This window comes from Dama dama, chromosome 18, assembly GCF_033118175.1.
Source record: "Dama dama isolate Ldn47 chromosome 18, ASM3311817v1, whole genome shotgun sequence".
Classification (NCBI taxonomy): Eukaryota; Metazoa; Chordata; class Mammalia; order Artiodactyla; family Cervidae; genus Dama; species Dama dama.
The window spans coordinates 54,173,680-55,327,112 of NC_083698.1; the positions used below are offsets into that span (position 1 = coordinate 54,173,680).

The 1,153,433-nt window shown below is 37.6% G+C and overlaps 3 protein-coding genes and 1 non-coding gene across 5 annotated transcripts; 2 read left to right on the forward strand and 2 right to left on the reverse strand.

Annotated features, from left to right (window-relative positions):
* Nucleotides 1–13,947: 13,947 nt before the first annotated feature.
* On the reverse strand, nucleotides 13,948–14,052 carry LOC133073172 (U6 spliceosomal RNA). The gene has a single exon (XR_009696881.1). It is a non-coding gene; the product is annotated as a U6 spliceosomal RNA (small nuclear RNA).
* A 32,389-nt stretch (nucleotides 14,053–46,441) lies between these two features.
* Nucleotides 46,442–960,961, forward strand: IMMP2L (inner mitochondrial membrane peptidase subunit 2). The gene is made up of 7 exons (XM_061165351.1): nucleotides 46,442–46,504; nucleotides 47,008–47,080; nucleotides 88,831–88,967; nucleotides 123,469–123,572; nucleotides 663,871–663,936; nucleotides 744,750–744,852; nucleotides 960,313–960,961. Exons 3-7 carry the CDS (start codon nucleotides 88,833–88,835, stop codon nucleotides 960,448–960,450), a joined length of 546 nt encoding a protein of 181 aa, XP_061021334.1. The 5' UTR covers nucleotides 46,442–46,504; nucleotides 47,008–47,080; nucleotides 88,831–88,832; the 3' UTR covers nucleotides 960,451–960,961.
* Nucleotides 268,207–300,359, forward strand: LOC133072271 (protein ILRUN-like). 2 transcript variants are annotated; one of them, XM_061165350.1, is made up of 3 exons: nucleotides 268,207–268,397; nucleotides 293,885–293,997; nucleotides 294,970–300,359. In XM_061165350.1, exon 3 carries the CDS (start codon nucleotides 299,764–299,766, stop codon nucleotides 300,262–300,264), a length of 501 nt encoding a protein of 166 aa, XP_061021333.1. In that variant the 5' UTR covers nucleotides 268,207–268,397; nucleotides 293,885–293,997; nucleotides 294,970–299,763; the 3' UTR covers nucleotides 300,265–300,359. The 2 variants fall into 2 exon arrangements, with proteins under 2 accessions (XP_061021333.1, XP_061021332.1); XM_061165349.1 differs by lacking the exon at nucleotides 268,207–268,397 and having other exon boundaries at nucleotides 293,570–293,997.
* Nucleotides 480,757–519,846, reverse strand: LRRN3 (leucine rich repeat neuronal 3). The gene is made up of 2 exons (XM_061165348.1): nucleotides 519,432–519,846; nucleotides 480,757–483,712 (listed from the first exon to the last, which is right to left on the reverse strand). The coding sequence occupies exon 2, from the start codon at nucleotides 483,351–483,353 to the stop codon at nucleotides 481,227–481,229; it is 2,127 nt and encodes a 708-aa protein (XP_061021331.1). The 5' UTR covers nucleotides 483,354–483,712; nucleotides 519,432–519,846; the 3' UTR covers nucleotides 480,757–481,226.
* Nucleotides 960,962–1,153,433: the final 192,472 nt, after the last annotated feature.

The following is a 1,153,433-nucleotide window of genomic DNA, read 5'->3' on the forward strand; positions in this document are numbered from 1 at the left end:
TGTATCTCTCTAAATAAATCCCCTTCCTATCATTTTGCCTCTAGCTGAATACCTTCTGTAGTGAGACATAACCTGAGCTTCATTAAGTTCTGAGATCAAGTGTGTGATTTTAACTAAAAGACAAGTGGGTTCGAGCCCCAGTCTGGGTTTTGGCTGGGTTCAGATTCCATCTGCATTAGGCTGTTTCCATAGGTTATTTTTTTCATTGTCAAACCAAGAAGAGCACTTGCCTGAATATATGATATTAAACCTCACACCAACACTTGCTAAACTATAATTTTCAAAAAGTCAGAATTGTAAGTCTTATCTAAATACACAATGAATACATGTCAAATATTTTAACTCATTGTTTGGTAAAGGAACTAGTAAGATGTTAAAACCAGCTCAAACATTTTTTTGAAGTACAGACATACATAGAGGCTACCAGAAATTCTGAAATGAACTTGTCAACAAATGCAAATTGGTTAATATTCTATGTGTGGGTGTGCTCAGTCACTGGGTTGTATGTAACTCTTTTGCAACCCCATGGACTCTATAGCCCACCAGCCTCCTCTGTCCATGGGAATTCCTAGGCAGGAATACTGGGGTGGGTTGCCATTCCTTTCTCTGGGGGATCTTCCCAACCCAGGGACTGAATCTGCATTTCCTGCCTGTCTTACATTGGCAGGCGGATTTTTTTTACCACTGAGCCACCTGGGAAACACAATACTTTATAGGGCAATAAAATGTAATATTTTGGGTGGAAATCAACTGTAACTCTACCAGACAAAATTTATTTGGATTTTTATGAAAAAAAAAAATCACTTGCAATATTATGGACAAGAAACATTTGTGTTGTTATCCTTTTTCATTTTCTACAATTTAACTGCTTTCTCTATAAGCTGTAAAACGGTGTAATCAATCAAAGACAAGGACATGATATTTTATATCAAGAGTTATTTCACTCTGGCAGAATAAGTGTTCAGTGATTAGGGCATACTTACTTGTTCATTTTATTCTTCCCAAACTATTTAATACTCCAAACTTCAAATCAACTCTTTATTGTCTTCCTTTCCTCTTCATCAAACTTTCCATTTTGAACTTAAACAGCCTTCCAGACCACCTAGGCTAGCTCAAATTCTCTCTGTCAGATGCTCTCAAAATACTCTGTAGTTTTCATTCTTCTCAATTTCCATAATTTCGTTTGATTTGGAAAACTATTTGTTTAATACAGGTCTCTCCATGTAAGTTTCATGAGGACAAAAATCTCACCTGTTTTATCCATAATTACATTCTTAATTCCTAGCAAAATCCCTAGTACATAGTAGATGCTCAATAAAAAGCCATTGATGGAATGTATGAATTCTCTCAGTGCATTTCCTCTCAAGTAGGAAGTTTGTAGAGGCAGTATAATACATGTTTTTAAAAAAGGACTTTAACGCCACACTATCTGGGCTTGACCTCTAATTCTACTATATACTAGCTATTATAAGGACAAATAAAAATGAAAAATAAGAGACTTAATAAAAATAATAAATTTCTCTCATCTCTTCTTTTTAAGGCATTTACTTTAGAAAACTTTTAATCACAAGTACTTTCTCCTCTATTTGAAATATATAATAATCTTTTTGAAAACTAGATATGCTTTTTGTCAGCTTTGCAACCTAGTAATCCTTTCTGAAGGACCAGGAGTCATCCATGTGAAATGTAAATATTAAGTGATAGCACACCAAGGGGGGATGGGGAGGGGGTGGGATGGATTAGGAAATTGGGGCTCACGTATATATTTATACTCTGTATAAAACAGATAGCTAATGAGAACCTATTGGGCAGCACAAGGAACTCTACCAGTGCTCTGGTGACCTGAACAGGAAGGAAATCCAAAAAAGAGGGGATATATGCATATGTATAGCTGATTCACTTTGCTGCGCAGCAGAAACGAATACAATATTGTAAGGCAACTATACTCCAACAAAAATTTAAGGAAAGAAATATATAAGATAACATCATGAGCAAAGTTTTGGCAATAAATGAAAAATAATATGAAATTTAAAAAAAAGAGAGAGCACCACTATCTCCTTATTTCTGTGAAAGGTGCAAGCATCCCTTATTTAGGCGCCTTGCTCCAAGTTGCAAAACTCTCTCCTGTCATAAAAATATAAGAGGTTTGTGTTTCCTCTGAATAAAATCAATTAGTTAATATGGATGGTCATCCCCATGTACATCTAAGTATCCCTAGGTACATCTAAGATGAATTATGTGTCACAAAAGGAGCTATCTAGGCCTCTTACTTGAGGACTAGCTATCATTTATCTTGAGAACATGTATGTCATGGTTGTATCTGTTTGACTACAAAAAAGGAGAAAAAAAGATGAGACTTCCCCTGTCTTTGTTAGCGGATTGCCTGTGATGTGCATCACACTCTGGTTTGATGTTTGTTTGATAATAAAACTGTTTTCTTTCTCTTCTAACCTCTATGGGAAGATTTTCTTGGTTGGCAGATTTCATTTTAATTATATTTCCCCAACACTCTGTAACCTTAGGCAAGTTACTTTTAACTGTAAAACTGTGCCCCAGTTCCTGCATCTATAAAACAAGCATCCTGAGGTACTTTCCATGGGGTCCCTGGGGAGATTCAGTGAATTAATACCATAAAGAACTTAATGCAGAGCCTGTGGGAAGTCACGGTGGGTCTTCTGGCAGAGCGCCACTACACATAGCTCCATGATCCATACTCTGGAAATGGACCTGGAGAAGGAAGGGTGGGGGCAGGCCAGGTGTGCCAAGGAGCAGCTCCAGGGAGGGTGAGGGGACCCAGGGGCCTGGCCAAACATGGATTCAGTCAGGGACAGTGTTCAGTTCAGTTCAGTTCAGTCCCTCAGTTGTGTCCAACTCCCGGCAGCCCCATGGACTGCAGCACGCCAGGCTTCCCTGTCCATCACCAACTCCCAGAGCTTGTTCAAACTCATGTGCATTGAGTCGGTGATGCCATCCAACCATCTCATCCTCTGTCATCCGTTTCTTGAGGAGAAGGGGACAGTGTACATTGAGTGCTTATGAGAGCCTGTGCTGTGCTGGGCACCATTCAAGGTGAGTCCTTGTCTTAAGGGACAAAGAATACACAAGCAAATAAGATAATTAGAGGTATTAGTGAGGGCTGTAAAGAAGACAAAATATTAATAGATAATGTAGTAGAAGAGCAGCCCGGTTGTTTTAGGTAGCTGGGCAGGGGACCTTCTCCTGCTGGGGGCCAGTAAGACACTCTTTAATGCTGTGCTGCTGTCAGCTTGAAATGAGGCCAGTTAACAATATGAGTATTAACTCATATTGGATTTCAAAGATTTAGCTGGAAAAAATGTAAAATACCTTATTAATAATTTTATATTAGCCTATGTTAAACCAATGATATCTTTAATATATTTGGTCAAATAAAATGTTTTATAATTTTAAAAAAAGACAGATAAAAAACCACAAATGATTGCTATAAATCAAGAACTCAAAAAACATTGGCTGTTAATATCATACAGAAGTGATGATCACCATAGCTGCTTCTGGAGTTGATCCCCCCAAGACATATCCGCATCTAGAAACAGATTTTGAAAGTTACAATGTTCTAGATGGAAATATTGATGTAGCTTTGACAAGTAAAAAAGAGAATGTTACCACTTAACTAGCATCTGTGCTTTGTTGCATGTTGGTTAACTGTCTATCCAAGGCTTACGGGTATTTTGGACATATGTTTTCACATATTCTATAACTTAATTTCTTGTTATATTTTTTTAAAGGCCAGGACACAGTTTTTATTCTTATTTATTTTTCAAACTTATCTAATAACTCAATATTCTCTCTGATCCCAAATTACCCTTTTGGTTACCTTCGGACTCTACACTTAGCTATTTCTGTTTTAGCTGCGTTTTCAATCTTCCAGCCTTGTATTTTTTAGCAGTTCTCATTCCATTATGTTTCTATTTTAATTTCTTCTCAAGCTGATTTTTAAAAATCTATTATTGAATAGAAGGCAAGGCAATTTGAAGGGAAAAGCAAACTATTTTAGTGATAATTCAATAATAATACTTTTGTAACAAAGTGTCCCTATGGATCATGTGATAAATTCTAAAACAATAAAGTGTGTTAGCTGCAAACATTTGCAACAAAGCCAGTGCCAAAAGCATAAGGGTTATTCCAGAAGTTGTAGGTCGATGTTAGGGCTGAATTCACTTAACTGGAGGCAATCCCTTAACATTGTAGCTGATAGGGCCACATTAGGAGTGCTGTGTGTGATCACATTTTAGTGCCTATTATGTCTTGATTAAGACTCCCCTGGATATTCCTTTTTAATGGAATTTGAGGAATTAAAAATGGCTTCACAAATCACTTTTTAATCTGGTGAAGTAAGCAGGGAATGAAAAACACCACGCTGTCATCTTCAAGTGCAAGGAAAGTTGTAAATAAAGAAAACAAATTAGTGACTGGTTCACACCTCATCAGCTACCTAACAACCTGTTACCAGTTAATTACACACCTTTAAAATGCATGTACAAGAGAAATTATTCAGAAATCAGTTTCTCTAAGGGGAAGGGTGGTGGACAAGTATCATGGCAGAAGAGGCTATATTTAACTATTTAGACAACCAACCGTGAAGGGGAAAAAAAGAAACCTTTTTTTTTTCCCTCAGAAATTATTGTCCTAAAAGTGCCACCTATTATTGGTGTAGCCTCTGTGGCCTCCACACCAACAGATAAATATTTGCTGAGCACCTCCTGGGAAATAGTCTTCAATATCCCTTTGTGACCCACTGTAATCTCCATCTGTCAGTAGCGTCCACTGGTTACTATGTTCAGAGCCCAGTCCTGAGCAATTTGAGAATTAACCACAGATGACAAAGTTAAACACCATCATTGCCAAAAATTTAAACAGTCTGATCGCATGCTTTTTCTTTCACAATATTCCTATTGCCTCTTGTTGTAGCTTTAGTGTAAATAGAAAACAGTTGGAAACTATACATACTGAACAAAAAAATAAATTTGGAATGGAACCTGGTTAAGTCTATTATGTTATTTCTTTTACATATACAGCCTTGTTGAGGGACTTATACATGTCTGTGTTTGATTTATTTCACTAAAATTGTTTTCAATAAATAGAAGACTCCAAAATATGGCTTTGTAAAATCAATACACATGGAGCTGTCCTCCAGAAGATTGATCTGCATACTGGTTATCTGGAATCAATCATTTTCTCATCCTGTGCCCCTAGTTACCTCCTGTTAAACCAGGATAAACATAACCTACGTCACTGGGTTGCTCAGATGTGTAACTGACAGAAGTAATTTCAATGCACTGAGGCTGTGGTAAATGTTAATTACTATTATTTGCCACAGTATTTATGGTTACTGAACCATGACATTGGTTTGGTTGCCTGACTAAATCTATTTCCTATAGCACTTCAGTGTAACTTATGATCTAAATTCTTAAAGTGATATTATGTTATGCATCTACTGAAGGGTCAGCTTCAAATTAGCCTGTTTTGCAATTGGGAGTATATGCAGTTTGAAATCAATCAACTCCACAAATAACTTTTTAAGATATATTGATTCTACCTGCATTATACTCACTTGGAAGTGATTATTTACATGATGCATATTCAGATTTTTTGGCGTTAATTCATCTTCCAGCAACTTAGTTCTTCACTGGGTACTACAGTCAAAAGAAAACTAGTCATTTTTAATTTAAAAAATATGCATATATATATATATATATATATATATATATATATATATATATATATATATATACACACACACACATATGTGGAGTAGGAAATGACGACCCACTCCAGTATTCTTGCCTAGAGAATTCCATGGACAGAGGAGCCTGGTGGGCTACAGTTCATGGGGTTGCAAAGAGTTGGACATGACTAAGTGAGCACAGCATATATACACATGTATATACACATACACATATATACATTCCATAGTCCATAAGTTGTTCAAAATCATTTACGTAAACTTCTCATGGTTATTGGCCCAAAGACAAGGAGTTGGTTAGTAAAACGTAAAGGGTATGACGGGTTTGGGCAGGGTGTACAGATCTTTATTAAAGCCTAGTCTGAATATTGTGCACAGGCACAGAAAAATCCTCTGAGAGTAATGACCTCTCTTCATTCTGTGTAGGTCAATTTCAGAAAGCTGTTGTACAACCCTCCCCATTCCTGCTGATAAGCTCCCAATGAAGCATTGAAAAGATGAGCTAATTTGTATGATATGGTCCATTACATAATAGCGGAAAAGATACTGCCTCAAGTTTAAAAGCTTGGATTCTCCTACAGTTAAATTTTCACTACATTATTTTTGGATGTTATAAAAGTAATACAAACACATAAACAGAAAATGTGTAATGGTGGACTTCCATAGTTGCAGCTGTCTAAGATAACTACTTTATATATATATATATATATATATATATATAATTTTTACAAACTACATTATTGTATGTACTCTGTTCTGAAGTAACCCCTATTGATGGAAATGTAGAGTGTTCCCGAAATTTTCTATTAGAACATTACTAGAAATAAATGTCCTTGAATATATATCATTATATACTTTTGCCAGTCTTTAACTGGTTAAATATCTAAAAGTAGAGTTGCTGGGTTAAAAGGTGCATGTGTGCATGCTGAGTCTCTAAGTCATGTCTGGCTCTTTGCAACCCCATGGACTGTAGCCTGCCAGGCTCCTCTGTCCATGGAATTTTCCAGGCAAGTTTTTAATAAATATTACTAAACAGCCACATAAATAGTTTATAACTTACTTACAAAGCAGAAGTGTACCTATTCCTGCTAGGCTTCCCAGGTGGCTCAATGTAAAGAATCTACCTGCCAATGTAGGAGACCCGGGGTTTGATCCCTGGGCTGGGAAGATTCCCTTGGAGAAGGGAATGGCAACCCACTCTAGCATTCTTGCCTGGAGAATTCCATGGATAGAGAAGCCTGGTTGGCTACAGTCCATAGGGTCGCAAAAGAGTCGGACATGACAGAGTAACTAAACAACAACAACAAATCTATTCCTGCTACCCCTTACTTGCTCTGGACAGTATCACTTTTAAATTTTGGCCATTCTCTTAGATCAGAAAAGGTAGTTCTTGCTTTTTTTTTTTTTGTTTAGAGGTTTGAGACTACTATGGGATTGAACATTCATTCATCTGTTTTTGGTCATTGTAATATCTTTACCAGAGGTCTCAACCTGGCGGTCCAGTGGTTAAGACTCCAGACTTCCAATGCAGGGGGCATGGGTTTGAATCCTGGTTGGGGAACTAAGATCCCACATACGTGCACCACAGTAAAAAAACAAAACAAACCCCTTTTCTTTACTTATTGTTTGTGCTGTGCTGCGCTTAGTCACTTGTGTCCGACTCTTGGCGACGCTATGGACTGTAGCCCGCCAGGCTCCTCTGTCCATGGGGTTATCCAGGCAAGAATACTGGAGTGGGTTGCCATGCCCTCCTCCAGGGATCTTCCCAACCCAGGGATCTAACTCAGGTATCTTGCATTACAGGCAGATTCTTTACCGTCTGAGGCACCAGGGAAGCCCAAGAAAACGGGAGTGGGTAACCTATCCCTTCTCCAGGGGATCTTCCCAACCCAGGAATCGAACCAGGGTCTCCTGCTTTGCAGGTGGATTCTTTACCAGCTGGGCTACCAGTGAAGCTCTAATTAATGCTTATCCTTTATCTTTATGTCACCCTCATTTTCTGGTTTTATCACTTTGATAAGAGTCAACCTCCCTGAGGCTTTGCTTACTATCTATACACTGTTCAAATAAGACACATTCAAAACCTATGCATTTTGATTGTCCTTTTCTCTCTTACTTTATTTTATCTCCATCCCATTCTGAAATATATTATTAGAAGATAATTTTTTAAAAAAGTAAAAATCATGACCCTTATGCAGATATACAAATGAACATGTGTTAAAGATTTTACTTTACTCATCTGATGAGGAATCCTGGCAAATGTTATACCAGTTCCAAGGAAAGTCAAAAGGCACCAATCTATGTAGAGTAAATGAATGGAATAGCAAATGAAGGAAAAAGTGTTTTTTTCCCCTGAGGGAAGAAGGAAGTCAATTGAAACTCTATCAAACAAGACAGAACATAACTATGAATTTTTTAAAAGTTGTAAAATAGCTCAAAGACTATGAAAGGCTAGCATGTGTTAATACAAAAAACTAAGCTATATGCATATAATATATAGTTTTACACTGAAACACAATTTTTTTCTACAGTGTTTTCCCTTTTGATCAAAAATGATCTCAAAAGATTATTCTTGATTATAAAATAAGATTGGTCTTAGTAGATTTGCCCTGGTAGTTTATACAGAGGCAATAAGACTACTACTTCACCCTGAAGACCTTTTGAAATCTGCTTTGTTGTAAGTTTCCATAAGTAATTTCAGAATGGACTTTTAAAAGCTTCTTGACATGTGTTATTCTGAGATTAGGAGACCAAAGTAAGAGCTCACCACTAGATTTCACCTGCATTACCTAGAAATGTGGACAAATTCCTCTCTTTTCCAGTTTTCCCAAGTATTCTAAGATTCTTAAGCCTACCAGGAAGTAAATTATCACACTTACCTGGAAGGCTGGGGATCCTGTGAAAGTGCCAGTCCAGTGTACCCAGGAGGGTTTGTAAGCATTTGCTTGTAAAGCCTAAAATGTTACTTGCTTAAAAGTACATGTCATGCTTGACTAAATTATCATCATTCTCAAATATAACAACGGAATAACCACACACAAAACAATAAGGTTGGATGCTTTTCTTATATTGTACACAAAATTAATTAAAAATAGAACACAGACCTAAATATAAGAACTAAAACAATAAAACTCTTGGAACAAAATATAGGAGGTAAACCTTTGCAACCTTGGGTTAGGCAAAGGCTTCCTAGATAAAACATCAAAAATACAAGTGACAAAAAAATTAGGTGAGTTGGACCTCATCACAATTGTGCTTCAAAGGACACCATTAAGAAAACGAAAAGACAACCCACAGAATGGGAGAAAATGTTAGCAAAACAAATATCTGATAAAGAACTTGTATCTAGACTACACAAAGAAGTGTTACAACTTAATAATAAAAAGATAAGTATCTCAAATTTTCAAATGGGTAAGGGATTTGTAAAAAGATTTCTCAAGGACTTCCCTGGTGGTCCAGTGGTTACAAGTCTGCCTGCTAATACACAGGATACGGTGAGTTCGATCCCTGATCCAGGAAGATTTCACCTGCTGTGGAGCAACTAAGCTGTACACCAAAAGCCCTGAGCCAGTGTGGAGCAATTACTGAGCCTGCGTGTCTAGAGCTCATGCTCCAGAGCAAAAGAAGCCACTGCCGTGAGAAGCCCAAGCACTGCACCTAGAGAACAGCACCACTCACTGCAACCAGAGAAAGCCCACGTGCAGCAACAAAGACACAGAGCAGCCAAAAAAAAAAAAAAAAAAAGATTTAGCTATAAGAATGGCCAATAAGCAGATGAAAAGATGCACAACATCATTACCCATCAGGGAAATGTAAGTCAAAATCACAGAGTGATACTTCCTTGGTGGCTCAGCGGTAAAGAATCTGCCTGCAATGCAGGAGACCCAGGTTCAATCCCTGGGTTGGGAAGATCCTCTGGAAGAGACCATGGCAACCCACTCTAGTAGTCCTGCTGACAGAATCCCATGGACGGAGGAGACTGACAGGCTGTAGTCCATAGGGTCGCACAAAGTTGCACACGACTGAAGTGACTAGCAGCAGCAGCAGTGGCTAAAATAAAAAAGACAGAAACTAGCAAGTATTGGCAAAGATGTAGAGAAATTGGACTCCTCATACGCAGCTGTATGTAATGTAAAATGGTACAGCCACCATTCTGGAAAACAGTCTGTCAGGTAAACATACAGTTATCATAAAAACAGTTAAACACAGAGTTACCATACAACCTAGCAATTCTACTTTAAGGTATATATTCAAGAGAAGTGAAAACATATATCCATACATAAACTTGGATCTATAATATTTATCTATAGATATATATAAATATCTATAAATATTTATGAAAAACTGAAAGTGAAGTAGCCCAGTCATGTCTGACTCTTTGTAACCCCATGGACTATAGTCTACCATGCTCTTCCGTCCATGGGATTTTCCAGGGAAGAGTACTGTAGTGGGTTGCCATTTCCTTCTCCACAGGATCTTCCCGACCCAGGGGTCAAACCCGGGCCTCCTACATTGTAGGCAGACGGTTTACCATCTGAGCCACCAGGGAAGCCTATAAATATTTGTAGCGGCATTCAAAAAATGAAAAAACCGCACCAAATGCCCACAAACTGATGAATGGATAAGTAAAGTGTGTTATATTCATACAGTGTAACAATTGACAATAACAAGGAACGAAATGTTGGTACATATTACAATATGGATGACTCTTGAAATGTTATGCTAAGGGGAAGAAATCAATTGCAAAAGATCACATATTATAAGATTCTATTTATATGAAATGTCCAGAATAGGCAAATCCGGGTTGGTGAGTTTGTAGGCAAATGGGGAATTATTGCTAATGGGCTTTCAAATTGTGGTGCTGGAGAAGACTCTTGAGACCTAATTGGACAGCAAGGGGATGAAACCAGTCAATCCTAAAGGAAATCAACCCTGGATATTCATTGGAAGAACTGATGCTGAAGCTGAAGCTCCAATACTTTGATTACCTGATTCAAAGAACTGACTCATTGGAAAAGACCCTGATGATGGGAAAGATTGAGGGCAAAAGTAGGGGGTGGCAGAGGATCAGATGGTTAGATAACAGCACCAATTCAATGGACATGAATATGAGCAAACTCCAGGAGATAGTGAAGGACAGGGAAGCCTGGTGTGCTGTAGTCCGTGGGGTCGCAAAGAGTTGGACATGACTTAGTGACTGAACAACAACAACACAATGTTTAAAGGTGATAAAATTATTCTAAAATGGACTGTGGTGATGGCTGTATAATATACCAAGAACCACTGAATTATACACTTTAAATGGTTGAATTGTATGGAATTATATCTCAGTAAAACTGGTATATAAAAAATAATAACTAAAATTATAACCCTACATTGTTGTAGAGTTATATAATGTTATATATAACTTATATAATGATAACTCTACATTGTTGTTGTCTGATAGTAAGCAGAGTCACACCAGGACTCTGATAAATGGAAATATGTCATTGACAGTGAGGGAATAAGCAAATCTCCAGAAATGCCACATTTATATTTCAATTTCTGAAGTGTTTGTATTAACAAGCTTATATACAAATTTAACCTAGATTAGGCTAACCATCTTTTCTGATTTGAGAACTCTTTTCACATAACTCATCAACAATAACATATCAAATAAACCTAATATTTTTTCTAGCATGTCTCTTTTTATAAGGTGAAGGAACAAATCTTAGTGATTTTCAAGGAGCCCTCTGGAAAATCTCAAAGACAGTTTTAATTATTTGTGGTTCTAAAGAAGCTTGAGGACCCCAGAGAGGGTTGGAGACCACATAGGCCCAGCTCCTTTGGGAAAGAATTACTCTTTTTCTCTCCAAATGGAAGTATGTACATAGCTGTATTTCTTTGAAGCTATGACTCCTAAGTATAGTGTAAACCGTATAGCAGTTATAACTTTTACTCAAAGCAGCTAATTTCTGTTTCACAGAAAAAAAATTGGGGAGTGAATAATTGTCTGTCACTCACCAGCATTCTATAGGACATTTGCAGAGGCCATGAACACACCTAACGGAGCTTTCTAGAACCACACACATCATTTATGTTTGCTTCTCAAAGTGGCAGAAATGAGCACATTCATTACCAATGCAAAGAAAGATTCATAAAAATAAGAAGGAAATGGATATTAACTTGAAATTATGATTAATAATTAGTGTTTCAATATTTTATCTTACTGTCTTAAGATACTTACTGCTATAGTAATTATCTAATGAAAGTCCAGTAATTAACTCAAGTTACTGTCGGTCCAAGGTTTTAAGTTACCTACAGTTCTTAGAAATTATCTTTAAGCTGACATATGACAAAACATAATTATCATTGACATAAATTTATTGGAATAATAATTTAATCTGGGTAAAATCAAATTTATGTTTTCATAATGTTAAACATTAAGTAGAAGTAAGTTTATTTAATCAGTGAATCTATTTAAGATTAGGTAGTACATATTCAAGTAAACATCTATACTTATGTATTTTACTTAATATTGACAAATCATAGATGATATAACTTTCAAAAAATAAAACCAGTAATATTAAACTTGTCTCATTAAATTATTTGAAAGTGAAATCTTAAAACACTTCTGAGCTGAATACTTTTTAAATCTGCCACACTGAAAGTAAGAGAACTTCAATTTCCCTATTTTCTGAGAATTTTGCATCCTAAATCACTTCAGTGGTGTGTGACTCTTTGCATCCCTATGGACCATAACCCGTCAGGCTCGTCACATAAGAGGTAAAAGTCTTTCTAAATTATAGCAACATACAGATATACAAAGAGAAAGGGAGAAAGCTTATAGCATCCTTTCTAAAATTTTAGCCATGGGTCAAGAGTAAACACAGAAGTATAAAATTCATGAATGGACACAAAATTCTTAATTGATTAGGTCTCAAAACAGGCAAACAAGAAAAGACTCACATGCCAGATTTTCTGCTTTCTCTCAGCCAGCTGTGTTCTCTATTAACTATTACTTCATTTACAGAGATCATCAATGATCAGGTCATAAAATCAAATTGCTAACAACTACTGGGAAGGAACGTATTGACCCCCAAAAATCCAAACACAAACGTAAAACTGGTAGAGAGGCAACTTAAAATTAGAAAAGCAGAGAGGAAGCAAAGTTTTATTGCCATTTTGGGTTTACCTTTGGAAGCCAAGAGAAGACTACCCTGGGCGTAAGCTGCCCATGGAGTGCACTTCTCTCCTTAAGAAGTTTTCCTGGCTCTGGTGCCTGAATCCATCGAGCATCTCAGTGGAACCTCCAAAACTGTTAAAAGATAATTTTTTCTGGAAAAGGTAAAATCATGACTCTCATATGGATTTTAAAGCAAGCATGTGTTGAAGATTTTATTTTACTCGTTCAATGAGAGAATCAGATAGTTGGTGTAACAGGCTTAAAGGAGAAGTCAAAAGGCAATGATTTCTATGAAGTAGAAAGGAATGAGAAGAGGGCATGGCAGCCCACTGCAGTATTCTTGCCTAGAGAACCCCATGGACAGAGGAGCCTGGTGGGCTACCAACCACAGGAGTCATAAAGAGCTGGACACGACTGAAGCACAGCACAAAAAGGAATGGAGGGAAGTCAACTGAGACTCTTCCAGACCAGACAGAATGTGCACGTGCTTCAACTTATAAAAGTTGTAAAACGGTGCAAAGATTATGAAAGGCTCAAGTCTAATGCATAGTTTCCCACTGAAACACAAATTTATTTTTTCTATAGTCTGTTCTCCTAGATGTCTTTATATAGCATCTGTTCATGTTTCCTGTAGATCCCATAAATGTTTAACTGCTCTTCATATAAAACCTGGCTCTCCTATGATGAGCAGTTGAGAAAAGATTCCTACTTCTGTGGTAAATGCAAAGCAGTTTTTAAAAATTTATTTTATATTGAGGTATAGTTGATTTACAATGTTTGTATTAGTTTCAGGTGTACAACAAAGTGGTTTAGTTGTACATATACAAATATGTGGGGCTTTCCCGGTGGCTCAGATGGTAAAGAATCTTGCAATGCAAGAGACCCAGGTTTGATCCCTGGGTCAGGAAGATCCCCTGGACAAGGGAATGGCTACCCACACCAGTAGTCTTGCCTGGAGAATTCCATGGATAGAGAAGTCTAGCAGGCTACAGTCCATGAGGCCGCAAAGAGTTGGACATGACTAAACAACTAACACTTCATACTTCATACACATATATATATATTCTTTTTCAGATTCTTTTCCCATGTAGGTTATCCTTTCACAGAGACCATGCTAATCTCTGTATCATTCCGATTTTAGCATATGTGCTGCTGAAACAAGCATGCAAACTGACTTTGTTAACACTTCCCCCTGCTTATAGGATATAAATGATTTCTTTAACTATAATTTTTCCACTTCTCTATTAGTTGTTTGTGTATCGTTTATAGATGGTATGCTAAAGAAAAGAGATTGTTCATTGTTAGGAACAATTGTATTTATAGGCTGAAGTGGAGGGACCCACAAAGTTCATTTAATTAACTGATTGATTGATTGAATAATTACTTATGGATTGTTCTCCATTGCTAGGCTTCATGCTTTTAAAAAATGCAGTTTCAACTTTCAAGAATTTAATATTTATCAGGGTCAATAGACAAGGAAATAGTCACCTCTTGGTAGCACAGCCTGGGAGTAAGTCACCTGAGACATCTGAGTTCAGTCCTCAAAGTTAGCAAGGTCAGGGTTGTTAACAGGTTTCAAGCACAGTGAATAACAAGTGCATGTGTTGGAAGGCCAGAATGCACATAGCACTATGGAAATTATGATTCTGTCTGTGTACCTGGAGCATAGAATGTGAGAAGAAGACATAGCAAGAGATGAGATTGGGAGGAAAGCAGGGTCAGCCATGGGATGAGCCGATTGTGACAAGCTAAAGAGCCGGCTGTCTGCTGCAGGTAAAACATTTTAAGCTAGAGAGTTCCAAGATCAAATTTGCATTTTAGAAAGATCTCTCAAGCAGCAGGGTGAGGAAAGGACTGTTAACTCTAATGTTTTTCAGTGTATATTCTATTACTAATTTAGTACAGGTTTTTTAAACAAATTTTCACGTCCCCCCCACCCACCCCCTGCAATCTTTGTTTACAATGTTTGGTCTGTAGCCACAGCTTTGCTGCATTTTCAGTATGAGGCTGTGACATCGTGATAGAGAATAAATGAAAAGAAATGAAGGGGATAAAAGGATATAAAGCATGAGTCAGCAAACTGTGGCTTGCAGGCCAAAGTTCGTTGCCTGTTATTGTAAATAACACTGTATTGGAACACAGCCAAGCCCATTTGCTTCTGGAGAGTCCTCTGGCTGCTTTTGTGTCCCTACAGAACAAAGCTGAGTACTTGTGAGAGGCTGTCTGGAATGCAAAGGTGAACACATTTACTATCAGGTCCTTCAGAGAAAAAGTTCGACAACCTTTGATGTGAAGAGTTAAAAGTCTGTATGTTAACTTGTTTAGTTGATTTGATCATATTTCCTGGACTCAAAGGATTTATGCAAATGTGTATGGCCAGTCTCATGAAAAAATTTAAACCTTGAAAACTTTGCTGGTAATAATATGTATGAAGATGACTAAATTAATTTCATGTAGAAGATCATCTACATGATTTTAATTCTTCTCAACATCTTCCAAGAAGGAGTAGAAAGATCTGGTTTATGTGCTGTGGAGCCTGACTTATTTTTGTTAAAGGAAAGATACTCGATTACAGATACATTTTTAAATATTCTGCATACTTTTAGGATTTTGAATTTGAAAATCTCCAGGACAATAAGTACAAGTTTGAGAATGGAGAATAAATAGTTACAACGTTTCCTGGATTTCTGGTGTCCTGTCTCTGGTTTTAGCGCAATGCCTTATTTGCTGAATTTGAAAATCTCCAGGACATTAAGTACAAATTTGAGAATGGAGAATAAATAGTTACAATGTTTCCTGGATTTCTACTGTCCTGTCTCTGGCTTTAGCACAATGTAGGAGAAATACACACAAGTATTTTGTCATTAACAAATTGTAGCCACTCCTTAGAGTCCCTATTCTAAACAAGAACCACTTGACTTGTACTACACCAAATAGGTATCTTACAGAGAGTACGGAACTCAAAAAGGTCAGATACAAACACTTCACAGCTAGTGTCCCACAAGCTGCCTGCTCAGCCATCCTTAGAACACCTTAGAACATCCTTAAAACACCTTGAATATTTGAAAATTTGGAAAAGAAGCAAAAATCCATTTTATGGTGAAATGTTCTAGTGTCTCAGTACCCACCTCAGGAATCTGACTGTGACACATGCATCAGTAGCAGTTATTTAATAAGAAATTGCATTGACGGGTTTAAGGCCAGAGAACAGTGATGTTTAAAAAAAAAAAAGTGTATTTCAGTCCTTGATTGAAATTATCCAACATTTTGAGAAAAGTCAATTTGCATAACAGTTGGTGTTTCACCTCCTGGTGTTAAACCCATCTTCCCTACGCTGTCTTTTTGGATCTGTTAATCAAGTTTCCTGTCTTCACTAGACAGCAGCCTAATTGCTTCTGTCCTGCAGAAACCCCTTACTGAGAAAGAGATTTAATTTGTAGCTTAATCCAATATTTTTATGCAGTATGGTAAAAACACTCACTTGTTACAGTATTTTGTCAGCTTCATCATTAGTCTCCTAATAGAATCCCCTCCTTTGACCTTAATCTGACTTCTTTGTTTCCTACTACCTCTGTCTCAACTTTTGGTTTTATTCTTTGACCCAGAATATCCTTTCCTGCCAGAGAAAAATCATCATCATCACTGTAAGAAATATAGATTGCTGGCCCATGGGGTACATTTCATTGTACTTGGTGCTGTGGGATTTTACCAGGTTTCATTAGCTTCCTTCCCAGATGTGGAAGAAAAAAATATGAAACAAGAACAACAAAAAACAAAAATACACACACAGACACAAAACCTTTACTTTGTGTTATTCCTTGTATTTGTAGAAAATGAAAAACAGTATTCCAAAGTGTGAAGTAGGCACTAATACGGATCTCAAAACTATGTGACTTAATTAGAAATGTATTCAAGCCTGTAAGCATATTAGGACTGAACTTTCACCCTGTTTGGTTTTCTGTTTCTGGCCAGCATGACTTTTTCTTCCATCTACCCTTTTCCTTTTTGCCCCCATCTGGCCTTCTGACAGACGCAGAATGAGTGTTAGCTATGTACTATTATTTGACATCCTTCTTTTTATAAAATTGAATTTCTCTTGATAAATGTCAGAAGGGCACACACATTCTTCAGTAAAATGAGCTAAGCCTAGAACAGATTTGTCATTGCCATCTCCCTAGTCATCTCTTTTGCTTCTGACAAATACAGTATGTCCTGAGCTTGTCTGTCCTTGGTGACCTTAAAGAAATGGAAAAGTGATCCCATCCTTTCTGATTTCAGCACCATGAATTGTCGCAGATGGCAAGTTAGAAATGATTAAAATGTTTACATATTCCTCCTTTGTTTGCTGTCCTCTCCAGGCAAATGTATAGAAGGATGGCAGAACAAAGCAATGGGACAGGCTTTACAGTAAATAAGACTAGCTTGCATTTTGATTTGAAAATTTTTAATATTGTAAAGATTCTATTAGTTTTTATTTTCCAAATCCTTTTAGCATCCCAACAGAGGGATCAATTTTAAAAATAGCTGACTCTTAAAAAAAAAAAAAAAAATAGCTGACTCTTCATCATTGAATTCCCCTCTCTATGAATCATATTTTAAAAAAAAACAGGAAATTCGCATAAACTTTATTCCAGTGGAGAGGGGGAAGAATATCTTTTTCCTTTACCTTTCTAAGTTCTCTGTTGGGATCCCTGTAACACAAGGAAGATTAGCAAGAGAAAAACATGGCAATCTATTAAATGTAAGTTTTATGTGACACAAGAGACTTCATAAAGTAACTCAAAGAATGGTTAAACCTGTTTTTATGCTAGATTTGATGAAGAGTGGAAAGTTCTGGAAAGACACTATGGCATAGAGTATGAATGAACTGTATAGTCAGAGGGACCATGGGGGTGGGATAGGGACTGTGCACTTGGATTCTTCCCTGTGGCCCTCTGTCTTTAGAGATTAGGATATTCCTTTCCTCCAGGTATAGGGAGGGCACTTCTCATTGAATGTTTTATGACCTGCTTCAGGGGAAGTGCTTCCCTGGTAGCTCAGACAGTAAAGCGTTTGCCTACAATGTAGGAGACCTGGGTTCGACCCCTGGGTCAGGAAGATCCCCTGGAGAAGGAAATGGCAACCAACTCCAGTATTCATGCCTGGAAAATCCCATGGACCGAGGAGACTGCTGGGCTACAGCCCGTGGGGTCGCAAAGAGTCGGACACGACTGAGCCACTTCACTTCACTTCAGGGGAAGTAAAAAAGTCCTTCCTTTACACGGCTTTTTAAAAATTTCAACAGCTAAAAATATCTAATATGCTAAGTTGCAATATTTGGGAGGTACCCTGCGTAGTGTCAACTATAGAAAAATGTACAACGTATGAGTTGTGAGTCAAGTTTTATTCGGGATCTTACTGAGGACTGTAGTCTGCACACTTAGTTCCCACTATAGTTTTCTATGGTAACAGCTCCCTTCCAGCAACAAGTCTTCTATCTATATTCTTTTAGGCATCCAGAAGAAGGCCAGTTTCTTTCTGAGTCTCCTGGGCATTGTTTCCGGCTGGAAATAATCTGCATGCCAACAAGACATTTTGGGGTGGCAATTTTTGCTCCCCTGAACCTGTCTTGAATCTTCTCATAAGAGAATGATCATTCTTTCTCTAAGAACATGATATTATTGTTAGTTATTCCACTGTCAAAACTGCCCTGAAGAGCAGAAATAGGAGATAAAATCAGTATATGCCTGTAATGATATATTATCCTATTTTCAGGTAGTTGGTCTTAGAAATAATAAGTCCTTCTTTTTCAGATCTGGCTGAAGGCCTATTGTTGTCACATTACTTTTCTTTGAATTTCAAGTTAGAAGGAATTTCAGTGTGTGAACTATCAGGAAACAAGGGGTATTGCTACCATCAAGCCAGCACATTACAGTCACCCTGATCATGTACCCTGAGGGAACTCGGGATGGAGACTGGACTTGTACCTCTATCTATCAGTCAGTCACTGTAGCCACCTCTGATGATATACCCTAAAGAGACTCAGGATGAAGTCTGTCTTCAACCTGAGCATAGGGTACTGACCCCAGATAGCTGAGGTACATTTCAAAGGGTTGATTTCACCAAGGTCAGACTTTTGCATCTTCCCAAACACAGTAAAGGACTCAATTCCTTAACTCAAGATATCTGGTATTCTTTAATTAACAGCAATCTTTTGATGTTTCCTGCAATGCGGGAGACCTGAATTCAATCCCTAGGTGGGGAAGATCCCCTGGAGAAGGAAATGGCAACCCACTCTAGTATTCTTGCCTGGAAAACCCCATGGACAGAGAAGCCTGGTTCATGAAGTCACAAAGAGTCAGACACGACTGAGCGACTTCACTTTCTTTCTTTCCTTCTTTTGATGTTTCAACTACCTGGTCTTTGTTGCAAAACCTTCTGTATGTCCTGGTTTCTTCCCCTTCAGAACAGTCCCTTAGAGTTATCTGAGACACTGTGTCCTAGGCTTAAGTCCTCAGTTTTGTCCATGGAATAAAACATACCTCTCAACGTTAAGGTTGTAAACTTTTTTTCAGTTGACAAATGTTAGCTATGTGAGAATGATTTCAACTAGACATTATAGACGAGTCATCAATGATCATTCAAAGATCATTGAGTGAAATGAAACATTCATCAATTTTATTTCTTCTGTGGATGAGGTGTTAAGCATGGAATGGGTGGGAAACTAAACAGACCAGGTTCTTGCCTTCATGGGACTTGTTAGCAGACAAGTAAGTTAAACTACAGATTATAATATTGTCATGAAGGAAATAGGAAGATATGAAAACCTAAAATAAAATAAGGAAGGCCTACTTTGGGTTGCAGTATGGAATGTGAGAAGGTTTTATTTTACATAATAATTTAATACCATATTTGTGGATATTGATCATGTACTGAGTGCCTACTAATCATCACAACAATTTTAATGCAGAGGGTCTTATTGTTATTCCAGATTACAATGAGGAAACTGAGGCACAGAGAGGTTTAGTAATCTGCCCAAGGTCACAAAGATAATATGTAAGAGCCAAAATTTATCCTAGGTGATCTAGCTCCAGAGCCTGGCCCTTAACTTCTGTTGTTATTGCAATAGATGTTACAATTATTACACAAATTACTTAAGTGCTGAATTCTGTGTTAGGTAATTGAGATACAAATATGGATCATTGCTCTCAAGAAACTCACAATTTAGAGGGGGAGACAGAATGATAATTACAATGCATTGGGATAAATACAATACTAGAAATATAAATGAATTACATTATGAACACTGAGGATGCAACAACACTATGGTGTTGTTTTCTTATTAAAAAAAAATAACTAATAGAGATAGCAATCCAAGGTGAAGTTTAGAAAGGGACGCTAAATTTGCTACTAAGGCAAATAGGAAATTAAAGCTCTGCTAATGACTGCTTCCAAACTCGTGGAAATTTGTTGGTTCTTATAAGCCAAATTCATTAACCCTCAACGATGCTAGCTTTCTCCCCACCCCACCACACAGAAATAGAACTTGGAAATGGGAGGGAAACAACTGTGTTGAAGTGGGCAATTAAGCTCTACAATTATGGCCTAAGTTGTACACTATTGTTTGATGAAATTTACTTTTCTTTCCCCAGAAGTCTCATTATCATTCACTCTTCAAGCCTAAGTCCATAATCCCAAACCCTGCCATATTCTCATCCCCTTGTTAATATTTCCCAGATGTCTTGTAGGCAACATGTCAATCCACGGTAGTGATGTCTTCCTAGACTCCTATGGTTCAAAGTGCCTCCCTCTCCTTCACATGGATATTAGTTTCCCGAGCTGCTGGGAAAATTTGCCACAAAGTCGCTTAGAAAGCAGAAACTGATTTTCTCAGAGTTTAAGAGGTCAGAAATTAAAAATCAAAATAGCAAACCCATGCTCCTTCCAAATGTTCTAGGGGAGGATTTTATTTTGCCTCTTGTCTCTTCTGATGGCCCCTGGTGTTCTTTGATTTTGGGGAGCATAACTCCAGTCTCTTCCTTCATCTTCACATGGCCTTTTCCACTTTCTGTCTACATCTTATGACCACCATTCTCTCCTTTTACCAAACTCTACTCAGGCTCCTCTAAGCCCTCTTTTTGATGAGGCCTTAGCCTTTGTCTATTAAAACTGCAGAGTCAGCAAATGATTTTGTACATCTTCCCTTCACATCTGGGCTTCCCTGATGGCTCAGCTGGTAAAGAATCCATCTGAAATGCAGGAGACCCTGGTGCGATTCCTGGGTTGGGAAGATCTGCTGGAAAAGGGATAGGCTACCCACTCCAGTACTCTTGGGTTTCGCTTGTGGCTCAGCTGATAAAGAATCTGCCTGCAATGTGGGAGACCTGGGTTCGGTCCCTGGGTTGGGAAGATCCCATGGAGAAGGGAAAGGCTAAGCACTCCAGTGTTCTGGCCTGGAGAATTCCATGGACTGTATAGTCCATGGGGGCACAAAGAATTGGACACGACTGAGTGACTTTCACTTTCACTTTTCCATCTACACACAGACTTGAACAAACATTAGTGTGGTTTCTAACAGTTCAATGTCGAATTCCTAGGATGACCTTCTTAAACTCAAGGCTATCCAAAGAATTTCTTGTTTGCATTAGCTCAGTTCAGTTCAGTTCAGTCGCTCAGTCGTGTAGGACTCTTTGCGACCCCATGAACCTCAGCGCACCCGGCCTCCCTGTCCATCACCAACTCCCAGAGTTTACCCAAACTCATGTCCATTGAGTTAGTGATGCCATCCAACCATCTCATCCTCTGTTGTCCCCTTCTCTTCCTGCCCTCAATCTTTCCCAGCATCAGGGTCTTTTCAAATGAGTCAGTTCTTCACATCACATGGCCAGAGTATTGGAGTTTCAGCCTTAGCATCAGTCCTTCCAATGAACACCCAGGACTGATCTCCTTTAGGATGGACTGGTTGGATCTCCTTGCAGTCCAAGGGACTCTCAAAAGTCTTTTCCAAACCACAGTTCAAAAGCATCAATTCTTCTGTGCTCAGCCTTCCTTATAGTCCAAATCTCACAACCAAACATGACTACTGAAAAAACCATAGCCTTGACTAGACAGACCTTTGTTGACAAAGTAATGTCTCTGCTTTTTAATGTGCTGTCTAGGTTGGTCATAACTTTCCTTCCAAGGAGTAAGCATCTTTTAATTTCAGGGCTGCAATCACCATCTGCAGTGAGTTTGGAGCCCCCAAAATAAAGTCTGCCACTGTTTCCACTGTTTCCCTAACTATTTGCCATGAAGTGATGGGACCAGATGTCATGATCATACTTTTTTGAATGTTGAGCTTTAAACCAACTTTTTCACTCTCCTCTTTCACTTTCATCAAGAGGCTCTTTAGTTCCTCTTCACTCTCTGCCATAAGGGTGGTGTCATCTGCACATCTGAGTTTATTGATATTTCTCCTGGCAATCTTGATTCCAGCTTGTGCTTCTTCCAGCCCAGCGTTTCTCATGATGTACTCTGCATATAAGTTAAATAAGCAGGGTGACAATATACAGCCTTGACGTACTCCTCTTCCTATTTGGAACCAGTCTGTTCTTCCATGTCCAGTTATAACTGTTGCTCTCTGACCTGCATACAGGTTTCTCAAGAGGCAGGTCAGGTGGTCTGGTATTCCCATCTCTTTCAGAATTTTCCACAGTTTATTGTGATCCACACAGTCAAAGGCTTGGGCATAGTCAATAAAGCAGAAGTAGTTGTTTTTCTGGTATTCTCTTGCTTTTTCAATGATCCAGTGGATATTGGCAATTTGATCTCTGGCTCCTCTGCCTTTTCTAAAACCAGCTTGAACATCTACAAGTTCTCGGTTCACATATTGCTGAAGCCTGGCTTGGAGAATTTTGAGCATTACTTAACTAGCATGTGAGATGCGTGCAATTGTGCCATAGTTTGAGCATTCTTTGGGATTGCCTTTCTTTGGGATTGGAATGAAAACTCACCTTTTCCAATCCTGTGGCCACTGCTGAGTTTTCCAACTTTGCTGGCATATTGAGTTCTGCATTTTCACAGCATCATCTTTTAGGATTTAAAATAGCTCAACTGGAATTCCATCACCTCCACTAGCTTTGTTCATAGTGATGCTTCCTAAGGCCCACTTAACTTCACATTCCAGGATGTCTGGCTCTAGGTGACATCCTGTTTGCTTCAGCTAACACCTACTGATAGGCTTATCTCCCAGTCTGTGTGTGAGGGTAGCAGACTAACTCTAATAAGTGACAGTTAACAAACCCAGAGAAAGATAGAGGAAAACAATAGAATGGGAAAGACTAGAGATCTCTTCAAGAAAAATAGAGATACTAAGTGAATATTTCATGCAAAGATGGACACAATAAATGACAGAAATGGTATGGACCTAACAGAAGCAGAAGATATTAGGAAGAGGTGGCAAGGATACACAGAAGAACTATACAAAAAAGATCTTAATGGCCCAGATAACCTCAATGTTGTGATGACTCATCTAGAGCCAGATATCCTGGAATGTGAAGTTAAGTGGGCCTTAAGAAACATCACTGCAAACAAAGCTAGTGGTGGTGATAGAATTCCAGCTGAGCTATTTCAAATCCTAAAAGGTGATGCTGTGAAAGTGCTGCATTCATTATGCTAGCAAATTTGGAAAACTCAGCAGTGGCCACAGGACTGGAAAAGGTCAGTTTTCATTCCAGTTCCAAAGAAAGGCAATGCCAAAGAATGTTCAAACTACTGCACAATTGCACTCATCTCACACACTAGCAAAGTAATGCTCAAAATTCTCTAAGCTAGGGTTCAACAGTATGTGAACTGAGAACTTCCAGATGTTCAAGCTGGATTTAGAAGAGGCAGGGGAACCAGAGATCAAATTGCCAACATCTGTTGCATCAAAGAAAAGGCAAGAGAGTTCCAGAAAAACAACTACTTCTGCTTCATTGACTACGCTAAAGCCTTTGACTGTTAGGATCACAATGAACTGGAAAATTCTTCAAGAGTTGGGAATACCAGACCACCTGATCTGCCTCCTGAGAAATCTGTATGTAGGTCAAGAAGCAACTGTTAGAACTGGGCATGGGAACTGGGAACAATGGACTCATTCAAAGTTGGAAGAGGAGTATGTCAAGGCTGTATACTGTCACCCTGCTTATTTAACGTTTGTGCAGAGTATATATCATGCGAAATGCCACACTGAATGAATCACAAACTGGAATCAAGCTTGCAGGGAGACATACCAATAGCATCAGATATGCAGATGACACCATCCTTATGACAGAAAGTGAAGAGGAAGTAAAGAGCCTTTTGATGAAAGTGAGAAGAGAGTGAAAAAGCTGGCTTAAAACTCAAGATTCATAAAATGAGGATCATGGCATCTGGTCCTGTAGTTAGTTAAATCTCTCAGTCGTGTCCAGCTCTTTGCGACCCTGTGGACTGTAGCCCACCAGGATCCTCCATCCATGGGATTCTCCAGGCAAGAATTCTGGAGTGGTTTGCCATTTCCTTCTCCAGGGGATCTTTCCGATCCAGGGATCCAATCCAGGTCTCCCGCATTGCAGACAGATGCTTTAACCTTGGAGCCACCAGGGAAGCCCAAAACTTCATGGCAAATGATGGGGAAACAATGTAAACAGTCAAATACTTTTTTTTTGGGGGGGGGGCTCCAAAATCACTGCAGATGGTGACTGCAGCCATGACATTAAAAGATGCTTGCTCCTTGTAAGAAAAGCTATGAACAACCTAGACAGCATATTAAAAAGCAGAGACATCACTTTGCCAACAAAGGTCTATCTAGTCAAAGCTATGGTTTTTCCAGTACTCATGTATGGATGTGAGAGTTGAACTATAAAGAAAGCTGAGCACCGAAGAATTGATGCTTTTGAACATCAATTGGAGAAGACTCTTGAGAATCCCTTGGACTGCAAGGAGATTCAGCCAGTCAATCCTGAAGAATATCAATCCTGAATATTCATTGGAAGGACTGTTGCTGAAGCTGAAGCTCCAATACTTTGGTCTCCTTATTTGAAGAGCTGACTCATTAGGAAAGACACTAATGCTGGCAAAGACTGAAGGCAGGAGAAGGGGGTGACAGAGGCTGAGATGGTTGATGGCATCACTCACTCAATGGGTATGAGTTTCAGTAAGCTCCAGAAGATGGTGAAGGACAGGGAAGCCTGGCATGCTGCAGTCCATGGGGTCACAAAGAGTCAGACACAACTCAGTGACTGAAAAACAACAAATGCAGATGGATTTCACATGGACAAACCTCCCTCCCCCTGCTTCCCACTTTTCATAAACTTCCACTTCTTGGCTGCTGCTCAATGCCCCACCTTTCTCCTTTCTCTTTCCCTACTCTTTTATTCTTTAATACAGTCACCCCTGCACAAATTGAAGTTTAATTCAGATTATAAAGGAGCCTCTTCCTTATTGTGATGGTTTGTTACTGATTAAAGTCTGTCCTTATCACTTTAACTAGTGTCTGGCTTTATCTCTGACATTTACAATGACACTCTCATTGTACACAGGGCTCATCCTAATCTAGTATGTTCTCATTACAATCCTTACTTTATTTATATTATCAAAGGATCTATTTCTAAATAAAGCCATATTCTCAGGTTCTGGTGAAAAGAAATTTTAGGGGAACACAATTCAATCCTCAAAACCCCCATATCCAATTAGTCACTGCGGCAAAATTGTCCACCTAATATCCAATGCCTATTTATTCCATGCTAATTTTTTCTTTTTCCAAAAAGACATTGTGATCAGCTCCTAGCTATGGACCATGGTCACTCCTAGGTAACCAAGACCCTCCAGTCCTCAACCTCCCCAGCCTCCACTGCAGTTTGAGGCTGACAAGTGAGAAAGCCTCTGGCCCATGACAGCTAAAGTTGGCTGTGAAAGAGAGGGTTGTTCAGCAGCATGGGGCAAAAACCAAGGGAAGTGAGAATTTCCCTGATATTGGCAAGCTTCTGCACAAACACCTGCAGCCACCTGCATTTTCTTGAATAAAATAAGTGCCTATGTGTTAAGCCCTATACAGCAGAAATTCTGTTTATTGCATACAAATTCATTTCTAATTGATTTGCTCACCAAGTTCAGTTAATTTTCTTTTTGAAATCTTTCTCCTATTCATTGCTTCCTTTCCATTCAATCAAGTCTTCATCATTTCTTGGTAGACAATTATAACATCCTTATTAGCCTCCCAGCCCCCCTGCCTCATTCCAGTCTCATCTGTTCCCTGTGGGTCCGCCAGGTAATTGTTCTGCAACACAGATCGTGCCCTCTGCTCAGAAACGTTCCTCAGCTCCCAATTATTTAGAGAATAAAGTCTAAAATTGTCAGCATTAATGATCTGGCCTTAATCTATTGTTTTCTAGTCTCATTTACTTGCATATCTCTCATTTGCTCTACCCTTGGCACCACCAGATGACTTTCTTAGTGCGTGCGTGCCTGTGTGATAAGTCGCTTCAGTCTTGTCTGACTCTGCAACTCTATGGACTGTAGCCCTCTGTAGCTATGCTCCTCTGTCCATGGGATTCTCCAGAAAAGAATACAGGAGTGGGTTGCCATGCCCTCCTCCAGGGGATCTTCCAGACCCAGGAATCGAACCTGTGTCTCTTAGGTCTCCTCCATTGGCAGGTGGGCTCTTTACCACTAGAGTCACCTGTGTATTTTCATATCTCAGCCTCTTTCTTCCATCTGGAATAATTGGGGGAACTCCTGTTGATCCCTCAGAATCCAGCCCAAATGTGTCCTCCTCCATGAAGGCCTCTGTAGTCATCCAGTAGGATTTTAATCCTTGAACCCACATAGGATGTTATGTGCTATTTCAGGAAGCCTCTAGCTTTAAAATGTGTGACTTTCAGATAACTTGCACTTCCATCTACTGTGCATTTACACAGCTAACTCCTCTTTCCCATGCTGAGTGTAGACTTTCATCCTTCAATGATAAACATTTCACACCATCACAAGGGCCTTCTACCTGACAGCCAAATATTTGATCTTGACAGCTTCATCATCTCGATCCCTTTGCAATCCCCATGCAATTATTTGAATATCCTATCGCATTCACTCAATATTTTATAAACATGAAAGTGATACTACTAATGAAAATATAATTGGCACCAACATTAAAGTCATGAAATGGGCTCAGATTTGCTGTATCTTTGGCTTTAATCAGATACTCATTGCACTTAAATTGGTCCACCATGTTTAATTGTGAAGAAATGGTACAAAAATAGAGAATATGTAGAAAATGAGAGAGTATATTGTTGCAGGTTATAACATGAAGTCCAGGTCTAGTAATGGGAAAAGGAGACATATTTTAAATGATATTTTAAACTGCAAAATATAGTGCAATTATCCAAAGGCATAGATAATATCACAGGTCCTACAGCTGTTTATTGGAATACAGCTTAGTAGAAATACTATTATTAAGAAAAAAAAGGAGAATTGGTGCTTTATTTTTTTAAAAGTAAAAATGTTTAAAAGTTACAGACCACAAAGCCAGCATCACATTTTCTGCAAAATCTCCATTAGCAAGTCCTTCTCCCCAAAATGGAAATAACTTTTTAAAAGGAATTCTAAAAGTCATCTAAAGGAGATAGAGAACTCTCAATTGAAGAAATAAATTACTTTGGAAAGTTACTTTTATTGTCTCTATTTAACATTTAATCTATGTTTTTAATTTTAAAAAAATGTTAAAAATCATCATGTACACATGCTAGAACACTTAGGGATAAAATAAACTGCACATTTGTATCATAATTACAGCTTGCATCACATATTGAGCCCCGCATAAACAGAATCCCCCACATGGCTGGTACATCTGTAGCTCAACTTCTGTAGACACAGTACAAGGGAGATGTTAATTAACTGGACTTCAAGAGAACAGAGAATCCTGATCAAATAAGTTTAGGAAGGCCATTTACTAAGTCCCCATCTAGGAGATTCAAAAATGCACATTAGCATATTAAAGAAGTCCCATGTTTAAAATAAATCCATTTAACTTTGTTTAATTATTTATTTGTAAAAGAAAGATTTTTTTTACCCCCTGAACACACCTATTAACAAGCCTTTCCCAACAAAGAACACAAAACTGTATAAAAAATTGAACAGCTTTCCCCTAATCTCAATTTAAGAAAACTCAGTGATGGAGTTCATGGAAAGAAAGATGTCTTATTTTGAATTTTCTGCTGTGCCTAGCACAGTGTTTAGCACAAAAGCTCTCAACAAATGCTTAACAATTATTTAACTTAATGAGAAGAAAAAAAGGAAGACAATTTGGAGTGTCTAGAGCTTTGAGAGAGCTTTGAAACCTACTTGACTTCCAACCAGTGATCTTTGGTGTGCGTGCACTAATATATATATTGAAAATTTACCATTCTAACCTTTTAAACATGTACAATTCAGGCGAATTAAGTACATTCATATCATTGTGTGTGTTTCTCTCTAAAACCTTTTCATCATGCCCAAGAGAAACTCTGTGCCTATTGCAGGGGAGGAAAAAAGTTTTCCTCTACCCTCTTAGGGTCCCTGGATGGGTCTGAAAATTAAACTGACAAAGACAGATTAATAGGAGAAGAACATACAAATTGAGTTTATGCAAGTTTTATGTGACTTGGGAGCCTTCATAAGGAAATGAAGACCCAAAGAAATGGTTAATTCTGAGAGTTCTCACACCAAATTTGGGGAAGAGGGAAAAGCTGTGGGAAGATGTCAGAGGACAAAGGTGAGCCAAGTATGGTAAACTGGGGGAATCTAGCAAGGCCAGTTAGTTCAGATTCTTCTCAGTGCCCTCCTCCTTAGAGATAAGGAGACTCTCTCCAGATATAGGAATGGTACCTCTCATATAGGGCTCTTAAAACTTGCTTCAGGGGAAGGTCAGAAAGTCCTTCTTGCACATGTCATCCTCAGATTCCTTCAGCTTGAAAGGAATATTCATATTCAATATGGCAAGTTGCCATATTTTGGAGTAGTGAGTCCTGAACCCCATCATTATTAGGCAATAACCCAATTCTGCACACTCTTCAGTTTCTGGAAACCTCTATTCTTTCTCTTTCTAGACATTTGCCAATTCTAGATACTTCATGTAAATGGAATCTTACAATACTTCACTTATTCTACTTAGCATAATGCTTCAAAGGTTCATCCACATTACATCATGTATCAGAATTTTATTACTTTTTAAGGCTGAATGATATTTCATTGTACTGAAAGGGTTCAAGATGAGCCTTCCCAAAATGGATCACTTTGGTATGTGGGTTATTTTGAGCTGAAGATAATTAAAGCCCAAAAAACCTAGGAAGCAATTTTTTTAACCTTCCTATTAAATATCTGTAAGAAATTAGATAGGGGCCCTGGCTCAGAGAGAGCACTATCACCAAAGATAACTTTTATTTGAATGACCTATCTGTATGGCAGGGCAAACATCCGATCACCGAACATCCACTCTTCTTACTATCCTGTGAATCACTTTCCTCCGCTTTGAAGACTCAGGACCCTATCCCATTCCTTAGCTCAGGATGGCATATAAGCCTCTATTGCCTGACTACCTTTTGGGGTCTTATATTTTTTAAGTACTCCTGCATGTACAAAATTAAACTGGTTTTCTCCTGTGATGCCGTCTATGTCAGTTTGCTCATTAGACTAGCTAAAAACCCTAGAAGGGTAGAAGGAAAAGTGTTCCTCCTCTGTAATATCTATATAATGAAAGGGTACAGAACATGCCACAATATATGCCGTTGTGGCATATTAATTATTTTGAGCTGAAAGCACTTGAGAAAAGCAATAGATGCAGGAAGGACACTCTCTTTTGTTTCGCTTTTTTTTTTTTTTTGGCTATGTCACTGGTCATGCAGGATCTTAGTTCTCTGACCTTGGATGGAACCTGCGTCTCCTGCAGTGAAAGTGTGAAGTCTTAACCACTGGACCACCAGGGAAGTCCCAGGAAGAGATCTCTGATCTCCCTTTTTCTACTTAAAATCGGATCATAAAATTTCCCATTAGAGGGGTGCCATCTCTATACTAGGAAGAGAAGAATGCTTTTATCACAAGACCGGGAGCCTATACTGAAATGATCTGTACAAATTCTGCTAAAATAAAACAAACCAATTAAAAGAACTTCCATTAGTTTTCCTCATATATTTCAATCTGCTGTCCCATAATTTTTTGCCCCTGACCCAAAGCCTTATGTCTTGTCACACCTGCACAATTTCTCATTCTTTGTTTAAAATGGTATGCAAGTTTTGGAACCTAATGTCTTCATTTTCCTTTTGACTATTTCCCGAGTACATGGAAAAATATTAGATAACATTTGTATGTTTTCCTCCTGTTGAACTGTTCTGTCAGTTTAACTCATAGGCCCAGCCATATAGACTACAAAGGTAAAAAGGAAAATTTCCCTCCCCTATAAACCACATTTTGTTAATTAATTCATCTGTTGATGGGCACTTGGATTATTTCTACTTTTTGACTATTGTAAATAATGTAGTGTAAAACAAATAATATGGCTCACTATCCAGTTCTATGAGGACAGGAATTTCAAGTCATTAGTCACTGTAGTAGCTGACTGACGGTAAACCCTAAAAGAAATTCAGGATGAAAAACAGGTAAGGCACTCCATGCTTTGGAAAAATAGACCCCTTAGATAGTTACAGATATCTCTGGAAAAAATTTTAATAAACCCAGATTCTTAACTCTTCGCATACACAGAATGGCACTAAAATCATTAACTGAGATACCTGATCCTCATGACTAGCAGTACGCTTTTACTGAGATTTATGCTTGACTGCAAGCATTCTATAACCAAAGTGATATAACCAGATATATACATATATCTGTGTAATATATATGCGTGCATAAGAAGTCGCTTTAGTCGTGTCCAGCTCTTTGTGACACTATGGTAGGGTCTGTAGCCCACAAAGGTCCTCTGTCCATGGGATTCTTCAGGCAAGAACAGTGGAGTGGTTTGCCATTCCCTTCTCCAGGGAATCTTCCCAACTTAGGAATCGAACCTGCATTTCTTTTTTTTTTTCTTTTTTTCATTTGTTTTTATTAGTTGGAGGCTAATTACTTTACAATATGGTAGTGGTTTTTGCCATACATTGACATGGATCAACCATGGATTTACATGTGTTCCCCATCTCAATCCCCCCTCCCGCCTCCCTCCCCATCCCATCCCTCTGGGTCTTCCCAGTGCACCAGCCCTGAGCACTTGTCTCATGCATCCAACCTGGGCTGGTGATCTGTTTCACCCTTGATAGTATACTTGTTTCAATGCTATTCTCTCAGAACATCCCACCCTTGCCTTCTTCCACAGAGTCCAAAAATCTGTTCTGTACATCTGTGTCTCTTTTTCTGTTTTGCATATAGGGTTATCGTTACCATCTTTTAAAATTCCATATATGTGCATTAGTATACTGTATTGGTCTTTATATTTCCGGCTTACTTCACTCTGTATAATGGGCTCCAGTTTCATCCATCTCATTAGAACTACCTGCATTTCTTATGTCTCTTGCATTGGCAGGCAGGCTCTTTACCACTAGCACCACTTGGGAAGCCTGTATATATATATATATATATATATATACACACACACACATATAATCTTAAGATCATTACCTCAGTGCTTAGAGATTATTTCCCAGGCTATAGTATAGTCCTCAGTAAGGTCCTTGAATAAAACTGAAACCCACAACTCTTGCACTGTGCTTTTTTCTTTTAGTTGACAGTTCCTATGAACATTGATATGCAAGTATTTGTTTGAGCTCCCGCTTTCCAGTCTTTTGGGTATACTCCTGGAAGTAGAATGGCTGGATCATATGTTTAATTTTGAGGAATCACTATATTGTTTTCTATGGTGTATCACTATTTCCTTCAGCAAAGCATAAAAGGTCCAATTTGTCAGCCTCCATAATCATGTACAGATGTGACAGTTTGACCATAAAGAAGGCTGAACACTGAAGAACTGATGCTTTCAAACTGTGGTGATAGAGAAGACTCTTCAAAGTCCCTTGAAAGACTCTTGAAAGTGCCTTGGACAGCAAAGAGATCCAACCAGTCAATCCTCAAGGAAATCAACCCTGAATTCTTTGGAAGGACTGATGCTGAAGCTCAAATACTTTGGCCACCTGATGTGAAGAACTGACTCATTAGAAAAGAACCTGATGCTGGGAAAGAGTTAGGGCAGGAGGAGAAGTGGGCAACAGAGGATGAGATGTTTGGATGGCATCACTGACTCAAGGGACATGAGTGTGAGCAAACTCTGGGAGACAGTGAAGGCCAGGGCAGCCTCGTGTGCTGCAGGACGTGGGGTTGCAAAGGGTTGGACACGACTGAGCAAATGAACAACAACCTCATCAACACCAACATCTGCTATTTTCTGCTTTTTGATAACAGTCATTCTAACAGGTATGAAACAGTATCTCATTGTGGTTTTGAATTGTAGTTCCCTAATAACTAGGGGTGTTAAACATCTTTTTATGGGCCTATTGGTCATTTTAATACTTTCTTTGTCCATTTTTGAATTCCAACCAGTCATCTTTTAACATGACAAGATCAGGGAATGCTTCAGCTTGCCAGTGATCATCTAGACATATAAAATGTTATAAATTATTATTTTTAAATATAATTTGTGGCAGAAGAATGAGAAGGTACATGAATAGAATTTATTTGTTTTCTTATCTTTCTCTTTTTTCCAGTTCCCATCTGACCTTAGTGAGTAACTAGGTTTATTTGAAGAATGTGACAAAGAAGAATCTAAAAAGTAATTTTATGATTTTTCTGTATTATTCCATTTCTTATAAATTTTCATATGTCTTTTTAAAAAATATAAAATATTTCAAGCATTATAAATTTTCATTTGCGGATTCCTGGTTGGTACAGTAGTAAAGAATCTGCTGCCAATGCAGGAGACATGAATTGGGAAGATCCCCTGGAGTAGGAAATGGCAACCCACTCCAGTATTCTTGCCTAGAAAATCCATGGACAGAGGAGCTATGTAGGCTACAATCCATGGGATTGCAAACAGTCAGATATGACTAAACAACTAAGCAAGCATGCATGCAAATTTTCACTTAACCCAAGATTTTCCCTATTTTTCTCCTTCATGTCCTGTTAGGAAAATCCATTAGGAAAAATTGTTAAAGATTTTGAAATGGGCATGATTACTTGGTGTCCTTTCAATGGAACGTTTGACATCGCCTGGTTCTCCCTTTAGGTTACCTGATCTTCTTGGGGCCTGTGCTTTGAACTGTCTTTGATTTAGCTATTTTATAAGTCAGGATATTATAGAAAACTGACTGATAGTAAAATGTTAATTATTTTTGTTCATGATTTGTCATAGAGACACAACTGCTTTCCTCTCTATAGAAAAGATGATTCCAGCATTATAGTTTAGTGCCTATAGAATCTCTATTTTTTGTATCCATTAGCAAATGTACTTTAGGATTCCTGATTGCCTTCCATATGTCTGTTTTGATTCTTTTTTGAACAGGCTGCAATAGCTTACTGGTTCCTTTGAGGAAGGAGATAGATGGGCTCCAGACTGAGCCGCTGGAATTTGTTCCCTGTGGATAGATCCTCCAAGAGGAAGATAATAGCAGGAACTAGAGCAGAGCTGAGCCCCGCCCAGATAAAAGAGACCACATATTACTCATTCTGGAGGTCGAGGAGGTCTTTCCAACTATACATTCCCAGAGAGGCTCCTTGGAGATCAAAAGGGAGTGACGTCAACCTACCCATAGGCCTCTTCACTAGAATCCATCTTGGCTAAGACATGTCCATGCAAATATGGGAGGACCCAGAGATAAACCAAATGCAGACTCAGAACCAGCAAAATGAGATGACTAACCAAAGGAAACCTGGAAGAAATGCCCATATAAGTAATTCAAACTACCAGAAGGGCATGGTTCTCTCTGGGCCTGCTTGTGTGTCTATCCACTTATACTCTTTTTCCTCATAATAAACACTTATTTCACTACTGTTCATCTCTGTGGGAATTTGTTACTATAAAGCTGATGGGCCAGGGCCTCATCTCTGGTCACTGGTCTAGTAGCTAGGATTCAGCACTCTAGCTGCTGCAGCCTGACTTCAATCTCTGGCTGGAAACCGAAATCCTGCTTCAAGCCCTTTGCAAGCTGAGGCCACCCAAGATCGACCTTGTTAATTAATGAGTTCAATAAAATCTTAAACATATGTTCACTTTGTATTTGTTTTTTACCATTTTTGAAAATCATCCTTGAACAAACTCCTTATTTTCAATCCTGATTATGTACTTAGTCCCCTTGTGGCTTTAAGTAAATTTTTAATGTAAGCTATGTTTTACCTTTGAACAAATTCCATTTTTTCCACTAATAAAGTCAACATTTATAAAGAGAGTCAATACTGTGTATTTACCTATTTATAAGATAAACATTTACTAATTTTAAGAAGCATTATTTAATGTCATTTCACCTTCTTTCCCTCTCCGCTCTGCCAAAGCATTCTAATTGTCTGTTGCTTATTAAATCTAGGAGTCATTTCTCTTTTGGACAAGGTCACTCAGCTAGTAGATTAAGGCAAATTGTAGAAACAGTTTGTCTGTTTATCTGAGTTAAATATCTAAATATCTGGAGTTTATTATTATCTTATAGCTTTCTGAATAAACTGAACAAGTGCAAACTGTGTGAGATTACAATTAGTGCTGGCCCTGTCTCAATGAGTATTTTACCAATGAGTGTTATATCCATTGTGGGGATGATTTAAATTAATTTTTATTGAACACATGCTGTTTTTCAGGCACTTCTACTGTATTATTTAAATTAGATGATACAGTAAAAGTGCCTGAAAAACAGCATGAGTCAGTGTTCAAGGGCCAAATTAAGATCTATAACTTAAAGTTACAGGGAAAATAATTTCACTGAATATAAAAGAGCAACTTTTTAGTTGTCAGGGCTCTCTGAAAATGGAGCAATATATTTCATGAGGCAGAAGAAAGCAGAGTGGTTAAGAACAAGAAGTTTGATGTCAGGCAGACCTATATGTGTTTTCCAAGTCCATCATACACTAATTTCATGACCTTAAAAAAGCTTCTTTGTAGTTCCCTTAACTGTAAAAAAAACAAAAAGCATCTACTTCATAGTGGCTTATTTTTTCTTTCTGAGCAATTAACAACCTTCTCACACTTTTCCTCCTACATAGTATGCCTTCACCAAGTCTGTGTCCACTCTGTTGAGGTGAATATTCTGGTAGAATAGAAGGCAATTTGCTACTAGGGTTGAGAGTCAACTTACTAAGTTTCTTTAACAGAGACAGGTTGAGAGGCAGCTAGAACATTCTGGGAGTTTTCATTGATGGAGACTCCAGGGTCAAGGCTAGGTTAAGCTTTGATGAGTCTACTGGGAGTCTAGTTACAGCTTGAAGCTCCTCACAGATCTTTGGGTTTCAGTGGAGGGTGATGCTTTAGGCCCTAAAATTGCTACAAAGTAGTCTGGAAGAACTGGAGAGCCAAAAAAGAGTGAGAAAAATCCAACCTTCTTCACAATGTTTTTATGAAGAGTAAAAGAGGTAACACTTTTAAGTGTTTCTAGCACAAAATCTGGCGCACAGTAAGACTTCAAGAGGCACTTTTTAAAAAACACTATTATTATTATTTTGCCTGTGATCCAAGGAGAATGAGAAACATGGAATGGAATTAGCTCAGTTGAGCCCAGACTAGATCAGTCAATCCCTAGCTAATCCACAGCTATTAACAAACACGTGTTTGTTGTTTTGAGCCAGCAAGTTTTAAGATGGCTTGTTATTCAGCATTGGCTAACTAATACATGAAGATCACTTTCAGTTCCAACATAATATAATTCCATAGGAGTGTAGTACACCTCTTTGTCTCTCTTTTTTGGAAGCTAATTACAGACACTTCCCAACCATGAAGTGAAGAGTAAAGTCTATCAATTCTCAACACTGAAGTTTATACAATTGCTGTCTCAAGAATCTACACTTGATTACTGATTATACTTGCTGTTTCTTTCACAATTCTCTCATAGCTTGTCTCTCAGACAGATATGATGCAGCTTATCACCACAAAAAAGCCAGTCTGTATTGCAAGTACACAATGACTTGTCAGTTAATTTAGAAAGGACCGTTTTGTGTTTCCAAAAATATTGAAACCCACATTCTTAAGCATTTAAACATTAACTCTTATGATCTGTTCCTGCCATTCCTAATGAAAGAAGAGGAGAAATCTTTACAGATTTCTAATAGTCTCCACATCCTCGGGAGTCTAGGAGTTCTCAGTTTAAGACTCTAATTAATTTTAATTATTTATGCTCAATGATAATCTTTGTGTTTCATACTTTGAATTTTTAATCTAATCTTAGTTATGTATAAGTAAAATACAAAAAATAAATCTTACTTATTTGGAACTGATTATTCAAATAATTATTTCCCTTTCTTTTTAATTTTGCTCAATTTAAAAAATTATCTCCCTCACAAAAATCAAATAGGTCACTAAAAATAGATAGACCACACAGTTTTATTTTATATTACATGATGGAAAGTATTAGAATACTTTAAACACAATTTTCAATTAAACTATTTGTTTAATCAGTAATTCATTTTTTTATTCCCATGTTAGCATAGAAGAGTTTAGGCTATGCTTACACAATTTAAAGAAACAATAAAGTTTAAGTGGGGCTTCCCAGGTGGCGCTGGTGGTAAAGAAGCTGCTGCCAATGCAGGAGACCTAAGAGATACTGAATTGATCCCTGGGTCGGGAAGATCCCCTGGAAGAGGGCATGGCAACATACTCCAATATTCTTGCCTGGAGAATCCCTAGAACAGAGGAGCCTGGTGGGCTACAGTCCATAGGGTCGCAAAGTCTGACATGACTGAAATGACTTAGCAAGGATGCACACAAAGATTAATTAAGTGACAAGTTTGAAAGAATTAAGTTGTCGAATTGAATTCAGCCTATTCTTCTTCTAAATTGTTTTCTAAGTTCGATGGAAGAGTAAACTGTTGAGACTCTAAAATTGCTTGTGTTGGTCTTTCTATTCAAAAACCCTAGTTTTCCCTACTAATTATTAATTTACAAGTCAAGGGTAACAGGGATAAAAGAATGAACTAAACGGTGATTGCTAAGACTTTTTTTTTAGGTTACTGATATTAATCTCCTCTATCGTCTTGAACAACTCACTGAATATTTATGCCAAAAGATGCTTATTTGGGGGTATTTGGTCATCCTTTCTTTCCTGGGGATTGGTCTTGTCATTAATGGGGTGGATCTCTGACAATTAGGTCTCCTCTACAAGAGTTTGACCAGTTGGTATAGCTGATTGTAAGACAGGCAAGTTCTTAGTTGTAAACCACACAAAACGACTCTGGGATATTTGAAAATAAAAAATAATTATTGTGAGAATTTAGGAATGCTCACAGAATCCCTGAGAAGACCTGAAAAGCTGGGCTTGGGAAAAAATGAGCAACATCTAAAGGAGACCATAGTAGGACAGTCAAAGTCATGCTGCAGAAAGAATCTGGGTAACATGTAACTGATGTCATTGCCCTGCAGTCATCACTGTAACACCAGATATTGGAAGCTGCTACTGGTACTACTGCCACAGAGAACTAGATGCTAGGGTCATTGGTGCCACAGTTACAGAAAAAAAAAACTTCAAAATGTTTGTATGACTTGTTGCAAATTCAAAGTTTCAGACAAGAGGATCTGCTTTTTACCAAGTGAGTTCAATTGAAAGGAAAGCTGTAGAAAACTCCATCTGTGCCCCAAGTTCAAGTCATATTATCCAATCCAGTTTTACTGTGGTTATTTATCAATTGGCACAGGAATCAGAAGGGAGAACAATGTGATGAATTGATACCATAAAGTTCAAAATAATTGAGGCAGTCAGTCATTCTGGGCTGTTCTGTTGAATGACAGAGATGTAAACTAGGGAGCCGTGGAATTTCTACCTATCATGTGGCTGGGAAGCACAGAAAATATATCTGTAGAAAAAGAGAACAAAGCAATTTATAGAGAGACTCAGAGTTGAGACATAGAGAAAGTTCTGTTGACTTCAGTCCCTAGCTGCATTATACTACCCTTGTTGTTTAGTTGCCAAGTTGTGTTTGACTCTTTGTGACCCCATGTATTACAGCACGCCAGGCTTCCCTGTTCTTCATCACTCCCAGAGCTTGCTCAAACTCATGTCCATTGAGTTGGTGATGCCATCCAATCATTTTGTTCTCTGTCACCCCCTTCTCCTCCTGTCCTCAATCTTTCCCAGCATTAGGGTCTTTTCCAATGAGTCGGCTATTTGCATCAGGTAACCCTGTAGCTTCAGCTTCAGCATCAGTGCTTCCAATGAATATTCAGGTTGATTTCCTTTAGGATTGACTGGTTTGATTTCCTTGCTGTGCAAGGGACTCTCAAGAGTCTTCTTTGGCATCACAGTTCAAAAGCATCAATTCTTCAGTGCTCTGCCTTCTTTACGGTGCAACACTCACATCTGTACGTGACTACTGGAAAAACCATAGCTTTGATTATATGGATCTTTGTCAGTAAGGTGATGTCTCTGTTTTTTAACATGCTGTCTAGATTTGTCATAGCTTTTCTTCCAAGGAGCAAAAATCTTTTAATTTCATGGCTGCAGTCACTGTCTCCAGTAATTTTCAAGTCCAAGAAAATAAAGGCTTTCACTGTTCCCATTTTTTCCCCATTTATTTGCCATGAAGTGATGGGACCAGATGCCATCATCTTAGTTTTTTGAATGTTGAGTTTTAAGCCAGCTTTTTCATTCTCCTCTTTCACCCTAATCAAGAGGCTTTTTAGTTCCTCTTTCTACCATTATTGTGGTATCATCTGCATATCTGAGGTCATTGGTATTTCTTGCAGCAATCTTGATTCCAGCTTGTGATTTATCCAGCCCAGCATTTCGCATGAAGTTAAACAGGCAGGGTGACAATATTCAGCCTTGGGTTCTAAGAAATAGCACTCTGTCTTATACAGTCCTTCAGTTTTGCTTAGGCTAGGTCAAGTTGCTTTTATAATTTACCAAGTATCCTAACCAACATAACTCTCTGAATTTCATTATTCTTAACCATAAGTGGCAATTTTAACACTTATGTATCTCATGAAGTGAATAAAATAACAGAGTCAGAAAGAATCATAAACTTTTAAGAGTCCCTTTAATAATATCCCCAATAAATGGTTGTCCAGCCTTTTTCCTTGACAGGAAACCACTATTTCTTGAGGCAATCTGTTCTCTTTTCAGAGCTCTCTGGTTGTTAGAAACTTATATATATATATACAAAAGCAAAATTTTCTTCCCTGTAACTCCATCTCATTTATCTTAATTCTATCCTCTTGAGTCTTACAGAATAAATGCAGTTTCTCTTGTTCAGGACAGCCTTGAAGTTTATGAAGATAGCTACCAAATTTTCATCAAAGCTATTTTCTTCTAAAGGCTGAACATTCTCAGGTTGTTTAAATATATGTCAAGATTTCCCTCCATCAGAGTGCCTACAATGACCAACTCGTTTGGATCCACGAGTTGGAGAGAGAAAAAAATTTTGATTAAGGTCTACATCATTGGAAAAAAAAAAAGACTTTGTTAATAAGGCCATCAGGCTGTGTATTAACATTTTTACAGTGATTTCAAAGTCCCAACAGATAATTTTATGATTAAGAAAAAAACAGGAATTCCACGAATCATAAATTATTGTGAATTTTTTATTGTATTTATGTGTTTTTATATAATGATAAGTGACCATAATAATAAGCAGTGCATCATTTTTTTACTAACAGGATTATTTTGAAAGTTTCAGAGGTTTTCTGTAAAAATAAAGAGAAAAAATGTGGGGCTTCCCTGATGGCCCAGTGGTTAACAATCCACCTTTCAATACAGGGGAAATGGGTTTGGTCCCTGGTGTGGGAAGATAACACATGCCAAGGAGCAACCAAGCCCATGCAGCACAACTACTGAGCCAGGCACCCGAGCCCACAAGTCGCAACAAGAGGAGCCACTACAGTGAGAAGCCCGCACCTCAAAGAGTAGCAGCCCTGCTTGCTAAAACCAGAGAGACCATGAGTGCAGCAACCAAGACCCAGTGCAGATAAAAATTAAATAAGCAAACTAATTAATTAATTAAAAGCCAAAAAAACGCCAAAGAGTATATATTTGAATAACATATAACAATGATCTTTACCTCATAATAGAAAAAAATTAAGAAGAGAAAATTAACACTAAATAAACACCCAGTGAAGCTGACCAAAAAATGAAAATTTCAGTTATCATTCTCAAAACAAAGGAACAAAAATACAGAAAACATAAATTGCCCTGATGATCTTGATTTTTGTTTTGTAACAAATATTCTACATGTAGAAAATTTTATTTCCCATTGACACCCATTGAATTGTTGAGTGTGCCTAAAAGCATCTTGAAATTGAGTATTACAGCACATTAACATCATATAAGCACCTATATTAATTTTTATTTTGTCTGCTTGTTTTGATTTTGGAAATTGATATTGTTTTAAATAATTAAGATATGAGATTTATTTCTTATATGTTGGACTATCCATTGATGATTGTTGCCTGAATCATTTGTGTCAGGAAGGATTGTTCAGTTCAGTCACTCAGTCACGTCCGACTCTTTATGACCCCATGGACTGAAGCATGCCAGGCTTCCCTGTCCAACACCAACTCCTGGAGCTTACTCAAACTCATGTCCATCAAGTCGGTGATGCCATCCAACCATCTCATCCTCTGTCATCCCCTTCTCCTCCCGCCTTCAGTCTTTCCCAGCATCAGCATCTTTTCCAATGAGTCAGCTCTTTGCATCTGGTGGCCAAAGTATTGGAGTTTCAGCTTCAGCATCAGTCCTTTCAATGAATATTCAAGACTGATTTCCTTTAGGATGGACTGGTTGGATCTCCCTGGAGTCCAAGGGACTCTCAAGAGTCTTCTCCAACACCACAGTTCAAAAGCATCAATTCTTTGGCGCTCAGCTTTCTTTATAGTCCAATTCTCACATCCATACATGACTACTGGAAAAACAATAGCTTTGACTAGATGGACCTTTGTTGGCAAAATGATATCTCTGCTTTTTAATATGCTGTCTAGGTTTGTCATAGCTTTTCTTCCAAGGAGCAAGGGTCTTTTAATTTCATGGCTGCAGTCACCATCTGCAGTCATTTTTGAGCCCCCTCAAAATAAAGTCTCTCACCATTTCCATTGTTTCCTCATCTATTTGCCATGAAGTGATGGGACAGGATGCCATGATCTTAGTTTTCTGAATGCTGAGTTTTAAGCCAATTTTTTCACTCTCCTCTTTCACTTTCAAGAGGCTCTTTACTTTTTGCTTTCTGCCATAAGGGTGGTGTTATCTGCATATCTGAAGTTATTACTTCTCCCGTCAATTTTGATTCCAGCTTGTGCTTCACTCAGCCTGGCATTTTGCATGATGTACTCTGCATATAAGTTAAATAAACAGGATGACAATATACAGCAGTGACGTACTCCATTCCCAATTTGGAACCAGTCTGTTGCTCCATGTCCAGTTCTAACTGTTGCTTCTTGACCTGCATACAGATTTCTCAGGAGGCAGGTAAGGTGGTCTGGTATTCCCATCTCCTGAAGAATTTTCCACAGTTTGTTGTGATCCACACAGTCAGAGGCTTTGGCATAATCAATAAAGCAGAAGTAGATGTTTTTCTGGAACGCTCTTGCTTTTTCTGTGATCCAACGGATGTTAGCAATTTGCTCTCTGCTTCCTCTGCCTCTTCTAAATCCATCTTGAACATCTGGAAGTTTACGATTTTGCTGAAGCCTGGTTGGAGAATTTTGAGCATTACTTTGTTAGCATGTGAGATGAGTGCAATTGTGTGGTAGTTTGAAAATTCTCTGGCATTGCCTTTCTTTGGGATTGGAATGAAAACTGACCATTTCCAGTCCTGCGGCCACTGCTGAGTTTTCCAAATTTGCTGGCATACTAGTGCAGCACTTTCACAGTATCATCTTTTAGGATTTGAAATAGCTCAACTGGAATTCCATTACTTCCACTAGCTTTGTTTGTAGTGATGCTTCCTAAGGCCCACTTGACTTTGCATTCCAGATTGTCTGGCTCTAGGTGAGTGATCACACCATCTTGTTATCTGGGTCAGATATACAAAAGATCTTTTTTGTATAGTTCTTCTGTGTATTCTTGCCACCTCTTCTTAATATCTTATGCTTCTGTTAGGTCCCTACTATTTCTGTCCTTTATTGAGCCCATCTTTGCCTGAAATGTTCCCTTGGTATCTCTAATTTTCTTGAAGAGATCTCTAGTCTTTCCCATTCTATTGTTTTCCTCTATTTCTTTGCATTGATTTCTGAGGAAGGCTTTCTTATCTGTCCTTGCTATTCTTTGGAACTCTGCATTCAGATGGGTATATCTTTCCTTTTCTCCTTTGCCTTTAGCTTCTCTTCTTTTCTTAGCTATTTGTGAGGCCTCCACAGACAACCATGTTGTTTGGTCCTTCCAATTCTGGAAATTTCTTTCATGTATTGTAAAAAAACAACTTACCCTCAACAACCATTTGGTTTTCTGAAATACAATTAAATCAAGAAAGACAGTGAAAGTTCTAATTCTTTTAATTGACAATTTTAGAATAAGGGGTGTGTGCCCTAGTTACTTGAAATAGTGTCTAGTGAATTTTTTGTTTATTTTTGTCTCTCTCCTTTGAAGTATGATTAAGAATTCATAGATTTTCATATACTGAATGTGTTTCAAACAACAGTATTTATTACTTTTTTTGATTGTCCCATCTTTAGCCAGAGAGATCCTGTGATTTTGGTTTCAGTCACCTTTTGACACACTTATTTATTGTGAATGGATTCCTTTGTTTGTGTCACAAGATATCACATTTGTCTTTTGTATGTATTCTCCCCAGAGGTGAAATCAGACACTCCTCTGAGTGGCCCAGGTGCCTTTTAGTTGGAAATTGTATTAAAAATCCACAATGGATGACTTAAGTTACTTCATTTGTAGTAAAAATAAAAGCTTATACATATAACGTTTTATTCCAAGGCAATAACTTTAGAATCTAGTATTTATTTAGGTAATAAATACTGTAATTGCCTGTTTTATTTTTATTTTAAGTTCACTTTTACATTACTTATGTAAAAGAAGATGTGCGTTGTTCATTATAAGTATGCCTAAATTGGTTAATAACTATATATCAATGTTTCATTTTTCCAGATGGCACAATTTATATTAAAAATTTCCCAAAAGTGTTTGCAGTGAAGGATATAAATGAAATCTCAAATGTTTTTATATGTACACAAAAAGAATATAAATTTCATCAGAGTTGCTATAGTAAAAGCTTTGAAAAAACTTTCAGAAATGGGATGGGTTTGAAGTTAGCTGTCAAGTCAGAGTTTTAACTTGGAATAAGTGAAGGACTATAATTTCAGGTGTTAGTAAACTCTGGTGTGGGAATGCATGGTATTCAAGTCAATGAAATGCAAAATGCTATCTGGCAGCAATTTTCAAAGTGAGGTCTGAGGACCCTTGGGGTTTTTTGAGACCCTTTTATGGGATTTTCAAGGTCTTTCCTTTTTCAACCAGGAATTTGATTGAGAGCCAGTTTTCTCCATAATATCTTAGCTATTACAACATATCACAACAGACTGAATGTAGAATCAAAATGTGAGCTTCCAGCTCTCTCATGACAGAGAGTAGACCAACTTGAAAAAGACGTGAAGAAACCCATTTTTCTCACTAATTTTTTTTTAATGTGGTCACCATTAAAAAAATATTTTTTGGAGTAAACAAAATGGGTTTATTATCTTAAAAATGAGTTAATAAACATACATCTACATTTTCTATGTTAATTTTTAATATAGTAAATAGGGACATACGTAACCAGCACAAACAAAAGCTCTTTAAAGCCCTCATTTTTAAGAATGTAAAGAGATCTTGAAACCAAGAATTTCAAGAACATTTATTCTATGATATTTTGCACTATTTGCTTACTATTTGTAAGTATGTATGAATAGGAATGGGCTGCCTAGGTGGTGCTAGCAGTAAAGAACTTGCCAGCCAACGCAGAAGACATAAGAGATGCCAGTCATAAGAAGATCCCCTGGAGGAGGGCATGGCAACCCACTCCAGTATTCTTGCCTGGAGAATCCCAGGGATGGGGGAGCCTGGTGGGCTGTCGTCTATGGGGTCGCGCAGAGTCGGACACGACTGAAGTGACTTAGCAGCAGCAGCAGCAGCAGCAGGAATACATGATTCATTTTCTTCCTGATGTTATTAATGCTGAATGGAAGGCAACTCCACACAGGAAGCCAAATATCCTGTTTGGAATTTAACTGATGAATTTGAAGAATATGGGATGTTCTGAGGCTTTACCCCATCTTCTTTTTCTTTAAAAGTCTATTTCTTCCTTAAAGACCAGTTTTATGTTCACAGCAAAATTGAGCAGAAACTACAGACACCCCACACCTGCACAGCCTCCTCAACTATCAACATCTCAGGACCCAAATGGTACATTTGTTACAACCGAGGAACCCACATTGACACATCACTATGACCCAGTCTGCAGTTTACAACAGGTTCACTCTTGGTGTTATCCATTCCATGGGGTTTGACTAATGCTCTGCCTATTTGTACCTTCTTCCATCATAACCCTTGTCAACCACAGATCATTTGACTGTCTCCATTGTTTTGCCCTTTCCAGAGTGTCAGATAGTTGGAGTCAAACAGTATACCATAGCCTTTTCAGATTACCTCAGCTTCTTTTTTAGAATTTCTTATTCATACTTTATTTTTAAATACATTTTTAATTGGAGGATATTTGCTTTACAATGTTGTGTTGATTTCTGCTGTATGACAATGCAAATCAGCCAAGTATATATGTATATCCCTAATCTCTTGAGCCTCCCTCCCACCCCACCTCCACCCTAACCCCCACACCGCCCCTCTAGGTCATCACAGAGCACCCAGTTGAGCTCCCTGTGCTATACAAAGAGTCCCACTAGCTATCTAATTTACATATGGTAGTGTACATGAATCAGTGCTACATTCTCAGTTCATCCACCCTCACCTTCCTCCTTGTCTACAAGTCTGTTCTCTATGTCTGTGTCTCTGTTCCTGCCCTGCAAATAGGTTCATGGGTACCATTGCTTCAGTTTCTTAAGTGAAGTCATTCAGTCGTGTCCGAATCTTTGCAACCCCATGGACTGAAGCCTACCAGGCTCCTCCATCCACGGAATTTTCCAGGCAAGAGTACTGGAGTGGGTTGCCATTTCCTTCTCCAGGGGATCTTCCCAACCCAGGGATCGAACCCAGGTTTCCCGCATTGTAGGCAGACGCTTTACCATCTGAGCCACCAGGGAAGTACATTTGATGAATCTTTGTAACAGGTCAGACTTAGCAACTCTTTTTGTATGTTTAATTCCATTCCATTATAATAAAAATCACACACCTGTCTTGTTTGTCCGCATACATTCCTTTCCAGACTGTCAGCTCCTGGTTGCCAGGAACTCCGTCTACTTAACTTGTGGTTGTTGCTTAGTTGCTAAGTGGTGTCCAACTCTTTGTGGCCCTATGGACTGTTAGCCCACCAAGCTCCTCTGTCCACGGGACTTTTCAGGCAGGAATACTTGAGTGGGTTGCCCCTTTCCTTCTCCAGGGGCTCTTCCCCACCCAGAGACTGAACACGAGTCTCTTGCACTGGCCGTTGGAATCTTAATCTCTGAGCCACCTGGGAAGATTCAGGAGATTCTCGAAGTTCTAGCTATCAGGTTCATCTAAGTCTCTGAGTAGGTTTTTAAACCTTTATAATTAGTTTTGAACCCTAAGTACTAGAGTGTCTTGTCCTTTGATTTATATTGAATGATTTGCACAGATCAGTTCGTCAGTATCCAGAAAGAGAATAAAGGGAAAACGTAATTGCAAGTTCCACTTTCTTTGAAAGTTAAAAAAACCCAGTTAAGAGTCTGTCGTTTGACGTCAAAAGCTTAGGTATGAAATTCCAGTTTCTCCAAAGTAAATCACTTGTTCTGGATTAATCCTTTTCCTGTGCCCATTTTAGCAGAAACAAGGCCATAATGAGGCTTCCAGAGGGGAGTGTCCCCATAAGATAGTTTGTCCCCATAGCTGTGCACTCAAAGCAACGGCTGGGGTCTCGGTTTCCTCACCTGTGAACGAGGGGAGAGGATGGAGCCACAGTTTCATACAGTTTCAACTCTTCGTCGCCCTCTCAGCGGATAGTACAATGCAGAGGGCAGAGCTAGCGCTGCTGCTGCTGCTGCTAAGTCGCTTCAGCCGTGTCCGACTCTCTGCGACCCCACAGACGGCAGCCCACCAGGCTCCCCGGTCCCTGGCATTCTCCAGGCAAGAACACTGGAGTGGGTTGCCATTGCCTTCTCCTCAGAGCTGGCGCTGAGCAAGGGTTATTTTTGATCCGCTGCAGATCCAGGCCGGGTTTTGGATCTAACCCGCGCAGGCATTCGGAAGCGCAGCTTTACCGCCGGGGCGGAGCTTCGCGTGGCTCCCGCTCGCAGGGGGCGGGGGCGGAGCTTGCCGCCGGCGGAGGGCGGGGCCCGCGCGGGGAAGGCCCTTGGGCTGAGCGGCGCAGCGAGTGCGGAGGGCGGGCGCCGGGAGGCGAGTCGGGGGCTGTGAGGTTGGCGGGGGTGGGCAGGCGCGCTGCTGCCGCCGCCACTTGATGGTCCCCAGGGCTTGGGACCCTTCCCGGGGACTAGCCCCAGAGGGGAAGGGCTTTGCTGGGAGGCAGATGGCTGCTTGGCCGCGAGTCCTTGGCTGTGATCGCGGACATGTGTGCGTGCGCGTGTTTATCTGAGGCTCCGCGGGGAGCGGACCCGGCCCCCTCGGCCCCTTCCTCCTCGCGTGAATTCCAGTAGGAAACCCGAGCCGGGAAAGAGCTACGCCAGGCCTAGAACCGGCCAGCCGTTCCCCGCCGGGCGGGCGCCCCGTATCGCGCCCTCTCTTGCACCGGCTCGCAGAGGGGACAACTCGGGCCCAGAGTCTGGCCGCGAGGGAGCGCTGTGGAGACGCTGGACGTGTCTGGACGTGTTGGGCAGGTGGTGGGAGTTCTGAGGCTTGAACGTCAGGGTTTTAAAACACGTGTTTGTCGTTTTTACTTTTAGGGTTTTGGCCAAATTGGGAGAGGGCACAAAATAACCACTTACCCCTTCTCACCGAGGAAGAACGGGAGAAAGGGTAAGTAAGGAATGACTGAAGGTGGAAGCAGCTAGGACTTTATGCTGAGAGGGAGCGAGCCAGGAAGAGAAGGACTAGATCCAGAACTGCCCTTGCGGAATCTTGGGGCCAAATTCTACCTTTTAAGCAGGAACCTGAGAGCCACGTTCAAGGGTCACAGGCTCCAAGCTCAAAGAACTTATTTCAGATTTTTCGGAATCTGTAGAGTTAGCTGGGAGTTTGACAGCTGGCATGCGTCCCCTTTAGCCACTTGACCTGGCAGAAAACTGCGATTACCCTTAACCTCTCTGTAGTCGTCTGTCTTGTGGTTGTTTTGTAGTTGTCTGTCTCAGTCCCCTTAGCTCACTTGGACTAATCTCTGAGACTGTAAAATTAAAGCATCATGGCTTTCCGTGATAATTAACACGAAACTCCAAGGATAAAGTTAATAGCAGTATCACAAGTGTTGACGTTCCTTTGGGATCTTCTCTCGAGCTCATAGGGAACGGTATTTTGGGAGGGAGAAGTGGCCAGACTGGGCCTTTTTCTCTTGACTTTCACTTTGATACCCATCCCCCACCCCCCAGCATTCTCTTCACTACTGAAAAGTTGCCAAACAGCACACTGACATTTCTGAAAGTTTGCTGTGATTTTCAGTGTGGGCTCTTTAAAAGATTCTTCTCTGGGACTTTTCCATTACTTCCCGAATCCACCACTCTCTCCTCTCCTCAAATTTGTGAAATCAAACACAACTGCTCTCAGAAGTTTGGAAATACCTTAGGCATCCCTGAAGTCCTATATAAAGAAATGTTTTGAATTAGTTAAAATTCATGTTAGCCACAAGTAAGGAGTTTGTGAGTCACATTCTTGGATGCTTACACAGGAAAACTAAAATGGTCCTCTGTGACATCTTGACATTGGTTTCCTGTGTCCTGAACCTGCCTTCTTATTTGTTTGTGCTCAAGTGGCGGATGGCCCCTTAATTTACTTTATGAAAAAACAGAAAATAGTTGTCTATTTGTGATAGGTTCATTTATTTATTCAATAGATATTTATCTTTTTTATCAAAGTGCTGAGCACTTTGAGTAGGATGGGGAAAATGAGGAAGGTATGTAGAAGACGGCCATTTGGGGTCAGACCTTTTACCAGTTTTCTGTGACTTTTCTAAATGTGCTGTGCTGTGCTTAGTCACTTAGTCATGTCTGACTTGCATGCCCATGGACTGTAGCCTGCTAGGCTCCTCTGTATATGGAATTCTCCAGGCAGAAATACTGGAATAGGTAGTGATTTCCTTCTCCAGGAGATCTTCTAAACCGTGGGATCAAACCTGGGTCTCCTGTATGCAGGTAGATTCTTTACCATCTGAGCCACAAGGGAAGCCCATAAAGTAGTGTGTATATGTCAATCTTTTTTTTTTTTTTTTTTTTTTTGAGCCTGTGTGCAACTTGCAGGATCTTAATTCCCCAACCAGGGATTGAAACCAGGCCTGTGGCAATGGCAGCACTGAGTCCTAACCACTGGACCACCAAGGAATTTCTGTAACCTCATTTTTTACATCGACATGAAAGAAAGTGTCTTTTTTCGGGTTACAAAGATTATATAAGGTTAAAACAAAGTTGCTTAAATCTTGCAAGAATAGAAAAGGAATGGGTTGGCCAGAAAGTTCCTTTGGATTGTTCTGTGCCATCTTAGGGATGTTGCAATAGAAAGTTAATCTCAGTCAGTGTCAGAGGACCACTGCTTGATAAAATTCAGAGTTTCTGCCTTTTACTTTTGTATTCTTGGCTGTTTACCACTGCTCTTTGTTCCATTCCAAATCCTATGTAAAAGTTGCATGCTTTTGATATAGTCTGTTAGACATGGATGTGAATCTTGATTCTTACTGCTGAATGTATTAGCTCTGCTGCTGCTGTTGTTGTTCACTTGCCAAGTTGTGTCCAATTCTTTGCGACCCCATGGAATTCAGCATGCCAGGCTTCTCTGTCCTTCACTATCTCCCAGAGTTTGCTCAAACTCATGTCCGTTGTGTCAGTGATGTTATCTAACCATCTGATCCTCTGCCACCCCCTTCTCTTGCCCTTAATCTTTCCCAGCATCAAGATCCCGCAAGGGCAGTTCTGCCACCCCCTTCTCTTGCCCTCAGTCTTTTCCCAGCAATCTTTCCCAGCTGACTTTTCCAATAAGTCAGCTATTCGTGTCAGGTGGCCAAAGTACTGGAGCTTCAGCTTTAGCATCAGTCCTTTCAATGGATATTCAGGGTTGATTTCCTGGTTTGATCTCCTTGCTGTCCCAGAGACTCTCAAGAGTCTTCTCCAGCACCACAGTTTGAAAGCACCAGTTCTTCGACACTCAGCCTTCTTTATGGTCTAACCCTCACATCCATACATGACTACTGGAAAAATCCATAGCTTTGATTATATGGACCTTTGTGGGCAAAATCATGTCTTTGCTTTTTAATATGCTGTCTAGGTTTGTCATAGCTTTTCTTCCAAGGACCAAGTGTTATTTAATTTTCTTCCAAGGACCAAGTGTTATTTAATTTTCTTCCAAGGACCAAGTGTTATTTAATTTTGTGGCTGGCTGCAGTTACCATCTGCAGTGATTTTGGAGCCCAAGAAAATAAAATCTGTTTCTACTTTTTCCACATCTATTTACCATAAAGTGATGGGACCAGATGCCATGATCTTAGTTTTTTGAATATTGAGTTTTAAGCCAACTTTTTCAATCTCCTTTTTTACTCTTATCAAGAGGCTCTTTACTTCCTCTTCGCTTTCTGCCATTAGAGTGGTATCATCTGCATATCTGAAATTGTTGATATTCCTTCAAGCAGTCTTGATTCCAGCTTGTGCTTCATCCAGTCTGGCATTTTGCATAATGTACTCTGCATATGTTAAATAAGTGGCGTGACAATATACAACCTGGTGTACTCCTTTCCAAATTTTGAACCAGTCTCGTGTTCCATTTCCGATTCTAACTGTGTCTTCCTGAACTGCATACTGGTTTCTCAGGAGATAGATAAACTTCTTTGCCCCTTAACTCTTTGTGTATCAAAACACAACAGTGAGTATATTAAAAAGAAAGTGTAAGAACAGTGCCTGGCATGCAGATACTGTTGACTTCCCTCCCTGTTTCTCTGTCTGGTCACAAAACTTTCTTTTGATCTTACTTGTGACTGTAGAAAGCAGTCTGGTCCTTACTTTCTTAAAGGTCCTAAGCTCCCCAGGTATTTACATTTTCACAGGTAGTACCTGTTCTGACTGGTTCTCAAATTTCTGGGACAAGGGCCAACACCTGATTCTCCCTATCAGATCATTCCACAGCCCTGGGGAAAGAATGTCAGCTTGAAAAGTGAAGGGGAAAGGTGTCCACCAAGTGTTTAAAAAGCTCTGACACTGTTTCCAAAGGGAGAAAGACATACTACCACATTTAGCTTAAAGTTAGGATTTCTATTTCAGAAATGTCTTTGGTTTATAAGAATTACAATAAAAATGCTGATGCTTCACATCCAAACTGTCATGATTTTGCCAAGTTGTGGGTTTTAACATACAGCTAAGCTGGGTATTTAGTGTAGCTAATGTTGCTCTGGAAGCCAAGAGAGAGACAAGTCCCCAGACATCTGATTTCAGACCAGACATCTGCTTTCACTTTGCTAAGGACTACGTTTTGTCAGTAGATTACAGGCATATCAGCTGTACTGCTATAGTCTGTGGTATTTCTATCATAAGCTCTAGTCTGTAGGGTTTAGTATGATGTTTTATTCAAATGACAGCACATTGTCAATGAGCACCTGGTCAGATAAGCACATTTCCCACAGGTGTCTTCTGGTGTCATTGTTCTTACAAGTTAACAGGGCAAAATGGTTTCTATCCTAACTGATTTTTTTTTTTTTTGGGGTGGAAGAAAATATTCTTAAGGAAAAACCTCACTGAAGAACCCCTGGTATTCCCCAAATAAAATTTCAAGACCACTTTTGTCATTTTGAACAGTGTCCTTACAGGGATAAAATAACAGAGTATGTAGATTTCCAAGCCAGGGTCCCAAAACTTTGTTAACTCATTGTGTGCCATTATGTATTAGTGGTACTGTAGACTCTAAACCTGGGGGCTTCCATGGCAGCTCACTGATAAAGAATCTGCTTGCCAAGCAGTATCCGTGGAATCTCTGGGTTGAGAAAATCCCCTGGAGAAGGAAATGGCACTCCACTCCAGTATTCTTGCCTGGAAAATCCTTTGGATGGAGGAGCCTGGTGGGCTACAGTCCATGGATCACAAAGAGTCAAATATGACTGAGCTACTAAACAACAGCAAGATTCTAACATGTGCTTATGATAGTGTTTTGGAGAATAATGTATTCTGAGTTCCAACCTAGAATGTCTGGAACACATCCCACTCCATTTTAAGGTGGTCAGGGGTGTAGAAATACCCTGGAGGTTGTCATTGCTAGGTTCTTGGACCAGCTCTGTCATTGCTTAGCTGTGTGACCTTGAACACACATTCCTCATCTGTAAAATGGGGTCATTACTTATCATTACTGTTGAGATTTAGTGAGTGTTCTTAAATTAACACAATAACTGGTACAGAATAGCTTCCTCAGCAAATAGCAGTTCCTTTTCATTCCTCTAGGTCCTGGCCATGAGAACAAAGACTCCCCCTCTCATATCTAGGCTTATGGCTCCATCTGAAGGGAATTTCCCTTGGAAGCTGGGCCTTAATGGGATGGGGAAAGGGGTACAGAGAGTCCTGACAAAGGGGAAGAGTGGGATCTGAGAGAGGAAGATGCCAGTCTTTTGCTCAGTCTCTGGACTCAGGTTGATGAATTGCTTGACTCAGAGAAAGAACCACCTTTATCTCTGACCTGTTAATCTTTTGTCAGCTGCTCCACTGGAGATGATTAGCTCCTTATTGCCTGCTTAGTCCAATGACAAATTTTTTTCTTTGTCACCTTCATAATTCATGAATAACTATATATTTCTATTTTTAAAAAATGCATGGGACTTAATAATGTCTGTACTTCCTTAAGATCAGGATTTCTTTTTTTTTTTTTTAATGCTTAAAGTCCTGTTGGGGCTTCCCTTGTTGCTCAGCTGGTAAAGAATCCATCTGCAATGTGGAAGACCTGGGTTCGTTCCCTGGGTTGGGAAGATCCCCTGGAGAAGGGAAAGGCTACACACTCCAGTATTCTGGCCTGGAGAATTCCATGAACTGTATAGTCCCTGGGGTTGCAAAGAGTCGGACATGACTGAGCGACTTTCACTACACTTGACTTCAAAGTCCAGTTGATCTTGTCCTGTCATTGGTCTGTAGTTCATTAATTTCTTTTCTTCTTTCTTTTTTCCTTTTTCTTATGTTCTGTATGCTGTGTGCCTTGAACTAGTGCTGAGGATATAAAGTTGAAAAGTCACTTTCCTTGACCAAGAAGCTTATAGTCTCATAGGACAGTAGACATCTTGACCAACATATGAAACATTGTGTGAAATGTGCTCTAGTGGAGATAGGTACACATGCAAAGCATGCCTAGCAGAAGCGCTTGCTGTCTGATGGCAGTGCCAGAGAAGGGCTCTAGCTGTGGTTGTATTTGAGCTAGGTCTTGAAATCTGAGTAGAGTTGGGCAGGGTGACAAGCAGCTCAGAGCATTTCCAGGTGGAGCTAATAGCATGAATAGTCATGTGGATTATGAGAGCATTGTGTGTTCTGGAACTGTACGTGGGTCATTCTATTAGAGTGTGAAGGGCAAAGTCAGGAGTGAAAGGAGATGCAAGTGGAACGCTAACTCTGGGTGCGTTTGCTATCCCATGCCTTATAATGAGCTCTGAAGAACTCTGAGTGGAAGATCACCATGAGCGCAGAGTGATGGGTAGATTGGGGTGTTGTTTGATGGGGATATGGTGAGATTGGGGGCCAGAGTGGACAGTGTAATTAGTGTGGATAATATGAAGTTGTGAGCACAGACAAAGGCAGAAGTCATGGTGATGCTCAAAAGTGAGAATGTTTAGGAAAATATTTTGGAGGAAGGAGAATTGGCTGGTCTTTGGGATTGTTTGAATGTCAAGGGAATGGGAAAGTGAGCTGCTAGAAGGACTGCCAGGTTTCTGGGTCGTGGAGGGATCAAGCAGAGGAAGCAGTTCTGAGGGGAAGTTCAGGTTTGAAGACATTGTGTTTACTGTGTTGTGGGGCATATCATTGGTGCATTGGAGGCATCTTGAAGGCAACTGGATATAGGGTCCTGGAGCATCATGAGAGCTGGGGAGAGGCTGGAGACACAGGTTTCTGAGTGCTTGCCTTATGGAGAGTAGTTGGAAGCATGGTAAGGATGAAAATGCTCAGAGGAACTGCATGGAAAGAGAAGAAGAAAGGGCTGAACGTAAGTTTTAGAGGATAAACCAAGTTAGTACAAGCCAAGAGAAAGAAAGATATAAGGATGCTGGAGGAGAGTGACCGGATAGGCCGGGAGAGAAGAAAAAGCAAAACTTCAAGATTCAGGGCAGAGTTTCACAAAGTAGAATGCAGTTAAAATTTAAATCTACAAATCATCAAGTACAACGAAGATTGTAAAGTGCCTGTTAGAAGCCATTGGTTGGAGTGATGGGCTGGACACTGAACTGCCCTGGGTGAAGGGGTGAGCAGGAGAAGGGGAGTGAGGAGAGAGTCGATAGGCCTGGGTTCCTCCTCAGTGCTTCTGGCTTCGCTGGTCTTTAGTCCAGAATTTTAAAAGCTCTGTTGAAAATACAGTTGCCAGCAATCACTGTTCTTTGTCACACTTTCTTGGGAATGAAAAATCAGGTTGTCCCTTTGTTTGCTTAATCCTCCCTTAAAAAAAAATCATAACTGATCTTACTTTGAGTATCTCATTTTATCCCATTCATCCTATTCTTTCTTGGGCTAGAGTTCCACCATTGTCTTGTTCTTACCATATTTGGCCTTACTGCATACATTGTTCTCTAACCCAATCCAGTTGTATGGGGGGCATGTCCCCTTTCTTTTATTTAAGTTGAAAAATTTCAGAAGAGTGTCTACTAGGAGGCCAAGGGGAAAATAACCATACTAAACATTAAAAAAAATCATACCATTCAGCTTTTTAATGTCTTCTTTCTTCAAGGCTCTGGATAAACAAAATGTATTAGATGGAAAAGCTGAATAAGATAGGGACCCTACCCTTAAGGAACTCCTTAAGAGAATAAAAGAATCCAGTAAGTGAAATGTATGTGTAAATAAATGCCTTGTGCACTATATGCTGTTTAGAGGTAGAGTTCAGGGTAAGATGGATGCAAAACAATAGGTTTCTTTATTTGGTGTGATCCAAAAAGGTTCTTGGAAGAGGTGGTAACTTGAGTTAAAACTTGCAGTGGAGTTAAGGTATAGAATGGTGAGGTTCAGGGAGTGGGATAAGGGGAATAAAATATTCCTTGACTCCATGAAAGCTGTAGAATGGTTTTGACTTTCCCATCTCCTCTTCCTTCTTGTTCTGCTTCGTTTGTTGCTGGATTTCTTTGTCTTAGGGGATAAGGATATTTTAGCTTACATGGAACTGTTCAGTCGTTAAGTTGTGTCTGACTCTGCGACCCCATGGCCTGCAGCACACCAGGCTTCCCTGCCCTTCACTATCTCCTGGACTTTGCTCAAACTCATATCCATTGAGTCGGTGATGCCAAACAACCGTATCATCCTCTGTTCTCCCCTTCTCCTCCTGCCTTCATCCTTTCCCAGCATCAATGTCTTTTCCAGAGATTTGGCTCTTTGCATCAAAGTGCCAAAGTATTGGAGCTTCAGCTTCAGCATCAGTCCTTCCAATGAATAGTCAGAGTTGATTTCCTTGAGGACTGACTAGTTTGATCTCCTTACTGTCCAAGGGACTCTCAAAAATCTTCTCCAGCACCACAGTTCGAAAGCATCAATTCTTCAGTGCTCAGCCTTCTTTATGGTCCAGCTCTCACATCCATTCATGACTACTGGACTTGTTCTGCTTTACTTGTTGGAAAGTTTTTTTGTCTTAGGGGATAAGGATATTTTAGCTTACATGGAGAGATACCCACAGTTTCTCCCTTTGTGGCATAAACTTTCTGTGAATTGATCACCACTGGTTTATTATATGTGTGTGTGTGCGCGTGCGCGCTGAGCTGCTTCAGTCATGTCAGACTCTTTGTGACCCTGTAGACCATAGCCTGCCATGCTCTTCTGTCCCTGAGATTCTCCAGGAAAAAATTCTGGAATGGGTTGCTATGCCCTCCTCCAGGGAATCTTCCCAACCCAGGGATCAAATCCGAGTCTGTTACATCTACCTGCATTGGCAGGTGAGTTCTTTACTGCTAGCACCACCTGGGAAGCCAGTTTTTTAATATATTAGATGGCTAAAACAGACCAAGGCAATCGAATCAGAATTTCTGGGGGATGATGTCCAGGTACTGGTAATTTTCAGAGTGTCCTAGGCTCTCAAGGCAGAGAACCACTGGCTAAAACATGGGGCAGAAGAAAAGTCTGGGATATGGAGCTAAAAAATTGTAGGTTGAATTCTTGCAATTCCTTTTAATAACTATGTGTCCTTATTTGAGTTACTTAGACTTTCCTAAGCCCCATCATCTTTTGGAAAATGGGGGTGGTGGTATACCTGTCCTGTCTGTCTTGTAAGATCATGTGAGTCAAAAGGGGCAATTGTGCAAAGGAACATTGCTTGCAGATGTGGTTGTAACAGTGAAATGTTCTGTTCACCTTCTCCAGCGGTAGACAGGCTAAGAGCCAGCCACTATGTCTTGCAAGATAGTAGCCATTTGGTGGATTGGGACTTACAGTTTCACCATCATGAGCATTTTGGTAATACATTTTACAATGTTTGTGTAATGTTAAAAGTTGGAGACTGAAAGCACAAAATCAAATCCTTAAAACAATGAGCAGTTGAGCTTTTCTTAGTGTGATATATGAATTCTGTTTAAAATTACACAAATATATATTGTGATTAAGATTGTAAAGTGTATAAATATTCTCAATATCAATAATGTAATTGTTTAGTGTAAAATTCTATAAATATGTTAGATTTTTATTCAAAAAATCTGTACATTGGAAAAAAAAAAAAACCAGTTCTTTTAGAAGATAGTAAAAACCCCCGAAATAGCACGTGCGTGCATAGTTGCTTCAATGGTGTCCGACTCTTTGCAACCCAATTGACTCTATCCCTCCAGGCTCCCCTGTCCATGGGATTCTTGGAGAGTCACAAATTCAATTATATCGCAGGTCCTGTCATGTCTGTTGGGTTTGCGGAGACATGGCGCTGTGTCTCTGTGCTGTGGAAAGCCTGGTGTGTTAGTGCCAGTCATGTGATTGTATGGGTATGATTGTTCTTGTGGCATTATAAATTATTTTACTTGAGAGGTGGTGTCACTTAACAATAAGGAAATTGAATCTGAAGCCTAGAGACTGGCTTCCAGATGTGACTTAGTGCTCGCTCCTATGACAGGAGGTGAGCTAGCCTCTCTGAGCCTTGTATGTAAAATCTGGATGCGTTTATTCTCTGTTACTTTGTAGCGTGACAAAAATTTAGTGGCTGCAGACTGCAGTAATCGTTTATTATCTCATGGTTTCTGTGGGTCTGCCATTCAGTTGGTCCTTGCTCAGGGTCTCGTGAGGTTGTCATCAGATGTCAGGTAAACGTATAGGTAGTGGAGGACCTGCCTGAGTCTAAAAGATTCTTCCACAGTGACCTGCTTAGGGGATTGACAAGTCAGTGTTGGTGAGTTGGTTTCTCTTCACGACGAAGTTGGCTTTCCATGGGACTGTCCCTTCTCAGGCTTCCCCAGACTGCAATACAGGAGACCAAGGTCTCTTTGGTGTCTCCCTGCATCTTTACCCTAGTACTTTGTTGATGCTTAATTGGTATTTCCTAAACTGAGATGGGTTGCTGGTCAAGCTCCAGACTGTGCCTCCCTTGAAACTTGAGATACAGAAGGTTGATTTTTGCTCGGGTGGTGGTGGTGATGATGGTCATGGCTCCTGCCAGAACCCTTTTAAGCCTGTCTTATGGGTCCCTGTTTTTGCCCCTGGAGTCCTGAGCCTCTTCCAAATGACTCAGGTGTTTGGGGCTTCCAGTGCTCGGCCTGACCTCCTCATAGGTAAACGGAGCAAGCCAGTGAACAGGCAAACAAGCACCCGCACTGTTTTTTCTGTGTGACTGCTTCAAGATCTCATTGAACTCCTGCTCTACTTGGTAGCTCATATTTTTCTGACATCTGAGATTAAGGATACCCAGAAGATACAAGTGTACATCTTTCTTCCACATAATAAATCATCAAAATTTAATCTTTGCCATTTTATCCAAAAGTTTATTCTGAGAGCTAGGTCTTTGGCACTTTGACACACACACTTTTAGATGTATCTTTCTGTTGAAAAGTGTAGTATTTATGGTTTACTGTTGAAAAACCATCTTGCTGTGACTGAAGGACACATTGTCAACACATTATCAGGGTTGAGTTTAGGAATCATGTTCAGCAAAGACATTTTTTAAAGAAAAGAAATGCTTGTAAGATCATGTTTTATATTTTAACGACAATTTAATTTCATGTGATTTTTGCATCATGTAGACCAGTAAGTTCAGAGCATCTTAGAATTGTTTCCTCCTCTCTACTCTCTCTTGGGAACTTTTCTGCAGGGATTATTTATCTTCTTAGTCACTACCTGCCTTCTCCACCTGTTGTTTGTATTAAGTCTTTGGACTTAGTTGACCAATGTCATATACGAGGGTGAGCTGCTTGCGAGGGGTGGAGCAGTATTGGAAGGAGCAGAGGGTATGTAAGGCAGAATATCTCTGAAGGTTAGGGTTGATGGTCAAGGGTACTTTTTCACTAAATAGGTAAAAGTGGACCACTAAAGCACTGGTGGAAAAGGTTAGAGTTGCCACAGATATTTTAACCTTAATTTTTAAACTACACTTTATTTTTTTTGGAGTAGTTTTAGGTTTATGGCAAAATTGAGAGGAAGGTACAGAGGTTTCCCATATACTTCCCATCCCTACACATGCAGAACTTCATTATCAACCTTACTTTCCAGAATGGTATATTTATTACAGTTGATAAACCTGTGTTGACATGTCATTATGCCTAATGCTCATAGCTTGTATTAGGGTTCCCTCTTGTTGTTATACATTCTGTGGGTGTGGGCAATGTATAATGTCTTGGATTCACTATGGATTCATCACGCAGAGTAGTTTCACTGCTCTAATAATCCACTATATTCCACGCATTCATCCCTCTTCCTAACCCCTGGCAACCACAGATTTTGTTACTATCTCCATAGTTTTGCCTTTACTAGAATATCATATACTTGGAATCAGTGTATTCAGTATGTTGCCAATTTGCCTGAATTTTTAGTTTGCCTGGTATAGCTGATTGTTTACAAAGCATTTTGGTAATTTTCCAAAAGCTTATTTGTTTAATAGTTACTTTAATAAGAGTTGTATTAGTGTCAGATGAGGATACTAAATAACTATTACTTGATTTGTTAAATAATAACTATTTAGTGTTGCTATTATCAAACAGTAGTTTGAGGCACTTTATAAACTAATTAGCTTGTATTTTTTATGAGCCTCCCTATTTCTTCTGGCTAAGAAAAGTACTATAATCTGAACAAATAGGTTGTGAAAATACATTAGAATATTAATAGTCTGAGGCATGTTTGTTGTATATGGCTGCATGGCATTAATACTATAAACAATTTATTCAAAGTCTTATTTTGAAATTAAAAAATAGGCATTAAATGTAAATTTCCAGACATTAAAGTGGTGATCTAGAATATGAAATGAGGTTATGAAGACTTTTATTCAAATGCTAGCTCTACTGTTATCTATGTGAACATGAACTTTTGGTCTCTGAATTTCATTTTCCTTTTGGGAAAATGGAGATAAAATATACTTCATTGGTTAATTTTGAGGACTGTGTATGTAAGCTGTTAGTAAGAATCCTAAGTAAATTTAAACTTATTACAAAGAAATGTGAAGAGTTATTTGGTTAATAAGTCATACTTGGTTACTATTTCCAACTTAATTTCTTTTTTCCCAAGTAATCAAGGGAAATAATGATTTGGATTTAAGAAGGCAATACTGCTGAAAAGATGCTTATTTAACTGTGCCTGAGGGGAAAAAACCCCTGCATTTTTTATCTGAATTTGTCTTTCTGATAGGCCTGCTTGTTTCTTCTTGTGAAAGGTATACACTTTGGGGTATTCTGCTTGTGTGCTTGGCTCCTGGTTGTATTTATTACCTAACTGTCAGCTTGAAATGTTAGTCCTTCTTGCAAAAGCATGAGTTATACTGCCACGTTCTGTACAGAGTCAGAGACACATTATTTCTTATTTATTGTGAGAAAAGTCTGGATTCTTAAGCTCTTATGACTAGTCTCTGTGTGGTTGAAGCCACTGGGGCAGCAGAGACTTTGGTAGAAAGATTCTGGTGTGAGAATAAAAATAGTCCCATGAAGTTGAAATCCTGATGCAGCTGGAAAATTTAATATAATCTTAATTTACAATCAAAATGTCCTTCTTGTTTAATATACTTAGAGGTATGGTCAGTGATATTGTGATATTATACAAAACTGTACACTTCTGAGTTTGAGAATGCTTGACAGATCTTAATTAGTACAAGACAAAAGTGTAATGGTCACTTCTTGGCAGGACAGTTGGCATCTTTAATATATTGCAATCTAAACTTTTTGTGGCCCTACTAATTTACAGTATTTTAAGAAGGTTAATCTGACAAGTGTATGGAATCAGTTGGAGGTGGAAGGAGTAATGAGAAGTAGACCATTTGGGAAGCTGTAATTTGCTTACAAGGTAGTGAGGATTTTCATTGTCATAATTGTGTGAATGGAAAATAAGAGATGCTCAGAAACCATTAAGAAAAGAATAGTAAAACCTGAGTATATTAAAATTATGCATTGCCAAAAATAGATTAAAAAACTATAAAAAGTAAAAACTGTAACAAAAAGCAAAGACAAACTCGGAAGATTAGCAATCCATACCATAGAAAAAGGACTAATTTCCTACATATATTAAAAATACCAACAACTCAATGGGGAAAAACCAACAATCAGAGGAAAAATGGGCAAAGATATGAAAGATTAGGAATAGGCAATTCATAAAAGAGAAATGCAAAATAAAACTTCAGTGAGAAACTCTTTTTTAACCTATCAAATTGGCTAACAAAAAATTTTGAAAATGTGAGGAGTTACTGAGGATATGAGGAAATAGACAATACCATTATTGCTAATGGATGTAGGTATTTTTGTAGTTTTTGTTGAGAACAATTTAGAAATAGTTACCAGAACTTAAAATGCACATATTATTTTATCCTCCTAGAATTTAACCCATAAATCTTGTACTTGTGTGAAATAGTATATATTTAAGGATATTCCTGGCAGCAATTTGAAATAAATGCTCATCCTTTGGGGACTGGATAAATTATGGGACATATAGTAGAATATTTAGTAGCTGTTAAAAAGAATAAAGCTGCATATATACACTGAAATGCAATCATTATTAAGTCAAAAAGGCAAGGTGCAGAACAGTGGGTATTAATAGGTTATTATTTTGGAGGAGACTAAATTAAGATACATATTTTCTCCTAAATGCATAGAAAGTCTCTGGAGGGAATTACAGCAAAATGGAAAATGCCCCTGGGGATTGAAACTCGGATATTGGACAACTGGGATGGGAGGGGGTTTCATTTTCCACTGTGTATTCATTTTTGGATATCCTGAATTTTGTATTATACAAAAGAAAAAAAAATCCTAAAAAGAAGAAACGTGTTCAACTCAAAATATATTTCTGTAATACTTATAGCCAACTCTGAGAAATTAGAGAATTAGAAAACTAAATTCAAAAAGAAGTTGTTATTCATATATTTGATAAGGGATTATCAAATTATCTAGAGTATATGAAAAAATTCTTATAACACAACAAAAGCAAACAGTACAATTAAAAATTGAGCAAAGGACTTGAACCATTTCTTGAATAAGATAGATAAGTGATAAGATAAGTGACTGATAAGCACGTGAAAAGCTCAAAATCACTAATCACTAGGGACATGCACATTTATTAGGATGGCTGTTATTAAAAATAGAAAGTAACAGGTGTTGGTGAGGATGTGGAGAAATTGGAAACCTTGTGTACTGTTAATGAGAATGTGAAATGCTGCAGCTGCTTTGGAAAACAGTTCCTTGAAAAAATGAAAATAGTGTTTCCGTTGTTGTTCAGTTGCACAGTCGTGTCCGACTCTTTGCAACCCCACGGATTGCAGCACACCAGGCTTCCTTGTCCTTTGCTATCTCCTGGAATTTGCTCAAACTTATGTCTGTTGAGTTGATGATGGCATCCAACCATCTCAACCTCTGTCTTCCCCTTCTCCTCATACCCTCAGTCCTTCCCAGCATCAGGGTCTTTTCCAGTGAGTCAGCTTTTTACATCAGGTGGCCAAAGTATTAGAGCTTCAGCTTTAGCATCAGTCCTCCCGTTGAATATTCAAGGTTGATTTCCTTGAGGACTGACTGGTTTGATCTCCTTGCAGTCCAAAGAACTCTCAAGAATCTTCTCCAGTACCACAGTTTAAAAGCATCAATTCTTTGGTGCTCAGTCTTCTTTATAGTCCAACTCTCATATCCATATATGACTACTGGAAAAACCATAGCTTTGACTATATGGACCTTTGTCAGCAAAGTGACGTCTCTGCTTTTTAACATACTGTCTAGGTTTGTCATAGCTGTTCTTCCAAGGAGCAAGGGTGTTTTAATTTCATGGCTGCAGTCACCATCCACAGTGATTTTGGACCCCACGAAAATAAAGTCTTTCACTGTTTTCTATCTTATCTTCATCTATTTGCCGTGAAGTGATGATACTGGATGCCATGATCTTAGTTCTTTGAATGTTGAGTTTGAGACAAGCTTTTCCAACTCTCCTCTTTCATCTTCATCAAGAGGTTCTTTAGTTTCTCTTCTCTTTCTGCTATTAGGATGGTGTCATCTGCATATCTGAGGTTATTGATATTTTTCCTGGCATGTTTCCATATGATCCAGCAATTCCACTTTTGGGTGTATGTCCTAAAGAACTGGAAGCAAGATCTTGAAGACCCGTGTTCATAGTGGCAGTATTCATAATAACAAAAAGATAAGAGCAACACAAGTTCCATTGGGGGATGAATGAATAAACAAAATGTGGTGTATGCATGCAGTAGAGTTTTATTAAGTCTTAAAGAGGAAGGAAATTCTGACACATGTGACAAGATGGATATTATGCTAACTAAAATAAACCAGTCATGAGAAGACAAATACTGTATGATTCAATTTACATAAGGTACCTAGAATAGTCAAATTCATAGAGGCAGAAAGTAGGAAGATGAGCGCCAGGGGCTGGGGGTAGGAGGGAATTGGAGGAGATGTTGTTTAGTGGGTAAAGAGTTTCAGTTTTACAACATGGTGGAACAATGTAAATATACTTATCACTACTGAGCTGTATACTTAAAAAATGGTGAAGACAGTAAGGTTTATGCCATGTATACCACACTTTGAAAAAAGATAATGTAACTCCCCGCTGCCGCCACCAAGAACCCTGTGGTGTAGAGGTAGGGAAGATGAATATGTAAATAAATGGCTGTAATTCAGAATGTAATCTGTGTCCAAAATGGGTATAATTGAAGCTTTGGGGTGGCATAGGGTGGGATGTAGATAAGGGAGATTGCTTATGATTTCACATAATAGGGGGTGGTACTTTGAGCTGATATTAGGGTACAGTATTGATAGGGTAGAGAAAATAGAAAAAAATTCGGGACAGGAGTAGCACAAGTAAAAGTGAAATGAGGGAAAGTGAATGGTATCGTCATAGAGCAGAACAAGATGATGCTGGAAAAGAATCAGGATAGATTCTAGGGCCAACTCTGGGAAATGAAGATGTGGTCAAAAGAAGTTTGATGGGGTTTGTAGGATGCCTCTGGGGTGGGAGATGACCAACCAAGCAAAGCTGTTTTCTTCTTGGTTTTCTCTTAATGTAAAATATGTCATCCCTTTGCTCTCAGAGTATGAGAGAGAGGGAAGTAAAGAGAGATAGAAGGGGTGAGGAAGGGAAGAAGGAAGGGAGAAAGAGAGAACCAGAGCACCTGAATTCTGGGTTGCGATTTTGTTCCTGTCTCTCAGAGTATACAAGGAGGTGGGGTTTTTTCTTTTTCCTACTTGAGTTAACCTCACTCTTGTCTTGTTTGGGGCTGTAAACCACCCTCAGGGCTACTTAATCCCCTTGCTGTTTTGTTTCTTGCCAAGTTGATTCTGCCTGTTTCATTCTTAGAGTTGCCAGTTATATTCCTTTCCCTGTAAAAAAAACCAATATATTTGATTTTTACATAAATCGAATGTAAACCTTCCCTCCCCAGCTGCTTTTCTCCCATCTTGTTTTGCTTTTCTGTTAAAATATAGCTTGAGTCCTATTTGCCCTCCACCCAGAGGCCATGGAGACGTTATATTTCACAGTTTTTCCCTAAGTCCATGTACAATATAAATTCATTGAGTCTTATTGATTTTTCTCTGTGACAGGTGAAGGTATCTAATTTAGTTCCTTTGTTGATGTTTCACTGTTTTATCTCTTCATGCTGTAACCTTTTTCATTCACTCTTTGCATTAAAGAAATATGAACTGAATTCCTAGAGTTGATAGAAACTATATTCAATTCTAAAGAGAGCATCTGTCCTTTAGCCAAATATTAGATTGCTCAGCTTGTTTTCTTGAAGTCTTTTTCTTCCTAATTCTCAAGTGTTAAAGGCAGTGGGATATACACATCTGCACCGTTTAGTAAATGGGAATGGGGTGGATTCTGATTTCATTTTTCTAGCTAATTTCTCTCTCCTACTTGGAGAGGTGCAGAAAAAAAAAGAGTCTGAGAAAATGTATTTTCTGATCAGCTTCTATTGAAAATACTTAATCAAAGTAGTCAAAAGGGAAAGAGATTCTCAAGGATTGCTACTTGATTATGAAATAAAAAAATTATGAGTGTCGATTTATCTCAAGTGTGATTCTCTCTTGGGGAAAGTTTGCCATCCTATTAGCATCGATTTGCATATCTTTACTTTTAACAAATGTATGATTGGATCTGAAGTGAGAAGACTACATTTGCTCTCATTCAAAATTTAATTTTATGATAATATCGACTACCTAATTATTGTCTTTGCTTAAAGTATCTTTGAGTGAGGAAACTGGTTGGTTAGAAAATGTGCTGTTGAGACCAGTGCCTTGGGATTAATCAAGTGTGGTCTTGTTGGCTGTCAGAGAGGGCCCAGTTGGCTTTTTGCCTGATAGATATTTTTGCTCTCAAGCAGATGAATATGGGTAAATTGGGGAAAAATTAGTCATACTAGTAGTCCCTACCACTTGCAGGAGGTGACTGGGGTTTCATCAGCTTTGTATTTGAGAAGCTGAGTACCCTAGTAGGGTTATGGATGTTTAAAAGGTAATGTAACTACTACAGAAGAAGTCGTAGTTTAAAATTAATTGCAGCTTTTGTTTAAAAAACGTGGTTGATTTTTAAGTACTTTGTTCTGTATTTGCTTTTATATTTGCTGCAGATATTACACATGAAGATTATGCTTTAAACACTGTAAAATGTTTTTCTAGTATTAACTAAATGATTATGGGAAATGTTACACTTTAAAGGTCATGTTGATTTTGTGACATTTCCAGTTAGTTATACATTTTACACATACATTTGAATTGGTTTAGCTTCTGATAGAGTGTTTAAAGATCCAGGGTAGTAAATGTGGAAGGGAAATTGCAAAAGGGCACACTGCTTTGGAATGCACTTGTCTTCCACCTTTCCTTTGTTTCAGCAGTGGAATTTCAAATTCTAAGAGGCAGTTCAGAGAGCTGAAAGGACAGTGTGATAGTACGGGTTTCGGGTTTTCAGTACTTGTTAAGTTCAAAGACAACTCTAATTATATCTTTCTATTAATTGATTCTCTGTACACGTTTGTACTATACTTCCTTTTGTATCCTTTCCTGATTTGAACATTTATTAGAAATGAAAGAGACTTAAGAATATGTCTTTTATATTTGTTGTTGTTCAGTTGCTAAGTTGGGTCCGACTATTATGGTGGATTGAACTAATTGTGTATTCAGACACTTTTCCTATAATTTGCACCTCAATGCTATAATAGCAGCTATAAGATCAATAACCCATCCTGATCTGTGTTTACTGGCAGTGGTGAATATTTACTGGGAGCCAGTGGAGCATAGTGCATAAGTGTACAGGCCACAGGGTCAGATTATCTGGATTCAACTCTGCTGCTTAATATCTGTGTGACCTTAGGAAGATTACTAAATGCTCTGAGCATCAGTTTACATCTATGTTTAGGGATAAAAATAGAGTTAATGTAGGGATTAGTTGATATAATTAGAATAACAAAAATTTTTGTTGTAGTGTCTGTCATTGACACAGTGATATACTGTTTTAGACAATACAAAATGAACTTTCTTCACTAGACTAAAATTTTTATTTCATTAGTTTCACAAAGTTTTTTTTTTTTTTAAATGATTTTTCCTTCTTTTTCCAATTAAGGCTTCTTTCAGGGTTTATGGATTTGATAATTTGTGGAAGAGTACTTTTCTCTGATTTTGTATGATTGGCCAATAGCTCTATGTTTGTTAGAAATGAAGCAAAACTCATGTTCTGTTAGTCAAAAATTTTTATGCAACTGTTTAATATTGAGGTTATTGGGTGTTTGAGGTTAATACCTCAAATGTCACAAACGTAATATGCTTAATCTTGTCTGACTCTCTGTGACCTCACAGATTGCAAACGGCCAGGCTCCTCTGTCCATGGGATTCTCCAGGCAAGAATACTGGAGTGGATTGCCATTTCCTCTTCCAGGGGATCTTCTGGATCGAGGGATCAAACTCAACGTTTCCTGCATTGGCAGGCAGATTCTTTACTACTGAGCAAGAATGTCACAAAGTGTTGGTATAATTTTCACCAAGGAAAAATAACATTTAAATATTTCCTGGAGGATTCAGATACCTATATCTCACTTGTAAAGCTGGACCTTTTGTCTGGGTTTTATCATGGCTCTTTTTTTCTAGCTAAGAAGAACTGAAATTGCCACCCTACTTTTTAATTAACTGGTTAACAAGTTACTTGGCTAGGGAAAGGTCTTTGAGTGATATGCCTAGTCTTTTTGTAGTACAGAGATACATTAGGTTCTGCAAAATTTATTCATTATTTGAAATATTAATTTAAATTAATTTGAATTTCTATATGACTCATGTATTCTTTTTTAATCTAGCTTATATATTCATCCAAACCTATCAGAAATTTTACTGGATTTTCTTTCTAAGTCATTTACTGTAACATTGTGACATTCCCTAATATCATTTAATGTTGATTAGACAGTAAGTTTCTTACAAAATTGAAAGGATCAGAGTATTGTTTTCAGGGCCACTGAGCTGTTGATTAGTTTGAAAAGAACTTATTTGGTGACCAACATGAAGATAATTTAATTTTATTTATTATTACTGGTGCTTCTTTGTAAATAGGGGTATACTTATCTTTGCTGCTGAAAGCAGGGACATGTTAAGAGGTTTCCCCAAGTGTGTGTTTTGTCCTATACTATCCAATTAGTTACTTGATGTGTGTTAGTTACATAAACACAGATATGAAATAAAGATCAGAAGAGAAATTTCACAGTGTCATCATTATAAATGAACGTACTTTCATGAGTATGTTAACTTACAGAAGTCCAAAAGGTGTTGGAGCACAGGTGCAATGATGATAATGATGAGAGGTATCATGAAAGACAGGTAATTTTAGTATGGGAGGAAGGGACCATTCCATGAATTTCTGATGTGGAAGGTAAAGGTTTGAAATTAGTCTCACAGAATTATAGATAGAGCAGAGAACCTTAGAGTTAGTCTACTTATGTAGATGAAATGTATTGCCTGGTCCTTGGCGCAGTTGGGTCTTGAATCCAAGTTTTCTGATTTCCGATTTGGTGCTGAGCAGGGAAAGAAAGAGGAGAAGAGGTTTGGCTCTAGGAGAGGCTGGGTACTTGGTTCTTTGGGGGTGATACAGGCATGGAGGTATTATCAGATTGTTTGGGTGAATCTCAACACAGGCTGACCGATTGCTCCCTTATGCTCCCAGGCATTTAAAAGAATGGACTGTCAGACACTACCATGCCAAATTGTCTTTCCATCAACACTGTAAGTGGGTATTAATACAAACCATATGTAAAATTAAACAAGCAGTCAAGAAATATTTATTTAGCACCTGCAAATGCTTAATAAAATTCTCAGACTTTTAGGATATATAGGAAGGAGTGAAACATGGTGCTTGCCCTTTGGTGGCACACAGTCCAGCTGGGGAGAAGAGACATTCTATGAAAATATAACAATACTGGCTGGCATATGTGGGTGTGGCTAGTACATGCCAGAGGAGTTGAGGGGTGGAAGATGGCTCTGTGAGTCAGAATACTCACGTAAGTTTCCCCAGAAGAGGTAAAAATGAGGTTGGTTGCTTCTGTTAAACAAGGAGGCCATTTGATCGAGGTAGCTCTAATGCCGTGAGAGTGACCTATTTAAGCCAAAATCTAAGCCTGTAGATGCTTCAAATTTACAAAATTGAAACCTAAGGACAACAAATCACCAGCCACTAACTCAACTTCATCTGTAGCCAATCAAATATTTCCATTCTTTGGTTCCTTCTTTTTGGTTTAAAAATGTCTCCTTGAACTCCTCTTAGTGTAGCACTTCTCACCACTTCTGGTTTGGCACCGACCTGTTTGAATTGATTTTTGCTCAAATAAACTGTTAGCATTTTAATATGCCTCAGTTTATCTTTGAACCTTTCTCAGCTTACTAGATCTTGTCAATAATTATATGTGTTCAGCTCTAAAGATTTTGGATTCCCCTAATTTATTGCGATTCATGGGGCCGCAAAGAGTTGGACACGACTGAGTGACTGAACTGAATTGAACTGAACTTACTGCTTGGCTTCCCTGGTGGCTCAGATGGTAAAGAATCTGCCTGCAATGCAGGAGACCTGGGTTTGATCCCTGGTTTGGGAAGTTCCCCTGAAGGAGGCCGTAGCAACCCACTCTAGTATTCTTGCCTGGAGAATCCCCATGGACAGAGGAGCCTGGTGGGCTACAGTCCATGGGGTCACAAAGAGTCAGACACAACTGAGCGACTAACACTTTCAACTTACAGCAGGTGTTCTCTAGGGTGTGCCATTCCACAGTCTCCATGCCATTGTGCATAGATAGCAGAAGAAGCCTTCTATGTGAGAGAATCCCACTTCTGCTTCTCATCTATGAGTGTGTTCAACAGCAGATCACACTCTCCCCACTGGTCTTCTGAATGTTGCGTGTTAGAGGGCCTGGTTTCAGTTATCTTGTTCCTCTTCTGTTTCTTGGCAAAAATAGCTAAAATTGCTTGTTAAATGTGAGTTTGGTGGGTTTTTCCACTTACAAAAATCTTTTTCCTAAGAGTATTAAAGTCAGATGGGATATTTGTCAATAGTACATGAAAACAGCAGCAGCTGGCATTTACATTGGGGTTTTCTGTTGTTCAATTAGAATATTTTGGTATTCTGTGTTATGAATCGTTAACTTGAAGATTGGTACATAAATAATGCCATTAAACATTATAAGATAAATAAATTTAGAAACAGCTGTATCAGAGATTAAGTACACTTCTCAGAACTCATGCTATATTCTCTCTACCTAGATATTTCTGTATTCAAATGGTGTTTCTCATTTTAGCACAAATAAGGGCCTATAAACCTGACAGAGATGAATGTACTCTAAACAAGAAATATGAAAGACATTAAGGGCTTGAATTATAGAGTGTGAGCCTCAATCTACCACTGATTCTTTAAGGTGGTGATTTTTTTAAACCTTTTTTCTTTTCTTCTTATTTTAATATGGTGCACTCTTCTTCAAGGAAAATTTTTTTTGGAATTCAATTATTATTAAAAGAAAAAAAAAAGATAAAAGCAGAGTGGCTCTGATTGAAGCCAGGAGTCGGGGCTCAGAGCTCTGCTCACTTAGTGCCTGCTTCTTTTGGCCTTAGGGAATCCTCAGGACACCATGGAGCATGGCTTGAAAAACACTGCTTTTAAGAAAAACAAGCTAAATACTTTGTAAAAGTAAGCCTTTAAAGAAAGTTCTTACTGTCTGATAATTGAGTGGCTTGTGAAAGCTACTTGATCTTGTTACCCATCCTTACTGCCTTGAGACATGAATGCTGTGCTATGGTTTATTGAAGAAAAAAAGAAAAAAGCACCAAAAAAACCCAAAAAGCGAAAAACCTCTGGAAGTTACACACACACACACACACACACACACATACACATGAGATGAGAGATAATCAGATAAACGTACACACATGCTCACCTGTGTGTGCACACACATACAACTAACAGTTTGTTTCATGTGATTGGGTAATTGCCTTTTCTCAACCCATGCATCTCCAACAGTCATCTCATTCTGAATCTAATATAGATAGTTGACCTGGACAGGAAATTTTGAGGCTAGCGTACCAAAAATCATTAAATGAAGAATTATTTTTAGTAATGTTATTGGAAATGATTTATTTATTAATAAAGCTGTATTGAATATTGAACACTTCATTGCAGGACAATGAGGTATGGCAGTGAACAAGTGTCCCTGCCATCATACAACTCACAGCTAATTGGAGGTGAGGATGAGAAAAGCAACTGTGATAAATGCTGTGTGCTGGGTTTGGCTAGAACATGATGTGCTATAGGAAGTGGAAACATATTAAAGGACTTCAAGCCAGGAAAGTTACCGTTTGTATTTTTTCAGGAGAGATCCCTTTGGTTAACTACCATGTTGACATTGGGGAAGCTGTTTGGGTGATAAAGTCATTCTCTGAGAGTAGAAAGGCTGAAGATTATAGAATACAGTGTAGTTTGTCTTTCCATAACATCCCCAGTCACCCCTGACCTTTATGAAATCTGTCTTTCTTCATCTTATTTTTATGGCCCTTTTAACCTTATCACAAGGCTAGTGTAATTCAAAAGAACAGTGTTTAATGTTAAGTATCTATACAGATACATAGGTATATCTTCATTCTTTCAGTAAAGACACTGGTATGATGCCTGGCACATAACAGGTAATCAATAAATGTTTATTGACATGAAAGGAGTAAATGCTGAAGAAAGAGATGCCAACTCAGTTCTCTTTTTTTGGTAATCATCACTCAGTTCCCCCCAGCCCCACCACCCTCGTCCCATATTCTTTAGATTTAGGTAATGTTAATATCAGCTGTTTCTTAAACCTGCAAAGTTCTAATCATTTTATACTACTGGTGTAACTACTAAAACTGTACATTTGAAATAGTTTAGATTCACACACTTTTCCATTTTACTTTCCATTCTGTACCTTCCCTGCCCAGCCCTGGAATCAATCCTTTCTTGAAGAGCCATGGTTTTTTATTGTAACAAATCATATTAGAACCTAGTATTCAAGTTCTAGATATACACTTTGCTACAAGGGTGTCTTTGCTTTTAGGTGTGTGAAAGGTTATTCCTTGGTTCTCCTCTGTGTATTTGTATCTCCTCTTTTCCATAGTGAGCACCCTGGCTCCCAGCTAACACCCTTTCTCCTTTGCTCAGTTCTACAATGTATCTAAAATAGTTTCATAACTGCTGCCCTCATTGTTTGGATTTCTCCTCCACCTACCTCAATTATTGTTGTTGTTCAGGCTCTCAGTCCTGTCCAACTCTTTGTGACCCCATGGACTGCAGCACTCCCAGTCTTCCCTGTCCTTCACCATCTCCCAGAGCTTGCTCAAACTCATGTCCATTGGGTTGATGATGCCATTCAACTGTCTCATTCTCTGTAGTCCCCTTCTCCACCTTTCTTCAATCTTTCCTAGCATCAGGGTTTTTTCTAATGAGTCGGCTCTTTGCATCAGGTGGCCAAAGAATTGGAGCTTCAGCATCAGTTCTTCCAATGAATGTTCAGGGTTGATTTCCTTTAGGATTGACTGATTTGATCTCTTTGCAGTCGAAGGGACTCTCAAGAGTCTTACTGAACACCACAGTTCAAAAGCCATCAATTTTTCGCTGCTTAACCTTCTTTATGGTCCAACACTCACATTCATACATGACTACTGGAAAAACCATAGCTTTGACTAGACAGACCTTTGTTGGTAGAGTAATGTCTGCTTTTTAATATGCTGTCTAGGTTTGTCATAGCTTTTCTTCCAAGGAGCAAGGGTGTTTTAATTTTGTGGCTGCAGTCACCATCTGCAGTGATTTTGGAGCCCAAGAAAATAAAGTCTGTTACTGTTTGCATTGTTTGCTCCTCTATTGGCCATGAAGTGATGGGACCAGAGGCCATGATCTTAGTTTTTTAAATGCTGAGTTTTAAGCCAACTTTTTCATTCCTCTTTCACCTTCATCAAGAGGCTCTTTAGTTCCTCTTCGCTTTCTGCCATATGGTGTTATCTGCATATCTGAGGTTACTGATATTTCTTCTGGAAGTCTTGACTCCAGCTTGTGCTTCATCCAGTCCAGCATGATGTACGCTGCGTATTAGTTAAATAAGCAGGGTGACAATATACAGCCTTGACATACTCCTTTCCCAGTTTTGAACCAGTCTGTTGTTCCGTGTCCAGTTCTAACTGTTGCTTCTTGACCTGCCTATAGTTTTCTCAGGAGGCGGGTAAGGTGGTCTGGTATTCCCATCTCTAAGAATTTTCCATGGTTTTTTGTTGTGATCCACACAACCAAAGGTTTTAGCATAGTCAATGAAGTAGAAGTAGATGTTTTTCTGGAATTCGCTTGCTTTTGCTGTGATCTAATGGATGTTGGTTATTTGATCTCTGGTTTCTCTGCTTTTTCTAAATCCAGCTTGAATATGTAATTAAATATGATATTCAAAAATTAATGGGGTTAAAAGAGGGTGGGAGAAAACTTTTGGAGGGGTCTGCTATGTTTATGATATGTGTTGTAGTGATGGTTTCATGAGTGTATACTTGTCTCTAAACTTACCAAGTTTTGGATGCATTAAATATGTATAGCTTTTGGTATATCAATCATAAGATAAGCTTAATAAGATAGCTTAAAAAAAAGATGACAGGTGAACTGCCATGGTGGGCAGTATAGGGTTAGTTTAAACTGCCCACTTCAAGAAATGTTTTATATCAGGAAAAAAAACTCTCCCCTGTTTGTGCCACTTAAAAGTGTTAATCGAATTAATGCCCCTTCATCCACTGTAATTGATGCCTGTTCAATTTTCTGTCTTGCTTAGACTTTTCTGACTTGCATAGCTATATGTATATAAATGTGTCGTCAAAACCAAGAATATCGAGATTGTTTTGTCCTGTATTTCACATCTTTTCTTAGAAACTCTTGCTGAAGCAAAATAAAGTTTAATGTTTCTTTTCATTTTTCTTTTTTACTTATGGAATGTTTCTCTACCTCTGTGTTTTACTCAGAATTGCAGAGGCAGTTCTCTCTTCCTGCCGTGTTTGCATTCCTGGAAAATCTTTAATTCTGCAAAATCTTGTGCTAAACGTGATAGAACTTCTAGGGAAAATAGGGTTGGGAACAGATGGTTTGAAACCAGTGGAATTTTGTAAACAGAACTGGCACCAAGAAATGACAATTGCAATAAAAATAACAGCATGATTAAATCTCAATTGGCATTTATACCGAGCATCACCATCAGTCCTTGGCCTTACACTGTGATTTTCCTCCTTTGAGTTTTTGGTCCTTAAAGTTACTCACTTTTATCAGAGACTATTTTCATCAAAGTTAAAAATCTGGTCCAGAATGTTGACTTATCAGTTTTATTTTAAACACAGGGGGAAATACTTTTCATTTCTTCATCTGTACTCTCAGCTTCCTTGGATAGTTTACTATAGTGGAGAGTCTTGAAGGCAGGAAATGAGACTTTCCTGCATGTGAACTAATTTACATTAAAGAAATACCTGTTGTAGCAGAAGAGGCTAATGTTAATTTGCTTTAGTATGTAAACATAATATATACCCATTATAGAGAATTTAAATAATGTGGGAAAGAATAAAGAAGAAAGGAAAATCCCTTGACTGCCAGTAAATACTGCTATCATCATCTGTGTGCCTACTGTTCTTCATCTGACCTCTTTTGATGATGTGTGTATATAAAATTTCACATAAATGAATTCATATCACACTTAGTGTCTTCCAACTCTCTTTTAGGACAATGTCAAACAGTATAGCTATACAATGTCCTTCTTAATGATTGCAAATGATTTTACTATATGCATGTCGAAGTTTATTTCTTTATTTTTTTGTGGATGTTTAGACTGTTTTCAGTTTTTCACTATTATAAAGAGTGGTGTACTGAAAATTCTAGATTGTATCTTTGTACCCAGGGAGTGGTACCCAGGGAGTGGTGTCTCTGCATCAGGGGTATGTGTTTGCATAACACTTTGGTCCTTATTGCAATGTTGCTTTCAAGAAAGATTGTACCTATTTATGCTCCCAGGAGAGCATGAGAAAGTCTGTGTTCCTACACAGGATGGTTTTAGTTTTCTGAATCTTTGCCAGTCTGCTAGGTTAAAGAGGCAATATTTTGTTTTTATTTGTATCGATTTTATTATTAGTGTGATTGAACATTTTTTCATACCTCTGTATAACACCCATATTTTGCTTTCAGTGAAGTACCTTTCATGTATTTCATGTTACTCACTTTTCTCTCAGAACATTTACCTTTTTAAAAAATAAGAATTGTGTGATTTTAGGGATATTACACCTTTGAGATTAATATATATTGAAATTTTTAATATCATGCTGATTATTTCATAACCTTATTTATGGGATGTTTTGATTTTTATGAAGTCAAATCCATCAGTCTTTTTTATGTTTCTTGGATTTGTAAAGTGTTCAAAAATGCCTATTTCCACTCCTAAAAGACTGTCTGCCTTTATTTTCTTTTATTGCATTTGTGTTTATTTCTTATATTTAATCTTTGAATTATCTGGAATTTATCCTTCTATAATGAGTAAAATGAATATCCACCTTATGTTTTTTCTTCCTCCAAACTCTGATTATTTAACATCATTTGTTAATTTAAGCTCCTCTCCATCAGTGTGAAAGTCTCTATAATATACCCAATTTCTTTGTATCTTTGTATTTATTTCTGGGTTTACTATTGTGTTAGTTATTTCTGCAAAATAAATTACCTCCAAACTCAGTGGCTTTAAACATTTATTCTCTTTCAGAGTTTCCATGGGTGAGAAATTTGGGAGAAGCTCAGCTCTACAATTCTAGCTCATGATTTCTTTTAAAGTTGAGGTTAAGATTTCAACGGGAACCATTGTCATCTGAGGGCTTAACTGAGGTGGGAGGGTCTGCCTTACAGGTGGCCCACTCCCATGTCTGGCCAGAGAGTGCTGGCTCTTGGACGGAGGGGGGCCTCATCTGTTCTCTGACTGGACTTTTGCCAGGCCTGGCTGTCCTTAGGACCTGGTGCCAGCTTGCCTAGAGGTAGTCATCCAGCAGAGAGAGGCAAGAGAAAGCTACCTTTTTTTTTTTGACTAGCTTCAGAAGTCACACAGCATCAGTTCTACAACATTCTCTTTGCTAGAAACAAGTCTCTTTCTAAGATCAGCCCACCCTTGAAAAGATGGAAATTGGACTACTCATTTTGAAGGGAGACCTGACAAGGAATTTGCGGGAATATATCTAGACCTCCATAGGTCCCTTGACTGTTCCATTCATGTATTCGGCTTGTGGTTTAGTTGCTAAGTTGTGTCTGACTCTTGTGACCCTAGGCTTCTCTGACCATGGGGTTTTCCAGGCAAAAATACTGGAGTGGGTTGCCATTTCCTTCTCCAGGGAAGGGATCGAACCCATACCTCCCTCTTGGCAGGCCGATTCTTTACCACTGAGCCACCTGGGAAGCCCTATATTTGACTACTTCTCTCATATCACATTAGTTTATTTAAAGAGTCTTATATTGAACTGATGAAATGTTCCATAATACTCTGCTAAGCTATATTTGACAGCCATCAACTCTTACTGATCAAGTATTTGAAAACAGATCCACAGAATGATAATGATAATAATGGAGGGCTTTTTAAATTGCTTTATTCCTTCAACTTCTGATAATTCTTTGAAATTATGTAGTAGGGGTCATTATAGTTCATTGCAGATCCCTGCTTACCTTATTAAACCATTTTTTTTTTTCACACCCTTCCATATTTCTATGAGTAATTTTAAATACTTTGGCAGATACATTGTAACTTCAGGGCATTGCATGTTAATGAAATTTCACAGATATCTGAAACAGAATCTTCTAATATACCAGCAAGGAAGCAGAATCAAAAGAAGGCATTTCTGTGTGGGGAGCAATCTAAATAAGCATCTCAGCTCCATATGCTGTGACGTTCACCAGGGGCTCGTCACGATCCCTGGATTTTCTGTGCAGCAGACACACGAGTCCATGGAGTGCTGGGCTCCATCTGCCTCAGTCCCCAGGCTGTACCGGAGGAGCCTCTTTGTGTTCTGACCTCTAGGCTGCTGCCTTTTTTTTTTTTTTTTTTTAAAACATGTTGCCAGCCTGGCCTTTGTTGCCGTTTCAACAAGTGTGTATGCCTGAGGGTGCACTTACACTTAAAAATTTAAAAGACCACAGCCACTCACTCTCAAGACCTTGGTTACTGTTGCTCTCCCTTTAAATCGCACGAATCTTCTCACCCGGCTGCGTCTTTATCTGGTTCTGAGCTGGCACTGCCAGTGTGTTGGCTCCCCGTGGACACGCGGCTGCCGTGGACCAGCTGTGGCAGCCTTCCAAAAATTGCAACCGTGGTTTGGACAGGCTTTATTTTTGACAGACTAATCAGAGTCTTAATATGCTTCCCCTGCTGGGGGAGCCTGTGTTTCTAATTTTTAGATTTCTGATTCTCTGAAGAGTAGAATAAGTCCCTGGGCTGGCTGGCTGTCTGCTGGTTACCTTGTATTTCCTGATCTCACTTTTTTTTTGTGACCTTCTCTTCCCATCTTTGCCTCTTTGAGGTCTGGTGGGCTTGGCTACCTTGAGAAACCTGCCTACGTCCTCTTTCCAATCCTGATCAAAGGAAAAGTCATTAAAAAAATTGGAATATAATTGCTTTACAGTGTTATGTCTCTGCTGTACAATGAAGTGAAATCAGCTATAAGTATACATACATCCCTTCCCTCTTGGGCCTGCCTCCCACCTCTAGCCCCTATCCCACCCTTCTAGGTCATCACAGAGAACCAACCTGAGCTACGTGCACTATACAGCAGGTTCTCACTAGTTATCTGTTTTGCACATGATAGAGTATTAGAGAAGGAAATGGTAAGCCTCCCCAATATTCTTGCCCGGAGAATCCCATGGACAGAGGAGTCTGGTGGGCTACAGTCCATGTGGTCGCAAAGAGTTGGACACAACAACAACTAAACAACAACAACAAAGTGTATACATGTCAATCCCAATCTCCCAATTTGTCCCACCCCCAAAGCCATGTTTTTATTTTTCTTTCTTTCTTTTTTTTTTTTTTAATTAGTTGGAGGCTAATTACTTCACAACATTTCAGTGGGTTTTGTCATACATTGATATGAATCAGCCATAGATTTACACGTATTCCCCATCCCAATCCCCCCTCCCACCTCCCTCTCCACCCGATTCCTCTGGGTCTTCCCAGTGCACCAGGCCCGAGCACTTGTCTCATGCATCCCACCTGGGCTGGTGATCTGTTTCACCATAGATAGTATACATGCTGTTCTTTTGAAATATCCCACCCTCACATTCTCCCACAGAGTTCAAAAGTCTGTTCTGTATTTCTGTGCCTCTTTTTCTGTTTGCATATGGGGTTATCGTTACCATCTTTCTAAATTCCATATATATGTGTTAGTATGCTGTAATGATCTTTATCTTTCTGGCTTACTTCACTCTGTATAAGGGGCTCCAGTTTCATCCATCTCATTAGGACTGGTTCAAATGAATTCTTTTTAACGGCTGAGTAATATTCCATGGTGTATATGTACCACAGCTTCCTTATCCATTCATCTGCTGATGGGCATCTAGGTTGCTTCCATGTCCTGGCTATTATAAACAGTGCTGCAATGAACATTGGGGTGCACGTGTCTCTTTCAGATCTGGTTTCCTCAGTGTGTATGCCCAGAAGTGGGATTGCTGGGTCATATGGCAGTTCTATTTCCAGTTTTTTAAGAAATCTCCACACTGTTTTCCATAGCGGCTGTACTAGTTTGCATTCCCACCAACAGTGTAAGAGGGTTCCCTTTTCTCCACACCCTCTCCAGCATTTATTGCTTGTAGACTTTTGGATAGCAGCCATCCTGACTGGCGTGTAATGGTACCTCATTGTGGTTTTGATTTGCATTTCTCTAATAATGAGTGATGTTGAGCATCTTTTCATGTGTTTGTTAGCCATCTGTATGTCTTCTTTGGAGAAATGTCTGTTTAGTTCTTTGGCCCATTTCTTGATTGGGTCATTTATTTTTCTGGAATTGAGCTGCAGGAGTTGCTTGTATATTTTTGAGATTAATCCTTTGTCTGTTTCTTCGTTTGCTGTTATTTTCTCCCAATCTGAGGGCTGTCTTTTCACCTTACTTATAGTTTCCTTTGTAGTGCAAAAGCTTTTAAGTTTCATTAGGTCCCATTTGTTTAGTTTTGCTTTTATTTCCAATATTCTGGGAGGTGGGTCATAGAGGATCTTGCTGTGATTTATGTCAGAGAGTATTTTGCCTATGTTCTCCTCTAGGAGTTTTATAGTTTCTGGTCTTACATTTAGATCTTTAATCCATTTTGAGTTTATTTTTGTGTATGGTGTTAGAAAGTGTTCTAGTTTCATTCTTTTACAAGTGGTTGACCAGTTTTCCCAGCACCACTTGTTAAAGAGGTTGTCTTTTTTCCATTGTATATCCTTGCCTCCTTTGTCAAAGATAAGGTGTCCATAGGTTCGTGGACTTATCTCTGGGCTTTCTATTCTGTTCCATTGATCTATATTTCTGTCTTTGTGCCAGTACCAAACTGTCTTGATGACTGTGGCTTTGTAGTAGAGTCTGAAGTCAGGCAGGTTGATTCCTCCAGTTCCATTCTTCTTTCTCAAAATTACTTTGGCTATTCGAGGTTTTTTGTATTTCCATACAAATTGTGAAATTCTTTGGTCTAGTTCTGTGAAAAATACCTTTGGTAGCTTGATAGGGATTGCATTGAATCTATAGATTGCTTCCCCCAAAGCCATGTTTTTGCTCCTTATCTCTTGGTGTGAATTTGAGTTGGTGTCTAGTTAAAGAAAGCAACATATTTGAGGCATGGTGGAGAGAGGGGGTCAGGATAGGATTTTCATGAGACCCTAACAGCATATTTGTTTTGAAAAGTTGCCTTTTCTGTCCAACCCATTGAGACCCTTGTGCCACATAAAAATAGGGCAGAAACAGAGGTATTGTAAAAAGTAACTAGCATAAATGAGTATGAAGTAGTAGTGGACAGTAGGACAGCTGTACTCTAGGAAATAGGTGTCACATGGTGTTTCTGGGGCCATTTCCCCATCACCCATGTTATTGCCTGACACTTACTTTCTAATATTCTTCTTGTTTATCTTGTGTCCTTCTTCTTATACATTCTCAGTGTCATTATTTTTTCCTTATTTCCCTTCTCTCACTTTTATTTCTTAGTTTTGATTTTTGAAGGGTTTTGAGATTTTGCTTTTGATAGGCATGCTTTTTTCTTTTTATAGGCTTGCTTAACTTTTTAAAAGCCAGTTGCACTCATAGCTTAAATGCTAAATAATGTGGTATTTTCTTTTTAGCTGTTCAGCAAGTATTCTGATGCAGGAAATAAGTTCTTTAGCTAATTCAAAATTTTATTGCTTTAGGAATAAATAGGCTTATGGTGAAATAGTCCAAAGTCCTCTAATTACTTTGTTTGGGTTGTGGATAAGTACCTGGTCTGTTTCATTTACACATATATTTAAGTTGCCACATTGTTAGCTTAACATCCACATTGCCTTTAGCTTCTTCTTAATGACAGCAGTTATGCTTTCCTATTAAATTGGAAAAAAATATATAGAGTGCAGTGTTGAAATCTCAGTTTTGTGGTTATTAGACTTTAAATCTTACCTAGCTTCTCCTTGCTAATGGTTATCATTTAATAGGATTTTTCTCATTCCATAAAGAACTATTTGCAGTCCTATTAATTTTTAGGGTAAACTGTTTTTTGCAGAATTTATGGCATCTTAATAACTGAAATTTGTGATTGGGCTTTAGTTGTAAATGCAGTCAAATGGTGTCTATGTGGAGTTAAAGGATAAGGATAATCCATAGGATTAGGATGGCCTGCCTGAGCCAGCTCTTAGAGAGGGCAACTGTTGTGATTTTGTTTTATGTGGTTTCCAAAAATATTGGAGTGATGAAGATTTCCATATTGCTAAGAAACAAAGCAAAACAAAATAAAAAATAAGTATTAAATCCAGTCTTATCCCTCACTGCTCTTTATATATCTCTTGTTCCCTGGTTTAGCCAGCATTCACACTATCTCAGTAGGCCCATTTGTACCTTTACTCTCATAATCACATTTTCCTCTTGCCTGAGACATTTACTAAGTGTAATTTATACTTCTTTTATTTTTCAACGTTTCAATGAAAATTTTTAAGCATAGGGAAAGTTTTGAGAATTTTATAGTGAACATTCCTAAACCTGCCACCTACATTCTAATTAATATTTTTCTTTAAAGATTCTTTCATGAATTTTTTTCTTCCAATTCCATCTCTTATCTTTCTTTTCTTTTTTTCCAATATCTAATGTATAATTTATTCCTGTGGTCCAATTTTGTTGCTAAGTCATATATTTTTTATATTCTGCTTAAAAATAATCCTCAAGACACCTAAGGCATTGCTGGTGTTGGCACTCATAATTCTTATTAATTGGCTGGTATCAGGAACAATGATCATCCTTAACCCATCAAATCTTAGAAAAAGATCAGGTTCAAAGCAGAAGAAAACTATCATCTGGATATTAGGTGTCCCATTATTTAGAAAATAGGCTTTATTGGTTTAATTATAAGGAATGGATGTTCTTAAGTTTCTTGCCCTTTTTAAATTTGTCATTGTTAGTCCTCTTCTTTGGACATGGCTAATGCTTTTATCTGAAGAAATACCTTTAATTTCATTATCTCACCGTTGTTCTCTAATACATTGGACATAATATGCTAGTTTTATGGGTGTTTTCCTTTCTTCATGCAAATGTTTACTGAAACACACACACACACACAATATGAACATTTTGAATATCTGAAACACCCTACAAGATTTCTTATTTGAAAAAATTGTGGCTTGGAAAGATGAAGTAGTTTGCCCAAATTCACATGATTGGATCATGATTTGACCTGAGATCTGTTTCCCAGGTTGCACTAGTGGTAAAGAACCTGCCTGCCAATGAAGGAGACGTGAGAGACACAGGTTAAATCCCTGGGTCAGGAAGATCCCCTGGAGTAGGAAATGGCAAGTCACTCCAGTATTCTTGCCTGGAAATCCTAAGCACAGAGGAGCTTGGTGGGCTACAGTCCATGGGGCCACAAAGAGTCGGACATGACTGAGTGGCTGGGCACGGTTGGAGTCACTCACCTTCCTGCTGAGTCCCCTGTTTGGTGACGCTGCCTCTGCAGAGCGCTGCCAGCCTCGGCTCCGACAAAGGCGGAAGGAGAGGTGGGGATAAATGCGAGGTTTGCAAGTGGAAGGAGTCCTTCCCCAAACTCAGGAAGCTTATATGAAATTGCATTTCTTATTGATTTCTGGTGGTGTTTTCTCTCTACATCATTGTAGTACAACATACCCTTGGCGTTCATTTGCATTTTAACATTTCTGACTTAAAATTTCACCTCTCTTCTCTTAGCATCCAGGTGTTCATCACTCTCCAATAGACAATTATAATTATCTCTGTCAGAGAAGTGGTTTTATAGAGGACCTTTATCTTCATCAGTCTACCAGTTGTAGACTTTTAAAGTTGGTTTCTTTGCCAGAACATGATTCACTTTTTGTCTAACCCCATTGTATTTCTCCCCTTTATTACTTTTGACAGTTTTTCATTCTTTAATTTTGCTTGCCATTTCGTTCCTTCTGAGAATTTTTGACTTAAACTGTACATATAGGTCACACAGTTCAAAGATAAATAATTTGATGCTGGAGTTCACATTTCTAAAGATTACTAATTATCTTTTTGTTTTGATCTTCAAAAGATATCTTTTAGAAAATTAAAAAGCAAGACACAGAGAGGGAGAAAATATGTGCAAAACATGTATCTGATAAAAGACTTGTACCTATATATATGTACACACATGGTTTTCCCTGGTGGCTGAGATGGTAAAGAATCTGCCTGCAACATGTAAGACCTGAGTTCGATCCCTGGGTTGGGAAGAAGCCCTGGAGGAGGGCATGGCAACCCACTCCAGTATTCTTGCCTGGAGAATCCCCACGGACAGAGAAGCCTGGCAGACTATAGTACATGGGTTCACAAAGAGTCAGACATGACTAAGCAACTAAGCACATATGTATATATATATTTATACAAACACACATATATATATATATACACACACATCCTTACAGCTCAATAAGAAGACAAACCAATCACAAAATTGGCAAAAGATTTGAGCAGACACTTTATTAAAGGCAAGACTTCCTACTTAGCTCATGAAAAGATGTTCGACATTATCACTTATTAGGGAAATGCCAATCAAAACCACAATTAAATACCACACTGCATGCCCATTTGAATGGTCATAATCTAAAGGACTAAGAATGCCCAGTGTTGGCTAGGATCTGGAGAAGCCAAAAAACCTTCATATATTGCTAGTGAAAATGTAAAATGATAAAATCACCTTGGAAAACAGTTTGGCAGTCCTCAACATACTAAAAACACACTTTTCATATAGCCAAGCAATTCCACTCCTAAGTAACTACTCAAGAGAAAGGAAGGCATAAATTCACACAAGGACTTGTATGCGGAGACTTAGCAGTCTTATTCACAATGGCTCAAAACTGGAAATAATCCAAATGTCCCATCAGCTGATGAACAGGTAAATTATGACATATCAATACAATGAAATGTTTAGCAATAAAAAAATGAACTACTTATAAATGCAACAACATGGATGAACCTTAAAAATATCGTTAAATGAAACAAGCCAGACCAAAAAAAGACTACTAAAATTTCTTTAAAATGCACATCTCTTAGAGAAGAGAGCAGTATATTCCTGGGTCTTGGATGGGAATGGGAACTGGCCTTCAGATAGGCATGGGTGAACTTATGGGCGTGACAGAATGCTCCAAAAATGTATTGTGATGATTCCACAACAGCATAAATTTGCTAAAAATCTTTGAACTGTATACACTTACAGTGGGTAAATTTTATGGTATATAAATGATACCTCAATGAAGCTACTAAAAAAGTATTTCCCTTAAAAGACTTCCTTTTTTGGGTTAGTGGTTCTCCGATGAGGGTGAATGGGGGTTGTGAACAGAGAGGAAGACCAGAGACAGCATATTAGAATTAACTAAGAGTTTTTTTTAACACACAAGTATTTGTTCTTCCCTATAATCCCTAGAGATCACAGAATATCACCATATATTATGAGGGGTGGGTAAAGAATCCTCCTGCAATGCAAGAGATACAGGAAACTCAGGTTCGGTCCCTGGGTTGGGAAGATCCCCTGGAGAAGGAAATGAATACCCACTTCAGTATTCTAGCCTGAAAAAATCCCATGCACAGAGGAGCCTGGCAGACTATAATTCATACAGTCGCAAAGAGTTGGACACAGCTGAGTGATTAAGCACACATTTATCATTTGCAGATGCTCCCCTAGATGATTCTGATATACACGATCCACACATCTACCCTTGAGAATCTCCTCTTAATCAGGTTGAGTCCCAGGAGTCTATGTTTTCCATAAGCAAGACAGGTGACTATTGTGATCACTTAAGTTTAAGAAACTCTGCCCATGTTCTACAATGCTAAGAACTTTCAGCATTGTGGCAGAGCACAGTGGGATAAATGTTACTCTGGGAAAACCTATTTTCTGACCCTTTTAAAATCACATCTACCCAGATACTGGGGGCAGCCAATACCTAGCAGTTTTAATGAATTAAACCAATAATTAAGACTCTCAGTTACTCCACTTTTGGTGGGGATTCTGGTTCATTGAAAAGAATCTGTCTGAACTCAATACCAAAAAGGCCAACCATTTTGTTATGATTATGACTTATTCATGTAATGTGTTAGCTGTGAGATGTGTGCTTGCATGCTCACTTATGTCCAACAGTTTGTGATTCCAGGCTCCTCTCTTCGTGGGATTTTCCAGGCAGGAACACTGGAGTGGGTTGCCATTTCCTAGCTATGAGATAATCTGCTATATTTGTGCCTAGTTGTGGTCCCTTGGGTTGAAAACTCTTGGGTCTCTACTTTCCCTTTTAAGAAGTAATATCTTTTCCTTTGAAGCATTTTGTCATTCCTGAGTTGACAGAAGTCTCCCATTCTTGGAAGAACACAGGAAACAGAAAACAGAGCATTTGCAGTCACCTTCAATGGCTTTATTTTCCTGATTGTCAAGTTTGCCAAAAAAATTAGATTGCTAGAGATGATGGCTAAATGTTCCTATTGTTTTTAGAAAAACACAGTTTTGTAGGAGAGAAAACATTTCAAAAAACTTCAAAAAAATTAAAGTGCTATTGCTATCCATCGAGGGGTCACTGCCAGTTCTGTGCATGTCAACAAGATTCCTATCTAGCAAACTGCCTGAAATCCCTACCATTGTTCAGCATTGTGTAGAAAACCTTAAGCATTAATTATCTATTTTTATAATACATTATTTATTTATAACCTGAAAGGAGGAAGTTAGCCCCCCAATTTTTTTCTAGGTTAGTATCCATTGATTACTTTCCCAGATCTGCTTCTAGTGGAATCAAAATTGTTCTCATTCATCGGTTATTATTTTTTCCCTGATTTAGTTCAGATGCCTCCTGCCTCGTAACATGCATGCTTAAGCTCTGTTTGCAGAGTAAGGTTATTGGTATCAGGAGCTTCTGGAGAGATACATGGAGGAGGTGGCCTGATCTTGTGTGGTCATCTATAATTTCTTGTGATCTTGTCGCAGGCCCTTTGGGAAGGAACTGTGGCTCTGTGTGCCTTTTTACTCTTGGTATCTTAGTGAGACATAGGGAGGCCTTGCATGCTGCAGTCCATGGGGGTCACAAAGAATTCGACACAACTTAGCAACTGAACAACAACAAAACCTTAGCATAGTGAGCAGCACAAAGTAGGCGCTTATTGAAGAAAGAATGAAAATGTAAGCTCCACGTGGCCAGGGACCACGCCTTCCTTGTTGTGCATTGTATGTGCCGCTTAGCACAGTTACATAGTAGGTGATCAATAAAGTATATAATGACTGAATCAGGAATTTAGTGTCAGGTTTGTTTGGATGCCTGCTTTTGTATTTTCTGACATTTGTAGTTTGATATACAGTTTGAATTTACAAATAAAATTTTGATTTGGTTATCCAAATGTGTGGGCTGATTTCTATGATCGAAAGGTTACATTTTGTATAAGATACTGCTTTGTCATTTATTGTTTTTCTTTTACCTCCAAACCTGCCACACAGTTTTAAAATAGTTATATAATTAGGATGACTTGAGGTATATTTATTCACTTGGTTGCTCTGGGTGAGTGATTAGTGACTTTGTATAAGATGAAATGTATGGGAATTTAAGAATTATTTTAGATGAATTCATGCGTGATCAAACCATAACATGTTGTGAGAGGAAAGACAGGTATTTAGAGTGGAGGTCATTAGACAGTTGAGGTCAGTAATGCCAAAAATACTTTTACTTGCAGGTACTATATACTAAGTGGCAAATATGATTTCAATGGAATCTGAAAGCTTATTTAAAAATATTCTGTTTAGGTACTTCAGCAGTCAATCAGGTGTGCCTACTATTTAAACAGTAATTTTCTCAGGAGCAATGTTTTGAACCTAAATGCCTTTCATGGTTACTGGAAGAATGAGGTTACTGATAAAAATTATTCCTTTTTTGCTTGGGATATCACATTATTATTGCTTTAAGGGAAATTTTCTCAGAGAAAGCAGATGCTCGGTGCTTATTAGTATGGTAGTTTTAAATATTTAAGATGTGAACAAAAGACCAGATCATCCCAATGATTCTTTATAAAAAAGGAAATGTATTAACTTTACCAAAATGTGAATGCCATAGCACTTTAAACATTTTATTTAATATAACTTGACATAGAAGTGTAATGTTCATTTCTTCCTTTGTGCATAGCTTTAGTATTTTAATGATAGAAATCCCAAAGAGGGTTTTATTATTATGAGTTAAAGATATCATTCACAATTCAGGTAGGACAGGACGGTACTGAGACTTTTGCTTTGAGCCTCTGAAAATAGTGGCCCCTCATCTGCAAGGGAGCTTTTATTTTTACCCTGGGCTTGGGCAGAGTCTGCATACCCTCAATTGACACACCTCGCACATAATTTTCATGGCAAATAGAAGGGGAAAAAAATGGAAGCAGTGACATTTTGTTTTCTTAGGCTCCAAAATCATTGCAGATGGTGACTGCAGCCATGGAATTAAAAGATAATTGCTCCTTGGAAGGAAAGCTATGGCAAACTTAGACAACTATTAAAAAGCAAAGACATCTCTTTACCGACAGAAGTCCATATAGTCAAAGCTGTGGTTTTACCAGAAGTCATGTACAGTTGTGAGTTGGGCCATAAAGCAAGCTGAGTGTTGAAGGATGGATGCTTTTGAACTGTGGTGCTGGAGAAGACTCTTGAGAGTCCCTTGGACAGCAAAGAGATCAAACCAGTCAATCCTAAAGGAAGTCAACCCTGAGTATTCATTGGAAGGACTGATGCTAAAGCTGAAGCTCCAATACTTTGGCCACCTGTTATGAAGGGTCAACTCATTGGAAAAGACCCTGATGCTGGGAAAGATTGAAGGCAGCAGGAGAAGGGGGCAGCAGAGGATGAAATGGTTGGATGGCATCACTGATTCAATGGAATCAGTTTGAGCAAGCTCTGGGAGATGGTGAAGGACAGTGAAACCTGGCATGTTGCAGTCCATCGGGTCACAGAGTCAGACATGACTTAGTGGCTTATCAGTGACAACAACAGTAGAAAAATATTCATTCTGAGTTGTGCAGGAGATGGCAGCAGTGCTTGGGTCAGTGGTGGAGTTGTGACCCTGAGAAGGCAAAGGGCAGTGACTTTCATGTCTTACTTGTATTTAATATGTGCCTTCACATAATTTGCACTAGTTCCAACTTTATCTCTGCTTGCCTTTTGTGACTAGTTGTATAAGAAAAGTCTTCTTTCCTTTCAACATTAAAAACAACAACAACAACAAAAACAACAATTCTCAAACCTAAAAGGCAACATAATCTCTCTTCTTGGGCAATAATAATCTAAGTGTATTTTTTTATTTTAGTATCTTCTCAAAGACTTGGAGAAATAATAAAAATATATAGTGACAGCCCTGGAAAGAATGTTAGAAATTGAATCCGACCCCTTACTATTTTTTTTTTTGGCTACACTGGATCTTAGTTGCCATATGTGGGAGTTTAGTTGCAGCATGTGGGATCTAGTTCTCAGATCATGGAACAATGTGAAGTATTGTTTCATGAGAGTTTTAAATGATTTTATACTGTATATCTATCTGTCTTTATATCCCCTGAACTTAGCATTGGTGTTTAGCAGGAAATAAATGTTTACTGAATTAAACATTAGCATATTAAAGTTTGTATATATACAAAACTGAATTTCTTATAGTTTCTTAAATAACTATGTTTTATTTCTCTCTGAGGTCTTCATGCACACTGCTGCTTTTGCCCGAAGTGCCCAGGTCTTACCTCAAATGCCTTTTCCTTTGGGAGACATTTCTTAATCATTTTCTAATGCATGCACGTCCTTGCCCCAGGCACATTGGCCCTTTTCAATGTCTTTTTCCCTTGGAAATATTTGTCTAAAGGCAATCTTCCGTGGCACTTTGTAACTCCTTGAGAGCGAGGACTATGTCTGCTTTTCATTTGTGTATCTCTAGCATCCAGTCTTGTACTTATTAGAGTTTTGAGAAATTGAATTATGAACATGTTTTTAGTACTTTGGAATGTAATCCAAGGAAGTGATAAAATAACAGTGCTTGAATAGGTCACAACTACCTCAACACTTTTCTCATCTCCTCTCCCCAATCCTTGCCCATCTATTTTCATTTCTGTCTGTTTAACCTCCAAAATGCATATGTGAAGTTTGCCCATTTTGATCCATTTCTATCACCACCACCACCACCACCACTATAATCCATCCTACCATCATCTCTTGTCCTAGCCCACTAGAATAATCCGGTCTTCCTATATTTAACTAGTCCTAGTCAAGAAATAGAATGGACTGAAATTATAGCTTATCACATAGTATGAATCAGTATTATTTTGAGAAACTTGTGAACAAACTGGTCATTTATCTTCCCCAGCCAGGAGGGTTCTTCATCTGTTAGACTGTGTTTAGCTCCATTTTGGTCTTGTAGGGTAGAATCTCTTGATCTCTCACTATTTTGTTTTTCATTGGATAAGACCATTAAAGGATTGCATTAGCCCTAGAAAATCTGAAAATTAACCAAGTGGTTACAGGGTAAGTGAGGGTTGATAATTATCTGTATTGAATTCACACAGTGATATTTTTTCTTGATTTCTCATATATTTCATGGTTATATTAGGATAAATTTGGCTGCCATAACATAGGCCCCATAACATTGGTTTAAACATGGAAAGTGATTTATCTCTTAATTAACAACTTGAACATAAGCAACACAGGACAGTTACAGTGCTTCCATGGTGTTGGAGATGTAGGACCCTTCTATTTTATTGCTTTGCCATCTTTAACTTGAAATGGCTACTCCTGTTCCTACAAACACCATCACAAGTGTCACCAAATGGGAACGAAGGGGAGGACATAATTCTTCTAAGGCAGTGTTTCTGCTTATATGCCATTCATCAGTCCTACTCACATGGTCATACTTAGCTGCAAGGGAGGCTGGGCAGCCATGTGTTTCCCTGAAACTTCTATTACTGCAGAGGAGGACAGGTATCAGGGCCTAAGGAGCATTTGCACCATAGTCAGCAACAGGAAAGGATTTACTTTTGGAATGCTTTTTTTTTTTTTTTCTAACACTGCTTTGTGAGGAGAAATTTTCTATTGAAATTATTAAGCTACTTGACCTGTGGGAAAGAATTCACCTGAGTTATTGTATTTGACTTTGGGATTTTAAGTCAGGTATATTTCAGTGGTTATAGGGATGAGTATTGGAGAAGGAAATGGCAACCCACTCCAGGACTCTTGCCTGGAAAATCCCATGGACGGAGGAGACTGGTAGGCTACAGTCCATGGGGTCGCGAAGAGTCGGACACAGCTGAGTAACTTCACTTTCACTTTTCACTTTCATGCATTGGAGAAGGAAATGGCAACCCACTCCAGTGTTCTTGCCTGGAGAATCCCAGGGACGGGGGAGCCTGGTGGGCTGCCGCCTATGGGGTCGCACAGAGTTGGACACGACTGAAATGACAGCAGCAGCAGCAGCAGCAGCAGAATGAGTATGAAACATATTGAGATGAGGTTGCTTTTTCTTAACTCTTGTTTTTCTTGGACTGTTTTTATGTTTTCTTTTTTACCTTTCTTGGGGCTAATCTAATATTATTTTTGTTGTGCTTTTAGGCATGGCACAGTCCCAAGGCTGGGTGAGAAGGTACTTCAAGGCCTTTTGTAAAGGCTTCTTTGTGGCAGTACCTGTGGCAGTGACTTTCTTGGATCGAGTTGCCTGCGTGGCAAGAGTGGAAGGAGCATCAATGCAGGTAAAACTGATATGACTCCTTTCTTTGAAATACACGTTTGGTTGTTTCTCAAGCACTAGAGATGAGATTTCTGTATATTGTCTCCATGCTAGAAACTGAAAGGTTTTTGAAAGGCCTTGAACTAAATTTTAACATTACTAAATGTCTTTATAAGGTCTTCTAATGCAGTCATATTATAAGCAATGGTGAATAAAAATAATTCTCTGATCGTTCTCTATATCTATAGTTCCCCCCACCTTAGAAATGATAAATTGAGATTCTAAAGAAATTTTACAAAATAATATCACTTTCTGTTTTTGTGGCCTGAGATTTTAAGGTTTTTTTTTCTTTAATTATCCATATATGACTGAGATCAGATTTATGAGTTCAATTGCAGGATGAATTTGTCTCCAATTCAGTTACCTGATTGTTTTACACTCTCACACATGCACTCACACACTCATTTATGCACACATAGAATTCTGATAGGCAGAAAAGTCTACGGCACTGATTTCAGATATTCTAGTGTGTTCTTTAAGCATGTTGCTGATTAAGAAGATTAAATGCCATTTGCATTGGAAAAATTTTGGAGTGGAGATTTCCAAAAGTTATAACACAAGTAGTCTCCAGTAACTCAGAGAAAACTTTATTATTCTAATGCTGATGTCTGGAACCTAGCTGTTTCAGTAAGTCTATCAACTAAGAAGAATTTGCATTTTGTAATATAATTTGTTTTCTTCCATTATTTTGTGTATTAAGTTTATGCATTATGCTAAATATTTCTATAAAACAAATAAAATGAATGTATAAACTTCTAAGAGTTTAAAATGATGCAGAGAGTAACCAGCTTACTTCCCACCCGCCGCCCCCCTTTATCAGTCTTTAAACTAGGTGAGGGCATAGACATCAGCTTTGAAGAGTTAGAATGAAATTGCTTTGTTAAAGTTGTAACCATTGCACTGAGAATCAGGTCTCTTCCTGAGTTCAGGTGCTTAGTGAGATCCTGAGTGAGTGCTTTTGGGGTGAAACTAGGGTTCTAAAGCATGGCTGCCTGAATATTTACTTATTGACTTGTGCTTCCATCATTTGAGAATGATGGGGGCCTTCTCTTGGGTTGGGGCTTCTGAGTTAAACCCTGTCTCTCACGTTCACTCTAGAGTGGGTCACCAGCTCCAAGCAAACCGGTCACTTACTTTGAATGCAAAAATATTGTAGTGCCTGGGTACAGCAAACAAAGGAAGAGGGGTTTATAAGTGTATGGCTTTATTCCTAAATGCAGTTTAATACCTTTAACAGAGGTGGGTTTTACATTTCCTTCCTCTTTAATTTTAAATTCCTAGCAGCCTCATCTTAGACCCAGTTCTTTGGGGAAATTAAACTTTCTTTGTTGAGCTTTTGAATCAGATTCCTCATTTGAGATTAAAACTGCCTTCTCCATAGCCATCCAAATTCCTTTTTGGTCCCTTTCATCCCTCTGAACCCATTTATAGGTATTATTTTTTGATAACAAATGATCACATGAGTAATGACTTTTTTTCCGGTTTTGTTAGTGCTATCTTGTTACACAACCCACACTATCCTGAGATGGAATTTTTCCAGAACACAGAACCTCATAATTTTGGATCTCATGATATTCCAGAGAATCATATGGCAATCATAGTATTGCAGTCTCCATGCCTTTAGCCCAGTATAGCCCAGTATGTTTATGACTTGTGCTCAGAGGGAAAAAACACAAGGAACTAGCCGTTTTATGAAAACATAAAGCTTATCCCCAGTGAAGAAGACAATGAAGAAAGTCTTGAATATGCCAGATCTTGTCTTTTAAAGCCTTTAGATGACAAGATCTGTCATTTAAATGCCAGATCTGTTGATTAAATAGTAAGTTTATTCCAGATACATTAGAATTTCTTACAGTATTCCTGGACCACTACCCCAAGAATCAAATTTATTACCTTGTGGTTTGTTTGGTAGGATTTCCTTAGCTGTTGGTTAGAGAAGAGCAGTTTGAATTGACTTTGATCTACAGGGAAATTGATTGGAAGGCTTGTGAGTACGTTGGTGGAAGGCAGGAATGTGGCAGTCGTCAGGGACAGCTGGAACCAGGGACTTGAATGCTGCCAGGGTGCTCAGTCTTTTCTGTTTGAACATCTGCTTCTGTCAGCATCTTGGCTTAGTTCTCTCAGACCAGCTTTCGTCTCGACTCAGGGCACATGGCTGCTGGCAGCTCTCATGCCTTTAGATGCCCAATTTCTTTACCGTCTGAGCAAGATTTCTCCTTATGCCTTAATTTCACTTTGAAAAATCTTGAAGAAGGACTGTGATTGACTTAACTTGGACCATATGCCCTGATCCATGCAAATACAGATCAACTTTGACCAGAAGGTTAGGGTGCCATGATTTGCCTACCTTTGGACAGGTACACACCCCTAGCCTGTGGCTAGGAGGAATGAGAAAGCAGCAACATATATTTGAATCATATTTTTCTGTGGGCTTTCAAGGTGAGGTAGTAGTGATACTTCCCAGAAGATGAGGAGGTGTTATTTTTGGAATAAAAGGGAAAAGGATATTCTGGGAAGAAAGGAAAAAAAAATATATGGTTTTTTCTATATTATAAGAATTTTAGATTACTTTTGAGGATAATAGATAATTTATTTACACTTTCATTAGATATAACTGAATCACACAAAATTATTTTGGACTAGAAAGTGTAGTCATGAGATATTGTTATTAATTAATTCAGCATATTTGAAGAGATCTTTCCTATGCTACAGCTTTGATGAACTGAACATGTTTAGGCCATGGGGTTCAGCAGAATTTTTGACAAAAAATTCAAAAAAATTCTTGTCTTCAAATTTCTCTAATGATGCAAGTACTAAATAGTTGGCAGGGTGTGTGGTACTCTCTGGAAATCCCTGAGCTTCCTGCAAGGAACACACCTGCTTTTATTGACTCTTTTTATTCAACCAGGCCTGAAAATTATTCCTGGTTTATTGCAGTTGGTTGATTTGTTGTGAACAGAAGGAGTATTCTGGATGCGTGGTGATGTCTTGTTATATCAAGGCTTAAAAGTGTGAAAGGAAGAGAGATAAAACAATAGCAAGAAAGAAAAATATGTGGAGAAGAAGAGGAAGTAAAATAACATAGATCAGTTGGGTGACGGAGAAAATTAAACATCTGAGTAGGAGATGAGAGCGGCACAAAGGATCAGTGACAAACAGGGAGAAAACCGCTCCAGTGAAGGCGCTCATGGCTCCTTTTGTGGAACCTTCCTTGGAATTGTACCCTTGAATGCTGACCCATCTCTGCTGCATATTTGTGTATAACACCATGAGATTTGTCACCCAGCCATCCATTCTAAATCTCAGTATTTATCGAAGGAATCTGTGTGCCATTTTGAGGGAACTGCTATTGAAATAGGTTATCAGTCTTCATTGGAAGGATTGATGCTGACACTGAAGCTCCAACACTTTGGCCACCTGATGTGAAGAGCTGACTCACTAGAAAAGACCCTGATGCTGGGAAAGATTGAGAGCAGGAGGAGAAGCGGGCAACAGAGGATGAGAGGTTGGATGGCATCACCGACTCAATGGATATGAGTCTGAGCAAACTCCAGGTGACAGTGAAGGTCAGGAGAGCCTGGCATGCTGTAGTCCATGGGGTCTGCAAAGTGTCAGACCTGACTTAGTGACTGAACAACAACAACAGCAACAACCAGTCTTGAGCGTCATTCATTGCGTAGTACCTGAGTGCTCTGTGTATTCAGGTAGAAAGACCATATATAGTCATTTCTTTCATTTCAACTATAGGAATAATTTTGTGACTCAGGGGGCATTTGCATATTTGCAACTACAGACAATAATAAAGGCACTGGTAACTATGAGTTGGAATAGGGAATCATTTATCAAATGGCTGGTATGTGCAAAACTGCTCTTGAGGTATGGGAGTCAGATACAGATTCTGTATTCAAGGTCGTCTTGCTATAGCAGAGGTTTAAGAATTATTAATCCTAGATAATTGCTATATCTTCAGATGAGATTTGATATAGAAGATATCGAGCTGTCAGATATTTGGCCAGTGCCTAGCACATCCAGAAATGGAAAAAGAAAAAAAAAAACTTGTTTGGTTTAGTGTACTGTTTTAGAGAATGAACCTGGAAGTTTTAATTTGAGACAGAATGGTACCAGAAAAATAATACCTTGAGCTCTTTTATAGTTCAACACTATTATTTTTACTGTGGCAACAAACAACCCTAAAATTTTAGAGTTTATATAACATTTTTATTTTTTGCTCATTGGTCTGTAGATTGATTATAGTCACTCTAGACTAAGGGTTTGGATCAGTCTGCTTCCTGTATCTCTCATTGTGGGCCCTCTGCTGAAGGAACAGTGACAGTCTGGGGTGTGCCCTTCTTGTGGGTGATAGCAGGACACAGGGTGAATGAAAATGCTCAGAACATCTTAGAGCCTCAGTTCAGAACTTCTACTCTTCTGTCTACATTCCTTTGGTCAAAGCAAGTCACACGAAAACACAAAGCAATTAGATGGAAGTATATTCCGCTCATAGGGAAGTCATGGCAAGGTGACGAGGGAAGGGTGAATTGTGAATAGGGTAGGTATATCTACCACAGCCACTAGGATGCCAAAGATACATGCTAGATTTCAGAGGTAATATAAAAAGTTGTATTAACCTTTGAGTCTACCTAGAATAACCCTAATCTTTGTAGTCCAAGTCTGACAAAATTGTAATAGGTTGAAATTCTAAGTCACTGAATTCTGGAATGGATTGAAATAGCCCAGGGCCAATTGGATCTTTAGAGTGACTTCTTAAAAAGGTCACTCTGCAACTTGTATACATGTTATTTAAGAAAATCCAAGAATTGAGAGAGTTTGAATTTCATTAAAAGTACACATAATGCCAATCTTTTGCAGTTTATTGAATAAATACTGTTATAGCAACCCTGGAAATTTGCTTTGAGTGACAAATTTTGCACCAGAGCTCTTTTTATGTCTTGAAAAAAATTCTGTTGGCTTGAGGTTTAATAGGAGAAACTCATTTTCAGGATTCTCTCTTATAAGAAATAATTCTTTACTTTTAAAATACTACTCAGTAGTTCTTTTTTGAGGTTAGGTTTTCCAGTATTAATTTACAGTATGACTAGAAGGATAGGGGAGGTCCATCATGAGGAGTCACAGCTAGTTAAAGGTGAGTCATCAATGCAAACAAGGTACATGATGTAATTCAATGGAAAATAGGATTCAGTTTATGAAATAGTTGACCTTTTTTGTTTTATCAAGTTATATAGGCATGTCTCTTTTCTTGGGTGAGATGTACCTTTAGCCATGCTCTGCCCACACAGAGCGCTAGCAGACATTATTGGTTAATGATTATTCATACTGACCTGAATCACTTCTACCACTGGCTGCTGAAAGGTTACCATGAAAGTAGATGCACCGTTTTTTTTTTTTTTTTCCAAGAAGCACCACATTACTCAACATTAATTTAACTCAGGAAGCGAAGGCTGATATTGCATACAGTTGAAACTACAGAGGGAATTTATGTCGGTGAGACGCAATTATTCAAATTAGAAGTTCAATCGCTTACAAAGGCTTTTAGAATAAAAAGGTGCCCTAGGAATAGTTTAATGACCTCACGCCAAAGTTTTAGAATTTATTTGAGTAAGAATGCCTAAAGCAGGGTCACTGGTTCTTATAAAAGGTGTATGTGTTCTACATGCACAATTAAGATGTAAGACTTAAAAGAACAACGGAAAGAAATCATTTTGTGTCACTGTTCTTTTTTTGTTGCAGTTGCCACATAATTTTACATAGTATGCTGTTTGCCTTCTTCCAGAACCAGAGGGGAAAATGTTTGAAAACAGTGCACAATACTATCTCTTTAGCTCAGACTTCAGAGAAAGATTTATGCAGAATAGATTAGAAAATTAGAAAATTTGAGGGAAAATAGAGTCTAATCAACATTGAGGTCTTTATTTATCAATACCACACATTCATTTGTCCAAAATTGTCGATTTTCAGCTACCTGAGAATAATGATCCTGAAGAAACTGGCTTGTAATAAACCTTTTAGACTTCTGCCTGGCTCTTTGCACTCATTGTCTGTTGCCTTCTGAGTTTAAAATTAAAAGTTCCATTAAAAAAAAATAAGCAAAGAGGCTGATGCTCTTTCTCTCTTTTTGTCACATTATTTATTTTATTTTATTAGAAAAAATTTAAACCTATAGTGAGCTTAATATACAGTGGTTGTGGTAGTTAATTATTCTTTGCTACTCTGAGACACTAGATATAAACAGACTCTCAAGGAAAGAGATGTATCATGATTTACCTGCCACAGTTTAAGGTAGAGTTAGGGAGTTTTATGTTACTTGCTGAATTTGCACTTCCAAGGTGCTGGGAATTGCCTGGCACACGTTTCCTGTGAAGCTGACTGCTCTGTGCTCTTCCTACTTGCTCTTGGTGGCCTAGGGCTGACTTTGGGAAGCCAGGAGTTAATGTTGGAAGCCTTTATTGGCTTACGTGTGTGCATTCTTCTCAAATTACTTTTGGCTCAAAAAATCTCACCTGAGGTTTTTACACCTTAGGATGTTATGCATTTTTATATAGTTCTGCAACCTGTCATTAATAGAGAATTCAAATAGATCAGTTTGCATTTATAGCAAGAAACATATGTGATACTAAAACCATGAATGAGTGATGACTTTAAAATGTTCCTTTGGAGGTTTTCTTCATGTCCCATGATAAAATAACAGGGTGCTTCTGTTCAATATAGCCAGGGTTAGATCTGTTATTTAAACACTGACTTCATAGCACTCTCTCTTTTTTTAATGTTGGAGTATTTTTAGACTTATAGAAATGTTGTAAGAGTAGAGCAGATAACTCCCATGTGTTCTCTGCTCAGATTCCCCAGCTTTCAATATTTTGCCACATTTATTTTATTCTCTTCCTCTTTCTCTTTCCTTCCCTCTCCTCCCCCAATTTATAACATATGATAGATAATATATAACATATAATATATGCAGCTGTGTTTCTATGTGTATATACTCACATGTATATGTGTTAAGTCGCTTTAGTCATCTCCAACTCTTTGCGACCCTTTGGATTGTAGCCTGCCAGGCTCCTCTGTCCATGGGATTCTCGAGACAACAATACTGGAGTAGGTTGCCATGCGCTCCTCCAGGGATCTTTTGGACCCAGGAATTGAACCCATGTCTCTGATGTGTCCTACATTGGCAGGCGGGTTCTTTACCACTCACATGTATGAGTAAGTTCAGTTCAGTTGCTCAGTCATGTCTGACTCTCTGCGACCCCATGGACTGCAGCACATCAGGCTTCCCTGTCCATCACCAACTCTTGGAGCTTTCTCAAACTCATGTCCATCAAGTCCATGATGCCGTCCAACTATCTCATCCTCTGTCGCCCCCTCTTCCCCCTGCTTTCAATCTTTTCCAGCTTCAGGGTCTTTTGCAATGAGTCAGTTGGAATGTATGAATAAATATACCCACAAACATTGCTATTGAGCCAGTGTAGAGTAGGTTGTATACAGTACTTCTGTATTCTCTGCTGAGTATATTCATGATGTTTGCTAATTGGCATATTACTGCTTTTCTTTTATATGTTTTTTAAATTTAAAAAATGATTAAAATGTTTGATTTAATATTTTATTCAGATTTATATGCATAGAACATTTGATACATTGAGATGTTGATTCAAGTTCTAAATTTTACATTTGAAAAATGGAGGCCAGACATTGGAGATGATTTACATAAAGTGGCAGAGCCATTAAGTTTGAGAAATGATTTGAACCAACTCTGTTAATCCTTTGCATTTTACTAAATAATAACCCACAAAAGTTGTGCTTTATCGCTGTGCTACAAGTGCCTCCTGATAGTATTCCTGCTCATGGAGATATGTTCCATTTTGATTTTTATTTATTGAATGATATAATTAGCAAGTTATTTAATTTGGGAATGGTTTTATAGTATATTTGGCATTTAAAAAAGATAGAAATTACATTTATAAGTGGGAGACGAAAGATTTAAAAATTTTGAAACTCAGGTTGATAAAAGATACCCTATTTTAAACTGAAGACTATAGACTCTCTAAGAAGGAATTAGACAAAATTAGGCAGAGTAGACATATTGAAAGTATTTCCCATGCAGAACTCATTAAAAAGTATAAATAAAACATTATAATGCATAGTGACCTTGCTGGAAGGTAAGGGAAATGATCAGAGACCACAGATAAGAGGAAATGCATTTCCAGAGTAGTAAGTATGCATTAAAATAAGCAGCTTTCCTATGGACATTTGTCAGTACCTGGTAACTTAGAGTTTTGGTTTTAATGGCCACAGGAGAACAGAAGACAAGGTCCTGGGTCCATACAAGGTGGTTGGCACAGGAATTCTGAATAAATTCAGGATCATGAAAAAGACACATCGTTAGGGAATGAATAAACTAACACCAGAATCTGTTCTGAGGGAAAAATTGTCTAGGTTCTGAGTTCAGAGGAAAAGCCCTAATGTGGGATTGAGATTTAAATTCACCTTCACTGTAACTGAAAAACCCTAAACAAAGATATTTATAGTGGCGAGGGGTTTAGGGTAGTCTCAGTCACCTGGCGGGAGTTATCTCCAGTCCTCCTGGGCACACGCAAAGTTTGATGAGCGTGATTTCACAGTGAAAACTGTCATACAGTGAAGTGAGTGCTCCTAGAGTTTAGTAACCTTTAGTAGAATCAGGTCTTAAAGACTTTAGATATTAGAGCTGCTGCTGCTGAGTCGCTTCAGTCGTGCCCGACTCTGTGCGACCCCATAGCCGGCAGCCCACCAGGCTCCCCCGCCCCTGGGATTCTCCGGGCAAGAACACTGGAGTGGGCTGCCATTTCCTTCTCCAATGCATGAAAGTGAAAAGTGAAAGTGAAGTCGCTCAGTCGTGTCCGACTCTTTGCGACCCCATGGACTGCAGCTCACCAGGCTCCTCCATCCATGGGATTTTCCAGGCAAGAGTACTGGAGTGGGGTACCATTGCCTTCTCTGATATTAGAACTATCATCTGTTCAACGTAGCATGTTTGAAGAAATAAAAAGGAAAGTGAAAATAATGTGAAAGCAACAAAAGCTTATTTAAAATGGTCAAGCAAAGTACCATTTTTTAATCTCTTGTGCTTTAATATATTTTTTAAGATATAGAAATGGAATTGTGATTAGGTTAAAAATCCTTATCTTCTATACTATGAATCTTGTAAAATTTGCAATGAAATATATATATATATATAATAACATGTAGATGTTATATATAATATATAATAATATAACATATATAATAAATATATAATATATATTATATATATATAAAACAGAGATTTACTTTAATATGGAGGAGGAAAAGTGCAATGGGGTTACAGATGAAACAACATTGGCCATGAGTTCATAATGTTGAATCTAGATGGTGCATAACATGGTAGCTCATTATTCTATTCTGTTTCCTTTTTTAAAAAAAGGGTTTATACCCATTTTGAGTGATTTTTAATAAGTTTATAGAGGTATACAGTCATCACTTTTTAGAACATTTCCAAGATCCCTCATACCTGTTTGAAGTTAATTCTTGGTTCCATCTTGCGTTTGTCAGCCACTGATCTGCTTTATAGATTTTCCTTTTCTGGATATTTCTTGTAAATAGAAGCAAACAGTATGTAATCTTTTTGTCTGGCTTCTTTTACTTACCATAATGTGTTTTGAGGTTTATATCTGTTGTGAATACATGCTAAGTCACTTCAGTCATTTCCCACTCTTTGTGACCCACCAGGCTTCTCTGTCCATGGGATTCTCCAGGAAAGAATACTGGAGTGGGTCGCCATGCCCTCCTCCAGGGTATCTTCCCTATGCAGGGATTGAACCTGTGTCTCTTACATCTCTTGCATTGGCAGCAGATTCTTTATCACTGAGCCAGCCACCTGGGAAGCCCTATCTCTGTTGTACCATATATCAATAGTTTGTAAAGTTTTCTTGCTGAATAGTATTGAATTGTATGGATATACCACATTTTGTTTATCTGTTCACCAGTCAGTGAACATTTAGATTATTTCTGCATTTTCATTATTGTGAATAATGCTTCTGTAGACATTTGTGTGCAGGTGTTATAAATAGGTTCCCCAGGTGGCATTAATGGTAAAGAACCCACTTGACAATGCAGGAGACATAAGAGATGCAAGTTCCACCCTTGGGTGCAGAAGATCCCCTGGAGGAGGGCATGGCAATACACTCCAGTATTCCCAGGAGAATCCCGTGGACAGAGGAGCCTGGCAGCCTGGCAGGCTAGTCCATAGAGTCGCCCAGAGTTATACATGACTGAAGCGACTTAGCAGACGGGCACACTCTGTGAACATGTTTTCATTTCTGGTGTTGGGCCAGGTTTCCCTTTGGTGTTTGGCTGGATTAGGACAGGTATTATAAAAATATTTTTTGTTCCCCTTGGCCATCCTTTTCCAGTCTTTTGGCTATAAAGTGGGCTCTTCTTCAGCTTTTTTGTCCTGCCTGTTGGTATTTCCTGGTTGCAGGTTTCTCTGGCACTTCATCTAGGATGCACGGAAAGCAGAAGGGACACCCAGGGAACTCACCCACCATGTCATTCCTTATGTCCTCAGGTCCCTAGGCTCCAGTATATCTTTACACCTTTCAGAATCTTCTTGTATTTGTTAATTACGTCTGGAATGTTTTAGTTGTGAGAGAGGACCAGTGATGAATGGAGGTACACCATTTTGGTCCGAGACTGTGTTTTTTATTTTTACTAGTAGTCAAATGTGAATGAGTTCTGCCCTGTGAAAAAAGACCAGAAAAGTGAGGTGCCATTTCCAGGCCTGATGCTCTATCTTCTGTCTGCTGGCCAGACAGAGGACCCAGTTGAGGACTCAGACAACAGGCGAGATGGTGAATCTACCATATAGAAAGAACCTGGGTTTCTCAATGACCAGGCGTAGTAAATCCACTTACCGTTGTGTCATATACTTGAGCTTTGGAGATTCTTTTCACAGTTAGCCTAGTTTGGTTATACAGTAAGACTTAATACTATACCTTTTCCTCTCTGCTTTTTCTTGTTTTACACGTCCTTTAAAGCTAAACTCAAATTCGGTTGTTTTCATACAACTTTCCCTAATCCTATCATTCACTTATTTGAAATCCTACAGCCCTGTAAATTTAACTTATGATTATACTTTTTTTTTATATTGTTCTCTAGTCATCTTAACCACATGTTAATACTATAAGCTTCTAAAAGATAGGGACCATATTCCTCTCACCTACCTGTTCATGGGGATGCTTAATAACTGCATATTAAATTTGTTCTTTGAAGCATTGAAGTGCCTGAATAATTAAACCCTACAGCAATAATGATAAAATGAAATTATCATCATTAAATTTTTTTTCCTTTGAATTTGAGGGTGTTTCTGCACTTTTCACCTGAAAAACTTTTAGCTCCTTGATGACTCCATCATATTCTTTATAGCAGAAATTTTCAAACCTTTTTACCTATGACTCATATCATAGATTTTCATTGTACACACAGACACATGACTGAAACAAAAGTTTCATGTAACAGTACTTAAACTGTAATTGCCATCATTATGTGCAATGCCCTCTGATATTTTCTATTTTGGTCGCAACCCATTAAATTGATTCTATGACTCATTCATTGGTCATGACCTGTAATATGAAAAATGCTGCTTTACTGCAAGAGGGAGGATTGAAAGGCGAAGCTGCTCAAACTGAGCTATTAGCTAAGGACATGGAGCATGTTAGCCCTTGAGTCTGACATTTTAAAGGTGGGCTTGTTGTAAGAACTTCAAGCAGTAGATGTAACACACAAAGGATAAGGAGGCCCGTGGTCTGAGAAAGCCCCTGTAGTAGTTAGTGTTGTCTTTGGGTCTTTTAAATTAACACTACTTGGGTACCTGAGCCCCATTTCATATCTTTGGAATTAGAATCACTGCTGGGACCTTGGAATCTGCATTGTGACAAGCTCTGTAAATACTTAAGTTTGAGAATTGTTGTTGTTTTCTCCATAGAGTCCCAGCTCTTGGGTATGACAGATTGTTGGGCAATTTGCCAAAATGAGAACTACTTTTGTTTAAAAAATCCTGATTGCCTTGGTTTGTCAAGCCTTTGAATTCTAACTCTTAGTAATTTTTTAATATTTTTGTTTGTTTGTTGAGTTATTCACCATATACTTGGGCTAGTTTTAGCTTATTTTTGTTCCTAACCTCATACCAATTGTTATATAAATTTATAATATTTTCATTTTTGATTTTTAGAATTTCTAAACTTTGTATTTATTTCTTCTTCCTAATTTTACTTTTATGTTATCTTCCTACTTTATTAAATCTTTAAAAATGTGTGACCTACATTTTCTAGTTATCTGTTAATGATAGTTAACTACTATTAATGATAGTTATCTATTAATTTTTAAAATTTAGTTTATTTGTTTTACCAGCTGTATTGTTCAGTTGTGTCTGAAAACATGTGTCACTAAGTCCTGTCTGACTGTCTGTGACCATATGGACTGCAGCACGCCAGGCTTCCCTGTCCTTCACTATCTCCTGGAGTTTTCTCAAACTCATGTTCATTGATTCGGTGATGACATCCAACCATTTCAATCTCTGTTGCTCCTTCTCTTCTTGTCCTTAATCTTTCCGAGCATCAGGGTCTTTTCCAATGAGTCAGCTCTTCGCATCAGGTGGCCAAAGTACTGGAGTTTCAGCTTCAGCACCAGTCCTTCCAATGAATAGTCAGGGTTGATTTCCTTTAGGATTGACTGATTTGAGCTCCTTGTCGTCCAAAGGACTCTCAAGAGTCTTCTCCAGCACCACAGTTTGAAAGTGTCAATTTTTGGATGGGAGATTTGTAGATTTTTACAGTAATTGCCCCTCGATGAATCATACCTCCCTCGTTGCTTTATATAGTTGTCCCCACCCCCCACACCTGCACATTGACTCTGGCCTTGTGCCTTGCTAGCATCAGCGGATGTTATCCAAGTGGAAACTTGGTAAGCACTTGTGAACTGGGAACATGCAAGACACTCAGGCTATGCTGCTGGAGGGGACATTGACATTCTGGCCAACAAGCCCCAGGTAGGTGCCTGACATGTGACTAGGGCCATGTTGGGCTTTTCAGTTCCATTTGAGCCCCAGATGGTTATGGCCACCTCAGTGACCACAGGAGAGAGCAGCAGAGAATCTGCCCCACTGACTAGAGCCCAAATTGCAGCATCACAATCAAATAAATGGTTGTTCTTTTAAGACATAGTTTTGGAATGATTTGTTAGGAAACAATAGGTAACTGAAACAAAAACTGGTGTTATTAGTGAGGTGCTGACATAACAAGATCCCAAAATGTGTCTCATTGGTTTTGGGACTGGGTGGCAGTTGGGGGCTAGAAAAATGGTGATGGGATTGTTGGCAGAGGCTGGGAAAATGACAAACAACTGTCAATGGAAGCTTGAAAGGTGGTGAGGAAACTATTTTTGGAGATTGGAGTGGTGGTGACCCATTTTTATGGTACTGAAACAATTTTAAAAGCTATTACCTGTAGGAACTTAGAATGCAGAAGATCTATGTACTGAGTTTGTGGATCTGGCTGCAGATCCAGGCAGAACATTGAAACTGTCAGCTGGCTTCTGATAGCTCTGTGTAAGGTATGGGGAGAGAGAACTGAACTTAAAGCAGAAATTAGAGGAAATAAAGGGTGCCCAGAAATTCCTGTGTTGGAAAATAAAACTGTCTTTAGTTGTCTCTGGCAGGCAAAAGATTCTTGTAGGGAGAAGCGGTCTGGAGTAAATATCAAGTATTCTTTATTAAGACCTTAGAAAAATTTAAGGTAGATCCTTTTAGCTAGATGAAAAGGATGATACGATCATAAGAATGTTAAGGGTTTTGTGCCCTAGCAACCCAACACTTCAAAATTAGAGAAAGGTCTAGTTTGAAAAAGAGTTATGGTTATAGTTTAAGGGGGAATAGAGTGAACCTCAGTTAACTGAATAGAAAGTCAATAAAGTTTTAAAGGGTTGGAATTGGCTTATACTAAAAGGGAAGGTCAGTTTAAAAAAAGGCCTCTGGGCCTCAATTTCCTAAGAATAGAAGCATTTCTGTTTAAAAAGAACCCCAAAGCCTCGATGGTGCTAGTGGTAAAGAACCTGCCTGGCAGTGCAGGAGATGGGAGAATGTAGGTTCAATCCCTGGGTTGGGAAGATTCCCCTGGAGAAGGGCATGGCAACCCACTCCAGTATTCTTGTCTGGAGATTCCCAAGGATAGAGGAACCTGGCAGGCTACAGTCCATAGAGTTGCGCAGAGTTGGACATGACTGAAGTGACTGAACATGCACGCAAAGCCCAGAGGGAAAGCTAAGAGCCCTGGAGAATAGACTAGTAAACCATTCCAGAGAACAGAAGTGGGCCCTAACAAAAGGAACATTCCTGTCCCTGAGGTATGAGGCTCTCAAAACACCTGCTGCTGGATTTTAGACCTGCTGTGGAGAAATGACTTCCGTGTTTCTCCTCTTCCCTTTTAAAATTTATTGCAAGTTATACTGTCCCTGTCTTTCCATTGTATGTTGCCTATTTGGGGGACAGACAGTTTCTCTTTTTGCTTTATAAACCTCTGATTCAACATGAGCTGCATTCAAGTTATACCCTAGGATTCTCATCCATATTTAGAACTGGTGCATATTATGAGGTAATAGACTTTGATCCTTTTGCAGAAGTCAGAGGAGACATTGGGAATCCTGGAAAGGGTCGCACGTGTCTGCATGTGGGAGGGATGTGATTCACTGGGGCCAGAGGGCAAGACTTCAATAGAGTGTTACATTAACATCACCTCCCCTGTCCCCAACCCCCATAAGTCATGCCTTTTGGTTCTCAAGCTCTTTTGTAGACCACTTCCCTGACTCTTGACTTGGTCATAGGACTCCCTTTGGCCAGAGGAATGATAGCAGACATTACTCAACAGAGGCTTGTTAGAAGCTTGCACAGTGGGGCTTGTTCTCTGACATCACTGCTGTCTCTATGACTGCAGTTGCCTGAATAATCTCAGGTCAAACTAGCTGACTAACCTCTCAGTTAGTCATTTGGTGGTGGTGGTTTGGTTGCTCAGTTGTGTCCGACTCTTGTGACCCCATGGACTCTAGCCCACCAGGTCCTCTCTTCATGGGACTTCCCAGGCAAGGATACTGGAGTGGGTTGCCGTTTCGTTGCCTGGGTCAGGGATTGAACTTGAGCCTCCTACGTTGGCAGTTGGATTCTTTACGGTTGAGCCACCAGGGCAGCCAGATTAGTCATTCAGCATAGCCTAAATGCAGAACGAAGAATAAATAACTGATTGTTGTTTTAAGTTTTGGAGTAGTTTGTTTTATAGCAGCAGGTGAGTAATTTAAGGATTATTTGCTTTTGTCCCTTTCCTTTGCCACAATGGTTTTTGATTCCTTTCAGTAGGTTCTTTGTTTTCTAATCCCTTCCATTTTGTTTTTGATCCCTTCCATTCTAATAGCTTTGATTTATGTAATTCAGAAGTTCCATGGACCAAAATTTCTACTGATACCCAATCATGCTGCTAGAATGAAGTCTACCCCCCACCCCCAATATGATGCAGTATCAGGTTCAGCAATGAAGAGCTAAAGGATCTAAAATCCATGGTTTTATCTTCACAGATTTGTTCACAGATATAGTAAAGTGAAGTGACTAGATCGCTGTGCCCTGTACCTGTTTGGGAGGTTGGACTTTTCAGTTATGTACGCCTGAGGAAATAATTCCAGCACCCTTCTAAAATCCTTTTTTATTTGTTGAGCCAACTTCTTGATGTTGCTTCATACCTTACTATGAACTTCTTTTTAGGTCAGGAGGATGCATCAGAGGGAAACGTGATTTCTTCTGGGCAATGGGGAAGGACATAGTAGTGAATAAGAAAGACTTATTCAGTTTTATGAGGATGTTGAAGATTCATTGGTATATAGATGTATCTTGGTGTCAGTACATAGACATATCTATGTAGCTGACTTGGATTACATATAATAATCTGTCTTCTTGTTAATATGTGCACATGTTTATTATCTCAATTTAATATTTCATTAATTGTATATCATCTATTTCATAATTAAAACTATTAATTTGAATAGCTGTCTCAATATCTGTTTTATTAGCAGGGAACACCATACACATATTTAATAGTAGTGTTTTGTAGTAACTGAATTATTGCATTGAACCAGAAAGTTTGCAGAATGTACCTTTGCAGTCTAGTTACAGTGATCTGAATAAAGGGGATGCTTAAACACTAAAGAATTTATTAAGAAGACAGAAAACTTAAAAAGTATTTGTAATAAAAGGGTATAAGAATCAAATGCTCTTTTTTCATTTTAAAAAGTTAATTGCTTCATTTTTCCTTTAAAAGCATTACATTTTGATTGAAGAAAACTTGGAAAATATAAAAAAATACACAAAATAAAAATAATCTATACCACCTTCCAAAATTAGTTACTCTAAGATATTATTGTACGAAACTCACAGTTAAAAAATACTGAATGATCTATGTGTTACAGGCATTATAGTATTGTATTCACTTTAAATAAAGTAGTTTAAATGCCTGCAAATCCTATGATGAAGGAACTATTACTAATCCATTTTACAGATGAAGAAAGAGTAGAGAGATTAATCTGTTGAAGATTACAAAGATTTAAACCCAGACTTTTGACTTAAAAGTTTGCATTTCTAAACCATTATAAGTTTCTCCTACCCTTTCTGCAATTTTCCTTCCTCCCTCCCTGCCTCCCTCCTTTTCTTTTCTCCCTTCCCTTTCTAAACTTGATCCCACCAATTTATTTTTTTTCCATTTATCACATTTTCACCTAATTTATTTTACCAAACATACCCAAATATCCTTAAATATTTCTCTGCAATGTGATTTTTAATAACATCTAGTATCTAGTGTAGACTGGTAGTCTACAGTCCATGAGGTCGCAAAGCATTGGACACGACTGAGCGACTTCACTTTCACTTTTGGTATCCATATACCACATGGTTTAACCACTACTATTTTAATCAGTTTTCTGTTACTTGTATTTAGGTTGGCTTAAGTATTAAGCTATTATAAATAATGCAAGATGAGTATCCTTATACATGTTTTTTGATTATTTCCTGAGGATAACTTTCTAAATATGACATTTTTAGGCCTAAGGATAAGACCACTTTAAAGACTTTAGATATATTTTGACAAATCACCTTTTGAATAGTTAGTAAAGATTTTTATTTGTGCAAGCAATATATGGGAGTGTCTGTAAAACTTTGATGTATCACTCTCTGTATATAAAGAATACAAGTTAAGTCTAGGAGAATGAAAAATTAGCAACTCACTCTACTTCTAAGTTAAAATGGTATGTATCCATTAAAAAATTTATTAATATAGCTTTAGAGGCTTGCTTTTTGAAGAAAAGTTGAGAAATTTAGTATCTACAGAAATACAAGTTATTTTTATGTGAATAAAATTTCATGCAGAAATATCAAAAGGGTGAGGAAAATAGTCACCTCAATTTAAAGTGAATATTTTTTTAAAAGCTCTTAAATCTCTGAATAAAATGTGTTTAGATTCATATCTGGGCTTTCAAGGATATGGAATCCCATTGTCTAACACAATGTTTGGCAGAATTGGAATTCAGGAGTTTTTCAGTGATGAAGGAATGAAAGAGTAAAAGAAAGCACAAATGAATTTTTATAGCTTCACTTCCTTAATGGAGGCATCCTTTGTTGCCTTTTAATTTGGACATATAAAAATATATCTCTGTTCCAGCTCATGTGAAACCTGTACGCAGTCTACACATGTGAGCAGAGAGAGGCTACCAGGATTGTCTGGCCAAGGTGCGGTAACTGGTCTAAGCCAGAGCTCTGAAATAACTCTATGAAAGGGACTTTCTCTCTGGGACTTACTGTTTATTGCCAAATGCTCCTGTGGGCAGCCTCTGGACATTGGAGCAGGTGTGAGGAGCCCATTATTCTATACTTACTAATAAAGTGTCAAATGTAACTAGGACTTAATAAGTATAAATTTCCTGCAATGCTTTATGATTTGAATTTCTTCTTTGTAGCACTCAAGTGTAACTGAGTATGTATATGTGACTCTAGGTTTTAATCACCTTGTCCGGTTAAGGGCTCTGAGGTCAAAAGTTTGATTAATTTTTAAATTAGATGGATGGTCATTGTAGGGGGTCAAGTATTAAAGGCTATGGGTAATAAGTACCTTTTACCTGGAAAAAGTGCTCCTCTTCTAACTTAAAGCTTCATGCAGACTTGGGTACAGCATAGTCCATTTTATTATGCACACCTAGTAAGACAAATCTGGTAACTCTAGAAACCGTGCAAACAGTTCAATTCAGTTGCTCAGTTTTGTCTGACTGTTTGTGACCCCATGGACCACAGCGCATCAGGCCTCCCTGTCTGTCACCAACTCCCGGAGTTTACCCAAACTCATGTCCATTGAGTCGGTGATGCCATCCAACCATCTCATCCTATGTTGTCCGCTTCTCCTTCTGCCTTCAGTTTTACCCAGCATCAGGGTCTTTTCAAATGATTCAGCTCTTCGCATCAGGTGGCAAAAGTATTGGAGTTTCCGCTTCAGCATCAGTCCTTCCAGTGAATATTCAGGACTGATCTCCTTTAGGATGGACTGGTTGGATCTCCCTGCAGTCCAAGGGACTCTCAAGAGTCTCCTCCAACACCACAGTTCAAAAGCATCAATTCTTCAGTGCTCAGCTTTCTTTATAGTCCAAATCTCACATCCATACATGACGACTGGAAAAACCATAGCCTTGACTAAACGGACCTTTGTTGGCAAAGAAATGTCTCTGCTTTTTAATATGCTGTCTAGGTTGGTCATAACTTTCCTTACAAGGAGTAAGCTTCTTTTAATTTCATGGCCACAGTCACCATCTGCAGTGATTTTGGAGCCCCCCAAAATAAAGTCAGCCACTGTTTCCAGTTTCCCCATCTATTTACCATGAAGTGATGGGACCAGATGCCATGATCTTAGTTTTCTGAATGTTGAGCTATAAGCAAACTTTTTCACTCTCCTCTTTCACTTTCATCAAGAGGCTCTTTAGTTCTTTTTCACTTTCTGCCATAAGGGTGGTGTCATCTGCGTATCTGAGGTTATTGATATTTTTCCCGGCAATCTTGCCTCCAGCTTGTGCTTCATCCAGCCCAGCGTTTCTCATGATGTACTCTGCATATAAGTTAAATAAGCAGGGTGACAATAGACAGCCTTGACATACTCCTTTTCTTATTTGGAACCAGTCTATTGTTCCATGTCCAGTTCTAATTATTGCTTCTTGACCTGCATACAGATTTCTCAAGAGGCAGGTCAGGTGGTCTGGTATTCCCATCTCTTTCAGACTTTTCCACAGTTCATTGTGATCCACACAGTCAAAGGCTTTGACATAATCTATAAAGCAGAAATAAATGTTTTTCTGGAACTCTCTTGCTTTTTCAATGATCCAGCGGATGTTGGCAATTTGATCTCTGGTTCCTCTGCCTTTTCTAAAACCAGCTGGAACATATGGAAGTTCATGGTTCACGTATTGTTGAAGCCTGGCTTGCAGAATTTTAGGCATTACTTTACTAGCGTGTAAGATGAGTGTAATTGTACGGTAGTTTGAGCATTCTTTGGCATTGCCTTTCTTAGGGATTGGAATGAAAACTGACCTTTCCCAGTCCTGTGGCCACTGCTGAGTTTTCCAAGTTTGCTGGTGTATTGAGTACAGCACTTTCACAGGATCATCTTTTAGGATTTGAAATAGCTCAACTGGAATTCCATCACCTCCACTAGCTTTGTTTGTAGTGAAGCTTCCTAAGGCCCACTTGACTTCACACTCCAGGATGTCTGGCTCTATGTGAGTGATCACACCATCGTGATTATCTGGGTCATGAAGATCTTTTTTGTACAGTTCTGTGTATTTTTGCCACCTCTTTTCTTAATATCTTCTGCTTCTGTTAGGTCCCTACCATTTCTGTCCTTTATTGAGCCCATCTTTGGATGAAATGTTCCTTTGGTATCTCTAATTATCTTGAAGAGATCTCTAGTGTTTCCCATTCTATTGCTTTCCTCTGTTTCTTTGCATTGATCACTGAGGAAGGCTTTCTTATCTCTCCTGGCTATTCTTTGGAACTGTGCATTCAAATGGGTATATCTTTCCTTTTCTCCTTTGCTTTTTGCTTCTCTTCTTTTCACAGCTATTTGTAAGGCCTCCTCAGAGAGCCATTTTGCTTTTTTGCATTTCTTTTTCTTGGGGATTGTTTTGATCCCTGTCTCCTGTACAATTTCATGAACCTCCATCCATAGTTCATCAGACACTGTCTATCAGATCTAGTCCCTTAAATCTATTTCTCACTTCCACTGTATAATGCAAACTGTAAGACACCTGAATAGTAACAGAAGGAAGATGGCATTTTAGACCATCTTATGCATGTTCTTTCAAAAGTATGCCATCTAATAATAATAATAATAATAATTTTATGACCAGAATATACATTTATTGTAACTATACTTCATTGCTTCCTGGCTAGTGCTACAATGTTAAAAGTTTACAGCAGAGTGCTATATCAGTTTCTTCTCTTACTTTAATAGTCCTCCACCCCCACCCCAATAATTTCCCTAAAATAATGGTTCTTCAAAGGAAATCTGAGGGCCACTGTTGGTTCCTCATGGCTGCAACTGGGGACTATGTCACTGAAAAGCACAAGTGAAAATTGCTCAGTCATGTCCGACTCTTTGCAGCCCCATCACTATACAGTCCATGGAATTCTCTAGGCCAGAATACTGGAGTGGGTAGCCATTCCCTTCTCCAGGGAATCCTCCCAACCCTAAACTGGGATCTCCTGAATTGCAGGCAGATTTTTTTTACCAACTGAACTATCAGGGAAGCCAGAAAAGCACAAACTTCTGTTTAAACATTTTAGATTGTATATATAGGCAGGGTGGGTGGTGCTCTTTATAGAGGTCTGAAATGGTTGACAGTACAGCTCCCAAAGAAGTGAGGTTAAAACTGGGCTTTGTTGGTAGATCATTGTTAGTGAATTGTGGCTGTGGACTTTTTGTTTTTAATTAAAAAGTGAAAGAGAAAATAAATGAATGAGAGATTTATAGAAAAAATTGAAACTGTAATAATATCATGTACTGATGGATGGCTGTGGCTAAATCTTACAAGGTGAGAAATTTATCATGTCTCTGTTTAATTCTTTAGGGGAGTTTTATTTTCCTAAATCAAGACATAAATTTTCCCCCAACTGCATATGATTTGAACTTAGGCACAAGCTGAGAATTTAGGATACCTTGACAATAATATTTGTTTGTAGGAGGAATAAAAATCCGTCCACATCCACATCGTCTTCGATCATAGAGAACATTAAAGCTCAACTTCTCTGTTATATTTGTTTCTAAAGCAGGTTTGATACCTGCTGTTTCAAGCTTTAGGATAATTTACTAACATCTGTTGAAATCTGCTGACTTATATGGTCTTTCTTAGAGTGAATGATATAGTACTTAGGTCAGAGCAAAGCATTTAACCTTTTTTTCATGTAACTTAAAATTTTTCCAAAAGAAAAAGAAAGGAAAAGAAAATTATATTTCATCAACCAGAGCTAAGAACTTAGATTTTTTTTAATGTGTACCTTTATTTGTATATGTATGTATGTTTTAAAAATGAAACTTGAAAACATAATGAGCATAATGTGTCTGAAGAAGCTATTTTTAAGTAGTTATGCACATTGAAGTTTTTTCTGGGTTAATTCCTAGAGGCAGAACAATTGAAATCTAAAAATAGACTTACTTTATTTGCTTAGATGAAATGAAACACTGCACAAAGAATTTAGTAGTGGGGGTGTGTGAAAGAAAGTTGCACAGTCATGTCCGACTGGGATTCTTGGAGTGCAGTCTGTCCCACTCCTCTGCCCATAGAATTCTCCAGGCAAGAGTACTGGACTGGGTTGCCATTTCCTTCTCCAGGGTATCTTCCTGACTTGGGCATCAAACTCAGGTCTCCTGCATTGCAGGCAGATTCTTTGCCAGCTGAGCCACAAGGGAAGCCTGGTGGGTGTGCGGTGGTAGTAAAAATTTCAGCCTGAAGACTTCCAGATTAGTTTAGGCATACCTCAGAGATATTGAAAGTTTGGTTTCAGACCACCTCAGTAAAGTGAATAGTGTAAAGCAACTCACATGATGTTTTTGTTTGTTTCCCATTGCATATAACAGACGTTTACATTGTATTGTAGTCTATTAAGTGCAAGAGCATTATATCTAAAAATAAAGTATTTGTTGTTGTTGTTGTTCAGTTGCTAAGTGTCTGACTCTTTGCGACACCATGGACTGTAGCCTGCCAGGCTCCTCTGTCATGGGATTTCCCAGGGAGGAATACTGGAGGGGGTTGCCATTTCCTTCTCCAGAGCATCTGCTCGACTGAGGGATCAAACCCACGTCTCTTTCATTGGCAAACAGATCCTTTATCTTTATCACTGAGCGTTACTTAATTAAAAAACGTTTTATTAGCTTCTAAGCCTTTAGCTCTTCATAATCTTTCTGCTGGTGTCAGGTTGCGTCTCATTGTTGCTGACTGCTGACTCATCGGGGTGGTGGTTGCTGTAAGTTGGGATAGCTGTAGGAATTTCTCAAAATGAGACAAAAATGAAGTTTGCTGCATCGATTGAATCTTCCTTTCATGAAGAGTATCTCTATAGCTTGTGCTGTTATTAGATAGCAGTAGAACTTCTGCAGAATTGGAATCAGTCCTCTCAAAACCTGCCAAAGCTTTATTAACAGAGGTTGTGTAATATTCTGAGTCCTTGTTATCATTTCAGCAGTCTTCTCATCATCTTCACCAGAAGTAGATTCCATCTCAAGAAACCACTTTCTTTGCTCAGTAAGGAGCAACTCCTCATCCTTTAGTGTTTCATGAGATTGTAGCAATTCAGTCACATCTCTAGGCTCTACTTCTAATTCTAGTTCCTTTCTTTTTCTACCACGTCTGTAATGACTTATTTCCCTGAAGTCTTGAACGCCTCAAAGTCATCCATGAGGGCTGGAATCACCTTCTTCCAAACTTCTGCTAATGTTGGTATTTTGACCTCTTCCCATGAATTACAAAGGTTTTTTAATGGCATCTAGAATGGTGCACTCTATAAAGTAGGTTTTCAATTGACTTTGCCCTGATCCATCCAAGAAATCACTGACTGTGGTGGCTAAGGTTGACAGCTAAGGCTATAGAGTTACAAAAATGTGTGTGTGTGTTTGTGTGTGTGTGTGTGTGTTTAAAGTACCAAGGATCTTTATTCTTAGGTCTGAAAATGTATTTCTTAAATAATGAGACTTGAAAGTTGAAGTTACTCTGATCTATGGACTGCAGAATGGATGTTGTGTTAACAGGCATGAAAACATTAGTCTTATTGTATAATATATCCATCAGAGGGCTTCCTTGGTGGCTCAGTAGTAAAGAATCTGCCTGCTAATGCAGGAGACTCGGGTTTGATCTCTGGGCTACAGAAGATCCATTTGAGAAGGATATGGTAACCCACTCCAGTATTCTTGCCTGGAAAATTCCATGGACAGAGGAGCCTGGTGGGCTACAGTCAATGGGGTTGCAAAAGAGTTAGACATGACTGAGTGACTAAACAGCAACATAGCCATCAGAGCTTTTTGAGAACCAGGTGCATTGTCAATGAGCAGTACTGTTTTGAAAGGAATTTTTTTTTTTCCTGAGCAATATGTCTCCACAGACCTTAAAATATTCAGGAAACCATGTTGTAAACAGATGTGCTGTAATTCAGACCTCTTTGTTCCATTTACAGAGCACAAGCAGAGTAGGTTTAGCATAATTCTTAAAGGCCCTATGATTTTCAGAATGGCAAGTGAGTTCTGCTTCAACTTAGCCTCCAGCTGCATTAGCCCCTGATCAGCCTGTCCTTTGAGATTTTGAAACCAGACATTAACTTCTCTCTAGCTATGAAAGTTCTGGATGGTATCTTCTTGTATAAGGGTATTTCATCTACATTGAAAATAAGTTGTTTAGTGTAGCCACCATCATGAATTATCTTAGCTAGATCTTCTAGATAAATTGCTGCAGCTTCTACATCAACACTTGATATGTCCCCTTGTACTCTGATGTTAGGGAGATGGCTTCTTTCCTTTAACCTCATGAAACATCTCTGCCAGCTTCAAACTTCCCTTCTGCAGTTTCTTCACCTCTCTTGGTCTTCATAAAACTGAAGAAATTTAGGGCCTTTGCTGTGCATTAGGCTTTGGCTAAAGAGAATGCTGTGACTAGTTTGATCTTCTAGACTTAAAACTTTCTCGATATCAGCAATAAGGGTATTTCACTTTCTTAGCATTTGTGTGTTCACCGGTGTAGCACATTTAATTTTTGCTGATAACGTTTCCTTTGCATTCACAATTGGCTGATTTAGGGTAACTGGCTTAAGAGGCCTAGCTTTCAGCTTTTCTTGGCTTTCCACATGTTTTCGTCATGAAGCTCAATCATTTCTAGCTTTTGTGTGCAACTCTTTCTTTCACTTGAACACAGAGGTGATTGTAAGGTTATTCATGGGCCTAATTTCAATATTGTTGTGTCTCAGGGAATAGGGAGGCCAGAGCAGGGCAGTGGCTCGTTGGTAAAGCAGTCAAACCACAAACGACATTTATCAGTTAAATTTGCTGTCTTATATGGGTGCAGTCTGTGGTGCCCCCAAACAAGTATAATAACATGAAAGATTACTGACCTCAGATCACCACAGTAAGTATCATATAATAAGACAGTTCAAAATGTTGCCAGGATTACCAAAATGTGGCACAGAGACACGAAGTGAACATATATTGTTGGAAAAATAGCACTGGTAGACTTGATCCAGGACTGACACAAACCTTCAATTTGTGAAAACACAGTATCTGTGAAGCATAATAAAGTGAAGAGCAATAAGAAGAGATATGCCAGTATTTAAAAGGAAAAACATTCTAGGCAATAAGCAAAGGATTGATCTTGTCTTGAATGTTATGGAAAGGATATTGTACTTGATTTTGTTTCCCTTTGTCCTATAATTGCTGTAGTTATCATTATCATCGTATTTGTTGACTGATATTATGCACTGTTAAAAAATTTCCTATACCTCTCTTTTAATTCTTATAACAATCCTATGAGCTGGGTGGCACTGCAACCCCCACTTTATAGATGTGGAAATGAGGTTTGAAAAAGGTTAACTAATCTGTGCCAGATAATCTGGCTAGTGGGTTTCCCAAGTGGGTAAAGAATCCACCTGCCAGTGCAAGGGATGAAGGAAATGTGGGTTTGATCCCTGGGTTGGGAAGATCTCCTGGAGGAGGAAATGGCATCACACTCCAGTATTCTAGCCTGGAAAATTCCATGGACAAAGGAGCCTGGCTTGCTACAGTCCAAAGAACTGAACATGACTGAGTAAGCACACACGTGTGCGCGCACGCGCGCGCGCGCGCACACACACACACACACTCACACACACACACACACACACACACACACAGTGGCTAGTAAGGAAGTAGAGACCAGATTTGAACATAGTTTTCTCTCTTTAGAGTAAGGGCTATCCAAAAGATTTATCTAAGGTGTTTGATTTTTTCTTTTTTTTCCAGTTATAGATATACATGTATCTATTCTTTTTCAAATTCTTTTCCCATTTAGGTTATTACAGAATATAGAGCAGCATTCCCTGTGCTGTATAGTAGGTCCTCGTTGGTTATCTGTTTTAAATTTAGCAGTGTGTTCATGTCCAAAAGACTTATCTAAGTTGTTTGTTTTTTAATCCTAGTGCTCCACAGCAAAAGCTAAGGAATTGTGTGAGAATGCAAGAAAAGAAAATTCTTTTCTTCATTTAAGAAAAGAAAGGCAGGACTGCCTTTGGGTTTGTTTTGTCAGGAATCCCAATGACTAGTGATGTCTTCCCTCTTACTACTGGAAATCTCCACTGCTGGTAGGAACATCTGATACAATCACACATTTTGAGATACAGGTAGAAACTTCTACATAGGAAAGGGCATGGTGAAATGTAATTGTTCCACATTGTTGGTAGGAATATAAATGGATGCTGGCCTTATGGAAACCATTATTGAGGTCCCTTAAAAAATGAAAAATACGGTTACTATATGATCTAGCACCCCTACTCCTGGGCAGCTATTTGGAGAAAACTCTAATTTGAAAAGATACATGCACCCCAGTGTTTACAGGTGCACTATTTATGATAGCCAAGACATGGAAGCAACTTAAGTGCCCATCAAAAGATGAATGGATAAAGAATGACATAATAACATTTGGAGCAACATGGATGGACCTAGAGGTTATCATATTAAATGAAGTAAGTTCAGAAGGAGAATATGATGTCACTTATATGTGGACTCTAAAATAGGATACAAACGATCTTATGTACAAAACAGAAAGAGGTCCACAGATGTAGAAAGCAAACTTATGATTACCAAAGGGGAGAGTGGGAAGGGGTAAATTAGGAGTTTGGAATTAGCAGATATGCACTACTGTATATAAAATGGGTAAATAACAAGGTCCTATTGTATAGCACAGTGTTCTAGTAATACAAAAAACCAGAATGAATATATTCCGTTACATATATATGGAAAATAATATTTAAAAAATATACAACTGGATCATTTGCTGTATACCAGAAACTAACACAACATTGTAAATCAACTACAATTAAAAAAAAAACCTCCTAAATTAAATATTCTCTGCTATTTCTTACTTCAAAAAACTTTGTTATTTTCCATTGGTTGTAATTTTGATGTAGTCTCTGGAAATCTAGGATTTAAAGTATTAAAAACATGACAAGAAAATATAGACTCTCTGGTTACATCAAGTTCCCAAAGTTTATGACTTTTAATTTAGATTTCATACATATAACTTCTTTGGTTTGAAAGGACTACTTGTTCTGTCTGAAGCAAACTGCCATTCCCACAGGGGGGAAAAACAAGATGTAAAATTTCTAAGAAATAACATGGTTTTACTAATTTTTCTAAAATTGCAGCATCCAAATGAAGTTTATTTCATTTCTTATATAGTATTTTCATTTTGAAGTTAGAGCATTATTTTTCTTCTGAAAAGTTGCTTTAGAAAACTTAAGAAGTAAATTTTTTTTTTGTTTTATAAAGAAATTTAATTGAAGTACAAACAACTATGGGTTTTTATAGTGGTGCAGGAACAGTTTCCCAATTAAAGAAATTTTTTCTTTATGAATAATGTTATTCATATTCATAAGTATTGTTTATTATAAATAAACTGTAAAGAAAAAATTCATGTTCTGATTAGCATTATTTCATTATGGATACTAGTGAAGTACTGTCCAACTTTATTCTTAAGGCTTAAATTACCTAGTTGGCCCAACACAAGAAATTTCTTACTAAGCTTACTTATCCAGAGTGTGTTTTCTTTGAAAGAGATGTATACATTGTTAATGTAATGTACATTCAGTGGGAAATATCTTAGTTAAATATGTTTTCAAATACTTTTGAAGCTTAAAAGTATAGACATACTATTTTCCAGCCACTGTTCTGGGGTTGGGTATATACAAACATGAAATATGGTTCCTGTAACTGAGAAACTTACAGTTAAGTGAATGAAAGAGTCATATGTATAGGCGGATACCTATAATCAGGTTTTAAGGGCTATCCCTGAAGTTTACCTGAATTGCTACAGGAGCACAGATTGGGAGATGATTAATTTAGCCTTGTGCAGAAGAGGAAAGTTAAAAAACTATTGTTTCTTTTATAAAATCAAACAAGGTCTTCCAGGTGTTGACTGATGATTCTAATATTTTACTGCTTGAAATTTGGCATGCTTGCTTTGGGGATTTTCCTTTCCCCTGCATGAATCTGTAGTTTACAAGGCATTATCTTTAGGTTCTAACAATTAACATTAGAAAAATTGGTGGGTGATTGATTCTGTAAGGGAAAGATGAATGCAGGTGTCAAGATTTGAGTCTCTAGAGATTATTCTGTCCCTAACCGTGGAGCACCAGCATGTAATTTGCTAATTTCCTCAAGGAAACTTCAGCTTCTGTTTTAAGGCTTCACAGAGAAGTCATCATCGACTGAGCTGGGCTTGGAAAGATAAATAGAACTTTTCCATGTAGGGAAGAGGCAGTCTGGGAAGGGGGAAAGTCTGAGGATAGCTGACCCAGAGGGAGTGAGAAGTTCAGAATGAGAAGATGTTCTGGAATAGGGGATCGGGTGAATTGTGGCACTGTTTCCTAAGGAAGGTAATGTAGAGTAGACTCTGGGTCTAAGGTGGAAAGGGCTCTGTATTGGGTGTATTAATTTGTAAAGTCTTTGGAAATTTCATTAGTTTATTTTAAAAAATTCTTTTCACTAAAATGTATTAATATCCGTACTTGCCTAGGTATCAAAAACACAGACTTAGAACTAATCTCTTCTTAAAATGCTTTTATACTCCTGGAAAGAGAGCCAATCAGATAATTATAAAAATGCTTAAAACTGCTATAATTGGGCATCCTTGGTGGTCCAGTGGTGAAGACTCTGAGCTCCCAATGTAGGATCTCAGGTTTGATCTCTGGTCAGGGAACTAGATCCATCTACTGGGGAACTAGATCCATATAACTCTTGGGAACCAAGAGTTCCCAAGCCATAGCTAAAGATCTTGCATGCTTCAACTAAAAGGATCCCACATGCCATAAGTAAGACCTGATGCAGCTAAATAAATTAATATTAAAAAACCCTCTATGATAGTAAGAGTCACAGGTCTTGATGAGGAACTTGGGGACATTTGTTTATCTAATGGAGACTGAAGATGGGAATGAGGAGGAGAGGTGAGGAGTGATGTGAAAGAATTCCTCGGAGATTGCCTCACAGAATTCAAGTGTTTTTTTGAAGAATGAGTTAAATGGTGGGAAGGGGAAAGAGGGAAACATTTCAGTTAGAAATTTTGCTTATATAATGCCTTGGGAACTATGGATGAAGACCTATGGATAGAGGTTCATAACACTGCAAAGGAGGCAGTGACCAAAACCACCCCAAAGAAAAAGAAATGCAAGAAGGCAAAGTGGTTGTCTGAGGAGGCCTTAAAAATAGCTGAGAAATGAAGAGAAGCCAGAGACAAAGGAGACAAGAAAAGATACACTCAGCTGAATGCAGAGTTCCAGAGAATAGCAAGGAGATATAAGAAAACCTTAAGTGAACAATGCAGAGAAATTGAGGAAAACAATAGAATGACAAAGACTGGAGGTCTCTTCAACAAAATTGGAGATACCAAGGGAACAAAGATGGGCACAATAAAGGACAGAAGTCGTAAGAACTCTAATAAGCAGAAGATACTAAGAAGAGGTAGGAAGAAAACACAGAAGAAATATATGAAAAAGGTCTTAATGACCTGGATAACCATGATGGTGTAGTCACTGTAACACTCGTCTAGAGCCAGAATGCAAAGTCAAGTGGGCCTTAGGAAGCATCACTACGAACAAAGCTAGTGGAGGTGATGGAATTCCAGTGAATTATTTCAAATCCTAAAAGATGATACTATTAAAGCACTGTACTCAGTATGTCAGCAAATTTGGAAAACTCAGCAGTGGTCACAGGACTGGAAAAAGTCAGTTTTCATTCCAATTCCAAAGAAAGACAATGCCAAAGAATGTTCAAACTACCACACAATTGTACTCATTTACATGCTAGCAAGGTAATGCTCAAAATCCTTCAAGCTAGGCTTCAGCAGTATGTGAACCAAGAACTTCCAGATGTACAAACTGGATTTAGAAATGGCAGAGAAACCAGAGACCAAATTGCCAACATCTGTTGGATCATAGTAAAAGGAAAGGAATTAAAAAAAAAAATCTACTTCTGTTTCATTGACTACATGAAAGCCTTTGACTATGTGGATCACAACAGACTGGGAAATTCATAAAAAGATGGGAATACCAGACCACCTTACCTGTCTCCTCAGAAACCTCTATGCAGGTCAAGAGGCAACAGTTAGAACCTTACATGGAACAGAGGACTGGTTAAAAATTGAGAAAATCAGGGCCGTATATTGTCACTCTGCTTATTTAACCTATATTCAGAGTACATGATGCAAAATGCCAGGCTGGGTGAATCACAAACTGGAATCAAGATTGTCAGGAGAAATATCAACAGCCTCAGATATGCAGATGATACAACTCTAATGGTAGAAAGTGAAGAGGAACTAAAGAGCCTCTTGATGAAGGTGAAAAAGGAGAGTGAAAAAGCTGGCCTACAATGGAACATTCAAAAAACTAAGATCGTGGCATCTGCTCCCATCATTTCATGGCAAATAGATGGGGGAAAAGTAGAAACAGTGGTGAACTTTATTTTCTTGGACTCCAAAATCACTGAAGATGGTGACTGCAGCCTTGAGATTAAGACACTTGCTCCTTGAAAGGAAAGCTATGACAAACCTAGGCAGCATATTAAAAAGTAGTGACGTCACTTTGCCGACGAAGGTCCATATAGTCAAAGCTGTGGCTTTTCCATGAGTCAAGTATGGATGTGAGAGTTGGACCACAAAGAAGGCTGAGCATTGACGATTTGATGCTTTCCAAGTGTTGTGTTAGAGAAGACTCTTGAGAGTCCCTTGGGCAGCAAGGAGATCAAACCAGTCAATCCTAAGGAAAATCAATTCTGAATGTTCATTAAAAGGACTCATGCTGAAGCTGAAGCTCCAATACGTTGGCCACCTGATGCAAAGAGCTGACTCATTGTAGAAGACCTTGATCTGAGAAAGATTGAAGGCAGGAAGAGAAGGTGGTGACAGAGGATAAGATGGTTGGATGGCATCACTGACTCTATGGACATGAGTTTGAGCAAACTCTGGGAGATAGTGAAGGACAGGGAAGCCTGGTGTGTTGCAGTCCATGGGGTCACAAAGAGTTGGACGTGACTTAGCAACTGAACAAGAACAACATGATGTCTTGGGAGTGTGAGAAAGTAACTTGTGCATAGAGTCTGCTTGTGATTGAGTGTCACTTGTAGGAACAATATAAGTAGGGATTGGTAGGGTCCTACATGTCATGTGTGTGTTGATTTTTATGTTGAAGACAGTCTTGTTGGTAGTCAGGGAAGCTTATTATAAAGGATTTTAAGTAGAATGACTTGATCAGATTTGATGCTGAACAACCAGTTAGAATCATGTTCTAGAATCTCAGAAATACAGTTGAGGGTAGAGTATAAATTTAACTAAGGGACACAATAATGGGTAAAACATACGTCTTACTTGGTTGTGAGGCAGGAAAATAAATATGACATTACTGCATTCTGAGTGTTGTAGTATGAAGTGGTATAGATTGCATGTAGAAGAGGAGCAAGTCATTTGGGACTGCACATTTAAGAGTCATAGGTCTATGGGTGGTGTTTGCACCTAGAATATTCATGAGATTTTCTAAGAAAATAATTTAAAACAGAGATGAAAGACCTGAAGGTAGACTTCTAGACAAAAGCAACCTTCATAGGATAACAGTTAAAGAAGAATCATCTAAATCTATGATGTTAGCACTGTGGGTTATAATCGATTATTAGGTTGCAAAATCAATAATGACTTAGCGACTAAACCACCACTACCAAAATCAATAATAGTGAATGGGAAATTAATATGATTGATTATAGACAGGATTTTAAAAACATGGATTAGGAGAGAATAGAAATTACGATATCAGGGTATGTGTGGTAAAGGTGATTATTGTTTTGTGATGTTTTGTTCAGATATGTGCATTTGTACTTTGGGTACAGTATAAAATGTCTTTATTATGAGTTGTAATCACAAACTTTTGAAAAAAAAAAAAAAAACAAAAGAGACTAAGGAAGAACAGTTGGAAATAATTAAATCACTTTTGTTCTTCACTTCTCTGATGGCAAGGAAAAGAAATGGACCCAGTGAAAGTGCCGTGGGAAGTAGATTTTCCTTTTCATTGTACAGTTGCTTTCCCCCAGGCCACCTTTACCACATCAGTAATGTAAGGAGGGAAAATACAAAGAAATAAGGGGAAAGGGCTTGCAAGATAATGAACTGAAGGGTAGAGATGGAGAGGAAGAAAGAGAAAGTATGAATAAGAAATATGGATGAGAGAGAATAAACCCCATATGGAAGCCTGGCTTTTAGCCTAACCTGACTGAGTGGCTCCAGAAGCTCCATTTCCTAGCACCATGGCCCAAAAATGCCCCTTGGATTTGTCCTGCCACGGCAGCTCTGTTTCCTATTAGAGATAAAGCTGGATGAAGAACCTGGGGTAAGGGTACAAAACTACCTCTAATTAAAATTGTGATTTAGTTATATCACTAATAAAAGTTATTGAGAGCTTAACTAGGCGTCAAGAACTATTCTAAGCACTTTAAATGCATGATCTCACCAAGTAAGTAAATATTTGTTAAGCCCTTAGAACAATGTCTGGCTCATGGTAAGCACTTGGTGAGTATTGGATATTATTATTATTTAATTACTAATTAGGGAAAAGTTACTAAATATCACCATTTTACTAGTAAGGAAATTGAAGTATAACAAAGTTATACTTTAACAAAGTATAGCAAAGTAAGTTTCTCAGAATCTTAGAGCTGGAAAGAAATAGAATCATTCACTTTTGAGTTGGAGGTGAGAGACTGATTAGTATAGGTACACAGCTACCCACTCCAGTATTCTTGCCTGCCAAATCCCACGGACAGAGGAGTCTGGTGGACTACAGTCCATGGGGTTACAAAAGAGTTGGACATGACTTGGCAACTAAACAACAGTGAAGGGTTATATGGTGATTGGTGCTTGAAATATGATGATAGAAGAGAGAATAGACAAAATAGGTCTTAAGTGAAAGACATTATGAAAAAAAAAATCCCTTTAGCTTGGTGACTGGTTGGATATGAAGTAAAAGGGTAAGTAAGATTTTAAGTTGGTTGTCTGGGGAAATAGTGAGTAGGATATAAGAAAAGGGAAAAAACTTTTATGCTGGGAAATGATGATAAATTCCATTTAATAGTATTGAATTTTATGTCAGATAGTCAAGTGAGGGTTAGCAGGGAATTCAAAACTAAAGTTAGAGATGTTTAGGCATTATCACATAAAGGAGTTGCAGACGTTTTAAGAGTGTTTGAGATCTCCAAGGATAACCAATAAGTTTTTGGTCACAAAAAATCTGGGGAGTCAAAAATAAAGCCATAATAATAGCCCCCACACAACATTTCTACGCCTTTGTCCACACCTGCTTTTTAGAAAATCTACGAGCAATTCCAGGAATCTTTAAAAAAAGAGTATGTCACTACCAGGACTTCCCTGGTGGCTCAGTCTGCAAAGAAGCCTCCTGTAATGCAGGAGTTTGATGCCTGTGTCGAGAAGATCCCCTGGAGAAGGAAATGGCAACCCACTCCAGAATTCTTGCCTGGGAAATCTCATAGACAGAGACTGGCAGGCTATAGTCCGTGGGTCACAAGAGTCAGACACGACTGAGAGATTAAACCATCACCATGTCACTACTGCTCCAGGGACAGTGTGTTGTTGGGCGTGTACTGTTTTGCTCGCTGCTGCCCTGGTTTCTGTGGCTCTGTCTCCTCTTGCTGCCACCCCACCGTCTGTGAATGGGGGGAGCTTCCGTTGTGGTTTAGCACCTTCCCCACCACCACAGTAATTGCTCTTTTAGACCAATGACGTTCTCAGAGACCCTGGAGAGTCAGTGATGAAAAAGCTCTTCTACTTTTTCTTATTCTTCCATCAAGTTTCAGACTTGATATCCATTGACTTTTTCAGCAGTTCTGTCCAGGTGACAGATGTATTGACTTTATGGTTCCTTAATCAGTTTCTTATGCCTAGATGATTCCTGACCATCAGATAAACTCTAACAGAAAATATTTCTCAGTGTCTGCCCCATTGGTCTTTAGGCGTATCTAGACTTGTCTAAATCCTAGGGTGAAGGCTGCTTACTAGGCTTAAGCTGAAGCCTTCCTGGAAGCTCTCTGGAGAAAAGAGAGATCAAAGTGGGAAATTCCCATATTTTCCAAGATTATTTCATCACTTGCTACTTCTGGTCTCTTTACTGCTTCCTGTGGTATTTTCCTGGTTGATTTGAGGTTGTTTCTTCTCTCCAAATGGAGCAATCACATGTACTTACTATGGAATTAGGTCCTATCTGAATATTCTATGGGGAGGCTTGATTCACTTTTTTCTTTTATTTCTTCTTACGATTTTCCATGCCTCTTTATGGGAGTTTAGTAAAGAGTTGACCATCTAGCACATTTTCCTTTGAAATGAGTATTGGTAATTTTTTTTTTTTCTGGTTACCTGTGAAGAATCCCGATGAACCTTTTTGAAAACTCATCATTTGCAGTTATTTTAGAACAGCAATTTATTGAAAGCTACTGTATTAGAAATGTTTTATTGCACTGCACTACAGCTATGAAGTGCAAGGAACCATGAAGATTGAAAATTACAAATGACAGATGTGTCTCTTTCTTCTTACTTTTTAGCCTTCTTTGAATCCTGGAGGCAGCCAGTCATCTGATGTGGTGCTTTTGAACCACTGGAAAGTGAGGAATTTTGAAGTACAACGTGGTGACGTTGTGTCGTTAGTGTGAGTAAATCAGAAACATACTATATTCCTATAGGAGATGATTTATAATGATCTGATTTAGCTAGTAATTCCCTGTTTTTTATATAATATTTAATGTAATGACCATACAGTCAGTTACTAAATAGGTTCACTTAAAATGTAATACATTTTTCAAAATCTATTTTGAAATGTAACAATACTATGAAAGAAGATTTTTTTCCTATTATACTTAAAATTTATCCGTTGATTGACATACTTGGTTTTGGCAAAATGTGTTTAGTGAAATATTGATTGGAAATTATTATATTGATGATCTAAGGTACATGTATCTGGTATTTGAGTTATTTTGAAATATTGCATTTTGGAAGCAACTTGTATGTTACTCTCATGCTTTATTAGCTGTGTAGCTACAAAATATTTCTAGACCATTGTAAATGTGACATGGAATTCAGTGGCATATATATACATATATATATGTATATATATATCAGTAATTTAACTGAAAAAAGGAAGTTTGGAAGATGGTAGACTGGAGGCTTTTGTTTGGGACCAAAAGGTGGCACTGTTTCTCTGTTAAAGCATTATGACTGGTCAGGAAGAAGAATTTCATTCCAATCTTAGTGTAGAGAAGGAATGTCAAAATGTACATGACTGACACAATGATATTCCTAATGTTTGAATGATTTAGACTTGAGATTTGTTTGTTTATTTTAAAAGTAAATTTACACTGAGAAGACTGCTACAGAACTTGCCTAATTTCTACTGTTTTCAGCTACTTACACAAATGTTTTAATATGATTCCCTGTTACGCCAGTTAGTGCATTGGGGAAGCAATTAATGTAGTAGTTACTGTTATTTGTTTTAATGATAGTAAAATCCTACTGTTTGGTGAAGACTGCCAACTTCTAAGTATGATTCTTGAATTAGAATAATTGTTTATTTTTGGGTGATAATTTATAATTGGTAAAAGTAAAACGTTATCTACTTGTTCTTACTTACCTTTGGTTACTGCTTTGTGGAAAGAGATGTTTTCTAAATGTGTCTCAGTCAAGCCTGTTCTACTAAGATTTATTTGAAAACATATTAACTAAACCTGGTCAGTAACTAATGAAATAAATTTGAGTGGAGTTTTGTATGGCAGACATCCAAGGATGGGGATTAATGCTTCTCATATTCTTGAGTGCTTTCTTTAATATTACTACTCTTCAGAGTATCCTTTTACTTTGTCATTCAGGGAACTGTTTCTGCAACCTCCTAACAACCTTCCCATGCTGGGTTAGCCTGTCGTGTGCTCATTATTCTTTCGCTTTTGGTTTGACAAGGTTACATCCTCACTTAGTCTGTGATGGAGAGGATACCCACCCAAGTGAAAGAGGTCACCTTATAAGCAGACTATTGTGCGGTATATTTTTTCTGTGAGAAACATGCTGACTATCTTTAACCAAATGAATTTGAATAGGTAATTGGGGAGGAAAAAAGGCTCCTTAAAATCCAGGTTTGCATGGATCCAAAATGGTACCCTAGCATATCCTAGATTATATTAAAAAAAGAGAGTGTTACCCTTTTATGTAAATATTAAAGTGATTGATATTTATTATATAAATTAATTTCAAAAATAGTATATTCAAATTGAGGTTGCCATACTAAATGATAGCTACTTCAGTTGAACTGTATTTTAAATGAGTTAACTATGTGATGTATCTCTGTCAGGTATAAATAACACAAATTTTCTTTCATAATGCTTGTTGTTAGTAGGAGCTATTTACATATAAAAATGCTTAGTGATTGGTATCATATTATTTAACAACAAATAATCATCAAGCAGTAACTGTTGCTTTCTTTTGATGAACAACCAGGCTTATACTTCTTTAGTATGATGCAATACTAATAAAAGACACTGTTTAAAGTATCTTTTTAGTTTTATGAGCAAAAATGCTTTCTGGACACATGTCCTTACATTAGAATATCCTGTCAATATAAGAAATGTGTGACTAATACAGAAACACATGACTAAATTTTGAATTTATGGCTAAATATAAAATACAAAGATAACAAATTGATGTTAATTATGCATTTTATTGATACATAAGTAATCTTTGGTAACAAAGTAGTGTGACAGCTTATATTTTAAATCATTCCTGGACAGCATTTTATGTATTCAGAGTATGTGGAAATGCAGCATTTCTACTATAATATTATATATGCCTTTCTGGCAAACTTTGTGGTTTGCAAATTCATTCTTAAATTACTAGGGCTTATGCATCTTCATAACCAGAACACCAGTGAAAATAACAATAATTCCAATAGCACTATTTAAAAGACATCTGAAGTTTCTAATAAATAAACACTGCAGTAGATGTTGGATTTACTTAAAACAATAAAGGTGAAGATAGCTTGATGGAAGAAGATATAAGGAAGGTTTGAGGCTATCTATGTTTTCAAGGGCCAGAGTTATTATTATCAGAATTTGCAAGTAGAGAAAAGATTGCGGGCTTTGTACAAAATGTACTGATCCCAGAGATGGATGTTCAGCTCATTGTTTTGTGTTATTTTATTTGTTGTAAATTTTTATTTTTTAAACAAAGATCCCGGTTAAACTTGCAGTAAGCTTTCTAGGAAAAAGTTGAATGTATAATACTGATTCCTTCTTAGCTTGCTGCCTTTAGTATACTCAGCCTTCAACTGCTATTAATGAGACAACATTAATGATTTTGGGAGAAAATCAGATGTGAACCAGTGAAGCTTCTGCTTTATATCGACTTCTTTCTCCATTCTTTCTCACCAGCTGCCTATGAACTAATTCATGTTACAGTGAGACAGTATGTAGCAGAGCAGACTGTCCCTTCTGTTTCGTTCAGAGTTTATTGACCAACGCTATTATTCCCTAATGCAAGGAAGGTCTGGGTGAGGGAAGGGTACGTACTGAAATATGCTTCTTTGCAATCTCTTCCTTCTCTTTTCCTGTCACTTTCTTTCTGTAAAAGACTGTAGCAGTGCAGCAACTGTTTAAGCACGTTATTCAGTAATGTTAAATTGAAAAGTGTCTTTGTTTAATAACATCACACAAAACATTATTTGCTGTCATTGAGTCCTCAGTGTTACTGAGTGTATGGAGGAGACATCATACTCTCTTGGTGGATTTGCAGACTAATAGTGGTGATTAAGGTGGATTTTCTATACCTTGGAATTGACTTTTCATTAACCTGTGTGATGGCGTTACTGACTTAACATAAGTAGCACTATTTTATAATGATATATCAATTAACAGAACCATTGGGACAGAGTTTCCTTCATAATAAAGTTTCAAATAATCATGTTTAAGAGTGGTTTAACTTTTCACTTTGAGATATTATTGACCTAAAGTTTGTAAAAATAGTACAGGGAGTTCCCGCATATCCCCTTATTTATTTTTTTAAATTTTATTAAGATAAAATTGACAAAATTGTAAGATATTTAAAGTTAATACTGGGATGAATTGATATATGTACACATTGTGAAAGAATTTCCCTCATCAAGTTAATTAACTCACCCATCATCTATTTACATTTTGTATGTGGGGGGCGTGGGGAGGGGGTTGGGCATAAGCTAGAGAGAGAGAGAGAACATTTAAGTTCTACTGTTGGTGAATTTCAGTTATATAACACAATTTATTAACTGTCATCACCATGTTATACATTAGCTTCTCAAACCTTATTCTTCTTATCCCTCCAAATATTAACATCATACACAACCATAGTCTAATTATGGAGACTGGGAAATTGACATTGATACAATACTGTTAACTAGTCTACAGACCTTATTTAAATTTCACTAGTGTTTCCACTAATGTCCTCTTTCTAGGCCAAACTCCTACCCAGGATCCTGTATTTTGTTTTTATTTTTCTTGTCTCTCTAGTCTCTTCTAATCTGCAACAGTTCCTTGGTCACTCTTTGTCTTTTTTAAGCTTGACACTTTTGAAGGGTCCTGGCCAGATGTTTTGGGGAATGATCCCTTTGAATGTGTGAGGGTCAGTCTGTCTCCAGGGAGGAGGTGGTGCTGTTGATGGCAGTTGCTGGGGAGGCTGCCACAGTGGTAACAGTGGGAAGGTGGGTAAGACAGGGCGGGAGGAGATGGAAATGGTCAGGCACAGAGCTTTTCAGGTTCTTGGAAACACATATTTGTGTCCTGACTAATAGATCCCATGGCTTCTATAAGTCCACACAGATGATTCTTTAGGAAGTAAGGAGGGAGGCCTGTGCAGGTGGGGAAGGCTACAGTTTGTAGTAGGGGTAGAAGGGAAGAAACTAAGGCTAGGTGACAGATGGCAGCATTCACTTCTACAGTAGAAGGTGAGGGTGAGCGAATTCTCCTTTAATGAACACTGCTGTATGTCAGGCATTACACTAAGTGCTTTGGGTTGCCATTTAAATTCTCACAACAGTATCAGGAAATAGTTATTATTATTTTTGTGGGTAGTAGACATTATTGGAGAAGGCAGTGGCACCCCACTCCAGTACTCTTGCCTGGAAAATCCCATGGGCAGAGGAGCCTGGTAGGCTGCGGTCCATGGGGTCGCGAAGAGTCGGACACGACTGAGTGACTTCACTTTGACTTTTCACTTTCATGCACTGGAGAAGGAAAGGGCAACCCACTCCAGTGTTCTTGCCTGGAAAATCCCAGGAACGGCGGAGCCTGGTGGGCTGCCGTCTATAGGGTTGCACAGAGTTGGACACGACTGAAGCGACTTAGCAGCAGCAGCAGCAGTAGACATTATTAATTTATTTTTTAATGTACTTTTTATTTAGGTAACTTTGGTTTATAATATTATATGTTTCATATGTAATCATTATATTTCTACTTCTGTATACACTAAATCTATCAGACATAAAGTGGTAAAACTAAGATTTAGCAAGTAAATGGCAGAGCCAGAATTTGAATTCAGGTCCATTTAAACCTGTATTGCTTCATATAGTATGCATATGTAGCTACTGAGCTGTTAAATGTGGCTTTTGTTGTTATTCAGTTGCCCAGGAATGTCCCACTCTGCGACCCCATGGACTGCGATGCACCAGGCCTCTCTCTCCCTCACCATCTCCCAAAGCTTGCCCAAGTTCATGTCTGTTGCGTTGGTGATGCCATCCAGCCATCTCATCCTCTGACACCCTCTTCTCCTTCTGTCCTCAATCTTTCCCAGCATCAGGGACTTTTCTAATGAGTCAGCATTAGATGACCAAAATACTGGAGTTTCAGTTTCAGCATCAGTCCTTCCAATGAATATTCAGGGTCGATTTCCCTTAAGATTGACTGGTTGGATCTCCTTGCAGTCCCAGGGACTCTCGGGCGTCTTCTCCAGCACCACAGGTCAAAGGCACCAATTCTTCGGTGCTCTGCCTTCCTTACTGCTGCCACTGTGCGCTTGTTACATAACGTGGCTGCTGCTTGTTAACATGACAGTGTTTGTGTGCCAACTGCTTGTGTGCTCAGTCATGTCCACGTCTTTGCGACCCCATGGGCTGCAACCCGCCAGGCTCCTCTGTCCATGGGATTTTCCAGGCAAGAATATTGGAATGGGTTGTCATTTCCTTCTCCAGGGGATCGTCCCAACTCAGAGTTTGAACCTGAGTCTCTTGCATCACCTGCATTGGCAGGTGGGTTCTTTAGCACTGAACCACTGGGAAAGACATATTTTGGATATATTCAGTCAAATAAAATATATTATTAAAATTAACTTCACCTGTTTCTTTTTCCTTTTTTTAATGTAGCTAGTAGAAAATTTGAAATTACCTATGTGACACACATTACGGTTTTTTTTTTCCATTTATTTTTATTAGTTGGAGGCTAATTACTTTACAATATTGTAGTGGTTTTTGCCATACATTGACATGAATCAGCCATGGATTTACATGTGTTCCCCATCCCGATCCCCTCTCCTGCCTCCCTCCCCATCCCATCCCTCTGGGTCATCCCAGTGCACCAGCCCTGAGCACTTGTCTCATGCATCCAACCTGGGCTGGTGATCAAGGGTTTCACCCTTGATAATATATATGTTTCGATGCCGTACTCTCAGATCATCCCACCCTTGCCTTCTCCCATATAGTCAAAAAGCCTGTTCTATACATCTGTGTCTCTTTTTCTGTCTTGCGTATAGGGTTATTGTTACCATCTTTCTAAATTCCATATATATGCATTAGTATACTGTATTGGTGTTTTTCTTTCTGGCTTACTTCACTCTGTATAATGGGCTCCAGTTTTATCCATCTCATTAGAACTGATTCAAATGAATTCTTTTTAATGGCTGAGTAATATTCCATGGTGTATATGTACCACAGCTTTCTTATCCATTCGTCTGCTGGTGGGCATCTAGGTTGCTTCCATGTCCTGGCTATTATAAACAGTGCTGCTATGACACATTACATTTTAAATGGACAAATGCTCTGTCTAAATCTTTTTCTATTGTACCTGTTGCTTTCCTGGAGTGTGTCTATGGTGTCTCATGTAAGGGTGAACTAAGATGAGATCCTAAAGTCTGAAGTGGAAAAATACTAATGTAGTTGCTATGAAGTACAGTAGACTCCAAAAGAGAGGTAAATACTGTGTTGGTGAGTGTTGGGATGATGAGGTTCAGAGACAAAGGAAAAAAGACATGTAATTTACAAAGAGAGAAAAGTATCCAATATAGTTTATTATTTTTTTTTCTTGTAGGACTGAAGTCTCTTTGCTTTTTTTAAAAAATATTTACTTATTGAAGTATAGTTGATTTACAACATTAGGTTCCAGTGTACAGCACAATGATCAGTTTTATATGTAAATATATATTTTCAGATTATTTTCCACTATAGGCTATTATAAGATATTGAATATAGTTCCTTGTGCTATACAGTACATTTTTTTTTGCTTATCTATTTTATATGTAGCAGTTTGTATCTGTCGATCCAAAGTTCCAGATTTATTCTTTTTTACCTCTTTCCCCACTTTGGTAACCATAAGTTTGTTTTCTGTGTCTATAAGTCTGCTTCTGTTTCGTCTGTGGATTCATTTGTATTATTTTTAGATTCCACATGAAAGTGGTATCATATATTTGTCTTTCTCTGACTTACCTCACTTCATATGATATTTTCTAGGTCCATTTGTGTTGCTGCAAATGGCAATATTTCATGCTTTTTTATGGTTAAGTAATATTCCATTGTGTGTATAGACCTCACATCTTATATTTATATATATCTCACCAATCATCTCTTGATGGGCGTTTGGATTGCTTCCATGTCTTGGTTATTGTAAATAGTACTGCTGTGAACTTTGGGGTGCATGTATCTTTTTGAATTAGAATTTTTATCTTTTCTGGATATATGTCCAGGAGTGGGATTGCTGTATCATATGGTAGCTCTATTTTTAGTTTCTTAAGTAACCTCTATATTGTTTTCCATAGTGGGTTCACCAGTTTAAATTCCCACCAACAGTATAGTAGGGTTCCCTTTTCTCCACACCGTCCCCAGCATTTATTGTTTGTAGAATTTTTGTTGGTAACCATTCTGATCAGTGTGACGTGATATCCCATTGTAGGTTTGATTTATATTTTACTAATAATTATAATTGAGCATCTCTTTTATGTGCTTCACAACAGTTTTAGTATTTATTGACTGTTTATCACTTTCCAGTCCCCAGACTGAATTCTATGTTCATTTTTATTTAATCCTCATTAAAATAAACCCCAGTAAAGTAGGTATGTGGTTATTCCCATTTATAGGTGAGAACACTGAGGTACAAAGAGGTTAAGTAACTTGTTTAAGATCATATAGCTGAGTGGTAAATAGAAGAATGAAGGTTTGAAGGGCTTCCCATCAAATCAGTGTTCTTGACTATCCACCTATAAAGCTTCTGTATATAGAGGTGATGGTTTGGTTGAGGATCCTTACTCATTCTTAGCAAAGAAGTCACACAAGCTCATGCATCTCTACATCATTTGGATTATCCCATGAAGTTTCTGATACACTGGTTCCTGAAATGTAGTCTCTTTATTAATAGCAATAATACTTTATTATAAACATAGAATCTGCATACAATTTTGACAGCTGATTTGCAATATGCTAAGCTAATTGCCACTTTCTGTGATGGCTACTTCTGTAGCAGTAAGTATGCAAAGATGTGAGCCAGGGAAATAGATGAAATAGAATAGAGCCTTTGGGAAAAAAAAGAAAGGTGCTAGTTCCTTTGTGTCTTGATTGCTTGTAAATCTTTAAAGGTCCCTTGACCCACCATGGGAAATTAACTGCAGTCTGCTAAAACACGAAATTCATGTTTTGTAACAAATGCCCAGGGCAATGATAATACCAAATAATGACTTATAATTGTATTAAAAGCCATTTAATCTGTTGAGCTGGGAGAATATAATCGTGAATACTTAGCTGGTGTATCCATTGTACTTATTGCTAATGTTTTTGGTTGAGAGCCATTTTTTTGTTTTGAGTTTGTAGTTAATATTGTACATTTCAGGAACCAAATCTAGAAAGAACATGACTTTAAGAGAAAGGTTCTATAGGTAGGAGGAAGTGCCTAGGCTTTTGTTCGTTGTTTTTAATTAATTGGTATTCAAAATGATGCAGAGTGAAGTCCTAGGCTGTAATTTACTTTAATGAGAGATTTAGGTTTTGGCACTTCCATTTACCCATAATAATTTGTATTCATTACTGAGTATATTTACAAATGATACTTAAAAAATGAGATAGTATAAGTTTTGTTTGCTACTATTTGATCTCGATTAAATTGATTTTATAAATACTGTTTAGAGGCATATGGATAGAAAGTTGGTAACCTTAAGGTGGTCCTTAAAAGCAATTTCCTTTCTTGAGTAGGATAAACTGCCTTCACAATTTTTATACATTTAATTATGCAATAAAACATTTTCTTAGTTCAGAGACAAATTATAGCTTAGAGATGTTTCAGTGATCATAAATTTCAAGTTTGAATTATTGAGATTTTATGGTAATGTAACTATAGGAGCTATCCATAGCCTCTGCTCAACCCTTTTCACAAATCTTATATCCTCTGAGAGATGACTAGAAGTTGTCAAAGAACGAAGTTATATAGGCAGCAGTCCATGAAATAGTGGTACTTATGTTTGTAACTTTTTATTTTTATTGTGGGAAAAAAACCAATCTCAGAGGACACTGTTACCCTACTTAAAAAAAAAGTGCAGGACAGCGTTTACAAAAAAGACACTCCTAAATGCTTGTTGTTTGTTATATGTAAGGTGTCAGAATGAACTGTGAAGGAGAAGCATTTTGAATATAAGCTTTAAATAATAATTCTAACAGAGGAATAACTTAAAAATTTAAGAAGTAAATTGTTGAGCTTTCAAGCAGAAGATATAATACACAAAAAATCAACTATCCCATATGTATGTCATCCCATCTTTAATAATTTTGGAATCAATAAGATATGTATGCTCACATAAACAGAGACCACTGAGATCAATCAGTGTCTGATTTCTTCAAGTATGATAGGCGAGTTTATTTCAAACTAAGGCACATATTGACAAAATGAAAAAACATTGTTATAAAGAATATCTAAAGGCATTATAGTACTACCAAGCAGGAAAGATCCCAGAATGAAGAGAAACACTCTGAGGTGAGCCCTATATTTAGCGCCACTTCTCACCTTGGGCTTTCTGTCACTTTATAAACGGCTCATGCCATGAGGCTGAGACGTGAAACAGTGGAGGCTAGGATGGGAGATGCTGGGCATAGTTTTTGGCAGTGTCACAGGGCTAAGAAGTCGCAAAGTAGAATTCAGGCATATGCAGGACCCTGGTGAAGCGCTTTCAATGTTTAATTGAAATCCTTGAAAGGCTATGTCCTAGGAGTTAGGGAGAACTAGAAATAGACTATAAGTTACAAAAATTACAATGCAGCCTCTGATAAACTCAATCTTGATTTTAAGGTAATCTGCCTTCACTTTAACTAACTCTCATTGCCAGAAGCAAGAGATATCATGCAGAGTCTCTATACGTTTTATACACAGCACCTCGCATTCTATATAAAATTACCATGCATATCACAGACCAGGTCCAAGATTTTAAAAATATAAAATAGCAAACAGTAGAAATACTCTTATGGTGTTCTAGTTTTTGGAGTTATTGGACATGATGTATAAAATAATTATAATCAATATATTAAAAATTGATGAAAAGATAGAGTTTATTAGAGAATCAGAATGTAGAAGAAGAGTTGAAAGGGATTCTAGAGATGAAAACTAGTATAACTGAAGAGCTAGATCAGTTTAATGCAAATTAGAGACAACTAGGGGCAGGATTATGAACTGGGTGATAGGTCAGTTAGGAAATTCGTAGGCCATGGGTGATTGGTTCATTGGTAGGCACTGCATCTAAACAGGGCCAATCTGAGTCATTCCTGGAAATGGATGTCTAAATATTAAGGGTGAAAATTTACATTTTTATTAGAGTTGTTAAGTTTGAACAATATGATCTGTTTAAAAAAAAGTCACATTTTTTTAAGGTTACATCAATAAAATAGGTGCTAGGTATAGTAGGCAGAATTTTGGCCCTCAAGTTTCCATACCTAATTTCTAGGACAGTGAATATGTTGAGATATTGTGCTCATGGATACGTTACCTTGTATTGGCAAAGGGATTTTGTGGTTGTAATTAAGGTTGACCTTCAGTTGACCTTAAAGTGAGGAGGCTGGCCTAGGTTATCCTGGTGAGCCCAATCAATGTCTCAGGAATCCTTAGGAGCAGAAGCTAGCCTTGATTATCCAGGTGGGCCCAGTGTAGTCACATGAGTCTTTAAAAGCAGGCAGAGGCAGAAGTGAGGAAAAGTGCAGTGGAACAAGTCAGAGAGAGCCAGAGAATGGGAAGTATTCCATGCACTTTTGCTGGCTTTGAAGATTCAAGGACCATGAGAAGAAGAAAACAGGTTACCTCTAGAAACTAAGAACGAACTCTTGCCAAAGGCCAGTCACACACAGAATTGAATTTTGCCAACAAGCTAGTGAGCCTGGAAATGGACTCTCCCCCAGTCTCTACAGAAGGACCCAGAGTGGCCTACAGCTTGATTTGGGCCTTTGGAGACTCCAAGCAGAGTACCCAGCTGAACTTGCCAGACTGCAGTCCTGAAGGACGGTGAGCTTTTTAAATTTTAAATGGCTGTTATTTTGACTTTAAGCCCCTTCATTTGTTTTAATTTGTTAGAATGGCAATATAAAATTGTGTTTAGCAGTGGAAAGATGCAAATGGTTCTAATACTACCCTTAGAATGTATAAAGGGATGAACTTTTATGGAAGACTCATACTAAGTATTTGAAAAATTTTATTAAGCACTTGCCTAAGTAATTAAAAATTATTTTCTTTTGTGTAAAACAAACCTGTAAGCCTCTACTTGCAAGTTGCTTTGTATAAGAATATAAGAGTGGTGGTGGTTTAGTTGCTAAGTCATGTCTGACTCTTGCGACCCCAGGGACTGTAGCCCACCGGCATCTCTGTCCTCTGTCCACGGGATTTTCCAGGCAAGAGTACTGAAGTGGGTTACCATCTCCTTCTCTAGGGGATCTTCCTGACCCAGGGATCGAACCATGGTCTCCTGCATTGCAGGCAAATTCTTTACCAACTGAGCCACTAGGGAAGCCCCAGATAGAAGAATAAGCCTCAGAAAATATTGCTCCTTTTAGCTGTTTTCAGTCACTAAGTAGCTGAGTGACCTGGGAGAGGTTTTCTTGACTACTCTTAGGGTCAAGTTTTAGCACCTGCAAAGTAAGACGTATAGACTAGTTGATCTTTAAGGTGTCTTCCGTTCAAAATAAATTGCATGAAATAGTTTTAGGAATCCAGATGAAATTGTTAAAAGAGCTAGACATAAGACTCAATCCCTCAGAACATTGGAAAAATATGTTGCAAACTTTTGAAGCTGGAGTCAAATTAATATGACATTTTTAAAATATGAGAAGCTCTGTAGATACATTAAACAGGCACTTCATAACAGATAAGGGGACTTTGAACACCAGGGCTTTTTTGGTCTAAGAAGTCAGATGAATGTATGCTTATTAAGATCATCTTCAGTTGAAATGATTGAAAATCAAAAAATCTAAAGTTGGCAGACAGGTAATTATTCAGATATGTATTCAGATTTCATATTATTAATACAAAAGCTATAGACATCTATTTCTTTATCTCTTGTCATTTATCCTGGGTGTTGAGTTTTTGGCTCCACTGGTTAATCTAGTTCTGATGGCTTCCATCTCTTTTGTCAACTTCATATGCACTTTCCACCAGTCAATACTCTGTGTACCTGTTCTTAGGAAAAAAAAAATAATAATTCTAGGTCCCATATTCCATTTCATAGCTTAAGTCCTGGAGAAGTGGAAGAAATCTCAAAACTTCAATATCACCTTATTTGATTTAAGGTCAATAGCTGCCTTCCTGTTTTTTTTTTTTCCCTTTTACAAAAAAACAAAAGCACTGTTTTTGATGAGAGGGGGTGGCATTGCTGGGAAGTGTGTCTGTGGCTGATAAGAAAGGGAGAGGGCTTAAAGTGACAGCCAAACTTTATCAGTGTTTTGGAGTTCAGGAGAACATTTCTTTCCAAGAACAGAAATACCTTTTTTTTTGGCAATTGTTTATTTCCATTAAAGAGAAGCCTCAGTGACCCATTATTATGAAAGGTTACTTATTGCATAATCTAGTGACCGGTTTACTCACATTCAGAGGTCACATTAATATTTACTGAAGGCACAACAAGTATCCGTTTCATTTTATTAAAAACTGTATGGAAACTGCTGACAGGCTGACTCAGTTTGATTTGGCTATGAATATGATAATTGTAATATGGCTCTCTGTGCTTTTAGAGGTCATAAGTTACATTGCAAAGATTTGTGTATTTGGATTGCTGCAAAATTACTGTAGAGTATTAAGACAACACAATAGGAAACATTTAAGTGTTAGTTGTATGTCTCACATAAATTGTACTGTACAATTAAGTATGAATCATCAAAATGTTTCAGGTTATTAAGAATTCATTATTCTACTAGAGGATCTTTAAAGAGCAGTAAGAACCTGAAGAAATAATAGGAAAGCTTGGTAACAGTGACAGTGTGTTAATCGAGTTGAAAGAAGGTAAAGAATGTATTAACAGAATGCATACAAATTTGGCAAAAAAAGAAAAAGATATGTAATAAATCAACGGGAGAAATCAGTTAATAAAGAGGCCAATTATCAGTGAAGGAGGGGGGTGTATTTAATGATTCTAAATGAAAGGTTAAACTGCTTCTGTAAATTTCTGTCTAACAAAAAGGAAGAAAAGCAATATGGATAATTAGACAGTAATAAGATCATACCAAAAAAAATCAGAAAACTGCCTTAGGTGTTAGGGGAATATTGGCTTATGAACTTCACCTGCTGCAGTTATCCTCGAATATTCACTTTTGGTCTAGGAATGGAGATGGTGGGGATTTTGGTTATTTTCAAGAAGGAAATAGCACATTTAGCACTTTTATTGTGGATTTTTAAAATGGTAGCAAATAATGAAATGGATAAAGGATTTCTCATGAGAAACATATGTAACATCTGTCACTTGTTAAAATACTGTAATTTTTCACTACACATATTACTGGTTATTTATACTTGGATTCTGCTTTACTCATCTGTTTCATAGTATAAACAACTTTAGAGACTATCAACCTACTTGACTCATTCACAGAAATTCAGTATAGAATATTACAATTCTTAGAAAAAAATCTTTATGCAATATTTGGAATTGTTACTTAGGTGTTTTTAATAAGACCTTAACTGAGATACACTTCTAATTAACCCAATAACATATATAACATGTATAATTATATATACACATATATAAATAAACTTTTAAAGATGGTAGATTCTTGGCCATTTTTTTCCCCCACAGTGGATGTAATTTTTATTATTTTTATTTATTTATTTTTCATTTATTTTTATTAGTTGGCCATTTTTAAAGTATCTTATGCTTCTGAATTAAGGGAAGATCTTGGTGGTAATTTTTGGAATCAACATAAGGACTAATTTTATATGACCTCTGTACTAATGATCAGTTGGGGGGAATAGTAACCAAGATAATTAAGTTCATAGATGATTCCAAATTTAAAGATGGTATGAATATAGAAATTGGGCTAATCTCAGCTCTTATGATGCTATGTTGAGGGAAATGTCATTTAATTTATACAGAACTATATAATTATAATCTTTGTCACTGATAGTCATACAATTAGTTTGGCTTTTCTTTTATTAGATATTATATCAAATGCTTTTCCGTGTTGGTTTTCAACATCAATATACAGTGAAAAAGTCTGCTTTTCAAAATGTTAGCAGTTTCCCAATAGGTTAATAGCTCAAATAGGTAATAACCCAAGGGGCAGTTAATGATTACCTAGTCAAAAAAGATTTGGACCAGATACCAAGAGACCTGAGTTATAGGCTTCCTCTGGCACTGTGGGACTGCATGTCAATTAACTTGTCAATTAACTACTGTGAAAAGGTTTTCCTTTTTAATAAAATTATCAGGATCACACCCGATAATTTCTAAGGTATCTTTTAACTTGATAGTTCTTTTCTACATGATTGTTTTATTTTCACATGTAGGTTAAATTTATTTTATGATGGGAGGCAAATAGCAACTCCTACTGGGTTTTACATAGTGTTTTCCTATATTTAAATTATTGACAATTAATTCATTTGGCAATTAATTTTTCAAGTGTTTACTTTGGGCCCAGAACTAGCCATTTGTACAGCTGTAAAGAAAATAGACAGGAAAAACCTCTTCCCTTGTGTAACTTATGATTCCACTAGATAGTTGTGTTTTGAATGAGCCCAAATTGAAAATAGACATTTTTGAAACTTGTCAAAAATGTAGCAGGTTGGGCCTATCAGAAGGGGAAACTTAATATTCAGTAAATTGTGCTCAGCACAACTCAGGAGTTATGGCGAACATGGTACAATGCTTTGTTCTGGTTCCAGAGTCAGTGTGTCCATATCTTCCTATCCCAAGAGTCAGTGACTCTGTGTTGGTTGCTTGAAATTAGCCATGATGGGAGTATTTATATCATCAAAATTGGTAAACACTTCACATGAGGGCTTACAGGTTTTAAAATTATCTGGTTAATAGCATATCATTTGTGGAAAATGTTGTCAGGTGGTGCAACAGAAATGGCAGACATAGTTCCTATCTATATGTATCTTATGATTAAAATAGCCACAGCAGAGACACCAGGTGTATGTGAGTTTATAGAACCATAGGAACTGCTATTGACAGGATATTGCAAGTAATGAGTTAGTAAAAAGAGAGGCACTGGAAGAAAAGTAGGTGTGAATTTGAAACCTGATTTTAAAGATGGGGTGGTTAATGCTTGACCAGAGAAGCAGGAGAGTTTCAGAGATGGTATGTGTAACAGTTTTGAGGCATGGGGAGGAGGTGGCATGTGTAAGAATTTTGAGGAAAGAGTGAATAGCCATGTGGGAGAAGTTGTTAAGTAGGTTTGTTGAAGAGGTGTCAAAGCTTCACCTCATAGGAATATAACAATGTCTAAATCATGTGTTAAGCTGTATCAGTGTCTAAATTATGTGTTAAGCTGTATCAGAAGTCCTAAACATGGCCAGGTTTTCACTAGCACTGTAGTTAAAAATGGAAGACCATTCTTGAATTTTTTGACTTTATCTTAGTGATGCTTTGAGAGTTAAGGAAATAAAAATCCTTTACAGTAGATTATAGACTCTATACAAAACTGAAGGCCTGTAACATGTTGCCTGCAGTAAAAATTTTACTGAATATTGATACTGAGTGTATCACAGATACTTATGCAATTTCCTCACCATGAATTGCAAGTTTCTCTTACTGTGCAGCGGGTTGGCATGCATATAACACAGTGACTGGCTCTGCAAGCACTGAGGGAGCAGGGCCCCTCTGTGGCACCATGCCGGGTTACGGTTTGCAGGAGTAGATGGCAGTGGGACACCTAGCGTCTCCTCTGTGTAGTAAGCTGGAAGAGGCCAGTACAAGCAGGGGAAACTGGACAGATCTTTAAAAATGTGCTGAAGCTCTGCTTTAAATGTGATATCTGGAGCCGGTGGACAGGCTGCCATACAGGAATCTGGAATCTTTGAAATAGATGAGCACACCAACTCCAGTTATGTGAAGAGGGGTCACAAACAGCAAGCAAAGAAATGCAAACATGTGGATCAAAATGGGAAATGCCCCTTTGGAAAACACAACTGGTATGTGCATGCCTGACTACATTAGCTAGATTTGTATCAGCCTTTTATCAGCCTGGTGCAATGAGAGAGCAGCACGTAGACAAGAGGTGGAAGCTGGCATTCTTTATTTCTCTCAATCATGTCATTCTGGAATACCAATAGTAGTTTTCTTTGTTAAAATAAATACAGGGTGTGTATATATAAAATGAAATAAACATGCTGCCTAATCAAATAATCTTCATTTTTCAGCACTGCATTTGGAGCAATAACTCTACAATGAAAATAGCTATCACCATTTTGGCAGTTAATAGCTTATTAAACTGTTCCACAAAATTTAGTAGTATGTACTGTTGAAAGCAGTAAGTTTATTTTTTCAGTTTCTTATGGAAAATTAGCTTGAAAAGAACAGGTCATTAACAATACAATTGCACCCATTTTTACATGGGAAATATGAACAGATTTATAGCAGCTTGGAATATTGAAGAAATTATAACCAGAGATTGTTGGTTGTTTATAATTATTGGTGATCCTGAAACTGTGGCTAACCTCTAACATAGAGATTGAATGAACTTTTAAGGTTTCATTGGACAAAGTTGGACTTCTGTAAGAATTTGAAATATAGTATATTATATACTATAATATGTAGCTATGCTTTGAACATAGTAATTTTTAACTTCTCATGAGTATTGCACTAAAAACCCCTGATGTTTTACTGAGTTAGCACTCATGAATGGCAGACAATAATACAGGAATTGAGAAGTAAATTATTTGAGATTTTTCAAATTTTTTCTTAAACCTATTTTTTAAGAGACATATACTTGAATAGATGATACTGTCTTTAATGTGGAATTGTGTTGAAATAAATTCAGAGTGCATATATGCCCCAAATAAAAGCAGAACCTAGCATGGGTACCTTAAAAGATTAGTTCCAGTATGGATTGAGCAGTGAACATAGGATGCTGTTTTTACTGAGGTCATGATTTTAATGTTTCGAGGTTGTGTTTTTTGCTGTAAGTGATTTTATTAGATGTGGCATAGAATGGGATATATATTACAGCCAAGCTGTTATTAGCTTTTGTAAGATTCAAGCTTTTAAAGTTTTCACTGACATTTCAAGAGGTGGAATAATAGTAATACTCATGGGTGAGTTCTAGTTTGAGTTTTGCTTCTGACTAGGCAGACAACCTGAGTAAACCACCTCATCAGCTAGGACTAAAGTTTCTTAAGTTATATTGTCATGACATTGTCCTGGGTGACCGTATCATAAACTTTTACCCTAAAGTGAAATAGAAGGGCTGGTTTCAACAGAACCTTTTTGACCCCTACTCTTATTCCAATTCCAGTATTCATTCTTTAGATCAGAGATATCTAAAAAAATACAATGTGAGCTATATATGTAATTTTAAATTGTCTACTTGGCACATTGCCAAACTAAAAAGAGGTGAAATTAATTTTAATAATTATTTAGCTCAGTGTAGTATCCCAAATATTATTTCCACATGTAATTCATATTGAACTATTAATGAGATATTTTACCATGTTTGAGATGCCAAGTCATAAATCTGGTGTGGCTTTCCAAGAGCGCATCTCAACTTGGGACTAACTCCTTTTCCAGTGTTTGGTAGCTTCATGGAGGCTCATGGCTACTGTACTGGACTGTGCAGCTGAGATGATTGGATCTTTACATCACTACCCATCAGTCAAATTTAGGAACTTTAGAATCACCTTTAATTCCTCTTGTTTTCTCCCCTTTTTTTATTCAGTAGTGACAGAGCTTAGAGCTGAATTGGCACATTTTCTCTGTATTTTCAAACATCCAGAAAGAGTAGTCTGAGTTCTTTTCAGTTCCTTAACTTACTTCCTTAGTTTAGTGAAATCAGACTTCTGTGTTCAATACTGGACAGAAACTCCTTGAAAAAGCTCCCATACCTTCTTGGTGCTAAATACAGTGGCCACAGTGTGAATGCTTCCTTATACCATAGCTAACTCAGGCACTGTACATACTTCCTCCTTGAAACTGCCTTGTCCCTTGTCATATACTGCATTCCTCTTTCTTGCTTATTCCCTGCGTCCTGTGTTTTGCTGGTTCTTCTCTTGGATCTATTTTCTGTTTCCTTTGCCCACTGTCCTTGACTTCTTTCCTAAGAATCAAGCCTACACTTTTAGCTATTTATTGGATATATCTGTACGATGATACTCTGTGAATTATTCCAACCCAACCTAGCCTTTGCTCCATACCAAACTTTTCTTCCCCTGGTTATTATTTTGGTTTTTGACCTCCCATATTTGGTCACAAGTCAAAGTTAGAGAGTTTACTATAATCTTCGGCTTCTTCCTTTTAAAATTTTTTTTTTTTTTAACCAGCTACATACAATTAGAGACTCAATATTTTGGGGTTTACCTGTGAAATACATACTGAATATTTTTATTTTCTCTTTTTTTGCAGTGTTTTCCTTCATGTCCCTCCCACCCGTGCTAAAATCCCACATGGTCTCCCTTACTTTGTTTCCTCTAATATATTTTTGACATCGCTGCCAAAGTTCTGAGCATAGTCGGATAATGCTATTTTCCTGTCAAAACTTCGACCAGTTCCATTTGTTCTCTTGTGTGGCATGTATGTCCTAGACTGCTATTCTATCTTTAACCCTAGACATACTATTCAGTATTTTCCTTTCCTCTGAAACTCTTTTAAGACCTAAATTTATTTTAAAGATGAAATTTTAGGCTTCTTGGTATTAATGGAAGAAACTAGGCATCAAGTGTGGACAGTATGGCTTGACAGCACTTGGGCACTCATAATAAATGGCAAGATACATGGTACGGTTATGTGATATTCAAAGCTAGGTTAATAAGCAGATTTCTTTGTTTCCCTGTAAAAGAAGTCCTGTATAGCTATTTCAGTTTCTGAGCAGCAAGAATTAATAACATCCTGGCAGCAATGAATGATGTATATTTTATTTACAGATATATTTTCTGTACTTGGAAACTAATATAGAGAAATATCTTAGTTAAGCTATTCAGCTTGGCTGACTTTTATAGGAAAAACAATAGATCCCCTGAGGTAATACTAATGTAAGTAGAAAGTAACTATGGCAGTTAGTACATCTGGTTACATTGAGAAAGAATGACTTGTTACCTGTTTCTTAATATTACTATAATCAGTTGTCTCCTAGCCTCTTTATTCTCCTAGCGTATTTCATTTGGATGAGATGTTCATCCTTTATAATGCAGCGTATTATTTCATCCAGCCCAATCTTATTACTAACCTCATGTGCCTTAGCTGGCATGGGGCTTCCCCTTAGGCAGCATAGTCATTGATGCTGGGAGGAAGAAGATAAATATTAATTGGAGGGTGTTAGATCTGGGAAACCTTAAAAAAATACTAAATATGCTGAGGAAGTAATTTTTGCTGCTATTTTATGGAAGTTTGTGTAAAATCTAATTGCTTGATTTGAAAGAAAACTGCAGGTCATAAACAGCAATGAATAAATTGTCAACAGGAATGCTTTTGCATATAGTAAAAATGTTTTGCCCTTGTCTTAAAATGAAAGCAAGATAATAGCCAATAATCATATTTAAAATGGTAATGATACCTTCTCACCTCTATAATTCCAAGCAAGTCCAAATGTGAACTCAGGATTCAGCATATATTGTTTTACTGTAAACATGGGTCATCATGTGAAAACTTATTTTCTAAAATCACCAATATAATGGTAAAGTGAATATGAGCAGTGAGAGTTGTAAGTAGGAGGATAAAAAAGTGCCAAACTGTAAGTGTCACAGAATACTTCCTTTAAAGTAAATTAATCTTTTTTTTTTTTAGACAACAGTTACTACCATTTATTTGGCACATATGATCTTCTAGATACTCTGCTAAATACCTTTTAAACCTTATCCCTCTTTTTTCTCAAACAGTATCATGAAGCAGATATTGTTATTTTTCCGTTTACAGATAATTAAGTTGAGGCTTAGAGAAATAATTTCCTTGATTCCATCCATTTGCCTAGTATGTGACAGAACCAGATTTGACTCAAATTTACTTAACTCTAAAGTTTAAGCTCTTCATGCCATTTTTCTGTTAATTTTTAAGGAGAAAAAATGCTTCCCCACACCCCAGACTGTATTCCAGGTTCCCTGTGGCGGATTACTAAGCATGTTTTTGTTCTTTAGTTGCTGAGTTGTGTTCGACTCTTCAGCGACCCTGTGGACTATTTCCCCCCGGCTCATCTGTCCATGGGATTCTCCAGGCAAGAATAATGGAGTGGGTAGCCATTCTCTTCTCCAGTGGATTTTCCCGACCCAGGGATTGAACCCTTGTCTCCTGTTGTGGAAATTTAGACCCCACATTATTTCCTTACCACCACCATATGTTCTTCCTAGTCCAGAGTCTGGGGTATATCAATGAGAATGGCCCCTTGTACTCATTTTGGGCTTTATATATTCACTGTTTCATTTGAACATCACAAGGAGCCCTTGAAACTATATTATGCTTGTTTTACTCATGAGGACGCCAAGGCTAAGGGAAGTCAAAGAACTGGCCCACATTCCCAGTTAATAATTAACAGAGTTATTCAGAATATTATAAAAATGATCTTTTATAGAACTGTAGGTAGTTCTGTACTGATTATATACAATTGGAAGTTTTAGGACTGAAAGTGTTTGAGAGTTTACTGTGTGTCAGGAATTGTCCTATTAGTGATTTGTCCTAAATACTTTGTACATATCATCTCATTTAATCTTTCCAATATCATGGGAGGTAAGAACTATCATTTCACCGTGAGAAGCTTCTGGCAGGTGGTGACTTTAACATGCCCAAGGTCATTAAGTAAGTGTGGGAGTGAGGACTCTGACCAGGGCTTTCTCACCTCAGATCTGTGCTCTTGGCCACTGGGCCTTTCTACCAGCTAGTCACAAGGTCAGCCAGTCAGTCTGGCTTTATAATAATGAACTCTATAGCTACCAGTCAACTCAAAGCTAGTACTCTGATTTCTAAGTTGAACCTCTCTTGGGATGTTGATAAAATATTTTGATGTGTTAATAAATAAGTGCTCATATAAACACACAAATTGTTGCTGTTGTTCAGTCGCTCAGTTGTGTCTCTTTGCAACCCCATGGACTGCAGCAGGCCAGGCTTCCCTGTCCTTCATCATCTCCCAGAGCTTGCTCAAACTCATGCCCATTGAGTTGATGATGCCATCCAACCATCTCGTTCTCTGTCACCCCTTTCTCCTTCTGCCCTCAATCTTTCCCAGCATCAGGGTCTCTTCAAATCATCAAGTGGCAAAAGTATTGGAACTTTTGCTTCAGCATCGGTCCTTCCAATGAATATTCAGGGTTGATTTCCTTTAGGATTAACTGGTTTGATCTCCTTACTGTCCGAGGGACTTTCGAGAGTCTTCCCCAACACCGCAGGTGGAAAGCATCAGTTCTTCAGCACTCAGCCTTCTTTATGGTCCAACACTCACATCTGTACATGACTACTGGAAAAACTATAGTTTTGACTATACATTATGTCTTTTTTGAGTAACATTTTCTCCACAATTATAAAACCAAGTGTAAACATCTTGAGATGAAAATCTCTGTTAAAGGCTGTCTCTCTGGCTGAAGGAGGATTTTGATAACTGTTGTTTAAAAGGCTGAATAGAGCTTGGGGTAGTGGGTGGAGCATGGTGTCTCGCATGTAGCCTGGAGTAGCCCAGGTTGGGGATTGATGAACATCATGGTCTTGTCTGACAGCATGTGAAGTCATCAAAAATGAATTGTAAGGAAATAAAACTGACAATTGAAGGTATGCAGTAATGGTCAGAGAGCCAGGTGTGGCAGGAGTAACAGGTCTATTGACCTTCTGAGTTCAGTAGGTAGTTTGGATGGTAAAAGTTAAAGGATTGGCTGTGCTTTTATGTACTTCTAGCATACCTTTGAATGGGCAATTGGGGTCCACATGAAATGATGAGGCTAGATGGACTTAAAAGCATAGATCAAGTGAAAAACATCAAATTAATGTAAGTAATTTGATGTCTATCTCATATAGCAACCCTATGACTTGTATACTATTACTTTAATGTCCATTTTATTAATATACAGCAAGGTTAAGTAACTTGCTCAGTTTACACCGTCTGGTAAGTTGTGGAGGCAAGAGTCGAAGGGAAGCAGTCTGCCTCCACAATCCCTGTTATTAAGCTCTCTCATATATTCTCCAGATGGAGATGGAAGAGAGAGGGCAAAGAGTAACAAATGCATATATGATATAGAGTGATACCTTTACTACCACTTATTTCAAATATTGACTGGAGGCATCCATGCCTGAGGTTACACTCTTGTTTAGAGTTTTGATAAACCGTGTAGATCATCTGAAGTAAAGAAGTGGCTTATCCCTATGTACCACACAGGGTCTTGGTAAGAAACAGATGGTACATGAATGAGGGTGATGGAGAGAGGTTAATGAATGGGGCTGTTCACAAAGGGGTAGGCAATAGTACAGGATTCAGCCAGAAATAGTGAAGCACCCAGGGACTAGGAGCAGTGGGAAGTCATGACAGCCTTGTGCTGGAGGGTGAGGAGGAGGGAATGGACTTTACTGATGCGAGTGTGAGGAGAGGGGCCAGTGGACAGGATTCAGAGCCCTGAGTGACTGAATGTAGTGACTACCAAAACAGCAGCCTGCTGGGAGATTACCGGTGGCAGCAGATTTCCCACCTTCTCTCTTCCATTAGCTTGTGATCTCCTCCAGGTATCTCCTATTTGCTGAACCCAACTGGAAGCTAGAAGGCAAGGAAGCTTGGGTGATGTAGTTCACAGACTTGGGGTAGAGGTCTCTGGAGTGGAGGTCAGAAAAGATCAGGGAATGGATCTAGAGGGCAACAGGGATTAACCAGTTTGCCATTTATTGTGGGTCAAATTGTGTGTACTCGCCCCCCTCCCCCGCTCCAAAACCTCATATATATTGAATCTTTAAACCTCAGTTTCTCAGAATGTGGATCTTTTGGGAAATAGGTAATCATATAAACTGAGCTCATAAGGGTGATCCCTAATCCAATATGAGTGGTGTCTTTGTAAAACGGGGAAATTTGAACGAACATACATAGAAGAAGATGATGTTGACACAGGGAGAAGATGGCTGTTTACAAGCCAAGTATTAATTGCATCTACTAAAAACTAGGCAAGATGCCTGCAGCAGATCTCTTCCTAGCCACTGTAGAGAGAATATGGCTGTGCACACCGCTTCATTCACACTTCTGACCTCCATATCTGTGACACAATACATTGCCATTGCTCTCAGCCGTTTAGTTCTTGGTACTTTGTGATAGCAGATCCAGGAAACTGATATACCATATATGGTGATGAAGTTTCTCATTGACCAACTTTTTAAAATTTTACTTTAAGCTTATATAGAATCATAGAGCCATAAAGAGTTTAGAAATGAGAACTAGTGTAAAACACTGATTTTTGGAGATGAGAGCCTTTCCCAGGGTCACAGAACTTTAATGGCAGAGTCAGAGCTAGAGCCATACAGGTAAAACATGTATATAGACACTGCATTGCTCAACTTTTAGGTAAGAAAAGCCTTATCACTATAAGTTTTCAGATTTTCATATGTTAATAATTTGGGGGCATTAATTGTTGGTATGTTCCTAGTTTGTACTTGAACCAGCATTTTCTTGTTGTATGAGGTAGCTTAAAAACCATATGATAAATATTCCTATAGATAAATAACTTAATTTTATTCTGCTTAAGATCATGTTTGCATGATAAACAACAGAGCATCAAAAAAGCAATTGCCAGTTTCCAGAGTAAAGTGAAAACTCAGCATCATATCTCAGTAGAAAAAAATTTCAGTAGGTTGGAGAGATGTGCCAAAGTCAATGTATAAACAAAGATTTCAAAGTTAAAGAATACTTCACAATAAACCTTAAGCTATATGTTGGAAGTAAAAGTGATTACAGTCTTTGAGGGAAGCAATTTCACAATGTGCAGAAAGAGTCTTAACTTTCATCTTTGCTAGTATTATATAATGTTTGTGTATATATATATAAATATATATATATATATATTTTTCTCCCTCAGGACATTACCTGCTTTTTATTTTTGTTTGAACATACTGTTCTGGAAAATTTTAAATATATACAATCTTATTTCATCTGTAACTCCCATCCATTTTGCTCCTCTGTATAATTTTGTTACAAATCCCAGACATCACATTGCCCTTTAATTTTGATTATTATTTTTGATAAATAGTTCAATTTTGAGGATTATATTCCAAGGAAAGAATTTGAAATAACTGAAAACCTTTTTACCCAATATGTTCCTTACAGAATTATTTATAATGGTAAAAGAAATTGAAAGCAACTATCGAGCACTAAGGCAAAAGATAATTTGTAAAATGTCCATTTGATGGAATGCTGTATTAAACTGAAGCCTGTAAACAGTTGTAGGCAACATGAGTAAAAGCTTATGTTTAAATAATGAGAACTTAAAAGATGTATAGAATAAAATAAGCAAACAAAAGCTTGGCTTGGAGAAATCATGAGAAGGCAATCAACGAAAATATGAAATAATGATTTACTTGAATCACAGTATTGTGAGTTATTTTTCCTTTTGTCTGCTGTTCAATATGTTTCATATCATATATAGTTTTATGATGGGAAAAATGCAATAAACTTGAATTGTGATTAAAAACAAGGAACATGGTATTTGACTTTTGATAATCATACTACCTGGCTCTAGTCATTTATGGTAATTGTGGGACCTACTTAGAAGAATAACATCAAAGAAATAATAGGGTTTTCCTGGATTGCAATTGTACAACTGAGTGCTCTCTTTCCGTCCTTTTCTTAGTTACCTTTTCTACCTTTACCACTTCAAAAAAAAAAAAAAAAAAAAAGAAGGCGGCAAACATTTACTTAAAAATCTCCCACAAATATCTTTACCTATGAAATACAAAGAAAAGCAATTATAAGTACCCCATTCTTCTCTCTAACTTTTGAAATGTTGATTGGCATTAAACTTGGTTCTCATTTCTGATTGGGCTTCCTTTAAAGTTCTTACTGGTCTTGAAATTTCCACTAAAACTCGTAATCCCAATGTTTAGCTGTATTTGTAGAAGTATTCCTTAAGAATCTGCCTGCAATGCAGGAGACATAGGAGAGATGGGTTCGATTCCTGGGTTGGGAAGATCCCCTGAAGGAGGAAATGGCCACCCACTCCAGTATTCTTGCCTGGAAAATCCCATGGACAGAGGAACCTGGTGGGCTACTGTTTATGGGGCTGCAGAGAGTCAGACATGACTGAGTATTGTGGCAAGCAACTAAAGTATCTTTAAACAGAAATATAGATCAATGGAACAGAATAGAAATCCCAGAGATAAATCCATGAACCTATGGACACCTTATCTTCGACAAAGGAGGCAAGGATATACAAATGGAAAAAAGACAACCTCTTTAACAAGTGGTGCTGGGAAAACTGGTCAACCACATGTAAAAGAATGAAACTAGAATACTTTCTAACACCATACACAAAAATAAACTCAAAATGGATTAAAGATCTAAATGTAAGACCAGAAACTATAAAACTCCTAGAGGAGAACATAGGCAAAACACTCTCTGACATAAATCACAGCAGGATCCTCTATGACCCACCTCCCAGAATATTGGAAATAAAAGCAAAACTAAACAAATGGGACCTAATGAAACTTAAAAGCTTTTGCACTACAAAGGAAACTATAAGTAAGGTGAAAAGACAGCCCTCAGATTGGGAGAAAATAATAGCAAATGAAGAAACAGACAAAGGATTAATCTCAAAAATATACAAGCAACTCCTGCAGCTCAATTCCAGAAAAATAAATGACCCAATCAAGAAATGGGCCACACCCTCTCCAGCATTTATTGCTTGTAGACTTTTGGATAGCAGCCATCCTGACTGGCGTGTAATGGTACCTCATTGTGGTTTTGATTTGCATTTCTCTAATAATGAGTGATGTTGAGCATCTTTTCATGTGTTTGTTAGCCATCTGTATGTCTTCTTTGGAGAAATGTCTGTTTAGTTCTTTGGCCCATTTTTTGATTGGGTCATTTATTTTTCTGGAATTGAGCTGCAGGAGTTGCTTGTATATTTTTGAGATTAATCCTTTGTCTGTTTCTTCATTTGCTATTATTTTCTCCCAATCTGAGGGCTGTCTTTTCACCTTACTTATAGTTTCCTTTGTAGTGCAAAAGCTTTTAAGTTTCATTAGGTCCCATTTGTTTAGTTTTGCTTTTATTTCCAATATTCTGGGAGGTGGGTCATAGAGGATCTTGCTGTGATTTATGTCGGAGAGTGTTTTGCCTATGTTCTCCTCTAGGAGTTTTATAGTTTCTGGTCTTACATTTAGATCTTTAATCCATTTTGAGTTTATTTTTGTGTATGGTGTTAGAAAGTGTTCTAGTTTCATTCTTTTACAAGTGGTTGACCAGTTTTCCCAGCACCACTTGTTAAAGAGGTTGTCTTTTTTCCATTGTATATCCTTGCCTCCTTTGTCAAAGATAAGGTGTCCATAGGTTCGTGGATTTATCTCTGGGCTTTCTATTCTGTTCCATTGATCTATATTTCTGTCTTTGTGCCAGTACCATACTGTCTTGATGACTGTGGCTTTGTAGTAGAGTCTGAAGTCAGGCAGGTTGATTCCTCCAGTTCCATTCTTCTTTCTCAAGATTACTTTGGCTATTCGAGGTTTTTTGTATTTCCATACAAATTGTGAAATTCTTTGGTCTAGTTCTGTGAAAAATACCGTTGGTAGCTTGATAGGGATTGCATTGAATCTATAGACTGCTTTGGGTAGAATAGCCATTTTGACAATATTAATTCTTCCAATCCATGAACACGGTATGTGTGGAGAAAAGGGAACCCTCTTACACTGTTGGTGGGAATGCAAACTAGTACAGCCGCTATGGAAAACAGTGTGGAGATTTCTTAAAAAACTGGACATAGAACTGCCATATGACCCAGCAATCCCACTTCTGGGCATACACACTGAGGAAACCAGATCTGAAAGAGACACGTGCACCCCAATGTTCATCGCAGCACTGTTTATAATAGCCAGGACATGGAAGCAACCTAGATGCCCATCAGCAGATGAATGGATAAGGAAGCTGTGGTGCATATACACCATGGAATATTACTCAGCCGTTAAAAAGAATTCATTTGAACCAGTCCTAATGAGATGGATGAAGCTGGAGCCCATTATACAGAGTGAAGTAAGCCAGAAAGATAAAGAACATTATAGCATACTGACACATGTATATGGAATTTAGAAAGGTGATAACGATAACCCTATATGCAGAACAGAAAAAGAGACACAGAAATACAGAACAGACTTTTGAACTTTGTGGGAGAATGTGAGGGTGGGATATTTCAAAAGAACAGCATGTATACTATCTATGGTGAAACAGATCACCAGCCCAGGTGGGATGCACGAGACAAGTGCTCCGGCCTGGTGCACTGGGAAGACCCAGAGGAATCGGGTGGAGAGGGAGGTGGGAGGGGGGATCGGGATTGGGAATACATGTAAATCCATGGCTGATTCATAGCAATGTATGACAAAACCCACTGGAAAAAAAAAATAATAATAAAAAAAAAAATAAATAAAAAAAAAAAAAAAAAAAAAAAAAAAGAAATGGGCCAAAGAACTAAACAGACATTTCTCCAAAGAAGACATATAGATGGCTAACAAACACATGAAAAGATGCTCAACATCACTCATTATCAGAGAAATGCAAATCAAAACCACAATGAGGTACCATTACACGCCAGTCAGGATGGCTGCTATCCAAAAGTCTACAAGCAGTAAATGCTGGAGAGGGTGTGGGGAAAAGGGAACCCTCTTACACTGTTGGTGGGAATGCAAACTAGTACAGCCGCTATGGAGAACAGTGTGGAGATTTCTTAAAAAACTGGAAATAGAACTGCCATATGACCCAGCAATCCCACTTCTGGGCATACACACTGAGGAAACCAGATCTGAAAGAGACACATGCACCCCAATGTTCATCGCAGCACTGTTTATAATAGCCAGGACATGGAAGCAACCTAGATGCCCATCAGCAGATGAATGGATAAGGAAGCTGTGGTACATATACACCATGGAATATTACTCAGCCGTTAAAAAGAATTCATTTGAATCAGTTCTAATGAGATGGATGAAACGAGCCACAGAGTGAAGTAAGCCAGAAAGACAAAGAACATTACAGCATGCTAACACATATATATGGAATTTAGAAAGATGGTAATGATAACCCTATATGCAAAACAGAAAAAGAGACACAGATGTAGAGAACAGACTTTTGGATTCTGTGGGAGAAGGCGAGGGTGGGATGTTTCGAGAGAACAGCATGTATATTATCAAATGTGAAACAGATCACCAGCCCAAGTGGGATGCATGAGACAAGTGCTCGGGCCTGGTGCACTGGGAAGACCCAGAGGAATTGGGTGGAGAGGGAGGTGGGAGGGGGGATCGGGATGGGGAATACATGTCACTCCATGGCTGATTCATGTCAATGTATGACAAAACCCACTGCAATGTTGTGAAGTAATTAGCCTCCAACTAATAAAAATAAATGAAAAAATGTCTTTAAAAACTAAATTTCTGTATGCACATCTTTATATGTGCATTTGCTTTATTCTTTGCAATTCAGACAAGTTGAGTTTGAGTTGCATTTTGTATCTGAGGCTCTGCCCGCTTTCTCTCCTTTATCACCCTGTCCTTATCCTAGGCTAGCATTTCAGCCCATACAGCTGAATGAAGCATTTTTCCTTGTTTCTAGATGCCTTTTTGGAGCCAGTAGAGCTGCAGTAAAACTATCTTAGAGCTGTGCTAAGAAGCATTTTTTTCCCCCTGAAATCTATCAAAATTTGATCTGAATTCTCTGAATTCAAATATTCTCTAATTTTTGAAGTCAGCTTGATTTCAATGATGCTTCTAGTTTTTAGCAATTTCCTTTGTTGCTCCACATTTTATCTTAGAAGAGGGGACTACACACCTGCAATCTTCCTGTCAAACGGCCTCCTTGCATTGAGCTTCTTGTTGGAAGTGCCTTGTGACTCTCTGCTCAACAAAGAGGGTATGCTTTAAGGAAGAAAACTGCATTTTACCATATGAAAAGAAAAATGATTCATTATAATAAAGTAATAGAAACTTTCTCCTGTCATTTTCAGTGCCCTAACAGAGGGAAAAACCTGACAAATGGTTCTTGAAACTTTTGTCTAGAAGTATCCCAGGTAGCTTTTGCTCATATTTTGTTAGTCAAAACAAATGACATGGTCACTGTTAAAGGCAAATGGAAAAGTATAGTGAGTATATAAAATAATGTTAAGTATTTGAGAGTATTTTCATAGATATGATTGGTTGATTAATTTAACTAAACCTGATTCCTTTTTATTGTACATTGTTGTGTTATCATGCCTGCCATATATACAAAACAGTATATAGCTCTCCTGGAGCCAATATTCTTGTGATAACACTATTTAGGAAATCAGCTTGTCAATATTAATTAAGAATTTTCATTATGAATATATCTTCTGGCCCCCATAATTCCACTTCTGAATTGCAACAGTAAAGCAATATTCTTAAATACAAAACTATGGGAAATGATAAACTTATAATTTATTTTGTAATGCTGAAAAATTAGCAACAACTATCCAGTAGGGAAATAGCTATAATAAATTTGCTCATGGAATATTATGAACTTATGAGTTTCTACTGAAAGCAGTTGCTTCATTTGTAGTGGTGACTTAGTGACCATTATAGCATCTCTGATGAAATAAAGCAGGTAACATAGTTGTATCTGAGCTTGGGGGCTAGCAAGATTGTGAGGATTTAGGATTACATAGACAAGTTAGATTGTGAGTTTTTAGGATTACATAGACAAGTTAGATGTCTCCAAGTATGATTTAAAAGAGTCAGACACGACTGAGAGACTTCACTCAAGTATGATTAAATGGATAGGAAGGTAAGGAGGATGGAAAGGAGGTTTTGAGTTTTGATAGGATGTCAAGTCATTCAAGTAGACAGATTCTGTAGACAACTAGAAATATGGGATCAGAGATTGGTTGGAGATGAGGGTTAAAAATGTTCTTTGGGGATTCATCAATCTAGAAATGTTAGTTGAACTTGGAAGTAGATGAACTTCAAAGAAGTGAATTAAGAGGAAGAATAATGCAAGCAGAAAATCAAAGAGGAGTGGTTGTGGGAGAAAGGATGAAAAGGATCCTGGAAAAAGTGATGAAAAGTTGAGAGGGACAGGAGAGCTAGGAAATTTGCAGTTTGGGGAAATTTTTGAGGACAGAATTTTTTGATTCAAATAGAACTGAGAGGCAAAGGAGAAAGAGATTGGGGGAGTAATTTTATTGGTTATTTAAAGTAGTTTTTTTTTTTTTTTTTTTTGAACAGGCTAGTACAATGCTAGGTAGCTTATTAAAATTGAAGCATATGATAGATATTGATGGTAATAATACCATTCCATAAAAACTGACAAGTTTTTTGGTCCATTTTAAAACCATTTTTAGTAAAAGGCTTAAGTGATAAGTAGAAATAATTTAAGTCTTAATAGAAATTTGCTCATACAAAGAGCATGTACTCATACAAGGAAAATTCATATAAAGTTACATGCTAACCAAGTAGTCAAAAATACCAACCTTATTCACTTACTGTAAAGAAATTTATATCTCTGAGACTGAAGCAGATTAAGTGGTCTGAAGATGCAAAAGAGAAAGAGAAAAGATGGGAAATTTAAAAAATCATTTAGAAAAAAATATCTGGGTAGAATGGTTCTTTTCAACTCAATGATTTATATACTATATCTTGAAGCAACTAGAGAACATGGTGACCAATTTTCATGTCACAGAATATTTTCTTTGTTTGATTTAAGGGACAAATTGGTGATGTTTGAAGACTTTACAATAACTTTGTGGGAAGAACTAGGACATTTGCACTGAGAAAAGTATAGTTTTGCCATGTACAAAAAAATACTGTAAGCTAGTAAAATGTAACAGCTACTATATATCCAGAAGGACTGCCGAGGCAGTTGAATCTATATAGATCTCTTTGATCCTCCAAATTTTCTAGTTTTAAATGAGTATCGCGTCCTTAGTCAGGTGGTATGTTTGGAATATATTTAAGTTTTTGCCGATGGATTCCATGTTCTCCCACAGTAGAGCATAACAATCAGGCTTTTATAGTTTCCCCCTTTCCTTTCAACACTACTGTTGTTGTTCAGTTGCTAAGTCATGTCTGACTCTGTGATTCCATGGACTGCAGCATGTCACGCTTCCCTATCCTTCCCCATCTCCGAGTTGGCTCAGATTCGTGTCCTCCGAGTCAGTGATGCTGTCTAATCGTTCCATCTTTTGCCACCCTCTTCTTTTGCCTTCAGTCTTTCCCAGCATGAGTATTGGAGTTTCAGAATCAGTTCTTCCAATGAATATTCAGAATCAGTTTTCTTTAGGATTGACTGGTTTGATTTCCTTGCTGTCCAAGGAACTCTCAAGAGTCTTCTGCAACACCACAATTCGATAGCATTAGTTCTTCGGTGCTCGGCCTTCTTTATGGTCCAACTGTCATATCAGTACATAACTACTGGAAAAACCACAGCTTTGACTGTATGGACCTTTGTCGGCAAAGTGATGTCTTTACTTTTTAATATGCTGTCATATTAAAGGTTTGTCATAGCTTTCCTTCCAAGGAGCAAGTGTCTTTTTAAATTTCATGGCTACAGGCACCATCCATAATGATTTTGGAGCCCAAGAAAGTAAAATCTGTCACTGCTTCCACTTTTCTTCTATCTGTTTGCCATGAAATGATGGGACTGGGTGCCATGATCTTAGTTTTTTGAATGTTGAGTTTTAAGCCAGCTTTTACACTTTCCTCTTTCACCTTGATCAAGAGTTCCTTTTCACTTTCTGCCATTAGAGTGGTATCACATTATGGAAGACTAAACATTAAGATGTAAAAATTAGCAGGATCTGATTAGTATCATCGAAAATACTTAGAATATTAGGTTTTTTTAATTAGGGTAAGACTTAGATCATTTACATTTTACCTCACTTTAGCAAATGAAGAATTTGAGGCACAGGAAAATTAAGTGATCTAGTCCTACTAGAACCTGGCTTTACCTATCAGGCTATTAGGTATTTCCTATAGTTTCTGCTGTACCTATTATAATATTAGTGCTAAAATACCCCTGTAACCAGGTAGAGAATTTCTTCATGAATAATGATAAAATCATTGATGTGGTTTCATTCAGTAACTGAGCAAGTCAGATCCAGACAGCAAGTACCATTTGTTAAGTGAGAAAAGAGAGAGGGAGGGACAGCTCCTAGGCATGGGACATTGAGTCCTGTGATAGTAACGTCAAGATAGTAAAAAACATTCAGGGCTTGGTGTCAGAGGGACTGGGGTTCAATTTTGATGGTGCCACTTACATTAATTGTGTGACTTTAGGCAAAGTCCTAAACTCTCAAGTTTCTTCATGTATGAGATAGGAGTCATGATTAATCTACTTCATAGATTAATTGTGAGAATCAATTAATCAAGCTATGGAGAGGAAGATTCAAAGTCGTTTCCAATATTTATGACAACTACTACCTTCTAGACATTACTGCAGATCCCAGTAATAAAGAGACAATTAGCTTCTTTTTGTACAACACTATGAAAGGCCAGAAATTAAGTAAAATTTACCAGGAAATCTGATATAATTGATAAGTATTTAGAATAATAGGTTTGTAACTTGGAAGAAGTACCTGACTCTTCAGAATAGGACTTTGTCTTCTTTTATCCTCAAGGAGATTACAACTAGTTGGAGAGATGATCCTTTTAAGCAAAAAACCCATGTTTATGGAGGTCATTGTTATAATAAATCACTTTTGCAAACTGTTAATTCTAGATCGAAGATGGAAAAGGAATGTCAGCAGTATATCAAAAAGGAGGAGGAAGATTATTTGCTTAGAAAGCATGGGGTAATATTTTTTTTCATTGTTTCACTTTAAACCACCCCTTTTATTCTGTAACATCTTTCTTGTCCTCCTACTAGAGATCAAAGCACTATAATTACTCTTTGAGTCAGCAAGAGACTGAATATCTGTGTTTCAGTCAAAGACCCCATCTTTTATTTTTACCTCTAAAGGATAATTTGAATTCACTGAGATTTTTGGCCTCAATTTTAAGATTCGTACATGGCTGGCAATCTCTATGGAGTATTCTAGCTTTTAATATTTAAGCAAATTATGACCATCTAGTGATTGGGTTTCTGACTGTAAGCTATTTGTCATTTATGATTGTGCTATGTATGTATACATTTATAAGTATTTTGTGATTTCTAAAATGTACATTTTTGTTCATATTTCAGTACATCTTTAAATCAATACCTTCTTCAATTCCTTGTTGGCCAGGTGGTGATTTTGATGGAATTATCATTGTCTGTGCATGTATGAATGTAGTCATAGTGTCAATGTTTTAATTGAGTTATGTGTATTTTAGGTAACACTATATTTCCCAGTAGAGTAGGAAATGGTGATCCACTCCAGTTTTCTTGCCTGGAAAATCCCATGGACAGAGTTGCCTGGTGGGGTACAGTCCATGGGGTTGCAAAGAGTCAGACACAACTGAGCACATGCACACACACACACACACACACACACTTCCCAAATCCTAAGATTTGGCCTTGCAAAGAGAAATCGTATGTATACAAAGGCATAGAAGCAGAGCAGTGAAACATATGACAGAGACACAACTAACAAATCTTCAGTGATAACCATTGTGTCATCATGGATTGCTTTTTTTCTTTCTTGGTGGTATGTGAATAATAAAGATACATCATATAATCCAGTGTTTTGGGTTCACTGAAGCATTGGGTTCACTATATTATTTTAGCTTGAATAATTTAAATGAGATGACTTACATTCTAGAGGATATGTTAAGGTGTGTTTATGGAAAGTGAATGTCATTTCAAAAGTCATACTTTTACTTACAGACGCTCTTAAAGGTTACTTTTTAAAAAAATCATGAGTATTATTCAAATGTAAAATGAATGTGTCAAAGATTTTATTTAGTTCATTAATTAATGAGTGAACCAGTAAGATAATACAACTTGTTCACAGGAGAGTTAAAAGAGCACATGTACAACCTCTACCTTCCATCCTGTGGATCATGATCTTTAGTGATTCCCCCCACTCCACACTGGGCACAATTTGCACTTCTATGGAAAAAAGTCATTCGTATTAATATGTATTTTATAGCTTAGAGTTGTGAAGCAGCTGATAGATATTAAAGGACTTAAAAAAAGTGAAAGTCGCTCAGTCACGTCTGACTCCTTGTGACTGTATGAACTGTAGCCTCCTAGACTCCTAGGCCAGAATACTGGAGTGGGTAACCGTTCCCTTCTCCTGGGGATCTTCCCAATGAGTTGAACCCAGGTCTCCCACATTGCAGGCTGTTTCTTTACCATCTGACCCACCAGGGAAGCCCAAAGGGCTTAAAAGCCCTGATGTAATTGGATAATCTAGATGGGTACACTGACAGGATACCCATTAATACTTTTTTGCATTTTTTAAAAGTCTTTCACATTTTCTGAGAAATCCTAGTGTTTGGAAGATTTCCCAACTGGCCTTTTACTGAATTTCATAGAAAGGATTGCATTTAGGCCATGCTAGAAAGATCAGTACCTTATCTTATGGCCTCTTCCTCCATCACTCATTATTCCATGTTACTCTTTTCTTTTTTCTTCTTTTTGGCCACCCTATGTAGCTTGCCAGATCTCAGTTCCCTAACTAGAGTGTGAACCCAGGCTCTGGCAATGAGAGTGCAGATACTTAACCACTGGGCCACCAGAAAACTCCAGAATGTTACTAATTTTGAATTTCTCATATCTTGGGTCAGTAGATTGAATTTAGCCCAGATTATATTTTGGGGTAGAGAAAAAAATGTGAAAAAAAAAAAAAAAAAGAACTTACAAATTAAGAATTGGAATTCCCTGTTGGGTCCAATGGTTAAACTCTGTACTTCCAATGCAGGGGAAAAGAGTTTGATCCCTGATGGGGGACCTAGGATCCCACATGCTGCACAGTGTGGCCGGAAAAAAACAAAAAACAAAAAAGAATACTTACTGATTGCATACCTTGTTAAAGCCCAGCAAATTAAGACAATTATATTTGTCCCAAGAATAATTATTAATAATGAAATTATCCAAAGTAAGAATTTCTAGCAATACTTTCTAGAAATGTTTCTTTGAAACCATATAAACAACAGATTCTTAATGAACTTAGCAATATCTGAAAATGAGTCTTTGTATTTAATACCTTGTATACATTAGTGAACTGAGAATAAAATGTTTCCCTATTTTGTGTGATCTTCTTAAACATGGAAAAATAGGAAATTAAGTGTGCTTTGTAGAGAGCAGAATGAAAATTATTATAACAAAATATGTATTACTTCAAAATTGAGAATAAATTAGCAGTTTCTTACTGTTTTTGACTCATTACTTTTGAAAACAGGTATTTCATTTTCTAGTAACTGTATGACTGAGCATAAATTGTCACTTGAGAATTACTTCAAATCAAAAGTGTCTCAATTTATTGTTACAAAACTGCCTGTGTTGAATATATGAATGCCTAAAGATCTTATTGAGTATCCAGACACATTTTTTTCATCTGCTAATATGTTGGTAATACACATTTTTTTAGACATAACCCTTTACATTAAAAAATTTGGCATTCAATTTGGGCTGAACCCATTACTTTAGCAAACATTTGAGTGCCTTCTGTGTACTAATCATTTGTAACTTGCATGTTATTTTAAGGAGTTTTTTCCTTTCCACAACTGAAAGAACAGGAATGATTGGGCTTACCTTTGTGGAAGTGATTTAGGGTTAGTTTGAGACTTTGGTAAGAGGTAACTGGTAGCCAGTCAGTTAACACCTGCACTGCTCAAAATCACCCTGTGCGCTAGCGGCAGCTCCCTTCCAGTCTTTTTTTCTTGTCCCTCACTGATTCAAGGACAGATTGTAGAGTCCATATTAATAGTAATGGTCATCTCTTTGTTTCATCCTGTCCTGTAGGTGACATTAACCTCTATATGTACTTAATTTAAGGCTAAAGTTGACATCAAATAAAACTATGACTTAATTTGAATACTTTTACAGTAATACATGTTACAACATCCATTTGTAAGTTAAATAGATTCACAAATGTGTCTATGAATCTATTACTAAGGAACATTTTTTTTCTTCATCTTAAACAACAGACATTATCTTCTTACAGTTCAAGAGGCTAGAAGTCTGAGATCCAAGTGTTAGCAAATGTTGGTTTCTTTTGAGGGCTCTCTGCTTGCCTTGTAGATGGTTGACCTCTTGTGTCTTCACATGGTCACTCTGTGCACAAGACTCTTCAGATTTCCTCTTCTTATAAGGATACTGGTCATATTAGATTTGGGTCCACCATAGTTATTTAATTTAATCATTACTATCTTTTTTTATGTTAATGAGTTTTCATGGAGGTTGTTGAGGGACTTTGTTGATCAAGGAAAACTCAGAGGAGTAAACCTATTGTAAAGGTGGGGGGAGGCATAAAGTAAACAAGCTAAAGGATTAGATGCTTCCATTTCTTAAGGCCATGAAATGAAATCAGCAGAGAAGCATCCTTAAAGCTTTAATAAAAGCTGATCTGTACAGAGAACACTTCCAATTGTTTTAGACTATTACCCATGATAATGACAATAGAGTGAGAAAAGTCAAATGCAAATTAAGTAACCAGAATGTATTTAGTTAGTGCAATCTCAGATGGGGAATTTGGTATAGATAGAGCCTCAGGCAAAGTGATAGTCTCTTCCTTCATTTTTTTTAAATTTTTTTTTTGAGTACCTATTATATGGATCTATTGTGGCTCAGAGGGTAAAGCGAGACCAGGGTTCGATCCCTGGTTTGGGAAGATCCCCTGGAGAAGGAAATGGCAACCCACTCCAGTATTCTTGCCTGGAGAATCCCATGGACCGAGGAGCCTGGTGGGCTACAGTCCACAGGGTCGCAAAGAGTTGGACACGACTGAGTGACTTCACTTTTCACTTTTCATTATGTTTCTGGCACTGCTCTAGGTACTTGGGATAGGTGAGTGAACAAAAGGGTAGAGATCCTCCCTGTGAATAACATGAGTCTAGTATTGCCTAGAAGTATCTCTCTAACTCAGTTCCACTGCCTATTATTCTATTAGTGACGAAAATTGTTTTAAGTCTGTATGGAAAGACATTATTAGTTTTATATTTCCGATGACCTATATATTTTATCTTATGTTCTGCTTAAGCCTGCCTTTTAAAAAAAGGATTTATTGATTTCTTATGCTATGAGTGCTATGTCCAGAAGAAATGAAGGATTTATTTCTTGACTAAGTAGCATTTGGGCATTTTGTTCTGCTAATAAGGTGTTGCAATCATTGATTAAGCTCTATTAATTTCTGGCCTTTGTGCAGTTGGTCTGTTTGATAAGATTTCATCCTTTAATACTACATTGTGTGCCTTTCATCCTTTTTTCTTTCCTACTTTGTTTTTTTGTCCCTCCCTTTTCTTTAGTTAATCCTATTTTCCAACCTTTACCCTTTCAGCATCCCACAAAAAGGATCTTCTAATTTGAGCTTTAAAAAGTATTTGAAAATGCTCATATCTTGAGTGCACTCGAACTCCTATTCTCTATTTGTACTTTAAATTATTCTCAGTCTTTAAATTGTGCTTCTTTTTATTCACCATAACCTTGTATGGTGGTGTTCCTCTGAAGCCTACAACAGTTTAAACTGATGTGTGTTTGAGAGTGTGTGTGTGTGTGTGTATGTATGTGTATGTGTGTGCATACACACACGTTTGCCAGTGCATTAGCTGAGCTATAATACAAATGTGTGTGTGTTTATTAACAGATATATAAACATGCAGATTGTGTTAAAACATAAGAGAAAGTGATAGCTTACAGTGAACTATATCAGATTCATGATCTCCGAGGATCTAGCTTCGGGACCAGGGACCAGGCTTGATCACTCAAAGGTTTCTGTGTAGCAGCATTTTATTAAAGTGTAAAAAGCGACAAGAGGGCTAGAGGGCTGCAGTCCATGCAGTCCCAAACAGTTCGACGAAGCACAAAAAGGGACAGAGAAAGCTTCTGACAGAGACATCAGAAGGGGTGTCCTACTCTCTAGTCTTATCAAGGCCTTATATACTTTTACCACATCCACTCCCACTACATACATCTTAAATTAACAAGATTAGAACTAACAATAGAAAGGTCTTACCAGACCTGCTCCTGTATAAGATAATCAGATTAATCAGAAGATTCCTGTTAAGATGGAGAAACTTTTCCTTGAGCAAGATACTTATTGTTATATAATTGTTAGTATAGAGCTTAAAGAAGAATATACCCTTGAGCAGGATGAGTTGTTTTGTTGTGTAATCATTAGCTCTGGGCTTAAAGAAAGTTAGTCTTAAAGATTGTTGTCATAACGACTCAGAGTTTAAGAAAAAATGTCTTATGTGACTAAGACAAAGCAATGTAGAAAAACAAATTCATGAGTCTGATAACAGGGAAACAGAGAAGTAAATAACAAGCTTAGTTCTTCCAAAGGATAAGGGAACTGCTTTTTTTTTTTTTAAATAAAAATACTGCATTTAAAAATTTCATGGTAACTAAGGCTATACATTTAATGTATGATTTATAGAGAAGTAATTTGAAATTCTGTTTAAACATTTTTGTTTTTCAAAATTGGATACTGTCAAGATATATACACAATATTCTTTACACTTAAATTTTCACACATATAATGTATTTAAATTATATGTGTGATATAATGGATAGAAAATAAAAGTACTCCCCTTCTACCACATCTCCATTTCTTTTCACTGTGCCTCTGTAGAAAGAGTTGAAAATACAGTAAGTTTTAGAATGTTTACAGTGATCCACGTATTTAAAAATAGAGGGAAAATGGGTAGTAGCTGAACACATTTGAATTCAACAGAATAGCTTTTGAGATTTTGTAATTTCAGCCTCTTCAATGTTTTGTCAGAGCATTTGAAAAAGTAGACTGTGAAGGCCCACTTAGATATTTCGAGGAGAATTCTCTTGTGTGAAGCTTGGACTTGGAATGTAAAGCAGCACTCTAAGATGTCCGCATACTGAGAACTGTTCAGAGGCGCCTTGATACACATTTGAGTTCTATGTGCTTAGGTGAGCCAAGACACTTCCGGTTTCCTGGGGATTAAGTTCTCACCGTTAAGCGCGTCATGCTTGTGTTCTTTACCAGTCCTCTCAGGTTTCCTCCTCTGGTGACTGTAGTCATAATACTGTTTTGAAGGTAGCCTAGTGCTTGGATAGACTCACAAAATAACTCACTGTTGTATTTGAAGAAAGGGCTGTGTCATGGGGCACAGGAATTTTTTGTTTAATATATTGTGTGGTATTATGTGATTTACCTTTTCTAGGCTTCATTTTCTCACTTTTAAAAGGAAGAGGATTCATGAGATAATCTTGAAGTCTCCATCTTAAAAAAAAAAAACAACTATGTTATTATATGTGTGTATTTTCACTGACTGATTTAAAAGTTTTGTTGGATATTCTGGGGGGAAAAAAGAAAAGTAGAGTGAATAACCCTCAGTATTTCTAAAGCAGTTGTGTAATTGAGACATTCTAGATTTTGTGTTGTGTCCCCCTTTGATATTCTTGTCAACATAGAGGCTTTTGTTCTGTTGTATTTAAATGGTAATTATAACTAGGACCAAGCCAGCTCAGTTTGGTTTTTGGATTCAAAGGACTTGCTTGGGTAGCAGCAGTTAATTATACGGGAAAATTTAAGGTTAAAAACAGTTTTCTTCCTATGATTTACAAGGAACCATCTCTCATGTAACTTTAGAAAATTTTGTTAGTATTTACATTCAGCATTGCAGTGATTTTTGCCTCATTAATTGCATCCAGTCCTACTTTATTTGTACCAGATTTTTTTGGTTGGTAGCTGGGAATCTTTTGAGGTAGCTCCGCATACATTTCAATGAACACCTGGGCCTTCTCATTAGCACAGGTCATTACTGAAAGCTAGAGACATCCTTGTGTCCATCTTTAATCTGACACCTGGTTTCAGGGTTATTTTGTCCAATATCCTGGCTTTGATGAAAGTTTGTATTGGGAGCAAAGGGTCATTAAAGGGGTAAAATCCAGCATTTGGAAAGTCTAGAAAATCAGTCAACTGCAAATGATGAAGTTTTTAAATGTATGTCTCTAAAGCTACTTCCAGTGATTGAAACCAATTTTGAAAATGTGAAAACTTGAAATAGTTTCTGATAAAACTTCCTGTAGAAAAAATGCAGTCAGACTATCTTGGGACTGATTTGTGGAACATGGTAGGTGGCTCCAAAGGGAATCTCCACTCTCCAGTGGACACTTATCTGTCCAGTGAACAGACATCTGTTTGGATGTTCCTATGATGACCAGCTCAGATCACAGTACCTGCAGAGCTCTCATGCATTTTCACCCTGCCTTGTGTTCTAGGTAGCTCTGTACTTGACTTTCTCTGACATAATGTGCAGACACAAGTTTGCTCTCTCCAGGTCATCAAGTCTGCGAGTGCAGTTCTGAGGAGGTGTGAGAATAATTGAGGCAGACAGAGTGCCCGAGATGGGGACCCTGGGTGGTAGAGTGGAGATTGGAAGGGTGATTGGGAAGAACCATTTCTGAAAAACAGAGATGAGAGCATTAGCTGTGGACTATCTGGGTGGAATAGGTAGGCAAGGAAATAAGCTCCAGAGGGAAGCAATTCTAGAAGAGGAGTAGATACTGGGGTGCATGGTTTGAGATGAGTCTGTCCTGGGTCTGTCCGTAGCCTGTCTGCTTCTAATAGCTGGACCCCACCTTCTAATAGCTGGATTTGATACTATGTCCATTGCTTCTTTGTTGCCAAATCATACCTTCATATGAATGTGAAGCTTCTCTGGGGGCAGATAGTGTTTTCTGGTCATATGTTATCCTATTGTTGCCTAGCACATAGTAGACACATTAAAAAATATATGTATATTGAATTTAGTTTATATTTTCCAAGTGGGTTGTAAGGGTTGTAATTTATATTTTATGTGTGGGGAGATGAGAAAGTTATTATTTAGTAGCTGAAAGTCTTACTGATCAGCACACGTCTTCTAGGAAGGTGAATGACCAAGCCTGCACATTCTTCTCACATTGGCCTCTGTGTGATTTCTTTTGGCTATCAGCTTCATCCAGGTTGTAAACAGGAGCCCAGAAGACAGCGGTTTTATACTCCATTATCATTTCTTCTAGCCAAACAGTTGTGTGAATAGAACAGTCTAGTAAAGGAGAGGTTGTTTACCTTTAATTAGGCTTCCCAGGAAATAGTTCTAGCCTTTACCTTTTATTAAAATTGGAGTTTTTGTTTTCCAGAGTCTTTCCAGACATTATTATAAAAAGAACCATGTTTGGAAGCAGTATGGGGCTCCCAAATAAAATAATAATTTAAGACTACTTAGTCTTAGTAGTTCTGTAAGTAGTTCTATACTTTTTAATGTTAAAAATCTCTTACGTATTTACAGTTCAAGTGGATTAGATTGTGGTGTATGTGTGTGTGTGTGTGTGTGTGTGTGTATGTATATATGTATGCATGTATAAGCAGTATTCTTTAAAACTACCTGGAGGTCATTTTAAAAATGAGATATAGCCAGTAGTAAGAAACTGAGTATTTTTGATTGAGAGATACTTTAAAAAATGTAGTGCTATCATAACTCATTATGGATGAACCTTTAATGGTGAAAGCATTGGTTCACCAATCTTGTGGATTGGTTTCTGCCTCAGGAATATTTTGCTTTTATAAATTTCATGGCCTAACAAGAAACGAATTCATACATGCTAATGTGAAAAAATATTAAAGAAAATTTAGGAGTTAAACTTTGAGGAACAGCTTTTTCTGGTATGCATGCTGAGAGTGTTGCATCATGAGAGACAATGACATTGCTAAGATTGTGGTGCTCTATGACATGTATATAATTAATCATTTATAAGCAAGTCATATTCAGTTTTACAAGTTGTGCATTGCATAACTGTCGAGGTGTATGTAGAGCTTACAAGCCTGTATGATGCAACTCTGGGGGTGAATAAGATGGAAAATACTCTTTTATTCTCGAGGTCTGTATTTCTGTATGCCAGGAGATCCAACCAGTCCATCCTAAAGGAGATCAGTCCTGGGTGTTCATTGGAAGGACTGATGTTGAAGCTGAAACTCCAATACTTTGGCCACCTCATGCGAAGAGCTGACTCGTTTGAAAAGACCCTGATGCTGAGACAGATTGAGGGCAGGAGGAGAAGGGGACGACAGAGGATGAGATGGTTGGATGGCATCACCAACTCAATGGACATGAGTTTGGGTGAACTCCAGGAGTTGGTGATGGACAGGGAGGCCTGGCATGCTGCAGTCCATGGGGTCGCAAAGAGTTGGACACTACTGAGCGACTGAACTGAACTGAACTGAGATAGTAAACTAGTAGATATTTCTGTTAAGTATATCAGATAAAAATAAGTGCTATACAAAAAAGTGTGATGTGATAGTGTCCCAATAGCTACTTTAGATTAGGTGGTCAGAAAGAAATAATATAATGAAAAAACAATGCAAAAACCTTTAAGTGGCACAATTAAAAGTATTTTATATACATCTTTTAAGTTTGTCATTTTTATACTTTTGTTGCTAAGGATACTGAGTCTGACACAGTTCTTTGTTTCACTCTGGATTTTTTCAAACTGTTTTAGCAGTGGATGTATTTTTTAAAAGATTTATTTTCGCTGGTTTTCATAAATAAAGAATAACTATATAATGTCAAATTCTTTGTGTTTAACTCAGTGACAAGATTCCAAGTATAAAACCGAGGTTTAAAAAATTTGAGTAACTTTGGTTTTATACAATGAGAAAAAAATTTTTTAAGTTTTCAGTGATATGTATATCTAAGCTTGAAAAGAAAAGACTCAGAAGATAAGTTAGTCTTCAGTTAAAAATGAGTCTTTATTTAACTTTTCTAATGTCTATGAAATGTTATGAGCAGTTTAGCTTTTGTGTTCTTACATTGTTTGCTTAAAAATGTTCAGTTTTTAGGAAATACTGTATTTTTTTCCAGCCTACTTTCTATCTCTCTTTTGTTTTTCACAAAGTGTTTCCATGTTGCTACTTGGATTTTATGTCAGTTATTTTAAATAGCTTCAAAACAGAAGATAAAGTAGGCATGTAGTTATTTATATACTCATTCTTTTTTTTTATAATTTTAAAAATTATTACTGGAATTTCACTGTTATAAGTACTTCTGTGATAGACATTCTGTGGCTTACAGGTTTTTTTTTATGCATGTTGGATATCTTAAGGGAGATTATCCAAATGTGAATTTCTAAGTATTAATTCCTTTGTTGCCAAAAGAGTGTAATTCATGTCAATGTATGGCAAAACCCACTACAATATTGTAAGTGATCAGCCTCCAATTAAAATAAATAAATTTTAAAAAAATTTAAAAAAAGTGTAAACATATTTTTACATAGAATTTAAGGAAGTTTTCATTTTATGGTTTAAAAAAATTATGATTAGCCATTCTAAGAAGATTTTAACTAGAAAAAACAAAGCAAAAAAATCTGAAAGAGAAGCTATACTTTGTAGAACTAAGTTTAAAACTAGAATATTTGGTATAGTTTTGGTAAAGTCTGATGGAGGCAACGATTTACTCAAGTGGGTATTCAAAGCTTGCCACCAGTTATATTTTTCAAAAAGCAATGTTAAAGTTTAACTGATATAATTTATCTTCTCATGTCTTAATTTCTGTCTTTGGGATCCTCTGAAAACTTTCTAGTTAACAAAAAAAGATAAAGGCAGATAATTCTTCAGCTAATCCTCAACTGTGCAGGTCATTTCTTTCTCTTACACTCTTCAGTTCAGTTCTACCATGCTTTTATGGATCTCCTGTCCTCTTATTTGTTTGATGACATTTTATGGACTTCCCACCCAGTGATCAGACTTAAAAAATCTTTGAAGATTAAGTAGACTAGAGAGAACCTTGGTTGTTTGCAGCCTGAGCATTGTTTCTCTGGCCACTTCTGGGTGGATGGTTGTTAGGATTCTGTGGTCTTTGCCAACAATCGGTTAACGGATTAATAAAACTAATAAGTAAAATGCTCTATGAGAACTGGAGATCCAGTAGCTAAACAGCTTGCTTGTGAGTGTACTCTCCTTTCTCATTGACCAGTGAATTCTTAAAGGTCTTAAGTGCATTACTGATGGATGTTACCTTGTCATGAATTGCATCTCTTCTTTTACTTATCTGGGTTTTATTATCTAACAGAAGCGCTATAAATTCTGGCCTTATACCATAGGAGTGCTGCACTTGTAGCAACTATTACTGAGATCGAGCATTTTTTGTCCTCAATGTAAAATAGGGCACAGTAATAATTAAATTTAATAGTGTGTATTGTTTGTTCACTTCCTGGAGTAAAAAAGAAAATAAAAATATTCATGAGCTGGTAAATATTCTTAGTTTTTGCATACAGCATCCAGGAAAATACTTTGTTACCCTACTTAGATTCTTTAAAACAAAGTCCAGGGGTTAAGATTCCAACCTTCCAGTGCAGGGGGCACAGGTTTGAAGTGTGGTCCAGAAACTAAGATCCCACATGCTATGCAACACAGTGTGGCCAAAAAAAAGTTCATTGTATTTGGTTTGCTTAAGTAAGGCTTTTGGTTTGAGGATGCAGTATCTGCTAAATTAAGAAAATTGGGTGAAAAGTACAAAAATTTTATCTTCAGTTACTCATCTGTTCTATAAGCTAGTAGCAAAGATACTCTCCAGAATTATAGATCTGTTATAAACCCAGATTAAGAAAAAATTAGACAAGGTAAAAGGCAAGCTTGATATCTAACTTTCCCTAAAAATTTATATTTACATGCTTTAAAAACTTCTGCCTGTGGTTTAGTTGCTAAGTTGTGTCTGACTCTTGTGATCCCATGGACTGTAACCCACTGGGCTCTTCTGTCCTTGGGATTTCCTAGGCAAGATTGCTGGTGTGGGTTGCCATTTCCTTCTCCAGGGGATCTTCCTGACCCAGGGATCGAACCCAGGTTGCCTACGTTGCAGGCAGGTTCTTTACCAACTGAACCATCAGGGAAGCCTAAAAACTTTTTCCTACCTGGAATGAAAGAAGGAACAATATTTTAGTGTGTGTTATTTTTACATAAAATAGCAGTAGTTTTCAGACATGTCATTTATGTTATTCAGGAGGCATATTGCAGATATTGTGAAAATATTAAATATGTTTTTTCATTGTATTAATTTTCAGTATCCTGACCTTATTATATATTCTCAAAATTCACTTTTTTTTTTTCTCCCAATTAGAATGTTCTAACTGGGACCTCAAACAGGGCTTTTTATATATGAGATAAAGCCAGCCAGACAGGAAGTAGAGTGACTTAAGTGTATAGTGTGTTACCTTGTGTTTGCTTTGTATACATGTGGCAGTAGCTACTTAAAGCCAGATGTATTATGACCATTCATGTCTAGGAATTCTCGTCCATCTAGTTTTAAAGCTAAAACCCTAAGCCTTCTGACGTAATTCTGGTCCCGCATGCTTTCCTCTCCTGCTGTGAATTTGATCCTTCAGTCTGCATTTCTCAAATTGTGAGCTGACATGTCCAGTAAAGAAACTTACGAAATTATTTGCCACCATGATAAATGTTTGTGAAAAGCTGGCAAAGATCCCTGAGAAGGTATCATTTCTCTAAAGTTCTGTTGCTATTGAAAGGCAAAATTTAGTGGAGGAAGTTTCAATTTAAGAAACACTGTTTCATCTGGGTTGGAGTTAAATTAGATGAGACTTTAAATTCTAAATTCTTCTTGGCTATTGTGAAAGGCTTGATAAATACGAAGGCAGGAATTTAAAAAAAAAATTTTATTTTTGTTTTTGGCTGACTTTCAGTGGCTTTGTTATCTATTGGGGAGACAGTATCCTGCTGCTGTCAATTCAGGACCCGTGCCTGCACCATCTGTGAGCACCAGACCTGCCTAGTCTGTGCAGGGAAATGCACTTGTAAAGGCCGCCTTGCCAGCCTCTTCACTCAGGTCTTGCTGCTTTTGGTGACAGATGAAAGACTCTGGTGAACTGGACTTTTAAGAAAGAGTGGGTTAATATGTTTCTGGAGACAGAAGAAGGGGCCTTTGGTGTATACTCTAATAATTAGAGAGATGGTCCCGTGTGTCTGCGTGTTCAGGCGCACTGTGGGAACTCAGGCCACACTGTGGAGAATTTTCCCTGCATAGAGTACTCAGTGCTGACACCTGAGAGCTTTTGTGTCCTAACGTCAGTCTCATTAAAAGTAAGTTCCAAGAACATTAAAAGTGAGTTTTTGCCCATTTAGGCTTTTAATTTCATTTTTTAAAAAGTGCTTTTTATGTTAAACAATACTATTTCCCACCTCTTAGGGTAGCCAACAACTCTGGTTAATGAGAGCCCTGCGTTTGAGGCTTTGTTTGCTTGAAATTCTTAGTATGGCTCCCCAGCTTAAAGGAGACTACCTAGTATTGCCCTACCATTTAATTAAACAAGCAAAACAATCTGCAGTTGTGGCCCTTCGTCTTCTTCTAGGTCACTATACCTTTTAGAAGCTCTTAATCTAATTCAGAAATACATGCATGAGTGGATGTCTACATACATTCACCTCTCCACCCCAGTTCATGTGTATACTCTTATCAACATGCATCCCCATCCTTCCTAGTTCCTGGAGGTTCATAAATCCCCTCTTGAAGTACGTTGACAACCTCCAGTTTAAGAACTTACACAAGTTTTAAGTGAAAGGAAGAAAGCAAGATGTTCCCTCCCACCCCCACCCCACCCCGCCCCACTCTACACCTGGGTAAAAGGCAGCTTATTTATGTAATCACCTGTCATTCTTTAGCATCTGTTCATCTACCCACCCACCTATCCATGTTTTATCAGATGCTTTTTTTGTTGTTGAAACACTTTATTTTCTGCTTTTCCTTTCTTTTCTTTCTTCTTAAATCAGGAACTAGACTGCTTTCTAAATACAGAAAATGGAAGAATGATTCATGGCAACTATGAAGCTGTTCAAGTAGAGAATATACACATATTTGTTTTTGTATAATACTACAATTTTAAGCATTTATAACTTTGGGAAGGTTGTACAGATAGTCATTTTAGCTTGGCTTGGTTTACCGTCATCTCTTTTTTTTTCCTTTGGCAAGTATTCCTTTGAACCTTTTGTTCTGCTCTAGTTTTAAAATAAAGTACATTGTCAGTAAAGCAGAATAGATTTTCTTGGGTAAAAATAAAATCACTAGGCATCTGATCATTTCTTCAGAAAAATACTCAATCAGAGTATTTTTTTAAACGTTTTAAATGAAGATTTTACTCCTTTTACCAAAAGTTTCTTTTTTCTTTTTGAAGTTATTTGTTTATTTCACATATGAATCATTTTGTGAAGATACTTTCAGGACTGTAGGGATTCACCTAAGTAATTTTAGACGTGAAAAATTTTTGTATTACATTGTTTTCCTCCTAGTCCTTATTACCTTAAAAAATTACTGTTGAAACCTTATTTCTTTTTGACGTTTATTTTCGGTATTCATTTTTCTACTGCCCATGTCTTTCTCACTTAGATAAGAAATCAAGCATCTATTTTTTTATGTAGACAAGGAAGGCAAACTGACTTATTTGCTAAATAAGGTCCTCATTGCCCTATCATTTTCATTAAGACTGAAATATAAGATCAGGGAAGAAAGAGTCACTCTCAGCATACTGCACATGAGAAAAAGCAATGTGTTCACGTGTGTACAACCTGCTGCAGAGTCTTAGCCAATGAGGAGTGCAGCCTGAGTGGATCCTCATAGCCAACAGTTGTATCAAGAGCATATCATGAAAAATGAAAAAATACAAATCAGCTTTGATAGCATTCAGGTTTTAAACAAATATAATATTCTAACAAAAAAGATTCATTCCTATATCTTAAATTCAACATATTTCATGAGAAGAAAATGTCAATGTTATGGACTTGCCTAATACAACTAAGCTTTAGGTTCTGTCTTTGCTCTTAGGGTATTAAGGAAAATTTAACTCTTTTGAAATATTTGATATATTGTGGTAGATTTGTAATTTAATGGTAAATATGAAGAATATTTTTTCCTAGTGGAAATAAAGCATGGAGATTAGTAAGCTCATCAATAGAAAGGTCTTTTTCTGTCTCCAAGTGATAATATAGTTTTATATTAAATAGTGTAAGTCATTGTTGTATGTACTAGAGGATGAAATCAGGCTTTTTGTTTCATTTTTTCCATCCTGGATATCTCTTTTCTTTAGACTTTCTGAATATTCTGCCTCTCCTTTAATAATGCAGTGTTCAGTCTTAAGAACTCTCCACATACTACTTTTCCTACCTGACTTTTTCCCTAAGAACAAAAATATCTCATTCAGCCCAGGGATCATTTGAAGGTACCTACAGAAAATGGTTTGAAGCAAATTATAAAGCATCTTGAGTCTGAACCTCTGGCCCAACTCAGTCACTCAGTATTTTTTTAGAGGATTATTTGAGGTGAAGGTCCAGTGATATTTCTATTCTTGGCCACTAACAGATAAATAATAAAAGAATTTTAAGGTCTTTGCTAGTGAACTCTGTAAAGAGTGCCAGTCTTGGGTGAGCAGTGAAGTAAGGAGTTTGGATCTGAAAAGGAGCAAATGAAAAACTATTATGACTCTGAAGTGGTCAGTAATGCAGTAAGACTGAGAATTTGGACTTTGTAACTAAACAGAAAAGATATAATGAATTCTGGTTTACGTTTAATCTAGTTCATGACCCAGATTAAAAAGTGTCTGTGGAATTGCATGAATATGTATGGGTAAACACTTTTTATTATTAATTGCTATTTACTCAGCAGTAAGCACTAACTGCATTTATTTCTAAACAAAACATCATTTAATTCTCATTAAACATGTGAGTATTTTAGTGATACCTACATTTTGTAGATATGATACATTGAAGTAAACCCGCATATGCTAGAATTTTGTTAGAGTTGGTTAGAGAGGTAGACTGCTCTTTAAAGTTAATGTGACTATCCATATGCCTTAAAAAAGGTTTAAAATATTTAAAATACCTAAGTAGATTATATACAATATAGACAGTACTTTGATGTTGATATTTGTCCTTTGTGCATTTTATAGTGGGCCAAGTTGCTGTGTGAGACAGTCACATTTTTATTTGCTGCCTGGTCTAGAAACCTTTCTAATTCCAGAATATATACTCTTGGAATTTTAAGACTTTAGAGCAAGTGTTTCATGTAGAATGGAAAAAAAATCCCTACAAAGTAATAAAATCAGATATGATATACTTTCAGTTAGGTTTCCCAAGTGGCTCAGTGAAAGAATCTGCCTGCCAAGCAGGAAATGTAGGTTTGATCCCTGGGTCAGGAAAATCCCCTGGGAAAGGAAATGGCTACCCACTCCAGTATTCTTGTCTGAGAAATCCCGTGGACACAGGAGCCTGGCAGGCTATGGTCCATGAGGTCATAAAAAAGAGTGAGACCTGACTTAGTGACATACAAACAACAGCATACTTTCAATTATTTAAAATTCATTATTTGCAGCTTGGGTTGAATGGTAAACAAGAGATGCCAGGATTATATTGGAGACTGAAAAGATTGAAGAGTTTTTCAATAGCAGTATATTAGATAGTAAAAGAAGAGTCTAATATATATATATATATACATTTATTTTATTCTTTTTATTTTAAATATCTTGACATATTTAAGAAGCAACTACCATAAATGTGTTGCTTTTTGCTATAAAATAAAGTTTTTGTATTATATGCTTATGTACACATTTTTCTACAGTTTAGAATCAGCTTCCTCTATCTGGAAAAATTTCACTTATCCTTCATGGTCCAGAAAATGTCCTTCCAGCCATATTCCTGAAACAGTAAAAATTATGATGTATTACAGTTAAGTTGTCCTTCTTCTTTAGGACTTGGAGACATCTGGTACATAGAAGGTGATTGACAAGTATTTGCAGAATGAATGAAAGAATAGGTGAATAGGTTATACTTTTAATTAATTTAACAAAATTTTTAGCCAGTTTTAGCTATTCAGATCAATTTATATAAACATTTGAAACATTCAAGTAAACAAGCAACTACCATCATAGTTCATTGTCTTTGGGAACACTTGCTGATTCCTCTTTCTTTACCCGGTGAGTTTTAAAGTAAAAAGCGTTATGAATAATGACAGTCTAAATTTTAAAACATTTTATTATGGAAGTTTTCATACATAGGGAAGTTGAAAGAAATTTAGTGAATACCAGTTTATCCACCACTCATTTTAGCAATTGTTGTTTTTGTTTAGTTGCTTAGTTGTGTCTGACTCCAGGGACTGCAGCCCACCAGGATTCTCTGTCCGTGGGATTTCCCAGGCAAGCATACAGGGGTGGGTTGCCATTTCCTTCCAGGGGATGTTCCTGACCCTGGGATCAAACCTGTGTCTCCTGCATTGCAGGTGGGTTCTTTACTGTGATCCACTGGGGGAGCAAACATTAGTCAATTATCTGGTCCATTTGTTCGTCCCTCTATTCCATCCATCTTATGATACATTTAAAGGTAAATGCTTTAGCATGCACATCATCAACTAGACTTCAGTAATAGTTTCCATTTTTTTTCTTCTTGAGGTAAATTGAAGTACAATGGACATGCATAGTCTTAAGTGAACGTTTGCTAATTTTGGCAGATGCTTATATCTGTTAACCCAAACTTCTATCAAGATAACATTACCATCACCTCAGAAAGTTCCTGCATGTCCATCCCCAGTCAGCCTTTACCCTCACACCTCATGGGAAACAATTTTTCTGATTTTTTTCTGTTCCTTGGTAAGTTTTGCCAAAACATGACATCTTTAAGAAGTCAAAGTATGTAAATGTTTAGCTGGAAAACATAGGAAGGTGACAGATTGTCGTGTGAAATGATCTTAAGAATGACATCTGTAAAACCCGAGAGGGCAGTTGATGAAGGAAAGCTAAAAGACTTCATGAGATGACTTATGACATGAATTCAGGGCAATGCCAGAAGTACACACAGGTAGCGGCCATTAAGTTTTGTAATTGCTTCTAATGGTATTGGACCATATAAACCTGAAAGTCACTTGACAGATTTTTGTCTGGTGGTCAGCGAGAGTGACATAATTCTATGACCCAAATAAACGCATATCTTTACAAAGGTTGTAAAGTTGAAATATGGCATTTGTGTCAAGTGTTTTGCTTTTGTGATTGAGTTAGCTAATACTTGGCTTTTAAAATAATTATAAAACGTTAATGCAAATACCAAGTCTTAATTGTACAACGGAGAAAAATATTTTGGAATGTATAAAATCACTTAATATCAAGAGTCTTTGTATTTGAAAATACAGTTTTAATAGTGTAGTTATACATCATATAGGGTTGTGCAGGTATAATGAATTAATCATGTCCTTTATATCCATCACTAATATGTTTAAATTCTGAGCTTTAGCCAATAGAAAAAGAAATCACCATTAAAATCGATGAAATAGTAGAACATAGTTTGGGAACCGATCTTCAATTTATCACTATTTCTAGTCTCTAACCTCTCTTTTTGCATAAAGGCTGAATATTAGTGGATGGTTTGTTAGAATGTACACCACCCCACCCCCACCCACCTTTCTTCTCTTCCTTAATTCTCTCCTTCCCTTTCTCCTTCCTTTCCTGCTACTTAAAAATGTATTTATTGTGCACTGGCTATATAACATTGTATAAGATTCTGGAGATACTGTGAGTAGAAAGTATCTTAATGTAAATCAGATTCTAAAACTAGTACTTAGATTTGTAAACATTAAATTCTAATGAGTCAGAGCTCACTTTAAAAGCATCATGCATCTTAAAGTTTGTCAATAGCTTTTGTAGAAAACGAAATATGGTGGTATACATGATCTAAGTTGATTGAATATTTGTGATGTGGACATAATTCTTTTCTTTTCACAACTGAAACACTGGACCTGGTTTATCATTGACACCTGCACTACCCATCAACTCTTCATGCTCAGTGTAGTCATCTGTATATTTAACACTCTTTTACTTTAATAAAGATTCACTTGTGCCTCTGCTTCTACAGGTAGTTTTTTTTATTTGTTTTAAGAGAAAGAGACACAGATGTACAGAACAGACTTTTGGACTCTGTGGGAGAAGGCGAGGGTGGGATGATCTGAGAGAATAGCATTGAAACAAGTATACTATCAAGGGTGAAACAGATCACCAGCCCAGGTTGGATGCATGAGACAAGTGCTCAGGGCTGGTGCACTGGGAAGACCCAGAGGGATGGGATGGGGAGGGAGGCGGGAGAGGGGATCGGGATGGGGAACACATGTAAATCCATGGCTGATTCATGTCAATGTATGGCAAAAACCACTACAATATTGTAATTAGCCTCCAACTAATAAAAATAAATGAAAAAAAAAAAATAAAAGAACTATTCTTAGTCAGAGAAGTCTGGAATTTCTTGTGATCTCTCAATTTGCATAGTATTAGAGAACAAAGTTCACGAAGCTAGAAGTCAGGAAACTGATTTTCTCCATTTTATTAGCTATGACCTGGGACAACTTACGTGCTTAGTTGCTGTTACTTACAATGAAGTACTTTTCAATTTAGGCTGCATCTCAGAAAAGAAAAAATATATGTATACAAAAATTGAAGTGTAATTACTTTAGAACTATTTTTTTTAGTAGGAAAATATCATAACATAGAATGTATTATTTTAAGGATTTTCAGTACGTTAAACATATTCTCCTTGTTGTACCACCATCACCCCCATCCATCTCCAGAATTTTTCATCTTTTCCACACTGAAACTCTGTACCTGTTAAATAGTAACTCAGTGACTCAGTAACTCAGTGACTCCTCATACCTCCCTCCCTGCCGCCTCTCAGTTCAGTTCTGTTCAGTTCAGTCACTCAGTTGTGTCCAATGTTTTGCGACCCCATGGACTACAGCACGCCAGGCCTCCCTGTCCATCATCAACTCCCAGAGTTTACTCAAACTCATGTCCATTGAGTTGGTGATGCCATCCAACCACCTCATTCTCTGTCGTCCCCTTCTCCTCCTGCCTTCAATCTTACCCAGCATCAGGGTCTTTTCAAATGAGTCAGTTCTTCGCATCAGGTGGCCAAACTATTGGAGTTTCAGCTTCAACATCAGTCCTTCCAGTGAACACCCAGGACTGATCTCCTTTAGGATGGACTGGTTAGATCTCCTTGCAGTCCAAGGGACTCTCAAGAGTCTTATCCAACACCACAGTTCAAAAGCATCAATTCTTCGGTGCTCAGCTTTCTTTATAGTCCAACTCTCACATCCATACATGACTACTGGAAAAACTATAGCCTTGACTAGATGGACTTTTGTTGGCAAAGGAATGTCTGTGCTTTTTAATATGCAGTCTAGGTTGGTCATAACTTCACTTCCAAGGAGTAAGTGTCTTTTGATTTCATGGCTGCAAACACCATCTGCAGTGATTTTGGAGCCTCCCAAAATAAAGTCAGCCACTGTTTCCCCATCTATTTGCTATGAAGTGATGGGCCCAGATGCCATGATCTCAGTTTTCTGAATGTTGAGCTTTAAGCCAACTTTTTCACTCTCCTCTTTCACTTTCATCAAGAGGCTCTTTAGTTCTTCACTTTCTGCCATAAGGGTGGGGTCATCCGCATATCTGAGGTTATTGATATTTCTCCCTGCAATCTTGATTCCAGCTTGTGCTTCTTCCAGCCCAACGTTTCTCATGATGTACCCTGCATTTAAGTTAAATAACCAGGGTGACAGTATACAGCCTTGACGTACTCCTTTCCCTATTTAGAACCAGGCTGTTCCATGTCCAGTTCTAACTGTTGCTTCCTGAGCTGCATACAGGTTTCTCAAGAGGTAGGTCAGGTGGTCCGGTATTCCCATCTCTTTCAGAATTTTCCACAGTTTATTGTGATCCACACAGTCAAAGGCTTTGGCATAGACAATAAAGCAGAAATAGATGTTTTTCTGGAACTCTTTTGCTTTTTTGATGATCCAGTGGATGTTGGCAATTTGATCTCTGGTTCCTCTGACTTTTCTAAAACCAGCTTGAACATCCGAAAGTTCATGGTTCACATACTGTTGAAGCCTGGCTTGGAGAATTTTGAGCATCATTTACTAACGTGTGAGATGAGTGCAATTGTGTGGTAGTTTGAGCATTCTTTAGCGTTGCCTGTCTTAGGGATTGGAATGAAAACTGACCTTTTCCAGTCCTGTGGCCACTGCTGAGTTTTCCAAATTTTCCACCTCTGGATACCACCATATCTTTTGTCTTTAGGATTATAGACGGTTTTTTTTGGGGGGGGGGGGGAGAGGGTTAAGAGGGCTAAGTTTTCTCTTTCCTTCCATTCCTCTTAGTTTTAAGAAGTGTTTTTCTTTTTAGTAACACTATTATTGAGGGTTAACTACTAGAATATGTATATTCCAAGCCTAAATTCAGTTCTTTAATTTTTTAACATATTCTCTAATTTTTATTCTATAGCCATGGAGGCAGCAAGAAAAACACTTTGAAAGAAATGTGCCTAGGCAATTGTATAAATGTAATAATTTAAACTAGCCATTTATATAATATTAGGCATTTCATTTGATTTCCACCTATGGCTATGGCTTTGAGAGGTTTGATTTACAATTTATTTGATGTGATTTCAGGTTGTGTATCTTTGCAATGCAATAATTAGAACTTAGGTTATTTGAAGTATGGCTTAATGAAGTGTAAAGGGTATGAAATGAAAGATAACTAATATGTAACCTAGGAATATTTGCATAAATGGCATTTAGCTGTTGGGCATTTTAAAATTTATACCGCAAGTGCTTTTTTATAATACATAAAAGTGGTTTTACTAATGTTGGTTTCATTTAGAACATTTTATAAAGGTAATTAGATGTTTGAAATTTTTGTTTTTTATTTTCAACGATTTGGTATTTTCAGGCCTGCATTTGGTTCAATATATTGTGTACTAAAAGAAAAGTCCTAGTCATTTGAATAGCCACAACTCTAATTATATGAGGAATTTCACTGGTATAAGCAGTACAAAGCTTAAAGGTACTCAATGTAACCTAGTTACCAGAAATGATGTTTGTTGAGTGCCAGTGAGATAGAATGATGTTTCTGTCTTTGCTTTTTTTTTGGTACTGAAGGTTGAAGAGATACCAGAAAAGGTCCAGAGTGGGTGGGACACAAGCTTTTCAAATTAACCTTTTTAAATCCTGGGATTCAATGACAGTGATGTAACTGAGTTATTAAATGACTCCTGGAATGAAAAAACAAAAATGTAGATATTGCTAATTGGTAAATACTTTGATCAAGACAAAATTTCCTAGTTTCAGGGGCATGAAAGCTTTGTTGGGGACCTGAAATTTAGACATTTTTTGAGAAAAAAGCACAAAATTGCAACTACAGATTAATGTATACAAGTTTAATACTTACAATGAGAAAAGAAAATGGATGACATGTTTTTAAAAACATGGCCAATGACAGAATCATCAGAATATTGAAAAATCGACATTTTTGAATTCCTGATCACACTTTAAACTACTAAAATTTAAAAATTGACACCTATAGGATGTGTAGTCTTTGAATGCCTCTTCCTATGGCATGATTATGCTACATGTTTGTGCTCTACAAAAAAAGAGTTTGAGAAATTCTATTTCAAGAGTTCTACAAAATGAAAAGGGAAATGTGTGCTGCATTTATAATTATATAAGACTTATCAAATATATTCCTAATAAAAGAAAATGCCTGATTTACTAGGCATTGGCTAAAGACTGAATTATCTGCTTATACTATTTCATATATCATGATTGGAAGAACTTACCACAGACTGTCTTTTAGCTGTGTATGTTTCAGACTTCCTCCCCGACTTACCACATACCTGTAGTTCTAGTTTCCATGGGACACATCATATGTCTCCTTAGACCTCTGTCTCTGAACTTGCATTTCAGAAAGTTTTCATGACTCTGGGTAGTTGGTGCAATGGGTAAAAAAGGCATATTCTTAGAAGCTAGTCTTACAGTGGAATAGATAGCATTAATTAATTACACATGGAAATGAGTGAGATCCACATACATAGATCCAGCTAAACCCAAATTGACAGTGTCACCAATTCCCTCTCCTCTTTGTTGGAACCTCAAAGTGCCTGCTATGCCTCACACCATTTGACATGAGAAAATAACCCCAAAGCCTAAGCTTCATGAAGCAAATTTATGGTAAATTCACCTCTGTGGATTCTGTGGTGCTGTTTCTATGGTGAGGGAAATCTGCTATCCAGTATGGTTGCCACTAGTCACTTGTGTTGAATACTTGAAATGTGATTAGTGCCACTAAAGAAATGAATCTTTAATTTTATACTTTAAAATTAAGGAGATATTTGTGACTAATGTACTGTGTTGGACAGTATAGGTCTAGCATTTTTAATACTATTTTACATAAAATTAGTGCTCATGTAATTAGTGTTCGTGTTAAAGATATTATGTATTGATGTATCATATTAGGCTTTACTTACTTTATTTAGATATAAACTCTCCATTGTAACCTGCCTCCTTGATTACATGATACTGCCTATTGAGCAAAGTAGGGAATTCTCGTAAACTAAAGAAGCCAAGATATATATATTTGAAGATCTATTTAAATTTAGCTGAAAGAAGTGTTTCTTCTTGTGGGGATATTGTCTTGCTGGAAAGTTATCTTGAATCAGAAGTATTAAAATATTATGGGCTGAAATGTGTTTTCAAAGTAGAAGTTAAAGCCTTTTTGTATGAAGCATTTTATTTTTTTCTTTAGAAACCTAATGGAACATTTCCAGAGACAAGGGGCAAGTGTAATATTTGGTTGATGTGTTTAATATTATTTTTGGCTGATTAGTTTGCTAATTCAAGTGCTCCAAACAAGATTCCAAGATTTGGGCTAGATCTTGTTTTGCTATGACTTGGCATTTGACAGTAATTCATGAATATTTAAATTGGTCAAAGAAAAGGGGAAACATGAATATTGCTTAGTAGAGTTCTGGGAACCACTTCTATGGCTTATCATTACATACAATTTTCTGAAACTTTACAAATTTTATTCATTATATGCCTCATGTAGAATGAAGCATTTTCATAATTATTAATGCAGTGTACAGGTGACCTTTCAAGATTTGTGTATAAAATTTCAGTGTGTATTTAAATGGGGTAATTAATAATTTTCTGTTCATGTGCTGGTGATTTTTATTTGAACAGCTGAGTGTTGATAGAAATTGGGAATAGATGTTTTCTGTACATCTGCATGTAATAATTGTGATTAATATTTAGATTTACTGGATTGACTTTTTTAATTGAGGTAAAATTTGAATAATATAAAATTAACTGTTTTGAAGTATATAATAATTGACATTCACAATGTTGTTTTACCTCTGTTTAGTTCCAAAACATTTTCAACATCACTGAAGAAATCTCCCATATTCAAAATGGATATAGCTATTGCAAATATTTCATAGAAATGAAATAATACAGCACATGGACTTTGTTTCTTGGCTTCTTTCACATTTTAATATAATTTTTTCAAGACTTATCTTTGTATTAGTACTTTATTTCATTTTAAGTTTGAATATTATATTTTAAGGCTTCACTTGTGGCTCAGTGGTAGAGAATCTGCCTGCCAGCGAAGGAAATGCATGTTCAATCCCGGGATTGGGAAGATCCCCTTGAGAAGGAAATGGCAACCCACTCTAGATTTCTTGCCTGGAGAATCTCTTGGACACAAGAGCCTGGTGGGCTACAGTCCATAGGTTTGCAAAAGATTTAGGCATGACTTAGTGACTAAACAACAAACAATAGCAATATTCTCTTATATAAATATACCACATTTTGTTTTTCTATTCATCAATTAGACTAAGTTTTAAGAAATTAAAAAAAAAATTTAAAATTGAAATAGAGTTGATTCATAATGCTATGTAGAATAGCTTTTAAATAAAATTAAAACTAGTAATTTTTTGGTCCTCCAGTAATTTTTCTTAATCACTTCTAAGCCTTAATTGACCATGAACATTCTTGTTTATAGTTATTCAATATTCTTCAGGTTTAGCTTATTGAAATATGACCAGTGTTTCATTTTTTACCCTCAATCACATTCCCATTTGCTCATATTTTAATGCTGTTTGTGCTAAACATTTTATATAAACCTCTCTTAAAATTCTTTTTAAATGTTAGTAAGATAGTCTGATATAGTCTAAATTTATTCTAAATCATAGAATGATAAAGCTGAAATAAAAATAAAATTTGATCTATGAGACTAATATTTTAAACTATAATTTGATAAGAAAATAAACAGTAAAATCAAATATCCTTTTTATCCATTGAGGAAAGTCATTTGTAGGGCAGGAATAGAGATGCAGATGGAGAGAACAGATGTGTAGACATGGAGTAGGGGTTAGGGAGGTGGGATGAATTGAGAGATTGGGATTGACATGTATACACTACCATGTCTAAAACAGATAGCTAGTGGGAACCTGCTGTATATCACAGGAAGCTCAGCTTGGTTCTCTGTGGTCCCTAGATTGTGTGTGGTGACATTTGAGAGGGAGATCCAGGAGGGAGAGGATATATGTACACGTATAACTGATTCACTTCGTTGTATAGCAGAAACTAACACAGTAACACAATATTGTAAAGTGGCTATACTCCAGGGTTTTTTAAAAGGAAAGTCATAAGAAATCTCGAGAAATTAGTGTGTTCTGTATTTCTGTGTCTCTTTTTCTGTTTTGCATATAGGGTTATCGTTACAGAAATTAGATTTTTAATATTCCCTTTCCTATCAGTGAATGTAGACTACTTTAAAAAATGGTGAGCTTCACCATTTTAAATCTGTGATATAAGATGTATTGCATCATGTTGTAAGGGCTCTTTGTTTTTAATCTCTTGTTCCACTGGGCTGGGCCTCACTTTTCTAGAGACTGACACATAGAGAGATATGAACATTGCTCATAGTAAATCTCTCTTCAGAAACTCAGGACTCATGATATGTGTTATTTGCAGATTTTTAAAATTTTGTTTTCTCCTGGTATTTTTTGGAGGAGCAGAACCTGTCTATGTTTTTAAAAAATTATCACTTGGTAACCATTTGCAAAATTCTCAGTAGCATCTTAAAAAGTTGCTTCCTGATGGATTTATTCTTGCATTCTTTCTTGGTTGTGCACTTTTTTTTTTTAAAAAAAACAGGCTGTGGTTGTGTCATATATGCTCGTTGTAATTTGGCTTTTCAAAATGTCAAATGCCAGCCATATGTAAAATAAGGTAATTTACATTTTTATGACTGTGAAATTTAGCTCATTTTTCAGAATAAACAGAAACCTCAAATGACTTCTTTTAGTCTAATTTGTTGACTTTGGTGATTTGTCAGTGTGTGAGTAACAGACTGTATTAGTTTTCCATCCCTGAGTAACAAGTTACCACAAACACAGTGGCTTAAAACAACTTAAGTAGCTGATCTTACAGTTTCTGTGGGTCAAGAGTACAGGATCAAAATAGTTGGATTCTGTGCTCAGGATCTCACAGGCTGAGTTCAGCTCAAGGGGTCTTCTTGCATATTTGTCTTGTTGTTAGAATAATTCGTTTTCTTGGGGTTGTCTGATTGAGGCCCTAATTTTCTTTTTATTTATTTCTTTTGGCTAACTGTTGACTGGAGACAGCTCTTAGTCTCTAGAGGCCCTTTTAGGGCCTTGCTACATGCCCCTCTTATGAGGCCCTTTTCCTAAAGGCAGCAGGAGAATCCCTCCTAGGCTCTTAGGCTCCTCCTTCAGGAAAGGCCAAGTCTCTTCTGAGAGCTCCCCTGGTTAGCCCAGAATAATCTTCCTTTGACAGACTTAAAGTCAGCTAGTTTTTAACCTTACTTACAGCTGTAAAATCCTCTTACCTCTGTCATAGAATATCATCTAATACAGAGAATGAACCCTATCATATTTATAGTCCTCCGGTACTCGAGAGGAAGAGATTACAGAGACTCTACCCCAGGGAGCAGGCATCCTCTAAGATGGAGGCCATCTTGGAATACTGTCAACTACACAGAAGTTAGGTGGTAATTTTAAATTGTATCTGTATATATTTTTAAAAATAACAGGCAATATATTCAAGAGCAACTTTAGGTTCACAGAAAAACAGAGTGTGAAGTACAGAGCTCCCTGTACTCTTTCCCTCTGCACAGTTTGCTGGGTTTTTTTTGTTGTTATTACATTAATGCAGTATACTTGTTAAAATTGAGCCAATACTGATACTATATTATTAACTCAAGTCCATAGTTTATGTTAGGGTTTATGCTTCATATTGTTCTATGGGTTTTGACAGATGCATAATATCATGTATGTACCATTACAGTATCGAACAAAATGATATCACTTTCCTAAAGAATCCCCTGTGCTCCATCTAGTCATCCTTCCCTCCTCCCTCCCCTGAGCCTTTGGCAACTTCTGGTCTTTTTACTATCTCTAGTAGTACTGCTTTGCCAGAATATCATATAGGTGCGATCATAAAATATATAGCCTTTCCAGACTGGTTTCTTTCAGTTAATAATAGGCATTTAATGTTCTTTCATGTGTTTCTGTGACTTGATAGCTTATTCCTTTTTATTGCTGAAAAATACTACATTGTACGGTTGTACCACAGTTTGCTTAATCTGGTAGGCTGCTCTCTAGATCTTACTGAGCATTGCTGGGAAATGGTCTGTAGAGGTGAAACTCACTAGGAAGGCTTCTTTGGGATAGAAGGAAGGGGTTTCTCTTTCTGGTTCCAATGTACTTTACTCTCTTGCTTCCCCTGTGTGTGTGGTGGAAGGGTTGTCTATTATTTTCTTTTTCTGTAATACCATTTGGTTTTGGAGGGTTTGGTGGCTTCGTAAAATAAGTTGGGAAGTATTCCTTCTTCCTCTCTTTTTGTGAACAAGTTTATATAGGATTTGTCTCAATTCTTCCTTAAATTTTTGATAGAATTTACCAGTGAAGCCTTTGGTCCTGGAAAGTTCTTTGTGAGAATACATTTAGTTACAAATTCAATTTTTGAGATTGATGATGAGCTTCGTTTTGAATCACTCATACTTTGCATCTGTCAAGCAATTTATCCATTTAAATTTCAAGGGTATTGATATAAAATTATTCTTAATGTTCCCTAATTGTTTTAGTGTTAGAAGCATCTGTAGAGTGTCTTTGTTTTTATTTCTTGTACTTGTCGATTTTACCTTCCCTATTTTATTCCCTTAGTCATTCTAGGTAGAGGTTTATCACTTAAGTTCTTTTTTTCTTTAAAACATCTTTAGTTAGTAAACTATATTCAAGTGAAAACGAAGTACTCAAGGTTTGATATTAGCTATGGTGCTGTGTATTATTGTGTGTGTGTGTTATGAATAATGAATGAAAAGAATTTTGGAAAAAGTGATAAAATATAATTGAATGTTAAATACTATTTTTCAAAATTCAAGTTTGTACTGGGGTGTAGCTGATTAACAGTGTTGTGATAGTTTCAGGTGAATCAATTCACTTTATAGTAAAAGTGAGGTTTTCATTAAACTCTGACATTTTATCAGGAACTATAATACTTCTTTTTTTCTATCTCATATACTTCTAATTCATCTTTCTATACCTGAGAGATTCACTGAATCACAGTATGAAAGCATTTGCATTAAAAAAAAATGCACCTTTGGCTTGTCTCTTTTCAATGTCTTTGCTTATTTGCTCTTAAAAACAATTTTCTCTCTTCTATTTACTTCTTTTTTTAAGTTGCTTTCCTTTCTCTAATTTTTTATGGTAGAAATTTGACTTTTAAAGCTACAAATTTTCCTCTAAACCAGTGATCTCAAAGTTCTGTTGCAAATGAAAATGATCTAAGAATTTTTAATACACTAGTGACTGTTTCCCAACACAAGACATTGTGATTTAATTGTGGAAGTAGACATGGGCTACAATGGGATATTTAGAAATTCTTGATTCTGATGTGTAGCACATTCTGTGAAGCATTGTTCTGAGCTTCACAATTTAGCTTCTCCCACAAAATTTGATAGTGTTTTCATTTTAATTCATTTCAAGATATTTAAAAATTTCCCTTGTGATTTCTCTCTTTTTTCCATTGGTAATTTAGAAGCACATTGTTTGATTCTCAAATATTTCAGTTTCTCTTCTTTTTCTTTCTTTTTTCTTGATTTCCTGTGATCACAGTAAATATTCTGAGTGATTTTAACATTATAAAATTTATTGGACTTTTAAAATTCAGGCCTGCCGTGTGATGAATCCTGGTTGATGTTTCATGTGCACTGGGAAATTAATGTGTATTTTGCCATTGTTGGCTGGAGTATTCTGTAAATGTTATTAGATCAGGTGTATTGATGGTGTTAGTCAAGTATCCTATGTACCTATGTATGTTTTGGTCTTTTTGTTCTATGAATTACTGTGAGAAGTGTGCTAATCTCCACACTTTATTGATGTTTATTTCATCATTTAGTTCTGTTAATTGTTGCTTCATGTGTCCTGATAACTCTCTGTTATTAGGCACGTGTACATTAAGGATTGTTAAGTATTCTTGATGAATTGACTCTTATCATAATAAAATGCCCATATTTATCTTTGTTAGTATTACTTATTCTGAGATCTACGTTGCTATTAATGTAACTACTCAAGCTTTCTTATAATTAGTGTGTGCATGATAAATCTTAAAAAAAATTACTTTTAAAACGTTTTTATAATTAATCTGGATTTAACTTAGCATATATTTGGCCTTGTTTTACTTATAATCCAAACAATCTGTGCCTTTCAAATTGAATATATACTAGCCTCACTCAGCTAGACTTCTGCAAGGGAAATAAGTCTGCAGAAAATGATTTGAATAGGTATTTTCCCAATTTTCCTGAGTGTGGGACTAAACATATCTCAATCTAGGTGCTCAGGGGAGAAGTTAATTTACTGCATATAGTAAATGCCTTAGACACTAGAACTTGATTCTTTTGGGGAGCCCTGCTAGAGAGGCTGGGTTGAATTTCCATGTAGTATAATTACTTAAATCTGTCATCTTTTTGTTCCTTTGTTTTTTCTTTCTTTCTTTGTTTTGGTGGCTGATGTAATTTCTTCTTTTTCTGTGGCCTTTTTGGGTAACTGAGTGTATTTCATGTGCTACTTTATTTCTACTGTTGTTATATGTGGGTACTTGGCTTTGTACCAACCAACCAGTGGTTGCTTTGGAGTTTATTGGCTGTGTTTATATACATTAGGGCTTCACAGGTGACACTAGTGGTAAAGAATTCTCCTGCAGTGCTGGAGATGCAGGTTCAATCCCTGGGTTGCAAAGATTCCCTGAAGGAGGAAATGTCAGTCCACTTCAGTTTTCTTCCCTAGGAAATCCCATGGACTGTGGAGCTTGGTGGACTACAGTCCATGGGGTTGCAAAAGAATTGGACGTGACTTAGTTACTAAACAACAGCAATTTATATATATTAGTACACAAATACCTTATGTATAATATGTATTAGTAACACTTTATAGTATACCTTCAAATCATTTTATGCCTTTACACTTATAATTATCTTACAGTTATGTACTTCCAGTAGCCCCTTCCATCTTTTGTGCTATTGTGGTGATACATTTTACATCTACATGTGTTTGAACTCCACAATACATTATTTTTGCTGTACACAAGTATTTCTTAAAGATATTAAAAAATTTGTAATAAAGATAACTTATTCCTCATATTCTTCACACTATTTTCTATTCATTTATGTAGATGCAAGTTTCTATCTTGGTATTATTTTTCTTTTAACTTGAGGAACTTCATTGTTTCCTCTTAATGTAAGTATGCTGACGACAATGTCTCTGCCTTTATTTTGTGTTTATTTTTGAGAGACACTTGGGCTGGACATAGAATTTTAGTTTCTTTCTTTTTTTTTTTGAGCTTCTTAAAAACGGTATTCCATTTCCTCTGGCTTGCATAATCCTGATGAGACATCTGCTAGATTTTTATCTTTGTTCCTACATATATATGTATGTATAATGTACTTTAATATTTTCCTTGCTGCTTTTAAGATTTTCTATTACTGGCTTAGAGCAATTTGGTTATAACATGTCTTGTATGTGTGTTTTCTTTAGACTGTTCTGCCTGGACTTTGTTGAATGTCTTACGTTTGTAGGTAGATTTTTTTTTTTTAATTAAATTTAGAACATTTTTGGACATTGTTTTCTTTTCCTTCCCCTATTAGGACTCTAATTACACAAATATTAGATAATTGATATTGTCTCACATTTTATTGATGCTGTATTCACTTCTTTGCCTTTTTTCCCCTCTATGCTTTGGTTAAGACAATTTATACTGCTATGTTTTCAGTCCCCTGATTTTTTTTTTTTTCTGCTGTGCTTAATCTGCTGATAATCTCACCCAGTGAAAGGTTTATGTCAAATACTATATATATGTATATATATATTTATCTTTAGACATTTAATCTGGTGTTTTTTGATATCTTCACTTTCTTTTCTCATTATATTCATATTTTCCTTCAAGTCTTAATTTCATCAAACCTATTTTTAAAGTCCTTTTATGTTAACTTAATCTGTCTTACTTCTGGACCTATTTTTATTGATCAGTATTTCTCTGGGTTATAGGTAACATTTTTCCTGCCTCTTTTTTGTCAGTTTCTGTCTTTTTTTTTTTTTTTTTCAATTAGGCATTGAGCATTAGGATTTATTGGACTCTAGGATTTATTTGCCAAAAGTTTCATTTAGGAAAGGAAAAATCCAAATGAATCTTTTGGCCAACCCAGTACATTTTTTAGCTGAATTTTATTATTTCCTTTAAATAGGATTTAACCTTTATTTATATATATCAATAACCTTTATTAAGGACTTCCCTGGTGGCTCAGATGGTAAAGCGTCTGCCTACAATGAGGGAGACCCAGGTTCGATCCCTGGGTCAGGAAGGTCCCCTGGAGAAGGAAATGGCAACCCACTCCAGTACTCTGGCCTGGAGAATCCCATGGATGGAGGAGGCTGGTGGGCTATAGTCCACAGGGTCGCAAAGAGTAGGACACAACTGAGCAACTTCACTTTCACTTTCAACCTTTATTTATCCTATTCAGAACACATGGATATTCAGAGCCTGTCTGGATTCCTATGCCAGTTACTTCAGCTTTTTTTCTGCATAGCTCTCCCCACCTATTTTTTTTCCCCCATCCCAACCAGTACTCTGCCCCAGACAGTGACTTTTGTTTCTTACATGGTCTGTGAAGTTTCGTTTTTTGGATTCCCCTTCCCTATACCTGGAGAAGGAAATGGCAATCCACTCCAATATTCCTGCCTGGTAAATCCCATGGACAGAGGAGCCTCGTGGGTTACAGTCAGTCCATGGGGTAGCAAAGTGTCGTACACAATTTAGTGACTAAACAACAATCTCTATACCACAGATTGAACTTTGCCTTTAGAATGAAATATGGGAAGTCTTAGACCTGATTTGTTTCCCTTCTCTTAATTCATAGGGCTTATTGCCTTTTATTCAGTATCTGAAATAGCTTTATATATTTTACTCATTTTGTAGTTATATAGAGAATTGGGAGAGCACCCTTATTAGCAATCGAGCAAAGTTACTTTTTCCACTGAAATGCATTGTGTTAAATGTAGTTGCTCTATACCTGAATATAGAATCTAGTTACTTTCAGAAGCAAGCTTTATGTTGTAGTACCTTATTTTCAGAGATTTCAAAGTTGTTTTATAAAGACCAAAAGAGCATTTAATGAAAGTTGGACCAATATCTTAGAATAATATCCACAGAGATTTTTTTCGTAGAAGATAATACCCTTTAGGTCATCCATTCCCTCTTTTTGTTGCACATCAGTTATTTAACTCATTACATTGACAGTATCTACAGGTTCTTTTAAAATTGAATTGGGACTCAGAATGAATACAGGCTGTTGTAATGGTTCTTACGATAGTGTGTATTGAGTTATGAGAGTCACTCATGGTTATTTGTTACCTAGGAGGACTACTAAATGTGCATGGTTATATAGATCTGCAAATTTTTAGGTCTAGGCTGATATCCATATTGAATCATAAATTTATTATTGATTCATTGCTTTCTAGGCAGACATGTTATACTTTAAGAGAATTAAGGATTAGAATTATATTTCTGTTATGGAATGGTTTCTTCAACTTTAAATGAATGGTTTAAATATCCACATTACTGATTTGTATAGTCAGGACATAAACATAGTTGATTAATTATTAGTTTGGAACACAAATTAATTGGAAAGTTTTTTAATAAAAATAGTAGATGAAACATTTAGGGAAAAATATTTCCACATAAAGACAATTTAACTGACAGAAGCATATCAGTGCTTAGAAACATTTATCCTCAGTTATAAATGGCATTTTTTTAAAGCATCATTTTTATTCTAGCCTTCATTGATACATCATTTAGGCAGAAAGCGCTGATGTCGATTTTTGTCTTAAGTTGGAAAGGTATTGAAGGTGAATTTAGTTTTATTTACACATTCTGTTTCTTCCACAGTCTGGGTATTGTGTTTTATTAGACTGTTTAAATTGTTTTGAAATATATGGGCGTGGTGGTCATTTATACACGGTGCTTTAGTTTAAAAAAAAATATCAACTACTTACCAGATAGTTCATTTGTCAGCTTTCTTATCTAAATCTATACCTAAATTTAAGAGTATTTTTCTGGAACATGCACAAAAAGTTATTGTCCCCAAATTTTCCATTCAAATTGGTTTACTGCTGTGTGAAATTTATAACTAACTTTTTTTTCATATGAAAAAGACAAAACACATTGTCATCTCATCTTGTCTCATCATACATTTCAGTTATAGGTATGCTTTCTTGTGACATGTGCTAGAAAAATTTATATTATAGAGTGTATGTGACTCATTGTGTGTTTGTGTATGTTTATGCTTGACTCTAAGAGAATAAAGTTGTATTTACATAAACTGTAGTGATATTTCTGTATCTGTATGAACATATTGATACAGTAGACAAGATCATAGATGTTTTTTGTATTTGTTTACAGTAATTCTGTCACTGAATATGCACCAGTTACTGACCAAAGTGTCCTGTAATAACATAGTTATTGCTGGTTTCAATGGCTAATGGAGATAGTTAGATATGTTGCAAGGTGGTCACTTGGACCATCTTAAGTGTGCTTTTTATGGTAAACTTGCCATGTTTATACACACATGGTACCTATTTTGATATTTTCTGGTTTTGCTGGTAATCTAGCCAAAGGCTATTAGAATTTCAGGGTAAAATGATTTATTTTTATGAGTAGGAGTCAATTAATATATTCTTAATATATTTTTTACTACTATATGAGCATGTTACTTAAATTTCCCTGAGCCTCAGTTATCTCACCTCTGAAATGAAGATGGGATTATGGTAAAAATTAAATGAGTTAATAAATACATGAGTTAATGCATGTGAAACCCAGACTAATTCTTGACCCCTAGCAAACTCAGTGAGTATCAGCTATCACTGTCATTATATTACTTTAGTTAATTCAAGAATCAGTCAACAATCTTTTTTGTCTTTTTCCTTTACATCTCATAAAATTCACCCATGCTAAGATTGAAAGGCAATGATATTTTGAGAATTGTGTAGTCATCACCTCAATCCAGTTTTAGAACATTTCTGTGAACTCCCAAATACTTCTTGTGCATGTTTGCAGACACTCCACCTTTCTACCCCCAGCTCCAGGTAATCAACAACCTGCTTCCTCCCTTTAATGGACATTTCATTTAAATGGGATCATAAATTGTCTTTTGTGTCTGGCTCCTTCTACTGAACATAATGTTTGTGAGGCTCATCCATATTCTAGCAGATACCAGTATTTCATTTACTTTGATTGCTGAAGAGTATGCCTCGTATGGATGTAGTCCATGTTTAAAATTTATTCACCATTTGATGGACCTTTGGTTTATTTGCATTTTGTATGTATTATAGAGTGCTGCTATAAATATTCTTTACCAGTCTTTTCATATACGTATATTTCTGTTTCCTTTGGTAGATTCCTAGGTGTGTGATTGCTGGATTGTTTGATAAATTTGTGTTGAACCTTTAAAGAAACTTTTAGCTGTTTTCCAAAGCAGCTGTAGTACATTTCCACCAGCAATGTATGAGTTTGTAGTTTCTCCACATCCTTGTCAACACTTGTTATTCTTTGCCTTTTAAATTATGGTATACTGTCACTGTGTAGAGCAGTATTACATTTCCATAGTTTCCCTAAAGCATGCTTTTATGTGTCTTATCCAAAATCATGCCCCCTCTCTGGGAGAACTCTGAGCCCACATATTGGTGCATTATAACATGCAAAGAACTCAGGTTCTTGGCTCAGTTGGGAAATTCTGAAGTGCCATTCCCACTCAAGGTTGCAGTGGCATTGACTGAAGTCTCTGTTATAACTTCACTGCAGTTCAGCTTCTCTGCCTGTCCTGCTTCCTTCACTCCCTTCCAGATGTTGTTCCTGAAAGTGCTCCCCTAAATGCATGCACATCTGAGTCTTGGGCTGTTTCCCAGGGAATCTGACTATAGCTGGGTTGTAGAGTTGACAGGAGTCAATAACTCAGAGTGATTGAGGAAGGTGGCCTCTAGCCTAACGTAATATTTGAACAGAGACTTGAATAAAATGAAGACGCATGGCAACTTGGTATCTGGAGGGAAGAATTTTCAAGAGAGAACAGTAAGCGCAAAGAAACTGGGCAGGACGATACTTGAGAATAAGGAGGTCTGTATGGAGAAACCAAAGGAGCCAGATCCTGAAGGGCTGTGATGGTCATACCCTGTGTGGCCTGTGAAGTATTTTCAGCAGTGGGATTCCGTGATCACTCCAGATACTTTGTGATAATATAAAGTAAGGGGCTGAGAGCAGCAACAGGGAGCCTGTCGGGAGTTATTGCAGTGGTCCAGGTGGAAAATGCTTGTGACTTGAGTTGGAGTGATAGCATTACAGTGGGCAGGAAGTGGCCAGATTTTGAATATATTTTGATGATATAATTTTTTGGTGGTTGGGATAAGGATATGAGAGAAATGTAAGAGAAAGAAAAGAATTAAAGATGTATCTGAAGACTTTGGCCTGAACAATTATATGAATTCTGATGGATGTATTGAGACATGAAAAGCTTAAGAGCAGGTCGGGGTGGGTAGAAATCAAGTTACCAGTTTTAGACATATCAAACTTGCAGGCCTCCTAGAAATATGAGAGTAGACGGGCCCGAAAAGTTGGATGGCAATTCTGGGTGCAGACTGAAGATAGAATTTGGGGAGCTCTCAGAGTATAGACAAAAAGCTGTGGATCTGAGTGAGTTTCTCTAGACAGGGGTTGGCAAACCTTTTCTGAAAAGTCAGAAGCACCAAGTTGTCTTTGTCGCAACCATTAAACTTTGCCCTTCTATTGGCATTTTCTGTGATGATAATTAAGTGGGTGTGGATATGTTCTAATAAATTTTTATTTATAAAAATTAGTGTTGGTTGCAGTTGGCCTGCAGGTAGGTAATAGTTTGCTGATCTCTGAGTTGGATAGTGAATAGAGAATGAGAAGAGATCTTAGCTCTTCCCTTAGCTGGGCCCTGGGCTAGTATAACACACAGAACCAGGGAGATTGGAAGGAAGACAGTGATGTAGAAGGAAAGCTCAAAGAATGTGTTTAGGTTGCAATTTATGTTTATCTTAACTTACATTTGTAATTGGGCAAATAATGTAAACACATAAATATGAGATATTCTAATATTTTTTGGTATTAGACATACTCTTTCCTTAATCTACTTTATTAATCATGCTCTAGAACGTATGGGGTGGTATCATGTAAAATGCTCAGAATTCTTTAGATATTTGGGTGTGAGGTTCTAGTCACATTAGAATTAATGTACGTTAGTGCATTATTCCAAATACATTTTTTTAGTATACTCTAACGTGTGGCATTATTAAGATGATATAGTTGAAACTTTCTGTTCCTGAATTTTCAGCCATTCTTTTTGTTTGGGAGAGCTGTGTATTCAGAAATAGTGAAATTAGAGGAAGAGACTTTGAAAATAATAAATAAATCCTTTAAATTTGAGTGTTTTTAATTTTTTAAGACCTTTGGAGTCTTGAAGAATGTTGTTGCATATTTCCTAATAAGTAACTAAAGAATGAATTGTGTAAGCAGCTGAGAAATCACCAAACTATAGTTGGTAAAAGGCATTTCACAGATGTGTGGTGGCTTAGCTTAGAAATATGACTGAGACATTATAAGAAATCTTGGTTAAACTTGCATTTAATTTGTAGGATTTGAGTTCTCACAAGCTATTCCTGGTGCAATTTTAATTTTTCTGACACTGTTATAAGCAGCAGCTGCAGCTGCAAGGTGAAGTAGGAATTAAGGAACTGCTTAGACATATCTTTTTGGAGCTTTGACATCAGAAGTGATCTTGAAATTTTTGCATTTCCTACTGATAGACATTATGTGTAGAGAACTCACATTATTATAGGTCACTGAATTAATTTTAGAAATACCAATTGGCATGATTCCTTCAGGGAATTGTGGTCTGCTTTTTGATGTTATTGTCTTTGTAAAATATGAAAGTGTGGAATGAATTTGTTTTTAGTGTGTAGGGACTTTAAGGAAGAGGTGAGTTTTCTCTCCAAATTGAATTTTTTTTTTTTCAAATGGACCAGAAGTGAAGTTTATATAGATTTTCTTTCTACCTATCTTCACTGAGATAGTTAAGTGCTTGAGTTTTCTATGAACTGTTTTATGTAGTTGATTATTTCTAAATGGGAAAAAAAAAAAGTTCCCAAAAGCATTAAAATCAGAGTAGTGCTCAAAAGTCATTTTTCAATTGGGGGTGAATATGGTCATAATTGGTATTCCTTATGTGCCTATTATATTTGATAGCACTTATGTGCTGTCAAATGTAATGTGTTACAGATGAGATCATTAAGAAAAATTTTCATTATCATTACAATAGTGGTTGGGCAAGCCTTCTTTTGCTAAAAGGCTCTCAGTAAATCCTAATACTCCTAAGACTCTCTATAATTTCTAACACTCCTAATATTTCAGCTCTTGGTATTTCAAACTGTGGTAACCAGTTTTACTTGTGTCACAATGAACCTGACTTTTTTGTATACTAGTCATCTTTAGATAAATTTGTGTCCTTTATTCAAAAATATTTTAGAAAAAACAGTTGACTAGTGTGAATTTATGTGGTATTTTATGATAAAGTACTGTGAGCTAGGGCAAAAATAGGATGGGTAGGTCATGCTTCCATGGTAAAAAAAACTCCTTGTGTGTTACACTGTCATTTGGTATTAATTAGTGTATGTGTTTGGAGTTGCCATAATAAGTTGGTTAAAAAAACACACACCCTTCAAGCGGCTTCAAAATAACTAATTTTTCCCAAATATTACTTTAAATTTTATTACGATAGTCATTTCACATTCTGAATTCAAACTACTTTTAAATCAGAGGATCCCAGCTTTAACAATATTATATGAAGAGGAAGGGATCTCATACCCTCTCAGGACACACTACAGGATTCTTGGCAACCTGAAGAATACAGAACGTTAGCTTTTGGACTTGATTCTTAAACTGTGGTTTGGAACAGTTATTTAATGTTTTGTGGGGTTTTTTTTTTAAATTTTTTTTTTTATTTTTATTTTTTCAGTGGGTTTTGTCATACATTGATATGAATCAGCCATTGGGTTTTTTTTTTTTTATGTGTGAAGAAATTTGTTAGACTAGATTTATTTATTTTTTATCCTTTTAAAATACCACATACATTTTGAATGTTTACTATCCAACAAGTGGTATACTAAATATCCTAGGAGTTCAGTTCAGTTCAGTTCAGTTCAGTCACTCAGTCGTGTCTGACTCTTTGTGATCCCATGGACTGCAGCACTCCAGGCTTCCCTGTCCATCACCAACTCCTGGAGCTCATTCAAACTCATGTCCATCAAGTCAATGATGCTATCCACCCATCTCATCCTCTGGCACCCCCTTCTCCTCCCGCCTTCAATCTTTCCCAGCATCAGGGTCTTTTCCAATGAGTCAATTCTCCACATCAGGTGACCAAAGTATTGGAGCTTCAGCTTCAGCATCAGTCCTTCCAATGAACACCCAGGACTGATCTCCTTTAGGATGGACTGGTTGGATCTCCTTGCAGTCCAAGGGACTCTCAAGAGTCTTCTCCACCACAGTTCAAATCCTAAGTACAAAATAAATAAATGACAAACCACCTGACTTTAAAAATGTTAACCTAGTTGGTATGAAACAGCAAATAGTAATTTAAAATTAATAAGATTTGTTACCAAAATGAATGATACATGATAAGGAAGAAAGTAGTAGGGATTTGGATGATCCAAGAGGACTTTCTGGAAGAAACACTGCTTGAGTTGAGCTGGAAAGTTTGGATAGGAGGGAGAGGATTTGCTGTGTTAAGATGGCCATGGAAACACAGATGTCAGTAGACATAAATGAAGATGATGTGCTTGTGGAACCAAGAGGGCATTGAGGCTGGAACAGAAATTTCCTGTTGGGAAGGTAATAGGAAATGGATATTCAGAGAGATGGATGGTTTTTAATGTCTCCTTGTGAAATTTCAATTTGATTTGTAGTAAATGGAAGTTTAAGATTTGACTAAATAATGTGAACAAAGCAGCATATTAAAGAAAAGGGTGACTTCATTTCATTATGTGAATAATCTATGTGTGTGTGTTAGTCGCTGTCGTGCCAAATTGTTTGCGACCCTATGGACTGTAGCCCACCAGGCTTCTCTGTCCGTGGAATTCTCCAGACAAGAATACTGGAGTGGATCGCCTATCCCGTCTCCAGGTGATCTTCCTGACCCGGGAATCGAACCAGGGTCTCTTGCATTGCTCTTATCTATATATCCTTTAAATGCTAAAACTCTTTTATGCAGCTACAGGATTCACTTTTCTTTAAAGAACCATTTTATTCTGCCTTATGTTATTGTTAGTTGAGCATGCATCTCTCTATTTTACCAGAGTATACACTTGGGACAGGAAACTGGTTTTAATTGCTTTTGGTCCCCCATAACTCTCAGCACAGGTAAGCAATCAGAAAATATTTAACATACTCTACTATTCTTAATAATTATGCATATTCACTATTGTATAATAGTGTAAGTTGGAATTTTATTTTATTGACTTAATTTTAACTCATGCTATACCTTGGTGGGTTATATTTGGAACATAGGCTAAATTTTATTGCATCTCAAGATAATCTCACCACATGTTATCAAATCCTTAGAAAATAAAAGCAAATTTGTCCAGTCCAAAATGAAATTATTGCATAAATTTATGTAAATATTTAAGAAAAACTAGACTAGAACAAGAAAAGCAGAAAATACAAAAAATCAAGACAGTTGTTTTTTGCTATTTGGGACAATGTGGATGGACCTTGAGGACATTTGTTATTTGAAGTAAATTGGACAGAGAAATAGTGTATGATCTCACTTATATGTGAAATCTCAAAAGAAAAGACACAAAAAATACTGAACAAGTATAGATACATAGAACAGATAGGTGGTTGCCAGAGGCTGGGAGTAGGGGGTAGGTGAAGCTCGTGAAGGTAATCAAAAGGTACAAACTTAGACTTAAGAGTAAGTCCTGGAGATGTAATGTCTGCCATGGTGACTAAATGCTATATACTATTTTGAAAGTTGCTTGGAGAGATCTTAAAAGGTCTTATAACTTGAAAAAATATTTTAACCATGGGTGACTTATGGTAATTATTTCACAATAGATACAAATATTGAATTATTATGTTGTACAGATGAAACTAATATAATATTAGGTGTCAATTACATCTCAATAAAAACATAACCAACTTCCCCCACAAACAAAATTTTTCTCAGAATACATTTGAAAACTTATCAGTATAATCTTTTTTTTTTTTGGTGCAACTCTGAAAAAATCCAAGTGTTACTTTTATTGGTGATTATTATAGAAATGAGATTTGTAAAATTATGTTATTGTTCAATCGCTCAGTTGTGTCCGACTTTTTGCAACCCCACGAACTGCAGCACACCAGGCTTCCCTGCCTTCACTATCTCCTAGAGTTTGCTCAAACTCATGTCCATTGAGTCAGTGATGCCATCCAACCATCTCATCCTCTTTTGTCCTCTTCTCCTCCTGCCTTCAATCTTTTCCAGCATCAGTGTCTTTTCTAATGAGTCAGCGCTTTGCATCAGGTGACCAAAGTTTTGGAGCTTCAGCTTCAACATCAGTCCTTCCAATGAATATTCAGGATTGATTTCCTTTAGGATTGACTGGTTAGAAGGATACTAATAATCTTCACTTTGAAGACATTATATTTCAGTAGACATGCAGTCATGCCTTATGCAGTATACTTTTCAAAGATGTAAGCAGATAGGCTGAGAGCGCCTCCCCACCCTCCATGTCTGAATATTCCATGCCACTAATATCTTCCCACTGAGCCAGGCAGTGTACTTGAATATAAACTGAGCATGAGGAAGGTACATTAAATTGTATTGTCATTCAGACCACATATATAGATAGCTGATCACATAGAAAAGCCTTAAAGAGAACAGGGTAGGAACATTTTAAATGGACAGTGGGATGAAGTAGAGAAGGTCAAGGGTGGAAAGTGGGCACAAGAGAATATCACCAGGTTGGAAGTGCAGCAGCAGGGAGTATAAAACTAGATTTTGGAAAGAGAAGTTATGTCATCATGGAATCTTGAAATTGAACAGACTTAATAGGTAATCTTGTTAAGAAATGACCCATTTCTGAATTGGATACCATGGCCTATAAAGGTTAAATGACTTGTTTGCCATTGTAATTAGTTGACTCTTGAACAGCACAGGTTTGAAGTGGTGAGTGCACTTACATGGGGATTTGTTTTTCCAATAATTCTGTAGTACTGTGCATTCCTATGTTTTTAAATACTCTTGAGGGAAAATTGTCCAGTTTTTAAAAAAAAACAAAAAAACAAACTATGTAATGTTGCCATAATTCCAATAATTGAAAAATAAAGTATGTAATGTGTAGACCAGACTGGAAGAATATATAATATATAGATATTGTGGATATATGTATTAAATGTAATTTATAATTTGAAAATATTTTTTTTCTGTAGCCTTAAACATTATAATAAGAAAATTAACAATTGTAGACTTGTAACATATGTTGAGTAATAGTGTTTTTATACTAGTAATCTGCCAGCCAGTATTTCTCTATATGATAGTCTGTGAGTCTGTGAAAATTGCTCAGTTGTGTCCAACTCTTCGCGATACTCCTAAACCCATATTCCTAGTTTATCCCTTCTTGCCTCCTTTTCCCCTATGGTAACAAGATGTTTGTTTTCTATATCTGTGACCCTGTTTCTGTTTAGTATATAGATTACTCTGTATTACTTTTTAGATTCCATATATAAGTGTATCTTGTAATATTTGTCTTTTCTGTTTGACTTACTTCATTTAGTATGTTATTTTCTAGATCCATACATGTTTCTGCAAATGACAATATTTCATTTTTTATGGCTGAGAAATATTCCATTGTATATGGTATATATATATATATCTACATATATGGTATATATACATACACCATATCTTTTGAAGCCAGTCATCTATTGATGGACATTTGGGATGTGCCTACATCTCGGCTATTGCAAATATTGTTACTGTGAACATTTACTGTGTGTTACTGTTCACATTACTGTGAACATTGTTACATGGGTGCATGTAACTTTATGAACTAGTTTTCATCTTTTCGAAGTATATGCCCAGGAGTGGGATTGCTGGGTCATATGGTAGCTCTATTTTTAAGGTAAGGAACTTCCATACTGTTTTCTATAGGGGCTTCACCAATTTACATTCCCACCAACAGTGTAGGAAGGCATTCTTTTTTTCATACTCTATCTATGTGCATCTTAAGTCGCTTCAGTCATGTCCAACTCTTTGCGACCCCATGGACTGTAGCCCACCAGGCTCCTCTGTCCATGAACTTTCCCAGGCAAAATACTGGAGTGGGTTGCCGTTTCCTTCTCCAACCCGCTCTCTAGTATTTATTATTGGTGGACTTTTTGATGATAACCATTCTGACTGGCGTAAAGTGATACCTCATTGTGGTTTTTATTTGCATTATTCTAATAATTACTGATGCTGAGCTTATTTTAAAATGTGGCTATTTCTTACACTAGCACATCCTTTAACAAGAAGTAAAATGATTTTCCTGAAGTTACTATATGATACAGTATACAGTAGAAACGAGTAGAAGTAATAATAATATATGATTAGGAAAACAAAATTGGGCTACAATTTGAAAATTTAACTGACTGCTGTCTAACTGAATTAAAAATACATTTCAGCTGACTGTGTATGGAGACAGAAAAAAATGACAAAGTGTAGCAGAGTGATGTGGAAGGAAAATAACATATCATTTAAAATTATAACGTGGTACTTTTAGTTTCCCTGGTGGCTCTGACAGTAAAGAATCCGCCTGTAATGCAGGAGACCTGGGCTCTGTCCTTCGGTTGGGTAGATCTCCTGGAGAAGGGAATGGCTACCCACTCCAGTATTCTGGCCTGGAAAATTCACAAAAGAATCACAAAGAGTCGGACACAACTGAGTGACTTTCACTTTCACTTTTAGTTAAAAAAATAAAAATAAAAAAGATTAGATCCATTTTCAAAGACTCTTAACTGCGGAATTGTCTTCTAGTCTGTTATCCAGTGAGATTTTTTTATAGTCCACTATACAAATAGTCTTTTGATTTGGTAGCTAGTGAAAGGATCTTATTGGATCTCAAAGGATATTAAAAACCTTTGAAATGAAAAGATGCTAATCTATTGGGTTTGGATACTCTGAGCCAGGTCATTTAGCATAACCTTTTGAAATTGCATCATATTTTTTACTGGAGTCACATGTACATGGGGACAAATGAGAAATATATAAAATTAGGACAGAAACAAACAAAATGCATTCAGAGAAAAAGTTGAGTAAGGAGAATGCATCAGATCTCTAACTTAATCTGTGTTATTTTTGAATTTTCTGTTCTTTTATGTTTAGAAACATGATGAACACAGCAAATAAAATTCGAGTACTTTTCCTGTATTCCATATCCAATTCTAAGTGTTTTACATTGGCTATCTGTGGTGGCCAACCAGAGGCTGCTGGGAGAGGAACTTAAATTTTATCAAATCTGAGATACATCCTTGTTTTTATATACCACCAAGAAAGAAAAAGGTACTTAAACTACGCTGTCATTGACTGTAAAATAAATGCTGATTCCAGAGATGACAGAATATTTTAAAAATTGTATCCTAATAACCACAATACATTGGTCGGCAGATGGGAGAGTGAACTAGCAGACTGATCAATTACTGTTCCCTCTCTCAAAGATCAATTTTTAACAAGGTTATCATCACTGAGAAAAAATTTTGAAAATGTGACAAGATGGCAATGAAAAGAAAAATTGTGTTCCTGTTCAGAATGAAGTTTAGTTGTCTATCCTGTATCTCTTGGCTGTCTTTAGGCCTGTTCTTTTTGGGAAAAAGATACGTGTATAGAACCCATTTATGTAAGCATAGAATCAGAAAAAAGGTTTCTAAAGGGACTGCTTATCTTCAAGTAGGGATACATTTTTATGTAGGCAGAGACTAAGCTTTAATTTTGACTCATATTAGACATTAGACTGCAAAGTTGTACTGTTGGCAGTTGGGAATGGCTGTGGGAGGATTTTAAAAGTAAAACAGTCAATGAACATTAAGCAATAGATATGTTCTTCCCAGAGGAATGGTATTTCTAGAGACATTGAACCTGTAAGCAATTATTTCCTGCATAAAATGTCAGAAGTGAAATTAAACAGCTCCTCCTAGCATGCAGAGTATACACACAGCAGATAGTCTGAGCAGAGCAGATGACAGATTAAGTCTAATCAAAAATGCATAATCTAAATCTTGGCTGTTACCTGGTACAGACTTGGGCAAGGAAGAGGGAAGGAAAGGATAAATGGGAGAAGTTTCTCTTAGGAAGCAGTGTGAGTGAGTAAGTGAGTAAGTGAATGTCGTTCAGTTGTGTTTGATTCTTTGCGACCCCATGGACTATACAGTCCATGGAATTCTCCAGGCCAGAATACTGGAATAGGAAGCCTTTTCCTTCTCCAGGGGATCTTCCCAACCCAGGGATAGAACCCAGGTCTCCCACATTGCAGGCAGATTCTTTACCAGCTGAGCCACAAAAGAAGCCCAAGAGGTAGTGTGAGAGGAGCAGTTAAAGAGGCTAGGTCACAGAGAGCTATTATTTGTTGTCTATGGAAAAAGGAAGAAAGAGTTAACTTATTATGGTCCTTGAGAGAGAGATTTGATCTCTGTTTCCACCTTCTGGCACAGAGCTCCTAAAACACTTTACATTTTCTGAGTGGTATGAACAGTTTTTGTTCTAGTAGCAAGTCTTGATGGATCCCTAGATAGCTTTGGGTAGGGCTGGTCACCAAAACAGCACCTGCCTTGACTGGAAACTTATAACTTTGAGCCCCACCCAACAACCTCTGGCTAGTGGAGAGAGACTGGAGATTGAGTAGATCACCAATGATCAGTGATTTAATGAGTCTTGTCTATGTAATGAAACCTCCATAAAATGCCCTAGATGACAGGGTTCAGGGAGCTTCAGAGTTGTTGAATGCATCCATGTGCTAGGAGGGGAGCAGATCCCAACTCCCAGGGGATGTATATTCTCATGTTTGGGATCTTTTGGGATCTCATCCTGTGTACCTCTTCATTTGGTTCTTCGTTTGTGTCCATTGTAACAAGCTGGTAATAGTATATAAGTGTCTTCTAGAGTTGAATGAGCCATTCTGGTGAATTGTTGACTCCTGCAGTGAAAGTCAGTTGTGGGAACCCCTTGCCAAGTTGGACAGAAATGTGGATAACCTGGGGACTTGATACTTGTGACTGGCATTTATAGTGAAAGCATGTTGTAGGGAGTCTGAAGCTAACCCCGGGAACTCAGTGTCACAATCGACTGGATTATAGGACACCCAGAGGTATTAGAATTAGTTGGTATCAGGAGGAGAAACACTTGTCTGATGTCAGAAGTTGTGTAGAGTAAAAACAGCTCAAGCATAATAGGAGAAGCACTGAGTTCAAGGCCAAGACATTCAAGAAGGGAGGTAAGGATGTAATAGATTGACGGGAAATGAGGTGAGTGGTAGCTCAGGAAGATGAGACAGTGGGCTGGAACAGAGTAAAAAGTAGTCAGACTAGGTGCTTTGGGATCTCAAGCTACAAATGCTGGGACCATGGCAGAAAACTGTTTATGATAGCTCTTGAGCATTTCCAGTGGGCAGGAAGCATTGACCACTAAATTGTGGCTAGAAGAATAAAAAGAGCCTTCAGTGGTTCAGGTACCCTTTTTCCTAGTTAGCCAATATAAGCAAGAGTGTTGGATATGTGTCTCATTAAGTAATGTGCCTGTGGATCCAAGAATAAATTCTTGTCTGAATTCCATCTTGTGTAGCAGGTGTCCGAAGAGAAAATACAATTTTCAGATGTGATACACTGGACACAAATGAAGTCTAGTTGGTAATGAAGGATCTGTATATGCAAAACAAGGCCAGGACTGTGAAGCAAGCAGGGAAGAAACACTTGCTGAGCCTTCGCTGGAAACCAGGAAACATTAGCCTGAGATGCAGGCAATGCCTATCGCAGATCAGGGATGAGATGATGCTCAGTGTCATCCTTAAGAACAGATGGCAGTAATCCCATCTAATGAGTGGGGTCAAATGAAAGAGAGGTGTGGTTGTATTGATAAATATTAAAGAATCTTCTCCAGGCTTCCTTGAATTCATACTCTTATCTCTATTTGCCAGTTTCTGTTGTAAGGCTGAAACTCTTTCCTGTAAAAACTGTGGAATTTTGCATAATCATTCTTGTGCAAGGCACAGACATGATGTGTTACCTGCAATAAATTAGTTTGGTTTATTAAAAAAGAAAATTTAAGACACAGAGCATTCTAAGTGTAGAATCCTTTTAGATTTGAATAATTTTTTCTAATTACCTAGTCTAGGCTTCTTCATACCCATTATGTTTATATTAATATCTTTTTGTGTGTGTGTATGTGCGCTAAGTCACTTCAGTCATGTCCAATCTTTTGCTACCGTATGGACTGTAGCCCACAAGGTTCCTCTGTCCATGGAATTCTCTAGGCGAGAATACTGGTTTAGGTTGACATGCCTGTCTCCAGGGGATTTTCCTGACCTGGGGATCGAACCTGTGTCTCTTATGTCTCCTGCATTGGAAGGCAAATTCTTTACCACTAGCACCACCTGGGAAACCCCAATATTTTTAGTGATTCATCTTTATTACATTTTAGTGACACAAAGTACTTGTTTTTCTTAGTTGCAATAATTCTTGCCTTTTTGCACTTTGATTTCATCAGCTTATGAGCAGTTTGCACAGCAACAAGAACAATTGATAATAAGTGTGGGAACAAAACAATCACCTTTGAGTGTACAACTCAGAGGGTTGGGAGGGAGAAAAGTGGTATGTGGTAAAGATTGCTGCCCAAGGACTCCAGCCTGCATGTTTCACAGGGATGAATGGAGAGGGCTGGCTAACTGAGTCTGGCAAGAGATCTGCTACTGTATTTGTGACGCTCAGAAACGCTACAGTTCCTCTATTCCTGTGCTTTACAGAAGATTCTGAAGGTGTTTGAGAATCTTTCATTTACATATTATCCACAACCATACTTGTAATTATTAGTAAAAATGAACATAATGGGATATATTAGTAATTGGAACTGAAATTATAGTAGATAATAGAGTCTCAAATAACAAGTATCAAATTTCTAAGTAAAATTTTTTGTTATAGTTGAATGTATCCTGGTAGTAATGGTAGGGAGTGATAATATACATTGATGATCGAGATGTATTTTTTTAAACTTACCCTTTAATTAGGGTTTCACTCTTCCTAGTTCTGTGTGTATGAATCTGTCTGTTTTCTTTGTTTCAAATGTGATACTGGAAATACACACACAGAAATTGAAATTTAGTCCCATCACAGTCCCATAATCTTCCCTTATTTTGTTCTGTATCTAAGTCAGAATTCACATTTACTAGATTATTATCTATTGCCATGGAAATCATTTTGTTATATTTCAATTTCACTACAGGGCCGCAGGAGCTAATGGACCATAAGAGGGAAATTTGTTGTTTAAACAATGATTATCTTTTATATTTGGCTAACGTGAAAAGGGGAAAGTACAATTCTTCTGTCACACAGCATGAGAAGGTAAATGGATGGGAGTTACGGGCAGAATTCACCTTAAGAAAATCACAGTTGTCTTATGAATCAGAAATAATGTTGCCCGCTCAGAAGACAAAATTATAAAATGTGCCCATATCAAGCTATGTTTTTACAAACAGTATAGGAGGGTCTTGTTGTAGATTAGATTCCCCAGAAGTAATCATTTTGAGATGGAATGGGGGTGAGATGGGATGGGGGTGCATGGTGTATGTCAGGGATCAACTATTGTGAAAGGAAGGGGAAGAAGATACAGGACTGGGCTGAAAAAGAGACGAAACTTGTATGCAAGAGGGACAGAGCCCCAGCCAGGCCAGCGGCGGGGCTCTGGAGGTAGTATTGACCTTGGCATTATTTTGGGTCACCCCTGCTCTGTGGAAGGATATGGAATGCTCAAGGAAGGGCTGCCCACTCTCTTGTCTTCAGCTGAGGATGTCATTGCATCTGCTGACCTGAAGACCCTCTACTGATCATCCTCCTTAAAAGTTCATCCTTGAAGCAGAATCTGGGTGACACATTTCTTTGTCTACATAGGTCATCTTATTTCATGAATATCAGGGATTTTCTGCAGTTTTATCCTTAAAATGTTTGTAATGCCCAGAAAATATATCACCTTTAATTAGCAAAGTCTTGCATAAGAACTACTGTTCACATTTTTTTAGACTTTAGAGTTGACAAAGGCCATTTTAGTGTCCTTATTGTGTTTGAGGGCTTTTAGTATTATGTAAGCTCTCTTCTATCTATAGCCACAGCATACCATTTTTTTTTTAAATTCACAGCAGATTGTGACCCTTCATAGAAAGGTAAGGATTTTCTTAATAGTATATGAACATTTATGACCAAACGTTTCTTTTTTGAACTTTTAGTTTTACAATGATTTCAAACTTACAGAAACATTCCAAGAATAGGACAAAGAACTCTTATATGTTCTTCACTTCTGTTCCCCTAGTATTAACATTTATTACAATTGTGTTATCATATTCCCTCTCTTTTCTCTATCCCTTTACTCTCACACATTATTTTGAAGATTTTTTTTTTTTTGACTTGAGAGTAAAAGCTGCAGACATGATGCTCTAGTAAAATTCCTTAGGGATTCAAAAAGTGTTTCCTAAAAGCAAGGACATTCTCCCACATAACCTTAATGTAACCATCAAAATAGGAAATTCATATTGATACAATATTACCATCTAACCATGGATCCCATTCATAATTCATCAGTCACCCCAGTGATGTTCTTTATAGGTTCAGCACCCAGTACCGTGCCTTATATCTATCATCCTGTGCTTTGGTCTCCTTCAACTGGAACTCTTCCTAAGTCTTTCCTTGTCTTTTATCTTTGAAGAATACCACCAGATTATGCTTCTCTATTTGAGTTTATCATGAAGAGTTTCAGGTGATGTGTTTTGGGCAGAAATATCACAGAACTGGTGCTATGTTCTCAATTCATCATGTTAAAACGTAGTCCAGGCTTATCTTACACTTTTTCTTCCCAAGCCTCAGAATTATTAGGACTCATATGGTTCCTTTGGGTGGAAATGACATTTATAAACCAAGGTGTTTCTAGAAGGTTCTAGAGGTGCTCATTGCTATTAAGATATCTTTTTTCTAGATCTTAGTAAACATACTTAGGAAATAGAGGTTTGTTTGTATGTGTGTATATGTATATATGTATGTATGCCTGTATATATCACATACCATACACAGTATATGTGTATATATCTATATATCTATAAGTTGAGCTGTCTAAAAATATGTTCACACTGATATCTCCAATTCCAACCCCAAACAGCAGAGTTTATTCTTTCTTCCACATTTTTATACTTATGGTTTCCTTTTGCAGTATTGAAAACCTTGGCTCCCATCATCCTCAATATGTTTACTTATTTCTCAATTCCCCCTGTAATGTAACCAGTCTTATATCAATTGGTCACCTCCTTGGCTTGGCCCTACTATCTTCAACCAGCCCTGTTGAACATTTGGTCTTGGCCTTGCTGGCCATGCCAGCTGGTTCTTCTGCCTCAAACAAGAGGAAGAGGCCCTGATGCCTTTTATGTTTCCTCACCCTATTATTATTGTTGGTATTTTCCTTTTGGTATAAGTTACTGTAGGATCTCTAAATGTGAGTCTGCCTAGCAGATAGCATTTGTTTTGGGTTATATCAAAAAAAGAAATTGCTAAGTTAAAAATGGAATTTCCTAGAATTTTAGTTTTTTTAATTGAAGTATAATTTATAATGTTAGTTTCAAGTGTAGACCAAAGTGAAGCAGTTATATGTGTATACCTGTATATACATATGTACTTATATGTTATATGTATATACCTATACATATATATATATATACCTATATATACATATGTATATACCTACATATACATATGTATGTACACATACCTATATGTACTTTTTCCAGATTCTTTTACATTACAGGTTATTATAGGATATGTAGTCTAGTTCCCTGTGCTATAAAGTAAGTCCTTGTTGTTTTTCTAAAAATTATTATTCTAAAGTATGAATGACAGGGTTTTCGTGCTTAGCTTGCAATTCTATTGTGGATGGTAATGATAGCAGTGGGATTTGCACTAGTGGTTTCTGATATAAAAGATAGTTTCTGAATAAGAAACCATCTATATTGCAGAGGCAGATCTTTCTTTGGTTTCTTTTGGGTTTATTTCTTGTCAGCTCAATAAGAAGCAGCTATTAGGAAAAATGTTTGAGCCTTGTTTATTGGTTTGCAATAATGAGAACAGTTACTGAGTCCTAATAATTTTGTGCTTTTATTTTCAAGTAAGAAAGCATTCTTGTATTGTGATGATACCAAGAGAAGGTAGTTTAAAAGCTAGTTTTAAAGGATCTGGAGCTTTGAGAGGTTATAATTTAGAATGGAGGCATGGTGGTCAGAGGAAATGAGCCAAAGTTGAAAGCCTTTTCTGTGCCATTGCATCTGTAACCATCCTCAAAGTACTGTGCACTTTATGTCACAAAAAAGCCTCAGATCCTGTGGGTAAATGTTATCTGTAGGAACCTCATCACTTCTAAAAACAGTTCTTTTATTCTTACAGTGTTTGAACAAAAATACAAATAATAGTGTTTTCTTTTTTCAGGGCAATATATGGATATAGGGTTTCTTCTAGTTTTGAATAAGTGTTTTGTGATATAAAAAGAAAAATCAAATTTAAAATTAATAGATGGTAAGACAGAATCTCCTTGCAGTCCAAGGGACTCTCATTGCAAGGACTGATGCTGAAGCTGAAACTCCAATACTTTGGCCACCTCATGCGAAGAGTTGACTCATTGGAAAAGACCCTGATGCTGGGAGGGGTTGGGGGCAGGAGGAGAAGGGGATGACAGAGGATGAGATGGCTGGATGGCATCACCGACTCGATGGGCATGAGTTTGAGTAAACTCCGGGAGTTGGTGATGGTCAGGGAGGCCTGGCGTGCTGCAATTCATGGGGTCGCAAAGAGTTGGACACGACTGAGCGACTGAACTGAACTGAAGACAGAATCTGAAGGTGTTCTCATGGTTAAAATCTTTCTCTTTTTGTCTCTTTTGTGAAGCAAGAATACTAGTTTTTATTTTTCATGAGATTGTTTTTATGCCTGATTTTCTTTTGGAGGATAAAATATAATTATTCATCAGCTAAAAGTTGATGGGATAGATGTTTTTGCAAGTGGCTTTAGAGATAGATCTTGGTTGTGTTTAACCTGTAAGGAACATAGGGAGCACGTAGGATGCGGGCAAAGCAGTTGATACACAGTCAGTATGATTGCTGAGGGAAGATAAATGATTGAAGGCTCAGTTCATTCTTTTACTTTAAACACATTTGCATTTTCTTATGAGTCTAGATTCTCCTGACCTCATCTAGTATAATTTTACTTGCTTCTTATCCCAGTCTCTTCTTTTTGTTTCTGCCTCTCTCTCTGACACAGAGTCATTCACACACATATAACATACCTTCAGGCTTGAATCTAAATAATTGACATGCATAAAAATATTCCCAAACGAAGGTCACACAGGACCTATGTATATAATTGGTGTGTTTTTGTGTAGATGTGTGTACACACACACATAATATTTTTAAGTAGTTAATCACTCTGAGTACTTGGTTTATTGTAAATATCCAGCTCAGTTTATTAAGTGAATAAATATGAGCCTAAAACCAGAAGTTATTTTTGAGAACTGGCACAAATTGGACAAAGGAAAGGACAGTCTCGTGGAGATGTCATTCACGCCACAAAGATTTATTTGTTGTAGAGGTGATTACTTCCAGTCATTTAGTAATTGTGTGCAAAAATTGCTAGGTTATCTTCTCCTTTACGTCATCTTTCTGAATGATATTTTACTTGTGATTGGTAGGGAGTGATTAACTGGACTGGACAAATAGTTCCCTGAGAAAGGTAAACCATGTCTTGGGTGGAGACATGATACGGGACCAGATATTTGTACCTTTTCCTGGTAGTTCAGATGGTAAAAAGTCTGCCTGCAGTGCAGGACACCCAGGTTTGATACCTGGGTTGGGAAGATCCCCTGGAGAAGGGAATGGAAACCCGCTCAAGTATTCTTGTCTAGAGAAATCATGGATAGACCATGGGGTTGCCAAGAGTTGGACCTGACTGAGCAACTGACACACTCTGAATAAACTCTTCTGTTGCAGCCCATTTCCTGTCTTGTGACAGCCGAGTAGAGTCAAATGATTTCTGCATAATAGGCACCATAACAAAGCACTTAGGACATCAGCCTTTAAAAACAGCCATGAAAGATCAAACATTCTCTAGTTACAGTTTTAACATTTTACAGTTTGAGTGGTTTGCTACTCCTGTCAATGAAAACGACTACATGGCATCTTTTTGGAGCCTCTGACTCTGTGGTTGAGAACCCTGGTGGGCAGGGGATAGTGCTCTGTCTTGTTGGGAGTTTGGGAACTGCTTTCCCAATGTGCCCTAAATGTCAAGAATAGGGCTCTTTCTCCTGCTATTTTCCTGAACATCAACATCTTCCTCTCCTAGAGGCAATTGCTTTAGTTTAAAGAGCATAAGCAGTGGAAATCCAAGATTTGGATTACAGTTTACACTGGGACATAACCCACTTAGTTCTCTTCCTCCCCTTTCAGGTCTCTGCTCAAAGGTCATTTTGTCACTGAGGACTTCCTCGGCCACCAGAAACCCAACCTTCCGCCTGTCCTGCCTGATTTTTCCAGTAGCACCTCATTCACATTGAGTCATGACTGGTTTCTACTCTCTGTGGATCTTCCTTTGAGCCTGATGATTTTAAGAATTTCCATAGCCCTGGGCCAAATGGAGTTATGATCCGCTGAGGCCAAACATTGCTCCTTTAGCTCTTCCTGGCCGGGCAGTCAGATTAGTTCAGATTGCTTATCCATGATACAAAATCCTTCCAATCTCTCCATTTCTTCCAAAAAAAAAGAAAAGGAGTTGGGGGGATAATGTTGATTGAGTGCTACTGGGCCGAGTAGGAGCCCCTCAAAGTGCTGTGGGAGTTCACAGGCGATGAGGTGTGCCTTATAGCATGGACCAACCTTGACAATGTGCTCAAGGCCAGAGATGCACAGCTGATTTAGTAGGGGAGCTATATTTAAATAACTAATTAAAATAAAGTGCTTAATAGAGATATAAATAAGGTACATGAGCGGATAGATGAGGCGGTGATGCTTAAATCTAACTGGGCAGGCCGGGAGGATTTCCTTGAGGAGATGACATATTGAAAATTCATGGATTTGAACATGTGCTAGTAGAAGAGGGGAGGACTTCAGGAGGGTCAGACTGAGGTCAAGACACATGAAAAAAGAAAGAAAAACTTAGTGCAAATTTTCCTTTGCCTGTTGCTGCGGGCTTTTGGATAAAGGGATTTCAAGGTGGGATTTTAACTTTTGATTTTGTCTTTTGATTTTTTGATTTTGATTTCGTCTTTCACTTTTACCCCTTCTGTGGGGTTCTGGACTGAAGAATGACTTGTTTCCCCGCCAGCAGAGAAATGAAGTGCTGCTTCATAGCTGGATGAATGCTTGGTAACCCTCCATGTCTGGCTTTTCCAGTGAGGGATTTGAAGGCTAAACTGTGTTTTCTGTTCCAGGGAGCCTCAGTCGCACTTACCTCCCCAGTTGTAGGTGGAGAATTGGAGCAGAGGGGAGATGAAGGCCAGATCAGATTTTTTAAAAAATTACACGAAGTGATCAGGCTGAGTGGTCATGGAGGTCCAGATTCAGCCCAGGCATGCATGTGCACCTCTTCAACACCTGAAATGGGACGAGGAGAGGAAGCAGGAAGCTGGGTTCCTGTCTTGAAGGAACAGTAACTCCACCCAGAGGCTTAAAGTGTGACTCCCTGTGGCAGCTGTGACTTTTCCCCAGGAAGGAGCTGCTGAAGTGTTAGGCATAGAGAATGGAACTTGTTCTTACTCTCCACTCCACATGTACAAAGCGGGGAACCCTAGAGGGACAGAAGGGTTCCCTGTCCCTCCAATCCTCTTGGATCTTAAGGACAATCATTTCCCAGAGGTTTCTTGTACTAGACCCTATTAAGTTAATGGCTGTGGAGTAGACTGAAGTTGAGTTGACTTGTGATAACTCTGTGCCCTTGACTTTAGAACATATTCTTTACAGAAGCATCCTCAGATACTTGAGTCTGTGGAGCTACATCTGTAGTTACCATTAACCAGAGGAGCCCAGTGAGTCCTTTATAACATGAAAGAAAGTGAAAGTGAAAGTCGCTCAGTCACGTTTGACTCTTTGCAACCCCATGGAACATCGCCTGCCAGGATCCTCTGTCCTTGGAATTCTCCAGGCAAGAATGCAGGAGAGGGCAGCTGTTCCCTTCTCCAGGTGATATTCCCAACCCAGGGATTGAAACCAGGTCTCCTGCACTGCAGGCGAGAGAGAGAGAGAGAGAGAGAGAGAGAGAGAGAGAGAGAGAGAGAGCAGGCTCAGAAGAATTGTTCACATGTGTTCAAAGACAGTATTAAACCACCCAAATCCACTAGCTATATCAGCTTTAGAGTGTTGTTCCAGCGCTGGCTGACTGCCTCACAAGCACCTGGGTGAAAATATGCTTCTCTTATTGGCTTGTATCTGAACCAGGAGCTCAGATTTCTTCTCTGTTTCTGGCACTATGGAAAGTGGTTGGCAGTGAGAGCAGTTGATGACTTTCTCTTAGAATCACTCCCAGATACTTAAAAGAAACAGTTTCTTGTACTTTTTTGTAAAGAGATCTGAACTTAAGTTTGTTCTGAGGTTAGCAATTTACGCATGGTATTTTAAAAGATAGAATGATACAATCCCAGAGTATATCAGAGATAAGCCAGATGGCTTGTTTCTAGACTAGTGTTACTGGTGATTAAAGAGCTGATTTTTCTCTCACATACTCAAGTGCGTGGACGTATTTATTGTCAACATATTCAATAGCTAGACAAGTTAAATTGGTCCAGGAAAACCTAATTGGGTATTTTCCACCTTGCATAACTCTAGTGTTCCTATTTAAGAGAGCCTGGGGAATAGCTGTTAGTGAAGGTATTGATTATAAGTCTGCTGCTTTTTAATAGCTGTGCATTAGCTCCACTTACATTTCAAGGGGCTAAAATTTTAAACAAAAGTAAAAATCTAAGCAGTTTGAGCTAGTTCTGTCACTTGCACTTAGGCGAATAGTTTTGCTTTGATTACTTTCTGAGAGTTGCTGTCAGCCTGGGTGAAGAGGACCACATTACTGGATCGCTCTTATTTTGACAAATGATCATTATCTGGCTGGAACATGTCCTAGAAGCCAATAAATATATAATAGGCTATTTCAGATTATTTGAAGATATTAAGCATAATCTCATTTTAACTATAGACTGTGTTTCTTAATAAATGTTTAAAAACTCTCCTGGCAGAGCCTTGATATGACAACTAATAAATATACCATTGGATAAATGATAACAAAAAAAACCACGAATTACAGTTGATGTGTCTTCAAATTATTTAGGTGCAGTAATAAAATACCATTTTTTTCTTGACAAATATATTAGCCATGACTGAATTCTTTCATGTTACTTCATGTTGAGAAATATACACAGAAGTTTTTGCTGGGGAATTACTTTTACTGACTGCTGGTAATTCACTTTTGATTTTTATTCAGGTAGTTTGTAATGATAAATTATTTATAGAAAACAGTTACTCCTTGAAATATATGTGAATTTTATTTTTTGCTTAAACTTACTGTGTATTTATGAATCTTGTTGTTAATGTTAGGAAAAATCTAATCAAGATCCTGGCTTAGAAAGTTGCTCACGATTACTCTTTCATCTAAAAATTCGACCTGAACTAACTTGCTACTTGTCTTAATCTTAAAATGATTTCCTGTTTATTTGATGAGCAGAGAGTTTGCAATTACCTGTTAAATAATTTTGTTATTTAGAGTTTGATATGTGCCATTTTGATGTGTCTGGAGTTTTCTGTTCTTGAAGCTGAAAAGTGTTGAAATATATATTCATTAGTATCACCATTATTCAAGGAAGTGACTGTACTTTATTTGCTGTTCAGCATGGTGTCTTACCACTATATGCATATGATTAGGGAACTGCTTTGTGGCTCATGAAGTATCAATAGGGTACTTCTGAGGTGCAATAATCTAACATGACGTTGTCTTAAAGTGCAGCATATGCAATTTTATTTCACCATGTGAGCATTATGGACTATCTTGCAATTAAAAAAAAAAGACTTGTATTTAAATACTTGTAACAATGGTATTCCTGAAAAAATGGATATATAGTTTACATAGTCTCATCGTATATAATTTATATACTTTCCTTACATAAGTTCTTTGATTAGAATATAAATTTGCCTTTACCTATCAGTTTACAAGGGAAACTGACATTGTACATGGTCTTTCTTATCTCTGATATGACTTCTTCACTGTAAGGTTTATGAGATACTTTATTTTTAATTTCAGTTTTCTCTGACTGTGTACAGATGTCACATATCTTGTTCTTCAGTTAATAAACAGCTTGTATTCTAGTATCTCATTAGCCTTTTAGTAAATGGGATTCAAAATGGTGTCATTAGCCTTTTGATAAATATAATTTTAATTAAATATGCATAAATATAGAAAGATTTACTGTGTAACAAATGCAGTAATTATGATGTGTTCTATACTCTTTTGTATTTTTATTGAACTGTGTACCTATTTCTCATGGACAATAATTACACCATTAAGAGTCTGTACTAACCTGTTTTCTGTGTAAAGATCACAAGTGTATTGAGTAAGTAGCTTGAATTACTTTGATTTTGCCTTTATCATAATACTGAAGAAAACGATATTGTAACTTCTCATGTGCCAAGAAGTAAAGAATTCAGGTTTAGTAATTTTTTTGACTGATTCAGAAAGGTAATTTGTTGCTTGCAGGATTTTTGTAAATAGAGATGTTTTAATGTAATTTAATATTATAAAAACTCTTCAGCTCAATTTTTCAGCTCGTCATTAAAATCATTACTATACTACAGAAGTATTGTTAAGAAAGGAACTCTTGTGATAGAAAGATTTGACTTTGAGTCTCAGATTTGCCAGTTAAAGTGATCATAATGCCCTTGGGTGATTATAATAACAATACCTGCCTCCTAGGATTGATTGAAGACATAAATGAGATAATAAGAGTTAGTAAGTACTAAAAAATGTAGATGATTTTTATAATCATAATTATCAGGATGTTTTTGTCCTAAACATATTTAATTTTGATGGAAATTTTATCAATCTTTGTGTATGTGACAGTTAGAAAATATTGACTAATGGATGAGTATACCAAACTGTGAGCTATTTTTCTGGACACCCTGAAGGATAATATAATCAGCACATTGAAAAACATTACATAGTTGATATTTAGTAGAATTGAATTGAATTTGAGTAACTTCAACTGGTACAAGATGACTGTTGTGCAGTTTTGCTTATTTCCTGATACATAATTGTTTTGTAATTGTTATATAGTCTCTGTCAAACTAGATTGTAAACAAAAATTGATTAGAAATTATTTTTCACTTTCATCTAAAAGTATGAAAAAAATTTTTTTCCCCCAAGCACCAAATATATTCAGTGAATGTTTATTGGATTTTAACCAGATGTATTTTTGATGGATGTTCCCTACTCCCCTTGATGCTAAAAGAAAAATGGATGAATAAGATAATAAACTGTTTGTAAAAGAGTGACAAAATCAATTATCATGTAATCATGCTATACATACTATTGCACTGTTAAGACATATTTATATAGGTGGACAAGTAATGGTATAGCCATAGAAAATGTTAGGATTTATAGTCAGTTGTTTATGAAATTCTAGAGAAGGGATTGGAAGAGTGTAGGTGCTAATGCTGGTGCTAATTCGCTTCAGTCATATCCAACTCTTTGTGACCTATGGACTATAGCCTGCCAGGCTCCTCTGTCATGGGATTTTCCAAGCAAGAATACTGGGGTGGGGGGGGCCATGCCCCCCTTCAAGGGATCTTCCCAACCCAGGGATCGAACCCTAGTCTCTTATGTCTCCTGCATTGGCAGGTAGGTTCTGTACCACTAGCACCACTGGAAGAATGTATAGTATATACCAAATAGTGTGTTGTGATTACAAGCAACCTAAAATGAGAGATTATTTAAGCCTAGAAACCTGAGGGGTTTATTGGATAAAGTGTGAGTACATCACAGAATTGGAAACAGAGTTGAATAAGTAAGCCTCAGAAAGTATGGAAATAGAAACAACTCCAGAGTTAAGTGACAGAAATTTGTGAGCAGCTTCTGTGGCTAGAGTGGCATTTGGGGACTTCCTGCAGTTGACAGCCCACTAGAATGACAGGGAATGGGGGTGGTGGCAGTTCTCTAAAGGAAATGGTGCTGGGCATGGAGGTCATCATCGTGGGGTGTTTTTCTTATTATTTTAGATAAATCTTTTTAAACAGTAGCTTGAGATTTGATCTGTAAATCATATGATTCACCCACTTGAAATTTATAAGTCAGTGAATTTGTGCATTCATCTGCATAATCAATATTGTATTACCCATGAAAGAAACCCTACTCCCTCAGCCATAATCAATACGCCACCCCCACCTCTGCCCCTAGAAACCAGTGATATACAGTCTATAGATTTTCCTATTCTGAACATTTTCAGTTCAGTTTAGTTGCTCAGTTGTGTTCGACTCTTTGCGACCCCATGGACTGCAGCATGCCAGGCCTCCCTTCCAACACCAACTCCAACACCAACACACAAACTCATGTCCATTGAGTCAATGATGCCATCCAACCATCTGTCATCCCCTTATTCTCCTGCCTTCAATCTTTCCAAGCACTGGTCTCTTCAAATGAGTCAGTTCTTCGCATCAGGTAGCCAAAGTATTGGAGTTTCAGCTTCAGCATCAGTCCTTCCAATGAACACCCAGGACTGATCTCCTTTAGGATGGACTGGTTGGATCTCCTTGCAGTCCAAGGGACTCTCAAGAGTCTTCTCCAACACCACAGTTCAAAAGCATCAATTCTTTGGCACTCAGCTTTCTTTATAGTCCAACTCTCACATCTGTACATGACTACTGGAAAAACCATAGCCTTGACCAGACAGGCCTTTTTTGGCAAAGTAATGTCTCTGCTTTTTAATATACTGTCTAGGTTAGTCATAACTTTTCTTCCAAGGAGTAAGCATCTTTTAATTTCATGGCTGCAGTCACCATCTGCAGTGAATTTGGAGCCCCCCCAAATAAAGTCTGCCACTGTTTCCACTGTTTCCCCATCCATTTGCCATGAAGTGATGGGCCCAGATGCCATGATCTTAGTTTTCTGAATGTTGAGCTTTAAGCCAACTTTTTCACTCTCCTCTTTCACTTTCATCAAGAGGCTCTTTAGTTCTTCTTCACTTTCTGCCATAAGGGTGGTGTCATCTGCATATCTGAGGTTATTGATATTTCTCCTGGCAATCTTGATTCCAGCTTGTGCTTCATCCAACCCAGCATTTCTCATGATGTACTCTGCATATAAGTTAAATAAGCAGGGTGACAATTTACAGCTTTGACATACTCTTCCCAATTTGGACCAGTCTGTTGTTCCATGTGCTGTTCTAACTGTTGCTTGCTGACCTGCATACATATTTCTCAAGAGGCAGGTCAGGTGATCTGGTATTCCCATCTCTTTCAGAATTTTCTGCAGTTTGTTGTGATTCACATAGTCTGAACATTTTATATCAATGGAATTAAGCAGCATATTGTCCTTTGTGATTTACTTCTTTTGCTTATCATAATATTTTCAAGGTTCATTAGGTTGTAGCTTGTGTCAATACTTCTATTTACAGCTGAATAATATTCCATCATATGGATAATTCCACATCCTATTTATCTACTCATCAGTTGATAGACATTTGAACTGTTTCCACCCTGTGATTCTTATGAAAAACATTGCTGTAAACATTTGTGTAGAAGTTTTTGTTTGAATACTTGTTTTCAGTTGACTTGTGTCTATAGCTTGGAGTGAAATTACTAGATCATATGATAATTCTTACATTTTAGCTTTTGAGGAACTGCCAAACTGCTTTTCAAATTGCACCCTTATTACCATGAAGTAGGGAGACTCAAATTTCTCCAAATTGTAACATGTTAAATGTCTTGCTGTAGAACTATCCTAGAGGGTGTGATGTGGCATTTCATTGTTATTTTGATTTGCATTTCCTTGATGACTAATGATGTTTGTATTTCTATATTTGCTTATTGGCTGTGTGTGTGGGGGGGGGGGGGGTTGTGTGGGTGTGTGTGTGTGCATGTGCATGCACACATGCCCAGTCATGTCTGACTCTGCGACCCCATAGACTATACCCCTCCAGGCTCCTCTATGCATGGGGTTTTCCAGGCAAGAATATTGGAGTGGGTTGCCATTTCCTTCTCCAGGAGATCTTCCTGACTGAGGAATGGAACCTGCATCTCTTGCATCTCCAGGTGGCTCAGTGCTTTTACTTGTCTTCCTAATCTTGTAGAAACAAAGATTAAATATCAAAAGAACCTTATGGTCCATCAGCTGTTGCTTTTGACCAAATTATAAATATGTCCACAGGTTTGCTAAGGTCTGGTTGTTTAGTTTGGATTGTATGTTGTTTTCTACCTACATCAGAATCAGCTGTTTGTTAGAAATGCACATTTCCAGGCTTCACCCCCAGTTTCATGAATGAGTCAGTTGAATAACAGGCCCAAGAGAGAGAATTTTAAGCAAGTAGATGGAGAACTACTTTTTTGGTGGTAGACATCTCACTATCTCACAAGGCCATTATTTTGTTGGATGTTCTGTCATTTGTTTCCTGGTAACTTTTATCATTTGGTCTGTTTTGACTCTTTGCCGCAACACTCAATAATCCAGTTCCCTTGTGATGGTTGGCAAATATGGTCCTGTAGTGCATGAAGATAGGACATGTAGTCTTGCAGTTTGACCCTGCAAGTTCTGCTGATTTAATCATTGAGTTAAGAATGTCTTCCTCAGCATCGTCTGAGTAGATGGGAGACAGCAGCTCCTATATGTGACCTTTGTTATAAAGGAGGCAAAACTCTGATAGGAATTTTAAGTGTTAACCAAAAATACTGACGTCTTTGTACCATATCTGGTATCATGGTACCATATTTGAATGTATCTGATGTAAAAGTTTCATAATTTCTTAGATAACAAAAGTCTGGTCTTGGTGATAATGGTAATTTTTTGTTGTTCAGTTGCTTAGTCACGTCTGACTATTTATTGCGAATCTGGGAACTGTAGCCCCCCAGGCTCTTTTGTCCATGGGATTGCCCCGGCTAGAATTCTGGAGTGGGTTGCCATTTCCCTCTCCAGGGGATCTTCCTGACCCAGAGATCGAATCTGTGCCTCCTTCACTGGCAGGCGGATTCTTTACCACTGAGCCATCAGGGAAGTCTGGTGACAGTTTTACCTGGTTCCATGTAAAAAGTTTTCTGAATAGTGTGATAGCTTCAGCTAATATCAAGGGCAGCATCCAGTGTCTTGGCACAAGCAATAACCCCTACACCTTTTCTCACTTGAGTTGTCAAGCTGGGAGAGAATGTTGTTAAAGGGTCAGACTCATGTGTTCAGGCCCTATTAGCTTTTGATTTATGACCAAAGCCATCTCACTCATGTCCTTACTTTGTTTGACTCTCAGGATTGGACTGTCCTTTGGTTTTAATTTGATAAGAGCTGTATGAATGACATTCTTGCCTTTAATATTGTGAAAAAATGCAAGGAGCCTGATGATAAGTTGTGTATCAGATGAGTTATGATTGTTAGATATAAGGGCAATAATAATGTGGTGTTAGCATGGACTTGGTAAAGCTCATCTTGTGGAGTTGTTTAGTCCCGCCACTTTTTTCTAGTGTTGGATTTTTTTTTTTCTTCCTGGGAACTGGCTCCTTATCACCAAGTTTTAACGCTTTTATTTAGTCATTCCCATAGAATGCATTTGTTTCCTTTCCAGTTTTTAACAAGTATCATTAGCCTCATTTAGGACCTTATCCACCAAAGAATGATCAATACTGGGAAAGGTTAAGAAGGTCAGATGTGAATTTATTACATGAATGTTCATTTGGTTTACACAGATGCATTGTCAACTAGTTACCAATTTGCATTATTCAATATTCATTTATAGGCACTTACAACGCTGTCAAATTCTAGCATGTGAGCAATTTTTAAAGATCTGCTTTGTGCTTAGAAAGCTTTAAATAGTTTGACGTAACTATGGTAAGGGTTTAGTTTTGTTCAGGAACTAGGTCTTTACTGAGACTTAAGTAGGAATAGTCAGAGCAAGCCAAGAATTAGAAAGAGGTATTAACGTTTTTTTTTTTCTTCATGATTAAAAAAGCAGGGGACCAAAAGAAAAAAAGCATTTTGTAACTTCGATTTGATTTGAAGCAATGTTTTTCAAAGTTTAAGCCATTCTTGTGATATGTGAGTGCCTTTTACTTTAAAAATGGGATCATTTGAATCTGATGTATTTCCCCAAGATCTCCATTCATGCTTAGGAAGTAGGTGATTGATGAGCTACTACTCAGCAGAGGAGAAATTAATTTGGCACAGAATAAGTGGAATCAGCTCTTAGCTTTCTTGGGGGCAGGGTAAGGATTTATTCTACCCTCATCACCTCGTCCTTGAAGGCATTTTCCTTTAGTATATAATCTTCCCTAACCAGTTTGTCTCCTGGAGGAACATATAAGCATCTTGCTCCTGCTGCTGCTAAGCCGCTTCAGTCGTGTCCGACTCTGTGCAACCCCATAGATGGCAGCCCACCAGGCTCCCCTTCCCTGGGATTCTCCAGGGAAGAACACTGGAGTGGGTGGCCATTTCCTTCTCTAATGCATGAAAGTGAAAAGTAAAAGTGAAGTTGCTCATTCGTATCTGACTCTTAGCGACTCCATGGACTGCGGCCCACCAGGCTCCTCTGTCCATGGGATTTTCCAGGCAAAAGAGTGGGTGCCATTGCCTTCTTCTATAAGCATCTTAGCAATGCTTATAACCAAAGTTGTCAAGAAAAACGGACAAATATCAGTGCAGTTTTTCATGTGGCCACACGTGGAACACCAAGGGACCAGTGAAGGGATCCTAACCACATTGCTCGTTGTTGGCCTTGCCTTATTTGACAGCGCGGAAAGCCAGTTTTCTCTCCTTTAGTATTTTCCTCAGTTTTAACAGTTTTACTACCTGGCATTTTCCAAGTATATTTACAAATATCTCACCTAGTTCTCATAACACTGATGCTGGGCAGGTGGTACAAGCCTTTGCTGCAGCATGCCATACCCCCTGTCCTCTATCCAAATAACTTTTCTGACCATCTTTGATTTGTTTTTCCTTTTCATAGAAAATCTGATATATAATTTCAGTTAATATTAAGAAATGCTTATTTAACAACTATTCTGTCAGAAGCTTTTGATCTCTTTTCCTCTGTAGTTAGTTTTTTTTTTTCCATTCTTACCACTTTTAAGTGTTTTAGGGTAAGTCACTTAATTCTCTAAAATGAGAAAACTGTATAGTTTTGTAGGCCCCTTCCCTCATTAAGTAACAAAATAGATGGAATCAGCTCTTGATTTTTCACTTTTGTCCTGACTAGATGTTCACCTTAAGTGTGTAGATATATGACCTTTTTGTGAAAATGTTTTTATGATCTCAAAACATTTGAATAGGAAAATGAAAATGATTAGGAATTCTGACTGCTCATAATTATTGTTGATTTGTTTATAGTCTTGTAAAACTCATGTTTCTTGCCATTCTCACTCATACATTACGTTCATGAGCTCTTGGATAGACTTGTAGCGAAGAAGAGATATGTTATATATAGCTTCAGCTTCCTTATCTGTCTGCTACTCTGCCCCCACCCTCACCATTTTCTTTATGAAACAGAATTAGCTTGTACTAAAAAATAAAAATAAAAAAACAAAAAATACCTCATCAGAAGACATAATGATGTCAGTGATCACTTGAAAGCTGGTAGACAGTCTGTTTATGCCTTTATTCAATTTTAAAATAATAAACTTTATTTTTTAGAGCAGTTTTAGGTTTACAGAAAATTGATCAGGAAGAACAGAATTCCCATATACCTCCCTCCAGTGTGCACTTTGCACAGTTTCTTCTGTTACTAACAACCTGAATTAGTGTGGAACATTTGTTGTAATTGTGAGCAAATATTGATGCATTGTTATCAACTGTATTTGCAAGTAATCATGGAAAGATTAAAGCAGATATGAAAGGATGAGGAGTCCCTGGTGACTTTGGGGTTGCCTCACTACACTTGGAGCCTTTTGGGAATAGAGATGACCTGAGAATCAGAGACATCTTTGGGAGCTGATGAAAAGAGGGAATAAAGGACATAATAAGATTAGTTTTGATGATCTCAGAGATGATAAATTTGCCAAAAATGTGAATGTTGCTTGGGAGGAGGAAGGTTCTCAGTTTTCATTCCTGTCAGTGGCTGTGTACACCCTGGAAGGACTGCTCCTGTCTGGAATTGCTGGGCCTCCCATTGATTTGTGCTGTGGAGGCCCAGGAGAAGGGAAGTGATGTCTTATCCCAAGTATGAAAGTCCCAAGGATCTTTAACAGATAAGTGAGAAGACTAGGCCTGGGACAGGTGTATGTGAGTCATGATCAGTGCCTTGACCACGTCGGCAAACTCCCATTCCCGTAGCTCTTCGATGCCTTCTTTGGTATCTTCTTCCCTGTGGCCAAGAATGTCACCTTACAGATGTGTTTTTTCTTGTCTGCCATTAGAAAGAGAAAAGAGATGGGTGTCCTTTTCTTTTATATTCCTCCATTAGTTTATTAAAATAATCACTATAAAGCAAATGATAGTAATAGTTGTTCCCATTGTTTAGTTTTATAGTGGCTTGCAATTTTTGTATTTGAGGCCAGGACAGAGCCCTCTGGCTAGGAGTTGTGCAGTGCTGGCTGCCCCTCACTGGTAAAAGTGGAGCGCTGAAGCGGGGGAACAGCTAGGCTGATTGCTCTCACCCAGTGTGGTGGCCGTTTGTTAATGTACTCTGAGCTGCACAATTTGGAGAATGTCAGTTATGGCTCAGTAGCTGAAATCTAAGACATGCCACTTTGCAGTGCATATTTGATGCTGACAGGCTCATCTTTAAAAATAGTGATTTTACAGTTTGTTTTCTATGTTTGTATGTTATGTTTTTGTTTTTCTTTAAAGAATAGTTTCCTAGGCTGAGTTTGTTTTTTCAAAAACACATATCCACTTAGTCACGCTTTTCTTTGAATTTTAAATTTCAAGTATATATACTTGTTTCCTGTGCCTGTAAAGAAATGGCCTTACTTTGTGAACATGACTTGTTCAGTCTATGAACATACAGTCTCTGTGGTGAGACTGTATCTTTACGTAGTGAATAGTCCGTTGTAGGTGCCTAGCAGTCACGCTGTGTCTTTCTTAGAAACTTCAAGGTACCCACTGTGCCATAATCTTCTGAAGGGTACCTTATGTATATAATACCAAGTTGTCTGCCTCACCATTGTTGTTGTTCAGTTGCTAAGTCATGTCTGACTCTTTGTGACCTCATGAAGCACAACACAGCAGGCTTCCCTGTCCTTCTGTATCTCCCAGGGTATGCCCAAACTCATGGCCATTGAGTCAGTGATGCCATCCAACCATCTCATCCTCTGTCTCCCCCTTCTGTTCCTGCCCTCAATCTTTTCCAACATCTGGGTCTTTTCCAGTGAGTCTGCTCTTCACATCAGGTGGCCAAAGAATCAGATCTTCAGCTTCAGCATCAGTCCTTTAAGTGGTTATTCAGGGTTGATTTCCTTTAGGATTGACTGGTTTGATATTGCTGTCGCAGGGACTCTCTAGTCTTCTCCAGCACCACAGTTCAAAAGCATCAATTCTTTGGCACTCAGCCTTCTTTATGGTCCAGTTCTTACATCTGTACATGCATGACTATTGGAAAAACCGTATCTTTGACTATACAGACCTTTGTCAGCAAAGTGATGTCTGCTTTTTTAATGCACTGTCTAGATTTGTCATAGCTTTTCTTCCAAGAAGCAAGTGTCTTTCAATTTCATGGCTGCATTCACTGTCTGCAGTGATTTTGGAGCCCAAGAAAATAAAATCTGTTGCTGTTTCCTCTTTTTCCCCATCTATTTGCCATGAGGTGTTGTGTCTTACCATGTGACCCCATTATCCTGACCACTGACTACAGGAAGGCAGGCAGAGGCTCACATCATGGAAGGGGCGGGCATGAGAACTCTGTTCCAGGGCGTACTGTCTGCAGGAAGGTGACCACACCCCCTGTAGGATCGTTTCTCCTTAGAAGAGGGATGCAGTTAGAATGATGTAGAAGTACTCAGATTTTCTAAGAGAAAGTAGGCTGCAGAATCCAGGAGGCTAGAGCAGCCATAAAGACAACATTGCCATGAGATCACGAGAAGAGGCATTCTAAAGAACTAGTAGTTTGCTAAAGGCAAGAAGCAGACCCAGAAGAGGAGTCCAAACTGAGTTGCCCTGTGACTCCTCAAGACACTGTGTGTTCTGAGGGCAGGTCAATTCAGCTCTTATCTCATCTTGTATCCTTTCAGCAATCCACACCCTCTGCCTACCTCACCATCCAAATTCCCTGTCTTCTGACAAAATCTTGAATTTCTGGAACTGCCTGATAATTCCTGAATTTTAAAATTACTTACTTACCTAAGAATAAGTCAATTTTTGAAAAGTGATAATATGATTCTTAAATAAAGACCTTGTATAATAACATAGATGGTCTAAAAGTCAGAAATACCAGATATAGATTGAAATATCTGAAAAAGTGATATTGTAGATTTTTGTGTTTTCTTGCCATGTGCAGATTTTATTTATCTTTAAATAAAACTTACCTGGTTATATCATAGTTCTTAAGAAACTACGTAATAGTTTAAATCAGGAAGAAAAGATGGCTGTATACTAAATTGGTTAGAGAGCTAATTAACATACTGTCTTTTTTTGTCAGGTTGCTAAGACTCACTGATTAAATGTGAATTTAGAGAAACTATCATCTTGATGGCAGTGTTACTAACTATACTTCATCTTCATTTAAATTTCTCTTTTTGTGTTAATGTTTGTGTTTTTTGTTTTGTTTACCAGTGTTAACTGTTTTAAATACACATGTCATACTTACAGGGAAATGATTATGAACAAGGAGACAACAAAGCAAATAAATTATATAGATATAACTCAATATCTATTGAATTATAAATTATTCAATAGATATTTTCTATATCTATCTATATTTTCTTGTGATTTTGGACTATTATATTCACTGGCATCCTCCGTGTGCTAGAACACTGCCTGACATATTGTGGGTACTTAGTTGTGCCCACATATTGTGGGTAAATAGTTGCTAAATGAACACATCCAACAGAGGATAGGAATTTCTCTAATTTATAATATAGACTCATGTTAGAATCAGAGGGGAAGTTGAAGATCTTAAAGCATGACTTCATGACTTATTTCATAGATTAGGAAATTGATGCCTAGAGAGGTGAAGGGAATTGCCTAAGATCACAGTATGTGGCAGAATGAGGCCTACTTTCTATATTTCTAAACAACTTGATCAATTTTACATGGCCAACAGGAGGGTAGAACTGGGGTGGAAACTCAGATGTAAAAGGCTGCAAAGTCCATTATCTACATAGGAGTTTATTATTCATATTTTGAGGTCATTTTCATATTTTTGTGTTTTTTATAAAGGCTTAATCTGTCACCTCTTCTCTGTAGCTCTTTCTGTGCCCCTACACAGAATTAATTGCATCCTTGAGAGATAGCACTGAATACCATCTCTTTTCTATTATGTATGACATTATCTTGAGTTGGAGTTCCTTGTTTGTTGAATTGTGTTGAGAGCTAGGAACAATTAGTATACCTAAGATTAGGTTTAAGGAGATAAAACCTTCATGAGAGGAACAGAATCTCATAGCCTTTCAGATACAGTTACCCCTTGATAAGTGTCAATATTGAATAATCATGTTTCTTGTAGACATGACTTAATGATTGCTAGTCTCCTTGGTTGGAATGGCTTTTGAGGAAGACTTTACTTTGTAATTTTTATAAGATTCATAATAGTACTTTGCTATGTATGTAATGGTTTCAATACTAACACAATTTAAAACATTTTGGCTGACTAGTATTTTTAGATCTCTTTTAGAAGATTTTTTAGAAAAGTTGAACTGATGGTACTGTTATGAATATATTCCTTAGTAAGTGCACCAGTCAATCTTATACACATTTAGCAGAACATGTCTATCAAATCATCAACAAATTTTAAAAGAAATTATTTATTATTTATTCTCTTGAACTTGAAACTTCTAGGTTACATTGGTATTTATACAACATTTGAAAACATGAAGGAAAGCACACTTTAGGAGAATATTGTGAAATGTAAAAATTGGTAGAAGCTGTGTTGTTTTGCCTGTGGATATTAAAAATATAATAGTATTTACTGTGTAATAGTATTTCAAACCTATTTATTTTTTTATAGGTAGATCTTCTTAGATGTGATGTCATTCCCTTAGGGAAATAGTCTGAAATTATTTTATTCCTATTCTTTGTCAGAACTGCTGTAAATCTTACTTATATGAAAATATTTAAAAATGAATAGAAAATACTAATGTCAACAATTATAACCACGTGCTAATTTCTATAAAGAAAGTCTGTATTATTGGTGTTGTCAGTAAGACTCTGATCTTTTCTACAAAACATTAACATTTTATGAATGCAGGAAAACTTACAGTTCAAACCATCTTCATTCACAGATGAGAAAAAAAATCGAGAATGAATGAATTCACACTGGAAATGTTAAAGCCTGCTAATGAGTCTGGACTAGAATCTAGATCTTCGTATTCTTTGGCTAGCATACATACCAAACTAATGGAAAAGAGTAAAAGTGATCCAAAGAAATGCTAAATAAGATTATATAATTTCATCCCCTTATGGCTTTATATTCTGTATGTTTATTATCTTTTTTGTCATCTTTGCCAGCAAAAGACACAGACTGATTTAAAATCAAAAGAGGAATTTACCTGAAGTTTTTAGACTGAGGGAGGCTCTCAGGATTGAAGGGAGACTCCTCTCCTTGAAACAGGGAGGAATCAGCCAGATCCAAAGGTCGTGGTAACAGGAACAGTCAACAAAATTGCCCAGGCTCTGTTGCTGACTTGGATCAATTCTGACCTAGGCTTTGGTATGTGCATAAGTTAGTAACTCAGTTGTATCCAACTCTTTGTAACCCTGTGGATTGTAGCCTGCCAGGCTCCTCTGTCTATGGGATTCTCCAGGCAGGAATACTGGAGTGGGTTGCCATTCACTTCTCCATGGTATGTACATAGTCTGTTTAATAAACCAAGTCCCAAGAGATTGTGTTTTATTGACTAATCTTGTGTTTTGTGCTGACCAACCGATATAGGAATTGTATAGAAATGATCCCAGAGCAGCCTCTGAGGGACACCTTTGGTTTCTGTAATTGGAGGGCATGCATCTAGATTTATGTTTCCATCAGGATGGTATAGTGAAGGAGAAGATTCCCTAAAAGAGAGTTGAAGTAACATCAGGAAAGGGGCTGGATGCCAGGCTGCCACTAAATGACATATGTTCACTTCACCTGTCAAGTGATAATGTTATGCTGGAAAGCTTGTTCTGCTGCTGCTGCTAAGTCGCTTCAGTCGTGTCCGACTCGGTGCGACCCCAGAGACGGCAGCCCACCAGGCTCTCCCGTGGGATTCTCCAGGCAAGAACACTGGAGTGGGTTGCCGTTTCCTTCTCCAATGCATGAAAATGAAAAGTGAAAGTGCAGTCACTCAGTCGTGTCCGACTCCTAGTGACCCCATGGACTGCAGCCCACCAGGCTGCTCCGTCCATGGTATTTTCCAGGCAAGAGTACTGGAGTGGGGTGCCATTGCCCTCTCCGAAGCTTGTTCTATGTCTAGTAAAATCCGCCTTTTCTAAATAACATACTAAGTATTTTTAAAATGTGAGTTACCTAGTGTATGTAGAATGAGACTATTTTAAAACTTTTTCTGTATTACTTTGTCTCTGGTAGTATTTTAATTACTCAACAATTTTTTTTTTCCACCATGAGGGGTCAGAGAAAAGAAGACACAGGGGAATTCAAATCTAAAATAGCATTGGGTTTTGAATTTTATATACAGCATTTGCTGCCCACAGTGAATAGAAATAATAGCTATAATTTATTTTCTACCTACTGGTTTAAAGTACTGGATTTAAAGTACTAGATGGTCATTTTACCAATATATTCAGCGCAAGAAAAATTTGAGGTCAGAAACTTAGGTTCAGGAAGGTAGCAAAAACACAGTGGAGCCTGGTGTCTAAAAGTATGGGGTCTAGAATGAGATTTCCTGGGTTCAGATTTTGACTCTGACTCTTGATCACTGTATGACCTTGCATGAGTTACCTAATCTTTCTGTTGCCGGTTTTTCTTTCTGAAGAGTGGTGAAAAAAATAGGATCTGCGTCATAAGAGTGATTATGATTGTTAAAAGATACAATATATATTCAGCGCTTACTAGCATGGTAGCATTAGTAGCCTGGCACTTAGTAAGCAATAAATGTTAGCAACTAATATAATGATTCACATTAAACCTTGTTAACTGTACTATTTGTTACACTACACGCACACACACACACACACACACACACACATTTTTTGTTGAGTGGAAAAGACTTACCAAATTGAAGAAGCAGAAGAATTAAACAACTGGACCTAAAATTAATACTATGCTTTTAACTCAGTGGAATAAAAACAAATTGATCATTACTTCAAAAATATTTATTAGTTTGTGGTGTGCTTCATTGTGAGGGCTTTTCATATTCTTTAAGTTTTCTAAAAATTGAGGTATAATTGACATATTACAGTAGTCTTGGGTGTACAACATAATGATTCAGTATTTGTCTGTAGTGTAAAATGATCACCACAATAAATCTAGTTAGCATCCATCACCATTGAAAATTATGTTATTTTCCCTCTGATTAGAACTTTAACCCATTTTTAGTTAATTTTTATGAATTGTTTAAGATGTGATTGAGTTTTGTTCTTCTGCATGTGGCTGTTTAGTTTCCCCAACACCAGTTATTGAAGAGATTGTCTTTCCACATTGTATATTCTTGCTTCCTTTGATATAAATTAATTGACGGTATATGCTTAGGCTTATTTCTGGGCAACCTGTTCCATTGATCTGTGTGTCTGTTTTTATGCTATGGCATACTGTTTTGTTTTCATAGCATGTAGTGTAGTTTGAAATCAGGGTGTGTGATGCATCCAATGTTTTCTTTATCCAGCTTGCTTTGGCTCTTTGGGTTCTGTTGTGATTTCATACAAATTTTAGGATTGTTTTTTCTATTCCTGTGAAGTATGCCATTGGCACTTTGACAGGGATTGCCTTGAATCTCTGGATTGCTTTTCATAGTATGGTCGTTTTAGCAATGTTAGTTGTTACAGTCCTTGAACACAAAGTATCTTTTCATTTATTTGTGTCTTCTTCAGTTTCTTTCATTAATGTCTATAGTTTTCACTGTACAGGTCTTTAAACTCCTGAGTTAAATTTATTCCTAGATATTTTATTCTTTTTCATATAATTGTAAATGGGGTTATTCTCTGAATCTGTTTCTGATAGCTTGCTATTGGTGTATAGGCATATAACAGATTTTATTCTTAATTAATTAATTTTATTATTGAAGGATACTTGCTTTACAGAATTTTGCTGTTTTCTGTCAAACCTCAACATGAATCAGCCATAGGTATATATATATCCCCTCTGTTTTGAATCTCCCTCCCATCTCCCTCCCCATCCCACCCCTCTGGGTTGATACAGAGCCCCTGTTTGAATTTCCTGTGCCATACAGTAAATTCCCATTGGCTCTCTATTTTACATATGGTGATGTAAGTTTCCATGTTACTCTTTGCATACATCTCACCCTCTCCTCCCTTCTCCCCATGTCCATAAGTCTATTCTTTTTTTTTTTTTCATAAGTCTATTCTTTATGACTATTTCTCCACTGCTGCCCTGTAAATAAATTCTTCAGTACCATTTTTCTAGACTTCATATATATGCATTAGAACATGTTAGTTATATTTCTCTTTCTGTCTTACTTCGCTCTGTATAATAGGTTGTAGGTTCATTCACCTCGTTAGAACTGACTCAAATGCATTCCTTTTTATGGCTGAATAATATTCAGCCATAAATGGATAACTTCTTTATCTATTCATCTGTCCATGGACGTCTAGGTTGCTTCCATGTTCTAACTATTATAAATAGTGCTGCAATGAACAATGAGATACACATGTCTTTTTCAATTTTGGTTTCTTCAGGGTATATACCTAGGAGTGGGATTTCTGGGTCATCTGGTGGTTTTGGAGAAGGAAATGGCAACCCACTCCAGTACTCTTGCCTGGAAAATACCATTGATGGAGGATCCTGGTAACCTACAATTCATGGGGTCATGAAGAGTCGGACACAACTGAGCGACTTCACTTTCATTTTTCACATTCATGCATTGGAGAAGGAACTGGCAACCCATTCCAGTATTCTTGCCTGGAGAATCTCAGGGACAGAGGAGCCTGGTAGGTTGCCATCAATGGGGTCGCACAGAGTCAGACACAACTGAAGCAACTTAGCAGCAGCAGCAGCATGCTGGTTTTATTCCTAGTGTTTTGAGGATTCTTCATACCATCTCGGAGAGGACAATAGCAACCCACTCCAGTGTTCTTGCCTAGAGAGTCCCAGGGACAGAGGAGCCTGGTGGGCTGCTATCTATGGAGTTGCACAGAGTTGGACATGACTGAGGCGACTTAGCAGCAGCAGCAGCAGCAGCATACCATCTACCATAGTGGCTATATCAATTTGCATTCCCACCAACAGTGCAAGAGCATTCCCTTTTCTCCATACCCTCTCCAGCATTTATTGTTTGTAGACATTTTGATGATGGCCATTCTGACCAGTGTGAGGTGATATCTCATTGTGGTTTTGATTTGCATTGCTCTAATAATGAGCGATGTTGAGCATCTTTTCATGTGTTTGTTAGCCATCTGTATGTCTTCTTTGGAGAAATGTCTGTTATAGGTCTTTCCCCCACTTTTTGATTGTGTTGTTTGCTTTTCTGGTTTTGAGTTGTATGAGATGCTTGTATATTTTGGAAATTAATCCTTTGTCAGTTGTTTCATTTACTGTTATTTTGTCCCGTTCTGAGGGTTGTCTTTTCACCTTGCTTATAGTTTCCTTTGCTGTGAAAAAGCGTTTAAGTTCAATCAGGTCCCACTTGTTTACTTTTGTTTTGATTTCTGTTACACTAGGAGGTGGGTCATAGAGGATTTTGCTTTGATTTATGTCATCAAGTGTTCTGCCTATATTTTCCTCTAAGAGTTTTATAGTTTCTGGTCTTACATTTAGTTCTGGAATCCATTTTGAGTTTATCTTTGTGTATGGTGTTAGGAAGTGTTCTAATTTCATTCTTTCACATGTAGCTGTCCAATTTTCCCAGCACCATTTATTGAAGAGACTGTCTTTGCCCCATTGTATATTCTTGCCTCCTTTGTCAAAAATAAGGTACCCATAAGTGCATGGGTTTATTTCTGGGCTTTCCATCTTGTTCCATTGGTCTATATTTCTGTTTTTGTGCCAGTACCATACTGTCTTGATGACTATGGCTTTGTAGTATAATCTGAAATCAGGTAGCTTGATTCCTCCAGCTCCATTCTTCTTTCTCAAGACTGCCTTGGCTATTTGGGGTCTTTTGTGTTTCCATATTCATTGTGAAATTTTTTGTTCTAGTTCTGTGAAAACTGTCATTGGTAATTTGATAGGGATCACATTAAATTTGTAGATTGCATTTGGTACTATTGTCATTTTTACAATATTGATTCTTCCTACCCAGGAATATGTAATATCTCTCCATCTGTTTGTGTCATCTTTGATTTCTTTCATCAGTATGTTATAATTTTCTGTGTACAGTTCTTTGGTGTCCTTAGGTAAGTTTATTCCTAGATATTTAATTCTTTTTGTTGCAGTGGTGAATGGGATTGATTCCTTAATTTCCCTTTCTGATTTTTCATTGTTAGTATATAGAAATGCAAGCGATTTCTGTGTATTGATTTCATATCCTGCAACTTTGCTAAATTCACTGATTAGTTCTAGTAATTTTCTGATACTATCTTTAGGGTTTTCTATGTTTAGTATCATGTCATCTGCAAATGGAGAGAGCTTTTCTTCTTCTTCTTTTCTGATCTGGATTCCTTTTATTTCTTTTTCTTCTCTGATTGCTGTAACTAGGATTTCCAGAACTTTGTTGAATAATAGTGGTGAAAGGGAACACCCTTGTCTTGTTCCTTATCTTAGGGGGAATGCTTTCATTTTTCACCACTGAGAATAATGTTTGCAGTAGGCTTATCATACATCACCTTTACTGTGTTGATATAGGTTCCTTCTCTGCCCATGTTTTGAAGAGTTTTAATCATAAATGGGTGTTGAATTTTGTCAAAGGCTTTTTCTGTATCTACTGAGGTTATCATATGATTTTTATCTTTCAATTTGTTAATATAATGTATCACAATGATTGATTTGCATATATTGAAGAACCCTTGCATCCCTGGAATAAACCCAACTTGATCATGGTGTATGAGCTTTTTGATGTGTTGCTGAATTCTGTTTGCTAAAATTTTGTTGTGGATTTTTGCATCTATCTTCATCAGTGATATTGGTTTTGTAGTTTTCTTTTTTTGTGTGTTGTCTTTGTCTGGTTTTGGTATCAGGGTGATTTTGGCCTTGTAGAATGAGTTTGGAAGTGTTCCTCCCTCTACAAATTTTTGACAGCGTTTTAGAAGGATAAGCATTAACTCTTCTCTAAATGTTTGATAGAATTCTTCTGTGAAGCCATCTGGTCCTGGGCTTTTGTTTTTTGGGAGATATTTGATCACAGCTTCAATTTCAGTGCTTGCAATTGGGTTGTACATAATTTCTATTTCTTCCTGGTTCAGTCTTAGAAGATTGAACTTTTCTAGGTATCTGTCCATTTCTGCCAGGTTTTTCATTTTATTGCCATATAAATTGTTCATAATAGTCTCATAATCCTTTGTATTTCCACATTGTCTGTTTTACCCTCTCCTTTTCCATTTCTAATTTTAATGATTTGATCCTTCTCTCTTTTCTTCTTGATGAGTCTGGCTAAAGGTTTGTCAATTTTGTTTATCTTCTCAAAGAACCAGCTTTTAGTTTTATTAATCTTTACTATTATTTCTTTCTTTTCTTTTTCATTTATTTCTGCTCAGATCTTTATGATTTCTTTCCTTCTACTATTTTTTTTCTTCTTTTTCCAGTTGTTTTAGGTGTAAAGCTAGGTTTTCTATTCAGTGTTTTTCTTGTTTTGTTTCTTGAGGTAGGATTGTATTGCTATAACCTTCCCTCTTAGAACTGCTTTTGCTGCATTCCATAGATTTTGAGTTGTCATGTTTTCATTGTCATTTTTTTTCATTGTCATTTGTTTCTAGAAATATTTTGATTTCCCTTATGATTTCTTGAGTGACCTGTTGGTTATTTAGAAATGTGTTGTTTAATCTCCAAGTGTTTGTGTTTCTTATAGTTTTTTCTTATAATTGATATCTAGTCTCATAGCATTGTGGTCAAAGAAGATGCTTGATATGATTTCAATTTTCTTAAATTTACTGAGGTTTTATTTGTGACCCAAGATGTGGTCTATCCTGGAGAATGTTCCATGTGCACTTGAGAAGAAGGTGTATTCTTCTGCATTTGGATGGAATGTCCTGAATATATCAATGAGATCAAGTTAATCTGATGTATCATTTAAGACTTGTGTTTCCTTATTAATTTTTTGCTTTGGCGATCTGTCCATTGGTGTGGGTGGTGTATTAAAGTCTCCTACTATAGTTGTGTTACTGTCAATTTCTCCTTTTTTTGTCGGTTAGTGTTTGCCTTATGCATTGAGGTGCTCCTATGTTGGGTGCATAGATATTTACAATTGTTATTTCTTCCTCTTGGATTGATCCCTTGATCATTACATAGTATCCTTCCTTATCTCTTGTAATATTCTTTATTTTAAGGTCTATTTTGTGTGATATGAGGATTGTTACTCCAAGCTCAGATTCTAATCTGCTCCTACTCCTGTGTGTTCTTGCCTCCAATGTCCACAGCTATCAGAACTAGTGCATTTTCTTTTGTGGGAGCTCTCAGTGTCCTTTTATATTCCATAGCCACAGAATCTGCCTAGTCGATCGTGTGGATTTAATCTGCAGCTTGTACTGCTGTTGGGAAGGTTTTGGATCTTCTTCCTTAGCCACACTGCCCCTGGGTTACAATTGTGGTTTTATTTCCACCTCTGCCTGCTGGTCGTCCACTGGTGTTTGCTCCTGAGGCTGCCCTGGAGGACTTGGGTCCGCCCCAGTGAGGGCCAGGTGTGGAGGTCATGCAGCTGCTTGTGTTGCAGGGGTTCTGGCAGCACCAGGTACTCAGGGGGGTTGTTGGCTAGGGTAGCAAAAAATATAGTGCTGTAGAAGAGTATGGTAACTAGTATGGCCCAATTCACTGCAGTATGCTTGCCTGGAGAACCCCCCTGACAGAGAAGCCTGTCAGGCAACAGTCTACAGGGTCGCAAAGAACTGAACATGACCGAAGCGACCCTGTGTGCCTAGATGCAAGACTTTTTTTGCCTGTAGCTGCTCTGCCCCAGTGAGAGCTGAGCATGAAGGTGGCACAGCTGCTTGGTTTGCAGGGACTCTGGTGGTGCCAGGTGAACAGGGACCTGGACTGCCTCCACCATGGGAGCTTTGGCCCTATCAGTCTTTTTTCAAGCTTCTTGTAGCTGGTGATCAAAAGGCCTCTTTGGCCAGTCTTTCTCTGCATCTCCGCCTGTTCAGGTACTTAGAGGGCTCCCTTGTCTGGCGTTCTTCTCTGTTGTTTGGTGCATCAGGCACAGGACCCCTGGCTGGGGTCCTACTCTGTTGATTGGCATGTCAGGCACTTAAAATGGCATGCTTACTGGGGTCCTACTCTGTAGTTCAGTATGTCGGGAATTTGATGGGCCAGCCTCTCTATTGTTCAGCTGCCAGTGCTGGCATGTGGGGAGAGAGAGGCTATGCTGATGGCTCCACCCCCTACATGTGACTCAGCAGCATCGTCTTGCTTCCATGGCTGCCAGGCTTTCCTCCATAGACGTTTCCCACCACAATCTCCTCTCTCAGATCCCCAACATCTATCTCTCCATAGTCAACAGCAGCCCTCTCCCTGGGATTGTTCCACAATCCCTAAACTCCAGCTCCCAGCTGCTGTACCTTCCAGGGCATCTGTGGCCTGTCCGGAGTATGTATGGCTGCTGCAAGGACTATCTGATTCTCATTCTGTTTAGGCTGCCACAAATCAGCTGTTTTAGTCTCAACCTTAAATGTTTCTCCTCTGACTCAAACAATTGCCCTGATGTAGTGATTGGACCCCTGCTTTAGTTCCCCCATCTGACTAGGGCAAGTCCAGTCCTACTAACACTCCTATTTTCCCCCCTAGTTCCTTCATCCTACCGAGTTTTGCATGGATCCATATATTCTTTTCCGCTGGTCAGGTACTCTTGTCCACTCTCAGCTGGTTTTCTGCATTTACTTCTGTGTCTTGACGGTGTATTTCTGATGTATCCATGGAGAGAGATGTACTCCATGTCCACCTACTCCTCCACCATCTTGTTCCCTTCCAACAGATTTTTAAAATTGATTTCATACCCTGAAACTTTAATGAATTTGTTAATTCTCAGTTGTTATTTGTGTGTGTATAGTCTTCAGGATTTTGCATATTTGGAATAGTGTCATCTGCAAGTAGTGAGAGTTTCATGTCTTTCTTTCCAGTTTGGATGCCTTTGTTTGTTTTTCTGGCCTAATTGCTCTGACTAGGACTTCCAATACTATGTGGAATAAGTGGTGAGAGTGGACATCCTTTTCTTTTTCTTGATCTTAGAGGAAAAGCTTTCATTTTTTCACTGTTGAGTTTGATGTTATCTGTAGGCTTGTCGTATATAGCTTTTAGAATGTTGAGATACGTTCCCATGTGGTGCTATTGGTAAAGACCCAGCCTGCCAATGCAACAGACATAAGAGACATGGGTTCGATCCCTGGGTTGGGAAGATCCCCTAGAGGAAGGCATGGCAACCCACATCCATTATCCTTGCCTGGAGAATCCCAAGACAGAGGAACCTGGTAGACTACAGTCCATAGGGTTGCACAGAGTCAGACACGACTGAAGTGACTTAGCGTGTGTGTGCACACACACACACACACAAACACACACACACACATCTTGACCATTTTGTTGAGAGCTTTTTTAAAATCATAAATGTTTGTTGAATTTTGTGAAATGCTTTTTCTGAATATATTGAGATGACCATATGATTTTTACCCTTCATTTTGTTAATGTGGTTTATCAGATTGAATGATGTGCTTATGTTGAACCATCCTTGCATTCCTGAAAGAAATCTCAATCATAATATATGACTCTTTGAATGTTGTTGAATTCAGTTTGCTAATATTTTGTTGAGGATTTTTATATCTATGCTCATCTGTGTTATTTTTTAGTGGTGTCCTTGTGTTAGGTTTTCTTTTTTGGCGGTGTCCTTGTCTAGTTTTGGTATTAGTGTAATGCTGGTCTCCTAAAATGAGTTTGGAAGTGTTCTCTTAAATTTTTGTGAAGAGTTTGAGAAGGACAGGTATTAAATCTTCTTTGAATATTTGGTGGAATTCAAAGACATGATTTTAAACTCATGATACTATCTGGTCCTGTGATTTTTGTTGTTGTTGTTATTTTTTGTTTTTAGCAGTGAGAAGGGGGAAGAGGTTTTTGATTACTATTTCAATCTCTTTACTAGTAATTGATCTATTCAGATTTGCTATTTCTTCATATTCATTCTGGGAAGATTGTACATTTCTAGTAATTTGTCTACTTTTTCTAGGTTCAACTTTTTGGCATACAATTTATAAAGTTTCTTAAGTGCCTATGTATTTCTGTGATATCAGTTGTAACTTCTCTTTCGTTTCTAATTCTGTTTATTTAAGCCCCTTCTCTTTTTTTCTTGGTGAGGCTAGATAAAGGTTTGCTAATTTTATTTATCTTCTCAAAGACCTATCAGTTTCATTTATATTTTCTGTTGTCTTTGTAGTCTCCATTTCCTTTACTTCCTTCTACCAAGTTTGGAGAAGGAAATGGCAAACCACTCCAGTATTCTTGCCTGGAGAATCCCCATTGACAGAGGAGCCTGGTGGCCTACAGTCGATAGGGTGGCAAAGAGTCGGACAATACTGAAGCAACTTAGCACCAAACTTTGACTTTGTTTGTTCCTCATATTCTTATAGTAGTTTTGAACAAATTATTAAGATAACTTAAAGAGCTTTATTGTACCTTTATTCTGCTTTGTAATATGCTACTTTATGTATGTGAGAATAAGTAACATATATGTAGTTACAAAACATAGTAATAAGAGAACAGTCATGCATCTGTCATGGAAGATATTATAGTTAACATCCACCTATCTGATTTCCCTGTCTGATTCTTCCGCCTCTCATGTTGTTTGGACTTTGTGTTTATCATTCTTCTGCTTTTGTTTTTTTAAAAAACTTTTTATTTGGGAATCATTTTAAATTACACAAAGTTGCAAGGGTAGTACAGAGAACATCTGAATACATCTGTGTTTAATGATACTTATGTAAACACTGTACACACACATTCAGAGTGGGCATTTACGTTCATATTCTTCTTCAGAATCTTTTGAGAGTAAGGTGATACCATTGTCTTCCTTTACTGTTAATTATTTCAATGTCATTTCCTAAGAATGAGGTGTATTTTAACATGACAAAAATAACATAATATTAATTTTTATCTAACTTACTATATTTGAATTTTGTTAGTGCACCTGATAATGTACTTTGTAAATATTTGTTTTTTTCTCTTGTAGACGATCCAGTATAGGGACACATACTGCATTTGGTTGTCATGTCTCTTTATAGTCTGAAACAATTCTTGGTGCTTTTTTCTCTTTTCTGTCTTTTTATATCATTGACATATTTGAAAAATACATAGTTCTGTTTTTTTTTTTTAAATGGAATGATTCCCATTTAAGTCTGATGTTTCCTCACAGTTTAGTTTCAGATTTCACAGTCAAAGACAGAATATTACTAAAGTGATATTTCCTTTCCAGATATTACATCTGGAAGCACTCAGTGTTCACCTGGTCAGGGTATTGTCCAATTTCTCCCTCTGTTGCTGGTGAGTAGGTTTTGGGGACACATTCTGAGACCATACATATATCCTGTTCCTAATAAAAAACTTCTCCTCTTGACTTAGCATCTGTTGATAATTCTTGCTTGAACCCAGTGTTGCTGTTGAGCTTGTCAAATGATAATATTCCAATGCCAGCAGCAATCCACTTCTGTCAGTCAGCTCTCAGCATTCTATCAACCTTTTGAAAGGTTCTATCAACATTTCTTTCCCATTTCTATCTTTATGTTTTCCCTGTTTCTCCCCCAGTGATCTATAATCTTGAGTCCCTGTGACACACCTTCTCATTCTTTAAGTATTTCTTTACTTTCTGGTGTAACAAGATGCTCCCGGCTCTTCCTCGTGTACCTTCTCTGCTCATCCCTGGAATCAGCTCTTTCTCCAAGGAGCTATGGTTCTTGAGTGAGAAACGGAATGTGGCATCTGGTTTATTGTCTTTGTAAGTTGATTAGTTGTGGTTGTGGTTTTTAAATCAGTTGGCAATTCTTCTTTTGTCTTTAAGCCAAGTGGTTATTTATTGAATTTCTCTGACTTAAGATACATCCTTCAAAATCTGTGGCATTTTCATTCTCTTTGTGTTTTTTTATAGTCCTTCATGTATTTGTGACACTTTTCCTCACGAGTGTCAGGACTGGCTGCCGTGTTGTAGGACATCCAGTGGCTGCCCTAGTGTGTGATGAGTTGAACTGGATTAGTATTGATGCCTGTCTCAGGCAGGTGTTGAAAAGGATGAACGTGAAGTGTTTTCAACAAATGAAATACTCATTATAGCAGATTGTGTTTTAGAAGCTGAATAGTTTCACATTATCACTTAATTCTCTACATCCTTCTTGAAATACAAGGAACTAAAGAAGTAAAGAATTGTGTAAATGTCACTCCAGGATATTAATATTATACTAAATTACATATTTAAAGTTCAGCAGTACAAAGGTTAGGTAAGACCTTCTCATTTAAAGTTTATCTGTTTCTTGAGCAATTTCCTGTTGATTTAGCACTGTAACCAGTAGGATTTGGTATATTGGATATGATTTTTAATAGAAATAAATGCTATGTATATAATGCTTATAGTTTATACATTTTTTAAAGTTTATCTAAATACATACATGCTTCTGCTGCTGCTCACTCGCTTCAGTCATGTCTGACTCTGTGCAACCCCATGGACTATAGCCCTCCAGGCTCCTCTGTAGATACATGTATATGTACACATTTCATCCTAATTCGATACTTCCTATTTAATATGATCTTGCAATTATTGTTTAATCAATACAAAAAGTTGGGAATTCCCTGGCATTGATGTGGTAAGAATAACTCAGTGCTTTCATTGCCGGGGCTGGGTTCAATGTGTGGTTGAGGAGGTAGGAAACCATGCGGTATTGAAACTGTAACTAAGACAAATTATGTGATTTTGTTGAAGACACATAGCCGAGTTCTGTATATGTATTCAAACCCTGCCAAGTTGATAAAAAGGAATTGAGGTAGATTATTTTTAAAAAATTGTTATGTACTGGTTTTTATTCTATCAGATGCCGTAAAAATGCTGAAGCATAAGAGTGGAGAAAAACAAATATGCTAATTGCAGCAGCTATTACAGTGCTATGATTAAGAATTAAATTTCATTTTATTCATTTTGACTCTATCTTCACCACCTGTTTCATGCCGTTAATTTTATTAGTCCTTGGAGGAAGTTATTGTCTATTTAGGGAGACAGATTATTTGACTATGAAAAGTGATGTGAGAGTACAAAGCAAATAAACTTTACCCCTTGTGTGTGTGTTTGTGTGTGTGTGTGTTGGCACACAGGCAGGCTTCCTGGAGGAGTAGGTGCCTGAGTTGGGCCTTGAAGGACAGTGAAGAATTAGCCAGAGAATAAATAGGGCAAGGGTATTCTAGCCAGGGATAGCACCGTGGACAGTTACCACATGGTGTGTGCAGGGAGCTCAAATAATATGGTGGCGATGGATGGTGGTTGCATGATGAGGCTAGAAAGGGAAATAGGGGCCAAATAATCGTGTCCACATTTTTTTTTTTTGAGTTGGAGACAATTGAAGGGTTTTTAAGCAAGAAAGTGCCCTGTCAGATTTGTTATATAGCTTCTACTCTCTCTGCTGTGGAGAGGATAGATTGGAGGAGGTAAGGACACTCTTGCAGTCGAGGATAATAAGGAAGAAATGTGTTGCCAACATTTAGTTCGAGGCTTATGGTCTTAGAAAATAAACTGATGGTGCTAGTAAGGTGACAAAAATAGAAACATGAGGATTACCTAATTCTTAAGATCAGAAAGAAGTGGAGATTATTTCTTCAAAAGAAAAATAGTGTCTATATATTAAAAATTTCGAAGAAGCATTTCTCCCCTTCTTATGTCAGTGTTTATATGCTTATCTGTATGTAAATCAGGGTGGATTTTGTTAAATCAAATTCTGATTTAGTGGGCTTCTGATGGGGCCCCCCAATTTGCATTTCTAACCGGATCACAGATGATACTTCAGCTGCTTTTCTGAGGACCATCCTTGAAGTAGCAAAGATTTAGATCTTATGTAGTGTTGTGATGATTGTGCCACCGACAGTACTTTTATAATAAATACAGAGGTGATCTTCTTGTGATTATGAATTGGCTTTGGGTTGCCTTGAAGAGAGGCAAGAAAGAAGGGGAGGGATTGGGGAGAATGGGGAAAAGGGGGTTAGTTTAAGATACTAAGATGAATGAAAGAATAATGTGTCCCTTTGACTTGAGGTCTTCAAATTTGGTACATGTTCATTTTGCAAGGGACACATAGTTGATTTTGAAGAAATCCATTTCTAAATCCTAGATCTCCATAGTCTTGCCTAAAACTGGTTCACCCGGGACAGTGTTTCTCCAGCATGTTCTCTTTTATTAACTGCCTTCTCACAACTGCTCTTTCATGTAGCAGGAAGCAATGTGGATAGGCCTCACACATGCCTTTCTTACTTTGCTGCATTTTTTCAAAGTGAAAAGTATCCCTTGCATCAAGCAGAGGATCAGTCAGAAGTATTGGTATGGAGAAAATTAATGACTTAAAAACCCTAGGTAACAGATTCTTTTGCAGCTCAGATGGTTTCCATTTTATTTTGTTGTTGTTGTTGTTTTTAAGAAACTTGTAGGAAGATGTAATTGAGTTATCAGCTAGTAACTTAAATATTCTTAAAAATATTTGTATGATTATGTGTTTTTGAAGAATTAATATTGCTATAATAAAAATGCTGCCTTTTCTAGCTATTTAAGTCAACAAGGTTTTTTCCATCCTTTCATAAAGAGAAAATGGAAAGAAAAATGATACATAAGCTTGTTTCATACTAGCAATATTTAATATCCAGAGGCCTATAAATAATTTTAGGAAAAAAAAACAGTCCCATATATTTCATTAGGAAATGCATTTCCAATATATATCTGCAGTTTTAATTCAACAGTTTTAGGAAATAACGTTAATAGATATCCTGTGCCTGATTCATGTTGATACATGGCAGAAACCAACACAATACTGTAAAGCCACTATTCTCCAATTAAAAATAAATTTAAATAAAATTAATAGGCATAAGATTTTAAGATATTTTTATTATAGATAATAATATATTTTAACATAAGTATGATAGGGTGATCAATATTAAACATTCAGAAATAAAATGTATTACTTAAGGGTAAAATTTAGTGAGGAAGTGAGTATAAATGAAAGTGAAAGTCACTCAGTCGTGTCCGACTCTGTGACCCCATGGACTATTCAGTCCATGAAATTCTCTAAGCCAGAATACTGGAGTGGGTAGCCATTTCCTTCTCCAGGGGATCTTTCCAACCCAGAGATCAAACCCAGGTCTCCCACATTGCAGGTGGATTCTTTACCAGCTGAATCACCAGGGAAGCCCAAGAATACCAAAGTGGGTAGCCTATCCCTTCTCCAGGGGATGTTCTTGACCCAGGAATTGAACCAGGGTCTCCTGCATTGCAGGCGGATTCCTTACCAGCTGAGCTACTAGGGAGTATAAATGAGTTCAAACAAATATGTTAAACAGGTAAAATTTCATATTATTAAATATTGTATTTTACAAATGGATGATGGTATATATCAAATAGCTGTAGAATTTAGATTTCTTTGGTACTCTTAAGAGTGATGTGATGGTTTTGTTTAAAAATGAGAATACTTTTAACATATTTGTAATTACATTCTTAGCCACTGTTCAGACTTGTAGTGAGACATTTTGAATGTCAACTGGAAAAGTGTACTTACTGCAAAATTTTAGAGAATTCTTTTGGGAACATATGAGGGCAAAAATGAGGACTACCGCTTTGGAGCACGTTTCTCATACTAACTTTCCTTAATAAGACTTTGTAAAATTTAGATAGCAAAGTAACTGATCATATTCACTGAGAGCACATTAGATTGTTAGTAATGGAGAGTAGATTTCTAGGCTTTGGATGCCTGGTGAACAGATGGTGAGAAAGTTGATCTTCTATTGGCAAAGATGAGTGTCCTAGATGGCTCTCCTAGATGAACACTTGTCCACTGAAAGGTAGGAGTATGCCTAGACTACACAAACATTTTCCTGAGAAAGAAATCTTTGGATCACAGCATACATTTGAACACATAAATGTTTTGTAGAGACTCTATAAAATGGACACTTTAGGAGAAATTTTGTGATGACTTCAGCGCTACTTAATTATGCTGCAACTGCTACTGCAGAATGTGTAACTCTGAACAGCGAGTTAGCTATGAAATACACTCTCAGATAATTGAATTAATGTATATAATTATATAGAAATCACTGTGTAATCCTGGGGGTAATTTAACATTCAAGAATGCTTGCAAAAATGCAGTGATTTTAGTTTTGATATGCTTACTGTTGAGTTTGTCATGATGATATAAGTGAGAATGATAGGGACCAGATGTCCACACAGCTAATAAGTTGTGAAACTGGTATTTAAGCTCATGTATTCAATACCATGTTTTTTTCTACTACAGGAATTAGAAAGGCTGCCTGGTATTTTATACATGCAGAAGGCTGGTTAAATTTAATACAGTGTATCATTTCTATAAAAATTTCTGGCAGTGTTATAGGATTTTACTAATTGGTTTACAGTTTAAAAAAAGAATCTTTAATTGAGGGCCCCAAAGAGCTTTTGTTTACATGGGTTAGATTTATCAATATTTAGCATATTAGAAATTAAAATTGGGAAAATTAAAAATAAAAACATCAAAAATATTAAGCCTATCATGTTAATACAAATATTTCTATGAAACATAATTTTTTCCTAAAAGAAAAACACTTAGAAGAGTGGAACTTTTTTACATTTTTGTAAATCTCTTTAATGCATAGCTTAATACACACAGCTGGGTTCCCACATCTGCTCTTGCCTTCAGTCTGACATAATGTGTTGTTTTGTTTGAAGTGTATTTAGAAAACCTACCCTTGCACAGATACATACTTGGAAAACAGAGACCTTGTGGAACCTGTGACAGGTTCTTAAGGACCACCAGAGATCTTTGAACCACACTATTAGAAGGCAGCTTTAAAACATTGTCATAAGCATTATATTACATCTTCATAATTTGTATGCACATAATAAAATAAGAGTACAGTTTTTGCATATGCATTATTTTGATGTTGTCTGCATTTAATTTTAGCTTCATGTACTATGAAAGTCTTTTCCCTTGTAGATATGTAGTTAAATTTATGACAAAATTATAATCTTAACCTAAAAACATTTAACTAAAATTATGGGGTATATTACAATATAAGTTTCTATAGGTAGGAATTTTGAACAAGTGTTTATCTCAATCAGAAAAATCAATAGAAAAGAAATTCAAATATATTATTTAATTAATGTGGTTGTAATAATACTAAAGATTTCTAAACCTAAGGAAAATGTGTATCCTATAAATCCTTTAAAATAATCTAGATCTCCATCCATCTGTTCTTTTTCCATTCTTTCCAGCTTTCCCTCCCTGTTTTCTCTTCATTTCCAACTTCCTCTTCAAAATTCATTCAATAAATATTTGTTGGGCTTTTTATATTTTAGGGTAAGTATTAGTTTATGTATCAAAGAGGTGAAAATGTGCAGTGTTTCAGAAATTTATTTGTTGCTACATCCATGGAGTGTGTTTCTGTTTGCGTTAGGGGTTGCTTATTGCAAGAGCTGGCTGGTCAGCTGGGCAACTGCAATTTGTGCCCTATTTAGCAACTGTCTCACAACTGCTGGCTCTAGGGCCACATGGTCTCAGCCATGATTCACACTGGTTAAATGTATGACTGACCTAGCTCTTGACACTCCTGAAAATAGGAACTAGACATTAGGGTTTATCCTGCAGAAAAATCAAACTTCTCTCTGACTGATTCTGCAAGTAAAAACAGCAGAAGCCACAGTAGTCAGCTTGGGCTCTGCCTTGCTGTGTTCTGACTCTGACTTCAAGTCCTGTTAGTGCATCTGCTTGGCAAGAGCTGGATTATGTGCCAAAGTCTAGCTGTCAGGGAGTATAGGAAGTGAGCTCTAGCTTTCTAGCTTAGCTTTCTTGTTTGGCATTCATTAAAGAATGCAGCTACATTTGGAGTTGAGGGACCCAGTGGAGTGGGTTGCCATTTCCTTCTCCAGGGATCTTCCCAATCCTGGGATTGAACCTGGGTCTCTTGCATCTGCTGCATTAGAGGATTCTTCACTGCTAGTGCCACCTGGGAAGCCTGCAAGAAGAAAAGGCTAAAAGAAATAGAAGAAAAAGACATAGAAGAAAAAACTAAAATGAAATGTTATAAAACATTGACAACAAACATCTCTGGGTTATTAAAATCACAGCACCTTCTCCTTCCTTTACTGTCTTGATTTCTGTCCTTATGCATGTTAATCTTCCACATTTTAAAAGAATTTTGCCCTTTTCCCCTGGTTTTACTGTATCTACCCTTCTTGCTAGAAGACCATAAGACTAACTGTTAGAATTGGTCATTTCCAGTGGCTACAAGAAGAATACTCCTAGTCTGAGAACTTCTCATTGATCTTGTGGGGATAGGAGCACATAGTGAACGGACTGACTGACCCTTTCAGTGCAACTGCCGTGTGAGTTGAAATGAGTCCGTCTAGATCATTCTCACTTTGCTACCTGGTTTGGATGCTTTGGGTTTCTCACTCCTAACTGAGCTTGGGCATTAATGGTAACCAAAGTGTATCATGTCATGGAGGAAACCAAGATGATTTTATGCTTTGTGGTTTTTCCTTGAGTGGGTCAGAATTTCTTTTATCTCTTTTGCTCTGCCACATGTTGAAGACTCTATATGGCAGATAATGGGAAAAGATACTTTGATTAATGCTTGAGAGTTACCTAAATAACTGGTGGAGTTAAAAATCTCTCCTCAACTGTGAGTGGTATCTTGGTCTTTGAGGGACAAGAGAATAGAGGGTAATAAGGTAATGCCTTATGGTGTAGTTTTTGCTGTATGTGCTCAGACGCTCAGTTATGTCCGACTCTGCGACCCTATGGACTGTAGCCCACCAGGCTCCTCTGTCCATGGGATTCTCCAGGCAAAAATGCTGGAGTGGATTGCTATGCCCTCCTCCAGGGGATCTTCCTGATCCAGGGACTAAACCCACATCTCTTGCATCTCCTGCTTTGGTAAGCTGGTTCTTTACCACTAGCGCCACCTGGGAAGCCCATGATGTCGGTTAGGGAAGATGAAATGGTAGTAGATGAAATGGCAGAAAGGAAACCACATTCAAGCTAGCTGGGTCTTCAAATCAAATGATTCTTTCTACAGTTTGAGACCCCTAGAGGGTGTAACAACAAGAAGCCAAATGGTTCTGTGTGTGCTCATCATTCAGTCAGACTCTTTGTGACCCCGTGGACTGTAGCCCTCCATGTTCCTCTGTCCATGACATTTCCCAGGCAAGAATACTGGAATGGGTTGCCATTTCCCTCTCTAAAATGGTCTGTACTCTGAATCAAATAGTAACTGGTTGATAGGCCAGGGAAAAAGGGTATACAGAGCTGAGGTAGGGTGTCTAAAGGGTCTGGGCTGCCTGGGGTGAAAAGCTTAGGGTTTTTATGGCTTGTGGGGACTAGTGAGTATGGGGGCGGGAAGTGTGTGGTGTGGAATGGTAAAGCAGTAATCCCAACACTGGCTAGTGCCTTTGCTTATCTTCAGTTTCCTAGTTCCTAAGATGAGTATGTCCAACATGGTTAAAGATTGTTGTTCAGTCACTAAGTTGTCTGAGTCTTTGCAACCCCATGGACTGCAGCACACCGGACTCCTCTGCCCTTCACTATCTCCTGGAGTTTGCTCAGATTTATGTGCTTTGAGTCAGTGATACTATCTCACCATCTTATCTTCTGCTGCCTGCTTCTCCTTTTGCCTTCAGTCTTTCCCAGCATCAGGGTCTTTTCCATCAGATAGAACTGGACAAGAGCATTTATGTATATCTTTTCTATAAATTCTTCATGATGACTCATGTTGTAGAAGGTTGAGTCTTTTTTTTTTTTTTTAACACATTGTTCACTTAATTAGGAGAATCAATTTGATGGATTTAATTACATTAATTTGTTTAATAAAAATATTTAGACACAATAGCTAGAACTTGTGAATGTTCCCAGTAATATAAGATAAAAAACCAAATGCAACATTTAGACAAAGCAAGTTAATTTAGTTGACACAATTCTGAGTTGTAAAAGCACAGACCAGCATCCGAAGGGAATGCATTTCGGATTTTTAATGTGGCAATTAAACATAGTTAGGGGGGCTATGTAAATTAGCATGTTTTAAACTGCATTTATGGTCATCTTAATCTGATATGGCTGACTTAATTTCATAGTCATTTGAGGATAGTTAATTCTACTTTATAGTTGCTTACCAGAAAATTATACTTCATGCTGTGTGGTGAGGTTTTGTAAATGAATCTAAAGAAAATGGTTACTGTTGAAAAAAAAGAAAAAAGAATTCTTTGTTTAAGTACCATCTAACATTGCTGCCTCAAAGGGATTGTTTCTTCATAGTATTTAAAAAAGATTTTAAGTGTGTTTTATATCTAGTCAGTTTTTGAGTAGAAAAACATAGATGTGTGCTTAGCAAAAAACTTAAGTACCACTTCGGGGCCAGTCTGTGTCCACATCTTCCTGAGGTATTAGTGATAAATCTCATGGCATAGATGAGCTTACAGAGATGAGTTGATAGTTTATGAAGTACTGTACCAGTTGAGAGTAATCTTCTGGTTTGTACATACATGCTTTCTAAGTCTTTCAAATAAGTTATCTGTTAAAATTTCAAATCTTTCTTTTTTTTTAAAGTAAAGATTTTTAACCCCAGCTAATAAAGATAACTAATTTACTCATAAATAGTATTACATGAGAGAGACCTGTAAATTTTCAATTCTGTGTTTAAAAAGTGAGCATTCTGGGTTTGATATCAAATATCAACATAAAGATGTTGAATTAATTATCATAAAAAGGAATCTGGGTCTATTTAGTTTATAGCTGATTATACTTTGTTTAATACATGGCTTTGTATATTTGTGTAGTGTGTCCAAGTTTCTAAATTCTGTGTTCAACCCCATGTGGCTTAATTATTGTCTTTGTGAGTTTGTTTTTCAGATAATCACTGTATATTCATGGAAACAAATAAGAAATTGTAAGGTTTTCTGACAGAATTCAGTATTTTCAGATGATCTAAAGACCTATTCACAGAAATATAACATAAAATACTATTAATTAAGCTTAAATACAAATCTTTGAAATATAAAGGAACATTAAAACAGATTACACTATGTGAAGGTGTTAGTCACTCAGGCCTGTCTGACTTTGCGACCCCATGGACTGTAGCCCACTAGGCTCCTCTGTCCATGCTCCAGGTAAAGATACTGGAGTGGGTAGCCATTCGCTTTTCCAGGGGATCTTCCTGACCCAGTAATATACTTTGGAAACTGGGATTCTCAAAATGTATTTGAGGGAATGCTGATGGATCCCTGAAATCCTCTTGGGGGGAGGGGTCTATGAGGTCAAAACAATTAGCATAATAATACTAAGAATTTGCTTTTTTAAAAAAACTCATTCTCACATCAATGTACAGGGCAATTTTGCTGAAACTATGAGAGACATCAGAACATTAAGAGATATGAGAATCCAGTTGTCTCCTGAGGTTCACAAAAATGTAAAGCAATGTCACTCTTTAAACTATTTTTGGGAAAATATTGTTAATTTTAAACAAAACATGTTATTTGTGTTAACATGTAATAAGTGGTATTATTTTCAAATGAATTAACAAAAGTTCTAGGTTGTCAAATTTAGTTTCTAATATGTTATAACTTCATGGATACAATCCATATAAAGAAATGACTTTGGGAGAACTTCTTAAAATGTTGTTGTTTACTGTTTAATTACTAAGTCATGTCTGACTCTTTTGAGACTCCATGGACTATAACTGCCAGGCTTCTCTGCCCATGGGATTTTTAAAATGTTAAGGGTTCCTAAATACAAAATGTTTGAGAACTATTGACGTAGACTGATTAAAACTAGCACCTGATTTGGAGGCTAGAAAGTAAATGTAGAGATTGGAACTTGTCTGATACCTGAATAACATTGAGTATGTTTATCAAATTTTGAGTCTCACTTTCCTTAGCTATAAAATCAGAATAATGTTTAATGTGTAAGATTAGAGACAATACATATGTACATTGTTCACTCTAATACTCTGTCCATATTAAATGCCTAACACTTTTTGAATAGGTGGCTGATTCAAGGGATAGTTATATTACAGATATCATTGGGGATATTTATATGTAAACAGCCTATAGTTTTCTTTTCTCTTATTCTATCTTGAAACTCATTCAAGAATAAGACTAAGAAAAAGATTGAGAAGATTATTAATTTTCTTTCCCAAGGTAAAGTAAACACATTTATAGATACAGATATGAGTCTATCTTACCCCAGCATTTTTGAGTTATTCATTCATCAAGTGTTAAGTTTCCCTATGCCATGTATTTTTATTTCTTTATTCTACATTTTCTTCTCTAACTGCATGTCCAGATTTTTGTCACCTCTACACTGTGCATATGCTTTTTTTGGTCTTGTTTTTAAATACTTCTCCCACAGCCTGCCAACCATTACAATTCACATAGGCATCGTCATGACTAAGGTGTTGGTGCTTGTGATTGCAAACAACTAGCTGATTGATTGCATTTATACCTTTTGCTCTTGGTGATATGGACACATTTGTTGTCTTAATGACAGACAGCCTGATAAAAAATGCTTCTTTAAAAAAATGACACAGGAAAAGAAATATTCCCAGTCAAGTGCCATGTTTAAATAAGTGAATGTCATTTCACTGAAAAGCTGCAGCCTAATCAGATTCAGGTTTATATTAATAAATCATATGAAATATTTTGAGGTACTCTGTAGCAGCTGTCTTGAAATACACAAGTCAGAACCTACCTAAAGGGAGGTTCATTGAATGTGTGGTACAATATGGATGAAACAGATGGACAGCATGTCTGCATTTACTCATTTCAAAAGGACAGGTTACAGCTTAATATCATTATGGAATAACTAGATAAAATGCTAAAATATAGTGAGCAAATGACTTTATTTTTGCAGTCTCATGTTACTCTAGCCACTCATTTAGCAATTTTTATCTGTGGTACCTGTTTAAAATCTATATGTGTCAAAAGTAACAGGTTTTTTTTTTTTTTTTGGTTAGAAATAGAAGCAGAATTTGTTGACAAAATGATCTTGGTGACTGATGAATTGCTCCCATTGTTAGTTATCTTCTTGTATTGGGGGTTATCTACAATGCAGTAGAAGAAAAGTAGATGCCACCCTTATTCATTTTAACTTAATGGGTTGGTATAGAACACAAGATAGCATTTTCCCCCAGCATACATGCAATAGTGAATTGAGTAAAAAATGTATTAAGTAAGCTTTTTAGTTTTATATCAAAATCAATACCAGACTGTTGTTGAAAATTTTAAGATTATGATTTCCTCATCAATTTATGTTATACTTTAATCTCTTACAGTGTAATAGTTGGCCATCTAATCTAATAATATTTAATGTAATGATTTGAAAATGCAGTCAATTTTTCACCTATCTCATCATCCTGAACAATTACAGTGTTCATCATTTTGTTGTAAGTCACTGTTACCTATGTGAGGAAATTAGTCTAGTGTGGAGACTCAAAATTAAAAACAGATCAAAGGTGTAAAAGGTGAAAATCTTCATATTGACTGTGAATAAACTGTTACATGTTTTGGATTATTTTTGGAGAAGTGTTAAATTCGTTTCCATTTACTATAAAATATTCTGCAGAGAGAAGGTAAAAGAGTAGTGTTCATGGTAAAGTGAAGCTGAAATCTCTCCTAATCAACTAGCCACTTCATATAGAATCTTCTGTTGTATGATTACTTATGGAGAATAATAGTAAAATTCAGATAATTAGTAGTCTTGACCCTCCTAATTGTGTGAGGAATATTGTCTTTTAGTAATGTATTGATAATCTGCTATGTACTTCTAGACACTGGGAATGCTAGTGACCTTGCCCTCAAGAGTTCATTGCCTAATAATTTATAATATTAACAGTTCATGACTTCCCAGATGGTGCTAGTGGTAAGGAACCTGACTGCCAATGCAGGAGATATAAGAGAAACAGGTTCGATTTCTGGGTTGGGAAAATCCCTTGGAGGAGGGTATGGCAACCAACTCCAGCCTGGAAAAGCCCACAGACAGAGGAGCCTGGTGGGCTATAGTACACAGGGTCACAAAGAGTCAAACATGCCTCAGGCGACTTAGCATGCACAGTAAGTACAAAATAGTAGTAAGTCCAACAATATATCTATATATGCAAATTTACTGATATGGAATATATTTTATTACTTTAACAATTGATATCAGGATTTCCTGTTATGAAGGAAATATCTTTGAGTAAATAACATCATCAGTTCGCATGGAGTAGATGAGAACTATGACACTGGAGGGCAATTAGGTGCAGAAACTTTTCTGCATTAGGGAAGAAGGAGCATTCATTTTGATTTGGACAGGGAGCACGTTCTGTGTGACAGGCGGAGAGGAGGGAGAGGCCCAGGACTGGATTTGGGAGTGTGTAAGAGTCTGGCCTTGCCTGGGGAAAGACCCACATGTTTCCCTGGTCTGCCTCTCCCTCTGTTTCCCTGAGAGGCGGTTTGGCGCTTCTCTCTCCTTAAGTCAAGGTCCCCCCCTCTGCTCCCCTCACCGGCACCACGTGGCCACCCTTCTAGATACGTTGTTAGTTAAAGCTTGTTGTAGAGGGTTATTGGTTAATGTTTTGTCACCTGTGTAAGACATATGGCGCTATGGAAGCCAAGACAAATTTATTTGCTTTACTAAAGTTAAGTGAGAAAAGCTGATCTTTAACTTTAGAAATTTAAAAAGGAAGACACCTTGTTGTGAATGAACTGGCTGCATTTGTTGACTTCCTGCTCAAAACTCTTTTTAAACTATTTTGTTCTCTTATGTACTTTCTATCCCACTTGCCTGTACAACTCCTGGAGGGTGGGAATAACATTTCCTGAGGCTTGGTTACCATCCCAGTACCTCGCATAGCTGCTGCCCAACATAGGTGCTCATTCATATTTTTAACCTAACATTGTTCTCAATATTAGCAGTTAATCTTTTTTTCCCCTTAAATATTAGAGAAAACTAGAATGGAGATAGTCATTCTCTGTCTGATTCTGGTAATTAGGGCTCTAGGAGGCTCTTCTGTTTTGATAATGTGGTTGTAGCTCAAAAATCATTCTTTTCCTTATGGTTTACTGCTAAACTTGCAGGAAAACTGAATCTGGGGGTGAGGGGGGAAAGCCTCTGGTGTGTTCAGCATGGAAGACCAAGGTTATAAACTATTAACTAGTACACACCGAAATCAGTCTACTTTGGAAGAAAATAAATGAAAGGATTTTTGATGAAGAAAAGATTTCTTTGCTAGTTTAGATTAATTCTAGGCAGGTCTTTAGGAATTTATTCAAAAAGTTGGCTTAAAGCTTAACATTCAGAAAACTAAGATCATGGCATCTGGTCCCATCACTTCATGGGAAATAGACAGGGAAACAGTGGAAACAGTGTCAGACTTTATTTTTTGGGGCTCCAAAATCACTGCAGATGGTGATTGCAGCCATGAAATTAAAAGACGCTTACTCCTTGGAAGGAAAGTTATGACCAACCTAGACAGCATATTAAAAAGCAGAGACACTACTTTGCCAACAAAGGTCTGTTTAGTCAAGGCTCTGGTTTTTCCAGTGGTCATGTATGGATGTGAGAGTTGGACTGTGAAGAAAGCTGAGCACCGAAAAATTGATGCTTTTGAATTGTGGTGTTGGAGAAGACTCTTGAGAGAGTCCCTTGGACTGCAAGGAGATCCAACCAGTTCATCCTAAAGGAGATCAGTCCTGGGTGTTCACTGGAAGGACTGATGCTGAAGCTGAAACTCCAGTACTTTGGCCACCTCATGCGAAGAATTGACTCATTGGAAAAGAACCTGATGCTGGGAGGGATTAGGGGCAGGAGGAGAAGGGGACAACAGAGGATGAGATGGCTGGATGACATCATCGACTCGATGGACATGAGTTTGAGTAAACTCCGGGAGTTTGTGATGGACAGGGAGGCCTGGCGTGCTGCGATTCATGGGGTTGCAAAGAGTTGGACACAACTGAGCAACTGAACTGAACTGAACTGATACATAAAAAGGACAGAAAAATAAATATTCCTTTCTTTCAGATATCACAACCATTAGAAGGTAAGTCAGCCAGTAAGTAGATGGCAGAAACTCAGTTTCTACAAGGAGGACAACTAGGGCCAATGATGCATAGTTTAATGCTAATTTCATAGTTTCTAAAGACTATCCCAGAATTCTAGTTCTGTTAATGATACTAATGATGTCATTCGGGCATATGGAAAAAAAATGTATGGACATAATGGCCTTTTTGTAAGGCAGATTCACATGAACTATTTGCTATTATTAGAAAAAGATTTTATAAACATTCTGTATTTTACTTATGAAAAAAATCTACTTTGACTTCTAACATGGAGAAGTGTGGGACTGCAGTATAATTAGATGAATCAATAACTTGCTCCTTTTTTTACATAAAAAGAGCATCTGCTATGTTTTAGAGAATGACTAGGAATTTAGCACTGAAGGAAACATGATCTAGTTTGAAAATAAACATGCAACTATTTTATCATAATAAATGCTTTAATAGGATTTTTAGATCAAATGTTGTATAAGAGAAAAAGTTCTATTTATGAGAAGAAAGTAGTGGGGGGATATCACAGGCAACAAATGAATTGGCCTCAGAAAGTTAAGTTTATCATAGGAATGCCTTCCCTTGTCATTCTCACTCCATTACCTTCAAATATTATTCTAAAGCTTTGCTGGCATTCTCAAGTTCAGCTTCCTACTCTCCCCACCACCCTCTGCTCCCATGGAATTGATCTAATTATTATAAAATATGAAACTGGAAAAAAGCTTCCTCAGTCTCTTACTATAAACATATCTACCTCTGTTTCTATACATTAAAAATATTTGAAGTACAATTGATTTACAATATTAGTTTCAGATGTACAGCATAATGATTCAATATTTTTATAGGTTAGGTTCCATTTATAATTTTTTAATAAAATGTTGGCTATATTCCCTGTGCTATATAATACATTCTTGTAGCAGTTTTATTTTAAGGGTAGAGGATTAAGAGATACAAACTACTACCTTGCCACTTCTGCCTTACCTCTTGCTACCACGGGTTTGTTCTCTGTATTCGTGAGTCTATTTCTGTTTTGTTATTCATTCACTTGTTTTATTTTTTAGATTCCACATACAAGTGATAGCATAGAGTATTTGTCTTTCTCTGCCTTATTTCACTAAGGATAATACCCTTCAGGCTCATCAATGGTGTTGGAAATGGCAGAATATCTTTTTTTTAAATGGCTGAGTGATATTCTGTGGTATATATATATATCATGTCTTCTTTATCCATTCATCTGTTGATGGACACTTAAGTTGCTTCTGTACCTTGGCTATTATAAAAAATGCTGCTATGAACATTGTAGTGCATGTATATTTTTAAACTAATGTTTTCATTTTCTTCAGATACATGCCCAGGACTGGAATTGCTGGTTAATACAGTATTCCTATTTTTAGATTTTTTGAGGAACCTCCATAATGCTGTCCATCATGCTTCACCAGTTTACATTCCCACCAACAGTATAAGCGGAATCCCTTTTTTGTGGCCTCACAAACATTTATTTGTGTCCTTTTTCATGATGACCATTCTGACAGCTTCCCTGGTGGCCCAGATGGTAAAGAATCTGCCTGCAATTGGGAATTTCGATCCCTGGATTGGGAAGATCCCTTTGAGAAGGGAGTGGCTACCCACTCCAGTATTTTTGCCTGGAGAATCCATGCAAACAGGAGTCTGATAGACTATATAGTACATGGGGTCGCAAAGAGTTGGACGTGACTGAGTGACCAACACTTTTCACTTTCATTCTGACGGATGTGAGATTATATTTCATTATGATTTTGATTTGCATTTCTCTGATTAGTGATGTTAAGCATTTTTTTCATGGACCTATTGGCTATCTCCATTTTTTCTTAGGAAAAATGTCTATTCAGTTCTTCTGCCCTTTCTCTAAGCAAATTTTTTTTTATGTTGAATTGTATGAGCTATTTATTTTGAATATTAATATGTTACTGGTTTTATCTTTTGAAACATTTTCTCCTATCCTATAGGTCGTCTTCATGTTTTGAACTCATATATCTTGTTCCAACTCCTTGTGACGTTATCTAGTTTAGACTTTGGCGCAGAGTTCATTTGGACCGTTGGGAGAGTTACTTTACTGCTCTCAGTCTCCAGTATGGCTTTCTTTCTATCCATCCACACATATCAATCATTAGAGTTAAATGTAAAGTTACTTTAGTAAATGTATAATTCTATCACTTAAAATATCCAGTGGTCTTGTAACTATGGTAAGTTCAGACTTCTTCCTGAGATATTGGACAACTCCATCCTCAACTTTGCATGGCTTAGCCCGTTTTTTTTTTTTTTTTCCCAATTACTTGGAGAAGAGTTGTTACACTGAACACATAGGTGGCTCAAGTCAGTTTATATAAAAAATAACATAATTAGGATTTAACAGTTGCTCAGAAACTTCTCTTACCCCTTCTCTTACCTCCTCTGCTCAGATCTTGCCAGAAGCTTGTAAGTAATCTGGACAGGGGTCAGGCTTTGCAGTCAGCCATGTATTCAATTCCTGTGCTTGTCTCTAACTATACAGCCTCTAGCAGGAATTTCTATTTCTGTAGTCCTCAATATCTTCATTCTAAGATGGTGCTTATAATTCTTCCCTTATTAGGATTTGATGGCATAAGACATGCCAAACACTTAGTATATATGTTGGCTTTTAATGTTAGGTTAGTGCACTTGGCTTTGATTGTTGAGATATAGTGATAGCAATATACTGAGAAGATAGTGGTTAGATCATTAAAGTGACTCAACACCATGCCCTACAATCAAGGTTACAGTTGAATAAGCGACTGCAGTTTAATCTGAAGATAAGGAAAATGAGCATATGCACTGAGCAAATGAACAAAAAGTTCATTCAGGTTTTTCCGTAAGATGTTGCAGATGGACTTTTGGCCCACCCAATAATAGCTTTCTCCAAATGTTTGTAGGAATGTAGAAGACAATTTTGATTTATTCTGTTGGCTCTAGGGATTATAGATTATTTATACTGAATGGGTATAAATAGTTGAGGTAGATTTTCAGTTAATATAAAGAATTCTATAACAGAGCTGCCTTAAAAAAAAATCTACCCAATGTAGCAGGTGTTCCAATGGAGGCCAGGGTTGTCAAATGGGACATTAGTGCTTTGACTAGACATTCAGACCTGTTAACTATTACCCAGAACTGCCACCAGGTAATCCTCCTGGTGCCTCTCATCTCTGTTGTTCAGTGAGTCAATTCAGTTTTTTGCACAGCATACAATTTTTCAGCATTTCCCATCAGGGCCATTTACAGATCATAGTTTCTGTGGTAACCAATGCCTATAATAAGTTGCAGTTGTCAAATAATCAAACACCATGTATTACTTCTCCTTCTGTAGTTGCTTGCTGGCTTTTATATTCCCCTGAAGTGTTAAATCTGGCCTTTAGGAATCAACATTCTGTAAACCCCAGGAGATGGTCTAACATCGTCTGTGACATGGGTCTTATTGCAAACAGCTGCTTATTGCCGAGTGGTGGGAGAAAATTATACCTCAGGTGACCAATGTAAAATGAACCTGAGTGCATCCAGCTCTCATGAAGCACAGTGGAAACATTTTCCTCTGAGTAGATCTACTTGGCATTTTTATCCGACCTCACATTAGTAATATTACACATTCAGCAATATTAGACTGGCCTAGGAGTTATAAAAGAATTGGTTGACTCATAAAATTTGGATTGCATTCTAGGTCATCCTGTATGAAATTTCCAATTTTCATGCTGAATATTTCTGTACAGGGAAAATGCTAGGGAAAAAACCTTATGTGAAATGTGAAATAATCAGGGTTTATCTTTGCTCCTCTGTCTATCCCCATTAGTATTATTCCTGTTTATAGTCGTGTGTTTCTGGGACGCAAATGTTGTTGTTTTGCCTCATTTTTGTTTTTTCTCCAAAGCCTTATCACAAGATGGCTTCCTAATGCCACCACCCTTAAGTGGCACTTCACTTTCAGAACTTTCTGGATTTGTTTCTCTTACCAAAACTGTCAAGCATTTTATTTTCCATTTCCCCATGATCATATGTCATCCTTTCTGAGGTAATAGCTATCTACTTATATTGACTGAATCATATCAACCCTTGCCTTATCTCAGGTAACTTATGCAATAACAGTAGTAGTCAGAACAGAAGGCATTTATCTAGCTTAACTGATGGATGTCAGACTGAAGGTGAATTTTAGAGAAAACAGGGAACCTGTGCTCACATAAAAGTAGACTGCATATGTTCTGCCCATGTATAGCTTCCCTTCTTTTCTTTTTACCTTAAAACACCTGAAGAAAATAGTCAGTTGCTGTGTACCAAGGCATGCCTCTGTACATGAGAATGTGCTGAATACAAAAAAGGAAAGCATGATAATAGAGGATAGCAGGAATGCAAGCTGAGGGGACAATTTAGATGCCATGTTCAGGGAAAATGTCTCTGAAGAGAAGTAACATTGAAGCTGAAGGAAGTAAAGGAACCAGCTTTACAACACATGAAGGGAACAGTGTGTTAGGCAGAGAGAACAGCATATGCAAAGGCTCTGAGGCAGGACAAAGCTTGATATAATGCAAGATGTGGAAGGTGGCCAGTATGTCTGGAATTTTGTTTGGGCATAGTTGGATGAAATGAATTTGGAGATATTGTTAAGGGCTCGTTATTTAATAGGGCAGTGGGGGCGTTATTGAGGGAGATTAAGTAGAGAAACAGTTAAATTTATAGTTTGATAAAGGTTTTCTGACTGCTCGGTGACAAATAACTTGGATGGTGGCAAAAATGGGAAAATATACCTGAAAGCCCAATAGAAAAGCTGGATTATCTGTGAGGAAAGAAGAAAAGAAATAGGGAACAGTGGATAGATTGCAATATCTCTTTTTAGGTAGGTGCAGACTTTTGGATTGGATTAGGTATGATGGCGGGTTTTCTGGTTTTATCAGTGAGTGGATAGTTACACCACAGGATGAAATGGTGAATGTTCCCCAGTTTACAGTAGCAGGAGTTAAAGTTTGAAGAGGAAAAGTAATTTGGTCATGGTCACCTACTCTTCTACTCTACTTTTTCAAATTTAAGCAAATGCCCAAACTAGGAAGTTATTTGGGTGGGAAATATATTCTTATTCTGGGTAGTGTTCCAAGAACCCAGTACCGATATTATATCAATAGCTGGCATTTATATCATTCACTCATACAACAGATAATGAATTTTCTAGTTGTCATTGGGCACAGTGCAGTGGCAGAGAAATGGTCCCTGTCTTGCTGATGGTGAGGAAGGTAGGCGACCAAGTGCTATAACCCACCATGAGACGGCTGGAGAGGTGAAGCACTGGTATGTGGGGAGCCAAGAAGGTCTTCTCCTTGAAGATCTTTCCTTCTTGCAAGTGAATATTGAAGACTGAGCAGAAGTTAGGATGAAAGATCAGGAAATAGTGTTCTAGGCAGAAGTGACAGCTCATGTTTAGAGATGAGAATCCAAAAAGTTCAGAAAACCTGAAATTAGAGCCATGTGGTTGCAAAACTAAGTCCAGATGGAGTAAGGCTGCACAAGTAACCAGGGTGTGTAACCCAAAGAGTCCTTTGCAGGAACTAATATGTGATCCTCTGGTAGAAGGGAAAGCATTTATGACTTTTTGAAGGGGCGTGACTTGATAAAATTATCATTTTAGGAAGACCATTGTAACTGTAGTGTGGAGAATGGATTAGAACAGGCTACAGCTACACAATAAATATTTGTTGGTAATATTCTATAAATGTCTAGTGTGTATAATAGGCAGTTGCAAGGATTTTCAGCTTGGTTGGGTTTAACTGATGGAAGATAATTTGCAGCCACAAGGGAGTGGCAGAAACAGAGCAGCCTTGATGAGTTTCATTGCTGTTTTATTCTGTTATTTGAATTTTTAGGTGATTTGATTTTAGTGTACCCATACATAAGTTTTTTTTTTTTTTTTTAGTTTGCTTGTGTTTTGCACTTTTGTTCTAGAAGGTTATTGAAATAGATTTTAAGAAATAATGTTCCTTTTTAAGAAATTTATATATATATATATATTTCTATTTAAGAATGGTATATTTACTGATACAAACATTCTTATTAACCTAGCTAGAATTATAGTAAAAGTTGACATATTAAAAATACTTAGATACAATGCTCAGTAAAAAAGGAATATAAAATTTAATTTTTGTTATACCATATATGTATAATTATAATAGCATTTTAAGATCTATGATAGAGTACTTTAAATATCAATTTATTATGAATGTAATTTTGTGTATGCCTTTTATTATTTACATGCAATAAACAAAAATATGTCATATTTTAATATATTTTCAAAATTATCCTAACTGATAATTTCTATTCTTTGAATTAAATCATAGAGAAGTCTTGTAGGTCATGTCCCTCCCAAATACAAATTCTTGCTTCTTTACAATCCAGCATCAAGTTTCTCTTTTAATACTGCTTTTTAAAATATTTTGGTTGTTTAAAGTTCCTTCTTAATTATTGACCTAATCTCTTTGTTTGAAAAATCTGCCTCTTTGGTTCCAGTTCTGTCCTCTGTGATTTTAAGGAAATGCTTAAATATTTCATATGTTATCAAGACTTACTCATGAGGATTTATACTGGAGTGTTAACCCGGGAGAAGATTTACTTTACAGTACAACGAAATAGTTACTGAAAGCAAGGTTCCCTTCTGTGTTTGCGTGTTCAGATGTGTTTATACTGGAATGAAAATTTCATTTGGTGTGTGTTTATCTATACTTTTCCAATTCAGGGGAGCCTGGCGGACTACAGTCCGTGGGTTCACAAAGAGTAGGATGTGAAGGAGGATTAAGAACTCATACTTTGCAGTTACTAATTGCAGTTTATGTCTTCCTTCTACCCTTCTCATGTTTTCTGCATATTTTCTAATTTCTTTCCACTAGAGTAAAAGTGACAAGTTTCTCCAACAGTGTCTTATATATATTGGGTGAGCCAAAAAGTTTGTTTGGGTTTTCCCATACATCTCTATAAAAACCTGAACAACCATTTTGGTCAACCCAACAGTAAGCTCACATAAATATTTGTTAAATAAATTAAAATGATTTAATATTTTTCAAAAAAAAAATCTCCAGAAGATCTGAGATTTGTTTGACTATTAGAATTACCACTGAGGGGTTAAATTGTATTAAAAGTCACATGCTTAGTTAGTAGAAAGTCATGATAGAAGCTGATGACTCTGATAACTATTGCTAGGGTGAATTCATTAACACCAGGATGCAATCTTAGGAAAATTCTACTGTATGATTAATGTTTGAAGTGATGATCTTAAGTCAAAGCATTAATATAACAGGCAAGCAGAAATGAGTATGCATTGTAAGAGTACTGCTTGGTGAACTTTTGCAAGGTGGTTGCCAGGTAACCACCACACAGATGAATGCAGAGAATGTCATCTTCCTCAGGCTCCCTTCTGGTCACTAATACCCAAATGATTATTAGCTCCATAGATTAGTTTTGCCTGTTTTTAAAGGTGTATGTAAATTGAACTATGTAATACATACTCTTTTGTGTCTGACTTCTTTCACTCAACAGTATGTCAATGACTTCATCCCCACTATGTGTAGAGAAAGTTCATTCTTACTGCTATAAAGTGTTTCTCTGTAAGATTACTGGACAGTTTATATTTCAGCTCTACTGTTAATAGACATTTGGGTTGTTACCGATTTTTTGGAAACTACAGATATAGCTTAAATTTTCTTATATATATATATATATATGAATGTCTCTTGGCTTTTGATCTAAGAATAGAATTGCTTGGGACATAGGGTATATGTATGTCTAGCTCTCAAAGATATAGCTAAGGATTATTCTAAAGCGATTGTATTACATTTTATGTATTAGAATATGGTGAACATTAGGGATATGTTTTGATAAAATAGGAATCATAATGGCAGAAAATACTCAGTTTTAAAATTTAAGAAATGTAGATAGTATGTAATTTAAAAAAACAATTAAAATAATGTTTTTTATACTCTTTTGTTCCAGCTTTTTAATTTGATACAGAGAGAACTTGATAAATATATTATTTTGCAATAATAACCTTAATGTACAAAGAGGTCTTTAACAGGATTTAAAAAATTTAATGTCTAGGGCACATATTAAATTAACAGAGATGTACTTGATCCCTAGTACTAATAATTTTTCCTGTGTATTTTATAAAAAGTGAGTCTTGGAATTGAAATCAGAAAAAGACAAATTTGCAGATTTCAGTTCATGTGATGTCCAATAAATTTTTCTTTCTGTTTCTTTCCCTCTACTAGAGTTTCTTGGTTATGTTTAACATGAACTGTCTACAGTATTCTGTATACAGAGTGGTAGGATCAGTGATCAATGTATGCTCTTTGGCAATTATAATTGCTTTTTAATCCCAAATTAGCACTTTGGAGTGTATACACAGGTCTTATCAATCATTTTAAAACAGGCATCCTTATCTTAATACGATTATTGAATGCTATTTCAGGTTCACTTAGATTAAGTGTAGAGTTAGGAAAGTATTTTGATGTATTGCAAACACTGATGACTCAATTTTCACCAAATTCCTTTACTCTGCAAGTGTAGGATCCAGAAGAAAAAGCTGAAGTTTTTAAATGACATGGATGAAAATATCACTAACTTTCATATCTTTGTTTCATGTTTTGTTAGACTGAAGGGCTTTTATCTAGCAGAGAGCAGTAGTATAATATTGTTACCCCTCTTTACTTGTGGTTCTTTCAATCATCATTTGACTGGATAAACCCTTTACTGAGTCTTAGTTTCATTATTAAATCAGGGTTTGGGAGTTAGCCGGCTCCTCCTTAAGCTGATTTCTGGGTACAGGCTCTATATATTTATGTAGGGTATTAGATTTATATTTAATAAAGTGTTGCTTAGAGAGGCCTCTCTGGTTTTCTCTCTTCTTTACAAGTGAAAGGAAATGTTTCAGGGAGAGAATAACTGTCCTCCCCCTTGCAGATCTTCATAACCGGTGCTAAATAAATCAGGGAAGAGAGAGATCTGCTGAATCATGGCATTGAACTTGATGTTTCAAGCATTGTAATTTCTGATGAATGGTGTCTCAGGAGGCTTCTGTAAAATGATGCATCCTGACATCCAGTGACCTTTTAAACTAATATTTCTATTATGTAATTCAGTTGCTTCTGTTTCCTGGAGGTAATAGCATTAGTTTGTACTGAGGTAGATAATGATTTTGTTAGCAATTTCCTTTGTGGTAAGTGTTTTTGCTGTAATGTAGTTTGAAGGAAGAATTGTTTGTACAAATAAAATCTAGAGGAACTCACCTACTAGTAGTGCGCTGTGATGCAGAAAAAGGTGGGCCATGACTTCTGGGACAGTATTCTCGACACTCCGGGTAAATACAGTTACATTGGCTCAATTTTGGGGAAAGATTGTTGCCAACTACTAATTTTTAAAAATCATATAACACACACAATGCTAATGACAAAGTAATGGGGCTCTGAAATCAAACCTATTGCTAATTCTCTCATTGATGAGTAAGCAGTGTTACAAACTTGAATTTCTTTATTTATAGAACAAGAGTAATAATACTTCACAAGAGTGCACAGTAAGTGTTAAGTGAAGTGTTAACCAGAAGCATACCTTATAGTACCTGACATGCATTGGCATTTAATATATATTATTGATAACAGTTTTTCTTTCCTTCATGGGTGCTGTAAGGTCCTAAATGAGTCTAATTTATCAAAGATGATTAAGATGTGCTTACTCACTTTTTACTGTTTTGTTTTTAATATATTTTGATTCATGTTATATCTATTAACTTTTTACCAGCAATTGACTATTTGGAATACCTGCTCCCCTTTGTTATGCCTGATAACAATTTACTGTAGGTAGAATGAGGAGGATGGGTTAGACAGTTGAATTCTTACTCTCATATTTTTATTTAAAATGTTTACAGTCATAGCAGAACAAGGATGTGGTTAAACGGAAGAACAGGTGTTTTCTTGCACAGTTCGCTTCTGTTCTTAGTCATGCATAACTGCCACACATCTCTCCTATTCTAAGCTGATGTCATTGTGGCCCACAGGTCCTCATCTCTGCCACTGTGCGTTTGATTGTAAAACCTTCTCCTCTACCTTAGTTGAGGCTTACCTCCTCCATGAGGTGCTTTTACTGTGCTTCCGCTCTTGACTTCTTCCATTTTCTCACCTCGTTCTATGTCTCCTACTTGCCACTTGGCTTTGCCATTTCTCTGATCATAACTTGGTCACACTAGGTTTGACTAATTTGAGATCAGATTGGTTCTTTCTGCTGAATAGTTGATTCATTTCTATTCATCTGTTTATCTGTCCATCTATCTATCCATCTATCTGAAGAGTTTATTTAAGATCTTCATTTAGATAGTGCAGAATATGTGCTAGGAGGTATGGAAAACAGGAATAAATTAATAATAGAGGATGATTATACTAGTTACTTTTATTGTTCATGCATTCATGCTCAGTGGCTGAGTCCTTTCCAACTCTTTGCGACCCCATAACCCGCCAGGCTCTTCTGTCTGTGGGATTTTCCAGGCAAGAATACTGGAGTGGGTATTAGCTATTCCTAAATAGTTGTTTTGTATCTTTAAATAACATCGAAAGATTGACAAATCAATGTTTATTTATATTTCTAAGTTAAAATGAACTATTTAATATCTTGTATTTCTCTTTATGATCCCTTGCTTAAAAAGAACCCGTTTCACTTGACTGACAGCTGCTGATCCTTGTTGCATTATTTATCACTTTAATCCTAATATAAAAATCTTAACTGAATAAAGAAAGTACTGCAGAATTTCTGAAGCCTGAATATCCAAACTTAAATAATACTGGAGCGGGTAACCCTTTCTCTTCTCCAGGGGATCTTCCCAACCTAGGGATCGAGCCCAGGTCTCTAGCATTGCAGGTGGATTCTTTACCAGCTGAGCCACAAGAGAAGCAATAAGCATGTAGGCTTACTTTTAAATAACTTCACGAAAATTTAAAGATGGAGTTGAAGCAAGATTGGAACAATGAAAATTAAACATCTGTGATACTTGCTGATCTGTTTTTGGCACCATTCTCAGTTATTTGGTCTGACTCATCAGATATAGTATCTGCAGGGCCACTTTACCATATCCACTATAAATGACATAAAAACATGAAGAAATCTACTTTTGAGAAAGACAGCTTTATCAATTGCACAAACATGAATTTGCTTTATACATTAATAAAATTAGTTTAATGTATGGATCTGTTAAAAACTTTTAAATAAATATCATTTTTCCCCCCATAGGGTAAGTGATAAAATAGCTTTCATTGGACGAGAGTGAGAAATTATGTAGTCAGACAGGTGGAACCAAATAAGAATGTGTAGATATTAAAAAAAAACACTAATTAGAAATTGTGGACATGAAAAATGTTGTCACTAAAAGTAAAATACCATTATAGATAGGATAAACTTTTTAGACAATTTACTGTTAGAATTTTTGAACTGGAAGATATTATTGTGGAATCCATACCAAAATCAAAGATAGATTACACAAATAGGCAAGTACAAAGGAAAGTATAAAAACACTGAGACTAAAGAATGTGTTGAAAAGTGTCATTATAACTAAATGTATCTGAAATGTTCTAATCACACAGTATCTCCATTTTGTAATTTACTGTGGTCTTTTAAAAAAAAACTTAGGAAGTTATAAAAGTATGCATGAAACCATTCTTGACATAAAAATTCAAACATTGGGTAAGAATATATTGAATTAAAAACTACAAGTACCTCTTTCCTCTTTTTACTTGCGTACAGTTCCTTTCCCATAGGAAACCATTATCCATTTGCTGTGTATTATTCCAGACCTTTATTCCTTTATTTATATGAAAATTTACAAGTGTGATTGTTTAGAATAAAAGCAAGTTAGATATGGAAATTAAATGGTAGGTAGATCTTTAATTTTGGTGGGCATTGGCTGTGTTGCCCTCTAGTAAAGTTGTTTAATTTTACATTCTCACCAACATCTTAAGAGAATGATTCTCCATATTCTCACTAATAACAGATATTACACAATTCTTCAATTTGTAATCTCTTGGCAAGAGTATCTTGATTTTATTTATATTTCTTAAATTATTTGTGATGTTGGACATTTTTTAAATTTGTTTTTGTGTTAGTTGATATTGATAAATCTCTACCTGTTTTTACTTGAGTTGTTCTATATAATAAATGTTAATCTTTATCTGCTACATCTGCTCTAAATGTTTTCTTCCTGTCCATTTGCCATTTAGTTTGGTGTTTTTCTACTCTGTAGACATTTTGCCTTTCTTGCTGTCCATTGGGTTTTTAGAACTCCCCAGGGTTATATCACAATTTAGATACTTATTTATCCTTAAAATTGTTCTTATATAAGAATGTGTATCATTTTATCAAATGTTTTAAATATTTAAGATATCCATTAAAAAGAGAAGGTAAGGGAAGCTAAAATACTGCTCTAGTTTTCTCCTTTTTTTTGTTAAGAAGGCCATTCTTGTCTCCCTTACTTCTTGTACAAGTGTTAAAAGCTTAAATACCAGAAAAGCATTAGTAACTGTGAATCTCTGCTGAGCTCATAGGAGCTGGCTGTTAACCTGTTCCTGCCACAGGGTGAAAGGCCAAGGAAAGCTGCTTGTCAGAGGTCTGTATGGGATGATTAAAAATACAAGAGAGATGTGACTGGAGACAGAATAGGTGTGTCTCAAAATTTGGTTTCCGTAGGAACCTGACCCATTTTGCCTGAAACTGACCTACATTTTCTTCTGTTTTTCTGTATATTAAGAGATGATGAAAAAGAGGGAATGGAATAAATAAAAATGAAGCAAAATGGAGTAAGTAAATGAAGTATGAAAAATCAGACCTGTCTAGTAGTCTGGTGTCTCTGACACTAGGCCATATATTAGTACCTCCAGGGAGTTCAATTCCCAGGAACTCTTTTGCCTTATTGGGACCAAATAGAACAATGAGAACCTGCAACATAGCTGGGCAATGTCTTTCTTTAGATGCACATGTATGAATCACCATGTTATATAAAATTTTATTTCAAACACCTTTATGAGCTGATATTTTAATACATATATATCACATGAGTCTTTAAAAGTGCAAAACCTTTTCTGACTGAGTCAGAGCTGGAACAGAAAAAGAGAGAGATGGAGAGTGTTAGAGACTTGGGCTGCCATTTCTGTCCCTGAAGATAATTCATTTGTTTTTGTACTTTGAGTTTCATTGAAAGGGATGTTTAAGGCTATGAGTTTTCCTTTGACCAGTCCTGTAAAAATATCTGATATGTAGGGTTTTCATGATCATTTTTAAAAGACAGTTTTTTGTTTGTATTTGCCTGTTTATCCAAAAATGGCTTAAAATTTTTTTTAAATGTCCAGTTAGGAGAGGCCTTCCACAAATCTGCTTAGATGATTTCTAGTTTTGTTTCACTGAAACAAGAGTGGTATTTGTATCTATTTTATAGAACTTACTGATACTTTCCTTGTGACATAATACATGATTCATTTTGTGATGTTTCATATAGAGAAAGGTTTATTTTCCATTTTCCAGATGTAAAATTTAATATACATAGAATCTTTATTACTAATTATATTTTCAGGATTAAATTTTTTTTTAATTTTTAGTCTACCTCATCTATCAGCAATATGTTAAAGTCTCCTACTGGTTTTGCCCCAGCTATGCCTTTGGCCTCTCTGAGTTCTTTATTTTTGTTTAAGTAGTCACATTTGTAATTTTGCCTTTATTCTCAACTTAAAATTTTAACTTTTTCATGTCTGGTTTGTCAACTTTTAGTAGTATACCTGCCTGTTTCCTATGCAACAAGCTTATTCTACTTTATTCTTTCCCTTTCTTTCTTATCCCATTGTTTTATCAGCATTCTTTCTACTTTGTGAGAGCATTCATTATATAGTATATTGTGTATATCATGTAGCATATTATTTCCTGTGTTTAACCTGTCTTTGTGTCTTATGTCTACAAATAAATATGTAAATGCACACTTAACTTTTGACTTAACTTCCCCAGTATTTGCTTAGTTGGGTGAAGTTCATCTTCTCATAGATTTCTCAAGGCCTTATGGACATGGAATTCCTTGAACTATTACATGTTTAAAACAGTTTTTTCTGTAGGTTTGATACTCAAAGGTAGATTAGCTGGATGTAAATCTTTAGGGTCAACTTTATTTCCTGGAATTTTGTGAAAATGACATCAGTATTTTGCTTTGAGTTTTGTATTTAATAAGCTTTGCTAGTTTCTCTTTTTTTTTCTTTGTACATTATTATTAGTAATTTTTTTTTGGCCTGGAAGCCCTGAGAATTTTTTCCTTTTAATATTTACTAGTTTTACTAGGGCTTGATCATTGAAAGTCTTTTTTGCTTGATGCCAAGTGGTGCTTTTCAGTGTATAGATTTAGGTCTTCCATAATGAATACCTTATTTAAGTAGTATTTCAAATATTATTTCTATTCCATTAAAATATTCCTTAGAAATTTGATTTCTATGTAAATTGAATTTCCTTTTGCCTGTCTTCTATTTCAACCACTTTGTCTGTGACCCTTTGTATTTTTGTGTCAGTTTCATTTTATTCACTTGGTTGTTTCTCTGTTATTTTTGTACTATCTCTCGTTATATTTTCATTGAAATCTTTTTGCTTAGTATTTTGTAATTTAGTGTCCACTGTGGTATGATTAGCTATTGTTCTATTTTTTCTGAGTTCAATCAATTTTTATTTCTTTTTCTGATCATGCATTTGCTCTTATTTTTAAATTTATTTTTCATCTACCTAATGTCAGTTTGAGGGTATTTAACCTTTGAGTGTTACATTACAGTTTCCCTTTGTTTTGAAAAATTTTGGGAGTGGGGTAGAATTTTCATTGGATGAATTGTTTGGGTTATCATTCTCAATTTTATTTTTATAGGAGTTTTTTGTTGTCTGTTTGTTTTTTCAGTGTGTTGGGTGGTTATAATGTTCCTAGTTGAAGTGCACTCTATTCTATCACTGCAGGCGAAGTATTGGTTCTTTACTGGATGGCATGGCTTAGGAATAGTCATGTTTCCTTTGATTTTAAATTTTCTTTTGTCTTATGGGATGCTATATTTCCTTTTGTTTTTTTACTTCTCTGTGTATAATTTCCAAAGAAACTCTCTTCTCTCTCCAACATGAAAGCTTGCTGAGACTGCCTTGTCATCTCCAATGTATCTTTTCCAGTCCCTTCTCTATTTCAGTGCTCATATCAAACTGTTGATTTTTCACTATTTTTACATATCGGATTGACTTTCTAGAAGTGGTTGTAAATCACGTTCAGATCTGCCATCAGTCCCCTCTTCTTTCTCTATAAATTCTCTTGAACTACTCTTGGTCTCTGTGAAAGCTAGTGGCAAGAGCTCCAGTGAAGCATGCTCTAATTTAATGTTTACATTTTTACTTGCAAGTAATTTAAAGTTGAAAAATTTCTGTTTTCCAGCTATGCTGAGTCATCAGTTTCTATCATTTAATTTGTTGCTCCTGATTGTTTGTTTTTGTTTGCTTTTTCTAGGGTATGTTGAGACTTTGAGATTTACACCACTCCCTTTGTTTTGGCTACCCAGAATCTTCTGTATCCATTGATTTCAGACAACATCCTGTAGCAACTTAGAGTTTTAAAATTTTGCTTAGTATGAAATTCAAATGTTGAATATATAACAGTTTTCCAAAAGAAGAGAAGATATTTTAAATAATTAAATTTATATATGGTAAGTTTTATCAGGCATGTAGTCTGAGCAGGTTAGAAAAAAGTGGATTCTGAGGTCTTATCAAGGTCTTACTAATATAAAAATCAATGGCTTTTTCTCTCTCTCTTATTAATGTTTAGAGTCTCTAAAGTGTTTTGTGAGACTAAATAATAAAACAATGATTTTCTTTTGAAGTGTGATGCATCATTCACTGCTGATTCTTATTGCTAAAATTATCTGAGACAACTATGTATGTTTAGCAAGTCCAAGGACATGTTGAGATTTCATGTGGAATAGTTACGTGGGAATATGCTGAAGCAATTACTCTGCTGTTTAATGACAAGTAATTATCCACATCACTTCCCAAGCTATACATCTCTCTCTCTTGCCCTTCAGCATTATGAACATCTCACCCATTGGTGTGCACATTTATTGTGCACGGTATCCATCTGTTACCTACTCTAAGACGTAACACACCTCTAATTAACGTAGCTAAATCTTGCTTCACCGGGGCTTGTAAATCTGAAGCATTACTTATTCTGATGACCAATATTTTTGTATTATTTAGACTTTGTAATGCTTTAAGAATCTGTGGGCTCTGAAATAAGTTTTCTACCAATAATGAAGCAAGAAAGGACAATACTTTTTCTACTGGGGAAAACTGAATTATCTTGTAAATGCATTTCTAATTATCATTTGTGAGCTTCTTTTCTTTTTAAGCTCTCATGGTTTTGATTGTACCATGTCATAATTGGTGTAATATAGTTTAAAATTTTCAGATATTACATCAGTTTTTGAAGTATCTTTAGTATTCTTTGTAACCTGCAGCTGAATTGAAAAGAACTCCAGTTGTATTGACAATTTTCAAAATAACTTTTAAGAGCTTATAGGAGAATATTCTGAGAGAGCTTTCATTGGTGCTCTTTTTAAAACTAATACACATTTTCTGAGTAAGATTGGATCATTGTACTTTCATTAGTTCTAATATGACTGAGAGGTCATGAAGTGGCTACCACAGTTATCTTTTATATTCTCCAGCTCAGCAATGAAAAGATGGAAAAATATGAGCAGTTATTGTGCTTCATAGTGCTTTGTTCCTTTATTTATTTCCATATAGTATATATTTACTATATTTACCTCTCCTCTCCAAACAGGTGATCATATATGCAGTTAAATCCCTCTTCACACTGAGATCAGGAGGTTTTTCATATATAGACACCTGGAGAGTTCAGAATTTTTCATATTACACACTCTTTGTGTTTCTGCTTCCATTTCAGACATCAAGGCAATTTGTGGTTCTCTCCTTCTACCTCTGCATTTATCTTGTGTAAACCAGAGGATTTTATGATAGCATTTAAGTTATCAAGATACTGTCGGACTGCTTTCTAGCTTCTAACTTACCTCTGAAAATAGTTTAAGATTTTATTTTTTTATTCAGAAACAGTGCATTGATGAACTAAGTTTTCCCATATGTGTTTCAGTTCAGTTCAGTTGCTCAGTCGTGTCCGACTCTTTGCAAACCCATGAACTGCAGCACGCCAGGCCTCCCTGTCCATCACCAACTCCCAGAGTTTACCCAAACTCATGTCCATCGAGTCGGTAATGCCATCCAACCATCTCGTCCTCTGTCGTCCCCTTCTCCTCCTGCTCTCAATCTTTCCCAGCATCAGGGTCTTTTCCAATGAGTCAATTCTTCGCATGAGGTAGCCAAAGTATTGGAGTTTCAGCTTCAGCATCAGTCCTTCCAATGAACACCCAGGACTGATCTCCTTTAGGATGGACTGGTTGGATCTCCTTGCAGTCCAAGGGACTCTCAAGAGTCTTCTCCAACACCACAGTTCAAAAATATCAATTCTTCGGCGCTCAGCTTTCTTTATAGTCCAACTCTCACATCCATACATGACCACTGGAAAAACCTTAGCTTTGACTAGACGGACCTTTGTGGCAAAGTAATGTCTCTGCTTTTTAATATGCTGTCTAGGTTGGTCATAACTTTCCTTCCAAGGAGTAAACATCTTTTAATTTCATGGCTGCAGTCACCATCTGCAGTGATTTTGGAGCCCAGAAAAATAAAGTCTGCCACTGTGTCCACTGTTTCCCCATCTATTTGCCATGAAATGATGGACCCAGATGCCATGACCTCAGTTTTCTGAATGTTGAGCTTTAAGCCAACTTTTTCACTCTTCTCTTTTACTTTCATCAAGAGGCTCTTTAGTTCTTCTTCACTTTCTGCCATAAGGGTGGTGTCATCTGCATATCTGAGGTTATTGATATTCCTCCTGGCAATCTTGATTCCAGCTTGTGCTTCCTCAAGCTCAGTGTTTCTCATGATGTATTCTGCATATAAGTTAAATAAGCAGGGTGACAGCATACAGCCTTGATGTACTCCTTTTCCTATTTGGAACCAGTCTGTTGTTCCATGTCCAGTTCTAACTGTTGCTTGCTGACCTGCATACAGGTTTCTCAAGAGGCAGGTCAGGTGGTCTGGTATTCCCATCTCTTTCAGAATTTTCCACAGTTTATTGTGATCCACACAGTCAAAGGCTTTGGCATAGTCAGTGTGTTTAGCTTTTGTTTGTTCACCTGTTGGAATATGAGGTTTAGAATAGATAATTTTAGATCATATCCATAATAAGTTTTATATGGGATAGGAAATACATTGCAGAAAGGTAAATTTTAAGCTGTAATGTTGTAGTGAACCCAGAATGCTTACCTGACTAGTCAGATGATTAATGAGGATTAAAGAATTGCAAATTAACAATAAAAGTATGGAGATCACCTTTTAAAATTTTCCTAAGTCGTTTTCCTTGATAAAGAATTATTTGTAGATGTCTATTTATAATTTAATATTATTTTGACTTTGGTATTTAGAGTTTTTTGTTGTTCAGTTGCCAAGTCATGTCCGACTCTTTGGGACACCATGGACCTCAGCATGCCGGGCTTCCATGTCCTCTCCAATTTCCCAGAGCTTGCTCAAACTCATGTCCATTGGATCGGTGATGCCATCCAACCATCTTGTCCTCTGTCGTTCCCTTCTCCTTCTGCCTTCAATCTTTCCCAGAATCAGGACCTTTTCTAATGAGTCAGTTAGTTGCATCAGGTGGCCAAAGTATTGGAGCTTCAGCTTCAGTATCAGTCCTTTCAGTGAATATTCAGGATTGATTTCCTTTAGGATTGACTGGTTTGATCTCCTTGCAGTCCAAGGGACTCCTAAGAGTCTTCTCCAGCACCACAGTTCAAAGCATCAGTTCTTCAGCAGTCAGCCTTCCTTATGGTCCAACTCTCACATCCATACATGACTACTGGAAAAACCATAGCTTTGACTAGATGGACCTTTGTTGGCAAAGTAGTGTCTCTGCTTTTTAATATACTATCTAGGTTCATCATAGCTTTTCTTCCAAGGGGCAAGTGTCTTTTAATTTCATGGCTTTATTCACCATCTGCAGTGAATTTGGAGCCCAAGAAAAAAGTCTGTCACTGTTTCCATTGTTTCCCCATCTATTTGCTGTGAAGTGATGGGACTGGATGCTGTGATCATGTTATTTAGAGTTAATATTAACTAATTTAAACATTTATACTAGTCCTCTCCCCACATACACAAGGTAATGTTTTTTCTCATTTTCACCACTCTAATTATTATTAATATTACTCTTCCTGACTAATCTTGGTTTTTAGTAGAGCAATTTCAGATTAGACATTTGAAGACCAATACTTAACATATTCATACTTACAGAAAAGAGTAAAGCCATTCTCCTATATAAAACTATGACTACCTCTTCACTTTTAAGAAAATTAACAGTAATTTGTGATGTCATTTTGATATCCAGTACACAATTTCCCCCCTAAATTTCTTTGATAGTCCCCCCACCCCACCCCAGTACTGAGACCAGTGAAAGTTTACCAGGTTGTTATGTCTTATACATCTTCGTACATGTAGTTTTTTCTGTTTGATATCTGTGACTATGATAAAGAAAATGACTCTCTTGTAGTGAATATTACTCTTAAAAATAAGCTGGGACTGTTTGTCACAATATCATAGTGACATATAGTGCTGAAGCCCTTGATTAGCCTCCTGTATTTATGGAAGTGGAATCAAGCTTGGAGAGATGGTGTCATGTAGCTTCTTTATTTCTGTTTCCCTTTACACTTGGCCCTTTGACTTCTGCTATTTCATATTCATGAAACAGAGATATTATTGAAGACTAAATATGGCTATGAGAATTTCTTTATTTGGCAATGGAGAAGACAATGGAAAACTGAACCATCTCGGAACGTTTCTGGAGGGAGATTACATATTACAGTTTTGGAACTGTTGTAACTTTGTCTAAAATGAGCTATTTTATTACTTACCTTTGGTCTTCGTTAAAATATTTTCTGTGGTTTTGAAAAATTTTAAAAACCTTCATTCAATTTAACAGTTGTTGGATAAGCACTCTTTTTTATAGTGTCACTATTAAATATTAATTCGTATTCTTAATTGAGGGGTGATGATGGACCATGAAAGCTGCTTAGTCATGTCTGACTCTTTATGACCCCATGGACTGTACAGTCCATGGAATTATCTTGACCATAATACTGGAGTGGGTAGCCAGTACATTTTCCAGGGGATCTTCACAACCCAGGGATCGAACCCAGGTCTCCCGTATTTCAGGCAGATTCTTTACCAGTTGAGCCACAAGGGAAGCCCAGTGATGGACTTATTACTTTTAAAATACCTAATACATGAAAAACTCTTTAGGTATAATTTTCTTATATCTGTATAAACATGATGAAATAAGTGAGGAGAGAAGACATTTACTCTGATTTGCTTTGGGAGATTTTTTGAAATATAATTTTAAAAAACAGTACTGTACATAATTTAAGCACAGCACGTCACACTGTGACTTCAAGCAATAATAAATTATAAATAGCAGTTGTTGCTCACAATTCAGTTATCGGCAAAACTACATTATAGCTTAAATTCAAATTCCAGTAGATACTTACTACAGTAAAATTTTACAAGGAGTTCAACCTTTATAATAAAGAAATGCAAATGAATCAACTGTGATACGCTATTTTGACCTACCACATTGACAGTGCTGAACAGTAATATCTAGTATGAGCAGGGGTTTGAGGGAATAGAAATTATATCCTTGTATGGGGATGTAAGATTCTTCAGTCTTTTTAGAAGGGATTAGAGAATATGCATTAAGATTAACAGCCTTTGATCCAGTAATTCCACCTCAAAGAATTTTTTCTAAGGAAGTAATCAGAGAGCTAGATAAATAATTACATGAAGTGTTTTATTACAGAAGGATTCCTAATACAAAAATATTAAAACAAAAACATAAACACCAAAAAAATCATAGAATGGTTAAAAATATTTTGGTAGGTACAAATGCTTAACAGTGTGTATTTATTTAAAATGATGTTGGAATTTATTCACTGGTAAAATAAATTATGGTAAATTACTGATAATAATATTAAATGAAAAAGTAGAATAAGAATTATTTTTATTTTGCTTTCTTTGATATTTGTATTTTTTTTAATTGTATCTATTTCAATACAAGACTACAGAAGTGAAGTATACCAAAATGTTAGGAATTACTATTTATAATTTAAAGCTAATAGCTTTTTAGTGGTCCTATTTTACATTCCTGAATCCTAAGTAACTGGTGTTCCATTAAAAGTAAATAAATATTTATTTAAAATAACTGTTACAATTAGCTCAAGTAATATATATCTATAAATATGCATTTAAATTATTTTATGACTAAAATCTCAGATTACTATTTTTCCTTTTGACTAAGCTATTTTTGAATTTTATGCTAATAAAATAATATTCACCAAATATTGCATTCTTTATGGATAGCATTTGCAAAACTCATATTTAGAGAACACAATTATGTCAGTGAATTGAAATTAATGAAATGACGTCCCACGCAGGCACCATAATTTGCATATTAATTTCAATTAATACTTTCATTTATATGACAGGATTATTCTAGACACATTTGATTTAAAAAGAAAAAAGATGGTGAAGCAACCAAATGCTGAGCAGTTGTTCCAGTAGATTCATAGTATTCCAAAAATATCTTTAATATGTTATTTTTTGGTAATTTGACTTTGGCTTATTTACCTTTTATTGCTTTTCTAAAAGTATAAGTACATTTTGTTAATGAACAGGTCATTGTTGATGCTGAGTATTCTTTTTAATGATCAACATACACCTGACCCCCTCTCCCCCGTGCCTCTCCAAATGCACATAGCACTCTGTCAACCCCTGATCTATTCTCTGTATCTTTGAGGTTGTTTTCATTCTCTGTTTAGTTTTATAGATTATACATATAAGTAATAACATACAGTATTTGTGTTACTCTAATTTATTTCACTTATCATAATCCCATAAAGGTCCATCTATGTTTGTCATAAATGCAGGATTTCATTCTTTTTTATGGCTGAATGGTATTCTGCGTGTTTATGTATTAATACCACATATTTATCCATGTATCCATTGACGGACAATCAGATTGTTTATCTTTGTAAATGTTTTGTAAATGATGTGGCAGTAAACATGGGGTACATATATCTTTTTGAATTAGTGCTTTCATTTTATTTGGATAAATCCCCAGAAGTAGAAATGCTGGGTCATCTAGAAGTTCTATTATTAATATATTGAGGAATTTTCACACTGTTTTTCATACTGGCTGCAGTAAGTTACATTACACCAACAGCACACAAGGGTTCCCTTTAATTCACATCTTCAACACATTATTTCTTGCCCCTTTGATAGTGGCCATTTTATGATGGTGTGAGGTGATATGTTAAAGGTGGTTTTGATTTGCATTCCCCTGATGACTAGTGACGTTGAGCACCTTTTCATGAACCTGTTGGCCAGCTGTGTGACTTTTTGGGGGAAAAAAAAAAGTTTATTCACGCCCTCTGCCATTTTTTTTCCTATTGTGTAGTATGACTTTCCTATGTATTTCAGGTATTAACTCCTTATCAGATATATGAGTGGCAGATATTTTCTCCAAATTCAGTAGGTTGCTTTCATTTTGTTGATGGAAATTTCCTTTGCTACACAGAATCCTTTTAGTGTGATATCCCAGTTGTCTATTTATGCTTTTGTTGATTTTGGTTTTGGAGTCAGATTAAAAAAATCATCAAGACTGATGTCATGAAGCTTACCACCTATGCTTTCTTCTAGAAGTTTTATGGTTTCAGGTCCTACATTCAACTCATTAAGCCATGTTGAGTTGATTTTTTTATATGGTATAAGATGGTAGTCTAGTTTCATTCTTTTGCAAGTTGCTATCCAGTTTACCCAATACCATTTATTATGACTTTCCTTTTCCCATTGAATATTCTTGCATCTTGTCATAAATTACTTGATCTTACATGTGTGGGCTCTTTATTTTTTGTTTTCTTTCTTTCTTTTTTAATCCATGTGTCTGTTAACAAGAATCAGCTGCTTGATAAGTTTTAATAGTTTCTCTATTTTTTTAAATTAATTTATTTTTTGTTGAAGGATAATTGCTTTACTGAATTTTGTTGTTTTCTGTCATTCTTCAACATAAATCAGTGATAGGTATACATATATCCCTTCCCTTTTGAACCTCCCTTCCACCTCCCTCCCCATCCCACCTCTCTAGGCTGATACAGAGCCACTGTTTGAGTTTCTTGAGCCAGACAGCAAATTCCCGTTGGCTCTCTATTTTACAAATGGTAATGTAAGTTTCCATGTTACTCTTTCCATACATCTCACCCTTTCGTCCCCTCTCCCCATGTCCATAAGTCTATTCTCTATGTCTGTTTCTCCATTGCTGCTCTGTAAATAAATTCTTCGGTACCATTTTTCTAGATTCCGTACATATGCATTAGAATATGATATTTATCTTTCTCTTTCTGACTTACTTCACTCTGTAAAATAGGTTCTAGGCTCATCCATCTCATGAGAACTCACTCAAATGTGTTCATTTTTATGGCCGAGTAATATTTCATTGTGTATATGTACCACAGCTTCTTTATTCATTCATCTTTCCATGGACATCTAGGGTGCTTCTATGTTCTAGCTATTGTAAATAGTCCTGCAGTGGACAATGGGATACATGTTTCTTCTTCAATTTTGGTTTCCTCATGGTATATGCCTAGGAGTGGGATTGCTGGGTCATATGGTGGTTTTATTCCTAGTTTTTAAAGAACTCTCCATAGCGTCTTCCATAGTGGCTGTATCAATTTGCATTTCCACCAACAGTGCAAGAGTGTTCCCTTTTCCCCATACCCTCTCCAGAATTTTTGTTTGTAGACTTTTTGATGAGGGCCAGTCTAACTGGTGTGAGGTGATATCTCATTGTAGTTTTGATTTGCATTTCTCTAATAATGAGACATGTTGAGCATCTTTTCATGTGTTTGCTAGCCATCTGTATGTCTTCTTTGGAGAAATGTCTGTTATAGGTCTTTTCCTCACTTTTTGATTGGGTTGTTTGTTTTTCTGGTATTGAGTTGTATGAGCTGCTTATATATTTGAAAATTAATCCTTTGTCAGTTGTTTCATTTACTATTATTTTATCCCATTCTGAAGCTTGTGCTTTCACCTTGCTTATAGTTTCCTTTGCTGTGCAAAAGCTTTTAAGTTTAATCAGGTCCCACTCGTTAACTTTTGTTTTGATTTCTGTTACTCTAGGAGGTGGATCATAGAGGATCTTGCTTTGATTTATGTCATCAAGTGTTCTGCCTATGTTTTCCTCTAAGAGTTTTATAGTTTCTGGTCTTACGTTTAGTTCTTTAATCCATTTTGAGTTTATCTTTGTGTATGGGTTAGGAAGTTTTCTAATTTCATTCTTTTAGATGTAGATGTCCAGTTTTCCCAGCAACATTTATTGAAGAGGCTATCTTTGCTCCATTGTATATTCTTGCCTCCTTTGTCAAATTAAAGTACCCATAGGTGCATGGGTTTATTTCTGGGCTTTCCATCTTGTTCCGTTGGTCTGTGTTTCTGTTTTTGTGCCAGTACCGTACTGTCTTTATGACTATCGCTTTATAGTATAATCTGAAGTCAGGAAGGTTGATTCCTCCAGCTCCATTCTTCTTTCCCAAGACTGCTTTTGCTATTTGAGGTCTTTTGTGTTTCCATATGCATTGTGAAATTTTTTGTTCTAGTTCTGTGAAAAATGTCATTGCTAATTTGATTGGGATCACATTGAGTCTGTAGATTGTGTTTGGTGGTTTAGTCATTTTCACAGTATTGATTCTTCCTACTCAGGAACATGGAATATCTCTCCATCTGTTTATGTCATCTTTGATTTTTTCATTAGTGTCTTATAATTTTCTGTGTACAGTTCTTTTATCTCCTTAGGTAAGTTTATTCCTAGATATTTAATTCTTTTTGTTGCAATCGTATAGTCAGAGAAGATGCTTGGTATGATTTCAATTTTCTTAAATTTACTGAGGTTTGTCTTGTGACTAAGATGTGGTCTATCCTGGAGAATATTCCATGTGCACTTGAGAAGACAGTGTATTCTTTCTTTGGATGGAATGTCCTGAAGATATCAATCAATTCATCTCATCTAGTGTATCATTTAAGACTTGTGTTTCCATATTAATTTTATGTTTTGATGATCTGTCCATTGGTGTGAGTGGGGTGTTAAAGTCTCCTACTATAATTGTGTTACTGTCAATTTCTCCTTTTTTGTCTGTTAGTATTTGTCTTATGTATTGAGATTTTCCTATGTTGGGAGCATAGATATTTACAATTGTTATGTCTTCCTCTTGGGTTGATCCTTTGATCATTATGTAGTGCCCGTCCTTACCTCTTGTAATATTCTTTCAGTTCTATTTTGTGTGATATGAGGATTGTTACTCCAGCTTTCTTTTGTTTCCATTTGCATGGAATTTATTTTTCCATCCCTGCACTTTCAGTCTATACGTGTCTTTAGGTCTGAAATGGGTTTCTTGTAGTCTTCATATATATGGGTCTTGTTTTTGTATCCATTCAGCCAGTCTGTGTCTTTTGGTTGAAGCATTTAACCCATACATTTAAAGTAGTTATTGATATATATGTTCCCATTGCCATTATCTTAATTGTTTGAAGTTGATTTTGTAGATCTTTTTTCTTCTCTTGTATTTCTTGACTATATAAGTCCCTTTAACATTTGTTGTAAAGCTGCTTTGGTGGTACTGAATTTCTTAACTTTTGCTTGTCTGAAAAGCTTTTTATTTCTCCATCAATTTTGAATGAGATCTTAGCCAGGTACAGTAATCTTGGTTGTAGATTTTCCCCTTTCAGTACTTAAATATATTGTGCCATTCCCTTCTGGCCTGTAGAGTCTCTGCTGAAAGATCAGCTGTTAAGCGTATGGGGTTTCCCTTCTGTGTTACTTGTTGCTTCTCTCTTGCTGCTTTTAATATTCTTTCTCTGTGTTTAGTCCTTGTTAGTTTGATTAATATGTGCCTTGGCATGTTTCTCCTTGGGTTGATCCTGTATGGGACTCTTTGCACCTCTTGAACTTGATTGACTATTTCCTTTTCCATGTTAGGGAAATTTCCAAGTATAATCTCTTCAAAAATTTTCTTATGCCCTTTTTTATTATCTTCTTCTTCTGGGACCTGTATAATTCAAATGTTGGTGGGTTTGATATTGTCCCAGAGGTCTCTGAGACTATCCTCAGTTCTTTTCATTGTTTTTACTTTTTTCTGCTCTTCAGAAGGTATTTCCACCATTTTATCTTCCAGCTCACTGATTCTTTCTTCTGCTTCAGATATTCTGCTATTGATATCTTCTAGAGTATTTTTAATTTCAGTAATTGTGCTGTTTGTCTCTGTATATTTATTCTTTAAGTCTTCTAAGTCTTTGTTAATTGATTCTTGCATTTTCTCCATTTTGTTTTCAAGGTTTTTGGTCGTCTTTACTATCATTATTCTGAATTCTCTTTCAGGTAGTTTGCCTATTTCCGCTTTGTTTATTTGGACTTCTGTGCTTCTGGTTTGTTCCTTCATTTGTGTAGTATTTCTCAGCATTTTCATTACTTTCTTCTAAATGTATTGTGTTTGATGTCTCCTTTTCCCAGGCTTCAAGGTTGAATTCTTTCTTCCTTTTGGTTTCTGCTCTCCTATGGTTGGTCCCGTGGTTTGCGTAAGCTTCCTATATGGTGAGATTTGTGCTGAGTTTTTTTGTATGGTTGTTTTTCTTTTGATGGGCAAGGCTGAGTGAAGGGGTAATCCTGTCTGCTGATGATTGGGTTTGTATTTTTGTTTTGTTGTTTAGATGAGGGTTGGGTGATGCCTGGTCTTGTATTCAAGTGGTTTCCTTTGTGTGAGTTCTCACTGTTTGATACTCCCTAGGGTTAGTTCTCTGGTAGTCTAGCATCTTGGAGTCAGTGCTTCCACTACAAAGGCTCAGGATTTGATCTATGTTCAGGAATGACGATTCCACAAGTGGTTTGTTATGGCATTGAGTGAGATTAAAACAAATACCCAAAAATGAGAAACCAAAGGTGAATCCCAGACAAATGGCAGATACAAAATCAGGCAAATAATAATTAAAATAATGGAATATACACATATACATATACACCCATCAGCAAAATCGAAATAGTCCAACAAAAGTAAAGTAAAGTAGATTGACCTGGAGAACAAAGGAGATAAAAAATTATATTTATCATTTAAGAACAAAACTAACTAAAGCACAAACTGGAAAACAATACTAAAGTAAGGTGCCAAGTGGAGAATAAAGCAATGAAAACAAAACTAACAAATATGTTGAGAGGAAATGAAAGAAAGAAAAGATAAGAAAGAATAGATATGCAAAGTTAAATAGAGGTAGATGAAGATTTATGTACATTAAAGATTAACTGCAAGGGGAAAGGAACAGTAGGAAAAGCAAACAAAGGAATAAGTGTAGAAAAAATAATAATAGGTTTAAAAAATTAAAAATTAAAATTAAAAAAAAGAGAAAAGGAAAAAAAAGGAAAACTCCACAGAACTGCAAAAGTACAACACAGAGGCAGAGGTTTATGACAACAATAAAAAATGTAACTGAGGGGAAAAAGAAGAGCTCAAAAGCTTCATTAGATTTCATAGTGCCAATAAAATTGACAGGTACAACAGAGGAGGAAAAAGAAGGGGGAAAAAAAAAAAAGAATCTACAGAACAAGTCAAAACATAAGAATAATAAATGTTTTTCTTGAGTCACTGCTGTCAGAGTCCTTTTCCTCGCTGGGAGTCACAGTCCACCTCCCCTCCCTAGGATGCCCTCCAAGACTGTGCTGATCTCTGGACCTGCTGTGGGGGCAGCTCAGATTCTAATCTGGCCCTACTCCTGGGTGTTCTTGCCTCCGATGTCCACAGCTGTCAGAACTAGTGCGTTTTCTTTTGTGGGCATGCTCAGCGTCCTTCTATATATTCGATAGCCACAGAGTCTGCCTAGTTGATCATGTGGATTTAATCTGCAGCTTGTACAGATGGTGGGAAGGTTTTGGGTCTTCATCCTTACCCACACTGCCCCTGGGTTTCAACTGTGGTTTTATTTCCACCTCTGCATATGTGTCTTCTACTCGGATTTGCTCCTGAAGTTGCCTTGAAGGACTTGGGTTTGCCCCTGTGAGGGCCAGGTGTGGAGGTGGTGCAGCTGTTTGGGTCACAGGGGTTCTGGCAGCACCAGGCACTCAGGGGAGCTGGTGGAGAGGGCAGCAGGAAATATAGTGCTCTAGAAGGGTATGGGAACCAGTATTAGCCAATATGCTCTAATATTCTTGCCTGGAGAACCCCCCTGCCGACAGAGAAGCCTGGCAGGCCACAGTTCACAGGGTTGCAAAGAGTTGGACCCAACTCAAGCAACCCTGTGTGCCTAGATGCAAGACTTTTTGCCTGTGGCAGCTCTGCCCCAGTGATGGTTGTGTGTGAAGGTGCTGCGGCTGCTTGGTTTGCGGGGACCCTGGTTGCGCCAAATGTGCAGGGACAGTGACTACCGCCACCACAGGAGTGATGACCCTATCAGAGTCATTTTTTGAGCATCTTGTAGCTGGCAATCAGAAGGCCTCTTTGGCCAGTCTTTCTTCGTAGCTCCTCCCATTCAGACCCTTAGAGGGCTCCCTTGCCTGGGGTCCTACTCTGTAGTTCAGTACCTCAGGTGTTTGATGGACCTGCCTTTCTATTGTTCAGCTGCTGATGCTGCTATGTAGGGGGAGAGAGGCTATGGTGATGGCTCCACCCGCTACGCATGACTTACCAGTATCATCTTGCTTCCATATCTGCCCAGCTTTTCAACACAGGCTTTTCCCACTACAGTCTCCTCCCTCACTTCTCCTCAGTTTGTCCCTGCACTCAACAGCAGCCCTCACCCTGGGCTTGCTCCACAATCCCTAAACTCCAGCTTGCAGCCGCTGTGCCTTCTAGGGGACTTGTATCCCTAACCAGGATGTGTATGGCTGCAGCAAGGACTGATTCTCATTCCATTTAGGCTGCCACAGATCAGCTGTTTCACTCTCAGCCTTAAATGTTTCTCCTCTGACTCAGACCTCGATGTGGGAATGGACCCCTGCTTCAGTTTCCCCACCTGCGGAGGGCAGGTCCAGTCCTACTAACACTCCTGTTTTCCCCCCTAGTTTCTTCATCCTACCACGTTTTGTGTGATTCTATATATTCTTTTCCTCTGGTCAGGTACTCCTGTCAACTGTCAGCTGGTGTTCTGCATGCACTTTTGTGTTTGAAGATGTATTCCTGATGCATCCATGGAGGGAGATGTACTCCATATCCACCTACCCCTCTGCCTTCTTGTTCTCCTTTTCTATTTTCATTTTCCTTAGTTTCTTTCTCATGCTATTGTTTTGCTCTAATCTATTTCTAGATTTTGTGTGGCATTTTAAATCACTTTCTTTTCTTTTTTTCCCCCAAAACTTATGTATTTAAACGTTTAATGCTATGGATTTTCTTCAGAAAAGTGCTTTTGCTGTGATCTATAGTATTAGTTGCTTAATAGCTTTTTGTTAATTTCTAGGTGAAAAGGTTTTATATTATTACTAATTAGGGTTGTTTTTTGGTTAGTATATGATGATAAGAAAACAGTATTTTGTATTACCATTAATACACTAAAATACAGTGTTAGGATTAATTCACTAATATCATTATTAGTCACTCAGTTGAGTTGCGACTCTTTCACCCCATGAACTGTAGCCTACCAGGCTCCTTTGTCCATGGAATTCTCCAGGCAACTATACTGGAGTGGTCAGCCATTCCTTTCTCCAGGGGATTTTCCCAACCCAGGGATCAAACCCAGGTTTCCTGCATTGCAGGCAGATTCTTTAACACCTGAGCCATTTGGTACTTAGAGATATTGTGGATAAGTTTCAGACTACCAAAATAAAGTGACTAATGCAATAATCAAAGTCACAGAAACTTTTTCATTTCCCAGTGCATAGAAAGATTATATTATACTGTTAGTCTGTTAAGTGTCCAATAGCCTTATGACTAAAGCTAATATACATACCTTAATTAAAAATGTAATTCTATTGGAAAAAGTGGCAACAATAGACTTACTTGAAAAGAGTTTCCACAAACCTTCAGTTTGTTGAAAACATAGTATCTAGGAAGCCTAATAAAGCAAAAGGATTATGTACTTAGTCACTCAGTTGTGTCCAACTCTTTGTGGCCCCATGGACTATAGTCCTCCAGGTTCCTCTGTCCATGGGGATTCTCCAGGCAAGAATTCTGGAGAGGGTTGCCATGTTCTTCTCCATGGTATCTTCCTAATCCAGGGATCGAACCCAGGTCTCCAGCATTGCAGGCAGATTCTTTACCATCTGAGCAACCAATGAAGCCCATGATAAAACGAAGTGTAATAAAATAAGGTTTATACAGTTAAAATAGCCTCTATTGGGGTCAGTTCAGTTCAGTCACTCAGTCATGTCCAACTCTTTGCGACCCCGTGGACTGAAGCATACCATGCTTTCCTGTCCATCACCAACTCCTGGAGCTTGCTCAAACTCGTGTCCATCGAGTTGGTGATGCCATCCAACCATCTCATCCTCTGTTAGTCCTTTCTCTTCCTGCCTTCAATCTTTCCCAGCATCAGGGTCTTTTCCAGTGAGTCAGTTCTTCGCATCAGGTGGCCAAAGTACTGGAGTTTCAGCTTCAGCATCAGTCCTTCCAATGAATATTCAGGACTGATTTCCTTTAGGATAGACTGGTTGGATCTCCTTGCAGTCCAAGGGACTCTCAAGAGTCTTCTCCAATACCACAGTTCAAAAGCATCAATTCTTCGGCGCTCAGCTTTCTTTATAGTTCAACTCTCACATTCATACATGACCACTGTAAAAACCATAGCTTTAATTTTTGGATTCAGTTCCTGTTACCAACTAGAGTTTGAGTTCCTTCTTCGTTTTTGGCACCTGGAGATTTCTCTCCTTTGGTTTCAAATCTGACTATATCCCAGAATTATTTTGTTATCTCCTTCTGCCTTAGCATTTCATTCATTTGGGGGAAAAAGTGACTGATTTCTGTCTGCATAATCCATTATAAAATTATGCTAAAGTTATGCTTGTATTTTCTTCAGTTTTGAATATCCTTACAGTGTAAACTAAAACTCTGCATCTGTTGGGTCTAGGGGTTAATTTGAGTTCAATGAATATTTATTTTGAATCTTTTATCTTGTCACGGACTATCCTAGTGGGTCAGGCATAAAGGAATTTCTGTGACACCTTTTTATTTATTAGTAACTGCTTGATAGATATCAAGTCCTAGAGTCATAGTGTCCATGTTCAGGTATAATTATGCAGGCAGAACTACAAATTGGAAGCCTTTATCTTACATTCCTACAAGGATATTTCTGGGCATTGTTTTCTGTTGCAGAAATTATAAGGTTCAAAAATGGAGGCAAGTACTATAAGTACAGTGAATGAAGAATGTGGCATATTATGCTTTCAGTTTAACACAGGCATTTTAGGATTAGGGATTTATATCATCATAACTGAAGGTATTTTAAGGTAATTTACTTAGTCACAAAGGCAAAGATGAAAGTAGTCTTAGAAATGTTTTACGGAACCTTTGAAAAGGCATGATGAATTTTTCTGTACTAATTACTGTATATTTCTACACCTCTTAATTAAATAAACAGTTATTGTTTTCCTATTATTCTTGTAGTCTGAAGAGTGAGTCTAAGAGGATACTTAAATTAAAACCACATTCAGATGTTTATATTGAAGGATTTCTGAAATTAAAGATTTAGGGCAGAGTTGCATAGTAACCCCGAGCTTTAGGTTGAGGACTACAGTTTTCATTTGCAGAATTTTTAAGGATATCACCCACAGGATATGTTACAAACACCTGAGAATTTCAATCTGAAAGACAAATCATTTAGGAAAAAAAATTTTTTTGTAAGTTTTTTCCCCCCAGTCGAGAATATTTGCATTGAAGACATTGACTACATTATCTCAAATCAGAGATCTGAGCAGTTGTGAGCTTCCAAGGAGCACTCAGGATGGATGGAAAGCATTTTTTATAATTACTGTCATTTTTTAAATCAGTGCACAGTGATTAAATCATGTAATGAAGCAGGATTTTGGTTAAAATCCCTTTCTTTCAGTAGAGGTTTTGCTCTGTTGACCCTGAGCCAGTTGTGTGCTGACTGAGACTCTGAGTTTGAACAGGTGCTCATTTGGTGTCAGGGGAGACAAACAAGGATAAGGCAGACCTAAGGCCAGCATCCTTCTATAGCTTCTCCATCAGAAAACTTTAGTGGAATCAGTGGGAATGTCATGGAATTTCTGACAAACTCTTAGTTGTTATTTTCTTCTTTAGGTGGAGTAGTTAGCCTAGTTCATGTACATTGGTAGCCATTCTTTTTTTTTTCTTGAAGGAAGCACAGATTTGCCTATCCTCCCACCCCTATGTTTATTTATGTATTCTTTTATTCAGTAAATATTGAGAGTATCATATGTTCCAAACATATATGAATAAGGTTGTTTCTCCTTTTTAGTCAGGGTAGAGAAAGAGGAAAAAATATAAACAGTACAATATAGTGTGATAATTGTAAGTTCAGGGTCCTTACATAGATGGGTCAAATGTGAGAGGTCTAAGAACGTTTCTTGGAGGGCTACAAACTGGATGAAACTAGGGACTGAGCAATGTGGGACTTGCTGCTGAGAGAGTATGGATTGTTCTCAATATGTTATCAGTTGAAGTACTTCAAATATTGTAGTACTGTGCCCTATGAAAAGCAGCAGTGGTAAGGGAGGAGGCTTGAGAGTAAAGAGATCATAAATGACCTTGTAAGCTGTGCTAATGAGTTTGAACTTGATCTGAAGGTGATGGGGAACTGCTTAAAAGTTTTAGGAAGATTACTCTGACTGTGTGTTAGGACATGAATTTTTGGGTCATAAAACCAGAGGTAGAGAAACCAGTTAGGAAACTGATTAAGGATCACCTGAGTTAGAAATGCTTAAGCAAACACTAAGACAGTCAGTTGGAGGCAAGTGAAGAGACGAAAGAGCTAACAAAAATTCTGACTGTGGGTTGAAGGAGAGGCAGAGATGACTCCTAAGTTTCTGATTTGGTTGAGAAGGTGGATGTGTAAAGGTGATGACATTGTCCTAGGTGAATGAATGACAAGGCAGTTTGGGGGCCTGGACTTGTTTGGATTCATAGTGTAGAATTAGCATCTGTCCTGGAATGACAGCCTGAGCAGGTGTTCTCCACTCTGCAGCAGTGCGCAGGCCAGGTGTGATTTGCACTGTTGGTGAATCCTCAGGAGTGTGATGCCTAAGGATCAACAGCGTGTCCTCTCTTTCTGAGTAGATGCCTTTCCAGGCTGGAGGATGCTGTGGTGACGGGGGTACTTTTTAAAAGAGGCCTTATACTAAATAAGCAGTAATGAATAGCTAATGAAAGAGCTTAATTAAGTTAAAAATATAAATGAAAGAGAAAGATAGTATTTTCTTAGAGAGTCATTGTTATTGCCTATAAAATGCTGCACCTGAAGTATTAACCATTAGTTACTTGGTCATTGTACTACAACCATTAGTAGGCCTTGGTCATTGCCTGAAAGTGGGCCCTGAAGGTGTATTTTCAGCCAGCATTCTGACCTTTCTTTACTCTGTGTCCTTTTTTATGCTATATGCTGTTTAAGCTTTTTAGGCAACCTTAGGTTTTAAATGATCAGCACTGGAACTGAAACTCTTGCTTAAAATAGTACCTACCCCTGTAGAATATAGTCACCCTTGAAACAGATTATGGGACCATTCTTGAGGGCTGATCATTGGGACAATAAAATACATAACTTTGAAAGATGATGAGAATTTTAATGGTTCACTGATAACTCTCCTCTGACTCTGCTTCCTAAACTCCTACGCCAATCCATCGCCAATCCATTCCATCTCACAAGGCAAAATGAGTCCTATTTGGATCTGCTTTTCTGTAAATCTTTTACTCTTTGGGAAATAACATTGTATTACATTTGGAACATGTTGTTGCTTAGTCACTAAGTTGTGTCCAGCTCTTTTGCAACCCCTTGGACTGTAGCTGGCCAGGCTCCTTTCTCCATGGGATTTCCCTGGCAAGAATACTGGAGTGGGTTGCCATTTCCTTCTGCAGGGGATCTTCCCAACCCAGGGATGGAACCTGCATCTCCTGCTTGGCAGGTGGATTCTTTACCACTGAGCCACTAGGAAAGTCCTTTGAACATGCTGGAGAAGTCTATAATATGTAGCACATTAGTATAGAAGGATATTCTACTTCTTGTGTAGAGATGGTGTTTAGCACTTATGAGGACTTAAACTATGGTCTTTATGCCATAAAACATCAGGGTCATGGCTTGATATTGCTGAACAGTTCTCTTGATGCTGTGAGGGTGAAAAAAGAATGCTCTCAGCACCCTGTTGAGTGTGACATGATTACAAATGATTCCTCACAAAGTCCTGAAAGTGTCAGGATACCCTCTGCTTTACTTTCCCACAGACAGATTTGGTAGCTTCTACTCAGACTCTCAAAGTCAAATGGAGTCTTTTACCTTAAGGCACATGGTGATGTTTTGATTACTGTGATGGCATGGGAGAGGGATAATTTCTTCTTTAGTTACCACAATGTGTGGACAAAATTTAAGATAGTGATACAAAGAAATAGTTGCTATAGATGGCTAACTTCTGGCTGACTAGCCAACTAATCTTAGAGTTATTCAGTAGTCTGCATAACACTGAATCTGTGAAAAACAGACAATATATTTGCTCTGTAATAGGTTTGAAAGAATTATTTCCACACTTGAAATGTAAATAATAGCAGTTATTTCCTAGTTCTACTTTAGTAACTAAAATATTTTTTAAAAGAATCTATTTAATTAATGGCAACCCACTCCAGTATTCTTGCCTGGGAAATCCCATGAACAGAGGAGCCTGGCAGGCTACATTCAGGCCATGGGGTCACAAAGAGTTGGACATGACTTAGCAGCTAAACAACAATGACACTGTTAACTAAGAGAAATCTTTCCTAATTGTGTTATAGGTATAGTGAGTCCTCCTATCCATGGGTCCATTTGTGAATACAGAGAACTAATTGTGCTGCATCATGTTATCTACGGGAGTTCCTAGAACCAGTATCTGTGGATCATTGTCTCTAAGTGCTATCTTCAAGTTTGCCACATATCAGAACTAGAAAACTGATTTGTGGTTTGATCTGAGCCATACCAGTGTCCTACAATGAATATTTTGGTTGAGGTTTAGTCCTGTTGAAGGCTGCTGTTGTTTCATGTCTGATCTGAGGCTTCTTGTGATGACTTTTGTAATGAAATCTTTTCACAGATCTCCCTTTCTCTGCTTCCTTTAGAGATCTGCCTATAGCTGCTATCTGTTACTACCAGATTTCAACCCCTATTTCCCTTGTACTCAATTTGAAATTTTATTTGTGTACTCAAACTCTCTGTTGGTTTTGTAAGGAACCCAAGTACCCTCTCAGCTTTCACATCTGTATTAACCAGGCAGCCTGGGGCAAGGCTGCCATCTGCTTTGTGGGCAGAATCCATCTGCTTTTCAATTCCACTGATACTCAGGCCCCTTAAAGGTCCTCTCCTGGCACCTGTGGCCCTCTTTCACATTTTAACTTTTTAGCTTCTGGTCAATATTGGAAAGCACAACTGCAGAATCACATGCTAACATGGTTTCTATTTCTCCATTCTTCCGTAGCTTGGATAAGTATAGCATTATAAGGATTGCATTAAAAATACCGTTTATATTCTGTAAATAGTTAACATGGTGTTCATCAAAGGGCAGGTTGGAAAAAATGAATATTTTTATAGTGTAACTGTCTACTTGATAAGCTTTTTTTAAAAAAGAAACAGAATGTATGGAACTGATAACGAACTGTATTCAGCCTTTCTTGACATTTGTAGTTTGATTTAACTCTGAGTAGTTTAGGAAGTAATGAAATGTTAAATTCACAAACATAAAAAATCTTATTTTTAATATGTTTAAAGAATTGTAAGAGACTGAAATTTTCCTTAGTTTGACAAAAAAAAAAAAAAAAAATAGTCTCTACTAACCTTGTGAAATCAGTGATTGACAGGTTGTTCCCAGCAGCCTTATAATGGTCTTTTTAGGCCATGGTAATTAGACTTGAGAGAGTGAAGATGAATTGTTGATTTCTGTGATTTTTTTTTTTTAATTTCCAAATTAAAGAGTTACATAAAATCTCATACACTCTTTACTAAGAATGTTTGCTTTTAATTTTGAGACCTTTGAATATTTTATTACTAGTTTATTCCTTTGCTTTATTACTTTTAGGTCTTCAAAATGCTAAATATTTAGCGTCTCTCTGAGTGATAAACCCCAATTTCAAGGGAGTTGTGTAACATTCTTTGCATATTTAATGTTGGATCTTAACATGTAAATCTTATGTTCAGCCAAATCACATTAAACTTGGCTGAATCTTTCTTTGTACAATAGGTCTAAATATCAATAATGATGCACTGATAATTAGTCATCATGTAGATCAGAGTGGCTTTAGATATTGTTAAATTTTATATCATATGTATCTTTTAGATAACATTCAGGAGTGGCTAAAGAATTTAGGGTCTGAGGCCTGAATAAGAATTTGGGTTTTCCATGTCCAGTTAACCCCTTGAGTTAGTTTTCATGCCTGGATGAGGAGGCAATAATTCTGTTACCAAGTTGGGAGAATTGATAGAGATCATATAGGTGAGGTCCTTTACGAATGTGCCTTTATAATTGCTTATAAATATGAAGATAAAGTTTTTCTTACTTGAGCATATAAATATATGAGATAATACTATCAGATATACTCATTCATTTCTTAATTTTCCCTTTCTTCAATCATCTATTGAAAACAATTGCTTATTTTTTCTTCTCTTTTATAAAGAATTTTGTTAAGTTGAAGTCCCTAGTAGCTGGAGTATTCTAAGCTGTACCCCTTCAGAATGGAGTCTTAAAGAATCATAAGAACTACTATAGTGGTTTTATTCTTTGCTAAAATTTTTGAATAATTTTTTCTTTTATCTCTAAGTTGTATTTGTCCCTGTATGGTACATTTAGATCACAACAAAGAATTTTGCTTTGTTGGCTCTTAACACAATGAAATGTGTACACTGTCTTTTATTTATTTATTTTTTTTACACTGTTTTTTAGATTCTTGCTCCTACTGACTTTTTGCCATGTCCTCTTCATCTATCAGTCTTTCAGTTAGGGTGTCTGGCTTGTGCTTTGAGTACATTCAACACTTACCTGGCTTTGTCGCCATGGCTTTGCTTTCCTGGTGGCTCAGACGGTAAAATTGTCTGCTTGCAATCCTGGAGACCCGGGTTCAATCTCTGGGTTGGGAAGATCTGCAGGAGAAGGAAACGGCAACCCACTCCAGTACTCTTGCCTGGAGTACTCTTGGATGCAGGAACCTCAAGGGCTACAGTCCATGGGGTCCCAAAGAGTTGGACACAACTGAGCAACTTCACTTTCACTTTAGCTTTTGCTTTCTTTCCACCTGCGTACAATTCCTTTCCACTCTTGAGGTACTTTCCTATCAATAAGGCAAGGGGCATGGCGTGATCTTACCTCCTCCACGACGTCTTTGCAGACTACTCCATCCAGAGTGGTTATTCTGTTTCTTACATTCCTACGGAAGGAGTGATTAGCTCTAGCACTCATGTTCTCATTAGTTGACTAGTAAGGAAGGCTTTTCCCCACCCCCCACCCCCCTTTTTCTCAAAGAGTCTAAGAAACCTTTTCTTGTGTGTCATTTGCTTAAATTAACCTGGTGTCATTCATTACTGAAGCCCTGGTTGGTGGTAAGGAGGTATTGCCCTGACCGTTTAAATTGCGTGCCTGGTGTGCATGTGTGCTCAGTCGTGTCCACCCCTTTGCAGGAAAGACCTGGTGAACTGGAGCTCACCCAGCTCACAGGCTGCTCTGTCCGTGGGATTCTCTAGGCAAGAATACTGGAGTGGGTTGCCAGCCCTCCCCAGAGGATCTTCCTGATCCAGGAATCAAACCCATGTCTCCTGCATTGGCAGGTGATTTCTTTACCGCTGAGCTACCAGGGAAGCCCCTGGATTAGATTAAATAGAGCTTAACTCTGAAGCTGGGGTTGGATTTATTTGGGGGAGTCAACTGCGTTATGTACGCAGATAATCTGACAACATTCCCTGCCCCCCAAAAATGTCCATGTAAATTTTTAAGAAACCTAAGAGCCTCAGAAATACTTTAAAAATCAGTCTTTTTTTGTGGGGGCGGGGAATGCATTATCTCCAGCATCCCACTGAAAAAAATTTAAATTAATCTTTGATAATTGAAATGAAAAGCAATATTTATTTATGAGTGATAACCCTGAAAGGGTCTTTAGAGATCAGATTGCCCTGGGCAATGCAGAGGAGTAGGCATATGTTGTCTTTGACCTTTTCCTATTTTATCTTTCAGTATGTGTCCCTTCTCACTATTATTTTCCACTTCTCTTCTTTAAGCATTTATTGAATGTTTATTGTGTATCAGTCCTGTGCTTTGTTCAGTGAAGAATGAATTATAATTGTTTCTGCCGCGAAGGACTCTCATAGGCTAGTGGAGAAGTCAGATAAATTTTTGGTCAAGTATTTTAAGTGCTGTAATACAATTAGAAGCAAGATGCTAAGGAAACACTCGTGTTCTATGTTCCTGTCACTTGTCAAGGCTAGTTCTCTATTTCTTACCCTGTTGTTTGGACTTCCCTCTGCCTAACTGCCCCAATTTTCCATAGCAAGAAGTTAATACAAGGTTTCATGCAGAACTATCAATTACAATTGGAGAGGGCCACTTTCCTGGTTGGCAGGATAAAACAGGCTGTGATAGTGTCACAAGTGATTGCCTTTTATTATGATATAAAAAAGTCAGTGCTGTGCTGACGGATGGTGACCTTTCAAGCAATAACAATTGATTCTTAATTTTTCTGTGGGTGGGATTTGCCACTATACTTAAAAATATTTTCCTTTTGGTTTTCTTTGGGCAACTTCTAGTTTGTCTAGTGATGATGTATGAAAGAATATGGCAAAATTTATGAGCAACATTTTGAAGAGTTAGATTTGCTGTAAGAGGATTGTGACAAAATAGGTAAATAAAAGATAGAATATATATCACAGCCTAATTCACATTCTTTTTACTAGTTACTCCTTACATTTACATTCTACCTGTCTCCATCTTTTTCTTTGGAAGAGTCTATAGGGTGATTTTATTAATCTCAACAGAGAAATAGAATTATTTAAGTGGTCAGTGAAAATACATTAATAGTTTTGAAACGAGCTTAACTGACAGATTGATTAGAAGCTGGTGAACTTGCAAAAGGAAAGATGAGAAGAGCTGAGCTTTTTTTAGGCTATGCATATGTAGGACAAGTGGGGATTAATTCAGTTTATGGCACCTTTAGTTCTGTTTTCTTTCACTTGAACAGCTACCTACTTTTTCATCCCCTCAGTGTTATCTTCTTTCATTAATCCTCCACTCCTCTGGCGGTTATCTTTCTAGAATGCAAATCAGATCTGACAATCAGTTTAGTTCCGTTCAATTCAGTCACTCAGTCATGTCCACCTCTTTGCGACCCCATGGACTGCAGCACACCAGGTCTCCCTGTCCATCACCAACTCCCGGAGTTTAGCCAAACTCATGTCCATCAAGTCGGTGATGCAATCCAACCATCTCATCCTCTGTCATCCCCTTCTCCTCCCACCTTCAATCTTTCCCAACATCAGGGTCTTTGCAAATGAGTCAGTTCTTCGCATCAGGTGGCCAAAGTACTGGAGTTTCAGCTTCAGCATCAGTCCTTCCAGTGAATATTCAGGACTGATTTCCTTTAGGGTGGACTGGTTGTATCTCTTTGCAGTACAAGGGACTCTCAAGAGTCTTCTCCAACACCATAGATCAAAAGCATCAATATTTTGGTGCTCAACTTTCTTTTCAGTCCAACTCTCATATACATGACTACTGGGAAAACCATAGCTTCAACTAGATGCACCTTTGTTGGCAAAGTAATGTGTCTCCTTTTTAATATGCTATCTAGGTTGGCCATGACTTTTCTTCCAAGAAGCAAGCCTCTTTTAATTTCATGGCTGTAGTCACCATCTGCAGTGATTTTGGAGCCCCCAAAAATAAAGTCTGCCATTGTTTCCCCATCTAGTTGCCATGAAGTGATGGGACCAGATGTCATGATCTTAGTTTTCTGAATGTTGAGTTTTAAGCCAACTTTTTCACTCTCCTCCTTCACTTTCATCAAGAGGCTCTTTAGTTCTTTTTCACTTTCTGCCATAGGTGTGTTGTCATCTGCATATCTGAGGTTATTGATATTTCTTCCAGCAATCTTGATTCCAGCTTGTGCTTCATCGAGCTCAGCATTTCTCATGATGTACTCTGCATATAAGTTAAATAAGCAGAGTGACAATATACAGCCTTGATATATCAGACAGATCTGACAATACTACTGTCTAAATCTGTAAAACACCATCTGATCAGCTGTAGGAGCTACAGAGTCATACTTTGCTCACTGTAGCCAGTTCAGCCTTTTTTCCTAGCATACCCCCTTGAACTCCCTCAACTCCTCACTTGATATTGCAACTACATAAAATTCTTCCACTTTCCAGGCCTGCTTTGTCTTGTCTGTCTACCTCTGCACATACTGTCTTTCTGACCTGGAATACCCCTTTCTTGCTGTATTCTGCCCAAATTCCAATTTTCTTGCAAGAGTCACTTCTTTCCTGAAGCCTTCCTAGACCATCCATTAGTCATGTTTCTCTTCTTTATCCCTGGTACAAATTGACTAGTTCATATAATATAGTATTCTTTCCTCAGAGTAGAGTAAAACTCCTGTCATTGATTTTGCATATTTAGCACAATGTCAAGTGCAATAAACACAGTAAATACTTGTTGAATATTAGGAAAAGTAAGATAGAATGAAACCAGCATTTTGAGTACCTCTTTGCTGCTTGTTTTTCTGTACAATTTACCATTCAGATTGCTTTTTGTATGGTTTATGAAAGATAAAAATGGTCATAATTTAACCATTGCTGTTTGGTTTCCTGCCAGCTTCGGCTATCATCTCTCAACACTATCCCTGACCTATTCTACTCCACTGTAGAGATACAAAACATACGAAGCATGAATGCCAGACCCCATTGCTAAAGCAAGTTCTCTGTCAGGTACAGTCAAAGGAAGGCAGTGGTGAAAGATGGGAGGGTGAGAGGAAAGAAGCAACTGTTTATTTCCTTTTATTGGATGGGGTACTTCAGCATGCAGCATCTCTGTCTGTACTTCTGTGGAGTAATATGGGTTCCACTGAACAATAACAGAACAGCCCCAGAGGCCACTGTGGCAGTGTTTCCAGGTGCTGGGCAATGATCTCAGGCTTGCGGGTCTCAGCCCAGGGTAGTAGTGCCCTGACTTTGATAGGCACCCCAGTTCTTGTTGTGTGCCTTTGGTTATGCCCCCTTCTCCCATTTTTTCTTCTAACCTGTTCAACATCTATATAATCAATTTCCTGCTCTATATTTGAAATACCTAGAATACTTCTATCCTAGTGAATAATAATCAAAAGTGGTCTCAGAAAAGAGATTTCAAAGATGAAAATTTACTTAACTGATTGGGGTTAAACACAGTAGGGTCTTACTCTCAACAGAGAAGTGCTCTGGCATGCCCTGTTAGTTACCCAGATTATGAGACTTCTTACTGAAAATATTCTCTAAAATCAAAGCTTTGGGAAACCAAATGGAAGTTTTAATTGACTCTTATGGTGGGAAAAATGTTTCCTAGGATTCTCAGGGGAGTTGGTTGCTTTTGACTGCATAGAAAAATTTTAGAAAGGAAATGGTGAGTTGAGGGCTTTAAACTCTCAATTCAGGTATGGTGAGAGAAACAGAGCTCCATGTTGGTCCACTAAGATTGTCTTCCTCATTGTTACAGTTCTTCTGCAGCTGAAAGTAAGACCCCAAATTTGACCCTGAGATTTGTAGTATTATACATTAAGTTGAATTCACAGCCTCCCAAGCTTAGTGATGTAAGATAAGAATTGATTAAGTAGACATGGGATCATGAGAATTGACATGAATATACTTAGATAAACTCAGATGAATCTGAGAGTTTTAACCTGAGTTCTCTCTACGCTTCACTTGCAGTTTCACCCATCCTTTATTGTGGAGCCAGCCCCTCCTGTATCTCTGATGGGATTATTTTTTCTCAGATTGAAGACTGTATAATGGCCTCTACCTTGCTAGGAAAAAAAAATCGAGGGAGAAGAGTGGTTGTATCCTGTGTGACCCACAAGTACTTCCTTTGTTGAGACATTGGGAAATGTGTTAGTGAAGGGAGCACTCAAGTCCTGGAAAAATTATGGAATTTTCCCCTATGCTCTGATAGCCTTGGAATATGTTATGTGCCGCTATTGAAATGGAAAGAAATGAAAGTGTTAGTAGTCTCTCAGTAGTGTCCAACTCTTTGCAACCCCCATGAACTGTAGCCTGCCAGGCTCCCCTGTCCATGGATTTCTCCAGGTAAGAGTACTGAAGTGGGCTGCCATTCCCTTCTCCAGGGAATCTTTCTGACCCAGTGATTGAATCTCCTGCATTGCAGGCAGATTCTTCACTGTCTGAGTTACCAGAGAAGCCCGCTGAAATGGGCTCTCATTTAAATGGAATCATGGAATCCTTTAGAGACAGAGCCTGGGTGTCTAGGTATAATTGTCAGAGGAAAAGTGGGTATAGTTACTGTAATGGGCAGAAGAGCCAAAGTGACAGTCAGAATTTTGTGACCCCCTGGGTTGTTATCATTAAGGTGGCTAAACCCTTAAAGCACATATTAAGGGCATAGAAACTGTTGGGTCACATGACCAGAAACCTGAATTCATTCACCATCATGGAGCATCATGGTCTCTTAAATTTCTAGACCTAAGCCAGTTCACAAGTCCACGATCCTTAAATAAGGTGGGAGAGTTAGATCCCTCTGAGCATAAGCTGTTGCTATTGCTGTAAATGTATACTGAAGATCTTCCCTCAGGTTATTCCCAGCGGGATCTCAGTTATTTACCAGACTGATTGAGCATTATGGAAAGGGATGGTCTCAGCTCTTTTAAGAATTACTAGACATAACCCTTACTTGAAGCTAATCTTTTGAGGGAAACAAAACACGACCATTGTTCTTGGAAAAATGAGACATTGGAAAAATGGTGAACGGATGATGAATTTATTTCCCTGCTTCCCTCTCTAGATTGAGTTGATCTCACTGTAGTTCCAGGGAGTCTGTGTATCTACCTTGTGGTCATTGTCCCAGTTGCTCAGTGTTTACCCTGCAGAACGCTGTATTGTCTCTGACTCATAGAAAGAGGGATATTATGGGAGGGGGCCAGGTGAAAGTCCTGGAAATGTTCTCCTGTCTAGCAGAATAATCAAAAAGTACTGTGTCGCAGGAATTGTAGAGATTAGAGCCATCATAAAATATGTGAGAAATTAAAAAACAGAGATTTTTTTTTTTTATCACATCCTCATTTTACTCACCTTCTTGGCTTGTGCAAAGGGAGAATGGGCCTTGGAAGTTGTTTTATTGTAAGTTTAATCCGGTTTTGCTTCCAACTGCACTACCATTCCAGATGTGATCTCTTTTGGAGAACTAGTCATTCTAATCTCTAGTCCTCAATATACAGCGATTGATTTTGCAAATCCTTCCCCTCCTTATATCAATCAGCCAGGATTACAAGAAGCTGTTTACATTCACCTGGCATAGAAAGCACTCTACTGTCAGGGTTATAAGCAATCTGCTATCATAATCTAGTACACCTTGAAGTTATTTTTAAAATGAGTAAGTAAGGGCAAACAATTCATACTTTCCCCATTATTACTGTAAACTTTTAAACCAAAGAACATTTCATAGAACCAATGAGGGGTGGAAGAGGAAGGTGTTTGTTAATGCTTAAAGCAGTATTTATTTGATGGGCTTCAGCTAGAATGATTGTTCTCTTGGGATTAAAAAATAAAGCAAAACTAGACAAAAACAAAAATTTACACAAAGTATAATTTTAATCTCCAGAATATCTTGTCTTCTTACCCTTTTTCTTACATGTTAGAATAAAAATCAGAGGTGGTTAACAGTTTTTTTTTTTTTTTTGAGACATAGTAGACTCCTTTGCAATCTGAAGTCTGTGGATGTCACAATGTTTTCAAATCCAATAGATTGCATAGGATTATGCAAGTCAATTAAGTTGAAATATAGTCAACAAAATATTTTAAAATTTCCAGTATAGTACAGTATAGTAATATATCTATAGTGATGATAAATAAAAATTAGCATTACTAATAAGTATTTCAGTTTTGGAATTAGTGATGAGTATAACAGTATTTCAAATTATCTGTGATTTCTATTGATCACAGTTAGTCTAATACTCGGAGAAGGCAATGGCATCCCACTCCAGTACTCTTGCCTAGAAAATCCCATGGATGGAGGAGCTGGTGGGCTGCAGTCCATGGGGTCGCTAAGAGTCGGACACGACTGAGCAACTTCACTTTTCATTTTTCACTTTCATGCATTGGAGAAGGAAATGGCAACCCACTCCAGTGTTCTTGCCTGGAGAATCCCAGGGACGGGGGAGCCTGGTGGGCTGCCGTCTCTGGGGTCGCACAGAGTCGGACTTGACCGAAGTGACTTAGCAGTAGCAGTCTAATACTATCGTCATTTTTTGTCTGCCTTCTTAACAGAGGGAAATTTAAACATTTAGTTAGATGTGAGTGAAAATAAACGTATGATTTCTTTTCCACCCAAGTACATGGGCCCTCCTCCCCCAATTCCCTCTGTTGAACTTTTTGATAGATGAGAGGGCTACGTGAATCTCACTTAAAGAACTTCTGCTCTGAATAGGTTTATATGACATGGTGGCTCTGAAAAAAATGAATATTTGTTATCTTTTGAACGTATTTGCTTAATCACATATTTTACTACAATGTTTCATTTACTTTATAGAGAAATAAAATCCTGTAACATAATGGAAAGAGGAGATTAAAATGAGTCTATGTGAATAAGTGCTAACTTTTTGTCAATGAATTACCACATAGTGAATTAACTCCTCTAATACATTAGATGGTGCCTCATGGACCTTTTGAAGTAAAATTATTTTAAACTTATGCTCTGTTTTCCTCTATGTTATCAACTGGTTCAAGCTCATGTACTTGCAATGCTCACTAGACTGACTGCATAGTATGTAAAATTTTTGTTTCCGAAAGATTGAGTTTCTTCAGTAATCTGCACTAATTGACTTGTGTGAAATCCTTACTAGAGTATTTACAGAAGTATTATTTGTTGTATATTGTTGGCTCACGCAAATAAAACTGCAAAAAATGAAAACAATTGCATTTTGCTCATTATAGTTACAAAATAATTTCTGCATCTTTTCCTTCTTTCTCCACATTTTCAGTCCCAAATTATGACAGTTTAACTAGCATTTGAAAAATTATTATGTTTATTGGATTATTTGCAGGTGGGGCTCTGGACTTTGGTCTACAAATCAGTGGTTAATTTAATGATGCACTAGTTTATATTTAGCAAAATGAAGCATAACAAGCTCAGCTGAAAAATGATTCTTGTTTTAACCAGTGATCTTCACACAGCTGTTTAAATACCATATTGTACTTGTTTTTTTCCTCTTTCCTTATTTAGGATGGCACATGGTACTTGTGTAATCTTTGCTTATTTTAAGCCAGCATAAAAGAATGGCTCTTGGCAAATTGGAGGCAATTTGCAAAACTAAGGGATATTCTTATGAATTCAGGCCAAGTTAAATTATTATTGAAGAATACATCTTTTCCCCAAAATCTCTCCTGAGACTCTTTTTCATTATAATGTTATATTTCAAAGTTTATGACAGAGGAATATTTTTTTCAATTGTTCCACGTAATTTTCTTTCTTTTGTATGATGATACCATTAAAATAAGATTGGCCAGGAAGAATCCAATGTTTTGAAATTGTAATGGTGCCCTTTTTGTGTTATCAATTTTATGTTTTTCTGTCTAGAAAAAACTGTGGCTCTTTTTATACAGATGTAAATGATGACTCAAAACATAGCATAACATAGCATAACGTAGATGGAAATTTAAAATAATTTTCTATGACTGTTTTCTTTTTCTTTTTTTTACTACTGGCTCATCTTCACTGCTTGTTGGATCCAGCCCCCAACTACTACACTTCCACTAAAAATCAGTTCCTTTCCTTTGACATCTGTATGATGTGTATCAAATGAAGCTTTCTCATAAGATTTTCTTATTTTGCTTGCCCTTATTTTTTATGTAACTTCCATTTTTTTCATGAAATGTTTCGTATTTTCTGATGGTTCCATTTTATCGCAGTATCTTGTGAAGTAGGACACTGTGTTTTGTCTACATCTTATATCTGCCTTTTTATGTGAAACCCTTTGCTGCATATTTACTGACTTAAACATATGATCTTGTAGACAGTGATCACAACTGAGGTTGGAAAGATGAAGAATAAAGATGCAGAACGTAGTTACAACTTAGAAGACTGTGTTGATGTATACCAGTGTAATTTTTCTACTTAGTAAAACAACTCAGTCCACATTTCTGTTTTTTAGAATATGTGGTATTGCTTAAAATGTTCAAGTATATTCTATATATTTCTTCTGGAGTCTCTGGATATCAGATCTGATTTTGATTGGTTGTACGCCTTTTTATTTGCCGAAAGTAAAGAATCCTCCTCCGGTGCAGGAGACCCAGGTTCCGTCCCTGGGTTGGGACAATCCCCTGGGTGGGGGGGATGGGGGCGGGGGGCGCGAGAGCGAGTGAGCGGCTGGGAGAGTTCACCCCGCTGAGGCGGTGAGAGGCCCGGGGCCTCCCTCAGCGGAGCGGGCCCCCTCCCGGTCCCCGGCCGGCTGCTTGGTTGTGAGGAAGCCGGGAAGCGAGTGTCCGGCCCCAGCCATGGAGGGTATGGACGTGCACCTGGACCCCGAGCTGATGCAGAAGTTCGGCTGCCTGGGCACCACGGACAAGGACGTGCTCATCTCCGAGTTTCAGCGATCGCTCGGCTTCCAGCTCAACCCGGCCGGCTGCGCCTTCTTCCTGGACATGACCAACTGGAACCTACAAGCAGCAATTGGCGCCTCTTATGACTTTGAGAGCCCAAACATCAGTGTACCCTCCATGTCCTCTGTTGAAGATGTCACCATAGGAGAAGGGGAGTCGATACCTCCTGACACCCAGTTTATAAAAACGTGGCGGATCCAGAATTCTGGGGCAGAGGCCTGGCCTCCAGGGGTTTGCCTTAAATATGTCGGGGGAGACCAGTTTGGACATATGAACATGGTGATGGTGAGATCGCTAGAGCCCCAAGAGATTGCAGATGTCAGCGTCCAGATGTGCAGCCCCAGCAGAGCAGGAATGTATCAGGGACAGTGGCGGAAAAAAAAAAAAAAAAAGTAAATGTTGATGAAATCAAAATAAAACACCAAATAGTAACACTTATGATATAGCTCTCAGCCAAATAAACAAATGTTTAAAAATATTAAAATCCTTAAATTGCGAGATATATCAATAAAATACTTTTTACAGTCAAACATTATAATGTATTAAGTTTTTATGTAGTTTAAGATGGTGGGTATATGCTCTATCTTTTCCTTTTTTGAGTTTTCCGTCTTATTCACATGTGAAAAATGGACTGAAATGGTAAACTAAGAACTAAATGAAAAATGTTTTTTAAAAAAATACTTCTTACAGTCAGTCAGTTCTTTAAATACCAGAAAAGCTCTTTTAATAATGAATGATCAATTCCATAAACATATGTTTTGAAAGTATAATGCTAATGTATAATGATAATTCATACAGTCTTTTCTTCCATCTTGCTGAGGGTAGCAGGCTTGTAATCCTGTTAACTTCATTTTCACTAATTCAGCCTGAGGGATAAAAGTTAGACATCAGCAAATTGATGGAGTAAATTGGTTCAGAGCTTTGATCATTACTCCCTGAAATAAAAGATAGGAGCGGTCAACGTCAAATGTGACTATTGTTTAGCACAGGGGTCCCCAGCCTCCAGGATCTGATGTCTGAGGTGGAGCTGATGCAATAATAATAGAAATAATGTGCACAATAAATAAAATATACTTGAATCATCCCCAAATTGCTCACCCCTCCAGTCAATGGAAAATTGTGTTCTATGAAATCAGAGACTGCTGATTAAGAGCATAGTCCAAAAAAATAGGCAGCTGATTGTGAGTTCCACTTACCCATGAAAGACTTATAGCAAAAGGGTGATAGACTGTATTTTGCTTGCCTTTTTTCTTTCCGTTTGCTTTCATGAGTTTGTAGATTCTGATCTTATTGAGCCACCTTAAAACTAAATTAGTAACAGACTTTGGCAGTTAATTGTGCTTTGTCCAGTTCCCCAAATTTCACATTGAAATCACTTCAAACAACTGAGAATGCATGCATGCTAAGTCGCTTCAGTCACGTCTGACTCTGTGTGACCCTATAAACTACAGTCTTCCAGGCTCCTCTGTCCATGGGATTCTCCAGGCAAGAGTACTGGAGTGGGTTGCCATTGCCATCCTTCAGAGGGTCTTTCTGACCCAGGGATCGAACCCACGTCTCTTATATCTTCTGCATTGGCAGGTAGGTTCTTTACCACTAGCGCCACCTGGTGCCCCAACTGATAATAATTGGCTCTATTTTTAATCAAGATCAACAGACAGCAAACTTGCTAGATATCAGCTATCATTTCATTCAATAAGCATTTCTCGGTAGTCTGTTATGTGGTTTATGTGACAGATATTCTGGTAGGAACACAGAGATGAATAACCCTTGGGTTTTCATTGTCTGCGTGTACATAGACGATGGGGAACATACATGCATGCATGCTCACATACATGCACAAGCATGTACTTGTGTAGGAATTTAGCATGCAGAAGAGAGGGAAAGGGAACCATGTGCCATCATGTGAACTGGTGGAAGAGATGTTAAAAGAATTTTAAATAGAAGATTAATACCAATTAGTGGTCTGATAGATTCTCTGAAGATGGAGTCATATGGAGTATGGAGTCATATGGAGTCTCTGAAGATGGAGTAACTGAAATTGCCTCTGAAAAATTTAGATCAGTTTTTATAACTACATTTCAGTCCCTTTGCTAGTTTGGGTACAAAGATGAGTGAAGTATATTTTTTGCCTTCTCCCAACTCTCATGTTGAATTGGGAAAGATAGATAATGCAAAACAGACCACAGCTCCTTGTGGTGAGTGCTGCAGTACTCTTAGAAACAAAGTCCTGTGGGGCAATTCTAGGTCACTTACCTTTTCTTTTTGTAAATTTGCTTTTCTCAATGGGTATTTTAAATGTCTTTTCATCACTGAAAATCAACATTTTTGAAATAAAATTATATAAAATCCAATGCACCCTTTTAAAAAAAGAGGTGAAAAATATGTAAGAACATTTTTCCTGGCGAAGAATGGGTGATGTAATGTTATTCTTTGTAAGGAAAAGATTTGAATTTGGTAAGGCCCAAATTTGGCTTCCTCTGCTTAGATTTTTTATAACATTGAAAGTAGGCCTATATTTCAGAAACAGGCCTTTTGCTTAGAAGGAAATTTGGGGGCATCAAATTGAAGGATATTTTGTAGCAAGAATAGCAATCTCTGTAATTTTGACTGAGAGGAATAAAAGAAAAAGTTCTTTTTTCTAGTGCTGGTTTTAAAACAGTAAAGGGAAAAATATTTTTTAAAGGTGTGTCAGTTATGAAAAGACATTAGTTCTAGGAGTATCAAAGGAATCAACAATAGAACACTTTCAGGTTTTCCAAATCATTAGTTAGGCTGAAGATTAAATGTAGTATTTGTCCATATATACCTCTTCATGTATGCGATCCCTGTAATTGAGTTACACTCCAGAGATTGGCTTTGCCACATTATTTTATCAGAAGAGCCCATTATTATAGCATCTGTAGCCTCTTCTCTGAATTAAAGAGGAAAAAACTCCATCCCAGTATCATCAATATGATTCCCTATAGAAAAATGAGAAGATTTTAAATCCTTCTGAAAATGTGTTCATGCTAATGCCAGTCAAGTCAGATCTGTGCTAGAATTTTTAAATGACTGTTTCTTATTCAAATTATAGAGATGCACTTTGGAAAATTTTGGAATGTTAAATAAAATGAAGAAGAAAAAGAAAAGATAGTCATTACACACATTTTAATCTAAGTCAGTTTCATTAATTTAACAAGAATATCAATCCATGAAAATTGACATTCTCTTTTCTTATACTTCATGATATTTAGAGATCTATATGCCTGAAATTTTTGATACTTGTAGAAGGTATCTACTATCCTCTTTCCTATCTTACACTTTCTTTCACCACTTTTCCCCAGAAGCTGCTTCATAAATTCTCAAGTACCTTTTGTATAAAACACTGCAGGTAGACACCGATGGGATGGAGACCTCATCCAGGGTAGTGGCAGTCTCAGGAGGCCGTTGTTTCAAGGACCTAGTGCTCAGCTTTGTCCTGAAAGTTGATGCTTCAGTGTCTGCAAGTTCATCAGTCTTTATGAGCTATACCCACCGAATAAATTAATAAACATGCATTTAATAATTTTAAAATTAATTTGTCATTCTAGTTTAACCATAAGGAAATGAGTTTTTTAAAGACCTGAAATTCCTTTATACTGTTCTAAGTTGCTGCCAAAATACCAATTCTTTTCCAGTAATCTGTCCCTCTTCTTTGTTTAATCATACTCTGATTTTTTTTTTTTTTTTCCATAACCAACTTCCCACTCCCCTTCTCCCCCACCTTGCCACCCTCTGGAGACTCCATTTCATAGCACAACTGAAGAAAACAACTTCCCACAGTATAACAATTTTTTTTTTTTTTTCTGTATTCTTATAGTTGTCATGGAGTTCTTCTCTTTTACTCCCTTTCACAGCTAACATCTGCGATATGGAGCCACCTTCCTCAACAGAAGACTCTCTTTGTCATACTTTCAAACTCTTGATTCTGGAGCTTTTCTTTTATGAATGTCATGTAGATCATTGTTCTTAGATTGCTTGGTTTTTTTTTTGTTTGTTTGTTTTTTAAGGAAAAATAGGAAGGGTCATGTTTAAGCTTTTTTATATGGTCCTCTCATGCTTTTTAAAGTTACATGTGCATTATTTTGATTTTGGATACTGATGGCCAGATAGTGTGTTCTCCTGTTTCCTGATCTTTTTTTCCAAAAATATACATATATCCTATATATATTATAATGTAAAATATTGAATAAAGTATGCATTAAAATTTATACATCCATGCACACGTATGTATGTGTATACACATGTGTATATGCATGTGTGTATGTATATAAAGGTATATGTATTTTGGCTCACAATATGCAAATGACTGAGCATTACATTTTGATTCTTCCCAGTTTGTTCTCAGGGCCTTAATTTCATTTCCATTTGTGGAACAATATGTCCTCTGTCCATGGAATTCTTCAGGCAAGAACACTGGAGTGGGTTGTCATTTTCTTCTCCAGAGTGTTTTTCTGTTTCTCCACCCTACCACCCTGAGTATGTTTTTGCTTTGGAAAAAGCTATCTCCATAAATGCTGTGGCATTTATTTTCTGTAATAGCTCTAGCTGCACATTTTACTTGGGCATTGATTTCTCATCATATGACAGAAATGGCAAGGTTAGCATTTCAGGAGAGCTCCTCTCCTGTTAACAATATCTTCATCCTCTCATTAGTTTAATTCATGATAATATCCAGACAAGCTTTGACCATTAAATCCTTTTAGACAGCAGAGTTTCCCAAAGGCCATTCTTTGTTTTTGAATAATAAGTTTCTTCAATTCATTTTAATGTATGAAGTTAATACTGTATGGGAATTCATTTTCTTCCTGATGCAATAAACTTTCCATTAATGTCTGAGGTTAACTTTTGAGTGTTTTTTTTCCTTACATAGCTGCTGATTAGAGTATCCAACAGAATGTTTTATTCTCTTCTGACTAAATCTCTTTTGGGGGGGATTGTGGTTTTTATAGCTGTTCCCTCAACCCTGTTCTTTCTATCACACCTTTTTCTTTTATTGCATGGAAAATGATGAGGCCTCATCAAAAGCCATTTGTGAAGAACCCTTGGGAAGGTGCTGAGATTGATATATTGTGTGTTTCTTTTTTTAAAAAAATTCTCAAATTTGAGAAGCCCATATCTTTGGGAAGCTTAATATTCAAAAACTGTCTACCCAGATCTGAAAGATTGCCTTTGTTGTGCCATTATTATTTCTGACAAAGGGATCAGGTATAGTTGTAAAGAACAGGAGAATCAAATGTAAGTTATTTCTTCCCCAAATTAGAAAGGAGTGTCATAGAATAAAATACAGGATATCCTAACTTTGCATAGTCACAATCATAAAATTGAAATCCCCAAGCACTTTCTAGAGATAAGGAAAGACATTGCAGAAATAAATAATAGATATTGGCTGCTTCAAAACAGTGAGTGTGTGCAAGTACATAGAGATTTGCTTTTCGAGGCTGAGCTTTTTAATTTTTTCAGCCAGAGATGCTTTGCTGTGAATCTGTGTCATTTTTGTTGAAGGAAGGATTGAGGACATATTCATACTTCAAGTTACTAATATTTACAGAAGTAATTTATAAATAGTAAATGTTCTAATTTTTCACATTTCTATAGTTTGCTTAAGGGAGAAAAAGCAGTACTTTGAGGATGCTTAGTAAAGAGCAGAGCAAGGCAATCAAAGAAAATGTTTACTTAGAAATGCATTTGGGCTTTTTACAGTTTATGTCTGGTTTCAAATTTTGAAACTGGTTTCAAAAGTTGAATTGTTTCAGATTTCCAAATGATGTTTATATAAGGGCATCTTTAGAAGATAGTATAGTCAGCTCTCTTAAGGTTGTTAAGATCCAACTAAGTTTGAGGGGGAAATTTAGTGAATGCTTTATCTGGGGTTTAGGTCACTGGAGTCGAGTGAAAAGCTAGAGATGTGGCAGCCCTGTAATTATCTCACAAGTGAGTCACACTGAAGAAATTCTCTTAAAATTTGCTCTGTGTGATACCCTTTCCTAAGATAGCAATATTTTTCCTTGGAACTAGAACTAGAAGTAATCAAATAAAAGGTGCTAAGTAATAAAGATTTCGGCAATTGTCATAATCTCTATCAGAGAAGCCAAACAGAAAAAAAAAAAAACCAAAAAACAGTCTTTTAATTCACCTCTTTTTTTAGTATGATGACTAAGCACATAAACAGCCTGAGCTGAATCCTTGCACTGCCGTTTCAAACGAAGGGTAACCGTGGTTAGATAGTCAGTGTGTCTGTGCCTTAGTTTTCTCACTTAGAAAATGAGGACAATAATAACACCTTTTAGGATATTGTCAGAACTGAATGAACATATGTACATATGACTTTTTAAGGGAGGTGATAAGAAGTGATGACAAAAAAAATATTATGAAAATTTGGGGAAGAACATTCTGGTAAAGTTTCTAAGATGTACTCAGAAAACAAAGAGCAGACTGATGGTGGAAATGAATAGCAGCCTGGGCACGAGCAATGGAAGGTGCAAAGTGGAAAGCTGTATGGGATCTGGTTTTGTAAGGTTCTGTGAGTCTGGATAAGGACTTAGGATATCATTTTTCTGTGCAACAGGGAGCTCTTGGAAATTTGATTTTTAAGTAGAAAACTGGCATGACCTATTTTTTTTATAACTATTTTCATTAAGGCTTACTATAATCAGAACAGTGACACATAACTAAGTACTGAGTATGGACCCAAGAAAAAGACCTGCAGAGAATTCTGACAAATTGAACTTAACTAAAGGGCAAAAGCAATTCAATGGGGGAAGGATAAACATTTCAACAAATGGTGGTTGATGGAGCAACTGGCCATTCAGATAAAATAATGAAATTGACCTGAAACTCATAATGTAAATAAAATTAACTCCAAAAGAATCATTTGCACTTAAATGCAAAACATACAAGTAAAAGAGTTTTAGAAAAAATAAATTAACAGGATGAGATTTTTAGGATCTAGGGCTAGGTAAAGAGTTACTGGACTATATTACGAAAAGCACAATCCACAGAAGGAAAAGTCAATAAATTTGATCTCATTTGTTCTGTGAAAGACCTGTGTAACAGAGTGAAAAGATAAGTTACAGACTAGGAGAAAATATTTACAAGAGACTTACCTGACAAAAAAACTAGAGTCTAAAATATGTAAATAACTCAAAATGTAGCTTATAAAGCAAGCAGTCCAATTAGGAAATGGGCAAAAAAACGTGAAGAAACATTTCATCACAGAGCAAATAAATACTTGAAAAGAGGTGATTTTCTCTCCTGGCATCATTTTCCGTTAGGGAAGAGTAAATTACGGATAAAGCCACAGTAGGTTAACACTGCACACCTGTCACAATGACTGAGTGCACAAGAACACCAGATACGCTGAGGGCGTGAGGAAGCTGCATCCCTCACGCATCGCTGGGGAGGAATAGAAACTGTGGCAGCCACTCTGGAAACAGTGCGGTGGTTTCCTGTGACTCTAAACAGCAGTTACTGCATGACCCAGCAAAAGCACTCTTAGACATTTATCCCAGGGAAAGTGACAACTTATGTTCATAGAGAAACCTGTGCATGAATGTCCCAGCCCAAACTGGACACAGTCCAGGTGTTCTTCAAAGGTGGAGTGTTAAATGATGACACATGTGTACCATGGAATCCCATTCAGCAACAAAAATGAACGACACATGAAACAACTGGGCTGAGTCTTCAGGCAGTTATTCTGAGTGAAAGAAACCAATCCCCAAAGGTCACACATCGAATGATTCCATTTATAGAATAGTCTTGAAAAGACAGAGGTAGGAAGTGGAGACCATTAATGGTTGCCAGGGGTCAGTACCAGGGGTTGGGTTTAGGAAGAGGAAGGAGGTGATTATGTCTACAAATGGATAACAGGAGGGATCCATGTAGCAATGGAATCCTCTATATCTTGTCTGTATCAGTGTGAGCTTCTTGGTGGTGAATTTGTGCTACAGTTTGTGAATTTGAGCTACAGTTGTGAATTTGTGCTACAGTTTGTGAATTTGAGCTACAGTTTTGTAAGTGCTTCCCTGCTGGCTCAGATGGTACAATATCTACCTGCAACGCAGGAGACTTGTGTTCAACCCCTGGAAGAGGAAATGACGACCCACTCCAGTATCCTTGCCTGGAGAATTCATGGACAGAGGAGCCTGGAGGGCTATAGTCCACTGAGTCACAAAAAGGCAAACACAGCTGAGCGACTAATACTTTTACTTTCGCTTTCGCAAGACGTTACCACTGAGAGAAACTGGACAGAGGGTACATGGCATCTGTCTGTATTATTTCTTACAACTGCATATGAATCTACAGTTGTTTCAAATAAGTTTAATTAAAGAAAAATTTTCAGCTGATCACTAGAGAATGTATGGCCTTCATCCTGTTATTCTGATTTAATTGCTCAGAAACAGGATATTCGTCTTGTACTTTTAGGAAGGCTTTCAGGTGATCCTATATGCAAACAGGTTGCAGAAGCTCTGCACAGCTGTACGTTAATCCCCCTGGGCTTTACATGAAGGATGTTACTCATGCCTTCTTTAGGTTGTGATACCTACAGTTTGACTTTACATGTCTATGGCCTGATCCTGGGGGACCTGTGTTACTCTTTCAGCTGAGACCACCATCTGAGAATACTTAAGATGCATATATATATCTACACATATCATATTTTACTTTTCAAAGTACATTTTACTGTTTTTTCCAGGATCCATTCAACTTTTATTTCAGACACCTCAACACCTGTTGAGGTCTTTTCATAGCTTGTAGTTACTGTAATTTTGTCGGTAAGGATGCAGGAACTGCTTATTCATACTTGCAGATTGCTCTTCATCCTTTTGTTGCCACTCCTCTTGAATATGGCCCTGGCTGGCAGTAAAATCCTGTGTGTAAACACAATTCATGCAAGTCTTTTTGCATGGTAGTTGCAGGAATCTATTTAAAAACAATAGCAGCTTTTGATTCAAATTTGGAGTTCCTCTTTTGAGTGCCCGCTGCTTCTGATCAGAAACCACGGTAAACTTACTTTGTAAGTTTTATGCTTTTTCATGAGAACCACTTTATCTTGTCTTTTTACAGTAATAGAAGCATACATTTCATTTTTCTTTGCTTCAGCTACACTTTTAAAGAATATTCTGGCAAAACCTCACTGATAGTACGTTTGTATTTGCTCCTGGACTTGCCAGACTCTTGATTTTATATTGGTCAGTTAATTCTCTGTTGCATTTTGAAGATGATTTATTTGATGTGGAGTTCAGAATGCTTAGCACATAGTAAGTATCCAGTGATTGTTATTAAATAAGATTGATAACTCCTTAAGGGTTACTGCTGTGTACCAGCTCTGTAGACAGTTCTGTCTGCATATAGCTTTCAATTTTGTGGTGAGATATATAAATATAGAAAATGATCAGTGGGACAGAGCTGAGAACCTGCAAATAGACCCACACCAATATGTCCAACTAATTTTTTCTTAATAGACTTTATTTCCTAGTACAGGTTTAGATTCACAACAAAATTGAGCAGAAAGTAGAGAGAATGCTGACACACTTTCTCCTTCCCTTCCCTGGCTCCCAAAGCCTCCCCTGCTGTCAACATCCCCTACCAGAATGGTACGCGTTACAATCAGTGAACCCACACTGACACATTGTTATCACACAAAGTCCGTAGTTTATCTTAGGGTTTACTGTTAGAGTTGTATGTTCTATGGATTTTGACAGATGTGTGATGACATGTTTCCACCACTATATTATCATACAGAACAGTTTCTCTGCCCTACAATCTCTTTGCTATGCTTATTCATTCCTCTCTCCCCATAGCTGCTCACAAATACTGATCGTTTTACATCTTCATAGTTTAACCTTTTCCAAAATGTCATACAGTTGGTACCATAAAATATGTAGCCTTTCAAACTGGTTTCTTTCACTTACTAATATGCATGTGAGTTTCCTCTGTACCTTTTCATGGCTTGATAGTTCATATTCCATTGTGTGGACGTACGGATTATTTCCCCACTTATCTATTGAAAGATACCTTGCTTGCTTCCAAGCTTTGGCAATTATGAATAAAGATGCTATAAACTTAAAAAGGAAATGATTCAAAACTTGTTAGAACATTCCACTTGTTGAATATGACGGAAACTCTTTCAAATTTACTTGGCACTCATGTGTGTATGTGTGTGTTTGTATTGAATTGTACACTAGCCTGATGCCTTCTATTTCTTCTTTGTCTGTCATCCTCTTGATAAAGTCTCACTGTCATTATTAGAGACCTGATGTTTATGGCTCTGGTAATTCAGGACAAATAGTGGAAATCTGTAGACTGTTCCTTTAATCAAGTGTGATCCAAATAATTTTCCCTTTTGATTGTACTTTTCCCCCCTTTATTCCTTTAACTGGATAGAATTTGTTTGCTCATGGCAATTCTTAATATATTGCTCAGTGCATACCCTCTATTTTATTTTAATTGCTTTTTTCTATTGCCTGCTTTCCTGACACTCCACTGTAGGTATCCATGTATTTAGTGGTTGTCCTTACAATTGCTCTCCCCAGCTTATTTTGATATATATGTGTCCTTGAAAAAGGATTATACTGTTTTTGTTTCGTTGTATTTACTTATTGTTAACAAACACATAGCACTTTTAATATCTTAGATATCATCTTAATCTTCTTCCAACATGAATTTACTTAATGTTTACGATAACCCTGTGAGTTAGATGTTTTTATCCCTGTCGTCACAAAAGGCTAAGTAATGCCGCACGGGTACATAACTCACGTGTGTGGGGTCAGGGCTTCAGCTTGGCTCATCTGGCTCTAGAGTTCACACCTTCAGCCACTGCAGTAACACGCCCCTCCGGCCTTACCAGGCCTGCTGTAAATCTCACTTGTTTCTTTCCATGTTGCCATTTGTACTTCAAATTCATAACCTTTAGTTGCTACTTGATATTCTGTTACGAGCATATACTACATTTAAAACATCACGTTTTCTGAGGTAATATACACTGTGTAATAAATTCATTTAAAATACATAGTTTACTGAGTTTAAACACATGAGTATATCACTGTAACCAACACCATCATCAGTATATACAACATTTCCTTCACCCGCAGAGATACCCTGGTACTCTTTCCTGTTCAGTCCTACCCCTGGCCCAAGAAAACATGGATCTTTGTGTCACAACTCATTCATTTTTCCCATATTGCATTTTTTATAGATGGAATTATATTGTAGATACAGTTTGTTTTTGGCTTTTGTTGTTGTTCAGCATATTTTGAGATTCATTCTTACTGTTGCTTGAGTTGGCAGTTCACTTTTTTTATTATAGTGCAGTTTTACATTAAATAGATATACCATAATTTGTTTATCTGTTCGTCTGTTGATGGACATTTGGGTTTATCCCAGTTTTTGGCAAGAATGAGTAAAGCTGGCATGAAAATGTATGCATAAGTCTTTGTAGTAATATATATTTTCATTTCTCTTAGGCAAATACCTAAGAACAAACTTTCTGGGTCTTGTGATAGGTATATATTTAACATTATAAAAAATTGTTAAAATGTTTTACGAAGTTTTTGTGTCATTTTGCACTTTTACTAGTGAGTAAGAATTCAGTTTTCTTTACATTCTAGACAACTCTTGGTATTGTCAGCCTTTTTCAGCTTTTTATTTTGCAGTAATTATAGAGTTATAATTGCAGAAATAACACAGGAGGTCCTTTGTATGCCAGCTTTACATAAACTACTTTCTGTGTAATTTCTATGCATTTCTATGGGATTTTTATATGGTTAGATTCATGTAGTTACCACTGCACTCAAGGTACAGAACTGTCCCATTACTGCTAAGATTTTTCACGCTAGTCTGTTGGAGTCACACAGATTCCTTTTTCCTTCCTCCCTCCATCTCTTCTCACTCCCTTTGTGAAATTATGCAAAAAAAACTAACCTATTACCCATCCCTACAGATTTTCATGAATGCTATGCAACTGTAAATGTAATAATATACTCAGGGTCTTCCCAAGTGGCTCTAGTGGTAAGTAACCTACCTGCCAGTGCAGGAGATATAAGAGAAGCGGATTCAATCTCTGGGTTGGGAAGATCCCCTGGAGTAGGAAATGGCAGTCCACTCCAGTATTCTTGCCTGGAGCATCCCATGGACAGAGGAGTCTGGTGGGCTACAATCCATAGGGTCGCTAAGAGTTGGACAAAACTGAAGCGACTTAGCATGCAATAATATACTTACAGTCCCATCAGATTGGCTGGTTCTACTCAACATAATTCCTTTAATATCTACCCATGGTGTTGACTTATATGTATCAATAGTTATTTTCCTTTTCATTGCTGAGTGATACAGATATAACGATTTACCTATTGAAAGGCATTTGAATTGTTGCCACTTTTAGGCTTTGGCAAAACAAAAACAAAAACTGCTATGAACTAATGTGTATATGCTTTTATGTGGACACAAATTTTCATTTCTCTGGGATAAATGCTCAGTAGTGTATGTTAAGTTGTTTTTGTTATGTTTTAAGAAACTACCAGACTATATTTCAGAGTGGTTGTACCATTTTACAATTCTATCAGCACCAGGAAGGTATGATTTGTCCAGTTTCTCCCCACCCTTGCCAACATTTGCTAGTGACATTATTATTTTAGCCACTGTAATCGTTAAGTAATACTACTTCATTTAGTTTTTAATTTGCATTTCCTTAATGGCTAGTGGTATTGAACATTTTTTTCATGTCCTTAATTTGCCATCCATATATCCTCTCTTTTAAGGATTTTTAAATCCTTTTAATTTTAAGCCATTCTAGTGGAGTGTATTGGCATCTCATTGTGGTTGTAATTTTTGTTTTCCTGATAAATTAAGATGTTGAGCATCATTTCATATGTGTATTGGTCATCTTATGTCTTGTTTAGTGAAGTGTCTCTTTAGCTTTGCTTTGCTCTTTTTTAAGCTGGCTTATTTGTTTTAGAGTTACAAGCGTTCTTTATTTCTGGATACCACTGCTTTGTCAGATACATGTATTGCAAATATTTTCTACCATTGTATGGCTCACCTGTTTCATTTTTAAAATTTCTTTTGAGAAGTAGAAGTTTTAAATTTTGATGAATTTCTATTTGTCCATTTTTTTCTTATTGTTAGTGCTTTTTTACATCCTTTCTAACAAATCTTTGCTTACTCAAAGATCATGAAAGTTTTCTCCTAGGAATTTTATAGTTGTAGGTTTTAAATTTAGGTCTAAGTCCTGTTTGGTAGTTAATTTTTGTTCATGTGCCATATTTGTATTATTCTATCCCCTATTAATTATTGCTTAGGTTTACTAGCATAAAAAACATTGACAACACACTGTCTCATATGGCTCCCTGTGACTGTGTAAAAGTATCTCTGAATGGTAAGGCATATGTATGTATATATATATATATGTTAATCAAATATGTATACACACACACACACACGTGTGTGTGTGTGTGTGAATCAAGTGTATGCAAATTGATATCCAGAATGGTAGCACAAGTTTATCTTCCCATCAGCATGGTGAGAGAGTCCCTGTTTATTTTGACTTGTGAATAGCTACAGGATTTTTCCTTCACTTGCTTCTAAACTCAGATTTCATATTATGCGCTTCTCAGCATGCTTCCTGATGACAATCTGTGACTATTTTCTAATTCACTTATTCTAATCTTTTATGGAGGGGAAGGGTAAACCAGTACTCTTTCCTGGCCTAGGTTGTGTCTGAATTACGACTACACAGGCTGAGAGTGACGGCCTTAGGTTCTGCACCATTAGTTCAGGGCATAGGTGTTATGATAGGTTTTTTGCCAGCTTGACCACTCTTTCATCTCCTGTTTGGTTCTCACCTTTGGTACTTATTTTTCGTGATGTTGAATTGGTGACCTCAGGTATATGAGATATTAGTATATATAATTAAGCGCCAAGTTGTGTGAAGATTATTTTTGATATAGTTGTGAAGGCTCTAGAGTTTCAGGTGAAAATATTTATGAGCAGATGGTGATGTGAGCAATAACTTCAGTACCTTAACATGGGTCATATCTTAAAAGTCTCTTACGTAAAGGACACAGCCATCATGTTAAAAATATGCTGGGAAATGCTGTAATATGCACTTGAAAACTTTATGTATTATGAGAAAAACTTGTATTGAACAGATGTTTCGTCTTAAGGGCACCAGTATAAACCAGTTAAATTTACATAATTATTTTATAGGCTAAAATATTAGTTGTTTTCTCACTGATGGAAAAGTTCATTTACTGCTACACAACACAGCTGGAGTAAGAAATACCTGGGCTAACATTCAGCCTGAAATACTGACTGAGAAAATTACATGTGAAAGTGAAAGATTCCATTTTTAGTTTTCTCGGCTGAGTTCTTTCAGTACTAATATTAGTTTTGAGTTATATTTATAGAAACACTTACTTGCATTAAATGTTGCTTGCATCTGGTGAGAATTATTTCACAGTATCAGCAATTTAGTTAGAATCTGTCCTTCCCAGTTTTGCTGTCAAAACTGGAAAATACTGAGAAATCTTTGCATACCTTTGACAAGGTCTTGATAGTTTCTTTCCTATGAATGAAGTGCGTATTTTTTTTCCTCCTATTTCTCTAGTAGTTTTGTGTTTAAATTATGTAAATATTTGGAAAAAAGGGGAAAAATCATAACATAGATAATGGAGGCTATTACTTGCTTATATAATAGCTTTATGTGTAAGTTCAAACTCTTCTGCCATGTTTAAAAAAATGACTATCACTGAACATATTTTTTCCACACCATGCTTGATAAACAAATTTTAGTTTGTTTCTAAAGCCATATATGATGCATTCTGGGTTGCTCAGGACAGTTCAGGTTTATGCCCGTGTTCCAGATGTAATTATTGCTAGCATGTTCTATCGCATCCTATTAAACGACATGCTGGTCATGACCTATGGATTTGATTTCATGACCAGAACTGTATTGAGTTGAGATTCGTATCTGGATTCAGATATTCTCAAGTATTAGCCTTAGCTATGTCATCCTGACTCACCTCCTGTAAATTTCCATTTCTGCATCCATCTCTAGTAAGGATGTTGTGAGGATTAAAAAGATCATTTCTATGAGCACTTCATATCATGTCTGGTGAATGGAAGAACTTACTGCATGTTAGTTATTCTCGTTATTTATACTATAAACATGGTTTTCCTCTTCTAAAATTATGTTACACAGAGTATGATTGAGTAAAAGTTTTTTCCACATTATTGGGAGACATTTAAAAATTAGAGGTAAAACTGTGTTCTTGTCAATCAGCAGTTATAAAGCATATCCAGAAATGCCTGGACAAACAGTAGTTAAGCTGTTATACTACGCCTATAGGAGCAAGAAATCTTTGGCTTTCCAGCTGAGTTGAGTTCCCCACCAAGAGGCCAAATGTAAGGGATGTCATTAGTGAAAATACATTATTTTGGTAATCCTTGCCCTATCCTGCTTATGATTCATGTATATCTTAAAAAAAATAGAAACACTTTCATCTTGTTTTGCATTTAAAATAACATGTAGCCTCTTGATGTTGAAACATTGATGCCCTTTTGAAATATTAGAATCAAAAATTATTTTGGTAAACTGAAAGCATTAATATTTTGATTTTCACTGAACCAACGTTATTGACTTTATTTATAAAATGAGATGTTAAATTTGTATCTGAACAGCCTTTGAGCTGATACTCCATAATGACTGAGGTAAGTGGTCTAATTCAGATGTTTGGCTCCTGAGTTTATTTTGCTGTGTCAGATTACTGTTTTCTGAATTTCCCCGTGTTTCTTACCTGTGCATTGTTGTCTGCATTCTATGTCTCATTACTGCTGTCCTGCCTGAAAACCAGGGCGTGGTGAGGTATATGTGGCGAGTTAAGCCCTTCGACTTGTTAGCTTGATTAGCCTTGTATCCTCCACATTGAGTTTCATTCTGAGGAGGAATAAGTCCTCTTGACTTTGGCCATTGTGCTGTTAAAGTAGCTCACAATGATTTGGATGGTGTTGCACAAAGGTAGATAATAAATACATATCAGTGTTAAGGCAGAGTACTTCTTATTCTATCATATAATTTTTCTTTCTTTCTTTTTTTTTTTTTTTCTGGCCATGAGACATGTGAGATCTTAGTTCCCTGACCAGGGTTTGATCCTACACCCTTTGCACTGGAAGCATGGATTCTTAACCACTGGACTGCCAGGGAGGTTTTCCTCTGCTCTATTCTTTCCATTACTAACTCAAGTCACTTCTCATGACAGCCTTGAGAAGTAGGCATTTCTAACCTCAGAGTAGTTCAATATTTGCCGAACTGTCCCCAAACTAGTGAATGACAGCCTTGAAATTTAAACTCAATAGTGTCTTCGTCACATTAGTTCAGGCTCCTCCTGAGAAGTTTGTGGAAGCGATTTCTGAATCATTCTTCCAGATCACAGTCCTTACCCTTGTGTTTTTCACTTTTGTCAATGACACATTATATGTCAGTATCACCAAACCAGGCTAGGATTCTGAAAAACAGAAAAAGGATTACAATTAAAAAAAGGAAAAACCCGTGGCAAATTGGAAGAACTAGTAACTGTGAACAGAGTATAGCTAAGCAGAGATGCATGCAGGGTAATTCACATAGGGAGGAAAATAAGAGTGAAAATTTAAGAGTCTGCCCAGCAATTCTCTTTTTCTCCTGCAGCTCTGGTCATGACTTTATTATGTAGACTTTGGAGAGAATCCAGAGGAATCCAACAGAAATTATTAGATGGTTTGAGAAATCTATGATGTAAGTCTTAGGAACTGGGTTTATTTAGCCTAGAGAAGGGAGGTCTGCATAGGGACTTAATTACAGTCTTCAAGTTCATTGAAATCATAGACACAGAGGCCTTGCGTATTTCCCAGGAGAATTGTCTTTTGACAGGCACTTTCATATATGGTTGTTTTCTTGGTTTTCACCGTGCATGAGAGGATATTGTATGAGTGATGATGAGCAGCTGTTCTTTGTTCACTGCAGGGAGACAAGCAAGAAAGAGCTTAAATCACCAGAGGAGTGATTTAGGGAGAACTCTGAGAACTTTTCAGCTATCCTTGGAAGCTGGTGGAGATTCTTTCAGTAAAGACTTTGTTTTTTAAAGAATTGTAATTTTGTGTGTACACTGCCAGAATTTAGGGAATGGATTTTAGACTGAAAGGAGGAAAAAACATTGCATCAGCCTTTTTTCTTGGTTTAAAGGTAAACACAGTTTTTGTTTTGTTTTTTTTTTTTTTTAGATACTTTCTCTCTGAGCTCTGTAAAAGTGTGAGGGCACCTGTCAAAAACAAGGCTGATGATAGACATCTTCATGTTACAGTTTTAAGCTTTAGTTCAGTTTGGTACGACCACTTAGGCACCCTCTGATTGGGGCTAAGGTCCAGGGAGGTCCTGATCTTTGAGAACAAGGTGTTTAGATGCTCTGAGCTGCTGTGACACTGGTCACCTGCAAGGATCTGCTCATTTCTCACTGACATGCTGTCTTCTCACTGAAAACGGATTGCAGAATACCATCTGCCTCTTCATTGCCTCTTTATAACTGGAGGAACATTCTTTCATCTATTGTCCAGTCTCATCTAGGTTTTAGTGGAGGGTTGGTTTCTAATTAAAGTGACTTCATAGCTTTCATTATAAAGTTATGAAATGCAGGTAAATATTAATATTAATATAGAATCTTTATTTGGATTTCCTTTTTTTCCTCCTTTCCTCCCATGAATAGTGACTGAAATGCTGCTAGGTGCTAGGTACTATACTAGGCATTGAGGATACAGAACAGTCAAGACTATCTGCCTTGGAGAGGTGGATAAAAAAATCACATCTATAGTGTGATAAATGGTGACATACGTCGTTATACAGGACCCGAATTTCAATTTGAAACAGATTTGTCAGGAAGACCTTACATACCTAGGCACCACAGATGTTTCTGTTGTGTTTTCTGGGTCTACCTCCTTCTTGCCCTTGCTTGCCACAAACAGGAATCAAGCTAGGCACATCACTTCTGCAGAACCGCTGACCTCTGATATAAATAGAGCATGAAAGATTTAAGTCATTTACTTGTTTTTTAAAAAAGAAGTCCATCATGTTTTAATAAACACTATTTATGTTTAAAAATGACCTCTAAAGACATTTAAAACATCCCAGTGGCTGTGAATATGGCCAGAATTTAGCACTCATAAAGCAGTCTTTTTCTTTTTTCTCTTTCAGTATATTTAGAGAAATATGTCCCCTCACTTTATATCTTATTTTATGTTGTGTTTTGCAATTGTGATTTTTGCAAAGGTCATCTGGCAATGGAGTGTGAAAGGATTCAACAGCCACACTCAGAAAGCCCACATGATCCACTGATGTTCAATAGCATAACCTTTATATTACAAGCAGAGCCTCTTAAGACAAAAATAAGAATGATGTGGAATTACTGCTATAAGCATGGGATGTAATTGAAGTATATCCTTGGCTTTTTTGTGTAGTGGTAAGTTGGGGAAGGAAGACTATTAAGAGATAAGGTATAGGTTAGAACTTTGCAGTAACCACTAGTCTAAATTAATAATTTTCAGTGATATGTTTAAATAAGATGTGATTCAACTCAAAACTTTACTTTTGAGGTGTTGGATGTTAGGAGATATTTAACTGTGCTAATCCCCTGGGCAGAGGAACCTGGCAGGCTACAGTCCATGGGTTACAGAGTCTGACACGACTGAGCAAATAACACTACTGCAACTAACTGTGCTAATAGTTCTTTTGTTCATTAATATAATGCCTGTCCAAGTGGCCTTTAAAGTGATGTAAAACCTGTAGCATCAGTATTCTTCTATGGGTACAGAACACTTAAGTGCAGAGTCTTAGCACTCAAGGATAAGAGAGGTGGGTATATTTTCTATTTCATTCTCAAGCTCTGAAATAGTTTGCTTTTTTTCTTAAAATTTCTAGAATTGGTCTTCTGGTTTATATGTCCCTTCAAAGGGATATTTCAAAATCTCTGAAAGAATAGCATGGGTTACTTATTCCATGTTGTAATTTCATGTCCAGGTTCAGTTCAAACCCATCATCACTGCCCAAACCATCTCTCAATGTTCAAGGCTATTTAGTTTGTCAGAAACTTGTCTTTCCAGGCTTTTCCCTACCTTTAAACAAATTGCCTATGTCCAGGTAAATAGGAATTGCCTGTTTCAGAATACTTTCCTTCTTTTGACAAAATTTAGTGTTCCCCACAATGACACATCTTTACTCTTGCTTACATAGGAAGTGATGTCCCCTTTCTTTGAAACTCCTATCACTCTTTGTTTAACGTAGGTATCTCACTGTTTCAGAAACAACAGTAATGATGAAAACAATAAGAAAAAAAATCCAAAATAAATGACAGGTAAAACTTCAAGTGACTCTTGGAAATGTAATGTGGGCAGTTTTCAGTATGTTTATCTATGGAATGAATTTGATTTTGTGCTTACGGAAACCTAGATTCTGTTTTGTTGAAATTTGGATCATTTATGTTTCTCAGCTTCACAGATGACAGTCAGATGTTGCAGACTTGTTAGATGCCAAGCTTTCTTGCTTTCTCTAACTATCTCTTATAGGAGGTGACCCAGTGAATTTGCCTGGTCTGTGAAACTGCTTGAGGACCCTTTCAAAGGGCAGGCTCCTTTACCTCACTCTGGTCAGCTTTATGTTTCTGGTATGATTAGGCACACAGTCTATACGCTTTTTAAAAGGATGATCCTTTTTCCTTCTAACTCTGGACTCAAATGTGAATATATGGCAGCTTTTAAATTCATTTCAAGTTTGAAGCAAGCAGCCATTGCACTTTTCATATTCATGCCTTGAGGGAAATATCTTCTTAACAATGCAGCTTTTGTTTATTAAAATTTTTTGGCAGGGGAGGCTTGATTTTGGGGAACAGAAGACTCTGACGTCACATTTCTGTCTGTGGTTTGAGTGTCCTCTCTCTTCCACCCAGTTATGGTGTGTACAGAACAGTCACTGTACTTAGTACCACAGTCAAAACCAGGATTCGTAGATGTTTTCCTGACAGCTTAGTAGATACTTTCGAGGGGTTAAAACTGGGATATGTTAGGAATTGCATTTTATATCTTAATACAGTTCTACATGAGTAGGCTATATACCCCTTCTCCGTTTACTTCCCACCTGGAAACTAGAGAAATCAGGTTTTTTCTTATGTTGGCACTGTGAATTACCACAAACGAGGATGCAGGTGCTTGATGGTAGCGGTCTTTACATTTTTTAACTTAAAAAAAATATTTTATTGGAGTATAATTGCTTTACAGTGCTGTTTGTGCTGAATAACGAAGTGAATCAACTCTTTGTATAGCACAGGGAACTCAGCTTGGTACTCTGTAATGACTTAGAGGGTTGGAGGGGTGGGAGGGAGTTTCAAGAGGTGGTAGTCATTAAACAAAATTGTTTCTAACATCTAATGACTGTCAAGTTTAAGAGTGGTGTCATAGAACTTTCTCTAATATCGATGCAGATGCCCTTTAACATTTTATTAGTTTGTAGCTGACCATCCTGTAGAGCATGTTAGGTCACTCATCTCTCGAGAGTACATATTGCAGCCAGTTTATCTTGAAAGATAACGTGAAACATTCCTCAACATGAATTATTTTTATAGATGGTATCTTAACAAGTCTTTGAAAGTGAATGGGAATGCCTCCTTTTGAGATTGGTTGTCCTAAAGCATTGGGGCCAGGTTCTAAGTCTCTGGAACCTCGCACCCCTATTGATGAGTGTGACTGGTGACTGTTTTCTGAGAGAAATAGTCTTTCTCTGTTTACCATTGGGATAGTATCCACATGCAGCTGTTAAGTTCTCATGAGATGATGCAGTCCTGCCTGTTAGCTGATGAGCAAGTTCAATATGCCCTTAATTGATTCCCGTTTCTTTTTGGAGACCACAGTTTCAAGCTCTGTGCTGCTTTGTTCTTATCAGAACTCAGTCCTGATAAATAGTATTTGTGGAATATCACTGAGGAATATGTAATTTATCCATTCTGTTAGAAATTAGATCTTTTCCTTAATTCAAGCCAGGCCACCGTAGAGCTACATTTTGCCTCCCTTGAGAATTGCTTATACTGAGTTATACTGTGATGCTTTGTCATTGGCCAGATTGAGAGTCATTATTAATAAGCATCCTCAGGAAAGTCATTATTGGATTCATCACAGTGCAGTGGGTAAGGAGAAGGTCCATTTAATGCACAACATTTGCTTTATAGACACTCATAGAAGAAAGTTCTCAAAATGATCAGTGTTAGGAGAGACTGAACTTCCCTTGAGCAACTGTTGCTGAGACTCCTCTAACTAATGACATTGTTGCCCACTTCTAGCCAAGCTTCTGTTAAACTTTTTGAGAACTACACTGACTTTCTCAGGTAGCACTAGTGGTAAAGAAACCACCTGCCAATGCAGGAGATGTAAGAGACTTGTGTTCGATTCCTGCGTCGGGAAGATCCCCTGGAGGTGGGCATGGCAACCCACTCCAGTATGCTTGCCTGGAGAATCCCATGGACAGAGAAGTCTGGCAGGCTACAATCCATAGAGTCGCAGAGTCAGACACAACTGAGGTGACCTAGCATGCACGCATACGCTGACTTTATCTTTTTAAAAAATTAGTATTACTTTTCTCTTATCCCAGTAACCAGTCTTTTTGGTGTCATAGTATATTTCTGTAAGTAGTAAAAAATGCTTTGAAGTGAGATTGGGAATGAATGAAAAAAATTACACATATGTGTGCTTTGATAGTACTTTGTTCCTTGATTTTGTTTCATAGTGACCTACTTCCTTACCTAGGGTTTCCCATGTGGTGTTAGGGGTAAAGAACCCTCCTGCAACGTAGGAGACATAAGGGACCTGTGTTCAATCCCTGGGTCAGGAAGATCCCCTTGAGAAGGGCATGGAAACCTACTCTAGAATTCTTGCCTGGAGAATCTCGTGGATAGAGGAGCCTGGAGGGCTATAGTCCACAGGGTCGTAAAGAGTCTGACAAGACTGAGGCAACTTAGCACACACGTACACTTCCTTACCTAATCTCCTTACCAAATGTGACATCTTTCTGGGTAAACATTTCTTGATTATTCAGTATTAAGAACAGTGCTTTGCATTAAGGGCTCTCCATGCATATTTTTGCATTAAATAAATATGAATTTATTGAACCTAAATGCTGTTGAGTATACCAATGTGAGTAAAATATGGTCCCTACTCTTAGGAAATTTATTTACATTTTAAAGAGAGAAAATGAAGATTGTGTTAAGAGTTGTTACCTGCTATAGGCATCTTGGGGAGGAAAAAATGAATTCTGATGGTGTTAGTCTAGAGATGACATTAAGTGGTCTGGAAGGATAAGTGGCATTTTACCAGGGGAGACTACCTTGGGTAAGTCCATTCTTAGCACTGAAAATTGAATTTGTATGGGAAATTTATATGATTCTTCTATGATCCAAAATTATGCTCTTTTTCCCTCAAGCTTCAAGGATTCTCCTTTAAGCTAGTGTTCTAAAATGTGGAGAAGTTACTGATTCTTACTGATATTATGATTTTTGTAGACTTCAGTCTTCTCTAGTTCCAAACTTTAGAACTTTAGTCTTTGCAGTTTGTCTTGATACGTTAACCTTTTCCTTTCATTTTCTGATCATTTGAAAAGCTTTCTCTGTACCTTCTCAAGTTAATTAGATCTTTCTCAAGATAACATTTCTTAAACTGTGGTTTTGGACATGATGATTTCTGCTTCTTTTGTAATTTTGTTTGTATTTTTACTTTCCTCACAGTGCATTTTATTTAGAAGATCCTGTGATTTGGGGATTGTTCTATGGGTCATGTCACTACATGTATTAAAGGTCATTGGTGGTCTCTGTCCTGATGACCTTTCCATGTGTCCCTTTACTTGCTCCTCATAGGTAACACTGTCTCATGTCATAATGTCAGCTTCTGTCTCTCCCTGGAAGGTGCTGTTGCCTCATGCTGTCTCTCCCTGGAAGGCACTGTTGCCAATTCCTTTCCATCAGTCATGATGCTCGTTCACCTGTGAAGCCTCTCCTGACCCCTCAACATAGGCACTTCATCCCTGCAGCTTATGACTCTAGACTTACAACTCCTCCAGTTCTCAGATTGCAGATAATAATTTACATTTCTACTTCTCTGTCAGACTTGAGCTCGTAGAAGGCCAGGGCTGCATTTTACTTGACTTCTTTAATGCTTGGTGGACTGAATTTCTCTGTATTTGCAGTTGCCTGTCTAGCCATCTCATAGTATATGAAAAATCTCTTGAACTTTCATGACCTCATAGAGCTTATTGTCTTGGCTGAGCTAGAAATTTCCCTCTGCACTTCTTTAAAAACATGTTAAATAATCACTGTATTAGAAAGCGTCTCTGAGGAGCACTAGTTTAAATTACTTTTATCAGAAAAGTTTCCATTCATTACAACCTTTTTTTTCTTCTCCCTAAATTATTTGTGATTAATAGAGCATTAGATAAATACTGTTAAATGAATTATTGTATTTTTTTTTTTGAAATTTCTTGGGTTAAAAAAAACCAAAAAACAACTCCAAGGCTGTTTTATCATATTGATTTTGGAAGACAACAGCTATATTCTGGTCACCCTCAATAATGTTAGGCAAAGCCCTCACCTATTTGTATGCTCCCCAATACTTCTAATCTCATGTTAATCTGATTTAAAAAATCTTTTTTGTGTAAAACTTGATCTGATGTTTCTCTGTCTATGGACACTCCCTTGGGATATTCAAGTAGGTTGGCCAGATGCCATGTTTCCTTATGGGAAGTGAAAGTCACTCAGTTGTGTCTGACTGTTTGCAGTCAGGAAGTTAGTTTTTTTCTTCCATGGTTTATGTGTATGTAGGTATCTGGGTGAGAATCACATACTAACAGGAAAAAATGTTTTATAATTATTTTTCTTATGTATTTGTTCACCATAAGCTGGGTGCAAATTCATTTAATATCTGGTTCTGTCTTTTGCCTGCAATTATTTTGCAGATCAGAAGAAATTCTTAGTAAAGCTGTGGAAATTTACAGCAAGCTAGAAAGCAAGACTGTTTGCAAATTCTTTAATTCCTACATGTGGTTTCCACAAATAGTTCTTTGGCTTTAATTCCCCCTGATAGTTAGATACCAAGTACTCTCCTGATATTTTTACAAGGTAGGCAATGACTCAGAGACCTATGATGGGATTATTCTGTGATGTCTTCCCTATACGCTGTATAACTAAGCAAATTATTTTATTATTGTGATTACAGTATTTTCTTGCAAACATTTTGATTTTTTGAAAAATGTCAAGAAAAACTCTGAATCTATATTGCTTTATCCAGTTGATTTTGGTTGATAGGAAATAAGCCCGGCCAGTAGGAATTATGTTAAGCTGAACTGTGGTTTGTGTGCCTTCTAATTCCTTGCAGCTCAAAGTGTATTCAGTGAACCAGCAGCATCTGCATACCTAAGGTATTCAGAAATTGGAATATTTGGTCCCTCTTTAGACCTACTTAACCATAATCTGTATTTTGACAAAATTCCAAAGTGGTTTCCATGCACAGGAGAGTTTGAGAAAAGTTCCTCTAGTGCACATACATACACATCACACAGATTTCGAAGGTACTGAAATCTAGGTTCTTGTTACTCTTAGTGGTCTACATAGCATCACATCAGTGTCATCTGGGAGCTTGTGCTCTGTTTCCATCTGGACATTCCGGTCCAATCCCTGACCAATTGAATAGGAATTTACATTTTAACAAGATCCCCTGGTGATTTCTATGAATGTTAAAATGTGAAGAGCGTTGATTTAGATTGCATCATCTTCCTGAAGCTAACTTAACTTGAATTCTAGTTTTGGAATAAATGCACAGTATTATTCTTTTTTCAAAATGTCTCTTTAGTAGTCTTTGCTGGAATGTGGCCAATTCTATTAGTATGCCTATTGTCTCTGCATACAAAGACAGACTCTTCCAAGCTTCCTTACACCTTCTGACATTTGCCCTTGACTTCTCTCCAAACCCTTCAGTGGATGACTCTCCTACTCCCACTTACTCTCATGAAAATAGAAGAGAAGTATGTCACATTTTCCCCCTACCCATCATGATTTCCAGAACATTGTTATGCAAAATGAATTAACAGACTCTTTTATGATAACACTTCTTTGTGTGTATTTCTTTCTCCATTCTTATTTTCCCAGTCTCATTCCTGACGTTTGTTCTTTTTCTGGGCTTTCCCCCTCTTTCCTCAATGGCAGCTCCTTTCTCTTTTTATTTCTCTCAAGGCCTGCTACTTTTCTTGTCTGTGGCATTTTCAGCTTCGCTGACCTGTTCCCTCTGGCTCACCTTAAGTCATCTTCATCACTTCCACTTTTCCACTTGTACCTCCCCAAATCTTTCCACTTTCAAGGAAATTCAAGGTCTTGAATTTCCCTTGCAGTTTCCTTTCTGCAGATTGCAGCCTTCTTTGCCACTTTCTGACTCCTCTTCTTTTCATCATGTCTTGGGTTCCTTAGCCTGACCACTGCAGTGAGCAGTTGTAATGGAGCTTTCACAAGAATCTTTGAACAGTTCTTTCTTTTTCACTTTTGCATCCTTTGATATAAAAATAAATAAAGACTGCCTCCTGCTGCCTGCTTTATCCGCTTCTGTTTTCAGGCTATTAAGCTTTGCTTGAGAGAACTGTGAAACCAAGATGATTGAGTCAAATTAAATTTTGAGCTTTATAACCTCAGCTGGATGGCTTCTGCCCCACTATCTTCTTATGTATTTCCCGTGGTCCCCAATTCCATGTGTATCTTTTTAGTTTCTTAGGCAAGGTGGGAGATACTCTTTCGTTAGTGAATGATGGTAAGGCTTTATGCTTTGAGATTAAATTTGCTCGTAGGTGCCTAAATTGCTGTGCTTTTATATCATTACAATTTTTTTTCTGGAACAGTTAAAATAAATTTAATATATATGGCACATTGCTTTGTTGCAGATTTTATTATGGTCTTTAGATGCAGATGGCTTTTACCTTCTTGTGGATATAAACAACAGTAACAAAGATCTGGTATCTTAATTGGTCTTATTCCCTGTTAAGCTCTGTTGCTTTAAAATTGCTACATATAAGAAAGTCAAGTGGGTATTAAGTCGAATTTCCTAGTAGCTTTAAAGGGTAAAGAAACACAATTCAGGTATAATTTGTTCAATTATACTGAATAGCCAACAAGGCTAACTAAATTAAAAAATAAAAGAAACAATCTTCAGTTTATGGGCAAAAATAGCTCTAGGAATTTTGCACTCTTTGTGCAGTTAAAAAAAAAAAAAAGAAGTAACTGTTTTATTAAGTTGCTGCAGTGTCCCCAGCACTGTGCCAGTAATTGTGGTGGAGCCAGAGGAAGAACAGGGTTTTTGTTATTGTTGTTTAGTGGCTAAGTTGTGTCCAACTCTTTTGCAACCCCATCGACTGTAGCCCCCAGGCTCCTCTGTCCACGTGATTTCTTGGGCAAGAATATTGGAGTGGGTTGCCATTTCCTACTCCAGGGAATCTTCCTGACCCAGGGATCAAATCCATATCAACTGCCTGGCGGGGGGATTCTTTACCACGGAGCCACCAGGGAAGCCCTATATAGGGTATTTTACCCGATGACAAAAACTTGGTGATATACACATGAACACTATGATATAGAATGTGATAGAAAACGCAAATCTGATCGTGTGACTTTTCTTCTTACAAAAAGATTAGTGATGTCCTGTTACCCAAAATGAAATTCAGAGACTTCCCTGGCTGTCCAAGGGTTAAGATTCTGCCTTCCAATGCAGGACATGTTGATGCAGTCCCTGACTGGGGAGTTAGGATCCCACATGCCTCAATCAAAAAACTGAAATGTAGAAAAATAGAAGCAATATTGTAGCAAAGTCAATAAAGACTTTAAAATTCAGTTTAGTTCAGTTCAGTTGCTCAGTCATGTCTGACTCTTTGGGACCACATGAACCACAGCGTGCCAGGCCTCCCTGTCCATCACCAACTCTCAGAGTCCACCCAAACCCATGTCCATTGAGTCAGTGATGCCATCCAACCATCTCATCCTCTGTAGTCCCCTTCTCCTCCTGCCCCCAATCTTTCCCTACATCAGGGTCTTTTCCAATGAGTCAGCTCTCTGCATCAGGTAGCCAAAGTATTGGAGTTTCAGCTTCAACATCAGTCCCTCCAATGAACACCCAGGACTGATCTCCTTTAGGATGGACTGGTTGGATCTCCTTGCAATCCAAGGGACTCTCAAGAGTCTTCTCCAACACCACAGTTCAAAAGCATCAATTCTTCGGCGCTCAGCTTTCTTTATAGTCCAACTCTCACATCCATACATGACTACTGGCCCACATCAAAAAAAAAGAAAGAAAGAAAGAAAGAAAGAAATAGAAAATCCTTAACAAACCAAAGCCAAAATAAAGTTGATAGTCCATAGAATAGTGTACTTGATCATCAACCACCTGGCCCTAACCTTCCTTGTAAGCCTCATCTTTCTCTACTATACTTGTCCTATGACGTGCCTTATGCTCCATTCACGTTGATCTGCTTATTCATTCCAGAATGTAATATACACTTCAGTACCTCCATGCTTTTTGTAAGCTGCCTCTGTTTGCTTTGTTTTGCATTCTCATCTTTCGAGACCCACCTTAAAAGGTGCTTCTTTTGCCCTGTGGAGATGTCTTGCATTTTCCTGGGGAGAGTTAGTGTCTACTCTCCGTGTGCTCTTTTAGCTCCTTGCTAACTCCCGTTCTGTTGTTTATCATGTTATTTTTTCTGATTGCCTTTTTGATTTCTTCTTTGTCCCTTTGGTTATTTAGGAGTATCTTAGTCAGTTTGGTTTGTTATGGCAAAATACCATAAACTGAGTGGTTATCAATCACAGAAATCTGCTGTGGTTCTGGAAGTTGAAAATCTAAGATCAGAATGCTAGCATGGTGGTGTCCTGGTGAGGACTCTTATCCTGCCTTGAAAATGACCATCTTCTCCTTGTAGTTTGGGAGTAAGCTCTCTGCGTCACTTCTCACAAGGGCACTAATCCCATTCACGAGTGATCCAACCTCTTTTGTTTTTAGTTTTTCTTAGAGGATAATCGCCTTACAGTGTTGTCCTAATTTCTTCTGTAAAGCAAAGTGAATCAGCTATATGTTTACGCATAACCCCCGTTTTCTAAATTTCCTTCCCATTTAGGTCACCACAGAGCCCTGAGTAGGGTTTTTTATACTATATGGTAGGTTCTCATAGGTTATTCTAATTATCTCTTGAAGACTGCACATTCTAATACCATCACATAGAAGGTTATGATTTCAACATATGAATTTGGAGGGACATACACATTCCGCTCAAAGGAAGGAGGGTGTTGTTTAATTTCTATATATTTCAGAGTTTCCCACAATTTCCCATTTATTGATTTTTAAAGTTCATTCCATAGTGTTTGTAGAACATATGTTGTATTATTTCTATTCTTTTACGTTTATTGAGGTTTCTTTTATGGCCTACCATATGGTCTGTCCTGGAGAGTGTTCCATGTGCACCTGAAAAAAAATGCATATTTAGTTGTTGTGTGGAATGTTCTGTAGTTATCTGTTAGTTGGTTAGCTGGTTTTAAGTATTGTTCAAGTCTTCTATTATTGATTTGCTATTTGTTCTATCCATTATGTAGAGTATTGAAGTCTCCAACTATTATTGTTTAATTGTCTATTTTTCTGTTGATTTCTATTAGTTTTTGCTTCATATATTTTAACAGGCTATTGTCAGATGTGTATATGTTTAAAATCACTATATCTCCCTGATGGATTAATTATTTTATCACTTTAAAATGTCCCTCTTTTTCTTCCTAGGAGAAAGCTGAACTAGGAGTAAGGAGAGAGGGTAAAGGCTTGGTTCAAATTCCACAGACTCCTGTTTTCTTACAGAATTTTCATAGACTTTCTTGAATAGATACTGCTTTTGTTTACTGTTTACCTTGTGGACCATTTCCTGAAAGTTTTTTATGTTTTTGGCTTTTTTTTAATACTTTTTACCACTTTCACTGGAGACCAGATCAGCAGAGCTTTTCGTTCTGCTAGGCAAGAAGTTGATCCATATGCCTTTTTCTATAATTTTTGTGTATGTGTGTGTTTAACAGATGATAAGTTTTACAAGCCTCATGATGCAGTGATTTATTCATGTTTATTTGCCCAGTACCTACCACAGTGATTTTGAAATATTGCAGGTCAGTGATTCTCAAACATTTTCTACTTTGGACACAGTTTTGAATGCTGAAACTTTTGGTGGTGCATTTGGAAGTGTTAGAATGGTCAAAATAACATTGAATGACTTAGCAAAAATGAAGCTTTTATTGGCAGTTTAGCAGCCTCCATGTAGTGCCCATAAAAAGAAAAAAAATCAAGGTGTCATCAGAGAAGTTCTTGCCCTTCTCCTAGTTTTCTGGTGGTTCTTGGCAATCAATGGAGTTCTTTGACTTCTAGAAGGAGCTCTGGTCTCTGCCTCCATCTTTAAATGGTTTTCCCCTTTGCGTTCCTATCTGAATCCCCTTTTCTTCTAAGGATTTGTCTTTGAATTTAGGACCAATTTTAATTCAAGATGCTCTTATCTCAGGATAGCTTAATTGCAAAGACCCTTTCTGCAAACAGGGTCACACTTATGGTTTCTTGGGGTTGGGACATGGACAGCCCATTGTGGGAGGGTGATCACCATTCAGCTCACTGCAGCTGCCTAGGACCACTTGGAGGACCGGCTTTGTACTTCTTCTGATGTTTAGTAACTCCTAGACACGTGCAAAGTCTGGTTTAAGTCTTTCTGTGTTGCTTAAATATAAAATAGTTCCGACTCTGTGTGATTTGCTCTCCTCTTCAAGTAAAATCAATTACAAAAATATTTTTGACTATCGGTATAAAAACAGCACAGCAGACTTGCTCCTTATAGACTACTTATGTGCCTTGCCCTTATTGATTATTCAGGGAGTTCAAATCCCCTCCTTCATGTTCTATTTCTTAATGAGCAGGACAAATATTTTATTCTCATGGAAACTTGTTTCAGTGGCCCCAGAAACTGTTAGAAATGAATATTTCTACTTCTGTTAAGAAGAATGAAACATCTTAAATGTTGGACTGGAGGTAGAGTTTGCAGTCTAATTTCTGGGGGCAAGTTATGCATAGGTTCCAAGGAAATAGTTTTGGTCACACACACAAAAACTAAATTGTTGGCACATGTGGGACAGGTAGAGTAAGTTCAATGCATATAAGCTAGAAAATGATAAAAAGTGTTATGAATAAGAGACCATATTTTATTAGGTTTTCATTCCTCATGTTCAAATTAATAGCTTAAAGATGAAAAAGCATTCAGGTTGAGATTTAATACAAATACATATAAATCATGCATTGTTATAGAGCCTCACACCCGATGTGCATAAGTCATATGCTTCTGTATATGCCTAAAGAGATAAGTGGGATAATGTTTACTGAAGCATTCACAGTGCTTATCTCTGAGTTAGTGGGATTTCTGGCGATTTTTGAATTTTGAAATCGTCAGTTGTGATGGAATTTTTTTTTTACAATATAGCAATGTCATTTTATCAATACAAATACAGTGTTTATGGTGAGGGAGACAGAGAGTGGCTATAGCCTCCAGGCCAGTGACCTCTATCTGCAGGAGCAGGTTTATATGTTTGCCCATGTTCCATGCAAAGAACATAGTTTTTTCCACATGTGCTAGGGTAGAAAGGGTGGAGAAGTAATGCATAACGTATGTGTTAAGACTGAATTGTGTTGCCTTGTAAATCACTCATGCGCACACACACACACACGGACACACCCACACACCAGTCTCATTAAGGTCTATCTGATTTGTTAGAAGTGGACTCTTCATTATTAAAATTTCAATGTAATTGGTTGTCTCCCTCCCCAGCCTCCCCCATGTGTTTGTGGTGTGTGGGGTTAGTTATGGAAAGTAGTTCAAGTTAAACATGCTAACTGAGGAAGGACAAGAATTCTGGTCCAAAGCCATTAAGAATTCTTTCCAGAACCTGACCATCCTTTTTAACAAGCTGATTCCCCTTAGAGATATTAGAGTTTGTTGGTAGAGCTGCTTATGTCAGAGCGCTTTACCATTATCACAGAGGAAGAGGCATCTGGGCTGCGTCCAGATCTCATTAGAGGGTGCCCCTCCGTTAGTGGGCAATGTGGGTTTATTGACTTGCAGGCACTGACTTGTGGTCCCCATGTCCCTCTTAGCAGATCCTCTTAGAGCCTCTATGGGATTCTTATAAATATGTGCAGAGCAGTTGCATTTTTTCTGAACATGAAGGCATTCAAGTACACTGGAAGCTTGCCAAGTTTGATTTTGACACATGTCAAGATTAGAATGTGTAAAGGGAACGGCATTGTGCCTTGGTGCTACTGCTATGGGGTCTGAGGCTGAGAGCTCTCCAGGGGATGGGGCTGTAAATACTGATGCGTGAGTGCTTTACATACTGATGGGAATGTTGGTATCTGTTCTAGTCTGTGCTCTGTTAATTCTCTAAACTGCTGTAGTGTTACTCTTCCTGTTGGGAATAGCAAAAACAGCCAGTCTCTCTGTATTCCCTGCTCTTGGGACATGTGCCTATTTGCTTAAAGACTGGTCTTTGATTTCAGGGTTGCAAAACAGTTGTTCAGAAAACAAGCATAGCAGTCTACTTCAGAAAATCCTTCTCTTTTGAGATATAACTGGGTTGGTGATTCGTGTCTGTTTGTTAATTGCAATAAAGCTGCTACTGTAATTTAGAATGCTTGTTAAGAACAGTCCAACGGTCCTCTAAGGGACAATAGATAACCTGCAATGTGTCTGGCTTACGGAGCTGGTAATTATTTTACTATAAATGAATCTAACAATAGCCTATCCGAAAACCACAAGAGGCACAGACTTTGAGGGGGGAGTATTAAAATCAAGGCTCTTCTTTATTGACTACATTCATCAGCCCAAATAACTGGCAATAAGGTTTTAAGAGAGGCTCAAATAAAGAAAGTGAAATAATTAAGATTCTTTTCAGTTACTGTAAAAAAAATTCTTAGTATGAGTGTATCTTATTTAAGAATCATTCTTACCTTCCTTTTAATGGAAGTTTTAAGGTTTCATATTATATAATGATGACTTCTTTGCTTTTTAAAAGGCTATCCTACCCGATTAGAGACTTGTCAATTTTTCCTGTTGGAATTGCTAGGCTATTCACACTAATTTTCCATCTTAGAGATACCTACCATGTTGTATTTTGACTGTATTTTTTTCTTTGGGGAAAGTTGGTATAGGTAAAAACCAGGCACAAGTAATAATTTTGGGTGGCATTGGTAGAGTATATTATATACTCGGGTATTCTTGCCTAGAGAATCTCATGCACAGAGGAGCCTCTTGGGCCCCAGTCCATAGGGTCACAAAGAGTCAGGCACAACTGAGTGACTGAGCATGCACATAAAGGAAAAACCAGAGAAGCACATTTTCTTTCCATGAAAAGACTTTCAAAATTAGGTATTGGTTGAGGAAACTCTAGACAAGATAGTAATTTTCATCAATTTCGAGAAACATCTATAGTATATAAGCAAAGAGGAGTTGGTTATATTAATCAATCTAACTGATGACGCAGGTATATCCATCCTTCTGTCATTGGGTTCAAGCCTACTTTGAGCTCTGCCCTTCTCTGTACCCCACTCATGCTCCCACCAAGCCTCATTGTCAGTTCTCAGACTACTTAGTGCACCTTCAAGTGTTTGGTGTGATTTCCCCTCAGCTTTGACTGCTCCTAACTTCACCCTCCAAATGAGCAAAGCTTGGGAACCCTTTGGACCCCACTCCCTCGGAAGCACCCCCTAATCAGACAGAATGAGTGTCCTCTGTCTGCGAAGTCCCACAAGATACCTGCACCTCCTGTATCCTCAAGGCAGAAGCTCAAACTCTGTTCATGAGGACCCTGATCCCATGGTAAGTACCTATTTTTCTGTCCGCTAGCATGTCCTGTATTTAGAGCTTATTACTCTGATCCCATGGTAAGTACCTATTTTTCTGTCCGCTAGCATGTCCTGTATTTAGAGCTTATTACTCTGATCCCATGGTAAGTACCTATTTTTCTGTCCTCTAGCATGTCCTGTATTTAGAGCTTATTACTCTGGAGTCCATTTAGTTTTCCAGGTCTTCCCCATTAGGCTATGAGTTCCAATTCTTACCATGCCTTTTTTCTCCATTCCTCCTGCTGCTTTGCTGGCATAGCTCCTCCTTGTCTGTCTGAGATGGCTGCAGGGACCCCTTTGTGCCTATCCCTGGTCTTTACCCTCGAACCTCTTCTCCACACTTTCTTCTAAAAATATCTATCAAAGGACATATCTGACTGTGCCAGTCTCCTCCACGAGACTTTACACTGGTGTCATTTATCACAAGAACAAAGTCTAACCTCCTTAGTATGTCAAGTCGAATATGGCCACCCATGATCTGACCCCCATCTGTCTCTCCCATCCAAATTCCTACTACTTGCGGCCCCATACCTCATTTTCCAGCCATGCTGAACCATTTTTATTTCAGTATGAGGCCTTTGATATTTTATAATTATGAACTTTGCTCAAAGCACTTTTTTTTGTAATATTCTTCAAAACATAGTTAATTTCTGATTATCCATCAAGACTCCATCATCTCCTCTTCCAAGAAGTTAACTAACCTCTGGGCTCTTGCAGCATCTCAGTACATATTTCTGTGTAATAATCTTAGTGACCTCTTTATGTGACCTTTAAATGACAGGGCAATGTGATTTCTTATTTATTATTATATCCTCAACATTTAGCATTGTATTTGTCACCTAAGTTCCCAGTAAGTGTTTAAATGAATGTATGGAAGAACAGAGATTAACAACACTCCACAGGCCATATGAAAGACAAGAGTATGAATCTTGGTGAAATCAAGACATGAGTCTTAGGACAAAGATTCTGTTGATAGCTTCCAACGTAAGAAATGACTCTGAAAAGATAAGGGCTAGCAGTGTAGCTCTTGTTGAAGACCTGTGTTGATTCTGCTTAAGTGTCCATTTGGGGCAGGCAGATGCTTAGTGAAGAAAAGGCGACTGTTCAAGATTCAGATAGGTGGCTGTTGTTGGAGATGCTCTTAAAGGGATGGCCTGATTTCCTCTTTTATTTGGGGCTCAGAAGTATGCTGGATTTTGAGGCAGAAAAGTACTTACTGAGGATCAGGCTGAAGCACAGTCTTGCAGAATTGGCAGGGAGTTGCAGAATGAGGGAAACAGTCACAGCAACCGTATGGAAGCTTGTCTGTTGCAAAGCTGGGCTAGAACATGCAGGCAGTGCAAAAGGATTACTAAGCAAATAAGATGCTTTCTTGGAGGCTTTATTTTCTTTCTGCCAGTGGCAAGGCTTGGTCTGGATTCTGGGGTATGTGGACTAAAAGGGGGCTAAATGAGACCTGTTGAAAAAGTTGGAGTTGTTCTGTGACAACAAGCTACGGCCAGGCATTACAGCAAGTTTGGCCAGCCACTTTAAACTTTTGCTCACTCCTCATCTCTATTCAAATAACAAAATTTTTGCAATTGCATATTTATCAACCAATCAGTGCTTTTGTTACTACTTGTTAATAAGCAGTAAACAGGGCTTGGGATTAAAATGGTGAACAAGACATAATGGTTCCTTGTGGAGATAACCAGTGAGGTCAATTTACAAGGAACAAGCAATTTCAAATGTAATTGATCATACTAAAGGGACAGTGCACAGAGACTTGGGAGAATGTGGTTGTGATTTAATTTATTCTCATGAATCAAGGAATGAGGAGTTTGCTAGAAAAAGGGAGAGGATGTATAGAGGTGTCATCATAAGCAGAAGCCCTGAGGTAGGATAGAGAGAGATGTGACAGAAAGCTAGCATGGTAAAGTGGGACAGTTTACACTGGATAAGCCTGGAGAGAGATAGTAGAAACCTTATTTAGAGGCTATAAGAAACTACAGGAAGGACTTTGGACCTTGTATTAAAAGGTCCAGAAGTCATTGGAATGTTTTAACATCACCATGCTTATGTTTTAAAATGATTGCTCTGGCTACACTATGGGGAGGAAAGGGACTAAAGTAGAAGTGGAATGTCTGGTTAGAAGTCTGCTACTTGTTCCAAGAATGAGATGATGCTGACCCTGATCATGGTGGTAGTGGGGATGAAGTAAAGTGTATCGATTGGAAAGATGTGTAGGAATAGATGAGACAGTTTTGGCCTTTTGGTTAGGTGTGGCCAGAGAAAGAATAGTTAATAATGACTTCTAGGTTTGCAGTTGAACAACCTGATATATAGTAGTGCCATTTTTTTTTTCCCCCTGAGATAGGTTTTGGGTAGCGATTCAGTGTAGGGATGGTGCATTCAGGATCCGTTAAGACATCCATATGGGTAATTGGTTAAATGAGCCTGATAATGAGATTGGATGACTCCTGAAAGGCATCTGTGTGGATGCAGTTACCTGGCCAGTGGTTTTCAAAGTGTGAACCCTAGCCCAGAACCATTAATATCACTGGGGAACTTAGACATGCAGATTTTCAGGCCCCAGCACTGACTATGTCAGAAACTTTGAGTGTAGGGCCCAACGACCTATATAATAAGCTTTTCACATGATTCCAATGTACATGGAAGCTTAAGAACCACTAGCTAAGGTCATGAAATGTAGACTGAGCAGGGAAAAGTGGGTCTACATAGGGCTTATGTGTTTGTTATTTTACTCCAAAGACAGTTTAGTTTGTGATGAACTTTATGTTATTCAAATGTTATACGTTTGGCCATTCAATTACCCGGGCGTGTCAGTGGAGAATGCAGCAGTTTTAACAGGAGTTATGTGGTCCTGAAATTGTACTTTACATTAGAGTTTTGAGCTTTTTCATGTAAGGTAAGAGGTAAGTGCTCTTTTTTAGAGATGCCTTTTTTGTATGCATAACCTGAAATTCAATTGTTATACCTTTTTGGAGGACTGAGGAAAAACTGCTCTTAGTAAGTGAATAAGGGATAAATGTGTTTTCATTAGATAGAGGTTTCTTCAAGGCAAACTTACAGTCTGTAAATTGTTGAAATAGGTATTATGTAGAAGTTACTTAGATTAAACCTTGGAAACTATTTTCCAAAGGGTAGATGCTACTTGGTGAGTCTTTTAAAGTTGCTTTTGACAGCTAATTTGCTCACATAATAGCATAAGGTTTCTCCTCTTGTGCTTCATATTTTTCAAAAGAGAATTTTTTTCCATTATAATGAACTCTGATAAATATATGAGATAATTGATGGACTATATCTGCATAAAAAGAATTCAACTTGCTAAATACAATACTCATGACAAATGGAATGCATTTTGACTCCTCAGTTCTGGGATTGCATTCTGTCACTATGCTCAAGAATAATATGGAACATCATGAAAAAATGGAAAGCAGATCAGTAGATGAGGTTTCCTTAAGGTGGCACTGAAGTTTATTTATCATAATGGGAGGCAGGTAACGATAACTTTCAGGTAATGGAATCTATGCATAGTACATTTGCTTGACACATTTCCTTTGAATGAAAAAGTTTCTTTTTTATTTTTTAATGTAAAAGATAAGCTGGCTTCCTTCTGTCCCCATTTGATGGGCAGCTACGTAGTAGGTGCTAGAAAAGGCAGGCTGGTGATTTTCAGTTGAGTGAGTGTGTATACATACACATACACACATAATCACAGATGGTAGGAACAGGAATCGCACAGATTCAAAGCAAATATCCATGAAGAAAGGTATTCTAGAATCAGAATACAGTGGAAATGGAAGGTGGATGGAGGTATTAAAGACCATGGCACATTCAGGGCAGTGCAGTTGTCCAAGATAGCATGATCAGAGCATCAGATGCTTGAGTCGCAATCCAGTGATGCTAGAGAAATAGCTTAGTACCTGCTGGCAAATACCTTCCTGTGCAATGCTAAGAATTCTGACCTTGATCTTGGAGCTTTGGGTTTCTGTGTAAGGATTTTATGTAGGAAGTCATAAACTCAAATTTGCATTTTAGAAAGATCATTGCATAATATTTTGTTAGTGTATCAGGAGGGAAGAGCCTGAGATAGGCACAGATGGCTCCTAGGTTTTTGCTTCAAACCATAGGTTTGACTATCTATGTCTTGGCCCATTTCTTTATTTTTCAAACAAAGTTTGCTGCTTGTACAGGTTACAGACTTGAGGCAAGAACCAGGGAAAATCACAGAGAAGCATTGGATCACACAGATAGAAGAAAAACAGAACACGTTTTTAGATGTGGGATTGTGACTCAGAAGTGAAATGAGGGGAGAGTTTGAAATAGGAAGAGGGAGCCCACAGTGTCAAATATTAGTGGTGGGATAAGGACTAAAATTTCTCTAAAGAAAGTGTCACTGGTCAGTTTGAAAGTGCAGTATTGAGAGGCTTCTTGGGGGTAGGCAGAAGTGGAATTGTTGAGAGCTGAAGATTAATTAAAAGCTAAAGAATTAGAGTTGGGGGTGTATAATTGAGCAGAAAAGGAAGAAGGGACATAGATAGGTAGGAAATGGTATTATGTGAGAGGAGTGATTTTCAATTGCAGGAGGTTTATGTGTTAGGTAAAAGTGCAGGAGAGGGAGGGAGAGAGATTAAAGAGTTATAGGAGAGCAGGGAACACTGATAGATGACATACTTGAGGGAAGTAGATTGGATGGGATCCAGCACCAAGGTGGTGAGTCAGTGATTGAGAAGAATAGGTATGCTTGCTCTCAGAGAAGGTGTAAGTAGCCGAGCTGAAGCTCCAGGTAAACTTCGAAGTGGACTTGGATTATCCTCTTTAGGAAAGCATTTCTGTGTGGTGGGTTTGTATTCTGTAAGTCTTCTTTTAGATGAGATAATGGAGGGTTAGCTGGATTTAAACACATTATTCCATATTTTGATAAAATAATTCCTTCTTTCATGATGTCAACATTGGTTATTGTTTTTTTAAAACTGTAGTACATACTATGAGAAATTAAAATTCATATTTAACATCCTCTTACACATAGAGAAGAAAATATTGTATTCACCATAGGATATTTACAACGTTCATTTTCATTCAACTATAAGATGAAATAAGTGACTCTTTGAAGAGAGAGGCCAAAGTTTACATCAAACATTTATAGCTTTTGTATTAATATGTTATTCAGTTTTACAATTGGCATAATTGTGTGTTTTGCAAGGTAATATGTACTTGATTTGGTTTTAAACATCTTGTCGTTTATTCAGTCTTCTCCTATGAATGAATTTATTGTACACAGATTACATTTCTTCATGTTTATGTTCTTTTTTTGATGGATAAAACAATGTAATAATACAAAAACTTAAAGACTGATATTTGTTTTGACAAGGAAATGAATCATGTAAACGTGTTCCTTATATGGGCAAATGCTGCTTTTTGACATAAATATTACATGAAAACCTCCTTTGTCTTCACAGACTCTGCTCTGCCATGTAATCAAATCATGCTTGGGTGCGTGATCGTAGACATTGACAGCTTTGCATGTAGACATAGCATAGTCCTGATGCCAGGGTTCCAGGGCTGGGGTACTCTCTTCTTCTGAGGTCCTGGCTTTTGTGCCTTGTGTGGTCACTGGTTTACTCTACCTACTTTAGAAGCAATAAAGAATAGGCATGATTTGCAGATACTTCACAGTTACCAAGGATCAGCAAAAGTACCCTAGGGATATAGTTATCATTTTCTGTTTGTTTGTTGTTTGTTTTTGTCTTTTCTTTTCATTTTTCTTTTTTTGTGAGGTTGAATTTTTGAAATCAGCAAATTACCATTGTATTTTCCCATTGCTACACCACAAAGCGAAAACCTATTACTGGAAGCCTGCCCTGGGCAAAACTGTGAAATAGGTGAAGTTTGTCTTAGACATCTGCTTTCTCCATTTTCTAACTCTGCCAGCTCTCAAAGGCCTAATGCTCTGGAGTTCCTCCTGCCTAGGGGGCTTCACACAGTGTTAGTGATTGATTGCATCCTAATATCTACGTCTTCCATGGATATCAGCTTTTAAGAGACTATCTGGGGAGAGTAATATATAACACAAAGAAGTAAACCTCTAATGGCAGGCAAAATATAAAACATCATTGTTGGGGGGTCTGATGAGTCAGAAAATGTGGGGCAGAGACCTTTTAATTCTAAAGCAAGTGTGTAAGTGACTGCTTTCTCTGCTCTTTTTGTAAAGCTGGGGTTATTAATGATTGCATGTGCATGCTAAATCGCTTCAGTCATGTCTGACTCTGTGCAACCCCATGGACTATTGCCAGTCAGGCTCCTCTCTCTATGGGATTCTCCAGAATCCTTTGAATTATCATACTTAACTATGGTAATATACAGGCATGAATGGGCTGGCATTACCCTACTCTTCTTTGAAGAAGATACTCTGTAGTGATAGAAAGAGTAAATTGAGTCTATTTTTATACCATGGCTCATGAACTCATAGACATGAGGGAATGATCCTTGTTTAGCATTTCAATTTGTGGTCTATCTTGGATTCATATTTTAATTAACTCAAGTCAACACCTTAGTGGGTGATAAGTAATATTATCCCTGGAGAATGGTATATAGAAAAAATGTAATCTAATCTGAAACCTTGAGAGTGGAAAAAAAGATTGCCCTTATCAAGTCTGTTAAAGATCGGGTTAGAGAGATCACTCGAGGTTAAGAGTCTCCTGCTAAGAAGTTGCCCAGTAAATCAGTGAGAGAATTGCAAGGAGAATATGTGAGCTTCTGGCCTCTTAGGGCACAGAGTCACTGTTTACTTTAAGGCCACATTTATAATCACAGTTAGTGACCTCAGGAGACCAGTGCTCCCAGCAATGAAGCAGATGGCACACTTCTTCCATTACCCTACAGCTCATGAGCCATGATGCTAACCAAGTGAGAGAGGAATGTTAAATAAAAACAAATTAGGCTCTGTTAAAATCATGACATTGAATATATCTCTATAGCTTCCTGTTTCCGAAGGACTTTAGTTATATTTATAACTCTTTCAAACCACTTGAAATTCCTCTCGTTGAAAATCACTACGCTTCTTTTCAATGCTTAAAGAAACAGCTATCTGGTGAGACCATACATATTCTGATGATAAATTTGTATTTATAAGGAAGAAAGGTTATCTAGCTCCACCACTGGATGAAGTCCTATTAAAACTTGTAGAAATATAGCATATTAACACTAAAAGAAATCTTGGAGGTTGGGAGGAAATTAATTTGTAATTGGGCTCCTTGGACCAAACTCATTATGAAAACCACTCAGATAACAGGGTGCTAAATCAGTTAAGGGTGGTCTTTGGAGAAACAAGTTTTCTGGAACACTGGGAAGCTAGGGCAGAGAGATGGATCAAGGACACCTGGGCCAGGCTCTGCTTTCACCTTGTGGAAGAGACTGTGACCTTGCCCACACTGAGCTTGATCCAAGAACTAGGAAAGATGCTGTTTGTAAACATCCTTTAAATGGAAACATGTCTATAGCAGCATAAGTTCTTTCTGGGTAAATGATTTTGACCATATGTATAAAAGGGCAGTGACATGATAAGAATTTGGCTGTTTCACAATTCTGACAGGAAGGTCCTATATTCCAGGCTAAATAAATTGGGACTTAGTTTAATCCTGCAGTAGACATATAAGTTTAATTAAGCCTCAGTTTTACAGATGAGGGAAACACAGTTTATAGTAAACAAATGACTTGCCTAAATTGACAGATCACCTTAGTGCCAGAGCAGGAAACAGAACCCAGACCTCTTGACCCTGCCATAATCGTCTATAACCTCATGAATCAGAAAAGAAAACCCTGATCCCATTAAAACCATTAATTTTCTGATAATGACGCCATCATATTTCAGTCATTTTGGTCTTTTTCCATGTATTCATTAATTTAACAAATACTTAGTAAATCCCTGCAGTGGTAGCATGAGTAAAACAGATCCAAGTCCTTGCTCTCAGGAATCTTACTTTATAGTTGAGGAAGTTGGACCATAAACTAAATGAGTAAGATATGATTTAAAGTATGTTTTAAATTGGTTTATGTTAAATGGTGGTTAAGTGCCATGAAAAAAAGATAAATTGGAAAAGAGTGGAGTTGTGTGTGTGAGTGTCCTGCGGTCATTCTAAATAGAATGGTCAGGGAGGACCTTGCTGACTCTGTAATCAGTCATTTCCCCAGTCATCATGTATCATCTGCTCCTTCATGCCTACAACATCTGCATTTCTCTTCCTATTCCCGGGAATAGCAAGAGAACACTCCCTCTATTGTTACTTGACCACACATTCTCTCTTTGTCTCATAAGCTAAGGCATCCATTATCCTGCATCCAGCCTCAAGAAACCAGACCAGAATCCTGTCACCCTCTCCTGCCTCTGAAGCTTCCCTGATTCCTCCTTCAGCACAGCCTCATCACCAGGAGACTCAGACTCTGTGATATGATCACCTCTCCCGCCCACCTTTCTTTCTGTTTGGACAGGCCACTTTCTTCCTCTTTTCTGTTTTTGCTCATTGAATGCTCTTCTACCAGTTGAAACTCTGACCATCTTTTACAGTCCATCCCAAATGATGTCCCTTTCCAGAGAGTTTCTGATCTCCCCACACCCCCACCCCCCAAAAAAGTTCCAGTTCACTCTTTTAGTGTAAGACTTGGCCTCTTAAATCAGCTCTTCATTAGCACAGTTCTTGGTACATTGCAACTGCTCCATAAGGGTTTGTTGAATCAAGTTGAATGATATTTATCAGATTTCTTTGGGAATCAGAAATCCCAACAAGAAGTTGAAGTTTCAGTTTGGATTAAAAATACTGCTCATGGAAATGTAGCCAAGATGTAGGATAAAAAAAAAAAAAAAAAAAAAAAAAGAAAACACACCAAAAAGCACTTAATAGAATATATTTCAAACAGAAAGAGGCTTTCAGTAATGTAGTCTGTTCTATGTTCAGGGACAGTTGCAGAGAGAATGAATTCACGTGAATTTATGTGGGAAGCTGGCTGTCAGCTGAACCATGTGCAAATGAATCTGCCTTAAACTGTTTTCTGCTAAAATAAGCAACATTTTAGAAATGTTGTCTATCTCTTTAGGTTAGTGCTAAATTATCCCATAGCTCTCTGAAGCTCATCAAGTTAATAATTGTTTCCAATGATCTGTAAACGAGCTTGCTTAAAATAATTAACCTTTTCACTTATTTGTATAAAAGACTTGGGTAACAAAAGATTGGAAGTTGATGGGGTCAGTTCAGGAGATCTGGGTCATCACCCATTGGCCCCTATCCTGAGTATCAGGCTGCACAGTTGTGGGTACCAAAGACTTGCCTCTGGGAGATTTCTCATTTTCTCCCCAATCCACATTTGCCACGACTTAAGGGCTGCTGCTGCCCCAGTGGATGGAGTATGGGGGGTAGGCGGATGCTTCTATACACAGCGTCCCCGGCGTTAGGGTGGAGGGGACACATGACCCTGGTGGTCACGTGAATTTTGCTTAGATAGCAACCTTACTGTCTAATCTTCTGTATAACTACTTGGCCCACTTTTCTGGTTTGTAATTAATCCATGGCTAATGCTGGTATCTAGCCCTAAAGTTCCCGTCCATAACTGAATTCCTCTTGGGCAGAAACCTAAAGAAAATTCCTGCTTAGAGGATTAGTTTCTTCTCGGCAAGTTTTTCAGAAGTGTACTTGCCAAGAGGGTACGTATAAAAGAAAACAAATGAAATCTTCATCTGCTGTCTTCAGCAGAAATGATTTGGAAGCATCTTTCATACCTAAAGGATTAGACTCTATTGGGTGAGCTAATAGACCCAAATCTGGATCTCTTCTCTTAGAGGGCTTTTAATTCTGCATAATTTTGATGACAGACTCACTCACTGCCCTTCATTTAGCACCATTCTTCCTAAAATGAGATTTCTTTAAGAAGTCTCATTTTAAGAAGAGATAGGTAAAAGGCAATAAATTATTTTGCCTTAAAGCTAGCTTTTTCAAGTTTTCTGTGTTAATATGTAGCTATTTCACTTTAGGTGTTTATACTTTAATAGTGAGAAATGTAGCAGAGTATTTTTGAATTAAACTTGGAAGCTGTGTATGGAGCATCATGGCTGTATTTACTATGTCTGTCTGTGAACGCACTATCATCCACCCAATCACGCTAGCCAGAACCTAAGAAATGATTTTTAGATAGAATCTATGAGTTCTACCTTTTAAATATCTCTTCTTATTAAGATTGCTAATGATTTCCATGTTGCTAAATACAAGGAACAAATCTTAATCTTCATTTTTCTGGACTATCAGGTAAAGTAACTTTCTTCACGTGGCTTCTAGGGAAGCCATATTCTTCTGGTGTCCCCCCTTTTCCCTAGTCATTTCTTAGTTCTTTCCTTGTTCTTCTTGCTCTTTTTGATCTCTGATGACTGGAGTCCCCCAGTGCTCAGTGCTTGGATCTCTTCTCTAACAACAAAGTCTCCTGGTGATTTCATTCAGGCTAATGGTTTTAAATACCATCTATATGCTGATGAATCCCAAATTTACATCTCTATCCCAGATTTATCTCCTAAACTGCAGATTCAGTTACCTAGTGGGCCATTTGTCATCTCCATTTAGATGCCTGATTAGATAAAGTCCAGAATATTCAAAGCAGAACTCCTGATTATCCCTATGGAATCTGCTTCTCCCATAGTCTTCGTCTTCTCAGTAAATGGCCATTTTATCCTTCCAGGGTCTTAGGCTAGGAAACTTGGGGTGTATGCTTGATTCTTCTCTTCCTATACTCCTCATCTAATCTGTCAGCAAATCTTGTGGGTTGTATCTTCAAGAGATATCCAGAAAATAAGTATTTTTCACTACCTCTACCTCTCCAAGCCATCATCTTTTACCTACTTCTTATACCAACCTCCTAACTGGTGTCCCTCTTTCTACCCTTGGGACCCTTTTCTTTTCTCACAACACCAGTCACAATTACCATGCCATTTTTTTCACTCCTAACTCTTGTTTGGTTTCCTCTCTCTCTCTCAGTAACTGGGAAAGGTCTTACAATGGCTTACATGGTACTGCACTTTCCGCCTCTCATTTACCACTCTGAACTCACCATTTTATGACTCCCTTCCCAATCATAATGTTCAGCACACTGGCCTCCTTGCTATTACTCTCTGAGCAAACAAATAGGACTAGACTGTCAAATCAGAGAAATGTGAATCAGAAATCTTACCCACTCAGTTCAGTTCAGTTGCTCAGTTGTGTCTGATTCTTTGTGACCCCCATGGACTGCAGCATGCCAGGCTTCCCTGTTCATCACCAACTCCCAGAGCTTACTCAAACTCATGACCATCAAATCAGTGATGCCATCCAACCATCTCATCCTCTGTCATCTCCTTCTCCTTCCATCTTCAATCTTTCCCAACATCAGGGTCTTTTCACGTGAGTCGGTTTTTCACATTAGGTGGCCAAAGGATTGGAGTTTCAGCTTCAGCATCAGTATTTCCAATGAATATTCAGGACTGATTCACTTTAGGTGGGACTGGCTGGATCTCCCTGCAGTCCAAGAGATTCTCAAGAGTTTTCTCCAACACCACAGTTCAAAAGCATCAGTTCTTTGGCACTCAGCTTTCTTTATAGTCCAACTCTTACAACCACGTAGGACTACTGGATATAAGCAATCAAAAGATTTAGACAAACTAGAGAGATGTCCAGGTTGGTGAAGGCACCTCCCAAGGTCCTCCCCACATTGGAGCTAATCCTCTGGCTTAGAAGAGATAAGCTATCCAAGTGGATTTCATGAGATTATCGTAGACAGAGGAATTTTTAAATTATGAGACATCTTCATTTTATCCTCTAGAGTTATATCTGTATATGATAGAAACAAGATATATATCAAATAATGTATTATTCAAGGAGACTTCCTTCACACAGCTAAGGTTCTATTCACTAGATAATCCTGAGCTAGGTACATCTTGCTATAGGCATTTCAGAGATTTTCTCTTCTTCCTGGATAAACACCATTCATCTACTACTCAGAAGTCTAATAGCAAAAGGTTTAGAGAGTTAACTGCTTTCCCTGTTATCTTCTTCCAACCCTTCCCATCCCACCTCCCCACGCTTTCCTCCCACTTAGGCAAGCACAGTCCTGCTATAGGTGGTGGCACTTGATCTTATGTCTTCCTGAAGTGCTCTAGACTCAGACTTCTCACAGGCTACTCTTAACTTCCTTCACCTCTTCTACACTGACCTTTCTTGATGAGACTTCAACCCCACTCCCAGATACAGTCGTTTCCCAGCCTTTGCCCTTCTCTACTTATTCCTGTTTGAAATAGTATTCTTTCACTGGTCATCTTATTTACAGATAATTTGTGTCAAGAGAAGAGAAGTCCATGGGAGCTGAGATTGATGCTTATAGCTGTATCCCTCGTTCCTAGCACAGCGCCCGGCAGTGGCAGGCTCTCTGTGCTTGTCAAGAGGATTCCTGTTTCTCCTTGCCTGCACCACTAAGATGGTTGGAGACCTCATCTCTTCTCCTGTTGACTGTTGTGGTCATCTCCTAACAGACTGCTGGCATACTGTTTCCAACGTGCTCTTCTGAAACTGGAAGCTGCTCTGTGAACATATCTCATTCCTGCTTAAAATCCGTCAGTGGCTCCTCATAGTTTTCAGGAGAAATTCCATCTTAGCATGACACCTGAGGCTTGATTAACTCTCCAGCCTCATTGCAGTCTTCCTCTCACTACACTTAACGTGCTTTCCTTCTCATTTCCCCCCTAGATTTTCATGCCTGAAATGCCTGTCTGAATCAGCTGAAGAACTGGTTCCTGATGATTTAGCCTAAGGCTCTTTCCTGTAATGTTTCACCTTATTTCCTTTAGTCTGGGTTAAACGTTCTTCTCCAATAGCAACCGTGCCTGTCTTTGCTGTAGCATTTATGCATTATGTAATAATTGTCCTTAAATGTATATGTCTTATTCACTAGACTTCAAGCTTCTTGAGTTCTATTCATTTTATATCTCTAAGACATTTGGTAATTTGATTCATAATAGACCTTCAAAATGTGTTGACTATGTGAAACTCTAAACCAAAGGGCAAAAGGGACTTTTAGATAAGGAGTAGCTTAAAAAAAAAAAGAAAAGTTTTATCTTGATTACACAAGACACAGAAGACTATCTCCTTAATCAGGTCTTATAGAATATACAAGGCAGTAGTCATAGAGAGTAGCAACTAAGTAGGTACCCCTCCTCGGGTCAGGTCTGGGAGGGAAATGACATTGCTGAGAGTTGGATAATGCACAGGGAATATTATGCTGTGCATTTACTTCAAAGTTCTAAATTTTGAGAAGGGCACTTTAAGCAGGAGACTTGCTCATCTTTACCCCATCCATAAAGGCCCTGGAGAAATCGGCCGCTATTGAATCCTTGTGATTTTATAGAATAGGTCAAGTTAAAGAAGTTAATGAAAATCTTTTGACCCACGAAATTATTATATTACACTACAGGTCAAGTGTTAACTAGAGAGGGCACATTTTCCACTGAGACTCACAACTCTTGGCTTCTTAGAATTTTTATTCTTGATTCCAAATATCAAACCTGTCATTTCACCATATGCTTTATCATCTCCAGGTGTGTTTACACTGAAATCAAAGATTAATAAGTGATAATTTTTAAATTGCTATTTTTATTTACTGATTCACTAATTTAGGCTGATGTGGGTTTTATTAAACTCATATACATGGGAAACTTTATCAATTGGGTAAATAGGAAATTTCTATATATAATTTATCAGCTTCCTGGGTGGCTCAGCAGTAAAGAATCTGCCTGCAATGCAAGAGCTGCAGAAGATATATACTCGATCCCTGGGTCAGGAAGATCCCCTGGAGGGGGATATGGCAACCCACTCCAGTATTCTTGCCTGGAGCATCCTATGGACAGAGAAGCCTGGTGGGCTACAGTCTAAAGGGTCGCAAAGAGTCAGACACGACTGAAGTGACTTAGCATGCACACATATATAGTTTATATTCCTGTAATTTGTAGTACCTGTTGCAATTGCATAGTTCTTTAGAGAAAACAATCCCTTTTGCATATATTTCACATAAAAATGACTAATTCTTATAACTATTTTTCAGCAGTGCAATGCATTATGATTAAAATGTTTTGGGAAATAGGTTTATAAGGTGTAGAAAATATTGTTATGAAAAGATTGTTATGAAAAGATTCTTATTAATATAAATCTTCACTTGACTTATAGGTGTTCCCCCAAAATATCAAATCTGTTTTGCTTTGAACTGAATATAGTCTTTTTAGACCAAGTCCAAAACAGTCTACCTTAATACTAGATTCTGCTTTGTAGTGAACTGGCCATAGGACCAGTAGAGTTTGATCTCAGTATTGCAGAATTCAGGCTACAATTTAGATAATTAATATTGTGGTTCCTCAGTTATCTGCTAGTAACTCTAAGTACTGCAAAATGAAATTTTAACATGTTAACTTAAAAATATGCTCTTATTTTCATAAAACCAGTATTTTTGAAGACATTGCTATAAATATGCTTCCATTGCATAGAAGATACAAGATACACAAACATGAGAAGGTGCTTAGTGATTAATTGAAGACTTCCTGCTGTTTTCTGAACATTTGTTAACACATATTTGTATTTTACCCTTGATCTTCTTATTTTGAATCAATTCACCTTTTTTCTTCTCAGGTATTTACCTTGTACTTCTTTGTGATTAACCCACATTTAAGGGATGACAAGTGAACTGATCTTTAATTCATTTCTCCAAATATCTGCTTCTTTCAAATGTGTGATAGAAAGAAGCACATAAGAGCAAATCTTGGTTATCATTATTTTATTGATGTTCTGGCAGTTTATTTAGTAGCCTTCATGCCAAAGTGATGGGGTTTAATAATAATATGCTATTGTACTAGAAAAAAAAAAAATGCTTTGTTTAATTATTGGTTCAAATAGCCTTTGGAAAAAGGTGTTTTAGAGATGTATAGGGGCGTATATTTTGTACCAGAGTAATCATTCACTCTGTTGTTTAAGCAAGTAAGTTACTTTAAATAAGCTCATAATGAGTTTTTAATTTATAGAGTAATGAATCAGTAGGGCAAAGAGAGGTGCAAAGTCTTAGAAGAATTTGCCTTGTATAATAATTGAAGAATCACTTGAGTAAAATCCCCACTGAACTAGCTTTTGTTGGATGAAAGAATGCAATTGTATTAAAAATGAATACTTCAGTGTAATATGAAACCGATGCTGCCTGAATTATTATGTGCCAAATTAGGTTGCTGTAAACAAGAACAAAATGGGTGACTGTGCAAATGAAAGCACTGAGTTATTTAAACTTGCTGTAGCATGTTTAATGAGATGCAGTGAAAGCAGAAAATGTTTAATTTAGTAACGGGTGACCTGAATCAATCTGTCCTACAGAATGACAGGCTTTGGATTAATTTTCAGTTAAAACAAAATAACTGAATAACCACCCTTATTAATATGTAATGTAGACTATTGCGCATTATTCTCTTTTAGTAAGAGAAACAGCATCTTTCAGGAGGAATTATAAGTTCCACATGAAACGCTGCTAACCAAATTAAGTCTTGTTTTTTTTTCCTTAGAGAATCTGGCAATGCTTTGTGTTTCTGGTTGGATTATATTAAGATCATAATCTAATAAACCCCTTGAAGGAAAAACTTGTGGTATTTGTCTGGAATATAATTGTGTAAGTCTACTCTATTTTTATTAATTATAGGCAGTAGAAGGTGATTAAATTAAAATGATAGACTCCTTTCATATTTAGACAGATCTCTGGAGTTGATGGTCTACCCAGGTATTGTTTAGTTAAATACCTGAAATAGCTTCTTGCCCTTGTGTTTTCCTTCTTTTAGAGGCATCTCAGTTCAGGAATTTTGAAAACTTCCTTCTCAGTGGGTGTGAATTCACTACTACACCATGTTATGTTTGTTTGATACAGGGCAGAGAGTTAAATTCTTGAAGGGCTGTTTTGCATCACTTGAGGGACACTCAGTTTTATAAGTTTCCTGTGATATGGAAAAACACTTCACATTTTTACTCAAATTAAAAAACTTTTCACTCTAGGCAGACTCTATAAACAATGTACATAAAGTGAACATCTATGTGATAATGAGAAGCTGCAAATATCTTTTAAAAATGAAACCGTTTATTTGTGAAAGTGAAGTGCATTTTACTGTCTTAATCCTCCTTTAATGGGAGGTTTCTTTGATATATTTTACTCATTTGGAGTTGGTTTCCAAACTGAATTAGAAGAAGTAATATGTAGTATCTTACACAATGAACCAAAATGTGTCCCAAAGATCATATTTATAACCACTTTAGTGTTAGGAATGTTATGATATTTCTGTGTCTAAATTCCACACAATTGTGTGAGTATGGTATTTTTATATAAAACTGAATATTAGAGTCAAACATTATTTTGCAGATTCAAAAATTATTATAGTTCACATGTGCAGCAGTTGGAGGTGTGGGACCTTAAATCTGGTTTAAAGGCAAAACGAAGTTTTACAAATGCTGTTTTATTACTCTGTAACTTTGGTAAATAACTGTTTTTGTATTTAAAAACTTAATTAGCATAATACTTTAAATCAAAAAGAAGAGTAGAAGCTATTTTTTTATGAGCTTGCTAGAATATTATCTAAATCAAGTGACTAACTCTTTTGTTTAAAGTAAAAACAATCTTGTTTTCCCAAAGAAACAGCACAGTAGTATTTAATCTCTGTGTGTAAATCACTGTGCTTTAGTTTCTTTTGGAGAGAAAATTTTTCATGGTTTTATTCTTTTCAGTGATGAGGCTTTACACTGTTAGAACTATTGAATGTCTCTAAAAATACAAGGGGGAAAAAAAAGGCAAAAGCTTTTCTTGTCTCCAGAAACAATCCTTGGTAATTGTGGCTTTGAATAATAGAATGTAGATAAAGCTAGTATGTGGGAGTTATTTTCTAGTTAGAAACAGCATATAGATAACCTTTCCTTGGGAAGAATTTTAATGTTTAGTTAGAACTTTTGGTTTGAACAGTGATTACTACAGGATGGTCTCTGTACTTTGATTGTCCTAGAAATGCTCATGTTAACCGGAGTCTGAGCTTTGAAATTAGTAGACCTCTTTTGAAATCCTTGCTTGTCTGTCTGTGGCTCCTTTATTTTTTAGATCCTGAACCTTAGGGCTTACCCTTCTTGAGGCTGATTTTTTTCTTCACTTGAAAACTTGTGTTCATAATTCATAACCCACAGAGTTTTATTAGGGCAAAGTGGCACATATGTGAAAGTTTTTGTTAATTATATACTATAATATTATTATATATTATTAGACGGCACTCTATAAAGATATAATGAATCATTTTAAGTGGAGAATTTCTTTGTACAATGATCTCCACCTTCCTTTCTCTCTCACCATTCCTTTGTTCCCCTAATGTTATACTCTGAAATTTTCAAACACTGTGTTTAAAATTGTGGCAGTTAATATTGTACTTGTAATATGTTTGAGAAAACATTCTAACCTCATGGAAAATATGGTATTTAATTTGTGGTTGAATTATCTTTTTTTAATTATGATACTTGCAGTACTTTTGGAAGAGAAATTAGTCTCAGTTTTGACACCCATGTTGATCACTATGGGACAAATGCTTTAAAAATGTACTGATAATAAGCTTTTAAGTTTCCTCCATGTCTTTTCACGGCTTGAGTGTATTTCTTTTTTGTCCTGAGAAATATTCTATTGTCTAGATGGACCATAGTATACTTATTCATTCACCTACTGAAGGATATCTTGGTTGATTCCAAGTATTGGCAATTGTGAATAAAGTTCATGAGGCTTTTGTGTGTACAAAGGTTTTTATTACTTTGGGTGAATTCTGAGGTATTTGCAGCATTTGCAATCAACTATGATTATAAGTAAACCAAGCTTTGAATCCCAGTTTTAAGGGAAATACAAATTCCTAACAAAGAATCCTGTTGTTCATATTAGTAGACCTATTTACAAAAATCCAGTTACTATTATATTTTGGGTTTTTAAAAATAAAAATGTGTGGAAATGGAAAAAAAAAAATGTACTTGTGGTGGTGTTTATAATAGTAGGGACTGTTAGATACAGGTAGGATTGCTTATAGCTCTAGAAGTTTGATCAGTCCAGAATTACTTGATGTATTAGTTTGGAATATAGATTTAAAATGGGCTTCCCAGATGGCACTGGTGGTAAAGAACCCAATCTGCCAGTGCAGGAGACTTAAGAGATGTGCGTTCATCCCCTGGTCTGGGAAGACCCCCTGGAGAAGGGCATAGCAACCCAGTCCAGTATTCTTGTCTGGAGAATCCCATGGACAGAGGAGCCTACCAGGCTCCACATCCATTGAGTTGTAAAGAGTTGGACACAACTGAAGTGACATAGCACACAGGCACATGGATTAAAAATAGGAAGTGATTATATCCGAGTATGGGATCATTAAAATTTTTGACATCATATTACTAGAATTTCATTAGAGAGTTGCATATAAGCTTGGTATGTGAAATCAGTATTGATAAGAGCTGAAGATTGTTTTCCAGACATAAAATGAACAGACTAGATAAGCATTTGTAAGTAACTTGATTTTTTTGTATATAAAATGTTAATACTTTGAGCTCATCAATTATACAATAAACTAGTATTAGGTATGCTGGCAGTCCACTGTGAGGATTAAAATAGTACTGTGAGTACAGTACCGGGGGGTGAAATGTCCTATTTCAGAGGAGTTTTTCATCCATGAAATAGGATCCTGTGTTCATTTCTGTTTACCAGATCAGAGATTGATAGGTGAATTAAAAAATGTTCCATATTGGCTATGGTCTGTATTTGTAAGCTTTCCTCTTTGCAGATTTGCATATATTCAAAGGCTTTTAAGATCATTCAGGAATACTTAGGACCATCAACTTTGAGATGAGAAAATTCAAACCAAACAAAGGCAGATTTCTGCCCAAATGAGAACACAACAGGTTGCCTTACTTTTCTCTACCATTAATAGCCACCAAAGCAAATTTTTATCACTCAGAAATTTCTCCCAATGAAGGTATTTGGGGAAGTATGTTAGCTCAAATCTGAGATAACTTGTTACCTGTATTCTGTGTCTTAATGAATTTCTTCTAAATGGTCTTGCAATCTATGGAGTTAGATAATTTCTGAAAATATTTTTGTATGGTACTTTAACGTTTTGAGAAACATTTATTTAGTTGCCATTAAAAATTAATGTATTTTGCTCATGAATCTTGATTTCTGGTTTTCTTTAAATAAATGTTAAGTCAGCACAAGCTGCACCTAAAACTCTGCCAGGTAGTGGTTTGGGAGGCTGAGTTATCATAGACCTCTGAGTTCACTACGGGCCCCTTTGGGCCTGTTCACTTGCTTATATTGATATTACTTGCCTGGCTTTTTGAAAGCATTTGATTTTTGTGAGCTTTTAGATAAAGTTGAATGTAGCAGGTTTTGAGAGCTTTAATACAAGTTGACACAGACTTTGTGATTCTTGGTAAATTTGACCCAGTTAGTTAGTATGATTTTGCTGAAACACAATCTTTAGATCACCCTGACAAAAGCTCTTGGAGGAATTCCATCCATATATCATTGATGTTGCTTGCCATGACCTTGGCCTTGCCTTTCTCTGAAGGGCTTTAGTTTCTGGCAGTCCCCACAGCCAAACAGAATCACATCTGACTTCTTACCTCTGAGCCTTGCATGTTCTCCTGTCTGGAGCACTCTCCCACCCTCACTTATCTGGCTTCACACTGTCCTTCTCCTCTGTGGACAGCCTTCCTCATCTGCCTCCTCTTAGCTTGCTCACCGGGTCTGGCTGAGGCCACTTGAAGACCCAGCAGGCGCCATCTTTGTTTCACTCTACACCTACTCTCTGCAGGCGAATATTCAGTAAGTAAGTGATTCTGAAGTTTTTCTGGTGTCATTTATGTGTCATAGTTCCCTCATCTCTTTGAACTTTAGGTAGTTTATTTTTGGGGAAATGTTTCATTTTAGTGGGGAAATGACAAATCTCCCCCAACCATGCCCTACCACATACCCCCTTCTCCTCCCCTAAAGGCCCTTCCTTTCTTCCTGTAAATACTTTAGGCAAGACCTTTTATCTCAAAGAATTTTATTGGATTATAATGTCTTTTATTTTCCATATTCTCTTTCTTACCATATTTTCCACTTAAAGTTGAAATTATTTGTAGAAATTAGAGGAAGCCTAGGTGATAGTAGTAAAAGTTTTGCAAGGTCTTGGTGCTCATCATATTTTTACTTTTAAAAAAACACTTTTATACAAATTCTAAATATTCATTCTTGTAAATAATGACATCAATCTTGGAAGCTAGTAACTTTTTAAACATATTTTCAGCAAGACTAAGATTTTATAATAATGCTCAATAGAAAATACCATTTTCTAATGCTTGTGACTTAAAAAACTTCATGAATCAGAAACAATATCAAAAGATATCTCTGAATAATTATCTGCATATTGTGCCAGTGTTACTAATCTTAAATAGATACTTCATGAATTCTCAGAAATAAGATTTTAATTTAAATGCTTAAAATGTCCAATTTAGCGTTGGCTTCAAGCCTAATGCAACATTGGAGCCTCATATGATTCTTCAGAGGCTGGTATTCTTATTCTCTCCTGCCTTACATCCGAAATTATTCCCTACCCCTTTTCCCTTTTCCAATGGCAAGGTCCACTAACTTTTATCTTCTCAAATTGTGTGACAACTATTTTAAATACCCCTGTGACAACATCTAGGATGCTTGCTCATCAGTCATACTACTTCATATCTCTGTAATCTGTTTGTCAAATCTGAGTTTATACTTGACTGAGAATTTTTTTCACTGGCTTATTTATAATATCCCATAAACACTCATAAACATGGGTGCACACATGCACAGACCTGCATACTCTTTAACTTCATTTGCTTTGTTGGTTGATGATGCTTACCTTTTTCATGATATGTAATGATCCCTACCACCAGATGAATAAACCATTGCTTCAGCTCAACTCATTCATGATGAAGAGAATCCTGTGAGTGTGGAGTAGAAAGGAAGATCATTCTTCATACTCTTGAATGACCTAGTTTAAGAAGCGACGGTTTGTGAGATCCCGAGATAGGTTCTCCTCTCCTTTTGTTAAAGCAAATTCGGTTTCTCTTTTCTGTTCTTGTGACAGCTTTTTACAGATATGAGATGTTTTGTTAGGAGAGAGTGTACTAGGTGGGCCTTTGGAACAGAGCTTGTATTAGGGAACACAACTCACGAAGAAAGCAGTTGATAGAGTGGCATTATGTTTTTAAATGGAAGATGGAAGTTCAATAGAAATAGTACTATCCCCTCAGATGGATAGTTTTTTATCTTTAGAAGCAGTTTGTCAATTTTTAATAACAAGAAGCAGATGTATGGAATTGTGTTTTTACTTCTCTAACGTTGAAAGTTTTAATTCTGTAATAGATACAAGCTCCCTGTCATATCGGATTGTAGCCCAATATACTAAGGACTTTAAGAACTGTTGAAATAACTACTCAATGCAAGAATATCAACCTTGACAGCTTGGAAATTTGCTAGTGCAGAGTACACTCCTGATAGGGTGCTTCAGTTATGTTACAGGTTTTAATTCTATAAGAGGTTTAGATCGAAGATTACTAGTGATGGTGAACATTTACAGCATATTAAGTATTTCACAATTTAGCATATTAATAAATATATATTTCATAATAAAAAGAATAAATATTTCTAGAATGATTGAATGGCAAGTGAACAAGGAAAGGTCAAGTTTAAAAAAACGCTGTTTTTCTGAAGCAAATTACTATCTACTTGAGGTAAAAACAGTATGGCAGGTTTTTTTGTAACACTCTTTTTCACTTTTAGATACTTGAGTCACAAGGAAAAGTGCACAAAAAGAGATTTGTTATAGGACAAAAAATATCATATGGTCTTCTTTTTCTTCCCTAGTAAAATACAGCTTACTAAATGTAACAAAATAAGAAATGGTTATAGAAGACAGGATGATGGGTTGTTTCTAAATAATTAAATCATTGTGGAAGGTAACAGTATGTCAGAGTCCAAACTTAATTAGCTGAGGAACATGCACATTATTTCCGTTTGCTTTTTGGAGAAATTCTAACATATTTCCTTTCTTAGCTGCTCAGATTTGCTATTCTCCTATCAGTAGTCATGGTCTAGCTGTGCTTTTGTCTTTGGTTGAGTTGAAAGAGCATTTAGAGTGATCATCCGACATGTCTGGCAATTTGGTGATGCAGGAGGCCTTCAGAAGGAAGAGCAATTAAAAAAAACGAAAAGCCCCCAGCTAGCTTATTTGCACGACACGAGTTACTCACTCAGTGAACTATAAGTGATACACAAAGAACACGGGTGGTTTAGGTTAATGAATTGTTCTTTGAGTCCTGTTAGATTTTTTTTCACCCCTTCAGTAACTGCTTTCCCCACTGTTCCTTTATCTGGGTCCCTGGATTGTGAAGTATTGTTGTCTTGCAGTTCCCTTTTGTTTTCTTTTCTGCTCCAGAGTTGGAACTGTGAAAGGCAGCTTCATTTATTGTTCAGTTGAATCAGAATGACTGCAATGCCACGAACAAATTGGACTTCAGTTAGGGGTGCTTTGTCATAAATAATCTTGGAAGAGAATGGATTCTTTCCTAGCTGGTATACTTAAGCCATGTGTTAAAATCAGCATCCCAAAGAGATTGATTTATTGCCAGTCTGAGTGGTAGCTAAGCAGCACAAGCCTGTCCTCATCCTGCTGTCTTTTGCTGTCTCTTTCCCTAAAGTATATTCAGCAATAGTTTATGGTAAAGGAAACAAATATTCTAGTTTCTCAATTATCCTGTTTAATTTAGCCTTCACTTCAAAACAAAACAGTTCTACAATGCACAACCCTCTCAGTAAACACTTCTTCATTATCTGGAAGGAAACCTGTTTCACAGATTGATTAAGGGCATTTTTCATAGTAGAGTCAGGTGGATCATATTTTACAAATAGAATGTTAGGACATTTTAAAATTTAACTATGTTTTCCCTACAGGCTTCAAATACCTAAATAATAATTGTGAACACCTATTTTCATTGACTGTAAATTTTTTTTTTTGTCCATTATATTTATTTTGTTTCAAGTTATTTGATGCTAGAAATCATCTGGAGACGTAGAAAATCTGGTAGTTTCCTCCTTGGTGGAAAGGATATATGTGTGTATATATGTATATGTATGCATAAGCATATTTATATATGTGTGTATAAACGTACTTTGTACTTCTGTATGAAGATATTAAAAGTGAAATACAGTATTCATTCGACTAGACCTTGGTCCTTAATATAATGCCATAATAAGTAGCACTTTGCTTTCTTGATTCATAAATGCTGTGGTCAGTTATACTCTGTCAGTAACAATCATTTCATGTAAGTCGGATAATGGCATTAATTGGCACTAATATTTTTAATTGTTTTATTCATGATGCTTTACATGTGTTATTTAACTTGAAGCAAATATTATCTCGTTTGTTTCAGATGAGAAATTTAACATCTAGAACTGTTAAATGACTTACCCTCAAATCACACAGCTAGTAAGTTGTAGACACAGAATTTACATCTGTGTTTGTCTAGCTCCAAAACTTGCATATTTCGTCTTTGCCTTCAACTTACTGTCTTCTGTAGAGATAAAGTTTTGATGAAGCTGATCGTATTTTCTATTTGATACATGATACAAAACAATGATGAGTGTGTTTAAGGTGATCTTTTTTTTTTTTTGCAAAGATCTACTTATACATTGGAATTATTTTCCACAAATGAGGTACACCCATGGTAACTTAGAGTATATTGACAGATATTTCAGATGAATATACTCTTATTGGTAATATTAAAAAGCACATTTCATAGTTTTAGAAAATAAGATGCAAATATTAGTTAAATGTTTGTCTAATTCAAACATAAACACATAAGGTGTTGTTATATTAAGGGGTTTCGGTCAAGAGTGTGCGGATAAAACGGTAGGATTGACTTGTGCCAGATATGCTCAGGGATTATGGTTTTACCACGTGTTTTAGGTGCTCTATGATTTACATTTTAAAAGCATTTAGTGTTTATAAGACATGATGTCTGAGTAGGTCTTATATCTAATACATAGTTCATTGTGGCAGAGATTTAGGAGTGGGGATTGGGGTGGGTGATGATGTTTAATTTTTCTGACATCAAACTAGCATGCTTGAAAGAGAAATTTAGCAAACTTAATTGGAGTGACTACCAATACTATAAATTAGGTCCATAGCTTAGATCTATGAGTACTAGCCTTTATAGCAGACTTGACAGCAACACAAAACTGTTAAAAGAAAATAGAACTGTTCCTGACATGAAATAATGGGATTGTTATATATACAACACATTGTGCAGTTTTTCCTTTTAATTACTGTATGAGAACAAAATCATGTTTTGCAGCTGGTCCTTCTTCATTTCCATTTGCCTTGACTACATCTCACACCTAGGAGTTTGAAACATGAGAGACAACAGGTGTGAACCTGTACTAATAATTGACTGTAGTTCCTGTCCGTCCTTTAGAAATTGGCTGTGTTGTAAACATCTGTAATACTAATCAAGACAGCCTTTTCCCCTATGTGTTTAATGTTTTCCAAACCATGGTTAGATGCTATGTCAGAATCAAATCACAAACCCAAGTCAGGTTATTAAATTACTCTTGCTAGGAGAATAGATTTTAAAGGAATGATGAGTTTCAGTCAGTTAAGTGCAGCTGGCAAGCAGCCATTCATAATGGCATAGTGTGACATTGATTTTTGACTAGAAGAAAAGGAAGCATAGCAGTAACTCTGTATCCTTAAGGAAACATTCTATATTATCGATGTACTTTGTTTCCTAAAAGCCACTACCAAAACTTTATTCAAGTTGAATTTTTTGATTGTACTAATAAGGAAACCTATTCATCGCTGAAGTCAAAATATTCATTATTATGAAAATAAGATGCTAATCCCAGACAATTACCTTAGCAACTATTTCTACCCCTCTTCCTTAAGGACACAAGACACAAGGTGCTTTATTATAGACAAGAGCTTTTTTTTTTTTTAGCAAAAATTACAAAATACTCATAATTACCTTTAGTAGGAACACGTGGGCTGACTCATTGTGCAGATTAAATAGGCTATTGAAACAAAATCAGTTGATTTGGCTCATTTTTTTTCTCCTACATTTTCTCCAGTGATTACTGCTCTCATCTACTTGCCAAATTGATGGGACTTGGCAGTAAAAAATAAGCAGTTGAAAATGTGGGAGATTAAGTTTTCTGAATTTCATAGAGGGTCATCAGAGGGAAAGCGTACAAAAGGAGTTGGGCTTACTGGGATGACAGGATGCATCATAACTTGTCTGTTCTCAGTTACAATCACCTAGACCTAATTTTAGAAGCCTTGCCTTAAGAGAAAGTTATTTTTATTTTCCAGATTTTGTTAAATATGGTGGATTCCACAAAGAAGGTGTTTGTAATTCTTGCATGGCTTGTCTTTGTCTTGTCATTAAATGTCAGAAGCGTGGAATCAAATTGTATTATAAGTGTGTGAAAATCAAAGGTGGAAAGTGGTACAGTGTTTAATTTGCATAAATTAGGTCATGTGGAAAGTAGGGTCTAGGATACTGAATGTTGGCTTTGAGATCTGATCGTACTGAAAGCTATTCACAATAAAGTCTATTTGTGTAAGGCAAATAAGTGAGGGAGGTGGCTTCAGGACAGCAGGTAGTATTTACTCACAGCTGTAGCTTGGATAGCAAACTGGCTATAGAATAGTGTTGAATGTGATGGAGATTTGAGCCAGTCATTCTCGTTCCAGTTGGCAGAGACCTGGAATGAGTCCAGATTTGCGTGTGAGAAAGATGTTCTAAGGCGGAGGCACTGGAAGGGCTGCTGCTACTTTGGGCGTAGTGACAACAAGGCTGATTCATCTTCTTCAGCTCGATTGGGAGGGGGTGCATCTTGATCTTCTGTACTCCTCCTCCACTCTGATAATGGAAGCTACCACAACCGCAGTTATAGCAAGTACATTGCACACATTCCAACTTAATTTTCAGAATAATTCTGAAAGATAGTTGTTACTCTTATTTTTACAGGTGTGAAAATTAAGATTCGGAAAATATAAGGAACTTAATCAAGGTCGTTCAGCTCATTAGTGGTGGTTCAGCTCTCTGTTCAGCTTTTATAGTAGAAGTCATTTCTTCACAGAAATATTTTGTCTTTTAAGAGATCCTTATCAGTCAAATCCTTCTTTTAGGTCATATGGGGTGGGGGCTTAAAAGACTGGCAACTGCTGGAATTCTGTTTCTAGACTGACCCTGGAATCAGTGCTCTCCTGTTTTATCTGTCTCTACAAGCAGGAATATGATACCTTCCTGCCTCTCCAATCTCCCTGGCTATTCTAATATTAATTATTGAGTGTTTGCTATATATAAGACTGATGTGTAGTATTAATAAATCATGAAAGAAGAAGAAAAAGAAAGGAAGGAAAAAAGAAATTTGTTGGTTTGGGGGAAAAAAAACAAAACCAAACTGCTATATTTAAAATTGCTTCTCAGGTGGCACAGTAGTAAAATATCTGCCTGCCAAGCAGGAGACACATGTTTGATCCCTGGGTCAGGAAGATCCCATGGAGAAGAAAATGACATTTCACTCCAATATTCTTGCCTGGGAAATTCCATGGACAGTGGAGCCTGATGGGCTGCAGTTCATGGTGTCACGACTTAGCAACTAAACAACAGTATTTAAAATGGATAACCAACAAAGACCTACTGATAGCACAGGGAACTCTGTTCAGTGTTTTGTGGCAGCCTGGATGGCAGGCGAGTTCAGGGGAGAATGTATACATGTGTACGTGTGGCTGAGTCCCTTTGCTCTCCACCTGAGACTATAACAACATTGTTAATTGGCTATATTTCGATATAAAATAAAAAGTTTAAAATCGTGTTTAAAAATTCATTGGTTTTGGCAATCGAACATTTCAGAGGCAGCCAGGGGTTACTTGAGAACCTGCCTTTCCAGTCTGCTTCTGCTGTGCCGTGCTATATATTACTTTCCCACTGAGCTGAGGTCTCCCCAGGTGACAGCTCCTGAGTTCATATATAGCTAAGTGATTTTTCTCTTCTTTTTTTAAAAGCCCCCCAAATGAGCCCGTATGGTGAATTAACTAGGAAAGAATGTATGCATTTCTGTGAGATTTGTAAGTTATTTTTATTGGTGTTTGTGAATCCTTCAATTTGAAGATACTTTATTCCTGACATTCTAAATTCTTTCCAGGTCCACAGAAACAAATACACTGGCAAAAATTCTATATCCTAACTCTTCTCTAAATTTTGTAAGAATAATTGAAGTGTTGTATATAAATTCACTTTTTTTCTGTCTACACTTAAAACTGTGAGGAGAACACTTGTAGGAATATTAGGCGTTTATTTGTTCATTCCACATTTGTTATTTATTTTGTATCATGTGTGATATTAAATTTTCAGGTGTGAGGAAATGATTTTGTTTAGTCGAGGATTTTATTTTTTAGTTTTTTTCCCCCGTTTTCCATTTTGAATTATTTTAAAATTCAAATTGACTTCCTAGAGGGCACTCTGAAATCTGGCAGTATTCCCTATCGAAAAATCACCACGCTTGACAGTTTTATCCTATGATACTGGGGGAGAAATTCTCAGAGAAGTATCTCACTTATTTTCAAAGTGTCTCCACTTAAAGAACTTTTAAATGAACATTGTAATGCATATTTATTTGTGGTTCTCTGGCTTTATTTTACTCATCTACTCAGTCATCTTTGATTCATTTGTTTTCGCTTAATAAATATTTACTAAGCCCCTAAAATATGTGTTGCTCTTGAAAGATAAAATTGACGTGAATATTTCCCTTATGACTCGTATTAGGGAAGACAGATTAAACAAAGAAGCACAGTAAGATGACAGTTTTTACATGCATGCATGCTCAGTCGTGTCCAATTCTTTGTGACCCATGGACTGTAGCCAGCGAGGCTCCTCTGTCTATGGGATTCTCAAGGCAAGAATACTGGAGTATGTTGACATTTCTCACTCCAGGAAAGATGACAACTGGCGTGAGGAAAAGAACAGTGCATGATGAGAGAGGCAGCAAGCAGGGAAGGCTTGCTTAATATTTCCCTACACGGGGAATATTAAGAAAACTGAGCAGAGACCTGATGGATGCTTAAGAGTTATTTAGCTTCATAGAGATTTGGAACAAAGCCTGTGTAAATTCAGTTAGCTGCCTGTATTCACAGATTTTATATCTGGGGATAAGGATGGCCAACTGTACGTTGTCATTTTATATACATGTAATGGACTTGAGATTTGCAGATTTTGTTAACCAGGAAGATTCTAGAACCAATCTGCAGCTGATACTGCAGAGCACTGTATCCTAAGGTATGTATGGATGTGAGAGTTGGACCATAAAGAAAGCTGAGAGCCGAAGAATTGATGTTTTTTAACTGTGGTGTTGGAGAAGACTCTTGAGAGTCCCTTGGACTGCAAGGAAATCAAACCAGTCCATCCTCAAGGAGATCAGTCCTGGATATTCACTGGAAGGACTGATGCTAAAGCTGAAGCTCTAATACTTTGGCCACCTGATGCAAAGAACTGACTCGTTGGAAAAGACCCTGATGCTGGGAGAGATTGAAGGCAGGAAGAGAAGGGGACGACAGAGGATGAGATGGTTGGATCGCATCACTGACTCAATGGACATCAGTTTGAGTAAACTCTGGGAGTCAGTGATGGACAGGGAGGCCTGGCGTGCTGCAGTCCATGGGGTCTCAAAGAGTCAGACACAACTGAGTGACTGAACTGAACTAAACTGTACTGGACTTTTTGGAAGAACCAAAGACCTGTGTGGCAGTTAAGAGTAAAGGTTAAATTTACAAAAGATAAGGTCTGCCATTTGATTTTCATCTGTAAGCATGAAGTTTACTAAGCTTTCGTGCAAAAAAGCTTAAAAAAGCTTGGGCTTCCCAGAAGGTGCTAGTGCAGGTTTGCCAATGCAGGTTAGACATGAGACACCAGTCGGATCCCTGGGTCTATAAGTTCCCCTGGAGGAGGCATGGCAACCCACTCCAGTATTCTTACCTGGAGAATCCTATGGACAGAGGAGCCTGCTGGGCTACAGTCCGTGGGGTTGCAAAAGAGTCAGACATGACTGAGCGACTAACACTTTCACTTTTAAATATCCGAATAATTTACCTTAACCATTTGAAAAATGGAGACAGGTTAGTGTTAGGTTAGTTATCAGTTTTTAAATACTTGGAAAGATAGACTAAGTACTTTGATTGCTGTAAGAGTTATGAACAATTTTTTGTTTTGTTTTATAAGTATTTTTCCTTTTTTTTTGTATGTGTATATACCCACACCACTTATTTAGCTGTTTTTCTTTTAAAAAGATATTTCTTATATTATTTATTAAAGTGTTTAGGAAGATATTAAAATTTTTATTTACCTACCATATTATCTTCATAAAGGCAGGGTGGAAATAATTTCCACTTTTGCTTTATTGAGTTATCATATTGCAAAATGAAAACTCAAAGTCTTCTTCCAAATTACTGTTTTAAACTGCTAAAGTGAAGCAAAAGAACAAAAGACACATTAACCTCTGCGTTTGTAGGTGTGCGTGAGTGTGATTCTTTCAGGGACAGTGTGATCCTTGAACAGCATAACCTAAATATTTTAATCAAAGAGCTTCTGGAAGTGAGTGTATTTTGTAACTTGTTTATTGTGTTTTGTATGTCATTACCCCAAATTATTAACTGCTTTATTGTGATATTTATTATTATTATAAAATATTCCAGTTGCATTCATTTGTTTAACTAACTCCTCTTAAGGTCTGCTTTGTGGTCCCAAGTGTGGTCTTGAGAATGAGTGTTTTTGTCCCTCAAGGTTACTTGAAATTCTTTGTTGCTTGGGTTTAATTTAAATATATTTGGTATTTTCTGTTCATTTCTTCCAAGGACTTCCTTTGTGGCTCAGTTGGTAAAGAATCCATCTGAAATGCTGAAATACGGGAGACCGGTTCAACGCCTGGGTTGGGAACATCCCCTGGAGAAGGGAATGGCTACCCACTCCAGTATTCTGGCCTGGAGAATTCCATAGATGGTATAGTGCATGGGTGTGCAAAGAGTTGGACACAACTGAGCAACTTTCACTTTTACTTTATTCCTTCCATACTCCAATATATTACTAGTTGACTAATCTGATAAACTGGTGAAGGAGAATATATTTACTAGTTAATGTGTAATGTCTTGCACCTTAATTAATGCTTTCACTACTTTAAAACCAAAGGAATAACAAATGCAATAGAATACTATTATGAATTGAACTTAAGATCTCTAGAATCTATACATATTTCTTAACTTTTCTTAATTCTTATTTCTTAAGTACTGTTTTATGCTAGACATATTATCATAAAAATGGCATTTTTGCCACTCTGTTATTCTATGTGATTGCTATGCCAGATTTCTTATCTGAACTCCAGGCTTCATTTAATTATCTGTCTGACATCTCTACTTGTCTATCTCAAGGGCACCTCAGACTCAGCATGCTCTAGACTGAACCAGCTTCTCTGCCAGTGTTTACTTAGTGAAGAACAGCCACAACACGTCCAGTTGTATAAGAGCCATGTCTCAAATTTATCCTTGAAACCTTTTGCGACCTCATTCCTCATGTTGCTTCTACCACAGAGTCCTACTGATCTTATGTTCATCCACTCGTCATCCACTCGTCATCCACACGTCCATCTCCCGTGACAGCATCTGAGTCCTGGAAGACTACAGGTGTTGATTAACCAGTGTCTCTGCATCTACTTAGGTTCATATAGCCTTCTGTCCCACTTCATCCAAAGTGATCTTTTGAAAATTCAATTTTATTCTCATGTATATAGCCTTCATTATCTTTTATTTTAAGATGAAGACCATAGTTATTAATGTTGCCTAAATGTTCCCACAAAGTCTGTTACCTGCCTCCTCTCCACCCTTGCCCCTCCATTTTCATATAACGTTTTAAATCAAATAATGCATGCAAAACCCCTGTATTCTGTAAAACAAGCAAACAAAAGAAAAACAAAACAAAAACTGAACAAATATGAATCTGCCCTCCAACTGAAGAATCACTGTGTCTCCCTGTATGTGCCTCTTCACTATCTTTATTATCGTTATGTCTGCCTCCTGAGATGTAGACACTATCCTGAAGGTTCTCTTTTTATATACTTTTGCTTAAAAAAAAAATAGTATGACCAGAGTGAGAGATTGATTTTCCTAGAGATTTCCCTTATCAGAGAACACTAAAACTGTCTTGTTACTGGGTCTACTTGTATGCCCAATGAAGGTGTCCTCAAGAGTTGGTCCCTATGTCACCTGAGGTAAAAGTCTTTTTTCAGATTCCTCTGCTTACTTGACTGTTTATATTCCAGGTTCATTGTTTATTTTTGCTCCTTGGTGACCTCTTCTTTTTTCCTTCTCCCAATCCCTGCCCGTGATAGGGCTTCTGTGCATTTTGTTGCTTTTGTCAGATCTCACCTGTTTTCTGTTGATGTCCAGCCATTCTTTACTCTCAACTCAAGCATTTCTTTTAAATAAAGCCTTCTTTGTCTCCTATCTTCAGTTACCCCAAGCCCAAGCCAGTATACTTTGTCATAGATATTGCTAGCTCTGCATTTCCTTTCTTTGGATTGTACCTTATTTTGTAATTGCATACTTAGTAACTTTCTTGATTACTATTTGTCTGTCTTTCTCTTTCAACCACTAACTAAACTGAGAAAGAGGTATTATTGCATTATAGTATCTTCAGGTCTCAACCCAGAGCCTGGCATCTGAGCATTTGGTGAAAAAAAAGTGTGGAAATCAATGAATATATGTAACACTAATTCAGCCTGAAGTTTTCTATGAAACAGAGCTAGCATTGTCCCACATCCATTTTCTTTGAAGATAAACTATGAAGTTTAAGATTTCTTGAAATTATACAACACTTTTATGAATATATTAACAGTATTATCAAAACTTTTTAAAATAAGGGCAAAATAAATACTTGATCTTGTTGATCTTCCTTCTGAGTTGTTTTTTTTTTTTTTTTTCTTCTTTTCAATCTCTTTATTCCTCAAATCCCTATGTGGTCTAGAGTATGGAGGAAATTGCTAATGTTTAAGTTGATATCAGACCTCAGTAGATGCTTGTAAAGTGAAGAAGTGAATTATTTACAAACAGGAAACTATCCTTCATGTGTATTAAATTGGTTGTAGAATGATTCAGTGATGAGGAATACTGAGCACCAGGTACTATTCCATTTTCATCATTAAATAAATGCCTTCAGTACTCCTTTCTCTTTTCATTGCCATTGTAAATAAAGGTCTTGGTGCCCCATTTAGCTTTTTTTTTCTTTTTTTTTGCTTTCTATTTGGTGAAGTCCAAAGAGATCATCTGTGATTATGGTTAGAAATTTATTGAAACATGCAAATCCCTGTTGTTCCATAGAAGTCAAAATAAACCATATGCTAGCCCAACCCACACTGTTTAGGGTCCTTCTTGAAATTACATCTAAGTGCTGAAAAAGTGTAACAGATTTCTACCAAAGGTTGAATAATCTTCAGTTCTGTACACTTGGGCTTTTTCTGAGCATTTTTCCAATGTAGCATTTCCTTCTCATTTAGACATTAGTAAATGAAAAAATAGGTCTAATTGAACCTTATCGAACATTTGCCTTTAAAATTCAAAAGCCTAGTATACCCTAATGGCGTGGAGTGTTTTAATATATACAATAATTCCTTGTCTCTTTTAGTCAAACACATTGGAAATTCCTCACTAAATCTAATTTTATCCCTTGTTGAGGTCATTCCCCATGACAAGTTAGGCACTTAAATGACACATATTAACCTAGAAAGATGGAAGATGGCTGGGAGGGGAATCAGGGAAGTGGTGTGGGAACATTTGGAACACGTGTATCATGTTCTGCAGAATCTTCCCTATAAGAAGGCAGGGAGGATTTCAACTCTTAAGAAAAAGTAGTTTTCTTGATCACCTGATGATAATTTTCCTACCCAGAGCTGATTAAATCATAATTGGTGCATATGTATCACTATCCTAACCCATAGATAACATGCTTTTAATAATTTCAGTATTTGGTATGCAAACTATTAGGTATAAAATAAATAGTTATAAAATGAATAATATTGTAAGTCAACTGTCTTCTACAATATAAAAAGGGAAAGGATTCTTACAAAATAATGTTTCAGTATTTCCTTGGAAACAAGTTGAGGACTGTTTAAATCAATCACTTTTTAAAGAATTAAACATGTAATTATTGAGAGTTGATTTTGTTTCCATTGAAGTATATCTGTCATCAGTTTGGAGAGAAATTTTTTTTGTGTGATAAATATGATTAAGTAGAACTGAAGGTTTGTGCACTGTTGGTGTGTTGGTAAATTGTTAGTATTTCAGATATATGATAAATCAGGGCTTTGTGTGATTTTGTGTGTGTGTATGTACTCAGTAATATCTAACTCTTTGTGACCCAAATAGACTTAGCCTGCCAGCTCCTCTTTCCATGGAATTCTCAAGGCAAGAATAGTGGAGTGGGTTGCCATTTCCTTCTCCATGGGATCTTCCCAACCCAAGTATCGAACCCACTTCTCTTAGGTCTCCTGTATTGGCAGGTGGGTTCTTTGCTGTCTGAGCCGGTGGGAAAGCCCACATGTGGTATTAATAGTAGGTCATTAAAAGAAAAACCAGTATTGCTAGTGCTTGTTGATTAACCTGTTTGTACGTTAGTGCTTACTCTTATGTCTTGGTCATTTATGAAATGTATAAACTATTTTCCCTTTTGCCTTCCATATATTTATTGCTAATTTTTACAATATAATAAAATGCTTCTTTCCTAAAATGGCTGAGATCCTTTGTTAAATTTCTTTTTAAAAATTGATTTCAGTAAGAGCAGAGGTTATATTTAATTGTAGTCTTCTTTTTTGTAAATAAATAGAAAATGTTTATGCATTTTGGACAAAATCTTAGTGGCAGAAATGCTGTCTTTGCTCAAGTTAAGAAGTCTCATACAAAACTCCCTGAACTTGCCCAGTATATGATCTTTTTCTGGGGATGAATATCAGCTGTAAACTTCAACTTGTTCCTGAGTCCTCTGCACTTCCAACACATGCTTGAGAGCTGACCTGAGGGCCTGTGTTGGTCTTGGTCATTTAGTCCCCACAGTTATAGGAAGCTACCCTGGTTTTTGTGCTTGGAGCTCTATGCTGCCTGGCATTTTGAAGATATTTCCAGATCAAGACCTTTTTGCCTTTTTTTTTTTTTTTTTTCCTCGCCATAAAAGGAAAGTTCTTTTTCTGGAGTTTGATTTTTTTTTTTTTAAATGATAACCTACTCTTCTGATACAAATTGATTGAAATAGATTATTGCAGCTAACTGCATTATATACTCTGATGCTAGACACATGCTGTATCCTGGCACATGTCCCAAATGCTCCAGTCTTCACCTTGACAACTTTTTAGTTCTGTGACTTATTTATATGCTGCCATCATGCAGCTGGTACTTAGTCTTAAATTCAGGAGAAGAGAATTATTTTGTGTTCAAGAAACCTTTTAAAAATAAAGTTCAGTGGTGAAACTATTTCAATAGCAGATCATCTCTTAATGAGAGGATTCTTGGTTAGCCCTACTGAAGTCCATCCTGATGCTATTTCTGAGAGAAATCTGTGTCCTAGGGCTGTTTCCATAGAAGCAGTTGAGAAATCACTTTATGCTTGTCATGTTAGGCTCTCTAACAAATACAACTAATAAAACAGATTAATAGTAGAAGGAAATTTTCAAATATCATTCTGAAGTATTGATTCATTTGAACTGTTATAAATAATAATCTGGGTTAATTTTAAAATGGGCTACCTACCATGTGATGTGTTTGTTTGTTTTTTTTTCTCATATGACCTAGAGTTCTGCCTATAAGAATGCTTTATTGATAACATTTAAGCATAAAAATCATAGAAAAAGCAAGTGAGTTCCAGCAAAACATCTACTTCTGCTTTTTTGACTACGCCAAAGCCTTTATTGACTACATCAAATCCTTTGACTGTGTGGATAACAACAAACTGTGGAAAAAGACTCAGAGGAATCGGCGGGAGAGGGAGGTGGGAGGGGGGATCGGGATTGGGAATACATGTAAATCCATGGCTGATTCATATCAATGTATGACAAAACCCACTGGAAAAAATATATATATATAATAATTAAAAAAAAAAAAGAAAAAAATAAAATAAAATATATAGGATGTTAAAAAAAAAAAAATAAATAAAGTGATGGGAATACCAGACCACCTTACCTGCCTCCTGACAAATCTGTATGCAGATCAAGAAGCAACAGTTACATCTGGACATGGAACAATAGACTGGTTCCAAATCGGGAAAGGAGTATGTCAAGGCTGTATATTGTCACCCTGCTTATTTAACTGATATGCAGAATACATCATTCGAAATGTTGGGCTGGATTAAGCACAAACTGGAATCAAGATTGCCAGGAGAAATATCAATAACCTCAGATATGCAGATGACATCACCTTTATGGCAGAAAGTGAAGAAGAACTAAAGAGCCTCTTGATGAAAGTGAAAGAGGAGAGTGAAAAAGTTGGCCTAAAACTCAACATTCAGAAAACTAAGATCATGGCATCCAGTCCCATCACTTCATGGCAAATAGATGGGGAAGCAATGGAAACAGTGACAGACTTTATTTTCTTGGGCTCCAAAATCACTGAAGATGGTGATTGCAGCCATGAGATTAAAAGATGCTTGCTCCTTGGAAGAAAAGCTATGACCAACCTAGACAGCATATTAAAAAGCAGAGACATTACTTTAACAACAAAGGTCTGTCTAGTCAAACATATGGTTTTTCCAGTAGTCATATATGAATGTGAGAGCTGGACTATAAAGAAAACTGAGTGCTGAAGAATTGATGCCTTTGAACTGTGGTGTTGGAGAAGATTCTTGAGAGTCACTTGGACTGCAAGGAGATCCAACCATCAATCCTAAAGGAAATTAGTCCTGAATATTCATTTGAAGGACTGATGCTGAAGCTGAAGTTCCAATACTGTGGCCACCTGATGTGAAGAACTGACTCATTTGAAGAGACCAATGCTGGGAAAGATTGAAGGTGGGAGGAGAAGGGGACGACAGAGGATGAGATAGGTGGATGGCAGCCCCGACTCGATGGACATGAGTTTGAGTAAACTCCGGGAGTTGGTGATGGACAGGGAGGCCTGGCATGCTGCAGTCCATAGAGTCACAAAAAGTCGGACATAACTGAGCAACTGAACTGAACTGAAACATAAAGAGATATAAGATGACAAGCATGCATAATCATGATCAGATGTGTGTTATATGCTTGAAGTATTAAAAGTGATGTATTCCTGACTTAAGCAGAGTTATGAGAACAGTCTTATTGAAGGTCTCTACCCAGCTTTTGTCTCTTTAGATATTGACTTTGTAGACACATATATGCCTGGAACTCTTTTCTACCATTGTTCTTTGAGACTGGCAAAGGAAATTGTTGGTAGATAACAGTTTTGTTCAGAACAGGTTTCTAAGATGTGTGTTTTCTCTTGGGTGCTTAAAAAAAAAAGAAACTGGCTCTTAGGGTAAGCGTAAAAGAAAATAGGTGGAACATGTGTAATATGTCCTGCCCACTTTCTTCTTTGCTTATTGATGTTTGGGGAATTGTGTATTGACCAGAGGCCAAAGTTTGTGGTCTCTTTATGTAATGATTTAGGGAGCAATTGAAATGTAGAAAAAAGAGAAGAGGATAAAAAAAAACCGTGTTAATGGAATAACTCAGAAGAGTGTGAGAAAATGCATATTGGTCTAGATGGAATATTGCTGAGAAGGAAATGGCAGTGTGGGTGCTTACGCCGTGAAACCAGCTGTAGTGTCTTATGAGCACTTCTGTCTGTGCTGTCAGCGCCAGAGAAAAGATGTCTGGAACCTTTGAGTGTTGCCTGCTCACCTCACCTCTCTCTGGTCACCCCCTCCCCTGCCTTTTTTCCCATGTCAATATTTTCTGGGTGCTCATTCACCTTCTTATCCATTACCTTCCTTTTTATCCTGATCCTTCCCATTTCATTCGGGAAATCAGTTCACCAGTCAACTTCTCGCTGGACATTGCTATTGTTTTTAGTCATTTCCTTTCCACTGATTATTATGTTAACCTACATCTTGCTTATATGGTTCTATGTACTTCTATTCCTTCTGTCCCATCACAGGATTGTTCTAGTATTTCCTTTTCCTTGTAGTCTGTTTTCTAAAAGAATGTTTTAATGTCGAGGACTCAGAAATGTTGCATGTGATCATGCACTTTCTGAAAAACAAACCAAAGGCCATAACCAGAATTCGTTTTTTTTTTTGTTGTTGTTGGCAGAGTTATACTTTCTCCCTTCCTAATTTATTTACTTTATATTTAGCTAGAATTATGTTGATAGAAAATGAAGTTGTATACCAACCTTCCTATTACTGTGGTAATCAAGTTGATTATCATATACCAGGAATTCAGAGAGCGGGATTGATCAAATAATTAAATGGTTCTTAACTAGCTGTTTGATGTTGGATTCTCTAGAAGCTACACTAGAATCTACACTAGAGTCTACCAGTGGATTCTACGAGAATCCACACTAGAATTCTCTAGAATGCTACACTGAGGATTTATTTACAAATTATTTACAAATAATAAATTAAAGTGAGAGAAGAGTTAGGAAGTAATAAATGGGGAAGGGCAGGACAGGGAAAGGAAAGAAGAGGTATAATTTCAGGCAAAGTCTCTCCAATTGTAACTGAAGTTTAAAATTTCATGGGAGTTTCTGTAGTATGAGTTATGCTACTGTTTCAACCCAACTTAAATGAACTGGACATTTATACTTCTATACCTGTCAAACCCTGACAAAAAACCACAGGACTAGAGGATAAGGGAGGGTGGATGCTTGCCACCATTGGACAAAAGGACTCTAGTTAACCTTAGGACAGAACATCATTTATGAGTGCTCTTTTTGGAAGCAAAATTGCACTGAAGTGTGAGAGGTACAGTATGTACTGTAATGTGCACAGGTCTTGTTGAAGAATCATGTGATAGAACTGGATAATTTCCTTTCTTTCCACTCCATCACTCTACTCCATTCTAAATCTCCATCATTTTCTTTGTTTTGGTTTTAGCCCACTTCATTGATTGGAGAAGTGAGAGGAGTATTTTCATAACACATGGACATTCTTCTTTAGTTCTGCACTGAAATTCAACAAGTGATACTTTCTTAAGGATTATTCATAAACATTTAAACGAACTTTTTGTACCTTGTTTTAAAATCCATTGATCTATCATATACTTAGAACAGATACTTTACCCAGGCATAATACTGTAATGTCATTTATTGGTCATTTAAAAAATGTTCATTCACTGAGTTTTGTAGATTTTCCAAATGTTGATGCATTTCATTACACAGCATAAACAAATCCCATTTTTTAATATCACCACCAATCTAATCAGAAAAAATTGCACTGGGACGCTATTATGCTCTCAGAGGCCATTAGAAGTTTTTCAAACTTCTAATTTCTGCTTGAAAGCCTTAATATTATTACTGACAATGAATATTCTCAGTTGTTTTCCTTGAAGCAACAGAATTACCTCTCTGTTGGTCACTTAGTTGTGTCCAGCTGTTTGCAATCCCACAGACTGTAGCCCACTAGGCTCCTCTGTCCATAGAATTCTCCAGGCAAGACTACTGGAGTAGGTAGCCATTCCCTTTTCTAGGCAATCTTCCTAACCCAGGAATCGAACCTGGGTCTCCCTCATTGCAGGCAGATTCCTTACCAAAATGTCTGCCCAAAACCCAAGCCTGAAGAATTGTAGTTTGTCTGTCAGTTGTTCCTTCAAGTAAAAATGATGCTATATGAAAAATGGCTGGTTCAGTTGACAATTAAACACACACACACACACACACACACACACACACACACACACACACACACACACACACACGTGAACTGTTCCTTAAAACACCTCTCACAGTTTAGTATGCAGCAATTGCTTTCTGTTTACTTGCCATTTTATCACACAGAATAAAAAAAAAATGAGTCAAGGGTTGAGATAGAATTAAGATTTTTTTTAACTGCTTCATCAGGGACATTCTTAAATGAGACAAACATTTGTTATAAAGCTTGCTAGTATGTGGCAGTGGAGACTATAAAGATGACTAATACTGTTTGGTATCCTGGCCGTGATTTGTGCTAAGGCACCAGCGATTTTTCTATCAGTGCTTTTCACTATCTGTGCAAGTTTCCACCCAGCAAAAAAGGCAAATAGCATCTTAGTGTTATTATGAAAATAATTTTGCCATTGTGAACTCCAGGAAGGTTCTGAGGGACCTAGGTATCCACTGAGTACACTTTATAAACCACTGCTTTGAAGAAAGCAAACATTCTTGGCATTTTTCATCTTGCCACCCCCTTTCAGCTAGTGTCCACTTTAGCTTTTAACACAAATTGCAATCACCAATTAATTCAGTCTGTGAATAATTTTGGAAGGAAGTACTTCAGTCACCTTCCTTCATCTTCCTTGTATAATCCTACTCTGCACAGAGTTCTGTCATGATATCTTTAACAGTTATTTATACTTTCTTGGAGATTTTCTTGTAGCAGATCTACTCACTCACATAAAAACCATGGCTTGCAGAAACTACCAAATTAATATTCCTTGTCTGTTTCTGAGAATTTTGTTGTATTCATTTTGTGAAGATATTTTTTGGTTCTGAAAGGATCAGAATAATGACAGTCACACTTTGTGGTTTTTGAATGCTTTATCGTTCACAAAGCACTTCTGCATGTGTCATCTCTTTCAGGCCTCACACCAATACTGTGAGGTTGGCAGGACATTGTCATTATCTCTGTGTGAGCAATCCCAGGTTGAGAGAGGGGGTGTGGGTTGCTTAAGGCCACAAGGAATGAGTGGCAGAACAAAACTGAGGTGCTCTATTTCAATCTCCAGTTTCCTCCACTGTAGAGCCCTGTTTCTTTTCTTGTAATAATTTAAAGTACATTTCATACTTTTTTCCCTGGTCTATGCAGCACATTTCTGTTAGCATTTCATATCATACGATGCCTGCACAGACTGTTAACTTTGATAAAAATACTGTGCAGCTGAAGAAATGACCACGACCCGTAGGCTCTGTGATCTCAATGAAGGCCTGATGCTGCTCGGAATTCTGTTGTAACCATGAAGGGTAATACCTTTTTAGCCTTAATAAATATCAGCCAACCCAGGTATGAAATTTCCAGCGTCAAGGAGAACTGTAGAAAACAACTTAAGTAAACCCTGCAGCCAATGTGAGGCAAAACAATAAGAGAACAAAGATTTGCTGGGTAGTTAAACATATTAGAAAATAAAGTTGACTGACTAATCTATAATCATATGATGGGATTCGTAATGCAAAAGGCTGAAGTATGTGGCGTGAATTGATGAATAAGTGTTTTGATGAGTTTACGGTGGCAAAGAGTGTTTGCAAAACATTAGTTTATTATATATTATTGTGGCCAAAAGTCCTCCTTTGTGGCCAAGAGGATTGAACTGAGCTCCTCTGCATTTACTTTTAAAATCTTTAAACAAAATTTGTTAAGTAATATTTTTGAAATACTGACAGTGATAGACAATGATAATATATATCCATATAGTCACTATCCAGATTTCTCATATTTTAGCATTTTGGTTTGCTTCTTCTCTTACAGAAATAAAATATTGTGAGGCAATTGAAGCTTGGTGTGTACCCTTCCTAGGTTACACTGGTCATTCCCCAAGGTTAATTATTATTTAGAATTTACTATTCAGTTTTCATCATGCTTGTTTTTATATTTAGATACATATATTTACACTGATAAATCTCTAGTACTTTTTATGTTTTAATACTTTACAAAATTTGGTATCATTGTATATCATTTGACAACAAACAGTTTTTCACATCAATGTTAACTTTTAGGATTATCCATCTTAACATATGTAGCTCTGATTGAAGTATTCAATGCATAGTGTTCATTAATGACTATGCTGTAATTCATGAATCCTTGGTGCCACAGATGGTAAAGAATCTGCTTGCAATGCATGACTCTGGTTCAATTCCTGGGTGGGGAATATCTCCTGGAGGAGTGATGGCAACCCCCTCCAGTATTCTTGCTTGGGAAATCCTGTGGACAGAGGAGCCTGGCAGGCTATAGTCCATGGGGTCGCACAGAGTCAGACATGACTGAACAACTAACACTTTCGTTTTCATGTTTACATTCTATTTTTGACGACAATTTGATTGCTTCCAATTCTTGCTGTAAGAAGCATTCTTACATATATTTCCTTGTGCACATGATTAAGAGTTTCTTTAAGATATATATCTACAAGTAGAATTGCCTTGTAGTCTGCTCAATATGCCTCTTCAGCTTTGTTAAGTCCTACTGCCAAATTATTTTCTTTCTTTTTTTTAAATTGTTAAGATCAGGTTTTACTTTTTATTTTGAAACAATTTTTACTTATAGAAAAGTTGTATGGTAGTACAAAGAATGCTCAGAAACCATTTACACAGATTTAAGTAATTTATCTTTCTGCCCAGATCTTAACACCTTGTCTTTCTATTTTGTGTGTGTGTATTCGTGTGTGTATAAAGTATTGTTTTTCTCACCAGAACCATTTGAGAATTAGGTTGCTTTGATCATATCTCTTCACCCTTCAATACTTAAGTGTGTCTTTCCTAGAACTGAGAATGTTCTCTTACATAACTACAGTACAGTCTTCAGCTCTAACACTGAAAATACTCATGCCCTTATTGTAGTGCTGTCAGTTGTCCCAATAATATGCCTATAGCAGTTTTTATTTCCCCTAGTCAACGATGACATCGTGTTAACCTATCACATCTCTTTAGACTTTTTAAATATGGATGATTCTTTAGCCTTTCTTTGTTTTTGTGACATTGTTGTTTGTAAAGAACAGAGGAAGTTAAGTGTTTCTCAGTTTGTGTTTATCTAGTGTTTTCTCATGATTAGATTCAGATTATGCACTTTTGGCTGAAAGAAAACTAATATTTTGGTTATGATATATCCTTCTCAAGGATTATTAGCATTGATAGCATTAATCATTTCGAAATGTGTTTACATATTTTAATTGACTAAAATTCTTAGCTCTGTTATATATATATTTGTTGTTGTTGTTCAGTTATCCAGTCATATCCAGCTCTTCACAACCTCGTGGACTGTAGCATGCTAGGCCTCCCTGTCCCTTACTATCTCCCGTAGTTTGCCCAAGTTCACATCCATTGCATCCATCTATCTAACCCACTGATGCCCTTTTCTCCTTCTACCCTCAATCTTTCCTAGCATAAGGGTCTTTTCCAATGAGTCAGCTGTTTGCATCAGGTGACCAAAATATTGGAGCTTCAGCATCAGTCCTTCCAATGAATATTCAGGGTTGATTCCCTTTAAGATTGGCTGATTTTATCTCCTTGCAGTCCAAGGGACTCTCAGAAGTCTTCTCCAGCACCAGTTTGAAGGCACCAATTTTTCGGCACTCTACTGTCTTCATGGTCCAGCTCTCACAACCATATGTGACTACTGGAAAGACCATAGCCTTGCCTGTATGGACCTTTGTTGGCAAAGTGATGTCTCTGCTTTTCAACACATTGTCTAGGCTTGTCATAACTTTCCTGCCAACAAGCAATCATCTTCTAATTTCATATCTGCAGTCACTATCCACAGTGATTTTAGAGCCTAAAGAGAGGAAATCTGTCACTACTTCCACTTTTCTCCCTTCTATTTACCAAGAAGTGATGGGGCTGGATGCCATGATCTTAGTTTTTTTTAATATTTAGTCTTAAGCCACCTTTTTCACTCTTCTCCTTCACCCTCATCAAGAGGTTCTTTAGTTCCTCTTTGCTTTTTGCCATTAGATTGTTATCATCCACATATCTGAGGTTGTTGATGTTTCTCCCACCAATCTTGATTCCAGCTTATAACTCATTCAGTCCAGCATTTTCTACTTTCCCACCTATTAATAGCATTTTATGACATAGGCTGAACTAAACAAATATGCAGTGTTACCTGGATCATTATGCAATGCAACTGCTAATGCAGTCACCTTTGTGGTAATGTTTGTTAGTCTCAAGCCTGTGAAGCACATTATCATGTAGACATTTTAAATATAAAGCTTTAATCAGAATAGGAAAGCCACTTTAAAACAATGTTGAGTTGCATATAAATTGTTCTTCTGTACTTTAATTTTTAATAAAAATTAAAGGCATATTGACATTATTTTATTATGTCAATATTATTATTGACATTATTTATTATTGACATTATTTTTATTTGGTTCAAGAGTCATTCAGTTTCTCTTCCATATTTAATTTTCTCCACTGGAAATTAATAAGTAATTTATAGGGAAATGCTTTGAGATGTTTTAAATATCCTGTTTGTAATAAAACCTTTCCCCTTAGATTTAGCATCTATTGATGGTGCTTGCCTAAATCAGGTTTTACTACTATAGTTGGAAAACTGTGATTTTATAACCTCATTATTCCTTTGTTCTTTCAATATACAGTGGCATAGTTCTTTAGTTGAAGAAATACTTGTGAGCATACATTCAGTCTAAATATTAGATTCAGGATTTATTTTGTGAAATTTCTTTTCCTATTAGCCAAGAAAAGAAATTCCTATTGGTTGGCTTTTGAGAAGAGAAGTTAAAATGGTCTTCCCATTGCCTGAATCAATCTAGAACTACTCTGAAATCACTTATTGATTAATTTATACCTCATTTACTTCTATTAAGGATTAGAGAAAGTTTTTCAAATTAAACACAATAAAACAGGACAAAAAAGGCAAAAATCATGATTAACTTTGTGGTACCATTTAATCTTTATAGTTGAATATTGCATTCAGGTCATAGAAAATCAGCAGCTAAACCAGAGAGACAACCATATTGAATTAGATGTGATTTCTTTGTTTCATAGGACAAAGAATCCTGTAAGAGCTTAATAAAATATGTTTAAGCAAGAATAGAAGCTCACTTAATCTGAATAGCTTATAACTTAATTGCATGGCATCAAGAGGGCTAATTTTTGTACTGAGTCAGCTCTATTTATTGAAAATTTATGCACTGGTAAAAACAATAGCTCCAACCAGTGCAGACTTTCTTAGAACTTTTGTTTACAATTTAGGGTCGCGGGTCTCAATTTCCAAAGATTGTGGTTCATTAGGTCTTAAGAAGAGCCTGGGAACATCACAGGTGATCTTTGGATCACACTTTGAGAAACAATATCTCAAGCAAAGACACAAAATTTGTAATTTTATTGTGATCAAGTCAGTATTGCAGACTTTATAAAGTGAAAGTGTTAATTAGTCATGTCCAACTCTTTGCGACCTCATGGATTATAGCTTACCAGGCCCCTCAGTTCATGGAATTCTCTAGGCAAGAATCCTGGAGTGGGTAGCCATTCCCTTTTCCAGGGAATCTTCCTGACGTAGGGATCAAACCCAGAGTTTATAAAGAGGCTTGTAAAATTCTTTCAGTAATCTCATATTTAAAGTATAATAACTTTTAGAAATTCCTGTTAAAAGTAACTTAGGGTAGTAAATAAACAGCTAAATATTAATAGCTGAACTGAACCATTAGAACATATATTAGTAGTTGATTTAGTAAGTCAGGGGTCTAGTTTTTTCCATTCCAGCCCAATACCCATGCTTCTTAGTATTTTTATAACCTCCTTAGTTTTTCATTATTCATTAACTTCATTAGTTTCAGTGGCTCAGCATAGATGACTTTTTGACTTGTGTACGTATTCCAAGTGGTAAAGGTGTTATTATTTCAACTTTTAAGAATAATCTTTTTTTTTTTTAAATTCATTATTTTGTATTAGAAGAGACAGGCCACCAGATTCTAAGATTTATTACTCTTTTGCAATAACTGGCTTTAGCCAGGGGCCCAGATTTCAAGAACTGTTCATAGGAAAGTAATTTCCAATGGTGTCATTGCTAACTAAGTGAATGACTTTGACATACATAGCCCTGGCCTACAACTGGCCAGCCTGAAATAATTAATCAGAAACAACAACTATTTTAGTAACACTGAATTCCATCCTTACAGTTTATGAAGTAGGTTAATTGGAGATCCTCTGTCAGTAGAGACTTTCACCATGGCTGTTGGGTTAATAAAAATATCTTAAATCTAACTGAATGTGTAAGCCTTGGATGGGTCTGTGATTTCTTTTAAGACTGTATGGGAGACATTTTATTTGTTGCCTGGGATTTATTGCTGCAATTCTCTTGAGCACTATAATGGAAGCAACTGATAAAAGTTCTGAAACTATATTGAAACTTTGCCTCTTTGTTTTATTAAATGTAGCAAACATAACATGCAATAGCACTGCTACATGCATCCTTGATTTGCAGCTCTTTCAAAAGGAAGATGCTTATTTTCATAAGAAATGTGAAACAAGGATTGAATAGCTTAAAAGTGTATGTACAGAAAATGGTAGGACTTGTAAAACATTGGTTTACCATGCCTTGTTCGTGACTTGTGCAAGACATTGTTAGGACAGACACAGTGACTTAATTCCCAACTTGGAACATGTGTTTATACTTTGCTGTTTATTTATAAGATCATAGATGCTAGGCGAAACCATTTTCACATAGGGAAAGGATGACTAAGAGAGAACATTCTTATTATTGTGCTTATGATTCAAATTTCCTGTCTACCACAGTCCTTTGAATTTTGCTGCTTATTAAAGTACAGAGGCAAGAACATTTCTATAGCTCATTATTTTGTAAGGGAAAGTGAGAGAAATGAAAAATACTGTTGAGTTTCAGCATTGTAAGACCCTTGCCCCAAAAGAAGTCTTGAAGATCTTCAATTCAGAGTAGAGATCTAAACTTGTAAAAAATATTGCATTTACTTTTATATTAAATACATGATTTCTAGAGTATGGGGGAATATTGACAGTTATAGCATCTCTAATTCTTTTTGTGCCTTATATTAGAATTTTATTCAAGTGGTTATTTTTCAGTTTGATGCTTTTTGAGGTGAAGGGTTTCCTGAAGTTACTATAATTAAATTCTAATCAGATATAGCTGGCTTGGTTGTTGTTTTCTAAATGGAAAAAGTAAAGGAAGTGGAGTGAGTGTGTGTGTGCTGAGTCAATTCAGTCGTGAACTACTCTGTGCGACCCTATGGACTACAGCCTGCGAGACTCTTCTGTCCATGGGATTCTCCATGTGAGAGTACTGAAGTGGGTTGCCATTTCCTTCTTCAGGGGATCTCCCGCACCCAAGGATCCAACATGCGTCTCTTAAGTCTACCTACATTGACAGTTAGGTTCTCTGCCACTAGTGCTACCTGGGAAGTGCAAAGGAAGTAGAATAATTCAGTCAAAAGTTTCATTCTGATCAGCAGACCTTGGTTAGTTGTCTACTCAGTATCCATTTCGCTTTGCTGCTTTCCCTTCTGTACTCCCACTTTCTTTGTGCAGCTGCTCTGCTTTCCGAAGCATCCTGACAGATGTGTCAGGAAAAGCTGAGCCTTATCCCAGCTCCAGGAGTGGGATTGTTTTGTCTCAAGTGAATGCCCTCTTTCATACCTCTAGCAGATTCATATGAAGAGGGTCAGGTGAATGCCTAAACTGACTGATGCTAAATGCAGTGCTGCTGATGCCTTTTGGGAAAAATCTTCCTAATCCTCACCTGGAGACCTTCCAGTACTGATTCTCTGATTCTCTTTCTCCCCTGCTGGGCTACTGGCTGCCTCCTGAAGACAAAGGGAGAACTAGCTTAGTGATAAATATTTATAGTGGGTTAAAGAGCAGAGAAAAACTTTCCCAATTAGAAACCTTGTAACTCCCCTGATTGCACATGCACATTTGTGTGTGTGTGTGTGTGTGTGTGTGTGAGAGAGAGAGAGAGAGAGAGAGAGAATGAGAGAGAGAGGTATCAATAGATGAGGAACATCCTGGATAAGAATGTACAACTGCATTTTCCCCCCAGAAATTTACAAAGGGAAAATTAAAATGCGTCATTTGCAGTTCTACTTTAAAGTCCTGTATAAACCACATCATCTGCATGCCTTTGATAAAAGGTCTTCTTTTCTGTTCCCCTCCCCCTCAAAGACGCTTATTTTTCTTCAGTGAAAAACTTCAGAACACTCATGTGGTGGACTGGATATAAAGTCATAAAGCCAAGCCTTCTGAAGTGGAAAGGTTTATTGCTTGAAATGATGTTCTTTTGATGATACAGTTAGTTTTCTAATATTTGCATATTTTGGTGCCTCATATGGTAGAAATGGACTTCTCATCTTTTGCCCAAAAGATGTTTAAACCTGAGAAACCATTTACTTGCAAATTTCAATTTATTAGAAATCATATCCTTAAAATTAAATTTCAATGCAAATGTAAAATGTGGGATGCACTTTGAATCATCCCTTTTTTTCTTACAGAAGAAAGAAAATACAGCTATAGGTAGTCCTTCACGTTTTCCTGTTTTTCCGTCTTGATAGGCATTTTAAAACAATGGTCTTAAAAGAGAGAATACCTCTAAGAATATCTGCTTGGGGCCTCCTGGAAGGTGAGAGGACAAATCTGGTGGTGTGTGATGCCGCACTTCTGTGACAGAGAAGATAATTGCAGCGAGGTCTCCAGAGTGATTTCGAGGTGAACTGGAATTTTCCAAGAGAAAGTGAAGTTACGTTTGTGGAGGAAAGACAGTTGGGGAGAAATGGTATTTTAGCTACATATTCTTGTACATAACTTAAAGAGTTTGAATTTCAAGAGGACAATAACAAATAAATTATAATAATCAAGACAGGAAATTACTAAGGGCTTGGGAGAAAGTTTCAGCCGAGAGGGAGTGTGAAGATTAAGTATAAATTCTCCCAGCCTGGCTGACAGGCTGATGAGCACGTTTATAGATGAGGAATGCAAGAGTAACAAAAGAATGACTTGAACAGCGTTATGTGAGAGCCAGTGCGTGGTTTCTGTTAGAGAGAATGAAAGTAGAATTTGAGCAGAGAAGTTTCTGAAAGAAGGAGAAAAATAATGGCTTGCCAAAGTTTGTTCTGAGGTTTTTCCTCACGATGGACACCCTTCTCTTTCATAGTTGCCTTTTTGTGGGTGGTCTGATGGTTTCTGTATCTGACATGTCTTTTACTGTTGAGGGAAATAAGATGAGAATTCAGAGAGGAGAGAATATATGTGGTTTTTGAAGTTAAACTAAATGAATATCTTTCTTATTTTGCCTGTTGTGTATAGTAAATTTTATTTGATGATGCAAAATTGACTATATTCAAATAGAATAGAATATCTTCCTAAATCTTGTTTGAGAGAAATGTGTCACTTATTGCTAGCCATGTTAGCTGTGCCAAGGCTGAAAAAAACACTACATTTTCGGTCTGAACATGGAGAATAGCATGTAAGTTTGTTATTTGGCAGCTTTTTTCAGTCTGAGCGAGATGCTTAATGACTTGAAGCAGAGGGTATGGTTGGACGTATGGATGGAAGGCTCTCTAAGGAACGGAATGGCTCCTGGATGTGATCTGGGAAGTGTCTGCAATGCAGAAGAAATAGTACTTTTTTTTTTTTTTTTCTGTACACATACAATGTCTCTGTGTGGAGGCAACCACAGACTCTCTTAACCAATGGCAAACTGTGAAGACTGGTGGAGACTGTGACAGACTGATCTAAACACCAGATAATAGGTTTTAACTCAGCTCAAAGCGATTGTTGACATGTGGGAATGCAGTTTTGCCAGAATTTGCAGTTTTTGTTTTGTTCTAATTTTTAGAAGCCTGAATTTTTCATTTTTTGGTGAAATTTCACACACACACGCACATGTAGTTAATTAAAAAGCGATTTTGCTACACTTGTGTGTGAGTCAAGCAAAACAAGTCTTTGAGCCAGATCTGCCCTATTGCTACAGTTTAGGTTTTCTTCTTTCTGGTTTTCTTAGATGTTTATTGAAATGATGATAATTTGCATAGCTTTATACTAGACTCTCTTTCACTGTTGAACAATATTCTAAGAAATTCCTAATAGGCTATTTTTTTACTTAGGTGATGTTTAAAATTTTACTTAAATTACTTAATAGGATTAAAAGTAAGTTTCCTAACAGTACACATGTTATTGGAGTGTGGGAAGGATTATAAAAGAAAGGATAATCGATTTCTTTAATTTTGTTGTTATTACCATAAACTGTTATCAATATTTCTTATAGAATTTTCTAAATAATCAAGAAAAGGTATCTTTGAAAGACACTATGGACACTCGGAGGTAAAAGATGAATATTCATAAAAAAGTCTCTTCAAAATAAAACCCTCACTGCAGTATTAAATTGATATATGTATTTTAAAAAGATGTCTCTATTTTCAGGGTTACCAAAGCTAAGTAATGATAGTATATTTTCTGTTGGAAAAATATAGATAGTACAACCCTTCATTATTTGTGTGACTCTATTCTGTTTTTCCCACAATAACTGAATTTTGGCCATATGATAGCTTTTTGATTTACATAAAACTCTGAAAGCATAGGAAGCTGCAGTAGTTTGAATCAAATTACCCTTACGGGTGATTGGCTTCAGAGTGGGCATCTGTTTCAAAGATAGTAGATCACTGGACCTCTGTATAACCTGACTGAAAAATACATGTGGATTTGACATATCAAGAGAAAGAGTTAACATCTGAGACAAAGCTGAATGTCATGGAGTAGCAGATGGCCATGAGGGGTCATAGAAAGTCCAAAATTTATAATGAAACATGCTATGGGTAAGATGAGGATGCAGACATTATGAGAGACATGAAAACATGCAAAAGTGGGGGCTGGAGTGTTCTAGAAGCATCCAAGACAAAATTTCTGCTCCAGGGAGCAGCCAGATGAGGCATAGCTGGACCATATTAATGCAGAGAACCAGGACGAAGATTCACAAATGCTCTAAGCTCCCGCCCATCCTTTCACTACCTGATCTGTTTTTCACCGTCTGTCAGGCCTCTTTCTTGGTTCTTCTGTCACAAGGTTTTTTCTTGTCTCTAGGTGTTTGCTCATATTGGCCCTTCCTCTTGAATTAATCCAATTTCCCTTCCCCTCTCCCCTTTACTGTCTTCCACTCCCTCTGTGGCCCAGCAAGTCTCACTCAAGACTGCTTTTCCTCCAAGAAATCTTTGACTCCCTCCTTTTCTCCCCCCATACCCCCCAGAACCATGGTATTTTTAAAAAAACCTTCCTGGAACTGATTCTCTATTTTTTGCCCCCGCCCTTCTTACAACCTCTTAGTTTGTCCCTCTTTATACCCTGTTAACCATGTTTAGAGCCTCAAGCCCTCCCTTTTCTCTATCCCATCTGACCCAGTGTTGAATCCTCATTATTTCATTTGAATCATGGGATTTAGCCTCAAAATAGCTTTCTAACTGCAGTTTTCCCGATCCAGAATTTCAGATCATTTTTCATAAGGTAAAGGAGAAAATCATATCATGATGCTCAAAAAATTACCACTAAATCTGTAATTAATACTTGAGAAGTGAAAAAGTGAAAGTCTGGTGTTCGGTCATGTCTGACTCTTTGCTGCCCCATGGACTGCTTCCCGCCAGTGTCCTCTGTCCATGGGATTTCCCAGGCAAGAATACTGGAGTGGGTTGCCATTTACTTCTCCAGAGGATCTGCCTAACCCAGGGACCAAACCCACATCTCCTGTTTGGCAGGTGAATTCTTTACCACTGAGCCATCAGTGCAGCCTTATTAATACTTGGAAGCCTAATTAATACTTTCCTGATGCTGGGAAAGATCGAAGGCAAAAGGAGAGTGGGGCAGCGGAGGAAGAGATGACTAGATAGCATTACCGACTAATTGGACATGAATTTGAGCAAACTCTGGAAGACAGTGGAGCCTGGCATGTCCATGAGGTCGTCATGACATAGCAAATAAGCAACAACCAACGTAAGATTCCAATCTCCTGTCCCGCTTCTGACCGATACTCACCTGTGAGGATTCTGAGGGCACCAAATTCAGCCATTGACTACTTCCATTCTTTTCCTCCTCAGCACCACTGTTAATTCCATCCCCATCTCCTGGCCTTCCTCCTCCCTCCACCCCCAATATATTTTAAAGCTGTTTTTAAGGTGGTACTTCTTCCATTCTGCCATGATTTGCTTGCTTGTTTGTTTTTCCATCACATGTATAGTCTCACATACAAAAGGAAATAGACTAGAACTTTATCTATTCTTAAGCACCGTGATTTGAGGACTGGTCCCGGAGCCAAACTGCTAAGTTTCTGTCTCTGCTTCTTATTTTGTGGCCTTAGAGAAGTTACATAATCTCCCTTTGCCTGTGTTCTTGTCTGTAAAAGGGAAATTATTAGTGTTTCCATTATAGAGTTCTTGACCAGACTGAATGAATCAATACATGGAAAACACACAGGATAGTATCTAGCACATACCATATGCTTAATATATGTTGTTATAGATTGTCAATGTATGAAACATTTTGTTGGAATGGGAGTGACTTTTTCATAAGTCAGCAAATATACAAAAAGAAAAGTAATAAAGAAACTTATCACCAACAATAGAAATTATTTAATTGAGTAAAGACTTAGTGAATTAGTAAATTAAGGCATTCCCTACTTCATTTTGGGCTTGGGTGTTAAGGTAATAACCATAGAACCATTTCAATCTAATTTTCAACACCTCTGGAGTTTTAAGAATTTCATTAAAGAAAAGTCAATGTGAAGATGGCTACTTTTTTCTTAACACTGAATTTTCAAGCTCCTTAGAGTAAAGGTAAAGATCTGTGCTTATTTTTTTTTTTTTCCCATTTGAGCTTTTGATGTCTTTTCTGTCTTATATCACTTCCATTAATGAGAATGCCTTCCAAATCATGGTTTAGCCTGTCGATTTAATTGCGTTTCTCAGGAATAACAGACTGTTTCATAATAATTGTCTGAATGACTAGATTAAAAGTGAAGCTGAGTACAAGTTGAAGAATTCAGTTTCAAAATATGATTTCTAGTTGACCCTTGAGAAATGTGCTGTACAGAATGTGAGACACTGATCAGTTTGAATTTGTGTAGTTAAGTATTTTTTGAAGGTATGCCTTTGGTGAGGTAATACAGGGCATCTCTAACAATCTGCAATTTCCCTATGCATTTGGAACATGGGAGTGGCCTACAGTAGGGATGATGGAGCCCCTAGCAGATACTGCATTTCTTCTTTCTTCTCTAGTGAAGCTAATGTGAGTCTTCACCCTGCCCTCCACCTCACCTCACACTCTTCCCCATAGCCCCTCTACCACCAAGGTTCTCAAAAACTGGGGGATGACATTTAGATGGTACAGACTGATTTGTTCCTGGTTGGCCATTGTATTTGTCTGTCTGGGGGTTTTGGATTGCAAATGACAGAAATACAAATCAATCTAGCTTCAGTAAAGAGCTAAAAGGAACAGATTAAGGGACTTGGAGGATGGTTCATTGATGCCTGAAACTGGGAGGTCCAGGGGTGAAACTGACCTCAGAAATCAAGATACTCAAATGATGCTGTTACATTCCTCTCCCTCATTGTTCCATCTTTCTCAGCTATGCCTCTCTGTATTTTTTTTTTTTTTTAACTACACATTGTTTTAGTTAAGTTCCCCAGAAGACAGTCGTTCTCTCTCGTTGAATCCTGGGGAACAGCTCTAATTGACTTTGCTTTGCTCCTCTGGCCAACCGTTGGCTTAAACACTGTGGATAAAGGTTCAGAGATCTGTGTAATTGGCTAGGCCTTTGGCAGAATTCAAGTAATAGGGTTTGAGAATGCTACCAGAGCATGTGAATTGGGAGAATGGGAAGTCCACCCCAAGGACAGAGCAGAAAATGGGAATGAAACTGGGCAGCACATGTCCCGTGAGATTTACACATCTGACGTTGGATTGTCTTTTACTTTTACTTTACCTGAACCCTCAGTTGTGCAATAGTCATATTTTTTTACAGTTGAGTTTTACCATCATTTTATTTAACCGTTGAGTGTAGTAAAGCACCTGTATTTTGTGATGGCAGGAATCATATATAACTAGAGAACAAAAGTTGCTTGCTTTTTAAAGGAAAATCTATGATATATTCTATACAGTGGAATTAACTTTCTAGATAAGTGTTCCCAGACCTGACTCACTGTTACAGTTGCCTGGAAATTTGAGAGACAGAGAGAGAAATATCTGGTTCAATACAGCAAGATGAAGAATAGGGGTATGAATGGTTGAGATGATTTAGTGATTATCCCAGTTCTTTTGATGATGGGAAAAAGCAAGAGCAACATTAAGCAGGATTTCAGTCTTCTACTCTGAATTTCTGGACCTTCTCTTTGCTCAATCTTCTTATTTCCATGTCTGCTGGCAGATGAGCAGGGCTTTCCCACTGCTGTTTTATTGTACGGCTACCTACCTGTTTGCTTTCTGAGCTTTTCCTTTCCTGCTTCCAAACTTCCCTGTCTGGTGTTCTTGTCCCTCTCAGTAACTCATTTGAGGGAAATTCTGTCAATGTTCCTGGGGATCAAAAAAAAAAAACAACAACAAAACACCTTACTCTAAGAGCATGAGTTTCTAAATGTAAAATGTTAAGTTCCATTGCAGGCTGATTTTCTTTCACCATATTGACTAGTGACAACTCTTATATGACAGTTATAGTCCATTTAGAGAAGAACTGGATGACAGAAAAGTTAGTCCAGAGATGCTGTGATGTGTCTAGCTAAATCTTGCTCTTTGGAATGTGTCTTCTTGAGAAATCATTCTTAGGGTCTCACAAAGACAATAGTCAGCTCTTTCTACTACTCTAAGCTTTTACCCTCTACTTGCCATTAGCAGACCATCTTCACTCTTTCAATTGTCTCAAAAGCAGCTAAACTTTTTGATACATCTTTCATCATTCTTTTTCTTCCTTAAAAATGTCCTTGGAACTTTTTTTAGCTTATTCCTTTCACCTTTTTCTATGACCTTGTTTAAGAAATGTCTTTCCCCTTATTCCTATATCTCCCATTGCTTCCTTTTCTCTGACTCAGCCAATATGCAGAATTTCTACCCTTTATTTCAGTACTTCATATCTTACCCTTATCACCCACTGTCAGATTTCTTCAAGGGAAGGGAGGTAGCTGTGGGAATTGATTTCTCTTCCACCCTCTCGTCTGGTCATGTGGCTTCACCTCTTCACCAAAATGTTTGCTTTTGAAGTCACAGATGGTCAGGTTCCATGGTCTTTCCTTGCTACTTTTCTTCCATGAGCTCTCTGTGATATTTACTTTGTTGCCCAGCATTTTCTAATTCAGCTCTCTTTGGCTTAAGGCTCTCTAGGTCCACTTCCTTTCTCTTTTCACCACCCTATTTGCTTATCTTTCTGCTTGGACTCTGTTTTGTATTTCCAATATATTTGATGTCCTAGATTCTCTTCCAAATTTTTTTTTAAATCCCCCCTCAATTTCTTCTTTTTGATCTTATCCCTTTGTTAAAATTGATTATATACTAATAGTCTGCTGAACTTTTGCTAAATGTTTATTTTTCCATTCTTAGTCTTTCTTACAAGTTCTATTCTTTATTTTTAGCTGCTTATATCTAATATAACTTCCTTACTTTTGGTATTGCTCAGCATCTTAAACTGCACTTATTCCACCTCACTGATGCCTCACCAAACATCTTCTATTTCATTTTGCCTAATGTCTGATCTCCCAGACACAGGACAATACTTTGAAATTGCTATCATATCTTTCTATTTCCCTTTAATGTTTATTTATTTTTCTAATTAGGTCAGTTCTGAAATATGTTCCAAATAACTTAAAGTTAAATGTTACTATATGTAATAAACACAAAACAATGCATGATACACACAGTATAAATTGTGTGTGTGTGTATGAGGCATAGTAACACAATGAAAATTCACAAACATATTATCCTGTCCAAGATCCAGATCATTCTATGTTCCAAACTTTTCTTTTCTAGTTTCATTTAAGATTTGTGTTTCAAGAATCCTCCAATTGTTCCCTTGTTATGTAATATGCTTTAAAACTATATTTCTTCGCCAAGCTTGTGACCATGTGCCCTTGATCAAATACCTTGAGAAGGCTTTTGATCAAGGGCACATGGTCACAAGCTTGGCGAAGAAATATAGTTTTAAAGCATATTACATAACAAGGGAACAATTGGAGGATTCTTGAAACACAAATCTTAAATGAAACTAGAAAAGAAAAGTTTGGAACATAGAATGATCTGGATCTTGGACAGGATAATATGTTTGTGAATTTTCATTGTGTTACTATAGATTCAATGCAATCCCTATCAAGCTACCAACGGTATTTTTCACGGAACTAGACCAAAGAATTTCACAATTTGTATGGAAATACAAAAAACCTCGAATAGCCAAAGTAATCTTGAGAAAGAAGAATGGAACTGGAGGAATCAACCTGCCTGACTTCAGACTCTACTACAAAGCCACAGTCATCAAGACAGTATGGTACTGGCACAAAGACAGAAATATAGATCAATGGAACAGAATAGAAAGCCCAGAGATAAATCCATGAACCTATGGACACCTTATCTTTGACAAAGGAGGCAAGGATATACAATGGAAAAAAGACAACCTCTTTAACAAGTGGTGGTGGGAAAACTGGTCAACCACTTGTAAAAGAATGAAACTAGAACACTTTCTAACACCATACACAAAAATAAACTCAAAACGGATTAAAGATCTAAATGTAAGACCAGAAACTATAAAACTCCTAGAGGAGAACATAGGCAAAACACTCTCCGACATAAATCAAAGCAAGATCCTCTATGACCCACCTCCCAGAATATTGGAAATAAAAGCAAAACTAAACAAATGGGACCTAATGAAACTTAAAAGCTTTTACACTACAAAGGAAACTATAAGTAAGGTGAAAAGACAGCCCTCAGATTGGGAGAAAATAATAGCAAATGAAGAAACAGACAAAGGATTAATCTCAAAAATATACAAGCAACTCCTGAAGCTCAATTCCAGAAAAATAAATGACCCAATCAAAAAATGGGCCAAAGAACTAAACAGACATTTCTCCAAAGAAGACATACAGATGGCTAACAAACACATGAAAAGATGCTCAACATCACTCATTATTAGAGAAATGCAAATCAAAACCACAATGAGGTACCATTACACGCCAGTCAGGATGGCTGCTATCCAAAAGTCTACAAGCAATAAATGCTGGAGAGGGTGTGGAGAAAAGGGAACCCTCTTACACTGTTGGTGGGAATGCAAACTAGTACAGCCGCTATGGAAAACAGTGTGGAGATTTCTTAAAAAACTGGAAATAGAACTGCCATATGACCCAGCAATCCCACTTCTGGGCATACACACTGAGGAAACCAGATCTGAAAGAGACACATGCACCCCAATGTTCATCGCAGCACTGTTTATAATAGCCAGGACATGGAAGCAACCTAGATGCCCATCAGCAGACAAATGGATAAGGAAGCTGTGGTACATATACACCATGGAATATTACTCAGCCGTTAAAAAGAATTCATTTGAACCAGTCCTAATGAGATGGATGAAGCTGGAGCCCATTATACAGAGTGAAGTAAACCAGAAAGATAAAGAACATTACAGCATACTGACACATGTATATGGAATTTAGAAAGGTGATAACGATAACCCTATATGCAGAACAGAAAAAGAGACACAGAAATACAGAACAGACTTTTGAACTTTGTGGGAGAATGTGAGGGTGGGATATTTCAAAAGAACAGCATGTATACTATCTATGGTGAAACAGATCACCAGCCCAGGTGGGATGCACGAGACAAGTGCTCCGGCCTGGTGCACTGGGAAGACCCAGAGGAATCGGGTGGAGAGGGAGGTGGGAGGGGGGATCGGGATTGGGAATACATGTAAATCCATGGCTGATTCATATCAATGTATGACAAAACCCACTGGAAAAAAAAAAAAATAAAAAAAAAATAAAATAAAAAAAAAGCCTTCTCAAGTTGCCCATTACTTTGAGAAGAGAATAGAAAAATGGACTGAAACTAATACTCAACACCTCTTTGATTTGGTACAACCTGTGATCCAGTCCCATTTCCCTCTATTCCCATTGAATCACTTGATGCTTCAAACTCAAAGTATCTTCCTTCCTTCTCTCATTTCTTTCTTTTCATGAACAAGCTATTGCTTTCATGTTTGTGCATCGTTGCTCCTATAATTCCATACTGAAGCATTCCCTAGAATGTTCTCTGTCTTATCTCCTTGGATTAAAATCCAGCTGTTTTTGTAGGGCCTATCTGAAGTGTCTTCATATTTATGCAGACCAGTCACACATGGCTTTTTTCCTCTGGAGCACTCTCACTCTCTGGTATTGCTTTGAAATATTTATAGTTTTCTTATACTTCTTTCCATCCTTCATGTATTACATGAGGTCTTGTATAAAGAATGCACTGAACAAGTATTTTTAAATGAATTGTTGAAGAGCATGAACCAAATATATGTTTCTTTCTATGAAAAAGTATATAAATTCTGCCCAAGTTAAATTTCTTATTCTGCTTCTCTTTCCCTTTTCATCCAAGGTTGGTCCATGGAAGGCTGGAGGCCCTATCCATAGTTATACAGTTGGAGGACTAATCATAAGATTTTCAAGTTGTGATATTTCCCATTTTGACTAGTATTACAGTTCTCATTCTAAGAAAAACATTATTCTTAGTAAATTTGAAGGTTTCATAAATGAGTTTCTCCCTTCAATACTCACAATACTGTCATAGTACAAGGGCAGTTTTTGTTTTTGTCTTTTCCTTAAATGGCAATACCAGGATTAAGAGTATTTCACCAGCTGGTAAACCTAGAAGAGGAAACACACTTTAAAATGAGTGATGGTAAAAAAAAATAAAAAATGAAAAATAAAATGAGTGATGGTTAAATGTATCAGGCATAGAAAAAGAGAAATACTTCTTGCCTACACAGCAAGAAAACACCTTAAGAGAGTTACAGATAAGTTCCCAGATAGTCCTTAGAGTCTGCCTGGTTGAAGAGGCTTCCATCTAGAAATAGAGAAGTAGATTAGATGAATTTTATAAGTTTTTGCAGCTTTCCAGTTTATATGTGAAAAAAACAAACCCAGCGTGAAAACTTCAAACTGACAAAGTAGAGATAACCACATAATTTTGTTGGAAGTGTTCTCTATCTGTAAAGAAGAACTCTTTAATTTTAAAGACAGCTATGTCACCGAAATCTCTAGTAATCTTCACGTCAGGGGTCCCTTCCTATGGAAATGCTGAGGCTGAGGTAATTTTAATTAAAATGAGGCAGGGAGTCAAGAACAGACAGAACAAAGTCTCAGTCAAAAGGCATTACTTGGAAGGGAGGAAAAGAAGGAGGGACTGATTGTTCACTTTGAATTTGAAAGGACAGGGAGACTATGATGCCTCCCTCTTCGGATTGGAGCTGGGCTGATAGTCAGGTAGTATGGGCTTCCAGGGGGACACAGTGATAAAGAATTCACCTGCCTACTCAGATGACATAGGAAATGAGGGTTCAATCCCTGGGTCAGGAAGATCCCCTGAAGGAGGAAATGGCAACCCACTCTAGCATTGGACCTTCAGTTCAGTTGCTCAGTTGTGTCTGACTCTTTGTGACCCCATGGACTGCAGCACGCCAGACTCCCTGTCCATTACCAACACTCGAAGTTTGCTGAAACTCATGTCCATTAATTCAGTGATACCATCCAACCATCTCATCCTCTGTTGTCCCCTTCTCCTGCCTTCAATCTTTCCCGGCATCAGGGTCTTTTCAAGTGAGTCACTTCTTCGTATCAGGTGGCCAAAGGATTGGACTTTCAGCTTCAGCATCAGTCCTTCCAATGAATGTTCAGGACTGATATTCTTTAGGATGCACTGGCTGGATCTCTTGCAGCTGAAGAGACTCTCAAGAGTCTTCTCCAACACCACAGTTCAAAAGCATTAATTCTTCGGTGCTCAGCTTTCTTTACAGTCCAACTCTCACGTCCATACATGACTACTGGAAAAACCATAGCCTTGACTAGACGGACCCTTTTTTGGCAAAGTAATGTCTCTGCTTTTTAATATGCTGTCTAGGTTGGTCATAGCTTTTCTTCCAAGGAGCAAGCATCTTTTAATCTCATGGCTGCAATCACCATCTGCAGTGATTTTGGAGCCGGAAAAAATAAAGTCTGTCACTGTTTCCTCTGTTTCCCCATCTATTTCCCATGAAGTGATGGGACCAGATGCCATGATCTTAGTTTTCTGAATGTTGAGTTTTAGGCCAACTTTTTCACTCTCCTCTCTCATTGTCATCAAGAGGCTCTTTAGTTCTTCTTTGCTTTTTGCCATAACGGTGGTGTTACCTGCACAACTCGGCTGCATTGGACCATACTTTGTGTTACTATCTGAGGGCATCTTACCCTGATAAAGGTGGTAATTGTTTATCTAGATAAACAGCCTTGTTGATTGAATACGGTTGAACATTTGGCATTTGGGCTAAGGCATTCCTTTAGACTTTATTGATATTGAGTAAATTTAAAATGACTATTAGTTGTACCACTTTTAATAGCTGAAATTACATACTAATTTTGGAGTTTAAATGTAATTATGATTGTTTATTTTCCGAAAATAACTTTTACATTTCTTAAGAAATAAATTGTGCTCCCTGTCACTCTATTTTCTTAAATCCTGTTAGTGTTAAACTATAAACATGAAGCCAGCACCTATGGCAATAAGGTTGTGAATGTTTAAGGCATCTGGGCATACAGTACCTCAAAGGATAATTAGATGATTATAATGGTGCTTGCTTTGAGTTGGCTAATTAAAAAAAACTTTTGCTCCCTAGTTTGGTTTTTTGAGTAATGATCACATATTAGCAACTATGAAACTTCATAGTTCATAGCCAACCTCATTGAAGAAAAAATAAATAAGTTGGCAGTATTTCCTACAAAGAACTAAAGAATGGCTCTAGACCAGTCTTTCCATTTTTCACTCCGTATTCTGTGCCCAACCTCTCATATGTATCAGCATTAAACCTCCTACGCTAGGCATCATTCATCTAATTTCCCTCTATTTGTTTTCATTTGTTTATAACTCTTCCTTTGGCACTAGGGAGGTGATTTTCTCCCTCTTTTCCACCTTTTGTGAACCTCTGAAAGAAGGCTTTTGTAATTAGACTTCACAGCGTAAAGAAACATTTTATAACCTGCCAGTAAAAATGTCCATTCTCTGGACTAATGTATAATTAAATAAGTATCACTGTGGTAATTCAGTTACAAAACAAAATCATTTTAAAGGGGTTATTAATTGAGAACTTGTTTTGATTTTGGAATTCTAATCAGTAATGAGCTGTGTTATGGACAAAATCTTTCTTGCTTTCACCATTTCCATTACTTGGACTATTAAAAATACTAAATCAAACTGTGCCAATAAATTTTTTACTTTATTTTTCTGAATAATTAATCACCTGAGAGACTCTTGTTAAAGTATCAACAAATTAGATATGGTCAAAATGATTGTTTTGCTATCAGTCTTTAAAAGCAAGGTTGAGTGATACAAGCAATGTATAAAATGTTGTAATGGACTCTGTTGGAGGCCGTTACTTCCTGATTGAAGGCTTAAAAAAAAAGCAGAAAATTGAATTTTGGAGGCTAATCAGAGTTTGTTCCGTCGGAGTCCTTTGAGCTGAGAGCAGTAGGAGGAAGTTGGGTGTGTAAAGTGGGGGCACTGTAATGATGAGCTGTGGTAAAGGTTGATTAACTAGTTTGGGAAAGAGTGAATTTTGAGAACAAACTGAAAGGCTGATGTAGTAAAAAATCAAACTTTTAAAACAGAAAAGCTCAGGAGTTCCCTGGTGGTCTAGTGATTAGGATTTGGTACTTTCATGCTGTGGCCTGGGTTCAATCCCTGGTGGGGGAACTGAGATCCTTCAAGCTGTGTGGTGTGGCCAAAAATAAAAGAAAGAAAAAGAAAACAAACAACAACAACAAAAAACAAAACAGAAAAGGTCTACCTTTTGCTGGGAATTAATTGATTGGTTGTATATTTTAAAAGCTTTATTTGAAGCCTGGGAATGGTTAAGGGTGAGCAATGAGTTAAATCTCAACATGATTTTCACTAACATTGAACTTTTCTTTGTTCGAGGGGCTGCAGTTTAAGTGCTTTAGTCTATCAACTCAATTCTTCGTACACCCTTGTGAAATAGGTCAGACTCCCTCGAGGAAACTGAGGCACTAATGTTGCTTTACTAGTGATTTAGCTGAGGCGTTTAACCCAGGCAGTCCAATTCCAAAGCCCGGATGTTTGGCTACCACTGTATATCCCTTCCAGGGTAAATTTTATTGATAGTGATGCTTTAAGAACAGTTTAGCCCGGGCTGTATCCTAATGATGTTTTTTAAAATGTCTATTACTACTACATGGATGGATGGGGCTTCCCTGCTGGCTCAGTGGTAAAGAATCTGCCTGTCAGTGCAGGAGACACAGATTTGATCCCTGTGTCACAAATATCCCCTGGTGAAGGAACTGGCAACCCACTCCAGTATTCTTGCCTGGAGAATCCCATGGACAGAGGAGCCTGGTGGGCTACAATCCATGGGGTGGCAAAGAGTTGGACACGACTGAGGGACTAAGTAACAACAACATGGCTGGATAGGAACTTTGTAGAAAGTTTGACGTTATATCCCATAAGGAAAGTTTCCGTCCCACACCATGGCAAAGCTTAGCTCAGAGAACAGATTTTTGATAATCTTTAAAACATTTTTCTGTGAAAACTATATTTATTCAGAAATGATTAAAGAACTAGATTGTTGATCTTTTATGTATTTACTTGAAATGTTCACTTAATTATGCACATCTGGCCTGAAAGATTAATACCTCAGGAAAGATGTCTCCTCCCCAACATACTGTTTGCTTATTTGTTTTGTTCTCTTTTGTTTTATTGGTCTCTTACTTGTGAGATGAAAATAAACTTCTAAGCCTACGCTCTCACTTAAGAAGTATCTTAAGATCAGAGTTGCTGGTTGTGTTACTATACAGCAAAGAGAACATAAACATGACCCTATGTTGACTGTAGTTTAAGAAACTGATTTAGGGGATTGAACAGAAAGACTGGAAAATTGGCTAGAAAATCTGGGCTTATGTACTTAGAGCTGCAGCACTAAGGGGGACTTACTTGTATGAAGGGATATTAAAAGAAACATGTTCTTGTTTGTTTCCTCAGGATGAGTACAGAAGAAATAGGCTTAAATTAAATCAAGTGGAGTCCAGTGTTCTAAGATAAGATATAAGGAAAAACCTCCTGGTTTTACTGGTAGTGAGATCTCAAGGAGTTTGTAGATTTAAAAAAAAAATTACGATGGTGTAAGAATAAGATAGTATATGAGGTGATTTTAAAGCAGTCTGGTATACCATTAGGAAAACCAATTTAGCATCCTTGGGCTGTCTTTCGAAATTTAACACTGTGTATTGTAGCTTGTTTTACTTGTACGCTCTTGAGTTTGGAGCTGTCTAGGCAGTTCTCTACTTAGAGTGATTGCGCTTCTAGATGATGCAGAAAGGCTTCCAGCCAGTTTTGCCCATGTTGTTATGTAATGGCACTTAATGCAAGCAGGGCACAAATGAACTCACCCCAGCTAGTCTGGTTCCTGATGCGAATCAAATAAGGCCCCCTCATCGACTGCCTCAGCTTGCTCCCCTGGGCTCCTGGGTGGAACTCGGTTACAGGATTAAACCCAGCTCCACAGCAGCAGCAGCCGAGAGAGCGGAGTGGGGAGTGAAATAGCAGGGTCCCCACACACTTCCTGATGTGATCGTTTTTTTTGTTTTTGTTTAGTGTAAAACCTTGCATTTTTGTTGTTATTTTCTGTAACTTAAAGTTATTTATTGTGTTTGTACTAAAATGGTTGGTGTATACATTTCACTCATGAAGTCAAATCAAAGAGAGAAGATGGAAGGAGGGAGAAGAATGTGTTTGGCTAGCAAGAGAGACCTTTTTGACCTACAGTGTCCTGTGACATTCAGTGGGACTGATTTCCCAGAGCAATTGGTAAATTGGCTCTGTGACAGTTCCCATGGGGAAGTTCTAAAAGTGGCAATGACAATGCCCTTGAAACAAATATATAGCCTGTCTAGGAAAATCCTTTGAAGGGCTGTTCTCATTTGATGTGTGAGATCTTGATGTCTTACATGTATGTATTGCATTTGATGTATTTATGAGAAGAACTCAGTCTCAGAGCTCTATAGTCACACCTCACATCCCAATGTACCCTTCAAATAAAAATATAAGTAGACCTCCCGGAAACAATGACTACACTAATATATATATATATATATATATTTTATTTATATATATATATTTTGCTAGGATAGAAAGACTGGGTTGTGTCAGTTTTGTGCCTTTAGTATTTGCCATTATTCAAATCACAGCTTTAAAGGTTTATTGTGTTGGTTTGTTTTTATATTGTGAAGGAATCATATGACAGAGATCTAAAGCAAGGACAACTCGATACAGTTGAGCGTTGATTCGTGCATAAAATTCTTTCATGTCAGCAAAGGGCAAGATGTGAGTTCAAGTGCTGCTGTCCTGACACTTTTGGACACTAGCTATTCGGCCAGAGAAATTTACTTGGAAAAATGAGAGTGGTACAACAAACTTTTAAGGAGCTCTTTTTTAGAAAGAAAAACAAGCATCAGGGATTACTGTTGCACTCAGAATCTCCTCTAAAGCCTCTGTCCTTACAAACTCAGAGTCCTTAATAGTTTATATTATGGTTATTTGTTTTTATTGCCCTTTTTATGTCAACAAGGACTCCTTCAAAGGTAGGAAGCTTGCTTTCATCTCTCTCTCTCTCTTTTTTCTTTGACTTTTCCTGCCTTGCATTTTGTCTGGTACAGAGAGGTGCTCAGAATACTTGTGTTTAATAAATATCTGACTCCTCAAATCTCTCTGCAAAAATCTTTCTTTCTAAATGGTGTCCTTTTTTTCTTTTTTGGTCCCTTTTACTTTTTTCTTCTATTTGTTTCTATAAAAATAGATCAGGTGCACTTTTAGAAGATTGTTGTAGCTTGGTGGAAACTTAGAATGGAAAAATAATAGAATTAAATCTAGATTATTACTTTTTTCTTTTTATGTACTTTAAAATTTAGTTTTGTATTGTGGTGAAAATAAGTAACATAGAGATTATTTTTAGGTTAATTTATAGAAGTCTCAGAACTATAGTGTGTGAAATAGAGAATAAAACATGTTCTTCTATGTTTCCAGATTCCTTTAGCATTAGGCCTTTGGTAAGAGTTATAATTTCTTACTGTAGTTTTATTTCTGTGAGAAAATAACATCAATTTATATAGTTCTTCTGTGTTTCCAGATTCCTTTAGCATTAAACCTTTGATAAGGATTATAGTCTCATATTATAATTTTATTTCTATGAGAAAATAACATCAATTTGTATAATTCTGATTTAAGGTTTGTTTTTGTTTTCTCTAGAAGAAGTCTGGTAGTTGACTCTGAAAGATCTGGGGTTTGAATTCTAGTTCTTACTCTGTGATCTTGGGGAGGGCAGTTAACTTCTCTGAGCCTCAGTTTCTTCAAGTTTAAAACAGGGGTAGCAAAACACACCTCACAGGCTGCTGTGAAGACTAAATCATTTTTATATTAATGTATTCAGCACACTACCTGAATGTAGGTAGCTTCCAAGAAGTTTGTGTGTGTGTTAATAATTGTTATTTTGTAACCTAAATAGTGAAGTATAGTATTATAGAATTTTTATGGGAAAAGAGCTTATTCATCATTGCAATATTAATAGATATAGCTACTTAATGTTTGTATGCTAATACTCACATATCAGTCAGCATCACTGAATACTTTGTATGCATGGAAAATTGTCCTGAATATTATATTTTAATCAGATTAAAAATATGTATTATAATGACAGAGGTGAGTATATGCTCTGGGATTTATTAAAGACTAAAATGAAATTTTCGTTTTATGCTTTGCAGTTCATATTGAAATTCATTTAAATAGAAGAGGGCTGAAACTGCATTTTAAAGGAGATGGCTCTCGTAAGACATTTGCATCACTGAGCACTGTGGACGTTTGAAAGTATTTTCAAAACTGCTCACAGCAGAATTTGTCTGAGTCATTGAAAAATTCTTGGACAGGACGTAATTTCTCATCCACTAGAGAAATGATATTATTTTAGAATAATATTTTAAAATGCAGATCCTGTAAAGCATGATAGATGGTTATTCTAAAGTGAGATTTATTTCCTTTCTGGGTGTAGATTGGAGTGGTTAGACTTTAAGAGCATGACTGATCAGTGAATCTGATCTATTCAGTTCTATAGTATGTGGATCCTCAGTATTATTAAATCAACCATTTAAAACTCATTTCTAATCAAATTCTTACAAGGATAGCACATGTAATGTGGTTTCAAAGACAGAAATCATTTCCAAGAGAACTTTTAGATTTTAGTGGGTTTTCAAACAATTGGGAGATATATTTTAGGCATTACATTGCCCTGCCACTGATTATACTTCATGATATCCTGAAAATTATTTGGTTTTTGTGGTTCTTTGAGTCAAACCCATGTTGCTTCTTATAAAAAATGAAAAAGAGGAAGCCAGAGATAAATTATTTTACCTCATGTTTGACAGTGACAGAAGTAGAGCAAGTAGCACTATGAATCTAATTTCTTGGGTTTCTTTGGTTTTCCAGCTTTAATTGAAAGAAAAACACTAATGCTTAATAATGTAATCCTAGCCTATTCTTTTGCAAACATCATTAATTTTCTTCTTTAAAAACATATGCCTTACCTTCCTTGACCACCTTATTGAAAATAACACCATCCCCAATATTCCCTATCCCTCTGGACATCTTTACTTTTCTACATAACACTCTTTCTGTCTGACTTACTATATATTTTTCTTGTTATTATCTGTCTTCTTTATTATAAATGGCTTCCCTGATGGCTCAGATGTTAAAGAATCTCCCTGCAAGGTGGGAGAACTGGGTTTGATCCCTGGGTCAGGAAGATCTCCTGGAGAAGGGATTGGCTACTCACTCCAGTATTCTTGCCTGGAGAATTCCATGGACCAGAGGAGCCTGGTGGGCTACAGTCCATTGGTTGCAAAGAGTCAGACACAACTGAGTGACAAACATTCATTATAAAAGCTCTGCAAGCGCAGGGCCATGTATCTGTTTTATTTACTGATGTATCCCAGTGCCAAGAACAGCACCTGCCACATAGGATGCTAGCAATAAACATTTATTGCATGAATGAAGTCAAACAAAACAAAAGAAAAATTATGCCTTGTTTATTTACATGATTGAATAGTTCTTTTATGGAAGCATTTATTTCAATAATCTTACATGAAATATACCTTTAAACATTAGCCATTTCTTTTTCCTGATATCTGTCTGAATATGTAGTCCTAGTTTGGGAGGTTTTAACTTTTACTCTTGGTTTTCCAGATAGCAAAGGGCCTTTTTGTAGAAAGCTAGGTTGCTTCCCCATGACTATCAGTGTTTACAATTTAGAGCAGGAGACCACCTCTCAAATCTTCAGTACTTGCCTGGTCTCTCAAAATTGTGGGCACTTAGAAATTTCTTGAATTGTTTGCTTACTTGTTTGCTTATTTCTACCCACCACTTTCCAAAATGCATTTCAGGAGGCCAGCTGTCTATGAATCCACAATGTTCCATACACACTCATCTCTGTTTCTATCCTACTAATCAATCAGTGTTGGGTCAGCTAGAGTTCATAGAATAAAATCGCTTATTATCTCTTTATCCCGTTCTTAAAGAGAAGTAGTCCATTTCCCCAAACTCACTTCTTGCTCAGATAATGTTTTGCTTTGATGCTATTTTTTTTTTTTTTTTAGCCATATTTCAACTAGTATCTTTGAAGAGTCAGTTCTACATATCCTCTTTACTGTCGATCATTAGAGTGCAGCCACCTAGAACAAAGAAGTGGCAATTGAATTGCTGACTGGATTCACGAGTGAAACTAACTGTGAGGACACTCATCTTTGCCCTCTTGGATATATTTGGAGTAGATCAGCTTAAATGATGGGCCTCCGTGGGAGAATGGAAGACACTTCTCTAACAATGAATTCTACGGGATGGGAAACTCTGAGTGTGTGACAAATGAAGTTATTTTAAATTCTTGAAACTTGTCATCAGAGAATTATCAGACAGGTGGACTTTGGGGCCAGCACTTCAGTTAATAGCTCCCATTTTCAGACAAATTTAAGTTCCCTTAATGGATTTTAATTACACTGACTTTTTCTGCCAAGAGTGGGGATCATGGAAGTTAATAACCTGGTATTAAAGTAAATAGAAATCCTTTATTTGACTGATTGTTTCTCAGTGACAATTCTGCTTTCTCTTAAGAGTGATATATTTATCACATGTGAAACAGGTTTAGTCAAGTAAAGAAGCTACTTCTCGAAAGATGTGCTTTCAGATTAGTATCTAGTTTTTCATGTAGTTTGAGTAGTGTAAATCTCCAAAAATTGCATGGAGATTGCATTCCTGAAATTGAGGCAATTGCCTATGGATTTGACATGATAAATGTTGGTTGGGGACAACACATTGATTTTCATTATGTGGTTGTAGGACTTAGGCATGCTCTGCATATTCCTTTAATGAACTGTTGCTGTTTAAAAGATGTATTTGGGCCCTCTTTAATATGAATTTCTTAGAAGAGTAGGTAAGAACTGTTCTAAGCACCTGAATAAGCTGTGGGCTTTCCTGGTGGCTCAGTTGTAAAGAATCCACCTGCTAATGTAGGGGAGATGGGTTCGATCTCTGACCTAAGAAGATCCCCTGCAGAAGGAAATGACAACCCACTCCAGTATTCTTGCCTAGAGAATTCCATGGACAGAGAAGCCTGGCGGGCTACAGTCCAAGGGGTTGCAAAGAGTCGACCACAACTTAGTGACTGAACAACAAACAACAACCTGAAGAAGCTAAGGTGGCAACAGTATTGCATTATTGGGATTTAATTTTGCCCTTATGGAAGAAAATATATAGAAAGAAGAGTTTTCCCCCCCCTCCCTCTATGATACTATATTTTTTGAGATTTGTTGCTGACTAAAGTAAATATAAATTAAAGTATTAATTGGTGCAAGGGTATTAACATTGATTGGCAATCATGCAACATAGGGTTCTTCCTGTTGATTGCAATGACCTTATGTCTTTTATCGATTTAGTGAACTCCTAGTGATCTTTCAAGTTCCAGGTGGCACATCACCTCCATGAGGTCTTTTTCTCTCTGTTAAGCAGAGTTGGTAGCTCTTTCTCAGTGGTCCTTTTACTGCTCTGAATTATCTATTATGAATATGTGATGTCAGTTCCTCAGTTGTGTCCGACTGAAATGCTTTACTGGCTGAGTCACCAGGGAAGTCCCATTATAAATATAGATATCTGTTATATCTACTATATTCATATCATAATGTATTATAATCACGTATGTCTTTTTTTCCCAGAAGATTGTTTTCCTGGGCAGAGATGGTGCCTCAGTCACACTATGTTCTGTCAGTTCCTTAATTAAGACCCTATATATAGTAGGTTCTTTTGCTGGGAAAGTAACAAACAAAATTTCCTGTGTCTGCCTTGAGTTCATTTGTAACAATCCCTGCTTTGGGGCCTGAATTAGAATTTGGTGGTGTAAATAAAGCCACTAGGTCTGAAAATCTTATATGGATTTTCTAGATACCATAAAGAGACTGATTAAAGGTCCTCCAAGTTAAATTAAACATAGTTACACTCTCCACTGCATCGTAAGTCAATTTAAAAGGATTTTATTATACTTTATTCAGAAAAGGTAATATCATGAGTCCTGCTTTATTAATACCTAAATATGTTATATACTTTGAAGTAGTCATTGGTTGGTTTTGAAAGGTTCTGTGTGATGGAAAGGATATTGAAGGAGTCAGACTAGAAAGATATTTTAATCTTCTGTACTTTTCCCTGTAATTTTGTAAAGTTGCATCCCATACATGTCAGTAAAAATAACCCTACCCCTTTATTAAAACTTCAGTATCTTCATTTATATTTAGAGTGGTAGCAACATAAAATTGAAAACCTGAGAGTTGTGAAGGATATAAAGTCATGTTTTAATAGGGAAACTAAATTGCTCCTTCAGAGAGCCTATAAAACTGAAAAGCATTCATTATAAATGTAATAAAAACTTATGAGTCCCATTTTATTAAAACTACACCCAGTTTCCTGAAGGGGCTGTATCATTTAGAGGTAAAACAGTGACACTTTATGTCTAGCAACAAACTTTCTGTGAGATAAGATGTCTACTGAAATGAGGGTGGTGGTTTTAACACGATCCCTAATGGATATCCATTCATGTTAAAAGATTAGAATTTTTGCTATAGCTGAGTTTGTGGCTTCTGATAATAATGGACCCAGACCAGGTTAATGACCACTAAATTCCTTACTATTGTAAGTTTCTTGAAGAAACAGAACAATTGTTAAAGACAAAGCTTATGCCTCTACTAATTGCTGTGTTACATCATCCTTTCATACTGTAAAATTCTTACTCTTCAAATTATGTAGGTTAACACTGTCAGGGTACTAACTTTCCAGTGGTTACCACTGGCCTCTCTTTTTTCCCTTCAGGTACGGTAATGTTTTTAATGTGTTACAGGAGAATCATTCTCTTTTAGTCTTTGGCTGCTTTTCAAAGTTTTTCACTTACGTTTTCCACATTTCATTCTATTTTGCATATTCTGTACACATATTTCCATATTACGTTAATGGATTGTGGTTGTGTTGAAACTGAAAGTGTTAATCACTCAGTCATGTGTGACTCTTTGCAACCCCATGTACTGTAGCCCACCAGGCTCCTATGTCCATTGAATTCTCAGGGCAAGAATACAGCAGTGGGTTGTCGTTCCCTTCTCCAAGGAATCTTCTCAACCCAGGGATCTAACCTGGCTCTTCTGCATTGCAGGTGGATTCTTTACCTTGAGAACCACCAGAGAAGCATGGTTGTGTTAGTGGCAGTGTTTTTATTTTTTTTTTCCCCCCATTATTTATTTATTTATTTTTTCATTGGGTTTTGTCATACATTGATATGAATCAGCCATAGATTTACACGTATTCCCCATCCTGATCCCCCCTCCCACCTCCCTCTCCACCCGATTCCTCCGGGTCTTCCCAGTGCACCAGGCCCGAGCACTTGTCTCATGCATCCCACCTGGGCTGGTAATGTTTCACCATAGATAATATACATGCTGTTCTTTCGAAACATCCCATTTCTCCAAAGAAGACATACAGATGGCTAACAAACACATGAAAAGATGCTCAACATCACTCATTATCAGAGAAATGCAAATCAAAACCACAATGAGGTACCATTACACGCCAGTCAGGATGGCTGCTATCCAAAAGTCTACAAGCAATAAATGCTGGAGAGGGTGTGGAGAAAAGGGAACCCTCTTACACTGTTGGTGGGAATGCAAACTAGTACAGCCGCTATGGAAAACAGTGTGGAGATTTCTTAAAAAACTGGAAATAGAACTGCCATATGACCCAGCAATCCCACTTCTGGGCATACACACTGAGGAAACCAGATCTGAAAGAGACACGTGGCAGTGTTTTTAAAATGCAAAAGGGAAACCCAAGGATGTGACTGCCAGGTGGTCTGGTTACTCTTAGTTTTAGAGTCAACTAGTTTTAAACAGAGATACTTAAACATTTAAATGAGAGAATTGAAGTGTTTAAGTTAATATACGTAGGTTATATTGATTTACTCAGAAAATGAGGCAAAGTTTCTGGTAGATGATGACAAATTAAAAGTGGATTTATTCTAATTCCTTTCTTAAAACACTTCTGACATATAAATAATTATATGATTCTGAAAGCAGATCTGGAGCCTTATTTAGAGAAATTTTCATGTGAGGCCAAAACTTCGGCCAGTTAATGCCAAGCAGAGAGAACATTTTTTTTTTTTAATATGAGCAGAAGGGAATCCTTGTTTATTCTCTGATTAGTAATTACATTCTGGTGTCCTGGAGGACAAGAAGAGTACTTGCCCCAAAGTGTATTGGAATCCTTGGAGAAAATTTTTAGTTAAATCTTAAATATTCTTAAACTTAGCTCACCTAAAAAAATATATATTTATTATTCTGTTTACTGTCATCTGATTTCTAAATTCAATATTCTTTCCTTCTTATTGATTGCCATTGTTACCATAAAGCAGATATTTGTCTCTATACCCCTTTCAACATGTGAAAATGCCAAAGTTTGAGAAGTCTTTTAATTTGAAAGTAATGATTTGGTAGCAGACATTTTCAAGAGAGCAAAATAATTTTAAAGTTTTGAAACTTAAATTTCAGCCTTAGGCCAATTTATCATTTGATAGAAAGTAATGGTGATAAGTAAACAGGTTGAAGGCTATTATATGGTGTACTAGTTCTGTTTTTTTTTCCTAGCATGATTTTTCACATCCTTCCAGTTGATACTGTTAAATTTTCTTGGAATTGGGGTTTATATTTAACCAATATCTTCTTTCATTTTTAACTGATGACATATTTCCCTTTGGTATGTTGAACCCCAGTTCCATAATTACTTCTACCTTTTTTGTCCTTTTTAAAGGTGTATGGAGACTTTTTCATCAGATAATAAACTATATTATATATATGTTTTATATATATATTAATATAAATATAGTTAATATATATATATTAACTATATGTTCTAAGATTTATTTCCCTATAAATGCTTAGTTAATTTACAGAGTAATTGATTGGTTTGTTGAAACTTCATGATGGCTGCTGTATTTCCTCAACCTTTTCAGTATTCTTTAGGTCATGTTAAAAAAAAAAAAAAATCTCATTTCAGGGAAACATCTTGGCTGTGTCCACATGAGAATGGTAGTTTGGTCGCTAAGTCATGTCCTGCCCTTGGGACCCCATGGACTGCAGCCCATCAGGCTTCTCTGTCCATGGGATTCCCCAGGCAAGAATACTGGAGTGGGGTGCCATTTCCTTCTCCAGGGGATCTTCCTGACCCAGAAATCAAACCTGGGACTCCTGCATTGCATGCAGATTCTTTAACCAACTGAGCTACTAGGGAAGCCCTTATTTTAAGCCCTTATTTATGAATTCTAGAGACTGCATGGAAATCTAAAGTAGTTTTGTTTGTGATAGTGAGAAATTGGAAGCAGCTCAAGTCTACCTCAATAGGCACAAAATAAATTGTGAAATAAGTATTCAATGAAATACTACACAGCTATGAAAACCAATCTGCTAGCTTTGTATACAATGTTAGAGATGTATAAGATATGTATTTTAAGTCAAAATGAATAAAATGTAGAATGCAAATAGTATGAGTGTGTTTATGTAAAGCTAAAGATGTACAGATACATAAATAGACATATATACAGAGAAAATTTTTAAATGATTTCTGCTAACTATTAATCACAGTTACTTTTGGGGAAAGAAACTAGGAAAAATGAGAAGGATTTACATTTTCATATTAATTTCCTATTTTTCTGCACTGCTTTGATTTTTCTCATCTTTTTTTTTTCTCTTCTCTGTTTCTATGCCTTTAAAAAAAATAACGAGCATGTATTATTTTTAAAACAGAAAAACTTTAGAAAAATAGTGCCCATTTACTTAGTAAGCAAGGAGTAGGAGATTATTCTTTGGGTGTCTTCCATAACCTTTTTTGAATGAAAATTGATTATCTTCTAATTTACAATGATTGTTAAGAAAGATTTAGGAAAAATACCACATTGGTTTTCATTTAAAACTTCTAGTGTTGAGTAGTTCATTTTACTGACACTCCCCCCCGCCCCAATTTGCTGTTACTGTTTTATTCTGAGATTAAAGAGCGGGCCATGCCTCTACTTGTAAGGTGTCACGTAAAAGGTCACTTTTGTTGTTCAGTAGCTAAACTGTGTCCAACTCTTTTGTGACCGCATGAACTGTAGCCAGCCAAGCTCCTCTGTCCATGGGATTTCTTGGGCAAGAATACTCCTTATCCAGGGGATCTTCCCAACCCAGGGGTCAAACTCATATCTCCTGTGTCTTCTGTATTGGGAGGCGGATTCTTTGCCACTGTACCACCTGGGAAACCCTTGAAAAGTCATTACCCTAAAGCATTTTGTTCTTTAGAATGAGCAATGTAATCTTTTATTACATTCTCAAAGATTAATTATCTTATTTAGTTCTTGTTAGGCCAGTATTAAGCTTGGTTTTAAAAATTAAGTTTGATTGAACATTGTAGCATTCCATTTATATTGCCAAAGTAAAATTATAGATTTGGAGAAAATTCAGACAGACTCTGCTGTGTGTTAACTTTAATTTATTTCACATTTTTCTGATAATTTCTAAACATTATGTCCATAACTGTTCTGGAAAGAATATGAATTTTGAAACCTTGTGTATTTGTAAAAAGTTCTCATGGATAGTGAAAATTAAAGTAAGTGAGAAAGCATATGTAAGAATCCTGAAGAAAAACTTGACCACATAACAGAACTTCAATAAAAAATGTTTTATGCCTCTGCTTTTTAGAAACAAACCCTTCTTAGTAAAAATACAGGATGAAAGGCAGTGTGGCAATCAGTAAATTAATGCGTTTGAAATTTTACACTGAATTTTGACACTTTACTTTTAATATAGTGATTTCTGCTACTGTTGCCTCTTGAATTCTTCCAACTTGTCTCATTTTTGTTACTTGCAACTTTATGCTTTGGTGAAATTAGTTTTCAGAAGCAATTGATAGTGTCTGTTCAGTTTATAATGAGATCATAGAAACTCACATCACTTGATACAGAACTGATAAATTAAAAAATTTCCTAACTTCTTATTGCATGTTCCAGAGATATTAATGGGATTTAGATTTCTACTGTCCTTATTACTTTAAATTAGAGAAATTCTGTTAATTCAGCAGATTAATAAAAATCTTTATAATTCTATATAAGTATAAACGAAAGCCAAAAATATCACTTGGTGTATCTTTCATAGAATTTACAGTGTAAGTTACATGTAATGACTATTAATCTTTAAAAACAGACATTGTAAATATTACTAACATACCAAACTCAGCAGTTTTGTATTTTTAATTTATTATTTTTTAAATTAATTTATTTTTTATTGAAGGATAATTGCTTTACAGATTTTGCTGTTTAAATAATTCACTAAAATGCATTATTTCAAGCTTATTATATGTAGAAAAGTATATACTTCTGCATCTGAAAATAATTAGTGAAAACTGTTTTATTGCAAGGGGGCAAATTTACATGAATGGCAGAATAAAGTGAAAATTTAGTGCCTCCTTATGTAAACATAGTTATAAAAAGTTGATGCTGACTGAACCAATTTTGTTCTATATAAATAATTTTGTGATTTAAGGTTGGAAATAATGGTAAATCTCCTGCCTTTCAAAGTTGGTGATAATAATTTGTAAAATAAATTTTATAAAGGAAATACTATATTTTAGGTATTACTCTTTTATTTAAAAACGAAGAAAAAAAGTGAAGTCTCTCAATCATGTCCAACTCTTTGCAACCCCATGGCCTGTAGCCTGCCAGGCTCCTCTGTCCATGGTATTTCCCAGGTAAGAATATTGGAGTGGGTTGCCATTCCCTTCTCTAGGGATCTTCATGACCCAGGGATCGAATCCAGGTCTCCCTCATTGCAGGTAGATTCTTTACCATCTGAGCCACCAGGGAAGCCCTAACAAATACTGAGTAATATTTTTATCAAATCCATATGGTTTTATTGGATTGGGAGATAAGAACTATTCATTCCCGAAAGTTTACTGAGTGTGTGGTGTGTACTAGACATTGTGCAGGAGTGGGTGTAGTGACAAATAAGATGAAGCTCTTGCATTGATAGAGCTCATTGTGGTTCAAAGGGAGAGAGCATTAAATGCGAATAATCTTGATACCCAGTAACAAGTGTTTGGTAAACAGATGTAGAGAGAAAAAGGAGGAATTGCTTCTGTTGGGGATCTTGGATTCTTTTCAGAGGCTGTGCTTGAAGCATGATAAATAGGAATGTTAAAAGTGAAACGGGATAATGGTGATCATAAGTAGACGGAAATTAGGTGAATTTCAGTATTGAAAGAATACTAAATGCAGGAGAACAATACTCAGTTCATTAGATGCTAATTGAATAGCTTCAAGCGGTAGGTCCCTCTGTTAGCTACCAAGGGGCTAGAAAAGCTGCCAGGATCTGGAGCCTGCTCTGAGGGAGCTCACAGTCTGGCCTGTGTGGCAGGAGGAGCTCTGCCCCAGGGTGGGGGTGGAGGAAGTGTGCTGCGTGACTTCCTGCCCCCTGACCAGGTCAGGGCATAACTGCTAATTCCCAGAGGGATGCTTTGTAAGTAACCTAGTCTCTTGAGTACTGAGATAAAACTGGACTGACGTGAATGAGGAAAGAAATTTTAAATCAATATATTAAAAAACCACACACACATATATACCATAGTATTGAAGACTTAAAATCAGTTAATGGATAGGGTACAGTTTAAATAATGAGAAGGTGACTCACGGTATGGCCAAAGTAAGTGTCTGAAAGTAATAGGTATAGACAGGCACTTTCAAAAGGGATCAAAATTATGCTGTCTACAGATACTATTCCCTGTCTCATCTTGCATCTCTTCACTAAGTTTACCAGTCAGCATATTTTCTAAAGAGATTCCCTATTGATTTCTAAGTCAATGTCAATGTAAACCAGTTTTTTCTTTTCTTTTTCTTTTTTTTTTTTTACCCCCAATCTGGCCCCAAATCTCTAGTCAAGATCTCTGGTTGGTGAGTACCTCCTGTGCACAGGACTGTATTTAACACCACCCTTCTCTTTCATCTCAAATAATCATTCCAGAGAATTCTAAAATCTGGGTGCTAAATCCTTCAAAAAATAAAGGAAAAAAAATTAAAAAAGGAAATTCTCATACCTATTTCCTCTCATAACATTTTCTTTTTCTCCCTACTTCCATCTTTAAATTGCTGTTCTCACTCACCGTCTCTCTTTACCCATTTCCTAGTAATGCTCCATCCACTGGCTAAACCATCCTACCATCTTACTGCAGGAGAGCGCGCTAAGACTGAGATGGACTTCAGGTTGCTAGTCTCCTCGTAGTATTGGTCGCTGCCCCATCGACCTGGCCAGCCATCCCCTCTCTAAATTCCTCTCTTGCCTCATCAGCTACCACTCCTCTTTTCTTACCTCTGTGACTTCTTTTTGGTTAGTGGTTTCTTCTCTCTTTATCCTGCTTTAAAATGTGGCTATTCACTTGAGCTCTGAATTTGATCTCTTTTTACCCTGTGCACTCTCTTGGGCTCTCATCCACTTTTCTTTGATTAAACTGCCCATTTGACTCCCAAATCCAATCCAGATTCCTCCTGAGTTCTAGACTCATAGCCCCATCTGGGGGGACCAGGCACTCCCAACTTAGAATGTTCCAGCCCTTCACTGATTTGTATCTGTTATCAAGAACTGAGACTTCTCTCTTTCAAAACAAATAATGCACACAATTTTATTAGAATGAAATATTGCACATATTAACGTTTATTGGAAGAAGGAGGAAAGAAATCATGGTTGGTGGCAATATTAGCTTGTTCATTTTATAGGGTAAATACAAAGTTAGGGCAGTAGTATAGCAGGAAACAAAAGGTTCAACTTTTTAAAAGAATTTACATGGGATATTTTAAAAAGTCATCAGAAGAAGCAAAGAACTTTGAAGTTCCTTATACCTTCATCATGGTGTAGTGTTTTTACTTTTCCGGTGGTACATAAGTGCATGAGATTTAATGCCCTTATCCGTGTTTTAATCCATGTTTAAGCCTTAATCCATGTTTTCAAGGTTTAAGCTAATTTGATCATGGTTGAATGGTGTTGTGAAAGTTCATTGCTGCATTCTGAATTTTTTGGCTTCTGGGTAAGTCCGAGAGAGAATTTCTTCTTCCACTTAGATACATAGTTGATCAGCCACACTCTTGGTGATACCAGACGTGAGGTTGCTGTCTGTAAGTGCAGCTTCTATCTGCTCCAGTTGCCTTCTGACAGATCTTGATGAACAGAGACTCCCACGTGGCCACTTCCCTCCTCTCCCTCTTGTCCACAACCCTGCTCACCTCCTCCTGCTGCTGCGCAGGGGAGAACTAGGGTGATATGATGGGGAAGGGGGTGTACAGAACAGCGTGAAATGTGAGGTATCCTTTTCAAAAAGGTTTTCTTGCTTAGCTATATAGCAAATCAACTATTGCTTGGCCTGATTTCATTTTCTAAAGACTTTCTCTGGCCCCATGACACATTTAAGGGTAAGAGATGCTAGACTCTTCTTATTGTAAGAAGCTGGATTGTGCTACTAACCTAAAACACATGCAAGTCAAGGGGAAGGGATATGCAGTTACTTGCCTTTAGGGTGCTTGCTTTTTGCTTTTAAGAGTCCACGTCAAGTCAGTTCTCATCAGGACACTGTTTAGAAGTAAAAGCATACAGGTGGCTGGTGTGTGTGTGTGTGTGTGTGTGTGTGTAAACAGCTGCATTTTACGCAGCTGGAGATGATAACTATTTCTGGAAACATCCTGTTAGTAAATGTAACTGATGTAACAAATGCATTTTACATGCAGTAATGGAATTTAAATTGCTCTAAGAGGCTAAGGAAAATACTCTATTTTTGCCTTGGTTTTCTTACCTGCAGTTTGGGGGTGGAATATAGCAAAGAATAATTTTTTAAAAAGGAATATAATTCAAGATGCAAAATAATATACTGTAAATTATGTCAGTCATTGAACAATATTAAACTGGAAACTTGTAAGCCAGGTGAACTCTGCAAAAGTTGTGAGCAGGGCAGTATGCTTTTGTTGCTTCTCGCTCACTCTCATTGTCTCTTCAATGTTTTTTTCTCTCATTTCAAATATGCTGTGGTCAGTTCACTTCTAGTCTTCAAAGCCTTCTCTAAGGAAAAAGGAGAAGCATCATTGATGTTTGCTATGTGTCAGACTTTGTATTAGAAGTTTTACATGTATTTTCATTAACTAAGATAACAGTCATGCTTGTGACACCAGCTCTGCTTCCTCAGCTTCAGGTTTTAGTTAAACTACCCATTTAAGATTGTTATGAAATTTATTTGCATCCCATGATGATATATACAAATACCTATATATCTACCTATTGACATAGATTAATAATCTTGTTCTGTATAAAGAAGTAGTATGCTCATAGTGGTCAAGAGTGTAGCTTTTGAGGCCAGACTACTTGAGGAAGCCAGAGCTTTTCACCTGCCCAAGGTCACATAGCATTAGCGACATATCTCGTAGAAGGGTTTGGACCTGTGAGTGACTGACTCCAACACTCATTCTTTCAAGTACTTTCAATCACTGCTCTCCTCTTTCTCTATTTATTCTAGAATTGCATGAAAGAGTGAAATATTTCCTGAAATCCTGCCTTTTTGTTACTTATGTCACATTTTATGCAAAATGAGAATAATTTTCATTTTTGGTGGGTCTAAAAAGTACATTTTATGATAAATGAAGAAGCTTTGTAGTTTGAGTTTGGTAATATGGTGATGCTAGATTTAATTTTACATTGGAGCCTGAAGGAATAGTAGAATCAGTGGAAACCTTGTTTTTTCTTAGATGTCACTGTTTACCTTGAGCATGAAAAATAGAGCAAGTAGTTAGAAGGCTCAGAGGAATAAAAAATAATAACCATCATGCTGCCCTGGAAATAAAAGGAAATGATAAAGCATACACCTACCAGCTCAGTGATCAGTGATTTTAGCTGTTGGCCAGACATTTAATTTAGTGTAAAAAAAATGGTGTGAGAAACTGCTTTAAGACGTATATCTATAGTTCTTGTGCCACTATTTATTTTGATATACTGACCCACTTTAATTTTCACTTCTAGTACCACTGAAATTATCTCATGAATCTATACCTCAGCACCCCTCCCCCACATGGATTGTGCTGTTTAAAAAAAAAAAAAACCCTGTTATACTTGAACAGATATATCAGGGCTAATCTGTGATAACAGTTGGCTTGAACAAGCATTTAGACTGGAAAGGCATCCTTTCATCTTAAAAGGTATAGTGAGACTTCTCTTCCTACCCCAAAGCCTGTCTACTTTCTTTCACAGGGCTGAATTGGAGTTGGAGAAATCACCTTCAGTCATTTCAGTTTGATATCATTTAACCTATAAAGAATGGCAATTCTCTGAAACTTCACTGTGTTAAAAATATCATCCTTATTTTCTTACCTTCATCTTTGCCCTAGTATTTTTTTGCTGAAGGATTCCATCATTTCTTCAGTACTTGTAGAGATTAGGAGAATGGGGACCAATGCATCTTTCTTCTTTTGATCACTTTCTGTATGTGGGTTCTCAGGGGAAGGAAAGTTAAAGGATAGTCCATGAGTAGAGTGAGAAACATTAAAAGACAGCTGTTGTGAAAATAACTCTGCTGTATTTATTAAGGATTAGCATGGTTTTTCTGGTCATTAATGTTTAGCTAATTTTCTTTTCGGCAGGCCCTTGTAGTAGTTCATTTTTTTTTTTTTTTCTTCATTAAAAAGGTGGATTCTGTGAAAGCACTGTTGCCTTTCAATAGTTAAAATTGAACAGAGGATCCTCAGGTCTCTGGGGCCACAGAAGCAAAGTTTCTGCTGTTGATATAGGTTTCTCTACTGTTTTTATCCCCCTTGAGATAAGTCTTTGATTTAAGAAATGGCCACAATAGAATGTGAATTTTCTTATGTTTTTGTAAGCTATTTTTATAGATCTGGTCTTATTTGAAGTTAGCCGTTTGGTATGAAGTTTGGCTTCAAAATAAGTTTAAAATTTGAAAACCTTCCTATTGAATGAGTAGTTATTATTCTACAGGATTATTAACGAAATAACTAGCTAGCGGGGTAATGCACTGTCTCCCTCTTTTGGAGGTTGTCAGAAATGGCAAGTTTATCAAGTGGCCACTCTCTGAACCCCTTCCCATCACTCACATGTGCCCGACTCTCCGTTTCACACAGGAGATTGACCCTTGCCTTCTCACCGGTGGCTCAGCAGTCAAGAATCTGCCCACAATGCATGAGATGCAGACTAAATCCCTGGGTCAGGAAGATCCCCTGGAGCAGGGTGTGGCAACCCACTCCGCCAGTCTTGCCTGGAGAATCCCATGGACAAAGGATCCTGGTGGGCTACACAGTCCATAGCATCGCAAAGAGTCAGACACAACTGAAGTGACTTAGCACATCTCCCTTGAGCTAAAGGGTCTGGCAACTTCAGGCAAATCCTGCTGGTAGTTGCGGTGGGAGAGGGCAAGCAGAACTGCTCTTGTGTTCCCCAGAGGGACCCTCCCCACAGACCCTTCCTATGGTAGCTTCTCCTTCTCTGACAGGTATACATCTACCTGGTCTCCTTAAAAATATATATATTTTTCCTTTTCAACGCAAAGTCATCAATGTAGAGGTAAACTGCATTCTGACTGGGCAGTGTAGAGGAGAGGTGAAGGCCCCAGACTCTGCCTGAATCTTCTGCCCAGACCTGTAGTTACTGACAAAGTGATTTTGGATAGATGATTTAAGATCCCTGGGCTTTACTTGCTTCCTCTGTAAATAACACTCATGAGCCTTATCAAGAGAGCTGAATCAGTTAGTATTTATAAAGCCCTTAAAACAGTATCTACCATATGATAAGCTCTTTTTAAGTGTTTGCTATTATCATGATGATTTAAATGTAATCATGAAAGAAGACTAAGGCACTCTCTTCTATCCTGTCCTATTGACTATAGCATTCATTCACTCATCAACAAATATTTAAGAGCATACTATCTGCTAGGCATGGTATTATCTCATTTCCAGTGGGCTCCAGTCTGTGAGTATGGCCTGAGCCCGACTATATTACAGCAGTCTGAATTTCTGTCCCAATACTGGATGTGAAATTTTAGAGTGCATGTGGCTTTTATTCCTTTTTAGGCTTTTAAAAAGGTGAAGTGCCTAATTTGGGCTTGGGTAGCATTGGCCTGCGGAGAAGGCAATGGCAACCCACTCCAATACTCTTGCCTGGAAAATCCCATGGACGGAGGAGCCTGGTAGGCTGCAGTCCATGGGGTCGTGACGAGTCGGACATGACTGAGCGACTTTACTCTCACTTTTCACTTTCATGCATTGGAGAAGGCAATGGCAACCCACTCCAGTACTCTTGCCTGGAAAATCCCGTGGATGGAAGAGCCTGGTAGGCTGCAGTCCATGGGGTTGTGAAGAGTCGGACACGACTGAGCGACTTTACTCTCACCTTTTCACTTTCATGCACTGGAGAAGGAAATGGCAACCCACTCCAGTGTTCTTGCCTGGAGAATCCCAGGGACGGGGGAGCCTGGTGGGCTGCCGTCTGTGGGGTCACACAGTGTCGAACACAACTGAAGCAACTCAGCAGCAGCAACATTGGCCTGAATGTCTGAGAGTTCTTGCTAAGTGGCAGGATCACATTCAGCTGATCCTAATAGGAAGAGCCTGGTGGCCCTAGAGCAGGGGTCCTCAGCTTTGGGGATCTAATGCCTGATGAATTGAGGTGGCACTGATGTAGCAATAATAGAAATAAAGTGCACCATAAATGTAACACATTTGAATCACCCTAAAATCATCCCCACTCGGTGCATGGGAAAGTTGTCTTCCACGAAACCAGTCCCTGGTGCCGAGATGGCTGGGGGCCGCTGCCCTGTGGCCTCAGCCAGCAGAGCTCCCCCTTGTTTGTGTGGTTGCTCTGCTGCCAGAGACTCGCGGAGTTAAGGGGGTTAAGGCTCCCTTTAACCAGAGAAGAAAGGACCTAGATTTCTTGGGGCCCAGCGGCTGTTGGAACAACCCTGCCTCACTCCCTCTTTCCCAGAATGATTTTATGTCACACGTCATATGTGTTCAGTGGTCCCCCACAACATTAATGTTTACTTGCATTTTACCCCCACTTTTTGAGTCTTTTCTTTTCCTGTATAATAGTGCATACATTTATGGGGAAAATAGAGCCTACTACTACTAATTCTACTCCCAGAGATAAGTGTACTGATTTACTGGGGAGACAGAAGATACAAAAACTGAAAAAATAAATAAAAGGGTGTGATTACAGGCAGTTGTCAATTTCCAAAAAAAACATGTGGCTTCTTCCCAGTATTGCTCAGTCTGACCCTGTCCTTGTCACATGAATCCCAGAGATTCTTGAAGAACTGGGTAGTAAGAGCCATTCTGAGATTATATATTGCTATTGATTTCCTCATCAACCTGGCTGATAAAAGCTGAGATATGGTCCTGGATGCTTAAAACGATAGAATGAAATGATATGAAGATATATTGTGGGCAGAAAAGAGGAATGATGCCGGCCTGAATAGACGTGAGGGGGTGAGTATCTCATGGCTGTAACTCCAGTTGTGACGGACCTGTGCCAGGAACTTATATATGGGCATCACTGCTGTGTGGGGTTGCCTTTAAAAAAGATAACTTATACCCTTTCTTTGTATCATGGATACCTTTGGTGGTAATTTTCTGTGACCTATAGACCCCTTCTTGGAATAAATTTTTAAATGAATAAAATATATAGGATTACAAGAGAAACCAGTTTTATTTCTACATATATATATATAAAACATCAAAATATTTTAAAGTTTGTGAGGTACTATGTATGTGCTTCTTCATAATGTATTTTAATGTACTAAATGATTCAGTGTTGGGTGTAAAAATGATTATAACCTTGGTGATTTTAAAAGGAAAAAAGGTATTTCAAGATATAGGTGACTGCTAATATGACTGTGGTGGTTGGTGTTTTCCTACATTCACTGTAGAATAAAATGCAAAGTTACAGGGAGAGGTTAGCAAAAAAAAAAAAAAATATTCCTCCCAGGTTTATACATATCTCTGAATTCAATGTGTGGACCCCTGGGTTTGTGAGTCCTGGTTAGAGAACTCCTGTTTAGAACAGCACTGAAGGCAGTACTGCCAGGGTGGGGAGTATAATGATAGATACTATGAAGACAGTGGAAGATTCTGTATGCTGATATGGTAAGGGAAACTTGTCCTCCATTTTAATTTTTTACTAAAAAATGTATGATTTTTAATAAAATTTTCTTCAAATTGTCAAGGCCCTTTTCATTTTCCATTTTAGTGCCTCGACCTACCTGTGAAATTGATAGAACCTATGATCTTTTGGGGGTTCTCTGGTGGCTCAGATGGGAGAAAATCTGTCTCCAATGCAGGAGACCTGCGTTTGATCCCTGGGTCGGGAAGATTCCCTTGGAGAAGGGAATGGGTATCCACTCCAGGTATTCTTGCCTGGAGAATTCCATGTACAGAGGAGCCTGACAGGCTATAGTTCATGGGGTCTCAAAGAGTTGGAAATGATGAAAGGGTTTTTTTTTTTTTTTTTAATAATCTTTAACTTAATCATTGAGTATATAATATTATAATAAAAGAATTTTGGATTATGTTTGTCTATTCATGTAAATAAATAAATATGTATATATATAATTCTCATTAAAGTTTTTTAGATTAAAGCATATTCCCTTACATTTAAAAAAGCTCGGCAAGCCCACTAATTTCTGATTGTACTATTCATGCTATTTAATACAAAGTGCTTAGAACTACTGAAAGAAATATTTGGATGAGCAAAGTCATTAGACAGTAATGCAAAGGGATCTAACAATCATTTGGCTTCAATTTCCTTGCTATTCTTTTCATTACATTATAGAAATGAAAATTTTCTAATCTTGTTCTGACCTATAAGAATACACTTAGAGTGGGTTTTTAGTTTTGCTAGTTGCTGTTTACTAGTTGCTAGTTGCTATTTAGCTGCACCTCTCAGCCTGCGGGATATCAGTTATTCAGCTAAGAATCAAACACTGGCCCTGGAATCCTAACCACTAGGCAACCAGGGAAATCCCTTGTTCACTTGTAATATATTTTTGTGTTTAATTGCTAAGTTCTTTTAGAAATAAATCTTTGGAGGTAATGTCCTAGAACCTCTAGATTTTTAAAATTTTGTTGTCACTTTTAGATCTTCATTCCTCCTATTGCCTGACATCCAGAGTGACTTTTCCTGGTATATTTTATTTCTAGTTGCTAAATGCAGTGAACACAGCCAGACATAGTCAGGAGGAAAAGCCTATGAGTTATGGGTGATTGCTTTTATGTATTAACGGTGCCCATGGAGGGTCTCATTAACACACCCAGCATGGGGAATTTTTGCAGCTACCACACAGAGCTCAAAAAATCCAACTGCAAAACAAACTCGATTGTTTTTGTCTCAGTATTTTTTATTTGGAGCTTTAAAGGACATTAACGAAACTTCTTGGGGCAGGTGGAATGCCATATGGCACAGGGACTGGACCACCGCCATAGCTTTCAAAATTTATTGAAGCTTCTCCTTGTAGTGGGAGTGATATGAGTCCTTGGACTGTTTCCATTCAGTGATGACATTCATGTACGGATCAGCAGTAAAGCTATTTGAAAGAAAGCAAACCAGTTACCATCTAGAAAGAGACATATTTTAATATATACTTAAAAATAGGGCCTGAAAGAGAGTATCGTTAACACTGTCTTTATTGGATTCAACTTTTTCACATATTGTCTTATTTTACAAATTTTATATAGATACTATTGTAGAGTAATTGGGGTGGGGATGGGGGTATAGATGTACTGGTTTCCTATACCTTAACTGGATACTCCTAAATTCAGATTTTATGTCATACACACATGCCCCTCCCCGCCCATGCATACATACATACATATCTAGGGATAGTTTTGAATGGTGGCATAGTCATTAAGAGGCAGTATCTGGGACCTTCTAGGGTTACACCAAAAGTCCCACTGCTGAGTTCTACAATTAGCACAGGAGGCTTCCTTCACCAGTGTGTTTATGGCAGTCTTGAGGCAGGTGGAAAGAACTGCCTTTCCAGTCCTGCTTGTGACAAGTGCTCCTCATGGTCTCTGTACTGAGCCCAGATGCTCTATAGAAGGAGAGGGCTTTTAGAGAAGGAAAGGGAAGCTTTTGCAGTGCTTGAGAGAGTGAATGGATTATATCCTTGTTTAACAGAATTAGGAGAAAGTGAGTATTTGTGATTGTCACTGACTTCAAATTATCAATACATGTGTGCCTTGGAACACTATAGAAAATTGACTTTATGCAATATAGTTTTCCTAAAAATTGGCGCTGTGATTTTATATGGAAGTCGGTACTGCCAATAATTTTAAGTAAAGATTAAAGAACATAGGACATTTACTTGTTGACTCCATTTTCACTATCCCCTCCGCCCATTTCTGTTTGATTCTTAAGGCAGAAGTGTAATTTCCCTCAGGAAGACCCCAGAGCACTCTGGGTCTTCATGGCTACTCGTATACTTGTAATAAAGAGTGAACAAAACATATGACAAAAAAAATTGTCTTTCATTAAATATAAAATGTAAGAATTCCCATTCATGGGCACTTTCAATTTTTATAAATAAGTTATACTGCTTATATTTTCCCTATTATTGTGACAGCAGTGCAAACTAGGTGCTATTATTTCCATTTGATAAATGCAGAAAATGAGACCAAGAGAAATCAAGTACTTCCTCAAGTTCTCATGGGCATACCTATTAAGAAGCGGAGCTGACTTAAAAAAAAAAAAAAAAAAAACCAGTGTCACTTGAACTCAAGAGTCTGTGTTCTTTCCTTTATGTCTAAAATTCTGTCTTTTATGTTAAGTATTTCACAGGGATTTGCAATTTCCTGATTCAGGCACTTTGTTCTTTTGAGTTTAAAGACCCACCATGATCTCCAAATATGCCCCATAGAAGAGATTGCTCTTTTAACGACCACCACCACAAACTTAGACAGGAGAGGTCATGCTAATGAGAAACGAGATGCAACATAGCTGCTCAGGAAAGTGCCAACACAACTTCTGGCTGCTCAGTCCGAGAATATAGCTTCTGCTCGTCCCAGTTAAGCTCTGAATGCATATGCAGTCATTTCCCTTTATAACTCTCTGTGGACAGAGTTTGTAATATCAGATGTGAGATGATAGAAGTGGCTCCCAGTAAAGTAAAGCCTAGGAAGTTTGGCCTAAAATATAAACTCCTTAACAAAAAAAAAACCTGTTTCCTTACTGAGCTTGGCAGTTTCCATAATTAGTAAGAGGCAATTAAGTACTTTAATTAGTTTGATCTTTATGGAATTTCCAACATATTTTTGTTTTGTAATCAGAACTAAATTTGAGTATGTGACTAATATCCCTTATAAAGGCTTACAGTAACATGCATCAGAATGATTTACTTCCCTTCCAGGATGGTGATATTTTATCAGCATAATTTTAACATGCATTTCACAAAAGCATAGTGTTTATATACATTATTACTTATTTGAAATTTAACATCATTTTTCAGGCAGCATGGGGTTAAGCAGAACATCATGGGTTTTAATTTTTAGTTTAGATACAGCCACAACATAAACATTTAAGATACATTTATAAATACTTAATGGCTTAGCATTTAATATACATGATAGTTTAAATTTTGGATATAATAGTATAAAAGTTTATGTAATCTAGCAAGGCATCAATTTAAGAGAGAACTGCCAATCTATGTAAGATTGAGCATTCAAGTCATGATACAAATTATAGTTAATTTGATTAATGAATTGTAACTTTTAAATTTAAATTTACAATATACATAAGGACTTGAGAGAATCCAAATTATTTACAAACTAGCTTGAGTTATTTTTCTTGTGCTTGTCTTTGCCTCTAGGTCCATTTAATATAACTACTGGATCAAGGTTTTTTGTTTGTTTGTTTTTTTCTTATATCCACCTAAATCTATTCTTAAAATTATGACTGCTTTCAACTCCCAACACACTCTAACTTCTACCCTCTACTCCCAGCTGTTTTCTCTGAGGAACAGGATCGACTGTTTTTTCTTATCCCCTTGAGTCATTTTCTTAACTTTTTCACCCCTGGGGGTTCTTTATGCTCTATTTCTACTTCTCGTTTTTCAAACGTAATATCTTCCTTTATTTTTGCTTTTCAGATGATAAATCAACTGAGAAACTCTGTCCTGAATCCCTGATGATTGCTTTCTTGAGTTTCAAAGAATCTGAAGATTCTTTCAGTGGAATCTATCATAGAGTTTGGATGCAGAAGCAGCCTGCCTCCTCTGTGCCTGAATCATGTTGAAACCATGGGACAGGTCTGGCTTCCTCAGATCTAATAGAGTCAGAGAAGTGGTAAACACCTGGTGGTAGGAGAAGTAGAGAAAGAAGAATGGATTTAGTTCAATTCGCTTAGTAAATGGGGATCTGTCCCAGAGTTCCTTTGAGTACGCTGAGTCCTGAAAGCCTAAAAGGGATGACACTTAAACAGAACTGACTATACTGAGGATGGCTCATGGAAGGAAAAAATAAGATTCTGTATTTTATATATAAATTCTATACTCATTCCCTCTTTAGTCACTTAGAGGAAAGAGGTTTAAAAATCTTTTTTTTTTCCTGCTTATTTAGTTTATTGAAGTCAGAAATGACTGTGGATTGAAATGTTTATTCTTAAAGCTTTTGAATCCAAAGAATCATATTTTGTATGTAAGCAAGGTCAGAGCCTATCTAAAGTGACAGATTAGCCAGCTACAAAATCTTTAGCTGTAGGTTTTAGCAGTAAGAGGTAATGAACAGCATGGAAGCAACAAGAAGACCTCAGTGTACTTCGTTCTTGAGTTAGCTTTTATCATGCTATTGAAAAACATTAAGGGCAATTCTTTGTTATTGTTTTTGGCAGGCAGCTAGATTAAATAATGCTGGTCATTTATTTAGTATTACATAAAACCTTCACATTTATCCCAGTATCCACTTTCAAAACTGGAAAGTTCAACACTGTGCTTTAAGGCAACCGAGCCTTCCTTGTGGCTCTTACTGATCCCTTGGGTTTGGCTTCACTGTGCTGCCAAATATTAGCTGTGTGTGTGGGGCAGTAGCCTATGAGTTTAGCCGGGGACACCCATTAGAATGTATGTTTTAGTTCTTCCATATCGCCCTTCCAAACTCTGACCTATTTTAGAGTTTCAGGATGCTCATATACATGATCCACTCCTTCACCTAATCCATGTATTGAGCGCTTATGATATGTCAGTGAGTGTATAGAGGATTGCATGTATATAACAATGAACAGGACAGGCAAGATCCTGGTTCACAGAGCTTACGCTCTAGGAACCAAACATGTAAAGAATCAGCATGGTGATAAGGGTGACAGAAGTAGCAGAGTGTTCATCAGAAGCTTGTTTACAGTATGTGGTTAGGGGAACTGTTGTCCATTCCTACTTTAGAAAAGCACATGAAGATACTGCTTTAACGTATCCTCCAGTAAATCACAGCAGGGGAAATTGGGCTCAGTGATCTTAAGACATTCTTATTATGTGGATCTCAAACATATGTGCAAATTGTCTACTAGCAATGAAAATGGTATAGTAATAAGGAAATCAGGTAATGTGTACTCCTAATTATATTTAAATAGGTCTACATGTAGTGATAATGATGTGAATTAATATAGTCATAATTATGTAATAGAAAGGTAGTATAGAAATAATGATATGGTATTTGGTGGTTGTAAAAACTAAATATCATTTTATTTTTTCAATAGCTTCAGCTAAGCACTATAATATGTTTTTTTGTTATGCTTAATTTAACTTTAAAGAATAATATTTTTCTATCCAGGAACCATCATAAGGCCCTAATAAACAGTATGTCAAAATTCTTCCTAGTTTATAAAATGAAGCACGTATCTTACATAGAGCATCCAGGATGAAAAAGTAGAGGTTTTGTTAATACCTGTGCATAATTGAATTGAAAGTAATTAGTACATTCATTTCAGCAAAATTTTATTATTTCGTTCTGTGATTCATGGGAAAGATGCTTGCTGGTTCTTGGGAGTATGTAGATACCTGCTAACTAGTTGGAAACAGTAATATGAAAAGCATTTAGCATACTAAATCTTATACTGTGTTCCCCTCATGATATTAGATGCTTTCTTGTGTCATCTGATCCTCAGTAGGACCCCATTTTTACACTGAAAGGAAGTGAAGGTACAGGCAAATACTCTTAGGGAATGAGGAAGCTAGGATTCAACTTTCTGCCCTCTGATTCTAAGTACCTTGCAGGCTCTTCCCACTCTTTGTGACATGAAACCTCCTACCCCATCTTTCTGTCATGCTTGCTGTACCCACGTGTACATAAAAGAAATCTCACAGAAGATTCCTAACTTTCACTGAAAGTTTTATGGCTAAGACTAATCTGGGTAAATTGAATTTGTGGGTCATCTCCAAAGGTCCTTGTAACAGTGATTTTAGTTACTTTCCGGACTAATGGATGTACAATTACTTCGTAACAACACTGACTGATCTTCAGTTTACTATTCTCTTTATTACTCTATTTGACAAATACACCTTTTAAAGTTGGAGATGTGGAAAGACAGAAAATAATAATTAACAGAAGGTCAAAGAAAAGAGGACAGATTTTCAAAAAATAAGAAAGTTCGAAAGTTAGTAATTAAATGAGTTTTTTTGTTGCAGTGACAAATTATGTATTTCCCTGATCACAATCATCAATGAACTCGAGGCTTGCTAGTCATCAGATGACGTGCATATTCTATAAGAAAAAAATCGTATGAATAAAGGAAAAGATATTAAGGGGATCAGTTCAGTATAGTTCAGTTGCTCAGTGGTGTCCGCCTCATTGAGACCCCATGGACTGCAGCATGCCGGGCTTCCCTGTCCATCACCAACTCCTGTAGCTTGCTCAGACTCATGTCCATTGTGTCAAAAATGACATCCAACCATCTCAACCTCTTCTCCTGCCTTCAATCTTTCCCAGCATCAGAGTCTTTTCCAATGAGTCAATTCTTTGCATCAGGTGGCCAAAGTATTGAAACTTCAGCTTCAGCATCAGTCCTTCCAATGAATGTTCGGGACCAATCTCCTTTAGGATGGACTGGTTGGATCTCTTTGCAGTCCAAGGTACTCTCGAGAGTCTTCTCCAACACCACAGTTCAAAAACATCAATTCTTCGGTGCTCAGCTTTCTTTATAGTCCAACTCTCACATCCATACATGACTACTGGAAAAACCATAGCTTTGACTAGATGGATATTTGTTGGTAAAGTAATGTCTCTGCTTTTTAATATGCTGTCTAGGTTGGCCATAGCTTTTCTTCCAAGGAGCAGGCGTCTTTTAATTTCATGGCTGCGGTCACCATCTGCAGTGATTTTGGAGCCCTCAAAAATAAAGTCCGTCACTGTTTCCATTGTTTCCCCATCTATTTGCCATGAAGTGATGGGACGAGATGCCATGATCTTAGTTTTCTGAATGTTTAGTTTTAAGTCAACTTTTTCACTCTCCTCTTTCACTTTCATCAAGAGGCTCTTAATTCTTCTTTGCTTTCTGCCATAAGGGTGGTGTCAGCTGTGTATCTGAGGTTATTGATATTTCTCCTGGCAATCTTGATTCCAGTTTGTGCTTCATCAAGCCTGGCATTTCGCATGTTGTACTCTGCATCTAAGTTAAATAAGCAGGGTGACAATATACAGCTTGATGTACTCTTTTTGGTATTCCCATCTCTTTAAGAATTTTCCACAGTTTGTGGTGATGCACACAGTCAAAGGTTTTGGTGCAGTGAATAAAGCATAAGTAGATGTTTTTCTCGAACTCTCTTGCTTTTTCGATGATCCGGCAGATATTGCCAACTTCATCTCTGGTTACTCTGCCTTTTCTAAATCCAGCTTGAACATCTGGAAGTTCTCTATTCATGTACCGTTGAAGCCTTGCTTGGAGAATTTTGAGCATTACTTTGCTAATGTGTGAAATGAGTGCAATTGTGCGGTAGTTTGAGCATTCCTTGGCATTGCCTTTCTTTGGGATTGGAATGAAAACTGACCTTTTCCAGTCCTGTGGCCAGTGCTGAGTTTTCCAAATTTGCTGCCATATGGAGTGCATCACTTTCACAGCATCATCTTTTAGTGTTTGAAATGGCTCAACTGGAATTCCATCACCTCCACTAGCTTTGTTCATAGTGATGCTTTCTATGGCCCACTTTACTTCACATTCCAGGATGTCTGGCTCTAGGTGAGTGATCGCACCATCATGGTTATCAGGATCATTTTGATCTTTTTTTAATATAGTTCTTCTCTGTATTCTTGCCACCTCTTTTTAATATCTTCTGCTTCTGTTAGGTCCATACCATTTCTGTCCTTTATCGAACCCATCTTTGCATGAAATGTTCCCTTGGTACCTCTAATTTTCTTGAAGAGATCTCTGGTCTTTCCCATTGTGTTGTTTTCCTCTATTTCTTTGCATTGATCGCTGAGGAAGGCTTTCTTATCTCTCCATGCTATTCTTTAATTTCTAATTTTCATTGTTTTGATAATGCACTATGTTAAGCAATATGCCATAACTGGAAAGGAATCACTGGGAAACTGTAGGCAATAAAAGTCCATGCAATGGACCATTTATTTTTCTTTATGCTTTAAATGATTTTACATTATTTTAAAGCAACATATTTTAATTTTCATGATTAGAAAAAGGTGGAAGTATAGTGATTTTTTGTCCATTGACATTTATAAGTATTTTTACAATATGCTATATACTTGACAAATGACATCTATATGACAAGCCTCAATTTTCTGATCCTTCTTCTCATATTAATGCATATATGATACTTCAGAGAGGAAAGATACCTTTTGATCGTAATGGGGTAAATACATTTCTTCAGTTGACTTGTGTATATATATATTTCCCAATATAAAGTAAAATACCCTGCTTTTAATAGAAGAAAAAGACATGTTTCTTACACTTAAAATATTTCACCCCTATTTAAATTATCTTGTGCATTTTTGGTTTTAAAGTTCTATACTGCAGATCCATTTTGCATTTCTGCAGATAATTTCTGATCTTATGAATCATGTGATTCCTAATGGAGTACAAATTATAGATTCCTCTTTACAACAAACCTTGGATGGTCTGTATAAATTTCTTTCCTACCTACCCCATTGCATATCATTACTCAAAAGTGCATTTATAACTTAGGAATTAAAATAATACACAATCCAGATAAACATTAGTGAATTTACAATCTGTGCATCAGGGAAAGAAACTTTTGAAAGATTTGAAGTAACTGTTACTTCATACAGTTCAGATACCTCAAAAAATAAAACTCAAATGCATAAATTCTGAGAATAATGAAGTGATGATCATTATGTGAGTAAAAGGTTACCATAAAATACTTGAATTTGCTATTTATTGCCCACCTCCTCTTTGTATCGGCTTCCCTGATAGCTTAGCTGGTAAAGAATCTGCCTGCAATGCAGGAGATCCCAGTTCGAGTCCTGGGTTGGGAAGATCTGCTGGAGAAGGGATGGGCTACCCACTCCAGTATTCTGGCCTGGAGAACTCCATGGACTGTAAAAGTGAATGGGCTTGCAAAGAGTCAGACACGACCGTGTGACTTTCACACCCCTTTTTACTGATCAGTAATACTTCTTGAGGCTTATTTCTCATACAGATTTTTCTTTGGTATACAAGTTGTTAATGCCATTTTTTTCAACAAATTTAATTGAGGCTAATTTACATACCATGCAATATATTTACTGTGTACAATTCAATGGTTTTTATAGTGACAGATGTTTTTAACATCACTGCAATGTGTGTTAGAACACACGCATCACCTCCAAAACAAAGCTAGAACCTGTTAGCTTTTGCCCTCTCTCCCTATCCCTCATTTCTCACAGCCCAGCCCTAAACAACCACATATATACAGTTTTTCTACATAGAATCCTCTGTTTCAGACATTTTATATGTATGCAGTCACATAAATGTGGCCTTCTGTGATGAGCTTATTTCACTTAGCAAAATGTCTTTTAGGTTCATTCATGTTGTAGTGTATGCCAAAATTTACTTCCTTTATATGACTAATACATTATTATATGGATATTCCACATTTTGCTTATCCACTCACCTATTGACATACACTTGGGTTGTTTTCACTTTTTGACTACAATGAATAGTGCTGCTATGAAGAGTGGTGTATACGTTTTTGTGTGGATATATGTTCCCAACTCTCTTATGTACATACCTAGCTATGGGATTGCTGGGTTATATGGTAAATGTCTATTTAATTATTTCTTCACTCTTTATTCTTTATTGGAAAGTCCAGCATACTTAGAGTAATTCTTTTGATGTTAAAATTTATATTTGTCTACCTATCCTGCTTTTCATATTTCTCTCTGTCCATTTATTGCACATGTATTGATTTCAAAACATCATTCAGATTCCTTCTGTGATTTGTATTTGTGCATTTGTGCCAAGAAGGGATTGTATTTGTTGCCATGTTCATGGGGCTATGTTCTTTTTTTTTCCAGTAATTGTTTTACCAGAGTCAATAGGAGGCTGGTTAATAGTTTTTCATACAGTGATAGAATTTTCTGAAGCAGAGAGAATGTAATCACGAAATGTAAAAATAAGCAAACAAGGGCCAAAAGATTCAGGCTGTATATTTTTAGTAAGCATTGTGACCTTTGAAACCAGCAGTATATTTTTGTATTGGGTGAAGTAGTAGCTTCAAAAATAAAATGTATAATAAAAATGTAGATTATGGCTCTAGGCAGTGTGTGTAAATACGCTTGAGTGTGTACATGGTAATAGGCATTGAATCAAGACTCAGAAGAGTAGGTTTTCTCACTCATTAGTTGTTCAGTTCAATTCAATTCAGTTGCTCAGTCATGTCCAACTCTTTGGGACCCCATGGACTGCAGCACAACAGGCTTCGCTGTCCATCACCAACTCCCGGAGCTTGCTCAAACTCTTGTCCATCGAGTTGGTGATGCCATCCAACCATCTCAACCTCTGTGGTCCTCTTTTCCTCCCGCCTTCAATCTTTCCCAGCATCAGGGTCTTTTCCAATGAGTCAGTACTTCACATCAGGTGGCCAAAGTATTGGAGCTTCAGCGTCAGTCATTCCAATGAATATTCAGGGCTGATTTCCTTTAAGATTGACTGGTTTGATCTCCTTGCAGTCCAAGGGACTCTCAAGAGTTTTCTCCAACACCACAGTTCGAAAGCATCAATTCTTCGGTGCTCAGCTTTCTTTATAGTCCAACTCTCACATCCATACATGACTACTGGAAAAACCATAGCTTTGACTAGACGGATCTTTGTTGGCAAAGTAATGTCTCTGCTATTTAATATGCTGTCTAGATTGGTCGTACCTTTTCTTCCAAGGAGCAAGCGTCTTTTAATTTCAAGGCTGCAGTTACCATCTGAGGTGATTTTGGAGGCCCCCAAAATAAAGTCTGTCACTGTTTCCATTGTTTCCCCATCTATTTGCCATGAAGTGATGGGACGAGATGCCATGTTCTTAGTTTTCTGAATGTTGAGTTTTAAGCCAACTTTTTCACTCTCCTCTCACTTTCATCAAGAGACTCTTTAGTTCTTCTTTGCTTTCTGCCATAAGGGTGGTGTCATCTGTGTATCTGAGGTTATTGATGTTTCTCCTGGCAATCTTGATTCCAGTTTGTGCTTCATCCAGCCCGGCATTTCGCATGATGTACTCTGCACCTAAGTTAAATAAGCAGGGTGACAATATACAGCCTTGACTCCTTTCCCTATTTTTAACCAGTCTGTTGTTCCATGTCCAGTTCTAACTGTTGCTTCTTGAACTGCATACAGATTTCTCAGGAGGCAGGTCAGGTGATCTGGTATTCCCATCTCTTTCAGAATTTTCCACAGTTTGTTGTGATCCACACAGTCAAAGGCTTTAGCTATAAACATCATCTGTAGGAAGATAATGATGTTTGGCTATAAAGCTGTAGGCAGTCATTAATCCCTGTCTGCCTCAGTTTCTTATTTTTTCTTGTTCTTGATACCTGCCTCATTTCATTTTTTACCTGTGCAATGAGATTTACTATGTGAAAGGACTGGAAATTTTAGAGTTGTTAAATTGTGAAATAGCATTGTTATGTGTCTTTGTGTTTATAGCCAATTCACTGTTGATTTTAGTTCATTGTAATGAGACTAAGGCTAGGATCCCAAGATTTATAAAACCTTACATGAATGTGTATATGGGTGTATAATGTTTCTTTGTGATATTCAAATATTGAAAATTGATGGATGCTCTCTCACACTAATGGATGCGCAGGGTGTTCTACTTTTTTGTTTTTGTAAGAAGTGTTGATGTTCAGAATTCATTTTAAGAGATGTTTAAACTTATAAGTCAGCACTGTTACATTAATACATTTAACTTTAATGTAAGTTAGATATTTTTAGAGTAGTTTGAAGTTTTAGGTTTGTTTCTTTTTGGAGACGAGAAGATCGTGAAATGATAAAACAGAGGAAGGCTGGTTGGTTATTTCTTGTGGTTCTCTTAAAAGATAACATAATCTAAGAAACTCTTTTCATATTAGTTGATCGCCATATTCTTTTTTTTTTAATTAATTTATTTTTTATTGAAGGATAATTGCTATACAGAATTTTGTTGTTTTCTGTCAAACCTCACCATGAATCAGCCGTAGGTACACATATATCCCCTCCCTCTTGAACCTCCCTCCCATCTCCCTCCCCATCCCACCCCTCTAGGTTGATGCAGAGCCCCTGGTTGAGTTTCCTGAGCCAGACAGCAAATTCCCGTTGGCTCTCTATTTTACATACGGTAATGTAAGTTTCCATGTTACTCTTTCCATACATCTCACCCTTTCTTACCCTCTCCCCATGTCCATAAGTCTATTGTTTATGTCTGTTTCTCCATTGTTGCCCTGTAAATAAATTCCTCAGTACCATTTTTCTAGATTCCATATATATGCGTTAGAATATGATATTTATCTTTCTCTTTCTGACTTACTTCACTCTGTATCATAGATTTTAGGTTCATCCACCTCATTAAAACTGACTCAAATGTGTTCCTTTTTTTTGGTTGAGTAATAGTCCATCCTAAAGGAGATCAGTCCTGGGTGTTCATTGGAAGGACTGATGTTGAAGCTGAAACTCCAATACTATGGCCACCTGATGCGAAGAGTTAACTCATTTGAAAAGACCCTGATGCTGGGAAAGATTGAGGGCAGGAGGAGAAGGGGATGGTGCAGGATGAGATGGTTGGATGGCATCACCGACACAATGGACATGGATTTGGGTGAACTCCGGGAGTTGGTGATGGACAGGGAGGCCTGGCGTGCTGCAGTTCATGGGGTCGCAAAGAGTCAGACGTGACTAAGCGACTGAACTGAACTGAATATTCCATTGTGTATATTTACTACAACTTCTTAACTTTTTTTTCCATTCATCTGTCGATGGACATTTAGGTTGCTTCCATGTTCTAGGTACTGTAAATAGTGCTGCAATGAACAATAATCTCCATCTTCCTGACAGATAGGCTCTGTAATCGATATTCTGAAATTCTTCTTACTCTCATTTAGGATTACATTTCAGTCTTGTCTTTCTTCTGATAGTGTGGCAAACATCCCAGGATGCGCACTGTCTCTGCTGGTCCACTAGGGATTAAAAGTTACACTGTTATGCCAGAAATACACTCACACCTAGCTCTCTGATAGGGTACATACTAGTTCACTATTGACCAACATGAGAAAAAGAACACATGTGTGGAACCCCACACCACTCTGTGGGTCACCAGTATTTCAAGCCATGTGTAAAAATCACAGCCTCTGTGGTGCATTTTTTTCTGCTGTACAGACACAGATTTGCCATCTTCAGCATCTTTAGAAAGTTTACTAAGTAGCTCATGTGCAGTATGTAAGAGAATAAGTATGAAAGGCCAAAGACTGGACGAGTAATTCAATGCTTCAGGTGACCTTAGTTTACTTCTTACAACAACAACGTTTTCTCCCCTGTGAGTATTTGTAGTCAGTCCTCTGTGGATTATTATAGATTATTCAAACTATTCTATAGAAATTGTTCATAATAGACATGCCAGCGTGCCCCTGACAGTATGTATGTTGTAGTACTTGATCCATAGTGCTTCCATGGCAGGGAAGTCCAGTGTAGAAATAGTGAACAATAATAGCTCATTTAATATTGTAATTAACCATATCATGTGTTTATTGTTTTATTGATGAGGAAACTAAGGCAAAGAGTGTTGTATAACTTTTCATACAGGTAGTAGCAGAGTTGCATGTTAAACTGTCTATAATCCAAGCTTTTAATTACTATGCTATGTTGCTTTCTGGTCAGTTCATCAAATCATTAATTAAGTTAAGCGATACTTCTCTTGAAAATATGAGTTACCCTACATGTCACCAATGGGGAAATGAGACCATGGGGTTTACCAGTCAACTAGTGAGTGTGTGTATTAATACAGTGTCTGCTCATGAAGAAACAAGATAATGGCACCTTTTTAGTTTCTCAATTCAGATTTTGTTTGGAAAGTTGCTTGTAGTGGGTGTAAATGGTATTTTTACTATTCTTTCTATGATTAAGCAACTTGACCAATGAGACAGTTGGCTGAATCCTGCATTGGTAGTACTAGATGTCAGGCACTATTCCGCACACAGACCACATAATGGAGATTAATACAATGTCAGAGCAATTTACAGCCTAGAGGTGAGCATTGCGGCCTTTGGCAAGTTAATCAGTTATGTGGGCATAAGACTCTTGGTTGATAAAATGAAGGAATTATTTTGCCCATATTTTTTAATTTATTATACTGCTTAATTATCAGTTAAATATAACATGGTTAAATACAATACAAATTTAGTGAGCATACTTTTACCTGATGTAACCCTAATGAACCTCATTTAGATACTGGATTGTTTTTTATTTTTTTCTTTTTCAAATCAGTTATTTTTTTGTGTGTTAATAAACTTTTATTCATGCAGGAAAAATGGTGTAGAAATATCTTTTAAAAAGTCATTAAAATTTTATCAGAAAATGGTACTTTTGACAGATAGACTTGTATTTTGTCAAAAGAGAAGTTTTCAGGTGCCATTATCTATTTATATAAAATTCTGAAAAAGAAATTTCCATTATTAAAAATTCCCTTTCTCTGACTATGGCACTTTGGTGGTGATGTTAAAGCTTTGTGAGAAAACTACTTCCAGGAGATTAGAATCTCCTAGGGCTTTTGTGACTGGAGCTCTCAGTTATCCTCTGCTGGAATTCTTACTGACTTCACGTATTGTTCACTTGTCTGGAGCATATGGTGCCGTCACAGCCCCTCAGCAGATTACATTTCCCTCTTTGCCGTATAAAGAAGAGTAGTTCTGTTGTTTACATAGATTATCTCACAGTGGTTTTCCCAGCATTTTACTGTGCATTCTCTGCCATTTTGCCAAGTTCAAGTTGATTTTAATTAATTTAATGGTATGTTGCCTTTAAAAATACCTTTAAACATACACAACTCCACATTGAAGAAATGTTGACAGAGAATAAGAAATTGCCTCCTAGAGTATTTAAATTTAGAGATTAAACTTAATATGGATCTAATATCATTGCTAAATAAAGTTGTGAAGTTTCATTTTTTTCTTTCTCCAGAGAACTTGAAATTACATGGATTCTGCTTAGGAACTTGCGCCATGATGCTAATTGTATTTAGAAATTCTCTTACATTTCATACCATTTAGCTAACAGATTTAGCAAGTGACATACATGATTTATTTATCTTCAAAATAGTCAACAATGCTTGTGTTCACAATATTGAAGAAATTCTTCTGAGCATACATTACTTTCTTGATTGTGATTAATAATGGTTTCTATTAAACCAGAAAAGAAATTAACAAATGCCCGTGCCCTTTTTCATCAAACCCATGATATTCACTCATTCTTTCCTTCAAGTTATGATTCCTTATTGTTTCCCATCCCTAACCTTACTTTATTTCTTGGTCTTTATCTCTTTAATTATTGATTTAATATATTTTCAAGTTGCATTTCCACCTGCTTTTAGTGGAAGCTACCTGGTAGTGTTGTTGTTGTTTTGGGGATCAGAAGGATTATAATTGAAAAGAAAGAAATGTTCATGTTACTTCTAGTGTAATGGGCATCTTAAGACATATCTTAAGCAAACCTCACTTGATCAGAAAGTTGGTAACTTTCCTTCAGGAATTTAGGCACTTTCCTCCCTCCCCCAAATTTCTTTATTATAAACTATGTGGCTATAGTCTTGAAACAGAGTGTTATGCAATATATATTTCCATAAATGGTTGATCATGTTTTTTTCGAGTCAGAAGAATCTTGAACTTTGGGACTGAAGGCAAGAAAGGCTGAAATTATTTCTGTTCTGCAGAATATCTCTGAATGGTTCTCTCTGCCTCTCTGGAATTTAAAGACAAATATTTAGATATTCATTGTGGTATGTATAGAGTTAGAATTATTTCCCTTGAGATCAGTGATTCCCAACATTGACTTGATGTTACGCTAGTGAGTTTCTAATGATTGTGAGGTGGTACAGTATTGAAGGGGGCTTCCGTGGTGGCTCAGATGGTAAAGAATCTGCCTGCAGTGCGGGAGACCAGGATTGCCTTGTGGGAAAATTTAATACATGGTGATTTTAAATATAAATGTATGCTGTGTGGTGCTCTCTCTCTTTCCCATTCCTTCATCCCCCCCTTCCTTCCCTCCCTCCCTCTCTCTGCCTTCCTCTCTCCCTTAGTGAATGTGTATGTGTCTGTCTATCTGTCTGTCACTCTTATAGACATATACTTCTGTTAGAAAAGGGCTGATTGCAGTTCTTGTGAAAAACAATTATGCATTCATTGCTGGACACTTAGAAAAGTTTTAGATTTTTATAGAGGTAAAAATGGACCTATGAAATACAGTCGAACACATGATTGGAACTTTCCTCTTCCTTTTGAAACAATCAGAACTATTCTGAATAGGCTGATCATGCAATAAAATCACTGTCTTTTCCTATTTCATGCTCATGTGTCTGTAGCTTCATTTTTCTGTTTTAAGACTCTTTTCAAGTACAAGAAAACAATATAGGTGAAATGATACCATTGGTAAATAGTAGCTAGGAGTATAATGATGGGAAATCTCAGATCCTGTTATTCATTGATTTGTTGATTGAATTATAGTTGATTTACTATATTGTATTAGTGTCAGTATACAACATAGTGATTCAATATTTTTATAGTTATAGATTATACTCTGTTTAAAGATATTGTAAAATATTGGCTGTATTACCTGTGCTTTACAGTATATCATTATAGCTTGTTTATTTTATACATAGTAGTTAGTACCTCTTAATGCCCTCACATTATCTTACCTCTTCCCCTATACCTCTTCACACTGGCAACCACAAGTTTGGTCTTTATTTCTGAGAGTCTGTTTCTATTTTGTTACATTCACTAGCTTATTGTATATATTTTTAGACCACGTATAAGTGATGACATTTAGTATTTGTCTTTCTCTGTCTAACTTATTTCACTAAGCATAATACCCTCCAGATCGATCCACATTGTTGTAATTGGCAAGATTTCATTCTTCATTATGGCTGAGTAGTATTTCATTGTATGTATGTGTGCATATATATGCATCATCTTTATTTTTCGGTCTGTTGATGAATACCTAGGTTGCTTCCATATCTTAGCTATTGTAAATCTTGCTGCTATGAACATTGAGGTGCGCCTATCTTTTCCAATTAAGTGTCTTCATTTTCTTTGGCTATGTCCTCAGCAGTGAAATACCTGGAGCATATGGTGGTTCTATTTTTAGTTTTTTGAGGAACCTCCATACTGTTTTCCATAGTTCAGACCTATTTATCTAGACATGCCAGTCAGTGAGTGGTTTTGTAGGATTGTTATTGCTGGAACTATCCTGTACATTCTTTCTACTTCTTATGTACATTTCCAGTTAGATCAATTTCTTCTGAAAATGAATGTCCTAGGCTCTAGTTCTTAAAATGCACTTGCCTAAACTCTAATATCATGGGCTTCTTTTCAGGCCTTAGCCTTCTTGCAAAAAATCGTGTTTCTGGCCTTTCTGTTCCTGCCAGTTTTTCTGGACTTTTGCCCCTGCCATGGTCATCTGGAGAAACTGCAGAAACAAACAACTCTGTTCTTAAATTGGCTTTAAACTCTTTGCCAGTCCATCTGTTTGCTGCATATCCAAATTCTCTGGTGTGGACGATGTCTTGATTTCTGAGTTTAGTTATTGTGTTTTCTGTGGGCTTGGGGAACCCAAGTTAGCAAAGAGAGAGACCTTATTTTATTTTTTAGGAGAGCTTTCTTAGAATTATTTTTTCCTTCCTAATGCTAATCCATAATGAGTGCCAAAATACATACAGTGACTCGGTTTCAACAGTTTCACTGTTAATCCTTGGGTTGCTTTTTGAAACAAATCCTGAATATATGCATATATAAAGAAGCAAAAAATAAAAACAAAAACAAATTTTGTGGTTTAAGCCACCCAGTTTGTAGTTCTTTGTTACAGTAGCCCTAGAAGACTAATCAGGTTTAATTCAGTAACATATGATCTAATATCCATTAAAAAAAACTGTAGTAACTTAACTTTTCCTATCAGGTATAGAATCTAGGTTATTTCCTCACAATAATTTTTTCCTATAGAAAGAATGAAGGGGAAGTTTCAACTATCATTTACAACCTTGCTTAGAAGGTAGATCTTTAAGGTAATCTTTAGATCTGTTTTTCAAATTAAGGAATTAAGGAAGCACTTGTTAAGGCAGATCTATATAACATTATGGAAGATGTTTCAAAGGCAGGAGTACAAACGCAAAGTAAATTTAACATAGGTCAACAAGTGTGTATATTGGGCCAGAAAGAAATATAAGCCGGTTGAGCATCAACACTCCTTTCTTCTTTAATGGTTTGCTGACCTTCCCTGTTGGCACAGATGGTAACGAACTTGCCTGCAATGCAGGAGACCCGAGTTCGATCCCTGGGTTGGGAAGATCCCCTTGAGAAAGAAATGGCAACCCACTCCAGTATTCTTGCCTGGAAAATCCCATGGACAGAGGAGCCTGGCAGATTACAGTCAATGGGGTCGTAAAGAGTTGGACCCAATCTCAACTTATAAGACTGGCTTACATCCAGAACTCCTGTTTATAGATGCTGCTAGCTAGTTTGCTTAGCAACATACTTAATGAATTTGGTTTTCCAGATAAGTAAAAAGCAACGTTCAGTTGGAAGAAAAAAAAAAAAAAGAATGAAGAACTTAAAGCCCACAAGTGAGAACCAATCACAGATAATTAGATCATGTATCATATGCAAATAACTTTTTCAAGATTTTTTTTCTTGGCAAATCTATATTCATAAATTTAGCACTCAGAATTAAATCTATTTTTGCAGAAAACATGTCCTACAGAAAGTCAGGTTTCAGATTTCACAATAAAAACATTTCTTAAATATTCTTAAATGAATTTACAAAGAACAAAACTTTATTTTTCAGTAACAGTAAATTTTCCTGGCAGTGTTGAACTAAAAGGCAGGTATAGTAAGGGAGGAGAGTCCCTCCCTTGAGCTGTTAGAAATGATGTTAATATTTGTTCAAGTCTCTTACTGTGTGTGTGTTAGGGGAGGGGTGGATGTAGTGCAATGCTCGGGGTAGACAAAAGCATTTATGTCAAAAGCGCTGTTCTTATAGGCCAAGACTGAGGTCTAGCTGAGAAGAGGGCTCAGAGAATCCTGTTGAAGGTTTGGTAAAGGAGGGAACATGAACAGCTCTGGGACTTGGAGAGTACCCACTGTGGGTGCTAGAAAGAAAGAGACTCACCCAAGATCTAGAATCTTCTGAGCTCCACAGACAAGACTACTGTAAAAGAAGAAACAACTTAACATCAGATAATAAATTAATCCCCATGGAGATTGTGTCCTCTTTAGCTGAGCATGATTGGTGACATACTTTTACAAAGTTTTATCTGTGTTGTACTCAGCAACATTTTTAAATGCCCCCTTTTCTTTTTTTAATTATTCCAGACTTCCTTATCCCATACAATCTATGAAGAGCATGTGGTTACTTGAGTTCATTGCTTCTTGAGGTGATTTTTGGGACACATTCTAATACAAGTATAACTAAATCAAAGTTTATTAAAATTTTCCCAATATTCTTTAGGTCTTGGACATTTGTAAAACCTCTTGTAACCATGTGCATGTGAACATTTAGAGAGATGTTTAAGATGTAAGTTTATAAAAAGTTCAGTTCGGTTCAGTCTCTCAGTCATCGTCAATTTGTTAGTAATTAACAAAGGTAAAAATACTAGTGTGTGATCATTGGTTTCATTTGGTTTGTGATAACTGATTTTAGGATGCTGATATAAACAGTTCAAGTATGCTGGTCCAGAGCATTTGACAATCCTTCACACTGAAGTAAGACATCTAACAGTTGTTGAGCACATACTCACACACTATAGAGAGTTAGCCTCAGAATTCTATTTAAGGCAATATCCTAAGGTAAAACTGGAAAAAAAAAAGGTTGAATGCTTTACTTGAAGTACACACCTTTTATTTTGTCAAGATGTCTCAAATATAGACCAGTGAAAGTATTTACAAGTAAAATGCATGAATTGTTTCTTCGCTACCAAAAGACAATAAACAATTTATTTGATAGTAGTAAAAAAAAAAAAATCACACTTTTTAACTAATGAATGTCCTGAGGTCTGTCCACCACTATGTTAAGCAAATCGGTGTTTATTAAAGTTCATCCATTCTGTTCACTTGTTTAGAATACTAATTGCTCAGATTGTTGAATTCTTGAGAGATATGTCCTGAAATCCTTGTGCAATTTGAATATTTCATGATAGAGCATTTAGCAATTCATCATTAACAGTTAATCCTGAAGTTTTCTTGGTAGGTACCTTTTCCATTTTCTGGTTTGTTAAGAATTCTTACCATGACTAGGTGTTGAGATGATTATGATTTTCTCTTTTAAATCTGTTGACGTGATGAATTAATGGTATTTTTAGATCTTTCAATAGTAATTTTCTTAGGATTCCTAGAAGACAATAGTAGATATGTTTTTATGTGTTGGATTTGCTTTTCAGTGTTTATTTCAGTATATCTATAACTTCATATGTGAGTGAGATGGACATATTATTTTCTCTTCTCTTTCCATTTTTTAGTTTTGTTGTCAAGATTATGTTAGTTTCATAGAGCTGGGAAACAAGTCACTCTCTCCTCTTTCCCCTCCCTTTTCCCCATTCTCTGAATAGTACATGATTGAAATGCTTTATTTACTGAAAGTCTGATAACACTTACATCTAAAGATCTCTGATTCTGGTATACTTATTGTGGAAAGATTTTTAAGTCAGTAGTTCCATTTCTTTAATAGTTCTAAGTATATCTGGATTTTCATTATTCTCTCTTCTTGAGATTGATTATATTTTTATAAAGATATTTAAATTTTATAGAAAATTTCCAATTTACTGGAATAAAAATTATTCATAGAGGGAATTCTCTAGTGGTCCAGTGGTTAGGATTCAGTGCTTTCCCTGACATGGTCAAGGTTCAATCCCTAGTAGGGGAATTAAAATCCCATAAGCTGCATGGCATGGTCAAAAGAAAAAAAAAAAATTCATGGAATTCCTTTAATATACTTTAGTTTTGTTGTTTCTCTGATTATGTTCTTTTTTAATCCTAGTATTTATTTGACCTCTTTCTTTTTATCAATTTAATTTTTACACACCATAAATGTATCTGAGTTTGTTTCATTTTTTTCCCAAAGAATTAACTTCAGGCTTACTGATACCTGTTCAATCTTTTATTATTTTTTTTCTATTTAATTTTTGTTATCTTCATTATTACTTTTCTTCAACTAACTTTATTTTTATTTTTCATAAAGTCTCATATTTAGCCCTTGAATTCATAGACTTTCTTCTGGTTTAATGAACAAATTAGATGTCCTTACATTTTTTGACAGAGAGTTCTCTTAGTATGTGATAATGAGCCAGTTGGTTTGTAGGTTTTCACTGGTTTGCTTGGCTTATTTATAAGCAAAGTGTCTTACCATAGGACCCTTAAAAGTCTTATGATTTAAGTTTGAGTGTTAATAAAAGCTGCTTTTTTGGTAAATTTCAGAGGTAGAATATGGAAATTTCAGCAGACTACTCTGATATGTGTAAATCTCAACAAAAACACTGATCAGAGATTTATTAGTGAAATTTATCATTTTTCCTACATGTGACAATTCTATTGATTATTTTGTTTCTAACTTTTAAAAATTTTTGAATGAATGCTATAATATAACCATAACTATGATATAATTACATGAATGTAAGTAAAATTTTCCTTTAGTTAATTTGCTGTTTTGTTTGGTGATATTTAATAATGATTTATCTTGTCTGTGCACATTTATGAGATGAGGAAGAACTTTGCATTCATCATTAGTGAGTTTCAACTAGACTTAGAATTTTGAAAGCTGAGCATCTAAAGACCCTTTACAAGTCATATTATTCAGTAAATGAAGAACCAAAAGTCTAAAGCTGCATTGTGCAATATGATAATACTAGCTATAGAGCATCTGAAATACAACTAGTCCAAATTAAGATGTTTCATGTTTAAAATATGCTTTGAGTTTTGAAAACTTAGTATGAACAAAGGAATATAAAACATCTCATTAATAAATTTTATACCAATTGCATGTTAACCTGACCATTTTGTTTACATCAGGGCAAATGAAATACATTATCAAAAAATAATTTTGTTTCTTTTGATTTTTTAATATAGTTATTGGAAAACTTAAAACTAATATGTGGATCATCTTAATTTCTATTAGACCGTGCTGGCCTGAGTTTACTTCTTTATGTAAACCTTCATGGCTAACTGATAAGGAATTTAGAAACAAAATACAAGCCAATAGCATTTTGACAATTTCTTCTTTTCCTTTTTGTTTATTGAGTTTCCTTTTGCTGACTGGGAGTTTTCTTAATTTGGAGAAGTTATAAAACATCACCAAAAAGCTATTGTTTCCTCAAATAAATCACAGGAATTAGATAAAAGTTATAAATTATAAACATTGCAAGTAGCAATATTAACAGAAAATACTCTTTTTTAGTAGAATGCTTCCAGAAATATTTTAAATTTCAAAAATAATTGTAATTTTAAGTGATGAGATTAGAATGTTTCAAGTTACATTATTACACTGAGGAGATTGTCTATAATATAGATATTATAGTATCTATAATATAGATATTAAGCATATACTGATAAAAGAAAACAGTCTCAATTTAATTTTGGTCATGTTTATTTCATAGATAGTATAAATTTATGTGGGTCTACAAAATATGTGTTGGAGTAAGGATAAACTAACTTCTGATTTCACATTAGATTTTGTGTTATCCATAGGGTGAATAGTTTGAAATGAAGGTTTAGATTCTACTCTACATACATTTTTCATTGTTCTTCTGCTGGATAATTCAAGAAATCTGGAATAGACAGTTCTATTTAGTACCTACATTATCCAAGAGAAACATACCTATGTGTGGATCTTTGAGAAAATGTATACACGTTATGGCGCCTCACCTGTTTAGAAAAAAATATCACAGAGAGTTGTATAGCATTGTGAATACAGCAGTGCCCTGAATAACTGAAAGCAGTGTGATTTGAAAAATCAGCATTTTGGATAGAAGCTGAATTTTCATTTCATAACAGTTTTTAATCCTAAGATTACACTTACCAATTATAAAAGCACATCATTACCTCCAAGCTTAACTGCCACTACCTTCTGTATGAAGGGAGAAGTGTTTAGTCATAAGTGCTATTGGATTATATTGTACAATTAAAAAATCTCACTTTTATGAATTGTGTATTGACTATCTGTCATTGGCATGGAGTTTATATTGAATGCAACATTGTGTGTGCGTGTGTATATGTACCTATGTCTATCAGTCATCAGAACTCTTTTTAGAGCTGGAAAAACTGAAATGTGTTCTTACTGGCAAAAAAGAAAAACAGCAGTAATTATAAATTCCTTTTAGAATTGTCTAATTATGTGCCACAACACGTTTGCTTCTTGAATAGTTAAAAAACTACAATAAGATGTTCATTTTGTAAATAGAATAGGTTACCAGAGAACACTCACAGTCTAGGAAAGTATCATACAAATTCTGACAAGTGGTGCTGACAGCAATGTCTTTTAATGTTGTCATCACAGAGGCTAGGTTTTCCCCCTACCTGTCCTACTGTGTAACAGAATAAGTTGATGCACGTTTAATAACCAGTAGTTTCTAGATAATGTGTGTCTATTTTGTTTTTCCTTATTTTTTGGAACTTAAAATTCTGTAATTGAATGTTCTCTAAAATGAAGTGCATTTTATAAAGTGTCACTTTATAAACTTTCACCTTTTCCTCCCTTTGGGGCATGTGTTCTATCATGTGGGGAAAATCAATTTTTGTTCATGAATGCTTAAGATTATTCATAATAGAGAGAAATTTAAAATAATTTTCTCCAGGAGATACAGATTGACTGGACAGAACTCTAATGCAGATGCTTCTGAGTAATTGTTTCGAATTGTAGCATTCTGCCAAAGTCCATTCCTTCAGCTGGAGCAGAGAATCCACCTATAAGACAGACTGTGTTCTGATCACTGCTAAGTATTTCTAAGGATGGAAATTTTGTGGTTCTTATCAGTAAGGAGTTTTGACATTCAAAGTTCCATGGACTTTAAAATATACTGCAAGTTTATTTTGTGTATTGAAGGGTAAATCTGCCAGAGGATAAAAGTCTTATGTGCATACTACTTAGTGATGTGTGAGGAGAAGAAAATACCTGTTTCACTACTCATGATGAAAAATAAGTGGTTTCCATGCTTCTGTGATCTGCTTTATAAATTATTATAAAATATTAAACTACTTGTACATTTTTTTTTTTTTAGTGCTACTGGACTGAATTAGTATAGGACATTGATGTGATACTTTGTCCCATAGTGTATTTGGGACCCAAGAGATCAAACCCTTTCAAGAGGAAGAAAACATTTTTTTTTGTGAATAGAACATCCTGTATGTGCAAAGTATTTGTCATAATTTTGTCTTTTAAACTTAAAACAATAATGTTTCATTGCAAATCTGCTTTTCCTTTTAGTCTGAAACATCCTCCAGACTAAATGGGTACAATTTTTCTAGACAGAGGGATAGCAATATCATTAAGACTAATATTAACTTCTAGAAATTTATTTTATGGAAGTAAATGTTGTACAAAGATTTAGTATACAGTAGAATTTATATTTCACTTATTTCTAAGTGATAATCAGTTGGAAATAATGTAACTTCCAGGAAAAATGTGGTGATTGAAGTAAAAATTACATGGGACTTCTAATCTAATGGATTGGTGGTGATGGTGTCTTTGCTAAGTCATGTCCTACTCTTGCAACTCTATGGACTGTAGCCTGTCAGACTCCTCTGTCCATGGGATTTTCCGGGCAAGAATACTGGAGTGGGTTGCCATTTCCTTCTCCAGAGGATCTTGCAGACCCAGGGATCCATCTCCTGCATTAGCAGGGAGATGTAATGGATTAGTATATGACTATTTAATAGTATCCTTTTAAAGATTGTCTGATAGTTTTTTAAATGGTACAAATAAATGCTAAGTGAAATAAAATGATAACCATAAATACATCTTGAATAGTATCAATTTTATATGAGAAAAAAATTGCACCAAATATATCTTAATTATTCAGCCTTGATATTGGATATGTTATCCTGAAGCAATAGGAGTGTGCTTAATATTTTTCTTGTTTCTTGAGAAAATGGGAGTATGCTTAATATTTTTCTTGTTTTGACTTACTAGTGTTCTTGAAATTATGTGTAGATGGATTATGAGTTACTTCTATAGTCAGAGTCAGTCACCATAAGTATTATTTCTAAAACCAAAAGCTGTAACAGGCTGTGCTGCCTCTACATTCAGTTTTAGTCACTAGGTAACTGGGTGGCCTTAGCCTTTAGTGGTGAAAGGGAGATTCCAGTTCATACTGCTGTAGATTTCTTAAAGGTTAGAATCTTGAATTGCAGGTCTCTGCTTCCTCTTTACTTTTCATAGAACACATTTATGCCCTATTCTCTTAGTCATTCATTATTTCCCTGCGCTATATCATGTCCTGGGAGGGCGCAAGAATAAAGAAGACAGAACCCTTGGGTCCCAGACTTTTTTATATAAAAGCAGCAACAACAATAACAAAAATTGAAAGTGAATAGCCAACCTATATGCAGTTGTTTTCCAGATAAATTTATTATCACTACACCACAGAGAACTGTTACCATCTCTGTTTTTTTCTCTTTGTAGATTATACAAAAGAAAATAGTGAGACCCATAGTTAAAATTTATTGATGTGAAATAAGTTTGTTTCTAAGGGTAATTATTAATGAAAAGTCATCAAGGGACAGGACCCAGGCAAGTCATTTGCTCACTTAATCCTATGAAATAATAAAGAAGTATGATGATTCCTTACTTGCATGTAAGTGAGTTCAACTCCAAAGGTGTTGTCTCTTGCCCATAATTACACAGCAAATAGTAGTTATACAGGGCTAATAGCATCGAATCATCTGACTTTTTGTCTAAATATACTGCAATCAGTGCTCATATAGACTTAAAATTTTAAGAGTCCCTCTAGTTTAGATTTTCTTTTCATTAAATAAAATTGTGAAGGAACATCATTATCAGCTGTGATGATGATTTGATACTAACCTCTCCTTCCTGCCTAAAGGAACCAAAAAATAACAGGATAAATAACAAGAAGAGCCTGTTTGAAGGCACTGTGGTAAAACCAAGATAGCCAAAGTTATGGAGAAAAGATCAGGGTAGATGTGTGAACACTGACTTCTCAGCACTTTTTTTCCCCCAGAACATTTGGAAAGTCTCAGAGAGCAGCGGGGAGGAATAGGAAACAGTGGCTCATAGCAGCAAAGTTACTGTAATTAGGGATTGAACACTGAAGTATACGGTTCTGAGACAGCCAGAACCTCTGGTCCTAGAGAAAGAAGCAAAGACAGGGGAAACAGCCTAGTGTTTAGTTTCCAGTATCTTTATGAAGTATTTACTTACTTCTTAGTGCATGTTTGGAGAGTGCAACTCCCAGACACCGAGCAGAACTCATGCAGCTTCATAGGACCTGGAAATTAGATTTCAGGACCAGCAAGGAAAAGTCCTGATTAATTATATCTCAGACTTTTTATTGGATCCTCTGAAAAGACTTTTCCTTTGGAGTCAAGGTAAGTCGGAAATATACTAACTTCAAAGGGATCCAAGGTAATCTTCAGTCTTCTATTTACTTGCCAGCAAAAATATCATATCTTATTTTTAGGGAGATACTATACTGTATAGCTTTTACGTTTACTGTCTAGCATTCTTTGAAAAATTGCAATTAATGCCCAGGGAATATGGCCAAATAAGAATAAAGCAATAGCAAAAGATGATCCTGACATTACAATAGTCAAATATATACTTTAAAGTAGCTATCAATAACATGATAAGAAAATAGATGAAAATATTGACTATGTCACCAGAAAGCTGGACTCTAAAGAAAAAAAAAATCAAATGCAAATATTAACTAAAAAATATAAGTAAGAAATATCTACCTTGAGCACAAAGGGAAACAACTTTGGAAAATACAGACCAAATAAGATATAAAGGACATGCTGAAAAGAATTAGTAATTATGCAGTTGAGTTCCAAAAAGAGAGTAAAGAAAGAATGTGACAAAGGAAATATTTGAAGAGGTACTGGCTATACATTTTTTCAAACTAATGAAAGATACAAAGGTCTGTGAATAGACAATGTAATTAATTCCTAGACACAAAAAGTACATATTGTGTATTTCTGTTTACATGAGACAAAGAAAGTTAGTTGTCACAAATTTTGGAGTCTTCTACTTCTTGAAACAGATTCAGAAACAGACTGTATTCATTCTAACTCTGGAGAAGAAGGTAGAGTTATTGCCCATACATCTCTAAATATATCTCTTGCACCAACAGAATTTTAATGATGACTGATGTATAGTGATATTTGCATCCGGACAGTCTCCTTAGTGAACGGTGAACTAAAGCAGCTACTAAGCAGTTTATTGGTTATCCCTAGTTCACAACAATTAGCATTCAGAGTATGAGGCTCTGTATTCCAGTTAAAATCCCTTTCTGTAGATACTGTTACCTTTGTTGGTCCACCACTACCAGTTTTCTTCTTTGTGAAATTAATTTGAAAGCCTGATTTTATAACCTGAGTGATAAGAAAGGGACTTTTTTCTTCATGTTGAAGTGTGGACTTTCTTGGTATTTTTTTCCTTACTGTACTTTAAAAAGAAAATTCTGTTTGCTAATATGATACTTATAAGTCTCACTGGACAAATCCTGAGCAATATATGCATGGTGGATAGTAATGCTAATGCCAAGCTTTCAACTGTGATTTATCTTTCTAACAGAACTTTAAAATCTCAGTGAGAAAAAAGCAGTCAGATATTCAGTCCAGGATAAATCAGGAAAGATAAGGCAGCAAGGTTTTAAAAATATCCATTAAAGATATTGTAGAATAGTTTTAATTTCATTTTTCATATTATTTAGCCAACTATTGAATATAATACTGTAGCACAACAGGGCATATGCATCTTTAACTTTAATAGACTAAGAAACAAGATTAAGTAATGAATGAATCATTGTACTGTGAAATTAGTGGGGATTCTTTTCTTTTTCATAGAAAGCAGAAAGCAATGATACATGAGAGCCTTGTTAGTATGAATCTGACTGAGAGAAAAATGTGATGAAATGAGAAGACCATCTCCAGTGCAGTTTCTAGTCCAAAGAATTTGAATAAGTGTTAGGAATTATGAATTAGTTTCTGCTTCATCTAACTAGATTTGGTACAATGGGGTGTACAGTTAGGGAGAAAAAGTCTGTGGTACTTAATAAGGCAATAATTCATGCTGAATGGATATGAGCAGTCATTCAATGAAAAATTGATTTTCATAGTGTCCTAGGCTTGGTAACTTTTGGAGATTTGTATGCTTACTGTGCAAGTACCATAAAGGAAATATATAGTTCTCATTAAAAGGTGAATACATTTTTTCCCTGGATTTGATAGATATTTCTTAAAAGTTTGAGCAGTTTTCTTTGAAATTTTGGGTATTCTTACTATGTTTCTAAGAAGAGAGTAGGTAAAGAGAAATAACATGGCTCTAGAGTCCACATTTTCTCTTAGTCATGAGTGAGCTTACACATAAATTGGTTGATTTCCATCCTTAGCAAGAGAGAGTACGTACAGTTTAGTTCATATTGCAAATCAAGACATACTTTAGCAGTTCAAAAGGTTACAAGGTTCATATTACTCATCAGAATGACTATTTATTATGTTGGAAATAAAACTGCAGCACTAATTCTACATGGTAGCATAGTGTTTATTGTTAGAGGGTGTCACACTTCGTAACACAGATAATTTACCTTTAGTAGGTATAATGCCTTGCATTGACATTTTAATAACAGAGAAGTCTGAGTACTTGCAAATTAATCTGCTCTAAAATTCCCAGATTCATCATGACTTTTAGACAGTGCTACATTGCTTTGACAAGACCTTTAAAAAAAAAAAAGGTTGAAAAACTAGTTATTTGTCATAAGGCAGTACTCCCAAACACATAAAATGCTCCTTTTGGAGAGTTATGATTCTTTTCTCTTATTGTAATATTACATATTCTCTTTTGGTTTATGTAAAGACCTTCTGAATTCTTTACAATAAAACTGCAGGTTTTCGCATTTAAGTTACACAGAGAATATTTCTTTGGAGCTTGATATCCATCCATTCAAATTATTTTAAAAAATTGTTGTCATTATCCACTATTTACTTGATACCATGGTTAGTGTGGGATACCAAGAAGAGCAATCGATGGAAAACAGTGTGGAGATTTCTTAAAAAAACTGGAAATAGAACTCCCATATGACCCAGCAATACCACTTCTGGGCATACACACTGAGGAAACCAGATCTGAAAGAGACACGTGCACCCCAATGTTCATCGCAGCACTGTTTATAATAGCCAGGACATGGAAGCAAACTAGAGGCCCATGAGCAGACGAATGGACAAGGAAGCTGTGGTACATATACGCCATGGAATATTACTCAGCCATTAAAAAGAATTCATTTGAATCAGTTCTAATGAGATGGATGAAACTGGAGCCCATTATACAGAGTGAAGTAAGCCAGAAAGATAAAGAACATTACAGCATACTAACACATATATATGGAATTTAGAAAGATGGTAATGATAACCTTATATGCAAAACAGAAAAAGAGACACAGATGTACAGAACAGACTTTTGAACTCTGTGGGAGAAGGTGAGGGTGGGATGTTTCGAAAGAACAGCATGTATGTTATCTATGGTGAAACAGATCACCAGCCCAGGCTGGATGCATGAGACAAGTGCTCAGGCCTGGTGCACTGGGAAGACCCAGAGGAATCGGGTGGAGAGGGAGGTGGGAGGGGGGATCGGGATTGGGAATACATGTAACTCCATGGCTGATTCATGTCAATGTATGACAAAACCCACTGAAATGTTGTGAAGTAATTAGCCTCCAACTAATAAAATAAAAATAAAAATAAAATAAAAAAAAAATAAGAAGAGCAATCAGTTCCAAACTTGTTAACTCACAATTCAGTAGTGATGGATAATAATTTAAAGAGAGAAATTGAAGGGGTGGGACTAGAAGAAAGTAAGATAGGGATAGATTATTTTTGTAATTAAACCCCAGAGAAGATGAAATAGTGGTCTGTTAGTAGGGAGGAGCTGAGGTGTGGGTAAAGAACATTGCTAGTGTTTGCTATGTTCTCCTAGAAAGTTTTATGGGGCAGAGCTGAAACTAAGGAAGTGCTAATTCTTTTCATTAGTGAGGATGATGAAGAAATGACTCTGTGTAGCAATTGGTTTTTACTATTCCAGACCAAGTAATTTAAGATTGGCTTTCCCAAAATATTTTCTGCAGAAAAAGTTGCCAGCATGGGAAACAAACCACACTAATGTGTGATGCTGGCAGTGATAGAATGTGTGCATCATGCAATGGGTGGAACAAGCATCACACGTTGCTCAACTGAGGAAAAGTTAAGAGGCCAAGTGGTGTAAATATAAATACACTGGGGTGGTAACATTAAGTACTCAGTACTTAATACCTAACCTTCAATCCACTTGCTTCCTCTCTTCCTAGATTATTTGAAAACAAATCCCAGACATGAAATTATTTTATTTGTAAATATTTCCATCTGTAGCTATAAAATATAAGGTCACCAAAACATAGCCATCATACCATTGTCACTTCTAAAATGTTGGTCATAATTCCTTAATATCAAAAATTGTGTTCAAGTTTCCATGATTGCCTCATAGATATTTGTTTAGGTTTTTTTCATTTAGTTTGTTCAAATCAAAATCCTAAAAAGAAAAAAAAAATCCACATTTTGAATTTTGTTTATGTTCTTTACATAGATTTTAAAATCCATGGGTTGGTCAATTTCTTTCTCTTTCTCTCTCTTTACAATGAACGTGTTGAAGAAACCAAGTCAGTTGTCCTAGGTAAAGTCTCTCACATGTTGGATTTTGCTGATTAAATCCCTGTGTGGTTATTGAACCTAGTTCTCTGTGTCCTATATTCATACAAGCTAGCAATTAGATCTTTCTAGACATTTTAAAGATCTAGAGAAATGTACGAAAAATTACCTGCATTATCCCATGTAAGTGTCAGTAAAACTGAGACCTTCCCTCTTGCAATTATTATTTAAGTCTAATAAATGCTGATTGAGTCTTTTCTATGCTGAGGTTCTCTGACACATGACCTAGGCATTCTGCAAATCAATAAAATTTAAGTTCTGTATTCAAGTTCTTATAATCATTCTCTGTTATACAGCAGCAAAGCTGGCCAGATTGCTCAAGACTCCCTGGGACTGTTTCCTCTGTAACATCCTGACCCAAACATAGGCAGACAGAGCAGCTCTCTGGTGGGAAATAACTTTTCCTAAGACATGAAAGCCATCAGTGTTTATCATCTCTTCAGGCATCAGGAACGGAGTGTGACTAATGAAATGGCACAGTTGGTCCTACAGATGCCGAGCAGAAGAACAGGTAATCTCAAGTCATCTGCTAGGAGACCCAAGGAGAAAACTGAGCTCAGAAAGATTAGGAGAGTGATTGAAATAGATAGTATCATTTTTCTGAGATGAGATTACCAATAAGACTTGCTTTTCTGCCATAAAATGAATATATACATACACATGTCTATAGACACACATTCATAAATATTTATATAGGTATTCTTGTCACTTCGAGTGTAAAACTATGAATAATATTTTGAGTATTTGGTAGTAAAGCAAAGCACAGGAAATATCCAAACCTTGCTTGTCTTGACTTGTCTCTGTTTCCTGTTTGAAACATGCCAAGACACCCCAGTGGCAGAGAGAGAGAAAGCAAAAGTCTGTCAGACCTAGTCCTAAGGACTCAGTCAGAAGTATGGTCCAAGATGGCACTGTCAAGATGAATGGTTTGTTACATGATCTTAAAGGTAACAGCAGGTAATGTATTTTTAATGCCAGGAAGTTCATTTGCCTGTGCTGAAAAGGGTACAGCTACAGAGGGGAGGTTTGTCAGCCTGTCAGAACAAGGGCCTGTGGACTGACCACTCACGGACGAGAATACACCACATATTCTGAACGTGCTTGAGGAATTAAGGAATTACTTGAAGATGCAATGAGAGGCCTTATTTAAAAATGCAAAACAGAGAGCATGTATCTCATGGTTTATATTAGTGCCTTTGTCAGATTTGAATATTAGTGTCTATATTGAAAGGAAGTTAGTTGCACAGTTGTGTCTGACTCTTTGTGATCCTATGGACTGTAGCCCACCAGGCTCCTCTGTGCTTGGAATTCTCCAGGCAAGGGTATTGGAGTGGGTTGCCATTTCCTTCTCTAAGTGTCTATATTAGTCAACATTTAACTAATATAGTCAATATTTAACTAATATTTAATTTAATATTAAATTAGTCAATTTTAATATTGACTAACATTTAACCCTGAAAAGAGTTCATTGTCCTGTGTCTTTTCCATGTCCTGGATGAGATTTTAAATTTTCTTGAAAGTTACCACTTGACAAGGGCAGGTGTGATAGGATTAAAAAAGCAAAGTAGTTCTGAAAATAAAATAAAAAGTGAACTAAAATACTGCTAAGGCTTGGCGTTCTGACATGACCCAAATTTTCTGGTTAGCTGACAGTGTGTTCCTTCATGGAGTATTAGAATAGCTAGGAGTTGTTTGGATGGTTTAGATAGAAGAGTAATTAGTTGCTTACACCTTATAGTCTTTTAGAGAAAAGTAACCTTGAGCATAAAGTGATCTCCTGTTTTTTCTTAGAAACAGTTGTAGACAGCTCACATGTCTATTTGACAATTTATGAATTTTATTACAATAGTTATTTAAAATTTCATAAATAATGATTTATTATTTTAAATATATTTCTTTTTTTCTGCTGTTACCTGTCACGAAGAAAGTTTCAGTTTTTGAATGTATCTTCATCATCAGTGTTTTTATTACCAGAGCCACTCTCTAAGTCATTAACAGTTTCAGAGAACATCATCTTCCTTTCTGTGAAAGTTGAATTACACGTGATGTTCTACCTAGAAATTATACCCCGAGCTATAAGAACCTATTTATAAAGCCTGAGGAAATTGTTTTTGGTTCTTTTCTTTTCATTCTCCCTGTGTTTTGTATTTGTGATACAGATACAAATTTACAATATAACTACTTATTGTGTTGCTTTTACCATACTGCTCAGAAGTTCTTATTATAGAAGCTGCATGGCATGAGTTTAAAAGCACAGGCTCTGGAACCAGTCAGTCTAGATTCAGATTTCGGCCCCATCACTGACTACATCTGTGACCTTGGCCTAGTTAACCTTGTTTTAATTTTCCTATAGAGTTAATAATCGTCCAGCTGACTAGAGTTGCTTTGAGAATTCATTGTTATTCCACATGAAACAGTTAAACCAACTATATGTGTTTGATGACTAAGTGTAAGCATTTGATAATAAATAAACCAACATAAGCATTTAATAATAATACCACTCTACACACTCTTTCTCTCACTCCCCCAACCACCCCCCCCCCCCCCAATATCTGCTGTTTCCAATTGTGAGGCTATTTTTGCAGATGTAATTCTAGAATGAATAAAGTTGGAAGCCAATAAATCTGTCAGGTGACTTCTGCTAAGCTAAAAATACAGAATTATCTTCACATTTTCATGTTAAAATGTCTTCTTTAAGTGGTATTTTAGCCCCAGGAGAAAGCTGTCATCTACTGAAATGTTTTTAAAAATAACTTTATTGAGATACAATTTCTATACTATAAATTTCAGCATTTTGAAATGTGTAATTCAGTGGGATTTAGTATATTCACAAACTTTGGCAGTTATCACTGCTCTGTAATTTCAAAACATTTTCATCACCCCAAGGAGAAACCCATACTCTTTAGCATTCGTTCCTTATTCCTTTCTCCCACAGCCCTAGCACAGGCTAATCTACTTTTGTTTTCTGTTTTTCCTATGGATTTGCCTATTCTAGTCATGTCGTATAAATTGTATCTTATAATATTTGACCAATTGTGACTGGCTTCTTTCACACAGCTTGCTTTTCAAGGTTCCTGATATTGAAGTATGTGTCAGAACTTCATTCTTTTTATTGCCAAATAAAATTCTATTGTATAGATATACTATATTTACTCATTTGTTAGTTGGTGGAGATTTGGGTTGTTTCTCCTTTTGCCTATTATGAATATGCTGCTATGAACATTGGTGTCAGGTTTTCGTGTAGACATCATGTTTTCATCCCTCTGGGTATATACCTAGGAGTGAAATTGCTGGGTCATAGTGTGACTGTGTCTAACCTTTTCAGAAACTACCAGATTGCTTACCAAAATGGCAGTTTAAAATGCCACTAAATTCACTCTTCTTAGCCAGATTCATCTATTTTTGTTCAGTAGGTGCCTCTCAGATTATTTCAAACCTTTGGTTAATTTGTAGATTTCTGAAAGAGTGTTTTAATGATTGTGTTTCTATTGCCCTTATGGAAGAGAAGGTATTCAGAGGTCCTTAATTTGCTGAAACGCTTCCCAGCATCTGCTAAAGTGGAAACAGTGGGCCCAGGAGTGGGTAAGGCCTCTAATGTGACTTCAGTCCCTGAGAGTAAGGTAGGATTGAAACTGAGGTGTCTCTAGAACTCACAAGAGGAGAGGAAAGAGAGGAGACAGAAACTGGGCCTAAGGGAAGCATGCATCGTAGCCACCTGTAGGATTGAGCTCTTTTCATTGGGACAGATAAATATTACCAACACATTTTCTGATTTTTCCCATGCACATTGACATGATGCTTCCAGTTCTCATGCTTTCCCAGTTCCTTTAAAATGCTTTGTTGTAGTAACCAGAATTGTACAGATCCACTCATTTTGAATTAAAAGACTTTTTGTTTTCAGTTAAAAATTTAAAAATTTCTAGTTACCTGAGAGATATTGTTAGCCATTAGACTCATTTGTGGGTATATCACATTGTAATCTCTCTTCATTTTATTTTTCTATTCCTCTGCTTTCTTTTTTTTTTTTTTTAAAGATCTTTTTTTTTTTTTTTTCAGTGGGTTTTGTCATACATTGATATGAATCAGCCATGGATTTACACGTATTCCCCATCCCGATCCCCGCTCCCACCTCCCTCTCCACCCGATTCCCCCGGGTCCTCCCAGTGCACCAGGCTGGAGCACTTGTCTCATGCATCCCACCTGGGCTGGTGATCTGTTTCACCATAGATAGTATACATGAACAGCATGTATTCCTCTGCTTTTTAAAAAATTTTTTATAAAAAATATTTTTTATTGATATTCCTTTAATATCTCCTAGTAACTCAACTATTCTGGCTCCCGTGCTTTTCAATAACTACTCTGACTTGACTCAGAATGACCTTAAAGCCAGCATGTCTGGAGAGCAGCTGTCCATTGGCATTGGCTCGAATAGTACATTTTCCAAAGCCATCCTTTGGAATTAAGTTTTTATTTATTAATTTATTTTTAATTGCCTGTGAGTTTTACACATTATTTCTCCTGCTCCCCCAGATTTTGCTTCATAGAATTATGCTTTCTCATAAGAAGTGGCTCGTAATCCTGACAGTCCCTTAATATTATTTTAATGTCTGTGATTACCAGCCTCGGCATTTGTCTGACGCTCAGTTGACACCCTGAGAGTGAGTGGAAGAGTTCACCTAATGATTCATCCAGGAGACACACCATTACTTTGATATCTCCTTATTTGGCAAGTTCTCGTTTGAGTGGTCCAACTGATTCATATATCCATCCTGGGCGATTCCTTTCATGTGAACACTTAAGTCGATACTTGCCATCTGTGACTTGTTTATAATTAGATTCAGCCATCCAAAAAGTCAGTTCCATGCTGATTCAATTCACTGTTTCATTTTGTGTTGCCCAAGAGACCTAGATCTGTTTTTTTCTTCACTTTACTTTTGATAGGACTTTTCCAAGATGAGTTTATATTATTAAAATTTAATTATTTAAAAAAAAGAAATAGATGGTCTCAATTTAAGGCTAATGTGTTAAAAGAACATGCAGTAGTGGATTGCTCTAGGTGATGTCATTTATTCCCATGGCTTAATAATAATTAATATAATAGTAGTTCAAAGGTATGACTTTAGCCCAGCTTTTTCTTTGAGCTCCCAATATCTACACTTGACATTTCTGTTTGGATTCCTTAAAATCATCTCAGATGTAAGCACGTGAAAAGCTAACTTTCAGTTCAAATCTATCTTTTAATGCTTCCTTGGAGTAAATGATACTGCCATCCATACAGGTACAAGTCAGAGACCTAGGATTCATTTTTGACAGATTTCCTTCTTGACCTTGATGATGCGATCTGTTAGAAAGAATTGTTGACTGGTTCTCATTGTGATCTTATTCTCTTGCTGGCACGTAACCCTACATATGCCACTATGGTAGGCTTCTCTTTGTTCTCTTAGCTTTCACCCTCCCACTAATCATTTCTTCCTAACAGAGCCAGTGATTTCAAAATATTTACCGCTGTTTTCTTTTAAACAGGTAATAAAGGTACAAAGATAAATTTCAAAAGGCACAGGAGGCTGTTCAGTGAAAAGCTAATCTCCTTCCTGCCTCAGTCCTCTGGAGCCTCTTGGTTCCTTTTTTCAGAGGCACTGCTAGTATTCCCTTCAGGCATCATGTGCATATTTTAGCAAAACAACTTCTTTCTGAGTAAGACTTAAATCTGTAACTCTGCCTTTCCCATCTTGCTTGATACGCTTGCCTGAATTTATTTCCTTAGCTGTGTTTCTCAGCACTTTCGTTAGTTCCCTTCCCTCCAACCACACTGTGCCTCATACTTTATTTCAGTTGTTGACGCTGCCTGGCTTTCTCTAAACTCTTTACACAGGCTGTGTAAATGAAGGTTCTCTTCATTTAGCAATATGCTGCCCATTCACTGTAATATTCCAAGGTAAACTACGTTTTCCCAGGGGAATCTCATGACCCACCCCCCCATAGTCCAGATCAGACCCCTCTGAAACAGGATCTCATATTTAGCCTTCAGAGTACTGATTGCAGTTTGTGTTTATATATGTAGTGATGGTTTGGTTAATCTTTTTTTTTTTTGCCTTTGCAAGATTCTAAGTCCCATGAGGGCTGTGTTTTGCTCATGTTGCTCTTCAGTATTAGTGCATGAATAGTCAAAAGCCCACTTGAGAGGACTAGGTTGCCTATGGGAAACACCCTTCTCGAAGCACCCCATTGTTTCTTGTCTACAGTTATTTTACACACAGTTGGTCCTCCACAACTTTCACCCTTTGTGCATTTATTTACCTAAGAAACCCTCAAATAAACAGCAGTAAGTATTTTGGATAGTAAGGAAGGAGAAGAGGAGTAAAAACCATGGTAGCACAAAGGAAAGTGATTCTAGGAGTAGACAAGTTGTATTTAAGCTAGTTTACCAGTCAGCATTAAGATCTACTTCACTGTGGAAGGTGTGATTTTTCTCTTCAATTCAGTTCAGTCGCTCAGTCGTGTCCAGCTCTTTGCGACCCCAAGAATCGCAGCACACCAGGTTTTCCTGTCCATCACCAACTCCCGGAGTCCACCCAAACCCATGTCCATCGAGTCAGTGATGCCATCCAGCCATCTCATCCTCTGTTGTCCCCTTCTCCTCCTGCCCCCAATCCCTCCCAGAATCTGGGTCTTTTCCAATGAGTCAACTCTTTGCCTCAGGTGGCCAAAGTACTGGAGTTTCAGCTTTAGCATCAGTCCTTCCAATGAACACTCAGGACTGATCTCCTTTAGGATGGACTGGTTGGATCTCCTTGCAGTCCAAGGGACTCTCAAGAGTCTTCTCCAGCACCACAGTTCAAAAGCATCAATTCTTCGGCGCTCAGCTTTCTTCACCATCCAACTCTCACATCCATACATGACTACGGGAAAAACCATAGCCTGGACTAGACAGACCTTTGTTGGCAAAGTAATGTCTCTGCTTTTAAATATGCTGTCTAGGTTGGTCATAACTTTCCTTCCAAGGAGTATGTGTCTTTTAATTTCATGGCTGCAATCACCATCTGCAGTGATTTTGGAGCCCCAAAAATAAAGTCAGCCACTGTTTCTACTGTTTCCCCATCTATTTCCCATGAAGTGATTGGACTGGATGCCATGATCTTAGTTGTCTGAATGTTGAGCTTTAAGCCAAATTTTTCACTCTCCTCCTTCACTTTCATCAAGAGGCTTTTTAGTTCCTCTTCACTTTCTGCCTTAAGAGTGGTGTCGTCTGCATATCTGAGTTTATTGATATTTCTCCTGGCAATCTTGATTCCAGCTTGTGTCTCTTCCAGCCCAGCATTTCTCATGATGTACTCTGCATATAAGTTAAATAAGCAGGGTGACAATATACAGCTTTGATGTACTCCTTTTCCTATTTGGAACCAGTCTGTTGTTCCATGTCCAGTTCTAACTGTTGCTTCCTGACCTCCATACAGGTTTCTCAAGAGACAGGTCAGATGGTCTGGTATTCCCATCTCTTTCAGAATTTTCCACAGTTTATTGTGATCCACACAGTCAAAGTCTTTGCCATAGTCAATAAAACAGAAATACATGATTTTCTGGAACTCTCTTGCTTTTTCTATGATCAAACAGATGTTGGCAATTTGTTCTCTGGTTCCTCTGCCTTTTCTAAAACCAACTTGAACATCTGGAAGTTCACAGTTCACGTGTTGCTGAAGCCTCTCTTGGAGAATTTTGAGCATTACTTTGCTAACGTGTGAGATGAGTGCAATTGTGAAGTTGTTTGAGCATTCTTTGGCATTGCCTTTCTTAGGGATTGGAATGAAAACTGACCTTTCCCAGTCCTGTGGCCACTGCTGAGTTTTCTAAATTTGCTGGCATGTTGAGTGCAGCACTTTCACAGCATCATCTTTCAGGATTTGAAATAGCTCAACTGGATTTTTCTCTTAGCAAACTCTCTAAATATATCCAGCTCCCATTTTGTGTGGTTTTTCACCTCTAAGATGCAAGAGGGCAAAAACTGTCATCTGTCTTGCTCAATGCTTCCAGCACCAGCACAGTCATCCCTTGGTATAGGGTGTGGGGTGGGAGGCAGTGGTGGTGGTTCCTGTTCCTCCCTACTGCATGGATATAAAATTTGTGGACATCCAAGTTCCTTAATTGGCTCCTGATCCATGGGATTCAACCATGGATCTGAAGCATAGTATATGTTCTGCAGTTGGTTGAATCTGCAGATGGAGAACCTGTGGATAGGGATGTCAGACTATAGTTATTATTGTGTCTGGGAAATGGACACTAAGTATTTGCTAACTTGAAATTTAAATGTGACTGCATTGTGTATTGAGTTAGAAATATTGTGTGAAAAGAAACAAATAATTATTCAGGGAGACTCTGGCACTTTGTCTCTTAAGGCACATAGCGGGGATGAATAGAGAAGTGTTATTTGTGCTCCTAATTTTGGGTCTGTTTTTATCTAGTAAAAGTCGTGGATTTAATCAAACTATGGTGGGTTTGCTTTGCAAGTAAAATTCTTACAATATGGAGGTTTTGTTAGTCCAACAACTAAGTCTCCTCATTTGACAAGGTTGCAATGTACAAGTTGTGACCCTGAAAATTAAATAATAATTTCTAAAAAATTTTTTCAAAGCAAGTCAGAATAAATAATAAATAAAATAAAGCTATTTTAAAGGTTTGGTTACATCACTAGTTTGTGCATAAGAGTAGTTTTAAATATACACTGTTTGGAGGATGGCAAGATAGATATCCTGTGTCTCATAAAGGCCCTGGGGAAAGTCATTGGGTGTGGTTTCAGCTTACTTTTTTGTCCTTCAATCCTGAGAGTCATTTTCATTAAAGGTATTATTCCTTCTCTTGACCTCCGAAGTATCTGTAAACAATGCTTTCATTTGAAATCATGGAACAGGAAATACGCAAATAAGGAAATACATTTTAAAGAAATAAATACTAGTAAAATGATCCAAGGTAAGATTTTTAAATGTAGACAGGATAGAGCATTTCTATTTTCCTTTTAAAAAATGTAATTCAACAATTCTTGGCCTTTTACAGGGAATGGCTTCTCAGTATTTTAAGGGTAACCCATGATGTCGTGGTTGTATTCCTGAAGTTTCTGACTTAAGAGTCCATGCTGTGAGGTCTGCAGTCTTGGTGATCTACTTTACTTATTTAGCCTGGGAAGAGGTTGTGGCAATAGGTGGGGGATGTATCAGAAAAGTAGGTTGTGTCTCTATAATTTAAGAAGTTATTATATAGTACCCTAATTACATAATGTCACTTCTTTTTAAAGTCAGTGCTTTTGCTTTTTTCCTCATTTATATAATAAAAGAGCAGTTTCTAATGGACATCTTTTTAATGACATTCTGATTTTATGAAATTATATTAGCAAACATTTTACCATCTTCTTTGATCTCAAAACAAACATTCAAACATAAACATTGATCAGAGCTCACATAAAAGTTAGGAAATACAATATTTCAGCTACTTAATAATTCAGTTCAGTTCAGTTCAGTCGCTCAGTCGTGTCCGACTCTTTGTGACCCCATGAATCGCAGCATGCCAGGCCTCCCTATCCATCACCAACTCCCGGAGTTTACTCAGACTCATGTCCATCGAGTCAGTGATGCCATTTAGCCATCTCATCCTCTGTTGTTCCCTTCTCCTCCTGCCGAACTTAGCAAATTATAATTAAAACTTAAAATATACAACTTGCCAGCGTAGGCACTAATATAGGACGGGTTATGTTCTACTCTCTGTCCACAGCAACAAAAATGTCACAATCTAAAAATAAAATCATAATGATAAATTTCAATGACAACAATAAAAGTTTGGGGGCCAGGAGAGTTGTTCATCTAATTGAGGGCACCGCCTTCTGCTGTCATCAGGTATAGAATATTGTTCCATTTTAAACCATTGAGGGAGAAGGGCTTTATATTTTAAATTGCAAACTAATAAATGCTCTTTTTCTCATTAACACGCATGACCTGTATGATTTGTGCTCTCACGCATGCTGGCCCACTTTCTCAGTCTCTGTTAATGATGTTGAGAACCTTTGTTTAACATGAATTATTTTCCAACTGAACCCCTGTAAATTTGCAATAGACATTCATTGTAGTGATCTACTTGTATTGTTCAGGAAGGGAAAATATCAAAATGAACCCTGCTTGTTGTACATTTTCTGGTTTCTTCAATATATGTAGAAAATCATGCCATTTATTGGAATTTCACAGACAGCTTTGTCATACTTATGATATTAGAGATAATACATGAGTTTCTCACTTCAAATATGAAGATATTTGCTGTTCAAATAGTAATTATTAGAGTTGGAAAGAGAATGACAGATGAAGAAAAACTGATAAGTTTATAGGACTCTATATAATTTTATGTTCTTAATTTACAATGAATTAAATGTTCTCATATTATTTTGCCTTCTTGACACAGGTGGGTATGGAATTTGGATTTAACTTCAAATCCACAATGTTTGCAGTAAGGTTCTAGAAGCTTCCCAGGTGATGAATTGGTAAAGAATCCACCTGTCAACGCAGGAGACTGTGTTTGATCTCTGGGTCAGGAAGATCCTCTGGAGTAGGAAATGGCAACCCACTCCAGGATTCTTGACTTGAAAAATTTCCATGGACAGTGGAGTCTGAGGGTCAACAGTCCATGAGGTCACAGAGTCGGACATGACTGGGCAGATACACACACAAAATCCTATTAATAGAAAATTATAAATGCATTCCTAAATCTGCATAGTTCATTGACAGTTAATTTTTAGCTTTTTAAATTAAGGAAGAAGTTAATTTATGGAATAGGCTTTAGCAAAATATGTAGCTCAGGGCAGGCCAATAGTCTAGCCTTTTCCCCCCATCGTTTGACATGACTATTGGAATATCATTTCACTATAATCACCACAAAGATGTTTCTGGTAGCTCTCATTTTGACCAACCTAGGAGGTGATATTGTTGGCAACTAGCAAAATCACTCCATAAAGAATAAAGTAGATTTTGTAAACTCATGGGATTATAGAATATTAAAGTTGGAAAGTGCTAGGGAGATTACTCAATTCAATCTCTTTCTAATATCTTGAGGAACCTAAGACTTAATAAGACATGGTGGTTTGTCAAGTGCATTTTGACAGGTTAGTTAAAAGCCAGACTAGAATTCTGTTTTTAAAATACTTTTGTCTTTATCACCTCGCTTTTTCTCTTAACTCATTTCTAATAAGAATTTATTTATATCTTAAGATAAAAGAGAATGCACTGAAATTTATCAAATAGAATACATAGAAGCTGTTGTATAGTGATTTGACTGTTTTTTGTCCTGGAATTTGGATATATAGGAAGGTCTTTGTTATTCATGAGCCCTTTTTACCACATCTAAGTTTATGTTGATAAAGTGACTGATGATGGACCCCTTGATAGCACCAGGTTAGGGGCTGGTCAGCTGATAAGACCAGTCACATGATGAGAATGTTAAATTAACGCTTTGTGCCATGTGGTATTAGTCTGACTTCCCTAGAGATTGAATTAAATCACATGACCTGGTAGAAACTCTGGACACTGAGGTCAGCTGAGCTTCCTGGTGGGTGAACATTGATGTGCTGGAAGGTACATGGCCTGATTTCATGGGGAAGGAGCAGAGCAGCTCTGTCTGTTTGGGACCTTTTAGGACCTTACCCCATGTTTCTTTTTATTTGGATGGTCTGGTTTGTATTATCTTTATTATACAATTACATTAAGTATGGCACTTTTCTAAGTTCTTTTAATCACTCTAGAGAGTGACCAACCTGAGGGTGGTCATTAGGAGCTCTCATATTTGTGTCTATTTGGTTAGATATGCAGGTGAGCTGGGAGCCCAGTTCTGGCTGGCTTCTGAAATGACAGCAGTCTGGTGGAAGCCCTGAAGTCCTTAACTTGCAGGGTCTGTGAGCTAGTTTTACGTGATTAGCATCAGAATTGGAATGTATTGCAAAATGCCATTTGGGGTTGGTGTCAGAATAGAACCATTGAAACATACATGCCATACCACGTACCAGGACTTCATGTAATCTATTTGTTGATAACTGAATTGGTGCAAAAAAACTGGTCAGGTGTGAATCAGGTTGACCACGGATTCTGAGCGGTGAGCTGCAGTGTCTGTCCCTCTTCCTATGGATGGCATGGTGCTTTCTCTAGTAAAGAACTTGTGCTCAGAACCATGAATTGGAAAACTTAAGATATGTGCTAAGAATATATTTTCATGTTTGAGTAGATCTTCTCCAGTTTCTACCCTTTTTGTGACAAGATTAAATGATACTTTCTAAAAGCTTGCTACTCAGGGTATAGTTCTTAGGCCAAAACCATTGGTATCATCTGGGGGCTTGTAAGAAAAGAAGACTTAAATGTAATCTATTGTTTAACAAGCTCCCTGGATGAGTCATAAGCACAGTAAAATTTGAGAAATGTTAATCTAAAATTTGAGGATAATGAGATTTTATATTAAACTAAAATCTAAACTGTTCTCTTGAAAAAAATGAAGATGAAAATTCTGTTTTTTTTTTAATCTCTTATTTTCCTCAATAATCTAAACCCTTTTGTAATCAGTAAATTCTTCCACACCTACTTATTGTAATGATACTCTATCTTTCATGACTCTTGGCATTTGCTAACATCTGTTAATATCCCAGTATTGCATGCAGGCATTAAAAATCAATCTCTAGCTCCTTGTTAAATATGGTTGATTGATCACATGCATTTATCTTCTCTCCTTGAAATGTCACTAAAATACCAATAAGGAATAAAAAGAAAACATCAACCCACAATGATACAGAGAATGGAATAGATACTATATTAGGCAAGAGATGTTAGCAGATTTATTGTTCTGTATAGAATTTGAGAATGAAATGTTCTAGGTACATTGAAAATAAAGCAATTGGAAAAAAAAAAGAGAGAGAGAGAGACAGTAATTAGCTGAAGGGAGTCCAAAACTGTATAGGAAACAGTATGATCATAGTCATAGTATACGATGTGCTTCAGCACTTAAAATTTATAATATGTGTATGTGTGAGTGCTAAGTTGCTGCAGTTGTTTCCAACTCTTTATGACCCGTTGGACCATAGCCTGCCAGGCTCCTATGGCCATGGGACTCTCCAGGCAAGAATAGTGGAATGAGTTGTCATGCCCTCTCCAGGGTGTCTTCTCAATGCGGGGATCGAACCAGTGTCTCCTGCGTCTCCTGCATTGGCACACAGGTTCTTTACCACTATCTCCACCTGGAAAGTTCAGTATGTGATTTAGCAAAGTTGTGATGAAATTATATTTCGAGCAAACTTTTTGGGGATGTGGAGGTATATAAGGGATCAAAATTCTCATTTTTTAAAATATTATTTCTAGTCATTTAATTATCTAAGACTTTAACATTTAGTATTAGTGGTGTGGGTTTGGAATGTGGTAGTACCACTAGAAAAAATAGTTGAGTTAATATTCTCTCTTTTGCTTCCTCTCAGTAAATATGTCAGAATTTATGGATACTGGTACAGAGCATAGAGATTATTGGAGTAACAGTTGGAAGATCTGAGTGCTAGTCCTATGCTGCCACCATTGTACTGTGTACATGTCAATAAAAAGGCATACTTTTTACCCACCATGATTCTTATTCCATCTTATCATCCAAGTTCTATACTATGTGTCATAGATACATTCCTATGTTGTAAGCAGAGTAGATAAGAGAAAATTTCTAGTTGTTCCTTCAATGATACTAAATTTCGCCTTGCTTTGTCACTCAGCCATTTACCCGTGTCTTTAAAATTACTCTTTCATGGGAAGAATAGGCAATTTTTCTTCTCAAGCAGCCAAATAGTCTTAATAACTTGAAGAACAGCATGGAATCATCATTAGCATGAATGAGGAGCAATAGTTCCTTTAAATTAGGCAGATGGAAATATTTTCTGTTCTCACATCCTATAATATTTGTGAGAAATTCAAATATTTCCAAAATTGCAAAATGCCATCTAGCCAGAATGCCTTGCCCCTGTTAACTTATTTCAACCCTGCCCAATTAGTTATATATATTTTAGCTTTCTCATCATCTGTGTTCCAAGTTTTTGTTTGTCCAACAGCAAATCTATAATATTAAGTGAAGTCTAGTATCTTTGAAAGGCATGCAGCTATGACTTTGAATTTTGTTTATGTTTCAGAACCCTGTAGATTGCATGTTCAAGCAGAAAACATCTAGTATTGACCCACTTGGGCTGAGGAATATGTGATCCTTTCCAAAAGGTTCTTATTAGCCTTTGGTCATTGCCACTTAATGTCATATCTGCTTTTGCCAACCAATTTCCTAAAGGGCAGTAGAGAGCAGGTGATAACAGAGAAAAGCCAACATTTAATTAGGGCAAATAAGCTAACATGTCACGTGGACAGAGGGCTTTGTCCTCTCAATGTTCCAAGTCTCAGTCTGTCTCTTTCTCTCCCTCCAATGCTGCCTGTTTTCGGTGCCTTTTTTCTTACCTTGCCTTTTGGTCTCTTGTGTTTCACTTTTTCAGCATTGATGTGCTCTGTTCTTGTTACTCTTCCTTTTTTCTGCTTTTGTTTTTTCTTTATTCCTGTTCATTGTACTTGCATGTGTGCATGCATAGTTATGTGACTCTTTCCAACCCCATGGACTATAGCCTGCCAGGCTTCTCTGTCTGTGGGATTTTCCAGGCATGGAAACTGGAGTGGGTTACTATTTCCTATTCCAGGGCATCTTCCTGACCCAGGGATCAAACCCATGTCCTTTGAGTCTCTTACATTGGCAGGTAGCTTGTTTACCTCTACACCACTTGGGAAGCCCATTGTACTACATAAAATCACAAAATAGGAAATTGAATTGTAATGGTACCTGGTGTTTAGTAGACGAGACAATAGGAAGCTATAAGGTTACTGAAGAAATAAAACGAGAGTTTCAGTTTTTGAAGTAATAGTATCAATAGCATAAGGCCATCTTGTCAGATAAAAGAATTATGTAGTTTTTCCTTTTGCTGGGAAATTGTGAGATGAGGCATTTTCAGCAGGTGAAATATATCTTAATAGGTATTCTTTTTTCCTAGCTTAAAATAGGATACTTTAATTTAGAGGAAAAATTATTTTTGTATTGTAGAAAATTAAGATTTATTGCTATTTTTATAAAGAGATCAGGCACTATTTTATGTGTCCTCTGTTACAAAAGAACAAGTTTTCAGATAGGGGAGATGGTTATCTTGCATATCAGGCTCAGTTTAATTACTATTATCTTGGAAATTTCACCAAATATATCTGGAAGCTATTTAATTGCTGTAGTATTTCTTACCTATCTTTCCTCCTGCATAGTTTTTCTCACCATAGATAATTTTCTAAACTCTTGCAGGGCAAGTACATATCTGATTCATCTTTGTATATCCTGAAGCTTTTAACATTTTAATTTCTTAGTAAATACCAGTGAACAAAGAAATACCAACCTGGCCCAGTCTCTGGCCATTGTTGTGGTTTATTACCTGTTTATAGAATCATTTAGGCTTCTTGCCTCTGGGTGATGGTGCTGCTGAGGTTCCCAGAGCACTAAAATTCTGTCTTAATTTAGCCTTTTATTAACTCGGTTCCAAAAAATTTTCTTCAGTGTACAATGTAAATAGGACAGAGATGAAAATACCAGATTTATCCTTTCTTTTCATGAAATACTTGACATCAAATGAACATCATATTCATTTTTTTTTCCCCCTCACAATAGCCAAACAGAAATTTACATAGAGTTTTCGATGGAGTTCCATTTTTAAAATCATGTCAGCTAAAACGTATTTAGCAGAATGGTATGTTCTGCTATATTTGTGGTACTTGAATGCATCCTAACTTTCAAGATTTTTTTTTTTCTCCCTAAAACATAGATGCAGGCAGTTCTCTTTTGCCATAAAGGGTTTTACAGGTAAGTTATCTCTTATCTCTCATCTTTTTCTAGCTATGTTCCACTTTTCCCTCTGGACTATTTTAATTTACTGAAAGTCACTTTGCAGGGTTTTCCATCTATAAGTTACACCTAACTTGGAGCAAGGGATATCATTTGTTTGTTTATGGATGACTATTAAAATTTAAGATGGGTTAGCATTTATATAAAGAGCAATGAATTATATTGCCAAGTAATAAAAAAGTACCTACCACAAATAAACAGAGAGGCTCACTATTTCCCTCTTTCTTTGGTCCTCTGGCACCAGCCGTTAATGTAGGGCATGACGAATCAGTGCTGGAGAGATGCCAAGTCACTGGGCAGAGTGAGTGCCTTTGGGTATTTTCTTTATGAGACTGTCACCCTACTTGTGCTAGTGCTGAACAGACAAAAGCAAGGGAAACCTTTAGCCAGAGGGATCTTGTTTTCTCCAGCAGAAAACAGGCATCAGGGTTACTCTAGGCAATGTGACATTTTCCACATTCACCAGATACATTGGAAAGGATGAATGGAGTACAGTTTTGTATTTTAAAGTAGGTTTATACAAAGGTGCAGTGAATCCATCTGTTTTCCAACTGTATTTCCAAGTGAGATTTTTAAAAGTATAATTTCTTAACTCATTCATATTAAAGTTCTCACAAAACTTCAACCCTGACTTCTGATCTTTGGGAAAGCTGTTGAAACACGTCTTGGTCTTAAGTAACTGAGCTGCTTTTGATGCTGTGCTTTTATTATTCACAGCATTGAGGTGGTAATTTAATATCTTTACTCCTCAAATCAAATTTTTTTTTCCTATCATTTGCCTGTGTCTTGGCTTATCAAGCTTGATTACATTTGCCTTTTCTTATTTTGAGCAATGTGGTCTGAAAGTGTGAAATGGAAAAAAAAAATTGATCTTCCTAAGTATATAAAGCTACGTGCCAGTATTTTGTATAAGTTTTGTTTTGAATGATGGAAAATTGTAATTCTAGCTTAACATCTTTTTTATTTTTTGCCATGATTAGGAAATGGTGAAATGGATGATCAGCAACTGAATAAACAAAGATTTTAAAAATTCCTTACTTAAAACAGAAAAAAAATTTAATAAGGCATCTAAATGGCTCTTTCAGCATGATAATTAATATAAATTGAACATAGAATGAATCCTTCTTGAAAATTAATTGAACTTTATTATGCTTTGCATGTTTGCCATACCGTTGTAAATGTTATCAAAGAACCAAGATTAAGTTTCACGGTATTTTACCCTTACTTTACTGCCCTTCAGAGTTGAACTTACCCCCCTATCTCTTTACAACTTTCAAATTTTGACAAGAGTTACTTAGTTCACATCCTAGATTTATCCATTTCTATCTGCTTGTAGTGGATTGAATTGTGTCCCTAGAAAAGATATATTTAAATCCTAACCCCAGTACCTGTAAATGTAAATAAAGTCTTTGCAGATGTAATCAAATTAGTCCAATGAATGATACTTTATAAGAGAAACTGGAAGATTTGGGTATAGACAAAGAGGAGAAGGCTGTGTGGTATTTTCTTGTGGCAGTCCTAGGAAATGAATGCACCTCTCCTCCTTGAATGGAACTCAGGAAAACATTCCCAGGGATAGCCAGGCAATCTACCAGCATGCATTCATTTTTAGAAATCTATACAAAGTTTATCTGGTAATATACTGATTTAATTATTTTAAGATTTTTTTTTTTTTCTGGCCCTTTAAGAGTTTTTTGGTACAATATTATCCGACAGATGCATTTTAGAAATATTAACTATATTCCTCTAGACTATTCTCTAATCCATGTAAAAATTACAAACTTTGGTTCAGGTTTTAAGCCCAACCCTTCCTCGGGCAAGTTATTAAACTTTTCTGAGCCTCAATGTGTATGTAACCTGCTCTTCCCTCCTCCATCCCTTCGCATAGCAACCTTTCAATAGCTGCCATTGCCATCTTTTCCTCTCTTCTCCTTTTCCCTTATTATCTTGAACTGAAGAAACAAAATTAAACTTAGAACTAATAACTAAAAAAAGAGGAGCTAAATGTCAATTCCATAGATAATTCTTGATTTATGACTTATTTCTAACCATGGGTACTAGTAGGTATTTAATGTTTTTCCAATTGCAAGTTATAACCAACTGGTAGTTAATAAAATCAATTAATAGATCATTCAACATTTTTTTTAATTAAAAAAAGAACTAGAAAAAAAAAAGAACTAGAATATAAAATATACAGAGTTTGAATTGCACAGTTAGAATTCTTTTCACGAAACTTACATTTTGTTTATGTGCGTGTCACAATGTATTATATTTACTTTAATATGGAACACAGTTAAAAACAAGTTTAGAAGTCAATAGCTAAACAAAAACAACTTTACTTATTCTCATCTATAATTTCTTCCTCAGTATCCTCTTAATTCATGATGGGGTTAGATTACTGTAAGTAAGTTAAAGCAATGAAATAACATTGATGTGTTGGAATACCTTTCATTAGTTTTCTTTTGGAGATTGTCTTTTTTGTGGTGACTAAAAGTCTTGTAATTCTCAGTTTCTCTAATGACCATGGCATCAAGGAGGTACACTTGCTCTGTTCATGGTTTCAGTTTCTTAGTTTGTGTCAGGCTTTACTTCTAAAAGTATGCTGTCAATAAAATACTATTTCTAACTACAGAGATTCTTCATTTTCTGCTATTAAGATTGAGAAAAGCAGCATTCCTGCCTTTTTAGTAAACAAGGATGTCACAGTCTTCAGTGATTTTCACCCTCCAGATGCGACTTCCTGAGTCCTAAGGGCACCTATGAAGGAGAATAATACCTGTGATGAGGCAGCCACCAGGCTGCAGCCACTCCCTGTGGTGAGCACTGAGGAACACAGGATGCGAAAAACTCAAGATGCTGGCCCCAGACAGCTGAGATACATGTGAAAGGAATATATGACAGGCATAATTTCAGTGAGCATAGGCTTCTACATCTTCCCATACATAGAAAAGTGCTGAATTCCTTAACTTGGGATATCTGGTTTTCTTTAATTCACAAAACATTTTTGATATTCACACTACTTGCCCTTTGTTACAAATTTCTATATAACTTGACTCCCTTCCTCCACCTCCTCAGAACAGTTCTCTCAGGGTCACTTGAGATGCTGTCTCCCAGGCTTAATGTCTTAAAAATTCTACTGAATAAAACAACTCTCGACGTTTAGGTTGTGACTGTTTTTAAGTTGACATAATTGCTGATGTTAATTAAGTTATCATATTACTCACTTTTACTACCTCCTTTGTGACTTTTATCTAAGAGATGATGTCAGTTTATATGATAAATTCCAAAGTTTTCAGTTCAGTTCAGTTCACTCAGTCGTTTACGACTCTTTGCTACCCCATGAATTGCAGCATGCCAGGCCTACCTGTCCGTCACCAACTCCCGGAGTTTACTCAAACTCATGTCCATCGAGTTGGTGATGTCATCCAGCCATCTCATCCTCTGTTGTCCCCTTCTCCTCCTGCCCCCAATCCCTCCCAGAATCTGGGTCTTTTCCAATGAGTCAACTCTTAGCATGAGGTGGCCAAAGTACTGGAGTTTCAGCTTCAGCATCAGTCCTTCCAATGAACACCCAGGACTGATCTCCTTTTTGATGGACTGGTTGGATCTCCTTGCAGTCCAAGGAACTCTCAAGAGTCTTCTCCAACACCACTGTTCAAAAGCATCAATTCTTTGGTGCTCAGCTTTCTTCACCATCCAATGCTCACATCCATACATGACCACTGGAAAAACCATAGCCTTAACTATACGGACCTTTGTTGGCAAAATAATGTCTCTGCTCTTTAATATGCTGTCTAGGTTGGTCATAACTTTCCTTCCAAGGAGTAAGTGTCTTTTAATTTCATAGCTGCAATCACCATCTGCAGTGATTTTGGAGCCCCAAAAATAAAGTCAGCCCCTGTTTCCACTGTTTCCCCATCTATTTCCCGTGAAGTGATGGGACCAGATGCCATGATCTTAGTTTTCTGAATGTTGAGATTTAAGCCAACTTTTTCACTCTCCTCTTTCACTTTCATCAAGAGGCTTTTTAGTTCCTCTTCACTTTCTGCCATAAGGATGGTGTCATCTGCATATCTGAGGTTATTGATGTTTCTCCTGGCAATCTTGACCCCAGCTTGTGCTTCTTCCAGCCCAGTGTTTCTCATGATGTACTCTGCATATAAGTTAAATAAGCAGGGTGACAATATACAGCCTTGATGTGCTTCTTTTCCTATTTGGAACCAGTAGGTATTACCAAACTAACAATCTTTCAGTTTGCTTTTACATGGAGACTGAATCCCTCCCACCACTGCCCATTAAAACTTACTAGAAAAGACTTGGTATGTCACTGAAATTTTCTAAACCTAAATGTTCCCACCTACATACAAAATTGGGCTGCTGGTAGTATCTACCTCATAGGAGTTCATTAGCTTATACGTCTGCCAGGGCTTCAGACAGTTCAGTTCAGTCGCTCAGTTGTGTCCGACTCTTTGCGACCCCATGAATCGTGGCATGCCAGGCCTCCCTGTCCATCACCAACTCCTGGAGTTTACTCAATCTCATGTCCATGGAGTCAGTGATGCCGTCCAGCCATCTCATTCTCTGTCATCCCCTTCTTCTCCTGCCCCCAACCCCTCCCAGCATCAGGGAAACCCCTTAGCATTTACTAAATGCTGGTGATGATGTATTGGTGGTATTGCTAACTACCAGACTTGGCATCAGAAATGATGACCCTTGACTATCTAGAGTCAGTACTGCTCTCAGTTGAGACTAATGCAGGCATTTTGTTAATGCTGCTCCCCAGGTAAATGCAGAGAGCTTAGGACACCTAGCTGGTCAGTTCTGTTTCTGGTGCTATATTTTAAGAGAGACTTTAATAACTTGTATCATCTCCATAAGAGTGACCTGAATAGCTTTAAGGATATAGACTTCTTCAGTGTGGAGCAAAGAACATAGGGACACGATAGCATGATCAGCTTTGCAGGCTGCCCTGTAGTACATACATTATATTCATTCCTTTTTTGCGTCCTAAAAGAAAACTGATAAAAACTAGAAAGAAGGGAATTCTCAGTTGAACATGAGCATAAAAAACTTTTTACTCCTAAAGCTTGACAAAAATGTAATAGGCTGCTATATAAGGGACTGATATAGGGAAGATGGTAACATCTGTCAGTCCTATCATTGGGAGATTTGGGGGCTGGGTGAGGAGATGATGGAGTGAGCAGTGAAGTCATCTTTCATCCCGAGACTGGAGGTTGTTCATGGCACTTTTCCAGTCTGGGCAGTTCTGCTGCTGCTGCTGCTAAGTCGCTTCAGTCATGTCTGACTCTTAGCGACCCCATGGACTGCAGCCTACCAGGCTCCTCTGTCCATGGGATTTTCCAGGCAAGAGTACTGGAGTGGGGTCCCATTGCCTTCTCCACTGGGCACCTCTAGTCTGCACTAAAAGTGAAGGTAGTAGAGTCACAGATACTATAACCTTCGTGAAAAATAAAATGACAGGTTTTTGTAAGAGGGAAACATGAAGAATATGGGGCTCTCTTTTCTGAATTTTTTGATTTTATATAATAACTACATGTTACTTTAGTAATGAAACATATTAAGGTAAAATGATATAAAATTATGTACTTTGAAGTATTTTAAAGAATAATCTGACATTATGATAAGTTTGGAATTTCAAATCAAGGAGATATTTAGGAGAGATTTACTATAAAAACTCCTTTCTGACACCAGATTATTTAAAGATCATAGGGTTGGCTTTTCCCACTATAGCAAAAATCTTTATTGATAAGCTGATTGCCACTGTGAAAGGTACCCACAAGTTTTTAACAGTGTTCACTTGGGATCAGGGGAAAGATGCAATGGGTTTGCAAATTTGATAATGATTTTATTTAATATATCCATTGCTGGGACCAATAATTCATCAAAGTAGGTTAGCATAATTTTTATAACATCAGAGTAGCTATGGATGACATATTCAAATGCTAGACTATAGATAATACATATAATTCATATACACATGAAAATATCTTTTTTTTTTTTGAAAATATCTTATGTCTTAAAAAGTACTTGACAAACATGTGATCAGAGATTTGTGATGTCTTCATAAATTTAATATTATAACTTTAGTTCCAACGTCTGGGGCTACTGATCTCATAAAGCTTCTAGTATTTCACACTTTCTGATTTCTGTGAAACTAAACTGTACTTATTTTTTCCATAATGAGATGAGAGTTTGTGTTGACCACCATACACATTATTACCCAGCATGAGTGTTCACACTGAAAAACAGTTGGCCTGAGTACTACAGGCTAGCACTGGGGCAGAGTTTACTCTTATCAATCAAACAAACCTCACTCTGTCATTACACTTATTTAGTATCATTTTGTTTAAAGGCTATGTGGCTCTTCTCTGTTATCCATAGCAAAGTGAAATGAAACAGCCACCTTCACCAGGGTGAGTTGTTGTCCTCTTCATAATTAGGAGCTCACTTCAGAGTGTTTGGAAGTCTTTCTGGGCATATCCAGAAATACTTGAAATATCATGGGAAGGTAGATGTGTTTTTACCCATTTCATTTTATGTTTGGAATATTCCCCTCATTTTCAGGTAAGAACTTCCAAAAAAGTTTTCAAGCAAAAGATATTTAAGGATTGAAAAGTAACTAACTTAGTATTTCTGAAATTTTATGCTAATGCTTATATTTTATATTTATTATGTCTATGCCTATTAATGTTTACCTCCTCTTAAATTTTAAGTACATCTTCAACGTTGAACTTTAATTTATTGACATAATTCACTTTTATAGTAATATAGATTAGACCTGTATTAGGCAATATTCATAAAATTTTCTCAAGAATGCTCAGCTGTAGAATGAGTGTCCAATTCATGTAGGTCAGTGTTTCTACCTACAATGCTCTTTCTTACTTTAAGTTATTTTGAGTTCAGGGTCTCAACTGAGTAATTCTTTTTTATATTATCTGAGGAAATTGATATATATGAGATCCAGTTAGAACTGTGTACGATATGGCAGAAAACATAATCCATTGAATTGAGACCACTGTTATTTCCTGGTGTTCCTAAATCTGTTTTTTTCTTATTAAACTCTATGTAACATATCTGTGAAATTTCTGAGAAATACAACTGATAGTAGAAATAGAACTATATTGGTCTTAAACTCAAACACATAAACCCTAATTTTACATTACATGGGTTTCTGTGTACAAAACTGTCTTTCATTTATTTGCTCTTTAGGGAAACAGTGGAGATCTGTAGTAACATTTTGACTCTTTGTTAATTTCACAGAAGGTGTATTTTTTTAATATCTGAAAATAGGATACCTTGCATCTAATGGACTATACTTACTCTGAACATGAATATTGTGTGCCTGAGTATGTGCTTGTGTCTTGAGAGGGATACTGTGTGTGTATGTATGGTTTCAGATTAGGGAGACCTGAGGAGTAGTACAGATAGTGTTCCTGTATCTCTGTTTCCTTTTCTCTTTTATTTCCCACGTCTTCTCAATATTCCCGGCTATGGAGGACTAAGAAAGGATGAGAAACTGTTTCTTTGTTATAGAGGGAGAGAGGAGAGAAACATGGAAAACTAACATTTGTAACTTTATAAATTAGTTCCAATGTTTTAAATTTGGCCAAAGCTTTTCCCCCGGAATATTAGTTTCCACCATGTTTGGCACCAAATAAGGTTTGATTTTTTTTTTTTTTTTTAACTCATATCTTCATCTGTCTTTTTGAAGCTAGCTCCAGCCTTTTTTCCTTCTTAGAACTTTCTCCCAGCTACTCAGCATGCTGTTGCTATTCAAAATTCTCAGCCTGTTGTGATCTTTACACTGTCCCTAGCCTGTTCCCAGCATTCCTCCGCTCTTTAATTGGGAGATTGTGTAAAGGCAGTTTTAGTTGTTAGAGCCCTTTCTTGCCTTCTTTATAATAATCCATACCCCAACGTATGTGTAAGCTATCCGCATGCCTATCATATTTTTATTAACCTATATTGCAATTACCAGATTCATTTGTTGGTATCTACCTATAGGCTATAAGTTTTATAATGTCAGGGAGTTTGTCTATCATAGGCAATATTGCATCTCTAGTAGTTAATACCATGTCTGGCACATAGCAGATCCTCAATAAATGAAGAGTGCATGGGTAAGATTCATGTATGAATGAAAGCATGGGCCATACCTTCTCTGTTTAGAGAGTTTGCTATTGTTGTAGTAACAAAGGAGTTCTTACATACAAATGATTCATTAAAAAAAAAAATCAAAGTGGAGTGGTATCTGTAGAATGAGAAATGGTTCAGCATAGTGACTTTGATATATTTGCAAGCACAATTGGTGCTCATTAAATTTCTGAGATACTTCACATATAAAATCTGCATGTCAATTTAACTCCATAGAAGCTCACTAATCTATGCAAATGTTCACTTGTTTTAATGAATCACTTTATTTCTTCCACTGGGACATACAGAAGATCCACTTCATAAATGGACATCTGGAGATTTTAATCTCATGGTTAAAATTGATAGTGTCAAGTTTTTGTTTAATATTTTTTGCTGCCCCATTTATCAGCAAACAATCCATGTTCCCTAATCTATGTTAAGTAGCTTTTAATCCCCTAGAACAAATTCTTTATTAGAACTCCTCAGAACCAATTCATAAATCCCAATTCATGTGTTAGAACTCCTCAGAACCAGAGGTATGTAATAGACTACAAGTTGTCCAGCAAAGCTAAACTAAACTCTGTCAGGGTCCATTTACTTATAACCCCTAAGCTGCAGATGTTTATGACATCAAGATACATGAAGATGGGCATGTTGGCAGAAAGTTGAAAAGATTTCCCCTTTAAGCTTTATTCTATATGTACCTCCTTTCAAGGTCAGAGTTATCATGTTCAGTTCAGTTCAGTCACTCAGTCATGTCTGACTCTTTGCGACCCCACGAACCACAACACGCCAGCCCTCCCTATCCATCACCAACTGCCGGAGCTTACTCAAACTCATGTCCATCGAGTCGGTGATGCCATCCAACCATCCCATCCTCTGTCATCCTGTTCCCCTCCTGTCCTTAATCTTTCCCAGCATCAGGGTCTTTTCAAATGAGTCAGCACTTTGTATCAGGTGGCCAAAGTATTGGAGTTTCAGCTTCAACATCAGTCATTCCAATGAACACCCAGGACTGATCTGCTTTAGGATGGACTGGTTGGAACTCCTTGCAGTCCAAGGAACTCTCAAGAGTCTTCTCCAACACCACTGTTCAAAAGCATCAATTCTTCAGCACTCAGCTTTCTTCACAGTCCAACTCTCACATCCATACATGACCACTGGAAAAACCATAGCTTTGCCTAGACAGACCTTTGTTGACAAAGTAACATCTCTGCTTTTTAATATGCTGTCTAGGTTGGTCATAACTTTCCTTCCAAGGAGTAAGCGTCTTTTAATTTCATGGCCGCAGTCACCATCTGCAGTGATTTTGGAGCCCCCCAAAATAAAGTCAGCCACTGTTTCCACTATTTCCCTATTTGCCATGAAGTGATGGGACCAGATGCCATGATCTTAGTTTTCTGAATGTTGAGCTTTAAGCCAAGTTTTTCACTCTCCTCTTTCACTTTCATCAAGAGGCTCTTTGGTTCTTCACTTTCTGTCATAAGGGTGATGTTGTCTGAGTTATCATGTATGACAAACCTAAGCTAGAGTCAGAAAGCAGATAAAACAGGTGACTGACTATTCTTCACTTTTCTGCAATGGGATAGAAAAAGAGGACTATACATAGGATCATGAAATGGATGCATGGAAATAATTATAGAAAGGTCTTTTATAAGTCCCTAAAGTACCTTTCAGGCTTTGCAGGTGGTTCAGTGGTAAGTATTCCGCCTGCCATGCAGTAGATGTGAGTTTCATCCCAGGGTCAGGAAGATTCCCTGGAGAAGGAAGTGGCAATGCACTCCAGTATTCTTGTCTGGGAAATCCCATGGACAGAGGAGCCTGGCGGGCTGCAGTTGATGGGGTCACAAAAGAGTAGGACATGACCTAACAACAACTAAGCAACTGCAAAAGCCACAGAAGTATCTTTCAGCCAGTGAGTACTTAGTGAATATGCTTATTTAATAATTTAACTTATAAGAATATATACAGGTCTTTGGGGTTTTGTTTGTGTATGTGTGGTTGATAAACCAGTGCCCACAGCCTGTCTTTGGCAAGCAGTAACACAGTTGGCAAATTGGAGCCCTTTACACCAATTGCTCATGCAAAACTGAGATAGGAATATGAAAATGAATATATTTATGGAGGTAGTTAGATGATAAGCACAATTAATGAATCTGGTATACTATTTATATGTAGTCCCTCCCCAAATCCATCTTTTAGTTATTTTTGTGGGTTAAGGCATGCCAGAAAAGGATCTGACTGTTACTTTTTCACATGATATTATGTCTTTTGTTTATTTTTTTCTGGTCTATATTGTTATTATCTTGGGAGAAAAAATTACTTCTCTGAGAATGATTTATAAAGTGGGAGTGTTAGTGCTGAACCCACAAGTATTTCATGAAAACTGAATTAATGTAAATATGTGTGTGTGTGTGAGAGAGAGAGACAGAGACAGAGGAATGTAAACATGGAGACACAGCAGGAGAGTGAGCCTGTATATCTGTCAGTATGCATGATACATAGAAAGATGGTAAATGTTCATTTTCCCCACACTGCTTCTCCTTTAGATCCAGAGTGGATTTATTATGACCATAGCACATTTTTAGTATGGTACATATTCACCATTCAGTAAGTGGTATTCCTTTCTAGTTTTTATCTTGCTACTCAAGGAACTATGAATGTATACCTGTTCAAATGTAATAATGTTGTTAATGATATTCCCATTAGTTGCTATACATTATATCTGCCAGGAAAATCTCTCAAGCATCACATTGTGATTTCAGGCCTGAGCCTGGACTGAGATGCACATAATCCGTTGTTTGAAAAACCTAACATCCCTTACCCTGACACAGTTGTTTTTGATGTAACTGAGTTTTTCAATGCAACCTATTAAATCTCTATGAATGCATGCATATAAAGATTTTGATAGAAGAAAGAAATAGATGATTTTTGTCCTACTTTTAATCTTTTCTCTATTGAGTGAAGTGAAGTGAAAGTTGCTCAGTCATGTCCAACTCTGTGACACCATGGACTACACAGTCTGGAATTCTCCAGGGCAGTTCCTGGAGTGGGTAGCCTTTCCTTTCTTCAGGGGATTTTCCCAACCCAGGGAATGAACCCAGGTATCCCGCATTGCAGGTGGATTCTTTTCTCTATTTAAGGGCTCTTACTTTTATACTCAAAGGTTTGGGTTGGTTAGTTAGAATCACATAATCATATAAATTAATACATTTTATATATAAATATGTTTTATTAACTCTAATAAAATAAGGAATTTAATATGAAAATCATATCAATATATGAATGTTGGTTTGTTTGGCAGCTGCCTAAGAAACAGGGATGGGAATTCCAGAAATCTTAAAAAGTTATTTCTAGACATGATTTTTTTGTTCTTTTCTTAAACATGTGACTCCTCTCTGTAATCATTATTAAAGGAATGTTTACCAGAGATATCTGTCTTTAATCCCAGTTTTGATAGTGAACTTCAGTGTTATATAGTATTCTTTTAAGAACTCTTTTGGTGTCTTTGAGCATCACTCAGTTCAGTCACTCAGTCGTGTCCAACTCTTTGTGATCCCATGGACAGCAACATGTCAGGCTTTCCTGTCCATCGCCATCTCCTGGGACTTGCTCAAACTCACATCCATCGAGTCGGTGATACCATTCAAACACCTCCTCCTCTGTCATCCCCTTCTCCTCTTGCCTTCAGTCTTTCCCAGCATCCGGGTCTTTTCCAGTGAATCAGTTCTTCACATCAGGTGGCCGAAGTATTGGAGATTCAGCTTCAGCATCAGTCCAGTGAATATTCAGGACTGATCTCCTTTAGGATGGACTGGTTGGATCTCCTAGCAGTCGAAGGGACTCTCAAGTCTTTTCCAACACCACAGTTCAAAAAGCATCAATTGTTTGATGCTCAGCTTACTTTATGGTCCAACTCTTACATCCATACATGACTACTAGAAAAACCATAATTTTGATTATATGAACCTTTGCTAAGTAATGTCTCTGCTTTTTAATTGCTGTCTATGTCGGTCATAGCTTTTCTTGCAAGGAGCAAACGTCTTTTAATTTCATGGCTGCAGTCACCATCTGCAGTGATTTTTGAGCCCAAGAAAATAAAGTCTGTCACTGTTTTTCTTGTTTCCCCATCCATTTGCCATGAAGTGATGGGATCAGTTGCCACGATCTTCATTTTGACTGTTCAGTTTTAAGCCAGCCTTTTCACTCTCCTTTTTCACTTTCATCAAGATGCTCTTATTTCTTCACTTTCTGCCGTAAGGGTGGTCTCATCTGCATATCTGAGTTATTGGTATTTCTCCCGACAATCTTGATTCCAGCTTGTGCTTCATCCAGCCCAGTATTTCGCATGATGTACTCTGCATATGAGGTAAATAAGCCCTGACATACTCCTTTTCCAATTTGGTCCAGTCTGTTGATCCATGTCCAGTTCTAACCATTGCTTCTTGACCTGCAGGTAAGGTAAGTTCTTTGATCATTCCTTTAATAATGACATTTCTGTTGGTTTAAGAACTATTTGTCTTTATCAACCTTGAATCTGTTACCACAGATGACAGGGAGATTATTTTATTACTGTCTGATTCTCTCTATTCTAGGATTAGGAGGGTCAATTTATGTCCAAGGTTTACTCCATTGTTTGTTCCAGAGGCTGGTAAACATTGTAAATGAATATCACAACTGAATGTTGAATCAACACCTTCAGACACTGAACCATATGTTTTAGTGAGAAGCTGGATTTTTCTTAAAATGGTCACAGAATTCCATTAGTTTCTTGAAGATATATCAGAATTAGAAAAGATATACACACTAAGCACTATGAAAACTTCAAATGCCATAACAATTCATCCTTCTGAAAGGCTTGTTGAAGTCAGCCACAATTCATTTTTTTATGCTTTGTTATTCTGGACCACATTACACTAATATGGAAGTTATATGTGATAAATTTGTTCTTAAGTCATTGCTTACTTAAATACCTCACTTTACTTTTAAGAGAAAGCTATATATCAGTGTATCTGTGATATATCTAACCCTTTATTTGATATTGACCATATGGCTTTTTTCGAAGATAAGCTAAGTGTTCTCTGATGTATGTATAACTGAACTAGAGTAAGTGAATCCATATCTATATGGGTTTGTCTATTTTCAGTAGGAATAAAAAGGAAATGTTTCCTTTTCATGTGTTCCAAATTTCATGTGTCTTCTCACTTGAGAATGCTGAATGCTTCCTAGTCAATTCAAGAGGACCTTTGCTATATCATTAATGGAATGTTTAGGCCAGATTTTGGTAATAATTTATATTTTAAGACTACTATTCTTTAAAGTTTGTATTTTAATACTTATTAGAATTTAAAGTATTTTAATACTTTAATATTTTAGTTATAATTAAAATTTGTATTTTAATTTTGGATACTTTAGTGGATATACAGACCATGGAAATAAAAATTAACTCAGATTTTTCCATTGTATTTCTGTGGATAAACAGTGTTTTATTTTTCCCTTGCCTCAGAGAAATAATATAAATCAAGTTGGTGGTCACCCTTAACAATAGGTAAAGTTCTCTCTTTTCAAATTAACACAGAGACGTGGTCACTATTGTATTGAAATTAGAGTCAGATTCTTTCTTTTTCCAGACCTCCATGATACTTATTATAGCATTTTGATTCTAGGCTGTTTTTGATTTTGCTTCATGGCTATTTCTTTCCAGTATAATACTGCCATACTCCTAAGCAACAGGAGTTGCTTAGCAATTCATTTGTTGGGGTAAAATAATATTATAATGATTAAAGAATGCAAAACTATGGCTGAAAATTTAAAGAGAAAATTTAAATTTCTCTTTAACATTTAAAGAGAAAATCATTTTAGTCTTTCTGTTTAGATTTATTCCCAGATGACCATTTGGGCTGTTTGATGTTCTAAATTACCTGTGATAACCATATTCTTTGAAAAAAAAACTTTGAATTTATTTGTTAGAATTTGTTTTGGCAATTTACAGAGATACAGAAAGACAGAGAATGAATCAAAGGACATGTAGCCACAATATAATTACTATTAATAATTCCTCATCTCCTAGAAAGTCAGCATGTAGTGAACATAAAGATGTTCTTGATAGTTATATATACAATGAGAATTCTTTTCAGCTACTTGTGATAGCTGTGAGAACATTTTTTAAGGAGATATATAATTTTAGTTGTTTGCTTTATTGGTTACTCACCTATCACTTCTAATTTTTCATGCAAAAGGCTAATCTATGAAATTGCTATTCATAGCTGTTGTAAGATTTTATAAGAGTGGATAGAGTAAGTTGGTCTTCCTCATAAAATACTTAAACATTTTGGCAGTGATAGATTTACCTTCTTGAATTTAACTTCCTCATATTTCTTGGGCAATCAATCTATGTTGAGAATAGGGGAAACATAATAGTTATCTATGTTTCTGTGATTTGAAATAATTTATGGTAAGTAGACAAGCATCTTGATGTTAACTAGTCTGAGGATGGTGTTAGGCTAGTGTGTGTGTATTAAGAGCAATAATAGAATTAAGTTCCTATATCAACATGTGATAAATAAAACATTTTAGACCAAATGAAAAAAATTGATTTTCTGAATATAACCATTCTGTGAAGGTGTGGATTGAAACTGGGTCTCCACTAGGTAACAGTTAACATGTATTTTTGAAAGCAGTGATACATTATCATAATGTGGTCTAGTTGAATAGAAGCCCCTTAATGGTGGTGAATTTGTCCTGTTCACTTCTATTTTTCCAGTGACTAATAGCCATTCAATACATACATATTGAATATAAACAAAATAAAATATATTTAAGTGAATGAAGGATTTATAATTTTGAAATTATGCTTACTGTTATGTAATTTTGCTTAATTTTTAATCTAATTAGAATAAAATTTAAGTACTGTGATAAGTATTAAAGGACTGATCTATGTATCATAAATCTATTCCATTTCTTGCTAAGCAAAATGGTCACATTTGACTGGTCATATGTCACATATTGTTACATGGCTTTGTTGATAGTTGCACATTTTACACCACATTGTTTGTATGCAGTTTTGTATTCAACTAGGCATTCTTGTTTTCCAAAAATTGGGATTTATTTTGTAGTGTAATTTATAAATTTTTTTTTTCTAAAAAATGTTTTCCTTTATGCCAAGTGAGGGGGCCATTTGGCATCCATAGCGATATAAACTTTGGAGTTTTATGTATTATAGGCAAAGTTCTCATTGGTATTCATATGACATCACCAAATTCTAAGTTACATGTGTTGGGTACTCTGTGCAGTGCTTAGTTAATTTTATGTGAATTTTAGGAGGTAACATAGGGAGTATGAAATGCCATTCTGTTGTTGAAGCAAATGTCTTTTTTTTCCCCCTCACTGGAAATTTAGATTAAAATTTGAGCAAGGAAATAGGATCATGATTTGCTTTGAGCATCTGTATTTATTCAGCTGTAACAGAAATACTTAATTTCTGTGCTCACTGTAAGGTATCTATTCAGAATACGTATTTACTGCAATTTCTCTAAGAAAAATGTAGCTTGAAATGGATTCTCAGCTTCCCCATATGTTTGTTATAGTTCTTCATGCAGATAGACATATACAAGGTACCTAAGCAAGTTCTTGCTGACCTATACAATACCTGCATCCTATCAGGTCATATTTCAGCTCCTATATTTTTGATAAATAGCCTGGCTCTTAAAAAGCTCTGTCCATGGTGCTGAAACCTCTTGTGATGTATGAGCGTGTCTTGCTGATAAATTCTAATGTCAGCCTCTCTGTGATAGTGATTCATCAGGTTGTAAAATTTGTGTTTGGGCAACACACTGTATTAGCAAGTTTCATATTTTGTTTGTGGTAAAATTAACACAGTTTGTCCTTTTGTATTAAAGAATTCATAACAATTACTTTCAAGCATTGCATTAACAGCTTGGATTTCATTAGATACTGTTAGTGCTATCACAAAAGCAAATGTCTAGTATTAACAAATAAATTGATATGACTTAAGTGCTAGAGATGTTTACAGGCCAGTGACATGTTGGTAATAGGAAGGAAGCTTCTATAAGAGCAGTTAAGCAATTGATTATGAACAGTTAAAGTAGCAATTAACAAGGAAGCCTTGTAGAGATAAGAAATTTGCATGTAGAAAGTAAGGCTTATTACTGTTGGTGTTTTTTTAAAAAATAGTTTCAGGATGTTTTATTTGTATATAGATACATTTTTGGGGGGTAGAACTATGGATTTTTGTTTGTAAATATGACTAAAACCTTAAAAAGTCTTGGTAGTTTTTTCCAGGTAAAACTCTTGTATTTTTTGTATAAGATTCTAAATTACAAATATTAGTATTTCAATGATTCTTGATTTTTTAAGCTGCATTCCTTTAGGTGCCTTACATATAGTCATAGAGAACTGCACTTTTTTTTGGTTTGCTTTATTCTAAATTAGTCTCAGAATCTTTTCATTAGTAAAACAGTCCTCTAAAATTTCTGTTTAACTCTGGAACTTCTTCTATTATCAATTCTGTATATCTTAAGATAAAATTTAAAAATTCCAGTCTCAGAAAATTGTAGTCTCCTAAAATTCTAAAATCTATTGTTTTCCTGGGATAAAGAACCATCCACTTTGATCATAACTATCTTTAAGTCCATACCAACTGGATAAGTTGCTATGCAATTATATAAACCCGCTTCTTTGGGGGCCATATAGGATATATTGTTTTCTTACTGTATTTGCAATATAGAAGAGTATTAGACTATTTGCTTGTTATTGCAGTGAAGCTCATTAACTATTTACAATCACAACAAGATTTGAAAATTACACCTAGGTAAGTCCTAGTGAGATTTGGTGATATTTTCTATAAAGGAAGCAGCCTAATATTGAGTTACTATCAATTATTAAAATAAGACTTTCAGTTCCTTAAATATTGGGTTTTACATGAACCTAATAATTAAATCCAGTCCAAAAGCTTCTTGTTAAGAAAATCTTTAAGTGAATACATAATTTCCTAGAGGATTTGTATTTATCAATAAGGGGTTAAGTACAATATTATTATTGCTGTTCAATATTGATAAAGTGCCTTCCAAGATCCATTTTTGTGCATTATAAATATGTAGTTACATCACCCAGTACAAGTCTAACTCTTAGCCTTCCAAATTTCATTATAGAAAAACACTTTTGAAAACACTGTCACTTAAATATCTGGTCGGATGATATTTCCCAGAAATTATTCTTTATTTAGAAACAAAAACAAGACAAAAGCAACTGATTTTAATCCAAAATGTATTTTTCCTTATAAAAGAGGTCCACATACTCACTGTGTCTACTCTACAGAATTTGTCCATTTTATTACACCACGTGTCAATTCAAGTTTATCGGGTCACTGCAAAAACTCGTGGCTAATATGTGTAATACAACACAGGAGGAGGTATTGCTCAGTTCAACTACTCTTATATACTTAAAAAAAATACAGAAATGTTTTTGTCCACTTTAACTGTAGTCCAGACAGAAAAGTTACATGAAAGGTCTAGAAAACGGATTTATTTGATTTGGTTGCCACAGTACCCTTTGAAGCCAGTTAATTAAAATGCTGAACTTGTACATATGTCCATGGTCAGGAGCAGCACTGGTGAAGCTTAAACTTCTTTCTACAAAGTAATATTTCTCTGCCTTTTTTTTTTTAAAGTACAACCACAGTTTTGACTTTTTGTTTGAAGTAGATTGAGTTGGTTGTTTTTAGGACATGTTAGTTGGCACGCCTATAACAGTTGCTTTTACTTCCAGTGCTGTACCTTTTTCTTTGCCTGTTTCCCAGAGGTTGATCAGAGGAGGGTAAAGCTCATTGAATGCAAAAGTTGGTTTCTGTAAGTAATTCCTTACATAGTTATGCCCACCATCACAGTTGACTTCTTGAGAGAGGAAGATGAAAAGACATATCACACCAATAATCCCCAGAGAGCCTCCAAGGCAAGCCATAAATGTTGTGGTGTTATTCTTTTCATACTCTTTTTGATCAGGGTCCAAACCTTTTGTGGTGACATTTACACATTGTTTTCTGCTTTTTTGATAGATGGTAGGGATATCGATACAAATCTTATACTCAGTTGCTGGGTTCAGATGAGTAAGATTATACACCTTGACATCAGATGGTATTCGCGCACTTTGAGCAGCATGGGAATTCTCAGCCTTGACAAAGGCTGTCCACTTAATACTGGATTTGAGAATTTTAGAACTTGCTTTCCAAGACACCAGAACTGAATTAGCCTGAACATCTTTTATTTTAATATTCAAGGACCCATTGTTATCCTGGGGAAGAGAGCCATCCACTTTGATCATAACAGACTTCAAGTCAGCACCCACCAGGTTAGTTGCTATGCAAGTATATATACCCGCTTCTGCTGGGGTGATGCCACTTATGTCAAGGGTGCCTTCAGAATGGACATAGAACTTGTCTGTTAGAGTATTCGGCAAGAGTTTTTTACCAGAAGGTGTTATCCAGTAGATTTCAGGCTGCGGCTCTGCGGTAGCTCTGCAGTGTAAGGAAACGTAACTCCCAGCTTCTAAATCCAGGTTGGAAGGAAAACTCTCAGGAGCTATAAGAGGGAGACAGATTTCCATCATTTCCCTAAAATGCACCTGCCGCACATTCTGGCCTTGGAATTCGGGCGGGTCCACACAGAACAGTGACTCTGGCTCCATAAATCGAATGTTGGTTTTGTTCATATTAATCCAGCGGATGACACAGTCACATCTGATCGGATTGCTGTGTATGCTGACTTCCTTGAGGTTTGGCAGAGACTCAACCGTACCCTGGTACAGGGCGCTAAGGGCGTTGCTGTTGAGCATAAGTGATTCCAGCTTGGGCAGCCGGAAGAATGCATTTGGGTGAATGTAAGACAACCTGGGGTTGTTAGTAGCTTCTATTTTTCTTAAATCTGGCAAGTTATCCACAGCAAGACTGTCGATGGAAATCAGCTCAGGCATATTGTTTATTCCCAACTCTTTTAAGTGTAGCATATTGCTAAAATCTCCCCTCCGTATTCTGTTAATGGGATTTTTATTTAGATCCAAAAATTTGAGGTTAACTGCTTTTTGAAGAGCAACATTGGGCACTTTAATAAGCCTGTTGTCATAAAAAGAAATGCTTTCTAAGTTTTCAAGTCCAACCAAGGCGTTATCTGGTATTTCTGTGAGGTTTATACCAGCTATAACCAGGCTTCGAAGATTGATAAGAGGCTTAAAGTTCATATCTTTGATTCTGATGATTGGATTTTCCCCAATCATCAGAATCTCCAGATTGGGAAGAGCCTCAAACCACTTACTGTTGATCATCTGCAATCTGTTTGAATTGAGATGAAGTCGAAGAAGATTATGTAGGCCAATAAAGGCTCCTGGTGAAATTGTAGAAAGCAAGTTGTGATTAATATAGAGTTCTTGTAAGTTGCTTAGTCCAGACAGACATTTTTCAGGCAGCTCAGTAAGTTTGTTTTCTTCTAGATATACAGAAAGAAGCTGAGGCATCTTTTTTACATTAATGTTGGTGACTGAAGATAAGTTGTTTTGAGATAAGTCCAGGCCAGTAAGGTTTACTGGAAAGTCTATGGAGTATTCAATTTTTGCAATATTGTTAGTCTGTAGTAGCAGAATCTGTGTGTCAGCAGGCAGTCCGGCTGGGAAATTTGAAAGACCTAAATCATTACAATCCACTGTAGATGCCTCCATATAAATGGATCGAGGTGTAAACCAGGGCCGGATTTCACATGTACATAACTGTGGGCAATCTGCTTTTTTATCTACAGCTTGTACTAGGGTAGTGATAACTAGGCCAAGTAGCACATGAATTTGGAGTGGCAGGTCCTTCATCTTAGCTTTCTTCTTCAGAAATTTAATGGGCCCTTAAGGATTCCACGGTCACTGCTAGTAAGATCAGTAAGAGCTGATTGATAAAAAAAATAGTTGCTTTTGTCAAATGATGAATGCCAGAGAACGGCAAAGATTTTCTTCATGGAAATAAGTGCCAGTGCCACAGTTGCATTGTCCAGAAATGCCATGCATATTGGAGAAAAGGCTTCTGTCTCCTTTATGATAGAATATGGATTTAACTTTTGAAGATGGAGTATGTATAGATGGTCACAGGAAATTAGGCAATTCATTTATTTAGGAGTATAATATTCACATCCCATGCTTGTTCAGTACTTGCAGGAATAGCAGCATGATGCTAACTATAATAAAGTAAAATATAAAAGAAAAAAGAAAAATAATTAGTCCAAAGGAAAAAATACAATACCCATTAACTAATTATGATTCTTACATATAATAGTCTTACTTTACAGTTAATTCAATATGTTTTGATGACTTTATTCCCTGTTATGACTGCCCTTAGTAGTAACTGGCCCAGACATTGGACAGGCTGCGAAACTGTATCTTTAGAAGACTTAAGTTACATTAAACATAAAGAATTTTTCTCTGTTTTTCAAATCTTTGCTTGTTTTATTGTTTGTTATTATAAGCTATTATTTGTTGTTCTATTTGACAATTACAGTGGGGGGGGAGGAGAAAACCTTTCAGTGATGGCTTTTTTATTTTCTCTTAGAGAGGCAAAATTAAAAGGTTATAAATAAACAATAAATAAATAATGCTGTTCAGTTAAAAATCAAATGAGTTAGACTGTGATTCCTCAGGTTTCCAGGAGAAGACAGTTAGAAACAAAATTATAAAATGATGTAGAAATTGTGGTATTTAGCTGAATTTTCCATTTTCATTCATACTTCTTTCCAAAGTCTCCTTTGTATAAAGTGATTTGTATTTTGTAGTCTTTGGAAAAGATTGTCTAACTTGCTGTAGATGCACTTGTATATTGTCACGCTTAGCTGAAATTCAGATTAATGTTAGACCATTTTATTATCCCCTGAAAATAACTTACATTCCATTAGTTACAGCAATTAAAAAATAACTTTATCACATCAGTAAAACAGACACTTAGCTATACCTTCTTTTAAAGGGTTACTGATGTCTTTGTTGTAATAATAAGCAACTGCAAAATCCAGTTGCAATTTTGATATGTGCTGTATTATAAAATACCCCACAACTTTCAGATGTCCACTCCACCTCTTAGACTGCTGGTGAGTTCTCCCTGCAAATGTACGGGACAGCTGGAGCACGTTTGCCCTGTTCATTCTGAGATTGTGCCTACCAGGAGTAACTCTGCTGAATAATCAGTCTGTGAATACTGTTCTTTCATCTCTGCCCAGTATTGACATTCATGATGGCATTGCTGACTGACGCTAACATGGGTATTTCAGTGACAGAGATAAATATATTTGGAGATATAGCTTCCACAGAGAGATAAACCTTTTTTTTTTAATTTAATTAAAAAATTCCTTGGTTTTAAAACTTGTGAAAAATTTACAGTTCGAAGTCACATCTTATCCTCCTCTTATAAACTAAGACATTTGATAAAACTGGATCATGAAGTTCAGATAACTACTAAGTTATCCTGAATTAAGTATCTTTTTTTTAAAATTACTTCACCTATTTAATGATCAGAATTCCTTTTTTTTATAAAATACTCCTCAGATATTATTATTCTTAATCTGTTTTAAGTAACCTCTAAGCCCCTTGAAAGAATTTAATACAACTGCTTCTTCCCTGAAGACACCTTATAAATCCTTAGACTTCCATGATCTGGGGTCCCTCCTCTTTTTCTCTGTATTTCTTGTCATCTTCTGCCATTCTCCTGCATGCAGCCTTCTCTCTGCCTGTAGAACTATAGATGCCTCAACTTCTTCTCTCTGCCTGGATTGCCTGTTTCTTTGTTTTAAGTTAATTCTTGCTGTTTTATCAACCTTCAGTTCAAGCATCACCTCTCTAGGAAGCCTTCCATGTAACTCCTCCCCCCCAAGTTGTACCTAGCTTCCTGCTAGTACAGGGTGGTTCCAAGGCCCTAGCACACATCTCTGTTAGAATTTTTAGTTGATTTTCTCTCTCCTCAGACACTCACTTCCTTGCAAGCCTGAGATCTGCCTGATTTTGCAACCCCAGCTCCTGGGCATGGTAATTAGAACACAGTAGATGCTCAAGAAAGGTTTTCAGTGAACTGATAAGTGAATTACATTAATAAATATATATATTCATCTTTCGATATACAATTTAAGCAGCTTGGTTTAATTTCCTAATTTCAAATCTAGCTGGTTTAGTGCACATAAATCTACTATACAGAATAGGTGTTAACTTTATTGCTAAAATTCAAGCTTTATATTTGAGTGTAATATAAAAGAGCTAGATTTTAAAGAAAAGTCATCTAATATTATATCTTAATTTATTCCTTAATTAATTCAGTCAAAATTTAATGAACACCTATTATGTGTCAGTTTGGGTTCATAGTCAGAGGATAAAAGGATGACTTAGATATGATTTCTTCTCTTCATAAGTTTTCAGTCTTTCAAGGGTGACACATGTAAATAGGGAGAGGTATCAGGATAGAATTTGAAATAGAAAGCTATTGCATCTCTATTTTCAAAATGAAGAAAAAGCCTAGGTACAAAGTATAAAAGATATTTCAGTGTGTTGCCACAAATGTTAATAACTCAGTTGTGAACTGAGCAATCATAATTTCAGGCAATTAATCAGTTAGATCCAGTTTCTCTATCAAAGAGAAACCTATATTCTCCTTTATGTTAACTAAAGGATTAGAAATGTTCAAGGTAAAACATTCTTTTGGGGGGGATCTTAACCTAATGCCATTTTTTGTTTTAAAATTCTTGTGTTTTCTTAAATTTATATGTATCTTTAATTAGAAACTCTTTTCTGACCTCATTTTTTCATTTTGCCATAGTCACATGCCAAAAACAACCAAATCTGAACGTTTCTTTTGAAATACATTTATTCTGAACTATATTTGTTCTGTAAGCTTTTGAAAATAAGGAGAGTTCTGAAAGTACTGAACACATTTGAGTTTTATTTTTCCAGGTCCGTAGGAAGAAATTGTCAGTATGGGAAGTACAACAGAGGATGTGTAAATTTTGCCTTTATTGTAATATTGATTTTTTTTTTTCATGTCTTTGTAAATGATGATGATACTTTCACTAATGGATTATTTGGCATGGATTGTTTGCAGGAGAGTAAGGCAGTAATAACATCTTACATATTAGTGCTTTGCAGTTTTCAAAGACCTTTGATATCCATTGTTTATTTTATGTTATTAATGACTTTGAAACAGATTGCAGAGGGATTTTAACCACTGTTTTTGTTTTTGTTTTTGTTTTTGACAAGGCTATTGACAATCTATCTGCCTGGAATCACACAGCTAATAATTGATGAGGTGGAATTAGAATCCAGGCTTTATCTTTAGGCCTGCAGCTCTTTCTAGTAAGGCATGTTGCCTACACATGTAAACATGTGATGAAATCATATTGACAAAGGTAGTGCAGTGATTTATTTCTTACGATGGGCTGCCATTACCTTTGTCTTCAGCTTTTCAAATTTAGAATATTAATATTATCAGTCTACTAATAGTGAGCAGGGTGTGATTCACACTAAACAGACTCACAAAGGACAAGACCCAAATCCCAACACATTACAGTGAGGAATATGACTATCAAGAGTACAAATGTTAATACCTGAATCTGCCAGTCAATGCTTTTGCTTCATTTTAAAAATATACTTGGCAGTACAAATTATGAACCTGCAGTTTGTTTGTGAATAGAGAGTCGGGGCAGGGAATTTAGGTTAGACTTCTTATTATTGTCATCAGACATGATAGTCTGACATGCTTGCTTTAGTAAAGAGCAAATATCATCACAGGAAACTGAACCTCTTGAGCCTCATGGCCTTTAGCATGGCCTCAGCCCCCAAAAGCTTATTGTGGGAAACTTTTTCCAGATTTATTCTTGGTCATTTCTCATCTGTGTCATGATAATTATTTGTTTACACTTCTTTTTCCCCTTACTTGCCATAAAATTATTAGACAATAGATTATTGCTAGACATTAGGTTATTAGACTATTTCCTTACTAGGTATAAGATTTTTAGATTGCTACTTTCTAAATTATGAGGTCACTATTATTCTTGTTGGGAACTGTGCTCAGCGTCCTTCTGATTTGATTATATTAGTGTACTTGATTGGTTGATTAGCGCCTCGGCCAGTATGTAGGTCATTAGACAAATGTTTGCTACATGATCATTCACAATTGTCTTTCTATAACTTGTGTTAGATGATAGCACATGGACTAGTGATTAAAATGACTTTTTGTCCTTAAGTAACTTTCAACACCAAAAAGCGTGGTTAAAATCCCTGTGTAATCTGTTTCAAGGTCATCGCCTGAAATGCAGGAGACCCCAGTTTGATTCCTGGGTCGGGAAGATCTGCTGGAGAAGGGATAGGCTACCCACTCCAGCATACTTAGGCTTCCCTTGTGGCTCAGCTGGTAGAGAATCCTCCAGCGATGCGGGAGATCTGGGTTCAATCCCTGGGTTGGGAAGATCCCCTGGAGAAGGAAAAGACTACTCACTCCAGTATTTTGGCCTGGAGAATTCCATGGACTCTATAGTCCATGGCGTTGCAAAGAGTTGAACATGACAGAGCGACTTTCACTTTCAACTTACAATTAGCAACATAGAAAAAAAAAATAAAGAGGAAAAGATATGCCCCCAAATTTTTACAGAATTTTTTTCTTATTGTTTGACAGTTAGAAAGAAATATCACAATTATACTGCAAAGTTTCCATTGGGAAAACAGAAAATGGTTTACTTTACTAGCACCAATTTTAAAACATAGCTGGTCTTTAGGTACACCTTAGTTTTATCAGTGAGAAAATGGTGTTTGTTGGTGGCAATTTTGAGACTTGGGCTAGATAGTAATTATATTGGTGACGTTGCTTTTACATGCATTGGTGTAAAAATTTTTTGTTTTAATTAACAAACTAGTTATGTCATTAAGCGGGGATCGGGATGGGGAATACGTGTAAATCCATGGCTGATTCATATCAATGTATGACAAAACCCACTGAAATGTTGTGAAGTGATTGGCCTCCAACTAATTAAAAAAAAAAGATTAAAAAAAAAAAATAAATGGACCAGCATCCCATCTTCACTTTTTGAGAATTTTAATGTATGTGCCCTAAATCCTCTTACTTTTATCCTTCTTCTCCCTCATCTTTCCTTTTTAAATATATTGAAGTAAAAAGAGAAAGTCTCTGAAAAATTTTTTCAAACTTAGAAAATTTGTATTATACAATTATTGATATATTTACTTAATTTCCTATACTCCATCAATTTGCTGGGATTTTTTTTTCTTCTAAGGAATAGGAAAATTATACTTGAAAATATCAGTATTTCAAGTTAGGTTTAAAGATTTCAGGACTGTTGCTTGGGAAGATGATCTGGAACCTTGTATTGAGACTGGGATATAATAAGCCTTCAAATAAATACTTTATGATAGATGAATGTATGAATGGATGGATGTTTATAAAGTACATAATGTATAGATAAAACATTGTCCTCTTCTTCAAAATAAAGTAAGCCATATGCAATAAAACTTAATAATTGTAGATACATCTTCATTAAATGATTTCCTGTTGTTAATGTACACATCATATATGTGGTCATACTTAGGAGCTGAGAACCAATTCATACTTAACTATTGCTCATTTCAGTTGCTTTTTCATTTAAAGCTTCTTTGTAAGGTCATGTTTATACTTCCTTTTAGTTTTAATGGCAACAGAATCTTCCATATATTAAAGCAAAGATAAGCTATAATTGAATATTATACAATTTCAGAAGACATTGTTAGTGAAATGTCACCAGGAATGAAAACTGACATCTCAATGAAATGTATTATATCAAGGCTCTTTTAAATGACTTGAATGAATGACTCATACAAGTCTAAAGGCAAACCCTACTAGAGTTTACTATCTATCTACTTTTTCATTTATTCTTCCATTCAGTCTTTCAGTAAGTATTTGCTGAGAGCCTACTGTATCAGTCATTGTGCTTTCATTTCTAGTCATTACATTTCATAAGATTTTTAAGAATTGAAAGATTAAAAATGATTTTTCTTTGACAAAGTGTAATTGGCAGTGTACGTAAGGCCTTTTTGGGGGTTGGCAAATTCAGAAGACTTTTTATTTTTTAATTTAAAAGGCATTTTAAGACGAAATTTTTCTCATAGCATCTTTATTTTTTTCCTGTTGGCTTCCCCATGTCATTTTTGCCTGATATTTGGGAGAATGACATTGAAACATGTATATTATCATATGTGAAACAGATCCCAGTCCAGGTTCGATCCATGAGACAGGGTGCTCGGGGCTGGTACACTGGGATGACCCAGAGGGATGGAATGGGGAGGGAGGTGGGAGCGGGGGTTCTGGATGGGGAACACATGTGCACCTGTGGTGGATTCATGTCAATGTATGGCAAAACCACTACAATATTGTAAAGTAATTAGCCTCCAATTAAAATAAATAAATTTATATTTAAAAAATTAAACAACAACAACAAAAATCCCCCGCCAGTGTTTTATATGTTTTAAATTAAATAATATGTGCAAATTAGACTCTGACCAGCAGTGTAAAACTCCCAGTTTCGGCCATTCAAAGAAAGCAATTTTAAGAATTCTCATACCTTAAGGATATTTTTTAATATTTGTGGACATTCATAACTTTAGATTTCTTTAAAATAAAAATAGAAATAGTTTCTAGCTATAAATTATACATGGAATTTTTGAGACCAAAAACTAGTTTTTCCTTGGTAAAAGAGATCTTCATTCTTTAGCTTCTGTTTTTCTCCGTTTCTGAAACATTGACCAGACACCTCCTTTTTGGCAGACACTGTTGTAGGCACTGCAAAGTCAACAATAAATAAGATAAATTGTCTGTTCACCAAGTTCTCGGGGTTACTGAAGGAGAAGAGAACAGAGGACGCCGCACTGTAGAGCTGACTTGTAACAGTAGCATCTGCACTGCTCTGCAGATACACAGAGGAGGAGGGATTCCTAGGTCTCTCCACCCAGCACAAGTAACTTGAGCCTTCTGCATTCTTTTATAATGCTTATAAAAACTTAACTGAAGTAGTGGGGAAACACGTGGGTAAGAAGATTTCATATCCAGTATCTTTCAGGTGAATTTTTACAATCGTAAAGCTTAAGAACAAAGTGTGGCTTCTTCCCCGTACCTCATTATGTGTATTATAAAGACTGCAGAGTCTGAAGAAGCGAAACATTTGGATGCTTAAGTTAAAAAATTGTTAAAGATAGGAGGTTGCTATGGCTACATTAAAGCCCAGTTTTTCTGTTTCTTCTATAGCAAATTGCTAGCTAAGTTCATTTGTGTAAAGAACTTGAATTCTATTCTCCCATTATCTGACTTTACATTCCTTTGTTCTAAGATTCAGTCTTTCTTCAATTCTAATTGAAGGTTCTGTATCCCAAAGGTATTGTTGGACTACACCAAATGCATCCGTATAAAAGGTTATTGTTTTTTTCTTGAGAAATATTTATTTTCCAGTTTTTCAGAACATAATTGTTCTATGTCAACATTCAGGGAGTGGATAATGGTGACTATTTAGAGTAGTTTAATGAATGCCAACTTAAAATATTTAGCTGTTAATAAAAAATTGATAAACAGGAAGAAAATTTGCTTTGCATTATGAAATATGGATCAAGTTTACTAGGTGATTGTGTGATTGAGGACACAGCATCTTACTTTCCTATGCCCCAAGTTATTGATCATTAGAATTTAGAAAATGGTTGTATGATCATTAAGGTTTTTTTCATATTCTAAGCTTATATGATACTACTCTGAACATGAAAAATATTTTTAAAAATATCTAAAATGTAGCTGTGGGTAAGGAGTTTTAACCTTTGTATTTAATTGATCACTTGTTTATAGTTAGTGCTGTAGTTCTATGTCTTAAACACATTAGGATCACTGAATTTTAGTCATTATGGGTTTTTTTTAACGCTATCAGATTGATTACCTGCCATTATTCCTATTTCATTTTATATTTATATCTAGTCAGTAAATGAAGAAGAGAGTTACTTTAGTCATCATATTGAGGTACACTAACCACTGGGTAAGTAAATTACCTGAATTAGGTCCCTTGATGGAATAAATAAATAAATGGAAAAAATGAGTTGCTAGTAACTATTAATATTGGTATATGAACAATATGTGCCTTATGATGGTTTTTTTTTGCTAATTTGAAGGATATGGATTTTTAATAATATTAAAGTTTCAGCCACCTCAGTAAACTTAGCATCATATTCAGTTCAGTTCAGTTCAGTTTAGTTGCTCAGTCGTGTCCGACTCTTTGCGACCCCATGGACTGCAGCACGCCAGGCCTCCCTGTCCATCACTGACTCCCAGAGTTTACTCAAACTGATGTCCATTGAGTCAGTGATGCAATCCAACCATCTCATCCTCTGTCGTCCCCTTCTCCTCCTTCCCCCAATCCCTCACAGCATCAGGGTCTTTTCCAGTGAGTCAACTCTTTGCATGAGATGGCCAAAGTATTGGAGTTTCAGCTTCAGCATCAGTCCTTTATTAAATTAGAGTATTTTTGATGTCATAGAAATTTTTAGCTAGAAATGGGCATAGAGATCTATTGATTCTTAACCTCATCTCAGTTATGAAACCCTTTGTTTAAATAACGTCTAACCTAGGCTCACAGTAGGTCAAACATAGGAAAGAAGATCTATTCTGATTAACATGACAGGTGGATGGTGGAGGAGAGTCAGATTTGTGGAAATATTTAAATGCCACCCAGTCTGGTTTTACATCTGATCCTGAAGAGGCTCCAAAGACCACGGTTCTCTGAACCATCTATTGCATCCTTTCTTAGAAATGAGGTAGTGAAGGTCCTCAGAAGTGAAATGATTCAGGCAAAGTGGTTCATTTTAGAAGGGTGTTGAAAATCTGCAGAGACCTTAGTGGCTCAAGTGGTAAAGAATCCGCCTACAATGCGGGAGATGCAGATTCATTCCCTGGGTCGGAGAAGGAAATGACAACCCACTCCAGTTTTCTTGCCTGAGAAATCCTATGGACAGAGGAGCCTGGTGGGCTACAGTCCACGGGGTCCACGGGGTTGCAGAAGTCATGACTTAGCAACTAAGCAGTAACAACTATGTTCTTAGACATGACTGAGCGACTAACACTTTGACTTTGACTTAAGTATTCTTTCTAAAGCAAATTCCCCCACTGCCATCTCAGTCTAGGGACCTTCCACAGTGAGGTCTCTCTTCCTTGGCCTTGAAGTGAAGTGAAAGTCTGTCAGTTGTGTCCAACTCTTTGCGACCCCATGGACTGTACAGTCCATGGAATTCTCCAGGCCAGGATACTGGAGCGGGTAGCCTTTCCCTTCTCCAGGGGATCCTCCCAACCCAGGTGTTGAACTCAGGTCTCCCACGTTGCAGGTGGATTCTTTACCAACTGAGCAACAAGGGAAGCCCTTGGCCTTGACTGACTCTTAATTGGCCTTTCTCCTTTCAAGGTGGGAAGAATACCTAAGTGTGTTATGAAGGCACTGAGTCTCCAAGGTAACTAGGAGCTGCATATGGGATGGGGCAAGGAAGAAGGATGTGCTCTGGAGGAGAGTGGAAGGAGCAGTTAAAAACAACAGATAAATGGCAAGCATGTCCCATGTAGTGCTGGTCTCATGCCTTATGTAAATTGCCACAGGTATTCCTCATGTCATCTCCTTTTGTAGACTCTGATATCATCCTTCATTTTCACATTAAGGCCAAAGAGGTTACATGATTTGCCATTTTATTCCCCCTCAGATTCAAGGCCCTTTATTTTGCCTCTAATCCACTGCTAAATTAATTAAACACAGAGGTCATTAACTGATAGGACTCTAATTTTGCAGTGGCCTTTGTAAACAAACCCAAATCTAAGCCTGTAAATGCCTCAAGGTTACAAAATCAAACTGCTAAGGACAGCAAGGCAAATAGCTCAGCAGACTTTAAACTATAGCCAATCACTGCTTTCTTTGCTTCCACATTTTCTCTCTTAAAGCCTCTCTCTGAGTTCCTGCCAATGGGGCCTCCTAACCACTTCCAGTTTTACTCTACTCTATTCAAATTGATTTTTGCTCAAATAAAGTCTTAAAATCTCAATATTCCTCAGTTAATCTTATACTATCACTGAGTCCTCATCCATGGAATTCTCCAGGCAAGAATACTGGAGAGGTTAGCTGTTCCCTTCTCCAAGGGATGGATCTTCACGACCCACAGATCAAACCTGGGTCTCCTATATTGCAAGCAGATTCCTAATCATCTGAGCCACCAGGGGGAGACGACTGAACCCTACTTCGTCCCAAATGTTTACTAATATAGCACCACTTATCTTAGTAACTATTCAGAAATGTGTTTCCTATAACTGGATGAGCACACTGACTTTTGTTGTTGTTTATTTCTCCTTTGATAGAAAAGTTTTACTCATATGAAATATAGAAGGCAGTTGAGTGGTACAGAAGGGGAACTAGAATAAGCAAAACTTTTTTTCTAAGCCTAGTTTTGCTGTGTGGTTCAGATAAATCATATTACTCTCTGAGTCTTAGTTTCCCACAAAATGTGGATTTTGGACAACATTTTCATTACTATTTCCAAATTGATAATGTTCTGAAATATCCCATAAAGGTTTCTTATGGAGTCACTGTTATAAAGAAGTTCCCTTTTTAGAGCCAAATTATTTTTGTTATTGTATAGGACTTATGCACTAAAACACATGTGACGAATCCCATATATTTAATTGGTACTATCTTTGAGGATGATTTCCTTAGATTCTTATATTTTGAGACTCTCAAATCATCTATTTTCAAACTGGCTAAAATTCTCTTTTGAATTATGATAGGAATAGCTGTAGCTAAAAAGTAGGGAAAAAAGAGATTTGATATCATTTTGTGTCCTTGTCATATCCTGGACCTTCTGTTTGAACCGAGAATATTAGTGCAACTCTTAAAGCAAGTCATGTACTATTTTCATACCTCATGAAACTAGGCTCAGCTGACTCCCTTAGATTTAAATGTAATCCTTGCAATGAATTTCTTTTAGAGAAACCAGGAACAACTTAAATAGCACAAGTCTTTTTTTTTTTCCCCTCTAAATCTTAAAATATACTTTGGGCAGATTTTGAGAGAGTCTTTGGACTTTTTAGCTGGTGTCTTCTGCTGTTTTCAGAATTTGGGGATTGTGCTATGTGGGGAAATCCATAGGGATAAAGTAAAAAAAAGAAGATAGTTTTCTTTAAAAAATAATTACAAACATGGCACCCCCAAACAGCAGATCTGTGGAAGCTTGTTATAGCATAACCAGAATCAGGAAGGATAATTCATAGTGCAGAAATTCCTTATTTGTAATATTTTTTTAGAGAGTAGGGAATGCCATCTGAGTCTCAGGAGGGTTTCATATTGGTGTAGTGATTTCTGTATACTTATAAATAATAGCTTGTTGTTATACTGACATTTCTCATCTTGAAAGGATTCTGATTTGTATTTATTTTTAATTATAGTTTTTGCTCAACTGAGCATTTCATTAATAGCATTATATGTGAGGTTGATTTTTGTATGTAATTAGCAAAATGAACGATATTTCTAAGACAGAACTTGTTCTGTCTGTTTATGCTTCTATTTCTTCTATGAGAATAACTCCATGTATTAGGGAACTCTATAACATAACAGTACTTCATTCAGTATTGTGTAAGTACCAATGGAATTTGATTGCCTAATTGGCTTCTTTAACTTCCTTTTTATCATTTCCTTGTTAATTTAGCATTTGTATAGTCTCAAGTGTAGGTGTTTCTGAGGAAAAGTTTTCATTTATGCATTACCCTTAACATTCACTCATCTTAGAATGAAGTATTAATATAAGCATCTTATTTTCCAAATATGGAAAACTAATAATGGAAATTTTGCTTCAGGTTATAATTAAACTATAGATCTCTCTTTGGGTGATTAATAGTAGATTAGCAGCAGGATATTGTGAAAGCAAGGAGATTTCCCAAATTAGGAGAAGACCTCACAACCTTTAGTGACTTGATTTCTAAAATGAGAGGGTCCTCCTGCTCTACAATTAAATAATTTTTGTAATAATGTTAAATAAGGTCAAAACTGTTTGACTATATTTCCCAAACAAACATAATATATTACTAACATGTACTGACATAATTTACATGAAGATTTCATGATATTTTCAGATTTATATGAGGTTTATCCACATATTTACTTGTGTGTCAAACTATGGCATATAGATCGGGTGGGAATTTTTCTAGAATCAGAGGTAGTCATAAAGGGATTCTTAGGACCTGAACAATTCATAGGAAATTTGGAGATTTTTTTTTTTTTTACTTTTATGTCAGGAACAACTTATATATGTGTAAAAAATAATTGTTCTCTTTGCAAAATGTGTGTGTATAGGCATATGTGTGAGATCCGTTAGTTCAGAAAATTCCCAATGTGACTGACAAAACTTACGTACTAAGGTTTCCCATTTTGGTCCAATTTTTATTCTTATCAGTAGATGTTTTGGGTGATTGATTTAGTTAGGCATCAATTTATATTTGAAAATTTTCACACTGGTGGAGAGGACAAGTCTGCCTAGATAAGCTTTCCTTTTTCCCTTGATGCTTTTGTTTTCCGAAAACTTGTTGTTATTGTCCAGTTCCAGTTTATTTGAGAAGCTAGGGTGTGGGATGATTTGTAAATGATGCCATCCTTTTGTCTTCTGAGGCATTCCCAGCTACATTTAGAGACAGCCTCTCTAGCAAACTCCTCTGAGTGTATGACATGAGAAATGCTTAGGTGGTGCATTGCAGTACAATGGTTTGGAAAAGGTTTCATGTAGACTTACTTTGTTTCCCTCCATTTCAGATAAAAATATTTGGGGTAATTTTTAGGTAATTCCAACAATTTTTAAATATTTTCTTCTTCATTAGAAGCCAGTCATATACCCTAAACCAAGTCTTCGAAGTTTCCATTAGGTGAGTCATCTGAGGACTGTCCACCTCCCTGGTGTAGTTAAAAGAAAAAGAGTGATTCCAGCTTGAGTTGATTCTATGGACAAGGTGCATGCATGCTGCCTAGAGCTTTCTGATCACAAGCACTGCTCTCCCTAGGGTCTTAAACATGGGAGGCCATGATAGGCATATAAAACACCCCCACTAAAAAACAGAAAAGGAAAAAAAGTGTATTATATATTGATTGCTACAAGTACAAGTAAATGCTTTCATACTGATCTCAGGGGGGTGTTTGAAGCAGAGACATGCCATAAAAGGATGACAGGAAAAAGATTTTCATCATGTTTGTGTTCTTTCATTAGCTCACTTTGGCAGAACAGAAAGTCATTGGTTTGTGAAGAAGGTAAGGAAGGCTCTGAACAAGAGTCCAATGATGTACTGTAGATGGAGAATGAAGAATAGTTCAGTGGCAATATTATTACAGAAAACTGAAAATTACATTTCAGAAAGGGATGTTCCTCTGATGAGAACTCAGAGTGCAGGGTCTCTGGATAGTTCAGCTTCTCTTCTGCATATAATTATAAAAAAAAAATGTTTTCATTGCTATTAAACAAAACAGCATGAGTATCAGTGTTCTGTGTTTTTGCTATGAATTGTGAAAATAAAACACGTTTTGAAAGGAACTGACACAAAATGGGCTCCTGTGGTCAAACAATTTCTTCAAATGCAGTAAACAAGGGGTTGAGTCATAGCACCACATCTCAGGTGTGCCGTGAGGCAGTGCTCGTCTGCCACTGAGGTTAGTGATGAATGATGCTCTGTTACTGCATCTGAGGGAGCCGATAATACAGATAGGGTCTGTATTATTAGTTCCTTATAATGAACGTGGAATTGCTTGTCCATTTTCATTTGAAAAGTGTGTCTGATTTCCCTCATGCTCTGTGATTTTCCCCTCATACTCTTGTCAGACTGCTTAAGACAGCAGTGCTCTCTTTGAGCCCGGGGGCTAGAAGAAAGATGTTTAAATACAGCAATAATACAAAGTCAATTGAAAGCTTGAGAAAACTTTTCTGAATTTTGCTTTTGAGTTTCAAAAATATCCATCTAAACAAGGAACAGGGGTAGTTTTCACTCCTGTGCGCATCTTCGTGCATCTTTCAGTAAGAAGAAACTTGTTACTGACAGGTCATGGGCTCCTTCTCTAACACTTGTGTTGACAGATGATCACTGTGAGATGATCTGGTGGTAACCTTGAGAAAATCTGAAGGGGCAGCCAAGGCTAGTTCTCAATGCACCCAAAGTCAATGAAGTTTTATTATCTACCTCATTTGTGGAAATAAAAAGTGCCGTATGCACCTTAAAGCTTTGAATTTTCTTCTTCCTGTCACTTAACTTATAGCTACTGAACTTTCCAGGAGCCTCCCAATTGCTCTTTGTTTGGAATTAATTTTGTGGACTACCTTCAGTAAACAATCCTGCAAAATTTGGTTGCCTAAAACCTCCTTGAATTCATTTAAAATTATTATTGACAAAGGGGACACAATTTGATTCATATTCTACCTGCTCATAATAGACTTTATGATGAATTCTACTTGAATAGCTCAGACGGTAAAGCATCTGCCTGCAATGTGGGAGACTTGGGTTGGATCCCTGGGTTGGGAATATCCTCTGGAGAAGGAAATGGCAACCCACTCCAGTACTCTTGCTTGGAAACTTCCATGGATGGAGGAGCCTGGTAGGCTAGAGTTCATGGGATTGCAAAGAGTTGGACATGACTGAGTGATTTCACTGGTTGCTACTTGAATACGTTTCTAGTAATATTCAATGACTATACCATATAAGGACTAGACTACGTTTGGGTAGTGAACATTTGGGGTATACGAGATGCCCAAAAACAGTGACATAAAAAAAGAATTTGTGTTGCCTTTAAGTGGGGAGTAGAAAGGGTCAAAGTTAACAGAGGAAGTAAAAAAGAGCAAATGGTCATTTCTTTGAAAGGGAAAGTAGTACAACTTGTAATACTTGCAAATTTTAACTTTATGTTAACAGGCAGCATAGGCTCTTGCTAACATGACTTCTTTTTACAACAGTTACCTCGAGAAGAGCTTGGGCAGTATGCCAACTTAAGCATATTTTTTTGAGGTTCCACTTTGGCTGGAGATCTAGTCATGGAAATGATTCTAAATCTTAATTGAGAGAAAGGATTCTTTCAAAACAAGGTTGTAAATTTTTCTCCACTTTACACTTAAAAGCCTGGTATTCATCTCATATGTGGATTAGGTGAAAAGCTAGGTAACAAATCTCATGTTTGGGAGAATTTTTTAGTAATAAACTCTCTACAGAAAATACAGGAATACATTTCAAACTATCATTTTAGGCTTGGAAAAGCAAATAGTTTTATATCATTTTACAATAGCTTCACAGGGTAGAATTTAATGTTTTTATATATTTTTGATTACTGGATTTGAGTTAGGAGAAGAACAATTTCCCTTCACACATTTGGGTGATTCAAAATCTTTTAAATTTGATCTGGGACATTGACTAAAATTTACTGTTCTCTTGTGCCCAAACTCAGATAGTAAAAAACCTGCCTGCAATGTGGGATACCTGGGTTGGGAGGATCCCTCGGAGAAGGAAATAGCAACCCACTCCAGTATTCTTGCCTGGAGAATTCCATGGACAGAGGAGCCTGATGGGCTATGGTCCAAGGGGTGACAAAGAGTTGGACACAACCGAGCAACTAACACTTTGTGCCCAAAAAAATTATTTTGTGAAGGGAAGTTAATTTACCATTACTTTGTATTGCAGGAATATTTCACACTGTTAAGTCAAGAATTATTCAATATTAATTTGATGTTAAGGAGAAACTTTCTTTGAAGCTTAAAAGTCTTTTTCTATTATTTGTATACTTATATTTTTCATATCATGCTTACATTTTAGATGTTTTCAGAAGTATAGCCATGTAATAAAGTTTGCATTAAACCAGTAGGCAATTGGAATTTAAGATCTAAATTTCAAATAGGCTTATTTTTGTGTGTGTGAATTCTTAAAATTGTAATATATAATGCTATTTAGTAAGATATATCTTTTCCATTACTCCTGGTATTGTATAGATTTTCTTGGAAGGTATAGTTTTATTTCAGTGAATGAAAGTTGTCCTCAGTGTATGAGAATAATTAAACTGTGTGAGGATGATGAAAAATATGGAGTTAAAGATCATAAAGTTTCCTAAAGATCTTGGTCATCTCCATAAAGATTTTGTTTTCTATCATATAACAGTAGGAATAAATAACAAAAGCAATGGAAGTAGTAGGAGTCATAACATGCTAAATTCAGTTTCATATATATATATATATATATCCCAGAATAATCCCATTAGCATGTGTTGTTGTACCTGCTGAAGAGGTAATGAAATGAGGTTCAGAGAGACTTAGTATGTTGGTGTAAGTGAAAGGGCTGGTTAAGTTATGGCTCCTGAGCTTGATCTCAGATCCCTGACTTCATCATCAGTCATCTTTCTGTTAGGCTGTGCTGTATAAAGCTTTGTGTTGTAGATACACTGATACTTGATTGGCCCCTTTGTTAGTTGTTAATGAAATACTTTCTAGTCTACTATACTTATGTCTTACTCACTTCCTCAGCATACACAAAGCTGAATATTCCTTTTTGTACAATAAAATTAAATGATGTGTGTGTGTGTGTTAGTCACTCAGTTGTGTCTACCACTTTGCAACCCTGTGGGCTGTAGCCCACCAGGCTCTATCCATGGAATTCTCTAGGCAAGAATACTGGAGTGGGTTGTCATTCCCTTCTCCAGGGGATCTCCCCTCTCCAGGGGATCTCCCCACTCCAGGGATTGAACCCAGGTATCCTGAATTGTAGGCAGATTCTCTACTGTCTGAGCCACCTTTTGTACAATAAAATTAAATGATATTCCTTTTTAAAACTTATGAAGGAAAAGTTAATGGCTCATTATGTAGTTGGCAATGAACATGTTATATTGTACTGAAATTATTTTAGGCATTTTAGACATTTGTTCTTTAATTTGGCTTTTAATTATCCCATTTGGTGATACCTTGTTTATAGACCACCTTAGCAAAGTATTGCTTCCAATCATTGTCACTGTTTTGTTTTCTCTATATAGCATTCAAGACTACTAGAAACTGTTTATTTACTTTTTGTTTATTGCCTGTTTCCCACCACCTCCAACTAGAAAGTTAGCTTTATTAAAGCAGTTCCTGTTTTGTTCAAGGCTATGTCTCTAATGTCTTGCTAGAATAGTGCCTAGCTAGTTAAGAAATTACCAAAAGAACGAATGAATGAATATCAGTTGATTTAAATTGTAAATTCCCAAAATAGCATTATAAGACATATCTACTATATAAGATACTCATTTGTGACCTTGGTTTTGCTGATGAATGCTGGGTTCCTGACAACAGCTTCTATGAATGGAGTATTGAGTGATAACATAAAATTGGCAAACTGAGAAATAAATATGTATGTGTTTGTAATTTGGGTAACTATGGAAACTGTCCTCTGGTGGCTCAGATGGTAAAGAATCTGCCTTCAATGCAGGAGACTGGGGTTTGATCCCCAGGTAGGGGAGGTATCCTGGAGAAGGGAATGGATACCCTCTCCAGTATTCTTGCCTGGAGAATTCCATGGGCAGAGGAGCCTAGTGGGCTACAGTCCATGGGATGACAAAGATTTGGACATGACTGAACAACTAACACTTTCACTTTCCAGGAAACTAGCAAAAGTCACTTATAAATAGTAGCAGGTGTAAAAGTATAGTTAAATACAGATTACTTCAGTCTTATCAGTGCCTCTAATCCAGTCTTCATCCTCATAATAGTATGTTGAATAAATCTGTCTGGAGAGAATTAATGACAGTAGTGTTTTATGAACATACCTTTTCACTTAAGATATATTGTTTCCAGTTGATTTTTATAGGTCATGTCTATAGTAGTAGTATAGTATATGAGGGTGTAAGGTAGATATATTATTTTCTGAAATTTTGTGGCATTTTTACATGACAAATGTAGAAAGCTATGTGAATTTGGTCATAATATGTTCCTAATATCTTGAGTTGTCACAGACTTTAAAAAATATAAAATGCTATAATGGCAATAAAAAGGATAATAATAAACATTAAGATGGTATTGAGAACTCTTATCCAAAACTGGTTTGAAGGGGCTGGCCCACCTTACTCATGGCCAACTGATAATGATCAAATGGGAAGTGTTCATTACAGCAACAATCTGATAAGTTGGCATTTTTAGTGAAGTCTAGATTGGAGTAAAGAATCTGAGCTGGAATAATGTTACTTACAGAAAATAATGTATTTCCCTAAATACTTTGGGGCATAAAAACACCCTTGTTGTAAAGATTCATATACACCCAGAGAAAAATGTTGATACAAACCATAACAATATCTGCTGTTAGTCAAGACTGGGCAAAGATTGTCAGTACCAATTTTTCAGCAGAAGTACACAGAATCCATGCAGTGCGTGTTAAAATGAGTAAAATTTACTTCAATGTCAGCTCTGTATTACTAGATTCTATAATATTATATATATATATATATATATATATATATATATATATATATATATATATATATTACTCTATATTATAACTCAGAGCTTTGAAATGGACAGCGAGTGTTGCAAATAAATCTTTGGAAGTTCATTATTATCCAACAAAATTATTGCTCAGTGTATATGAAATAACAAATCTATGGCTTTGACATTTAATCAGAGCATAAGCACATTTATTGAATCTCATATCTGAGATGATTACTTCAGTAGAGCCCCAATTAAAAGCATGTGGGTTTTAAAAATTCCTTTCAAATAAAGTAAAATGCACAATGCTTGTTTTACTTGGACAAATTCATTTTATTCTTTGCTTCATGTTCAGTTGCCTTTTCTTAAACGTGCTTATTCTGAGTTTTTAATGAACAGAAATGGCTGTAATGTAAGTATACAAAGAGCAAACCAAGGACTGCTTTGTGTGTAACAAAGGACCTAGAAGGTTGAAACTGCCCATATTCCCCTGTGACTGTTCAGTTGAATATAAACTGTCTACAATAGAATGTGAAAGGAAGTTTCTATCTGCTCTGGGGTTGGTATTATAACGTAAGGTGTTATAATATGTTTTATATGCCTACATAATTTAAATTATTAGACTTTAAATAAAGACTCCTTAATCTGAGTCCAAGAAGAAAGAAAGGAAGAGAACGGGAGAAGGACAAGAGAGAGAGAGAAGGAAGGAAAGATGGGAGAGAATCTGGGTCTCTGCCACTCTCCTTTTTCACTTTCTAGTGAAAGAAACTCTGCTGCTGCTGCTGCTAAGTCACTTCAGTCGTGTCCGACTCTGTGCGACCCCATAGACGGCAGCCCACCAGGCTCCCCCGTCCCTGGGATTCTCCAGGCAAGAACACTGGAGTGGGTTGCCATTTCCTTCTCCAATGCATGAAAGTGAAAAGTGAAAGTCAGTCGTGTCCGACTCTTAGCGACCCCATGGACCGCAGCCTACCAGGCTCCTCCATCCATGGGATTTCCCAGGCAAGAGTACTGGAATGGGGTGCCATTGCCTTCTCTGGAGAGAAACTCTAAGTATTGTCTATTCATGAGCTTCTGCAACTCACACTGCAGCTTAGCTGTCTCTTCTCTGATTTAATAGAAAATTTGATTGTTTTTCTAGGATTTACATTCAGAGTAATTGTTTTTGCATTCTAATATAGTAAGAAGTAGATTGAATAAATGCATAACGTATTAGAAATGCTATTAAGCAAATGATTCTATGTGGTACTGTTGAATAAATGTTCTCCTTTTCTCTTATGAACAAAACACAAATTTCTCCAATTATTTTTAAATTGATTGTTCTCTATTGTTGCCGAAGGAAAAGTGAAAAAAAAAAAAAAATCTGTGAGTTCACTTCATTTAATCTTCTGTATGAATAACTGGAGCAACAGAAGACACGTCTATACAGTTAGGAACTTTTGCCTCCAAGACCTGGAAGGGACACTTGCTATCTGCATTCTGGACATATAGTGTTTTCACACGCTGAAACTTCAGTCCTGTCATCTTGTTATTTATATTATACATCACTGCTATCTTGTAGCAGCCATACCTCACCCATTCTTGCCCTATTTAAGTCCCTGCCTTAAAATAATCAGCCCTTAACTTGAGACTTGGGTGGTGAAAAACCTCAGAGAGGGTTTTCACATGGCAGTCATGGTTGTGATAGAGGACATATCCATTTTGTTTTGTTTATTTGCTTTCTAAGTGGGCCATTTTTCTAAAAGAACATTCTGAAAATCAGTGAAGTTCCAGAAACTTGTATTGTTCTGAGACTGATAATTGAGCTTTATTGTTTAAAAAAAAAAAAAAGTTGACTTTCCCAGTCTGAACAACATCAGGAGTTTAAAAAGTTACCAGACTTGCCAATGAATAAGGACAACAACTCAAGTTTTTATTTTCAAGACCTTAACGGATCTACAGATTGTGTCCATGCTTTTAGGTCTAAGTGGAGAAGTAAGTATGTAAGTAATGGATAAGTGTTCTCATTGTATTCAGAGTGGAGATGTTAATTTGCTTTCTCCTGCTTGCACAGATGTGGGTAACGTGATGCATTCTAGGGTCCTGCACAGCCTCCTGTGAACAGGGCCTGATTTGTGTTCCTGTGAGGTTAAGAATATGCTTCTGAGAAAATTAATCATCTCCTATTTGTATCTTGCCTTTGTTTTCAGTCCAGAAAAATAAGCCTGTCCTTGCTGATGCTTTAAGTATTGAGCTCTCAGTGTATTCCTTGGAGTATCATGCATAGATTTGATACATCAATAGAGTCAAATTGGCTAAAAGAGCTGTCAATGATAAAAGCGGGGATGCTATAAAAGACAATGGTCTGATCACATTCCTGTGACTCAGGCAATCTGTATCCATCTCTTTTATATATCAGTGGATTTTTTTTCTTTCCCATTTGCATAAATTGGTAGTATATATAATAAAATTGCAAACAACAGAAAGCAAACCCATTTTTTAAATTATGAAAGAACAGAACTTCTGTCAGGAGATTTGTTCTCTTGGGGTGCAAGGAACAATAAAAATTCATGCTGTATTTGTGTTTTAGAAGGTACTTTGAGGGTTTTGTTTTTTTTTTTTCTCCTCTCTCTCTTCCTTCTCAACAAGCTAAATAGCACATGGCAGTTGCCACAGCAACCCATTTTTGTGATTTGCAGAATACGGGAGCAAACCAGCTGTAAATTGTCAGTCAATAAATCTCTCTTTTCATAGAAGATGGTAACATATGTGGTCTTATTTGGTCAATTTATAAACTTTTGTGGTGTTTTGTTCTCATCTGTTCCTTTCCACATGCTGTCAGGAATTAGTATTCTATTCTTTCGCTGCATAATTTCTGAGTTTCGTATATAATGTTAACTGGAATACCTAGATGGCAGAATTATAGAAGGCTGCTGTTGAAAAATGAAGGTTATTTGACATCAGTTGTGCCATTTTTCAGCATATTGACCCATGAATTCTTTGGTTTATCTCATGGAGAAGAGTCAAATTAATTTTTATAGGGCATTTTAAAAGCCGTTGTGACTCTTTTACTTGGAAATCCATAATTTCAGTCTACAGAGATGGGTGTGATTTTGTCTCCATGAATCCTTTGCTGTGGAAACAACTGCTTTAGGCTGGAACTGTTGGAAGTCTAAGGCCCTGCTTTTGCTCTCTGTATCCTGGCAAGTAGGCCCACATTTTGGGTCCAACTCATTTCTAATAGCTATTGTACTTCCTCTTCCTTCCTTTTATCTTTTCTCCTTTCTTGTGTATAAGGCTCTTCCCTTCCCTCTGCTTGCCTTTACTTTCTTGCCCAATATTCCAGAAGTCATGATCCTCTCATTCCAAGGACAGTTTGCCTCTGCTTCCAATGGAATGAGAGCCTGGGTATTTGTGTGCACAGTTTTTAATTTGATAGTAATTTGATAGGTAGTGCAGCTTACAACTTGTTGGGATACACGTGTATCTTTTCCCTTGCTGCCTGTTGGCAAGTTCTTCACCTTTTCTGTTCCTAATAACAATCTTCCTTTCTCCCACATTTAATAATCTTTAGCATTTGTTCAAAAGAGCCACAGCCTGAAAAGACTAGGTGGAGGAATTTATGATGAGACATTTCTGATGTTTAGCACTATTTTAAACAATTGCTGGCAACCAGATGGAGTAGTTTGACTTATAATATCCCCTCCTTCCTCTTAAAACTGCTATCAGCAGCAATTGAAGTGATGGTGTTCCTTACTACACTGACAGCATAAGGATACATGAAAATGTATAAACTTGGAACATTAGCAGCAGATATGAAAACATTTCTAGAACTAAAGATGGCATTTGGTAAATCTAAAGTAGATGGCAGCAGACATTGTTTTATTGTCTAGAATAATTTTGAATTGTGGCTTAAAGCACTGTACATCAATGGGAAAGCACGGCGCAAAGGGAGAGAAAGTAATTGTAGGACCACTGTTTCATCCCTACCTGGGGTTTCATCATTTCCCCTCTACAAAACTAGCTGAAGCTGTGAAAAACGGAGGTGTGTATGCGCATGCATGAAGGAAGGAAAGAAGGAATTCTTCAACAGCAGGAGACATTTTTCTAGCAAGTTTGGCTTTCAGAGTGGTTGCTTGAATATAGGCCCAAACCCAGAGATACGAGTAGTGTTACACTTGGGAAGTGACAGTGAAATTGCAGCCTTTCCCCCAAACCCATATTACAGGCATGTAACTTTTTACTTTTCCTACTTTGCCCCACATTTAACCCCATTACTACTGCTACTTCTTCTTCTTCTTCTTTTTTTGATATGGAACATTTTAAAAGTCCTTATTGAATTTGTTACAATATTGCTTCTGTTATATGTTTTGGTTTTTTGACCTCAAGGCATGTTGGATCTTAGCTCCCCAAACAGGGATCAAACTCACACACCCTCATTGGAAGATGAAATCTTAACCACTGGGCCTCCAGGGAAGTCCCTCCCCAATACTTCTTAAGCAGCCAGTGCAAATGCTTTATCATATTCTCTTGTCTCTGGCACTCTCAGCGATGTTCCTTAGAGCCAGCCTAGTGACTAAAGGATCAGACATGGGCTCTAGTTCTTCTTCTTCCTCTGTCATTGATTTCTCATCTGTATAAACGGTGGTTGACAATAGTACCCTATGGGCTTCCCTAATGGCTTAATGGGTAAAGAATCCACCTGCAATGCATGAGACAGAGAAGACACAGGTTTAATCCCTGGGTCAGGAAGATCCTCTGGAGGAGGGAATGGCAACACACTCCAGTATTCTTGCTTGAAAAATTCCATGGATGGAGGAGACTGGCAGGCAGGCTATAGTCCAAAGGGTCGCAAAGAGTCAGACACAAACTGAGCAACTAAGCAGAAACACAAGCACAATAGTACCTGCCTCAGAGGGATGGTATGAAAATACAATGATGCATTAAAAGTTCTTAGTTAAAAATGTTTATATTAACTGCTTCGGAAACAAAGTAATTACTAAATATTACTAGTACCAAATTAATAAGTCATGCACACATGCTAAATTGCTTCAGTCATGTACGACTCTTTGTGACCCTATGCACTATAGCCTGCCAGGCTCCTTTGTCCATGGGATTCTCCAGGCAAGAATACTGGGGTGGGTTGGTACGCCCTCCTCCAGGGGATCTTCTGGACTCAGGGTTGGTACCCATGTCTATTACGTCTCCCGCACTGGCTGGAGGGTTCTTTACCACTAATGCTACCTGGGAAGTCCAATAATACTCAAAATAATGGTCAAATTAATTTAGAATTTGTTGTAACTTAAATTTAGTTTGGAGGTGGCGATGTTAGAATAGAAGTAGCAGAGCAAAACAGAGCTACTTGAATGACATTTGGCTGATTTGCATTAGAGGTTATAGATTTTACTTGCCTTGTAGTTTGTTTGTTTGTTTTTTATCTCTGTGAGAATAACTCTTAAAATTCAACACAGTATTTGTTACCTCAGTTCTATGGCATGTCTTAGAAGAAGAAAAATTATTAGAAACCAGGTACAAATAAACAGGGCTAGACACTGGTAAAAACTATTAACAGTTGACAGATGTTAAGAAAAAGTCCAGTGTTGGTGTGTATGCAAGGATATACGCATGTGCCTAAATGCTTGTATTAAGTTGGCATTGAAATTGATAGAGTGCTAGAAGTACAGTGGTTAAATATAAATCTGCAAAAATGCTAGCATAACTTTTTTGAGATGATGGGATAAGACAGCTGTCACTTCTTAAGATATGGTTACACTTGGGGGGAAATAAATCTTAAAGAGATTGTTAAAATGTAACTTAAATGTCATTCATTAGTACTTATAAGAAGGATTTTTCAAATGAGAGAAAATAAAAACTATATCTGAAGTCATTTTGATAAATGGACACTCTTCTTTAAAAGAAGTTCATGTTATTATCAGCAATTTAAACATTTTAATTTAGCAACTCAGGGCCTTGAGTACTCATTATTTGACACTATGCATTCTTTTGGAAGAAAACCTATGACAGGATTTTTATAAAAAGTTAAAAAAAAGTTTAAAATGAGATTTGTCATTTCAAAGACTGTAATTATTTTGTATGTTATAAACCTTCTTAGGTTCCCAGCAAAGAGGATTAGGACAGAATGACCTAGAGGCTTTTAAATTTGGGATGGAATATCCAAGAGGTGTAGACATTTCCAATAAAATAACACAAAGAACTGTATCATTCTATTTCCATTTTGGATAATTATGAAACTTGGTTTTTGTGTGGTTGCCATTTCTTTAATTTGTGACTTTCCATTTAATAATTTCTCTCTCTCATTTGATTTAAAAATGAAACAAACAACTCTTCAGCTGAAACCACTTTAGAGCACAAATTCAAAATCTGGGTCCCAAGTAATTAACATGCTTGATGCAGAGCAGCAGCAACACGTTAATGTCAGTAAAATGTCAATCTAAAGAGGCGTCTTGAGGAGTGACTGTATGATGGCATATTGGGCCTCTGCCAGCCGCCAGCAGCAAAGAGTTGTGCAAATATGGGTCCTTCCCAGGGAAGAATCTGCTGGGTTTCTCTACAAGGTTGAGTTTGGGAACTTTTGGTCATAATGGTGCTTAAGAAAAGGAATGATTTGATGGGAGCATATGGTCCAGTCTTTTTGAAGCTCTGCCATCACAGTCAATGTGCTGTGAAATAACTGCTAGGCAAGGACTGAATCACCTGGCTTCTGGTTCCAGTTATGTTTTTAAGTAGTGAGGTCACTTTGAGCAAGTGACTTAATATCTGTAAAACCTCTTTCAATTTCATGATTCTGTTATACCAGGTCAGACTCCTTGTATTCTTCAATGGAATTTGAAGGTAAATGCAAAGGGAGTGTAGAATTGATTCATTAGTGATGCCAGTGGTGGCTTCTGGGTACCCCTCAGTTAAGTTCCACATAGAATGTGATATAATCTGAAAATGGGAGTTCATGAACATGTAGGGTAAAGGGTTTTGTCCATTACTGGTAGACATTCCTAAGGATACCTGATCTACCATCCTATAGATATCATCTGAGAACCAAGAAATGACTATAGGTAGTGGTCCTTTTTAGACTGGAGACTGTTCTTACCACAGTCTCACAGGCATATTAACAAAGAATGTCTACTTAACCATCTCAGTCATATCCCTGTCAATCAAACCCCTGTCTCATCTAGCTCTACCCTATTCTTGGTCTTTTCTTGGGAAAAATACAACTCAATATAACTACTGCATGCATATTCTGTATACATTCAAGCAAGTAATTGTTCATCAATAATAAGCAATTTTTCTAAACCTAAAATAAAAATGGCAGAAAATGGACAATGAAAAAAGATCTGAATCTTTAACCACTTGTTCTGAAACTTTGAAAAATCATTAGGTGTCACTCTTAGAGATTCTAAGATTCTGTGTTAAAAATAAACACTATGAATTTGATGTCAATCATCACATTTACACCTTACTGAAATTTCCTTTAATGTTAAAAGTGAATCAAAATATAAAAATAAATGTATATGTTACATCTAGGCAATATGCTTCAAAATACTTTTGGAATATATGCCTTGTAAAATTTTAATAGAATGACACCTGTTAAGATGAGAAAATTTAGATAGGTATGGTTCTAGTTGTTTTATTATATACCAGCAAATAAAATAATTTCTTATCATTATCTGAAGGTTCTTTTCATTGACTTTGGATGCATCCTCAGTCATTGATTATATAGCCATGATGGGGCATGTCTAAGTGAATGACTAAATCATAAATTATTTTAGAATATCTTTCCTTTCAAAGATTCATAGAACTCTCTGTCAAGTAAGTAGATAGAGTGGTACATTGATTTATAATTAAACATAATTATCTCAAAAAAAAACCTCATGCTTAAGTGAAGTTAAGAACTGAATATACTACTACCTTCAGGGTTGGGTGGGAAGGAGAGTGGGGGCAGGGTGTGGTGGTTGAGGAGGAGTTACTATTCTAGATAGGAAAACATTCTTTGTGCAGCAGATTTGAATTTATAAGTGTTTGTCATTTTTCCTGGGTGTACAGAATGTAGAAAAATATAAAGAATTTTCAAATAGTTCTCAAATCTGGTGAGCTATATTCAAGGGGGCAGGATATGGTGGTTGAGGAGGAGTTACTATTCTAGATAGGAAAACATTCTTTGTGGAGCAGATTTGAATTTATAAGTGTTTGTCATTTTTCCTGGATATACACAATGTAGAAAAATATAAATAAGTTTCAACTAGTTCTCAAATCTGGTGAGCTATATTGAAGGAGGAAGGATAGAGTCGAAACATTTTTCTGCATGGTCAGTTTACAAGGTATTTATGACCTGGAAAACTTCCCTTGTTTTGTTCCTTTTACCCATTCCCTAAAAAATGGTAAAGATCTTAGATGCTCACAAGTCCTTTTGGAATTCAACTATAATCATTTTTTTCATTACACTTTTGAAATTGCACAAATTAATGGCAATATTCAAATAGAAAATCTACAAGTAATAATTTTCTTTTAGATTAGTTGTATTATAATAAGGGATTATTGTTCATGAAATACTAATTGAGTCAGATGTGTGATAAAACTGAAGTTTGACTGATTATTATATGTTTTCTGAACTTTGCTGAGAAAATTACAACTATAGAAAGAAACTGTTGTTGAATGCTTCTGCATGAAAAGTAAAATGCTTCCCAAAGGAGAAATATATTATGCTTATTCTAATTTATATATGTTATGGGAGGCAAATAGCATGATTTTAAAGTGCGGGCTTTGGAGTCAAACATTCAGGATTCAAATCAGGACCCTGGTACAATGGAAAATTGGGCAAATACTTCTCCATCCTAAGCCTCTGCTCCTTCATGGAGCCGAGATATTAGGTGAGATGAGGGATGTAAAAACCTTAATGTTGAATAACTGTTGGCCAGCATCCTCCCTTTCTCCTCTTCCTCCTCATCGTTACGTATGAATGTAAGAAATATCAGAGAAAAGAAAAATAAAAATTTTAATTTAAAATTCTAAAAATATTTTATTTCATACCTGTGTTAGGTTATTCATGATGCACAGATATTTTACCTTTTATCACCTCTAGCTTAAATTCATTTTTCAGTTCCCTAATGATAATTTTTTAAAAATAGTTGACTCTGACAAGAAAAGACAGCTGAATATGAGCTCTCTCAACATAACATTATTCTTTATCATTGGGAGAATCCTCAGTAACATTTGGCCCTAATTTCACATTCAGCTTTTTCTATGTAGGACAGTCAGATTGAAGGACTCCCCTGATAGTTCTTTGAGGAGGTCACTCAGCGAGAAACACTGAAGTTTTGCAAAGAGCTGGGATAGAAGAGTTTTGCTGAAGTTTTAGGTTTGGCTCAGAATGCTCTGTTTGGAAAATGGATTACAGCTTTCATCAACTATCTTTACAGAGCTAGAAGCTTATTGATGATGAGGAGGACTGATTAATTTCATTGACAACTGATGGTCATACTAGCCGTGAAGTAGTGTTCAGACTTTTTTGACCTTCTTTGTTTAAAGGAGAATTCATGAAGAAAGGAAGGATCCACAGACTGGAACTGGAGCCCCGAAAGCTTGTTATAAATAATGAAAATTGAGACTTATGGGCTAAGCTTTGTGTTTCTCCTTTGTGTCAGTTATTGTGCTGGGTGACCTCAGTTAAAGAAGCATGTTGAATTCTACTTGATGGAAAAATGGTGACAGAAGAAGACTGTAAGCTCATAAGGTGCCAGTTAAATAATCTGGCTCCACACTGCAGAAATCATTTTAGTTGAGCAAGTGGATAGTGATACTCAAATACAACCAAGTAAATCATCACTTTTTTCTCAGAAACAAATAAAAGAAGAAAATATGAGTGAATGCTGCCAATAGATGATATCCTAGTATAAGAAGAATGCATTCTGTGAAATGCTAAATTGGGAGATTGTATTTGGATAGAGAATCTGAGATCTGGAAGGCGGTGTAAACTAGTTATATTTAGGTAATACCAACAAGGAAGCAGAGTTGCCTGGTGTACAGAGGCATGATCTATACAGCCAAACTGACTGTCTTTAATTAAGTGAGGCAAGTTGCTTTTTCTTCACCAGGTCTTATTCTTTCAGTTATAAAGTGGGATTAATACTATTAGAATAATTAATAATAATAGTTTGATATGATTATTGTGAGGGGTAAATGATAAAATGCACATGAAGTGGTTAGGATTGTTGGGCACAGAAAATGCCTGTGTGTAGCGTAATAAATGAGTTCTGCTAATATCATGATCATTTCCTTAGCCAGTAACGATTGTCAAAGAGACATAATGCAATTTTAACTCATAAGGTCTCTGCTAACAGTATTTTAGGTCATAAAACATGTAATTCTTCATTCTTTTGACCATTTTGTCCAATAGCAGAAGACTGTGACAAACATAGTTCATAGTATAAATGAAAAATGAGACTGGTATTTACACGGAATTTGCTTGCTCATGAAAAGTAAAGTAACTGGTTAGGGAGATGGTGCTTTGGCGAGTGCCTCATTGATTTTCAAAAGTTTGCTGAAACTCACTTTATGACACTCTTTGAGCAGCTGAAGTGTCTGTGTAAAAAAACGTGTGGATGATCAACTACAATAAGCAGAACAAATATAACTTATATGTTTGGTAAGTGAATCAGTTCACCTATTCACACAAAGAATTGACTTGGATGGATAGTCTAAGCTCTATCTTATAATGGCATTTTACATGCTTTTCACTCAATAATTATTAGGAAAAGAGTGTCCAATTTTATAAGTGCTTAGAATATATTTCTTTTTCAGATATAGTGGTTGCATTGTTTTTCTCATTCCATTCTCTTGCATTTTCCTTTCAGTGATGCAGCACTGAAGCCTACTTTAGGATTCATTTTTGCCTCCTCTATTGTTTTATTCTCAGTGCCTTAGGCATGGGGAGTATAAGGCCATTAACCCCTTGGTCTTTGTGGAAATCAAAATGCCATTTGTCTAGATGTAAATTACCTCCTGCCACTACTGAAATTTCAAAAAAGTCCATTATGATTCCATATATTGTCTGTTTCGTGTTTCCGATTTTTTGATGATTTTTTGATTTTCTGACTGATTTTTTTGATGACAACAGAATTAAACATGGAGCCCAGAGACATTGTTAGCAAACGGCAATAAGACTGGTATGTCTCAGGCATATGAAAAAAGCGATGAGAAAAACAGTCTAATGACATAAAGGCCAATATGAGTTGAATCTCAGAAAATATATGTCTGTTAACATTTTTTGAGTTTTTCTTTTGTTTTGTAACAAAAGTAAATTTCTGACAATGTAATTTAAATGCCTTGACATTTCAATGTGATGAGGCTGTAATATATTATGAGTCAAATTTTATCAGTGGAATAAATTTGCTGGAACATTTGCCCTTGTTTCTTTATAGTCATTTTACTAATATAATTTCCTAACTTTAGAGAGCATTATAATAAAGCTCATTCCAGTCCTCTCTACCACAATGCCTCTTTAAGTATTTCCTGGAATCAAAATACTCAATATTACTTTTGCCACTGGTAAGTGTTATGAGTCCAGAGACTTCCTGAAGGCCATTGCTTAGCCATGGCACATTAGCAGGCTCAATCCCAGGGGAATACATTCTCCCATTCCTGGAGTCATGGCTTTGCACAAGTCAGGAAACTGCCTCCTCTCTCACTCATCAGGTAATTAAATCCCAGAGGTTTTAGGCCTCTGGAAAGAGAAAATATTTCTTGTTGATGCTAAGCCTTTAATTGATTCAGTGGGTCGTTGGGGAGTCCATGGGCCTTTTCAATGCAGACTTGGGAAAAAGTGGTGATGTTTATACTCCTTCCTAAACAGAGTAGCTATTATTTGTGGAATGCTTTACTTTCTGGAAGTAAAGGTTGGCAGGATAACCTTTGGAACATGTGTTTTAGGAATTTTCATTTATTCCAAGGATGCCATTACTTTTGAAGTATAAAATCTCCCTCAGGGCCCTCAGAATAATCTGAATAAATTTACTGGCATTTTGAGTTCTTAGGGTGCCATCTTCTCTCCAAGACTAGCTAGAAAAGAGATGCCAAACAGGCTGCTTTTCTAATAGACGTTATCCAGTGGTGGTGCTTCACATGACTTTGAAGACTTTGCTCATAATTTTCCAACAATCTGGAACATGCCTGAAAACTTACTCATCACATTTTATCCAATTTTTGAGACCTTTGCCAAGTATCTGTTTATCAGAGTGCTAATGCTGTGAGACAAACATATGGGTGAGTAGGTAGAAGACATGCAGTCTTTTTCTCCAAGAATAGAGGTTGGTTGTGTGTATGTGTGTGTGTTTCTTTAATTTATCTTGGGCATATTATTAGCTATGATTTAAATTAAGAAGTACACATTTTTAATTGCAATGATCTATCCACCCATACTGTGGTATGGTGCAAGGGGCAGAAATCTTGAAAGGATTAGGCTAGAATGTGATTTTAGAAAAAAGAGAATGACCATTTACTGATCAGCTTACAAAGAGCCAGGCATTGTGATTGGTGCTGCACCATCTCTGGAGTCAGGATACCCACGTCCTCCACGTGTTAGTTCCCTTACTGTGGGAAGTCTTTAACCTCACAGAGCTTCATTCTTCAGTCTTACAAGAAAAATGATCATCATTATTACTCCCCCAGCAGGTTGTTGGGAGGAAGAAACGTCATTTACTCTGTGTACAGGATAGCTCTAGAAGCGTCACAATTACTGGGGTTTTTTTGTATTCTCCTTTACTTCCCCAAAGTTTTAAAGTCAGTTCATTACTATTATCTTAGCAAAATTTGGAGAGCACACTGAGAAAGAGAAATTTGCTAAGAAGAAAAAAAAATAGGACTGTGAAATGAAGGCGCTAGCTCATTGCCTACAGTGGTTCTCACCCTAACGATGGAAATGGAAAGGTAAGGCAGAATGGGGGAGATGGAGAGACGAAGGTAGGTATAACTATTCTGAGCATCTCCTCTGTGAGGTGCAGAAGCAAAATATGAGGAAGGACACTGCATATAAAGAGGACACCTCTAAGTGCATTAAAATATTACAGTTAAACCCAGTAAAAAAGGATTGGAGAGTCTCTTCAGAATTCCTGGGAACTCTGAATTATATAGTAGAAGGCCAATAGCTGAATAGGTGAAGGATAGCAGTATTATTATTAAGATGTTTTAAAACCAGGGCAAGGGTCTAATTTTTATGACTCATTACAGAATACAGTAGGCTATATCCCAAAGGCAAATTATGAATTTGAAATGTTGGTTGTGAGATACCTCAATGAAGTGAAGTTGCCCAGTCATGTCCGACTGTTTGCGACCCCGTGTGCTGTAGCCTGCCAGGCTCCTCTGTCCATGGAATTCTCTAGGCAAGAATACTGGAAGCCATTCCCTTCTCCAGGGGGGTCTTCCCGACCCAGGGATCAAAGCCGGGTCTCCTGCATTGCAGGCAGATTCTTTACCATCTGAGCCACCAGGGAAGCCTGAGATAAATAGTTATTGCTTCTATTGTTGACTCTCTGCTCTAACTTTGCGAGTACTTGATTATATGGATAAAAATCTACTTAAGGATTTTTTTTGGGGGTGGTGGGGGCATATATCTATCAGCCTTTACTTCTACCTTTTAAAGAATATTATCTTCAGAAGAGGGAATAGGCAGACCTTTAGCAGACTGTTGGAGGGATCACTGTAGGGCTTCTGTCCTAGACTGCCATAAAGAGCTGAGTGTGCTGGGGTAAAGATGTTAAACCCTTTGGGCCCCAGTTTCTTTACCAGTGAAATGAGCATATCAGAGCCTTTACCGAAGGTTGTACTATTATTACATGAAAACCTCTTCACCATCTTCATTTCCCCACACCGAGGTTGTGTAATATACTTTTATGAATGGCACCTTAAAAAACAGCCCTCAGTTAAATGCAAATATGACAATTATGCAAATATATAATAATAGATAGCCCAGTGGGCACTGCATTTCTTCACAAAGTTTGAGATGAGCATTTGGCATCTCTGCTCCCCAGTCTTAACAATTTCTAAACAGCATCTGCCGAGATTTAGTTCTGCTCCTCTCATCAACGTAAAACATTTGTATTTCTCCCTGTTACTTCTTTTATCCTCTGGCACCACCTACTTTCTTTATGTGAAGTTTGATTGCCTTTTAGTTTGTGGCTAAGGGAACAATTGCTGTCACATTCTACTTGCTAGGTGTCCAACCAGACATCACTTCATCAGGAGAGAGGCAGGGAGGTGTTCACTGAGCTCTGCACGGGACCTGTGTTCAGTTGCTACAATGGGAAGCTTTCCTAAGTGCTGGTTGCGTAGCCAGCATCAGAGAGTTTTATCTTTGGCAGCGCAGATAAGATGCTGATCTGTTGCCTCATGTTTACCTGCTTTATTCAGTTGCATGGGACCAAGGAGTGACACCTAAGTGGTTAAACCTTCACATCCAGGTCTCCATGGCCCATTTAGATGGCTGGAGATGTGGCCAGTGTTTGTCAAGATTGGCTGGAGCAACAATATTTTAAATTATTCTTTGGGGGCATCTTCACTGAAGCTAGAAGTAGGGACTCATTTTTTAGCATGCAACTGGCTTCCGTTTAAATGATCTCCTTCAGATTCCCCAACAAATATCTCATCTGTGACCATCTTCAAGGGCTGCAAATTAAGTAATACTATTTAATTTACATAAGTGTTAGTTTGTAACTCAGATTACAAACCTTTCTCTTCAACATAATTATTTTGTAGTAAACATCACAATGTCACTTTACAAAGGCAATTTGCACCAGGAAAAATTCAGAGAGGAGGGGAAGAAAGTAAAATATTAAACCTATTTTATGACCAAAAAAAAAAAAAGAGAGAGAGTAGGTGTAAAAAAGAACAAAAATAATAAAATACAGTTAGTGAATTATAAGTTGATTATGGTTTTCATAGGTTCATAAATTGCTGGCTTAAAAAAACTGATAACATGGTGTTTTCAGCCATTAACAGCAGTAACAACAACCAAAGGTAAAAATGCCAACTACTCATCAGCATTCTAACTCAGCGTGCTGACTGTGACAAGCAACACTCTGAAAAGATGGTCCTTTGATGCTTGTCTTGCCAGAAAGCTATTATTTTTGGTATAGCTACATGATGTGGGGAGACTGTGGCTTAGTCTTCCAGGCGTGCTGATATGTCCATCAATTGGCATTGGTAGATGCCAATCAGATCACTAAACTCCCTGGCACACATTGAGTGACAACCCTGGGGGCCTGGAGTGATTGTATCTCTCAGACTCAAGTGGGCACATTATTGATCTCCGTAATCCACAAGATATGTATGTGAGCTTTACCAAGGTTAAAGAGTGAATCCACTGTTCTGAGGTGTCATTGATTGTAATTTTAAAAGAGGTAGGGTAGGATTTAAGAATGTGTGTGTTTGGTATGGAAAGTTTCCCCAGAAAAGGTCTGAGAAAAACTGAAATCAATACTGCAATGCTACACCGCACAGGAGTTTGAAATCTGGAGGTTGAATGTCAGCTTCAGGCTTTTCTCTTGGCTAGGAACTTAGGAGGTGCCTCGAAAATATCAGATCTGTTCTGTGGCAGAAGACACACTCCTAGTGAATAGCAGAAAAGCAAATGCTACACCTTTTCCTCTTTGTAATAAATCATTTTGTTTTTCTATAGACTGCGTGTGGCATTTGAGGCAGAGCAAGCAAGCCTGCCGATATTTCAAGCTAATTCTTCAGCATCTTTCATTTTTCACTCTGAGCAGGAAACCTCTTCTTAAACTTGTTCATTTTACAGAGGGAAAATCAAAGCCCGTGGCATGTTGTCAGAGCTGCTTTATTGTCATCATTTACAAAGGTCACTGGAATTAATTGACTTCTTACGTTACATATTGTAAAGTGACTCATTTTTTGACACATTTATGGAAAAGTGGCAAGATCTAAGTGGCTTGTTATTGTCTCTTGCTTTCGGCTCATATTATAAACTAGAAAACCAATAATAACTCTGAAATCACAGTGGTAGAAAAAAATAATCTGCAGTTCAAAAGAAGCAGTCTCCATTAACTATTTGGTTAGCTGAACTAGAAGAAGGAAGGAGAAAGCTCCTGAAGATAAAATGTAAATACTTGGTTTCTTTTACTGTCTTTACAGGATCCGTTAAGGGGGTTAGTGAGTGTTTCCATGAACACACTCATGTTCTAAGTAGCTGGCTTCCTTTTACATGACTGGAAGTATAAATTAACCCACACTATATCCCATGAATCATCCCTGCATGGATGCTCATAGTTTACTGAGAGTAATTCTGTCTCAAAGGCATTGCTTCTGAAACTAAAGAGAAATACAGGGTGTAAGCAGTATTTATAGTGTGAGGGCACAGTATGTTCCGGGTAGGTTTTGCGAATCCTTATTTCTTCCTTTTTTTTTTTGTTTTCACATTATCCCCTTTTCACTAAATGAAGAAGGTTCAACTCATTCTCATAGCTTGCTTTCATGAAAATTAGAGGCACGGAAACAAGGACATATTGTTAAAAATGAATAAATTAGAGGTGAATTAAGCCTGCTAGCTGAGTAAGAGCAAAGGGAACATAGCAGTTGGTTTGAACAAACAATCTTCTTAAATAGGAGATGTACTTTAAAGCCACCCTGCTGCGGTCCTGTTAATTACCAAAGAAGATGCGAACTCTTCTGGTTCATGGGGTCCTTTTACCTAGAGTGTGTCAGTGGCAGCTGCATTAGCAATCAGACATTTGCACTGTCCCTTCCGACCAGTGAGGGGATGTTATTAAAGGGAAGTCATTTACCCTGATCCGTAAGATGTAGCCTGGCAGAAATTCAATAACTGTTTGTGATATGCTCTTTTCGCCACTCTGCTTAGTGGTTTTACTCTTGACTTAACAGCAGCATTTGCCTTTATCTCCAATCACTAGGTGAAAAAGGGAGAAAAATGCCCCATCTCTGGGGTTGGTTTCACAACGCAGAAGGATTTGTGATTTGCTTTTCATTGCAAATAATGTGAAGAAAAAAGCAAAAATCCCCTAGCCCCTCTCTTCCTCTCCTTTTCTCCTCTGGTCTTCTCTCTTGCTGTCCCCTTTCTCTCTCTCTCTCTCTCTCTCTCTCTCTCTCTCTCTCTCTCTCTCTCTCCCCCCTTCTCTACTCCCTCCAACCCCCAGCACTGCTTTTTCTCTCCCACTCACATCCTCTGATGGGCGTTCAAGCTAGTAAAATTCATGCTGGAGAATCCCACAAACACAGCAAGGCATACACGAGCCCGAGGGCTTTTGCATTTGAATTTCGTCTCAAAAGTGAAATGGAAAGAAAACTGCTCTCAGAATTCACACAAGAAGAGAACATCAAAAGAGAATTTAAGTGTTAAAAAAAAAAAAAAAAAAAGAGCATCAACTGAACAGGAAAGAGAGCATATTTAAATAGAAATGTATATTTCAAACTTACCCTGCAAAAGCGGTTTCAGTGCTACACCCCCTTCCGTGTCCCTGCGTGCTGGATTCCTCAATTCCTTAGTTGCAGTAATCACATGGTTGTGTTCTTGCCCAGGTGGAAATTGGTGCATACGTGTGTGTACCAAAGTATACACAAACGTGTACTATAGGTATTCACACAAGCAAGCGAGCTTATCTCTGTATTCTAAAATATAAACGAAGGCGGGAGGCTACAGCGAGGATTCCTTCTTTTTCCCCGAACTCTTTCAGTCAGCGGCAGGCTGAGCCTTTCAATCCAGTATAGAGAGATCCTGGGAGCTGGCTTTATTTCTCCTGGTTTCCATGGTGGTTAGTGGTGCGTCGTTCACCCGATCGGTTGTCACACTGACATGGTGCTGCCTGCTCAGCGGTCATTAATAACTGAACACCCTCCGCTCCCCAGAGAGGAGCCAATCGCTTCGGACTGCCAGGATGTAGCACTTGCAGCTGCTCGCGTCTGGTTGGCTGAAACAACCTGTCTGTTCTATGACACTGCTGCTTAGGATACAAATAAATGAAACAGGCTTGCTTGTTTTCTTAGGTATCATTCCCTCCCTCCCTCCTTTCCTTCCTTCCTTCCTTTCTCCCTTCTTTCCTTCCTTTTTTTGAGGGGGAGGAATTTTTGACAAGTTTCCTCATTTTGGGGTTTTCAGTCGCTCAGACACTGTTTTCTCTCTGAAAACAGCAGGACACATTACTAACAAGGATTTCCCAAATATTAAAAGCGCCTGGGAGAGATGCAGAGCCTCCAATGACTCCTCTGAGAAGTTCACCAAGGCAGTATAATTTAAGAACAGCTTGAAACTGTTTTGAGTGGCATTTGATTTTCTGTATGTCCTATTTAATTTAGGATATGCGTTTGCTGTTCAATAATATATATATTTTTTAAAGCAATGGTTTTTCTTACCTGGAATGATCAGTTTTTTGTTTTTGTTTTTTTAAGTAACACACATATTTGCTTCTCTGTATTTCAGTACATTGGCATATTAAGGGGGTATATATGTTTCCAGTTAACATTCAGTCACTTCTCCTTATGTGATGAAATTAATTTGCCAGCCACATGTGAATGAGCACATGTGCCATGGTGTTTGTGTGTGTGACCGGGGAGGGATGTGTGGGGGTGTATGTGTGTTTAGGGTGTATGTTTTACTCTTCTGGGAAAGCATTTCTCCTGAAATAAACTTAAATCCTCAAGAAAATGATTTCTTTTTGTTCTTAGACATGCTAACTCTGAACTTATATTTACCAGAAAAACATACTCTGTACACATATGTGAAACATTGAATTATCTGAAATTTAGAAAAGAAACACACCAAAGCATAACGGTGTATATTTCTGCAAGGACACCTATGAGCAAATAGATGGCAGTTTTTTAAAATGCATGGTTAAAACCTTAATTAGCATACTAGAGAAACATTTTGTTGAAAACCATGTTACATGAGGATTAATTTAGCAACAGGTCAAAAACAGGTTAGATTCATGACTCCAACCCTAGTTTTGAGAGACTACCCTCTAGTGGAGTAAAAAGAAATGGCATTTTCATGTTACTGGATTTATTGGGGGTGGGGGTGGGGGGGGAAGCTTCACATCTAATTATTCCTTAAGTATTTATTGAAATGACATAGACCAACAGTTTACATTTATTATAATCATAATACCAACTTTGTTTCTAACTATTAAATATTTTCGCTCTGTGGTTTTCTTTGAAATGTTCCCAAATGCTTTATTTTTTTTTCCTTTTAAAAAAATGTATCCAAATAATTCTTAACCTTTTGAATAAAACTAAGTTCAAGACAAAAGTAGCTTCTCCATTAACCTAATGGTGCTTATTTCAGAATGTTACTGCAAGATTTTATTCTTTACACTAGGCACTCTAGCACTTCCCCTGTAAATGTTAGGAGTTTATAGTCCAGTGTTTGGGATGTTGTGATACACTGTCTCTATACTTAGTTTAATGGACTTGTGATAATAGTAACACAATTCTACTCTCTCCAGCTCCAGATTCTTGCCTATTCAAAATAATTTCACCACTGGCAGATTTTTATTTTCAGCTATGGAAAACTTCGGAGAAGGCAATGGCACCCCACTCTAGTACTCTTGCCTGGAAAATCCCATGGATGGAGGAACCTGGTAGGCTGTGGTCCATGGGGTCGCTAAGAGTTGGACACAACTGAGTGACATCATTTTCATGTGTTGGAGAAGGAAATGGCAACCCACTCCAGTGTTCTTGCCTGGAGAATCACAGGGGCGGGGGAGCCTGGTGGGCTGCCGTCTATGGGGTCACAGAGAGTCAGACACAACTGAAGTGACTTAGCTGCAGCATGGAAAACTTATATTAAAATTGCGTTAATTACTTGAAAAAGGAATTTGAGTTTTATACCATTGGTTCCTTAAGCATTTCATTTTGGTTGGTTGGTGTTGACCATATAATAGACAAATCCAATAATCAAACCAAGTATAATGGCTTCCCATAATGAGAGTGAGTAGTGATAATCAAGCAGATAGATGATTAAACTACTTTCATGGTTTATAAATAAAACCAACAGTTGTAAGTATTATAAATTTTAGTCTCCTTCAGATATCAAAAAAATTTAAGTTTTAATTTAGCAAGAGTGGAATATTTTAAATGACACTTAATGCTCTATCACAGGAAGTTGTTTTGACTTCCTTTGATTACCTTTTTTGGCATATGGGAGATGAGATGGCTTTTCTTGTAGTTGTCCTTTTTGTGTAGGTACATGATAAGTTCAAAAGATTTCATGGGACATTAGAAATGAAATTTCAGTGTGAGAGAAAGTAACTGACTTTGGATGAAAAGAGTGAGGATTTTGTTTCTTGGCTGTAGTTTCCTTTTTGCTACAAGAACAACAGCTGCTGAGTAGAAGCAGTGTGTGTTTTAGAAGATATACTTTTCCATCACATCAATCACTTATTAGTAACGAGAGGTCCCAGAAAAGACACGTTAAATTATTTAATTATCACATCTATGTAATACAGTACCATGTGAAGACTTTAAATTGTGACAGGATGAAGATTTCAGGGCTTTTGAATTAGCAGGATTGTGAATGGTCATCAAATGAGAAACATAAAACCTTTAAGCTCAAATGCCTTAAGTCCTAAAGTTTAAGAGACTTAATATGTATACATAGCTGGTTAGAGAGAGCAAGACTAGAACTCCTCAGGTCTTTCAGGATTTTTCTGTTATGTCACCCTCTCAGTTCAGTTCAGTTGCTCAGTCGTGTCTGACTCTATGACTCCATGGACTGCAGCACACCAGGCCTTCCTGTCCATCACCAACTCCCTGAATTTACTCAAACTCATATCTATTGAGTCAGTGATGCCATCCAACCATCTCATCCTCTGTCATCCCCTTCTCCCACCTTCAATCTTTCCCAGCATCAGGGTCTTTTCCAATGAGTCAGCTCTTCACATCAGATGGCCAAAGTATTGGAGTTGCAGCTTCAGCATCAGCCCTTCCAATGAACATCCAGGACTGATCTCCTTTAGGATGTACTGCTTGGATCTCCTTGCAGTCCAAGGGACTCTCAAGAGTCTTCTCCAACACCACAGTTCGAAAGCATCAATTCTTTGGCGCTCAGCTTTCTTTATAGTCCAACTCTCATATCTATACGTGACTACTGGAAAAACCATAGCCTTGACTAGATGGACCTTTGCTAGCAAAGTAATGTCTCTGCTTTTTAATATGCTGTCTAGGTTGGTCATAACTTTCCTTCCAAGGAGTAAGTGTCTTTTAATTTCATGGCTGCAGTCACCATCTGCAGTGATTTTGGAGCCCAAGAAAATAAAGTCAGCCAGTGTTTCCACTGTTTCCCCATCTATTTGCCATGAAGTGATGGGACCGGATGCCATGATCTTAGTGTTCTGAATGTTGAGCTTTAAGCCAACTTTTTCTCTCTCCTCTTTCACTTTCATTAAGATGGTCTTTAGTTCTTCTTCGCTTTCTGCCATAAGGGTGGTATCATCTGCGTCTCTGAGGTTATTGATATTTCTCCTGGCAATCTTGATTCCAGACCCTCTCATCTACTGAATGATTGATAGATTTTCTTCTTTTTCTTCTTTTCTTATTCTTTTTTTTTTCTTATTTTGTTTTCCCCCCTGCTTTAGAATCCATTGCAAATACAGTGTATTACTTGCATATGCATGTCAGCTACCTCAGAATAAATGTATGCAGGGTTTCCTGAATGAGTACCTAGTTCTAATGAACATGTATTGAAATGATTTTTAAACATAAATGAGTAATTATAGCCCTTAAATTATGTTGACAGAGTTCTGCCTGTATCATCAAATAAGAAAATATATGGGTGCAATAAATATTTATTTGTTGATTTAATGGTTGAATTTAAGTTACTCATTTGTGAAGGTTTATTGCTATTTCGTGGAATCCTAGCCAGGGTTTGCCTGTGAGCTTTTGTTAGAGAAGTAATTTACGTAGTGAATCAGGACACAGCTTCTGGAGACAGACAACCTGGGTTGGAATGCTTACTTTGCCACTTTCTAGGTTTGTGACCTTGAGCACAAATTTAGCATCTCTGTGTCTCAGTTTCCTCCTAGGATTGCTTTGAGAATTAAAGTAGTTAATATATATAAAAGCTTAGAACATAGTAACTGGAACATAGTATCTGGAACATAGTAAGTTTGAAATAATAATGTTTGAAATCACCATTACTGTCAGTATTATCATTGTCAGAGTCATCATTATTTGTTCCACTGTGTCCTTTGGGGTGCCCTTTCTACCTTCTATTCTAAGTCCCTGCCTTTCACTTGTTCCATTCTAAGTCCCTGCCTTTCACTTATCAGAAATAAGTTAGTTCAGTTCAAATGCTGCTTCCCCCATGGAATCTTCTCGGACCCTCTAACAAGATATGATATCTCATTTGACCCATTCTAGCATTCATTGATGGGGGAGCCTGGTGGGCTGCCGTCTGTGGGATCACACAGAGTCGGGCACGACTGAAGTGACTTAGCAGCAGCAGCAGCAGCATTCATTGTTTGGAGAAGGCACTGGCAACCCACTCCAGTCCTCTTGCCTCGAGAATCCCGGGGACGGTAGAGCCTGGTGGGCTGCTGTCTATGGGATCACACAGAGTCGGACATGGCTGAAGTGCCTTGGCAGCAGCAGCAGGCAGCAGCATTCATTATCCCTCCTATCACATCACTTTTTAAAAATACATTATAATTGTTTGTGTAATTTCCCTTTACAGTTTATAAGATTCTCCTGGAGAGATGGCCTATATCTTATTCAGCTTTAGTATCCATAACATGTAAAAATTGTTCTTTCATAGTATTTAAATTTTAAGAGTTACTTAATCTTCGCAACATCTCAAGGTATTTTTATCCTCATTTCACAGTGTAGAAACACTGGCTCAAAGAAGTTAGGTCACTTGCCTGGTGTCCCCAAACTATTAAATAATGGAGCTAAAATTTGAACTCAGTTTGGTCTGCCTAAAGAGTCAAGGCTCTTTTTACTGCACAGGGTACTCGGTATTCATTTGCAAAATAAATGAATGCTTGATTGATGACTGAGTCAACCAATTAAATGTAGTTAGCAACAAGGGTTGCTAAAAATAGAAATACTGTTTTTAAAAGGGAATACATTTTATGTACTAGACAGAGGATGTTTTTATATAGTTGCTGTTGTTCAGTGTTAATGACAGAATTTTGTATTGCTGGCACAGTTTGAGAAATATAGCACTGAAGAGATGTAGCGCCTGGTTGGAAAGATGAAGTGATGTGTTAAATACATGTGAATGGCCATTGATGAAGAGGTGCTGACACTGAGCAGAGAAGATCTTCAGTGGCTTGTCCTTCCTCCTCTGATTCTGATAGCAAATTTGCTCTTAAGTTAGAAATAAGATGAAACGTGAGGAGCTTGCTCATTCCTTTATTCTTTGCTCTCAGGGGATTGACTTTAACTTCTTCTCTAGACATGTGAAAAATAGTGAGAGAATAAAATATACTTTTTAGAAAATATATAGCAGGTAAATAGTTAAGTAGCCTGATAGGTGGTTTTCAGTTTGCACAGAAATACCTGAAAAGAAATTTATCAAAAAAGAAAGTATTCTAAATAGTAGTTATTTTTGATGGGATAATGGTTGGCTTTTGTTTTTGACTAAGTGCTGACCTGTGTATGGCATCATTTTTTAAAAACTGAAGCATAGTTGATTTACAATATTGTGTTAGTTTCAGGGGTGTAGCAAAGTGAAGTGGTTCGGTTATGTGTGCGTGTTCTTTTTCAGATTATTTTCCACTATGTAATATTACAAGATACTGACTATAGTTCCTTGTGCTATACAGTAGGCCCTTGTAGTTTATTTTACTTATAGAAATGCATATCTGTGAATCCCAAATTCCTAATTTATCCCTCCTCACCCCTGCCTTTAATAACCATATGTTTGTTTTCTATGTTGGTAGGACTATTTCTGTTTTGTAAATATATTCATTTATGTTATCTTTTTAAGATTCCACATTTATGTGATATCATATGATATTTGACTCTGTCTCACTAAGTATAATGATCTTTTGCTCCATCTATCCATGTTGTTACAAACGGCATTATTTCATTCTTTTATGGCTGAATATTTCATTGTATATATATATATATGTATACATTGCATTTCATCTTCTTTATCTATTCATCTGTTGATGGGCATTTAGGATGTTTCCATGTGTTGGCTCTTGTAAATAGCACTTCTATTTACATTGTGGTGCATGTATCTTTTCATATTAGAGTTTTCATCTTTTCTCGATATATGCCCAGGAGTGGGCTTGCTGGATCATATGGTAACTCTATTTTTAGCTTTTAAGGAACCTCCATACTGTTCTCCTTAGTGGCTGCACCAGTTTACATCCCTACCAACAGTGTTAGGAGATTTCCTTTTTTTTCCCACGTGATAATGAGTGATTTTTATTTCCTCCTTTGCTTCTCAGGCTTTCTAAGTCAATGTTTTGTTTTTACAATCAGGAATAATAGCTATTCTTTGAAAAAAAGATAGGAAGTTCTTTTGGGGTGAAATTTTACTTCTGTATCTGAAGCTGTTTTGTTTAGTGAAATATCTAACCTTCTTAACTTAGTATTCAGTTCTACCTATGATATAGTAATTTAAATAGCAACACAATAACAATAATGGTAGATGCCATTTATTGAGTTCTTTTCCGTGAGGGCTTCCCAGGTGGTGCAGTTGGAAAGAATCCACCTGCCAATGCAGGAGATGCAAGAGACGTGGGTTTGATCTCTGTGTCCGGAAGATCCCCTGGAGGAGGAAATGGCAACATACTCCAGTATCCTTGCCTGGGAAATCCCATGGACAGAGGAGCCTGGTGGGCTGTGGTTGGTGGGGTTGCAAAGTCAGATGTGACTGAGCACACACAACATACACAGCAACTGTGCCAAGTTGACTGTTAAGAGTTTGTCATGAATTGTCTCTTTCAGTCCTCCCTATTAGAATACCAGGTAGCTAATACTCTCATTTTACAAATCAGAAAACTGAGAGCTGAGTGTGCAGAAACTCACAATAGTTGCTTAAGCATCAGCGATTGAACCAAAGTCTGTCAGACTCTAAGGCTAACATTTGTGATCACTGTGCTGCGTTAACTCTGATATGTTTCCCATATTCTGTCCAGTCATTGTCTCTCTTCCTGTTCACATTCTATCCCTCAGCTACATCAAGTGCCTCATCATTTCCTGAAAGTATCTTGTGTGTTGGATTCTTTGCAGTTTATTTCTTCTTAATCAGTTCTACAGGGCTTCTGCTCAAAACCCCCATCTTTTAAAGAACCTCCACCTCCATCTCAATGAGATAAGTATCTCCTTATTTTATCATAGCTTAAATTTAATTTTTATTGTTGTATTTCTCTTATTCCAATACATGTTATCTTTTATAGTTTAATTTTTCCTAAACCTTGATAGTAAGCAACTTGAAGGTAGAAAATATGTCTTATTTGCTTTCTAAATTCAATAGTGCATTTACATATTAAAAATCAATGTTTGATTAATTAAATCCTATTGAGTGACTGATGGAGTAATTGACTACTCTCTCCTGTCTGCTGGTTTTGTCCTAAGCATTTGAGTAAAATCAGAGAATTTTTTAGTTAAACAAAGCCTGCCCCTCAAAGGGGTCAATTTTGTCAGATCAGTGACTTCAGTTACCCTTGAGGTTATTCATAAAAGAGCTCTTATTTATGGAAGAATAAAGTGCATCTCTTGGCTTGACTGCATTTTGCTCTTTTTTGTTGTTGGTGTTGGTGGTGGTGGCTACTTCCTCTTTTGATCTTCTTTGATTAGTTAGTACATATTAAACACAGTTGGGGTCAAATAGCCACTAAGATTCATGTAAGTTCTAGGCAGAAATTAAACTCCAAGAACCAAATGGCAGGTAAGTTCATAAAAATTCTAGGCATAAATTAAGAACCAAGTTGGCATGAGATAACATTTTGTACAATATTCCTAGGTAAAATCTGTTGGTATTTTCTTACCTTTCCTTTGTAAAAGGGACTAATGAAAGGTATAAGTTTATGTCTACGCAAGAGATCAAGGCAGTGATTTCTGAGCAAGAGAAAACAAACATTTTTGTCAGTAAAATATTTAGGCATATAGATATACTGCATCATAGAAGTTAGAGTTGTTTAAATTTTCATGAATGTTTTATGTCTCTTTTGCTTGATATCTACTAAATGGGAGAACAAAGGTAACTGTTACCATTCTCATCTGGTTCTCTTCCTTCGTTGATGGAGAGTCTAGAGGCCCAGAGCTAATGTTCACTGTCTGATTGTTCAGTGATTGTTCACAGAGTCCTTCCTTGTAGTGTAGGGAAAGTCTTTTCAAGGATGGGACCACTTACTACAACTAGCAACGATGCAGAAGACATGGGAGATTCTTGTTGCCATCACTTATACTGAAGCCATTGCTGAATTCTCAGTTTTCGATGTTAAAAGTTTTTTTGACTCTTTTCTTACCCTACTGTATTCTACTAGGACTATTTGGGACAAGGGGTTCTGCTCTAATCTTTGGTCTTTAGAATATTTTCAGAAATGAGTTAATAAAATAATCAGGTAAAGGTAGTTCTGAGCAGATACTAGGCACTCAGTACTTATGTATTTTTGACAGTTACTGCTTCATTTCTTAAAACTCTCTATTTTGTTTTTGCATTTTAAAATTTATTTATTTTAGTTTTCTATTTTTAATTGGAGGATAACTGTTTTACACTGTTGTGTTGGTTTCTGCTGTAGAGCAACGTGAATCAACTATAAGTGTACATGTATCACCTCCTTCTTGAGCCTCTTTCCCACCCCCACACCCTATCTCACCTCTCTAGATCATCACAGAGCACCAAGCTGAGTTCCCTGTGCTAAGCAGATGCTTCCCACTAGCTATTTTACACATAGTAATACATATATGTCAGTGCTCTCTCAGTTCATCCCTCTCCTTCCCCTCTGGGTCCACAAGTCCATTCTATATGTCTCTATCTCTATTGCTGCCCTGCACATAGGTTCATCAGCACCATTTTTCTAGATTGCATATATATGCATTACTATATAATAATTTCTTTTTCTCTTTCTGACTTACTTCGCTCTGTATAACAGGCTCTAGATCCATCGACCTCAGTACAACTGATTCAAATTCATTCCTTTTTATGGCTGAGCAATATTCCATTGCATATATGTACCACAACTTCTTTATCTGTTCGTTTACTGATGGGCATCTAGGTTGCTTCCATGTCCTAGCTATCACTCTGTATGTTTTATTCAGGCCTGGCTCTCTTTGGAGTCAGCCTGTTTATCAGCTGGTTTCTGATTTAGGACCTTGGAAGGGTAAAAGAAGTTCTGAGTAGTGTAAGAATGCTAAAATCCAGTCAAATGCAGGTACATAAGTTTGCAGGCTTTGCCTCACAGAATTTGAGTTCTGCGTGCCAATGGCATTTGTTGACCTTTGGTTGTGTATAGAGCTTTCTTCAAGGAATCACAAGAAGGTCTCTGCCAGTCTTTTCTATTTGAAAATTGTAAATAGTTGTTCATACTAAATGCGAGGGAGACAAACACTATTTAAACTAGCTTAGGTTAAAACTAGCTCGGGTTTAGACCAGCTCAAGTGCAAAAGTGGGGTTATAGCGAGGGTGGTATAGTCTTAAATGCACTAACAATATGGGCAAGGGGGAAAACTGGACCTCAGAGACAAGTTGGTGGTGAACTCACATATACTAAGAGACTCGTTTTCTGTCCTGTGTCTGCTTGTCATGGAGTGTTGCATTTATTCACTTACTGGTGACCAGTTTTCTTTATGGTGTCTGAAAGTTTGGGCACCAGCAACTCTCACATTCTTTACCTCCCAGTTTCACCTCTAGAGAGACTATCTCTTTCTCTTACTTCCAGTTTGAAAAATCTGGAGGGAAGCTCTACTTGGGCCAAATGCTTATTCCTGATAAAGCACTTTTCTGACATTCCTGCTCAAATTAAAGGATAGGGGACAAGGAGAAGAATGCTGTGAAAAGAAAGATGTCCATTAGGTAAGCAATAAGGACTTAATAATATTAGGTATCATTTCTGAAGTGCTGTGTTCCTGATACTGACCTAAATAAGCACTTCCTTACAGCATCTCTTTGATATCATAGAGTTGGTTTGTAAGCAGATAGTTTCTTCCTTTTACAGATAAAGAGGAAGCAGATTATACCCCACTCCCTACAGTGGCATGGCTTGTGAATGACTCAGCCAGGGTTGGAATCCACATCAGTCTGACTCCCAGGCTTGAGTTTAGGACCACTCACGGTGCTGAGTGTCACGTGGTCATCCAGTGAAACTTAGAGCGGCGTCCACGGTGCACACACTTCATGTTTTTCTTCAGCACGGCAGTGTTGGACAGCCAGTCAGGCTGAGCTTCTTGCCATCAGTAGCCACCATGCCAGCGGTTGAGGACCTGAAGTCTACCATGTATCCTGTCTTGAAGTGTTAAGAGGCAGCCAGTGTGGGCCCAGGAGCCCCTGCTTGGCCTGAACCATGTCTGTCCTTCCTCTGAAACATGGATAACCTTTAACTGAGATCAGAGCTCTGTAACCTTTGCCATCTGTTGTCAAGTCACACTCTCAGATTCAGTCTTATTTCAGGCAAGCCTCTTCCCATTCTACCCCTAATTCCACATGGTTTTCTCTTCTACAGACATCAGACATGAAGACACCCTCTCACATATCATCGGTGAACACTGAGGTGTATATATCCATCTGAGGCCGTTTTTCTCTTAGTCATTCTCATCTCTCTCCCTTTCCTACCTGCTAAGATTGGTCATCTAAACTGCTCACCATTCAGTCACCTTGGCTCTCTTGCTGTAGTCTCCCACCATACCTGCTGAGTCGGAACTTCTGGACAAGGCAAGATTGTTCTCTGCTTGTTTCCATGAGGTAAATTGGTCCTAGAGAAAATCACAGTAAGTGCAGAGTATCATGTCTCATCTGGGTCTTCAGCAGGTCCCTCACATCCTTATATTTCTCCTAAGTTAGCTTATTATCCAGTTATCTTCAGAGATGGCACCAAACTTGAGTACTCTCTTTATATCCCTTGTTAGTCTCTGAGTATCCCTAGGGACATGCCCTCACTTTTAGCCACATTGAATTCAGGCCTGTAGGTGTGAATTGTCTTTATTTCACGGCCTCCCAACCTACGAATGACTCTTTATCCACACTCATCATTATCTTTCTTTTGTAGTCTTAAGGATGAGGCTTTTTTTCTCAGTATATCCCTCCTTTTCCCCACCTCAAACTCACCTACTTATGTGTTCTCAGGAATTGGTCTCTAGAAGCCTTTGTCCCCATTCCACCCTGTAGTTGACATGTTGCCATGAAATCCATAGACAGGCTTAATTATTCCTCAATCATAACAGTATTCCTCTTAACCTTTGGTCCTATTCTATCATTCTTTATCTGTCCTCGTCATATAAATTTCTCAGGAGAGCTATCAACATCTGGTATTACCTCATTATCACTTTCTACTTACTTTTCCAGCTCATGTTTTTCTAGGTTCTTGTTCCATCCAGGCTACTGAAATTTCCCTTTGGAATCTCATCAGTGTCCTCCCAATTTGGTGCTTGTACATCAAAGCCTCCCGGTCATGCTCCTGCTACCTCCACATTCATTTTGCTATCACTGTTGCTGTATCTACCTTTTAAATATTTATCTTAGGCTTCTTCTTTTGCCTACTCTTCATACACTCTCTTAGATAATACAATCTCTTCTTTATATATTTATTACTCTCCAATGTACATCACCACTGCTCTTGGAAATAAAATTATTTTTTTGTATCTTTTTAGATATGTTCCTCAGACTCTGTGATAAATATCTCTAATTGTATGAGCCCAGGCACCTCTTACTCGCCATGTCTAAAACTGACCTTTTAAGCTTGTCTCTATAAAGTGGCTTTTCTTCTTTTTTTTTAAATTTATTTTAGTTGTAGTAGCATTACCCATTACCTCGAGTCCCAGGGATTTTTTATTTTTCTTTTATCTTATGCCCTACATTCAACTGTTCACTGTTGTGCTGTGCATACTTGCTCAGTCATGTCCAACTCTTTGAGACCCCATGGACTATAACCTGCCAGACTCCTATGTCTATGGCATTTCCCAAGCAAAAATACTGGAGTGGGTTGCCGTTTTCTTCTCCAGGGTATCTTCCTGACCCAGGAATTGAACCTGCATCTCCTGCTTGGCAGGCAGATTCTTTACCACTGAGCCACCAGGGAAACCCATTGTTATTGGTTAGGGAAATACAAACGGTTTTCCTTGAATTGTCACTGTCTTCACAGAAGACAGTGAAATAGATCAGAATTTGAAATGCATTGCTCTGCGCATGTGGAAATGATATGTGCTCAGATAAAGTACCTAGAAAATAATCAATAGCCTGTGTTGAGAGTTAACTGATGTGTGGTCTGCTGTGCGTATGTTTAGTCTTATTCTTTCAGTTCTGTGAGACATTCACACACCTGCCCCTTTTCACAGAAGAGGAAACTTGAGTTTCACAGAGGTTGGTTAGCTTTTGCCATCCTAGAAGCTGTGAGGGAATTAAGCTGGAATACAAGTTGAAGTCCAAAGCCAAAACTTTTAAAACTGTGTTTTCTCCCCTCTAGATATCTTCCAGTTCTCTCATTGTCTTCTTCGTAGCATGTTCTATAGAGCAGCTTTTGCTTCTTGTGTTTGCTTATGTATAACAAAATACACATTCATAGGAGAATGCTGGCTGTAATTTAGCTGTACCTCACTTTTCTCACTTTGACTACATTCCTGTCTTTCTAATTGGATGTTTTTGTCATATTGTGACACTATCTATAAACAATTATCCTCAAAGGTAAGCATTATATCAACTCAGATAATTAAAACAAACAAACAAACAAAAAACCTTTTTTTATGCTGGTTTTTACTCTAGGATAGTGTCTGTATTCACCTGCCTTTTTGAGTTAATATTTGAGGTAAATGACAGTTGTATTACTCTATTAGAGAAGCCAGCTTTTATTCCCTAATTGTTGTGTTGTCCTGAAAAGTGTTAATATCATTCACTCAGTTGTGTCTGACTCTTTGCGACCCCATGGACTGTAGCCCACCAGGCTCCTCTGTCCATGGAATTCTCCAGACAAGAATACTGGAGAGAGAGGTCATTCCCTTCTCCAGGAGATCTTCCTGACCCTGGGATTGAACTTGGGTCTCCTGCATTGCAGGCAGATTCTTTACTGTCTGAAAATGGATAAGTAAATGATTAAAAGAAACACCTTCATAAAAGTTCAACACTGCTATCTTAAAACTACTAGTGTTTTTTTAAAAATATATTTGAGACTATCAAAAGGCCAAATTTATACTTTTTCCTAGCAATAGAATTTCAAAGCATGATCAAAGATGATTGCTACACAGAAAACTGGGAAATCAGAAGCCGCAGACTTTAGGCACAGACAGAAAAATAATAAGACAAGCTTAGGCTTTAGGGTAAGAAAATGTTTTAAAATACATTCAGATGAAAGGACAACATGTGTCTGTTTTGGGAAATCCCTTATCTTTCTTTCCATTTTGTAGATATGATGAAAAAACGTGAGTATATTAACCCGCAGCAGTATGAGCACATCTTACATCCTTCACTTTCTCTGAAGGGTATGTTTTATTAGAAATGGAATGAGTATTCAGTGTTTTAGCCGTGTTAGACTTTGGGGGTGCTCCCCAGATGTATGGCGCTCACTGAGAGCCTATGTGTGGCCTGCAGGGCGGGGAGAATCCTGGCCAGAGGGGCTGTGCCGAGCTCTTTCACATAGTTCCCATTACTAAGGAAACCACTCGTTTTGTCTGAACATGCTCTGAATAGATGTCTCATTTGAAGTCTAGTGCTCATACCATGAGGATTGCATTATGGAGCTGAGAAAGAAATGAGGGGAACAAAAAATGCTTGAAAATGCCACCAAGCATTCACAAAACGTCATACTGTAATAACATTCCATGAGACAGAAGGTGCATTTATTTTTGCTGTATTCCAAGTTATTTTGGTGTCATAAAAGCAAATTCCTTTGCCTGCCCACGTAATGAAAATAAGCAAAGCAGATGTTCTTCTGACCTATTCTTAATCTCTGCTCTTGTTAGGATCTCACTCAGAAGTGTGACATTCGGCACAGGAAGGACAAAATATGGATTCTCGTATTAATCTACATTTGCTCCATGGTGCCTTGGAACTAAATGGTGTAGTGCTATCTCTCTGCCAATAAACAAACACATGTGCAGAGTCAGAGCTCAGAATTTGCAGCCTCCCAATTGCCACTGCTAAATGCAGAATGGCTACTGCAAACTGGTGCTTGGTGTTCTTTAATGAGCCTCCCATTCAGAGTCTGTGTGACAAAATACTGCCTCTAGAAGTCCTCCTGCTCCCTTCTCTAGCTTCTGGCAACTCATAGCAAAAAGACTAGCTCCAGCTGAAAAATCAGATGGTCTTCTTTCTTCTTTACCATGGAAAGTAGGATTTATGAGACTTTGATTGCAGTATAATCTTTATCATTCTACTCTCAATTCTTTGATAAAGGGTATTGATTTTCTTCAGTGTATGTCAAGTGCTATACAGACATCCTCATCAGAAGTCGCCACCTTTAAACCCATAAAGAAAGTCAAGAGCCATCACTATAGGGAAAGAAAGAGTCACTCAGTCGTGTCTGACTCTTTGAGACCCCATGGACTGTAGCCCACCAGGCTCCTCTGTCCGTGGAATTTTTCCAGGCAAGGATATTGCAGTGGGTTACCATTTCCTTCTCCAAGGGATCTTCCCAACCCAGGGATGGAACCCAAGTCTCCTGCACTGAGGCAGATTCTTTACTGACTGAGCTACCAGGGAAGCCCATTACTACAGGGAAGAGAGGCATTATTATCTTCATTTTCAGCTCCTTTAAGCTGTTTAGCAAACAAGAGGTATATCAATACATCAACTAATCCACAAATGCAGAAATTAACACATATTTATAGATTCCTTGGCATGTTACTGTTTTGCTCATGCTCATAGCAGTAAGATAACGTATCTGCATGACAGTTAGTGGCTGAATGAGGTATTGGACTTGGAGCCTCAAGTTGTAATTTTGCATTGTAGATACGGGCTGGTAAGGCCTCTCCTTGGAATACCAGTGACAAAGAGGTGCTCACAAGTCTAAGACCTAGAAATTGGCATGTACAGGTTTATTTGCTTACTAATCATGCAAAAAGCCAACAGCATTGTTAAAAGGGCTTTTTTTTTTTTAAGATCTTTTCTTTTTTCTCAGATCATGCATGTTTACTAAACATTTATTTAGAGTAGATATCATTTGCAGGTTTGCTGCCTGAACACATTTAAGAAATACCAATAAACTGAGTTGTTTCTAGAATTCAGTTGCATGACAACACTACATAAAAGACCCTAGATTTGAAAGAAAGCTTATTCTTGTAAAAGTACATAAGTACTTATTCTATCAATAATCTCCTCGCTGATTCTGATTATGAGCATTCAATTCACTTTGAAATGAACAGCCTGAAGCTGCCAGCTGTTTCTGATCTGAGGTGCCTATAGAGTATTTACTTGGAGTGTGTGTTTAGCACTTTAGCTATTGTGGCTACTGACAAGAAAAATTCTAATACTCAGACTTATTAGAAGTTTGTTTTCAAGATGAATATACACTAGGTTCCTTATAGTTTATCCCCTCAAGGTTTGGCAGAGATCAGCATGTAGGCATCTTCTTATTTTTGATATTCAGCATGAGGCCTGGCATATAGTAAGCTTCCAGTAGAGGAGACTGAACTGAGTTGTCTGATACGAGAAAAATACAGCAAACTCAGCAGTTTTAAATGACTCTTAGCCTAGCTTAATTGAGTGTGAAGTGATGGAAACAGTGAATGTTTAACTTGACTTAACATTGAACTTAATAAAGTCTAATTTTTCCCTGGCCCTTTAATCACGCATAGTCCTTTTTGGAATATTTTTTTCTGTGAATATAAGAGTGATAAAATTTCACTGGAAGTATTGAATCAGATCTGTCACACAGCCTTTTCTTTGTTTCAAGCCTGCATAGTTATATTTGTATTTCATTCTCTTAATGGGAGAATTCTCAAAATGTCTCCAGGTACTGCAAATCATCAGGTATTCAATATAATTCTGTTTCTGCCTGCAGCAATATATTTGCAGTCTGTTGTAACAATCATACATTTCAATTAATACCAAGAATCATTTTATTTGGAGAAGAAAGTTCTTTTTAGAAGACTTAAACTTGTTAGTAGATCAAGGAAATTTTAATTTGAACAAGAATGGAGAATTTACAATTATGTACTAGTGATTTTAACAATATCTATGATTTGGTAAAGTTAGAAGCTCATTTTGTAATTTTTTTTTAGGGAAGTTATAGTCTTTACTATGCATCTTCAGCCATACATTTTGAATCATGAAATATTTTATATATAAATTAGGAAGTTGTGTTAAGACCCAAGTCAAAACTTACCTTACCAGGACAGATAACATTGTGAGAGTGATTAAAATATAGTGAATTTAAATATAAGTAAATACCCATCCATACAATGTTGTTTTTTGAAAGAGTGAATTTAGAAAAAATTTAATGCCATATTTAACTCAATGAAACTTGTATTGATTCCTTACTCCTTTTACATTATTTAACTGAATATATATCTTTGTTTAAGGTTGTTTATTAACAAAAGAGTTCAGGTTTATTTTAGAAAATTTGGAAAATTTAGAAAGGATCAAGAAGAGGATAAAACCCTTTGCCCTTTGGCATACTTTTGGTCATATTTTTGTTCTTATGTATTAGAAAATATTCCATTTTTAAAAATTATATAAAAATAGAAAAACTTTTATATAAACATTATATAAAAATAAAATAATCTTTATTATTTTAAGCACATATATTACTATCATACAGATGACCCATTCCCCAAATACTAGATATTTATTAAAATTTTTTCATTGTTTTATATTATAAATAATACTGTGGTAAACATCAGAGGGGAGAAGGAAGTGGCAACCCACTCTAGTATTCTTGCTTGAGAATCCCATGGACAGGGCATCCTGGCATGCTGCAGTCCATGGGGTCACGAGGAGTCGGACACAACTCAGCAGCTGAGCACAGACACACACAGACATCATAGGATGGGATTGCTATAAGTGGCTCTTCAGCTGCAGGTTTTAGTCATTTTAATACTCCTGACATGTATTATAGCTAACTTTTCTGAAACCACACACAATGTGTGAGTCTCCTTCCTACCACACCCTTGCTAGCATTCATTAATTTATTGACTGAAGAAATATATTTGAACACCAAGGTATTGTTCTAGATGCTGGGAATACAGAGGTGAAAAATAAAGTCACTGATTTTAGAAATTTTATTTGTTGGGGAGATTTAGAAGGTAGATGATAAGCAGGCAATGACAAATATGCAAGTATGTAACATGTTGATTCCAGAGATTGGTATCCATATTTTTTGTTTTAAGTCTAAGCCCAATAATAGCATGGTGAATAACAAAGAAGGACATCTAACATACATTCTTAAAGGTGATTCCCTCTGAGAAGGTGACATTTTTTAAATGTTAAAAGGAGGGTCAGGCCCCAATGTTTCAGGAAGAATAACAATGCATGCAAAGGTCCTAAGACATGAATGCTAATGTGTCTTAGGGACAGAAAAAACCCAGTGCACCTAAGTGTAATGAAAAAAAAGGAAGTGGTAGAACACGATGCCCAAATGGCGCACTGAAATGAGATCATTCATGGCCTTACAAGCCATGTCAAAGAGTTGGATTTGGATTGTAATGGGCAGCCATTAAATGGTTTTATTAGAGGAGAGATATTACTGGATTTATCATTTTTATGTGTACTACACAGACACTTAGAGCAAAGTAGGAGTTAAGGGGTGAAACAGATGCTAAGTCTTGACTTCCATGATAGCTTAGTAGGTGGCGAGAGATGGTAGGATTCCAGAGATATTTGAAATTTACACGTGACAAAGATTGCTGACTAATTGTGTGTAAAGGCTATAGGAAAGGATGATTTATGCAAGCCTCCTACATTGTGGTGTCACTGTCTGGGTGGCCGGGTGGTGATGATATTAAGGGAGATGTGAGATTCTGCAGGAAGAACAGGTTGCCCCATCCCCAGAGTTCTGTTTGACCTGTATAATGGAAAGAGAAGCATAATGTTACAAAATGCTTAAATGCTTTCATATTTTGCTTGACTATGTGAGGCAAAAAACAAAAACAAAAAAACTTTGCCCTCATAGAGTCTACTCATTCACTTCCCTGAAGGAAGATTAAAATTTTTCACAGAATGAATTCCAAAAAGTAGTCAGTACAGTATTCATCTCTGTCTTTCTATAAATCATTATGCAATGAGCAGAAGAAACAATTAGTACAAAGGCTCTAAGGTGTGGATTTCTAGATGGATATGACAAGCGAGGCTTTCATTTTGAGAAAAGATTTTCCTGATTCCATCTGAGCTCAGGTTTCTCAGCCCGTGTCATTTTTCCCAAGTTGAAGAAAGACTATCCACTATTTTGTAGAATCAGAAGGAAGAAAAATAAGATGTCATGGAAGGAAAATTAAAGCTTTTTATTTGGCCTAAGGATTTGTGAGTCTGAGGATTTGTGAGAAGAAAAGAGGGGAGAGAGATGAGAGTAAGGTGATGGGAGAGATGTCTTTCAACATGTCCTCCTAGAGATGGATGAATGCATTAAGCAAATAAAATCATTGCTAATATCTCTGATGAAGAACCACATGTTTGCTCTCCCGTCACTCTTACACTGAGCCAGAACAATCCGGCCACACCATACAGTCAGCCAAAAGGTTTCGCTTTCCTGAGCCACAGGAGCTGGGTTAAGAGACAGTGGACTGGTGACTGGAGTCCACACAGCAGAGGCTGGGGTGGTACCTGAGCTCCACACTGTATGGAGGACAAGCCAGTCATTCTGGAGTTTGCCACTAGTGCAGCCTGGATTGAGGAGGATTGGGCTACACAGAACTGCCAGGCTCCGAGCAAAATGATGGAGATGAAAATCAAAACATCAAGCCAAACTAACCAACCACAATCTCACTAACATTGTAGTAACCATAGATTGAAGCTCAGAGCATCAACAGAGTGAATCACTTAAGGATCTGGTTAAAATGCAGATCCTGATCCAGTAGGGCTGGAGTGGAGACTGGGGCTGTGCATCTCAAACAAGCTCCCAGGTGACATCAGTGCTGCTGGTACAAAGACCACATTTTGAGGAGTGAGGAGCTAGTACATAAGATGGATTATCATGAAAGTCAATGGACCCCTCCCTCCAGGGTCATGAGGGCGGATATTTGAAGTGTTCTTTTTTCCCCCTGGAAATAGCTCTCTCAAACTATCAGACTAGACCAAGTTTAAACAAGGTAGCATATTTTGTCCATTTGATATTCTTATAGCCAGTAGGTACAAGGCTGGGGAGAACAATTTCATTGGCTATAAATAAAAGCAAAGTATTCATATGTTTTTTTCTCTGTGCATTCCAGAATAGTGAGGTAGACAAGGGTTATCTTTTAGCTAGATAATAATCTTCATCACAATTTTGGATGTGTGAACCCGGAGCCCAGAGGAGAGAGCAGAATTGAAGAGGTAAATTTGGAAGTCATCCGCATATCCTTAGATGAAACCTCCTGGGGAAAGAGTGCACAGAGACAAAGACATCCAGAGATCTGAACTGAGGCCCTCTATTGTTTAATGTGAACCAAAGTTGGAAAGTTGCTAAGGGAAGAGAAGGAATAACTGACAAGAAGGAAGCCAGAAGAGCTCAGTATTAGGGAAACCCAAAGAAGAATGGAGTGGCTAGCTGTGTTAATTCTCATGTGATTTTGAGGGTTATGAAAATAAAATATTGATCATGAGATTTAGCCCCTACAAGTAGAGATTTATGATGTATATCAAGAATTTTTTAAGAGTTTGAAAGTAAGCTATTTAAAAATATAGCTACTAGAATTTTCTGCTCCTGTTAGAATCAAAATTCTAGAAAGCCTTGCCTTATAGCCATGGTCTCACTTCCTGATTTCCTGTGATCTTTCTTTCCATTCTATTTAGTTCTTGATTTTGGTCCTTCCATTGAATTGTTACCAGTCACTTGTATTTGCCCCAGAAATCCCCCAGATTTCTTTTTTCTTACAGATTCTCTATGACTAAATTTTCCCAAGATTTTCAGCATCTGTTTTTTTGATTATAGCGAAAAGTACTACAGAGTTACACTGAAATTTGATATGTGCTTACTGTCTTGGTCAGAACCAGAAATGGAAGGGAAAATAACCATTCAAATGTTTCTGGAAGTGAAAAAAACATTGTATTTTTAAGAAAACTTAAGACTCTGTCACCTTCTTCTTTTGTAATCAAGGCTCATTAGCAAGAACATTAGAATGTTGATTCCCAGCAGTGTCTGTATGGATGAAATCTCCATGAGCCAACTTCCATTTCCAAAGTGTGCTAAGTATTGTTGAGAGAATTCTAGATGGTTAGCAGAGGAACAAGCATTTAGACAGAACTGTGTCCAAAAATGAGAGAACTAAAGATATGCTTCATGGGACCATGTATTTTCCATGGGACTAGGATTAACTGAATTTTGCTCTGAACCTTAAGAAATAAAGCTCTTTTAGCTTTGTTAAAAAACCTTGCTTTGAAAGATTAGTGGACATGTAGTGTTTATGAAAAGCAAGTCAGTATTGTATAAATTTTCTTAGACATTTGAAGTAGTAATCAGCTAAGAGAGAGACTGAACTTTTTTATAGGTATCATGGTAGATGGAGAGATGATAGGTCAGGCAATGAAAAGACCAGGTTTCTTAAACTCTCTCTCTGACCTCAATTTACTGTATTAGTTTGGGTAGGACTTTCAACCTTTTTGTACCCTGTGCCTTACCTCCAAAGTGAGAGAATTAAACCTGTTTGTCTCTGAGGTCTGTTGTTTGTTGAGACTATAGTTCAACAATCAAAGTGACTAGGTAGAATCTAGGAAATGTTTTCTGCACAAAAGTTCTTGTCATTTGAGGGGTTGGTTATCAGAGATTGGATATTGTCCAGGGTCCTAAGGACAGGCAAAAGCCAGGCTAGAAAATGCTTACGTCCTTACATATAATAATGTATGCCAAATAACAGCATTTTTCTATTTTCCTTGTGCAGAAGCCAAAGGTTAATAATTAAAGAAGGTTGGTGCACAAACCATTGGAAATAAGTATTATCTTCCTCAGTGGCAAATTTTGCAATATAATTGGTAACATGATTATTAATAAGCATTTCAGGATGACCTATATTTCAGCAAACAACAGTTAACAAAAGATATTAATACCTCTCAAGGGGTAGGTGGAACCCCAAAATTTGAGCCTCCTAAAAGCGAACCTCAAATAGCAGTGGAAATAATGCCATGGAGAATAATCTTGCACTGGCAAGTAGATAGACTTGATAAATAGGGTTTCTCATTTCTGTTTGCCATGCTTCTAAGGAGAAAATGGCAATGAAGTAGTAGTAGGGCTGGGAACATAGTCTTTGAACATGGTACAAGTATATAGACTTGAATGAAAATAAACTTACTTCAAAAACACAATTTTAAAAAATTTAGTTTTTAATTAAAAAAATTCAAACTTATAGGGAAGTCACAAGAATATTACAGTGAATTCCCAAACACTCACAAGAATTAATAGCATCTTTGTGTGCTTGCTTGATCTCTCTCTCTCTCTCTCTATATATATATATATGCATACATATATATAGACAACACACATATTGTCATTTTTATTGCTATCATTATTGCTGACCTACATAAAAATTAATTGTAGATATGATGACCCTTTAGTGTTAAATTATAAGGAATTTTATCTTATATAATCCTACAACAGCTGTCCAATTCAGGATTTTTGACGACAGCACAATACTATTATCAAATGTATAGTTTGTATTCAATTTTCATCAGTTGTTCTAATAGTGTTCTTGATAGCCATTTGTTTGTCTTAATTAAGAATCCAATTGAGCATCACACGTTGCCTTTAGTTGTTATGTCTCATTGAAGTGGTTTTCATGACACGGACAGTTTTTGAATTTTGTATGATGTCCCTTAATTTTGGCTTTTGTAATATTTCTTCATGATTGGATTGAGGTTTTGCGTTTGAAAGTAATACAGCCTTAGCACGTCATATCAGGAGGTAAACAATGTCAGTTTGCTTCAGTTTTAATGATGTCAAGGGTGATCCCTTAGCAAAGGCAGTGTCTGCTGGGTTTATCCACTGTAGTATTAACTTGTTTTGATATTAGGTAATATGTTTTCATTGTCAAATAATATATTCACTGTCAACTCATGCAGTAGGTTTAGCATTCAGTGATGATTCTCTCCTGAAGGTGAAAAGTGAAAGTGAAAGTTGCTCAGTCATGTCAGACTCTTTGCGACTTCATGGACTACACAGGCCATGGAATTCTCCAGGCCAGAATACTAGGATACTGGAGTGGGTAGCTCTTCCCTTCTCCAGGGGATCTTCCTAACCTTGGGATCGAACCCAGGTCTTTGGCATTTCAGGCAGATTCTTTACCAGCTGAGCTACCAGGAAGCCCACTAGTAGCGCTAGTTGAATATGGGGGGCCCATAGTATGGTTATTCAACCATAAAATGTTATTTAACACCCTTTGTATGCATATCTACATTTTGTTTGTTCATTCATCCACTAATGGGCATTTGGATTTTTTCTTCCTTTTGGCTGTTGTGAATAGCGCTGCTGTGAACATTCATGTACAAGTATTTGTTTGAATACCTATTTTGTTTTGGAGAGTATACACCTAGGAGCAGAATTGCAGGGTTACAAGTCATTCACTATTTAACTTTTTAAGGAACCACCAAACTGTTTTTCACAGCTACTATACTAGTTTCCATTTCCACTAGCTGAGGGTTACAGTTTCTCTACATCCTTGCCAATGCTTATTTCCACTTTTTAAATTCTCACCATTCTAGTGGGTGTGAAGTAATATCTTACAGTTTTGATTTGTATTTCTTTAAGCCCAATTATTTTAAGTGTCTATGCTTCTTGACCAGTTGTATGTCTTCTCTGAAGAAATGTCTATTGAAGTTCTTTGCCCATTTTTGAAATGAGTTGTATGGTTTTTTGTTGTTAATTTGTAAAAGTTCTTTATATGATACGAACTTTTAGTAATACTGTACATAGCATCATTTACTTAGAAACTAAGAAGTACAAATGTTTTTAAACTCTTAATTTTTTCTGATATGAAATTTAAGTTGAGAGAGTTGAATTAACAATAGTGTAAGAAAAAGAGCAAATAGGTAATCCTTTTTACTTACTTAACTGAAATTCGAATATATGTCTATTTATATATACAACTATGAAATGTAGGTTTATTCTATCTGGGGATTAGTTAAAATATTATATGATATGCCTGCTGTCCATGGCTCCTTCAGTGTAGCTGTGATGGTGCAGCAGAGAATTTTGGGTTCCCCAGTGAATCAGGAGTCCAAACTCATCATGGAAAATCACTTTACACTCAGTATTTACCCAATGAGGTTCAATGTGGCAGACTTGTAAAGTCTAGTTTGCAAAAACAACTTATTCTGGCCAAGTTTTGACCCAATTTTCTTATCTTCTTGGTAAAAATTTTCCAATCACCAATTCCTTTCTCATCAGATAATGTTTTTATTTAACAACAACAAAACAACAGATTTTTCTAGCTAGCATTTCCATGCATGATTACTTCCCTAAACTAGTATCCATCAACTGAATACCAATCACTATTTGTCATGACAGTTATCAGCAGTGCAGCCTTGGGACATACTGCTTTAAACTTTGGTGGAATGTTTTGCAGCTTGTCAATTGTTATCATTTTCAGAAGCCGAGGCTGCCTTTTGAGGTGGAGCCTGCAACCCTTTACAGTTTTGTGGTGCTCATGATTTTTTTCCAATAGAATTCCTAAGTTTCCTTCTTCAGAGTTCCTTTGGATTTTACCCATTGGCAGGCGTTCTTCCCACTCTAGTTTTACATCTAGTTTTATATTTCTGACATATAAATGTGACTCACTGTTGCTAAGAACAGTTTTCCTTTCAACCTATAAATCTGTGTTGTGAAGTTCCAGATAATATTTATTACCTCATTTCTGTTATCTAGGAAACTTTCTTTGGAGAAGGGTAGGGATGGCAGAGATCCTGGATGCAAATGTTCCAGTAGGACTGTACTAGAGATGGAAGCGTCACTTGTTTCATGATATATTTGCAAATAAAACATAACTTCTGAGGGGACAGTGTCCTATCATTGGCCCTGGAAACTGGCTTGATAATCCATTCTGGACAGATCTGAAGAGAGTCTGGTGATTGTTTCTTTGAAATTTGTGTGGTCTTTCCACCTTAGCAGTCTCTGCAGGAAGGAAAGCAGTTCTAGGTGGCCCCATCTCCATTAGGCATCTGGGCCCTGTGTGGCGATTGGTTGGGGATTAGTGAGAAGTACAACAAAGGTCCCAGGAGAATCATTGTTTTGTATATCTATACGTTTAGAATCTATGTGCTACTTAACATTGGTGAATATAATCATCAGTGTTCATTATAATTATTAATCTGCAAATAGCAATTAAAACACTTCTAAAAATCTTTTCTACCTAAAAACACAGAATATTCTAGTTTTAAGAGAACTTGCTGTTGCTGCTGCTAAGTCGCGTCAGTCGTGTCTGACTCTGGGCAACCCCATAGACGTCAGCCCACCAGGCTCCCCCATCCCTGGGATTCTCCAGGCAAGAACATGGAGTGGGTTGCCATTGCCTTCTCCAGTGCATGAACGCGAAAAGTGAAAGTGAAGTCGCTCAGTCGTGTCCGACTCTTGGCGACTCCGTGGACTGCAGCCTACCAGTCTCCTCTGTCCATGGGATTTTAGATGTTATTAATTATAATTTTCTAATTTTTTTGGATGAAAAGACTCAAGTCCAGTGTTATAGACTAGTTTATTATTATTCCTCATTATACCAAATGTTTATCCTCAAAGGAAATCTAACGGTCATCTAGGAAATAAATAGCATGTCCACTATGGCTCACCCCTCTGCAGACATTGCTAATAGATCCAAGTGCTCATTCCTACAGAGCACAAAGCCTCTTTCTTATATGCCCAGCTATCATTACCAGTGAAAAGGTGTTCCTAGAGGTGAGGAATCTTTTTGCCTTCCCAAATCCAGTCCATTTCCTTCAGTTTAAAGAAGAGGAGATTAAAGAAAAATCATAATGAGTTTCTTTGCTTAGATTGCAAAAATAAAACATTTGCTGAGCAGCCCCCTCTTGCCTCCCGGGATAGCATCCACTCTCCTTTGCCAGAGCGTATCCACGCACCAGCCTCTGTCATGGCTGTGTACCAGACTGAAAACTGAGTAAAAAGCAGCTCTCAAGGAATTCCTCTTTTATTGTTATTGGCAGAGAGATAGCTGGCTTCACCGCCTGATTAGCCCATTAATCCAGTGAACGAAAGAACAGAAGAGATTTGAGTTAGACTTCTGAGATGTCTTTTCTAAAATAGAATGACCTCATGGTTTGTTCTGAGAAGTTTAAAGTTTGGAGAATAATAATTAGATATCTTTCGACATTGCTATTGTCTATATTAAATTTTAGTTGGAAATTAAAGGCATCTTTTTAATTGCTTTTGATAGCAGTAAGAGGTTTTTCTTTCAATTGCCTAGAGTTGATATATATGCTGTTAAAAATATAAAAACAATATTAACTTGGAGAGATCATAATTTATTGTTGTATGTTTTTTCTTAATTTTTTTGTTCTGTTTAAGAAACGTTGCTCAATTTTAGAGCATATACATAAGTGCATTGTCACTTTGCCCCCTGGAATTGGAAAGTAGTACTTTTTTACAAAATATGCATAAAATGACAAATTTAAACGGCATACTGATTTCATGAAAATAAGAAAATCAATCATTTTTTTTCTTGGTGCTTTTTGCATATTAATTTATACCAGCTTGGAAATGTGAGAAATTATTTCACACCAATACATTTTTCTCTGCCAAAGTTTAGTGTGAAATGTTCCTTTCCCACAATGAAAAATGCTCCCCATCAGTCACAAACATTTCTTCAAAATTATTAGTGATACATGAAACAAATTTAGCCATCTGTCTTCTCACGCACTGTCTCTTATTCTGTATTCTCTATGGTCTCTTTATATATGTGTGTTGTGTATGTAGGTAGGTAAATTTGTGTATGATATATATATATACTGATATACATATACACACACTCTCATACACTGTATGCTTCACTATGATTAATTGACTGGCATAGTGTTTACATGATATTTATTTTTTATATATTTATTTCTTTATTCTTCAAATGTCCTGGTGTCACACCACTTTAATTCAGGGTTAGTTGGGTTAATTGAGCACTCAGTCTTCTTTGAAACATTTTTACATCTTCACACTGCTCGCCACCGGATCCTCAGTCTCTGGCTGAAATTCCCTTAGAAGCTGCATCTTTCTGGTTCCTTGCCTAGTCTCTTGCTTTCCCTTTATCTCCTTTGTCAGCTTTTTTTCTGCCTGTCATCATGGAAAGAGCATATGCTCTGCTGTTAGACAAATCTAGGTTCCAATCTCACTTTTCCCCTTAGTATGTGACTTTAAACAAGTGATTTTTTAAATCTCTTTGAGCCTCTCTTTTCTCATCTGTATAATATTATAGTGCTTTCCTGTATGAGTGAGGTTCCTGATACGAAAGAAAAGACCTCTTCAATTTAGGAGAAATTGAGAAGGATTTATTCATGGGACTAATTGTGAAAGTATGTGGGATATTGAGGAGTAACTAGGGGAGGATGTTCAGGAATCCATTGAATGTGCTGTTACTCACCTTCACTTCTGCATCTTCCTTCTCTATCCAAAGGGCAAGGGGAGGGATGAGTTAACTGGATTCTAGAATGAAACGCTGACTCATGTAGAACATTCTGACCTAATAGAAGCGGGGACTTTCTATCAGAGAGGGACATAGCCAATCTGAGGCAGTCCTACTGGGAGAGAACCACATGAATAAATGCCAACTTCTCTCTCCTCCCTCTTTCTAGCCTTCATCTGGGCTCCTTGTTGACTATACTTAACCTTCAGTTGAGGATTGAGCTCATCTCTGTAATACATACAGTTCAGCTCCCACGTCTGAGATCATGGTGGATGCAACAGTGTAAGCCAACTACAGAGTTAGAGGGAACCACCCTCAATGTTCCCCTCACTTCTGTCTCCAACTGCATTTGGTGAGGAGGTTCTCAAAACTACCTTCAGCTTCAATAGTCTGGTATTGAAACTTATTGAAAACTCTTAGACTTGCACTTATGGTTTATCATAAGGAAAGGATACAAATTAAAATTGACCAATGGAAAAAGTACATGGGGCATGGTCTGAAAAAGTACAAATGCAAAGCTTCTATTATCTTATCCTTGTGGAGTCACATTATGACGCATTATTTTCCTGGCATCCACGTGTGACAGTATGCCTGTCATATTGCCTAACATGGAAGCTTACCTGAGCCTTGGCATTCTGTGTTTTATTGTGTCTATTACATAAAGAAGATTGATTGATTGCCCATGTGGTTTATCTTAGTCTCTCAGTTGACTGACACTCTGTGATGCAAAGTCCTTCCCCTAAATTACATTGTTTTTCTCTGTCATGATGAACCCCTTCCATAAGTTTTACAGTTAAACTATCCAGCATTACCTAAGGCTCACAGGCTATTGAAAGCACTCTTAACTTTTACAGGGTATAGAGATTACTTGCCAGATGTTCAGGGTGAAGGCCAGTGTTAGATTTTTACTACACAGTGGGAAGAATGGAGAGTGGATATAGAGGGGCAAAAGTTAGCAGTCAGGAACATTGCCTTTAAGAAGTACTTCAAAGATTAAATGAAATAACCAATGTAAATCATTTCCTGCAGTACCTAGAATATTTTGTTGGTGTTATTCAATTGCTTAGTCGTATCCAATTCTTTGCAACCTCATAGACTGCAACACACCAGGCTTCCCTATCCTTCACCATCTCCCGGAGTCCACTCAAACTCATGAACATTGAGTCAGTGATGCCATTCAACCATCTCATCTTCTGTTGTTCCCTTCTCCTCCTGCCTTCAATCTTTCCCAGCATCAGAGGCTTTTCCAATGAGTTGGCTGCTGGCATCAGGTGGCCAAAGGTTAGAACTTCAGTTTCAGCATCAGTCCTTGCAATGAAGATTCAGGGCTGATTTCTTTTAGGATTGACTGGTTTGATCTTCTCGCTATCCAAGAGACTCCCAATGTCTTCTCCAGCACCAAAGTTCGAAAGCATCAAATCTTCATGCTCTACCTTTGTTACTGTCCAGCTCTCATATCTGTACATAACTACTGGAAAAACCATAGCTTTGACTATATAGACCTTTATAGGCAAAGTAGTGCCTTTGCTTTTTAATACATTATCTAGGTTGGTCATAGCTTTTCTTCCAAGGAGCAAGTGTCTTTTAATTTCATGGCTACAGTCACTGTCCACAGTGATTTTGGAGTCCAAGAAAATAAAGTCTATCACTGTTTCCATTGTTTCCCCATCTATTTGTCTTGAAGTGATGGAACCAGATGAAGTGATGAGACCAGTCTTATTTTTTTTGAATGTCGAGTTTTAAGCCAAATTTTTCACTTTCTACATCACCTTCATCAGGAGGCTCATTTCTTTCTGCCATAAGGGTGGTGCCATCTGCATATTTGAGGTTATTGATATTTCTTCTGGCAATCTTGACTCCAGTTTGTGCTTTATCCAGCCCTGTGTTTCACATGATGTACTCTGCATATCAGTTAAATAAGCAGCCTTGTGATACTGCTTTGCCCATTTTGATCCAGTCCATTGTTCCATGTCCTGTTCCAACTGTTGCTTCATGACTTGCATACAGGTTTCTCAGGAGGCAGGTAAGGTTGTCTGGTACTTTAGGATTGATGGATTTGGTACCAAAATCCCATCTCTTTGGGAATTTTCCACAGTTTGTTGTGATCCACACAGTCAAAATCTTTAGCACAGTCAATGGAGCAGAAGTATATGTTTTTCTGGAACTCACTAACTTTTTCTATGATCCAACAGATGTTGGCAATTTGATCTCTGGTTTCTCTGCCTTTTCTAAATCCAACTTGAACATCTGGAAGTTCTCAGTTTACATACTGTTAAGCCTAGCTTGAAGGATTTTGAGCATTACTTTGCTAGCATGTGAAAGGAGTGCAATTGTGCAGTGGTTTGAACATTCTTTGGCATTGCCCTTTTTGGGGATTGGAATGAAAACTGACTTTTTCCAGTCCTGTGTTCACTGCTGAGTTTTCCGAATTTGCTGGCATATTTAGTGCAGCACTCTAACAGCATCATCTTTTAGGATTTGAAATAGCTAAGATGGAATTCCATCACCTCCACTAACTTTGTTTGCAGTGATGCTTCCTAAGGCCCACTTGACTTTATCTCCAGGTTATCTGGCTCTAGGTTAGTGATCACACCATTGTGGTTGTCTGGGTCATTAAGATCTTTTATGTATGGTTCTTCTGTGTATTCTTTCCAACTCTTCATAATATCTTCTGCTTTTGTTAGGTCCATACCATTTCTGGTGTTTATTGTGCCCATATTTGCATGAAATGTTCCCTTGTTATCTCTAATTTTCTTGAAGAACTCTCTAGTCTTTTCCATTCTATTGCTTTCCTCTATTTCTTTTTGTTGTTCACTTAAAGACTTGCTTATATCTCCTTGCTATTCTCTGGAACTCTGCATTCAGATGGCCTGCCACAGGGTCAGGGGCACTGACTACGACAGTCCTGGGAGGCCCGGTGTGCTGCTGTAAGTCTTTTTGAAGGAGGTCAACATTACCGCCATTACCCCTACCATAGTTTGGGCTCAGGCTAAACTTGAACAAGCCTGTTATCCTCATCCATCAGAAGGCAGATAGAATGAAAACCACAGTCACGGAAAACTAACCAAATTGACCACATGGACCACAACCTTGCATAACTCAGTGAAACTATGAGCCAAGCTGTGTGGAACTACCTGAGATGGATGGGTCATTGTGAAAAAAGTTCTGACAAAACGTTGTCCACTGGAGAAGGGAATGGCAAGCCACTTCAGGATTCTTGCCTTTAGAACTCCATGAAAAGTATGAAAAGGCAAAAAGATATGACATTGAAAGATGAACCCCCCAGGTCAGTAGATGTTCAATATGCTACTGGAGAAGAGTGCAGAAACAACTTCAGAAGGAATAAAGAGGCTGAGTTGAAGCAGAAACAACACCCAGTTGTGGATGTGTCTGGTGGTAAAAGTAAAGTTTGATGCTGTAAAAAAACAATAATGCATAGGAGCCTGGAATGCTAGGTCCATGAATCAAGGTAAATTGGAAGTGAACGAACACTTGAGATGTTTGATCAAACATAGGAGATGGCAAGAGTGAGCATCCACATTTTAGGAATCATGACCTAAAAGCATCACTATGAACAAGGCTAGTGGAAGGGATGGAATTCCAGTTGATGTCTTTCAAATCCTAAAAGATGATGCTGTAAAATGCTGCATTCAATATGCCAGCAAATTTGGAAAACTCAGCAGTGAGTAGCCACAGGACTGGAAAACGTCAAGTTTCATTCCAATCCCAAAGACAGGCAATGCCAAAGAATGCTCAAACTACCGCACACTTGCACTCATCTCACACACTAGCAAAGTAATGCTGAAAATTCTCCAAGCAAGGCTTCAATAGTACGTGAACCATGAACTTCCAGGTGTTCTAGGTGGGTTTAGAAAAGGCAGAGGAACCAGAGATCAAATTGCCAATATCCGTTGGATCATCGAAAAAGCGAGAGAGTTCCAGAAAAACATATACTTTTACTTTATTGACTTTGCCAAAGCCTTTGAATTTGTGGATGAGAACAAACTGTGGAAAATTTTTAAAGAGATGGGTGTACCAGACCACCTGACCTGCCTTCTGAGAAGTCTGTGTGCAGGTCAAGAAGCAACAGTTAGAAGTGGATATGGAAAAACAGACTGGTTCCAAATAGGAAAAGGAGTATGTCAAGGCTGTATATTGTAACCCTGCTTACTTAAATTATATGCAGAATACATCATGAGAAATGCTGGGATGGATGAAGCACAAGCTGGAATCAAGATTGCCAGGAGAAATATCAATAACCTCAGATACGCAGTTGACACCACCCTTATGGCAGAAAGTGAGGAAGAACTAAAAAGCCTCTTGATGAAAGTGAAAGAGGAGAGTGAAAAAGTTGGCTTAAAAATCAACATTCAGAAAACTAAGATCATGGCATCTGGTCCCATCACTTCACGGCAAATAGATGGGGAAGCAATGGAAACAGTGACAGACTTTATTTTGGGGGGCTCCAAAATCACTGCAGATAGTGACTGCAGCCATGAAATTACTTGGAGCCATGAAATTACATTAAAGCCATGAAATTACAAGGAGCAAGCACCTTGAAAGAAAAGCTGTGACCAACCTAGACAGACTATTAAAAAGCAGAGACATTACTTTGCCAGCAAAGGTCCATTTAGTCATAGCTATGGTTTTTCCAGTAGTCATGTATGAATGTGAGAGTCGGACTATAAAGAAAGCTGAGCACTGAAGAAGTGATGCTTTTGAACTGTGGTGTTGGAGAAAACTCTTGAGAGTCCCTTGGACTGCAAGGAGATCCAAGCAGTCCATCCTAAAGGAAATCAGTCCTGAATATTCATTGGAGGGACTGATGTTGAAGCTGAAACTCCAACACTTTGGCCACCTGATGCGAACTGACTCATTTGAAAAGACCCTGATGTTGGGAAAGATTGAAGGTGGGTGGAGAAGGGGATGAAAGAGGATGAGATTGTTTGATGGCATCACCGACTCAATGTTCATGAGTTTGAGTAAACGCCAGTATTTGGTGATGAACAATGAAGGCCTGGCATGCTGCAGTCCATGGGGTCATAAAGAGTCGAACACAACTGAGCAACTGAACTGAACTGAACTAAGATGGATAGGAATGTTTGAATTTAATTCTGATGACCATTGTATCTATTGCTGTGGGCAAGAATCCCCTAGAGGAAATGGAGTAGTCCTCATAGTCAACTAAAGAGTCTGAAATGTAGATCCTGGGTGCAATCTCAAAAAATGACAGAATGATCTTTGTTCATTTCCAAGGCAAACCATTCAATGTCACAGTAATCCAAGACTATGTCCCAATCACTCATGCTGAAGAAGCTGAAGTTGACTGGTTCAGTGAAGACCTATAAGACCTAGAACTAACACTAAGAAAAAATGACCTTTTCATCATAGGGAACTGGAATGCAAAAGTAGTAACTGAAAAAATACCTGGAATAACAGGCAAGTTTGGCCTTGGAGTACCAAGTAAAGCAAAACAAAGGCTAATAGAGTTTTGCCAAGAGAACACACTTATCATAGCAAACTGCCTTTTCCAACAACACAAGAGATGACTTTACACAATGATATCACCCGATGGTCAATACTGAAATCAGATTGATTATATTTTTTGTCGCTGAAGATGGAGATGATCTATACATAGTCAGCAAAAACAAGACTGGGAGATGACTGTGGCTCAGATTATGAGCTCCTTATTGTGAAATTCAGACTTAAATTGAAGAATGTAGGGAAAAACACTTGACCATTTATGTAGAACCTAAATCAAATCCCTTATGATTATACAGTTGAAGTGAGAAATAGGTTAAAGGGATTAGATCTGATAGAGTGCCTGAAGAACTATGGATGGAGGTTCATAACATTGTTCAGGAAACAGTGATCAAAACCATCCCCAGAAAAAGAAATGCCAAAAGGCAAAATGGTTGTCTGAGGAGGCCTTACAAATATCTGAGAAAAGAAGAGAAGCAAAATGCAAAAGAGAAAAGGAATGATATATCTATCTGAATGCAGAGTTCCAAAGAATAGCAAGGAGAGATAAGAAAGCCTTTTTAAGTGAACCTAGAACATGATCCTTGTCTATTTAAAATGCTATCTTCCTAAGCAGTTTCTTTAATTCTTTTCTCCTTTTACTTCAAAAGTAACATATATTCCTGTCACTTCTCATTTATTTATTAATAATATTTTTGATTCTCATTCATTTGTTTAGTCATTATTCATCATTGTTTTCATTAAGGATTTACCAGGTGCTTACTTTCAGTTCAGTTCAGTCACTCAGTTGTGTCCGACTCTTTGTGACCCCATGAACCGCAGCACGCCAGGCCTCCCTGTCCATCACCAACTCCTGGAGTCCACCCAAACCCATATGTCCATCGAGTTGGTGATGCCATCCAACCATGTCATCCTCTGTCATCCTCTTCTCTTCCTGCCCTCAATCTTTCCCAACATCAGGGTCTTTTCAAATGAGTCAGCTCTTCGCATCAGGTGGCTAAAGTATTGGAGTTTCAGCTTCAACATCAGTCCTTCCAATGAACACCCAGGACTGATCTCCTTTAGCATGGACTGGTTGGATCTCCTTGCAGTCCAAGGGACTCTCAAGAGTCGTCTCCAACACCACAGTTCAAAAGCATCAATTCTTCGGTGCTCAGCTTTCTTTATGGTCCAACTCTCACATCCATGCATGGCCACTAGAAAAACCATAGCCTTCTACCCTCCCAGAATTTATGGCATGGGAAACAAACAAAAAAACCCAAACATACAAAACACACAGACATGCAGATACATATATCTACACCTCCCAGGGATCTTCCTCACCCAGAAGTGAAACACGGGTGTCCTGCATTACACGCAGATTCTTTACTGTCTGAGCCACCAAGGATGCCCTTAATCACACACTGATAAACAAAAAATGGAATAGCTCTAAATTGCAGAAAGTACTCGAAAGAAAAGAAAAGGTCTTGAGTCAGAGAATAACAGTGCAACCTCATTGAATCAGAAAGAATAAAATCTTAAAGCTGAGATGCTAAGGCTAGAGAGGAGTCAACCCTGATATGATTTGGTTGTGGTCAAAGAACATTCCATAAAGAAGGAATAGTGTTTCCTAAGACAGGAAACAGCTTGATATGAAAAGTGAAAAAAAAATGTGTATATATATATATGTGTGTATGTGTGTATATATACATATATACATATGTGTGTATTTATATATGTGTGTATGTGTGTATATATACATACATACATATATATATGTGGCTAGAATATATTGTGAAGTAAGAGCAATGAAGAAGAACATAGATTTTAATGGAGGTGTCATAGGCAAATTATTAAAAGGTCTTTGTGCAAATAAATAAAATCATTCAGTTAGTACTTTATTATGTTGGTTGCACTGTGAAGAATGGATAAGTCTTGGAAACTAGGTAGTAACAGGGAAACTGGAACCCAAAATACTTCTTAGAAGTCTATTTGGCAGCAAACGAGATGAGAGTGGCTTGAATATTGAGGTGTCAGTGAATATGGTGGGTCCCAAGCCCATGGACTTGAGATATATTGGGAGCAGGTTTCATAGGATTTGCAGATGAGGATTGTGGGAGTGGGGGTAGCAATGGATCATGATTCCCAGCCACCCACACTCACCCCATCTCTTTGAGAAGTTGACCAGTTCCTGAGCTAGAAGGGATTCTCCATAGATTCAGAGCTTCATCGTTTCTAGTGTCTACTGACAAACCTATTTGGAGTTCCAACTATCCAAGGCCAGCAGTCATCATCACTTGGACAATGAATTTCAACCTCAGGCAGTTAGTCGAGGCCCTCTGTGATTTGGCCTGGCCTTTCATGCTTTATTGATCAACTCTTCACTAGTATATATGCTTCACTAGGCAGTCTGATTAGTTGTTGTGCTCTGAATGGCTTGCCTACTTCTCTCCAGTCTGTGAACCTGGCTTAGCTCAGACTATCTGCCATGTTTACCATTGAAATCTTATTTGTTTTTTCATATCCACGATAAAACTGCCCCTATACCCAACCATCCCCGTGTAATTAAAGAACTAGACTAAACATGTTTATATAAAACAGTCACAGGCATGTACTTTAGGAATGCAACCAGATACATGAAAACAAACACCATTCTATTTCAAGTTTTTAACCTTGTATTATGCATATAGACATTTCAATATTTTTATAAAAGGATATTGGATCCTGACTAGTCTAAATCCTGGAAACTTGTTGCTGTAGGTTTCTTAAAACTTTGTGAGAGTGAAATGCATCTAAGTGGAATACCTCAACTTTTCAAGTGAAAGTGAAAGTCGCTCAGTCATGCCCGACTCTTTGTGACCCCTTGGACTATACAGTCCATGAAATTCTCCAGGGCAGAATACTGCAGTGGGTAGCCTTTCCCTCCTCCAGGGGATCTTTCCAACCCAGGGACCAAACCCAGGTCTCCTGCATTGCAGGCGGATTCTTTACCAACTAAACTATGAGGGAAGCCAACTGTTAAGGCAGCATCTAAATCAAACCAGAAAGCAGCCATTGAAAATATACTCAGTTCTGGTTTAACCAAGCATCTTAATTTAAATCAGCGATACATGTTGATGTAGAGTAATAATAAAAAGTTATTGAGTTGTTAATGTGTCACAAACATTGCCCTCGCACTTTACATGAATTAATTCATTTAGTCACTTGAAGAAAACAATGAGATGGATGCTAAATGGTCTCCATTTTGTAGATTTAAGACTGAGGCTTAGAAAATTGAGATAATTTGCCCAAGAGTCTTAAAACCAATCCACTGTCCATCCTGGGACTCAAGCCGGTTTGACTTCAGAGCATCTGTGATTAGGAGCCCCACAGCAGTTGCCTCTATATAGAATCCCCATGCAATACAATGAATCTGAAACTGAAGGGTTTTGTTCAGACATGGTGAGGGAGGAAAGTAGAATTCTTGAATATTATTTCATTTTGTAAATTTTTATTATCGAATTTTCTGAAAGGTCAGAAAAATAATAGTGTATGTGGGTAAAATAATGTGACTCCTTATAGAAAAAGCCACAGGGATGCAGACTGAGGGCATTTTAAGCCTTGAGTAGTGGCAGTACCTGCAAATGCAGTTAAGATAAACGAATGAGCACTTCACATAGTCTTTCTGGATTGTCAGTAATAGGCTTGGGCAAAAAGGTCATATCCATCTTGATAGCAAATGAATATTTATTTTTTTAAAAATTTGTTTTTTTGGCTTCTTTGAGTTTCTTACATTACTATTTACAAACATAAATCACTAAAGACTTGGCACTTCACAGACTCTGTTTTCTAGACAGTGAAAGAAATGCTGGCAACATTTCCATGTGCTTACTGACTAATAAGACAGCATTGGCTACTTTCAAAGGACTTGGATTCTGGCAAGAGCAGCTTTTTTCACAATTAGGTGTTTAATTTTAAAGTCATTGCTGTATGCTATAAAGCCAAACATATATTTATGTTTGTGTGTGTGTGTGTGTGTGTGTGTGTTGCTCAGTTGTGTCCAACTCTTTGCAACGCCATGGACTGTAGCCTTCCACGTGCCTCTGTCCATGGAATACTGGAGTGGACAAGAATACTGGAGTGGGTTGCCATTTCCTACTCCAGAGGATCTTCCCAACCCCGGGATCAAACCTGCATCTCTTGTGTCCCCTGCTTTTGCAGGTGGATTCTTTACCACCATGCCACTGGGGAACCCCATATATATACCTACTCTAAATGAAAAGGCTTTATGGTCTTATGGCATGAAGATGGCTGTAACTTTAGATACTTGATATCACCAATAGGAAAAGGCAAGAATTTTAAGTTTATCCTTGGGGAGAATTTGCCCTTTGATTTCTTGATAAAATTTTGAGCAATAGCTCAATGCCTGTCCCATGTAGTCAGCACAATATATAAATGCCAAATATCTGCACCAAAGTGTGTAAAATCAATTCATTGAAACTTTAATCGAGTGCCCTCTGTGTTACAGCCATTATTTTAGACCCTGAGAGAAGAAAGCAGATGCAAAGGTAGAGTCTTCCCCTCATGAAGTGTCTAGCCTAGCAGAGGAAGTTCAGTTCAGTTCAGTCACTCAGTTGTGTCCGACTCTTTGCAACCCCATGGACTGCAGCATGCCAGGCCTCCCTGTCCATTACCAACTCCTGGAGTTTACTCAAATTCATGTCCATTGCATTGATGATGCCACCCAACCATTTCATCCTCTGCCATCCCCTTCTCCCCCTGCCTTCAATCTTTCTCAGCATCAGGGTCTTTGCAGATGACTCAGCTCTTCACATCAGGTGGCCAAAGTATTGGAGTTTCAGCTTCAGTATCAGTCCTTCCAATGAATATTCAAGATGGACTGCTTGGATCTCCTTGCAGTCCAAGGGACTCTCAAGAGTCTTCTCCAACACCACAGTTCAAAAGCATCAATTCTTTGGTGCTCAGCTTTCTTTATGGTCCAACTCTCACATCCATACATGACTACTCGAAAAACCATAGACTTGACTAGATGGACCTTTGTTGGCAAAGTAATGTCTTTTTTTTTTTTTTAATATGCTGTCTAGGTTGGTCACAACTTTCCTTCCCAGGAGTAAGTGTCTTTTAATTTCATGGCTGCAGTCACCATCTGCAGTTATTTTGGAGCCCCCAAAAATAAAGCCTGCAACTGTTTCCACTGGTTCTCCATCTATTTGCTATGAAGTGAAGGGACCGGATGTCATGATCTTAGTTTTCTGAATGTTGAGCTTTAAGACAACTTTTTCACTCTCTTTCACTTTCATCAAGAGGCTCTTTAGTTCTTCTTCACTTTCTGACATAAGGGTGGTGTCATCTGCATATCTGAGATTATTGATATTTCTCCCAGCAATGAGGAAATAGGTCTGTAAATAAATTTTTTACGGTGCTAACTAAAAGCTGAATACTATGGACTATTATAGTGGGATGTAGAGGGGATATGCTTAAATTTTCCCTAGAACAATTAGAAAAGGCCTAAGATTTTCATAATCCTATATTTCAATATATAAATTCAAATACTTTAAACAACATAATTAATTTCATTTTAGTTTATGATCTTATTTTCTAATGCAAAGGTACTGCCTGTTTAATGACCACTGATAAACTGTGAGAAAAGGGCATAAAAAGGGAAGAAACATAGTGAGAAAGCATCTTTGTGAGAAAATATAATGAATTTTTTTTAAAGAAAGGTTAAGGTTATGATTTCAGTTATTCAATTTTCAAGGGTTTAATTTTTTTAAAGCTGAAATTTTGTAGTAAGGCTTAATAAGTTTATGCTGGGTCATTTTTTGAAGATGGGTGTTTCCTTAAGACTCGTTAATTTTTCTGAAAGGTAGGGAAGATGACAATAATTGTGATACTTCCTGGATTTCTATGTGCTAATGTGTTTTGGGGGTTCTTAAAGCTTCACACTGAAGAAATAATGGGTTAGAAGGTAGTGTGACCAACTAAACTATATAGATTTACTTTTCTGCCCTTAGTTTTCTCATTTTCATAGATGCTGAAAACTTAATTAAAAAAATATAAAGAATCATGTTGTCTTTAATTTTAATGAAATTTGTGATTCCTTCCTGAGTTTATTTTTAATGGGAACAGACTGTCCTACAAATACACAGAATTCTTCTTAGTCTAAGCTTGTTCTTTACAAGAACTGTTTGTTCTTTCATTTCTGAAATTTGAATTATTTCAAATAGCCTAGCCCATTTCAAAAATAAGTCTGAATGGATGGACCTAGAGATTATCATATTGAGTGAAGTAAATCAAACAGAGAATAATAAATATCATATGATATCCCTTATATGTGACATCTTAAAAATGATAAAAATGAACTTATTTATAAAACAAATCAAGTCACAAACATAGATTAAAAAAAGGAACTTGTAGTATATATAAAATAGATAAACAGCAGGGACCTACTGTATAGCACAGGGAATTATATTCATTGTCTTACAATAATCTACAATGGAAAAGAATAAAAAGTAGGTATATTTATAACTGAAGCACTTTGCTGTTCATCTGAAACTAACACTATATTGTAGCTTAACTATATTTCAATTTTAAAAAGGTCAAATTTTTTTAGAAAAGAAAGAAATCTTAAATGCACATTATAATTTTGTATAGTTGTGGTACATATTTTTTATCAGTTCGGTTCAGTCGCTCAGTCGTATCCGACTCTTTGCGATCCCATGAATCGCAGCACGCCAGGCCTCGCTGTCCATCACCAACTCCTGGAGTTTACTCAAACTCATGCCCATAGAGTCGGTGATGCCATCCAGCCATCTCATCCTATGTCATCCCCTTCTCCTCCTGCCCCCAATCACTCCCAGCATCAGGATCTTTTCCAATGAGTCAACTCTTCACATGAGGTGGCCAAAGCATTGGAGTTTCAGCTTCAGCATCAGTCCTTCCAATGAACACTCAGGACTGATCTCCTTTAGGATGGACTGGTTGGATCTCCTTGCAGTCCAAGGGACTCTCAAGAGTCTTCTCCAGCACCACAGTATTTTATGGATACATATTTATTAGTTGTCTTTTATTTGAACTCAAGAGTAACTGGAAGTTATCTTTGAGGTGACAGCATGAGTTAGAAAGAATGTGGCTTTCCTCTCTCTTTGGGGTATCTGTGTTGACTTTTACATGGCTTTGTATTAATAGAAAAAAGGAGATATGTGTGTTTGTGGAAATTCAAGGCATGCTTGTTTTTAGTTTCCCAAGTTCTGCCTTATGCAGAGATTGAAATGTTACTTTGCACTTGTATTTTGTGATGGTGAGAGAATCTACTGAATAACCTGTAGTACAAACTTTAAAAGAATCTTTCATTTAGAATACATGTAATTTACACACATGTCTGCTCTACAAAAGTGAGGCCATTTCCCATGGATAAAAGTGTGTTACAATTATCACATGTTTTATGTTAAAGAAGGAAGTTCTACAGTGATTTTTTTCTTTCTAATGCTGAGTAATTAAAAGCAGCATTTCACCTGGCTTGAAAGGATCAAATAATGCTTAATGAACATTCAGTTGAGTTTTGACCTAAGGGTTAAGCCTAATATGTATGATCCCAAAAGATACTTTTCTTAGATTTATGCATATTAGTGCCACCGACAAGTATTACTTCACTGAAAATTCTTGACTTGTAGGTTACCACTCATTCAGTTCCATTTAATATGTATGTAGATTCCTATGAATGGTAAATATTATTAAACCCTCTTTAAAATAACTGTCTATAGAATGTTAATCAAGGGATCACTTTTTATTTGTCACATTATTTTTTAAATTCTTAAACTTTTCTTCACTGAGACTTGTTTTAATGTTTAGCTATAATGAGTAAGAATTACAGTTGGAAAGATTATTTTAAAATAAACTTTGTGTCCTTTTCTGCTCTGAGGATGGTTGACCCAAAGCATTATCAGTCCCTCTAATCTTCTGGGGAGGTGGAAGAGGTAGATGCCTAGTGCCCATCTCGTGGAAGCCATTGGTCTATATGAGGTGAAAGTACTATGCCAATGAGTTAAGTCTAGGAAGTGGGCTCTGGGAAATGCAGAGAAGGGGAAATAAGATTTGTGAGCAAACGTTCTCAAGTTAGTTACTATCCCTGGAAGTCAAAATGTCATGTCCTTTATGAGCTAAAAAAAGAGTATTATTTACAATTTGGAAAAACTATATATGTGAGCAAAAATGATATGTTTCCAGGTAAGTATACCTAGATGTGAATATGGATTTCATATAGAGTAGATTAACTCTATTAAGTAGATTTGGAGTTCTGTTATAATTAATATAAAAGGATTTCATATTAAACATTTTAAGTGACTAAAATTTATAACTATGGGACAATGTTGATATGTCAACATATTTAGAGATTTTTAACCCTAGATTGTCTTTCCAAATAAATGGCTAAAATAATATAGGAATATGAGAGCTTCCTTTTCTTCTGCTTTTATATCTCATGCTTCATCTTGACTCCAGGCCTAGGAGGCAGGAAGAAGACACCACTGAGCAAAATTATTAATACCATGGTTCAGATTTACATGGTTGGCAGAATGTCAACCATGTAAATCTGTCAGAACGTTTTATGTAATTGCATATACTATAGATGATAAAGCCTGCATTAGTGTTATTTGCTTTATTTTTACTAGAAGACTTTTATTAATAACATTAATTATGTTAAATGATCTGCTATACTAAATAGGTCTGAATATACTTAAAGACACATTACTTTTAAAAATAAACAGCTCATTCTGAAATCCATCTTTAGATATAAAATTAGAAATGGATTTAAAATAACAGCTATTGATCAGTTAGATTTTAATTGACCAACTATAAATCATCCTGAATATTTTTAAAAAGTTAAATGTCAGGATATTATTAAATGTGCCAATTTCAGAAGGACCAGCCTAAGCTTGTTATTCCCACACAAACATCAATCTATTAAGTATCTGATAATAACATGTGTAAGCCTCTAAAATTTACCTATCCTATCCCAAGATTATAAGAAGTCGTGTCTAAATACCAGTATCTGCTGGTGTTGCTGGTGCTTACAGGCTTGCAAGTCATCCTCTCCCTCCCCTGAACTTCCTCATTCCTCTGCCCACTGTATCCTTTGGAGCCTAATGGATCATTTTTCAGTCGGACATTATTATACATTCCCGATCATGAACAATAAGTCTGTGCAGAGGGGTACAGAATTGTGTTTCAAGGATTCAGTCCAAGAAAGTGGTTGAGTGCTTCACTAAACCAGGCAGGGGTCTGAACAGAATTGGAGCCAGCCCCCAGCAGACATCTAGAAAGTACAACTGAGAATAGATCCAGGCATAGCTTGGAAACAAGTTATACAGGATTTCTGACAAGTATCTTAGCAACAGAAAGGTACTTCTGAAGAGGAAGTAAGGGCAGTGAGGTATTAATCAGAGCCCCTGCCTTCTGAGGTGTGGGCATCTGGTCCTGGTCCTAGGACCACATTCAGAGACAGGCCAGCTCTTGACTGGAGAAAGGAATGGGGGTAGGGGTGGGGGGTCATTGCTACTCCTGGAGGCTTCTTTTGAGCCAGCTCAACTATTTTGTTTTTTGTCAATTTATTGCCTTTTTTTCTTTTTTTCAAATAGAGAACCTGTATATCGAGACTGTAACTTTACTAATAAATTCTCTTCTATCCTTTACTATTTTCTCCTTCAAGTTTATCATACTGAGATTTTTGAAGAATTGATGAAGAAAGGAAAATGTATCTAGGTTTTCTCCCCACTGTTGTTTTTTAGGTTCTGCTGCAGGAAATACTCTATAATAGAGGGAGGTGCAGGCCATTTCCTCTGGCCACACTACCTCTCCAGAAGAAGGCATTTCCCACCGTCATGTTCAACTTGAAAAGTCTCTTCTCTTGTGTGGTAACTCTCTCTCTCTCTCACACACACACACACACACACACACACACACACACACACACACCACCCCCAAAAGTGTGTGTCTGAGGCAAACATCTGTGGGGATTCATGTGCTCTGTTCCTGAGACTTAGCTCATTGGTAAAGATAATTCTGCAAGAGAAACCATTTGACATTTCTTGGGTACATTTAAATTGCTTGTTACTAAGTCTGCAAATGGTTACTTGGGCCATTTGGTGTGCCCTGATGCCAAGCATATGTGCCAGCTGAAGTCCCTTTGATGGTTTCTTCAAAATGAAATATTTTTAAATGTCTTTAAGATAGGGAAGCTCTTATCATGGTTAACGAATAGCTGAAAGAGAGAAAAGGACACTTTAAAAGTCAAAACAACAGAGTGATTAGAAAATCTTGTCTCTAGGGCGTAGATTTTTTTTAAGCTGGATTATCTATGTAGAGTTGAATTTCTAAATGCCTATATATTAAAATACATCAAATAGAATTCTTTTTAGTGCAGTCTTAAAAATGTGTTCACCAAGAAGATGGAGGTTTTGAAGATTTTAGCTCTGATTTGCTTCTTTCCCTAGTGACCCATTTTTTCTTTTCTTTTTAGCACAGGTTGCCACTTCATTGATTCTTCCCTTTGTAATGCTTTACATGAATCTAACTTCCCTTTGAAAATGATTTGCTTTCCTGGATTCTCTTACCTCACCACTATAAAGATCTTGATTAATTTGAATTAAAATACTCAATACAAAATTATTAATTTGTTTAGCAATTACAGGTTTTAATATTCTGTAGTATGATATAGTTCACTCTAAGTTTTGCTGCTGACTTCTATCTCAAAAGGTAGACATTTCTCAAATATTTTTTTCCTAGGAGATTTTAAACTGTGAAAGTTTGAGTTTTTGTGACTCTCTGAGAGTTTTTATATTGACATCAGCAGCCTTATATTTGTAGCAAAAAATTTATTTAAGAACATGCTAAACACTTTAGAAATGTTTCCTGATGATCATAAGAATAGATGTGACTCTTCAGAATGCACAGATCCAAGACTGATCTCAGGTTTCTTTGTCCTGTGTTCCATTCACCGGATGGATTTATTCAGAAAAGTTCCTGAAGACTTTCTCAGGCTCCCCAGGGGATATATTCAGTGGTCTCAGAAACAAAATAACTTACTGATGTAGGAGAAAAACAAAGCATCATTTTAGTAAAAGTGCTGATAAAATAGAAATAAGCAGTGACATACTAGACATTCTTTGCCTTTGTTTTTAGAGTTGAGGGATGCGTAAAAACACTGAGACCATGAAAAAACAAACAAAAAACACTACCCCATCCTGAAAAATACCCTGAATATTTTTCTTTTATCCATCGTTTCCCCATAACTCTTAAGTCAGCTTTCTCATTTGTTAAAACACTGAGACCATGAAAAAACAAACAAAAAACACTACCCCATCCTGAAAAATACCCTGAATATTTTTCTTTTATCCATCGTTTCCCCATAACTCTTAAGTCAGCTTTCTCATTTGTTAATGGATTTTTTTTCCTGTCATCAGCTCACTTCCCCTTTCATCGAGGTTTTTCAGACAAGAGGCCTGATGACTAAAACAGATTGAGTATATCCTGTGCTTTTCAAACTAACCTAACCTACTTCTTAGATCTGTTAGACATATCCCATGGATACACAGATGCATGTCTTTATGAGAGGGAAAAAAAAAAAAAAAGACTTTTGAAAGAATATGGTACATAGTAGTCAGAAATGTGGTTGAACCTAAAAGGGAATATTTTCTAGGCTTGCATCAGTAGTTAGGCAGTAATTATGCTCAACATTGAGTCATTTGTAAAACTGAGACTTAAGCTACTAAAATCCACACACAGTAGATAATTCACAAGTCTGGCACAATCACTTCAAAAAGGGTGGCAATCTGCCAGGCAAAAAACAGAAAAAGAAATTCTCACTCTAAACCAGATTGTATAACATTAACACACCTACGGAAAGAATGTATCAGTAGAAAGGAGGTAAGAGAGTGGGCTAACATTTTTAGCACTTCTTGATATTATAAGGATACTTCACACTGGTTGTTTTTTTATTTGACACAGAGCACTCCTTCGATTAGGTTTTAGTATCTGTTTTTGGGTTTCACTAGTGTCTCAGAGTGTAAGTGAAAGTGAAAGTCACTTAGTCGTGTCCAACTCTTTGTGACCCCATGGACTGTACAGTCTATGGAATTTTTCAGGCCAGAATACTGAAATGGGTATCCTTTCCCTTCTCCAGGGGAATCTTCCCAACCCAGGGATCGAACCCAGGTCTCCCGCATTGCAGGCGGATTCTTTACCAGCTGAGCCACAAGGGAAGCCCAAGGATACTGGAGTGGGTAGCCTATCCAGTGGATCTCCCTAACCCAGGAATCGAACAAGGGCAGGTGGATTCTTTACCAACTGAGCTATCAGAGGGTAGAGAATCTGCCTACAGTGCAGGAGACCCGGGTTCGATCCCTAGGTCGGGAAGATCCCCTGGAGAAGGGCATGACAACCCACTCCGGTATTCTTGGATGGGAAATCCCATGGACAGAGGAGCCTGGTGGTCTACAGTCCATGGGGTCACAAAGAGTCAGATATAACTGAGAGACTAACCCTTTCACTTTTTTCACATCCCTGTTTTACAGGTGAGGGAACTGAGCTCACAGATGTTAATTTAGTTTGCCCCAAAGTTTTAGAATGGGAAGGTGACTGTAACTAATAGAAATATGGTGAATCTGACTTCAAAATGTGTAATTTTTTTTACTGTATGGCCCTAGCAGCATCAATTTCTGTGTAGTAAAAGCTGTGGAGGAATTAAAAAAGGGTGTTTGTGAATGGGCAGTTCAAGATTATCCAAGTGCTTATTGAATGCTTATTATTCATTATTATTAATATGTATTATTATTCATTTCTAGAAATGAAACTGTTGGAACACCATCATTTTACTTTCCTAGCATGATTTGAATGACAAAAATCTTATGATTTGGGAATCCAGTCAATCTTCCTCATACCTGGTTCAAGGGAAACTCAAAGCTCAAACATTTGACCAGGGAGAAATTTAGTAATGTTTATCTTTTTGCCACTTTTTCTAAATGTCCTCTGGACATCTAATAAAAATGTATGAGATACAAACTTTTAAATATATTGTATAGTATATAAGATTAATATAAATTAGTTAAATATAAATCTATTATATTTAAATTATTAAATATTATGTTTAACTTATTAATGACATAATTCCAGATGCTTCTACTCTTATTTTTTTCTGCACTTGATAAGATATTCTCAGAGAAATGTTTATGTCTCACTATGATTATATGTTTTTTTCTTTTCCATTCTAACTTTTGCTTTATGTATCTTTGTTTCTTTGTTGTTAGGTTGTAATGGTTTATGATATCTATTTTCTTTGTGAATTGTACTCATTATCATTAAAAATATCCCTCTTTGTTCATTTTAAATAAATAAATAAAAATCTATAGTTTTGAATTTTTTGAATATTAGAATAGAAAAAGTTTTAGATTTAAGTGAGACTAAGAAGACAGAGTTATTGGGGTTTTTTCACTATGAAGCAGGTGACTGTCAGGTTAAATAGAAGTCAGGGCAGTCCTCTGAGATTGCAGAGTTTGGGGACTGAATATCCTGAGCTGATCTGCAAACCCAGGAGCTGGGAAGAGAATTCTGGTTAGCATTATCCCAAATCACTTTGTGCCTCATGATTTCCCCAATTAAGAATGGAATCATTTATGATCTTTTAATAAGGTGCTAGTCACTTAGCACCCACCATGAGATCACTGTCAATACCAAGTCACTGTTGTCCTAAGGGAAATAACCAGATAACTTGCAAAGTGACATACGCCTGCATTTCATTTTCCTGTTTCTTTGTCGACTTCTCTGATACTGGCTGTCTTTTCCTTGGCCCCTCTACTTTCCCGTGGATGGACATTGATGTTTGAATCCCACTTGCAGATTGCTAAAGAAATGCCATGTAGGGACTGGCAAAATATTCATCAGATGTGTGTCCTGATTTTTAGACTTAAATTAAGAACAGTTGGAATATACACAGTATATTCCAATAAAATGCTGAACAGGTCTGTATCATGTTATATTACCAACTGTCAGAAACATTTAGAATAACTCTATACTGAGGATGTTTTCCATTTCTTCTACTAAAATACCGTAAAAAATATTTCTCCATGGCTCTTGAAATGTTTCTTTTCTATCTTATTTCCTTTGGTTGTTCTGCTCTTATCTTTAGCATAGCTATTTTTTGGGATAGTGGGTATCTGATAAGATATCAGTTGAGTGATTAGATGGTTGGAAAATTTCACCAAGATTTAAGCTCTTACCTCAGTGGCTCCCAAACTTGTCTTCACATTAGAATGCTCTGGGAAACCTCAAGAAGTGTTCATGTCTGGGCCTCATTTCCCAAGGGCAATTTAATTATCTGGGAGTCTGACCTGGGTTTGGAATTTTTAAAAGATCCCGGTAATTCCAATATGCAGACAATTTGGGGATCGCTGCTTTAGAATCATCTAGGGCACTTCGGATAATACTTCTGTTTAAACTCTAGTTCACACCAGTTAAATTGGATCATTTGAGATTGGGGCTCAAGTTAGAGTATGGACAAGATTGCCAGCCACTGTCTCAGGGAAACTTAAATTGGATATCTTTCTTACAAATGAGGTTTTCATTAAAACCAATAACTAGTCATTTAGTCAATTATTAAGTAGTTTCCAAATAGTTGGGTCTATAACTAATTTACTAAGTATTCTAATAAATATGCAATTGATTGAGAATGTGCATTATCCATCCTATCTCTAAGTACCTATAGAAAATAAGTATGAGTTGGCTCACTAATACTTATTCATAAAGACAGTTGACAAGTCATCGGATGTGGATTTCCTGGCTGCCAGCTATCTTGTTTGTAGTCATTCTAACAGCCTCTCCTACTGGACTCACTGTTGGTTCTTGAAGTGCCACTGACTTGTGGCTATAGAAGTTACTAGAGGTTTATAGATCCCCCTCCCCTCAAATCAGCTCAAGAAACATCTGCAACCAAATATATTGTAGTGAGCAACTACCTGTCCTTACTAAGGATTTTCTCAGCTACCTAGAAATTCAGTTCCCTTTGTTCATCTATTATGCAAGGGTCGTTAGCAATTCCTGTGTACCATGTATTGTAGTAGGTACTGGGAATATAATTTATGAATAAGACATAGTCCTTGGCCTCAAGGGACTCACAGGCTATTCTATTTCATTATGACACATGCTAAGATAGTGGTAAATACAGATGCTGATCATTTTTTTTTAATATGACCACTAGGAAAGTGGCTCAGCAGGCCATGAACACTTGTTCTCCTGCTTCCTTTCTGAAATTGGATTCAGCAGGTTACTTCACTGTCCTCAGGCAGAGATATGCATAACTCTACTGTATCGCTTTTCTTCTTTAAACTGATCAGCAGTCCCCTGAGGAGAGAGACTTAAGTATAATCTCAACACCGGTAACATTGTTATCTATTAGCATGTCAGTTCACACACATTTTCTGTGTACATCTAAAATGACAAATAAAGTATATTCTCTAAAAGGCTAGGCCCACTTTATGGTTCTTATTTAATTTATAATACTTTCTCTGAGTTAGTTATCTTCATTTCATTTTCTAGATAAGAATAGCATGAATCTACATAAAAAATTGTAGCAGATGGGAAAGAATATGGGGTTACATTCTTTATAGTCCAGTTTTTTCTATTAAGTGATATAAACTTTGAAAAGTTGCTGATGTAAGGCTTTGTCTGTGGAGAGCTTCCTTCATATGATATATGAGGAGATTCCAGACCATCCCGGGTAGGTCTTGGTAATGTTCCTTTGTGCTGTGCCCTGCCGGGCTAAGTTGTGTCTGACTCTTTGCAACGCCATGGACTGTAGCATGCCAAGCTTCCCTGTCTTTCACCATCTCCTGGAGTTTGCTCAAACTCATGTCCATTGAGTCAGTGATGCCTTCCAACCATCTGGTCTTCTGTCCTCCCCTTCTCCTCCTGCCTCCAATCTTTCCTAGCATCAGGGTCTTTTCCAATGAGTCAGCTCTTCATTACCCCCAGATTATAAAATGACTCAGTTAATAGCTATCCCATCTAAAACTGTGTCAGATTTTTTTGCTATATAAACTATAAGCCTAGACATTTGAGGTTAATGATTTTATACTTTTACACTTTTTCCCTTAACAAAGGCCTTTGATTATCTAAGCTATCCATGTTAATCTCAATTAGAATCTTTGATTCTAATATAGTCTTTTTACTATAAAATTTAAATATTTTTGATACTCTATTACTTCAGCTTCTGGAAACATTTTACCAATTTTTATGTTTACTATTCAACTCCTTTCCGTTCTCTTATTGCTAAAGATCAGATCTGATTTTTTAGAGTATGCAACTAATACACTTTAGAGCCTTCTTCTAATAAAATACAAAGTTAGGAATGGAGTTGTCTGTTTTGTAAACAGGGAAAGAAGACCCAATACTTACTGAAGCCTTGAAGACTCAGGTCCTTTCCTTTTGAAACCTCTGTAGACAGTTCTCCAGAAATGCCTCATGGATATATTTTCCCACTCTGTCTAGGATACTCTTCAACTTCCAACAGCTTTCTGCATTATAGGTTAGGGGCCTGTGCAAATGGGTTGGGGGAGTGTTTACAGCCTAAGATTCATTAGTTTAAACTATGTCTGCCTCTGACTGATATACATACTTTGTTGGCTCATTCTTGAAATCAAGAATCAAATCATATTGACCTAACATTTTATAGATAATATTTAGTAGTCTTTTAAGAAATCTGCTGCAAATCTAATTGCCTTCTTCTATAGGCAATCATTTCTTTTTGGTAGCATGACATAGTACAGTTACCCATGTGGTAGATTTATGCGTTGATTTATTTTTTGTTTTCTTGCTGGGTCTTCAGTGTATAGTTTACCATATAACTTTTTTCAGTTCTAAGAACTTCTTTTCTACCTTCTTTCCTCTTGTTCTCTCTGTTTCTCACTTTATCATGTACAGCTTCTATTGGAAATATGTTGGAGCTTCTCAGTCTCTCCTCCATGTCCCTTAAGTGCTCTGTCATTATTTCTTATTGCATTATCTTTCTGGGATGCATTTTGAGTCCCTGCTCAATACTCTTTGGAATTTACTAATTATTAATTCTCTCCTTGACTATAGAAATTTTACACATTATTCCACCTATTTTTTTTAATCTCAGTAGCTATATATTTTCATCCTCAAATTTCTAGCTGGTTCTCTTTCATATATACTTGGCAGTGTTTAAACTTTTTATGTTTTATGTATTTTTTTCTCATCATTTTTTAGTTTCAAACCATTCTTGTGTTCAAATCCTTTTAGACTATATTATTATTTTTCTGATGAATACCTATCCCAAACTTTATTCTATTTGCTTTCCTTATCATTATTTTTAAAAGTATTTTGGAATTTTGACTGTGTTCTTATCTCATGTGGGAGATAAAACTAATCTGTATTCTTTTCCTATTGCTGCTCTAACAAGTTACCACAAACTTAATGGCTTAAACAACACAAGTGTATTATTTTACAGTTCTGTAGGTCAGAAATCTGACATGTTACACTCAGCTGAAATCAGGATGTCTGCAAGGCTGCATTCCTCTGGAGACTCTCAAGTAGAATTTGTTTCCTTGCATTTTCTAGTCTCTAGAGGGTGCCTTCATTTTTGGCTCATGGCTCCCATTCATCTTCAAAGCCTGAGGAGTGTATCTTACATCACGTTGCTCTGACGCTCAATCTTCCTCTGCTTCTGCTTTTCGTCTTAAGTGCCTTAATGATTATTTAGGATGACTAGAGAATCCAGAATAGTGTCCCTGTTTTAAGGTCATCTGATTAGCAACTTTTATTTCATGTGGAACCTAAGAAGCTTTTGTCCAGGAATGTAACATTTTTGGGGGGCTTCCCTGGTGGCTCAGATGGTAAACAATCTGCCTGCAATTCAGGAGACCCGGGTTCAATTTCTCAGTGGGAAAATCCCCTGGAGAAGGGAATGGCTGCCCACTCCAGTATTCTTCCCTGGAGAATTCCATGGACAGAGGAGGCTACAGTCCGTGGGGTTGCAAAGAGTCAGACATGACTGAGTGACTATAATTTTCACTTTCTTTCATAACATTTTCTCAGGTTCCAGAGAGTAAGACATGGGTATCATGGAGGGCATTCTCCTGTCTGTTATACAATCCTCACTATTTTTGTTGTCTGTCCAGCCAGTCCTCTGCATCTTGCAGTCTAACTCATGTTCCTTGACTACTTAATATTTCTTCTCATGGAAGCTAGTTAGATCATTCAAAAGGGGCACAATTTACATTTAAGCTCTGCAGCTTATTATTTTTGGTGGTAGAGATGTTTATATAGGTGGAAGGATTAAGAGGGTTGATTAGTGTTGAGATGTTGTTTTTATTATTTTTTAAATGACTTTTATGTTTTTAAATGCTATTTTAGGTAGTAACACCAAAACAATGGACATGATTCTGAGCAAACTCTGGGAGATAGTGAAGGACAGGGAAGCCTGGCATGCGCAGTCTAGTTCAGTTCAGTTGCTCAGTCCTGTCCTGGGGACTCTTTCTGTCCCCATTGACTGCAGCACGCCGGGCTTCCCTGTCTATCACCAAATCCCGGAGCTTGTTCAAACTCAGGTCCATTGAGTTGGTGATGCCATCTAACCGTCTCATCCTCTGTTGTCCCCTTCTCCTCTTGCCTTCAATCATTCTCAGCATCAGGGTCTTTTCAAATGAGTCAGTCCTTCAAAGCAGGTGGCCAAAGTACTGGAGTTTCAGCTTCAGCATCAGTCCTTCCAATGAATATTTAGGACTGATTTCCTTTAGGATGGACTGGTTGGATCTCCTTGCTGCCCAAGGGACTCTCAAGAGTCTTCTCCAATACCACAGTTCAAAAGCATCAATTCTTCGGCACTCAGCTTTCTTTATAGTCCAACTCTCATGTCCATGTGTGACTACTGGAAAAACGATAGATGGAATTTTGTTGGCAAAGTAATGACTCTGATTTTTAATATGCTGTCTAGGTTGGTCATAGCTTTTCTTCCAAGGAGTGATCATCTTTTAATTTTGTGACTGCAATCACCATCTTCAGTGAATTTGGAGCCCAGGAAAATAAAGGCTGTCACTGTTTCCACTGTTTTCCCATCTATTTGCCAGGAAGTGTTGGGAACAGATGCCGTGATCTTAGTTTTCTAAATGTTGAGCTTTAGGCCAGCTTTTTCATTCTCCTCTTTCACTTTCATCAAGAGACTCTTTAGTTCTTCTTCACTTTCTGCCATAAGGGTGGTGTCAATCTGTGTATCTGAGGTTATTGATATTTCTCCCAGCAATCTTGATTCCAGCTTGTGCTTCATCCAGTCCAGCATTTCTCATAATGTACTCTGCATATAAGTTAAATAAGCAGGGTGACAATATACGCCTTGATGTACTCATTTCCCAATTTGGAACCAGTATGTTATTCCATGTGCTGTTCTAACTGTTGCTTCTTGACCTGCATACAGATGTATCAGGAGGCAGATCAGGTGGTCTGATATTCCCATCTCCTAGAGAATTTTCCACAGTTTGTTGTGATCCACCCAGTCAAAGGCCTTGGCATAGTCAATAAAGCAGAAGTAGATATTTTTCTGGAACTCTTTCACTTTTTCGATGATCTAAGGGATGTTGGCAATTTGATCTCTGGTTCCTCTGCCTTTTTTAAATCCAGCTTGAACATCTGGAAGTTCATGGTTCACGTACTGTTGAAGCCTGGCTTGGAGAATTTTGAGCATTACTTTACTAGCATGTGAGATGAGTGCAGTTGTGTGGTAGTTTGAGCATTCTTTGGCATTGCCTTTCTTTGGGGTTGGAATGAAACTTGACGTTTTCCAGTCCTGTGGCCACTGCTGAGTTTTCCAAATTTGCTGGCATATTGAGTGCAGCACTTTCACAGCATCATCTTTTAGGATTTGAAATGGCTCAACTGGAATTCTATTACCTCCACCAGCTTTGTTCATAGTGATGCTTCCCAAGGCCCACTTGACATCACATTCCAGGATGTCTGGCTGTAGGTGATTGATCACATCATCGTTATTATCTGTGTTATGAAGATCTTTTCTGTATAGTTCTATTTATTCTTGCCCCCTCTTCTTAATATCTTCTGCTTCTGTTAGGTCCATATCATTTCTGTCCTTTATTGTGCCCATCTTTGCATGAGGTGTTCCCTTGTTATCTTTAATTTTCTTGAAGAGATCTCTAGTCTTTCCCATTCTATTGTTTTCCTCAATTTCTTTGCACTGATCATTGAGGAAGGCTTTCTTATCTCTCCTTGCTATTCCTTGGAAATCTGCATTCAAATGGGTATATCTTTCCTTTTCTCCTTTGCCTTTCATTTCTCTTATTTTCACAGTTATTTGTAAGGCCTTCTCAGACAACCATTTGCCTTTTTGCATTTCTTTTCTGTGGGGATGGTCTTGATCACTGCCGCCTGTACAGTGTCACGAACCTCCATCCATAGTTTTTCAGGCACTCTATCAGATCTAATCCCTTGAATCTATCTGTCACTTCCACTGTATAATCATAAGGGATTTGATTTAGGTCATACCTGAATGGTCTAGTGGTTTTCCCTACTTTCTTCAGTTTAATTCTGAATTTGGCAACAAGCAGTTCATGATTTGAGCCACAGTCATCTCCTGGTCTTGTTTTTGCTGACTGTATAGAGCTTCTCCAGCTTTGGCTTCAAATAATATAATCAATCTGATTTTGGTATTGACCATCTGGTAATATCCATGTGTAGAATCTTCTCTTGTGTTGTTGGAAGAGAGTGTTTGCTATGACCAGTGTGTTCTCTTGGCAAAACTCTTAGCCTTTGCTCTGCTTCATTCTATACTGTAAGGCCAATGTGCCTGTTACTCCAGGTACTTTTGCATTCCAGTCCCCTATAATGAAAAGGACATCTTTTTTGGGTATTAGTTCTAGAACATCTTGTAGGTCTTCATAGAACTGTTCAACTTCAACTTCTTCAGCATTACTGCTCAGGGCATAGACTTGGCTGATACTGAATGGTTTGCCTTGGAAATGAACAGAGATCATTCTGTCGTTTTTGAGATTGCATCCAAGTACTGCATTTAGTACTCTTTTGTTGACTGTGAGGGCTACTCCATTTTTTCTAAGGGATTCTTGCCCACAGTAGGAGATATAATGGTCATCTGAATTAAATTCACCCATTCCAGTCCATTTTAGTTCAGTGATTCCTAAATTGTTGATGTTCACCCTTGCCATTTCCTGTTTGACCAGTTCCAGTTTGCCTTGATTCATGGACCTAACATTCCAGGTGTCTTTGCAATATTGCTCTTTACTTTAAGCATCAGACTTTACTTCCATCACTCATCATATCCAGAACTGGGTGGTGTTTTTGCTTTGGCTCCATCTCTTCATTCTTTCTGGGGTTATATCTGCACTGATCTCCAGTAGCAGTTGCACACCTACCGACCTGGGGAGTTCATCTTTCAGTGTCCTAACTTTTTGCCCTTTCATACTGTTCATGGGGTTCTCAAGGCAAGAATACTGAAGTGGTTTGCATTCCCTTCTCCAGTGGGCCATGTTTTGTCAGAATTCTCCACCATGACCTGTCCATCCTGGGTGGCCCTACAGTGCATGGCTCATAATTTCATTGAATTAGACAAGGCTGTGGTCCATGTGATCAGATTGGTTAGTTTTCTGTGATTGTGGTTTTCAGTCTGTCTGCCCTCTGATGGAGAAGGATAAGAGGCTTATGGAAGCTTCCTGATGGGAGAGATGGACTGAGAGGGAAACTGGGTCTTGTTCTGATGGGCGGGGCCATGCTCAGTAAGTCTTTAATCCAATTTTCTGTTGATGGGTGGGACTGTGTTCCCTCCCTGTTATTTGACCTGAGGCCAAACTATGGTTGAGGTAATGAAGATAATGGCCACCTCCTTCAAAAGCTCCCATGCAGGCCCTGCTGCAGACAGTGCCTGCGACCCTGCAGCAGGCCACTGCTGACCTACCCCTCCACTGGAGACTCCTGGACAGACACTCATGGGCAAGTCTGGGTCAGTCTCTTGTGGAGTCACTGATTCTTTCTCCTGGGTCCTGGTGCACACAAGATTTTGTTTGTGCCTTGCAAGAGTCTGTTTCCCAGTCCTGTGTAAGTTCTTGTGACTCTGTGGTGGGGTTATTGGCGACCTCCTCCAATAGGGCTTATGCCATACCCAGGTCTGCTGCACCCAGAGCCCCTGCCCCTGCGGCAGTCCACTGCTGACATGTACCTCCACAGAAAACACTCAAACACAGTTCTGTCTCAGTCTCTGTGGGGCCTCTGGGTCCTGGTGCACACAAGGCTTGTTTGAGCCCTCTGAGCATCTCTGGCAAGTATGGGGTTTGATTCTAAATGCAGTTTTGCCCCTCCTATCATCTTGCTGGGGCTTCTCCTTTCCTCTTGGATGTGGGATATCTCCTCAAAGTTGCTCCAGCGCCACACAGCTGCAGTCCATGGGGTCGCAAAGACTTAGTGACCGAACAACAACAATGACAATTTCTTTTTAAGTTTTTTTCCTCATATTTATCTTTTGTTGCTTGTGTTCCTAACAGAGGCATGGCCTTAAAGTATAAGTCACAATGTGATCTTGGCTGGAAAACTTCTTCAAACTACCTTTTAAGAAACACATTTGTCAGTTCCTTGGTTCAACTAGTAATGAAAGTTAGATTCTGAAACACATTGCTTCTCCTTTCAGAATCTTGGTTGAAGGAAACAGAAGTTTATGGGATATATGTGGTTTACTGCTCCTTCGAGATACTTGTCAGACCACAGGGAACTGAATATAGGAATTAAATGCACTGGTGTTCACCTCTCCTCTACAGTTACCTTACTGAATTGCATGCTATTGTATCAATGTTGGCCTCTGTTTTAGGGGAAATACTGTTTATTCTGGAGAAGTTTTTGATCCAAGTATCTGGAATTTTCATTGTCTGGAGCTCAATTCCATATTATGGGGTTGACAGATTCTCTTCTGACACAAAACATACATTTTATTTAGAGGCAGAGAGACCAACAACAGTCAAGGAAATTAATAAGAAGATTTCACTAAGAAATGTCATGAGGAAAATGAAACTAGGTTATATGATTGTATGGGTGTGAATGTGTGGTTTGCATGCACCCATTTTTGGGGTTTCTAGTAAAGACTTTATTAAAGAAGTGGTATTTCAAGTGAGTTCTGACAAAAAGTTGTTAGTCACATGGAGGTTACTAAGTGTTCAGAGACTGAGTGTTCTGGGCAAGTGCAAAGGTTGTGAAGTAGAAATGGGTGTGGCATATATTGAAAAATAAAAAGTACTTGCTGGAGCATAGTGGGCCAAGGTGAGAGTCAAAGGAGAAGCATTCTAAGAGGGAGTCAAGGTGCAGATCACAAAGGTCATGGAAAAGGGCTATAAGTCATTGAAAGAAAAATAGTAAACCATGGACAGTTGTGTACAGAGAAATGAACAGATTTGATCTGTGTTTTACAAATGAGCCTCCTGGCTTCTATGTGGAGAATAAGTTGTAGGGAGACCAGAAAAGAAGTGTTTAGAATAATCTAGATAAGAGAAGGTATTATTTTGAACTAGTGTGGTAGCATTGGAAATGAAGAAGAGTGAGCATTTGTTAAAGATATATTTTGGCAATAAAACCTACAGGATTTACTGATGGAAAAATCTGGAGAGAGGAAAAGAAAAATCAGGGATGACTCTTGTTGGTTTGGCTGAGTAGGTTAACGAGCAAGCCAAATATTTGTGCTTCTAAGTTCCAGTCTTTTTTTAAATCTGTGGTTATTCAGCAGTTGTGATTTCGATTTGCTAGTAAGAGGAAGTAAGCTCAGGGTCCTTCTGCTGTGTCATCTTTCTCTCTCCTTGACCAAATAGCTGTGCTTGTACGAAGAAGCAAGTTTTGTCTTATCTTATAGCTATTGTGATCTTCATGTCTGGAAGCTAAGAATGAAACTTTGTGAGTTCCTTTTAGCAGTTTCTTCTAGCAAGATTTCATTACTGAAATTGATATGAAAACTTCAATATTATCTCTGTTATATTCTACCTCCTATTTCTCAATTTTTAATTATTTTTCTCATTATTCACATCTCTGTAAGCTGCCTTAAATCAGGGCAGAGTATAAATAAATTATAAACAGTAATATATCACAATCAGATAGCAACCTGAGTTTTCAATAAACAACTGTCTACATATGTAACCTTTAAATGATCATCATTAATTAGTTTATCTAATACACACACATATACCTTAACTTGTTGATAGTATAAAAAAGTATCAGTTCGGTTCACTTCAGTTCAGTTGCTCAGTCGTGTCCAACTCTTTGCAACGCCATGAACTGCAGCACGCTAGGCCTCCCTGTCCATCACCAACTGCTGGAGTCTACCTAAACTCATGTCCATTGAGTCAGTGATGCCATCCAACCATCTCATCCTCTGTCTTCCCCTTCTCCTCCTGCCCTCAATCTTTCCCAGCATCATGGTCTTTTCAAATGAATCAGCTCTCCGCATGAGGTGGCCAAAGTATTGGAGTTTCAGCTTCAACATCAGTCCCTCCAATGAACACCGAGGACTGCTCTGCTTTAGGATGGACTGGTTGGGACTCCTTGCAGTCCAAGGGACTCTCAAGAGTTTTCTCCAACACCACAGTGCAAAAGCATCAATTCTTCGGTGCTCAGCTTTCTTTATAGTCCAACTCTCACATCCATACATGACTACTGGAAAAACCATGGCCTTGACTAGACAGAACTTTGTGGAGAAAGTAATGTCTCTGCTTTTTAATATGCTGTCTAGGTTGGTCATAACTTTGCTTCCCAGGAGTAAGTGTCTTTTAATTTCATGGCTTCAGTCACCATCTACAGTGATTTTAGAGCCCACAAAAATAAAGTCAGCCACTGTTTCTACTGTTTCCCCATCTATTTGCCATGAAGTGATGGGACCAGATGCCATGATCTTAGTTTTCTGAATGTTGAGCTTTAAGCCAACTTTTTCACTGTCCTCTTTCACTTTCATCAAGAAGCCCTTTAGTTCTTCTTCACTTTCTGCCATAAGGGTGGTGTTATCTGCATGTCTGAGTTTATTGATATTTCTCCTGGCAATCTTGATTCTGGTTTGTGCTTCCTGCAGCCCAGTGTTTCTCATGATGTTCTCTGCATAAAAGCTAAATAAGATTTAATCAGTTGTTAAGTTTTTGTTTGTTAGTCTTTCCTTTCTGCATCTGTGTTGTCTAAATTTATTGTTGTTCTGTTGCTCCTCAACCAATTTTGAATAGTTAAGAAGTAAGACATTACTATATTGAAGTGATTGATCTGGTTTGTTCTTAATATCCAAAACTACAATATTAGATTCTAAGTCTATAGACATCAAAGGCATTGTAGGTTTAGTTTTGTCCATTCTTTTCATTCTATGCTGTGTAAAGATATGATGGTAATGTTGCTTTTAATGATGATGATAAGGAAACTTGCAAACAGATCAGAAGGCATCTAGGGAAAAGTAGGCTCACTCTACTAAAAGTGGGTCAGAGAACACATATAACATCTTTTGATTGATACTGAAATGACAAGAATCAACTTGGTGAATGCCTCTATGTTTTATTAGTTTTGTTAACTAATAAACCTCTTGGACCTCTAGTCCATACCTCTTGGACTATGAACTTCCTTAGACATATCTATCAAATCCCTTCACTGACAAAACATCTGACAAATTATTAGCCATTCTCTCATATTTCAAGGTAGAGTAATGATCTCTATTTAATATTCCTGTCCACAACTTTTTTTGTCTCATATTTATCAATTAAAGCATTTCCGTCTATGTAACTTTCTTGTCTAGTACATTAACTAAAACTTCTTCATTTTGCCTCTGCAGAGATGATATGAAGAAGGCCACAGATGTTCTCGTTTGTTTTAGACTTAAAACTATTATATCACATGATAATATTAGCATTTTCTGGGGTTGAAACACCACTTTTTTATTCTTTCATTTATTCTCTTTTTAAAAAAACCCAATTTTCCACCTGTAACGTTTTAAAGAAACATTTTATGAACAGTTATAAAGAAAAATCTCCAATTCGGCTAAGATGGAGAATATTAAAAGAATGAACTGGCAAGTTTTGAACTTGCATTTCCTTTACTGTTTATGTTTTTTCTACAAGGCATTTTGGAGTACTGTTTAAATAATCTGTTAAGATGTTAATGTTGAGGGGAGGAAGAACAAGTAGGTGAGACATTAAGTAACCTTGAAATTCTAGGTTTCTTGGCAGAGCTAATTATATCAATTAGTTGTATTATATTAATACTTTTTTGGTCAATTTCTCATAGCTTTTAAAAAAATCACCTTATTGGATGTATTTAATTCAAGAGACCTTAAAGAAATCATCTTTTAGCGATTAAAGGAGGATATAATAGAATGCCCTTGGCACTTGCTACAGCTCCCATTAAGAATTATAGGAATGGGTGAATGCAGATTGGTGCATGAATGAACATGGGTGGAATGAGGTGGAATGGTACTGTGTTATATGATTATTTTGGAAGCAAGTATAGTCATTAGAATCAGCTTTAGAAATAGGAATTTGACTTCTTTTGCCTCATTCACTTTTGACTTTTATTCAAAATGTATATTTTTTGAACTCCAGTTATATGCCAGGCACCCTGCTAGGTGCTGGGGAATAGTGAGCAAGATATGGACCCCATTCAAAACTTATAGCCATCTTTCATTTCTTTATCGTTTTTCCTAGCCTTAGAAAGCCAGTGCTCGGAAGGAAACAGGGTTGTCATGGATTTGAGGGAATAGAGGAAAGTTGAGATTTCTAAGCTTCTTTCATATCCTGAAGTCACAATTTATATGGTAGCTGTCTGATGTAACAGGGCAGACCATGCTGTTTATGGTGTCATGGTAATTACTAAGATTCTTGTTAGAGTAATAAACAGATCATTTTCTTACCTGGCCTGCCCTCCTCTCTGTTTCTTTTTGTTTACCTATGGACCACATGACTCTTGCCAGCATCTAGCTGCTTGCTTGAGTTTATTGTTTTCATGAGTGGCTCAAGTTTAGGTAGTATCAACAGGTTGATCTTTGCAGGAGATAAAATATTTAAAGGTTATACATGGTAGGCATACTAAAAATCAAGACAGATCATTTTACAAATACATGGTGTACATAAGAGAATTATAGGGAAGAGTTTAGGAATCTTAAATTACAGCATTAATTCTTTTATTTAACAAATTACTTTATTTAGCTCTTATTATATGACAAGCTGCATTCTAAGTTCATTTCAGTCTTAGAGCAGCCCTAAAAGGTAAATTACTATTACCTCCTCTTTTACTGATAAGGAAACTGAGGCACAGAAGGATCAGTGGCTTGCTTAGGTTCATACACCTAATGGACCTGGGATTCAAACTCAGGCATTCTGACTCCAGAACCTGTGCTTCTAGCATTAACACCAATAGGTTGCTTCATTTTTCTATAACTATGCATGGGATATCCAACACGTCTGGAAATTCATATGAAAGACCTGGGATGACAACAGATCAGAGTTCGCAGGCAAAGATATGGTGATTGAAGCCATGGAATACATAAAATTCCATTAGGAGAAGACAGAATAAAGAAAGGAGATTCTCAAATATATGACCCTAGGATCTAGCGACATTTAAGTTATTGGTGAAAAAAGAACAATCAGAAAGACTGACTGAAGATGAAGTAGTTCAGAAAGTTGGTATCTTGGAAGTCAAGGAAAGATAGAGTTTAAACAGGGTTGAACTTTGCCATGGACCCCTCATAGGTTGAAAGAATACAGGCTGAAAAAGATGCTATAGCTGCCAGTTAAGAGGTCATTGCTGCTTTTTCCTAGAGTTGGATGTTTCTAGTGAAGAAGATAGACACATCTTAAGAAAACATAAGTACATGCTTATATACTTTAATAAACACATTTTACCTTGTAGGCACTTAGATATTTCTTCAAAAAAATAACATAAAAAACGTATGAGCTTCAGGAAAACAATAATTTAAGTTCCTTAGGTGGTACGTGGTGATCAGAATTAGCTTCTAATCCCTAAGCAGGATTATCTTTTGGAAGATTTATCATACCAAAATACCAGCTGTGAATCTTAATTCAAAACAACCAGAATTACGTGATGACATTATGCATTTGTAATCGAATGCATGCAAAAGTGAGCGATTTGAATATTTCCCTTCAGTGCAATATTTGAGCCAAATAATGGCATTGGTATTAATTTATGATATTTTCTGATGTGACTAAAACTTGATTTATCATACTGTGCTTTATTGCTGTAGTTAAAGTCTTGTACATCTTTGTTGCATGTCATTCTTGAAGACTATATCCTGAAAACACAGGAGAAGTAATAACTCTTTTTAATAAAGGAAGAGAGAGTTTTACATTAAAAGATATTATTTCCTGACTTCCATATTTTTGTGACCTTTGGATCAATGCAGTAAAAACAGATAGTTTTTATTGCTATTTTAAAAAATCATTACCATGTTAAGACTTGTTTAAACAGGCCAATAAATAAATAAAAAGGGGATGCAAAGAGGAGAGCTCACTGACCTGAACTTACATGAATTTCTTTGAATTATACTCCCTATACTTGATGCTAAATATAGCGTTTTACTCTGCAGGTGCAGGTAGTGCCTACTTCCTAACAAGCATTGCCAAACAGGGGATCTAACCATTCCTTCCTTAAAGTGTCCAAGGTATAACATTTATGTTAATCACAAAGGTTAATAGACTTGCTTATGATATTTTAGAGAGTTATATTCTATTTTTATTGAAAAACAAATTAGCTGTTTCTATGATTCCCTAAATGGAATACCCCAATACTTTTTATCCCAGTTGATACTGGCAGTCTAGTGGTCAAGACTCCACACTTCCACCACAAGGGACACAAGCTTGGGCCCCAGTTAGGGAACTAAGATCCTGAATACCACATGGCATGGCCAAAAATAATAATAATAATAAAATAAATAAATAAATTTAATCAAAGTTACATTCATATTACTAATGCAGACTCTCCTATTGTGTACATTGTAGTTATCAGAGTTCGGAACAGAAATTGCATTCAAAAGGAAATGACACCTCTTTCCCACATATTTTAAATTTGAGATTAAAAACAAAACAATTATCTGAATTTCAAGGCTTAGAAATGTATTTCTGTTACCCTTTTATTTATATTAGATCACAAGTGAAAGCTTAATTGTGGTTAGTGTGTTACCATTCCCAAGGTTGACCTTAACTATTGCCTGTGCTTTGAGAAGTTTCCCAATATCCTTTTCCCCAGAGTTTTTCACTTGTCTTTTAAAGGCATGATCTATGGAAATGATCCCCTTTGGTTTTCAACTGTGCTTCATTTCAACTTGTTTCAGATTTAAAAAAGTGATTCCAGGAAAGTATTAGAAATGGTCCCCTCTGCTGTACACACCCAAGGACCAGCACACCCTTTTACTATCCATTACAGTTCCCCTGAACAGAGTGATGGAGCAGGGCAGTTGTACGCCCACGCGTTCGTTTTGCTGAATGAGCTAGAACTAATTACCTCTCCGTTTTAGTTTAAGTGCTGGTGCCTAGGTCATGGTGACTGCTTGGTACACACCATTCAGGATCATAATTGAATCTGGTTAGCTTGCTAACCTTGGTTAGGGTCTTTGAACCTACCTTGTTTATTTCCAACCAGCAGATGGCTTTAGCAGGGGTTAAAAGAGGGTAACGTTCACTTCCTAATTTCCCCTACCTCCCTTTTATGGTTAGTTATTGATGAGGATAATGAAAAAAATGAGCAATGGATTAGTTGATAGTAATCTTCACTTCTAAAACTTTGTAAGTCCTTTTGGATAGACATCAGCTAGTCTTTTAATTTAGGTTATAGTGTGACTACCTACTGCCAATCATAAGAAAATATTTTAACTTCAAGTTAAGGTTCTTCATTACAACACTTATTAGCTATGGTGTGGTTCCTATTTTACCAGTTTGTTAATAATCTCATGCTGACCTATGGAAGAGAGTTTTCCTGTGATAGACTTTTTTAGTCACAGATATTAGGTAGGGAGAGCACATCAACATGACCTTTTTACTTCTTAATAAAATACAGTGCATGTTAAACTGTCAACTGGAAATAGATACTTGGCCACCCCTCTGTACCTCTTTTTAAATTTTTTTTGGATTTTCTGCAAATGATTAGTCTGTTTTCATTGCCTCCTTATTATTTGAAATTATCCATAATTAATTACCTTAAATTACTTTTGTAAAGTTTACTTTCTGTCTCATACTGAAAAGGCCAAGATTCTATTATGTAAATCTTAATACATGAGAGAACCCAAAAAGTAAATACTTGAATAATAACTACTTGTTTTGAAGACACCTGAGTTTATTTATATTGTAAATATTATTTCACAGTTGAGTTAGTTACCTTGCTGGTAATAAAGACCCAGAAATTAAAATGACACCTTTTCCACAAAATTCAGCTGTAAGTTTTGTTACCGTGAAGCGGCCTTGGTTTGATATTCCTCCTCCTGATACAGAAAATTATATCCTGCTGATGAATCTCAAGTGGCTTTTAACCCATCCAAGACACAGTTGTGAAAATAATGACTACTGTTTTTGGCCTCAACTACATCTTACAATTCTCCTGCTTCCTTTCCCCTGTTTCTTCTTTGACTTTATAGTATTGGTTGTATTCCAGATCTTTTAGAAACCTCCATTTCAGAAAGACTGTGTTTATAGCAACCTTGAAAACCTTTAGACCTGTATAAATTTGAACACTTAATTCTTAAGGTTAGTGTTCTAGACTATGGTAGCTTAAGGTCATTTTAGCCTTTTAGGTATATAAGCACCTAACAGCTTAATAGAAAAAATCATCTTACAAGAAATGGTATCAGTTCACTTCAGTCACTCAGTTGTGTCCGACTCTTTATGATCCCATGGACTGCAGCACGCCAGGCTTCCCTGTCCATCGCCAACTCTCAGAGTTTGCTTAAACTCATGTTCATTGAGTCAGTGATGCCATCCAACCATCTCATCCTCTGTCATCCCCTTCTCCTCCCGCCTTCAATCTTTCCCAGCATCAGGATCTTTTCAAATGAGTCAGTTCTTCACATCAGGTGGCCAAAGTATTGGAGCTTCAGCTTTAGCATCAGTCCTTTCAATGAATATTCAGGACTGATTTCCTTTGGTATGGACTGATTGGATCTCCTTGCTGTTCAAGGGACTCTCAAAAGTCTTCTCCAACACCACAGTTCAAACGCATCAATTCTTTGGCACTCAGCTTTCTCTATAGTCCAACTCTCACATCCATACATGACTACTGGAAAAACCATAGCTTTGACTAGATGGACCTTTGTCGGCAAAGGAATGTCTCTGCTTTTTAATATGCTGTCTAGGTTGGTCATAACTTTTCTTCCAAGGAGCAAGCGTTTTTTGATTTCATGGCTGCAGTCACCATCTGCAGTGGATTTGGGGCCCAAGAAAATAAAGTCTGCCACTGTTTCCATTGTTTCCCCATCTATTTGCCATGACATGATGGGACCAGATGCCGTGATCTGATTTTTTTCAATGTTGAGTTTTAAGCCAACTTTTCCACTCTTCTCTTTCATTTTCATCACAACAAAATGTTAATTTTTTCTGTAAAAATATTCATTTTTAGTCTGAGTGAGCTTATACAGCAGTGTTACTGAAAGTCAGGGATTTACTCAAACATTTACAACTGCTTATTATTGGTTCTTGACATTTAGTTTCTATGCATATTTATTCTGTTGCAAAATACTATATCACTTGAAACATTAATAAATAAAAATGTTTGTTTTTGTTTCAAAAATTATGGAAATGATAAGGTTATCTGGTTTGTAGAATACCCTGAGTACACCCTTTTATATGGGTGTATTACCCATAAAAATGTCCTTCTGCATATGATAGAATTAAAAAGCTCTTTGATAAGCAGTAGGATTAATAAAAGATAAGTATAACATCGCTAAAATTCTAGATTGCTTCTGAAAGTACTGATGGCTGTATTAATCCTTTATTTTTCTCTTCTTGGACATTTTTTTGGCAAATGATTTAATTTCCAAATGAGCAAAGTGCTGTGGAGAGAAAGGAAGAATAAAAATCCTGTCCTAGAGGATCTTGATGCTTATAATGTAGTTAAGTGTCTAGAGATAAATTCTGAAGTGTCAAATGTCAAATTTATAATATCATATGAATACATTAAAGATCTCTAAGGGATTTATTGAATCAGAATTTTAGCACTAAAAGGAATCTTAGCAATTCTCAATTGCAAACACTTTGTTTTAGGAATGAGTAAGCTGGGGCCACCAAATGGAAGGTGACTTACCTGGTACTCATTGGCTGTCCTTGATAGACATGAGCTATAGTCTTTGGTTCAAGGTCTCATTTTAACTAAACAATGTCATTTCTGAAATGGCAAATGGCTAACTACTAATTCACGTTGCTCCGCTTTTTTTAGAGTTGTATCTCTTCTGTTTCTTCCTTGCTTTAGAAAATTTTATTTAGCTTTTTCATTCCAGTTTATTGAACACCAGCTGTTTATGTGAGAAGATGTGAACAGAGTAACTGATGATACCTTTCTATTCTTGTCCTGTCTTTCCATTTCTAGGCATCAGCTTGAGTTATTGGTCTAAGTGGTGCCAAGGATACCAAAGAAAGAAGCAGTAGTACATCTAGTAAAATGCCTGTTTTTGTACACTTGGAGAAGCGGATACCTTCTGATGCCCTGATAGCTCAGTTGGTAAAGAATCCGCCTGCAATGCAGGAGACCCTGGTTGGATTCCTGGGTTGGGAAGACCCACTGGAGAAGGGATAGGCTACCCACTCCAATATTCTTGGGCTTCCCTTGTGCTTCAGCTGGTAAAGAATCTGCCCGCAATGTGGGAGACCTGGGTTTGATCCCTGGGTTGGGAAGATCCCCTGGAGAAGGGAAAGGCTACCCATTCCAGTATTCTGGCCTGAAGAATTCCATGGACTGTATAGTCCATGGGGTTGCAAAGAGTAGGACATGAATGAGCAACTTTCACTTTCACTTTTGATGCAGATCCTCTCAAATGAATATTGGATTCCTTAATGTTCTCTAGTTTCCTTTAATATTCTGTATCGACTTTACTAATAAAATGTTAAAAAAGAAAATACATATAACTATTGAGGATCTGTGGTAGAAATACAGTTTATTTATCTGTGGAGTTTTCCTGTGTGTAGTTTGATAAACTTTAATTAACAATCCATCTACTCTGTTTTCATTCAATGATATTTACTCAGATCCCACTAGGTATTAGGTACTATTGTGGGTACCGGGGCATGTGGCTGCTACTATGGCCATTAGCCTGTTATTACTCAAGGATACATATTGAAGTAGATAAATTTCTCATTGGATCAGATTTAAGTTTTTGCAGCCAAGGTAAAGCAAATACATAGTGTTATACAGCCTAAATTTATTCTAGCTGTCCTGCAGAAATTATTAGACATAAAGCACAAGATAATAAATTCTTATGATACAAAGTCTGAAGTATTGCTATTCTGCAATACAGAATTTTGTCTATAACTGTGTTTTTTCTTCCTTCCTCCTTTCTACTTTTCTTCCTTCTTATTATAGAATCATTAGAAAAAATGTTAAATTAGATCTATAAATTAAACAGGTTTTCTATTAGTTCTAGCTAGTGAAAAAACAGACCATTATTTCGAACATTTGGTAATATCTAGAGAACATGTTGAGTAAACTCTAAAAATCTGCTATGATCAAAGTATACTCAAAGTTTGGAATAATGTTTTATAAGCTAATACCGAAACACATGAGAGTTCAGTAAGCAGATATACAGAGGTTGCTGTGCTCATAAATTTTGTATCTGTCACTATAATTGCCTTCTTGATATATCTGAGATGACTGAATCTTTACTGTTTGCCTGGAATTTTTCCATTTTAGCAGTCAGTCTCAAATCTCATGAAACCCTTCAGTCTTGAGCAGCCAGGAGAGTTGGTAACCATAATTATATCTAAATCTGAAGATTTTATTTTCTCCGTTTCAGAGATAAAGTGATTAATGAACAAATATCATGTGTGAACCTATTTAGCTAAAGGGCACCTATTAGCATATTACTATTTATCTGACTACAGTGATAGATAATTGAAAGATGAGGGAATAGGTGGATGGATGGATGGTTGGATTGGTAAATAATATAGGAAAATGACTATGTAATGTACCTTCTATATGGTTAGGAAACATCATCTGTTAAAATCCTACTTGCATCTTAAGGGCCAACATAGCTCTCATCTTTTTGTCAAGATTTCCTAAATCTTGCAAGTTAATCATTTTTCTCTCTGCCTACAAAATTCTGTTTATATCTTTATTACTTGACTTAACATAGTTGTATTATGCTTTGTTGTATGCATGTGTGTATGTTCAGTCGCTCAGTTGTGTCCTACTCTTGCGACCCTATAGGCTGTAGCCCGCCAGGTTCCTTTCTCCGTGGATTCTCTAGGCAAGAATACTGGAGTGGGTTGCCATGCCCTCCTCCAGGGGATCTTCCCCACCCAGGGATCAAACGCACATCTCTTACACTGTAGGCAGATTCTTTACCACTGAGTCACCTGGGAAGCCCGACTTTGTTGTATACATATCTATGTTCTTCACTGACTGAACTATGAATTCCTTGCAGAGCAAGAATTGTGCCTTAATACCTTTTTGTCCTTCACCTTCCATATACTGCCTTGTGCCAAGCACAAACTGAGTATGTTATTGCCAAACTGAGCATTCACTTTCCCTTCAATTTTAATAATCTTTATTTAAACATAATTTGCCTACAATAATATTCACCAGTTTTAAATGAACAGTTCAATAAGTTACAGCAAGATCAAGAGGAAAACATTCCAATCACCCCAAAAAGTCCAACTGTGCCACCGTGCAGTTACTCAGTCTCTGTCACCCTGGCCTCTGGCAACTGCTGATGTATTCATAGTTTTCCCTTTTCTAGCTTTTTATATGAATTTCATGTGTTTGGCTTCTTTTTATATGTTTGGCTTTTTTGGATTAACATAGTACTTTTGGAAAATTATCTCATATTGGCTTCTATCAGGATTCTGTTTCATTTTATTGCTGAGTAGCATTGCATTATGTGGATACACCACATTTTATCTGTTATTTTGTTAGTGGACATTTAGTTATTTCCAGTTTTAGGTTATTATAAATAACACTCCTGGTGGCTTTTCTGGTGTCTCACGTGGTAAAGAATCTGCCTGCAATGCAGGAGACATGGGTCCAATCCCTGGGTTGGGAAGATCCCCTGGAGAAGGGAACGGTTACCCACTTCAGTATTCTGACCTGGAAAATTCCATGGACAGAGGAGCCTGGCAGGCTACAGTCCATAGTGTCTTAAAGAGTCAGACATGACTGAGGTGAGTGACTTAAATAACACTACTGTAAATATTAGCATTCCCAAAGAAAGGCAATCCCAAAGAATGCTCAAACTACTGCACAATTGCACTCATCTCACACACTAGTAAAGTAATGCTCAAAATTCTCCAAGCCAGGCTTCAACAGTATATGAACAGTGAACTTCCAGATGTTCATGCTGGTTTTAGAAAAGGCAGAGGAACCAGAGATCAAATTGCCAACATCCATTGGATTATTGATAAAGCAAGAGAGTTCCAGAAAAATATCTACTTCTGCTTTATTGACTATGCCAAAGCCTTTGACTGTGTGGATCACAATAAACTGTGGAAAACTCTTAAAAAGATGGGAATACCAGACACCTGACCTGTCTCTTAAGAAATCTGTATGCAGGTCAGGAAGCAGCAATTGGAAGTGGACATGAAACAACAGACTGGTTCCAAATCGGGACCCATCACTTCATGGCAAATAGATGGAGAAACAGTGGAAACAGTGGCTGACTTTATTTTTGGGGGCTCCAAAAATAAAGCTTACTCCTTTAAAGGAAAGTTATGACCAACCTAGACAGCATATTAAAAAACAGAGACATTATTTTGCCGACAAGGTCCGTCTAGTCACAGCTATGGTTTTTCCAGTAGTCATATATGGATGTGAGAGTTGGACTATAAAGAAAGGTGAGTGCTGAAAAGTTGATGTTTTTGAACTATGGTGTTGGAGAAGACTTTTGAGAGTCCGTTGGACTGCAAGGAAATCCAACCAGTCCATCCTAAAGATCAGTCCTGAGTGTTCATTGGAAGGACTAATGTTGAAGCTGAAACTCTAGTACTTTGGCCAGCTGATGCAAAGAACTGACTCATTTGAAAAGGCCCTGATGCTGGGAAGGATTGAAGGTGGGAGGAGAAGGGGATGGCACAGGATGAAATGGTTGGATGGCATCACCGACTCAATGGATATGAGTTTGAATAAATTCTGGGAGTTGGTGATGGACAGGGAGGCCAGGCGTGCTGCAGTCTATGGGATCACAAAGTGTCGAACACAACTGAGTGACTGAACTGAACTGAACTGAAATATTAGCATGTCCATTTTTGACATATGTTTTAATTTCCTACAGGTAAATATTCAAGAGTGCAATCACTGACTCTAATGATAAGTGTATGTTTAAGTTTATAAGAAGTTGTATAATGTGCAAAATGGCTGTATCATTTTGCATTTCCACCAGTAGTGCTTGAGAATTCACCTTGCTCTGCATCCTTGCAACACTTGAAACTTTAGTCCTAGTATGTATGTGGTGGTATCTTGACTGTGGTTTTATTTTGAATTTCCTTAATGACTTATGATTTTAACCATCTTTTGATATATTTTTCATTTGTATAGATTCTTTGCCATAGGATCCATTAAAATCTTTTATTCATTTTTAAACTTCAGTTTTTGTCTTGCTACTAAATTTTAGATCTCTTTTTATTTTCTGGATTCCAGTCTTTATCAATTATGCTTTAGCATTATTTTCTACCAGTTTTAATTTTTAAAATTTTCTTTATAGTCTTCCAAAGAGTGAGAATTGTAATTAATTGAAGTACAGTTAGCCAGTTATTTATTTTGTGGTTCATAGATTGAGTGTTCCACCAAATAAATATTTACCTGCCATACTGTGACAAAGATTTTCTCTTATATTTTCTTCTAAAAGTATTATTGTATTAGGTTTTCCATTTAAGTCTGATTCATTTTAATGAGTGATAATTTTTGCATGTAGTTAAAGGTCTTTTTATTTCAGTTATAATTTTTATTTCTGTCACTCTTCATTTTTCTATATTTATCCATTTTTCTATGTAGTATTGTTTTTCTTCTACCTGAAAAATTTCTTTAAACATTTCTTTAAAATAACATCTAGAGATGAAGAGGAAGTTGTCAGAAAACAATTAAGACCAGTATCCTTCATGAACCATAAGGGTAAAAATCCTTTACAAAATTTTAGTGTATTAACTCCATAATCTATAAAGTTGTTAATATGACTGAATAGGGTTTATTCCAGGAATGCAATATTGGTCTAATATTAAAACAATGTAATCTACCAAGTTAATAAACTAAAAAGGAAGAAAGATATAATTATCTCAATAAATGCAGATAAAGTATTTGACCAAATTCAATACCCATTCATGATGAGAACTATCAGCGTACTATGAATAGACAAGAAATGCTGCAGCCTCAATGTCAAAGAGAGTCTATGAAAAAAAATCTACAGGTAACATCGTACTGCTTAGCGCTAAAAGATTAAGCACTTGTCTCTTAAGATTAGTATGTCCACACTCTTCTGTTCAGCATTGCACTGTCTACCTTCTGTTGAACGACTGGTCAGCACTGCTCTGGAGCACTTAAAAGAGTCAAATTGAGAAATCTGAGGTAAAGATGTCTTAGTTCACTCTTTTATTCAGTATATTTAAAGAGAGCCTACACTGGGTGAGAATTTCACTAAACTTTGTGACAGGTTACACTCTCTTGGTAAATACCCATACTATCCCCCTGTCTTCTTCTGAAGAAGATCAACTTTGTCAGTCAACATTTCTTACTAATAAATATATACCAATGCTTACTTGGCAATGCACAAGAAATCTAATTAAATAGATATATATAGGAATTAATATGTAAAATAACATGTTAGATGTAGATGACATGGCTGCTCTTTGCAAGAGAGGAGGTATGTAGCTAGACCTAAGATATGTATATACTTTGGTATAACCTCATGAAAACATGTAACTCTTAATCACTTTTCTAATGTAATGAATTGCTATATCAAGACTGAACTGTTGATGAAAAGTAGTAGTAGTGTGGCATCATAAAGTAAAATGATTCTCATCTATCAAAATAACATCTTATGACTTCAAAGCATATTGGAGCCATGTCGAGAGAAAATGTAATTTAATTTTGTTTCAGCAGATTACATATTAATAATTATTGCTGAGTTATTTTTTTAAATCTAAAATACTACCATATATCAGGGACTAGCTCATATTTCTGCTCCTTGAATTTCTTCCAGATCAACCTTATTGGAAATGATTTTTACCTCTAAATTTGCTTACAAGTTATAATCCCTACCACTCCATGTATTAGAGTTTATATGGTATTGTCTTTTAACTTACATTACCACATATGCAATAATTTTAATTTGGTAGACTTAAGTGTACAGGAGTTTTAGATTGACATAAAAATTTAAAGTAAGTATGGAGTTCCCATATAATCCTTACCCTCCATCCACACACACAATTTCCCCTGTTATTAATATCTCGTCATTGTTTAGTCACCAAGGCATGTCTGACTCTTTGCAACTTCATGGGCTATAGCCCACCAGGCTCCTCTGTCCATTGGATTTCCCAGGCAAAAATATTGAAGCAGGTTGCCATTTGCTTCTTCAGGATATCTTATTAACAATGGTACATTTGTTAAAGTTGAGGAGTCAATATTGATATATTGTTATTAATTAAAGTTCATAGTTTAGATTTCACTCTGTGAGTGGTACATTCTGTAGGTTTTGCCAAATATATAATGGTCTATATCCACCATGACAGTGTCTTACAGAAAAGTCTTGCTGCCCTGGAAATGCTCTGTGTTCCACCTATTATCCCTCCTTCCTTTCCCCTTGCTCCTAGTCCCTGGAACAACTGATATTTTTACTACCTCCACTGTTTTGCTTATTTCAGAATGTTATATCATTGTAATCATACATTGTGTAGCATCACACTGCCTTCTTTCACTTAGTCTTGATAGTATGTATTTAAGATTCCTCCATGTATTTTCTTAAGAAGATAGCTTATTTCTTTCTAGCACCAATATTCCATTTTTTGGACATACTACAGTTTATTTATCCATTTCTCTACTGAAGGACATCTTTTTATTAATTTTTGACCACACTGGGTCTTTGCTGTGGTGCATGGGCCTTCTCTAGTTTCGGTGAGTGGGGCCACTCCCTAGTAGGTATGCAGGTTCTCACAGCTGTGCCCGCTAAGTGGTGGAGCACAGGCTCTAGGTGCATGGACTTCAGTAGTCGCAGCACGTGGGTTCAGTAGTCGTGGCTTGCAGACTATAGAGCACAGGCTCAGCAGGTGTGGCCGACGAGCCCAGTTGCTCCACAGTATGTGGGATCCTCCAAACCAAGGATTGACCTGGTGTTCCCTGCATTGCAAGGTGAATTCTCAACCACTGGACCACCAGTGAAGGACGTCTTGATTGATTACAAGTTTTGGCAACTATACAGAAAGCTGCTATAAACATCCATTACAGGTTTTTGTGTAGGTGTAACTTTTTAACGTTTGAGGGCAAATACCAAAGACAGCGATAGCTGAATTGTACTGAAAGAGTATGCTTAGACTGACTGGTTTGATCTCTGTACAGTCCAAGGGACTCTCAAGAGTCTTCTCCAACACCACAGTTCAAAAGCATCAACTCTTCAGTGCTCAGCTTTCTTAATGGTCCAGCTCTCAACATCCATACATGACTACTGGAAAAACCATAGCTTTGACTATGTGGACCTTGTTGGCAAAGTGATGTTTCTGCTTTTTAATATGCTGTCTAGGTTTGTTATAGCATTTCTTCCAAGGAGCAAGCATCTTTTAATCTAATGGCTGTAGTCACCATCTGCAGTGATTTTGGAATCCAAGAAAATAAAGTCTGTCACTATTTCCACTGTTTCCCCATCTGTTTGCCATGAAGTGATGGGACTAGATGCCATGATCTTAGTTTTTTGATCGTTGAGTTTTAAACTAGCTTTTTGACTCGCCTCTTTCACTCATCGTCTTAGTTTAGTTCCTCTTCATTTTATGCAATAAGGGTGGTGTCATCTGCATATCTGAGGTTACTGATATTTCTCCTGGCAGTCTTGATTCCTGGCATTTTGCATGATGTACTCTGCATATAAGTTATATAAGTAGGTTGAGTTTGTAGATACCCTCAAAATAACTTGCTGTGATTTTTATTGGAATTGTGTTGAATCTATGTATTACATCAGGGGCATCTTGACAATGTTGAGTCTTTCTATTCATTTACTCGGAATAGCTGTCATTTAGATCTTTTATATCTTTGATTTCTTACATCTAGGTTTTACCATTTTCTTCATATAGGATCTTGTATGTATTTTATTAGATTTATGTTTCCCCTCAGTATTTTTTCCTTTTCTTTTTTTCTGAGCATGAGTCTTAATGACAGCAACTTAATGCAATTTCTTTGTTGTTGTTCAGTCACTAAGTCATGTCCGACTCTCTGTGACCCCATGGACTCATGCATGCTTGACCTCCCTGTCCCTCACTGTCTCCCAAACTACTTCAGCATTCTTGCCACGATAACCCCATAAACAATATAAAAGGCAATTTCTTTAGGACCTGCAAAACTAAACCATTATCCAAGTCATCATCTTTGACTTCTCCATATTTGCTCTATAGATCATTCCAAATGTATAAAGCTCACGTGAAGAAGCAAAGATATTCCCTAGTAACAAAAAGAATTATATATTCTACCAACATTCAAAATTATATGCTTTCATATATAAATGGAAAAATTTGGAGATAATAAGTTTGTCTAATGAAAGGAAAAAACTTTTTAAATTAAGTGGCAGAATTTTCAGCCTACTTATGGTTTTCTTTTTTCTTTTTTTTAACTTCTTCACTTTTGATGATGAAGTTGAGGAACGCAGCTGATTTTTTTGTTTAAGTAATTGCCTCAACTCTAATTCGTTTTCAGTGATCAGATACAATAGGCTCAGTCTCAAACTCTGCACCTGTTTTTCACACTATTTGGCTATTGAGGTAGAATCTCACCTGGCAGGATGCAGCCTTATTAATAGTAATGAGCTGGAATGAGCTAGATTCTATAGGAATCAGGAACTTGGGAGAAGAAGTGATTCTGGCAGATTAAGTTTTAAAATTCTGTGACTGTGATTCTGTCACTGTCCCATTAGAGTGACTGCCTTTTTGTTCTCTTTTCACATTGTCTGAGAAACATGATCTGGAATCATGCCAGAAACCACTCTCAGGCAGTGAATATTTTTTAAAAGCTGTTCTCTTTGACTAACAAGGATTTTCTTAAAAATCAGGACCATCAGGTTCTTTCTTTCTTTCATTTGTGTCAGAAATATATTGCTGAATTGAAGTGGCTAAGGTTATAGCTGGCGTGGAAAGCAGTGAGCAATAAATTGAAATGCCCAAATACCTTATTTTCCAAGTATAACAGTCATTTTATTTCATTTTTCCAATGTGATAGGCTTATATATATAAGCCATTTATATAATTGGATTCATAGCTAAAGGGTCATGTGGTATTTAGCATTGCTAGTGTTCTCTAGATATGACAGGTTACTTTGGGATGTTTAGTTCTCTGCTGAGGTTAGATGATTTTAATTATACTCTTTGGTTCTTGGGACAAACAGGTCTTACAAAGTTTACTCCTGCCTGGCCAGAGCCACCTGATATGGAGAGACAGGTAGCTCTTTTTCTTTGGCTGCTTATTGGTAGTTTGTGCCAATCGTGTTACTTGACCTCTCTGTATTTCATTTCTTCACATCTGAAATAGAGAGAGTACCTCCCCAGTGGACCTCACTGCTCAGAACACTCAGCAAAATGTAGAGATGGTGTCTCCTGTCAGCTATCCCAGAGGAAGCTGTGAACTGAAACCACAGCTCTCCCTGACGTAATTCTCTGCTTGACCTTCCCTGAACTATGCCTCATGGAAGTCGTTTAACTCTGGTATTGCACCTACATTAGGCCACTACTGTATGGAAATTGATTCAATGTCCATGAGTTCTTAATCTGTCGAAAACTCATGTAATAAGTGATTATTTTACAATAACATCTGATCAGCTCTAACTACTTGGAAAAATCATATTTGCTTACTTTAAAATAATTCTGTATAGTTTCTTTAGTGTCTGTTAAATAGTGAATTTTCAGAAGTTTGATAAAAACTGTTTGACAGAATTTTATATGAAATACTTTTAAAAAGTGATTTTAGCATGCCCCTTGAATATTAACCTGGAGAAGGAAATGGCAACCCACTCCAGTAATCATGCCTGGAGAATTCCATGGACAGAGGAGCCTGGCAGGCTACAGTCCATGGAGTTGCAGAGTCAGGCATGACTGAGTAACTATCATTCACTCACTCACTTGAATATTAAAGAGCAGCAGTTCTTTTATGTCAAGGTCAGATAATTTTAATTGATGGACACTGTATCCTAATCCATTAAGTATATCTCAGGTTTTCTTAAGAGGAAGGTTCAGACTCCAGGGATGTTTGAAGGAAATCTGATTTTATAACTTAGTTTCTACAATATTACCCATAAGATTTTTTCCCCTATTCCAAATGCAATCATTTTAGATTGCAAATACATGTTGTTTATGTTTTTAATACATAGTTTTTCCTTGGCAACACTTCGTGATATTAAGAGAAAATGAGAGAGAGCAATGAAAACCACGGAATACTAACAAAAAGCTTAGTATGTTAGCAGCATCTAGTGCATATCAGAGAAACGAGTTATGAAATAATGAGGCCCGTATTGAAATACAGCATAGTTATTTTTTTCCCAGAGAATCTCTCTTTGATGGTATATTTAATAAGCAGCTTCACAGGCAGTTGTACCATATTCATTACAAATAAATTGCACAGTTTTTCTATTGCATAAAAATCTCATCATAGCCTTTTACTTTTGTCTTTGTTTAGAAAGAAGGTGATTATTAAGTATATTCCGCAGTAATGGCAGACACAGAGATTTCTCCATGCTGATTGCAAAATCTAATTTGTATAATTTATAAAGCGAGAGACGGAGAGAATGTGGTGGAGTACAAGGAAAAAACACATGCCAAACAATGTATTTTCAGTTTGTTACTGCCCCTGGTGTTCAGTATGAGGGTGTTTGATGTGTAAGCTGATGGCAGAGCTGCAGAGTTTATGATGACTGTGCTTGACACTGCAAATTCATTTTACCAAACTTTGGCTAGTGTTACCGAAAAAAATCTGATTTTTCATGCTGAATTTGGTGACTTATTTGCAAAACATTAATAAAGGTTAATTTTACCCCTCACAATTTTTCAGGTGTCTGTACAAAGAAACAGCAGAGGTTGATCAACAATGTACTTTTATTATTTTTTTAAAGATTTGTCTGCTCTGTGTTTTTGAGCTTCTTAAATGTTTAAGAACATGGAACTGTATAAGCTTTAAGAAATTAATTTTCTAAAACACTCAAGACTTATTTTGCCCTCATGTATTCAAATCTGTTAGCCAAATGTCTGTTTCATTTTGCCTTTGCCTTTTAAGAAATCATTCCTCCTAGTCTGTCTTTCCACACTAAGAAGCTTTTGTAGTAATACTACTAATAATAATAACAACAATCTGGTTTAGTCTATGAATTTAGATTTCATCTTAAATTTCTGCCTCATGAAATATAAAGTTAGAGTTCTTTGTTCTTTCTATACATATATCAGTGTTTGTGTCTGAATGTTGTTGAACTCATAGATAAACAATATTAGACTTCCCTGCACATGGTAGATACTCAATGATGTATGTGGCTTATCAATTGAAGATGAGATTTATCAGAGTCATCGTTTTTACAGGTCCTTCAACTGTGTCTGTAGGTCAGAAGCACTGTGCACTGACCAGAAGCTCTCACTGGACCAAGGGTTTCCTGCTAAACATCCTTGGCCATCTCAGTTACAGACGGCTCAGCAGCCCTTCTTGCTCTTGTTCTCGTTCTCTCTCTCCTTCTACCCTCCACGCCCACATATCTCCCATTACTAACAGGAGACATGTTAGCCATTTTACCTTGTGTCATTTTATCTGTGAAATTCAGTGAATTAAGTATTTTCAGGTATCTACACAAAATAAATCATTGTGATCTCATTTGTAGTATAAAAACATCACCAATGTTATGTCAAGGTACAAATCATTAACAAAAGTAGACTCCTTTTCTCTGTGTATCAATCTAGATCTACAAGTAAATTCAGAAGATGAGCACTCAGCACATATTGGCCACATCCAGAGTTGTTGTTTTCTGCCACGCTGAGTTGTTTGTTTATACCATCTATCAAATCCAGTTGTGAAACTGCAGTAGAAGTTGAAGTGGCTCTTTATAAGCAACAGGTCAATAAATAGAGTGGTTAATTTATGATGAGTTAGTAATTAGAGATTGCTAATGAAGTTATACTCACTACAAAATGACTTCCAGTGGTAAAGAACATGACAAGGACTGAAAATTTAAACCGAGTTATATAGAAAGATAAAAGCAACTTAAGTCGGACAAATGCATCTTGTTTCATTTGTATCTCTTATAAGGCCTTAGCCAGCTCAAGAACTATCTCTGATATAGACAGAAAAAAAACTAAGAGAAAAAAATTTTAAAAAACAGCATTATATAATCCCAAACTTCACAACGCTGTGCAATATTCAATATTTTTTTTCTAGCAAAAAAAAAAAAAAAAAAGAAAACCTAAAAGCATGGTAAATGAAACCTTGACTAAAAGTCTTAAGAGCAGTGTGGGAATAATTTCAATAATTTAAAAAGATGTTCCTTGTTGTAATAAAAATTGATTCCTTTTATTTACTTGAAGGCATGCTTGTTGTAAACACCTTAAAATTAAATTGAAATGCACCTAATCCATGTTTTTCTGAACTACTTGATTCAGTGTTTTCAAGTACATTTGTGTTGGAATTTCTGAGCTATTTATATGTAAATAGAAAGTCTTCTGTAATTGGCACAGGGAAAACCTGCCAGAAGCCCAGTAATCTAATCTAAGTTGCACCTTTTTCCCCCCCCCTCTCTGTTATACATTCATAATGGCATTTGAGGGCAAACAGTTTGATCCTTATGTCAACATCACTCTCCTTTGCAATAAGGGAATGGATAGGGAAACTTTGTTTTAAGGATTAAATGGTGAAGTTTTTCTGTGACACACCATCTTAGACAGAGCTGCCAGGTTTTATAGGGAGCAAAAAGATATCATTAACTTCTAACTACTTGGAATAGGAATTCAAATGATTTGCTTCAGGTAGTAGAATGAGAAAAAAAAGTAAAATTGCACAATTTTTCTGGCTGTAATAGACTTTGTTTTATTGACTTTTATTTTTAAGAATATATTCTGCTTGAGACTCTGGTAACTGATACTGAAGCAGTTGTTCTGTTTATGCATTTTTCCTTATTTGTGTTTATTGGGGAAAACGTTAGCCAGAAGTCCTATCAGGTAGGTTTCCCTGGTGGCTCAGATGGTAAAGAATCTGCCTGCAATGCAGGAGACCCAGGTTTGACCCCTGAGTCAGGAAGATCCTCTGGAGAAGGGAATGGCAACCCACTGCAGTATTCTTGCCTGGAGAATTCCGCGGACAGAGGAGCCTGGTGGGCTACAGTCCACAGGGTCACAAAGAGTCGGGCACAACTGAGAGACTAACACACATACACAGATACTGTAGGAACTTGTTATATGCCTATTATCAATCATGAGATGTTTCAAATTAAAGGAGCCTGGGGTGCGGGGAGTCTGAATCCCAACTGCATTCTGGAGCAAGCAATATTTTTTTAAAAGGTTTCATACTAACTTAGTTAAAATAAGGTTTATTATTCATGCTGCCATCTAGCCATTCATTCAGGCATCTATCCATTCATTCATTCTTTAGTAAATAGTAAATCATGCCCAGCTAGGCCTAAGCACTGGTCTGGATGCTGAGAGTACAGTAGCAAACAGGATACCCATGTGGATCTCATGAAGAGCACCTTCTTGTAACTGGAACTTTAACCTAAAGTATTGGATTGGCCAAAAAGCTCAGTCGTGTTTGACCAAACCAATATATCATTGAATGAAAGTTACATTAAAAATTTAAGTATTTCCTATTTTCAAGAACTGCGTGGTTCTGAGTATTTGTCTTTTCTAAATAACTAATAGTTATCTTTCGAAGCACAACCTGTTTTAGGTTGATCTCTTTCTAATATATGACCCCAAATGGAAAGTATTGGATGCAATTTATATTTAAGTTTCTGGGATCATGGTTTTGGTTATTATACTGGCCTAGAATTCAATATTTAAATAATATACATGACTAGATTATTAGACTTGATTTTGATTTGTACTTCATTTTTGACTACCAGACTGATACTGTCTTCTTGCTAGTTATTATTTTCTGCTTCTGTAGCAGAAACCTTCCTCCCCTATTCTTCCTATTATTCTTTCTAATTCATGAATATGAACACAAGCTCCCTAGGGTTACTGCAATTATTCCAATTATTTTCAAAATAAGAGATGCTTTATAAAGTAAAATGGCTTTTCCTATAAATAAAATGCATCTTTGCTAAATTTATTTTTTCTGCCTACAGGTTTTCTTCGATTATACTGTTGACCTTTGAACAGTGCAGGGGTTAGGGGTGCCAACCCCTGCACAGTCAAAATTCCCAGTATAACTTTCGACTCTCCCCAAACTTTATTATTACTAGCCTACTATTGACCCAAAACTTTGCCAATAATATAAACAATTGATTAACACAGATTTTGTATGTCATATGTACTATATACTGTATTCTTACAATAAATTAAACTATAGAAAGTGCTATTAAGAAAATCATAAGAATGAGAAAATACATTTACAGTACTATACTGTATGTACAGATACCATAAGTTTATGTCATCTGTTTAGAAGATGAACCATCTCTCTGTAAGTACCTATATCAGTAGTCTTATATGAAAAACACTGTAGATGTTATGTGCATAACTAACCCTAGATATCAAAAAGGAAAAGATAATGTAAAAATAAGTTTCTATTTATTTATGGATATAACGATTCATGAGCTTCCCTGGTAGCTTAGTGGTAAAGAATCTGCCTGCCAATGCAGAAGGTACAAGAGATGCAGGTTTGATTTCTGGGTTGGGAAGATCCCTTGGAGAAGGAAATGGCAACATACTCCAGCATTCTTGCCTGGGAAATCCCATGGACAGAAGAGTCTGGTGGGCTACAGTCCATGGGGTCACAAAAGAGTCAGGCAGGACTTAGCAACTGTTTAGTTGTTCAACAGCAACATAAAAATTCACACATTAGTACTGAAGAAGGAGCAATATAATTGCTTTACGGTAGCCTAGTGTACTAGTTGGGGTTGCTTTATGGTAGTCTAGCCCATACACTAATGAATGAATCATACAATATTTGGAAACATTGTTACATTTTTTAAAATGACTGCTTATCTGTGATAATTGGTTGATAGAGTTTCTCCAGTTATAAGAGATGCATATGTACAGTAATATAATTCCTTGATATCAAAGTTATAAAACAGTAAGAAAGCTAATATATAATTTTTTTATTAAATATCACTCATCTTACGACTCTGTAAGAATATATCAGTTTCTATATATATTTTATGCCTTCAGGACATACCTACATTTTTCTTAATTTTTTTTGGTATTTCTAGGCTATGTGGTTCATCTACAAGTTTTTTTTTTTAATTGATGTGGATATCCAATCATTTTTTGATATGTTTATTGAAAAATATCTGCATATAAATGGACCTGCACAGTGCCAACCTTTATTATTCAAGGATCAATTGTATTCTTGGCCCTATTCCTAATGGATGAGACCCTATTTTAACTGTACTTTTACCATTTGAGAAAAGTCAAAACGATGGCAGTACCAACAATTCAATGTAAATTGAATTGAGCACATATTTGTTAGTACTTGTGGCAAGACATTCTGAATTTTGTGGATAACAAATGTTATGTTCAACACTAATATTCTAAGTTGTGCCATGAACAGTAGCTGGTTTGACTCTAGTAATTCTTATAGGGAAAATACCTAGTATTGACATAAAACTTTGAGATTTACCAAAGAAAACCTTTTTTTCTCATTTAATCTTCACTTACCGATAGTATCATTAACCACATCTTATAAGCAATGAAATTGGATCGTTTGCACCACCTGTCTGGTGCATCTGAGGTTTTGACAAATGGTTTGATGAAAATCACACAATCCCCATGTGCTGTTACTGACAAATTTCAGAGTGCTTCACAAGATGGAGTATGTGGTGGGAGTCAAAGGGTGATGGGGTGGAAGGAGCTAAAGGAATCTTGTAGATGAATCTGAAAGTGACAGCAATGAGATTTCGGAACTGTCTCTATTCTCATTTGGAGAATCTGATAATTTGATAAGAATTACTTGTAGGCAACCAAAACTGCAATAGTTCTTTGCAACTGGAAATATCCTTGACTTTTCACCCATCTCTCTAAATTAGTGATTCTTAACCTTTTTGGAGTCTCTTACCCTCTTGCAGATTTGATCAGAGTCATGGACTTTCAGCCCATAGAACTGCATGTGTATTTCTTATGGTTTCAAGACTCTGAAGTCCATACATTAATCACAGCACCCATAATAGTTGTGAAGTTTAAGAACCTATGGTTTGAATAAAGTTCCAAATTTCTGTTTGAAAGGGACTATTTTGAGATATCATAGTCTACATGATTTTTTTTTTTAACCAAGGCCATAAGGACTTGAATATCTAAGTATCAGTTTAATAAGGAAATAATGTCATTCTGTGTGCATGGGTTTAGCTGATATAGAAAATGTATGAACGCAAGAGTTTACTTTCAGGAAACTTTTACATTACTGCAGATGCTAAGTAAACAAGAACTTGCCTCCAGGACACTTTAAAAGAGATGTGAAATTTCATCAGGCCCGGCTTCACACACTCCATCCTTGTGTCCACAGCAGCAGATTTGCAGGGTCTTCTGTGACCATGTAACCTTGCCAACAGTTTCACTGCTGCATTTTGTGTGTCTCTATTTTACCAAGGGCATGAGCAGTTGATACAGAGAAGCAAGTGTGATTGTGTGTTATGTGATTCAGAGCCCAGAAGTGATTGGATCTCCCGTGTGTGTTTGCAGTCTTTCTCATATAACTTTGCAAGATTTTCCCATTAAAAAAAAAAAGGGATGGTCAACATTAAAAATGAACAAAATGTATTTTTGATCAGAGTTCCAGTACGTCTGGGTCTGTGACACAGAACTTTGGGGAAGGGATCAGTTGATTTGGTGACCCAGAAATTGGATGTCATGGTATGAGTTGGTCACCCCTCTGCTTCAGTTTTGAGTCCAGGAGCTACAGGATATAGATCATCATTGAGGAGGGGAGGGTTTCTGCTGACTTTAGATCTGTGTTTTCTTATTTTTCTGCTGCCCCAGCACTCACTAGGGGCATGACACAGTCCCAGCAACAGCAGCTGACACCTAATTTCTTAAGGGAACAGGGCATCTCAGAATGTCTGAGGAGAATAGAGTGGAAAATGTCCCAACCCTTCCCAGTGCTCTGGAGAGCCTATTCATCTCCACACCCCCAGAATGGAATTAAAAAAAAAGGTATAGAGATTGGCTCATGACTCTGAATCTGTCAGAACATAATGGCAGTGTGAGCCAAGCTTTAGGCTCGGATGTTGTTTCCTTTGTTGGGTCAGTGGGGGTCTTTGTGCTAAAGATGCCACTTAAATCCTGAAATTATGATGCCAGAGAGCTGTAGATTCTTCTACAAACGGTCTATCTTTGTCCCTATCATTCTAGTCTCCTTAGATATGTTAAAGCTAAGGGCATGTCTCACCTGTGCTGGTGTGGAAAATGAGATTTAGACAATGGCCGTATCTTCAGTCTGGAGTTTTCTTGGGGTGGACAGGGCCAGTTTTAGTTCATTTGGAAAGAGAGTAGCACAGTGCCTAGTACAAATCATTCTACTTAAGAAATGCTCTTGATGGATTAGAATGACTGAGGAATCAAATTGCAAAGAATAGTTCTTATTTATACCCTGCTTGGTTTCAGAAAGAATGTTCTGAGGCTTATGAAAATATTTGCTACACAGAATACAAAAGGAAATGAGAAGAGAGAGAAGAGAAGGCAGAAATGATGGGTTGGATCATGGAAAGAGCCTCATCTCCCTCAAGGTAGTAGGTACCCTCTAGCTTCAAGCCACCATTTGATGGTGGTTTCCATGTGTAAATAATAGTGTGTTGTAGACTCATCATCTGTAGTGAGCAGTATATCTCTCAGTAGTGTAATCACTTACTATGTAATTTATGAGTGATTTCAGTGTATTAGAGGTATTCATTATGTTGCAGTTTCCCTCAATGCACTTGATGGTTTTGGAGATTACAGTCAGATGAGGAAATACTTCATCTATTCTTATTATTATAGATTGTCATGCTTTTTCAAAATGAACAGGAATTTAAGAAACACCTCATGATACACTTTTTAAATTTCCTTTGAAAATAATTTGAATTATGTCAGTCACGGAGTTTCAACTTGCTTTCTCCCTCCCTTCCCTTTAACTTACTTTAATAAACACCCCTTTTGGAAATAGCTCAATAGGAATGTCTTTAAAAATTTTTATCACATCATTTTTAATACATTGAAAAGAGAAATGAAGGCTTTCCTTTCCTCTGACCAAGTATACGTGTATCTACTTTTAAATGTCTAGAATATATGGTAAAGGGCTTTCCTGGTGGCTCAGTAGTAAACAATCTGCCTGCCAAGCAGGAGACACAGGTTTAATCACAGGGTTGGGAAGATCCCCTGGAGAAGGAAATAGAAACCCACTCCAGTATTCTTGCCTGGGAAATCCCATGGACAGAGGAGCCTGGCAAGGTACAGTCCATGGGGGTCACAAAAAATCAGACATGACTTAGCAACAAATCAGTAACAATATGTGCTAAACTATAAGAATTTATATGAAATCAGTTCATTCAGTTCAGTTCAGTTGCTCAGTCATGTCCAACTCTTTGCGATCCCATGGACTGCAGCATGCCAGGCCTCCCTGTCCATCGTCAACTCCTTGAGCTTACTCAAACTCATGTCCATTGTGTCAGTGATGCCATCTAACCATCTCTTCCTCTGTCATCCCCTTCTCCTCCCACCTGCAATCTTTCCCAGCATTAGGGTCTTTTCAAATGAGTTGGTTCTTCATATCAGTTGGCCAAAGTATTGGAGTTTCAGCTTCAAATCAGTTCTTCCAATGAACACCCAGGACTGATCTCCTTTAGGATGGACTGGTTGGATCTCCTTGCAGTCCAGGGGACTCTCAAGAGCCTTCTCCAATACCACAGTTCAAAAGCATCAATTCTTCAGTGCTCAGCTTTCTTTATAGTCCCAACTCTCACATCCATACATGACCACTGGAAAAACCATAGCCTTGACTAGATGGACTTTTGTTGGCAAAGTTTGTCTCTACTTTTTAATATTCTGTCTAGGTTGGTCATAGCTTTTCTTTCAAAGAGCAAGTGTCTTTTGATTTCACGGCTGCAGTCACCATCTGCAGTGATTTTGGAGCCCCCAAAATAAAGTCTGACACTGTTTCCACTGTTTCCGCATCTATTTGCTATGAAGTTGTGGGGCCAGATGCCATGATCTTAGTTTTCTGAATGTTGAGCTTTAAGCCAACTTTTTCACTCTCCTCTTTCACTTTCATCAAGAGGCTCTTTAATTCTTTTTCACTTTCTGCCATAAGGGTGGTGTCATCTGCATATCTGAGGTTATTGATATTTCTCTCGGCAGTCTTGATTCAAGCTGGTGCTTCATCCAGTCCAGCATTTCTCATAATGTACTCTGCATATAAGTTAAACAAGCAGGGTGACAATATACAACCTTGACATATTTCTTTTCCTATTTGGAACCAGTCTGTTGTTCCATGTCCAGTTCTAAATGTTGCTTCCTGACCTGCATACAGATTTCTCAAGAGGCAGGTGAGGTGGTCTGGTATTCCCATCTCTTTCAGAATTTTCCACGGTTTGTTGTGATCCACATAGTTGAAGGCTTTGGCATAGTCAATAAAGCAGAAATAGATGTTTTTCTGGAACTCTCTTGCTTTTTCAATGATCCAGCAGATGTTGGCAATTTGATCTCTGGTTCCTCTGCCTTTTCTAAAACCAACTTGAACATCCAGAAGTTCACAGTAGATGTACTGTTGAAGCCTGTCTTGGAGAATTTTGAGCATTACTTTGCTAGCGTGTGAGATCAGTGCAATTGTGTGGTAGTTTGAACATTAATTGACATTGTCTTTCTTTGGGATTGGAATGAAAACTGACCTTATCCAGTCCTGTGGCCACTCACTGCTGAGTTTTCCATATTTGCTGGCGTATTGAGTGCAACACTTTCACCTCACCATCTTGTAGGGTTTGAAATAGCTCAAATTCCATCACCTCCACTAGCTTTGCTCATAGTGATGCTTCCTAAGACCCACTTGACTTGGCATGTCTGACTCTAGGTGAGTGATCACTCTATCATGGTTATCTGGGTCATGAAGATCTTTTTTGTATAAGTCTCTGTGTATTCTTGCCACCTCTTAGTATCTTCTGCTTCTGTCAGGTCCATACCACTTCTGTCCTTTATTGTGCCCATCTTTGCATGAAATGTTCCTTTGGTATCTCTAATTTTCTTGAAGAGATCTATACCAAATACACAGGTGAGATACTCTCTTGGAAGCCTATCAAAGGTACATGTTCTAATACTGTAGGGAAATACAGATTTACTTTTGATTTCAAAAGGTTGAACTCAATACATATTTTTTAAAGTAATGCCTGCTCTGTGTAAGACAGCCTTGTAGGCCCAGTGAGAATTCAAAAGTATAAGCAATATAAAAGACGCTTGTTACAAGTTTACTGTCCAATAAGAGACTTATAAAATATGTAATACTAAGTACAGCAACTGTAATTTAATACTACACTGTAGTAGAATCTAAGTTCCCTGGATGCAGGAACTTGTGTCTGTTTTGTCCCTCACTTGATCACCAGTGTCTACAAAGATACCCAGCACATGGCAGGCATCCAATAAATGTACATTGAATAAGTAAATGGAATATACAAGTGACAGCTAAGAGCTTCCTAGACTGTGTCTCATTCCAGTGATCAGGGAAAGCTTCGTGGGAAAGATGGCATTTTGGAGATGTGTGGCAGTGTTTCAGAAAAAGGTGAAGGTATGAATCAGGAAAGCAGAGGGAAGGAAGGTCATTGAGTTTCTTTTCAATTTATGCCCTTCCTTGCAATATGTTTTTTTTCCCTGGGAATAATTAACAGTGTCAGCAGGCCAATTTCCAGGACCCAGTGGTGGCGTGTTCCTTCCAAAGGCATTAACTGCTGATTTACACTGGCTCTTAAAACGTTTTAACTCTCTAGGCAAGAATCTGACTTTCTTCAGTGTTCCCTTTCAACTCTGCCTTTTCCTTTCTAACATCATTTTCAAAGAACGACTGAAGACCCTGAGTAAAAGGAGGTGAAATCCTTTTTCTTTCAGCTTGACTTCTTAGTTCTTTGAAAAGGAGGAGGGAGGCCTTGTTGCCTGCCTCCCCACGACCCTCTTCCCGGTGCCTCCCTCCTGCCGTTGCTCCCAGATGGGGGGGTGACTCTCAGCAGCAGCTGATCCCTGCCCTGGGCACCACCCCTGTTCCTGAACTCCCCTGCAGGGATGCAGATCCCGCGCCCTGGAGTCCTTCATAGAGCGGGGAAGTCAAGGCAGCAGGGAGGAACTCTCCATTAAGAGTTGCTCCTTCCTCCTCTTTCCACAGTGTGCTGGTCCCTCTGTGCAGCCAGACATTTCCTTTGTGTAAAGTTGAGTTATTTACCTTCTCTGCTCATTCAACACATTTACTGAGTGTTTATACTAGGTGATCAGAATACAAAGACAGCAGTCATCTCTTTGAAAGAGCAGAACTACCAGTGTGGTATCTAGAAACAAAATAACTAGTCATCACAGTGGACAACATCATTTAACTTGTCTACACCCTGCTAGTCTGAGCATGTTAAACTAACACAGTTGACAGTATTAAATGACCAAGCATGTTTATCAGAAAGATTGAGCCATGTATGTGTAAGTGCAACCCATGTAATTTAAAAAAAAAAATCGATGCCACTGTGAAATGGATATTTATAAAAAACACTAATACTTGTGGAAAAATATGCAATTTTAAAAAACTTGATTAAAAGCATGGACTCTGAAGCCAAACTGTGCAATTCAAATTTTAGTTTCTCCATTGGCTAGCTGTGTAATATCAGGCAAGTCATTGAGCTACTCTGAACCTCATTTTTTTTCTTTTTAATGTGAAATGGGAGCAATATCACCTACCTTCTAGGACTGTTGGAATGGTTGTTTGATGATTCAATGAGTACATGCAAAGTACTTGGAGAAGAAAATGGCAAACCACTCCAGTATTCTTGCCTGGAGAATTCCATGGACAGAGGATCCTAGTGGGCTGCAATCCGTGGGGTCACAAAGAGTAGGACGTGATTGAGAGACTTACACACGCACACACACACACACACACACACACACACACACACACATGCACACGTGCGCACACACACACGCACACACACACGTGCAAAGTACTTAGAGCTGTGGCTGGTGCATACCAAGTGCTATATGTTAGTCATTATTGAAAGTGTGTCTGCTTTTTAAGGTCTTAACAATGGAACAGCCTGAGGTTAAATACTTCTTTTCTTTAGAAACCGCCCTGTGTTTCGGTGCCCATCTTTTACACCCAATTTCGCCCTTTGTCAGTGAACAGTCTAGAGATTTCAGTATATGTTATCATGCTCAATTTGCATTCAGGATCAGTGCTCGTTTCTGAGATCTGCTAACAGCACTGTGTCCCATTAATACTAGGTCCCACGCTCTGCCTGGTACTTTTAATGAACATCCAAGCTGGCTCTGCAGCAATGAAAATTGTCTTGCTACCTCTCAGCATAATGTGCTTGTAGACAATTATTAGATTTTTCCTACTTCTGAGAAAGAACTTGAGCTCAAATAATAGTAGAATAAGGATGCTGCCTCAGATGTGAAAAAATAGAAAAGCAAACAGTTTAAGAATAGCTGTAACTTGCATGTGATCGATATTCCATATGAGTCTAAATTAAAGATACTTGTCTCTTTCATTTCACAAGATAACAGTTTGTCCCAAAGATATGGTTAAGTGGGTTTCTTGCTTTGGGAAAATAAGCCTTTGTATAATTCGGAATTTTTTTGTGAAGTCAGGAACCTTTCTTTCTGTTCTGTGGTTGTTTTCTTTGACATTGTTTCTGTTGGGTCTGTTCTCCTGGTGATTCCTGCTATGTCTCTGTACCTTCTAAGGGGCTTGTCTAAAGCTGCCTTAGCCCGGGGTGGAGGACTGTGCCGGGGTCTGGGTTGGATCTCTTGGTGTAGAGAATGTGAGCATAGCATCAAAGGTCAGAACCAAAGAGACCTTCACCTGTGGTAGGAATGATAAGGAAGGCATTGTATCAAACATAAAGCCCATTTGAAAGTAAACTGAATGCAGAGTAAAAAGAAAGAACAGTGTAAAATGAAGAGGATCTAAGACAATTTCTGTAGCCAGGATGGGGTGTTTAAGTTTCTTTTTTTTTTCCTTTTTTGCTCACTGATCTGTGGTATTTGCAATTGCAGGCACAAGACCGAGATACACCTAACCCTCCTTCCAGCTGACCCATGTAATTATTTCTGTTAAAAGCAAGAGGTATTACATTAATCTGGGCTTTTGAGATTACTGGAAAATAAGTAACAGCAATAGAGTTATAATAAGCAAATATATTTAGAAAATAGAATTTGAAGTTCTATCAATTATCATCATTATGAAATGTCTATTGAGATGAAGTGATTGCTGTCATTTTAGTGAAATTTCTTCTTTATTTTTTTCTGCTCAAAATGTTATTAAATTGTAAACATAATACATCCTCAAAACAGTTATCATATTACTCTGGGAGATTTACAAATTATTGAACTTTTTTCAGATTTGAGAGGGGAAGACAAATAATATTCTTATAACTAATCTTCTTCATAGTAAATCTTTATCTGAGTTTAACCTAGATGAAACACAAGGCTTTTAGTGCAAATTGAAGATGTAGTTTTAATTTTAGATGTTGAAATAAGATGTCAAAGTATCTTAGTCAAGCTGACTGATCCATACAGTTGTTTTTGCAATGCACAATCTCAGGCAAGAGGATTTCATATTTTTATCCTTGAAATTCTCTGGCATTATGGCTTTGTTTTCAACACAGCATTATTAATGCTACATTCTAGTTTGTTGCCTTAGGATTCCTAGGGAGTTGAATGCAGTGACTTAGAGAAAATAATTAATAAGGTATCTGAAAAAAACTACTTTATATCTCTTATCGTTTGAAGGGGGTATTGAATGGTTTGGAATTACTGAGTAGTCTTTTTTTGGCAGAAAAAAGAGGCTGTATAAGAAGGAGACAGATATGTCAATCACTAGACATCAAAAGTGTGTTTTAAACTTTACATGTCAACAGTTTTTAATATACTCAGAGCTGTGCAGCCATCACCATTGACCTTCCATCTCCCCAACCCTAGGCAACTATTAATCTGGTTTCTGTTTCTATAGATTTGCCTATTTGGGCAGTCCATATAATTAGAATCATATAATACGTGTGTTTTTTTTAAGTGGTAAAAAGCACAAAGTATAGCATTGACAGTTTTTTTTTGTTGTTGTTATTTTTTTTTCCATTTATTTTTATTAGTTGGAGGCTAATTACTTTACAATATTGTAGTGGTTTTTGCCATACACTGACATGAATCAGCCATGGATTTACATGTATTCCCCATCCCGATCCCCCCTCCCACCTCCCTCTCCACTCGATCCCTCTGGGTCTTCCCAGTGCACCAGGCCTAAGCACTTGTCTCACGCATCCAAACTGGGCTGGTGATCTGTTTCACCCTTGATAATAAACATGTTTCGATGCTGTTCTCTCGAAACATCTTACCCTCGCCTTCTCCCACAGAGTCCAAAAGTCTGTTCTGTACTTCTGTGTCTCTTTTTCTATTTTGCACATAGGGTTATCGTTACCATCTTTCTAAATTCCATATACATGCATTAGTATACTGTAATGGTCTTTATCTTTCTGGCTTACTTCACTCTGTATAATGGGCTCCAGTTTCATCCATCTCATTAGAACTGATTCAAATGAATTCTTTTTAACGGCTGAGTAATATTCCATGGTGTATATGTACCACAGCTTCCTTATCCATTCGTCTGCTGATGGGCATCTAGGTTGCTTCCATGTCCTGGCTATTATAAACAGTGCTGCGATGAACACTGGGGTGCACGTGTCTCTTTCAGATCTGGTTTCCTCAGTGTGTATGCCCAGGAATGGGATTGCTGGGTCAAATGGCAGTTCTATTTCCAGTTTTCTAAGGAATCTCCACACTGTTCTTCACAGCAGCTATACTAGTTTGCAGTCCCACCAACAGGGCAAGAGGATTCCCTTTTCTCCACAGCCTCTCCAGCATTTATTGCTTGTAGACTTTTGGATAGCAGCCATCCTGACTGGCATGTAATGGTACCTCATTGTGGTTTTGATTTGCATTTCAGCATCTTTTCATGTGTTTGTTAGCCATCTGTATGTCTTCTTTGGAGAAATGAACATTGACAGTTTTAAAAAATCTTAGCCTTTTTAAAATGTACAGTTCAATGGCATTAAATATGTTCATACTGCTGTGAGACAGGTCTCCAGAACATCCTCACTTTGTAAATCTGAAATATGCCCATTAGATAACAACTTCCTTTGGCCCTCCTCCCTTAGGTCCTGGTAACCACCATTCTACTTTCTGTTTCTTTGTATGTGACTACTTAAGATGTGCAGAACTATACAGTCTTTGTCTTTCGAAGACTGGTTTATTTCACTTGGCATAATGTGTTCAAGATTCATCCATGTATTAGCCTGTGACAGAATTTCCTTCTATTTTAAGGCTGATAATATTCCATTGTTTGTATATACCACATTTTGTTTATCCATTCACCTGTTAGTAAACATTTTGGTTGCTTCTACCTTTTGGCTAGTGTGTATAGCACTATAAACATGAATGTACAAATGTCTCTTTGAGACCCTGCTTTCAATTATTTTGTGTAAATACCCAGAAGAGAAATTGCTGTATCATATAGTAGCTCTATTTTTAAGTTATTGATGAACTTCTGTGTCTTTCATAGCAATTGCATCATTTTACAGTGCCCCCAGTGGTGCAGAAGAATTCCAGTTTCTCTACATCCTCACCAACACCTGTTTTCTGTTTGGTTTTATTGTAGCCTTCCTAATGGGTGTAAAATGATATCTCATTGTTCTTTTGATTTGCGCTCCTTTAATGATTAGTGATGTTGAGCTTTTTATGTATTTTTATAAACTTGTTGACCATTTTATATAATCTTTGGAGAAATGTCTGCTCAAATTCTTTGTCCATTTTAAATAGAATTATGTGATTATTTTGTCACTGTAGTAATTCTTTTAAAATTGTTGACATTAGCCGCTTATCAGATTTATGACTTGCAAACATTTTCTCCCGTTCTTAGTTTTCTTTTTCACTCTGTTGGTTGCGCCCTTTGATGCGCAAGCTTTTCAGTTTGATGTAGTCCGATTTGTCAGTTTTTATTCTGTTTCTTGTGCTATTAGTGTCCTATTCAAGAAGTTAGTCCAAAAACTTTTAACAAATTCATATATATATATATATATATATATATATATTTACAGTCAACTTTTGATTATAAAAACTGAGGTCAGTAATTCAAAGATTAACCCAAGAGTCATTTATGTGTGCATTTAAAATGCAATTTGTGTTTGTATCTGCTTATGAGTGTGCATACAGTTCTGAAAGGTAATTGCAGCAAAATAATGAAGCTTTATCATGAATATATGACTCAAGAAAAGCTGGAAATATGTCTGATTTTCATGGCTTAACCCCCTGAGGGAATGATTTACATGTCCTTCTTTCAAGAATTTTCTTAGTAGGATGCAGAGCTACAAAGAAGTGAATGTGATTTGCTTTATAAATATATATATAAAGCTATTTTATGCTTAATATGCTAAGATATGCTGCAATCTAAATTTGAATAAAAGATATGCATAATTAAGATTTAACTCTCTAATAATGCTCAAGTTACAGGGACTTAGGTTACTTTGCAAGTAAAATGGATTATTTCCCCCACTTGTCTGCAGGGGTGTATATATGAGTATTATGTGGGAAGTGTTAATTTGGAGTGAGGCATAGCCTAATCTCAAAAATGTTTCTTTCTCCTCCTGTGTATATTTTTGTGCGTGAATGGCTTACTGTCTCCCGCTTAACTAAAACAAGATCCTGGATACCATTCCTCAGTCTTTATCTCCCTCACACATCACATCCAGTCACCAGATGGTTTCAATTTTACCTCCAAAACTCTAAAGCCACTTCCTTATCCCAGCTATCACTCTCCTTAGGCAAAGATGCCATGTTCTGTCCTTAAGTACCATAGTAGCATTTTTCTTATTGTTCTACCTGCCTTGACTTGCCTACTTCAATTAGAAGACATGGTCCTAAAATATACTTTGCTCGTGTCACTCTCATCCTTAAAATTCTTCTATGATTCTCAGTTGCTCTTGAATACTAATCCTCTTAGCATGTCTCACAAGCCTTCTGCAGTCTGGCGCATGTTCACACCAACAATCTCATCTACTGTCATTTACTTACACCTCTGATAGCCTTGATCTCAGGTTCTTCTAACTGCCTCTCTGCTTATCTGTGTCTCTCAGTGAACTGTGTGCTTCCTGAGGTCAGAAATCTTGTCAGTCTAGCCCACTGCTGTAGCCCTTGTGCCCATCGAATGCAATGTATACTTCGTTAGGCAGGCAATTAAAGTGTGCTGAATCAATAAAAGCAGCAGTGCAGGTAAGCCTAGGGAACACTGTCCTCTTCCAAACTGCAAATTTTCTTACAGTGATTTAGTATATTTATTATTTTTTGTCATCCAAGTAGGCTTGAACAAGTTCTCTAAGCATCCCTTTCCTCATCTGGAAGATAAAGGATAAAGCCTTGACAAATAAATCTGTAATTGAAAGGTAGTGGACCAGGTCATTGCGAACTTAACACTGTGATCCCACATATACATAGCCACCTAACTTTCCCTAAAATTCCAGGGTAGCTACCACATATGTTATATGCATACATATGTGTATGTATATATTGTATATATATAATAAAATATTTATAAAATTTATTAAGTATTTGTAAAATATTTATGTATATATATTAGTTCATTGTATATTTACCTTCTTAATCACTGTTAAGGCTTGTTTAAACTTTTTCACTTAATCACTATTAAGCTTAATCCCTATTAAGGTTTGTTTAAACTTTTTCAGTATCAAATATGTCTTTTTCAACTTAAGCTTGATTTGTCTCAATGTTAGTATCATATAAATATTACTATAAATGAATACCTTTCCTGTAAACTGAGAGACTATAAAATAGAGGAAATGGATATATGCATGCCTCTATGAAGTACACATTTGCTTTTATTTTACTAGCTGCGTTATTGTGAGGTACCATTACCTCTGTTGTGAGATATTTCTGAGGGTAATTGCCATATGGTATGAGGTACTGAAGTGTCTTAAAGGAAGCACATAATATACATTCAAAATAATAATGGAAATAATTGTATTGTTTACTCTGAAAACTCATATTTGTATGTTTCATCAGAAATGTTATGTGTTAGAATTAGCTAGATCAAATATTAACTGAAATAACCATAGACATTTCTTTTGCTCCTGTACCTTTGATCTACATTGCATTCCATCTTCTTAAATAATCTTCTTTCCTTGCATATCTTTTCCTGCTCTAACTCACTCAGTACCTGTGTTACCAGCATAGGCAGGAGGCTTTAAGAATTGACACACTTGCTCTCTTGCCGTCCCAAACATGAATAGAAATGACTAGAAAAGCCAATTCCAGTTATAAACTTCCCAGTCTTCAGAGTCCCAGAGGGACATGTGCATGAAAGGGAGTAGTGATCATGAAATTTTTTTGCTCTGCTTCTCTCACCAGAGACACAGCGTTTCCAAGCTTTTGTCATACTCTTCCAAACGCAAGGCATAGTTTCTTCCTGGTGAGAATTAATTTATAACCCACCAAAATCACACAAGCAATGAAGAGTTTCTTCTTTTGTTCATTTGCTTATTCATCCATTCATTCTTTATGGAGAATTTAATCACTTGACACTCTTTCTTAGCTGCTTCAGTCTTTAATACAAAACGGTGCCAAAATTCATTCCTTGCCAAGCAGCAAAGTTGCAGACTCGCAGATCATGCCAAGGAAACATCTTGGCCAGGAGTGTAATTACTGAGCCATTGGAAATGATCCTGGCCCACAAAAGAAGAATAAAGGATCCCGTAGATTCATCCTGCATTACCTCCCCCTCTCAGGTTTCCTTTCAGAGGGATGATATAACAAGCAGACTGTTTTTCAAATATATTGCATCCCTGAAGGAAAATGTTTCTTGAACAAATGTCTTTATGAATATTTTATTCTTTAATGATAGCACAAATACCTATCTGTTTTGGGTACACGTGGCTTCAGGAAAAATGCAAGAGCATTTCTCCAGGTATATGGTTTGGTTAACAGTCATAAGTGTCAAGACTGAATTACATATTAATTAACACTGCTATCAGCAAATGGAAACCCATTTAAAATTTAGTTTCACAATGTGATTAACCCAGCACACTACTGACTCTCTTTACACAGATCCCTGGACCCATGAATTTGAAAGTCCTCTTTGATGGATATTTTTCTTTCTTGCTGCAGTCACTGTTCATCTTCCCATCTCTACCCCTCATCAAAACCGCTCACTCCTGCAGCTCTTCCCTAACCCTCATCTACTGATCTCTGGAGCACTCTCTTGCCTTCTGTGGTGGTGGGACACCTGAGACATCTCATCCTAGGGACACTTTCAACACCTGGGCCTACCTCTTGACTTTTTTTTTTTTGGTAACTCTGACAGCCTTATTAAGTAATCAGCTTTGAAGCCGTGTCTGAACTTTTCTTCAGTTGAAATTGCCCTCCATTTAAAGTCTTGAGCCCCAAGTGTTCTTTGTCTGTCTGAAATATGGGCTGTGATCACAACTTTGCTCTTATACTTACTGAACCTACCCTGTGCCCTACCTAGGATGAGCTACAGTTATCTGATTTTTCTCAGTGTACCTGGAGTTGAAGACCCAGCTGGCTCTGTGACCTTAAGAAATCCATCAGATGCCCACAAACCACAATCTTCTTCTATGTCAAATTGTTGTCTGGCTAAAACCTGGAGGCACCCTTCCAACTCTAAAATTTTTATAAACTTTATCAGGAGGAAGTCTTTCTGAGGTCAGTATGCTGAGTCAAGTTATAGATTCTTTATAGTGCTATTAAAAGTATCCATGGTTGATCCCTTATATCTGTGAGCATGCACTCCTTGACTGTTCATATTTTTCTACTCTTAAGGTGTCTAAGTGAATAAACTGCCATGTGAATATAGAGAAAGAACTCACTAAAATGATCAAATATGATTTTTTGTGTTAGAAGGAAAAAGAACCAGTATAACAGGGAGAAAGCTCTGTCTCCATACAAATAATTGTTAAACTAAAATATCTGCTACATTACTGAAGACATAAGACTCCATGATTTCTCTAAAACCTCTTGTTTGGTGCTAATGAAAACATTTGTATTTTGGATAGCAGGTCTTTGAAACTATGTGTCAGAAATGAGATATAACTAAGAAAAATAAGCTGAATGATATGGTAAGTATTCTAGAAAATCTTGTCTGCTCCAAGGCTCTCTTTACTCTGCCCTGTGAAATCTATGGGAAATGCTTAGAATATTTATCTAAGAAACCTGCAGATACGCTGATATAGTTAAAACCATAACTGTTCAATTAGGAGCCCATTGTAAATCAGCCCATGGCTAGGTTGTTTTAATAGCAGGGACACTGACACAGGGAGTTCATTTCTTAATTTCCTGAGTAAATGAGGGCATACATTTAAAAATAAAAATGTTGCCTTGAAGCGGTGTTAACAGAACACAAATAAGGTTCAGAGCCTTTGTGTAATTTCTCTTCTTTGCTTTGCGGTACTTTCAAAACCACAGCATTTGTTTTTCATCTACTCAGGATGTTCTAAGAACCTGAAATCCCTTTTCCAGAGTGGAATATGAATATCAATGGGAGTGGCTTTGTGAGTCTTCAGATTCAAAAGTCAACTTTTTCTTCTCATTCACTTTGGAGACATACTGAACACAGACGCAAAATTAAGTATGGTTAAAGTAAAATATAACATTGTAGCTTTTCAGTTCATCAAAACTTTAATGTTTCACATTAATTTGGAAATATTTCATCTGCAAGACACTTTTTTTTTAATCTGTGCCTCATGCTGGGGTTTATCATTACTGGCATTTTTTTAGTGCTTTCTGCGTGTGAGGAGGCTTTCCAGGTGCCACAGTGGCAAAGAATACACCTGCCAATGCAGGAGATGCAAGACATGCAGACTTGATCCCTGGGTTGGGAAGACCCTGTGGGAAAGGAAATGGCAACCCACTCCAGTATTCGTACCCGGAAACTTCCATGGACAGAGGAGCCTGGCAGGCTCCCATCCATGAGGTCGCAAGAGTCGGACATGACTGAGTGTGTACACACACACACACACACACACACACACATACACACCCCTGCATGAGGTCCTCTGTTGGGTGCCCTGAGCACCACAAAGTCACTGCCCTCATGGAGTTTAAAATCTTAGGAAAATTGTCTAGATCACAACTAAAATGAAAAAAAAAAAAAGACTGAGAAACATATATATGCTCTACATAATCTGAAATTAATTTGACTTGCTATCATAGTGTTAATGAAATTATTGCAATTACAGTTTTTACCAAATAAATAGGAAACTCATTTTGGTGAAAGTAAAAACATGATTTGTAACAGTACCATCTTCTTATCTAGAACAATTTGATAAGGCCAGATGATCAAGGTTTGGTTTTGTTTTGTTTTTAGAGAGAATTTACCCTGGCAGATTGTTATGGCAGGCACCTAGTAGATAAACAATAAATACTTACTGATCTTATTAAAAGAATAACCAGAAAAACACATAAAATAATACTGAAGTAAACATTAGATTCTGTGTTATGGATCATATATGCTGAAGAAATTTCTATATGAGAGCAGTCACTGTAAACAAGACTAGTCGGTAGGGGAGGGGTCTTCAGGAATAACTGACCGCCACGACAACCCAAAGTGGCACAAGATCAGTGCATGTTCCTGCTTTCAGTTCAGTTCAGTTCAGTTCAGTAGGTAAGTCCTGTCCGACTCTTTGCGACCCCGTGAACTGCAGCACGCAAGGCCTCCCTGTCCATCAGCAACTCCCGGAGTCCACCCAACTCATGTTCATTGAGTCAGTGATACCATCTAACCATCTCATCCTCTGTTGTCCACTTCTCCTCCTGCCCTCAATCTTTCCCAACATCAGGGTCTTTTCAACTGAGTCAGCTCTTCACATCAGGTGGTCAAAATATTGGAGTTTCAGCTTCAACATCAGTCCTTCCAATGAACACCCAGGACTAATCTCCTTTAGGATGGACTGGTTGGATCTCCTTGCAGTCCAGGGGACTCTCAAGAGTCTTCTCCAACACCACAGTTCAAAAGCATCAATTTTTCGGTGTCAGCTTTCTTCACCATCCAACTCTCACATCCATACATGACCACTGGAAAAACCATAGCCTTGACCAGACGGACCTTTGTTGGCAAAGTAATGTCTCTGCTTTTTAATATGCTATCTAGGTTGGTCATAACTTTCCTTCCAAGGAGTAAGCGTCTTTTAATTTCATGGCTGCAGTCACCATCTGCAGTGATTTTGGAGCCCCCAAAAATTAAGTCAGCCACTGTTTCCACTGTCTCCCCATCTATTTCCCATGAAGTGATGGGACCAGATGCCATGATCTTAGTTTTCTGAATGTTGAATTTTAAGCCAACTTTTTTGCTCTCCTCTTTCACTTTCATCAAGAGGCTCTTTTGTTCTTCTTCACTTTCTGCCATAAGGGTGGTGTCATCTGCATATCTGAGGTTATTGATATTACTCCCGGCAATCTTGATTCCAGCTTGTGCTTCTTCCAGTCCAGCATTTCTCATGATGTACTCTTCATAGACGTTGAAAAAGCAGGGTGACAATATACAGCCTTGATGTACCACTTTTCCTATTTGGAACCTGTCTGTTGTTCCATGTCCAGTTCTAACTGTTGCTTTCCTGACCTGCATACAGGTTTCTCAAGAGGCAGGTCAGGTGGCCTCTTATTATTGTGATCCACACAGTCAAAGTCTTTGTCATAGTCAATAAAGCAGAAATAGATGTTTTTCTGGAACTCTCTTGCTTTTTCGATGATCCAGCAAATGTTGGCAGTTTGATCTCTGGTTCCTCTGCCTTTTCTAAAAATATATCCTATTTCCTATCTGAAAACTCTGACTCACTCTTTGTAACTCAAGACAGGACAGTATTGGGTCTTTCCATTGTAACTTTGCTGGACCTTCCCAAATGTTTATTTCCTACTCTCTGCTCATTCAATGAGCAGAAAAACTCAATTGTTTTGAGTTCTGACTACGTGCCAGGCATCGTTCTATGAGGATACAGCCGTAAACTCACCTGGTCCAAGTCTCTGCTAACATGTAACCTACACTGTTTTGTGTATATGTAGAGATGGAGGAAGAAACATAAACAGTAACGGCAATGTTTGTGTGTGTGTGTGTGTGTGTGTGTGTCTGCATATATAGGTGTTACGGAGAAAAATAAGGTACAACAGGGATAAGTGCCCAGGAGCATGGAATGGGCATCTTTTATGTGAGTGTCACGGAAGACTTTTTCTAATACGGTGGCTTTTGACCAGAGACTTGCAGAAAATGAGAGAGGGGATTGTGCAGACACCCTGGAGGAAGAGTGGGTTAGACAAAGGGACTTGACTTAGAAAAAGATGCACAATGTGAGAGTTGCTGCTTAAGTTTTATTTGGGGCAAAATGAGGACTACAGCCCAGGAAACAACACTTCAGAGAGCTCTGAGAGACTGCTCCAAGGAGGCAAGGGGAAGGTCAGTATATATGTGATTTTGGTGAAGGGGGAGTACATGCAATCAACACTTATCTTACAGAAGATTTTCTGCTAGTCACAAGGAGCTGACGTCACCATGAAGGGATTTAGTGCTTTTCTAGATATGAGGAGATGCAAGGATTGGGCTCATGAAGTCCTGAAAATATCAATGTAAGGACCTGTTTCACCAGTTTTCTTGGGGCACAAAGTGACTTAGTCTCCACCCTGAGCTCCCTTCAGGATGTGTCAAAAGTCAACAGCCACAGGAACACAGATTCAGTCCCCACAGAGGCAAGTGGCAAAGGCCCTTGGCAAGCACCAGTTTGTCATTGACAGAACCATCAGGTTCCAAACCCCTGAGACAGGGACAATCTTTTCTCTGCACAGAGAACAGCAACACTAGATCAGGTGAAGGTAGACGGAAGGTGACTTCAGGCAAGTGTCAGGGAGGGAGTCATAATGTGTAGGGCCTTAAAAGCCATTGGTGGATGTCAGCGCAAGAATATACAGATCTGGGCTGGTGAAAGATTCACACTGGTGTTGCGTTGAGAATTGAGAACAGAGAGAGACAAGAGGAAAAATAGCAAAAAGAATCAGGAGACTCTTGTAGTAGTCTGGAAAAGAGTTGATCAGGGCTGGGGCCAGTGGTAGGAGAGGTGGTGAAAAGTAGTTGGGTTCTGGATGTATTTGGAAGACAGAGCAAACAGAATTTGATGATAAATTATATTTGATGAGAGAGAAAGAGAAGAGCCAATGATGCCTTAAGATGTATAGTCTGGAAGGATGGAGTTGTTAACTGCAGTTTGCAAGGCCAGAAGAGAAGACTGAAGAACAGGGTGGAAAGTGAGAAGTCAGGCTTCATTAGGAACACATTAGGTTTTTGATACATAGGATACATCCGAGCAGAGATAACAAGTGGACAGTGGGATGTATGAATTTGAATTCAGAGAAGTTGAGAATGAATGTATTTGCATACATGCAGACACGTGTATGTATGTATTGACAAATGTGTGTGCATATATGTAGACACATGTATACATTTATATCTGTTAATGGCATTTAAATGCACAGTGCTGGATGGGGTTAACTGTGGAGTGAGCACAGCTGAAGAGAGATATGAGGCCTAAGTCCCGGAGAGCTCTAACATTTAGAGGTCGGGGGAGGAGGACATGTCAGCAAGGGAAACTGAAAAGGTACAGCTGATGAGACAAAAGGAGAAGTAAGAAGTTTGTCTTTCCGAAGCCAGATGAAGCATACATTCCAGGGAGTGAGCAGCCACTTCAAATGGAGCTGACCCTCATAACAAACTGTTTTGATGGAGTGGTAGGGACCAGAGTCTGAATGACTTACCTTCAAGAGAAAAGACAGTGAGGAAAACAGAAATATGGTAGAGAGGTGGGGTCAAGAGAGCCAATTTTTGTGTTGATAGGAATAATCCAGCAGAGGGAGAGAAGTTGATGAAGCACGGGATGGAGACAATAGAGTGATCTTCTGGCCCCAGTGACAGTAGGTGGATCTCAAGGAACTTACTCCATCACAGCAGGGTTTCAGACAGAGAGAGAAAAGTAGACTCAAAAGGTGAGCGGCTAATGGAAGCGCTTTATAGGAGAAAGCAGTCAGAGCTCCTCAAAGTGACTGGTGGCTTAGTCACCTGACGACAGCATGGACATTGGAATGTGGGGACACTGTAGAAAACTATTGATCTTGAAAGAAATAGAAAAGAAGGAAAATATGCTTCCCCCAGTATTGCATCTGTCAGATTTGTGTTGACTTAATGTCCTGTGAATGAATAAATGTAAAAGTAAATAGCTGTTGTAGGGAAATATGCTTTCGCTTTAGGGGATTAAGCTGTTTTTTAAAACTCAGTTTTAATATTAAAAGTCTATGAGCATATAGAAAAAGAAAGCCCTTTACACAATGCAAAGACAAACTGTATGATACAAATGTCATCATTTTTCCTTTGTCATAGCCTTATCCGTCGTTGTAAATGTCATTGTACACTTTATTTTTCTTTTCTCACTGAGTCAAGAGTTGTCCTTAGAATCTTTTCCATGTCATTACTTTTTGATTTATTTTGGCATTCAAAGTCAAATCTGTGTATCATCACTAGTGTATATTTATAAGATGACAGCAACAATTAAGTCTTTCCTAAACCACGTGTGAGTTGTAGCCAAAACTCACCCTAAAGCAAGTGCGTGGCATGCTCCCAGACTCAGACCTGGATGAGCCCCTTGAGAGTCAGGAGAGGGAAAGTGTACATGCAGGGGGGAGAGCAGCTGTCACCGGTTACTTGACCAAGGGGTCTCTGACTTTAAGAACTTGGAAAAATCACTGCCCAAGCTGAAATTTGTTTCCATGATCTGCTTCATATTATGTTGTTCACTGAGCAGTGATCCATCTGTTAGTTTAGTTCACATGCATCCTAAAGCTAGAAAGGATTATTCTGAAGGGCAGTCTTTAGCATTTAGTGACTAGAAGAGAAGACCTTCTTTTCAAAAAATACAGTTGCATTCTCTTGAGTGGTTGTCTTATTATCAAATCTGAATAAAGGAATAAAGGAGTCCTTTAGTAACAGTTTAATTGCAGGAGACTAGACCTTTTCAGAAAAGAAGCTAATCAGGCCATTCATAATTGTGGCTGTCAGTACAGGGACATTAGTAAGAGGTGAACTGTGTAGACTAAGTATCTACCTACTTGAGGCAACTGTACTCTGATTGCATGTGATTAATTGTTTTGTACGTTGGTGATGTGTATGTTAGATTTAAACAGTTTCCCAAAACTTTATCATCTCATGATATGTGTATGTTTGTTCTCTCTGGGTGATCTCAGTCTTAATTTAGCTTGGCATATAAGTCCGAACATTAATTTTGAAAAGAGCTACTTTATGAAACAGTATAAGTATTCTTGCTAATAAGAAACACTGTATCTAGTTTTCTTCTTTTTTAACCTATATGAGAGATAGCATAATGATGAAACAGTTTTGACTGAATATATTTATATGCCAGCCATTCTGGGTGGACTAATAGCAGACATACTGTAAGGCAGGTGGGATTCTAAATGTAAGTACCTACCAAGAAAGCAACAGAATGAAGTGCTGAAGTGACAACCAGATAAATAAGAATATGGACACAGGTTCTTGGAATATTAAATTCATATATTCCACCCCCTCTGATGATAAAAGTAATTTCCCTTAGGGTGGGCTCCCGAGCTATTCATGACTCAGTAGCTGTGCCATATATTGGATCTTATTGCAATTTGGGGCAGTTTGAATTAGATTGAGCTACACTTATTAAATAGCTTTGATGTGATAAGTAAGGATAGTTGTGTTTTTCGTTGTACATCTACCTTGAGATTTCAAAATCCAAGTTTTATTTGTATTGCTAAATGCCTAGTTTTATTAATGGACTTATTTCTAGTAAGTAAGGGAATAAACTGCTCATATAACATATGCTGAAGGAATAACCATACCCAGATCTGAGAGGCTCTGAGTACATAACCAGAAAGCATATACTTCATGCAGAACCTGCAGATCTTTGCATCCCTTGAAAGAGGAAGCTGCCTGAGGACTCTGTATTTTTTTCAGCTCTAATCAGATTTTATGGGTCTTGGTATTGCTTTTATTCTTCAGGTAATGATTTGTTTCTCAGAAGACCTTAAAATGCCCCTTTTGCAAGGAGGTAGAATTAGAAACTTGAGACTGTAGTGTAATAAGTGTTAATTTCCCAGGTGGCTCAGTGGTAAAGCAACTTCCTGCCAATTCAGGGGATGCAGTACAAGTGGGTTTGATCCCTGGGTTGGGAAGATCTCCTGTAGACGGAACTGGCAGCCCACTCCAGTATTCTTGCCTTGGAGATCCCATGGATGGAGGAGCCTGGTGGGCTACAGTCCACGGGGTCACCAAGAGTCAGCACGAGAGTGACTGAGCACAGCACCGCACAGTGTGATTGCTATCAGATCTTTACTCGGTGACAAGCACTGACCTAGGTGTTTTATGAATCTTAAGGGAAATCAACCCTAAACACCCATTGGAAGGACTGATGCTGAAGCTCCAGTGTTTTGGTCATCTGATGTGAATAGCCGACTCTTTGGAAAAGTCCCTGATGCTGGGAAAGATTGAGGGCCAAAGGAAAAGAGGGCGTCAGAGGACGAGAGGGTTGGATGGCATCACCGATGTAATGTACATGAACTTGGGCAAACTTCAGGCGATGGTGAGGGACAGGGAGGCCTGGCATGCTGTAGTCCGTGGGGTCACAAAGAGTTGGACGCAACTAGACAATTGAACAGCAACTAGTTGAGAATATACAAAGAAGCATCTCTCAATTTATTAAGTATGTATGTTTCAGAATACATACTTATGTGAAAAGCCCAAATATCTTTTTTCTTATTTCACTAAACTTAATGTTTATTTGATATTTTATACTTTATGTGAGATTTAAAAAAAATTAAGAACAGTAACATTTTTATGGCAATACAATTTTTTATTTGCATAGTACTTCATAGTTTACAAAAGCAAAATATTTTATTATAACTTCTGGCTTTATCTAAGGGATACTTGGATTAAGTGGATGAATGTATAATTAAGTAGAGGATTCCCTGATGGCTCAGTGGTAGAGAATCTGCCTGTCAGTGCAGGAGATGTGGAGTCAATCCTTGGGGTCTGAAAGATCCCCTGGAGAAGGAAACGGGAACTCACTCCTGTGTTCTTACCTGGGACATCCCATGGACAGAGGAGCCTACAGTCCATGGAGTCACAAAAGAAGAGTCAGACATGACTGAGCAATTAAACAACAAGAAGATAAGTAGTTTCATACTTTATATATTGTATTATAAAAAATATATTATTTGCCTTTGTCTCATACAAGTATCTAAGATGGAGATGAAAAAGTATCTGTTGTTGTTGTTGTTAGGTTGCTCTGTTGTGTCCAATTCTTGCAACCCCATGGACTGCAGCAAGCCAGCCTTCCCTGTCCTTCACCATATCCCGAAGCTTGCTCAAATACATGTCCATTGAGTCAGTGATGCCATCCAACCATCTCATCCTCTGTAGTCCCCTTCTCCTCCTGCCTTCAATCTTTCCCAGCATGTCTTTTCTAATGTGTCAACTCTTCTCATCAGGTAACAATAATAACAGCAAGGATGTGTGTGTGTGTGTGTGTGTGTGTGTCTGTGTGTCTGTGTGCGCGCGCTAAGTTATCTCAGTCGTGTCCAACTTTTTGTGACCCTGTGGACTGCAGCCCACCAGTCTCCTCTGTCCATGGAATTCTCCAGGCAGGAATACTGGAGTGGGTTGCCGTTTTCTTCTCCAGAGAATTTTCTCGACCCAGGGATTGAACCTGCATCTCTTACGTCTTCCGCATTGGCAAGCAGGTCCTTTACTACTAGTGCCACTTGGGGAGCTACCAACAGTAAGGACACAGTGGTAGGAAGTCCTCCTGAAGGTCAGTGATGGTGTGAGGGTTCTCGATGCACTGTCACTAGGAGGGCATTCTGAGTTCTCAGAGAAGAACATACATGGAGGGATTACCTGCATGGTGTCATTACCGCAGTCCCAGAATGTGCAGCTTGGAAAACTTGGTTTTACCTGCCTTTCCCAAGCTATTCGGCCTCTTGTGTCTTGACTCACCCTCACCAAACTCACAAGAGTCAATGAAAACAAAACAAAATAATCAGAGTGCAATGGTGTTGTTTCCTAAAGGATTCTTTCTTTCTAGTGGCCCAAATTTGCTGATTCTGCTGTCTGGGATCATCTCCAGAGGCAGGATGCATGGGACCTGAAAACCTGGAATACTGTGTGCTGAACCTACAGTCAGAATAATAGAAATAATTTCAACTAAGCCAGGAGTTTTTCCATTTTTTAAGACATGTGTCCTTTGGTCAAATGTGTAACAGATGGAAGCAGAATGGAGTTTGTGTCTTCTCATCCTGCACCCCACCCCTTATCACTCCAGCTTCTGAAGGGGCTGCAAGAACTCAAGGCCTGAGATTTGAAACCACTCATCTGTGCTCTAGAGAATTTTGACAAAATATCTCTACCTTAAATCAGACATGTATCTTTCATGAAATTGGCAGGTGGCCCAACGCCCCCAAATTTTTCATCTCTTTCCCTGATGACTTCACTGGATAAGACTTGGGCCAATTTGATTGCTCCTTCAGCTTTTTTTTCTTGCTCTTTTTCCTGACCAGCCTCATTGGTAGTTAACACATTCCTTCTCTGGGTATTTATGCCTTTGATTGGATAATAGTAAGCCCTAATCCTCCCTCTTTGGGCCTGCAAAGAATTCTGTCACTTTAGGGTAACTTTTACCCATATGTTAGTTCTTATCTATGCTGATTTTAGTAAAATTATTTTCCAAATTCTACTTGTGCTTCACAGGGTCTCTTCATTCATCTTCATTCTTCTCTGCTTACACTTCCCTCTCATAGAATTAGGAAGTTCACTTAATGCTTTATGTACCTTGGGCACTGAAGTCCTATTTTACTTTGCTCAGTTCCATTGTAATTCCTTACATTGTATTGGCATGTTGGAGGAATCAGAGTGTGGTCAACTTTGTAGCCCTTGGCTGTAGTGAATTATTTACTTCTAATTGCTAGGTTCTTTCTCATAAGCATCAAAGTGGATTACATGTCTGTTTTCTTGATTATTGATTTTGGGAGTGGTGTTAGACCGAAATCTTTTGGTAAAGAAAGAGTGTAATCCTATTACAAATTGAGTATTATAGTTTGACTTTAGTTTACCCCTAAACGTTCATATTTTCACTTGGCCTTACACTCCAATATTATTTTCATTATGTTTTAGCAATAAAGGATTTTGCTAGAATATTAATTGAGAAATTCTCCTAAATGTTTCTTTAATTGAGCCATGTGAGGTATAATTAACTATCTACCAAATTTCATAGTAGTTTTAATTCAAATTCTTAGTTATGATGAAACAAGATCTCCTTTTTGGCATAAAAACAACTGATTTTAACCTGTCTTCTCAAGTTTTCTTTAATATCTTTGAAACTAAATTGCAAAAGTTTTTATAAAGGACACTATATTTAATAGTTTTGTATTTTTATCATGGTTTCATACATGATTGAATACAATCATATAAGGTATGAAAACTATGTAAGTTGAAGTTATGCTTCAATGGATTTTAATTACACTGGGACCCTCATAGAAGACTGGCTTAAAAGGATGTTTGAAATAATTAAACATTACATTATTTTATTTTATAGAAGCAAAGTAATTCTTTGTACAGTAGCAACTGACAGCTGTTTTGGCACCTGTGTTAGGGATCAAAAAATGATGTCTTTGCATATTCTTTGTGACACTGGAATCCTTATGCTATAATTGGACATGCAGAAGTTTATTTGTGTTCTATTGATAATGCTCTGTTCATGCATTACCACCATCTTGTGACATGTTGATGAATTGGCCAATCAATATCACTGTCTACATAGAACATTTATAAGTAGTTCTTGTTCAGTGCTTTTGCTACTAACTTTGGCTTTTCTAGCTTTTTTGTATATTTACAAAACAAACAAAAGTGTTTCAAAATATTGATGAGAAGTTCCATATTTTCAGCCTGCCCCATGGGGCTCACCCATATGTTTTCTAAAGAGTGTTTGTTAATAACTGATACATTGTAAGTGATACGTAATAAAAGGTGTTTGCAAAATGAAGTACCCCTTCATCCAAATGCATTATCACCTAATTGCCTTTTCTGTTATATCATCTTCTGGTGATCCCTTGAATTTTGTTCTTCTAAAGGCAAGAGCTGTTACCCCAGCTAAATTGAGACTACACATAAAAGACTATTGAGAACTTTTAGTTAGAAGTAGTAGACCAGGAGTATGGGCTTGCCTTCCATACCTAGTGAAACATTTTATTTATTTATTTTTAAAATTTTAATTGGAGGCTAATTACTTTACAATGTTGTGGTGATAAAACTTTAACAGAGGAGAGGAACTCTAGGCTGAATTCACAAGGTCTGTAGAGGTTTTGAGAAGAAGTGTGGCTATAAACAGAAATTGAGAGAATTTCCATACTTCTCCCTAACTTCTGTTTTTAGAACAAAGTCATGTGGCAGGTGTTCAGTTAACAACAACAAAACTGCTGATTCTTCTGTAAAGAAATTGAATGAATTGACTTGGGAAAGCTAAAGCTTCTAGATGGATATTAATACCTCAGATTAAAAGGAGTAAAGTCTTCTTGTTATGTCAACTGACATAACAAACCTGAGAACTGAAATCCAGCCATCTGAAATCTGTCAGGTGGCTCCCTGTCCTTTTAATACCTTAACCTGCAGGGCTTCCCTGGTGGCCCAGTGGTAAATAGTCCACCTGCAATGCAGGAGATGCAGGTTCAATCCTTGGGTTGGGAAGTTCCCCTGGCAACAAACTCCAGTCTTTTTGCCTGGGTGATCCCATGGACAGAGGAGCCTGGTAGACTGCAATCTATGGTGTTGCAGAAGAGTTGGACATGACTCAGCCACTAAACAGCAAACCAAACTAGTTGGAAATTTTCACTGTTTGCCTTCAAATCCTTCCCCTGATGCCTCCATATGCCACACAAATGTCCCAGTCAGAATTCCCACTCAAGGAAAAGACTTAGGAAAAAGTCCTTTTTAAACAACAGTGAATGAAACCTATATTAGCAACTCCACTTTCTGACCCAGCAACATGAAAATAAAAGATGAAAAAAAAAAAAAAAAGGAAGAAAGTTGATTCTAGATGAACATATAATAATTCTGGGAGCATAAGTCTCTTATTTTTTTATATTTAATCTCATATACTCAGAAAAGCTTGAGAGTATAATGTATCTAAAATAAGAATTAGGGATACTGTAATAAACGACCTGTTCATTAGAGAACTAGAGAACATTCTTAAAGAATAAAAAAAAATTATTGTGGAAATTTTACATCCATAAATTTAGGAAACAGTTTTGAGAAAATCTTGGAGAAAATAGAGCAAGAGGACAAATAGATGAAAATATTAAAAATAAAGCAACAAGGCATAGCCCCAATAAAGGGAGTGCAGTATAGGAATCTCAGACAGGTAGAAAAAGCAAACAAAAAGATTTAGCAAGAAAATACTAGAAGACAATAACCTAGACCTGAAAAAGGAAATTTCTCATTTGATTGCCCCCATATAGTAATCCACACCATGATATTAAATTTTTGGAACACCAAAGATAAGCATGATATCATAAAAGTTTCGAGAAAAGAAAAAAATCTTAAAAAACATAGATCAGATTTGCATCTGATTTCTCAGGCCCGGCACCGGACATCAGAAGACAGAGTTATGAAGGAAAATCTTCTTTGCAACATTCAGTGGTATTTGCCTTCCATTTTGTAAAGGCAGCCTGAAGACATGTTCAGATATCTAGGAACTGAAGACATTTTCTTTTGTCTGGAACACTCTTTGCTAAGCCTGAGTTAGCCCTCTTCATCCTTATCTCTTACTGGAAATTCACTTCTTTAGGGAAGCATTCCCTGATTTCCCAAACTAGGTCAGACCTCCTGTAATGTCTCCCTGCAGTATTTTGATTTGTAATAGCACTTATCATACATTCAATTATATGCTTGTCTGGGTTATTACTTGATCTTAATTTTGCAGTAGAATATACTGAAGTTTGGAGATGATTTATAAGTTATACATGAAGTCCAGCAGTAAAGCTAGGATTTAACCCTAGGCCTCTCTGATACTGAAATCCATGCAATTAATGCTATGTTCTAAGGTATCCTGTGAGTACTACATCTGAAGGGATTTCTTACTTCTGCATTTTATCAATGTTGCAAAAGGGTTTGTTGAAAATGACCTAACCCATAGAATTATATTTATTACTCCAGTATTTTTGGTGGCTTATAGATAGCTGGGAAACACAGAGAGAGAGAGAGCTTGTGATTCATTTGACCAAGGCTACATAGACTGGCAAAAGCTGGGGAAGAGATGTAGCACTGGTTTTCCTTTATCCAGGATCCCTAATGGGGTTCACAGCTGCTTGTGATGCTGCAAGACTATGTAGTCTTTCCAGAACTAGAAAAACAGCTAATTCTTAGAAACCTGAACCAGAATGAATTGAAATACAAAATTTGTGCACCAGACATGTTAACTTCAAGGACTGTTTGTGGAGGTTGGAATCTCCCTGTCACTGAACGAAACTCAGTAACCACAACTCACTTCCTTATCCCAGAGAAGAAACAGAGTAATTTCACTGTGTCCTTGATGAGCTTTTTGCCTCTTGCTGGTCAGCATCTGGGGGAAACAGTTTTCTTACAACTATTCTTTAATATAAATCCAAATATGATCAGTAATTAGATAAGTGTAAATGTGTTTCAGTGGAGTTCAGGTATGAACCCAGGATTTTTCCTTTCTACAGAGACCGTCTTAAATTTTAGCTTAGGTTCTAGCATCTGTTGTGATCTATTCTGAATTTCCCTTACGCTTTTGTGCTCTTTCAATTCCACTAAGAAAGTGAAAGTCGTTCAGTAGTGTTCAACTCTTTGCGCATGGACTATACATTCCAGGGAATTCTCCAGGCCAGAATACTGGAGTGGGTATTCCCTTCTTCAGAGGATCTTCCCAACTCAGGGATGGAACACAGGTCTTCACATTACAGGCAGATTCTTTACCCGCTGAGCTACTGGGGAAGCCCAAGAATACTGGAGTGGGGAGCCTATGCCTTCTCTTCCCCGGCAGATCTTCCCAGCCTAGGAATTGAACTGGGGTTTCCTGCATTGCAGGTGGATTCTTACAATTGCATTACTCTTCTTTAATAGACCCTGGAATATTTTCAGTCCATGTCAGCCTGCATCAGGACTGCAGCTTCTATTTCTCCTGACCCTTATCTCCAAGTTCTGAATCTTTGTATGAGCCAATGACATGTTCTTGTTAGTTTTACTTCTCTCTATTGTGCTCTTCAGAATGTCTCCTTTTCTTCCTAATAGCAGTGGTGTGATTGCTGCAGCTCTCTAATTTTCTATCTGCCTCAAATGTCCTGTAGCTGTGGGCCTTTTTCTAGGAAGATTTATTTTCTTATTAGAGTCCAAACTGAAAATATGTTCCTCTGTTTCTTGCACTATGTTCCTTTCTGTGTAATACCAATTAGACTTTTCTGTTGGCATTAGAAGCTGAGGACTGTTACTGTTTGAATCTTTGCTCTACAGTATCTCTGGAGTCACACATTTCATTGTTGTTCACAAGGAGAGGAGGTGTTGGAGAGATTGTGTCCATTTATTAGACAACCTGTTTTATCAGCTACCAAATAACAGAATAAAATAACAAAGGCTTGTTTCTTTCACACATAAATATCCAAATTATAGGGATCTGAAAAAGAGGGGTGAGAAGGCATGGTGCTGCTCCAGGAGGTTGTTTAGGACCCAGAATCCATGTCAGTCCCTGGCCCCTAAGGTGTTTTTGGCATTGGCGAGGTTAAAGATGGAAAGGAAGAAAGAAGTGGAGTGCCTGATCCTTTCTTTTAGAGGCACAGTCTGAGAGCCATGCATGTGGTTTCTGCTCATATCCCATTGGCCAAAATATAGTCACATGATCACACCTAGCAATAAAAGAGGCTATTAAATATAGTGTTTAGCTGAGGAGTACACTTTTCCTAGTGCTAAAAAGAAGAAGCTGAGAGTAGACATTCAGGACAGCTTATCTCATTTGGTATTTAGGCTTAATGTGGGGGTAGGGGGAAATAACCCCAAGAGCAGGGTTAACTAGTAGGTTGAGTTCCTATGGCTTTGGCAAAAGAGGTGAGATCATAGGAAACTGTTTTGGACCTGAGCAAAGATCACTTGGGGTTGTCAGTAGAAAGTCAGCTATGTGGTTTCTCTATGCAAAATGACCTGGAGAAAGGATAATAGTCCGTATTTAAGAAAATGGCCTTGAGGATGGAATGCATAGGGACAAATAGAGACTTTTTTTTTTTCTAAATTCCAGATAAGAGCCAGTGAGAACTAGCTCTGGAGTGTGTATAGTGAGAAGGACAGAGACAAGACCAACATCAGAGACATTGGCGAGGCAGGTTCCCTTGAAATGGACAGAGAGGGAATGGAAAAGTTGGATCTGACTCCAGTGTCCAACACGATTCTCTAGAAAAAGAGTGTCTTCAGCCAAAGAAATAGAGAAGTCAGGAGGAGGGTTCCAGTTCTGTGGTTTTGTGGTTTGTGTTTTGGGGCAGTAGGGGAGAAGAGAGACAAGTATATTTGGTTTTTGACCATTTGAGTTTGAGATATCCATGCGACACCAAGGTGGCTATGTTCATGAGAAAGTCAACCTACTGGATAGGAAGTAAGGAGAACTCTAGAACTTTGGGGAAAAAAGATTTTAGACCTTCCTATCATTTTTATGGATCTAGTAGTTGAACACATGAGAATACCAAGGCAAAGAGAAAGAAGGTCAGCTTTGGGGAAGTCCTCTTTCCTGGGGGTGCTGGCAGGAAGGGCTCAAAAAGGAACTTAAAAAAAAGAAAGCAAACCTGAATCTTCATTAACATTGAAAAGATTTTCATGAAGGAGAGGCTCAGTTATCAGGGTAGAGTTTTTCGAGCAAGGGCAAGGAAATGAACCCAGTTGATTTTGCTCACTGGGAAATCATTATAACTTTAAAGAGACCAGTTTTGGTAGAATAATAGGAGCATGAGTCCTGGCCGCACAATTAACTAATGTGCAGAGTTGGCCACCAAAAGGAAGGAGAGGAGGGTGCTGTGATGACATTTCCTTTTCCTCTTCATTTCAGCCATTCGCATGGCATGTGTCTGTCTATTACTGTGAGCTGTAAGGAACTGGCATAGGTTGAAAGGCTGAAAGGCAGTAAGGTCTTAGGAAAGCCTGACCCCTTTCTTTGTTATTTAATATGATACTATAATATCACTTCTTTCTCCATTAGTTGCATTATTCTCCTTACGATTTTGAAAATGTATACTTTTGTTTTGATATAACAAGATAAGGTTGAGAACTCAGATGGTACAAATAGGTTATTATTTCCTACAGTATGTGTGCCCTTTGATGCAATAAATTCTCACTAAAGAAATGATATTTTTCCCTCCTAAGTGATTTGTCATTGGGGTCCAGCCAAATTGTCTTAACTCCAGGGATTGAATACAAGTGGCCTACAAGGACAACATTAATCTATTTGCCAAGAAGTTGGCAATTTGAATAAGCATTAATTATGGCATTATTTCTGAATATATTCTTAATTATAGTTATATTGATATTGGCTAAGAGTTTTGATACATTTGGATGAACTTTCCATATGAACAAATGCTTCAGTGATCTGATTAAACTTCCTAATGAATCTGTTGTATATTATAAAGCTCTTGCCAAGACATTTCGGAAGTCAGTTAAGTTTAAAAAAAAAAAGCAATACATCTTTATTTGAATTTCAAATATGGCTGAGATTTTGTTTTGAAAATTAAGCTAGAATGTGATTATGATTTATCTTACTTTTGAGGGCTGATAACATAATTGATGCAGTATCATTTACTTTCTTCTTTGTTTAATATTTATAATGTACATACTTTATGCCTGGTATACTTGAAATGAGTAGTAAATCTATAATTATTATACATGTTATTTAATAAGTTAGCTGTTAAATACATAGTTGGGTATTTATGTTATGAAACCACCAGAAATATTTACTCAAATAAGCATGTTGCCAAAATCTTATGGCTATTGTAATTTCTAATTAATATATATTTATCAAATGTTTACCATGTGTGATATAGAGATACGCATACAGGATTTTCCTTTCCCTGAATAGACATATAATTGATTGGGAAATAAATGTACATATAATATTATCATATAATTTATGTAGTGAAAATATGTAAAATGCAATCAAGGATAAAAAAAAAGCAAAATTCAGAAACAGTGACAGTTTCATAAAAGAGCAGATAATTTAAGAAAAGGCTTGGCCAGTGGGATTTTGGTGGCAGAAATGGAAAGGGCTTTCTAGGCAGAATGAACAGCTTTCGCAAAAAAAAAGAGGACAGGAGGATCTAAATTTGCAGTTGGATAGATAGGCTAGGTGCAAAAAGTAAGTATGAAGTGTGATAGGTAGGTGACTGTGGAAACCATGTTAAACTGAAGATGCTTACTAGTATTTCAATTCACAGATAATAGGAGCCATTGCAGTCATGGTTATTATTGTTGTTTTAAGAGCCAGGTACTCTTCCTATGTAATTATCAGGGTCTGACAGTCTGTGTCTGAGGACAAAAACCAGACAAAGAGAGCCAGGGTGGCCTGTGGATCCAGGTTTCCATTCAGAAGGGGCCTAAGTGGATTTTTTTGATGTTATCATGTAGTGACAAAGACATACTGACAAGATTGCAGAAAGATGGTCATCAAAAGCCTTTAATGTTTGCTTCTATTACTGAACCACACCACCTTTGATGAATTGCAAAATATTCATTGTGATGATAATGAATCTTAATTTGTGAGTAGCACAGTTATATTGCATCACATTTTTAAATGTTGAACACTTTAATCTATTAAATATAAACATTTAGAACAAGTCATGCTACATTCAATTATATTTTGGCCCTTCTCCATCTTTTTAATATGCTGAGAAGCTCAAAAAAATGAAAGAGTCCTGGTCTTTTCTCAACCTCTGAGAGGTTTTGTCAAGGCCATAACATTTTCTTGTATGTACAAAACATTATCATTTATTAATCTTCTGTAGACTTTGCTTTGATCATCCTAAGTGTTGTGGTTTGAAATACCAGTACTATGTAAACAGTTCATAGGATTTATGCTAATCCAGTGTAACTCATGAAATTTACTTTTAATTATGAAACACACATTTTCCACTTATTGCATGAAAATTAGAAAACTTTCCAAGAGAGATAAAAGAAAAGCTTTAAAATGTGCCGTTAAGAAAAAGGTGCCACATATGAATATGCGTCTATATTTGTCCAGCAACACATCAGAGTATTCCATTAAGAGACCATATTGCCAAGAAAAGTAAGGTCAGATCTAATAGATCTATCTTTCTATACATCCCATACCTGGAGAACCAACAAGGTTCTCAAGTAAGAAATGACATTCCCAGCCTTATGTTTTTAAAAGCCATCTCTTGGTAGTTTGGTAGCTAAGAGCACATCAGCAGTGGAGTTAGGGGGGTTGGTAATGAGGTTTATGTGAATTGCAGGTACCAGATAATAAAGGCTTGGATTTAGAAAGTGACAAAAATAAGGAGGCTTTCCAAGGTATAAAATCCTGACCCAATGAAAGATAAGTATTGGTTCTATCCTTTTAGTACTTAACCATATAATTAGGATATAGCTAAAATAATTGAGATGAAATCTTTAGAGGAATGGTGCTACCTAGGAGTACAGAGTGTGGTATGGATGATAGAGGTAGGTGTAAAATTAGTTATTCTGTGATCTTAATAGGCCTAGTCATATTTCTTATGAACCTATTATATCAGAATATTTGAATTTTTGCCTAGTGTTATTTGTGGGGGCAGTGGCCATGAATTTTATAGTATTCTGAAAGAAGTTTGCAAATATACTTACTTAAAATGTAATTTAATCTTTTTACAATTATGGGAGATAACTATAAATTAATTTATAATTACAAAGTATTCAGGATATTGTCACCATATATATTGCTAAAATTCCATAGTTGTGTGGCCATGTAGATATATATGTATATATTTGAATAATTGCTTTATAAGCTTTTGTTTTCTCTGTGTTGCTGTGTGCGTCTCATCAGAATCAATAAACAGAAAATAATGTATGAGTTTTTACTGAGCAAAGCTCTGGATGGAAAGTAATTGCTGGTCCATTGATCAACACAGATAATTGGTGGCACAAAATAACATTAGCCTTTGTCTATCTAGGTTCATAATGAAAGCTCAGAAATGTTTGTTGTTGTTTGTTAAAATTATAAAGTAAAGATTGCAGCAATAGTTGAAGCTAATTTTTTTCTCTACCAGCAATCATGTGCACAGTTTTTACCTCATGTCTTAAAATAATGTCCCTATCAGATATGTGGTGAAAGGGATCAAATACGTGTTTTTTATTTTGTCTTTACTTTTTACTATCAACAGCTTCAGAATTTTATAATTGATATATATTTAGTTACATCGTTATATTTTTATTTGAGAATATTATTTATGATAAATATACTGTGTATTTATTTTTAAAAATAAGAAATTGAAGATAAAAATTTAAAAATTAAATATCCATAATTTTAATACCCAAGGATAGTACTCAGAAATAATACCTTAATGACTGTCTTTCTAGCTTTTATCCTCACATGATTATAACTGTGTGTGTGTATATATATATATATATATAATATATATGTATTTTAGAAAAATTAGGTCAGATTGAACATACTCTACTTATACATCTTAATATTGTGAAAATCTTGCAAAATTTCAGACATTATGGTGTTATTCTGCAACATGATGTTTACTGACTACATAATATTCTATGAATCTGTTGTTGTTTATTTGCTGAGTTGTGTCCAACTCTTTGCAACCCCATGGAAAGTAGCCCATGAGGCTCCCCTGTCCATGGGATTCTCTAGTCAAGAATACTAAAGTTGGTTCCCATTTCCTTCTCCGGGGATCTTCCCAACCCAGGGATCAAATCCACGTCTCTGTATCTCCTGCATTGCAGGCAGACTCTTTATCACTGAACCACCAGGGAATCATAATTCATTTAATTGTTCTATTGTTGATGTTTGGATTAATTTTAATTTTTCAAAAATAACTTTTTGTGTTCTCTTTTGTTTGTTTGTTTATGATGGTGCAAACAATTCTAACACCGGGCAATGGTATAGAACACATTTGTTCTTCTTTTCCTTGTGCTTTGTGACATTTCCCTACTGTGGAATCTCATTTTTACTTTTTTTTCCTTATACGTATGTAGCAAAGGCTACTATTTGTTACCTAAAATGTATATTTTCCTCATCTTCCTGTGCACCAGCTGGATCGCATTTCACAACTTCTCCTGTAGTTATTGTGGTCATGTGACTCTATTTAGCCAAAGAAATATGAGGAGTGTTGCATACCAAGTACAGATCTCTAGTTTAAAAATATTCTCCTGCATGCACCTCTAATTTCTATTCCTTTTCCACTAGCTAGAATGGAGGCAGCCCCAAAGGTGACCTTGGAAGCCATGTGTTGACGATGGAAGAGCTATTGAGTGTAACAGAGTTGAGGTGCATGCACTCTATGGCTCCTACCAAACCAAAGCATTTCAGATTGTTGACTGTTATTTGAGCCATAAGTGAACTTTACTTAGGTTTGAACCATGATACATTTTGGGGATCACTCAATTTGCTGGAGCAGTTAGACTACACTTAATAAGAGCCCTAATAACTTCTTTCTTAAGCCTCCAGAGACTGAGAATTGAGGCTCTGCTTTGCCATACATAGTCTACTTACTCTGCTTCTTAAGTATATCTTTTTTTACTTTCTCCCACTTATTTTTCTGGCACTCTCTGTTAAACTAATCTAGAACCAAGCTGTTAGAGATTGATAATGGGCTAATATTCTATCTTTCCTAAGAGTGTTTTTATTTTAGTGAAATATTCTGGGAGACTCGGGGCCTTAGTTGTCAGGAACAAGTGTAATTTTTAATTAATATCTTTGAATGTAATGCTTCTTAACTAAATCATAAAGAAGTGTTATGCATACCATCTGTGAGATGTTAACTTGTCTTAGGCAAAAAAGAGACTCTATTCTTAAAGACATTTTAGACACCTGCATACTATGCCCATCTGTTTGCAGTGTGCAACTCATGTTAGCATTTGAAAGACGCTGAAACTCATCTCTCTTCTCTAACCTAGTGTTCCAAAGCTTAATTTTCCATAGAACCCTTGCCTTAAAGTTGTACTGTTAATATCTTTGAATCCCTAAAGTTAGTGTTCCATGATACACAGTTTGGCAAGCAGTACCCTAGGATATTAGAGTCAAAGAAACCTTTGAAAAGACTAACAAACAAGCAAATGGAAAGAACCATTTAAAACTTTGTGGGTAGTTTTAAAAAGATAGCTGTTCCAATTCAAGTAAGAGTTGTCACTGTATATTGAAAAACAGGTTTATTGAGTGGAATACAGTGCATGGTAAACACCTGTCAACTCTGATTATCCTTTCCTCTGTCAAGAGCTTAAAAATGAGAATACTTGTTTTGTGAGAATTCAAGTATTTTCTTTCTTGACATCTTTATAAATATTAAAAATTATTTAATGCAGTTAAGTTAGTTGTTCAAGGTGTCTCTTTCTTGACTTTTAACTTGTTACCTACCCAAACATTATAAGTAAACATAAAAATGACGGAGTGATCATGTAAAGAACATTTATGATACTTTAAAATTTTTATTTTCTCACTCCACTAGTTTGACACATGTTTTTCATACTCTGCTATTTGTCATTTCAGTGAAGAATTTTTGACTATTTCAGCATGGAAGTTATCTGGAGGTCCTAATCATAACATTATGTAGTACTTTATTTCTCCTTTGAAAAGTAGGTAATCTAGAGGAAAAACAATTAAAAGATAAAATATGTGGAGTGTTATATAAAATCCTAGGTTTTTTTTTCCTGAAGGGAGTATTATGTTATTGTGTAACATTAAAAAAAATATATGAAAATGTCTTTCAACCTACCCTAGTCATAGTGTTACAGCACTGGAGGGGCTGTTGAGGAGATTGTGTTTTACAAATAAGCCACTGGGGCCCCAGAGAAGCTCTGAGATTTGACCAGGAATCAAAATTAAGTTTCCCTACTCTAAAGTTGCATTTGTTCCTCTTGGTTTATCTTTTCGAAATTCTCTGAACTGGGACAGGCTTCACTCTGGAGACAGTAGAGGACCATCTCTATGGCAGGATTTGCAAGAGACATGGGAAATCTTAGCATTAGGACTAGATGGACTATTATTTTTAGAAAGGAAGATAGATCTTTTATTTGTGTCTGCATTACTTAGACAGTTAGGCTCTTGGGCTTCTTTGAAGTCTGGGGTCAAATGCTACTTCCTCTCAATACTTAGTTTTGTTTTTTATTTCATATATAATAACTGCCCATAATTTCAATTTAATGGCAGAACTGACCAGTTTATTTACATTTCTTAAAAAATTACTTGTGTGGAATTTATCAGATGTTTTCACTTCAAGGAGGATTTATTTGTTGATAATTGCATGAGTATAAATAGAATCAAAATTATGCATTTTGTGATATTTCATGATAATAAGCATGATTTTAAAAATAGGGCCCTAAGTTGAAAGGGGAGAATGTTAAGAGGTTATAGTTAATTTTAAGACATTAGTATCTTTAACCTATGGCTTTCTGTTGTGATTATGGAGTCATAGTTAATGGTTCAATCACATGACTTTTCAAATTAGATGAGCAAAATTGTTTGACTTAAGGAAATTCATCAACTACCATTTCCATAAGAGATTTGAGTTGCAAAAATCCTTCTTAAAAAACACCTTTATCTAGGTGATGACATTGCAGCTAGATTATTTAATTTATGCTAATTAAGAAAGCTTTATAAGAACAAATAAATGCAGTTGGGATGTACTGCTCATATCTTTTCAAATACCCATTAGTTCTCACAAAGCACCTTGCACAATAACAGCAGAGTCTTTTTAGGTAATTCATGGACCCTGTTGTGTTAGTTCCTTCATGGTGCCCATCAATTTGCTTCATTTCTGACCTAAGGGGACCACCTTCAGGGATCAGAGAGTTACTAGGTCTTCATCTCTATTCAGTCCTAGGATTCTCTACTGAGACTGCCAACAGAGGTGCAAATTTTGATGTTCTGTATATATTTTTCCTCCTATATGAGCACTTATGCAGTAAGAACTCAACTAAAACTACTTGACTTTGAGTAACTAGTAATCTAGCCAGGGTCAAAATGTTGCCCTAAATAGCGAGTTCCAAATCAATGGCTCCTTCATGGAGTGTGTACTTGGATACATGACCTTATTCAGTTTTATTCCTTTGCCTCAATGACGCAGCAGGGTCTAGCCTTTGGAAGACAGCAGCTCGAATATATCTGTGTTATTTTTTATACCTTGAGAGTAAAACACAGGGAAAATCACTATGTTGTCTAGGGTCTTTTAATGGAAATTGAAATCAGATGCAGGTATTAATAGATTTGAGCTTTGCAGGTAGCACTAGTGGTAAAGAACTTGCCTACCAATACAGGAGATGGAAGTTCGATCCTTGGGTCAGGAAGATTCCCTGGAGGAGGGCACGGCATTTGATTCCAGTATTCTTGCCTGGAGAATCCCATGGAGAGAGTAGCCTGGCAGACTACAGTCCATAATATTGCAGAGTCAGACACAACTAAAGTGACTTAGCATGCATGCAAGTACACATTAATAGATATGACCATTTTATACATGAGCAATCCTCACTGGAATATTTTCAAAAGTCTTTGAAAAAGATCTTGCAATGTATGTTTCACCTTAAATATCCTACTATCAGTTTTTAAATTAATCCCTTTATATTTAGTTTCCCCATTCTTTTTCTTCCCCAAGAAATGAGAGAATAGAGGTTAAGAGAAGGTAGTTATTATTCCAAACATTGAATAGAGTTGTTTCAACTCTCCTAACTGAGAAGGTGGCAGGTGTTGAGTTTGTATAATGCTTGCCTCCACGGAGCAAAAATAAGGAAGGCAGCAGGAGTGGAAGAAGACCAGATGCAGGGAAAGAAAAGTTGCTAAAAATTTAAATAAGATATCCTCAAATTTTACTTTAAACACTTTTTATTTCCCAGGAGACTAGTTTTAATTGTTTACTTTGTCAGTCCTGATCTTAATTGTAAGTTTAGCAAGGTTTTCCTAAATACTGTATAAAGCATGACCAGTTGTTTTGATTTGCCAAATATAGACCTAACTGTAGGGAAGAATTGTTAATTACCCACATAATTTTAGCAGTGAGACTGCTGCCAAACCCAATAATTCAATTCTCTCAAAGTTCTAATTTGGGCTAGTATCTCACTGAAGACCAGTATTGATAGAATTAATCAGATAATCACAGATCACTGTTAATTTGTATTAGTCCCACTTGAAACTTCTCATTCTGTTGGGAGTTAAGATCTGGAAAATTTTGTCATTGTAAAGTATTAAATTTTGAAAAAAACATATTACAAAACAGTATGCAGTATGCAGTAGTTCTATTTTTAAAAGCTAAGTATGTGTGGAATTAGAAAAAATGGGAAAAGGTAAATACCAAAATTTTACTAGCAGTTTTTTCTGGGCGATGAGGAAAAGGGTATTTTCAGAAAAAATTTTTTTAAAAATAGTTGGAAACTAAAAGTAACAGAAAAGTCTTTGGAGCAATTTGTATTGATAGCCAGACAACATTGTACCTTCTGCCCCAGACAAAATTAGCATATGCTATATGTATTCATGAGGACATGTTGTACATATATGTATTCTGGAAAAGCTGTATGTATCTTTAACATTCTATTTACATTTTAAAGTTATCTGTTTTTAAAGTCACGAATTATAAAATGTTTTAGCAAAATTGTAGATTTTTCTGAGAGGGATTAGTGTTTTTGATATAAACCATAGAAACATTTATCAAAGAATTTTAGAAATCAAAGCATCAGAAAAATAACTGGAGGATTCTACAGGAGCTTTATATCAGTAATTAATCTATACATATTGTGATTAAATAATTTTATCTTTCATTATGGAAATATGGAATGCTTAGTATAAATGATAACCTTATTTTAAGTAGGATTTTGTCTTTTTCAACAATTACCAGCTTGATCTGTTTATTTCATACCAGTATTCATAGTGAATATACGTTTTAGAAAGAATGAAAATAATTTTAGATTGTCACCATCAATTTCTCTTTGGTGTTACTTGACATTTCTTTATATTGACTTCTTAAAAATGAAAATAATAATGGTTACCATGAGAAATTACAACAAAATGTTAGGATTAATAAATGAAGAGTCTTATACACATGGTCCTAGTCTCAGTTCTAGCAATAGGATTTGTGCTTTTTGGAAAATATTTGTCTATGACATAACTTTCTTATTGTAAAATGTAGGTACTCATTACAGTAAGACCCCTGCACATAAACAAGTTCTGTTCTGAGAGTGCTTTCCTAAGTCCAGTTTGTTCCTAAATCCAACGAAGTTAGCTTGAGAGTGAAAGTGTTAGTCACTCACTCATGTCTGACTCTTTGTAACCCCGTGGATTGTAGCCCTCCAGGCTCCTCTGTCCATGGAATTCTCAGGCAAGAATACTGAAGATCCCTTCTCCAGGGGATCTTCCCCATCCAGGGATTGAAACCAGGTCTCCTGCGCGGCAGGAGGATTCTTTATTGCCTCGAGCCATCCAGGAAGCCCTAGGTACCCAGGTAGTACAATCGGCCGTATGAAACTGTACTGTATGTAATAGGTTTATAATATCTTTTCATGCAAATCTTACATAAAAAACAGGAAACATTTTAAATCTTACAATATAATACCCTGAAGAGTACAGTGGTACCAGCTCTATCACCTCTGCACTTATACTTGCTTCTGGACATCCTGGGTTTGAAATAAAGATGCTGTATTTCCATGGTGTACTGAACTCTACACTGTACAGTACTTGACAGTAAAGTACCTAAGCACAGTCCCTTGTAGAGGGCGCACTCACATGACAGCGTACACCAGACGGGTGAACTAACTTATGTGACTGGACATGTTTGTATGTCAGGAACTTACTGTATTTCTCTTTCAAAGTATTACCACAATTAAGTCCATTTTGACATTTTAAAATACTCAGGATAAAAGCCTAGAAAACCTACCAGTAAATGGCCCAGTCCATTATCCTAGGGAGGAATCAGTAAACATGAGACTAAAATGTAGGCAAATACCTGTCATGTATCAACGTTCTGGTGGCTTATTCTGAATCTCTTAGGCCTTGGATTTCTCTATTTGTACCTGTTTTAAGGATGCTTTGTGAACCATTTGAAGAATTTCCTGAACATTTTTAATACAGTATCACTGTTTTTGTTACCTGGTTTTTCACTGAAGGACAATTAATTAAAATACACAACAGACAGAACAATTAGATTCCCTTCACTTTCCCCACAGACTTGGTTGATGGAAATTTTGCATTTCACTGGAGCAATTAAATTGCCCAGTAAGAATACATTTAGCTACAAATTTAACAGCTCATGAACTAATGAAAAAAAAAAATCAACAAATTATTGATCCTAAAAATAGCTTAATCTCTCTACACCATCTTCAGTTATTAACAGGTTTTATGAAGAGTTTCTAAGAAGGAAGGGAGGTAGAGAGGGAAAGGAAGGCGGGAGTGTAGAAAGAAGAGAGGCAGGAGAGATGTGGGAATCTGTAGAGAGAGAGAAGCCATTTGACATTTATTTGGAAGTAGAGTGGAGATTTCTCCTTGGTGGCGAATCCTTGCATATAACAGACCAGACCACACACCTCATAGAGTGTTACACGGTGATCTCTGTGGTATGAAGTGCGTTTTGTGGTCTCAGTTTCAGAGATTATAACTTATTTCCTAAAGTAGGAATTGAACCCTTGGAATCTGTCAATACAACTTACTATTTTCTGAGGTTCATTCTATAAAAAGCAGATGCTCAGAAGCTTTTGTTTAAAATTCATTTGCTCTCTGAAGCAAGATTTGGGGGTCAGCAGTGCCAATTGTCATCCCTTCTTTTTATTCATACCACAAAAGATGCTATGAGCAGTAAATGAGTTGCTCAAGATGCTGCTGCTACTGCTAAGTCACTTCAGTTGTGTCTGACTCTGTGCGACCCCATCCCTGGGATTCTCCAGGCAAGAACACTGGAATGGGTTGCCATTTCCTTCTCCAATGAATAAAAGTGAAAAGTGAAAGTGAAGTTGCTCAGTCATGTCCAACTCTTCGCAACCCCATGGACTGCAGCCTACCAGGCTCCTGCATCCATGGGATTTTCCAGGCAAGAGTACTGGAGTGGGGTGCCATTGCCTTCTCTGGCTCAAGGTGCTACTGCTCACATATGGGCTTGAATCCTAAAAATACCATGAGTGCCATGAATTGTTATAAGGTCTGTTTTATAAACTAGTGCCATTCAGAGTGCCTGGTACCTGATTGTCATTTGGCAAATAATTATTGAATGATCTAATGATTGTAAAAAATAAATTATCTGTATCTAATACCATAACCTCTCTGTTACACCATAGTGTCTGATCATTATGTCTACACTGAATGAGGTTTTTGTACTCTAAGGAACCCTGGAAAAGGAACATTTTGCTCTTTACTTGAGTTGCATTGTTCCATACTAGTTGTAGATCCAATTCCAGGTTGGGGTTACATATGCAATTATTAGAATTTTTTTTTTTTTTTTTTGCTAGTGGGAAATGGTGTTTTCCCACCAGTTTAGAATTTTGTACATGCTCTGAAATCACTATTCTGTGTCCTGTTCATTTTGGAAGCACTTTGTGACTATTCTTTGTGGCTTATGTCTTTATTGGATATCTGAGGATCCAATATGCTAAGTTTCATAGAATTTGCATGTGAGGGTTTCCAGTTGTGTCCGTCAAAGGTGGGCTAGGACCACCAACATCAGCATCATCTAGATGCTTTTTAAAATCCTAAGATTCAACCCTAGACTTTAAAGTTTCAGAACTACTAATCCATAGACTACGATCTGTAGACTATAGAGAATCAATCATTTTCATGTCAATATAAATTCTCTTGGAAAGAATTGAGGAATTATGAGTTTTTTCCCCCAAAATTTCAGTTGCCATTTTATTAGATCATAAATAATATGCCAAGATATTGCTATTAGGTTGATAAATCATTTTGCACATTCATGAGCAAAGACTAGTGTTAGTCATGAAAATAACAATTAGGAAATGGAATATAGATACATGAGATCAGTTCAGTTCAGTTTAGTCACTCAGTCGTGTCCGACTCTTTGCGACCCCATGAATTGCAGCATGCCAGGCCTCCCTGTCCATCACCAACTCTCAGAGTTTACTCAAACTCATGCCCATCGAGTCGGTGACGCCATACAGCCATCTCATCCTCTGCCATCCCCTTCTCCTCCTGCCCTCAATCCCTCCCAGCATCGGGGTCTTTTCCAATGAGTCAACTCTTTGCATGAGGTGGCCAAAGTACTGGAGTTTCAGCTTCAGCATCAGTCCTTCCAATGAACACCCAGGACTGATCTCCTTTAGGATGGACTGGTTGGATCTCCTTGCAGTCCAAGGGACTCTCAAGAGTCTTCTCCAACACCACAGTTCAAAAGCATCAATTTTTCAGTGCTCAGCTTTCTTCACAGTCCAACTCTCACATCCATGCATGACCACTGGAAAAACCATAGCCTTGACTAGACGGACCTTTGTTGGCCAAGTAATGTCTCTGCTTTTTAATATGCTATCTAGGTTGCTCATAACTTTCCTTCCAAGGAGTAAAGCATGGATAAACCTTGAAGACATTATGCTAATTAAAATAAGCCAGACACAAAGAATATGATATGATTTCACTTTGTGGGCTAACTAATAGCAACATCTTGGTATGTTTCTTATAAACTAATCACTATGGAATAGTGCTTTTCTGTTCTTTTTTAAAGCCCTGGTAACTGACTTCGGACTGTATTCATTGAGAAGGTTAAGACAATCACTACTTTCACATCTTCCATTCAACTGGAGGAGACTAAAAATAAATAAGTAGCAAATGGGAACTTCTAAAATGTTTCGTGGTATTAGTATTAAAGGAATTCACGAGAAGTGAGAATATTCTTGATAGATTCCAGACTAGCTTTTGTCTTTATGGCTAGTTTTTCACATTTAAAACTTAAATGGTATCAGTTCTACTATATCCATACATTGCAAAAACCATTTTCATATTTATTTTCAAGCTGTTTTCTTGTTCTAGTTTAATGTTTTAGAATTTAATTATGAGATTACACAACTGAACTTAATGTAACCTGAAGAGTATATAGGAAAAACTAACAGCATGCAGGAGAAATTAATACACTGTTAATCAACAGACTTCCAGTTTACACTGAGAGCATTCCATTTTTGTGTTTGGTAAAATTTCTAATGAAACCAGGGTTTCACTGTAACTGTGACCATAAAACCCACTGCAGTACTAGTGTGTCTCCTCACCTCTATCCAGGAAACAACTTTACCCCGAGCTGCCCTTCAAAACGAAGAGGCTCTCCTGGAAGAGGATGAGCCGCTGAGTTACTATGTCACTTCTGCTGACTCCAGCTTAAGACGTGTAGGCACTATGGTCCTGAAAATTAGCTTTCTTGGGTCAAAATGGTTTATTTGTTGGCAGTTAAGAAATTCTGCGTGCATTCACTAAAGCTAAGGTTAAGGTGATAAAGCAACTGAGCCTTTTAACACTTAAAGAAAGGTGGAGGTGAAGTGAAATAACCATTCAAAACAGCAAATAATTAATTGACTCTCTTTGTTAACAGGCAGGAGGTCAAGTACACAGGGCCACAGCAATCACACTGGCTGCATTCTAAACAGCTGTGGCTTTGTCTTAAAGTGATTAGGCTGGATTGTTGGGAACTCATTTAAAATGAGATTTTAATTTAGAATGGTAGTGGTAGAGTTTGAAAGATACTGTCAGAGTTTCAACAAATGATCATTTACCTTACTTTTTAATCTTTTTTTTAGTAATGTAGAGTTGTGACCTTTGAGTTCCATTTCCTTTTTATTTTATTAAATCATGTTACATGTTTGTTTTAAATTTGTAACTACCAGCTTTACTCTAGGATATTGATTATGTGATTCAGTCAGTTCAGTCGCTCAGTCATGTCCGACTCTTTGTGACCCCATGAATCGCAGCACTCCAGGCCTCCCTGTCCATCACCAACTCCCGGAGTTTACTCAAACTCATGCCCATCGAGTCGGTGATGCCATCCAGCCATCTCATCTTCTGTCATCCCCTTCTCCTCCTGCCCCCAATCCCTCCCAGCATCAGTGTCTTTTCCAGTGAGTCAACTCTTCACATGAGGTGGCCAAAGTACTGGAGTTTCAGCTTCATCATCAGTCTTTCCAATGAACACCCAGGACTGATCTCCTTTAGAATGGACTGGTTGGATCTCCTTGCAGTCCAAGGGAAGAGTCTTCTCCAACACCACAGTTCAAAAGCATCAACTCTTTGGTGTTCAGCTATCTTTATGGTCCAACTCTCACATCCATACATGACCACTGGAAAAACTATAGCCTGGATTATGTGATTAGATCAGTGTAATTATGAAGAGTTAGACTTTTATGTATTAAAAGTTAATAAAAAGAAAATATGACTTTTCCAGAAACACTTGAATTAGCTACATCTCCATCATAGGACTCTGCTGAGTATTGTCTTGAAGTCTTTAAAGCCTGAAATGATAAGGACTTAGAGAACCATGATTGTAAAAGATGAGATATTTAGGAAGTTTTCCTCCTTTTTATCACACAAGACAGTGTATCATGAAATAATTGTGTTTGAAACAGAAGGCCAGAAGAAATGTACATAGCGTTTACTTGAAAAATGTTATCTGAGGAGGATAGTGTTCAAACTAGGGTAATGTTGAAGAAAATCTTTGGGAAGAAGAATTGAAGACCTGGAACACTGCTTGGATGATGTGATTAAAGAATTTAGAGGGAGGCATTTGAGTGCCAGTGAACAGCCTACAGGGATGGGCAATGGGTAGGAAAAGCAAGCCAACAGATGGCAGTGGCAAGAAAGAGCTGATAAAATGTGGGAGAGATATGGTAGTGTGTATCAGCAAGGCTTTGAGGCTCTACATTTTTCAAGGAAAGTGAATCAGAAGATTTTTGTGAGAAGTATTTTTGTGATTTTGTTATATCTTTTCAAGAATGACATTTTATTTCAGGGAATAGGCTTACATTAGTTAAAAGTCCAAAGCAAAGTTTAATAATGGCGTGTAAGTGAAAACGTCTCTTCATGTGGTCAATCCAAAATATGATGCCATTGCCTTTAAACTCACTCCAAAGTAGATTAGCCCCCTGAAAACATATTATTTGCTGGAGATCTTTCTTAATCACTGATGTTTGGGTTCTTGTTTCTTGGCAAAGGTCCCATGTTACAATGAAGTAAGACTCATACATTTCTACCATTCAGATGAAGAATGGTGGGTGGTGAGCATATGTTTCTGAGAATCTGCTTTTATTTAAATCAAAGCCTCCTTCATGCATTTTAACCTGTAGTCATGTAAGACCAGTTGGAGATTTTTTCCGTTCATTCTGTTTGGCCTTGTTTTACTCCATTGTAGAGGTATTTGAGGATTACGTATGGTTTTACCTGTGTTGGAAGATAATCATTAAGCATCAGCTGTGGGAACCGTATGGAAACCAGGTTCCCCTGTGAGTTTCTTGCACACACGAAGAGGAGAGTTTGCTTCCATTTTGACTTAATAATCTCTCACTGCTGTTCTGGTTTTGAGGAAAGCTGTTGATCGTGTTTGAGCTGCAGAGTGGTTTCAGAGCCTGTGAAATGTACAGCTCATGAGGAGCATCAACATGACAGCTGGAGAGATTAGGGTCCATTCCGTGTGTGTAGAAAATTAGAGGACCAGTGCTCACAGAAGCAGGCAAGCCTTCTCACATTAATCAACGTCTTTTAACCCAGAATCAAAGTGGCTTCCTGTAAGGAAAAACACATGTGGGTAGACACTGTTTATTCCATTTTAAGTGGTTTCCCATTATTTGCAATAAAACTTTATGGACTAGAAAAAAAAAAGGTCTTCTATATATTTATACTAAAGAATGATAGAAAAAGGTAAATCATCTGGCAAATTGTAGCCTCAGCATACTCAGTTTTTATTTAAAAAGGCATACCTGAGCACATTTTATAGTTATTGTTGACTGTATACGGCCAACTAAAAATAGCAAGACAGTGCATCACAGGTTGAGATATAGTTGTAATTTTTGAAAAGGAATTCCCTTGGTGCCCTATATCTAGAACACTTGCAAGTAGGTAAATTTTGACCTCTGAATTTTCTTACAAAGAATAAAACTTTCCCAGGATAACCTAATAGGGGAAAGGACAATCATGACATTGTAATAGCAGCATAACTGTCTTATTCTGAGGCTCTGATAAATTTTTAGAAACCAAACTGAGCAACTCTAAGGGTCTTCTGTTTTAAATGGTCTCTTTGGTGAATCTACTGGCCCTGCACTCTCTTCCTTCTTACCTGGCTGTTTCTCTAGCCACTGCTCTGTACCTCTTTGGCTTGGTTTACCCTAAGAAGGTAGTTTCTTTTACTTCTTAGAAATATTCTCCCCTCTTTTCCTTCTATGGTCCCCCAGATTCCCTTACAGTCTCTCACAATTCTTTTAACCCCTCATAAAATTACTATTCTCATCCTGCCTCCTTTTTCCAAAGATATTTATTCTTGGCCACTAAAAATCCATATAAAACTTAAGCCCTCTAGCTCTGATCCCTTTCTATAACTCTATGTACTCCGTCCAACAAAGAGGAAGGTAATACTGGGAATTGTAGAAACACACAGGAATTAGACATTTAACAGTAGAATTTTTTTTTTTAGTTTAAAACTTTATAAATAAGCTATCATTGTAATAAGTTACTGTAGTATAAATAGCAGGGAATAAAATACTTTGAAGAAGTTTCTGATAATATAGTGGTGAGTGAAAGTCGCTCAGTGGTGTCCGACTCTTTGGAACCCCATGGACTGTATAGGATTCTCCAGGCCAGAATATTGGAGTGGGTAACCTTTCCCTTCTCCATGGGATCCTCCCAACCCAGGGATAGACCCCACGTCTCCCACATGATAGGCAGATTCTTTACCAGCTGAGCCACCAGGGAAGCCCAAGAATACTGGAGTGGGTAGACTATCCCTTCTTCAGCAGATCTTCCTGACCCAGGAATCGAACCGGGGTCTCCTGTGTTGCAGGCAGATTCTTTTCAGAGCTGTGTTAGTGACTGTCAAGCTGAGAATATCAATGACAACGCTGCTTTCAGAGGTGACCAGTTGTAGTTGGATTTTGTAAAATCTCAAACCTCATGCCTTTTTTTTTTTTTTTTTCCTGAAGACAGTTTGTAAATACTATTCAGTGAACTCTTAGGGGCATAAACTTTCTCCTTTCAAAGGAGCCAATTGTGTGTGGTTATTGGAGCCATAGAATTCAGTAAAACAGTGGTACTGTATTTTAAAAATTAGTAACTCAAACAGGGTTAGGACAGAAATGATCCAGAAAGCTTTATTTTGTACTTCTACAATGTCGATATCCTCCATGAGAGGCAAGTATTTTAAGGAAATTAAGATAGTTTCCATGATCCTGTGGAATTTCACCTCTCCTCACACATACACCTAACTCAGTTTTAGTGGGAAAGTTTGAATCATCACACATATACCTAACTCAGTTTTACTAGGAAAGTTTGAATCCAAGGCACAGTAGGTACATTAATAATGCATGTCACCGCAGTAGCTAGAGATGGTAATGCACAGATATATGCAGTAGAATAAAGACAATGGAATGCATGCAAATATTCAGGCCATAAAATCCAGGTATGCAAAATATATACCTTTATTTTGCCATTTCTGGATTTAGGTTTTTTATTACTAGCAAAACCTATTCTTTTCAAATTGAGGTAAACCTAAGAAACTTCTGAGGCAATTCAAGGCAAATTAAGTCTGTTTATAGTTCTGCATCTTGTCAGAGTAGCATCTCTGCTTTGGGATATTGTGATAGCCTCAGGGGAGGAACAGCTGAACCTCGTGCATACTGGTATCTATCAAGATGTATGTTATGTTGACCTGTCTGGGTCTCCGTTGTCAACCCCTCACCACTGCCACCCTCCACTCTCATGCTGGCATCCATTGAAATGCCCCCATTCCCATCCACCTCTTTTTTTTATTTACTGCCTGACCCTGAAAATTATCCCATAGTAGCCAAAATCATGAGACAATAGGGCTGGGAGGTGGTACATCAGTTTACATATCACATTTTTATCTGGACACAGAAACTTACACCGAAGATATTCTGGCTGTGTTGTTTGGAGTACACACCTCAGATGGGTGTGTAGAATTCAACGGCTTCTGTCCATTGCAAGCACCTTTTGGGCCCTATTAGGCAAACCTCAAGAGCTCAATTCACCGTAGATAAAATAATCATTTTTTGTATTTCTAAATATGAAAATTCTGTCTCTTTTTTTTCCCCAGATATTTGGTCATTCATCCTTGTTAGAAATGAATTCTGGGTGAAAAAGTGGGTGGGTGCTAAATGTTGGCTCCAGGTAAAATGGTCGAGACTGTCTTTGTTCCTCTCTTTGTTCACTTGGGCTTCCCAGGTGGTTCAGTGGTAAAGAATCCACCTGCAATGCAGGAGACATGGATGGGTTCAATCCCTGGGTCGAGAACACCCCTTGGAAGAGGGCATGGCAACCCACTCCAGTATTCTTGCTTGGAGAATCCCATGGACAGAGGAGCCTGGAAGGGTCGCAAAGAGTCAGACATGACTGAAGTGACTACACACACACTATTCACTTTTACCAAGATTTCCCCTGTCCTGAACTTAGCATGTCATACCTTACAGTATGACCACCATTGGGACAAACTGGTGAGTGAGCTCAGTTAGAAACAGGATAACCCTTGAGTCATGTTTCCAGCTGATTGCTAATACCACTATTATCTGGTATGAGTGCCCATGTAAATGTCCTAATTTCAGCTCTTACATACTAATACATTTGTCCCCTGGTATCCACAGGGGACTTCAGATACCAAAATTTACAGATGTTCAAGTCCCTCATAGAAAAAGGTGAAGTATTTGCATATAACTTATGCACATCCTCCTGTATTCTTTAAAACATCTCTAGATTTCTTCTAATACCTAATACAATGCAAGTGCTATGTAAATAGTTGCTATACTGTATTATTTAGAGGATAAAGACAAGGAAACATCTGTATACATTCAGTACAATGGCAACCATCATAGGCCTAACTACATCAGCAACAACATAGCATTTTTCTCTCTTTGAATACTTACAGATTGCTTTCTTTTAATGACTTGAAAGAGAAATACATAGAATAAAACAGGATATTTAATATACAAGTACATATATAAAATGTAATTATAAACAGAGAAAATATAAATTCACTTCTCTCTCAGATACATACACTGTGTTGTTTTTCAGTCACTAAGTTGTGTCTGACCCTGTGAGACCAAATGAACCATAGCACCCCAGGCTTCCCTGTCTTTTACTATTTCCTGGAGTTTGCTCAAACTCATGTCCATTGTGTCAGTGATGCCATCCAACCATCTTATTTTCTGTTGCCCCCTTCTCCTCCTGCCCTCAGTCTTTTCCACATTAGGGTCTTTTAACCCTCACCAAAACTGTGATTCTTCTCTCTTGATAACCCTCATAAGATGATGATGATGGTAATGATGATGACAATGGTGATTGTTTTATGATGTTACAGTGTTCATGGGGTGAGAGGATGAGATCTCTGATACTGCGATAGTAAGTGGTGAGATATCAGGCTAACATGAACCTTCTGGCAGAATGTTAGAAGGGTCAGCTGGGCTTCCCTTACAGCTGTTGAGACTCTGGAGGAGGCTTAATGATGCTAATATCAGTGTCTATGGAGACTGAAGGCTGGAGATCTTCAATCTTGAAAGTCAAGGCTTCACAATCATAGGTCAGGTGCTTTAGTTAGACTCATTGTTATAGAAAGCTGTTTCTTCTTTTCATCATCAAATAGATCTTGCAGGGGTTCTAGATGTGTTGTTATCTGTCAAGTGATACAGAGGCTTCGTTCCATCAAAGGATCATGTTGAAGTTCATATCCTTTAACACATGAAACTATTGAAAAATTGCTGCAGATTTTTCAAGTGTCCAAACTGATGGTTCTAAGTCTAAAACTGCTCTAAGTCTTCTGCATCACTATCATCATCATCTGTAGAGGATTTCAATAGACCTTCAAGTTCCCTGTTGGTAAGGGTTTCTCCGTGCTTCAACATTGTCCTTGATCATGTTTGAGAAGCTTTCCCCACCAAATTTCTTGGAACATGCCTGACTTTTGCGTCAGTGGTGGGGATACCCCTGAAATCATAGACAACCTCATTCCATCATGGCTTCCAACATGCACTCCTGTCTTGGGCTTTGGGGAATCTATGGTCTCTGTAATTGCGAAGTTCTTCCATAAATCCACAAGTCCTCCAGAATGTGAGGCAAGTATAAGTTGTTTTAGTACACCTGATGCCTTGATCTAATGGCTACAGCATTGACATAGTATTAAGAGGGCAGGGACATTACATCCGCATAAATGTCTGTGAAGCAGAAAGATAGGGGATGGCTGGGGGCATCGCCAGTGATGAGGAGGCCCTTGAATAACAGCCTTGTTTTTTCGAGAATTTTTTCACTCAGGAATGAAGCTCTGGTGGGACTATTCCAAGAACAAGATGGCCATCACCCAAACCTCCTTGTTGTATTGCTAGAATACAGGCAGGCGATTTTGGGTTTTCATCACATTTCATCACAAATGAAGCCTTGCTCTGGAAGATAGTCTTTCTCTTGCATGAGTTTCCCGAGCTCTTCTGGGAACACAAATGCTGCCTTGGCTTCAGCCAATGCTGATTCTCCTGTGATCTTTATGTAGCTCACCAGTCATCGCTTACCAGCCTTCCACTCCTTCCTCTCACACTCCTCAGCTCCCTCACAGTGATCCCTCACAGAGCACAGCAGTGCTCCTACAAATGAGGGTAAAAGTTTGCCATCAGCCAGGATATGCTCCTGTGACGTCTCCTCCAGCCCCACACTTAATGCTTTCTCAGTCTCTGCGAGCAGTTTAACACCAACCGGAGACGCTGGTGTTGCCACTATAGGAGCAGCACTAACCCTTCCGCAAACTGTAGCTTCTTTCTGCTTCATTGTGCAAGTGCTTGATTCCTTCTCACCTACCTTTCCACCCACTTTGGCAAGCAGCATGCCAGTTTTTCAAAAGATCTCAGACTTTCATTTTCTCTTCTAAAGAGAGCACTTTATGCTCTCTCTTAACCTTTGAGGGATGCTGTGACCACTTAATTGCTTTTTAAGAGCCGTTTTCTTCACAGAAACAAAGAGTATATACAGCATAAGCAGCCAATGTACAAGATGCGAGGTGAACAATGTTCATACAACTAGGAGAGCCTGAGAATCTGTGGGATGGCAGGAGGCTATAGCAGCCTTCATATCACACCATGCGGTGGATTTAGCATAGTGTTCAGTGCATGGCAAATTCCAGTTTTGCCTTCTGGAATTTTTTCCCCCAAATATTTTCAATCTGTGGTTGCTTGAATTCATGGTCATGGATGCAGAGCTCAGGGATGCAGAAAACTGACTGTATTAATTTTGCATTTCAGTCGGTCTGCTTTTTCTGTGTCATATTGATACATATGGATGTGGGTCAGTATTGGAAAATATCAGTAGCTTGCACTTTCATGTTTCGTGGTTTTTATATTCCTCTTCAAACCTACCACAAGTATGTGGCACTATTTCCTTACTTGTTTAAAGCTTAAAGCGTAAGTGCAGTTAGCTTAATCACAATGCTAGGGTTATGATGCTAGGTAGATAGCTTTAATTCATTTGAAGATCAGTTAATTTTGTTTTGTTCTATGGCCTTAAGTGGCACTAAAATGTCATACTCAATGAGATAGTATGGCTAGAGGGGCAAAACCTGTCTTGACTATATCAAAAGACCACACAGATACTCCTGAGTGCATGTTCTACTTTGGGGACAGAGTGGTAGTATTTCTATGTGAACATCTGCACTTTGAAAGTCTATACTGAAAGAAGAGTCAATATTTATATTGATGTTAGCTATTCATCGCCTCCACTTCCACAGATATGTCAACTTGAAGCATATTCAATGTGTGGAAACCCAAATTTATAACAAAATAAATAAGGGAATGTATTTTTTAGCCCAGAAGTTTCTTTATAGTTCAGAGGAGTTTCTTTAAATAGTATGATTCCATATTGTATGGTAGAATACACACACATACACACATATGTGTATTACATATGTGCTATATATTTTATGTATATACTATGTATATTCATTTACATACAATTCTAGACACTGAAGTATAATTGCAGTTATGTTCACTACCTGAAGATGCAGTGTTTTATGTTTTGAAATGACTGAATTAATAAACATTGGTAGAAATTAACTCATTATGATTACACTGTATTTCTTAGAGTTTTCCCAGTTAATTAAGGACATTTTTTTTCAGAATCAAAACAGTCAGTTACAAAAATATTTCAGCTTTTTCAATTACAGAAGTTAGTCATAATACACATTTAATTGATTTTACTTAATCAAGGCTGATTTACTATTAAGAACAGTTGTCACTATTTGCTTATTAAATGTCTTCTAATTGTAGTTAGTGACAGCCAGACAACTTTTAAAACTAACCAAGAAAATGTTTATCAATAACAACAGTTTAATTGTTTAAACTTCATGCTTTTGTTGTTTTATAAGTTCTTTTAGAATACATTTACTTGTGTAAGGAATTGTTAATCATAAATCTGAAACATAAGCTTCTTGTTCCTGCTGCTACCTTCTTGGATCATTCAAACTCTGACTGAAATCTTTGGGGATCTCTCAGTTCAGCACGGTCATGTCCGACTTTGCAACCCCATGGACTGCAGCACACAAGGCCTCCCTGTCCATCACCAACTCCTGGAGATTGCTCAAACTCATGTCCATTGAGTCAGTGATGCCATCCAGCCATCTCATACTCTGTCGTCCCCTTCTCCCGCCTTCAGTCTTCCCCAGCATCAGGGTCTTTTCCAATGAGTCAGTTCTTTTCACCAGGTGGCCAAAGCATTGGAGTTTCAGCTTCAGCATCAGTGCTTCCAATGAACATTCAGGACTGATCTCCTTTAGGATGGACTGGTTGGATCTCCCTGCAGTCCAAGGGGCTCTCAAGAGTCTTCTCCAACACCACAGTTCAAAAGCATCAACTCTTTGGTGCTCAGCTTTCTTTATGGTCCAACTCTCACGTCCATACATGACCACTGGAAAAACTACAGTTTTGACTAGATGGACCTTTGTTGGGAAAGTAATGTCTCTGTTTTTTAATATGCTGTCTAGGTTGGTCATAGCTTGTCTTCCAAGGAGCAAGTGTCTTTTGATCTCACGGCTGCGGTCACCATCTGCAGTGATTTTGGAACCCAAGAAAATAGTTTGTCACTGTTGCCATTGTTTCCCCATCTATTTGTCATGAAGTGATGGGACCAGATGCCATGATCTTAGTGTTTTGAATGTTGAGTTTTAAGCCAACTTTTTTACTCTCCTCTTTCACCTTCATCAAGAGGCTCTTCAGTTTCTCTTCACTTTCTGCCATAAGGGTGGTGTCATCTGCATATCTGAGGCTATTAATATTTCTCCTGCAATCTTGATTCTAATTTGTGCTTCATCCAGCCCAGCATTTTGCATGATCTACTCTGCATATAAGTTAAACAAGCAAGGTGACAATATACAGCCTAGACGTACTCCTTTCCCAATTTGGAACCAGTTCATTGTTCCATGTCTGGTTCTAACTGTTGCTTCTTGACCTGCATACAGACTTTCTCAGGAGTCTCTGAAGGAGTCTATTCCTACTGCTCAGGAGCCTATTTAGGGTGGAGTTTGCTTGGAGAGAATAAGCCATTCCTTCCATCCCTACCCAGGAAACAAGCCTGCCCAGGAGCACTGGCCTCAGTGCTCTGAAATTCTACTCACTTCCCTAGGGTTTTCTGTATACACAGCAATACTCTGTGCCTGCCTGATGATGATCCCTTCCCAGGTTTTCACTTTTCCTTAAGACTTGTTTCCTATGCAAGACCATATGATATTATAGAAGACAAATTTGAAGCATTAACTTGGCTTCTTGCCCCCTCATCTATAATTCACTTTTCTAATAATGATGCCCTTGGATTGGAGCATTTTAAAAAGTCTCTGGACAAGAGTAATTATTAGGGATTGCATTTATACACACACATACACACACATGCACACACACTTTTGTGAAACTGTATCTGAAGTCATAGACTTCACACTTGTGAAAATTTCAAGAATAAACCCAAAAAGCAATAAAAAGATCTTGATAGTTTCTTTTGTTTAAGTTTTAAAGACTCACATAATACAAAGAGAAGTCTGCAAGTGGCAAAAATGTAGCCGAAATGCTGACCTAAGTAAAAACTTTTAGAGTACTAATTAATAAAATTGCATTGAATTTAGAAAATGAATCATTATAAAAGGGTCTGAATGTACAAAGTTCATGCTACTACTGATAGTGAAGCAAGCATACAGAATCCAACATGGAAATTATTCATTTTTATCAGATAATACCCATTTAATTTAAAACTGACCTGTGACTTTCCAATATGAATACAGTTATATTTAGTTTTCATGTTTCTTTAGTTAATTGTGTAATAAAATGTGACCAAACCTTTAAAATGCCTTTCTTGCCCTCTAATGCAACTGATTGAAATCAGTGGAGGGTTTTTGAAATAAACAAATAAATCTGTGTAACTCTTAAAAAAAGAGGATTCTAATGATTTTCTTGTGCTCAGTTAACTGACCTCCTTGAGGAATTTATTTTAGAAAGAGATGGCAGTAAGATTTACTGAGAACCTAATTCATGTTAGGCCTTCCCTGGTGGCTCAGACGGTAAAGCATCTGCCTGCAATGCAGGAGACCTGGGTGCAATCCTAGGTAGGGACGATCCCCTGGAGAAGGAAATAGCAACCCACTCCAGTACTCTTGCTTGGACAATTCCATGGACTGAGGAGCCTGGTAGGCTATAGTCCATAGGGTCACAAAGAGTCAGACACGACTAAGTGACTTCACTTTCTTTCTTTTCAGTTTAATTCATGTTAGACGCTCTAATGGAGCTTTCGTACATGTTTTCTCAGTTGTGATATGATGATAGAGGTAGAAGAAATTGTCAGGATTTCTAGAGGTTCCCAAACTCACATGTCCTCAGACCCTTAGACCCACATGAAACAAACTGTTGGCACTGTGGCAAATCCTCAAAATCTGCTTCTCAGATCCAGTGGACTCTCTTTCATGACAGAATGCAGGTTTTAGGGTGCTAGATCTTTGTATTTGTCTAAGAGGAACAAGAAATGTGAGATCTCTTGTTTGCTTGGCCAGCTCCAGATTTAAAAGTACAGAAATAAATGATGTATGAACCAAACAAAAGATTTCTACAAGCTAGGTTTGATTGTCTGGCTTCTGGTTTGATCTGGCCTCATCTCCTTGAATTTGAGACCGAGATTTGTTATGGAGCTTGCCTGCAGGCAGCTGCTGTCTGTACCAGAGGTGGACCATGACCGTGACCGTGGACTCCATTTCTACTGCCCACCAGTCCATGCTTTTGTATGACACAAAAGCAGAAGTTCTTAGGCCATGGAGAATGAGTGAGATTGAATATTGCCAGGAAAATACTAGGTACATTCATAAGCCTTTTCTAGCTGTAACCTATGAAAATCATGCCAAATTCAGGCAACATTTTCCAAAATTAAAAAAAAGAAAAGACGTTATCATTTGCTAAGATTTTTTAATTTTTAATATAATTTTTATTGTTGTGTGGACTTTTAATTCTCATTTTGATTATTAAAACAGCAATACTTTTTATCATTATGATGATGTAAAGTTAGGTAATTTAATGCATGGCCATCTGGAGAAGGAAATGGCAACCCACTCTGGTATGCTTGCCTGGGAAATCTCATAGACAGAGAAGTCTGGTAGGCTACAGTCCATGGGGTTGCAAAGAGTCAAGACACGACCTAGCAGTGAAACAATAACACATTCTTTTGGGCAGTTAAAAAGAAAAAGCCTATGAATTATAAGCCATCCCCAGGGTATTAGTTTTTAGTTTTACCTCATTAACAAAGAGTTAAAATTCAGCTATTTCTGTGGCATATGCCATGGTAACTTCTAATCCTGAAGTTAATTCTAAAATAATCTGGGGCAATCCTGATGCTTTTAAATATGAAAATCTACACAACCCACACAGCAAGATTTAAGAATTTTACTATAAATGGGAGAAGGGTGAGCATGCTTGGAGATCTGATATCAGGATGAGCACTGGGTTTGGGACTAGAGAGGGTAGGTACACTTGCTAAGCTCCGCATTCTCAGGAACACACGGGGGCTATCCTGAGTATTCCAGAGTACCTTCCCAGTGTTCCAAACAGGATCCAAATTACAACCTTTTGGGAACATGAAAAACATGAAGTCAGCTACAGAGATTATGAGACCAAAGACATGGCGCTGTTGGCTTGTCACAGGGTAAAAATGACAACACTTCTCTCTTAAGATAGGAAATGAAGTTCAAGAATGTTAAGTGTCACAGAAATCTTATCATGACTATGCTAACCCTTTACCCTTTCTCACAACCATTCCCATAGAGATAAATTCTGCCACATCAAACCAATCTGCTGAGACCTACATGGTAGAGACCATTCTAGGCATCTTGTCCAAACCTCTGGAGAAACTTGCCTAATTAAATCTTCAGCATAGAGCAGGATGCTTAAAATCCAGGCTCCAGAAAGAAATACTATAAGTGAAAGTGAAGTTGCTCAGTCATGTCCGACTCTTTGCAACCCCGTGAACTGTAGCCCACCAGGCTCCTCTGTCCATGGGATTCTCCAGGCAAGAATACTGGAGTGGGTTGCCATTTCCTTCTCCAAGAAATACTATAAAACTGTGTTTATTATGAAAATATTAAATTTCAAATTTAAATGCATATTTTATTGGTCAGTATACATCATGCCCCTAAAGTAAGGCGTAAGCCTCCACTTGTTATCCTTCACACTTCTAGAAGATAGGCAAGTGTCCAAGAAAATGCAGACAAAGGGAAGTTCAGGGACTTTCACAATGTAAATCTGTAATAACTCTCATAACAAGTCTACTTACATCCCTGTAATGCATTTAGCAGCCTAATGATTAAAATATAGATATTTAGCAGTAATGGGATTAATGTTCATAATATGATTAGATTCATGAGATTAATATTACATTAAAATTTATAGATATGTTTGAAGTGGTAATTTATAAAATTTTAATTATATAGGTAGCTCACTTTGTATATTCTGTTTTGCCTCATGATCTTAATATATAGATTATTTTAAAATATAAAATACTTTTCACATATCTCAGAAGCTTAAAATTTGTCAGCATAAATAGTGTTTTATGCAGTTAAAGGTTGCTTTTCATATTATTTCATTAATATTAACATTGCAACAATATTAGATGGGGGGACTTGGTAATTAGTTCAGCTCTCACTCTTAGAGCATTTCTTCTCAGGTAGTGTCATGTGATAGAAACATTTGTCCGCTTCTAATGGATTTTCCAGTACTCTGAACCAAAAATCTGGACATGTGTTTTATCACACACAGAACTATGCTTGCCACTTTGGTTTTATATCCTTCTTAAATTTTCCCAGTACAGTTGTATGCACATTTTCTTTTTTAAAATTACTGATGCAAGGTCATGGTATACATACATTTTTCTAACTCGCATGTTTAATCTATATATTCTGTTGATATTTCCACATCATTAAAAATTCTTTTATAACATTTTTAATGTTTGAATGATATTTTATTATATAATGAACTATAATTTATTTAACAATCTTTTTTATTTTTTTCTCTTTAAAAATAGAATCCATGTAGCTAAAATTTTGTATATATACACAGCCATTTCATAAGAATAAATTTCTAAAAGTGTGATATGTTAAAGAGAGTATAAAATCTTGACATGTTTACAGAAAAGTATGTTACATGATCATATACTTTAGGACATGTACCCGTGTCCCTAAACACTCAATAACAAATTGTATTAATGGTATTATTACTATTCCTTTGTTGATATAACAGGAAAACAGTGTCCTGTTGTTTTAATGTACAATTCTTTGGTGATCACTGAGGCTGAAAAATTTTTTATACATTTCTGGTTATCTAAACAGAGAGACATGGGGGCAAATTTTCCTAAATGTCAATAAGTAACCTTGCACAGAAAATATGAATTCCATCATCTTGAATGGGCCAGATCCCTCACTCTAGCTGTACATGAATGACATTAAATTTGTAGAAATATAATATTTAGTTCATTTCATGAAGGGGACAGATCACTCAAAAACTTTGATCAAATTTCCATTTTAAGATAAAGAATGTTAATAATCAATCTAGTGAAAAGTTGTGTCAGTAAGTGTGACATCTAAGCCACAAATGATTTAGATGATTTTCTTTTCTCTGCAATAAATCATGTGAAATAGACACCTTATTAAAGCTACATGTTTCCCTTAATGAGGCATTAAATTCTGAATGTATTTAATCTTTTTAGTATTTTTGCATTTAGCTTCCTTTTTAAAGGTAATTCAATTCAAAATGTGACTTGAATTGGAATTATTTTTTTATTTATTGCTGATTTTCAAATCCATATTAAATGATCATTTATGTGATGCGTGAAATGTTTCTTGAAACAGATCTTTTAAGATCAAAAGACTTAAAATGTTATTGGCAGGAATTTGGACATATTAAGATTGCGATAACTATTGCTGTGTAATAAAATGCTCCAACCTCCAGCTGTTTTCCAGCTGAAAACAGCCAACTCTCATTATTTCATACATTTTCTAGGAATCAGGAAGCCAGAAGCATATTCAGAGGGTGGTGTGGCTCAGGGTCTCTCATGAGGATGCAGTGAAGCTGTTGGCTACAGCTGTACTTTCTGAAGACTTGACTGAGGCTGAAGGATCTACTTTAAAAAAAAAAAAGAAACGTACTTGGTGTACAATATCGTGTTCTTTTCTGGAGTACCATATAGTGATTCAGCATTTACGTACATTGGGAAATGATCACAATAAGTCTAGTAACTATCTGTCCCCATACAAAAGTATAATATTATTGACCATATTCCTTGTGCTATATGTTAGATCCTGGTGGTTTATTTATTTTGATACTGGCAATCTTTACCCCTATATCCCCTTCATCTATTTCACCCAATCTGTCACCACTCCTCTCCCTCCTTGCAACCACTCTTTTACTCTCTGTGTCTATGAGTCTGTTGAAGGATCTTCTTCTAAGCTCCTTCACAGGAAGGTTGCTGAGGACAGACATGGCTTCTCCCAGAGTGAGGGATCCCAGAGCCAGAGTGAGCAGGGAGGAGGAACGAGAAGGGGAGGGGAGTGTTTATTAGAGTAAATAGTATTACCTTGTAACATTTACCATAGCTATTAATCATAGGTTAAAATAAATGATGTCCACATTAAGCCGCTGCTGCTGCTGCTAAGTCGCTTCAGTCGTGTCAGACTCTGTGTGACCCCATAGACGGCAGCCCACCAGGCTCCCCCGTCCCTGGGATTCTCCAGGCAAGAACACTGGAGTGTATTGCCATTTCCTTCTCCAATGCATGAAAGTAAAAAGTGAAAGTGAAGTCGCGCAGTCATGTCCAACTCTTTGCAACCCCATGGACTGCAGCCCACCAGGCTCCTCTGTCCATGGGATTTTCCAGACAAGAGTACTGGAGTGGGTTGCCATTGCCTTCTCTGCAACATTAAGCATATCAGAATGTATCAGTTTCTTTTAACTGTTCATAGCCTTACCTTAGCACTCTGTATTACATAATCTTTACATGGTTAAACCTAAGTGTACTTTCAAAGAATTTCCTCCTCTTGTGCCTTAGCATTCCTAAAACTCAGCCCCCAGATTCTCCCTCCATCTTTCCTCTTCCTCCATCAGTGTCCAATATTATATCAAAAAGATGGTAGGGTCTTGGAGGAAGGAAAACCCAGAGCTTACAGGAACCTCTAACACTGTCTCCTCTGCGCTTTGATAGAATATTGCTAGTAGCAATGACAAGATGCCAGCAAGGCTGGGCTCTGCGCCTCAACAACTGCTCCTTTAGCACAAGAGACAGAGCAGCTTTAACTGAGAAATGTGGCAAGGAACCAAGGAGTTAAGAATAGTCCCAAACTTCAAGTCCTTGAGGAAGTGATATGCTCTCTCCTGGATGGACTCTGTCCAAGTGCTTTGTTAAAAATAAGCCAACATGGGAAAAACAACAAAAAAGACTCCAAATTCTTCATTTTTTCAAAATAATTCAGCTTCAGTGTTTTCTTTGTTAAATCAAACTCCTTTGTTTATTTTAAATAAAATGAAACAAGTATGTTATCATTTTAAAGAAATGCCTCATTATTTTCTTATGGAATTAGTTAGTTGCTTTATATACATTGCCTCATTTAATATTAGTATCTTAATTTGTAATTCTCATAAGATCCTCTTTGCACAACCCTGTATCCATTTGAAAGATAAGGAAATCCACATCTGAAGAAGAAAATCAGCCCATCAAAATTAAAACTTCAAAAAGGGACTCAAAGTTGAAGCTTAGTTTTTTAACTCAGGTTTATTTTTTTAGAGTAGAATAAATTAGTGTTCAGTCAGTTCAGTTCAGTTGCTCAGTTGTGTCTGACTCTCTGCGACCTCATGAATCATAGCACGCCAGGCCTCCCTGTCCGTCACCAACTCCCGGAGTTTACTCAAACTCATGTCCATCGAGTCGGTGATGCCATCTCATCCTCTGTCGTCCCTTCTTCCTCCTGCCCCCAATCCCTCCCAGCATCAGGGTCTTTTTCCAACGAGTCAACTCTTCTCATGAGGTGGCCAAAGTATTGGAGTTTCAGCTTCAGCATCAATCCTTCCAATGAACACCCAGGACTGATCTCCTTTAGGATGGACTGGCTGGATCTCCTTGCAGTCCAAGGGACTCTCAAGAGTCTTCTCCAACACCACTGTTCAAAAGCATCAATTTTTCAGTGCTCAGCTTTCTTAACAGTCCAACTCTCACATCCATACATGACCACTGGAAAAACCATAGCCTTGACTAGATGGACCTTTGCTGGCAAAGTAATGTCTCTGTTTTTTAATATGCTGTCTAGGTTGGTCATAGCTTGTCTTCCAAGGAGCAAGTGTCTTTTGATTTCACGGCTGCAGTCACCATCTGCAGTGATTTTGGAGCCCCCAAAAATAAAGTCTGACACTGCTTCCACTGTTTCCCCATCTATTTTCCATGAAGTGATGGGACCAGATGCCATGATCTTAGTTTTCTGAATGTTGAGCTTTAAGCCAACTTTTTCACTCTCCTCTTTCACTTTCATCAAGATGCTTTTTAGTTCCTCTTCACTTTCTGCCATAAGGGTGGTGTCATCTGAATATCTGAGGTTATTGATATTTCTCCTGGCAATCTTGATTCCAGCTTGTGCTTCTTCCAGCCCAGTGTTTCTCATGATGTCCTCTGCATATAAGTTAAATAAGCAGGGTGACCATATACAGCCTTGATGTACTCCTTTTCCTACTTGGAACCCGTCTGTTGTTCCATGTCCAGTTCTAGCTGTTGCTTCTTGACCTGCATACAGGTTTCTCAAGAGGCAGGTCAGGTGGTCTGGTATTCCCATCTCTTTCAGAATTTTCCACAGTTTATTGTGATCCTCACAGTCAAAGGCTTTGGCATAGTCAATAAAGCAGAAATAGATGTTTTTCTGGAACTCTCTTGCTTTTTCGATGATCCAGCGGATATTGGCAATTTGATCTCTGGTTCCCCTGCCTTTTCTAAAACCAGCTTGAACATCTGGAAGTTCATGGTTCACATATTGCTGAAGCCTGGCTTGGAGAATTTTGAGCACTACTTTGCTAGCGTGTGAGATGAGTGCAATTGTGCGGTAGTTTGAGCATTCTTTGGCATTGCCTTTCTTTGGGACTGGAATGAAAACTGACCTTTTCCAGTCCTGTGGCCACTGTTGAGTTTTCCAAATTTGCTCGCATATTGAGTGCAGCACTTTCAATAGCATCATCTTTCAGGATTTGAAATAGCTCAACTGGAATTCCATCACCTCCGCTAGCTTTGTTCATAGTGATGCCTTCTAAGGCCCACCTGACTTCACATTCCAAGATGTCTGGCTCTTGGTGAATGATCACATCATCGTGATTATCTGGGTCATGAAGATCTTCTTTGTATAGTTCTTCTGTGTATTATTGCCACCTCTTCTTAATATCTTCTGCTTCTGCTAGTCCATACCATTTCTGTCCTTTATTAGTGTTAGAAGTATTTAAAAAGTTAAGATGATGTTTACATGAATAGAATATTAGATCATCCTTAAGATAGACTAAAACCGAAAGTATAAATACTACCATTTGGAGGTAATATCTGAAATGGTTTGTTTCATGAATCCTCTTTCCTACAGGTACTTTGATAATTCCTTCTCACTTAAGACTTAATTAGGACTGATATCATGTCATGGTTGCAAAGGGTCCTGTTATGACTTTAATATAGCTTATTTTCTTGTCATATTTATTTCAATTTTCTTAAAACAACAGACATAGCTGATTATATAACTTTATTTTTCTAGGTCCCCTAAAAACCCAGAACAGAAGATCATTAAGAGAGTGATTGCTCTTGAAGGAGATATTGTAAAGTAAGTACTTAAGCTATGGTTTTTGAGTTCAGGTTATAAATGTCTAGATTTTTGTTGCGTTTTAAATCACATTACACAGAATGTATATCTCAGTCTAGAGAGGTGTATTTGATGGCTTCAAATCTTTGAAGACTTTCTAAGTGAACTACTACATCTTTAGTGAGTATCATCAATCATTTGATAGGATATAACACGTCCATAAGCTGGCTGATGGTACTCTTATCCTTTTACTGGGAGACACATTTGAAATAGATATTAATTAAGGTGAAATTAACCACATTTTGTCAAATGACCACTAAATAACTGTATTTCATATATTTAAATTAGCATCATTTTTCAGATTATGATGTCAAGTTTCATTTTAGAAAAATTCAATAATACTTTATTATTTTAGAAGCAAACACAGAAACAAAAGGGGAAATATTATTATAATAAGGATGGGAAAGATGTAAATGAATATGAAACGGAAACTTCTGAATCAGTGACAAAAGCAGTAGCTTTAGAACATAACATTGGGACTTCACTGGCAATCCAAAGATTAAGAGTCCATGCTTCTATATAAGGGGCACAGGTTTGACCCTGGTCAGGGAGCTAAGATCCCATAGAACACTTGGCCAAAAGAAAAGAAAATAACATTGTAACAATCAGCTGTTTTAACAATATGTAATAATGTTTTATTTATTCTGCTTGCTGATAAATCTAGAATAATGTTTGAGATTCAACAAGTAAATACTGATGTAGCATGCAATGTCTTATATTGATTGGTTACTTTATTATATGTTACAGCCAAGTCTATACAATGTGGGATTCACTATGCTTTGAAACTATATTTAGAAAGTTTTTTGATCCTGTTTTCCCAAAAAGCTTGATCCTAGGCTATTTGTATTAATGACAGTACAGTTTAAGCAATCTCAGTAAGATGATCTAGAGTAAAATCTCGACCAGCATTTCTCAAAGCATGGCCCAAAGGGCACTGGGATTTTCCAAGACCCTTTGTGAGGGTCTTTGAGATCAAAACTACTTTCCCTGTAATACTAAGATGTTATTTGTGTATATGTTTTATTTTATATAAATAAAAAAAAAAAAAGATGTTATTTGCTTTTTCACTGTCATTTCTCTTGAGTGTACAGTGGAGTTTTCCAGAAGTTGCATAATGTATGATATCTCAGCTGACTGAAGGCAGAAGTAGATACGCGACTGTGGCTGTCTTCTATTAAGCCAGATACTAAACAGATTGGCAAACACGTTTGAAAAAAAAAAAAGCCTCCCTTTTCACTATTTTTTCTCTTGTTTTGAAAAACAATCGTGCTTTTCATTCAACTTGTTCTTTTTGTTAACAAATAGGCTTATTATTGTTATTTTATATTGAATAACTAAAGATATCTAAAAATTCTCCACTATGAATTCTAATATGATAAATATTGACAGCTGGTATCCACATAAACAAAGGTTCTTCAAGACCTCAATTTTTGGCATATGATGTGCGTGGTCTGTATTCATGAGTATTTGTCTGGTCTTTTTTCCTTCTAAAATCCTTGTTGTTCAGTCAGCCAGTCATGTCCTTATTGAAGTATACTTTTTATGCTGTGCAATTCACCCATTTTATAAATATACTGTGCAGTAATTTTTAATATAAATCTATACAGTTGTGCAACCCTCACCACAATCTAGATTTGAAACTTCCTATTACCCTCAGACATTCCCTTCCCAGATTTGTCCTTAACTCTGGTTCCTGCAAATCCCTGCTGCTAGTGCCGCACAACCATCCATCTGCTTTCTATCGGTTAGCCTTTTCTAGAAATTCTACTTACATTTTAATATATGTCGTCCTTTGTATCTGGTTACTTTCACTCAGCACAGCATTTTTGTTGGTTTCTTCATGTTGTGCATCTGTAGTTTATTCCTTCATATTATTGATTACGTTTGATTACATGAACATACAACTCTATGAGTATATTCAAATCAGTGAGTCCCACTTTTTAAATGGGTAAATTATATGAGTTACATCTCAATAAAGCTATTTTAAAAACAAAAGAATTGATCAACAAAGCAGGGAAACTTTCATCTATGTAATCTAACAGGATTAGGAATGGCAAGGGGCTCATTTTATAGTATAATTCAAAGAGAACACAACTTTAATTCAGATGTAATATTATTGGTCACTAGATAACTAGTCCATAATGTGAGATTGCAAAGCTTGGTCAGACATTAAAAAACAAACAAGCAAAACAAAAAACAAAAAAACTGTGCAATCAGAAGCCCTACAACAGACCTTTCTGAAAAAAAGGCAGAATTGTTACTTTCCTCAGTAAATATAAACATTCTGTTCACAGACGAGAGGCTGAGCTAGAAAAAGGGCTAATGGTATAGGATTGAAGGATGAGAAAAGGGTTTATGGGAATGTAGTAAGTTTACACCTTCTTTCTCCACGGCAGCAACCCACATGTTGAACCTCTAGCTTGTTCCATTCTGCAGACTGACACTTGAGACATACATCCCTTTCTGCCCTCCTCACTATTCTTCTATCATGCAGCAATGAATGATATAAAGCATGAAAGTAACAAGGCTCAAGACTTTTCTACTCTGTAGCCTCTAAAAACTGATTAATACTTGATTAAAAGAGAATTATCTTTTTATTTGGTGTTTTAAAAGAAAAATTTAACTTTTATTCGCCTGAAACTTCCATATCCTAGATATTCTAGCCTTCTTGAACTTTTAATTAGTAATTGAATATATTCCTATAATGATTTTCTAACAATGTTGAAAAACATTAAGGGATATTTAGAAAATAAAATAGTGTTTATTAATGTGGTTACTTCTTTTCTCTGTTACCCATTTTTAAGTGTATGAGAAAATATAAAAAATTAATATGCTATCTGTCTACCACTCATAGCATATTAAAAATTTTATATGTTCTCATATGCTTAAAATGAGTAATGTAAGAAAAGTATTCTTGCCTGGAAAATTCCATGGGCAGAGGGGCTGGTGAGCCACAGCCCATGACATGACAAAGAGTCAGACATGACTGAGCATGCATGTATCCACGCTACCACTGGAAATCATTTGTCAATTAGTGTCCTAACTTGTAATAGGCAAGGTGCTTCTATCTATGCTACAGACCTAGAATTTCCACTTCTACTTTTACCTTGGGTAATACCAGATTACCTAGTAGGCAAGCTAAGCACTAATGTAGGTTTCCAGAAAAAAAAAAAATTTTTTTAAGTATTATTTCACTAAATGACCAAAGGGAAAAAAATATCACTTATCAGGACTTGGCTATACTTACTGTGCATTTTATGCTATTTTTATTTTGAATTACACATAATTAGAGGCTATAAAGGGAACCATCATCTTTTCAAAGGTTAAGCCCTTGAAAAGTTTGATCAAGTCCTCAATTTAATGTTCTGTTAAACTCCTTCAGATTACAGTTAAGTTAAATGTTAGTCACTCAGTCGTGTCCAAGTCTTTGCGACTGCATGGACCGTGGCATGCCAGACTCCTCTCTCCATGGAATTCTCCAGGTAAGAATACTGGAGTGGGTAGCTATTCCCTTCTCCAGGGAATCTTTGGAACCCAGGTCTCCTTCACTGCAGGCAGAATCTTTACCATCTGAACCACCAGGGAAGCCCAAAAGTGTTAGGTGCTAAAAGTGAGTTGTGTCTAAAAGTGGGTTGTGTCTCACTTTTTGAGACCCCACAGACTGCAGCCCATCAGGCTTCTCTGTCCGTGGAATTTTCCAGACAAGAATACTGGAGTGGATTGCTGTTCCCTTCTCCAGGGATCGAACCTGAGTAGAATACAGTTTACAGAGCACTCGTTTGAAAGTTACCTGGTGAAGGCAGGGTGACAGAGCCCAGAGCAGCTCTTCTGGTTTCTGTCCGCCTGTGCCCCGTCTGCTGGCGCAGCACTTCTGCCGTCTTGTCTGTGTTCCCGCTGGCATTGCTCCATTATCAACTGCTGACTTCCTTGGGTGTGGGCCATGCTTAAACTACCTGAGAGAAGTCTGAGTTTGCCCCTTTGATCTAGAATCCATCCTCCCTACAGGCCACTGGTCAACTAATTGGTCAGCTGCCTTTGGAGTAGGTGCCCTTGCCTGGTTTAGTCAGCTGTGTCTAGGCAGGTAATTTACCTGGTACTGATGCAGTTATAAGGAACCTCTTGGAAAGAGCTTGTATAGCAGATGCCCTGAAGCCTCCCACATTCTGGCAGTGAGATTAGAAGTCGTTTTCCTTAGCACTGCCCTTGAAAACCTCATTTTTGATTAGACTATAGCTGCTCTCCTTGGTACTTGCTCTGACCTTACTCTCTAGGGAAGATTTTTTTTTAATTGCAGAAATAACACAGGTTTGAAAAAATGTAAAGTACTGTCATGAACAACCTTGCACACATGCCTTCATACACTTGTGTGTTTATTCTCATGGAACAGATACCTATAAAGTGGAAATAGTCAACATATGCTTTGCTGTTGCTGCTGTTACTTTTAGTTCTAATATATACAGTCAAATTCCCCTCTTAAGAGGTTTGTGTATATTTATGCTCTCACCAACACTGCATGAAATACACTTTCAGAAGAAATTGGCTTAAATATCATGTCCAGAAACCAAAACACTGCATCACAAAATTTGAAAAAGTTCTAGATGATCAAGTTATATTTAACATAATCAGTTCGCTGACAATACAGTCCTTACAACTGTCCATTTAATGAACACTAGTATAGACACTAGAGAGACGTAGTTGAGCATAAGAGACAGTCTCTTCCTTTACGGAGCTTACATTCTAGTGGTTAGAAGCTAATAATAAACAGACGAACATATCGCACAATGCAATGTCACAAGTTAGAAGTGCTATGGAAAAAAATAAACGAAGTATAGACTGATGGAGGGAGTCTGATTGCTAATTTAGGTAGAGTGTTTACTGTAAAACTCTCTAAGGAGAAGGGATTTGAGCAGATATCTAAATTTAGGGAAATGGGAGGAAGAGAGCCATTCTAGTGTCTGGGGAAGGACAGGTCAGACTAAAGGAATAAATAACAAATGCAAATCTGAGATGGATGCATGTTAGATGAGTTTACAAGATGTCAGCATGATGGATTTTCATGCAGGAAGAAAATGGATGTAGGAGATTAGATTTTAGAGACTTGCAGAGCCTTACTATGACTTGTGGGTCATAGTAAGGACTTTGAATTTTATCCTAGGGGGATGGCAAGCCAGAGGAGAGCTTTGAGCCATGGAGTGGTATGATCTGATTGGTGTTTTTAGAGGATCACTCTGCCTGCTGTGAGGAGAATAGGCTAAAGAAAGGCAATCTGACCCAAATAACCGGTCAAAGTATTTTTCTCTTGAGAAAATCACATCTAGCTTCTTCTAACAGTAGTTAGGGAACCTTATTTATGACATGAATGATGACTACTTTGATTTATTATTTCAGAGTGATTCACAGAAGTAGTCACATTATTTGTAATCACTGTCATTATGATTATATTGACAAATGATAAGTAGAGTTGAAGTATTTGTTCAAAAAATTCAGACAACTGTTGCTAAGACTGTAAAAGAGGAGACTTGCAGGGGTCCAAAGGTTCTATCTTGATGTCAACATTGATTAAAATCACAAAGCAATTGCTTAATTCTCTGGATAGCTTAGGTAGGAATGTTAACTTTTGTCATAAAGTTAACCCAAATGAGGATGCTTATCTATAACATTTAACAGTCAAAAGCTAATGAAAGTAATATCTAGACTCATTAGTTCCACCAAAATATTTTTCATAGTTATTTGCTTTTTCTTATTAATTTGTTATGACTCACAGAGAAGCCCTGTTTTAGAAAACCATAAAATGAGCACAAAGAACTAAATTCCAGCAAGTCAATAGGAATCAACCCAATTGAAAGTTTTAAAGCATCAGTATTTTTTATTGGGACATTTGTATTTCTGTTTCACGGATTTTGTCAGCCCAGTCAGAAATGAAATCTAGCATCCTTGGTCCTCGTCCTTGGTCAATTACACTTTACAGACGTTTGGAATCTGGGCTTACATGTGGTCAGCAACCTCAATGAACTAAATGAATAGTCTTTGTAGCCCCTAGTGAAGAGGGAAATCAAATACTTTATCACCTAAGCTGGGACACTTTTTAGAGCAAAAGGGGATGATGTTAATTATTACCTTGGAGTAATCAGCATAAACAGTACTGCCCAAACTGCAACAAGTGGTCACCCTACCAGAAAATGTAATCTACTTTCTAGTTCACTTCACACAAATTGATTTTATTTAGTCTGTAGCCTTCCTTGTTCAGGAGAGTTCCAAGAAGTGTTCATAGAAAACAATCACTCTGTGGCTCCAGGGATGTATTAGATCTGGTGGGATCAATGGTGTTGAGTTCACAGCAGTGTTTTTCCTGTTTTGAAGTATAGTGTAAGACTTTCTATCACAAGTATTGATACTGCAGCATAGTCTGAGGTAAACAATTGTGAGACTTCTCTCTCTGCAAAATGTTTAGATAATAATTCCCCTTCAAGTCTGGAGACTTCTACTTTGTAAAATGTCAAAACACCCTAATTTATTAAAAATAGCTTTCTGGTATAAGCAAAAAAAATCCATTGAATCACTGGAATTTAAACATCGTAAAGCTTGTTGATCTTAAATGTGCTATTGAAGATAGGAAAATCAATATTAACTTATCACAGATGGTTGGAACATATTATATTCCAGCAAATGATGAAGCTTTATATGAAGAAAAAGAGAACTAAATTGAGTTTTCCCCAGTAAAGCAAAAAAATGTTTGTTTAATAACTTCTTTTTATGGTTGGTGTAATATTCTGAATCATAGGAACCTAATGTGTCTATTGGGCTTTGCTGGTGACTCAGAGGTTAAAGTGTCTGCCTGCAATGGGGGAGACCCGGGTTTGGTCCCTGGGTCGGGAAGACCCCCAGGAAAAGGAAATGGCAACCCACTCCAGTATTCCTGCCTGGAGAATCCCATGGAGGGAGTAGCCTGGTAGGCTACAGTCCACGGGGTCGCCAAGAGTCAGACACAACTGAGCGACTTCGCTAATGTGTCTATTAGGCTTCCCTCATGGCTCAGAAGGTAAAGAATCCACCTGCAATGCAGGAGACGGGGATTCGACTCCTGGACCAGGAAGATCCCCTGGAGAAGGAAATGGCAACCCACTCCAGTATTCCTAATTGGGAAATCCCATGGCCAGAGGGAGCCTGGCATGCTACAGTCCATGGGGTCACAAAGAGTCAGACACAACTGAGTGACTAAGCATGCATGCATACGATGTGTCTATATGGCTCTTTTTTAAGACCATGCATTGGTTTATGGCATTTTTGGTAAATTAGGAATTCATCTGTCCTAAAGGAAGGATAGAATAAAAAAGGAACTTGAAAAAAAGCTTGTGTCCAGAACCCTGATAAAGATTGGTGAGGGCATTGTTTTTGATAAGCATAGAAAACAACAGTTTATTTTATAAATTTCAAATGGGAATGAGATGGATGGTTGCTGCTGAGGACAGAAGCATGTTTACACACTGGGTCCTATCTGTTGGGAAATTGAACAGAAAGTTTTCAGAAAGCTCTAAGGCCCTTTCAGTTCAGTTCAGTCGCTCAGTCGTGTCTGACTCTTTGCGACCCCATAAATCGCAGCACTCCAAGCCTCCCTGTCTATCACCAACTCCCGGAGTTTACTCAAACTCATGTCCATTGAGTCAGTGATGCCATCTAGCCATCTCATCCTGTGTCATCCCCTTAACCTCCTACCCCAATCCCTCCCAGCATCAGGGTCTTTTCTAATAAGTCAACTCTTCACATGAGGTGGCCAAAGTATTGGAGTTTCTGCTTCAACATTAGTCCTTCCAAAGAACACCCAGGACTGATCTCCTTAAGGATGGACTGGTTGGATCTCCTTGCAGTCCAAGGGACTCTCAAGAGTCTTCTCCAACACCACAGTTCAAAAGCATCAATTTTCGGTGCTCAGCTTTCATCACAGTCCAACTCTCACATCCATACATGACCACTGGAAAAACCATAGCCTTGACTAGACGGACCTTTGTTGGCAAAGGAATGTCTCTGCTTTTTAATATGCTATCTAGGTTGGTCATAACTTTCCTTCCAAGGAGTAAGCGTCTTTTAATTTCATGGCTGCAAACACCATCTGCAGTGATTTTGGAGCCACCGAAAATAAAGTCTGACACTGTTTCCATTGTTTCCCCATCTATTTCCCATGAAGTGATGGGACCAGATACCATGATCTTAGTTTTCTGAATGTTGAGCTTTAAGCCAACTTTTTCACTCTCCTCTTTCACTTTCATCAAGATGCTTTTTAGTTCATCTTCACTTTCTGCCATAAGGCTGGTGCCATCTGCATTTCTGACATTATTGATATTACTCCTGGCAATCTTGTTTCCAGCTTGTGCTTCTTCCAGCCCAGTGTTTCTCATGATGTCCCCTGCATATAAGTTAAATAAGCAGGGTGACCATATACAGCCTTGACGTACTCCTTTTCCTATTTGGAACCAGTCTGTTGTTCCATGTCCGGTTCTAACTGTTGCTTCCTGACCTGCATGCAGGTTCTCAAGAGGCAGGTCAGGTGGTCTGGTATTCCCATCTCTTTCAGAATTTTCCACAGTTTATTGTGATCCTCACAGTCAAAGGCTTTGGCATAGTCAATAAAGCAGAAATAGATGTTTTTCTGGAACTCTCTTGCTTTTCTGATGATCCAGCGGATGTTGGCAATTTGATCTCTGGTTCCTCTGCCTTTTCTAAAACCAGCTTGAACATCTGGAAGTTCACAGTTCATGTATTGCTGAAGCCTGGCTTGGAGAATTTTGATCATTACTTTGCTAGCGTGTGAGATGAGTACAATTGTGTGGTAGTTTGAGCATTCTTTGGGATTGCCTTTCTTTGGGATTGGAATGAAACCTGACCTTTTCCAGTCCTGTGACCACTGTTGAGTTTTCCAAATTTGCTGGCATATTGAGTGCAGCACTTTCATAGCATCATCTTTCAGGATTTGAAATAGCTCAACTGGAATTCCATCACATTCACTAGCTTTGTTCATAGTGATGCTTTCTAAGGCCCACCTGACTTCACATTCCAGGATGTCTGGCTCTCGGTGAGTGATCACACCATCGTGATTATCTGGGTCGTGAAGATCTTTTTTGTATTGTTCTTCTGTGTACTCTTGCCACATGTTCTTAATATCTTATGCTTCTGTTAGGTCCATACCATTTCTGTCCTTTATCGAACCCATCTTTGCATGAAATGTTCCCTTTGTATCTCTAATTTTCTTGAAGACATCTCTAGTCTTTCCTATTCTGTTGTTTCCCTCTATTTCTTTGCATTGATCACTGAGGAAGACTTTCTTATCTCTCCTGGCTATTCTTTGGAACTCTGCATTCAAATGGGAATATCTTTCCTTTTCTCCTTTGCTTTTCGCTTCTCTTCTTTTCACATCTATTTGTAAGACCTCCCCAGACAACCATTTTGCCTTTTTGCATTTCTTTTCCGTGGGGATGATCTTGATCCCTGTCTCCTGTACAATGTCATGAACCTCCATCCATAGTTCATCAGGCTCTCTATCAGATCTAGTCCCTTAAATCTATTTCTCACTTCCACTGTATAGTCATGAGGGATTTGATTTAGGTCATACCTGAATGGTCTAGTGGTTTTCCCTACTTTCTTCGGTATAAGTCTGAATTTGGCAATAAGGAGTTCATGATCTGAGCCACAATCAGCTCCCGGTCTTGTTTTTGCTGACTGTATAAGCTTCTCCATCTTTGGCTGCAAAGAATATAATCAATCTGATTTTGGTGTTGACCATCTGGTGATGTCCATGTGTAGAGTCTTCTCTTGTGTTGTTGGAAGAGGGTGTTTGCTATGACCAGTGCGTTCTCTTGGCAAAACTCTTATCAGCCGTTGCCCTGCTTCATTCCATGCTCCAAGGCCAAGTTTGCCTATTACTCCAGTTGTCTCTTGACTTCCTACTTTTGCATTCCATTCCCCTATAATGAAAAGGACATCTTTTTTTGGTGTTAGTTCTTAAAGGTCTTGTAGGTCTTCATAGAACTGTTCAACTTCAGCTTCCTCAGTGTTACTGGTTGGGGCATAGGCCTGGATTACCATGATATTGAATGGTTTGCCTTGGAAATGAACAGAGATCATTCTGTCGTTTTTGAGATTGCATCCAAGTACTGCATTTTGGACTCTTTTGTTGACCAAGATGGCTATGCCATTTCTTCTAAGGGATTCCCGCCCACAATAGTAGATATAATGGTCATCTGAGTTAACTTCACCCATTCCAGTCCATTTTAGTTCGCTGATTCCTAGAATGTTGACATTCACTCTTGCCATCTCCTGTTTGACCACTTCCAATTTGCCTTGATTCATGGACCTAACATTCTGGGTTCCTATGCAATATTGCTCTTTACAGCATCGGACCTTGCTTCTATCACCAGTCCCATCCACAACTGGGTTTTATTTTTACTTTGGCTCCATCCCTTCATATTTTCTGGAGTTATTTCTCCACTGATCTCCAGTTGCATATTGGGCACCTTCCGACCTGGAGAGTTCCTCTTTCAGTATCCTATCATTTTGCCTTCTTATATTGTTCATGGGGTTCTCAAGGCAAGAATACTGAAGTGGTTTGCCATTCCCTTCCCCAGTGGACCACATTCTGTCAGACCTCTCCACCATGACCCGACTGTCTTGAGTGGCCTCACACGGCATGGCTTAGTTTCACTGAGTTAGACAAGACTGTGGTCCTGTGATCAGATTGGCTAGTTTTCTGTGACTATGGTTTTAGTGTGTCTGCCCTCGGATGCCCTCTCAAAACACCTACCATCTTACTTGGGTTTCTCTTACCTTGGACGTGGGTATCTCTTCACAGCTGCTCCAGCAAAGCGCAGCTGCTGCTCCTTATGTTGGACGAGGGGTATCTCTTCACGGCTGCCCCTCCTGACCTTGAACGTGGAGTAGCTCCTCTCGGCCCTCATAGACTGTAGCCTACCGGTTTCTTCCATCCATGGGATTTTCCAAGCAAGAATACTGGAGTGGGTTGCCATTTCCTTCTCCAGGAGATCTTCCCAACCCAGGGATTGAACCCAGGTCTCCCGCATTGTAGGCAGACGCTTTACCATCTGAGCCACCAGGGAAGTCCTAAGGCCCTTTAGCTTGGTTTAATTTGAACCCTTACTTTTCCAAAGCAAAATAGCATGGCACATCTATGCTTAGTACTTAGAGTCTAACCAGTGCTGTTAGTTAATAGCTAAGAGTTTGAATAATGAAAATATGTGTCCCAGAGTCTACCCAAGAGTTCAGTTACCACTAAATTAGAGGCATTTGTGAAAAATCATCAGCTTCTCTCCACTGTGAACCTGAGAAATTATCAATATATTCTGGACACTTTTACCTTCTTCTCACTAGAGAATTTTACGTCTTCTTTATTAAAGAATTAGGGATTGGTAGGTAACCCATACTGTTTTGGAAATATTTCTTTCTTTTATGTAGTCGTAGATGATTATTTGTCACACTACTGCTATATCCGTGAATAAAAATGAAATTGCTAATAAAAACTCTATGCCTTAGCAATAGGTATTTCTTTCTAAACATCAGAGAGGTAGTTACTTTAAGTTTCTATGTAGAAATGTTGACCTTGTTTTTTTTTAAAGTTTGGATTACTTCTGTGATCCATTTAGAACTGTAGGGAGATTTATATTATTATTTGTTGTTGTTCAGTTGCTAAGTATTATTATGCTATTACTAATATACCATAATAATATTATTTCTGTGGTATTCTCTCCACTCCCCATCAGTGATTCTCTGATTTCATTTTCTATCTTAGAAAAAGTCCTGTCTCTTGAATAGGAATCTTCTTTAGACATGAAACTCTTCCATATTTATTCATTCATGCATAGTCATTCATTTGTTCATTCCCTGTGGTGTAGAGGTTATGAGTACAAACTCTGAATTCAGTCTTCCTTGATTCACATCCCAGCTTTACCTCTTGATGTTTTACTTTGCCAAATTACTTAATTCTCTAAACCTAATTTTTTCATCTGTCTTTAAAATAGAAATTACAATAATACATACTCCATAGAGTTTTCTTAAGGATTATATGCAGTAGTGAATATAATGTGGTTAGCACAATGCTTGGCACATAAGTATGTGTTCAGTAAATATCGGATATTATTAGTAGGTATCATGATTTAATCATTTATTGAGTGCCTGGGGTATTTACAATATGCTAGACACTGCAGGATTCTGAGGTTATAAAAAGTCATAGGTAGTCTTTGCCTTCTAAACTTATAGTTTGGCCTGAAAACAACAAAATCAGCAAAAAGAGAAAATAAAACCATGTAATGAAAGAATTGCCCCCAGGGAGATGTGCGTAAGGCCCGTGGAATATTGGAGGGAGAGCATCTGCTTGACCTGAGGAGCTGGGCTGTGTTAGTGACAGCTTTCAGGCTGAAGTTTGAGATGAATAGGACATTTCCAGCCTCTTCCTTAATTGTGAAAGTATTACAGGGTTAGTACAAAAAATTCAAACAATACTGCAGCATATGAAGTAAAAAGAAAAGGCCCCTTTTTGCTTAGCCTTACAGAGGTTTATCTGGTATATATTCTTCTAATCTGTGTTACACAGTAGGAAAATGAAATAATTTGAAAAATATTTATCTTATAGCAGAAGTTTCTCCTAAAGGCTCCATAAAGAAAAATATATACTTGAGATATCTCTGTAAGTATATATGTTTCCCAAGGTTTATATACTCAGGAATATTTATGTTATATTAGTATACTCATATGTCTACACTGGGTAGGTATTTGTAAACATGACAATTCCAGAATTGCTTATTTAGTAAGGCCTAAGTAATAAGTAATAGTCCCAGGAGTAATGTACAGTAGCTATGATTTATGATCTGGAGAAAACCATTTATGGAAAATTAAAGGCAAGAACATGAAAATAAATATTAACTAATACACTCATTATTTAATATTCTTCAAATTAAACTCACTATATCTAAAAGGAAATATTAGCACCACCGTGTCCTCTCCAGGTAGCCCATGGACTGAAATAACTGCGGTATTTCAGGTAGGAAGCCCACTGGCTTAGCTTGTGGTAAGTCGCTTCAGTTGTGTCTGGCTCTTTGCAACCCTATGGACTGTAGCCCTCCAGGCTCCTCTGTCCATGGGATTCTCTAGGCAAGAATACTGGAGAGGGTTACCATGCCCTCCTTCAAGGGATCGAACCCAAGTGTCTTACATCTCCTGCATTGGCAGGCAGATTCTTTCCCACTAGTGCCACCTGGGAAGACCCAGGGAGCCTAGCAGGATGTTGTGATGTGGCTCCATCCTAGCCCACAGCTCCTTGCTTCCTTCTCGAAGACATAGTCAATTTCTAACTATGCTTTCACTAAGCTCCTATTCTCTCTACTTGAGCTGGCTTTGGGACTTTGCTTCTCAGTTCTGCCATTAGCCTCATCCAGTTCCCCCAGTACAGATAGGTTATGTGAAGGGCTCTTTTGAAATCTGATTCTTCCCGACAGGATGTGTGTCACATTTAAAGCTGGCTGGAGTATCAGTGATCAGTGTATTAGCCTTCTTTGCTGCTGGCTTAATTACATTCCTTACAAGTGTTATGTTCTGAAGTTGTGGACTCCCAGTTAAAACAGACAGAAATGCTAACTTTTGTACACTTCTTTGAACGAAATATTGATTTTTTTCCCTCTGCTCACAATAATGTAAGTCTGTCAAATATTTTGAAAAGACATACAAGTATAATTATCTCAGTAGGAAACTAAAAAGATTGTCTTAAAATACCTTTTTAACTAAGCTTAAGAAGCATGCCAGGAAGATTCAAGAATATTTCAACCTGAATAATTACTTAATAATTACGGAACGAGTAGCTCTTCTATCTTTGTGCAATTTCAACTAACCTTGTTTAAACTTTTTTAAACTTGACCATGGTTTCTCTTTAAAATGTTTGAAGGAAGAATTTCATGTAGGAAGCAGATGTATTTGACATATTGATTTAATTAGTTGTGGATGCTCTAAAGTTTTTATTAATTTTTTTCATGTCAAAATGTCTTTAAGATGTCTAAAAACCATAGAGGTAGCATGATAAAGTGGAAAGAATGTTACACTTGAACTAAAATGATAAGAGATGCAATGTCATCTCTGTTTTCTTCCAAGCTGTGTAACCTTGGTAAAGTTATTGACTTCTCTGAGTTTTGATTTTTTTAAAAAATCTATTTCCAGGGTTATTGTAAAGACCAAATGAGGTAAATTAGTATATGTACTAATCCTCTTTTATGAGTTTTAACATGCTATCAAAATGTAGTGTGATTTAACTTTCTACATGAAATAGCAGATATAATTTGATTAGCGCAGAGCTTGATGAAAGTAAAGAGGAGAGTGAAAAAGTTGGCTTAAAGCTCAACATTCAGAAAACTAAGATCATGGCATCTGGTCCCATCACCTCATGGGAAATGGATGGGGTGACAGTGGAAACAGTGTCAGACTTTATTTTTTTGGGCTTCAAAATCACTGCAGATGGTGACTGCAGCCATGAAATTAAAAGACGCTTACTCCTTGGAAGGACAGTTATGACCAATCTAGATAGCATATTAAAAAGCAGAGACATTACTTTGCCAACAAAGGTCTGTCTGGTCAAGGGTATGGTTTTACCAGTGGTCATGTATGGATGTGAGAGTTTGACTGGGAAGAAAGCTGAGCGCCAAAAAATTGATGCTTTTGAACTGTGGTGTTGGAGAAGACTCTTGAGAGTCCCTTGGACTGCAAGGAGATCCAGCCAGTCCATCCTAAAGGAGATCATTGGAAGGACTGATGCTGAAGCAGAAACTCCAGTACTTTGGCCACCTCATGCAAAGAGCTGACTCATTGGAAAAGACCCTGATGCTGGGAGGGATTGGGGGCAGGAGGAAAAGGGGACGACAGAGGATGAGATGGCTGGACGGCATCACCGACTCGATGGGCATGAGTCTGAGTAAACTCCAGGAGCTGGTGATGGACAGGGAGGCTTGGCGTGCTGTGATTCATGGGGTCGCAAAGAGTCGGACACGACTGAGCAACTGAACTGAACTGAACTGAAACCAATGCTTAGAAGAATGTCTTGCCCATTTTAGATTTATCATTTTTTTATCTTTGTTGTAATAATTTGATTGTGCTGCTAGGCTAAGATATCGCTCACATATTTTGTGAATCCAAGAGTTGGAAAAAAAACCACTTTTAAAACTTTCCATTCAAGTACTCCCAGCTTGGCCATACCTTATCTTTAGGATCTTGACCTGCTTTTTTTTTTTTTTTCACACTGTTACCTATTAGCAAGATATTTCATAACTTTGATATTTGTTTCTTATTGTACTTTAGTAGGGATCAGTATGCTTTCTCTGTCAAAGTCCAATAATAGCTTTGGCTTTGCAAGCCACACTGTCTCTCTCAGAAGTACTCAACATTGATATTGTACCAAGAAAAAAAACTCTCAGTGATACACAAAATGAATGCTGTAATAAAAATCTATTCGCAAACACAAATGTTGACCTAGATTTGGCCATAGGTCATCGTTTGCCAATCCTTGGTCTGTGTTGCCTACTTTCATTCTCATAACTTGGAAATCAATTTAAAAAAATACAAAACTTACTTCTAGTCTTGGTCAATACTTTAAATAGAAGAGAAGAATTAGCCTAAAAGCCATGGGTTCTTTGGTTATATGTTAGTTGAATCAAAGGACAGTAGGAGAGAAAATACTGAGCTGCTTCTCTGAGGTCTTTGCTGAATTGCTAGAAGCAACATGAGTGCACCTGGACAATGAAGATATTTGTCTTGATCTGGATGGGGCCAAGTTATTACACTATAAGAACCCTGCAAACCATCTTTACTGGGGAGCAGTCACAGTGCTCATAAAAGAGTAGAATAAATTCATTGCCCAAATAGTTTCTTTTAGTACAAAAGGAACAGCCCTGCAATTGGAAAAATTTGGTATCCAAATGTTACCCTCATCCTATTTTTGTCTCCTCTTATAAGCCCAACATAGAAGTCCAGTTATCTTTTAGCTTTTATTTTAGCTCAGTCTGCCCATGCTGGATCAAACTGAGAGTCCAGAGAGGAAGGAGCTGATATAACCTAGAGGTTCTGTTCCTTTAAGTAATTTTGTTCCTCAATTCATTTCATTGTGTAATAAACTTATTCAAATGTTATCTAAGTCATCATGATAGACACTTATGTATATAAGAGCATCTTAGGTACAAGCAGTAATTATTCCCATATTTAAAATGTTGATTTTGAAACTAAAGTCTACAAGTTTTATACAACTGGAAAATATTTGTTAACATAAATATTAATTGTAAATTGCTTGTTATAAAAAGGAATCTTCTTTTTTTTTCCCTCCTGGAAAGTGATCCTACATAAGAATCTGAATGGTTCAGGCTAGCGGAACTAATAAGATTTTGAAATTGATCATCCTTGTTATGCTTCAAATGAAAATCAGAGTGAAAATAATTAAAATTTTCTTCATTATTAAGGGACTGACAATTGTTGATATTTTCTTTCAGAAGGGGAAATTGTGTGATGAAAGTTTTAGGTTTGGTTTATGATGAATAGCAAGTCATTAACTTCAGGCTTCCACAACTGGTCACCTGGGAACCGAAGAGATTTTCTACTTTGCTTATTACACAAATAAATTCTACACCTTGACTATTATGTGATACCTGATTTTAATATGCAGCCTGGAGCAGGCAGTGATAAACAGTGAGTCCCACACTGCTGCACCTCCAGGTGTATTGATGACTCCAAGGAACATTTCTGGAGTCCAAATTTCAATTTTACATACATCAAAAAGTAAATGACTATTTAATCTTTTACTCTAACATGAAGAGGAGCAAGTAATACATACTGGAATGGAGTTTAGTAGGATGGAAAGCCAAACTGGAAGATTTTCTATTTGAGATGAAACCATAATAAGCAGTAAGGTTTACAAAAGCATGGAATATGATAATAGAAGTGGGAGCAAATGAGCGGATTAGAATTTGGTATATATATGGGAAACTAAGGTGACCTTTAATGGATTTCTGGGACATCTTTGGGGGATTATGTAAATCAAGCCTGAATTCTAAATCTAATTCAGCTATCATTAAAATCAAGAGAATGCTTATTGCATGATGGGAATTGAAATGACTCCTGACTTTATAATGTTTCTGAGCTCTAGTATTCTCATAGGACTTTCAAAAAATAATGCTTTTTTATTAAAACTTGCAATACCCTTAGTAATAATATGGAGTTAGGCAAGGAGGATATGATAACAAAATTTGTATGAAAGTTTTACTGTTCACATTTTCACACTAACAAGGTATGAAAACTGCACTATGCCTTGAGTCAGCAATATTAACATCATTTTAGTCTTTGCTACTAAGAAAGGTGAAAAAAATGTTATTGCTGTTTTCATTTGTATTATTGTTGCTAATTAGGATATAATTTTATATAATTATTAACCTTTAATTTCTTTTTCTAAGAGCTGTCTTTACCAGAATTGTTCATTTTACAAAGGTATTAAGTGTTTTCTTCTCAGGTTGAAGATTTTATGTATGTTAGCTCCTTGTCATATTTAGATCAAATATTTCATTTGCCGTTTAGTTTAATTCATTCTCATAGATAATTTAAGGAGGTAAGTCTTTCTAAAATCATTTCATCTTATTTTTGACAATTGTAAGTCCCAAAATAGAACTTTAGAAATTGAATTCTCTGAAATAATTTTACACATTTGTCTACTGTGAGTAGTTAGTGCAATAATGCTAATCTATGAGTTTAATGAATGTAGAGAAATGAGAGTTCACTCTAAAGTTTACAAAATGTTTTTTCAACATGTCAAGGTTTTAAAAATATAGAAACACGGTATTGTAGAAGAGGTGGTGCTAGTGGTAAAGAACCACCTACTAATGCGGGAGACATAAGAGATGCAGGGTCAATGCCTGAGTCAGGAACATCCCCTGGAGAAGGACTCAGCAGTCCCCTCCAGTATTCTTGCCTGGAGAATCCCGTGCACAGGGGAACCTGGTGAGCTACAGTCCATTACGTCACAGAGAGTCAGACACACCTGAAGCAACTTAGCCCAGCACAGAGCACACGCACATGTCAAACACCACCACAGGGGTTCTTATCTCACATGTCAGCAAGGGAATGCTCAAACTCCTTCAGGCTAGGCTTCAACGGTATGTGAACTCAGAACTTCCAGATGTACAGCCTGGGTTTAGAAAAGGCAGAGAAAACAGAGATCAAATTGCCAACATCCGTTGGATCATAGTAAAAAGCAAGGGAATCCCAGGAAAAAAAAGAAAGAAAGAAATCTACTGCTGCTTCATTGTCTATGCTAAAGCCTTTAATTCTGGAGATCACAACAAACTCTGGAAAATTCTTAAAGAGATGGAAATACTATATCACCTTGCCTGTCTCCTGAGAGAACCTGAGAAACCTGTATTCAGATCAAGAAGCAACAGGTCCAGACACAGAACAATGGACTAGCTCAAAATTGGGAAAGGAATACATCAAGGCTGTATATTGTCACCCTGCTCATTTAACTTATATGCAGAGTACATCATGAGAAACGCTGGGCTGGAGGAAGCACAAGCTGGAATCAAGATTGCTGGGAGAAATATCAATAACCTCAGATATACAAATGATACCACCCTTATGGCAGAAAGTGAAGAAGAACTAAAGAGCTTCTTGATGAAAGTGAAAGAGGAGAGTGAAAAGGTTGGCTTAAAGCTCAACATGGAGAAAACTATGATCATGGCATCCAGTCCCATCACTTCATGGCAAATAGATGGGGAAACAGTGGGAACAGTGACAGACTTTATTTTTGGGGGGCTCTAAGATCACTGCGGGTGGTGGTTGCAGCCATGAAATTAAGAGATGCTTACTGCTTGGAAGAAAGGTTATGACCAGCCTGGACAGCATATTAAAAGGCAGAGACATTAGTTTGTCAACAAAGGTCTGTCTAGTCAAGGCTATGGTTTTTCCAGTAGACATGTATGGATATGAGAGTTGGACTATAAAGAAAGCTGAGCGCTGAAGAATTGATGCTTTTGAACTGTGGTGCTGGAGAAGACTCTTGAGAGTCCCTTGGACTGCAAGGAGATCCAACCAGTCATTCCTAAGAGAGATCAGTCCTGGGTGTTCATTGGAAGGACTGATGTTGAAGTTGAAATTCCAATACTTTGGCCACCTGATGCGAAGGGATGACTCATTTGAAAAGATCCTGATGCTGGGAAAGATTGAAGGCAGGAGAAGAAGGGGAAGACAGAGGATGAAATGGTTGGGTGGCATCACTGACTCAATGGACATGCTGCTGTTGCTGCTGCTGCTAAGTCACTTCAGTCGTGTCCGATGCTGTGCGACCCCATAGATGGCAGCCCACCAGGCTCCGCTGTCCCTGGGATTCTCCAGGCAAGAACACTGGAGTGAGTTGCCATTTCCTTCTCCAATGCATGAAAGTGAAAGTGAAAGTGAAGTCGCTCAGTCGTGTCCGACTTCGCGACCCCATGGACTGCAGCCTACCAGGCTCCTCCGTCCATGGGATTTTCCAGGCAAGAGTACTAGAGTGGGGTGCCATTGCCTTCTCTGCAATGGACATGGGTTTGGGTAAACTCCAGGAGTTGGTGATGGTCAAGGAGGCCTGGTGTGCTGTGGTTCATGGGGTCACAATGAGTCAGACACGACTGAGTGACTGAATTGAACTGAACTTAATGGCAGAAAAAGAAGAGGAACTAAAGAGCTTCTTGATGAAGGTGAAAGAAGAGAGTGAAAAAGTTGATGTAAAATTCAACATTCAACAAACTAAGATCATGGCATCTGGTCTCATCATTTCATGGCAAATAGATGGGAAAAAGTAGTAAGAAAATCTATGGCAAACCTAGACAACATATTAAAAAGCAGAGACATCACTTTGCTGATAAAGATCTGAATAGTCAAAGCTATAGTTTTTCCAGTAGTCATGTACAGATGTGAGAGTTGGTCCATAAAAATGGCTGAGCACCAAAAAATTAATGCTTTTGAACTGTAGTGCTAGAGAAGACTCTTCAGAGTCCCTTGGACAGCACAGAGATCAAACCATCAATCCTAAAGGATTCATTGGAATATTCCAGTGAATATTCACTGGAAGGACTGATGCTGAAGCTGAAGCTCCAGCTCCAATATTTTGGCCACTTGATGTGAAGAGCCAACTCATTGAAAAAGACCCTGATTCTGGGAAAGATTGATGGCAGGAGGAGAAGGGGGTGACAGAGGATGAGATAGTTGGAGGGCATCACTGACTCAATCGACATGAGTTTGAGCAAACTCTGAGAGATGGTGAAGGCCAGAGAAGCCTGGCATGTTACAGTCCATGGGATTGCAAAGAATTGGACATGACTTAGTGACTGAACAACAACATACATATATCTAGGTACATTCTATAGGCAACATAGTTACCACATGGAGAGTGGCAATTTTCTTTGAGAATGTTTGTCAAAGAGTGCTCTCCAGATGACAACATCAGTGTCAGGTTTTAGGAACTTGCTCCCCCTTTATTTGTAATGCTCTCTGTAGGATTTCAACCTTTAGGAAGATGAAAACGACTTAGAATAAATTTGAAGATTCTTGGACTAAATAAGACCAAATGATTTTTGGCATGTGTTCTAGCTCTTAAATTCTATACTAGATAATTCTTGTAGGAAAGAAGGAAGTAGTCCATACCTAACTTTTGTAGACTTGATAGCACTGGAAGAATCTTTCCCCCTTCCAGGGTGGAGGGGTGGATCCCAGTGCTCATCATTCCCTATGCTGTTGCTTTCTGCTGAGGCATCTGAGACATTGACCTTGGATGCACCCAAAAGGGGAAAGCATAGGAGACAAGCAAGGGAGAAACTTCTTTCATTGTGCATAAAGGATGGATTACTAGGCCTTTGTCCCCCCACCCATGCCGGATAACTGTACCTGTATCCTACCTGATTATCCTATTTTAGTATTGCCTATTCATCCCCCACACTTCCACCAGAATGATTTTATTAAAATGTTAGTCTTGTGAAGAGCCAACTCATTTTTGGAAAAGACCCTAATGCTGGGAAAGATTGAAAGCAGGAGGAGAAGGGGATGACAGAAGATGAGATGGTTGGATGGCATCACTGACTCAATGGACATGAGTTTGAGCAAACTCTGGGAGATGGCGAAGGACAGGGAAGCCAGGCGGGGTGCAGTCCATGGCATTGCAAAGAGTCAGACACGACTTAGCAACAAAACAACAAAGTCTTGCTATGACTCCCACACTCAGGAGCACAGCTTTACTGCCCCTTCATGATCTGATGATCTCTTAGTGTCTCTCCAGCTGCATTCTCTCCAGTATGTTCTAGCCACCCTGGTAGTTTGAGGTTTCTTGGCAGTTAGGCACCTTTTCACAGACCATTGCCTTTGCAGGAAGCACCCTTCCTTTGGTCTTGTTCCCTTTGTTTTATTTTTGTCTGAGTAACTTCTACTCCACTTCTAGGAATTCATCTGGAGGTGGACTTGCACTTGAGTGGATAGGAGTGTGTCCAAGGCATCACTGTTTATAACAGCAAAAGACTGCAGCCTTCTACATGCACATCAGTAGAGTTAAGGATGTGATGGTACAGTCATAAAATGAAACACTCTGGAACAATTAAGAGGAAAAGGATAGCTCTATATGCATACACACACAAACTGTGTGCTAAGGCTGTGTTATTCCAAACTTTTTAAAAATGCAATACTTCTCTTCATATGCTCACAGAATCTCCTGTGCTCTGCAAACCCTTCTCCATCCTTGATCCATTTAACAAAACCCTGTACCCTTTCTCTGACAGAAATGACTGTCCTCTTCTTTCTTGCCATAGTACTTTATTGATCTGACAGGTGTAAAATGCATCTAATTGTATTACAGCCATTTGAACATGTTTCTTTCTGCCTGTGAGCTCCCTGAAGTCAAGGGCAACATGTCATTCCTGGAGCCCAGCATCTAGCAGAGTCCAGTCTTATGAAATCGAGCGCCTTAAGACACATTCTCAATAAAGATGTGTCATACGTAATGACTACAGAAGGCTCTGTGCAATATTTATAAAACTTCAGTCCTGCATCTTGCTCTGTGAAATGATTCTATTTATTCTGGAAATTTTTCAGCTTAGTCCAATTAGCATCAATCCCAACCCCTTATCTTTAAAAATGCAAGCTCTCTAAATTGCTGAACATTAGTTTTTCATGTTGCTGAAGGTTAAGGAAAGCAAATGGTGAGGAACATGAATCCCAGCCATCTGTTTTCCTCTACTCTCTCCAGGAGCATCAGTGCCGCAGGGGCCTGTCCCTGCCTAGCAAGGGGTATGAGGATGTGCCCGTTCATTATTGAAAAGGCTTGCACAGGCCCTGTGTCAGTCATCTTACGCTGACTTACTCAGTGATAACAAAGCTACTTCCAAATCTCAACGGTTTATTGTAATAGAAGTTTTTTCTCACTTGGTTTGCCATTGGCTGTGTGCAGCTCTGTTCCATATTTCCTTCCCTTAGGGACACAGGCTGACAGGGTATTTAGAGTCACAGGGGAGATGGAGCAGAAAGCGTGGTGCAACCATAGGATGGACCTGAAGGTTTCTGTTAGGAAGAGGCACGTAGCATTTCCACCCATGTGTCATTAGCCAAAATGAGTCACAGGGCCACGCCTGTTCTTACCAGGGCTGTGTATACAGCCATTCCTTGGGAGTGGGCCGCACATATTCTTCACCATAACAGACTCTACTAAAGTCTCCTTTAGAGTTCTTCTCTTGTAAATGAATTTTCTTTGCTCTGATCAGTGTGCCTATTCAACACACATTAATTGAAGATGCATCACAAATAGAGCATAATAGCAGGGTCTGCAGTTAAGTCAGGTGGTTCAGATGGTAAAGAATATGCCTGCTAGTGCAGGAGATGCAGATTCCATCCCTGGATCAGGAACATCCCTTGGAGGAGGAAATGGCAAACCACTCCAGTATTTTTGCCTGGGAAATCCCGTGGACAGAGGAGCCTGGTGGGCTACAGTCCACAGGGTCGCAAAGAGTCAGACACAACTGAGTGATTGAACACAAGGTTAAATCAGACTCTTTTTAAGGGTCTTTTAGAAGGGCCTGAAAATACTTGCGATGCTTCCCTAGACTGTGGTCAGGTCCATATGTTGGTAGGAGCACTTGAAGGAAAGAAAGCGGACAGTGTGAAATTGTAGGCATTTGCTACTGATAGCTGGACAGATTTTTGAATAATTACTTTTTAATCTCGCATGTTAAGGTGTACTGCTCAAAGGTTCATCATGTCTATTTGTCTTTTAATTCTGCTCATTTCAGAAATTTATGTTATATACACACCTATATAATTGTTTCATAAACACTTGCATGTGTGGGGATAAAGTGATAGCAATTCAAAATAGCTGGTGTCACCTTATTAGTCAGTATCCTTGGGTGTTGGATGTGCACTCATACAATACACATTACAGAAATTTTGCAAAACCCATTAAATATTCTATTTTATAGTATTCTTTTTGTCTTCTGCTTATTTATTTAATTTTCTCTTCTTTGTTGTTTTGTGTAGCTCTCATTTCATTTTTGAAGAAAGAGATCTGCTGTGGGCCTTGCATTTTCTGACTTGGGAATTACTCTCTTGTCTACTCACTGAATACATGGTGCTTATACCTTAAGCTGTCAGTGTGTTTCTCTTGGTAGATGATTCCACATCCATTGCTTTTTAAATATATATTCAAGAGGATCATATTTTAGGAAAGGATTAAGTATTTCAAAGGAGAAAAATCATTATTCTGTTTCCAAAGCATACACAGCTATTAAACTTTAATTAAACACGTTTGTAGGAGAGGGGACTGGAGACCAAGTTCATAAAACCAGACAGATATGCTTTGTAAATGAAGAAGAAAACTAATTAAGCCAAGCATAGCAGCTTAATATTAATTTTTAGAACACCACCAATGTATTTGTTGTAAATCTCGACACTGCTGCTGCATATTTCCTAATGAGTTATTCTACAATTTCAGTGCAGCATTTGGATGTCAAGGCTTCCCAGTCAGTTGGAAAATTATAAGCTCTTCCCACATTATGTTAATATTTATTGCAAGAAACCTAACTCTTGAATGAAACGTAATTCATCAATGAAAATAAAATGGTGGATTTATACTTTGGAAATAGAATTTGTCATGTGAGCCACAAAAATAATCCAGAGCAACCCATCAGTTTTTTTAAAAAAAATATTTGATCACCAACAGATTCTGTGCCCCCAAGCAAGACTAATACAACAGAATTAATATTCAGTAGTGGTGTTTATGAACTTATTATTCTTAGGTCTTTTTACCAAGACATAATTTTTTTCTAAACACTGAAGGGTAGCTATACCATTATAACAGAAGATTTGAACTCAACAGTTCACTCAGAAATCTGTGGAGGAGGAGGAACAACAGCAACAAAAAACCCTAATGAATTAGAATTTGTTGACAACGCTGTTGGATGGTAAGAAACCTGCAGATGCATTCAGCTATTGAATTGGGTTTATGATTTTCCTTTGTGTTCTGTTATGCATAGACCCTGTGAAGGAACACTTTAAGATATAGATTTTACCTTCTCAATGAAAAAGGCATACAGGAGAAACTTTCAAAGCATAGAGATGTTTCAATTAAGCCCACTGAGAAGGAATGCAGTAAATAAAATCAAATTGGGATTTATTTCAATTATTTACAAGTTGAAACCTGTTGTTTCTCATTGAACACTAAATGTCCTGTTTTATCCTCTAAATAGAATTATGACCAATAAATTAAGTTTTGACTGTATACTTAAATGCATTAATGTAATCATAAGAATTTTACACCATTACTTAATCATAACTGAAAAGATTTCTTTTGTTGGTGTTGAGCAAAATGATTAGAGGCACTGTTCATTCGGAAAACCACCAAAGAATAAGAAGATATTTGAAACTATCTGTAGTTTTTCCAGAGAGTCACAATAGCTGCTAACAAATGAAGATTTAGAAACAAACTTTGCTGAGCAACATACATTGTGTGGTATGTTGTCTTGTGGTGCTTCAGTTTGATATAATGTGCAGCCACAATACTGTCATCAATAGAATCTCTGAAGATGGGATGTTTCTACCAGTAGGTTTCTTGATAAAATGAAATATTTAACTTGTGTTGAAGATGCGACATGCGCAAACCACTCTTCTGAGAGACGCAGTCAACCTGAAAGGATGCTGTCACTCTAGGTTCTGATTTCCATTTTAAAGACAGTATTATCACTGATTGTGCTGAATGAAACTCTCCTTAATAGCGGTTTCCTCTGTCATGCCAGATGAATGGAAACAGTGGTGATTGGTCCCCTAAGTATTTTTTTCATATCTGCTTCCTTCATGAAGCACACTGTCAGCAGATTATGTGGTCATGATTAAAACCCCACTTATAAGCATGTTAGTCAGAAAGACTTAAGTTCTTCTGTCTTTTCCCTGAGTCATCTAGTAGTCTCAGTTCTATCTTGTGGTTTTTCTTTCTCTTTCAGGACACCAGAAACATTTCCTGATAGTTGGGGAGTTCCTCCAGGATGTCAGGTTTCTATAGGCCACCTGCTGAGTGGGTCAATGCAGCTAAAGATGTTGTCATCTTTGTGCGTGTGTCTGACTCTTTTTCTACCCTATGGCCTTTAGCCTGCCAGACTAAACTCTGCCCATGGAATTTTCCAGGCAAGAATACTGGAGTGGGTTGCTATTTCCTTCTCCAGGGGCCTTCCTGACCCCGGAACTGAACCTGCATCTCTTGTGTCTCTTGCATTAGCAGGCAGATTGTCATCTTTGTTTAATAAATTACTAAAATAGAGTGAGATACATCTGCATAACTGGACCCAAGAACTTCTGAGATCAAGTTCAGTTCACTCATGTCATAGATGAGGAAATGGAGACCTGAAAATTTTGTGACTTTCGCATGTTTATGTAGCTATTAGTTAATGAATTAATGTAGTTAGGTCATTCAACACCCTAACCCTTAGTCTAGCTGGATTGGATAATACTCATTGAAAATCTCAAACTTCACCACAGTTGTCATTTGATCTGTTGGGTTGATGAGCAGTTGAATCTCTGAAGACCCTTGTATTTCTGTTATCCTGTAGTTTTGTGAATTTTTTCCTTGGCTGGGCTCTGCCAGATCTCAGTTGCAGCACGTGGGATCTAGTTCCCTGACCAGGGATAGAAACTGGGCCCTGTGCATTGGGAGTGCAGAGCCTTCACTACTGGACCACCAGGGAAGTCTCTGTTATGTCTAATGAATAAGCACCAAGTATGCATATGTAAAATCTTATTTTTCTCTTTGCCTATATTATTACACAATATTTATATTATTTATAACATTTTTTATGGTTACCACACTGTGATGTTTATGAAGTTAGATTGCCTTTACTTCCAAATAAGACTATGGGCCAATGGTGCACTTATGTTGTAGTTTTACTGCTTTGTCCTATTGAGTTTATAATCTTAAGTTCTGGTTCACCTTTCAACAGAATTCATCAGAGGATTCCCCTCTGTCTGGTGTCAGTGTCAAAACTCTCAATGGCCTCTTCTGTATAAAATCTCTTCTGTTGCACTTAGCTTTTGAGATGACAGCTTTCCTAATAGCCCACTATATCATTCTCAGTTGATACAATGAGTACAGTGAGATGCCCACACTTTATTTAAGTTAATCACTGAGATGTACTTTAATGACTGTTTATCTGGCTATTCAAAAACAGATAAACAGTCATTATCTGGCTATTAGGGACTTCCCTGGTAGCTCAGATGGTAAAGTGTCTGCCTACAATGCTGGAGACCTGGGTTCAATCCCTGGGTCGGGAAGATCTCCTGGAGAAGGAAATGGCAACCCACTCCAGTATTCTTGCCTAGAAAATCCCATGGATGGTGGAACCTGGTAGGTTACAGTCCATGGGGTCGCAAAGAGTCGGACATGACTGAGCAACTTCACTTCACTTATCTGGCTATTTACTGTGGGCATGCTTTTTGAGGGAGAGACAGACTTGTCTTCCCTTATGTGGGAATGGAGAAGTCTACCTTTTTAGAGCTGAGGGTTCAAGAAGGGGAGGTTTATTCACACTTCATAGTATTATGAACATTACTTTCTGTGTAACACAGGGAATCATGAGGCCTTCAGGGACCCTAGGCCAGCCTTTGTCCCACAGCAAAAGGATCCCCAGTACGTTATAGTTTGATGCCTCTGTACTTGTACTAGCTTTATGATTTTGGAACCAGCTAACTCCAGTTTCTGCAGTTTTGCATTAGATCAGTGGTTTTTAAAACCTGTCCAAGCACAAAAGCTCTCAGGACACTTTTAAGAACCAAGATTCCTAGAAGTCATTTCAAATCAACTGAATTAGAAACACGTAGGAATAGAGTCCAGGAATCTGTAATTCTTAAGAACTTGCTTAACTGGGACACTTAAGAAAAAAAAAAAGCTGGATTCTATGTCAAAGCATTTAGATCTAAATTGATAGAGATGATGCCCCAGGATCCAGCATTTTAAAAACTCCCCAGGGGATTCTCACATGGACCCGGGGAGTGGGGGGTTGGAACTCTAAGCTTTCTTCCTACTCTAAGCATTTCTTTTGCTTAGAGGATCTAGCAGTATAAGCTTTGCTCTTCGGGAGCAAATAAAAGAATCCCTGTCATTTGTATGTTCCTGAGTGAAGTGGTTTGGTAACCTCCGTGCCAGTTGCAGGATCTGTATCATCGGAAGCTTAAATTTAGTGGTATATTTAGACTTCCTGATAGGCTTAAGGAAAGTGATTCACATATAAAATCATCTAACATTTAGGTCTCCATTCTGCTGTGTCACTCTCTGCTACCTCATCTTCTAGTGTGAACTGAGCATTGCATTTTAAAGATATTTTTCGTCTTAGGTGTCCATTAGAAAAAATAATAATTTTCTCAACCAAAATTCTATCAGCATTTACTTTATTCAAATGTGTAAGCCATAATTAGCATATATATATATATATATGAATTCATTTTAGAGGGGCTGTTTGGATTTCCTGTTGTTTCATTTAAAGTAAGGAGTTTATTCTTTGCATCTTTTCAGCAAAATACATATTTCCTGTCTTATTTTTTTCTCGGTCAGGCTGGCTCAAAAAAGTGTTATCACAGAGCACTTATTCTCTGTCCCTTGACCAAGTTGCTTTTTTGATGAAATGTCTGCCTATCCAACCAGACTGAATTTCTCAGCCGTGAGGCATTTTGGATCTATTGCTTAATGTGGTCCCCCACCTGCTAGCACCTAGCATGGTGCTGACCACAGACTAGTAGATGAATAGTCTATAAAGATGTGTTGAACCATGTGTTGATAACCCAAACTGCATTTTGAGAGAGTAGATCCTGCTGCATTGTTTTGCCATCTACCTAATAGATGAAAACGTGGACGCTGGGAGATGAGAGCCAGGATGAGTTGAACTGATACTATCAAGGAGATAGGTGTGGAGCAGGCTTGCAAGGGAGACCACAGGAGCAGGAAGAGGAACTGGAAATGGTGGGGGTGGGGGATGGTGCGATAAAGAAGACCATTCGGGTGGCAGGAGGCTACTCCCTAAGGTTCCCAAGTTTTTCAATAGTGCTTTTTAAAATTCAGGTGCTTGGTGTTTGTGGATTTCTTATAGAAACCAGCCAGGGCTTTGTATGCATCCTTGTTGCTACCACTGACACTTAGACAACAATCACTGAGGAGGATCCAGAGGCCCAGTTATTCTGAGAGCATCAAAGTTCTTTCCTGTCGAGACATGGGGCAAAGTATAAAATGGCTTTGTACTGGGCTTCCCTGGTGACTCAGTGGTAAAGAATCCTCCTGCCAACCCAGGAGACGTGAGTTCGATCCCTGGTCCAGGAAGATCCTGGATGCCTCAGAGGAACTAAGCCCATGTGCCACAACGATTGAGTCTGTGCTCTAGGGCTGGGTAGCCACAACTACTGAGCCCAAATGCTGCAACTCCTGAAGCTTGAATGCCTATAGCCCGTGCTCCACAGCAAGAGAAGCCACCGCAATGAGAAGCCCACACACCGCAACTAGAGAGTAGCGCCCCCACCCCCGCAACTAGAGAAAGCCCACATAGCAATGAAAGCCCAGCAGAGCCAAAAATAAAATAATAAATAAATATGGGTCTGTACGTCCACAAGTGAGAGACTGGTGATAGGAGCAAAACTGACCTGGCTTTGCAAAGTGTAAGGAGTCTGAAAGTGAAGCTTTCCAGTTGGGAGTGACTGAACCAAATGACGCTGCCATTTGGATGCATCCAGTATGAGCAATTGTCTGAAATCAGGGTTCGAATAAATAGTATCAATCAACAGAAACTCTTGCCATTAAATCTCAGGGCTATAAGTCACTCCTGGAATTTAGGGTACTCTGAACCTGTCCTCCGATATGTGAACTCAGCTGGACTCCTTGTGAGCACAGGGGCCCACTCTGCTCAATACTGCCATTCATACTGGAGAGGAGACCTTTGTCAATATGCCATTACATTCCATCTTTTCCTTTTCTATTTGTTTTCATCATTAATTAGGAACCGACATCTGAGGAGGGAAAATCTGTACTTTCTTCTTATTGAAAAAGAGCCGCTGGAGCCAGGGCAGACCTTACATCAAGTCAAAGCCCAAGGGCCTACCCCATAGAGAAAGATTTAAGGAAAGACTGAAAATATCTCCTGAACCAATAATCATAGAGCCTGGAATTTTAGCATCAAAGATGAAAAGCATAGAGCAAGACTGAAAGCTTTTTAAAAATCTTCAAGATCCTGTGTTAAAAGAGCACATTCCTTTTACAAAAGCATCATATAATTTCTCCCTTCTGATATCACAAGAAGGCTTAATTCAGTGAATTCTTCCCTTTGTGTCTACCGCTGTCAAAGAAAAGTACCTGGGAGTAGAGAGAGAGATAGGTGGGGTGAGGGGTGGCTTTAAATGAGGTGGAAATTATGCAAAGACAAGCCTTGTGGACGTAACTATACCTTCCCTTGGGCCGTCTGCCTGGGGCACTTCTAGCTATTTCATCTCTGCTCCCCACGGTGTAGGCCAGGACCCCAGTGTTTGATCAGTGCCTCGTTACCCGCCTCCAGTCGGTGGGTACCTGGTTGTGCTGGTCAGGTTCACTGCAGCTCTGTCTCCTCCAGCAGGCCCTTGCTCCAAGTCTGTTTCTTTAGGGAGCACACCGTGAAAATGAGGGAGCAATACTTTCAAGTGTGTTGAATACCTAACTGTACATGATAAAGTTAATAGAGCTGTCGTTTCAACACACTTCTTATTTGTGATTATGTTTCAAGTAAGCACAGTAACAGCAATCTTAAGAACCCTGTGGCAAAAGTGGAGAGTTAGAGCGCTTCCCTGATGTAATATTCTGAAATAACATTTTTGCAGGTTCCCCTTATTACCAAGGGCATGTGTCGTAATACATCATTTTAGAAAATTCGGTTACATTCTCCAGAAAGGCAACAGGAAATTTTTTACACTATTTCAATTATCTCTTTCATCCTCACATTATAATTCTGAGGTTAAATTCCCATAGGGAGGACCACAGTACTCAAAAATGTGTATAAGAAAAATGTAGGTGACATATCCTCCCTTTTTTGCTACAGCAACATACCAAATGTTTTCTCTACTATCATCAGAGAGTGTAAAAAAGTATTTAGCACACTCAAAAAGTACATTCTTACACAGCAGTTTCAGAGAGGGTTTAAACACAGAAGACTTTTCCTGTGTGTGTGTGTATCTCTATGTGTGTGTGTGTGTGTGTGTGTGTTTTATTATTCTGGAAATAGTTATTGAGTCTTTGCTATGTAACTGGTGTTCTAAACAATGTGGATGAATTAGTAAGTGTCTCTACCCTCATGAGTCTGTATGAATTGTGGTGTAAGTGTTCACAAACCAATCTTGGGTCCGGTCACCCAGGTGCAGTAAAGTCAGTCTACCATTCTTCATCACGTTTGTTCTTCTCCTTCATCACATTTGTTCTTCTCCTTCTGACGATATCATAACAATCCTTTGATGACATGAGTCTTATCAACAAAGCATTTTCAGGTACCGGCTGCCTGAGGATGGGCCAATTCCTGGAGCTGGGGAAAAAGATAATAGCAAAAAGTTTGCTCTCTTCCAAGGGCAGGTCACAGTGGAAGGATAATGACCTTGGTAGAAGAAGGTAGGTCTGCCCTGGTGGCTCAGGCGGTAGAATCTGTCTGTGATGCAGGAGATCCCGGGGTCAGGAAGATCCCCTGAAGAAGGAAATGGCAACCCACTCCAGTATTCTTGCCTGGGAAATCCCATGGATAGAGGAGCCTGGGAGGCTACAGTCCTTGAGCTCGCAAAGAGTTGGACATAACTGAGTGACTAACACTTTCACTTTCAGAAGAAGGTAAAAAAGGCAGGACACAGTGAAGGAATCTCATTGATACAGGAGTTGGTCACCATCTTTCCAAGTAATTATATCACAGAGGAAGAGGAGGTACAGCTTTTAGCATGATAATGAAGTTTTATTGTTCTGCAATGTTGAAACACCTGTTTACTATGTATTGACTTAATGAGGTTTCTGATTTACACTGCTCAGTCCTGAATAGAATGAAATGATAAAACGCAGTATACTCATTAGCTACAGACCTGATGACTTCTCCTGAGTTAAGACTAAATCTACCACCAAGATTCTGATAAATGTGTCTCTCGACAAACTAGTATTTAATAGCAGTTACCTTCCCCCATCTACCACCTCCTTTTTGTGGTCATATTCTTATTATTGAGAACTAGAAGAAATCCATAGTTCAGTCACTCTATGACATTTATTTTTGTGTGTGGCACCATCTCTGTCACTTCTTGATCAGTGAAGAATCAGATAGTAAGTGACTAATTCCTGATTTGTTCATGCAAAACCTTTTTTATTGAATCATTTTGAGACAGTCATGGGTAGCTATTTAGCTCTGCAGATTCTTGCAAGTCATGAGCCTGCTTAGGTAAAAGATGTTGAGGAACTTGTTGAATTATGCAAAGTTAGGTTCAAAAAGTCAATCTTGATTTACAGCTGTTGCATGAACAATTCAGTACAGACTCAGTGAAGCACATCGTCTACACATAATACTCTGTACTTGTATAGAAACAGCCTGAACAGAAAGAGACTTCATTCTATATGATTAATGTACAGGTGCTTTGTAAACTGGGAAGCACTCTACTGATACAAAATAGAATTTATAGGCAGCATTTCTGTGACCATTGGTGAACCTATCTCAAGGAAAATGAGGAGTTCCTATTGATATCCAAGATTAAAAGGGACCTTACCTTCTCAAAGGCTTCCCTGGTGGCTCAGATGGTAAAGCGTCTGTCTGCAATGCAGGAGACCTGAGTTCGATCCCTGCGTCAGGAAGATCCCCTGAAGAAGGAAATGGCAACCCACTCCAGTACTCTTGCCTGAAAAATTCCATGGACAGAGGAGCTTGGTAGGCTACAGTCCATGGGGTTGCAAAATAGTTGGACATGACTGAACGACTTCCCTATCTTCTCAAATGGACCTTACTTTCTCTCCTTCTGGGGGAGTCTATGGCTCAGTCATCTCATACAGTGGCTTTGTCTTTTGCATACGTTTTGGAGCAGGACTCCAGCCAGTAGCATTAAATAGATAGGCGAGACAGAGGTACACATTTAAAACGTTGTCCAGACCACATATTACTTTCTTAAATGGAGGTAAACGTCTTAGTGTTACTTAATCCTATATACTGTTTCACCGGTTTCCATGTTTTGTGGATTTTGATAATGAGAGCAATTTCAGTTGCCATTAAATCCTGTGGGCATTCAGTACCAACCATGGCAGAGTTACAAGGAAGTCAAAGGTGTAATCCTTAAGAATTTCCAAGATGTTTTTCTTTTTTCACATGATTCTCAATAGGCAAATAGTTTTGCTCAATCAGGGGTCTCTGCAGAGATGGGACTATAAATACACCTCAGCAGTGTTTTTGTTTCTTTTTTTTCTGACTTTTAGTTGACAAGCAGCATAACCACATCTGCCTCTGTGTGAGGGGAATCTTCTGCCATTTCCCTTTTGGGCAAAATTGTAGAGATCTCAAGAAGGTGTCCAAAATTATGAATTATAATATTGAAAGGGAGTCGAAAATTGCCTCCAGGGGGAGTTTATGACTAGGTCATCTCATGCAGTGGCTTTGTCTTTTGCATATGTTTTGGAGCAGGACTCCAGCCAGTAGCATTAAATAGATAGGCAAGACAGAGGTACACATTTAAAAGGCTGTCCAGACCACATATGCAGGTAAGGGTAAGGGCAGGTAAGGACAACTGAGGGAGGCAGAAGCCTAGTGACAAGAATGTGATCTACATGGAGATGGTTGCAGCTGGGTGGCAGGTACAGAAGAGTCACGTAAAGCAACTGGAAGGATCCCAGTTACCAGGTGATGGCTTCTACTCTGCACTCTCTGCCCTGGTTACCTCTGGCTCAAGAACTAGGAGAGGTTGAGCTGCCTTCAAGGAATGTGATTTCTGAGGTCGAGAAGACCTGAGAAAGGCCAGGTGCACTAGGTTTATAGAGTAACTGCTGAGAGAGGTATCATGTTAAAACCCAGTGTAATATCAGAAATACTCGGTAACACTTAGACAAGGCATATGCTGGGAGTGTTAATTATGCCATGAAAGCGCCTTTCTCTTCCTTCTGAGTGTACCTCTTTTTGTTGCATGTCTGTTTGACTATCTCCTGTGTGTCTTTATGAGGATCTCTTTCTCTCTCCCCACCATTCTTTTTTTTTTTTTTAACATCTTCTTTTTCTTTCTGTGTTTTTCTCTGTCAACTCCTGGTATTTTTCTCTTTTTTATTCTCTCTTAACAGACAATACAAAGCTGAAATGTGTCTATATCAAATGCATGTATACACATATATAGTTTTTAATTGTATTTTAGATAAGTTTTATTTCATGGTCTTAAACTGAAAAACAGAAGAGTTAAATACTTCCCCAATTTTAGGAAATATTAAATGAAACGAAATGTTTGCTTCTGTCTTGGGTCGATGCTCTCCAAAACTGTTGATCTGCTTTAGAGGTTTGGTTTGGTTTTTGCTAGAGACAAGAAGAAGATGCTTTTCATTCTGTCTGTTTCACTACTTCTGATAGGTTATGATAAATATCAGTGTATCATTTTAGTCAATCTTATTTATTTCTGGCCTGGTTCCAAAAGGATTTGAGGTAATATATAAAATCTAAGCATAGTGCCAGAGAGAAAACAGAGCAAAAGAAAGGGAAAATTAGAGTGGAGATATGAGATCCTGCAGAGTTGTCCAAGATGGCTCATTGATTGGGTTTGAGCTTCCTGTAGGTCAAAACTAAGAATTAAGCAAGGTCTCTGTTCCAATTACAGAATTAGTAGATAAAGAAGCCCCTCACCCCCAAACTTAGAGGCTTAAAATAAGAGTATATAGTTTTCTATTGCTGCCATGGATAGAGGAGCCTGGTGGGCTACAGTCCATGGGCTCACGAAGAGTCAGACACAACTGAGTGACTTTCACTCCACTTCACTTCATTGCTAAAGTTATAAATTATAACAATGACTTAATACAAATTTATTGTTTTAAAGTTCTGGATATAAGAAGTCTCACATAGATCTTATCAAGTTAAAAGCAAGTAGGACCCTATTTCTTTATGCAGAGCTCTGGGAGAGAGTCTGTTTCTTTGCCTTTCCCAGTTTCTATAGGTTACCCTGTTCCTTGGCTTATGGTTTCTTACCTTCATCTTCAAAGGAGTGATGCTGCATCTCACTTATCGTACTTCTGTACTCTTCCTCTGACTCTCTTCTGCCTCTCTCCTCCCCTTTTAAAGATGTTGTAATTACACTGACCATTGGATAATTCAGAATATTCTCCCTATCCTGAGGGCAGCTAATTTCAAGCAAACTTAAACCCATCTGCAACCTTAATTTCCTCTTTCTATATAACCTACCATACCTGTAGACTCAAGGGGGCAGGATATGGCAATCTTTGGGCAGCAGAGGGCACATTTCCATGCTTATCACTCAAGAATAACAGCATTATTTTGTTCATGCATCTGCAGTGTGGACAGTTCAATGGAGGCGGGATCGCTTCCTTTCTGTGCTCCCCGGCATCAGCCAGTTTGTGTGGAGAGCTGGGCCTGGCATCTCTCTGTGTTTTCTCACTCCAAGAGCTGGCACTTGATGCTGGGAAGACTCAGAGAGCAGAGGGTGGGACAGGTGGCATTCCTTGAGCATCTCCATCTGTCCATATGATCCTTCCATGTGGCTTCTGCAGCATAGAGGCCCAGGTAGCTGAACTTCTCTATGTTGACTAAGGTCTCCAAGGTATGGGGGTGGGAGAGGAGGAGACAAGGAGGGAAGGAGATGAGGAAGGAAGGAGCGAGGAAGAGAGATAAGGAGAAAGAAAATGGTAGGAGCTGTGTTGCCTTCCCTACCCTAGCCTCCTAAATCATGCCGCGTCATTTGTGTCACTTTCTGTTGACTAGAATTGAGACAGTGAAGCAAGGCCAAATTCAGGAGATGGGAATTAGATTGAAGGGATGTCAAAGAATTTTCACACATGTGTTCAAACTACCACAGCCCCTTAAAATATTTACAGTGTCCCCTGAACAGCTTTTCTGGAGGATAACAAGTAAAATTTTTTTTTCATGAGTCTCGTAAAAGGACACTACGTGTGATGTAAAAATTGATGGCCTCACAAATGTCTGCACACAAAACAAATGATGACAAAATTCATAGAGAAATTTATTATAGCATTTCTGGGTGCTAGTACCAAAATACATTTTAGGGGAAAAAAATTGTAGAAGTTTCTAAAGACTTTATTCCAAAGTCTCTAATGGACTAAAAAGAATCCAAGCAAAAACTTAAAGACTATAGAAAAATTAATGGGCTATCCTTCAGCTGATCCTCTATGAATATTATATTTTATGATAAAACATTTAAAAGACTTAGGCATCAAAGAGATCATGATTATCTTTCTTGACAAGAACCAGAAGTAAAAACAATCTTTGTGGCCAGTTCATGGCAGGTTTTTAGGTTTTTAAGTTAGTCTGGTGTTGAGTTCTTAGATGAAATCAATAAATTGTGCTTCTCCTCATGTGCTCACCAATTTCAGACAGAAATCAACACAGACCATTTTTAATATATGGAAGATAAATACGTATCAACTTGAACATGGTTATTTTCAAATTTCAGTGGAACAGCCTTTTAGCAGATGTCCATATGCTACTCTTGAGCTCTCATCCTTGCACATAAAATGGTTATAGTAATTGGCTTTTCATCATTAACATTTCTTTGCAGATGTTTGAATCTTATGTGAAATATATATTTTTTAATTTACAGTAAGATTTATGAATAAAATGAATAAGATAAAGTGTGGAAGCTAATCAAATTAGTTCTTAGACGATCTGTTCTTAAGTCACATTTTTCTAAGAAGGCAGTAAAAATTCCTGTGGATTATTTTTGTCTCCTTTATATTACCTTCATTAATTTTTTTTTTCCTCTCAAGAATTGAGAACAGGATCACTCAATCACTTATACATTTAGCAGTTAGTATACACAGGAGCGGTCTACTCTTTTCTTTGCAATTAAGTAATATAGGACACAGACTGTGAAATGAATGAGTGAATAAAAGGTAATTACATGGCATACTTAATAGAAAGCCAAGTTCACCAGCTTTTTAATGTTCTTTCATTTAAGTATCCATACTCAATTATTATGTTTTTTTCCCTACTGCTACCTAGTAAAACAGGAAATTACAAAGAACTTCTGAATGCTGTCAAATAACCTAACCTATTTCTATCTCAGACATAATGTCAGTAGATCTACATGGAAATTGAATATAGCATCTATGCTAAAAATCTATAGCAAGCTGGAGCTATGGGAATATTTGGAGACTGGACCCTTTGGAGTTTTTCATTTTTAAAGATAGCTTCTCATATACTCTTTATGCCTGGAAAGACTGTTGTCCTTGTGTGAAGCTATGCCCTTAAAGTGAGAGTTGCTGATCAAGGCCAAATATAAAAAATTATGTATAACTCCCTATTTTCTGTTCATTCAACCTACTAAAAACAGCATGGTTTACATGTTTGAATGGCTCTGTACAGAAAAGAAAACCCGATCTTTCTTTGCTCTTGATGGTTTACCCCAGGAATACAATTTTTAACAAGAACTTTTCCCTGCCAAGTCCTATTCTTTGCCTTCATTATGATGTATAGCCATAAATGGGCAGATAAGAGTTAAATTTTTTTGACTGTTCCTTTTGCTTTCTTTCTCTTAAGAAGACAATCTTCTGTTGAATGATATATGAAAGACTCTAGGGCAGTGTAGGGGCAGAAGACTAGAAAAAGAGCATTTCTCCAAATTGGTTAATTGACTGTACAGCAGTTCTGCTATGAAGTAATAATTATAACATAGAGATGGGATAAAAAGTGAAACATCCAACAACCATCTTCATATTTTTCTCAAACTAGAGAATCCTGTTCTCCAGGTGAGGATCTTATGATCTCCTGTTTATTTACATTGTTAAAGTATTTGATATTTAGAATAAAACCAACCTGTTCGGTTTCCCACAGTGACAGAAACATAAATGTGATACCTGCAGCCAGAGGGCCCTGTGACACAAAGTGGATGGTGCCCTTAAACATCTTATGCAGGCCTCCTTTGGAAAAGATTCTGCCAAATTGGAATCTCCAGAGGCCTTCTAACATCCCAGAGATCTTTTTCCCTGAGATTGGATATTGATTCTAAATTATTTGGGGAAAAATAAAAATACATAAATCCTGATCCCTACCTACGCAATTTTACCTGCCTAAGGAACTAAAAATGTTGTCACCTGAAGCCTCTTCTCAATTTTGCTTAAATAAAGTGGGTTGTAGAAGCACTGGGGAGAAAGAGAAACAGTTCTGTTCCTGTCTTCATCAGCCCAAACCTGGCTTCAGGCTGATAAAGGCTGACTGTTCAAATAAAGCAGTGTTCCATGTGAGATCACACAGTGAAGGGAGAAAAGTTTTAAACAGAAGGCAGAATTTAAAATAATCCTGTGAACTGTTACTTTGCCACACACAAGACTCAATTAGGTAAACTTGCCACCAAGTGATGAGGTGAGCTGGATGCTCCCTTAAAGTCGCAGAGAAGGGTAGGCTTTTACCTCCTTTGTACATGCAAGCTTAGGGGACTATTCTTGGGCAAGTGTGGACCTGCATTTCTGTTGTCCATCAGCAGAAATAAGGCTACAGCGTGAAATACTCCCCAGTACTTTGGGATATTGCACTCGCATTAACCTTAGTTCTGGAAAATCAGTTTCAGTCTACCTCAAGGATAGCTTAAATAAAGACTGTTACACTACAAGTGATAAGAAATAGTGTCCTAACTTAAAAGTGAGATCTTTTGAGTCATAATTTAGGTCAAATTAGCAATGTGTTAGCAGTATATTTCAGTTATGAGTCCCAAATTGACTGTGGCCAAAATATTTGTGTGAAGTTGACTTGATAGACTTAATGAAAAAGTAATGCTTAAATATATAGTAGGCTTGGTGAATTATTATTAAATGTCCTAGTGTTACAGAACTAAACTTGGATTTACTCGCCCATGCGCAGTAAAGCCGATCTACTGACCGGGGTTGTGGTGAAGGGAAGTGCAGCATTTGGGCTTCCCTGGTGGCTCAGATGGTAAAGTGTCTGCCTACAATATGGGAGACCCAGGTTCAATCCCTGGGTTGGGAAGATCTCCTGGAGAAGGAAATGGCAACCCACTCCAGTATTCTTGCCTGGAGAATCCCGTGGATGGAGGAACCTGGTAAGCTACAGTCCGTGGGGTCGCAAAGAGTCAGACATGACTGAGCGACTTCACTTTCCTATACAAGAAATCTGGAGGAAGGTACAGCAACCCACTCCAGTATTCTTGCTTGGAGAATCCCATGGACAGAGGAGCCTGGCTGGATGCAGTCTATAAGGTCACACAGAGTCAGACACAACTGAAGTGACTTAGCACGCATGCCCACATGCAAGAAATCCTGAGCAGCTCCTGCGCAAATGACCTGAACTCCCTGTGGCTTTCAGTGGAGCATTTCTAAAGGTCAGGTGAGGGAGGCAAGACCCAGGCTGTGTGATCAGCTTGTGCACACTTCCCTGATTTATTGATAGTGAGGTAACAGGGCAGTGTCATAGTGGGTAACATTATCAGTCCTTAAGCTGCAATAGGCCTGGGGGCTATGTGCTCACTGTCATCAAGCAATTAACATCTTCCGTTTGGTAGAGGGTTTAGCATCCATAAAACAGCTCAGGAAATGTGCATCAGATACTGTCACCTAGATACTTTGGAGAAGGAAGACAGCGGAGGACATGGGGGGTGAGGGTCTGTCCCAGGAAGGCCCTATAGTGTCCTGTTTGGTTGCACTAGTAATAAAAGTATAGAATTTTCTTTAAAAGTGAAGTGATAGTAAGGCCTGCTTTCAGATAAAATCTATATTTATAGATTGATATTTTATGAACTCGCTTTCTATTTTCTCTTGAAAGTTTACCTTCTATTTATTTTTTTCTTTTTTCATGATAATAATGACACCAAATGCATTTGTAGTTTGTCTTCATATAGAAAAGTAATTTGCTGAGTAAGTGACCCTATCAAATACTTTCTTTTATTTTCAAAATAATGCTTGTTTTTTACATTTTTGGGAGTGGGGGGTGGGGGGTTGTGAGGCATGTGGGATCTTCATTCCCTGAACAGGGATAGAACCCAGGTCCCTACATTAGAAAGCTGGAATTTTAACCACTGGACCACCAAGAAAGTCCTTTAAAATGGTACTTTATAACAGGAACTTATCTTTTTCTTGTATTTATGCTTAGGGAATAAACATTTTCTCTCCAAACCTAACATTGTAAAGCAACTATACTCCACTAAAAATGATATTTTAAAAAATTCTCTGTTAGTACAAGAATTAGAATTACCTATGTTTGAGAATAAAATTAGTTGAGTTGCTCAATCGTGTCCAACTCTTTGCAACCCCATGGACTGCAACACTCCAGGCTTCCTTGTCCTTCACCATCTCCTGGAGCTTACTCAAACTCATGTCCATCAAGTTGGTGATGCCATCCAACCATCTCATCCTCTGTCGTCCCCTTCTCCTCCTGCTTTCAATCTTTCCCAGTATCAGGGTCTTTTCCAATGAGTCAGTTCTTCACATCAGGTGGCCAAAGTTTTGGAGTTTCAACATCAATCCTTGCAATGAATATTCAGGACTGATTTCCTTAGGATTGACTGGTTTGATCTCCATGCAGTCCAAGGGACTCTCAAGAGTCTTCTTCAAACCACAGTTCAAAAACATCAGTTCTGTGGCACTCAGCTTTCTTTATGGTCCAACTCTCACATCCATACGTGACTACTGGAAAAACCATAGCTTTGACTAGACAGACCTTTGTCAGCAAAGTCTGCTTTAATATGCCGTCTAGGTTTTTCAGAGCTTTTCTTTCAAGGAGCAAGCATCTTTTAATTTCAGGACTACATTCACTATCTGCAGTGATTTTGGAGCCCAAGAAAATAAAGTCTGTCACTGTTTCCATTGTTTCCCCATCTATTTGCCATGAAGTGATGGGACTGGATGCCATGATCTTAGTTTTTCTGAATGTTGAATTTTAAGCCAGTTTTTTCACTCTCTTCTTTCACTTTCATCAAAAGGCTCTTCATTTCCTCTTCACTTTCTGCCATAAGGGTGGTGTCATCTTCATATCTGAAGTTATTGATATTTCTGCCTGCAATCTTGATTCCAGCTTATGCTTCATCCAGTCTAGCATTTTGCGTGATGTACTCTGCATATAAGTTAAATAAGACAGGTGACAATATACAGCTTGATATACCTCTTTCCCAATTTGGAACTAGTCTATTGTTCCATATCCTATTCTAACTATTGCTTCTTGACCTACATACAGATTTCTCAGGAGGCAGGTAAGGGGGTCTGGTATTCCCATCTCTTGAAGAATTTCTACAGTTTGTTGTGATCCACACAGTCAAAGGCTTTAGCATAGTCAATGAAGCAGAAGTAGATGTTTTTCTGGAATTCTCTTGCTTTTTCTATGATCCAATGGATGTTGGCAATTTCATCACTGGTTCATCTGCCTTTTCTAAGTCCAGCTTGAACATCTGGTAATTCTCGGTTCACATACTACTGAAGTCAAGCTTGGAGAATTTTGAGCATTACTTTGCTAGTGTGTGAGATGAGTGCAACTGTGTGGTATTTTGAACATTCTTTGGCCTTGCCTTTCTTTGGGATTGAAATGAAAACTGGTATTTTCCAGTCCTATGGCCCCTGCTGAGTTTTCCAGATTTGCTGGCATATTGAATGCAGCACTTTAACAGCATCATCTTTTCAGATTTGAAATAGTTCAGCTGGTATTCCATCATCTCCACTAGGTTTGTTCATAGTGATGCTTCCTAAGCCCCACTTGACATTGCACTCCAGGATGTCTGGCTCTAGGTGAGGATCTGGGTCATTAACATCTTTTACATCTGGGTCATTAAGATCTATTATAAAGAATCATGATATTCATTGTTTCTTCATCAGGAAAAGTTGATTCGTGATCAATAAATGATTCACTGTTTGTGTATTCTTTGTCCTTGCTGCTGTTGCTATTTAGTCACTTCAGTCATGTCCAGCTCTTTGCAAACCCATGGCCTGTAGCCTGCCAGCCTTCTCTGTCTCTGGGATTTCCCAGGCAAGAATAATGGAGTGGGTAACCATTTCCTTCTCCAGTTTTTTGTTGTTATTGTTGTCCAATAACTAAAATTCAAGAGATGGTTATACTGGTGGGGCAGTGTGTTTATGCCTGAGGGCCTCGCCATAGCAACTGCCCCAGGCTTTCCTCTTCCCAGGTGAAGATTTAGAATGGTGAAACCCTTTGATAGAACTAATCTAATTATTGACTGTGCCATGCCGTGGGCCAAACCAGAAAATCAATCCAAACTCGCAGCTTCCAGCTTCTCCCTTGTTACACATTAAATGCAAGTCTTGACTATTAATGTGATGAGAAATACATTCCATCCAGAATTTAATGAGAAGTCACATGTCTTGCTCAGACTATGCATCTGAAGTACCAGGGCCACCTCGTATTCTCTCAGTTGGTCATAGAATTTTTCATAATTCCAAATCCTGCTTGAAGTATATACAACAGGACAGTTTCAGATCACAGTTTTTTTTTGTTTTGTGGTCCCCTCAGCCCAACCCAAGCAATAGAGTAAGTGAAAAGGAGAAAAATGACATTTATAGCTTCAAACATTAATTATAAGTTTTGAGTCATTTAATTTTTAAAATCTTCTCTTAAGGGTATGAATATGTCAGATGGATTTAAACAGTACACATAAATTATATAAAAACCCTAAATTTGATATCAAATTGTAGGAAGCTCTAGGTTGATTGGGGGTTTTATATCATATATATATGTATATTTTTACTGTGTTTATTTAAATATAATTTATAACTTTGGCATCCTACCTATTTGGTCTTTTGGACCAAATACAGTAGACAAGTGACAAAACATTTTAGACTTTTTATATGCAACTATCTGTGGAAGGAGTAGGGTTGCATTTAAGACTGAAGTTTGCATACTTTTGTACAGTTAGTAAACATCAGCAGATACATTCTCACTCAAGCTCTGGACCTCCCAACACACTTCTCAAGTAAGTAACAATTATTTCCACAATTTTATAAATACTTCTATTTCCAGAGCAGAGTGGAATTCTTATTTTCATAGCATCTGGGCACTGTGAATGTTGTATGGGAGTGGTGGAAAATACTAACACTCAAGTTTACTCTTATTTAACCGAAGGAAATAGTGTAGCTGTTAATGTTTTTTTTTTTTTTTCTACCTAATGAACCAAATCTATAATAAGGCTCCAGGTTTCAGCAGAACTGTAAGTGCCTTGCAGTACCCTTAGAAATGACACTGCAAGAAAAGATCATTTCTGACTAGTGCCGAGGACTCGAGAATTGCTAAAAGGCGACTCCCCAGCCAGCTGTACTGAAGTCGTCTGCTGTTAACTTCTAGGAGAGATGGAGTATCCTCCTCGTGCCAGAGCAATTTATTCTTCCAGTTTTCATATATGTGTCAAAATAATGTTCCTGGTGGTGCGCCATGGGTAGTTAAGCACATTTGTTATTCCAAGATCCAAGCTTTCACATTACGGAATACATGAAAATATAATGTGATCTCAGCTAGTGCTGCCAGTCTGAGAAGGAGAACAGAAAAAGAAACAAGCAGGGGCTGTCATCCCAGGCATTTCTCTCCCTGGCCTGGCCTTCTAGAATTCTTATGTGCCCTTTACACTGCAGTTCCTCAAAGGCAGAGTAATTTGAAGCAGAGCTCATTGGTTAATTGGATGAAGAGCTAATGCAGAGTTAAAAGAGGAACGTACATAGGAGCTGGTAGCAAATCACCTCTTGCTTTGGCATTGGACAGTGGAGGCGCTGGTGCTTGTAGCAGATGTGGATCTCAGTGTGACCGCCTGCAGCTGCCCCTCTCCCGCTAGGACAGGGCACTTCTAGATGCTACTCTCTTGTGGAACCTCACCAGACAGCACTGAGCCTTCCGCCCCCAGGGTAGCGAACTACCTTTAGTTTCAAATAGCAGAGGAGAGTAGAGACTGATATTGTGAAAAATGTGTTTTTGTGCATCTATTTATCAAGTGTCAGAGTGCAACCAAGGTTATATAATAAGTAATGCATAAAATAACATTGGACAGAGCTTATCCCATTGAACAATTATATTGCTATTTCAAGCATAAAACAAAAATATTCTTTTTTATTGATTTACTTATTTTTGGCTGCGCTGGGTCTTTGTTGCTATATGCTGGCTTTCTCCAGTTACAGCAAGTAGGAGCTACTCTTAGCAGCGTATGGGCTTCCTACTGCAGTGGCTTCTCCTGTGGAGCACAGGCTCTAGGCGTGCGAGCTGCAGTCGTTGCAGCACTTGGGCTCAGGCATTGCAGCTACTGGCTGTGGTTTTGGCACAGGGGTTCAGTTGCTCCAAGGCATGCGGGATCTTCTTGCAGCAGGAATCAAACCTGTGCCCTCTGCGTTAACAGGCAGATTCTTATCCAGTGTACCACAAGGCAAGTCCAAGTCAAAAATATTCTTAATCATGAATGTCTCATATAATAAGCTGGCAATTCTAATTCCTGTTCTTTTTTCTTTCCCAAATAACTAGTCACTCATTAACTTATTAAAAAAAAAAAAAAAAACAAAGTCAAGCTGTAAGAGGGAAAAAAAGATAACTGTGGAAGAACTTTTGCAATCTGAATCAATTTTGCAGTTAGTTAATAGTATTAAACCAATTATGTTGATGATTATGTCTTCGTTATACAATCTGTTAAAATAAGAGAATTTAGGATGAGAGGTATATGGGCACTCTCTCTACTATTTTTCTCACTCCAATTCTATAATTAGGTGAAAATACTTTTTTTTTTAACAAAAACTCAGACAGTTTACTGGGGGAAAGGTGTGGCATGAATAAGAACTGTGATAATTAGTGGGATAGATCCCACAGTGATGATTTATTTTTTAAAATCTACAAGCACAATGAGAGTGAGAAGCTTAGGAAAGCATGTTAAATATAAAAACACTATTTCAAAAGTGTAGGAATGCATAGGATCAATTCCCAGCATTCCAACTTTCAAATTTACCTGTTAGCTGGCAACTACTTCTATGATACAGGGTAAATTATGAAATACTTCATCTGAAAGGAGCAAAGAACCAAATTACTTCTAAAATCTTTAAAAGAATAGCTCTTCCATGGCCTTTCTATCTCAAAGACATATATGAAACGTTTCTGAACTCCTGAACAAATCAGCTGCCCTGTGCTCTGTGGACCCTTGGCCTTCACACATCACCACCGCTTAGCACAGTCATAACTGGGGGACCATTCTCCAGATCAGAACCTAATTATTGTTTAACTTCACTAATACCTTAGTCCATAAGTATTTGTAGAATTTTTTTTTCCCCAAAGGATCAGTGAATTGTGGGAAGAATATGTACTGTAAAGCATTTTTTTTTTTTGTAAGAGCACCTTTGGTTCAGGGTGCTCCCTGGAGTTCAAGGGAGGAATAGCCATGAGATAAACATTTCACTGAGGCCCTTGCTATCCTGAGGATGCTAAAGACACACCCTCACTGCTCCATAGAGTTAGATGTCAGTGATTCTGAAAACAAGTGGTACTGCTGTGAGAAACGCCTTGAGTAGTGTCAGCTCAGTTTATTAATATTTGCTGATTCTGTTGTTTCTCAGTTCCATTTATGATTCCTAATAGTAAAATCCTGGTTACTTGAAAGTTTAGGTGGGTTGAATGTACCATGGGCATAATTTTCTACCCCAGCCAGTTTCTGTATCTAATAGTTCATTTCAGTGAGTCAATCAAAGATTAATGCTCAGTAACCGGTTTACCATTTTAATTACTATATTGAAAGTAGCAAAATAAGAGTTATATTTGCAAGTAAATATGCTGAAAAAGGAAAGTCATGCAAAAAGTCACCATATGGAAATACATCACTCTCAGAAGGCCCTGAATTGGTTTCAGCTTCATCAAAACATCTTATTCATGGTTGGTGTGTTTAGTATGCACTGTGGCTGCTGCTCTTTGAAGGTTATTAAGTTTGACCTAGATTTTATTGGTGTACACTCTAATCTACTTACTTATCTTTGGGGGTTTGCATATGTCTCTGGGAAAGATGAAGCACTGGCTTCGATTGGCGTATTGAGTAGTTGTAAAGATTTGATAAAATGCTAATTGATAATAATTAAAAAATGAGTCACTATTTTGATAAAAATTTATTTTCTTGTTCTTTTGTAAATTATTTGAGAAATTATTTTTAATGCAAAGAGGAGTGCTTAATAAGGAAGACTCCCTGGAAGAAGAACATAATAATAAGAATCCTATTTTGTTGGTATTTTTGTAGCTCACCCCGTTTAGATGGAAGGATTATGGTGAAAGGCACTAAGATGTTATAATTGTAGGTTCAGGAATAGCTATTAGAGATCATAAATATGCCCTTATAAGTATAAATGTAAATCACTTAAGACAGAAAATTTCAGTTTTCTTAACTAACATCCAGAGAATAGATTTATAAGTCCCTTGATAATAATTTCACAATTTTGAGACTGCTAGTTTAATACCCTCTCGGGCTATACTCTTAAACTTTTGAGAATTACAACTAAAGGAAGGGAGAGAAATGCCTGAGGGAGAGACTTGTACATTGAACCTTGGGATATTTGGTTATCACTGTCCACTCTTGTCTTGTTGTCCATGGATGCTTCCAAGTGGAACAGAAGGTGGGGAGTAGGACATATGTAGGAAAGAGTTGACTTTTGTTTAAATAATTACAATCAGCAAGCTCCAGTAGTCACCTAATACTTTCTTGACCCATCTCCTTGTTTTCTAAGTCAGATATGATTTTACTTCTAGTTTCAAAATTGTATTCTTTGCTCATAAATTTATAATTTTATTAATTTGTTGTGTTTCATTTGGGGTTTTACCATTTTTCTTTCACTAGGAAATTGCTATTTTCTTTCTTTATTATTTTAATACATAATAGATTAAGAGGGTTCAGAAATTTTTTTAAAAAATGCAATAGAATGAAAGGTACTCTCCCACACTGCCTTTCATCTCCCGCTTCCTCCCCTCCTTCCAGAGACTTTATTAATGCATGTGCAGATAAGGAAGTATGCATGTACTTCATACTGTCCCTTCTTCTTTAGTATCTTTAATGGAGGATGATAGACTGAAATCAGACTGACTTGGGTCTGAATTCTAGTTGTCAGTTTCTTCCTCTGTGATGAGTTAATAATAATGTCAGCCTCAAAGCTGGAGAAGGAAATGGCAACCACTCCAGTATTCTTGCCTGGAGAATCCCATGGACAGAGGAACCTGGTGGGCTATGGTCCATAGGGTCACAAAAAGTTCGACACAACTGAAGTGACTTAGCACAGTCCTCACAGGGTTGTTAAGAGTGTCAAATGATTTTAAAAAAAAAAACTGTAAAAAAAAAAATTATCACTATTTCTGACATGCAGCTAATACTCAGCAAGCATCATTATCCTTAGTCATAATCTTGAATGAAAGGAGGGGCATGAAAAGAAAAAAATGTTGTATTAGTTCCCTAGGAATGCCAGAACAGATTACCATAAACTTGACGGCTTAAAACAGTGGGAATGGCATCTCACAAATTTGGAGCAGAAATCTGAAATCAAGGTGTTTAGAGCACTGTGCTCTCTTTAGAGACCCTAAAGGACATTCTATCTTTGCCTCCACCAGCCTCTGCTAGAGTGCTGTGCTAAGAGTTGCCATTTCCTCCTCCAGAGACTCTTCCTGACCCAGGGATCAGACCCACATCTCTTTTTGTCTCCTGCGTTGGCAGGCAGGTTCTTTACCACTAGTCCTGGAAAGCTGGTTGTCAGCATTCCTGGGCTTGTGGCTTTATTACTCTAGTCTCTCCCACTGCCTTTGCATGGCTTTCTCTTTTCTTTATGTGTTGTTTTTCTTGTGTCTCTTATCAGGACTAGATAAGGACTAGATTTAGGGCTGCCTAGATAATGGAGATCTGGAGGTCCCTAACTTGTGTGCATCTGTAAAGATCCTTTTCCAAATAAGGCTCCATTCACAGGTTTTGGAGATTTGAATGTGGACATATCTTTTGAGGGCACATCAATCATACACTACAAATATCTTTTAAAATTTGTTTTGTGATGTTTAATTTGTTAATACAAAGTGTATTCTCAAGGACAATTAATGTCTTGTAAATTATAAGGCAAATATGGAAGTATCAATTGGCATTTGTTTTGTGTCAGTATTATGTCAATATAATATCAAGTTGCAATCAAGATTGCTGGGAGAAATATCAACAACATCAGATATGCAAATAATACCACACTAATAGCGGGATAGTAAAGGGGAACTAAAGAGCCTTTTGATTATGGTAAAAGAGTAGAGTGGAAAAAGCTGGCTTGAAACTCAACATTAAAAAAAGCAAAGATCATGGCATCTGGTCCCATCACTTTGTGGCAAATAAATGGGAAAAAGTGAAAGCAATGACAGATTTTATTTTCCTGGACACAAAATCACTGAGGATGGTGTCTGTAGACATGACATTAAAAGAAGCTTGGTCCTGGAAGGAAAGTGATGACAAACCTATACATTGTATTAGAGGGCAGAGACATCATTTTGCAGACAAAGATATGTATAGTCAAAGCTATGGTTTTTCTAGTAGTCGTGTATTTGGACCGCAAGGAGATCAAGCCAATGAATCTTAAAGGAAATCAACCCTGAATATTCATTGGAAGGACTGATGCTGAAGCTGAAGCTCCAATACTTTGGCCACCTGATGTGAAGAGCTTATCCATTGGAAAAGACCCTGATGCTGGTAAAGATTGAGGGTAGGAGGAGAAGGAGGCGGCAGAGGATGAGATGGTTAGTTAGCATCATTGACTTAATGGATATGAATTTGAGCAAACTCTGGGAGATAATGGGAGCTTCCCAGGTGGCTCAGACAGTAAAGAATCTGCCTGAAATGTGGGAGACTGGGGTTTGATTGCTGGGTCAGGAAGATCCTTTAGAGTAGGAAGTGGCACCCACTCCAGTATTCTCACTTTGAGAATTCCACGGACAGAGTAACCTGGTGGACTACAATCCATGGGGTCACAAAGAGTCGGGCATGGCTTAGTGACTGAACAACAATTATGTCAATATTGCACCTAGTTAAAATTTACTGATAACCTATGAAATATAAAATTATTAAATTTATGGTAATAAAGAAGGCCCAAACAAAAATATGAGTTCTTTTTTGCTAGTACCATTATTTGGTTTCCCTGCCATGCTCTAATTCTTTAGGTATATATGTGTGGGGAAAAGGGAAGGAAATAGAAATTAAAAAAAAAAAATTGATAGGTTTTAATCCCACCACAGCAGAAACTTGAATTGGCTTGTCACATATTCAAAAAGTCACTTTTACTCTCCGTTGTAAATTTCTTATCCCAATGGTGACCACCTCCTTTATATACTAGTAGAATGGCTTATTAATTCTTATTAATGGCACAAAAGAGGTGGAAGTCATCGAGGCACCAGATGTACTTCTTCTGTCTTTTGAAACAAAAAGAGTAGCCAAAATGTGAATTTTTTAATTTGAAATCCATATCACTCTGCTTCAAAAAAATAACCATTTCTAAGAGAAAAATTCTTTATTGCATTCAGTTCAGTTCAGTTCAGTTGCTCAGTCATGTCTGACTCTTTGCAACCCCATGGAGTGCAGCATGCCAGGCCTCTCTGTCCATTGCCAACTTCTGGAGTTTACTCAAACTCATGTCCATTGAGTCAGTGATACCATCCCACCATCTCATCCTTTGTTGTCTCCTTCTCCTCCTGTCTTCAGTCTTTCCCAGCATCAGGGTCTTTTCAAATGAGTCAGTTCTTTGCATCAGGTGGCCAAAGTACTGGAGTTTCAGCTTCTGCATCAGTCCTTCCAGTGAACACTCAGGACTGATTTCCTTTAGGATGGACTGGTTGGATCTCCTTGCAGTCCAAGGGACTCTCAAGAGTCTTCTCCAACACCACAGTTCAAAAGCATCAATTCTTCGGCACTCAGCTTTCTTCATAGTCCAACTCTCACATCCATACATGACTACTGGAAAAACCATAGCCTTGACTAAATGGACCTTTGCATTACAAGCATTCAAACAGAGGTACTTACGCTATAAAAATTTCAGTTCATCTACCAGTATCATAGTGACTGCGGTATTCTTTAATTCGTGCATGACCAAATTGTATGACAAATACACTTATATCCTATTCTAATTATAATGTTTTTTACATTTGTTTAACTTAAAGTAACTCCATACATCCATAAAGTGAATAGTATGCTAGAGGCATTGTATATAATGTTATCCTTTCAATAAACATTTTATTAATTGTCAGAATTAAAAAATATTGGCCATCACAAGCAGTTAATCTTGTACTGGCTAAAAATGTCTTACTCGTTTTTTAAATTCACTACTCAGCCCATATGATAAGAATGGTTTAAAAGATGACATAGTTTTCACTAGTAAATAGCTTCCAGTGTATTATTAAACATTTCACCCTTAAAGCTTGTCTAAATCTTATTCTAAGTTATGCTTTTATGTAACAGAGTATTTTCACTGATGGAAACTTGTTTTATGGATTTTTGAGGAAGGTGTAACTGAGCTCTATTTGGAGTTTGCTAGCCTACAAGATATGTAGTTTGTTCTGGGTCCACCAGTGCTCGTTGAATCTCAGTGTCAGATTTTAAACTGAAAGGCAGTGTAAATGCATAGCCTCTCACCAGTTGCCCAATACCCAGTGTTTATTCATCTACCAGAATCTTTCTAGGCAGGAGTGAGGCATCTGCTCCAATTTCCTTCTTATCTGACTGTGAGGAAAACTAGACATATCCTAGCAATCCTAAATCAGATTCGAGATATTCCTTAGTGACAGAACATGAAAAGCTACAACTCCCAAACTTTCCTGCTCCTAGAGTTAAAAAATATGTAAGAAGTTTTCTCCCTAAAAGAAGGTCCCATTATCCTACTCACATGAGGTGAACAATCTTAACATTTAAATGTATTTCCATCTATAATTTTTAATTCTCATAGAAACACATATGTATGTATCTGGGTATATAGTTCTTTAATCCAGAACTTTGGTTTTCTGTAACTCCATGTTTTCAATCTGAGATGCATCATGAACTTTATATTATCACAAATCTAACTCATTTGTAATCTATACACAACATTTGTCAGTTTAAATGCATTATAGTTTCTAAGCCATTTATTTATTGTTGAACACTTATATTATTTTTTATTTTTTGATCTTACAAATAATTTTTCATACCTGTGTCCTTATGCAGTAGATATTTGCAGTAATCATGTTCATACATACATCTTCCGCCAGATAGAATTTCAGATTTACTAGGTCAAAAAATTCACACATGTTAAAATATGATAGGTGCAGCCAAATAACATATTTTTTTTTTAAAGTGGGGAGAAATGAATGATTCAGCCTTCTTTCATTTTCAGTTTACTTGAGAGTGTTTTCTTTGGTTTGTTTATGTATTTGTTTCTTCTTTTGTATTTTAACTGGATTTCAGGAAAGGCTAGACCTACATTTGCAATGTGGGTACCTAACAAATATTTGTAACACTGTAGTGATACATACTGTACAAAGCCATCTTCTAGGAACATTTTGTGCCTTCCAGGAGAAATTTCTCATTTCATTTACTGTGATTTCAGTAGAGGAAATTATTTTGATACATATTTACTATTCCATTAAGTGCCTGAAAATAAGTACATGAATTTTCCAGGAAGTTCTGAATAGAAATTGAAGAATTAGACAGGTTAAAGTAGATAGCAATAATAGTTGTCACTTTATTCCTTAATAAATATGGGTAGAACTAGAGAAAATATTTTATTTGTATTGCCAGAAGACAGAATAGGGATATTGCTGTCAAGACGGGGAAGTAAAAACATATAAAGTTCTGTTCCATAGCATCCATTTCGTATCTGACCCCCAGAAGATTTTTCAAAACTGTCCTTTCAACATCTTTTAGCCAATTTGGCTTATTAAGAGTACTTAGTATTTATAAGTATGAATCCCTTTATTTGTACAGTTTCTGATATAGTGTTTCAATCAGTAACAAGTCATTTATTCTTTATTCCTCTGTTTTCAGGTTCATGAGGATAGAATAACTGCCACACAAATTAGAGCATGACTGCTAAAATCAAGGTTTTGAGTGCTTAAAAACCTTTGGGGGGAAAGGCAATTTTAGCATAAATTAATGCCATTTGATTTACATTTTGTAATGTATTTTTAATTTGACTTGTAAGGCTGAATTTGAATTCATTCATCTTTATAACTTCTTTTAGATTTAAATTTCTTGCTATGCAAGATAGCTTAGGTAAATGATGGTTAGAAAGCCTGCAATTCTTAGTTGAGTCATTTCCTCTGTGGCTTTGTATATATTATCATTTTAATTTCTAGTTGGTCATAAAAACCCACATTTATGACATATTAAATAGTAAAACATATTCAAAAATACTGTTTGAAATGTGTATGTGGAATTATTGATGGTTTATTTGAATGGGGTTCTGAATAGATGTTTGGTTCTCTTCCACTGCTTGATTCTGAAAAGCTCTACTATCCACATCTCTGTTGAAAGAAATTTGTACAAACACAAATATACATATATTTTGTGTATGTGTATATAGTCACATTTATGCATATGCATATATGTGATTATATATACTCACAAACACATAAACACCCTTAACATTTATTTAAAGGTAATTTAAAATGTTCTTCCCTAAATATCTTTGATTTTCATACATTCTGCAATTCTCTCACTAGGTACCTTCTATATTAAATCTCATTAACATGAACATGCAGGCAGAATATGGATGTAAAGTCTTCCTCTAAATTGAAAGTATCTCCTCCAATGATTAGTGTAATAATATGTGTCCCACATCCCAGCGTTATGCGTTGTCAACCAAAAATAATGAGTGAAAAGTGAGAGTTATCAGGCCCTACATGTGTCAATGGGACCTCCCCACTTGATGAAATCACTCATCACCTGAAACTCAAATTTCATAGATGAGATTAATCAATTTTCCCCCAAGTATGACCTAATTTTCTTCTTGATGCAATAGTCTTATCATCTCAAAGTTCAAGCAGTGGAGTCACCTTTAATTCCCTCCTTTTGACTCAATGATTTAATCTGTGATAAAAATTTCACAGTCTTTTGATACCTCCTTTCTATCACTACATCAGACTTTTCAGCATTTATTTTAATGAACATCCTCCTTACTGGTTTATTGTGTATCCTCCTAGCACAAACCTATTTCTGTGTTTGGTGGCATTCTGGAAATTAAATAAATATATGGTGAATGAGTAGATAAATACTACAAGGTTCATTGTTGGAATTTATTAAAATACATTTCTCAGCAAGTTACTCCCTGTGGATCTCAGATAACAACAGAGAAAAAGACCAAACTCCTCACTGTCACGTTTGGGGTTCATTAAGATCTTGCTCTCCTTATTTTATTGTTATCACTATTCTCCCTATAAATGCTCTGTTGCACTCATGGTAGTTTTTATATTTTCCTTAGTATCTCATGCTTTATCCCAAGCCTGACATGCCTCTTTCCTTTAGTCCATGTTTTCATGCCTGAATTGCTTACTCTAGAATGCCCCAGCCTGTCCAGTCTCTTTCTCTAACCCCAACACTTAACTCAAGTATTCATACTTAAAAGTTCTCTTAGCTTTGGCCCATACTAATATTTCCTCATTCTCGTTGATTGAATGTATCACTCTTTATTAACATGACTACTTTTCTTGAAGGTCAGGCTTCTTCTTCCAACTTATGAGAGTGAGAACTCATCCTTTCCTTTCCTTGAAGAATACAGATATAGTTGATTGAATAGAGCAAGTGGTAGATACACTTTATAAGCCCTGGGTGCCTGCAGGTGAAGGATGGAGAAGGATGAAATGCCTGGGTGAATGAAGTGGGAGTTTGTTTTTGGAGGACAGAGAGGTGCTAAAGAGGGTCTGGAGGTGGGATTAGTTCATGTTAGACCCAGAGAGTATATTTTCTAAAAGAAAAGAAAGTTCACTCAAAAAGGGCTAGAAAGATGAATGTTTCTTTCTTCAAGATTTTACCTTTACAGACTCTCAGGTGGTGTGTCCTGGTTAGTTGAAATAATTTCATGGCATTGTTCTCTGGGTGTCAATGCATTAGAAATCCCCTCTAGTACCTTTAGGTGAAAGTCCTGTGACCTTATTACACCCTATTCTGCTGCACAGTCCTGTCTCCACAGGTACTTCTTTTAGGACCATCAGTTATTGCATGTCTATGAAACATGAATTCATTTCCTTGTGATTAAGTATGCAATTATTTCATCTACCGTGAATAAACTATTTATTTGGGTACCTAATCAACTGAATAAACAAAATCACTGAACTATAATTCTTAATTCTCCCGGTAGAATGCAGCACAATTTGGTCCCCGCTCATCACTCTTCCACCATTTTCTTCTGCTTTGCCACTCCTTTGGCCTTCCTGCTCCTCTGGCCTTCTCTCCAACTCCCAGATGTCCTGGATTTCCTTTAGACATAGTACTTCCACATATGCTGTCAATCTGTGTGACACTTTCTCTTCCCTGTCCCCTTTATTCTCCCAGACTAGGTCAGATTCCTCTATTATTTGTGGCTTCAAGTTCCTTTCTTTCGTAATTCTTAGCATAGTAATGATATTACACTTTTTTAAATGGAAGTATTGTTGATTTATAAGTGTGTGTTAGTTTTAGGTGTACAGCATAGCAATTCTTTTTCAGATTCTTTTCCAGTCTCACTAGATGAGATTGAATATCTTTCTCTGTGCTATGCAGCAGGTCCTGGTTGTTTTTCTATACTACCTGTAGCCCCACCCTCATCACCTTTGGTAGCCATAACTTTGTTTTCTATGTCTGTGAGTCAATTTCTGTCTTGTAATTTCATTTGTACCATTTTTTAAAGATTCTGCATATAAATAATATGGGCTTCCTAGGTGCCTCTAGTGGTAAAGGACCTGCTTGACAATACGGGAGCCCTAGAGATTCAGATTCAATCCTTGGGTTGCAAAGATCCCCTGCAAGAGGCCATAGCAAACTATTCCAGTAATATTTCCTGGAGAATCCCATGGAAAGAGTAGCCCGGTGAGGTACAGTCCATAGGGTTGGAAAGAGTCAGACATGATTGAAGCGACTTAGTATATGTGAGTAATACATTTGTCTTTCTCTTTCTGACTTACTTCACTTAGCATGATAATCGCTAAGTCCACCCAAGTAGCTGCAAATGCCATTGTTTCATTATTTTTGGTGTCGTAGTAATATTCCATTATACACACTCACACCACACCATATCTTCTTTATCTACTCATCTGTCGAGGTTGCTTCTATGTCTTGGTTATTGTAAATAGTACTGCTATTGACATTGAGGTGTATGTATCTTTAATGATTAGAGTTTTCTCCAGATATATGCTTAGGAGTGGGATTGCTGGATCATATGGTAACTCTGTTTTTAGTTTTTTAAAGGAAACTCAATTCTGTTCTCCATAGTGGTTGCACCAATTTACATTTCCAACAATAGTGTTGGAGGATTCCCTTTTCTCCACATCCTCTCCAGCATTTATTATTTGTAGACTTTTTGATGATGGTCTTTCTGAGTGGTATAAGGTGATTCCTCATTGTGGTTTTGATTTGCATTTCTCTATTAACAATGTTGAGCATCTTTTTGTGTGTCTGTTGGCCAGCTATATATCTTTGAAGAAACATCTATGTCTTTTCCCATTTTTTGATATTTTTTATATCGAGCTATATCAGCTGTTTGTATATTTTGGAAATTAAACTCTTGTGAGTTGTACATGATATTACATTTTAAATGATTACTTGATTAATATTTATCTTCCCACTAGACTTGAAGTTCCTTGAAACGAATAGACTGTATTTGCCTTTGTCATTTTTATATCCCAGTGCATGGCACCTATAAGGTGCTCAATAAATGTTTATTAAATTAAGTGGACTGAGGACTTAATTTTCACCTGTAAATCTAGTTATTTTGCTACTCCATAAACCCAGATTTATTGTGTAAGTTGTTACCCTATTATCTAAACCCTCTGAAACATGAAGGAACTTGAATACGTATGAAAAGGCTTCTAATCCTAAACAGATGAAAAGAGGGTTTCTGTAGTTAACATGGTTATCTATTTTAGACAAATATTAATTTTTGTCCTTTACATAATAAAGAGGACATGGTGGCAGTTCTTTAGAGTATATTTCTCCCTCTTTGTGGATTTTGGGAAACACAAATACATTTTAAGAATAAATATTTGCCCAATTCCAGGGAAGATTATACACCGAAAAATCTGAAACATCCTCAAAGGCTTTCATGTTTCAATAGAGGGAGCATAATGATTTTACTACTTGACTTTGTTGTACAGAGTTTTCTCAGCAGAATGAACACTGAATCAGTTATCCAGCAAGTTCATATTAAAAGAAAGCTGTTCAAAGAATTATTCCACAAGACTTCTCATGTTTGGATCTTAAAAGACTGCCTGCCTGGTTTAGTGATATTAAACTCTAAATAGTTTTGAAAGGGAGAGAGAAGTTTGATGACTTAATAAGAAAGGGGTCGTTAATTCTGGTCACTGAGGTTGCTAGATGCAGAGAGACTGTTCATGAAGATAAGGCCTTTGCTCCTTTTGTAGCTGATTTTGTGAATTTCTTAGAAATACCTGCTTTGACTTCCTTACTACTTCTCTGAGTTCACCCCTAAACCAAAATAGATGCAGTATTTGAGTGCAGCTGCATGGAAAAAGGCATCCATGATAAATGTCTTCAGCTCCACCCTCTTGCTCCTGAGCTGTCTAGTCAAGCAGCAGGCACTCCCCAGTTCTGCCACATGAGTAAGTTCTGACTCCTATGTGTCCCCTCTCTGTCCATCCTGGGACTGTGTTAGCTCAGCACCCGTAATCGACCAAGCATCTTTTCCTGGTCTGACACCCACCTCACTCCTTAATCCCTCCCTCTCTCACTGTTGGTATGGTTCCCTCTAAAGTGCAAACCTGATCACTCTTTTATTTAAAACATTTAAATGGCTTGTAACAACAGCAAATTAGTACAAAAATTTTTATTACATGCTGGGTCATATTCAAAGTACTTTACATATATTCAGTCATGATTATGCCCTGGAACAGCATATCTAGAAACTTACGAGTCATCACTTTGGTATGTAATGATAAAATTGATGTTAACTGAGCCCCTATATTTTGAACACATAATTACAATATTAACTCATGTAATCCTAACAACATCCCAGGAATAAGGACTCTTTTAAAATTGTGGGAACGGAATGATTATATAAGGGTAGTATAGTATAAGGAGCTTGTCCAAAGATACATGGCTAATGAATAGAGAGCATTCACACTGGCATCCATGTTCTGAACATGGCTCCACGGCCTTCTCTAGTAAGCTCCCTAGGTCTAGAGCCTAGCTCACAGCCCTCACCTGGCTCTTTTTCCCAACCTCCATTTTCTTTGACGTTGCATTCTCCTGTCTGGCTGATCTGCCACACTGGACTAAACAGATGCTCTCTTAAATGAAGTACCACCTGAACAAGCTTAATTCACTCAAGCTCTCTATTCCTTCTGTAAAAGTTGTCTGAGCTCTGTGACCCAGGGTACTCACCACTAAAAGGTTATACTCTACAATCCTATGTACTTTTGTTCCCATCATCTAAACTGTATGCCTAAAAAACATCAGTTGTGGTTATTAACATGCATGTTTATGCTAGCTATACCTATTATTATAAACATCTAATTTAATTAAATGTTATACAAATTGATGAAATGTGAACAAGAAAGGAAAAAAAACAGTCAAATGTTTTGAAAGACTGACTTATAATGAGTTTTCTTTTTTAAATGGTTGTCAAACGTGGCGAGACAACTGTGAAAGCCTGGAGAAATTTTGTAAATGTCTACAAGGATTCCGTATTCAGATTTTGTCACAAATAATCTTTACGTTTTCACTCCAAAATAAAGAAGCTAAAACTGGGAATTTAAGCAGTGTAGCATGAGTGTGGTTTGTAAAACACTCCTGAGAATTTCAATTTGTGGACTTATACCCAAAAAGAATGACATCTCAAATGATGGTGAATTAATTGGGCATTATATTTTTTATAATACAATGATATGATTAATAAAATAAATGTATGATATATTGGTATAATCTGTGCCTTGCCAACTTAAAAAGAATTACCTGAAAAGTTGTCAGTCAGGACTGTGTTGAATGAGAGGATTTCTAATCTCTTTGAAATATGGTACCATATGTACCATCATATCCAAGCACCAGCCAAAGCACAGAACTGAGAGTTCTTCTAATGTTAACCTATAAGGCACTTTCTGATCTCTCATTTTCTGTCTTTGCTTGAAATGCCTTTTCCTAATCTTCTTTGCTACATTTGATTTGTCTCTTAGTTTTAGGTATTACTTGCTCTACGATATCTGTACAGATCTCCCCAAACTGGCTATATTCTCCTCTAAATGTCTATTAGAAACAACTACCTGAAAAAAATATTGTAATTAAAATTTTAGAGGAAATGATGAATGCATTCATCCTTTTGGCATTTGTTTCTTTTATGGGAAAGAAGTAATAGGATAGTTTTAAAGAATATAATTATAAGGATAAGCAATAAATTTACTAATATTTCTATCCTAATATACTATCCAGAATCTACAGGACAATCACCGACTTCCCCATGACTTAAGGATTAATAACATTGTGTTAATAATAGAATTCATGTGATAAGGGAATCCTGTAAAATATTGATTTGAGAATAATCAGCTCCAAAAACTTGTTGTTTGGTTGATTTTTTAAAAATATTATGATTAGGTTGATCATTTGTGGGGGGGATAACTGTTAGTAGTTCAAGGCAGGTTACTAAACATGACCCATAACTGAGACAGTAAATAGCAAAATAGGGTTTAGGTGGATGTAGAGGTTTCCCTGGTAAGTCTATTTTATCTAATCAAAGTGGTATTTTGTAATCATAAAGAGAATATATTACAAGCATTTATTATCTAAGTGGAATGATTTTTTTAAGGGTGACACAGAGTTGTTTTTATTAGGATAAGACAGATATCCAATCAGAACATACAGTGCGATGTGTGTGTGTGTGTGTGTGTGTGTGTGTGTGTGTGCGAGTGCGTGTGCGTTAAGTTGCTTCAGTTCAGTTCAGTTCAGTTCAGTTCAGTTCAGTTGCTCAGCAGTGTCTGACTCTTTGTGACCCCATGGACTGCAGCACGCCAGGCCTCCCTGTCCATCACCACCAACTCCTGGAGTTTACTCAAACTCATGACCATTGAGTCGGTGATGCCATCCAACCATCTCATCCTCTGTTGTCCCCTTCTCCCCTCACCTTCAATCTTTCCCAGCATAAGGGTCTTTTCAAATGAGTCAGCTCTTCGCATTAGGTGGCCAAAGTAATGGAGTTTCAGCTTCAACATCAGTCCTACCAAAGAACACACAGGACTGATCTCCTTTAGGATGGACTAGTTGGATCTCCTTGCAGTCCAAGGGACTCTCAAGAGTCTTCTCCAACACTACAGTTCAAAAGCATCAATTCTTCGGTGCTCAGCTTTGTTTATAGTCCAACTCCTCTCACATCCATACATGACCACTGGAAAAACCATAGCCTTGACTAGATGGACCTTTTTGGCAAAGTAATGTCTCTGCTTTTTAATATGCTGTCTAGGTTGGTCATAACTTTCCTTCTAAGGAGTAAGTGTCTTTTAATTTCATGGCTGCAGTCACCATCTGCAGTGATTTTGAAGCCCAGAAAAATAAAGTCTACCACTGTTTCTCCATCTATTTGCCGTGAAGTGATGGGACCAGATGCCATGATCTTAGTTTTCTGAATGTTGAGCTTTAAGCCAACTTTTTCACTCTCCTCTTTCACTTTCATCAAGAAGCTCTTTAGTTCTTTTTCATTTTCTGCCATAAGAGTGGTGTCATCTGCATATCTGAGGTTATTGATATTTCACCCAGCAATCTTGATTCCAGCTTGTGCTTCATCCAGCCCAGTGTTTCTCATGATGTCCTCTGCATATAAGTTAAATAAGTAGGGTGACAATATACAGCCTTGACGTACTCCCTTTCCTATTTGGAACCAGTCTGTTGTTCCATGTTCAGTTCTAACTTTTGCTTCCTAACCTGCATACAGGTTTCTCAGGAGGCAGGTCAAGTGGTCTGGTATTCCCATCTCTTTCAGAATTTTCCAGACTTTATTGTGATCCTCACAGTCAAAGGCTTTGGCATAGTCAATAAAGCAGAAATAGATGTTTTTCTGGAACTCTCTTGCTTTTTTGATGATCCAGCAGATGTTGGCAATTTGATCTCTGGTTCCTCTGCCTTTTCTAAAACCAGCTTGAACATCTGGAAGTTCACGGTCATGTATTGTTGAAGCCTGGCTTGGAGAATTTTGAGCATTTTATTCGCATGTGAGATGAGTGCAATTGTGCGGTAGTTTGAGAATTCTTTGGCATTGCCTTTCTTTGGGACTGGAATGAAAACGGACCTTTTCCAGTCCTGTGGCCACTGCTGAGTTTTCCAAATTTGCTGGCATAGTGAGTGCAGCACTTTCACAGCATCATCTTTTAGGATTTGAAATAACTCAACTGGAATTCCATCACCTCCACTGGCTTTGTTCATAGTGATGCTTCCTAAGGCCCACTTCACTTCACATTCCAGGATGTTTGGCTCTAGGCGAGTGATCACACTATTGTTATTATCTGTGTCGTGAAGATCTTTTTTGTACAGTTCTTCTGTGTATTTTTGCCACCTCTTAAGTCGCTTCAGTCGTGTCCAACTCTGTGCAACCCTATGGACTGCAGCTTGCCAGACTCCTCTGTCCATGGGATTCTCTAGGCAAGAATACTAGAGTGGATTGCCATTCCCTTCTCCAGATACAGAGATTGTGTCTATTATGTGGTTCTGATGGTTAAGAGAGAAAACTTGCTTTTTTTGGGACTGACTTTCACTGGCAAAAAGCCATTTAACCTAAAAGGTGCAAAAATTGTAAAGCTGACATGCTCAGATATTTTCTTCCCTGATGCCTTCTGTAGCAAGTCCCCAAATCAGGGGGATGAGCTGAATGCAGTTAGCTCTCAGAACCATCAACCATCAAGTGAAGTGGACGCACTACCTACGCACTGATTTATTGTCCCTATAATCAATGGAAACTTGGTGTATGTAGGTAGCAAGGGCTCCACTCTGGAGGAGATTAGTTGAATGTATCTGGAAGGATGGTTTTCATTGGCTGCTGTCAGGTAGCCCTGTGCAGATAATTCCATATGATCGTCTAACTTTTTTGATCAACACTCTTCAGGTATTCCTCATTGCCCACAAAACAGAATACATATATATATATATATATATTCTGAATGCATACTTATTCATATATATATATCATATTTAGGCTTGGATATCATTAGAATGATATTTAGGTTTCTATATGGACAGTCCATACTCACATTACATTTGCTTGCTAAACTTATATTTTCTAGCTTTAATTAAAGTATCAATACACTCCAGTCAAACCAAAGAATTCAGAATTTTTCTAACATGAACACTTGATGCACTTTATCATCTACCTATCCTTTGTCACGTGTTGTACCACCCATGATCATATTTGTATTTTTTCTAATTTCCCAGATCTGCATTTATCCTGTAAGAATTAATCCTTTTCTTAAAGGAGTGTAGAATAAGTAATTAAGTATGCAGCTTTCTGTGTCTGTGTTCGAAGTCTTTACTATTTTCTTTGCTTGACAAAACCTAAATTGCTATCATTTAGTAGACTACTTGTTACTACTACAATAAATACTCAGCAGATAGTAAGCAATTATCATGAATATATCTTGAATCCATCATTTATCAGATTCTGCTTGTGTTGTGGTTTCTATGTACTTACTTCATCTCTTGTACTATATTATACTATAAGGATTTTGAGGTCAGAGGCTTTGCGGTACTTAAGTTTTTAATCCTCCTGAACCCTCTAAAATAATGTACATTTTAGGTGCTCACTTTAATAAATGTAAATTGAATTAAATTGATAGTAATCTCACTACTCTTGTTAAAAATTATCATGAACTATGGTGTATGTTTCAGGTAATAGCCTTCTTAAATAATGATCTTGTACTCAATAACCTCATTCAATTAAAATTTTCTAAAAATTTAGTTTGTAATTGAAGTGTCCATTAATCTCAGTAAAATACCCACCAGAAAGCCTGTAGGAGAAGCCCTGAAATTTGGTTTTCATCATTTTTATTTTTAAAGGTCAACTAAGATAAACAATTAATGGTAAACCATGTCATTGTTGATAAAGTAATCTCTCTAGGCCTCAAATTTCTTACTTGTTAAATGACTGTGTTACCTGAAGATTTCTAAAAACCTCTTTGGTTAAAGACATTATATGAAACTGTTACAGAAATACGAGAAACAACAACCTCAAAATGTTTATAGTAATCTAAAGAGAACTACTAGACTTCTCTGGTGGTCCAGTGGCTAAGACTCCATGCTTCCAGTGCAGGGGTTTCAGGTTCAATTCCTGGTCACGGAAGGTCCACATGCTGCATGGTGCAGCAATAAATAAATAAATAGGACTACTATCAGAATGCATACTTATTCATCCATTTAGTCAACATATTGAGCAACTATTGAAAATATAGACAGGCACTGTTTTAGAAATCAGAAAGACAGTGTTGAACAAAATGGCTCAAGTCTCTGGCATTGTGGAATTTCGTAGTCAGGAAGATAGACAAAAATTAAGTCAACTGTGAGATAGACTACAAAGCTAAGGAGCAGATAAGTGCTGTGAAGAAAAGTACGCTAATGGGTAGAGTCTGGCAGGGTGAGATATTTTAGATAGAGAGGAACATTTAAGCAGGGACATTAGAACACATAGAGCATTCTATTCAGAGAACAGCAAGTACAGAAAAAGGCCAGAGTCAAGGGCTTTTGGTTTGTGGGAGGAACATGGATGAGGCTAGTGGAACTGCAGTCCAGTAAGCCAGAGAAGATGAGGATGGAGGTGTCATGAGGGGCCACGTCACGCAGAGAAGTGATTCCTGGAAGGGGTGACTTTGCCCCTGAGGTACATTTGGCGATGCCTGGTGACATTTTTGGTGGTCACAGCTTGTGAAAGGGATGTGACTGGCCTTTAGTGAGTGGAAGCCAGGAATACTACTAAACATCCCAAATTGCACAGGACAGCCCCTCATGGCTAAGAATTATCTTGTTCAAAATATCTATAGTTCTAAGGCCCGGAATCTCAGATGTAAGGTCTTGTAGGTTACAGTAAGAAATTTGCATTTTATTCTACGTGTGAGAGGAAGCCACTGGACATTTTTCAACAGGGTGGACATATGCCATGATTGGACTTGTGTAGAGAATGACTAAATATAGAGGCGGGTAGAGACGTGAAAACCAATGAAATGAGGAGGTAACTGGGAATCCAGGAAGTAGATGCTGGTGGGTTAGACCAGCGTGGGAGCTGAGGAGAAAGGAAGTAGTTGTTAGACCCCCCCCCAAGTATAAATAAAAATGATTTTTTTTCTTTTTAACTGTAGTTTTTCCACCTGGTTTCAAAGTCTCACAAGGTGATTTATATCACTTAAAACTTTATTTTAGGACAGCAATTGGCCTACATGGCAAAATATCAAGAGGATATGTCTATGGAGGGAGGATTTACACTTCAATTTATATCTTCACAAAAATAAGAGAATTACATTTTCTTAAGATATAATTTACCCACTTGAATTCAGTTTCTTACAGGTCAGTCTTTACCATATGGACTCAGTGGATACAGAAGTCAATTTTATGCTGCTTAGTATTATTCTGGGTTACATTAGAAGTTTAATAAGACCTCATTAAAAGTGATTTCCTATTCTTTCTACCTGAATTGAACATTCTCTGTATTTTCTCCTCCATAATGGAAAAGTCAGATATACACTCCAGAGCACATTTCTTGGAAGTGGATAAAATTGCTTGCTACTTACCTGAAACTTAGATCATTGGTAGCAAATATCTGAACATAATTATGAAGCAAAGTAGTCTAGGAAGTCTTAAGTGAACTTTATGTTTATAACAAACCACTTGGCCTCCAAGTACTTGATCCATAACTTCATCCATGTTTTGTAACCCAGAAAATTCCCATGTAAAGGCCCTGCCACCGTGTAATAATCCTATGACTAGCACAGGAAAAACATCATCCTTTGTCACCTACAAACAATTCACTCACTTATTTATATAACACTGACGTTCTAAGCATTATAATGTGGATTTATAATACAGTTTCTTGTAGGCTGAAGCAATTTGGACTTAAATTAGCAAGTTGCTTATTTGGTACTTTACAATACCTGTTTTATTCATATTTATATTTTATAAAGACTAATCTATTGCTGTCAAATGTTTAATCTAGTATGGTAACTCTTTTAAGAAGTCATTATATTCTCTCTCTTTAGTACTTTGTTTGAATGAAACTATTAAATAGAAACATATTAAGGAATATTTGGTTGGAAAATGATTGATGATTAAACTAATCCCTGCTGACTTTGATTAGTTAGTTCTACTATTTCACAATATTGATCATGTATAAAGAAGAATCTCAATTTGAATTTAACCAAAGTCCAGTTGGTCCTTGCAATATAGTTATGTATCAAAATGTTATTGTTAGGTAATTAAATCTTAAAAAGAAACAGTGACTAAAAAGTAAATGATAAGTTATTTCAAAAGATGCTGCATCAGGCTACATTTTGAAGATCAAATAGTTTCATAACTGTTGTAGGCAATAAATAATGAGTAGAGCTAACAGAGAAACCCATTCTCAAAAAATAAAATTGCAGGCCTCCATGAAGATCAGAGGGAAGGGAAACCGGTCAGTTCACATGCCTCGATTAAAGAGTTCCTTTTGTATCCCAGAAGGCCTAAAAATGGCTTTAAAACATTAAATCATCAACTCTGAACAGGGGTAGAGAGGCAGAAGTTTTCCAGAACTTTCTACCCCAAAGAGGATAGTAAGTTTGAATCTAATGACTATGTAGAATTGTGGCCAAGTTTTTTCACTAAAATGAACTTAGGAAAAACAACTGATTTTGCAGCTGGAGGCTCTCTTTTGATTCTTTATGAATTTTGTGCCAGAAGACCCAGAGCAGTTTCAGCCTGTCAGTAGGTACCCCCTCTCTTGTGTCTTTCTCTCAATTTTAATCACAGATAGGGAGCAGTTTCTCAGGAAGTAGAAAATATGTTCTTTTGTTGTTGCTCTCATTTGGTTTGAATTTTTGTTATTTCAATTTTTCTTCATTTTTGTGTTTTACTTTTGCCTGTGAGGGGCGTTAGAATATGCCACTCCAAAATATGCCATCTTGGCAAAAGGATTATTTTGAGTTTAAAGGACTTGAAAAATAGCAAATCCTGTTCCCTTTTTCTTAAAAGCAGGAGATGGAATTCTCATGTGATTGATGACTTCCCTCTAATAGGAGCAAAGTAACATTCTTAATATCAAGGACAAGAAACTGAGACCCAGAGAGTTCTACAAAGATGGACCTTCTAAAATAAGTCATCTTCCTTTAGCCTCTGCACATAATTCAGTTACTTCTCCATAACTGTCTCTCTTTGTTTGAAGTGAAGTGAAGTCGCTCAGTTGTGTCCAACTCTTTGCAACTCCATGGACTGTAGCCTACCAGGCTCCTCCATTCATGGGGTTTTCCAGACAAGGGTACTGGAGTGGGTTGCCATTTCCTTCTTCAGGGGATCTTCTCGACCCAGGAATCGAACCTGGGTCTCCCACATTGTAGGCAGGTGCTTTACCCTCTAAGCCACTTTAGCCAACTATAAAAAACATGTAGGTAGGTTCTGCCTTTCTTTGGGTCTTCATTGCTTATGAGGGTTCCTATGTACCATAAAATTTACATAAATTGTATCCAGTTAGTTGTCCCTCAGTATCAGAGGGGGATTGGTTCCAGGACCCCTCTCAAATACCCAAACAGTTTACTTCACAGGCCTTGCTGAAAATTCTAAGAGGGCAGAGGTGAAAATTTGCCTTCCCCAACTTTCAGTATCTGTGGACAAATCTAAATTTTTGACTTTTAAATACAAAGGCATTTCATAACCACTACTTGAATAGAAATGACTTATCTTAATAGATTTCTTACTGGAATGACATTTGACAGATCCTTTGCTTAGTATGGTGAGTGACTACTTAAAGACCCTTATGTATAGCAAAATGAAAGATATTTCCATAAACTGGTATACCCTTTGTCCCTGCCCCACTGCAACATTTATCTGCTGATGCATTCAGCCTAAGAGGAAAGACCCCAAGTGGGAGGACCTCTGGTAATATTACATCCAAGTAACATTTCTGGCTTTTATAAATTAGTGTCTGTTTTACTCCTTATTGTTATTTTTTCTCTAGTTTCCCTGCTATAAAACAATGCTTTTTAGCTCATCTCTAAATGTTTATGTTTTGCATTTATACACACACACACACACACATATAAATATATTTGCATTTTGTCTATTTTAGTTATTTTTTATATGAATCTACTTAAAGTTTACAGGAAGGCATAAATATGGTAGTATCATAATGCTTTATTTAGAAATGCTCTTTGATTTTTTTGAGTGTGTTTCTTTTTTGTCTTTACTCTTCCTTCTTTCTCCTTTGTATTGGTTTCCCCACCCACCTCTCAGATCTGCAGCCTCTTCTGAATGTGGTTTTCTTTGTTCTGACAAAATACTTCCTATATTCACATTTACATATATGGTGACATTTTGTCATCATTTTTTCACAAAAGTAGAAATAGCACATGCGCTTTTCTACTTTATCATTTAACAATACTTTTGGAAAAATCTCTCGAGTGTTTATAAATAGCTTTATTGTTCTTTTTCTGGGTTGTATAGCATTCTGTGACATGGAGTCAGGCATCATTTCTTAAATCATTCCTCTGTAGTCATTATCTTTGCTTCCAAATATTTTTTTTTTTTTTTTTTGCCATCATGAACAATGTTGTAATAACCATTGTTCTACCTGTGTCCTTATACAAGCATTTTTATGGCATTGAATCCCAGTAGTGGAATTACTAGGTCATAAGACAAATGAAATTTTAGAATTTTATAGGTGTTGCCAGATTCTTTTCCAAAAAGATTATAAATCTTCATATTGTTGCCAGTAAAAGAGTATGCTTTTCCTATACCTCTGTCACCTGCAGATGTTAAAGCTGTTTTTTAATTTTTCAACTGTTGATTGTAACGTATTATCTTGTGTTTACTCTAATTTGTATTTTCCTGACTGCTAGTGAATTTTTCATATGTCTCATCTGTAACTTGCCTATTTATATCTTGTACCCATTTTCTGTTGGATTGTTTTTCCCTTTCTTTTTTTTAATGTAAGTGACTTTGTGAGAGCTCCTTTATGGTATAGGTATTATCCCTTTGTATGTCATTTGTGCAGTGTTTCCTTTCAAAGTAGTGTTAATTTGTTGACTTTAAACCTTATGATACAAAAAGTTTTTAATTCTTAAATATTCAGGTATGTGTATATTTTATTTTATAATTTTGGCTTTAGTCTTGCTTTAAAAAGCTTTCCTCAATTGTAGCTTATACATATAGCTTTCAAATTCTTTTTTAAAATGATTTAAAATGGTTTTTAATTGGTTGTATAAATTGAAAAAAGAAAAGCACAACCTGAAAGTTGAGAATTATGTTTTATTCGAATATTTTCTGAAGACTGGGAGGCAGCCTTTCAGGTAATGCTGAGCGACTGCTCCCAAGAGGTAAGGGAGGAGTCAATACACAGGGGTTTCACAACAAAACCCAGATACTCAGGACATCAAAAGATTACTGTTAATTAAAGAAAGCCAGGCATCTCAAGTTAATGAATTTAGTGCTTTTCTCTATATAGGAAGATTGCCAGAGTCTGTCAGGGCTCATTAAAATCACTTCTTTGATTTATGCTTTAACTGTTTAGGGCCAGTATCCTGCCTTCCCACCCTGAACCCTCTCAGGGCACACAGTCAGGGCCTGGGACAGGGCTGCCTTAGTGGCTTGTGGCTTGAAATCCTTTGTTTACTGATGTGGCAGATGATGTTCTTCATCCACAGTTGCAAAATTATTCCTTGACTTCAATTTGGTGGTTCAGGGATGCTGATAATTTATATTCATCATGTGATTCATAGATGTTGATAGTTAATTTCAGAATTATGGGTATCATGTATGAAAAGTGTCAGCTTTTCCTGAAAAACTACCCAGTAATCCTAGCTGACTTGGATATCCTCTTGCCCAGCTCCTTAATTTGCCCTCTCTGCCCCTATAACATTGACTTACCACTTTGAGTTGAAATTGTACATTTTAAAAAGTTGTCTATTTACCTGGCTAAGCTACAAATTGTTCCAGGGAAGGACTGTGTCATATTTATGTTTCCATCACTAGTGCATAACAGTTTCTTGATATCACTGAGGGGGGTGTGTGTTAGTCACTAAGTCGTGTCTGACTCTTTGCCATCCTGTGGACTGTAGCCCACCAGGCTTCTCTGTCCATGGATTCTCCAGGCAAAGAATACTGGAGTGGGTTGCCAGTCCCTTCTCCAGACACCACTGGGTACTTAATAAATATATGTGGAATTAATTTGATTTAGAAAAGCTTTTTTGTTTTCCTAGCTGCATTAATTACTGTATCATAAGAACAGCTACGCTTATTCCTTAATTCTGATAATAAAGATGACCATTTATTGGAGTTTATTCTGCCAGATACTATTCTAAAAATGTTAATGCATTATCTCATCTCTCGTCACACCTCTATGAAGCAGATAGTATTATCCTCTGTTACAACAGGTGAACTCAAGGCCGTGCAAGTAGAAAGTGGCACATCTGGAGTTCAACCTAAAGTCTGTTTAGCTGGGGAGCCCCCATTAATTTTCCCTCTGCCACACTGCTTTCCAGCTTTAAAATTATCTATTGCACCTATTCTAAAGAGATACTTTTAAAGAAGACCCCTTGTTTTATGATCTCCTTAGCTCTGAGGCATTTATATTTTATTTTACTGGTAATTAATTCAAAGGGTCATTAATTTTGTTTGTAGGGAATAAATAGTAACCATTTCTTTTAACACTAAAAAGTTAAAGTTATAAAACAGATTAGAACAAACAGAAGGAAAATTGTTCATAGTTTCTCTAATATCTAGGTGTTATTGGACCTTACTTTAAAAAAGCACTGAAATGTGTCCCTCCCCGCTTTAAAACTAGCATGTGGGAAAAACCCTTGAAACTAAATGATGAATGAAGTGGACACCCAGGAAATTATTTCAAAAGAGAACTTTGTAAACAAGTGCAGCAATACCATTTATAATACATATTGATTTTTCTGAAAAATAAAATTATGCATTACAAGTTCACTGTTCTATTTAAATTGGTTTGCTAGGAAGCCATGCATGGAATAACAATCTAAGTCACTATTTTTATTATGTGATAAGATCTGCTGATTATGGTATTTACATCTTTGACATTTCATGTAATTGATGATCATTTTAGCAAAAAAATTTTTAATATATGTGAGTTAGATACATTATTTTCTGTATGGATTTATCATTTATATATTCCGATAGCTTATATAATGTTTATAATTATGCTATCATTCAATAATATATTTGCCTTAAAATTTTTGACTCAATATGATCTAAGTTAGGGTATACTATAATAGCATATAGAATATTTAAGAGAAAAATCAGTAATATGCTTTTAGAATAAAATAATTTAAATACATTTCATTTTTCTATATAACAACTGAATGTCTTAATTAGAAAGTGATTTATAAAATATCTCCCTTATTTTACAGTGGCGTATCTCCAGAAAATAATGTAGTAAGAAAAAAGAAATCCTTTTTTTTTGGTCTGTAAGTGAATGGGATTTGAAATCCACACTATGTTCTTTACCTTTAAGTTTTTATCTGTTCTTCACATCTTGATTCAAAGAGACGCAATGCCTTTTCTGACTATTCCAGGCTAAAACAACCCCATACTTTGAACACCTATGCAGTTAGCAACATTTGACGTTCGTTCACTTATATAATCCTTCACTCACCAATTATTTTCTGGCAGATGCTTCCAACTTGTGAAATTTTGTTTGTAGTAATTTAGATTGTATATGTATATATGTGTATTTATATATATATTTATTTATTTATAGCCTGCTTTGTGGCTTATGACTTCCCTGGTGGCTCAGACGGTACAGTGTCTGCCTACAATGTGGGAGACCAGGTTCAATCCCTGGGTTGGGAAGATCTCCTGGAGAAGGAAATGGCAACCCACTCCAGTATTCTTGCCTGGAAAATCCCATCAATGGAGGAACCTGGTAGGCTACAGTCCATAGGGTTGCAAAGAGTGGGAAATGACTGAGCAACTTCACTTTCACTTTGTAGCTTATGTTTTGAATCATGGTGTAAGTTACAGTCTTGGTAGAAGGGACAGGATCTTATTCTTCTCCATGCTCTGGCCCACACCTTTATGCTGTTCATAACCTATCTTCACAAACTAACCATAATACATGAAATAACATAGCATAAACTGCCACCCCATTGCTGGATCAATCGACATGGCCTCAGTATGGGTTAAATATGTGCCTGATACAGCATCGGTGGAATCTGATTGTTGATATCGTTCTCCAGTTCTCACTAACAGTTGAATTGATTTTTATGAACACAGTATTTTCAGAATGCATGTTTAACAGGAGAAAACATTCTATGTATTAAAGAAATTGTCACAATTAATTTTTGTCACACACTCCTATAATTCAAATTTAGAAAAAATATATCAAGAATATCCATTGCTCAAAAAATTCTTAGCTGTAGTAGGAGCATTCATATTAAATTTATAAAATTAATTCTGTAACTTTATTGTGAAGATGTATAAATCTAATTTTTAATTTAAATGAGCTAAATAGATTTTCTCTGATTACCTAGCAACAGGCTATAGTCTATTTAGAAAATGACATTAAATTTTTTTCAGCAAAAGATGTTAAGACATATTCTTTGAAATTTGAAGTACTTATGATTCACGCAATGGAAAGGAAATTATGGAATCTGGATTTCATTGCCTGCCTTTGCCCTGCCACTGACTAGTTAGGTGATTTCACCTGCATGCTTTTTGCATCCATTTTGTCTGTGCAAAGAGGAGTTATGTTAGATCACTGCTAGGGTCTTTCCAACTGTGATCCTAAAAGACATAATGCTTATAGTTAGCTATATGCGATTGAACTTCCTACAAATTTTATCACTTAATTTGCTTAAATTCAGCCTCTATTAATTGCATATATTTCATTTCTAATTCAAGTCAAGCTCCACAGAAAGGAGTATTGAGTCTCCATATTTCAGCATTTAATTACTAAACAACATAATGATTGGCAACATGTATACTGGCAAGAGAGAATTGAATAGCAAAAAGCTTGTCTTGTCGTGGTAACAGAATTATTTGTAGTTTTTAGAATAGTACCCCAACCATGGACTTTAGGAACAAAATTTAACTTTATTCATTAAAGACTTCTAGGCTCACTTTCCTGCTTAAAATCCTTCTATAGGGTAAAATAGACATCAATCGTGTTCCATGATCAGGTTCTATTGCAACTTGTCTTATCTCAGAAATCTGTTTGCATTTTGCCTGATATTAATTATAGTATATTATTATATTGTGCAGTTCTCTATGTATCTATGTCCTTTTGCTTTGTGAATCTCTCTTATAAGCAGCACATAACTAGAATTTTTCCTTAGTTGCACAGTTTTTTTTTCTCCAGACAGGTAGATTAGTTCATTTACTTTTATTATGACCACTGATATATTTATATGCCAACTGATTTTTGTGCTTTCTGTTGATCTTACTTTCCCCATTTTTCTCATTTTCTCTCGCATTCTTTTGCCTTAATGGATATTTTTAAATACTATTTCTTATTTGACTTGGAAGTTATACACTGCATTAACATTATTACTCTTAAAACTTTTAAAGTATGTAGTTAACAAAGTCTAAAGGTAATAACTATGCCTACTCTTCCGTTGAGTTGAGTATTGGTCACTTAGTCGTGTCTGACTCTTTGGGACCCCATGGACTGTAGCCTGCCAGGCTCCTATGTCCATGGGATTTCCCAGGCAAGAGTACTGGAATGCCATTGCCATTCCTTCTTCAGGGGATCTTTCCGACCCAGGGACTGAACCTGGGTCTCCCACATTGCAGGCAGGCTCTTTACTGTCTGAACCACCAGTTTGGAAAATTTATTTCCAAACATGTTTCTCCTTTCCTACATGTTATTAGTATAAGTGTTCATGTAGTAGAGAAGCAGGCAGGGGATGAGCACTTCTGTGGTCTCTTCTAATAAAAGCACTAATCCCATCATAAGGACCCTAGCCTTTAAGACCTCATTTAAACATAATAAACCTCCCAAAAGCCCCCATCTCCAAATGTCATCATACTGGAAGGTAGAGTTCAACATATGAATTCTGAAGGCACATGACTCAGTCCAAAGCAAAAGATAATTTAATAAAGAAAGGATAATGTTTTCAAAGAAGAGTGCTAGAAAATTTGGATTTCCACATGCAAAAAGAAAAGAAAAGAAAGATGAAATAAAGAAAAATAAATTTGAACTTTCTTACTGTATTTTTTATAAGTACTAAAACTATAAAACACGGGAATAAAAAGGAGAGAATCTTTGTGATTTTGGTTTAGGCAAAGATTTCTTAAAGTATAAAAGGCACATACCATGAAAGAAAAAGAATTGGCTAAGTGAACTTCATCAATATTTACTATATTTGTTCTTTGAAGAAAAAGACAGTTAAGAAAATGAAAAAAAAAAAAAAAAAGCCACATATTAGAAAGAAATACTTGCCAAAACTCTGGTAAGTTTTACACAGACTGTATAAAGAAATCATACAACTAAATAATAAAAAGGCAAACAAAAAATATTTAATTTTTAAGAAATTTAATAGATATTTCACCCATGAAGAAAGCAAAGATAAGTCAGCACTCCAAATCACTAATCACTAGGGAAATGCACATTACATCCAGTATACGCCCCCTGCCAGCTCAGTCAGTAAAAAATCAACCTTCACTGTAGGGAACCACCTGCCAAACAGGAGATGTGAACTTGCTCCCTGAGTTGGGAAGGTCCCCTGGAGAAGGAAATGGCAACCCACTCCAGTATTCTAGCTTAGGAAATCCCATGGACAAAGGAGCCTGGCAAGCTACAGTCCCTGGGACGTGATTTAACAACTAAACCACAGCCACTGAAATTTAAAAGAATGGTATTTATCAAGTGTTAGTGTGTGGTGAGAAATATCAACAACCTCAAGTATGCAGATGATACCAGTCTAATGGCAAAAAGTAAAGAGAAACTAAAGAGCCTCTTGATGAGAGTGAAAGAGGAGAGTAAAAAAACTGGCTTCAAATTCAACATTGAAAAAACTAGGATCATGGCGTCTGGTTTCATGGCAAATAAAAGGAGAAAATGTGGAAGGAGTAACAGATTTCCTTTTCTTGGGCCCCAAAATCACTGTGGATGGTGACTAAAAAGCAGTGTCAGGAAGCATTTAACAGAAGGCTTCCTGTGTGCTGTTTTGGATCTGCCAGGAACCCTCTGGCCCTTATTGATTCCTGAATATTCAGGAATTAAGAGGAGAGGCATGCCTTTCCCGGGGCTGAGGAACCCAGGCATTTCTCACTACAGTGATAAGTACCCTCTTCCTTCTTATGAAAAGGTGATTGTCTGCAACTCTCTCTTATAGGGATCATCTTATGTTTTGTTAAGTCTGGAATTTTAATCTTTATCTTTGCTGAGAATAACGACATTGTAAGATAGTATATATGCCCATGCCATGTTGATTAAAACACCTTTGCCCCATCAGAGCTTTGGTCCCTGTGTCTTTCTTTCTTTCTTTTCTTTCCTCCCTTTCTTCCCCTTCTTTCTTCCCCTTCTTTCTTTCTATTCCTTCTTTCTATCTTTCTCTCTCTCTCTATTTCTGACTAATTCCTTGGAGCGCGGAGGCCCACTGAGCTCACTTTCTTGCCCGGGCTTCTAAGGCCCACTTGAGAGGGTGCCTGGTGCCTACGTGCAGCAGCTCAAGCCCTAAGAACAGGACTCTGTTGGCTTTCTGCGTAAACCAGGAGGTGTCAGCCTCTTTCTCTCTCTTACTTTCTTATCGTGGACTCCGGACCACCAGGTTCCGGTCCATTAAAGGACCAACAAAGCAGAGATGTCATTTTCTCAATAAAGGTCCCTATATTTAAAGTTCTGATTTTTTCCAGTAGTCATGGACAGATGTGAGAGTTGGACTATAAAGAAGACTGAGCACCAAAGAATTGATGCTTTCGAACTGGGGTGCTAGAGAAGAGTCTTGAGAGTCCCATGGACTGCAGGGAGATCAAACCAGTCAATCCTAAAGGAAATCATCCCTGAGTATTCACTGGAAAAACTGATGCCAAAGCTGAAGCTCCAGTACTTTAGCCACCTGATGCAAAAAGCTGACTCATTGCAAAAGACCCTGATAGTGGGAAAAATTGAGGGCAAGAGGAGAAGGAAGTGACAGAGGATAAGATGGTTAGATAGCATCACCAATTCAATGGACATGAATTTAAGCAAACTCCAGGAGATCATGAAGGACAGGGAAGCCTTGTGATCTGCAGTCCATGGAGTCGCAGAGTAGGACACAACTTAGTGACTGAACAACAACATCATAAATGTTTGTGGAACAACTGGAACTCACATACTATTGGTACAGTTGCTTTGAAAGTCAGTTTGACAAATTTGCTGTATGGTTAAACATTCAGTTACTGTATGACTTAGCTATTTCACTTGTAGATATTTACCCAGGAGAAATGAAAACATGTATCCACACAAATATTTTTATGTTCATTGCTGCTTTATTGATAATAGCCAAAAACTGGAAGTAACCCAAGTGTCCATGAACTACTGATTGATAAACTAATTGTTATTGACATATCTCTATAATAGTATAATATTAAGAAACAAGTAACAAATGACTAATATATGCAGCAAAATGGATTAATCTCAAAAGCAAATAGACTACATTAGAAAGCAAAGGAATGCAAATAAAGGAATGCATATGGAATAATTCCATTTATATAAAATTCTAGGAAGGGGATGACAGGATGAAATGGTTACATTGCATCACTGACTTAATGGCCATGAGTTTGAGCAAGTTCCAGGAGATGGTGAAGAACAGGGAAGCCTGGTGTGCTGCAGTCCATGGGATTGTAAAGAGTTGGACATGACTGAGCAACTGAACAATATAGTGACAGAAAGCTCAACTGGGAGCCAAGGATGGAGATGAAGCAGATTTGCTTGGGGAAGGGCATGAGGAAACATTTTTGGATGATTCAGGTGTTTCATATATTGATCTAGTGATTAGGTGCTTGGGTAGATTTTGAAAACTCATTGAATTTTATACTTAAAATTGCTGAATTATGTTTCTATATTAACAAGGAAACTCTGTTGGCAGGTCATTGTTCCTTTGAAAGTAATCTTTTCTTTTTTGTCTGGCAGCTTTTATAAAATTTTTAGGGAAGAGGAGTTCCTTAGTGTTCTGCAGTTTTATTACAGATATCACAGTGTGATTTCTTTCTATTTATTTATCTTACTTGTGGTTTACTTTGATTACAGAAGCTGTAAGTCATGCTTTTATCAGTTGTAGAAAATTCTGTTACTATCTCTCAAATGTTCTTTCCTTGTTCCTTTTTTATTCTCTTCCTATGGGACTCTAATTACACTGACATTACATTTTCTAATAACATTCTCCATCTCTCCTACTTTTCATTTCCTTACCTCTCCATGCTAAAGTCTAAGCCAGTTCTTCTTTCTTTCATTTATAGTCATCCTGGGTCAGGAAGATCTCCCAGAGAAAGGAAAGCCTACCTACTCCAGTTTTCTTGCCTAGAAAATTCTATGTACAGAGGAGGCTCGAGGGCTACAGTCCATGGGGTTGGACACGACTGAATGACTAACATACTTTCTTACTCATTAATGCTGACTACTTCATTGTGAGTTCTGTCTTTGGATAGTAAATGCCTACTGGTAGGAACTTATCTATAGAAAACTTGAAAACTCGAACTCTGAATTGACAGATTATCCCTGAAGAGATTTATAGTTCCTTCTGCCAGATTCTTGGAGTCAATTCAAATTAATTCTTAACTGTTCCAAACCATAAGCACTGTGAATCTGAACCCCAATCACACCTTGAGAGTGGTATGGGGATTCTCAAGGGAGAATCTTTTCCCTTCCAGAAATCACCCTAGATCAGCAACCCCCAACCTTTTTGACACCAGGGACCAGTTTTGTGGAAGACAGTTTTTCCATGGACTGGGAGCAGGGTTGGTTTCAGGATGATTCAAGTGCATTGCATTTATTGAGTATTTTATTTCTATTGTTCTTTCTTCTGTTCCACCTCAGATTATCAGGTATTAGATCCTGAAGTTTGGGGACCCCTGCCTTAGATAGGCAATGTTCTTTTCATTTTCCTTTCCTGATGATAGGTATCTTTTTTCCTAGTCCAGTCTATTAATGATGATAAAAGCAACCTGGTTCTAGCTCTTGATCTTACACAGTCCTGAACTCTGTACTCCTAATTCCTTCTTGACAATGAAAACTCAGGGGTCTAGGATCCTGGGAGTGTCCAGTGAACACCCTCAGGGCAGCATCTACTTTGCACAGTAAAATAAATTAATTATTTGAAAAATAATTAAAAATACCTTAAACAATCATTATTTATTAATACTGATTACCCACATTAAGAATATACATGTGTTTGTGCTTATGAGATACTTTAAATATGAATTTGTTTCCTTCTTGTGACATCAAGGATTACATAGACAATTTTGTGTTCAACTGATGACTGAAAAGATTCAGAGACTTAAAAAAACATTGTTTTCAAGGTCAAATCAAATTGGAAGCAATCATTCTTCATTCCATTTATAAGACCTAGGTAACTTGTCTTGGTAAAACTAGTACAAAAAAATGCCTTTTTGTAGATAGGTAGTTAGAATACCATACAGAATTCATTTTTGACTGTCAAAATCAAAATTATTTGCAACCCGTAGATTCATACAACCTTGTAGGCTGACACCTCACTTAACTGTTAAATCACCTAAAAGATTATCTTGTCTTTCTTTTATGTGAATTCAGGAGCATAGAGCTATTTAAAATTCCTTCTCTAGAGATATTCTATTAGGAGTATTATATTTCTTTGGCAGTCCTAAAGAGAACCAGCTCAATATTTTAACATCATATTTTTCAAAGCTACTTTGGGTTATTTTTTAAAAAGTTAGATTGAAACCTGAGGGAAAAAAATATACTCTATGTATACGGGATGAATTTCAGCAGGGTTCTATAGCTCAGAGTTCTTTCACACCCTGTCTAGTGTCTAGGTAAACCATTCTCTATTAGCATAGCAACATTCAAATATGCAAGTGATTAGTAAGTAAAAGCATAAACAGGTAGATTGTACTTTCACCTACTACCCTCTGCATGTTTGAATATGCACAAGCATATATATTGTGTTTTCACATATAAGTTTTAGAATGTTCCAGAAGGGCATAAGAATAAAAGAAAAAATAAGGTTCACTGTACCATTAAAAATAGTCTACAAGACCAGTGCAAATGTAGGGAAAAGGAATTATTGAAGCATAGCTCAGGTAATTTTAAAAGACTGATGTTAATAGGCAGTAGAAGCTTGAACACATTCTGAATTATAAAATAATAGTGGACAAAGAAGATGATAGCAGTAATAACTACCACTTACTGAGCTTACTGAGTTCTTACTATACATTAGAAATACATTGAGTGCTTTACTTAGAAAGTCTCAACTCTAAGAGAATCCATTTATCAAGTGTTTAATACATGCCACTTTTATCCATAGAACAGTTTTTTGAGTTAGGTACCATTATTTGCCCCATTCTGCAAACATGATAACTGACATTTAACACCTTTATCAACTTGCCCAAGGTTACATAAACTTTAAAGTGTTAAGTCAGATATCAACTCCAAGATAGGCTGTCTGCAGACTATGCTCCATAGACTGTCTGCAGACTATACTCTCTGTTATATTGTTATCTAACTACTTAAGCCTTCTCTCAACCCCGTTGTTGTTATTGTTCAGTCACCCAGTCATGTCTGACTCTTTGTGACACCATGGACGGCAGCATGCCAGGCTTCCCTGTCCCTCACCATCTCCCTGAGTTTGTCCAAGTTCATGTTCAATCAGTGATGCCATCCAGCCATCTCATCATCTGATACCCTCTTCCCTTGCCCTCAACCCCTTTAGGGTAGGTCTAATCTGTTCCATTTTAAAAGTGGACAAATAGAGGTGGAAACTAAGTAACTTGCACAGGATTACTTGTGAGTAATATTAATAGCGTCCAGTTTAAAACTGGTTTAGTCTATTTCAAGACTCTATGCACTTTCTACTATATTATTCAATCTTTGTGACAGTATTTTTCATTCTTCAGTTATACATTCCTTTTGTCATTCATTTACCAAATGTTTGTTGAGCACTTATACCATGCATTCTTTAGCATGTATTTAAAATTTTTAAATAAGCGTGTCAATGCAAGAAAATGTGCAACTATCACTGGTAATTTTATGATACTATGATTTTCTATCATAAATATCTTAACCTCTTGGTTTATTTGACATTGAAACTGAGTCTAAGTTTTATATCTGATTCAGTTTCCAGAACAATATGCTTGACTTTAAACCTACCCTATCATTGCAGAGATGATTAGTTTTATTTCATAATTCTGCTTGAGTGATTGTCTAAGTAGAAAAAATGGGTAATTGTTTCCTTTCTAAGTCCTTAGCCAAAATAGCCCATTTAATAAGGTAAACCAATATTTGGACTTATCAGGAGAATGTGCTTTGCCAACAAGTAAGTAAAAGGGTTTTTCCGCATCATTAACACTTGATGTTGGGATAGTAGTTCTTAGAGGGAGTCTCAGAATAAAAGCAGTAGTGATGTCAAGAACTAATTGACTGATTTTAATTGAAGAACATTTATATGACAGTACGATATACTCAACTTGGTTTTGCTTTTCTTTAAAAAGCTGAAACTCTTCTTCCCGGCAGTAATTAAAAATAAATAGCAGTCATTTAGTTACTGTGGGCTTCTAATGGCCACAACATTGCTTCCTTGCATGAATGATTTACTGATCTAAAGCAAAGTAATTCAACACTGAAATTATCTTGAAAATTAAAAACCATTCTAGATAATGAATAGTTTCAATTTCTATAGCACCAATTTATGTATAGTTTTCCTTTTTAATGTATTCTTCTGCACATATACAACTTACTAACAAAAATGGTCTGATTGAGACTCCACCTCCATGAACCATGTATAAAGCTCAGACTCTGAGCTGAGTTAAGTCTATAGACTTGGGAGTGACATTTATTCATTCAGCTATCATTTATTGCAAAGTTTCTTTAAGCTGGATATTTTCTGGAATTCTTTTGGGAATGAAAGAAGAGAAAAAGTAGTCTCTGAGAAGGAATTATTATAGGTTTAGGATAATTTTTAATCTAATTTCATCCCTTTTATTTGGTTACTATAATTTATGTGACCAATCCCTTATTGATTATTTAAAAAGATACTTTTTTATTGCTGTAAAAGGTCTATATTGAGCATATCTGGTAATAAATATTAGTATTTCTCATTATTTCTTCGGAATGTATTTCTAACAGTAAATAACTAGGTTAAAAGACACATACATTTTAGTTTATTAATAAATTTGACAAAAATCTACCCCAAATGGCAAAATAGGAAAAAAATTTGTATCGTTTTACAATGCTACCAATGCAGTATGAGAGAGCCTTTCCTTATTTGTTTTCTTGTCAGGCTTCAGAAGATAGAATATTCCACTAAATGTACGTCATTGATCATTGCTCTCCAAATACTGTCTTCAAAATTGTTAAAAGAGTATCTCATTTTCAAGAATGATTTATAAAGTCAAATGGCACTAATCAAAAATTTTCAGTTGACATTGTTAGTTTGTCTTTGAAGAGATCATCTAGCTTTCTTTCTTAAATATTCTGAATTTTAAAGCATTAAGAGGTTATAAAAAATCTGTCATTTGGTTTGAGACATTTATTTGACTAAAAAAGTAGACTGCAGCTGGCCAAGATGGCCAATGAGGTAAAAGCAAATGTCAGAAATGAAGTAGATCTGTATTTTGTTGGGGCTTACTGGGTTTTATTAAAAAAAGATACAGGATATTATGAATTAAGTACCAAACCATTTTCTTGTGTTAATGCATGTTGTTTAAGCACAAAATTCTACCTACAAAAATATGAAAACAAAATACTGTGGGTAGGTTTACAGGTTCTAACAGTGTCAGACTTTATTTTTTGGGGCTCCAAAATCACTACAGATGGTGATTGCAGCCATGAAATTAAAAGACGCTTACTCCTTGGAAGAAAGTTATGACGAACCTAGATAGCATATTAAAAAGCAGAGACATTACTTTGCCAACAAAGGTCTGTTTAGTCAAGGCTATGGTTTTTCCAGTGGTCATGTATGGATGTGAGAGTTGGACTATAAACAAAGCTGAGCACCGAAAAATTGATGCTTTTGAACTGTGGTGTTGGAGAAGACTCTTGAGAGAGTCCCTTGGACTGCAAGGAGATCCAACCAGTCCATCCTAAAGGAGATCAGTCCTGGGTGTTCATTGGAAGGACTGATGCTGAAGCTGAAACTCCAATACTTTGGCCACCTCATGTGAAGAGTTGACTCATTGGAGAAGACCCTGATGCTGGGAGAGACTGGGGACAGGAGGAGAAGGGGACGACAGAGGATGAGATGGCTGGATGGCATCACCGACTCGACGGACATGAGTTTGCGTAAACTCCGGGAGTTTGTGATGGACAGGGAGGCCTGTCGTGCTGCGATTCATGGGGTCACAAAGAGTTGGACACGACTGAGCGACTGAACTGTACTGAACTGAACTGAACCACATCTTATTTAAAAATAAAATTCTACAGTAACCTTACACTTAACCTATAATAACCCAGTTCTTCTTTATAATAGCAGTTTTGTCCTTACTGAGTTTGTATGCTTCCCTATTTGAGCTCTTTCTTTTCTGATCTTTTCTCAATAGTTATTTATTTTTTTTATTTCTAGAACTATGGGACACAAAAACCGCTATGTCAAAGTCCCCCGTGGTCACATCTGGGTTGAAGGTGATCATCATGGACACAGTTTTGACAGTAATTCATTTGGGCCAGTAAGTCATTTTATTACTGATATGATTGGATTTCAAATATAGAAAGAAAAGTACATCACAGACGTTGTCCACAAATTTTGTAGTGGAACACTTTATGTTTGAAAATTTCCTTTTAAGTATCATATAGATAACGTAAGCTGTCAGTAGGTGTGTAGGTATGTGTGTGAGTGAGACATATATATTAGACAACTCAGTCAAGTGCCAAAAGATGCTTTCAGCCTGCTATGATCTCAATAGAAATGGTTGTTTTTTTCTCACATAGATGTTTTGTACCTTATGTTTTCAATTAGTGTTTAACAGAAATAAGGTCTTGAAAGACCTATATACATCAATTTTCTAAGTCAGTAGTTTAAAAGGCATTTATAATGGAAATCATATTGGCTAAGTAACATTTTTCAGCTTTTAATTTATAACAGAAATGCTCATGTTCCTTATACCATGTTTATATTCCATAAAATATGTGACTAAATTCATATTTTACAATTTTGTTCAGTTTTGAATGCATACAGAAGTGCTCTATTTATGAACCCCTGCAATAACTCATTATATAAAGAATATTTTAGTTAATGGAAACTGCATTATTTCTCTTTTATTAATAAGATTAAATCTGTTAAATGTATCATGTTGGCCAAGTCCACATTAAAATATAAACTTTGGTTTGGGTTTTAATTGAGAGAGTAAGTGTCTCTGAAATGAAATGTTAAAAGTGTTGCCATTCTGTTATCTAGTCACCTGTGTCTCTTTAAAATCCTAGATCTTTAACCCATTAGATTTTCCTATATCTAGACATGTCCATACTTGCATGTATGTAAAAGATAATGTTGAGCTCCGTTACATAGGTTTGCAAAAATGTTATTCACATCCTTTTGTCTAAAACTAAATGGTTGGTGGTCTATATAAAGCATTTTTCTTCACCTGTTGTGAGGAACCACTATTAACATCACTGGAGGAGCGGTCAGTTTACTCATCTTTGACTAAAAGTACAAGAGACTTGGGGTTGGATAAGTGTTTATGTGTGAAGTGGAAGGGAACTTTAAGAGACATCTACTTCTTTTTCTAGTTGCAATGATAATAATAAAAATACCTAAGGTCTTTCTTGCTTTTGCACAGTAATTATTAAAGAAATACAATTTAACCATTGTAAGGTGTATCAGAGATGGAATGAACAGACTGGAATTGTTGTAGAGAATCCCTTGGAGAGTGTAGTGGAAGTGATTGTCATGTAGAAACTTAGTAGCAACTTGAAAGTGAAAATAAATCACCTAAAAGCAGTTTTATTTCTTTTTCATCAATAAAATTAAATCTATCAAGTGTATCATGTTGGCCAAATCCACATTAAAATGTAAGTTTTAGTTTGGGTTTTAATTGTGAGGATAAGTGACTCTGAAATGAAATGTTAAAAATGTTTTTGTTATCAGTTGCACATGTGGGGTAAATAATTCACTTTTCACTTTCATGCATTGGAGAAGGAAATGGCAACCCACTCCAGTGTTCTTGCCTGGAGAATCCCAGGGACGGGGGAGCCTGGTGGGCTGCCATCTATGGGGTCGCACAGAGTTGGACACGACTGAAGCAGCTTAGCAGCAAGAATAAATACTAAAGCTTGAAATTGAGTTGCTTTTTCTTTATTATTAAATGAAGCCAATGCAATCTTATCTATATAATTAGTATTATTGTCAGTTACTGATATTCCAGAGCTTTCTTATTTGGGAGAGAAAAATAATAGAGTTGATAGCCAGAATACTGGGAATTGTAATTCCAACCTTCAAGATCATATCTATTGTGTAGATCTTTCTGGGTTCTCTTTCCTGCTGTGTACTTCATAGTAGTACTATGAACCATTGAACTTTAAGTAGACCTATGTAAGTTGAAAATATATCAGCTATGAAAATATCTTCTGTCCTTTATATGTTTAAAAAAAGAGAGAAAAAGTGAGAAACTTGTATGAAGGACAATCTCATTGGGTTTATTACAATAAGAAACTATAGTATGCAAAACATTAGCAAATATATTCTGTGTAGGACCTTAATGCCATTGATTTACATCAAGTTTTTAAATTAAACATTCTTGAATTTACAACTTGAACCAGTAATATGAGTCAGAGACATAGAACCACTTTGAAATTTAGTGATTTTCTTCTTTTTTTAATGGATATAAATATATAGATGCAGAATGGCTTTTGGTTCACAAGTTGGAATAAACTATAAATTTCCATTCACTTAATTGTATTGTTTTTATTTGTCAAAATTAGATGAAGAACCTGTACTAGAATGAAGGAAAACATTTGTCACATCATATACTAACCTATTTGTATTTGTGACTTTTAGTATATATATTTTTACCCTTACAGTAGATTTCATATTTGTGTTCCAATAGCATTTATGACTAGGAATAGTGATTAGTAATGATGTTCCCAAATGAGTTTAAAAGAATAGAGGGGGAAAAAAAATGAATTAAAGGCCTACCATTTTTATTTAAAGCTAAGCTCTGATGTTTGAGTACAGAGATTTCATATTATGTTTTTGACCAATTAATGGTTATCTGAATATTTTAATTATTTTAACACTTTTATAATTCTAAAAAATAACAACTAAAGTTTTACAATTCTAAAAAAAGGCAAAATAATCTTAAATCTTAAAATGCATATGGACTTGAAAGCTGTTATATTTTTCCAATAATTCTCAGTTGAAATTTTTGGCTTATCCATCAGTAATACTGGAGATTGTGGAAGGTCAGGAAGTTTCAGGATTTCTGGATTGTTGATTTATTTCTCCTCCTTGGAACAGGGAATGCACTTTTCCTGGAAGTAAGCTCCCTATCTAAAATCAGCCAGAATTGTCTCTAGGATGCTTATCTTGACTTTGTAGAAATTGACTGAAGTCTTTACCCTTTGTTTCCCTCCCAAATAACTTCAGAATTGTAGCTAACTGGGTTTAACATGCTTTAAGTTTTTGAATTTTAATTCTACTTTATCATAGCATCTCTTCAATTTATTTTAAATTGTTACCTATTGGTAATCATGTTGGAGTTGACTTTTTCCGTATTCAAGTAAATTTTTAATTGTAATCTAGAAAAGAAGAAGAAAAGAATGTCTTACTCTATTTTTTCCCTCATTTGTTCTAAAATTTCCTATTTATTTTTTAATATTTGAATTTTCTTTTCTGATTTGGTTTATTGCCACTGTATGTAGGCTCAAGAAGGAATTAAATAGTTTTATGGATGAAAGATGAAGAATGGGTTATAAATTTAAAGATAGCAAAGTTGTTATAGTAATAGAATGCATTTCAACAGAATGAGATACAACATTTGCACTTTTAACTTGTAGAGGATGATTTTACGGATAGAATCCAGTAGACTCCTTTACAAACATAGATATAGTAGAACGGAAAATCAGATAACTTTAGTTATGGACCTCATCAATCACATAACTTGTAAGGTCTACATTTCTTCATGTATAAAAGGAAGAATTTCCTCTCCTCTGAATTCATCTTAAGTAGATATTTAATATAATGAGCATCAGTTCAGTTCAGTCGCTCAGTCATGTCCAGCTCTTCACAACCCCATGGACCACAGCACATATAATTTATTTAATGCACTTCTATTTCAGATTGCTGAGAATGTTCACTAGAAACAATGATGTATTTTTGAATATATATATAGAAAAAATGTTTAAAGAACACCTTCAGCAACCTAAAATATGAAAACAATTTAAGTATGCTTCATCGATAGGATAAAATATTATGCAGTCATTAAAAATCTGTATTTGTGAAGAATTTGACAGCACATTCATGATATTGTTTTAAGTGAATACATGAAACTAGAAAATGGATTGCAATGTTATGTTAATTGAGCCAGGAGTTATGATCATGGTCAATTCTTTTTTATACTTTTGCACTTCACTATATTGTAAAAGGTCTGCAGCAAGTTTTTATTATCTTTATAATCAGAAGAAAACTAAGTATTCAAAAAAATAAGATAAAGGTGATTAAACTAATGACTTCTAAGTTTCATTCTAAATTCTCTAAAAATGTCTTATAGTGCCATGGCCAAAGGGAAGAATATTGATATCACAGATGTGACTGGGTAGAAAATGTTTCAGTTATGAATGTCTCTATGTAAGATCTCTGTACCAAACCTCTTGAATATATCACCATTGTACAATGATAGAAAGTGTCCAATCTTCTCATAATATGGATTCACTAATGTATGACTTTAGCTTAGATTTCCAGTGTGAAAAATACACTTTGTTAGTATCCTTTAAGGGTTTTATTATTGTCTGGAAATGTTTTTCAGTACATATTGCTGCTTGATTTCACTGGAGTATGCATTAAAGATAGCCGATGAATGCTTATAAAATTCAGAAAGCACTTCTCTTAGTAATTTTTTGCTCTGTCAAAGACTTTACGGCCTTTCCCTTTACCATCCTTGCTTCTGTGTAGATGGAATTAATATAATTTCTATTGAGGTATGTTCTTTGCCACCACCCAAAAGTAACTGATTACAATAGATATTGTTGAATTTTCTGCTTGCTTTAGAAGGAAAGCTCGTAAAAGTCAAGCTTTTTATTTATATGTGTGTGCACATAGCAATGAATTTTCAAATAGTGATTTTTAAACCATTTTGGATTAGCAGACTGTTCATCGATTAAAAAAGACAGGCAGCCATTCTTTCTTTGATTTATTATAAATATTCATTGTATTACTTATATTTGAAATGGTTTCATAGATATCCATTCTTTTTGATGAAAACATAGCTTCACCCTTTCTATGGCCTCCATTTAGCTTGTACCTTCCCTATCTTTGAATTTCTTTCAGTTAGTTTAATCTAGTTTTAAGTCACGAGGCACTGAAATTCATTCTTTACTTGCTGTATAAAGATTTGTTGTCAGAATGTATGTCATGATTGAAATTCTTGGGTTATAGTATCTAAAATAAATAATGTGTTTTAATTTCATTCACCAAAGGATATTAGGGAGAAAAAAAAACTTTTGGTATAAAATTTCAGGTGGCATGACCTTTCTAATCTATATGAAAGTGCTTTGACTTTTAGATTTGTGGTCATAGTGTCACCTTGTGAACAATTTGTGTGTAAGAACCATGAAGCAGAACTGAACAATTTGGTGCAGAAACTATGTATGATATACTGCCTTTATCTAAGAGTGGGAACTGGGGAATTATACTAGATATGAATTCTTTTTAGTTACAAATCATTTGGGAAAGAGCTAACCCAATCACTTGTTTCATAGATACCTAATTAAATAAAATACCAGCCCCCTAAAATGTTTTCTTGAAGGAAATATGCCTAATAGATAATAGATTTTAAATAATTGAGTATTAGAAATATTCCTTCTTAATTAAATGAGCTGATGATCTAAAAATGATAATCTATAAGAAAGCATTGAAATGAAGATGAAAATTCCATTAAATTCCTTTTGGACTTAGCAAAATTCAAAACATTTTTTACTTTTTACAAATGTACCGAAAAAGTAAAGTGTATGTTTTCCTATCATGTAAGTCTTTCATTCTGTCTTCAAGACACATTTTTGAACATCTTTCAGTTATCCATATTGATTTTAGCCTGGATTGTACTGGCTGGAATGGATCAGGAGAGATGAGGATTGTATTAACTACAAAGAGAGTACTAGATTAGGTAATATGTGGGAAATGAACTTTGAAAGAGGTTTATTAGTCATTCCTGTTTTGAATTTTCTCCCTATGCTATGCATTTTTGGTAAAAAAAAAAAAAAAGAAAGAAATACAGTATGTGATTAGGGCAACAGAATAAGGTTCTTGGAGATACAACGAGGCTAAAAGGAAGAGAAAGAGAAGGGGTATTATATTTTATAGACCAACTGACAAAGGGAAGCATTGGAATGGAGTTTGGGGACATGTTTGAAAGATTCAAAGAGTATAAGGACAGAGATTCAAGTTGTGGATGATAGGAGTGCACTGAACCTGGGTGTCCCCCCAACGCTTTCACCACTATCATCAAGAGATACCTTGATGCCTAGGAAGCGCATAAGTGGGTCAATAAATAAAACGACTGAGGTATAAGCCCAGCCTGGAAGGAGGCAGACAAACAATAGGGCAGAAACAACACAGCAGTCTAAGTAAAGGTATGAGACAGATCCCCTTAGAAGAGTAGACATTTGTGTACTGAAAACTGAAAAGAAAAACCTACAAAATCTTCTGAGAGGATTTGGTAAAACAGAGTGTTCTGAAATCCATGAAAATAATAATTATTTGGTACAATCTCATACTGCAAAATACAATCTGGACACTGCATGTTTTGTGAATGAAGTGGTTTATGCTTAGAGTGGTTAATATGTTTCAGCTGCATTGAAAACATTGTTTGAACAGTACAGAATATTCTTGTGGACTTATGAGAATGAATTGACATTTCATGTATTGTTGAAGTGTAGCATTTTCGTTGTGTAAATTCTCTTCCGCAGATAGAATAACTTTTATTTAAAATCAGCCATCTTCAAATAAAGAAAAAGGTCATTAGACTATGTTGACAGAATTCAAGTAAAGTGTTCTATTCACACTTTCTTTGAAATATGTCGGTTAGACTTTAATTGGTTGTATTTTCCAGTTTCCTTGTAGTACATGCTGTTGTTCATTAAAATTTTTGTTAGGAACTAAAGCAATCTCTCTTTGTAGAAGAATATTTCTGATAGAAGTCCCTTGGTTCTTAAAATCATAAAAGCTTACTTTGGTGTTTTCCTTCAATTGTTTTTCACAATTTCTTTTAAACTGTGCCAGAACCTAGCAATGTCACATATTTTCCTTTGGTATAATTCTTACTTGGCTGGTATAGACAAAAGCATGCATTTCATAAAAGGCCAAAGCCAATGAGAAGAAATGCCATAATAATGAAAATATCTGTATATCCAAAGTGCTAAGTCTCAGAAAAGAATCAATTCTCTGGAGCAATATTCAAACCAGAGAAATGTTCATACAGCAAAAAGAAACAAACAAAAAACCCCACAAAAATCCCTTAGGATCAGCATCACTGTTGGTTGGATTTAGTTATAATACAATGAGACCATCTATATACATTATATCTATATATGTATATATATGATTGTTTTTAAAGAGCATGGAAACATAATACCAACTAGAGCTAGTGGTGAAGTAATCATCTTCCTCCCCATGAAAACAGACAAACTGAGTTTCCATTTCTACCAAATCAAATTTTGTTTGTTTTAATTATTCTGCTAGCACAGAAATCATTTTCCACATGATTTCATTTTCAGATAGGAGAGATGTCAGCAGAATTGTCATTAAACTTCATTGCTATGGCAGATACTGTCCCTTGGGGCCATTTAGTTAGAATTAAGCATGTCCATTACACTAGAAATGTTATATTTGACAGTGGGTCAGGAGACAACAATTAGTGAAATATATGCAGTATTATTAATTTAGCAGTTTTACAAAATCTCAAAAATTTTAAGTGGGATTAAAATCCTTATTATTTATAAGACATAATCAGTGTCTATATTACATGTCTACATAGAAAAATAAAATGAAAAATATAAGGAGCTCAAAAGAGAAGAAAAATCTACTGACTAGCCTAAACAATATAAGGAGAAAAAAAATTAGCTCTTGAATACTTTGCAGTTTAAGGTTTGAGACTGAATTTCCTCATTTCAATAGATATCTGTTTATAAAATATGTACTGAGTGTTTCCTGTCTACCTCTCCTAATATGCAAGTGCAAAACAATGTAAATGACTCTGTCTTTCTACTGAGGTTCTGAGAGATGACTTTCTTTAGAAATTTTTAATTTTTCTAAAGCTCTTCTTGGGTGGTCCTAAAAAATGGCTTTGCTTTGTGTCAGCATCTTATTGGGCTGTTTCCTGAAAAAACTTGCAAGAGAATTAAAAGATCCATTTGATTGTCAGAGACTTAGATGATTCTTTTCTGTGTAATGGAGCCATATGTGGAGTCGGTAATGAAGTAAAATAACCATAGTTTTAGATATTATCCACTGGAAGACCCATGTGGATTTGTGTTATGTTAACATTTGTCTAATTTGATGAATCAAGCAAGTGAAAATGGAATTCTTTATTACAGTGTCAGAGTCAGAACCATGACGTGTGTTCTACTGATGGGGCATCACAGGCCCCATCACTTTTTCACAAAATAACATTGATTCCTATAATACGGTTCCTAGGTATTTCTGCTCCAACTCATCCTCCTGTCAGCAAGAGTTTTTCTTAAAAGAACTCTGATCACATCATTTCACTTCTTGAAATAATATCATCAGCCGACAGCACCTATCATGCTTAATGAAGAAATGTTAGAAGCTTTCCCTCTTAAATCAGATATAAGACAAAAAGGCTAGCTTACCACCTCTGTTCAACACTGTGCTAAAGGTCATTGCCAGTGCAGATTAAGGCAAGAAAAAAATAGAAAATGTGGCAATTGGAAAGGAAAATTCCAAAGTTTTTTTTGTTCTCAAGTGTATTATTGTCCAGTTAGAAAACCTAAAAGGAATTTGCAGAATTATTCAGACAAGTACACAAGTTTATTTGTGTAAGAGCTATCATATATGGTGACAAACAGGTCTAGACTTCATCAACAAATAGAAAACACCTTTAAAGAACTTGCTGTTTGAAATAGCAATAAAAAACGCAGAATAGTGGTTAGCTTTGGAAGACATGGAGTGAATGTAGGTGGAGATGGGTGAACAGGGACACCAAATTACGGGTAGTCTCTTAAACCTTAAACAATCTGGTAATGATGTAGCTGTTCATTATATTATGTGTTATATTTTGTATGTCTGAAGTGTAATGGAATATTTTTAATAACTACATAAATATTAAAAGTTGGCTTCAGTGGCCACATAAAACTCATGGCAGATCTTTCTAATATGTTTTGGTCATGGGGTATGGAGGTCCACATACCACACATCTAAATATTTTATAGCTATAAATCAAGTTGATCTTTTCTCTTAACTTGACAATTATACCTGCATATGGCTAAAACCAGCAAACATATGAAAGATGATGGAATTTAATTATTATAAGTCTACATATTCTACTGGAAGGCCTGGGATGTTTGAAAAAGTAATGTAAAACATATAATTCATAAATTATTATGTTTATTCATAAAATTTTTCTGACTTCCATTTTAGCAAAATCACTATATTGTTATAATATTTTCACATAATTTGCATTTTACTTAAACAATAATTATATAAAGGATTAAAATATTTAATTGCATTAAAGTATAAAAAATTTGAATATATATTTATCAAAATGTAAATGAAAAGTAAATGAAAAAAATGGAAAAGTAATTTTTTCAAATTTTTCTAAAAATTTTTTGTAAAATATCGAAAAACCGGGAGTTGGTGATGGACAGGGAAGCCTGGCATGCTGCAGTCCATGGGATCGCTAAGAGCTGGAAACAACTGAGTGACTGAACTGAACTGAAAATATCAAAAGTAACTCTTAAAAGTCAAAAGGCAAAGTGACTACTAATGAACATAAAAATTATATAAAAAGTATTGAAGTTTTAGATATTCAAAGAATTTAATCTTTTTAAATATTTTTATAAAAGTATGTCTATTTACAGTTTGAGGGTTTGAGTTCGATAGATTTGTCCATGAAAAGAGTCTCTATTACCCTTTATGAATATCATATCCTGAACTACATACATGCAAATCTGTGTGTGAAGTCACTCAGTCATGTCTAGCTCTTTGTGACCCCATGGACTATAGCCCACCAGGCTCCTCTGTCCATGGAATTTTTTAGGCAAGAGTACTGGAGTGGGTTGCCATTTCCTTCTCCAGGGGATCTCCAACATTGAACCTGGGTCTCCCGCATTGCAGGCAGACGCTTTACCACCTGAGCCACCATGGAAGCCCTATGCAAATTCAAGAGGCACTTTTAAGCATTTACATTTTTTGCTCAGGAGGGTAATGAGTAAGAAGAGCCATGTCAGCTAGACTGATCTGGGAAAATAATGAGTGATTGGATTGCAAATAGACCACAGGTAGAGAATGCAATTACCCAATGATATTATTGGTTGAAGTGGGAGATGATAAAGTGGCAATAATAAAAATATGAAGACGTGAGTTGACTTGAGTCCTTAGGAATCAAGAATCAATTGGATTTTTGTTAGATTCCATTGACTAGAATTAACTTACCATATCTGTTAGGGAAGTTCCCCAGTTCAAATTCTCAGTTACCTTCATGCTCACCTATGGCGGATCAAATCTTAAAACTGAGCATGATGAGCTTAAATCATAATGATAGTTTTGTAATCATCTTTATGTGGAAGAACAAAAGATGGAAGTGACAAGGCAATGTCTCCAAGCTTCTTTGGTTAGCAAAATGTATGTAGAGATGTTGTGGCAGTCTTGGCTACCTGGTGAGAATTGTGCTCGTACTGATTAGACTTGTCGTTCTGACCTTAGGAAAGAGAACTGAGTTTTGCTTATGACTCATTAGCACTTAAAGACAAGTATTATTCCATCAAAATTCTGTTGTCAGGACTTCCCTGGTGGTCTAGTGGTTAAGATTCCAGGCTTTTACTCTAGAGATGCAATTTCTACCCCTGGTCAGGGAAGTAGGATCCTACATGCCACTCAGAGTGCTCCCTCCACTCCCCCCCAAAAAACCATTTCTGTTCTTTTACATTTAGCATCCATGTCAGCTGATCAACTACTCATCCATTTCACAGGCCTTATCTGCTCTCTTTCTAAAGTTCTCACCTATTTCAAAAGGTGAGATGGTGAATCCAAGAATGCAGAGGCTAATGAGAAGGACACATATTATGTAAAATAAATATTTTGATTGCTGGCTGACAGATAAGCAGGTTTAAAATTTTCTTTTCACTGTTATTATTTAATATTATTATTTGAAATGTAGATATATAGGATATACTTCATTTCAATAGTTTTAGGAAGCAAGAAAAAAATCAGTTTTGATGAAGGAATAATGTAGAGTATTTGCACTAATTTCCACTTACATTAACTGATCATCCTTTTAAATAAAATTTTAGTATTAAAATAAATATAATGATATTCTGTTCAGTGGAAGGAAAAGGGAAATTATTTGGCTTCATCAAGTTGTAGAATTTGGGGCCTTGCTTTTTTCCAAATCACTAAACCTTGTTTTCATAAAGATAATAATTATTAACTAGAATTTACTTTAGACTAACAACTACATTAAGCTAAAGTTTTACGTAGACCCCCCCCAGTGATTTTATTTACAGTCGAAGAGCTTTAACTGAACATTTTCAAGGCTACTTAAATCTCCCTTGTTGTGAAATGTATTTGCCTATTCCCTACAGAGGCTTTAAACTCTATCTGCCTAGTATTTACTGAGAAGCTGCAGTCAAATGAAAGATTCTTCTCAAATGAGCCATGATTATATTTAGGTTGTTCATATAAATTAAATTTCACTTAAAAAAAAACCTAATAAGATTATAAATTATGTAATTTCTCCAAGTCATTATGGAATTATATAGTCTCTGGACTAGGAAAAGTTCTAACCTTAAAATATTTGGTACAGAGGCTTTTAATATAAAATTACTTAATTTTATGCTTCTTTTGACATTAAAACAAAAAGCAAAAAGCAAACCAAAAAAAAAATGGTATTTGCTCAGTCTTTCAAACAAAGAAAATTTATGTACTGAATAGGGAATGGTAATACCATTAAATGTAAGAATTATTCTTTAAATCTAAAGACATGATTTCAATGGACTGTTGTCTTCATATTCCATGCATTACCCTGAAATGACTGAAAACTAATGGGACAAAATGGGCAAGGCCATTTAAAAAGTCATTCATCAAAGTGCATGGTATTTAAATTACCTTTTTGCACAGATGGACATTGCTAGTTAACTGTTATATCTTTTCAAGTAATATTTACTGTTGAGTCACAATATACTTTATAAAAACTTTAAACAAATTTTCAAGAGTAAGTTTTCATTTGATTTTATTTCAGTCACCTAATACTTTGTATTTTAATTTGGGAGGGAAAAAAAAATCCTGCCATGCTTTAGCTGATGTCTTTTTCTCTTTAGATGAAACTACTATTTGATTTCAGAGAGATCTCTCTGCAGCCTTTACATATTGCACATAACATATTGTATCCATGTGAGTTTTTATTCTGTGCTTCTTCACCCTATCACTACCCCTAACTGTCTCACTCATTCTTTTGGAGTTCATTATCTATAGCACCTTTTTTGTTATTTGTTTTAGCAAATGAGAATTACTATTTGGTTTTAAGGAAGAATGTGAATAAGATATCCCATTTGAAAAGGGTTTAAATAATATATACCTATGTATGAGGACATTACCCTAAATTGATATATGATTATCCTTTAGGTTCAGGAAGAGTGTCTTCTTTATGCAGTTATTTTCTATATTCTCTTTTTAATTCCTCAAAATCTTCAATATGGCTATAGGGACTGTTACCATGATCTTTTGCAGAGTATATCTGTTTGAATATGCTTTCCTATAACTTCAATCTAGTTTAAAAATAAATTAACCAAGAACATCAGGAATCATGCCAAACAGAATCATTTACAGATGCATGGGATATATGCTGTATATTCTTCTTGCTCGATTGAAAACAAACTCGCCTAGAGGAAACTATAATGTCTTCAAAGCTCATTATACATTCTATGTTCTTAGCCCCTATTTCTTTTAGCACACAGTAGAAGCCTCCCTTCTGCCTTCTGTGTCCAGATCTCACCTGCTCTCAAAATTCTTTTCTTCCCAGATAGCTCAGTGGTAAAGAACCCTCCCAGCAAGCAGATGAGGGTTTGATCCCTGAGTCAGGAAGATCCCCTGGAGAAGGAAACAGCAACCCACTCTAGTATTCTTGCCTGGGAAATCCCACGGACAGCAGAGCCTGGCGGGCTACAGTCCATGGGGTTGTAAAAGAATCTGAGACATCAACAACTAAACAACAGCCACCACCCCTCCCCAAAGAAGGAGATCTCATAATCCTTTAAAGATAGATAGATAGAGAGAGAGAGAGAGAGAGAGTGGGGGCATCAGGGAAGGTAGGGAGAGAAATAAATACTATCTTTTGCAAGTGTTACTTTCAACTTTTTATAAATGTAGCATGAACCTTCTCTTCCACTCAACATCCCGGTATAAAGAAAACCTAATAAAGCAGTAGAAATAAGGTTGCAAGCAGAGGAGTTATTTGTGTGGTGATGGCTCCCTCAAAGTATCACAAGGTTCCCTTGCTTGTCCCTGAGAGCAATGGTGAATAACAATTTGAAGTGGCCTCCTTACCCAGCCTTTCCCTGAGTTGATGCCCCACCCCAAGGCCTTCTGGAGATGAGGGAAACCCAATCCTGTGTCCAACGCTGTGCACTGCTTCCCAAAGTTACAATATATATCATGGTTGGTGCCTCAGACTCTCAATCCTGAGGGCTGGTCATGTACCAATCCTGAGCCAACTAACTATGACCTGTGGAACGAAATCTAGATGAGAAAGGACTGACAGGCCTATGATGCCCATCCTGGAACAATCAATCTTTGTCAAGTAATGGAACACCATGGTGGCCATAACTTGCATCAGGCTTCTGCTTCTAGATCAACTAGTGTGGCCAGAAGGCAGTATTACACAAAAATTGTGGCAGTCCTGTTGCAGGAAGGGGGACCTCTTCCAGGACCTGAAACTGGGCTCTTGTCTAACACCCAGAAATGAATTGTCCGAGGAGACACGTGCTGACAAAGCAAGAGATTTTATTGGGAAAAGGCACCCAGGCAGAGAGCAGTAAGTTAAGGGAACCCAGGAGAACAGCTCTGCCACGGTTTGCAGTCTGCAGTTTTATGGTGATGGGATTAATTTCCAGTTGTCTTTAGCCAATCATTCTGACTCAGAGTCTTCCTGGTGGTGCACACCTTGTTCAGCCAAGATGGATGCCAGCGAGAAGGATTCTGGGAGGTGGTTGAACATGTGGTGTCTCCTTTTGACCTTTCCCAACTCTTCCGATTGGTGGTGGCTTATTAGTTCCGTGTTCCTTCCCAGGACCTCCTGTGGTAAAACAGCTCATGCAAACTATGGTGCCTGGCCAGGGTGGGCGGTTTGTCAGTGTGCTTCCCCTAACAGTCCCATGGGAATCTTATTTTGCTGATACCAGTGTAGAGAAAGGAGTTGTTGTTCCCAGTTTCTGCAGGGTGCGAATAGGCCACACTGTCATAGAATAAAAGGTAGAAAGCATACACCCTGTAGCAAGAGACAGAGATAAAGCACTATGATGTTCACAGAACTTCCAACAGGAAAGAAATGGATAGGCTTCCACGGGTTCAAAGGAAAGACAGAATTTGGGTGAGCAAATGAGAAAGTAACTTTCTAGAAGTAGAGACAAGCTAGAAACAGGGAGGTAGAAGCCTATAGAACATATACTGGGTATTTGAGCAATTTTATATTTTAATGGAAACTCAGTTGTGGGAAGGGCAAATTCTGAAGCCATGACTAAGAACCTTGAACATCACACAAACAAGTCTGAACATTATCCTTTGGGCTGTGAAGCACTCAGAAGGCTTTTGGGGAGGGTAGAGAAATGATAATAACAGCAATTTAGGAACACTAATCTGACTGGTGTGCTGTAAAATGAGTTGGAGAATGAAGCAAAAGGTGAAATACCTTACCCTGCAAAAATGCTGTGTAATCATCCATAGTACAAAAATTAGGCCAAGAGTTCATACCTAAAAAACACTAAAGGGAACTTATTAGAAATGCAGATGTCTTTACCTGCCCCTTACAGATTTTGGTGTATAAGTATGAAGTGGGGCTTTGAGATTTGCTTTTTTTTTTTTTTAAGCACTAGGTGAATGTGGCAAGAGACCCTGCTTTGAGAAATGCAGATCTTGGGATGTAATCAGAGAATCAGTTTAAGATCTGAGTGTGAAAGAGTCCTGGTTCATCCTTGCAACTTGCTCAACTTGGTTTTGGTGTAATATATCTGAAGTCAGAGCCAAAGCAGAAGGTTGAAGACATGAAGCCTTCTCTCCCAAGTTTCTATGGGCTCTATTTCATGTGGTGCCATCTCGCTGTGGATAAGTCAACTGGAAATTTTACAACATGACTCACAGAGGAATAGCATTGAATTCTGTGGTTTTTGGTGGGGGAGCAGTGCCAGAAAAGATTAATACATTCTGTTTTAAGACTGAGATGAGGTTATTTTATGTAGCTTCAAGATTCCTTCTCCACTTGCAGTCTATGCAGATTCAAGTTCAGTACAATTTAAATGACAAAGGGTGATTTGGGCTGTTTAACAAATGGGGGATTGATATTAATCATCAGGTTTTTGGAGCTTCACTCTGAACAGAGTGGGGAGGGATAAGTCCTCATAGGAGTACTGACACAGATGCGCTGTATTAGTAGACTTTGCTTGGCTATTCTTTGTTCAATAATTAATTAGAAGTCTTTTCAAAAATCTCTTTCTGTCTCCTGAACTTGGAGCAATAACATTTTTATCCTGTGCTGATAAATTCTAAGATTCATATTTAGATTGATTTAATATGTGTTCCAGTTAGTATGTGATATTTATTTTGTTTTTAATCTTATTGTTAGTTGTTCTTTTATGACAGTTTAAAATTAAAAGCTGCTAAGAGTCTGAAGCTGTGCTAAGATTTTCTTTGCATCCTCTTCCTTTTCACCATTCTACCTTTCTTCGATCATTTTCTTTGTCAGCCCAGCTAGATGCCTAGGCTTTGAAGAGATGATTCATTCATTTGGCTTAGGGTTTGTCAGGGTTACTTTCATGTTGCCAAAACCAGTGATCTTTCTCATGTATTCCTCTTATTTAGCCTTTCAACAGTATTCTATATAGTTGACCATTTCCTCTTTAAAACATATTGAGAATTTTTTTCTCTTAGCTTCCTTGAAACTGTACAACGAGTCATTTTTTTCTCAGCCTCTTTTCACTTTCATTTTTCTCTCCCTTGGCCTTCCCCTGAGCTCTATCCTATTCTTTCATCCCTATTTAAAGCTCTCCCTGAGGAAAAAATGAATCTAATGTCTTTAAAAGATGTATTTTATGCACTGGTGTTCAGAATTATATCTCCAGATTGATCTTATCACACTTGGATAGTCAATAAGCATTTCAGATTTAACATGTCTAGAGTGAAATTCTTTGTTCCTTCCCACTCCCATCTTCTTTCCTCAGATTTCTCAGATTTTAGTAGATGACATCACCGTCTACCCAGTTACTCAAGCCAAAAAGCTCAAGAGTCCTTAATGTCTCACTTTTTATCACTCCCATCTGCAACCTACCATCAGAACCTGGTAATTCTGCCAGCTTCCTATCCTAAACTTGCCTTATTCACCCACTTCTGTTACTGCCTCCCTCATCCAAGTCATCTTGAGGTCTCACCATGAGAGCTTCCTTAACTGGCCCACAAGCTTTCCTTCTTCATCTTCTAAACTCTAATATCCACATAGCAACTGGGGTCATCTTAACCACAAATCAGGTCTCTCTCCTACAAGAAACACTTCAGTGGCCTCCTGTCGCTATTAGAATTAGAAACCTTCTCCACAGCATTTTCTCTGACTCACTTGACCTCGCCTTGAGGGGTCTCGCATCAGGGGGGTCTAGCATCAGGCGGCTCCCGCATCTCAGTCTTCCCTGTGCTCTGCACCACTCGGGTCTTTCCATTACCTGAACAGGCCATAGGTCTTCTGTACTAGCCGAATCCTCTTCCTTGAATTCTCTTCCCTTAGGTCTTTCTGTAGCTGGCTCCCTATTTTCCCCAGTTTGGAGAAGATTTTGCTGTGTACCCAGTTTAAAGTGAAACACACACATACACACACACTTCTGCCATCACAATTATTACTGTGCTATTTTCTTCATAACTTACCACTATCTTATTTCACTTCTTTACTTTCTTTTTTTAATCTCCACTAATAGAAGTTAAGCTTCATGAGGTCAAGAACCATGTCTTTCCAGTTCACTGATATAAAATAGTGCTTGGCTCATCACAAGCACTTAATACATTTTTTTTTTAATGGATAAGTGGTTTTCTGATCTGTGAATGAGCTTAGCTCTAATGGTGCCTCCTGATTTAGAAACAAGTTAGTGGAATGTATCCAAGGACATCTTTGGAAAAAAGAGACTGTCTGCTTGTAGAGGCCAGTGGAAGTTGGCATTGGGCTCATGGCATGGTGTACTTTCCAGGAAGCACTGGATGACTCTAGAGAGTGATAATGGATTCCACCTTAAAAACAAAGTGATAAAAATGATTGTATATCTGAAAGTCTAAAATAAAAACTTCAAGGCAATAAAAAAAAAAAAGGTGATGATCCAGCAATCTCACTTCTGGGTATATAGCCAAAGGAAATAAAACCATTATCTCAAAAAGGTATCTTTACATGTATATGAATGTACATGTTCATTGCAGCATTATTCATAATAGCCAAGATATGAAGACATCCTAAGTGTCCATGAGAGGATAAATGAATAAAGAAATATTGTACATACATGTTGTACATACAGATGTACAAAATATTGTACATACAAACATGTACATATATGTACATACCATATTTTCTTCATTCATTATGTGTATATATATATGCATACACACACAAAAGTATATTTATTATTCAGCTGTGAGAAAAAAGGAAATGTCACCATTTGCTGCAACATGATGGACCTTGAGGGCATTGCACTAAGTGAAATAATCCAAAGAAAGACAAATATTGTATGTTATCTCTTACATGAGGAATTTAAAGAAAAAAGAATTCATAGAAAGAAAGAGTTGTAAAGTGGTTGCCATGGGCTGAAGGACTGAGTCAGTAGGGAGATGTTGGTAAAAGGGTACACATCTTTGCATAGAAGATGGATAAGCTCTCAAGAACTAATGCGTAACATGACAAGCACAGTTAACAACACTGTATGTGTAACTGAAATTTGCTAAAAGAGGAGAACTTAAATGTTCTCACCAGCCACCCCCTGAACTATCTATCTATAGACAGATGTGTCAATAACTAGATGAGTGGAATCCTTTCACAATATGTATGGATTTCAAATCATCACATTGTACACTTGGAATATATTACAATTTTAATTGTCAACTATACCTCAAAGCTGAAAATAATTTTTAAGTAAAAAAATTATAGGGAAAATAAGGCTCAACTAAGTAGGTTTTTGCTCTAAAACATTCACACACTAATACTAACAATAAAACAAACTGATCAAAAAATAAGTAAATAAGAAGGTGATTCAACCAAAGCAAATAAAATAAGAAGAAACAGCCAAGGTTTCTTACAGATAGAGCGCAGGGCTTTTGTGATAGGTAAGTGGACCAGGCTGACTGAAACCTGGAAAAATGGGAGTGTATATATATATAGGTTTGGTAGGAATCTTTGGTGACAACCGAAACTTACCTTCCAGCCGGAAGTAGGACTCTAAGATGTTGGTTCTCTCAAGGTATTACTGAGATGTTAAGACCATAGAGTCTTATTTAGTACAGAATCATATGAAATGTAGGGGTTAAAAAAATCTCCCTGAGAAGACAGAAAGAGGAATAGAGCCAAAGCTTCTGATTCCATTTGGAAGCTCTCTAAACTGAATCTTTGTCATCCATAACTAAAATCTTAGAGCACTGTTTTACAAAGTTTAGAGTGGGTCAGAATCACCTGGGATGCTTAATTGAAAATAGAGCTTTCCCATCCTCTGTGAAATACTGATTTAGTAGTACTTGTATGGGTTTTAGCAAACTGTATTTTAGCAAGTAGCAAGTATTCCCCAAATCAAACTAATACCATCCTAGTGCAAGGTCAGTCATGACTTGAAAAACAGTGATATAGAGGAACTCACAGTTTTGCCTATTCTCACATAGCATTTAGACAAAATTCAGTATTGTTGTGAGTGCTTGAAGTTTTGCTTGGTATTTAATTGTTGGTTATTTAGACATAGTGAAACTCTATACATGTCTCTTTCTAAGAATTGGGTGTTTTAATTATTACAGTTATGCATACTCTGCTTTTTCTTTTTTGGTTGTCTTGAAAAATATGAGTTTCAGATAACTTACACATTATTTGAATTTATAGGATCTGACTTTAAATTATAACATTAGATGGGAAAAATGAGAAAGTATGTTAATTAAATATGTATTTTCTCTTATTAGTTTTAGTAGCCCCATATACAATTGCTTCTGTATGTGTGCATGCCAAGTCACTTCGGTCGTGTCCAACTCTTTGCGACCCCATGGACTGTAGCCCACCAGGTTCCTCTGTCCATGGGATTCTCCAGGCAGGAATATTGGAGTGGGTTGCCATTTCCTACTCTACAATTGCTTCTACCTATGTGATATTCCTGAATTCTGGGAACAGAAATTCCACTGTTATTTGTGTAAGCAGTTCATGTATAACCAAAAAACCTGAAGAAACCATTTAAATTGTAAACATGATTGCATTACCTAGAGAAAAATATTCTTAGAAAAACTTAAAGCTTCCAAGAGAATATTAAGCTAATTGGAATTTTTCTTAGTTTAAAATTTATTCCCAGAAATTATTTCATTTTTTTGCACTTTCTTTTTATATTTAGTTCAGAAACTGTTAAAACTTGGCTATTTTCCAAAACAAAAATTGATTAGAGTGTAGAAAGAATAATGGAGATAGACTAGTTGATTCAAGGAAAAGTATATATATAAGAAGCACCAAATACAGAGTTTAGTGGGGGTATTCTGTGCATTACAGTTATTAATTTAGAGGCAAGGGATGACTGACTGCTTACATAGACAGAGCAGTGCCTACCCTATGCCATATATATGTCATGTTCTCTACTGTTAGGGATTTTCTGAAGGTAAAGCACATTTGAGTAACCTATGCATCTCTTCTCTTTGCCTAGCCCCAATCCTAACACTCACAAGGTTAATCCATGTCTGGATTAGACTAGTGCAGTTTAGCATACGATAGGCAATCATAGTACTATGATTCACACCCTCTCATCCTTTTAACAATCAAAATTATAATGATATAACCTACTGGGCTATAGTTACACTTGGGTGATTGATTTGGGTTCATGTGGCTAAACTAGCTCCGAGGGTTGTCTTGATCCAACATAGCTACTCTTGCTATAATGACTGAATAGACAGATTTCATGCCTCTTGTTTCAAACAGAAAAATGGACTGGGGGCGTATAAAAAACAAAGAAATCCTTAAGCAACATAATATAAGCCAGGTGTTCTTTTTCTCAGCTTGACACAGTCTCGCTCATCCAATACCTCATGTTTCTCTCTATCACTGAATTTTAAAGTCAGTTACACATTTTTTAAAAATAAAAACTCACAAGAATCTTGTATTCAAAATAAAAAGAACTTGGGTTAGAAACTTTTTCCTTTAAGTTTGTGTCTCTTTGAAGGTCAGCTGCCTTTAATTAATTGCTTTGTTTTCTGGCTTGGAATGTTGATTATTTTCATCTGGAGCCCTAAACACCCCTGGGGAGCTCCCAGGGTGACATCCCCTTGACTGAGGAGTACTGATGAGGGGCTGAGAAATGTCAGCCTTGCAAACCTCAACTTGAGGATAATGAGTCCAGGCATTTCAGAAACCAACCAGCTTCTGAGAAAGGCACTTGAGTGGAATCCTGCTTATTTTTGAAATTTAAGAGCCTGAGGCTTGCCTACTAAATTAAAGAGCTTTCAAACAAAAGCCTGGAGGAACCTGGAATGGTGGTTGTTTCCATGTGCTCAGAAGTGGCCTTGCCATTCAACTTGATCTGAAGTGAAATCTAGAGATGAGGCCAAAGAAAAGATACTCAGGGATAGTTAAACTCACAGGAAGTTCTTATTAAAAAAATGCATGGTAGGATTAGGGGTAATAAAAATCTCCCCACGTATACATAATTTTATTGTTCATACTTTTTTTTTTTTTTTAATTTCAAGGAGTGTTCTCTCACTGCCATGGACTAAATTGTGTCTTCCCAAAATCCATGTGTTAAAGCCCTAGCCCCTAATATGATTATATTTAGAAATAGAGCCTTCAGTATGTAATTAGCTTTAGATGATATTTGTGGGAGTTGGCCAGAGAAAGGAATGGCAACCCCCTCCAGTATTCTTGCCTGGAGAATCCCTTGGACAGAAGAGCCTGGCAGGCTACAGTCCAGAGGGTCACAAAGAGTAGGACATGACTGAAGTGACTTAGCACACGTGGGAGTCAGGGCCTCATGAATGAATTAGTTCCCTTATAAGCAGAGGAAGACTCACCAGCACCCTCTCTGCCATGTGAGGACACTGCAAGAAAGCAGCCTTCTGCAAGACAGGAAGAGAGTTCTCATTAGAACCTGACCAAGATGGCAACTCTGACTTCTGGCCTCCAGGACTGTGAGAAAACACATGTCAGTTATTGAAGTCACCCACTCTATGCATTTTGTTATGGCAGCCTAAGCAGACTGATGCACTCCTATGACAATAATTAATTACAGTAGGAATAGATTTTTGGTTTACTGTTGTTGTTTAGTTGCTAAGTTGTGTTTGACTCTTTGCAACCCCATGGACTGTAGCCCGCCAGACTCCTCTCTCCATTGGATTTCCCAGGCAGGAATGCTGGAGTGGGTTGCCATGCCCTCTTACAGGGGACCCTCCTGACCCAGGGATCGAACCTGTGTCTCCCGGATTGGCAGATGGGTTCTTTACCACTGAGCCTCCAGGAAAGCCCAGGTTTCTGCTTAGGAGGTATGAATAAAATAATCTCATTGACATAAAATTTCCCTTAACCAACAGTGTACACAGGGGTGTAATTTTTTTAGTATATGATGCTGTATCATTATTTGCAATTGGTAATTGTAGACTGAGGTTCTTTTCATTCATTTTGAGTCCTTTGAACATTTTATAAAATACATCATGGCCAGTGTACAGAAAAATCAGCAGCTGCATGTGTGATTTGATTTAGAGAACACTGGAAGCTCCCAGGAACCAATCGATAGATGTGAAATGCCCAGGATTTGAGATTCATTCCTTTAGATTTAAAGCTTTTGTCTCTGGGAAACCCTCAGTCAAATGTCAGTATCCCTCAAAAAATAATGTATTGATACTTTACTAATATTTTTCTCAGCATAGAGTAATCTTTGAGGTTGGCAAGTTTTATTTTAGGAAGGATGGTTAAGACTCTGAATAAGAAGGGATACGAATAAGGAGGTTTGACAAAGGAGATGGGTCACAACATGTCCACAAAGATGGGGTGTGAGAGGGCAGAGCACCCATGGGGGAGCTCAGGTGACAGAGGAAGAGCCCATTGTCAGTGAGTGACTGGAATACGCCACTCTCTGCTCTGTGGCTCAGACAGTTTTCCTCTCTCTGCCCCTTCTTTATACTTTGAATATTCTCCAGTCATGCCTTTGTGTTGTTTTAATCCCCACTCTCATCTTCCAGATACTTATATGACCCTTAAAACTGTGCCCACCTCCATTCCCCTTTCTGTCACTTAGGCTTTTTGCTGAAATGAATGGTTTTCATCTTTTCTTTTCTTTACCGCAATAAGAAATTACCCAAAGTACAAAGATAGCAAAGAGCCTTATGGGCTTAGCTGCTCAGTCATGGCCAACTCTTGTGACCCCCTGGACAGTAGCCCGCCAGGCTCCCCTGTCCATGGGGATTCTCCAGGCAAGAATCCTGAGTGGGTGGCTGTGCCCTCCTCCAGGGGATCTTTCTAACCCAAGGATGAAACCTAGGTCTCCCGCATTGTAGATGGATTCTTTACTGTCTGAGTCACCAGGGAAGCCTTAAAATACTGGAATGGGCAGCCTATCCCTTCTTCAGGGGATCTTCCCAACCCAGGAATCAAACTGGGGTCTCTTGCATTGCAGTAGATTCTTTACCAGCTGAACTACCAGGGAAGCCAGAAGAGCCTTAAGTCTGAACCAAAATTTGTGATTTTGATCAGGATTGTGATCCTGATTTTGATCAGGATTTGTGATCAGGCTTTGCTATTGGAAAAGAAATGTGTCAATCATGTTTTTAAAAAATGTGTCAATCATGTTTTTAAAATATTATCCAAAGATTATAGAAATCTGTCTGCTAGGCAGAATCCCTTAATTATTTTTTTTTCCAAAAATAGTTTTGCCTTCTCTGTATCCCTTTACTCTCATCACTGAATATTTCATGCACCTTGACATGCCTAGATGATTTTGATGTAATTCTGCCTTAATTTTTTACGCTATACTTAAGTGCACTGATGCCCACATACTCCTTAAAAAAACTGAGGAATAAATGCAAGATTCTTGCTTTATGTTCCACATGAAAACTGAAGCTAAAATCAAGTTAAATACTATAAATAGCAAGCTGCTTTAACTGTTAGTCTGTGTAATTAAAGAAAATAGAAAAATACAGAAAAGTCTATATCTAAGATGACTTTTTCTTTGGGTTCATCACTGCTGCCTAGATGATTGTTTTTTCTGAAGGAGAGTGTCTTTTGTGATTAAGTCACTTGTCAGATTTGCATTGATATGCAGAGTCTCATTTTATATCTCAAGAAGCTCCACCATCTGTTACTTACATTCTTCCAGCAGGAAGTTCAAGAGAATAGCGTTTGTAAGGTAAAAATACATCAGCCATAGCTAGAGCTTCAAACAATTGTTTATAATTAAGAAGTAGAATTTAGAGTAAATGTGGATTGAATGTAGTTGATAAGAATGAGATGAAGAATAATACTGGAAGGTTGAGACAAGATGTGAAAATGCCGAAGGACAGGAAGTATATTTACATTTCTTTTTGGAAAAATTTCAGAAAAGTCTCAGTCTTATTTTGTACTTTCAGAAGATGGTTCAGGTTTAGTGTTTGTCTTACATCTGTTTTTTTTTTTTTTTTCACTCAATTCATACTTACTGGACCCAACAATGAATAAAGAATGTGTGTGTGTGTATATGCACGGACACACAGGTGTGCTCAAATGTACAATTGAGTGCCATTATTCACTTCATGCCCTTAAAGTCTCATATATAAGTAATACAGGATGTAGCTGAAATCTACCTTTCGGTATATGAATTTCAAATGCTGAAATAAAAACACTTATGTTAAACATGGAGAAGAACAGTGAAACAATTGAGTATCCCAAATGATGTTATGTAAATAATGTGGTGACATGAATATTTAGATATTAAATATTTGGGTATTTAAACACTTAGATAATTTAGAAAATATCCCTTGAATGGAACATAGTCAGTTTACAAAGGTGGAATATAGTCAATAGATCAAGGCATGTGGGATTATTAAATTGACGAGAAAATAGTGAAGGATTAAAAAGACTTGATAGACTGGAGTTGCTTGCTATAGTTATTAGAATCCTAAAACTATGACTTATGATTTGAAATTAGTCGTATAGACTAAAAAGGTAATTTCTGATTCATGGAGGTTCATTGGCCTCAAAGTAAGGTGTGTTTATTCCATGCTGAGTTAGACTGTTTATGTGGCAGTGCACAGGTAATGAGTTCAAAGAGATTATGTGGTGGAAAGATGGCTCAAAGGATGATTATATCTGAAACAATCCAGTGGAAAAATCACAAATAACCCTTCATGTGCCTCTATTTTTTGGTGGTGATTTTGAGAAAAACAACAGAAAATTTCAAGAGGGAAGAGCAGAGTTGCTAAGCATATTTGTGAGATAATTCTTCTAGGAGCTTTGGTTTTGGTTGTTAAATGACAGCATGATCAAAACTTTGCATTATATATGTGTTTATTCTCTTAATAGTAGTGAAACATTTCTCTCAATCCCTGTTAAAAATAGGTTTTGCATATTTATGTGTCCCTGGACATGTTTGAACACAAGCACACCTACTGTACTCTATTTACTCCAATTTATATACCATCTTGTTGAACCCATTCATACTATCAAGACTTTTTTTTTACAAAAATCCTTGAATGTTGGTATGTTCTTTACTGTCATGGGTATAATACAGAACTATGAGAAACAGTTTTGAAACCTAGAGAAAATATTTTAAATTTTTTATTTTGTCTTAACATAACTAATTACATTCTGTCATGTCCTAATATAACGCGTCCTGACATAGTTATCATTTACTGAGCATGTGTTCTATATATGTGGAAGAATGTATTACTGTTTCCATTATGCATTCTCCCACCTTGTAAGAAGTTTATGCATCCTTGCCTTTTTCCATATGGGGTGAGGATAGTTCAGTTCTTCCTATGAGAAGAGTGTACTTTGCCACCCAACTAATACCAGGCCTGTCAATGTGACTTGCTTTGGTCGATGGAGTATAAGTGAAAGTGATATACGCCATGACCAAGCAAATATTTTAAAAACTACATAGGTGGCTCCTCCATTGCTTTTTTTCCTGGGTCATGAACAACAGACATGACCAGGTGGGGTCTGTTCTTGCAGTCTCGGAGAAAGGTACCTGAAGTAGAGCTAAGCTGACCTTCAGTGACACATAGGCAACATGTAAAGTGGGCAGTGTCTGTGGAAAGGAGAAATAATCCTATGTTATGATAAGTCCCTGAGATTTGGAGGTTTTTGTTAAGAACCTCGGAGGGTTGAAATTTCACCCTACTTTCAAGCTAATAGATTAGCCAGTTTAGAGTCATGGACACTGACAGAGGACTTGACACTCGATTCAGTGACAAAGGACAGTTTAATATTCAGAGCCATATGAAGAACCAGAATATCAGATTTTGTGCTGTTCCCTGAGCCCCAGTTTCCACCGGGTGATGTGACAGTGGCCCAGATGACAAGCCCAAACTTTGTGTATTGTGTTACTGCAGAAGAACCCTGAGTTTAGGGAATCTGAATCATTTGTAAGAGGAGGAAATGTGGCAGCTTAAGGCTTCTGAGCTATCTCTGTCTTCTAAGGCTGTAAGCAAACCTGCCCTTTGCCAGAGAGGGGGATGTTATCTTCATCTTCTAAGGCTGTTTACTAAGCAAGCATCCTTGAAAGACAGTCTGGAACAAAGACAGTCTGTGCCTCTGCTCACAAGATAGGCAATAATGCAAGAGACGTATGGAGAATTATCTCCCAAATTTCAGCATAATCTAGCAAAAGCCACCAAATACACAGTGTGTTATACACTACCTTTTATTGTTTCATATCTATCCAGGCCTCTAATTTTTTGAGTTATCATATGAATGACAATAATTTATTGTGAAGTGAAGTTTGCTCAGAATTGGGTTTTTGAAAGTGGCTTAGAATTGAGAAAATCCACTTGGAACAGTATTGTTGCCGATTTAGCATACATGACAGAGAAACTAAAGAATGGATATTTAGCATAGTCCTATAACAATCCAGCAATCTATTTGAGAACAAAATAACCCTACAAGTGAGTGCACATGTATATCCTCTCAGTGTATTTGTATATGGCATACCAAAGGGCCTGATTCATACAAGTTCATGTAACCTGGGCTGCTTTGGGGGAAATTTTATATTTTGATATATGTGAAGCATATCAGCCAAATGCTGAGCTGGGAGGTGGACAAGGCCGAAATGGTATCTGCCTTCACAGAGTTTACAGCCAACAGAGGGCAAGATTCATTCATAAATAATCACATAGATAAGTATAAGATGATAACTATAATAAATGCTAGGAAATAAAACCCACATCATACAAAAGAAGTTATAAAAGAAAGAACTAGTCTTTGTAGGGAATGTAATAAGATTCTATTTTAAAAAAATTATTATCCACAGGTAAAGAGGATTAGATACAGCAAGTGTGCCATAGATAGACATTTTTTCCCCGACAGAAATCTGCATTTCAGAAAATCATCAATTTGAGTAAACATCATCACAATTTTTTTGCAGTGAGTAGCAGAGGAGTAGCACCTCTAGCACTAATCTGAACCTGTAAACCAGAAGCTAGAGACTTGTATTCTGTTGAATGGTGTTGCAGCAGCAAGTATGCATTGAGCAGAGAGAACTATTCCAGCCCTCAAGGAGCTTTCATCCTGACAGGGAGGTAGAGGAGGTATACCGGTAGATAAGAAGAACAGACACAATGCCAAAGTGACTTGATGGATGACAGTTTCCCCCTTTAAGAAAGGCATGATATCAGTATTCTTTCCTTCTTTATGGCTTCAGAAGGCTGGAATCAGATCCACTTTTTTTCTTTTTCTCTGTATTTTGCCCCCAGTCTGAATGCTATCTTCAGTTCAGTTCAGTCGCTCAGTCGTGTCCGACTCTTTATGACCCCATGAATCACAGCACGCCAGGCCTCCCTGTCCATCAACAACTCCCAGAATGCTATCTTACTTTCATGCATATTTCTTGCTTAATCCCAAAGAGTAAGGCTATAGAACAAACTATCACGTTAGTCAATTTAGGAAGACTAGATCAAAATGATCATATTCTCCTGACAAGAAGTCAGTGTTTGCCATTATTTTGCCTTATTATTCAGTGCATTTATAAAACAGAATTATTCTTTTCTGGAAAGCAGATTACGTATCTAAAAGAAATTCATGTGTTTAGAAAGCAGAGTTCTTTATACATGCTAGAATATTGGGTAAGGTTTAGTGATTTTTGAGAATCCAGAGTGAAGTTTTTCTTTCTCTATTAAATTTTACTTTAAAAGTCTACTTATCTGAAGAAATTCTTTCCCCCACCTAGGGTGTGCAGGTAGATTAAAATCCACATATATATATGCACATATATATATATATATATGCATGCTTATGTGTTTGTGTATATGAGTGTGTAATATATGTTGTTTCAACACCTATTCAAAAAATTTTTAAGAAGACATATGGTCTACTGGAGATATTTAAAAATTCTAAAATATAAGTTAACATACAAATTTATTACATTAAAAACATTTTAGAAATAAATCATGCTGGTCATGCGGATATAATTTTTGTAATCTCTGTGTGAGTGTTCAGTCGTGTCCAACTCTGTGAACTGATGGACTGTGGCCCAGCAGGCTTCTCTCTCCATGAAATTTTCCAGGCAACAATACTGTAATGGGTTTCCATTTCCTTTTCCAGGGGATCTTCTTGACCCAGGGATCAAACCCATGTCTCTTGGATCTCCTACATTGGCAGGTGGATTCTTTGCCACTGGGAAGCCCATATAATAATGTTAACTTGAATTAATAATCAGTTTTCTTGTCTTCTGAATCTGCTATCGACATTTGGATACTACAGTAAATACTTATATTTTCACATTATATTGCTTTGGTCATTATATTAATTTTTTAAATTAGAAATATGCTTACAATTGGTCAAACTCTTTAGAATTAGTTGAGGAATAAGAAATGTATATTTCTGATTTATTTTTTCTTTCTGGCCTATGGTTAATGCACAGGCTTTTGGTGACATTTGAATTGTATTTTCAGATTATCAAAATGCAAGCTCCAAGTTTTAGTTTACAAATAAACCCCTCCTAATTTTTTAAAAATGATTTTTTTCTGCTTAATGAAAATCACCTAAATGTGTTTTAATGGTGGAAGTACATCTGATTTCCTCCTATTGGTGGGAACTAAATTATCCAAAATGATTTTAGCTCATTTGTTTTCTCTTTCTCTTGGAGTAGACCCTTTTCTTGTCGATCATAAAACCATTAGTGTGTGTCATTGCTCAGTCGTGTCTGACTCTTTGTGACCTCACGGACTATAGCCAACCAGGCTCCTCCGTCCATGGGATTTTCTGGGCAAAAATACTCGAGTGGGTTGCCATTTACTTCTCCAGGGGATCTTCCTGACCCAGGGATTGAACCCGGGTCTCCCACATTGCGGTCAGACGCTTTACCCTCTAAGCCACCAGGGAAGCCCCAAAACCATTAGTAGCACAGCCTAAAACAATTTTTGATATTATTAGTCATTCATTTTTCCTCTTGGCTTTGAGATAAAACAAATCTCTTCAAAGAATTTGTAAACTTTTTGTAATCAGAAAATATTGGTATCAGTATCTGTGCATATTTGGTGGATTCATTATATATGCTTTTATCCCTTAATATTATTTGATTGATTACATGCAAGTGTGTCTATTTGAGCTTTCAAAATTAAAAGCAGTACTCTGATTTTTTTTTTTAAACATGCAAGGAAATTTAGTTAACCTCTGTTTTAATTTTATTAGATTTTCTTTTATTTCTCCAAAATGACTTTGAGAAATGCCAAGGATGTAGATGAGTTCACTTATCAAATATGTTTGAAAGAGAGCATGTTATGATTTTGGAGCTGTTGATGACAGATATAAAGGCAGATACTATAAATTTAATCTCTATATTAGTGAATTGTCAGCACAGTTGTAGCATCAATGAGAGAATACATTATTTTTCTCCATTTTTATAAGAAATGATACCATCCCTGAGCCAGTTACAAGAATCTGAGAGCCTAGAGTGTCAGGATGGCCGAGTGGTCTAAGGCACCAGACTCAAGAATCTGAGAGCCAAACTTCTGATGACACGGTACCTTAGTGACAGACATGGTTTCAGGTAACAAGAAACTTTTTTCTTTGGCTTCCAGGAAGTACGCTTTTCAAATCTGTGTGTCTGTCAACCTTAAATTGGCCAATAAAAATTATTACCTTCAACTTGGCATTGCATTTTAACTAATCTCAGGGAATCCAAGAACATACTATATAGGTAGAGTCTCCCTATAGAAGATAATTAGTTAATATATTTTAATGTATTTATATTAATTACTATTAGTATTTACTATCAACTTATGTCTCTAGTCAAAGCATATTCAAATGACTGGAATATTTTAGAAATAGGGAAAGTGGTAAATGTGTTACTTATAAATTAAGTAATTTAATTCTCTTATATTTTCCTTTATTCCCCAATCCAGTTTATTTACTTTGCTTAGTCTATAAAATAGAACATGGTGCTGCCCAGCAGTTGATTTGTTAATTCTGCCCAACCTAAACATTGATGTGATCTCTACTTAATCAGTTTGGAACAGACTAAGTGTTGATTATAACAAAGACAGAAATAAACAGTGATTTATGTTGCAGATTAGTTCATACATCCCTCGTATTAATATTTTAGTCTAAAAATATAACAGCCATTTAAGTTCATGGTAGATAAGCTCAAGTACTATATTTACAATGCAGAATTCTATGTGATTATGAAGAATGGTCTCTAATAACTTGGATACTAAGCTTATTCTAAGTTTCAAACTGAAAAACTATGCCCCTGGTAAAGGAGATGGTTAAGATTTTATTTACATGACATTTTACTCCTGAAATACATATTTTTTAGTAGAGTTTGTTTTTTAGAGCAGTTTTAGGTTTACTGAAAAATTGAGCAGAAGGTACAGACATTTCCTTGATATTCCCTGTCCCCATATACACACAGCCTCCCTCACTATCAAAATCCTATACCAGACTAGTACATTTGCTACAGTCAATGAACACATGTTACATCATTGTCACAAAAGTCCATATTTTACACATTAGGGTGCACTTCCTGGTGTTATACATTCATTCTATGGGTTTAAATGTATCATAGCATGTATTTACCATTACAGCATCACACTGCCCTAAAAAATCTTTTGTGCTTTACCAAATTGATCTCTCACTCCTCCCTAACTTCTGACAAGCACAGTTCTTCTCCATGGTTTTGCCTTCTCTAGAATGTTATATAGTTGAAATCATACAGTGTGGAACCTTTTTAGATGAACTTCTTTCACTTAGTAATATGCATTTTTCTTTCATGCCATGCTTTGATAGGTCCTTTCTTTTTAACACTAAATAAAATTCCATTTCTAGAGGTACTACCGTGTATCCATTCACTTGGTGAGGGTTGCTTCTGAGTTCTGGTGATTATGAATATGCTGCTATAAACATCTATGTGCAAGTTTTTGTGGGGACACAAGTTTTCAACTCATTTGAGTAAATACCTATGTGTGTGATTGCTGGACTGTTTCGTAAAAGTACGTTTGGTTTTATAAAAAAACTGCCAGACTATCTTCCAGAGTAGCTGCACCATTTTTTATTTTGATTAGCGATGTGCGAGAGTTCCTACTGCTGCATGTCCTGTCCAGCATTTGGTGTTGTCAGTGTTCCAGATTTTGGCTACTCTAATAGATGTATAGTGGTATCTCATTGTCTTGATTTGTAATTCCCTAAGTGATATATGATGTGGAACATATTTTCATATGCATATTTGCCATCTATCTGTCTTCATTGAGAAGTGAGGTCTTTTGCCCTTTTTTAAAATTGGGTTATTTGTCTTCTTGTTGTTGAGCTTTAATAGTGTTTTGTATATTTTGGATAATAGTCCTTTATAAGATGCGTTTTGTGACTGTTTTCTCTTAGTCTGTGATTTGTCTTCTCACTGTCTTGACAGTTTTTTTTCCCCCATAGAGCAGAGGTTTAATCATCTTATCAGTGATTTATTTCTTTCATGGGCTATGGCCTTTATGTTATACGAAAAATTCCTCATTCTACCTGAGGCCATCTAGATTTTCTTCTGTGATATCCTCAAGGAGTTTGATAGTTTTGTGTTTTATATGTAGGTCTCTGGTCCATTTTTAGGTAACTTTTGAGGAGAGTGTAGGATCTGAGTCTAGGTTCACCTTAAGCAAATGGATATCCAGTTGTTCTGGGCTTCCCTGGTGGCTCAGAGAGCAAAGGATCCACCAGCAAAGCAAGAGACCTAGCTTTGATCCCTGGTTTGGGAAGATCCCCTGGAGAAGGGAATGGCTACCCACTCCATATTCTTGCCTGGAGAATTCCATGGACAGAGGAGCCTGGTGGGCTACAGTCCATGGGGTTGCAGAGTTGGACATGACTGAGTGACTAACACTTTCATTTTTTCTGTGTGTTGAAGATATGAGGCTGCCCTAGTTAAAGACTGGGAAAAGACTGTCTTTGGAAAGCTCTAAATTCTCTAATAATACAGTTCTTTCAAATAAAAGCCTTTAAAAAAGACCTTGAAATTCTCAGAATTTTGATGAGTACACTCAGTTTTATTATGAAATTGTCACTTTGGCCTAAAGAATTCTACATTTACCTTTCACATTAATCAAAGGAAGTAACCCACTAGTCATTTCCAGTTAAACGAAAAAAAAACAATAAAGGAAAAGAACGTCAGTCAGTTGTTTATGTGTTGTGAACTATCTATACAGAATGATTGATCTAATGATCTTAGATGTGATCAGAAAGCAGAAACGAGTGATTTCTTAGTATTCTCAAATTGGTATAGGCCTCTAGCAGGTCTATTCCAGTTAATCTTGTGGGTTCCAGATATTTTGAAGACATAAAGCTGAATTCTGAATCATAAATTTGGGTTGGTCACGGACCATAGATTTCGAACTGGTTAATAGTTGGTTTTCATTCTCTCCCCCTCTGCTATTCTAAAGAATTTTATTTATTTTAAAATGTTCCAAAGACTGTAGTTTGGAAGCAATAATCATCTCCCTGGAGTTCTTAGGAACTAAAGATGCCTTGTGACTAATCTAGACCTACATTTTTGTACAGATAAATGTATGGAGGAAAATAGTGTAAAGCCATCCCCAAATGGATATAAATGAATATTCTAAATCAAAGAAGATAAAAATTTAAAAACCACTATAATTTTTGAGAGTTTTTTTCATACCTGTCTTTTTCCAAGAGAACTTTAGGAGTGTTTTTCTTTTAAACCTAAAAAATATTACAGATGTCATTGAAAAGGAACAGAGAAGAAAAGGGAGGAAGCAATAATTATTGCTGTGAAGATGGGTGTGATAGGTGCAGTTAAGCATCAGTTTGATGGTGAGCTTCCTGGCAGCCCAGAAGAAAAGAGAGATATTGTAGATAACATAGCTTTTATAGTCAGGAAAATGAATTCATACCATTTCTTATAAAGAGAGTTGACCATGAGTGATGTATTAGCAGTGTCCTTCTTAACATTTTTATGGCAAAGGGTGTAACAGAAATCACATAGCTCTTTGTGATCATGATCAAAATAAAAGATGATGCTATAACCTTGAAACACTTGTAAATCAAGCTAATTTTTCATACAGTGAAGTTGTCATTCATCGCTGCAGAGATTTAATCAACCCAAAGCCAGAAGAGCCTTGAATACCCTGAGGACTGACTAGATTCTGAATCCCATAGGCTGGTTGTTTTCAATTTGAGTATCTATTAGACTCAAATAAAGTTCTTGTTAAAAATATAGGTTCTTTGGCTCTATTCCTGGTATGTCTGATTTAGACAGTACATGATGAGATCCAGGCATCTGAGTTTTTAACAGATACCTGATAGGATTCTACTGCAACTGGTCTAGCCCTTGCAAACCACTCACTTGGACTCTCTTTATCAGATTTCTTTTATATGAGTTAAAATTTTTATAGGAATTGGGTAACAATTTTCTCAGTATTATACTGTCTGAAGACAGCCAGGATGGCATGTATTCTATAGCACTGATTAAAGGCAGGTCTATAAGGGATCAACAGATAGTAAGGCTTTCATTCTATTACAAGAATTACAGAGTGAGACGGATACCCTAGGCTAGACAGATCAGGTACCCAAAGGTTTCTTACAGTTAAGGCTGGGTTTTCTGCAAGAAACAATTGTGAGTTTGCTCCAGCATTTGGGTCACTGATGAATTCAAATGTCAAATTGCAACAAGTCAGAGATGGTTTTTATTTAGAAATCTTTGAAGAAAGTGTTACCTGTGTCATACCATATCTATCCAGAAAGCCTTAATATGACCCTGTACAGGTCTCCAGATATGTCTGCCAGGATGAGTGAGAGGCTAAATGTTCCTCAGACAATTGAACACATTGACCTGTTACATGATGCGGTTTAATATCGATCAGATGAATGTCTGCCAGAGGCAGTGGCTTTTGTTACATCAAGGTTAATGATGAGTCATTCTTGCAGCAGCTGGCAGATCCCAGAACTCCTTGTCTCTTAAGACCACTCCTGTTTAATGAGCGTTATGCATTTCATCAGCATTTAGGAGGCCTATAATATTGAGAGTTCTTACTTTTTTGTTATTAATTTAAAACCCCTTGTCCAAACCTCTGTTGATTAACTGGCAACATTCCAAGCATATCTTCATGTAAATGTTCTTTTAACATGTGTATTATTTTTTATACCAGAAAGAAAGAGAAAATGGACATTCTCCCTTTTCCAAATCAATGTCTCTTAAGTAGAAGACTGATTTGACATGTCAGGTCTTGCTGGCTGTTCAAGACCCATATAATTTTTGATCTTTTATAAGAAAATACTCTGATTTTCCCTTTACATGAATTTGTAGCAGAAAAATAATGTCACTTTCACTGTACATCAGCCGGCTTATGGACAGCTGCTTCTGTCTTGCCTTAATTTTTAGATGGCATGTTCTAGGTGATTGGTTTCCCTTCTAGAAATTAGCACCATTTTTCCACCTATCTTGACAATGGCATCACTTTGCCTTTAACTAAATGTACAAAATCTGTACATGCTTTTTAGCTGAGAACTAAAAAGAAAGAGGAAAAAAAAACTTGACACAAAAAGAACTCTTACCTTTAAAAGGTAGAGTCCCTTAGGTTGCTTTACCCTACAATCTCACTTTAACAAACTTGATGATGAGTGTTTTTAAGTAGTAGTTTTGATGCAGTTCTTACTGTTTTGTTTTTTTGACTGAAATTTTTATAAATTTGGTAGCTTTGGAAGAAAGCACATTTAATCAGAAAAATGGTCACTGTAGTAATTGAGTGGCTCAAAACTTAAAAGAGTTATATGGCAAAAGAAAATCGAGACTTTACATAGTGTCAAAACTTTTTCTAAAACTTTAGGAAATAATGTAGCTTACAATAAACACACAGGTATCCACTGATGGACTTATCATATTATCTTATGAGCATTGAGTTGATTGATTAGTTAATACTCCCATAATTGAGTATAATTTGTAAAGAAAGTGCCCATAAATAAATTAAAAAAAATTTTTTTTCAAATATATATTTATTTTATTTGGCTGCACTGGGTCTTATTTGTGGCATGTGGGATCTAGTTCCCTGACCAGGGATTGAACCCGGGTCCCCTGCATTGGGAGTGCAGATTCTTAGCCATTGGACCACCAAGGAAGTCCCATGTAAATCCATGGCTGATTCATGTCAAAGTATGGCATAAACCACTACAATATTGTAAAATAATTAGCCTCCAACTAATAAAAATAAATGAAAAAAAATTAATTAATTAAAATATAGATTGACAAGTGCATGTCTAATTTTAGCTTTAAGAAGTGGAATATCTAATTGAACTATAATGGTCAAATAAAGGTGGGATGTTTGTCAAAGAAACTTGGAGAAGAGTGTTGGCAGAGTTTTGGAAGAAAGAGGGACAAATTTGGACTGGGAAAATAGAAATATCATTCAAGTTGAGTAAATCGACAGATGGCTAAAGATACAAGGGATACCAAATGTTCCCTTTAGGATCATGAAGAATTATCTTCCTTCTTTTGCAGAGTTTGCTTCTGCTGAGAATGGTTTTTAGCGTAGAATCGGGTGTTTGGAAGATTGTCTCATTCATGTTGCACATTTCACCCTATGAAACAAAGCCCTGAGAAGTAATCTGACTTCTCCCTGCCCAGACTGCTGGCTGTGGTGGAGGTGGAACGCCCAGCTTCTAACACAGAGTGTAGCAGGTTGCCTTGCAGTACTGCTGCTGCTGCTGCTAAGTCGCGTCTCTAGTGTCCGACTCTGCACGACCCCATAGACGGCAGCCCACCAGGCTCCCCCGTCTCTGGGATTCTCCAGGCAAGAACACTGGAGTGGGCTGCCATTTCCTTCTCCAATGCATGAAAGTGAAAAGTGAAAGTGAAGTCGCTCAGTCGTGTCAGACTCTTCACGACCCCATGGACTGCAGCCTACAAGGCTCCTCCATCCATGGGATTTTCCAGGCAGGAGTACTGGAGTGGGGTGCCAGTGCCTTCTCCGGCCTTGCAGTACTGTATCACCCCATTTTTAGATCTCTATTATCCTGAACATTTTAGACTTATAGAGAAGATAGAAGTGTCTATTGTAGAGGACTTTAGGTTAGTAACCTCAGTGGCCCGTTATTATTATTTTTTTCTATTATGATCTATTTCTTCCTAGGGAAAACTTTGGTAATCATTTAAGATTTTCTTCTAAATTAGAGTTAACTTTGGTTCTGCACCACACATATATTTTTGCCTGTTATCTTGTTAGTGTGCAATTTTAGATTGACTTTTTTTTTTAAACGGTCTTATCCTGGTGTGTTTTCTTAAATTGTGATGAAGCTGTCCTTAAAAACATAACTGTCCCTTCATAGGTTCTATTGTTAACATGAGTTTTGGAATATATTCTTTAGGAAAAAACACACAGCTCTAGAAACCCCACTTTCTTTTCTCTTTATTCAAGAGAAACTTGTTTTATGCTTGCTATATTTCAGGCGTCATCTATACTTTGGGATACAAAATCATATGTAGATAGTCACTGACTTGTAGAACTTTAAAGTCCAGTAGAGAACAGATATGAGTAAGCAAACAATACTAGACACCCAGGCAAACCATTTTATTTCAAAAATCTGGCATGCAGTTTGAGGTCTGACCATTTGGTAAAAACTCCTTTTAGCTGATTTTTACTTAAATGTCTCCAGTTTGTGTGAGTTAGATATGTTTTTAAAATGATAATCTTAAAATCATAGTGTATTCACATATCAATTACTTTTTATTATTTCATTTGGCTAGATTAATTATTTGTCATGGGATTTAAAGTTTAGTCCTATGGCTAGTCAAGGTCTACACTATTCAGTAATGTTTCAAATTACAACATTGTTAAGATGGACAAGAAAAACACACATTTGTGTTATTTTTGACACAATAAACTTTAACATAGAACACTTTTAAAGACCAGCATTTTATATTAATAAAAAGACCACATAATTCTTTCCTATGGATTTTCAAAAATTACTCAGAATAACTGAGTAATAATTCATTCCAGAAGGGTTTAGTAAAGTCTAATAGGTATAATATTCTTTATTTTTCCTGCTGATAATAATGGTTGTCAAAATATTTTTAAAAAGAAAAATATAAATGTGCTAAATGAAAAATGTAGATAGCTCTTTCTAAATTTTTGGTATTATTAGAAACTTGTAGAGTATTAGAATGCATGTATTTTTAAAAATGTGTATGCAGTATCTGAGTAACACTATTTTATTTTAAGAATATGGTACTATTTATTGATGATCATAAGAAATATGTTTCCCTGGTGGCTCAGACGGTAAAGAATCCATCTGCAATGCGGGAGACCTAGGTTCGATCCCTGGGTTGGGAAGATCCCCTGAAGGAGAACATGGCAACCCACTCTAGTATTCTTGCCTGGAGAATCTCCATGGACAGAGGAGCCTGGCGGTCTCAAAGAGTGGGACACGACTGAACTACATGACACAACTAAACACAAGACATAAGAAATATACTCTTGTTTTTAGATGATTTAATAATATTCTTAGTAAATATTGAGCCCACACCTTTAAACAGAAAAATTATTCTGCCTAATGTGGGAACAGTATTTTTAAAATGTATTAAAGTCAATCCATTTTTGTGGTTATTGTTTACTATGAAAGTTGTAGTTTCTTTGGCTATTTCATATTAAAGCCAAATAATCCACATAAATAATCATTATTCATTATTTGGCTTTGTAGCTCTATTTAGTTGAATTTTCATTTCATGAAAAAGTCAGATAAAATTATGTCTATCATATTATTTTTAACAATTATAGTTTCAATTTTTAGCATTTTCTTAAGTCTATCTTATAAAGGTACTTCTGAAGAGAAAAATAGGAACATGATAGTCAAGATCAAGTGTCAAAAGAATGATAGAAGAGGCATTGTCTATCTTCATGTATAGGAGAGCATTTTCTTCTTTAAAAGTCCCCTAAAGGTCCCATCATCTCATATGCTATAGAAAATGGCCTGACACTCTACCTTAAAAGAAACCAGCTTTTACTGTTTGAGAGCTTTCCTACTGCTATCCTAATTACCACACATCACTATATTTGCACTCAATGCGTACTGTTTATAGAAACTTCGGGAGGATGGAAGAAAATATAAGGAAGAATAAAAACTCATGAACATAAAATCCAGAGGTCAAAGTGTTTAACTATTTTACAAAAGCAATTTTTTTTCCCAATAAAACAAATATATATCTTTTTTAAAAACAAATCAACTAATCATTGTTGTTCAGTCACTATGTTGTAGTTGACTCTGCAACCCCGTGGACTGCAGCATGCCAGGTTTCCCTGTCCTTCACTATGTCTCAGAGTTTACTCAAACTCATGTCCACTGAGTTGGTGATGCCATCCAACCATCTCATCCTCTGTCGCCCTCTTCTCCTCCTGCCTTCAGTCTTTCCCAGGATCAGGGTCTCTTCCATTGAGTCATCTCTTCACGTCAGGTTGCTGAAGTATTGAAGCTTCAGCTTCAGCTTCAGCATCAGTCCTTCCAATGAATGCTCAGGGTTGATTTTCTCTAGGATTGGCTCGTTTGATCTCCTTGCAGTCCAAGGGGCTCTCAAGTCTTCTCTAGCACCACAGTTTGAAAATGTCAATTCTTCATGCTCAGCCTTCTTTAGGGTCCACCTCTCATATCCATATATGACTACTGGAAAAACCATAGTTTTGACTATATGGACCTTTGTTGGTAAAGTGATGTCTCTGCTTTTTAATATGCTATCTAAGTTTGTCATAGCTTTTTTTCCCAAGAGCAAGCCTCTTTGAATTTCATGGCTGCAGTCACTGTCTGCAGTGATAAAACTAATACATATCTTTTTAAAGTGAAAGTGAAGTCGCTCAGTCGTGTCTGACTCTTTGTGACCCGATGGGCTGTAGCCTACCAGGCTCCTCCTTCCATGGGATTTTTCAGGCAAGAATACTGGAGTGGGTTGCCATTTCCTTCTCCAGGAGATCTTCCCAACCCAGGGATTGAACCCAGGTGTCCTGCATTGTAGGCAGACGCTTTGCCATCTGAGCCACCAGGGAAGCTGTGGAAATCTTTTTAAAAACAAATCAACTAATATATATAGTATAAAATAGAAATTTCAAGTTCCACCAGAATGAACCATTTTGGTTTATCACCATGTTTTTGTGTTTGCATATGTTTGTGTTTGTCTTCTTTCTATGTCTATATTCATATATGTACTCAGAGATGTATCTTCAAATGAAACCAAGTTATAATTTTGTTCTATGACCACTTGTATAATTAAATTTGTCACAGACATTTCCCCCTGTTTACTCCATAATCTATTGCTGCATAAGAGGCCATCTCAAAATTTAATGACTTAAAACAACAGCAGCATCTCCAGTCTTGGGCAGGCTCACTGGGGACAGCCCGTCTCCGTTCCACTTGGCATCAACTGTGATGGCTCGAAGTCTGGGGGCTGGAATCATGGGGAAACTTGTTCACTCAAGTATCTGGCAATTGATGCTGGCTTTTGGCTGGACCCATTTTTTGGAATGTTTTCTGCTTGTGCTCTCCATGTGGCCTGGGTTTCTATTGGGAGACATTTCCCTGTGAATATTTAATGTTTCTACATGGTCCAGTTCTTCTGAACAAAGGCATTTACAGCCAATTTAAGAATGTTTTTATAAGGAGATTTTCAAGGATAGTAAAACTGAGGGACATCTTCCTCCCAGTCCAAGGTGGTAAAGATAAAATCCCGTCCTTCACTTCCTCAGAAGATGTACTTATCCAGAACCAAAATAAAGTCTCTCTCAGGGGAGGACTGGACGTCACCAGCAGCCCTCTGTTATAGCAGAGTTTCCTATCATGGGGATTCTTCTATAATGCATGGATTCATTATAGATGGCTGCCACTATGTCACCCTGCAGGGACTGGGGTTTGGGAAAGTCAAGCAAGGTATTGCTCTAGTTGCTGCTTCTACTGTAACTAATAAGCTGTCTTTGTTTCTGATCCAGAGGCCTCATGTTTTCTGTGGTGTGTGTGTGAGAGAGAGAGAAAGGAAAAGAAAATGCAAAATATTATATGTATATATGTGTGTACATACTACATAGATACATACTGTGGCAGTCTAGGAATCTTTAATTGCAAATAAGGTTAAATCTCATTCCTTTCATATTACCTGACTTAACAGTTTCCTTCCAAAGTGGTCGCTGTGTTCAAAAGGCAGTTGTGTGGAGACAGACAGAATCAGGTGGAAGCTGTATCACCTTGAATATCATAGCTTCAGAAGCCATGCTGTGTCAGTCTTGATGGATTTTATTGGTCGATCACTTACAAGGGTCTAAGCTCAAGGTTAGAGGAAGTAGACACCAACTCTTAATATGAGAGTGGTAAGATTCTAGAAGAAAATGTGAGACTGGAAATATTGCTGGGACACTTTTTAAAATATCAATACAACTAGGACTCAATTTAATCAATACAAGTTGTATATCAATACAACTGAAGATATCTCATTCTATTTGACTTGTGCATAATTTAAATTCTTATTGATGGACACTGAGAATTTCCACTTTCCTTTAGCTTAGGGTTCCTAAGATATTAATGAGTAAGGCAAAGGCTCATGTGCCATAACATTATGGGTTTGTCCAGTCCTAGGGGGTTCGTGAGAGAGAAATGAGAGTGAGACAGGATGGCGGGAGAGACAAAGTGAGGATGATTTATTGAGTTGCCCAATGCTCAGTATACAGCACAATTGATTGTTCAGTCTTGCAGAACCATATTCTAAGAGGTGACATAAACACTGTCTCAGGACAAGGAAGGAAGGGAGAGTAATTTATCTGCTGACTCCCATTTCCCATTGTTCAGTCTCCTTATGGGACATGCTTTCCTTTGTGCATCATTGCGTGCTTGAGCACTGCCACTTCTACCTTGGACTCAGTAAATCTGAAGTGGCTTACAAGAGTTGTTGAATATTTTTCTTACTGTCATGAATTTTTGTATGAAAATCATCTATCTAGATTAATTCATATGTACTTGCCAAATTACATTCTTAACATAAGTTATAGGATTGAAATCTCAAAATGATCACACATGTACATTTTAACTTTTGCAGTCTATTATACTAGTTTTCCCTCTATGCAATGTATATTCTACCAAGGAATCACAGAACTTAATCTTGTTTTGTAGACCTAATGTCCTATGTATGTTAGTTGCTCCATTGTGTCCAAATCTTTGAGACCTCATAGACTGTAGCCTGCCAAGCTCCTCTGTTCATGGTATTCTCCAGGCAAGAATACTGGAATGGGTTGCCATTTCTTTCTCCAGGGGATGTTCCCAACCTAGGGATCGAACCCCGGTCTCCTGCCTTGCAGGCAGATCCTCTACCAACTGACCCACCAAATCCATGTCCTAAGTGCTATCAATCTAAAAGATCAACAGAAAATAATTTTTTTTGTTTTCCTAGTTTCTATTTAATTTGTTTTCTGAGACTGAACTTCTTTTCATGTGATTATTATTGTCATTTTCCTTTAGTAAGTTGTTTTTCATATATTTTTCTATTTTTTTCATGGGGTGTATTCCCTTTTTCTTTTTGATGGTTTAGCTATGTACACAATGAAGAAGTAGTGTTTAAGTTTGCACATATGTTTTCTAGTTTTCATTTCTCTTTTAATTTTATTTTTCAGCCTACATTAACACATTTTTATCATCCAAAGTCCATAGTTTACATTAGGGTTCTTAGTGGTATACTTTATATCAATTTTGACAAATGTATATTATGACTGTACAATTGTGATGGGCTTCCCAGGTGGCTCAGTGGCAATGAATTTGCCTGCCAGTACAAGGAGATGCAAGAGACACGGGTTCAATCCTTGGGTCTGGATGATCACCTTGAGAAGAAAATGGCAACCCACTCCAGTATTCTTGCCTGAAGAATCCTATGGACAGAGGAGCCTGGTGGATGCTACAGTCCATAGGGTTACAAAGAGTCAGATACAACTGAGTCACTGAGCATGCATACTTGTACACCATTGTGATACATTCAGAATATATTCATTCCCCTGAACATCTGTGCTCTGCATATTTACCCTTCTCCCCCTCATAACCCCTGGCAACCACAGACTCTTTAGCTATCTCCATAGTTTTGTCTTTTCCAGAATGTCATGTAGAGTTGATCTTTGGACAACATTTGGGAGGTAGAAGTGGGTTAGGAGCTCTGACGCCCAACTTAGCTGAAAATCCTAGCCTAATTTATATTAATGGTTGGCCCTCCTTAACTGTGGTTCCACATCTGCAGAGTCAGCCCATCTTGGATCATGTGGCACTGTAGCATGCATTTAGTGAAAAAATTCACATGCAGGTGCACCCGTGCAGTTCACATGGTTGGTCAAAGGTCAACTGTAGTCGGAATCCTGCAGTAGGCAGCTTTTCAGCTGCAGTTTTCAGCTGTGGGGTTGACACGCCCTTGGGAACAAAGAGTCTCTCAACCTCAGCTTTCAGTCCTGCTCCCTAATTCTGGGTCAAGACTCATTCACTGCCCTATTACAGAAAAAATTATAAAACATATATACCAAAATATTTTACAGTGGTCAGTAAAGAATAAATTTTACTTTTTCCCTTGGTATATTCTACGTTATCTGAAATTTTTTCAAGTAAGTGTGTGTTACATTTATTATAATCAGGCTAAAAGAAATATAAAGTAAAATATATAATGCTAGTACAAAAATACAAGGAGAAAGTCAGTTGCTTTGCATATATTATATTCTCCCCACCCATCCTGTACATTTTTGAAAGTTTTACAACAAACCTTTCTTAAATTAAAATATGCTTGTTTTACAATGTTGTATTATAGTAGTTTCATATGTATAGCAAAATGATTCCATTTATATATATATTTATATATATATTCTTTTTAGATTCTTTTTCATTTTAGGTTATTATAAGATATTGAGTATAGTTATATAGTATATATATAGTATCGATACTATATATATATAATATATCTAGTACACTAGTTATATAATATAGTGATATATAGTAGACCCTAGTTGGTTATTTATTTATATATATAATAGTGTGTATATGTTAATCTCAAATTCCTAGTTTATCCCTTATTCCTCCCTTCCCCCTTTGTTAACCACGAGTTTGTTTTTTTATGTCTGTGAGTCTCTTTCTACAGCAAACTACTGTATGCTGGCTAAAATTTTCTAAATCTTATTGAAACAATTCTATAATTTTAATTTGTTACAATATACATATCTTGATTCTTAAACAGTGGCATAATTCAACAAATATTTCTGACTGTAGGATAAGCAACATTTTTTGTGTCCATGTTGTTAAATATATAGAAATGCAATATTTGAGAATGTGACCTAATAGGAGTTTATAGGATAAGAGATCTTAAGCTGGCTACAGAGGAGAATTACCTAGGAGCTTTTTAAAGATTCTAATGATCAGGTCTTACCATAAATAATTCTAATTCTTGGAGTTGGGGAGTGGAGCTGATACTTTTCCAAAGTTCTCAGACTGAAACAAAAATAATGAACATGTATTTTTCTCTCATCTTTCATCAGTTACTGTCATTATGTGGTGGTGTGGTGCTCTGTTGTGTCCAACTCTTTGTGACCCTGTGGACGGTAGCCTGCCAGGCTCCTCTGTCTATGGAATTTTCCAGGCAAGAATACCAGAACAAGTCCTTTCCTACTCCAGGCAATCTTCCCGACCCAGGGATCAAACCTGCGTCTCTTGTGTTTCCTGCATTGGCAGGCAGATTCTTTACCACTGTGCCACCCGGGAAGCCCTAAAGGAACATTAAGCTGGTATTGTGTACTACTTGCTAAGCACTGTGCTAGGTGCTAAAGAAGACAGATATGAAAGTAATTAATATATAAGACCAATGAATAAAAGAGGCAAAAGGAAGGTGAGAGAGAGGTCTGAGCATACTCTAGCACAGAATCAGCTGCTCTCTTGAATTTTAGGTTGAAATACTAAAATTATGGCACACATTACTTTAAAATTTCAGCTGCTGAGAATTGGGAGGTAGAAACACAAGCTACCCAATTTCCTAGACAAAATGAGAAAGTAGGGAAATTTGTGCCCAGGGCTCCCCAGCCTCCATTTCTGGAACTCTTCTTCTAATCCTCTTCATTGCAGCTTGACTCCAGAGGTCCTTATGTTGTCTCTGGTGAACATGCAATGGAACCTGGTGGCTCTCCAGTAAAATTCCTGGCCATAGGTGGTTTCAGGAGAAGCAAAGATAGAAGTGTGAAGGAATTGAGAAAGCAATTCTATCCCTCCAGGGCATCTCCACACTCCGTTGTGGAGGTTATGTCTTAGTCATCTTGGGCTGCTATAACAAACTTAGACTGGTTGACTTATAGATAGCAGAAATTTATTTACTGGATTTCTAAAGGCTGAAAATCTGAGATCAGGGGTCCCAGTGTGGTCAGATTCTGGTGAAGACCTTCTTCCACATTGTAGACTGATGACTTTTTGTGTCCTTATATGGAAGAAAGAGAACTTTTCAGCTCTCATGCCTCTTCCCATAAGGGCACGAATATTATTCATGGGGGCTCCACCCTCATGACCTAATTACCTCCCAGTGGCATCTCCAAGTACCATAACATTGGGGATTGGATTTTAGCATATAAATTGGGAGGCACATAGAAATGCTGAAATTCTATACAGAAATTCAGCTCTATGTGAAATTCTGTATGTGAAAATTCTATTCACATACAGAAATTCGGTCTGTAACAGCATCTCTCCTCTGAACTACTGGAGAATTTTCTTGACTGTTCTCCCTGTTACTAGTACCTTCCTGCTCCAGTTACCATTTTGCATGGATCTGTAATTATCTTTCTAAAATGCAATACCTTGTCTGACTTAAATTCATCCAAGTGTCCTCACTGAACACAGGATAAAGTTCAAATCCCTTAGCACATAAAATAGCCCCATCGATCCCATCCATTTGTCACAGGTTCACTTTTTCACAGCCTTTTTGCTTTGTTTTGTTTTCCCTTAAGTCCAACATTGCTGAACTTCTTTTGTCTTCATTTCATTCCATACTCTCATGTGCCTCCATTATTTTGCAATTGCTATTAGCTGGAATATCTTCCCCCATAAGATGCAGTTCAACGTTGATCACTTTTGTATCCTTTCCCCTTGTTTCCCTGAACATTTTGTACATGCCTCTAAATACACATTTACCTCTAATAAATCGTATTTATTTACGAATTTGTTATATTTCTGGAAAGCAAAATCTAAGCCTTATTGATCTTCGCACTTCCCATCTCTTCAGGGGAACTGGCAAACAATAGATGCTGAAAAATGTTTCTCAAATGAATATTAAATGAATGCACTAATCGGTGTGCTCTGAGGATCCAGAGACCTCTCTGTTGGCAGTCTTGGCAGTGACAGCAATCTTTTAAAAATGCAAATCTAATCATGTCACTTTTCTGCTTAAATCCATCCAAAGGCTTCATGCTTCACTTAGATCCCAAGCCTTGGTGTGAAACCCACAGTCTTCTCTGGCCTGCTGCCTCTTCCTCCTCCTCCAGTCTGTCTCTCCTCCCCTCCCCCCACTTTCCTGGACACTGTCCTCAGCTGCCCCAGCCCCTCAGCAGGGGATAGTCCTCCCTGGGTACCAGTTAGCTGTTAGCTATTCCTTCCTCCAGCTCCAGGTCTAGGTGTGGATACCACTTCCCTGAGGCCCTCCCCAAATCACATTTCCCTAGTATCATCTCAGTTTGGTGCACTATACATTTTATGATGCTTGTTTCAATGTGTGATTTATGTTCACCTCTGTCATTTTGTTTAAAGTCTCTCCTGTTTACTAGCCTTTAGTCTCCACTATGGCAGGGACCTTGTATATTTTGTTCTAAGATGGATTCCCAGCACAGTTCTTGAGACTTATTTGCCCAATAAACATGACTGAATGAGCCACAAGCTTTAGGATTGTAGTTACTATAGATACTGCTCTACTCCTCTAGTTGCCCTTTATTTTTAACCCTAATGACCCATTCTTATCTAGTAATTATAGAAGTCTGTTAACTGTTTGGCTGGCCCCCTCCATACGCACTCTATTATCACCTTTGAATCACAGGTTTATGTAAATTTATAGCTCTCAAATGAATAATAAATTGGAACATTTGGTTTGTTTTTTTTTCTAATATTTTGCCAACAAAATTGAAATTAAGTTCTCCTCTGCCTACCATTTTTGGATTTCTTTAAGGTAATTTGGCAGGAGACAGTTATTAAATCATCTTCTTAAAGCTTCAAGGTTAGGAATGAATGCAGTACTATTTAAAGTCTGTGCTCACTATCCTCTTTGTCTTTTTGTCATTGTGGTTATTCCTCATAAAAGTTGACTTTCACATCACCAGCACAACACTGTACAGATCGTCATGAGTAATCCAATAATGACTATGCATTTTATCTTAGAATTTTTTTATCTGATTCTCTGATTCGATAGAGCTAATTAAGTTTTTCTAAGCTCTGGTTTTAAACCTAATTAAGACATCTTAAATTGCTCAATTTCCATTTGGGTAGCCTGCCTTGTCTATAATTTTCAGGTTTCAAGACTCCTCTAATGAATTTCTTCCATTGCTTTTCTGCAATTAAGCATCTCTTCCATTAAACTCTGTCAGTCTTAGTCATAAGGCAGACTGCTAGCCAATCAGTCTCATTAATTAATAGCAAAAGATTTTTTTTTGAGAAATTCCCTTTGTATACAATGTAATTTAGAGGAGTGACTTACTATTTAGCAAATGTCCACAAATCCTTTTCTCAGCATGACCAGTTATGGATATTTTGGAAACTGATTTTTTTCCCTCTTCTTCCTCACTCTTTTGTGCCTCTGATCTCTCAAAATCACCTGTCCCTCTAACCTCAATTAAAGGTTAAAACACAGGAGCAACCACATGCTGAGATAGAGCAGGGGCATGTGGAAGGTGGCCTGTGGTTTGCCCTTTGGTTTCAGAGTCCAGCAGCATTTGCCAGCCCCAGGCTTTCCTAGTTGAATATGTCACTTCCCCATCACAATCTGCCTCTGTTGTCCTGTGGCCTGTGGCCCTAAATTCACGCCTCCATTTCAAAGGCATTATGCTAAGGCACACCATCTGGTCAGCTGGCCCCGCATCCAGAGAGACTTGGAATCACAGTGCAAGGGAGCTAATTATGTTCAGTGCATGTTTCCGTGTTTTACTATTCCAGCCAAATAAACAAAAATAAATTATTTAAATATTTCCTTTTTGTTCTTCCTGTTCATTAGATTCAAAAGTAGAGGGGGAACAAAATCTCAAAATAGTGAGAAAATGATTGGAGAAGCTATTGAATCCATTTTGCATAACTGATCCCACATATGTTCTAAATTGTAATCCTTTTGGACTTGAGATGCATAAGAATATTTAATGTGTTTCTGCCCCATTTTAGAGTGGACGGTTTTCATGCTAAGAGCTTTAATGTATGTCTGCACTGTTAATATATCACTTGGGACTCTAGAGTTCAAAACGTTGAGTATACTTTATGAATTTGAAATTTACTGACCTAGTGTTTATTTTAATGAAGATATATTTATGTTTGTACCCTTTTGAAAACCAGGCCACTGGGACAGAGGCAAATTTCAAAATCTTAATTCTCTTCTTAGATATAATTTGATAATGGACTTGTTCATTCTAGTTACTTCTGCAAATGCTTAAGTACCTTCTCTTTGCCAATCCAGATATAATTCAACTTGTATTCAGTAACTCTTACCTATAAATTAGTTTCCCCCTAAACCCCATTTTTTAAAAGACAACATCAAGCAACTGTATTCTAGTATTTGTTAATTCTATAATATGTCTACTGAAGTCATGTAAAATCTGATTTGAAATGCAGTGTGAATGACAAATTTATTATGATGAAAGAAATCCAGGAAGCTATAAAGTAGCATGAACATATTCATGTGGGAATATATGTCAAAAGTCTAATTAAACTAAATGATACTAGATTAGCCTTACTAGTTATCTAAAAATAAATACCTATAGAGAACTGATCCTGCTTTGTAATCTATCATTAATATTCATGGATATTTCCCATGATAGGATTTTAAGGATAAGAGCTATCTCTTTTTATTTTTAGTCATTTCATCTGTTGTTTATACATTGAGAATATATAACTGTCAATTGAAATTTTTGAAGTAAATATTCTATTGAGAAGTATGTATTATACTCTTGTTAATTCTTCTGACATGGTTATTCAAACCCAAGGCTTTAAAGTCTAAAGCTAACTATACATGTAAAGGTGCTACTTTTTTCTATTTCATTGAATGAGCCACTGAATTAAATGAATGGCATTAAATAATATCTTTTTTACTTGAATACTTAGTACCTTCTCACTGCTAGAACCCAGCCAATTGTTTATTATAATTAAATATTACCAAAATTGAGTTTATCCCCACCAGATTGCTAAAATGTGTAATTAACAGTTCCATTAATACCAGATAGTTTTAAATAGTCTCTGAGAGAAAGTTTAGTGTGTGGGCTTGTATGCAAAAGTTAAAAAAAAATAGTATATAGAAAATAAACAGAAGTTTTTTCATAAGTATGCATATGATATTATCCATTGGGGCAAAGACAGATAATTTTTCATTGCTTTTACACATATCACATTGCGTGTACACAAATTATAGAAAGAGACATGTTTTAAAGTCTTGTTATAATGTTTCTGAATACAGTTTCATTCTGTCATATGTAAATTTAAATTATTTCAAGCTAGCATTTAGATAATAAATCATTTCATGGAATATTCTACCATTCTTTTTCCCCTGCATTAATGTAACAATACACTCACCTTTCACTTCGATCTAAGCAAACCTTAGCTAAGAATATCAGATAATGCTCTCAAAAACTATAAACTGTTTGAGAGCAGAAACAATTTATAATTTATTTTCTATGTGTTAACAGCACTCTTCAGTTCAGTTCAGTTCAGTCGCTCAGTCGTGTCTGACTCTTTGCGACCCCATGAATCGTAGCACGCCAGGCCTCCCTGTCCATCACCAACTCCTGGAGTTTACTCAAACTCATGCCCATCGAGTCGGTGACGCCATCCAGCCATCTCATCCTCTGTCATCCCCTTCTCCTCCTGCCCCCAATCCCTCGCAGCATCAGGGTCTTTTCCAATGAGTCAACTCTTCGCATGAGGTGGCCAAAGTTTCAGCTTCAGCATCAGTCCTTCCAATGAACACCCAGGACTGATCTCCTTTAGTAGATTCTTAACATGTCAAAGTACGGGTCAGGATCCCATAATGAAAGAGATGGCTCATTTCATTGGTGTAACTGAGGAGTGTTTAATGAGGGGACTGTTTATGAAGATGTGAGCAGGGATAAGGGGTGGAGGACAACAAAGCAATAGTGGAGAGCTATGACTTAGACTGCAAGGAGATCCAACCTGTCCATCCTAAAGGAGATGGACAGCTCTTAGAGGACAGTCCTCTTAGAGGACTTCAGGCTACTGCAAAACTGAAGCCTGGCAGAAAGATAGCCTCATTCTTTGATGCCTTCACAATGCTTTTCATTGACCTATTACTGGCTAAACCCCCAAAACAGCCAGGGACTAGAGAAGCCTATTGATATACTCCATCAAAGACTGCATCTACGGGCACAGAGAAAGATGGAGAAAGGAAGAGAACAGATAGAAGCAAGGGAAGGAGGGTTGTGTGCTAACAGGGAATATCTATCTTAGTAGATGTTCAGTTGATGAGTGGAACAATAGGGAACAAGGTGAAGTCTTTAAATGTTTCAACACACTAAAATATGTTTGCTAAATTCTGGAGCTTGAACTTCACTGAACTCTCTCAAATCGTTAATCTGGGTGTATATATATTTGAGTATTTGGGTAGAAGGATAGCTGTGAGAGAAGGCAGCAGTTCAGGGAGCCACACCCCACATATGGTTTAAGGACTGATCTTATCTGTCATAAGTATGGCTTTTTGGTAAATCTATACACCTTTTATCACAATCTGGATTGGTCTAATAGGCCTTTTGTTGTTTGTTTGTTTCAATTGGCTAAGTATTGTTTACAAGGCCTAATGAATATCACTTTGTTCACTTGGTGTTTCTGCTGTCTATCTATAACTAGTGTATATAAATAGCATAATTTTGCAAAATAACTAATGGACTTAGTTACTTAAAGATATTCCAAGATCTGTTTCTCACTGAACAAAATAATCCCTATATTGTGTGAATCAACATCACCTAATCTATCTTTTGTTTAAATTTGTATGTTTGTATATTAAAGTGACTTAAATCAAGGGATGTAAGCAACAGATACTAACACTGAAATGAATTGTTGAAGAATTCATGTGACATTGGTTGTGTTGTTAAATCAGTCATATTGGTAAGGACATCTGATAGACCTAGAGTATTTGTGAGAAGTAAAATCACTAGATCTTAAAACATTTAAGGCTACATTAATTGATGACAGGGATTTCTCCTTTTGCTTTTTTTCTGACTCAGATAAACAAGCTGTTTGATTTTTCTCTGCTATGTGCTGTGCTTCGTTGCTCAGTCAAGTCTGACTCTTTTGCTACCCCATGGACTGTAGGCTCCTCTGTCATGGGATTTCCCAGGCAAGAATACTGGACTGGGTTGCCATTTCCTTCTCCAAGGGAGCTGCCTGACCCAGGGATTGAACCTGCATCTGCTGTGTCTCTGCGTTGCAAGTGGATTCTTTACTGCTGAGCCATCAGGGAAGCCCCTCAGTGTTTCTAATGGAACTCATAAATGCATTTAATAAGTAAATCATTAGGAATGGTAAAACCATAGATTCCAAAGAGTATACAATTCACAAGAAACATAAAGAACGATCCATTGGGATGCATTAAGAAAAAAATAATAATATACTTACTTCTATTTATTTTTCATCAAAAATTAAGTCAAAATGTTGATTAATAGTAGAATATACATATTGGCTATAAATAAATTTACATTTACTAGGAAGGCATGCTCAAAGGTTCTTTAGGAAGATAGGATTAAAGACTCAGATAACTACTAACTGAACCTGAATTCCTCTCCAGTTATCTTAAAGCTTCATCCAACTAAAAGTTGGTTCCTTGTCACCAAGTAGTTGGAGATCCCTACATGGTCTACATCACCCTGTCTTCTTTGGATTTTGTTGTTGTTTTTAAACAATGGTGGGGTCAACAACAGTTATCCATGTGTCAGATATACATGCATCAAATAAAGCCCTTCAGAGCTACCTAAAGAAAAGTAAACAACTTCACCTTACATCCTCCATCTCATTCCTTTGAGTAACCATTGTTAGATAGCTACCTGCAGCATAGCATTCCTTCTCCATGCTCTTATAAAGATAGATAAGCACTTACAGACACACAGTTTTGCATCTTCCCTTAACTTTCCTGTTTTGTTTTTTCTCTTCCCCTACCCCATGCCTGCTTCTCTCTTCTTTCTCCCTCTTTTTTTTCCTCCCTCCTTTTCCTAAACTGGAATGATACTATACATATATTCTGTCACTTGTTTCTTTTTATATAATGTATCGCATGCATTCCCCTGATGGCAATACTTACAGATGCAATCCATTCTTTTTAATAGTTGTATATAATATTCCATAATATAGAAGTCACATGTTTTCTTTAATCATTCCTCTATTGATCAATCTTCAGGTTACTTCCAGTCTTGTGCCACTAATGACAATACTATAGTAAGTGACTTTGTATAGAAATCCTTATGTATGCTCTTTCAAATGTGTATAAAAAAAATCCCCCAACCTTAGATTGCTGATCCAAAAGGTACCTTTACCTTTAAGTTGTCGTGTATATTAGGGCTTCCCTGGTGGCTTAGATGGTTAACAGTCTGCTTGCAATGCAGGAGACCAGGGGTTTGATTACTTGGTCAGACATATTCCATTACCATGTTACTTTCCAGAAAGGTGATAGCTCTAAACATGGCCAGTAGCAGTGAATGAGTTCCATTGCATTCCTAGGCATCCTTGCTAGTACTGGATATTATCCATCTTTTCCATTTTTCAAATTTGATGGGTAAAAATAAAATTGCTATTGTTTAGTTGCTAAGTCATGTCCAACTCTTTTGTGACTCACAGACTGTAACCTGCCAGACTCATCTGCCCATGGGGTTTTCCAGACAAGAATACTAGAGTGGGTTTCCATTTCCTTCTCCAGGGTATCTTCCCAACCCAGGGACTGAACCTGAGTCTCTTGCATTAGCTGGCAGATTTTTTATCACTGAGTCACCAGGGACACCCAAAACTAAAATAGAATCTCTTTAATGCTTTGTGTTTCATTCTTCCATACCAGCCACCTGAAGTGCAAGGGCAATACACAGAAAGCCTAGGTCACAGAAGACTTTAAAGGCATTCTCTAACATGAGAGGATTTTCCCTTGTGTGTTTATATGTGTGTCTCTCTTCTCCAGAGCTTTCCTGGTCCTCAGCTGGTAAAGAATCCCGCCTCCAATGCGGGAGATCTTCCCTGATAGCTCAGATGATAAAGAATTCACCTGTAATGTGGGAGACCTGTGGGGTTCAATCCCTGGGCTGGGAAGATCCTCTGGAGAAAGAAATGGCAACCCACTCCGGTGTTCTTGCCTGGAGAATCCCCATGGACAGAGGAGCCTGGCAGGCTATGGTACTTGGGGGTCTCAAAGTGTTGGACACAACTGAGCAACTTTCACACATTTACACATCTCTTCTCCAGATTACAAATTTGTAAATTCAGATCTTATCCTCAGAGAAATTCTGGGAAACAGCCAGCCTACCCAACTGAGTAGGTTGACACAGCAGTGAGAATACAAGGACCAATATTAACTCAACCTTATCATTTCTTAACTGTTTCTACCAGGTTATACCTTTACAAAGAGATCAGCTTCTCCCCACCCCAACTGATGCAATACTGACTGAGATTTGTTATCCTATTAACTCACCACAGGATCTGTAATTCATTAAAACATGTCATTTGTAGGTGCTTCCAGCTACAAATAAGAGTGAACAATTGGGTGTTGCCCTGGGTCTAAATGTAATTACAATGTTCAATTCCGCATATGCCATGCTCTACAAAGTCAATGACCCATCAGGGTAGACAGCAGCCCCCTAATGTGATACATTTGAAGAAAGATTTGTTAAATGAGAAGAATAAGAAAAAACAGACACTGAGAATAATACACAGGATAATAAAAAGATTTTAAATCTTGTATTATTTAGCATTTATTGAATATAGTTTCATATATGCAATGATGATAGATCTTATTTCTGCCCAGTTAAATTCACAAAGAAAGAAAAAAGATTTAGGAACAAAAATATAGCTACTAAGTTTAGCTCAGAACTGTCTTTGGGGAACAAAGGTAAATATGTCAGGGAAATAAGTTGACATTTACAACCAACTAACTTCTTTTTCCTGGCTCTGCTATCCCTGGTCATATTCTCTACTTTCTGATTTTCCTTGGTCCTAGGCTCTATAGATGTTTAGGAAGACTTCTTGATAGTTTTTCTGTCTTTCCTTGCTAATCTGAGATTTTTGAGGACAAAATTGTAAAAAGTACTGTCATGTCCTGTATTTGGTTGGTGGATCAGATCTTTGGTCTCACATAATAAATGTCTTTATTCACCAGCACCCAGTAATAGAGTCATACTACTCCCATCCAGAGAAGTTCTCTCTCATCATTACTAACATGGGTCCCTTGGCTATATTTTTTTTTTTTTGGATACTTTAGCAGTAAGGCTTTGTTTTCTTTTTTGTTATGCTTTATTTCTTTGGTGAAGCAAATGCTTTTCCTGCTCTGAGCACTAGAGGTGACTTAGTTGTCTATTTTACATAATTATTCTTTCTTGGGGTGCTCATACAGTGACATTAGGAGCCCACATGGCACTGATATGACTGGTCCATAATCAGGAAGAAATTTCCAGATGAATGCTTTCACTGAAGCCACCTCTGCAGATGGCTGTCAGTGTTTATGTCTCATCTCTTCTTCTGAGGCTGACTGGTTACATGATAAGGGAGTGGACTTCTGGCAGATGCAAAAAGCTCCTGTGACGTGGAACCATGTTCTGTTTTGCTTCATAAAGTCAGGATCTCTGAGAGGTTCACCATCGCTGACTGCGATCAGTTCCTTTATTGCTTTCTGTTAAGTTTTTATTAATCCGTACAATTCTCTTTGTAGCAGGAAGCAAGCCCAACCCTAGTCTATTTTCATAATCTGTGCTGCAACATGCTGTCAATTTCTCTTCAACCTGACTGGAATTCAGTGATATGTTTTTCATTATGTAATAAATACTAAACTACAAAAGCTTTAAACATAAAAATTTAGTTCTTTGTTCCAATAATGGTGACACAATTGGAAGGAGGGAAGGCAAAACCTCCTTCCTTCCTGTGACTGGGTGCTATTTTGTCACTGGTCTCTCTTATGATCAGTTACTAGAACAATTAGACACATCCTTGCAAAATTGATTTGTACTAATTTGTATATGCGTGGTAGGGTAGGACAATCCTTCTTCCATCCTCTTAGATTCTGTGGCTGGGCCTGAGAATTAAACTGATATAAGATAGATTAATGAGAGAAACATTTAAATACTTTATGGGCACATGAGGGTCCTTATAAGAAAAAGGGAGGCTCACAAAAGCAGTTAGGACTGAGAATTTATATACTTTTTTTTTTTTAAAACAAATGATAAATTTGTGGAGAAATAACAAGACAAAGGAGTTTCAGATAGGGGCAGTAAATTGTGGGAATATGATTATGAAATATATAGGGTGAACTAATGGAAGACAAATGTTATTTTAGTTGATTTGTTTCTATAGGTTCATTTCTAGGTTCCCAGTTTCCAGTGAGAAGAATGTTCTCTTCCTGGTACAAGGAGTTCATCTCTCCCATGGGAATTTTTATGAACTGCTTTTAAGTGGAAAGGAAGAGGTTGGAGACCCCTTCCTACATCTGCTGTCTTTTAAGTGCCTTCAGCTCAAAATACTCAATAGCCAAACCAAAATGTTTTGGAGTGGCATGTTCTCACCCCCTTGAGAATGTAATGTGTATATTGGCTTAAGCCCTTCACAACTTCTTTGTGTTAGTATGGCAGATGAAGCCTGATTTAAGTCTGGTGGCTGTTTCTAGGCTGGAAAAGGGCTGTAATAAATTGAGTGTACTACAGAGGCAACAATATCTGTTGTGTTTGTGTGGAAGACCCTATTTATAAAATATAATTAAGATTTATTGTTTATGAAAAAGACTTGAGGAAACTATAAATTGCAGTAAAAAGCTAAGAAATTCAAAATAAACTCAGAACAAACAATGAAATTCTAAGGAGGAAAAGTTAGAATCAACTTCAAATGAGTTTATTAATATAGATGAGCACTAAACCTAACTCAAGTTATTGAAAACTAGAGCAAAAAAATAAAGAAGATATTTTGGTTTACCTAGTTCTCTGTGTTGAACTGAAGAGAGCTTTCATCTCAGGGGCTGCAGTGCACAGGTCAGTAGGTAAAGAAGGATGAGGCTTGGTGTGAACCATGGAGAATGGTACAGCTTGTGTTTGCCCCATCCAAAGAAATTCAAACTAAAACCAAACCAAACCAGAGTCTTTGCTGTCCAGATAAAACCAGAGATGGTGATAGGGATAGATACCAATTAATGACTCCTGAGCTAGAATTGAAATACAGGAGAAACATCACATATGTTTATTTGGCATTCTGTAATATAAAATAAATGGATAATGTAAATATTTTATTAAAAGAGCACAGAAATGGCCATTGCTATAAAGTGTTGATTGTTCAGTTGTGTCTGACTCTTTGCCACCCCATGGACTGTAGCCTGCCAACCTCCTCTGTCCATGGGATTCTCCAGGCAAGAATCCTGGAGAGGGCAGCCATCCCCTTCTCCAGGGCATCTTCCCTACCCATTGATCCCTGGTTCCCTGCATTACCAGCTTCCCCTGCATTTACTGTCCAAGCTCCCAGGGAAACCCCATTGCCATAAAAGGTCTTTCTAATACTGAACTTCTGAAAAAGCTGAAGATTTAATGTTATGTTTTACCTTAATGAATATACTGTGAATCCTTTGGAAATCAGACATGCCATAAATGGTGTAACAGTGCCCATATGTGGAAGGGCATGCTTAATTAAGGATACTTTGGTTTAATGATTAGAGTTCTAATAGATCCACTTTCCTTTGTTTTGGAGTGAATATCTCCCATGATTTTGAGTTCCAATGTGAAAATTTTTCTATGACCTTTCAGTTAAGTAAGAGCAACGCCATTCAAGGTTTATTGATTACCTCTTGTATAATCAATAGCGCCTCCTAGGAAGCCCCTCCCTGCATAGACCTGCCCGCAAAAATCCCTATATACCAGAAGTCCCCAACCTTTTGGGCATCAGGAACCAGTTTCGTGGAAGACGATTTTTCCAAGGACTGGGGTTGGAGGGGATGGTTTGGGGATGATTCAAGCATTTATTGTACACTTTATTTCTATTATTATTACATCAGTTCCACCTCAGATCATCAGGCATTAGATCTTGAAAGTTGGGGACCCCTGCTATATACAATGCCCCCCTTCTATTCTGTGACCCTTTTTCCTTTTATCAGAAATCACAAACCTCCTAAAACCCGTCTCCAGGGGTATGGCCAACGAGCTGTTGTAAAAGAACTAATTTGGGGGAGCTCCTTGGTGGCCTAGTGGTTAGGATTCTAGGCTTTCACTGCCATGACCCAGGCTCAATCCCTGGTGGGGGTAAGTTCCTGCAAGCTGTGTGGTGAGACCAAAAAAAAAAAACCCACTACTATGGGATTCTTCAGGTGTGCCTATGCTTGCCATTTCTCTTCAAACCCCACCACTCCCTATTGTCTCCTTCCCAGCCTTGTCACACATTTTTATTACCTACTTGGTCCCTGAAGGTCTCTGAGGTTTTCAAACCCTGCTTTATGTCTTTGTACTCCACAGAAAGCAGAAACATAAAGAAATGTCTGTTCCCATTTCCAAACTGTGTGTCCCCAGGACCCCTGGAAGCTGCATAAAACCAAACATGTATTGTTTTGGCCTCTGTTTGGTAATCCAACTTGGTCCCCCTGACGGGACTGAGGTGTGGATCCAGACCTCTCAGTGAGGTCCAGTGGTTAGAGCTGCTCCTGTAACTTGGGGGAGAAAATATGAAGCTGGAGCCTCCCCGTCTCCCAGATAAAATGGCCCTCGGGCCAAATCCAATTCGAGACATACATGCTTTTCATCCTGAGTTTCCAGGGATGCCTGCCATGTATAGATAAGCAACCAAGAGGACACTGGTGTCCTTAGATCACAGGTCCCCACAGGGCCACCGTGTTGGGACTCCGAGGAGTTTATTCCCAGTGAGTCATGCTTTCTGGTGTCCTTAAGCACGGCAGTTCTGAGGGCCTCTGCGTTTCGGTTTCCAAGCATTTGGGCTCTGGAGCCCCCTGGCCTTTTGGACAATATGCTGTGTTCCCTGCTATCATCTTAGGAGTCCTATAGTTTTCTGTTTCTTTAGATAGATCCCACCCTGGTTTCTTTTCTCTGATTTATCATTCCTTGCTTGTGATCTGGGTCTCCATACTTATTTCCTTAGTCAGCCTGCATCATCTGTAGAGTTTCCAGAGAAAAACAGATCAGAAAATGCACTGGAAGAAGCAGAGAAAACAGATCTAATCCTTTCTCCTACTGACCTGTTACCAAAGTCAGCTTCTCAGGTCAAAAAGTCATTTGTATCATATGTGGTTATGTCCTTTAAATGGTGAGAATAAACTTAATCTCTCACCCATTTTCTAATTACTCAGTCATTTTTGGTCTCTAAAATTCCTATGAAAAATTCTAAGTTGCTTTATGGTACTTTTGTGGGGGAAGGGGACTTGTTTACCGTTGTCAGTGTCAAATACCCATGAAATGCCTGTCCAAGGTTAACATGCCACCGACAGTCCCCTTTTAGACTGTGAAAGAATTAAGGGAGGCTGGCTTGTCAGCTGAAGAGAGTGGTGAAAACTCTGACCATTGGCCCTAGAAAAACTTGTGGTTGTTGTTTAGTCACTAAATCATGTCTGACTCTTTTGTGATGTCATGGGCTGTAGCCCGCTAGGCTCCTCTGTGAGATTTCCCAGGGAAGAATACTATAGTGGGTTGCCATTCCCTTCTCCAGGGGATGCTCCTGACCCAGGGATTAAACCATGTCTAATATATTGACAGGTGGATTCTTTACCACTGAGCCACCTGGGAAGCCCTTAGGAATCCTTAGGGCTTAGGAATCTGTTAACTCTTAGGAATCCTGACTTTCAGGATGGCTGACTCTGCTCAAATGTCATTTAGTGAAACCCAAGAATATGCCAAGATAAAGACAGTACAGTGCAAATAAATCAGAATGACATAGTACTTTTGAATTCAAGTCAGTTTGGAAGCATCTCAAACCGCAGCTGGACTCTTTAGATTCAATTAGGGATTTTCACCTGGGCGTTGAAATCTTTGTTTCAAAGCAGTAAGCACTTTAGACTTCACCTGGCAAAATGTAACATCTGGGCACCTCTCAATATATCTGACCCCAAATATCTAGAGTACAAATGAAGCTTCTGCAAGCTCTTTCCCTCTAGAATTTTCGTCAGTCTTCCTTTAGTGCATGCTTATTTTTGTACCTGCTCTTTCAACTCTTTTGTTTTATTCAAATATTTGTAATGTCTTATAATAGTCCTCTTTGATATGTTTTCATTTGGTTCTTCATTTTGCAGTGAAATCTTAATTGCCAACCTGGCCACCTGTGACTTTTGGCTAAATGTGTAATATAATTTAGGGTATATAAGGAATGTGTTTGAGACATTGGAAATCTGTTATTACAGTGTATAGGCAGAATAATAAAGGTATCTTCTCAAGAGGACGTTTTTCAGTCAAACCCTCACCTAGGAACTGCTATGGAAGGACTTTATAGATAGTTAAGGTTAATCATCAGCTGGTCTTAAAAGAGGGCAAGGAGCTTGTGTTTTTCCAGGTGGATCCAGTTTAATCACATGAGCCTTGAGAATCACAGGAGAATGGCCAAGAGAGTCAGTCAGAGAGATGCAGTTTAAGAAAGAAGAGGAAAAGAAAGAAGCCAGGAGGGGAGAGGTCAAGAGATTTGGAACAAGAGACGGACTCAATCCATTGCCTCTGGCTTTAAATATGGAGAAAGGACTGGGGCCAATGTGTGGCCTTTAGAAGCTGAGAATGACCTTGCCCCACAGCCAGTGAGGAAGTAGGACCTCAGTCCTGTGACTGCATGGAAGTAAACTCAGCCAACAACCTGAGTGAGCTTTCAAGTGGATTCACCCCCAGAAACAGTGGACACCTTGATTTCAACCCTGGGAAACCCAGAGCAGAGAACCTAGAGCAGCCGGTCCCACCCTCTGACCTACAGACCTGTGAGGTAATAGATCTATGTTGTTTCAAGCCTGCACGTGATCTAATTGTTTTAAGTTTGTGTAATTGGTTATAGCAACAATAAAGTAAAGAACCGGTAAAAATAAAACTCAGAGTGCCTAGGAGTGCATTAGTGCCCAGGATGACTTGAAGTCATCTATACCTAGTCAGAAAAAGAGATGGCTGAATGCAGAAAGAAAGAGAATAAAAACAGAAAGAGGAGAGAAGGGGGTCTAACATTACAAAGTAGGGATAATTTGCCTCCATTCCTTTTAGGGAGACTGTGACCCCCTGAGTGGCTTCTTGCATGTCTGATGATATTAGTTTCTCACAAGACTGATTCTAATCTTTAAATTTTTGAATGGTTTTTTTGAGGCAGCTACAAGGTGGACTTCTGGATTATAAATTGTATAATATCCAGTACATTATATATATGCATAATTAGTAGGTTATGTATCCAAAGCCATACCTAATGTACTTCAAGGAAAATACAAGAGATTTTCAAGGGCATTTTGATTTTAGGCTTTTTTTTTTTTGGCGTAATAGACTGATTTTAGAAACCAATTCCCACATAAGATGCAACCATTGTGCTGCATGCCATCTCTCCCAGCCACAGTCTTAGGAGAACTTGAGCTTCTAGGAAAAGGCAGCCTGCAAGAAAGAGCAGAGCAGTTTCACTCCCTATTGCTATGAATCGTTTGACACGTATGCACACTGTCAGTCCATGGATTCCTCCAACTTGTTCCACGCGAGTGGAATGTACCTTTCTCCTTTCCACGGATTCCACAAATTATTCTTTTCTTACTTTTTTTCCCTTAGAAGGTAGCCTGGGGTGTTAGTGATAAGCAATCTGATTTAATCTATGAACACTTGAAGGGTGACTGAAAGGGAGGAGCACCAGGCATACGTGTGACTTGCCTAGTGCTGCTCCCCTCTTGGTCTCCTCAAATTCCAGGAAAACAAGCTGATTGAGAGGAATTTCCTCATCTATGATAGTCTTTCTCTTTGGATAACTGAGCTTCGAATTGCTGCTGCTTTCTCAACTCTGTAGTTTTCTGCGTAGGGAACTGTGGAGGCCTCCCACAGATTGGCTTATTTGAATAAAAATACATTTCTCCTGCCCTCTACAACCTTCAGGAGCCTTCAAAGTTGAATTTAATTATACATATTAAAAAAAAACTCAGAATTTTGAGGATTTCGTTCTGAAACCAAATTTATTATGTTCAAAGCAGTGTCTGGATAAAAGGCAAGTATAACATTAAAATATTAATCCATTCATGCCATTTAATGATTTGAATTATTCACAGCTGCTTGTATTTTATTTTTATAAGAATATGGCTTTTATCTATGAAGCCAATCAAATTGAAAGGAATATTCTTTGCTTTTAGAATCCTTCCTAGTCAAGGTTGTTTTAATATAGGATGCCCCTCCTCCCCCTCGTACATTTTATGAGCTGTATTCATAAAGCATTTACATTTGCTTGAAGCACTTAGAAAAACCAGGTAAACTGAACACTAAAAGCTGAAGTGAAATGCTCGGCAACTATCTCCAAGTTTACACTGCTTTGATGCTGGTAAGCTAAATCCCACTCCCCCAAGTTCTCCTCCCTCCTAGAATAAAAAGGAGGTGATGCTTTACAAAATATTTGTGTGCGTCTGGTTTTAGTGTTCAGTATATATTTTCAAAGCTGATTTGGGAGCTTAGCTTTAGTCCCTCCACTTTTTATGACATATGTCAAGAATCTTTAGGTGGAGAACAATCCTTTTGAATTTGGACTTCCTTATTTCTAAAAAGACTACGATATTTACCTTTACCAATCTCATAGGGCCAGGAAGTTCAAATGATCTGCTACACAAAGATATAAACTAAATGGCTGTACAAATATAAGAGGTTAGTGATGTTAATTTAACATTATGAGCAATAATTTTACAGACTTAAAATACTACAAAGGTTTAGAAGACACAGCACTTAAAATTGGTCAGAACCAAGAACTCAGAAATATTATTCAGACCTAGGATATTTAAGTTCTAATCTTTGTTTGATTCTAAGCATTTGAAGGGCTTCCCAGGTGGCTCAGTGGTAAAGAATCCTCCTGCAATACAGGAAATGCAGGTTCAATTCCTGGGTTGGGAAGATCCCCTGGAGAAGGAAATGGCAACCCCCTCCAGTATTCTTGCCTGGGAAATCCCACGGACAGCAGAGTCTGGCAGGCTACGGTCTATGGAGTCGCAAATGAGTCGGACACGACTTGGTGAACTAAAACAACAACAAAGCATTTGAAGAATATCATGTCCACTATGTTTCTGCTTTCTATTCTTCAGTACAATTCTTTCAAATATATTTGATTTGCTAAAGTTTCCAGAGTTTTTAGGTCCCTGGTTGCTTTCTCCTGCACAGCCTTATTATTGTTTTACTCGTAATTGAACTTTACAGAGTGAAGTAGACCGGCCCTCTTTTGAGATAAACATTTCTATTAATATCACCGAAAATCACACTGTTCATTCCATGATGGAATGGATTAGAATACTGTGGGTACAAGAGTTTCTTTCTTTGAGGTAATTCTTTGGAATTTAGGGCCATTAGTGATCATATAATCTAAAGATCCTTGAAATGATACAAGAAACACGGGCCAGAGTAAAGCAATTTGCCTAAGATCACATAGCTGGTTAGTAGTGAGGTCAAATTAAAAGCTGGTTCTCTTGATTCCAAGTCTCCTACAGTTCTCCTGAGGGCATATGTGGTCCACTGCCTGATCCATAAATGAAGTTTTTTTGGAATGCTGCCATACCCATTTATTTACATTGTAAGGCAGAGCTGAATAGTTATGTCAGAGATCATCTGGCATGCAGAGCATAGAATATTTGCTGTCTGGTTCTTTACAGAAAGTTTTCTGACCTCTGGCTTAGAGGAAAGATGACTGAAAAAGTCTGGTTGCATCGTTTTGTGAATAGTCTCTTTAGTTTGTTCATTTGTCCCAACTGTGGTTTGGCTTAAGCTATTCGGATATTAGGCAAAATCAGTGGGGTCTCATGATTAATTGCAGGTTGATATTAACAAATGTAAAAATATATTTGCAAAAGAATAATAGGCATATATTTTCAGAAGACATATCCCATAATTTGGGGATTTGTTTCCTATATTTATCCTCATAATACATTCTTCAAGCAATGGAAATACTTAATTCAAAGTAGTGAAAACTTATGCAGAACACACAATAGTTGTATTCAAGTCTGTGAAGGACTGTTCTGCGAATAAAGAGATTAGATGATGTATTTGTCCTTCACGTCCAACTCAAATGTACTTTCTCTGTTAAGCCCCTGATCCCCCTTCTTTGGATAGAATTGATCACTCTCTCTTCTGTGCCTCCAAAATATGTTGGACAGACTGCTATTACAGCATTTATCACACTGCATTACAGGTAGTTGTTTATTCATTTATCTTGCCAGTCAATGTTGAAATCCTTGAAAGTGAGGACAAAACCTTATTCATTTTGGCATCCCCATCATGGGGCTCAGTCCCTGGCTCATAGTAGAAGCAATCTAAATACTTGATGAATGAGTGTATATTATAATATCAGAGGGCAAAGAAAGGGCCAATGCAAAATTTCAGTAAAAAGAACTTTGTGATAATATTGGCAGCAATATGTCCTAAGCAATGCTGCAGTCCTCAAAGACCAGGACTTGGGGTTAGAATTCCTAGGTTTGAATTTCTCCTGTTGTGTTTTTACTGTTTGTCATTATGCAGATTACTTAATGTCTTAGTTTCCTTAACTTTGAAATAGAGATGATTTAGGCACCAGTTTTCTAACTATGGTTGGCAGAACACTGAGCATCCCCAAGATCTTTTTAAGAAGTTTGTGACTGTCAAAACTGTTTTAAGAATGCTAAGGCATTATTTACCCTTTTCACTCAGTTTCATTGATGATGCAAAAGCAATGGTGGGAAAACTATTGGTTTATCATGAATCAAGGCACAAAGTTAAGCTAGCAGTAATGTTTTCTTCATTATATACTGTTCGAAAAAAAAGAAAAACACCAGTTTCATTTATGAATGCCCTGGATGAAGGAGTAGAATTACTAGTTTTATTAAGTTTCAACCTTTGAGTGCAATGTCCTTTTTAATATTTTGTGTGATAAAATTAGAAGTACCTATTTTTGCAGCATTTTGAAGTATAATGGCTGTCTTGAGTGAAGATACTTGTGCCATTATTGAGTTGCCAAATGAACTAAGCCACTATTGTACATGGTAACATCATTTTTACTCGAATCACTGATAAATTGCAGTATAGTTATCCAGACTTTGGTATTTGACAGATATCTTCCCAAAAGTTGATAAAGTGAACTTAACTCTTCAAGGAAAACAACAGCAGTATTTGTCTCCAATGATTGAATTATGCTTCTAAGCACCATTTTTAATTTTGGAAAGCTTCCCTTGTGGCTCAGATGGTAAAGAATCCACCTGCAGTGTGGGAGACTTGGATTCGATCCCTGGATTGGGAAGATCACCTGGAGTAGGGAAAGGCTACCCTCTCCAGTGTTCTGGCCTGAAGAATTCCATAGACTGTATAGTCCATGGGGTCACAAAGAGTTGGACACAGTATCTTTCACCATAAGCTCTAGAGTTGTTCAGTTCTTAAGGACTTTTGTGAAAAGATCAGTGATATAAATTATTTTAAACTATTATATAATGGAATAAGACTATATTTGAAACATCTGCATAATCTAGTAAACTAGGACTTTCCAAGTGACCAATACATAATGTTACAAAATCCTGCGTCAAAATCATACAAAGATAAAGATCTTTTCAAAGTGTGTTAATATAATATGGCTGCCTCAAGACTAATACATAGAGTTTAATGTAAGCGAGTCATTACTCTCTTATTAAGAATTATTAAGTTCTTTGGTAGGATTTCAGATTCTATGTTACAATTATTCTTTAAGAAGTTTTGGTGTGCTATTAAAGAAGAATATCTGCAATTATGTGAAAGGAGTATTGAAGTGCACCTCCCTCTTCAACCATATACCTGCTGCTATGTGAGACCAACTTTTTTTCATATACTTGAAGCAAAACAGCATAATGCAATAGATTGGATGAAGATATGAAAATTCAGCTGTCTTTTCTTAAAACAGACATTTAAAAGATTTACAAAAAATGTAAAACAAAGTCATTATTCTCACTGTTTTTTGTATGTTTGTTTGTTTTTAGAGTAGGTTACTTAATCTTTGAACTTCAGTACAAAGATCAGATTATGGTTACTTATCATCAAAATGTTATTCATATTAATATGTAATCATCATTATATAATATATATCATATATGATCATATATCATAAATAATCATTTTAATTGAAAATATTTCATTGAAAATATTTATAACATTCAAAGTACTTTAAAGTATCTATAATTGCCAGGATATGGAAGCAACTTAAATGTCCATCAACAGATGAATGGATAGAGCAGATGCATCATGTATATATACACATGTGTATGTATATGACTTCCTGGTGGCTCAGTCAGTGAGTAATCTGCCTGTAATACAGGAGACCCTGGCTCGATCCCTGGGTTGAGAAGATCCCTTGGAGAAGGAAATGGCAACCCACTCCATGCTATTCAGACATAAAAAAGAGTGAAATTTTGCCATTACAACGTCGATAAACATGGAGGGCATTATGCTAGGTGAAGTAAGTCAGAGGACTATATGACACCTCTTATATGAGGAATCTAAAAGGTATAACAAGCTAGTGAATATAACAAAAAAGAACCAGACTCACAGGTGTAGAGAACAAACTACTAGTGGGGAGAAGGAGAAGCAAAGGGGCAACAGGGATAGGAAATTAAGAGACACAAATTATTAGATACAAAATAAGCTACAAGGATATGTTGTACAAATGGGGAATATAGACAGTATTTTATGATAACTATAAATGGAATGCAACCTTTAAAAATTGTGAATTGCCATATTAAACACCTGTAACTTATATAATATTATACATCAATTATGCTTCACTTAAAAATGGTTAATATGAAAAAAATGAATGTTAAACATTTTTAATTTCTCAATTTTAATTTCTAATATGATAAGTTTGGGTTGATAGAATTCACATAATGCAAGCTCTTGAAGTTCCTCCATTTTTAAGAATAGGAAGGGGTCCTGAGCAGATGTGGTGGAAACAGACATTCTCATATATATATCTGTGGAACTATGAAAATATCTGCAAGATACTAAAATATTAAAGAATGTTTTAAAGGATGCAGGAAAATATTTTGAATATGACTTCATTGTAAATAATTAGTGGATCTCTGCAGAAATAAATGCCTGGAAATTGGAAACCAAAGTTTTATTGGGAAAGTGATTGATAGTTGAGGAAGGGTGGAAGGAGGCATTAGTTTTTCATTTCACACCTTTCCAAATTTGATTTTTTTTAACCACATTCACTGTTTTGTGTAAAAAATTGAGGTGATAATCCTTAGAATTGTACTGAAAACTAGTTGAGATAATGTTAAATCTCCTGACCTATAGTAATTTGCTCTGTGAGCAGTGGGTGGGTGAGTAAAAGACAGCTTCATGAATTTGTGTGGTGCCATCAGTAGAGCATTCTCCAAGCAATTACTGAAGGATAGCTTCATAAAAATATCACAAATAAGAAAGAATTCTGTGAGTTTATCTAATTGACCTCTAGTGTGGAATTCTGCTTACTTTTGATCCTACTTTTTTTGTGCAAGAATAGCCATAGTATTTGAAAATGAAAGTTCTACAGCAAATGTCTTCCATATCCCTCAGAAACTTTAAAATTTTTCAGAATTTCATTTTTGGCCATTTTCATAGCATTTACTTTTCCTATTCAATTTTATTCTCAAAGTATAGAAGGGCCACTGAGACAAATAAGCCAGCATTCACTTAATTTTGTACTACGCCATGGTAGGAAGCACTCTTTCATGATCTTATGACAAGAATTTTGTGTCACAATTGCCAGTCCCATAAAGTATAATTTATTTAGTAGAATGCCCCTATTCTTAGGATAAATTTATCTTTTTAATAGGTTGAGGCTCGGAAACAAATGGTACATTTTGCCTAAAGAGAACATAGAGCAAAGAGCAGAGAGAAAATTCCAGATTTTATTGTATTTCTTAAAAAAATCACTTAGTGGTTTCCAGTACTGCCTTTTGAAGAGTCAACATATGATTGCACCTATAGATTTTATGTGCAAATATATTTTTATAAATCAGGGCTTAGGTCATTGTGTGAAAAATGGATGTACCTTTCTGGAAGAACAGATTAATAATTTATCGCAAACATCTTATTGAAAGAAAAAAGTGCATTTGAATAATGTAGGGAGATAAAGCATAGCAATATTATTCTTTATTTCTTTTATTAATGAGTTAGGATGTAAGGAACTCAATAAAAATTACATTAAAAACTCAAACATTGTTAAAATCTTCTTTCCCCATCAGTCACACTTATGAAACTAGCGTTTCTATTTAAATGGTTTTTAATAAAACAACAAGATTTTATATAGTGAGTCAAACAGTTCATGGGCTCTTTCATTTACTCATGAGACATTTGTTGAGTGCCATATTGTGTTCCAGGTACTGAGGCCTTGATGAATGAATAAGATATATTTCTTGTATTTTAAGAGTTCAGTTGCCAGTGAAGCAGACAGACATATAAGCAAATAATAAAGTTCTGTGGTAAATAGGAAAAGCATAGAGTTTTGGCAATAAAAAAATTTAAGTCTGGACTTCATTTCTGAATTATATAGCCTTCTAATCTCTGTATTTCGGGGATTTCATCTGTAAAATGAAAAAATATGCTCATTGCATGCTGTTTTATGGATTAAACATATTCAAAATGCAAGACCTAGAACTAAATCTCATCAAATGGAATGTATTACCCTAAAACTGCGATATGAAAGGCCCCGTAATATGGGCATGGACAAAAAAGAAAGTGGTTCATTTGGGGATGGGGACAGGTAAGGAAAAACATCTTAGAGCAGGAGCTGTTTAGAATAAGGAAGTGCACATAACCAAGAGAATTCCAGGCAGAGAGAATTTTATGCACAGGAGCTTTGAACTTGTGGTAAAAATATAAGGAATTCTGAATACAGTTTGATGAGGTGATGCCTAGGGTACAGAAAAGTAAAAATGAGAATGGTGAGTTTAAGGTCCTCAGACACAGAGGATCTTTCACAGCCTGCAAATGATTCAAGACTTTTAGCAATAGCAATGGGAATGAGATATATTAATAGATGTGGGCAATATTTTCAAGGTAGAATTTGTGGAACTGAGTGACAATGTGGGATTAACAGAGAAAGACTTCTTGATTTTGCTTTGGATTAATAATTGTTGACATCATTGATCAGAAGAAGGAATTTAGGAGAAAAAGTAGGTTTGAGGAGATAACAATAAACTTTATTTCATTATCAATCCTGATTTGTTAGCTCCTTAGGCAGGAGAGAGACCTACATTGCAGAAAGGATTTGAGAATGCTTAACATTTAGGCAAGAGTAGAAGCCAGTAATCTGAAGTTTCTAACCGGGCTGCATTATCCATTGACTTTGCTACTAGTTTTACCTTTCCCTGTTCTCTTGGAGATTTAATGCAGCTTAACTTTGGAGGTCTTTTAAATGTCTGGGTCTTAGCTCAAAATTGTCATAAATGAAATGCAAATGTAAAAAAAAAAAAACTATTCAATATTCCTCACAGGGTTTTTTTAAGAATCACATTTTTTGGTAACTGAAATCCCTTTCAGTTCAGTTAAGCCGCCCAGTTGTATCTGACTCTTTGCAGCCCCATGGACTGCAGCACATGTTCAACTTTCTTTATAGTCCAACTCTCACATCCATACATGACCACTGGAAAAACCATAGCTTTGACTAGACAGCCCTTTGTTGGCAAAGCAACATCTCTGCTTTTTAGTATGTTGTCTAGGTTTATCATTGCTTTTCTTCCAAGTAGTAACTGTTTTTTAATTCCATGGCCGCGGTCACCATCTGCAGTGATTTTGGAGCCCAAGAAAATAAGGTCTGTCGCTGTTTCCATTGTTTCCCCATTTATTTGCCATGAAGCAATGGGACCGGATGCCATGATCTTAGTTTTTTGAATGTTGAGTTTTAAGCCAGCTTTTTCACTCTGTTTTTTCACTGTCTTCAAGAGGCTCTTTATTTAGTTCCTCTTCTCTTTCTGCCATAAGAGTGGCGTCATCTACATATCTGAGGTTATTGATATTTCTCCCAGCAGTCTTAATTCCAGCTTGTGCTTCATCCAGCCCGATATTTCACATGATGTACTCTGCATAGAAGTTAAATAAGCAGGGTGGCAATAGTACCCTATTGTCACATCAAGGGAGTCTTGATGTACTCCTTTGCCAATTTTGAACCAGTCCATTGTTCCATGTCTGGTTCTAACTGTTGCTTCTTGACCTGCATACAGATTTATCAGGAGGCAGGAAAGGTGGTCTGGTATTCCCATCTCTTGCAGAATTTTCTAGTTTGTTGTGATCCACTCAGTCAAAGGCTTTAGCATAGTCAGTGAAGCAGTAGTAGATATTTTTTTGGAATTCTCTTGCTTTTTCTATGAAATCTCTTTAAAATATTGCATATATAAGTAGAGAGTTCAAATATAGCAGTTAAAGATTTAAATTAGACTAATATTAGCAGAAATAGAACTATTAGTAAATTCATTGATAAGGACTCTATAGTTATATTGAAAAGCATGATCAGCTATTATGTAATAGCATGACAGGAGTGTGGGCTTCTGGTCAAACTGCTTGCATTTGAATACCAGCCACTTATTACCTCTTTGACTTCAGGCAAATTGTTTAACCTCTTTTCTAAAATGGAAATAATCAGAATATCCACCTCATAGATTGCTATGAAAATTAAATGAGTGTATATAAAGTATTGGAGAAGGAAATGGCACTCCAGTATTCTTGCCTGGGAAATCCCATGGACAGAGGAGCCTGGAAGGCTACAGTCCATGGGGTCATGAAGAGTTGGACTGAGCACATATAAAGTATACAGGGTAGTGACTGACCAATAATTGGGCAACAGTGTGTAAATGACAGCATCAGAGGCAGTAGCAGCATCGTAATCATTTATTATCATCAAATGACATGATTTTAGTCAGTGAGAGGATGTTGGAGGTAATCATATCAGTGTACATGAGGGAAGAGGAAGCCTGGAATCACCTAGAGAAAGGCAAGCCTGAAGATGTAGTCCTCCTCAGCTCCATGTCCTTCTTGTCACTCTTTGTTAAAGTAGGACCTTGTGCCTTCATGAGAAGGTTGAGAAAACATATAATTTTAGTTGATAGTATGTTTTATATACAATATAATATGAATAATATTCTTTATTAAAGATTTGCTAACATCCAAAAGTTCAAAGTGTGTGGATATTAGTTCAAGTTGGACATTAACTGTTATGTACATGTGTGTATGCATTCATTAGAATGAACTATTCATAAAATTCATTATATTGTACATATATATTTATAATATTATACATAATAGTTTTTCTGTAGTGGTTTGTGGACTACCCAAGATTCAATGGGAAACAAAACACCAAGATACCATAAAGTAATTTCTTGATACATCTTCAATTTTATCTTTGTTTTTTTTTCCTGATTTATTAGGTACACTCATACTTTCAGAAGAAAATTTCCTGTGTTGTAAACTCACAAACTTAAAATATTAGACCTCAGGCTAAAGTTATTGAATATTTGCACATAGATGCTAAAAACACTGTGATAACATCATAGAATATTACTTAATAATACTTGTTTCATATAAAATATTTTCAACCTGCAGAGCCCAGAGAACTTTATAAATGCTGTTAGTCAAAGACTTGAATAAATAGATAGGCTTTATATTGTACCCTGAAGATAAGTAGATTTGGATTCTTCTTGGATTTGTGTAATCTACTCTAGGAGTTAGGCTGTGGTGATTAAAAAAAAAAAAAATGAGCACAGCTTTTTATCATCTGTCTGTAACAAATGGTGCCAGATAAAACATTTCTGTCATCAAAAACAAACAATAGCTTAATCATCAGGTCCTAAATATGAAAAATTAAGATAAATATGGCAAATAAAATTAAAAAAATTAATAGTGTTAAACTAAATTAGTTACATGATATAGAGAAGTTATGAGAAAAATTGAAATTGATCTAAGGAGCACACTTTGATCCAGTGTAATTTAAGCACACCATGAAAATGAATAGTCACAGCTTTGCTTGGAAGATGGAGTTTGTTATCATTACTTAACTGGAAGTTTTACCCTCTTCTTCCTTTTAATTTGCACTATCACTCATTTCATTCCCATTCTGAGCTCCTTTAGCTCTAAAATTCCCAGGATTTTTTTTTTTTTTTTTTTTGCAGTGGGGCATTTTATTAGTAAAATCATTGAGGACTTGCTTATTTAAAAAATAAACTGGGTAGTTTAAGAAGTTGATAATGGATATCTAACAACCTTGGCGGCTGTGGTCCCTGCTTTTGTTACTTTTGATCTTGGTGCCTTAGGTTTGTCCCAAGGATGAAAGAGTGGAAAGAAATGATGAAAGCAACCCTTCCTTCATCAACGCATTTAAGAGGTCCCTTTCCTGGCATTTATCATGTTTCTGCCAGACCTCCTGAGCCCTCTTCACTTGCTCCAAATTGAACATACTTCTGCATATCAGTCAAAACCTATGCCACACACACACAAAGAAAGTGAAAGTGAAGTCACTCAGTCGTGTCTGACTTTTCCCGACCCCATGGACTGCAGCCTACCAGGCTCCTCCGTCCATGGGATTTTCCAGGCAAGAGTACTGGAGTGGGTTGCCATTTCCTTCTCCAGGGGATCTTCCCGACCCAGAGATCGAACCCGGGTCTCCCACGTTGTAGACATACGCTTTACCACAGCCCAAAGGCTTCAGCTTGAAGGCCTTTCTCAGTTCCACCTCGGCCTTATTTCCCCCAGCTCTCTGAGCCTCCTCATATAGACACCAAGCTGCTTCTCTTCCTTCACTCATCCACACCCTACCTTCCAGCAAGGGCCCACACTAATCTCAGCTAACGGGTGAACCCTCTGTGGACCCCTCCAATCTATGCTGATTTACTATGTTATACTCCCAGAGCATTTTTTCATGGCACCTCACAGTTGAGCAATTATGGTTCAGTGTGGTTTTATGAGGCTTGCTATCATCTCAATTATATTTTAATCTTCTGTAGGAAAAGGACCATGTGTTTCATTTCTGTAACCTGCATAGAACCCAGCTCAATGAGGAGGCGATAGATTAAACATCATAATAAATGCATGTTAGCAAGTTAAGTACTGTGACTGCATTGTGTCTTACGGTTTATTACATATTTACAATACTCATTTATGATGAGATTAAAATTTTCTGAGCAATAAATTACTGGATATCTACGTGAAATTAAATTTTAATTTACATAGTTCTATACTTGACAGATTTCTTTGTTGACAAAAGAAATCAGACTTTTTTGGTAAATGCAGGACAACCAAAATAGTTTATTGGTTTGTGATGGCATTTTTAGTCAAAAGCATTATCTTATTTAATTACTAGAATTTTATACTCTGGTAATGTTTTTTCAGCTACATAGAGCTGTTTTCTCAAAGTTGTGGATGTTTTAATCTTAGAGAGGACTAAATTGGGAGTGAATGTTAGTTCATTTCTGTTGAGACATAATGAAATAAACTTAGATGGTATAATATATGCAAGACTCTGATCAAAATATAAAATTCAAGTGGGCCCTCCTTAATGATTTTGTTATCTTCCCCCAAAATGGGAATTTTGTATAAAGGCATTATGCACCATCATTTCTGTAGACACTGGAAAAATTTCCCATAGAGAAAAAGCAGAATGAAATTTGGAATGTTGCTTGACTCTTTGTCTAGAACTGATTCTGAAAAGAATAAAGTGAAATTGAAACGTAGCAATTTCCTGGCTAATCGGATAAGCCCAAAGAACCCAGTCTGGCCCATCTAATCCAGTGCTGTTTGGTTCTTTGGGAATTAAGGCCTTTAGTTAATCTACACTCAAAAGCATAAATATAGTTTATGCTCTGAATTAAGTGTGGAAAATATTTTTCTGTCTAGGAAGTTAGTTTAGATGAAATTATTTTATCGGAAGAAACAGCACAATAAAATGACTTCTCTATGGGTATAATTTTGAAATTTTTTTTTTTTTAATTTTAAACTCAGTTTTAAAAAAGTACTAAAAATGTTTTTTAGTAGAGACTTAATAAATATTAAATTAGCTTGGTAAAATAGCTATATGGAAATGATGAAATTCCTGAGTATGCACTTGGAATTTCTGTTCTTTCTAAGCAAAATTAAAATTTTTAGCTTCCTTATGTTAGAGCTACAATTAATTATAGTAATACATTCTTCTCCCATTCTCCCTGGCAGCTCCATTTTGATTAAACTTGATGTTTTTAGATAATCCAAACTCTACAGACAATTAAGAATTACCATACAAAGTACAGACATGAAGTAAATGTTGCAAAATGGTACTTTTTCTTGATAAAATGGTTCAGTTGAAAAGGAACAAAACTTTGACCTTGTTTTCTCTTGCTCAAATGAGAGAAGTTTCCATTTAGAATGAGAATTAGTTATTGAATAAAATATAAAAATAAGATGATTTCAAAAGTTAGGAAGACTCTTCATGTACCTCTTTTCACTCAATATCCTTTGATTTTATTACAACTTTTTCACAATGTGCTTAATCTTGAAAAGAGAGGATAGTGCTAAATAAAGGGAAAAACAATTAACTGCCGAGTGATTTCACATAACTCTTGTTCAGTTTGTGCGGCTTTAGGTGTTCTGGGGGGTTATTAAGTATTCTAGCTGGCATAGGAAAGACTCAGTACCATTTGAAATGCCACTTATGTGAGTATACATGTACTTTGGTATAATAAAAATAGACTTGGCATTTGCTTGACCTGCCTTTTTGAGAAGGGAGAAATGTGTAAGGAAATATAGTCTATATATAGAATTTTAGGTATGAATAGATGAAAAACAAAAAGGAGCCATTGTAATCTGCTTCCTTCAAGCCATCCTGTTCTTAGTTACTTTGCAAAAAGATCTCATCTTCATGGAATAATATTGCAGACTATATGCATGATTTAGAAATAAGTTTTTTCTTTTCTTCTTTAGGCTTTTTCTTTATCCTTCATCTCCATTTTTTTCATTTCTTCTCCTCTTTCCCTCGTCTCCTTTTTCTCCTACTCATTATTGCTCACACTGAACAAAATGCATTGGCTAGGGCAACCACATGGCATGTGTGCCAGAGATATACTACAGAATAAAACAGATGTGGTTTCTTTTCCAAAGGAACTTAAAATCTCCTAAACAAAAGTCTTTAAGCAAATCATTACAGTTAATTAAATTTTCAATAAGTATGAAAAAATAAAGGGTAAGGGATATCAATCTTCAGTAATGTCTCTGAATATAATATACTTTTTTATGTACATAAAAAACATGTTTTGTGTATGGAATATTGAATGAATATGATTCCTGACCTAAGGAATTAATGCTTAAGATATGCTAGTTACTATGGTCCACATGTGGAAACTTTTTATTTAATGATCAATTAAATGGACACATGCAGTTTTGGACTTTGATAAAGCCAACTGATTTACATATTTTTGCTTATGAACCTATGAACAGCTGGTGGTCCCCTGGGTCTTGATCTTTGCATACTTGTAATTTCCTCAGATCTGCATTCATTACTGCCAACTTCCATCTCCTTTGAGTCAATTGAGATTTCAATCCCAAACTCTCAATCCTGATTCAGAAGTTAGGGCTCAATTCCAAGGCTAATGTAAACCTGGTTTTACTAGAAGCAAAGTGTGATTTTTTTTTTTTTTTTTTTTTTGCCGTGTTAAAGAAAGAAAGCCTTCTGATGTTAGATCTGCTCTCTCAGATGAGAATATGAAGAAGATAGCAGTGAGACTGGGTGCAAATGACATCTTTTTTTTTTTTCCCTTGAGTTCTGCTGAGTCTCTTTAACCTTTTTCATAGGTTCCATTTCTTCAGAAGGACTCTGTCCCCTTAGCAATGCATTCCAAGTCTCTCAGTCATGTCCAGCTCTGATGACCCCATGGACTGTGTCAGGCTCCTCTGCCCATAGGATTTTTCAGGCAAGAGTACTGGACTGGGTTGCTATTTCTTCCTCCAGGGGATCTTCCTGCTCTTGTGTCTCCTGCTTTGGCAGGCGGATTCTTTACCACTGCGCCACCTGGCTACTTTGACATCTTATGCCATACCTGAGGTGCCAACTAATGATAGTTGCAAATGAGAGTCACAAATGAGATTATTGTTTTGCTGCTAAGTCACTTCAGTCGTGTCCAACTCTGTGAGACCCCATAGACGGCAGCCCTCCAGGCTCCCCCGTCCCTGGGATTCTCCAGGCAAGAACAGTGGAGTGGGTTGCCATTTCCTTCTCCAGAGATTATTGTTTTAGCCAGTGTTTTTCTCCTATCATAGCTCACTGATAGAATACCCTACTAAGTGATATAAAGTTTGCCTTTTCTATGTGATAGAGTATTATGCTATGATTAAGCAAAGTAAGGTATGTCTGTTGCCCTGAAATGAAAAGATGTGAGTAAAAGTAAATTAGTTTCATACACTTTACCACTCTATTTAGAAACTTTATTTGTAGGAGTATATACATGAATATCAGTGTGTATGTGTGTGTGTGTGTGTGTGTATATATATATGTGTGTGTGTGTATATATATATGTATGTGTGTGTATATATATGTGTGTGTGTGTGTATATATATATATACACACACACATACAGTCATGCATATGTCTATATAGGCTTATTTTATTGTCAAATATATATGACAGAGAAATAAGTGTGGATGGAAACGTACCAAACTGATATCGGTGATTACACCTGGAGAATGGAAATAGAATCAGAAACAGCAGCCGTGTTATAAAATTGAGTCTTGATAAAATGGCTTAGGTCATTGGCTTCTATGTGAGCCAGTCTCTGTGGCCAGAGGATGAGAGTACTCGTATTAGATGGGTTCACCCTGAAGCCAGGAGATGACCTACCCAAACCACAGTCTTAACAGCTGGGGATGGGTGGTTTTTCCACGAGGAACACCAGGATGCTCTTTCCAATGGAATAGTTGGTGCTGAACAGAAAATATAGCAGTTTTGCATGATCATACTCCCTTCAGATTTCTTGCTTTATTTATAACAAGTATGTACCATTATAGTAATCAAAAGGTAACACAGCATAAACATTAAACTATATATGTAAAAGAAAATACATGGAGGATTTTCAATTTGAATTCAATTTTTATAGAGTTGAACTAATATTTATGACCAATCATAAGGATAAACACAAACAGTAAAGTTTTTTGCATACCCACCCTTCATCTATACAGGCACTTTGATGAAAAAGCCCAGTATGCTATTTATAATAGATTGTCACCCCTTATTTGTTTATGAATATATTATGCTTTATGACATTTCTCACTAGACTGATGCTTGGCATTAAGGCTGTGTAGAGGTGAGTTTTAGGATTTTCTGTGGCATTGTCTTTATTAGACACTAAGGTTATTCTAGAACTGGCAAAGTAAAAGTCTCTCTGCCCATTGAACCTTATGGTCCTTTTGGATTTCATGCAACATTTAAAGTATTTTGCAATGTTTTAGGAATAGAGAAAATTGCTAAAAAGTAACAGCATTCCCTAGGAAAAAGGACTAACAATCCATCAAAGAACTGATACATTTTACTGGTCTCATTACCTAAGCATCATAACCTACCAAGTGAGTAAAACATACCGAAACATATGGGGTGTGGTGTCATCAGAAACCTGTCTGAAATGTCCTTCGTTCACCCCAGGCTCTGCTTCCTGTGCTTGTACTTGGGCCCCTCTTCTCATCCTAGGATAGAAGATGCTCTGCGTTGCAGTCTTCACAGAAATGGAAATAGTTTCAACTTTGCCCAGCTCAGTGCTTTTTCAGGGAAACATAAACTTTTAATATTGAGTCATGGCACCCATAATTGAAGTTTCAAACAGATTTAATTGTATTAATTGTATTATTAGTTTGAGGGAAACCATATTATTTGAGACCCAAGTAATTTCCCAGTACTATGTAATGGATTCATGTATCTCTCATCATGATGAACCCATTCTCAAGCTGAATCAAGCTATAGGCTCTTTCTCCTCCAGCTTCAGGCTCTGCTGCTGAGAAGCAATAGCTTCCTCAGGATACCTGAGGCCCCTGAAAGCCCTCTTCAGGGCCAGAGGAATGACAAGCAGCTGCATGTCACAAACTTAAGCATTCAGTCCTATACCAACACTTCAGCATTTCTTTTAGGCTGGTTAGTAACTGATGTATCTAAAAAAGTGCCTCCAAGTATATTAAGACAGTCTTCTCAGCTTCTTTGGAAACATAGCCTATCAAGTTGGAACCAATTATTTCTTCAATGTGTTACAGCACAAGTTTTCTGGTTGAAGGATTCAAATGTAAAGCGTCTTTTTACTCATTGGGCTGCAAATGATAGCAGCAGCCATATGTGAATTTGGTATTGTCCTTTTTAGCTGAACGTTGATAAGATAATTAAATGCAGCCATTGTAGTGTTTTACCAAGTTAAGCAAAAGGCAAGAAAGTGAGAAGAAAGGAATTCAGGGGACTAAACAAGGGATATGCAAAACAGTTTTAGCTAGAAGTTGGGAATGAGATGGATGCTGGCAAGACAGAGCAGTGAGGATGCCTGCTCCAGATGGCAGACATTTAGGAAAAAAGACGTCACACCAACGACCAACCATTTAGAGCTGGCATTGGCATGCAGTGTCTTTGCTTTTTTTTTCATGATGCAAGGCAATTTCTGTTTGCCTTATGGAACTCAAGTATGGGGAAGTCTTGAGCAGTGGAGAAGAGGAAGAGTTCATTTTCATTTAGGTTACATGGGGTTTGATGCCATCTGATAGTAGGGTTTCAGAACATAATTTGGCTGAATCATGTTGCTGTTTACAACTCCAGAACTGTCCAACTGATGAAGTCCAGAGTTGCTCTGTTAGAGAAATGCAGTGTTTATTTCAGTTTCGAGAAGACCTTCATTGTAATCCTTGACTTCTAGGAAGTTTGGAAATTATTCTCTTTACCAAATGTATAACTTACTTTTACATAAAATATCAACTTTTGATTGGAGCCTGCTTATTATTAATATCACATCATTTTTTAAAATAACTTTTTAAATATGAAACTTGTTTATTTTAGAAAGTCCAGACAGCATCTGACTGAAACAAGTTAGCTGAGAAAAATTATCCATAAATACTTGCCGTAATCTTATCTGTAATTAGAAACTGTAAGTGGCAGTATTTTGGCAATGTTCTTTCTAGTTATGTATGAAATTGAAAGTATGAATCACTCAGTCACGTCTGACTCTTTGCGACCCCATGGACTGTAGCCCACTAGGCTCCTCTGTCTTGAAATTCTTCAGGCAAGAATACTGGAGTGGGTAGCCATTTGCTTCTCCAGAGAATCTTCCCAACTCAGGGCTTCAACCAGGCTCTCTTGCACTGCAGGCAGATTCTTTACTGTCTGAGCCACCACGGAAGCCCTATGAAATACTAAGCATATGACAATATTTTTTTACTGCAACAACCAATATGTCTAGAAGAATATTAAGCACATTCATATAACTGAATTTTTTGTGTATTAATATCATAAAACTTTCCAGTGGACCTAATATACTATTTTATTATTCCCTAGCATGTTAACAGGCCAAATCCATTCATTGGCATGACTTTGCTTTCTTCCCCTACTGACTAGTCTTTGACGTAGCATTTTCTTTCTGTCACAGTAGAATAAATGATGTGAAGTTGAAATGGTAAGCGAGCTTCACTGTACCTTTTAATTTAAAAGGAAGACAGCATGTTAGGTTGCCACACCAGAGAGCAAGAATGAAGGTTAACAGATGACATGATTTTCAAGTACCTTCTTTAGCAATAGGTGATTTCAGCTTTTTTCATCTCAGCATATTTTTAGGGAAACCTAAACTTTTGATGATGTGGAGGATAATGAATCATGACACCCATAATTGAAGTCTCAGAGAGATTTAATTATATTGTTACTTTGAAGAAAACCACACAGAACCATATTTAGATACAATTTCAAAATCATTTTATTCCGTTTTCACATCTCTGTTTTCCTTTCAAACTATCTGGTAAACATCCAGAGTTTCTGAATGCTTCTCTCTGATGGATGCAAAGAGCATTTAAACTAACACTCAGCTGTTTGTTTGTTATGTTTTCAAACTTTTTCCAGTTTCTGTTTAGTATTCAGTGAAATGGTGTAAAGAAAACCATCTGCACTGCAGCTGCAAAGGGATTACCTTCGGTTCTTCTCTTCAAAAAGAAGCCAAATGCCCTCTGTGCACAGCCCTGGACAGTTGCTAAAATCTTACACCATATGTTTTATATAGTCATCCTGGAGCTAAGTCAATTAATAGCTCAGAAGATACAATTAGCCTTTTCGTGACTGTGCTGCCTAAGATAAAGAAACCCTTTATTCCTTACCCCTATTATAATTTTAGGCTAAAGATTTGGAGTGTCGGATGACAGCAAGTGTAGTGAGGTCCTGAGTCCCTGGTGGGTGCTCCGACTTATACAACCTCTGCCACCGTGCCAAATGCCTAGGTGTGTATAGGATATTGGCACAACCTAAAAATGAAATTATTCTCAATGGAACATATGTAAATGAAGTTTTACCATCCTTACTATATCTTGAGATCACTTTTGTCTCTGTCAAAATATATATTTTAAGCAGACTTCAGTGAGAGATATGTAGTAAAATGTCATTATTATCGTGAAAATTCATTATTTTTACAATTTATCATCCTTACATCAACAATCTTTTATTTTAAGGTGAAATTAAAACCCCTTGAAAATACTGCACCTAACTCACTTGTAACTTTTTTCTTAAGCAAAAATCTCTATGCAGTGTGTAGCTCTAGAAACCATTGCAGTCTTAACATATGGATATTATGTCAATGCATATCATCAACTGGGGCAGAAGTTGCACTCATTTCTTGTGACTTCAGTCTATTTTGAAGGAAAGTCAAGAATGAATCAGTGGTGTAGCTGGGGGGCCAGTTTTGTGAGGACAACAGGACTTGCATATGAAATTTTAAAATTTGCTTTTTCCTATGTAGGATGACATCTGAAATGACTAAGATTAATAAGGTGGTATAATTTAGGTGGATAAATTTAGATTTCTATGCATAGAGACATTTTTAAGACATATGTATACATGTATTATAATAATTTTCCTGAATAACTGTTTGCAGAATATGAGTAGCTTTCATGCTAAGTCCTAAATAATTTATTTCAAATAATCTTATACTTACTTGACAGAAATTAGACTTTGTGTCTGATTGACTGAAGAAGGAAGGGGCAACTAACAAAGGGACATCATTAGGAAGAGGTGGGGGGGTTTTTTTTTTGTTTTATTTGATATGGAGATAGTTAAAACAAACACAGGATTTTCTAATACCCAGGAGATTCAGATACACCCTTCAAATTGAGTTTTCCATGGCCAAAGAAGTGTCCTCCTGGGATGAGAATAAGAAAGAGGATGCCATGTTAGACAGAGTGGAGCTAACTGATCAGTGTTAAAATGGGGCAGAACTCCATGATGACTAGAAGAATCAGCTCCAAGAATAAAGGTGTTCAGAAAAGGTACACCAAAGTAAGAGTCTACAAGGGATATATAAAACTTCCTTGGCTTTAATGCATACACCAGCAAAATTTAAATTAATTTAAAATTAAATTAATTAAAATTAAATTTAATTAATTAAATTATTTAAAAATAAAAAAATTTTAAATTTAAAACATTCTTGGCGTTAATGTACACACCAGCAAAATTATAAAACTAAGACCCAAAACAAACCTTGGCAACAGTGACTAAAAACTCATGCAGAGAGTGGGGACTACTTGATTACCCAGCAATTGGCCCTAAGAAAATATTTAACATTTTTTCCTGACTGCTTTTTACTTTCTAAGATTCCCTTATATTTTCTGGCAAGATTAAGGTTTTCTCATCTTTCATATCACCATTCTTAGAATATGCCAGAGTGTTTGAAGAGGGGATTTTTTTTTTTTTTTTTTTTGAAAGAGGGGATTTTAAAAAGAGCATTTGAATTGGAGATATTTCTGTATTAGGACATTAATCAGAAATTAGCAGTCAGGTGTCTGAGCAAAGAAATATTTTACTATCATAACTGCTATTTTAGTGTGCAGTATACATTGCAGTGGATATACATTTCTTGAGGCCATTTCTTTTTGGAAAATTTGTGAAAAATTCTTCATTCTTAATGTATAATGAAGAGGATTATCTTCTAAAGCACACAAATAATGACTGAGACATGAAATACTTCTGAAACTGTGCATAAATCTTCACTAGTAATAAAATAAGTTTAATGCTATCTTGGATTCATACTATATCTTTCTTCCATATTCCCTATTCTATTTTAATGCAACTTGTCATGTTATTCTGTTAATGTTTCTATGAGTTAAATGGATGGAAAATAATATCTGCAGTAAACATATTGAAAAATTATGTCAAAGTGAAGTCTAAAGGGAGGCACCCTGAATGATGAGCCACAGAGCCAGAACTTGAGCCAACTCTCTTAAACTTACACTGACACTTAAGCTCATTGCCTTAAACATATGCAATGGAGTTGAGCTGATTTGCTGGTAGTTTTATAGATTACCTATCTATCAAAGTACTCAGTAGGATCCCTCTGCAATCTAATGGCAAGAATTCCCAGTTAAGAATGCATTCTTTGTAATGGCTGAGTAATATTCCATGGTGTATATGTACCACAGCTTCCTTATCCATTCATCTGCTGATGGGCATCTAGGTTGCTTCCATGTCCTGGCTATTATAAACAGTGCTGCGATGAACATTGGGGTGCACGTGTCTCTTTCAGATCTGGTTTCCTCAGTGTGTATGCCCAGAAGTGGGATTGCTGGGTCATATGGCAGTTCTATGTCCAGTTTTTTAAGGAATCTCCACACTGTTTTCCATAGCGGCTGTACTAGTTTGCATTCCCACCAACAGTGTAAGAGGGTTCCCTTTTCTCCACACCCTCTCCAGCATTTATTGCTTGTAGACTTTTGGATAGCAGCCATCCTGACTGGCGTGTAATGGTACCTCATTGTGGTTTTGATTTGCATTTCTCTAATAATGAGTGATGTTGAGCATCTTTTCATGTGTTTGTTAGCCATCTGTATATTCATTTGAACCAGTCCTAATGAGATGGATGAAGCTGGAGCCCATTATACAGAGTGAAGTAAGCCAGAAAGATAAAGAACATTACAGCATACTGACACATGTATATGGAATTTAGAAAGGTGATAACGATAACCCTATATGCAGAACAGAAAAAGAGACACAGAAATACAGAACAGACTTTTGAACTTTGTGGGAGAATGTGAGGGTGGGATATTTCAAAAGAACAGCATGTATACTATCTATGGTGAAACAGATCACCAGCCCAGGAGGGATGCACGAGACAAGTGCTCCGGCCTGGTGCACTGGGAAGACCCGGAGGAATCGGGTGGAGAGGGAGGTGGGAGGGGGGATCGGGATTGGGAATACATGTAAATCCATGGCTGATTCATATCAATGTATGACAAAACCCACTGGAAAAAAATAATAATAAAAAAAAAAAAAAAAAAAGAATGCATTCTTTGGCCTTAAAATGGAACAAAGATAACTGGTTCACTGACTGGCTTATAGAATTAATAGTTTTGCCCACTTTAGCAAGGGTTGATCCAGCTAGAGTAGTTGACTGAAGCCCTAAAGATAGACTAGATAATGCCAAACCTAAAGTCTTTTTGATCTTTTTTACCTGGTATAAAGTATGTGCACTGGGTTTAGCATTATACCACTTCAATCATTTGTAGATTTAAGAAAAGTTTCAAAATACTATTTCTAAAGCATAACTGTAGATAATAAAAGCCATGCTTAAAGCATGCCAGGACTGTAAGTCCAGTATTGGTTCATTATTATAAGGGAACTCACTGCTTATTTAATAGAATACAATTTCGTATATTTTACATTTTTCTTGAGTTCTAGGAGCTTATATTTTCCAATGATACAACTGTTCATAAACCTTGAATTTTATCAGTGAGTCTAATACTGAAAGTTTTGTTATAGAATCATGGAATTTTTTTTCTTTATGTAATTTAAACAAATGCTTCACTGTGATTGATTTTGAGAAGGTTTGACATGCTTCAGGATAAATAAAAATCTTTCAGTGCTTTGTAGGTATCTGTTCTGTTTTTTGTTTTTTTTTTTTTTAACAAATGTTAGACCATGAAAGAAATTACACTCATTCATTCTACAGTCTTATACCATGCCTGTTACATGCCAGGAATATTTTCTAGGTTCTGTGTATTTAGCAAATAAACCATTAATTACTTTCATGAAGCTTATGTTCTAGAAGTGATTTATACTATTAACCAAAAGTTATCAGATATCATGCTGGTAAGGCTTGGTGTTATGTTACTTACAGAAACTTTTTAGTAAGTTTTCTATTAAACTTTAGGTAATTGACATTATGTCAGTAATAGATAAAGCACTTCCTGCATGCTTTTGTTATTTATTCAACAATACATCTGAATTACCTATCTTAAAACTGGTTTGACTTAGTTTGCACTATCTTCATGAATAGGAAATACTTTAATATGCATCTATGATAATATTTAAAATTAAGTTGAACTTCTTTCCAAGCAGTTCAGGAGCTTGAAGGACATAAATGACCTAATTTCCTTATTTAACTAGAAGTACTTTCTTCTGACACAGCTGTAGATGTACAATTTAGGGTAAAGGTTAAGCAGTCAAACAAAAATAATAGAGGTTTGTTTCTCTCTCACATGACATTTCTGTCCTAGTGTGACAGTTTCGTTCTGCACTTTTAGGTCATTTGGAGGCCCGGTTCCTTAAATGCTGTGCTTCCATCTTCGCATGTTGCTCCTTGTAGTTCTGCACTTTGAAAACCACTGCCTTGCACTGTTAAATGAAGCTGGTAATCATAACTCTTCAGATTTTCTTTCAAGGAATTATTTGTCCCAGCTGCTGAAAGTGCTACTGATGTCCAAAAGTTGGCCTCTGTGCACTGGCGCCAAATCGAATATCAGAGACAGGGTTTTGAGTGAAGTAGAAATAACAGCTTTATTGCTTTGCCAAGCGAAGAGGGGAACACAGCATGCTCGTGCCTCTCAAAACTTTGTGTCTCAACCCTGCAGGATTTGGTGAGGAATTTTTGAGCACTAGTTCAAGGGCAGGTCTGAGTCTCCTTAGCTCAGATGATAAAGACTCTGCCTGCAATGCAGGAGACCTGGTTTCAATGCCTCGGTTGGGACGATCTCCTGGAGAAGGAAATGGCAACCCACTCCAGTATTCCTGCCTGGGAAATCCCGTGGACCAGAGGAGCCTGGCGGTGGCAGGTCCATGGGGTCGCAGAGTCAGAAATGACAGAGTGACTAACAGGCTACTCAAGGGCAGCGTTGATAAGGATCAGGGTGTGTGCAGGCCTGGACTTTATTGTTATTGTGGCCTCAGGTGTTCTCCTGATGAGCTTCTTGAGGTTGTCAAACTGTGACCTTCTCTGAAATGAAGAATACTGACATCTTTCACTTGTTGGGGCTTTTAGTTCCATAAAACAGCTCAAAGATACTGTTATATGTGTCCCTTGAGGTGGAACCAGGACCTTGCTCTATGCATGTTGCTAAGTTGCTTCAGTCCTGTCTGACTCCTTGTGACCCCCATGGACTGTAGCCTGCAGGCTTCTCTGTTCATGGGATTCTCCAGGCAAGACTACTATAGTGAGTTGCCATTCCCTTCTCCAGGGGATCTTCCTGACCCAGGAATCGCACCTGCATCTCTTATGTCTCCTGAATTTGGCAGGTGGGTTCTTCACCACTAGCACCACCCGGAATGTCCTAGGACCCTGCCCCAAGGCTGCACTATTGTTTTTTGGCTGTTCCTCCCTTGTCTCTGCATTTCATCTCTTCCCTGATTAGAAACTGCTCTCTGGAACTCAGGGAAGGCCATGAAGGCTGAAGGCTAGTGCCTACAAAAAGAAACCAAGGACACAGAAAGATTTCTGTGTCCAGGAGTCACACCTGCATGGATTTACTACCAGTGGCCAGCATGTCAGCCACTTCAGGGATTGCCCTGGTGACAGATAGCTGCATGGTCCTATTCACATCTCTTCCTGGAATGGCCCATAGGTAGTGCCTTCTTGCAGCAGCAGTATAAAGACGTAACACCACTTCTCCTGGCTTCCTGGCTGTTTCATCTCCAGAGCTCCTTGTGGAGTCAACTGACTTCTCCCTGGGCTTTATTCTGATTTCTCCTCCTCCCTAAGTATTAACATCAAGGACACTACTAATAAACATCCTGAATACCGCACTGTTCAGAGTCTGCCTTTCTAGAGACCTCAGTCTGTAACAGGAATGATTCAGCTCCCAGTGTTTCTCTGTGGCCCATCAAATTCAGTCCCGTCTCTGAGTTGGTATTCAAGTTTGAAGTCCACTCACCATCCCTAGGCTCTGCAACTCATGGCTCATGGCCACTTTCTAACCCCCAGTCTCCTGTCTGATCTTCACCATTCCCTACACAGCTCCTACTACAGATTCCTGCCTTAAGGTTTTTGTCTGTTTTGTTCTTAAAGCCGAAAATACCTCTGGAGAGCTGTGTCTTTACCTGCCCTAATCCTTGTGTCCTTCAAGGCTCAGATTCAAACTTGCCTATTTCAAGAAGCCTTCACTAGAAAAGCACCATAGTACTGATCTTGAGAATATCTTAGTAATTATTTATAATTATAGTGAATATTTATAATCTGCACTTGTGCATATTTCTTATAACATTATGTGGTATTGAAAAATGAACATTTTCAGTATTCATTTGTCTATCCTCCTAGACAATGAACTCCCTGAGGGCAAAGATCATACCTTTAGTCATCCTTGAACACATAACTGATCCATGAGTGTGTCCTGTCACACAGGGCCCTGCAGTCTGCTCATGTTGCCTTGTAATTTCTCTACTATTTCTTATATATCTCTGCACTTTATTCTCTTTACATGTTTCTCAAGGACAAGCTTTTGTTTTTTAGCTTTATGTTCTCATGGTTCTTAGTGCTGTGCTTTGGAGAAAGCAGATGTTCCATTACTACTTACTGGGTAAAGAAACCTTGTATATAGTTGGTGGTTTTTATGGCCCATAAGAAAGAACATGCTAATAATATGTATTCTGAATAGAAGACCATATTTTACAATTTTATTATACTTTTCTTTATATTTTAATGCTTATAGTATCCCAAGATAATGAACTTTTTAATAATTTGAGTATTTTACAATACACTTATAAATAAAATTACAAAATAATGCTCTGGGATATTAATTTGAAGTAACCTACAGCATTCTACCTAACAATGTGGAAAAAATAGAATTAACAACTGGTGTTAGGCCTATGAAACTACATACATAAATTATCTTTGAAATAAAAATTCCTTTTAAATGTAATCATACCACCAAGTTAATCCCAAATCTTCCACTTTCATGCAAATTCAGAAACTAATTTTTACTAATGTAAGCTGGCTTTAATTTTCATTCTAAATTATACTTTCTATCTGTGCTAGGCTAGACCAAGGAGTCTTACCTAGATTCAAAAACAGGCAAGATCATTGACTTGGAATTGGTTTGAAATTTAATTTTACTTATGATCACTCCTAACACAATGAAGAATATATATCACAGAGTCACGGTAAATCCCCAGGACTTCATGTATTTAGAAGAAATACACCTGAGGTTTGGTGATCTGGGTGCTGCATAGAATGAGACCTCACTGTTAACTAAGATGATGCTAAGATTATGGGCTTGCTGTCTTTTATCCGTCCCAGCGTGTGAGCACCAGAGAGAACACATAGAAGGCAATCATTCTGTCGGTCAGCAAGTAAAGCCATCCAGGATCTGCTACTAGCCCAGTATCTGTTATCCTGTGTTCCAGGTCTTGACAACCCTGCTGTGCCGCCCTGGGAAATTGTCCTTTACAAATGCATGTGTCCAGGGTCTAGCTGTCTTCCATTTATACCCATAAAGGGACTTCGATTGTGTCTAACTCTGACCTTCCTCCTCTATTAGTTTCAGAGGGTTTGCAGCTGAAATAATCGAAGATGAAGTCCATTTTCACATTCTACAGTCCTATTCAATTTCTAATTCTAGCTAGATTTTAAGTAGCATAGATAAGCAGGAATGTCAGTTATTCTCTTACCCAATCCTCTAGGAGAGCAGTCTCCGACCTTTTTGGCACGGGGGACCAGATGATGGTTTCAGGATGATTCAAGGACATTACATTTATTGTGCACTTAATTTCTATTATTTTTACATCAGCTCCACCTCAAATAATCAGGCATTAGATCCCAGAGGTTGGGGACCCCTGCTCTAGGATCTGATTAAAGGGCATTGATGTTTGTGTTTTTTTTTTCCAGTCCTTATTCAGAATCTCATTCAGCCAAGTTAGTCCACATAATAGCAATTTCAACAGCATAAAGTACAAATCAAGCACATAGTTGAAAACTCCACGTTTAAGACTGAGATATATAACACATACATTCATTTCTAATTTGGGCAGTTTGAATAAAGCTATCATGAGCAACATATGGGAAAACTCGATCCGAACAGGATATTAGATTCAGACAGCAAGACAACCCTAAAAGGGCAACTGTATCAGCTATGTAAATAGCAGGTAACGTGTCGGCTTTATGTCAGGATGTGCATGGCTTTGATTTTTCTGGACGGATCTAGAAAGCTGGTGGAAACTTAGGTCTGACATCATTTTCAACTAAGTACAGCAAAGTCAATAAGCTAAAAGGAATCACAGGTAATAGCCTGCAGCCATCCATATATAAAAAATGAATCTATCAAAGCATAGACTGTAAGCCTTATGCTTTGGTTTTATTAGGATTTTTTAAAATACTTGATTCACATTCCCTATTAAGGTATGCTCTAAGCCCAATGGCTCCCATTTCAAAGTAGTGGACGAAAGCTGTGGAGTAGATCAGGTTCATCTTGGGAGCATTTCTTCACCCTGCATTATAGGCATTCTATCCTAACCAACTGCACCATGTAAAGAAGTTATGATTGGTTAATATCCAGCTACATGAGGCTTGTAGTGGGAATGTAGTTGGGGCCAAGTGGTGCCAGCCTGTCATCGTTTTCAAGAAAATGTACAAATGCCCTGTGTAACAATGACTAAAAATACCATGATAATCTTAAAAGTATTATCTTAGGGAAGTTTGTTATGAGAAAAATGGTTTATATAGATACATTTTCATTCAAACAAGAGTATCAACTCTGTGGGCAGAAACTATGGTTCGTTCCTTTCTTTTATAATTTCTCAAGGGGTTGGTGGGTATGCACATACAGGAGACACTTCATGAATTTTGTAGATTTAGGATTTTGTGTTGCTTAAGATGTGTCTGCATGTTCTCTGGTTTTGTTGCCATTCCTACTAGGCCATTCAGAAATTCTCTGCTGATCTGTGGGAAACTAAAAATTACTTTACACAGAAAAGAAACATCATTAGATCAGGTGCACATGTCATTCAGCTGTGGATGAGAGGGAGTCTGATTATTTGCTCTCTGTCTTCCTTGACAGTAAGGTCATGCTTAAAATCTTTCATGCTGGGCTTCAGCATTATGTGAACCAAGAACTTCCAGATGTCCAAGCTGGGTTTAGAAAAGGAAGAGGAACAACTAGAGATTGAATTGTCAACATTCACTGGATTATAGAGAAAGCAAGGGAATTTCAGAAATACATCTATCTCTATTTCATCAACTACGCTAAAGCCTTTTACTGTGTGGATCATGACAAACTGTGGAAAGCTCTTAGAGAGATGGGAATACCAGACCATCTTACCTGTCTCCTGAGAAACCTGTATGTGGGTGAAGAAGCAACAGTTAGAACCCTGTATGGAACATTTGATTGATTCAAGGTCAAGAAAGGAGTACAACAAGGCTGTCTGCTGTCACCCTGTTTGTTTAATCTACACACTGAGCACATCATGAGAAATGCCGGGCTGGATGAGTTACAAGCTGGAATTAAGATAGACAGGAGAAACATCGGCAACTTCAGATATGTGGATGATACCACTCTTAATGTCAGACAGTGAAGAGGAACTAAAGAGCCTCTTGATGCCGGTGAAGGAGCAGAGTACAGCTTAAGACTAAATATTAAAAAAACTAAGGTCATGGCATCTGGCCCCATTACTGCATGGCAAATAGAAGGGGAAGGGGTGGAAATAGTAACACATTTTCTCTTCTTGGGCTCCAAAATCACTGCAGATGGTAACTACAGCCATGAAATCAGAACACGATTGCTTCTTGGCAGGAAAGCAATGATAAACCTAGACAGAGTGTTGAAAAGCAGAGACATTACTCTGCCAACAAAGGTCCATATAGTTAAGGCTGCGATCTTCCCAGTGGTCACATATGGTTCTGAGAGCTGGACCGTAAAGAAGGCAGAATGCCAAAGAATTGATGCCTTCAAATTGTGGTGCTGAAGAAGATTCCTGAAAGTCCTTTGGGCAGCAATGAGGTCAAACCAGTCAGTCTTAAGAGAGATCAGCCCTGAATATTCACTGATATTCACTGAAGCTGAAACTCCAGTATTTTGGTCATCTGATGTGAACAGACGGCTCATTGGGGAAGCCCTTGATATTGGGAAAGGTCAAGGGCAGGAGAAGAGGACATCAGAGGATGTGATGGCTGGATGGCATCACTGTTGCAATGGACATGAGCTTGGATAAATTCCGGGAGATGGTGAGGGATAGAAAGGTCTGGTGTGCTGCAGTCCATGGGGTTCCAAAGAGCTGGACACAACTGGGCGACTGAACAACAACAATCTCATATTCATTCTCAAACTGTTCCTAATCCCCAGTTGTATCTGTTTCTTCAGATTTCTCACTTAGTTGTTGTTTAGTTGCTAAGTCGTGTCCAGCTCTTTGTGACCCCATAGACTGCAGCATGCCAGGCTTCCCTGTCCTTCACTGTCTCCTAAAGTTTGTTCAAACTCATGTCCATTGAGTCAGTGATGCCATTCAACCATCTCATCTCTGTCACCCACTTCTCCTTCTGCCCTCAATCTTTCCCAGAATCAGGGTCTTTTCCAATGAGTCTGCCCTTTGCATCAGACAGCCAAATTATTGGAGCTTCAGCTTTAGCATCAGTCCTTCCAATGACTATTCAGGGTTGATTTCCATTAGGATTGACTGGTTTGATACTTCCTCACATTTCCTGATGATCTTCTCTACAATGATCTTCGAAACTAGATGCTTTGTTTGTGAAACAAACAACACCCACAATGAACTAGAAACTTGGAAGTGAAAAGAAAATGGGATTATAGAAGAAACCATCAGGCTCCTCTTTCAAGTGCATGAATTCTGTTTGAACAGATAGGACTTTGCAATAAAGAATATATGATCAATAAATATTTTAAACATTATGATTTAATATTTTAGGGCACCTTTAAGGTCAATTTTGTGTTAAAATAATTTATGGCACAACTTCAGGGAACTTATGGAAATGAATTTCAGAATCCACCCTCACTGTCATGGATGATGTACTGTGGAGTTAGACTAGCAGTTATCGCCGCTAAGTTGCTTATTTTAGAGACTCTTGCGTGAACTGCCGCAGAGCATCAACCAGTAGAATTGGTAATTCAGACAAAGCCATCAGTATTACCAATCTCCTTGGCCCGTGGTATCTTGACTTTGCCTGCACACTTTCTCCCTTTAGTTTGGTGTAATAAAACTATTGATAGTAAAGAAAAAAGGAAAATTCTCATCTTTATTTTTTTTCTTCAAGAAATTATATAGTCATAGTTCCTTGAGTAAACATGATCCTAGTATGTTCCTCTTTACTAAAGTATTCAGACAAATATATAGACAATTCAATATGGGTGATAATTCATACATCTCATGAAGTGCTTCTAAAAACACATTCACTGATATATAAAAGTAGAAAAAAATGTTTAACATCTTTAAAAAACCTAAAGTCTGAATTTCTTGTATAATATCCTCAATAAATTAGTCTTAAAAATATACTCTAGCCTGACTTTCAGAAATAAAAGGAAATTGTTCACTTAAAATGTACTGAATTGTCTGTAAAGTTTCTTTTCACTTGGTTTTAGTGACGGTCCCCTTTTTAAAAACTGGTTTTAACCACCTCAAATTCAGGCCTTTATTTTCTAACTCTAAGCTTTAGACGTACTTGTGGTAAACACTGAATTAACAAATACAGGAGTCTTCTCTCTGAGCATTCTTTACCAATATCTTGCCAATAGAATCTCAGGGAAACTGCTGGTATTTGAGATTGGTAATATTCACCACTTACTCCTCTCCATTGTCCCCAAATTTATGTTAAAACCATCGCTAGAAAGCAACAAGCTTAGCTACCAATGAAAATGCTTTTTTTGGGTTACAGTTCATTACCATTCTTTTAGTTTTTATCAAAAGTTACTTAAAATACATAAACACTGCAAGAGCCTTTCTTCATCTTCTCCAGGAAGCTTTTGACACCATTGCCCTTTAAGTTACCCAGAGTGCCTTCTATGTAAGCTTCTACAAGAAGAAAAAAATTTACCTGTAATGTAGTTCAAGAAAATGTATTTCTCTGAAGACTGGTGTTTTCCTTTAGCCAGACAATAAGAACTGCAAGATTGCTTCCTTCTTTCCTTGACTGCTAGGGATCTCAGAAAGAAAGATGATATTCAGTTGATGTAACCATCTTTCCTCAGCTCTGAGTGGTTTTTCTCAGCCCTTTCTATTTGTATTCTTATCATTTTAGCATTGCTCTTAGCTTTCCAATTGCAAATTGGTACAATATTTTTCTAAGAATAGATTGAGACCAAGTTAGGGATTCAGTCAGTCAGTCAGTCGATCAGTCGGTCATTCCTCTAAGTTCATTTCCTAAAAATATGAACACTAACTGATGATCCCCTTTGGGCTAGTGCTAAACGCTATGGATAGAATTGTGAAGAGGTATATTCCCTGCATCAAACAGCGTCCCCTCTGATCCTTCTGTGTGCCTCCATAAAGCCAAGCTCAGGATGAGTGTTCACCAGAAACGTGTTGTCTGATTGGGTCTTCTCTTAATTATCTTTCAGTCTTGCTTTCTGTGGGAATTTTAAAATAGAATGAATTTTCACATGTCTGAGTAGTTAATTACAGCACGTAACTTTAAAATGTGTGTGCATTTTTTCTGTAATTTTGTAATGGTAGGATTAGAATCAAATACAATATTTTATATTTTCCTTAATAAAATTAGCCATTAACTCCATGACCTCCAAGAATTCTTAAGACTGTGGTTAACCTTATACTTTGATATTTCTTTTTAGTTGTTGTTGGTTTTTTTTTTTTTGTTTTGCTTTGATATTTCTTTTGCTTAAGTAACCACAGTTTGTCCTTCTGTTATTCTCAGGGATGGTAGTTATTCTTCAAATGTCTTCTTCATCATTGAATTTTTCACAGGCAAATGCAGGAATTCATTTCAAAACAAATAAACTATGTTACATAATTTGGCATTTCTTGAGGCAGACATGACGCTTATACAGTGATGCATTGTAAACATTCAGATATAAACTTTACTTCTGTTAATAGATCTCAACTTCAAACAGGTCAAGGATTGCATTATAACTTGACAGGGCCTTACACAGCATCTTTCAAATACTGAGTAACCAACAAATATCAGATAAATAAATTAGTTCCTAATGTAAAATATAGGTGTGTAAAACATTAGGCATTCCTATTCTAGTACCTTGGAGGAGGAAATGACAACCCACTCCAGTATTCTTGCCTGGAGAATCTCACGGACTGAGGAGCCTGGCAGACTCCAGTCCATGGGGTCACAAGAGTCGGACACGACTTAGCAACTGAACAGAGAGAGAGAGACTAGTATCTAGTGAGCTCACACACATGCATAGTTACTCTGGGACAACAGAAATGTGTTGTCTAACCGATTGCTTTTTAACTATTTTTCAGGCTTGATTTACTTGAATGTTTCAAAATAAGGTTAATTTTACTTTTCTGAATTACAGCAAGGACAAGAAAGATATGAAAATTGTGTTTTAATTCACACTAAACTTTTAAACTATTTTTTTCCTGTTAGCTTTTATCCTTATATAATGGCAGTTTCTTAAAACTAACATTATTTATTATTTCCCCCCTCAAGCTGCTTCTGGAATTTTCCCTATGGCATATCATGTGATTTTGGTGAGGATTCAAATTAGTTGACTTGGTCCATGTAGAGGTTTTTTGGTGTTTTTTTTTTCCACTTAGATGTTTCAGTGTGTTGAAATAAGATAATGATAATTTAAGTTGCATAGCATCTTTTCTTTTTTTTTTTTTTGCATGAGCTGAGACTAACACAGACAAAACTTATTCCCTGAGCAAAAGGATCATGAAAGATAACCTTGCTCTTCACCTTTGAAATTGAGAAGCCAAGCTCTGTACATTCCTGCGTGTTAATACTTACCTGGAGTTGTTTACTTATGGGGAACAAGGAGAATGAGACCCTGAAGGGAACTTTTCTGGGGGAGGGGCTTGCAATGAATTAACTTATTGTTTGCTGAGTTCTTAATGATTCTCATTAAGAGAGCAGCTAATGTGGGTTAGGGCTTGCTAGGTGGTACTACTGGTAAGGAATCTGCCTGCCAATGAAGAAGACAGGGGTTCGATCCCTGGGTCAGAAAGATCCCCTGGGGTAGGAAATGGCACCCCACTGCAGTATTCTTGCCTGGAAAATTCCATGTGCAGAGAAGGCTGGCGGGCTACAGTCCACAGGGCTGCAAAGTCGGACAGGACTGAGAGACTGAGCAGAATGTGGTTTAAGGCACTTAGCTCTCTCTATATATTGCAAACAGGATATTTTCTGGAGGTCTTGGGTAACACCCTATAAATCAATAATTTTAATCAAATATTCCAAGAAGAAAACCTGTCTTTTTACCTGTGATCTTGCTTTTGAAGTAACTAAGACAGTGGGTTATGACATCAGATTCCTGTTAGTATGCAGAATCTGTTCAGGTTTTTTCTTAGCTAGCTTAAATGGGTTCCTACCAGGGACAGAGGAGTCTGGTGGGCTGCCGTCTATGGGGTCGCACAGAGTTGGACACAACTGAAGCGACTTAGCATGCATGCATGCACTCATTGGAGAAGGAAATGGCAACCCACTTCAGTATTCTTGCCTGGAGAATGCCAGGGACAGAGGAGCCTGGTGGGCTGCTGTCTGTGGGGTCGCAGAGAGTCGGACACGACTGATGCAACTTAGCAGCAGCAGCAGCTTCCTTTTAAATGTATTCTGTGATATAACAGGGTATGTTTTTAGTATTGGGGGGAATATCTTAAGTTGAAATTATGTTTTAAGCTATCACAGGATGAGAGCAAGTTTCAATGGTATTCACTGAAAAAGTTTTGACTAGCAAACCTCCTTCTAAAAGTCAGAAACAAAGATCTTGGACCCTGAAGAGCAGAAAGGATGGTCAAATAGAAATGTTTTCATTTTGAGTTTTAAAAACAGCGCTAAGTTAGGATTCAGAAGACTGAAGCTCTGACAGTTTCAGCCACTGCCATGAACTCATTACCTTCCCATGCCTTGGCTTCTAGGGGAAACATCGGATGAATTCTAAGTTCATCCATCTCTGCCTCACTGCAAGGCTAAGTACTTTGTAGTGCTGTTCTTGAGGGTTAGAAATGTGCCTTACCTCTGTATCCAGACCCTGAAATTTAGTCGCTATTTTCTGAATATTAGTTAATTCGTATTGGATTCCCAGGTATATAACTGGTCTTAGACTGATCTCTGATTCAATGCACAGAGCCTCAGTTCTGGGGCTGAAAAGCAGAATAGACTTGAATTAAAGAGAGTCCTTATTTCCAAAGCTATCTTCTCTTTTGGTCATAGATTTAATGTGTCTTCCTATTTCTGGTTCAGCAGATGTTTCTCTATGGCTGCTATGCTTATGCTTGAGTTGGTTGTCAGGGCTGTTAGGAAAAAGCGCTGTCAGCACACTACCTTGTCCTCAAGAGAGACTTGTATGACAGTATTCATCTTTACTGATACAGGAAAGGAAGTCTCATGCCTGTTTCTGGCCTACTTGCTCAATACTTCTTATTTAACCCATCCTAGGATGCTTATTTTCACAAATGGTGTGCTTGCTTTAGGTTTTAATCATAGTAAGTAGAAGAATATGAAATCAGGTGATAAATGTTGAATTGACAGCCAGGGCAACTGTACTAGGTTGCTTCTGTGGTCAGGACAAGAAGCAGGGCCAGGTACAAACAGCAAACTCAGGAGCACAATATAATCCTAAAACATGTTTTATTTGGAACCCCATTGTGAAGGTAGCCACTTTTGTTTTCAGAATATTCTAGCTGCTATTTGCAGTCATCCCTTTTCTCATTCTCTCTATTCTCAAAGTACTTGTCTCCCTGAGTCCTGAACCCATCCTCTCCGCTTTCCTCCCTGTCTCTGAACCAGAGGTAAGAACACGGAGCTGAGAGTCAGAAGGCTGAGTCCTGTCGTCGACTCCTAATTGTGTAATTTCAAATCATTCAAACTCTATATGAATATAAATTTTTAATTAAAGGGTAAGAATTATAATAAAGTTTTTCTAACTCAATATGTATGATTCTGTAGGATCTTCATCTTATGAGCAAAACACTCTCCTTTGTACACGCCCACTATGTAAATCTGGAAGGCGCTTTGTCCCAGGGTGGAAATGGCAATGGTCATCTACTGTGGTAGTCACAGGATGCTGAGGAGGTGTGTTTTGCGGTAGTGGTTTGTCTTGCTGTTGTTACTTTTTCTTTAAGGATTCATCCTGTTACTTTTTCTTTAAAGATTCATGCTGTTTCTTTTTCAAAAAAAGAAGAAACAGCTGACTGAATTTAAGCACTAGATGAAAACAATGGAAGATGTATTTTCTTAAGACAATCTTTTATTAGCACTGAAAACAAGACCACAGAAGCCTAAGGTTTACTCCCAGTGACTATGGAGATCAACCAAGTGGCATTGTCTGGAAAAAAGTTGTGGACTTTGGTTCAAAACAAAATTTAATCCCTGTCTCAGTACTGAATCAGGTAGGGAAAGGAAGAAAATTAATTCAGTACTCGTATGCCAAGCCCTTCAACTTTATTTCCATTTAATTCTGACAAAGCCCTAGGAGATAGTATAGCCACTTTTCAGGTTAAACTGTCTTCCTCCCTCCCCCCCGCTTTTTTTTTTTGCTAAATTCCATAAGCTATAGATGGAAGAAGTAGGTTTCATGCCTCTCTGCCCAACCCGCTGTCTCATTCATGAATGTGAAGAAAAATGAAAGGGGGAAGTATAAGTAGATGTTGGTAAAAATTCAGCTCCACAATTAAAGATAAAATTTAGTTCCCTCCTCCAATTTCAGAGAGTGAGATGAAGGAACATTTATTCCTAACTCCTTACATTTTCATGGAGGGAGGTAACTTCCACTCCTCTGTCCAGGAGGGAAATGCATGTGAAGAAGATATGTTCTTCTCTCCAACCCTTCATTTGCTCCTTCCAGGACAGGAGGAGTGGCTTCTTTTCACAGCGGAGCTTTGCAGAGAGAAATGACTATGCCTGTGTCAGCCCTTTGGCTCCTCTCTGTGACACAGACATGCTCCTCTCCTCCGGGCTTTCAGTCCAGGGTCTCCTCTGAGAGAGTGGTTGGCGATTTCCAACATCACTGGGACCTGTGCAGTTCAGGGGTGTTAGGCAGTATTAGTGGAAATCACCAGAGTGGCACCTCTAAGTCCCATTCTTTGATCACCTTCATCAATAATAAAGCTGACGTTTTGATCTTCTTAGTCTGTCTCTCAGCTAGTTCCAAACTGGGAAAATAAAATTATTTTTTCTTTTGGTGGCTAGAAACCTCAAAAATAGACAGGACAAAGTAGAGAGGATCAATAGTTTTAAAATATGTTTTATATATTTTTATATTCATTTATGGGCTTCTCTGGTGGCTCAGCAGTAAAGAATCCATCTGCAATGCAGGAGACATGGGCTCAATCTCTTGGTCAAGAAGATCCCCTGGAGGAGGGCATGGCAACCCAGTCCAGTATTCTTGCCTGGAGAATCCCATGGACAGAGGAGCCCAGCAGGCTTCAGTCTACAGGGTCGTGAAGAGTCAGACAAGACTGAAGTAACTATGCCCAGTGCACATGTATATATTTATATATAAATTTTATATAAATTATCATTAAAGATAATGCAGCAATAATTTTCACTTCTGCTTCTGGAGGAGAGAGAAAGGCACTGCCAAATTATTTTAGGGACACTGAATGACAATGTTAAAGGAACTAGTAGCTTATGGAAAAGAAGGGATGTCCAGATAAGCTTGCTGTTTCTATTTGGATAGCACCAAGTCAGCAGAGCCCATTTTAATGGATGCTCCCTACAGAGCTGTACTTCTTATGCTCTTTCAATATTTTACATTCCTTTTTAACTCTGGTCAGCAGCTGTCCTACAAATTTGTTTTCTTTTATGTACAAGTTGGGAAAAAGACATGGGAGTACTTAATTCTTTATGTGAGTGGTTCTATTGTATTAGAATTTTAGTGTGATTTTTTTTCTCTCCAGAGTGTCTGTAAGTGTTCTGAAGAGACATGTCTCTGTGGACAGATGTCTGTCTGTGGAATTTTCTTGATGGCTTGCCTGCCACATATCAATCCTGTCAGTCTCCAGGGCATCCAGTTAGGCCATCTGTGCATGCAGGGGTCAGGGGTGCTTCTTCAAGACAGTGGTGCATATTGGTCTCCATTACGTGAAGGTGTCCATTCATCTCTTGGCATATTTTTATTCAAGTTTAGGTATTATGTCTAGGGCTCTCTGAGAATCAAAGAATTTATGCATTGGTTCTTAGAACTTCTGTTGACCTAAACCATCATACAGCTGAGCATTGATTTGGAACTTGCTTGCCAACTCTGAATTCATCCTGTAAAAAGAGGACCCTTGTTTAGAGTAAAAGTACTACTAAAATGACTCCGCTGCTGAACCACTTGCAAATCCCATGGAAAGAGGAGCCTGCTGGGCTACAGTCCATGGGGTTTCAGAGTTGTACATGACTGAAGCCACTGAGCATGCCTGCAAGGCAAAAACCTAGGGGTAATCTCTGATTGTTCTCATTATCTTATGTGCAAATCATCAAGTCTCCTCAGCTCTGCTTTCAAAATGTGTCTGATCACCTTGGAGTTCTCTGTCATTACTATCATAATTCAAGGCATTGTCATCTCTTATTTGTCTAAATTACTGCAAAATCCTCTGGAATAGTCTCCCTAGGAGTTTTATTTTTAAAATGCCAATCAGATCATATCACTGCCTTTGGTTTTTTCCCACTAGTCTTTGTCATAGCCTATAAGGAACTGCCTGGCCCTTGATTTTCTCTGCTACCTCATCTGTCCCCTGTATTCATTCTGTCATAGTCACTCTGTTTCTCTAGCATGTCAAGCTAGTTCCTATTTCAGGATCTTTGCTCTTGACCTTCCCTCTGCTTGGAATGGTCTTTAACCTGCTGAGTTCCTGCTATCTCTAGGTATTACTACAGTCCTAGGAACTAGAGCTTTCAACAAGACAAAGTTTTTGTCCTCAGGAAGCTTCACCACATAGAAGAGAGACAGAAAAGAATAGTTTGGGTGATGGTAAATCAGTATAAGAAGAACAGAGACTATGTGGCCACATGGCTATTTGGAGGGAAGCATATTCCAGGCAGTGAGAGCAGCAAATGCAAAGGCCCTGGGATGTGAATATGCCAGATATTTTCAAGAAAGAGCTAGGAGACCAACATACTTAAAATAAAACATCAAGGCAGGGAGAGTAGTAGAAGAATCAGAGTTAGCAAGGTGGTGGAGTCCCAGTTTGTGAAGAGCTTTTTGTAGGCCATTAAGAACTTTGACTTTTTAGCTGTATAACAAAGAAAGTCATCGGAAGGTTCTGAGCATTGAAGTGACATGATCTTACACTTTCAGAAGAGTATTCTTCCTACTGTGTTGAGAGTAGACAGTATAAGAAAGGTGTTAATAGAAGCAAGAAAAGACTAGTTAGGACTCTACTGTAATAGTTGAGATGAGAGAGAGTAGTGTGAAGTCATAGATCCTGGATATATTTCAAAGGAAGAGCTAGATATCATAGGGTCTGCTGATAGCTTGGGTGTGGGTATGAGAAAAAGGAAAGTTGAAGGCAATTCTAAGGATTTTGTCCTAAGCAGTTGCTAAAGCTATCCTAGTTACTATTGTTGTAATAAGTTTAGTGGCACAAAATAGCCATATTATTTTGCTCGCAGGTTCATTGGGTTATGAATTCAAACATGGCCCAGGAGGAAGTACTGGTCTCTGTTCCACAATATCTGGTGCCTCTATTTGGAAGACTCAAAACCTGGAGTTGACTCACTGATGGGAAGCTAGAGTTATCTGGAAGTGTCTTCATTCACATGTACAGCTTTTGGTTAGGGCCTCCGCTTTGTTGTAGCTGGAACACCTACCCATGACCTCTATAGGTAATCTGCAATTCTGGCTTCCACAAAGCAAAGCAGCTAGGTTCTAAGAATGAGTGATCCAGGAGAGCCAAATGGAGGTACATGAATCTTTCATAACCTAGTCTTAGAAATCACATAATGCTACATTCCCCATATTCTATTAGACAAGGCAGTCACAACTCAGATTAAAAGAAGAGAAGACAGACACATTACCACTCAATGGAAGCTATGTCAAGGCAAGAAGGGCACATGTAATGGACGATATTGTGGCAGCCATCTTTGGAATGCACTGTCTGTTTCAATGGGGAAGACTGTGAGAGTAGCAAGTATGTGTGAATCTGAAAATCAAGAATTAGATTGGCAGCATTTTATTTGTGATATGTATTGGACAACAAAGCAGAAATATCAAGTAAAGCAGTTGAGTGTCTGAATTTGAAGAGGTTCTATGGGCTACTGATATATCTGGAAGTCATCCATCTACTTAAAAACATGGAGGAGACAGAGTGGGGATAAATAGGAAAAGGAAGGTCCCAGGACTGAGGCCCAAACCACTTCATAGTTCCAAGTCAGGAAGATGAGAAGGAACCAACCAAGAAGACTGAGGTGGGTTGCCAGTCCCACTAACAGAGTGGTGTGCTCAAAACCAAAAGAAAAAATAAACTTTGGCAATATGAACGTTAGTGATGACTCTGAAGAGCTATCTCTTTGAGTGGTGGAGGTCACAACCAGCTTTGTGTGGGTTCAAGAGGAAACAGGAGGGACTTCCTTGGTGACTCAGTGGTAGAGACTCCACCTGCCAGTGCAGGAGACATGGGTTCAGTCCCTGATCCTGGAAGGTCCCACGTGCTTCAGAGCAGTGAAGCCCATGCGCCACAACTACTGAGCCTGTGCTCTAGAGCTGGGGAACCACATCTATTGAGCTCATGTGCCACAGCTGCAGAAGAAGTGCCCTAGAGACATTGCTCTACAACAAGAGAAGTCACTGTAATGAAAAGTCCGTGCACCGTAACTAGAAAGTAGCCCCCATTCTCCGCAACTAGAGAAAAAGCCTGCACAGCAATGAAGATCCAGCACAGCCAAAAATAAATAAATAAATAAAATTATTTTTTTTAAAAAGGAACAAATGGGAGGATGTTTGTTTCCTATCACCTCTCAATGTAAACTCTCCAAGGGCAAGGATTTTGCCTGTCTTGTTCGTTGACCTGTTCCTAGCACCTAGAACCTGGCATGTAGAGGATATTTAGAAAAAGTGTTTAGGGTGAATGACTCCTGAATGAATGCAATAGTGACTATTTTTATGTGAGTCTTTGTTTTGGCTTAGGACCTTTTAAAGTTATTTTATAAACATTAGCAGTTCAAATGTGATTTTGACATCACTTTTCAATTAGGAAATCATTTTGAAACTTCTAGGGATGAAAGCATGAGTTAATGGGAAACTAATTCAGCAGATTTTATACTATCTACACTGTCCTTAGCAACTTGATGACTTTGGAAAATGGATCCTCATTTGATAGACACGCTAGAAGAGAAATTGATCTTTACACTTGTTTTGTACCCTCCCACACCCTCCAGTTCTCATGTTGAATAACAGCTCAGTGGCTCAGTGGAGGGGACTGAATGTCTAGAGTAAAGCTGTAAGGAAGGTCCTGCAAGGTTCTTAAAAAAATACCTGTCCATCCTCTAACTCCTCCTACCTGCTAGGAAAATGCTTGATAATATGTTGATAGTTCACTGGGGCAAGAGGGTATTGAAACATTTTGAAATGATGTTAGAGAAACACTTTGCTCAGACAATCTGTAATTTCACAGCATTGTTATCTAGGTAACTATGACAAATGAAAACATTCAGTCCACTCTCCTCTTATAAGTCACTTCTCATTGATTTGTCATGTCAGCTAATATTGTATTTTCATACTTATCTTTTTTTTCTTTTTTCCCCTTTAGAGTAAGAAAGTAATTTCACAACATGAAATGAATATATTGTCAGGGAATATCATTATATATATATATATATATATATATATATATATGTATGTATGTATGTATACTAAGTTTCTTTTCTTTGGCGAGCACTCCAAATTCAACTATTGACTTACAAAGCTGTGTTATTTTTCACGATGTTTTTGGCTCTCAATATTATGAAGAAATGCCTGATTAAAAGGAAGTCTGCAAGTGAATTCCCAACATGCCCTTTGGCAGCTTTTTCATTTCACTTAGAGGTGGGAGCAGGTGGTGTCATTTAGAATTAAATACATCATGTCTCAGTTGGCAGGAAAACAGTGTTCAGTGATGAAATATCCCTGCAATGAATCTCATTAATTGTTCACCAATTTGTGGTAACTTTATTTATATTTGCCTACAGTAATACAAGTACAATGAGGTATTGTATATTCAGATTATACTTAGCATTAAGTTTAACTATAAGCTATAAAAGACCTTTGGTATAGCAGCGCTAAAGCACTGGCAGGTGAGGGCCCATCCATCGTCTACAGCAGCCTCCCTGCTCCTCCCCACCAAAGAAGACTTGTTTCATTTCCTCCATTTTCCTGTGAAGTGATGGCAATTTCACAAAACTGTGGCCCAGCTTAAGCCCACTCTATTTTTAGCAACTTCACTCTGGAAAAAGGTAGAACAGATTCTATTTGAACTCTTAGTGTTTCCAGAGGCATGATATTCCTGCAAATTATAATGTTTTGCTAGCATGTAAATGTTTTTAAATGCCAAATTGCAGCTAAAAATTCACCTGATTTTTTAATGAAAGATATACTTTTAGATTCAAGTAACCATGCATTATATTCAACACAGTTTATTAGAAAAATAACTCTAAAACATTATTGTTATTATTTAGGTACTAAGTTAGGATTTTTGCCACCCCATGGACTGTAGCCAACCAGGTTCCTCTGTCCATGGGTTATCCCAGGCAAGAATACTGGAGCCGGTTGCCATTTTGTTTAGACTAAAATAATTATTTTCTTTTTATGTGGCTGTTTCCTTCATACAATATTTGAGCAAGCACAAGAACTTAACAGTAGGTAAAATATACGTATTAGTAAGAAATAACGTAAAAAAAAATGGCAGTATTTCTTTTGTTGTTGTTGTTTCTCTGTTTTTATTTAGTATTATTTTTTTTGTTGAAGTATAGTTGATTTACAATGTTGTACCAAACTCTGCTGTATAGCCAAATGACTCAGTTACATACACACACACGCATACACACACACACACACACATATATATATAGATATTCTTTTTAAATATCCTTTTCTACTATCATTTATCATGGAATATTACATAGAGTTCTCTGTGCTATACATTAAGACTTTGTTATTTATCCATTATAAAGGTAACAGTTTGCGTCTACCAACCTAAACTCCAGTCCACAACTGTCATCCTTCTACCTTGCTGACCACAAGTCTGTTCTCTAATGCCTATGAGCCACTTTCTGTTTTGTAGTTGGGTTCATTTGTGCCACATTTTAGATTACATATAAGTGATTTCCCAGGTGATGCCAGTGGTAAAGAACCCACCTGCCAATGCAGGAGACATAAGAGACATGGGTTCATTTTCTGGGTCAGGAAGATCCCCTGGAGGCGGGCATGGCAACCCACTCCAGTATTTTTGCCTGGATAATCCCGTGGACAGAGGGGCCTGGCTGGCTACAGTCCGTAGGATCACACAGAATCAGACACAACCAAAGCGACTTACACATATGCCTGCATAAGTGATGTCTTATGGTATTGATCTTTCTCTTTCTGACTTACTTCACTAAGTATGTTAATCTCTAGCTAAGTATGTTAAGTACTTTGCTGCTGCTGCTATTGCTAACTCGCTTCAGTCATGTCCGACTCTCTGCGACCCCATAGACAGCAGCCCACCAGGCTCCCCCGTCCCTGGGCTTCTCCAGGCGAGAATACTGGAGTGGGTTCCCATTTCCTTCTCCAGTGCATGCATGATGCTAAGTCGCTTCAGTCGTGTCCGACCCTGTGAACCCCATGGACAGCAGCCCGCCAGGCTCCTCTGTCCACGGGATTCTCCAGGCAGGAATACTGGGGCAGGTTGCCATTTCCTCCTCCGAAGTACTTCACTAAGTGTGTTAATTGCATCTGTTGCTGCTAATCACATTATTTCACTCTTTTCTATGGCTGAGTGGCATTCCATTATGTATATGTACCTTTTCTCCTTTATCCATTCATCTGCCAATAGACATTTAGATTGTTTCCATGATTTGGCTGTTGTGAATAGTGCTGCTATTCACAGCAGCACACGGTGTAGGAATGTAGCAGTGCATGTGTATTTCTGAATTATAGTTTTGTCTGAGTATATTCCTAAGACTGGGGTTGCTGGATTGTATGGTAGCTTTATTTTTAGTTTCTTCAGAAACCTCCATACCGTTCTCCACAGTGGCTGTGCCAACTTATATTCCCATCAACAGTGTAGGAGGGTTCCCTTTTCTACACACCCTCTGCAGCATTTGTTATTTGTAGACTTTTTAATGATGGCTATTCTGATTGGTGTGAGGTGGTACTTCATTTTAATTTTGATTTGCATTTTCCTAATATTTAGTGATGTTGAGCATCTTTTCATTTGCCTACTGGCCATCTGTATGCCGTCTTTGGAGAATGTCTATTATGGTCTTTGTCTATTTTTCAATTGGCTTGTTTGTTTTTGTTGTTGCTGAGTTGTATGAGCTGTTTGTATATTTTGGAGATTAAGCCCCTGTGTGTCACATCATTTTCTAACATTTTTTTCCATTCCGTCAGTTGTCTTTTAGGTTTTTTGTTGTTTTTTTAATGATTTCCTTTGCTGGGCAAAAGCTTATACATTTGATAGTTCCCATTTGTTTATTTTTGCTTCTATCTCTATTACCTTGAGAGACTAACCTAAGAAAACATGGGTACAATTTATGTCAGAGAATGTTTTACCTATGCTTTCTTCTTGGGGTTTTACGGTGTCATGTCTTCTATTTAAGTCTTTAAGCCATTTTGAATTTATTTTGGGGCATGATGGTAATAAAATATACTGGCAATGAAATATATACGAGTAAATAAAGCATACTAATAAGTATTCTTCTCTGATTTCATAACTTTCATTTCTAAAAGGACTTATGTGCTGAGGTCTGGGCTGCCTTGTGGAAAATGTGGGAAAAAAAAACAAACACTTATGAGAGCCTCTCTCTTTCAAGGAATCTAAACTGTCTTTGAAAAACTAGATCCAAATGTATGAAAAAAAGAGAACTATCAATGTGCAGTTGATAAATTCTGCAGAACCAAATAGGTGTTATTACAGATCAAAATAAAGACATTTTGTTGCAGTGATTTCCATCGTTTAAAGTTTTTAGTTATAATAGATACCTAGTGGTAGCCTATTGGACAGATAAGACATTACTACAATAAAATAAAGCCTATATGGTTTACAGTTAATTTATATTGATAAATATGCATTTCTGTCATTGGTGTATTTGCATTTTTGTCCAAGGATACTATCTTGAAAAGACCAATAAGGGATGGAAGACAGTGATTCTATCTTTTCTTTGAAGTCATTTCTTTTCTTTTTTTTAAGTTAATTTTTATTGGAGTATAGTCGATTTATAATGTTTTTGTTTCTGCTGTACAATGAAGTGAATCAGTTATACATATACATATATCCACTCATTTTTAGATTCTATTCCCAGATGGTTCATGACAAGAGTTTTGAGCAGAGTTCCCTGTGTTGTGTACTAGGTTCTTGTTAGTTACCTGTTTTATAAATAGTAGAAGTTGTTTATTTTCTGATTATTTGTCTAGTAATAAAATGGGAAGGCGAGTGGAAAATCTTACGTATTAGAGCTCTTCCAGCTCCTTGATGTTAGAACTGTGTTTGACTTCTGGCTCTGCTTTCTATGCTTGTATGATTTTAAGAGAATCATTTCATGTAACTGACTTCAATTTCCTCAATTATTGAACTGGATCAGTGAGAGCTACCTTGCAAAGTTCTTGTAAGAATTCATCAGGTCACATATATGCAACCATGTAGACTGCAAAGCAAGATGCAGTTATAAGAAAAAACATCAACCTCTAAGAATTAAAGTACTATAGTAAAATGTCAACTGGAAAGTTGTCTTCATAGTTTCCTTTTGATGAGTCCATGGTTAATTTTATAGAGCCAGTTACTTTTCTTCTGAATCTGGAATTAACTAATAATAGCCTATAGCCCAAACCTGGCCCACCACCTATATTGCAGAAAAGTTATATTGGAACACAGCCATGCTTGTTTGTTAGCACGATGTCTGTGACAGCTTTTATGCCATGACAACAGAGGTGAATTTGTGCAACTGAGACCATAAGGCCCTCACAGGCTAAAATATTTGCCATCTGCCTCTTTATGAAAAAATTTCACTGACCTCTGACCTAAATCATTGTATTTAGCTGGATTTCATTTAATGTAGAATGTTGGAAGATTAATTTTCTGATATTCAAAAGAATTTGAATTCAGTTATTTGAGATTACGTAGGACAAAGTATTTTTCCAACTAGGTCAGTGACCATATAGTTTGATACCTTTGCCTTGACCACCCTCCTGGGAGTTATATTACACACTCTTAAAATAGCAAAAATTGCATCTTGGCAGATTGATAAATCAAGAAGGAAATAAAGAAGGCTTACATCTCATTGGCTTTCCTTAGGGGAGACTCACTATAGTAGATAAAGGAGCTGATTAAGACTCCTCAGCTGGGTTTGTAGAGTAAGACTGGGTATGAGGGTCATGTTAGCTCTTGTTAAAGTCTCTTTTTGCATTGAGTATCATCATTACCTCTTCAGACTACAATAAAATGGGGCATACATACAGTAAACTACTAGACTTAATAATGATATACATTGAAAAAGAACATAGAGGGAGGCTACTCTTGAGTAAATTTTACTCAGGCAAAAAGGATTATCTGTTAAAACGTTGGAGAATTATATGCTTTCCACTTTGAAATGTTTATAGACTTTCTGAAGAATCAAGAAGCATTCTTTGAGAGATTTTCTTCTGTTCCTATAGATAGTAGTATTTTTCTTTAATATCTCTATTAAAAATATAGTTTCTGTTGCCATGCTAAAAGTGAGTTTTTAAACCTGTGAATAGATTTTTTGCAATATCAAAATATGAGAAATTACCTTAAAGTGAAAAGTGAAAGTCACTTAGTCATGTCCAACTCTTTGTGACTCCATGGACTATACAGTCCATAACATTCTCTAGGCCAATACTGGAGTGGGTAGCCTTTCCCTTCTCCAAGGGATCGTCCCAACACAGGGATTGAACCTAGGTCTCCCACATTGCAGGCGGATTCTTTACCAGCTGAGCCACAAGGGAAGCCCAAAATTACCTTAGCATGTATGTGTATATTAATATACATAAACACATATATACATACACACAGTTCTTTACGTATATATTTACCTGTATACTTGAGTAAAGAAACGTGTGTATGTATATATGTATATATGTATGTTAATATACACATACATATATAAACATATATACACATACATATATAAACATATATAATTAGTTTACACTCTCGGGGTGTCACTGTGACAGGTGAAGAGTATGTATGTCCTAGTCCACAAAGTTTAAAGTTTATTTTACGTGTTAGCAATGGACTCTCTGGCACATGGATGAATGTTTTGTAGATTCAGTATTTCTAATGTGACAGTTCCTGTACTTTTGTTTCTGGTATTATGTCATTTATTCAGCACATATTTAAATCTGAGTCATCATGCAAAAGTATATATTAGCCTGTGTTTACAGAGCTTACTAGTAAGAGAAATGGACGTTATATAGTCTTAGAAATGCATGCATGTGAGAGAGAGATGCCTATGTGAAGGGTGTGTGGTGTATTACCCCTTCAGATGAGATCCGGAGGATAATTTGCAGTTAACCAGGAAAAAAGGAGGAAAAGAATACAGCTCAGGTGGAGAGCATACAAAGACCTTGTGGTGAGGAGGAGGAAAATCTCAGAAATGAAGAGAAAGTGAGGGCCAAAGCAGGGGAGGGGGAGTGTGGTGCTAGATAAAGCTCTTATGGTGCTGTCTGATGGAAATTGAATACAAGCCACATAGGTAATTTTTAAGTTTTTGTTAGCAGCCACTTTAAAAAGTGGAAGAACTTGGAATTAATTTTCATGATGTTTCATTTAACCTGATATTTCCAAAATATTATTTCAGCACTTAATCAATATTAAAAATTAGTGATGTATTTAATTCTGTTTCTCATACTCTTTATTTTTTAATATTTTTATTTTATTTTTGGCTGTTGTAGGTGTTCATTGCTGCACAGGCTTTTTATCCTGTTGCAGCAAGCAGGGGCTGCTGTCTAGCTATGGTGCACAGGCTTCCCCTTGGAGTGGCTTCTCTTGTTCCAGAGAATGGGCTGTAGGGCACAGTGGACTTCAGTAGTTGTGGCAAATGGACTTAGTCGTTCTGTGGCATGTGAGATCTTCCCGGATCAGGGATCAAACCTGTGTCTCCGCATTGGCAAGTGGATTCTTTACCACTGAGCCACCAGGGTAGCCTTACAATGTCTTTAAAATCTACTATATGTTTTATAGTCACAGCATGTCAATATTCAGACCAGTCACATTTCAAGTGCATAATGGCCACAGGTGGTAAGAAACTACCATACCACATCAGATGATGCAACTCTGGATCACTAGTTCTCAGCCCTGGTGTAACAGGAGAGCTCTCACTGGAACTTGTAAAAACCCAGCTGCCTAGGCCCAGCCTAGGCTGATTACATCAGAATCTTTGAGAGTGGGGCCTAGGCATCAGGATTTTTATTAAAGTTTTCTGAGTGATTCCAATGTGCAGCCACGTATGAGGACTAGTGTATGGACTGGGGACCTTGTTGAGGGGTTAGAACAATGAAAAACCTTAAAAAGAGTTTTAAACAGGAATATGGCATGATTGTATTTACATTTTTATTTTAAATTTTTTTTTTTTTTGCATTGGAGTATAGCCAATCAACAATGTTGTGATAGTTGCAGTAATGGGACTCAGTCATACATATACATGTATTTACTCTCCCCCAAACTCCCCTCCCATCCAGGCTGCCAAATAACATTGAGCAAGAATTATACAGTAGGTTCTAAGCTATACAGTAGGTTCTTTTTGGTTATCCATCTTAAATATAGCAGTGTGTAATGCCCCAGATTAATTACATCGGAATCTCTGAGGGTGGGGCCTTGGCATCAGGATTTTATTACAGTTTTCTGAGTGATTCACAACTCTGTGGATTGGGGACCTTGTTGAGATGTTTTGCTTTTATACAATGATAGACCTTTAAGAGTTTTAAACAGGAATATGGCACGCCTGTATTTACATTTTTATAAGGACATTGGTGAAATCACAGAGAACAAAAGTGAGGGAAATAAGGTAGATATAAATGCTGGCCAATCTTTAGGAGCATTTGGAAGTAGCCCAACTCAGAGATGATGACTTCGTGGTATATAGAGATGGAATCAAGAGTAATTTAGTAGATGAAGAGTACTGATTACAGATTGACTGTGGAGTAGGAAGGTAGAGATGCTGCTCACTATGGACGGAGGATGCTGCAAAAAAAAAAGATGTAAAAGTTACGGGATGTTTCTATGTTTTCTTTTTTTAGTTTTAATTGGAAGCACTAAAAACAGCTTGAGTACTCCTCATAATTTATAAAACTGTGATAGCTAAATTATGCTATCATTTCCGTTCAGTCGCTCAGTCATGTCTGACTCTTTGCAACCCTATGGACTGCAGCACACCAGCCTTCCCAGTTCATTACCAACTCCCAGAGCTTACTCAAACTTATGTCCATCACTTCAGTGATGCCATCCAACCATCTCATCCTCTGTTGTCCCCTGTTCCTCCTGCCTTCAGTCTTTTCCAGGATCAGGGTCTTTTCCAATGAATCAGTTCTTTGCATCAAGTGGCCAAAGTATTGGAGCTTCAGCTTCAGCATCAGTCCTTCCAGTGAGTATTCAGGACTGATTTCCTTTAGGATGGACTGGTTGGATCTCCTTGCAGTCCAGTGGATTCTCAAGAGTCTTCTCCAACACCACAATTCAAAAGCATCAATTCTTTGGCACTCAGCTTTCTTTATAGTCCAACTCTCACATCCATACATGACTACTGCAAAAACTTTATCTTTGACTAGATGGACCTTTGTTGGCAAAGTAATGTCTCTGCTCTTTAATATGCTGTCTAGGTTGGTCATAGCTTTTCTTCCAAGGAGCAAGCGTCTTTTAATTTCATGGCTCAGTTACCATCTGCAGTGATTTTGGAGCCCCCCAAAATGAAGTCTCTCACTGTTTCCATTGTTTCCCCATCTATTTGCCATGAAGTGATGGGATTGGATGCCATGATCTTAGTTTTCTGAATATTGAATTTTAAGCCAATTTTTTTATTCTTCTTTCACTTTCATCAAGAGGCTCTTTAGTTTTTCTTCACTTTCTGCCATAAGGGTGGTGTCATCTGTATATCTGAGGTTATTGATATTTCTCCCAGCAATCTTGATTCCAGCTTGTGTGTCATCGAGCCTGGCATTTCTCATGATGTACTCTGTATATAAGTTAAATAAGCAGGGTGACATACTCCTTTCCCAATTTGGAACCAGTCTGTCGTTCCATGTCTTGTTCTAACTGTTGCTTCCTGATCTGCATACAGATTTCTCAGAAAGCAGATAAGGTGGTCTGGTATTCCCATCTCTTGAAGAATTTTCCACAGTTTGTTGTGATCCACACAATCAAAGACTTTGGCGTAGTCAATAAAGCAGAAATAGATGTTTTTCTGGAACTCTCTTGCTTTTTTGATGATCCAACAGATGTTGACAGCTTGATCTCTGTTTCCACTGCCTCCATCTAAATTCAGCTTGAACATCTGGAGGTTCACAGTTCACCTATTGTGGAAACCTGGCCTGGAGAATTTTGAGTGTTACTTTGCTAGAGTGTGAGATAAGTGCAATTGGGCAGTAGTTTGAGCATTCTTTGTCATTATCTATCTTTGGGAATGGAATGAAAACTGACTTTTTCCAGTCCTGTGGCCACTGCTGAGTTTTCCAAATTTGCTGGCATAATGAGTACAGCACTATCACAGCATCATCTTTTAGGATTTGAAATAATCAACTGGATTCCATCACCTCCACTAGCTTTGTTCGTAGTGATTCTTCCTAAGGCCCACTTAACTTCACATTCCAGGATGTCTGGCTCTAGGTGAGTGATCACACTATTGTGGTTATCTGCGTCATGAAGATCTTTTTTGTATAGCTCTTCTGTGTATTTTTGCCACCTCTCCTTAATATCTTCTGCTTCTGTTAGGTCCATACCATTTCTGTCCTTTATTATTCCCATCTTTGCATGAAATGTTCCCTTGGTATCTCTGATTTTCTTGAAGAGGTCTCTAGTCTTTCCCATTCTATTGTTTTCCTCTGTTTCTTTGCATTGATCACTGAGGAAGGTTGTCTTATCTCTCCTTGCTATTCTTTGGAACTCTGCATTCAAATGGGTATATCTTTCCTTTTCTCTTTTGCCTTTTGCATCTTTTCTCAGCTATTTGTAAGGCCTCCTCAGACAACCATTTTGCCTTTTTGTATTTCTTTTTCTTAGGGATGGTCTTGATCCCTGTCTGCTGTACAATGTCACGAACCTCCATCCATAGTTCTTCAGGCACTCTGTCTATTAGATCTAATCCCTTGAATCTATTTCTCACTTCCGCTGTATAATCATAAGGGATTTGATTTAGGTCACACCTGAATGGTCTAGTGGTTTTCCCTACTTTCTTCAACTTAAGTCTGAATTTGGCAATAAGAAGTTCATGATCAGAACCACAGTCAGCTCCTGGTCTTGTTTTTGCTGACTGTATAGAGCTTCTCCATCTTTGGCTGCAAAGAATATAATCAACCTGATTTTGGTATTGACCTTCTGGTGATGTCCATGTGTAGAGTCTTCTCTTGTGTTGTTGGAAGAGGGTGTTTGCTCTGATCAGTGCGTTCTTGTGGCAAAACTCTGTTAGCCTTTGCCCTGCTTTGCTTTGTTCTCCAAGGCCAAAATTGCCTGGTTACTACAATTATCTCTTGACTTCCTTCTTTTGCATTGCAGCTCCCTGTAATGAAAAGAACATCTCTTTTGAGTGTTAGTTCTAGAAAGTCTTGTAGGTCTTCATAGAACCATTCAACTTCAGCTTCTTCAGCATTACTGGTTGGGGCATAGACTTGGAATACTGTGATATTGAATGGTTTGCCTTGAAAACAAACAGAGATCATTCTGTCATTTTTGAGATTGCATCCAAGTACTGCTTTTTGGACTCTATTGTAGACTATGATGGCTACTCCATTTCTTCTTAGGGATTCTTGCCCACAGTAGTAGGTATAATGGTCATCTGAGTTAAATTCTCCCATTCTAGTCCATTTTATTTCACTGATTCCTCAAATGTCAGCATTCACTCTTGCCATCTCCTGTTTGACCGCTTCCAATTTGACTTGATTCGTGGACCTAACATTCCAGGTTTCTATGCAATATTGCTCTTTGTAGCATCAGACTTTAGTTCCATCACCAGTCCCATCCACAACTGGGTGTTGTTTTTGCTTTTGCTCCATCTCTTCACTCTTTCTGGAGTTATTTCTCCACTGATCCCCAATAGCAGTTGGGCACCTACTGACCTGGGGAGTTCAGTTTTCAGTGTCCTATAAGGCAAGAATATTGTCATTCCCTTCTTCAGTGGACCATGTTTTGTCAGAACTCTGCACCATGACCTGTCTTTCTTGGGTGGCCCTACAGGGCGTGGCTCATAGTTTCATTGAATTAGACAAGGCTGTGGTCCACATGATCAGATTGGTTAGTTTTCTCTGACTGTGGTTTTCAGTCTGTCTGCCCTCTGATGGATAAGGATAAGAGGCTTATGGAAGCTTCCTGATGGGAGAGACTGACTGAGGGGGAAACTGTGTCTTGTTCTGATGGGCAGGGCCATGCTCAGTAAATCTTTAATCCAATTTTCTATTGATTGGCGGGGCTGTATTCCCTCCCTGTTATTTGACCTGAGGCCAAACTCTGGTGGAGGTAATGAAGATCATGGCCACCTCCTTCAAAAGCTCCCATGCAGGCCCTGCTGCAGACAGTGCCTGCGACCATGCAGCAGGCCACCACTGACCCACGCCTCTGCCAGAGACTCCTGGATGCTAACTCACAGGCAAGTCTGGGTCAGTCTCATGTGGGACATTGCTCCTTTCTCCTGGGTCCTGATGCACACAAGTTTTTGTCTGTGCCCTCCAAGAGTCTATATCCTCAGTCCCGTAAAGTTCTGGGGGCTCTATGGTAGGTTTAATGGCGACCTCCTACCAGAGGGCTTATGTCATACCCAGGTGTACTGCACCCAGAGCCCCTGTCCCTGCTGCAGCCCACTACTGACCCGTACATCCACAGGAGACATGCAGTTACAGTTCTGGCTCAGTCTCTTCAGGGTGTCTGGGTCCTGGTATACAAACATACAAGGTTTGTTTGAGCCCTCTGAGCATCAGATGGGGTTTGATTCTAATTGTGATTTTGCCCCTCCTACAGTCTTGCTGGGGCTTCTCCTTTGCCCTTGGATATAAGGTATCTTTTTTTGGTGGGATCCAACATTCTCCTGTTGATGGTTGTTCAGCAGTGAGTTGTGATTTTGGAGTTCTCCCAGGAGAAGATGAGCAAACGTCCTTCTATGCCACCATCTTGGACTAAATGCTATCCTTTAGGAGTCGTTTGTTTGTTTTGTAGACCTGAAAGGAGCTTTGCATACTTGTTTTCTGTTCTCCATTCACAGGAAGATTATGAAGAGAGGGTCTTAAAGGCAAACATGAAAGTTTTTGCATATCATGAGTTTTAAGTCTGTGTATCCAGATACTTAAAAATGTACAAGATCTTTCCATTGCTGAAGGAGCTTATAGGATTTGCTATAAAGTTCACTAAGTTTGTTCACTAACTCTAACACTGAATGAGTTTAAGAATTGTATCACTGAAGAGGACTATTATCTGTTTTACTTTTGTTACCTGCAAGTAAGTCATCCAGGGGAAAGGCAAATTGGAGAGTTAATTCTTCAATTGGACTCATGAGTCATTAAGGTCCTTATAAAGTGAAGATTTATTTGTTCCGGAGTTAGGGCATGTTATGGTGTTCCCTGTTTTGTCTCCTCCTGACAGCTGAGTTTAAGCTAATTAGATCCAAGATAGAGAACAAGGAAACATGTTACCATACACTCCTATGAAATTCTCTGTCCCTATGCCAACCCCAGTGTCTTCCAATACTTTCCCCCCTAGTCCATATCCTCCCAGAAAAAAATCATGATTATCTTTTATTTATTCCTCTTCTATGGACTTCCCTTGTGGCTCAGCTGGTAAAGAATCTGCTTGCAATGCACAAGTCTTGGGTTTGATCCCTTGGTTGGGAAGATCCCCTGAAGAAGGGAGAGGATACCCACTCCAGTATTCTGGCCTGGAGAAAACAAAATACCCCAGTATTCTGGCCTGGACCTGGTACTCAAGAACAAATTAGGTAAATATATCTAGCTGAGTACCCAGGACATATAAAGTACCTATTGTTAACTTAAGTGTTAAGCTTATATTAATATAAATAGAACTTCCTCATACATTTTTTTAAATTGAAAGACATTATGTGTTAAAATAAACACACCTTAAGGGGAATACTGGGTCAAATTGCCTTAAAGACTGTCAAAACAGCATTTTAAATAGTTTGGATTTATTTCTGCTGTAATTTTTAAGATTTCTTTCCTTCTACTAACCCTGGGGTTCTTCATTTCTTCCTTCTCTAGTTGCTTTAGGTGTAGAGTTAGGTTATTTATTTGACTTTTTTCTTGTTTCTTGAGGTAAGCCTGTAATGCTATGAACCTTCCCCTTAGCACTGCTTTTACAGTGTCCCATAGGTTTGGGGTTGTTGTGTTTTCATTTTCATTCATTTTTATGCATATTTTGATTTCTTTTTTGATTTCTTCTATGATTTGCTGGTTATTCAGAAGCATGTTATTTAGCCTCCATACATTTGAATTTTTAATTTTTTTCCTGTAATTGAGATCTAATCTTACTGCACTGTGGTCAGAAAAGATGACTGGAATGATTTCAATTTTTTGAATTTCCCAAGGCTAGATTTATGGCCCAGGACGTGATCTATTCTGGAGAAGGTTCCGTGTGCACTTGAGAAAAAGGTGAAATTGATTGTTTTGTGGTGAAATGTCCTATAGATATCAATTAGGTCTAGCTGGTCCATTGTGTCATTTAAAGTTTGTGTTTCCTTGTTAATTTTCTGTTTAGTTGATCTATCCATAGTTGTAAGTGGGGTATTAAAGTCTCCCACTATTATTGTGTTACTGTTAATTTCCCCTTTCATACTCAATAGCAAAAAATCAACAAAGCTAAAAGCTGTTTTTTTGAAAAAATAAATAACATTGACAAACCATTAGCAAGACTCATTAAGAAACAAAGGGAGAAGAACCAAATTAACAAAATTAGAAATGAAAATGGAGAGATCACAACAGACAACACTGAAATACAAAGGATCATAAGAGACTACTACCAGCAGCTCTATGCCAATAAAATGGACAACTTGGAAGAAGTGGACAAATTCTTAGAAAAGTATAACTTTCCAAAACTGAACCACAAAGAAATAGAAGATCTTAACAGACCCATCACAAGGAAGGAAATTGAAACTGTAATCAGAAATCTTCCAGCAAACAAAAGCCCAGGACCAGATGGCTTCACAGCTGAATTCTACCAAAAACTTAGAGAAGAGCTAACACCTATCTTACTCAAACTCTTCAAGAAAATTGCAGAAGAAGGTAAACTTCCAAACTCATTCTATGAGGCCACCATCACCCTAATTCCAAAACCAGACAAAGATGCCACAAAACAAGAAAACTACAGGCCAATATCACTGATGAACATAGATGCAAAAATCCTTAACAAAATTTTAGCAAACAGAATCCAAAAACGTATTAAAAAAAATCATACACCATGACCAAGTGGGCTTTATCCCAGGAGTGCAAGGATTCTTTAATATCCACAAATCAATCAATGTAATACACCACATTAAAAAATTGAAAGATAAAAACCATATGGTTATCTCAATAGATGCAGAAAAAGCCTTTGACAAAATTCAGCACTCATTTATGATTAAAACTCTCCAGAAAGCAGGCATAGAAGGAACATACCTCACCATAATAAAAGCTATATATGACAAACCCATAGCAAGCATCACCCTCAATGGTGGAAAAATTGAAAGCATTTCCCCTAAAATCAGGAACAAGACAAGGGTGCCCACTCTCACCACTACTATTCAACATAGTTTTGGAAGTTTTGGCCACAGCAATCAGAGCAGAAAAAGAAGTGAAAGGAATCCAGATAGGAAAAGAAGAAGTGAAACTCTCTCTGTTTGCAGATGACATGATCGTCTACATAGAAAACCCTAAAGACTCTACCAGAAAATTACTAGAGCTAATTAATGAATACAGTAATCTTGCAGAATATAAAATTAACACACAGAAATCCCTTGCATTCCTATACACTAACAATGAGAAAACAGAAAAAGAAATTAAGGAATCAATACCATTCACCATTGCAACAAAAAGAATAAAATACTTAGGAGTATATCTACCTAAAGAAACAAAAGACCTATACATAGAAAACTATAAAACACTGATGAAAGAAATCAAAGAGGACACAAACAGATGGAGAAATATACCGTGTTCATGGATTGGAAGAATCAATATTGTCAAAATGACTATACTACACAAAGCAATCTATAGATTCAATGCAATCCCTATCAAACTACCAACAGTATTTTTCACAGAACTAGAACAAATAATTTCACAGTTTGTATGGAAATACAAAAAACCTCGAATAGCCAAAGTAATCTTGAGAAAGAAGAATGGAACTGGAGGAATCAACCTGCCTGACTTCAGACTATACTACAAAGCCACAGTCATCAAGACAGTATGGTACTAGCACAAAGACAGAAATATAGATCAGTGGAACAGAATAGAAAGCCCAGAGATAAATCTACGAACCTATGGACACCTTATCTTTGACAAAGGAGGCAAGGATATATAATGGAAAAAAGACAACCCCTTTAACAAGTGGTGCTGGGAAAACTGGTCAACCACTTGTAAAATAATGAAACTAGAACACACTCTAACACCATACACAAAAATAAACTCAAAATGGATTAAAGATCTAAATGTAAGACCAGAAACTGTAAAACTCCTAGAGGACAACATAGGCAAAACACTCTCTGACATAAATCACAGCAGGATCCTCTATGACTCACCTCCCAGAATATTGGAAATAAAAGCTAAACTAAACAAATGGGACCTGATTAAACTTAAAAGCCTTTGCACAACAAAGGAAACTATAAGCAAGGTGAAGAGACCCCCTTCAGAATGGGAGAAAATAATAGCAAATAAAGAAACGGACAAAGGATTAATCTCAAAAATATACAAGCAACTCCTGCAGCTCAATTCCAGAAAAGTAAATGACCCAATCAAAAAATGGGCCAAAGAACTAAACAGACATTTCTCCAAAGAAGACATACAGATGGTTAACAAACACATGAAAAGATGCTCAACATCACTCATTATCAGAGAAATGCAAATCAAAACCACAATGAGGTACCATTACATGCCAGTCAGGATGGCTGCTATCCAAAAGTCTACAAGCAATAAATGCTGGAAAGGGTGTGGAGAAAAGGGACCCCTCTTACACTGTTGGTGGGGATGCAAACTAGTACAGCTGCTATGGAGAACAGTGTGGAGTTTTCTTAAAAAACTGGAAATAGAACTGCCATATGACCCAGCAATCCCACTTCTGGGCATACACACCGAGGAAACTAGATCTGAAAGAGACACGTGCACCCCAATGTTCATCACAGCACTGTTTATAATAGCCAGGACATGGAGGCAACCTAGATGCCCATCAGCAGACAAATGGATAAGGAAGCTGTGGTACATATACACCATAGAATATTACTCAGCCATTAAAAAGAATTCATTTGAATCAGTTCTAATGAGATGGATGAAACTGGAGCTCATTATACAGAGTGAAGTAAGCCAGAACCATAAAGACCAATACAGTATACTAATGCATATATATGGAATTTAGAAAGATGGTAACAATAACCCTATATGTAAAACAGAAAAAGAGACACAGATGTACAAAACAGACATTTGGACTCTGTGGGAGAAGGCGAGGGTGAGATGTTTTGAGAGAACAGCATCAAAACATGTAAATTATCAAGGGTGAAACAGATCACCAGCCCAGGTTGGATGCATGAGACAAGTGCTCGGGGCTGGTGCACTGGGAAGACCCAGAGGGATGGGGTGGGGAGGGAGGTGGGAGGGAGGATTGGGATGGGGAACACATGTAAATCCATGACTGATTCATGTCAACGTATGGCAAAAACCACTGCAATATTCTAAAGTAATTAGCCTCCAACCAAGAAAAATAAATGGAAAAACAAAATAGTTTGGAAAGAACCTGTATGGTTCCAGTGCTAATCTCTCCCCCTTTCCCGTTGAAGTTGCATCAATATATTTAAGCAAAAACTTGTCAGGAAAGGAAGCTGTAAATTGGAAATGCTAAGGTAAAGTCTCCCAAAACTGTTAGAATCATGTGGCAGGATAGACTCTCATACCCTGTTTGTAGATTTTCCCCCTATTGTTAGTTCTAATTGAAAGTAGTCATGTATGTTATCTGTGTTTGAAAATATAATCTTCCTGAGGATTGGAGTTTGTACCCTGCCTACCTTAGGCTTAAAGTGTGTTTTCAGATATAAATTATAAGTCTAGTGAGTGTCTCAGAATTTTTTTTTTTTTTTTTTGCATATGTTTGGATTTAAAGGCCAGAAATGGCCAAGAAATATGGTGGAGTGGAGGTGCTTATAGGATGGACTCAATCCTATAAGTTATGTTTAGGTCTCATCTCTTCCACCCACAACTAGGTTAGCAAGAAACTGGGATAACAAGCTAATCTTTTCTTACTTCATATCCAAAGAAGGTGTCTTTAAACTAATTGCATAAGGTGATCATTCTCCTTTGTTGGAAAAAAGAATTTGATTTTGATTGCCTATTAATTTTTCAAAGAAGTTTAAGGATATATAGCAGATCACCTTAGGTATATAATTATAGTGAAACTTTATATGTACTTTTTGTTATTAAAATAAGTACAATTAGATAGGCTGACTTGCTTTATAATTATCTCTTTAAAGTTTTATTTCAGGCACAGGCTATTGTTAATATTTTATATGGGTCTGTTTTATTTTGGATGAAGATTTTTGACAATTCATAGCATGTTGTCAGATAAGTTCCATTTATATCTTGCCTAAATTATATCTGAATGTGGAAAATGAATATTTTAGTTCATATTGGGAACATATCTTGTGCATAGATTTCTTAAAATAAATTATAAAATGTCTATTTTAGAAAGAAAAATAATATATTGAACTGATATTTGATATTGATGACTAATAACACCATAATGGCAAACTAAAATTTGGTAATTTATTTTTTGCCAGTCTCTGAAACTGGAGATTAAGGGGAAAACAATGTGTTTAATTCATTTAAAAATTATTTGAAAATGTACTTTTTTTTTTTTTTTTTTTTAGTTTATATTTGCAATATGTGGAATAAAACATAGGCTGTACTAGACTGAGAATTTTTACTTAGTGAATCTCAGTGAAAATCTATAGTGAATATAAATGTTCTACATTATTAGAGAAAAGAAAGGAGTTAATTTCTTCAACTGCTCATTTAGTAAATGGATGGTTTTTGTAGCACAGGATCAAATGCCTTACTGAGGAAAATTTACAGCTTTTTGGTTTGCCCTGTATTAATATTAAACCTAGTATATATAACTAAAAGCCTCTTCAGTGTTCCATGAGTTCTTATAAAATCATGACCAAAATTATCCTTATATTTTGCAAGGTTAACAAATGGTAAATACATATAAACCCTAACTTTGAACATTTTAGTCTCTTAATGAAAATCCTGCATTAACAGGTAGTAAGCCCACACTAGTGGAGCTACTGTCTTATGCAGCTTCTAAACTCAGGAGACAGAATGAATAGACTGACTCCTAATGAGGAACAAACCACAGTGGGAATGAAGAAGGGGCAATGGCAATGGGAAGAGATGTTGTGAGGGTGTAGGCAGGTTGTTGACACCTCCCTGGCGGCTCAGATGGTAAAGAATCTGCCCGCAATGAGGAAGACCCAGGTTCGAGCCCTGGGTCAGGAAGATCCCCTGGAAAAGGAAATGACAACTCACTCCAGTATTCTTGCCTGGGAAATTCCATGGACAGAGGAGCCTGGTGGGCTACAGTCCATGGGGTCGCAAAAAGTCAGACACGACTGAGTGACTTAACACTTTCACTTTCAGGCAGGTTGTGTGCTTGAAGAATTGTGAATTGAGAGGGAGGAGGTGTCCAAAATAACAGGATCAGTCAAAGTGTAAAAGTTTACCTCTGACTATACTATTGATGTCTATGTGGGAGTTAGTTCTACATTTGCAGAGAAAGACACAAGGAAGATGTTTCGTTTCATTTCAATAGTACTTCCCTCTTTATGCCAATGGTGAGTTGTTACAGTGTAAACCATAATAGTTGCATTTTTAAGCACAATATCTTTTTTTCCATTTATTGTATAGAGAAATAATCCAGAGAATCAGTTTCTAACTCAATTTCAGGAATTAAGCAATACACTTGGTTTCTGAATACTAATTGTATCAACCTTGTTTCTGAAGTTTTGGTGCAAGGCATTCAAAATATAATGAAGTAGAAAAGGGAACAAGGAGATCTCAGATCTTCCTAAAGAGATTCATATCTAGGGCAGTAAAATAAATAAATCCTGTATTAAAGATGACTCTAAGGACAGTACAAAAGGCAGAAAAATATGACCAACAGTTTTATTTAATTAGCACTAGAGGATATGCTTTTAATAGTATTCATGCTAAAAAGCTTGTAGGAAATAGTCATTTTGTATATTTCCTTTATAGCCAAGCTGTGGCTTAAGAAAACATTGACTTCAAAGTTCTGATCTGCTACTAACTCCTTGGGTAGTAAGTTCCCTAGGATATGTATTCCTCTGTTTCCCTTACTATGGAAAGAGGAATGGTAATTATTGCTGTTACCACAGCCCATGGATACCTATTTAGCAGCGGTCCCCAGCTTCTGGAATCTAATGCCTGATGATCTGAGATGGAGCTGATGTAATAATAATAGAAATAAAGTGCACATTAAATGTAATACACTGGAATCATCCTGAAACCATCCTCCCTGCAACCTGGTCTGTAGAAAAATGGTCTTCCACGAAACCAGTTTCTGGTGCCAAAGAGGTTGGAGGCTGCTGGAAAGTTTCAGTGCTAACACATGAGCAAAAATAGAAATAAAAGTAGCAGAGTAGCACATGAGCAAAAATGCCCTTGAGTTAGAAGTACCATATTCCCCATGCCATACTTCAAGCCATGCCCTTCTCAGTCCTTGAACCTCCAGTGCTCACATTTAGTAAGGATTGTCCCTCGTGACTCCAGTTTGCTTTGCCTCCATCATTGTGGTAACTTCCTGTATCTTTTGGGTGTAAAAGATGTTTGAATGGAAAAACAATTTGTTAGTCACTGCATATAAAAATATTAACTTTGACTTGATTTTATTTGCATATAGCAGCAGCTGTAAGGTTAACTGGTAGAATCTTTTTCTTCATTTTTACATGTCTATCAAACTGATGTGAAATAGTCACATAAAAGAGTCAAAATAAAATGGCTTATCCAGCCAATGTACTGAAGCTGACTTACACTTGTTTTTGGGAGCCAATTATTAAAAATTTCAGGAATTTTGTGAGTGGTTGTTAAAAAAGCTGTTGTTAAAATTTTATAAACTTGGAAAATAACTATAATTTAAAATGAAGGTAATAAATTCTCAAACCTCACTTTCTAATTCTCTGACCCCAGTTTACTGTTATACCTGGTGAACATAATGATGTGCCACTAAGCATCTTTTGCCAACTCCACATCCAATAATTTCATGTTGGTGGCTTGAAATTAGCCATGCTGGGGGTATTTACACCATGGAAATAGGAAGACTCTACAAGTCAGCTTCACTCTACCCTGAGAGCCAGTTTTTGAAAATTTTCCAGCACACTTTTTTTTTTTTTAATAGCAGAGTTTTGTTTTATATGGTCAGACCACCCAGGATGGCTATTCTCTTGCTTTCCATACATCTCCTGCTTGACCAGTGCCTGCTTCACCTATGGTGGTGTTGGTTTAGTCACTATGTCATGTCTGACCCTTGCAACCCAGTGGGCTATAGCCCACCAGGCTCCTCTGTCCATAGGATTTTCCAGGAAAGAATACTGGAGTAGATTGCCATTTCCTTCTTTGGAGGATCTTCCCGACCCAGGGATAGAACCTAGTCTCCTGCACTGCAGGCTGAGTCTTTATCCCTGCCCTATGCTCATGACTGATCTTCCTACACACTTTTCCTCAGGCCCCAGCTAGTGATTCTTCCTATCAAAGGGGTGGTGAGGGGTGTGCCTCTCTACTGGTTTCCTGGTAACTAATGAGCCCACCTGATGTCAGTTTCCCGATAACTGGTCATCAATCTCCCCTTCCACTTGGGGGCAATGACTTCCACCATGTCCTGCCCACCATCCACCACACATGATGGGGTCTTGCTCGAGGATTTTGCTTCAGACATGTAAGCTTGCCCACCTATTAAACCACTGATGTCTCTGTTGCTGTCCCCAGGCTCTTTCTTTGGTCTTTAAGCTAGGCAAGTGCAGGCCATGTAAGCCTGTGGAATGTCATCTAACATGCTGGAAAAGAACAGATGCTGTTCCAGTTCTTAGGGCAGTGGTTGTATCTCAGTTGGTGTTTTTTTTTATAGCACCTGTGTTTCAGCCCTCTCCTGGGCTTGTTTAAAACTAATCTCTTTGGTTCCACCCCTGTCTCTCAATAGAGTTCTTTTGTCCAAGCAAGTTATTTTCTACACTAAAATTTAAGAGCCTTTGTCATAGAGGCTTCTGAATTATGGAGGAAGTAAAAATAATTTTGTTTTGCTCTGTTTTACTTTATTTTTGCGTTGAAAATGGTAACGCCAAAAAGAGTGGGGGTTTCCCTGGTGGCTCAGATGATGAAGAATCTGCCCGTAATGCAAGAGACCTGGGGTCGATCCCTGGGTCAATAAGAGTAAAGTTAGAGCAATGAGGATAAAAGCTGACCAACTTACAACAGAAATAAGTGATGATGTACATATATATATATATATATATATGTACATCATCACTTATTTCTGAAACACCAATACTGTTTTCAATATATGGCACAGGTGCTAAGTAGGTCTTTCTTGAGTAGAAGACAACATTCTGGGTTGTTCAATGCCTTCTATTTGTTAATTCTGTTTAAAAGACTATTTTCTTTAAGATGTATATTTATTCGTATGTAAAAACACAAATTTCAACTCTGCATTTTTGTTAATCTACAAAAGCTTTCAGATTCTCTGTTCATTAGGTTTTTCCATCAGAAAACTTTCATATGATGAAATATGTTTTACATCCTACATTTTTGCCTTTATTCAGTGGCTCTAGAAGCCAGATGTTCATCTTAGTTAAGTTGACATATTCTCATCATCTTCTTTCTAACCCAGTCTTGCCTTAAAAGCTGCAAGAAGTTTTAAGTGTGGGTGTTTCAGTGAAAAAGAATTCATTGCTGTCCATCAGTTACAAAATGTTAGACTTCCTTTTTTAGACTAGCAGAACAATAAATGAAAAACAAGTCAAAGTCTTAGAACAGAAAAGACTTATTTTCTGCCTCTTAAAATTAAAATAATCTATTCATTTTAAAATAAGAGACTGTATCCACAACCACCAAACCATATCTTTTCTGACAGTTTATTTGGTATTTAGATTATATTCTCTCTTGTAACTGTCAATATGGAAATTTTAGTATAGTGGATCTGCAAGCCACCACTATAACAGATCCTCAGAATAACATATTGTAGCAAAAATAATGCAGAATGACACTTCTGCCAAACGTATTTATAGAATGAAGCTTATATAATGTAAGACATCCTTTTCTAGAAACAGTATTCATTCTCTAGCTCTGCAGCTTTCTCAGCGTTCAGTTCAGTTCAGCTCCATTGTGTCCGACTCTTTGCAACCCCATAGGCTGCAGCATGCCAGGCTTCCCTGTCCATCACCAACTTCTCAACATTATTCCTCAATATTATTTTTGGTATAGAATGTTCACGCTAAATTAATGGGATAAAGAAACTATGTGCTTTACGGGGTCTTATTGGAGCAGCAAATTTAAAACTATTTTTCCTAGGGAAAAAAATAAGTGTAGGAAATACGTATAAGTGGCAGGTTTCATTGCTCCCAAATTCTCCCAAATAATTGAGTCTTACTTATTAATATTGCTACAAACTCTTTCTTCCCTTCATGGAAAACAATAGTCTATGGAGTTGGAATAGCCTAGAGGAGTTACATTCATATATTTTTTGTCTTTAACTTCCAAATGTGGCCTGACCAGGTGATTGTCAGGCACATGTACTGAGATGGGCCCCTATGATGTTTGCACAGGGATGCAGAATTTTATCCAAGAAACCCACAGCCCAGAATGGTGTGCTAATGAGAAGAAGGCACACAGAACAGAATCTGAGACATTCCCAGGAATTTCCAGTGATACTAAGCCCTCATTATTATTTTTTTTTAACCTGAAGTTTAACATAGAGCCACTGTTAAATTTACAGCTACAAATATTAAAAAGCACCATCCTGGGATGAAGTTAAAATGTTCCCTACTCTAAACTTTTAAGTATAAAGAAACAAACACACAATGAGAAAAGATATACATGCAAAGAAAAAAAAAATCAATGCTTTGCAGTATGATATAATAAATACAATACCCTGTATGGTGGGAAACATAAAGGAGAAAAGGAAAACATTGAAAAAGAAAGTGACCCTTGAACTGAGTTATATAGGTGTCAGGCTTTTGTGTTAAATACCAGTCATTTCTAGAAATTGAGGGTAAATGGACGATGCAGGTCTTTCCCCCTGTGATAAAATGAAAGCAATGTTAATCTGTATCCTGCCAGACCTTTAGTAGCAATGCAGGCACAAAACTAGTCTACTCTTTGCCCATCTAGGAACTCCTGACAATTAGCTTTAATGCAAGGGTCCCTCTAAAGAAGATGCAAGGATATTACGGTGGTGTCTTTCTCAGATAGCTGATGAGGTCTTCCGTTAAAGGACACACAGCTAAAAGGAGTTCTATACCTTGAGTGTTATTTGTCCTGCTGAGTTCTTCTATCTCATATGTGGAAGGGCAGAGAGAACTGTGTAATCTTTCTAGGAAACCACCTCTCAAATGCCACTCATTTTTTAAAGAATAATAATTATTTTTACCATTACTCCAACCCTGTGGTACAGATGGTGATATTTGAAGTGTATGACATAGCCATCCCTAGAATGTGAACTCCTAATAATGATCCTCAGGTCCTGGGGTATGAATTCTGATTGGCATACTTACGTGCTCATTAAACTTACACATGGTATAGATTAAAGATGATAATTTACACATGCACAGACACTATTTATCATGAAATTTATTTTGTAAATTATTAATACAGATAATTTATTTGTCAGAGTTTGACCTTTAGCTCTGTTTTGAGGTTTATAAGTTCTTTCCTCAAGAAGTTATTTTTTTGTAGATGTTTTGTTTTTGTGAGTTGTGGTGATGGGGACTAGTCTAGTTACGGTGCACGAGCTTTTCATTGCAATGGCTTCTCTTGTTGCGGAGCACAGGCTCTAGGATGTGGGGGCTTCAGTAGTTGCAGCGTGTGGACTCAGTCATTATGGCTCCTGGGCTCTGGACTGCAGGCTCAATAGTTGTGCAGGGGCTTAGTTGCTCAGCAGCATGTGGTATCCTCCCGGATCAGGGGTCGAACCCATGTCTCCTGCATTGGCAGGCGGACTCTTTACCACTGAGCCACCAGGGTAGCCCCTGACTTTGTTTTTCTAACAGCGAGTTGCCTTTGTTGCCCCAGGCTTGTGCAGAACCAGAGTGGTGTGTGGATGTAACATACTAAAGGAGACACGCCTTTCCTTCTCAAGAGTAGCTCTCATAATCCGCCCCCTGCTCCGTCCCCCCACCACAGCCCCATAGGAAAACACTGAGTTCCCTTCATCTCTGGTGGCTGCTTTACTTTAATTGTACATTTGCTTTACATTAAATATTTTGTTTTCAAATGAAGAAGAATAGCATTAGGTGTAGCAAAAAGGAAAGTATTTGAGGGTCTCTCCAGGAGTGCCTTTGAACTAGAAACAAATGTCTTTATTTGAAAGCTTAAATTCAAGATATATTTTTATATCATGGAATGACAGAATGAAACCTGCATGGCCTTTTCTCCACTAAGCATTTTCTCTACCAGTTCAGGCCTAGAAGACATTTCATACAATTGCTGCCTCCTTTAAGTTTCCAATTGCTATCAGATATGTACCTGGAATCTAAATAGAATATTTCTATTTCAGGTGACATTAAACTTAACATTGAACTCGACCCTCTGTCATTTTCATATTTGAACCTGTTCACGTTTAAGCAAGAAACAAGCTAATGTTAGATCAGAACCATACATACACATGATTGACTTAAGCATTATGTGCTCATAGTAAAAGATTTGGAAAAATCAAAAAAGTATAAGAAAACATGCATGATCTCACTCTCAAGAAGATGTTAACACTAGTGTTTCCTCTTAGTGTTTTCTCTATGCATACATTACTATTTCAAAGTTTGTAATACAATATGTAAAGTTTTATGTCTTTCATTTTACCTGCTATGAGCATCTTCTTTTGTCACTAATCAATGAAAGTATGGTTTCTATTGGCTGCATAATATTCTATTCTATGGATTTCCCATGATTTACTTATTCCCTTCTCAGTTTTGTTGTTAGGCAAGCCTGCTTTCTAGATAATCATTAACTTACAGGGGTCTCCCATACTTTTTCTTTATGTATGATCCGTTAGTAGGATTTACTATTTAATCAACTGCTTTCCCCCATTACTCTGCCTATTCTTCTTGACACTTAGAATTTTTGTTTACAATTTAAAATTTAGTCTCTAAAGATGTGGGCATATATATTCATGTGTATTTAAATTGAATGTAAAAAAAAAGGTTTTGAAACATTTAAATTATTTTATGATGTAGCGATGGTTAATTTGTTTACATCTTAGTAAAAGTAATAAAAATTTATCTCAAGATAAAATAATATTTTTATAGGTGATCATTTGCTGTGGGATGTGGAAAAGCAGCTGGGGATATTTACTTTGCACCATATTTACATATGAATTTTGTTTTTCCCATCTTTGCTTGGTGAGCTTTGCAGTGCTGAAAAACAGTTTTGAAACCACAAAAATGCGTCTCGGGGTAGGGATGGGGTCTGAGGAACTCTGATTCTTTACGTTTCAGGGCAGAAAGAATTCAACAAGAGGCAAGGTGGTAGATAAGAAATGGTTTATTAGAATAAGATGCTTGTGAGGTTTACAAGCAGGTGGGCAAGAGGGTCCTTCCCGGAGAACTTTTTACAATTTTACAATCAAAGGAAAATTGGGGAAAGGAGGAAAACCAACTTCTTCCTCATTTTTGAACATGTGTCAAGTTCCCATGATCACCATCTTCTCCATATCAGGCAGGGGGAGTTTTTGTGTCCTGCCATGGTCAAGCCAGGACTGTTACAGTGCTATTTAAATTAGCAGAAGGGTGGTAAGATATGCTAAAAATTGTTCATCATCTCAGATTTTATTAACATTACAATATCACATTTTCCCTATATTTTGTCTTTAGTGAAAGCAGAGGAATATGTATTAGGAATTATTAACTTACTAACCTCACTGGACAGGTTATGGGTCTCTCTTTACCATTGTGTTGTTGTTTGGGGTCATTTCTCATGCTTTTGTTCCATGGGTTTTTTTGCTAAGCAAGTCTGTTCAGTTTTGCTGTTAGGCAAGCCTGCTTTCTAGATAATCATTAACTTACAGGGGTCTCCCATACTTTTTTCTTTACTTATGATCCCTTCTAGGATTTACTATGTAATCACCTACTTTTCCCCATTACTCTGTCACTATCAATTTCTACTTCTAGCTAACCAAAGAGTATGATCAAATTTTTAGTAACTGAAGGTTTACCAATCACTGCTTCTATCTACTTTTCCTTTGCAAAGTGTTTTCCACTCTTCTGTAGACTAGTTGTCTTTGAACTTGGTGAAACTCCAAAACTCTAGACACAATTTTTATGGGACATACATGCCATATTTCAACTTGGTGTTCTCTCAAAGGGTTGTTAGATATAAAAAGTCTCAAACAACAACAGTTTATCAAAGACAAAAGGGAAATAATTTCATTTCTAAAGCTATAGAAAATAAATGTATCTGTTTCTAATACTACCCTTTTTAAATGGCTACTCATAGAGATTTTTAGATTATTTTTCCCAATGTTATGATTTGGAACTCTAGCAAAAATTAGTTTTAAAAATATGAGTGCAGAATCTTTAGAAAATTTAAAAAATAAAAAAAATAAATTGCCTGATTGCTCTCCAGGATGGTGTAACCCCCAAGTGAAATGGATGATTGAATCATGCTGATCTTTATTACCTACAACTCTTAGTTTGGATGGCCAGATTGCTAGATACCTTTCTGGACAACCAGGTTAGATGATGTAATAATATTATCATAGATTTTTTACTGTGATTGTTATTTTTATATTTATGGATCTTTGAAAATATATTTGAAGGAAAATCTTAAAGCATTACAATACAAGATAGCATTTGGCCAAATTTCCAAATGTATCTATTTCTGCACCTGACACTTAATGACTGATGTTTAATTTTGTAGACAAGACCCCCAATGTAAAGTATTCCATAATATTCAGTTGAGATGCACATTCAGAATATCTTCAGAGTGATCTAATGAATCATTTTTACTGTTTTCTGAAACATCTGAAATTTCTGTGTGTCTTAACCTATTAAAAGGTAGATTTAGTGCTCTTTGCTTAAAGCAGTTGCAAGATAATAGCCTCAGGCAGGTTGTGAACACTTTGTCAGTATAGAGACCTTGAAATATTGAAAGGTTAACCCTTTCATTGTTTATACAGTTGAAAATTGTTGATTTTCTAACATACACTAGACTAATAATGCCACATTTTCTGCTTGATAGTCTCTTATGAAACCTTGCTCCAAGATGACCAAGAATAATTTTTAGCTCTTGTTATTTGAAATTTACTCCTGATATAAAACATGTACATGTACATATATGTGTGTACATATGTATGTCCACATGTTTGTATATGTGTATGTACACACACACACACACACACACATATATATGCTTTCCAAGTGACGCAGTAGTAAAAAAATCTGTCTGCCAATGCAGGAGACGCAAGAGACGCAAGTCCGATCCCTGGATTGGGAAGATCCCCGGAGTAGGAAATAGCAATGTGCTCCAGTATTCTTGCCTGGGTAATCCCATGGACAGAGGAGCCTGCTGGGCTGTATTCCATGGGGTTGCAGAGTCAGATATGACTGAGCACACATGTATATATGTATATGCACACACATATGTTAGTTGAATTACTTTTTTTAAGATTCTATGTTTGTAATTATTTCAGGAGTAACAACACATTTGAAAGGACAGAGGGAAAAAGAGTTAAGGATGGCAGATAATTCTTCTAGTTCTAGGGTTTCTCTTGACACAGTTCTCTGCAAGTAATACACTGCAGTTAGTCCCTACAAGGCAACACTTGAGGCCTCCTACCAGAAATAGTGTGATGACTGAAGTCTGAGTTTTCCCCTCCCAGTGATCTACACCCTAGGGATTGTGTGGTGCTTACAACTAACAGGAGCGAGGGAGTCAAGACCAACTTGGTCCTATCTCAAAGCAGCCAAGAAGCCCTGGCTATTGAGTAGAAACTTGGTCAGCTTTGTCTAAAGCCTGGAATCCCAAACAAAATGCCCCCTAACAGTACCCATAAATGTTAAAGCAGCATCTTTCGAAAGAATTTGCTGGCTCCTTAGGATCACATGCATTGAATGGACACCCAGCCAAGCTGGCCATGGCCAGTGAGGGGTGAGATGATAGAAATGTAAGTTGTGGAACAGCTGTGGGTTAACAGAAGTGGGTGGCTGCTGGTGTTAGTCCTTGTTTCAGATGAGGAAACTGGGATCTAGATAGGTTCCGTAACTCGCCTCAGGACACAAAGGTAAGTGGCAGATCTGAGTGTCAGGCAGTCTAGTGGTCCCTGTTCCTAACCATTCTGCTGTTCTGAATCTCCACTTTCAAGTCTTTTCCGTGTATTTAGCTGCCTTATAGTCTCCTATTGGGTTTCCCAGGTGGCACTAGTGGTAAAGAACCCACCTGCCAATGCAGGAGACATAAGAGACGTGGATTTGATCCCTGGGTCAGGAAGATCCCCTGGAGAAGGGCAACTGACTCTAGTATCCTTGCCTGGAGAATCCCCATGGACAGAGGAGCCTGGTGGGCTATAGTCCGTAGGGTCACATAGTGTTGGACACAACTGCAGCAACTTAGCAGACACATGCATACACACATTGTCCTGTATTAGGATGAGCCTTGCTTTTTTCTCATTTCTCAAAGGTATAGCCTAATTGGTTGGAGGTACTGTCCCCTAGCAAGGAGGCCCTGGACATCTCCCTCATCCAACTTACCAACAGCATCAACAGTTATGCTCCACTGGATCCTGCTCAAGGAGATTCTCATCCAGTATCTCAGTCCCACAGCTTTCTTGACCTAACTTCACCTCCTTGAAGTAAGTTTGCTCTGAAAGCACATGAACAGCAATCCCGTCTTTGGGGAAATTCAAATTATTTACCATTGAGATCCTCCAGAGATGAAGTTTCCCTGGCCATTATCATGTTTTCTTCCCCTTCTTACCATCAGCCTTCAGTCTCCTGCCCAGGCAGTTCTCAATGGTTAAGCCAACTTTAGGTGTCCCTCATGGAACCCAGAAGTATAACACAGGTCCATGGAGCGAGTGTGTAAATATTACAAGGGACAAATTGACTCTGTAAGATTTGGCATTATAAATTTGTAATAACAATAAATTTGTAATAACAAATAATCCATTTGTTATTACAAATCCTACATGTTAATAAGATGTTAATACCTGATGATTTTGCCAGAGTGATATTCTTTTCACTATAAGATGATGTGTGTTGCACAGAAGTCCCAAACTTTCCTATAATATCATCTGTGGGGGCACATATTCCAGGAATGTTCTATCCACCTAATAATATAATGCCTTCAAGTAAACCTCCTTCATCCAACAATTGTCTTTTTCTATACACCACTAAGGTAGTAATTACCCAAATAAGCATAACTTTCAATACCTTCCATTGCAGATACAGAGTGGCTCAAAAGGAACATCCACCATATTGTGTATATATATGTAAATGTGGGCTTCCCTGGTGACTTAGATGGTAGTCTGCCTGCAATACAGAGACCTGGCTTTGATCCCTGGGTTGGGAAGATCCCCTGAAGGAGGGAATGGCAACCACTCCAGTATTCTAGCCTGGAGAATCCCCATGGACAGAGGAGCCTGGTGGGCTACAGTCCATGGGGTTGCAAAGATTCAGACACGACTGTGCGACTAAGCACACAGCACAATATATATAAATAACAAGAAACATCTACTGCCACCAAACACATCAAAAGGATTTTGACAGGGACAAGACGATGCGTGCCGGTATAAGGACTTGAACTTTTATGGGGTCTGAGGGGGAGGTGGGAGAGGGGGTACTTCATTGTAATTATAATGTATTCAAAAAAGTCCATGAATTAAAATACATTCTCACTGATGTTTTATAATTATAAACAAAGGCTAATTTTTTTAACCTTCTAATATATTCACAGAAATGTGCAATCACTAATGAGTACCATTATATTGAGGGGCACATCACACACAGAGGATTGCATTAATGCAGGAATGACCCTGCATAAATGCAGATGCTTTCACATTAGCTATATTGGAATTAAGGATCAGACCCTCCATCCCCTGACTTCTCCACAGAAAATCGTTAGCTATTGCTCTACTTAAGTGCCTGAGACTTCGTAGCACTATTCGTTTTTTCTTCTAAATTTTCTTAAAAGAAAAATGCAAGTCTCTAGGTCCCTTTGGTATTAGGAAAGCACTAATTATATGCCATTGAGTTGAGTATGTATGTGTGCGTCAGTATTTGTGAACTGGGGTGTCTTCAGTGGCTCATCCCCACCGGGATGGTTATAAAGCAAAACAGTTCAGACAGTCAACCTGTTGGATTTTTAGTGTAGTGCATACTCAGTACATCAGATACGTGAAATATTAGATGGATGTTTATCCACAGGTTTGTACTGTTTCCCCATCAGAAAACACAGTGGAAACTGCTTCGAGTCCAGGGCAGTCTCCACTCAGTCTTTGGCTGAGCTCTATTGCACTTGATTTATTTATTTAATAAATTATTTTTTATTTTACTTTGATGATTGTGAAGATACCAACATTAGCTTTGATTTGATCTATTGCACTTTAACTTCTTTCTCACTTCTCCCTCTTTCTTTTCTTTTCATTTGTCTCTAATTTCCACATTCTGTCCATTTTCTTTCCAATTATCCATATTAAATGGTGACCAGAAATAGCATGGATAAATGACATCAATTGACAGTTTAAAATTCTGCATGAAGGCAATCGTTTCATCGTTTTCCACCAAATCCTATTATGAGCCCACTCAAAAATGATCAGAATGGATTCATTTGCGTTTCACTGCCTGCCTTCACCTCTGCATATTATTTAGTGAAAATACAAACATGCTGTGGCCAGAAGATGGAAAATGAAGTGGGAAAATGAAGGAGGAGATCTTAATGAGGAATGAGGTCACTCCTAAATTGCAAGCCAATATGCAAATGAAGGGTGGTAGGGAACAGGCAAGTGTTCTCTGCGAGAGGTCATTCTTGCCACGCCGGATGGATGCGAGTGGCTCAGAAGTCGCTGTGGCAGTTCATGAGCTTAAGAGGCTGGATGTAAAATGGGAAGTGCAACCAGGAAAGAGTGAGGACGGTAAAGAAAATAGCAAGAAGAGAGCATTGGTAATCAAGAAGATAATTTAGAACAATAGTAGAGAACAGTGGGGGAATACAGTGTGCACTTAAGAAGTGTGTGGCGAGAAAATGAAAATGCATTCAAAAGACTGGATCAAAGATATCGAGGTACTGAAGAAACTGTGGTATCAGACAAAGAGATGCCAGGACATTTACAAGAAGTTTTGGTGCATACTCTGTTTATTTTCTTTGAAACATTTTAAGCACACCTACTTGTATTCTTGTTTCCATAAAACCATCTTTACCTGTAAGCACTCAATAGCCACTATTACTTTAAAAAGCCGCTTTATTCATTCAGAAAACATTTTGAATGCCTGCTCTCCATCAAGGCTCTGCACTGGTGCGGAATCAACAGAAACTGACTAGGCAATGTGAGTTTTTCAAGAAGCTGATGATCTAGTGAGGGAGATAGACTGCTAAGCAATCTCAACATGTTGGAATAACTGCTGTGAAGCTGAAGCTTAAAAGCATAAAGGAGGGATATGTGTCTCAGTCTGGGAGGGAGCAGAAGTCTTCCTCGAGGCAAGGATGTCTGCGTTGAGAGGTACCAGGGCTAAGTGGAAGCCAGCAGGGAGAGATAGAGTAAGGGTGGCACTGATGGAGTTAGATACTTCAGGCAGAGTTACTCCAGGCTGATGGAGTTAGGTACTCCAGGCAGAGTTACTCCAGGCAGAGGGAGCAGCATGTGCACAAGCCTGGGGAACAGGCCCTGGAGCTTTGTGACACCAAATGGCTACAGAACAGCCTGAGGAGAGAGGAAGAAGTGGAAAAAACTGAAGGGAATTCTTTCAGGTTTCCCCCACCCCCAGCTTTATAGAAATATAATTCACATAGAACACTGTGTAAATTTAAGATGGTGGTGGTAGTGGTCTTTAGCTGCTAAATTGTGTCTGACTCTTTGTGATCCTATGGACTTTAGCCCGCCAGGCTCCTCTGTCCATGAGATTAGCCAAGCAAGAATACTGGAGTGGGTTGCCATTCCCTCTCCAGGGGATCTTCCTGACCCAGGGATGGAACCTGCATCTCCGACATCAGCAGGTGGATTCTTTACCACACCACCACCTGGGAAGTCAAATTTTAAAGTATACAATGGTGATGACTTGATACATTTTTATACTGTGAAATGTTTACCACATAATGTTATCTCCTACATTAGCGGGTGGATTCTTTACCACACTACCACCTAGGAAGTCAAATTTTAAAGTATACAGTGTGATGACTTGATACATTTTTATACTGTGAAATGTTTGCCACATAATGTTAGCATATTCTTCACCTCAATTATTATCATTTTGTCATTTTTAAGGAGAGAACATTAAAGCTCTAATCTCATAGCAGCTTTTAAGTGTACAATTCAGTACTATTAACCACCATGGTCACTATGCTGTGTATTAGATCCCCTGGATTTGTTCATCTTATTATTGAAAGTTTGAACCCTTTGACCAACATCTTCCCATTTCCCTCACCCTTTAGCCTCTGAAAGGCATTATTCTACTCTGTTTCAATGAGTTCAATGTTTTAGATTTCACATATGAGGTCAAACAGTATTTATCTACCATATGGAGGGTTGGCACTCCATTTCCTCCATTGTTCAAGGGTCAGTTCTACATTGTATGTGATGACTAAGTAGATAGGCATAGGAAGGAGGAGGAGGAGTCAAGATGATATCCAGGCATTTTTCTTGTATAACTGAATAGAGAGAAAGAGATGTAATGAGATATCTGGATTTGAGAATCACCAGCAAATAGACGGAAGAGGATGCAGTCATGCTGAGGGAAAGGGTGGCAAGAATGAGACTGAGAGGGTTGACACTGAAATCCTGAGGTACACATACAAATTCAAAATCAAATTAAAAAATTGTAAACCCGTATTGAAAGTAATTTTAAAATTTTAGGTTTGAGAAGTTTCACCTTTGTGTGAAGTCTCTTTCTAGGTCTGTCTGCTTGTTTGTCTCTGGTTAATTTTCAACTTGGCTGAAACAGGTAAACTGGCCTGTAGTAGGTAAGGTAAACTTACCTTGAGTTAAGTCTCCCTGACTCATGAGCAACAACAGTATGGCTTAATAGGATAAATAAATTATGTGACAGACTGAAAGGTCAGTGTTGCATCTTGCAAAATAAATATTTAGCACAAGAAAAACAGGAAATGCTGATGGCATCATAATGATGCTAATGTTAATACTTCCAGGTAATCATTAATCAAATCACTTTAAATGCCAAACAAACAAGACCTTGTTTCCTCCCCTCACACAGACAGGATCCAGTGGCCCAATTAAGCACAAAAACTGCCAGAAGTTTCATCGTAAGCACTGAGAACCCAAACATCAGGTCTTACCCTCTGAATAGTTACTGCCTAAAGTTTCTGATTACAACTCTCCAAGTTCATCAGAATTTCTAATTAGTTATGATTGTGTTTTCTTTATAGGAGACTAGAAATCAAGGTGTTAAGCATGTTCTCTTGAAGAACTAAACAACAAAATGTAAATTCTCAACTTTCATAATGATTAAAAAATAATTCAAAGGGATTTAAAAATTAGTGTGGTTTTTTTTATTCCCTATCTCTGTCCCCACTGTAAAATCTTCTATTCCCAAATAAGAAATGAAACACTACTTTTCTAGGTCACATATATTTATCAATATATTGTTTCACTAATACTTGACAAAGAAAGCCTTTAAGATTGGAGTCGAACACATTTAGTAAAAAGTGGTTGGAACAAGCCTACCTTTAGTTTGTGTTTCACCAATTAATTCACTTATGTCATCTCCATGTTATTTGGAAATGTTTAATTTGTTCCACTTGTAGGTAACTCAATAGCCAATACAGTCACAAAAAATTCTAGTATTTAAGAAAATTTTTGGAACCAATAATTATATGGCAAATAAATTATAGCCAAGCAATACAGAATTTCTACCATAAGGTGATATATGTGGGCCTAAAAGTACCCACAATCTGCAAAACTATACACTGAAAATAGTCATTTATGGGGGAAAATAGATTTGAGATAGACTACTCAAAACTTTTACAACTTTGCAAACAGAATACTATCAAAAGCAATTAAAAAAAAATTCTAGTAAGAATACCAGTTTAGAAGACTTGTTAAATTCCAGTTTCGTAAACACTTGAGTATTATAGTATACCCAGGACTTGATGTTGAAGAAAAATGGAAGGTAGCTTGACGTAAGAGGCAAAAGAAAATACTGAGGCTGTTCAACCATGAAATCAGACAAAATGAAGCAGTGTGTGGGAGAGATGAAGAGTAAGCCCTTCTGATGGGTAGTGTGGCCAACGTGAATTAGGAAGAACTGAGTGAGATGCTTGGGTGTCCTGCACAGTAATGATACTTAAGTATGTTTAGCAGCTAATTCTTGCTGGGGAAAATGTTAGAAAATTGGGTACAAAACAATGTCATATCCATGACTTTCTGAATTCATTCTGTAACTGAAGGGACTATACCAGCATCTGAGTAACTGGTGTTATGTATAATAGAGCTGAAGCTTAAAAAGTTCTTAGCCTAATGTTCTCTGGGTAAGATTATTCATAATTTGCAATTCAGTTACTAAATCCCAGTCATTAAATTGTGTCTAACTCTTTGCGACCCCATAGACTGTAGTACACCAGACTCCTCTGTCCTCTACTATCTCCTGGAGTTTGCTCAAATTCATGTCCACTGAGTCAGTGATGCTATCTAACCATCTCATCCTCTGCCTCCCACTTCTCTTTTTGCCTTCAATCTTTCCCCGCCGATGCGGGGAAAGGGTCTTATTCAATGAGTGAGCTCTTCGCATCAGGCGGCCAAAGTATTGGAGCTTCAGCTTCAGCATCAGTCCTTCCAATGAATATTCAGGGTTGATTTCCTTTAGGATTGACTGGTTTGATCTCCTTGCTGTCCAAGAGACTCTCAAGAATCTTCTCCAGCACCACAATTCGAAAGCATCAATAATTTGGAGCTCAGCCTTCTTATGTCCCAAGTCTCATATCTGTACTTGACTACTGAAAAAACCATGGCTTTGACTATATGGACCTTTGTTGGCAAAGTGATGTCTCTGCTTTTTAATACGCTGGCTAGGAAGGACTGATGCTAAAGCTGAAGTTCCAATACTTTGGCCACCTCATGTGAAGAGTTGACTCATTGGAAAAGACCCTGATGCTGGGAGGGATTGGGGGCAGGAGGAGAAGGGGACGACAGAGGATGAGATGGCTGGATGGCATCACCAACTCGATGGACATGAGTTTGAGTAAACTCCAGGAGTTGGTGATGGACAGGGAGGCCTGGCATGCTGTGATTCATGGGGTCGCAAAGAGTCGTACACAACTGAGCGACTGAACTGAACTGAACTGAGGTTTGTCATAACTTTCCTTCCAGAAGCAAGCTTCTTAATTTCATGGCTGCAGTCACCATCCACAGTGATTTTGGAGCCCAAGAAAATAAAATTCATCATTGCTTCCACTTTCCCCTCTTCCATTTGGCATGAAGTGATGGAACCAGATGCCATGATCTTAGTTTTTTAAATGGAAAAAAGGATGTGATCATCTCATTAGATAAAGAAAACCTTTGATACTATTTTGCCTTGACACATTATTTTAAAAATTCTCCAAGCAAACTAATAATGGAAAGGGGCTCTGTGGCTGTAATATGTATCTACCTAAAGGCAGTGACAAATACCATTCTGAGGTAAAAATTTAAATACATTCCCTTTAAAATTGGGAAGAAAGGGTTATCTCTTATCATCACTTCTGTTCACTCAGTAGTAAAGGTCTTTGGCCAGAAGAAGGAATGAAATAAAAGAACTGGAAAGGAAGAAATCAATAAAATAGGCATATTTAAATTTCCATTTAAATCACTAAAGGAGTACATGTAAAGTAGAAACTACCACATCAGTGAGGGAAAAAAGTGAAATTGTAAGACATAATCAAAGAACCAAAAAAGGAAAAACATAGAAAAATAAGAAAGGTGGGATGTATGCACACACACAACTTTAGCAGTGTAAGAATCCAGTAGGTAATAGGGAAAAATTAGGTAATAGGGAAAAATACTTCAAAGAAATAGAATATCATTGATAGAAGTAGATTTAGACACCAAAATATACTGTTTCAGAACTGCTCCCAGTTTTGAGAATCAATCATAGGAAGGGCTGAAAGAAAATTTCAAAATAGTTGCTAAGGCTATTCTGATTGAAATATAAGAATGAATGTGTGTGAGAGAGAGAGAGAAGGAGAGCATGTGTGCACTTAGTCTGTCAGTCATGGCCAACTCTTGGGGACCCCAAGGACTGTAGCCCTCCAGGCTTCTCTGACCATGGGGATTCTCCAGGAAGAATACTGGAGTGGGTTGCCGTGCCCTCCTCCAGGGGATCTTCCCAACTGGGGATCAAACCCAGACCTCCCCATTGCAGGTGCATTTTTTACCATCTGAGCCACCAGGGAAGCCCAAGAATCCTGGAGTGGGTAGCATAGGGTAGTAGAGAAGGCATAGGCCTTCTCTAGAGAAAATTTCCGACCCAGTCATCAAACTGGGGTCTCCTGCATTGCAGGTGGATTCTTTACCAGCTGAGCTACCTGGGATTAAGAATTAGATTAAATCAATAATAAGATAAATCTCAATATTGAAATTAAAAAAAATGTTCTCCAGGATTGTGTAATTTGTTGTGTGAATAAAGTGAAAGTGCAAGTCACTCAGTCGTGTCCAACTCTTTGTGACCCCATGGACTATACAGTCCGTGGAATTCTCTCGGCCAGAATACTGGACTGGGTAGCCTTTCCCTTCTCCAGGGGATCTTCCCAACCCTAGTGGTAATGTAAAGATTTATATAATACATTGATAATATAAACAGAATTTTTAGTAGATACTTTCAAAGATTTCTTGAATGAATGAATTTTATCCCCAGTGGTAAACCACTCCAGTATTCTGGCCTAGAGAATAAGGTTACAATCCTCCCATGGACTACAGTCCATGGGGTCACAGAGTCGGACATGACCGAGTGACGTTCACTTACTTACTTACTTAGTAAACCTTTACTGCGATCTAGTGACACCATACCCTAATTATAGGCATCTGAGCCACCAGGGAAGCCCTAAGTATAGACAAAGCATACTGAATACTGAATCTATACTCAAATAAAAAGTAACTATGATAATGTCAGTTTGGGGAAAGTCATTTGAAGACTATTTGGCCTTCTCTTGTGTCCATACGAAGTCAGCGAAGAGCTGACTCATTTGAAAAGACCCTGATGCTGGGAAAGATTGAAGGCAGGAGGAGAAGGCAATGACAGAGTATGAGATGGTTGGATGGCATCACCATTCAATGGAGATGAGTTTGAGTAAACTCCGGGAGTTGGTGATGGACAGGGAGGCCTGGCGTGCTGCAGTCCATGGGGTCGCAAAGAGTCGGACACAACTGAGCAATTGAGCTGAACTGAACTGAACTGTGTCCTTACTGCCTCCCTCCATCTTTTTTAATGGCCATATATTGAGAGTTATGATAACTGTTTCAGCCTCCCCAACAATTTTGGCAAACTTGGGATCTCATTAGAAATCTTGCCTTCTCTTCTGGGATATAAATAAGTCTATCACTTTCCTCTATAAGTATTTAATTTCCTATGATAATGTTTACAGTTAGAAACTTCTATCCATCATTAACCTTAGTGATTTGATTTATTATAGGCATATAATGCTTTATGAAGGGAAGAGGAAACTATTCTATGCAGTTTTGCATAGCAATGATGCACCTTTCAAATCTACAGAATATCTGGCACCTTCATCTTGCATTGCTGTGCAGACATTAAGCTTTCCCCCTTCAGGTTGCTGACTAAGATTATACCAGTAGAATGTCTAGGTCAGCACTATTTCTTCCTTTTACAGGTTAAAAAAAAAAAAAAAAGGTTTGGAATTCACATTTGAGCCTTTACTGAAATGGTGTAGTTTTCAGTCCCTTCCTATTGTCACTTTGCATCATTACCAAAACCCACAAAGCTATTATGCCAGTTTTAATAACATCCTGGTCAGCTAGAAAATTAAAAGTAAAATAATAGTAGCATTTACTCTGAGTTTGATGGATTTATGAGTATCACATTCAGGGGTAGAGATGCTACAATTAAAATCTTAACATTTTCTCCCCCAAATAATTTAGTAACACAGAAAGGAAGCTGGGTATTTGTTTTCCTTCTTTGAGGTTGTAACTCTCTTTCACTGACATACTCATTTTTTCTGGATTTGAATTTTTTATTATTGTAAATAAGTGCTACTTTATGAGCAGTCATTTCAAAGTACGTATTTGTTGGTTTCATAAGTTCACATTTTTTTACACAAGTTTTGTTCAAATGAAATTAATTGCACCTTATACAGAGAATTCCCAGTACCAAAGAGTTATTGAAAAGCTTGAACATGATATGCTGACATGGTAGAAAATAGTTTTTATTATCTTTTTAAAAATTTTATTGGAATAACAGTTCAGTTCAGTTCAGTCACTCAGTCTTGTCCGACTCTTTGCAACCCTATGAACCGCAGCACGCCAGGCCTCCCTATCCATCACCAACTCCCGGAGTCCACCCAAACCCATGTCCATCGAGTCGATCATGCCATCCAAAAATCTCATCCTCTGTCATCCCCTTCTCCTGCCCTCAATCTTTCCCAGCATCGGGGTCTTTTCCAATAAGTCAGCTCTTTGCATCAGGTAGCCAAAATATTGGAGTTTCAGCTTCAACATCAGTCCTTCCAGTGAACACCCAGAGCTGATCTCCTTTAGGACGTACTGCTTGGATCTCCTTGCAGTCCAAGGGACTCTCTAGAGTCTCCAACACTGCAGTTCAAAAGCATCAACTCTTTGGCGCTCAGCTTTCTTTATAGGCCAACTCTCACATCCATACATGACCACTGGAAAAACCATAACCTTGACTAGATGGACCTTTGTTGACAAAGTACTGTCTCTGCTTTTTAATATGCTGTCTAGATTGGTCATAACTTTCCTTCCAAGGAGTAAGCGTCTTTTAATTTCCTGGCTGCACTCACCATCTGCAGTGATTTTGGAACCCAGAAAAATTAAGTCAGTCACTGTTTCCACCATTTCCCCATCTATCTGCCACGAAGTGATGGGACTGGATGCCATGATCTTAGTTTTCTGAATGTTGAGCTTTAAGGGAACTTTTTCACTCTCCTCTTTCGCTTTCATCAAGAGGCCTTTAGTTCTTCTTCATTTATATCGGAATATAGTTGATTTAAAATGTGTTAGATTCTGCTGCACAGCAAAGTGAATTGTTACACATCAGTTCAGTTCATCGCAGTTGCTCAGTTGTGTCCGACTCTTTGTGACCCCATGGACTGCAGCACTCCAGGCCTCCCTGTCCATTGCCAACTCCCAGAGTTGACTCAAACTCATGCCCATTGAGTCGGCGATGCCATCCAGCCATCTCATCCTCTTTCATCCCCTTCTGCCTTCAATGTTTCCCAGCATCAGGGTCTTTGCAAGTTTGTCAGCTCTTTGCATCAGGTACAGTTATACATACATCCACTCTCTTTTAGATTCTTGTCCTAGATAGGTCATTACTGAATATTGAGAAGAGTTCCCAGTTGGTCCTTATTAGTTATCTGTTTCATATATATTAGTGAATAAAAATATTTTGTGTAACTCTGTTATCTCATCTACTCATTTGGTTTTTGGTGATATAAATAAAACTGAATATTTCGTATTTCAGAGGAGGAAAAATTCTTAATTGATTTAAATGAACTAAAATCCTGAAAATCAGAAACCTTCTTTGGTTAATATGCAGTAACGTTATTAAGTACTAATGTGATATTGTGAGCCTGACTGCAAATAGGAAAGGGAAATAGCCCAAGTGACTTTCTGTCCCTCTTCAAACGGTTGTTGAAATTTTCAGTGAATGATCAGAGCCCTCTCATTTTGCCAGGGGATAGACTTTGAGGGTGTTTTCAATGTTGGCATGTAGTTATCCAGCTCTGTTACCCTGCATTCAAGTCAGATTTACATTTCTTGATTGTTATTTTCATTAAATGGAAACAAGGATGTGTCGCTTCATTTAAGGCTCCTGTGAATTCGAAGCTTTGAGTAAGACTTCATTAATCTGTACCCCCATTTGTTCAGAGGATGTAATAATTTAGAAAAGTGCTGGACTGAAGTTTGCTTTCCTATTATCTAAAAAGAGAGGATTACTAACACATTAACTAAATTAATAGTGCAAACAAGACTGGAAGAACAAATGGTGTTAAACACCCTAAAGCACTTTTGAAGCATCCATATACCTAAAGCCTATCTCAACCTAGCCATATATCTAGCCATATACCTAGCCATATATCTCAAGCCTGTCTCAAAATTTATTCTCAGAGTTGCTTAAAGCAGGATCACTATCCAGCCACAGTGATGAGAATTTTAAATAAATGGCCCTTATTTGGAATAGTCCCCTAATTCACTCTTCCCCTGCTTTAAACCCAGTTATTCCAAATCTGCGAGGCTAGGTTGAACTTGACAAACAAGTTGTTGAGTTTGTGTACAGACTAGGTTGCTTGTCCGTGTTACACAGTGATCCAAAAGTGGAGACGATCTTCCCAGTGAGCAGCGTTCAGGTGAACCTTTGCTGACCAGCTTCTGGAACAGTTGACCATTTGAGATGAGGACTTTTAAATCATTCTCTGTACAGTACTTTTAAAAAGTTTATTAAAAACTTGTAAAGATGTCAGTGTTTTACAGGAGTTTTAGGTTTACAACCAAATTAAGAGATACAGAAGTTTCCTTTTCCACACATTCCCTGTCTCCATACGTGGAAAGGTTCCCCCATCGTCCACATCATTCACCAGAATGTTACTTTCTTTTCTCTTTTTTAAACCAAGAATGAAGCTACATTACTCCCTTATAATTAGCCAGAGTCTGTAGTTTACCTCAGGGTTCACTGTTAATGCAGTACATTCTACATTCTGTAGTTTGAACAAATGTTATACGAACATGTGCTTAGTTGCTCAGTCATGTACGACTCTTTGTGACCCCCATGGAGTATAGTCTACCAGGTTCCTCTGTCCATGGAATTCTCCAGGCAAGAATACTGGAGTGGATTGCTATGCCCTTTTCCAGGGGATCTTCCCAAACCAGAGATCAAACCCAGGTCTCCTGCATGACACATGGATCCTTTACCATCTGAGTCACCAGGGAAACCCATAAGAGCATGTATCCATCATTATAGTATCATGCAGAGTATTTTTACAGCGCTAAAAATCTTTTGTGCTTTATCTGTTCATTTCTACCCTCTGCACCACAACCAGTGACCTTTTTATTGTCTTTATAATTTTGCCTTTTCCAGAATGTCATATAGTTGTGATCATAGTAGTATGTAGTGTTTTCAGATTGACTTCTTTCCGTTGGTAATAACATTTAAGTTTCCTTCTTGTCTTTACATGCCTTAATAGCTCATTTCCTTTTAGCACTGAATAATACTCCATTGTCTAGGTGTACTGTAAAATAGCTTTTCACAAAGACTTATCATATAAAAACCCACAGGGCTTGGACACTAGCACATCACCTGCCATGGGGATTTGTTTGCAAATACTAGGCAGCCAGTGAATTTTGAGTGAGTGAATGAATTCATCTATTTCTATATGTGCTGAAAAGTGTGGCATCATGGTAGAGAGTTCTTTTCTGCTCTATTGAGTAGGAAATACTTTTTTTCATCTCTCTAGGCAACTAAAATAAAGGATTTACTTCAAAGCTAGAAATTCCATAACTAGTTTAATGACATTTTAAGCGTGATCTGCCACTTGACTCTATTTTCCACCCTGCCCTGCTTCCAATTACCTCCTGAGATTGCAGATTTCTTTCGCAGGATATTATTCCCAAGGAAGGAAAAAAAAAAAAACAGTGTGGAATTTCATCATTTCCTTCTCCTCCTTTTCGAACTGTGATCACACACTGAAAGCTCCATCCTGAGCTGATGTTTGAGAATCTGTTACCATGGAGCTATTCCTCAGCTCTAAGGATGATTTTATTGCATGCAGTGTTATAGTAAAAGAGAATGATTAAAATTAAACTTAAAAAAAATCCTGATTAATAATAGAAATGGGAAAAAATTTTTTTAAATCAAATACTTGGAGTACAATGCATTTTTATGGTCTCTCTTGCTATCCAAACATTGCCTTTATTTATTTACTTATTTATTTATTTGGCTTTCTGTTTTTGTAATTGTGTTGTTTTTAAAAGACCCTGCTGTCTGCTAGCTTCTGGGCATCTGTCCAAAATACAAATGGACATTAACCCAATTCAGCAGATCAGATTTCCGTAGAGACCTCCAGAAGACCCCACTAGTCCATTCTTACCAACCTGCCTCTGACCTGTGCCCTCCCAGACAAAGCTGCTTAAGAGAAAAAATAATAAGATTCGGTGCTTGTGTAGAGGTCAAGAAGGATACAGAAGTGCAAGATCTGAGGTGAGTTTGAGAATGAAGGTAACCTGGACACCAAGGCAAGTCTGAAGGGGAGTTGATGTTGAGGTGATGTGATAAGCTGTTGGAGTGAAGGTCTGCACCACCCACTTACCCTGTCACCTTGCAGCCAGTAATGATCCTACCATGACAGTGGTGACCTTTTCCTTACATGGATTGAGTGATCAGGATGTATAAGTTTTGTAAACCCTCAATTTTAACAGTTCAGAAATTTTCAGCTATACTCTATTTCAAGTGTTTTTTTTTTTTTTCATTTTATAGCACTTAGAAGTATAGTAATGATGAAAGAAAAAAATGGCATATTTACCAAAAGTCTCTTTCCCTGATAAAACCTCTGAAAAAAAAGTTGGTTTTCTTTTTTTGTTCTTTTTTTGCATTTAGGAGAAATGAAATTTAGAACTTCATGAGGAGGCACATGAAATGAGTTGCAATTAAAGCTTTCAAAATGTCTTAAAATAGCCGTTCAGATATTTGTCATGTTTCCTGATTCTTTGGAAAGTAAAAGACAATAGCTTTATTGTAGGAAGAATTCAAAGTGTTCTCTGCTTCTAAGACCTTGGTCCAGATGGAAGCTCAGAAGTGTGTCAGGTGCTGGGAGCTGGGCCCAGTGCTGGCTGGGAGCAGTGTTTAGCTTTAGCGAAAACAACACAAGGTGTGTTATACAGGCCTGACAATTGCCATTGTGACGCCGGGGGTCAGAAGTTAGAGAAATGAATAGTTTGTGAATAATCGTCAACATAGAATAGAGGTTAAAAGCTCAGCCTTCCAATTAATGGTTAAGTGTTTGTTTCAACTCTTTAAGCCTCAGGTTTCTCATCTGTGAAATTGGATTCATAATTGTATGTACCCCATACGGTAGTTGTAATGATGGAATTAGACAATATGTGTAAATTAGTTTAGCCATTTACACATAGTGTGTTCCTAGCATAGAGTAAGCATCTGATAAATAAGAGAGTTACTTTTGTAAAAATTCCAAGTCTCTTGAGAGGTGCTTAGTGGATGCAGTATCTACTTCAACTTTAGGGCAATATGGGCCTCCCAGTAGAATATGTTGAATTTTGGATATCATTTGGGAGGATTCTGTTGTATCATTCTGGATTTCTTACAACTTGTGTAGATGGGTCTAATTCTATTTCTCAATCCAGGTGAACAGTTCAAAATATTTCTGGGATGGAAATGGCATCCCTGATCACTTGAAAGTTTTATTATGTACTTATTATTCAGCAGGTGGATAAAAAGGAATGGCTACACTTTTCTTGAAAGCTTTCTTCTATACTTATTATTCAGGAGGGCTTGGTGTGAGGTGGATAAAAAGGAGTGGCTATACGTTTCTTTTTTCCTTTCCTTTTCTTTCTTTTTATTAACCATCTTCATCCTCCAGATGTCATGATTTCTGTTAAGCAGTCTCTTGTGTCTCTGGTGGAGTGCTAGTGTTCCATACATGGAGGGACCACTTAGTCCCCTCTGGACTCTCACAGTGTTAGAAGTATTAGCAGAGACCAACAGTTTAAAATCTGATTGGCTAAACACTGGACTACGTTAGCATCTCAACTGTCCAGACAGAGCAGTGCTGAGGCAGCCACCAGTTCCCCTTCTCTGTGATTTACCAGCAAATGTTCTTAATTCATTAGTTTCCTCACTATTATTGCATTGCAACATTTGTTCTCTCTTTTCCCTTCACCCCAGTAGGCCCATTTATGTAACTTGGAAATTGGTTTGGCTTAAGGTCCGGCTCCTGTGGTTTGCTGGGCCCAGATTTCCTCAGGGTCTGCATGACACCTGTGAGGCACTGGTTGCAATTGCCATGTGTGACGTTCTACACTTGTCGTAAGAAATGGGTGTGTAGTCAGAGCTGTTACAGCAGTCAGCAGACCTTTTGAGATCTCCCGGGTATGGAGTGCTGTGAGAGATTTTCAAATAATCATATTATAGAACAAAAAGAAAACACACCCAGAAAACCAATTCTGCAGTGTGTCTAGAGAGAAGCAAAACCAGCGCTTTCTTTTCTCCCTTTCATTGTGATCTGTTATCCAGACACTTCATTCCTTCTGAGTAGCTGCCCTCCTGGGACCTGGGGACAGCAAAAGCTCTCTCTCTCAATATAAGCTGAAAGCAATGAGTAGTAGATGAGAGCTTCAGACTTCTTAGTGGTTGATGTGGGCATTTCATTTCTGACTTTCAGTGTATTTACTTACACAAGCATCTGATAATGGAAGACATCAGCTTCAAAGCCCTTCACGGCGCTGAAACATTTTCATCTACTGCTGAATGATTAAATTTCCTGAAGACTAGTGGGATATAGATTATCTTTACTGGGAAAAAAATGTTTCTAATTTAAACTTAATGTGAAGGGCGGTTCAATACTGGATGTAAACAGCATACAGCCGAGCAGATGCAGATAAACACTAACAGAAAGGTAATGAGTCTATCTTGGGCCTGGACGTGGGGAATTAAGACTGAATTCTCAAGGTGGCACAAAGGCAAGTGAATTCTTACTCGAAGGCTGATAAGCAGATAATAATTAGAAAAATAAAACTGTTTGCTTTTTTGATGACAAAGCACAGATGTCTCCACTTGATTTCATATGAAATGGAAGGTTTAACTGCCATTGTGGAGGGAAATGAAACTTTTTTTTTTTCTCAGAAAAGTGCTGAAGCAGATTGTCCATTAAGAAATCTAATAGAGAATTTGCAGACAGAGACCTCACAGCGAGTGAAAGAGAATGACTAGGTTGGGAAAGAGTGAATCTAACAGTGATAAGTCAGCTTCCTTCTGCCAGGAAGTTCGGTGCTGAAAACTCACATAGTATAAACTCTATTTATATACTTTATTACTTGAGAGTCTTAGATCTATGGCTTCTGTAGTTCATTGTTGTCAATACACTCCTAAAATAAAGGTTGGTCAAGGACACATGTGTACTTTCTTAAGAAAATAAACCCCTAAGTCTTTTTAATATAAGTGTTACCAAGAGTGGAAGTAGAATAGATCAGAAATCTGTTTTTAATACTGAATAACCTAGTCAAAAAAGTCTCTCCTGACTCTACCCAAGCAATTCTTGAAAACTAGAGTCTTTTCATCACATACTCTGAATTGTAAGTATGTGTACTATGAGCCTGCCTTTCTAGTGAACATTTACACAAGCCTCCTATCTTAGCGGGCCTTTACTCCTTTTCTTTCCTTGAGTATCATACCATTTTATTTGATCAGCCTCCATTCGGAAGAGTATACATTGAAATTCATTCAGCAAATATTTATCTCATGTCTACTCTGTGCCAGTCACTGACAGCACAGGAAAGAACAGGATAAGGTGCTTATAATCTGGAAAAGGAGACAGAAATGTCAACAGATTACATGCTGACCAGTGTCAGAGCACGGGTGTGAATATGCTGCAGTGGGGACAGAAGAGGAGGCATTCTCCCCAAGGAGACCCAGGAGTGCCTCCTGGTGGGGGTGATATTTGTGCTGTATCTCCAAAGATGAACAGAGTGTACTTAAAATATTTAGTCAAGCTTAACATGTGACAGCCTTGTGGGAATAATAGCTACTAGAAGTTTAAATGTATGTTGTTTGTGTAAAAGGTAAGTCTTCTCAGAAATTAAACTCAATTATAGAGAGTGTTAAGACAGAGAGAGTAAATATATTTCATTTGGAGGAAACTTAAGATATACAAATGGCAATAATGCACAATGACAGGCCGTGTATGTGGCTATTGCTATGTAGACATAGTGTGTAGTGTGTTAGTCACTCCATTGTGTCTGACTCTTTGCGACCCCATAGACTGTAGCCCACCAGGCTCCTTTGTCCATGGAATTCTCCAGGCAAGGATACTGGAGTGGGTTGCCATTCCCTTCTCCAGGGGATCTTACTGACTCAGGTGTAGACATCTGAGTTTATAAATACCTGTCATTTTTCATTTTTTTTGCTCTATATGGAATTCTGTAGGAGCAAGGATCAGAGAGATTTGGTGCCTGGGAAGGTTATTTAGATAACTTATTAATTTGCCAGGCACTACATTGATCAGTAGATACTGTATTTCTTAATGAAAAGCAAACTAAGTCAAAGAAAGGTTAGATGTCTTGCTTGAGAGTCTTCGGAGCTCATCAGTGAGAAAACCGTGAACTGAACTTCAGGCTCTTGATTATATACTAATGCCCAAACTGTTCACAAAGTATTAGGAGGTTTAACTGTAGGAAGACTGAAAGTCAATATTGATCGACTGATTATTTACTAAATAGCTCACTGTCACAGGCCACGAGACGTCTGTCTCCCTGCTGGTCGCTAAGGCCGATGCTTACTTACTAGATCGCATCCCCTTTCACCTACAAGGACAATTCTTACCCTCTCTCCTGCATCATCAATATCTTCCTGTCTATAAGATCCTTCCTAATAGCATACTAACATGCTGGGTTTTATTCTATCACTTAAAAAAAAAAAATCTCGGTTTCTGCCTCTAGTAACCTCCTACTTTTCTCATTTTCATCTTTTCGTCATGACCAATCTGAGAGTTGTCTATGCGCGCTGTCTGTGTTTCCTCTTGCCTCCTGTTCTCTCTGAGGTTCACTCCCAGCAGGCTTGCAGCCACATCACTCCACAGAAATGGCTCCTGTGAAGGTCAACAGTGAATTCCAAGTTGTTGACCTCAATGGTCGCTTCGTCAACCTCATCCTAATGGCCCTGCAGCTGCACTTGGCAGTGAAAGGCCAGTGCCCAGAATCCTTTTCTGTCTGTGGTAGAGTGGCCTGCCTTCCACTAAGTCAAAGAAAGGTTAGATGTTGAGCTGTCCTCAACTCCCAGGACAAGGCATTGTCCTTCTGCCTCAGAGCTAGTTATATGCTTAATCAACTTTAAAGTTCATAGAGTCTGACACTGAACTCACGAGCTGTGCCACAGTCACTCTCCTCTTACCCTACCTCCCCCTCCCCTTCCACAGACTTTCCCACCTCACTTCATGGTGGCTGCATACTTGTAGTTGCTCGTGAACGAAAACTGTGGCTCAGTCTCCTTTCACACTCCACATCCAATCCATCAGTGAATTAATTTGGCTCTGTCATGACTATGATAGACTCTGGCCACCTCTCAGCAGCTCTACTGCTATGAAGTGGCCATCACTTCATTTCTGGCTTATCAAAAGAGTGTGTCCCCTCCCCCACCCCATCTCTCTACTTTTATCCTTGCTTAACACTACTCTTAAGGCAATAACCAGAGTTATCCTGGTAAAATTTTAGTCCTTCCCTCAAAGCATTCCATAAGACTCAGGAGGCCCTAAATCACTTGTCCTCCTATTTCTTCTGTGACATTGTCTTCTGTCACTCTCTGCATCACCCACTAAACTCCAGACTCTTTGGTCTCCTTCCTATTCACCTGATTCAGGAGTTAGCAAACTATCTGTAACAGAAAAGATGGTACAGTAAGTCCCCTCCATACACACCTCCAAGTTGCAGACTTTCAAAGACGCGAACGTGCATCTGGCTCCAGCAAGGAACCGGAACCTGTGCCATCAGCGTCAGGTGCGAGTGAAATTGCAGCTCGCCCTCCATCTCCTGTCAGTGATGATCCTTCAGCCCTACCATCTCCCACCTCCCCTCCCTTCTCCAGTCAGTAACTCCTCTTGTCTATTCATGTGATGCCAGCTGAGTGCCAGCTGTCGTTACAAGGTTCTGTACTGTGAGATGGAAAATGTTTTATTTTTTGTGTTTGCTTCTTATGTATTACATGTCTGAAAAGCATTAGAAGCCTATTACAGTTCAGAATTTTATAGTTGGTTGTGTTAGTTGGGTACCTAGGCTAACTTTGTTGGACTTATGAACAAACTGGACTCACATGTCTTTGAAAGGAACTCGTTTGACTGTGGAGTACTTACAGTACATAATTCAGGCTTTGTAGGCATGCGCTTTCTGTCACAACTACTGAACTCTGGCATTGTAACACAAAATATCCATAAATAATGCATACACGAATGGATGTGGCTTTGTTCCAATTGTACTTTATTTACAATAACAGGCAGCAGGCTAGATTTGTCCTACGGACTAGTTTGCAGACCCTTTGAGATTCCAAGACTTAGGATAGCCTTCTCCAGATAGCCCCCCTGCTTTCCCCTCCCCTCTCATCAGGATCTACTCGAGTGTCACCTTCTTAATGAGGCATGTTTCAGTCAGAGGACTGGCATTACACTCGTGTGGTACTAAATGAGAAAAGTTTAAGTATGATGTATTAAAGGTGTGGGCAGTGAATAGGTAGCCCAGCAGGGTATGTCCACGGCAGGCTCGGTTAGCAGAGTCTTAGATGGGCCTCAGATGGACAAGGAGTAGAAGCAGCTGTAGAACCTAGGTCAAGAGAAGTGGGTAGTCGGACCTCTTGAGAGAAGCAATGACCTCTTGAACTTCTGCTTGGGCTCCCTATGATTGGAACCACATCTACAGCCAGAGGGCAAGGGAGGTTCCTGATACAGTCCATGTGGTCAGCCTCTTGGGACAGAAGAGTTCAGAGAAAGGTGGAGAATCTATCTGGTGAGCCAAAGGAAAGATTCCACTAAAGGCGGGCTTTCTCGCCCACCATATTGACAGTTACAACCAGGACTGAGTGGATCATTTAAAGGGCCACTTGTTTAAAAATTAAGAAGTCTAAGACATTGGCAGTGGAACGTTACACCCAACCTGGAGCCCTGCTGCACCTGGGGCCCTGTGTGACTGCATAGCTTGCATACCCAGGGAGCCAGTCTTGATTTCAACCCTTGCCCCCAGCACCGAATTCCCAGTTTTTCTTCCATGCTTTATTTTCTCTACTGCATCTGTCCCAATCTCACTTGCTATATAATTTAATGTATTTGGTTAATTTATCATCCCTCTGCCCCAGTCAATTTGAGCTCCCCAGGCAGAGATTTTAGTAGCTTTTGTTACATATGGCAAATCTTGTCTCAAACACTCAATGATACATAGTAAATGCAATTAACTTGTGTAAATATATACAGCTACTCCTGGAAAAGAGAAGAAGAAAGGCTCCAGAAAGGGATCACACTTACTGATTTAGCTTAGCTTGTTTCCCCTTCCCTAGCCCTTCTCTCCAGAAGCCAAAACCCAAAGCTGACTGCAGGCCAGTATCTCTCACTGGAAAGGATCATTTTTTTAAATTCTCTGTATTTAAGATGATCTATCTGAATAATCTCTTATGTAGAGGAAGTAATCAAAATAAGACCTCTAACTTAAATGAACAGTTGGCATTTAGAATAGAAATGTGTGCGTGAATATAATTTTCAAGTTTTCTAAGGATTATTTCTGTGGTGTGAACTTAGCTACTATTCTTTGTGGTCTATTCCAGAATGACTGCTTCTCAGAGTTCTGTGCCTGGCCTACTTCTCTCACTATACATGCTTTGCAGCAAGCTCGTCTGTAGCTACTGGATCAAAATAGAACTTAGATGAGGCACAGACACTATCTCCAGCCTGTATCTTTCACCTGGGCTTCAAAATATACACGGTCTAGTCCAACCGCCTACTACAATTTCATTACTTGTGAAGTCTCATAGATATACCAAACCCACTCCGAATAGATATCACTGTTTTTCCCTTCTCCACTCCAGCCACTGGCCTGCTCTTCCTGCTTTGCCTCTGAGGATAGCATCGTCATCCCTCATGAGCCCTGCAGGAAACCTAGGAGTCTCTGGTGACCTCTCCCACTTCCTCATCTACCATATAATTATCCACACAGCCTATTGTTTTTCACCTCCTAAATACCTCTCATATCTGAGTCTCCTTCTCATCTCCCCATGTGTTAACCTCATTCATTTTGACAGTGGCACCCTGAGTAGCCTTATTGCCTTTAACCATGCTGTTAAATCTGTCATCTACCATGCTGCTAATGTACCCTTTCCTTCTCACATGTAGATCTTCCCATGTCTCCTATGTAATTTTTTCAGTATTTTCTCTTCATCAATAACATGAAACCTGAGCTTCTTTAGATGGCAAGTAGAATCCTACAAGATATTATCTCCCTCGATGTCTTACTAGCATATCCTGCTTACCCAAATGACTTGCACATATCCAGCAGAATCTTTTCCATGGTCTTTAATGTCTCTCCCTGCCTTAGCACCCAGTGTTATTCCTCCTACAGAGAACGCTTTCCCCAGTATATCCAACCCAGCAAATTTTTGCTTCTCTTCTAAACCCACCTTCCTCCCTCTCTTCCCACAGTACCTTAAAATGACCCCATGATAGCCTCACATCACACATTGTAACAGTTGGTTTAGATACCTTGCTTTCCACTAGATTCTAAATTCCTATGGAGAAGAGACATCTTATCTTTGTAGCCCCTAGCCCCTTGTCTAGCACAGTGACCAGCACATATTATTGTCAGTGCTAAGTAAATGAGATGAACAGATGCTACATTTTGATTCTGGCTATTACACAAAGTGCATACGTGTGCATAAATTTAAACCACAGGTCTAGAACTGCACAATTGTAATTCAAAATACTTAAATGGTAAAGTCTTTTAAACAATATTGTAAATAACTATTAACTATTCTCTAATGATTTTTGTGTAGAAAGTATTAAAGGAAGCTAGTTTTATTTTGTTTTTAATGACTATGAAAACGTTACCTTTTAAACAAAAAATCAGTAGTTTGTAATTATTTATTTATAAGCTTTAAAAAGAAAGATAAATATATCTCTTTAAATAAATATACACAAGCACACAATATTTAATCACACAAACAAAATAGTTCAAGAATTTAAAAAAGTATAGTTGTATAGACTACACTATCAGTTATATTTAATTAAAAGTAATATTGCTGACACATTATTTATGTATAATTATTAGTTAGGTCTTAACCCCACAGTTATATCATTCAGCTTCAAATAATAACTCCTTTCAGTTCAAACATATACTAATTTTAGAATGCATTGTCAGAGTCTGAAGGTCAGGTTAAAATTCGGCTGTGATGTTTGAAACGAGTAGCATGTGCTGTACCCAGGCCATGTTCTCTGGTTTTCTGAGGGGCACATTAAAAGGATTATGTTCTTGTTGGAGGAATATATAGGGCGATAAACAGTTTTGTGGGTAATTAAACAGTGAAGTGAAGCCGAATCTTCCAATTACCAGCAAAAGACTCTTACTGCAAATGTGTTATGGTACCCTGAAAATTTCCTTTTGTATATTAGTTTTTTGTAACATTTTATGAGCTTGATTATTGTTAGTTGTATACTGAGCAGAAAGCAGATGTGTACACGACAAAAACTCCTAAACTGAATTTCTAAAATTCAAAATCCAAGCTAATATCACTAGATCCAAAAATAACTTTTCACTTTCTATAAACTATTTCTGTGCCCATAGAAAAGCAGGGAGGAAAGACGAGAGGACTGACATTTAATCCAGAATAGATAGGCCTTTGGGTAGAGATAGCTGCTGAGTAAAGCTGACAGATTTCTACAAAAAATGCAGTTTGTAGATAGAAAAACTGTATTCTACATCCCCAGGCTATGAAATTTGGACTTTCTGAACAAAGACAGTGTAGCTAACCCCAGTCATCTCTGAAATAAGATATTATTCATCTTAGGGTAGCAGTGATATTCAGTGATTATATTAACTGAATCATGATTACTTAAAACATAGTAAAATATAGAAAAAAGAACTGGAAAACCATTACATTATTTTTCTTCTCTGGCACTGTGAATTGAATGTTGATATATTTCACCCTTTGACCTCATTTTTTAAAGACAGGCTTCAGAAAGGTACATTATTTGATGGGAATGTATAAGCTTAGAGAAAGGTTTGGGAAAATTCTAGCCAGAAAACTTTCCCTAATACTGTGATCGTGGTTTTATGCTATGCACCAAGTCTCATAGAAAGAAATTCAGTGCCAGTCTACTGGGAGGCTTGAATGAGGCCCCAAAGCTTTCATGATGGGAAGTAGAGATGGCTGGGCCTCCATCTACCTAACTTCATCCACTGTAAAGTGACTCAAGATCTCCTGAATAAAGACTTCATTATACTCGTGTTCAGACAAAGTTTTCTTCTATTGCCCATGTTTTCTTCTATTTCATCTCTCTTCATGTTTCTCTACCTACACACACACCCATACTGTGACACATATATATTTTCAAACAAGACTCACCTCTATGACCATTTTCCTCTGACTGTTCTTTGAAAAATCAAACATGATATGCTATCACACGTCCTTGGTATGTCCCAGCATGAATGTCCATTTAAGGACCATCAGTCATGAATAAGTTATGATTCTGTGAATGGTTGTTAAAAAACAAGGTATCTTCATGTTGCTCTGATAGTTTAGGATTCTATGTTTCATTGAAGCATGGGCTTTATGTATAGTTCCATATGACATTGTGTGGGATTTTGTCATAAGAGTTAAATGTCAGAGGGTATGTGCCTATTTGCAGGGATCAGTAATGAAAACTGAAGCTCAGCTCTTTGGCTATGAATAAGCAAATGAAGCTGAAACTTCAATACTTTGGCCACCTGATGCAAAGAACTGACTCCTTGGAAAAGACCCTGATGCTGGGAAAAATTGAAGGCAGGAGAAGGGGATGACAGAGGATGAAATGGTTGGATGGCCTCATCAACTCAATGGACATGAGTTTGAGCAGGCTCCGGGAATTGGTGATGGACAGGGAAGCCTGGCATGCTGTAGTCCATGAGGTCACAGACACGACTGAGCGACTGAACTGAACTGAAGCAAATGGGAAAAAAAAAAAGTGTTCTGATCAAAAGAAATCACCATGAATCATTTTATACTTCTTTCTATTTCTTTTCTACCATCTAAGATCTTTTTAATTTATTTTTAGTTGAAGAATAATTGCTTTATAGTATTGTGTTGGTTTCTACCAAACATCAACAAAAATCACCCATAGGTTTACCCATGTCCCTGCCCACTTGAACATCACTCCTCATCCCACCCAACAACACTAGGCTGTTCCCGATCCCTAGTTTGAGTTCCCTGAGTCATATAGCAAATTCCCAATGCCTATCTATTTTACATATGGTAATATATGTTTCCATGTTACTCTCTCCATACATCCCATTCTCTCCTTCCTCCCTGCCACTCAGCCATGTCCATATGTCTGTTCTTTATGTCTGTGTCTCCATTGCTGCTCTGCAAATAGGTTCATCAGTACCATCTTTCTAGATTCCATATATATGCATTAGTATATGATATTTATTTTTCTCTTTCTGACTTGCTTCACTCTGTATAATAGGCTCTATGTCCATCCACCTCATTAGGACTGACTCAAATGTATTCCTTTTTATGGCTGAATAATATTCCATTGTGTATATGTACCACAACTTCTTTATCCATTCATCTGTCAGTGGACATCTAGATTGCTTCCGTGTCCCATCTATTGTAGAGCTTCAATGAACATTGGAGTACATGCATCTTTTTTCAATTTTGGTTTCCTCAGAATATATACCTAGTAGTGGGATTGCTGGGTTATATGGTGGTTTTGTTGCTAGTTTTTTTTTTTTTTTTTTAAGGAATCTCCATACTATGGAGATTCTCCACTGTGGAGATGTAGTGGCTACATCAATTTACATTCCCACCAACAGGGCAAGAGGATTCCCTTTTCTCCACACCCTCTCCATCATTTATTGTTTGTAGATTTTTTGATGCTGGCCATTCTGACTGGTGTTGAGGTGATATCTCATTGTAGTTTTGATTTGCATTTCTTTAATAGTGAGCGATGTTGAGCATCTTTTCATGTGTTTATTAGCCATCCATATGTCTTCTTTGGAGAAACCACCATGGATTATATCATTTTACACTCCCTTCTATTCCTTGCCTAATATCTATGACCTTTTTTGAGCATCCTTTCATTTGAGTAGGTAGTCTGAAAGCTAATTTGACTCCTTAAGTCAACTATGTGAGGTAGGAAGATTCAAGGAGATTTTAAAAGTAGCTTGATTTACACACACACACACACAAATGGTCAATGTAGAGAGCATTTGCAGTCCTTTCTTCCGTTCCTTTACTTTCAACTTTCCCAAGATTGAGCAAGCATTGCCCATAGAGTATAATTACTGTGGAGAGTAAGTTCACATATTCCGTTATGGGTTGAAGAGACTTCATGGAGACCATAATAAACAGTGTTACTGTGGTGATCCTTAAGATCTCTTCTTTTCAAAGACCTAGCGATTTACTTAACTGCTCCCTGCTTTTACTTTCTCATTTCCAGCATTAACAGTCTATGATTTGCTACAAATTCAGTTGTCCTTCTGTTTCAAACTGATAGATGGGGATACATGCTCAGCCCAGCCTCTTCCTTAGACAAGCTGGCCCTTCTCTTCTCCAGGTCTCTTCATGATGGGACTCACCTCCATGATTGACTGAAGCTTCCACTTCTGCTTCCCTTGAGTGTTGGAGAAGTATGTGTTAGAAGATCTTCATGCTGGTAGAATAATCATGCCACTATGGCAGTGGAGGGTTGAGAATCCAAAGATCCTGAAATACTAGACTTGAAAATAATAGCAATATTAATAGTAGCATGTGTCCAGTCATTTTCTGTTAATGGAATTGAAACTAAGATTTTAAAATATAAATAAAATCATTTTACATACAAATAGTGAAGAAGTTAGTACTTACAAGCTTTCATAATGTAGGGCACTACCAAATTATAGTGTTCTGTGTTTTCTTAAATCTTTATTTAGACATTTTAAGACTGAGACACTGAAGTACTAGAACACAGTTTTTAGTTGTTTTTTTTTCTTCCCCCCTGCAGTAGTGGCCAATTATGCTGTTGTAATTACCTAAGCAAGCTACCATAATTACCATCAGTCAACCTCAGTTTAACTGAATCAAAGGAACCAAACTTAAATCCTCTAAAATGCTTTGTAGCTGATCATTTTATACTAAACCTAAAAATTTGTCCCATGAACTATTTCCATCATTCCTTTTTTTAAAAATCCAAAGTAAAGCTCTACACTCAGCAACAGTTCTCAAACTTCGATGTATAAGCCTTGCCTCGGGTGCTTCTTTTTTTTTTTTTTTAAGTTTGATACTTTATTTTTATTAGTTGGAGGCTAATTACTTTACAATATTGTAGTGGTTTTTGTCATACATTGACATGAATCAGCCATGGATTTACATGTATTCCCCATCCCGATCCCCCCTCCCACCTCCCTCTCTACCCGATCCCTCTGGGTCTTCCCAGTGCACCAGGCCGGAGCACTTGTCTCATGCATCCAACCTGGGCTGGTGATCTGTTTCACCATAGATAATATACATGTTTAAATGTAGTTTCTCGGACTTCCTTGGCCATCCAGGGGTTAAGACTCTGCATTTCCAATTCGGGGGGCATGGGTATGATTCCTGGTTAAGGAATAAGATCGCATATGCCATATGGTGTGGCCAAAAAAAGAAAACGGCAGTTTCTCAGGTCCCAACTCTAGAAATATTGATTTAGAATATTTGATATGGGAATTAGGAATTAGCCATTTCAATATTTCGATAATCTTACCTCATCAAGGAGATGAGAACTTATGAGAATCTAGAGTGGAATACAGCAACTCAGAAGTTAATCAAATTATTTGTATATGTATAATCTTCTGAAGTCATATTCCTATATTCATTTATTTTAAAATACTATTAATTTACTTTTTTAAAATCTTCAAACATTTAATATAAGTGAAGAATTTAAATGTTACATATAATCACTGAATTATTTGGAAGTAACAATTTCATTCGAAGTATTTGCACAGGTTTAAACAAACTAGTCTTTAGTTCACTGAATACCAGAGTTCCCTATTTACTAATTTGATATTCCACAGCTCTGGGGTTACTTTCTTTTCCTTATTTCAATGTATTATGTTACAGCTAGATCTTGTTCAGTGTTCCAAAGAAAATTTCCTGGAGCACTAGCTGGTTATCAGGGGCTATTCTTTTTTCTCTTTAATGTTCTTACTTTTGTTTCTTGTATATATTTCATCTTGTTTCCTCAAGGCTTCTCAGAGTAGCTTGAATGTTGGCTTTCAAAAAGATTGTTTGTAAAAGGCTTGGGGAAATAAGTCAGTGTCTAGACAATGAAAGAAAGGAGGTTAGCCAAATATTAAATACATGTTTCTAAAGGAGTATCATAATAATTACAAAAATAATTTCTCTTCCTTTAACTATCCCTCATAAAGAATGAGATTTGCTTTGTAAATACCAATGTTTTATTTTCTGTTAATGGCTTTCTTCTGAAGATTCGTGTCTTACACATGATTTCCTTTCCATCTCTTAATGAGGGACAAAGCTGAAATATTCTGGGTGGTGTTTCATCTTGATGTTCTTGAGAGGGAATTATGTGAAGATCTTAATCTTAAAGACACTATGAAAAAGGTCTATCTTCTGTTCGTTTTAAAAACATTTTTCCTATAATATTAAATTTTCTTTTTTAATTGCGGTATAGTTGACATATAACTTTATATTGTATACATATATATACATATATATATATATATATATATATATATATATTAGTTTCAAGTGTACAACATACTGCCGTGATACATTTGTGTATATTATAAAATGATCACCACAGTAAGTCTAGCTGATATTTGTCACCATACATAAGTACATTTTTTTTTCCCTTGTGATAAGAATTTTTAAGATCTACTCTCTTATCAACTTTCAAATATGAATTACAGCATTATTAACTAGAGCAACCTTGCTATCTATGCATTATGTCCCCATGACTTATTTATTTTATAACTTGAAATTTAGCACTGGAAAACATTTGTAGCATGAATTTCTTTTTTTAATAAGTAGTATTTGGTACATGTTTTCTGACAGACCTTATCTATATTAAAATTTGGATATTTTTATTATGCATTTCTTGCATTAGTTTTATTTTTTAATATTTTGTTATGTTTATCTTGATTACGGAGGTTTTTGTGCCCCTTAAATTTGGTACCTGAGGTAAATGTGTAAGTGTCCTCACCCTAGACTGGCCATATCCCCTATTAATATGCTCTGTAGAGAGAAATACATTATTTAGGAAGCATTAACAGTGGATCTCATCAACCAGTATGGTATCTAACATAGGGAATTAAAATTGAATTGAATTGAATCATTAAATTGAATTGAGATTTTGGTCAGCATTTAGTTGCAAGTTTTCCTTATTTTGTGTTATATTAAATTTTCCAGTGTGAATCACTCTAATTGGCATTCATTTATTATTTTCTTTATGATATTTATATTTCTACTGTTGTGAAATAAGTAGTAAGGAGTTTTAGTTACATGAAGATAAATGCAAAAAATATACATCTTAAAATAACTCTTTGCTTTTATTTACAAAATAATCCAAAAATACCCGAACAGATATTGAGAGTTTTCCCAAAGTTGTCTGCTCTTCCAGGGGTTTCAATGTTCTTCAGAATCATTCTTTGAGAATTTGCCCTTGAACAATCCCTTTTGGAAGTGAAATAAACAGTGCTGAGTCTTCCTATAATGCAGCGACCTTGCTTTGTATTGACAAAAAAAATATCTTACAGCTGGTTCTTATGTACTGCATGTATTGATGTGTTTCTGAAAGCCCAGATCAGTGAGTAGAAGCTTTAACTGTACATTCTCTTTGTAGATGTTAGAAAAAAAACTCCTTTAGACCACAAAGATTTCTGACAATATCATTTCAAATTGAATTTGCACTTGGAAACTTAAACCAGGTAATCCTTGTGTTTATCTGTTGACAAGTTTTCATATTAGTGATATATTTAAGTGGTTACCACTTGGTCCCACCAGCTTTTCCATGTATAACTATTACTTTCTGGGAGCTGAATCTTAGTTGCAAAAGGTTTGCTCTGATCTGAAGTTTAGCATAATGGCAGTTGTTTAATATAACAGTTTAAATAAACACTGTACTTTATTCTGATTAACTTTTACTTAATACTCTGAAAATTACTTTGTAACAATATAGGCTTCTGAAAATTCCAATTCAAATGCATTATTTGATAATACAGTTACTATCATATGAATGAAAGTGAAAGTTGGTCTGTTGTGTCCGACTCTTTGCGACCCCATGGACTCTAACAGTCCATGGAATTCTGCAGGCCAGAATACTGGAGTGGGTAGCCTTTGCCTTCTCCAGGGGATCTTCCCAACCCAGGGATCGAAGCCAGGTCTCCTGCATTGCAGGCGGATTCTTTACCAACTGAGCTACTAGGGAAGCCCATAATATGAATAATTACTATCTAAATTATAATTTAGATATTTCCTGCCATGTGAAGTAAAATTAACTCTCTAAATTGTCCTTTACCCTTTCTTCAATGCAGAGGCCATATGTCTCTCCATTGTCTAGCACTATAAACCTATAGACTTCTATTTAATATTTATTAACTTTGAGAATCTACATACTTACATTTTCAGTCATGATCCTCTTCATTGAGATTGATTTTCAATAACGAGTTCTGATTATATAAATATAACATGAATTTGTGCTAGGAAGCTTAGAAAATACAGAAAACTATGAATAATGGTAAGAAGCATCACTAATATAACTCCCTAGGCAAAATTAAAACATGTGTGGACTTCAGTTTAGGCTTTCATCTGTGTGATCCAGATAGGGACATACATGTGTGTGTGAGAGAGAAAGAGGGGAGAAGTGTGTGTGTAAATTAATTTCTTAAGTTGCTTTCCCCAGTTAATAATATATTCATGGGCATTTTTATGTTATATAATAGTCTTTGAAGGTATAATTTTTAGTATTTGCAGAATGTTTCATTGTTTGGCTAAGATTCACTTAACTATTTTCACCTATGTTTTTGGATGTATAAGCTATTTCTAATTATTATATTGTATTATCAAATACTGGTTTTCAGTGCATACCTTTATTTATACATTTATTTTTAAATATATCACCACATCTCAGATTCTTTCCCTAGGATTAATGTTTAGAAGTTTATTCATGAAGTAAAAATGTTTGTAAGGCTTTTGGATACATACTGTCATTGTACTTTCCAAAAACACTGGTATAACTATATTTTTAGAAACAAGTCCCCATTTAGAGGAATTATACAAAAATAACTTCAAAATCTTTGTGTACTAACACCTAGTGATTTATATTCTCTCTACTTTCCACACTGTCCTGTAGTACTGGTGTTTTTGCATGCTAATATTCTGATTCTTACAGTGATACTTAGACTTTTTTCTCATCTTGCCAATCAATTAGTCCAGCTGTCTGAGTGATCATTTTTCCCAGTGGAGATAACTCATATCCATATAGACTTTCTCGAGTCTGTGACTATTTTCTTGCCAATCTGAAGAAGTAGAATATAAGTGTTTTTACTGATTGCCTCCTAGAGCAGTAGTTTTTAAAGTGATATATACATTACAATCCCCTGAGGTTTAAAGAACAATATAGGACATTTTATTTATATTTTTATTTTAGTTTTTAACAAAATTATTTGTCCAGATTTTATAAATTCTATAAAATAATAGTAGAATATGTATATAATTTATAAACAAACATATACTGGGTTACATGCTCACATTTTTGAAATTCACAAATGTGTACTTATGGCAGAGTTTGAAAATTGCCTTCCAATATCTATCCTTCCTTCCTTCTTCCTTACTTAGAAAAACACACTTTTTCAGTTGGATACTTTCTCACACATCTAAAAAAGAAATGTACTCCCTGGGCTCTCTTTGTAGTTAGCTGGAGCCTCCTGACTAAATTTTGGCAAATAAAATTTTAGTAGAATTGTATACAACTTGCCAGAAGGTGCCTTCAAAGGGAGCAGGAATGCCATTCCTCTCCTTCTTCCTCTCTCTTACATCTTAAACTCCAGCTGTGATACCTGGCATCTCAGCAGCTAGTTTGGACTATGAGGGCACTAGCACCTAAATGGTAGTAAGTTGACATGCAAAAAGACTGTCCCTGATAAACCTGTAGAGTTGTTGCACTAGCCCCTGCCAACATAACTAGAACTTACATCTTGTTTAAATCACTGTTTGGGGGGATGGAGGGAAGCTCTGTTTCTTGCAACGAAATCCAATCTTGGGCTTCTCTGGTAACTCAGTTGGTAAAGAATCTGCCTTTAATGCAGGAGACCCTAGTTTGATTCCTGGGTCAGGAAGATCTGCTAGAGAAAGGATAGGCTACCCACTCCAGTATTCTTGGTCTTCCCTTGTGGCTCAGTTGGTAAAGAATCTGCCTGCAATGTGGGAGACCTAGGTTCGATCCCTGGGTTGGGAAGATCCCCTGGAGATGGAAAGGCTACCCACTCCAGTGTATGTAACTTAACTGATCTTAACTAATCCAGTAATCTTAACTGAAAAGATATTAAAGAAGTTGGAGTCCATTGTACTTGAGCATTTCTCCTTTCCATTTAGCAACTCTCACACCAGATCCCTGAGCCATTAGGTAGGGAGAATCTAGATACTTGTGTACTTAGGAAATCATCATCTATCAGTAAATTGAAACTGTTGACCTGTTTCTAAAACCCCATTATTTGTCTTTGGGAACATTAATTTTTCCATGAGTTCCTAGTGTTCATGGACAGAGTATAAAACTTTTATGAAAACACACTAGTGTAAGGCCAAAGGAAAAGTCTCCTTTCTGCACTCTGTGTCCATTTTTTCTCAGAGAAGGTGAAATCAGTACCATTTTCCATGTTCTCAAAGCTTAATACACATGGCCAGAAGTGGGGAGACACAGTTCTAAAGATGTCTTTATTGTTGATTAGAGAAGGATTTAGAATGGCTTATTTTAGGTCCTAAACTCTTTCTTTTTTAGTTAAATTCTGAAGTTTTTAAGGAAGCAACTGACTGTTAGTAATAATAGGAGCAGAAATGAAAAAGTTGGACAAAAAGGATCCTTATTCAGTATTCAATCCTATTTTTACTCAGGATTCTTAAAGTTTTTCCTGAGGAGTCATACCTCCTGACATTTTATGATCTGTCCCTCCCTACTTGCAGTCTCGCAGGTTATTGAATTCTCCATGCTATCCAGTCCCCTGAACGTTCACCACCCTCTATGTTCTCCTACTGCAGTACCCTGCCCCCCCCCCCCCCCCCCCCCGCCCCAAGGTGCAACTCTGACATCACTTTGCACCGTGAACTCTTCTAAAAAATCCCTCTCATGGGCTCTTCTTCATTACTTCCCCATTCCTAGCAGATATCATACCCTTTCCTAAGTGCTGGTTGAGTGTGTGTGTTTCTAACTAGTCTAAAAACTCTTCAAAGGGGCCACTCTTGTAATTCAGTATCTGGCACATAAGTGAGGTGAAGTTGCTCAGTCGTGTCCGACTCTTTGCGACCCCATGGACTGTAGCCCACCAGGCTCCTCTGTCCATGGGATTTTCCAGGCAAGAGTACTGGAGTGGGTTGCCGTTTCCTTCTCCAGGGGATCTTCCCGACCCAGGGATCGAACCAGGGTCTCCTGCATTGTAGGCAGAGGCTTTACCATCTGAGCTACCAGGGAAGCCCAATCTGGTACATAGTAGGTACTTAATAACAATGGAATGGTGAATACATTATATGTTACTGGTGATGGCACTTTTATCTATCTCATTCTAATAAATGGATTTCTCGATCTCATACTCATGACATAAATACCATAATATTCTAGCATGTCAATATTTCTTCACCTAATTATTGCAAGGTATTATTTTTAGTGTCACTTATCATGCTTGTATCTGTACATTTGTCAAAGCTCTTGGGGGGGAAAAAAACTACAAAAGCAAAAACATAAGTTTGAATTCCAGATTCAGGACCAATGTATATTCTGTGTGTCTTTGTAAGCTTCTCTCTCATGTGTTTTCCTTAAACTACAGAAGCTCTAGGTAGAGTTCATTATCATAACAAATGTTTGAGGTTACTGCTCACCTCATTTCTGAATGCTGGGTGTGTTCCGGCTGTTAGTAAGGAGCTCAGCGCATCTGCATTTATTAATTAATGTTTTGGAACACCTTCTGTATGTCAAGCATTGTACACCTTTGGGCAGCTAAATATTTATATTTAAATTTTTGATGATATTCTGTATATTAAAATATAGCAATATCTCATAACAAAGAAATGCTTACATTTTACAGCCTTTTATAGCTAAAAAATTAATTTTTATAAGTATATATACTTTAACTTCTCTATATGCATATAATACTTTCCTTTTGTGTGTGTGTTTGTGTGTGTGTATGTATTTATTTCATTTAAATAATCCCCATTTTAAATATCAGGAACTGGAGGCTAAGCAGTTAAAAGAAGGTATGGCATAAAAATGACTTTTCAGAAGCATTTACCTGATTGGATATTATGCTTTAAATTCATTTAAATTGCTACCTCTTCTTATTCGCACCCATTAAGTGGCAAAACGGTCAGTTGCAATATGTGTTTAATTACTGCTTGGTTTTGTATGCCCTCTAACATGAAAACTTTCCACTTGAAATTAAAGGACAGTCTGTTTGATTTTGCTGCATCATGTTCAATATATTCTAGAAATACTTATTCAGTATGACTAAAGAAGGATTGCTTCTTCATGAAAGTTGCATCACTTTAATTTGAGTTACTAGTAGTCTTTCGAAGGCAATGGCAACCCACTCCAGTACTCTTGCCTGGAAAATCCCATGGACAGAGGAGCCTAGTAGGCTGCAGTCCATGGGGTCGCTAGGAGTTGGACACGACTGAGCGACTTCACTTTCACTTTTCACTTTCATGCATTGGAGAAGGAAATGGCAACCCACTCCAGCATTCTTGCCTGGAGAATCCCATCGACAGAGGATCTTGGCAGGCTATAGGCCGTGGAGTTGCAAAGAGTCAGACACAGCTGAGCTACTAACACATTCACTTTTCACTTTTTTCAGTGTTTGTCTAGCATTGCTACTCTCTGAACTTGAGAGTTAAAGAAAACTTTATTGTGAAAGGTTTCAGTGGTTCTAGGTAGACTCTTCTTGCTTCAGTTGTTTTAACTGGGCAAAACATCTCTCTTCTGGCCAAGAAAGCCAGTGGTCTCTCCAGTTTTTGAGATCTGTTACCCCTACCCAGATGGTCTTCTTTGATATGACCCACTCCGATTGCCTCTTCCAAAATGCCCACATCTATTGCAAAGAAAACTCTCAGAGAACAGCATGTATATTATCTATAGGGAAACAGATCACCAGCCCAGGTGGGATGCATGACACAAGTGCTCGGGCCTGGTGCACTGGGAAGACCCAGAGGAATCGGGTGGAGAGGGAGGTGGGAGGGGGGATCGGGATGGGGAATACATGTAACTCCATGGCTGATTCATGTCAATGTATGACAAAACCCACTGCAATGGTGTGAAGTAATTAGCCTCCAACTAATAAAAATAAATGAAAAAAAAACTCTCAAACATTAGGAACCAGAGTGTATGCTTGGAACTGGTGGTTCTTGACTTAGCAATCTCTTCTTTGCTGTAAGGGAATTAACCAATCACTCTCATGCATCAGTCAGACACCAATCCATGTGACCATCAAATTGCAGGGAACAAATATTGAGGTCTCCAAGAGGTCCTATTGAAGTCTCTCTCTAGTCTGAGGTGAGGAGGAGATATCTTCTATATTCCAGAGTTGAATTCACAGCTTAAAATAACTTTCCTCCCCCAAAATTCTCCTCCCTAACTTCCAGCTCTAGAATTTGGACATGGCTGTAGGACTTAAGAATTGTGTAATTGGCTCTTAGAATCCTCCTTTGGGAATTCAGCACATGGTCTAATTCCTCCTTTGGAATGTGTTAATTATTGTCTTGGTGCTTCAGCCAAAACTCTTCTTTTTAATCTTCTATTATGTCCATGGGATTGCAAAGAGTTGGACAGGACTAAGTGACTAAACATGCACACGTATGTGTAATAATTTACTTTCAGCTAATTGGATTTCCATGCTTTTGTGTGCTTTTCGTCATCCATTTTCTTCCTTTTCTCTCCCTCTTATTAAGATAGTTGAATTGACAGTGTGTGGTGAGTGGAATAAGAGTTTGCTCTATATTTCACATATCTACTCAGATAGCGAAGGAGATGTTCAAGCAGCCCAGGAACAGAAGATTATCTCATAACTCATCCTCTGTTACTGTTTCCTCTGTTTAGGATGGCCTGTTGACCCTCCTCCTTGGTGAACTTTCATAGGTGGGGCGGTTCAATATAGTAGTTGTGAGTTATAGACTCTGAAGCTAGATGATCTGGATCACATCCCAGCTCCATGACTTAATAGTTGTGTGTCCTTGGGCAAGTCATTGAATCTCTTTGAACCTCACTTTCCTCATCTGAAGAATAGGGATAATGTGCTATGTGCTCACTCCATTGTACCCAACTCTGCGACCCCATGGACTGTAACCCACCAGATTCCTCTGTCCATGGGATTGCCCAGGCAGGAATACTGGAGTGGGTTGCCATTTCCTCCTCCAGGGTATCTTCCTGACACAAGGATCAAACCTGTGTCTCCTGCATTGGCAGGCAAATTCTTTACCACTGAGCCACCTGGGAAGACCTATGGGGATAATAGTATTTGCCTTGTAGGATTATTGTGAGAATTAAAGGAGTTAATATATCAAGGACTCTTAAAACAATGTCTGGCCTTTAGCATGAACTGTGTAAGGGTAATAGCAGTAGATATAATTATTGTTATTACTACTAACACTACCATTAGTCTTTTTAAAAAAAAAAAGTATTTATTCACTTATTTGACAGTGCTGGGCCTTCATTGTTGCGCGTGGGCTTACTCTATTTGTGGCAAGTGGGGGCTGCTCTTCACTGAGGTGCGCAAGCTTCTGATTGTGGTGGCTGCTTTTTGTTACGGAGCACAGGTTCAGTAGTTGTGGCATGCCAGCTTAGTGGCACCACAGCGTGGACACCAGGGATCTCCCAGACCAGGGATCGAACCTGTGTCCCCTGCATTGGCAGGCAGATTCTTAACCACTGGAACACCAGGGTAGCCCTTCTATTCATCTTTTAAGATTCAGTTTAAATGTCTCCCACTTGGGGAATTCTTTGAGGATTATCCCACTCCGAATAGGGTAGCATGTAATCTTTGGTCTCTAAGCACTTTCTTTGCTCTGCTGCCACCCTTGTCACAGGTGCCCAGGTTAGGGCTAGCATGTTACTTCTCTCCTAGCCAGTCCTTCTGTCAAGGTCATTCATTGTATTTCTTGCTGGACACAGTGCTCAAACATAGCAGACATGGTCAGCAAGCAATAGTTTCTTTCCCCTCTTCTTTTTGTTGAATGGTTGAAGCTAACTTTTAAAATCTCTTTTTTTTTAAGATTGGCTATCGAATTTTATTTTTATTACTGTGATATAAACATATGTAAGCCTTCCCTGATGGCTCAGATGGTAAGGAATCCTCCTCCAGTGTAGGAGACCTGGGTCCAATCCTTGGATTGGTAAGGTCTCCTGTAGAAAGAAATGGCTACTCACTCCAGTATTCTTGCTTGGAGAATTCCATGGACAGAGCAGCCTGGCAGGCTATAGTCCATGAAGTCACAAAGAGTCAGACACAACTGAGAGAATTTCACTCACTCACTCAAACATACGTTAAGTATAAAAGTGTATGTAAATATATACATTGTAATATTACATGTATATATATATAATATATATTATAGACTTTTTTATTATTACATTTCTGTTTCATTTCTAATTTAAAACATTGAAATTAAAGAATATTATAAAATAAGAATATTCTTTTTAAAATGTGTGTATAGAAAGCAAATACTATGTGAGATAAAAGAAAAGCATTTTCTAATTATTAATAAAGTCTGCCAAATATTTGAAATTGATATTAGACCAAGAAAAGATTCTATTTTGTAAATAAAGTAACAAAAGCCAACATTTGCCCAAATATTGGCTTCTTAAAGTGGAAAAGCAAAATATTTAGAACAAGAATGTCTTTGGTAACTGAGTACATGTCCTTGCAAAATGTGAGCTTGGATTCAGTTGTTTATACATACCATCATCTCTGGTTTTCTGTGTATAAAACAGAGATAGGCAAGCCTGATCTGTGTCTGAGATGCTTTTGTGGCAGCAATGATAAGGTGAAACCTGGTATAATCAGTGGAGTTTCAAAGCAAAGACTTTGAAAGTACCGCGACTAGTTATAACAAATGTGTTGTTTGGACAGGTTCTGCCTCATTTTATCTGTCTACCCCGAGGGACTTGGAGTTTTACCATTCTCCTGCTCCCTCAGTCACAGACCTGTCATCCAGTATAATGGTCCAGTTAAATGAATTGCACTTGGAAATGTGCTCACTTGAGTCAAGGTTTCACTTGAGTGAAAGTTTTAACATCTCACTGCCAAGTCTTGATAAGCCACTCACAGGTATAGAATCCCTTTAATGTTAGTAATTCTTGGCTGAAAAGGGAAGGGTCAGACCATTATTGATGGGAGGAGGCTTAGTTTAGTCCTTGTGTATTTGGTAGTTATTAATAAAGAACCTGAGGGGTGAGAACCGTATTTCTGAAACCACATTTACAAAATGAGTGGAATTATTGGAATACCATTCTTTCTTGTCTGAATCTAATTTTTAAGCTATCTCTTTTCTGACACACACGAAAAAGGTGGAGGACATTTTCCCTCGTCCTTAGCAACCTTGAAGAGGCCACATCAATATTCCTCAGGGAAGTTGCAGCATTACTCTAATAAAAGATGTTTTCTATCTATACTATTATATATCCCTGTAACTATTGCTTTCCTGCACTGTAGCAAACAGACACCTTAGTTCTAGAATGTTCCTGAGTGCAACCCAGTAAAATGTTTTGATAGGAATGCTCTGCAAGGGATGTCATTGATGGGCTCCAGTTTGGAAGTTAAAGTGTTAACTCTAACTATACTTCCTCCCCCATCCCCAGCCCCTGGCCTCTCATTAAGCTTAGTTTGGGAAAGTTGTATGTGGTAAGGATCTAGCTAATTGGCTCAGACGGTAAAGCATATGTCTGCAATGCTGGAGACCCGGGTTCAATCCCTGGGTCAGGAAGATCCCCTAGAGAAGGAAATGGCAACCCACTCCAGTACTCTTGCCTGGAAAATCCCATGGACAGAGGAGCCTGGTAGGCTACAGTCCATGGAGTCGCAAAGGGTCGGACACGACTGAGCGACTTTACTACTTTACTAAGCTATTAAAGCATAACTCTATTTCAGATGGAAAACTGCACCAACAAAAACTCCAAACCAAGCAAATAGTGACCATGTGAAATCTGTTTTCTAGTTATAAATCTCTAACAATTTTGCTTGCTTAAAGTATGAAAAGATATGTTGACAGTCACAAATCGGTTCAGATATCATAAGTGTTCTACAGTATTTTGAGAGTTGTTAATAAAATTGCATAAGAAACAAAATAATTAGAAATTATATTAGTCAAAGTAAGATATCAAAATTTAGCGTAAACACATTAGTTACTATTATAATTCATATAAATTATTTATAAGCCCTTTCTACTAAGCATTTGCAAATATGTGTGCTAAGTATTTGCTAAGTAGTATTTCCCTCCTAAATACCTGTTGTTACCAAAACATCTATTCTTAGGTGTGGGAATCACTGGAGATGGCAGCTGAGGGTTACATGGCTTACCTCTATAATTACCTCTGTTTTCTAATTCATTTGTTTCCATGACCTTAGCCAGAGACTATAAAGTAAAGGTTCTAGTTAGTAGCTCTCAGTGCTGTGAATGTTTTTTATTTTCATATATTTTACAGAAAGCATTTTATTAAAACATATTGCCAGACATATGGACAGTATCTTTCTCTACCAGTACTGCTTCAGTGGCTAATCAGCAAAGATTCATTAAGAGCATAAAAAATTAGTAATAACTCCAATGAGTCACTACGCACTACTTTTTGCCCTTCGGTCAGTGAAAATATCGATCTCAAAAAATTAAAAAACAGACACTCATAAGCACGTGGATTTCAGTTTGCTTGTGAGCAGGACTGCCCTGTGGCAGGCACATACAGACTAAAGGATCAAAAACGAGGGTCAGGGTTTGGGGTCATACTGGTGGTGGCTTATTCCATTAGCTGGTATGACAGTGACTTCCAGCCATCTTCCTTGCCTGGAGGGGAATGTTTACACACATGCATAACTTCTGTCTCTATTTGTGAACACCTCAAAATCCTCACTGTAATACAGTTTGGCATCCTCATCTATGGTCTGATGACTGAAGTTTCAGACTATAGTATATTGGCCACTTTATTATTTATTACTTACAAAAGTGTTTCTTTCAGCTTTCAGTTGGCATGTCTTTTTTTAGAGAATGCATTGCAGTGTCCTAGAACCAGGACATCTTCCTTCTAAGGAGGATTTGGTGAGTAGGACACAGAGCTAAAGAGAACTTTGACAGGTTTGCCAAGGTTGCCAGCTCCGCAGCTTGAGTTTTTGCTGCTCAGGTTGTAACAAGTTCTAGATTTTTATGGCATGAGAAGCACCGTGTGTGTGCTTAGTCACTCAGTCATGTCTGACTCTTTGCAACCCCATGGACTGTAGCCTGCCAGGCTCCTCTGTCCATGGGATTCTCTAGGCAAGAATTCTGGAGTGGGTTGCCATGCACTCCTCCAGGGGATCTTCCCAACTCCAGGGGATCTTCCCAACCCAGGGGATCGAACCCAGGTCTCCAGCTTTGCAGGCATATTCTTTACCATCTGAGCCACCAGGAATGTCTGAGAGGCACCGTAATGAAAAATTATTAGCTTTTATTTTCAGAATGTGTTTTGCCCACACATTTCTCTGTTCCAAATCCCTACCCTGTTCTTCTAGCATTCACCACATCTTCAAACTATCCCAGTAGGTAATTTTAAGAAAAACTGGCTGAGTTAGGATCTATTTTAAGTTTGCCTTTCAAACTTTTAATAACTTTTTTTCCCATAAAAACACAAGTTGGAATATATTTTCAAATTGATTGCACTATATAACATCTATTTGCAGGCCCTTACACACACACACACACACACACACACACAAAGAAAGTAGATTCATCTATGTGGAAAAGATGGACTATATGATGTCTTAGTTTTCATATCAAAGAAAATATTCACGTAAATTAAATAAGTGGATGTTGGAGTCAGTGAGATCTATTTGAACCCAACTTACCACTTTTACCTGTAATACTTCTGGCAAGTTTCTTAACTACCTTGAATCTGGTTTCTCATTTTAAAAGACAGAGATGGTACATGTCTTAAGGAGTGGTTTTTAAGAAATAATTGAGATAAAGAGCATGAAGCTCTTATTAAGTGCCGGGCATGCAGTGAGTACTAAACAAGCATTAACTACTTAACTAGTCCTGTTATTACTAATATAATTTCTGCTTCTGCTCCCACTGCTGTTTCTATTAATATTTGTTAAGAGTCCACCAGTACTCAAACCCCTTCACACTTTCTCCATTGCTCCCTCTCTACTCTATTCTGCTTATTTGACCATTGCCCTATGTTTTGCAAATATTCCAGAATACTTTTATCCTGCTATTCATTCTTGGAATGCTCTCTTCTTTCTCATCTATTGTAATCTTATTCATCTTTGAAGTACCAGATCAAATGTGTCTTCTCAACTAAATCTTTATCAGTGTGCCTGGGTGAAATCAATCCTTCACACAGCTGTGCTTTCAAATCCCTAGGTATTCACATTTATTACAGAACTCTAATTTGTTCTTATGGTTGTTTACAACTCTCTTTTTCTCATTGTATTGTAAGGTATTTGAATACTTTCTTATCTTTATTTGCTCCTGCTACACACAGTCTTCTCCTATGAGCACAAGGCTTTTCCATATGGTTATAATGCAATCAATACTTGTTGAAATAAATTGTTATCCAGAACTTTCTAAGAGCAAGGGTTTCCACTCTTTGCTGGTAAAATGAAAGTTGATGGTCATACAGATAAATCTGAAACAATATAAGAGACTGAAATATTTGCTAAATAATCAAATGACCTTTACCGTGTTTTAGAATTGTGGGATTTTTGTCATATTGTTATTTTGCTAGTCAGTCACCCATAGATGATGTATTAATTTGCTAGGGCTGCTTTAACAAAATACCACTGATGGGATGGCTTAAACAGAAATTTATTTTCTCATCCCTCTGGAGGCTGGAAATCCAGGATCAAGATTCTTGCAGGAGTGGTTTCTTCTGAAGCCTCTCTCCTTGACTCAAAGATGACCATCCTTTTGCTGCTGCTTTACATGGCTGTCCCCCTGGGCTCATGCACCCTGGGTTTCTCTCTGTTCTAATCTCTTCTTACAATGACATCAGCCAGAGTGGATTAGAGATCATCCAGAGGGCTTTATTTTAAGTAAATCACTTCTTGAAAAGCTCAACATCCAATATGCCATCAATGGCTTCCCTGGTGGCTCAGATGGTAAAGAATCTGCCTGCAATATAGGAAACCTGGGTTCAATCCCTGGGTCAGGAAGATCCCCTAGAGAAGGGAATGACAACCCACTCCAGTATTGTTGCCTGGAGAATTCCATGGACAGAGGAGCCTGGCAGGCGGGTTGCAAAAGTAGGACATGACTGAGCAACTAATACACACACACACACACACACACACACACACACACCACACACACACACACACACACACACACACACACCCCAAAATATAGTCACATTCTGAGGTACTGGCTGTTAGAACTTCAGTGTACAGATTTCGGAGGAACACAATTCAGTCCATAACAGATGACAACTCATTCTGTTTTCCAGAAAATCTCATTTCCTGATAATTAGTCCCCCTGATATAATTTATGGTACTATGATTCCTCACACATGAGATTTTCAAAATGAGTAATAGAATACAAAGTACCTATGGGACCCTAGGTACTGCTTGAAAGAAAAGGTATTAGTCTCTCAGTTGTGTCTGACTCATTGTGACCCATGGACTGTAAGCCCTCCAGGGTCTTCTGTCCAGTGGGTTCTCTAGGCAAGAATATTGCAGTGGTTAGTCATTCCCTTTTCCAGGGGATCTTCCTGACCCAGGGATTGAACCCATGTTTCCTGTATTGCAGGCAGACTCTTTACCGGCTCAGCCATCAGGGAGTTGCTTTAACTTTGGATTGGCAGCAACTGTAGAATCAAGTGGTGCTTTGGGATAGCTTAGCCTTTCTTCTTTCTCCCAGCTGTCTCATGCTCTCCTCCATCCAACAACATCAGGATTCATACACAATACATAAAAATAGTGTTTTTTAAGCAAAATCCATTTCAAGAAGAGTTCCCTTGCTTCACATCCAATGGAATCACCATCCTAGACCATTCCTGTAACTGGTGTCCTAAATGAGTGACAGTGTAGCATACTGGTCAAATACATGGACGTGGCATCAGGACTTTGACACATACCAGAAACAAGATAAAAGGCACTGATACCATATCTTCCTATGTGTGTGACCTTGGGAAACTTCTAACCTCCCTAAGTCTCAGACTGTTTAGGTTAGTTGCAAGGACTACATGAAATAGTGCATTGTGAAGTGCTTGGGCAAGTAGGAAGTACTCAATCAAGGCCAGTCATCTTTAATATTATTGTTAGTGATTGTATTCATGTTTCTCTCAATTCAAATAGCTTATCCAATGGAAAAAAAATTGACAATAGTAACCATAAAAAGTTATAGGAAGTGGAGATATCTTATAAGGTTTTTTTTCTTACTAGTAAGCAGTTCATGGGCTACTCTGGCGGCTCAGCTGGTAGAATTTGCCTATAGTGCAGGAGACCTGGGTTTAATCCCCGAGTTGAGAAAATCCCCTGGAGAAGGGAATGGCAACCCACTGCAGTATTCTTGCCTAGAGAATTCCATGGACAGAGGAGCCTGGTGGGCTTCAGTCTATGGGGTTGCAAAGAATCAGACACTGAGCAACTTTCACACAGTCAAAAGGAGAAATCTGGGTTCCTAGGTAGTTGTGAATGCAAATTTACCTTTGGATTCAGCCTATGCTGTGAAACTGGGTGGTGAGAATCAAAAAGTATTTCTCTGCTGTTTTACAGTAGTAGTCATAACTGCTAAAAGAAATGCACTTAAAAGATTGCAGGAAGATTCAGCACAAATTCTGAGTTTCCAGGGGTTACATTCCCATCCATATAAGACTGCTCACGTATGAACAGAAGAGCCATGGGCTCAGCCCCCCACTTCTGGTTGTTGTCAGTGTATTTCTCAGCTGTTAACAGTGGAGCAAAGGCTACATTATCTCTTATTTTCCAGAATTTAAATTGTTTTAGTGCATGTGTAAATCATCCAGTGGCTTCATTAAATTATTTTAAGATAATAATACTGACAGAGACATTTTTACCTACAAAACCTCAAACAATCATAACAGGATTCCCTATTGGTGCTGAACTGTTTCATTAGTGTTTATATTCTTGCTTGAGCTCATCCTTTTAGTCCTCTTTTATTTCTTTTACTAATTGTTACAAAAGGCTTAAAGAAGAATGATTACTTTCTACATAAATGTTTTGTTAGTATAATTGCCAGGCTCACCTGGGGCTCTGACTCTTACCTTAGCTGACTTTCTAGAATAAATCAATCCATTTGTATTTTAGCATCTTGTAATAGCCACACCTTCATTCCAGTTTAGGTCTCTCTTAAAATTTTGTTGTTCATAATCTCTTGCTTTTGGCTTCTTAGTCAATGACCTCTTACTATGATTCTCCTGTGAGTTTCATCCAGTAACAATATCTGCTCATGGCTCTTTTAGCTAAATGTGCAGACATCATGAGATTTCCAGGATTTTGGTTGGAGTGGATCTGGTCATCCAAAATTGTGATTTTTTTACACTTCAAACACTGAGATGTAAAATAACTCTCGAGTTTTACAGCTGTCAGGAGCTAGAACATATTGAATCGGTTTAAGCCAAAAATATTTCATCTCCAACTTGATTTACTGGATATTTTGGCCAGAAGTGCAGAAATACCATAAATAGTAGTTAGTGATTTACAGGGTAACTACATGAAAGAGTGCTATAATTCAGAATCACAGGACAGAGCATGTGATGAACTCTCGTTATTGTAATATGGCCAAATTGACAGCTTCTTTTCATTTAAAGCTGTTTGTTTTCTATGAAGATCACAGACCAAGGTCATTTGACAATGCAGATGACATTCTGCTTCTTTGATCATTCCTTCAAAGATGTTCAAGCAGAATAAAGCATCTAATATTCTCCTGACACACAAAAAAGGTTATTCTTATAAGCATCCCAGACTTAACAGAACTTTCTGTTAGTTTGTGTTGTTGCCAAAGAGAAAAATGTTGGGATACATGCTGAGAGGTGAACTTTTGTATTTAAACAATGTCCCCCACCGCTCCCCCACCCCCACCCCCACCCCCCCCCCCCCCCCCCCCCCGCCACCGAGCACTATTGTTTTATTTGTGAAAACTCTACAGCTTTTAAATTACCTATCTTTAACAAAACATTCTGATTAATTGCCTATAATACTTGGTTGTGTATTATATGAGTAATTAAAATTACTAGAAGCCTTACTTCTTAACCTTGAAATACTCATTCCTGAATCCACGGACTCTAAATATCACCTTGACTCTAAATATCAAAGCCATCAGTACAACAGTCATAGGGCTTCCCCAGTGGCTTAGCTGGTAAAAAAAAAAAAAAAAAAAAACCCACCTGCCAATGCAGAAGATGCAAGAGACATGGGTTTGATCCCTGGGTTGGTTAAATCCCTGGAGAAGGAAATGGCAACCTGCTCCAGTATTCTTGAGTGGAAAATTCCATGGACAGAGGAGACTGGCAAATTATTTTCCATGGGGCTGCCAAGACTTGGACACGACTGAGCACGTACATAAGTCATAGATTCTTTCTCAGTAGCCTATCCTTGCTCTCTTTTCCCAGGTCCAGTTCAATGTTTGCCTGGATTTAGATCCTATTATCTTTGTTTTGAACTTCTTATCCTTATCTTTCTGAACTGTGTCCGTAGTTATTTGATTTCCCTGATTTTGACCTTCAATGTTTCCTAAGGCATAATTTTCCTAAACCAAGTGTGTTCTGCTGCCCAGGCAGTGAATAGATGGGAGTGAGTTATCGGTGTCTGGGATGAGTTTGGGCAGAAGGACCCCTTGTCAGCAGTCACTGACAGCTTCAGGCAGCCTCCTCCTTTCATTCAAGAGTGCCAGACAAATGTCAACATTTTTAATGTGTGTCCTGAGTAACAGAGGGTGCTTACACCCATCCTCCTATCTTGCTGCTTCTGCCTTTTTCCTGTAAACCCTGAGCCGACCTACCATGTGCACTGAAGATCCCACCCAGTCTGGAACCACACCCAGTTAAGTCTGCCTTTTATTTTCCCTCCTTGAGGGAAGGATTCAGGAGCATAATCCTTCCTCATCCTTGAGATAGCCACAGGCCCAGATATTAGGCACAGATATTAGGCTTTATTCCTTCTAATTCCTCTTCCTCCTCATACTCTTGAAGTCTTTTAATCTCTGCCATCCCCTCCTTTTAAACTTAAGATACTGCCACCTTCCTCTCTGCAGCCTGATTTCCAAATGTGTTGATTTCAGCACTGTCAACTCTTCAGCTCCGACCCATCCTATCATACTTCTCTGCCATTGTCCAGCCTTCGATTGTCAGACCTGCCCTTCGCCTTTTGGATCCTTATCCCAGCACTGCTGAATGCCACTGGGGAAAACTAAACTGTTGAAGCTGATTGGTACAGTCAACCCAAATATATCATCTCCTCTTCAGCTGCACAGTAGCAGCCCTTTCTATGTATCCCTGTTATCTTCCCTAATCCAATACCAGAGTTTGCTCCAAGTATCTTCAAAATCCCTACTTTATCCTTAACCTCCTAGAAGGATGGCTTCATTGCTTCTTCAGTGAAAAATATGAGAAATAATTGCCCTCAAATTTCCTATTTTTACACCAATAAACATGTCTGTATTTGTTCCTATTCTTACTTGTTATTGGAGGTGTGAGGTAAGAGGTATAGACCACCGAAGCCTGGATGTGGACTTTGACTCTTCTTTCCCTTCACTCTCAACTTTTCAGTTCAGTTCAGTCACTCAGTCGTGTCCGACTGCGACCCCATGAATCGCAGCACACCAGGCCTCCCTGTCCATCACCAACTCCCGGAGTTTACTCAAACTCATGCCCATCGAGTCGGTGATGCCATCCAGCCATCTCATCCTCTGTTATCCCCTTCTCCTCCCGCCTTCAATCTTTCCCAGCATCAGGGTCTGTACAAATGAGTCAACTCTTCGCATGAGGTGGCCAAAGTACAGGCGTTTCAGCTTCAGCATCAGTCCTTCCAATGAACACCCAGGACTGATCTCCTTCAGGATAGACTGGTTGGATCTCCTTGCAGTCCAAGGGACTCTCAAGAGTCTTCTCCAACACCACAGTTCAAAAGCATCAATTCTTCGGTGCTCAGCTTTCTTTACAGTCCAACTCTCACACCCATACATGACCACTGGAAAAACCATAGCTTTGACCAGATGGACCTTTGTTTGGCAAAGTAATGTCTCTGCTTTTTAATATGCTATCTAGATTGGTCATAACTTTCCTTCCAAGGAGTAAGTGTCTTTTAATTTCATGGCTGCAGTCACCATCTGCAGTGATTTTGGAGCCCCAAAAAATAAAGTCTGACACTGTTTACCCATCTATTTGCCATGAAGTGATGGGACCAGATGCCATGATCTTCGTTTTCTCAATGTTAAGCTTTAAGTCAACTTTTTCACTCTCCTCTTTCACTTTCATCAAGAGGCTTTTTAGTTCCTCTTCACTTTCTGCCATAAGGGTGGTGTCATCTGCATATCTGAGATTATTGATATTTCTCCCGGCAATCTTGATTCCAGCTTGTGCTTCTTCCAGACCAGCGTTTCTCTCAACTTTTAATCGCTACTTAAATAGAGAGGATTTGCCTCTCCTCAAAGACTGATTCTTCCATCTCTGCTGTAGAAAATATCCCCCCCATGTCACAGTTACCACATTTGCCCTCATTTTACCTTCTCAATTTTTCCTTCTTTTGGCTTATTTCCCAGTGCATACACCTTCTCAGAGCTCCCCAACTTATTTTTTTTAAAAAGTTCTCACTAATGTTTCCTCCTCTCATTTTGTCTAATAATTCCTTCTCTTCTCTGCCAGTCTTTTTGAAAGAGAAACCCGTCTTCAACATCACTGCTTCATTATGCGTCTGCTCCTCAGTGGATTCCAGTCCCCACACTCCACAGACTTTGTTCTTGATAAGGTTTTTGAATGACTTTCTAATTTGCCAGATCGAACAGGCATATCTTAATACCACTGTAAATGACTTCCTCCTTGAAATGTTCTGTGTGTTTGGTTTGCAAAGCATCAGTCTCTTGGTTGGTTTGTTCATTTACTTAACAAGTGATTTCCTATTGAGTTCCGGGCAGCCTAATAAGGTGCTGTGGATACTCAACTGGATGACAAGCAGTATAGACATGGTGCCTGCCCTTTGAGAGCCTACGCTGTGAGCTGTTTATATTTTAGACTGTGCCTTTTTGACTATTTAGATGCTGCCTCATCTTTCAAATCAATCTTTAGATATTGCCAACCAGTGGGATTTCATCCTCTGCCTTCTTTTTCATTCCAAGTAGTCTGTAAAATGAACTTAGCCAAATCTTCACCAACTTGTGTTCCTTGTGTTTTTATGACTCTCACATCCGTCATGAGTTATAATTCCATATTTCTAAATGCTTACTTCTTATCTTTGGTTTCCAATTTCAGTGAGTAGTATGATCATCTTATACCAGAAGTTTGGGAGTTATCCCTTCATCCTCCTCCATTTTTAATCACACTTACTCAGTCAAAAAACTTCTGCAGATTATATTTATCTTTTATCCTTCACATTTCTAAAAACTTTATTCTTTCCAGATGAGATCATTCCCTCCTTTGATAATATTTATACCAGAAACATTGGGACTCCCCCCAAAAATGACTGCATGGGCATAACAGTGAAAATTAATGGAAGAAAATACTTTGATCCTCTTCAGCCCTTTGCATTTGTCTCAAGACACTTTATAAACTTATACCAGGTTAGTGACATTACTTACCTGAGGGAATATCTCTTAGGGCTTAGCAGGCAGGTATGATGATTTTTAAGTAAATGATAAAATACCATAGAGTAAGTTTAAAATTGCAGGTTTTTTTTTTTTAGTCTGGGATTTAATCAAGACATTTACTTTCTGTTCATCCCTGGAACACTACTAGACACGTTTAACAGTCTGTCTCTGCTAATCCAACCAACTGTTGAAAATAATGTGTTTGATGAGGTGTTAGAGGTATTTTAGCCACTCTTGATCTCTTGATTGTCTTAGGTAATAGATCAGCATGGGTGAAAGACATTTACAGATCATTTCAAACTGTCTTCTTAGGTACCTATAAATTCCTCTATCACTAAATCCCTCATGATGCCTGTTAATAAACAGCAGAAAGTATATGTCTAGTTTAATCTCTTTCCAGTTCTCTATCATGACTTCTGATGGAAATAATAATAATGAGCTGATTATATATAAAACTGACTACTGACTATTATCATTGGATTATGAAATAAGCTGACTTTTTTTTCCCCCCCGCAAAAGGAAGTGATTTGATCTGGTCTAAGCAAATGCTTTACTGGAAAGTTTTCTCACATTTGGCACATGCTATAAAATCAAAGTAAACAGTAGTGAGTACCCAAGTGTTAAATGCAGGGCAGAAGAGCAGTGTTAGATAAACAAGATGAAGGAAGAATCTTAATAATCTCCCAAACTGGTTAATTAACTTAAAGATGATTCGCCCCTGTTCTTGACTTTTTCCCTGAGAGACTTCTGAGTTTAGCCTTCCTAGTAGTCTTATTTCCTTTTCTTTTCCTTGAAAAAAGGCAATTTATTCTTAGTTTGGCAAAAATCAAGTGAAAAGAAACCAAATGAATAGCAATTGACATTTAGAACACAAAAACTTGACCAACTGGGTCAGACAAAGTTGCTAATCTAATGAATAGCTTACCACGTGGTCTCATGGTCCTTGCTGTCACCTGAGTTCTGGAAGGGACAGTTTCAGGGGAGCATTGCCACAATAGTGGTTCTCAAAGATGCCATATTCCCCACATATTAAAGTGGTTAGGATAGCGTCTCTTAGCAATTAAGGGCACTATAAACATCACTGGGAATAGTTTATAGTTGCACATTGCATTGAAATGCTGTGGTCTTTAATAGGTGAGATAATATTGTAAGAGAGATTTGGAAATGTTAGGAAAGAGGGATACTCCTCAGAGAAATAATCTAACCTGTGGTAACTCAGACTTGATTTTTCTTATTCAGCAATGTGAAAGCTGTTATTAACACATTGAATTGTTGATTTTCCCACTACACATATTTCACAAATATAGTTACTTTGACTCTTTTCTTTCGAGAGTATGAAAACCCCAGTGGAGAATATTAGGAATTTGAGGAGGTAGCAATTAGAAAACTGCCCTGCTCTATATAGTTAGAATTCAATATGATTTTAACTACTATACATTTTATTTAAAACCTAGTCGATATGTGAGTATAGCTTTCTTCACACACAGCCTTATCTGAAAACATCGTTTATTTTCTGAACTCAGTATCATTTCTGATATTTTCTCCCCTCTGCTTCTCATAGCTCATAGTTCTACAAAGTTGTTCCTAAAAGGTCAATTGATTTTGTATATTGATCTATTTCAAAATGTGAATGAGCTATACATCAAGGTTTTGGAACTCCTGAGTAAAAGGAATTATCTCTGGGGATGGATATGTGGGAAGGTGAAGCAGAAAAACTCGGAAGAACTAGCAAGTTCTGAACCTTAATTTTATATTTCAATACAATAATATATAAAAAAGGAGGAGGAGGAAGAAAAATACTTCCTAAATCGATTGAGAAGGCAAGAATTACTTTATCAAAACCAGACAAAGACATTACAAGGAAAGAAAACTACAGACCAATGTCTCTATAAACATAGACATAAAAGTCCTTCTAAAAATATTAGCAGATTGAATTTAGTACAATATAAAAATGGGGTAGTATGTTATGACCAAGTGAGAATTATCCCAGGAATGAAATGTATAACTTTTAGCAGTTAATCAATGTACATTTTCATGTTAATATAATAAAGTAGCTAAACCAAATGATTATCTGAATCAATGCAGAAAAAGCATTTGACAAAACTCAATATCCATTCAGAATAAAAATTCTGAGAAATCTAAGAATATAAGGGAACTGCCTCATTCTGATACAGGGTATCTGTAAAAACCTACTGCAACATCATAGTTAACTATGCTTTCATAAATCATAAAGAATTTCATAATCAAATGCATTGTAATTCTTTCTCTCTGAGACAGAAAGCAAGGCGTGGATATCGTATCTCATCAGTTTTATTGTGTTTATTAGAGATCCTAGATACTACAAACACTACAAGAAACATAAGAGACATAAAGATTAGAAAGCCTAATGTAAAAAAGTTTTGAAAATAACGTGATTATATGTATAGACAATACTAAGGAATGTATGAAAACACTACTAGAACTAAGATGTGAGTTTAATAAGGTTAAGGAATATAAGGTCAATATAAAAAATCTTTTGTGTTTCTAAATATTAGGAATGAACAATTGGAAATTAAAATTTTAAAGTATTAATAGTACTATTTGCAATAGCAACAAACCCATAAGATACTCAGAGATAAATTTAACAGAATATATGCAACACTTTAATTCTGGAGATTACAAAATATTTGTCAAATAAAGAAAACCTAGATAAATCTTAAAAATATGCTATATTCTTGGATTGGAAGACTTAATATTGTTAAGATGTCCATAATTTGGCTTACAGATTCAATGTGATCCCAGTCACTTAAACTTTAATATTCATGATTTGCATTAGCTTTTTCCTGAAACTATTGCCTGTGATATATTTATTCATAGGTAAATATTGAACCAAAAAATTTTGTGAATACAGACACATGTATATACACACACAACATTTTATAGGTATGTATACAGTAAAGCCAAATAAGATGTGAGCCAAAAAAGAACCCAAATTTGTGTCCTAAATTAACTGCATATGCTGTCTTTCTATAAAACTTTAGAAATCTTTCAGCAACAGTTTATTTGACTATGTAGGTATAGGAAGAGAATTCTAGCTGGTACATCACAGTAGGGGATTAAATTTGGTGTCAGTAAAACTTGGGTTTAAATCCTGGTTGGCAATGGTGTTATCTTTTGAAATTTATCTAGTGTTTTTAATCTTCTAGTTTCTCATCTATACAATGGGAAATGTTTTATCATCATATTTTGCCTAGATTTAATGAGATAATGTATCTAAAGCATTTAAGATAATGTCTGCTACTTCAGTTCAGTTCAGTCACTCAGTCGTGTCTGACTCTTTGTGACCCCATGAACCGCAGCATGCCAGGCCTCCCTGTCCATCACCAACTCCCGGAGTTCACCCAAACTCATGTCCATCGAGTTGGTGATGCCATTCCAACCATCTCATCCTCTGTTGTCCCCTTCTCCTGCTCTCTCTGTCTCCCAGCATCAAGGTCTTTTCAAATGAGTCAGCTCTTTGCATCAGGTGGCCAAAGTATTGGAGTTTCAGCTTCAGCATCAGTCCTTCCAATGAACACCCAGAACTGATCTCCTTTAGGATGGACTAGTTGGATCTCCTTGCAGTCCAACGGACTTTCAAGAATCTTCTCCAACACCACACTTCAAAAGCATCAATTCTTTGGCGCTCAGCTTTCTTTATAGTCCAACTCTCACGTCCGTACATGCCACTGGAAAAACCATAGCCTTAAATAGACGGACCTTTGTTGGCAAAGTAATGTCTCTGCTTTTTCATATGCTATCTAGGTTGGTCATAACTTTCCTTCCAAGGAGTAAGCATTTTTAATTTCATGGCTGCAATCGCCATCTGCAGTGATTTTGGAGCTCAAAAAAATAAAGTCAGCCACTATTTCCACTGTTTCCCCATCTATTTGCCATGAAGTGATGGGACCGGATGCCATGATCTTAGTTTTCTGAATGTTGAGCTTTAAGCCAACTTTTTCACTCTCTTTCACTTTCATCAAGAGGCTCTTTAGTTCTTCACTTTCTGCCATAAGGGTGGTGTCATCTGCATATCTGAAGTTATTGATATTTCTCCTGGCAATCTTGATTCCAGCTAATTCTTTATTTATCTTTGGTTGCTCTGGGTCTTTTTTGCTGCATACAGGCTTTCTTTGGTTGCAGTGAGTGGGTCTTCTCATGCAGCGGCTTCTCTTGTTGCAGGGCATTGGCTCTAGGCACACGTGCTTCAGTCGTTACTGCTCGTAGGCTCTACATCGTGGACTCAGTAGTTGTGGCGCTTTGGCTTAGAAGCTCCACGGCACGTGGAATCTTCCCGGAACAGGGATTGAACCCGTGTACACTGAATTCGCAGGTGGATTTTTATCCACTGTACCACCAGGGAAGTCCAATAGTTTTTATTATTCTTTATAGTGAGGGTGACCTGATATTAGAGGCAGTAAACACTATATACTACACATTACATAATATACACTACAATATAGAAAATATCCAATGATCATTACAATTAATTTATTAAAACTACAGTATGGTAGGTTAAAGTAGATAATAACTTTCTCATAGGAATTTTATAATAAGTGTTTGTTATGTCCTCGTTCAAAATAATGTCAATATAAAATGTACCACATTTTGTAAAACAGATTCCTTGATGATACTGTTTCATAATACTTTAGATCTGTTAAAAACCACTTGGATCTCTTTTAAAAATATGGTGTAAGGTCTATGAAGTGGATTCAGATATTTTGCAGATACTTGTTTGACATTACAATTCAAGTTTCCCCTAAATTGAACTTGTGAAAAATTATACATACAAAATCAGCACATAGGAATACTAATATGTTACCCATATTAAACATTTTTTAAAAATCATTTTATTTTAGTTGATTTCCAGTGTTAATTTCTGCTAGACAGCAAATGATTCACTTATATCTAGATTCTTTTTCATGTTCTTTTCCATTATGGTTTATCACAGGATATTAAATAGTTTCCTGTGCTATACAGTAGGGGGCTTCTCTGATGGCTCAGTGGCAAAGAATCCGCCTGCCGGTGCAGGAGACACTGGTCCAATCCCTAGCTTGGGATGATCTCTTGGTGAAGGTAATGGCAACCCACTCCAGTATTCTTGCCTGGGGAATCGCATGGACAGAGAAGCCTAGTGGGCTACTGTCCAGGAGATTGCAAAGGAGTTGGACATGACCAAGGGATCAAACAACACAGCTATGCAGTAAGCCTTTGTTGCTTATCCATCCACATAATAGTTTGTATCTGCTAATACCAAACTCCCAGATCATCCCTCCTCCACTTACCTCCGCCTTGGTAACAAGTCTGTCCTCTATGTCTATGAGTGTCTTATCTATTTCATAAATAAGTTCACTTGCATCATAATTTAGATTCCATATAGAAGTGATGTCATATGGTATTTGTCTTTCTCTTTTTGACTTAGTAAGTATGGTAATCTCTAGTTGCATCCATGTTGCTGCAAGTGGAATTATTTCATTCTTTTTTATGACTGAATAGTATTCCATTGCATGTACATACCAAATATGACTTAATGGGATTTTCTGCTCAAAGTCTCTGAAGGCTGTAATTAAAATGTTGTCTGGGCTGTGCTTTTATCTGGAGGCTTGACTGAGGGAGACTCAGTTTCCAAGCTCATTCAGGTTTTTTCCTAGAATTCATTTCCCTGTGGCTTTAAAACAGAGGCCCCTCCTCCCCACAAAAAATGAGGCCCCTTGCTTCTTACTATTAATTGAAGGCCCCATTAAGTCAAAGAGGCTGTCCCTACTACAAGGCCCCCTCTGTCAGCAGTTTGCAACATGGCTGTTTGGTTCTTCAAGGTCCACAGGAGAATCCCGTGCATGCCAGTGTGCTAAGACAGAGTCTTAATAACACATAATCATAGATGTGACATCCTATCACTCTTTCCATATTCTTTTGATTAGAATAAAATCACTTGCACTAAAGGGGAGAGGAGCCATCCTGGGTGGGCAGAGATCATGGAGGTCATCTCAGAATTCTTCCTATCACAGGGAATGAGCCCAGTAATGTTTCTTGATAAAAAGCCCTAAGTCCTGATATTCTGGGTCCCATTAAATGGGATATTGGAAAGAAGAGGTACTTCAAGACTCAAATGGGAATGGCACAGGGTCTAGGGTAGAAGCTTTTCTGCAATAGTGGTTGTCTTTTAGTACGAGTGAGAGAGGCTTGGGGAAGTTGAGGCAAAGAGAAGTAACGGCGGGGGGGGGCAGCTCTGAGAAAGGGTAAACTCTCTTCAGCGGGTGCCAATTTTAACAGCTTGATATCACAGCAAGTTAAGGACCACCAAGATAAGGGCTTTTACATCCCCTCACCTTTCACTGCCACAGTCTATTTGACACTTTACTGACAGCTGTCAAACCACTTCACCCTTCACTGTAAATATAGAAAAGACAATTACCATGCATTAGCATTTACTTAAAACGATATGAATTCAAGGTATTTCTCTAGGTAACTTAGCTGGACACAAGGCCAAAAACTATCCAAGCACGTGCTGGTGTCTTTCCATACTTCATTATTTGTGAAAACCTTTAAATGAATTGTAGACTTTCTAGCTTTGAATTAGACAGCATCTTATGCCTAGAAAGGTGGAGTGAAAAGGTGAGAAGATGAATGCTGGATACACGAAGTGTGTGTTAATTGTGGTTAAAGTTAACTGTATACAGTGAAAAATCCATTTGGCTTTCTCCCACTCAAGACATCCAGAACTCTTTCTGTCTTCTGGCCCTGCCATCCTTTTGTCACAACTTTAGGTCCTAATGGCAGGGAGCTGAAATTTCTATGTCAGTTTCTATGGCTGCAAAGCTTCTGATACCAGCCATCAGTTCTGAATTCTAGAAAGGAAGGAAGAGGAAGACAGTTAAGGGTAAGAGAGAGGGTATCCTCTAAAAGCCCCCCTTTTATAAAAGCCTTTGTGGAGATTAACTTCCATTTTCATCTCCTTGACCAAACTGGTAATGAAGAAGGCTGGGTAACACAGTCTTGACTGGCATATTGCCACAGGAAGAAAGTCAGTGTTACTGTAATAAGGAGAGGAGGCATGCTGGTTTTCCAAGTAGCAGTCTCTGCCACATACTACAAATTCAATCTTGCAGTGGTGTCTAAACTGGGGAAAACATTGCTTATCCATCCATCCATTTATCCTTCACAATTCTGGATTCTAAAGGTAGAATTATAATGAAATAAGTTGGCTCGTATTTAGGGGTAACTGCTTTGTGTCATTAGTAAGGATAATATAACTTATGTTTTATATTGAGACATAACATTAATATCTCAGTGACTAAACCTATTTATTCCACTAAGCAGCAGTTATGGATGATGGATTTCTCTTTGCAGAGAACATATTGTCTTTGTTAGGCACTTTTCTAATACTTTATTTTCAGTGTATTTTGCAAATTATATATTGGCTCTCATAGTCAATGACTATGCTGGAGAGTTTGGATAGAAACTCAATTTCTGCATCTTCCCTGTGTTTAATACCCAGGTCCTGCTGATGACTCCTCAACAAATTTTACTAATAAATTCCACATATGGAAATTACTGATGATTCAAAATATTGAAAGGCAACATTTTTATAACAAATATTTTGACAAAGATTAACATATAGTGACATGTACATTTGGCAATGATATTTTAGAAGCAAAAAAATGTGTAAGCTTTCCAAATCATGAAACAGGAAAGCTTACATGTATACACTGTACAAAAACAACATGCTGTGTTTAGCAGTTTCTTTCCAAATAATATTCACAAGTAACAGGTATATTACTCATTTGAGATAAATTCTTAGAAAATCTTTCTGTGTTTAGGTTTAGTTAAAATGCCAAACCATGGAATGGCACTTTAAACCAACAAAATGTTTTGTTAGGGTTCTATTGGAGTTTCCTTTCGACCACTAAATGAGATAAATAAGCCATTTCTTTAAGGTAATGAACACTTTAGTGTAAAGTTAGAGCTTTTTTAGGCTCTCCTGTGTTTGCAGTCATGTCATAATCAATGTGCTTCAGGTATGGTTGCTCAATCCACTACAAATCCATCTATATCTGCTTTTGTCCCTGATATGCTTCCAAGGATTAAAGTATTTGTCACATGTTTAGCTGCAATCAAGATATACCACGTCTAGAACCGTTCTCTGATTTACAGTCCAGCTACCTGTCACAAAGGAATTGAGGTTAATTTGGCATAACTAGTTGGCAGAAAACTTGTACTTGCTTCTGGTTAATTTCATTTCCCCAAGTGCTCACCAACCATTTGCATAACAAACTTCAATCACATTTCAACACTTAACACCTTTATGATTATTTCCCAGGCCTCTCATCTCCCCTAGGCGTTATTACTATCTATTGGAATCTCCCTAGCGTTTCAAACATAATACATGCAAAAAACTCTTGTTTGTGCCATGTCCACCTTCTATCTAATTACCTACAACACTACTTTAAAAAAAAAAAATTTTAAGTTAATGACCAAATTACCGTCCTGGTCTCCCTGGATCAAATTTTTGGAGTATCCCTTTTTTGTCCCCTGCTTCCAATCAGCTTTCTAATGCCTGTTTTATCTATCCCTTTTCTCTGATCCCAGGGCCATTGTCTCAGGGCAGGTACAATTTCCTCTTGCCTGGACTATTAGAATCGACTTCTTGTTGCTCACCCTGCCTTGAGTCCCTTGTTCCTCTAATCAGCCATACACATACCTGCCAGATTAATTTTCCTGAAGCACAGCTCGTGTCATTCAGCACTCGCAAACCTCCATGGCTCCCCACTAGTAAATAGAATTTAGACTCTTTAGCCTGGCACTCAGGCCCATCTAGTGACAGCCCTCTTTGCTGACCTTGGTGCTGAGAGAGCCCTCAGCGCGCGTGACAGGCCTTGTGTCTCTGTGTGCCTGTTCACTTCTTCTCCTACCCCCGTCTCTGATCATTCAGCAAGGGACAGTGCAAGCGTTCATGAAGCTTTTGCTGTTCCCACTTTTGAAAAGTGTTTTCTTCTTCCTCTGAATGATGCTAACTCTTCCATCTTTCTCCATCATAGCATAGGTCTTCTTCTGAAAGTCACAGCTATATTAGAGTGTTAGCCTAGAGAGACAGAGTGCCCCTTACTAACCTTGGCAGTGTCCAGCGTATATGTCACCATCTCAATACGTCATTCATTTTTTCTCTCTGTTTTGCATTCTTAACTAGAAGGCATTGTTCTTAATGGTCTTTCTGGGTTGACTGTCTTCCTTTCATCATTTGGTGGCCTCTGCCTGTCTCTACACTGTTAGTCTTGTGAAGTACCCCACATTATACTGTGCTGCAGAGCTGGGCTGTTCCTATAAGCATCTCTCTTTCTATCATGTACCACCTACCAGTCCCTCTCCTCCCCTCCCCACCCCTCACTGTCTTTTAAAAACATTTTTAAGAAATATTTCTCACCTTTGAGATTGTATATTTTTTATTGAGATGAAATTCACATAATTTGAAATTATTTTAAAGTGAACAACTCTGTGGTATTCAGTTCATGTACGATGCTGTGCAATTGGCATCTCCAGCTAATTCTAAAACATTTTTAAGATATTGAAAGGAAATCTCATACCCATTAAGGAACTAATCCCCTCTTTTCCTCTTCTCCAAGACTATGGCAATGATCTACTTTCTACCTCTATGGGTTCACCTGGACATTTCATATAAATGGAACCATATACTATATGGCCTTTTGTGTCTGGCTTCTTTCATTTAGCACAATGTTTTCTAGGTTTATCCATGTTCATGTATCAGTACTTCATTCCTTTTTATAACTGAATAATTTGTTGTATGTCTGTGTGTGTGTGTGTATGTGTGTGTATGTTGTCCATTCAGGTGGACTGGGAATTGTTTCCACTTTGGACTATTGTGAATAGTGCTGCTATGAGCATTCATGAGCAAGTGTTTAAGTACCTGTTTTCAATTCTTTTGGAAATATAACGAGGATAGGCATTGCTGGGTCATATAGTGATTCTATATTTAACATTCTGAGGAACTCCTAAACACACACACACTCTGTTAATCAGTGGTGTGTTCAGTCCTGAGTACCTTTCTCATAATGCCTTGAGAATATCTAAGAGATCACATTTACTCCCCTGTGTCAGAATTTATGCTCTGATTCACAGTTATCAGCCTAAATACTAGACTTCATTTCCCTTCCCCTTAGTATTCCCTTGACACTTACTAGACGGTCTACCACTGTGGTTCTTTTTTCCTATATCACATCTATTGTTCTCTTTTGTATCTTATTTTATCTGGGTTTAGAACATCTTTATCCAGTGGGCAAAGCTGCCAAACACTTTCTTCCTCATCTCCTTGAAATTTTGCTCTGTCTCTACTAGAAGCCAATGATTTCAGAATTGTAAGTCACTATCCAGAGAAACAAATTCTACTATATTCCTCTTTTTCAGCCAGCTATTCACTTTTATGTGATTTTTTTTCAAAGGTCAGAGCTTGAACTGGAAAAAAAAAAGAAGCTTAATATCTTATGTATCCCAGAATTTCACAAATCTGTAGGGAGATAGTTTCATATTTTTATTCTTTCAGGGCCATTCATCAGAAATAGTGATGTCTGAAGTCTGTTATATTTGGGATACTCATCCAAGGTAGGAAATATAGCACCTGATTGAAATAATAGTCCATCTGTGGACCCTCAGAAGGGAAGCTTCCATAAATGAGCAGAGGACCTCCCACTTGCTAGGGTCTCTATAGCTTCCTTTGCATCATAGCTACTGCTGCTATTCCAGAGGAATGGTTTGACCTTCTCTTACAAGAAACTGATTTCTGTCAAGAGTTCCAGGAGCTCAGAAGTTCTGTTTATCTTTCTTTCCCTTTGGTGTGAGATTCCTCCTCACATCAAGCTCATGACACTGGTTTGCTTTGCCCACCAAATACAATACATCTTCCTTTCTGGTCCAACTCTGGACTATTTTATCCTATTCTCTCTAGGAATTCCCCATTCTAATAAACCAAAAGAAAGAGAGGGTTTCCTTAGGCTCATTCATTTATTCAACAAGTATTTCTTGATGTGTGCCCTGCAGTCTTCTAGGCACTAGGGATATAGCAGCTAGCCAAACAAAGTCCTTGTTCTCATAGTTTTATAGTGTAGTGAGTGGATGTTATCTACAGAAAAAAGAAATAAATCTATGATCTGTAGTTTATCAATTACATATGATAATTGATAAGTGCTGTGAAGGAAAGTAGCATACCATAAGGAGAACCAGATGATGCTATTTTAAATATTGAAGTCATAGAAAGCTTTTCTGACAAGGTGACCTTTGAGACCGCCAGGGGACTGATGAAATAGTCCTAGTAAAAGATGCTGGTGTCTTGGACTAGAGTGGTTGGGATGGCTGTGATTTTTCTTCTGCTGGGAGCTCACTTTGCATTAGAGCACGCAAAAACCCCTGCTCTTCTTGAGAAGCAGACCAGTTAGTGTTGTGTCCATCCTGTAGTTCATAAAAGGTGTCTTTAGTTTTCATTCTTCTTTGTCTCAAATGGAACTTCACTTCTTTTTTTACATGCCCTGTATTCTCTCACAAAAATTGTTACTTTTATATACTTAACCAGTTGATCTCAAGCTTGAAACATGGAGAAACATCACTAGTAAGGACTGTTTAAAATGGAAATTCGAATAAGGACTCTGGCAGAGTATTATGCAGATGTCTTGGGCTGTATTTTGAGAAACACTGTTTATAGTCTCAAGCTCTCCTAAGTCCCAGACTGCTCTCAATAACAAAAGCAATAAAATGAGTTACTAAGCACCTTCTGCCTTTCTGATCATCACAACTTTAACATAATGTATTCTTGATATTAGGTTAAAAGTTTTGTCCAGGTTCACATGGCTAGTATAAGGCAGGTCTAGCATTCACACCTACCCTGTCCTACATCTTGAACTGTATGAGTTCCTCTGTACTATACTGTTTAATAAATCACTAACTGATCACACTGACATTATCTAATGGAATCTCCTGCCTTTCATAGAAATAAGCAATATTTTAATTTCCTGCTTCTAGCTGTTTTCACACTGGTTCAGATTGCTCAGAATTTTTTCCTAGAAAGAGCTGTTTATACCCCCAGTGATAATCTACACCAAAAGAAAAATAACAAATTTTATATAATCAAGGTTTGAGACTTATTTTCTCTAAAAAAAAAAAAGATTATTTTCAGTTCCTAAAATCAAGTGCAATGATTCTGTTTAATAATCTATAGATAAGAATCTAAAATACTATGTTCAACTTAGCCCATTTTCAATAACTGAGGTTTTTTAAATTAATTGCAAGAGCAATATAACAAAATTAAAGAAAATGTGGACGTGCCATCAATATGGCAGGTTGAATGAATGTTAAATTCCCTCTTTCTATAAACACTTAAAAAGGCCAAATATAATACAAAGTTGACCTCGAGGAAAAAAATTGTAGAGAAAACAAAGTGTAGTAAACTCAACATGTGAAGGTGTTGCAGTCTGGGTGGTTACCAAGCTATATATAGATCCTGTCTTAGTGCAGGAAATGTGATTTGTGTAAGCTGATGTGTGTGTGAGAACTGAGACAGAAACCTCTATAGAAGGCCTGGGCCGTGAAAGGCCTGACCTCCACAGGGAAAGGCTAACTGGCAAACTTTAGTTGTTTAGTTGTTTCCTAACACTGTGGGTAGTCTGTTCTGTCTCAGGACTCTGAATGACAAACAAACAAAAAAATCAACAACAAAAAGCAAAAGAAGGTCCAGGCTGTCACTGCAGAGAATGTATTTGTTGTTCTTCATTTGCTAAGTTGTGTCTGACTCTTTGCCACCCTATGAACTGCAGCAAACAAGGTTTCCCTGTCTATCACCAACTCCCAAAGCTTGCTCAAACCCATGTCCATTGAGTCGGTGATGCCATCCAACCATCTCATCCTCTGTCATCCCCTTCTCCTCCCGCCTTCAATCTTTCCCAGCATCAAGGTCTTTTCCAATGAGTCAGCTCTTCGCATCAGGTGGCCAAAGTATTGCAGCTTCAGCTTCAGCATCAGTCCTTCCAATGAATATTCAGGGTTGATTTCCTTTAGGATTGACTGGTTTGGTCTCCTTGCTGTTCAAGGAACAGATTGATATGCATCCTTTTAATCTTTTTTTTTTTTCCTGCAGGAAAAAATATGTGTGTTGGGGTTAGGAGAAAAGGAGACAAATGCATAACTTTCGAAAAGACAACAGTATTCTTCACAGTTTTGTATTTGGCTTTTTACATTTAACACATTATGAACATTATTTTTAATGCCAGTGTAGCTCTATAATTATTTTTAATGGCTATGTATAGAATTTTAGTATTGGGATACATCATAATTCATGTAAACTAAGAATGGACTTTCCTTGGAAGGAAAAGTTATGCCCAACTTAGATAGCATATTAAAAAGCAGAGACATTACTTTGCCAACAAAGGTCCTTCTGGTCAAAGCTATGGTTTTTCCAGTGGTCATGTATGGGTGTGAGAGTTGGGACTATAAAGAAAGCTGAGCGCCAAAGAATTGATGCTTTTGAACTGTGGTGTTGGAGAAGACTCTTGAGAGTCCCTTGGACTGCAAGGAGATCCAACCAGTCCATCCTAAAGGAGATCAGTTCTGGGTGTTCATTGGAAGGACTGATGTTGAAGCTGAAACTCCAGTACTTTGGCCACCTCATGCGAAGAGTTGACTCATTGGGAAAGACCTTGATGCTGGGAGGGATTGGGGGCAGGAGGACAAGGGGACGACAGAGGATGAGATGGCTGGATGGCATCACTGACTCGACGGGCATGAGTTTGAGTAAACTCCGGGAGTTGGTGATGGACGGGGAGGCCTGGTGTGCTGCGATTCATGGGGTCGCAAAGAGTCGGACACAACTGAGCAACTGAACTGAACTGAACTGAAGAATGGAGTTACCAGAATACGTTTGACAACTTTTCCAATTATTTACTTGCATCTTGTGTTTCTTTAATATTCTTCAGCTATTTTTATTTGATATTCTACAGCTTATTTTTTAACTTACTTCTTAGTGTACCTTCTGTAATAGAGGCTGGACTTGGAAAATATTAGAGATAAGAAATTCGTGTTTCATATGAAGTTTTTGCTAAGGACATAGTAAAGGGGCATTGGTACTAACTGGATAGTGTTGGGTTTCCTCAGAATTTAGGCTGCACAGGATATCAGTTTGTTGTTTGTAAGATTAGCTGTCTGCTTTATTGGCATACTATTTTAATTTTGCATTTGCACAGATACATGTCTAAAGCAGTGATGAGTAGTGTTTCTATATTGCTGTGTAACAAGATATACCAAAACCTAGTGGTATAAAACAATTGTGCCCACAATTTTATGCATCAGGAATTTAGAAAAGACTCAGCTAGGTGGTTTGTGTCTGACTCATGTGACATCAACTAGCGTGGGAAGGGCTGGAGGACCCACTTTGAACATCTTTGCTGAAATGTCTGGTGCCTCTGTGTTCTGTGTTACCTCCCTCTCTCCTCTCATGTGACATTTCATTCTTCAGGGCCTCTTAGTGTGGTTTGGGCTGCTCACAGCATGGTGATCTCACAGAGTCACGATTCTCATATGATAGATAGTTTCCAAGAAGCATAAGCTGCCAGAGCGCTTTAAGTGCTCTGACCAGAATTGATCAAAGCTGTCACAGGTACCCACTCCCAAACAGATGAAGAAATAGACTTCACCTCTTGAAAGGAAAGTGAGGTGGCAAGATGACACTGCAGAAGAGCGCTTGGGTTGTGAGGTCCTTTTGTGGTCATCTTTGAAAAATATGATGTGCCATAGGTAGTTTGTTTCTATAAAGTAGTAATTAGAATCCTTTATGTATATAAGCTTTGGGTGTTTTGCCAAGAAGTAAAAGCTCAAAAGTTTATTTTTAAAGATATATTTCTATGCTTGATAAAAGATCTATATTTTAAAGTAATCAATGTTATGAAATGCACTTCATAGTAAAATCAGTAAACAGACTCATGTTGTCAGCCATATGTAGTTAGTAATTCTTTCCTAAACTGGCCTTGTCTAGGGGAATGTGGTTATTTTAGACATTCTATTATTTGCTTGTGAAGGAGGTATTTGTTGAGTGCCCATTATGGATAAAATGTTACAGAGTAATTTAAGGAATGAAAATATATATTAGACACAGATTCTGCCTTAGAAGACCATATAGTCATCTGAAGATAAAGGCATAATATATAATTATAAATAAGGTAATGAGAGAGAAATATATGGAACTGAGAGTGGAAGAGAGTTTTTCTAAAAATCTGTAAGGAAATGTTGCTAGAAATCAAGCGCTGGGTAGAATGAGAATGTGGAGGTGATGATGAAGATCCTGAGAGGAGGCAAGAGTACAGGCTTAGGTGCAGACGAACCAAGCAATAGTCGTGACCGTTGCAGTTTGGTTATAACTTAGGGCAGGCGTTCTCAAGCTCTGAGGGACACTAAAGTCACCCTGAAGAACTTCTCTGGAGCTTGTATGAGGTACATGGTAAAGGAAGAGTGAGGGAAAAGAATGGAAATGTAGGTCAGTGGGCCTATTATTGTCTTCAATGCTCTGCTGTACTTCTCTTATTTATATGAGGAGGCAGTGAAGAACCACTGAAGTGTGATGATCCTGGGAATTACCTGATGGAAGCCAAGCTTTAGAAAAGTAATCTGGTACCAGTATGGATGGCAGTTGGAATAAAACAAAGTTGGAACTGGGGAGTTTGGGATAGAGGTTTCTGTGTTTATTCAGGAAACAGGAAATCAGAACCTGGCCCAGGATGACAGTGGTGAGAATAGGAAGGAGCAGAGAGACTCAAGCGAGGAAGAATCTGGCAAGGAATTTGATAAGACAGTGGTGATGCAAAGTCAGACATCTAATTATGGCTTTAATATTATAGTTAAGACTGGGCAATAAGGAGATCTCCAAATCAAGAACCCAGGGTAAGGTGCTCACTTGAGGGGACTGCTGATGAGCTGGTATGTTGTGTATATTGTGTTTGCCTAATGAGGCTGACTCATTAGGGGGAGAATCAGGTCTGGAGGTCAGGAGAGAGGCTAAGGCTAGAAATAGGGATTTGAGTATTATTGACAGAGTGGTGGGGGCTGAAGATAGGGCAATGAATGATCTTACCAAGGGAATACATATACAGACAGAAGATATAACTCCAGGGGATAGCAAAATGCAGGAAATCGGGATGATGACAAGCCAGCAAAACTGGAGTACATTTAGAGCACTAGGAAGAGAAGTAATCACTGAGGGTGACTTTCTAGCCAGGAGTTAGCCAGGAGTAATGAGCAGGGCTGGAAATTACAGAGGAAGATGGAGACTGAAGACAAGCCACTGATGTTTAAGTTCACTATTCCACAGAACTGTGTAAACAGAAGCCAGCAAAGGTTAAGGGATGAGTCAGTGGTCAGAAACTGGCATCTTTTATAGTGCAGCATTATTTTGCTAAGAAAATGCATGCTTCCTGGGGAACTTCATTCAGCTGGTATTGAAAAGCTGGGAGAAAATCAAGAAAATATTGCTCATTTACCTAAGAGCAATTCTTTGTGATCTGTCACACATGTAATTTAAAGCAACAACAGAGTCCTCTGTTCCTCTTTTGTTCATTACTGCAAATGCCTGTACCAGCGCCAGAGGTCTCTTAGGGATGTTACCTTAATCCAGAGGATTTTGATTTTATTGAGCTCGTCTCAGTGTATAGAAAAGCTCCTACAAAGTTTAGCCCTGTATCAAAAAAAAAAAAATGAAGCATAACAGCACCATGTTTTATTGCTATTGTTGATGGAGCTGCTAAGAAAAAAGTTTATTGGGACAAGAATCCTTGCAATCATTTTTGAACTTATAAACCAATATCATAAGCTACTAAATACAATTTTTCTCAAAGGCATAACCTATAATTGGACACTACTCATGGTTAACAATGGGATACAATATAATGTAGCTATTTCAAACTTCATTTTCTTCTCTTTTGTTGTGATTTTATTATATACTTCAGGCTTCTTCTGCACTTGATTTACCATGGGGCTAGCATAGTAGTATGTAACAGGCTCTGTTAGGTTAGACCTGTGTACTTCATGCCCTTTCATTCTTTTTTTTTTTTTTTTTGCCCTTTCATTCTTATGGCAACCTTGCAAGGTGGATATTTTTGCTCCCATTTTGACAATGGAAAAAGTAATGCTGAAAGAAATGGAGTATTTACCAAAGATGCACAGTTATTGATTTTTCCAGTCTGGATCCCACCCCGTGGGATTTCTTGACTCCAAAGCTTCTCCTCTCAGCACTTTGCTACTGATGTTCACTCTACTCCTTTTCCATGGACCATCCGGGTATCATGTTACTCCAGCAACATGGACAGTGTGCTATTGATGCTGAATCATCAGAATTTTTGATGATTAGAGAGGATCTTTTTTGACTCTTGTCTTTCACAGATTTGTTTGGGTTGAGATATCCCTTCCATCTCCTTAAGTTAAAAATTATTTTTAAAGTAATGAAGCAGTTGGCTTTTCCGGTTTAAGAAGACATGGAAAAGCCGGCCAAGGGCAGGGAGGGAATACTAAAAGGAAAGGGAAATCTAATTGGAACTGTTGCTACCAGCACTGAATGTGTAGCAGGCTAAATAAGGCCAGGACCTTCATGAGAAGACTTTATCCAGAGGCAGGGCCAGCTCTACTCCCGGTGTTTTGTGGACTCCACCCTACTTTGGTGATGATTGATGACACTGTCTTAACACTGACAAGGTGGCGAGGAGCAGCCGTGAAGACAGAGCGCCCAGTATGTGCAAACCATCATTATCGGCCAAATCTCTGTTCCTCACCCCGAGGCAGCAAATGTTTCCACCTAGCTCTGGGGCCACACGGGCTAAGCCCAGTCTCTCCTTAGGCTTAAGTCCTGACAACTTAACATAAATCTATGAATTTATTAAAATAAAGCATCAAGAGTTTTAACAGTGCATATCAGCCTTTTGCACTGTCAACATTAACATATATATAAGACAACAAAATTGTTTGGTACAACATTAAGAGAATTCATAAATTAGACAGCGTTCAATTATCTGAGTCAGTGGAGTAAAGTCATGTATAATGCATAGTGCCAGATCAAAGATAATTTGTAATTTTGCACTGGAAAAATAAATTTGCCCTTATTAAATTTTCCTTAGGCTACTATTGAAATTATCCACCTTTCCAAGGTACATACACACACACACACACACAGCCAATATAGAGAAAGGAGATATGACTTAGAATCATTCAAGCTAACTGAGCAAAAAGTTTGGAATATAGAAATTTTCTGTTAGCTCTTAGGGATTCCTTTTGTTTCTTAGTAGTCCAGCCAGTATTTGTCTTATTGCTGCTACACCATCTTTGACATGGATTATCTATTATTATACAAACTTCAACTTTAAATATTGTCTGTTATTTAGATACTAACTGTGCATATTAAAAATCAAAACACTAAATGTTGTTTACTCTTACCCTGATTTCAATGTACTGCAATTGCTGTCTCCCATAGCATCCCAGCTCCTGGCATTGTGTTAGCATGTTTATTGATTGAATGTTGAGTAGTCCTCGAGAGATTTCCCTGAATTAACTACTGTAATCAAAGTATGAAAGCCAGACAACTATTATTTGTAGAAGCTCAAAATAACCAAAAAATCATAGCAGCAATACAAAGCATATAAAGCTGAAATGACTCCATTAATTTACTTCTCCCTAATGCACAAAATAATTAAGACTATATATTAAGGACTTAATATCAATATTAGAATTGATGATGGGCCAATATGTTTCCCCCTCCCAAATTTATTGAGTAATACATGACAAATATACAATTATAGTGCACAATGGGATGGTTTGTGTATATGATATGCATATATACTGTGGAATGTTTACCAAGACCAAGATAATTAACACACCCATCACATCACATAGTTAACTTTTTCTTTGTGTGTCTGCTTTTCACATGATCACAGCATCGTTATTTCTTTGTTGATTCAAACTATACTAGCAAGATGTCTTCTCAAGAAGGCAACAAGAAAAAAAAAAAAAAAGAAGGCAACAAGATTCTTTACAACTAAAAAAGTAGGAAAAAAATCTGTTCAATAAATTTCTTGTTTTTTATTCACATAGGAGTGAACCTGATTAAAAGTAAATAACTAGATCATAGTATTTAAACTAAAAGGTTTATAATTATTCCTCATAAACAGTATTATTTCTCATAAATAATACAGCCATTTAAGTAGCATTTTTAGTTCACACAGTCTGAAACTCATTTAAAATTCAGCTAAAATTCTTAGAAAGTATTTTACTTACCTTCTGAAAACAAAATGTTTAAAAGTAACAAAACATTTCTTTCCATTAGAAGATATAGTTTGATCAATCCACTGATCTGTTTTTATATTATGTATTTAGTCCATATGAGTCATTACATATATACAAATGTATAGCGATACCAGGTCAATATCATTTTTAGAATTTTAATAGTTTTTTTTTTTCCCCTGGATCTTTAAATGTTCTCTAGGCTCAGTCACAAAAAAAAAAAAATAATAATAACTATAGTTTTAAAGGTGATTTACAAGTATTTCCTCCCTTAATCTTTGCTTTTTTTCTCAATTCTCACCCTTTTACAAGCTGAGAACAATATGTCTCTACTTGTGCAAAAGTTTCACAAGCTCTAGTCTGGAGGTGGATGTGTTACTGCTCAAGAAAATGTATTGATTCTTGCATGTCGCTGACAACCTCCAAACATTACCTTTGAAATGCAATGCCCCCTGGGCTGTGTCCTTTCTTCCTCTCTAGGTGAGCCCATTAATTCCCAGGGTACAACTGGGTGAGTCCTGAATGTCTAAGTTCTACTTCCCACCCTTGCCTAGACTCTTGCACAGAATTTTCAGTTGCACTTGGGTTGTCTTCCCATGATATTCAACAGAATCCTCAGATAGGTAATCCAAAACTGAATTTGTTATTTCCCATATCTGCTCCTCCTACTGTAATCTGTCTATTGTTAATAGCATTACCCTCTTTCTAGGCAGGTGAGAAATGAGCCATCTCCAAATCCTGTTCTTTTCTCAGCTCCCAGGTCTAACCAGTTGCTAAACTGTAACCAGTCTAAACCCACATGCTCTCGGGTTTCATTTATTTAATCAATCAACATGTTTTGAGTTTCTTTCTACTTTCTTTTTTTTTTTTTTCTTTCTACTTTCATGCCATGAGTTTATCAACAGAATATGAGACAATACCTGCTTCAGGAAGTTCATAGCACGTAAGACACAAAGAGCTAAACATCCCCTCCCTGGACAGAGTGGTAATCACTAGTTATCATAAGTAAGTCTGGACGTGGAGACTGGGCAGAGGACCTGGAAGCCTTCCAGGAGAAAGTAACGTGTAAGCTGTGTCTGGAAGGATGAAGAGTTTTCCAGGTAAAGGGTGAAACAAAGCCTTTCAGGAGGCAGAAGCAGCAGTCTATGCAACTGTGCAGAGGTGTGAGCGTGATTCGAGCACAAGTTGAGGAGCAGGGAACCAGGCCCACCATGCTAGGAAATGTGGATTTCGTTCCCAAAGGTTCCTTTCTTTCCATTTCTCTTACCCACAATCATATCTCTCGGTAGCACCATCATAACAATCTCCTGACTGTTCTCTTGTTCTCCACGCTCTTTTCTTTTCTTTCCTCAGATTGTGGTCAGAGGTGGCCGCCCCTGTTACTCCTCTTGATCCTTCAATGGCCTGTGTTACTCACCAGGTCACCTTCATTCCCTGCAACCTCCACTTCTGCCAAACATATCCTGTGGATCAAGCTTGTGCCAACCATCTTCCCCTGAGTTGTAAACTCCTCAAGTTAGATTTATGGGTTATATATCTTGGTACCTTTGAAACACCATGTCCTGTGCTTTGCACATAGTAGGCGTTTACCTGTAAGTCCTGTGGAGTTAAGTGCTAAGTCACTCAGTCACGTCTGACTCTCTGCAGCCCTGTGGACAGTACCCTACCAGGTTCCTCTGTCCATGGGATTTTCCAGGCCAGAATACTGGAGTGGGTAGCCATTCCCTTCTGCAGGGGATCTTTCCGACCCAGGGATAGAACCCAGATCTCCTACATTGCAAGCAGATTCTTTATCGGAGCCACCAGGGAAACCCCTGAGTGGGAATATCTTTTAGTCTTTCCCCATTTCTTCATTTTGCAGGCTCTTTGATGCATGTGGACATAACCGCAGGGCTGTAGTAAGCACTGCCTTTCCCGTCACTGCCAGCAAGCGTTCCTTACAGCCCAGTGACTTGTAACGTGCCCTGCTGTTACAAATCAGTAGCAGCTCCCAAACAGAGTGGTGTGGATGTGTACAAACTTTAATGTGCAATGTTTGGTGGTTTTTTTCATTCCCTGCACAAAATGAAAGGCCTCACTTTTCCCTGGGGTAAAAGCGGGTTCAGAAAGCAGGGCCCCATGCCAAACATTATGATTTCCAGGGCTCTGCACTTTGTATCACTGACAAGGATGCTGAAAACGACTTTGAACTAGGAGGCAGTGCTGCATCCCACCTCTAACTGAGCGGGGCAGCTTTTCTGAGCCTCAATTTCCTCACCTGAGGGACTGGGGATTAGACTTAATTTTTAATATCCTTATAAACATTATTCTTGTACACGTATCTTTATGGCAGTGTATCAATCAGGTATCTTGGTTGCAAATAACACAAACTCATCTTGACTAATTTAGGTAGAAAAGATGTCATTGGAAGGGTATTGATATTCGATATCACTGAATGAATGTGATGAAAACAAGCCTTGGGAATTAGCAACATTGGATGCCCTTATGTCACACATAGGAGCAGGATGATAGGTTCGGCAACTGACATCTCTGGGCACTTCCTGGCACTCTTGTCTCTGCCAGAAATCTCTTACTCTTCCTGTGTCTTTGCTTAACTCACTCCACGCTCATAGGCTTGGATGTGGGTATCTGAATGGTTGAGCCCTGTTCAGGTGTCTTCCCTTAGCTCCTGGCAGTGGAAAGAAGGAACATCTGGACCTTCCAACCTGGGGAGTAGGCAGTGGATGATGCATTGCTTCTCACTGAGACTTATACAGACACACAAAGGTGGTTAAGATGGGTGGTTGCCTATGCATACCATGTCCACACCTATAATGGTCTCACTGATCATTAAGATCCTACTTCACTATGTGTACCTTTAACACTTCAAACACCTGGCAGATATTTCTCCTAGAAAAGCCCATTGTGCTATGGTTTAGACCATTCTCTCGGTTACCTTTTATCATACTGTGTACTTTATTTTTTCCTTGTCAACCCAGTTCTTTAGATTTTGGTAAGCTTAAATTTAAGAACAGTAGTTATAGCTCTGACCACTAAGATATTGTTCTGGGATGAGGAGAAGGGCGGAATTCAGTAGATCACTAACTCCACTCATCACTTACTCATAGATACACAGCAAGATTCTGGGGGTCAGGGATTATCTCCAGCCACAAACCACACAAAACAGATCTTGTTATATCAGCAACACAATGGAAAGAAATGATATTTCTACAAGACCATTTAAAGGGCATTCTATCTATCTGTGCTGCCAGGTAATCCAAGTACTTACCACTGGAATAAGTTAGACCAACTCATTGGACATGAGTTGGAGCAAATTCTGGGACATTGTGAAAGACAGGGAAGTCGGTCACTCTGCAGGTCATAGGGTCACAAAAAGTCAGATACGACTTAGAGACTGAACAACTAGATTACATACAAGGTAACGTTACCTTAATCTCTTGCAGAACAGAATTCAACTAATTGCCAGCAAATTGAATTGTTCTACAGTCTTTTGGGTGGAACCTACTTCCTTGCACACTGTCCATTTTGAGGCTTTAAGTATCTTGTGGCAGAGCCCACGTGTGAGAGCTTGTAGAAATTTACTCAGACAAAAACTTAGTTTCCCTTAAAAAAAATGGGATACTCCCTCCCATCCTTTGAGGGTTGTGTAAGCTGGCTACCTGAGAGTTTCCACAAAGAAGAAAACATACTGAGTGTGCTCTCCACAGCAACCATTTTGGCCCTCAGAGTTGTCATTTTATGGACCTTCTCTTGTTTCTGGTTCATTGTTTTGAAATCCTCCTCATTTTCTTTTGGAAAAAAGGAATAAAAGAGGGATGGAAGTAGGGAGAGATAGTTAGAGAGAGGCTGGATGCCAGAAAACCACCCACAGTTCTAGATCTGGTATTACTGTCTTTAAATATCTGCAAAGATGAATATTTACCAGGAGGATAAATGTCACCAGAGTTTTGGCTCAGTCCTAGGTGGGATGGGACCCATCTAGGATCTCACCATCTGGCAGGAAAGACAGAGGTTTAAACAGAGTTTACCATGGCTGAGAGTGGCTGCATCTATCATGGCAGCAGGGCTGGCAATGGCTGTTGGACACCTTCTTGTCCCAAATCCTCTCCTACCGATGGCCCTCTAGGTTGTCTCAGTGCTGTCTGCCCAGTGGTCTAAACCTGGTTTAAAATAACGTCAACAACAGTAAAGACTTTTACACCTCTCCTCTCATGTATTTATGTAAACTGTTTTATCTCGTACATAAAAATAGCCTGTGAAACATGAGCTACCAAAGAGAACACCAGTCAACATCCAAGACATCATAAGTCATCCTCCACTGTGGTTTATTGTGGATACTGTGAGTTTCTAACTCTCCAAATTATATTCAAGTATTTCATCACCTGCTTAATCAAGCTGCAAAATAAGGAGTTAGACCACTTCAACTCCAGTGATTTGATTATGTGGTGAAGAGACTGGTGCATAAACATTAATCCTGGGAAATTAATTCATGAAAATTAGCTGGAGATACCCCTAGAGGCCTGTTTTGTATCTATTTCTGCATAAAATAGTTACAAAAAAATTGAACTAACTACTTACTCAAAGAGTCTAGGGGGGACTAGAATGATTATGCATGATTCTATAGTTATCTAGAGAGAATTGTGAAGAGGCCATGAAGTGACCTGAAAATACATTCTGATTGAAGCTCAGTCTTGAACAGGGAAAATTGCTTTGAAATGATTAAAGTTAAAATTGTTGGTTATGAAGGAAAACACTTGTCCTAGAATGAGGCCTTTAGATGAGAGAATCTCACCTGGAATCTTTTGTAAAGCACATGGCTTTCCTTTTCAATGGCAAAATATTGGGTTGTATCAACCTATCACATTGTCTCAAATCTGCACCTCAGTGGAGGGTATGGAGGATTAGGAGGGTGCTCTAGACAAAATCTGGCAGGAGATGTCATTAGGTAAAGATCTACCTTCAGGAGAGAGGTCGCCAGCATCCCTGGGAGGCAGTTTAGATGCTTCGGCTCAGAGGAAACTTCCCACGGCGTGACCACAGTCTCTGCTGCCAGGCTCCTTCTTATGTCTGCTCTATCGGGTTGTATTTTGATGCTCTGTTTAAATATCTCTCTTTCTTGTCAGATAGTGAAATCCTAGATGGGGGTCCCATCCCACCTAGGACTGAGCCAAACTCTGGTGACATTTATCCTCTTTGGTAAATATTGATTTTTGCAGATATTTAAAGACAGTAATACCAGACCTAAAACCTCAGAGGGCAGATACTTCAGAAATCAGATTGTTTGGATGTTGGGAAGGTAGTGTCAGTGTGTATGAACAGCAACTAAACGATATCTATACCATATGTAATGTAATGCCCCCAGTAGAGTCTGGGGTAATGTCTATAATCAAGCACATTAATATTTCTGGAGCAAAAATTATGAATAGGCACACTGCAGGGGATAAATAAAGGGTATAATTTTCTAACAGTTTGGGTCATGTCTGGTTTTTGCTACTAGAGATTACACAACAGTGAATTTTTGGAGCTTGTTGGATTTTGGAATTGCAGATAAGGTATTGTCATCCTGTATTGCATCTTTAGGAAGAGAAGTGTTCTCATCTAAGGGAACTATTCCCCAACACAAGGACCCTTCCTCTTGTCATTTCAAGGAGGAAAAAGAGAACAGTGCTGGGTTTTCTTCTGGATGGTGATGTGTCCTCATAACTGGTGCTGTACTTGGGTCCCTGTGGGAGGGGGCAGTGGAAGTGGTTCATGCCCCACAGATAAAGCTTTCTCACTGTGCTGCTCCTGTGCCTTCTGCTTTATCGGCTACTGCTTCCCTCTGTTCTTCTCCATTTTTCTAGTTTTCCTTCTCCCCTCATTTATTCTTAAATATATTTTTTTGCTTACCAGCTTAGGTCTTAGGAGTGTTGATATTTTCCTTGTTTGTCGTCTGCATAATTCTTTGGCACACGACCCTCCTGCCTCTCATTCACCTCAACAGCCAAAGCTCTGAGTTATTAGTTTGTCTGTCTTGGAGTAGATGTCCGTCAGTGCTTGCTTAGAGTGGAAGCAGTCACCCTGCATGTTTTCGTTTGGAGGACTGTGTTCTATCTGCTCAGTGCTGTGCTGATAAGCATCTTGGGAATGTGAGCTGGATGACGTGCCACTACCCTTCTCTTTATGACCCTTGTCTACTGCATCAGACAGTGTTAATGAAATGTCAAATTTGTATATGTTAATCCATGTGTAAGAATCAAGTAGGTCGCAGCATTTCTATCCTTCAGACTTTTTAAAAAATATTTTTTCATAATATTTTGAAACAGTGTTGTTGCTTCTTTTTCCATATGATACATTTTTGCCTGTCTTTATTTCTAATTGTTTGATTTACTTAGACCATACATCTGCTTTTTTGTTCATATAGTCAAGAAAATTCACTTTTATGCTACCTGATAAGGGAATTATCTTGCCCTCCTTAACCTTTTTCTTTCAGTCTTGTAGGTTCTTTTTAAGTAACTGCTTTTAGTGTTGATGTTGTTGTGTAATACTGACATTACCAGAAAGTGGTGACTGCAGAGATAGGCTGAGGAAGGCAAGTCCGCACATTCGGGGCATCCTTCTCGTGAAGCTGAGTGTCACCGACACCCATGAAGGAAGCAATCTTGCTCTGTCTCTTCTCTGTGTGAGTAACACACCGTTCTATCCAGTGCTCAATGGTGCTGTGTTTTCCTTCATGACTCTGACACCAAGATGCGGTGAGCGAGGTGTCAGATGTCTGTTCCTGGTGGCTGGCGTTGTGATGATCTCTGCTGTCTTCTGTCTAGCTAGAGTCCTTCCAGGGGATGAGTACCTGGTGTACGATGCCCTGCTCCTTCGGGATTCATCACCAGCGCACAGGACTCTGCCCTACACTCCCCACCTGCAGCATCAGATTGAACCGCAGTCCCAAGGAGCAGGCTCCGAGTGCAGTCCCATGTTCCCAGTGGCCTGCTCTCCACGTACCGTCCCATCCCTGGTCTTAGCAGTAGTTATGGAGACAACATCCTCTCTTGTGGTGCTCCAGTCCACAAACAGCCGGAGCGCTCTGTCAGGGTACCGCTGAGTAGTGTTCCCTGGCTGCCACTGTGAGCAGGCTGGAGCGGATGCTGTATTCAGGAAAACTTTCATGTGTGGAAGAGGACAGACAGCCAGGATTCTGGTCTTTTACTCAAAACATCAATGGTGCTTATCCCAGGAGAATGAAGACCAAGCATTATAAGTTTCTCTCCTTACTAAACTTGTTCATTTGTTTTGGAGGTAAATGGGGGTCACCAGAGGCAAGCCAAGCCAATTTTCTTTGCCTGTGTAATATATTTTAAAAATTCTTAATCTGCAGTAAATATACAAATTTTAAATCTATGCATTATATAAATATGTTTTTCAATTCCATACTGTACCTTTTAAGAATGATTTGAGACTGCACTGAAGAACTGTATGAAGAATGGTATCACAGTCTTCTGGTAGCACTAGCTGATGGTCAGTCCACGGTGGCACGTCGTCTGTAAAGCTCTCATGCCTAAATAATATTGTTTTCCAGCAAACTGTGGATGTTTCTCTTAAATTAGGGAATTTCCTTGATGCCCAGATCAGAAAATGTAGCATTTCCAGATTGAAGCCTTCCTCCTTAATGAACATTCACTCATTCAACAAATATTTGTTGCTGACAAGTAGTTCCTAATCTTGTACAAAACACTGCTCTTTTCAGAAAACCTTTTTGTCAAATAACCCTGGGAGTTCTGTGCTTCATCTCATTTCCTGTTTCTCTCCTGACCCTGGTTCTAGCTCTGAACATCTTTTTTAAAGGAGTTGCATGACCAGTCATCTTTCTTTCTTTCTTAGTTTCTTCTCTGTGTTTCCCCTCTGCCCTACCTGCTAGGGCAGCTCAACTGGTAAAGAATCCGCCTGCGGTGCAGGAGACCCCGCTTGCATTCCTGGGTCAGAAAGACCCACTGGGGAAGTGATAGGCTACCCACTGCATTATTCTGGCCTGGAGAGTTCCATGAACTGTATAGTTAATGGGGTTGCAAAGAATCCGGACACAACTGAGTGACTTTCACTTTCTTTCTGCTCCATCTCTAGACTTATGTGCTTATGTTAGTCCTTGGTCAGCAATGACCAGTACAAAGTAATTGATTTTATTTTTATTATTTTATCACCACACTCATAGCTTGTTCCTGCAAGCTCTTACTTCAAGGGAGGGTGTCCTCAAGCCAAAAGCTGGAAGAGTGTTCTGTAAACTGTGGTCCTGTGAAAAGGGGTGAAAGGAACCAGAGTAACACACCTGTGCCCCTGGCACTTGAATCAGAAGCAGGGCCCATGAAGGCTGTGTCTATCAGATGCCAAAATAACTTCTCAGTGGAGCCAAGTCAATCAAAGACAGTCAGTTCACTGTAATTTTAGTCCATGTGGTTTCTTGGCATCTTGTGGACCAAACAAACCAATTGACTGATAACACTGATCACTTTCCAACCAGTAATCCCAGTGTTTCCCAGAGAAGGGATTGCTAAAGAAGGAGCAGGACTATACAGCAGATGTTTATAATGATCCCCTGGATACAAAATAAAGTAAGACTTTGGATCTAAAAGATAAGAATTTAAGCTTTACCTAACATTTGCTTTTATAGAGTATTAACACTAATATATGTATAAATTATTTTGATATAATTTTATATTTACATATTATATGGATAATTTAAAATATGTGAATACAAGTATTTTTGCTGGTGGGGTACACAGTCAAACTTGTGTGTTTGTTATTCTAGATCCTTGATTCCCCATCTTTAGGCAACAGAGTTTTGTAAAGGCTCCTTAATACATGTAAATGGACCTATTTTCTCATTCAGTAGATACTAAAAATACAATAATCTGCTAAGGGTTTATAATGTTTTATTTAATATAGTTTTAGTACTCTGTTTTAAGGTACTGTAAAAGTGAATTCCTCTAGCCTAAGAATATTGTGAATCTATTGGAGGAGACACATCTACACAGGGTCACAAAAGAGCAAAGAGACAGGAGCATCGGGTACCAATAAAATATTAGGTTGGTCGGTCAGAGTATTTAAGATATTGAAAAAAATTGTGTATGCATAAACTCTCTCTCTCTCTCTCCTTAATAACAAATTTTTTTTTTTCCTTTTTCTCATCCTCCTTTGTTCCCCTATTTTGGGTGAATATTGGGATATCTCAGGAACTGGCTTCCAGGAATGTTTCTCTTATTTATGTCTGTATTGGTTTGGTAGGGCTGCCATAACAAAATACCACATACTGCAGGGCTTAAGCAACAAATTTTCTCATAGTTCTGGAGCCTAGACGTCCAAGATCATAGTGTTGGTGAGTCTGGTTGCTTCCAAGGCCTCTCTCATTGGCATGCAGGTGGCTATCCTTCTGCTATGTCCCCACATGGTCTTTCCTTTGTCCACATGCAACTCTGTTATCTCTTTGTGTGTCTTAATCTGCTTTTCTTACAAGCATACCATCAGATCGGGTTAGGGCCAAGGCCCTATCTCCAAATACAGTCACATTCTGAGGTGTTTGGGGTTAGAGCTTCAATATATGAATTTGGGGGAACACAATTCAGTGCATAATGTGCATTTCTTTTTGATATCAGTCCCACAGGAAAGTATGTGGGACTCAGCAATATCAAGAAGAAGTATGATTAGGGTGACCATACCTTGATTTGTCCAGGAAGGTCCTGAACAAATTTTTATCCTGACTTAATTTAAAAAGTGCCCCCACTGACTGTCAGAAGTCTCTCATTTGTGTGATAAATTATATTGTAATCCTGTTATAGAGTTCTCAGAGCCAGAGGGCATGTATTAGAGCTTCAGCTCCAAAATCTGTGTGGTTGAACCTAGGTGTCCTCAACTATGAAGTAGAGACAATAGTAGTACCTGCGTCAGGGTTATTGAGAGAATTAAATGAGTCAGTATGTATAATTCGTTCAGGACTCTGCCCTGAGTGTAGTCAGCACTGTGTGTGTGATCCTGAGTAAGCACAGAGGAGATGTTTGTCAGGATGACTGTATTTGTCAGGTGTAATGGTTAATTTTGTGTGTCAACTTGGCTGGGCCCAAGTTTGGTCAAACATCCTTCTGGATGTTTCTATGAGAGTCGTTTTGGATGTGATTTACATTTAGATGGTGGACTTTGAAAGCAGGTTGGATAAGTCACACTCACATATTGGAGATCAGTCAGTTGAAGGCCTGAAGAGAACAAGGGCTGACATTCCCTCAACCAGGAAAGAATTTACCAGCAGATTACCTTTGAACTTAAACTTCAACTCTTTCCTGAGTCCCTAGCATACTGGTCTTCTGCATCAGATTTTGGATTCACCAACCTCCTTAACTGTGTGAGCTAATTTCTTAATTCTGTTTCTATATATGCACACATCTTATTGGTTGTTTCTTCTGTAGGACCACCCCTAACACAGTATGTGTGGACACCAAAGCTATACCTGAAAAGAACTTATAATTTTTAAAAGTTTAATTTATTTCTGGATTTTTATGCCCTTTTAAATTCACTGTGTTCTTTGCATGTCTATGTACATACCAATAAAAAAGATCAAATGACAAGATAGCTAAGAGAGTGACTAGGCACTTTCTATATTAATCACAGTCTTTAAAAAACACTTATATTCTGCATTCACATATCATGTTTTAAAATGATACTGACATTATCCATCTGTGGGAATTTTCACCATTATTTATAATTATGATGATGAATCATTTTTTTCAGGAAGTGAGGGTAGTATCTTTAATAAATGGAATAAAATTATAATAGGTTTTGGTAAAATGAATGATTAAAAAAAAACTGAATCACTATGTTAAAACTGAGCTCCAAAACTAGGAAATCAGGCAAATATGTTGGCAAGAGTTCAGCCAAGTTAAAAGACTGGCAGATCAAACCTTAGGGAAAAAGTTAAACAAGTTGGAAAAGCAAATAAAGGCTTGAGGAACAACCGAGCAGCAGCTATCAAATCTAAAAAGGGTTACTGTGAAGGGGATGGAGACCAGCTGTTCTCTAGCTTAGCTGAGCCCAGACAAGAACAAAAATAGATAAGAACGGCAGTGTGGCAGACCATTTAGAGCTAGGCTTCTGCAGTTGAGTTGGTTAGGTTTACCTTTTCTTGGTGTGAAGCCAGAAATCTGGAAAACCCAGATCTAGATTTCTCGTGGGGTTAATCAGGATTGCCTGGGTGTGGGGTAGAGCTTTTGTAAAAACTACAGGCTCCATTTCTATGAAATGATAGGAAGTGGTTTCCAGGATGTGCTGTTAAGAATGAAAGTACCATCAAAGGGAATATGCATAATAGTAGCTACCTTCAGTATGAGAGATAGGGAAATAATGTATATGTGTGTGTGTGTGTATAAATGTATAGACATAATATATATAGACATAATAAATATGTACACATAAAAATATATATATAGATACACACAGATAGATAAAAACTGATAAATATATGTATTTGGTTTTCTTTACTGGAAAAGAAGGATAAACCAGAAATTGATGAATATAGTTATCCTACTAGAGAGGTAAGATAACAGATACTGGAATTTCTCTGTGTGCATTTTTGTTAGTTTATTCGTTTCTTATTACCGCTGTAATAGATCACAAGACTAGTGGCTTAAGACGACATGAGTGTATAACTTTACAGTTCTGGAGGTCAGAAGTCCAAAATGGGTCTCACTGGGCTAAAATTCAAGTGTCAGCAGGGCTGGCTTCATTCTGGAAGCTCTAGGGGATAATTTGTTTCCTTGCCAGCTTGCAGAGTCCACCTGAATTCCTTGGCTCATGGCCCTCTTCTACATCTGCATCTTCAAATCTCTCTCTGAATCTGACCCTTCTACCTAGCTGGTCTACATTTAAGATCTTTGTGATTACATGTGTCCATGGGCTCATATAGGATAGTCTTCTTATCCTCAGATCTGCTTAGTAACCTTAATTCCCATTTTGTCCTGAGATAGTCCATATTCACCATGTCTGGGGGACCGGTATGTGCACGTCTTTGGAGGTGTGTGTGGGGGCATTATTCTGCATACCATACCTTATGAACCATTTAAATGTTTATTCAAAAATAAAACTGAATCAAAAAGGATAACAAAAGCGAACTCTAAAATTGAATACAAATAGAAACAAAAGGGCTTAACCATATGTCAAAAGGAAACATAACTGTATTGGGAAGGAAACAGACTAGATTCAAGTTTTTTTGAACACAGGACTTTGCCAATATACTGGAATTATTTTAAAGACTGAAATACTTGCAAAGAAATCTCGATTTTTACTGAATAAAGTTGTTGTTGGTATTAGTTATAGTGAACTCAAAACTACCTTTTTGTATGTATTGTAGGGTAGTATAAATGTTGTTATGGGGAGACAGAGCATTCACTATAGAATAAGGGAGACAGAAATTTGAAATGCAGGACAGTGAGAAGGATGCCTGTGGTATGGGGCTTTTTATGTCCATCCCCTGAAATGGCATAGATTGACACCACCAGGAGCAAGCAGCACATCTACTACCTTGGTTTCTAACCAGCATTCATTGGTAAGAGAAATCAAAGCCTCCTTAAAGAGATGTCTAATTTCAGATGGAACAGGTTTAAAGTACAAGAGCGGACTTCCCTGATGCCCAGTGGTTAAGAATCTGCCTTGCAATGCAGGAGACATGGGTTCAATCCCTGGTCAGGGAACTAAGATACCACATGTCCTGGAGCAACTAAGCCCACCTGCTGCAATTACTGAAGCACACACATTGCAATCAAGATCCAGCACAGTCAAATAAATAATATATAAACAATAAAATAGAGTTTTAAAAACTAAAGTACAATCAAAAAAGCAAGAGAGTTCCAGAAAAACATCTATTTCTGCTTTATTGACTATGCCAAAGCCTTTGACTGTGTGGATCACAATAAACTGTGGAAAATTCTGAAAGAGATGGGAATACCAGACCAACTGACCTGACTCTTGAGAAACCTGTATGCAGGTCAGGAAGCAACAGTTAGAACTGGACATGGAACAACAGATTGGTTCCAAATAGGGAAAGGTGTACATCAAGGCTGTATATTGTCACCCTGCTTATTTTACTTATATGCAGAGTACATCATGAGAAACGCTGGGCTGCATGAAGCACAAGCTGGAATCAAGATTGTCAGGAAAAATATCAATAACCTAAGATATGCAGATGACACCACTCTTACAGCAGAAAGTGAAGAGGAACTAAAGAGCCTCTTGATGAAAGTAAAAGAGGGGAATGAAAAAGTTGGCTTAAAGTTCAACATTCAGAAAACAAAGATCATGGTATCCAGTCCCATCACTTCATGGCAAACAGATGGGGAAGCAGTGGAAACAGTGGCTTACTTTATTTTTGGGGGCTCCAAAATCACTGCAGATGGTGATTGCAGCCATGAAATTAAAAGATGCTTACAGCTTGGAAGTAAAGTTATGACCAACCTAGACAGCATATTAAAATGCAGAGACATTACTTTGTCAACAAAGGTCCGTCTAGTCAAGGCTATGGTTTTTCCAGTAGTTATGTATGGATGTGAGAGTTGGACTATAAAGAAAGCTGAATGCTGAAGAATTGATGCTTTTGAACTGTGGTGTTGGAGAAGACTCTTGAGAGTCCCTTGGACTGCAAGGAGATCCAACCAGTCCATCCTAAAGGAGATCAGTCCTGGGTGTTCATTGGAAGGACTGATGCTGAAGCTGAAACTCCAACATCAAACTCCAACATTTGGCCACCTGAGGCAAAGAGCTGACTCATTTGAAAAGACCCTGATGCTGGGAAAGATTGAAGGCAGGAGGAGAAGGGGATGACAGAGGATGAGATGGTTAGATAGCATCACTGACTCAAGGGACATGAGTCTGGGTAAACTCTGGGAGTTGGTGATGGACAGCGAGGCCTGCCATGCTGCGGTTCATGGGGTCGCAAAGAGTCAGACACGATTGAGTGACTGAACTGAACTGAAAGCCAATAATACCTAGTGGGACCAAAACGTTAGGATGTGCTTAAAGATTCATGGAGACATGTCCAAAAATTAACAACTTTCACTGGCCCAATGTAGAATATTTGAGTATCAAACAAACCAAAACATAGTAAGATTTTGAATTAAAAAGGAATTTTTTATGTTAAAATATAGGCATTTAAGGTTGGGAGGGACAGAACTTTTTAAGAGAAAATGGAAACGAATAAATATAAACGAAATAAATTTGGAAAGCCACTTTTCTGTAATCATGAATGTAATAATTGTTTCAGGCAGGATAATGGATGTTAAATTTTAGATGGTTTCTAAATCCTCTTCCTTCAGAGAGCAGTGAGATTATATTATTATTAATTACAAAAGGAAAATTATTAATTTACAATAGAGAAACATGATCAATATCACCTTAAATGATCAAACAATAATGAGGTGAACCAATATTTGTGCCTCCTGATGTGATAAAATGGGAAGGATTATTGTTGTTTAGTCGCTAAGTCGTGTCCAGCTCTTTGTGACCCCATGGACTGCAGTCCACCAGGCTCCTCTGTCCGTGGGATTTCTCAGGCAAGAATAGTAGAGTGGGTTGCTGTTTCCTTCTCCAGGAGATCTTCCTGACTCAGGGATTGAACCTGCATCTCCTGCATTGGCAGGCAGATTCTTGACTACTGAGAGACCTGGGAAACCCCCAAAGATAGTAAGATTTTGAATTTAAAAAGGAATCTCTTATGTTAAAATATAAGCATTTGAGACTGGCAGGGACAGCACTTTTTAAAGGAAGAATGGAAACTAGTAAATGTGAAAGAAATAAAAAAATTGGAAAACCATTCTTTTATAATCCTCCATGTAGTAATTGTTGCAGGCAGCCCAATCAGCAGCTGCTGAAATTATTTTAGATGCTTTAGAAACCATTTTCCTTCAGAGAGCAGTGAGATATGTTATTAACATACAGGGTATTTACATGTTTCAAAATATCATCCCCTCAGTTACTTTTTAGTTACCAAAAAAAAAAAAAAAAAGACTGATTTACAATATGATTTACAATAGAGAAACCTGATCAACATCACCTTAATCAAATGATCAAACTTCACATGACAGCAATGGGATGAACTAATATTTTGTGCCTCCTGATGTGATAAAATGGGATGGGTACAATACCAGTTATATGATATTCTTGCCAAGAACACTTCATTTGACTCTAATCAGGAGGGGGAAAACTGGGCAATTATAGATGTAGGACCTCAAGATTAACCCAAATGTAAATTGAAGTATCACAGGGACAATCGTGATTCAATTTGTGATCCTCAATTAAGAATTTTAAAAATAGAAGAGCTTTAAAAGACATTATTTGGACAGTTAAAATTGTATATGGGCTGTATATTGAATAATTTTATATCAATATTAAATACCTTGCATATAAAGTGTTCCTGTAGGGAAGAGTCTTCTTAGGATGTCTATGTTGAAGAATTTGGGGATAAATTCAGCATGGTGACAACTTCAAGTGATTCAGTGAAAAGTATGTGTACAAATACATATACATACATAATGAGAGGGGAAGGAAGGCAGCAAAATGTAAATAACTGATAAGTTTTGGTGACTAGAACGGTTTTTTTACACAAAATTTTCTAATTTTCTGTAGGTTTGATTTTTAAAGTAGCAACTTGAAGAAAAATTCCTTTATTGGGCCCATGGGCTTCTTATTTCCCTTTGGGCTGATTTTGTTTATATTTCAAGTTGTTGTGAATGTTTTCTTTTTTCTTAATGTTTGTGGTTATCTCTTTGGAAATGTCTCCCTTGACTTTCACATCTAAATTTCTGGGCAATGTGATTCTTCAAATGCATATAAACAGAACTTTAATGAAAGCAACGTTGTATGTCAATCTCTATGGAGCTCCAATTTATAAGAAAAACATTTGAAAATAAAATGGACACATAGTTACCTGGTTTAGTGATGATACTCAATATGAGTATGCTTTATAATTTTCTACATCCCTTAAAATATTACTTGATAGCTGATTCCCACTAGCTGTTTTACACGTGGTGGTGTATATATGTCAATCCTAATCTCCTAATTCCATCCACCCTCACCTTCCCTGTGTCCAGATGTCCATTCTCTATATTTGCATCTCATCCCTGCCCTGAAAATAGGTTCATCTATACCATTTTTCTAGATTCCACATACATGCATTAATATATGATAATTGTTTTCCTCTTTCTGACTTTACTCTGTATGACAGACCCTAGGTTCATCCATATCTCTTCAACAAATGACACAGTTTTTTCCTTTCTATGGCTGAGTAATATTCCATTGTAGATGGGGAATGTGGGAGGGGGGCCAAGAGGAGGAGATATAAATATACATATAGCTGATTCACTTCCTTGCATAGCAGAAACTAACACAAAATTGTAAAGCAATTATACTCCAATACTTGACGGCTTCCCTGGTGGCTCAGGTGGTAAAGAATCTGCCTGCAATGCAGGAGACCTGGCTTTGATCCCTGGGTCAGGAAAATTCCATGGAGAAGGGCATGACAACCCACTCCAGGATTCTTGCCTAGGAAATCCCATGGACAGAGTGGCCTGCTGGGCTACAGTCCATGGGATTGCAAAGAGTTGGATGTGACTGAGCAACGAACACTTTGGCTTTGATTTTTGATAATACCAACAAAGGATACAGATTTCCACGCCCTCCATCAGACCTATGAAGGGTAATCTCTGAGCGTAGGGCCTAGCTCTGCATTTTCATCAGGTTTCCCACAGTCTTTTGAGCACTGAAGTTCATGTCCCTGATACATCTTTAAGGGTCTCCTCCTTCTCAGGACTCAGTCTTACAACCTCTAGGGAAAGCTCCCTTCCCTTATCTCCTCTTCCACCCTGGTACATCCTTTTACCATCTGCAGTGATCTTCATAGATTTTCCTCCACTTATGATGGGGTTATGCCCTGAGAAGCCATTGAAGGTTAAAAACATTTTAGGTAAAAAGACTGCACTTAATTCATCTAACCTATCTTAAACGTGCTCAGAACATTAAACATTAGCCTACAGTGGGAAAAGTTACCTAACAAAAAGCCTATGTTGTAATAAAGTACTATCTTATACAAGGTATTGAATACTGTACTGAAAGTGAAAAACAGAATGATTGTAAGTATATCGGTTGTTTACCCTTGTGATTGTTTGGCCCAAAGCCACTGCCCAGCATTACAAGAGAGTATCAGTATCATATTGTATATTGCTAGCCTGGGAAAAAATCAAAATTGGAAGTATTGTTTCTACTGAACACATCTCATTTTCACACCGTCATAAAGTCAAAAAATCCTGAGTCAAACCATCATCAGTTGAGGACCACATACTGGATTTTCCCCTTGTTTCCCACCTTCTCCGTGAGCACTGAATTCACATTGGTCCATGTACTCTGTGGAAGCACCTTACCCAGTCTCACACCTAACTCCTGCTACTCATCCAGTAGGTGGGACAGTATTTCTTTTTTAAACAAAATATAGATTTTTTTAAAGGTATCTCTGCTCCCCACCCCCCCACCCCCCCCACCCCCCCGCCGCCCCACTCAAATGCCTCTCTGAGATACTGGGAGCTCTGGCAGAAACTCTGAGAATGTAAACCAGATTCATACTCACTGGGGTTTGCAGCCTCTAAAGCAGGACTCTTAAGCCCTAAAGCCAGCCTCCATGGCTTGGTGGCTATGTGACTTAAGGGAATGGCAGCCTACTCCAGTATTCTCTTATGCAAAAAAGGGGATAATATCAGTACCTACCTCAAAAGGTTGTATTAAAGGTATTTACATATGTAAAGAACCTAGAAAAATCCCAGTAAGTGTTTATTCTCTTAATCATCATCTTTCCATGGACTATCAGACCTGGATCAAATTCTGCTTTCAAAATGTTAATGATGAGCCTATATAAAAGAATATCTTTCTTGCTTTCTTTGTGTCTCTCTTGAGTTCAGGTTTCCCTAGGACTCCTGCATGCCCATGCTACACATATCCTGTGGCCTCCAGAGCGCTGGCAGAAATTAGAGTCTGTTCTTCCTCCAGAGCGCTCGCCGGTTCAGAGTGAAGAGGACTGCCTTCAAGGATCCCCCTAAGCTGCTGCCACGGGGAGGCACCGCGGCCACCAGTCCCCGAAGTGGGGTGAAGAACAGCACTGAAAAGGGCAAAGCTTCTTGCAAGAAATATTTCTATCTCATTAAGATGATCTGTATTATTAGAGTTTTAAAAATATTAAACAGTATTAAATGACACCTGATTTTATGTTAAATTGTAATACCGTGTTTAATGTCCCCAAAATGCAGACTTTTAGAAATATGAAAATTTTATTCCCAAATGTCTCAAGGGGGATACATTTTGGGTTTTTATGCATACATGTTCTATTCATTGTTAGATTTTGATTTGGGAGCTTTCTGCTGGAAGAATGTGAAAACTAATATTTGATGAAAGTAGATAACTATTCATTTACTCTTAAGACGGAGCATGAAGAAACATTATACACATAGTGATAGGAATAACATTGTAATTGACAGTATCTACAATGCAGTGACTGCCAGTTAGGAAGAACAGCAAACTATGATGCAAAAATAAAACATTGATTTGTTCAGGTACTGTTTTGGGTGTTTATCATTAAACTGGTAATAGTCCATTAATAAGGAATATATTCTTTCTTTTGGGAAATAAAGAATTAAAATATTGGGGAACCAGGTCTCTCAGTACTTTTACACAACCAAATCTTTCTTCCTGGCTCTCTTTTAATCCAAAATCTCTTAGTAATCTCATGCCTATTCACACTGATGAGTAAACCTATCTTTCAGTATTTGGCCACTATTTGGTAAAATGTTCTGAGTGAAATGGAAAAATCACTTCAACCAAGTCTGATTTTTTTTTTTCCCTCCTAGTGATTTTTCAGTGCTCCTGTCTATAGTTCTGAAATCACCTACTAAACAGGGGGGCAATACTGACAGATTTTATCATTGTAGAGCCAAGAAGGTAGATTCTCCATATGCAAGCCTGCATTTATGAAGCCTTTCTTTTTTTTCCCTCCCATTGGTTGGAGGTTTGTGCTTGTGGAAACTGCATCTCTAGATCAATCTCCTCTGCGTGCCTGGCCTCGTTTCCTTTTGTTTCATCAGCAGATAAGATGCCAAAGAAGAATTGATCATCTTGCAAATGTGGACGCAAACTCATTATTAGCTAGCAGACACAGAAAGAGCAACCACAAAAAACATATGCATATTGAGAGCATATGTTACTACTAATAATTCATTAACATCATAATAGCTAGTTCAACGCACGTCAGTGAATACTTCTACACTAAGATTGGTCAACATTATCATTTTTTAAAAAAGACCTGCTTAATATCTCTTGATGAATCTACATTATCCTTATGAGTTCTTCTTTTTCATTTCCCTCTCTTCCCCAACGTAAGCTTCACACTCTGGCCTTTAACTGCAAATTACCAAATTCTCATTGCTATTTCAAGGCTTGTAACATCTTTCCCTTGGTAAAGTGCATCCCCTAGGATTATTTGTAAAATATTGAGTGCATAAAAGTATTAACCCTTTAGTTGCTAGAACATAGGAAAGTCCAGGGACTATGGAAGATAGGATTGGGGGAGATAATGAAGCGAGACAGAGAACAAACAAAGGGCTACCTGGATTAGCTGCTACTTATCCTGCTATGGCTTCCCTGGTGGCTCAGATGGTAAAGTGTCTGCCTGCAATGCGGGAGACCTGGGTTCAATTCCTGGGTTGGGAAGATCCCCTGGAGAAGGAAATGGCAAACCACTCCAGTACTCTTGCTGGAAGATTCCATGGACAGAGGAGCCTGGTAGGCCACAGTCCATGGGGTTGCAGAGAGTCATACACAATGGAGCAACTTCACTTTCACTTATCACTTTATCCTGCTGTGGAAGAATTTGGTATTTTAACAGTTCAGCATGTCAGCCTTATTACCTTATTGACTGACTGTGTCTTCCTATTCCAACTATTAATTCAAGATTGTAAATCTTAAGACAGGAGACAAATGCTCTATTTACTTTTGTATTCTCAAACCATCTAGCATATAACCAACAGAGTTAATATGTGATGCTTGTTGAACAACTCCGCTCATAAGCTACCTCCTCAAAGATGCAACTCTTGGCAGAGATTATAACTGTGTTACCTAGTATGCACTTTCATGAGTCCATCAATCACTCTAAATACTAAGAAGAAAGAGTTATTAACTGTCCACCACTCCCAGGGCACAGCAAGAAGTCATAGACCCAGGAGCCCAGTCTTTCTGTGAAAGAGGCCTATTAGCTTATATTCATAGTTCTGATCCAAGGGACAGGCTTCTAACTAAACACATCTAAGAGGTAATCCTTTCCAGAGACCTCAGAGGGCAGGCACTATCATGGCACTCTCTGTCTGTTACATTCCAGAGCACCAGTATCTCCCAGAGAAGACCCTTACACATGTCTGGAGCCCTTGTTTTTTGTGACTGCCACTCCTGGGATGCCCTTTGATCCCCTGACTCTGATGGCCAGCAGTGCCAGCATTCATGTCCCACAGAACTAACAACTGAAGAATCGCTTCTTGGCTGATTGTCACCCCTGGGCAAGGCACAGACAGGTGCCTAAGATAGATGACCACTGTTTCTGGGAGAGTGGCCCGTTTGCTTGACCTGGAACTTTGGTCTGAGGGGCAGGGGTCTGGTTTGGCACACATCTAGGGGCCTTCTGAGATAAGGACACCAGGATAGAGGTGGGTGGGTGCCTTATTTGTGCTCTCCCTCTGCCTCATTCCAGGTTGCCAACATCTTCCAGAAGAAAGCTTGTATGACACTCTGATCTTTGTGACTGCCACACAAGAGACCCCTCTAGATTGCATGACTCTGGAGGACAGTAAGATTTACACTTGTGATCCCACAGGACTGTATGCATTTACATACTTTAAAAGCTGCTGCATGAAGGCCTAGCTTCCAAACCACTTGAATTTAGGTGCTGACTGAGATCCTCCCCTCCACTGACAGGTCTTGGCACATCCTAAGCTAACAAGAGCCACTAAATACAAGACAGACTGCAGGGACAATCATAAAGGATTGAGAAATAACCAGCACTAAGGCAGAGCAGAACAATAAGGTTTATCTCCTTCACATGGCTACTCCTTTAAGACTGGTAGACATGGTTGTTTTATTGAGTGCATAGAAACCAACATGGAGAGTCAAGGAAAATGAAGAAATAGGAATATATTCCAAATGAAAGAACAAAATAAAACCTGAGAAAAAGTTGATAATGAAACGGATAAATAATTTACCTAAAAAAGTTTTCAGAATAGTAGTAATAAAGATGGTCCCCAAACATGGGAGAAGGATAAATGACCACAGAACTTCAACAAGGAGACAGAAAATATAAGAAAGTAAAGCAAAGAGAAGTCACAGAGCTAAATACAATAACTGAACTGAAAACTACACAAGAAGGATTCAGTAGCAGACTAGATAGATGAAACAGATGAAAGGGTCAATGAAATTGAAAGCAGAGCAGTGGAACTCACACAATCAGAGCAGCAAAAAGAATAAAGAATGAAAAAGTGTGAAGATAGTTGAAAGGGATTATGGGACAACATCAAGCAGACCAATGTTTACATTATAGGGGTCCTATAGATGACTTATTTGAACAATGGCTGAAAAATTTCCAAACCTGAGGAAGGAAACAGACATCCAGATGCAGGAAACCTAGAAGTTCCAAAAAAGATGAACCTAAAGAGACCAAAACATGTTATGATTAAACTGTCAAAAGTAAAGACAAGAAGAAAATCAAAGCAGCAAGAGATAAACAACATGTTATACAAGGGAAATCCTGTAAGATTGTTAGCAGGTTTTTCAACAGAAACTATGTAGGCCAGAAGGATGTGACACAGTATACTTGAAATCCTGAAAGAAAACAAACAAAAACTTCCAACCAATAATATTCTACCTGGCAAAGCTGTTGACGGAGAGGAAAAGAGTTTTCCAGACAAGCAAGAAGTAAAGGAGCTCATCAGCACTAAACCAACTTTACAAGAAAAGTTAAAGCAACTTCTTTAATCTAAAATGAAATGGTACTAATTAGTAACAGGAAAACATGAAAGTATAAATCTCATGAGTGAAGTTAAATATATAGTAAAATTCAGAATAATCTAATGTAAAGGTGGTAGATGAATCATTTATAAAGCTAGTATGAAGGTTAAAAGACAATGCTAAGAAAAACAACTGTTAGCCACAATAATTAAAGGATGCCCAAGATTAAAAAAGAATTGATACTTTTGAATTGTGGTGCTAGAGAAGACTCGTGAGAGTCCCATGGATTACAAGGAGATCAAACCAGGCAATCCTAAAGGAAATCAACCCTGAATGTCCATTGGAAGGACTGACGCTGAAGATGAAGCTCCAATACTTTGACCATCTGATGCAAAGAGCCAACTCATTGGAAAAGACCCTGATGTTGGGAAAGATTGAAGGCAAAAGCAGAAGAGGGCAGCAGAGGATGAGATGGTTAGATAGCATCACTGACTCAATGGACGTGAATCTGAGCAAACTCCAGAAGATAATGAAGGACAAGGAAGCCTGGCAGACTGCAGTCCATGGGGTCACAAAGAGTCAGACATGATTTAGCAACTGAACAACAGCACTGAGACTGTGTATATTATCTAAATAAAATGTCTATACATCCACAGCAATATATAGATTTACTGCAATCCCTATGAAAGATGCATGAATGGCATTTTTCACAGAACTAGAACAAATACTGCCAAAATGTTAAATCACAAAAGATCCTGAATTGCCAAAGCAATCTTGAGAATAAAGAACAAAGCTGGAGGTTTCACACTTCCTGACTTCACATTATACTCAAAGCTATAGTCATGAAAACACTATGGTACTGGCACAAGAAGAGACACAGAATAGAAATCCCAGAAATAAATCTATGCCCTTATGGTCAATTGATTTATGACAAAGGAGGCAAGAATATGCAATAGAGAAAAGACAATCTCTTCAATAAGCAGTACTGGGAAAACTGGACACTTATATGTAGATTGAAATTAGAACATTTCTCCTACCAAATTTCAATGGCGTTTCTCACAGAAATATACCAATCCTAAAATTTATATAGAACCACAAAAGACACTAAATATACAAAAGCAATCCTGAGAAAGTACAAATTTAAGCCACCATCTTCCTTGACATCAACTACTGGGTTGGCCAAAAAGATCATTTGGGTGCTTCCAAACTATCTTACAGAAAAGCCCAAATAAACTTTTTGGCCAACCCAATATATTATAAGGAGAGAGGATATAGCAAGGAGATAAGAAAGCATTCTCAAGTGAACAATGCATATAAACAGAGGAAAGCAATAGAATGGGAAAGACTAAAGATCTTGTCAGGAAAATTAGAGATACCAAGGGAACATTTCATGCAAGGATGGGCACACTAAAGGACAGAAATGGCATGGACCTAACAGAAGCAGAAGATATTAAGAAGAGGTGGCAAGAATACACAGAAGAACTATACAGAAGAAATCTTAATGACTTAGATAACCATGATGGTGTGATCAGTCACCAAGAGCTAGACATCTTAGAGTACAAGGTCAAGTGGGCCTTAAAAAGCATCACTACGAACAAAGCTAGTGGAGGTGATAGATTTCCAGCTGAGCTATTTCAAATCCTAAAAGATGATGCTATTAAAGTGCTGCACTCAATATGCCAACAAATTTGGCAACAAATTGAAAACTCAGCAGTGGCCACAGGACTGGAAAAGGTCAGTTTTCATTCTAATCCCAAAGAAGAGCAGTGCCAAAGAATTTTCAAACTCCTGCACAATTGCACTCATCTCACATGCTAGCAAGGTAATGCTCAAAATTCTCCAAGCTAGGCTTCATGAGTACGTGAACTGAGAACTTCCAGATATTCAAGCTGGATTTAGAAAAGACAGAGGAATCAGAGATCAAATTGCCAACATCCATTGGATCATAGAAAAAACAAGGGAATTCCAGAAATCATCTACTTCTGCTTCATTGACTATGTTAAAACCTTTGACTGTGTGGATTACAACAAGTTGTGGAAAATTCTTAAAGAGAGAGGAATACCAGACCACCTTACCTGCCTCCCAAGAAACCTGTATGCGAGTGAAGAAGCAAGACATGTTAGAACCAGACATGGAACAGTGGACTAGTTCAAAATTGTGAAAGGAGTACATCAAATCTGTATATTGTCACCTTGCTTACTTAACTTCTATACAGAGCACATCATGCAAAATGCTGGGCTGGATGATGCACAGTTGGAATAAAGATTGCCGGGAGAAATATCAATAGCCTCAGATATGTAGATGCTGCTGCTGCTGATAAGTCGCTTCAGTCATGTCCGACTCTGTGTGACCCCATAGACAGCAGCCCACCAGGCTCCCCCGCACCTGGGATTCTCCAGGCAAGAACACTGGAGTGGGTTGCCATTTCCTTCTCCAATGCATGAAAGTGAAAAGTGAAAGTGAAGCCGCTCAGTTGTGTTGGACTCTTAGCAACCCCATTGACTGCAGCCTACCACGCTCCTCCATCCATGGGATTTTCCAGGCAAGAGTACTGGAGTGGGGTGCCATTGCCTTCTCCGGATATGTAGATGACACTACTCTAATGGCAGAAAGTGAAAAAGAACTAAAGAACATCTTGATGAAAGTGAAAGAGGAGAGTGACAAAGCTGGCTTAAAACTCAGCATTCAAAAAACTAAAATCATGGCATCTGGTCCCATCATTTCATGGCAAATAGGTGGGGAAACAATGGTAACAGTGACAGATTTTATTTCCTTAGGCTCCAAAATCGCTATGGATGGTGACTGCAGGCATGAAATTAAAAGATGCTTGCTCCTTGGAAAAAAAGCTATGACAAACCTAGATGATATATTAAAAAGCAGAGATATCAAAATGGTCTGTATAGTCAAAGCTGTGGTTTTCCCAGTAGTCATGTATGGATGTGAGAGTTGGGCCATGAGCACCAAAGAATTGATGCTTTCAAACTGAGGTGCTAGAGAAGACTTTTGAGAGTCCCTTGGACAGAAAGGAGATCAAACCAGTCGATCCTAAAGGAAATCAACCTTGACTCTTCAATGGAAGGACTGATGCTGAAGCTCCAATACTCTGGCCACCTAATTCAAAGAGCTGACTCATTGGAAAAGACCCTGATGCTGGGAAAGACTGAAGGCAGGAAGGGAAGGGGGCGTCAGAGGGCGAGATTTTTGGATGGCATCTTTGATTCTATTGATATGAGTTTGAGCAAACTCCAAGTGATAGTGAAGGACAGAGAATCCTGGCATCCTGCAGTCCATGGGGTCACAAGTAGTTGGACATGACTGAGTGACCAAACAACAAATATACTACAAACTATAGTAATCAAAGCAGAATGGTCCTGGCATAGAGATAGACACATACTTCAAAGGAACAAAATGGCCCAGAAATAAACCCATGCCTGTATCGTCAATTCAGTTCAGTTCACTTCAGTTCAGTCGCTCAGTCATGTCTGACTCTTTGCGACCCCATGAATCACAGCACGCCAGGCCTCCCGGTCCATCACCAGCTCCCGGAGTTTACTCAAACTCATGTCCATCGAGTCAGTGATGCCATCCAGCCATCTCATCCTCTGTCGCCCCTTCTCCTCCTGCCCCCAATCCCTCCCAGCATCAGGGTCTTTTCCAGTGAGTCAACTCTTCGCATGAGGTGGCCAAAGTACTGGAGTTTCAGCTTCAGTATCAGTCCTTCTAATGAACACCCAGGACTGATCTCCTTTAGGATGGACTGGTTCGATCTCCTTGCAGCCCAAGGGACTCTCAAGAGTCTTCTCCAACACCACAGTTCAAAAGCATCAATTTTTTGGCGCTCAGCTTTCTTCACAGTCCAACTCTCACATCCATACATGACCACTGGAAAAACCATAGCCTTGACCAGAAGGACCTTTGTTGGCAAAGTAATGTCTCTGCTTTTTAATATGCTATCTAGGTTGCTCATAACTTCCTTCCAATGAGTAAGCGTCTTTTAATGTCATGGCTGCAATCACCATCTGCAGTGATTTTGGAGCCCAAAAAATAAAGTCTGACACTGTTTCTGCTGTCTCCCCATCTATTTCCCATGAGGTGATTTGTTTATGACAAAAGACCAATGATATACAATAGAGAAAGGACAGTTTTTCAATAAATTTTAGGAAAAGTGGACAGCCACAGGAAAAAGAATGAATCTGGACCACCATCTTCCACCATACACAAAAAATGTCTCAAAATAGATTAAAAACTTGAACAACTGAAATCACTAACTCCTAGAAGAAGACATAGGTGGTAAGCTCCTTGACATTGGTCTTGGTGATGGTTTTTTGGAATTGACACCAAAAGCAAAAGCAACAAAAGCAAAATAAGCATGTAGGACTACATTAAACTAAAAGCTTCTGCACAGCAAAGGAGACTTATCAGCAAAATCAACCTACCAAATGGGATGAAACATTGGCAAATATATGTCTTGTTAGGATTTAATGTCCAGAACATATTTTTAAAAACTCATGAAATTCAATAGCTAAAGAAAAAAAAAAAAATCCAAAGCCTCTTGGACATTTTTCCAAAGGAGACACATACATGACCAACAGTTACATACAAAGGCATTCAACATCACACTCATCAGGGAAATGCAAATCAAAATCACAACGAAATACCACCTTACACCAGATAAAACATCTGCCAAAAAGAAAAGAAGAGGGAGGATGTGGATAAAAGGGAACTTTTATGCACTGTTGGTGGGAATGTAAATTGGTACAGCCACTATGGAAAATATATAGACTTTCCTCAAATAATTAAAACTACCATAGGCTGTTGCTGTGTTAGTCGCTCAGTCGTGTCTGACTCTTTGCGACCCCATAGACTGTAGCCCACTAGGCTCCTCTGTCCATGGGATTCTCCAGGCAAGGATACTGGAGTGGGTTGCCATGCCCTTCTCCAAGGGATCTTCCTGACCCAGGGATCGAACCCAGGTCTCCTGCACTGCAGGCGGATTCTTTACCATATGAGCACCAGGGAAGCCCATATTATACAACAATTCCACTTCTGGAAATTTCATCTGAAGAGAACAAAAACACTAACTCAAAGAGATACATCCACCTCCATTTTTATTGCAGCTCTAATAGAGTAGCCAGGCATAGATAGATACAACGTAAGTATCTATTGAAAGATGAACAAAGACACATGGGATATATATCCAATGGAATAGTATTCAACCATTTAAAAAATGGAGATCTTGCTATTTATTACAACATAGACCTTGAAAACATTATGTTAAGTGAAATAATTTATACAGAAAAAGAAAAATATTGTATGATTTCTCTTGTATGTGAAAACCAAAAAAGGAAAAGAAAGAAGATGAAAAAAAGAAGCTCACAGGTACAGAAAACAAATTGGTGGTTGCCAGAGATGAAGAGGTGAGGTGTAAAATGGGTAATGGGGGTCAAAAGGCAGAAACTTTCAGCTATAAGTCATGGGGATGTGATATACAGCATGGCAGCTCTACTTAATGATACTGTATTGCATATATGAGCATTTCAGAGAATAGATCTTAGAAGTTCTTATCACTAGAAAAAAACTATGTATGGTGATACATGTTAACTAGACTTACTGTGGTGATCATTTCATAATGCATGGAAATATGGAATCATTGTGTTGTATACGTGAAGTCAATATAATGCTATATGTCAATTATACCTCAATAAAAAAAATAATTTGGAGACACTCTTTTTCTACCTTGGGTTTTGATTTCTTAATATCTTTTAAATTCTCTCCTCCCTGATGAATTCAAGAAGTGAAAGTGAAAGTGACTCAAGCTATAAATTTCTCACCAAAAGCTATTTTCCTGTACCATTTTTCTCCTTAAAACACATGAGAATAAACCTCTTAAAAATTTATATTTTAAAAGTCAGAAATCTCTCAAGCATTTCTCTTACAACTGACTTCCAATAAACAAAATCATCAGCAAAGTCCTTATTTTGCCAGGTTTGCTCTTTCCTTCGTTAGTATGGTAGAGGTTTTAAGTAGTTCACCAAAATAATTTTCCTCTTTTTCCTCAAAATAACACTAAGTTATGTTTTCCAGGTTTCCCTGCAGTTAGTTACAACCAAGTTTCTGAGTTCTTGACACCTCAGATTATGACTAAAAATGATTAATGTGTCTGGCACATAAAACCTCTCATGGGTTCCTCTAGACTCTTCCTATGTCTCCAGTGGGAAGCTAATGATTATAAGACCTTAAAGGTTAAGAAAAACATGTAATGGAAAATGTGAGAGTCCCTGAGTGACCACCTGAATAAGAGCCAACACAACTGAAACATTTTCCCTGGACTATCAAGTGAGCAAGAAACACATTTCTATTCTGTAAAGTCATTGAGATGAAGTCTGTTAGCACAACTAGCACAGGTTAATTAATAGAGATTCCTATAGAGAAACAGAATAAAATGGCTAGATAACATCACTCACTCAATGGACCTGAATTTGAGCAAACTCTAGGAGATAGTGAAGGATGGAAGAGTCTGGCATGCTGCAGACCATGCAGTTGCAGAGTCAGATACGACCTAGGAACTGAACAACCACAACACAGAGGAGGATTCCTTAGTATAGCTTAAAGGACTGTCTTTGGGTTAGCTCTTCTTTGAGCCAGGACTATTACCTCTGTCTTTCAAAGGTTAAGATCTCTATTTCTAAAATTTGATAACAAACTTCACATGCGTTTCAGTATCAAAATCAATGATTACTTATTTTTTGATCTTCAAGTGGGCAAGACACCATTATGAACCATTCTAATATATACAGATTATAGAATGTAAATGTTCGCCTGGCAGAGCAAAATGGGAAGGTTGTCAAATTCACTTGGGAAAATACATCAAATTCAGGAGGAATTTGTTATGTTAAATAGTTTTCATGATAACAGAGATTCAATTTGGGCTTTTAGTTTGATCTTAGTGACATTTAATTTGAAGCTACAGTAATTTTTCATTACATTAAATGCTTTAGATCACAAGACTAGCAAGTCTCTAATCAGTTCTGCTAAAAGGGTGGTATCCAATCCCCAGTTGCAAAGAGTCCAAATCCACCGACAAAGAACCTGAAGACCCTAACAAGAGGGTTCATCTCCAAACACAACAAGCAAGCGCTGACAATCAGAGAGGTCCCACTGACGTTCTCCAACACAGGTCTCTTTTCAGTCACCTCACAACATGTATATCCTCTATTTTGGGTGAAATATTGCTTCTATGAGGAGCATAGGAGCCCTCGGCATACACATTTTCCCCTCAGATCATCCTAACCCCACTGACCCTTTTTGCAAGAATGAAGCATTTCTCACCAATTTTCTCCTATCCCTATAATTCTGCAGTCTTTATACAAAGCTTTGCTCTCTCTGGGCAATGTCATAGATTTTAAAAAATGCTGTCCAGATTCAAAATCTCAGTATGTTTCTATCCCTTTCCCACTATATTTGTCTAATTCATCCATTTTCCTTCTTCAAAGATTAATTTATATTTTCCCATTCAAAAAGCTTTTACATCTCCTAATACTCACCCTGAACTTTACTTTACTTCCAATTTAATGAGAATATATAAAGAATAAGAAAAGGACTTCAGCATCTTGCCAGAACCATGTCTAACAGGGCTATGTGTACCTGTATCCATGTATTCTGCTTCCTGACTGTTTTGATAAACCCATTTAAATGCACCTTTCCATTTCAGAAAGTTGAATTCATGACTAGGAGGATAAGTTTGAAAATATATTCAGACTGCAGTACAAATTGGTTTAAAAATGTATATGTAAGAATTCTTCTAAGTCCTCTCTTTATTAGCTGCTGTTGCTAAGTCACTTCGGTTGTGTCCGACTCTGTGTGACCCCATGGACCACAGCCCACCAGGCTCCTCCATCCATGGGATTTTCCAGGCAAGAGTACTGGAGTGGGGTGCCATTGCCTTCTCCAACTCTTTATTAGATCCAAGCCCTTTTTCCTACTCGAGGAAATTACTATAGTAATTGACCCCGGTTTCTACATTATTACTTTTTCTTTTCTCCCCACCACTCCCATCAGCATGTCAGTATGCTGTAATTTCTCCCACCTCACAACCCTTTCCCTTGACACATGCCCCCTTTATTCCAGTCACTCTCTTGCATGCCTTATTTTTTTTTCATGCCTTATTTCTATATAAATCAACTCCTCAAAAGAGTTGCCTACACTCTGTCTCAAATCCATTCAAACATTGACCCCCACCACTCAACTAGAATTTTTTGTGTCAAAGTTACCAGAGACCTCTAATATACCAAAGTCAACTCCTTCAGTTCAGTTCAGTTATGTCCGACTCTTTGTGACCCCATGGACTACAGCATGCCAGGCTTTCCTGTCCATCACCAACTCCTGGAGCTTACTCAAACTGAAGTCCATCGAGTGGGTGATGCCATCCAACCATCTCATCCTCTGTTGTCCCTTTTTCCTCCTGCCTTCAATCTTTCCCAGCATCAAGGTCTGTTCAAATGAGTCAGTTTTTTGCATCAGGTGGCCAAAGTATTGGAGCTTCAGTATCAGTCCTTCCAATGAGCACTCAGGACTGATCTCCTTTAGGATGGACTGGTTGGATCTCCTTGCAGTCGAAGGGACTCTCAAGAGTCTTCTCCAACACCACAGTTCAAAAGCATCAATTCTTCAATGTTCAGTTTCTTTATAGTCCAACTCTCACATCCATACAGGACCACTGGAAAAATCATAGCTTTGACTAGACTGATCTTTGTTGGCAAAGTAATGTCTCTGCTTTTTAATATGCTGTCTAGGTTGGTCATAACTTTTCTTCCAAGGAGCAAGCATCTTTTAATTTCGTGGCTGCATTCACCATCTGCAGTGATTTTGGAGCCCCCCAAAATAAAGTCTATCAATTCCTTAGCCTTCATTTTATTGACCTTTCAACAACATTTGGTATTGCTTTCTACTCTTTCCCTTAGATTTTATTCACTTGCCTCCTGGGGAGTGACTATTTCTTGTTGTCCCTGTAGTTCATGAACAATTCCTACTCAGTAGCCTTGGTTCTTTCTCAATGTGTATTAGCATACTTTAGGGATATTTCAGCCTCTTTTATCTACAGTCATTCCACTCATGATCACTGAGCCTTGGGGAGAGGAAACTTTCTGTCCAGAATGCTCTGAACACTAGAGCCATCTGAGAATCAAAACTAGATAAATATTGCATTGCAAATAGTTTCTCCTGCTCCATTGATTACCTTTTTCTTTTGTCGATTATTTCATTTCCTCTGCAGAAACTTTGCAGTTTAATGTCCCACATGTTTTTTAGCTTGATTATGGTAATCATTTCACAATGGATATCAGTTTATAACATTGTACACCTAACTGTGTACAATTTTCATCAGTTATACATTAATGAAACTGGAAAAAAATTAAGATACAGCTTTCAATTTTCAAAACTAGCTATGAATATCAAAATCCCCTGGGAAATATTCTCAAATCTTATTTCCAGAGAAAAGATCATTCCAAAATATTCACTGAATGAAGAAACGTAAATTTCCTATTATATTTTTAAAATTTTAATTAGATGTAAGCACCAAACACCACTTATTCAGTAAGATATATTTTTTGTGGAATAGATAAATGAGCCTAATTCTATATCCATTCCCACCAACCATCAAATATAACGACAATGGTGATAGACGTATTGTGACTATGTAGGAGGGTGTAATTATTTTTAGGAAATATATGTGGAAGTATATCAGGTAAAAGTATTCTACAAAAATGTTCCAACTGTTGAATAAGGGAGGGGCATATCGGGACCTATTACATCATTCTTCCAATTTTTCTACAGGTTTGAAAATTTTCAACTTTTTAAAAATGAGAGAAGGATATAAGGATAGTAGGGATAAAGCAATGGCTCTCCACTTTATTGCTTTCCTTCTATACCTTCCTGGAAAAAATGTGTAAATAAAACCAGGACAATGCTGCTGCAATTTATTTCAGTACAAACTCAGTGCTCTTCGTTTAGGGATTAGTTTATATTTTGGCCTTTTCTCCTCTTTTTATAACAAGAAGTCTTTCCAAGTACTTTCATATATCACCTGCAAGAAAAATCAAAAGAGGAAACACAGAAACGGCGGTCCATCATGAAAGAAAAAAAAAATTTTTTTAAAGCTTCTGGTATGCTTACTATTCATTTGAAATATTTGAAATCAATTATTTTACTCTATTTGAAATCAAATAGAGTTCAAAACTCTATTTGAAATCAATATTTTACTCTCTTCTCTGGCCTGGTTGTCATTCATTTGTTTCGTGGGTGGTTTGGGGCAGGTCGGGTCTTAGAATTCACATCCAAAGAACACAGTAGTCAGTAGAAACTGGGGAAGAGAAAAAATAAAATAATATGGGAGAAGAGTAACAGATTAAGAAGTACAGTCAGAAGGAGAGTGAGCAATTTTGGCAATTTGTGGGGCTATAAGAAGTCTTTTTTGAGGCTACAAATCGTCCCCTCACTCATAAGACCTCTTTCTTCCCTAAACTGTTTTAGTTTTCCTGAGAGCAAATGGACATTAAAGGTTGTGTAGAGAAAGAGAAGCTGGAAAGATCTTGAGAGCCAAACAAGATTAGAGATTGTCAGAGAAAAAAAGGAGATGATGGTAATAGAAAGAAAGTTGGTGGTGGCACTTTATTTTTATTTTTTATTTATTTATATTTGGTGGGACCACTCTTGCAGGATCTTAATTTCCCCACCAAGGGTCAAACCCAGGCCACAGCAGTAAAAGCACTGAATTCTAACCACTAGACCACCAGGCCGCCGCCCCTGACCCTGGGCGTGGGGCGTGGGGTAGCTCCTCTTGGCTGCCGCCCCAAGAGGAATTATCACACCCCCGAGGTCAGGGGCGGTGGCCGAGAGGAGCTACCCATGCTGGAGGTCAGGGGCCCCGCCCGAGAGGAGCTACTCCACGCCCGAGGTCAGGGGCGGCGGTCCAGAGGAGCAACCCCACCTCCAAGGAGCGGCTGCTGCGAGGGCGCAGGAGGGCCAAGAGGAGCTACTCCACGATCAAGGTCAGGAGGGGCGGCCGTGAGGAGATACCCCTCGTCCAAAGTAAGAAACAGTGGCTGCGCTTTGCTGGAGCAGTTGTGAAAAGATACCCCACGTCTAAGGTAAGAGAAACCCAAGTAAGATGGTAGGTGTTGCGAGAGGGTATCAGAGGGCAGACACACTGAAACCACAATCACAGAAAACTAGCCAATCTGATCACAGGACCACAGTCTTGTCTAACTCAATGAAACTAAGCCATGCCGTGTGGGGCCACCCAAGACGGACGGGTCATGGTGGAGAGGTCTGACAGAATGTGGTCCACTGGAGAAGGGAATGGCAAACCACTTCAGTATTCTTGCCTTGAGAACCCCATGAACAGTATGAAAAGGCAAAGAGATAGGACACTGAAAGATGAACTCCTGAGGTCGGTAGGTGCCCAATATGCTACTGGAGATCAGTGGAGAAATAACTCCAGACAGAATGAAGGGATGGGGCCAAAGCAAAAACAATACCCAGTTGTGGATGGGACTGGTGATAGAAGAAATGTCCAATGCTGTAAAGAGCAATATTGCATAGGAACCTGGAATGTTAGATTCATGAATCAAGGCAAATTGGAAGTGGTCAAACAGGAGATGGCAAAAGTGAATGTTGACATTCTAGGAATCAGAGAACTAAAATGGACTGGAATGGGTGAAGTTAACTCAGATAACCATTATATCTCCTACTGTGGGCAGGAATCCCTTAGAAGAAATGGAGTAGCCATCATGGTTAACAAAAGAGTCTGAAATGCAGTACTTGGATGCAATCTCAAAAACTACAGAATGATCTCTGTTCGTCTCCAAGGCAAACCATTCTATATCACGGTAATCCAAGCCTATGCCACAGCCAGTAACGCTGAAGAAGCTGAAGTTGAACGGTTTTATGAAGACCTACAAGACCTTTTAGAACTAACACCCAAAAAAGATGTCCTTTTCATTATAGGGGACTGGAATGCAAAAGCAGGAAGTCAAGAAACACCCGGAGTAACAGGCAAATTTGGCCTTGGAGTACGGAATGAAGCAGGGCACAGGCTAACAGAGTTTTGCCAAGAGAACACACTGGTCATAGCAAACACCCTCTTCCAACAATACAAGAGAAGACTGTACACATGGACATCACCAGATGGTCAACACCAAAATCGGATTGATTCTATTCTTTGCAGTCAAAGATGGAGAAGCTCTATACAGTCAGCAAAAACAAGACCAGGAGCTGACTGTGGCTCAGATCATGAACTCCTTATTGCCAAATTCAGATTTAACTGAAGAAAGTAGGGAAAACCACTAGACCATTCAGGTATGACCTAAATAAAATCCCTTATGAATATACAGAGGAAGTGAGAAATAGATTTAAGGGACTAGGTCTGATAGACAGAAAGCCTGATTAACTATGGACAGAGGTTCGTGACACTGTAGAGGAGACAGGGATCAAGACCATCCCCATGGAAAAGAAATGCAAAAAAGCAAAATGGTTGTCTGAGGAGGCCTTACAAATAGCTGTGAAAAGAAGAGAAGCGAAAAGCAAAGGAGAAAAGGAAAGATATTCCCATTTGAATGCAGAGTTCCAAAGAATAGCCAGGAGAGATAAGAAACCCTTCCTCAGCGATCAGTGCAAAGAAATAGAGGAAAACAACAGAATGGGAAAGACTAGAGATCTCTTCAAGAAAATTAGAGATACCAAGGGAACACTTCATGCAAAGATGGGTTCAATAAAGGACAAAAATTGTATGGACCTAACAGAAGCAGAAGATATTAAGAGGTGGCAATAATACACAGAAGAACTGTACAAAAAAGATCTTCATGACCCAGATAATCACAATGGTGTGATCACTCACCTAGAGCCAGACATCCTGGAATGTGAAGTCAAGTGGGCCTTAGAAAGCATCACTATGAACAAAGCTAGTGGATGTGATAGAATTCCAGTTGAGCTATCTCAGATCCTGAAAGATGATGCTGTGAAAGTGCTGCACTCAATATGCCAGCAAATTTGAAAACTCAGCAGTGGCCACAGGACTGGAAAAGGTCCATTTTCATTCCAATCCCTAAGAAAGGCAATCCCAAAGAATGCTCAAACTACAACACAATTGCACTCTAGTGCACACACTAGTAAAGTAATGCTCTAAATTCTCCAAACCAGGCTTCAGCAATACGTGAACTGTGAACCTCCAGATGTTCAAGCTGGTTTTAGAAAAGGCAGAGGAACCAGAGACCAAATTGCCAATATCCACTGGATCATGGAAAAAGCAAGAGAGTTCCAGAAAAACATCTATTTCTGCTTTATTGACTATGCCAAACCTTCGACTGGGTGGATCACAATAAACTGTGGAAAATTCTGAAAGAGATGGCAATACCAGACCACCTGACCTGCCTCTTGAGAAACCTGTATGCAGGTCAGGAAGCAACAGTTAGAACTGGACATGGAACAACAGACTGGTTCCAAATAGGGAAAGGAGTACGTCAAGGCAATATATTGTCACCCTGCTTATTTAATTGATATGCAGAGTGCATCATGAGTAACGCTGCGCTGGATGAAAAACAAGCTGGGATCAAGATTGCTGGGAGAAATGTCAGTAACCTCAGATATGCAGACGACATCACCTGTATGGCAGAAAGTGAAAAGGAATTAAAAAGCCTCTTGATGAAAGTGAAAGAGGAGAGTGAAAAAGTTGGCTTAAAGCTTAACATTCAGAAAACTAAGACCATGGCATCCGGTCCCATCACCTCATGGGAAATAGATGGGGAGACAGTGGAAACAGTGTCAGACTTTATTTTTTTGGGCTCCAAAATCACTGCAGATGGTGATTGAAGCCATGAAATTAAAAGACACTTCCTCCTTGGAAGGAAAGTTATGACCAACCTAGATAGCATATTAAAAAGCAGAGACATTACTTTGCCAACAAAGGTCCATCTTCTCAAGGCTATGGTTTTTCCAGTGGTCATGTATCGATGTGAGAGTTAGACTGTGAAGAAAGCTGAGTGCCGAAAAATTGATCCTTTTGAACTATGGCTTTGGAGAAGACTCTTGAGAGTCCCTTGGGCTGCAAGGAGATCCAACCAGTCCATCCTAAAGGAGATCAGTCCTGGGTGTTCATTGGAAGGACTGATGCTGAAGCTGAAACTCCAGTACTTTGGCCACCTGATGGGAAGAGTTGAGTCATTAGAAATGACCCTGATGCTGGGAGGGGTTGGGGGCAGGAGGAGAAGGGGACGACAGAGGATGAGATGGCTGGATGGCATCACTGACTCAATGGGCATGGGTTTGGTTAGACTCTGGGAGTTGGTGATGGCCAGGGAGGCCTGGGGTGTTGCGATTCATGGGGTCACAAAGAGTTGGACATGACTGAGCGACTGAACTGAGACCACCAGGCAGTTCCCAGTTGTGAAGTAGCGAGTATGTGTTTGCTAAGTCATTTCAGTTGAGTCCAACTCTGTGCTACTCCAGGGACTGTAGCACACACCAGGCTGCTCTGCCCATAGGATTCTCCTTGCAAGAATACTAGAGTGGGTTGCCATACCCTCCTCCAGAGAATCTTCCCAACCTAGGGATTGAACCCATGTCTCTCACATCTCCCACATTGGCAGGGTCGTTCTTTACCACTAGCGCCACCTGGGAAACTCATCATGAGTGATAAGAACTAAAACGAGAATAACACCCTATTTCTGAGTTAGACATTAGTAGGTCCAGAGGCATGCTCTTCCACTTCTGTGTTGAGCAGTACTAAGACTAAGCAAAATAACCTATCTGAAAGGCTACTCTGGAAGTTAAAGCTGTGACACAACCAAACAGCTTTTCCACCAAGACTAACTCTGAAACTCTCCCTCAAGTTGACCGTTGATCCAAAGCTATTATGTTACACATAATCTAATCTCAAGAAGTCTCTCTTCTTGTCAGATTCATCCTATGTGACATGTCCTAGGTCCTGAATTCCTACAGATACCCTTTCCTAATTTCCCTATTTTCAGACGTTACCACTACAATTTTGGCAAAAAGACAGTTTCCCTTACTGCAAGACATCTTTGCTTAGTCAGGTTTTCCCGGTGGTCTTTTGAGAAACTTGTAGTGAAAAGATGGAACAGGACATTATAATAGTAGAAGAGACAGTTTAGGGTTCTATAAAGTAAAAGCATCTGAGTAGTTGTGAGCTATAAAAAAAAAGTGGGAAAATTATAGGGAAGAAAATTGGGAGTTTCTAAATATCTATATCTATCTATCTATCTATCTATATATATCTATATATATAGTTCTAATAGTGAAGAAAGCTCGAGATACTGTGAGGAGAGAACTGTGATGGAAAATGTTTGAATGCTTTCCTTGGTGCAAAAATTTGACAAAATGTTGATATTTTTAAGAGTCTCCATTAAAATTCTGTCAAAAGATACCTCAAAAGCATATTTTGTCCTAATTCCTCTTATTACCTCATGAAGCCCATCACTTTTGGAAAATACTGAAGAGTCAACCTAGCAAAGCAATCCTTTACTGAGCCTCTTGGGGCTCTTCCCCTCACCCCTTCTCTTCTGCCAGCTCCCCGGGGCATTGTGCACATAGCAGTTACTCCACTAAATTAATACCCATACCTTCTAGATCATCATCTTTACACAAGGTACAAGATTTCAGAATATTAAATGATTTGCTGCTATTTTATATTTAGAGAAGGCATGCCCTGATGGACACTTGATAGTCTACATCTTTATTTGCCAAGAAACGGAATACTGAAATACATAGAATTAAAAAAAAAAATTTTTTTTTAATATTCAAAGCATAGGCCAAACACTGATCCCTATCCGTGAAAAACAAAAATTATTTTCAAATTTCCAAGAAATGCTTTTAAAAATTAGTCACATAACAGATGACAAAGAGAACACTGACAAATTCCCTAACTGGAAATTATGATAATCACATTTTTCTGACAATAATGTAATAAAGCTAGTCATTAACAGAATTGCACATAAACATACACACACACATGCACATAGGGCAAACTGGAAACCTAGAAATGCAACCTGAAAAAAAGAAAAAGTCCCTAAACTCTTGAGTTAGTGACCTAAATATACAAATACAGACACTTAAGAATATAATTAAAAGAAAATAATATACATAAAATTAATGAATACAGTCAGGGTGTGTTTAGAGAAAAAAATTTTTTTAATTAAAAAATTTAAAACTCTGTTTATAATATTTAAAATAAAAGGTATGGAGGACACTTACCAAGCGTTTAACTCAAAACAAGAAGAAAAATACAGGTATAAGTTTAAATTAATGTACTAAAAAGTAAAAAGGCAATGCAGTGAATAAATAAATGCACTAGATCTTTGAAGAGATTAACACAAGACCGACCTCTGGCAAATGTGAACACAGTTAAGACTGAATTCCTAGGCCTTGGTTTCCCTTCAGGCCCTGGAGTAACTAAAAATACTGGGAGATGGAGAGAGAAAAATGTCAGGGGATGTTTCTTTCAAACCTTCCCTGAAGGAGAAACTTTCATGTAACTTTTACTTCCTAAGTATAGCTTCCGGAGTTTCTCTTCCATTACTGAGAGAAAAATGAGAAAAAGAAGGTATAGTCTCTAATCCAATTTGGTTCAATGACAAATTTGTCTTTGTATTTTTAAGCAGCAAATTAGCTAAATCTTTTACCTCATTTGAAGGGGATTCTATTTCTGATTACCGAACCATACTACGGGTAGAACCCATAAACACCTTGGAGAAATAGAAAGAGGAGCAAGTTTTCTAACTGAATTTTAAAATTCTCTCTAAATAATATAAGGGTTATATATGATTATTAATAGTGTACTTTGTATTGAGAAAAAAACATAACGATAAAGGGGCATAGCCACCAGTATGAGATTATGACACATAACTCTATATCTTGGTATTTTTAAAAACAAGTAAGAAAAAAAATCTGAAAAAAATTCAAGAAACAAAAGTAACTCAAGAAAAGTGCTCAAACTTTTGGTTAAGCAAAATAAAACTGCAACTTGAAAGAAAACCCTCCATAGCATCTCATTTTCCCAACTCTTAAATGACTTATGACTTTATTCTTTCTCAACCCTTATCCTTACTGTTATTTCCTTCACAAATATTAAGTGTCAGTCTAACATTATATTTTAATTTAAAATTACACAAGGAGACGAGTTACTTATATATCACTATGAAAGCATAAACTATTACATGTCTAGAGAGGTATCAACTCTCTAAAATATCAGCATGACCTTTGGAATATAATTTTATTAATATATGCTACAAAATAATCAAAATATATACCAAGTTCTGTGCACATAAATTTCAGTGTCTAGAAGAGTACCCAGCTCACAGTAGGTTTAGCACATTTTAATTAATAAGTGATCATCAATGTGTTTTTTGAATATGGTGAAATACTGGAAACTATATTTAGACTTAAATGTCCAAGTAAATTGTGGTGTATCTATGAAATGGACCATTGTATACTCATTAGAATAAGAAGAGCACAACAAAGCATTTAGCAGTAAAAAATGAAAAGTACTATATCACGTACATAGCAGGATGACAGGAGGCTGTGTGGGAGTCATCATATATAAATTTGGGTAGATATGTATCTATATATAACCAATATCTCCATTATGCAATTATTGGTGAATTTTATTTACTTCTTTTTCCTTTCTATATTTTTAACATCTTCTTTTGGCACAAAATCCATTAATTATAATCATATATATATAATATATATCATAAACAATACATTTAAATTTTTTCTGATATTTATAATTACTTTATTACCCTTTGCAGTACGTGTGTTAAGTCACTTCAGTCCTGTCCAACTCTTTGCAACCCTATGGACTGTAGCCAACCAAGCTCCTCTGTTCATGAGATTCTCCAGGTAAGAATATAGGACTGGGTTGCCATTTCCTTCTCCGGGGGATCTTCCCAACCCAGGGACTGAACCCGTGTCTCTTACATCTCTTGCATTTGCAGGCGGGTTCTTTACCACTGGTGCCACCTGTGAAACTCTAATAATATACAAAGCATTTTTAAATATCTATTTTAGTATCTAGTCCCTGGCTGAATATCTATTTTAGTATCTAGTCCCTCACCATATAATATGGAAGAGAAATGTACTGATAAATAACCATACTAAAATACTCTATATTCTATAATAGAGAAATATGTAGAATGCTATGAGAGCATAAAGGAAGAAGAAACCACTCCACTAAAGATATTTATAAAGCAGAGAGGGTAACAGTTGGAGCAGCACAGTTTCAAGAGCACTCGCTGACAGCCAGAGCCAAGAAATAAAACAGTGGTCTCGAGTAATGCTCACCCAGTTGTTTGCCCTGAGGTAGAATGATATAAGTGTTAATGAGTAATTGGGTAAAGATCAAACCTATAAAGAGTGATAATTACGTGGTACAATACACATTAAGCATCAAGTAGTAGATGGAAAAAAAAAATTCAGGGCAAGAAGCTGTCTCCCTACCACAGCCCTAGATCACACAGGGTCTATTTCTATACCATTAGCTCCCCATGTAGGTGTTCACACTGACTCCTCTTAGTGGCCATAGTGTTTATTTTTAAGCCTGAAACAAGTCATTTCTAGCTAAGCTTTTTGAAATTTTATATATATATATATATATAAAACCTCAGTGAGGTATCATTACACACCAGTCAGGATGGCTGCTATCCAAAACTCTACAAGCAATAAATGCTGGAGAGGGTGTGGAGAAAAGGGAACCCTCTTACACTGTTGGTGGGAATGCAAACTAGTACAGCCGCTATGGAGAACAGTGTGGAGATTCCTTAAAAAACTGGAAATAGAACTGCCATATGACCCAGCAATCCCACTCCTGGGCATACACACTGAGGAAACCAGATCTGAAAGAGACACGTGCACCCCAATGTTCATCGCAGCACTGTTTATAATAGCCAGGACATGGAAGCAACCTAGATGCCCATCAGCAGACGAATGGATAAGGAAGCTGTGGTACATATACACCATGGAATATTACTCAGCCGTTAAAAAGAATTCGTTTGAATCAGTTCTAATGAGATGGATGAAACTTGAGCCCATTATACAGAGTGAAGTAAGCCAGAAAGATAAACACCAATACAGTATACTAACGTATATGTATGGAATTTAGAAAGATGGTAACAATAACCCTATATGCAAGACAGAAAAAGAAACACAGATGTACAGAACAGACTTTTGGACTCTATGGAAGAAGGTGAGGGTGGGATGATCTGAGAGAACAGCATCGAAACATGGATATTATCAAGTGTGAAACAAATCATCAGTCCAGGTTGGATGCATGACACATGTGCTCGGGGCTGGTGCACTGGGACGACCCAGAGGGACGGGGGGGGGAAGAGGGAGGTGGGAGGGGGGATTGGGATGGGGAACACATGTAAATCCATGGCTGATTCATGTCAATGTATGGCAAAAATCACTACACTATTGTAAAGTAATTAGCCTGCAACTAATAAAAATAAATGGAAAAAAAAAAAGAAAAAAAAAAAAGAAATTTTATATCTCATTTTTATGTTTTCTAAAATACCTCCCAGAGCCTTGTATATAGAAGTACTCAATAAATATTGATAGAATGAGTCACTAATATAGAAGATAATACTGGAATTTATAAAAAATAAAAAGTTATTCATTTAGATTTATGGTCTTTCTTTTCAGAGTTGAAAGACTGACTGAAGAAGTAATGACACAGTGGAAAATGAGACAATCAGGAGGTAAGGTGAGAACAGATGATTATAGAGAGGAGAGGTGGCCATGCTGAAAATGTTGACAGTCACAAGGAGAAAGATCCCATTTCATTTCCATGATTCCCTTGGAGCAGCTCCAAGACCATCACAATTTCTGCTGTAAGTGTATTCTTATATCAAGTCTCATTCACAATTTATTGTGTATGTGTGTATGCACAGTTACTGCAAGGATCTTTAGAAAGCAGAGCTTTTGTCACTAGTCCCCAGACACCGTGACAAAGAGAATATTAAAAGATCAGACTGGCCCAAATCCAAGGGAAAATAGACTGAAAAGATAAGGCAGATAGTTAATCTTCTAGAAGGTACTGCAAGTCGAGACAGGTTTGTTCACCCAGCTCACCGTCTCAAGTCTACTTCTGTCTGATTTGTTATCTTACCCAATAGAAAATCTGTGTCTTAACACTGAATCACAAAGCAAGGATGGCCTGGGTCATTAAATAAGAAGAGTCAATGAAGGGAAAAAAATCTTTAGTCAAACCTTATACCAGAACTGAAATCTAGGCAAAATTTTTCTTTAAATATACTTATTATTACTTGAAGAAAAGTAAAACCAATGAATTAGAAATTAGACCTATTATTACAAAGCAATTTTTGTTATCACTCAATAATGACTACAGATGGATATTTTAGCCGGAAAGCTGCACTTACTCTAAAAAATGATATTATACATATTACGAAAGATGACATTTCAATTGTCAAAAACATTAAATGCTACCTAGGTGGATCATGGCATCCGGTCCCATCACTTCATGGCAAATAGATGGGGAAACAGTGGAAACAGTGGCTGACCTTATTTTTTTGGACTCCAAAATCACTGCAGATGGTGACTGCAGCCATGAAATTAAAAGACCCTTACCCCTTGGAAGAAAAATTATGTCCAACCTAGACAGCACATTAAAAAGCAGAGACATTACTTTGCCAACAAAGGTCCATCTAGTCAAGGCTATGGTTTTTCCAGTAGCCATGTATGGATGTGAATGTTGGACCATAATGAAAGCTGAGTGCCAAAGAACTAATGCTTTTGAATTGTGGTGTTGGAGAAGAGTCTTTAAGAGTCCCTTGGACTTCAAGGAGATCCAACCAGTTCATCCTAAAGGAAATCAGTCCTGAATATTCATTGGAAGGACTGATGTTAAAGCTGAAACTCCAACACTGTGGCCACCTGATGCGAAGAACTGACTCATTTGAACAGACCCTGATGCTGGGAAAGATTGAAGGCGGGAGGAGAAGGGGATGACAGAGGATGAGATGGTTGGATGGAATCACTGACTCAATGGACATGAGTTTGAGTAAACTCTAGGAGTTGGTGATGGACAGAGAGGCCTAGTGTGCTGCAGTCCATGGGATCACAAAGAGTCAGACACGACTGAGCAACTGAACTGAACTGAGGTGGATAGCATAGATACTACAAAAGTCACAAATGGCTCAATGTTTCACATTCATTCTCTAATGTGACTTTCTTGGCTGGATATAAGCAAATGTAGTATTTTCATAGAACTAACATCGGCTTGTAGGGCAAGCTTAAATGTTTTTGTCATCTTCTAAAATACATGATTGGTATAATGGCTTTGCTTCCCCAAAAATGTCCACAAGAAAGGATATACATATGCAGCTGACACTGTGGTTTTCTTCTCTACATCTGTATCAGTTGTGCCCACCATTTGTAAATATACAGATTGGGGGACTGACCAATCCAGAGGTGAACTCTGATTAACCTGAGGCAGTCAAGACAGTCCCATGTACCTTAATAAATTGTTTGGTTTTAGGATGTACAAACTTGGAAGTTTCCTGTGCAGGCACTTATTGAGAAATGGGTATGTAACTTGTTCCAGAACATTGAGACCCAAGGCTGAATTTCCTGGGTTCCTCTAGAAAGGGTTTTTTCTCACACTTGAGAGAATTTATCTAAGCAACTCTGTTTCCTCCTCTCAGCATCATGAGGTATGGTTATAAAGCCACAGGAAAGCAGCTAATGGAAAACCAAAGACCACAAAGAAATGAAGCTAAAGCCATTGAACTTTTGCTGATTTTAAGTCATCCGCCATTTAGACTTACATTTACATGAGTAAATAATTCAGTTACTTGAAGCTAACCTCTTTCTGATACATGCTGAATAGATACCTATTTAAAGCATATATTAGAATTACTTGATAAGTATCTGCCCAAGATATAATAAACCAAAACTGATGGATGAATTGATTAGAGAAGAAGGGAGAAGAGAATAGAGGAAAGGAAAGAAGAGAGGATGAGGGAGGGAGGGAGGAAAAGAGGAAGGAAGTGGAAGAGGAAAGGGAAGGAGGAAAGTGCTAGGTCACATTGCTAAGTTTTTAGGAAACTGCCTTCCTCTTTTCCAGAGTGGCTGTACTTTTTCTTGTTTTTACCAGCAGTGTATGAGAGTTGCAGGGTTTTTTGCATCTTCACCAGCATTTAGTAGTATTAGTATTCTTTATTTTACACATTCTGATAGGTGTGTAGTGATAGCTTATAGAGATTCTAATTTTCATTTCCCTAAAGGCAAGCAGTGTTGAACATCTTTCCATGTGTTTATCTACCATCCATACATCTTCTCTGATGCAGTGTCTGTTCAGTTACTTTATCCATTTTCTAACTGAATTGTTTTCTGACCACTAAGCTGGTAGAACTCAATAAATATTCCATATGCAAGCAATTTGCCTGATATTTTTTTTTCTCCCAGTTGCTGAGGCCTTTTTACCCTCTTAACCGGATCTTTTGCAGACCAATCTTCATTTCTTTTAATGAAGTCCTATTTATTTTAATTTTATGGATCATGCATTTGATGTCATGTCTAAGAAATCTTTGCCTAATCCTAGGTCATGAATAATTAATTTTATTTTTCATTTCCTCTTATTCCATTATATAGTCAGCATTTCAATTTCTTCTTGCCTATTTTCCCTTTCTGCCATTTCCTTCCTCCATTTCTTAACCACCTGGTCCCGTCTCAGCCTGTGTATCAGACAAAACAGTCAGTATATCAGTCCTGGGCAAAGTTTATGTCTTCATCTGAGTCCACTGTAGCTCCTTATCTGTGCTCCCAGTTTTTCATTCTGGTGACATATTAAGACCTACTTCATAATCTGGATTTTCTAACCCTAGCTGGAAGCCCAGGTGAAAGGCAAGCCTCTTTTGAGTACCCAGGGATAGGATAATGGAGTGCAATGCCAGGTGCCTATTTATCAGAATGAGTAAATAACAGATGTTTTGCTCAAAGGGTGACCAAAGTTCAACAAAGAATAGCTTATAAGAAAGTCTTCACTTTTGAAAGGAGGCTAAAACAGAGAAACCAGGGAAGCAAAGGAAATAGGAAAATTGATATATGCAAGGGGAACTGAAAATGTGAACTGATATAAGCTAGGTACTTTCAATAACTTTGGAAATAAAACTAATACTAATAGCTAATTCTAACAATTAGATTCACTCTGTGACAGGCACTGTTTTATACACTCTCCATCAGTAGTTCTCAAACTGTCATCATGTACAGTACATGTTCATGTTTCTCCAAGACCTTTTTAGGGATCTGCTCGTCCCAATCTATTTCTATGATAATAGTAATACATCATTTGATGTTTTCGGTCTTTATTCTCTCATGAGTGTTCAGTGGAGTTTTCCAGAGGCCCTATGATGTATTTGCAACAAATTGAAAGCAAAAGTAGATATGAGACTCCCGCTGTCTTCTATCAAACCAAACAAAAGAGTAGATATAAGAAATGATGCTACTGTCTTGCAATATTTTTCCTGTTTTGGCACAGAGTGTTGCAGGTAAGGAGCTAGTTAGAACTGGAGAGGGAAAAAAAAAAAAAAAAAAAAGAACTGGAGAGGGAGAAACACGAACACTCTACTGAGAGAACCCTGTATGGATTTAGTTTATTTTAGCCAGGTGAAAAGTTATAGCTAGTATCCAATATAAAGAATGCTCTTTTAAATACACAGTAATTTCTCCAGGAAGTTCGACACTTTCATCATGTCCTATTACACTCTCTATACCTCTGCGTTAGTTGTACTGTGGGGATATTGCAATAAACCAAAGAGCAATCTAGATAGCATCTACCAGGGGCATCATGATGCTATAAGATGATAAATGGCTAGCCTAGGGTTCCAGGAGCTAATTAGCAACAGAACAGTGAAGCTCAGAGTTAGCAATAGAGACTAGACGAGAATGGAAAAACTAGCTATGGCAGAAAAAAGAAGGGACAGGTGCAAGACAAAAAACCTCATCCACCAAATACATTAAAATAAACAGACCCTGGAATGTGAAATGGTATGCAATTAAATTAGGAAATACAACATTGATAAAGTTCATGGGGAAAGAGCGGTCTATTGTCAAAGAATCTCTGAGAAACATGAAAGGGAAAGGAAGCCAGGCTATGCAGTCTTAAGAAACAGACTCTATAAAAAATTATTTAGCAAATCAAGATTAAGCATGTGAAAAACTGTTCTTGACCCTGGTTCTCTAGTTCTCAAACTGGAATGTACCTCAAGTGTTCTGGGATAAAAAACACAACATAAAATGACACATACACTTGAGTTGTTGTGTGTGTGTGTTTGTTAGTCGCTAAGTCATGTCCGACTCTTTGCCACTCCGTGGACTGTAGAATGCCAGGCTCCTCTATCCATGGAATTCTCCAGGCAAGAATATTGGAGTGGGTTGCCGTTTCCTGCTCCAGGGGACCTTCCTGACCCAGTGATCAAACCCAGGTTTCCTGCATTGCAGGCATATTCTTTACAATCTGAGCCACCAGGAAACCCCTTTGGGTTGTTAATTCTATTTAATAGAAAGTGTTTTAAAGTGTACATTTATGTTAAAATGGTTATAGCTGTGTTATAAAGAGAACACAGAATTCACCTGTATATTTTAAAATGGTCAGTTTGGCAGGGTCTTATCTGCTGTTGCTCTTTCAAGAATTGGACAGAGTCTCTGACTGGCTCATGCCATGCCCCCCTCTCCTATTGGTATAACTGTATTTTGTTTATTATTGCTGTCATTTTACTCCATTTTCCATCTCAAAATGGAAATACACACTGAAATTTCCATGATATGGAAAAATATCAAGGGGAAATATTTTGAAAATATAGGAAATTATCAAAAAGGTCCAATATTGCCTATGTCCAAAACTTGACCATTGATTTAATGTGTCCCTGTTAATAAAATTTAATATATAATATATTGCTGGCCCTTTATCTTGGGGAAAAATATAAATGACTTTATATTTGGAAGTTAAGCAGAAACAAGAAAAATTATTTTGTAGCTATATTTGTGCAATAAATACAGTCTATGAAAAGTATGATGCATTTTGACTATGTATCATGTGTTTCATCAGGAAAAAGAGATCCTACCATCCTACCATGGTGATTCTACTGTGGTGATGTTGTATTTTTCAAGGGGCTATTCAGTCCCATAGTATCAAGCCTAGTCTACAGAGATGCTGAAACAGTAACTATTTCTTAATCCCAGTAAGTAGTGAATCAGAGCTACACACTGTTGGAACAGAAAGAGAATTCAGAGATCACCAACATTTTAGTGCTGTGCTGGTTCAGAAATGAAGTAAACCAAAGCATCAGAAAGCATGTTCTTGAAGTAAATGGTTAAGTACATAGAGTAGTTAAAAGCATACAATTTAGAGGGAGACAGACTTTGGTTTTATTATGCTCCACCACTTAACTATCTAACACCAGAAATGTCTAAATTTCAACTTCTACATTTTTAAATTGAGATAATAGCTAAACTGATGCCTGAAATATGCTGTAACATATTTTATGGGGATAACAATACTGCAGAGTAAGTGTAGAATTTCTCTATTAAAAATCCTTTAATTTTATTTTAAGTTCTAGAATTAAACTACAGGATATATTTAGTTATAGCATAGATTTTGTTATAGAATAGATTGGCAATTTTATCCATTTGAACCATGTTAAGATATTATCATGGCTAAAAATATCATGCAGTGTAGGATTAAAAAGGAGAGGTAAAGCATATGAGGGTGGGAATCTCCTAATTTTACACACGGGGAACCAAGATACATTGTTAATGTTTAGACTATAAATTAAACATTTTATGGCCCATGTTGAATTTAAAGCTAAGAAATATAGCATGTGAATTTATATATTTATATAGAAATGAGCCCTCAAGTCTCATGGTTAGATTGAACCATATGAAATTTATATTCAATCAGAAATAAAATAGTATTATAAAACAACTAGAAACTTTGGAAGAAGGAGAAGTAATATAAACATAATAAATTCCTCAACCTTAATTTAACAATCAATGGAGATACACACGTATTATTTAGTGTCAGGAGTGTACTCTTCAAAAACTCAAGAGTAAAATTGGGGCTAAAGTTAATGTGAAGGTAGAAAAGGTTTTTAGCTTTTGATGTATAATTTTCTACATTTTTATAACTTTTTTCCAAGTATATCTATTACTGCTATAATAAGAATTTTAAAAAACTAAGTTAATCTCATAATTCATAATACCCCAAATGCATACTTACTGCTGTAAGTATGAAGTTCTTAACTTTTAGAATGTGTATTTTCAGAAATATGAAAGTATTTTCAAACTGTTCCCATAGTCATGCTTTCTACATAGGCTTTTTTAAGAAAATGAATTTATTGTAATTGGAGGCTAATCATTTTACAATATTGTGGTGGTTTTTGCCACACATTGACATGAATCAGCCACAGGTATACTTGTGTCCCCCATCCCGAAACCCCCTCCCACCTCCCTCCCCACCCCATCCCTCTGGGTTGTCCCAGTGCACCGGCTTTGAGTGCCCTGTTTCATGCATCGAATTTGGACTGGTGATCTATTTCACATGTGGTAATATACATGTTTCAATGCTATTCTATCAAATCATCCCATCCTCACCTTCTCCCACAGAGTTAAAAAGTCTGTTCTTTATATCTGTCTCTTTTGCTGTCTCACATATAGAGTCGTTGTTACCATCTTTCTAAATTCCATATATATGTGTTAATATACTGTATTGGTGTTTTTCTTTCTAACTTACTTTGCTCTGTGTAATAGGCTCCAGTTTCATCCACCTCATTAGAACTGATTCAAAGGTGTTCTTTTTAATAGCTGAGTAATATTCTATTGTGTATATGTAACGGCTTTCTTATCCATTCATCTGCCAATGGACATCTAGGTTGCCTCCATGTCCTAGCTATTGTAAGCAGTGCTGTGATGAACATTGGGGTAAACTTGTCTCTTTCAATTCTGGTTTCCTCGGTGTGTATGCCCAGCGGTGGGATTACTGGGTCATACGGCAGTTCTATTTGCAGTTTTTAAAGGGGAATCTCTACACTATTCTCCACAGTGGCTGTACTAGTTTGCATTCCCATCAATAGTGTAAGAGGATTCCTTTTTCTCTATAACCTCTCCATCTTATATCGTTTGTAGACTTTTTGATAGCAGTCATTCTGATCAGTGTGAGAGGGTACCTCATTGTGGTTTTTATTTGCATTTCTCTGAAAATGAGTGATGTTGAGCATCTTTTCATGTGTTTGTTACCCATCTGTATGTCTTCTTTGGAGAAATGTCTGTTTAGTTCTTTGGCCCATTTTTTGAATGGGTCATTTATTTTTCTGGTACTGAACTGCAGGAGCTGCTTGTATATTTCTGAGATTGATTCTTTGTTGTTTGGGGTTCGAGTTTATAAACTTTTCTGTGTTTCCTGTCTAGAGAAGTTTCTTTAGCATTTGTTGAAAAGCTGGTTTGGTGGTGCTGAATTCTTTCAGCTTTTGCTTGTCTGTAAAGTTTTTGATTTCTCCTTCATATTTGAATGAGATCCTTGCTGGGTATAGTAATCTGGGTTGTAGGTTTTTCTTTTTCATCACTTTAAGTATGTTCTGCCATTCCCTTCTGACCTGAAGAGTTTCTATTGAAAGATCAGCTGTTATGAGGATCCTCTTGTGTGTTACTTGATGCTTTTCCCTTGATGCTTTTAATATTTGTGTTTGATCTTCATTAGTTTGATTAATATGTGTCTTGGGTTGTCTTGCCTTGGGTTTATCCTGTTTGGGACTCTCTGAGTTTCTTGGACTTGGGTGGCTATTTCCATCCCCATTTTAGGGAAGTTTTCAACTATTATGTCCTCAAGTATTTTCTCATGCCCTTTCTTTTTGTCTTCTTTTTTGGGATTCCTATGATTTGAATGTTGGGGCATTTAACATTGTTCCAGAGGTCTCTGAGGTTGTCCTCATTTCTTTTCTTCTTTTTTCCTCTCTACTTCATTTGTTTCCACCATTCTGTCTTCCACCTCACTTATCCTATATTCTGCCTCAGTTATTCTACTGTTAGTTCCCTCCAGAGTGCTTTTGATCTCAATTTTGCATTGTTCATTATTGATTGACTCTTCTCTATTTCTTCTAGGTCCTTGTTAAACATTTCTTGCATCTTCTCAATCTTCGTCTCTAGCCTATTTATCCATAACTCCATTTTGTTTTTAAGATTTTGGATCATCTGTATTATCATTATTCTGAATTCTTTTTCAGGTGGACTCCCTATCTCCTTCTGTTTTGTTTGGTTTGGTGGGCATTTATCATGTTCCCTTACCTGCTAAATATTTCTCTGCCTTTTCATTTTGTTTAGATTGCTGTGTTTGGGGTGCCTTTTCTGTAGGCTGGAAGTTCATAGTTTCTCTTTATTGTGGAGCCTGCTCCCTGTGGGTGGGGTTGGACTAGTGGCTTGTCAAGGTTTCCTGGTTAGGGGAGCTTGTGTTAGTGTTCTGGTGGGTGGAGCTGGATCTCTTCTGTTTGGAGTGCAGTGAAGTGTCCATTAGAGAGTTTGAGGTGTCTATGGGTTTGGCATGACTTTGGGCAGCCTGTCTTTTAATGCTCAGGACAGTGCCCCTGCTTTGCTCGAGAAGTCTTGCTCTGGAATTTGTTGGCTCATGGGTGGAGCTTGGTTTCACTGTAGGCATGGAGGCTTTTGGATGAGCTCTTGTCTATTAATGTTCCCTGGAATCAGGAGTTCTCTGATGTTCTCAGGTTTTGTAGTTAAGCCTCCTTCCTCTGGCTTTTGGTCTTATTCTTATAGTAGCCTCAAGACTTCTCCATCCATACCACACCAATGATAAAACATCTAAGTTAATGGTGAAACAATTCCCCACAGCGAGGGACACCAAGAGAGGTTCACAGAGTTACATGGAGAAGAGAAGAGGGAGGAGGGAGATAGAGGTGACCAGGAGGAGAAGAGGGGGAGTCAAAAGGGAAGAGAGCGATTTAGCCAGTAACCAGTTCCCTAAGTGTTCTCCACAGCCTGGAACACCCAGAGAGATTCACAGAGTTAAGTAGAGAAGAAAAGGGGGAGGGAGGAGATAGAGGTGACCTGGGGGAGAAAAGGGAGAGTCAAAAGGGAGAGGGCAATCAAGTCAGTAATCACACCCCTAAGTGAAAATGGATACTGAAGATTGGATTCTTAAAGGTACAAAATTGATAACAAATACCAAGAAGCAAAGATTAAAAATCTAGAGTAGAGGTTAGATTCTCAAAAAAGCAATATTAAAAATACAAAACAAAATCAATCACAAAAATTATTATTATATATATATATATATATGAAATTTGCTTTAAAAATAGCATCTTTTTTTGGTAAGGTAATAGTAGTTTATAAAAATGAAAATTAAAGGAGTAATAAAGAACTTAAAAAAAATTGAAAAGTGATAATAGTAAAAATATACCTAGGAATTTCCCTGGAACTTTTGTGGGCAGTGCGGGGTCAGTTCAGTTTCAGGTAGTTCCTTGTTCCACCTTATACTTGTTCTCAAGGTCTATAGGCCCCGCCAACACTTGGACAATGTTCACTACAGGGTTTTAATCAGTTGTACCTGTCACTTCCAGAGCAGTTCCATGTTGTTTATTTTGGCTTCCTTTGTTTGCAAGCCTCTTTATTGTCTAATTTCCACCCTGACACAAGGGGGCGAAAGGTGGTCACTTCTTTAGGCTCACTTGTTCAGCTGTGTTGTGGGGAGGGAAGGCTCCTGCAAACAAATATTGCTGGCGTGTGGGGAGTGCTTGCACTGTATGGACTGCACTGGGTTTGCCCCAGCTCAAGGCGGCGTGTGCTTCCTGGGTCTACACTGCTCAGGCTCCAGGGTGTTCTGCAGGGGCACTGTCCAAAGTGGGCCCTGTGTTTCATGCACTTCCCAGGTCCAAGCTGCTCAGGTTTTCAGGTAATCCACAAGCGCACGACTCAGTTGGGTGTGCATTTTGTGCCCTTCTCAGGTCTGGGCAGCTCAGGTGACCAGGTGTTTGTGAGCGCACTGTCCCAGGTGAACTGTGCTTCTTAATCACCTTCCCGGTCCGGCCACTCGGTTCCCCAGGTGCACGTAAAAGCACCATCTCAGGTGTGCCCTGTGTCTGCTCTGAGGAGCTGATCTCAGGCTGCGACCCTCCTGGCAGATGTCAACTGTGCAGGATCCCAGGAAGACACGGTTAGCAACTGGGAGCCTGCTTGCACACAATTTGGTGGAGGATGCTGGTCTCGGGCTGAGACTGCAGGCCCCTTGCCTTCCGGCTCTGGCTATTGCATGCCCGCCTCTCTGCCTCCAGCAGGGGGAGGGGCCTGTACACAGCCGGCTAGCTCGCCTTTGGATTTGCTTAATCCTTTGTTCTGTGAGCAGGCCAGGCTGCGCATTACAGCGTTTTGCAGGAAAGTTCTCTCTCTTTTTTCTCTCTGGCGATCCCACAGTTTGGGTTGCTATCTCAAGTTAGCTCCCTCAGATAGTTCTCAGGGCATTCAGGCCTGGTCCTTACTCCAAGGACCAATGATGCAGCCAGCGCCTCCCTGTCCAGCCCCTGCTCGCTGGTCGTGGACATGAGCCTCTGGGTTACTTCTCTGCTGGCAGTTGTGGTTAGGCGCATATTCTGTGGGTTATTTATTTATTTTTTTTCCTCCCGGTTATGTTGCCCCCTGAGATTCCAAAACTCCCCACAGACCCGTCTGTGAGAGGGCTTCCTACTGCTTGGAAACTTCTCCTTCACAACACCCTCCTCAGAATGGGTCTTCATCTATAACTCTTTTTGTCTTCTATATTTTGTCCTACCTCCTTTCGAAGAGAATGGGCTGCCTTTCTGGGTGCCTGGTGTCCTCCGCCAGCATTCAGAAGTTGTTTTGTGGAAGTTACTCAGCATTCAGATGATCTTTTGATGAATTTGCAGGGGAGAAAGGGGTCTCCCCGTCCTATTCCTCCACCATCTTCTCTACATAGGCTTTTACACAACAAAGTTAACTTCTTTTCAACTTTAACTGAATTTTTATCTCTGTCTTAATTTTCATAATATTTTGAGGGAATATATTCTTATAAAAGGATAGTTGCACAAATCTCTTTTTGTTTTATATATGAACTAGATATTTGGCTAAGAATAATAGGTTTAATCTACAGCAAAATTTGAATATTGTTCTTTAAACTGTCTGAATTTATTGCCTTCCTATGAAAACCATGTTCTTTGAACTTGTCTCTTCCTTTTTACTTCCATTATCAGAGTAGCGTTTGGCTTTTATTTATTCATTAATTTATTTTTTGGAGTGGGGAAAAGAGGAATAAGGAGGTTTTAATTAAAATTTTTTAATAATTGGGCTAATATTTAGAGCAGTTTTAGGGTTACAGAAAAATTGAGTGGAAAATACAAAGATTTTCCATATTACCCCTCACCTTGCCAAACACTTTCCCCTATTATTAACATCTTGCATTAGTGTGGTTCATTTCCTATAATTTATGAACTTGTGAACTCAAATTACTTATTTTTTCATTTCCATATCTATTCTTGGCTTCTGTATCTATACTGACTCACAAAAGTCCATTTCTACAGAAAAAAAACACTGATATTCTATGTGGCACATACCATGTTTATATCACACTCATACTACATGCCAAATGTAAGGCTCTACTCCACACAGTCATTCAGGGATCCTGGCTAGGGAAGTTTCTATTATATTGAAGATATTTTATTTAGAGTCTTGCTACTCAATATATGATCTGCAAACCAGCATCACTGATATCATTAGGAATTTTATTAGAAATGCAGAGTATTAGTTCCTACCTTGGACCCAAATGAGAATCTGCATTTTGACAAGATCCCCAAGTGATCTGTCTGCACATTAAAATTTGAGAAGAGTGGAACCAGAAGACATGCTTGGAACCCCATGTCAGTGAAAGAGAGATGCAAAATCTCAGCCCAGAAGTGACACAATCACTTCCCTTCCAAAACCACTGACCAAAACCATATGTACTTGGCCTCATTTAATTTCAAGGAGGCTGGAAAATACAGGTGAGATATTTGATGAGCATCACTATATTCACATGGCTTCCCTGGGGGCTCAGACAGTAAAGAATCTGCCTGCAATGTGGGAGACCGAGGTTCACTCCCTAAATCAGGAAGATCGCCTAGTGAGGGAAGGAAATGGAAACCCACTCCAGTATTCTTGCCTGGAAAATCCCATGGATGGAGGAGCCTGGTGGGCTACAGTCCATGGGGTGGCAAGGAGTCAGACATGACTGAGTGACTAACACTTTCAACACTGCTATATTCACATGGTTTCAATATCCTAGACTGATCACAGATTTTTTTGAATGATTATGGGTGAAAACCTCAGAATCCTGAATGTAAAGGTTAATCATTTAAGCTTACCTATTACAAATTTATCTTTTTTCCATTTTTGTTAATATGAAAAAGTAATGTAGTGGCTTTATACCAAATAATTCAGTAGATTTGATTAACCTATGTGCTCAATTCAGATATTCTAGGACAAATTCCAATTCCAGTTAGTTGCTTTTTTTTAATCATGAATATCGATGTTCATCATCAAAATTGATATATATGTGACACAATATTTACATACCCTAAGAAGTTCCTGGATTGTTTATGCACTTCACACTCTTTGAACAAACTGTAATAAAATTGTTAACAGTCCTTACGCAATAAACGACACTGATGATCACTTTCATTCAAAGCTCAATATTTTTACTTGAGGTTAACAGAGGCCTTATGTATCACAAAGTGTCCAGAACACAGTACCAGAGAAGAATAGGTAACTGTAAATAACATACAGGGACAAGAGCAGAGTCTAAGAATGAAAGATGATCAATTATTATATATAAAAACGTAGGAATCTAAAAGCCTTCCTGGGGGCTTCCCTGGTAGCTCAGACGGTAAAGCGTCTGCCTACAATGCGGGAGACCTGGGTTCAATCCCTGGGTTGGGAGGATTCTCTGGAGAAGGAAATGGCAACCCACTCCAGTATTCATGCCTGGAAAATCCCATGGACCAAGGAGCCTGGGGGGCTACAGTCCATGGGGTTGCAAAGAGTCAGACATGACTGAGCGACTTCACTTCACTTCAAAAGCCTTCCTAATCTATGTCAAGGTCAGAAACCAAAGTGAAGGGCAAGTCAGTGGCATAACAAGGCATGGAGATCTGAGCAGAAATTATAGGTCAGTTTGAATTTATTTGGAATATGAAATCTTAAGAACTACTTGGGAATACTTTTAAAAGAGCTTGCACAAATTATCAAATTCATTCATTCACTCAACAATATTCTCAATTGTGCTCTGAGGAATTTTAAAGTGACTGTCTAGTTTCTGGTCTCCCTTATATAGTCCTTAGTTATTGAATTTCTTTCTTATCTTTGCACCTTTTGAAATAAAGCAAGTTAATATCAATCATACTGTGTCAACTATTTAAAATTTCTTATAATAGATGAACAAATATAGAATGTTCATATCTCACCTCAAAGCTGACCTTAATTACATATAGCACATAGAATCATATTTTTAAAGTTGAAAAGCATCATGGCATAACTGAAGTTCTACTGACATGAATTCAAATGCCAGTTCTGGTACTCATCACTTTGGACTAGTTCCTTCACCTCTTTAGGCTTCATTTTACTTATCTATTTATGGGAGATAAAAATATCTATCCCTTGGGTAGAAAGTGAATGCAAAAATTTAGTGCAGGGCCTAACATCTAGTTAATTTCAAGAAATCACACCTATTATTACTTTGGAAAAGAGCTCTTTATTTATCTCATCCTGTATCCCACACAGTGTAGGTGTCACTGCTGTGATAGTTCTGATTTCCATTAGAACTTTTCCACTAACAAGGGCTAACCCTAGATGCTCAGATGGTAAAGAATCTGCCTGTAATGCAGGATACCCAGGTTTGATCCCTGCACTGGGAAGATCCAATGGAAAAGGAAATGCAATCCACTCCAGTATTCTTGCCTGGAGAACCCCATGGACAGAGGAGCCTGGCAGGCTACAGTCCATAGGGTCGCACAGAGTTGGACAGGACTGAAGCAAGTTAGCATAGCACACACACTAGCTTACAAGGCCAGCCAATCCATTCATGAACAACTCTAATTTTTAAAATATTTTTTTCTTTTGCAGATCCCTTTTTACCATCTATCTACACACACACATACACACACACATACATGTATACACATATGTATATCTGTAACATATATATCATCAGTCTTTTTAATGGATTCTGAGGGCTTCCCTGATGGCTCAGACAGTAAAGAATCCACCTGCAATGCGGAAGACCTGGGTTTGATCCTTGGGTTGGGAAGATCACCTGGAGGAGGGCATGGCAACCTCCTCCAGGGTTTTTGCCTGGAGAATGTCCATGGACAGAGGAGAGGAACCTGGTGGGCTATAGTCCATGGGGTAGCAAAGAGTCTGACATGACTGAGCGACTAAGCACAGTGCAATGGCTTCTGGAGTAATCCAATATTAAATGTAAATATTTTAATTTGATGTCAAAAGTAATGGTGTCAAGAATGTTCTTTATGAAAGGTTAGTTTATTAATTCCATATGCCCTATATTACAAAGTCATCCTTTAAAGTGTTTTTCCTAGGCTTCACCCACAAGATGTTCAAACAAATGCTTCAGCTATTGATTGCTGCATAGAAAATTGATTGTAAGTCAAGCATACAACACATTTCAGGTACCTCCTAGAGAAAGAAAAATGATGCACTTCTGAGAACTATTCACTCTTTGTTTCAACCTAGTTTCATATAATATGAGCTTGTCTTAAACAGTATTACATTTTGCAAAATTGAGCACTGAAAGTAACAAGATTCATGGAAAAAGAGAATCGGCGCTAGCTTAGAACTCTGTGACCAGAACATTCACAAAAACAATAATACCTCTAATAAAGGATCCTAGTAAAGTTAATCGCATCACTCTTGGAAAGTTTTTTGCAGTGTTTTCCCTGTGCTTCCTCCTTCCATATATAGATCCTAGAAGCCATACGCTTTTGATAAAAGACTTTTCATCAGAATTTTTTTTATTACATTATTTTAATTCAAGGTGAAATGTCTCCACATGTGTGCTTCCCAGACAGCTGAACATAGAGGAGAGCCTAGCAACTCTTGAAGCAAATAGCCACTTTTTGCTCTAAAAGAGGGCATTTTTGAGATATTTCAGCCTTTTTTTTTTTTTTTTTTTTTAAAGCTTTTCGTATATTGTAAAGATGGTCTTTTTAATTTTGAGAAGCTTGCCCCTAATTGCTTCAAAACATTAACAGGCTGGACATAATTGTGCGTGAACCAACATAACCTCTATGTCACACTCACACTATGTTTTAATTTACCAACAGTTCATGAAGTGGTTCAAATCAAAGCAAGAGTGAAGAACAGATGATAGTACCAGCTAATACAAACCCAGGGGATATTATTTATTCAGGTACTTTTCAACAGCCACAGGACAGAGACCCTCCCGAAGGACACATAGTACATCAGGGGTTCATGGGCTAATGGCACTGACTTATTCCTCCAAAAAACAGAATGTACTTAGAAAGTCTTTGAGGTGAGTAGAGGGCATTTTAAATTTTTATTTATTTAAAATTTACACACCACTTACTTCCAAAAATGACTTTAGGTAACTGCCAGAGAGGAAGGGACACATGCCAAAGAGAATTTCATGCTCTTCTTGTTTGTCATAACATATAAATCACACATAATTTCTATATAAATTTTAGTGGCTCCAAATGGATTGAGAGCTTAGTGATTAAGAACATGAATTTTGGACCTAAGCAAATCTAGGTTTAGATCTTGGCATGTCACTCACTAGCTATGTGACATTGAGTTAGTTCTCTTCTCCTAGCCTTGGTCCCTTCCTCTGTGAAATGAGGTTAATGACATCTGATAAACTTTTCATGAGTTGGGTAAGATAAAATATGTAAAGCAACACAACAAATGATAGCTAAAAGCCTTCTTAAAAATAGTTATTTTTTCTTTTGTCAAGAGTAGATCTTATTTGGTGCAATCATGTATCTATGCATCACCTATCTACATTTTATATGGTTTCAAAATTGTTAATTTACAGAAGAAATTAATTTTTAAACTTCTATAAGGCCTATTTACTTTTGAATTGCTAGCCCAAACTTACAATATACCCTGGCATCCCTTAGCAGCACTGAAGGTCACTGAAATCAACATCATAGTTATTGTGAATCCAGACAAGTAAAAGTGAAATGTCAAGAAGTAAGAGTAATGCAGACAACTCACTTTGTTTAGTCAATAAAAGTGATTGGACCTGGTTATCTTTCCTGCCTCTTTCATTAGCTCAGGAGACAGTTGGAGGTTATAACTTAAGCTGCTTCTACTACAAGATAAAAGAAAGAACCTCTTTCTGAGTATTAATATTTTAACAACCAGTTGATAAACCTAGCTTTCTAAGCGCATGTTTGAGAAAAATAAAAGGAATATGGGTGTTCGTCAAACTTTTATTTTTTTGTTTTTTAAACTCTTGATTAGTTTCAAACTGAAGCTTTTAGTAATGATCCTGGTTTGTTTGGGAGACTGGAAAACACATCACAACTTGAAAAAAAAAGAAAAAGCTTCATAGTGGCCCAGTGCTAGATGGTGCCTGTTCAAATTGCTATCTGTCCTTCAGGCTTCTGCTACTTCAAGTATCACCCCCAGATTAGCAGCAAGAATCACTTGGAGCTTGTTAGAAAGTAAGATCTAAGCCCCTACTCAGACTTACTGAATCAGAATCTGCCTTTTTAACAGGATCCTGGGCTGATTCCAACGCATTTAAAATTTGAGAAGTCCAGCGTTATGTGTCTCTAACTTCAGCACTTCTCCTTTCCCTTTATTCTCCTCTAAACACCATTCCAGAGCCCCCTACTAACACCTTGGTAATGTTTAGTTTCTACTATAGTCCAAAATATGTATTTCCCCCAAAATTCATGTTCTTTGAAATCCTACTAAAGAAACAGGGCTGGTAGGGAAATAGGGTTGGAAGATCATTCAAATCTAAGCTATTTGGTAACCAGAGACTGAGCAAAACCATAATTGGTACCTCCAGAGATCACCTGGACAGCTAGGCAGGCACTGAGCGTGACTTGAGGCCACTTCAAGGACATTTAAGATTCACATAAAGCCATGAAGTAGAAATGCTGGCTTACAGGTGCAGAGACAATGCAGATGAAAGTGGTACTCGACAGGAGGATGAACAAATTGCCTGAAGGGGAAAGCTGGTTAAAGTAGAGGCTTGGCTTTCTGGAGAGGAATCCCCAGTTAAGAGCTCATTTTCCATTGTCTTAAAATATAATGAAAAGGACTCCTATCTGTATAACATCCAACCTAATGGATTTTTCTTTTCCTGCAGAAATTTCTAATTATTGCTACACCAGCTTTTTGCCTAGAATTGGTGGCATATGAACCAACCTAACTTCACCTTTATGTTGACATAATTCTCATATTTATAAGTGACATCAAGATCATAGTCATTTTACAAGCAGGTATTCTAGCATTATTATAGTTGTTTCTATAAAGGGAAAAATAAAATGTCCCCCTGAACTAATTCTCACTAAGATGGTAAGGATCATTCTAGGTGTATGTGAAAAGAACAGCGTACAATACTCAAAAACAAATATTCATGATGAAATTTCAGATATTTTAGAGATATATTTTAAAAGAGCTCCTTCTCCAAATCCTAGAAGCCACACAAAACAAGCAAACACTTATGCCCTACTGCCATCTTTCTTCCTCCTTTCCTGTTTCTTTTCTGCTTACCTTCCTTGAGCTGTCATCTATGGAGCTTCACTATCCGCATGGCACTGTGTTGGATGCTACAGATAAAAGACATCTTATAATGGGAAGACCATTTTTAAGAAAAATATTTAGAAAACAAGAGTAAAACCACAAAAATTGATCAAAATATTTTTTTTTTCTACAAAATGAGAATCTGTACAGAAACATCAGAGGGAAGAAAGTTATTTACCTTGCACAGATTGCCAAGGGGTTACCTCATGAGCGACTGCAAATCTTGGAAATACTGTTTGACCATGTAGGTTGTCCAGCAATTCTCAGGGATTCTGTGAAGAGAATAAAGAAAGTAACCTAGAAACTGAGAAAATGGTAGTCGATTAGGTGTTTAAAGGACTATCCTAAAATGAGAGATACAAGCTCTTGTAATGGGGCATAAAGCTTAAAGTGTGGAAAGGTAAAGTTGGCAAACTTAGAAGAAGAATTATTACCCAACAGAAAACCTCATCCATTTCTACCAAACACATATGATCCTGCTCTTGCAATAAGGCACTCACATACAGGTGAGCAGTTTGGTCCACATGGAAATTCTGTCCTGACGAAACAGAGGACAAGGATGCAATTCATTAGCCCCTTAGTCCCTTGGTTGGTAAAACCTCCCTTTGTGTGTAACACCATTATCTTTATCATCATTGTCACCACCTGTCCACAGCAAACATTTTTTATGAAATATACTCTGTGCCCAACATTTGTTGCACTTAAGAGCTTCGCTTGCACCTTCTGATCTAATCCTCATTAAGTAGGACTATCTTATGCCAATGCCCACGTGGATTGGGAGGGCACTATGCAAGTGAGACTGTATCACCTCAAGTCTCATTAAATCAAGTTAGCTGAAATACTGCTCCCTTTAGGCACTCTAAGCTTGGCCTTTTGACAAAATTTCAGTTATGCAAGATGAAAAAGTCTGAAGATCTAATATACATTAATTTACCTATAGTTAGCAATACAATACTGTGTCACTGAAATTTGTTAAGAGGATAGATCTCAAGTATTCTTTTCACCACATTAAAAAGAAGGAAAGAAAGAAAGGAAGGAAAGAATTGGTAACTATGTTGGGTAATTGATAATGTTCATTAATTTAGTTGCAGTTATTATTTCACAATGTATATGTAAATAAAAGCATCAAAATGTAAAAATCAAATATACAATTTTAATTTTTATTTGTCAATTATACCTCACTAAAGCTGTGAGTAGGAAAGGGAAAGAAAAGTAATTCCTGTTAGCCAGGGCTTTATAAGGATGAATATCAATCCCTGACGTGAATTTCTCTCCTTCTGCTTTATTGTTAAGACTTTCTCTAAAGGGACTGGCAATGTGATTTTCTAAAAGATTTCCAGATAGAGAAATTTCAGAACCTCTTTTGGTTTTCAATTCTATTTCTGCCTTTAGAGAAGTGGGAGTTGTTTCAGCTAGTCTGCCTTACAAATTTGATCTGTTTAATAAATTCAGCTCTATGAAAACAAACAAACAAAAAAACAATTATGGACTTTTGTTAATCATTTCAGATATTTTAAAACCAATCTTATATAGATAGATTCAAGGATACTTCTGTCATAACACTGAATATATCATAGATATATGTCACATTTACAGACTTTACTGCTGATAGAATAGTTTTGCATCTTTATGGATGAAGAGAAGTCTTTCCTTCAAGGAACTAAACTTGGTTATCCTGTGAAAATAGCAGAAAAGACATTATTTTAACTGATCTAGAGTCACAGGACAGAGATCTTGTCTATTCCTGCAAGAACCCCAAATTCGGTTTGCAGCTTCTCTATCATATATCTTATCTCTTTCACATCAACCCATAGTTTCTCCTCCTTGAGTGTGACTTCAAAGATTGGGCCCTGAGAAATCTAGTACCTTTACCTGCGCTACAAACGCCACTTGCATTTGCTTCAGTCCTGTCCACCTCTTTGCAACGCTATGGATTGTAGTCTGTCAGGCTCCTCTGCCCAGGGGATTCTCCAGGCAAGAATACTGGAGTGGATTACCATGCCCTCCTCCAGGGGATCTTCCCCACCCAGGGATAGAACCTGCATTTCCTGTGACTCGTGCATTGCAAGCAAATTCTTTACCCCTGAGCCACTGGGGAAGCCCACAAATGATCCTTCAGTTTAGTTCAATTCAGTTGCTTAGTCGTGTCCGACTCTGCGACCCCATGAATCACAGCACGCCAGGCCTCCCGGTCCATCACCAACCCCTGGAGTTTACTCAAACTCATGTCCATCGAGTCGGTGATGCCATCCAACCATCTCATCCTCTGTCGTCCCCTTCTCCTGCCCCCAATCCCTCCCAGCATCAGGGTCTTTTCCAATAAGTCAACTCTTGGCATGAAGTGGCCAAAGTATTGGAGTTTCAGCTTCAGCATAAGTTCTTCCAGTGAATACCCAGGACCTATCTCCTTTAGGATGGACTGGTCGGATCTCCTTGCAGTCCAAGGGACTCTCAAGAGTCTTCTCCAACACCACAGTTAAAAAGCATCAAGTTTTTGGTGCTCAGCTTTCTTCACAGTCCAACTCTCACATCCATACATGACCACTGGAAAAACCATAGCTTTGACCAGATGGACCTTTGTTGGCAAAGTAATGTCTCTGCTTTTTAATATGCTATCTAGGTTGGTCATAACTTTCCTTCCAAGGAGTAAGCGTCTTTTAATTTCATGGCTGCAGTCACCATCTGCAGTGATTTTGGAGCACCAAAAAATAAAGTCTGACACTGTTTCCACAGTCTCCACATCTATTTCCCATGAAGTGATGGGACCAGATGCCATGATCTTTGTTTTTTGAATGTTAAGCTTTACCTACTTCCAAATCATCTAGTTTTCTAGATTTGCACTTAAGAGCTAGTTAAATCTAGTTTCTAGATTGCCACTTCAATCTCTCTTGCTAAAATCAGGAAAATGCCTAAAGTGTATAGCTAACTATCATACACATACACAAAAACATTTCTGTTCTTGTTTTGTGTGTGTGTGTATGTGTGTGTGCACACACAAAGTACATGTATCTATGTATGCTTGTGGTGCATGCTTTATATGCATGTATGTAATATAATGAGAGAGAGAATGAGAGTAAGAACAAATAAGAGTAAGAAAAAGCAATTTCTAAAATCTATATCCAATATATTATTTAATTCTAACCCATATAATGTTCAATAGCTTTGCATTATAGTTATACATGATGAGTATCTTTCTAGTTTCAGTATAAATCCCTTTCTTTACTCCAAACAAAAATAACTATCTCTAAATGTTACCCCTAATAATACTAGTCATTTTTATTCAGTGGAAGTTCTAATATATCAATGTGTTATGCTTTGTATTTTTGTATTTCATCAACGGTTTTTAGCTTTTTTTTCTAAGAGGTATGCTGCTTGAATATTTTAATTATGTTTTACCAATGATTTTTTTCACTTACTGAGAATACAGAGATGAAAGAGATGAAATATATTCACAAACTTCCTAAAAGTATGACTTAATTATAGAATAGCTGTCAGTATCATGCTTCCTCTTATGAAAGAAGGTAACTATTCTGTGCAGATGCTCTTATAAAAACATTAAAACACAAACATTAGAGCAAAAAAAAAATGAGCTTTGTAAATTATACATTTTATTTTCTGCAATCTAATGGCACATTTAATCTAGCAAATAATTCTTAAATTATGTTTGACTTCCTACTGGAAGTCACTGAAAGGATGTGACTGCTGGTTTGACCCGTCTGCTGGGCCCAGGCAACTGAAGGCTCCTCACCGATTCTTCTGTTTTGGGATTTTGTATTCTGTTTGCCTTTCCTACTGTCAGAAGCTCCTCCTAGATATAGCTCTGAGCTAGTGATGTGGTGATGAAACTATCTGACGGGTACGTGACTGAATCCAGTTTAGGCCTTAACATAAACTTTCAAGATTGTGGTAGGCTGGCATGAAGATCTACTTGCCTTGCAACCACCCAAGACAAATCTTTTAAGTTCTCTTGCATATTAAACCTGCCAGTCACTAACCTAGAGTGTTTGTCTCCTTCTTTGGTCCCTACCTTTCCTCTGTGTCCAGGGGCCAGTTTCAGATCAGACCTGGGAAGCTCCTATGGAGGTTGTGAATTAACACTTTTTAATAAAACCAAGGTTTTTAGTAAGCCCCCAAGTTCTTGGTTTACAAATTTATTTGATGTAATCAACTTGGAAAATTTTCCTAGGGAATAAAATTCACTAATTTTGAGAAATAAAGTAGAACAAAATGTACAGTTATATTATCTCTAACCCTTTGTAAATAAAGTACCAGGACAAGAGTGGGTCTTAATCTCCTCATCTTTAATATGCTAGAGTTCTAAAAGATAATAAAATTATTTACTTCCTTTTCTGTTTTAATTCTTGTTTCAAGAAAACATAGTTACATACTAGGAAGAATTTAAGAGGTCAATTAATCCAACTTCTACCTAAAGCTTAATGAGTAATCTCTATAGTATTTCTTCAAAAGCAACAGATTCTGTTTGAAAATATTCAGTGGAAGGAAACTTGGCTCTCTCTTGGATCTCTTGATTGACAATTTTTGTAGGTTTTTTTTTTTTTTTTTTTAAGTGCAACATTCAAACTCTATGAAGATGACTCCAAGAACCCAGATCTTGCTCATAAAAATAATGAGAGACAAAAATGTTTAAGATATAGAGATTAAACTTGAAAAGAAATGTCTCTAGCCATCTAAGTTAGAAAGATGTTTGTTGAAGCTGATGGAGAGAGCTTGTTCTGGCTTGGTGATGAAAGCCTAAACTCATCTCTCAACAGCCTTAATGTCATTTTAGATTTATACAGACCAGATAACAAATTTCTTATATTCTTTCTTAGATATTTAATTTGTTTCCTTCAAAGCAATTGTATGTACAAGCAAACATCTTTCCTTCCATTCTCTAGTTACAGAATCTTAGTTCAAGTACCATTTCAGCAAGAAACCACATTTGTCTTTCTTTAGGTTCTCCTAAGGGCTTCCCTCATAGCTCAGTTGGTAAAGAATCTGCCTGCAATGCAGGAGACCCTGGTTTGATTCCTGGGTGGGGAAAGTCTATTGGAGAAGGGATAGGCTACCTACTCCTGTATTCTTGGGCTTCCCTTGTGGCTCAGCTGGTTAAAAAATCCGCCTGCAATGTGGGAGACCTGGGTTTGATTCCTGGGTTGGGAAGATACCCTGGAGAAGGGAAAGGCTACTCACTCCAGTACTCTGGCCTGGAGAACATGGACTAAGTCTATGGGGTCACAAAGAGTTGTACACGACAGAACTACTTTCACTTTCACTAGGTTCTCCACCTTTCTCAGGTTCCTAGCCATAATGCAGTGATTATTGGGGCACAGGGACTCTTCTTTCTGTCATCTTAGCTCTTTCCATGACTTGCTCCTTTCTTAGGATTGTTACGTTATTAGAATAGGAAAAAGGAGTCCAAAATGGTGGTGGCTAAAAGACAAGAAAGGGAAAAGCCCATGAAAATAGAACAAAGGAAGGTCCAAAGACTGGAGTGAGGACCACAGGTAGAACAAACAGCACTCCTGGCTAGCCCAATTTACATAGGGCAAGCCCAGGGGGAGGAGAAAAAACATATAGAAAGAGGAGCCAAAGGGCCGGGGTCTCTCTCCCTCTCTCCCTCTCTCTCTCTCTTCTCTTCGCGTCTTTTGGATTGGCATGCCCTCATGCCTCAAGGATGTATTTTCCTTTATTTTCTAAATAAAACTGAGCTGTAACATGGAGTTGTAACACTGATCTGTCCAAGAGCTGTGACATGCTGAGGACTTTAACGTCTGTTGCTTCAAATTTTTGTTGTGACGAGACAGAACCAAGGAAATTACACACTCCCCTGATACCTATGGTGCCGTGACTCAGATTTAACCTGGCTGAAACAACCTCAGCAGTCCCTGCAAGGAGGAGGCTAAGTTCAACAGGAGCCCAACTTGGTGAAAGCTTGCGGTAGAAGCTGAACACAAAGAAAACCTAGTGCAGGGAAGTGACAAGAAGCCCAGCGTGCTGGAAACTGGGACAGGGAATAACGAACTTAGCAGAAGCTCATGTGGCTCAGTCTCAGATTCCAGAAGACCTCTGTTTAAGGTAGGAGGTCATTGCTCCTATGGCTGGAAGGACATATGCCTAACAAAATCTTAATTCCTTTACAATTCTCCTTTCTTGTTTCCTTGAACCCCCGTGAACAGGCCAGTAGCAGTGGGCACAACTGAGGGACTCTGGAGAGGCTACTCCTCAATATGTCCCAAAGGCTTCACTATCTGCTGAGCCCCAGTAGCTGTTACCCAAGTCAGCGGGGGTTCTTCTGTCCTTAATCTTCTTTGTGCCAAGGATCAGGCCAATAAAAATTGTGAGTACAGGTCAGGTATTGAGCAGATTTCCCAGCAGGCTATGAAGGGGATTCTTTGGCACATTTCCCCCACTGCTTTTTCCTCCCATCCTTCAGCTCCTCTCTCCTGGGACTTGAGCCTGGCCAAAACCCATGATGCCTGGCTTCAAGACCTGATGAAGCTCAGGCTCTGATATCTCATTGCAGAATTTCAGTGAAAGACACAGCGATAGGTAAGAGGTGGATTTGTTAGGATTCAGAGAGAAACACACTCAGCAGGGTTTGGGCCATTGCAGAGGGCAAGAGCTTTGACCATGGAATTCAGTCAGCTAGTTTTTTCTGAGCTGGGTGAATTCATATGCTAATAAGTGGGAGGATCATCCTACTCAGCCGTTGGGAACCACCCACTCCTCCCTCTTTTGACAGTGCCTTGGAGCTGTCCTGCCACCTCTGGGTGTGTCATTTAGCTTACAGATTGGGGATGAAGGTTTACTTGAATTTGACTTGTCATCTTGGACCCAATTGATTTTAATCGGTTTATGTTATACCCTTGTGCTATGTCATTCTTTAAAAAGTTGTGCCCTGTCCCCTTTCCTCCTGTTTCATGCTCATTTCCTGAGCCCCCTCCAGGCCCACAGTGTTGCCTGTACAATCTTCTGCAGGGACAACCAGAAAATAGCTGACCCTTGGGAGGGAAGTACTATATAATATCCAGTCCCTCTAGATATTCAGGCCTCCATCTTCCGTGCTTCCTACAACATGAACAACACCAGCATCTCTCAGTGAACCTGCTAGGGTGGGCGACAGGCACACAATGCCTGCTGGAAGTCCATCAGTTGGTGGAATCCCTTCAAAGGCAATTGGGCTTCCAGGGATAATGTTTGCCACTTTGGGATTTAGCCCTGCAGGCTGTCTGGGCCCAAACCATTACTACCCCTCTCCTAAAGTTACAACATACCCCCAGATCAAATCTCCATTCCACTTTTATGAAACATCTGGTCTGTTGTCTCTTACCAATTTGTTCTTAAGCCAATTACCAACTCCTACAACCAGAACCCTGCCCCCTTGTAGGGAACATTGCTCTACCCAGCCTATTATTAAAATACTTTAATGCCCCTAACAGGGCCAGATAACCCACTCCTTTGTCATTACTTCTGTTATTACCTAAAGTGGGCTATAACATGAATTGTTTACCATTGGAGGCACCCTAACCTCCTCTTATGGAGGACTAGGGGAGGAAATAAGTGACTTATAATCCCTTAAAGCAGTAAGAGGACAAGGCTTATGACTGTTTCACCAGGTTCCCAGTCTCAGGGTACAGGCTTGGATTGTTTTACATCATGGTATCTATTCCCATCTCTGGTGAAAAAGCTGGCAATGAGTTAAAATTACAACCCCTAATCCTACTCAGCACTGGTCATGCTGGAGACCTTGGGGACACCCAACTCCAGTCCAGGGTCCCAGGAGGTCAACCTGCCTTGACCTGCCTAGGGATCTTGTCCTCAAAAGGTTGTCACACCTCAACCTGCTTGGGGATCCGCCAGTCCAGGGGTGCGAGGAGGTCGTCATGCCTCAACCTGCCCAGGGACCCAATTCTTGGGAGGCTGACCTGCCTCGACCTGCCTGGTGATTCGATCTCCATGAGGCTGTCACGCCTCAGCCTGCCTGGGGATCTGTACCCTGACTCAGGGACGCCTAACTCTCAGGTTACAACAGTACTAGGTAGGATAAGAAGAAGGCAATGGCACCCCACTCCAGTACTCTTGCCTGGAAAATCCCATGGACGGAGGAGCCTGGAGGGCTGCAGTCTATGGGGTCGCTACTGGTCGGACACGACTGAGAGACTTCACTTTCACTTTTCACTTCCATGTATTGGAGGAGGAAATGGCAACCCACTCTTGCCTGGAGAATCCCAGGGACGGGGCAGCCTTGTGGGCTGCCGTCTATGGAATCGCACAGAGTCAGACATAACTGAAGTGACTTAGCAGCAGCAGCAGTAGTCTTTAGTGAAATCCCTTTGAACACGTAGCACATTAAATATCAGGCCCTCTAAAGATAACTAGTTTTCATTAGCAGCAGCAGCAGCAGGTAGGATAAGCTTCAGAAAGACTCACCCCTAAGTAAGTCCACCCATGGAAATAGAAGGAAGCCTAATACTTGTGGGACTGTGCCCAATCTCAGTAATAACTCAGAAGCCCAATGAGAACCACATTGACTTTCTGGAAATGCTAAAAGAGGCCCTCCAAAAGTTTACCAATCTGGACTTAGACTTTTACAAGGGACAGGTGATTTTAAAGGACAAATTCCTGTCCCAATGTGCCCCAGACATCAGAATAAAGTTACAACAGCTACAGCAGCAGGACCCTGCTGCTTCTTTAGATGAGATGGTCCAAACAGCCACCAATACCTTTTATAACAGAGAACAGGAGAAGGAGGCCAAGGCCCAGGAGAGGGAGAAAAGGAAAGAAACAAGGCATGCCCAGATGCTGGCTGCCCTCCAGGGAAGCCCTGTGGAAAACCCAGAGTCCTTAAAGGACAGTACCTAATCTGTAGACAGGCGGGGCACTGGGCCAAAGACTGTCCAAACCGTGACAAATCTAAAACGGCTTGCTATGAACGCTCTCAATTGGGACATTGGGTGGCACTCTGGCCTTGGGACCCAAGAGTCTCAAGGTCAAGCGCCAAGCCTTCCCTCATGATGGTTCTACAGAAATGAAGTGGCCCGCTCCAGCCAGCCCGCCTGTCACAGATAACCATCACAGGGCTAGAGCCAAGGGTGCAACTGGATGTGAAAGGTAGGTCGGAGAATTTCTTGGTTGACACAGGGGCTACTTACCCTGTCCTGAGCGCCTACTCCAGAGCCTTCTCCTCCCAAACCTGTACCATTTTGGGTGCTACAGGAAAAGCAACTACTAACAGATTCACCCAAGCACTTCTTTTTTGCTGGGATGGACAAATATTTTCCCACCAGTTTCTGGTGGTCCCTGAGTGCCCTACTCCCTTACTGGGAAGAGATATACTCACTAAACTGGTGACCACCCTTGTGATGGGAAGCTTTTCAGCCCCTAGAGCCCTACAGCTTCTGGTTACTACTGCAGAACCCATTACACCCTCTCCAATAGAGAGGGACCAAAAACTATGGGAGGTCCCAGGTATGGTCCCAGGGGACTCCTGGATGAGCCCACCAAGCTGAACCGGTCATCATTAGGTTAGGATCCTACTAGGTTTCCTAACCAGAAACAATATCCCCTCAGAAGAGAGGCTCAGGAGGGACTATAGTCTCTAATAAATAAATTCCTTGCTTGTGGGCTACTGGTCCCCACCAATTCGCTGTGTAACACCCTGATCCTCTCAGTGAAGAAAAAGGATGGAAACTGGCAAATGGTTCAAGATCTCCTGATCATAAATGAAGCTGTAGTCCCCTTCCATCCCACAGTAGTACTCAATCTCTATGTAGTCTTGGGAGAAATCCCACCCAGTGCCAAATGGTTTACAGTCTTGGATCTCAAAGATGCATTTTTTTGCATACCACTGGCTAAAGAATCCCAATACCTTTTTGCCTTCAAGTGGGAGGCTCCAGGAGAAAAACACCAATAGATGACTTGGACAGTATTACCTCAGGGGTTCAGAGATAGCCGCCACCAGTTTGGACAGGCCCTTAGCTGGGATCTCCTAGACTTGGACCTGGGGCCTAATGGGAAAATATTACAATATGTAGATGACCTACTAATCTGCTCTCCAGGTCAGAAAAATGCCCAACAACAAGTAATTCAAGTTCTAAACTTTTTGGCAGAGAGGGGATATAAAGTCTTCCATGCTAAGGCACAGATTCAAGACAAAGGTCACTTACCTGGGAGTTTAGATTACACACGGGTCCAGGAGGCTGTCCTCTAATTAGGTACAAGGAATCCTCCAGTTTCCTTCCCCCACGACTCAAAAACAATTGTGAGCTTTCCTGGGGCTAACAGGGTATTGTAGAATCTGGATACCCAACTATGGTCTAATTGCCCAGCCCTTATATGAAAGTTTAAGGGGACGGGATGATTCAATCCCGCTGATGTGAGAAACTCCTCAAAAGAAGGCAGAGGTTACACTAAAACAAGCCTTAACTCAAGCATCTGCCTTGAGGTTGCCAGACCCAGAAAAAACATTCCAATTTTATGTCCACGAAAGAGAAGAAATAGCCTTGGATGTGTTAACTCAAAGGTTGGGATCTGAGCCCAAGCCTGTAGCTTACTTATCCAAGAGGCTTCACCCAACCACCCGGGACTGGCCACCCTGCCTTTGAAATCTTACAGCTATTGCAATCCTGATAGAAAATGCTTTAAAACTCTTTTTTTGGGGGGCAAACTAACTATTTTTACCAGCCACCAAGTGAAACAACTCCTAAATGGGAGAGGGCATTTATAGATGTCTGATCAAAAAATCCTCAGATATCAAGTAGTGTTGATGGAAAATCCAGGCCTCACTATATCCCCTTGTGAGGTCCTTAACCCAGTCACCCTCTCTCTCCTTTCACTCTTGCCTAGAAACCTTGGACCACTGGAAAAACCCCTGAGAGGGATTGTCAGAAGGTCCTCTGAACAATCCTGAGGAAATCTGGTACACTGATGAAAGCAGCTTTTTCTTGGATGGTAAAAGAAGAGCTGGCTATGCAGTAGTCTCCAATTTTGAGACCATAGAGGCTAAACCTTTGCCACCAGGTACTTCAGATCAATTAGCTGAGCTCATAAGTCCTGACTTGAGGTTTAGAGCTGGGAAAAGGAAAAAGAGTAGCTGTTTACACTGACTCCAAGTATGCCTTTCTGGTGCTACATGCACATGCTGCTATTTGGAAAGAGGCCACTTGATCACTCGAGGGTCCCCAATCAAATATGGTGATCAAATCCTTAGACTCTTGGAGGCAGTCCATCTGCCCACTGAGGTTTCAGTCTCCCACTGTAAAGGACACCAAAAAGGGAGCATGGAAGTGGCACGAGGGAACCAAGCAGCTGATCAGGCTGCTTTACAGACCAATGACCTAATAGGGGTTGCCACCCTAGTTCCACAGACTAATTTGCCAGAAACTCCTTCATATACTGAAGGTGAGACTCTTAAAGCTAAGAGTGAGGGCTTTCAAGAAGATCATATGGGGTGGTTCCAAAAGGAGGGGCTCCTTTTTCTGCCTGGGAACCTCCAATGGAAGTTGGTTAACTCCTTACATGCCACCACTCATTTAGGAGAAGAGGCCCTCCAAAGATTACTAGAAAGGTCCTTCAGAAGAACAGGCCTCCAAACAACTATAAGGCAAGTGGTCTCCACTTGTCCCACTTGCTAATTAAACACCCCCCAAGGAGCTCGAAGACCGCAGTTGGCTCAACCTGTCCAATGATGTGGGACCTACCCAGGAGAGGACTGGTAGATGGACTTCACCCAGATGCCAATTTCTCAAGCATATTAATACCTGTTAGTCATAATAGATCCATTCACAGGATGGACTGAAGGCTTTCCCACCTGGACTGAAGCTGAGGAGGTGGTAAAAAAAAACTGCTCCATGAAATCATTCTGAGATTTGATCTGCCCAGTTCAGTTCAGTTCATTCGCTCAGTCGTGTCCAACTCTTTGCGAACTCATGAATTGCAGCACGCCAGGCCTCCGTGTCCATCACCAACTCCCGGAGTTTACTCAAACTCATGCCCATCGAGTCAGTGATGCCATCCAGCCATCTCATCCTCTGTTGTCCCCTTCTCCTCCTGCCCCCAATCCCTCCCAGCATCAGGGTCTTTTCCAATGAGTCAACTCTTCACATGAGTTGGCCATAGTACTGGAGTTTCAGCTTCAGCATCCGTCCTTCCAATGAACACCCAGGACTGATCTCCTTTAGGATGGACTGGTTGGATCTCCTTGCAGTCCAAGGGACTCTCAAGAGTCTTCTCCAACACCACAGTTCAAAAGCATCAACTCTTCAGAGCTCAACTTTCTTCACAGTCCAACTCTCACATCTATACATGACCACTGGAAAAACCATAGCCTTGACTAGATGGACCTTTGTTGGCAAAGTAACGTCTCTGCTGTTTAATATGCTATCTAGGTTGGTCATAACTTTCCTTCTAAGCAGTAAGCATCTTTTAATTTCATGGCTTCAATCACCATCTGAGGTGATTTTGGAGCCCCCCAAAATAAAGTCTGACACTATTTCCACTGTTTCCCCATCTATTTGTCATGAAGTGATGGGACCAGATGCCATGATCTTAGTTTTCTGAATGTTGAGTTTTAAGCCAACTTTTTCACTCTCCTCTTTCACTTTCATCAAGAGGCTCTTTAGTTCCTCTTCACTTTCTGCCGTAAAGGTGGTGTCATCTGCATATCTGAGGGTATTGATATTTCTCCCAGGAATCTTGATTCCAGCTTGTGCTTCTTCCAGCCCAGCGTTTCTCATGATGTACTCTGCATATAAGTTAAATGAGCAGGGTGACAATATACAGCCTTGACGTACTCCTTTTCCTATTTGGAACCAGTCTGTTGTTCCATGTTCAGTTCTAACTGTTGCTTCCTGACCTGCATACAGGTTTCTCAAGAGGCAGGTCAGGTGGTCTGGTATTCCCATCTCTTTCAGAATTTTCCACAGTTTATTGAGATCCACACAGTCGAAGGCTTTGGTGTAGTCAATAAAGCAGAAATAGATGTTTTTCTGGAACTCTCTTGCTTTTTTGATGATCCAGCGGGGTTTGATCTCTGGTTCCTCTGCCTTTTCTAAAACCAGCTTGAACATGTGGAAGTTCACAGTTCACTACTGACGAAGCCTGGCTTGGAGAATTCTGAGCATTACCAGAAGCACGCCAGCTGTGACGGACCGCGCAGAAGCATGGCTATGAGGAGCTACCCCTCGTCCAAAGTCAGGGGTGACGACCGAAAGCACCAGGCTGCGACAGTGCAGGAGTGGCCGAGATGAGCTACCCCACGCCCGAAGTTAGGGGCGGCGGCCGAGAGGAGGAAGTCCACCAAAGTAAGGAGCATCGGCTGCGCTTTGCTGGAGCAGCCATGAAGAGATACCCCACGTCCAAGGTAAGAGAAACCCAAGTAAGATGGTAGGTGTTGCAAGAGGGCGTCAGAGGGCAGACACACTGAAACCATAGTCACAGAAAACTAGCCAATCTGATCACACAGACCACAGTCTTGTCTAACTCAATGAAATTAAGCCATGCCATGGTGGAGAGGTATGACAGAATGTGGTCCACTGGAGAAGGGAATGGCAAACCACTTCAGTATTCTTTCCTCGAGAACCCCATGAACAGTATAAAAATGCAAAATGATAGGATACTGAAAGAGGAACTCCCCAGGTCGGTAGGTGCCCAATATGCTACTAGAGATCAGTGGAGAAATAACTCCAGACAGAATGAAGGGATGGAGCCAAAGCAAAAACAATACCCAGTTGTGGATGTGACTGGCGATAGAAGCAAGGTCCGATGCTGTAAAGAGCAATATTGCATAGGAACCTGGAATGTTAGATCCATGAATCAAGGCACATTGGAAGTGGTCAAACAGGAGATGGCAAGAGTGAATGTCAACGTTCTAGGAATCAGCGAACTAAAATGGACTGGAATGGGTGAATTTAATTCACAAGACCATTATATCTACTTCTGTGGGCAGGAATCCCTTAAAAGAAATGGAGTAGCCATTATGGTCAACAGAGTCCAAAATGCAGTACTTGGATGCAATCTCAAAAATGACAGAATGACCTCTGTTCATTTCCAAGGCAAACCATTCTATATCACGGTAATCCAAGCCTATGCCCCAACCAGTAATGCTGAAGAAGCTGAAGTTGAACACTTCTATGAAGACCTACAAGACCTTTTAGAACTAACACCCCCCAAAATGTCCTTTTCATTATAGGGGACTAGAATGCAAAAGTAGGAAGTCAAGAAACACCTGGAGTAACAGGCAAAATTGGCCTTGGAGTACAGAATGAAGCAGGGCAAAGGCTAATAGAGTTTTGCCAAGAGAACACACTAGTCATAGCAAACACCCTCTTCCAACAATACAAGAGAAGACTCTACACATGGACAACACCAGGTGGTCAACACTGAAACCAGATTGATTATATTCTTTGCAGCCAAAGATGGAGAAGCTCTATACAGTCAGCAAAAACAAGACCAGGAGCTGACTGTGGCTCAGATCATGAACTCCTTATTGCCAAGTTCAGACTTAAATTGAAGAAAGTAGGGAAAACCACTAGACCATTCAGGTATGACCTAAATCAAATCCCTTATGACTATACAGTGGAAGTGAGAAATAGATTTAAGGGACTAGATCTGATAGACAGAGAGCCTGATGAACTATGGATGGACGTTCGTGACATTGTATAGGAGACAGGGATCAAGACCATCCCCATGGAAAAGAAATGCAAAAAGGCAAAATGGTCATCTGAGGAGGCATTACAAATAGCTGTGAAAAGAAAAGAAACGAAAAGCAAAGGAGAAAAGGAAAGATATTCCCATTTGGTCTGCCCAGGTCATTACAAAGTAACAGTGGGACATCATTTACTTCTAAGGTCACCCAAGGGATCTGTAAAGCATTGGGCATTACTTACTATCTCCATTGTGCCTGTAGACCTCAGTCTTCAGGAAAAGTAGAAAGAGGCAACCAATTCTTAAAATCAATGATAAAAAAGATAACCCAGGAGACCTCCCTGAGATGGAAGGAAGTTTTAGCAATAGTTCTCCTCCACACCCATATTGCCCCTAAGGAACAGGTTGGTCTTAGTCCTTATGAGATGCTAGATGGGAAACCTTTAGTTTATGTCAATAACTTCTTCTTAGATCCAGAGGCTCAGAACCTCCAGTCTTATATCATGGACATTGCTCAATTCCAACAGGATATACGCTTGTGGGGTGTGAACCAGGACCCAAAAGATTCTAAGGAATCACTGCTATATGCTCCAGGGACTCAAGTCCTTATTAAAGTCTGGAAAGGTGGGTCCCCAAAGGCTCAACTCCAGCCCACATGGAAGGATCCCTAGCCTGTAATACTTTCTACCCCCACAGCAGTCAAGGTACCAGGACATGACTCCTGGATTCACTACTCACGAATCAAGCCATGGAAGAAAACAGAAGAGGACGCTCAATACACCTGTGAGCCCCTGGGAGATCTCAGATACCTATTCAGAACTACAAATGAGTGTCATTCTAACGAACACCCCCAAAATCTAGTTTCTGGGGATAAGATTTCTCAGGACATCTCTAAAGAGCCAACACAGCTTGTCAGGGCTTGAACTCCAAAACAGAGAGGAGATAGGTCTTCTGATTCCTAACAAGGAGGGACTTGAGCCATCCTGGTGATGGAAATTTGGAGTTGGCTAATGCCCCTACTAGTCCTTGTTATGCCATATTGATGCTGCATGTGATTGCTCCATGTATTATCATTTATTTAACCCCTTTTGTCTCTGTCCAGGTCAACAAGCTACAACATTCAGTGCCAGTTCAACAAGGATGTGTGAAACTATAGCCGACCATGGAAAACATCACTCACCCTTAGATGGACACTGCTATAAGGACTCTGAGGGCCTGAGACTAGCAATAGAGGGAGGCCCAAACCTCTCGCCATCCCAGATCAGCAGGAAGTAGCCAGAAAGACCTTGACACCCCTATTCCCAAAGAATTGGGCCTCCCATCTCTTGAGGGGCGAATGTCAGGTAATTAGAATCGGAAAAAGAAGTCCAGAATGGTGGTGGCTAAAAATCAAGAAAGGGAAAAGCCCATGAAAATAGAACAAAGGAAGGTCCAAGGACTGGAGTGAGGACCTCAGGTAGAACAAACAGAACTCCTGGCTAGCCCAGGTTACATAGGGCAGGCCAGGGGGAGGAGAAAAAACATATAGAAAGAGGAGCCAAAGGGCCAGGGGCCTCTCTCCCTCTTTTCCTTCCCTCTCTCCTATTCCCCTGCTCTCCCTCTCTCGCACTCTCCTGCTCTCTCTCTCCCATTCTCTCTCTCTCTCTCCTCTTCGCATCTTTTGGGTCAGCATGCTTGGGTCGGCATGCTCTCATGTCTTGAGGATGTAGTTTCCTTTACTTTCTAAATAAAACTGAGCTGTAGCATGGACATGTAACACTGATCTGTCCGAGAGCTGTGACATGCCGAGGACTTTAACGTCCATCCCTTCAAATTATTGTTGTGACGAGACAGAACCGAGGAAATCACACACTTTCCTGACAGGATAAATGACAGTCACATAGGATAAATGATCAGTTACATCAAACAGAAAGTCTTTATCTCTTCTCTCAGGGCTGGTCTTGTACTGAGCTGTGTCTCCTAATTTTGATGAACAGAAGTGTTTTCAGAAAGATTCCTCCTGCTGTTGCTTAGAGGGTTTAGGCAAATATTTTTGATCCCCTTTAATTTCTGTTATCTATTTAAACTCTCAAAGAAAGAACCATGTTGGTTTAAATAGTGAGCAATCAGAAAAGCATGACCAAATGAGGGAGATTCTTCATGCTACTACTACATAGGCCAGCCTCAAGACTGATCACTCTCAGCTTAGCGGTCCAGGCCTGTTTCAGCCTGTTGCCTCAGGGTAAAGTTCATGTCAAGGTTCACATGGTGTGTATCATGTATCACATGCTCTGACTTATAAAGGTAATGAACCCCTCAGAATAAGGGAGGGGCCATGTCACTAGCCAATGGTTTGCATGGCATAATTGAATATAAACATAACTACCAATAAAATAAGACAAGGAAATATCAGGTAACTTGCACATGGCTTGTTATATGTCAAAAGAGTTTAGAAAAATAAGAAGGTAAGTGTTACATTCAGTAAAAAAAATATTTTTAGGTGGAAAAAAAATTACAACACAGGAAAGAACAATAGGGCCCTGGCAATGGCATGAAAGCAGAAATGAGCAAGATAAATGTGGGGTGGCTGGAAGGGTTTAACTATATTGATTAGTTTCTACAAAGGACTGCTGGGGCCCCAGGAATTCAACTAATGGCTCCTATTCAAGCTTTGTTGTTGTTTAGTCACCAAGTTTATAGGTTGTTTAGTCACTTTTGTGATCCCACTGATATTTAAGCTTTAGGCATCAACTAAAATGTACATTCTCATTCAGAGTGGCTTTCTGTGACTACTGATTCTCAAGGAGATTCATAACATTTTCCACTCTTAAACCAGTCTGTTTTTCTTTTCTCCTCTGTAGCATTTATCAAATATTGCAATATTGATTTACTGTTGTACTTATTGGTTTGACACAGTGGCTAAGTATATTGATCTGGAGAGTGATTGCCTGGATTTCAAAACTGGTTCTGCCACTCACAAGCTTTGTGACCTTGGGCAACAGTCTCTGTATCTTAGTTCCCTTATCCATACACTGGAAATAAAAATACTGTTCCACATTGAGTCACTTTGAAAGCAAAGAAAAATATATACATTTAAAAAATATTTTATATGTTTATACATTTTTAATTTTTTTTATAAAATATTAACCTAATGCCTAATAAGAAGAGCAGATAAATAGCTTCAGAAGGAATGAAGAGGCTGAACCAAAGTGGAAACTATGCCAGTTGCAGTTGTGGGTGTGTCTGGTGGTGAGAATAAAGTCTGATGCTATATAGAACAATACTGCATAGGAACGTGGTATGTCAGTTCCACGAATCAATGTAAACTGGAAGCAGTCAAACAGGAGATGGCGAGTGATGGCAACATTGACACTTTAGGAATCAGTGAACTAAAATGGATAGGAATGGGCAAATTTAGATGGCCATTATATCTACTACTGTGAGCAAGAATCCCTTAGAAGAAATGGAGTAGCTTTCATAGTCAATACAAGAGTCTGAAATATAATAGTTGGGTGCAACCTCAAAAATGACAGAATGATCTTGGTTCATTTCCAAGGCAAATCATTCAATATCATGGTAATCCAAGTATTTAACCCAACCAATCTTGCTGAAGAAGCTGAACTTGAACACTTCTATAAAGATGTACAAGACCTTCTAGAACTAACATCAAAACAAGATGTCCTTTTCATCATAGGGGACTGGAATGCAAAAGTAGGACGTCAAGAGATAACTGGAGTAATAGGCAAGTCTGGCCTTTGGAGTACAGAATGAAGCAGGGCAAAGGCTAACAAAGTTTTGCTAAGAGAATGCACTGATCATTGCAAATGCCCTCTTCCAACAACACAAAAGATGACTCTATGCATGGACACCAGATGGTCAATACCAAAATCATATTGATTATATTCTTTGTAGCCAAATATGGAGAAGCTCTGTGCAGTCAGCAAAAGCAAGACTGGGAGCTGACTGTGGTGCAGATCATGGGCTCCTTATTGCAAAATTCAGACTTAAATTGAAGAAGGTAGGGAAAACCATTAGGCCTTCAGGTATGGCCTAAGTTAAATCCTTTATTATTATACAGTAGAAGTGACAAATATATTCAAGGTATTAGATCAGAGACAGAGTGCCTAAAGAACTATGTACAAAGGTTTGTAACATTGTACAGGAGGCTCTGATCAAAATCATCCCCAAGAAAAAGAAAAGCAAAAAGGCAAAATGGTTGTCTAAGGAGGCCTTACAAGGAGCTGAGAAAAGAAAAGAAGTGAAAGGCAAAGGAGAAAAGGAAAGATACAGTCATTTGAATGCAGAGCTCCAAAGAATAGCAGGGAGAGATAAAAATGCCTTCTTAAGTGAACAGTGCAAAGAAATAGAGAAAAATAATAGAATGGGAAAGACCTGAAATCTCTAAGAAAATAAGAGATACCAAGGGAACATTTCATGCAAAGATGGACACAATAAAGGACAGAAACAGTATGAATCTGACAGAAACAGTATGAATCTGACAGAAACAGTATGAATCTAACAGAAGCAGAAGATATTAAGAAGAGGTGGTAAGAATACATAGAACAATAAAAAACAGGTTTTAATGACCCTCACAACCACGATGGTTGTGTCTATGAATCTAACAGAAGCAGAAGATATTAAGAAGAGGTGGTAAGAATACATAGAACAATAAAAAACAGGTTTTAATGACTCTCACAACCACGATGGTTGTGTCTAGTCTCTCACCTAGAGCTAGACATCCTGGTTTGTGAAATCAAGTGGGCCTTAGGAAGCATTATTACAAAAAAAGCTAGTGGAGGTGATAGAATTCTACCTGAGCTATTGTAAATCCAGAAGATGATGGTGTTTAAGTGTTGCACTCATTATGTCAGCAAATTTGGAAAACTCAGCAGTGGCCACAGGACTGGAAACAATCAGTTTTCATTCCAATCCCAAAAAGGTAATGTCAAAGAATGTTCAAACTACCCCACAATTTCACTCATTTCACTCATGCTAGCAAGGTAATGCTCACAATCCTTCAAGCTAGGCTTCAACAGTAAGTAAATTGAGAACTTCCAGATGTGCAACCTGGATTTAGAAAAGGCAGAGGAACCAGAGATCAAATTGCCAACATCCATTGGATCATAAAAACAAGGGAATTACAGAACATCTACTTTGCTTCCTTGACTATGCTAAAGCCTTTGACTGTGTGGATCACAGCCAAATGCGGAAAATTCTTAAAAAAATGGGATTACCTGACTGCCTTACCTACCTCCTAAGAAACCTGTATGCAGGTCAAGAACTAATAGTTAGAACTGAACATGAAACAATGGACTGTTTTTCCAAATTGGGAAAGGTGTACATCAAGGCTGTATATTGTCACCTTGCTTATTTAATTTATATGCAGAGTACATCATGCAAAATGCTGGACTCAATGAAGCTCAAGCTGGAATCAAGATTGCCAGGAGAAATATCAATAACCTCAGATATGCAGATGACACCACTCTAATGGCAGAAAGTGAAGGGAAACTAAGAGCCTCTTGATGAAATTGAAAGAGGAAAGTGAAAACCTGACTTAAAACTCAATGTTCAAAAACTAAGATCATAGCGTCCAGTCCTATCACTTCACTGCAAATAGATGGGGAAAAATTGGGAACAATGACAGAATTTATTTTCTTGGGCTCCAAAATCACAGAGGATGGTGCCTGCAGACATGAAATTAAAAGACATTTGCTCCTTGGAAGAATAGCTATGACAAAACTAGACAGCATATTAAAAAGCAGAAACATCACTTTGCCAACAAGGTCCATATAGTCAAAGCTATGGTTTTTCCAGTAGTCATATATGGATGTGACAGTTGGACTATAAAGAAGGCTGAGTGCCAAAGATTTGATGCTTTCAAACCATGGTGCTATATAAGACTCTTCAGAGTCCCTTGGACAGCAAGATGATCAAATCAATCAATCCTAAAGGAAATCAACCCTGAATATTCACTGGAAGAACTGAGGCTGAAGTTGAAACTCTAATACTTCGGTCACCTGTTGTAAAGAACTGACTCATTGGAAAAGACTCTGATGCTGGGAAAGATTGAGGGCAAGAGGAGAAGACGGTAACAGAGGATGAGATGGCTAGATGGCATCAGTGACTCAATGGACATGACTTTGAACAAATTTCAGGAGATAGTGAAGGACAGGGGAGACTGGTGTGCTGCAGTCCTTGGGATCACAAAGAGTTCGACATGATTTAGTGACTTAATAACAACAATATACTATATGAACAGAAAATAACAAATGTTGGCAAGGATGTGGTAGAAGTCTGTCCACTACTGGTAGGAATGTAAACCAGTAGAGACACTGTGGGAAAAATAACATGATTGTCCCTCAATAATTAAAAATAGAATTACAGTATTTCAGGAATCCCACTTCTGAGTATATGCACCAAAGATCTAAAATCTAGTTCTCAAAGAGATATTTGTATACCCATGTTCATAGCAGCATCATTCATGATAGCCAAAATGTGGATGCAAACCAAGTACTCACCTACAGATGAATGGATAGTGAAATATGGTGTGTGTGTGTGTGTGTGTGTGTGTATGCAATGAAATATTATTCAACCTCAAGAAGGAAGAAAAGTAGGGCATATTGTACAGCATGGATGAATCTTGACAACATTTTGCCAAGTGAAGTAAGCCAGCCACAAAAATATAAGTAATTTTTTATTCCACTTATATGAGAAGCTTAGAGCAATCAAAATCAAAGAGAGAGGAATGGTGGTTTCCAAGGACTGAATGGAGAGGGGAATGGGAATTTATTTTTATAGGCATAGAATTTCAGATTTTCAGGATAAAAAGAGTTCCGCACATGTAATGGCAACCCACTCCAGTATTCTTGCCTGGAAAATCCCATGGATGAAGGAGCCTAGTAGGCTACTGTCCATGGGGTCGCAGTGAGTCAGATACGACTGAGTGACTTCACTTATAGCGGTTACGGTAGCACAGCACCATTAATGTTTAACGTCACTGAAGTGTCCACTTAAAAATGGTCAAGATGGTAAATTTTATACACATTTTACCACACTAAAAAACAACGGACAAAAATACAGTTAACCCTTGAAAAGCATGGATTTGAACTGCAGGGGTTCAATTGTAAATGTTTTCCAATAGTAACTATTACAAGTAGTTTAATGGCTATACTCCAATATAAAATGAAAAGTTAAAAAAATACTCCAATATGACATGATCCTAATTTGGTTGAATCTGTAGATGTAGAACTATGGACCTGGAGGGACTGCAGATGCTATGTGGTCGCTGTAAGTTTTATGAGGATTTTCAACTACACAGAGGATTGGTATTCCTAACCCCTATGTTGTTCAAGGGTCAACAGTAGATATGAATAACTCTAGGAGCAATAAGATATATTTAAATAACTAGGGAAAAAGAGACTACAGGGACCTAAATTTCACTCTGATCAAATAAAACATGCACATAACTTTTCTTTATAACAAGGTACTGAAAATGCTACTCTATTGAATGCTAGGTAGAGTATCATACAGGAACTGCTTCCAAGGACTAAGAGGGAGTGTGAGGGGAAGGTTAAATGCACTAAACCTTTGTTCCACTCAGAGTGACACCAAACTTAGTCATTGATGGGTAATATTTGTCCTAAGTGTTGATGAATAATGACAAAGTTTCTAATAGAATACTAATATAAGAGTTAAAATAACAATACTTATTCCGTCCTCTATCCAGACACAAACTTAAACATTCTCATAGACTAGTTGCTCACTTGCTCTCTTCTTCAAATTATAAATACTTAATATTTTGTTTAAAATATCTGAATATATATGATATATTATAGCTATATTATGATCACAGGCTCATATTATATCTTTAATTTATAGATGAAAAAATAGAGATTACTCTTAAAAATCACTAGTTCTTTGATGAATGAAGGTGGTAAAAAAAAATCTAGTAGAGATGTTAGGGGATTTGTTTTAATAACTAGAAAAGAGTTATAATTTCTAAAACAATAGTGATATGAAATTGGGTATAATTTAAGAACAAAATGTACTTCAAAATTTTTTCAATAAATTTCAAAATATTCTGAAACATTTGGCTTCAACTATTCACTTGTTTAGAATATTTTATAGACAGACCATAGAGATGCACATCAGTTCAAACTTAGGCCAAAATAATACAGATTTTTAAACTGGTTATTTGAGAATTAATGAGACTTCATGGCTGGAGCAGAATAAGCAGAAACTATGTCTGCCATTGACCAAAAAGGCCTGAATATTTTCTTTCATTTCATTTCGGTTCAGTTCAGTCTCTCAGTCGTGTCTGACTCTTTGTGACCCCATGAACTGCAGCACGCCAGGCCTCCCTGTCCATCACCAACTCCCGGAGTTTACCCAAACTCAAGTCCATTGAGTCAGTGATGCCATCCAACCATCTCATCCTCTGTTGTCCCCTTCTCCTCCTGCCTTCAATGTTCTAACATCAGGGTATTTTCAAATGAGTAAACTCTTTGCATCAGGTGGCCAAAGTATTGGAGTTTCAGCTTCAGCATCAGTCCTTCCAATGAACATTCAGGACTGGTCTCCTTTAGGATGGACTCGTTGGATCTCCTTGCCATCCAAGGGACTTTCCAGAGTCTTCTTCAACACTACAGTTCAAAAGCATCAATTCTTTGGCACTCAGCTTTCTTTATAGCCCAACTCTCACATCCATACATGACCACTGGAAAAACCATAGCCTTGACTAGACAGAACTTTGTTGACAAAGTAATGTCTCTGCTTTTGAATATGCTGTCTAGGTTGGTCATAACTTTCCTTCCAAGGAGTAAGCATCTTTTAATTTCATGGCTGCACTCACCATCTGCAGTGATTTTGGAGCCCAGAAAAATAGTCAGCCACTGTTTCCACTGTTTCCCCATCTATTTGTCATGAAGTGATGGGACCAGATGCCATGATCTTAGTTTTCTGAATGTTGAGCTTTAAGCCAACTTTTTCACTCTCCTCTTTCACTTGCATCAAGATAAAGCTTCTTCCTACCTCTGCCTCTATTGATCCTTTTCTTAGAACATTTACTTTAGAAAACTTGTCATTGTCAATTCTTTCTCTGCTCCTTTAAAAAAAAAATCTTGCTAGTTTTATAACCCAGAATGACTTTCTCTAAGACTCTGGAGCCCACTCTTTGCAATGTTATCATCTAGAATATAGGCCCTTGTCTCACAGTTTCTGGGGGAGGATAGAAGCCTAATTTAGATGGACACCAATTAGGACTTCCCTGGTGGCTCAAACATAAAGTGTATGCCTACAATGTGGGAGACCCGGGTTTGATCCCTGGGTCAGGAAGATCCTCTGGAGAAAGAAATGGCAACCCACTCCAGTTCTCTTGCTTGGAAAATCTCACGGACAGAGGAGCATGGTAGGCTACAGTCCATGAGGTCGCAGGGTCGAACACGATTGAGCTGCTTCATTTTTCACTTTCAGTGCTTAAAAACACATTGTTTCTTTCAGGGCAGCTGAGTTCAGTTTCTCTGCCCCACAGCGAGAGTCAGAATAGTCTTCCTTGCTTTTTTTCTTTAAGTTTATTTGTTTTTAAATTGAAGGATAATTGCTTTACAGAATTTTGTTGTTTTCTGTCAAACTTCAATATAAATCAGCCATAGGTATACATATGTTCCCTCCCTCTTGGACCTCCTTCCATCTCCCTCCCCATCCCTCTAGGTTGATACAGAGCCCTTGTTTGAGTTTCTTGAGCCATACAACACATTCCCATTGGCTATCTATTTTACATATGGTAATGCAAGTCTCCATGTTACTCTCTCTATACATCTAATCTTCTCCTCCCCCCTTCCCATGTCCATACGTCTCTTCTCTATATCTGTTTCTCCATTGCTGCTCTACAAATAAATTCTTCAGTACCATCTTTCTAGAGTTCATATATATGCATTAGTACACGGCATTTATCTTTCTGATGTACTTCACTTCCTTGCTTCTTTAATTGTGTCCAACGCACGTTTTGCACTGACACTATGAAAGATATGGTCCCAAACAAACCAACGAACCCAAAACATTATCTGAACTGCTGTTGTTACTATTGTCTACAGTGATAAACTGGCCTTAGGCATTTCTTATCTAGACCAACCTCAAACAAAAGCTTGACTGAATAGATGAAAGATGCCATCTCCATTCCAGTTCCAGATCCCAGTAAGGGATCCACCAGAAAGAAAGGAAAATAAGGGAAGTAGCTCTCTTCCTGAGTGTACAGCCCAAAAAAGAGAGGATTTCTGTGCGGAGACAATAATTTTCCACTTTCAGTTCAGTTACTCAGTCATGTCTGACTCTTTGCGATCCCATGGACTGCAGCATGCAAGGTCTCCCTGTCCATCACCAACTCCCAGAGTTTACTCAAACTCATGTCCATTGAGTTTGTGACGCCATCCAACCATCTCATCCTCAGTCAATAGTCCCCTTCTCATCCTGCCTTCAATCATTCTCAGACTCAGGGACTTTTCAAATGAGTCAGCTCTTCGCATCAGGTGACCAAACTATTGGAGTTTCAGCTTCAGCATCAGTCCTTCCAATGAACATTTAGGACTGATCTCCTTTAGGATGGACTGGTTGGATCTCCTTGCAGCCCAAGGGACTCTTAAGAGTCTTCTCCAACACCACAGTTCAAAAGCATAGTTCTTTGGCACTCAGCTTTCTTTATAGTCCAACTCTCACATCCATACATGACTACTGGAAAAACCATAGCCTTGAGTAGATGGACCTTTGTTGGCAAAGTAATGTCTCTGCTCTTTAATATGCTGTCTAGGTTGGTCATAACTTTCATGGCTGCAGTCACCATCTGCAGAGATTTTGGAGCCCCCCAAAATAAAGTCTGACACTGTTTCCACTGTTTCTTCATCTATTTGCCATGAAGTGATGGGACTGGATGCCATGATCTTAGTTTTCTGAATGTTGAGTTTTAAGCCAGCTTTTTCACTCTCCTCTTCACTTTCATCAAGAGGCTCTTTTGTTCTTCCTCACTTTCTGCCATAAGGGTGGTGTCATCTGCACATCTGAGGTTATTGATATTTCTCCCAGAAATCTTGATTTCAGTTTGTCCTGATCCAGCCCAGCGTTTCTCATGATATATTCTGCATATAAGTTAAATAAGCAGGGTGACAATATACAGACGTGACGTACTCCTTTCCCTATTTGGAACCAGTCTGTTTTTCCATGTCCTGTTCTAACTATTGCTTCTTGACCTGCATATGGATTTCTCAAGAGGCAGGTCAGGTGGTCTGGTATTCCCATCTCTTTCAGAATTTTCCACAGTTTATTGTGATCCACACAAAGGCTTTGGCACAGTCAATAAAGCAGAAATAGATGTTTTTTTCTGAAATTCTCTTGCTTTTTCAATAATCCAGTGGATGTTGGCAATTTGATCTCTGGTTCCTCTGCCTTTTCTAAAACCAGCTTGAACATCTGGAAGTTCACAGTTCATGTATTGCTGAAGCCTGGCTTGGAGAATTTGGAGCATTACTTTACTAGCGCGTGAGATGAGTACAATTGTGCAGTAGTTTAAGCATTCTTTGGCATTGCCTTTCTTAGGGATTGGAATGAAAACTGACCTTTTCCAGTCCTGTGGCCACTGCTGAGTTTTCCAAATTTGCTGGCATATTGAGTGCAACACTTTCACAGCATCATCTTTTAGGATTTGAAATAACTCAAGTGGAATTCCATCACCTCCACTAGCTTTGTTCATAGTGATGCTTTCTAAGGCCCACTTGACTTCACATTCCAGGATGTCTGGCTCTAGGTGAGTGATCACACCATTGTGATTATCTAGGTCATGAAGATCTTTTTTGTACAGTTCTTCTGTATATTCTTGCCACCTCTTCTTAATATCTTCTCCTTCTGTTAGGTCCATACTATTTCTGTCCTTTATTGTGCTCATCTTTGCATAAAATATTCCCTTGGAATCTCTAATTTTCTTGAAGAGATCTCTAGTCTTTCCCATTCTATTTTTTCTCTCTATTTCTTTGCACTGATCGCTGAGGAAGGATTTCTTATCTCTCTCTGCTATTCTTTGAAACTCTGCATTCAAATTGGTATATCTTTCCTTCTCTCCTTTGCTTCTCTACTTTTCACAGCTATTTGTAAGGCCTCCTCAGACAACCATTTTGCTTTTTTGCATTTCTTTTCCATGGGGATGGTCTTGATCCCTGTCTCCTGTACAATGTCAGAAACCTCCGTCCATAGTTCATCAGGCTCTCTGTCTATCAGATCTAGTCCCTTAAATCTATTTCTCACTTTCACTGTATAGTCATAAGGGATTTGATTTAGGTCATACCTGAATGATCTAGTGGTTTTCCCTACTTTCTTCAATTTAAGTCTGAATTTGGCAATAAGGTTCATGATCTGAGCCACAGTTAGCTCCTGGTCTTGTTTTTGCTGACTGTATAGAGCTTCTCCATCTTTGGCTGCAAAGAATATAATCAATCTGATTTTGGTGTTGACCATGTGGTGATGTCCATGTGTAGAGTCTTGCAAAGAATATAATCAATCTGATTTTGGTGTTGACCATGTGGTGATGTCCATGTGTAGAGTCTTCTCTTGTGTTGTTGGAAGAGAGTGTTTGTTATGACCAGTGCACTCTCTTGGCAGAATTCTATTAGCCTTTGCCCTGCTTCATTCTGTACTCCAATGCTAAATTTGCCTGGTACTCCAGGTATCTCTTGGCTTCCTACTTTTGCATTCCAGTCCCCTATAATGAAAAGGACATCTTTTTTGGTTTTTAATTCTAGAAGTTCTTGTAGGTCTTCATAGAACTGTTGAACTTCAGCTTCTTCAGCATTACTGGTGGGGCATAGACTTGGATTACTGTGATATTGAATGGTTTGCCTTGGAAATGAACAGAGGTCATTCTGTCATTTTTGAGATTGCATCCAAGTATTGCATTTCAGACTCTTTTCCACTTTAGTCCAGCATATTTCCAGATGAACAACAATCCACAGAAGGGGTCCGAATTACCCCATGCAGGACTAAAAAAGAAAGCCTTACTACCAAAGAAATAAATAATCTTCATAGAAGACCTGAATCTTCAAAGGTAAGCACAATTATACAGAACTGGGTTTCAAAGAAAAACCCTTTTTGTATTGTACTTACTCACTGCTTTCTGTGGGGGTGATAATTTACTGACATTTAATGAGTAAAACAGATAAAAGAACATTGAGAGAAAATTGGACAGGGTGTTCATATAACAAAAGACTATTCTGCCTTTTATTTTTTCTTATTCCTCAGTAGGGTATGGATTTACTAAAGCTACGGGACAAAATAGCTCTTGTTCCAGATACTGCCTCTGTAGGTGGAGGGAAGTTGTGAATAAATATGAATGTAAAGTATTGGTAAGACACAGGAGGGCAGAAAGTTGTAAACTATTCCAAGTATCTATGCCTTATGTTAGCTATTATTGTTTAAAACTACATGGAACTGGAGTCCATTATACAGAGTGAAGTAAGCCAGAAAGATAAAGAACATTACAGCATACTAACACATATATATGGAATTTAGAAAGATGGTAACAATAACCCTATATGCAAGACAGAAAAAGAGACACCGAAGTACAGAACAGACTTTTGAACTCTGTGGGAGAAGGTGAGGGTGGGATGTTGCAAAAGAACAGCATGTATATTATCTATGGTGAAACAGATCACCAGCCCAGGTGGGATGCATGAGACAAGTGCTCGGGCCTGGTGCACTGGGAAGACCCAGAGGAATCGGGTGGAGAGGGAGGTGGGAGGGGGGATCGGGATGGGGAATACGTGTAAATCTATTGCTGATTCATGTCAATGTATGACAAAACCCACTGAAAAAATAAAAAAAAAATAAAAAAAACTACATGGAGAAAAAGATCTTACTAAAACACAGTTACCATTGTCCTGTTATTAATTCAAGGTAGAAATCATCCAAAGGTGAAAAATGGAAGTTCATTACAAGTGAAGTATTTTGAAAAATTAAGCTGAAACAACTTGATGTGAGTGAGAGGATGGCATGATTCATCCAAGAACATGGCATTATATTTAAAATATCAGTGCAGCTGGAGGCAACACTTTAAGGTAAAACAGTTCAGTTTCTATCTAACATTTCAAAGAAAATATCCAAAGTTTATCTTTCAGGTGTTTGACAGAGACTGTTTTATTTGATGGCCACCCTTCCTGCATACCTTAAATTTCCATAACTAGATCATCTCTGCCTTCATCCATCACTTAAATAAGCAGCCTAGAGGAGTGATTAACATTAAAACTATTGATTAATCAGAAAATTATAATGATTACTGATAATAGACTCTAGAACCCTGAGATGATTATAACAATTAAAATGAGAATATTAAACTTTAAAACATAAAACTTCAATACTATGTAGACCTATTAATTAATTCCAATTTGAAAATAAACAAGCTAGTTTTCTCTTATGCTTAATCTTGTTTGGGGGAAAAATCTATAGTAAGTAGAATAATTTTCCTTGACTTTTAGAGACCTGAAGATTGAAAGAGGTGCCAGATAAGAGAAAAATTTCCCTGCAATTACTCACAGTTTGAGGGAACAGTGGCAAATGTTTCAGTATTTGAAGACAAAGTGACAATGGTATTCTACATGTTGATTAGTGCTTCTGGTTAAAAAGGACATCAGGTATAACCCTAAGATTATGCCCTCAACCTTGCCATCTTTTTCATATTATGCTTGACTTTCATGATTGGAAAAATTACACTGTTTTGGAAATTTCAAATGAAAGAAAAAATGGGGAAGGTACATATACAATCAAAAACATATTGGTTTACTTGGTTTGAAATTTAACAATAGCAAAGATTTATAAATAAATACATAAAAATTAGCTAAGCAGTTATTTGTTAACTGCTTACCAAAAATATAATAGGGAAAAGGCTTTTAAACAATAATTCATCACTACAAAATTGGCTGTCTGTGAATATAATAATCTCTTTCAGCAGAACAATACACTTATTAAAAAGTATAATTTGCTATTTCATCACACCTTCTATCCATTTTGGATTTGAAATGCTAATCACACATGGTTTGCTGCTGTTGTTTGCAACACCTGTAAAATTCATTACAAACTATACCAAGACTGTAAACACCTGTATATTTCTGCATACATATGTGTAGAAAATCAATATTGCTCTGCTAAAGTGTTTGAAAAAATATTGCAACTATCTCAGCAGTTCTACCGGTTGGTTACTACTTTGATTTCCCTTTATGGTATTTTTTATGTTTTTGCAATATGAAAAAATATATGGCCCCAATTTACTTATCTTTCTTGTTGGTAGAAAGATAGTTCACTAAGTCAATTAAAGTTTCTTTTGAAACGTATCTTTCAAAGTGTAAAAAAGTCTTTATCCAGATGCTAAAATGAGCAAATGAATATTTATCATAATTTAACAGGTCCTTTCACAGGATCCCTCCTACACAGTCATTCTCAGGCTACAAAAAAAAAAAAAAAAAAAAAAAAAGAGAGAGAGAGAGAGTAGTTTCCTTGGAGACAATACTGAATAAAACAACTAACATTCCTAAGCCTTTGTTTGAGTATTTTTCAAATGTTTTGGAAAATTATCACAGGAGTCTACACAGCCTTCTTTCTAAGAGCAAAACATTGGCTAGTTTGCAAAAAATTTTGCCAATTTATGACTCTTTAAATGAGGGGCATTCATCCACTCTTTCATGTTAATCTAAGAACTCTTGATTTAAAATAGATTTTAAGAGGACAGTGTGTACATCAAGTGAGAATAGATCCACCTGGGGATAAGAGCAGGAACCAAATTATTCAGATCTCTGCTTCTTAAAGAACACTGACTATAGGTATTTGAATACCAATCTTCAAAAAATATATAGTGTAAGTCACATTGTAAATTTTTCTGCTTGATTTAAGAGAAAGAGAATAGGGCATTCTATCAAATGACTTCATTTTTTCACTCCAGTAATACTTATTACCAGTGTGACTGGGGATAAATTTTTTTACCTTCTGTTCATTGTCCATTGGCAACATAAAGACAGTTTTGTCTACACTGGGTAATTTCTGACATATAGTTCATCCTCATAAAAAATTAGTTTATTCTAAATTTAAGGAAAAACAGTATCAATGTATAATTCTACAGCACACTTCCATTTTAACCTCAAGGTCTATGGGGAGTAAGATAAAGCATTTGTTTCTGTTTGGGTTGATTGGGGGTGAACCTACCTATCAGAAACATAATATCCACAGTGTCTTCAAGGAAGTATGGTAAATACCAGCAATTAGACTTGAACTCATTTTCCTGAGATAAACACAGAATACTGCCATGCTTCTGTTACTTAGTTAAATGGCCATATAATGGTGCTAATGGGGTTCTGTAAAAATTCCAAATCTAAATTATCTGCCTATTTCTTTATTTTTGACCACATAAAATAAGTAGCATATTCACTGGGGAAGAGCTGGTTCCTCTCTTTGTGACTACCACAGTGACTCTTTCAGTCTCAAAACAGTTGGGTAAATATTCACATGTGTTCTCAGGAACGTCCAGGCAATTCAAGTCATGCAAAAGCAAATGCAAATACTTCAGTCTAGGGTATTAAGTATTGTTTCAATAAATAGAAGGGCCTCTTCACAGGGGAAGGTGCTTGGAGGACATCAGGTGCTAGAAAGCAGAGTATAAGACAACTTGGAGTGCATCTTTCCAGAAAATTCTGTACAGCATGAGGTGAGGGGACACCGTCAACATCACAGGGGAACTGTGGGGCAGCCTGGGGAGGCCCAGCAACGTGCAAGGACGTGGTGACCTGGAGCCCATGAAGACCATGTCTACTGTTAATCTTCCTTACGTCATTCTGTTAGTTTCTGTCACAGTACTTATTACTATCTTTACTTTGTTTAACATTATTTGTATGTGTCTCTTTTCCAGGTGACAACTATAAATCAAAAAAGTCAGTGTTATGTCTCTGGTTTTCTACCACTGGCTCCTCAGTTCCTGCAACAGTGCCAGGTAGAGAAGAGGCACAGAAAATGTATTTCTTGAATGAATGAATGGTGCCCAAAGCAATGTTAGGAGCAGTGTACATCAGTAAAAATGAGAGCATGTGTTAGTGGATTCATGGCTGTAGCTAGAAGATGCTGAAGGAGAAACTGTGGTCCCTATTTTGTTGATGAAAACCATTATATCCAATAACAGCCAGTTGAGAAACAGAAAGTGAAAAGTTTTATTTTTTATTTTTTTTGTTATTGCAAACAAGATTTTCACTGTACCACAGGAACTGTATGAGGTTAAAAGGTTAAAGGTTTCCTTGACCTGGCTTTATAGAAGGGTTAGCAGTATGAAACTATCTTAACTCTTATGTGCCTTTTTCCTGACTACTCTGTAATCTGCCACGTACAAACATTCTGGCTATTTCATCAGAAAAAAATAGAAGATTATCAGTTATCTTTATACCTGTTTAGTTAAATGCTTGGAAGACATAAACAATTTTAATCAATCAGATATTAAAATCCCACTGTATTCAATTTATCATGTATTGTCATCAGCAGATACAAGTACCAAAACTTTCTTTTTATTGCATTTTTCTGCTTCCCCCACAGCAATACTGTTGGTATAAAAACCTAACAATCATTACCTGAATCACACATAGAAGTTCAGTGAATGAAAAATCCTATTTTTTAGTGTGCCACAATTCTAAAATTTCTATATTCTGAATCTAACATTTTGAGAAATTCTTCCAACCACCTGAGCCCATGTTCTGTTTCTCCTTTGGTCACAACTGAACAAACAAGACAGAATTTTAAAATCCTACACTCATCACTGACTCAACGGACATGAATCTGAGCAAACTCTGAGAGATAGTGAAAGACCAGGATGGTCTGGCATGCTGCAGTCCATGGGATCACAAAGAGTAGGACAGAATTTAGCCACTGAGCACCAAAACCAAAAGTTACTAAAGAAACAAATCTTCTTCATCATTTTACCTTAAAAAGCAGAGACATTACTTTGCCAACAAAGGTTCGTCTAATCAAGGCTATGTTTTTCCAGTGGTCATGTATGGATGTGAGAGTTGGACTGTGAAGAAAGCTGAGTGTCAAAGAATTGATGCTTTTGAACTGTGGTGTTGGAGAAGACTCTTGAGAGTCCCTTGGACTGCAAGGAGATCCAAACAGTCCCTCCTAAAGGAGATCAGTCCTGGGTGTTCATTGGAAGGACTGATGCTGAAGCTGAAACTCCAGTACTTTGGCCACCTCATGCGAAGAGTTGACTCATTGGAAAAGACCCTGATGCTGGGAGGGATTGGGGGCAGGTGGAGAAGAGGACGACAGAGGATGAGATGGTTGGATGGCATCACTGACTCAATGGATGAGAGTTTGAGTAAACTCCGGGAATTGGTGATGGACAGGGAGGCCTGGTGTTGTGCGTTTGATGGGGTCGTAAAGAGTCGGACACGACTGAGCGACTTATCTGAATTGATGCCTTTTCCAAACATTTGGTGAACACTTTACGTGTTTACCTCACCCCAAAACAAAACCTGGCACTGAGTCCTCTTTTCAGTTAAGTTAATGGGCTCTTATCAAAAAGGAAGAATTAGGGAATTCAATGGTGTTTTATGGGCCTGATAATCATGAAAACTGTACGAAAGTGGATTAGATTGCTACTTCATTTGAATCACAGAGTAATTAGATTCTTCCTTTTGGGAATATTTTCACATATATGTTTAGAAATAGTGATTTTAATGAAAAGACCAAATTGTAATTTGAATCCCTGACTGGCACTCAGTCATCCATTTATTCATTGTTTCACTTATTCATGAACTGAGTGCCTACTATGTGTCAGATATCACACGCAGGGCTCGGGTTTAATGGTTGAAACAAAAGCAGAAAGAGAGTTTCGGTCCACAAGATTCTTACTACATGATGAAAAACTAGGCAAGTAAACCAGGAGTGCAGTGGAGTGTGTCATTCAGTAAGTTGGAGATAAAGTATAAAAGAGAGCATATGTATGGGTGACCTAACAGCCAGGGCAGCAGGGTGTGAGGGTAGGGGATATTAGGAAAATCTTCCACAATAAACTGATGTAGTGCCTGAGTCTGAAAAACCAAGTTTATATGATTCAGGCAGAGAAAGAGAAGGCCTCCTAAATGCAGAAGTCACCATGCTCAAAAATACAGGAGAATGAAAAACATAGGCTGCCGTTCCTTCTGCAGCAGGTGGTTGGTGAAGAATCAGGAAGGTGTGGTCTGGTGTTGACTCTTAAAGGAAGCCACACCATTAGGAAGATGTCAAATTAGGAAGCTACTGCCTGGTGAATCAGGAAGCTACCTCTACAACTATTGGCTCTAGAACCATGATGATTCTGCAATAATCTGACTTCCCATAGTGGATTCCCTTAACCTCAGGCTTATCAGTTCTGAATCCAAGTCTTATTCAAGTGCATTCAATCGAGACATAGAAATGTGGCTGCAAGTAAGTGTGAAAAAATGTAACTTTTAGCCCTCTAGTTTTTATACTGTAGAACAAATTCAGAATGAGTAGTGAATGATACAAACCCAATTTGTGCCAGAGATTGCAACTTAAAATTACAAGTCAAATTCGTAGATGACCTGCTTCTGGGTCGGGGTTTCGTACGTAGCAGAGCAGCTCCCTTGCTGCGATCTATTGAAAGTCAGCCCTCGACACAAGGGTTTGAAAAAAAGAAAGAAGAGATAAATAAGAAATAAAAGTTAAAAGAAAAAAAAGTTAAAAAAAGAAGAAATGTAAAAGAAATTTTTTAAATAAAAAAAAAGTAAAAAAGAAAATTTATTTTTTATAAAAAAAATTACAAGTCAAAATAATTATTTATCCATTATCAATACCAACTGTAAAACTGGCCTAAATTTGTCTATGACAAACTTTAAAAGTAATATAAGTTATATATAATAATAAATATCACAGATTGTCTATCATAAAAACTACACACTGCTATGACCTTCTAAACATTCCTATTCTTAATTGTATATGTTTCTGGGGTTGAAAAAGACTCACTGATAGGGAGACATTTATCATCTTAACTAACCAAGCTGAGGACAGCATTTAGTGCTTGTTATATCATGAATTCCAAAATTTAAGGGGATGAGGATCTAGTGGTCCAAGCCACTGACTGTCAAGCATTTTATTATCTTCACATCATTTTAGGGCCTGTGACCTATGCTCTGTCCATATCAGTGCTGAGCTTTCTCTGATCAAGTTATTGCTTTCCTATCTTCTCAATTATTTTTATATTTGTCCTATTATAACCAAAGTTCTAAATACATTAAAATGTCAAGCAATTAAAGTTATAGCTCTCATGTCTTTAACGTGCAGTCAGCACTTTTAAGGTCACTCTTTTGCCAGGTCACGAAGAACTCTGAGAAATATCACTATTAATGGAAAGGTAGTATTAGGGTACCCTGAAAATAAAGGAGCTGTAAACACAGGAATAAAACTGAGAGAATAATGTCATGAGAGCAAAAGGAAGAAGAGTTCAGTTAGAGGTGTTTGGACAAAAAAATGAAATGGCCAGGGTCAAAGAGAGAAAAGGATCAAACAATCCTCCCTGAGTTTGGAATTCAGAGCTCGAAAGTGGGGAAAGCAGTCTGAGCAGGGTGCTAGGAGAGGGTCTGGCTTTGAAGGGGAAAAACAGAGTGACAGCTAGACTCAAACATAACTTTGATGGAGGATTTTTGATTTGGTTTGATTTGATTTTAATGAGATCACTAAACATCATTAAGTGACACACAACACATTTTAAGAACCAATCCCAATGTTTAGTCCAGTCTTGAAATGACGACACAGCTTATTTGGCATTTATATGCTGGGTTGACAAAAATAGTCTGAAGTATTTCAATTTTTATGCTTGAAAGAGGCAATATGCCTTAATATGCCTCTCTCCACTTGGTGTTGTGGGTACAGAATCAAAGGCTTGCTGACTGTCCAGACATTCTGTAGCGAACCCATTGGGGTCACACATACACCAGGTGTGTTTGAAAATCTGTGGGGCAACGTGGAATTTTTACAAATAAAATCTGAAATTGAATTTTTTTTTTCTTGTGATTGCAGTAACTTAAGGAAGTGTTAAGTTTGTAAGAAAATTCAGAAAATTCATAGAAAGTGAAAGTTTTTAAGAGACATAATAGGATTCACAGCTCATTATGGACCAAAGAAAGAATGAGAGAGAGATCTCCAGAGGGACCATTTAGAACACTTAAAGGATGATAAGGATGATAAAAATTCATCTATTTTATATTTTAGCATATAATGAACAATTCATACATTCACTCTCATTTGCAGAGGAACCTCAATTCCAATATCATGCACGTTAGCTTCATTTACCTAGAGGGTTAAAGAAGATAATGGAATAAAAATGTTTAAGAGATTATTTAAAATTCCAAGTGTAGTTTCTTTTTATGTATAGTTCAGTTTAGTATTTACCACTATTTTGTATACTTCATTTTATTTAGAAAAAATAGAATTGATAAGAAAAAGTTTTAAATCCCATGCAAATCTATTCCCTATTAAACATTCTTAAAAATCATATGTAAGCCATACTATGATGGAATATCAAAAGTATTTACCCTAAACATTTTGAAAATGAATAGTATGTCCTACAGAAAAAATAAATGGATTAAGCATCACATACTTGAGTCAAACATAAAAAAATGGGTCATCTTTGAATCAGTAGTTAACTAATTAATTAAAGTTATGAAATTAATATGTTGCAAGTTGAGATTTTAATAATTTTAGGGATCTTAGATAATAAATTCAACACTTTTACTTATTGCTGAAGAAGTCTAGCTCTTGGTAGATTTTCCCCCATCTTTTCATATTTTAATCAATTAATTAAAACTGCCAGTAAGACATCTTAAATTATTTTTGAACAAAAAGTGTGTGTTGGGGGGAAGACGTGGACATAGAATATAGAGAAGGAGGGAGGGAAAGAGAGACAGGGATGAAGAGCAGAGGAAGAAAGAGCAGATGAGGGGAGAGAGAGAGACCCTTGGTCTCATGTTGTAGCTAAGGGCCTCATCTCTGAGGATAATCCCAGGCCTACTTTACTACTCAAAGACATGGCTCTAGCAATTCTCCCTTCTCCCCTCTCTCTCCTGTAGTATCAAGATTTCTGTTTTTGACCACCAGTTTGCAGCCATTACATGCATTTCTCTAATCTAAAAAAAGTGACAAAACTCTACTGACTTCAGTTCTAGTCAAGACCTCTTTCATTTGCTCTCCTTTATAATAAATTCTTCAAAGGAATTCTCTATATTCACTGATGCTAACGCATTCTCTCCTCCAGTTCTGTCTTAAACCTAGGTCTCTGCCCCACCATTGCTCTGAAACTGCTTGACCAAGGTCACCAATGGCTCTATGTTGCTAAATGCAATGCTGTATGATCAGTCCTTATTTCGAGTCCTATCAGCATCTTCAGACACAGTCGATTACTCGTTCAAATGCTTCTTTTACTTGGTTTCTAGAATACCACTCTACTTAATTTCTTCTTTATAACATGCTTTTCATTCTCCTTGACTGATTCATCCTCATATTTCCAATTATAAACATGGAGGCAGCATCCTTGCCCTTGGTCCTTAGACACTGTCTACTTTGTTGTTATTCAATAGCTAAGTCGTGTCCAACTCTTTGCGAGCCCACGGACTGCAGCACGCCAGGCCTCCTTGTCCTTTGCTCAAACTCATGTGCTTTGAGTCAGTGATGCCATCCCACTGTCTTATCTGCTGTCAGCCCCTTCTCCTCCTGCCTTCCATTTTCCCCAAGATTAGAGTCTTTTCCAATGAGTCAGCTCTGTGCATCAGGTGGCCAAAGTATTGGAGCTTCAGCATCAGTCCTTCCAATGAACATTCAGGGTTGATTTCCTTTAGGATTGACTGGTTTGATCTCCTTGCTGTCCAAGGGACTCTCAAGGTTCTTCTCCAGCACCACAGTTAGAAAGTATCCATCTTTTGGTGATTGATTCATTCATTTAAACACCAGGTAGAGGTAGATGGATTCCAAACAGATAGCCCTAGACCTCAACCCTGAACTCCAGACTCATGAATTTAACTGCCTTCTTGATAACCCCACTTGGAGTTATAGTAGGTATATCAAACTTAAAATGCCCTGAAACAAATGTGTATTAATATATGATATTTGTTTCTCTGATGATCATATTTACAAAGCATAAATAGAGACAAAGATGTAACAGATGTTGTGAACAAATGTATAAATACCAAGAGGGAGAGGGAGGGGTAGGATAAATAGGGAGATTGGGATTGACATATAAATACATAGTTCAGTTCAGTTGCTCAGTTGTGTCTGACACTTGGCAACCCCAAGGCCTGCAGCACGCCAGGCTTCCCTGTCCATCACCAACTCCTGGAGCTTGCTCAAACTCACATCCATCGAGTCGGTGATGCCATCCAACCATCTCATCCTCTGTCGACATATACAGTTAATATTATATATTAAAATAACTAATGAGAACCTACTGTATAGTACAGGAACTCCATTCAATGCTCTTTGGTGACCTAAATGGGAAGGAAATCCAAAAAAGAGGGGATATATGTACATGCATGGCTGATTCACTTTGCTGCACAGTAGAAGTACAACATTGTAAAGTAACTATACTTCAATAAAATACTTTTAAAAATGACAAGGGGGAAATTACATTCTTAATTTACTCTTAAAATACGTACTAGTAAAATAACTCAAAGAAAAAAATGTTCTAAAACAAATTTCCTATCTTCATCCTCAAACCTGTTCCTTCAACAACCATTCAGGAGATGGTAACACCAATTCTTCCAATTGTACAGGCCAAAAACTTTGATGTCATCCTCAACTCTTTTCTCTCTCAATCCACATACAATTCTTCAAATTCTACCAGTTGAACTTTCAAAATGTTTTAGTCAAGTCTCACTACCTCCATTGCTAATCCCATGGTCCATTGTCATTGTTAATCATCACTTTACCTGTACTATTGCAATTGTTATTGTCTAGTCTCTAGGTTGTGTCTAACTCTTTTCAACCGCATAGACTGAGGGCAGGAGGAGAATGGGGCGACAGAGGATGAGATGGTTGGATGGTATCATCAACTCAGTGGATATGAATTTGAGCAAACTCTGGGAGGCAGTGAAGGACACCTAAGCCTTGCATGCTGTGGTTCATGGGGTCACAAGAAGTTGGACATGACTTAGGAACTGAACAATGAACAACAATAACTATGTAGAAAAAAAAGTGAAAATAAAATAAATTAAAAAAAAATAAAATAAAATAAATAGTTTAGGACACAATAGTAGAGTATTGTCTGGAGATTTTCTCTTTGTGAAGAGAAAACCTCATCTAGGTTTGATTTTTAAAATCCATTAAGTTTCATCTACTACTGATTAAAGTTAATAAAGAAGTAAACTCATCACCAGTTAGTACAGTGTTATTAATAAATTATGCAGAGTCATTTTTGTTTTATTTAATGCTAAGAAGAGGATTCAAAACCAGATTTGAAAAAATGAGCTGACATTTGTTTCTTATAGAGGCTGATACCAAGTTCAGAGCCTGGCCATGGCAGTATGAAGACTGAAAATTATTGTGTCTTCTCTCTCAAAGTGTATGTGTATTCTAAAAAATACTAAAGTTTAAAATGAGGTTATAAAAGTAAAAGTGAAACTGTTGGTTGCTAAGTTGTGTCTGACTCTTTGTGACCCCATGGACTGTAGCCCACCAGGCTCCTCTGTCCTGGGAATTCTCCAGGCAAGAATACCGGAGTGGGTAGCCATTCCCTTCTCTAGGGGATCTTCACAACCCAGAAATTGAACCTGGTTCTCCTGTATTGCTGCAGATTCTTTACCATCTGAGCCACTGGCGAAGTCAAAGGTTATAAAAGTCAAACACAATTCTGCTTTTTCTGATTATTCCTATTTCATATAAACTTTTGAAACAAACATCAGATGTATTCTTTGAAACGTATTCAGCACCCTGCTGTTATGGAAAGACTGCGTCCTCCCAAAATTCATATGTAGAAATCCTACTCTCTGATGTATTAGGAGGTGGGGAAGTAACTAGGATTGGAACAGATCATGAAGTTGGAGACCTCATGAAAGGGATTATGGTCCTTATATGAGTCACAAGAGAGCTTGCTCTCCAGTATCTCAGACTTCCAGCCTCCAGAATTCTAAAATAAATTTTTATTGTTTTTAAGCCACCCACTCTATGGCACCTTGTTATAGCAACCTGAGCAGACTAAAACACTCGCTTTGCTTTTGCCTGAAAACCTGGATGCATCAGAAGAAATGTTTACTGAAAGAAAGAGTGAGTAGCTATTAATCCAAATAGATTAAAAAAAAAAAAAAGCTGGGATGAGTCAGTAAACAGAACCTTGCCAGATAAAAGTAAATTTGAAAAATAAGTGTACTTTCTCCACACTGTCATACCCTGAAGGAAATTTGGTCTAGCTCTAAGTACTACCTACACTATAGTGATTCCCAAATAATTTCCTCCATCTCTGACTTCTCCCTTGAGCTACAGGGTGATAAATGCAATGGTCTAGATGACATACTTCCTTGGCTCTTCATATATAACATATCCAACACTGAGATCTTCATTTTATATCTGTCACCTAGCCTCCAAACCTGCTCTCTATCCAGGCTTCTCCATCCCATGGCAGCAACAATATTCACCTAGTCACTCAGGTCAGAAATTTTGAGCTTCCCTTCATCCTATTTTTTACCTCTATCCATTTCTTCAGCAAGGAATATACATCTTCATGTATGTCAAACTTCCCTAGGGCTGCTATTACCACCCTAGTCCAAGATTCATGCTCACATTACTGTAGCAGCCTCCTAACTAGTCTCCCTGCTTCTGCCCACCAACCCCTGAATTCACTTTTCATACAGCAGCTTTGGAGGTCCTTTTATGTGTAGATTATGAAACTCTCTTCTTTAAACTCATCAACGCCTTGCCAGGGTCCTCACAGTAAATCCCAAACTTCTTCCCTGAAAAACTTCCCTGGTCTGGTCTGGGCACAGCTGTCTGGCTTCAGCCACAGCCCAGCTCCCTCATTGCTCACTCCACTAATAGGGCTAATGTAGCCCTGTTAGCCTGTTTTGACTGCTCCTCCAACCTCAAGCTTGATGTTCTGAGGTGGCCTTTGTGTTTCCTCTTGCCTCGGCCTCCAGTGTTTGCTCAGATCTGTTCGGGACTCTCCCTCTCACTTCCTCTAGTTCTCTGCCCAAATGCTACCTGTGACCAACATGGTTTTAATGTTCCCCTTAGCTTGACTAAGCTTTACATGAGTTTCTTCCTGACTATAGACCCCGGGCCTCCCTTTTCTTTCAGCATTTACTTTAGAAAACTGGCAGTGTTCAATTCTCAGTCCCATTTGAGGTGTATATCTTCCTACCTCTTGCCAGTCTTACAACCAAGGAATGTGTTTCTCAAGGACCTGGGAACCATCCCTTTGATATGGAATCATCATGGAAGATGGCGCCACTGTCTTCCAGTCTCCATGGGAGGACAGGAGCCTAAATTCTCTAAGGGAAAATTAGCAAACACAGATGGCTAAATCACTTGCCTGCCTACCCCCTAATATCCTCTAGTGCTTTTCCACTAGCTCAACTCAGTAATTAAAAATTCTCCTGCCTTTGGTGTCACCAGAATTCAATTTGATTCTTCTATTGACCTCCCTATAGTAGTCTTGAATAAAATCTCCTGTCTTTTTAATTCTGCACAGTGCAATCTTTCTTTGACATCTTCTCAGAGAATTCGCTCTGACCCCTATGTCTTGAATAGCCTATCCCCTCTGTCCTCCCCATACCTAAATCTAGTCACTATTTATGCCTCAGTCTGCTTTGTTTTTCTTCAGAGCACTTATCACTACCTGACATTATATTAATATTACTCATTTATTTACTTATTATTGTCTCTACTAAAATATGAGCTCCATGAAGTTGGTGGTTTTGCTTTTACAATGGTGGATACCACTATATCCTCCCCACCTAGAAGTGTAGCTGGCATGTTATAGGCTCACAGTAACTGTGTGGCCAGTGGGGAGGGAAGGAAGGAAGGAAGGAAAGCCAGTCAGCAGGTCGGAATCAGGGATTTTGGAAGACTGAACATGGGAGAAGAAATGTAAAAGATGATTCCATGTTTTCAGTTCTGCCAACCCTGTATTTTCTCAGGCTTCCTGAAAGCTTAGGACATTTTTTTCTTTGCCCCAGTATTTTTTTTTAAACTACTTCTACATCTTAATTCTACATAGTTTTCTACAAACATCAGGTTGTAATTAAAGTTCCTATCCCATGTTCATTTCTTTCCCCAATTTGAAGCTTTCAGACCAAAGCCAGGAAAAGGATAATGTTCCCCCAAAACAGCCCAATCTTCTCTGTGAACATGCAATTTCCATCTATTTCTTCTTTTTGTGCATGCGTGCTCAACTGTGTCCAACTCTTTGTGACCCCATGGACTGTAGCCCACTGGGCTCCTCTAGTCATGGGATTTTCCAGACAAGAATATTGGAATGGGCTGCCATTTCCCACTCTGGGGGATCATCCTGACTCAGGGATTGAACCCTCATCTCCTGCATCTCCTGCACTGGCAGGCAGATTCTTTACCTCTGAGCCACCGTGGAAGCCCATATTTCCCCTTTTTGGGGGGATACATCTGTGCTTCATCTTGTCAACCACTCTCTCAATTTCCAGGTAGGCTAGGAAAAGAGAATCTACTTCTCAGCTGGCTGTTCATGGTCCTAGATCTCAGAGAGTGTGGAAAAGTTAATTCATCCTTTCATTCAGCAAACATTATGGAGTCATGGGCATAAGAGAATAAATAAAAGCTGAGTAAAAGCTGAGGTACCTTTTCTGCCCCTACAGTTATCATGGAATGTCCATTCTCGTGATGAAGATATACCTACAGTTATCACAGGGATGTGAAATAAGGATTACAAGAAGGAACTAAAGGGGCAGGAGTAGAAGAGCCTAATAAAGGAAGACTGAGGCTTAAAAGATACATGGGAGCAAGCCAGTAAGGCAAGAAAATATTACAGGGAAAATAGGACCATATGTCAAAACATAAGAGGAGAGAATAGGAGAATCAGGGGCTATTTAATTCAGTACAGAGAAAGGGGGCTGGTGAAAGATAAAAATGTTTAGGATTCTGGGCTTTTGAGGACAATAGGGACACTGAGAATTATAAGGATTTCTGCCTTTCAGAAAGATTATTCTGACTTGCATGAAGTATACACCACAAGGCACCATAACTGAAGCCAGGAAGATATTATGAGGACCGTTTTAGGAATCCAGGCAAGGTACGTTGGAGGCATGAGTTTGTAGAGAAATAAATGGTGAGTTAATTATAATAATTTGGAATTTGGATGTGAGAAAACAGTGCAGAGGGAAGCGTTACCGTTGGTTTCCAGGTTACTATGGGGCCTCCATTCACTGGGATGAGTGAAACTGGAGGAAGAGTAATGTTGAAAACAAAGGTGTGAGGTTCACTTGTTCTGCTCAGGCATTTAACCATGACCCGTGTGCTCTTGCCCCCTAGCACAGGTAGGCAACCAGACGTAAACTTCAGGGTTACAGAGGTTTGCAAACTACTGTATTCATTCTCAGCTCAAGTTGCCAGTTATATTTTATAAGCTGCCTCCCAGTCATTTCTTATTGAGATCAGAAAAAGGGCTGTAGTTTTGATGCTGAAAATTGATGAGTCGAATCATCGTGGTTGTAGCAAAAGTCTAAGGCATATCCGGTCACCTTTTGAAATTGAACCTTGCTAGGAGGCCATAGAACCTCTGCTTTAGTAGGCTCTGGCTAGTAAAGTATAGATTTCAAGATGTGACTTAGGAGTGCATTTCACACTTGTCTTTTCTCTTCTCCTTTCCTTTCTCTTTGGATGTGGATTTTAGATTCGTTATGGATGGAGAAAAAGGAAATAAGCTCTCATGGAGAAAAGACTAAAAGATGTCAAGCAACTTTTCTCAGACAAGAGTGCATGGCACGGAGTTGTCCTTTTCTATACCTGTAGCTGGTCAGGCAGCTTACAATACTCTTGATTTGATACATTTCAGACTCATTATTTCCTCTTTGGAACACTGAACTTTCTCCATATTGAAGGACCCACAGTGGCCAAGTTAGAAAATAGAAGGGTACTAGTACCTGAGTACTCCTTCTAGGACACAGGTCGCAAGCGCTGAAGGGTGGAAACAGGTTTTCATGCTGGGTCAACTTCTGCAATCCAGGTTAAGTTGTCACTAAGGGATTTCTTCTTCTTTTTTTTTTTTTTTTGGCTGCTGGACATGTGGAATCATTAGTTCCCTGATCAGGGATTGAACCTATACCTCCTACATTGGAAGCATGGAGTCTTAACCACTGACAGCCAGAGAATTTTTTGCTATTAAGAGTCAGACACAACTTAGCAACTAAACCAAGGGATTTCTGATCAAATGAAAGTATTGGAGCTTTAGCTTTTAAAAGATGCTTATTTATATTGCAGTGATGAATGTCTGAGAGAACGATGTCTGCATAAAACAGAAAGAGCAAATAACAACAAAAGTCATCAAGTCACTCTGGGTACTTGATGGCACAGGCAGGATTGCTGGGCTTGGAGGTTCCAAATCCAACACAAACACTGAGGAAGCAAAGAATATCCAGTAAAACTCACTTAGTGCCTCATCATTTTTACACACACAAGTATTATAAGTTCATTTCCCGGAAGAACAAATAACAGAAAAAGGAATAGAAATATTAGTATATATATAAGATCTCCATAATTGAGCATATATGTATTCCTGACTTTTTTTATATTCTCAAATATCTTTTGCTGTTTGTCTTAGGATTTAAACCATAGTAACGTATCTGGCTACTTTTGCTAGCACTAAACGAAAGCATGGGGCTTCCTGGTGGCTCAGTCAGTAAAGAACCCGCCTGCAATGTGGGAGACCTGGTTCCATTCCTGGGTTGGAAAGATCCCCTGGAGGAGGACATGGTAATCCACTCCAGTATTCTTGCCTGGAGAATCCCCATGGACAGAGGAGCCTGGCATGCTGAGTGATTAGGCACAGCAGCATATGCAAATTTGCTGCATATGCAAATGAAAGAACATGCAAATTTCAAGAAAATAAAGTCTTTTTACTTATAGCAAGGTAACAATTCAAAAGTCCTAATAAAAACAAATTTTGCTCATCCCATGTAAGACTAAAATGATTTCTTGTGCTATTTTTTTTTTTTTTTAACAAATAAAAATACATTAGTGAAAGAAAAATCCTGGACCTAAAATTGAATACACTTCTATACATGTTTAGTCTTTGTGTAAATTGACCTTGAAATAAAGTTAAGAAATAATCTAGAGTATAGTCCAAAACTGAAACTGAGGTTATTTAACAAATCCAGAAAATCTAGGTATTATTCAACAAAAATAGTGCATAAATGGCTTTGTGTTACCTGCCAATTCTGTTTCTCTAATGAACCTTTACAAGCATGTCCAACCTAAACCTTCCATCCAGGCCCACCAGAGAATTTCTCTCCTATCTTTGCCCCAGTAATTAAAGATTATATATATATACACACACATATATATATGTATATATGTAATCACTGTCATCACTAAAGCCTTAGAACCCCAGCACTTTCTCCTTTCCTTTGAATTTGCTCGTTTCACCCCAAATCCAGTTTATATTTAGCATACAGTGATATGCTTTATTTTCCAGGTAAGAAATCTCGGGGCAGGTAAGACAAACTAAGAAGTCTGAATTTTGCTGACTTCTAGAGTCAATTGTTGCTTTCACCTCATATTTAGCTTGCAGAAATTTCCCTGCTTTTCCAAGTGAGGAATCTGAGGGCAGGAAGTTACAGAGAACAGTCTAAATTCCCATCACAGGGACAACAGCTAGGTCACCTGAGCTAACTCTGTTCGTATGAATTTCTAAGTCTTAAGGAAGCCCAGTCTATTCTGACTGTTTAGTTTAGACTGAGGCTGAAACTATCCTCAGCATCTGACAACTCACCATTTCTCCCCTCTGCTTTCCTGATGTACACACAGAATGCGTGTACACAAGTGTGAGATGGTGTGTGTATGTGTAGCTATCTGTGCTCTTTATAGTATTCTTTCTCTCTAGGTCCTTCAGGTCAAAGTACTTAAATATTTTCTCCAGTTCTTACTGATGAATAAAGAACACCAACCCTCCACACTGGTCTCTTCATTAAGATTTATCCCTCTGTATTCTAGAGTTTTTTTGGTTTGTTTTGTTTTTTAACCTATTTAGCACTAGTGGTAAAGAACCTGCCTGCCAGTGCAGGAGACATAAGAGACATGGATTGGACCCCTGGGTTGGGAAGATCTGGAGGAGGGCATGGCTATGCACTTCAGCGTTTTTGTCTGGAGAATCCCATGGACAGAAGAACCTGGCGGGCTACAGTCCATAGAGTCACAAAGAGTCAGACACAATGAAGTGAGTTAACGCACACAGCTACTTCTTTGAGCACATTTCTTTGCATACATCCACAACCTGCTTCTTTCATGTTTAGTAATTTTCCCCCCAGCTTTATTAAGGTATAACTGACAAAAATTATATACATTTAAGATGCAAAACATGATGATTTGGTATATCTTTACTTTGTGAAATGATTATACAACCAAGCTAATTAGCACATCCATCACTTGACCTAGTTTTGTGTGTATATGTGTGTGTCTATGGGGGGAACACTTAAGATCTACTCTCTTAAATTAAGCATACAACAGCATTAACTATAGTCACCATGTTGTACATTAGATCTGCAAAACATATTCGTGTTATATCTGAATTCTGTGTTCTCTTACCAAAATCTTCCCTAGGTAATTGTTATCTTATAAAACAACTTTACATAACACATATTTAATAGGCTCCTATAGCAATAGCTCCTCTATTAATAAAAAAAAAACAAAAAAAACTGAGATGACTAAAGTAGATGTGCCCCTAAAAATGGGGAAATTCACCATAGTGACTGTTCTATAAAATTAAGCAAATAAATATTTACCAAGGAAGACATTTTCAGCAAATAAAACCTATCAGTGTTTAGCATAATTTAGCTACCATGGGCTAAATTTCACAGTCTATAATTTTGAGTAAATTACGTTGGTATCTCTAGTTTTCTGGAACACGGAAAAGATACTCCATGTATATAGTTCTGGGAATGCTGCAAATGAGAATTTAGTTTTGGGAAAAACATCTTGGTACAAAAAGGCCCCGACCTAAGGATAAATGAACTGAATAAGGAAGAGCTAACGAAGAAAAGGAGGTAAGGAGGAAGAGAAAAATAGGAGAGGAAGAAAGGCACAGAAAAGGGGGAAAGCAAAGAAAGAAGAAACAAAATAGGGAGGGAGGGAAAAATAAGCATGGGAGAGAGAAGGGAGGGAGTAAAGAAGATATACATAAAAAGAAACAGGAAAGTTAAGTTGAAAACTACTATAAGAAAATATTTGAAAGGAAAATCTTTTATGGTGATTTGGTTCAGTTAGATGGACAAGATTCAATAAAGAGCAATATGGTTGGTGCCCAAAGACACTCAGAGGAATCAAGACCCATCAAGTATGAGTATAAATAGTTTTGCAGAAAGTATAGAGAGATGGCTCTAAGTTTTGTGAAGATGGATCGTCTGGCCAACATGGAAGTGAAACAGAAACATACACAGCTAGAACTTGACCAACGAATTAAGTGGCATTGACTCATTTTAAATAATAAGTCTGTGTATTAGTAAACTAATTTCTATATTGTTTGAACATTTTAGATATGTAAATTATACCTTGTAATTGGGTATTTTGGCTTTGTGTTTACATTAGTTCAGGCTCAAGTCATTCTCAGTCATTAATATGTAGATTATATTACTAAGCCTCCTTCACTTAACAGTGAAAAAAACACTGTGAGGTTAAATATGAGATCAATGTAGAGGAGCTACAAGAAATTAAATCACTTAAGTGAAGGAGAATGAATAACATTTATGTTGAACAAAATAGAGACTACATCTCTAAATTATATCTAAACTTGGAATACTTAAAGGAAAATAAGCTTTGAGAGTATAAAATGTAAGGAGGTAAACAACTAGATAAGTCATTAAAAAGAAAATACAGCTCAAAGTCTTAAGATCCCTCAAAAGGTATAACTCTATGGATACACCTTCTGCCATCCAATGTTTTAATAGACACTACTATTTCTATCAGTATTTCATTAATATTCAAAATTATAAGAGGAAATTGTCTCCAGACTATATCCCCATCATGTACTCCTTTAAACATAACTAAGTTATGAATCCTTTTGAAAGAATTTTTAACTTTGGTAGGCTAATCTGTAAGCAATTAATTTCTTAAAAAGTCATTTAGCTACTTCTTTTAAGGCTCTAATGCTTTGATATAAAAGTACCACAATATTTAGTTACAGTTATATCTTGAAAATTTTCAATTATAATATATGCTGACCATTAAATACTGTTTTACTAATAGTTTTCATGACTTCGAATGATTCAAGATTTCTTTAAAGAGAGACCATGTTTGCTCTTTTACTAAAGTTCTGCTATATTCCTGGAAATCTCTTGTGTCTTGCTTAGAATTTGGATCTTGTAGCTTATGAAATTCTGCAAATGATATGAAGCTAGCCAGTGTCAACCACTAGAACTAATCCATCACATACAGTTGTCACAGCACAAAGAATGCCAATTATCTCTCACAAAGTAACTGAGATGGCAAAATCGATCCAAGAAGGTACAGCAAATTATCTTCTAAATATAGCATGAAAAGCTGGAGTCTGTGGTATTCTCAAAAGTTGCTTCCCTAAAGAAAAAGCCAAATGACTGTTGCACAACACACCTGATACAGAGATTTGAGACATGAATAAAAGCCTTTTTAAAAGGGGAAATTCCAATGTATCTCAAATGGAAGAATCCAAGTATAATGAAGAGGTGAAGAAGAGCAATAGCTCTCAGTCACGAGCTAATCTCTTTTTCTTGTTGGCCCACCAAAACAGGATTTATGTTAGTTTTCCAACTGTAGAGAGAGGAAGGAATAGCATCCACCTAGCATGATTTCATTTATTCCTGATTTATATTAAAAAATCCAATCTCTCACATGTGGGGTATATGTGGATGAATTATGACAGAATCTAAAACACAGTTTTAAGTGATGTTTTATGTAGAAGATTAAGGTCAATTGCTTTGGATTAGCATTATAAAAGAAGTAAAACACTCATAAAACATCACCTAAAACAGGTATATTGTTATTTGCATACACCACTGAAGTCCAGATATATACAATATTTATGTTAGAATTTGCATAATTTAGTCTGAGTAAGTAAGGTCAGCAGCATGACTTATCTGCTAACATTTATTGAGTGTTTATTATACAAGCACTAGGCAAAGCAATGGTATATAACTATGAATAAGCTTAAAAAGGACTACTACCCTCATGGAACTTATACTCTGTAGAATAAAATGCAATTCTTAAGAAACATTGTACTAGACATCTGTCATGGGATCTCTCTTTGTCCTTCAATGTTGAGATGTCTACCCAACTATATTAAGATAAAAGGGGTTTGTCCTGACAACGTGTGATTGTCCTAAAGTAGTGAAAAGCAAATGTTAGTTTCTCAGTCATGTTAGACTCTGTGACCCCATGGACTGTAGCCAGCCCGGCTCCTCTGTCTGTGGAATTCTCTAGGCAATACTGGAATGGATAGCCTTTCCCTTCTCCTGGGGATCTTCCCAACTCAGGGATTGAATACAGGTTTCCTGCACTGCAGGCAGATTCTTTACCATCTGAGCCACCAGGGAAGCCCCCCAAAGCCATATCCAACGTGGGGACTTAAGTACAATTGCCCTAAGTATAATGCAATTATTTTGCAATGCCACATAGAAAAACAAGCAGTAAAGGAATTGAATGAAAGCCTCCTCTGAACAAAGAAGAGTAATAGATTTTATTAACAGTTGCAAATAGAAAGTAAACATGTTTTAATTCTGCTTAGAATTTAATGATCTCCACCTGACAATGAAAAGTGAGACCCTAAGAAATCAAAATTAGAAATGTAGTGAATATGTACAGTAGAAATTAAAGAAATTGCATTCCTAAACATATTTTGTTTATTTTGACAGATGCAAATTAGTTTCAATTAGTTAAGGTCATTTTAGTAGTATTGTGTTACTGATCTTGTAGAACATTTCAGAAAATCGGCTAATTAATTCTTCCCTAAGAAATTAATGGCATGGATGAGCAATTCAATGGGCATACTTGGATTTTCAGATTAACAAAATAGGAAATATTAGTCTTCACCATAAATCTATTTTATTTCTTAATCTGCCAACAAATGAAAAAAGGACACTGAACAGATTGATTTTTCCAGGAGGTGTATGCGTGTGGTTTTCTATGGAAGCAAGAAATTAACTGGTTATTCCATACAAATGAACCACAAGTCAGTCAAAAAGTCGTGACAGTGCTGAATTATATGATGTATAAGGGGGTGGGAGTGAAAGGAGAAAGAGTCCTTGAACCTCATTGTCTAAGCCATTTTTAAGTGACAGAGCAAATAAATGGTACCCCAAGGGAGCAGCAGACCCAGATGAATTAATCTTTCAGGCTTAGATTAATGTCCTTAAGAATGATGTTTAATGAATAAACAGGATCTTATGGTTTCCCAGTGACCATTTAAGAAATTGACCTTTAACCTCTTGACTCTATGCTGCTAGGCCCTTGTTGTAGAATCCAAAAAGATGCCACCATGCAATCCTCTTCCTCAACACAGGATTCTGTTGAGAAGCAAAGAGTTACAGAATGTACGTGTTTGACCTTGGTATTTTGAACACTGCCAAGAGCAATATTCTCTTAAATTTTCTCCTCCTAATTAGTACAAGCTGTCTCTTGCTTTTTATCTCTCTACATTTAAGTGGAAATATGAGTCAAAAAAAGACAAATTGTTCTTTGCTCCTTTCCTAGCTGCCACCAAGACAAATGATGCTCCTATAGGTTATGGGAACACTTCAAGTAGCTAAGAGCCCTTTATTACTTTTTTACTAGTGCCATGTGTAATAAAGGAATGAAGAATTAGCAGTATGGCACATCACTTAGATAATGAGCACCTACTGAATCTGAAGCATTAGATGCTCCTTAGTCAACCATTCTATCATTCATAACTTTACTTTTTTATATTTGAAGTAAAAAAAAGGGAACAGAGGGATATAAATAAGTATACACATATACATGCATGCATGGGGCTTTAATTACGGCTGTATGTGTATATTCTGCAACACAATTTGCAGGTGCAGATGTAAAGATAGTCTCAGAGATGATAAAGAGTAATGCCAATATCAAGAAGCATATTTATGCATATATATACAAAACTCATATGATACAAGGCATAAAAAAGATTTCCAAATATGTTGGCATAGGAATTCTACATAACAAGAAGGATAATGGATCTTAAAGGACAGATAAATCTGGGGCTTAAAGGATGGATAGAAAATTCTTTGCCCATATGAAAAAGTTCTCCAAAAAATTTGTCCCAGTACTCCCCCATCCTTTGCCTCTGCTCCAGAGAAAAACTGAGAATGCATTCAATATATATATATTATACATATATATAATAGATGCAAAACAAAATAGAGTGAAAAATACACACAAATGCTGACAAGAGTATAACCTATGGAAGTAAAAGTATAGAAGAACACAATCAGCGGTGGTGGTTAAGGAAGGACGCTTTTACTTTCTCCACAGTGATTTCTTTTCCCTTTGACAAATAAAACTTCTGTAATAAAAGATGATAAATTGGAACTTCGCTCGTGGTCCAGTGATTAAGACTCTGCACTTCCACTGCCGGGGGCACAGGTTCAATTCCTGCTCAGGAAACTAAAATCCCTCATGAAAAGAAAAAAAGATGGTAAACTCACTGTTTCTCAATCTGAGTGGCAAGAATATGGATGCTTATTATATGACTAATTATTTTACTCACTTACTTTTTTTAAGGATTTATCGAATTTCGGGAAGAGAATGGAGAAAGTTCATAGTACATATTGAAGAAATGGTCAATAGTTCAGCAGGCATCAAGATATATAAATCAGAAAGTATCACTGTGGATTTTTATTACAAGAGTAAGAAATCCCAATTTTCTTCAATAAGCAGTATGTAATCTTATGAAACTTTTGAAAAATATGATATAATAGAAGCTGTTTCCTAAGATGCTAAACCTAACAAAGAATTCATAAAAGATTCAACTCTTAAAATCTGCATGTATTCATGTGTTGATTTAACCCAATTCTCTCATCTGGGCTAGAGAACTGAGAAAGGGCATGGCAATAGGAGTCTATTCAAATTGTCCAGTGAGATGTTAATAAAGGACTGAACTAAGCAGCAGCAGGAAACAATAGACACAAGAGGTATTACGGATTTACTGGATGTAGCAAAAGAGACAGAGAGGAGCCGAGAACATCTCCTAGGTAATTGGTAATATTAACAGCAAAAAGGAAAATGAATTTTTTTTAAAAAAGGTGAGACATACTACAGCTTTTTTTATCTACCGTTAGGAAGGAACAAGATGAGAAGGAAAAACAGGTGCTTCTGGCTATTGTCAACAGAGCTGCAGTGAACATTGGGGTGCATTCTGGAATTACGGCTTTCTCCAGGTATGAGTCCAGGAGTGGAATTGCTGGATTATATGGTAGCTCTACTTTTAGTTTCATAAGAACTCTCCACACTGTTCTCTATAGTGGTTTTACCAATTTACATTCCCACAGACAATGAAAGAGATTTTCCTTTTCTCCACACCCTCTCCAGCATTCATTGTAGGTGATAGCCATTTGAGCAGTGTAAGGCGATATCTCATTGCAGTTTTGATTTTCATTTCTCTAGTAATAAGAGATTTTGAGCATCTTTTCATGTGCCTCTTAGCCATCTGTATGTCTTTTTTGGAGAAATGTCTATTTAGATCTTCTGCCCATTTTTTTATTGCTTTTTTTTTTTTAATTGAGCCATAAGGAAATATAAATAAGAGGGGATGTGTGTGTGTGTGTATGTGTGTGTGTGTAGTGTGTATAGAGAGAGCACTGATTCAGTTTAAGCAGAAACTAATGCAACATTGTAAAGCAACCATATGCCAATAAAATTTTTAAGAAAAGAAGGAAAAATGGATGCTGCAGGAGAGAAGGGTCTCTTATAGTAGCCATGTACTATGGTAGGTGGAAAGGGTGGAATCCAGTGCCTTTACCAAGGTCCGAGCCTTAGACAGGATCACGGAGAGTTCCTCCTCTGTCTCTACATATGTAGATGGGTAGATCTGGAGATGTAAGTATGTTCTCATTGTTTCTATGTTCTCAGTCAAATAGAATGCAAGTTTTTTTTTTTTTTTTTTTCTTCGCAAAAGAGACTCACAGACTTAGAAAATGAGCTTGTGATTGCCAGAGGGAAGTGATAGTTAGGGACTTTCAGAAGATCATACACGCACAGCTATATTTAAAATGGATAGCCAAAGACCTATTGTATAGCACACAAACATTTTTAAAAAACAAAAATAAAAAAAAAGACTGAAATTTTTTTTTTTTAGCTCAAAAAGAGCAGAAGAAGAGAATGGTAAAGGTGGATGTTTGACAAAGAAGTGAAATAGTCATCAAGGAGAGTAAGAGAAAATTTATGAAGGAAATTCAAAGAGTCAGAGGACAGAACCAAGATCCAACTTGAGGACAAAGTGCATTTATTTAAGATAAGAGGATGTTAGTGTGTACTTTTGTCCAGACATGAGTAGATGCAGTTGAATGTGACTGGAGTTGGGTTTTGCAGGCATATGAGAAGATATAATGAAAAAGACCAAATGGTTGAACATGTAAACAAGAGGAAAACATAAATATGGACTACAGAATCTAAGTTTAGATGAAGGAATATGAGAATTTTAAAGATTTGAGGAAATGTCTGGAGTGAAAAAGCCATATGACCCATAGACTGAAGACTTCAGATAAGTTGATGAATTGTCTGGGGAAGGAAACAGGAGGAATGTGTTAGAAAGATATGAAGAGTGGATTGGAGAGTGGGATACTTAAAAGTGAGGTTATGGAAGGAGAACTGTTACTAGTAATGACAAAGTCTAGGATAGCCACATGAGAATGGGCAGCTGATACAGTAGGGAGTATGATTCTAGCCAAAAGGGAGAATAAGGAACTAAAAAGCCAGGAGTGATCAGCTTGTCTGCATGAATAGAGAATTACCAAAAATTGTGACAAAGTAGTAATGGAGTGAATCATACGATAGAATCTTTAAGAAATGAAGAAAAATGATCTGGGGCTTGGTTGGATAACTGCAGCAAGACTGGGTAGTGGGTAATCTCTTGGTAACAATTTCAAAAGAAATCAGGGGGTCTGGAGGATAAGGGAACAAAGGTCTGAAAGAGATGAGAAGAATCAAGAAATAAAATTATCTAAACTCCAGACCCAGTAGTATGAAAGGCATGAGAGAGAAAACTACCATTACTTGAGAAGACAACTCTTTAAATATCCTCTAGAAAGAGCCAGATTTTAGAAAAAGAGGGTAAAGGCAATAATCTGAGAAGAGCTGAAGTAGAAGGGAACGTTTCTGATGGTTGATATATCCCTGAGGGTGAAGAAGAAAGGTTTGGGGGTTGAAGAAGGTGGGAGCTGTGAGCTAGTTACAGGATAGCTCAAGCTGCTTGAGAATGAGCATCCATGTGAAGGGATGAGCTAAGTCTCTTAGACTTCTTGTGCGGTGGTGGATTAGTCACTAAGTCCTGTCTGACTCTTTGCGACCCCATGGACCGAAGCCCACCAGGATCCTCTGTCCATGGGATTCTCCAGGCAATAATACTGGAGTTGGTTGCCATTTCCTTCTCCAGGGGATTTTCCCAATGTAGGAATCAAACCTGGGTCTCCCGCATTGCAAGCAGATTCTTCAGTGACTGAGGGCATCTTGTGTGACTGACAGAATTCGGATATAGGGCACAGCGGGTAATACTGGCATTTTCTGAGGGTGATAGTGTCTGTGGTGTTGGAGGAAATCATCTCCATAGCAGTACAGGTAACTGTGTGTCACTTCTTCACGTGCATCACATGTTGGGGTCAAAGAGGACCACATGGGCATCTTCTGGATGTTTCCCATCAGCTCCTTCAGGATGACAGGCTGGAAGAGGGTCAGTCTTCCCTATGAGCTCATAGGCCTCTATGAGTACTTTTGGTATTCTCTGTTCATCAGGAGCTTAAGCTCCGTGACAGCCAACTAGGTATCTTTTAAGAGTGGTTTGGACTGTGCAGCTACTATTTTTTCCCTACCAAACACATTTCTGCCAATTTTGCCCCTCAGCCACTGAGCAAAACTGCCCTGAGAGTTATGTGTATGGGTATGCACTCATCAAACTTGGGCAAAGGGAAAAAGGAAGGCGATGTCCTCAAGAGAAGTTTCTGGATCTAAAAACAGAAGCAGAAAGAAGAGAACAGACTCTTCTTTTTTGTGCCCCAAAAAAGATAGATGGACTAACAGAAGTCAGAACTAAGAAAAATAAACAATGACACAAGCGCTGCATGCCTCAGTGGCTAGTGAGGGGATAGTAGACAATTTAGAGAAAGGAATTTCTAAATCTTATTGGATTCTTCTGGTTTAGGTAGTTTAACCAGGGCTTTTATCTTTTCTACTGGCATACTCAAATAGGAATGACAACTAGTGGTCACTAATGGCTTTGAGTTTGAAACTAGGAATCATTTTGCAAAGCTAAACTACACAATAACTACCAAAACCAAAACCTGGATGGCCACACGCAGTCTTTTAAAACAACTGAACCCATGAACACAAATGGTCTGACTCTCTTTTTCCTACTCTCGAGGACTTAATTGAACAAGCTGACATTTCTTAATTTTCACTTACTTTACGGGGCATAATAATTCAGTGAGAGAATGTTCAGCCTGTCATTCATCACAGAAGGGACAGAAAGCCCGGATTAGAATTAAGGAAAAGTAAGATGATTGCCCCACATCCCTGGTATCTCCAGGCAGTCCTAGGATACCTTCTACATTTGCAGGCCCAACGACATCCACAAAGTAAGCCCTCCTGAGAACATCAGTGTGTACTCTCTCCTCCCACTCGAGAGGTGTGTGTGGCGACAGTCATCTCAGAAAAGCTCCCTCTACAGCATTGTGTGTGTCAAGGTTGATACAACAATATTAACATTTATATTTCTGGACTCTCAAGTCTATATTGTCAATTTAAGCATCCATATGACCCCAGTGTTCTCATCTTGCTTTTATGTGCATTTACCTATGTATATAAAAATATATCACACTGCATTACTAACCACTGCCTTCAGGTTCCTGAGTATACATTTTCCAAAGACAAGTATTTAAGTATTTTCCGTTCCCTGATGTTGCAAGGATCCTGAGTAGCTGTTATTCTGGAAATACGTGATTGTACCAACATCAACAGCAGCAAGGAGAAAATAGGTTTGACTCTAGTATGCTTAATTTATTTTATTTTTAGCAATTTTCTGAGAAGCACTCTGCCTTTGAAGCAAATTTCTATTAGATGGAGATTATTTTCCAGGTATCAATTCAGCTAAACTATTAGTTCCTTAATGGTTCTTTTTAAAAAACTAAATAATTAAATATAAAGGACTTTTTTTGAATGTTCCCTCAAAATGTGTCCTTATTCATGGTTACCTTTGTACATCTGCCAAATTACTAACATAAAACACATTGGTCTTTCATTGCATTGAATCATTTTCCCTCCTTAAAGATTTAGGGGAACTCAGTGTATAAATATTTTAAAATTATTTCCTAGAAGTTTCCTCGGCCTTCTATTGATAATAGATTGCCCTTCTGGGTCAATCTCATTCCACCCATAGGTCCTAGATAACATAAAAAAAATACAATACTCTCAGATTGTTAAAAAAAAAAAAACAAAAAAAAACACAAAAATCACCATCCAATGTCCAACATGGCATAAGCATTTTCTTCTTAAATCACACCCATTAGTGGAAGAAGGCCATAGTTTAACAAAGAAACAAATTTAAATGCACCTTATCTCCATCCCTTGTTTCATTTCATTATCAAGACAAAAAGTATCAAAGCATATGTTCAGAAAAGCAAGCCATTAAACAAAGAGATTTGCACACTTTTTTTTTTTTTTTAGGTGTAAAATTCTCAATCATAAAATAAGAATAGGTAGAATATATAAACTTAAAACTTTATTACAGTCACCTTTTCAGAAGTCAGCAGAAAGAAACCAAGATCACTGGCTAGAATAAGGGGGCTTGGGTTCTGGTCAATGTTCTGATCCTTATTCTATGAACCTGGAAAACCCATCCTCAGTTTCATTATTTGTAAGGTGAGATAAGAGCAATTCCCCTGTGTACCACATAATTGTTGTAAGAATTCATTTTTGTAGACATCTAGCTACATAGTTTATTAAAAAACCTTCTGCAAACTGTGAATTTAAATATGAGTGGGAATCATTATTGTTGCTACAATTATCATGTGAATAAGACACATGATGGAATCCAGAAAGCGAACTATCATTAAGTACTTTGTTGTTCCATAAACCTTAATAGCTAAAAGGATTATTTATACATGCATAAATATATAATATTGTAAAAAGAGTGTGACTGTAACATCCATAAAATTTACTGGAAAGTTTTACTACTTTTCTCCAATATTCCCAAGCCCTTTTTCCTGCTCATTTCTCTCTATCCTACGAATATTGTGTATATAAGAAGCTGTAGTTTTTTACTCACCATCATGACGGTACATTTTTTAAAGCCTTTCAAAACACTTAAAATGACCTCCAATTCATTGTTGCCAAGATGATAAGATTTATATGCTAATGAGGCTTTGTACAATGTATAAAGCTTTGTATGTTGTTCCCAGAAACAGTTAACAGGAGAGGGTTGGGGCGTTTATTCCTTTGGACTATCCAAAGGTAGAATAAATATGACTGGGGCTTAGAGGAACTCAGAGCCAGAGCTTAGGTGAACGATTCCTTCATTTACATGGGCAGAATCAGAAAAAAGAGTAATAGATAATAAATTACTTTCCTAGAGCTGCCATAACAAATTACCACAAACTTGGTGGCTTCAAACAACATAAATTTATTCTCTCACAGTTCTGGAGGCCAGAAGTCTGAAATCAAGGTGTCAGCTGGACCACGCTCCAACTCAAGGATCAAAGGGGGCATCTTTCCTGGCTTCTTCCAACTTCACATGGCCCCTGGCACTTCTTGGTTTGTGGTGGCCTAACCCCAGTCTCCGCCTGCATCCTCACAGAGCCTTCTTCTCTCTACCCTGTCTCTGTCCCCCGCAATCCAAGCTGGCAGCATTTCAACATTCTTAAAAACCTCATAGGCCTGCTGTGTATCATTAGACGTGAGGGGCTGCACAGATGTTTCCTGAATAACCCCATCTCTATTACTTGTGTCTGCTGAAGTGGCTGAGCAGAACCATGAGCCACATACCTAGTCTCTTCAGCCAAAGGTTTCCCAGCCATGTTCTTGGGCTTCACTTCAGAGCCTGCTTACCCAAGAATGAATTTCCTCATTTTAGCATTCTTTGCAACCTGGGTACCCTGAGACCATCCCAAATCACCAAGTGCTGCTTCGTTTTTGTTTAGCAGTTCCTTCCTCAATTCTTCTCTTTCCTTTTGCATTTTACTATAAACAAGGGAAAATCAGGCCACATCTTCAACACTTTGTTTGGCAATCTCCCCAGCTAAATATCCAAGTTCATCTCTTTTCCATCCAAAAGTAGAATGCAATTCAATCATGTTCTCTGCCACTTTATAACGAGAATCACCTTTCCTCCAATAACATGTTCCTCATTTTCTACTGAGTCATTACAGAAATAACTTCAACATTCACATTTCTATCACCATTCTGTTTATGACAACATAGTATCCTTCCAGATAAAAGACACTTTCTCTACTGTACTTTTTATTTCCTTCTGCGCCCTCACCAAAATAGCCTTTAATGTATTTATTTTCATTAATTAGATCTTCAGTTCAGACTTTTTCTATCATACATATCAAAGTTCTTCCAGCCTGTGAAAGTGTTAGTCACTCAGTTGTGTCCAACTCTTTGGGACCCCATGAACTGTACCTGCCAGGCTCCTCTACCCATAGAAATCTCCAGGCAAGAATACTGGAGTGGGTATCCATTCTCTTCTCCAGGGGATCTTCTTGACCCAGGGATTGAACCTGGGTCTCCTGCACTGGAAGCAGATTCTTTACCATCTGAGCCACCACTCAGATGGCCCAACTGAGTGGACCACCTGTCCAATTCCAAATCAACTTGCATATTTTTATATATCTGTTACAAAAGCAGCCTGCTTCTGGGTATCAAAGTGTCTATTAGTTTCGTTGGACTATTCTAACCAATGACCACAACTTAGTGGCTTAAAACAATGGAAATGGAGTCTCACACAGTTTTTAGAGTCTGAATTCCAAAATCAAGGTGTCGATAGGGCCGTGCTACCTCCAAAGACTCCAGAGGTAAACCCCACTTTGCCCCTCAGCCTCTGGTGTCTTGAATGGTTCTTTGGCTTGGGACTGCATGCCCCCGCCCCCCACCACCTCCACACCATCTTGACAGAAACTTCTTCCCTGTATGTCTATGACCTCTCCCCTTCTTATAAGGATATTGAGGGTCTGCCCTAAGTCCAGGATGATCTCATCTTGCAGTGTTTAATATAAAGGTCCTATTTGCAAATAAGATCTTGCTGAAAGGTATTTGGTGTTAGGACTTAGACACATCTTCCTGGGGAACACTGTTAGGCACACTAAAGATAGAAACATTTGACTTTTATCTGTAGTCTCCACTAATATCTTGGGCTCCAAACTTCATGGCGAACTGATGGGGGAAAAGTAGAAACAGTGGCAGATTTTTTCTTGGACTCCAAAATCACTGTGGATGGTGACTGCAGCCACAAAATTAAAAAATACTTGCTAATTGAAAGAAAAGCTATGACAAATTTAAACAGCATATTTAAAAGCAAATATATCACTTTGCCAACAAAGACCCATTTAGTCAAAGCTATGGTTAAAGTAGTCATGTGCAGATGTGGGAGTTGGACCATAAAGAAGGCTGAACACTGAAGAATTGATGCTTTCAAATTATGGTGCTGGAGAAGACTCTTGAGTTCCTTGGACAGCAAGGAGATCAAACCAGTCAATTCTAAAGGAAATAAACCCTGAATATTTATTGGAGGATTGATGCTGTAGCTCCAATACTTTCACCACTTGATGTGAAAGCCAACTCGTTGGAAAAGACCCTGATGCTGGGAAAGACTGATGGCAGAGGAGAAGGGGGTGACAGAGGATGAGATGGTTGGATGGCATCGCTGACTCAATAGACATGAGTTTGAGCAAATGCAGAGACAGTGAAGGACAGGGAATCCCGCAGTGCTGCAGTTCATAGGTCACAAAGAGTCTAACACTACTTAGCAACTGAACAACAATATCTTAGGATTTCTGTTTTATCCTCTGAGATATATGGCAGAGGTTGCTCATTATTTCATTACATAATTCCATGCATTTGGTATTAGAAATCCTAGTCTAGAAGTTGTGGAGAAACAGGCTTCCAAACTGGACCTGAGGGAGTCACTATGCCCCAGTGAATTTTCCTTCAGAAAGGCTTTTAACCACACAAATTGTAATAAGTAGATTCTGGATGTGTGAGATGAAGTGAGTTAGGAGAAGGAAAAGGAGGTGATACCTGAGCTCTTTAGTCAAGTGAAAAAGTTGTGTCAATCACAACAGTGGTGAATAGTACCTTGCTATCTGTAGATTTCAAAAGGATAAAATTCAATTGCATTTGATTGTCATCAATTATTACCCATATGTCTGTCAAATCTATTTTCTTCCTTGGTGCTAATCTAGTGAATCCAAGCAAAAAAGGATAAGGAGAAATGTAAACAAGATGTTACAGAAAACTATCGAAAATGACATATTACTTTGAATAAATTTATTTCATTTTATAATAGTTTTCAGCAAAGCTACTATTAGTAGCATTAAGACACAATAAAAATTCCAAGCTTATCATGTTTACTTCAAAGATACACAAAGCACTCTGATTTAGAAAAAGAAGCAAAAGGATTGCATCTGATCAATTAAAAATAATAACATTTGGTTCACAATATGTCACCAGGAGTCCACAGCTTAGTGCTGCAATTTTTCTAAAGGGACACACATTTCAGTGGCTTCTGAAATTAATTAGAAAATTCATCCCAATTACCAGTGGATAAATTGATAAGATTTATCTGCTGCCAAACCTTCACCCTCCCACAGACACAAAGGAAATGGAAGATGTCAAGTAGCTTATGGAATTTTTACTGAGGGAGGAGTAGATTTCTCTCTAATCCAATATGTGGTTAGAAGAGATTACTTCTCTACAAAATCGAAAAGTAGATTATTTTTTTTGATGTTATCAAAGTCATATATGCTTACTGAAGAGAAAATGCTAATGATTTAGAGATTTAGAAATTTAGAAAGTAAAAGCCTATCCCCATTCTTGTTGTCAGATGTTACTGTTGAATATTCCCATTGTCTTTAATCTTGTATGTTGGTATCAGCCTTGAGTTTTTTGAGGAGAAGGAAAGGGTTTTTGGTTTTGCTTTGGTTTTATTAGTACATAAATGATGTGTGCGTGTGTTAGTTGTATAGTCATGTCCAACTCTTCGTGACCCTATGGACTGTAGCTAGCCAGGTTCCTCTGTCCATGGAATTCGCCAGGTAAGAATACTGGAGTGGGTTGCCATTTTCTCTCCTATTGTTTTCTCAAAAGAGGAACCCAATTAAAAGTACCTACAAGAAGTGGCTGAAATATAGAAACTAAGGATCAAACTGGGAATGACATGCTGAAGTAAGATTAACTGGCCCTCACCTCTCTACTCAACTCTGCTTACGTGGAGGAGGTACCTTCTTCAGCACCACCATGGTACCCCCACATTTGTCTCTATCACTGTACCCACAACATTATTAACTCATCCTCTTTTGTATGTAGTGTCTCCCATTAAAATCCAAATAGGATGTAGCATCTTAAACCATTTCCCTCCATTCATGGGCAAAGCAATCACAGAACTGGAGAAGACCAAGAGACATTATTGACAAACCATACATCCAGCATGCATTTTGGGATGACATCAATTCCCTCATGAATGCTATTTAATCATGGTTTTTCAATCAACTGCAATTTCTTATATCGATGCTTACAACCAGTCCTCATTTACTTCTCTTGTTCACAAGTATTTCACAAAAAATACAATAGTACATGTCCCTAATTTGCTAAGTTAGTAAATCCATCCCATAACAGAAATGAGTTCAGGTTACCATGACTGCTCTTATTAGAACCACAACTGAGTTCTCCACACTATATAGCAAAGTCCCTGGTGCCTCGGAGAGTAAGAAAGAAAAAAGGGTGACTGTATAATCACAAGTCATCTTAGAAAAGCTTTTCTCTTTTCAGTGAGATAAGACTAAAATAGTTAATGCTTCTTATGATCACAACACAGAAGCAGAAACTAAAGTCACACTTTACTAGTGCTTCCAGTAATGAGGAACCAGAGAAGGCATTATCACAGATGTTTGAGCACTTCCTTGATCTCTAGCTTGTCATAGGGCTGTGCCATAATTACTGTAGCATAGATTGTCTGGGAGGTTTAAAAATAAATAGTTGATGAAAACTATAAATAATGTGTGAACCTCATAACTGTAGACATATTCCTTGCAATCAGTATAATACAACATATAGGGGAGTGAAATTTTATTATTGTTCATAGAAGATGTAGAAAGATGAAGCAAAGCTAGGGTGCAAAAAAAAAGGGATAAGATAAACACATCTTTGTAGTCAGACCTGTCCAAGTATAGAACCAATTCTGTGAGTAGGAATTAGAAATCAATGCCCAAACATAAATTATGTTAGTTGTAGGATGGTTAATTTACATGTTAACTTAGAGGGTATTTTTCAATATGATTAACATTTAAATCACTGAACTCTGGGTAGAGCAGATTGTCCTTCATAACGTGGGTGGGCCTCGTTCAATCAGTTGAAGGCCTGTTTAGAACTCAGAGATTGTCCTCTCTGAGCAAAGAGTTTGTCCTCAGACTGCCTTCAGACTTCACGTGTACCACTGGCTCTCATATCTCCAACCTGTCAGCCCATGCTGCAGGTCTTAGATTTGCCAGCCTCTAGAATTGTAAGAGAAAAAAAAGTGCTGGCTGTTTAAGTCACTCATGTTGTGATATTTTGTTATGACAGCCTAAGCAACCTAATAAGGCACCAAAGTGGGTGATTCTACAACTGCAGACATTAGTTTTTCCTTTTCTTATGCCTCCCAAAGCAAGTGCCTCTCATTGGTATACTATTATCCAGAATTACATAGGGAAGGGATTCTGAGCAAGAGAATTCCAGGATCACTGGCAGTGATGCTGAGTTGACATAGAATCCAGTACAACTGATTTCCTAAAAACCTAGAACGAGATGTCTAAAAACCTAAAAATCTAGGACTCTAGACAGAATCTAAGCATCTGGATGTATTCTTTCTCCTTTTTTCCAAAGATAAAATATACACATCCTGATCCTGGTATTCTAAAGGTAAAGAAGATAAGTATTATATAGTATCACTTAAATGTGGAATCTAAAAAATAATACAAATGAATATATATGCAAAACAAAAACAGATGAACAGATACAGAAAATAAACTAGTGGTTACCAAGGGGAGAGAGTGGAGGGGGCAAATTAAGGGTATGGGATTAAGAAATACAAACTGTTATGTATAAAATTGGTAAGCTACAAGATAAACTATATATATTAGTTAGCATAGTATAATCATTATCTTGTAATAAATTTTAATAAATTATAATCTGTAAAAATACTGAATCACTATGCTGTATTCCTGAAATGAATATAATTTTGTAAATTAACTATTCTGTGCTGTGCTTAGTCACTCAGTTGTGTCTGACTCTTTGCGACCCCAGGGACTAGGGCCTGCCAGGCTCCTCTGTCCATGGGGATTCTCCAGGCAAGAATATTGGAGTAGGTTGACATGCCCTCCTCCAGGGGATCTTCTCAACCCAGAGGTCGAACCTAGGTCTCCTGCAGGGAAACCCTAGTAGCTCAGACAGTAAAGAATTTGCCTGCAATGCAAATTATACTTTTATTACTTTTTTATTAATTATACTTCAATTTAAAAAATAAAATAGATCAAAAAAAGGTAAGTTCACCCATAGAACTTCCACTTAAATCATGACTTACAAATATGTCTCCCTAATCATTATAAATGGAGAAGGCAATGGCACCCCACTCCAGTACTCTTGCCAGGAAAATCCTATGGACGGAGTAGCCTGGTAGGCTGCGGTCCATGGGGTCGTGAAGAGTCAGACACAACTTCACTTTCACTTTCACTTTTCACTTTCATGCATTGGAGAAGGAAATGGCAACCCACTCCAGTGTTCTTGCCTAGAGAATCCCAGGGACGGGGGAGCCTGATGGGCTGCCATCTATGGGGTTGCACAGAGTCGGACACAACTGAAGGGACTTAGCAGCAGCAGCAGCAGCAATCATTATACAACCCTTTTCCTCCCAACAACTATCCTGATTTCAAACCATAGATCACTTTTGAGGTCTTGGAAGTTCATATAAATGGAATTACAAGATCCATTCATTCATTTCAGATTGTGCTTATAATATCATTCAGATTGCTGCTAATAGCTATAGTTCATACATTTTCACTGCTATATAGTATTTTCTTGTATAAATATATCACAATTTACCTTCTATTCAACTGTTAATGTACATTTAGATCATTTCCATTTTTTTCTTGTTAATAATTACTCTAAAAATATTCTTTTATAAGTCTCTTGGAGCACATATGTATGCAACTCTGCCAGACATAAACCTAAGAGAGAAAGTTCTGGGTCATGAGATCAACATACCATGAACTTAAGCAGATACTCCCAGAAAGTTTTTCCAATGCATTTAAGTGAATTTTGCTCCTAGCAGCACTATATGGGAGTTTTAAAATTTTGCCTTCCTGATGGCTATTCTCTTTTGATTTAACTGTCACTTTATCATTTTCAAGCAATTTGGAAAACTCTTCTTTATCATATCCATGGCTTAGCACAAAAATAAACTCCAACTATGATGCCAGATGGAAACATTTTTTAACCAGCTGTGATATATTTTAACACTGGGAAATTTTCCTTAAAAATCATTGATGTGATACATAGTAAATCATTCAGTGTCTCGGAGACACTTAGAAACCGATAACTCAACTTCACTTATTATGATGCAAATTATTAAGATTTTATTCACTGGCAATCCACAATGTCCTACTTGATTAATAAGAGATTTTTGCCCCATCCTATGTATTCTTGGGGATTGCTTGATCTTTCTTTTATTAAAGATTCCTATCCTCTAATTTCCTATTTCATTCCCAAAGGCCTACTGTACTTCTCACTTAAATATGTGTTGCTGAATATATTACTTTTGCTTGCAATTTTAATTATTGTTATTATATATCAATATAACTTTCACATTACTGTATGTTTAAAAGGAAATTTTAATCATCGTTGTAAAGGGGTTTGTGATCTTCCTACAACACAAGGTGGTGATGTAACAGGCATGGTAGCTACGATCTATAAAGCAGGTGGCCGGCACAGCACTGGGGATTTTATGTTACCTATCACGATTGACTCTCAGACCTCCTTTAAGATGTAGATACTATATAAATCAGAGGTTCATTTTTTACTGTGTATCTCTGTTTTCTTTCCTCACAAGCCTTACTGAAGAACCTTATTGCTTTAAATTTTCTGGGGAAAAAATTCATATATACTGCAAGAATTATTAAGCAATAGAGATTTTAGCAAAGGTATTTTGTTTGATTTAGTTGCTAAGTCATGTCTAAGTCTCTGTGATCCCATGAACTGTAACCTATCAGGCTCCTCTGTCCATGTGCACACACATAGATATACACACACATTTAATCTAAAGTAATAACGTCCCATAAAGTCATTGTCATGTAAGAGAAAATAGCTCTGAAAGTCCCTCTCCTTTTCTGGAATATCATTCCTTTTTGACAATCTTGTCATTTTATCTGGTTGCACATCAAGGGTCTAAATTATTTCCTTCACAAATCTTTCTCTGTGAAATTCTATTGAAAAATGAACTCAGAGTACTCTATGTCTAGGGGCTTTTAAAACATACCTGAAGGAGTACTGGTGGCTGAAGGAAGTTTGATTTGTGGTTTCATCTGCCCATGTGCTGAAAAACAATACTCTCCTGAGAAGTGGAACAGACCTGACATAGGTTAGAATTGAAGTTGAAATTCTTAAAAATATGGACAAGTCTCCAAAATGAGCCTCATGTAGCCCAAAAGATAAGCAAGACAATCCACTGGAGGATGGAACAAGAAGAAAAATACTAGAATACATATTTTAATGTAAGAATGCTTTGCTAATATTTGACATTCAGCTGGGTCCTGGTCTTTGTTACCCGGCCATGTTCTACGTCCTAGATCATGTATGTATCTAGAGTACCCTGAAGGAAAGGTGAGGATAACTGATGATTGAGATCTCTTTCACCTGCTTTTGGCATATTATGAAGATTTGCAGTTTATTATATCAAGTTCCCTCATGGCTCAGATGGTAAAGCATCTGCCTATAATGCGGGAGACCTGGGTTCAATCCCTGGGTTGTGTAAGATCTCCTGGAGAAGGAAATGGCAACCCACTCCAGTATTCTTGCCTGGAAAATCCCATGGACGGAGGAACCTGGTAGGTTACAGTCCATGGGGTGGTCACAAAGAGTCAGACACGACTGAACGACTTGACTTGCACATCAAGTTCACAGATAATTATACTGTCTAATTCTATCTATACTAATCCTTTTGAAATGTCTGGGAAGTCTTACAAGAGTCCCACTAAGGAGCCATATATAAGACACCTCCACAGAGAGGTGTTGGGTACAGCACTCTAAATACTATAGAAAATGGTACGATGATATTACCAGATCAGACAAGAAACCCAAACTATGTAAATAATCTAGAAGCTTACTTAAGATATGGATCCATGTCCACCATTACTAATGTTGTTCTTTTTTTTTTCACTTTTCCTTTCCCTTTATTTGTTTTAGGGCTTTACATTTTTTATTTTTAATTGGAGGATAGTCATTTTACAATGCTGTTTTGGTTTCTGTCATATGTCTACACGAATCAGCCACAGCATACATATGTCTCCTCTCTCTGAAACCTCCCTCTCACCCCACCCCACCCCTTTAGGTGGTCACAGACACCTGATTTGAGCTCCCAGTGTCCTACAGCAAATTTCCGCTGCTATTTTACACACGTGTGAGCTAGTTGCTCTGCTGCTGCCTCTAAGTCGCTTCAGTCATGTCCGACTGTGTGACCCCATAGACGGCAGCCCCCCAGGCTCCCCCGTCCCTGGGATTCTCCAGGCAAGAACACTGGAGTGGGTTTTCATTTCCTTCTTCAATGCATGAAAGTGAAAAGTGAAAGTGAAGTCGCTCAGTCGTGTCCGACTCTTCACGACCCATGGACTGCAGCCCACCAGGCTCCTCCGTCCATGGGATTCTCCAGGCCAGAGTACTGGAGTGGGTAGCTATTCCCTTTTCCAGGGAATCTTTCCAACCCAGGGACTGAACCTGGGTGTCCTTCATTGCAGGAAGATTCTTTACCATCTGAGTCACCAGGGAATCCCATTTTACATATGGTTACATATAGATATATTTCAATACTACTCTCTCAGTTCATTCCATGTTCTCCTGCTCTTGCTGTGTCCATAAGGCTTTTCTTTATGTCTGAATCTCTGTTTCTGCTTTGCAAATAGGTTCATCAGTATCATTTTTCTAGATTTCATATATATGCGTTAATATATATTTGCTTTTCTCTTTCTGACTTACTTCAGTCTGTATAACAGGCTCTAGGTTCATCCACCTCACTAGAACTGACTCAAATTTGTTCTTATGACTGAGTAATATTTCATTATATAAATGTACCACAACTACTTTATCCATTCATCTAGTGAAGGACATCTAGGTTGCTTCCATGGCTAATGCTTTTCCTAATCCCATGTATATATTACACCTTTTAGGTATTAGTTAATGCAATTCAATGCCATCTTCCACTTGTATTACTTTATATATTGGGTTACCTTTATTCATGTAATTTACTTAACTCTAATATGGCAAAAACTCCACTTGGAAACCACCCCCCCTGCTTTGACTCATTATAGCATAATTCTTAAAACAGGATGTAAACCCAGAGGGTCAATAATCAAAAATATATTTAAAAACTTTAATTACTTTGTTCACTAAGAAGTGTCATTAATTTAATACTTTGGCAAGAGAAAAATGTCTTCAAACAGTAAAAAAATAAAGAAAGAAAATAAATATGACAATTAAAATGTTCTCATTTTTCTCATCTAGATTTCTATTTTATGTGTGCTATAATGTTCATAATATATTATTGCATAGTTATATGTATGTAACTTTTAAATAAATATAATAGGTTAATTAGAGTAGAGAACAAAAATTTTGGAAACCCTTGGTTTAGATTCTTGTTATTTGAATACCTACTCATAAACGTTATTTGTTTATTTTTTGCTTCTTTAAATTGCATAACCACAACTTATCAAACTATGTTTCCCTAGTCTTTATTTGGGAAAAAAGAAGTTAAACAAGTCAAATCACATTTTTTTTTAAATGAAAAGCCTCCAATATGCTAACATGTCAAGTGAATTTCTGAGAGGAGGATGGAACATGCAGCATTTCCTACTTTTACTAATACATGGAATCCTGTTTTCATAAAGCATCTCATGGAATTGATGTTCCACGTAACACATTTTAGATACTAGCCGTCTATATGTAGAACTCTAATAAATCTTTCTGTAGCTCCAATGGCGATGAAAGTAAAGCTAACTTAAGAACTTCTCTGTTAAACAACCCTTCCTTCAGTCAACCACTATGTGCTTACGTTTAAACCTCTAACTGCCCCAATCCACCACCTTCATCCTTTACTCTCTCTATTCCCTGAATCTGAGTCCCCAAGTACCTCATTTTTGGTGGCTTTCCTTCCTCTATATCTGATAGAGTAACTCATGGTCCTTCCAGGTGGCTCAGTGGTAAAGAATTTGACTGCTAATGGAGGAGACGCAGATTTGATACTTGGGTTGGGAAAATCCCCTGGAGAAGGAAATGGCAACCTATTCCAGTGTTCTTGCCTGGGAAATCCCATGGACAGAGGAGCCTGGCAGGCTACAGTTCATGGGGTCACACACACACACACACACACAAAGTAGTCAGACATGACTTAGAGACTAAAACAAAAAACTCATAATTTTTTCTAGATGTTAAAGGCTTCTTTACAGATGTTCTTATGTCAACCACAACACCTAAACTGAAATCTGTAGATTAAAGTAGAAGCGAGGAAGCAGAGAGCAAGTCACCTAGATGAGAGTTCAGAAAAATGCCTATGGACAATCTGAGGATGCCAGAAACATGGTTTTCAGTGGGGCTGGTTGTGTGGTATAGGGAATAGGAACCTAAAGACAGTTCTAAGAAACATGTATTTTAGCGGCATCTTTAGTAACATAGTTCAAAGGAGTGAGTAATGTTGTCAAGTAAGCCAATATGGTAGCATTGAGTGAGAAAAGTTGCTAGAGAGCCAAGCCTGGGGAGTGTGTTCTTCAAGGTTATTTCAAATCCCAGTGGAGACAGCTGGTTACTCAGTCTATGTGTATGGCTGGCTCTGGGTTGTCACTTCAGCTCACTGCCACCTGGATCACATGGTTCATTTGTTCAAAATGAGCTCTCTATCTGTGATGGCTACTGGCCAGATGGGTCTGTCAGCTGTAGTGACTCAGTAGAAACAGAAAGCTCAGCTGGCATAGGAGAGTAAGCTCTTATGTAGGGATGCATGGATGGAGTCTCCCAGACCACAGCTCTGGAAAATCCCACATGAACTTGGAAAGGCTATGCCATTTAATGGTGGAGCAAGGGGATAAGGTTTACATCAGCAGGACTAGTGAGCTTGTGCATGGACAACTGTTAATCAACATATAAAATACAGTATTGCTAAATTAAAATACAGATTGAAGTCAGAAAATAATTACAGTGTTATGCACATACACTCAGTCATGTCCAACTCTTTGTGACCCCTTGGACTGCAATCCACCAGGCTCCTCTGTCCATGGGATTCTCCAGGAAAGAATACTGGAGTGGGTTGCCATTTCCTTCTCCAACAGTGTTATTATAAGTGTAGATAAACTCTTCTGGGTGAAATTTTAAAATATCACAAGGGGATTCAGCTGCCCAATTTCCATAAATGCCTTGAAAATGTACTCATTTCTGAATAATTCTGTAACAGGAAATAAATAACAGCCTCGAGTATATGGGCTCTGCTACATTTTTTTTTTTCTTGGTCATCTCTGCCCCACTTTCTCAACTGAGGGGAATTAATTTATAGCAGAAACACTTGGTATACACCATTCTTCTTGTGCCCTGTTGTGTGCTTTGATATCAGAAACTTTAAATTTTACAGCTTTAGGGTTCTGATCAGCTTGAGCCTGAAGAATTTTTGAAAGAAACTTTCATTGGATAAATTTAAAGTCACACATGGGAAAAATGTTCCCTGGGAATTTCTCATGCCATTAAAAAAATGATGACAGATATGGCATTTCCTTTAATCTGTCTTCAATTATACAATAATCTTGATTTCAGAGGTTTTTCTTTTAATGAATGTGTTAGAATTGATAAAACCTTTAAATACAATTGACTGCAGATCAACAGTGACTTTTAAGCTATCTTTATATTACACTATTTAAAACTGACATGGATTTGAAAGGGATCATCAATCTATATCCCTTTTTATATCAAATATAAATGTGCTTTTGTGTGTTTGTCCTATGGATGCTGCCTCAAAATGCATCTCAGTCCTGTCTACCTCTCTTCTTACCCACTGTTTCCATCCATGCCCAAGCTCAACCCATTTTTATCTCTAGCTCGGACTACTAGAATGGCTGCCCAATTGGTTTTCCTGCTTTCATTCTGTTCCAGCAACCTATTCACCACAGAGCAGACAGCCTAAGATGGATCCTTTCAACAACCTCCTGTTACCCTTCCTATTAACTCCAAACTCCTCACTGTAGCCTACATAGCTTGGAATTAACTTATCCTGCCAGTTCTCTTGCCCTCAACCTGTCCCTAAGTGGCTCTCTCCCTCTTCATCTTGGCTCCATCATTGTAATCTTCTTTCCTAATCTAGCGAAGAGATCAGGTCAAGATTTTTCCTTCCTTAGGGCTTCACATGATGGGACTCCTTCTGCCTGATGACTTCTTCACTCCATCCTGTTGATATCATTGTATTCTCTTGGTCTTTAAAGTTTCACCTTAGATGTTATTCCTCAATGCAATTGTCTCTGCCAGCAATTTTAAATATTAATAGATCTTCTTACATTACTCTCTCTCTCTCTGTCTCCTAGATTTCTTTCAGAGAACTTCTTCATAATTGAGAATGACATAGTTACATGGTTGCCTGTTTATGCTCTACTTCCTTCAGTAGATTTTAAGCCCCATATAAATAGGGATCAGGTTGATTTTGTGTAGATTCCATACCCAACATCCACCAAAGTAGATTCTCAATAAACAGTCACTGAATAAATTAATGGCTACACCCTATTCTGCCCACATTTGTAACATACATCCTTCACTCCCACATCTCTTCACTACTGAGTTCATACTGATCACAGCCAGGCACTGTTCTAAGAAAGGTGTAGGCATCAACTTATTTAAAACAGCTAATCAATATGCCTTCTTTTTACTACATGCTAACTTGCGATGAAGATGCAGGCACAGAGCAGTTGAATAACTTGTGCATGTTCTCACATCTGTAAATGATGTTCAAGTAGGCAGTCTCATATTAGAGACAATCCTCTTAATCACTTGACTGTGGAGCATCTTCCATAATGGAAACTGTCCTCATATGATGCATGCCAAGGGTATTTCCCAGGAGGCTCAGAATTAGCCTACAGGCCTAATGATGGCCAGCATCCTTAGAAGCATCAATTATACATAAGCGATTATCTTGATATGTCTCCCTTAAACCTCAATAAAGAAAGTCTAACACTACTTACATCTCTTCTGTTTTATCTCTGTAGTAGTGGTTGGCTTATGGATAAACTAGAGCACATCTTTCTGGCAGACCTGCCCAGAATGTCTGGTCAACCCCAGCTATTTCTTAGATGTCTTTATTGATTTCTGCATTGCTTCTGGCTTGTTTTTAGCACATCGCTTTAGTGTCTTAACTTGACAGCCCTCTGACCTATTCACTATTGAATTGTTGTTCAGAAATGTACTCACTTGCCCTGCCTACACAATAGAGCTGAATCTCTCTAGTGTTCTGATCAGCCAACACGTTACAGGGTTCATCATAGAGATGTGGTGAAAGTTGCCATGGTCTCTATTTTGTAATGCTTAGCAAAATGGGTCTCCAAATGATGACTGTAGTATTTATTTTACCTTTAATCAATTTAGTGCAACTATATTAAGTGACTTATTTAGTTCATTTACTAGGTATTGAGCATCTGCACTATCAGGCTAGTATAATACAAAAATAAAATGGTACAATACAAAAAATATTGGGGCTTCCCTGGTGCACATATTCTCTTAAAGACTGTATAACCTAATGGGGAAACTTTTTCCCTTAATAAACACCTTAGATAATCATCAATGATAACATAAGGTCAAGTGCTGGAGTGAATGTTGCAAACAATGCAATTGGAATGAAAAGAAAGCATACGGCTATGAACAGGAATTGATGGTTATGGCTTTATGAACATGTAAAGATACTTGATTTCCCGTAGGGAGCAGTGTGGCATAGTGGCTAAGAGTATGGCAGGTGCTGTCAGAGGACCTAGATTCAAATTTGGATTTCCCCATTCACTAATTGAACAGCCTTGGACAAATGACTGGATATCTATGGCACCAATTTAATTATTTGTCAGTTCAGAACAGTAAGAGTACTCACCTGACAGAGCTGTGATCAGGATTAGCGTGGATAATATGCACATACACAAATTTACTTTATTGGTGGGACACACTAAGTTAGCTACCATTAACTACCACAGTGGAACTACCACTGGCTCATAGTATGAAGGATGGATGGTAGCTGCATGAAAGGATGGGCTGGGTAAGAATTTTATGAAAGGAAACAGCACCAGCAATGGCCAGGGGCTGGGGATGAGCATGGCATGTGCCCAGGAAGAACAGAAGACCAGCCTTAGAGGAATCCACAATAGTCTAGTACCGTCTATCAGATTTTGGACAAAAAGCAAAACTAATGCAATAGCAATCTACCAAGAATTTTACCCTGTCTCCAAAGAGAATTCAATACCAGTATCCCTTTGAAGTGTTGATTTTCATCTCCACGGCACACTGCCCCATTACGATTCCTGCCAGTCTTCCAAGAGATGCTCTCACTTTCTTAATGCAGGTTGTTATCTCCTTGTCAAATGATGCCTCAATGCAAGGAACATTCCCAAGTTACCACGAATACAGATACAATTTTTAGCTTTGGGCTTTTGATAGGCTAGCAATTCAAAGGCAGGACAAAGTGTAATATATGCCTCTGCCTTTCACCTGGTCTATGATACACAGAATAATTTTTTTTTTTTTTTCATTTTCATGAGATTGTCCTTGTGTCCTTTGTGGATTTTATCAGCAGCTACAGTGAGATGCTCCACAGAAAAGTTAGACTCTAGCTGAGCCTCTCCGTAGGTACAAGGATGACAGACCTCAGGCTTGTTGCATAAAATGGCAGGGCATGGGAAGCTGAACTGCAACAAGCTAATCTCTTTATATTAGAAAATTTACTCTTTATTTCTTTGTGCAGACAATGGGAAGATTCTCCTATCATTTCCACTCAGTCTGTAATATGGAAATTTAGTTAAATGCCCTATGAGAGAAAGTGTTCTCAGAAATACTGTGACTGTCTCACCTTTTTATCTGAGAAACTTCAACACCTTCAGAGGGTCACGTGGCTAGCAAACCTTTCCAGCCAGGCTTTGCTTTAATCCCTTCTAATCCTCACAGCATCCCTGTTCTGCCAATGTTTTTCTTCCCTTTTGGTCCAAAGCACATAGAATGTGTAGAACCCTCAGAACAGTTTGTGTCTCTGGTGTTCCATGCTCACTGTCCTTTGCCATTAAGACACCCAATCATCCCACACCCAAGATGTTGTGACTAAGGAAAAAGAGGGAATGCTACGGCTGTGCCATTCTGATACACACAGGCTTAACAGAGAAAGAGGAAGAGGGCTTAGTGGCTTCTGCTCATACAGCCTGGGCTTTTTAGAGAAGCAACAGATGACCCGGCACAGGCAGAGGGCATTCTGTTCCTTCTGGTTAGTATTCAGAAAGAACCCTGACACATTTGGCCACATTAGACTTTGTCCATTTGATGGAAAAACATTGAGAGCAGAAGGCAAACAAATCATCTCAAACTCTAGGATTCTGGAGTTATATTGACAAACTTTCATGAGATTGGGTGAAATGTTGACTTTCCTTTGGGACATGCTGGCATCCCACATAGGGATGGGAACTCCTCGAATGGCTGAGCAGAGTGAAATCCAAAGAGCATCCCCACTCACCTTCAGCTTCTGATGGGCAAGTGTCTACCTGCAATGCTTTCAGACTTAGAAGGCCTCAAGCAGCCATGGTGGGACACAGTGGGCCTCATTTCCCCTCTCAGCCCTCGACCCACATAAGCTGTGATGATGTTGCAGCAATGCCCACAGACCAGGATGGGCTCTCCCTCCACAAGCAGGGAGACAATGGACCACCCCATCCCAGTGCCACACTTGGGCACTGAAATCCCATTTTTTAATGTAATTCCATTTTGATAAAGCCAGATAGCCTTTTGATGATTTTTCTTTTTTGCTTTAAAATAACTTGTTTATTGGCTTTCTCATGTCCCCTTCCTGAGAGAATAGGGAGGATATCTGAACATCTGGGACATCTAAATACTGCCTTGGCATTTGTGCTTATCGAAACCTAATCTCTGCCAAGCCCCCGAACTTCAAAACTCTGCAGCCAGAGAAGACTGGAAAATGTATAAATCATGATTTTGCTCTTGGGTACTTAGCCACAGTGATGAGGTGCTTAGCATCCTATCCCACCTGCATCCTAATGGGCCATAAGCTAGTCTGGTTTTTCTGAGGCTTCACTGGAAGTAGAGAGGGCACGCAGCAGGCTCCATCTTTAGTATTCAGGACCGAGAAGAACTGCACCGTAAGCCATCTCTTATGCTTTGCTGTCAGCACAGACTGGCAGGGGGAGCCTGTTATATTGGATTGCTTTAGAATAGCATCCGAAGTGATCTTGAAGGAAGAGGCCACAGACTGGTTAATGCCTACAGTGCTCTTGACGGTTGTCTCAGAGTTCCTCATTGTTAGGAGTCCTGAGGTGATTGGAACGATGATTGCCACTGGTAACACGTGGAGAAGGTGGAACTCACATGCACCTTAACAAAGTCAACAGCCATCCCCTTTGTTTCCAGTCGCTTTTCCCCTGTGCCTCGAGGTGGTCTAGCAGTAGTCAGACATCAATTTTCTGATGTTGTGTAAGCTCAAAAAAGTATGATAGGGGAAGAGCTGACATCTGACAGCACAGATCCTGTGGGATTTATAAAACTGACAGATCACATGTAAAAAGCATGCTTTGCATCTGATACCCAATGGTGTTACAAAAAAGTCACTTTTAATGCGAGATGAGAGCCAAATTTTAGCATCCTTTAAGACAAGAAGTTGACAGTCTAAGGCATCTCTCTTACAACTTCCTTAAGAATTTCTGCTACATTCATGTCACAAATGACACTGAAACATTACTTAGATATACATTTCAGAGAGAAGTTCATAGAAAGCAGACTTTGGCTATGATCTAGAGCTAATCGTCTTAAAATTGACCTTAGAGTATCATGTGCTGTTTTAAACAGGAACTGGGGAACAGTTAGTTTGGAAAGAAAAATCGTTTCTTAATAAGCATTAATGTGTGTGTGTGTGCTCAGTTGGCCATGTCCAACTCTTTTCAACCCTCCGGACTGTGGCCAACCAGGCTCCTCTGTCCGTGGGGTTTTCCAGGCAAGAATACTGGAGTGGGTTGCCATTTCCTCCTCTAGGGGATCTTCCTGACCCAGGGATAGAGCCCGTGTCTCCTGTGTCTCCTGCATTGCAAGCGGATTCTTTACCACTGAGACATTGGAGAAGCCCCTTAATAAGTAATATAACAGTCTTATTGTTCTCATCAGCCCCAAGTTTCTTCTTTTTGACTCATGGGATAGCAGTGTTGTCTCATGGATTCACCATTGGGTACAAACAAGCTTCATGAGTCTAGAGAACCATCTCTCCTTTAGACTTTCTGCTCAGCTCGTGTGGGAAGGCCCAGAGCATAATTAGCACTAATTAAAGAAGGTCTCTTACTATTCTGGAAACCCTCAATCCCTGGAAAAAGCAGAAGAGGCAGATCCCATAGAAAGTTTTTCCTTCTTCTAGTGTTAACTGTGTCACGTAGTAACTTAACACCGGGGGCTAACTGTATAAAAGCAGTAAGCATATACTCACATTTTTCATTCAAATCTACTATCATTCCTTAAAAATATATTGAATGCTTATTATGTGCTATGCATTAATTTTCAATACCATAGCTAGAAGAATAAATGAAAAAGACAAAAATCTTAGCTCTCATGGATTTTTATTCCAGCAAGAGAGATTGATGACAGGCAAGAGAAATAGGCAAAATATGTACCTTGCTAAGTAATGGTCAGTATTAAGGAGACAAAAAAGACAGATGTGTTGGAGTAGGAGATTATGGAAATTTTAGGCAGGATACCCAGGAAGAATTGCTAAGAAGATGATTTCTGAGTAACTGGCTAAAGGGAGTGAGGTAACAAGTCATGCAAAGATCAGGAGATGAGTACTCCAGACACACAGAATAACAAGTCTTAAATCCCCGAGATATGGCATGTTCAGGGAAAAGCAGAAATGGTAGTGTGTCCAGAGCAGAGCATGTGATGGCAGAGTAGGAGGAGCGATCAGAGGTCAGATCATACAGCCCCCTGGAGGCCGTTGTAAGGACTTCTGCTTTTATACTGAGTGAGATGGGAAGTCAGGGGAGGCTTATAAGCAAAGTAGTTACATCATCTTATATTGTAATTGTCACACAGGCTGATGTGCTGAGAGCAAACAATATTAGAAGCAAGGATGGGAAGAAAAAGGTAGGAAAGAGGCTACTGCAATATTCCAGTTCAGAGGTGATGGATTTTGTCCCAGACTGTTGATGGTGTGTATGTGCAAGACATGGCTGGATTCTGGACATATGCATATAGGCTGCTTTAGTCAAACTTAATATGAGATCAAGCCAACAACTATCAGAAAGTCTTTCAGACACACATAGGGTACAGAGAACATATCATGTCCTCTGCAAACACATGTAGTGAAAAGATCAAATTCATACACATTCTCCATACTTATGTTCTCTACCCAGGTTGCATATTCATTCTTAGTTACCTCATTACTAGAAATATTTTGAATAAAACAAATATAATGACTTAAACTTTGAACTCCTTTGGAAAAGCATATTTTATATACAAATAATTATACATTTACAAACTTCAAAGTTTCGATCTTCAAACATGAAAAATACACATTTTCAAACTTCGATGTAATTACTAAGTAGAAATTCACCATTGGCATTAATACTCATAGTCTCTATAAAATTTCTCATGTGTCTGTCATAATTTGTGGAAAACACTATAAAACTCTGATCCTCCTATGCCATACCTGTCTCATAAGATTAGTTTTTAGTCTCAGACAAAATACCCCCAGCTCTTCATTTGGAAGTTAGGTTTTGCAGAAATGAGCTCTCTGATGTAAGGTTGTATTCCCTCCCCGGGGTAGCACAAAACCAATGGTTGGTCCATGTTTGGTATGAAGTCACAGCCCCTCTGCCTTGATTCACAACTCTGGAGGACCCTGCCAGCTCTAGAGCTCCTAGTGGACTTGACCATGACCTCTGCTGTAGCTGTATTATGGTTCAACGTCTTCTTCTACCAATCCTGCCTTTCTCACTCCCTCACAGTTATTGTTCCTGAGAGTACTCACCCTATAAACTTACTGCATGCAAATCTCAGTCTCAGAGCCTATTTTCCTATAACCCAACTTAAGATATCATGACCTTATTTATACAGCTGTTATTTAATGAAATTGAATACTGAAGCCAAAGACACAACCAAAGTATCAGCCACCTAAGCAAAATAATGAATACTCAAAGGGAATGAATGTTAACTACTACTATTTTAAGCTTTAATTATGATCTATTCCCCAAATTTCTTACTGTTTCAGTTCATTATTTACCTTCTGGAAAAGACTTTTAAAATGAAAGACCAACTTCCAGAAGAAAATTATTTGCCTTTATACAAAATGTATTTCCTATTTTGCAAGTTATAGAAAACATACATACATACATACTTTTAAGAATTAAAAAGACAGATGTCCTTAGAAGTCAGAAGTATATGACAGTTACCTGAGCATGCATATATCTTGGAAGGAGTTTAAGACAGCTGCATCTGAAATTGTTGTCGAAGTTCCTCAGATACTCTGCCACTAATGAAATGAGCATTATATGTGTGTATGTGTGTGTGTAAAGGTGTACCTATGTATAGGTAAATATGCTTAGACTGGGGGTTCTTTCATAACATACTTTATACACAAAAAAGCATTGCCTGACACTGGAGACATCTGTACTCAACTGTCAGTTCATCTCCCTGGAAACAGAAGAAAGGTTTATAATATAATGTATTCTGGTAATAGCAGTAACTCTGATAATATATGACACAGATGTAGCAATTTTAACTATGCAGCACAAAACACTTTATATATGCATTAATAAATTCCAGTAAAATTGAAATACAGAATTGGGATTATTTTTTTCTCATTTGTTTGACTAACAGCATCTCGAGATCAAAGACTCTCTATCTGTTATTTTAGTTTTGACTTGGGAGTGATTTTTGTTCTTCCTAATGTTTTTATAAAAACCAGATAAACAAATTGTTCTTTGGGGGACTGAGAATTATTGCATGATCACAATAAATCTCTGTAATGAGACACATAAATATTCTGAGAATAATGATGTGGGAACAGTTCATTGTAAGACTTCACTTGTCACACGTGGGTGGAGCTATATCATCCGACTTTATAATGTTAGAACTAGAAATAATTTAAAAAATCCCCTATTTCATGTTTTTTTCAGAAGAAAAAAAAAAAAAAAAAACCAGGCACAGTAGATAAAGTTATTTATTTCAAGGTCACAGCACTATTTTGTTTTTGTAGAATTAAAGTCAGAAATCTAGGTCTCCTTCCTTTCAGGATGGTGAACTGAACACAAATCTAACTTTGCCCCTCCCAACAAATCACAAAGTAAAGGAAAACATAGAAGAATTATAATTTTATAGTTATGCTAGGATTCTAGACAGGGTATCATCAACAGGACAGAAATGCTGAGAAATTTCTAAAAGATATAAATGAGCTTCTCTGCTCTTAAATCTGTGTTCATGTTGAGTATATTTGCCTCTCTCCTGGTCCCATTCAGTGAACCCACCGGCTTATGTATCTGCTACCTGGTAAATAAATTCACACAAGAGTGAGAAATAGATCACTCTGCTCATTTACTCTACCAGTGAGCTCAGGTTTACTGGGAGAATTCAATATACCTGTCTGGAATTACTCTGCCTGGGTATATAACTGGGACTCATAATTATACCAGTTCATAATTGAACATACTATTTACATTCTTGGAGACTGAGTTCACTTATGAATTAATAATAACAGCACCTATGTTTGCAGCTATTATTTTTTGTTGTCTTTACTTATCATTTTTTCTCTAAGTCTCAAATATAAATAAATCTATTTTTAAAATACCAAATGGACTCAGACATGCTGAAAACCAAGCACTACACATTCTAATGCATGTACAAGAGATTGACAAAGGTGTGAGCTACTCCTCCAAATGAAGCTGGTAAGAAATTCTGAATTTAGAGGGAATAACTATGAAGAAGAGAGCTTAAAAATTAAAGTGTTGAGAATAAGCTAATTAGAAAGTTAGCTTACGGAAAGCTTGTGCAATCAGGCCACTCCCCATCCTCACAAGTTAAAAGAGCTGACAGTGGACTTGGTCTTTAGGATAAAGCCAAGGAAGCATTATCTAAATTAGAAGGTAAATTTAACTGCTCTAGGGGAGGACTTAGACATCCAAATCTTTTAACAGCTCTCTAGGTGACTCTGAAGTTAAAGGTCATTTTTCTAAGTCAATGGTTCTCAAAGAGTGGTCTCTGGAATAGCAGCAGCATCTTCATTTGAGAACTTATTAGAAATGCAAATTGTTTGACCTGAAACAATGATGCTAAACCTGCTAAATCAGAAATTGTATATGTAGCCAGTTATTTGTGTTTTAATAAATATTTTGGATAATTCTGATGCATTTTAGTTTGAGAACCACTGCTCTTAGTGAAGTGGATGATCTAATTTAGAGGACCTTTATTGGCTTGGAAATTTGATGAGACAGTAAATTATAAGCACTATTTATTTCTTGTGAATAAGAAAGCTGAATTTGACTACAACATTTGGTGCTATCAAAGTAAATTGTTATTTCACCTGAATAGAGTTAAATTTTCATCCATTTTCCTCCTTCCCTCATCTTTTTTCCCACCCATGTACATTCTATTCTATTCTCTATACTGTTCCCTAATTTTAGAAAGTGAAAGTCACTGAGTCATGTTGGACTCTGTGATCCCATGGACTATAGCCTTCCAGGCTCCTCTGGCCATGGAATTCTCCAGGCCAGAATACTGGAGTGGGTACTCATTCCCTTCTCTAGGGGATCTTCCCAACCCAGGGATCAAACCTGGGTCTCCTGAATTGCAGGTGGATTCTTTACTGTCTGAGCCACCATGGAAGCCCAAGAATATTGGTGTGTACCCTATCTTTCTCCAAGGATCTTCCTGACCCAGGAATCAAACAGGGATCTCCTGCCTTGTAGGTGGATTCTTCGCCAGCTGAGCTACCAGGGAAGTGCCAAAAAAGACCCTTAACAACATATATACATAAATATATATGTATATATACACACATATATATTTAAAGACATAGAAGAATCAAATGATATAAACTTATATCTGAATAACCAGTATTAGAAATAATTTCTTTAATAAGAAATATGATTTAATCAAATAAAAACACATATTTGACCACATGGGGTTTCCCAGGTGGCTCAGTGGTAAAGAACCTGCCTGCCAATGCAGGAGACGAAGGCTCAGTTACTGGGGCAGGAAAATTCCATGGAGCACGGCATAGAAACCCACACTAGTATTCTTGCCTGGAGACTGGCAGGCTAAAGTCTGTGGGGTCGCAAAGAGTCTGACATGACTAAACATGCACATTTGTCCACATGAACATGCTCAGCATCATTTCAAAAAGAGTGACTGATTTATTTTTAAAAAAGGATCACATGTAAATCCATGGCTGATTCATGTCAATGTATGACAAAAACCACTACAATATTGTGAAGTAATTAGCCTCCAACTAATAAAAATAAGTGAAAAAAAAATGATCAAGGTGAAAAGGATAAATTTTCCTTTATTAGGAACACAAATTATAGAGAAAGAAATCCAAATGACTTCTATGGAATGATGCCCAATCCTAAAGGTAGTCAGGTAAATGCCAATTGAAACTATATTCCACTTACCAGTGACAAAAATTGATAAATGCAATTATACCCAGATTTGAAAAAACACAGAGAAATTAACAGAATCAAATATTGTTGAGAGGGATGTAAATTTTACATAAAAAATAAAATTGGAAAAATGTACATATCTATTTCAAATCCTAAAATATGATGCTATTAAAGTGCTATACTCAATATGTCAGCAAGTTAGGAAAACTCAACCGTGTCAACAGTACTAGAAAAGGTCAATTTTCTTTCCAATCCTAAAGAAAGGTAATGCCAAAGAATGTTCAAACTACTGCACAACTGAACTCACTTCACTTGCTAGCAAGATCATGCTCAAAATCCTCCATGCTAGGCTTCAAATGTGCATGAACCGAGAACTACAGATGTACAAGCTGGATTTAGAAAATGCAGAGGAACCGGCGATCAAATGGCCAACATCTGTTAGATCATTGAAAAAGCACGAGAATTTCAGAAAAACATCTATTTCTGCTTTATTGACTATGTCAAAGGCTTTGACTATGTGTATCACCATAAACTGTGGAAAATTCTTAAAGAGATGGGAATACCAGGCCACCTGCCCTGCTTCTTGAGAAATCTGTATGCAGGTCAGGAAGCAACAGTTAGAATTGGACTTGGAATAACAGGCTGGTTCCAAATCAGGACAGGAGTACATCAAGGTTGTATATTGTCTCCCTGCTTATTTAATTTATATGCAGAGTACATAATGACAAATGCTGGGCTGGAGGAAGCACAAGCTGGAATCAAGATTGCTGGGAGAAATATCAATAATCTCAGATATGCAGATGACACCACCCTTATGGCAGAAAGCAAAGAAGAACTAAAGAGCCTCTTGATGAAAGTGAAAGAGGAGAGTGAAAAAGTTGGCTTAAAGCTCAACATTCAGAAAACTAAGATCATAGCATCCAGTCCCATCACTACATGGCAAATAGATGGGGAAACAGTGGCAGACTTTATTTTTTCTGCAGATGGTGATTGCAGCCATAAAATTAAAAGACTCTTGTTCCTTGGAAGAAAAGTTATGACCAACCTATAGAGCATATTAAAAAGCAAACACATTACTTTGCCAAAAAAGGTCCATCTTGTCAAGGCTATGGTTTTTGCAGTAGTCATGTACGGATGTGACAGTTGATCTATAAAGAAAGTTGAGCACCAAATAATTGATGCTTTTGAACTGTGGTGTGGAGAAGACTCTTGAGAGTCCCTTGGACTGCAAGGAGATCCAACCAGTCCATCCTAAGGGAAATCAGTCCTGAATATTCATTGGAAGGACTGATGCTGAAGCTGAAACTCCAATATTTTGGCTATCTGATGTGAAGAACTGACTCATTGGAAAAGACCTGGATGCTGAGAAAGATTGAAGGCAGAAGGAGAAGGGGACGACAGAGGATGAGATGGTTGGATGGCATCACTGAATCAATGGACATGAGTTTGAGTAAACTTTGGGACTTGGTGATGGACAGGGAGGCCTGACGTGCTGCAGTCCATAGGGCCACAGAGTCGGACAGGACTGAGTGACTGAACTGAACTGAAAGAGCCTTTTGATGAAGGTGAAAGAGGAGAGTGAAAAAGCTATGGCTTACTCATGTTGATATTTGACAGAAAACAACAAAATTCTGTAAAGCAATTATCTTTCAATTAAAAAATAAATAAATTTTAAAAAGTAAACCTCAACATTCAAAAAACTTACATCAGAGCATCCGTTCCCATCACTTCATGACAAATAGATGGGGACAGAATGAAAACTGACAGACTTCATTTTCTTGGGCTCCAAAATCACTGCAGATGGTGACTACAGCCATGAAATTAAAAGATGCTTGCCCTTTGGAAGAAAAGCTATGATAAACCTAGACAGCATATTAAAAAGCAGAGATATCACTTTGCCAACAAAGGTCTGTATAATTCATATAGTCAAATGTTTGGTTTTTCCAGTAGTCATGTATGAATGTGAGAATTGGACTATAAAGAAGGCTGATCACAGAAGAATTGATGCCTTTGAACTGTGGTGTTGGAGAAGACTCTTGAGAGTCTCTTGAACTCCAAGGAGATCAAAACAGTCAGTCCTAAAGGACATGAACCCTGAATATTCATTGGAATGACTGATGCTGAAGCGGAAGCTCCAATATTTTGGTTACCTGTTGTGAAGAGTGGATTCTTTAGAAAAAACCCTGATGCTGGGAAAGATTGAAGGCAGGAGGAGACGGGGACAACAGAGGACAAGATGGTTGGACGGCATCACCGACTCAATGGACTTGGGTTTGAGCAAACTCGGGGACATGCTGAAGGACAGGGAGCCTGGCGTGCTGCAGTCCAAGCAGTCACAATAGTCGGACATGACTGAGTGACCGAACAGTAGTAACAACATATGTATCAAAATAGAGTAAAATAAAATATATGCATTTAAATCAAGAAATTCTATTTTTGGTTTTCTACTCTAGATTAAAAGTACAAACATGGAATACCAAGTAAAGTTATTTTTACTTTATCATTGTATGTAATAACAATAAAATAAAGTAAACCTGTAATAGAGCAATGGTAGATACATTTTTTGTCGCGACTATGTATTACTATGTGACTAAAACACATACTTTAGATTGTATGTATTTTGAACCAATGATCAGAAGAATCATTAACAGTTGAATGATATCTTTTTCATTAAAATGAAAGGCGAAAAAATGCTCATATGTATTTGTATTAATGTTCGATCCCTGGGTTGGAAAGATTCCCTGGAGAAGGGCATGGTAACCCTCTCCAGTATTCTTGCCTGGAGAATCCCATGGACAGAGGAGCCTGGTGGGCTACAATCCATGGGGTCACAAAGATTCAGACATGACTGAAGTGACTTAGCAGTCGATTTAAGGGATTAACTCACTTGGAATTATCACCTATTCTCCTCCATGCACACATGCATGCACACACACATACACAAACACACATAGACTTTCAAGATGAAATATAATAGTTACCTTTAAAGATCGAAAATGCATAGCTGAACTTAAACCTGAAAAGAGTTCCTTGAAAACTTGGGAACTGAACATAAGATAAATACACAGAGTGGTGATCAAAGGGTGCAGATAAATGGTTTGCAGCTATTACAGGTGCGTATAAACCCCAATGTTGAGGGTTATGGAAAAGGACCTTTAGCATCCCAAGTCACTCCCAGTGCTAGAGTAGGTCTAGCAGCAAAATACCGAGAAACACAGTAGGCTAGTAAGAGGGACTTGATGTGAGAAATGAGAAAGTCCACCAACTGATTCTGAGAATAAACTAACTGCTTATGATTCATATAGGGCTGTGGATGAAAAGTAGAACCAACCATAAGAACCTGGAATTGCACACTAAAGTAATTAACTAAGAACAAACGTCAAGAAGTTAACAAGAAAACAAATCAGAAATCATGGAATCCATGGGATCAGATAGAGGGAAATGGAAAAACACCATCTAGGATTGACTTCATATCCAGACAACTTGCAAAGAAAAAATAACAACAAAAATTCACTGAAGATAAGCACCCAATGTACAATAATGAAGATAGTAATGTGCAGTGGAGATACAGAAATCCCAATTTCTATGGAACTAACATCACTGTGCAAAACATATAAGGCAAAAACTGATGGAATTATAGGGAGCAATTTAGTAATCCACCATTTAAGCAGAATATTTTAAATCATCTGTTGGAAACTGATAGGTTAAATACTAGTAAAGCTACTATAGCTACAGAAGATTTTAACAACATAAATTAACATGCTGTATTTACTAGATATGTTTTTAATTCCACACAACTAATTTTCAAGTGCATGTGAAAATGTTCCAAAGCTGACCACTCAATAGTCCATAAAGTCTCAGCAAATCCCCCCAAGTAGCTCCTGTACAGCCATATTGCATTATTCCATAACCGTTCAATTGGAAATGGCCAATATCAGCACGATTTTAAAATGAGTGAAACTAAAAGTCACTGCTAAAAAGTACCTGGGTTGAATACATGATAATGAAAGTTATGAAAAATTGTATATTTAGAACAAAATAATAACAAATATATCAAAATAGACCACCAAAGACATAGAAATTTAGAATATACAATAGAAATGGAACTAAATATCATGGGAAAATGTTAGCTATTCAGTGAATGGCATAAGTAATTGAGATACTCATATGGAAACATTGGACCCTTATCGAAAACTGTATTTTGAAATGAGATCCAGGTATTTTAGAGACCTTAATGAAAACAAAACAAAAAACCTACAAAGAATAAAAACCCTTTGAAACCACCAGAAGAAATTATACAAGTTTATCTTTGTGACCTTGACATAGAAAAGAACTTAAACAGGGTTCAAATAGCATAATCAATGAAGGAAATAGTTGATAAATTTGACAATGACAACATTTTAAAATTCAGCATTAGACCCCATAAACAAGGATAAAAGGCCTGCAAGAACATTTGGAAATACATATATTTACATAATTATATATAATTCATAATTCATATATATATATGAGGAAGGAAATGGCAACCCACTCCAGTATTCTTGCCTGTGAAATCCCATAAACAGAAGAGCCTGGCAGGTCCATGGGGTCGCAAGAGTTGGGCACAACTTAGCAAAGAAACCACTATATATATATATAGTTAAAATATTTTCACTCAGAATATCAATGAACTACAAATCAATAAGAAAAGGTCAAATCAATAAAGAAAGTATATGAAGCTATAATTCACAGAAGAGGTTTCCAGCAGCCAATAAACTTCTAAGATGCTACACTTCATTAGTAATGAGGGAAAGGCAAATAAAACAATAAAGTAATACCTCTGGTTGCCACAATTTAAAAGTCTGAATAGGTCAAATGCTAAGGAAGTCATAGCCAACAGGAGCTCTCATACTCCAGGGGCAAGAGTGTAAAACTGGGCCACTGTTTTGCATAGCAGCCCACCAGAGCTGAGGATGGGGATTAGGGTTTGCTGGAATAGATGGTTAGTTACAGCTACATGTATACTTCACAGACCCAGGCTCTTTCCTTTACAAAACAAATGAACACATTTCTTTCTGTGGACCCCACAAACCTAATGCCATCCTCACAGGGGGCTCAATAAGGTGCTGGTAGGTGCTGGGAAGGAGCCCACCTAAGAGCAACATCTGAGAATCATTCCAGGGCTGCAGGCCCCTCTTCAGCATTTTCTGGTTAAATTCTCAGTCACCAGCTTCAACAATGTACATAAAACAAGATGGTTTTGTCAAATGAAATCGAACAGGACAGACAACTGGCGATTAATTTGTAACTCCAAAGTGAATTTTCACACAGGCAACATGAAGGCCAGAGTCCATACCCACTTTAAAAAGTCCCAGCATATTCTGGTTTCCAGTTCCAGAACTGGTTTGGTTGGCTACAAATTTCTTTTAAAAATTTCACTCAATCTATTAATCAGTCAGAATATGACTACCTACTGTGTGAAGAAGCAATTCTTTATTACTATTTTCAGAGTACAAAGGAGATAAACATATGATATAATGGAAAATGACCAACATTCTCAAAATATTTTTTTGAATTTCACTTAGGCAAATAAAAGTAGTCTAGAAAACAGAGCAATCTAGGAGAACGAGGTTGTTACTATTAGCCTTAGAACTTTAGGATTTCACACTTTACTACTGTATATTTGGGCTTCCCAGGTGGCTCAGAGGTAAAGAATCAGCCTGTCAGTGCAGGAGATGTGGGTTCAATCCCTGGGTCTGAAAGTTCTCCCGGAGAAGGAAATAGCAATCCACTCCACTATCCTTGCCTGGGAAATCCCACGGACAGAGGAGCCTGGTGGGCTACAGTCCATGTGGTCTCAAAAGAGTTAGACACAATTGAGCAACTAAACAACAACAACTATATGTTTACTATTTATAAAATAAATAGGCATGAAATCTAGGTGCTGTTGGGTTAAGGTACTCTTAACAGGCTAAGAACCAAGGGGCCTGGATTTCTTTCTTTGAAAAAAAAAAAAAAGCAAAAATGTATGAGGAAAAAATCAATATTTATAATATATACCTCTTACACAGAATTGGTTAATGTTATTTTGTTAGTGACTAACAGTATCATGTAATAATAAAAGAAACAAAACATAATAAAGTAGAATCTTTGTTTTCACTCCCTCCAGTCCTTCTCTTCCCACCCTCAACTCTATTTCTCTATCATTAATTGGGTGAATACATCTCCAGTAAATTTTTTTAACCATTTAGTAATATATATATCTATAAATAACACATGGTATGTTGCTTTCTGAAACATGATTTTATATTTCCATGTGTTTTTGAATTAGATTTATGTTAGTCGTCCTAGTGTAATCATCTTAACTTTTATATAACATGTCATTTGAATGTGTTATACTTTACCCATTACTATTGGTGGACATTTGATTTATATCCAATTTTTCACATTATAAACATTTTACACTTCAAAAACTGAAGTGAATATCTTAGTATGACTTCTGGTTAACATAAGGAATAATTTCTCTCTTAAAGATCTCAGAAGTGAAACATGAGTTCTGGGTTATGAGCATTTTCAGCTTCACTAGATATTGCCAAAAAGACTACGGGTATGGCAAGGTAGACCTTCTCATACTCTATTGAGATCAGTGAAAATTGAGGCTTTCTTCTTCATGATGAAGAATTGGTAAGGTATATCAAAATTGAAAATGCATATAAGCTTTAGCTGAAAAATTCTATATCTGAAAATATATCTTCACAACATACTTGCTTATGTACACATACATGTATGTTTAGGACATTATTAAACAGCTTTTTCTGTAATAGTGAATAAACAGAAGAATAAAATTTGATGTTTTTTACAGCATTTTTACAAGAAGGACTAAAAATAAATTTGAAGTCTGAAATTCAAACCTCCCTATACACACACACATTGAGCAGTAGAAAAAAATACTAGGTTTTGTGTCTGGTACTCTCTAATTTCAACTCTCTCTTTAACTAGCTCAAGTCTTTAGCGAATGTCAGGAATCTAAACCAACTTCCTTTACCCCTTCTTGCTCATGACGATCTGTGTGGCATCTAGGGACTTGTGTGTCCTCCTGGCGGCTCAGGGGAGGGAGTTCTGGGTGTGTGCGGCCCCTTCGGTGCTACCATCTACCACAGTGATGGTCTCTACTGTCTATCCTGCAAGCAGAATTCAAGGTTTTGTCCCTGCTTATTTGATTGATCTTAATGAAGATCATACATCAATCTTCATGGCCCTGGATAAAGAGCAGAGGCCTACTCTTCCCCCTCTGTCTCCTCTGTCCTATACTGTATGTGTCATAGAAGCAACTCCAAATCAACGTGCCTCTCTCTATGGCAGCTTCAAAGAAGCGCCACCGTCTCTCAGCACAGCCACTCGTAGTCACTGTCAGAGGACAGTGGGCAAGTATGGCTTCCAAACCTGACCTATAAGAACTGGGAACATCCTGGAAAATCTTGCCTTTCTCCTGCCTAACTGACTGCACTGTTGAATTTACTTGATGTGGTCACTTCCAGGCTATCTCTGGTGGTCCCATCTGTGACAATCTTTTTCTAAACAGGAACTGGGATAAAAACTCCAGACATGTTTCAGTTTATCTGAAACTCTTCTGACCTTCTAAGTCACAGTGTGAAGAAAAGAGATTGGGAGACACATACTTTATCCCCTTCTGCTTTTCTCCTCATCTATATAACGTATACTTTGGATTCTGCTAGGGCCAGATTTTCTCTTAGATTTCCTACTCTATGTCATTTTCTCTCATGCTCTGGCCATGTCAGGCAGAAGGGGGATTATCACTATACTGTGCCAGACATCCCATAATCTGAGTCCTTATAACTTGATTCTTAAGATAATGATTTTCTAGGATTCTGTCTATATTAGTGCCTGGTTTTCAAGCTTGGGGTTTTGTTGTAGAATTCTATCTTGGGAGTTAGAAGCTGAAAAGTTTCTCACTGAATGCTTGCTATAACACTTTGTCCCACCCCTTCCTCACCCCACCAAATACACACTTCACCATCAAGAATGGCAGAATGATGCCTTAAGCTGACTGGAGAAGAGCATGTATGAACACAGGCAAATGAGAAAAGTACAGCAACATGTTTTAATGCATTACATTCACTCCTTGTTTATACTTGGTTTTCCTGGTGGCTCAAAGGTCAAGAATCCACCTGCCAATGCAGGAGACTTGGACCCAATCCCCAGGTCATGAAGATCCCCTGGAGAAGGAAATGGCAACCCACTCCATTATTCTTGCCTTGGAAATCCCATAGACGGAGCAGCCTGGTGGGCTACAGTCACAGAGTCAGACACGACTTAGTGACTAAACAGCAAAATATTACATGTAACAGGATGTTAAGTAGGACTTTTTCTGTAATCCTATGATCACCTGCTAGAATAAAAAACTGTGGGAAGTGTTTTCAAATACCAAAATTTTCCAAGACATATGCCAATAAGTGGTGTCAGAAACCTCACTCAGTTTATAAAGACATAGGTGAGTAAGCTCCACTACTCCAACCACTTCACTAGTTCCCCTCCTCGACTGTCCTGACACCTCATCTAGAGAAGAGGAAGAACAAGGAAGTGGGAGCAAAATAAATACTTAACTGTTGGAGTTGAAAGAGCCATCAGGAGTGCAGTTTCCATGACACCTTGAAGCATTCATCCCTTAAATGAGGTTAGTCCATTTCATTTCCGTCCTTCTGGCCCAGAGGTAAATGTACTTCCAGACAAACTCCCGGGTAAAGGAATGAAAGGGAGCGCTATTTGAGCAGATCATACACACACCACTCACTCCATAAGGAGGGAGAGGGAAGGATGAAAAGAGTGAGGGACACCCACCCCTTCCCCACAAACTTGGCTGAAAATGCTTTAACTGGGAAAGGAGATGGGAGTCTTCAACCAGAGAAGACAGTGGTCTATTTCTGTGTTTGCTTCATGTTGTTTATTTGCTTGAAAAAAGGGAAATGATCAGAAAGTTTTGGAATCTATGCAACTTTTTGTTAAGTGGTTCAGTCACGTAGTCTAGAAGATAGGGAGTCGTAGAAGAAAGACAAACATTTTCACATTCATGTTCTATTAAGTTTGGGCTCCTTAATAGAATGACTACATGTGCAAAGAACTTAAAAGGCTTGATGTATATATATATATATACACCAAAATATCAGCAGGTGTTTATTGCAGATAAAATTATGATTTTTTAGTTTTATTTAATGTATTTGTGAATCTTTCATAAATTCCACAATAAATTTTAAAAGTCAGAATGAAACTCCACTCTTTCCAAATGAACAAATGAGTAGAAGGTCACAAGAGTATCAACCATTTGAACTCTGATGTTGGAGAAAGCTCTTGAGACTCTCTTGGACTGCAAGGAGATCAAACTAGTCAATCCTAAAGGAAATCAGTCCTGAATATTCATTGGAAGGAAACTCCAACACTTTGGCCACCTGATGGGAAGAACTGACTCATTAGAAGATTGAAGGCAGGAGGAGAAGGGGACAACAGAGGATGAGATGGTTAGATGGTATCACCTACTTGATGAACATGAGTTTGAGCAAGCTCCAGGAGTTGGTGATGGACAGGGAAGCCTGGTGTGCTGCAGTCCATGGGTTCGCACAGAGTCAGACACGACTGAGTGACTGGACTAAACTGACTTTTATAGGAATTAGTCTTCTACTGAATTCTCAAGATAAAGAACAATGGTAATCCCAATTGCCACTGTGCATTTAAAATTTAGTATTTTCTGAACACCAAAGTAGAATGAAAAATGACAGCACTTATTAGAACCCCAAGAAGAGAAATAAAAGGGTTATAACCCTTTCTGTCTACATCCTTGAGACCTGTATTTTAAGCTTTAAAAGAATGCATTTGAAGAGAGACCTGAGGCTCAACAGAACGCCCACTACCTCTGGGCACAACTGCACTTTCCTGTTTCTTTTCACTCTGGTCTCACTCCTCTATCTTCAGTCTTCAAAGGTTTCTTTATCTTGGGAATACCAGGTGCTGAATAAATGAATAAATGACTCACACCATCCACATGGCAGCCAGCAGCCTCTAGTATGCCCTTCAGAAACAAAGTCATTAATGCAATGTTGTCATGGAATTTGATCATTCCTTCAGATCTAAACGCATTTCTGTTTTGGTCACCAAAAAGACTTTCCTTGATAGTCTTTCCTACTATAGACCAGAGAGTATTCAGTGAGGCCAAGTAAAATTTTGATCATCTTAATTCCAAGGACACTAATTTCTTAATTGTTATTTTTGGGAATAAAACCATTTTCTGGGATATTGTGTTTCCAGATGGATTATTCTTTATCAAATATTTTAAGTTAGCAACTTTATCACTTTTAGTAAATCTTATTCCACCATGCAGGGGGGAAAGGATGGAGAAGGCAACTAGATTAATGACTGAATTATTGTTTTATCTTAAGCTGAAAATCCTTCAGGCAAAGCTATGAAAGCACAGGGCAAAATTAACATGTAATTTACTCTTTTCTTCATCATTTGATATTAATATTTCTTTCTCACAGTTATTCTATAATAGCCAATTTTGGGTCACAGAAGGAAATAGCAGATTTCTTGCTCCTAATTCTATACGGCATAATTAAATGCTAGAAAGAAAATCTCTTAATTATTTTTAAAAGATATCAAGAAAGAAAACACAATTTTACTAGCAGTTTTATTGATTGGAAGAAATCTGTTCAATTAACCTCTTCCTTTATTGGCCATGATAATTTTTAGTTGGGTTCTTAGAGGAGTCTTGCTTTATAATAACATCTTGAATCAAAAGGAATCCGGAAGGAAAAATTTCTTGGCACAGCCCAGTACTGACCCAGACTTGGGAGAGCCAGTTAGCAGCAGCCTACTTACCCCTATTTCCTCTCTCCCTCTGTGAACACACACTGGAAGGTGGCATGACTCTGATAGAATCATGCTGACCTCTGACATGAATGTCCAGGCTCCTGCATTTCATGCTGAACCAAACTTCAAGCATGAGCTACAACAAGCGTACCTCCTTCACATTTAAGGAAAGATATCTACATGGTCAGTTCATCAGTAGCCTCAACAATGTCACAAATGAAAACCCTGGCCCAGAAAGCCGAGAAGCCTCTGGAATAGTAGCTTCTCACTGCCTCTTGGTCACTCAAAGTATTATACTTGCTCAGAATTCTCTTGTCTCTGCTTTCAATGAGCATAAGAAAACCACAGTCCTGTCCCTGGTTCCTGCGAAACATCCCTCTCCCCTCCAGCCAGGTTTAATTGCAAACCTGAAGGAAGTATTGTGACAGGAACCTCTGCATTTTTCTGATAAGGTACAGTTTTTCATTTCCCCCAGTCTTTATGATCCTCAAGGGTGGGAAAGTGCTGACAATGCACGACAGTGACCAGAGGTGCCGACTCTCCAAGTGCTGATTTTTCTAAAGGAAGGCAGGCAGAGAAAATCCAAGAATTAAAATTGTGGTGAGGAAGAAAGCGTGGCCATGGCAACTGATTTGGATACTTGAGAAGGGAGACAGGCTTCAAAAGGAACCAGTATATCTCTATCTAAGTCAGTGCCAATTAAAGAGAAAGATAAAAATGCTCAGTCATCATGCCTTCATTGCTGGGAAAGGCTTAGTGTTTACCTCCCACCTAAAGTGGGAGTACTATTATTGCAGTTATGCCTGCTACTACTTCTGCCTGTTGTAGTTGTTTAGTCGCTAAATCCTGTCTGACTCTTTGTGACCCTGGACATTAACTGACCGGGCTTCTCTGTTCGTGGAATTTTCCCAGCAAGAATACTGGTGTGGGCTGCCATTTGCTTCTTCAGGGGATCTTCCCAATCCAGGGACTGAACCTGATCTCTGCATTGGCAGGCAGATTCTTTACCACTGAGGCACCAGGGATAAAATATAACAGTGGTAGTTACTCTCTACTGAGTTGATTCCTATAACCGAGGTTTTTTAAAATTAATTTTACTAGAATATAGTTGACTTACAATGCTGTTAGTTTCTGCTGTATAGCAAAGTGGATCAGCTGTACATATACATAAACCCACTCTTTTTTAAATTCTTTTCCAATATAGGCTATTATAGAGTACTGGGTAGAGTTCCCTGTGCTATATAGTAGGTCCTTTTAAGTTAACTATCTTTGCCTGCAGAATCCCCATGGACAGAAGAGCCTGGCGGGCTACAGTCCACGGGGTCACAGAGCCAGGCATGACTGAGCACAGCGCAGCACACTGCCTATAGAGAGGCTTCCCAGGAGGTGCGGTGGTAAACGATCCGTCCGTCAATGCAAGAGACACAAGAGATGCAGGTTTGATCCCTGGGTCGGGAAGATCCCCCGGAATAGGAAATGGCAACCCACTTCAGTATTCTTACCTGGGAAATCCCATAAACAGAGGAGCCTGGTAGGCTACAGTCCACGGGATGGCGAAGAGTCGTACACAAATGAGGAGCACATGTGCGCACACACACAGTGTATATATGTCGATTCCGATCTCCTAATTTATCCCTCACCCCCGTCCCCCTTGGTAACCATGAATTTCTTTTCTATATCTGTGACTCAATTTTTGTTTTGTAAATAGGCTTATTTGTACCATGTGTTAAAGATTCCACATATAAGCAATGCTATATGATATTTGACTTTCTCTGCCTGAGTTTACTGCATGTAACTGATTTTTTACATTTATCATCTAAGTAGGTCTCACACATTGCTCTGATATAAGCACAATCACCATCCCCATCCTCAGGAAATTAAGTCTTAGAAAGATTCAGTGACTTCCCAAAGGCCAACAAGCAAATAAGTGGTAGCACAATGTTGTAGCCATCTAAATCCAGTCTTCTAGCTCTGCTGCCCCAGGCTCAGTGTGACCAGAATCACTGAACATGAGGTGGTACTTGGCCCATCAGGCTGCTGAGAGGCAACAGCCGGCTAGCACATCCACCCTCTATTGAAAACTTGCCACTATGGAATGAGCATCAAAGCCTAACGTGTTTGTCATGGTCCAGCCTCCTCCTCTACAGTGTGCCCTGCTTGTAACACTGCTTATGACAGCCATAATTACACATTCAGTCAAGATTAGCAAATTTCATTAAAAAAAAAAAAAAGCCTTTCTGTCTTGCTGTGCACTTATCACAAAGAACTATTAGGCTTTGCTGAGATTTCTAACTCAGCTAATCCTCTGAAGGCTGTAGGAGTCAGACTGCAAAAATCTCTTGCTTCCAAGGTTTTCAGTTCAGTCAGTTCAGTCATGCAGACGTGTCTGACTCTTTGCGACCCAATGCACTATAGCACACCTGGCTTCCCTGTCCATCACCAACTCCTGGAACGTACTCAAACTCATGTCCATCACGTCAGTGATGCCATCCAACCATCTCATTTTCTGCCATCCCTTTCTCCTCCCACTTTCAATCTTTCTCAGTATAAGGGTCTTTCCCAATGAGTCAGTTCTTTGCATCAGGTGGCCAAAGCATTGGAGTTTCAGTTTCAGCATCAGTCCTTCTAATGAATATTTAGGACTGATTTTCTTTAGGATTGACTGGTTGGATCTCCTTGCAGTCCAAGGGACTCTCAAGAGCCTTCTCCAATACCACAGTTCAAAAGCATCAATTCTTCATCACTCAGCTTTCTTTATAGTCCAACTCTCACATCCATACATGACTACTGAAAAATCATAGCTTTGACTAGACTGATCTTTGCTGGCAAAGTAATGTCTCTACTTTTCAATATGTTACCTAGGATGGTGATAGTTTATCTCCCAAGGAGCAAGCATCTTTTAATTTCATGGCTACAGTCACCACCTACAGTGATTTTGGAGCCCCCAAAATAAAAGTCTCTCACTGTTTCCATTGTTTCCTCAGTTTTTGCCACAAAGTGATGGGACTGGATGCTATGATCTTAGTTTTCTGAATATTGAGTTCTAAGCCAACTTTTCCACTCTTCTCTTTCACTTTCATCAAAAGGCTCTTTAGTCCTTCGTCACTTTCTGCCATACAGGTGGTGCCATCTGCGTATCTAAGGTTTTGATATTTCTTCTGGCAATCTTGACTCAAGCTTGTGCTTCCCCCAGCCCAGCGTTTCTCATGATGTACTCTGCATATACATTAAATCAGGAGGGAGACAATATACAGCCTTGACATATTCCTTTCCCTATTTGGAACTAGTCCGTTGTTCCATGTCCAGTTCTAACTGTTGCTTCTTGACCTGCATACAGATTTCTCAGAAGGCAGGTCAGGTGGTCTGGTATTCCCTCCTCTCTAAGAATTTTCCAGTTTGTTGTGATCCACCAAGTCAAAGGCTTTGGCATAGTCAATAAAGCAGAAATAGATGTTTTTCTGGAACTCTCTCACTTTAATGATCTGGTAGATATTGGCAATTTGATCTATGGTTCCTCTGCCTTTTCTAAATCCAGTTTGAACACCTGGAAGTTCACAGTTAATGTACTGTTGAAGCCTAGCCTAGCGAATTTTGAGCATTACTTTGCTAGCGTGTGAGATGAGTGCAATTGTGCGGTAGTTTGAGCATTCTTTGGCATTGCATTTCCTTGGGATTGGAATGAAAACAGACCTTTTCCAGTCCTTTGGCCACTGCTGAGTTTTCCAAACGTGCTGGCATACTGAGTGCAGCACTTTCACAGCATCATCTTTTAGGATTTGAAATAGCTCAACTGGAATTCCATCACCTCCACTAGCTTTGTTCATAGTGATACTTCCTAAGGCCCACTTGACTTTGCATTCCAGGATGTCTGGCCTAGGTGAGTGATCACACAATCATGGTTATCTGGATTATGAAGATCTTTTTTGCATAGTTCTTCTGTATATTTTTGCCACCTCTTCTGAATATCTCCTGCTTCTGTTAGGTCCATACAATTTTTGTCTTTTATTGTTCTCATTTTTGCATGAAATGTTCCCTTGGTATCTCCAATTTTCTTGAAGAGATCTCTAGTCTTTCCTGTTCTAATGCTGTCCTCTATTTCTTTCAATTGATTGCTGAGGAAGCATTCTTATCTCTCCTTGATATTCTTTGGAACTCCTCATTCAAATGGGTATATCCTTTGCCTTTCACTTCTATTCTTTTCTCAGCTCCTTGTAAGGCCTCCTCAGACAAGAATTTTGCTTTAGGCATTTGTTTTTCTTGGGGATGGTCTTGATCACTGCCTCCTGTACAATGTCACAAAACTCCATCCATAGTTGTTCAGGCACTCTTTCTATCAGATCTAATCCCTTGAATCTATTTCTCACTTCCACTGTTAATCGTAAAGGATTTGATTTAGGTCATACTTGAATGGTCTAGTGGTTTTCCCTATTTTATTCAATTTAATTCTGAATTTGGCAATAAGGAGTTCATGATCTGAGCCACAGTCAGCTCCTGGTCTTGTTTTTGCTGATTGTATCTAGTTTCTCCATCTTTGGCTGCCAAGATTATAATCAATTGATTTCGGTATTGACCATCTTGTGTTGTTCATGTGTAGCATCTTCTCTTGTGTTGTTGGAAGAGGGTGTTTGCTATGACCAGTGTGTTCTCTTGGCAAAACTCTACTAGCCTTTGACCTGCTTCGTTTTGTACTGCAAGGCCAAATTTGCCTGTTACTCCAGGTATTTCTTGACTTTCTACTTTTGCATTCCAGTTTCCTATAAAGAAAAAGACATTTTTGGGGGGTTTTAGTTCTAGAAGGTCTTGTAGGTCTTCATAGATCCGCTCAACTTCAGCTTCTTCAGCGTTGCTGGTCAGGGCATAGACTTGGATTGCTGTAATACTGAATGGTTTGCCTTGGAAATGAACAGAGATAATTCTCTCATTTTTGAGACTGCATCCAAGTACTGCATTTCAGGCTCTTTTGTTGACTATAGAGGCTACTCCATTTCTTCTAAGGGATTCTTGCCCACAGTAGTAGATATAATAGTCATCTGAGTTAAATTCACCCATCCAGTCCATTTTAGTTCTCTGATTCCTAAAATGTCGATGCTCACTCTTGCCACCTCCTGTTTGACCACTTCCAATTTGTCTTGATTCATGAACCTAACATTCCAGGTTCCTATGCAATATTGCTCTTTACAGCATCAGACTTTACTTCCATCACCTGTCAGATCCACAACTAAGGGTTGTTTTTGCCTTGGCTTCGCCTCTTCATTCTTTCTGGAGTTATTTCCCCACTGATCTCCAGTAGCATACTGGGCACCTACTGACCTGGGGAGTTCATCTTTCAGTGTCCTATCTTTTTGCCTTTTCATACCTGTGCTCTCTTCAACAAAAGTGATAAGTAAAAACAAAACAAAACAAAATTCTGTCAAACTATGAGAGAGCAAGCCAATCAAATTCTTTGTTTTGTGGAGAGAAGAGTATGGCAAATGGTACAATGTTGACATGAAGCATTTTTTGAAGTTTCAAGTGCCGGGTTATGCCTATCTTTTTAGGAGTGTCAATTTCAAATTATAAGTGTTACTAGCCAAAACCTTGGCCTTCTCTGCCCACTGAAGCTAAATGAGACATAGTTTGAAGGAAATAGAAAGGTGGCTTTAATTCCCAGTTGGCGGAGAGGGGAACACAGTACAGTCATGCCTCAATAACTGTCCCCCAGCTTCATCTGGAGTCTAGGGGTTTATGTAAGGCAAGGAGTCAGCAGTCAGTGATGAGGAACAAAGGTGATAGGATCTTGATTTCTTCCTCTTGCATTGTTTCAAAGACAGTCATAAACCAGGTCAGTAACCCGGTAATTGAGTCTTGCAGTTTGGTGGCTCTTTGGCTTTTTTCTGATATGTAACTACAAGGGGAAGGGTGTTTTAAAGGTAAACACCAGATGGGGGTGTATTTAGCATAGAGTCAAAGGGAAAAATGTGAATTGTAGCTCTTGCAGAGTTAAGGGGCAGAAAAGCAAGCTTAGTTACAGACATGCAGAGTTAGGAGCAGTTAAAGTAAAAGAAAAAACAAAAACAAAACTAGGAATGTTCAGGCGGGCTCTCAGTTTTCTTTATCTTCTTTGTTCTCAGTCAAGGGAAAAAGAAAGACTCATTCCTCTTTTTTCCTTTTCAGTGCAACACGAGTAAGTAGCAAATATTTTGAGCACTACAACATCCTACATTAGTTTCAGGGAGAAATACAACACATAAAACATTGTTCCTTCAAATATCTGTTGTCTAGTTTCAAATTCCCACAGTTCAATAAACAATATAAACAGCTCCCGAAGAAATGGGTAAAATATATGAACAGACACTCCACAAAAGATTATACAAATAGGCAATAAGCATCTGAAAAGGTGCTGGACTTTGTTAATCATCAGGGAAGCACAAATGAATATCACAAGATACAACTACAGCTTCCACTAAGATGGAAAAGTCTGACAAGGTAAAGAAGGATGTAGACTAGCTGAACTCCCCTGTATTTCCAGTGGGAATGGAAAGTGGTAAAATAATTAATTTTTAATTGTAGTTACATTTACACTTAAAATGTAAAATAACTACTTCAGAGAAGGGAGTTAGGGAGTTTTATTAAGAAAAAAAAGCCAACATACATATGCTTTGTGATCCAGCAATCTCACTTCCAGGTATTTATTGAAGAGACATCAAAATATATGCCCACCAAAAAACATGCACAGGAATATTCAGAACAGTTTAATCATAATAGCCTGGCGCTGAAAACAGCCACAGCATCTTCCATAGGAAAATGGATCAACAAACTATTCACACATACCAGGAAATTCTATTCAGCAATAAAAAAGAATGAAGCACTGATAATTTAACATAAATCTCAGAATGTGCTCAGTGAAAGAACTCTTATGTAAAAGAATATGTGCATTTCTGTTTATAGAAAGGTCTAGAACAGATAAAACTAATCTGCAGTAGAAACAAATCAGAACTCTTGCCTCAGAAACAGTGGCATAGGGACTTGACTGAAAAGGAGCCTGGGGCAACTTTCTGGACTGATGGTGCTGCTCTACTCTTTGATAGAAGTTTGGGTTACACAGCGGTATACTTGTACAAAAGCAGCAAGCGTACACTAATGTGGTTTTCATTGTATGTAGATTTTATCTTAAAAAGACTATTACATGTTTATAATTCTAGTTAAAAGGTACTTCTGTTGAACTGTTTAATAGAAGTTGAATTGATATCTTCAATTTAAGTGTATCAAGAAATGAGATGAACTAAGGATTAACAGAGGGGTAGATAAGTGGATAGGTATATGATAAACCCATGTAATAAAACAATGATAAGATAGTAAAAACCAATTTAATGGTGGATCCATATGTGGTAACAGTAAAACTCTTTGACCTTCACCATATGTTTGAAAACTCACAAAATAAAATGTTGGAAAAAAGATGTTTCAATTTTTCAGTCTTTACATGCAATGCTTAAAGAGAATGCATGTAAGGAGGAAGGAAAGAAAAAAGTGATCAAGAAACAATAGCCTGGTAGGCATTATTTTCTGTACACATTTAATTTCCAAGAGTGCATGCATGCTCAATCTCAGTCCTGTCTGACCCTATGGCCTGTAGCCCTCCAGGCTCCTCAGGCCACGGGATTTTCCAGGCAAGAATACTGAAGTGGGTTGCCATGCCCTCCCTCCAAGGGGTTTTTCTGACCCAGGGGAGGAACCTACCTCTCCTGCACTGCTGGCAGAATCTTTACCACTGCATCGCCAGGGGAGCCGAGTCTTGTTCAGTTGCTACACAGTCTTTGCCACACATTTAGCAGCTACTTATTGAGTTCCTGCTATGTACCTACCCTTATGCTAGACAGATTCAGACCCATTGACTGATTGATTTCAAAAAGCTTAGGATACAGTTGGCATCCAAAGGTTTGATATATATAAGTCCTTAATCATACACTCATCCTACAATATTTCCTCAGTTTCTACATTTGGAATCTTTTTAATACTTGAAAAATGAAAGTGAAAGTAGGGGAATGACCAGATTAGCCAACTGTACTGTGATGCTGAAAGCAATTATATATTTCTTTTATATAATAATTATATATATATATATAATTTTAAAAATATACAATTATTCTGTCATTTATTATAAAGCTAATAGGCAGGGCATTTGCTAAATTATTTTAATAGAGCACTCTCTCCATTTAGGGAGTTAAATTTAAAATATCATGATAAAATCATAATAATTACGACATTTAGGTAACAATAAAACTGTAACTTCAGTGCTATTGATGACTCCCAAATAAATATTTTTGCCCAAAGGCTTATTTCTTAGTTTCAGAAACTTGAAAACACTCTGCTAGACATTCTACTAGTTAGCCCTCAAGCACTGCAAATTCAAAAGGTTCAGATATAAACATAATATTATCTCCCATAGAGCTGCTTTACCCTCAGTATATTTTAGACTAGTTATCCATCCTAGTCCCAAATTAAAAATGAAAGAGTCAACCTAGTCCCCTGATCCATACTTATTTACTACTATCAATCAGTGAAAGTGAAGTCGCTCAGTGGTGTCCTACTCTTTGCCACCCCATGGACTGTAGCCTACCAGGCTCCTCCGTTCATGGGATTCTCCAGGCAAGAATACTGGAGTGGGTTACCATTTCCTTCTCCAGGGGATCTTCCCAACTCAGGGATTGAAGTCTAATACTATTTATTCTAGGTTCTAAAAATCTTTAAAAATGTGTTTTTATTAATAGAGAAATACAAATTAAAACTACAATAAGGTATCACCTCACACTGGTCAGAATGGCCGTCAGCAAAAACTCTACAACTAATAAATGCTGGAGAGGATGTGGAGAAAAGGGATCCCTCTTCATTGTTGGTGGGGATATAAATTGATACAGCCACTATGGAGAAGAGTATGGAGATTCATTAAAAAACTAGGACTAGAACTCCCATATGACCTCACAATCCCACTACTGGGCATATACCCTGAGAAAACCATAAATGCAAAGATTCATGTACCCCAATGCTCATTGCAGCACTATTACAATAACTAGGACATAAAAGCAACCTGGATATTCATTGACAGATGAATGGATAAAGAAGTCATGGTATATATATATACATATGATAGAATAATACTCAATCATAAAAATGAACATATTTAAAAATGAACACATTTGAATAAGTCCTAATGAGGTAGATGAAACTAGAGCCTGTTAAACATAGTGAAGTAAGTCCAAAAGAGAGAAATAAATATCATGTATTAATGTATATATATGGAATCTAGAAAGATGGTACTGATGAACCTATTTGCAGGGCTGCAATGGAAAGACAGATATAGAGAACAGACTTGTGGACACAGTGGGGGATGTTGAGGGTGAGACAAACTTGAGAGAGTAGCATGAAGCACATACATTACCATATGTAAAATATACAGCCAGTGAAAATCTGCCGTATGACACAAGGAGCTCAAATCAGGTGCTCTGTGACAACCAAGAGGGATGGGATGGGGTGGGAGGTTGGAGGTGGGAGGAAGGGGACATATGAATACTTATGGCTGATTCATGTTGATGCATGGCAGAGACCAACAATATTGTAAAGCAATTAGCCTCCAATTAAAAATAACCTTTTAAAAAGTTTGCTTTCTTATAATAAAAGTAATAGTATAAAATAAAATTTGGAAAATATAGGAAAACAGCAAGAAATATAATTGCTTATGATTTTACTATATAATAGATAAAATGTTATGTTTTACTGCTAGTCCTATTCTTTCCTAAATATAGATAGACCTCTATAGAAGGTTTCTTTTTTCCTCTTAGTAAATATATAAATGATTTAGTACTCTGCTTTAAAAATTTTAATGCTATATCATAACTTGTTTTCAATCATGCCATTTGGTCATTGTAAACTATTTTTAAATGGCTATAAAATTCTTAATTATCTAATGTTCCAACTGCCACACTCCGCCATCAGGTCCACTTACTTTTTCTGCATTATTATGAAAGTTTTTTTTTTTTTTTAATTGTGTCCTCTAAAATCTGTAATCTACATTGAGCTATGGCTTCTCCAGTGGCTCAACAGTAAAGAATCTGACTGCAATGCAGGAGACGCCAGAGACACGGGTTCAGTCCCTGGGTTGGGAAGATCCCCTATAGGAATGCATGGCAACCCACGCCAATATTTTTACCTAGAGAAGCCCATGGACAGAGGAGCCTGGCAGGCTACAGTTCATGGGGAAGCAGAGTCCGACACGACTGAAGTGACTTAGCATGCTCACACATTGAGCTATAGTCAGCATTCAAATTCAAAGATTATTCACTTCCATTCTTAAAAAACCTCTGTATCCAACCAAGATAGAAGGAAGGTAACTAATTAACTCTTCTGCTTGAAAAAGTTAAAACACTCAATAGAATATGTAAAACATATTTTAAAACACTGGACATCATATTGCATAAAATAGTTATGCCCATATTAGGGAAACAAAGGGACTAATCCCTATGATTGCCTGATTCTACTGTTTGGGAAGTGTTTCTAGGCTGTGATCCAAGATGGGGAAACCCAAGGAAACTCTCAAGATCTTCCAGAATGGAGTAGATGGAGTTGAGAGTTCAGGGTGATCAGTGTGACTGAAGTTTACAGAATAGAGTACTAAAGAAAAGACAGCTGGAAAGAAGACTCTGGATATCTTTAGAGGAAACCCCTTGAGTATTCATCAACGTTCTGATTAGCACACACATAGAAAGACACTATCTGAGGCTAAGGAAAGAGTTGAAAGATAAGAGAAATTTTTTTTTTTTTGCAGCACAAATAGATCTGGGAATTGTACTGTTCCCATGGGCCAGGATAGAACACCCCATAATTGTCAGAGTAGCAGATAAAGTAGAATTAGTAGAAAAAATCCTATAAAATCTTACCCAAAACAGTAGGAAGGAAAAATGTTTGCCTCATTGAAGTGACTGTCACTCAGTCATGTCTAACTCTTTGTGACCCCATGTACTGTAGCCTGCCAGGCTTCTCTGACCATCAGATTCTCCAGGCAAGAATATTGGAATGGGTAGCCACTCTCTTCTCCAGGGGATCTTCCCAACCCAAGGATCAAACCTGGGTCTCCCACATTACAGGCAGATTCTTTGCCATCTGAGTCACTAGGGAGGCCCTTTGTCTCATGAGTGGGGAAGAAAAAAAAAAAAGAGTTTGAGTAAACATTAATCTGGCCCTGCTTAACAAAGATTTAAAACAAATTACAAAAAGATTACCTGATTTCCATGTAACTTAACTATGACCCAGAATAAAGTTCAAGAAAACTTTTTAAGAATGAAACAAATTTTTTCTCACCAATAAAGTAAAATTACAATTTCTATCATCTAATAAAAATTATTGGACATATAAGTAAACAGGAAAATATAACCCTCACTGAAGAGAGGGCAATGACAAAGAATGCTCAAACTGCCGCACAATTGCACTCATCTCACACGCTAGTAAAGTAATGCTCAAAATTCTCCAAGACAGGCTTCAGCAATACATCAACTGTGAACTTCCAGATGTTCAAGTTGATTTTAGAAAAGGCAGAGGAACCAGAGATCAAATTGCCAACGTCCACTGGATCATCAAAAAAGCAAGAGAGTTCCAGAAAAACATCTATCTCTGCTTTATTGACTATGCCAAAGCCTTTGACTGTGTGGATCACAATAAACTGTGGAAAATTCTGAAAGAGATGGGAATACCAGACCACCTGACCTGCTTCTTGAGAAATGTGTATGCAGGCCAGGAAGCACCAGTTAGAACTGGACATGGAACAACAGACTGGTTCCAAATAGGAAAAGGAGTATGTTAAGGCTGTATATTGTCACCCTGCTTATTTACCATATATGTAGAGTACATCACGAGAAATGCTGGGCTGGAAGAAGCACAAGCTGGAATCAAGATTGCTGGGAGAAATATCAATAAACTCAGATATGCAGATGACACCACCTTTATGGCAGAAAGTGTAGAAGAACTAAAGAGCCTCTCAATGAGAGTGAAAGAGGAAAGTGAAAAAGTTGGCTTAAAGCTCAACATTCAGAAAACTAAGATCATGGCATCCGGTCCCATCACTTCATGGCAAATAGATGGGGAAACAGTAGCTGACTTTACTTTTTGGGGCTCCAAAATCACTGCAGATGGTGACTGCAGCCATGAAATAAAAAGACATTTACTTCTTGGAAGGAAAGCTATGACCAGCCTAGACTGCATATTAAAAAGCAGAGACATTACTTTGCCAACAAAGGTCTGTCTTGTCAAGGTTATGGTTTTTTCAGTAGTCATATATGGATGTGAGAGTTAGACTATAAAGAAAGCTGAGTGTTGAAGAACTGATGCTTTTGAACTGTGGTGTTGGAGAAGACTCTTGAGAGTCCCTTGGACTGCAAGGAGATCCAACCAGTCCATCCTGAATGGGATCAGTTCTGGGTGTTCATTGGAAGGACTGATGTTGAAGCTGAAATTCCAATACTTTGTCCACCTGATGTGAAGAGCTGACTCATTTGAACAGATCCTGATGCTGGGAAAGATTGAAGGCAAGAGGAGAAGGAGATGACAGAGGATGAGATGGTTGGATGGCATCATAAACTCAATGGACATGAGTTTGGATAAACTCCGGGAGTTGGTGATGGACAGGGAGGCCTGGCATGCTGTGGTCCATGGGGTTGCAAAGAGTCGGACATGACTGAGCGACTGAACTGAAATGAACTAAAGAGAAAAAATCAATAAATGAAAAAGTACATTATGCAGATGATAGAAATCTTAGGCAAGAACATTAAGACAGTTATTATAACTTCATTTATAATGGCAACAAACCAAGACAACACAAATTGGCATCAGTAAGTAAACAGATAAACAAATTGTGGCATAACCATACAATAGAATATTATACAATATAGATGAATATAAAAATATTATTCTGAATGAAAATCTAGATTTAAAAACATACATACCTGTGTCATTTCTTTCAATAAACTTCTAGAAAATGCAAACTAATGTATAGTGAGGAAACATTACAAACATTCAGGAGGAAATTTTGGGGGTGATGAATTTGTCCATTATTGTGACTGTATTGAATGGTTTTATGAGTATGTAGATTCTTGAAAAAATTTTTCAGATCGTACCTTCTAATGATGTGTGGTTTTTACAATATAAGAGAAACAGGAAGAAAGAGGAGAGAATACAATAGACCAGACTAGACTAGATTGAGGGAGAAAGAGAAAGAGGAATAGAGAGAAGGGGGAAGAAACTATCCTTTGCGCCTCCTTAGAGCTTTCAGACCAACACACAAAGTCTTTAAAACAAATTGGTGTCCTTCCATGGATGGCTCTTGTTTCTTTCTACAGTCTCATCTATCACAACTCTAACTCCCATATATTTCCAATTTATTTCACTGCATCTACATTCTAGTTTACATTATCTAAAGCTTATTATCCACAATGGTCCCCCAAAATTGTATTTATCTTCTAATGATCAGTGTTAGCTGTCCTTCCACTGAGATGTTACTCCCAGGCTGAGTTAGTTATTCCTGCAGTGCTCCTGGAGCAAAGATTCATAGCTCTGACAAAACATCCCTCACTCCATTTGGTCACTGTTGACTCACTTGTTGGTCTCCTTTTACTGAGAAAACCCTGAGAAAAAAAATCTTCTTGTGCACCCCTAGTCTCTCCATATCTCATATAGAGTCTAGTACATAGTATGCACTTAACATAATCTGACATAATTTAATGCAACAGGAAGGAATGGACCTAATTATGTTAATGTATACTCCTTCCCACTGGTGTCCTTTCATTACCATAGCATATTAGTGTAAAGTCCTAAAGAGAGTCATAGCTATCTAGACATTTATATGGGGATAAAAGGGAACAGATTAGTATAGGGATAAAAGAGAAAACATTAAAATACACACGAGAATATTAAAAATGTCACCACATGATAGAAAAACATCTTACCTCCAAGGTTTGTAAGAGGCTACACAGGCTCATTGTAGAATGATTTGCCAAACAAATAGATTTTTAAAAGGATGTCCTGATTGACTTTTATCTATGTTTTCAACAAACACAGCACCAACAATAAGACTTAGTGGAGTGTGCTGCATGAGGAAGAGCTAACAAACTGCTTCTTTTGAGTGCAGGTACTTACTTATGAACCCTTGAAACCTAAAATTTAGTCTGGCTCACAATTTTGCTGTGTGAAAGTGTCTGAAAATCAAGAAGTAAATGAATCTAGTTCTCAGAACAATCCCCAGTGGGAATTATAAAGGAGTGAAGAGAATTCTCTGGGATAAAAAGATTTTTCATCAGACTGTTTTTTTCTCTATTTTTGACAGTGTTTATAAACTATTCAAAAAATATGCATTTACTGTAAACAGGTATTTTGTTGCCGACTTATGCTTAGGAGACACATTTCCTGGAAAAGGCTAGAATGAATCCAGTTGTACTGTTTCTGCATGATCCCAAATGGAAGATCAATATGAAAAGAAGTTTCGAAATGTCATTGGACTGGATGCTAAATGTACTCCATTGTGAAATGAACCCGAGAGTACAGCCACTTAAGATATTGTTCTGTGTCATTTAGGTCAGACAGCAGATGCAGAAGAGAAAATGCAAGTAAAGAATATTTTAAGCCAAGCTTTAAAAATATAGCTAAGAACACTTGGGTGATGATGTGTGAATTTCAGGCACTATGGAAAGAGGTGCAAATTAAAATCTAGCTGGTAAATCCCTCCAGAACAGGTTGTTTCTTCCTCTTGAAAAACACAAAGAAGAAATCATGTACCAAGGAAAGCCAAATCCTTTTAAAGCTTCTGTTAGTAGTAGGTTCATTTATTTCTCCCCTGAGCAAGCATCATTGGATTCAAATAAAAGGCTTGAGGCATGTTCGGTAGATGATAATAAATGATGAAGAATCTATCTAGCAAAACTGCAGTGGAAAATCAGAATGGTAAGTTTACTTTTACAAACATTTATTTAATAAAGGCATGCATAGAAACCTGAAGGCAAAAAAAAAAAAAAAAATGGTTGACAGGAAACAATTATGATATACCTAGGGGCATCTTTCAATATCTATTTCAAATGGATGGGAACTGGAGGAAAAAAAATAACAGTAAATGAAATCCTCATCAGTCAATCATAAGAAACATGAAAAGTAGCAACATATCACTCATCTTCTGCATACATAGATAAGGGGAAGTCTCTTTCACAGAGTTTTATTTCCAGTCATGGAAATAAATTTAGAATAACTGAAAAGAAAACAACAACTGTTTCATTCTGAAACACAGCCCAAGACTTCCACCTGTTACCTATTTCTAAATAGGTTCTTTAAAAAAAGAAGCTGATAGTAATTCAACTATTTTATCTCCTTCAGACATGATTAAAATATATAAAGAATTTAAACTGCACTGTAATGGAAGATGTACATGTGTTCATATTAAGCAACAATGGCATGTGTGTTTGTGTGTGTGTGTGTGTAATTAGTATCTCATTTCATTGTGGATCACTTTTGCTCCTGAATTTATGTGCCACTTAAATTATAGAAGAAAACATTGCAGGAATGACTCATGACATCAGGCATCTTCTCACACAACCAAGCTTAGAGGGTAGGTAAAAGAATCTAAATGCTAAAAAGCTTTTCTGCAGTGTCAGTAGCAGTTCCAGAAGCCTGTACTCTTTGAAGCATTTATTCTTCAACCCAAAAGGGCATGAAGTGGCAAATTTTGAACCAGTAATACTTTAAAATATTTTTTACAAACCACAGTCTCCTCTTTAGTGGCACTATGCATAGAAACTAGCTTTTCTCTCATCAACATCACAGGCTTGAGGCAGGAGAAGGGTAGAAGACAGATTTTTCAGTAGCTACCATGCTCTGGGCATGAGATTCAGCATTCTGCAGACATAATCTGGAACACCCTGAGTCAAGTATGATCGCCATTTTATGGCTGAGTACTGAGGTTAAGTGACTCTAGCCCAAGTTGACCAACTTGGTAAACAGTGGCCTGGGAGTAAAGCCCAGTCAGTCTGACCTCCAGAACCAAGATTCTAAACTGTACACAAATCAGTTAAATTATAGGTCCTGTTGATGTTTCCAATGTGGCTTTATCCCAACAAGTTAACCATCGGATCAACTTTCACAGAAAGTTCTTCCTTATAGTTCCTAGACTGCACTTCTCTGCAGTCCCAAATGCAAAGCAAACATTAATCAAAATATCTTTCTTGTTTTTGTTCAGTTGCTAAGTCATGTCCAGCTCTTTAAGATCTCATGGACTGCAGCATGCCAGGTTTCCATGCCCTTCACTATCTCCCAGAGTTCACTCAAATTCATGTCTACTGAGTTGGTGTTGCTGTCTAACCATCTCATCCTCTGCTGCCCCCTTCTCCTTTTGCCTTCAATTTTTCCCAGCATCAGGGTCTTTTCCAACAAGTCAATCAAAATGTTGAGCACATTAAATTATGCAATAGATTCTCTCTAGAATGTAAGGCCTGTGAAGGTTGGGACCACAGTTTTTTTCTGTATTCTAAGCATTTAGTGGAAATGGCAAGCCACTTCAGTATTCATGCCTGGAGAATTCCATGGACGGAGGATCTGGCAGGCTACAGTCCATGGGTCGCAAAGAGTTGGACATGACTGAGTGACTAACACACACAAAAGCACTTAGTGGAGTATCAGTAATGTAGGAGATGTTCAACAACTATTCAGTGAATTATAAGTGAACGGAACTGATTAGATCAGGAATTTCTAAACTCTGCTCCACGGAACTCTTTAGAACTCACTAAAGAGAGGGAGCTGACAGGGCAAGCATCCTGGTCTCCACCATCATCAGAACCACAGTCACCCTGTCTCCACTGGAGCATTTCTTCCTCAATCTTTTTTTCTATTGAATTTCCACATAACAATTTATCTAGACAAAGGAAAGTATGGCTTGATAAATGTTTAGAACTATAGTATTAGATGGTCACACTTTCACTTGCAAATTTACAGCACTGCTTTCACTTTTCTCTTAAAATTCCATACCTGGAATTCAAGTCATTGACTGTATGCCAAGCATATATGTAACCGAAGTTGCTATGGGAAATTAGTGTTGGGGGGTATGGTATATTTCATGTGTTCTTGAATTTCATGGAAGAAAATTGCAGAACTTATGATGACATTTCCTTATGTGGTTCTTTGAGAAGAATTTCCTCATTGATTTTCAGGAATGTTGAGAGGCCATCATGACTGAGAAAAGGCATGAGTCACCCCAAGTTTGGCGTTAATCATTGTGAATTTTCCTAGCAATCATGGAAAACAATGAGCTCTATTAGGGACTCTTCTCTGAGGAGGCACTTCCTAGGACCCTTAGTTGTAGGAGATTGAAATCACCCCTAAGGGAACAGTCTTCAGAAGCAGCTATCCCTGAATATTAGGAATTGGTGGGGGAATCTTGCAGTAGCTAGATAATGTGGAAATTTTTACCTTCCTCTAAATGTCAGTAATTTGTAAGTAGATAAAATTGACCAACCACAAAGACAAGGAAAGTCCAGAAGATGGTTGGAGTCAGATGGTTCAGACTGGAGTTCTACGGCCCACATGCTAATAGCAGTGGGAGTGCCAACTCCTCCCTGCCCCGTGCTCCCAGGTCTTAAGGCTGTGGCATTAGGAGCCAGGACGGAGGCAAATGAAGTGAGCAGTAATTAGAGGCTAAGTCAATTGTGGCTGCATCCACTCCATAGGATCAGAGGCTGAGGAGTTCATTAAAAAGTATTTAACACAGAAAAAGAATAAAGTCTTGAAAGAGAAATGCTTGAGTTGATGTTCTCAGGAGTGTTTCTTAGCACCGGGCACCTGTGACCCTAGACACCCAGATTCAGGACAGTTCAGCCAATAAACAATGCTGCTTTCTGTCTGTGGTTTTTGCCTATTATCAGCGCTGCCTGAAGGGAGCAGATGAGATACTCAGTCTCTAGGGCCTCATACATACTCATCTGTCTTGAGATGGAGCAACCTGCGTGCCTGATGCTGGGTTGTTCCTGCTGTTCTTACTCTCCCCGTAGGGAAGCTGGGGTCCGGGGCTCCCCAGACGGAGGTGCTAAGTGAAGAATCATCCATGACAAGTTTTTATCTTTGACTTTGTTCTAGGACTGAAGTGGCACCAACATCCACGTCTTACAGAGGAGTCACCATGCAGAGGTTAGGTGACCTGCCAAGCTCCCACAAAGTAAGTGATCAGTGGGGATTTGAATGGGTTAAGTTTCACTCTGGACCTCAGGTCTCTGATGACCCTGAAATAGTCTCTTCTGATACTGCATTACCTCTCTCTTGTTAACGTCTTGAATATGGTGATGCTTCTAGGATGCTGTGGGACGCTACCAAAGTCAAGAGATGTATAGGCCCGCGTTCAAGGGTGGATAGCTTTGTGGAAATAATTTGTGCTAATGGAGCACAAACAAGTGCACACTGGCAAAATCACACCAATGGAGGGTGAGTGGTATGATGGCATAATGGTTGAGGACGAGGGCTGTAGAATTAACTAGAACTGAACCCAGGTCTTGGTTCTGCCGTTTACTCACTGACCTTGAGAAACTTACTTTAATTTCTTATTTGTGAAAACTTCATGGGATTGCTAACAAAAATGAGCGAAATAAATGATGTAAAGTCTTGGCACAGTGCCCAATGCATAATAAGAGCTTTATCAAATGCCAGCTAATATTATTGATGTTGCTATTATTGTATTTGGAACCATGTTTCATTATTTCATTTTATTTCTTTTCTAGCAAAAACAAGTTTTGCTTATTTAGTCCTTTCTCATGATGCCATAGGGCACAGCTGAGATCTTAAATGTATCGATAAATGATTGCTCTGCTGCTGCTGTTGCTAAGTCGCTTCAGTCATGTCTGACTCTGCGCGACCCCATAGATGGCAGCCCACCAGGCTCCCCCGTCCCTGGGATTCTCCAGGCAAGAACACTGGAGTGGGTTGCCATTTCCTTCTCCAAAATGATTGCTCTAGAGAACTCTAAATAGAATACTCGCCAGTTAGTCGCCATTACATATATTTGCATATTCCAAAGAGTCTAGCAAAAGAGGAAATTAATCAACTTTTAAAAGTTGATAACTAATGGTAATTTTCTTAGAAGTGATAATGGCAATGTGGCCATGAAGGAGAATGTCCTCAATCTTAGGAGATGCACACTGAAGTATTTAGAGATGAAGGAGGCCTGTAACCTCCTCTCACAATATAGTTCTCAATGGGGCCTCCATTTCTAAACATCCTGAGAGCCTGGACACTAACAGGGATTTTTTTCTGCACTATCTTTTCAAGGATGTTTGTATAGTGAACAGCCTTGACAGACAGACAATGTTTCCCATTGGGACGAAAGTTAACCAGATTCGCTTGAAGTCCTCTTATTAAAGTTTGATGCCCCTCAGCCGTGACACAAGCCTATTGCGCACCCAACCTCCATCTAGACCTGCCCTGAATCACTTCCCTAGGACTTAGGGACAAGGAGTTGGGAACCAATGTGAGCAAAAAAACTCATGGTGCCTGCTGTGCTGTGACTTGTAACATTTTAGTTTCTGACCCAGAAGTCATAGGTCTTGCACCAACAAAACGTGTATGAAACTCAAGCAGACTACCTTGGTTTTCAAATATGGTACACATCTCTCCTCAGCCTTTGACTTCTATTTTCATTTGTTTAGCAAGTAAGATAAAATGTGTGGCTATGTGTGTATACTGAGATTGTAAAAGTCAAGGGATGAATTACCTGTCTTAAGGACATAGGTGTATTACCCTCAGCTACAAATCACTGAACTCTATTTGAACACATGGACCCAAGTGAAAGTTCAAAGAAACCAGATGTTGCCTGGATCTGTGTGGGGGGGTCATGCAGGCACACATCCCTTAAATTTTTCTTCAGGGATATCCAGCTGTTGCTTCAGAAATGAAATTAAGTGAAAAGTACTCAAAAGGGCCTCAGGGGATCTGAAGCAGGGTATATGTCTGGCTTGATACTTAGATAAACATTTAGGTGGATAGACACATGATTTGCATACTGCTTTACTCCTTTATACACATGTTCTCCAGGGTTTCTCAGACTTTTGTTAAGGACCTGCATTGTGTCAGGTGTCATAATAAGTCTTGTAATAACAATGTAATACGTGGGTGAGAATTATTATGAAATCTTTTCTGCAGAAGAGGAAAAGGAAGCATCCTGAAATTTAAGGATTTTTACCTGACACTCTAAGTGACAGAACCTGAATGTGAATTATAATTAAATTTTGACATCTTCTAGTAGGCCTTGGATTTTATTTTCTAACCCATATATCACCAGGGTTATTAGGGTTAACTTTATACTCTCCTTCTGAATTAGAAAAAATTTAACACAGCAAAGATGTTACTGATGTAAAGACTACAATCTGCTATTTTTAAAGATACATCACTTCATTGCACATACATATATTCAAAGGCTAGTTTAATAATGATTTCCCACCTGGTTTGGACAATCTATATACATTTTTATTATTTATATTTATTTTAAAATGTGAATTTAAATAAAAATTTCAGTCATAGCTGAAAAACCAGTTATTTTAATAATCTTTCAGTCAGTTGATTAGAGAAATTCCAAAGACAGACAAATTGAAAACACAGCCAGATCATTTTGTTGGCAGTATACCATTTTGCCAGGATACATATGTAAACATTTAGTCAATACAATTTTTGTGTAGATTCAAGTAATACCTTTCACAGAATGCTATTTTTCATAACTGGATTTTCATCTATCTGTGAAATGTAGCTACTGGCTTATGAAGTAAGTTCAAGCTGACCCCAGCCTAGATGTATTCACTGACTGCCTTAGATCTGAAAATACATGATCAACTACTGAGCCATTTGCATACTTTGGGCTGAATAATAGGGCAAACTATCTTAAAAAGATAGGCTTTGCTGTATGATTTCTGATATTTTTTCCATCAAAAGGCAAGAGAAAAATCTTAATAGCATTTCCTTATGATATTTCATCAAATCTAAAGCAGTTAAAAGTGTAAACTGCCCAAAAAGAATATAAAGTAATAAAGAAGCCAACAACTAGCTCTGAAATATATACAATTGCATTTGTACAGAAAGAAAGGAGACAAAGAGAAGGAGAGAGGAAAGGAAGGAAGGAGAGAGAGAGTGAGGGAGAAGGAGAGAGGAAGGGAGAATCTCTTACATTAATCTAATTCAACCTAACTCAATCTTAACACAACCTAATTCAATACAATTCAACCTAATAGTAGGACTGAAGGATCAAAAAACAGTATTGTTATACTGGGAAGAGTTATAAAAGAGTTCTCTGAATTTTGTACCAAAATGTATAACACTCAATAGATAAGTACGGACATGTGTAAAAAGTAACCAAAAAGGGGGAAAAAAAAAGTTTTTCCTCTTATAAGACTAAAGGACAGAAAATAGATTATTATATTCAATCTGATCGCAGATGGGCATGTGCAGTGTTCTTCAAGACTATTCTGGGATTTTTATGAGGTAAACACAGAGCAAGTCTCTAACCCACTCCAGACTTCAGACATTTTATCTGATGAATTAAACTAGATGACTTTTCCTTCACATTCCTTCTTGTTCTGATACTACTCTTAGCTCCACGAAGGCACCCAGAATTCAGTCTCTTTGCATGCCAGGAATCTTAGAACTGTTAGGAAAGATGTGCTCTAAACATCATAGTCCTTCAGTTTGGCCCAATTTGACTTGAAATGTCAACTTAACTTTTTACAAGTTCTCCTTTCATTTTGTAAATTAGCTTGAGCCTATAGATGTGACTGGACTTCCCAGGTGGCTCAGTGGTAAAGCATCCACTTGCCAAGCAGGAGACTCAGGTTTGATCCCTAAGTTGGGAAGATCCCCTGGAGTTGGAAATGGCAACGCACTCCAGTATTTTCCCTGGAGAATCCCATGAAGAGAGGAGCCTGGCAGGCTACAGTCTATGGGGATGCAAAGAGTCAGACATGCCTTACTGATTAAACAGCAGCAGTATAGATGTGATTAAAAATTCTTTTTTCTTTTGTTTTGATCTGGGAATTGTGTCATTTGCTATCACTCTTACTTGGGTTATTCCACAAAGTTAAATACACTTGGTACTTATTCAAATGATGGTTTTAAAATGGAAACTCTGCCATGTTGGACAGTTTTCTTTGTGTTTGTCAGTGAGTTACGGTCTGCTCTATCATTCTTATTCAAATATCTATGGGAATGAAAAATAAATGGAGAGAAATATCTGTCTGAAATGGTTCTGGTTAAATAAAACAACAGTAGAACATTATAGTTTAGGAAATGTTTTTCTCATACATACAAAACATTACAGAATGTCAGGAGAGGAAATGATACAAAAATTTAACAAAAATACAGATAGCACTTAACACCAGTCAACATATCTGTCTTCTCCATTCTATGCTTTCTATCGTTAGGGGGACTATTCTCAGCACCTGATCCATATTAAAGCTCAATGAATGTTTGCTGAATAAGTCATGATCTCTCTCTCTCTCATTTTTATAGATAGCTACGGAAGTAAAGAGATTACACCATTTGCTAATTTATGGCAAATCCAAACTTAGAATCTAGGCCTTCTGACTCATAGTCCAGTGGTACTTTTTATATTACACAGATCCAAGAATTTTGATATAGGTAAGATACATAATAAAGATGAATTTAGCTATACAAGAATTTCCATTCAGAAACGGATGACTTTTAAAAGTTGTTAGCTCCGCTGGCAGTGCAGCCCAGAACACCTGCTGCGCCTTCACAGAGGGCAGCAAAGCGGCCAGGGATTGAAGGGACCGAGTGGCTAGTTCTCAGCTGAGCAGCTAATGTACTTCCTGTCTTCTGTGGGGATGGAGGCAGCCTGAGCGTTTTGCTAGAGAGGCCTGGGTTTTAGCAGGCCCTCTACAATCCAGTGGTATTCTAGAATCATGAGGGACCTGGTGGACCTCTTCTAGGACCTCAGAATTGGAAAAGAATTAGAAGTTAGCCTACTGAACATCTCACCAAATCCACAAACCCTTTGTACACTAACTCCTACAGAGAGAGGTGCCCAGATGGAGCTGAAACTCCTGCTAATAGTTTGTACCACTTCACAAAGCTGCGTGAGGTAAGGGAAAGAGCTCAAGGCTTGAATGAAAAGGTATGAGTAACGATGGTAAATGTTCTGAAGTTTTTGGAACCTCTTTAGTTAGTTTGTTTGTTTTTAACTTTTTTATTTTCTTTGGGATATAGCCAGTTAACAAGGTTGTGATAGTTTCCGGGGAACAGCAAAGGGACTCAGCCAAACATATGCATGTATCCCCTCTCCCCCAAACTCCCTTCCTATCCAGAGTCTGTTTAGTTTTCAAAATGTAGCTCCTAATACCTGCCTCGCAGATTATTATGAAAATGAGGCACAATAAATTACATAACATTCTCTTACAAATTAGGCATTCAGAAATACTCATTTCCTCCACAGATGCTTTATGAATCAATTTGGATAAAATTTTTTTTTCCATATGTATTAGTTTCTTAGGTCTGCTATAACAAATCACCACAAACTAGTAGCTTTAAACAATGCAAGTTTATTTTCTCACAGTTTTGAAGCCTAGAAGTTCCAAATCTAGATATCGGAAGGGTCACGCCTTCGCTAAAGGTCCTAGGGGAGAATTACTCCTGGCTGCCTTCCTGGCTTCTGGTGGTTGCTGCTTGGCATTTCTTGAGGTGGAAGGAGATGCGTCACTATAGTCTCTGTCTCCATCATCATATGGCATCATCCCTGTGTGTTTCTGTATGGAAATTTCCCTTTTCTTTTTTAAATTACTTATTAACTTTTCATTGTTCTGGGACTTCATGGCTGCATGAAGGCTTTCTGCAGTTGTGACGAGTGAGGGCTACTCTCTAGTTGCAGTGCATGGACTTCTTGTTAAGGTGGCTTCTTTTAGTTGTGGCTCATGGGCTCAGCAGTTGTGGTGCTGGTCTTAATCTCCCCACAGCATGTGGAATCTTCCTGCACCAGGGATCGAGCCCACGTCCCCTGAAATGGAGGACTGATCTCCAACCACTCGACCACCAGTGAAAGTGAAGTGAAAGTCGCTCAGTTGTGTCCGACTCTTTGGGACCCCAAGGACTGTACAATCCATGGAATTCTCCAGGCCATAATACTGGAGTGGGTAGCCTTTCTCTTCTCCCGGGGATCTTCCCAACCCAGGGATCAAACCTAGGTCTCCCACATTGTAGGCAGGTTCTTTACCAGCTGAGCCACAATGGAAGTCCACAATTTCCCTTTTCTTATAAAGCCATTTGTTATATTGGATTTAGGGCTCACCTGAACCCAGTTTAAACTCAACTTGATTTCATCTGCAATATCCCTGTTTCAAAATAGGGTGCATTTATAGGTTCTAGGTTGATATGAATTTTGGAAGAACACTGTACAATCTAGTACACTTGTTATGACAAGTAAATGAAATATTATATAAGCTACAAAATACAAGTTGATTCCATTTCTGCAGTTTCCAATTGTTCATTCTCATGTATATCTATGAAAACAAATTATTAAAGAATTATTTTCAAGCATAGTAAAAAAAAAATCATTTACCAATTAGGTAGAGGAGAAATGAGATAACTTCTATTCCCAAATAAAAAAGTTATAAAAGAAAATGAGAGTTTTTCTGTCGAGTATGATATTTCATCATATAAAATTCATCCATTTTAGAAAATCTATAGTTATGGGATATATGATGAAGGAATTGTAATGTATTGAGCATCAGATTTAATTTTCTGTTAGCTTACATTGATGATTAATTTTTGTTGATGTGAGGGTTATTGTACCCTTGAGCCAAAGCTTAATAGTTCACTTCCAGTCTTTTAACAGAAACTTCTGAGGAATGATGATATATCACATTGTAATAGCAGGATTAGATTTAGTTCAATGATTATCCATATACAAATATTTAAATGGAAACGTATGGCATCAGTCATCTTTTATATTTCATTGGTTAGGTTATATAATGAAACTTGGGGATGCTTCACTTAGGCTTAAATTGTGAACATTGTAAGTATCAGCATTTAAATTAATATTAGCAGAACAATTGAGTTGGCTGAAGTATTTTCTTCATAGTAACCTGTATCAAATCAATCAATGTCACTTGAATTGCTGCACTTGGACTCCCAATAGCATATGATTTTCACTGAGTGGTGCTGTGTAAAATAAACCTCAACTACTATGATCAGCCCTAGAGAGACAAAAAGGAGACCTTCTTTACAAAGACAAGATGTGATCATAAGAGTACTTCACACTTTCTGCATTGAAGTGGAAAAAATCCATAAAAACAGTAAAAGGCCTGCATTTTATCAGGGCTCCAATACTAATATTTTGAATACTTGAAGACATATTTGTGCTGTATTTTTTATTTAAATAGCCAATTGGAAGAAAGTGAGATTTTTTTCTTTTAATTATCTGAAGGAGAGGGAGGATGGCAACTAAAGAACTTTTAATCTGTAAAACTTTTTACCCTCTAGAATTAAAAATAGAATCTCTCAAGATTTGCAAGTCCCTTTCTAGAATCAAATTTCAGGTCTATAGAGCTACAGGAATTTCAGTGGATTTCTAAAGTATTATTCACATTGCCACTGTCCCCAGCCTAATGTTCGTATCACTGTCACTTGAAAACACTGTATTTATATCTAAACATTCTCCCTGCTATAGTCTTTTCTTTTTGTTAATCCACCCTGCTGTGCATTTCAGACTGATCTTCCTAAACATATCTTTGCTCATGCCATTTCTCTGAGGAAATATTTGCATATACTATCATGACGGGCTACAGTCCATGGGGTCACAAAGAGTTGGACACAACTGAGAGACCAGGCACACACATACGTCATTGCAGTCACAACACCACTGCTTCATTCCACTCTGAGGTCTTACCTCAGCCAGTTTCTCCAGTTTTATTCCCCAAATCTTCCTCTCAAATTCTACACTTCAGACAATCTAGATTCTTCTCTATTGGGTGGAACTAGTCAACACTTCAATCTCTCTGCCTCTGCTGAGATCCTTCCATTTGAGTTAGCCTTTCTCCCTCCAAACCTTTTCTGACCCACTCAAATGTCCTTCCCTTCATGAAGATTCTCTGATTCAACTCCCCTTCCTCACAATCCCCTTCCAACTACTAGGTATAGCTGTATAATCCATGAGAAGAGGAATCATGTTTTCATCACATGTGAATCATCCCCAACAACTAGCATCACACCTTTTTGAATTAAGTCAAATGAGTTTTTAATGTGAATTTTTCTGAAAATTTCATGGGAGAGTATCATCTTAGACAGAAAACTAATTTAAGACTCCTTCACAGATTACCAGATGAGGTTGACAGAACTAAGAGAAGAGGAATTTGGAATTGTTACAAACTTAGTTTTCAGCAGATAGATGAAGGGAAATTATATATAGTAGCTTCTTCACTAAATACTGTAGGGACTGTCCCTAAAATAGTCTGTACAATTCTACTCCCACTGAGTAATCACAGCCCATATTTCTTTATCTTCTTTATATTCAGGATTTTCTTGGGCAGATGTTGCTATAGTTCTTCATACAAAATGAAGGTGAGATTTGGAAATTTTTAGTATTTTTAAGTCTATTTGATTGATTTTGTCACAGACTGACTTTCGGGGAGAAAAGAAAAGGATTGTATCTTAAATGCCATTCCTAAGAAACTGGTATAAAAGAAATAAGGGTAACCAATCTTTCTCCTACTTTTTGTGAGGCAAACAGAAGACTCTCAAATAAAGCCAGAGTGACTGAAATACCTTTAAACAGTGTTGGAGTGTTTGAAGACAGTCCCTATAAAAGAGAAGTTGCATTTCTCTTCACCTGGCCTTCATTCAACCTCTTCTCATTTTGTTGGACTCCCTTTTCAGCAGAGCCTCCTGATGATAGAAAACACAGCTTTACATTCTGCCAGTGGAATTACTTGGCACTAGAGTTCTGGCTGGATGCTCCCTGATGAGAAATTCACTTTTAGTATGCATTGTTGAGCATCTTACTGTGTATTTAGATAAAGCTTTTATTTCATGATTTCTTAGTTCCTCTTCTTTATGAAATCCAGGTAGTGTAAATCAACTCCTTTGACTTGTACATATTAATTAGAGTAGTTAAGAAAGGGTATTAATGAAATCCTTCCTTCCATTGAAATGGAGGTCAAAAGTGGCATATCACTACTCCACAAGGAGTTTTACCAAATTTAGAGGAGTAGTGAGCTGTTTGGCAGATATTAGGCTCTGGAGAATAAATTCCTGTAAATTTTCTTGAAAAAATCTTACTATCAATTAGGAAATGTTGAATGAAATTCTTAGATTTTAAACTATTGGATTATGTCTTAATGTTAGCCACTATTATTCATAAAAAATAAATTGCTCTCCTATTGCATCTTATACTGTTCATTAGGAGATTTTTTAAAATTTTGCTTTCCTTTGTTTTGATATTTAGATATATTGATTTCCTCCATTAAATATTAATGTCTGCCTGTTTTAATTTCATTATTTGTTCAATCATAGTACATAGGTCTGTGCAATGTAATATTTTCTGTCATTTAGATTTCTCCCCCAGGACAAAAATACGAAAGAAGTTTCATGCCCTGTGTTTATCAAATCCTATATAGAGATATTCATGCATTTGATGAGATTTTCACATATAATGAAACTAAGAGGGACAACAATCCATAGACAGGATTCAAAAGACCACAAAGCCCTCAGTGAATATCCCAGTTCTAACAACATAAAGCTTCGTTAGGTTAAAAGTACTTCACTCAACTATTTAAAAATACTGTACAAATATAGAAAAGGAGCTACACATGAAAAGTAACTCATATAGGGGCTTCCCAGGTGGCTGAGTGGTAAAGAATCCACCTGCCAATGCAGGATGCATGGGTTTGATCCCTGGTACAGGAAGATACCACATGTCATGGAGCAGCTAAGCCTGTGCATCACAACTACCGAACCTGTGTTCCAGAAGCTGGGAGCCATAACTTCTGAAGCCCATGTACCCTAGAGCCCATGCTCCACAACAAGAGGAGCCACTGTGACAAGAAGCCCTAGAAATGCCTCTGAAGAGTAGCCCTCATTCTCTGCAACTAGAGAAAAGCCTGCATAGCAACAAAGACCCAAGCACAGCCAAAAATAAATACATAATTTAAGACAAAATTCATATAAATGTGCTGCATGCTCAGTCACTTCAGTCATGTCTGACTCCTTGCAACTCAGTGGACTATAGCCCACCAGGCTCCTCAGTCCACGGGATTCTCCAGGCAAGAATATAAACATGTAAGTTCTAAATGAATAACAACAATCTAAGAGTTATCCAAGCCCTTTAAGTTTAAACAGGAATGAGATGCTCCAAGTCAAGAATGACTTTCCCAAAGTGACTCAGTTACTGATAGTTACCTGGGATGTTCTCTCAGCACCTCCAGCTTCACATCTGTGAGCAGCCACATGACCACGAGACAATGACTGGGCAGTTTTAATTGTCTCTAGGCTGAAAATGTGAAGTGACTCCAAAAGTGATGTTCTTTAAGTCAAATAATTAACAAAGAATAATGCTGAGCATTGAAGAAATAACGTGCTCCATCGGTCATACCCCTGAGGGGTTTTTCACTGTTTTTGATATCAATTCAATGTAGCTTCTTAGGCTTAACATTTCTTCTTACCTTTCCCAGTGCTTCATTACAATTCCTTGGGCTCACTTCTCTAAAAAACAATCAGCAGCTACATCCTTGACCCAGGTTTTCTTTTACGAAGAACCATCTAAGAGACATACCGAGTCTGCCCCAGGAAGACACGGCAGGCTGGACTTTAAAATATACTGTAAATTTTTTTTTAAATTTCATTTCTTATCTAGGGTATTCCATAGGACATTCTCAGGGAAACACAGAACTAGATTTATTTTCTCTCAACATAGAATAAAATTTGAGTAGCCTATCTTGATTTCCTACAAGAAAATGTGATGCAGAGATGTGACCTATATAACCTGGTCCCCAGCTATCTATTCATGTGTGTGTGCATGCTAAGTCGCTTCAGTCTTGTCCAACTCCTTGTGTCCCCATGGACTATAGCCCATCAGGTCCCTCTGTCCATTGGATTCTTCAGGCAAGAATACTGGAGTGGGTTTCCATGCCCTCCTCCAGGGGATCTTCCGACCCAGGGATTGGACCCACATCTCTCACATCTCCTGCATTGGCAGGTGGGTACTTCACCACTAGCACCACCCGGGAAGCCCTATCTATTCATATCTATTCATACTCCTATGTTATTCCTCTCCTTCTTGCTCTCTTTACTCCAGTTCACCTCTTCTTCATACTCTTCTTTAAACATGCCAAGCATATTCCTGCCTCTGAGCATCTGTCCTTGCTGTTCCCTCTATCAAGAACAGTTATTTGCCCAGATAATGGCAGGGCTCACTCTCCCACTTCATGCCTCTCTCTGTCTGTCACCTCAGCAGAAACGCCTATCACAATATCCAAAATACTTCCCCCACTTTCTTTCATACAGTTTTACTTTTCTTCAAAGCACTTCTATCTGAAAGCACTTTGCACTTACGTATTTATTGGCTGTCTCTCCAGTAGAACATACGCTTCATAAAGGCAGACTTTGCTCATTGTTGTATTCCTGGTACCTGGGAGATCTGTGTGACTTTAAAAACGTGTGTGTGTTTTTCATCATCCCAATTTTTCTCATTTCGTGACGGACTCATGACAATGAAATCCCAAACCAGCTTCTGGAGGAATGCAGTGCTCTTTAGTACTGAGAAATTTCCTTAGTATAACATAATGCCTTTGCTCATTCTGTCCCTTTTTGACATTTTTGTTTTCCCTTCTCACATTCACCTCAGGAATTTTCCCTCCTCGGCACTCAGACTTAGCTTCCTAGCCTGCATTAAACCTGGCTGATGGCTCATACCATCAGGGCAGATACTCTGTTCTGCGTGCTCACTTGTCTTAGAACACGTCCGAGTGTGCCGTAAGGGGCTTGGTCACACGTTTGCACCACCAGCCTCTCGGTTCCTTGAGGGCAGTGATTCTGTACCTTTAGCATCTAGAGCAATGCCTCTCTCAAGTCTCTGTCACCACCAGCATCCCCGTCTGACACCCTGTGTTATTGAATGGAACATTTTTGAAATTGCTTTTTCTTTTTCTTACTAGAACTTAGAAGCTATTTCCCTGTCAACTGTGGTCTGTTCTATAAAGCCTTTAGTCATGCCTTTTTTTTTTTTACATTTTATTTTCAATCTTTGAGTAAAATGAATTGTGAATAGTACAGTGTATTACTGGATGGCTTAATAATATTTTTGTATGATTAATCTGTGCCATCCCATGGCTCATTTATAGCAGTGAATTCACCACCAAACCAGAAATCACAGCTTTAGGACCTAGAGACCCATACATTTAGCTCACTGTAGCTTGTGTGATCTTTTGTAAATGTGAATCTGCTCAGGTCACAGACACTCTTATGTGCTTGCTGTACTGCTTCTTTCTCCTCATAGTCTTTGCCAGTGTGGTTCCCTTTTCTGAAATTTTCTTCCCTTCCCTGTCTCTTCCCTATGGCATATTCATTCTCAACTTTCAATCTCATTGAAATTCCCTATTTTCCAGATGACCATTCTCTACTATGAACATTTATATTAATAGCACCAACTATGTCTCCTTTCAGTGTCTTTCACATTTGTTGTTTCACTTTGGTCATATGATTAAGGTCTGTTTCTCCCCCAAAGAATAGGCTCCAAGAGGGTGTAGACAGTACACAAATAGTATGTAGTCAATTAGCCAATAAATCCTCTTCAGGTAAATGAATGAATGCAGGTGGAAAAGCACTTATAAACCAACCAAGTCTGCAACATGCAATAAAAGGGCTACTATGGAAAAAGAGAACACTTTCCAGGCTTCTCGAGAGGATTTGGTTTCTAAAAGAGCCTTAAATTCTTACAGAGTTAAAAAAAGGAGTAACTTTTTGAACCCAATCATTTTTACAATGTTAGCCTAGGCTGTAAGTCAAAGGGAGAAAGCTTTATGTTCACCAACCCCAAGGGGTTAAGGGCACGATCCAGGGAACCTGAAGAAAAGTCTGCTACTGAAGCATGAAAAAGCCAGTGTAAAAGAGCTTTCGATTCAGGTCCACTTGTTAGGAATTCTAAGTTTTACAGTCCTTGATCCTCTCTGTATCAGATTACTTTGTAACTCAATTGTTTCCTCAACTCAAAAGAACACGATTTTACTTTTTCTTGATTTGGGTGTTGAATGAACTGAGAGAGAGAGAGAATAAAGAGATTAATTAAAGTAAGATAGCCACGGTCAACTTTGCTCTCTGCTGAGTGGATCGCCCTCATCTTAAATCTTCTTAAACCACACACAATTAATTCCAAAGCCTGAGGGCACTTGCCTGGAAAAGATAATGGGGTGAGACTTTAAATGATAGAAAGTTCTTAATTTGAAGTCTCTCTGCTTTATTGGTTTATGTTAACACCTTACTGATTAATCTTGTGATGACTGAAGCTGATTCTATTCACAGATATCAAATGGACTAAATCTATCCTATTTTTGGAGAAGGCAATGGCAACCCACTCCAGTACTCTTGCCTGGAAAATCCCATGGACAGAGGAGCCTGGTAGGCTACTTTCCATGGGGTCGCTAAGAGTCGGACATGACTGAGCGACTTCACTTTCACTTTTCACTTTCATGCATTGGAGAAGGAAATGGCAACCCACTCTAGTGTTCTTGCCTGGAGAATCCCAGGGACAGAGGAGCCTGGTGGGCTGCCGTCTATGGGGTCACACAGAGTCGGACACTACTGATGAGACTTAGCAGCAGCATCCTATTTTTGGTCACTTTAAATTCCCAGTCACTACATGACGGACTGCATTGACTGTACTGTAATTGAAATCCTAAACCTGTAGAAAGTACCAGATTGGTCACTATTTAATCCAATATAGACATAAATTGTCTCTACAACATTTTCTAATTTTTTTTAAAGTAGATGTAGATATCCATACTTTTACAACCACAGAAGACTAATTTGTAAATAACCTACATGTATAACTATAAGAGGTTGACTTGTAAATTATACAGCACATCTATAGAAGTGCTTTTCTGATGCAACTTTTAAAATAGTGTTTTCAGAGACAAGTTAATGATATCGGAAATGTTCACATAATGTTAAGGGAAAGGGCAGATGACAAAGCTATACAATGAGTATAAAGCCACTTTGTTTGGAGGGATTTCATATATATTTTAAAAGACTAGAGGAAGGAGAGGACCTGAAAGTAGGAAAGAAAGAGGGGGATAAGAGGAAAGAAGAGAGAAGAAGACAAAATGAAAATACACTGAAATGTTAACACTGGTTAAATGTTTGATGGAAATATAGGCATTTTTCCCTTTCATCTTCATTCTTTATAATGAGAAGAAAGCAGAATTTTAGAAGTTAGAATATATAGTCTATGGCCTTCAAATGAAGAAAATGATCTTCGGAAATGTCTCATAGTTTGGGATGGCTATTTGTAGAGAAGTAGGAATGAAGAAAAAGATTTCACCCTCTTCTTCCCCTCCTCTCCTCCCACACAGCGTGTCTCCCTCCCTTTCTTTGCCTCTCTGTCTCTCCATTTTTCCCTCTCCCCTAGCCTACTCTCTCTCTGTCTCTCTCTCACACACACACACTCACACAGTGATGCCAATTACAGGGCCAGTGCCTTGACATCTAAGAGCTGTGTGTACCACAGGAACTGAAAACATCCAATTATGTGTTCTTAGCTGCTGGTCACCTAGAACTGTCGCAGCATTCCAAACAAGCAAAACGTCCTCTTCATTGTTGACTGCAAATACGGCTAGCAACCAAGGTTCTATGGGGCCATGATCTGTTGTGAATAAAGAAAACGATAAGAGAGGGAATGCAAAAAGACTCACAGAGCAAGAACTCTCCTGTGATGGAGACTCCATCCCTGGTAGATAGATTTTCTATAAAGATTGCTATTCCCATGGATCAGTGCCATCAGCCTGTGTGATGTAGCCTGGCATTGTGGGGGTTTACCCAGGGAGGTCTCTCTGTCAGACTCTCCCTGGAGCCAAAAACACTTTTTGGAGATCCATGGTAGAGAAAGAAAAAATAAAAGTGAGCCTGAGGACATTCTGCAAGGTGGCCCAAAGATTTGCAGGGCACAGAGTAAAATGAAAATCTGGTGTTTCTGCCATTAAAGGTGCTAAAACAAAGCTTTTTTCCTTTCTTCCTCATCTTCCTCCTAACTTTTTAATTTGCTATCAAATGTCATTCTAAGAAGAATTTAAATTTTTTACTTATTAGCATGAATTTTACCATTCCTGTTTAGATTGTGCAATGCCTATTTTAAATGCAAATAAAAGAGCATTTAGCTCAATTGCAGCATCACCAAAATTACACAATTCATATTTTGAAGCTTTGTACATGCATATGTATGTTGTTCTTAGAACAGTGGAAATACTGCACAAAATTCAACTGTTTTTCTTTCACGTCTTGATATGAACACATTCTACCAACATTCTCTATGTTTACTGACAAATTAGAAGGAATGAAGGGAAAAGGAACTATGATTTTCCTATTTCCTTTTCCTTCTATGTCATCATTTTCAGCATAAGTGGCTGGCTAATACAGGGAAGTAACATGAGTAAGAAAGGAAATGATAGGCTTCCTTGGTGATTGTATAGAAAAAGTACTCTTGGTGTTTCTCCTAGACTACTTATACAGACTGCAGCCATGGAATTAAAAGATGCTTGGTCCTTGGAAAAAAGCTATGACAAACCTGGACAGTCTATTAAAATGCAGAAACATCACTTGGCCAACAATGATCTCCATAGTCAAAGCTGTGGTTTTTCCAGTAGTCACGTATGGATGTGAGAGTTGGACCATAAAGAAGGCAGAGTGCCGAAAAATTGATGCTTTTGAACTGTGGTGTTGAAGATGACTCTTGAGAGTCCCTTAGACTGTAAGAAGATCAAACCAGTCAATCCTAACGGAAATCAGTCCTGAATATTCATTGGAAGGATTGATGTTGAAGCTGAAGGTCCAACACTTTGACCACCTGATGTGAAGAGGTGGAAACTCATTGGAAAAGACCCTGATGCTGGGAAAGATTGAGGGCAGGAGAAGAAGGGGGTGGCGGGGGATGAGATGGTTGGATGGCATCATCGACACAGTGGGCATGAGTCTGAGCAAACTCTGGGAGATAGTGAAGGACAGGGAAGCCTGGTGTGCAGCAGACCATGAGGTCTCAAAAGTCGGACATGATTGAGTGACTGAACATCAACTCACACAGAACTTTCTGACACTTCTGAACATGTTGGTATATGGGGAAGGTTCCCCAAACCAACAATTCTCCAATGTCAACTGGATGTCCCACAGTTTAACTCAATTCTAATGCCATCTGTCCAGAGATCCCATAGGTTGAAAAACCTCAGTTCTGCAAGACTGCCCCCTACTTTCACTTTAGAAGCTAATTATAAATTTTAGATTGGCACCTATGCTTCTGATTGATTGGCTATCAATTTGGGTTCCCATGAGCCCGTTTCAGGGTTGACAGTTTCTGAAAATGGCTCATAGAACTCATGGCAACACTTACTTATGTTTATTGGTTTATTATACAAAGATATTATAAAGAATATAGATGAACATCCAGATGGAAGAAATGCAAAGGGCAAGGTCCCAAGGGTCCCAAGGAAGGACCTTCCACCCCTGTGGAGTAGGGGAGGGCCACCCTTTCAGCACATGGATGTTCACCAGCCTGGAAGCTCTCCAAACCCTACACTTGGGATTTTTATGAAAGCTTCATCACAAAGGCATGAGAGATGGCTAACTCAGTCTCCAGCTCCTCTTCTCTTCCTGGAGAGTGAGAGGTTGAGCTGAACATTCCCAGATTATCCGTTAGAACTAAAGACATTGCAATCACCTGAGAAATTGCAAGGAATTTAGGAGCTCTGTGTCAGGAATTGGGATCAAAGATAAAATACAAGGGGAAAAAATGCTGTTAGTACACTTATCACTCAGGAAATTAAAAGGGTTTAAGGAGCTCTGTGCTAGGAGCTGGAGGCAGAGACCAACTTATTTTCTATTATCTCACAATTCATATTTCTTAGAACACCACTGCCTTCTTTTCACATTTGAAGCAAATTCTGATTCAAATAGAACACACGGAACCCCAGGCTGTCAGTTCACACACTTTCTCAGTTGCAGACAGCACACGCTTACCTTGGACTCACTTTCTGGATTGCTGAGCATTCATACATTGTGCTCCTGGGGCATCCTAAACACTATATGCAAATGAGGTGGCCCAAAAGGTGAGCACGCATTTTGTGCTAATCTCTTCTGCTTACACAAATGTTCCATTGTCCTATTGAACTGCACTTACAAAATACAAGTTGAAAAAGATAATTGTTAAGAATTTCAAAATAACACTGAAGCATTCAACAAAGGCAGGACCCTTCTCATCACAAGTCTACTTAGGCTGTACCTCCATGAAGCCAGCCTGGACACACTGCCTTGTTTTTTGGCCAGAGTACTTTCTAGTGCACTCAGCAGCCTAAAATACCTGCTTATCTAATTAAAAAAATTAAAATTTGCCATGCTTAGGGGCAAAACATGGGATATGTACACCCTGAGTTCTACACAAAAAGAGTTTAGAAGAAACTCACTGAGTAAGAGAGCTAACCACAGTGATCTGACAGTCACATGACATTAAATGACTATTTCACCAAAATCCAGTTTTACAATTTATGGATAAAGCTAGCAAGGGAAGAGAGATTGGGAAGCAGCAAAGAAGGAAAGCTGGTTCACCAGTTATCTCAGACACAATTCCCGAGATTGACTGGGACACTAATTGAAGAATTATGAAACCAGAAGGCACAGTCTTACATATATCAAAGGTCTGTTTTCTTTCTGGTTGACAAAACGAACAATTCCAGGAATCATGCTGAACACTGTAATCTGATAATTAAGGAAGGGCTCAGTGGAGCAAGGAAAAGAAACAGGGAAATTAAATTTAGAAAGAAGCTGATGAAGAGCCAGGCACCAGCTGACATAAAAATCGTCCACTGAAGATGTTCTTGAAGAGAAACTGAAAATGCTCTTCATAAATAAGGTTTAGGGGCACCAAAAGAAAAAAGAGAGAGAGAGAGAGAGAAGCTTTTCTGTAAAATAATACTAAGGCTGTCAAGGCAATGTACTTCTTAACCAAGTGAATTAATACTGCTTCTGTCTAAAGCCTGCTTCAAAATGGGTGAGGTCAGCCTCATAAACTGATCAAATCAAGGGCAGTTGAAGTGAAATGTTTATGCACATTCTATTACTGTCTACATACACAGTGACTCTCATATCAATATACCAGGGAAGCAAGAGCAACCAGAAGTTTTTTGCTAGACACTGATTTGGCATAATTTCTAGCTCAAATTGCCCAGTTTCCTGATTTTCCTCAAACAGACCAGAGCTTATGGCCTCGGTCCTAACAAACCATTTTCACTTGAGCTACTTTCTGTTACCCATGCTTTCCAGTGTGGTTACTCTCTAACTTGTGTATGTGGAGCGATCTCCATTGGTCAAATGCTACCTGCCTGAGTTTTGAACTGGACCCCACCATATGTTGCTCACTGTATTCCCACTGCCATCATCCAGATTAGAGCTCTGGGTTCTGATAATCCAAATCCAAATCATCCTGAATATTGTTGCTTTGGACCACCTAGCTCTCAATTCTGAGATCATTCTTTATGAACTCATGTGGTTTTCTCCTCTCTTCAATCCACAAACTAAGAAAGTTGTATCCATCAATAATGTGTGCTGTGTGCTAAGTCACTTCAGTCATATCCAACTCTTTGCAACTCTATGGACCATAGCCCTCCAGGCTCCTCTGTCCATGGGATTCTCCAAGGCAAGAATACTGGAGTGGGCCGCCATGCCCTTTTCCGGTGGTCTTCCAGACCCAGGGATCGAACCCATATTTCTATGTCTCCAGTATGGAGGGCAGGTTCTTTACCACCCGTACCACCTGGGAAGGCCCCATCTAATAATGGCTTGCTCTACTGCTGTTGGAACCAAGTGGTCAAGAAATCAACATATCTTTAGTTTGAGTTCATCTGAGATCTTAAATGAGTCTCAAGGTCACCAAATGCAGCATCCTAGTGTCTGTTATATACCCCATCTGTCACCCAAACTCTATAGAGTTGGGGAGTACTGTTCTTCCCCATCAATGGTGCATATGTATAGTCAACCTCTGTGCCCTTGCCTCCCACTGTAACTTGGGAGGAAGAAAAAAGAGCACAAACATAAGAATTATTAAGAAAGTTCTTTATCTCAAAAATTGCCCCAATCCAGGTGCCAAATTATTTGCAATATCTTCATTATAATTCAACTCAGAAATTCTTTTAGCACTAGCCAAAAAAGATACTATGGGTAACTCTATATGTAATAAAGATAAATAAGGCACAGCTCCTACCCTTGAAGAGGTCACAGTTCAAGTAGAAAGAAATAAGGTATATTGCTCTGTAATTACGGTTATTTCATAGATGCAGAGAATAGAAACTTTTATGAAGTGTTATGAGGATACAGGGCTTCCTTGATGGCTCAGCGGGTTAATAGTCCACTTTCAATGCATGAGAAATAGGAGACATGGGTTCGACCCCTGGGTTGGGAAGATCCCCTGGAGGAGGAAATGGCAACCCACTCCAGCACTCTCGCTGGGGAAAATTCCACAGTCAGAGGAGCCTGGGGGGAACAGTCCATGGGGTTGCAAAGAGTTGGACACAACTGAGCTACTGAATGATGATGATGATGAGATGAGGACAGAGAATGAAGGTCATTTTCTTTTGGTTAATCATTACTCTCTTTCAGATATTATTTCATTCAAATTATTCCAAATAGCAGTACATCATTTATTAGAACTATCAGCCCCTTATCTCTTCCCCAAACTGTGAGGTACAAGGTGATAAGTGTGCAGGGAAAAATTAGAGCAGGAAGCATCAGGAACATACTCATTAATACATTCATTCATGTATTAGACATTTATAAATCACCAAATCTATGGCCGATGCTGTGCAGGATGAAAAGTGCTATCAGGCATAGTTACTGTCTTCAAGGGAACACATATTATACTACCTGTTCATTGATGTTAAGAATTAAGTTGGGACTTCCATAATTTAGAGTTTAATAGCTGAACTTTTAATATTTCAGGACTATAACATCCCATTATACAACAAGTACAGACCTGCCTTATATCTTTTATTCCATGAAGTGTCACTCAGGTTCATTCCTACATAACATTTTTTTTTTTTTTTGAAGGAAAAGATTAACTGCTTATATCTATATTTCACAGAATGGAATCACAGCTACTTATACCAGAAAGAATCACTTGGTTGCTTACAAAATACAGAAAATCTGACTCAGAATCTCTGCAGTTGAGGGTCAGAAATCTACATTTCTAATAAGCACACAGATTTTTCTGATGAATACTCAAGTTTGAGAACTACTATTCTGGCACACCTTTACCTTTGCCTTATACTCTTGAGGGTTTAGACTATTTTCCCTTTTAAGCAAGTTTCTGCCTCCTGTACTCATTTTCATTCAGAATACAGTGATCAAGCAGCTTGTATAGATATGAGAATGCAATTAACTCATGAAGTGGCTTCATGGCCCTGCAGATCTGACTTCTGCCTTCCTTTCAGAATACATTCTTTACTAAGGTCAGCTGCCCTCTTGCCACCCACTTCACTGTTCTTGCCTGGAGAATCCCAGGGATGGGGAGCCTGGTGGGCTGCCATCTATGGGGTCGCACAGAGTCGGACACAACTGAAGTGGCTTAGCAGCAGCAGCAGCAGCCACCGTCTAGCCACAGTCTGACTTCCACTTTCTTCCCTGTGTCAAGATCCTCCTCAAACCAAAGGTTTCTATCATGTAGTGGCTAACAACCAGAAGGTTTTCCCCTAAATTCTTTGCCTAGATAATTATTTTTCATTCTTCATATCTCAGATCAAATATCCTTTTCACGGTGAGACTTTCCCTAACCACTCAAAGTTAATTAGGTCTTACCTAATATTTTTTTATGGATCTCAGTTTCTTTCTATCAAGGAGTTTACCACAATTTATTATTATACACTTGTGTATATTTTGCCTGACACATATTTCTCCTGCCACTGCAAGCAGCTTCAGAGTGGATACCATTATATTTTTATTTCACCATTGTATATCATCTTCTAGCAAAGTGCCTGACACGGAGTAGACACTTAATAAACACTTGAATGAAAAGCAAAATAAGTAAATAGTGATTATCTTCATATGAGTGAAGACAGGGAACAGAACACTGCATAAATAATATGTAATAGCTAATTAATTAATTATATGCAAGTCATAAAATGGTTTAAGAATTCAGAGGGCAAAGACATCAGTGTGCACTGAAGTGGTCAGCAAAGACTTAGTAGATGAAATGGAGCTTTAGCTGGGCCCTAGATAGTAATTAAAATAGGCAAAGAGAAGGGGAAAGTTCTCATAGGTAAAAGTTCAGAGGCCAGAATTACTGAATTTCCAAGTTAAAGTATCCCAACATTTATTCCAATTCAGCACATTCTGTTTATAGATAAAAGTGGTTAGAAAATTTTTGATTGTGATTGATTCTCTTACCCCCAGAGAAATGGTCCAGAGAAAGAGCGATATTCTAAATTTTTCAGTAGTTTTATTGATCCCACCACCAATCCCCAGAAAAAATAACTGTGTTACTCAAAGTATAAAGAGAGGTTAAAAGAGCATCAAAATGTGACCAGATATCAAAGCTGATATTATGAAACATGACAGAAGTGATGTAAATATTGAAACAAACCACCTCCAACTTATCAGGGAATTAAATCAGAAGATGAAGTTGCTGATCCCTCTAATACAAACCAGGAATCTGTATGTCAGTCTCCCCTGAACCTCAAAAACATCACTGTTCTCCCTATGTTTATTTCTGCTCAAATTGTTTTCCCTTGTTTACAAGTGTAACCTCCCAAAACCATTTTTTAAAGCACTTTCACCTAAATTCCTAGTCTACTGAACAGTCTGAACTTAGATGTAAATATAAAATGGTTTTATTTTTTCCTCTTTTTATCTTTTATTTTTGCCAAATGTATTTTGAAGGCTATCCCTACACACAGCATTGGTGTCTCTTTGAGTCTTTTAAAAAGCCCCTTGACTTGTTATTGTGTGTCCTTTTCTGAGGCTTCTACCATATTAAATTAAGTAATTTGGTCTTGTCTGAACTTTATAAACAATCAGAACTCTGGTAAAAAATACACACACACACGCACATATATCACTGGATAGGCAAAATAGGAGATTATACACTGATGGAAAAAATCAGTACTTCTGAAGACATAACAATAAAAAATTTTCAAATTGAAACAGAGAAAACAGTGACTAAGAGAAAAACTGAACAGAGCCAAAGTGACTTATGGGACAACTTAAAATGGTCTGACAGATATGTAATTTAAGTGACAAAAGGTAGAGTCAGCAGAAGCAAATTATGTAAAGAGAAACTGTTCCAATTTTTTTCATATTTAATGAAAACTATATACCCATGGATCCAAGAAACTCAATGACTCAAAAGAAAGAAGAAAATAAAGTATAAAGTAACCATACCAAGGCATGCATAATCAAAAAGAGAAAATCTTAAAGGCAATCATGGAAAAAAAAGACCTACTAAATATACATGAAGGGCTTCCCTTGTGGCTCAGCTGGTAAAGAATCCTCCTGCAATGCGGGAGACCTTGGTTTGATCCCTGGATTGGGAAGATCCCCTGGAGAAGGGAAAGGCTACCCTCTCCAGTATTCTGGCCTGGAGAATTCCATGGACTGTATACTCAGGGGGTTGCAAAGAGTCAGACACAATTGACTGAGTGAATTTCACACACACAAATATATATATATGAAAAGGAAGGACCAGAGCTTTGTTCAAAAACAATGCTGTCAATAAGAAATATAATTTCTTTAAAGTGCTACAAATTGTTATTCTAAAGTTTTATACTCAGCAAAAAAAAAAAAAGGTAAAAAATGTCATTTTCAGACAAACAAAGCAAAAAAAAAAAAGGTGTTACCAGCAAATATGCACTATAAGAAATGGTAAAGAAAGTTCTTCAGGCAGAAGGAAGAAGGTGCCAAATGACAACTTTGATCTGCATATATCATCAAGAACTTCTAAAACAGTAACTATGTCTGTAAATGTAAATGATATCCACATTTTAAAATTTCTTTAAAAGATTACATGATTAAAAAAATAAAAATATATTACTGACTTAGGTAGAAATAAAATGTATTACAACAACAGCATAAAGGATGAAAGAAGAATTAGGGGGTAAACTAAGTTTCTGACACTTTGTCTGAAGGGGTATCATATTATTCTGAGGATGACTCTGATAAGATAAAGGCACTCACTGTTAACTCTACAACCACCAAAAAAAAAAGCTATAACTTATACTTCAGTAATGTATATAAAATGAAAGGCAAAATGTAATTAACGCAAGAGAAGGCAGGAACCAAGGGACAAAGGAACATCAACAGCAGGAAATGGCACAAACAGAAAATAAATATTATCTTGCACTTAAACTCAACTACACAAAATTTTATACTAAATATACATGAAGCAAAGTAATCAAAGTAGAAATTATTAGATTGAATAAAAATCAAAACCAAACTATACATGTCTATAAAAATACTCTTTAAATCTTAAGACACATGTGAAATGATAAAGAAAATTACAAAAATGCTAATCATAAGGAGGCTGGGAGTGGTTATATTAATATCTAAGCAGATTTCAAGACAAGAAATTTATCAGGGATAGAAAAGAAAATTTCTTAGTAATATGAGGGGTAATTCATTAAGAAGGTATAATAACATAAATATGCTTGTCCATTTTTTAATGGTAACTTCAACAGTGTGCTCAGGAATCATTAAAAATAGTAATTCAAAAATAATTAAGTACAAAGAATAATTGAATCACACTATCAACTAACCTGATTTAATTGACATTCATAGAACAGTCCTTTCCAATTATATTTTAAGTGCAAATGGAATAGTCACCAAAACAGATCATCTGCTGACCCTAAAAGCTGTCTCAATAAATATTGGAATACTGCATTTGAACAGATTAGATTCTCTAACCACAACATGTTTGCTAGAAATCTTTTTTTTTTTAAAGAATTTAATGGAATATCACCAAATATTTTGAATATTAACAACACTCTCCTAGATGACCCATGGATCAAAGAAGTCATAAAAGATACTAGAAAATGCTATGAACAAGTGATGATGAAAGAAAACATGTAACAAAATTGTGAGATACAAATAAAGTAGTACTTAGGGGGAGTTGTATATTATATTAAAATAAAGATCTAAAATATTAAAATACCTAAGAGTCAATCTTAAAAAGCTTCCAAAAGAAGAGCAAATTAAGCAAATGTAAATCAATCAATAAAAGAATAAAAACAAGGAAAAATTAATGAAATAAAAGGTGATTCTTTAGAAAAACCATTTAAATTGACAAACCTCTACTTAGACTAAAGGAGAAAAAAAAAAGCACAGATGACCCATAACCGGAATAAAAGATGTCATATAAATGCAAATCCTACAAGAAATTAAAAGTATAATTTGAACAATTTTATGTCAGTTCATTAAACAAAATAAAGTCCTGGAAAGATATAAATTACCAAAGTTGAAATAAGATAAAGAAAATATAAATAGCCACGTGTCTATTAAGAATTTGAAAGGATAATTAAAATCTCTACAGGGAAACTTCAGACCAGACAACTCATTATAGTGGTCTATAAAATATTTATACAAAAATGCTAATCCTATATATATTATTTTAGAAGATAGAGAAGGATGAAACATTTACCAAATCATCACATGAAGTCAGAAGTGCTCCAGTGCTAAAATTAGACAAAGCATTACAAGAAGAGAAACCTACAAAGTCAATATCCATCATGACCACAAATGCAAAAATCCTTAACCAAATATAAGATTGAACCCACAATATATGTAAAAAAAATATTGTGACCAAGGGGCATTTACTCCAGAAATTTGAGGATGCTTTAACAATTGAAAACTAATGTTATTCCCTATCTTAACAGAATAAAGGAGGAAAATATGATTAACTCTATAAATGTATGTCATTATACTGGATAACCACTTATATAAGTTTACTAGCAAATGAAGAATGAAAGAAAATTCTATCTGACCAAAGGCATCTATGAAAAATATAACATTAATTCCAAATTAGTAGTGAAAGACTGTCCCTCGCCCCCCAAGTTTGGGAGAAAGGCAATTAAAAGTCTGCTTAGCTAAACAGTACAAAGGTCCAGTTAGAAGATAAATAAGTTCTGGGGAGCTAATGTATGGGAAGGCAATTATAATTAATATTATAATACTGTATTTTATACTTGAAAGGTGTTGAGAGTAGATCTTATATGTTCTCATAATAGAAAAGAAATGGTAATTAAGTGACTTGATAGAGGTGTTAGCTAATACTATGGTGGTAATCATTTTGCAAAATATATCAAATCAACAGGGTTAAGCTCATACAACATTATATGCCAATCATTATTGTAAATTATATAGTGTTCCAGTGTAATATGCCAATAAACCTGGAGAGAAAAGGAAGTCTGCTCTCAGCACTCAAATATTCTACTGAGGGTTCCAGCAACTATAGTTATAAAAGAAGAGGAAAAAAATAAAGCATATACAATTGAAAGAAAAAAATTAAACTGTCACTATTCTCAGCAACTAAGACTGTATGCAGAGAAAGAAAACTACTAAAACAAGTACTAAACTAAGTGAATTTACTGAGGTCTCAGACACGGTATATATGACTAAAATATAAGAATCAACTGTAACTCTATACACTAGAAAATAAGATTTTTTTAATGATACAATTTCCAATAGCATCCAAAAAGATAAAATTTTTACAGATAATTTCTACGTGTACAAAACCTATATACTGAAAATATAAAACATTGCTGAGGGATATCTTAACAGACTAAATAAATGGAAATACATATGAATTTAATGTATCAGTATTGTTAAGACTCAATAGTTTTAAGATGTCAGTTTTCCCAGTAAAAAGCCAATGTTCTATAGGAATGTACAAGCTGATATCTATACACATGCAAACACTATATACATACACATATATCAGACAAAAAAACTTGTATCTAGATATTTAAAAATTCTTATAACTCACAATAATAGATGAACAATATAATTTTAAAATGGAAAAGATTTTAGCAAGGCTCACATGAGAACTGGGGGTCCCTGGTGGCTCAGATGGTAAAGCTTGTGTCGGCAAAGCAGGAGACCTGGGTTTGATCCCTGGATCAGGAAGATCTCCTGGAGAAGGGAATGGCAACCCACTAGAGTACTCTTGCCTGGAGAATTCCATGGACAGAGGAACCTGGTGGGCTACAGTAAATGGTCTCACAAAGAGTCCGACAAAACTGAGCAACTGAAAATATTGGGAAGAGCAGTTCATTTCAGTTCAGTCACTCATTCGTGTCTGACACTTTGCGACCCCGTGGACTGCAGCACGCCAGGCCTCCTGTTCATCACCAACTCCCGGAGTTTACTCAAACTCATGTCACCAGAGTTGGTGATGCCATCCAATCAGCTCATCCTCTGTCATCCCCTTCTCCAATTCTTTAGGATGGACTGGTTGGATCTCCTTTCAGTCCAAGGGACTCTCAAGAGTCTTCTCCAACACCACAGTTCAAAAGCATCAATTCTTTGGTGCTCAACTTTCTTTATAGACCAACTGTCACGTCCATACATGACCACTGGAAAAAACAAAGCTTTGACTAGATGGACCATTGTTGGCAAAGTAATGTTTTTGCTTTTTATTATGCTGTCTAGGTTGGTCATATCTTTTCTTCCAAGGAACAAGTGTATTTTAATTTCTTCCAAGGAGTAACCATGTGCAGTGATTTTGGAGCCCCCCAAAATAAAGTGTGTCACTATATTCATTGTTTCCCATCTATTTACCATGAAGTGATGGGACTGGATACCATGATCTTAGCTTTCTGAAAGTTGAGTTTTAAGCCAATTTTTTCACTCTCCTCTTTCACTTTTATCAAGAGGCTTTTTAGTTCTTCTTCACATTCTGCCATAAGGGTGGTGTCATCTGCATATCTAACATTATTGACAATTCTCCCAGCAATCTTGATACCAGGTTGTGCTTCATCCAGCCCAGCATTTCTCATGATGTACTCTGCACATAAGTTAAATTAGCAGGGAGACAATATACAGCCTTGACATACTCCTTTCCCTATTTGGAACTAGTCTGTTGTTCCATGTCCAGTTCTAACTGTTGCTTCTTGACCTGCATACAGATTTCTCAGGAGACAGGTCAGGTGGTCTGGTATTCCCATCTCTTTAAGACTTTTCCAGAGTTTGTGGTGATCCACACAGTAAAAGGCTGTGGCATAGTCAATAAAGCAGAAATAGATGTTTTTCTGGAACTCTCCTGCTTTTTTGATGATCCAGAGGATGTTTGCAATTTGATCTCTTGTTCCTCTGCCTTTTCTAAAACCAGTTTGAACATCTGGAAGTTCACGGTTCACGTACTGTTGAAGCCTGGCTTGGAGAATTTTGAGCACTACTTTACTAGCATGTGAGATGAATGCAATTGTGCAGTAGTTTGAGCATTCTTTGGCATTGCTTCTTTGGGATTGGAATGAAAACTGACCTTTTCCAGTCCTGTAGCCACTACTGAGTTTTCCAAGTTTGCTTGCATATTGAATGCAGCACTTTCACAGCATCATCTTTTAGGACTTGAAATAGCTCAACTGGAATTCCATCCCCTCCACTAGCTTTGTTCGTAGTGATGCTTTCTAAAGCTCATTTGATTTCACATTCTAGGATCACACCACTGTGGTTATCTGGGTCATGAAATTCTTTTTGTATAGTTCTTCTGTGATTCTTGCCATCTCTTTATATTATTTTATGCTTCTGTTAGGTCCATACCATTTCTGTCCTTTATTGAGCCCATCTTTGCACCAAATGTTCCCTTGGTATCTCTAATTTTCTTGAAGAGATCTCTAGTCTTTCCCATTCCATTTTTTCCCTCTATTTCTTTGCATTGATCACTGAGGAAGGCTTTCTCTTCTCTCCTTGCTATTCTTTGGAACTCTGCATTCAAATGGGTATATCTTTCCTTTCCTCCTTTGCCTTTCACTTCTCTTCTTTTCTCAACAATTTGTAAGGCCTCCTCAGGCAACCATTTTGCCATTTTGCATTTCTTTTTCTTAGGAATGGTCTTGATCACTGCCTCCTGTACACAAACCTCCATCCATAGTTCTTCAGGCACTCTATCAGATCTAATCCCTTGAACCTATTTCTCACTTCCACTGTATAATTGTAAGGGATTTTATTTAGGTCATACCTGAATGGTCTAGTGGTTTTCCCTACTTTCTTCAATTTAAGTCTGAATTTGGCAATAAAGAGTTCATGATCTGAGCCACAGTCAGCTCACAGTCTTGTTTATACTGACTGCATAGAGCTTCTCCATCTTTGGCTGCAAAGATTATAATCAATCTGATTTTGGTATTGACCATCTGATAATGTCCATGTGTAGAGTCTTCTCTTCTGTTGTTGGAAGAGGGTGTTTGCTATGGCCAGTGCATTCTCTTGGCAAACTCTGTTAGCCTTTGACCTGCTTCATTTTGTTCTCCAAGCAAAATTTGCCTGTTACTCCAAGTATTTCTTGACTTCCTTCTTTTGCATTCCAGTCTCTTATAATGAAAAGGACATCCTTTTTGGGTGTTAGTTCTAGAAAGTCTTTTAGGTCTTTATAGACCCATTCAACTTCAGCTTCTTCAGCATTACCGGTCAAGGGACAAACTTGGATTACCCTGATATTGAATGGTTTGCCTTGTAAATGAACAGAGATCATTCTGTTGTTTTTGAGACTGCATCCAAGTATTGCATTTTGGACTCTTCTGTTGAGTGTGATGGCTACTCCATTTCTTCTAAGGGATTCCTGCCCACAGTAATAGATATAATGGTCATCTGAGTTGAATTCACCCATTCCAGTCCATTTTAGTTCTCTGATTCCTAAAATGTCGATGCTCACCCTTGCCATCTCCTGTTTGACCACTTCCAATTTACCTTGATTCATGGACCTAACCTTATAGCATTGGACCTTGCTTCTATCACCAGTCACACCCACATCTGGGTGTTGTTTTTGCTTTGGCTCCTTCCTTCATTCTTTCTGGAGTTATTTCTCCACTGATCTTCAGTAGCATATTGGGCCCCTTATGACCAGGGGATTTCATCTTTCAGTATCTTAATTTTTTGCCTTTTCATACTGTTCATGGGGTTCTCATGGCAAGAATACTGAAGTGGTTTGCCACTCCCTTCTCCAGTGGACCACATTTTGTCAGAACTCTCCCCCATGACCCGTCCATCTTAGGTTGCCCCATATGGCATGTCTGGGCTATGCTCCCTATGAAAAACTAGAAAATGAATTCTTCCTTGCTTTCTAGCTTTCCCCATTTTCTGGAACTCCATGGTTTTCTTTGCCTTGTGGTTACATTGTTCCAATATCTGCCTTCATTATCACATGGTCTTCTCTGTGTCTGTGTATCCAACCTCAAGACCTTCCAGGTTCCAAGATGGTTGAGGAGATTCCAGGAGATTATGCACACTTTTCTGTCAATGGGAGGGTCATGTTCCCTCCCTGTTGTTTAACCTGACCCAAGCATGCTGGGGAAGAGCAGTAAGAGCCTGGAAAAGTGCTCAACATCACTACTTATCAGGGAACCTCAAATTAAATATCACTGAGATAATGAAATTTAAAAGATTAATAACTTCAGCTTAGAACCCTACCTGGGGGCTTCTACTACAACAGTTGGGGAGAGACCCTGTACCCGACAGGCCTGTGACAGGCACAGAGCAAAGAGAGGGCCCCACCCAACATCCAGGGCAGGCTGTGGTCACTACAATACCAACCAGACCCTCCATTAAGGGGACAAGGACCAGCACACCCTGAGGAAAGACAAGGCGTTGTCCATACCCAAAACAGCCCTCGCACCAAAAATACTAGACTCATGAAGACTACACAGGGATGCTCGCAAATAAGGGTAACCCATCAAAACCACAGCAGACAGCTGTTTCTCCTAGATTCATAGTCATATAAATATAAGCAAAATCAAGAAGCCGGGGAACCACTCCCAATGAAAAGAATAAGAGAATTTCACTGCAAGAACAGATGATGAGACAGACCTCACCAGTCTACTGGACCATGAGATAAAAAAATAGGCAAAATTTTAATGACGCTGAAGGAGCGAAGAAGGCTATTGATAGAAAGGCAGATTATTGTAACAATAAATAGAAACTGTGAGGAACCAATCAAAATTAGACAACTCAGTTGCCAAGATGAAAACTCAGCCAAAATCAGTAAGTTGCTGCTGTTGTTTAATCACTAAATCTTGTCTGAGTCTCTGCGACCCCATAGACTGTAGCCCGCCAGGCTCCTCTGTCCATAGGATTTCCCAGGCAAGAATACTGGAGTGGGTTGAATTGCTATTTCCTTCTCTAGGGGATCTCTCCAACCCAGGGATCAAACCCTTGTCTCTTGTATTGACAGGCAGTTTCTTTACTGCTGAGCCACTAGGGAAGCCCTGAAGCTATAAATAGCAGAAAATAAATGCAGAAAAACAAATAAGTGACCTAGAAGATAGAAGAATCAAAATCACCCAATCAGAACAGTAGACAGAACAACCAAAATATTAATATCAAATGCTGTCAAGAATGTGGAACAACTGGAACTTTCATTTGATGAGGATATAAATGGCTGATGAGGATATAAAATGGCATTTTAGCCAACATTGAGAGATCTTCTTATAAAATTACCCATACACTGAATACAGTGTTGTTAGTCCATTCCCTTCACACAGATGAAGTCAATATGACTTGGCCCACAGGTAATGAAAAACTATGAAGTGTTTGATGACAGTTAAGGTTTTAATAGTCTTAGAAAAATTTATTTTGTAGTAAGAGGAATTAAAGGGGGGGAAAAAAACTGGGACAAAGGAGATACTACTGTAATACCTTAAAGCACAAAGAGAGAGTCTCTCAACTAATACTACTGTTAAAAATATGAAAAAAGCCTCCCACAGAATTTTACCAAGTAAAGATACATATTTTATTTTAGCTAAAGCAAAGGTTACATCCTAAACATTGCTAAAGGATTCATTTTCCTTCCACCTTGAAGAGAAATGTTCATAGGAATCTAGACAAAGAGAAATGGGAACATATAAGTGACTCTGAAAAGCTAAAAACTCTTTTTACTAGTAGTTTAGAATACATGTTTAATATTTATTTAGTGGGAACAGTGAGAAACAAGTGTTTTATTAATAAAAGCTGTACACCTCAATTTAAATTTGAAGTAAGGAATTTATCATATGTACTGAACATAACACAGCATTCAGAATATTTAAATTGTCATCAAATTGCAATTTTCCAAGCCAGAGAACTTCTTAAGGAGCATAATAAAGGTATTTAAATTAACGAAATAGAGTACTGATTCTGAGTAAACACCACACCTCATGGATTATTGTTTCAAGTTTTTAGCTGTCCGCAGTCATTAAGTAGCTGGCCATGGGATTTGGTGGGCGTGCTGTGGTTGCATAGTACATTCTATATGGAAAACTACAAAGTACTCCTTAAAGATTAATCGGCAACAATGAGGGTGTTTACTTGTCTGTTTGTTCACTCAAAGGTGGTAACTTTCTTAGGAGTGGGACCTGCTATCTGTGGAAATCTGAATTTACTGACAACACTGAATGTCATAAAACATCATATGTCTACCTGGCCCAGCTTTGAGAACTCTTCTGGCCCATTGTATGCTAAGGAACAGAATTCTCAGAGTGAAAATAAGTTAAAAGTATGTGTGTGTTTGTTTGTTTTTAATTTATGTTTTTATTTGCTTTTTTCTAGTACTGTGGCTAATTCTCTGCCCTGGAAATTTACTCCAGTCTTGAAGGATAAGAGAAAGCTGGGATCTAGTCAACAAAAAGGGAAGCATCATCAAAATTGCTTAAGTAAGCCTCATCCTTGAGAAATGACTTCCTGGCTCCCCTAGGATCTACATTGCAGGTTCTCAGACATGACAAACATCAGAATCACCTGGAGAGATTGTTAAAACACAAATTCATGGACTTTCCCCCAAGAATTTCTGATTCAGTAATTCTGAGGTAGAGCTGGAGGTTTTGCATTTTAACAAGTTCCCAGGTGATTTCAATGTTGCTGGGATGGGGATCATGCTTTGAGGACCACTAATTAACAAATTAATTAGGGCCTGAGGTTCCAAAGATAAACTTTGGGTCTAAATCCTAGATATTTCTAAGTGTTTTGTTTTAGTTTTGGCCTTTCTTCTTTGTAATTCCTTTTGGTCTCATAAACTTGCAGTGGTTGTAGGAATCTGATTGAAGGACTATGAAAAAGTTTCAAATACCACTATGTATCTTTCAGTCTTGGGCACATGACCAGCAATAAGCAGTGTGGGTCTTATGAAAGAAAATGAAAGTGTCAGTCGCTCAATTGTGTCTGATTGTTTGTGACCCCCATGGACTGTAGCCCGCCAGGCTCCTCTGTCCATGGAATTCTCCAGGCAACAATACTGGAGTGGGTTGACATTCCCTTCTCCAGGGGATCTTCCTGACCCAGGGATTGAACCCAGATTTCCTGCATTGACAGTTGGATCCTTTACCATTGCACCTGCGGCTCCTCCCATAATAATGATAATTATAATTAACATTATTTCATAGCTTCTAAGGAATGACATTTGCAATTAACTGTTTCACTGTTTGTTTCCTGTTTGTTTTATCTTATGAGTGTTAGAGAGCTGGAATGGGTAACCACCCTAAGTTCTGTGGAAGCAGGTTTGTGTAAAGATGGACCAGCTTTAATACTGTGCCTCATGCACATGGAGCAGTCATCAAAATGCATTTTAAACTACCTTGTGTACAATTTATACTGCAAAGCTGTCATCATCAGATACTATCTAAATGAAAAATAGGAGTTGAATGATATTAACATATTAAAAAGTGTAGAGAAAATGAGAAATGAGTTCAAGAAAAAGTTCTGTCCACCATCATACACAATATAAACCAAGAAGAGGAGGGGGGGCCTATTTAGGAAAAGTAAGTAGATTCAATTAATCAGATTCAGAAGGCAAATGACAAATAGGTATGAATAAAAATGCAACACTCTGGCAGAATTAAAAATGTAATGATGTTAAGAAAAACATAGGGGGATTTAACTAAAGGAAAAAACTCCTGTGCAGGCAAGTTTACTAGAAATACAGGATATATGATATATATATTACATACAATATGGCTTTATGGGTCTCAGATAGATTAGATTTTTCAAACTAGTAAGGGTAAAACCAGGCAGGATGAATTCAGGTAAAGAATGAAAAAAAGGAAATCTTTACCTTATTCAAAATATCCAGTCTTGGGTAATGGAAATCTATAGAATATAAAACTTAACTGACATATTGTTTTATTCCACAGAGACAGGGAAATGTTGATTTGAGACTTGAGAAATTAATACAAAGTTAACTTTAAAATCCACCAAGGCCTGACATTTGTCCCCCTCCATTTCTACCCATTAAGAACTGATAATTCTAATTATAATCTTAAGGTGCTGTAAGATACTTCTAAAAGAAATATTCAGGTCAGTTCAGTTCAGTTGCTCAGTCATGTCCAACTCTTTGCGACCCCATGGACTGTAGCATGCCAGGCTCCCCTGTCCATGGATTTTCCAGACAAGATACTGAAGTGGGTTGCCATTCCCTTCTCCAAGGGATCTTCCTGACCCAGAGATGGAACCTGCATCTCCTGCTTCGCAGGAGGATTCTTTACCACTGAGCATCTAGGGGAGCCCCAACATTCTAGTTAAGGTTTCATCAAAACAAACAGAAAAGCAATACACTTATGTAGGCCACTTATATTTCAAAGATAGCTACAGCAGATAAGTATAACCCTCTTTTTTTCTTTTAAATCTGCTTTATGGTATTAGTTACTTTCAGCAAACATTTACCCAGCCCAAACTTAATTACAATCTCTCTACTTACATTTTATAATGTGTGGATTTTTTTTTAAAGCAATATATTCTGCCCAAAATGCAAATTAAACCATAAATACCAAGGTAGATGTTGTAAGGAATTACTAAATGTCTTTCCCTTGCTTATAAACCTCAACAAAGAAATTCTGATTTTAGAAATATTAACTCTTTAATCTTATTCACTCTGGATTTATAGAAAGAGAAAACAAGAGCATTTCTAAGGCTTTGTATTTTGATGTCAGTTTCAGTTGTTACATGGAGGAAGAAATGGATTCTTACGTTTCATGTTTTTCCTATTTATATATTGTTTTTCTAAACATAATAATTTATATATGAGATATAGCAAAACCATCAAATAGAAAAACTTCGGGAGTTCATCAAACATTATATAAAAATGAAAGAACTATTCAAGGATGATCATGTATTGTTACATTAAAAAGTATAATTTGTTCTGTAACCTGATTATACAAATACATTCTTCTAATTAGGGTAGATTGATGAAATCTAAGTGTTTAGAATGACTACTCAGGAAAAAAAAGTGGTATTTAATTAATGCAACTCATAACAGTTTCTATAGCTCTTTGTACTATTGATTCCTCTTTTTGTGAAAAATTACTCATGAATAACTCATAAAAGAATAGCATCATTCATAAATATAATAGCAGGATATATATATGATAAAAAGTATTCAGAAATTTACTCAAAGCTATTTTGTTACTATTTACTTGATAATAATTCTTGGTGTTGGACAAAAATAAAAGAGAAAAGCATACTCTTCTGGTTCTTGACAAATGCTTAATTTTATTTTTAGATTCACAAAAAATAGATGAGTATTTATAATTATCCGTAATTAAATGATAATCCATAATCACTCACCATTAAGTAAAACATATGTTAATGAGAGAGTCTAAAACTAATTGCAGGCTGTCAAATGCATATGTGTAATAAAAATTTCTTATTTTCATAATAGTCTATAATTATATATTTCACAATAGACTAATGGATTTTCACGAGCCATCACATTGTGCGGGGCTCACTCTTATTAAACAACATGCTGAATAATTTAGAAAGAGCTGTTTTCTTTCTTATGCTATCAAAAATGAATTAAAACCAAGTAAAATTCTGGTTCAGGAAACCAGAATCAATTTATATTAATAGTCTAAAGGGAAAAGATCAGAGTAATTCTTTGTCAGTTTCTTCTTTTTTTAACTGAAGGTATAGTGTTAGAAGACTGAATTTTAGTACCAGACACATGTCTCTTTTTCTCTTTCCCAACTTTAGCTCCACTTTTTAAAAAAATTTTTCAAAACCTTTTTACTTTGTATTGAGATGTAGCCTATTAACAAACAATGCTGTAATAGCTTCAGGTGAACAGTGGAGAGACTCAGCCATCCTTACGTGTATGTGTGTGTATTGGTGTGTCTTCAGTCATAGCCCGACAGGCTCCTCTGTCCAAGGATATATACATGTATCTATTCTCCTCCAAACTCGGTTCCCATCTAGTCTGTGAAAGTTGCTCAATTGTGTCTGACTCTTTGCGACCCCATGGGCTATACAGTCCATGGAATTTTCCAGGCCAGAATACTGGAGTGGGTAGCCTTTCCCTCCTCCAGGGGATCTTCCCAACCTAGGGATCGAGCCCAGGTCTCCTGCATTGCAGGCGGATTCTTTACCAACTGAGCCACAAGAGAAGCCCAAGAAAACTGGAGTGAATAGCCTGTCCCTTTTCCAGGGGATCTGCCCTACCCAGGAATCAAACCAGGATCTCCTGCTTTGCAGGCAAATTCTTTACCAGCTCAGCTACCAGGGAAGCCCATCCAGGATAGGCACATCCTTATTGGAACCCATCCAATGGGGTTTGTTGGTTGAAGTAATAATAATAATAATCACTTTTAGTAGTAATTGCGCAAAAGACTATGAAAAATATTTTTTGGCCACTTCCTTATATTTTTGCCCCTGAACAGAATACAAATGAGAAAGGGAATAATGTAGAAAAGCAAACTTCAAAATACTTGTACTGTAGAGCTCTTTGTCCTGGGTTCTTTAACCTTATATCAGATTCTAAAGACTTTGTACTCCATGAACCATAACTCAGCCCAGCAGGCCTGGGATGCAAAACTATTGTGACAAGCTCAATATATAGAGTCAGTATTCACAGTTGGTATGGATACCATAGTTCCACTGATGACACAGTGGTCCATGTTAATTTATAAAACCACAGCAACCATGAAAATAATCTTGTATTTTCAATATCCTCGTCATTTTTATCCTAAAAAACAAATATTATAAAAAGAAAAATCAAGCAGCACACACATCATAAATTTTTAGGATGTCATCTTTAGATAAAATAACAGAAGTCAGAGGCCATAATTCATATATCAACATTTATTTAGTACTTAATAAACTCCAGCATCTGAGTAAGGCACTTTGACTTACTATTTCATCTTATCACATATTTCATTCAGGATTTAAAGGGGAAAATTTAGATTAGTTTTCAACTTAAACACACCATCATTTCTGCTCTATTGGGGAAACATTCAAATGATTTTTATTTTTTTGAATCTTTAACTATTTTAATAATCTATTTTCACCTTGCTCTTTATTTTATATAAATAAAAAGAGTCTGCAATTCACCTCAGTTCAGTCAGTTCAGCCACTCAGTTTGACTCTTTGAGACTCCATGGACTGCAGCACACAGCTTCCATGGACTGCAGCACACAGCTTCCCTGTCTGTCACCAACTCCCGGAGCTTGTTCAAACTCATGTCCATGATGTCAGTGATGCCATCCAACCATCTCATCCTCTGTCGACCCCTTCTCCTCTTGCCTTCAATCTTTCACAGCATCAGGGTCTTTTCCAATGAGTCAATTATCGCATCAGGTGGCCAAAGTACTGGAGCTTTAGCATCAGTCCTTCCAATGAATATTCAGGACTGATTTCCTTTAGGATTGACTGGTTGGATCTCCTTGCTGTCCAAGGGGCTCTCGAGAATCTTTTCCAACACTACAGTTCAAAACCATCAATTCTTCAGCACTCATCTCCCTTTATGGTCCAACTCTCATATCCATACATGACTACTGGAAAAACCGTAGCTTTGACTAGATGGATTTTTGTTGGCAAAGTAATGTGTCTGCTTTTTTAATATGCTGTCTAGGTTGGTCATAGTTTTTCTTCCAAGGAGCAAGCATCTTTTAATTTCATGGTTGCAGTCACCATCTGCGGTAATTTTGGAGTCTAAGAAAATAAAGTCTCTCACTGTTTCCATTGTTTACCCATCTATTTGCCATGGACTGATCGGACTGGATGTCATGATATTCGTTTTTTAAATGTTTCATATCTTTTTGTCTTTTCATACTGTGCATGGGGTTCTCAAGGCAAGAATACTAAAATGGTTTGCCAGTCCCTTCTCCAGTGGATCACATTTTGTCAGAACTCTCCACCATGGCTCATCCATCTTGGGTGCCCTACACGACATGGCTCATGGTTTCTTTGAATTAGACAAGGCTGTGGTCCATGTGATCTGTTTGATTAGTTTTCTGTGATTGTGGTTTTCGTTGTGCCTGCACTCTGATGAATGAGGATAAGAGGCTTGTGGGAGTTTCCGGATGGGAGAGACTGACTGAGGGGGAAACTGGGTCTTGCTCTGGTGGGCCGGCCCTGCTCAGTAAATCTTTAATCTAATTGTCTGTTGACGGGCGGGGCTATGTTCCCTTCCTGTTGTTTGACCTGAGGCCAAACTATGGTGGAGGTAATGAAGAAAATGGCGACCTCCTTCAAAAGGTCCCATGCATGCACTGCCACACTCAGTGCCCCAGACCCAGCAGCAGGCCACCACTGACCCACGCCTCCACCAGAGACTCCTGGACCCTCACTGGCAAGTCTGGGTCAGCCTCTTGTGGGGTCACTGCTCCTTTCTTCTGGGTCCTGGTGCATGTGAGGTTTTGCTTTGCCCTCCAGTCTGTTTCCTGGCCTGCGGCAGGGGCAGGGGCTCTGGGTGCAACTACCTGGTCACACAGCCTGTGGCATAAGCGCTCTTGGAGGAGGTCACCATTAACCCCACCATAAGGCCACCAAGCAGAGGACCCACAAACTGCAGAACAATTATACCAAAGAAATTCTCTCACTGTTAAGAAAGTCCTAGGACTCACAACAGATTTCCCAACCTGCGGATCTGGCAAAAGGACTGCAAACTCATAGAGAATCTGTGATTCATCTAAAATTCTCAAATCATTTTTTGATTAATATTATACTACTTTCATTGGTTTTAATGGATTAATTTTATTGACTTTAAAATTATCTTTAAAAATCTGACTTAAAACCATTAGTTCCTTTGGTTGTGATACATTGGTTTTGAAGACTGAATCTCTGAAAATACATCAGCATTTCCTTAATGTAAAGGTAAATAGAAAATATTAGATATTTTCTGACATAAGAAAGGGAGGGGAGAAAAAATAGAGAAGAGAGTGACGCTTCTCAGCCAAACTCAAAGCTAGCTGACTTCCTAAAAAGAAAGAAGAGGCAGGAGTAATACAGCTATTTTGTAAGACTAAGCCCATGAGCTGGGCTTGTGAAGGCAGGAGGACATTTGGGATATGTTTAATTAAACTGTATTTATTGTAATATTGTCTCCCTGAGTAGTTAAGTTTTTTAGTATCTGCATTAAAAAATGTCACTTTTCCCCTCACTTTCTAACATGAACTGGCTCTTTCTCCAAATCATTTGGGAGCCACTGAATGGTCCTTGGTGTTCGTACCCCAACAGAACAGAGTTACTTCAAAATAGTTATAAAGTCCTGAAAACACATATGAATATAACTCACATTACCCTACTGCTGGACTGAAAAAGCAGTCAGATCCTTGTTGACAGATCTGAGAATTACAGTCATGTCATTAGCAAGGACTTCGAATTCCAGGGGAGGGATCAGCTGTCATCATGGCTCCCTGTGTAGGGCAAAGGCATTCATTAGAATGAGAATTGTGTTTCCACTGGCCTTGACAGGCTGTCCACAGATGCCAGCTCAAGACTCCCTCTCTTGTTTATCATTATCAGCAGATATATCTGATAGTTTTTTTCTCCTTGAGCAGATGTGTAAACTAACAGGAGAGTATGGCCTGTCAAAATGACAATGTACATTGATTCCTCTTATCTAGATGTCTTTGGGAGGACAGCTTATCTCAAATTTATAAAAGAAAGAACTGTGTATCAGAGTTTCTTCATCAATAAATGACCATGGCAGGCCTGCTTTATAACTAATTGCCTGTTTTCAGAGCAACATTTAAAATATAATGTAAAGCATCCATCCTTATAAACTGATGGGAAACTACCTCTGCTTCTGAATAAATAAAGCCACAGTATTTAGAAGGGATAACAAATAAAAAAAATCATTACTGTTACAAAAGTATAAAAATATACATAATTTTAAACAATGATTATAATATTGACCATAAAACTAAGAACTAAAGTATAAGTTTATAAGATGTATATTTATAGAAGTAAGTTATATGTGAACTATAAGATAAAGATGCATGAAATGCATAGAGGAGCATGTTTGTTAAACAGTACAGTGAAAGTGAAAGTCTCTCAGTCTTGTCCCACTCTTTGTGACCCCATGGACTACACGGTCCATGGAATTCTCTCGGCCAGAATACTGGAGTGGGTAGCCTTTCCCTTCTCTAGGGGATCTTCCCACCCAGGGATCAAACCCAGGTCTCCTGCATTGCAGGCGGATTTTTTATCAGCTGAGCCACAAGGGAAGCCCAAGAATACTGGAGTGGGTAGCCTGTCCCTTCTCCAGGGGATCTTCCTCACCCATAAATTGAATGGAGGTCTCCTGCTCTGCAGGCAGATTCTTTACCAACTGAGCTATCACATACTTAACCCCAAACTCACTGAGTGATAGCCATTAAATATATACAGATTTTTACATGTCAATCATAATTTAATAAAATGTTTTATATAATAATAATAAAAGAAACCTAACTTTTTACTCTTATACTCTTAACTTTTTCTCTTTATTTTTAAAACCATAAAGTTTGGAAGGGCATCATTTTGTACCAAATATTAAATTAAACTTCCTATAGATATATAATATAGGTATTTATTAATAAGTGTGATTGACCAGTAAATGAGAGAGGAAGACAAAACTAATCAGCTCAATGACAAACACCACCTTCGAAACCTCTGCCCTATTTCCCTTCTGACTCATTCCTCAAAATCTAGTTTGTGAATGTGGGGATCGAGGAAGCAGTATACCTGAAAGTAAAAATATACTTGTTGTTTATTATTATTTCCATGTACCTAAAATTAACAGTTAAGGAGAATGGCCTAAGTGCATGAACTTAAGTGCATGAACTAACACCATGAAACTATAATGGTCAATAACAATGATTCAGGCCAGTTTCCTAAAATGGACACTATGTATCACTTAAGCCTAATTAATAAATTATTCTTTAGAATTCAAAAAGCTACCCTACCATGCTAAGTCTGCAGTGTCCAAAAATAATCACCTTGACTTCTGTGAAGTCATTAAAGATTCTGGCTAAATTTTACTCGTACAAATCAACACCTCTGTTAGGATAGCCTGTCCTAAAAATGTGTGCCTAAAGCCAAAACTATTTTAAAGAGGTGAGCGTTGCTGGGATAATTCTCCTTTACAGAGGAAGGACTAGGATAGAAGCATTCAGTTAAATTTGATAGAGTGATGCATGCTTTGAAATTGAGTGCTTTGTCCCTATTATTCACATCGACTATTGAAAGGTGTTTCTAAAATTTTTTTGCCAACTAGTCATGTACACAGA

Coding starts and splice junctions, on each gene's coding strand:
- IMMP2L (XM_061165351.1), top strand. CDS start 88,833: ATGGCACAGTCCCAAGGCTGGGTGAGAAGGTACTTCAAGGCCTTTTGT. Junction 88,968..123,468: donor TGGAAGGAGCATCAATGCAG/GTAAAACTGATA, acceptor CTTACTTTTTAG/CCTTCTTTGAATCCTGGAGG. Junction 663,937..744,749: donor CTTGAAGGAGATATTGTAAA/GTAAGTACTTAA, acceptor TTTTATTTCTAG/AACTATGGGACACAAAAACC.
- LOC133072271 (XM_061165350.1), top strand. CDS start 299,764: ATGGAGGGTATGGACGTGCACCTGGACCCCGAGCTGATGCAGAAGTTC.
- LRRN3 (XM_061165348.1), bottom strand. CDS start 483,353: ATGAAGGACCTGCCACTCCAAATTCATGTGCTACTTGGCCTAGTTATC.